This window comes from Orcinus orca, chromosome 2, assembly GCF_937001465.1.
Source record: "Orcinus orca chromosome 2, mOrcOrc1.1, whole genome shotgun sequence".
Taxonomy (NCBI): Eukaryota; Metazoa; Chordata; class Mammalia; order Artiodactyla; family Delphinidae; genus Orcinus; species Orcinus orca.
This window is the reverse complement of record NC_064560.1, coordinates 135,108,254-136,257,962: the sequence shown is the minus strand read 5'-3', so window position 1 is coordinate 136,257,962 and position 1,149,709 is coordinate 135,108,254. Positions and strand designations below refer to the sequence as shown.

The 1,149,709-nt window shown below is 39.0% G+C and overlaps 3 protein-coding genes, 1 long non-coding RNA gene, 2 other non-coding genes and 1 pseudogene across 14 annotated transcripts in view; 2 read left to right on the top strand and 5 right to left on the bottom strand.

Moving 5' to 3' along the window:
* NPAS3 (neuronal PAS domain protein 3) overlaps positions 1 to 102,567 on the bottom strand; it is an 867,013-nt gene extending 764,446 nt beyond the window's left edge. For all 3 annotated transcript variants that reach the window (XM_049705378.1, XM_049705380.1, XM_049705379.1), the window contains exon 1: positions 102,121 to 102,567. In XM_049705378.1, coding sequence (XP_049561335.1) covers positions 102,121 to 102,170 — 50 coding nt within the window. In that variant the 5' untranslated portion in view covers positions 102,171 to 102,567. The remainder of the gene's footprint in view (positions 1 to 102,120) is intronic.
* A 141,501-nt stretch (positions 102,568 to 244,068) lies between these two features.
* Positions 244,069 to 843,379, bottom strand: AKAP6 (A-kinase anchoring protein 6). 4 transcript variants are annotated; one of them, XM_049705376.1, is made up of 19 exons: positions 843,141 to 843,378; positions 803,308 to 803,413; positions 802,275 to 802,403; positions 777,376 to 777,476; positions 733,718 to 733,929; positions 631,014 to 631,146; positions 617,478 to 617,835; positions 525,735 to 525,986; positions 515,567 to 517,333; positions 494,197 to 494,319; positions 472,963 to 473,059; positions 471,682 to 471,848; positions 388,427 to 388,575; positions 373,523 to 373,643; positions 337,252 to 337,398; positions 333,966 to 334,190; positions 301,113 to 301,328; positions 252,357 to 255,778; positions 247,272 to 247,410 (listed from the first exon to the last, which is right to left on the bottom strand). In XM_049705376.1, exons 7-18 carry the CDS (start codon positions 617,799 to 617,801, stop codon positions 252,398 to 252,400), a joined length of 6,969 nt encoding a protein of 2,322 aa, XP_049561333.1. In that variant the 5' UTR covers positions 617,802 to 617,835; positions 631,014 to 631,146; positions 733,718 to 733,929; positions 777,376 to 777,476; positions 802,275 to 802,403; positions 803,308 to 803,413; positions 843,141 to 843,378; the 3' UTR covers positions 247,272 to 247,410; positions 252,357 to 252,397. The 4 variants fall into 4 exon arrangements, with proteins under 4 accessions (XP_049561334.1, XP_049561333.1, XP_049561332.1 ...); XM_049705377.1 differs by lacking the exon at positions 631,014 to 631,146 and having other exon boundaries at positions 244,069 to 247,410; positions 252,580 to 255,778; positions 843,141 to 843,379; XM_049705375.1 differs by lacking the exon at positions 631,014 to 631,146.
* On the top strand, positions 532,989 to 549,083 carry LOC125963391 (uncharacterized). Of its 2 annotated transcripts, none has more exons than XR_007475282.1 (3): positions 532,989 to 533,097; positions 540,927 to 541,024; positions 548,691 to 549,083. It is a non-coding gene; the product is annotated as an uncharacterized LOC125963391 (long non-coding RNA). The 2 variants fall into 2 exon arrangements; XR_007475281.1 differs by lacking the exon at positions 548,691 to 549,083 and adding an exon at positions 541,536 to 541,749.
* LOC101277872 (zinc finger MYM-type protein 2-like) lies at positions 829,460 to 830,110 on the bottom strand (annotated as a pseudogene).
* Positions 843,380 to 843,687: 308 nt separating the features above from the next.
* On the top strand, positions 843,688 to 843,794 carry LOC117197582 (U6 spliceosomal RNA). Its single transcript, XR_004478274.1, has one exon. It is a non-coding gene; the product is annotated as a U6 spliceosomal RNA (small nuclear RNA).
* A 1,037-nt stretch (positions 843,795 to 844,831) lies between these two features.
* Positions 844,832 to 844,938, bottom strand: LOC117197581 (U6 spliceosomal RNA). Its single transcript, XR_004478273.1, has one exon. It is a non-coding gene; the product is annotated as a U6 spliceosomal RNA (small nuclear RNA).
* A 31,969-nt stretch (positions 844,939 to 876,907) lies between these two features.
* On the bottom strand, positions 876,908 to 958,276 carry ARHGAP5 (Rho GTPase activating protein 5). Of its 3 annotated transcripts, none has more exons than XM_033409944.2 (7): positions 958,086 to 958,273; positions 937,595 to 941,482; positions 919,062 to 919,206; positions 889,942 to 890,019; positions 887,040 to 887,171; positions 884,908 to 885,013; positions 876,908 to 879,836 (listed from the first exon to the last, which is right to left on the bottom strand). In XM_033409944.2, exons 2-7 carry the CDS (start codon positions 941,312 to 941,314, stop codon positions 879,509 to 879,511), a joined length of 4,509 nt encoding a protein of 1,502 aa, XP_033265835.1. In that variant the 5' UTR covers positions 941,315 to 941,482; positions 958,086 to 958,273; the 3' UTR covers positions 876,908 to 879,508. The 3 variants fall into 3 exon arrangements, 2 of the variants coding, with proteins under 2 accessions (XP_033265835.1, XP_033265834.1); XM_033409943.2 differs by having other exon boundaries at positions 919,062 to 919,209; positions 958,086 to 958,272; XR_007475937.1 differs by lacking the exons at positions 876,908 to 879,836; positions 884,908 to 885,013 and adding an exon at positions 898,551 to 898,735 and having other exon boundaries at positions 887,136 to 887,171; positions 919,062 to 919,209; positions 958,086 to 958,276.
* Positions 958,277 to 1,149,709: the final 191,433 nt, after the last annotated feature.

Below are 1,149,709 nucleotides of genomic sequence, written 5' to 3'. Positions count from 1 at the left end.
TTTCAGAACAGTCTTTCCACAAGGAATTTGTACTCTCTGGTTCCCCATAGCCAGGGGCAAGGACTCCATGAAAGAAAGTGACTAGTACTTAAGTGTCTCTTGTGTTGATGGAGATTGAAAGCTGCATCAATCACACCAAACACAATTTTTTGCACCATGAAGTTCTAACTTGACATCTAATTTGAGATCTAACACGGTCATTCATAGCTACACGTGCAATGAAATGGGGATTGTGGTGTTCTTAAAACAGAAAGGTAGTTTTTCAAAGAAAAAAAAATGATTATAAGTACTAATATGTTACAACAAATGGCACTGAGGTTAAGACTTTCTTTCAACTCTACAATTAAAGGATTTGAGTTTGGTGGACCTAGCTCCACTACTTGGCAGGTGGTATTTGGGCAAGTTACTTAATCTCTTTAAACCTCAATTTCCTCATGTGAAAATGGGAATAATAAAAAGATCTACTTCACAACGTGCTTAGGAGGATTAAAAGAGATAATTGCATAAAGTGCTTAGCCCAGAACTTGAGCATAGAGAGAACACAATAAACGTTAGCTTTCAATAACAATATTTACCCTCCTAAATGTCAAAGTTAGAAAACCTATTGTAGAGTCAAATATTTTTTATAAAGTACAGGCTTAAGACGGAAAACTGCAGATTTCATTGTCAATGTCTCTTACACTATAATCTTTAAGACTTTTACTGTGATGTTTTAATTCTTCTCATAGATAGGCTTGTTCTTGATAGACTTCTCTTTCATGGTAATCTATCAACTCTAATAATGATTAAATTAGTATAACATTTATCAAAATACATTTGCTTAATAAATGAATTCTTTATCATTAGCAGTAATATGTTAAATTCTAGGCCTTCCCTTTTAGAAGGTGTGCAGATAAGTCAGAGCAGAATTAGGGGACAGGACGCACATGGTGAGAGAGCAGGAGCCTGGGAAGATGGTAAGCCACTGAGGGGACCAGATCCGCCAGAGAGAAGACCCAGGGGAAGAGCACTTCCAACATTTGAAATGTTGGACTGGAAAGGATACCTCTTTGTTAAGAGCCCACAGAGAGGGCTTGGGTCCGATGGACTGAAGACATAAGGAGACAAATTCCAGTGTAACATAAGAAAAAAATTCATGATGGCTAAATCTAGTCAGGGTGGAAATGAGCTGTGTTCAGACTGGTCAGCTCCCTGTCACAGGTAGTGTTCTGAACGAGGGAAGATACCCACTCGGCCAAGTTCTGGACCAAAGGGCTCAAACACCAAACTGAAGATTGGAATACCTGACTTTTAACAAAACCTGAGAGTCTGTGTCTCCAATTAGACTTTTCCCCCAGATCATAACATATCTACAGAACTCTCTCAGTGCTAACTCGGCGCTAATACAGAAGTATTCCTGTAGTTCCTATTAATTCTGGAAATCTAACAAGCTTTTACCTCAGTGTAAAAACAAACAAAAAACCTAAGAGGATAACTTGGAAAGTATTGAACATCCAGTGCAATTATACTTCAGTGGATCAGACACAAGGGAAGTAATTAGATGGGTCCCTCTCTCTATTCCTCTGTCCTCTTACCTCCCTGATGTTTGAGGATTCCCGCATTTGTCCATATGTTGGGAGACATGTCTAAGCATGCTTAGCAGCCCAAGCTTTGAAACCAGGCGGATCTGAATGCAAATTTCAGCTCTGCCACATACTAGCTATGTGACATTGAAAAAGGAGTGTTACCTCTCTGAGCCTCACTTTCCTCACCCACAATTAATATAAATTTTATTTCATGCAAATTAGAGATGATGATATAAAGCATTTATCACAATGCCTGGAATAAAATACAGTAACCATCATAATTATGACTCCACTCATTCAACATTTACTGAGAGTTACGTCAGGCATTGTACATCAAGAGATGTTATCGACGCTCTACAGGAGTTTGACACCCATGAAGCCCACAGACAGCACTGCTGATTGGGACCATAAACGGTAACTTCAGTGGACCTCGGAGATGTGTAATCACAAAAAGGTAAAGTCTAGAACAGCTCTGATCTACATTTTGTAGGTCAGTGCCTTGAAAGGAGCTGAAATCCCTCCATCAAAAGCCTTCCTCCCCAGATATGTATAACACATCATCTTCTTTCACACCGAGTGCTATATACCCTCTTGGCAAATAAGAGCAAGGGTACTAGCTGTATTTGGAACTCTCATTCAATAAGTGTTAGAATGCCACACTGCAGAACCTCTCAGCCAGCAGCATTCTCAGTCCCATTCAGAAAGGAGTATGCTCAGCAGAATGGGCTATTTACCACTATGACCTCTCTTTCTCCATTAGTTTTCAGATCTGGGAAATAGTTTTGAACTACAATGGCTGAAAACTCTATGCCAGTGCTATACTGGAACTAGACAAAGAAACAAAAGACATTAAAATGCAAGCTCTACATGGCTTGAGGCACTGTCATGTTAATGGTGGTGAAAGGGTGGGTAGAGATCTGCAGGCACAGAGAGATTGGTGGGAATCCTCCCAAGGTCAAGGCAGCTCAGGAGGCTGGACCAACAACTTCAGAAACAATGACTGTGGAAAGAAGCTATGCCTGAAGGCCTGGCCCAGCATCAGGGATGTGAAGAGAAGAGAAGAGCAATTTCCAATATAAAATGCTTGTCATTTGTCCCGAAGGGCTATGCCATCCACAGTGGGTCCCTGCAGTGCTGACCCACTAGGAGCCCATTTCCAAGAACCAGTCTCCAACACTAAAGGAATTATGTGTATACATATTAGGTTAGGATAACTGTCTCTTCTGAGTGAGAATAACTTACATTTATGTGCCTTACAGCCTTCAAGATGATCTGTACAGTAGCCAGGTGTTTTTATTAGTATTTTAAAGTAAGGAAACTGAGACTTAAAGCTTTTAAGTCATACAACTAATGAAGAGTACAGCCTGTCCCAGAGCAGCTCTTTTGACCCCAAGCCCAATACTTCTTTCAACAGACAACAGCCAATTTTCTAAAAAGTACTATCCCACCAGCAAATTCTGTTATAAATAGGACAATCCAACGGCAATGCAAATAATCATCTCTAAATTATTATGATTCCATAAACCCCTTTTTTTCCCCATTAACAAAGAGCACCCTATGCACTGAATCCCAGGTGGACAGCTTTCAGACCTAGAAGAAACACCTAGCACAAACCTGAATGTCCATTGAGGAAACGGAGACTCAGAAAGGTCAAGGGGCATGCCAGAGAGAAGTACTAACAGAGTAACAGAGCTGGATGTAGACTCAGATACTCTATGAGTTCCAGAGCAATATTCTTTACTTTTGATGACAGTACCAAAAATGCCTTCAACAAACATTTATTTATTTATTTATTTAGGGGGCTGTGTTGGGTCTTCATTGCTGTGCATGGGCTTTCTCTAGTTGCGGCGAGAGGGGGATACTCTTCATTGTGGTGCGCAGGCTTCTCATTGCGGTGGCTTCTCTTGTTGTGGAGCACGGGCTCTAGGCGTGCAGGCTTCAGTAGCTGTGGCACGTGGGCTCAGTAGTTGTGGCTTGAGGGCTCTAGAGCGCAGGCTCAATAGTTGTGGTGCATGGGCTTCGTGGCTCCGGGGCAAGTGGGATCTTCCCAGTCCAGGGCTTGAACCCGTGTCCCCTGCATTGGCAGGCAGATTCTTAACCACTGCGCCACCAGGGAAGTCCAACAAACATTTTTTTTTAATTTTTGTGCTTAAGAACCCTCAGCATTCATGTTGCAAGGTTTTTCTGATCACCCTCTATTGAACCTGTCTACATTCTTCAGGATCTGTTTTGAAGCGGTTGGAGGCTTATATTCTCACCTACCAGCATTGTACTTTCCACTTTTCACCTTGTTTTCAGAACAGTCATGTGTCCAAGACTCACTAGAAATAGGTGCACATTGTTAAACAGCTCCAAATGCATTAGTTAAGGTTCACCTAAATTCTATTCCCTGTTATGAGGGCCTCTGGTTTCCACCTGATTTCTTTACCGCTCTTGGCTTGGGTGGGAGAGGACAGCATCATGCACAGTGGAGATATGGGTTTCAGGAGAGTGGTTGCCACATTTCAATTCTCTTATTGATTACCAAGCAACTTCATCATTTCTGATTAACCTTGCACATGCTTTAAGAAATATTTTAGTCAATGAAATTGTTTGGCTTTGGGGAATTACTGAAGTATCAATGGAAAAACAATATGTTATGAGTTCTTTAAGAATTGTTTTAACTAATAACCACTATACTTGTTCTCAGGCTGATTTTAACCACATACAACATTTGGCTTTGACTTTTACCTATATGCTAATGACTCCCAATTCTCTATCCTCAGTTCTCTTCTTAATCCCAAACCTAAGGCCTGTATATTCATCTATCTGTTGGACATTTCTACTTAGAGTTTCCATTTATCTTTTTAAAACAGAACCTGTCATCTTCCCTAAGTGGCTCTTTTATCCCCTGTTGGAAGTACCTCAGGGATCAGCCCCGCACGGTCGCCCAGGTGCCACATACTGGCCCTTTACTCTTTCCTCCTCTCACCCTCCATTTGCAGGAGTCACCAAGGCCTTTCTCATTTTTCTCCTACATTTCTCTGCAAAGTCACTTCTCCATTCACAGTGCTCTATTCTTAGCTCAGGTAGGTCCGCTCATCTGGATAAATATCCTCCTCCAAGTTCTGCTGGCTTAGACTCACCATCCTTCACTCCATCCACCACCCAGAAACAGGCTTTCTAAATGCAAGTCTGATTGGGTCACTGCCTTGTAGTGTCTCTCCAGCATCACAGCTTGGCACACAAGGCTCATGTTGATCTGACCGCAGGCCTACCTCTGCAGCTTCACCTATCACCATCCCCCCATATCTATCCTCTGCTTATCACTAGCCCATACCACTTCCACTTTCTGCATGTGCCTACATGCCTTTGCAGGTGCCCTTTTCTCTCCTCCAATGACCTTACCTCTTACTTCTCTGGCTGACTTCCATGTATCTTTCAGGACTTATCTACTTCATGACTTTAACTTGACCAGCATCAGAAAGCAGGGCACATCTTTCAAAATCTCCTCTATGGAAGCTTTCGTTGTTCTGTTTTGTTTTGTTAAAATAGGTACTCTAGCTGAGAACATGCTTTACATTTTAGAATTCCAATTCTAAAAGTTGTTGTAAAGCAAAAGAGCCCAGTGAATATGTACGGGGCAGTAGTTCTATATCCTCCATATCTAAAACCACCTCAGGAAAGACTCACAAGAGGATTAAGGCAAAACATGTCTATAGTCTATGAATATCCACCCCCAACTCAGCCCAGACTCCCTCTTGTGTAGTCTAAAGGCTCTAGAAATAAAGGTTTCTTCTTTATAAGGCAATTACTCTAATCTTTTCCTGCAAAGCCTTAAGACCTAATTAGAGGCTCTTTGTTAAGCCTTACCCTAAAATATTTTTAGCTGAAAAAAATTCATCCACCCAGAAAAGAACTGCTCATGGGACCCTTCTCTGCAGCCTTCTTGCCCAACTGAACTAAGCTTAACAACGATCTTGATTAAAACAAAAATGAAAACCTTAGAATAGAATGGATCTGCCTCATCTCTACAAGATGTGAACACAACCTGGGGTAAAGGTATATATCCTACCATTAGCAGGATTGTTTGCTAACTAGCATGGTTAAGAGAGAGATAGTACCTAGAATTTCAGTCACCTGCAAAATGAATTAAATCAATTTGTCCTACTGACCAAAAATAAAATCAGAAATGTAAAGTCCTCTGAGATTAACATAAAGGAAAACACTTCATGGCAAATTACAACTTAGAGGTTAAGATTTCAAAGGTGAGAAGGGGGCTGCAAAATACTAACATTTCTCCAGCAAATCTCAGAAATAAAGACTCACATGGAAAAAAGCAACTTAAGCCTTTTTCCTAGTTCAGGATGACATATGGGGCCCTTGGTGATCTGGCCTCTGTCCACTGAAGGTCACTGTAATAGCATTGTAATTAGATACTCAGCATCCCTTGTGGCTGGGTATGGCCCTATGACTATATTCTCACGAGCAGAACAGAAGAGGAAGCGATGAGGACCACTCCCAGGTCTGGGCCATAAGATATTAAGTATGTGCTCCTCCATACCTTTTTCTTCCCTTGAACTGTATCAAAGTAACAAAAATCCAGCTTTGACCATGCAGACAAGAATAAGGCTGATGGCAGAGCAACAAAAGAGAAGGACCCTGGGGCCCTGAATGACCCTGTGGAGCAGAGCCACCCCCTCAACTGGGCCACTCACCTTGAACTAGTAAATAAAAGAGAAATAAACCTCAACGTTCTTTCAGCTTCTGTATTTTATAGTCTGTTTGTTACACCCTCTTAGCTTTTACCTAACTAATAACACCTATCCAAGTTTTTCCATTCCTCTTCAAAAAAGTCTCTCCTGCGGAATCTTTCTGAGACAACTATGGCATATATACCCCTCTTCCCCGTCACCATAGCCCTCTGTTCTCATCTCTGTTACAGCTGTCATCACAGTTTATGGCAATGGTTTGTTTACCCTTCTGCCTCCCCTAAAGAACTAACTCTTAGAATTCTGGAGGCAAGAATTTATCATATGCTATGTTTTGCACAATGCTTGGCACAAGTTTGTGGCTTAATGAATCCTAAATGAATAAATCAAGTTGAAAACGATATAGACTCTCCTGGATCGACTGAAAGTAAATAATATTTGTTGATGTACACATTTGTCAGCTCACACTCAACAGTAATCATGCTGCTCAGCATTAGAAGAAATGTTCGTGTCTTCCAAGGGGCACGGTCTTTCTCTCTAATAGAAATATTAGTAAATGTAGTGGTTGCCTCATCTAAAAACCACAGTTCAAATATATGAGTAATAACGATTTTAAAATAACTACAATTAAACAAAGGAAAGAAATGGCAAAAAAAGAACCTTTGATAAATTACTCTACATTAGCAACATATACTTAATGTTGATTATTTTTGTTATTAAAATTAATATGATTATCCATGGTAATGAGGTATAGAAGCTTTGGCCTTCTCCCCAATTACCTTTCCAGTTTTGGGTTTTTTTTTTTTTGCGGTATGTGGGCCTCTCACTGTTGTGGCCTCTCCCATTGCGGAGCACAGGCTCCGGACACACAGGCTCAGCGGCCATGGCTCACGGGCCTAGCAGCTCTACGGCATGTGGGATCTTCCCGGACCGGGGCACGAACCCGTGTCCCCTGCATCGGCAGGCGGACTCTCAACCACTGCGCCACCAGGGAAGCCCACCTTTCCAGTTTTTAAAATAAATTGCAAAAAGAAGTAACGAACTTTACCTCTGTATGACTTCTGGCATGAATGCCAGCGATACTAATACTGGTTTGATTCAAGTATAACACTGGATTTCATTGTCTATGAAAAAAATATTGCACAAAAGTCAAATATAAGAAATATATCATGTTTGCAGGCATATGAAAAAACAGAAATTGAAGATGAGGCAATGTGACTAACTACTATGAAGTGGAGTAGTAGAAGATGCCCTTTGCATATGCAAATATTTTTATCTGAATATTTTGTGCCTTACAGACAAATATTTGTGGAAGGTTTCTAACTTCCATCAATCTATTTTACTGTGGCATAACAATAGATTTTTAAATTTAACTGTTCTTAAATTAACTGGAATTGGACCTTTAAAATTAGTTTAAGTTTAATGATCATGTGTTATATTAAGTACTTTTTAAAAATTAATTTATTTATCTATTTAATTTTTGGCTATGTTGGGTCTTCATTGCTGCGTGTGAGTTTTCTCTAGTTGCGGCGAGTGGGGGCTACTCTTTGTTGCGGTGCACGGGCTTCTCATTGCAGTGGCTTCTCTTGTTGCAGATCACCGGCTCTAGGCGTGCAGCCTTCAGTAGTTGCAGTGCATGGGCTCAGTAGTTGTGGCTCACAGGCTCTAGAGCGCAGGCTCAGTAGTTGTGGTGCACGGGCTTAGTTGCTCCGCATCATGTGGGATCTTCCTGGACCAGGGCTCCAACCTGTGTCCCCTGCACTGGCAGTCAGATTCTTAACCACTGCTCCACCAGGGAGGTCCCAGTACTTTTTTTTTTTTTAAACTCCAGTAAGAGTTAACAGCCTTTACCATGTTGCTCTTTCTGTTTTAGGAAGAGAAGTAAACAGGTAATATCACAAGTAATCTTGACACATGTATTCTATTCATTATAACAATTAAATTTACAGAGTTAGGGAAATACTCTGGAGAATCTGCTTCCTCGAGTTTGATTTGGGTTGAAGCCAAAACATTTCAGCTTTAGTACTCAGGAGTATTATTTAGAAGATAAATTGCCTGATATCAGATTTTGGAAAAGGTAGAATTACCATCAAGTCTTGTTACACAACAATTCATTGGAGGGAACATACCCTGCATTATTCAGTTTTGCTTATCATAAAAAAGGATTACTACTAAGGAGAATTTAATTGGAATAAAATATCACTGAATTATAGTTTAGTGTAGCATTTCAATAATAAATAGACCACCTCTTTCTCCTGAAAAAACAAAAAGGAGTTTTACTGTACCACTGGTATGTAATATATATTTAGAAATGTGTTCTTATCATAAATCTTTTAACACTAAAGTAGACTGTACCAACTAATAGGAGAGCTTCAGTATTGATCTTCCACTTCTTTTGAATGACAAAAATGGTTTCAACTTTCAGTGTGGCAATTTCTCGAAAATAAATTCGAGTGGAAGAGATTACATTCAACTAAAACTACATTATGAAGCAGCAGCAGCAGCAAGGTTATATAAAGTACTTTTCGTGGGTATATCTGAGATCTGTACATATTTTTCAGTTTCTTTCAAGGTCTTGATTCAATAAGATTTATTAGCACTGTCTTCTTTAAATGAAAAAAAAAGGCTCTGCATAAAAGTTTGTATTTTTCTGTCTCTAGAACCCACATTTCTGTACTCAACTGTCTCAAAATAACTACTGTGAAAAAAAGGCTTTTCCTAACTTGGTTAAGCTTAATTACCACTGAATTTTAGCTAAGATTAACTCTTTTCATGGAAAAACTCTTAATAGGGATAGCAGACCTTCAAATGGGGACTTTAAAATTGAAATGCTGAAGTGTGATCAAGGATAATATCAATGCTTAGACCAGGTTCACAATGGCTGAGTGAAGTGGCATGTTAAAGAGTAGCGAAAATAATGCATATAATTAAACAGAATGGGGCGGAAAACAAGAAAAATGTCTCAATTCTTCCGATATTTTGGCAAATGATGGTTTTATTTTGGCAGGGGTTTTCTACATCACTTTGAGTAGACAGTTTTATGTTAGTAAGATTTTCACAAAATGACCTGAAAACTCCTTACATGCCTGGTGTGTGGCGAGGTTCTTGTTGAATACATTTGTCCTTCTCATCATGGAACATATTCACGCATGGTCAGCAAAGGTGCTTCTAAGTAGAGAATTCTACACCCAGGGTACAAACATCCATTTCATCACACTCTCTTTTCCTCACCGTGTGTGATTTCTAATTACTTAGGCAATCCATCTAGTCACAATAGCCCCACAGGTGCCATGAAGAAGTCTCAGTACAACAGGAATTGTCTTGCATGGAGGAATAATGGGAAGTTCCCATAGTCAAATTTTCCTAGGACATAGGACCAACACTTCTCCCTTCAAAGATGGGGAAATATATGATAGTACATGTTCTAATTTTGGTATTTCCTTCTTTTTGGCTTAGATATATAGCCTCAGGTATCCCGCCATTTTTATTTACACTTTAAAAGCACTTTTTAATGTGCCCACAAGGAGAAAATATGACATATTTGGAAAGAGAACATAACACTTCGTTGGGAACTTTCAATTTGCTAACTCAAATGATTCAAGTTACATCCCATTGTGAAGAAATCATCATCATCACAAAACCACTGGGTCTTAGCAGAATCTTAGTCATGCTTCGACTGTATGTCACTACATTCATAAATATCTCCCTGTGTTCAGTACCAGTGCACTGAAGTATATATTCTCATGTGTTTATACACATAATTTGTCTTGTAAGTAACTGACCTGGAGCTGGTCCCAAGACAGCACATTATTGTCATTAGACATGTAGTTAGAACAATGAACACCACTGGAGATTGTCTTGTTAGTATGTACTAAATTTTAAAGGAATTACTTCATTTGAGCAAAAAGTATGGAGAGTTTCTAAGTCTCTACCTTTCAAGCTCTGATATTAATAACGGATCCTCACCCTCTCTTTTCCATCCCAATAAGCTCTGGACTAGCTGTCAGCTAATTCAGCTCTTCATTCATTCATTTATTTATTGGCTGTGTTGGGTCTTCATTTCTGTGCGAGGGCTTTCTCCAGTTGTGGCAAGCAGGGGCCACTCTTCATCGCGGTGCGCGGGCCTCTCACTATCGCAGCCTCTCCTGTTGCGGAGCACAAGCTCCAGACGTGCAGGCTCAGCAGTTGTGGCTCCCAGAGCAGGGCTTGAACCCATGTCCCCTGCATTAGCAGGCAGATTCTCAACCACTGCGCCACCAGGGAAGCCCCAGCTCTACTTTAAGTTCTACCACTTACTACCGGGGTAGCCTTGACAAACTCAAACTGTTTTGTGTCTTGGATTCCTGTTCAAGAAATTGGGAACAGTAACAAGCTCTGGCTGCCTAACAGGGTGCTTGAGAAGGGCAGATGCATGGGAAAATCACTGGAAAGTTCTGTGCAAATGTGAAGGGTTGTTATTGTGTTATGATTACATAAATCTGAAACTGGGAAAAATGTTAAAGATAACCTCATTCACTAACCACATTTTACAAGTGAGAAAATCAAGTTAGAATAAAAGGCAGATTGTCTTAAGAACAGCACCCTAGGACTCTAATATTCTTTCCATGATTCCACTCAACTCGTGGAATGAAGTAATAAACAAAATCATATATGGATTAATGCCTCCTCGTATATACGGGTGTGTGTGTATGTGTGTGTGTGTGCTGTTAAAGTATCATTGATGATACAATTGCCATTATATGGAATATTTTGTGGAGATTATGTGCCCTTCAATATTAAACAAATTTCATTTCATTAGCACTAACCAAATAAAAATAAGTATTCATTTTATATATGATTGTTTTACAAGGTACCCCCCAAAGTCTCCTGTTGTTTTCATTTCGCACCAAGTTCTTTGGAAAAACTCCACTCCTACCCACCACTTCACTCATCCCTTTGACTTCTTGTCTGGCAAAGCCAAGTAAAGCAACTCAGCTAATTACACAGTCATTTTCTTAGTACAAGTAAAAGTTCCTGTTGTTTCCTTGATACAATAAATTCCTCCATTCAGTAGCCTCCTGAAAATGGGTGAAAGACTACTTCTACTACTTCTACTTCCCCCAATTCAGTTACAGGGTGATCAAAAAGAGGAATATCCTTGCAGGTGACTGTCACTCCTGCCAGTAAGTCAGAATCCTAACAGCCTAACTCTGGAATTTCTTTAGTAAAATCCACTTTATCAAAAAACACATATTTGTCAATTAGCCCTTTCTTGTGTAAGATCTTATAATGTAGTATTCAAAACTGTTTCCTTAAGTATAAAAACAGAGCTTCACATGGGAAAAAATTAATGTATCACCACACAGAACTCTATGAAGGAAATGACTGAGAGGTGTAAATATACCTTATGTCTCTTCCTCCTTCTCTATCAATCCAAATATAGCCAAGGAAGTGTAAAGGCCTGATTCCCAGGCCCCAGGCCCTTGTGTGTACCCTGCACATGTACCGTGCCTGCTATTGAAAGTGTTTAATAATAGAGGAGCTTGCACTTTATGTAATTCATAATTAGAAGACTACTACAACCGCACTATTTAAAATCAAGCCTTTGTTATCAGCACCAGTTTTAGACAGAAGCTGAGAATCATTTGTGAGCTGTGGCAGACCCAGACTGTTCAAAGCAATTGCTGTGCAGCATGAAAGCTGCAATGGAGGTCATGGAACAGGTCAGGAGGAAAGATAGTGTATCGATTTCACACCGGGAATAGAGGCAAAGCAAGGGCCCACTGTTGCTGCATGTGATGTATTTCACTTCAGTTTAAGGTACATTTCATTCCAGTCTGAGAGGGGGTGGGGAGCAAAGGGCAGTGGATTTCACACTGAATCATGATGAATTCTGGACTCGTGGATTCCAGTAAATATTTCCTTCCTGGCATTAAATATTTCTGTAGCAGAGTGAATATAATGGAAATTAGGCTTGTGACGGTAGCAAGAAGGTACCTTAAAAAAAGGTCCCCATGTTATGGGAAGTTCATTTCCTCCACTTATTAAAATGCAACAAAAGCAGACATGAATGTAAAAGCATAAAACGTATACAAGTGATGAGCTCTGCAGAATGACCTCGCAATGAGCATCATTTATGTGGTAAGAATGACGCTATAGATTACTCGATGAAAGAAGTCGATTAATAGAAATAAACCTCTCAAAAAAAGAATCTTGGGTCATGGCCTCAAGGGTAAATATTTGAAGTCGCACATGGGATACCGATGGCATCCAAAAATGTCATTTTGTGTTCCCACGTTGCACATGGACTTTTCTTCCTCATCATCTCTGAAAAGTCATTCATACTGAATAAGATCTAGGAATCAATTTATGTATACCAAATTTAATCCTGCTTCAAGTTGGCCTAAGATAACTGGTAAACTCTAATGTTTGTTTCCAATAAATGTCATTAATTTACAACAACAACTTTGTATTCTGCCTTGACGGTGACCGTCAGCATTTTTCCACCTTCAAAATTTAGATCAGTTGGGTGAGCTTAGGAAAATAAAATAGCTGCTAGACGTTTGATTATGATTATAATCATACGTCATGCTAGACGTATGATTATAAACAAATGGAAACAGGGCAGCCTGGTTATCCATCTTCCCATTGGAAAAAATGGATTTTTCCAAGTATGCACTCACCACATTAGTCCAGCTAACCCCCAATGCCACGCAGCTAGTGTGGAAAATAATTTACTTGTAATGATAACAACATTATCCCTTTAAAAAAAATACTAATTTCACTATACATAGTATATATATTTTAAATATTATTTTTGGAATGTTTGTCTTTCCTGTTTAGAAACAAATATTCTCTCTTTTCAGAGAACCAAGATTATATTAGAAAGAGCATAGAAACATCCTCCTAAATTATTTATATCATTTCTCCACCTAATCATTATTGCTCTTAAACTGATCCCAGGCAACCATGCAGGCCTTTGCATTGCCCCTTCTTCCCGCATGCCTCTTGTTTGTTATTTTATAAGTGGGGAGGATCAATTTTCTATCTGCCACAGAAATAAAAATATGGCAATTAAGGCATATATATTGACAGATTTGTTTTTAAATCATTTCATTAGTTCCCAAGCCTCCTTTCCTAAGGAGTTTAAAATCTGAGAGGGAAATAGCACATTTCCATTTTATCCTACCAAAGAAAGCTAAAAAGCTCAGATAGGCAGAAACATGAAAATAGAGAAGAGGGAGAAAGAAATAGATTCTTCCCACAAAGAAAGCTGACAAAGAAGAAGAAACTACACAGAGGTAGGGAAAAGTTAGATGGAAATCAAGAGACATGATACTTTTCTAGACCAAATTTCCTCTAATGTGACTCCAAAGTATCAACAAAGTCCAAACAGCCACAGGAAGCTATAAGGCTCATCAATCCAATCAGTCATCTAGGAGGACAATCGATTTAATAGAGAAAACAACCAGAGAGCAGTATAGAAACTTCCTGTTAAACTATTTATGACATTTGGCTGACAGGTCACCATTCCTTCAATTGGTTTCAAGGCATCAATCCAACTTCTCTAGGCAGTTCACTGAGTCTTTCGTTATTGGCCATATATCTTTAGAGAATTCTGAATATACACCATAGGTGTCATTACTTCAAGAGATATTCTGGCTAGCATAGTAATTTTGAGAAGTCTGACAAATCTCAACCACCTATCTTAATACACAATATGAATTCAGAAAGAATTAATGGTACTCCAATACATACTCAAACTCACGAACGTATGGCTAATATTTTTAAACCCTTTTTTAAATGGATGCTAACGTTTTTTAAACCTAATTAAGGTAGCTAGTTCTCAGATTCATTCCTGAGATGATCATTCTTGGCTTCTGTTTAAATATTCTCCCCATTCCATATACACTTTCAATCCAGAGCCACGGTATCGAAGTGCATTCTAAGCAAAAGCTCAGCAGTTCAATCTCCAAACCAAAAAACTCCAAGGCTAAAAAGATGAGGCTTAGTCAGAGGTACAGCTTTAAACTGCATCACCAGTTCAAAAGGTGGCTTTTCTGCAACATAATAATTATGATCACTTGGATAAGATGCCTAGATTTGTGTGCACGTAGCCCCTTATGGGTCTAAAACAGAGCAAGTCAGTAGTATATTTCCATATAATTAGTTCAGTTCAGGTACCTGAAAACATTTATTCTTTCTGCATCCTTCAAAGAGTCTCTTCTGGTTTCTTGATAAAGACTGATTTTGTTTTTTTACTGTTTTTAAGCTGGAAGTAGACAAAAAGATTTCCTTCCATTGCTGTATGTCCAACATTCCTTTTTTTTTTAATGTTAAATATTTAAACCCCTAAATGGGAAAATCTGAGAGAAAATGCAGAACTTTAAAAATAAGTTGTGACTTTTTTGTTTTTTTAATTTTTATTGAAGTATAGTTGCTTTACAAATACACCCATTAGCTTTTTTTCCTTATAACTCCTAACTCCTTTAGGCGTCCAGACCCTCTTTTTGGCCAAAGGGCGTTATAGTATCAACCCCGTCATGTCCCAAGCAGTGATACTGTGATATTCCTCCTTCCTGGGGGACCTCCTCCATCACCTTGATCACAATTCTCTGTGAGCACCTTGTTCTTACCAAGCTGCTACCATTATCATATACTTTAATAATATAACTCTCACTCTTCAGAGAACTGGCCCAGAACTTGTGGTCCTTGGGTCCCCTATCATTACTGAAGCCATTGCTAGAACTTAAGAATGACAGCACCCTACCCTCTCCCATCCCCACTCTCATAACCAGAATTCTGACTCCTCTGCTTTCCAGAGATCTTTGCCTTAGAAGCAGACTCCGGGAAACATGATGAATATGGCTGTGGAATAGCACGGGGATCCTTCCTCCCAAATGCCAGGAAAGGCCAACTGAAGGACTATAGGTCTTGTATAAACTTCACAGATTAAAAGGGAAGTGGCTTCCAGGGCAGATTCAAAACAAATTAGGAAAGCATAAGGTGCTTTGGCTTTTGTTATCCTATTCTCTATTCCTCCTTCAGACCGAGAAACTAGCCTCCTATATGGCAAATTTATGAAAACCACATATACACTAAGAAGCGACCAAACAGCACTGGGGAACTTCCATAGAAGCAAAAGTGTCCCCCTTTCCTGAAGCCCAGGACTGTAGGGATGATGTTAAGGAGGCAAACACACAAATGGTGCAAAGAAAAGAGCTCATGTCAATGAAAAGTCTGTTTATCCTTAAAGCCATATTGGTAGCCCAGACAATTCTAAAACATCCCTCGGAAGTCTTTTTTGCAAAGTAATTGAAAAATGCTGCACCAACTGATTAAAAAGCATTTCAAGTTTCTGCCTAATGTCTGTTATAAATATTTTCAAAGCCCTGAATGACAACAAAGATTAAAACCAGTTCTGAAATAAACAACAAATATTTATTGAGCAGCAGCTAGGAAGCACTTTGCTGGGACTTCAGGGGATTTAAAGATGTAGAAGACTGCGCTTACAATTTAGTTGGGGAGATCAGACATGTACACAGTAGAGGTTAAGCTCTAATACAACATGAAAATACTTGAAATGTCAAAAAATACCAGCAAGTGTTTCCATCTCGGGGTGTAAGGCTGTCATTCTCCCAAGGCAAGTCCTAGCCCCATCAAAACAGACAAAAATCTGCCTTCAAGTAATAATAACACAGATAAAAATAAGTCAAAGAGATCACTGCCAATTTAGAAAATGTCCTCTAAAAGGCCCTTGATTTTTGCTTGCCCGTTTAGTGAATATTATGTATGTATTAAATACGAGGCTTAATTTATATGCAAAATTCACTAAATACATTCAGAAAATAAGACTAACTTTTTAAATGATGCCCTTTCATTAGGTGTCTGCAAAATATCAAAATAACTGATCAGTTCAGTCATTAAGTAAAGAAATTCATCCGATCAATGTGATTGGCATTGGTTAAACACAGTGAGCCCGACTGAATTTTTTCTTTAATTTTCTATGAAATTGGCTCCTTATAAACTGACAGATGATCTTAAAAGAAAATAATAACTTTGTCTTAACAAAACCTTGGCAAGGAATCAGAATTGTTGAGCTAGGTTCAGAAGACAAGGAGAGAAGTGTCCCAAGGTGTAGCCTATCACAGGTTGAGTGGTCTCCTTACTCAAGTCATTATCCTCTCCTCACCTTAGTTTTTTCATTCATGAAATGAGGTCAGAGTAAGATGCTTTCTGAGGGCCCCATGTGCAATTGCTCCCGGAAAGGACTACCTGGGATTACCAAATTAAATATAATTACTTTAATATTTATAGTCAAAAACTTTCTTTGAAAATATACATACTATGCCCAACACTGCTTTTAACTGTCTTTAAAAATTGTATATATATACAATTTACATAATGCATGTGTGTGTGTTCTGTAGGCAAATACATTTACATTTTAAATACCTAAAGCAACAGCTATATATTAACAACTCTACTAATATATAGTTTTACATATTAAAATGCCATCTTTAGTCTTATTTTCCAGCTGAGAATATACCAAGTATACCACCAAGTATAGATGAAGTTAATCATATTTAATAGAATGAGCATAAAAGACTCAAGGTTTTATTTACAATGTTACATAACCTTTATTGCAATATTTTAAGATAAACTATTTTTAAAATTTCAAGCTATTGATCCTACTTTAGAAACACTATTGTAATTTGACTCCTGATTTCATATAATAATGCATATTTTCACAGCCTAATTCTATGATAATATCTTTAAAGTGAAGAAAAAAACTCAGAAATAAACCTGAACCATTCATTCAAAGTAGAAAAAAATAGCCCTTCATTCAAAATAGAAAATTCCATAAGCCTAGCACAAAAAGTACAGTGATTAAAAAGCATTTTATTTGTTTATCCTCAGAATGACTGATTAGCTGATTTATATAATCATCATTACTTCAATACGTCATAAATTATCTTTGATATTTTGTTTTCAAATAAGGTCTCTAAACATCATTAAACAAATGTAGTTGTACAGTATGCATGAAGTTTAAAGGCTAAGGGCCAGTGGACTAGTGTGCCTACAATGACAATTTTGTTTTGTTTTTTTTGGGTTTTTTTGTTTTTTGCGGTACGCGGGCCTGTCACTGTTGTGGCCTCTCCCATTGCGGAGCACAGGCTCCGGACGCGCAGGCTCAGGGGCCATGGCTCACGGGCCCAGCCGTTCCGCGGCATGTGGGATCTTCCCAGACCAGGGCACGAACCCGTGTCCCCTGCATCGGCAGGTGGACTCTCAACCACTGCGCCACCAGGGAAGCCCGACAATTTTGTTTTTAACTTAACAATTTACTAAATGTTCTTTACACATTAAAAGTACGTCAATATACCGACTATGGGGACAAAGGAGTAAATATAAGCAAGGCTTGACATCTGGCCAATGTTAGAATGTGATTAAGAGGTAACTGCTATAGCAGTGGACTGTAAATATGGAAGATATCTTTATTCTATGATGTATGATAGCTCTTAATAGGAGAGAGTGGTCATCAGTTAAGCAAACGAACCATTGGGCAGAGAATAGATGTGACACCATGGGCATGATCTACTAATTTTCTGATAGGCGAGGACATTAACTGGTTCACAGATTTTAATGAGGATATATACAATAGGTAGTGCATATGCATGTACAAATAGCTTTATGTATTTAAGTAAAATAAAGATATCAATATACCACAACCTAAGGCTTAATTGTATTTCTATTTTCCATTAACACATTTTCAAATCTACATTCATCTGTATACACAAAGATATTGGGCCAAATCATTGCTCAGAGTTTCTATTTGATGTGATAATCTAACGTGGGTATCATGAGAAAATTATAGATACCCTGAAACTATTTTTGGATTACAAATTAAACAAATTATAATTTGTAGTCTGAACCAAAGTTTGAACTTGTGAAAGTTTCTGACTCAAAACCTCATATATTGTAATATAAAATATAAGCTCACAAGGTCAAACTGGAACTTGAGTTTGCCTTTATTTGGGATCTCCCAAAAGCAGACCATGAGATAAAGGTCTGAGCGCAAGTAACTTTTTGGAGGTGAAGGAAGTACTGGCAGGGTGTTGGGGAAGTGAAACAGGGAAAAGGAAGTAGTCAATAAGAATATGAAATTAAAACTACCACTATGAGCCACTGAAGCCTATCCCACCAGGAAACTCTGGGAGTCAATGTAAACTACACCTCAGGAATTCCATCCAAGGGGCGAAGGAGCTGGTGTACTTATATGCTATTTCCATCGGTCACGGGGGACTGTGTCAATTCCCTGGCAAGGGCTTCAGCAGCCAGAGAAAGCCCTGGAGCAAGAATGCTGCCAGTTAGAAGTCAAGCTGTGGGCATTAATCATGTGTACTATGGTGTTCTAACGTGGGGCCCCCAACCCCCCACCCCACCCCGGGCCGCACAGCAGGAGGTGAGCGGCAGGTGAGTGAGCAAAGATTCATCTGCTGCTCCCCATAGCTCCCCATCACTTGCATCACTACCTGAAGCATCCCTGCCACCCCCCCACACCGCCCCACCCCCGTCCGTGGAAAAACTGTCTTCCATGAAACCAGTCCCTGGTGCCAAAAAGTTGGGGACCGCTGTTCTAATGCATTCAGAAGCTCCATATAGAAACCCATAGACAGGCTGCCACCCTAGCTGGGGCCTTCATTTCCTTTTGCCTTGAATGTTGTAAACACCTTCTAACTGGTCTTCTCATGTACCTACTCTCTCCATTTCAATCTCTCCTGTACTTATCTTATTCTGGTCAATAGGCGCAGTCACTATTCACCCAAATACACTTTTGTCCTTGCTCACATCTTACTCTTCACCTGAGAAAATCTAGACTTTATCACAGTCTGTTTCAAAGGATGCCTATAGCTGTCTAAGGAGATGAGTCTCCTTCATGTGGGCTTTCCTTACATGTGCTCCTTTCTGTACTTTCACAGCATCTGATTCCCTTCTCTACCCTGGCATTTATCAGGCTTGGATAAGGTCTGTTTATATGCAATAGTTGTCTTCACTCTCCTTCTACATTATCAGCTCTTTGAGATCAAGATCTTTATTTTACTCACTTTGTTTCACCTACAGTATCTAGAACAATACTTGCCATGCAATAAGATGCTCACAAAACACGTGTGAATTGAAACTATGACTGTAGAAAGGTGCCATTGTGTCATAAAAAAGGGAATTAAACTTGGAGTCTGACACCTAAGCTGCAGTTATAACTAGGTGTGTGACATTGGCATTCACTTAGCCATTCTGCATCTCAGTTGCCTCACCCATAAAAGTGGAAAATAAACTGCCCTCTGCTACACATTTCACAGAGCTAACCCAAGAATTAAATAAATTAATATCTGTGAAGTTGCCTTTAAACGTTTAGTGACCGAACATCACAAGTTATTGGTGTTATCATGGTGAGGCACTGACCTTCAGGTAATGATGGAGATGACACCAACCCACTGCTGCGATGCTGTGAGTAGTTTTACCAGTATCTGTTCTGATTGTGCCGTCCTCAGTTTCAGTTCTCCTTAAAATCAATGCCTGTGCTGTACGTATAAGTTGACTAGCTGGGGAGAGGGATCAGCATTTGAATTTACTTCAGGACAGGGTTAACTAGCCTCATATGGTGACTGAATGAAGGACACTGACCTCATTAACACCATGCATCAACCAACAGTCAAGCAGGCATTTGCGTGTGTGTGTGTGTGTGTGTGTGTGTGTGTGTGTGTGTTTGTACATATTCAATAAACAAAAAGGCCTATTAAAAGAAAGAAGAAATTTTCTAAGGCTCTCCTGCTTGTCTATAGTGCATACACAGATGATTTTCACAGGATGCACTTGAGCAAGTGTATGGATAAAATAGTTGCACGTCTTTGTCCTCCTCTTTCCTAAATGGCACACCCCAACTTCACAGTATATTCATATACTGGCATTGGCACACCTTTTAAATATTACTAAAAGGCTGCCTTTCTACAGTATATTAAGCAGCTGCTTGCATATGAGTATCTTGTTGTCCAGAGTGACAGCTGTATTTTCGCCTGTTTTGACATTGAGTCTGATCTGGGTGAATAGCTCATATCCATTAAAGTGCTATTACAACACTGAATGACTGCCAGAATACTTCCTGATCAATTTTAAAAGCCAGCTAGCTGTCATCATCTAATCGCAACAGCAAAAAACAAATCTTTGGGGAATAAAATGAGATTTTTAAACATTTTTAAGCCAGTGTATTAAATATAATCCCTAAAAACTATTTGAATAAGAAATACAAGCTACAGAAACGGGAAGGTAGAAATAATATTTTCTGCACTTTGAAACCTCTTACACTTGCATATTGGCAGGCAATCTCAAATACTCCTTAAATTTACCATTTCAACAATCACTGAGTTTGAACTCCTGCCATTACATAACTTAATAAAGCAGCACTGAAAACAATCACCAGAGGACGATTGTGCTCACCATTAAATTTAGTTCTATGAAATTTAAGACTGAATTCAATCATCTTTCTGTCTTTGCTTCAATGGTTGAAATCCAAGTATTCAGGTTTACTTTTTACTTTTCTCAACAGCATATTTTAAAAGCTATAATACCAGCATTTTAGATTTGCATTTATTAAGCACTGCCAAAGGGAGGTAGAACTCACTGAGACAGTTAAGACCACTTCAATCATCAGTTTAATTGGGAAAGTCTGATTCAAAGTTGTAACTCCACCGCCACTACCCTGACAATATCAACAAATACATAACGTATAAATTGGCACAATCCATTTGGAGGGCAAAAAGGATGGAGGGGGGTTTTGGTACAGTTACTCATCTGGGATGGTTTCTTAATGGGCAGCACTCAGGTCTTCTCATTTTGGTTTTGGCAGTCCGTATTTTCACACCATGATTATATCAGGAACATTCAGCAGTGGAGTGGGCTTCCCCAACTACAGAAATGAAATGACCCAACGTCATCTCATCATGAGGTTCGGTGGTCCTCACTTCCTTCCAGGACCATAATGTCAAGAGAGTCTGAACAAAAGGCTAGAAATGCTACCTTTCCAACTCATATTCTAGAGAGTATGATAAAGAGTGAATAATATATCATATTTTTTAAATATATCGTATTTTTTAAATCCTTAAATACAAGTCTCCTTAATAAAAGAGAAACATTAGTGGAAATACTTGGCTGATAAACATTATTCATTTTTGGAGATTCAAGAGCTCTCCTAAGAATCTGCAACCTATGCAACAAATAGTTTTCTCTACAGTACTAGAGGATCTCCTTCACTTTCATCAAGGTCACCCTTCAGTTTTACTTCAAAAGACTCTCTTCACCTTCCAATTCATTTTTAAATATTAAAATCGATGTTATTCTAAGAAACTGACTCTAAATCATTAGAAAGTCAGTGCCGCCCACTGCATATCAGAGAAAATCCTAGTCCCATACCTGCCCTTCAAGTGCTGCTGTGCAAAACTCACAGCTGCCCATCAGTCCTGGGGACCCTCTGTCTAGCCCCACGAATCAGTTCCATGTCGTTCTATCACTACAGGCCCTTCCTCGATTCTGCCTTTGCACATTTGTGCTATTTGGCTCAATGACTTTCTGATCACTTCCACCTAGTCAAACTCTTATTTTTTCAAAATATCTCCTCCATCAGCTCCTCTGTGAAGTCTTCTTTGATTTTCCCACATAAATGTATTTACCCCTTCCTTGGTGCTCCCATAGTACCTGCACACAACAATTCCAGGCCAAAGCATATAAAAGACTATCTTCGTTATTTCTCTACCTGTCTGCCTATGTTAACTACCATAGATACTAGGTTCTTATGGGAACAAAATAAATAAAATTCCACAGAGTCCAAAATACCCCAAATGACGAAAATTATCTCAAATTGAGATCCCAGCATGAAAAGAAGAAAAAAGCAGCAGCTTCCATTATCAAGTTCCCTTTTGTGTTTACTTTGTGGTGACCTTCACTAACTTGTTCTTTTTCATTTTATCATTCCCAACATTGTTCAAGCTTTTCCCTGTAAAGCAGAACTATCGAGATCCATCTGTCACAGTATACTTTGGACATAGTACTATATGGTATAGCAAAGAAGGTATAGGAAAAGGTTGAAACTGAGGTCAGCTATTTGTGCCGATCCCTATTTCCTTCATATCTAGTCCATTACTCTCAGCATAACTTGGTTCAGTCTTCCCATGTAGTGTTAAAAATATGTATATTGCTTCTGGGAGATCTACTGCCCCTTGTAAATTCACATATTAAAGGGTAGCATAGAAGGGAAAGGAATCTGTAATAGGGTCATTTATAGCCAAGCACTAAATCATATAATACAGAAAACAAATGTAGATGGCTTAGAGGGTGGGGGCATATATATTACCTCTTTTCTATGAACAATCATAAAATAAAATGGGATCTCCAAGCTGCCAAAATTAAGTGGAAGCTGGGCTACTAGAATATCAAAGACAAAGAAATGAGAGAATGAGAGAGAGAGAAAGAGAGAGACCAACTTAATCTGAATATGTAGTCAACCAGGTGTTAAGAATTTGAGTCTTTTAAATGATTTTTTAATATAAATTTATTTATTTTTGGCTGCATTGGGTCTTCATTGTTGCACACGGGCTTTCTCTAGTTGCAGCGAGTGGGAGCTACTCTTCATTGTGGTGTGTGGGCTTCTCCTTGTGGTGGCTTCTCTTGTTGCGGAGCACAGGCTCTAGGTGCAAGGGCTTCAGTAGTTGCAGCACGTGAGCTCAGTAGCTGTGGCTCACGGGCTCTAGAGCACTGGCTCAGTAGTTGTGGTGCATGGGCTTAGCCGCTGCACGGCATGTGGGATCTTCCCGGACCAGGGCTCGAACCTGTGTCCCCTGCATTGGCAGGTGGATTCTTAACCACTGTGCCACCAGGGAAGCCCTTGAGAGTTTCTTAAAGTAAAAAAATTTTAAACAATCTTGAAACTCATTGTGTGCCAACACATATTTCCAGAGAAGCGGGGTGGGGGCAGTGTGTGGGGGGCATTGGAAAAGAACTTTAAAAAAAAAAAAAAGCCTGGAAAATCAGGGGAAAAAATGAATAGACTACAGCTTTACCATCTTTTCCAATGATTCCTATTCCTCCTGACTCAGTGCCCAAACACGTCTTTCTCTGAACTGCCTTGCTATTTCGCCAAGAGAAAACTTATTTTCCATCTATGTAAACTCCTAGAAAAGGAGGGAGCAGAAGACTCCTCAATTCAGCCCAAGAAAAATAGAGCCCTTGTGCATACCTCCAAGTGTCTGGCAGTGACCCAATCCCCTGCCAACGTTGGTGGTCCAGCCTGGAGGCTTTGATCTGACCTAGGAATTACAAGCGTTTTGCTAACCTTCCTTCACTGGGTCAACTGGAGAAAATGATACACTCAACCGCAGGAAGGAAGGGCATGAAGCACATCATATTTAACACCACCCCTTCCCCTGAGTTGGCAGGTCCTAAAGAGTCCCTGGAATTTAGCTGCAAAGGATTAAGCCTTGCTAGACTCTGTAATAAGAGAAGCAGCTTCAGTGGTTGAGAGGAAAACAAGAGGAAGAGAGTCCCAGGGAAAGGAGGGGGAACTCTGAGTTCTGGATTCAAGCAGCTAAATCTCTTTTTATTTACCCAAAATGTTAATTAACAGAATCAATCGAAAAGGTGTTAAGAGAGGACTTCCCTGGTGGCGCAGTGGTTAAGAATCCGCCTGCCAATGCAGGGGACACGGGTTCGAGCCCTGGTCCGGGAAGATCCCACATGCCTGCGGAGCAATTAAGCCCGTGCACCGCAACTACTGAGCCTGTGCTCTAGAGCCCACGAGCTACAACTACTGAAGCCCGCGCGCCTAGAAGCCTGTGCTCCGCAACAAGAGAAGCCACCACAAGGAGAAGCCCGCACGCCGCCACGAAGAGTAGCCCCCGCTCGCCACAACTACAGAAAGCCTGCGCGCAGCAGTGAAGACGCAATGCAGCCAAAAAGTAAATAAGTAAATTAATTAATCAAAAAAAAAGGTGTAAGAGAGACTGCAAATATTTAAACTAGCTGACTGATGAACTAGTACACTACAGCTAAGAGGAAGATTGTAAAGTAGAAGAGAGACCTGGAAGCAACAGTAACAAGAGTGACAAATCCATTGGGAGGAAGAGCTAACATGGGGACAGGTAAGATTAGAGATTTAGATTCCTCCCCAGCTCTTCAGAAAAATGTGAAAAACCAGCAAGAAGAACAAGGTGAGCAGAGAAGAACCAAAAAAGTGGGGAAAACATTCAGACCATTGCTGGTATATATATATAGGCTCTGTTAACATATAAAAGTAATACATGTTCATTAGAAAGAGTTTGAAACTACAGGTAAATATAAGCAAAGATCATCCATAATCCCAATATTCAGAGTTAGTCCTTGTGAAAATTTTAGTATATTCCTATGTGTGAATCAATATGTGTGTATATAATTTTTAACTAAGATCAAAATTGTGAATAATGTTTTGTAACCACTTTTATTCATTTAACATTATATGGTAAGTACTCCCTTACAACCCCATAGTATTTAAGAACAAGGTTTTCAATGAATAAAAGGTATTCTTATCCTATAGACTTGTGCTATGCAATATGGTAGTCACTAATCACACGTGACTATCTAAGTATAAGGACTTGAATGTATATTACCATATTGTCCTGTCCAAAAGACATACCAAGTGACTCTCCTTTTAAAACCATTTGAAAATAACTGTTTTCCCTGTGATTTATCCATATTATGAACATCTAAGAACAAAACCAGTGTCTTATTCATCTTTTTACCCCTGCTTTAGTGTCTGACATATAGTAAATGTTCAATAAATGTTTACTGATTGATCCGAACGTATGCCTATCTGAGACTTACTGGACAATAAAGGCAAGGCTACATATGTCCATAAATATATGCACAATAAACAAACAAGTCTAACCTCTCAACTTTAATAGAAATATTGTAGGTAAACAGAAAATAGTATTCAAGACAAAAGCTCACATTTGTCAATACTTTATATCAAGACCGGGAAAAGATGTTTTCCTAAAACTCCCAAACTATTGAAAAATTTAAATGTCTAATGTGAAAAGGATATTTTCTGAATACTCTTCCCATCCACTTTACCAGTGCCACATTCAGGTTATTATAAAACTACAGAATCAATCCACCTTTATAATGCATTTTTAGAATGTATTAGGAACGACAGTAATTGTTAACAGCCTACAGATCTATTTCCAGCAGCAGAAAGCATCAACACATGTATGAAAAAAGGTGATTCTGACTCAAAGTCAAATTAGGAAATAAAATACATAGAAGAAATATGGAGATTAGGTCACACCTTCCAATGAAAAGAAATATTCATTCTAAAAGTGATGTCATGGGTCAGCTTTGAATCCAAGTGTAAGGTTAACATTTTGTCTCACTGGAAAAAAATGAATTTGACCTTGTAATATTTATATCACACAGAAACTACCACAGACAGATTTCTTTCTGAAAGCCTTCTGATTGCTTCTTGTCAAACCGTCTGTGTCAGAGATGTGAAATGTGATCTTAACTGGTAGCCATATTTGATAGTGACAACCAGAAGACAGGGCTGAAAAGGGTTTTAGTGTAGCCTCTTTTTATTTTAAACTCGTGTTTGCCACTATTTTTGTTATGTCTATCTGGAAGAGTACAGATGTTATTGAGGGCAGCCCTCAGACAGAATTGCTTCTTTTTACAAAACTGTTAACAGTCTTGGATTAAAAACTTAAAGGCAATGGATTCTGTCAGCACTCAGAAAGGCAACTTCTGACTAAAACATGGTAACTCACTGCAAACCAACTACAGAACAAACCAGTCTGAACAAATCTGTCAAATAAAATAAACTATCATAATCCTTTTTTTTTTTTTTTTTTGCGGTACGCGGGCCTCTCACTGTTGTGGCCTCTCCCGTTGCGGAGCACAGGCTCCGGACGCGCAGGCTCAGTGGCCATGGCTCACGGGCCCAGCCGCTCCGCAGCATGTGGGATCTTCCCGGACCGGGGCACGAACCCGTGTCCCCTGCATCGGCAGGCAGACTCTCAACCACTGCACCACCAGGGAAGCCCCATAATCCTATTCTGATGAATATCAATAACAGTAAAATATATTGTTTATCCCTTTAAAAAGTTATAAGGAATTAGGGGAAGGAACCATTACAAAGTTTATAGTTATGCACTGATTAAACCGTAACTAGGGTTTTCTATACAAAAGTAATATTTTTTAAATCTCTGAAAATGTGTAATTTCTAACAACTTTAGTGGAAATGCCTTGCTGGATGATACTTAAGTGGCTTGTATACACTTTTGTTTCATCTTCAAAACATATGCTCCAGTGGGTTCTTCAAATTATTTTGTATTGATTCAGAATCTCTGTCTTCAACATTTTCCTATGGACATTAGAAGGCTTATAGCTTGTATTTTGTGAGCTAATGTAAATATACCTATTAAAGGCCAAAGACATGATTCCTCTAACATGCTTTAAAATTTGGTTAGTGAGCAGGAAGGAGGCTACAGAAAAGAGGCAGCCTGGTGAAAGTGGTGGAAGACGTATGGATTTGGGGTCTGAAAGGCCCCTGGTTTGAATGTCAGTCCAGCCTTCTGTGACTTTGGGTTTACTACCTAACCTTTGTGAGGCTCCACGTAGTACCCATCAGTGCACTGGGGACTATCATATCTACCCTGATACGTGGTTTCATGGGTGGTCTTTATATGTGTAAAATATGTGCTTTTCACAAGTCATAACAATTACTGTGTAATACCACTCCTACTGCTATTGTTATACTGTCCCTTGCCACATGACACATATATACTATTGATACTATGTATAAAATAGACAACTGATGGGAACCTACTGTATAACACAGGGAACTCTACTTAATGCACTGTGGTGTCCTAAATGGGAGGGAAAACCAAAAGGGAGGGGATATATGTATATGTATGGCTGATTCATTTTGCTGTGCAACAGAAGCTAACCCAGCATTGTAAAGCAGCTATACTCCAATAAAAATTAATTTAAAAAAATAAGTAATAGGGGCTTCCCTGGTGGCACAGTTGTTGAGAGTCCGCCTGCCAATGCAGGGGACACGGGTTCGTGCCCCGGTCCGGGAAGATCCCACGTGCCGCGGAGCGGCTGGGCCCGTGAGCCATGGCCGCTGAGCCTGCGCATCCGGAGCCTGTGCTCTGCAACGGGAGAGGCCACAACAGTGAGAGGCCCACGTACCGCAAAAAAAAAAAAAAAAAAAAAGTAATAATAAAGATAAAAAAAGAACCTAAGTGAATAAAGCACATCATACAGTCTATAGCACAAAATATTACATATGCTATTTATTACATAATTTCATATTACATGTGTGTAAATACTAAAAGTACTGGAGGAGCTCAGGGAGGAAAAGATAACACTGGGTACAAATAATTAGGGATGACTTCAGTAAGGGATTTGACCTTTGCTTTAAAAAGAAAAAAGGTAGGATTTGGGAGGATTAGAAGGGTGAGAGGGTGGGAGCACATGTGTGAAAGGCATTTTTGTGTGAAAATTCCTGGTTACTAAAATCTTGTACCTGTGTCTGTAAGCTGGTTTTGACCCTTGGGCCATCATTTGTGACTCATGATACTCAAGAAATGTACTATTTGGAGAAAACTACTCAGACACAGGTGAGGTTAAGGGTAAAAATAACCACCAATTTCTGAGCAACTGCTATGTGCCAATTACTCTCCATGTCTCAACGGCTTCTTCTGTAAAATGGGGATAATAGCCCTTAATTCAGGGAGAGCACTTGGAACATTGCCAAAAAGTAGTAAACACTCAAACCTTGGCTTCCATTTTGGTGATGATGATGATAATGATAATGACGATGATGACGATGATGACGATGTAGCAACAGGTGCTAGGTGATGTACTTTCACAGCATCATCTATGCTTCACAATAACCCTGCAACCCACAGGGCCACATATTGGAGATGGTAGGTGGCATAGGGTTGAATAGGAGAATGTTGGACTTGTTATAGTAGAAGTAATCACTATGAACTGTTTTGGGTAGACCACCATTTAAAAAGGATTGGTCTGGCAGGTCTGGCAGGAACAGGCCAGCCAGGAAGCAAAATGGGCACTGAGATTCTTACGCAGGCAGTGACGGGCTAGGGGCACTTTCAAGGTGGTAGAAATGGGATGGAGAGAAAGGAACTCGGATCCAAAAAGAAGAGAGGGGCATGATTCATTGTCCTTATAGTTCACTAACATGTATCAAGCGCTTAAAATGTGCCAAGCAATGTGTTAAGTGGTTTTTATGCTAATTACTTTATTTAAGTATCCCAGTGTTACTGAGGGGTAGTTACTGTTTTCATTTGCATTTTGCAGATTAGTAAACCCGGGCTAAGGTTTAGGTCACTTGCCCAAGGTCATACAGCTGGTCAGAAGTAGGGCCAGGATTTGAACTCAAATTTATCTGACCTCTGAACCAGCACTTTTGACCTCCAAACTATGGTAATTCTCTCATGGCTATATTTAAAATGATAAATATCCTATCCGATTGTAAGAATTCATTGATATTGATTTCTTTATTCAGGAGGCATCTCTTTGGTATCTGAAGTTTTAGTCGGTACTAGATACTGTCAAGGCATATCCATTTTTAACAAAGAGTGCAAATCCAATTGCCAAGCATTACTATTTTGAAAGGGTAACACTGAAGACAAGACATTTAAAAAATCTGTCAAGGTATACAAATAATATCCATGGTGATATTCATGAAAATCAACTTATTTATGAAATAATTATTATTCCTTCTTTCCATTGGGTCCAGGTTTGTAATCGGACAGAAGAAAGACTCATATAAAGGAAAAGCAAAAAGAGTTTCTATACAACAAAATCAAAAAGTTAATTTCATGAAACCAGCTGTTTTAAACAGGGTTGTTTTGAAGACATTGTTCATATCTATTCAAAAAGACCCCAGCCCAACCGAAATGTTAATCTGTCACTCCTAACTGATCCTTTACAAAGCCTTAGACCACTGCTTACAAAAGGAATGTAGTTTATTACAGCTGTTGCACTCCAAATGAATATTGATTTCCATCTCAGAATACTATGAAAGGACTTGCATCAATTACACAGTACATCAGAGTCATAATGCAAGTTAACCTAGTTCCAATGATGCACACAGCAAATCAATCATTCACTTTCACACACCTTTGAAGAGACACGAGCCTCCATGAGCTTCCTTTATCTAAACCTCAAAATAAGCCATGCAGTGCAAAGTGGTGATAGAAAAGGAAACCATCCCCAGTTTTTAAAAAGCACAGGCTACCGTCAGAAAGCCATTATAATTACTCCTTTTCAAGTGGGCTGTGTGTTAACACAAATACAAATGAGGGGGTAAAAAAATGAAGCCTTAATGACAGCATTATGAGGGGAGGTTTCTCCTTTACATTACTTATTTATTCAATGGAAAATTATTTGGCAATTATGATAAAGCAACTAGACGACAATGACTTTCCTTTGAATCACTAATTAAAATGCTGATTGCCTGTGGAGTGAGATGTGCAGTTATGGTCAAACAAGAACTTTCATTGTGCTAAACAGCTTGGGTTGGCCTGACACCTGGGTGGGGAGGGGAGGGTATGAATCAAGCACATTTCACTACTAAAATCAGATTCATTTTTATTCAGTAAAATTCTAACAAGGTTATAAATCTGGGCAAGATAATACTGCACTCAGTAATCTTAAGAGATTTTAAAAAAAAAAAAGAAAGAAAATCCAGGTTCTAAAATGAATAACCTTATGAAGTCTAGCGTATATTTAATACATATCAAATGGCTTTGCATGTGAAAGTTATTTTTTACAAGTTTGCACTTCTTGTGTTCTTACATTTCTCTACAAGCTACCTTTATGTACACACAAACGTCAAAGAAATGTCACCTTCTTAACATAAATGCTCTTCAAACACAGATGATTTCTCTTCAATAATGGAAGAAATGTCTTACAATTAATAGTGAAGAGGAAATTGCCTTTCTTGTAATGAATTCAGTGCTTTGAATTTTACTAACTAAAATTATGATTTTCCCAATAACACTGAAATAGTCATCATTTTCCAGAATGAAAAATACACTTCTTATATTTGCAACATGTTTATGTTCTCAAAAATCAATTAAATTCATAAAGTTAAAGGAAAGTAGGTGCCTTAAACCAGTAACATGCATTTTTAAGAAATGCATTATTTTGAAAGATTCAATCTCTCAGAGAACAATAAATTCTTAGATTTGGAAGAGAATAGAGAGATCATCTACCCTCATCCAATTCGAAAATTCCCTCCACAGTACCTCTCAGAGAATCCTGCCTTTGCCACAACTTGGAGAAGATGATGTTTCCTACCTTGAAAGGCACACCATCCCACTTCTGAATGGTTCCAAAGGTCAGCAAAAATCAAAAGGTCTAACTGTCCTTCCCACAACTTCTACCGCTGGAACCCACACTGGAGTATCACAGAATAAATTGATCCCTCTTTCAAATGATCCCTTCCAAATATTTTAAGACAGCTATCATGCTTTCATCAAAGGTTCCTCTTTTCCAAACTTACTAACTCTGCTTCTTCCAGCTAGTTCCCAGGATTGCGTCCATCTAGTTCCCAGGATTGCGTCCATCCTCCACAATCTGTCCCTCTTAACAAATGCTTGGAGGGGGAAAAAACCCAAACATATTCCAGATGTGGTCAAATTATCCAAGTGCAATTGGACCAGTTTCTTCCCTGATCCTAATTTTTAAGCCAGGATATAACAATGGATCATATTCATCTCATAGTCAATTAAAACCTCTATGTCAATTTTACATAAGTGATTTTTAACAAAAGTACAAATTTTATGAATTTTCATTTACTGCTCTTAGATTACATTTTCTTAGTCTATTATTAACCCTGAGGAAATTCATTCCTGTCTATTTGATGCTATTTAATCTCTCTAAGCCTTAGCTTCCTTGTGTATAAAATGCTTCTTAGCACAGTAAATTCTCAACAAGCACTAGATACCATTTACGAAATATCTGTCAAGGGTCAGGCACAGTGCTAAGGGCCCTATGTGCACCACACACAAGTAAGGTAAGTACCATTATTTCCATTTCACAAATGAAAATACTAAGGCTCAGAAAGTTTCCATAAGTTGCTCAAGGTCACTCAGCTAGTCACAGGGCCTAGCTCTGAGTTCAGGCCACCCTTAGCCAATATACTATCAATGACCATTCTTAATTTCCTACCTTGTAAAACATTAAGAAATAGGCTTATGATAAAATTACTGAACAGAATCAGATTACAGCAGTGTCTCTTTAAAGATCAGCCTCCAGTTTGATTAGTTTACCTTTGGGGGACCATTAACTCAAAAATCCTGAATCCCTCACCACATAATGCCCATATCCACAAAAAGCGCGCAACTGTAACAAGACACTTTCTCAATGACCCGCACAAACTAAGACAGGCTGTCTTAGGAGTTTCCCTAATCTACAGATTCAGTAATCATATTTTTTAAAAGGAAGTGAGGTTACCTTGGCACCCTCACCGTTATCTAATGACTATTGCTTTTTCCCAAGTGCTGTCAATTCATCCATTTACTTAACAGTTCCTATCCTAGAACAAGTCTAAATTTAGGCATTCACTTTATTCAGAATATCAGGATGTTGGCTCACGTCTCCTCTTTCCTGGTTTCTCCAAAGACTTCCAAAAGTAGTTCCCCAACCCCACATAATAATTTCTTTAGTTCAATAGATGAATCTGTACCAGTTTAAAGCAACTAGGAGCTGAAACTTAAGTTTACCGGTTCTTGTAGTTATGGTTGTGCTGCCCTTTACAGTTTGAAAAATCATTATCCTTTACAGAGAAAACAGAAGTTAAATAGGATTTAGTAGTGTTTCTTTCTCTTTAGTCATCTTTTTACATTATGCCATCTGTTCCAAACAATGCAAATCGGCAAATATTTATGGAGCACCTAGAATGTGCAAGTATTTTTGATGAGAACGAAGGGAACACAACAATGACACATTGTGCTTAAAAACCGGGAAGCAGATTCACAGAGACAGAAAGGGTCAAGTTAACACAAAAGAAAATTGAAATGTAAGAGAACAAACAAGCCACTACAGGATGCCATAGGGGAGCAGCCAATTAAACGAGCTAGATCTCTTATTTCCCATCTTTTATGTTTCCAAACATAACTTTAAGTCTTTTCTCATAGTTCTACAGAAAACTTGTGTGTGATATGTTGGGGGCAATCACTCTTTTCTCTGTTGGGGTCATCTATTATTGTCAGATTTTTATTATCAGAGCCTCCCCACCAATGACCCATCTTTACTCAATTGCCCATTCATTCATTCACTGATTCATTCGTGACACAAATATTACTGTCTACTAAATACCAGGCAGTCTTTTAAAGTCTTAAGTCATTGAATCATACCTATAATATTTTTAGATTATCCATTCTGGACCAATTATTACAAGGCCACTGGGGCCCTGAATTTAAGAAACTAAAATCTTTTTTTTTTCTTGGAGTTTTAGAAATCTGCTTCCTAAAGTCTCAGGCTCCAGTTCTAACTATGTACAGCCTTCACTTGACCAACAAATTCTGCCTTAATTTAGACTTCAATCAAGAGTGGCCAATTATTCCAGTGTTTCCTCAATTATTTGAGAGATTTTTTTTTAAGTTCATCATAAATTTTTCAGAATCTTGGCAGACCACTTGTAGAAATGAAACTCCCCAACATTTACTATGCCTACCTCATTAACAGTTTTACAATCTCAATAATTAAAGCATCATCCCTATTGTCCATTTCAAAAGGCGGCCAACAACTACTTCTAATTATTTAATCCACACCCAAATGCTTTCTACTCAAATGTGTGTTTTGGTATTCAAAAATATTACTTAAATACTATTTTCATTATCAAAGTAATAGATGCTTACTGCTGAAGCATTTGAAAATATAGAAAAGCAGAAGAACAACATAATTATTCAAAATCTTCCCGCCTGAAGGTAATTTCTTTAAGATTTTTGGTGTATTTCCTTCCTGAATATATGTAGATAAGTGTGTGAGTACGCACATATATGTCTATGTATGTATATATATCCTGTGTGTGTGTATGTGTGTGTGCGCTGTATGTTTTTTGTTTTGCGGTACGCAGGCCTCTCACTATTGTGGCCTCTCCCGTTGCGGAGCACAGGCTCCGGACGCGCAGGCTCAGCGGCCATGGCTCACGGGCCCAGCCGCTGCGTGGCATGTGGGATCTTCCCGGACCAGGGCACGAACCCGTGTCCCCTGCATCGGCAGGCGGACTCCCAACCACTGCGCCACCAGGGAAGCCCGCGCTGAATGTTTTACCTATGTAACATACAGCATGTCAGTCTCTGCATAATTTTTTTTAACCTGCTTCTTGCAAGGGAAAGCCCTTCCACTGCGGTCCTTCCATTGTTAGTCCTTCCTCTTAGTCGTTGAGCTAAGACTTACTTAGACCCCTTAAGCCATAATCAAGTTTTCTCCTTAAATCTACTTTATACCCAGCATAAACATATCTGGTCATATTGACCCCATTCCCACTATTATGCCCTACTATGGTTTCTAGAGAACTTCCAGGGTCTTCATTCACACTGCTTCTTCATTAGTTAAATTAAATTAAATCTATGTTGTGCTCATTTTGCTCCATTTTCTTCTCTTTACTAGCTCCAAATTTCAATTGAAAGCCCTCTTGGCCCTAATAATAAGACCCCTGTCAAGCCCATTCTTCCCAGTCCTGAAAACTGTAAAAACAGATGATGATGCTACCTTATCTCAGGCATGTAAGTTCACATTCAGAACTCTGAAGATACCTTCTCAGCCCCTTCTAACCACCCCCCTTTATGCATTATGCATCCATCAGCCCTTGGGTTCAATGAGATTTAAAAACAGACCACCCAACAATTCTAATATTCTCACTCCAAAAATGTGGTGTATTTCTCATTAAGCCATTTCAGGTCTACATCCAGCCTCCTTCCACTTCTCAAGAGAGACCACGGAAGCATCTGGAGTCCCTGTATGAGACTCCTCTGTAAACACTGATCATTGTCAAGCACAGAACGGAACAGTGCTTCCTCAGAAGGCTCAGCCTCATCCTCCAGGGGAATAGCTCATATCTGCTGCACAGCTCTGGTGTGGCAGAACTGCCTCTTCTCTTTCCACGTGGAATCAAGTTCCTACACTCACCAACATCTTGACGTTGGTTTATAATTGCCCTCTGATGTTTTTTTCTTCTCTGAATATTTGTTCCATTGTTTGCCCTGATCAAAAAGTAATCTAAGAACAAGTATTATCACTCAGATATCTAAAACAAGCAAATCTCTCTATAGTCCAATAAGTTTATTTACTAAAAGAACGAATATGATTTTTTACTTAACACACTAAGCTTTGACTACATGTCATTTGGTCATTTAAGATACATAATAGATCACATTACAGAGACTACATTAATAATGATTTTCTTATCAGTATGTGATCATCATTTTAAGAGTAGTTCAGGGCTTCCCTGGTGGCGCAGTGGTTGAGAGTCTGCCTGCCGATGCAGGGGACACGGGTTCGTGCCCCAGTCCGGGAAGATCCCACATGCAACGCAGCGGCTGGGCCCGTGAGCCATGGCCGCTGAGCCTGCACGTCTGGAGCCTGTGCTCCACAACAGGAGAGGCCACAACAGTGAGAGGCCCGCATACCATAAAAAAAAAAAAAAAAAAGAAAAAAAGATTAGTTCAAAAGAATGGTATATAACATTTGGTTACTATTTTGGTATTTGAGTAGTTTATTTTAAATTTAGGATATTAATTACAAACATATGAACTTAAACAGGAACAGAAAGCAAACATATATTTCTCCACAACTATTATTTCTATCTTTTTTTAGTATTAAAATCATGATGTTATGAAATATAGTCCTTAAACAAATAATCTACTCTGGAAACAAGCAGTACAATTTCCTCTGTCCCTTATCTGTGTCTCTGCCATAAAATGCATATTCACATCCTCCCAAAAATTACACGACACAATGTATCTTTAAATTATCCAAAAATTAACATTTTATCTCTTTGCCTATCCTAAACAAAATTATGGGGGTTATTTTTTTTTAATATTTGCTTTTCTGATTTGAGTAATGGTATATTGGAAGTAAGCAGTAAGATCAACTCTACTGATCCTGCACTGAAGATATTTCAGATTGATTTCTTTGTGTCTTCATTACTTGAATGTATGTAGAAAAGTGAAAGTGGTCTTATTTCGTATTTTGGCTTATTTGTGACATCTCCATGTTATTACTAACATGAAAAGAAAATGACAAAAATTCTGGAGCATACTTTGACAATACTTATCAAAATTTAAATGCATATTCTATTTCTTTAAATTTATCCCAAGCAAATCTAGTAATTGAACAAATACACACACAAATGCAAAAAGATATCCACAGAAATTTTATAAAAACAAAACACTAAAATCAGTTTAAATACCCATTAATAAGGAACTGCTTACATGAAATATTATGCAATTAAATACTGTGCAACTATAGAGAGAGTTATATTATCTTGTGGAGATTTCCACAATATATTAATTTAAAAAGCCGATTATGGTCAATATGTGATAATAAAATACAGTTTTTAAAAATATATACATATAGAGGGACTTCCCTGGTGGTCCAGTGGTAAAGAATCCACCTTCCAAAGCAGGGGACACGGGTCCGATCCCTGGTCAGGGAACTAAGATCCCACATGCTGCAGGACAACTTAAGCCCGCGTGACATAAACTACAGAGCCCACGTGTTCTGGACCCCGTGTGCCACAACTACAGAGCCCACACGCCCTGGAGCCCGCACGCCACAGGTAGGGAAGAGAAAACCCACACGCCCCAACTAGAGAGAAGCCTGGCGTCACGAGAGAGCCCACAGCCCACAATGGAAGACGCCGCATGCCTCAACAAGACCCCGCATGCCGCAACTAAGCCCCCTATACAATATATAGGCAGTTAGATTTTAACAAAGTTAAGAAGGTCTTGAACAAGTTCTCTCCCCTAGTTATGAACCACATCTTTAGGGTAAATAGAAAGGTTCATGCTAACCCTGCTACGTCTCTTTCATCCAAAGTTTAGGATGAATCTAGTAGAACAAATGCTGAAGCAATTATCTAGACTGAGTGTTTGATGATTAGATGATGACAGCAATGTTCTATTTATTGGACTCTAAAATTTTATTGAGTGTGTACTATTTGCCTGACACTGTTCCATGTATCCTCTCATTGTTTTATCTGCACAGTACAATTATAGCCCCACTTTCTGATAAGGCAACTAAATGACAGGGTGAGTGTAGTGAGTCTTAGAGATTGTGTTGTCCAGTGCCTTTACTTCAGGTTGGAGGAAAATGAGTCGGGGGGTACTTAAGTGTCAGAACCAGCAGTAGAATGGTTGTCCTCTGGGTCAGCTTGGCCTTGGGTGGTCCAGGGCTTTATAGTCAGGCAGCCAAAAACACATTGGCTTTGGCACTCACCAGCTAAATGTTCTTTGTGAAGTTATTTTACCTCTAAAAACCTTGATTCCTCACCTGTAGGATGGGAGGGAAGAATTGTACCATGGCCTTGGGCTTAGTGAGAATTGAAAAAGGTATGTGAAACAGTACCTTGCCTGGCATAAAACTCTTGGTCAAAAAAAAAATGGGACCCTATTTTGTTATACTTGTTCATTTGTTTTATCTTTAGATTCCACATATAAGTGAGATCAGACTCACAGACACAGAGAACAGATGGGTGGTTGCCAGAGGGGAGGAAGATGCAGGATGGGTGAAATAGGTCAAGGGGACTAAGAGGTACAAATTTCCAGGTATAAAATAAGTCACAGGGATATAATGTACACATAGGGAATATAGTATAGTCAATAGTATTATAATAACTTTGTATGGTGACAGATGGTGACTTGACTTACCGTGGTGAACATTTCATGATGTATAAAAATATTGAATCACTGTGTTGTAGACCTGAAACTAATATAATATTCTAAGTCAATTATACTTAAGCTAAAAAGGTGACCCTAGTATTATACTGGTTATACTATAAATGCTGCTACTGATGCTTCCATTACCAGTAGCCGCAGCGGGTCATTACTGCCACCATCATCATCGTTACTACACCATGCTCCTCTTCAGAACAGACGCCTAAACTTGCTCTCTGACTCACCAGAGTTGCCCACAAGCTCCCTCCTTCTTAAAATCTGCCTTTTCATCTCCCCTGTCTATCCAAACTTTACTTTGAGACCCAAAACAAGACGCAACTATCTTAAGAAGCTGACACTCAACAGTTCCAGCCCACGTTGGTCCCCTCATCTGCTGTATATATTCCTGGATTCTCAAGATGGCATTATAAAATACAATATCTTTTGATGTTATCTAATTTCTCCTTATTCCCCAATGAGATGGTCTTCAGAAAAGAGGTTATTCACATTTTTTACAGACTTTTCCAAAACAGTGAGGAGTTCATAGTAGGTCTGCAACAAGTACCTGCGAAAATACAGTCTCTTCTCAGCCATAAATAAGCATGTTTTTGCTTTACATCATCCGTCTTATATCTAGACTCACATACTACATTCGTTTGGGGGCTGTGCTAAATTGAGGTATACTGGCGTCAAATCCGCACAGATTTCACTTGAGAAGGTAGCATGTTACAAAGTAAGTTTCCCTGTCAAAGTGTGACACTAGCACAGGTGTAAATTCCGAAGGCCAGACTGAGCATAACATTGACATACAGCTCATAAATTGCTGACCACTGTGGTCAGTCTACTACCTTTGCAAAGTTACTGAGTTTCTCAAATTTCCTAATGTTCAAAGTATTTCTGTAGACCAAGGCCTACGCAATAAATAAATCACATGCCCTTTTCGTTGGAAGTAGATTCTTACCTAACATTCATTTCTTATAGAATCCTCAAAATTATAAAGACCATAAATTTCATGTACCATAAATTCATGTACTATAATTTTAAACTTAAACATTAAAAGTCCTCATTTCTTATACTGTTTCAGAACGTAAATGTCTGTCTAGCAGTTTTGTGCATGTCATTCTCTAATGTCTTTTTAAAATGGGTGGTTTCACATTCTATTTGACTAACACCCCTAAACTCAGTCCCTCCCTGGAGGTAATCACTGCTGTCAGGTTGGCATGCATTCCCCTAGAGCTTTTCTCCATAAATTTACAGTCATCTGTATCCACAGAGAATATGCAGTAGTCTTTTGTGACTTGTTCACTTGGCATAAATGGTGTCATACTGTATACATCTATAACTCTCTTTTTTATCCATCAAAATAACGGTGTTGGAGAGAAATTTCCTTGTCAGTTAAAATACTTGTAGTTCATTCTTTTTAACTGTGCAGATCTTCACAGTTGACTTAACCAGTTCTTTATCAATGAACATTGAGGTTGTTTCCCTTCATTGCTATTACAAATCATGTTGCAGTGATTACCCTTGCTAGTACTCCTCTATTGTTCTCTATGCTACCTTATTAGAAATATTTTAATTAAGCATGCATCCTAATCATATATAATCCCTCAATAAATGATATAAGATTTTTTCTTTAAATAAATTTAAAACATAGCTTTCATCTATGTGAACATTAAATTAGACCTATCATCACAAAACGACAGGAGTTGGCAAACTATGGCCCACAGTGCCTGCCTTTATCCCATCCACTGCCTGTCTTGAAAATAAAGTTTTAATGGAACACAGCCATGCTCGTTCTTTACACACTGTCTAAGACTGCTCTTGCACTCCAACAGCAGAGCTAAGTAGTTGTGACAAAGACCATATGGCCCACAAAGCCAGGAATATTTACTATCAGTCCCTTTACCAAAAAAGTTTGGTGAATATGAAATAGTCTTTCTCTGGCAAGCTTCTTCTATTTCTACAAAGTGCAAGTTAAAGGATCAGTATCTTTTTTTTTTTTTTTTTTTTTTAACATCTTTATTGGAGTATAATTGCTTTACAATGGTATGTTAGTTTCAGCTTCACAACAAAATGAATCAGTTATATATACACATATATTCCCATATCTCTTCCCGCTTGCGTCTCCCTCCCTCCCACCCTCCCTATCCCACCCCTCCAGGCGGTCACAAAGCACCGAGCTGATCTCCCTGTGCTATGCGGCTGCTTCCCACTAGCTAACTGCCCTACGTTTGGTAGTGTATATATGTCCATGCCTCTTTATCGCTTTGTCACAGTTTACCCTTCCCCCTCCCCACAGCCTCAAGTCCATTCTCTAGTAAGTCTGCGTCTTTATTCCTGTTTCACCCCTAGGTTTTTCATGACATTTTTTTTTTTTTAAATTCCATATATATGTGTTAGCATACGGTATTTGTCTCTCTCTTCCTGACTTACTTCACTCTGTATGACAGACTCTAGGTCCATCCACCTCATTACAAATAGCTCAATTTCGTCTCTTTTTATGGCTGAGTAATATTCCATTGTATATATGTGCCACATCTTCTTTATCCATTCATCCGATGATGGACACTTAGGTTGTTTCCATCTCTGGGCTATTGTAAATAGAGCTGCAATGAACATTTTGGTACATGACTCTTTTTGAATTATGGTTTTCTCAGGGTATATGCCCACTGACAAAGGATTAATCTCCAAAATTTATAAGCAGCTCATGCAGCTTAATAACAAAAGAACAAACAACCCAATCCAAAAATGGGCAGAAGACCTAAATAGACATTTCTCCAAAGAAGATATACAGAGTGCCAACAAACACATGAAAGAATGCTCAACATCACTAATCATTAGAGAAATGCAAATCAAAACTACAATGAGATATCATCTCACACCAGTCAGAATGGCCATCATCAAAAAATCTAGAAACAATAAATGCTGGAGAGGGTGTGGAGAAAAGGGAACCCTCTTACACTGTTGGTGGGAATGTAAATTGATACAGCCACTGTGGAGAACAGGATCAGTATCTTTATGTGTTAATTATAAGACATTTGTAGTGGCATTTGCTACTAAAAAGCAAAGAGAAAGTCCATATCTGCTGAACACAATGATATCACTTTTGGTTGAAATCCAAAATTGAAAATATGCAATATAAAGCCATCACTTCTTCAAGTCCTTCATAACTTTTGAAGACATTGAGTGAATTAATTAAATTAGGGAGTCCACTTAAAAACAGCAGGTTGGCCCTAAGCCTTACTGGTGATTTAGGTTGCTATTTTGAAGCAAAATACAAAATTTGGGGATGATTTACCTACTACAGCCTAGTAGTATTTACTAATATTTGAAACAAGGAACAAGATTACAGAGTGAGGCAACTAGTGATTTAAGCCAAGTGACCCCTGCACCCTTTGGCATCTCGGGTGTTGCACTAGGTGGCATCTAAGATCTGTCCCAGCTCACACATTCTCCGGCACCTACTATTCACACTTAGAAGGAGGAACTTATAACAGGAACGTCATTTATTTAAATTAATACTTAAAATTATCACAACGTTCACTGACATGCTCTATTATTTTATGCTGTTGCTGACTGTAAAATTTAGGTTTAAGTTGGAAAATAGGTCCTAACGGATTAAAAAAAAGGTACAATTTGAATTTATTTACTCTATGCTCATGCACAATGAACTGGTATTTACAGAGTTAATTACTAATAGAATCTACCACTCATTTAAACAATATTAGGAGACCCAAAGCATGTACAAATAAGTTTGCTTTTATTAGAAATATAAATGTTTTCATTATTTTCAACTAAATTTCCAGGTCTTGCCACATTTGTAGAAAGAGGGAACCGTGCTTCCAGCCCTTGTCCTGTGTTGTAAACGTTAAAGGCTTTTTCAGCATTCCTCACTATGAAACTTTATAGAGACTATAAAAAGGGTCCCAACAATTGTACAAAGGACTGAATTCCCATTGTGTTCTCCCATACAGAGAGAAAAAGAATGCAGAAATAAGTCTTATGGTTCTATTTAATCAAAAATAATAGTAATGATAATTACTTCTCAATTATTTGTAGATTGACATTTGGCAGACTTTTTAGAGACCGCTTTTGCTGACATGATTGCTTAGTCTTTTAAATGAGCACTGTGGTAACCCACGACTGCCCCTCCTCCCCACAGCAACTACTTAACAACGACAACAAAAAAATCAGGGCATTCATGTGTTGGTGGTGCTATTATTGAGTGGAAAGAATAAGGAAAGGGGATGGGGAAATAACTGCTTTCCCCACAGTCTTAGGCCCAGGGTGGGCCAAGGATCCAGTCTGCCCAGGACAACAAAGTTTACGTCAGGTTGTCCTAGTGTAATTATTAATAGCCCCCACTTTCCCCTCAAAATATCCCAGGTTGAACCATAAATTATGTGGTTGCCCTCTTTAGGCCCAGCCCTTCACCTTCATCTTTGCCTCCCCTGGGGTCTCTTCTCCCCCTCTTCTTCGAGAGTCCTGATTAGGTAAGTGCTGAAGGAAGAAAGGGGAAACGCAGGGTTGGAAAAAGCAATGTCCAGAGTCAGAGACAAGCAGGGCTCCTGAAATCCAGAGGGCAAGAGGAAGTAAGAGAAGTGGTAAATGACAGAGTCAGAGGTCAATGTCAATGGCTTCCTGCTTTCTGATCAGTCAACCAGGTCACAGGGAGGGAACTGCATGCTTCCAAGGTTGGCTGTCTAGGCTGGAAGGTTAAGTGTCAGGGGCAGGGTTCCTGTGGGAAGACTGTGGTCAGGGCCATAGGTCGGTATCATGAGGACAGGTCACAGGAGAAAATTGAAAGGACTTGTCCAAAGAACTGAAGTGACTGTGAAGATGCTTCAGGGCTATCATGGAAACTGATGTTTGAAAAATGGGGGAAAGCTCTATGAATCCTGAAGACCCAACAGCCAAGTAATGTCCAAGGAGCAGTTACTTTAACAATTTTGAGATGTCCACTGTCTTTAAACCTAGGACAACTCCCCCCTTCAACTCTAGTCTGCTGATCCTCTTCTCTAGAGTAAAAGGTTCTATTTTGTGATACAGATGATTTCAGAGTGAGTTTCCTCTATAAGTTGGGAAACCTCATATGGTGCGGGTTCCAACACTCTCAGGGGCTGGGGACCCAACTCGCAAACCTATGTCTCATATAGATTGTCATAAGCTAAGCACTGGGCAGCTGAAGGACTCATGCTCCTGAGAGACTGCACTAGATGTCCTGAGTGATCACAGGATAATCATACTAAAAATTATTATTACAGTCATTGCTGTATAGCTAACACTTACTGAGTGCTCTGGTCAAGCTCTATTCTAAATGCTTTACTTTTATTAATTCACTTAATCTTCACACAACCCTAAGGTTGATGGTATTATTTCCATTTTACAGATTAGAAAACTGAGGTTAACTAATTTGCCCTAAGTCACACATTAATAGGTGGTATAACTGGGATTCGAATCAAGGTCATCAGGCTCCAGACTCTTTCCACTCAACGACTTTACGACAGTAACTCTCTTACACTAAATTCTTCTGAAATTCTGAGGTGGGTGGGTCAACTTTAAGAGATCACAAAATCACATGCCATAGCCCAAAGTAATTCCAGTAAATCACATATACTATTCTTGAATTTTCTTCTTAAAAATTAAAATTTAAGGGGAAATGCTTTGTATTTTCCCATATCCCTATGAAGCAAATCACAATCTTAAATCTTTCAACTGTTACAAAGCCTACCCTGCATAAATCTTACTTGGATTTCTTCTAAACCAAAATAACCCAGCAAAATATTCAGGAAAGAGAGCTCATGATGGTGTTATATTCCTTTCTGAAAGCTACATTTAGACATCTACCAGAGATCCCTTCATGGACACAGAAAAATCTTAAACTGTCTCTTATTTGATTGTGCTTGCCTAAGGCATTAAGTCCAATCCACCATGTCACACCTCAGTAACTCAACACAGACTAGAAAATTTTTACAGTCAGCTTCCCCAAGGGATTTGTTAAGTTTCACATGCATTTAGTTGTGCAGTTGGCCTGCTCAAATTGATAAACTTGTAGCTAAATTCTTTCTGCAGCAGTGGGCTGTTGGGCTTATTTTTTTTTTCTTTTATCACCAAGAGAATAAATATTGCAAAAGAAGCTGTTACTATGTGTTAGTGTTACCCATTAGTTTTTAACATAATTGAGCTTACATTCCACTTTCTCAGTAACCGATAAGTATTTATTTTGTGGATGTGGTTAAAAGGTGAAAGGGATTTAAAAGGGCTAATACTAAAATATATTTACAGCAAAAAAAAGAAAGAAAGGAAAGAAATTCTCGTGTCTTAAATTGAGCAAAAAATGAAACAAATATTATGAATAAAATAATTATTTTTATTAGAATTCCCAAGTTGCTCTGATACATGCCTATACAGGGGAATCCTTGCATCTATGCTCAATAAAGTCAATACCTGAACGCAAAGTGGCTTGGCTTAACAAAAACATACTAAGGCTAGTTGGAACTCAAATCGTCAATTACTGACTTAGAAAAATACGGAGGGGTTTCTCCCAGATTTTAATCCTCCTCTTACTGTGCTTCTCAATTCCTAGACTTGAGCATCAACTCACTTCATATCAACTCTTACCAGCATGTGATTTTTCTATCACTCTTGACCAGGGCTTGCCCCACACCATCTTCTTCCTCACAGATGAATGCAGATGGGAAAAAGCCAGGGACAACTTCAGTAAAATTCACTCTCATGTCATACCTGGGACTCTGCTATTTTAGACGACATCAGTATGTGTTATAAACTCAGCAAGTTTACTTGTATTAATTTCGAAAGCCACCACATCAGTGCAGGGTCTATGTTTTTTATCTTCTACATCCTCTAGGTCTATGTCATTTATCTTCAGTTCATTTACAGATTCAACAAATATGTGTTAAGTATTTACTATGGGCCAATTATTGTTCTATACCCCCGGAATAGATAGTGATCATATCTGTCCTCATGGAGAGAAAACAATGAACAAATAAATATACATGCCATGAAGAAAAGAAAAATAAGATGAGAAAATGGAGAGTGAAAAAAATATATATATATATATTAGATAGGCTGATCAAGAAAGCCCTCATGATAAGGAGACATTAGAGCAGACACCTAAAGGAGTTTAGTATGGGAATCATAACTTATCTAGGTAAAGAGGATTCCAGACAAGTGCAAAGGCCCTGAGGTAGGAACCTGTGGACACAGTCGAATAAGCAAGAGAAAGTGTGGTAGAAAATGTCATCAAAGTATGAGCCAGGGAGCAAATCATACAGGGCCTACTGGGCCACACTAATGTGACTGGAAGATTCTGAGCAATAGAGTGACTTGTTCTGATTTTTATTTTGAAAGAGTAATTCTTATTTCTCTGCAAGAAAGAAACTGTAGATAAGCAAAAGTGAAAACAGGGGACTAGGTGTCCAATGAGGGAAAACAGTAGCTTGGCACAGGGCAGTAGTGACAATGGCAAGAAATAAATGGATTTGGGATGTATTTTGAAAGTAGAATCAAAGAGATGAACAGAATGTAGAGTACAGAATAGATGATTCAAGAATGAAGATGATGGGACTTCCCTGGTGGCGCAGTGGTTGAGAGTCTGCCTGCCGATGCAGGGGACACGAGTTCGTGCCCCGGTCTGGGAAGATCCCACGTGCCACGGAGCGGCTGGTCCCGTGACCCATGGCCGCTGAGCCTGCGCGTCTGGAGCCTGTGCTCCACAATGGGAGAGGCCACAACAGTGAGAGGCCCGCGTACCGGAAAAAAAAAAAAAAAAAGAATGAAGATGATGGACTGGATATAGGATATAAGAAAATGTTCAAAGATGACTCCAGGGATTCAGATGTACGCAAACTAAATTCTTCACAAGTAATAAACTCATCTATAACTTTATAGTTCATTACTACTATGCATTCTCTTTTTGACCAGCATTATACATAGTAATAATAAGAGAAGGACAAGGAGAAGGGAGAGGAGGAGGAAGAAGAGATGAAAACAAAACGATGAATGGATAAATTAATAGACAGATGAACAGATATATAACAAGCACAGTAAAATGTTCACTGTCAAATCTAAGTGACAGGTATATAGATGCCTACTGTAAAAGTATTTTAACTACTCTGTATGCTTGAAATGTTCACTAAAATGTTGAAAAATATACAGCATTTCCAAAATGTATTGACTACGGAATCTTTTTTCAATTGCTCCACCTCATGAAAATGCCTACCCCACATTACACAGAAAGCGTGAATGACTTGCACAAGGTTACAAACCCCAGTGACAATAAAGTCAGGACTAGATGACTGGTCTCCTAACTCTGGAATCAGAGTTCTTTCAAACATATCATCCTGCCGATGTCTGTGGAACACCTATCTGCATCTGAAAGGTCTTTGCAACCTGAAACTAAACTCGTATTAAATCAACATATTACGTTCATTCAAATCATCACTCATTCCCAGTTTGTTACCATCAGTAGTATACTGCGGTCAGGTTTTGTGGGAGCCATTTCTCTCCTTTGCTTTCCGGGCATCAATAAGTCCTATCATTTACCTTTTTTTTTTTTTCTATCATTTACTTTTATGTCTTATGTTTCAAACCTAGAAAGCCTAGCAGGAATCTTCTGTGGCTTCAGACTTACACCTTCTCCAATCCTACAGGGAACAGGACCCCTACACTGTTCATATGAACAAACCACGCTCTTTAACTCCATCTTTAACATTTTGTATTTATCTATTTTCAACTTGAGAGGATCCTACATACAACCATAAGAATCCTCTTCCCTGAGTAACTTTTGATTCCTATTTTCAGAAGCCAAAAATGGCTCCCAAATGCCTCTTGAATCAAATGAAAACCCCCATCCAAATGATTACCTTCACACCTAAGTGCCTTTATCTCCATTCAATACATTTATTCAGCAAGTAGCTGTTGAGTAATTACTTTGTGCCTAGTTGTATATTAGGCCCTGTAGGAAATTATAAGATATATGACATCATCCCTGCCCTTATGGATCTGAACAATCAATGTGGAAAGGCAAAATGTGCACACACTAAACATTTTTACAGCAAAACGAGGCTGTATATGATTAAGCACCCACAGGAGTGAGTGGAACAGGCAAGTCAAAGATTACTAGGAGCCAATGTGTTTGTGCAGGGCTTCATGAGTTATACATAACATGAGCTGGGGCTTGCTCCAAAAGGTGCAGAATAGCTCGTTCTCCAGGGAAAGCTCTTGTCTCCAGGGTAAGAATTAGCATCCTCTAGATTCAGAGGCTAATGTGCCCAGCCTGCCTGGAGTACAGCCTTCTTGTGCTCAGTGGTCAGAAATGAGGCTGGAAAGGAGACAGAGGAAGGATAACAGTGATTCCTAAGTAGAACTTAGGAATTTGGAATTCATCTTCACACACACAGGAGGCAAAAGGATTACTAAGAAGGATATCACAAGATGAAAGTGATTATTTATGTAGTAGCAATATTCAGGGTGGAATACTAGGTAGGAAATTATTATACCAGTGGAACTGTTAGGACATGAGGTCACTGCCAAGAGTGTACGGAAGATGGAAAAAGAAGAAAAAGAATACACTGAGCAGGCGTTCTGAAAGAACACTGTTAAATACATAAAGAAGAGAAAGGTTAACAGTGACTCTGAGGTATCATGCTACAGCAATAAAAGAATGAAGAATTGTTGATTAAAAAATAATGAATAATGAAGCTAGGAAAGGAAGGACTGGTGGGTTTGAGGTGATGGCAGGGCCTCTAAGCTCAACAGGCAAATTGGAAAGAACAAAGTAAACTTCAGGTGAAAAATAAGGATGTGATCTAGATTCAGACGATACTAGCATAAAAACGATAGAGAGACCACTACGTATTTCCCCAAACTCACACCTTTTTCCTCCTGGGCACCCAGCTAGATTTCCCTTCCTAGCCTGTTGCACAGAGGTACGGCCACATGGCTGAGTGCTGGCCAGTGGGGTGTGTGCAGGGCTACTGCCAAGCTGGGCCCACATATACGCCCCACTGACTCTCCTCCATTTCCCATCCCCTTCACCAACTGAATGAAATACTCTCGAAACCTAGAAGACTCCTTGAACTTAAAATTTAGCTGGAAGGAGCCGGGAACCCTGAATAACTGCGCAGAATAGAGACACACACACACAGATTCCTGTCGGATCTGATGTAAGAAATAGCCTTTAAGTCACTGATATTTTGGATTCTTTGTTACAGCAGTGAGCCTACTGTAAGGTTTTCCAAAATAAATCTCTATCCTACAAAACCCCCGATGTTCAAGCAAATCTTATTGCCATCTACAAAGAACCTGCCCACTCCCTCTGTTTTCATTCATTTTATTCATTTTCATTCATACTTCCTAGCATGATTTCCCCCACACTAATCCTTGTCCTTCCTGTTCTTAGTATCTTTGCCTAAGTTTTACGTCCTGTACTAAAACAATTCCTGACTTACCCCAGCTGACAATAGTCGCTGCAATCATTTTCCCAGCCCCACAGCACTGGTGCAAATATCTCTATCCATCTGTAACTGGTTATAACTATGTTTTTATGTTTATTTTATCTGCTATCATGTATCTCCATTTATATTTGTTCCATTAGATTATAAACTCAATATGAACAAAGATTGCGTTTCCTGTTCCCTTTGTAATTTCCTACATGCCTCATATATTGCCCTACACTGTCAGTGCTTCATAAACTCAACTGATTGAAGTTTGAACTTCTACTCGTGTACTTGCACCAGATGCATTAACAACTCACAAAATCTGCATCAATAACATAAACACACACAGTCTTGCAGTGGCACCCTCGTTTATCCAGCATCGCTGGGGAAGAAGCTGGCCCACAGAGTTAATCTTAGCAATCAAATATAATGCAGCATGGAGGAAAATAGAGGCTGGACAACATAGCACATCTACCTGGCATCTGAGCCTGAAATGCTCTCTAGTAAATCTCACTTTGGCAATGGTCATTAAAATAGGTCACTACGAGACATTTGGTAGCAAACAAGTTCAAATTGGTTTACACCTGTTTGACCTGGCAACAACTGGTAAAAATATTTTAAGTTAGAGGCTGTTGACACTCTCCAGGCCCCAACAGACACTGCTGCCACCAACTCATTCTTTAAGATTCAACTGCATAACATGGCACCTGTGCCACCTCCTCTGTTCCCCTAGCAGAGTGAGGGGCTCCCTCCTTTGTGCTACTAGGTCATTTTGTATAAATGTCAATTGTACACAAGGTAGTGACTGTGGGCTTTCCTATCTACTTCACCCAAACCCACTGCAAACACCTTAGGACAAGGACTGAATCTGTTCAAAGCCCCAGAGCCAATGTAGCATTTGTAGCACACTAAGTTCCATTATTCAGGGTATTTTTTTTTTTACCACAAGCAAGAGAAACCCAATCTAAACAAGTATAAGGGGGAAAAAAAAGGAACCAAGTAAGAGTAAAGATAATTGGGCCTAGGAAAATACATGATTAACAGATTTTTCTCCAAATATGCAATTTTTAGATCATCTTTACCAAAAGTAAGAAACTTAAGTTTAAATTGTTTATTATCCAAACTATCAAAGGAAATAATTTTTAAAATATACCTGTAATAGGTGAGGGAGATTACAAGGTACACACTTCCAATTACAAAATAAATGAGTCACAGGTATGACGTGTACAGTGTGGGGAATATAGTCAATAATTATGTAATATCTTTGTATGGTGACAGATGGTAACTAGACTTATCGTGGTGATCATTTTGAAATATATAGAAATATTGAATCACTACATTATATACCCAAACTAACAGAGTGTTGTATGTCAATTATATTTCAAAAACAAACTCATAGAAAACGAGATCATATTTGTGGTTACTAGAAGTGGGGTGTGGAGGGAGGAGGCAGTGGATGAAGACAGTCAAAAGGTACAAACTTCGGGCTTCCCTGGTGGCGCAGTGGTTGAGAGTCCGCCTGCCGATGCAGGGGACACGGGTTCGTGCCCCGGTCCGGGAGGATCCCACATGCCGCAGAGCGGCTGGGCCCGTGAGCCGTGGCCGCTGAGCCTGAGCGTCCAGAGCCTGTGTTCCACAACGGGAGAGGCCACAACAGTGAGAGGCCCGCGTACCACACACACACAAAAAAGGTACAGACTTCCAGTTACAAGATAAATAAGTATTAGGTATATAACATAGAATATGATAAATATAATTAACATAACTGCTGTATGTTATATATGAAAGTTGTTAAGAGTAAATGCTACGAGTTCTCATTACAAGGAAAAAATTTTTTTTCTATTTCTTTAATGTTGGATATATATGAGAGGATGGGTGTTCACTAAATGTACTGTGATAATCATTTCATGATGTATGTAAGTTAAATCATTATTCCGTACATCTTAAACTTATAGAGTGCTGTATGTCAATTATATCTCAATAAAACTGGAAGAAAAACACACTTTTTAAAATAAAGTAAAAAATGTATATACCTGTAATTATTAGAAATAAAACCATGCCAGGATGGAGACATACACTGGATAACCATTTACAAAATGCAACTGTGTTTGACAGAAGTAAAATATTTATAAGCCTCATCTAATTCCTCACGGTACTCCTCTTATAAATCAAGGGATAGAATAGAAGTTCAACTGGATTTTTTTTTTTTACCACAGTCAATAACTGAAATTAAAGAAGCAAAAATTACTCTTTAAAAATAAGACTTAAAAGCCAACTTTGAGTACCCACTGTGGTCCTCACACTGTATGGGACACAATGAGTACAAATGTAAATCATATGAAGGGCCAGCCCTGAAGGAGCATACAGTCTACCGAAGGAAAGAGAGAAGGACACCGCTATCCTCGACGCAGCGTGACACAGGCTGTCTTCAGGGCCTAGGAGAACAAGGAAGGGGAGGGAGAATAGCTATCTCCTGGGTAAGTCACACGAGATGGGGATATTTTACAGAGGAGCTGGAATTTCTGCTCTTCCTCAAAGGATGCAGCTGGGCTTTACCAAGAAAGGAGACAGAGGAAACAGCATAAACCAAAGCAGAGAATGGTGAAAAAATACTAAGTGTTTAGGGAAAAGCAACTCTTCCCATATGGGAAGGAGAGAGATCTGGAGGAAGGAACAGCAGGACAGGAATGGGAAATTTAGGTGGCAGCCAGGTTGTGTAGGGTCATAGAGAGAAAGCTGGAGATCCTAGAGCTTCATTCTGTACACAAGGGGGGGCCAGTGAAAGTTTGCTGGGTTTCTAAAAGTTGAAGTAAAATGCACATCGTATAAAATTAATCATTTTACAGTGAACAATTCAATATCATTTAGTAAATGAGGCATGTAAACACCACCTTTACTAGTTCAAAAATATTTTCATCATCCCAGTAGGGGAACCTATACCTATTAAGCTATTGCTCCTTCCCCTACATCTTGGCAACTATCAATCTGTGTTCTGTCTCCCTGGGTGTACCTCTTTACATAAGTGTAATCATACAGTATGTGAGGTTTTCTGTCTGGCTTTCTTCACTTAGTCCAACATTTTTGAGGTTCATCCACTTTGGTACATGTATCCCTACTTCATTCATTTTAATGACTGAGTAATATTCCATTTTATGTATACCAAATTTTCCAAAATTTCTTTATTCATTTATGTGTTGATGGGCATTAGGGTTGTTTCTACCTTGTGGCTACTGTGAATCGTGCTGCTACGAACATGCGTGTACTTGGAAATGTTTGTGTACCTGTTTTCAAATCTTTCAGGTAACGAACCACCAAAGTGTTTCCCACAGTGGCTGATACATTCTTATCAGTGAAAGTTTTTTTTTTTTTTTTTTTTTTGGTGGTACGCGGGCCTCTTACTGCTGTGGCCTCTCCCGTTGCGGAGCACAGGCTCCGGACGCGCAGGCTCATGGGCCATGGCTCACGGGCCCAGCTGCTCCGCGGCACGTGGGATCTTCCCAGACCGGGGCACAAACCTGCATCCCCTGCATCGGCAGGCGGACTCTCAACCACTGCGCCACCAGGGAAGCCCAGTTATTGCAGTTTTGATGTACTATGTTTGTCTTTTGCTGAAGGAGAGATATGAGTAGTATTAACCACTCTTAACTCTTTGTTAACAGGATATTAATTTAATATCCTGCGAGTCAGTCTACAAGTATCTGTTTGAACAAAATATTGAAGTACCATGGCATCCCAACAGTATTTACATTTAAGCACAAATACAAGTACTTGCATATTTGTGGTATTCATCACATTGTATTTCAAACAAAATAATAACTATCCCAGTCCATCATCCATACCTCCTTCTCCTCCCTCCCCCAGAGAGCACCCAGCCTCTCTATCAGTTCTTAAGAACTCACTTGGAAAACTCAAAGGAGGCTATCTCTGAAAACTTGCTGGTTCCCTTTCCCTGGGGCAGAAGGTAATTAATTTGACTTAAAAATCTTCCTCTTCAAATTCCTTCTGGGATATGATAAGCTAAGATCCTGTTTATGTAAACAAAAGTGCTTAATTAAAAGCATATCTGATAATATCAGAAAGACTGGAAAGATTCTCATGCCACCGTTTTATTAATCAAAATTTTACTATATCTCTGAAGCCATGAAGATACCTCAGCCTTCAAAAAGGTAACAATATTTTAATTTTCTAATGCTTTTATTTCTTTTTGTAATACTAACTTCCTCTTCATTCGAAATTTAAATCAAGTTCTTTGAAAATTAACTGGAGAGAATGATTAATTTACAGGAGGAAAAAAGGCCACAATCTGTCAGTGAAGTCCAGCACTTCTGCCTGTCAAATGGAAAATAACCCATAGTTGAATAAAAAGTACAAAATGGCTAATAAATGGATCTTTTGTCATATATGATATTATTATCAAATTCAGTGGCCATTTTCAGGTTCAGAATCTTCTTTCCCCTTCGTGTATTCGCCTATGATTTTCTCTTCCACTTCTTGCCTCCTCCATCTCCTGACCCTACACAAAGCAGGGAATTTGATTGTATTTGATTACATTTTTCTTTTAGAATTTCTTACCTCTTGCATTTCCTGACCTATTCTTTAGCCACTTCCATGAACATTTATTTTTTTAGAGTCCCTTTGTTCTTCCTACCCTCAACGCTCTAAAACTGGTCACTCACAAACCTATATCTGCACCCCTGCCCTCTCACACAATTCATACTCAGAATAGTCCCAAGAGAATCATCAGTTTCTTTGCCAAACTAGCTCCACTTCTCAGGCCACCTATTTTGATTAATTGATATCACCATTCTTCTGGTTATGCAAAACTTTTCAGTCATCTTTGCCTAATTCCTCTTGTTCATTCTGAATTTAATCGGGATATTATGTATATTTCATATAATTTTTTCAATAAAGATAATTCATTAATGTTTAATGCCTTCATGTAAATGTATACAATAGCTTGTGCCTTTGGGCTCAGAAAATATGTTCACTGCATTCCCTGGCTCCCTGCTTACTCCTAAAACAATAATGACCACAGCAACTTACCTGCTGACAGCGTCATGTCAGGCTCTCAGACAGGTGTGGTTCCAAGGCCAGAGACAGCCAGTGAGTTGGCCTTTGCTGGTCATCTCCCACTACCTCAGTTCTAGACACTACTTGTACCTGCAGGCTAACCAGTATCATCCTGCATACAGAAATTAAACTGACCTATGAAATGTCTACCATAACAATAAACCATAGAGCAAAACAAGGGCAAAGTCATCATAAAGAAGAAGAATGAATTCTAAGCCACATCAAGATTTGGTTATTACCTGATGACTTAAAAAAAGAATATGAAACTCAGAAAGGGATTAACCACAGATAATACTTAGGAAATGAGAGCCACAGAGACAAATGCTGGATGTGCCCTTCCATGTACTGTACATGGAGGAGCAGTCTCGGTTAACAGACTTTGAGGAGTCCTGCCCTATTGACCAATCTACAGTCTCTAGGCAGCACAGGGCTTTTACTGTGATTCATCTTATTCCCCTATTCTGATTCCACGCTCACTAGGGGCTTCTGCGTGTCTGCTTTCCATGCAGGAAAAGAATGTTAGGGTCTTGCTAAGATAAGCATTCCATCTGTGTGATTGTATTTCTCACTGTAAATGAATAATTTGGCATTCTGGTTTTACTGGCCGCATGACTGTGGTTAATGTGAATCCACCTGAGAGCGATGGATCTGCCCTGTAAGTGCTGCCACCAGACTTCCAAGTTGGCTGAGTGGCAGACCCTGTGCCAGACACAGTCAAATAACCAGGGCAATAAATGCCTTACTGTGAGGCCTAAAGGGGAATGCAATAGTAAGTATTTTGTAACCAACCCTGAATGATATTTTTTAATGTTGAATACAGGGGATAGCATTTACAATCCAATAAAATTGTTTTGAATTAGTCATGGGATATGATCTGAATGATGCAAATTAAGAGATGGTAAGTATCACTGAAATTTTTGTCATCTAGTCATTAAATGTATAATGTGTTCTTTTAAATTAATTTTTATTGGAGTATAGTTGCTTTACAATGTTTTGTTAGTTTCTGCTGTACAGCAAAGTGAATCAGCTATATGTATACCTATATCCCCTCTTTTCCGGATCTCCTTCCCATTTAGGTCACCACAGAGCACTGGGTAGAGTTCCCTGTGCTGTACGGTAGGTTCTCATTAGTTATCTATTTTATACATAGTACTGTGTATATGTCAATCCCAATCTCCCAATTTATCCCACCTCCCCTTCCCCTCTTGGTATCCATTAGTTTGTTCTCTACATCTGTGTCTCTATTTCTGCTTTGTAAATAAGTTCATCTGTACCATTTTTCTAGATTCTACATATAAGTGATATTATACGATATTTGTTTTTCTCTTTCTGACTTACTTCATTCTGTATGACAGTCTCTAGGTCTATCCACGTCTCAGGCTGGAGAGGATGTGGAGAAAAGGGAACCTTCCTACACTGCTGGTGGGAATGTAAATTGGTACAGCCACTATGGAGAACAGTACGGAGGTTCCTCAAAAAACTAAAACTAGAGCTACCATATGACCCAGCAATCTCACTCCTGGGCGTATACCCAGAGGAAACCATAATTCAAAAAGATACATGCACCCCAATGTTCACTGCAGCACTGTTTACAATAGCCAGGACATGGAAACAACCTAAATGTCCATCAACAGACGAATGGATACAGAAGATGTGGAATATTACTCAGCCACAAAAGAGAACCAAATAGTGCCATTTGCAGAGACGTGGATAATGTGTGTTATGTTAATAGTTTTGGATGGTCAGGGGGAAGAATTCTACCTACATTCAGTCTCCACTGCCCTTGCAAGGATACAAGCCAGCACCTTATACAGTTTCAAAGGAAGATGCTACTAATGTTGTTGGGGAAACTATGGCAGATAGAAAGCTAGAAACCAAAGGGCCAGGTATCCCTCAACCTGAGACTCTTGATTCTTTAGAATCAAGCACTGTTTACAATAGCCAGAGGGGATATCAAGAATATCATTCCTTATCACAAAATGATCACAAATACACCTCTATAGGGCCATTTAAAACTATCCTGTACTTATCTCATTGATCCTGACAAGTCTCCAGTAATCAATCTCACCAAGAACAAACCTTGAATCCAAATGTATTAATCCCCCATTAGCTTTGAAGAAACTATACTCACTCCTAGTTTTCAAGTTTTTAATTGGTTACTTCTCTTCAAGTTCATTCCTCTGTCTACTGAATTCACCCACTAGTAGCCTTCCATTGTTACTAAGACGTTCCAAAAACTGGCCATTAGGGAAGGGGAAAATGGTAGCACTCAGACTAATCAATTTTAAGTGCAGGGTTATGTATAGTCACATTAACCCATCTGGAAATTTTTATGCAACAGAAAGAATTGTTTCTGCTACTTATTCATTTTTTTTTTGCAATGTTCTTAAATCTTATATTTGATAGCATTGCGTACTTTACAAAATGGTCTCATATAGTTTTTATCATCCAAGCCTCATCACAGACTTGTAAAACTAGATGGGCAGCCATTTCATTCCTGTGTTACTGATGAGAATTAGACCCAGCTTCACATGAGGCCCAGAGGGTTTAATGCATGTCGTATGAACTGCTTTTGTCCCCTTTCTACTACTTCATACTTTCCTAGGTGGGGGTATTGCCCCCTCATTCTATAAAAATTCTATTCTTTCTTGATATTAAAGTGAATGTCCAGTATATTTCTTTTTCCTTGGCATTTATTCTGTTCTCACCTATTTCTCAAAACAAGGTAAACGATAGTAGTTTTTCTCATTTTAAATCAAATCTCCTTTCCCTGCATAGGAGATTCACTTTTGAAAATAAGTGATTTTCCTAGAGCCGAAAGTCCTATAAGTAAATCAGGTACATTTTGGAAGTCAATTTATAAGCATTCATTACTTTGTAGTGTACTGAAGGAAGCTTGCTCACAAAAAATATTCTGTATTAAAGTGCTTCACAGCAACATAGTAGTTTTCTTTTTTTATGTGCCAGGAATTATTCTGAATCCTGGAGATACAAAAATAAATAAGACATAGGATCTTCACTAAAGGAGTCCTGGTCTAATGCAGGTGGGAAGATGGATCACTATAATGCATATGATAATTGCTATTGTGTATGTATGCCCAGGACCTTAAGAAAAACTTACAAGGAGTTCCTAAAGTAGAGGGTTGAGTCAGAAGCAGACACAAAGTTTTGGAAATGTGGGTGTAGCTGCTCAAGAAATTAATAGTAATTTAGAACAAGTAAGTATAGAGGGGACTGAGGAACAAAAGAGGAATGAGATTACAGATGGGTGGCTTTGCATGTCAGGCTAAGGATTATAGGCTTTATTCTGAAAATAAGGAGCCACAGAAGGATTTTAAGCAAGACAGATGTAACAAGAGATATAATACTAAAAATATGAAGATCACTCTAGCTGCTGTGGAGAGAATATAGGAACAGAGGAAAAGCGGAGTCCAAAATAAGTGAGAACGTGACAATATCTGCTACTTATTCTTTTGCTTTTATAATAATTAGAGTGCTTCCTATTGTGCTGTATGGTTTTAAAATAGTAACAGCAAGTCAATAATAGTCACTTAAAATGTAATGAAAAAACATAACAAAACAGAAACAGTCCCAGATACTGAGAACAAACAGGTGGTTGCCAGAGGGGAGGAGAGTGGAGGAAGGAAAGAAATAGGTGAGAGAGATTAAGAGATACGAACTTCCAGTTGCAAAATAAATAAGTCACAGGTATGAGATGTACAGTCTGGGGAATATAGTCAATAACTATGTAATATCTTTGTACAGTGACAAATGGTAACTAGACTTATCGTAGTGATCATTTTGAAATGTATAGAAATACTGAGTCACTATGTTGTGTAACAAAAACTAACATAGTGTTGTTGGTCAATTATACTTCAAAAACAAGCAAACAAAAAAACTCATAGAAAAAGAGATCAAATTGTGGTTACCAGAGGTCAGGGATGGGGGAAGAGGGAACTGGATGAAGGCAGTTGAAAGGAACAAACTTCCAGTTATAAGATGAAGTGCTAAGGATGTAATGTGCAATATGATAAATATAATTAACACTGCTGTATGTTATACATGCAAGTTGTAAAGACAGTTCTAAGAGTTCTCATCACAAGGAAAATATATTTTTTTTAGTTTTTTATCTATATGAGATGATGGATGTTCACTAAACTTATTGTTATAATAATTTCATGATGTTTGTAAGTCAAATCATTATGTTGTACACCTTAAACTTATACAGTGCTGTATTTCAATTATATCTCAATAAAACTGGAAGAAAATTAAAATAGAATGTAATGAATTGATGGCTAATCTACACATCCATTCAATCGGTCAACAAGCATACACTTATCAAATACATTCGATTGTTTTCACATGCTGGATTAGTCTGCAAATATTTGCATTTCTGCCATCTCACTTTTTAATGGAAGCCCTCAGCCTCAAAACATCCAAAACGGGATTCATTGTCCTCTGGCACAAATCTGCTCATTTTCCTACATACCCCATTTCAGGGAATAAAAACACAATCCACTGAGTAAGAAATCTTTGCTTATCATGACTCTCTCCTTCTCCCTCACCCCTCACTCCCAAGCTGATCCTTTGTAGCTCTTTCAGTTTAATTCAATTCACTGGCACTATGATAGGAAGTACAAAATAAAAGTTCAAAACCCACTGCACAAAATACAAGTTCTAATGATTTCCCAAACTATAGCTTTCCAGGCTTGTTTCCTGTCATATGACTATATGTGTCCAATAACAACAGCCTATATAGATTTCCCTATGGCTTTTCTGCCTCTGTGTATAGAACATCCTTTTCAACTTTATCTACCTGCCTAGTTCCTTCTCATCCTTCAAGATTTAAAGGGCTCCCATGCTCCTGACATTCATTCCTGAGCCTCTACAGTGGGTCTGGTGTCCCAATTCTATGGCACCAGAACATTCAGCACCTGCCTCTTCCACAGCATACATCATGCTAGTTGCAACTATTGCTTTGCACATCTGTCTGTCTCCACTCCTGCCCCTCCCCACACTCGGACTGAGAGATCCTAGATGGCAGGTACCACAGGCAGTTCATCTGTGATTTCTAGCACCCTGCTCAGTAGCAGTTACATAGTAGACAATAAATAAATACATGCTGAATGACTATAGTATGGGAAAGATTTCTATAGGATTTGGGCCATGGGTTTCACAACTGGATATATAAAAAAAATAAACTAGAGGAAAATATAAATTGAAAGATCTTCTTGAACAGTACAAATGAGGTTTGAGAGATTAAATAAACCCTAGAAAAGTTTCAGAGAACACAAGTCAAGTGACATCAGTGGTATAACAGTGAAGACAACAAAAGTGACAGGTGTCCAATCTACTTAGTTATTGGTGGTGCTACTGTGGTTGGTGATACCCCCAAAGATGACATACCCCATTAGTGATGTAAAACAAAATTCATCCTTCAGGGTCCTAATAAGAAAGACATTATATAAGATTTTTTTCATTCTTTTCATGCAATAACAGACTGGTCAAAAGCTTGAATCCTAAACATGTTTCTAAAGTAGTCAGATTGTTATTCATTACTATATCTTAATCAATCACTGTCAACGTATGGGATGTGTTTGTTTCTATACTATTGACATAAAACAAAAGGAATTACATTTAGATTTTTTTAAACTGAGAATATGAAAGATTACAGAAAACTGTCCTATTGAGTCTTTTCTTTGACAGAGGTCTGCTATGGGCATGGAGAAAAACACAGTCTTACAGAATAAAAATAAACATTTTTTCAGTTAAATGATCACCAGATTAACTATGCCAAATGCTCAACTAGGAATTTTTCCTGTCATTCCCAAAGTACTTTTGAGTGCTATAAACACCTGTAAAATCCCCAAATGCTTTACAATGTACCTAGAAAAATGCAAGCATATACTCATTGTAGAGACATTAATTCATAGAAAAATCTATTAGAAAAAGGAAAGTCAGAGAGGCAGCGACTGTTGAGAAGTAAATGTCTTCAACTCACAGTTCAATTGGAAAACTTATCCAGAAGTATATCAGAGTTATTTGCTTTATCTTCTGTACGTATAAACTTCCCCCTATTCTGTTCTAAATTAAGGCAGCAATGGTCTTGCCCCAAGGAAAAGCCATTAGCAAGCGTGAAGCTATGGCCAAGATACAAAGTGTAGAGTGAAGGGTCATTCCAGTCCCATCACTTTCTTGTCAGTTCTAAAAGCTCAATTTCCAGAAAGAACATACAAAAAGTAGACAGAAGTTGCCTTTTGCTGGCCTCTGTCAACTCTGAGACTCAAGGCCTAGTGAAGTAAGCAAACTTCTCCCACAAACTCCCCTTTCCTGCTCAAGAGGCATAGACACACTTTGAACTGCCATAGGGCACTCACTGGCCTCTCCCTGTTCAGCCTGCCTCAGTTGTCTCCTGCATGCCTCAGTTGTCTCCTTCCTCAGTTTTTCCTTCCAACTAATTAAACAAGGAGGCCATTAGACTGGGGTGGCTCTAATGCCTTGGTAGCTACATAAGCAAACAAAACCTAAGTCAGAGTCATGCGCTGGAATCCAAGAAAGTGAAACATGAAACGACCAATCACAAACAGCCCACTGGCCTTTCCCAAATAAGGCGACTGCTTAAGCTACAACCATCAAATCATTGTTTGCTCTGTTTCAGTGTCCAATCTACAAAAATACTGCTCCTAGGTCCTGTCAGTGGAGCCCTCCTAACCACCTTCAGTTGGGGCTGCCAGATTCAAATCGAGTCACGCTCAAATCAACTCTTTAAAATGTTTAATGTGACTCAGTTTACCTTTTAACATGATTACTACTTTATGCTATCACTTAACAGAGAACTGCAACATTTAGAGATTTATAATTCTTAAATATAGAGGCAATAAACCACCAAAACAATGACTTCTCCAATCTGATCTGAATATTTTACATTTTGATATATTGTATTGAAACTGCAGTTGTTGAAATTTTTCCAGAACTTCCATTTTCTTCTATTGAACTAAGAATGGAAATTAGTAAGAATAATTAACTTTATAAGGATACTGATAGTTTTTTTAAAAAAAAGAAATACGCTCCTTTTGTATGCTGAACTGTGACAAAATTTTTAGTTGTTATATTAATTAATATGCAGTTTACCCAAGTATTGGGAATTTCATGAAAAATGCTCAAAATAAAGTCATGGTAATACCTAAGAAAAACAAAAAGAAATTAAAGAAAAATTTTTTTGGTGCCGAAACCCGAGTCAAACCAGAAATTAAAATTATTTTGACATACAATTATTTAGTAACTAGTCTTCTAAATTCATAAAACTATATAGTCTAAAACCAAAGTAAAAATTCAGTACTTAAAATTTACAATTTTAAGTCTGTATAATTTTTACAAAATTGACAACCTCTGCTATCCTATTGTTATTATCGTCACTTGTTTTATAAAGACCACAGAACATCTTCTGTTTGAGGAAAAACACTATACGACTAACATTCAAAATCTAATTCCAATTTTAGTATGTCTCTGGTCACTGGAAATAATAACAAAAAACTCCTGTAAAAGTCTGTGCCTAACTCCCCCCTCTCAGGGATCATCTTAATTTTTTTTAATCCATCCTGAAAAATGTAACATTTTTCAAGCAGCTGATGCTTTTAAACATGCTGGACTGGGCTGAGCATTCCTTCGTCCTGATGTCATGCACCAGCATTTGTCTCAGAAGACATCTTTTGTAGTTGTAACCAAAAGGCAAAAGAAATCAGGGCTGTGAACAAGGAGAGAGGGAGAGAGAAGGAAAACTGCTTAGACCAATTCACTGAAAAGAATTCCGACACAAACCTGTATATTTTTAGTCACTCAACGTGCACACGTTTAAAATAAAGCCTTCTGACTTTTATAAGGTATTTGCTTATTTTCACACTATTGGTTTTAAAAATACTCTCTGCTTTATGGTAATGTGTCACAGGGAAGTTAGCTATAGTTTCATGAAAGACGTTTTCATCCCTGACTGGCATCTTCTCAATAGCTGGGGCCCAGGCACACCGCTCTCTTCCCGGCAAGGCCCTCTGCGCTGAAACAGTGCAGCATTCATAACTTATTCTCAGCACCGCGGGGCAGCTCCACAGAAAAGCTTCTCCAACCTAATGGGTTACATCACTGCAAAGTCTTCCACTTGGCCTAGGTGAAAAACATGAATGCATGCCCCATTCATCTCTCCACCTTAAAAAAAATAAAGTAAAATCATAACCACCCTAAGCTAAAGACCTGCATTCCCACAGCCCAGCTCCATCAAAGCTACAACACTGCTCTGACTGAAGCTTAGGCAGTGTTGCTGCTAACTTTCTAAATCGCCATTAACCTTCAAACTAATGTTCACAACTTTTGCCGCTATTTAAAAAGCCCAATAAGATACCAAAAATAACTTAAAATTTTAATGGAAAAGTCTTTGATTGGTGCTAACACTGTCTTTAGGTTTAGGTCACATTTTTAAAATATACTTGACATACAGTCATGGAACCAAAAACCTCACCCTCCCCACTGACATCAACACACATAAATCAAGGCACACAGAGGGTTCCCTTTCTCCTTTCTCCATACTTTCCCTGATGGTCAAAGGAAATCATATGCACCCAAATCTTCCCAGAGTGTGCAAATATCCATGATGCTTTGGAAGGTAGACACTCAGTAGTCCATCCAAAACATTTTAAGTTGAAGAAAATACACTGTTTTCCTGTCTCCTCATTAGAATATGCCTTTTAAGCCTGAACCATAATACATGGCATGAGAACATTTCCATCTTAGTCTCAAAACACAGATATATATATATATATATATATATATATATATACACACACACATATATATACATATATTCACACTTGGAGGAAAAAAACCCATTGGTCACATTCTTTTCTCTAAGTCATACAAATGAGTAAGGGCAGGGTACAGCTAATGCTCCAGCCAAAATTTTTAAAAGGCTGAAAAACATTCAAAACCACAGAGGCATACAGACTGCCCCGGGAGGCAGGCAGTGTTCTCCTGCACACGGTTCAGAATCCTCACGGCGGTATCCACGTGGGCTCCTAGGGCTCCTGTGACAACGGCAGCAGCTCCACATCCTTACTGCCTTACTGCTGTCAGTCTGAATGACAAGGGAAAGCCATGTCAATTATGAAGAATCACAGACCTTATAACTAAGGACTCACTCAAAGCCATTTATATCCTTGATTGTGTAAATCCATCCGCGCTCACCAACCCATGACGTGATAGAACTTTACAGCTTCTTCTAAGCTATTTCTGTGCATTATGGAGAATCAAGTTTCCATCCATGTTCAGAATCTGAATCCTAAGCATCCTTGTGAAGTGCTCACAAGTTTGCATTCCTATAAACCCAAGAGCTTTTCTTACACCTTCTCTTCCCCTCAATGATGTGTCCTTTCTTTGGAGTTGGCTGAGTTTTTGTTTTGTTTTGTTTGTTTTTCAAACATAATCCCTAACTTACATACATGAAAAAAAGATATCTTCCCTAGAAAGTCAACATGGAGATTTCTAAAAGAGGCTCAATTTTTTTTTACAAAACATAATATACATTTTGAGCATTAGATAAACACTTTACAAAAAAACAAAAAAAGCATAAACATTAATTCTTGAAATAGTAGAAGTCCCCATTTGCGCAGGAACAGCCGAACATCAACACAGTAGACTTTTTAATAACCAAAGATCCTCTCCCTGTGTTATTTGTGTGATGTATATTTTTTATGTACTGTATATTTCTGGCTTTTCAAAAATGTTCAGTAGCCTCTGGACTGTGTAGCTGTACCTCTCTCCTACAAGACAGATCACTGAAGCCCTCCATAAACTAAGTAAAAAGGAGACACTGGCATATAAAAAAACCACTGTTGCCAAGCCCATCTATAGGATTCCTTTCTTTGTTTCCCATTTTCTTTACCAGTATATATTATCTGCTTGTTTACCTAAGTCTTATTATAAGCATATCTTGCTGAGACAGTATTCTGGCAAGTCATGCTCAGATGGCCCTAATAAATATCAAGTAATAATCATTATCATAATGTAAAGGACTCTTTATGAGAAAATAGATATAATTTGGCCCTCAAATTCTTTACATCTTTATGCAAATTACATCCAGAACTTAACTGGCTGGCAAGGTAGATGTTAAATCAGAAAACCTCCCCTAATGCAATCGGCCTTAACAATTAAGTGAGATACTGCATTTTTAGAACATAGGAATGACTACACTGGAACCACATACTTGGTGGCCATTCCTCCAGAAACTCTTTTAGAAGACAGGGCAAAAATTCACAGAATATTCACATGACTAAGGATAATTAACGTCAACCATTTCCACCCTACAAAAGAAAATAGAGCTTCTGTTAAGAATGAACAATAAAGACATTATTTTGGTTCCATTGTTGTTGCTTTTCTTGAAGCAGTTCCCATCTCTAAAAAATATATGCAAACACAACAGTATTCCAGCTATCCCAATGTTACCCAATTTGCTGATAATGTTGTTGGAATAAATTTTGTAAATACTAGAAGAAAATTAAAAACTGCTTCAAATTATTTCCATTCGAAATACAGCACAAGAAAGGCTTAAAGAGAATTGAAACATAGTATTTAGGTAGTTATTCAACTTATATGCCACATCTCCAAAAACTGATGAAGACAAAATGTTGTTCAAAGAGCGCCAGATCGCTGTTATACTTCATCTCTTTCCTTTTTTATATTTACTTAACCCTTTTTAAGCATTTTCACCTTATATAATCACTAAAAAAAGTGGCAAGATTTACATGGATATCACCCACTCAATCCAAGTGGAAGATCTCTGAAGAGCAGAATGAGGAAGATCCTCACTTGGCTTCTAACTCCATATAAAATTCTAAAACATAGCAGGGATTAAAACCAAACGAAACTAAAATTGAGCCCTTATAATCCAGGTCAGGGTTACCTCTAATCAATACTCAACTCTCTTTCAGAACATGGGACAACATAGAATGTGTTATATATACTGAATCTAGTCAGTCAGGCTGCATTTTAAACCACTGTGTATTAAAGTTTTTCTTCTAAATGAGTTTTCCTGTGCTACACTTGATAATTCTATCTCATTCAATAAGCTTTGATGAATTACATAAATATAGCACAACATCGCTAATTTATAGCCATTATTGGAGAAGGAAACCCAAAACATACCATACCGTTTCAGCCAAAGATTTGAATTTATAGTGTTTGGCAAGGACTTTTGGAATGAATACTGGTGTATGTTATTTTTTCATTTATAAAGGGAAATATTCCATTCAAGATTATTGTTGAAAGAGTTAAGTAAAAAACCTACAATGCCAGATAAAAGTGTTCATCTCAAAAATGAATGCTTGAATATAAGTCAGTGCCCTGTTCCCTGAATATTGGGAATGTAAACAGGTTATTCTAGCAAATCATTCCACCATTATAAAGTATACGCACACGTACAGTATTTGGTGGAGTAAGTTGTGGGAGAAGTTCTATAGTCTAAAGGAAAATACAAAATTTTGCAAAGAAAAAATTTTCAAGTTTGTAAACTCTACAAAATACTCTAAGAAAGACAGAACTTAAGGAATTTCTTTGTCTTTAATGGAAAATATATTCAATATAACTACTAGTTGAGGACAATGAAAATCTTCCTCCATATCTTTGTGTAATAGCAAAATGCTATTCAAACATCTATGGTTCTGTATGTTGAAAATTGTTTTTCTTTTCTAATTACACCTAAAAAACAAATTGTCCTTTCATCTTCACTTAAGATAACTTATAATTACATACCATGCTGCAAACTACTACAAATGGCCAAACCAGACACGTATTTCTGGTACAGCCTCAAACTTTCAAATCATTCCCGCCACTACGGGAAAATAAATGAAAGCTGCAAGTTACCCAAAGCTTTATTTCAGTCAGTAGTTTCAGCTGTGCCTCCACCATCTGAGTGATACTAGCAGGTGGGAAATTGAGTGATTTTGGTTTCACTTTCTTTTTTCCCTTTATCCTACCGTTAGCAGTAAAATGCCCATTGAAGGATGCATATAACGTAGTGGACAGATGCAAGGGACCATGCAGAAGATAAGCATATAGAATTTAGGAACTAATCGGATTTGAGGAGGAGGAGTTTGTCTTAAATACTGCCAAGTATTGAGCATACATAACAGAAGTAAAAACCTGAGGTAAGATGTTAATTACTTAAGGAGTACATACAGAGAGAGGCGTTATTTTAAGGGGTATCCTATTTTGGAATTTGAAATGCTGGGTTGATACCTCGAGGGAGGAGAAAGAAAAATAACATAGAAACTGAGATGAGACATGGGGAACAAAGATGCAACGTGATGGGCCATGGGCATAGAGCTGCTATTTGACACCCTAAGAATGGATGAGATCAGCTAGGGAGAAAGTACAAACAGAAGAGAAACTGGCCTGGGATTATCTGCATTTGTGCAATTAAGAGTTGAGTATGCTTTCGTTGTGCCCATCAAGACAGTATGCTGCTGAAGCTCTTATTACCACCCCAATGAAAATAGTGAAATAAGGTATGTGCTGCTGTAAGTACGCCTGAGAAACATCTATGTGATACCTTAAGGGAATCCTTTATGGCTCGATAAAAAGCTCAGCAGGATTTATTTTTAAATAGTCAATGTTCTGAGTACTTTTCTAATCAAAAGAACATACTATTTTTCAGTAAGAATAAAAATGCCTGAAAATTTTAATGTAACATATAATTTATATAGTTTCTCATCAAAACATTTACTGAATAGAGACACAACTGTGCTTAAGACGGATCCCATTCAAAATAATTAAATGGCTGCCACATTTCACCTCAGAGGTGGATTCATTTCCATACTGGACTCGAAGATCACTTTCTCTAAAGTAGTCTCAAGATGCATGTTCCGTTTACAAAAGCTCTTCAGATGAAAGATGTTTTTGCAAATGCAAAATATGAATTATTGTCATCATCATCATTTTTATTGTGCTCGGCATGTGAATGGATTTTGCATCTGGTGGCTCTAAGGTTTTACCACAGCAGGGGTGGCTGGGATAAAATCTAAATTCCTAGAGCAATACTGTAATACTAATACTTGGAACCAGAGTGACATCCAAGAGGGATAATGACTTTCTGATGAAGCGAGCAGCTCCTCCGTGGTAAGAAGAGAAACGCCAAACCCGGAACCTGGTGCAAACTCACTGCTAACTCCTGGCTGAAAGTGGATAGTAAATGGCTGCAGGCATTTCTTAGTTCTCCTGTGTGAACCTCTAACAACAAGAACCACTACAGGCCACAGTGCCGAGGAGCTGAACAATTTGAAAAATATGTGTGTGTTTATGTGTGTGTGTGTGTGTGTGTGTGTGTGTGTGTGTATATATATATATATATATATATATGGCTAAAAAATTAAATTGAAATACTATTTTCTAAATACCTTCCACAACATAAGTGGCCTGTATCTTCTTTCAAGACAGAGTATCAGTTTATTTCAAATTTAGAGATACTGGCCTTGATTCAAATTCATGGCAGTTATAGAAACCAATGTTCCATGCCTTGATTCAGGTGGCAAGCATTAAATCTTTTTCCGGCTGTCATGCAACAACAACTTTAATACAAATTAGCACTGCCAAACTCAGTTTTTCTGGGCTCAGAGGTCCTTGATGCTACTCTGTGAATTTTATTCAGACTTTCACATGAACTGTGCTCTTCCGAAATGGTAGCATCTGAGAAGAAAAAGCTAAACAAAAAAAATACAATTTAATTATTCTCAATGTATTATAATTTACAGCTCATTACAAAAAAAATTAATATCCCCCTTTTTATTTTGATTAATGTGAAACAACCATTATGTCATACAGGAGAGTGTTCTTAAATGCAAATTCCGATTCTTATCACTGCAGTTCTCCCTTCAAGCTGTTTACATTGAATAGAGACCTGTCAATCAGTACTAATTCAAAAATACAGTGCTTGTGTTAGTATCTCATGGTTTCTGAGTCAAACCTTTCCAAAGCTCACAACCATGGGAACAACAGACCAAAATAAAAGAGCCACCTCTTCTCACTAGATAGGAAAACCCAATTAACTCTGAACCTGACACTCCCAAACAACTTTGGGATGACTTCCAGCAAGGAAAGATCTGTCCGAGAAACAATATTTCAAGTTAGGAATGGATTCTTCTTGTTTCTCAAATTGTCTTTTAATTAAGACACCCCAGGGAAAAACATAGTGATAAAGTACTTAGTCTTAGCTTCCAGGTCTCTGGATGTGTGATATGTTCAAAACCATGATCCTCTGGCAAAATTTTAACACTCACAGAAACTCTATTTAGCTGCTTTAGAACGGACATAATGTCATTTCTTTTCTTAAAAAAAACGTTTCTGACAAGTCCGTTGGTATGATACTAAACTCACCTCCTGGTTTAGTAGCAGCTTTCACTTAATAACCACCTCAAAGCCCACAAATTGGGCAATGTAACACAAAAAGAATCTCATTCCGAACTTTGGTTATGTAGTTTTACTCTTTCTTGACCTGAGAAATTCAGGAACCGGTATTTTTAGACTGGTGGAAAAAAAGTTTAAAAAATGAGACTTTGGGGGAAAATGTGATTCCCTCAAATGTTATATTTAAATACCTAAAACAGAGAAAATTATGTTAGGGTGCCTTTAAAACCACGATGTATTTAAATACCTAAATAGAGCAAATTATGCTAGGGTGCCTTGATATATTGCAGCCCTCAGACCCAAGGAAGGAGATGTCACCAATAATGGCCCACAGACATGTATGGTCTTCTTAAATGGCCTTAAATATTGTGAAGATGTGAAGTACAGGAGAGTGGTATCAGAGAGACACTGACTCCTTACTACTCATCTGACTTTTCGACTGAAACCTTTACTCTCTGAGCCCTAGTGTTCTAAATTGTAAAATGAAAACAATAGTACCTACCTCAAGGAATTTCTGCAAGGTAATCGTTGAGAAAACGTGTCTAATTCAGTGATGCACACAATATTCACTAAATAACTGTTAGTTCTGAATCTTAACTACACAGCAAACAGTGAAGTGGGCATTAGCATCCCCATTTTACAGAATAAGAAACTGGGACTTGGACAGCGCAACTAGTTTGTTGGAGGGCACACAGGTTTTAAGCGGCAGAGCCAGATGTTTTAGAGGCAAACAGCAGTAAGCAGAATAATAACTAATATTGTTATTAGCAAACATTTATTGTGTTCCTACACACTACACTAAGCTCTTTAAGATGTTATCCAGTGTAATCTCCTAAGGACCCTATGAAATTCACACTATTATCCCCAATGTTATAGATAAGGAAAAAACTGAGGCTCAGAATATTTGAGCGACTTTAAATCACTCAGCAATTATTTATTAAGTCCTTATGATAGTCCAGGCATGGGGGATACAAACACGAGAAGACAGACAGGATTCTTGACCTCTCAACTTTCCAAAATCACACCTAAACAATCTTGAAAGATTGTCACCTTAGAGACTGAGGAAGACATCAATCTAAAACTGAACGTTGTCATTACCTGACACTTAGGGAAAAAAAATAACCAACCATTTACAGACCTCTTCTCCTTAATCCATCCAACATTTTCTCTAGTACACAAAATTTTTATCATTTCCACTTTAAAGTGAAATACAGAAATATTAACAATATTGGATCAAAGGATTAAAAAGAGGTTTCAATAGAACATTTCTGAGGGATTGGAACCTAGACACCTAGTGAACCCATCCAATGCCAGAGACCCAGTTCCCTCCACGAAGAGTCTGGGGGGCCCTCCTTCTACCCCGCATTCTATTGCCCAGATCTATACACAGCTAAGGTTTATATACACAAACTCCACGACCCTTCCAACTTCCTATATATGAGACAGAAGCTCCAGGCAGGACCACCACTTTGCACAACTCGAGGGAGGGGGCATCATTTGCTTCAATTACAAGGGAAATCATGCTCTGTGAGCTGTACAAGGCATGGCCCTGGCCCCAGCTATGTATTTGTGCTTTTCCTTTGGAGTAAGGTGACATGTTTGTTTTCCCCAAAGTGGTCTGTGCCCACCTCAACTCCTAACTTCCAATCTTACAAGAGTCAAAGCAGAATATACACACCCTGCTCAAGGAGCCTCTTCTTCAATGCACTAGCTGAGTGATTCTTAGCAAGTCTTATCACCTCCCCAATTCTCCATTTCCTCATCTGTAAATGTGATAATAACAATAGCACCCAACTCAAATGGTTATTGTAAAGATTAACTGACAGAACAAAGTACCTAGCACAGTGCCTGGCACATGTGGCCTCAATAAATATTATTAGTGTTTAATTATATTTATTAATACAATATTATAACTATTTTACCATTCCTCTCCAATTCACCCAGACCCATACAATAATACTTGTGAGAAATACCAGGAAAAATAGCACTAAAAGAAGAGATACATTTTTTAAAGGAGACCCCAAAATAGATTTCAGATCTCCAGACACTGCCTGTGCTGTGTGGCTACTAAAAGAATGACAATATTGACACAAACTGTTGAAGTTTTTCAAGCCAGCGATTTTGTGTGTTTTTTTCTCCTCTATTGACAATTCAATTGACTAAATAGATTAGGGGTGTGTGTGTGTGTGTGTGTGTGTGTGTGAGAGAGAGAGAGAGAGAGAGAGAGAGTGTGTGTGTGTGTGTGTGTGTGTGTGTGTATCAGAGACAAAACTTATGAAAAAGTAATCATGGTCTTACGTCTAGAAATACCAACTAGAGGAACCTGAGTTAGAAAATCATGGCCATCTTTGGAGCCTACAGTCTATTGTAAAGCACAGAAAATATGAGGAGGCAAAATCTTGATGCCTGCCCCAAATAAGGGAAATGAAAAGTTGACCTAACAGACTATATACATAATTATGGTGATAATCGGTGTTTTCAGCTGTTGTAATCTAAAAATATCTTTAAAATAAATTTTATGCTGTGAAAACAGTGACTTTTTTTTTTTTTAACTTGGAGAGATGTACTTGATAGAAAAGAGTCTTCTGAGAACAGAAGAGAAGGAGCTAACTCAAGGACCAAGGACAAAGAATGAGTCGTGTCTCTAGAAAATCCACATTTACACTCATCCACTCTTGAGTCTCTGAGTGTGCTGTGACTAGACAGGACTATAAATGCTTGACGTGATGGCCATAACCTGATAGATGGAAGTTACCTTGATTCTTCTCTTTTCACTCTTCAGTGGGGGCTGTTTAAATAAAGGTGTCAGATCAGATAATTAACCACAGTATGCAGATATTTCTCCCTGACATAGATTGCAAAGCCCTTTCCTCCTCTCAGTCTTCAGGTATGGTCTGTGTATATGTATATACTAACAAAAGAAGCATTGACTAATGTTGGTATCTAAATGAAAAATGATTAAGGAACAGTAAACTCTTGGAAAGAACAGGAAAGAGGTATGGAATTGGGCCTGGTAAATCATTTAAAGCAGCAATCTCCAAACGTCTTTGATCGTGCACCACTATCAGTAAAACATTTTCTAGAATCGGTCTTTAGCATGCACGTACCATTTATAAATATGTACAACTGTAGTAATATCGCATGTATGTTACAAAACAGAGACAAGAAATAAAATTTTAAAGGCAAAGTTTAAAAAGGAATATAAATCAAAGTTTCATTATTTTCTTCCTGAACCAAAATAGGTCTTTCTGCAAACCACTGGAGTGAGCACATCCCATTTGGAGACCCTGATTTCAGAGACAAGGAACAAGTGAGACACACGAAGACCTAGTGTGAGAGCTGTCTTCTCACTTGCCCCCTACCACCTCACTTACTGTCTACATGAATGTTTCTTAAAGTGGAGTCCAGGGGCCACCTACATCAGAACTGTCTGAAGTACCTGGAGATTCCCAGTCTTCATTCCTGCCTGATTTAATCGGTAGGCCTGTAAGCCTTCATGTTTATCAAGCTTTCCAAAGAATTTTTATGCACGCTAATGTTTGAAAGCCCTGATGTGCATCGATCCCCAGGAGCTGACTGCCTTTGCTCCTTCCTGTTTGTGGTCCCCAAGGAGGTCAGAAGAAGGAAAAGTCTAAGGTTAGAGTGATTCTGGCAAAACACACACAAACAGAACCGCCACCACTACCATCACAGTCACCATAACAGCAAGAAAAAACCTCCAAGAAAGAAAATCACTTTTAAGAGGTAGAAATGCTGTCAAAACTGCAGAGCTATTTGTTGGTATCAACCCTCCATGATCTGTTGAATTTTTAGTCTTCCTTTCCTATAAAGTACTTTGCATTCCTCCACTAAAAATATTACCAAAGTTTAAAAATTAAAACTGATATAATATGAATATACTAAGATATGGTGTATATATTTTTGCTCCATCACACTGGTTCAGTGATTTAAAGACAGCAAAGATGCTCCTTTGTAAATCTCTGCTGTTGTCAACAACAAAGGTGACCATGACCATTTGAAAGAAATAATGGAAATAAGACCCTTCTAGAAACTGAAAGAAAAAGAAACAACCATATTTCCTCAAAAGAAGACAAGGAATCACCCAGCTGTTGATACAAGTTCTCTAGGCTGGTGATATTAAAAGACTTGGTCTGGAGGCAAAAGGTTCTTTATTTAAATACCCACATCTGTTAGAAGTCTTTAATTTTTCAAGTGCTTGTTACAGACTTCTATGTCAAATTTTGCTAGTATGGTACAGTGGAAAACTATTCTACCAGCATCATCCTCTAACTATAGACAAATGTAGAGATCATGATTGATTACCTACTAAATTCTGACATTATTTTATTGATCAAACATCCTTCTCTATTTACTCTCATTAGAAATACTTTTTAAAACATCTTTAGTTTGTTCTTTTGTGTTATATCTGTTTTGTTTGGTTTTAACTTTTTTAAGTACCTTCCTTCCTGTATAATTTGGATGATATTGTGATAAATAAGGGTGGCCGTGTGGCACTGATCTGATCACTGAGATGGAAGCTTGGCGCTTCTGGGAAAACCTTTCTTTGCTTTTCTGATTAAAAGCATGAAGGTGGCTGTCCCTCCACAAGCCCTCACCCTTTCTGTCTTGAGTGCAGCCATCGTGGAGCTGCAGTAGCTACCTTCTAATCATGGAAAAGAAACCAAGAGGAGCAAAGGTGAAACCAGCTCTGTCTTCGTTAGGCGGTTAAACGAACACCAATAGTCACCTACCTCTGTACTTGTCATTATCTTAAAAAAATAATAATCTTTTTCTTCATTAACTTCCAAAATCGAGTCCAAACGTCACCAAATATCTGAATTATTCTCACTCTTCTGAACTAGTAAGGCACTTTATCTGTATAAAGTCTCATGATGTTTTTATGTGTTATTATTATGATTTTTTTCCCACTGGAAGGTGAAGTTCTTGAGGGTGGAGGTCCTATTTCATTCATCTTGGCTCCCCACAAAGCACTCAGCAGAGTGACTAGCAATCATACGTATTTAGTTTAATATTTATTGAATGAATTTATTGATAATGAATGAAAACCTCCTTTGTCACTTAGACAACAATAATCAGACTCACAAATCTCCTTATGGAAATGGCTCCTGTGTAGACTGTATTTATATACTCTATATGGATATAACCATTCACTCATTCATTCCTCAACATTAATCTATTAATCTATGTGCAAGGCAACATATTATATGCCAAAGGAGCAGAAATCCATTTGATATAGTTTGTGACTTCAAATAAAGTAATTTATTGTAGAAAATACATGTTCACTTAAATTATGCCGTCGCCTATTTCAGATGTCAGCACTTGAAAGGGTTACTTAATCTGGGTATCCCTGCTATAGAAGTGACGTTCAAAATTCAAGATATACTTGTAGAACTAAAACAGATTTTCATTTATAAGCAATTTCAAACTCACAAACAAATGAAATTCTAAAAGTATATTTTTATAGAAACCTGGAATACTTTTTCAAACAAATCACTTTTTAGATTATGGTTAGATGTCTGATCAGCCTCAGATGCCTGTGTAACCTTAATGTGGCAGAATTATGGATCAAATATTCCCAGCACGAACACTAGGTCAGTGAAAAATGAAATTAAAAAATTAACTCAACCCCAGGCTACCCCACTCCTCGTTTGGGTTTGGAGTTAGCTCAAGGCAAAAACTCCAAATAGATGAATGTGTTCTTAGAATCTTCCCTTCCTTTAGAGTCTTCTCTTGCCTACATACTAAGCTGAAAGTGCCTTTATTCAAATCTTAATAACCACTCCCCTTCTTGTATCACAGAAGGGTCCCTAACCATCATCAAAACCATTACCTTTCCCACTGTAACTCCCCAAGCAAAACTCTCTTTACTTCAGGTAGAATAAAGAAGGCAATGTGATCACACTAATTTGCAAGGGTGCTTTCCGGAAGTATCTGCCTTGTAAAAAGTGAGCGTGTGCTACCCTATCCCATCACCATCCCATCACCCATCAACATGAGGTGAGCATTTCAGGTAAATCAGGGCAGCAGTTTTCCATCATGTGGGGGAGGCTTTCTTGAAACAAGTCTGGAATGAGCTGACTTTGGGGGTGAGCTTCTCTATCCTAACCCTTCTATCACTTCTCTTTCCCATTCCTGGACTCATAGTTCTCAAGGGCCCTTCTAAAAATGTATTTTATTCAACAAAGAAATATGAAGGATCTACTATGTGGCAAAGTGTTGCTTTTTACCCCTTTTCCTACAGTAGACAGAGCAGGGATTTTAATAAGGGAGAGAGCAATGGCTGAACAGGGGCAACCTGTTGGATTTATTATGGGTCATTTGAAATTTGGGAACCATCCGTACTTAAGGGGTTGAAGACTAATTAAAACAAAAATGTGACTGTAAGGAGTTTAACTGTTCTTTCCTGCTGTAGACTTCAGCAAAGTCTATGCATGCATGCGTGTGTACGTGTGTGTGTGTGTGTGTGTGTGTGTGTGTGTGTGTTTCACTGAGCAACCATGATCTTTAGGAATCTTCTAAGGCAGTAATGGACATAAACTATTTTCAGTATTTTTTTTAAATCTGAGGAAAGTCTTACATTTGTTCTTAAATAAGGCTGAACAAGGTAACTGAAACATCAAGTTTCTTTGATTTTAACTAGTATTACACGGTCAGTGTTTACTACACAGCATATCTCAGGCTGACCAAGGGTCCCGCTGGTAGGCATCTATCAGTAACTAATAAAGAATGGCAAGACCTGAATACATCCTAATAGGCGCTGTTTACAAGATTAAAATATTTCTAAATGGGTCTGGAATGAACATAATACTTTGGGTCCTTGGTAATGAAAAGTCTGGAAAACACGATCATAAACTTCATTACAATAGGAACAAATTGAGGAAATAAATTACATTCCAGAAAAGTTTACATGGATATTCGTCATCAATTGATGAGGCAGTCTACACGAAAAAATTAAAATGTGATCTGAAATGGAGCTCATTTTAATGGAGAAGTAACATATTATTTCTTCTATTTTTCCTGCTGAAAGTTATAACTATTATTTTTAAGTTACTTTCACCTGTAAACGTAGGCATTTTTAACAAATATTATTAAATATTTAATAAATGTTGCCCCTAGGAATTGAAGATAACATTATACCTGGAAAATAATTTTCAGTCCTATTTTTTTAAACTTATCCATTTCATGAAAGATGTCTTAAAAGCCATATATTTTGTTAAAGGTGATGCACAAATGATAAGCCTATAAAGAAAAACAGAAATCATTTTCACAGAAGTCCAAATCATAATTACCACAGGGAGGAGGGGGAGTGCACACTTCCGGGTGGCCATTTCTGTGATGGTAATAGTTTCTGTCTTACCCTGGGTAGGTGTTATGTTCAAGTCCTAACCCCCAGTACCTCAGAATGTCACCTTATTTGGAAACAGGGTCTTTACAGATATAGCTATGGTCATTAGGATGGGCCCCAATTCAATATGACTAGTATAATTATAAAAAGGAAAAATTGGGGAGGACACCATGCGAAGATGAAGGCGGAGATGGGGGTCATACAGCAACAAGCCAAGGAATGCGTTAAGATTTCCAGCAAACCACCAGAAGAGGAGAGAGGCAGGAAATGCATTCTCCCGCACTATCCTCAGAAGGAACAACCCTGCCTTCACCTTCATCTTGGACTTCTATCCTCTAGAAGGGTGAGACAATAAAGCTCCTTTTTTTGTTTTGTTTGGTTTGGGGTTTTTTTTTTTGTTTTTTGCGGTACGTGGGCCTCTCACTGTTTTGGCCTCTCCCGTTGCGGAGCACAGGCTCCGGATACGCAGGCTCAGCGGCCATGGCTCACAGGCCCAACCGCCCAGCGGCATGTGGGATCTTCCCGGACCGAGGCACGAACCCGTGTCCCCTGCATCGGCAGGCGGACTCTCAACCACTGCGCCACCAGGGAAGCCCAAAGCTCTGTTGTTTAAGCCACCCAGTGTGTGGTGCTTTGTTACAACTGCCCTAGAAAACGAATACAGTAAGGTAATTATTTTCTATAATTATTTTTAAACTGTATATACATACGTTGTATGGACTTTTCTGAAGTACGTTAATTTTATTTTTTATTATTAATTTTAATTAACAATAAAAAGTCAAAATAAACCCCATTCCTTTTGCAAAGGTAAGAAAGAAAAACATGAAACTCTACACGAGAATCAAGACAGACATATTAGGTTAGGTCTCTGGGCTGGATAATTAAAGAAGTCATGGAGCTTGAGGGTAAGAGAACAGCCGAAGGCAGCAACAAAACCGTGAGGACGCATATTTTGCCTTTCTTCAAAAACTGAGAACGTTTAGATGTTAATCTATTTCTAACCTAGGACAAATTGATAGAAGAGAATCAAAATCAAGTTCTGCTGTTATACCACTGATGACTTTTGATTCCTTTTAACCTGTGTTTTAAAATGTCCTTCCCAGGTTTATAAAATCATTTTTATTAATAGCCAGATATCTAAACGTCTTTCAAAATTTTAGTTCCCACTATTGCAAATGCCCTCTAAAAACAGTTTTAATTTCATGTCTCATTCAACCTACGTGCCTGTGTCTCTTTGCTCTTCTCAATTAGCCTCATTATATTAAGTTATTAGTAACATGAATTTTCTTTTACATATTTAGTTATAAGAGGCAATTCCACCTGATATTCTTTTCTAAATTATGGCGGGGCACAAGAATTAATTAATTTCTAATGCACCTTTTCTTTAAAAATGTTTCTGAAAATAAACACTTCTTTGTCTACACATCTACTAATTCCACTATCTACCATTTTTTTTTCATCACCAGGATAAGATTTTTGCAACTAGGATCTGCAAGTTTACAAGGCTAATATTAATCTTATTTTACAGATAAGAAAGCTGAGATTCAGAAGTGGCGCAGTGGGAAATGGGAAAGCAGACATTAAAATCCAGCATCTATAGTTCTTCCATTATAAAAAAGTTTTTTTTAGTCTGATATAACAAATTCCATCTAAACCTACACATTCAATTCAACAAAATCACCAAGGTAGGAAGAGAATTTGGTTCAGACTCTTTTTGGGACACAACATGGGCAATACCTTCTCATAAAGGCTTTAAGACAAATACTATACGATGTCACTTATATGTGGAACCTAAAAAATACAACAAACTAATGAACACAACAAAATAGAAGCAGACTCACAGATATAGAGAACAAACTAGTGGTTACCAGTGGGGAGAGGGAAGTGGGACGGGCAATATAGGGGTAGGAGATTAGAGGTACAAACTATTAGGTATAAAATAAGCTACAAGGATATATTATACAACACGAGAAATTCAGCCAATATTTTATAATAACTATAAATGGAGTATAACCTTTAAAAACTGTGAATCACTATATTGTATACCTGTAACATAGTTTCAGTTGTACATCAACTACACTTCAATTTAAAAAAGTCTTTAGGACCTTATTGGTACATTTTCTTTCCTAATGAAATAGTTGTTGTGGAATCAGCCTCCAGGATGGTTCCCAGTAATCCCTCACCTCCTTGCATTTCACTTTGTGTAGTTCATTCCACACAGTAGCAGGGTTGCTCTCTGTGACCAAGAGAATATGATATGACACTTCCAAGTTTAGGGTCTAAAAGACTGCAGCTTCCATTTAGGGTCTCTCCTCAGACCCTCTCTCTGTCTCTCATCACTCAATCTGATGTAAGCCTGTTGCCACTGTAAGGACACTGAGGCAGCCTAAGGAGAGGTCTAGGAGGTGAGGAAATGAGACTTCCAGCAATATCCAGCAAGGAACTGAGATCTGCCAACAACCATGTGAGCTGAGCCACCTTGGAAGTGAGACTCTAGCCAGCGTTTGACTGCAATCTCATGAGAGACCCTGAGTCAGAACCACCCAGGTAAACACTCCAAGATTCCTTTCCCTCAGAAACTGCGTTAGATAACAAACATTGTTATATAAGTGTACTGGTTATGAAAAGTAATGTGATTTAAAACTTGAAAATGTACCATTTTTATACTTTATTATTGGATTTAGGAACCATGTAATCCATAATTATATTCCAAGTATAAAACTGGTAAACTCATTGACATAATATAGTTTAATACATATATAAGACTCCAACCTGGATCATCCTAAGAATTTTAACACCAATGATTCAAATCAAAACATTTTATATACACTTACATTATATGGCACATATATTAAAATTTTTTAAAATACTGTTAGATTTTCACAACTGCCATTTCTTTATGCTTCTCTAATCACACTTTTTTTATATATAAATTTATTTATTTATTTTGTTTTTGGTTGCGTTAGATCTTCGTTGCTGAGTGCGGGCTTTCTCTAGTTGCGGCGAGCGGGGGCTACTCTTCTTTGCGGTGTGCGGGCTTCTCATTGCGGTGGCTTCTCTTGTTGTGGAGCACGGGCTCTAGGCGCGCGGACTTCAGTAGTTGTGGCTCGTGGGCTCTAGAGTGCAGGCTCAGTAATTATGGCGCACGGGCTTAGGTGCTCCACGGCATGTGGGATCTTCCCAGACCAAGGATAGAACCCGTGTCCCCTACATTGGCAGACGGATTCTTAATCGCTGTGCCACCAGGGAAGCCCTAATTACACCTTTTTAAACGTACAAACTCCTTCTCTGGCAGAATAAATAGGCTACCTGATTTACAACAGATGCTCCCATGAAATCTTCAGGATTTCCTCTACTCATATGGAATTTTAAATGTTTTCACTGAGATATTTCCTTCTCTTCTATTTACAACACAATATACGTACATACGTAACAACTGCATTTTTTAACTTAAATAAATAGTCAAAATAATGGGGTGCGGGGAGAAGTTCAGCACATTTACTATAAAATATCTGGTATATCAGACAGGAACCTGGGATCTGGAATCCAGGGGACCTGGGCTGGAATCCTGACTATAAAATTTACTAGCTGTGTGACCTTAGGCAATTTACTTAACCTCTCTGTACCGCTGCATCCTCATTTATAAAATGGCAACAATAACACCTATCCCATAGGGTTGAATATGGAATGAATAATGCACAGAGTCTAGAATAAATCAATGAGTGTTTGTCATTTTTTAGTGTTGAAAAAAAAGTAAAACAAAAAGCTGAAAAAAATTTTCCAGTTGGGGACAATATTGTTTTGGAGTAGTCATTTTGTCCATATTCCATCATTATTTTTATAAGTGTGATCACTTTGGAACTCACATTTTAGTGAAGGCAAAATAACTATTGTTTGAACACAATTTTCAGGTATATCGAGGAAGAATATACAGTGAAAAACTGCATCTTCCATTAATGAATGGCATCTCAGACCCCCAAACCGTAGCGCCTCCCCAGTCTATTTTTCTTTTTTCTGTAACAATAACAAAAGTCCTAAATACTAGGATTTTTTATGCCATGCAATTTTCATATTACTTGGTATTTATTATGTAGAACTTTATAATCTACAAAGCATTTTCCATGCATTATCTCACTGAATCATGTACTAAGTTCTAGCTACATACTGAATATTAATTTCAAACATAAAATTAATTTAAACATCAAAATGGGGAGCTCTCTCCTAACTTCAAAGTTGATCACAGCACCAATGACTGCTTCTGTCTCTTAAATGGTTCTTCCCAGGAAAGGAGATGGGCTGGCTGGAAGCTGCGGGCCACCACATCCTTAAGTGTGCTTAGGGATTCAGTACACCCTCCTCAGTATCAGCTATACAAGCCATACCCACTCCATGCCCTCTCCCTGCAGTCAGCACTTGAGGTAAAAGGAGACCATTCTTCGAAAAAGCTGAAGAACCCAGTTTCAAAGTTTCTCTCTTCTTTTTTTCCCCCACAAGTTGCTTTGGAACAGCCTGAACCATTATCCTTTTTAGCAGCTCATTATTTCAGGTTAATGTCCTTATCTGCTGTCTTCTCTCCATTTGGCAAAGCTCCTCTTATCAAATGTTACTCTGTATTTAAAATCTAAAAGATAGCTAACATGGGGTTTATTACAGAAAATACAGAAAAGACCTGTTTTGCCATTATTTATTTGCATTCAGAACTGCCTGCATTTTTAAAGCAACTTCTTTAGCCCCAGAAAGTGTCGGGGGTTTTTTTGTTGTTATCTTTTTGTTTTTTTGCGGTACGCGGACCTCTCACTGTTGTGGCCTCTCCCATGGCAGAGCACAGGCTCCGGACGCACAGGCTCAGCAGTCATGGCTCACGGACCCAGCCGCTCCGCGGCATGTGGGATCTTCCCGGACCGGGGCACGAACCCGTGTCCCTGCATTGGCAGGCGGACTCTCAACCACTGCGCCACACAGAGAAGCCCGAAAGTGTCGTTTTTATCATTAAATTCTATCTAGACTTTCTTCAGGATCATCACCGATCATCACTAACAATGAGAAAAGTCACTGGATGGTACCCATTTAAACAATAAATAGTTTTCAGAAGGGAAGGAGATGAAGAAATCTTGGATTAGAAGGAAATATGTACTTTAAAATTGTGATATAAATTCCTAAACTTTAGTATACTTTTAGATTTCATATAATGCTGGTAATCTATCTCTTGTTAATGTTTGCATTTAAAACAGTTCCATTTATAAATACAAACTCTTCTTAACATTTTTCATCATTTAGTAATCATTTATTTTTTTTATTTTTTTGTGGTACACGGGCCTCTCACTGCTGTGGCCTCTCCCGTTGCGGAGCACAGGCTCCGGACGCGCAGGCTCAGCGGCCATGGCTCACAGGCCCAGCCGCTCCGTGGCACGTGGGATCCTCTCAGACCGGGGCACGAACCCGTGTCCCCTGCAGCGGCAGGCGGACTCTCAACCACTGTGCCACCAGGGAAGCCCCTATTAATCATTTATTAAATGCTCTGTCTAGTTCTAACTTTATGCTAATGTTATTACTTGCAGTTTGAAATCAGTGGCACTTAATAATTTCAAAATTCATTTTTAACAACTTCAATAATAAACATCAGTCTTTATATGTTTCAATTCAAACCAACATTAATTAACCAATTCATTTTGGGGGACATCCTCCTTTACAGGTAGGAAGACCTTCAAAATATTTCATTACCATCCTGTCCTCTCCCTCCCTTTAACACAGTAAGGCCCTAATCTCAAATAGCGTCACACAGATTCGCAATGACATCAGGAAGCAACACACCACTGTACCAAAATATTTGTTTAAAACAAAAAGCTCTTTTTTCTTCTAATTGCTTCTTTTGACTCCATAACTGCAAATGAAAATTATGTGAGGGGTTTCATATTTGTGTTTCATTATTTACTTAAGAGGATTTTTAACTTATGTTACACTTTGATAACTGAATATCATATGCTGTTCTGTATTTGAACTTCTGAACCATTCTCTTTATTCTTTTACTTTTTATTTACCACTAAAATGTACCTTTCTAAAAGAATTTAAGTAAGACCACAGCTGATTAGCAGAGAAGACATAGTTCCTCACCCATAAAATGGGGGTATGATCTCTTCCTCAGAGGGTTTCTATGGAAATTAAATGAGATAATGTGTTTAATGCTCTTAGCACATGGCCTGAGACACAGAAAGAGTTCAACACATGTTGCTTTCATTACGATGATGCTGAAGATGGAGGGTGTGGCCACATAAGGTATCAGACAATCCTCACACTATGAATAACCCAGGGGCATCCTCAATTTGAGACATGGAGCAATTTATCACAACATGTTATACAGATTAAGTGTGAAACAGAGCAGAACCAACATAAAATGGCATCACTACAATCAGATATGAATTCACATTTTTCAGAGAAATGTTATTAGGTTTCAAATTACTGGTAAAATATTATTTTGGGTTTTAAATATTTGTTTCTGTAATGGAAATAGTAACAAACAATTTCAAGTTTAAAAATGTTTATTTCAAGAACTGCCATGAAATTACCATTTATGTGGGGAATTAAGCAGCACAAACTTTCTCTAAATACTTCCAGAGTTTGGTGAGTATGTTTAAACACACATGCTGGGGGAAACACAACAAACTGAAACACAATATACTGCTGTCGGGGTTCTTAGGATTAAATGAAACCGTCTTACTACAGGTTTTCCTCTCCTACTATTTCTTAAAGGATCGCTATTACATTTTACATAAGTCCTCTGCTTTTTCCTAATTCTACATTAAACATATAAGTATACATTTTGTATGAATAAAATTCATGGATAAGCAAAGATTATATTCTATAGTAAAGGACCAAAATAATGTTTAAAAACTCAAACAAATGTATGGCTGCTTTGAGCTGACAGAATAATGAGGAAAATCATTTTATTATTTTTGAATTAATAAAAGCTATAATAGTGCATAGAATAGCTGCTTCCCCCACCCCACCCCCCAAAAAAGAAAACGTCTATAATTTGACATTCCACTGTGGTGTTCTTGGTGATTTGTCTGAGAAGCTGTCTCAGCCAACTACCTCTGGGACACAGGAAGAGATATGTCTCTTTAGTTTCCATTTGTATTTGAACAGATTCTTTACATGTTAATGCAGGATTTTACTTTTACTTTTCTCCTGTTCCAGGAAATATTCAAGGGTATAACCATATAATAAGTTATATCTTCTCCATGGCTACTGTAATAAACATTGTCTTTCCTGCTTCTCTCCAAACTCATTACATGAGTTTGTTAATGACTGTAAAGGATATTTAAGTCAAAGAAAAAAAAATATCCTATTTAAATATAAAGAAAACATAAAAGTAAGGAAACCTTCTTGGATGATTTCCATTTTAAAGTTCTTCCATGTGTTTGATTACTATCTTATAACCAGTATCCCCTTCCCTTCCAAAGCCCCCTGATACATAATTGGAAGGATAGGAAGAGCTACAGATTCTACCTAATTCAACAATTAATCATTACTCACACAAAATGCAAGTGAAAACTGACATAAAACATTAGACATGGGGTATCCCTTATGTACATGGGGTGTCCCTTTCATAATCGACCTGGCTTCAGTCAGCATATCCCCTTTGTGTGGAGTATACTCCAGCCAAGAAAGACTATAGATAATAGTACTACATTCATACTTACTACTTGGTGAATTCAGAAAAGAGGGTTTTCCCGTCTGTAAACCTGAAGATACTCAGGGATTTCAACAGAAAGTGGTGATGCTGTTATTGAGGAAATGAAGCCTGCCCAAGGCTTCTAAACTGAGCACCATGTGCATATTCCTGGGGCTCTCACTGAACGTGTTGTCTCCTCTACTATCACAGTCGTAATTAAGTCTGTGTCTGCCAGAGACTTGAACACTACTCATGCAAACTGCAGATTTCACAAAAGAAAAGAAGTCTAAAAATGGCAAAATGACAATACAATCATGGTACATGAAGTATTTACTCCTGTAAATGAAAATATAGTTCTTCTGAAGGGTTAGCTTATTTCAATTGTCCAAACTTAACATTACTAGACTTAAGGTCATTCCTCATCTTTGGAGTCTTTATTTGATTTACTGTTAAAGCATGCAAATACACACACACACACACACACACACACACACACACACACACCCTAGTAAATACCCGGCATCTCCTATCAAAAGTTGAGCCAGATCCAGAAATAAAGGATTTGTGGTTTCTGGGGAATAAGATAAGAAGTAAAGCAAAAGTTTAGGAACAGAAACATCAAGGCATAAGTAAACAAGTTTAAGAGTTGATCAAAATAAGTAGAGTGTTCAGAAACCAGGAGGTCAAAAGAAAGATCAGAAAGATAGGCCAGATTTTAATGGTCAAAGCAGACAGCAGTATATTTGCCAGTAGTGTGTGTGACAGAACAAGATAGCAGTATCACCAACAACAAACTGCTGTGAGCCTGTTCTAGGACTACATTTCCTGCCCGTGTATTTACTTATCACTCACTCATTTGGCATACAACTGAGCACACACTGTGTGCAAGTACTGTATAGTTAAATGTGGGGTCCCTTTGATTTTGAAGTGCCCAAGGGACATCTGAATGGCTATGGCCAGTAAGACAGCTGTGTATATGGATTTAGAGATCAGGAGAGATACTGGTCGAAAATGAACAGGTGTGGTGTTGTCAGCGTCTTTATTTGCTTTTATGAGCCATGGAAATAAGTGGTAGACTCCTGTAGGAAGGAGAGAATGAGGTGTGTTGAAATCAGGCCAGAACCCTGAACAACAGAGAGCTGGGAGGAATACCAGAAAAGCATGGCATCATGCAAGACAAGGGAACAGAGTGTCACAGAAAGGAAGGAGTGGTCAGAAGTGTTAGATGCTGCCAAGAGATTATGGAAATAAAGACTGAAAGTGTCTCTAGGTAATAGGTCACCTCCAGTGTGGAGATATACAAAGAAGCTGACTATATATCATTGGCTAAGAAAAACTGAAGGTCACGGTAAGTTCATGGGGGTGAGAAAGAGGGTATTAACACTTCTGGAAGCATTCAGTTATTTGGGGAGAGGAGAGCTTTCATTTTAAAGAATTCATAAGAAAACAAGAAAAAAATCAAAGTAGAGAATAGGGGTCACAGGTTTTTTCAAAAAGAAAAACAAACCTTTAGGTGGCACTTGGAAAGGTCCGACTTTAAGGGAATTGATGAAGTATATTTAAGGAAACGCTGAGTGAGTCTGAGATAAAAGAGCCTAGAAAGAGTGGTCAAACGTGAAAGCTACACTGAAGCTTTCCTGTACTGAGTTGGGGTGGGGAGCGGGGAGTATAACAGCAACAATTCAAAAGCGAGAGTTGCTACATTTAGGCTACAAAATGTCCTAACCTATAAAACTAAGAGAAAATGAGAACTTGCACAAGCTTATAATGCTTCCTTTGATTTTACCACCAAATTCGAGATTAAGCAGCATACATTCTCCAAAGTGAGAGACAGAAGGATAACAGAGTGACTCAGTCAACCAAACCGAAACTTTTGCGGCTTTCATAATTTCTAAGAGACGACGCACATGTAAAATAAATGCCTGGAATAGAAAATAAATGCTTATAATGAGCAACACTTAAAGATATCAAAAATGAGTTACAAATTCAAATGCTGAGAAAGTTAATGTGCTAAAGAGTTTATCACTGTGACACAAAATCATAATGCAATAAGCAGTAATTGTTAACATATTATTATTAAAACTGTAAGACATATGTGTAGTTGCTCAAATTTTCCAGGTGGAAAAGCACAGTCCGGAGATGGTCTGTGTTTTTCAGAAAGAGAGCAATCTTCCTAAATAGACATTGGATATAGAAGACCACTTTTATCTGGAGTTGGGAAGCCAGAGTAGATCCAGACAAAATAAATCAAATCATCATCACACTGGGGCACCAGACCAAATAGCCATGCATCATTATATCCGTTTCTGGAACTCAGTGCTCTCATCGGGCAAATAGAAAGCTTTTGCCCATTAGATTGAGTTTTCATTATTAACACTGAATAGAATTTCTAACTGTGTCATAGGGCAGAGCTCTGTTGCCATGTGTATCGTGTGTGTGTGTGTGTGTGTGTGTGTGTGTGTGTGTGTGTGTATGGACATATTTAGGTGTATACATCAAGGTATCAGATGTTATTTTGGTTCCAGGGAATTAGATGTGCTTCTTTATGCATACATTAATAAATTTCTAGCTAAATTTTATTCCTAAAATTATTCAAGATATACATCAATATATCTGAATATGCCTGATAAGCACTGAAGACAAAATTTAGTGACTACAGATAATAAACTTTGGAGAAAGTGAGCAATGTTCAGAGTAAAGAGAGAAAGGAATAAGTATATTTGAACTACTGATCCATTCTTTCCCTAGAGTCATTAATTATTTCATTTCTTTATATATATTAAGTTCAAGCAAGTTTATCAAATTTTATCCCTCTACTGGTTTGAATGAAAGTAACAACCTTCACCACTATTAATCAATCATGGTAAAAAGCTAAATTAATCATGGTTTTTTCACTGTATCCTTATATGTGATTTTCTGTGCAAAGATTCTTGCTATAGGTACTATGTACACATGGCCATGTGATGGATGAACTATGCTACTAGAGAAGAGATGCCTGGAAAATTGTCAGCTCTCTTTGTCATCTGTTCTATTTTACAAGATTGAATTTTTTAATTTTAGTCTAATCAACTTAAATTATTATAGGTACAATTTTGTGAAATATAGAATTAATGAAATTCAAATTTTATAGAACTATAATTGACTATCAAATAGGTTTAATATGATTCTAATTGGAAATATTCCATTTCTTCAGAATTCATCCATTTGGTGCTATCATTTGGAGGTAAAGAAACTATCAATGGCATATTTGGTTCTAACTGATTTTCTTGGTCCTCTGCTTAATAGAGAGTCCTGACACATCTTGAACCTAAGACTATTCTCTATAGAGTTACAGGAGTATACTCTTCAGGGAATCTAGAACAGATAATGTAAATAATTCAGCTCTGAAACCCAGAATGCACTAGAAATTTCTAAGCATTGGTAAAAATTTTATAATTATAAAATGTTTAATTTTCCCTAATAATTTATTTTTTAGATCAGTGGTCATGCAGTATGCAAAGGGTGTTTGTAGATTTCTGACAGATAAGGAGGACTTTTGGAATGAAACACAAATACGAAATAGGCATAATTAGAACTAAAATTCATTCATTACTTCATTCCCTAGCTCTGTTCCAGGAACGTGTTTCACCACTGGGCATGCAAAATGAAGGAGAATAATTTCTTCCCTTCCAGAGAGGTCACAATCTACACAGAAAGACAAGTACAGAAGAAACTATAACTTATTTCTTTATCATCCATTATTTTGGTTAACAGTACTCTATTCTGGTTATGAATACTTAGAATTTTAACAACAGATTCTGATGATGAATTATGACTTGCTTGCCAACAGGTAGACAATCTCTATGTCCCACTGGCACGTCCTCAAGAGCACCTTCCAGTTTGATATTTTAGCATGATCTCCAGATATTTGATTGGCATTTATATGGATAAAGAAGATGTGGCACATATATACAATGGAATATTACTCAGCCATAAAAAAACCCGAAATTGAGTTATTTGTAGTGAGGTGGATGGACCTAGAGTCTGTCATACAGAGTGAAGTAAGGCAGAGAGAAAAACAAATACCGTACGCTAACACATATATATTGAATCTAGAAAAAAAAATGGTTCTGAAGAACCAAGGGGCAGGACAGGAAAAAAGACACAGATGTAGAGGATGGACTTGAGGACAGGGGGACGGGGAAGGGTAAGCTGGGACGAAGTGAGAGAGTGGCATGGACATATATACACTACCAAATGTAAAATAGATAGCTAGTGGGAAGCAGCCACATAGCACAGGGAGATCAGCTCGGTGCTTTGTGACCACCTAGAGGGGTGGGATAGGGAGGATGGGAGGGAGACACAAGAGGGAGGACATTTGGGGATATATATATATGTTTAGCTGATTCACTTTGTTATAAAGCAGAAACTAACACACCAGTGTAAAGGAATTATACTCCAATAAAGATGTTTAAAAAAAAATCCCCATTGCAGAGAATGACTAGGGAATGTATCCAATAGAGAATATTTGGATCTGAGTGGTCTCATTAGTTAGACCATATACTGATAATGAATTTGCATTAAATTATGTTAGAATGGTATTGTTAAATCCTATTGGGATAAAGACTGGGCTAAAACACTAGAAAGGGAGAAAGCGAAGTGCCAAGTCATTGGGCACTGATTGGAGGTAAACTCCTAATTTATAGCTGGATCTGAATTAACTAGAAGCCACAGGTTATTTTAAGCAAGGCTTTTAAGTGAGATACATCAACAAACTATGGTATATAGAAAAGTGCCATGCTATGCAAAAGACGGGAATATATTATGACCCATGCCACCATAACTCACAAAATGTAAATCTATTCACATTTAAATGTTATAAAAACCATGCAGGAAATAGAACTACAGATTATAAATTGCTAAATAAGATCATAATCTTCTCATAACAGTCTTTAATGTAATACCTTAGCATAATGCTAGGTATGATCTGCAAACTTTTGGCTGATCTGTTTATGTTGCAATTGTAATCATTAGCTTTACAGAGATAGTTACCATGAAATCAGAAGATAAGAAAGGTTATGATCTAGTATAATTTGGGGATGCAAAAAGACTCAATAGCTACAAGTCAATGGAATGTATTAAAGGCGATATATAAGATGGGACCTATATCATCAGTTGGATCCATGTGGGGTGGTACAGAAAAGGGAAAAACATTATGATGAAGGAAGGTGATGTGAGAAAATGGAGAAGCCCCAGAATAAAGATTGAAAACAGAAAATAAATCCACAAGAGCCAGAAGGAAGCTAGTATGGTAAAAGGATGTCATCTCTACCATATACTAAGTCAACACAAACTAAGGTTTGAGCCCAGTTTCAAATCCTCACTAACTGTGACCTTATCTATAAATTGGAGATATTGGCAAAGCCTATCTTATTGTGTGACAGAGAAACTTAAACGATATAATGCAAAGGCATGATGTGAACTCTCAGCAAGTTAAAATTTATGGATAAATAGAGGAAACCAGGAAGAGAGCATGCTTACAAAATAGGACAGATATCTACTGTGATATAATATGTCATGAGAATATGAATGTATTAACATCGTAAGGATCCATCCACTACCGAATCAACTAAACCTACATAAGCTTCAGATACTGCATCATATGCAATTTTGGAAAGATTACATATTTGGAACCTTGGTCATTTTCTCTCCAAATCATTGACTTTGTTTTGCATTAAGCTCAAAGAATCTCTAAACTATAGGACTATTTCAGCACTAGATCCTCTCATCCCTTCTATAAAAATCCCCATAATAGTGATTCGTATTGTTGAGAGACAAGTCTCCATGAGTTTTCTTGCATTTTCTGCACATCTTGTAGGCAAGGTACCAACCGTCCCTTGCTCCAAACTATCTATTAATGTTTGTTTGTATGGAGAACAGCCTTGGAGGATAGAGCTAGCATTCCTCCCTTCATAGGAAAGGGGAGACATCTCTAAAAGGTTTAGGTTCCCTAAGATCGGAGTTCTTCTTATAACCCAAGCTACTGCATGTGCAGGTATTATCTAGTCTACTTTGTATCATCCTGTAGGAACTGGGGCTCACAGAACTAGATGTTGATACCCTGGCTATTGCTAACGCTGTATTAAACTTTTCTTCATCTCTGAATCAGGGGTTTTGCATCTTCTACCAGCATCCATTAAACTGTACCAGGCCATTAGCTTGCAAGTAGGATAAAGTCTCAGACTCTTCAAAATTCTTGAGACAGGTTTTCAGGGAAAATATACTCCCGTGTGTAACTGATGAAAATGTTATGAATATGCCATTTCAGGAGATTCTTGGATCCTCTGAAGCCCATTCACCTACTGCTATAACGTGGACCATGGGTTAAAGATTCCTGCTTAAGTTAGGAGAGGCCACATTCAATCAGGGCCTATCAAAAGTCTTTTTGACCATGTATAGAGCAAATGCTGCTAACAAGCGAATAACAGCAAAATATAGCTAGATGGTAATGTTTGCCCTTGGAACAAGACTTGGTAAATGAACTTCAGAAGAAGTGGGAATGGGATGGATCTGGCTAAGTCTATTGTGGTTTGGTTCAACCCAAATCTAAACATCTGCCGCAGACTCCGTTCTACAAAGAACACTATAGCCATCTATAAATTCCACATTTAACTTCTATTTCAGCACTGAGTGGACACTTCCAACCTTGGTGTCACAATATACCACCCAAATCCAAATCTCTTCTCTTGGTGCTAGCTCTTTACCACAGTGAGAGACTTTTAACTAGACAGAAAAAGAAAATGGTTACCAACGAAAATATGTACATTACATGTATTTAACCCAGCTCATGACATTTATCCATTTTTACACTCAATAATGTGAGAAAATTAACACATTATTTCTAAAACAATGTCACGATGAGATGTTAAATTTTCGGAAGAGGTATTTCAAAGTGTTGACTAATGTATCTCTTGGGAAGGGGTATATACGTGTGATATGGAGAGACAGGCAAGAACACACTAAAGATTCTCTGTGTTCTATTAATTAAAAATTTGTTTATTATTATTGGTTCATTTTAAAAATGAAAATAAGCTTTATTCCTAACTATAAATTGTTCTATTCATATTATCTCCTAACAGCTAGCCAAAATCAGCTTTGGAAAACAGTTTTGATGAGTGAAAGGGAGAGACAGGAGTTACAGAAGTCCAGTCTACACCATATCCTGCTTTTTTCTTTTCCTAAGTGTTTCCACAGTAAAAAATGGAAAATTACCTTTTGAGGAATAGAGTGCTTTTAGGGAAAATATTTTGATCAGTGGTGTTAAATTATCACTGACAAGTATAAAATAGGTTTAGGGGATAAAATACTCTTAATCTACAGATAATATATAGAATACAGATTTAGACAATCTGCATATATATAGAAATTAGGAAAAAAGTTAATTACCTCCTTGCAGTATCTATTAATATCATTAATCAAAGAAAACAATAAATAAGTGACGATACATCTATTTAAAAAGTCATTAGCCTATTAGAAGCAAGGAATCTTATCCAATCATAAATATTTAAATCTGTCTACACTACAAACACTAAGTCAGTTCAACTTTACAAGTAAGGGAGAGGAATTAGAAGAAAGCTCCTTTGAAAAACAAGGTTAAAAAGAAATAAATAATTGTTGTAGTTTAGGCATATATCTCACTACAGAAATTTATTCTTTTATAAATGTTTTAGGAACACACAAAATTTTCAGAGATTAGTTATTCCCCTAAGCACTCACCTGTCCATCAAATATTACATCAACTTCCTTCTTTATGGTATATCATCTGGTTTTCAATATTTCCAAAGTTGTTCTACTGTCTTGATTGAATTTAACCAACAAATGTATTTATCACTGAACACTTTTTGTGTTTTTCTTCAGTGTTACATTGAGTCATGTGCATAATATGTCACTTTAAAATATAACTTAATATAGCCTATTGCTTCCTCTGCAATGTCCCTCTGGACATTCCTGCAATAAGAAGTTTCCTGTCAAAGATGTTTTCATAAAAGAAAAATACTTAGGTATCCTATATTTTATTGATTGAAACCTGCTTGACAAGCATCACATTTGATCTAAAAACTTTAATAGTTTTATAAATAAAGAATATATGTAAGTGTTAATACCATCAGAAAAAACATCCACAAATACTTCAACTCGTTACTTTGTATCATATAGTCATGCAATTCAAATCATGTAGCCACATAATTTTGTAGCTGGAAGGAAATGTTAGCAACTCAGTATACAAATAAAGAAACTGAGGCTGTAAACGGTTAAAGGACCTATGTAAAGTACAACTTCCTACAAAGATAATGAAAGACTGACACTGGTGACCAGGACTTATGCCATGACCTGCTGTTCTACTGGAACCCAACAAGCAAGTAGCCAATGGTAATTCATAATGTATTGCCATGACAATCTCGATATATCCATGGGCTGCTGTCTTAAGCTTAAGAACACATTTATTATTGAGTAATGGAACTCTTCCTGCTTTTTGCCTGCCCTTTATTGTACACAGAAACTGACAGCCCTTTGCACAGCTTGACTTTTAGGGCTCTCTACTGACTTACGTCCTAGCATATTTGAATAGCAGTTTAAATATCCTGATCCAGGGACGTTATAGCATTCTTATTATAGTTATCTTTTACAATATACAAAACCACATTAACTAGGGGATGGTGCTACTGTCATAAAAAGTGCTATGCCCCAAATCATTTGTTTAAGTTGCTCTACAGCCACATCAATATTATGCAGAAATGGGCCTTGGGAAGTTCTTAACCTTCTGAAGATAAATACAAAGGTGTAAGACAGTTCTTTCTTTTTGCTAAGAATGTTCTATCTTGTTAGTAGTTGTTTGTATCAAATATGAAGTGACTGCTAAAAGATATATTTAACTTTTTATGATATAGGCTTCCCTACATTAATGGGGGAAAAAAAATTTTATTTTTTTATTTTGGCCATCCACGTGGCTTGTGAGATCGTAGTTCCCTGACCAGGGATGGAACCCGGGCCCTCGGCAGAGAAACTGCAGAGTCCCAACCACTGGACCACCAGGGAATTCCCCCATTTTATTTTTTAAATGATCCCAATTCCTTGTCCTAAAAACAAAAAAATAATGTATGAGATTAAACCCTTGGATGAAACCATGTGCAAGAGCAGTACAGGTTATGGAAAAATATGCCTTCATAATACCTTCTGCTATCTCTGTTGCTAACTATAACTCTTGCATATATAATTCCATTATACTTTTATAATTCAGGGTTTTGAAAATGCTTTTGAACCATTAATATATTTTCCTGGTTAAAATTCTTTGAGATGTTCTTAACAAGAGTCTTAGATAATGAATTTGGGCAAACTCTGGAACAGTCTTTACAGTATTATCATTCTCATTAATTTTCAGAACTACCCACTGTGTTGAGATGATTGTCATGGGCCTAAGACTTCAATTTGGCTAAATATTTTTGCATATATTTCAACATATAAGTAACCAACAGATGTTTAAATGTTAAGTTCATATGGAAGAAATGGTTAAATGTGTTTACTCTTATCTCATGATTTCTTGGCAACACTAATTCTTATTTTATTATTTCTTTATGTATTTCACAACTTCCTCTATGCTTTGGTCTATAATGACCGATAATTCCAAAATCTCTTCAAAGATAAAACAATCCTTTAATTTAAGCCATTTATACATGTATAAGAATTTAACCCATTTATACATGTATAATATTTAACAAATGTAACATATGTAGCATCACTAATTTTTAAAAACAGAAAACCTTAAATAGTAATTCAAACATTATTTTTATAAAATATACGCAATTCATATAAAGCATAGAACTACACTTCCTTTTTTTTTCTTTTTTTACACAAAGAGAGTTTTCCATTTATATTCTTATTTGGCTTTAGCAACCTGATATATGATACTGCCCTAACCTGCCAGAAAAAAAGATGGGTAGGAGGCTAAAAACAGTATTACTTTTAAGAGAGTTAATGCAATACACAGTTCTATACTTTCATCCAGTTTATTCTTTTTTCTTTGCCTTTTTGGTTATCTCTGAAGACTGCTTCTGTTTCCATTGTTTCATCCTTTAGCATTCACATATCAGAGCAATAAGTATTTCATTACTGGTTTATCTGTCCAGAGGCTTGAGAAGCGGTAACAATTAACCCTCCCTTCACAGTGATTGATACAGGCTTTGCTTTCAATTTGTTCCACTACACAGATCATGAAATTCTGAATGCAATCATCCTCATTGACCTACACTTTCAAACACACAGCTACAATGAGACGAAAGTAATTATTAAAAGGAACACAGGACTACTAAGATCTGAAACAAAGTCTTTTAAAAATCTGTTAGATGACCTTCTGGTAAAATTGGCAAATTTTGATGTTAAGGAAAATGATAGCTTTGTGTCCCTGCCTGAAAATGCAAGCTGATCAATGTATATTGTGGTGACTGCAGTATGTACTTCCAAAATACAGAAAGCCATTTTAGAACTGTTACAAACTAGAGATAAACTGTCAACATTGTAGCTTAATCTGCCTAAAATTTTTCTCAAGGAAACTCAACTTCCTGATTGTATAAAGAACAAACATTGACCAAAGCAGAGAATGAAGACTGGTAAAAGCAATAGCTTTACTCTATAAGAAGAGTTGCATACCTGAGTCCTACATCTTCCCTCTCCATTTTCCCTTTAGGTGAAGATTCACAGTAAGAAATGAATACATTTTTCACAAAGCCTGAAAAATAGCTTCAAATAAATATTAATCTACTGCAATCGATATATATGAGGAATGGAGAGGGGAGAGCAGGAGAGTGGTGACTACAGAACTATATTAAAACAAGGGTTGCAGTTAAAGAAAATCAGGGCAGAAAGCAAGGCAGCAGGCCTGAGGCTCTAATCACAGAACAGAGTGATGGAGATGAACCAATACTGCATGGATTAGCAATGAATTATTTTGAACTGTAATCATATGCCTGCACAGAAGAGAGGCAAAACTAGCCATTACTCATAAACTGATCTGCTGATTTCTTGAGAGAGGTGGTGGGGTGGGGGTGGGGTTGATGAGAATAAATTCATATGTTAAACTAATTCAGAATAATGAAAACGTAAAGATGTGGTTACACGTCAAGTTACATTCTATTTTTAATGTCTGCTCCATACTACATAACATGGGATGTTTACAGTATGAACTGTAAAGTGCCTGGATTCAAGTAGGATTAATCCAACCATTTCTTCTAAGATTAGGATGTGAGATATTTACTCCACTCTCCATTTTTTCTTGTCCAATAAAACCATTTCTGAATAACTTTAATACCCCCAAATGTAAAACATTTAAGTAGTTAGTTATAAAGAAGAAACAGCATTCAAGGAATTAACTTCTTTTGGATAATCTGAAATATTCATACCAAATGAAGATTCAATTGTTAGAACTAATTTTGTTAGGAAGAAAAAAAATCAAAACTGCTGGTAGCAAGAGATTCCTGAGATTCTTATGAACAGACTGTTTAAATGAAGAGCACTTTAATCAGTAGAGGAATCCTCACGTTTCTAATGTCTTGCTGTGCATTCTGCAGGTTATAGTAGCAGCTGGTAGAGGTCATATATCTTTTGTGAGCATCCCAAAAAGGCTCACTGCCAGACTGTTAAATTATGAATAAGCAATGAACAAAAGAATGCAGATACGGTGGTGACAAGATAATCCAAGCAAATTTATCTATGACAAATTTCACAGGATTAACAAATTACATTTACACAGAACAATAAAAATGTGCAAAAAAAAAAGATGAGCCTACTTTTCCTTAAACCATTAGGAAAACAAAAAAGTCACCAATCCACTGCATAAATTTAAATTTAACTTGATCTAAAGTAAGACATTTATAATATGTTCAAGATACCTTTGTAACATTTTCTCATTTCAGGTAGATCTATACAAACATGGTATATCTGGTTTATATTTTATATATGTTACACTGTAAAGACTATATATAAATATATGTTTGGCTTATATATAAATCATGTATACAACATAAAGAAATCTCCTACAATAAATAAAAATCATCCCATTCATATATACGAATAGAATGGATATGTTTTTAAGAAATAGATTTTGAGGAATGAATTATTTTTGTAGGGAAAAATGCTCCCTCAATCAGTGTAATACATATTAGCTACTAAAATATCCTTATTCATTGATATCTCCTTTTTCTAGGACCAGAGAGAGAGGTTCTGCAAACAGTTTCAATCATTCCACTTGCTCCTACCAAAATACTGCAGTCTTTATGAGTAAAGTGCTTCTGAATGAAGTTTAGAACTAGTACCCTTTCCTGCAGTGTTACAATAGCAGAAAGGAATTCATAGTTGTGGGGGGGGGAGGATAACTGATTTCAGCTATATTCACTAAAGATGACCCTTAACCCACTATTACACTTTTCTTTATAATAAAATTTTTAAAATAAATCTTACAAATGAAGAAAGCCCCAGTCTATCAGAAGTAATCAGATATTACTGAAATGACCTGTGATTCCATAAAGTGGTCTTAAAATGCTATGTGGCACTACTTTCCAAAATATGTGATAAATATTTAAGTTTTAATGTTATATATAACCTCGGTACCCAAGTCAGAGCTGTTTAATTCTGCATTAGCATACCGATGATAATAAAATACTGTAATCAGATACAATTTCTTTTAAGATGATCTGAATGCTGTTTGAAATTTTGTAGCCTATTTTTCACTTATACTTCCTATTGACTGTTGCTTTTTATCTTCCATATTTTAGCAAAACATCTCTCTAAATGAGCCCTTTCCAACATTTCACAAGGCAACCTATTCTTTATGTAAACAAGAAATTTTCTGAATGTAAAAGTGAATATTTAATTGTTACACAAACAAAATACTCAGCTTTCAACCACAAATACTCAAGCGCTGCTTATCTAGTCCTTTCAAGCCCTGAAATTCCTACTATACATTTTTTTTTTTAAGGAAGCTATTTGGTTGACAGTATTAGATCTAAAAACGGGAAGATAAATGTGGCATGCTTGTCTATTACCTCAAATCTAGCATACATTCTACAATGAGCAGTGATAGAGTCAGATGCTACAAAGTTTCCTGAAGTATAGCTTTTGTCAAAGAACTGTTACACACCAGACCAACCTCTGTGATCCCTGGCATTAGAGGAATTAAAATGTTACCAAGACTTTCCCTTCTTGAAGATGCGGCAAGTGTGTGAGCTTCTGGGAGGAGGGTGGGGGGAAGTCAGTAACGATAACTTATCACTTGTGTATTTATTGTGGTCCATTTTTAACGTGTTTTTAATTAAATGAGTTAATTAATATACGTAAGGCCCTTAGAACAGTACCTGGTACACAGTGCTATATAAATGCTTGCTGTCATTATTATAATGCCAGATAATTTGGCAAGAGGCCAACTTTTGAGATATACAAGAGTCCTTATATATCTCAGAAGACAACATCCAGAAATACAGGAACTAGAGTGTGTTATTCAGAAAGCCTATGAGGTTGTTTCTACCCATTCAGTGGCAAAACTATCCCAAAATAAAAACATCTCAACTGTAATCTTTGGATTAAACTGTGGCACACTCTGAGGCAAGAATAACACGGGCGGAAGAGGTCACTGAATACTTCACAGTCTAAGACCAAAGAGGCCTACGTACATGGCAAACTGATTCTTCTGAAACCATTCAGTAAAAAGTCTGCCCCAAAGTACAGACAGCTGTGGAGCTTGCCCACAAAACTACCAGAATGTTAAAAGGTAGAGTGAGAATAATTTCTTGATTCTCCCTCTAACTTTATAAACACGGTATTTCTGAACTTCTCCAAACATCTGAGGAAGGACTAAGAAGCAGAGATCTAGTTCACTACTCACAGCCCACACAGTCTTTCTGCCATAGAAACTTTCTGGCATCGACTCAGAAATCCCCGACTCTAGAAAATCCAAAAATGTAGGCCCCTCCACACTGCAGTTAAGGTACATTTCTAGAGACAAACCTGATTTCAATCTCTAACTCTACCACCTTCTTTGGGAACAGTAAGCCTCTGTTTTCTCATCCATAAATGGGGATATTAGCACTTCCCTTGTAGGGCAGTGGAGAAACCAATGAGAAAATTACTACAAAGTATTTAACACAGGGCCTGAAACATGTAATGTCCAATAAATCTTTATTATGATCATATGTGATCTATTTTCATTTTAAAATCCCATCAAAGATCTTTAAAATTTTTTGCTATAATTTCATTTACATTATATAGCATCTTTTCTTTCTTTCTCCCAAGAATCTCTAATCATTTTATAGTCATTACTTACAATATTTTACAGGCTGAATACCTGTCCCCGCAGAACACTAAGCTAACAGAAGTCAAAGTAGATAAGGAGTCTTATTTATAGGTCTATGAATTCTGTACTTCCTACTCTTCCAGAAAAGGGTGTTTTCTGGCCCTTGATAATATTTCACATATCCAATATAAAGACAAGTCTATAACTAGAGCAACTGCTCTTACAGGGTGCATTATTCACCACCATCCCCCACACAAGTCATGATGGTCCATTGCAGAGGTTGGATAAATAAAGCTGAATGAAAAAACCGATCAATAATTATAGTCGGGGCCCATGAGCAGTTTGGACAACAGTAATGTGCGATTTTCATCTTGCCTCTCACGATTTTGTACACGAGATCACAAGTATTCCAATTAATTCACCAAAACATTACACTTTAGACATGTATACAGACAACTTCAAGTGTTGTTTAATCTTGTCACTGCCCTAGTAATTTCAGATATAGTAGCAGTCACCTTCCTCTTACTAAGCCATGTCCTGCTTATGCACTGTACTATTATTAATATTACTACAAATTATTCTATGTACAGTTCTATCAAACTTACTAGTGCAAACATCCTATTCACACTAATGGGGCCCAGCGCAGTAAAAAATATCATTCAGTTACAGTTGGTTTATTACACTGCCCAATGAGGAAATAAAAACAAACAAACAAACAAAAAAAAAAAACAGGCACTGTTTACTGTGAAAATACTAACATTAAATGCAAAGCAAACATAACTGAATTTTCCCATAAATTCAGGAAGTTCTTAGCTAATCATAGTATAGATTTAAATATTTAAAGTTTCACATATTCCATTATGAGCAACTTTGGAAGCATTTAAATTTTAAAATTAATATTTAATCAAATGAACTAAAATTTTCAACATACTAACCCTTACACTAGGTTTCAGCCTTACCCATTGTATGCAATTAAGAAATGCCGATAAAGCACTTGAAGTTAGATTCTAAGCCAACAGCAATGCAGAATTTTTTAAAAGTTAATTCAAGAGATGAAACGCTATAATATAGAAAAAGTAGCCATGTAAACATAACAGGGGAGGGGCTAGTTATGCTCTCACGTGTGCTTAATTTTCTTTAAATTTAGTGAGTGGCATTCTGCATAGGAAAGAGAATCACTAGAATTGCAGGAAAAAATAGGAAAAGAAAAATAGACTATCTAAGGGTCATTAGTAATAATAATAAAGCACTTAAGGAAGTTTACAGAGAAAAACATCACCAGGAATGATTCAGAAATCTCTGTGACATATCCCCTGCAAATACCCCACAAAATTTAAAGCTCAACAGCTTAAAAAATAACTAAATAAAAGCTAAACTGCCTAAATCCTCCCGCAAAAGTTCTGCTTTACAAAAGCATATACAGTACAGATACACCATCATAGAAAACCTCACCACAGAGCAGGGGACCCTGGACATCAGGTCCAGTTTCAAACAGATGTAATTTTAACATGCCAGTGGGCCAGACCAGAAGAGTTGAGGGGTTCATGGAAATTCTGGCATTCCCATAAAATAGATCTATTGTAGGTAGGGGCAACCGTTGTGTAGAAGAATTCTGGGGAAAACTCAAACTTCATATTGCCAAAAATATCAAGCTGTTACAATGTGTAGATTATATTTAAATTGCAATATAATTCTTACCAATTCATTGCTGAACAAGACATTAATTCCCCATAACTTTTAGTCAAAAATAAGTCATATTTTTAAGAATATTTTAAAGACACAGGGACTAAAACTTTACTCATAATACCACTAGGTGCTAAAAATTAACTCATGTAATTTTTTTTTTTAAAACCAAAAGCATCAAATAATCTTGGATTCGAGTTTGCTCATTGTAACAAATCAAATCTAGTAATTGGCATATTACAGATTTGAAGTAGCTTTGTGTCTCTCAATTTATAAATCAGAAATTGGAAATATGAAAGGATGTTGTAATGTGGGAGGGTCCTACGTAATGAAGGTCATTATAACTCCTGGCTCCAGAGCTATACAATCTAATATCCTCTCTGGTGGTTCTATGATATGCCCATGCATTACAGTTCTTGTTGACAGTCTGTTGCCTTGGAAATATTTCATTATTTCAGTTTATCCATTTGTAGACCCTTGGCCTTGTGATATGAAGGCCATCCTATTTCATATTTTCGATTATCATTTAAGCAATCTTGTGGAGCTATTTATATATAAGCAAGTGTTAGACAACGCACATCATTATTTATCACTCTGTGTTTAAGCTTACACTGTAGGAAGAAATACCTCCAAAAAAGTCTCCACCACCACCTTTACTTTTTAAACCAAAAGCCCTGTGCAAATGGAATATGCTTTGCAAAGCCAGCATGGGCATATCGCATGCCTGACACTTCTGTCTAATTTTCTCGGTTATACATCCACATAGTGGAAACACTCTGTGGTAGTGCTATATAATTTGCAGCCTATTGGAGTTTTGTTTTGTTTTTTGTTTTTTGTTTTGTTTAAATGCACAAGGTTTTCAACTTGTTCTTTCAGGCTCCAAAGAGACACTTTGTGTGTATGAGTCAGAGAAATTTAAGGAATACTAAATAATAACGTAAGACATTATCAAGAAAAAGCTTCTCTTTCCAAAATTTACTCTGTAAACATTATTAGAAGGAAATGACTTTTGTACTGTATTCTTCAATTCAGGTCAGATATGTCATAAATAAACAACAAGACAATTCAAAAGATGTATTTTTTCAAGTTTTTGATTACTGGTATATTTGAAAAGCAGTAAAGAATAGTGTCCGTAAATGCCTTTATGAAATCAATGATTTGGAAACCATTTTTTAAGGAAAAGCGAGATCACTTGAAGCATGTCCACAGAAAGCCATCTCTTATAAACATATTTGTGTTCAACCGTTACAGAGAAATCATACTACTAACCAGTAAGTTCAGGCACAAAGTGCACACAAAGGTAAAATGACTACTTAGCTGAAGCAAGTAACTATGAAAAACACCCCTCCTGAACCAACCATCTGACTTCCCATTTCTCATTACAAAACCAAATCAACTAACATGTGTAATGTTTACACTTAAAGTGTTAAGAACATTTAAAACCCTAATAACAAAGTGAACCCTTGGGGCATAAAACAACTGTTTGGATAACGGGCCAAGTTTGTGGTTATTACTGTTTGAAAACATTTAGTTTTATAAGTCCTTCCTTCCTTTCCTCTATATCGCTCCTTCTGCCCCTACCTCCTTAGTACTACTCCCTCTCCCTACAGGTTAAACCTTCTCAGATCCAACCTTTAAAATGACAGCTTCCGAGCTGAACAAGAAGATGCTATTAAAGGGCATTAAATTAAATACAGTATATCCTCCTACAACTTCAATCAGAATTTCAGACCAAGTGTTATTTAGTTCAGCTCTCAAGTGGAGCAGAATAACAAATCGCACACTTTGATTTACCTTCTTCGAATGCCAAATGGAGACAGGTGATAAAGAACGCGCTCATGCACAGGCTATGAAGTTTCCTCTAGAAATTAATTCTATCTTCAAGATTCCCATCTCAGAGAAATTCCCAAAATGGCACACAAATAGGCCTCTGCTAGAGAGATTACTGGGGCCATCCCAGTAAATACACTTACTACCAGCAGAACTGGGGATGAAGGAGGCAAAGAGGAAGGAAAGAACGGAGGAAATCAATTACAAACTTCTGATTTCAAAAAGTATTCATCATCATGTTAAATAAGAAGTAATTATTAAAAGCCTTGCACGATGCTCTGAGACATAATTTTTCTACCTACAAGAGTAAAGTACTTAATACGTGAATTCTCATAAAACACTAAGACTAAATGTTCGTTTTAGCTTTTGAGTTGTCAGATAGTTAATGCTACTCACTTTTAACATCTTTAAAAACTGGACTGTGTATGATTTATTCTCAGGTACATGATTTATATAGAAATTAGCTAGAGTTTAGAATGAGTCACTTAAGTACCAACTTAAAATTATTTCCTTAATCCTGACAATTCTGCGGTCCCTACTGTATGGAGGAAACAAGCAACAGTGCAACTGAAGCTTTTTAAAGGAATAGCTTGTTTAATAATATCTCCCTACCGCCTCTTGATGTAAACTATAGGTTAAATGCTACGTTGTACCAAAAATAAAACTACCCACGTAATAATAATTAAGTCTTGCTACTGCGGACTGCCCTCATCTTCTTTTCAAGTTCACTTAAGCCTGTGAGGAAAGTAAACATCGCTGCTTGGGGGCGGGAGTGGGGGGGACAGGGGGTGCATATATCTAACCGCATTTGTTTTCCTCACGATTCAATGGGTAACATTTCATACTTCCTACTGAGCATTTTCTTCTTGGAGACAGAGAGAGATATTCACTTTGCTCAAACCAATATGCTATATGCAATTAACGTCATTAACGCTGCCAATTAATAGCAAATAGGATTCCAAACAAAGTAGGCTGGGTGGACAGCAGGAGGGAAAACCACGTGGGGCGGAGGGGTGCTTAGTTACTCCGAAATCTAACAATACCATCCACGTAGGACGGTTAAGGAAATTTTGAATACAAACTCCCTTTCCCTTTGGCTTTGGTTTAACTAACTTCAAACAGACATGCTCGGCTGAGCTCCTTGCCTGGCTAGGCAATTCTCACCAGGAACTTTTTTAAACACAGATCCCCAAACAGTAACTAACGGGGCAGAGATGCTCCAACTGTTGGCACATTTTGGATCTCGCTGTTGGCTTGCTGATTTGGATTGAAGGATTTTCTTCTTTCTTTTCCTTATTTTCTGTGGGGGGCAAGGGAGTGGAGAGGAGGGCAGGAGAGGAGAACAGAGGGCAAAGCAGGAGACCCACAAGTTGCCGAGGCTGGGGACGCAGCCTGGGCGGCAGGGAGGCGGCGGCCGCGCGCCTCTCTCCGCCCGGCCCGGCCTAGCTGCTCCGCGCGGAGACAGTCCCTCGGCGACACCGTCCGGGCCTGGCGCGAGCTCCGCGCTCCCCGCCCCCGGCCTCCTCCTCCTCTCCTCTCCTCCTCCCCCTTCTCGCCTGCCTTCCCTCCCCCTCCCCAGCCTCATTCCTTCCTAGAGAGCAGCTGCCAAGGGACCTGCGGCGGCCCCGGGGATCCCCCGGCCCCCCCACCCGCTCCGCTGCTCCCACTCACACAGCAGCCCCTTCTTTTCTGTTTGTTTCTCTTTCTTTTTCTTTTCTTTTTTGCTTTTTCATTCTTTTTTTTTTTTTCTTTTTTTTTCTGTCAGCGAGTCACTTCATTCGCCGAGCCGAGGAGGTGCGACCGCTCGGAGAGCCTGGCGCCGCCGCCGCTGCCGCAGCCGCCGCGGGCGGACAATGCGCGCGGGGACCGCGAGCGAGCGCGGAGCCGCCAGCCCGCCGACCAGGTCCCCGCGGGCTCGCGGCCCAAGAGGCGGGCTGCGGAGCGGGCCCCGCCACCTTGGCGGCGGCGGCGGCGGCGGCGGCGGCGGCGGCGGCGGCAGCGGCAGCAGCAGCAGCCGCCCCGGCGGCAGGTTCAATAAACAGAAAAGTGTTACCGTTCTCGCCTGGAAGGATCCTGCTGAAAGCTGGGCTTGGTGGGCGCCATCTTCCTGCTATTTTTTTTCCTCTCTTACTTTTTGCCTCTCTCCCCCCTCCTGGGGCGGGGGGCGTGGGGAGGGCGGGAGGGGGTTGTGCGTGTGCGTGGGGTGGCGGGAGTGAGTGCGGGCGTGCGCGGCGCTCAGCGGCGGCCAGGCGGGCGGCGGCCGTGGCCTTGGCCGTGGCGGCGGCGGCGGCGGCGGTGGCCGTGCTGCTGAGGCCGGGAGGCTACGGAAAAGTAGTGGGGCCGGAGCCTCGCCGGCGGCCGGCCGTCCCCTCGCGCCGCCGGTGCCTCTCGCCGCAGGTCGCCGCCTCCTCCGCCGCTTGCGCCTTCTCCTCCCCCTGCTCTCCGGGCGCCGCCGCCGTCCATGCGCCGCAGAGCCCCCGCGGCCCGGGCCGCTCCGGCTCCCGAGACATGCCCAGCGCGGAGACAGGCGACCGGCGGCGGCGGCGGAGGAGGGGGAGGCGGCGGCGCGGGGCGGGGGGAGGCGGCCGCGCGGCCCCGCGGGCAGCCAGGCCCAGGGCCCCGCCGCCTCCGGGTTCTCGCCTCGCGCGCCGCCACACCCCCCGCAGTCACCCCACCACCGCCACTCAGAGCTGGCCCGGTGGCAGGTGGGGTACACACCCTCCCGGCGGGGGGCGTGGGGGACCTAGGTCGGGAGGGGCGGGGACGGGGAGGACGCGCAGGGGGTTTCCAGCTTGACCGCTGTGAAAGTATTTCTGGGCATTTTCCAGCTGCTTTGCTCCAGAGCGCTCTCTCGCACACAGACACCCCCCTTTCTCTCTCCCTCTCCTCTTCTCTCTCTCTCCCTCTCTCCCCCCCCTCTCTCCCCCTCTCCTTCCGTCTCTCTCCCTCCGTGTCTCCCCCTCCCTCTCCCTCTCTCCATCTCTCTCTCTCCCCCTCTCTGTCTGTCTCTCTCTCTCCCTCCGTCTCTCTCTCGATCGCGCTCTCTCTCGCTCTCTCTCGCTCTCTCGCTCGCTCTCTCTCGCTCTCTCTCGCTCTCGCTCTCGCGCTCTCTCTCTCTCTCTCTCTCGCGTTCGGGGACTGGGAAGCTCCGCTGCCGGCGCAACAACGCCACTCAGTTGCAGTTTCGAACACTTCCCTTCTCTGGAGTATCGCGGCCAGGAGGAAAAAAACAGAGAGAGGAGCTGGGAGGCCACGGGAGCGGGCTTCACAGGACGGCGTCCGGGGCGCGCCTCCGGGGACAGCGCGTGGGGGTGTCCGGGCGGAGCGGCCCCGAGCGCCCCGTGAGCGAGTGCAGCGGCAGTACAGGCACCTTGTGGCTCGAGCGCTCTCAGCAGCGTTGCAAAGCCGGAGCAGCTGCATTATTCACGCACTTGCAAGTCTGCAGACCCCGGGGTTCACACGTGAATTCCCAGGAGTTTAAACGCAGTTAGACAAAACGCTTCTCTCGACTTGGCTTATAGGACCTGAGACCCGACCGGACTGCGGGCCTCGGGGATCCAGCCCAGTCGCCTCCTTATTTTACAGCTCAGCGAGGCCTAGGGAAAGGGCCACTCAGTGCAGGGCCAGTGCTGGAATCCTATTGCCTGGGGAGCCCCTGGTCAGAGCGTTTTCTCCACTAAACCGCTCAGCTGGGTGTGGGCAGCTTTTTAGGCAGAGACTTGGGTCAGTCATGTGTCACCCAGGAAAGTAGAAAGGACTCTTAAAGCATTCCCACTTTGAATAAATGAAAGAGCCGGACGAAAAACATCAATCCTATGAGAGGCTTTGCATTTTACTTTAAACTTAAGAAAAAAATAGACCTGCAAAGGGGTCCCATTCAGTTCTACCATTCCAGTACAGTGGGGCTGAGAGTTAGAAACTTGGAAACATAAGTGTTTTTCGTGACAGACGTGTTTAATCTGCATGATGGTGTTTGAGTTGTCTTTGGAGTACACTCTACAGGTAGGAGAAGATGAGAGTGATTGAAAAATGAAGTGGAGAGCGTTGAGTACAAGATAGACAGGGGCTGGAAGGGAGGGGAAAAAGTTGCCTGCTGGAAGTTTTGGCTCCAGGACGGCCAGCTTAGGGCATTTCTACCCAAAGATGACAAATGAGAGAAGCTTGTGTTCTTCCAACAGGCCACTCTTTGCTTGAAAACCCTCCACCCCTGTCACTCCCTCATTAGACTCCCCAAAATAAGTTAATGCAAAAACAAATTTTGGCAGGGGGGAATGTTGTCGCCATTCACTCTGACAGATCCAGGTCTTGAGGTGGAAACTAAGTCTGCCCTTCACAGCCCCTTCAGCCTAACAAGTAGGTGGCCCACATTCCCAATAAAATTCCAGAGGACAGGGGACTTGTGACTCAGACCCTGCCAATAATCTTCTTGCCCCACATGACTCGCTCCCCTGTCCCCAAATTAACTAAAATTAAAGGCAGTAACAGGTGTCATCATATCTGAGTAACGAAACCAAGAGCTACATTTTTCACAACTAGCACCTTCTCTTCTGTCAATATGACAGAACATAAAAAGAGAAGAAGGGAACAATACATCCCAAAGGCTAGAGTTTAGAGTTGATTATTTTTAAAGCTTTAGACTTTAGAACTGCAGTGGGATTCAGACTTGAAAAAGTGGCCCAAATTCAAAGATGAAGGTGGAAGCATCGGTACAGCTTTCGGCGTTTGAGTGCGGGACCATGGAGGATTACCCCTGCATGCTCCTGACTTGCAGGGAAATTGGCCCTGGGAAGATCTTTATGATGAAAGACACCAACACTCAGAGAGTAAACATAAAGGCTGAAAGTTCATGACTACCTCTTACGCCCAATTCATATCTTAAGGGTTAGTTGAAGTTCCCTGGAGGTCCCCGAAATCATCCAAAGGCCATCTGACATTTCTGACCCTTGACTCCCTACTTCAGAGATCACACTATTGTGACTATTGCCTGCACTTCCTAGTTAAAGTGATCACTGGATTCTGTTGTCATTTAAATGTTTTATAAGTGACAAAAAAAAAAAAAAACCCATAAAACCATACCTGAACCATGAAAAGGAAAAATCTAATTCTTTCCTGGTCCTTTATGTTTGAAAGATTCCCAGATCTTTTGTATTAAAGGTTATTGTAATCACTGAAGTAAAACAAGACTAAAATAATTTAAAAATCTCTTTGACAAGGAATAGCCTCTTTTTGACTTATTTTCAAGACTCTTTGTTTTAAACTTCTGCCAATACTCAGAGCACATAATGAAGTCTTCTACAGAATATCTGCAATACTGGCCATCAACTTGGAAAACATTCAGTGTGTTATGCAAAACCTGCTCTGGTTGCTGAGCCACTGGTTAGAAGGCACAAAATATGGCAGTGATAGATTATCTTAACCTTTTCAGTTTAAACACTGTTGGTTCAAATCAAAGGTTCTCAAATCAATGAAGTTTGAAATACAAGGTAAGAATAGGAGCTGTTATTTGAATTATGCATTGTGTATATTTTAAGTTAAATGCCATTGGCAAAGCTCTCAGATGTTTAATCGTATGCAATCTGGGAAACACAAATATTTAATTTCACACTTTCATGTGTTCTTTTTTTCTTCCCATCTTCTATAAAACTGAGCCCCACAAATGGGAAGCTTACCTTTCATACTACATCGTTAGTATTTCTCAGCACATTTTTGTGGATTACATTTTTGATAAAATCTTGCAACATCTCAAGTTGTCCTTAAGGAAAAACTTCAGGGTTCTAGGGCTGTTGGTGGTGGTGGTAATTTTTTTCCCCTTTCTTTCCTAACTGAATCAAAGAATGTTTACTATTTCAATGTCACAACCATATTTTTTTAAATCCATAAATGTTTGGAGGAAATGCAAACAATAAATACTTTAAAACTTCCTTCTTCCCACCTAACCTAACTTTGTAAAATTTGCTTCCTAACTTGCATCTCTGAATCTTACGCATTTGCATTATAATACGTTTAAGATGAATACTTAACAGCGCCGAGGAGACTCGGATTTCATGCTGTATTTCCCTGTAGTAACAGGTGACATGATAACACTATTATGTAGAATTGCAAGTGTACGGCTACACGTGAAAACTGTTCCCATTCTGTTTGGAAACAAATGATCAATCAGCCTCAGGTGATCAATTGCCCCCCTGGCCGCCCGTCAGCGCGGGTCCGCACCCGGCAGAAGCATTGAGAAAATTCCGCTGAAAGGGACGAGGATCCCAAACTTTGCAAAAGCACCTTGTTCTGTGCCTCAGACTTCGCTGTAACTCCTTGGCTACGCGGGGTTGAGACTCTAGATTTGGGGCCAGGCAGAAGGCAAAGGTTGATTTGACTTCGCCAGTACACTGGAGTGCCTCTCAATCCGAATTGTGAATTATTTTTTCCTGTCTTATCTGTAGAACGAGGGGCAAGCAAAGTGAGCCCTGGCGATGTGCATGTGTGTTGTAACGCATAAAACAGGAGGCAAAGTGAGTCCCACCCCAGCACCCCGGAGCGGGGGCACTATCCCAGCCCAGGCGGGACTACTCACCGCTGCTGGTAGGAGGTGATGCCCTGGACGTTCTGCGGGGTGCCGTTGGCCGCGGCGCCGGCCCTCCCCATGCCCGCGCCGGCCGGCACCCCCGCGGCCGCCCCGCCGGCTGCCGCGGCCGTCACCTGCACGCTGAAATCCGGAAAGATTCGGATCATCGCCGCGGCTTCGGCCCCCGGGCGCGGCGGCTCTGGGCTCGGGCTGGCGGGGGCTCGGGCTGGGGCTCGGGCAGCGGCGGCAGCAGCAGCAGCAGCGCGAGCAGCGGCGGCGGCAGCAGCGGAGCCAGGCACTAGCCTGCAATCCCATTAGTGAGCCGCGGCCACTGTGCGCGGCGGAGAGGCGCTTTGATGTGCGCGCAGCGGGCTGGGGGGGCCGCAAGCGCAAGGAGGAGGTGCGGGGGGGGGCGTGCGAGGGACTTGCAAACAGCAAAACGTGTCAGGGTGGGTCCTTTTTTCCCTTTTGGGGGGCGGTGGTGCTCCCCCCTCTTTCCAGGATGTTGCTCTCACTGGCTGCTCCGACTGCGCTGCGCGAGCCCAGCTGAGGGAAGAAGGGGAGGGGGTGGCGGAGGAAGGATGCACCGGGAGGCTTAGAGAGGACTTGGCTGGTGCAAGGGGATGACGGGCAGCGGAGGGTGCCTTTCTTTCCCGCCCCCTCAACACAAACACGCACACACACACCGCGCACTTCCGACTCCAAGTGTAAGACAGGCGCGCTCTCTCCCCTCTTTTCTCTAGAGAAATAACCACCATCCAAGCAGGCTCGCGCCTCCCGCGGCTCCCTGTAACCTGGACTCTAGCCCGCGTGTGCAGGAATGGGGGCGCAGAGCCTCCCCTCCGGGCCGGGACCCCTCTCTGCCCGTCTTCTGTACACTAGGCAGCGCGAGGGTTGCCAACTGCAAGTTGGACTACTGGAGAACTTGATGCTTATCGAGGAGGGATGGTGTGCAAAGGAGAAGGTGGGGGGGGAGGCGCTTTTGTGCAATGGAGAGTTTGTTCCCTTTATAAGAAGGGACTCTCCTAGCTTCTGGTGGGCTGGCATGTTGGTCTTGGACAAACTTGTGAGGTGGGGACTGCAGGTCCAGCTGGAGGGATTCGGGTGTGCCCCTGATGACCCATCTCTATACGCCCCTTTCGAACGACGAAACGAATAAATTAGCAGCCACAACTGGGGCGAACTCTGCAAATTCCAACCACCAGGGAAACAAAAAGAGAAAACACGTGCATTTATTTCCTCGTGTCTTCCAGTTACTTCTCCATATTGTTACATCGGTGTTTCTTTAGGGGATGAGGAGGGATGCTGTGGTTTGGGCGCGCCCTTTTACTGACAACTTGTACTCCTTATAGCCTGCATAATGGGTGGGGCCAATGGGAGTGAATGATTACCCCTACCCCCTGCCCAGGACCCCCAGTGGCCCCACTTCCTCCCTCTTTCTTCCGGGTGGCGACACTGGACCTGAGTTGCCGGGAGGACGGTGCAGCCCTTACACGACGCGGGGCTCGGGCTCCCCTCCTTTTGCTCGCCACCGCCCCCAACAAGCTTGGCTGGTGCTCCTGTTGGTTTCCCCATCTCGCTCTCTCGTCTCTTCCTCTCCCCGCGCGCAGAGGCCCGGGCCTGGCAGCTGGGGGACAACTGGCCGCCGCGCCCGCCGCGCGAAACCACCTTGGGCTCGGCGGAGCGTGGTGGCCGCGGCCGCGCCGCTCGACCCTCTGCCAATAGCGCCTCGCCGGACGAGGCACCTGCTTAACCCTTTGAGCCTGGGGCGCAGCCGGCCGCTGGGACCCAGAGAGGCAGGGCCGATTGGCCAGAAGTTGCCGAGGACGAGAGCGATAGAGACTGCCCAGCCCGGCGTGCCGGCACAAGGTCTGGGGGCCAGACGCCTACCCTCGCCGCAGAACTGGGCGTCCCCTTTCACCCTCGTGGCTCCCGGAAAACAGCCAAGCCGCACAAAGGCCGGTCCGCGCCCCGGCGGCGTCCCGCTCTGGCTGAGCAACCTCTGCGCTCCCCTAACCCGAGTCAGTTTCCGGAGAAGCCGCCCGCGCCCGGCAGCCGCAGGGAGCCAGAGGGAGGGAGCCCCAGCTCTGGCTGGCCGGGCCCACGGCGCAGCTGCGTTTCCATTTTCCTCTCAAAGAAAATGCTTTGGACGGCAGATAATACCAGGAGATATGAAACTGCTTCGTCCCCCACATGTTGCACGTAAAAAGAATCGTAATGAGCATCTGTGGCATGTGCTAGGGATCCCACGAGTTAGTTGAAGATCTAACTGAGGTCCTGACTGCCTCCTTCCCAGGAAGGGGTCTTTTTCTAGTTCAAAGGCATTTCATTAAGAGATATTAATACTTGTTAAGTGGCCAAACGCAAAGTCACTGAACCGGCGAGGGTAGGGGCACGTGGTTAAGTGGAAAGACACCGTGGTGGGATCAGGTCACAGATGTGGCCAGGCCAGGCCTTGCGGTTTGACTCGGGTCTCAGAGCTCTCCCCTCCCCACCTCTCATCCTCAGGGCTGAGTCTGAAGAGATCTCAAATACCAACTCTTGGCTCTGCAAGCTTTCCTGTAGAAAGAAGTGGGAGTTTGTGCTAATTATAGCCAGGTCAGGAATGATCTAGGGGTTGGGAAAAGTTCTCCTTCTCTGACTGCATAGGTCAAGGCCAGCAGTACTGTAGGCCAAAGGAAGCCCAGTTAACGGCTGACCAATGAGGCTTAACATGAACAGATATGCAGACAGTGGATTTCTATAAAATAGCATGTCTGAATTATTGGCCCGTTGTGGGCTGGTGCCTGTGCCTGGCATTTGATATCTAGGTCAACCAGTTGGTGGAGGTTTCCAGCAAGTGGCTGCTTCTTCCATGTGTACTTTGACTCCAATATGGGATGCCATGTTTCAGGTTAGATCTGGTGGATCCAGAGGCAGTCCCTCATATGCTAAACAATGCCAGAGGCAGATAAAATGCTCTTTTGCCAAAAAAAGGATTTTTAGAAAATTATTTTTCCTTTTAGAGTATTTTCTGCACAATCCACGAGTTACATTTATAGACAGTATCACCCTTCTTCTTTAACTGTTTTAATATTGATTCTATGAATAGAAAAGACCAGCTATTATATTTTATTGACTACTTATTTTACAGACTAGTTGGTCTGGAAATATGTGATCCTGCTTCTCTTCTTTTTTGGAGGGCAAGTTTTTCTTGGAAGCCCAAAGGGCAAACCTATCCCACTCGAAAGAAGATGTGAGGTCTGCTGTTAGATATTTGAAACTAGATATGCTTAAGCTACTTCAATTATACTTGATATTATTAAAATAGAGTTTAATGAGCACATTCAACTTCAAAGTTCCAAGCTTTCAACTGTCCATATTTAAGAGAATTAATATGGCTCCTGCCCTCCAGAAACTTTCTTTTCTAAAATAGAAATAAACAGACTACTCAAAGAAGACTTGCACAGTGGGTTACCTTAGAATGTATGTGATAAGTCTGTTTCAGTATTTTGTCTTTACATGTAAAAATTTGGAAGTTTGGTTTGCATGCATGACAGACAAATTCCTTATTGCATCTTCTTATCTCCATGTTCATTAAGGACCTTAAGCAAAATATAAGTTTATTCCCTCATTAGTAATTCAGATTTCATTACTCTACTCTTTCAGTTAAAATCTTTACATGCTGGCAGCCGTTTTGAAATATTTTGAAAGTTGCTTTGGCACTCATCCAACCAAAAGGGCTCCAGTTAACATTAAACTGTATACTTTCTCATTGTACATCCTTCTCCCCCCACCTAAAATCTACATATTAGGTTATGTAGAGATATAGAAAAGGATTTTATGATGTCATAACTCTGAAAACATACATATGATACACACACAGCCACCACAATTATATATTTACATCTTTATCCTTGGTGTCATTGTACAACTGTGCCTTTTGCTCATATGATATAAATATCTATTCTCTGGAAATTCATTTCCATTGACTTAGAGTTAAATGGTTTGACTTTGAATTTTCATGATTGGCTGTCAGAAGCTGCCAGTGACAGGTAGGAGACAGGAGCTACAAAGCTTTATTGTATCTAATTTTTGCTTTACTTTGGTCAGGTATTTAAGAGGAAAATAAAATAGTACACAGAGATCAGAAAAAGATAAAGCAAAACAAAATAAACAGAATGAAAATACTATATGTAATGAATAAGGTAAGATATGCTTTACTCTGAAAAGTTGAGTGTTTTATTGAAGGGATCATCCTTCAATGAGAGGGTTTTTTTTCCATTAAAAAACACCCATGTGAGGACTTTCCTGGTGGCACAGTGGTTAAGAATCCGCCTGCCAATGCAGGAAACACGGGTTTGAGCACTCGTCCAGGAAGATCCCACATGCAGTGGAGCAACTAAGCCCATGCGCCACGACTACTAAGCCTGTGCTCTACAGCCCACGAGCCACAACTACTGAGCCTGTCCTCTAGAGCCGGCGAGCCACAACTACTGAGCCCACGTGCCACAGCTACTGAAACCCACACACTCTAGAGCCTGTGCTGCTCAACAAGAGAAGCCACCACAATGAGAAGCCCACGCACCGCAACGAAGAGTAGCCCCAGTTCGCTGCAACTACAGAAAGCCCATGCGCAGCAATGAAAACCCAACACAGCGGCCCCCCCCCCACAAAAAAGAAAACATGTGAGATCATTTACAATAATCTGAGAGATGAGTCTTCATTGTAGGAAAAGCCATGAGCTAAAATTAAGGTCCCTGCATATCATGGGAAGGAGATTTTACATTCTGTAGAGGGGTTTAATATTTGATTTAAACAATTTTCCGTCTTTGCTCCTCAATCCAAATTGAATTCAAGCTCTTACTACTAACTTTGCCATGTGATTAATATGTCTCCTAGTCCATTCAAAAGCAAAGCTACAATGTCAGGGTAGAAAAAAATGACGTGAACTTCACAATAATGTCTTTCTCAATATTCCAGAAGAGAAACTAAGGAATTAAGAGAGAATACCTAATAAATCATTATTTATAATATATGTATGTCCATTTATAATATATAAGGAGAGTACTGAGGATTTTTTCATATTACTACTACCTATATCAAATACTGAATATCTCAAGCTATTATGCTAAACTAATTCTCAGAGGACTTTATAAATATATAGCTAGAAACAGAAGAGGTTTAGTTAAAAGAGAAGAAAATCTTTTAGCTATTTTCTAAAATCAGCAGCAGGCAGTAGGAGAGGAGGAATTGTTTAAAAAAAAAATAGTGAGTGGGGAAGGGTCTCAGATCCATACGGTTTTATTTTTTTTTAGTTAAAATATTCACACATCATGTAATATTATTCCAAAGCATGTGCAAATCAATAGAATCTAACTAAAGCTAAACTTAGACTTACATGCAAAAAAACTAAATTGTCTTAACATATTTAAAAGACTAATTTGTCTTTAAACAACAATCTCAAAAATTGCTCTTGCCTATTTTTTCATGATAGAGAATTTGATTTGGGGGTTGAAATATCTCTAATTTTTAGGAGACAATTTTAAATCTACCTGTGATTATAAAGGAGTCCCAAAATGTTGGTTCCAGTTTGCTTCTTCTATGACTGTCAGCATAATTAGAACTTGAAAAGACCCACTAAGATGTGAGTTGTGACTTGCACCTCAGATCCAGCAGCCCATGCTACTTTTTGTTTCAGTGAAAATTATACCTAGTGCTCACTGGAAATTTTATTTCTGTTTGGCTGGATTCCTCCAAGTAGGCATACTTAAATAGCCAATGGACTCTTTTCTTCACTTAATTTTCTTATTAATTGTAAAATTATTAATTCAGTGCATGCTTGATTGAAGGAGTGACATTGCTTTGGACTGATTTTTTCCAAAATGAAAACAACCATACTAGATGAATTTTTACTTGAATTTTTCATTTTCAGTAGGATGGGATATTTTATAAACCTAATCACATAGCAAATCAAACAGTTTTATTACACTCCATGCTGTGTCAAACATTCTGTTTTTATTAAACTGTTTTGTCTTTTCACCTAGAGGAGTGATTCTCAAACTTTAGCATGCATCAGATCACAAGACGGGCTTATTAAAGCACAAATTTCTGAGTCTTACCTTTACAAGATCTTATTCAGTAGGTCTGGGGTGGGGCTAATAATCTGCATTTCTAACAAATCGCTAGATGATACTGATGCCATTTGTCCAGGCACCATATTTGAGAACCACTGACCTGCAGTGTTTAAGATAGAGGGTTGAGTTGGGAGGCCTAGATTCAGATCCCAACTTTGCTACACACTGATTGAGTGGTCAAGGGCAAGTTCTTTAAGCTCTCTCAGCTTCCACAACCTAACCTGGTATTAATTCAGGTCAGCAAAAATGGATTTGCCCTGCCTGATGGGGATTCGGGCACAGTTCCTTCCTTCAGGGAGTCAAGGGTTTATAAGCAGAAGTAAATATATAAAGAAATTGCAGTTGCAATTATTGCAATTGCAATAAAGTGTCCTAAGGGCAACAACAGATTTACATAAAAAGTACAAAAGTGGCATGGGAGGTTGGGGTTTGAACCAGATGAGAAGAGAAATAAAATGTGGTCAGGAGCTTGGGGTAAGAATCATGCACTCTGGGTTTGACTACAGTTCTACCATTTACTAGCTGGGTGACTTCAAGCAATTTATTTATTTTCACCAAGCCTCTGTTCCTTTCTTTGTAAAACTAGTAATATATGTAGTTCTCAAAGGATTGTTGTAGGGTTTAAGTGATATAAGGTGTGTAAAGTACTTAGTACAGTGCCTGACTCATGTTAATTACTCAATGAAAGGTAGTCATCACCATGAGGACAGTCTCTTAAGTTCTCTCCCAAGTTCTCTTCCTTGGAGATGGGAAAGGTCTTGATGGTTACCCAGATAAGTTATGAAATATTTACATGCTCTATTTATGAATGTTGACAACTCTAAAGTTATTTATTTTAAATTCTACAACAATACACCTGCAGTTCTAAGTGACTAATTGTGTTGATCAAAGTTAAGAAAGACACCAGATAAAATTACTGCAAGTGTTTCCTAAAGTCCAGTGCACTTTCCTAGGGGCTTGAAGTTCAGCTTTACACAAAGGGCAGTAAACTTCTGACATTAATCATATGCAAGATGTATAGGACCTAGAGATTATCATACTAAGTGAAGTAAGTCAGACAGACAAAGACATATATCATATGATATCACATATGTGGATTCTAAAAAATGATACAAATGAACTTAATTACAAAACAGAAACAGACTCACAGACTTAGAAAACAAACCTATGGTTACCAAAGGGGAGAGGCGTTGGGGGAGGGAAAAATTAGGAGGTTGGGATTAATATAAACACACTACTATGTATAAAATAGATAAGCAGCAAGGACCTTCTGTATAGCACAGGGAACTCTACTCAATACTCTATAATAACGTATAGGAAAAGAATATGAAAAAGAAAAGGGGTATGTATATGTATAACTGAATAACTTTACTGTACATGTGAAACTAATACAACATTGTAAATCGACTATACTCCATTATAAAATTTAAAAATATATTTGTAAAGAAAATGTCTGTCAAATACTCACATCTGAATACCCATAGTTTGTCAGTTATTCTTTCAAATAGTGTTCCATGAAAAAAGTGGCTAGTTCAGCTTGCAACAAAAACAATGGCAAGAGTATTTTTTTCAGATACTTACACATATGTAGCAAAAGTGTTTTATGAGTACTTCCCATTTCACCACAAAGGATATTTAAAGATATGTGTTCAAGGGTCCAGATGTAATAAAGTTAATAATTCTTACTGCTTCATCAAGGCTGTTCTCAAATGAACCTGGCAGCTTTTTACTGTGAATGTGTGGCAGGGGAGAATACAGTGGAAAGATGAAACTCAGAAGGAGCTAGATTAAGTTCCATAGCAGAAAGAGGTTTTTCATTGTTCAGAACCTGAAGAGGGCCACCTCTGGAGGTGCTGAGCCTCCCTAACTTGGAACAAAATGACTACCTTCTAGGAATTCAGATAAAGAGCTGGAGTCAGTGACCTTTAAGTTCATATTCTATGTAGACATAATATTTAATCATATTATCTCTACTCCATAAGCAAAATACCATAACACCATTTTCAAAGAAGTGTTGTACAATCTTTCTAACACAGCTTCACAGGCAACCACAAATATTTTCTATATCATTTATCATTATTCTTAGGCTGGAGGATTTTAAAATCTTGTTCAAAATGGAAAAACAAACTGAGTTATTGTGCAAAGCATCTTCAGTGTCTCAAAACCCACAAACCACAAGAAAAAGGGAAAGATCTGTAATTTAAGTATTTATACTAATTAATTTTGTTTAAGTACCCTGGACAGCTGCTCAAGATGCAGACCAAATAGGAGGAGAGTAACAATCTTTTGAAGTTAAATCACTACTTGTTATTAGTATTCATAATCAAAGGCATATCTCAAAGAGATGATAAACTACTGAAGAATTAATCATTTATTATGGAATTTAAAATAATCTGGCTCAAGAATTATATCTCAACTGTGAGATACATATTTGATGGAAGTTGTAGAAGAAGAAGCTTCTTGGCTGACTTATTTACAGAGACAGCTTTTCAGTGTTTTTGTCTCAGGGGAATCAAGAAAGGATGTGTATCAGAGAAATGTCATCCATGTATCTTTGCACAAAGGGAAGATACCAACATAACTCTGTTTTAATTTTACTTATTTTGACTGAGAAATGATCCCTCTTAAAAAGTGATTTGTGTAGTCATAGTCAAAGAAAACTAAAACTTGAGGAAGATTCATTGAGAATTATAAGTTATTATATATGAGGGGAAATCTAAACCAAATTTCAAAGTTTTGCCTATCTTATTTTGTTTTATTTTGGAGAATGATAAGAAGCATTTTCACTTGGAAAGTGCCTTGATGTCAAAGATCTTGGTTTATTATGACTTTTTAAATTTTATTTATTTTTATTTTTGGCTACATTGGGTCTTTGTTGCTGCACATGGACTTTCTCTAGTTGCCACCAGTGGGGACTTCTCTTCGTTGTGGTGTGCGGGCTCCTCATTGCAGTGGCTTCTCTGGTTGCGGAGCACAGGCTCTAGGCGTGCGGGCTCAGTAGTTGTGGCATGCAGGCTCAGTAGCACAGGCTCAGTAGTTGTGGCGCACGGGCTTAGTTGCTCCACGGCATGTGGGATCTTCATGGACCAGGGCTTGAACCTGTGTCCCCTGCATTGGCAGGCAGATTCTTAACCACTGAGCCACCAGGGAAGTCCCTATTATGACTTTTTATTTTTAACTTTTTCTAAAACGAAATATTGAACTTACCAAAGTAAAATATACCGTATATGAAATCACTTCAGCTTTGTGTAACAACAACCCAAATTAATAACTGCTGAGATAAAATAGTTTATTTCCCTCTCATGTAAATGTTTGGGATATACGAGTAAAATGTGATCACATTCTTTCTTTTTTTTTTCTTAAAGGAAGGAGACAAATTTTTTGGAATTTCAGTGCAATAAGAAATCTTGTATTGTGAGCTATAATTTTAAACGTATTTATAACATAGAACTAAACCCAGCGAAACCTGCAGATATTATTTACTCAATACTAATGTGGTCAACTATTGTTCCTTTGATCCATATTCAGAATATGAGGGAGAAGTATCAAGAATCAAGATTGCTGGGCTTCCCTGGTGGCACAGTGGTTGAGAGTCCACCTGCCGATGCAGGGGACACGGGTTCGTGCCCCGGTCCAGGAAGATCCCACATGCCACGGAGCGGCTGGGTCCGTGAGCCATGGTCGCTGAGCCTGCGTGTCCGGAGCCTGTGCTCCGCAACGGGAGAGGCCACAACAGTGAGAGGCCCGCGTACCGCAAAAAACAAAAACAAAAACAAAGAATCAAGATTGCTTATAGTGGGAACATGGACTCTAGAAAACCTCAACCACCACTTTCACTGAAGGAATGGCTGCAGGCATTCAGCAGTTTGAGAATGAGAGATCCTTCTATTGGTGATCTTGGGTGACTTAACATTTTCAATCTGGTTCTGCAGAGACAAGTTATATACATAGAATAACTTGTTCCCTCAACCATTCTCTACCAAAGACTCTCTTACCTTCAACTTGAGCTTCTTTTAAACTTGTAACTCCAGGTTTCTTTTCAAGCACATTTCAATATTACATGCACTGTTGTTACCATTTGAAAATTATAGAGAAGCTCAGATGGTTTAATAATAGTTTAGGAAACTCCTATCCTACATTGTATGTTAGGGGTCAGGAAAGGGAAAACTTGAGATCCAGTGCCTGGATTTTAACCTGGCCAGGAACTTGAGGCAAATTACTTAGCCTCTCAGGGAAGAGTTCCTTTCATTCATTTCCTTTTAATGATGCATGGATTTATTTCAACAAATACTCCTTGAACACCTATTATATGCCAAGTACTCTTTTAAGCAGCAGGGCTACAGCAGGACCTAAAACAAAGCCGCTGCTCATGTGGAGGTTTCACTATAGGTAAGAGGAGATAGCAATGAACTAACATCTGTAAAAGTCAGAAACGACAACTTAATAGGGTTGTTATAAGGATGAAATAAAGTAAGCAATATAAAGTGTTTAGCCTAGTACTGACATGCAAACACAATTCTAGGTGGAAGCTATTATTGATGGTGTTACATGGGTTTGGGAATAGTATGAATCCAAAAAATTGAGTTTGCATTAATAGTCTAAAATAACATACCTAGTCTGCATGGAAGGAGTTATTCCTATTTTGAAAACAAACAAATGAAAAAAGCCTATAATAGCTAATGGAAAATAATCCCACATTAAAATAATTTGTACCTCTCTTCTCTTATTTCTCTGATTTTTCAGGGTAGAATACATGTATTTTAAAGTACCCACAAATAATTAGTGGTGTTAAAATGGGTAAAGAAATGAAAATTAAAAATTGATGTTTCATGGTCATCTGTTAGTAGTCAGGTACTATGTTAGGCATTTTATACACACTCTCTTCTTTAAACCTCATAACATAAAAAGTACATACTATTAGCCCCACATTAATAGATGGAAAAAATTCATTAATTACAACAGACTCCAGTAAATACTTGGAACAGCTAAAGAAAAATAAAGACAATGAAAATAGCTTATACTTTTTAGCGGCATTATTGTTTTACAAGTATATATTATTGGCTGTATATATTTTTCACGTAAGAAGCAAAGGAATGAAATACCACCGATCAGATAGAGAAGATAACTGACAGTTTTTATATTTTAATAATTAATTGTCCTAAAATAAATCAGCATTTTTTTTACTTCCCCTTCTAAATTCATTCAGTAATGATATAAAATGGTCATAATACTCTAGTTCAATTAGGAATGCTCATAGAAATTTTAGGGATTTTTTTTTCCTGTTGGGTAATGAGAGCAATGGTATAGATCAACGGTTCTCAATGTATGGTCCCCAGACCAGCATCATCATCATGGGAACCTGCTAGAATGCAAATTTTTGATTCTCACCTATTGAATAAAAAATTCTGAGAGTGGGGCCTATGCCCCCCAGGTGACTATGATGTCCTTAAAGTTTGAGGACCACTGGCATGGATAATTATTGGTAACCAATAAACAATATTACAGATCATTATAAAGCTATCTTTTTCTGAGGCAAAAGTCTCTCTCCTTAGCATAAAAAATTTATGTCATTTGTTTCTTTATGTGAAAATAGAAAACAAAGCATTCCTTTAAAGACTCAGCATTTCCAAACATTTCCCAAAATCACCATTTTGGGGGCTGTGCAGATAGCGAAACTTGAGCAAATATTTCAAAGGCAAACCAAAGTCTCATTTCCTTTCTAAGTTCTACTTTTAAAGGACTAGGGAATATGTTGCAAAGACTCAAGATCCTGAAAGTACGGAAGAGAAAAACCAAAAGAAAGAGTGAATACAGAGCCCTCACAAACGCGCTTTAGAGGCTTACTATCCTACCTGGAGGGCTGGAAGGAGCAGGTCCTATTCAAAATGTAGGAGGTCGGCGAGCGGGATTGGTTTGTTAAAGCTGTCATAGAGATTAAAGCTTCCCAAAGCTCCTGTCCTAACAGCAAGTCAATTTCTTGCTAAACTCTTTCTCATTTTAAATGGGAAAAAGATTAGACTGTTGAGTGCTTGGGGAAAAATATAAAACTGGCTGGTAGGCAAGCTTTCCTTTTTAAAAGAAAAATTCTCGCAGCCTTCTGAACTCAAAGATAGCTTAATAAAAGTTACGGAGAAGTCTAAAAGCCGTGGGGGAAAAATAAGAGGGTAAGAAAAAGGAAACCAGATCCTTTCTAAGATCAGTGTTCCTTAAATATCAGTGAAATAAAACATCTTCAAAGTTCTTCCAGAGGTACTGCTGAGACGGAAAAGACCAACAAATAATTCCAAATAAGTTTGGAGACTTTAACTCGAGAATAGCATGGAAAACACGTGATATAAGAACGGAAAACTATGCTTGGCATTCAAAGTATTCATATTTCTCACATGTACACATGTACACATGGTATGGATGCCCTCCTCACCATCTAATCAAAAACTCCTTTGACAGAGACCTGTTGCAGGATATAACAGGTATGTAGCGAAGACCTAAATTTTATTTTCATTCAAATGTAAAAAGTAGTAAAGAAAGGACTCCTGAAGTTTAAATCATTACCCCAGTCTGTTGGTCACAAAGCTATGGCTTGCACTATAGTTTTGAGAAATGAGGCTAAAGTGACAGTGATTGTAGCAAAATTTCTGGTGTAACAGGGCACAGGTGAACAGTTTCCATGAATTAAGTTGAAAGAAAGTTCAAGTGCTCCTGAAGCAGGTGGGCAATGTAGACTTTAGCCAAAATCAGAATCAAGTTATTTAGATATTACAGCTAGGAATGAAATGCAAAGATGAAGATAGGAGTGCACGAGGTTTTAGAAGTTGTGTGTTGGATGGCGATGGGTCATAATGCCCAGGAAAGATAAAGAAAGAGGAAGCAGGATTTGGCAAAGTCTTTAGACTAGGATATAAATCTGAGATTTGTGAAAAGAAAGTGGGAGGAAGAATTGGGCAGGGAGTGTCTCAGATTGTGAAACTCTGGGGAGTCAGTTGTGTGTCAGAGGAAGTCCACATTGGGCAGAAGAGGTCAGGCCCTGGCAGGCCTACCATGCTCAGTCACTCTGAGGACCACCAGGGAAGAGTGTGGTCTTGGCTCAAAAGCTGTGACATTCTATGCAAGCATTGCCCCTGGAGGCTGTCGGCCATCTCACAGCTGAATGGCAAGTTCTTTCCTGAAGGGAGATCCAGGCGGCACACTTCTGTGGTGCCCACAGGCCACTCCTGTGCCATAGGGATCGATGTCTGCAATCAGGAGCAGCCCTGCAGGACTCCAGCGGGTCTTTCTTCCTGAGAAGAACTACAGCCCTTCTTGCAGCTGGTGTGCCTCACTGCCCTTCTTCCCACTCTCACTCTAAATTTCCCTTGCCCTCAATCATCACCCCAACTGCTCCTCATGGTTTTTCAAAAGAGTTTCTCTCTGCCACAGATAGCTTGGACTTCTTTCAGAACCCCAGGGGCGTGCATTGAGATTCTCCAACTGGGGTGTTCCATAAATTCCACTGTATCTTTTCCACACTGACATCTTCAAAATCATAAAATATGCCTGATCATATAGTCCAAGCAGCGGGGCTTGTTCATGCAGCCTGGAGCTGCCACAGAGCCCTGCCCCTGGTATTTGGGCTGAAGCAGTATTCCTAAGTGTGGAATGTGTTGCTTCCAGAACCCCAAGAAACTTCCTAGGCATTGTGCTTCTTTCTTTGTTGTAAGATTTACAAGATGCAGCAATTTGGGTTTGGGGGATATTTCTGGTTTTTTTTTTTTTTTACTTTGTAGGGGATGTCCCAGCATGTCTATGATTCTATGATTGTTGAGTCCCTAAAATTTTACTGATATGACAGGCCCCTGAATCTTCATATGGTTTATTTCCTGTCCTCTGGAGGACATGTATCTTACCAAGGCTTTCAGTATGCTAGCCACCTCTTACTCAACCTGCCAGATTTACATAATATGATCAATGCAATGGACAAATGTGATATTCTGAAGGATATTGAATGGTCCAGATCTCTTAGGACTATATTATGACAGTTTACATAGCCCTGGGGCAAAACCGTGAATATATACTGTTGTCTATACCATGTGGACCAAAGAGAACTATTTCTGTTCACTTTTCTTGATTAGGATAGAAAGTAACAAACACATTTGCCAAATCAAAGGCTGCATATCATGTACTGAGGTCCTTGCCAAGGCGAAATCCTATATTCCAGAGTACCTCTAAGTCAATAAAGTCTCCTTTATCCAGTACTATGTTCTGGCCTCCTTTGTCAAGCACCTTCAAAATCTAATCCCCAGGGCCACTTCCCCAGCTTCTGCTGGATATGCTGGCTAATTTAGGATATGATTTCTCAATTCTCAGGCTCAGCACATCTTTAGCTGGGTTACACTGAGACTTGATCCAGTTACCAACATGGCAGCCAGAAGTGGTAGAGGTAGATCTTGAGGGGAAGCCCCCAATTGCCTTCCTGCGAAGAAGTCCCAGCAGTGTCTTCCCACGTAGGGATGACCAGGCGCCCTACACAGGCTCTGAATGTTCAGAGGAATCTGGGGAGCCCAAAGCTTTAGGGTTATCTACTCTGATGCTTCCCTATCCCATATGTCAAACTTGCTGATTCTCCCAGTTAGTGCCCTGCTCATTAGGTCTGTCTCCACTGAGCATTCAATCATCTGAAGCTCAATGATTCTAAGTCTGGAGTTGGTTATTGGCTTTTTCTGCTTACCTCCTGCAGAAGATAAAGACTGCTTTTGAAGCTGCTAACGAGGTCCCCAGGACTTCTCACTTGATTTTTGATCTGTTAATTGCCATTAGCTTTTCATTATTTTTCTCTAGTGTTTCAATTCAATCTAGTAAGAGCAGCCAAATACATTGTCCTTATATACGTTATTCTCCACCCATCTTCCACGCAGCACTTTTCAAAGTCCTCAATCATTGTTGCAATCAGGGTGTCCCCCTCCACAGCAACACCTGTGAAATTTTTAGCAATGGAATCACCACCTTGTGACAGGGACTATATGTGCTCCGCTTACCACCAAGATGGGGGTCCTCATTGCCAGAGGAGGGCTGAATAATCCAGGCCCAAAACCTATTTCATCATCAGTTTGGGTCCCCCAGAAGACAGCTGCTGAGGCAGCGTTAGGAATGCATAAGGTCTACTGGGAGAGGTAACACCTGTGAAAGGTAAAGGGGAAGGAAGCAAGATTGGACAGAGAAAACCTTTAGATGAGTTGCAGGTCTAAATGTATGAAAGGAAAGTGGGAGGAAGCAAACTGGAAGAACCTCAGACTGCCATACAGACCTAACAAAGCATTGGCCAACCCAGTGGGAAGCTCCAAATAAAAAATCACCCACAGAGGAGTATAGCATCGGGCAGAAATGGCCAGGCCCCAGAACCCTGCCATGTTTGGTCACTGCAAAGGGTCACCCAGTCCCAGCCTGGCCCAGGCGCAAATGCTATGGTAGATCCTCAAGTCACTGCAACTGGAGGCTGGCTGTCAGCTCATTGCACTCTGAGTCCCACTTCCATAGCTGCCACAGTTATTTTATTAACAAACACTTCTCATTTCAAAGAATAGTGGTAGGTTTGATAGGAAATACAGAGTGAATAAATATGGTTCTTGCTATCTGAGGAGCTGGCAGTGTAGAAAAAGGGAAAGCCATGCACAGCACAAAGAAGTGGCCCAAGTTGCAAAGTTGCCAGGGGACACCTGTTATTTTTGTCTGTTCAGCATCCCTTTCCCTTTTTATGCAAACTTTACACCAGTTTTCCTCTGAGGGATCACCCCTCTCTGTTGATGTGGAAATGCCCCACCATCCCCATCTTCACCGACCCGCATCACTTCCAAGAGAGGGCAAGACTCAGACTTGGCCACTCGGGACCTTTGTTAAAAATATGCTTTTCTTCCCCATTGGTGTTGCTTGCTGTAAAGATGCGGTAAGTCTGGAGTTGCCAGAGAGTACCTCATGAAGACAGCCTAACCAAGAGGGAAGCCAAGGCAAAGGAAAGCAGAGCTGAGGAGAAGAATTTGAGAAACTGGATTGTGATGACACATTTGGAGCCCTTGGAGCCCCCCCAGACTTTGAGACCTAGATCCACTCCTAGACTTTTCAGTTTTATGAACCAATAAATTGTCTCTTTGGCTTCAGGCTGTTTGAGATGGATTTAGTCACTTTCAACTAGATGAGTCTTAATACAAAAATGGTAGAGAAAGGACTGAACTGTGATATGTTTTAAGGCATAATCCTCTTTCATATGGGCCCAAGAAGGATCATTTAATATAGGAATTAGAAACAACCTCACGCAGTCTGGTTCCAATCCAATCCAACGTCAGCAAAAGCTGAGTGACTCATCAGAGGTCACAGAACCACTTGGTGGCAAATCACATGTTGACTTTAAGTCTTCAGTTTCTAGGCCACAATTATTTACACTGTGACACCCTATATCCCTTCAGAAAAGGGAGGTTACACAGTGTAATTCATAGAACTCAGAGAAAGAGAAAAAAAATGAATTTATAAATAATAACAGCTACTGCTAATTTAGTATTTAATGCCAGTAATCCTGGATAATGCGGCTACTGAAGAGTAGTTACTAGCGTGGGCTTCATATTATAATTTAGCACTACTTAAGTGAGAACAAAATCAAAATACGCACTTTTTTTTTTTTTTTTTTTTTTTTTTTTTTTTTGCGGTACGCGGGCCTCTCACTGCTGTGGCCTCTCCCGTTGTGGAGCACAGGCTCTGAACGCGCAGGCCCAGCGGCCATAGCCCATGGGCCCAGCCGCTCCGCGGCATGTGGGATCTTCCCGGACCGGAGCACGAACCCGCGTCCCCTGCATCAGCAGGCAGACTCCCAACCACTGCGCCACCAGGGAAGCCCCAAAATACACACTTTTGAACCAAGTGTGAGAAATGTTTAATCCTTATTAATTTTTCCTTTTGTGATGGGCCTGAAAATTCTCCTTTCAGCACATTTCTGTCTTTTAAAACTTATTTAGGACTTGTTAAAAATCTGGAATGTTGTAAGAGGAAAACCATTTTGGAAAATTCAAATGAACTTTTTCTACTGCATTGTTATCTACCTAATTATTGTAAAGAACATCATGCAGACTCTTTTGTCTTAACAGTGCCACTTCCTCGTTATGATAATGTATTCTTATAGCAGCATTTTAAAAAATCAGCATTCTTAGGTTTTAAAGTTAAATTAAAAGCTAAACTTTTGAGTGATGATCATGTCTACATAAAATACCTTAAGGAAAAGGTGAAGCATTTCTACATTTATGAGTAACTGATTCTTTTATAATTTTTTTATTTTCTAGAAAAGGGCTTATAAACAATCTGGGGCTTTCTATTTCAGAGATTTATTTGTAGGTTTTTATTTGTTTTACCAGGCATTATATTATTTTAATTTTAAAATGTGTTTGGATTTTTTTTCATATGTCCCAGATTTTTCTAAAAACAACATTATGCTTGATCACATGCTCACCATCATGTAATTAGCTTAGTGGATCAGTTTTACACTCCGCAAAATGGAAACAGAGGAGCAGACCACATTTGAAGAGAGCGCACTCCGTTATACACACTCCACTTGGCAACTCTCTGGGCTTCTATTTTTTAAGATAAATTTGATTTCAGAAATTTCATCTATAATATTCAAGTTAAAGCCTCAAGGAGCCCCATGCAAATCTTCAGATTCGAGATGCCATAACTGCAAACAGATGCACTTAAAGTGTACGTAAAAGTGCCATCCTTGCAAACCCCTAGTTAACAAAATATTGATGACGAGAAAAGCAAAGAAATGAAACTCAAGCATATTAATGAGAAAGGAGGAAAGTTGTATCTTGGTAGTTTGCTACTAAGGAAAGTCTGTTGTTTTGCCTCCTCAGATTCAGTAAATTCATTAGTACACTCAAGTCATATTCACTGAGCATCTGTGTTCATTCAGCACTGGAGATACGGAGATGGATGTACCCAACCCTGATGCTTGAGGATCTCCAAAAAGTAGGGAAGTTAGAGACAGAAACAAATGACTAGGGTACCATGTGAGAAGTGCTGCAGTAGAGCTTTACGATGACTGAGGTGAAAGCAGAGATGAGAAGGTGAAGGTGGCCTAAGCAAAGGAAAGGTAAGATAAAAGAAGCCTCACAGACAAGAATATACAGTGGAGAAAAGACAGCCTCTTCTATAAGTGGTGCTGGGAAAATTGGACAGCTACATGTAAAAGTATGAAATTAGAACACTCCCTAACACCATACACAAAAATAAACTCAAAATGGATTAAAGACCTAAATGTAAGCCCAGACACTATAAAAGTCTTAGAGGAAAACATAGGCAGAACACTCTATGATACAAATCACAGCAAGATCCTTTTTGACCCACCTCCTAGAGAAATGGAAATAAAAACAAAAATAAACACATGGGACCTAATGAAACTTAAAAGCTTTTGCACAACAAAGGAAACCATAAACAAGACCAAAAGACAACCCTCAGAATGGAAGAAAATATTTGCAAATGAAGCAACTGACAAAGGATTAATCTCAAAAATTTACAAGCAGCTTATGCAGCTCAATAAAAAAAAAACAAACAACCCAAACCAAAAATGGGCAGAAGACCTAAACAGACATTTCTCCAAAGAAGATATACAGATTGCCAACAAACACATGAAAAGATGCTCAACATCACTAATCATTAGAGAAATGTAAATCAAAACTACAATGAGATATCATCTCATACCAGTCAGAATGGCCATCATCAAAAAATCTTGAAACAATAAATGCTGGAGAGGGTGTGGAGAAAAGGGAACACTCTTGCACTGTTGGTGGGAATGTCAATTGATACAGCCACTATGGAGAACAGTATGGAGGTTCCTTAAAAAACTAAAAAAAGAATTACCATATGACCCAGCATTCCCACTACTGGGCATATACCTGGAGAAAACCATAATTCAAAAAGAGTCATGTACCAAAATGTTCATTGCATCTCTATTTACAATAGCCAGGACATGGAAGCAACCTAACTGTCCATTGACAGATGAATGGATAAAGAAGATGTGGCACATATATACAATGGAATATTACTCAGCCATAAAAAGAAACGAAACTGAGTTATTTGCAGTGAGGTGGATGGACCTAGAGTCTGTCATACAGAGTGAAGTAAGTCAGAAAGAGAAAAACAAATACCGTATGCTAACACATATATAAGGAATCTAAGAAAGAAAAAAAAAAGGTCATGAAGAACCTAGGGGTAAGACGGGAATAAAGACACAGACCTACTAGAGAATGGACTTGAGGATATGGGGAGGGGGAAGGGTAAGCTGTGACAAAGTGAGAGAGTGGCATGGACATATATACACTACCAAACGTAAAATAGGTAGCTAGTGGGAAGCAGCCCCATAGCACAGGGAGATCAGCTCGGTGCTTTGTGACCACCTAGAGGGGTGGTATAGGGAGGGTGGGAGGGAGGGAGACACAAGAGGGAAGAGATATGGGAACATATGTATATGTATAACTGATTCACTTTGTTATAAAGCAGAAACTAACACACCATTGTAAAGCAAGTATACTCCAATAAAGATGTAAAAAAAAATAAAAAAGAAGCCTCACAGATGAGGAAATCAGTAGAAATTTAACAGGTGTAGAAAGAAAGGGCATTCCAGGTCAGCAGTTTCTAGTAGATGAAGTGGAACATGCATGTTTCAGGCCAGGAGTGGAGCGTGGTTAGAGAGCAGACAGGGTCTGCAGTGGGGCATGTAGGTGAAGCAGCTAAGCAAAATGAGCAACAAGAAATCACACTCAGGTGTACAAAGTAGGCAGGTGCCAGATTTTAAAGACCTGGAAGGCCAAGCCATGGAATTTGGATTTTACCTCATTGTTCATAGAGAGTCACTAAAGACGTTTGTATTTTATTTTAGCAAGATTATAGCATAATCATATCATAATACAGAAAGATAAAGTCTGCAAGGTTGTGGAGGGTGCATTAGTGGAAAAAGATACGGGAGCTATGGACCCTTTTGGAAAAACTGTTCCAATAGAAAGAGGCATGGGGATGAGCCCTTGAACTGGGGATAATGCAGTGGAGTAAAGGAGAAAGGAATGTAGCTTAGATGAAAGGTGGAGGTCAGTGACATTAATTTCAAATAAAGGAGGAAACAGGGAAAAGAAACAGGCTTACAAATAGGACTGGAGACAGGGGTTGGTGGAGCAGAGGTGGGGACATGTTTGGGTTGGGACATGTTGAGGTGCCTGTAGGTATCCAGGTGGAGCTACCCAGTAAACCACTGGAATATTGGTCAAAATCTGAGGACAGCTGAGCCCAGTTGAGGACAAGCAATCATGGCACAGAGGGAGGACAGGCTGCTTGAGGACCATTCAAGTCCATGCCAGCTGTAACCACAAGAAATTGAGGTTTTTATCATAATTGTCTTCTGGGTGGCTATAAACACACAAGAAAACATTTTTGAACATATATACACTACTATATATAAAATAGATTAACCAACTAAGGACCTACTGTGTAGCACAGGAAACTCTACTCAATATTCTGCATATAGGGCTTCCCTGGTGGTGCAGTGATTAAGAATCCGCCTGCCAATGCAGGGAACACGGGTTCAAGCCCTGGTCCGGGAAGATCTCACATGCCATGGAGCAACTAAGCCCATGCACCACAACTACTGAGCCTGTGCTCTAGAGCCTGCGAGCCACAACTACTGAGCCCACGTGTCACAGCTACTGAAGCCTGCTCACCTAGAGCCCATGCTCCTCGACGAGAGAAGCTACCGCAATGAGAAGCCCACACACCACAACAAAGAGCAGCCCCCACTTGCCACAACGAGAGAAAGCCCGCACACAGCAACGAAGACCCAACGCAGTCCAAAATAAATAAATAAATAAATAAAATTGTTTAAAAAAGATTATTCACTAAAAAAAATTGTTTCAAATATTCTGCATATAGATGGGAAAAGAATCTGAAAAAGAATAGATATATGTATATGTATAACTGAATCACTTTGCTGTACACCTGAAACTAACACAACATTGGAAATCAACTATAAGATGAAAATTAAATTACAAAAACATTTTTGAGCCCACAGAGCCCTCATTAAAGAACAGATGGAGGGGAATCAAGATGGCAGAGGAGTAGGAGGATGTGGAGCTGTTCATTTGTGGGTGTGCTCTGTTGTGTCCCCTTTTGCCGTGTGCGGGCTCACAAATTACACTGTTGTTGGCACTGCTCTCAGCCCTACCTTAACTGTGGGTATGCCGGCAGTTGGCCCAGGTGACTCTCAGGCATTGTTTACACCATGCCACTAGCGTAGATCCACTGAGGTCAGGTTCCAGGATTGCAGTAATCATGGAACTGGACCCCTTGTGGGCACTATGGAGGCAGCTCAGACTCTGGCCTGGCCCAGCCTCCACATGTACATGCCCACAAAGACCACAGCTGCTAAAGCTAGATCCATCTCAGCTGCAGGAGCATGCACTGTCCATTCAGATGTTCTGCGTGTGCTGAGTCTACAATGTTGGTCACAGGGGTGTAAATCCATGGTTTGCACAGCTGTGAGGAGAGATTTCAGCTCTTCTTCCTTAGTTGCATGACCCCTGGGGCTCAGCTGTGGTTTCAGACCCACTTCTGCATGTGGGCCACCCACAGGTGTCTGCTCTTGAGGCTGCTCCGAAGCATATGAGCTCACCCAAGCAGGGAGGGGGTGTGGAGGAGGTGGCAGTGGCCAGGGAAGGGAGAGCCCACCCTGACGGGGATGGGGCAGGAGACTTTCCTATTGCCCAGGGAGGCAGGGACCAGTGCATGGGGAGAGAGGCTGGTGAAAACAATGCCTGAGAGACACCTGGGCCAATTGCTGGCATACCCACAGTTAAGGTGAGGCTGAGAGCAGTGCCAAAAACAGTGTAATTTGTGAGCCCACAAAATAGGTGAAAGGGGACACAACAGAGCAACCCACAGATGAACAGCTCCACAGGAGGAATACTCAGTGGCTTCTCTCCCAGTGGGAGTGCTCCAATCCCACATACTTCGCATGACAGATAAGAAACACAGCGAAAAAACAGAGCTGGGGGCCTCTACTCCAACAACTAGGGAGCAGACACTGTCTCTGACAGGGCAGTGACAACCACAGAGCAAATATCTTGCTTAGTATCCAGTGCAGGCTCTTGTCACCATAATATCAGTCACACATCCTATCAAGAGGATATTGGTCAGCATACACTGAGGAAAGAGGTGGCAGACATCTGTACTAAAAACAGCACTTGCACCAAAAGATATTAAACCCACACAGGCTACAGAGGGACATTCCCACATAAAAATAGCCCTCCAAGACAGTCTAAGTGTCTGGCATCAGTAGGAAGAACCCTGAGAGCATTTAGCCTTGAATACCAGTGGGGCCTGAGTGCAGGAGCTCCACAGGGCTGGGAGAAACAGAGACTCCACTCTTGGAGAATGCACACAAGGTCTCATGTGCACTGGAACCCAGCAAAAAGCTGTACTTCCATAGGAACATGGGCTAGACCTACCTAGGGTTCTTGGAGGGTCTTCTGAAGAGGCAAAGGTTGGCTATAGCTCACTGTGGGGGCAAAGACACCAGTAGTGGAGGCTCCAGGGAATACTGCTTAGCATGAGCTCTCCCAGAGGTCCCCATTTCAGCACCAAGACCCGGCCCCACCCAACAACCTGCAGGCTCCAGTGTTGGAAAGCCTCAGGACAAACAACCAAAAAGACAGGAACTCAGACACACCCATCAGGAGACAGGCTGCCTAAAGTCATACAGAGCTCAGAGCCACATCAATACACACCCCTTGACATGGCCCTGTCCACCAGAGGGACAAGACCCAGCTCCACCCAACAGAGGCACCAGTCCCTCCAACCAGGAAGCCCATACAAGTCCCTGTTCCAACCTCACCCACCAGGGGGCAGACACCAATATCAAGAGGAACTATGATCCTGCAGCCTGCATAAAGGAGACCACAATACAGAAAGTTTGACAAAGTGAGATGACAGAGAAATATGTTGCAGACTAAGGAACAAGATAAAAACCCACAAGAACAACTAAATGATGAGGAGATAGGCAATCTGTTCAAAAAAGAATTCAGAGTAATGATAGTAAGGATGATTCAAAATCTCAGAAAAAGAATGGAGGCACAGACCAAGAAGATACAAGAAATGTTTAACAAAGATGTAGAAGATTTAAAGAACAAAGATGAACAACACAATAACTAAAATGAAAAATAAACTAGAAAGAATCAATAGCAGAATAACGGAGGCAGAAGAATGAAGAAGTGAGCTGAAAGACACAGTGGTGGAAATCACTGTCACATAACAGAATAAAGAAAAAAGAAAAGAAATGAGGACAGTCTCAGATATTGCTGGGACAACATTAAATGCACCATCATTTGCATTATAGAGGCCCCAGAAGAAGAAGAGGAAGGGAAAGGGCCTGAGAAAATATTTCAAGAAATTATAGCTGAAAACTTCCCTAACATGGGAAAGGAAACAATCACTCAAGTCAAGGAAGTGCAGAGAGTTCCAGGCATGATAAACCCAAGGAGGAACATGATGAGACATATATTAATCAAACTGACAAAAACTGAAGACAAAGAAAAAATATGAAAAGCAACAAATAACGTACAAGGGAATCCCCATAAGCTTATCAGCTAATTTTCAGCAGAAAATCTGCAGGCCAGAAGAGAGTGGCACTATATATTTAAAGTGATGAAGGGGAAAAAATCTACAACCAAGAATACACTACCCAGCAAAGCTTTCATTCAGATTTGATGGAGAAATCAAAAGCTTTACAGACAAGCAAAAGCAAAGATAATTCAGCACCAAAAAAACCACATTTACAACAAATGTTAAAGGAACTTCTCTAGACAGAGGGGGAAAAGGGCCACAACTGGAAAAAAGAAAATCCCAAATGGAAAAGCTAACCAGTAAATTCAAATATAAAGTAATAGTAGGGAGCTGGAGGAATCAGGCTCCCTGATTTCAGACTATACTACAAAGATACAGTAATCAAGACAGTATGGTACTGACACAAAAACAGAAATATAGATCAATGAAACAGGATAGAGAGCCCAGAGATAAACCCACGCACATATGGTCACCTTATTTTTGATAAAGGAGGCAAGAATACACAATGGAGAAAAGACAGCCTCTTCAATAAGTGATGCTGGGAAAACTGGACAGGTACATGTAAAAGAATGAAATTAGAACACTCCTTAACACCATACACAAAAATAAGCTCAAAGATTAAAGACCTAAATGTAAGGCCAGACACTATAAAAGTCTTAGAGGAAAACACAGGCAGAACACTCTATGACATAAATCACAGCAAGATCCTTTTTGACCCACCTCCTAGAGAAATGGAAATAAAAACAAAAAAAAACAAATGGGACCTAATGAAACTTAAAAGTTTTGCACAGCAGAGGAAACCATAAACAAGATGAAAAGACAACTCTCAGAATGGGAGAAAATATTTTCAAACAAAACAGCTGACAAAGATTAATCTCCAAAATATACAAGCAGCTCATGCAGCTCAATATCAAAAAAACAAGCAACCCAATCCAAAGATGGGCAGAAGACCTAAATAGACATTTCTCCAAAGAAGATATACAGATTGTCAACAAACACATGAAAGAATATTCAACACCAGTAATCATTAGAGAAATGCAAATCAAAACTACAATGAGGTATCACCTCACAGCAGTCAGAATGGCCATAATCAAAAAATCTACAAACAATAAATAATGGAGAGGTTATGGAGAAAAGGGAACCCTCTTGCACTGTTGGTGGGAATGAAAATTGATACAGCCGCTATGGAGAACAGTATGGAGGTTCCTTAAAAAACTAAAAATAGAACTACCATACGACCCAGCAATCCCACTACTGGGCATATACCTGGAGAAAACCATAATTCAAAAAGAGTCATGTACCACAATGGTCATTGCAGCTCTATTTACAATAACCAGGACATGGAATCAACCTAATTGTCCATCGACAGATGAATGGATAAAGAAGATGTGGCACATATATACAATGGAATATTACTCAGCCATAAAAAGAAATTGAGTTATTTGTAGTGAGGTGGATGGACCTAGAGTCTGTCATACAGAGTGAAGTAAGTCAGAAAGAGAAAAAAAAAAATACCATATGCTAACACATATATATGGAATCTAAGAAAAAAAAGGTCCTGAAGAACCTAGGGGCAGGACAGGAATAAAGATGCAGATGTAGAGAATGGACATGAGGACACGGGAAAGGGAAAGGGTAAGCTGAGACAAAGTGAGAGAGTGGCATGGACATATATATATATACTACCAAATGTAAAATTGATAGCTAGTAGGAAGCAGACACATAGCACAGGGAGATCAGCTCGGTGCTTTGTGTGCACCTAGAGGGGTGAGAGGGAGGTTGGGAGAGAGACACAAGAGGGAGGAGATATGGGGATATATGTATATGTATAGCTGATTAACTTTGTTATAAAGCAGAAACTAACACACCATTGTAAAGCAATTATACTCCAATAAAGATGTTTAAAATAATTAAAAAATAAAGTTATAGTAGGAAATCATCTACATATAAATATTATATCAACACCACAAGCATGAAGAGAGGACAATTGCAGGAAATGTGAACTGCATTTGAAATTAAGAGACCAGCAACTTAAAACAACTTGGTACATAATATAGACCACTACGTCAAAACATCATGGGAACTTCAAACCAAAAAATTACAATAGATACACACACAAAAAAGAAAATCAGCCCAAACACAACCCTAAATATAGGCAACAAACCACAAGAAAAGAGAACGAAAGAAGAATGGAAGAAATAAGCCTGACAAAAACAAATCCAAAACAATTAAGAAAATGGCAATAGGAATATACCTATCAGTAATTACCTTGAATGTAAATGGATTAAATGCTCCAACCAATAGACATAGACTGGATGAATGGATACAAAAACAAGACCCACATACATGCTGTCTACAACATACCCACGTCAGACCTAGGGACACGTACAGACTGAAAGTGAGGGGATGGAAAAAGATATTCCATGAAAATGGAAATTAAAAGAAAGCTGGAGTAGCACTACTCATATCAGAAAAAATAGACTTTAAAATAAAAACTATTACAAGTGACAAGGAAGGACAGAACATAATGATCAAGAGATCAATCCAAGAAGATATAAAAATAAATACATATAAATATAATATAAATATATATATAAATATAAATATATATGCACCTAAAATAGGAGAACCTCAATATATAAGGCAAATGCTAACAGCCATAAAAGGGGAAATAGTAACACAATAATAGCGGGGGACTTTAACTCCCCACTTACACCAATGAACAGATCATCCAGACACAAAATTAATAAGGAACACAAGCCTTAAATGACACATTAGACCAGATGAACTTAACTGATATTTATAGGTCATCCAAAAGCAGCAGAATACACTTTCTTCTCAAATGTACATGGAACATTCTCCAGGATAGATAACATCTTGGACCACAAAGAAAACCTCGGTAAATTTAAGAAAATTGAAATCAATCAAGCACCTTTTCCAACCACAACACAATGAGATTAGAAATAAATTACAGGAAAAACACTGTAAAAAAAACCCACAGAGACATGGAGGCTAAACAGTAATCAAATTACCAATGGCATTTTTCACAAAATTAGAACAAAAAATTTTACAATTTGTATGGAAACACAAGGGACTCCAAATGGACAAAGCAATCTTGAGAAAGGAAAACGAAGCTGGAGGAATCAGACTCCCTGACTTCAGACTATACTACAAAGCTAAAGTAATCAAAACAGTTTGGTACTGGCACAAAAACAGAAATATAGATCAATGGAACAGGGTAGAAATTCTAGAGATAAGCCCACACACCCATGGTCAACTAATCTATGACAAAGGAGGTAAGAATATACCATGGAGAAAAGACAGTCTCTTCAATAAGCAGTGCTGGGAAAACTGGACAACTACATGTAAAAAAATGAAATTAGAACACTCTAACACCATACACAAAAATAAATTCAAACTGGATTAAAGACCTAAATGTAAGGTCGGATACAATAAAACTCTGAAAACATGGGCAGAACACTCTCTGACATAAATCACAGCAATACCTTTTTTGATCCACCTCCTAGGGTAATGAAAATAAAAACAAAAATAAACAAGTGCAACCTAATTAAACTTAAAAGCTTTTGCCCAGCAAAGGAAACCATAAACAAAATGAAAACACAAGCCACAATATGGGAGAAAATATTTTCAAATGAAGCAACCAACAAGGGATTAATCTCCAAATTATACAAACAGCCCATGCAGCTCAATATCAAAAAAAAACAAACAACCCAATCAAAAATTGGGCAGAAGTTCTAAATAGACATTTCTCCAAAGACATACGGATGGCCAAAAAGCACATGAGAAGATGCTCAACATCACTAATTATTATTAGAGAAATGCAAATCAAAGCTACAATGAGGTATCACCTCACACTGGTCAGAATGGCCATCATCAAAAAACCTACAAACAATGTATGTTGGCGAGGGTGTGGAGAAAGGGAACCCTCCTACAGTGTTGGTGGGAATGTAAATTGGTACAACCATTATAGAGAACAGTATGGGGGTTCCTTAAAAGACTAAAAATAGAGTTAACATATGATCTAGCAATACCACTCCTGGGCATATATCTGGAGAAAACCATGATTCAAAAGGATACTTGCACCCCAGTGTTCACTGCAGCACTATTTACAATAGCCAAGACATGGAAGCAACCAAAATGTCCATCGACAGAGGAGTGAATAAAGAAGATGTGGTACATATATACAATAGAATATTACACAGCTATAAAAAAGAATGAAATAATGCCATTTGCAGCAACATAGATGGACCTAGAGATTGTCATACTGAGTGATGTAAGTCAGAGAAAGAAAAATATCATATGTCATCACTGATATGAGGAATCTAAAAAAAGTGGTACAAATGAACATGTTTACAAAACAGAAATAGAGTCACATATGTAGAAAACAAACTTATGGGTACCAGGGGAGAAGTGGGGGGGGGATAAACTGGGAGATTGGGATTGACATATACATACTAAGATATATAAAATAAATAGCTAATAAGAACCTACTGTACAGCATAGGGAACTCTACTCAATACTCTGTAATGACCTATATGGGAAAAGATTCTAAAAGAGTGGACATATGTATATGTATAACTGACTCTCTACTGTACACTTGAAACTAATACAACGTTGTAAATCAACTTTACTCCAATAAAAATTTGAAAAAAAACAGATGCCTAGAGAAAGCAGGTGACTTGTCTCAGCCACACAGCTGGTAGGTAGTGAATTGAATTCAGACCTCTAGGCCATTGTACCCCACCAGACAAAACCCCCAAATGTAATATGATCTCTGAAGTAATGAACACAGCCAACCCTCTGGACCTCAATTACTTCATCTGTGAAAAACTTTTGGATAGGATAATCTCAAAACTCCTGTCTGACTCTAAAAGCCTATTATTATGTGCTTCACTAATGAGCAAAACCTAGTCTTTTAATCCTGGTTCATCACATCCAGTCTGAGTGAACTTGAGTAAATCACAAATCCGCTGAAGCCCAGTTTCCTCATCAGTACAAATTGTTATGAGGATTTGATTATTGTGGCAATGTGCTTTTACATTTATCACAGTGGTCATCAGGAAAACGCAAATTAAAACAATGTGATGTTACTACATATTCTCTGGAATGGTTAAAATGTAAAGGACAGGTAAGATCAGCAGCTCTGTGCAACAGCTCTCAACTGCTGCCAGTGGGATTGTAGACTGCTCAACCATGTTGGAAGACCAGCACTGTCCAAAGGACATGCACACCCTGTGACCAAGCATCTCTGCCTCAAGCAAGTACCCAGTAGAAACACATCTATTAACCAAAAGTCATGCACAAGCATGTTTATGCAGCATTACTCATATGAACCTGTGAGATAATAGAAAATATATTTATTGGTCTTTGCCCCTGGTTCTTGACATAGAGCTCCTAAAACCCTTGTAATTTCTCGAGTGATAAGAGCACTAGGAACATCTTGTGTTTTAGTGAGGCACTCAGGGTGGGCTCCTTGATGGCTTCTGGATGGGAGCTGGTCACCAGAAAGACCAAGCCATGATTAGAAGCTTGGAGTTTTCAGCCCTGTCCTCCTCTTCTCTAAAGAGGGCAGAGGGGCTGGAAATGGAGTTAATGATTGAACATTAACTGTGTGATGAAGCCTCCATAAAAATCCCAATAGTACAGGTTTTGGAGAGCTTTCAGGTGGGTGAACATGTCTACTAATAGGGAGAGTGACACACCCCAACTCCCTTGGGACAGAAGCTCCTGTTCTTGGGACCTTCCTAGATCTCGTCCTAGATATCTCTTCATTTGGCTTTTTATCTGTATCTTTTATCATATCTTTTAATAAACTGGTAAGTGTTTTCCTGAGTTCTGTGAGCTATTCTAGCAAATAATCAAATCCCAGGGGAAGGAAGTGATGAGAACCTCCAATTTGCAGCCAAGTTGGACAAAAGCTATGGGTAACCTGGGGACCCAGTACTTGTGATTGGCACCTGAAGTGAGGGGCAGCATTATGGGACAGAGCCCTTCACCTGTGGGATCTCTCACTATCTCCAGGTAGATAGTGCCAGAATTGAGTTTAATTGCAGGATATCCAGCTGGTGTCATAGGGAGTTGCTTGGTGTGGAGAAAAATCCCACACATCTGGTGACCACACGTGTCAGAAGTGAAAGAAAAAGATACAGGAGGAGAACCATAGGTTTTTCCAAAACAGAACCCTAAACTAGAAATTTTCCCAAAACCCATCAACAACAGAATGGATAAATAAATCAAGGCATATGCAAAGATAGAATGAGAATGAAAGAACTACGACTACATACAATGTGGCTAAATCTCACCAACAAAAGGCTGAGCAAAAGAAGTCAGACACAAAATAGTACATACAGACTATTTCAATTTATATAAAATTCCAAAGCAGGCAAAACTACTCCATGCTGTTAGAAAATAGGAAGGGGTTACCCTCAAGGTGGAAGATGAATAGTTTAAGGAAGGCTGGTAATATTCTGTCCCTTGATCTGGATGTGGATTATACACGTATCATTTGTAAAAAATTGTAGGAGTTCTACGCCTACAGTTTTTGCATGCACACTGTACTTCAATAAGTTTTAAAACTCTTCCACTACCCAGCAGTTATTAACATCCTCTATATGCAAATATTTATTTCTCGATATACCTATGTATTTATTTACCTTCTAAATATCTGTCTACATCTCTACAATAGCATGTCTTTCTGACTAGGTCACTCTTTTCTCTACAATAAATGGTTTGCTGTGATGTGGAAGAGCATCCGGGTTTTTCCCCACTGGTTGTGACCAGCAGTGTTTCCTAGTGCACAAGTGCTCAACTCCATACAGCATTTCCAGTGAACTCTTTGAGAACACTCTGCTTAGGGCCCGCATGTGAAACTTTCTGAATAAATACCATCTAAGGGGACATGAAATATTTGTCCCTGAAAATAAAAGCATAAAAACCATAACCAACTAGGTTCTTGAATGAATTGGCAAGTAAATCATTTTTATAAAAGAGTTGATTTGAAAACACCATATAAAAATATCCCATGGTCTGATCTCCTTTGTATACTTTATTCTATTTTCATCATGATGTATTACACTATAGAAAATTAATGATGATTCTTCTCTAAATGATGCTTTCTAATTATTATAATCTGGTAAAAGTATGTCCTATTAATTAGATAGCTATGCTAAAATTAACACAGTTTTATTAATTGAAACATTGCGGCAGGAAAACCAGTACTAAAAATTAGGTAATTAAAAAATGTAACAGTGTCAGAGGTTTAAATCCATGGAAATTAGGAGGGGGGAAATGTTGGAAAACTTGTGACAGTTTCAAATACTGGATATTTGTGGTGATGCAAAAAAAAATTTAAGCCTTTTAATTGAAATTTTCAGAGATATTTAGTATGTTTTTTTTCAACTATGGTTTGTGTAAAATTAGAGAACTAAGATTGGAACTGCTGTTTGTCAAGCTTGAAAGAATGATTAAAATATGTTAAGTAAATTAAACTTTGTAGATTGAATATAATAGTATCTAAATCTTCTAATTCTCTAGCCCATTTTCTTTGTCCAAATTAGAATAAAAAGAACTTAGGTTTTAAATCCCATATAATTTCTTTCCTTATACTGCGTTATATTTACAAACCATCTCTAGGTAAGGGAACCCTCCTTCAAAGCATCATTTTAAGTTTCTTGCAGGAGATAATTTAACTACAATGCATTCAAGATGATCCAGCAATCCCCTTCTTGGGCATGTATCCAGAAAAGACAAAAACTCTAATTCAAAAAGATACATGGACCCCAGTGTTCATAGCAGCACTATTTACATAGCCAAGACATGGAAGCAATCTAAGCGTCCATCGACGGGTGGAGCAATAAAGAAGATATGGTATATATACAATGGAATATTACTCAGCCATCAAAAAGAATGAAATAATGCATTTGCAGCAACATGGATGGATACAGAGATTATCATATTAAGTGAAGTACGTCAGACAGAGAAAGACAAATATCATATGATATCACTTATATGTGGAATCTAAAATATACAAATAAACTTATTTGCAAAACAGAAACAGACACACAGACATAGAAAACAAACTTACAGTTACCAAAGGGGAAAGGGGGGGAGGGATAAATTAGGAGTTTGGGATTAACAGATACAAACTACTACACATAAAATAGATAAACAACAAGGGCGTACTGTATAGCACAGGGAACTATAGTCAATATCTTGTAATAACCTATAATGTAAAATAATCTGAAAAAGAATATATATGTGTATGTGTGTTTATATGTATATATATATATAGCTGAATCACTTTGCTGTACACCTGAAGTATAGTTGTAAGTCAACTATACTTCAATTTTTAAAATTATAGCAATAAAAAAAAGAACAGTGGACAATTAATGACAGAGGCAGCTACATACTAGCCCACTGAGAGGAAAACCAGAAAATGATAAGAAACGTGAATACTTACTTGTTTGTCTGAAAGGGGTTTCAACATGATCACTTTATCTTAGCTGTGGGTTTTCCGCTTGAATGTGCATCATACACCTGTTGAAGGAAACATTCTGTTATTTAGCTGGGCTGGTGGGGGACGGAGGGGAAGAATTTTTAGCAACTTGGATCTCTATGCACCTGAACATGGCTTTGTATTTAAACTTGAAGAAACCCTTTGGTCACCTGCTCCTGACTGGCTTCTAATTTCTGACTTGATGAGAACATTTCAGTGCTATTCCTGCTCCCTCCCATGTTTCTTCCTCTTCCTTCTCCATCTCCTTTCTTCTTACTCACCCCTGTCAGAGGCCTTCAGGAGTGTTTTCATTTCAAGCTTTTACTTCACAACAGCTTCACTGAAGTAGGATTCTCAAAACAAATAACACCCATCACCAGCCCTCCACCATTGTCCAATTAAAAGAAGAACACCATAGGGCTTGTTTTCCACAGAAAAGTAGTGTTGAGAGTAGCAGAATTATAAGCCTATCTAGGCATGTTGTAAAGCTGTTTGAAAAGTGACTCAGAGCAAGTTTTGTGAATGGAGACGTAGTGCTCAAGTCACACTCTGCTTTAAAAGTTGTAACAAATACAGATAAATTAAAAAGAAAAAGAAAAAAAGAACAACAATTAAAAGAAGAAACAAGGTTCATGTAAAAATTATAGCTTTTATTTAAAAAAGACCACTAATTTTTGGTTTTAGAAAAAACATGGAGGGAATGCAAATCTTGGTGAATAGAAAACTGCAGTGTTAAAGAAGAAAATGAATAGCAGTTTAAAGCTGCAAGTCCAATAATGACCAGCACCAGAAAGCAATGGCCAAATAAAGGTTAAAAAGGAAGGTGGCAGGGCTTCCCTGGTGGCGCCGTGGTTGAGAGTCCGCCTGCCGATGCAGGGGACACGGGTTCGTGCCCCGGTCCGGGAAGATCCCACGTGCCGCGGAGCGGCTGGGCCCGTGAGCCATGGCCGCTGAGCCTGCGCGTCCGGAGCCTGTTGCTCCGCAACGGGAGAGGCCACAACAGTGAGAGGTCCGCGCACCGCAAAAAAAAAAAAAAAAAAAAAAAAAAAAAAGGAAGGTGACAGATACTCTGACTAAAACTGATCTTGAAAATGAGCTTCCTTTGAACATGAAGTGGAAAAATCCAGAGTTTGCATTGCCAACTGTTTACAAAGGAAAGATGATTCAGAAGAAGTACGTGACTTAAACAATAAAATCTTTCAGATTCTTCTGGGAAGATTGGTAGATAATATGAAATTTAAACTAACATTTGGACTTTGTCCATTTTGTGCACAGGGAAGACATTTTTGGCATGCTATTTAAAATACTTTCATATCAGTTTATCATTCCAAAATATAGTGGAAACACGCACATCTGCAGTTGCACTCTGTGGTGTAAAGAAAAAAAATGGAAAAGGCTGAGGCCACTTTACCTTATATAGAAATAAATCATAATTCCCTATATACATTTTGTACTTATTTCCACCCTTGAACGTATGTAAGATACAATTTTAAGAATTTCTTTGTAAGAGCAAAATCACCTTGAAAACTTGGGCAAGTTACTTAACCCCTGCTATGCTTTGATTTCCCAATCTAAACAACGGAGACAATAGTAAAGCCTATTTCCGTGGGTTATTGTAAGGATCTAAAAACTACTAAATAGCTAAAACTTCTTAGGGCAGTGTATGGAAATAGTACCAAAAATAAACAGAAGAAAAAAAGCCAAAATAAAGCAGTGAGGCAATACTTACTATTTATTAAATTACCAGCTATTAAAACATTTGTAACTGCTAGAAAAAAAAGAATACATGACAGAGACTGTACGTGCCCTGCACTGCCTAAAATATTTACTATCTGGCCCTTTACAAAACTATTCATCCATCTCTGCTCTAATAGGTAATCTTGACTACAATAGATATGTTTTATAAGTGTAAGTGAATAATATATATGGAATGCCAGAGATATTTAATTTTCTCTGGATTACGTAGCATTTACTAAGATTAAAAATTGATTATGTGACCAAATTATAATTTCTTGTATAAGTTCAAATGTTACCAAAATATTTATCAAAGGAAAGTATACAGAAGTATGTCTGATGCCAGCAAATTGTTAATCAGGTTTTTGTAATCCCTGTTTCTGTTATTGTTTAAAGCCTGGGCCATGAACATGACTACCAAGAGCTATCATATATGCGCAGATGCCACAGGGATTTATTACCAAATTAACCTCATTGAGGGCTATGGTGGATGCACAACTCCAGGGGGCACTAGCCACATTGTGTTCTATGAGTTACGCTTAGAGTTGTCTTTTTTTTTTTAATTTTATATTGGAGTATAGTTGATTAACAATGTTGTGTTAGTTTCAGGTGTACAGCAAAGTGATTTAATTATACATATACATATATCTATTCTTTTTCAGATTCTTTTCTGATATAGGTTACTGCAGAATATTGAGTAGAGTAGAGTACAGTAGGTCCTTGTTGATTATCTATTTTATATATAATAGTGTGTATATGTTAATCCCAAAACTCCTAATTTATCCCTCCCCCCAACCTTTCCCCTTTGGTAACCATAAATTTGTTTCCTATGTCTGTGAGTCTGTTTCTGTTTTGTAAATAAGTTCATTAGTATCTTTTTTTTTATGAACAAATTCCCCTGTGTTGTGTGGCACAATGGTACTGATCTAGGCTCCTTTTTAAGTGGAATTTGAGTTGGCAAATAAGGAAGATAATGTACGCAACGTATTTTTAAATTTTAACAGAATATTTGTTAAACTCCACCTTGACATCTTGAAAAGGGTGGTTATATTTTCCAGAGATTTAGAGATTATTGAGTGATGTATGCCAGCTGGTTGGGGGTCAGGGCAGTGGGACTAGTGGCCTATCATGGGACAGTTATCTTGGTCCAGGAAAGCTAAACTTAGTTTTAATCAATGCTCTAAATGAGGACAGAGAAGCTATGCTTATCTAATTTGCTTACGACATAAAGCTGGGAGGCCTAGAGGATACTAGGTCTGGTTTACAAATGGAAATTTACCGATGGACCAAAACTAAGGAAAACAATCATAATAGAAATCAATATTTTGCATTAAGGAACCCTCTAAATCATGACTCTCTCAATAAAGATACATGTAATTTATTTTTCAACCTAAATGTATTTTGGGTTCAAAAGACTCAAGGAATTTTAAAAAGATGGGGGTAAGTATAGAGAACAATAGTTGGTCTTAAATATCTGATTTACTTTTTTAAAGTAAAAGAGTAGAAATTTAATACATTTTTTCCAGAGGTGAAAATGTAAGACAGGACTTAGAAGTTAAAAAACTGAAGGGTTTCAAGCCAGGTTTAGCCCACAAATATATTTTTTTAATTTACCACCCTCCTCCAGAGTATTTTAGCTAACATTTTTACTTAGTTACTTGTGTTGAAAAGCCACAAGACTTCATATATATATCTGGATTTTCAGCATCTTTTGAGTCACAGGAAGATCTGGCAGCATTGGCCCCACACTCCTCTAGCGGCATCCAGCAAGAGCCGGGCAGTGCCTTCCACTCACCACAGTCCCCACCGCTCCCTATTGACACACCTGGTCTGCCATACTCATTTATGCATGTGCCTGGCCTCTAGATATCTGAACTTTTGTGACTCCTTTAAAATAAAGGGATGAAGAAATTCTGAAAAAATGAAATCTGTCTCCAAATGTAGTGGGTTGCCTTAAGGGCTGTTGAGCTTCCTATCAACCTACACTTCCTATCGTTGAAGCGTAGGTTGACATGGATATTAGAGAGAATTCTGGCATGGGGCTGGAGGCTGGGCTAGATCAACGTTTATCAAATGTGTTTGTAAGAGAGACTTGCAGTGTTATTTGCTTAAATTATTTTTTATTCTAATGACTCCTCAACATTCACAAACAAAACTTGAGTTAAAATCTTATGTTTTAGCTCTGATTTGTATAAATTCCAAACAAATATTTAAATTCCAAAATTATTGCTGTCAACATCTCTTCAAAAACATTTAAAAAGCAGTCAAAACTTTATGTTTCCAGATTTTTATATTTTCATATTTTAATGTAAGTGTTTATGATGCGTAGACACAGCTACATTTATATTTCATCATCCACATAGTTTTAGATCAACACTTTGGCACTGTGCTTAGTTGGAACTGTAAACTGAGGGATGATTCCCACGGTCCAATTTACCCATGAAGCTAGGTCATTCGCAACCAATATTCAGAGAAAAATAAAAAGATGATCCTAATTATGCCAATTCATTTTGAGAATGAATTTTGAAGAGCTAATTTATACTATTTGAGATTCAAGTGAGCACATGTAGGTTCCTTTTTCCAGTGAAAATCTCTGACTCACTGAAATGAAGTCCATGGGTATTTGTAGTAAGTGCTTAATGGGTGGTCACCATTGTTGGGACAATAGATGTATCAGATAAAGTCCTTGCTCTTAAGGAGCGTACTCCCTCGCTAAAGTCCCAAACAGAAGAGAAATAATTAAAAATAATAAAAACAGTGTATAACCAAATATACTGCTGATTACATATACAATAGGTATCTAGAGAAAGGAAAGCGTAACACACACCAATGTAATGTGTAGAGAATGAGTAGAATGTGGACAGTCCAAAGGAGGCAGAAAGATATTCTAAGATATTCTAAGTATTCCTACGTTAGGGAAACGACTGAGGCATGTGTGGGCATGTGAGAAGCTTGATTATAGAGGTCCTGAACACTTCCCAAGGTTGAAACCTCAAGCATAAGATTGCTATTTAAGCAGAGATGAAATAGTGTGAATTTGTAGCTGAGTCTGTTATCATGGCCCTGAGAATTTCCTCCAGCAAACTTTGATAAGAACCAAGGATGCAGAACCAAGAAAGGCGACAGTAGGTAAAAGAGGCATAGGATTTTAAGGTGACATCTCATGTGTTATTGACAGGATTGTTCTTTTCAAGAAGGCCACCCTGGGTAAGGAAGCAAATAAAACCAGAATCGCCTGGATATGGGCTGGAAGAAGGGAAGAATTTGAGGACACAGTGAGAACAAAGAGAAGAGCAGAAGGAATGAGGAAGTGAATACGTTTCGTATTTTTTAAAATTCCTGTAATTAATTCAAGGTGTACAAGTGTGGAGGGTCTGGGTGATAGTGTAGCCACAGATGAGGCTGTGCCGGGACCAACTGAAGTTGAGTGATGCCTGAAGATGAGGGTTTGTGAGGCCAGGGAGTTACTGGGTCATCACCATCTGCACTGAAGCCAAGAAAAATGGTGACAGACACGGGTTTTAGAGGATGGTGGAGGCTTCAGCGCCACTATCATTGGGGAGACTGGGCAGCATCTCGGTGACCAGAAGCTGAGGTGAAGGAGAGAGAGGTTTGGGGAAAGGTCATGGATTCCGGAAGAGGACTGTTGACTGGGTAAAGTTAGGAGGATAATGAACTAGATGCAGCAGTGATTAAGGAATTGGTTGCCTCTTGCATAAAAAACGTCACGTGTATCTTTTCATGTCCCCTTTGGTCACTGGTTACTGCACACACAGCTGACCTGACAGCACCTCAGCTCTAGAACACACTCAGCTCTTACCTTCTAGCCCAGGGCCTGACAATACAATGAAGCCTTCACATACGTGCAATCTAAAACAGAGGGAGTTAACACCGATATGGACAGTACTTGTCCAACACTTCTCTGGTAGATACATGCTCCCCTCTTCCATCTGTCAGGCAAATAATTCTGAGGTGATTTCCAGAAGTCTCCTCAGAGCATCCCAGATGGACTGGCCTCCTGTTGTCCACAGCAGTGACAGGTCTGATAACACATCTTTGGACTGACTTTCCCTCCTTCCTGGGTTCACTCCTCCAGGCTCCCCATCCTGTTTCCTGGGGTTGCTTCTTCAAATATACTAACTGAACGCAAGCCCTTGTTGCAGACCTGCGTTCCTGGATTAACCTAAGACCCTTATCTGAAGGTAGAAGACATTAAGTAGACAGTAAGAAAGGTTTCATGGTCACGTAAATGTCAAGTTTCAGTTAGGTGAGGAGGAAGGAGCCCTGAAAGATGCAGGAGGAGTTTATTACAGTACACAAGTTTCCAAAGGATCCTCTTGGAATGGGTGGCAGATCAGAGCTAGAGCTGAGTTGATAGAGACGAAAGCATGTAAAGAAAAAAGGGAGGTGATATATGAATCACATATGTTAATTTCCTCTTTGCTAGAAAATAAATATACTAATAACCACAAGGGGCATATTTTAGACAGCTGTATTTATTTCTGTAGCTTTGCATTTGTCTTCCTCTTCATTTGTTCCACCCTTGCTGTGTATCTCTGTTTCTTGCCAACATGCTGATGTCATCCTATATCTAGCGCTTAAAGTCACTTCAACTCACATTCATGTCTTTTGTCTTCTTCGTGGTGGCTAAGTTACTATAGCTTCATTGAACTTGCTTTTCTCTAAGTAGGATACATGGTCAATTCATCTCAGAGAAAATGTCAAGAAACAAACTATTTCCATACACAATAATATCATGTACTGTCCATTAGGGAAAGTTAAAAATATATATATGTATATATAATTGTGTAATTTTTAAAAATTACACACACAATTCTGATAGACTGCTAGATTCCTGGAGATATTTTTTGCCATATTCCCACCAAATTTTGCCATATTCCTTGAACTTTTGAAATTTGAACGAATAAATCATAAAATATTTTGTCTATTCTGAGCTGAGGTTCGTCATTTTTAGACATTTTGGGTTAAAATTCTAGGTTATAAGAGACATTGGTCATGAGTTATAACAAACAGAGAAAAGACATCTGTTGTTACTTCCTGAACCTGCTGAGTCACAAGCCATAAGGATTCACCAGCCCTGTATCAGACGGCAGGCCCAGGAGAGCGGCCGACATGTTTGACTTTCAACTGAACCTCGAATTGTTATTGCTTAGAAAGAATTCACAAAGGAGACACATTTGTTTTGGAATCATAGAAAAGTGAGATCAAAAGAGACCTTTCAGGTCATGGGCTCCCCATTTCCTGCCGCTCTTTTATGTCACTGTTTTGTTTTGTTTTTTCTTTTGTGTACTGCTCACCCTAGCCCTAAATTTCTTCACAGATGACCCTTTGTGGAATTATTTCACAATGTAACATTACTGATAAAAGTGCTTACATTTGTAGGTCTCTTGCCCATAGCTATTCTAGGTCTGGTCTTTCTAATGCAGAGCCAAGTTGTGATTACCCAGTTGGACCCCTCCTCTTCCCTGCCCACATTTTTGCACATGAGAATCATCTCATCTCTTATAGTCATGGCTGCATTCGTATACACAGCTTTTAAAATTCCTCTTCTTTATCCAAGTTTTGTCAATTATTTCTGCTATTTGTTTTTTAATTCCGCCTACTTTATGTCTCACCTCTCAATGATGAGGTAGTTTTAACAGGTTTTTTTCTCAAATATGATTCTTCACCCCATCATCAGAGTTAGTAATGGCAGTTTAAGTGATGGATTTCAAAGCACATTTCAAAAAACGTCATCCTAACCATCCAAGAGACTCTAATCCACAGAAACAGTCTTGTTGGGTACCCTCCCTCCTTTCCTGAACAGTAGGCTCTTCCAAAGCTAACTGGTTATAACAATGCTGATATTAGACATGAAAATGTATCTGTTAAGCATGTATTGGCATGTGCTTACTAAGCCCCCTATCAAAGAAGTTGGTTTTTGTACTCTGTCCCTAGGAGTTTAAATCTAAGATTATCTATATACACAGCTAGTCAGATAAAAATATAGGATTTTACTGGCATCTGTTTATGTGAAATATAGCAGACTTGGGCTGCTTTCTATAGCTGACACATTGATTTTTTGGTTGGTGGAGGAGGGAATCACCCCTACCCCACAGTCAGTTCATGGGATTTAATCGCAGCTGATCCATGCCCTCCATCTCCTAACACACAAACATGTGCTTACACACACACATACACTCACTCACTTGGGAAGGGGAGAGGAGCACCTGACTCTGGCCTGGCCATTTAGAACATTCTGAATGTTTTGGAGATGGGAATGTGATAAAACTTTCCAGTGAGACTCAGTCATGGGACTTTTGTCTTTCCAATGAAGTTACTGAGAGGACGTATAAGCACAGAACTATTGGTGGCCATCTCGCCAACTTTTACAAACGTTATTTCTGAAGGAAACAACAAAAGGAAAACAAATCCAAACGATGAAGAAAGAACTCAAATTCTGATGACATCCTTTGAAAGCCAGAAGAGAGATCTTTACTGAAGCCTGTTCTACTCCCATACTTTCCAATTATATGAGTCAATATACATCTGCTTGGTTTAAGTCGGTTTGATTTAGGTTCCTGTCACTTGCAACTGAAAGAGTCCTTACTAACATGTGTAGTTTGCCAAATAACCAGTCTGACCAGCCTTTTATGTCAGCCTGTTGCATTCTAGCACATGTCAAAGGAGATCTACATACCATTTGCTTCAGAATCATCTGGAATGCTTAGAAAACGCAGATTGTTAAACTGTGTACCCCAAGCTTCTTAATCAGAATCCAGAAAGGTGAGGCTGAGGAACCTCGTGTTTGTCAAGTTACCTCTGGTGATTTTATGCACATTAAATTTTGAAAAACACTACAGAAGTCATAACTTTTGATTATATCAACTCAGATCAACCAGTTTTTATCAGATTGACTTGTGAGCTCAGTCAAATTGCAATTCTTTTCAAACAATTTTTCATCAGAGTTTTAAATGTCAACACTGATGTAGATAGAAAAAAGAGTAAATACTAAGGCCACATGTGAAAGAACTGTCATGGGACTTAACATGTTTAAATAACTGTGGAAGTTCCTTATCAATAGTGTTTTACCTGTAATCTAAGTGGCCATTAGAATAAACAGATAAGTCAGGAGGGGAAAATTAAGTAACTTTATCTCAAACAGACGTGGGAATCAGGACAGACAACAGGAGAGACATGACTATTCAGTGTTTTTGTTCTTTCAGATGTTGAAGGAACTTTCCACCTTTCCAATATGGCATTAATCTCCCACACTGGAATAATTCCTCATTTCCCACAGACTGTTGGTACAATGAAATATTCTTCCCTCTGCTTCTTTGGGCCTTTTCTATTATATTTAAATGCATATATGTTTAAGTAAAGTTTTTGAAGCAGACACCTTGAAACTCAAGAAATTCACTTCCAAATCAGTTTCAGGAGAGATGGAAGATGTGAAGCAAAATCTCTATGAATCTCTCAACTGGTCAATAGATAAATACAGGGACTTCCCTGGTGGCGCAGTGGTTGAGAGTTCGCCAGCCAATGCAGGGGACACAGGTTCGAGCCCTGGTCCGGGAAGATCCCACATGCCATGGAGCAACTAAGCCCATGCGCCACAACTACTGCGCCTGTGCTCTAGAGCCCGCGAGCCACAACTACTGAGCCCATGCACCACAACTACTGAAGCCCATGTGCCCTGGAGCCTGTGCTCCGCAACAACAGAAGCCACTGCAATGAGAAGCACACGCACCACAACGAAGAGTAGCCCCCACTCACCGCAACTAGAAAAAGCCCACGCACAGCAACGAAGACCCAGTGCAGCCAAAAATAAATAAATTTATAAAAAAAAATAGATAAATATATTGTGGTAGATACTTAGTGAAAATTTGGAAAGAAATATTAACACCATTTAGCTATACTGATCAATCTAAAAAGCATTAGGCTAAGTGAAATATTCAAACACAATAGAGTGCATACTGTATAATTCCTATATGAGATTCTAGAAAAGACAAAACTATAATGACAGAAAGTAGTCAGTAGTTGCCTAGGGCTGGGCATAAGAAGGCCTCTCTTACAAAGAGGCACAAGAGAACTTTTTAGAGTGATGGAATTGTTCTATATCTTGGTGGAGGTTACATGACTGCATATATACCAATGCTTATCAAGCTGTACACTTCACATGAGTGAATTGTATTGTATGTAAACTATGCCTCCATAAAACTATTATTAAAAAGTGAACTTTACACGGCACAGATTTTATCAGAGCAGGGGAGGTAGAACCCAAAGAACAGTTCTAAGTAGTCATGGACTGAAGTCTTGGGGAAACTGCCTTCGGCCTGGAGATGCAGGCAGGTCCCAGCAAGGGAAGGACCTGGGAGTTCTAATCGGGGGGAGAGGGATCTCATTATAGAGTGGTAGCTTCCTCACTCGCCCTCTTTTATGGTGCTTGCTGGCTTCAGTGCCACAAGTGATCAGAGCCAGATGAGGCTCAAAGCTCTACCTAAAGGTGACTAAGGGAGGAATGAGGTCTTCTGAATTATCTCACTGATAGGGATGTATCGACATAGGAGGTAGGGACCAGGAAGGGCTGTGATAGATGAGAGTTAACACACAGAGAAGCATCCCCATGTGGGCATCTGTGGTGTGCAGCTGCGAGATGTACAGGGAAGGAAGAATACACTTCCTAGTCTAGGGAATATTTATCTAGAGACCAATGGCCTTTTGTCGTAGGCTCGTCCTGTTGGAATTATTTTAAAGATGTCACCAGGTTATTTGCCTGAAAAACAAGTTCTAAACAGCTTACAAATGAAAAACTAAAGGTTACTAAACATCTATTGAATTAGAAAGTTATCTTCTGGGGGGGTGGGGGGGGAAGGGCTTTGTAAAAGATAGGGGAAATTGCTCCTGAAAAATTGAGGGCATTTAGCAAACAAGCTTGATTACAACTGCTTTACCCCAGACCTTCCCAGTGAGAAGATTTGTTTGTTTTTTAGGGGGAGGATGGGGTTTTGTTGTTTGTTTTTTGTTTGTTTGTTTTGAGAGTGCTTTCTCATAAATATCCTGTCTGTATGCTGAGAGAACAAATGAGAACAATTGAATTCTGTCTACTTCATGAACCCTTAAAAATAATAGGGTGTCCCCATCAGTAGTGTTTTATGAGCCAAAGGATGGGTTTGGACTGCCAAGTGGGATAACTTTTTATTTAAACTTTAATTTTCTCTTTCACTCATTTTCTGTCATAAAGCAAATGAAATTTGGCTTTTAAAAAAGTAGTAACTCATGTAAAGAAACTATTAGAGGGATTATTTAAAAATCCATAAATTATATTAAATTTATAAAAAGCTCTTAGTGTCAATAAATAAGTCATGTCCTTATCTAGACACATTTAAACTGGGCATCCATAAAAAACCACAAGGAAATGAAAAGTTCAGATGGAAGAAGAATCACTAGATGAATTACTTCATCCTAAATGTTGCAGTTGGCTTCTTTTACAGGAACAATTTTTTTTTCCAGAGGTGATAAATGCAGAACCTCATCAATCTGGCTCTTTACCCTTGGCAGATACTTGTCTTTCTATATGCATTTTATTTTCCTCTTTGGCTCCAGACACAAAATAGAGTATTCTTTGTGATCCAGGATTTGTTTGAAGCGATTTCATCTGGAAGGAAGTCAAGCAGGGCACTAGCAGGGGAGCTTTTACAGATTATGACCTGTAATCTGGTTAATACTCTGAAACACAAAGATCGGAAGGCTGGGATAAGACCACTTCATATGTGGCCATGTGCGCTCTCCCTCCCCCACCTCCTCCGAAGTCATCCCAGAGACTGAGAAGAGCCCAGCCTGCACTTGCTAGCAAGCTAAGAGGGAAGATAACAGAGATGTAATGGCATATATTCCAAGTCTAGCGTGGGTTAATCACCTAATAATAGGATTCCCTCATTCTGCTATTATTGCCGTATGCATCAATTTCCTTCTTAGTTTAGGATATCATACCCATGGTCTTTGATCAAAAGAGGCTGTTAGGGTTGAATGTAAGGTTTTACTTTCACTCAGATATTTGGGCTGGTCCTTAAAGTTTTAGTTTTTTACTAAAAGGTTACATGAAACCAATGTTTAACTTTACATATCCATTTGGAGACCAGCAAATTTTAATTTGTCCTCTCTTAAGAACCATCTGCTGAATGTAAATCTTCGTAACATCTAAGTTAAATTGTGACTATGTTTACCTTTCTTTAAATACAAAGAAGCTTCTAGAAGATACTACATGGTATAATTTTTCTATCTAAAATGAAAGAGGAGTGTTTATTTCCCAACTCAAATTTGATGCTTTTTTGATTGTATAGCTTACAAATAGCTTTTTAATGGCCATTTTTAAGTCCTAAGACACTATTTCTGTTTTGGAAATAATAACTTTGTGAGGGACAAAATCACCGAGACAGGTTTTGTGCAGATGAGTCTTCAACACGTTCACTTGCACACACATGCCCTGTGTGCAAGGGGATTAGGCATCCCAGCAGTGATTCCTCAAGTAATAAATTCTAGACTTAAGAAATCTATTATACATGCAGATTGGGAGTTTGGGGTTAGCAGATTCAAACTAGTATATACAGGGTGGATAAACAACAAGGTCCTACTGTATAGCACAGGAAGCTATATTCAATATCCTATGACAAGCTATAATGGAAAAGAACATGAAAAATATATATGCATGTATAACTGAGTCACTTTGCTATACAGCAGATATTAAACACAACATTGTAAATCAACTATACTTCAATAAAATTTTTTTTTTAAAAAAGGAAATATACATGCAGGAAAAGTTTTGGAGGAAGCACAACCCAAACCCATAGTTCTTAAGGGCACCACCCCTTCGTTCCCCTGTCTGGGGAGCAATTTATTTAGAGGAATACTTTGTCTGACAGACATAGCAAGAGAGAAATCTCTAGACCTCAGAAATCTCCATCCACCTGTTCTGTGAAGCAGTCATCGTCCTTTGAATCTGTTTCCTCTGATTCTGATGCCACCAGGACAGGGAGATGTGTGAGAGGTGAGAGTGATTTTTGCTCCTGGAATGACACTAGAGTTCCCTGATTCACTATGGGTGAAGTTTTTGCAGACTAGCTGGGGAACCAAATTGTGTTTCAAAGAAATACTACCAGGAAAAAAGTAAAGTTCAAACAATTGACTTGTGTACTAACTCTTAGCTCTAACCCACTCGTAAATTGGGAGCTTCTGGGATTATTCTTCTGCGGTCAATTGTTTGCCATATTGGTTGAGAAACTGAAGTCAGGCTAAGTAATTTCCTCAAAAGGCTCAGAGACCAAAATGCCTAGAAATTTCCAGACATATCCACTTTACAGATTATTCATTTCATCCTGCACACTGTTATTTTGTTCAGACGTAAACTTACTTGTCAAAGAATGAGCCAAAGCACTGATCCAAGTGCATTTTTAAATACGAACATTAAAAAAAAATCCTTCTGGGTAAGCAAGACAGTAGATTTTAACTCTCCATCCTTCCATGACTCAATGGAAAGGATCAGTTCTAACACCACCTTCACCATCCCACAGTGTTCAAATAAACCTCTATGTGTTTTGCACATTTTATGCTTGTAGAGAAGAAAAAGAAAATGGAAAGAGGGAGCTTTCAGCATGAAAATATGTGGCTGACTTAGGCACTTAGGAAGTTTCTCTGCCCTATTTTCTCTATTTATAAACCATGCTTCTCAGTGCATTTTTGCAATGAGATTTTTAAAAACAGATTTATATTATTAGGGAAATGCAGAATAAAATGTAAGATACAGTTAATACAGTTCTGGGATGGAGCAAAGTGTTAATGCAAAATGAACATACATTAGAGAACATGTAACCTTTCTGAGGATGAATTTCCCACATAAATCTCCTTTCTCTGGAGGCTGTGAGACAAATATCTAGGCTGTCAAAATCAGAAAGCTTTTGATTCCGAGTAAGAAGGGGCCTGGGGCAAGTGACATAACTTTTCTGTACCAATGTCCTCATTTGTAAAATGAGGATAACAATACCTTATGACTCTACAAAACTGTGAAAACCAAAAAGAAAGAAAGAAAGAAAGAAAATTAAAGTTCCAATTTTGTAATTCAAAAACTGATGGGCCATTTGACTGTGAATTTTAAATGCCTGAGCAGGTGAATTCTAGTTCTTTTGCACATCCAAACCTTTCTTTCCCTTTCTTTTAATCAATAAGTTTATAAGCTTGAGTATTTATGGTATGATCACAAGTTTACAATACCCGTCCACATACATCATTTCATTTGATCCTCACAGCAGCTCTGTGGGGCAGATGTAATGTTTCCAGGGAGGAAACTGAATGCCAAAGAAGCTAATACTTTGCCTGAACCTCCCGGCCTGGAAGCAGTTGAGTTCAGCAGAGTTCAGCCTTGAACTGCCATGTGGCCCTAGCAGAATCATGGCTGGACACAGCCAGTTCCTCATTAAGGTGAAGAAGGCCATATTTTTCTTTATCCCTCTTGTTCTCAAAGCTCCCTTAAAACCCACCAGAAAGGGTATATGCCCAGTAGTGGGATTGCTGGGTCAAATGGTAGTTCTAATTTTAGTTTTTTAAGGAATCTCCATACTGTTCTCCCTAGGGGCTGTATCAATTTACATTCCCACCAACAGTGCAAGAGGGTTTCCTTTTCTCCACACCTTCTCCAGCATTTATTGTTTGTAGATTCTTTGATGATGGCCATTCTGACTGGTGTGAGGTGATACCTCACCGTAGTTTTGATTTGCATATCCTGAGAAAACCACAATTCAAAAAGAGGCGTGTACCACAATGTTCACTGCAGCTCTATTTACAATAGCCAGGACATGGAAGCAAGCTAAGTGTCCATCGACAGATGAATGGATAAAGATGTGGCACATATATACAATGGAATATTACTCAGCCATAAAAAGAAATGAAACTGAGTTATTTGTAGTGAGGTGGATGGACATAGAGTCTGTCATACAGAGTGAAGTAAGTCAGAAAGAGAAAAACAAATACCATATGCTAACACATATATGTGGAATCTAAAAAAAAAAAACAAAAGGTTCTGAAGAACAGAGGGACAGGATAGGAATAAAGATGCAGATGTAGAGAATGCACTTGAGGACAAGGGTGGGGGGAAGGGTAAGCTGGGACAAAGTGAGAGAGTGGCATGAACACATATACACTACCAAACGTAAAATAGATGGCTGGTGGGAAGCAGCCATATAGCACATGGGTGCTTTGTGACCACCTAAAGGGGTGGGATAGGGAGGGTGGGAGGGAGCCGCAAGAGGGAGGAGATACGGGGATATATGTATATGTATAGCTGACTCACTTTCTTATAAAGCAGAAACTAACACACCATTGTAAAGCAATCAAACTCCAATAAAGATGTTAAAATAAATAAATCAGCAACATAAAAAAAAAAATCCATCAGAAAAATGGGCTGAGTTCTCAGGAAGGTATATGTATATACAACAGATACAAGTTCTCTCTAGGCAGCCACAGGGTTTTATACAGCTCAACTAAGAATTGCTATTCATTAGTCCTTTACCTTATTTGTTCCAAATACCTTTTTCCAAACAATCAAGCGGGGGATGGGAGCAGGAGGGAATGAGCAAGAAAGAAATGCCAGTAATCACGGTGAGTAACAGTCGTAGGGGTAAAGTGACAGCTCAAGGCTTTACTGTTGTCATAAAAGTGGTGCAGTTTTAAAGCTTTAAGATGAGCAAATCTCTGGGGTCTCTGTCCACTGTGGTTCTAATAGCATTAGAAAGGGTGAGTTGGTATAAACAATAACAAGATTTATGTGAGCGCAAACTGCTGACTATTGACTCTGATTCTGAAGAGAGAAGAAAAGAGAAAGCGAAACTAGACTGGATTCCTGTTATGTCCCTATTTATGGGAAAGCGAGGAACTTGACCAATCCTAGTGGACATTAACAATGGAAAGGCAAGCAGATGATTCTGATGCCGTTGATAGAAATTAAATGGAAAAGAGACAATAAAAAAAAAAGCTGTAGTGTGGCTACTTTGTACCGCAGGTTTCTAACCAGCAAAAGAGACTGACAGTGAGCTGGGTGGGACAGCTTTGTTCTCAGAGGAACAAAGATTTTGAAATCCTACTTTGCGGGACAAAACATCTAACCTAAAGGGGCTGCCAGTAGAAAATAAAACTCAAAACACTTTCATTCATGACTCACCTTTCAGTCGGTAAAATCTATCTGAAAAAAAAAAATCCAGAATTTGTTCTTCCTCTTGGACTTGACTTTTATACCATACTAGTGTATGAGGGATTCTACCTCCCCTACCTTCTTCCCTTGTTTGTCAGTAAAATACTGAACCAGAGTCTTTTCTTTTCAGTTTATTATGACTTAGAAGAGGGATTTTTCTACTCTGCAGAAACTTCCCATTGGCTTTATGATTATTTTTGAGCTATCACAAACATTTTGGCCTCATCTGTTTATGTTAACAATGTCATTAACTCAGCTAGATCTTTTCAGCAACAAAAGAATGCCTCTTATTACAATCTCTTAGATGGCAAGTCCATCTTCTTAAAAAACCACATGATTCTAAAAACAAATACGTAGGGAAGGAGTCTTTGGCCACAGGAGGGAACTTAACCAAAGTACCATTGACAGATCTTAATAAAAGAAAAATCAAGCTTAAAATAGAGAATTGCATACTTGAGCACAAGATCTGCTCCCATAACCTGGGAATTTTATGGTCTCCCTAAAGGAAAGGATATGTGGTCTGCTCAATGTGATCATGAAATATCTCCCTGAGACCTTAAAATGTAATGTGTCAGATGTTCAATCCATTCAGTTTGGACCAATCGTATAGCTAAGATGTCAGCTCCCCAGTTTCAAGACAGGCCTCTGGTGTTTTAGCCACAGTCTACAGTCTTCAGGAAAGGGTTGGAAACTATAAAGCTGAGGACATATTACAAATATTAGGATAGAAATATAGCTTTGTTATATATTTATTAAATATATTTGAATATCATATCTATACATCTACTTTTCTATAAAAGACTTGGAAAGACACAAATTAAACCCTAAGAAGAAGCTTTTACTTTTCATTTTGTACATTACTATATTTGATTTTTTTGCAATGAGAATTTAGTAATTTAGCAATTAACATAAAGTCAACACAGTGTTTTTTTCTAAAGTAAGTTTGAGGTGATTGATACATTAAAAAATATATATATATCTGGTAGTCTGAGACAAGTTCAGTGCACAGTTAAAACCAAGTGTTTTGGGGTGATCTTGGGGCTAAGACAGAAATCATGATGTGAGAAGGGTTATTTTTATATTGACTAGAACAGCACTGTAAATTCACCAATTGCCCCTAATTTTTTGTTACCCTTGAGATGCATTTAGATCAAGTAGTCAGCGATCATTTCTGCTTCAGGAGAATAAATGATTACCCCAGATAAGCAACTGATCCATTACTAAGAGTTCATCTCAACAAAAGAATACTTTAGAGTAGCAATTCTAGGGATGTGTGTTGTACATATTCCGATGGTTTGGCATCGGGAGCTCACGTTCAAGACGTAGAATAACAGCAAGATTTTAGCTTTGGAGCAAGATCTTTGATTGACAAGTCCCTGCTACTTAGAAAGTTGAATGCTCTGGGCTTAGAATTCTGTGTCCTGACACGCGCAGCCTCACACTAAATAAAGCATGTGTTCAGACATTTTTCTGAGAGAACGGAAACTAATAACCGACTGCAGTTAGGTTTGTTTACAAATATTTGTAAAATATGCAGTAGAAACAAAGGAACCAGTGCTGAGCTGCTCAGATGAGGAAGGAGGGGAGGGGGAGGGGACAGCAAAGGGAAGGGGAGTATGGGTCGGGGTCGGATGCTCAGAGTTGTTCCAACCAATTTCATAAATCAAGTCATTTATGAAGATATAAAAAGTAGAAGACCAAGTTCACGAAAGCCCAGACACTGCAGATTGCAGAAGAGACATCCTCTCTAAAGCAACTGAACAAGGAGAAAAAGGGCAAGAAAGAGATACTTCATAAAGCCAGGCCTAAACGAATGCTTTCTGCCCTACACCTTCACATTTACACTTACCCTAAAAAGATTAAATATCATAATAATTCTGAGATTTCTGGCTCTCAAGATTTCCATTAGGACACATCAATAAAGCAAGGCAAGGTGACTGAGAAAGAACGGCTGGCTTTCATTTCCTGCTCATTTGAAGGTCACTTTTGGAGATAAAGATTATATTTTTGCAGAACCAGAGTATACACGAACATTTCTAGAAACTTGTAACATCAGATGTTCTGAACGAGCAAAGGAAAATGAATGATCCTATTAAGATACTTCTGACCATAAATCAGAGGTGTTAAGCTCTGACTGGCTAACTTCAGCTTCCCATTTGACTCATTTGAAAATGGAACTGATGTGAATATAGATTGGGGAAACATGCTCGGTACCATTAAAGGTACCTCATAAGCTACTACCCTCCGGTCATAGATTGAAATACAGTGTGCCTAGCACCTGGATACAAATATTTGCATCGCTTCATTGTTAAGTGACTCTGTACAAATAGCAGAAAAATGGGTGTCATGCTTTTAATACAAAAGAACTGCTGGTGTTAAAGCTCACAGACTCACAGGGGAGGGTGGAGAGCAATTCGCTAATGTGTAGCACCTGAGAAGGGTGGGCTCATTTTCAAGCTTACCCCACCGCCATTTGCAAAAGCATCTATTTCTCCCCTTGTGCTGCTCTTCCCACCTCCCTCCCTCTAATATTCTTAGTGACATCTTGCTTTGATCCTCTAGTGAGCAACCCTTCAGCAAGAGAGATGTAGACCCATCTTCTGCCATTTGCACTGAGTTCTTAGTTTCCAGAGACTTTTCCCCAGTTAGCATGGTAACGTTCTGCCACTCATTCACAGGCAAGTGATTAAAACCTTGAGCCTCTGTTTTTCCATCTGAAAAATGAAGCTAAAATAGCTCTTGTCCCAGAGACTTGTTCTGAGGCATAGAATTGAATTTGTTAATGTATATGAAATACCTGGCACTTAGCGGGTGGGCAACAAACGTAATTATCTTCCTTCTATTAAAAAGGGGCCATGTAGGTAAAGACAAACTCCTTGACAACAAAAATCCCAACAGTTAAGTGATGCAAATAACTGTTCTTTTTCTTTGCTGAAAAAGAAAGGATTTTGTTGGATGCATTAATTTACCTTTGTTTTTCCAGGGCTCCACGTGGTGTCCGGCATAGGGCAGATACTCATGACATTTGCTTCATAAATATTGCTTTAAAAGTCCTCTATAGGGGCTTTCCTGGTGGCGCAGTGGTTGAGAGTCCGCTTGCCAATTCAGGGGACGCGGGTTCGTGCCCCGGTCCGGTAGGATCCCGCCATGCCGCGGAGCGGCTGGGCCCGTGAGCCATGGCCGCTGAGCCTGCGCGTCCGGAGCCTGCGCGTACGGAGCCTGTGCTCCACAACGGGAGAGGCCACAACAGTGAGAGGCCCGCGTACCGCTAAAAAAAAAAAAAAAAAAAAAAAAAAAAAAAGTCCTCTATAAATGCAAACAGGTCAACTATTTTTACAGTCAGCTGAAGGGGGAAATCGGTCATGATAGTTTAAGAAATGTTATCAAGAACCTGCGTGATGCAGGCAAGTGTTTTGAGCTCCGTGAGAGCCTTTGCCTTCCTTCTGAGTTGGGTGCCACTAATCTACACAACTCACAGAGCAGAACATTAGAAACAGCTGCTTAAGGACTTTGTGACTATTACTTATCCTTGAATGTGAAATAGTGACATATATACTTACATCTGCACAGGATAGAGCAGAGATACCCAGACATAACCTTTAAAAGAAACCAAAGTAGTATCTTATATATTCTAATATAACCACCAGAGGCATTACAATTAGGGAAGTCACATATGAAGGCAATTGTATGGCTAAAGATAAAAAAGCATCCTAAGAACTAAATAATGACTCAACCTATAAATTATGATTTTATCATCTAAGCAGTTTTTGAGAAGTAAAACTAAATATCTTTCATACTTAGAGTTTAAATGATAAACTATAGTCCTTTAATACTAACACATTTCAAAGAAAGATGAAAAAAGTTATTGGTGTAAAATTCTATAGTTTTTTTAATCAAGAATTTTTTGGGAAAGTCTATAAAATTGTAAAAGAAATGCCTCAAATTAAGCAGGACTTCACTGAAAACCCACAGTGCATCTGAACTAAGGGTTTGTTTGTTTGCTTGTTTTTGAGTAAATAAATGATCAAAACAAGATGTTATAGAATCCAGAATCTGTTTCTATCTCCTAAAAAATTCCTGGAGAGGATACTCTAATTTTGTTTTGACATGTTTTTGGTGTTGTAGAGATGACTTTTGCACCTAGCTACAAATATTGTAGTCTGTAAGACTTTGGAAGTTATTTGTTTCTTCATTCAGTGCCATGCCAAGATATTCTGTTTTGTTTTTTTCACAAGACTCAGTTTTCTTTATTCAAGTTGGAAAATTAAATTAAAATAATTAAAGTATCAACTATTTCTCATTAATTCTGAAACTATTCACCAATGCTGTTTGGTGTAGATGTTAAAAATCACAAACTATTTTAAAACTAGGCTTGTTAACTTATCATCTATGGAAGTATTTTCAAGATCTTCCAAACTTTATCAGAAAAAAGAAAGAAGAAAAGAAAAAAGATTGTCATTTCTTGTCTTTATTATATACTATATACTTGATCATATACTCCAAGTATAATGTTCACAGATTTCTATATTCATTCAAATGCTCATTCCACAAATTTTTACTTCCCTAAAATGCCCTAAGCTCTGGATAGAATTATGAAGAAATTCCACAGTATTCTCTGCCCTCATGAGGCTTACAATCTAACACGTGAGACAGACATTAATTTTTTGAAAGTCACACAAAAGAATAATTACAAACCATGATAAGTGCTCTAAAGCAAATGCACTGGGTGCAATGAGAGCATAGGACAGGGGGTCTGACCTCATTTGGTGGCTCAGGGAAGACTTCCCTGAGGAAAATAGCTGGATTGAGGTATGAAGATTACTGGTCAGTCATCCGTGATGGAAAAAGCTAGACATGAATGCCATTTTGCCAACCTAGTTTGAAAAATTGGGAAGAATCATTTTATTTTGCAGTAAGTAGAAAAAAGGCCACTGTAGCTAGAGAATGTAGGAATGGTTCCCAGCTCTGAGTACCAACCCTTACTTGGGGAGCTTTAAAAATATACCAGGGCTTGGACACCACCTCAGAGATTTAGATCCAATCATTCTGGGATGAGAGTGACCTATAGTATATATTTTTTAAAGTTCCCCAGGTGATTCTAATGCATAGCTGGAATTCAGAACTATTGCCATAGAGTTAGGGGGAGTGCAGCTGGAGAAAAAGCTCGGGATTAGATCATGGAGTACATTGCATGCCTTGTTAAGGTTTTTGGTCTTTAAACTAAGAGCAATAGGAAGCCTTTGAAAGATCATGGGAAAAGTAGATATGTAAATGTAATGGTGGTGGAGACAACCAACGGCTGCAATAGTAAACTATTAGCTTTAGCAATGATGTTACACTCATTCATTTATTTAGTCATTTCTTTTTCCCCGTGGAAAAACAGTTCACCGAGATATTAATTTATGTTTTTCCCTCTTACATTTATTTCTCTCTCATCACCTTCATTATGTAACTACCCTTGCCTCAGGGAAGAATTTGAAGTGAACTCTCTTACTGTCTTTTGCAAAAGTTTCTTATCACTGAAGAAATTATTTTAGGTGTCCTAGAGTGGAAGGTAAGAGATGGCAGTGCCTGCAAACATGAGCATTGTTTGGGGCCAAAGGATGTAGAAGACCTTACACGAGAGTGGAGTGGGGCCGCAAGTGGTGACTTGGGGGTCCCAAAGCAGAGAATGCTGGTAAGCATACCCTCCCCCCATCCAACCGTCTATGTTGATTAATGCTGCATTTCCCACCATCCATGCAGGGTTTGGCCTTAAGGTTGAGTTTAATTTGATTTAAACAAAATGAAGATATATGACATATCTAAGACACTAAAGTTATGGTTACAGATTCACAATCTTTATATTACACTGGACCATATCCAGTGAGCACATGTATATGACAGTCATCATGCTAGAGGCTCGGAACAGAGTACTGTGCAAACTAGTTCCTGGCTAGAGCTTACAGCACAGTGAGGAAGACGGACAAGAAATGGAATGAGAATGATTCTGTAACAAAAAGAGAAGAAATGTGCAGGGATGGTGAATATGCAGAAATGGCCGCATTAAGATGACATTTAAGCTGAATGAGAGAGAAGTGCCCAGAAAAGAGGGAGGCTTAGGAATCCTGAGTTGAAAAAGTATGGCCAGCCAGGCTGGCTGTGCTTTAACAAGCGAAGAGGAGAACAGCATGAGGCAGGGTGTTAGAGGTAAGAGTCTGATCATGGAAGACCTGAGGTAGGGAGTCTGAATTGTATTAAGTGGCATGGGAAGCCACTGAAAAGTCTTAAGCAAGGGACTAACATGATCCAATTTTAAAATTAATTATAAAATAAGTCTAATATACATAATGACACAGAGAATAAGATAATTTTACTTTATCTACCATCTTTATTTAATAAATGTTAAAAGCATCTTTTTAAAGGTCTAAACTACAGATATATTTGAATCTCCTATTCCTCCCCTTCCTTGCACAGAGGAAACCAGTATCCTGAAGATTTTAAGACTTTTACTATAAATATTATCCATAAAGTTTTTATAATAGTTGTGTGGTTTTAAATTTAACATTGATAGCATAGTATTTGTGAATCATTATTCACTTTGCTTTTTTGATTAATATTTGGTTTGGCAAGACTAAAAAGAGAGAAGAGTGAAATTACTAAATACAAGAATGAAAGAGGATACATCACTATCAAACTTATAAAAATAAAAAGAATTATAGGGAATAATATGAACAATTGTATGCCAACAAATTATGTAATCCAGATGAAATGAACAAATTCCTAGAAAGATACAAACTACCAAAACTGATTCAAGAATAGAAACTTTCAATAGAACCGTAGCAAGTAAAGAGATTAAATTAGTAATAATAATAATAATAAAACTTCCCACAGAGAAGGCTCAGATAGCTTCACTGTGAATTCCTCCAAATGTAGGGAAGAATTAAGACAAACCCTTCACAAAGTCTTCCAAAAAATTGAGTAGGAGGGAATACTGCCCAACTCATTCTGAGACCAGCATTACCCTGATACATCATAAGAAATGAAGACATCATAAGAAATGAAAACTGTAGACCAATATTCTTTATGGATATAAATGCAAAAATCTTCAGAAAAATACTAGCAAACTGAACTCAGCAGTGTATAAAAGGATTATACACCATAGTCAAGTGGGATTTATCCCAGAAATGCAAGGTTGCTTTAACATATAAATATCAATCAATATAATGCATCATATTAATAGAATCATGGGCAAAAATCATAAGATCATCTCAATAAATTCAGTATTGGCATTTGACAAAATCCAACTCCCTTTCATGATAAAAAATTCAACAAACTAAGAATAGAAGGGAACTTCCTCAGCCTGACAAAGGCAATCTGTTAAAAATCCTCATGGGACTTCCCTGGTGGCACAGTGGATAAGACTGTGCTCCCAATGCAGGGGGCCCAGGTTCAAACCTGGTGAGGGAACTAGATCTGACATGCCTGCCGCAACTAAGAGTTCTCATGCCACAACTAAGGAGCCCGTGTGCTGCAACTAAGGAGCTCGTGAATCGCAACTAAGGAGCCCTGGAGTTGCAACTAAGGAGCCCTCCTGCTGCAACTAAGACTGGCGCAACCAAATAAATTAATTAATTTTAAAAAAAAAGAAAGAAAGTAAATGGGGACTTCCCTGGTGGTCCAGTGGTTAAGACTTCACCTTCCAATGCAGGGGGTGCAGGTTCGATCCCTGGTCAGGGAGCTGAGATTTCACATGCCTCACAGCCAAAAAACCAAAACATAAAAAACAGAAGGAATATTGTAACAAATTCAATAAAGACTTTAAAAATGGTCCACATCAAAAAAAAATAAAATAAAATCCACAGATAACATCATACTTAATGGTGAAAGATTGAATGCTTTCTCCCAAAATCAAAAACAAGACAAGAATGTCTGCTCTTGTTACTTCTATTCAATATTTTACTGGAAGTCCTAGCCAGGAAAATTAGTCAAGAAAGAAAGGAAAGAAGGAAGGAGGGGAGGAAGGAAGGAAGGGAGGGAAGGAGAAAGGAAGAACATCCAGATTAAAAAGGAAGAAGTAAAACAAGCTCTATTCAGAGATGTCATGACCTTGCATATAGAAAATCCCAAAGAATACACACACACACACAAACTGTTAGAACTAATCAAAGAATTCAGCAAAGTTGTAGAATATGAGATCAATATATAAAAATCAATATTTCTATATATTGGCAATAAAATTTGAAAACTAAATTAAGAAAACAATTCAATTTACAATAACATCAAGAAGAGTAAGATATTTAGAATTAATTTAACAGAAAAAGTGCAAGATGTATACATTGAAAACTATGAAATATTGAAAGAAAACCTAAATAAATGGAAAGACATCCATGTTCACAGATTGGAAGACAGTACTCTTAAGATAGCAATATTCCCCAAATTTACCTATGGATTCAATGTAATCTCAGTCAAAATCTCAGCCACATATTACTTTTTGAGAAATTGGCAATGACATTAAAATTTGTATAAAATGCAAGACACTAATCACCAAAAACAATCTTGAAAGAGAAGAAAAATATTGGAAGTCTCACAGTGGTTTCAAACCTTACTACAAAACTACCATAATCAAAACAGTACAACACTGGCATAAGGATAGATACATTGATAAATGGAATAGAAGTAAGAGTACAGAAATGAACTATTAAGTGTATGTTTAATTGATTTTTGACAAAGGTATCAAGACAATTCAATGGGGAAAGAAAAGTCTTTTTCAAAAATAATGCAACCACGCCATACTGTTTTGCTGCTGCAAAGCAGGCCCAACAGCCTCAGCCCACCCTATGGGGAGCTGTGAAGCTGGGATCGCCCAATGGAGTTGTTTCATGTTGGACCACAGGGCCAGACATTTAATTTCTGTTTTGATTAATCATTGGTTGTGGATCATCCCCAGAAGGGAATGACCTGTGATGAGTGGGTCTCTACAGCTGAAGCAATCCTATAAAGGGCTGACAGCTGAACAATCTTCATTGACAACACTCCCAGCTGCTGAGGCAACAAGGTCATTCTTAAAGGGGCAGCATATCTCCATGTCCATCAGAAGAACACTTCCATTATCTTGAAAAGGTTCCCTATCCCTCTTAGCACTCAATTCTGAACCCACCAGGAGCAAAGGCTCTTCTAGATATTTATCACCATAAAACAGTTTTGGTTAATCTTTAACTTCACATAAATGGAATCATAAAATCTGTTCTCTTTTATATCTGATTTATTTCACTAAACATGTGTTTGAGTTTCATCATGTTGTCTGTGTGAATATTTCAATTCTTTTTAATATATACTATTTTATTGTATTACTATACAATTTATTTTTCCATTTTCCTGTTGAATATCTAGGTTGTTTTCAGACTTGTTTATTATAAGTAAAGCTGCTAAAAACAAGTCATTTTGTGGAAAAAGTATTTTCATTTATCTTGGGCAGATAATTAGAAGTAGAAATATTTGGCTATGAGGTGGATGTCTGTTTAAGAAATTGCCAAACATTTTTTTTTTCACCAGTAATATGTGAGAGTTCCAGTTATTCTACACCTTTGCCACTATTTGGTATTGTCAGACCTTTTAATTTTAGCAATTATAGTGATTGTGAAGTGGTATCTCGTGGTCGTTTTAATTTGTATTTTCCTGATGCCTAACAAACCTTTACATGTACTTATTTGCATCTGTATATCTTCTCTTGTGAAGTACCTATTTAAGTCTTTTGCACCTTCACAACCCTCTCCTCTTTAAATTAGGTTTTCTTGTTTCTTAGTTTTCAGAAGTTCTTTATATATTCTGAATACAACTTTTTACATCAGATATATATTGCAAATATTTTCTCTTAGTCTATGACTTACCTTAATTTTCTTAACTATCTTTCAAAGAGCAAAGGCTTTTAAATTTGATGAAGTTCATTTTATCATGTTTTCTTTTATATTTCTTACTCTTTATGTCTTATTTAAGAAACCTTTGCATAAGTCAAAGCCACTAATATTTTTCTTCTGTTTTTGTATAGAATTTGTGTAGTTAGTCCTTACATTTTATTCTATGATTCATTTCAAAGTTGAAACTGTTATGGGAACCCCCCCCCAGGCCCATGAGAGGCCAGCTTGGAACGTGGCTCCACCTACCAGTGGGCTATCACAAGCCCTGGGACCCTGCAAGGCACTGAAGTCTGCCACCTTGTGACTCAGGTCTGGCCACGAGCATCCAGCAGCCTCAATACTAGGCAGGGCCTGGCAACCAACCAGGCTAGGGACAAGCCACAATTACCAGTGTGCCTACAGTAGTCACCCACCACTACAGAAGGGCCCATGCAGCCCAGATAGAGGGAACGCCTAGAGCATATATAGCTCTGGTGACCAGAGGGAAGTGCACTGCTGGGTCCCATAGGATGTCTCTTACAAAAGGCCAATTCTCCAAGATCAAAAAACATAACCAACTTACCAAATATGTGGAAATAAAACCAGAAAATTGGGCAAAATGGGTCAACAGCAGAATAAGTTCCAAACAAAAAAACAAGATAAAACTCCAGAAGAACAACTAAGTGAAGTGGAAATAAGCGATCGACCTGCTAAAGAGTTCAAGGTAACAATCATAAAGAAGCTCAACAAAGTTGGGAGAAGAATGAATGAACACAATGAGAAGCTAGAAGTTTCAAATAGAGTTAGAATATAAAGAACCAAACAGAGCTAAAAGAATACATTAACAAATGAAAAACACACTAGAAGGAATCAACAGTAAATTAGATGATAAAGAAGAAGAGATCAGCAAACTGGAAGACAGTGTAGAGTAAATCACTGAAGCTGAACAGAATAAAGAACAAAAAGAAATGAGAACAGTTTAAAAGGCCTCTGGGACATCAAGTTTGCATTAAAAGTGACATAGAAGGAGAGGGAGTGGGGAGAGATCATATTTGAAGACATAGTTGCTGAAAACTTCCTTAACCTGGGAAAGTAAACAGACATCCAGGTCCAAGAGGCACAGAGTCCCAAACAGGATCAAACCAAAGAGGTCCACACCAAGGCATGTTGTAATTAAAATGGCAAAAATTAATGATAAAGAAAGAATATTAAAAGCAGCAAGGGAAAAGTAACTAGTTACATAAAAGGGAACCCCCATAAGAGTCTCTGCTGACTTTTCAGCAGAAACTGCAGGCCAGAAGAGAGTGGGATGATATAATTAAAGTTATGGAAGGAAACAACTTACAACCAAGAATACTCTACCTGGCAAGGCTATAATTTAGACCTGAAGAAGATATCAAGAGTTTTACAGACAAGCAAAAGCTAAAACAATTCAGTATTATGAAATCAGCTTTACAAGGAATGTTTAAGGAACTTTTCTAAATGGAAGAGAAAAGGTCACAACTAGAAATATGAAAATTACAAAAGGAAAAAAATCTCAGTGGAAATATAAAGTAAAGGTAGTAGATCAACTACTTATAAAGCTACTAGGAATGTGAAAACACAAAAGTAGTAAAATCATCTATATAAATAGTAGTTAAGGAACACATAAAACAAAAAGATGTAAAATATGATGTCAAAAACATTAAGTGTGGGGAAAGGGAGTAAAAATGTAGGGTTGTTAAAATGCATGTGAACTTAAGAGATCAGCAACTTAAAATAATTGTGTGTGTGTGTGTGTGTCTGTGTCTGTGTGTGTATGTATGTATGTATCATGGTAACCACAAACCAAAAATCTATAGTAAATACACACACACAAAAGAGAAATGAATCCAAATATAACATTAAAGATAGTCATCAAATCAAAGGGAAGAGAGCAAAAGAAGAAGAAATGAACAAAAAAGATCTACAAAACTGAAAGCCATTAACAAAATGGCAATAAATACATGCCTATCAACAATTACTTTAAATATAAATGGATTAAATGCTCCAATCAAAAGACACAGAGTGTCTGAAATGGATCTAAAATAAGACCCATATATGTGCTGCCTATATGAGATTCACTTCAGATATAAAGACACACTTAGACTGAAAGTGAGGGGCTGGAAAAAAGTATTCATTGCAAATGGAAATCAAAAGAAAGCCAAGGTAGCAATAATTATATCAGAAAAATAGACATTAAAACAAAGACTGTAATAAGAGAGAAAAAAGGACATTACAGAATTAACAAGGGATTAATCCAAGAAGATATAACAGTTGTAATATATATGTACACAACATAGTAGCACCTAAATATAAAGCAAATATTAACAGACATAAAGGGAAAAACTGACAGTAAAGTCCCCAATAATAGTAGGGGACTTTACCCACTTACATCAATGGGCAGATCATCCAGACAAAAATTGATGGTTGTGCACTGGTGGTGCAATGGTTAAGAATCTGCCTGCCAATGCAGGGGATATGGGTTCAAGCCTTGGTCCAGGAAGGTCCCACGTGCTGCAGAGCAACTAAGCCCATGCACCACAACTACTGAGCCTGAACTCTAGAGCCCGCGAGCCAAACTACTGAGCCCAAGTGCCAGAACTATGGAAGCCTGTGCACCAAGAGCCTGTGCTCCGCAACAAGAGAAACCACCACAATGAGAAGCCTGTGCACTGCAGTGAATAGTAACCCTGCTTGCCACAACTAGAGAAAGCCCACACGCAGCAACAAAGACCCAACACAGCCAAAAACAAATAAATAAATAATAAATAAATTTATTTTTTAAAAATCGACGGGGAAACACTGGCCTTAAATGACACATTGGATCAGATTTACTTAATAGACATATATAGAACATTCCATCCAAAAAGAGCAGAACAGCAGAGACCTTCAAGATGGTGGAAGAGTAAGACATGGAGATCAGCTTCCTCCCCACAAATATATCAGAAATACATCTACATGTGGAAGAACTCCTACAAAACATCTACTGAACGCTGGCAGAAGACTTCAGACCTCCCAAAAGGCAAGAAACTCCCCATGTACCTGGGTATTGCAAAAGAAAAAAGAAAAAACAGAGACAAAAGAATAGAGACGGGACCTACACCAGTGAGAGGGGGCTGTGAAGGAGGAAAAGTTTCCACACACTAGGAAGCCCCTTCACTGGTGGAGACAGTGGGTGGCGGGGGGGGGGGGAGCTTCGGAGCCATGGAGGAGAGCGCAGCAACAGGGATGCAGAGGGCAAAGTGGAGAGATTCCCGCACAGAGGATCGGTGCCGACCAGCACTCACCAGCTTGAGAGGCTTGCCTGCTCACCTGCTGGGATGGGTGGGGGCTGGGAGCTGAGGCTCTGGCTTCGGTGGTCAGATCCCAGGGAGAGGACTGGGGTTGTCTGCGTGAACACAGCCTGAAGGCAGCTACTGCACCACAGCTAGCCGGGAGGGAGTCCAGGAAAAAGTCTGGAACTGCCTAAGAGACAAGACACCATTGTTTTGGGGTGCACGAGGAGAGGGGATTCAGAGCACTGCCTAATTGAGCTCCAGAGTGGGGGGGACACTGCTATCAGCGCAGACCCCAGAAACGGGCATGAGATGCTAAGGCTGCTGCTGCAGCCACCAAGAAGTCTGTGTGCGAGCACAGGTCACTATCCACACCTCCCCTCCCAGGAGCCTGTGCAGCCCATCACTGCCAGGGTCCCGTGATCCAGGGACAGCTTCCCCGGGAGAACACATGGTGTGCCTCAGGTGGTTGCAACGTCATGCCAGCCTCTGCAGCCACAGGCTCGCCCTGCATTCCGTACTCCTCCATTATCCTGGCCTGAGTGAGCCAGAGCCCCTTAATCAGCTGCTCCTTTAACCCTGTCCTGTGTGAGAGAAGAACAGATGCCCTCAGGCGACCTACATGAAGAGGCGGGGCCAAATCCAAAGCTGAACCCCAGAGGCTGCACAAACAAAGAAGAGAAAGGGAAATCTCTCCCAGCAGCCTCAAGAGCAGTGGATTAAATCTACACAATCAACTTGATGTACCCTGCATCTGTGGAATACCTGAAGAGACAACAAATCATCCCAAAATTGAGGTGGTGGACTTAGGGAGCAGTGATATATTTTGTTTTTTCCTTTTTTTCTTTTTGTGAGTATGTGTGTGTATGCTTCTTTGTGTGATTTTCTCTGTAGACCTTTGCTTTTACCATTTGTCCTAGAGTTCTGTCTGTCCATTTTTTGTTTTTTTAGTATAGTTTTTAGAGCTTGTTATAATTGGTGGATTTGTTTTTTGGTTGGGTTGCTCTCTTCTTCCTTTCTTGATTTCTTTTTTTAATTACTTTATAATTTTTAATAATTATTTTTTATTTTAATTACTTTCTTTTCTTTCCTTCCTTCCTTCCTTCCTTCCTTCCTTCCTTCCTTCCTTTCTTTCTTTCTTTCTTTCTTCTTTTTTTAGCCCTTTTCTTCTGAGCTGTGTGGCTGACAGGGTCTTGGTGCTCCAGCTGGGTGTCAGGCCTTTGCCTCTGAGGTAGGAGGGCCAAGTTCAGGACATTGGTCCAACAGAGACCTCCCAGCTCCATATAATATCAAACAGCAAAAGCTCTCCTAGAGAGCTCCATCTCAACGCTAAGACCCAGCTCCACTCAATGAATAGCAAGATACAGTGTTGGACACCTCATGTCAAAAAACTAGCAAGACAGGAGCACAACTGCACCCATTAGCAGAGAGGCTGCCTAAAATTGTAACAAGGTCACAGACACCCCAAAACATACCACCAGACATAGACCTGCCCGCCAGAAAGACAACATCCAGCCTCATCCACCAGAACACAGGCACAAGTCCCCTCCACCAGTAAGGCTACACAACCCACTGAACCATCCTTAACCACTGGGGGCAGACACCAAAAACAAAGGGAACTACAAACCTGCAGCCTGTGAAAAGGAGACCCCAAACACAGTAAGTTAAGCAAAATGAAAAGACAGAGAAACACACAGCAGATGAAGGAAAAAGGTAAAAACCCAGACCAAAACAAATGAAGAGGAAATAATCAATCTACCTGAAAAAAAATTCAGAGTAATGATAGTAAAGATGATCCAAAATCTTGGAAAGAGAATGGAGAAAATACAAGAAACATTTAACAAGGACCTAGAAGAACTAAAGAGCAAATGAACAATGATAAACAACACAATACATGAAATAAAAAATTCTCTAGAAGGAATCAATAGCAGAATAACTGAGTCAGAAGAACTGATAATTGACCTGGAAGATAAAATAGTGGAACTAACTACTGCAGAGAAGAATGACGATAAAAGAATGAAAAGAATTGAGGACAGTCTCAGAGACCTCTGGGACAACATTAAACACACCAACATTCGAATTATAGGGTTCCCAGAAGAAGAGAAAAAGAAAGGGACTGAGAAAATATTTGAAGAGATTATAGTTGAAAACTTCTCTAATATGGGAAGGGAAATAGTTAATCAAGTCCAGGAAGCACAGAGAGTCCCATACAGGATAAATCCAAGGAGAAACACGCCAAGACACATATTAATCAAATTATCAAAAATTAAATACAAAGAAAAAATATTAAAAGCAGTAAGGGAAAAACAACAAATAACATGCAAGGGAATCCCCATAAGGTTAACAGCTGATCTTTTAGTAGAAACTCTGCAAGCCAGAAAGGAGTGGCAAGACATATTTAAAGTGAGGAAAGGGAAAAACCTACAACCAAGATTGCTCTACCCAGCAAGGATCTCATTCAGATTTGACAGAGAAATTAAAACCTTTACAGAGAAGCAATAGCTAAGATAATTCAGCACCACTAAACCATCTTTACAACAAATGCCAAAGGAAATTCTCTAGGCAGGAAACACAGGAGAAGGAAAAGACTTACAGTAACAAACCAAAAACAATTAAGAAAATGGTAATAGGAACATACATATCAACAATTAACTTAAATGTAAATGGATTAAACGCTCCAACCAAAAGACATAGACTGGCTGAATGGATACAAAAACAAGACCCGTATATATGCTGTCTACAAGAGACCCACTTCAGACCTAGGGACACATACAGACTGAAAGTGAGGGGATGGAAAAAGATATTCAGTGGATACTGGTGATATGAAGAGTACACAAGTTTCTCTCTACCCCTATGTATTTCCCTGTCACTGGAGTCACTAATGGGGAAAATGATAAAAGCATGAGTACTAATTAGTTAGTTGTAAAATGAGAAGCAGAGAGCCCAAAGGTATGCCACAAAAAGTGGGCAAGCTCAGTGGTTGGGAAGCTGCACAGAAGTGTAGAGGGACTAGGAGATATAGGATCAAGGACTGAGGGATGGGACTCCTTGAAGAAACACCAAAGGCAGGACTAGCGTTGCTTAAGACCAATTATTTTGAGTTGCTAATTTTGCCATCAAAATTTTCACTGCGGTACTTGCGATCAAAAAATGTCAGCAGTTTCTTCAGATGTTTTAGGAAGTATGGTTTGGGGACACACTAAATGTCAATCCTACTGTTAACTGCTATTGAGGAGTTAATGGTAGGATGGGGTCCCTAAAACATAGTTAGGTGTGGTCACCTTCCCTACAACCTCCTAGGCAACCAAGAGGCAAGTTTGGGGCAATGGTACTGTAAGAGAGATGCTATTATATATCGAGATCTGCTGATCTTAGAAAAGTTACTATCGTCGGAGAAAGAAATGTGATGATGATGGTGTTGATGCTGGTGGTGGTGGCAATGATGATGGTCGTAATGATGACAATGATTTGATAGGGTAAAAGGGGTACACAACCAACAGTGAGAAAGCCTGGGTCCTAGCTCAGCTCTGCTATAGACCAGCTCCATGACTGTGAACAAATCAATTATTCTAAGATGTTGCTTTCTCATCTCTGTGATGGGAAGGTTAGTACTTTCCTGTGTGCCTCTTAAGGCCGTTACATGGGCAAAGCAAGAAATAGATGGGATCACTCTGCAATAAGCGATGTGCTTAATTAAGTAAGTAATGACACAGATTTGCTCGATTGCCTTTGCCAACCAAGTTATCATGAAGAGTTGCCAGCCAGGTTGCTAGCTTTCACATGGGATCATGTGAGGTGAAAAAAAACTCCATATGCAGAGGCTGTTGGACTTTGGGAGCTTTGTGTGAAAAATGTAACCAAATATGTGAGGTTTTAATAAGTGTAAGGTTTGCAATCCTAATTCAATGTAACTTATACAAATTTTTTTTAAATAACACATTTTTATGGCATTTATATTTTCAAAATGTTTTCTAAAATAGCTGACCCATAATAGAAAAGAAGTATTCGTAAGGATGAAAGGGAAAACGGTACAGCTGAGAAGGAAGTGTTGACCTAGCATTTAAAACTCTAGTCCATTATTATTGCAGGGCTCTGAGCAAGGACCTCAGTTTCCCCATCTGCCAATTGAAGATGAGGAACCGGATGATTTTCAACGTCCTTACTAACTCCAGCATTTGATAATTCTATGAAATTACCTATGTTTTCCCATGTTTCCAGATGGAGATGACTTTGAATGGCATTCTCATTTGAGCCAGCCCTGCTGTCATCTCTGGTAGTACTGGTTCTCCTGTTATCGATGGAATGTGACAAGTAAAGAAGAGATGGAGAAATGTGCTTTGAAAACCAAACATGATATACATTTATATCTCAAAATATCTGCTTACAGTTTGCATGTAATTTGTAGGATGTAAATGTCAAAGTAAAAACTTGATAAAGTTAGCACACAGTAGTTGGGTTTAACAGAGAACCAGACATGAACCTGGACACCACTAATGAATGGGCTACCATACACAGGCTGGACCAGAGCCCTCCAGATCACAAGTGGCAGAAGACAATCTATAAGAGGGGGGAGTACTGGAAATCAAGACACATTGCTGAAGACCAACCAAATGTCCGTAATGATCTGGGCTTTCTTCAATGCAGTTTCCTGAACCGAGTGCATCCTGTTTCTAAAAGTTGGCAAGGATAGCATGTTAGAATTTACTGTAAGTAGTTTAGATGCTTTAGGGTTATTAAATAATCTTAGTCCATTATGCCACAATCATCATCTTGATATTGAAGCACCCCTATATAAGATCCCACAGTGTTTGCACCATTTTACAGTTGCATTCCATGCAGTGTCCTTCCCCTTCATTAATCTTTCCCAACTCCTTTTAGTCAGTTTTGGAAACAAAGAGAAATCCCAGAGATGAAAGAACTCTTTATTAGTTTCCTTACTTTCTACACCACATCTTTCAGAGAAGGAAATCTCTTAATCTTCTCCTACAACTTCCTCTAAGGTCTAATCAGTTTTGTATCAGGAAACACTTGATATATAAGCTGATGCTGTCTTGCCATGAAAGAAAACCTTTACAAAGACCCCAAAAAGGTGCTACTGAATAAGGCATTTGGCAGTTCTTGACTTCCATGTCTCCACCATATCTCCCAGCACAATGTACACCATGTACTCCATAAGTGGCCCTTTTATGAATCTGAGCTTTTGTATATATCCTTACCTCCAACAGGAATGCTTACCTATCCACCCACTCACCCATTCCTCTGACACATCCTTACTTACCCTATAATACCTAATTCAAATATCCCCTTCTCCTAGAAACTTTCTTTGACCAATACCACCCTTCATACATGCATATACACACATGCATACACATGCATACAGAGTTAGATGCTCTTTAACTCAGCTCCCATAGCAAACTTTACTTCATTCCTACTTATTGCCACAGCACACTGTAATTGTTGGCTTATTTCCCCCTCCAAATTTAGATAATAACTCTCTTGTGGTCAGGGACTGTCTTATTCATGTCCATATCTCTGCCACCTAGCACAGTACGTGGACTACAGAAAGTAGTCAAGAAATATTCAGTAAATGAATAAATGCATCCATCTCAAGTACTGGTCTCTCCCACTACTTCTCTAAAGCAATCTTTTTTGCTTCCACATTAAAATTATGAAAGTTTAACAAGTTCTTGATGACAATTTGGAAGCCTCACTAGGACCTCTCAGATGGTGTTTCTCTTGTGCTTCAAAATGTATCTGCTTTGCATGACAGTCCAGATGTCAGCCTTTCCACATTTTCCCAGAATTACCTTGAGCTGAATAAGTGCCTCCCGTGTACTTCCAAACCTTCTATCTGGGCAGGCACCTCTGTTGTTAGCTAACTGTCGGTGTTACACTGCTGTATTCATAAAGGATTGTCAGCACGGTGCAGTATTACTATGCGAGATCATTTGCTCATGTAAAAGACACATTAAACCTAGCAGTTGCTTTGTCTCTTGTCAAGGGAATTGTGTGCTGTTACATTAGAGATGAGAGTTTGCAGTGTCAACCTGCTACTGCTGTTTTTGCTACCTACTTTGGAAGAAACAACAATTCGTGCATTTCCTTGTTCTTCTCTGTTAACAACTTAGCCACTATCCAAACAGGAATCTTATCAGTGCCAGGAAAATAAAATCCCTTGGGGCAAGGGTCATTTCATGCAAGTTTCTCTACCATGGGCTTGAGTCATGTTCTTTATCCTCAGGCCAGTGTCTGGGGCACTGCCACTCCCTACTAAGAGGCTTCCCACCATCTACCATATGAGTTTCCAAACTGGCATTCAGGATTTCCCATTGTCTCATTTTTACCAGGCTTCCAACAGGCTTCATACTGAATGCCCCCTCCAACACCAACTTCTTACTGGGATTACCACCTATTTGTTGCCTAAACTTTTGGAAACCTGCTCCACTGGCCAGGCTAACTCGTTACCTACACATGCAGCAGAGTTCTCCTCCAGAACCGCACGTCCCCAATGGGCAGTCTAATTCCAAAGTCCTTTTCCTCCTAGTCTGCCCCATTCTACAGACATTAACTGTGCCATATCTGCCCTATCCTGAAACACGACACATGATAGGATATGATATACAGGATATTTCCAGTTTAAAGAAGAAGGAGAAATGATTACTGAAAGAAAAAAATCCAACTTCCTGCCTCTGTTTCCCGCAAGATTTTCTTCCCTCCTTCATCCTTGTCTCCAAAATCCTAGCAGAAAATGAAATATCCAAACCAAGCAAAAAAAAAACAAGAAGAAAAAGCTTAAAGAACCAGAGGCTCTTGGGGAAAATTGGAATCTTTGCAAGTAGGAAAAGGTGTTAATGTTAGCTTAATCACTGGCCAGGACTACTTTTTTTAAGGCTCACTTTGGTAACCTCTATTACTACTAAGAAACAGCACATTTTCAACACTACATCTTGCCTCAGCAGGCCCCTTTCAACACTATTATGGCTCTGTTATAGACTCACCAAATTGCATTAATCACTTTCTTCAAGATGCAGGTTGTACTGGATAATACATTTTTAACTTTCCTTTGCTGCAAGAGCTTTCTAGCAATGGAGTAGCCTGTAAAAAGCCAGCCCTTTCCATTCTGAGCCCAACAATGCAGTATATTCTCTTTTCCTTTAACTGTCTCCTGCTCTCTGGTGCATACCTCCCTAGTGCTTTCTGGTCATGTTCTTAATCTCAGGTTCCTTAAGGATTCAGCCAGTATAATAATCTGTCTGACTAGGCATCTTTCTGGCTATCCATATTTTTAATGAATCAAATAAACAATGTGATATAATTATTTTATTCCTTTTTGGTTAAACTCATGGAAAGCCTGAATTTTATAAATAAGAAACTTTTGCCTACACAAGGATATGGCTGACAGCAGGTAGCTTTCAAAAGAAAGATATGAAGTAGAAGCTTGTTTTTCTTAATGAAGAAAATGGATCCTAACTTTGTCATTCCTCAAGAGTATGGTTCAACTAGAAGAATCTTAGGTAATATGTGTTCATTTCTAAAAATTAAAGTGTTTATAAATGACTCTATGCATCTCAATCTAATCTAAGCACAAATTCACTTCAAATACCTATAGTCTATTAGTGTTGTTGTTTTAATGAAATTCTAGGTACAAGTTTATATTTTCTGAAGAATTTTTTAACTGTTTATATAACAAAATAAACAAATATTTTGAACATCTATTCTTTTAAAGTTATTTTCCTTAGTTTTTCCCTTGAGCCCTCTGCTCTCTTTTAAAGATACCATGTTATTTTTTAAAAAGTCATTTCTTCACTTCCCAGAACTACCATGATTTTTATGAAAAAAGTCAACTTTAAATGATCTATTCCCATTTTTCTCTTGTCAGTTTCCTTTCCAAGCCCTGTGACCTTAATTGATTATTAAATTGAATAACTGGAGCTTGCAGGTAGCAGCCTGCAAAATAATTCCGGGGGGAAAACTTCAATATGGCAGAGGAATAAGACGTGAAGATCACATTTCTCCCCACAAATACATCAAAAATACATCTACATGGGCTTCTCTGGTGGCAGAGCGGTTGAGAGTCCGCCTGCAGATGCAGGTGACACGGGTTCGTGCCCCGGTCCAGGAGGATCCCACATACCGCGGAGCGGCTAGGCCCATGAGCCATGGCTGCTGAGCCTGCGCGTCCGGAGCCTGTGCTCTGCAACAGGAGAGGCAGCAATGGTGAGAGGCCCGCGTACCACAAAATAAATAAATAAATACATACATACATCTACATGTGGAACAACTGCTACAGAACACCTACTGAACGCTGGCAGAAGACCTCAGACTTCCCAAAAGGCAAGAAAATCCCCATGTACCTAGGTAGGGCAAAAGAAAAAACAGAGAAAAAAGAATAGGGACAGGACCTTCATCTCTGGGAGGGAGCTGTGAAGGAGGAAAAGTCTCCACACACTACGAAGCCCCTTTCACTGGCAGAGATGGGGGGGAAGCTTCGGAGCCACGGAGGAGAGTTCAGCAACATGGGTGCAGAGGGCAAAGCGCAGAGATTTCCAGACAGAGGATCGGTGACAACCAGCACTCACCAGCCTGAGAGGCTTGTCTGCTCACCCACTGGGGTGGGTGGGGGCTGAGAGCTGAGGCTCGGGCTTCAGAGGTCAGATCCCAGGGAGAGGACTGGGTTTGGGTGTGTGAACACAGCCTGAAGGGGGCTAGTGCGCCACAGCTAGCCAAGAGGGAGTCCGGGAAAAAGTCTGGACCTGCCTAACAGACAAGAGACCATTGTTTCGGGGTGCTCGAAGAGAGGGGATTCCTTCCCTGCCCACCCACAGAAGGCAGAACACCACCTAAATGAGCCCCAGAGATAGGTGCGAGCCACAGGTACCAGCACAGACCCCAGAGATGGACATGAAATGCTAAGGTTGCTGCTGCAGACACCAAGAGTCCTGTGTGCAAGCACAGGTCACTATCCACAACCCCCCGGGAGCCTGTGCAGCCGTCCACTGCCAGGGTCCCGTGACCCAGGGACAAGTTCCCCAGGAGAACACAGGGTGTGCCTCAGGCTGTTGTAATGTCACCCCAGCCTCTGCAGCCACAGGCTCACCCCACATTCCAATTATAACTACCGTATCCCCTCTGTCCCCCAAGCCTGAATGAGCAAGAGCTCACTAATTAGCCGCTGCTTTAACCCCCTCCTGTCTGGGTGGGAACAAATATCTGAGGGCTACCTACACGAAAAGGCGGGGCCAAAAGCAAAGCTGAACTCCAGGAGCTGTGTGAACAAACAAGAGAAAGGGAAATTTCTCCGTGCAGCCTCAGGAGCAGCGGATTAAATCCCCACCATCAACTTGATGTACCCTGCATCTGTGGAATACCTGAATACACAACGAATCATCCCAAAATTGAGGTGGTAGACTTTGGGAGCAACTGTAGTCTTGGAGTTTGCTGTCTGAGACTGATATTTTTCTAATTTTTATATTTATCTTAGTTTAGTTTTTAGCACTTGGTATCATTGGTGGATTTGTTTATTGCTTTGGTTGCTCTCTCTTTTTTTTTCTTTTAATTTTTTTACTTTAATAATTTATTTATTTATTTTTCTTTCTTTTTTTCTCCCTTTTCTTCTGAGACCTGTGGCTGACAGGGTCTTGGTGCTTCAGGTGGGTGTTGGGCCTGAGCCTCTAAGGTGGGAGAGTTGAGTTCAGGACATTGGACCACCAGAGACCTCCTGACCCCACATAATATCAATCAGAGAAAGCTCTCCCAGAGATCTCCACCTCAACACTAAGACCCAGCTCCACCCAACGGCCAGCAAGCTCCAGTGCTGGACGCCCCATGTCAAAAACTAGAAAGACAGGAACACAACTAAACCCATTAGCAGAGAGGCTGCCTAAAATCATACTAAGTTCACAGACACACCAAAACACACCACTGGATGCAGCCCTGCCCACCAGAAAGACAAGATCTAGCCCCACCCACCAGAACACAGGTACCAGTCCCCTCCAGCAGGAAGCCTACACAAGCCAATGAACAAACCTCACCCACTGGCGGCAGACACCAAAAACAATGGGAACTATGAACATGCAGCCTGCAAAAAGGAGACCCCAAACACAGTAAGGCAAAAAAAAAGTGAGGATAGAGAAGTATGCAGCAGATGAAGGAGCAAGGTAATAACCCACCAGACCAAACATATGAAGAGGAAATAGGCAATCTTCCTGAAAAAGAATTCAGAGTAATGATAGTAAAGATGATCCAAAATCTTGGAAATAGAATGGAGAAAATAACAGAAACGTTTAACAGGGAACTAGAAGAACTAAAGAGCAAACAAACAATGATGAACAGCACAATAAATGAAATTAAAAATTCTCTAGAAGGAATCAAAGGCAGATTAATGGAGGCAGAAGAACAGATAAGTGACCTGGAAAATAAAATAGTCGAAATAACTACTGCAGAGCAGAATAGAGAAAAAAGAATGAAAAGAAAACTGAGGACAGTTTCAGAGACCTCTGGGACATTAAATGCAACAACATTCTACTTATAGGGGTCCCAGAAGAGGAAGAGAAAAAGAAAGAGTCTGAGAAGATATTTGAAGAGATTACAGTTGAAAACTTCCCCAACATGGGAAAGGAAATAGTCAAGCAAGTCCAGGAAGTGCAGAGAGTCCCATACAGGATAAATCCAAGGAGAAACACACTAAGATGCATATTAATCAAACTATCAAAAATTAACTACAAAAAAAATATTAAAAGCAGTAAGGGAGAAACAACAAATAACATACAAGGGAATCCCCATAATGTTAACAGCTGATCTTTCAGCAGAAACTCTGCAAGCCAGAAGGGAGTGGCAAGATGTATTTAAAATGATGAAAGGGAAAAACCTACCACCAAGATTACTCTACCCAGAAAGGACCTCATTCAGATTCAACAGAGAAATTAAAACCTTTACAGACAAGCAAAAGCTAAGATAATTCAGCACCACTAAATGAGCTTTACAACAAATGCTAAAGGAACTTCTCTAGGCAGGAAACACAAGAGAAGGAAAAGACCTACAATAACAAACCCAAAACAATGAAGAAAATGGTAATAGGAACATACATATCTATAATTACCTTAAATGTAAATGGATTAAATGCTCCAACCAAAAGACACAGACTGGCTGAATGGATACAAAAACAAGACCTGTATATGTACTGTCTACAAGAGACCCACTTCAGACCTAGGGACACATACAGACTTAAAGTGAGGGGATGGAAAAAGATATTCCATGCACATAGAAATCAAAAGAAAGCTGGAATAGCAATTCTCCTATCAGACAAAATAGACGTTAAAATAAAGACTATTACAAGAAACAAAGAAGTACACTACATTATGATCAAGAAATTAATCCAAGAAGAAGATATAACAATTGTAAATATTTATGCACCAACATAGGAGCACCTCAATACATAAGGCAAAAGCTAATAGCCATAAAAGGGGTAATCGACAGTAACAGAATCATAGTAGAGAAATTTAACACCCCATTTTCACCAATGGACAGATCATCCAAATGAAAATTAATAAGGGAATGCAAGCTTTAAATGATACATTAAACAAGGTAGACTTAATTGATACTTATAGGACATTCCATCCAAAAACAGCAGAATACACTTTCTTCTCAAGTGCTCATAGAACATTCTCCAGGATAGATCACATCTTGGGTCACAAATCAAGCCTTGGTAAATATAAGAAAATGAGATTGTATCAAGTATCTTTTCTGACTACAATGCTCTGAGCCTAGATATCAATTACAGGAAGAAAACTATAAAACATACAAACACATGGAGGCTAAACTATACACTACTTAATAACCAAGAGATCACTGAAGAAATCAAAGAGGAAATCAAAAAATACCTAGAAACAAATGACAATGAAAACAAAACAACCCCAAACCTATGGAATGCACCAAAAGCAGTTCTAAGAGGGAAATTTATAGCAATAAAATTGTACCTCAAGAAATATCTCAAATAAACAAGCTAAACTTACACATAAAGCAATTAGAGAAAGAGAAACAAACTCCCCCCCAAAGTTAGCAGAAGGAATGAAATACAAAGATCAGATCAGAAATAAATGAAAAAGAAATGAAGGAAACAATAGCAAAGATCAATAAAACTAAAAGCTGGTTCTCTGAGAAGATAAACAAAATTGATAAACCAGTAGCCAGACTCATCAAGAAAGAAAGGGAGAAGACTCAAATCAACAGAATTAGAAATGAAAAAGGAGAAGTAACAACTGACACTGCATAAAGACAAAGGATCATGAGAGACTACTACAATCAACTATATGCCAATAAAATGGACAACCTGGAAGAAATGGACAAAACCTTAGAAAAGCACAACATTACAAGGCTGAACCAGGAAGAAATAGAAAATATGAACAGACCAATCACAAGCACTGAAATTGAGACTGTGATTAAAAATCTTCCAACAAACAAAAGCCCAGGACCAGATGGATTCACAGGCGAATTCTATCAAATATTTAGAGAAGATAACACTTATCTTTCTCAAACTCTTCCAAAATATAGAAGAGGGAGACACACTCCCAAACTCATTCTACGAGGTCACCATCACCCTGGTACCAAAACCAGAAAAAGATGTCAAAAAGAAAGAAAACTGCAGGCCAAATTCACTGATGAACATAGATGCAAAAATCCTCAACAAAATTCTAGCAAACAGAATCCAACAGCACATTAAAAAGATCATACACCTTGATCAAGTGGGGTTTATCCCAGGAATGCAAGGACTCTTCAATATACACAAATCAACCAACGTGATACACCATATTAACAAGTTGAAGGATAAAAACCATATGATCATCTCAGTAGATGAAAGAAAAGCTTTTGCTAAAATTCAACACCCATTTATTATAAAAACCCTCCAGAGAGTAGGCATAGAGGGAACTTACCTCAACATAATAAAGGCCATATATGACAAACCCAAAGCCAACAATGTTCTCAATGGTGAAAAACTGAAACCGTTTCCACTAAGATCAGGAACAAGACAAGGTCACCCACTCTCATCACTATTATTCCACATAGTTTTGGAAGTTTTAGCCACAGCAATCAGAGAAGAAAAAGAAATAAAAGGAATCCAAATGGGAAAAGCAGAAGTAAAGCTGTCACTGTTTGCAGATGACATGATACTATACAAAGAGAATCCTAAAGATGCTACCAGAAAACTAGTAGAGCTAATCAATGAATTTGGTAAAGTAGCAGGATAAAAATAATTCACAGAAATATCTTGCATTCCTATACACTAATGATGAAAAATCTGAAAGAGAAATTAAGGAAACACTGTCATTTACTGTTGCAACAAAAAGAATAAAATACCTAGGAATAAACCTACCTAAGGAGACAAAAGACCTGTATGCAGAAAACTATAAGAAACTGATGAAAGAAATTAAAGATGATACAAACAGATGGAGAGATATACCATGTTCTTGGATTGGAAGAATCAACATTGTGAAAAAGACTATACTATTCAAAGCAATATACAGATTCAGTGCAATCACTATCAAACTACCAATGGCATTTTTCATAGAACTAGAACTAAAAATTTCACAATTTGTATGGAAACACAAAAGACCCCGAATAGCCAAAGCAATCTTGTGAAAGAAAAACGGAGCTAGAGGAATCAGGCTTCCAGACTTCAGACTGTACTACAAAGCTACAGTAATCAAGACAGTACAGTACTGATACAAAAACAGAAATATAAATCTATGGAACAGGATTGAAAGCCCAGAGATAAACCCATTCACATATGGTCACCTTAATGTGATAAAGGAGGCAAGAATATACAATGGAGAAGACAGCCTCTTCAATAAGTGGTGCTGGGAAAACTGGACAGTTACATGTAAAAGAATGATATTAGAACACTCCCTAACACCATACACAAAAGTAAACTCAAAATGGACTAAAGATCTAAAAGTAAGGCCAGACACTATAAAACTCTTAGAGGAAAACATAGGCAGAACACTCTATGACATGAATCACAGCAAGATCCTTTTGACCCACCTCCTAGAGAAATGGAAATAAAAATAAACAAATGGGACATAATGTAACGTAAATGCTTTTGCACAGCAAAAGATTTTGCCCAGTAAAGGAAACTATAAACAAGAGGAAATGACAACCCTTAGAATGGGAGAAAATATTTGCAGATGAAGCAAATGACAAAGGATTAATCTCCAAAATATACAAGCTGCTCATGCAGCTCAATATCAAAAAAACAAACAGAAATGAGTGGAAGACCTAAATCGACATTTCTCCAAAGAAGATATGCAAGAAGCCAATAAATACATGAAAAGATACTCAACATCACTAATCATTAGAGAAATGCAACTCAAAACCACAGTGAGGTTTCACCTCCCACCAGTCAGAATGGCCGTCATCAAAAAATCTACAAACTATAAATGCTGGAGAGGGTGCATCGAAAAGGGAATCCTCCTGCACTATGGTGGGAATGTAAATTGATACAACCACTATGGAGAACTACCATAAGACACAACAGTCCCACTACTGGCCATATACCCTGAGAAAACCATAATTCAAAAAGTCATGTAGGGCTTCCCTGGTGGCGCAGTGGTTGAGCGTCCACCTGCCGATGCAGGGGACACGGGTTCGTGCCCCAGTCCAGTAAGATCCCACATGCCACGGAGTGGCTAGGCCCGTGAGCCATGGCCGCTGAGCCTGTGCGTCCGGAGCCTGTGCTCCACAACGGGAGAGGCCACAACAGTGAGAGGCCCGCATACCGCAAAAAAAAAAAAAAAAAAAAAAAAGTCATGTACCATAATGTTCATTGCAGCTCTATTTACAGTAGCCAGGACATGGAAGCAACTTAAGTGTCCATCGACAGATGAATGGATAACGTAGATGTGGCACATATATACAATGGAACATTACTCAGCCATAAAAAGAAACAAAACTGAGTAATTTGTAGTGAGGTGGATGGACCTAGAGTCTGTCATACAGAGTGAAGTATGTCAGAAAGAGAAAAAGAAATACCGTATGCTAACACATATACATGGAATCTAAGAAAAAAAAGAAAGTTCTGAAGAACATATGGGCAGGACAGGAATAAAGATGCAGACATAGGGAATGGATTTGAGGATACAGGGAGGTGGAAGGGTAAGCTGGGACGAATTGAGAGAGTGGCATGGACTTATATATACTACCAAATGTAAAATAGATAACTAGTGGGAAGCAGCTGCATAGCACAAGGAGATCAGCTTGGTGCTTTGTGACCAGCCAGAGGGGTGGGATAGGGAGGGTGGGTGGGAGGGAGATGCAAAAGGGAGGAGATATGGGGGTATATGTATATGTATAGCTGAGTCAGTTTGTTATAAAGCCGAAACTAACACACCATTGTAAAGCAATTATACTGCAATAAAGTTGTTAAAAGATAAATACAGAAAAAGATCAGAAGACAAATCATATCAAGCATCTTTTCCAACATAGTGCTATGAGAGTAGAAACAAACTAAAAGGAAAAAAAAATACAGCAAAGAAACACATGGAGGGTAAACAATATGCTACTAAACAATCAATGGGTTCCTGAAGAAATATAAAAATAATCAAGGAATACCTGGAGACAAATGAAAATGAAACACAACTATCCAAAATCCATGGGACACAGCAAAAGCAGTTCTAAGAGGAAAGTTCATTGTAATACAAGTCTACCTAAGGAAACAAGAAAAAATTAAACTAAAAACCCAACCTCGCACCTAAAAGAACTAGAAACAGAATAACAAATAAGACCTAAAATTAGTAGAAGGAAAGAAATAAAAGATCAGAGCACATAAATAAATAAATAAATAGAGAAACTAAAAAAATAAACCACCTAAAAAAGAGCAATAAAAAAAAAAGAGCAATGAAACTAAGAGCTGGTTCTTTGAACAGATATACAAAATTCATAAAATTTTAGCCAGACTCATCAAGAAAAAAATAAAAGATAAATAAAACCAGAAATGAAAAAGAAGTTAAGAATTGACACCACAGAAATATAAAGGATCATAAGCTATTACTATGAACAGCTATACGTCAATAAAATGTGTATCCTTTAAGAAATGGACAAATAGTTAAATAGTTAGAAATGTACAATCTCCCAAGACTGAATCAGGAAGAAACAGAAAATACGAACAGACCAATTACTAGTAATGAAATTGATCAGTTAAAACAACAACAACAAAAAAAAAACAAACCAACTCCCAAGAAACAAAAGTCCAGGACCAGATGGCTTCACAGGTAAATTCTATCAAACATTTAGAGAAGAGTTAACACCTATCATTCTGAAACTATTCCCAAAAATTGCAGAGGAAAGAATATTTCCAATCTCAGTTGATGTGGCAAGCATGACTCTGATACCAAAATCAGACAAAGATATCATAAAAAAAGAAAATTATAGGCCAATATCACTAATGAATTTAAATACAATAATCCTCAACAAAATATTAGCAAATTGAATTCAACAGTACATTAACAGGATCATACACCATGATCAAGTTGGATTTACCCTGGAGAAGCAAGGATGGTTCAACATCTACAAGTTGAGCAATGTGATACTCCACATGAACACATTGAAGATAAAAGTCATATGATCATCTCAGTAGAGGCAGAAAAAGCTTTTGACAAAATTCAACATCCACTTATGATTAAAACTGTCCAAAGTGGGTATAGAGGGAACATATCTTAACATAATAAAGGTTATATATGACAAGCCCACAGCTAACATCATTCTCAACAGTGAAAATTTTAAAGCATTTCCCCTAAGATCAGGAAAAAGACAGGGATGTCCACTCGTACCACTTTTATTTAACATATTGTTGGAAGTCCTAGCCACAGCAATCAGACAAGGGAAAGAAATAAAAGGAAACCAAATTGGAAAGGAAGAAGTAAAACTGTCACTCTTTGCAAATAACATGATACTGTACATAGAAAATCCTTAAGACATCACCAAAAATAATAGTAAAATTCATCAATGAATTTGGTAAAGTTGCTGGATACAAAATTAATATACAGAAATCTGTTGAATTTCTATACACTAACAACATACTATCAGAAAGAGAAATTAAGAAAACAATCCCATTTAAAATTGTATCAAAAAGAGTAAATATCTAGGAATAAATCTAAGGAGGGAAAACCTGTGCTTAGAAAACTGTAAGACATAGGTGAAAGAAGTTGAAGATGACATAAACAAATGGAAAGACATACCATGCTCATGGATTAGAAGAATTAACATTGTTAAAATGATGATACTACCCAAGGCAATCTATAGATCCAATGCAATCCCTATCAAAATTCCAATGGCATTTTTCATAGGACTAGAACAAATAATTTTAAATTTTGCATGAAAAACCAAAAGACCCCGAATAGCAAAAACAACCTTGAGAAAGAGGAACACAGCTGGAGGAATCATGCTTCCTGACTTCAGACAATACTACAAAGCTACAGTAATGAAAACAGTGTGTATGGTACTGGCACAAAAACAGACACATAGATCAATGGAACAGAATAGAGCCCAGAAATGAATCCACACTTATATGGGCAAATAATCTAGGACAAAGGAGGCAAAAAACAGCCTCTTCGATGAATGGTATTGGACAGCTGGACAGCTACATGCAAAAGAATCAAATTGGATTACTTTCTCACACCATATACAAAAGTAAACTCAAAATGGCTTAGACTTAAATGCAAGACCTTAAACCATAAAACTTATAGAAGAAAACATAGTCAGTATGTTCTTTGATACTGGTCTTACCAACATTTTTTATAAGTCTCCTTGGGTACAAGGGAAACAAAAGCAAAATAAAGAAAGGGTCTATATCAAACTTAAAAGTTTTGCACCATGAAGGAAACCATAAACAAAATGGAAAGGCTGCTTACTGAATGGGACAAGATATTTGTCAACAATAAATGCAATGAAGCATCAATATCCAAAATATATAAAGAACTCATGCAACTCAACATCAAAAAAAAAAACCAACCTGATTAAAAAATTTTAAAATGGGCAGAGATCCTGAATAGATATTTTTCCAAAGAAGACAAACAGATGACCAACAGGCACATGAAAAGATGTTCAACATCACTAATCATCAGGGAAATGCAAACCAAATCACAATGAGATATTACCTCACACCTGTCAGAATGGCTATCATCAAAAAGACAACAAATGTTGGTGAGAATGTATAGAAAAGGGAACACCTGTACCTTGTTGGTGGGAATATAAATTGGTACAGCCTCTATGGAAAACAGTTTGGAGCTTCCTCAAAAAACTAAAAATAGAACTACAATATGATCCAGCAGTTCCACTCTTGGGTATTTATCTGAAGAAAATGAAAACATTAATTAGAAAACATATATGCACCCCTGTGTTCATTGCAGCATTATTTACAATAGCCAAGGTATGGAACTGACAGTACCCATCAACAAATGAATGGATAAAGATGTGGTACACATATACAATGGAATACTACTCAGTCATATAAAAGAATGAAATCTTGCCATTTGCAATGACATGGATCGACCTAGAGGGTGTTATGCTAAGTGAAATAAATCAGAGATAGATAGACAAATACCATATGATTTCATTTATATGTGTAATCTAGAAAACAAAACAAATGAATAAACATAACAAAACAAAAACAGAGTTATAGATACAGAGAACAAACAAGTGGTTGCCAGAGGGGAGGGGGTTTACAGGGAGAAGAAAAGTAGGTGAGGGAGATTTTGAGTTTTAAACTTCCAGTTACAAAATAAATGACTCACAGGTGAAATGTTCAGTGTGGGAAATTTAGTCAATAATTATGTAATATCTTTGTATGCTGACAGATGGTAACTAGACTTACTGCGGTGATCATTTTGAAATGTATAGAAATTTAAAATCTCTCTGTTCTGCCCCAGGAACTAACATAATGCTGTCGATTATACTACAAAACCAAATAAACAAACTCATTGAAAAAGAGATCAGCTTTCTGGTTACCAGAGGAAGGGCGTGGGGAGATGGGGAATTTGATGAAAGTAGTCAAAAGTTATAAACTTCCAGTTATAAGATAAATAAATACTAGGAATATAATATACAACATGATAAATGTAATTAACACTGCTGTATGTTACGTATGAAAATTGTTAAGAGGTTAAATCCTAAGAGTTCTCAACACAAGGAAAAAAATTTTTTCTATTTCTTTAATTTTGTATCTATATGAGATGATGGACATTCAGTAAACTTATTGTGGTAATTATTTCATGATATTTGTAAGTCAAATTATTATTCTGTACACCTTAAACTTATATAGAGTGCTGTATGTCAATTATATCTCAAAACTGGAAGAAAGAAAAAAAAGCAATATATGAAGAAACTCTTATAAAATTCCAAAATATGGTCTTTTTTCTTGAACAGAGGTAACCTAATAAAGCACACTTGGAGAATATAAAATGTGTCTATTTATTTCTTCATCCAGTGGTATTGATTACATGCTACCTGCTGTGCTGAGTTGAGCTTGGGTACTCAAAATTCTCTGCTGACAATTCCTGCCCTCAGTGATCTTTCAGTCTTGTGGGGAAGACCATGAAAACAAAGAAAACCCCAAAGGATAATTACTGTCATGGAGACATATGCTAAGTGGTGTGCAAGTGTATAAACCACTCAGGGGAGATACCATCTAGTTTGATAGGACCAGCAGTGGCTAACCATGGAAACCAGCAGAGCCTCTGTGTTCTAGGCAAGGGAAGAGTTACATGTGCAAAGGAAAAGATGAGAAAATTGAGAGATAGGGTAGCACGTTTGGAAAAGTACAGGGGTTCTTTCTGTGACTTAGACATCATAAGTCTGATTCAGGTATCTTTTACAGTCTACAGAGATAAGAGAGCAAATTGTTTCTGACAGATTCTGTTGCTCTTTGTTTCGAAACTTTATCCTGCCTACATCAAGGAAACTACTCCCATTCTTTTGTCCTAATAGTCAAGGACTAGAAGGAATCAGACATCCTGCAATTACCCAATTACAAAATTCCAAAACTTTGGAATAAGAATTTACCTTATTCCAAAGAACTGTTTTTAAACCAATTTACAGTATGCTGGTGGCTAAATGTTGGGGTAAAAAAAAAAACTTTCAAGGGAGGGTATCAAATTTACATTTACTATTGTCTACCCTGCCATTTTCCAAATATACTCCTAAAGAAATTGCTGAAATTATACAATGGTAATAGTTAAACAGTTAAACATTGTTATAGTCCAGTTTGTCAAGGAAATGTAAATCTTAATTTTTAGTTTCAGGAGGAACCTAATGTCTTAAAATTTGGTTTCCTTTACCATCTGCTAAATACATTTTCGAGAGCATATAAATCAAATTTACATATATTTACATATGAACAACACTAGGAAATTCTAAAGAAATATTTATGTGAGTTCTATTCAATTAGAAATGACCAGAAAAGTAAATCATGCTGGAGGTAAGCACTAAAGAAAAGACCCTGTAGCTTTCAGGAAACATCATGTTTATACTTGAAGGAAAGGTTATGATGGAGACATTATTCTTAGCAAATAATCCTAAACTCAAAAGGGAAACCTAAGTATTTTGACTCAGTGTTTTCTTTGAAGACACAACAACTTTAATTTGATCCAGATTTGATAAATATTTTTCTTCTTATCAGCAAAAAAAAAAAAAAGATGACAATCTGAGTTTCTCTTTAGGCGGTTTCCATTTTCTGAAGTTCAGGCACAGAGGCCTCTGAGAGAAGCATCCCTTTCTGCGCTACACATTCATCACTGTCACGTTGTGTGGTCATCACTTATAGTTTCAGAAATATTCCCTTTTTTCTACCCAAGCAATATAAATAATACCGAGAGTATTTTCCACTGTGAAAACGGTATTAGGGCAACGATAATAAGTTGCCAACACCAAGTGTCTGAAAGACTCAGGAGATGCCACCCACAGACATTCATGTCCACATCCACGTCCAGAAAGGGGCAGAAAAGGCAATCTCCCGAAGGTCTCAGTGGCCTGCCTGGCAGCTAAGCCTGTCAGGTTTGATGTCATAGTGGTTTCTCCTATTGTCCATGCTTTGTTTATGGATTACTCTTCTGTTTACACAGAGTTATGCTTTCATAGCTTCAATTTACTGAATTCTAGGAAACATTATCTTGCTAAGGTGGATCAGTTGGTGGAAAGAGGATAAAATTCTTCCTGCTTCATTAATTTATCCAGGTATCACTGGTTTTAAACCACTTCCCCATATGTAGGTCCAGAGATAAAAAAAGTTTCAGTGCGTCCAGAGATTCAGAAAGTTCAGGTTATCAGCTACAAATTAGCATTTTGAGATGCATAAAGTTTATTTTTGTTCTTGGCAGACTGTTTTTGAGCTTGTTTGTGACTGGATATATCCTATATGGTACTAGATTGAGTTACTGTCACTGGGCACCATGCCAATGTTGGATCTTATTTATTCCTGGTTAATCACTCTACATGCAAGAGGTATAACCAACACTAAACACAACAAAGCCATATTGTTAGGAAATCCAGCATCTGACCACAGTCAGGGTAAACCAGCTTCTCAGGTGTCAGTTTTCCTCTTAGAAAGTCCAGATTTTTCATAATAAAACTCCAGGGAGAAAACAGAAAGACAAGACTTGCTCTCTTTTCCTTTATTTCTTAGTTTAAGCTCTTAATGATATATGGGGATTACAGGAGAAAGAATCCTGGGAATTACAAATATGAGGCTTCCAGATTAAAATCTAAGAAGTATGCTTCTGGGTAAGTGGTTAGGGACACGTAGGAGAGCTATGATGGTGTAGTAAGTTCATTGGAGAGTGAGAATGAGAACTTAAAACAGAGAGCAAGGAAACCTTTCCTGATGCTTACTTCAAAGACTGTTACGGGATTTGTTTCAGGTGTCAAGTGATTGATACCAAAGAAATGTGAATATACAAGCTATGAATCAGATTGACTTAGTCTGCTTTTAGTGTGTGCAGCTAATATATACAGTTCATCAATGAGGTGCTAATTAATGGATAGGATAGTTGACTGTGGATTATTTCAAGCTGATTTTTGCCAGCCTCCCACATTGCCCCCTAAGATCTTTACCTCCCAATATTCGTGCTTTTATGCATATCCTCCCATATTGAATCATGAGTGGTCTGTGTGACCAAAAGAATATGGCAGAGGTGACTTCCTAGGCTAGGTCATCAAAGGCAATGTTCTTTTAGCTCATTCTTTCTGGAGGAAGCCTGTGATGATATCATGAAGACAATCAATGTGCCCTGTGGAGAGGCTCCTGTGAAGAGGAACTGAATCCTCCCACCAACAGCCAGTACCAACTTGGCAGCCATGTGGGTGAGCCACCTTGGAAGTGGATCCTCCAATCCCAGCTGAGCCTGCAGATGACTATGGCCCCAATCAACTTCTGAATGAACCTCATGGGAAACCTTAAGCCAGAACTGCCTAGCCAAGTGGGGCCAGAATTCCTGATCCACAGAAACAACAAACAAATTTTACGATTGTTTTAAGGCTTTACGTTTTGTAGTAATTTGTTACAGAACAATAGATAGCTAATATTCAACTTCCATACTTTCCATCCCATTTCCCCCGGTTACTCTACTTACCTCAAAAACACCTAACCTTGGAAACCAATCCCCACTCAGGCCTGTCTCCTTGTAGGTTGTTAACTGTTCACCAAAACCTATTTTCCTCAACGTCCTGAGCGCTCGGCTAGACCACAGTGTCCAGCCTCCCTGAGGTTGGGTGGAGCCATGTGATTAGCTTCTGCCCAGTGAGGGTAGGAAGTAGTATAACTTAAAACCTGGATCATGACCCTCCCAAGTGTGCTTCCCTCTGCTATTTTCCTTTTCTGCTCAATTGGGATGCAACCCTCAGGGTTAACCTCTGAAGCCACAGGGTAAAGATGGCATTGCCACTGTTAGCCCAGGACCCTGGAAGACTGTAGAGCAATGTGAACTATTTTGTAAGCAAGGAATCTCTTTGTTCTGATGCTGCTAAGCTTTGGGGGTCTATCTGTTACACCAATCTAGCCTATTCTAATCTACTCACTGCCATCTCACTTTCCAGATTTTCTGGAATCTTTATAAAATCTTTTTCCCAGAACATTTTCTTTTCCTGTATACTATTTCTTTAGAGTTAAGTTCTCTCATAAACTGGTAAACAAATCTATTCTAATATGATCAACAAGTGTGTCTGCATTAAGGTTTGAGCACTACAAGATAACACGTTGCAATTTTAACAAGGTCTTCTGCAGATCTGTACTAAACTAAAGAAGCAACCCCAGAGAATTTCAAGAAACTTAGCAAGTCAGTGAAATAGAGTTTAGAGGACAAACAGATTTTGATGACTCCAGTCCCAGCATGCAGGAAGCTTCCAATATTTTTAGGGTGTTGCTACTGAACTGTAATCTATTCTCAGAGTTTTAGTTTGGCTAATTCTAATGCAGATGGAGGTTTGTCTCTAATCTTCGTGACACCACACCATTATGTCTGCTGCTTCTGGAGACTGGCATTTGGGCTCAATTGTCATATGTAGTTGGCTGAGGTTTTTTTTTGGTTTTTTTGTGTGTTTTTTTGCGGTACGTGGGCCTCTCACCACCGCGGCCTGTCCCGTTGCAGAGCACAGGCTCCAGACGCGCAGGCCCAGCGGCCATGGCCCACGGGCCCAGCCGCTCCGCGGCACGTGGGATCCCCCCGGACCGGGACACGAACCCGCGTTCCCTGAATCGGCAGGCGGACCCCCAACCACTGCACCACCAGGGAAGCCCTGGCTGAGTATTTTTAATCCTCAAATATTTTCCATGTCCTTTAGGCATCAGCAAGAAAGGAAGCCAAATATAGTGACCTGAGGATCTGTGGTTTTGTGATATCCTAAGACATTGAGGAAGATGTTACTATGTCTTAACAAAAGCATTTTAGTTTTAGCTTATTTTGTGTTTGTTTTATGAAAACGAGATAAGAAAGAAAAAAGGATTGAAGAAAATATACACACAGTGGTGGCTACACCTGAAAGGTGATGCCAACTAAGGAAAGATTATGCCAGCATCAGATTTTACCTTGATATTTTTTCTCATGCTCCTCTACATATTTCCCACCATTCTCCAAGTAGCCAGAGAGGGGTGACTGGAGACTATGTCAACTTCTAGCTTATCAAGATCGGCAAGTAGTAACAGAGCAGTTTAAGAATGTCTTCATATGGATAATAATAGCATAAAGACATTCTCTTTGTAATTGTGTCTTAACCTGGGTACCCCAGAAAGTAGAACCCCAGGCAGAACGCCTATGTACAAATCCTTTATTAAAAAGTACAATCCTGACTTTTGGAAAGATGGTGGAGTAGGAAGAGCCTGGGGTCACCTCCTCTCATGGGCCCACCAAAATTACAACTACTTCAAGAGTAATTATTGGTGAGAAAGATTGGAATCTATTAGAAAAGCTCTTCTACAACTAAAGCTATAAAGAAGGAACCAAACGAGATGGGTAAGAGGGGCAGAGTCACATGGTATAGTCAAGATATATAACTTCAGGTTGGTGACCCACAAATGGGAGAATAATTAAAATTTTGGAGGTTCTCCCTGAGGAGTAAGGGGTCTGAGCCCCACATTGAGCTCCTAAGTCCAGGGGACCTACACCAGGAAGACAAGCCCCCAGGATGTTTGGCTTTGAAGGCCAGCAGGGTTTACTTTCTGGAGAGCCAAAGGACTGTGTGAAATAGGGACTCCACTCTTAAAGGAAGTACACAAAATCTCACATGCTCTGGGACTCAGGGAAGAAGCAGTAATTTGAAAGGAGCCTGGGTCAGACCCACCTGATCTTGGAGAGTTTCCCAGAGAAGCAGGAAGCAACTGGATGTCATCCTGGGGACACAGACACTGCTGCCATTTTGGAATCCTCCCTGTACCTTACTAGCCTTGGGACCCAGCCTTGGCCCATCCCACCAGCCTGTAGACACCAGTACCGGGATCCCTTTGGCCAAGCAATTAGCCAGGCAGGGACACAACACAACCACACTCACCAGCAGGCAGGCTGGCTTCAGACCCCCAGAGCCTGAAGTCACCCCTGGACATGGCTCCATCCACCAGAGGGCCAAGGACCCAGCCCCAAACATCAGTGTATGGGTGCCAGACCCTAGTATCCCAATGCACTACATACAGAGACCCTGGGCCCCAGCCCTGCCCACCAGTGAGCAGACACCAGCCCCAGGACCACAGCAGCCCTGTAGCCTGCTGTGGCAGGACCCAGCCAACACCAGCAGGCTGGTACCAGCCGTGGGACCCTCCAGGCTCTGGCCCTGACCACCAGTGGCCAATTTCATCTCTGGGAGACTTTGGGCCTGTCAGAGGGTGGACCTAGGATGCAGCCTCACCCACCAGCAGGCTGACATGAGCTTCAGAAAGAACCCCTAAAGCCATACAACCAGAGACCCCAGACCCAGCTCCATCACCAGTGAGCTGGCGCTAAACCTGGGACACACTGGGCCCTGGCCCTGCCCACTATCATGCGAACACCAGCTCTAAAATACCTTAAACTCCTCAGACAGCTGCCCTGGGATCCAAACCCCTTATCAATGGACCAGTACCCACTTTGGGACATCCTGGAACCCCAGCCAGCTGAGTCAGGAATGAGCTTCAACCATCAGGCCAACCTAGGAAACTGCAACCCCACAACACACCCCAGAACCTGGCTTGCCCACCAGTGAGCCAGCACAAGCCATAGGACCCTATGTGGTTCAACAGTCAGGCACATTGTGACCTGGTCCCACCAACCAGTGGCTAGCAAGCGCCACACAGGGCAGGATCTGGCAATCAACTGGACCAGGGGCCAGCCACACCTACCAGACCCCCCAGAGTAGTCAGTCCACCACAACTGAAGAATCTATGCAGACCACATAGGGGGCAAGTAGCTCTAGTGATCAGAGGGGAGCGTGGTGCTGGGATGCATAGGACATCTCCTACATAAGAACACACTCCAAGGAAACATAACCAACTGATGAGACACATAGAAATAAAAACAGAAAATTAGGAAAAATGAGGAGACAGTGGAACATTTTCCAAACAAAAGAACCAGATAAAACCCCAGAAGAACTAAGTGTAAAGTTGATAGGCAACCTACCTGATAAAGAGTGCAAGGTAATGATCACAAAGATGATCAAAAAACTTGGGAAAAGAATGGATGAACAGTATGAGAAGTTAGAAGTTTTAACAAATAGTTAGAAAATATAAAGAAGAACCAAACAGAGCTAAAGAATACAATTAATGAAATTAAAAATATACTAGAAGGAATCAACAGTAGATAAAATGATCCAGAGGAATGAATCAGTGAGCCAGAGGACAGAGTATTGGAAATTACTGAAGATGAACAGAAAAAAGAAAACAAGAATAAAAAAAAATGAGGGCAGTTTAAGAGAGTTCTGGGACAATATCAAGTGTACTAACATTCACATTATAGGGGTCCTTGAATGAAAAGAGGGGTCAGAAAACATATTTAAGATGTAATAGCTGAAAACTTCCCTAACCTAGGAAAGGAAAAAGACATCCAGGTCCAGGAAGCACAAAGAGTCCCAACTAGGATCAACCTAAAGAGGTCCACACCAAAGACACATAGTAAATAAAATGACAAAAATAAAATATACAGAGAGAATATCAAAAACAGAGAGGAAACGCAACTAGTTACATACAAGGGAACCCACATAAGACTCTCAGCTGAACTTTTAGCAAAAACTCTGCAGGCCAGAAGGGAGTGGCATGATATAATTAAAATTGAAAGGGAAAACCTACAATCAAGAATATTCTACCCAGCAAGGCTACCATTCAGATTTAAAGGAGAGATGAAGAGTTTTACAGACAAACAAAAGCAAAAATAGTCCAGCACCATGAAACCGGCTTTACAAGAAATGTGAGAGGGACTTTCCTAAGTGGTAAAGCAAAGGTTACACCTATAAACATGAAAATTACAAAAAGAAAAATCTCATTGGTAAAGGAAAATATACAGTAAATGTAGTAGGTCAACCACGTATAAAGTTACTAAGAAGGTGAAAATACAAAAGTAGTAAAATCATCCTTATCAACAATAAGTAGTTAAGGAATACACAAAACAAAAATATGTAAAATATGATGTCAAAAGCATTAAACATTTTTGGGATGGGGAGTAAATATGCAGTGTTGTTAAATTGTATTCAGACTTAAGGGATAAACAAGGTATAATAATTATATATATACATTTATATTGCTATATATAAACCTCATGGTAACCACAAACCAAAAATCTATAATATATACATACACACAAAAGAGAAAGGAATCCAAACATAACACTAAAGATAGCAACCAAATCAAAGGGAAGAGAGCAAAAGAAGTAATGAACACAAATGAACTACAAAAACAACCCCCAAACCATTAGCAAAATGGCAATAAATACATACCTATCAATAATTACTCTAAATGTAAATGGACTGAATGCTCCAACCAAAAGACATAGAATGGCTGAATAGACACAAAAAAAGACACATATACATGCTGCCTACAAAAGACTCACTTCAAATTTAAAGGCATACACAACTGAAAATGAGAGGATAGAAAAAAATGATTCCATGTGAATGGAAAAAACAACAACAAAAAAGAGACAAACAAAGACACTACATAATGATCAAGGGATTAATCCAAGAAGATATAACAACTGTAAATATATATGCACTCAACACAGGAGCATCTAAATACATGAAGCAAATACTAACAGATATAAAGGGATATAAAGGGAGAAATTGACAGTACCACATAATAATAGGGAACATTAACACTGACTTATATCAATAGACAGATCATCCAGACAGAAAATAAATAAGGAAACACTGGCTATAAATGACACAGTAGACAAAATGGCCTTAATAAATATATATAGACCATCCAATCCAAAAGCAGCAGAATACACATTATTTTCAAGTGCACATGGAACAGTGTCCAAGAGAGATCACATGCTAGGCCACAAGACAAGTCTCAATAAATTTAAGAAAAATGAAATCATATCAAGCATCTTTTCTAACCACAATGCCATGAGACTAGAAATCAACTACAAAGAAAAAAACTGCAGAAAACACAAACACATGGAGGCTAAACAATATGCTACTAAACAACAAATGGGTCACTGAAGAAATCAAAGAAGAAACCAAGAAACACCTGGAGACAAATGAAAATGAAAACACAATGACCCAAAATCTATGGGACATAGCCAAAGCAGTTCTCAAAGGAAAGTTTCTAGCAATTCAAGTCTACCTCAGGAAACAAGAAAAGTTTCAAGTAAACAACGTAATCTTATATCTAAAGAAACTAGAAAAAAGAACAAACACTTTTCCTTTAGTAGAAGGAAAGAAGTAAAAAAAGATCAGAGCCGAAATAAATGAAATATAGACTAGAGAGACATAGAAAAGATCAATGAAATTGAGTTGGTTCTTTGAAAAGATAACAAAATTGAAAAACCTTTAGCCAGAATCAGCAGGAGAAAAAGAGAGAGGACCCAAATCAATAAAATCAGAAATGAAAAAAGAAGTTACAACCAACACCACAGAAATATAAAGGATCATGAGAAATTACTACAAACAACTATATGCCAATAAAAGAGAAAACCTAGTAGAAATGTACAAATTCCTAGAAATGTACAATCTCCCAAAACTGAACAAGGAAGAAATAAAAAATATGAACAGACCAATTACCACTAGTGAAATTGAATCAGTAATTTCAAAACATCCCAACAAACAAAAGTCCAGGACAGGGTGGCTTCACAAGTGAATTCTACCAAACATTTAGAGAACAGTTAAAACCTATCCTTCTCAAACTACTCCAAAAAATTGAAGAGGAAGTAATGCTTCTGAACTCATTCTACAAGGCCACGATCACTCTGATAACAAAATCAGACAAAGACATCACTAAAAAAGAAAATTACCAGCCAATATCACTGGTAAGGTAGATGTAATCATCCTCAACAAAATTTTAGCAAATCAAATTCAACAATGCATTGAAAGGAGCATACACCATGATCAGGTTGGATTTATCCCAGGGATGCAAGGATAGTTCAATATCTACAAATCCACAAATCAATGTAATACTCAAGATTAACAAATTGAAAATTTTAAAAATGATATAATCATTTCAATAGATGCAGAAAAAGCTTTTGACGAAATTCAACATTCATTTATTATAAAAACTCTCAACGAAGTAGGAACAGAGGGAACATACCTCAATGTAATAAAGGTCATATCTGGAGAGACCTTCAAGATGGCTGAGGAATAAGACATGGAGATCACCTTCTTCCCCACAAATACATCAGAAATATATCTACATGTGGAACAACTCCTACAGAACACCTACTGAATGCTGACAGAAGACCTCAGATTTCCCAAAAGGCAAGAAACTCCCCACGTACCTGGGTAGGGCAAAAGACAAAAGAAAAAACAGAGACAAAAGAATAGGGACAGGACCAGCACCTCTGGGAGGGGGCTGTGAAGGAGGAAAAGTTTCCACACACTAGGAAGCCCCTTCACTGGCAGAGACGGGGACTGGCAAGGGGGAAGCTTCAGAGATATGGAGGAGAGCACAGCAACAGGGGTGCAGAGGGCAAAGCAGAGAGATTCCCACACAGAGGACCAGGGCCGACCAGTACTCACCAGCCTGAGAGGATTGTCTGCTCACCCACAGGGGTGGGTGGTGGCTGGAACCTGAGGCACCAGCTTCACAGATCAGACCCCAGGGAGAGGACTGGGGTTGGCTGCGTGAACACAGCCTGAAGGGGGTTAGTGCACCACAGCTAGCCTTGCCAGGAGGGAGTCGGGGAAAAAGTCTGGAACTGCCTAAGAGGCAAGAGATCATTACTTTGGGGTGCGCCAGAAGAGGGGATTCAGAGAACTGCCTAAATGAGCTTCAGAGATGGGCATGAGACGCTAAGGCTGCTGCTACAGCCACCAAGAAGCCTGTGTGCAAGCACAGGTCACTATCCACACCCCATCTCCCAGGAGCCTGTGCAGCCCACCACTGCCAGGGTCCCGTGATCCAGGACCAACTTCCCCGGGAGAACACACGGCACGCCCCAGGCTGTTGCAATGTCATGCCAGCCTCCACCGACGCAGGCTCACCCTGTATTCCATACCCCTCCCTCCCCCCGGTCTGAGGGAGCCAGATCCCCCTAATCAGTTGCTCCTTTAACCCCGTCCTCTCTGTGCGGGAACAGACGCCCTCAGGCAAGCTACACGAAGTGACGGGGCCAAATCCAAAGCTGAACACCAGGAGCTGTGCGAACAAAGAAGAGAAAGGGAAATCTCTCCCAGCAGCCTCAGGAGCAGCGGATTAAATCTCCACAGTCAACTTGATGTACCCTGCATCTCTGGAATACCTGAACAGGCAACGAATGATCCCAAAATTGAGGTGGTGGACTTTGGGAGCAACTTTGGACTTGGGGTTCACTTTCTGCATCTGGTTTTACGTTTACCTTACTTAAGTATTTAGAGTTTAGTATCATTGGTATATTAGTTGATTGATTTTGTTGCTCTGTTCCATTTTTTTGTAATATATATATATTTTTTTAATTCCTTTTTCTCTTTTTGTGAGTGTGTATGTGTATGCTTCTTTGTGTGATTTTGTCTGCATAGCTTTGCTTTTATCATTTGTCCTAGGGTTCTGTCTGTCAGTTCTTTTTTTAATAATTTTTAAATTTTTTATTTTAATAACTTTTAATATTAATTAATTAATATATTAATTTTTTTCTCCCTTTGCTTCTGAGCCATGTTGCTGACAGGGTCTTGGTGTTCCCGCTAGGTGTCAGGCCTGTACCTCTGAGGTGGGAGAGCCAAGTTCAGGACATTGGGCCACAAGTGGCCTCCGGCTTCATGTAATATCAAATGATGAAAGCACTCCCAGAGAGCTCCATCTCAATGCTAATACCCAGCTCCACATGACGACCAGCAAGCCACAGTGCTGGGCACCCTATGCCAAACAACTAGCAAGACAGGAACACAAAACCACCCATTGGCAGAGAGGCTGCCTAAAATCATAATAAGTTCACAATCACAACAAAACACACCACCAGACGTGGACCTGCCCACCAGAAAGACAAGACCCAGCCTCATCCACCAGAACACAGGCACCAGTCCTCTCCACAGGGAAGTCTACTCAACCAACTGAACCATCCTTAGCCACTGGGGGTATACATGCCAAACAACAGGAACTACAAACCTGTAGCCTGTAAAAAGGAGACCCCAAACACATTAAGTTAAGCAAAATGAAAAGACAGAGAAACACATAGCAGATGAAGGAGCAATGTAAAAACTGACCACACCAAACAAATGAAGAGGAAATAGATAGTCTACCTGAAAAAGAATTCAGAGTAATAATAGTAAAGATGATCCAAAATCTTGGAAAGAGAATGGAGAAAATACAAGAAATGTTTAACTAGGACCTCGAAGAAATAAAGAGCAAACAAACAATGATGAACAATACAATAACTGAAATTTAAAATTCTCTAGAAGGAATCAATAGCAGAATAACTGAGGCAGAAGAACGGATAAGTGATCTGGAAGATAAAAGAGTAGAACTAACTACTGCAGAGCAGAATGAAGAAAAAAGAATGAAGAGAATTGAGGACAGTCTCAGAGACCTCTGGGACAACATTAAACACAGTAACGTTTGAATTATAGGGGTCCCAGAAGAAGGAGAGAAAAAGAAAGGGACTGAGAAAATATTTGAAGAGATTATAGTTGAAAACTTCCCTAATATGGGAAAGGAAATAGTCAATCAAGCCCAGGAAGCACAGAGAGTCCCATACAGGATAAATCCAAGGAGAAACAAGCCAAGACACATATTAATCAAACTATCAAAACTTAAATACAAAGAAAAAATATTAAAAGCAGTAAAGGAAAAACAACAAATAACATACAAGGGAATCTCCATAAGGTTAACAGCTGATCTTCTTTTTTTTTTTTTTTTTTTTTGCAGTACGCAGGTCTCTCACTGTTGTGGCCTCTCTCCCATTGCAGAGCACAGGCTCCGGACATGCAGGCTCAGTGGCCATGGCTGACGGGCCCAGCCATTCCGTGGCATGTGGGATCTTCCCAGACCAGGGCACGAAGGCGTGTCCCCTGCATCGGCAGGCAGACTCTCAACATCTGCGCCACAGGGAAGCCCAACAGCTGACCTTTCAGTAGTAACTCTGCAAGCCAGAAAGGAGTGGCAAGACATATTTAAAGTGAGGAAAGGGAAAAACCTACAACCAAGATTACCCTACCCAGCAACGATCTCATTCAGATTTGACAGAGAAATTAAAACCTTTACAGAGAAGCAAAAGCTAAGATAATTCAGCACACCACTAAACGAGCTTTACAACAAATGCTAAAAGAACTTCTCTAGGGAGGAAACACAAGAAAGAAAAAGACCTACAATAACAAACCCAAAACAATTAAGAAAATGGTAATAGGAACATACATATCAATAAATAGCTTAAATGTAAATGGATTAAATGCTCCAACCAAAAGACATAGACTGGCTGAATGGATACAAAAACAAGACCCGTATATATGCTATCTACAAGAGACCCACTTCAGACCTAGGGACGCATACAGACTGAAAGTGAGGGGATGGAAAAAGATATTCCATGCAAATGGAAATCAAAAGAAAGCTGGAGTAGCAATTCTCGTATCAGACAAAATAGACTTTAAAATAAAGACTACTACAAGAGACAAAGAAGGATGCTACATAATGAATGAGGGATCAATTCAAGAAGAAGATATAACAATTGTAAATATTTATGCAACCAACATACATAAGGCAATACATAAGGCAAATGTTAACAGCCATAAAAGGGGAAATCAACAGTAACACAATCATAGCAGGGCACTTTAACACCCCACTTTCACCAATGGACAGATCATTCAAAATGAAAGTAAATAAGGAAACACAAACTTTAAATGATACATTAAACAAGGTGGACTTAATTGATATTTATAGGACATTCCATCCAAAAACAACAGAATACACTTTCTTCTCAAGACTGATGGAACATTCTCCAGGATAGATCATATCTTAGGTCACAAATCAAGACTTGGTAAATTTCAAAAATTTGAAATCATAACAAGTATGTTTTCTGACCACAATGCTATGAGACTAGATATGAATTACAGGAAAAAATCTGTAAAAAATACAAACACATGGAGGCTAAACAATACACTACTGGATAACCAAGAGATCCCTGAAGAAATCAAAGAGGAAATAAAAAAATACCTAGAAACAAATGACAATGAAACACCACGACCCAAAACCTATGGGATGCAGCAAAAGCAGCTCTAAGAGGGAAGTTTATAAAAATACAATCCTACCTCAAGAAACATCTCAAATAAACAACCTAAACTTACACTTAACGCAATTAGAGAAAGAAGACCAAAACCCCTCAGAGTTAGTAGAAGGAAAGAAATCATAAATATCAGATCAGAAATAAATGAAAAAGAAATGAAGTAAACAATAGCAAAGATCAATAAAACTAAAAGCTGGTTCTTGGAGAAGATAAACAAAATTGATAAACCATTAGCCAGACTCATCAAGAAATAAAGGGGAAGACTCAAATCTAGAATTAGAAGTGAAAAACGAGAAGCAACAACTGACACTGCAGAAATACAAAGGATCATGAGAGACTACTACAATCAACTATACACCAATAAAATGGACAACCTGGAAGAAATGGACAAATTCATAGAAAAGTACAACCTTCTGAGACTGAACCAGGAAGAAATAGAAAATATAAACAGACCAATCACAAGCACTGAAATTGAAACTGTGATTAAAAATCTTCCAACAAACAAAAGCCCAGGACCAGATGGATTCACAGGTGAATCAATCAAACATTTATAGAAGAGCTAAAACCTATCGTTTTCAAACTCCTCCAAAATATAGCACAGGGAGGAACACTCCCAAACTCATTCTATGAGGCCTCCATCACCCTGATACCAACACCAGACAAAGATGTCACAAAGAAAGAAAACTACAGGCTAATATCTCTGATGAACATAGATGCAAAAATCCTCAACAAAATAAGAGTAAAAAGAACCCAAAAGTACATTTAAAGGATCATACACCATGATCAAGTGGGATTTATCCCAGGAATGCAAGGATTCTTCAATATACGCAAATCAATCAACGTGATATACGATATTAACAAATTGAAGGAGAAAAACCATATGATCATCTCAATAGATGCAGGAAAAGCTTTTGACAAAATTCAACACCCATTTATGATAAAAAATCCTCCAGAAAGTAGACATAGAAGGAACTTACCTCAACATAATAAAGGCCATATGACAAATCCACAGCCAACATTGTCCTCAATAGTTTAAAATTGAAACCATTTCCTCTAAGATCAGGAATAAGACAAGTTTGCCCACTCTCACCACTATTATTATTCTACATAGATTTGGAAGTTTTAGCCACAGCAATCAGATAAGAAAAAGAAATAAAAGGGATCCAAATTGGAAAAGAAGAAGTAAAGCTGTAACTGTTTTCAGGTGACATGATACTATACATAGAGAATCCTAAAGATGCTACCAGAAAACTACTAGAGCTAATCAATGAATTTGGTAAAATAGCAGCATACAAAATTAATGCACAGAAATCTCTTGCTTTCCTATACACCAATGATGAAAAATCTGAAAGAGAAATTAAGGAAACACTGCCATTTACCACTGAAACAGTAAGAATAAAATACCAAGGATTAAACCTACCAAAGGAGACAAAAGACCTGTATGCAGAAAGCTATAAGACACTGATGAAAGAAATTAAAGATGATACAAACAGATGGAGAGATATACCATGTACTTGGATTGGAAAAATCAACATTGTACAAATGACTATACTACCCAATGCAATCTATCGATTCATTGCAATCCCTATCAAACTACCAATGGCATTTTTCACAGAACTAGAACAAAAATTTCACAATTTGTATGGAAACACAAAAGACCCCGAATAGCAAAGCAATCTTGAGACAGAAAAATGGAGCTGGAGGAATCAAGCTCCCAGATTTCAGAATGTACTACAAAGCTACAGTAATCAAGACAGTATGGTACTGGCACAAAAAAAGAAATATAGATTAATGGAACAGGATAGAAAGCCCAGAGATAAACCTATGCATGTATGGTCACCTTAATTTGATAAAGGAGGCAAGAACATACAATGGAGAAAAGACAGCCTCTTCAGTAAGTGGTGCTGGGAAAAGTGGATAGCTACATGTAAAAGAATGAAATTAGAACACTCCCTAACACCATACACAAAAATAAGCTCAAAATGGATTAAAGACCTAAATGTAAGGCCAGATACTATAAACCTCTTAGAGGAAAACATAGGCAGAACACTCTATGACATAAATCACAGCAAGATCCTTTTTGACCCACCTCCTAGAGAAATGGAAATAAAAACAAAAATAAACAAATGGGACCTAATGAAACTTCACAGCTAAGGAAACCATAAAGAAGAAAAGACAACCCTTAGAATGGGAGAAAATATTTGCAAATGAAGCAACTGACAAAAGATTAATCTCCAAAGTATACAAGCAGCTCAATATCTAAAAAAACAAACAACCCAATCCAAAAATGGGCAGAAGACCTAAATAGACATTTCTCCAAAGATATACAGGTTGCCAACAAACACATGAAAGCATGCTCAACATCACTAATCATTAGAGAATTGCAAATCAAAACTACAATGAGATATCCTCTCACGCCATTCAGAATGACCATCATAAAAAAAGTCTACAAACTATAAATGCTGGAGAGGGTGTGGAGAAAAGGGAACCCTCTTGCACTGTTGGTGGAATGTAAATTGATACAGCCACTATGGAGAACAGTATGGAGGTTCCTTAAAAAAATAAAAATAGAACTACCATATGACCCAGCAATCCCACTACTGGCCATATACCCTCAGAAAACCATAATTCAAAAAGAGTCATGTACCACAATATTCACTGCAGCTCTATTTACAATAGCCAGCCCATGGAAGCAACCTAATTGTCCATCGACAGATGAATGGATAAAGAAGATGTGGCACATATACACAATGGAATATTACTCAGCCGTATAAAGAAATGAAATTGGGTTATTTTTAATGAGGTGGTTAGACCTAGAGTCTGTTATACAGAGTGAAGTAAGTCAGAAAGAGAAAAACAAATACTGAATGCTAACACATATATATGGAATCTAAAAAAATAAAATGTTCTGAAGAACCTAGGGACAGGACAGGAATAAAGATACAGACATAGAAAATGGACTTGAGGACACAGGGAGGGGGAATGGTAAGCTGACGAAGTGAGAGAGTGACATGGACATATATACACCACTACCAAATGTAAAATAGATAGCTAGTGGGAAATAGCCACATAGCACAGAGATATCAGCTCGGAGCTTTGTGACTATCTAGAGGGGTGGGATAGGGAAGATGGGAGGGAGATGCCAGAGGCAGTCGATATAGGGATATATGAATATGTGTAGCTGATTCACTTTGTTATAAAGCAGAAACTAACACACCACTGTAAAGCAATTATACTCTAATAAAGTTGTTAAATAACAATTAAAAATGCACAGGAAAAAAAATTCTAAGGATCTTACTAAGCATAATAGAATTATTTGAAAAATAATCTATTGAATAAAACATTTTTCCTTTGTTTTCCATACTGTAAAATTCCAAGTGCAGTGCAATGAATGTCTATTACATTCATTAAGTGTTATTACATTCGAAATTTACCTTTTAATTTGGCAGAACTTGGTGGTGTTGACCATGTTTGTGTGCTAGTCCCAAGTGTGGCTAGACAAACAGAACTGTAATGAAGTATAGTATAATTTATCTTTGTTTCTTCTCTATTGTAATTCTTTTCCAATACCTACGTTTGATGGCAGAACTTTTGAAACACGTAATTTTACGCTACAGAATGGCTTATGATAATTTTCTATCTTACTCCTTCTCTTGGACTTGAGTGTTGCTGTGTCTGTAAAATATTTCCAATATACTCAAAATCTAAGACCATATGCACACACACACACACACAAAAGTTATATCTGATATGCCCAGCTAATGTCATATTCAACAGTGAAAAGCTGAAAGCATTTCCTCTAAGATCAGGAATAAGACAGTAATACCCATTCTCACCAGTTTATTTAACATAGAATTGGAAGTCCTAGCCATAGCAATCAGACAAGAAAAAGAATCCAAATTGAAAAGGAAGAAGTAGAATTGTCACTGTTTGTGGGTGACATGATGCTATACATAGGAAAGCCTAAAGATGCCACCAGAAAACTACTAGAGTTCATCAATGAATTTGGTAAAGTTGCAGGATACAAAATTAAAATACAGAAATCGGTTACATTTTTATACACTAACAATGAAGTATCAGAAAGAGAAATTAAGGAAACTATCCCATTTACCATTCCCCAAAAAGCATAAAATACCTAGGAATAAACCTACCTAAGGAGGCAAAAAACCTGTACTCTGAAAACTATAAGACACTGATGAAAGAAATTGAAGACAACACAAACAGATGGAAAGGTATACTGTGTTCTTGGATCAGAAGAATTCATATGTTAAAATGAGCATACTACCCAAGTCAATCTACAGATTCAATGCAATCCCTATCAAAACACCAGAGGCATTTTTTTCACAGAACTAGAACAAGTAATTTTTGTTTTGTTTTTTTGCAGTACGCGGGCCTCTCACTGTGTGGCCTCTCCCGTTGTGGAGCACAGGCTCCGCTCCGGACGCATGGAGCACAGACTCCGGACGCGCGGAGCACAGACTCCGGACGTGCGGAGCACAAGCTTCAGACGCGCAGGCTCAATGGCCATGGCTCATGGGACTAGCCGCTTCGTGGCATGTGGGATCTTCCTGGAATGGGGCACGAACCTGTGTCCCCTGCATCGGCAGGTGGACTCTCAACCACTGTGCCACCAGGGAAGCCCTAGAACAAGTAATTTTAAAATTTGTATTGCAACACAAAAGATCCTAAATAGCCAAAACAACATTGAGAAAGAACAGAGCTAGAGGTATCATGCTCCCTGACTTCAGACTATACTACAAACCTACAGTAGTTGAATCATTATGTTACTAGCACAAAAACAGACACATAGATCAATGGAACAGAAGAGAGCCCAGAAACAAACCCACACACTTATGGTCAATTAATCTATGACAAAGAAGACCAGATTGTGCAATGGGGAAAACACATTCTCTTCAACAAGTGGTGCTGGGAAAACTGGACAGCTACATGTAAAAGAATGAGATTAGAACATTCCCTCACACCATGTACAAAAATAAACTCAAAATGGACTAAAGGCCTAAATGTAAGACTGAGAACCATAAAAATCCTAGAAGAAAATATAGGCAGAACACTCTTTGACATAAACTGTAGTAATATTGTTTTGGGCCTATCTCCTAAGACAAAGGAAACAAAACAAAATTTAAAAAATGGGAGTTAATTAAACTTAAAACTTTTGCACAGCAAAGGAAACCACTGACAAAATGAAAAGACAACCTACTGAATTGAAGAAAATATTTGCAAATGATATGACTGATAAAGGGTTAATATCCAAAACAGCTCATACAACTCAATAAAAAAAAAAATACAGCCCAATTAAAAAAAGGTCTGAAGACCCAAAAAGACATTTTTTCCATGGAAGTCATGTAGATGGCCAACAGGAACAAGAAAAAGTACTCAACATTGTTAATTATCAGAGAAATGCAACTCAAAACCACAATGAGATATCACCTCACACTTGTCAGAATGGCTATCATGAAAAAAAAAGCACAAATAACAAATGTTGGCAAGAATATGAAGAAAAGGGAACTCTCATACACTGTTGGTCGGAATGTAAATTTGTGCAGTCACTGTGGAAAATAGTATGGAAGTTCCTCGAAAAGCTAAAAGTAGAACTACCATATGACCTAGCAATTCCACTCCTGGACATATATACAACGAAAAAAAAACCACTAATGCAAAAATATACATGCACCCTAATGTTCATAGCAGCACTATTTACAACACCCAAGATATGGAAGCAACATAAGTGCCCAGCAACAGAGGAATGGATAAAGAAGATATGGTACATATATACAGTGGAATACTACTCAGTCATTTAAAAGAATGAAATTTTGTCATTTGCAACAACATGGATGGACCTGGAGGGTATTATGCTTAGTGAAATAAGTCAGACAAAGAAAAATACTATATATTATCACTTATGTGTGGAAGCTAAGAATAAAACAAATGAATGAATACAACAAAACAGAAACAGACTCACGGACAGAGAACAAACTAGTGGTTTCCAGTGGGGAGAGGGAAGTGGGTAGGGCCAAGATAGGAATAGGGGATTAAGAGGTACAAACTACTATGTATAAAATAAATAAACTACAAGGATATATTGTACAGCACAGGGAATATAGCCATTATTTTATAATAACTTTAAATGGAGTATAACCTATAAAAATTTTGAATCACTATGTTGTATGCCTGAAACTAATATAATATTATAAATCAACTATACCTCAGTAAAAATAGAGGTACAATCCTCGGGAGCAGAGGTGAGGTTTGAGTGGAGTGATGCAAGATGAAAAGGAGTTGCATTTATCCAGTGATTCCATCACCTGTTGGCCAAAGATTCTTTCCACAAAGTGTAAACTCCCCTGAATTTCTGTGTTGTGTTACTTGGGGAGGAACATATCACTATAGATTAGTTTGCATATTCTGTAATTTATGTAAATATAATCAAAGGATGTGCTCTCTTTTTGTCTGTTTTTTTCACTCTTTGACTCAGCATAATGATTTTGAGATTCATTCTTTTTGTAACATGTATGAATAGTGGTGGTGGACATGCCCTAATTTGATCCCCGCATGGAGCCACACCCTTTTTGGCCCCCAGTGTGGCTGGGACCTGTGACATGCTTCTAGCCAATAGAATGTGGCAAAGGTGATGGATGCCATGTTCCTGCTTATTTCACTTTTGCCCCATTGTTAAAATTAGATCTTTACTTCACCTAGAATTTATTTTGAATTATGATGTGATATGAATTTCTAAATTTTAAAGTATAAGTAGTCCCCAAATAACTTATTGATTTCTTTTCCCCAATCATATTGTGGTGCCAGTTGTACCATATATTACATTTTTGTATCCAGAATGTATTCTGGATGATGAAGAACTTTTCAGATCTGAAAACCAGTGAGGGAAAAAAATCGCAGAAGAGGGCTTCCCTGGTGGTGCAATGGTTGAGAGTCCGCCTGCCGATGCAGGGGACACGGGTTCGTGCCCCGGTTCGGGAAGATGCCACATGCCGCGGAGCGGCTGGCCCCATGAGCCATGGCCGCTGATCCTGCGCGGCTGGAGCCTGTGCTCCGCAACGGGAGAGGCCACAACAGTGAGAGGCCCACGTACTGAAAAAAAAAAAAAAATCGCAGAAGAAATGTAATGAGAAAAATTAAAAAGTTAAAAAGGTACTATGTGGGAAAAAATTTGGCAATGAAAATGGAAAAAGAAGTTTGTTCCCTGATTATAAAGTTCTTAAAATTTTGTGTGCAAAGGAATTTATAAGAGAAGAAAGGCAAGTTTCTGGTAAACACAATGATAATAAAAACTAACATGTTTGAACAATAACATCCAGAGTCACTGGACTAATTGCTTTATGTGGATCTCATTTATCCCCACACAGCCTTATGAAGTAATAGAGTTTAAGCATATCTTAATCTCAGGAAAATAGCAACATATTATTTATTTTCATTTAGTAAGTTAGCAAAGTTTATTGAAATGCTGTTTGTTAGAAAATTTCCCAAGGAATTTCCCAAGAAATTTCCCAAGACACAAAAAGCACAAGTCATAAAAGAAAGAAAATATAAATGAAATTTCAGTAATTGAAATACTTTTGACATTCAAAATACACGATTAAGAAATGTAAGGACACAAATTGGAAGAAAATATTTGTATTAAATATATCTGATAAAAGGACTTTTATTTGGGATTTATAAAGTTTCAAATCTCAATGAGAAGATGATGAACAATACATTTAAAAATTAGACAAAAGATTGGAAGAGACACTTCACCAAAGAAGATATACAGATGGCAAATAAGCGTATGAAAAAGCTCAATATCATGAGTCTGTAGGACGATGCAAACTAAAACCACAGTGCGATGCCACTACATACACATTAGTATGGCTAATATTAAAAAGATTGGCCATATCAAGTGTTGGCAAGGATTTGAATCAAGTGGAACACTGCTAACACTGTTGGTGGGAATGTTCAGTGGGGTACCACTTTGGAAAAAGTGTTTGCATTAAAAGTTAAAAGTTAACTTTAAAAGTTTCTTTAAAAGTTAAGCATTCACTTATCGTGTAACCCAGATATCCCACACTTAGGTATTTGGTCAAGAGAAGTGAAAGCATCTTCACAGGAAAACTTGAATGCAAGTGTTCATAGCAGTTTTCTTCAAACTAGCCATAATCTAAAGCAAGCCAAACATCTCAGTGGGAGAAAGAAAAACAAATTGTAGTTAATCCATACAATAGAATACTCCTCAGCAATAAAAAGCAAAGAACTTCTGTCACACAAGCAACATGGATAGATATCAAAAACATTACACTGAGTGATAAAAGCCAGATCTAAAAGTATACTTACTGTGTGATTCTATTATCTGAAACTCTAGAATAGGCACAACGTATCTATAGTGACAGATCAAATGTTGCCCAGGCCAGGGAAGTGAGCGACATAGAAGGACATTCTCTTTGAAGTATTCTATACCTTAATTGCAATACTAGTTGCACACATACATTTTTCAAAACTCCTTGACATATAAACTTTAAATGGATTATTTTAAGTACATTATACCTTAATAAAGCTAATTATCAAAAAAGATTTTCATCTCAGTGAGTTATTTTTTTACATTATGAAGCTGAAATACTAAAAAAAATTCTTCAAAAAAGTTTTGCTACAAAAATGTTTTGCTAAAGAAATACTGACATAACTTCTTGTTGAAGAATTATAAATTATACAAAATGTGAACAATATTTAATGACATATGAAAATAACCAAGTGGATTTTTAAGGGAAAAAAGTCATATAACTATATCTGAATTGTACCTTTCTTTAAAATTTTCAAATCAGCCCTTACAGCTTGAAATTTAATTTTTTTTGTGCTTGTGTGCTCCCTTATTATTTTTTTAACTCTTGGAAAAATGCTTGTTTCACGGTGTAGCCTTTTGCAAATTATTGTGTTGCCCAAAGATACATTTTTTTTGTCCCTGACTTTCCATTCATAGTTTCGAAGAAAGAAGAACATAAGTACATAATCTGTTTCTTCAAGACCTGGGAATATACCTAGCCACATGGAAAAATAAATTTTGCATGGTTTTTATTTTGTTTAACAGGATTGACCCAAACCAGGCACACTGAAAATATTTCATATAAAAAAGTTGGTATAAATAATAATGTATTTAAAAACACATTTAGGTAGGGCTTATTGTGATTGTGCTATTTTCTTTCTTGAAAGTTAGAATTCATGAATTTTTGCACAGTACATGATTTTATGTCTAAAAATAATTATAAACACTCAGAAGAAATGTTTCACTTTATTTCACATTTGGTCTAAGATTTTATCATTTTAATTGTCCTTGTGGTTATTTGTGTGTCAGAGGAGCATTTCCCATTCTAAAAGTTACCCCAATTCTCTTTAATTGAAGGAATGGAATCAGAAATTGAGTCCTCAGGCAAAGCCAGGGAGCAAAATGGAACACCGGCTCCCTTTAGTTTTCAGAGCATTAAAAGTACGATGGTCTAGTATAATTCAGGGAATGAATACTCCCACTAATAAAATATTTTAAGATCTATTTTACTTTGCTCTCAACACTTTCAGTGCCTCCCAGATGCCAATTAAATAGTCTTCTTTCTGAGAATGGAATTCAAGGCCTTCCATGATCGGCCTTGGTTCCACAATTTACCAGCTATGATTTTGGGCAACGAAATACACAGAGAGAGTAATATCTTGCTCATAAATTTGCTGTGGGTAATAAATGAAAAATAAAATCATTGAGCACACTATATTTGTGGCATATAGTGAATAGTTAGTAGTGAGAGATATTCATTTCATGTGTTACTGTTATGTTTGTTTGTTTTGTGTTTTTAAAATTCCCCTACTGTGTTGTAACTTAAAGGATCACTGTTATTTTTATTTTGTCTATTCAATGGACATTAATTGAAGGCCTACCATTGCCAGGCATCATGGTGGGTGCAGATGCTACAATGGCAAAGAAAATGAACATGGCACCAACCCTCAAGTAGCTTTCAGTCTCATGCGGAAGACAGTCAATAAAAAGAAAAGAAATTTAAGGGGGAAAGTAGCTAATGGGGGATATCAGCATGAGATGGGGAGAGGGAGACCCAATTTTGGTGGTTGTTAGAGAAGGCCTGAGAAAGGAGCTGCACATCATGCAAAGAGCTGAAGAAAAGGGCATCCTGGCAAGTGGAATAGCGTGGGCAACAGGCCAGATTTAACATAGACTGGTAGGTGGATGAGCAGATAGAAGGGGCTTGGAAACTAATGAGCAAAAGGGATACAGTCCTGAGATCTGCCTAGAAAAGTCTGCACGGGCCAGGTTTTGGAGGCTTCGCAAGGAGTTTGGGCAGCATTCCGAATGCTATGGAAAATCATGGCAGGATGATAAGCAGAGTGATAGCACACAACTATGTTGCAAAAAGACCATTCTGCAGGACGTTGAGGGTGGAATGAATGGGGCCTGGGAGTCGAGACAGTGGAGGAGGGGACAAAAGTGGAAGAGAACCTCCAACATCTGGCTCCTGCCTGCCTCTCTCAGTCCTCAGTTCTGCTCCTTTCCCTACTGCCTCCTGGTCCTTTTTTTTTTTTTTTCTTAATTTTTATTGGAGTATAAAATATTGTGTTTAAAATGTGTTTTGCCTCCTGTTCTTCAGCCACTTCTTTCTTCCTCTCTGTGTAATAAGCTGGGCTTTTGCACCATTTATTTTCTCTACCTGGAATGCTCCTCACTCAGATCACTGTCTGAATGGCTCAGTCTTGTACTTTGGGTCACAGTGCATAGTCCCCTTCTCAGAGAGGCCTTTCTTACTTCTTGCTGGATGCACACCTAATAACCTTTATGGATCAATGCTGAATTGTTAAGTGTCAAATTCAATATTAAGTTCATTATAAAAAGGATGCCTCTCCAGGATAGATCAAATCTTGGGTCACAAATCAAGCCTTGGTAAATTTAAGAAAATTGAAATTGTATCAAGTATCTTTTCCCACCACAATGCTATGAGGCTAGATATCAATTACAGGAAAAGATCTGTAACAAAAAACAAACACATGGAGGCTAAACAATCCACTACTTAATAACCAAGTGATCACTGAAGAAATCAAAGAGGAAATCAAAAAATACCTAGAAACAAATGACAATGGAGACACAACGACCCTATGGGATGCAGCAAAAGCAGTTCCAAGAGGGAAGTTTATAGCAATACAATCCTACCTTAAGAAACAGGAAACATCTCGAATAAACAACCTAATCTTGCACCTAAAGCAATTAGAGAAAGAAGAACAAAAAACCCCAAAGTTAGCAGAAGGAAAGAAATCATAAAGATCACACCAGAAATAAATGAAAAAGAAATGAAGGAAATGATAGCAAAGAACAATAAAACTAAAAGCTGGTTCTTTGAGAAGATAAACAAAATTGATAAACCATTAGCCAGATTCATCAAGAAAAAAAGGGAGAAGACTCAAATCAATAGAATTAGAAATGAAAAAGGAGAAATAACTACTGACACTGCAGAAATACAAAAAATCATGAGAGATTACTACAAACAACTCTATGCCAATAAAATGGACAACCTGGAAGAAATGGACAAATTCTTAGAAATGCACAAACTGCCAAGACTGAATCAGGAAGAAATAGAAAATATGAACAGACCAATCACAAGCACTGAAATTGAAACTGTGATTAAAAATCTTCCAACAAACAAAAGCCCAGGACCAGATGGCTTCACAGGCGAATTCTATCAAACATTTAGAGAAGAGCTAACACCTATCCTTCTCAAACTCTTCCAAAATATAGCAGAGGGAGGAACACTCCCAAACTCATTTTACGAGGCCACCATTACCCTGATACCAACACCAGACAAAGATGTCACAAAGAAAGAAAATTACAGGCCAATATCACTGATGAACATAGATGCAAAAATCCTCAACAAAACACTAGCAAACAGAATCCAACAACACATTAAAAGGCTCATACATCATGATCAAGTGGGGTTTATTCCAGGAATGCAAGGATTCTTCAATATATGCAAATCAATCAACGTGATATACCATATTAACAAATTGATGGAGAAAAACCATATGATCATCTCAATACATGCAGAGAAAGCTTTCAACAAAATTCAACACCCATTTATGATAAAAAACCCTGCAGAAAGTAAGCATAGAGGGAACTTTCCTCAACATAATAAAGGCCATATATGACAAACCCACAGCCAACATCGTCCTCAATGGTGAAAAACAGAAACTATTTCCACTAAGATCAGGAACAAGACAAGGTTGCCCACTCTCAACACTCTTATTCAACATAGTTTTGGAAGTTTTAGCCACAGCAATCAGAGAAGAAAAGGAAATAAAAGGAATCCAAATCAGAAAAGAAGAGGTAAAGTTGTCACTGTTTGCAGATGACATGATACTATACATAGAGAATCCTAAAGATGCTACCAGAAAACTACTAGAGCTAATCAATGAATTTGGTAAAGTAGCAGGATACAAAATTAATGCACAGAAATCTCTGGAATTCCTATACACTAATGATGAAAAATCTGAAAGTGAAATTAAGAAAACACTCCCATTTACCACTGCAACAAAAATAATAAAATATCTAGGAATAAACCTACCTAAGGAGACAAAAGACCTGTATGCAGAAAATTATAAGACCCTGATGAAAGAAATTAAAGATGATATGAACAGATGGAGAGATATACCATGTTCTTGGATTGGAAGAATCAACATTGTACAAATGACTCTACTACCCACAGCAATCTACAGATTCAATGTAATCGCTATCAAATTACCACTGGCATTTTTCACAGAACTAGAAAAAATTTTTTCACAATTTGTATGGAAACACAAAAGACCCTGGATAGCCAAAGCAATCTTGAGAATGAAAAACAGAGCTGGAGGAATCAGGCTCCCTGACTTCAGAGTATACTACAAAGCTACAATAATCAAGACAGTATGGTACTGGCACAAAAACAGAAAGATAGATCAATGGAACAGGATAGAAAGCCCAGAGATAAACCCACACACATATGGTCACCTTATCTTTGATAAAGGAGGCAGGAATGTACAGTGGAGAAAGGACAGCCTCTTCAATAAGTGGCACTGGGAAAACTGGACAGGTACATGTAAAAGTATGAGATTAGATCACTCCCTAACACCATACACAAAAATAAGCTCAAAATGGATTAAAGACCTAAATGTAAGGCCAGAAACTATCAAACTCTTAGAGGAAAACATAGGCAGAACACTCTATGACATAAATCACAGTAAGATCCTTTTTGACCCACCTCCTAGAGAAATGGAAATAAAACAAAAATAAACAAATGGGACCTAATGAAACTTAAAAACTTTTGCACAGCAAAGGAAACCATAAACAAGACCAAAAGACAACCCTCAGAATGGGAGAAAATATTTGCAAATGAAGCAACTGACAAAGGATTAATCTCAAAAATTTACAAGCAGCTCATGCAGCTCAATAACAAAAACAAATAACCCAATCCAAAAATGGGCAGAAGACCTAACTAGACATTTCTCTAAAGAAGATATACAGATTGCCAACAAACACATGCAAGAATGCTGAACATCACTAATCATTAGAGAAATGCAAATCAAAACTACAATGAGATATCATCTCACACTTGTCAGAATGACCATCATCAAAAAATCTAGAAACAATAAATGCTGGAGAGGGTGTGGAGAAAAGGGAACACTCTTGCACTGCTGGTGGGAATGTGAATTGGTACAGCCACTATGGAGAACAGTATGGATGTTCCTTAAAAAACTACAAAGAAAACTACCATATGACCCAGGAACCCCACTACTGGGCATATACCCTGAGAAAACCATAATTCAAAAAGAGTCATGTACCAAAATGTTCATTGCAGCTCTATTTACAATAGCCAGGAGATGGAAGCAACCTAAGTGTCCATCATCAGATGAATGGATAAAGAAGATGTGGCACATATATACAATGGAATATTACTCAGCCATAAAAGGAAACAAAATTGAGTTATTTGTAGTGAGGTGGATGGACTTAGAGTCTGTCATACAGAGTGAAGTAAGTCAGAAAGAGAAAGACAAATACCGTATGCTAACACATATATAAGGAATCTAAGAAAAATAGAAGGTCATGAAGAACCTAGGGGTAAGATGGGAATAAAGACACAGACCTACGAGAGAATGGACTTGAGGATATCGGGAGGGGGAAGGGTAAGTTGTGACAAAGTGAGAGAGTGTCATGGACATATACACACTACCAAACGTAAAATAGACAGCTAGTAGGAAGCAGCTGCATAGCACAGGGAGATCAGCTTGGTGCTTTGTGACCACCTAGAGGGGTGGGATGGGGAGGGTGGGAGGGAGGGAGACGCAAGACAGAAGAGATATAGGAACATATGTATACGTATAACTGATCCACTTTGTTATAAAGCAGAAACTAACACACTATTGTAAAGCAATTATACTGCAATAAAGATGTTTAAAAAAAGGATGCCTGATTTAAAAAATAAGTCTAATATTTGAATAAATAAATGTAATTATTTCTACAATCTTGTCATGGAAAGTTTTAATAGTGGATTTTGAAAGTTTGAAACTGAAGGACAGAAACTATTTCTCAGCACCGTCAACCACTTGACAGCTCACGCAGTCACTGTAATGCTACCGCCTATTAACTTCAGTAGAGGAGAAGATAGTTTGGGGTTTCCTGCTTTTTCTCTGGCAGCCTCGTCTTGTTTTCATGCTCTCTGTAGTCTGCAGTATGAACAGACGCAGTGGTTTACCATGGGTGTTGTAAAACATGCTTTTTAAAGTTGCGCCTCATTAGGAAATGTTGAGGTATAAAATTTGGCATTCTGCTTTTAATTCATCTTAACAAGATGCAAATGATTCCCAAGGAGGATATTTTCTCAAAATTATAGCCTAAATGGAGTTTGATAATTGAAAGTTAAATATACATCTTAAAGGGTTTTGTTTGTTTATCTGCCAATCTATTTCCTTATTTATTTAACTGGTTAAAAGTTCCTCACAACTGCATTTGTACATAAGTAAAATTGTCAGCTTTTGTAATCATCATATAGCGTAGCAGCTACTCTACAGTTATAGTGATAATAAATATAAATTTTTATTTCAACTGAGTCTTTGTAGAATTTAAAGCATAAAGTAGATTTCATTCCAAATTATGTCTATAATGCTTATCTATAGTTGAAAATAAATACTCAGATATTAACAATGAATCTTAATGATATATTTCATTTTTATTACTAATGTCATTTTCATTAGTAATGCTGGAAACCTACATGATTAACCAATCATTAATTATTGACAAGTTTAGGGATGCCAAAAATGACCTTGAAATAGGCATTCGGGTATTTTGCCATCCAAAGGCTGAGGTCAAAGACAAAAAGCAGATTTTGTCTGAATATGAAGACCCAAACAAAAATGGAATGCATCTCTGCTTACCACCATTGCCTCCAAAAGAGAACCCTGTTTTATTAGTAGTACTATATTAATCACTAACTGGTTTTTCCTTCTTTTTAAAAATTATCTGTATCCCTTCTTTGGAATGCTGCTCCATGAGAATAGGGATTCTGTTTGTCTCGTTCAATGGTATGTTCCCTGCACCCAAAAGTGCCTGGTGCATAGCGGGAGTCCAATGAATGCTTGCTGGGTGGATGAATGGATAATATACAGTAGTAGAGGCAAGAGATGATGGTGGCTCGACCCTTGCAAAAGAAATTTGGAAAGTAATAGATTCTTTGTACACAGAATAAATAGCACCAGACAAAGGGTTGAATAGTAGTAGATGAGGGCAAATTATTAAGCAGGGTTGACTTCCAGGGTTCTGAATTGAGAAATTTTTGTATCTTCAGTGTTTAGCATCCAGCCTAACACATAGCAGGTGCCTCAAGAATGTTTGTTATATTAGTGAATTGACTTGAGCTTGGACTTCGATAGATTCAATTAGCAGTTATGAAATTGACAAGCACCTGTGAGCATTCTGGACATGACTTTTCCCAAATTCGTGCCCACTGCTGACACCTGATGGTCACATCACTTCCCAGTGGCTGAACTCCACAAGCAGAAGCTGCTGAGGGGCAGCGTGTTGAACTTTACTGGCCCGGAGAGAGACACAGAAAAGTATGATTACGAGTGCTATCATTTAACTTGTGGTTTCAACCAGGTTGCTCTAAGGCTTTGCAGTTCCTCATTTTCTTCCCTGGAGGAAAATGAAGAACACTAATTCAGAAAAATATGGCAAATTTTCAAATTAATTATTGGAGCAGTATCTGAACCATGAAAAATTCTGCTTCCAAAAGAGGATTAAAAAAGAGCATAGGCACTAATTGTCATCGAGCCCTTGCTGCATTTTATAGATTTTTCATTTTGTAAAGCAGTGATTCATTCCAAAGGAAAAAGCCAGCGAAAAGTTAAATTAATACAGACATTAGCCCAGACTCTACGCAGGTGACGTTGGCAGACTACATGAGGCTCTTCCTCGGGCGGACACAGCGCATGAGAAGACAACCTCCTGATTTCTTCACTGCCATAGTCATTTACTAGATTGTGAGCCCGGATGTGTCCTTCCCCCTGGAATTCATTATGTGGACTTCATGGACTTGCTGGCCTTCCAGTTAGCCAGTTTTCCTGCCTGATTTCTTAAGAAAGGGACAAAGCTATTTGAATGCAGCAGTATCCTGCACAATATAGAGTCTATCATTTTCCCCCTCTCAATGATTTCACGAATAATGATGTGTAGAGCAGAGAGAAGATAACCATTTCAGCATGTGGCCACCAATCACCTCTTACTGTTTTCAAAGAATGAGCAAATGTTCTTCTACACTTTGGGTCAAAATAATTTTTTTTAAATGGCTAGAGTCATAGGTGTGCCTATGCAGAAAAGTTTCATTTTTAAAATCAACAGAATCGTAGTATCCTCTCCTCACTAACCTCACTACATCAAATCTCCATCCCCTGTAATGAGTCTGAAAGGCTGTAAGCTTGATATCCTTTCCCCACCTGCCCTGCCCCCACTCTCACTGGTTCTGTGGACTTCAGGTGACAACAGGACAGCACAGGGGCGTGGGAAAACGATAGGTCTCAGAAGGGACTGGCCTGCCTTCAAATCTTGGCTAGGCCCCATCTTGGCTGTTTGACCTCAGGAAAGTTGCTGATCATCTTCTGTGCAATGGGTTTCATAATAAACATCTTGCAAAGCATTAGAGACAGTGTATGCATTAGAGATATATATGAAGTTCCTGTCATTACTGACCACAGCTGTCATTGTTGCTGCCTAAACCCTCAGAGCACCCCGATTTGTTCATTTATCAATAGGATCATCTTCCCTTGAGTTCTATATTGTGAGACTGCCTCATATTCCATATATTCAACATCCCCCTGTCATCCCTCACTTATTCATTTAACAAATATGAGCTGTGAAATTATTATGTGCTGGGTCTGGCGTGAATCCAGCTGCCTTAGAAATCTCCCTGCCTTTTGGTGTTAAAAAAAAATCCAGGGTATCCTTTATTTAAATAACTATATTCATTTCAATATTAACCAACTTGTTGGGTGCTACTGTTTTGGACAGCACGATGCTAGCATTAGAACAAGACACAGACCACTGGGAGTTTTCAATCTAATAACTGATGCAGCTGTAGACAAAGTATTTCAAACAAGTAACCTAATAAACACATTTATAATTTAGGTAATTTAGGTCTGGAGTCTTAGAGTTTATTGTCTCTATCATGGGAAGCCATATAAAATCTGAGGGATCGTAGAGAAAAAAGATGTATATAACATACTTATATGTTAACGTATTCATATGTTAACACTTATGTAAGATTAAAACTTCCTAGACATATAAAATATACAATTTATATGTTCAGTAGAGGACCTAAAACAGTTATGTCTAGAAATAAAAGTCCCATTTTTGTACATGTGATTTAGTTTTTTTGTTTCTCTTAATCTTTAAACTGTTGGGTCATAAATAGACTTTCTAATCACAAATATTCTGAGAAAAGATTACAGCCTGTGCCTGATTCTCTGGGGAGTTCCAAGACAGATAGAGCATGGATAACTGGTATCTGCAAACAGTATATCAAATCTCACTTTAGTCCAAAGTTTTAATATTTTTCCTACTGAACCTTTGGCCAGAGCTACTGACAAATAGCAAAGTAGATAGAGTCTGCTAGTGACCATGAGCCCAGAGGCTTTGAACCCAACTGCAATAAGAAATTAGGAATGTACGAGAGGATCCAATGCTTGGCCACCTCCGCAGAGGGAAGAGAGGCGTTTGCCCAGGAGCTGGTGGGGAAGTCCGTTCACCAAGCAGGGTTATAGGGCAGCAGAGGGAGCCAGGAGTAGTCTGTAAGGCTCTGCGCTCCCAGACCCGGCCTGCTCTGTGAGGGTAATTAAAACCTCACCCTTAGAGGAGTGACCCAGTCTTCTGAGTGTTCAGAATATTATATGAAAATTTTCCAGAAATAGTTATTCATTTAATCGTAATTAAGTGTCTACTGTGTGCAAAAGCTCCATGAATGCAGCTGTAATCTGGTGTTTTGCATGACCTTGCTTCTGCTTTTATTCTCCTCAAGAAAGTCAACCAGCAAAATCTTGTTGTTAGGGAGAGGAAAGTGCTCATTTGTCATTTCTGAACTGAAATGCTTCCATCAACCTTGAATTACAGGAAGAGTCTCCTATACTTAGCTATTGTTTGCATCATCGTCATCATCTTTATTCCAGGCTCCTGAAGGAGAGCGGAGAGTGCTTCTTTTAATGCCAACTGTGATTTGCATGTTCATAGAAGGTTTGAAGTTTCAGAAATTAAATGTCGGGGTGTAAAATTTTCCTGAAGGAAGAAAGTATGATTGCATCGAACTTTCAGAGTACAATCAAAGTCTAAAGGAAATATAATTATTATTGTCGGTTTATCACCTCAAACATGTTGTTGTAAATGTCATTATATCAGATGAGTTTGGTAACAGGTTTTCCATTTTGCACTTTATTTGACAAGGTGATTCATTGTTTAGTGCAGTTTAAGATGTCAGTCCTTCTGGAAGGAATTGAGCTGAGCTGATGTGCATAAGAACATTCTTCCATCAAAGTATATGATTAAAGAAGGGTTAGACTCCTGAAATATTGTTTCCAAACTTGCTTTGAATAAGACTAGTTTCTTTGTCGAGATATAATTTATCACAGTTTGCTGCATCTGGGAAAGTGTATGTAGACTATACATGCTGCCGGTGGCACTTTGTAGAGCTCTAAGTCTGTGCAAAATGGTCCTACTTTGAATAAGTTTGTCTGCATCATGGAAACCTAGTTAGTAATTGAAGCTGTGTTTTTTTTATGTTTTTCTTTCAAATAAAGTATCTCACAATAAACCAGGGTGATAGAGCAAACATTTGGTCCAGCATCACTGCATGCAGTATGTTGCATTAGTATGTGCTGGTCACCCAATATTAAGACATTTCACAACAGAGCGTCCAGCTTTTGAGCCCCCAAAAGGGAGCCAAAACCTTCTTTTTGCCATTTTGATGATGCCAAAAGCATTTCTTTCTTCTCTTTGTTAAATTCTCATGTCAAAATTTTAAATGAGTATAGATCTTTGTAATAAAGAACATCATTTATATATATATATATATACACACACACACCTACAAAGAGCCAGGAACTGGGCTAATTAATACATTATCTCTCATATTCAAAGCAACCTTGCCAATTATTTGCATCCTCATTATACAGTTGAGGGATCTGAGGCTCTGAAAGGATAAGTAATTTGCCTAAAGACATATAGAGAGTGGGTGACAGAGCTGGGATTCGAACTGAGGCCCTGTGAGTCCAAAGCCCAAAGTTCTTCTTCTACTGTGGTTGGTGTGCATCCAAAGCATATCAAACTTCTCTCCTAGCTAGCAGTGTTGCCTATAGGTTTTACTGCTTGCTTATGCAATACCTATATTCATATACAGTATCTTTTAAAATTCTAGTTGGTATCTGTTAGTGTCTTATTTCAGGTGCAATTGTACACATCAAACATAAGCTATAAGAAGGGACATTCTTTCTTTTCTTTCCCCAAATTGAAATATATGCTGATTTCAACAAAGGTCAAAATGGCCCAAGTCCCTTATAGGGAAATTAGATTAAAAAGAACTCCCAAATATCTTCCAAATTACATTATTTAAAATTAACCAGGTAGAGGGTGTCAGGTGATAAAATTCCTTGTTTAAATCGAATTGAACAGCCTTTATGAGACATGCAATGACCAACATCTGATGACGTAAAATAATTGTGACGTATTTATGCGATGTATTTATGTCATTAAAAATTGACAGATATGTCATAGTTGAATAATATCCTCTCCAATGATAAAAGAAGAGTCAGACTTGAGGCTCACATGGGTACAAGGTTGAAATATTTTCGAGGCCCCTCAGTTTGTCTTGAGGATGGGGACGTCCAGGATAATTGGCAGGGCTCTCAGTCCTGTCTGGGCTCTGGATCCGCTGGAAACCTCGGTATGCCAAACTGGGGGAGGAAATTTGGTGACTTCCCGTTTATGTCACAGCATCAGAAGCGTTGAAACTTGAGCTTTGTATGTGTATTTGACCATAGGTTTCTTGGACTATGTTACCAAAAATAAAGCTATCTCGAGATAAGAGGGCTTGTTTTCATTTCCATTTAGATTTTTTTTAACATCTTTATTGGAGTATAATTCCTTTACAATGGTGTGTTAGTTTCTGCTTTATAACAAAGTGAATCAGCTATACATATACATATGTTCCCATATCTCTTCCCTCTTGCATCTCCCTCCCTAAAGGCATATCAGTATGCATATGATCACCTACACACACCTACCAACAAACACACAGTTGATGGTTTTAAATTCAGTAATAGAGTTAAAACAGTCATCATACATCCTATAAATAACACATCACTCAGCAAATAATAGAGGACTGTAGAGTGATTCAGAGCTTGGTGCCGTGTGGTTCAGATCCCAGTCCTACTTCCGTACTATTTCTGGGACTTTGGGCAATTATTTAACTTCTCTGTTCTCAGCTTCTCCATATTTAAAGTGAATCTACTTCATAGACTTATATGTGTTATATTTGTAAAGCTCCTAGACGAGTATTTGGACACATAGTGAGTGCTATATAACTATCTGCTTAATAAATAAGATGTTTTTTTCTTGAAGCAACATGATTATCTATTACCTCATACCTCCTAGAATGTCTATTATCAAAAAGACAAGAAATAGCAAAGGGCAAGAATGTGAGGAAAGGGGAACACTTGTGCACTGTTGATGGGAATGTAAATTGATGCAGCCACTATGGAAAATAGTATGGAGGTTCCTCAAAAAAAAAAAAATAGAACTACCCTATGATCTAGCAATTCCACTTCTGCATATTTATCTGAAGAAAAACAAAAACACTAACTTGGAAAGATATCTGTACCCCCATGCTCACCGCAGCATTATTTACAATAGCCATGATATGGAAATAACCTAAGTGTCTATTGATAGATGAATAGATAAATGTGACGCACACACACACACTGGAATGTTATTCAGCCATAAAAAAGAAAGTGAAAGGAAAGAGAAATAAGTCAGAGAAAGACAAATATTGTCTGATGTCACTTATATGTGGTTGTGTAATCTACAACCAAACAAAAACAAAAACTAGCTCATAGATACAGAAAACAGATTGGTGGTTGCCAGGGGAAGCAGCAAGGGAGGGGCATGGGCAGAAAGAATAAAGGGGGTCAAAAGGTACAAACTTCCAGTTATAAAATAAATAAGTCATGGGGATGTAATGTACAGCATGGTGACTATAGCTAATATTGTATTGCACATGTGAAAGTTGCTAAGAAAGTAGATCTTAAACATTTCATAAAGAAAAAAAATTGTACACAAATTGTATGGTATGCACAGTGACAGACGTGAACTAGACTTACTGTGGTGATCATTTCACAATATATACAAGTGTTGAATCATTATTTTGCACACCTGAAACTAGTATAATGTTATATGTCAGCTGTACCTTAATAAAAAATTATAATGGATTAGGAAAAATATACTTAGAAGCATATTTTGAGGAGCATTAAGTCTTTTAAAGTTGTGCTTGCTCCTCCTCAGTAGGGAATTGATAAAACTTGAAGGTACAATAGAAGTCACCTTTTAGTGTTAATTGGCTTCAGGGTAACTACAAAAGAACCAAAATAATGTACACAGGTAATATTGGTTTGCTCATTATTATTCTAAACTACTGTTCTTAAGTGGCCGTAGTCAGACAACTAAACTGCTTGAATCCAAGACCAACCCTGGACAAGTTACCTAATGTTCCTGAACCTCAGTTTCTTCATCTATAAAATAGGAATGCTAATATACCTACTAGTTAGGTTATTGTGAGAACCAAATAAGTTAACATTTGTCAGGCACTACTAACTACAGTGTTTAACTCAATAATAGTTATGATTAATATTAATATTTAGAGTTTTATTATTTGAGTCCCTTGTCCACATTCTCTCATTTGTTTTTTAAGAACAAGTGTAAATGCTATCAGTGGACTAACTGGAATAATGCAGGAGAATGCCAGTGGACCACAGTAAGAGGTGAGTAAGCCCATAGGCACACAGGCAGGGATGGCCAGATTTTCATAGAATAATTTGCCAAGTTTTGACTTCTGTATTTTTAAAAATATGTGGAGAAATCACAGTGAATTTAGAGAATGAAGAATAAAATAAAACATTGAGTGAAGAAATAGGAAACCAACCCTGGGATAAAAGATAGAAAGGATTGGCCTTATTTACCTGAAAAGAGACTGATAAGTTATTTGGTCAAGGTTTTGAAGGATAGCTTTTATGAGAGTGTTATTTTCATATATGAGAAGATAAGGGAGTTGACTGTAGATAGTAGACAGCAAAGTCGACAACATAAGGACTTCTGTCCACAAATGATGGACGTTCCTACTGCAGGACAGTCTCTCAAAAACCTCTAGAAATCTTCAAACATAAGATAAATAATCACTATCTTGGATTTTTAGAGTAATTAAATCTAATTCCTAGGAATGAAAAGCTGGACCTGATAACCATATTCTACTCCAAGATTTAATTTTGTATACTGAAGACCAGAGCTTTCCAAACTCAGTTCTGTCCGACACCAGCCTGTGGTGTCACTGTTGTCTGAGGTTGGGCCCTCTCAGCCCCCATGATGGCCCATCACCATGGACAACCTCCTCTATTTACTCCAGAGTAGGATGTCATCACTTCGTATGTGCCATGAGGTGAAAAATATAGGAAATAATGACTTGGTTGTGTGATGGTCTGAAAAAGAGCTGGCATCTACACACAAATATTATCAATCAACTGAAAACATTTTGGAGGCTAAATACGAGCTTGTGAACACATAGGATGAGCCAGGACAGAAATGAGAAAATTAAGGAATTTACAGTCTTCATTATTCAGACTGTTTAGGTGTTCCTTGGATTTTCCTTAGGAAAAGAACATTAGAGGAATCCAACTGGAACATTACAATGACTTGGCCAATGTGACATCTGTCACTTCATGACAAGTGCTGATGGAGCCCATCCATTTCCAATAATCTGTACTTTGAAAATCTGGAGTGATACAATTCCAAATTTCCTTGGCAGAAAGTCAAAACAACCTCTTGCGCTAAAGGACACAGATCACATTCATCATGTTCTTTGACTTTTTGTCTCTTACTTCTGTGTCACCAAATTTTATGCTTGGGAACTTTGTATTTCATCATAACCAGAGTAGGAAATATGACCCATTTAGTCATTCACCCACCAGTCATTCATTCTTTTATTTAGCAAAGACATAGAGCATTTATAAATTTAGAGAATGATAGTTCAAAGCTTTAGATGACCCAATAAAACAGAAAGCTAACTGGGGCTATGAGACAAATGTTAAAATAACTATTATATAAGGGAGTGTATAAGAAGAGTTATGAGGGTAAGTTGGGAAAATAGTTTAGGACAACAGAAAGGGAGGTGAGAAATCAGCATGCAGCATATATTTCTGAAGGTAAAATGCAGTCTTTCAATTAGGAGTATTTTAAGACTTTTCATGGAACTTACTGATTTATCACTGGTCACTGAATCCATAAAGAGGCCTAAGTGTATGATCTCAACATAGATTCAAGGCTTATAATTCTCTCTCAGGGCCATTACTGCTGGACAGTATGGCACAAATTAACGTGGCTAGGATGAGCCTTCTTTTTGACAGATGAAATGTCCATTTTAAATGGCATAAAACAGGGCTGGATCCCAAGTGCCCTCCTTTTAATTTTATAACTGAACAAATTGGTTGTCTTTAGATGACCCGGCCACAGCAAGACAAGTACTTCTCATGTGTTGATGACATGCCTTCCTCTATGGTTACAGAAGTGGCTTTGACAAGCAGTTCAGCCTATTGGCCAACTTATGTCAGGAGAAGCTTCTAAATATTAATTCTCCTAAAACCAAAATGATCAATTATGGCAGGCATGCTTTGACATGTAAATGGATAATATCAAACTAGTCTGCTCAACCGACTGCCATACATAACTCCTAAGGATCAAATTTGTGATTTACCTGGTTAACCCTTGGTATGCAGTTGGTCTCAAAATTAAACCTTTTTACAGGGGTCATGTTAAGGATCTTCTGTTATCCTCAAAACCTTCTAAGACAGGCCATCTCCTTTGTGCCTTATGGTACAGACTTCTGACGTTTCTATCAAATTGTGCAGACACTGAATTGCTTTGTGAGAATTGCCCTTGATCTGTTTGAAAGTGCTCATTTAGCTCTCTGTTGTACAGAGGTGAAGTGACTCTCCATTAAGATAAAAATATCAGACAAGCCTTTTTATTTTCACAGGGCAACAACATCTTTGTCATCTACACATCTGATCTTTTTTTCAGTCAGAAATGTGGACTATCTGTGAGTAGAACAAGACAGTAATCTCAAATTTGAATTGTGTATTATTCATCCCCTGTCAAAAGCCTGGCTGAGACTACTGATACTTAGGTGGAATTGCCAAAGGGATCCACCAATCAGGCATTTTCAAGATTCTCCAAAATACAACCATGTTGTGCCCTCAGTTTTCATCTAAGCTTATTGTAAGAAGTAGCTCTATGCAGACTTCTTTTTTAAAAAAGTAGACTTAAATTATAGTATCTATTGTGTTATTCAATGGTCCCCAAATAAAGACTCATTGGGCAAATTCCTCCTCCCAAAGCTCAGGAGCAGGAAAAAAGTTACTTCCTTTTATTAGATAAGGAACACTCTCATTGGTCACATTTTATTGTTTACTTTGCTGAAAAGCTCAGAGTAAATTTTTATGCTTAGATTCAGTACTTTCCCTTAGTCTGGATTTTCAAATAATTATTCCCTCACTATTTTTATTTCTTGGCTCATGTCTTTTATTATATTAATGATTTTCCACTTAATTGTGATTTTATTGTAAACTGCCTCATATCACACATCACTTTTGAAAGTAGGCAGTGTATAAATACATATGAAACATAGATTGGGTCGTGAGTTAGGGATTGTTTGGAGGAATGACTAAGAAAGCGTGGTCAATGTAATACCTGCAGAAGAATAACCTGATGCCTGTGTTATACAGACACTTAGGCTTTACCCCAGGTCTACTGGATCAGAATAAATGTGGGGACTGGGAATTTTCATTTTCACAAGCTTCTCCAGTGAGTCTTCTACAGACTAAGGATTGAGAATTACAAAGTTACTAACTTTCCTTCAGAAGAAGGATACATCTTATATTTCACAAGCATTGTCTACAGCTCTAGTAAGACACAAATTTAGATATTCATAAAAGACTTGATTAAATGAAATGTGTGAGGCAAAGTGATAAGCCCTATGCCTGAACCAAGAATGAAAAAGGAATTGGAAAATTATTGCTATGAACCCTGTGTGAGTCATGGGGAGTCTTGGCAACAGGGTGGCAGTGGGAATGGAAAGTATTTAAACAAAATTTCAAAATGTGGGGAAGAAGGAACACCAGGTCTTTTCTAGTCACATTTGGGGGTGTTAGAGAGAGAGAGAGAGAGAGATTCCAGAATCTGAATGTTGAGCAAGTGGGTAAAGTTAATGTCATTATGTGAGATAGACAATCATATAAAAGAGTAAAAAATTACAAGTTTGGGTTTTAAAGTATGAGGTCCTAAGAAAACTATTAGGTGAAAAGACAGTTGGATAAATGGACCTAGATCTAGAATTCCTGAGAAAAGCCAAGCTCAGTGATGAAATGCTGGAATGTTCCACCTAGAGGTGAGTTGAAATCATGGAAGTAGAGGTTGCACCCTCTACTTCCATGATAGAGTGGAACTATAGAGTGAAAAGAAAGGTAGGCCAAGAAGGAAACCTGGAGAAAGACCTCCAGTGAGAATGGAGGAAGGAGACACGTGTCAAAACGTAGGAGGTAGAAGAGAGAATTGTGGGCTTCAGAAGTCAAAAGAAAAATGGCTTTCAAGAAAGGTTTCAACTGCCAGATGCTCCTTTGCTGTCTGGTAGGATTATAATTTCCCGAGGAATTGTAGTTGAGCCATTTCAGTAGAGTGGAGGGGGCAGAAATAAGACTGCGGAGGGAGAACAAATGGGAGGGGCAGACTAGCATAAAACTAGAATTCAGATAGTGTAGGATGGAGAGATATGATGGTCACATGATCAGGAAGAAGGATTGAGGAGGAAGCTGCTGTCAGATTCTATGGTGCTTTTTGAAAAGTTAGGACAATTTGACACTTTCTCTGGGTAGACATATTCCCACGTGTGTGCTGGCGTGACTTGGCCAGCAGAATATTGGATGATTTCATCCTGACTGACCCCTTTTTGTGTAGTGTACAAACAGAGGTGACACTCTTTGAGAGAAAGTTTTTGATAACAGCACATATTTAAGAATGTTTCTAGGCCTTGATAAAGCCACCATTTGTTGCTGGGAGTAAGGATGGCATGGAGTGTAGCTAAGAGACAGGAGGATAAAGATAACTGCTAGGGGAAAATCAAGGGAAGCGTGAGAACATGGACTCAAACCACAGTTGCTCTTAGAAAACAATATGCCAACACCTTATTTAAAAAAAAATACTCATCATTAATCCTTTCACACAATCTGGACATAGAATGAACTCCAAATCTCCTTTTGCATTTACAAAAGAGCTTCAAAAAAGTTGTGACTTCAGTGAGTGCCATATAGTTAAAAAAAAGAATGAGGAAGATCTCAAGAATTGATATGGAGTGACTTCCAGAGGATATTATTAAATGAAAAAAAATCAAAGGCAAAAGACACAGGTGGTATGCCACCTTTTGTGCTAGAAAGAAAGGAAAATAAAAACATATTAGTATATCTGCTTATTACTACAGAAAGAAGCAGAGGAAAAATAAGCCAGAAGACACTGGAACTTTGGACTTACAAGGCCTGAGGGGAATCGAGGTTGATGAGCTAGAGGAAGGAGTGACACTGTTTGAATATACCTTTTGTGTAGTTTTCACTTTGGAAAGCATGTTAATATTCTACATATATAAAAATACAATTAAGTTAATAAGAGTTGGAGGGAAGAAGAAAATAACCTAAAACTGAAAGGAAATGGAAACAATGAACTTAATTTTGTTCTAAATGAATGTCATAATGGAAGGGAAATAATAAAGAAAGAAGGGAAAGAAAGAAGGAAGAAACGAAGGGAGGCAGGAAGGGAGGATGAGAAAGGGACCGATAACTTAGTAACAACGTAACTTTAGAACACACTATTTGACCATACACCCTCAGTCTTGAGCAGAGTTGGGAAAGAGAATGTGGGGATGGGGAAACTGCAAATGAATTCTGAACTCTTTTTAGCAGATTTGTTTATTATAATAGTTCTGATGCAATTCTGAAACCATTTAAAATGTATTATATTATTCAGCAAATGAGTAAATGTGTTAATGTTGTGGGTATCCAGGGTTGTCATGGTGGAAGAAGGGAAATACGAATATGGAATGAGAGAAGTCAAGAAAGAATCTGTGGGATGGATTGAAATTGGAGGAACTGGTACAAACTCCTGATTTCTATAATAAGTCTATGTATATGTATATGCATGTTTGTATGTGCATGTATACATCTGTACATATGAATATGCCTTTGCACATATACGTGTACATATATGTATATACACACTTGTGTATTTCCTATCTTTGTTGGCTGAAGAGTCAAAAAAGCAAAAACACCTCAATAGCCCTAAGCACACCTACCACTCTAGATCTTGGTCTCTAATGCCAACCCCTACTAAAAAGAACCAAGGCTCTGCAGAGAAATGGCTGATAAAGAATTTGGGCAGGTAGGTACAAGGTAAGACTGGAACACCTTGTTATACCAGAAAGTAAGGGATTGTTTAAAAGATGTCATAAGAATTGAAGAGCTAGATTGAAGAGGCTCCCACTAGCCAAACCTGGGACAATTTCTATACCAAAATAATCTGAGTATAGTAATGAATTATAAATAATTGGGAAAAAAGAAATTCATGAATTCATACTTATGATAAATAGATAAGTAGGGGAGAAAGGAGAGATCTTATTGTGGTGAAATACCAAGGGCCACCTGGTAAGTGTGAAGAGAGTGGTAGAGTTGGAAAATCACAATTTTGCAACCATCTTGGTAAGGATTGGACCAGACAAGAATTATCAATGGATGCTAAATAAAGGGAAATTTTTGAGGAGGTTCAGGATATTTGCATGGTTTTAAAGTGTTTCTCCATAAAATGACCAAAATTAACATCACTAATGGGGGGCAGATGAACACTGTGTGTCTCTACATATGATATCCTGAGGACAGAAAATCACCTATGCAATATTCTTGTTGAGAATGCATAACTTTAATTCAATCACAAGGAAAGATCAAACACAAAATGAGGAATAATCTATTTTATATTATTATTTTTTTAAGATTTTTTTTATGTGGACCATTTTTTTAAAAGTCTTTATTGAACTTGTTACAACATTGCTTCTGCTTTATGTTTTGGTTTTTTGGCCATGAGGCATGTGGGATCCTAACTGCCTGACCAGGGATCAAACCTACACCCCCTGAATTAGAAGGTGAAGTCTTAACCACTGGACTGCCAGAGAGGTCCCAGAATAATCTATTTTAAAAAGGGGGAATCTATTCTTCAAAATCGCCAATGTCATAAAAAGACAAAGAAAGGCTGGGGAAATGTTTCCAGATTGAAGGAGATTAAAGAGACATGACAACTAAATTCAAGACTTAAATTGTGTACTGAAGAGGGGAAAAGTGCAATAAGGGGTATTATTAAGGAAATTTACAAAATTGGAATGTGAAAGGTAGATCAAATAAAAAGACTTCATATATTTTATATTTATATCCATAAATATATCAATGTAAATTTACCAGGTTGACAACTGCACTATGATTATTTAAGAGAACTCACCTATATCCTTGTAAGGAAATATATAATAAAATATTTAGGGATAAAAGGCCATGATGTATATAATTTATTTTCAAATGGCTCAGATAAAAAGCCATATGGTTGGGTAGGTAGAAAGATAAAGCAAATGGGTTGAGATATTAACAATAGGTACACTATTAACAATGTAGTGTACCTATATTAACAATAGGTACACTATTGCACTATTTTTATTTTTGTAATAATTTGTAAATCTGAACTTATTTCCTAATAAAACTTTAAAAGTTGTCATTTGTTGTTATTTTAAATGTGTATAGGGGTGGAGTCAGGATTAGGAGATGCTGAATTCGTCTCTGCACAACTAGGCCACCTACCAGGCACGGGTGGGGGTCCATGGGCACCTAAGGGGATGGGAGGAACCCCCAGCGACTGGGTAGGACGTGTGGGGGAGTGAGTGGGGAGGAGAAGTGGAGGCGGGACAGGACTGGCACCCCTGATGGGTGGCTGGGGGAGGGGAAGGGGTCCCACGCCATGCAGGGGAAAGGGGTGACCACTGGGAGGGCAGAGGATCAAAAGGGAGCATGGCCAGCATTTCCCCTGCCTACTTGGGCCACAGGGAGCCTGCTGAGATCCTGTGCCTGATCCTCTACCACTGAGGCCCCCTCCAGCTGCATGGGTCCTGATGGAATGGGAGGGAGGGAAGGGGAGCAAAAGTAAAGGCTGGACCTACAGGACTGGCACCCCTGAGGGGCAGCTGGGGGAGGGGAGGAGTTCCTACATCCAGCAGGACCCAACCATGGTTAGGGGTCCAGCAGTTATGCGGGAGACCCTGGGTAGGGGGGTGGCGCAGAGGAATGGAAGGGAGCACGGCTAGCACTTTCCCTGCCCTCTTGGGCACCATGGAGCCTGTTGGGATCCCTGGCCTAATCCTCTGCCCTTAGAGCCTCCCTCCTGCTGTACAGAACCCAAACCCCACCCCTACACCCTCACCCAGGGCCCCACCTCTACACGCAGCACTGGGAGAAGCCCTCCAACCACGCTGGGCCTAAACCCCACCCACACACCCTCATCCAGGGCCTTACCTTTAAACTCTAAACTCCACACTCTGGAGGTCCCCCTCTGGACATGCTGCCTCTCCCCTTCCATGCAGATCCTAAGCCTAGGCCCCATCCCACAGTTGAACATCACCTCACATAGGCCCCACCCCACCCTAAACCTAAATTCCACCCCTGTCTAAGCTCCACCCCCATAGCTAAGGCTTTTCTGGCCTTTTTTTTTTCTTCTTCTTTTAGGTTGGGGTTCTGTTTTACCTTGTTGTTGTTGATTCATTTATATTTTTATTTTTTCTAATAAATCTTTTATTTTTCTAATTTTATTTTATTCTTTATACTTTGTTATCATTCTGCTCCTTTTGGCTTGTTCTCTTTTGGTTTTTCTTCTTTCTTTTTTCTGTTGTGGTTTTGTTTTACCTTGTTGCAGTTGTTTCAATTATATATATTTTTCCTAATATATTATTTATCTTTCTAATTTTATTTTTTATGCTTTGTTATTGTACTGCTACATTTTTTCTTTTCTTTTGCCACATCGCACAGCTTGCGGGATCTTGGTTCCCAGGCTGGGGGTCAGGCCTGAGCTCCTGTGGTGGGAGCACTGAGTCCAAACCACTGGGCTAACAGAGAACCTCAAGGAATATTAATCGGAGTGAGGCCTCTCGGAGGTCCTCATCTTGGCACCAAGACCTGGCTCTACCTAACTGCCTGCAAATTCCAGTGCTGGATGTCTCAGGCCAAACAACAAGTAAGACAGGAATACAGCCTCACCCATCAAAAAATAATGAAATGACAAAAAAATATGTTACAGACGAAGGAGCAAGGTAAAAACCTACAAGACCAAATAAATGAAGACAAAATAGGCAACCTACCTGCAAAAGAATTCAGAGTAATGATAGTAAAGATGATCCAAAACCTCAGAAACAGAATGGAGAAAATACAAGAAACATTTAACAAGGACTCGAAGAACTAAAGAGCAAACAAACAGTGATGAACAACAAATAACTGAAATTAAAAATACTCTAGAAGGAATCAATAGCAGAATAACTGAGGCAGAAGAACGGATAAGTTAGCTGGAAGATAACATGGTGGAAATAACTGCCATGGAGAAGGATAAAGAGAAAAGAATGAAAAGATTTGAGGACAGTCTCAGAGACCTCTGGGACAACATTAAATATACCAACATTCGAATTATAGGGCTACCAGAAGAAGAAGAGAAAAAGAAAGTGTCTGAGAAAATATTTGAAGAGATTATAGTTGAAAACTTCCCTAACATGGGAAAGGGAAGAGCCACTTAAGTCCAGGAACTGCAGAGTCCCATACAGGCTAAACCCTAGGAAAAACACACCAAGACACATATTAATCAAACAAACAAAAAATAAATTCAAAGAAAAAAATATTAAAAGCAGCAAGTGAAAAGCAAAAAATAACATACAAGGGAATCCTCATAAAGTTATCAGCTGATTTCTCAGCAGAAACTCTACAGGCCAGAAGGGAGTGGCATGATATACTTAAAGTGATGAAAGGGAAAAACCTACAACCAAGATTACTCTACCCAGAAAGGATCTCATTTAGATTCCACAGAGAAATCAAAAGTTTTACAGACAAACAAAAGCTAAGAGAATTCAGTACCACCAAACCAGCTTTACAACAATGCTAAAGGAACTTCTCTAAGCATGAAACACAAGAGAAGAAAAAGACCCAGAAAAACAAACCCAAAACAATTACGAAAATGGTAATAGGAACATACATATCAATAACCACCTTGAATGTGAATGGATTAAATGCTCCAATCAAAAGACACAGACTGGCTGAATGGATACAAAAACAAGACCCTTATATACACTGTCTACAGGAAGCCCACTTCAGACCTAGGGACACATACAGACTGAAAGTGAGGGGATGGAAAAAGATATTCCATGCAAATGGAATCACAGAAAGCTGGAGTAGCAATACTCATATCAGATAAAATAGACTTCAGAGTAAAGACTGTTACAAAAGATAAGGAAGGACACTACATAATGATCAATGGATCAATCCAAGAAGAAAACATAACAATTATAAATATTTGTGCACTCTACACAGGAGCACCTCAATACATAAGGCAACTGCTAACAGCCATAAAGGAGAAATTGACAGTAATACAATAATAGTGGGGGACTTTAACACCCTACTTATACCAACAGACAGATCATCCAGACAGAAAATAAATAAACACAATCTTTAAATGACACAATAGACCAGATAGACGTAATTGATATTTTTAGGATATTCCACCCAAAAGCAGAAGAATACACTTTCTTCTCAAGTGCACATGGAACGTTCTTCAGAATACATCACATCTTGGGTCTCAAATCAAGCCTTGTAAAATTTAAAAAAATTGAAATCTTTTCAAGCATCTTTTCCAACCAAAGCTCTATGAGATTAGAAATCAATCACAGGAAAAAAAACTGTTAAAAAAAGCAAATACATGGAGGCTAAAGACTGTGCTTCTAAATAACCAAGAGATCACTGAAGAAATCAAAGAAGAAATTTAAAAAAAAAATACCTAGAAACAAATGACAACAAAAACAAGATGATCCAAAACATATGGGATGCAGCAAAAGCAGTTCTAAGAGGGAAGTTTATAGCAATTCAAACTCACATCAAGAAGCAAGAAAAATCTCAAACAATCTAACCTTACAACTAAAGCGACTAGAAAAAGAACAAAACCCCAAAGTTAGTAGAAGGAAAGAAGTCGTAAAGATCAGAGCAGAAATAAATGAAATAGAAACAAAGAAAACAATAGCAAAGATCAATAAAACTAAAAGCTGGTTCTGTGAGAAGATAAACAAAATCGATAAACCCTTAGCCAGACACATCAAGAAAAAAAGGTAGAGGACACAAATCACTAAAATTAGAAATGAAAAAGGAGAAATCACAACTGACACTGCAGAAACACAAAGGATCATAAGAGACTACTACAAACAACTATATGCCAATAAAATTGACAACCCAGAGGAAATGGACAAATTCTTGGAAAGGTACAACTTTCTAAGATTGAACCAGGAAGAATTAGAAAATATAAGCAGATGAATCAGAGGTAATGAAATTGAAATTGTAATTTAAAATCTTCCAACAAACAAAAGTCCAGGACCAGAAGGCTTCACAGGCGAATTCTGTCAAACAATTAGAGAAGAGTTAACACCTATCATTCTCAAACTCTTCCAAAAAATTGCAGAGGGAGGAATACTCCCAAACTCATTCTATGAGGTCACGATCATCCTGATACCAAAACCAGTTAAAGGATATCACAAAGAAAGAAAATTACAGAACAATATCACTGATAAACATAGATGCAAAAATCCTCAACAAAATACTAGCAAGCAGAATCTAATGACACATTTAAAAGATCATACACCATGATCAACTGGTATTTATCCCAGGGATGTAAAGATTCTTCAATATATGCAAAACAATCAATGTGATACACTACATTAACAAATTAAAGAATAGAAACCATATGATCATCACAATAGATTCAGCAAAAGCTTTTGACAAAATTCAACACCCATTTATGATAAAAACTCTTAAGAAAGTGGGCACAGAGGGAACCTACTTCAACATAATAAAAGTCATATATGACAAACCCACAGCAATCATTCTCAGTGATGAAAAACTGAAAGCATTTTCTAAAATCAGAAACAAGACAATGAGGTCCACCCTTGTCACTATTATTCAACATAGTATTGGAAGTCGTAGCCACGGCAATCAGAGAAGAAAAATAAATAAAAGGAAAACAAATTGGAAAAGAAGAAGTAAAACTGTCACTGTTTGCAGATGACATGGTCCTATACATAGAAAATCCTAAAGATGCCACCAGAAAACTACTGGAACTAATCAATGAATTTGGTAAGTTTGCAGGATACAAAAATCTCTTTGCACAGAAATCTCTTGCATTCCTATACACTAACAACAAAAGATCAGAAAGAGAAATTAAGGAAACAATCCCATTTACCATCACAACAAAAAGAATAAAATACCAAGGATTAAACCTACCTAAGGAGACAAAAGACCTGTATGCAGAAAACCATAAAACACTGATGAAAGAAATCAAAGATGACAGATGGAGAGATATACCATGCTCCTGGATTAGAAGAATCAATATTATGAAAATGACTATACTACCCAAAGCAATCTACAGGTTCAATACAATCCCTATCAAACTACCAATGGCATTTTTCACAGAACCAGAACAAGAAATTTTACAATTTTTATGGAAACACAAAAGACCCCGAATAGCCAAAGCAATCTTGAGAAAGAAAAATGGAGCTGGAAGAATCAGACTCCCTGACTTCAGACTATACTAGAAAGCTACAGTAATCAAGACAGTACGGTACTGGCACAAAAACAGAAATATAGATCAGCAGAACAGGATAGAAAGCCCAGAGATAAACCCATGCACATATGGTCACCTTATCTTTGACAAAGGAGGCAAGAATACACAATGGAGAAAAGACAGCCTCTTCAATAAGTGGTGCTGGGAAAACTGGACAGCTACATGTAAAAGAATGAAATTAGAACACTCCCTAACACCGTACACAGAAGTAAACTAAAAATGGATTAAAGACCTAAATGTAAGGCCAGACACTATAAAACTCTTAGAGGAAAACATAGGCAGAACACTCTATGACATAAGTCACAGCAAATCCTTTCTGACTCACCTCCTAGAGGAATGGAAATAAAAACAATAAACAAATGGGACCTAATGAAACTTAAAAGCTTTGGCACAGTAAAGGAAACCATAAACAAGATGAAAAGACAACTCTCAGAATGGGAGAAAATATTTGCTAATGAAGCAACTGACAAAGGATTAATCTCCAAAACGTATAAGCAACTCATGCAGCTCCATATCAAAAAAAAAGAAGCAAAAATGCATGGAAGACCTAAATAGACATTTCTCCAAAGACATACAAGATGGCCAACAAATACATGAAAGGATACTCAACATCACTAATCATTAGAAAAATGCAAATCAAAACCACAGTGAGGTATCACCTCCCACCAGTTAGAATGGCCAAAATCAAAAAATCTAGAAACGATAAATGCTGGAGAGGGTGTGTAGAAAAGGGAACCCTCCTGCACTATGGTGGGAATGTAAATTGATACAACCACTATGAAGAACAGTATGGAGGTTCCTTAAAAAATGAAAAATAGAATTACCATATGATCTAGCAATCCCACTACTGGGCATATACCCAGAGAAAACCATAATTCGAAAAGAGTCATACACCACAATGTTCATTGCAGCACTATTTACAATAGCTAGGACATGGAAGCAACCCAAGTGTCCATCGACAGATGAATGGATAAAGAAGATATGGCACATATATACAATGGAATATTACTCAACCATAAAAAGGAATGAAATTGAGTTATTTGTAGTGAGGTGGATGGACCTAGAGTCTGTCATACAGAGTCAAGTAAGTCAGAAAGAGAAAAACAAATACCATATGCTAACGCATATATATAGAATCTGAAAGAGCAGAACTGATGAACCTAGTGGCAGGATAGGAATAAAGATGCAGACGTAGAGAACGGACTTGAAGACTCAGTGGGGAAAGGGGAAAGTGGGATGAAGTGAGAGAATAGCATTGACATATATACACCACCAAATGTAAAATGGATGGCTAGTGGGAAGCTGCTGCATAGCACAGGGAGATCAATTCGATGCTTTGTGATGACCTGGAGGGATGGGATAGGGAGGGTGGGAGGGAGGCTCAAGATGGAGGGGATATGGGGATATATGTATACATATAGCTGATTCACTTTGTTGTACAGCAGAAACTAACACAATATTGTAAAGCGATTATACTCCAATAAACATGTGGGGGGAAAATGTGTATAGTTAGGTGTGTTGCCAGTGTGAAACTCAGCAAATATGATCCAGGAATTCTGCCATCTTAGAAAATATCTTTTGAAGATAATGAGAAATTTTGAGATAAATTTTTTACAAACTGAAACCTCAGTATTTACTCTTAAAACTATTACCTTTAGGGGCAAAAAGACCTAAGTGAAGAAAAATCAGATAAAAAGCCCACATTTTCATTTCATTAAATTAAAATTTAATTTATACTTATACTTTGAATTTTCTCTCTCCATCACCTCTTTCAGATATGAAACAAAATACATGAAAGGGAAATTGCATATTTTAAGTATTCTCAAGCAAAAATGTACGTTCCTACTAGAACATTAATCTCATCCTTCATAATTAACTATTGCATTTTTCTTTCATCAGGCTCTGACCTTTAAGGTGTTCCTGTTGTGTGTGTTTTTAATGCCTAACTTTTCTAGAAAATGTGCAGAGGTCATAATAAGGCATAATTATATACAGTATATAATTTTCTTTTGCCTTTTTCAAGTGCTAATTTAGCTATCATTTCTTCATATCGAATTTTTGTAAGAAATACTTTTAAAAACGAAAAGTCCTTTCTTCAGTATTGGCATGAGTTATATGTTCAATATATAATATAGATAGGAAATTTAGTAATATACGTATGGATGTTAAGTGAACTCTGTAAAATAAATCCTTATTTATCTAGGATGGGAAATGAGTTTCTGAAACAGCTTTTTTCCTCCACACACACTCTGCCTTTATGAAAAGGAAACAAGTAATAACTAGCCTGCTGTATGGTCAGGACACCCAAGGTGGCCGTTCTCTTTGCTCTCTGTACATCCCCTGCTCGACCAGTCCCTGCCTCACCTATACCTTACTCACCTGACTGACCTTCCTTCTCAATCATAGAGCCTAATCAGGAAATGCCTGTGTACTTGCCCTTGGCCCCAGCTAGCAATTATTCTAATTTTTAGATCAGGACTATCTCCACTATGTTGGTTTATCACAGGGGCTGTGAGGGGTGCGCCCCTCTGGGGTTTCCCTGGCAACCGATGAGCCAACTTGATGTCATTTCCCCCTATAACTGGTACTCTCCCTCTTCCCCTGGTAGCAAAGATTACTGCCATATCCTGCCCACCTCCTGCTGCATGCAGTGGGGTGTTGCTACAGGATTTTGCTTTAGATGTGTAAGCTCCTCCATCCATTAAACCAGTTATGTCTCTGTCACTGACGCCGGTCTCTTCCCTTGGTCTTGAGGCTGGGCAAGTACAGGGCTTGCAGGTCTGCAGGGTACAGCCCCTCACCTACCTCTCCAGTCCTCAATTTCCTTATTGTAAAACAGGCATAAAATTAGTACAGTGCCTGGCACATAGTGGGCACTCAAGTAATAATGATTTATTTTGTTTTTATTTAGATTGATTTAAAAAATAATATCCAGAGTGTGTTTACTGACTTAGTCTGATTTCCTATAATTTACACATTTACCATACTGGACAATAATTGGTAATCATTATGCTGCTGAATCATCAAAGGTTACATTTTTTAAAAAAATGGTTAAGTTGCCAGGAAGTCATACATAACTTAAAAAATCAGACCCTTAGGTTAAGAAGAAGAATATTCTGATGTTCAGTCATTCTGAACCAATCAGAATCTGTAATCTTTTATTTTTTAAGTATAGCAATTAAATATTTCATTCACGTTGAGCAATGCCTCTTAGCCTTTAAATAATTAGTAATTTTACATTCTATAAAATATTTTTCCATATAGTTTGTATCATTAGTATATTATAAGAGAATAGTCCTAGACTTAGAACACTGAACAAAGCACTAGAAGAGGGGCAAATGGTATACATGTTAAAAAGGACCTGTTTCTGAAAAGTTAAGGAGCTTGTATTTTACAAAACCTTGCTGTAAGCATCATCGGTCATTTGAGATTGGCAAGGATGAGAGAACCTATATGAAGACTGATTTGATTTTCACACCATTTTAATGACAAGATAAAATTCAGCAACTTGGATTTCTATATAAAAAGACACTTTAAAATAAATGAAACATACTTGCAAGCAAGCAAACATGCACACGCACAGGGAAGTATTTGTTTTGAATTGCTGACAGTGAAAGTAACTTGATCAACTAATAGAACCAGACTAATTCTATAAACCTTAGAGTATTTTTTTATAAACCAGTGGTTAGGGAATATAGGGATTTAAAGAGGATCTTATGCATTTTTATGTTCCTAATGCATTATGTTCCTAATCATTTTAGTCCTTGGATAAATTTTGCTGAATAATATTTGTTTTATGCCAGTAATGGCCCATTTTTTTATAGGGAGGTGGGATTTTGTTTTTAATGGAAGGTTAAGTGCAAGGACAAATAAATGTTTTAATAACTTTAGTATAGTTTTTATTAAATCATGTAATTAATTAGTAATACCTTTTATTAAATTAATAAAATCCATTATTATGTGTCTTGATGGTGTGGAAAAAATACCAAATTTTACATCTGGTGATACTAGTCCAAATTTCCCACATAAAATAGGTCAAGAAGGAGAAAGAACAATGCCACAGTCTATAAAGTTGATGAACATGGCAGCTTATGTGGTAGAGACACAAAATGTTTTGTGAGCATCTGGAAAATCTTGATGTTCCATATCTTATGCCTCTGTAGTTAACAAGGAGTGAAGTTACTTAGGCTAAATCATCAAAATGAGCCATTTCACCAATGTAAGTCTGAGGCCAAGTTTTGTTGCATTTTACATCTACTTCTCTTAAATTCACATTTTTTGAAGAACGTACTCACCAGAAAGCACAAGTTCTTTGTGGCTGCGGAGCACCTGGGGCTGTACATCCACACACAGGGGTGTTGATTCTCTTGTTCTTTGGAAGTCCTTTCCCAGGTTTGGGGACACTTCCTTTCAAGCAAGAGAGTGCAAGCCTCCATATCAGTGGTTCGTAAACATGACGTCACAAGGGATTTGTAACCAATAATAAAGTACCAATATTTAGGAATCACTTTTTGTTTAAGTATGAATTAGATTGTCTTCAAAGAATTAGCTATACATAGACTAATGTCACCCCACTCAGCTGCATTAAGATCCCCTTCATGAGTTGGGGAGAAGGGGACACGGCCTTTCCTGACTGGAAGTTACTAATTATTGCTTGGCAAAAGTTGGAAGTGTCTCACACGTGGGAACACCTTCCATGTTGTGTGTGTTGCAACAGAAGAGGGACTGAGAAAAGTTGCTTTGAAGTCGCATGCCCTGGCTTACTGCAAAACACAAGTACAAACAGTCCTCATATTTTCTGTTTTGGTGAGGGCCCATTAGTCAAGGATCAGAATGGTCTCAAGGCATTGGCCAAAAGGCCTTGGCCAGAGAAACCTTAACATTGTGGGCCTGACTTGCATCTGTCACTTGTTATTTTACTCTGGAAATGCAAATACATGACAAGTCTCAAATTAAGAGGCTGTTGCTATATGCAAGGCAGTGGTTGCTTTTTAAGAAGGAGAAAGTGGCTAAAAGACCACTGTCTTTGACTGTCCCCTCTCTAGGTACATGGCAGTGGGAGATGGCAGTGCTGTCAAAAGTGAATTAAGAAAAAAAGTAAAGGGACTTCCCTGGTGGCGCAGTGGTTAAGAATCCACCTGCCAATGTAGGGGACACGGGTTCGAGCCCTGGTCCAGGAAGATCCCACATGCCGTGGAGCAACTAAACCCGTGTACCACAACTACCGAGCCTGTGCTCTAGAGCCCGTGAGCCACAACTACTGAGCCCACGTGCCACAACTACTGAAGCCCACGTGTCTAGAGCCTGTGCTCCACAACAAGAGAGGCCAGTACAATGAGAAGCCTGCACAGCGCAAGGAAGAGTAGCCCTCGCTCGCCACAACTAGAGAAAGCCTGAGTGCAGCAATGAAGACTCCATGCATCCAAAAATAAATAAATAAATTTATAAAAAAATAAAAATAAAAAATGGATGTTCTTTAAAAAAAAAAAGGTAAAGAAAGACTGTTACCGTTGAACATCTATTCAATAAGAGTGTCGTTACGTATGACCACAGCAGGGTGTGTGGTGAGTAATTATTTCCTTAGTAAATTCAGATTGTTATTTATGACCAGCCCTTAGGAAATGCAAGTGTATCTTAAACAGTCTTTGATCATGGTTTCACCTTTGTTTGGGTTGAAAAATAAATTTGAAAATCCTGACTCTGAAATGGATTGGTTTTAAATTTCTTTGGACTACTTTAGAAAAACATTCAGAAAAGGGATTCCAGTTTACTGGTGAATCGAAGTGAGTTTAGGTTGTGTCAATTTTCCTGATGGTTTTGATTGAACTTAATGACTTAGTCTGTAATTGAGTAACCCTTTAAATCAAACCCAGCCTGTAATAAGTGAACTAAATTTAAATCCTTAAGCCAACTATGGATGTAGAACAATCTTTAAGTTTATGAAACAAAGCACACTTCATTTTACTAAGGACACATGAAACTGAAATCGAGAACTCAATAAAATCTAGAAAGCAAAAAATAACTATTGCAGGTGCTAATAACTTACATTGATTTTGCAAATGAAAATCTATCTACCTCTAAGAAAATGGTGTCAGAATTTAGGGTACTGTAGACCAGGGATGAGAAAACTTTTTCTGTAACGGGCCAAAGAGTAAATATCTTAGGCTTTGCAGGCCATATGGTCTCCATCACAACTACTTAATTCTGCAATTATAGTGCAAAAGCAGCCATAGACAATATGTAAACAAATGTGTGTGGCTGTGTTCCAATAAAACTTTATTCATGGACACTAAAATTTGAATTTCATGTAATTTTCACATGTTATGAAACACTTTTGATTTTTTTCAACCATTTAAAAATTTTAAAACCATTCTTAGCTCATAGGCCAAACAAACAGGCAGTGGGCCAGATTTAGCTCACAAACTGTAGTTTGCTGACCCCTGCCTTAGCCTAATGAAGCATGAGCTGTAAGAGTAGGCAGGGAACTTCCAGACACATGAAGAATGTCAGTGGATCATTCGCCCTTCATTAAAGAGTAGCTATTGAACATAACATCACCTATGTACTCTCCTTGACAAAAAGTTTACCCTGAGTTGAATGAGAAAACTGAACACATCCAGACTGTGGGTCATTCTATAAAACTGGACTGGGCTCTTCAGAAATGTCCGTTATGAACGACCAAAGAAAGAAAGAATAAAAGCACAGGGAAACTGTTCAAGATTAAAAAGATAGTAAAACTAAAAGTAATGTGTGACATTTGCTTGGATCCTGGATTAAAGCAAAAAACAACTGTAAAAGGACACTATTGGGGCATTTGGAGAAATTCATTTGAGTATGTATTATCAGGTATTACTGTATCAATGTTAAGTTTCTTGGGTGTGAGAATGGTGTTGTGGACTTGTAGAATAATGCCCTGCTCTTAGGTGATACATGCCGCAGCATTTACACATCTGCAATTTAATTTCAAATGGTTTGATCACACAAAAGTGTGTGTGTGTGTGTGTGTGTGCGCGCGCGTGTGTGTAGAGATGAAACAAATGTGGTAAAATATTAGGAATAAATAAATCTGAGTGATGAGTATGCAAATATTACTGTACTACTCATTCAACTTTTATAGGCCTGAAAATATTCAAAATAAAAATTGGACAAAGAATATATAGAAAAAAAGAGACAGCTGTAAATTTAGTTGGTTCAAGTTAGAAAAATTTGAAAGGTAAGAATTATATGGTACTTGAAAAATTAAGTATTTGTTAAAATTCTAAAAATAATACCAATTCCATTTAGAAATTAAAACAATCTGACTTATAAGAAACAGCTGGATCATTTCAGGGTGTTCTGATATTTTCATCTAATTTGTTCCCAGGAAAATTACAGCATTGGTAAAACCTGAGTTGGGCTAATCAAACACAACAAAGTTATTAAACTAAGCTTCTCAAAAGCCCTGAAATTAGATTGTTCTGTTGTTGCATAAGATGCATATTTATTCAGTGACCAGAAATCTGAAATATATTTTTTCTGCAATTAAAACTTACAAATACAAAAACCACTTCTAGTAGTCAAATCCAGGTAATTCTGCATATTGTTTGCTCACTAGATTTTTGAAAATGTAGGGAAACAAGATAGGAAACAAAATAAATGAGTCCTCTTTTAATTTGGAGAAATTACCCTATTCAAGGACATGAAAGGTACTTTCACAAAAAAACTGTAAACCCTTTGTAGACAGAAACCGTGTTTTAGTTGCCTTTGTATCTCTAACGCCAAACACATTGCCTCACACACGTAGCCAGTCAATGAATGAATGTTGTTGAATGACTGGATGAATAAATGGAGTGGGGGGGACCCTGCTTTATATGGAAACAGGTTAGGTTCAGATTTGACGTAAGGAAAGGATTCAACATGACTCCGGCACTGGACTGGGCCACTGAAGGAAGTAATGAATTCTTATTTATTTACTTATTTATTTATTTATTGAAATTTACAATAATAGAATAAACATATATCTTGGATATATTCTGAGAGAAAACTTACCACTTAAATGTTCGGATATTTTTCTACATGTATGATGGGCAAGACAGTTCCTCAGTTTCAAGGATACTGCCTCTTAACATTCAGTCAGGTTTAAATGGATCTGAAAATCATGACAAATGAAGGGTGGTGGAGGGAACCGAAGAACAGAAATCACAGCAGCTGGGAGAGGATGACTAACTGGTCTCTCTCTTCAGGGTTGCCAGGAGAAAGGAGCAGAAATACTCTGAGCGGCTCATCAGGACAGAACTAGGACCACTGAGCAAAACTAAAGGCGAGGGGAAAGCAGAACTATGCAGATTTTAGCAACCTAAGAAATAACTTTCTAACAAAGAGACGCATCCAACGGCGGGACAGCTTGCCTTGACAGACAATGAACCACTGTCACTGAAAGTGTGTAGGCAGAGTTGGTGTGACCGTTTTCAAGGCTGCCTGGTGGGGGGCAGGGGTGTCGTGCCTACCTAGAGTGAAGGAGTGAGGCTATTCCATCACTTCCAGCCTGAAAAAGCACTGTTCAATAAACCGGAAAGTCATGCTACAAATTTGGTGTTAATACTAAGCAGATAATTAAAAAACACATATTTTCAATACCTCAAAGTCTTCAATGAGCACACAACAGGTAAATAGAACATCTCGGTCAGTTTGCTCTTCAAATGTTTTACCAATAGACTTAAACTTGGCATTGTTAATTACTACGCAAGGATAATTTAGGTTGTCTCAGTATATAAAGTAATACCGTACCTCAACGGAGCTCCAGAATGCTCTTAGGTATTTCAGAGACTCCAGGATTTGTTCCTTCTCTGTGGTCTGGCTGCTAACCCTGTGTACTCTGTGATAATCTCGAGCCTAGCTTATTTTCTACAGCTGCCCCCTAACGAGGCATTTACCTCTAATCTCTTTCCCCTGTGTTGAATACTGCAGCTAGATGTCTGCCTAAAACCCCTTTTGAACAAATTGCTACCCATTAAAAAGCCTAGAATGATTCATCAATTTAGAAATATGTATGGAAAAGATTAGAAGAGGCATAACAATACAAATAGTTATTAAGTGGCAGAACTATAGGCTATTATTTTTTAAATGTTCTTGGTGTGGTACTAATAAAGTTCTAATAATAAGTAAAATCAGGTGCAAAACAAAGACGATACAAAGTTTCCTTACTACTTAGCATATTACATACAAAAGCTCCAACCTAACATTTTAAAAGACCTTTCATTAAGTCTCACAATTTACTGTTTCTCCTACTATCCCTGCAATAAAGCTGCACTATTTTCTACTGTCAAACTTCCAGCTCTCTTTTAACCCTTTTTTTCCTCCTTGTCCTTCATTGCTGTTTCTGTCTTTGTGCCTCTTTCACTGCTTTCTTCTCTTCCTCATGTACAGGACAACTACTGAATCTCACTGTGTGTTCACCTCGTCCATAATGTAGGTAAGCCTTCTGAGGGCAGGGCTTTTGTTTGTTCATCATTGCATCCCCTGCATCTAGAACAATGCCTTGCAGGTAGAAGATGTTAATGAATTATCAGTTGAATGAATGATTGTCATTACTGTGACTATCTGAATCTACATTGTTTCTTTTTGAAATTTGATATAAACTGATTATATATTGTATGGTTTTATATTGCATTTCATCATTTTTCTAATTGTTTATGTGTTTTAGTGTAGGTTTCTCAAAATGAATAGATAAATGTCATCCATATTACCTAATTCAATACTTCAATTCAGCAAGTTTTTATTCAGTACCTACTGTGTGTCAGGCACTTTAGTAGGTATTAGGATATAAATTCAAAACTACATTTAACAAGAGCAATAAAGACTAAATGGAATATTTCTTAGCTAATTTCTTTTACACAAAATAAATACACCTGAAATTTATAGTCTAAATCAAAAAATAATCAACTTTTTTATACTTCTCTACCATCTTTCCATCAAACCCATTCAAAATAATTATATAAAATAAATACAAGATATACTAGGTATCCTGAAACCCAACACTAAACCATTAATGATAAGTAGAAATAAAATATCTAGGATAAATTTTTATTGGTTTAGGGGAACTGGCATTTAATCATTTGCGTTCCAAGATCTTTATAGTTACCAGAAAGATTTTGGAAATTGTGACAGCATCATGTGTAGTTTAAGTAATTTTAAGTCTCTTATACAATATGGATATTTTGGAAGCTGCTACATGTCACATTTTTCCAGAACCAGATGCAATAATTTGGTAAAGAACACAGGTAGAACAGATCACTAATTTTCCTTTTCCCCCAATAAACTATGTTTATTATGCCAATTTTAATTACCATGCAATCTAATGGATTTAAGGCTTATATTTTCCACATCACTAGACATCACAAAAATGAAAGCATTTTATACTGTCATTATACATCAGTGTTTGTACTTGGTTATACATATATACAGAAATTATTCACACATCTTAACCTTGCTATTTCCTCCTTTCAAACCAACATAATTTTACCGTGAAAGCAGCTTTTTAATAAATGGTATAAGAAATACAGCAAGGCACACTTTTTTAAAAAACTTTTTTCGCATTGCCACCTCAAGAAGCATAAAAAACAAAAATGTTGTACATAATTTAATAGTAGAATGTCACCAGTTTATAATATACAACACCATATAGTTGTTTCCTGAAGTGCTGCATAGATTATTATTTTTAAAAGGAAATAAATAAAATGGCGCTTTTAAAAGTTGCTTAATTTTGAAAGAAGGGCCAGTGTTTCTTCCCTATGCTGCAATCAAATCAAATGTTGGCCTTTTACGTAAACCTCTTTCCATGAACATAGGCATCATAGCATAAAAAAATCCAGACTGAAACGTGAAATTGGTCAAGTACCAGCGGGGGGGTGGGGGGGGCATTCCAGACAGGTGAATTTAATGGACCATCAATTTGGTGAACTCCAGAATTTTAGAGAGTAGATGGGGAGGGGAGAAGGCAAACTGAAAAGTCTCTCTGGAGAGGTGGGGTCGGTAGAGGTAGCTTGGGACAGGAATCCATGGGAGAACAAGCAGCTTTGCTGAACTTCAAAGACAACCACCTAAAGAGAACCAGTGCACACATCCAGATCACAAGGCTCGTGTGGACAACCGCATTCGGAAGAAAGATTCATCTTGGGAGAGGTCAATGTAACAAATGGCAGTGACACGATGGAACCAGAGACCAGCCCAGGGCGGAAATATGAGGCCACCCCTGAGTTGCAGCCAGGCTTACCTACAAGAAACACAAAAGTGACAAGAAAAGATTTCAGAAGTGTCTGTTTCATTTGCAAAACTGAGCCCCTTTGAAGAACAATGAAGGCTGCCATTTAGAACTACTTGCTAATGTTCTGAAATAAAAGGATACATAAAATATAGTGATTTTAGTGATTTTGATAGCCCAAATGTTTCAGAATCAATGTGAAAAATATATATATATTTTAAAAAGACATGGTTTTAAAGACAAGAAAAATCATCAAGTTTGATCTTTTCTCTGGATCTCACCTACTCTTTTGCTTGTGAACTCAGTTTTGAACACTCAAGAAGCCTCAAATCAATATGAAAATGTGAGGCTGCCAATGCCAAGTGATGCAGAAAAGTACCAACAGTGATTCACAAACTGGGAGCCTTGACCCTCGGGTTTAACCTTTCCTTCAATCACTATATGTGTGACAGTGGAACTGAACAATTCCATTATTTTATAATGGGGAAATATTCATAACTGTGATAATCCCAAATGCTTCAGTCCCTTGTCTATAAAAGGATACAACTGGGGCTTCTAGCTCAAATAGGAATGCATTTCATTTAAAGCACAGACAGCATTGTGCAAATGAGAATGATTCAATTATTTCTGTACATCTGATGGCTCAGATACAAATTTGTTACAAACTCAATTGGTTCTTCATATTTCTGAGTAGCTAAAAGCAACCTGTCGAGTGTGAGGAACAATTAAATTCCAGGTTTAGGCAATGCAGGGTACAATTACGTTAGGTCCTCTGACCAGCTCTCAAATATAGCAAGGCTTTTGCTTGTATGGGTTTAAACTGAGTTCTGAAGTCTGATGTCTGATGTCAGGTTGCTTTACTGTCCTTCTAGAAGTAAATGTTCTCATTCTTTCTGTCTTGCTCTCTCTTTCTCTATAACCTTGCAACCTGTTTAAGAGCCAGAAAAACTTGAGCAAATGTGGTTTGGCTGAAGCCACAGGATGTTGGGGAGAGAAGGCAAATTATCAAAAACAGGGAGAGACAGACAGGAACAGACGGGACGAAATTTGGTACAGTAAAATAACGCAGTAACTCAAGAAAGCATGGTGCATTGTTCAAATGCTGAGGACACGACTCATTTGAAATCTGGCCACTGAGTAGGGAATCCTTAGGTGAGGCAAATACGGTCTCACTAAATGATGGTATTTAAATTCCTCTGCATAATCAAGACTTTCAACTTGGCCCACGTGGAAAGGGGCAGGACAAATTGGTTGAGACAAAGATCTGGGCTGTGTGTGTGTGTGTGTGTGTGTGAGAGACAGAGAGATGGGTGATGCCCAATAAAATCTTTGTTATTTGGCAGGGCAGGGCTCATTATTCAGAAGTGCTAGATAACTAGAAAACACTTCACATCCACCAAGACCTTGATTTATTAAAGTGATTTTAAAGGTAAATATGCTAAGAGTACACCTATGTTGTTTAGTGAAAAATTAATACTCTATCACCAAGAGTAGTTTCTTAAACTTGCTTGGTCAGCTTTGGGTCACGTTAAACACTTAATGTCAATCCAATTAATAGAATAAGAATGTGTTGTGTACATGAGAAACGTTTGCTTTTACAGCTTTCCCAGTTTGTAAAAACTGAGCGGCAGCACTTTTTACTGTATATGTGTATACTTGAGCATGTACGAATACAAGTGATTGCCTAAAATGTAAAATCTATAGGCCAGCTCTTTGCAGACCAATAAAGTAGGAAAGGCAATAGAGCTAAAAAGTTCTGAAGGAAATATATACATCCTAAGTAAATACAGTACCCCCACACACTGAAACAAGCCCGAAGAGCAGAGCAAACCGAAAGGAAAAAAAGTGTATACACTGGCTGAATGTGATGAGTTCAATTTTTGTACCACAGGATTTATCCAGCCTGAAGTTTACGGTTAAATCATTCACCAAAGATCAGAGGCTTATGATGAGGATTATGAAGAAATAACTATCAGAATACAGCAAAAAGATTAGTGCAAAGTACACCTCTTAGGCAGGTCCTAGGAGGCTCCCCAGAAAAACATTATATGCTTCCTCAAAATTAGGCAGAAATATCTGGATGTATCCAGTTACCTTTCCTTTGATGTGATTTGCTGTAACTGACCTCTCTATTTTTGTAGAAACATGACACATACATGAAAATAGTGAAAAGCACAGCAGTGTACCCGGAAATCAGTGCAAATGCATACTGTGTTAGATCGTGTTAAAATTTCTCAGTTTCAGTGGGTTTTTGATTAGAACACAGTAAATGAAAAACGTGTTCCAAAAATTTTGAAAAAAAAAGTTTGTTACTGTTGCAGACTGGAACTGCTATTTTAAGTTATAGCTCTTCTAGAAGGCATTACAATAATTTCATCATCTGAGAACTTATTTCTGGGGAAAAAAAGCAAACTGAATTTGGTGAACTTTATTTTCCTGATAAAAAGAGCACCCCAACTGATGGTTTTCAAATGGCTTAAAAAAGTAGAGCTTTTTCTTATAGGAAGAACAATGACAACAGTTAAGCTTTTATAGACGTGAAACCTCTTATTTACCAAATAATTTTACTATGTATTCCTGACATTTAACACAGAAGGCATGTCAGCATTTTGAGATAAAATAACTTGTCCTGGTTGGTAGTATTTTAACAATATGTAAATATTTACACCAGGTGCCCAGTGTTAATGACTGGTGAAAAGTTTAGGCATCCAGATGTTTGTCTACATGATACTGGAAAAACTGAATAGGCCCAGTACATATGGCTACCTAAATGGCCTTAGGCTGATAACAAGTCACTGGGGGGTGATGTGAGTTCTGCAGAAGTAAAATCAGGCTGCTTCTCCTATTGCCTGAGATCAGCCAGGCATCGAACCACAGGGTCCCACAAAATATTGCTAAATGGAAAGTGGGCTGGCTTATAGTTTTACACTGTGCATGCCTATAAAACGTGAGGATTACACAGATCCATCAGCATATTCCCATCCCTGAGTCTAAAGATGGAGCTGTGAGTCATTACATTTCATTCCAGTTCTATATCTGTGTAAGGGAGAGAAGAAATCCCCGGAGCATCAAAAAGGGAGGAGTGCACCCCATAGGCTTCTCCAGTGCCAGAGCTTCTTGAGACCAGATCTCAGCATGACTGGTGACTTGAGGGTCACAGTCACATGATGTTGTGCTCAGAGTGGTGTTGCTTTCAAGCCTTGATCCCCCTTCAGAAAACAGAAATCAGCCAGGCTCTACCGGCCCTTTTGCGGAGGTTAGCAGAGCCGGCGGTACAATTGGTTCTCACAGAACTTGTTTTGAAGCAGCTTATGGAATCGCAGTTGTTCTTCCTTAATGGTCAGTTTTACAGCATACTGATAGAGAATGTGGTTATAGGGTGGACATGTTTCACAGAAAATACATTTCTCTCTCTCCTACTTTTGTTCTCCCTTGCAACCAATTGTAAATAGAGTCTGAAACACAGAAGATTAGTTGAGCTATATTAGTAAGTAGGATGCTTTTCTTCAATTTTGCATACTGAGTTTATTTTTAGGGTATATATATGGTATAGATTCCCCCCCTCACTCCCCATTTCTAGCAGCTCTACACAGAATCACACATTTTAATGAGCTGAGGGCACAGGTGTTGCAGGAAAAAAAGTAATGATGTTTGCCATTCATCTTTCAAATTAAATAATGTGTTTTTAAATAGTAACTTTTTTCATAATACATTATGGGAACAACATTTATCTGTCACATTTTAAAAGATGTATTTGTAATAAATGTAAATTACTTTTAGAAAATCAGTAATTAGGCTCATCAAAAAATAAACAATCTGCCACAAAAAAGATAATCTTTAGCATAGTTAAGTGTAATAACTGTTATTTGAATAAGTTAACAAATTAGGGTAGATTGCTTCTGTAATTCATTTCCTATAGCACGAGTTTAGGTTACTGCATTAAGCTTCTGGAGTACGGGTGGAGACGGCATTCGGTACCTCACACTTCGGTGAAATACAACTCTCACATTCAAAAACTGAAATTTTCTTCTTTAAACTTGATTGAGAAAGTATATTCATCATTGGGGCTTAGAAACGGGAAATAACAGAATTTTTGTGTCACTTTTAGAGCTGTATCATCATATCAGAATTATCAATCAATAGCTGTCTTATTAAACATGAAGAGTAGAATGACTTTCTCAAAAAAATTGGATGGAAATCAGCCTGTCACCTTCAGGCAAAATTCAAAAATTCTGTTCTTATCAAAACACCATTAACTTGTCACGTATTCTCTCTGCATTTGCTTTCTGAGCCTGTTCTCAGTCTCTGTGTGGATAAATAAAAGCCTCTTCTTTAACATCAACTTTCCCCTCCTATTTGAATCCTCAGACTTGGTCATGATTAGGAGCTGTGACAGCACAGCCTTCCACCGGGGAAGCAAATGTGATGATAGTTACATTAGACAGAAGCGTAAAAGGAAGGCTCAGATCAGGAGATGCAGCCTTTAACCTAATCATTGTTCATCTCCAGGCACTGAAGGAAGCGGGCATCTCTGTGCACAGAAGCTGAAGCGGGGAGCACTGTCACTGTGCATGCATTCTGATCAGAGGGTATAATTGCAATTTTCAGAACCTTTTTTCCTCCCTTAATGGAAGAATTTGAGGCTCTACATTATTTGACTACTTCCTCAAATTTTTTATTCTTCTTGCCATAATGATGTAATAAAGGTAATGTTGCTAAAAATGTCAATTGTGACTGTTCTCTCCCCTTTTGCTTCATAGTTACTTGCATTGTTGGGAGTATTTCTTTCATCTAAATGTCTTATTCAGGTAAATATCGGCCATGAACAGCTATCCTGACTAGTCTTTTCTCCTATCATAGCTTTGTTGACTAAAATTCATATTTTAAGTATGTATATATTAAATATATGTTAAAATATATCATATATATATATATAAAAACATGAGGACTATACGCACCTTTCAATGAGATGATTTTCATGCTTGGAGAGGGTTACATTCTACCTATGCATATTTCTATGTCGTTCTTCATGAAGGTTCAGAAGATTTTCTTCACAGGTTAAAGTTTTGGGGTTGGGATGCAATGCAGCCGTGTCTTTTGGCTGCTTTGCCTTCGAGGAGAATCCGGGAACTCTAGATTGGGCTGAAGAAGCATCATGTTCTTCTGGCCTTCCAGACTCACCTGAGTTTTCTGAACTCTCCTTTTCACCGCTCAGCCTTGAAGGAGTAGTTAACTCTGAGCTTTCTCCATAGACATTAGAAGCTTGGGGTAAACCATCCACTTCCTTTCCTACATCACCTCTTTTTGGAGGGGGAGGACCTGAAAGAGCCATCATGTCTGCATCATCGACGAGGAGAGAAGTATCACTGAACTTGGAAGAGCCTGCTGCTGCTTGCAGTGGCACTGGAGCTTCACTGGGAACTGCAGGTTCATTTGGAAGAGCGCTGGAGAAACAGGACTGGTATTCAGCAGGGTCCTCCTCAACACAGGCCTCGAAGAAGCATTCGGTGTCTTCCTTGTCTTCTGAGCCAGAGTCAGTCATGTCCGGTGGCAGTGGAGTGCTGCTCTTCTCTTCTATGTAATTGGTGACCTCCCCGCAATCACTGTCATGAGATGAGAGAGATAAGTATGAATAAAAGTCCCCCTTTCTCAGCTGGATGGGCCGGTGAGAATGTTCCAACACCTTCTCCTTGATTTGAGTTAATGAAGTAGGAGCAGCTGCCTCATTTTCAGGTTGAGATTTACATTTTAGGGCTGTTGAAGCCATGTCAATGATTTCCTTAACAAAGTCGTGTACTGAACAATCTTCGGCATCTTTTTGATGGAAAACATCTGGGTCACAGTTGCAACAGGAAACGTTGTCACTGATAGAAACGGTTTCCTCTGTTTCGCTTTGTTCAAGTGCTAGGCAGCAACGAGCAGATTTTCCAGCCATATCTGGTGCATCATTAGATGAAGATTTCAGTACCTCAGAGTCCTGTCTATTGATAACACTGGTTTCTGAAGGCAGTTCTGGACAAGACTTCTCAGTGGGAGTAGAAGCAGCACTTTGATTTTCAAAATGGTGGTGATTTTGACATTTCTTTGGAACATGTCTAACCATCTGGGGAACAAATTCCTTTCCAGCAATATTTGAATCATCTGAGCTATCCATAAGTGCTCTGCACTTACACTGCTCACTCTCTGAAATCCTCTTCCCGGTTGAACCAAGATTTTCTGATTCCTTTGAAATCTCATTCAGTTTGTCCTTCTGCCTTTCTGGAATACTTTCAATATTGCCATTTTCCATGTCTGCCACATATGGATCTTTATTAACTTCGAAAATATTTTTCTTATTTTCACCCTTTGTCCCTAACTCACAGGTGTGGGGTAAATTCTTACTATTTCCATTATTTTCGGAGAGGTGTTTTATGGAGCCGTTTAGAAGGGCCTCAATGTTCAGGGTGTCAGAGGAATTGTTCATCTCACTACTACTTACATCCTTACTGCCCTTTATTTCATCACTGAGATTACACCTTCTCTTATCTCTTGTCAAGGAAAACTTCGGTCTAATCCAGGTCTGCAGCTCATTCTTTATATAGTCCAGCCCTGACATCAAGTTGCACTCTTCATAAATTTCATCATCTGTTGCAATACTGGAGTCGTCATCCTCATCTTTGATGCACAGTTCTTCTTCTGTCAAGGTGAGCGTCGAGCTGGAGAGGAGGTCACTGTCATCTTCATCATCAGTGCAGGCAGAGGTGCAAGAGACATTCACGATCATGCTGACATTGACATCACTTTCATCGGCCACTGAACGAGGCAGGCGCTTCCTGAATGATGCATTTGATTCCGGGATCTTGTTCTTGTGTAACACAATATCCTCTGAGCAAAGAGAGAGCTCATCACTGCTGCTAAGTTCTGTAAGAGATGCTGGCGAGTCTTCATTGATAGAAGATGCTATGTCCAATGACAGTTGGCCAGGAAAAGACATCTTTTGGGAGCAGCTTTGAAGAGTGATATCGGAAACACTTCGCTTTATCTTTTGCTCCGAAGGGCTCTGGATATTCTCCAAACGATTCAGGAGATCTAATGTTCTTTTACTCAGTTCACCAACTGAGCCACTGCTCACGCTTATGTCCCCAGAGCTGTGACAGCTAAAAAGATCTTCATTGCTTTTATAGGATGTCAACCAACTTTCTAAAGAAGTGCTTCGCTGGAGGCTGTCACTGCCATTTTTAAAGATGCCCAATGCGAATAAATCACCCCCTGGAGAAAGAGACTCAATAGAGGAACTATGAGATAAAAGGGAGAGCTGTTTGGCATTCTGCATGCCACTGAAGGTCTTCTCTGCATCACCACTTTTATATGAATTGCGATCCATTTCATGAGATGCACTTGCCAAAATCCTTTCATGGGGAGGTGCATCTGGTTGTAACTCTGTAGCCTGATGTTTAGATTTGCAGGATTTTTTATCAAAATAAAAACCATGAAGCAGGGGATCCTCCACATGTGCTTTTTCACTTTGTGACTGTTTCATTATCATTGGTAATTTGAGTTTTGAGCCTTGGAGGTATGAGTAATCATAAAATGTAAACACATCATGTTTTCCTTGTAATTCTTCTCCCAAACAATCAGGGGTATGTTTGGTAACACTGTTTAAATCTCCAACTTTTCCATTTACACAACCGACTGGTGAAATGGATAACTGAGAGCTATTTGGAAGCTTAATTTGTTCCTCCTCATCTTTAAACTTTTGCTTTAACACGTTAACTGCATCTCCCATTTGTGGGTCCAGATGTTCAGTTTCAGGGTTACTTGGGGACCCATCCACTACATTGTGCAAGCACATTTCAGAGTTGGTAGTGGTTTCAGTGTCTCCTTCACTGACAATTCCACTCTCACTGCCTGAATTCTGACTCATGTCTCCTCCGTGGCACGGGCAGGGCTTCACCGAATTGGAACCCCCTAGAAGATCCGGCAAAGATTTGGCAGATGAAAATGAAGAGTCTTTACTGAGACTCTTAGTTAAAACACTAGACTGTGTCATGCTAGTGAAGGTCGGACTGTTTTTCAGGAATGGGATGTGGTTGTCTTCATAGAGCTCAACATTGTGGAGGCTGTATACTTGGTAAATGTGTGGACTGGACGGGGCAGTGATACTCGATGCACACTGAGATGCCCCGTGGTCACCTGCCTCTTCTTCATAACCAGGGTCCTCACTACCTGTCTCTTCAAGCTTTAAGGAAGGCAAGACAGGTTGGGATTCTTGATCAAGGTCATTCGATTCTTCATTCAAACTAATTAACTTGTTACTTATGTCAGTTTCATCCCATTCCAGGGCATCCTCACTTGTCCCATTTAGGTCCATCAAGCCAGGATCAATCACATTCAAAGTCTCCTGTGTAGGAGAAGTGAAAAAAAAGAAGAATTAGGGAACACAAACATGAAAATTTTATCCATTTAAAATCTCTTGGAAGAGTCAGGAAAGAAATTTGCCCCAAGCATGAATTTGAAAGATAGCATAATTATCAGCTCTACTCCTTTCTGGAATAACATCCAAAATTATTGAAAAATGCTTTTCTATCAATAGTAATTTTTCACTGAGGGCAATAGCATAGATTAAAATGTAAGATTATTACAGTCAAATTGTAATATATGGAATTAGCCATTTCCCATTGATTCTTCTATCAATACATTTTTAACCTTGGATTGGGTGAAGATAAAACTGTCAGGTAAATAAAGGTAAAAAGAGTATAGCTTATGACATCTTTTAGGGAATATTCACTCTGATATTATCTCAGTTCTGGAGTTCATAATGGAGTACTATCTGCAGCCACATATGGTGAACCCCCTCCTGCTTCTAGTCCTGGGTTCTCCACTTGAAGCAGCTTCTGCCTGGGAAAAGAGAATAGAGTTGTATCTACCTGTAGAGCCATTCACAGGCCAGAGGCTCTCACGTGTCTATCTTTTCCACTGTCTTCCCTTTCAGCATTCTTCTTCTTCAGAATTTGGCTCTGTTCCCAATCAGACCCAAGATGAGCAACCCCCGACTGGTTTCCGTACCTACATCTTTCTGGACCTTGCGTCTCGGGCCCCAGTGCTGCAGGGCAGCTTCTTAATCACAGTTCTCTCAGTCCCTCTCTTCCCCAGTCCCTCTCTATGACAGAGATTCCACTTTGATCCTTGTTAACTTCTCTCACTATTGCCTCCTTATTTCTAACAAGCACTAACCTCCCGCTCCAGCCCACCTGCAGCCCTACAATAACAACTATCTGAGGACTTCCTGACTCCAAGGATGAAGTAGCCCAGATTCTCTTATGCTGCTCTCTGCCTGCACAGATGGGACCTTGATCTTTCCTTGGACTTCTTGATTTTAACCCTGCTTGGTGGAGCTTGACACATTCTGGGACATAGAAGCTGAATGGGCTCCTGGACTCTGTATTCCTCCACCATCCTCACTTGCTGGCCAGCTGTCTGGATTCATGCTAGAGCCAAGAGAGGTGATATAGGTACTGCAGGCCCTGACAGGCTCACCTACAAACAGAAACTCAAACAGAACCCTGCGGTTCAGCTTATACTTATGCAGGGTAACCAGGTGGATGAACAGGATTCTAGAACGATGCAGAGCGGCTGAAGTGCTGACCTGCTGCTAACCAGATGGCCTCAGGCAAGTTGCTTAACCTTTCCAAGCAGCAGTCTCCTCATGTCACTTTTTCAAGGGGGTGAGCATTATCTATCTTTGGAGATAATTCTGAGTACTAAATGGGCTAACGCTTGTGAAGGGCTGAGGAAGCAGTCAGTATAAAGCAGCTATAATTCTCAGTGCATACGGAGAATTGCTCTAGAGTGGCCTTAATTCATGAAGGGAGAATCCTTCTCATCATTCCTTTCAATTTGCTCTTAAAATCACAAGGGAGGGCTTCCCCCGTGGCTCAGTGGTTGAGAATCTGCCTGCCGGTGTGGGGAACACGGGTTTGAGCCCTGGTCCGGGAAGATCCCACATGCTGCGGAGCAACTAAGCCCGTGTGCCACAACTACTGAGCCTGTGCTCTAGAGCCCGCAAGCCACAACTACTGAGCCCGTGTGCCACAACTACTGAAGCCCGCGCACCACAACGAAGGGTAGCCCCCACTCACCACAACTAGAGAAAGCCTGCGCACAGCAACAAAGACCCAACGCAGCCAAAAATAAATAAATAAAATAAATAAATTTTTAAAAAATTATAAAAACCACAAGAGTTTCATGACATGGTAGGTAGAGAGAGGTGTCCCACAGTATTAACAGGTGAGCATATTTGCGTTACAATTCAGAATTATTTTAACAGTCTGGTTGAAAAACAGGCCATGATGCTTTTCTTCCTCAGGAGTGGGAAAAAGGCTTTACCAGCAGCACATTCACAGAACTTTCCTAAGAAGTCCTCAGTCCTTCCTGAAACTAATAGTTGAAGGATACCACACAAACACATTAAGTATAAAATAACCATTAGCACTTTATTATACTGGTTATCTAAGAGATTATCTGTATAGCTTACTTAAGTTTAAAAGAGTCCAGATACAAAGTAAACATTAATTAAGGGATATTCTTAAATGTTATAACAGAATCTTCCCTGCCAACGTTACAGCAGTTAATCTAGTACACTGGCCGTCACCACGCTCGCTTAGGTATGGAGTATGTTCACCGTGATGAATTTTTATTAGAATTTCTATTTATTCTTTGCTTGCTCATAAAGGAAGTACTAATGACCAGTTAGTACAGCTAATGAATGTTAAAATCTTCAGCTGTAGAAACAATCAATCAGTCTAATCAAATAGTATATTAATTTCAAATACTATCTTGGAGACACTGTACTCTGAGAATGCTAATAAATAATTGAACTCGTCTTTCAAAGGAGTTCTCTCTGTAACTTTCTGGTTGATTTTAACATTTAGAAGCACAGATTTTCCGTGAGAGTCCCAAACCGGGGGGCTCACACTAGCTGCAGGAACCTTGCCATCTGGATGTGTGCTGGGAGCTTAGCCCAAGTGATGCCTGTAATTCGGACTTGCCTTCCATGACAGTCATTTTCTGACCAAATGCTGCCTTTATGGCTTTACAAATGCAAGCCTACAAAAGTATAAAACTTGCAGCAGCATCTAAAAGAACAAATCTTTTGCTCAATAATATAGTTAGAGTGGAAAATTTCCATAGGAGAAGTTTAAACTTTTGTATGTAATATTGTCCTTTACCCTTCTTAATTCTTTCTTCCTATAAATCTCTTAAATTTATTGTAACTTCCAAAAAATTTTTATGTCAACTGCGGGGAATATCTGACAAGATCCATTAGAAAATCATTCAATTTAGACTTTAAATTTTACATATCAAAGAAGTGCTACTCACTCTGCCCTCATTCACTTTTTTTCTGTCGTGAATTAAATTCTGTCAATATTTTCAATAAAATCTCCATTTCTTCAAGATTTAACTTCAAACATAAAACATACCTTGGGGGCAAAAAATAGGAAAAGTTTCCAAGAGGAAGGATATTACAATATTTATATAACAAAAAAGTTGTCTTTGGAAAAAAAAAGACATATGTACAGAGTGATGTTAACTGGCTGTAAAATTATTTGGTCAAATGCTGTCTTTGATGATAGCCCAAAATAGCCAATAATCCTCAAGCTAGTTAAGCATTTTTTGTTGTTGTTTTTTCTCTAGAGGAATTGTCTGGTACTTTTTAAAAAGTCACAAATGTTCCTTTCTTTGATAAAGTGGTAAATCAAGCATGGATTTAGAAAAAAATCTAAGAATATTTGTGAAGCCAAAAGGATGGTGAGTAGTACACGAGGTTCCAATAGAGAGTCTGGCTTTCCAGAGATAATTCTGAATTAAACTCATTTGTGCCAAGTCCTTTCATTTACAAACTTGTTTCACTGGTGCAGAATTTTGGCCTAAACCAAGGGTTCTATATAAAGAATTACAAACACACACACACACACACACACACACACACACACACACACACACACATACACACACACACATCTTTACAGATCTGCTCAAGACCAAGTGGAATTAATTGGTGTTACTTTATTTTTTATTCCTGGAGGCAGGTTATTTATATTAGTGTAATATATACAGAGAAAGTAACTAAAAAGTGGCTGGAGAAATATGATGATGATGATGATGATGAAAGAACCAATATTCCAGTTGCAGCAAGTAATACATATCTAAATTAATTTCCTTCTGTATTGCATGACTTTGAGTTAGGTATCCCAGGATTGCATTTCTAGTATTTTCATAATATTTTAGGTTATGGTAGATTTTTATAAGCAATGAGAAACACATTATCAGCTAAAGAGTGGAGACGAAGGAAACTGACATTCTATAAAACAAAAACCCAACAGAGTTCTGATATAGCTACCTCTGAATTCCTTTAATTTCCTTTAAAAAGTTGTAACTTTTGAGAAGCTAAAGTATCTCGAAAAGACTAGGATGAACTGAACGTTCCAGTCAAACTTCTGGTGCTCAGAATGGCCAAAACCATTAGGAGGTCTTGCAATCTGTGTTCCCCTGTTTATTCTAGATCCAGGAATTTATTAAGCAACACCACTTGCAAAGCCCTGGGAGGAAAGATTTATCTGCGGAAAAGTAGAATACAACAGAAACATACAATAAATAAAAATAACAAAAACATAAACAGCATTAACCGTAATTGAATAAAGATAAGCATATTTACCCTAGGGCAAAAAGCAGTACACAGGGAAGCCTGAGGCGGTGATGGAAACAGGGAGAAAATAATATATAGATCAGGGTGGGGGAATCCATTTAAATGAGGGGATATCCCACCCCTTCATATACTCATTCTGCTTTTTTGATGCAATATTTTCCCACCCCTCCAAATGCAAAAACCAAAGTGTCTGATCATTAGATGCATAATTATTTTCCTAAATTAGACTGAGGTAGAAACTTTTTAAAAACAACATCAACAACCATAAGAAAGAGCTAGTCCTTAATAAATAGAAAGACAGCTTTTATGAGAATTCAGAGTTTGTAGTACTTTGTCGCTTGTTGGGCAGAGAACAGATTCAGAGTTAGCAAGAAAAAATATAGATGAAAAGAGAAATAGGATAAAAAGCAAAAATGTTCACTGTTTATCAACCATTTTGGGATTTGGGGCAAACAGATCTGGGTTTGAATCCTGGATATCCCCCCCTTCACAGGTTAGCGGTATGATCCTGGACGAGTTATTTAACATCTGTGTGCCTCAGTTCCACAATTTATCTATTCAAGATAATCAGAGCACATTGTGTCTGTCTTAGAGACTGTTGGGAGCTTTAAATGATAAGATGTCTGTAAAGACCTATGGGAAGGGCCTGACACACAATAGTGGTACAAGGACTGCAGCTATCAGCATATACTGCCTGTAAAGAGAGAGGAAGATAGTGCAGCTGACTGTTAAATAACCTTATCAAGGTTTGCATTAAGACTGGTGGTTTGTTGACTAAGCTCTTTAGTGCAACCACATGCATGGAATCCAATGAAATCAACACCAGTTAGGCCCCTAACTCACTCCCATTGCACTACAAATGGGGTGTGGGTTTGTCTTTGCATGTCCTCACTGGGCTTATCCCTTAGGAAAAGCCAGATGAGAAAAGAAGCCTGTCCAGCCCTCAGCAGGGCCCATAGCTCAAGGACTTTCTATTTCCTGAAAATAATCTTTATTTTCAAAAGGCAGGTCTATTGTCTGTGAAATTCTATCACAACTGACACATTAGAGCAATCAAATCCTGCTCACTATCTATCAGATTGACAATAATGTTAAAGTAACTTGTCTCAGCTCAGAAAAAGCTTTGAAATTCTATCTCACACTAATGATCAAAAACTGTTGTAGTGAATGCTCTTTTTCAATAACAGAGCTGATCAGAAACCCAAAACAGACAAGTAAAACCCAAAGTCATCTCACAAATCTCACTAAAATGAGTACTGACATGGACATATTTCCTAGTCTTGGCTCCAGAGATATTTCTGAATTAGCTGAAAATGAAAAATCCATTAGATGTTGTTTTAAAGTAAGTTTTACAATAGCAAAAATTGCCTTAGTTTTCAACAGGAACCAGGGACGAAAGAGAGTTCCGTGTTGAGAATCAGGGGTTTTCCTCCCAGCTATAAACTTTATGAGGGCAGGGGCTCCTCTGTCCTGTCTCCACTAGTGCCCTGGCAACTAAAACCATGCCTGGCAGGGAGCAGGTTCTCAAAAAATTATTTAATGAGCAAAGAAAGACTTGTCTGTGGTCTCATGAATTGTTGAAGAACTCTGGGGAAAGGTTCTGCGGTTTTTTTGCCATGACAAAACCACATGGAGAATTTTTGACTGTATAACTGGTGCTACTGCTCAGTTATAAGAGCAAGCAGCCTCAAAAACATTATGCTAGGTGAAAGAAGTCAGACACCGAAAGCCGTATGTTGTATAATTCCATTTATGTAAAATAGCTAGACTAGGTAAATTCATAGAGACAGAATCGAAATTGGTGGTTGCTAGGGCTTCCCTGGTGGCGCAGTGGTTGAGAGTCCGCCTGCCGATGCAGGGGACGCGGGTTCGTGCCCCGGTCTGGGAAGATCCCACATGCCGCGGAGCGGCTGGGCCCGTGAGCCATGGCCGCTGAGCCTGCGCGTCCGGAGCCTGTGCTCCGCAACGGGAGAGACCACAACAGTGAGAGGTCCGCGTACCGCAAAAAAAAAAAAAAAAAAAAAAAAAATTGGTGGTTGCCAGAGACTTGTGGGAGGGGAGAATAGGGAGCGATTCCTTAATGGGTGCAGGGTTTCCTTTTGGGGAGAAGAAAATGTTTTGGAATTAGATAATGTTTTGGAATTAGATAGAGGTGACGGTTATGTAACATTGTGAATGTACTAAATGGCACTGAATTGCTCACTTTAAACGATTAATTTTATGTTATGTTAATTTCACCTCAAAAAAAGCCAAAAAACAAAAAACCCCCAAAAACCCAAGCAAATGTAGTTCTCAGTCCTACTGTTTCTGAACCTGTAAGATCATCAAACATAACAGGAAATCATCGCTCTGTTGAGGAACGTGCTTACAAAAATATTACAACAGATATTTCTGAACTCATTTACATCACTGTACATATATTATCAATAAAGATAATTTTTTATTACAGGCTTCTTTGTTTGGTCTGAATGCATGCCCATCATTCCCAGAAATGCTGAAGGAAAGACCATCCTGTGTATAATACTTCTCTTAGCTCAACTTCACTCATTTCGATGCAACAGTCTCTTGAGGAGAGAGAAGGAGTGTGATTACCAGAGCCCTCATTTGCTGAACCCTCTGGCAGGGTCAACAGTGACCTTCTGACAGCCCAGTCCAACTGATTCTCCTTTGCCCTTATTTTACTTGATTCCTCCACAGCATTTGACTCCATTTTTCTTGATATTTTCTCCTCCTTTGATTACCTTGATGCTAAGCCTCCTTGTAAAATCCACTCAAGCCGACTGTTAAATGATAGTGTGTCCCACAGTTCTGTTTGGCTTCTTTTCACCCTACAGACTCTCCTACCATAGGTTTAGCCACATGAGGCCTGATTGACTATTATTTTGAGGGTGGTATAGGCTACATTGAGGAGAAAGGCATTCAGAGAAAGGGTTGGAGGAGGGGGACACTGCAAGAAGAGGGAAGAGTAAGAAGCAAAGGCAGATGGGACAGAGCCTTGTGGGTACCTTCAAGGGAAGGATGAGCAACGAGCAAAAGAAACACAGGAAGAATATCCAAGTAGGACTGGTATGAAATTCTGGGAACTGAGAGAAGAATCCTTTTAAAGTAGCAGGTGGTTAAGAGTGTTATAGAAGCAGAGAAGATAAGATGAATGGGAGGTGAGGGAAAGCCAGTGAATTAGCAAGAAGAAAGTCATTTGTTGCCTTGGAAAGGGCAGGTCCTAGAGGCTGGTGGGTGAGGAAAGGGGCACAGGATGTGCTTGAGAGTAACCTGAAGGAATCCAGGTTCCACAGTAAAGCTGCGGTTGAAATTGGGAGCCTGGTCCTACCAGGTGCTATTCACCACCTTTCTTGCCTTCTAGCACCATCGTGGAAGGAGAGCACAAGTGGAGAAACCGTGGAGGCCACAGAATGTACAGGAAACTCTTCAGTTGTTCTAACATCTCTTCCCTCAACTTCAGACACAGTAACCCATCCTGACTCTGTATCCATTTGAAAACAAAAAACCAAAAAAATCCTATTTAATACTTTTTATTTATTTATTTTTTCGGTACACGGGCCTCTCACTGTTGTGGCCCCTCCCGTTGCGGAGCACAGGCTCCGTATGCGCAGGCTCAGTAGCCATGGCTCACAGGCCCCGCCACTCCGTGGCATGTGGGATCTTCCCGGACCGGGGCATGAACCCGTGTCCCCTGCATTGGCAGGCAGACTCTCAACCACTGCGCCACCAGGGAAGCCCCTATTTAATACTTTTTAAGTTTGATTTTTTTTGTGTGAAGAACAGGTTGCCAAGAAATTTAAGGTTCTATAAACAGGGTGATTGTGAGGCTGTAAGGAGGAATTCCATAGAAGAAAGAAGGAAACACAAATTATAAGCACTTCTTTCTGCCCTTTCTGTAACTTCAGTGTCACAGTACTATTTTGACTAAAAGGCAACATGTTTGTGCCAATAAATTAAATAAATTTAATTACTGTCAAAATGTCTAAATAACTCTTAGGTGTAGTAACCTCAGTGTTGGTATATTAAAGCTAGGTGGCAAAGATGAATTTCTTGCATCAAGCTATTTTTTAAACAAATTAATTATTGTATAAATCATTATTCGTTAAGCATCCACTGTAGGAAAAAGTTGTTTTCCCACCCAACTCTGAATGTTTCATTAAAAGTATTATAACTAGAAAAATAATCTACTTCCACTGGAAAATAAATTATTTTATCTTAAATATTGCTTTATGTGCAAACATTGAAATTTTATTGTATTCAGAACAGACTGAATAGGAAAATTGGCTTATTTTTCTGTTTTTAGTCACTCTTCTGTTTTCCAGAAAATTTTCCCCAGAGTTGCAAGAAAGTATCTACATTTAGGATTATTTAAAAATGAATTTAAAAAAACAACAACTTGGGAAGAGATTTTTAAATAAAAGGAATTTCTTTATCTGACCTCTTCAGTACTGTGTAGAACTGAAACCAATAAAATGAAGTACAAAAGAAAAATAAACTCAATAAAGTTGTAAAAAACCCAACCGTAGTAAAATGGTGGCATTTTCTACATTCTACCACATGGTAAAACTATTTGAATGACAACAGACCCACATGCCAAGTTGCATAAATGATTTTTTCCCCTAATGATAACATCTGGCCCAATTCTTCTGTCATTGTTCTGTTTGGTGTTTGCCTTTTGACTGTCAAAAGTTGACATAACATTTGAGTTTTGTGCCTTGGGATGTAATTTTTGCCTCACCTTTGCCTTAGCGAAAAGTATACTCTTGTTCCTCCCTTTATGATAAGGAGCTCCCATTAATAAAACCTACAATTTTTTAAAACCTACAAAGCATATTTGTAGTAAAGAGGAGGTGAACAGTCTTGTAAACAAGTGAAGTTTTACTGACATAGACTTAGTTTCCCAACTTTCAGACTGAATTTTAAGAACACAGATTTGTGGCATGATTCTGAGGTAGCTACATGTACAAGGAGAGCTTTGCCAACACGCTGAAGTCTGCCTGCAAAGCCAAATATCAGCTGACAAAGTTCACTCATGTCTAGGATCAGTGTCCTTTGTGAAGTACATATCATTGGGTTGGTCAAAAAGTTCGTTCAGATTTTTTGTAGCGTTTTGCAGAAAAACCCGAATGAACTTTTTGGCCAACCCAGTAGTTGAGAGAATTGTTGTGTCTTTTCACTCTCTAAAGGTCCACATTAAGAACCAACATTCTGCTATTGCTGTTTTCTTTTTTTAAATTTATTTATTTAATTTATTTTTTTGGCTGTGTTGGGTCTTCGTTGCTGTGCACAGGCTTTCTCTAGTTGCAGCGAATGGGGGCTACTCTTCGTTGCAATGCGCAGTCTTCTCATTGTGGTGGCTTCTCTTGTTGTGGAGCACAGGCTCTGAGTGGGCGGGCTTCAGTAGCTGTGGCGCGCGGGCTCAGTAGTTGTGGCTCACAGGCTCTAGAGCGCACGCTCAGTAGCTGTGGTGCACAGGCTTAGTTGTTCTGCAGCATGTGGGATCTTCCCAGACCAGGGCTCGAACCCATGTTCCCTGCATTGGCAGGCAGATTCTTAATCACTATGCCACCAGGGAAGTCCCAGCTACTGCTGTTTTTAATGGTTTGCTCCTCTCAGATAAACAGGGGTATGGGATTCGTTTTGTTTGCTTCCATTCAATTTTAATAGTGTGATTACAACTCACCATTCAGAGAAAAAAACAAGAAAAATGTTGGAATGACCAAAAATGGTACATATCTTTTTAATCTCTTTTCCATCTTATTTGTGCCAGTCAACCAAACTTGTTTCTTACTTTTCTCAGTTTATTATCTGATTGGCCCAATGTCTAACATGATTAACAAGGAAGTCAGTTATGATTTGTTTTCTTAAATGGCTTAACCTTTGTTTATACATCTGACTTGATTTGATTTACATTTTTGTTTTAATAGCCTCCTTTAAAGACAACTGCTTTTAGACTTTAGGAGAACTGAAAAACCTCTGCTAGAATAGCTCCCTAGAGCTATACTGTTCCTTCCATAAAAATGACTGGAAAATATACAAGTTACACTTCAGGCTAGAAAATTTGCTTGAAATTTCAGGATGAATTTTCCTAGAAGGTAGTAAATGTATTTGAAGTAAGTTTCCAAGAGATTTTATACTTCTGACTCCTAGAGTCCTTAGACATGTTAAAAATGTAGAATCCCTGGGCTTCCCTGGTGGCACAGTGGTTGGGAGTCCACCTGCCGGTGTGGGGGGACACGGGTTCGAGCCCTCCCTGGTCCTGGAGGATCCCACATGCCGCGGAGCAACTAAGCCTGTGCGCCACAACTACTAAGCCTGTGCTCTAGAGCCCATAAGCCACAACTACTGAGCCCGCATGCCACAACCACTGAAGCCCATGCACCTAGAGCCTGTGCTCCACAACAAGAGAAGCCACTGCAATAAGAAGCCCGTGCACCGCAATGAAGAGTAGCCCCACTCGCTGCAACTAGAGAAAGCCCATGCACAGCAATGAAGACACAATACAGCCAAAAATAAAAATAAATGAAATAAATAAATTTATTTAAAAAAATGTAGAATCCCTGGGGGATTTTCTTTTTTTTGAGATCTCAAGGGGAAAATAGTAATGATTCTGAGCTCCGATTAGATTTAAAAACTCAGTCTTCATTGGAATAGAAGCTCTGGTCCTGGGCTGTCATGAAGGAGGCTCTTGAGAGTTTTAAATGTTGGGACCTTAATTCAAACTGTAACCCAAATCAAAGAAATGTAAATTTCATTCTATGGGAGAAAATATTTGCAAATGAAGCAACTGATAAAGGATTAATCTCCATAATATACAAGCAGCTCATGCAGCTCAATATCAAAAAAGCAAACACTCCAATCCAAAAATGGGCAGAAGACCTAAAAAGACATGTCTCCAAAGAAGATATACAGATTGCCAACAAACACATGAAAGGATGCTCAACATCACTAATCATTAGAGAGATGCAAATCAAAACTACAATGAGGTATCACCTCATACCGGTCAGAATGGCCATCATCAAAAATTCTACAAACAATAAATGCTGGAGAGGGTGTGGAGAACAGGGAACCCTCTTGCACTGTTGGTGGTAATGTAAATTGATACACCCACTATGGAGAACAGTAGGAGGTTCCTCAAAAAAGTAAAAATAGAACTACCATACCACCCAGCAATCCCACTACTGGGCATATACCCTGAGAAAACCATAATTCAAAAAGAGTCATGTACCACAATGTTCACCGCAGCTCTATTTATAATAGCCAGGACATGGAAGCAACCTAAGTGTCCATCGACAGATGAATGGATAAAGAAGATGTGGCACATATATACAATGGAATATTACTCAGCCATAAAAAGAAACGAAATTGAGTTATTTGTAGTGAGGTGGATGGACCTAGAGTCTGTCATACAGAGTGAAGTAAGTCAGAAAGAGAAAAACAAATCCTGTATGCTAACACATATATATGAATCTAAAAAAAGAAAACAACAATGGTTCTGAAGAACCTAGGGTCAGGACAGGAATCAAGACGCAGACATAGAGAATGGACTTGAGGACACGGGGAGGGGGAAGGGTAAGCTGGGACGAAGTGAGAGAGTAGCAATGACATATATACACTACCAAATGTAAAATAGACAGCTAGTGGGAAGCAGCTGCATAGCACCGGGAGATCAGCTCAGTGCTTTGTGTCTACCTAGAGGGGTGGGATAGGGAGGGTGGGAGGGAGATGCAGGAGGATATGGGGATATATGTATACATATAGCAGTTTCACTTTGTTATACAGCAGCAACTAACACAACAATGTAAAGCAATTATACTCCAATAAAGATGTTAAAAAAAAATTTCATTCTAGAGGAAAAGTGATATCAAAATGTGAATTCATTTTGTAAATTAAAAAATAAAAAAAGAATATTAGAGGCTTAGGGTTACCTTAATCCCTTAAAATCCTTTTTCAATGTAACAAATAACCAAAAATAATTTCAAACCCTGAACTCTTCAGATATGGGCCCTTGAGCTGGCAACTAAGAGAATATACTGAGCTTATAGTCCAGAGAGGCAAGACACTGATGGCCAGTGGAGCTAATTACCTGGGCCAGACCTGCTCAATTTACCACTGCAAGCACGCGACCATGGTAGCATTTGTGACATCTCTGCTTTGCTTGCAGTCAGTGCAGACTGAGGCATACTTTGACTACAGAAAGCTTGACTACTTTTTTTCTTAATAAATGGCAAGTAATCAGGAAAATATAAAGCCAGGTGACCTATACCTCCTACCAAATCAACAATGTTTTTCAAAGGCCTACTCCGTGCAAGACATTCTCCTGGCAGATATCACTGCTGTTATTAGGAAGAATGGGGAACACTTAGATAAACAGAGATCTCTTATGTTTGTCTACGGATAGGTTCTATACTAAGGTATCAAAGAGTTTGGTTTCTTTCTCCAAAATTAAAGTCCCCCCTCCCACAAAATTAACCATTTTCCCTCATTATTCAGTAAAACCACTAGATGAGCTCTGACTCCATAAACTTTAGGAACTCGTTTATTATGTTGTCTGATCAGACCTTGCGTTTATTTACACAGTGTACCCATAAAACCCAGCTTTCATTAGTGCTGGGGAGGCATAGCCCTGCTTCCTTTGCTGGGGAAGGTGAAGCTGGAGAAGATAATTAACCATGAAACAATAAGGAGGCTTGCTGGGTAAGCAGTAGTGTGAAAACAGTTACTCCTCACAAAAGAGGGGAAATTAGCTTGCTGGATAAAAAAGGAAGTGTCAGATTGAAGACTGAAAGGCCTGCCAACAGAAGTAGATAGCTCTATGCATCATTAATGAAATTTTTTAACACTTAAAACGCCACAGCTGTCCACATTTAAATGCATGTAAATGCCATGTGTTTCCAGAGATTAATATGCATGTTAAAATATTTCTTTCCCCTTAAACTTCTAGATGTTGTCTCTGTCTATTTCATTTCACCTACTTCCTTTCCAAGAATAAAAATACACTAGCTTTCTCAGCATTGTGTCCTCATTTCCAAAGCCCACGTACACCAGGCGTCCTGGAGATAGGCAGCGTGCTCATTATATTTTAACAAACACATTATTTTATATTCATAATACCGATATTTTAGTAAACAGAAAGTTTGTTTTGATTTTGCTGCTTCACAGAGTGAAGACTTATGATGTGCATTTCCTTTCAAAACTTCCTCCTGGAGCATTAGTGCTCCCTGAAGCAGCCCCATTTTGGCAGAAATTCAGTTCTGTGCAGTGCCAAAAGAAATAGAATAAACAAACACTGCTCCATGCAGCTGGCGAGATAATTTACATATTACTGCACACCAAACATGAAGACCTGAATATGGATTAGAGCTACGGTGATGACACAAATGTCATATAGATAAAGAGAAACAAAATCCAACACATTGTTGTTTATTTTACCACTGCTACTGTATGAGTGTCACTCAGAAAGAAAAAAAAAAAAAAGGAAGAATTGCTTTTTGAAAATTGGACTCCCTTCCTTATTTGAAGTGGGTTCTTTCAGACTGTAAAACAAGAAAAGAGCAGAAGGGCGTGTGTTATTTTGGATCCCCTAATATTCTGTCCTTTTGTTTTATAACAAACCCATTTTCATGTGCATCAATTTGGATGAGGTGGGTTAGTGATCTCACAAGAACAACCTTTAATATACAAAGACACCTGAATTCCTATCTAGCCTTTTCTCCACACTTGACAATTTCAGTTGAGCACTGTGCTCCTTAACTGACAGTTTAAGTTCCATGAATGGAATCCTTGGTTAGAGAGGTCCAGCAGGCCATTTGGGCCCATTAAAGCTCCATCAGGATACACCATCCAGTGGACAGGACTTGCCTAGAGTTCTCAGCTAACTTGTCTTTCTTCTTGCATGTCAGTTGACCCTTCTCGTCCGTATCTAGATGTACAGGTGTCCTAAGGAAGAAGGGACATCTCTCTGGATGTTTATTGCTGTAAGTCTTTTTCTAGTCCTTGGGGATGACAAGAGCTATATAAAGAGCTAAGAAAGTAACATAACAAATGATGATGGTGATATGGTAAGGAATAAAAAGAATGTAAAATATTTGAGCTTCCACCAAATAAAAAATTCTTTATCCTGCATTGGACAGGGTTGACTTTTCTTTACCTGCAAAAACTGCTCTTGAAATGGGATTATTTTAGGAGCGTCTAGCTCTTTAATTTTTAGAAGTAATTGTCACTACCCCTACTCTTGCCTAAGTGTAAAAACAAAGGGAGAAATCAGGGCCATGTGAGAGAATCTAGTTAGATATCATTAGAGTTTAACAGTCAAGGAATGTGTTTTAACGCTGAAGAAACAAACCATTTCAGAACAGTCAAAGGAGCTGGAGTTATTTTACCAGGTGAGGAAAAGGCTATATTGGGACTTATTTTCTATAGCACTTCGGAAGTTACTATGACTTGAACAATGAAAAAGTTCTCTATTTCCAGAACTCCAAACGCAAGAAATGGAATTACATTGCAACAGGAAAAAGCAGGTAAGATATACCAAAAGGATTTTTTATTAAAAGGGCAACAGAACATTCTCATAGACTCCCATGACAGTTTGCGAAAAATCTATCCCTAGACATTTTTAAAAACAGAAGAAGCAACAACATGTTCAGGATGATCCGACATACCACTTTCAAACCAAGCTTCCTAAAATAAATCCTTTCATTGCATTACTCCTCTCACTAAAACAAAACAAAACAAATAAACAAACAAACAACTTGCAATGGTCATTTTCTCTTCAAATTATTCTGACCTGTTTTTTTTTGGCTGCTCTGCATGGCATGCAGGATCTTAATTCCCCAACCAGGGATCGAACCCGTGCCCCCTGCATTGGAAACGCAGTCTTAACCACTACACCGCCAGGGAAGTCCCCTGACTGACTTCTAAGGCATTCCTTAATCTGGTCATCTAAAAATGACTGAGATTTAATTTAATGTTCCTCCAAAGCTGACCTTCACTATAGTTACTGCCTCAAGAATATTCACTGTTCATGTATGTTACCATGCCTATGTTCATAGTAGGTATTCAATAAATATTTTTTGATTGAATGAAAGAATGTGGTTTCTATTGCCCTCACCAAATATCTCAAAATTCAGGCTGAAACTCCTCTATAGAGGTTCCTCTGAATACTCAGCCCTCAGTGACTTCCCTCTCCTTTGATTCTTACACGTAATAGAACCACACAATTTAGTATTAACGTTTGTTTATTTGTTCAACAAATGTTCATTAAATACTTACTACATAGTACGGCCCAAGCACTGAACAGATATAAAAGTGAACTGAGCACAGACTCACCTCTCAAGTATCTTGCAGCTTTGCATTTAGTTTTCTAACTGGTACTGTCATTTTCAGCCCAAACACAGCTTGGAATAATTATTGTCTCATCTATGTCAATATTATCTTACTATATCACTCCATATAGCTTGCAAACTCCTTGAGACTGAAGGTCATGTCCTGAACTACTTCTGTATAGACAAATCTCAGAACAATGCTGAGCACAGAGCAGGTACTCAAGGGGCACTTGATCATTATCTGCCAATAGGTTCAGTTCCTTCCAATACTATGACCCAATGGAATCAGACAACAAACCATCTTGGCAAATAGGTTAAATATTCAGAATCCAAAACTTGCATAATCAGGAGTGATACACTGATGGTATTATGGCTTGGGAAAATATTTAAACTATATTAAAACAGCGTTAGTTACTCTGACTTTAGGCCTATGGGTCTGCTCGTACTATTTTGCACTACTACACTCCTCTATGCAAAAATTAGCTTTTTCAATATTGGTGTTTCAATTTTAACCCCCTGGATAACTAAACATAGAATATTTTCTTTGATATTCAGCAAACTTAGTCATTTATATGTTAAAAAAATCATAAGCATAATTCAAGTGAAAAAACAGACCTAAAATATTAGCCCTGTATAAAAAAGAAAATTAGAGTAAATCTGATCTTTCTATAGTGGGATAAGAAAATTATTTGACCCCAGTGGCATTGCCAGTTAGATGTTTTCTCTTCAATCAAAATTTAAATGTGACTATTGCTTCATGATCAGCAGGTTGGTATTGAGGCTTAATACCTATTATTTCTAGACCTGTGCTTCCCAATATTTTTCAAGATATGACATATAGAAAATGCTAATATAGACTTACATACTGGGAAGGAAGGAGAGGCTGCTCACTGCAAAAGGCAAATAAATGGCTTGGACTCCTCCCAGGCCCCACCCTGCCCTCCTCCCCACACCAGGAGGGATAAGGATTTCAATATTTTAATTCATCTCTCACTGATTCAGCATACATGGAAGGGCAGTTATACATGAGGATAAATATAAGTAGAGGTTTTTCTGGTTAAGAAAGCCATAAACATATGAGAAGGCAGAGAGGTAGGTAAACGAAGACTGAATTAATGGCTGACTAGTGTAGAAAGAAAAAAAATAAGCATACTAAAGCAAGTTATCATGAACTTTTTCAACAACTTCATTCATTCATCCAATAAATATGTATTCAGCAAATCTAGTCAACACATATTTACTGAATGCTCAGTACTGAATAAGACAGACAAGATTTAATTTTCAGACCTAGTGAGTGAGATCACAATCTGTGCTAAAATAGAAGAGGTGGTCTTGATCTACTCTAGGAGGTCAAGAAAAAGTTGCCTGAGGAAGTGGTTCTTGAGCTGTTTTCTGAAGGATAATACAAATTTTCTGGGAGGAAACTCCTGGTATGGGTGAGTGGTGAAGGCAGAAGGAACAAGGCACTTAGGCAGGGGGGAGCATGCTGCATTTGAGGGCCTGACGGCAGAAAGTGGGTCTGGTCTACAGGGAGAGGATATGTGGCTGTTCTGGAGAAGCAGGCAAGGTGGCATCAGATTAGCATTTTTAAAAGATTACACAGGCTACAGTGTAGTGAACGAACTGGAAAGGGGGCAAAAGTTGGTATGCGGAAAGCAATGGTTGAGGCTACTGCAGTGATACAGGTAAAATAAGAATAATAACAACTAACACTTATTGAACACTTTCTCTGTGCCAGGTAACAGTATCCTAAACACTTTATGAGAGAGGCTAGTAGCTTGGACTAAGGTGGTATACAGTTAAGGAAAACTGGATGGACTTTAGAGCCATTTAGAAAGAAAGACCAATAAGCCATGAAAAAATTTCTGAAAAATCATGATTTTTTAATGGTTTTAAATATTCCATCAATTTACTAAAATGTTTACTTAAAATATATATTATTCAAAATCCCTATTGTTTCCCATTATGTTTGGTTTTGTCAATAAAACATGATAGGCATGTTCTGATAAAGAGTTCAGATTATCTTCTGAAAGCAAATTCGAGAAGGATAAAAACTAGGCCAAAGGGCATGAACACTTTTTAGGATATTGATAAATAGCTAAAGATTATGCCAGTTGGCAACCCATTCTCACCTCTCTACCAGTGGAATTTGTCATAAATTTTCCCTCTTTCTGACGGGTGAAAAAATAACAACTGACAAACTGTGTTACTTTGCATTTCTTTCATTACTACTTAGATTGGTTATCTATTCAATGGTTTAGTAACCATTTGTACTTATTACTTTGTGAATCACTTAATCATGTCCTTTGCCCACCTTTTTTCTTTTTTGATATTTAAAACTAACTGGATGGACAATTATTGGGGCAAAGGTTTATGTAGTGTAAAAGGACTTCAATCTAAAATGGAACTGGAGGATATAAAAGGGAAAATCTCATGCACAGTCCTTCAGAAGAACAGAACTTAATAACTGAGAGACTAAGTTCCCTGTAAATGCCCAATTTACAGAGGATCGAGACTTACCTCCTGACCAATGAATATCCACCAAGAATTTCTCCCCATCCTCAAGCCAATGGACTTACTGCTTGGACTCTGGCTCCCTGCACATAAATAGAGCCTGCCCCAAACCCTCAATGGACCTGCCTGTAGCTTGCTACAGCATGCCTTTCCTGAATTGCAATTTCTCTGCTATTCACAAATAAACTCAATTTCTAGTAATTCAAGCTTGCCTCAGTTTACCTCCTTATTTAGGTTGGCAGTAGTCAGAGTGGGACCAGCCTATGTAGTCTTGGAAGATTATGAACTTTGACTTACAAGCAAAATGGAGCTACAACATATCCTTATTCAGTGGAATAACATCATTATAACAGCATTTCAGTCACTGAAGCCTGACAGTGGTACATTGTATAGAATGGAGGGCCTACTTGGAAGTAAGCACACCAGCAAGGAGTCTACTCTAGCCACTAGGCTGTGGCAATAGGAGTAGATTAGCGTTAGGGTAGAGAGAACAGAAAAAGGAGAATGTGTCCTTTCATCAATTTTGTCACACAAAAATTACTAAGGTAAATGGGAGTTTACATTCCAGCTCAAACCCACTTCCACCATTAACAGTTCTGTTTCTTCAGATTCTCAGTTGAAAAGGTCTTCACTCCTTTGGGAATCATTCTCATTGCCCTTGGGCCCTCTCTGCTTGCAGTCCCTCTGCTTCAATCTGAGTTTCAACCTCTTGCCCAGGCCCTTTTGGATTGATGCTTTCTAAGAACTGGATTCTTAGCACTGCTTGACCCTGATCCTGTATCTTAGATTTCTCCTGGATTTACATCCTGCAGCCTTGGATCAGGCTTTAAAGTCCTAGCTTGGACTAGAACCCTTCATTTCCACCAGTGCTGAGGACTTCTATTTTAGCTCCTACAGGTAAAGAGCTTTGGAAGTTGTCACTCCTGTCTTCAAAAGAAGGAAAAGCTAAGCAAATTGAAACTCAGTGACTTTTCTTGGACCCATCAGAGAACTGAGGTTGCAGGGCAAACTGTTACCCTGAAATCTGTAGACACAGGTGAATCTAGACAATCATAGATAAGATCTGATCATCTGGAGCTGAAGTCACTGGAGCCATAAATTGGTAGCAACTATTAAATAGTAATTTCAGTGACTTGCTGAAGGCTGCATGTGGTCAGCTTGAGAGTGAAAAACTCCTAGGGACCATAGTCTTGGGGGGTGGGAGTGGGTGGGACACATTTTCATGTGTTTTACCTCCAGGAACCCCAGCAGGTTCTCACAGTAATGAGCCAAGAATGATTCCCTTGTGGTTCTGACAGGGGGAGCGGAAGAGTAACCATTGTGAAATATATCCAAAACATTCTCCATAACAAAGGCTTTGCTGGGAAAAAGATCTTTACCAGAGCCTTATCCCAACTGAGGGAAGGGCACCTCTCTGACTTCACTCCCTGTAGCCTTCCTGTCTCACCTAAGAAGGTGAGGAAGCTAAGAAACATTTACGAAGGTCACAGCCCAAGCATAGGCCCACTAAAACTGAGTGATAACCTTAAAATTATAGAACACTTTTCCTCCCCCAATCATTATCACTATACAAGGGTTCCAGTACAATAATAGCAGATCAGAGCTAAAAGAGCTGCAAGATGTCTGAGGAAGAATTCATAGGAAAACTCAAAGGCAATACAGGAGACAAAAACAAGGACACCAAAGGAATTTGAAGCTCAGCATAAAAGAATTACAGCTATGGGAAACATGAAATACACCTCAACTCCTAGCCAGATTAACATAAAACCTCAACCTTACTAACTTCAATTTCTATCACCTGATAGGTCATGTCTAGCTTTAACAACAACAACAAAATTACAAGGCATGCTGAAAGGAAAGTAAAAGAACCAATATGAAGAGACAAAACAAGCATCAGAATCAGAAAGATATGACACATATTTGGGGACTAATGGACAGAAAATTTTTAATAACTATGTTTCAAATATTAAGGGCTCTAATGGAAAAAGGAAACAACATGTAAGAATACATGGGTAATGTAAGCGGAGAGATAGAAACTCTAAGAGTGAATAAAAATTTAATGTTAGATATTTTAAAAACTGCAAAAGAAAAGTGAAGAATGCCTTTGGTAGACTTGAAGATAAGTCAACAAAAAATTCCAAACTGAAATGCAAAGAGAAAAAGCGATAAGAATCAGACATTCAAGAACTTTGGGACAATTTCAAAGGGTACAATATATGCATAATTGGAATACCAGAAAGAGAAGACAGAGAGAATGGAGGCCAATAATATTTGAAGTAGGCTGAGAATACTCCCAAATTAATGAGACACTAAAACAATGAGCCAGGAAGCAGGATAAACACTAAAAAATATACACCTAGGTGTATCATATTCATACTGCAGAAAAACCAAAGAGAAAGAAAATCTTGAAAGAAGTCAGAGTGGGTAAAAATCTCCCTTATAGGGGAACAATGACAAGAATTACAGCAGACTTCTCATCAGAAACCATGCAAGCAAGAAGAAATTGTAGTGAAATATATAAATTATCAAAAGACAAAAATCACTAACCTATAATTCTATATCCCAAAACTTCTTAAAAAGTGAAGGAGAAATAAAGAGTTTCTCAGATAAACAAAAACTGAGGGATTCGTTGTCAGCAGACCTGCCCTGCAAGAAATATTGAAAGAAGTTCTTCAGGAAGAAGGACAAAAATATTGGTAAGAAACTTGGATCTGTATAAAGGAAAAAGCATTGAAGAAGGAAAAATTAAAGGTAAAATAAAATCTTACATATAAAATAAAATCTTACACCCCAACCTGGGGGTCCGGCAACGGGAGGAGGAATTCCTAGAGAATCAGACTTTGAAGGCTAGTGGGATTTCATTGCAGGACTTCGACAGGACTGGGGGAAACAGAGACTCCACTCTTGGAGGGCACATGTAAAGTAGTGTGCGCATCAGGACCCAGAGGAAAGAGCAGTGACCCCAGGGGAGACTGAACCAAACCTACCTGCTAGTGTTGGAGGGTCTCCTACAGAGGCGGGGGGTGGCTGTGGTTCACCGTGGGGAAAAGGATACTGGCAGCAGAAGTTCTGGGAAGTACTCCTTGGCGTGAGCCCTCCCAGAGTCTGTCAGTAGCCCCACCAAAGAGCCCAGGTAGGCTCCAGTGTTGGGTTGCCTCACGCCAAACAACCAACAGGGAGGGAATCCAGCCCCAACCATCAGCAGTCAAGCAGATTAAAGTTTTACTGAGCTCTTCCCACCAGAGCAACACCCAGCTCTACCCACCACCAGTCCCTCCCATCAGGAAGTTTGCACAAGCTTTTTAGATAGCTTCATCCACCAAAGAGCAGACAGCAACAGCAAGAAGAACTACACTCCTGCAGCCTGTGTAATGAAAACCACATTCACAGAGAGACAGACAAAATGAAAAGGCAGAGGACTATGTACCAGATGAAGGAAAAAAACAAAACCCAAGAAAAACAACTAAATGAAGTGGAGATAGGCAAACTTCCAGAAAAAGAATTCAGAATAATGATAGTGAAGATGATCCAGGACCTCGGAAAAACAATGGAGGCAAAGATCGAGAAGATGCAAGAAATGTTTAACAAAGACCTAGAAGAATTAAAGAACAAACAAACAGAGATGAACAATACAATAACTGAAATGAAAACTACACTAGAAGGAATCAACAGCAGAATAACTGAGGCAGAAGAATGGATAAGTAACCTGGAAGACAGAATGATGGAATTCACTGCTGCGGAACAGAATAAAGAAAAAAGAATGAAAAGAAATGAAGACAGCGTAAGAGACCTCTGGGACAACATTAAACACAACAACATTCACATTATAGGGGTCCCAGAAGGAGAAGAGAGAGAGAAAGGACCCAAGAAAATATTTGAAGAGATTATAGTCAAAAACTTCCCTAACATGGGGGCTTCCCTGGTGGCGCAGTGGTTGAGAGTCTGCCTGCCGAAACAGGGGCCGTGGGTTCGTGCCCCGGTCCAGAAGGATCCACATGTCGGGGAGTGGCTGGGCCTGTGGGCCACGGCCGCTGAGCCTGCGCATCCGGAGCCTGTGCTCCGCAACGGGAGAGGCCACAGCAGTGAAAGGCCTGCGTACCACAAAAAAACAAACAAACAAACAAAAAAAAAAAACTTCCCTAACATGGGAAAGGAAATAGTCACCCAAGTCCAGGAACTGCAGCAAGTCCCATACAGGATAAACACAAGGAGAAACATGCCAAGACACAAAGTAACATAGTTATTTTGCCAATAACACATAGTAAATTGGCAAAAATTAAAGACAAATAAAAATTATTGAAAGCAGCAAGGAAAAAATGACAAATTACATACAAGGGAACTCCCATAAGGTTAACAGCTGATTTCTCAGCAGAAACTCTATAAGCCAGAAGGGAGTGGCATGATATACTTAAAGTGATGAAAGGGAAGAACCTACAACCAAGATTACTCTACCCGGCAAGGATCTCATTCAGATTTGATGGAGAAATCAAAAGCTTTACAGACAAGCAAAAGCTAAGAGAATTCAGCACCACCAAACCAGCTCTACAACACATGCTAAAGGAACTTCTCTAAGTGGGAAACACAAGAGAGGAAAAGGACCTACAAAAACAAACCCAAAACAATTAAGAAAATGGTAACAGGAACATACATATAGATAATTACCTTAAACGTGAATGGATTAAATGCTCCAACCAAAAGACACAGGCTTGCTGAATAGATACAAAAACAAGACCCATATATATGCTGTCTACAAGAGATCCACTTCAGACCTAGGGATACATACAGACTGAAAGTAAGGGGATGGAAAAAGATATTCCATGCAAATGGAAATCAAAAGAAAGCTGGAGTAGCAATAGTCATATCAGATAAAATAAACTTTAAAACAAATAATGTTACAAGAGACAAGGAAGGACACTACATAATGATCAAGGGATCAATCCAAGAAGTAGATATAACAATTATAAATATATATGCACCCAACATAGGAACACCTCAATATATAAGGCAACTGCTAACAGCTATAAGAGAGGAAATCGACAGTAACACAATAATAGTGGGGGACTTTAACACCTCACTTACACCAACGGACAAATCATCCAAAATGTAAATAAATAAGGAAACAGAAGCTTTAAATGACACAATAGACCAGATAGATTTAATTGATATTTATAGGACATTTCATCCAAAAACAGCAGATTACACTTTCTTCTCAAGTGTGCATGGAACATTCTCCAGGATACATCACATCTGGGGTCACAAATAAAGCCTCAGTAAATTTAAGAAAATTGAAATCATATCAAGCATCTCCTCTGACCATAACACTATGAGATTAGAAATGAATTACAGGGAAAAGCACGTAAAAAACCAAAACACATGGAGGCTAAACAATACGTTACTAAATAACCAAGAGATCCCTGAAGAAATCAAAGAGGAAATCAAAAAATACCTAGAGAAAAATGACAATGAAAACACGACGATCCAAAACCTACGGGATGCAGCAAAAGCAGTTCTAAGAGGGAAGTTTATAGCTATACAAGCCTACCTCAGGAAACAAGAAAAATCTCAAGTAAACAATCTAATCTTACACCTAAAGGAACTAGAGAAAGAAGAACAAACAAAACCCAAAGTTAGCAGAAGGAAAGAAATCATAAAGATCAGAGCAGAAATAAATGAAATAGAAACAAAACAATAGCAAAGATCAATAAAACTAAAAGCTGGTTCTTTGAGAAGATAAACAAAATTGATAAACCATTAGCCAGAGTCATCAAGAAAAAGAGGGAGAGGACTCAAATCAATAAAATTAGAAATGAAAAAGGAGAAATTACAACAGACACCACAGAAATACAAAGCATCCTAAGAGAATACTACAAGCAACTCTATGCCAATAAAATGGACAACGTGGAAGAAATGGACAAATTCTTAGAAAGGTATAACCTTTGAAGGCTGAACCAGGAAGAAACAGAATATATGAACAGACCAACCACAAGTAGTGAAATTGAAACTGTGATTTAAAATGTTCCAACAAACAAAAGTCCAGGACCAGATGGCTTCACAGGTGAATTCTATCAAATATTTAGAGAAGAGCTAACACCCATCCTTCTCAAACTCTTCCAAAAAATTTCAGAGGGAGGAATACTCCCAAACTCATTCTACGAGGCCACCATCACCCTGATACAAAAACCAGACAAAGATACTACAAAAAAAGAAAATTACAGACCAATATCACTGATGAATATAGATGCAAAAATCCTCAACAAAATACTAGCAAACAGAATCCAACAACACATTAAAAGAATCATATGCCATGATCAAGTGGGATTTATCCCAGGGATGAAAGGATTCTTCAATATATGCAAATCAATCAGTGTGATCCACCATATTAACAAATTGAAGAAGAAAAACCATATGATCATCTCAATAGATGCAGAAAAAGCTTTTGACAAAATTCAACATCCATTTATGATAAAAGCTCTCCAGAAAGTGGGCATAGAGGGAACCTACCTCAACACAATAGAGGCCATATACAACAATCCCACAGCAAATATCATTCTCAATGGTGACAATCTGAAAGCATTTCCTCTAAGATCAGGAAAAAGACAAGGGTATCCACTCTCTCCATGATTATTCAACATAGTTTTGGAAGTCTTAGCCACGGCAATCAGAGAAGAAAAAGAAACAAAAGGAATACAAATTGGAAAGAGGAAGTAAAACTGTCACTGTTTGCAGATGACATGATACTAAAGAGAATCCTAAAGATGCTACCAGAAAACTACTAGAGCTAATCAATGAATTAGGTAAAGTTGCAGGGTACAAAATTTATGCACAGAAAGCTCTTGCATTCCTATACACTAATGATGAAAAATCTGAAAGAAAAATTAAGGAAACACTCCCATTTAGCATTGTAACAAAAAGAATAAAATACCTAGGAATAAACCTACCTAGGGAGACAAAAGACCTGCATGCAGAAAAGTATAAGACACTGATGAAAGAAATTAAAGATGATACCAAGAGATGGAGAAATATACCATGTTCTTGGATTGCAACAATCTATATTGTGAAAATGACTATACCACCCAAAGCAATCTACAGATTCAATGCAATCCCTATTAAATTACCCATGGCATTTTTTCGGAACTAGAACAAAAAATCTTAACATTTGTATGGAGACACAAAAGACCTCAAATAGCCAAAGCAGTCTTGAGGGAAAAAAATCAAGCGGGGGGAATCAGACTCCCTGACTTCAGACTATACTACAAAGCTAGAGTAATCAAGATAATATGGTACTGGTACAAAAACAGAATCACAGATCAATGGAACAAGATAGAAAGCCCAGAGATAAACCTACGCACCTATGGTCAACTAATCTATGACAAAGGAGGCAAGGATATACAATGGAGAAAAGACAATCTCTTCAATAAGTGGTGCTGGCAAAACTGGACAGCTACATGTAAAAGAATGAAATTAGAACACTCCCTAACACCATACACAAAAATAAACTCAAAATGGATTCGAGACCTAAACGTAAGACCGGACAGTATAAAACTCTTAGAGGAAAACATAGGAAGAACACTCTTTGACATAAATCACAGCAATATCTTTTTTGATCCACCTCCTAGAGTAATGGAAATAAAAACAAAAATAAACAAATGGGACCTAATGAAACTTCAAAGCTTTTCCACAGCAAAGGAAACCATAAACAAGACAAAAAGACAATGCTCAGAATTGGAGAAAATATTTGCAAACGAATCAGTGGACAAAGGATTAATCTCCAAAATATATAAACAGCTCATGCAGCTCAATATTAAAGAAACAAACAACCCAATCCAGAAATGGGCAGAAGACCTAAATAGACATTTCTCCAAAGAAGACATACAGATGGCCGAGAAGCACGTGAAAAGCTGCTCAACATCACTAATTATTAGAGAAATGCAAAACAAAACTACAATGAGGTATCACCTCACACCAATTAGAATGGGCATCATCAGAAACTCTACAAACAACAAATGCTAGAGAGGGTGTGGAGAAAAGGGAACTCTCTTGCACTGTTGGTGGGAATGTAAATTGATACAGCCACTATTGAGAACAGTATGGAGGTTCCTTCAAAAACTAAAAATAGAATTACCGTATGATCCAGCAATCCCACTACTGGGCATATATCCTGAGAAAACCATACTTCAAAAAGATGCATGCACCCCAACATTCATTGCAGCACTATTTACAATAGTCAGGTCATGGAAGCAACCTAAATGCCCATAGACAGATGAATGGAGAAAGAAGTTGAGGTACATATATACAATGGAATGTAACTCAGCCATAAAAAGGAATGAAATTGGGTCATTTGTAGAGATGTGGATCGATCTAGAGACTGTCATACGGAGCGAGGTAAGTCAGCAAGAGAAAAACAAATATCGTATATTAACCCATGTATGTGGAACCTGGAAAAATGGTACAGATGAACCCGTTTGCAGGGCAGAAGTTGAGACACAGATGTAGAGAACATATGGACACCAAGGGGAGAAAGCTGTGGGGGGGTGGCGATGGTGGTGTGATGAATTGGGTGATTGGGATTGACATGTATACACTGATGTGTATAAAACTGATGACTAATAAGAACCTGCTGTATAAAAAAATAAATAAAATTAAATTAAAAAAACAACTAATACTAAACTTTCTGTGGGTTATTTGTATGGAAATATGTTAATATAAATGTTTCAGACATTACATGAAATTCCTAAAAATAATATATGTTCTGGTATAATGTTATAAGTCATAATTCTAGTTGTTATTTTAAAATGTTCATCTCAGAAATAACTAAATTTCCTTGTCAATTGCCTTATTATTAACTGTCATCAAATCTTTAACCGTGGTCATTTTTAAGTCTTTTGTCATTTACAGACAGTTCTGGGTGTACTCTGATGCTTTTGCAAAAATGTTCCTATAAAAGGGTTTGATCTTCAAGGAATTCATGGAAAAGACTCTGACAAGCACAGGTTTTTGGTAACTGACTATACCGTTGAACTGAATGAATAAGCATTTTCAGAACTCTAATGGAAAACTGATGAATTCATAAAAGTGCTAACAAAAGATCAAGATGAAAAAATATTAATTACATGGGACTGAGTGAACTGATGAGGATGAATATAATTTTTGTGACTTTCTGTTTGAATAAAAAAGATTATGACTTCTGTTAACAAATGAATTACTTCTATACTTCAACAAAATCTTTTAGAATCTTTATGTTTATCATGATATACATTTTGATTTTGTGTTCTATATTGTGTTCTATATTTATATATGGGATACAAATAATTTGTAAGCATTATTTCATTCCCATTTTTGGATAATTTACTATTCCTTAAAAGAAATGATATAAATTTATGCTGTCCTCAACCAGTCATTACCTGTAGTACTTAAGAGAGCAGAAGAAAAGACAGCCTTACAGACTTGGAAGGAGATTTTTAACAAAAGTTAGCTTATGGCTATCTTGTAAATGTTTGTTGGAAATTCAAATTTTAAACACTTGTTGAATATTATCATTAATTACAGCAAAATAATATAACATATATTCGTTATATACACTATAACATATATAACATTATAGTATATAATATGTATATAACATGTAATTATATATACAATGAAATCAATACCAATAACAATTTCAATTATAGAATTCAGGCATTTCTAGGAATACAAAGGGAAAAAAAACATGATAGATATTAATCCAAGTATATTAATAATCACTTTAAATGTGGATGATCTAAATAATGCAATTAAAAGCTAGAGATTTTCAGCATAGATAAAAGAATAAGATCCAACTATATGTTGTCTATAGAACCTCACTTTAAATGCAAAGACTCAGAACGGTTAAAAGAATGGATAAAGATATACCATACTAACATTAATCAAAAGAAAGCTGAAATAAAATTTTTAAAATAAAATTTAAAAAAATTGAAATGACTTCCAACACAACAACAACAACAAAAAAGAAAGCTGGAGTAGCTATATATATTTCAGACCAAGCAGACTCAAAAAACAAGGAAAATTATCAGGGACAAAAAGGGGCAGTATAATAATAAAGGGATCAATTCTTCAAGAAGACAATAATCCTAAACATGTATGTATCCAACAAGAGGATATCAAAATACATGAGACAAAAACCGACAGAACTGCAAGGAGAAACAGAAAATCCACTATTATGGCTGGATTTCAACTAGTGCTGAGGACTTCTGATCTTAGCTCTTTCGGTTACTGATAGATTAATCAACATTCTTTCAGTAAGTGATATATCAATCAGGCAGAAAACTAGTAAGGAAATAGTTGACTTGAATAACACTATCAATCAACTTGATCTTTTTTTTTTTTTTAACATCTTTACTGGAGTATAATTGCTTTACAATGGTGTGTTAGTTTCTGCTTTATAACAAAGTGAATCAGCTATACATATACTTATATCCCCATATCTCTTCTCTCTTGTGTCTCCCTCCCTCCCACCCTCCCTATCCCACCCCTCTAGGTGGTCACAAAGCACCGAGATGATCTCCCTGTGCTATGTGGCTGCTTCCCACTAACTAACGATTTTACATTTGGTAGTGTATATATGTCCATTTCACTCTCTCACTTTAATCAACTTGATCTTAATTGACATTTGTAGAATATTTTAGCAGCAGAATACATATTCTTCTCAAACTCACATGGAACATTTACCAAGACAGACCACATTCTGAGCCACAAAACACACCTTAACAAATTTAAAAGAATAGAAATCACACAATGTATTGTTCTCAGACCACAATGGAATTAAACTAGAAATCAATAACAGAAAGCTGAAAAATTCCCAAATATTTGGAGATTAAACAACAAACTTCTAAATAACACAGTTAAAGAAATATCAAGAGAAAGTTTAAAATATTTTTTTAATTTATTTTTTTAAAGATTTTATTTTTGATGTGGACCATTTTTTAAAGTCTTTATTGAATTTGTTACAATATTGCTTCTGTTTTATGTTTTGGGTTTTTGGCTATAAGTCATGTGGGATCTTAGCTCCATGACCAGGGGTTGAACCCACACCCCTGCATTGGAAGGTGAAGTCTTAACCACTGCACCACCAGGGAAGTCCCTTAAAATATTTTAAACTAAATAAAAATGAAAATGTAATTTATCAAGATTTCTGAGATGCAGCAAAAGTAGTGCTTAGAGGGAAATTTATAGCATTAAATGCCTATATTAGAAAAGAAGAAAGATCTAAAAATCAGTAACCTAAGCTCCTACTTTAGGAAACTGAGAAAAAAAGAGCAATTTAACTCTAAAACAAGCAGGAAAAAAGAAATAGTAAAAATTAGAACAAAAAATCAATGAAATTGAAAACAGAATAATAGAGAAAATCAACTAAATCAACCAGTGCTGAGAGGAGTGTGGCTAATTAATTCAACTGGTTTAGCTTTGGCCAATTCTTTTTCTTTTAATTAATTTTTATTGGAGTACAGCTGATTTACATGTTGTGTTAGTTTCTGCTGTAGAGCAAAGTGAATCAGTTATACATATACATATACCCACTCTTTTTTAGATTCTTTTTCCATATAGGTCATTACAGAATATTGAGTAGAGTTCCCTGTGCTATACAGTAGGTTCGTATTAGTTACCTATTTTATGTATAGTAGTGTGGACATGTCAATCCCAATCTCCCAATTTATCCCTCCTACCACTTTTCCCCTTGGTAACCATAGTTTGTTTTCTACATCTGTGACTCTATTTCTGTTTTGTAAATAGGTTCATCTGTACCATTTTTTTAGATTCCACAGGTAAGTGATATCATATGATATCTGTCTTTCTGACTTACTTCACTCAGTATGACAGTCTCTAGGCCCATCCATGTTGCTGCAAATGGCAGCATTATTTACAGTAGCCAGACATGGGAGCAACCTAAATGTCCATTGAGGGAGGAATGGATAAAGAGGATGTGGTATATATACACAATGGAATGTTACTCAGCCATTAAAAAAGAACAAAATAATGCTTTGGCCAATTCTGAATGAAAAGGAGGAAGATAAGCATGAGTGGTTATGCCAACCATGGAATCTGTCACTTAATTCAGGATTTCCTCAACTACTCACTTCTCTGTCATTTGTTCATGTGTTTATTAAGCAAAAATGTATTAATTGCCTAGTATGCCACACAATGTATTAATTTCTAGATAACTAAAAGATAAATAAGACTTGGTTCCTACAATAACATAAACAATAATAGCAGCTAACATTTATTGACCCTGTGGCAGCAGTTGTTCAAAGAACTTTTCACCTATTAATTCATTTAAACCTTATCAAACCCAAGGTAGGTATTACTGTTATCTCCATCTCACATATGAGGAAGCTGAGGCATAGAAAAGTTAAATAATTTGCCACAATCACATAGAAACTAAGTGGCAAAGTCTGGCCCAAGCTCTTAGTCATCACATTCTATTGTAATACTCAAGGAAAGAAAATTCCTCAGCTTCTCTTGAAAATTTACTCTGTATACTGGAAATGCTCACATTAAGGACACGTTTCTTATATTTAACCTCAAGATCTTCAACGGTAATTTAAAATTGTTTCTTTCCTTCTTTCTTCCTTTCTCCCTTTCCCTTTCCACCCTCCCTCTGCCCCTCTTTCCCTGCCTTCCTTCCTTTTTTTTGGCTATTATGAGTGGAAACAGGAGAGAGGACATGTAGAGCTGTATATAATGCACTTTCATACACTGAAGAAAAATGGTAAGGGATATATGAAAGAAAAATAAATCAATTGGAAACTACTTTTAAAAGAGATTTGGTATTTGAAGCTTGGCTAGAAATACTCTAAAGGAAGAAAGTTGTTTTTGACATGTATAAAGATTTTTTAACAACCATCTCTCTTGTAAGTAATTAAGTATAAGTAATTACATAATTACTTGATTATGTAGCAGCACTAAAATTTTACAGGAGGTTTTTCACTTAAACTCTACCGTTATAAAAATAATTGCCACAAGTCAAAATTATTTTCTAAATGCTGTAATTCTTTCTGCTTTTAATTTTGAGGGGGGTGGAATCTAGGTCTATTTTTGTTTAGCAACCAGAGCCAGAGAAATATGTAATTTAATAATATCTCACTGTGTTCAGACACTGACTTAAAACTTAGAATAAATCCCTAAATTATGATGGTGAGAAACACTTAGAGGGGAAATGAAATTATAAGCCAAGGCATATTCTAGGGAATTTCTTTGATCATAAGTTTCTAAAATCATCAGTCATAATAGGGTGAGAATGCTATTGCTTTAGTCACAAAATGGCATTTTAAAATACTTGGTATCTCAAAATGCATCACCAAATAATAAGATTGAGAGATAGAAAAAGCTTTAGAAATAAAGAAGACTCACAAAACATCATGTTATGTAACCTCTTCTTGCAAGAAACAAGCTTGGGTAACAAAATATGTGGGATTCTCCCCCCCCAATTTTCTTTCATTCTTTCTTTCTTTGCTTTTTTTCTTTTTAAAGTGAGCTGTCTCATTGCAAATTTTCTCAAGTTCTTAGAACTCTAATTAAAATGTGGTAATTGGTTATGTTACCTCAATTACCATGATGCATGGACATTGATGCAAAGCGACACCAATTGAATCCCTTGGGTGTTTTACCCTGGGGCCATCCCATTTATCGTGGCCTTATTATTTTCAATTATGTGGCTAGATGTGTTGCATACTTTCAAGGCCAATAAATATGCAGGGGTTTTCTGAACACAAGGTTGTGTTTTCAATGCTAGAGCTCTGGAGTGACAGGGCAAAAGGAAAAAAATATTTTTGTGAAGAATAAAAACTTAAAACCCTAAATACACTAAGGATTCAAAGGCACCCTTGCTGAAATAAAGGTATTTCAAAGGAATCCAGGTCACTTCTTTTTAAAACACTTGTATGGAAAGCAAGAATGATTTATTTGCTATTGATAACTACTCCTCCTAGGTAAGAAAATACTGATGGGACCATTCAGAGGCCTTATATGATGAGTTAGACAGGAGAGGAAACTGAGATAGAAAAGACAAAAGTTTTCTTCCTCTTTAGATAAAGGTTTGGGTTTTGAAAAGAGCTAAGCAGAGCTATACTGTGTACTTTACAGACATACAATATAAGCACAATAGTATTTTACAGAGATCTGTCCCCAGCATGAAGGTGATGGTAAGAGCACCCTGAAATGGTTACAGCATATAATGTTTCCTAATGGGACACTACTGGTGTTTGTGGGAGACAAGCCATAGATTGCTCTATGCCTAGCTGTCGTCATCCCACATCTACCCATTTAATGCTAGTGGTGTCCTCAGGTATTATGAATGACTCCTGGATATTTCTCCACAATAAATCCAGGAGTGAATTAGGACATTATTTGGGGACATCATCAATAAATACACGTTGACACTTTGTCAAACGAGTTTCATTTGCTGAGAATGATCCCTGTATCTTCACCAGGTTTTCTTTTTTAAAAAAATAATCACACTCTCAGAACAAAGAACATCTGTCCTTTCACTTATTAATTTATGTCTTGATTTATTTTGAGTATTTTCAAATAGGTACAGCATCCATCCATATGCTGCAGATGATAGAAGAAACTGAGTTGGTAAAAGGAGGAGTTGTACTGTAAAAGATCTTTTAAAGACTGGAAGGACAGGTATTTTATGACACAATCCCAAACTTCACTGCCAAATCAACACCCAAAGAGCCTTATATTTGCAACACTTTGAAAATACTTTACCATCTAAGCCTCATACATGTATTAATGTCAGGTCATTTTTCCCTTCATTTTTATCTTTGGATTCAACAGCAAACTCAAAAGAATTTTACATAAAATCATTCTATTACTTTTAGAAGTATTTTTGGAGTAAAAACTATTGACCATAACAAATTTATGGTTACCAAAGGGAAAGGTGTGGGGGGGGGGATAAATTAGGAAGTTGGGATTAACATGTACATACTACTATATATAAAACAGATAACCAACGAGCACCTACTGTATAGCACAGGGAACTCAGGGAACTGTACTCAACATTTTGTAATAACCTAACAGGGAAAAGAATCTGAAAAAGAATCTACCTGAATCACCTGATGTACAGGTGGATACCTGAATCGCTTTGATGTACACCTGGAACTTACACAATATTGTAAATGAACTATACTTCAATAAAGAATTATATCGATACACCCTTTAAGAGCTGAAAGAGCTGAAAGGCCTAGAATCAGGTATGCATGGATCCAGATCTTCTTCTTCCACTTACTAGCTCTATGACCTTGCACAATTTACTTAATCTTTCAAAAATTTAGTTTCTTCAAGTTGTTATGAATATTAAATGAGATAATGTATGAAAAATGGTAACCCAGTGACCAGGACATGGTACACGTTCAATACTGCTAGCAAATAACAAACAGTCCTGTCCTCATAGTGAGTAATCCTTATACTACTTAGTTTTTTAGAGGGATCTTTGCCAGACAATCAAACAAACAAAATTAACAAGAGAAAATAAAATAAACTGAGAAATACATTTCCTTAAGATATATAAAACTTTCTTGTGTTAGCAACTTTGTGAATTCCCCTGAGGGAATGGATCTATATTAGACTGAACCTGTCTGGTAGACAGAAGTTTTATTGAGACAGCACTTGAATAAAGAAATTTGATTTGTGATACATACAAATCACTCTGGAAAACTGGCTTTCTTGAGACAAATTCCATGAATGTCAGGAGTTTCTGTGAAGAATGTGTAAATTTAATAAGAAGCTCAAATACCTAGAGGAAATGCTTAAATAAGTGTTAACGAGCTATCAGTGGTCAACCAACACACATGGCAGCCCAAATTCTTTTCTAGTTTTTCTAGTACTTTGAATGGGAAAATGCTTATTTACTCCGCTTTCTTAAGGTTCTTATTTTTTAAAAGTACTGCTTTTCCTAGCCCAGTTAGATATGATTGATTTTTGGCAATGAAAACTTCTTTAGATATCACCTATGATAATGAAGAAATTTGATCCATGGTTTCCTAAACTGTATTGGAAAAATGAGATTACTTAATTTCAAAATCCACTAGGCTCAATTTGTATTTATGAAAGTCCTATTATTATACTTGATTTGAAAAGAAAAGTGGTGGCATACACACCACCCTTATCATTAAAGAAGGCTTCATCTTAGAGAGACAATTTAGGATGTTGATTCAGGACACTGACCCTGGAGTGAAAATGCCAAAATGCCTATATTTGAATGCCAGATCAGTTACAAACTAGCTGGGTTACTTTGGACAAGTTGCTGAAACCTTCTTTGCCTCAGTGTGTAAAATTAAGAGAATAATACTACATATATCATATGGTTATCAAAATTTTTAAATGACTTAAAATGTAAATCACTTAGAAAATTGCCTGACACATATTAAGTGCTGTGTTAGCTATTATAATTACTACTATTATTATTATTTTGGTTCTTCAGAAAATGATTGCTTATTTTTATTTACTTACTCCCAGGCAAGGATTCTCACTGTCGGGCTTCAAGGTAATCTATCCACCCATTTGTAATTACATGTAAAATTCTGTATCTGCCCATGTGTTTTTTAAACCATTTTATTGAGAAATAAGTGGCATAAAATAAACTGCATGACATGTACAATGTACAATTTTATATGTTTTGACATATGAATACACGCACAAAACCATCATACTATCAAGATCATGGATATATCTATTACTCCAGAAAGCTTCCTCTTTACGTTTTATGATTCTTCCAGTGGTCAGAAAGATTTTACCCTATAATATTTTTTCTAAATTTTTACAACTTACATGTAGGTTTATGATCCATTTTGACTCATTTTTGTATATGGTGCAATATATTGTTCAATTTCATATTTGTGCATACGGATATTCAGTTAGTCCAGGATTATTTGTTGAAAGACTATACTTGGAATTGCCTTTGCACCTTTGTCAAAAACCAATTAACCATTTATGTGGAGCTCTAGTTCTGAAATATCTATCCTGATCTATTTCTTGGCTTTGACACTAATGCCATATTCTCTTGACTACTATAGCTTTATCATAAGTCTTGAAATTAGGAGCTGTAAGTCCTCCAACTTTATTCATTTTTTAAAAAACTTTTTTGGACTACTACATTTAAAATAGATAACCAACAAGGACCAAGTGTATAGCACAGGGAACTCTGCTCAATATTCTGTAATAACCTAAATGGGTGAAGAATTTGAAAAAGAATAGATACAAGTATATGTATAACTGAATCACTTTGCTGTACACCTGAAACTAACACAACATTGTTAATCAACTATGCTCCAATATAAAATAAAAATTTTAAATAAAATAAAATAAAATAAAACTGTTTTGGCTATTCCAGTTTCTTTGCATTTCCATGTGAATTTTAGAATCAGCTTATAAATTTCTACCAAAAACATAACTGGGATTTTCATTTGTATTAAGTTGACTTTATAGATAAATCTGGGGAGAATTGATATCTGAATAGTATTGTGCTTAAGGAAACAATTCTATTTACCATCACATCATAAAGAATAAAAGACCTAGGACTAAACCTACCTAAGGAGACAAAAGACCTATACTCTTATACACTGATGAAAGAAATTGAAGATGACACATACAGATGGAAAGATATAATATGTTCGTGGATTGGAAGAATCAATATTGTCAAAATGACTATACTACCCAAGGCAATCTACAGATTCAATGCAAATTACCAGTGGCATTTTTCACAGAACTGGAGCAAAAAAAAAAAAATTAAATCTATTTGTAAATACAAAAGACCCCAAATAGCCAAAGCAATTCTGAGAAAGAAAAATGTTGCTGGAGGAATCAGAGTCCCTAACTTCAGGCTATACTACAAAGCTACAGTAATCAAAACAGTATGGTACTGGCACAAACACAGAAACACTGATCAATGGAACAGGATAGAAAGCCCAGAAATAAACCCATGCACCTATGGTCAATTAATCTATGACAAAGAAGGCAAGCATATACAATGGAGAAAAGACAGTCTCTTCAATAACTGGTGCTGGGAAAACGGGACAGCTACATGTAAAAAAATGAGATTAGAACATTCTCTAAAACCATACACAAAAATAAATACAAAATGGATTAAAGACCTAAATGTAAGGCCAGACACTATAAAACTCTTAGAGGAAAACATAGGCAGGACATTCTTTGACATAAATTGCAGCAATATCTTTTTTGATCCACCTACTAGAGTAATGAAAATAAAAACAAAAATAAATAAATGGGACCTAATTAAACTTAAAAGCTTCTGCACAGCAAAGGAAACCACAAGCAAAATGAAAAGACAACCCACAGAATGGGAGAAAGTGCAAATGAAGTGACCGACAAGGGATTAATCTCCAAAATATACAAACAGCTCATGCAGCTCTATGTCAAAAAAAACCCAACCCAATCAAAAAATGGGCAGAAGATCTAAATAGACATTTCTCCAAAGAAGACATACCGATGGCCAAAGAGCACATGACAAGATGTCCAACCTCACTAATTATCAGAGATATACAATCGAAACTACAATGAGGTATTATCTCAAACTGGTCAGAATGGCCATCACCAAAAAGTCCACAAACAATAAATGCTGGAGAGGGTGTGGAAAAAAGGGAACCCTCCTACACTGTTGGTGTGAATGTAAATTGGTACAACCATTATGGAGAACAGTATGGAGTTTCCTTAAAAAACTAAAAATAGAACTACCATATGATCCAGCAATCCCACTCCTGGGCATATATCTGGAGAAAACCATAATCCAAAAAGATAATGCACCCCAGTGTTCACTGTAGCACTATTTACAATAGCCAAGACATGGAAGCAAGCTAAATGTCCACCGAATGGATAAAGATGTGGTACATATATACAGTGGAATATTAGCCATAAAAAAGAATGAAATAATGTCATTTGCAGCAAAATGGGTAGACCTAGAGATTATCATACTAAGTGAAGTAAGTCAGACAAAGATAAATATCATATGATATCACTCATATGTGGAATCTAATTTTAAAAATGATACAAATGAACTTATTTACAAAACAGAAACAGACTTACAGATATCGAAAACAAAGTTATGCTTACCAGAGGTGAAACGTGGTAGAGGAGGGATAAATCAGGAGTTGGGATGAACATACATACACTACTATATATAAGATAGATAACCAAAAAGGACCTACTGTATAGCACAGGGAACTCTACTCAATATTCTGTGATAACCTATATGAGAAAAGAATCTAAAAAAGAATGAATATATGTGTATGTGTAACTGAATCACTTTGCTGTAAACCTGAAACTAACACAGCACTGTAAATCAACTATACTCCAATAAAATTAAAACTAATAATAATATTGTGCTTTCTGATCCATGAACACAGTATAGCGTATAGTGTATAGTATAGTGTTCATCACTCACTTATATAATTTCTCTCAGTAATATTTTGTAGCAATATTTTGTTTTCAGCATATAGGTCTTCCATGTTTTTATTAGATATATCCCTAAACATTTCATATTTTTGCTGCTATTGTAAATGATATGGTTTTTAATTTCAATTTCTGATTGTTAATTGATAGTATATAAAAATACAACTGATATTTATATATTGATCTTGTATCCTACAGCCTTGTTAAATCCTTTATTAACTCTAGGATCTTTTTTGGAGATTCCATAGCATTTTCTACACAGATGACCATAGAGTTTATAAGTAAGATAACTGTGCTCCTTAATTTCCAAGCAGCATGTCTTTAATTCCTTTTTCTTGCTTCATTTCACTAAAACTTCCAGTGCAATGCTGAATAGAAATGGTGAAAATGGACATCCTTACCATGTTCCTCTTATGTTAGAAGAAAAGTGTTCAGTGTTTTATCACTAAGTTTGATGTAGCTTTTATCAGGAAGGATGTTGGATTTTGGCAAATGTTTTTTCTGCATACCCTGGAATGTAGTTTCCCTTTCTCTTTGTGGTGAATCACACTGATTTTTTTTCAAACTAATTTTGCATTTCTAGACCTCACATGGTCATAATGTGTTATCTATTTTATATACCATTGATTATTTGATAAAAATTTATTAAGAATCTGTTTAGCTATATTCATGAGGGATACTGGTCAGTAGTTTTCTTGTAATGTCTTTTAGTAATGCTGAGTTGGGAAGTATTTCTTCCTTTTCAATTTTCTGGAAGATTTTGCATAAAATTAGTATAATTTCTTCCTTAACTATTTGGGAGACTTTACCCATAAAGCTGTCTAGGCCTGGAGTTTTCTTTGTAGGGAAATTTTAAGCTAACGGTTTAATTTATTTAGCAGATATGGAGCTATTCAGGTTGTGTATTTCCTTTTGAGTAAATGTCTACTGTTTCCAACTTTTAAGGAATTTGTATATTTTATTTAAATAACTGAATTTAATGGCATAAAATTATTCATAGTATTTCCTTTATATTCTTTTATATGAGTAGAATCTGTAGTGATGTCTATCTCTTATTCCTGATAATGATAATTTGTTTCTTTTCTCCTTTTTCCCTGATCGGTCTTGCTAGAGCTTTATTAGTTTCATTGATCTCAAAACAAAAAACACCCAGCTTTCTTCCTCATTAACTTTTTTCTATTGTTTTTTTCTGTTTTGAATTTCAATGACTTCTGCTGTAAACTTTATTATTTACTTTCTTCTACTTACTTTGTGATTAATTTGTCTTTCTCTAGTTGCATAAATGTGAAAACTATGATTATTATTTTGGTGGCAAATTTTCGTTGGTACAAATTATTTCTATTCAGTTCAAAATAATCTCTAATTTCCCTTTTTCATTTCTTCTTGGTCCCAGGAGTTGTAGATAAGTGTGTTATTTAGTTTCCTTATATTTGAGGACTTTTCCAATATATTTCTAATATTTATTTCTAAACTAATTCCATCATAGTCAGAGAACAGGGTGTAATAAGAATGTTTTTTAAATTTGAGACTTGCTCTGTGGCTCAGAAGAGAGTCAATTTTGGTAGATGTTCTGTCAACACTTGAAAAGGATGTATATTCTCCTGTTGTTGGATGGAGTGTTTTAAATGTCAATTAGGTCAAGTTGATTTATGGTGTGATTCAAGTTTTTTATATCCTTACTGATTTTCTGTCTACTTGTACTATCGATTATTGAGAAAAGTATTGGAATCTCTGCCCCAAATTGTATATTCTTATCTTCTTGTAATTGTATCAGTACTTGATTTATGAATTTGTAAGTTTTGTTACTACAGCACAAACATTTAGTAATGGTGTGCCCTCTTGATTAATTAGCACTTTATCACTAAGAAATATCTTTCTTTATACCTTGTAATATTCTTTGCTCTGAACTCTAATTTGTTTAATATTAATATGGACACTCCAACTCTCTTTTGATTGCATTAGCTTAATATATATTTTTCCATCCTTTTACTTTTAACTTAATTTTTCTTTATAATTAAAATGGCAACATGTAGTTCAGTCTTGCTTTTTTAATGCAATCTGTTAATTACTGCCTTTTAATTGGGGGTTTTAGTCCATTTATGTTTAACAGAATTATTGATGCATTTGGTTCAGTTTTCTATCTATTACATCTGTTCTTTATTCCTATCTTTCCTCTTTTTCTGCATTGTGTGTGATATTTTAAAATGATTTCCTTTTCTTTCCTTTGTTGGCCTATTTGTTATAGCTTCTCGTGTTTTTAAAGAATCATAGTATGTATTTTATCTTATTTATCTTTAAGTGATTCTATACAATTCTATACCACTTATCCATCTTTAAGTGATACTATATATCTTTAAGTGATACTATACTTAATATACGAACCATACAATTGTATAGTTCCATTTCCTGGCCTTTGTGATATTTTTGTCATATGTTCTACTTCTACATATGTTATAAATCCCATAATACATTGTTATTATCTTGCTTTAAATAACCTATTATCATTTAAAGAGATTTAAATAAGATGAAAAAAGACATTTCATATTAACCCACACAGTAAGTATTTCTAGTGCTTTTCATTTCTCTGTGCAGACTCAGGCTTCCACTAATACCATTTTCTTTTTTCCTGTAAGGGTTTCCCTTAACATTTCTTGCAGCTCTGCTGCTGCTGATTTTTTTTAAAGTTTTGATATCTGAAAACCATTTATTTTTGTTTTCCGTTTTGAATAGTATTTTCTCTGTGTATAGAATTCTGGGTTGTTTTCTTCCAATACTTTCAAGATGTTGTTCCACTATCTTCTGACTTGTATTATTTCTGAAAAAAGTATGCTATAACTCTTCCTTCCTTCTTATTCTTCTGTATATAATGTACCTTTTTCCTCTAGATACTTTGAAGATACTCTTATCACTGGTTTTAATCAATTTGAACAGAATACCCCTTGGTGTAGTTTTTTTCATGTTTCTTGTGCTTAAGGTTTGTTGACATTCTGGATCTGTGGGTTTATAGTTTTCATCAAATTGGGAAAATTTGGGCCATTATTTCTTCAAAAATTGTTTCTCCCTCTGCCCTTTTTTCAGGGATTCCAATTACATATACATTAGGCTGCTTGAAGTTATCTCACAGCTCACTAATGCTATGCTTTTGTTTTTGTCTTTTTTTCCCTCTTTGTTTCATTTTTGACAGTTTCTATCGCTATGTTTACAGTTTATGAATTGTTGCTTCCACACTGTCTACCTGGTTGTTAATACCAGCCAGGGTATTTTTTATCTCAGTTATTATAGTTTTCATCTGTAGAAGTTTGATTTTAGACAGATATCTTCAATGTCTCTACTAAATAAGCTCAATATATTTTCTAGTTTCTTGAATGTATGGAATGCAAAAAAAATAACTCTTAACGTTCTTGTCTATTAAATCTATAATATGTCATTTCTGGATTTGTTTCTATTAATTGAATTTTCTCCTCATTTTCAAAGATATTATACTTCTTCTTTGTACACTGGAAGCTTTTGACTGGACGCCAGACACTATAAATTTTACCTTGCTGGATGCTGGATACTTAGATGCTTATAAGCATTCTTGAGTTTTGTAACTGGGATATAGTTAAATAACTTTGAAAGAGTTTGATCCTTTCAGGTCTTCCTTTTAAGCTTTTTGGGCAAGACTAGAGTAGCATTTAATCTAATTTTGCCCCATTACTAAGGTAAAACTGTTCTTGATACTATGTCACATGCCCTGTGAATAATAAGGATTCTACTGTGACTGACGGGAAAAGGAACTATTCCCAGCTGTGTGTCAGCTCCAAGGATTGTTCCCTATAATTTTTTCAGGTGGTTTCTTCTGCTGAAGATTTAAAAGGATCCCTCTGCATAGCTCTAGAGTCATCTCTCTGTGCAGCTCTCTCCTCTCTGGTACTATGCCTTGTAGCAACTTTAGCTGCCTTGTCCTCCTCAGACTCCCAGACCTGTCCCCTCAACCCAGGGATAATGCTAGGCTCTGCATGGAGTTCCTCTTTGCACACCGTGACCTGAAAACTCTGTCTAGGCAGAAATTTGAGTAATCATAGTATCACTTCAATCATTTCACATCTCTTCATTGCCTGGTATCCAAGGTCTTAAAATTGTGATTTTTCCCAGCTTTTAAATTGTTTCAGGTAGAAGGGTCCTGGTCCTTTACTCAATCCTGGCTGGAAGTGGAAGTCTGCCCATGCATTTTTAGAGGAAGAAGGCCTATGGCCTTCATCAATAAATTATCTTCTCTTTGCTAATGATTAATATGAGTAGATGTATAAATTATTGGTATGGATTCTTGGTGTTTCCATGGTTGTCTCATATATTTTAATTAGCATCTATTGTAGGAAATGAGATTCAAACTTTTAATAGAAAAAATCCTGATTCTCTATAACACATCACAAATTCAGAACGCTATTTTGGCAAGTGGGACGATCTAAGGTAACTCAGGCACATGGTATTGCTAGCCAAAATGTGGAGCCTGAATCATAGAAAGAAGGCAGGAGACTAGAAATAATAACATATGATTCAAATGAAAATTAGAATTAAAGAGTAAAAAGTATAGACAGAGATCATTTTTTACAGGTAACACAGAAATAAACCAAATAAGTCTGGGAAAAAGAGCTTGAATGTAGAAAGAACAAGGTGTAGTGTCAAATAATTATGTAATTTCAAATCTTGATGATAAGGGAGAAAGATGCTTTTGAGTTTTGTCTGTTTTAACTCCCAGAATTTAATATAAGATCTCTTGCTTTCTTCCAGTTAAAAAAGAGAGAGAGAGATTCATTATTTACCTAGTTAGGAGAAATAGAGAAGCTTGCTTAATTGACATTTGTACATTTATCTGAATTTTCCTGAATACTATGGAAAGAGTTTCCATATTTTTGTCAGTATTAACTGTAAGCTTGAAGCGCATAATTACCTCAATAGACCTAGCATCATAGTTATTTGCATATTTGTATTAACTATACTTTTTGAGGAGAAGGAGGATATCTTGTTTATCTTTAAATCTCTAACACTGATTACTATAGAGCATCACTTAGAGAAAATTCACTTATTTAACAAATACTATGGAGTACCTGTTAAGTCCTGCATACTATGTAGGGTTTTTAGGAATGTACAGGTGAGCAGAAACTGGCATGTGGCTGCCTTCTTCAGACTAGTGGAGAAGACCAACAGTAATTAAATCATCACACAAACAGATGTAACATGAAAAATGAAGAGCACTGGATAGATGATTAGGTGACATCTCTTATACAGGCTATTTCCAAAGTGACTAAGGAAATTCTACAACACGGAGATAGAATTAGAGCTTCTAATTCTAAGTGCCAGAACGTAGCCCACACTTTCAGAATGACTTTATTCAATACCTCATAAAGAACTTCCTTCAGATATAATTTGAAGAAAAGAGAGTATACCCTGGGGGACTTCATATCATACTTTAAAACTTGGAAAAACTGACCCTACCAGGCAAGAATAAAGGTTAAAAGGTATCTCCTTGGTGATCTCACGAAGGTGAAATATTCACATAGGAACATAACACTCAAAGCCATTTTGTGAGGATATGAACATTGAGAATTAATATAGAAATAGTAACTCCAAACCAAATGCCAGAATGAAACAAAATTTATCAATTGAAAGCTTGTATTCATTCATTTAGCAAATGTCTATTAAACATCTACTATATGCAGGAATGTCCCAGGCCCTGGAAATATAGCAGTGAAAGTCCCTGTACACAAGAAGGGGATGGCATGGGGGTGGGGACATAGGATAAAAAAGCAAACAGACCACTTAGAGGCTTCTGAGTCTCTGCAAAGGCAGTGTCCCACATTGGTAAAATACTTGTTTGCCCATCAAAGCAACTTGGACTCTTTACCCAACCAACAGAGATCAGAGCAAGAAATATCTCCAATGTAATGAGGTACATGGTGTTCATTGTATTGCTGGCATTAGTGCCACTCGATACCCTTCTATCCCTTTCTCGAGTGATTTTCAATCTTATTTAGCACAGAGGACCTTATTTGCTACCTCATCATTCCAGAAAACCTAACATTCAGCAGCCAACCTAAAGAAAAGGGGGTGTTTTGTCCATCTGCAATTTTTATCTACCTCTCTGTAGTAGCTTCAGCCTCTAAGAAGCAGCCAGGGTTTCAAAGCTAAAGCTTACCGCTTTACCACAGAAGTAGGATAAAAATGTCTACAGCTAGTCTGCAGAGATCCAGTCCTGCATCCCTCATCATACGATTTCAAATACATCTCCAAAGAAACCCAGTTTTGCTTCCTCCAAAGCTTGAATGTTTCCAAAATGTTAAGAGCTTCTCCAGGTGCAGTTGGTTTTTGGGTAAATTTTATTATCACCACTACTATGCTTAGATGTTTCAAACTATAGAATAAAAAATAACCTCTTCTATGCTTTCAAACACTCAGAGAAAAAGAAAGAAAGAAAGAAAGAAAGAAAGAAAGGAAGGAAGGAAGAAAAGAAAGAAAAAGAAAGGAAGAAAGAAAGAAAAAGAAAGAAAAGAAAAGAAAACACTCTAGCTAAATAGCTTCACAACAAATAGGTCATTTCAAGAAAAGACATCCAATTATATAGAATCTGATTACTGGTAATAACTTGGAAGTCTTAAGAAATTTAATGACTTCAGAGCAAAACAATTAAAGTGAACTACTGAGGATAAAATCACCTCCTAGACTCAACATAACTACAGATGCAAAAAGAGTGAGAAGGCTTACTGCTTCATTGTCCCTTCTGTTCCCAGTCCCCAATGCCAAACACATCAGATAACCTAAATATTTAGGTATTGTTAAAATTAGAATTCATAGGAGAAGTCTGTTTTTCAGTGGCAGGATTATTATACTTGATTTTACAATTTTGAATCTTGAACTTTCCAAAGACATAGAACTGATAATATAAATACACAAGAAAAAATTTCCATTGTATGTATGTATGTATGTATGTATGTGTGTGTGTATTTCATTTATGTAAGTCAAACATGAGAATTAGGCCTTCAACTAACAGACACTAACTTCAAGGTCATTTGGGGAATATAATCTTTTTATCAATAAATCCTCTCCCTTAAGGTTTTCTGGACAAGTGTGTATTCTACATTATAATAAAACAACTCTAGTTATATATATATATCTTTCCTTCATCTAGCAACAGCTTGCATTTACAGTCAATTTGGAAAATTCTTAAAAGGGGTCCCGACCTCTACCTTGAGCACTGCATTAAAACTCTCAGAGGAAACTTGCTAGTTCTCAGCAACGCAACTGTATTGGAAGGAGCTCTAAGCAGGAGCAATGGAGATTGTTTTACACGTGGATGGTGTTAATTCATATCATGTAAAGAAAAGGTAAACTGTATACTTTGTTGCCTTGTCTGTAAAGCATACACATTGCCCCATATGCTCCGAGGGTGGTAAACCACCTCCAAGCAAAATCTTCATGGGGTATCGTATGATTAATGATATTGTTGGTGAGGTTTACCAAACCTCAGTTTGGTAAGGTTAAGCAAAGTCTCCATATGAATTTTTTAAAAGACAATGAGACTAAAATGCGTCTTATCGGTAGGCAAATGAATCTCTGTTGTACGATAAAAGCAGTTTCTTTTAGCGGTTAGAGATTTAGCTAGCAAAACCACTTGTAAGATGAACACATTTTCCAAGCCCTGAAAGAATTTCTTTTTTTTTAAGAAAAATGAGAGAGCATTATGCTTTAAAAAAGAAATCATCACTCACAGGTTCCTTTCCCATCTTCTTTTGTAGCCGTGTTTGCCACTGGACGGCTTGCATGACAATGGCTTCCCACCTTCTTTCAAGATTTACAATGATCAACTGCATGGGCTGGTGGTCCGCGTTCAGATTGCAGGTCTCCCGGTCATCCAGAAGATGTTGGCATAATCGCAGGATGGAGGCCACTCCACGACGTCGCTGCTTTATTTCACAACAGAGGGACTGCAACAGAAAGAGGGACCGATCCATTAGTGTTTCTAGGGCAGATTTCCCTAAAACATAAAACACCCTCTTCCACCGTAATTTTAAATTGTAGTGATATGCTCAGCTGCGAACAATAGGACAAGAAGGACTCTGGAGTTGCCTTTGGATTAGAGATCTGCTACAGACACCCAACTGATGCCAATGAATTTAGCTGTATCTCATTCCTCTTCCCTTTTTTTTTTTTTAAAGTGATTTCTACATCTAAAATGTTGGGTCCCACCTTGATATGTAGGTGATTAACTTAATGAAATAAAGCATTTATGCCAAACAGGTTGACATGCTTTGATTCAAGGTCATAGGAAACACAAAAGACAGAAAAGTCCTCCAAAAGGAAATGGAGTATTTCCAAATTTACTCCTAGATTCTTTGGAGCCCAAAGTTTACTTTTCTAGGCTGGAAATAAGTTAAATAAGATTGCAAAAAAATTGATATATAACAGCTATTGTTTGAAAAAAATGATAAGCAACATTTCTCTTCCGAAATTTGATTAACAAAGCAATAATGTTCTGAAAACAGAAATTAGGATACTGGATTATTAATGCATTATTTGTTAGTTGTGTGTTTCTTTTAATAGACATTGACACTATTTAAGAAGGATATGCATGCATCAAAGTAAGATTTTGCCCCCAGAAGCATTTGTATTGCTGCAGTGACCCTAAGCTGAACGATTCAAGCAAAATAGTGGGTACACATGTCTAAAAGTATTATATCTCTTCTTTGCCTACGGACAGTGTGTAAGTGATACTCTAATTCAAAGCCTTTGGGAGAAACGATGATTATATCCACAAACATCACTGAATTACTAATCTCCTTCTACTGCCACAATTGGACTGTTCTAACAGTTAACAGATTGCTTATTAATCAACAAGGATACACAAGACAATGCAATTTCATTTAGTGCTAGAGTTTTAATGCCTAAAAGTATTTGTGCTTAAAATGTTAATCTAGATAAGTCTTCATTAGAAGAAGTCTTAAAATGATTAAGTGCCGTTCATTGAAATGTGCAGAGTGGTAGTAGACCAGCAGGTGGACGTCTCATACAGATGTTCCACTTATTGGTATAATACATGCTATAGCCATTTAAACAACCCTAACTCAGTAATAGCTGGAATTCTATTATTTCTGTAATGAGAGAACCCTGTGCCTTTAATATTTTTGAATTTTAAATAAGGTGAATGACAAATTCCCATACCTCTATTTACAGCAAAATATGACTAGGAATTTTATAATTCAGTTTATACCAGTACAGCATTTTTTGTTATGTTTCTTGAACTTACCCTTATTTATTTTCCTAGGGATCATTACTATTTTCCTATATAACTCCTGATAGAACGACCAGGTCTGACAAATTTCTTTACTGATGCTATTCATTAGTTCAATGCTGAATGAGGAGAAACCCCTACACATTCAAAGATAAAACTTGAGGGTCTACCAAAGCAATAGGCATTGTTTCCATTACCTCTCCCAATCCTGCTAACTGACCCTCCCCACATGCATTCTCTCTCTTTCTCCTTCTATTTCTCTCTCTCTCTCTCTCTCTCTCACACACACACACACACACACACACACACACACACACACACACTCCCTTCAATAATTTGCTCTCTTGCTCTAGAACAATTGTCGAGCAAGTCAAACTATCAAGCCCAGTTAATATCTGTCATTTTTTGGCCCAATCTTAAACACTTCAAGATAATAATATAGCCAACTGGGATTGATTCAGATGAGTTCTATGAATATACATGTTGAAGATTTTGGGTTTTTGTCTGTGTTTTGTCATTAAATTGTTAAAAATAAAGGGCTAGAAAAATCAAGAGATGTTTCCATGCCACGAAACTGGATCTTGCAAAACTCCATTTTAAGTTGACCAAAATAATGACTGCATTTCTCCAGCCAACAAAAAGTCCCTATGTTTCTTAGCTAAATGAGAGTTTGCCATGGATGACACTAAAGGTATGTGTGGACTTAGCATAGCCACATTAGGTGATATTCACAAAGCAGCCCAAATGGGCTTCATTCACCTCACAGGCATTTTCAAAGTTCTGAAACAGGACATGTGAGGTTGCTAGGGGACATTTTCATAAAGGTGATTGGCCATAACTTTTTATTAGTATCTAGAATGTATCCAGTATTTAAGTATCCAGATGATCCCCACCCCACATCTTAATGACATTCTATGGGTTTTAAAACTGTGTTAGCTGTTTTTAAAAACTGTTGACACTGTTAACACTCAATATCTGATTTTCAGATCTCCACAATTCTTCAGTTTAAAAAGTTTTAAATATTCAAAGAACTTAGTGTACATTCTAGATTAATTTACTCTATATGCACACTTTGGAAATAACACTACTTTTAAAAGGAGAGGAACATTGAGAATTTTACATGGCCAACATACTTTTCAGTACTTTTTTACATCTAAGTGATATAACTGATAAGATAACATTCTTTTACATAAATGTGTTTCCATGACAACCATTAAAATGTACATGCTTATTTATAATCACAAACACATACTAAATAAAATCAGTGCATCTGCTGGTAATGTTTCTTAGAATCAGTAGAGTTCACATTATTTCCATGGTACACTATGTGTAGAGAAATGTTAAATATAACTACATAGGAACAAAATGATTATTATAACTATTTTTGGCTTACATTTTCAGAGAACAGAACAGAAACCCAAGCTAAGCAATCTAAGTAAGGCACAGAAATAAGACAGACTCATCCCTGCCTTCCAGACCTCCTCAAATGTGTATTGCACCTTGCATCTGCCAGGCACTGTTTCAGGCATGGAGGCTTCAAAAAGGAGCAAGTTACTGCTCCCTCTCTCAAGGAGCTGAGAGTCTATTGGAGGTGGACTATACAGTACCAAGAATAATACAGAGAGGTAGGTGCTAACAGAAGTTTGTGCAGGTTGCTATCGGAGGAGTCGTGAAATCTTCAGGGAAACAATGTGAGCCAGATGGTCCAAGTTGGGTGGCTGTGGTTATAAGGACAGAAGGTCCAGTAGCAAGTAGCCTGGGACCCTGGGAGTACCCAGTGTGTTGGAGAAAAGAGAGAGCAAAGCAGATGGAAAAGGAAGCAAGGAACAGAAAAGTTTACAAGGTTTTTAATTTTTCCAGTTTTGAAGCATTGTCCTTGATATCCAATGAGATCATGTTGGTTCCCAAGCACAGTCATATTGCCTTCCCAGAAAAGTAGAAAGAAAAGAAGTGGGAAAGAAAATGTAAAAAGAAAGAAGGAGAACTAATTATCAATATATCTAAGAGAAAGATATTCCAAATGCTTTTGTATTTAGTTATGTATTTAATTATCATTATTTTTGTACTTAGTTATGTATTTAGTATCATTATTATTTGGTAATCTTTAGAAACTTTTTCCTACAAAGCTATCTCTGTTAGTATGGAGGTCATTGTCTTAGTATCACTTCAGAATCCAATTGTTGGAATATAGGTCGGTGTTCTACTTTTAAGTCTCTAATGACCTATTTAATTTGGTTATTTTACACTTCTACTCAACTTCCTCATGTTACTCAAAAAGCATATTTGCTATAAAAGTTGAGAAGTATATAAAAGTGAAAAGCAAAATTTCTAATTTGTTTTTTCCTTTACAACTCTCCAACTCTTTAAACATATCTTTTTGGACATGTTATAAGAGAGCTGCCAACAGACGGAAGATTTTTGCTTTATACTTATAAACGATCAATCTGATTTTCAATTCACCAGTGGTGATACAAAGGGGTGTTTTTGGTTTATGTAGGGCTTGTCTCCTCTCCTGACTTGCTTTATGAACTTCTCTGACTGTTGAAGCCACTCATATTATGGAGCCAAATGTGATGTAACATCATTCCTGCCACTGGCTTCAGTTTAACACCACTGAACGTAAGGCTTCCAATATTGGTAATTTATTCTTCATTATACATTAAATGTATGTATTTATGCACACATATTGCATAGAATGATTATATTTACTTGTACAGTTGACCCTTAAACAATGCTGGGGTTAGGGGTACCAATCCCCAGCACAATCAAAAATCTGATTATAATTTATGTCCAGCCCAGGGTTCCTCTGTATCCAGGGTTCCACATCTGCAAATTCAACCAACGCACTCATCATAGAGTACAGTAGTATTTACTGTTGAAAAAAAAATCCGAGTATAAGTGGACCTGTACAGTTCAAACACATGTTGTTCAAGAGTCAAATCTCCACCCATATTCTTGACATTAAATAATACTGTCATCTCCTATTACAAAAGGATATAAATAAGCCTACAATTAAAGAACTAAAATTAGACCAAGAACCAAAATGCACAATAAATAAAATGTAAGAACTAAATAGAGAAAAAAGACATGAGGAGGAAAATGAAATTCAAAAAATACCAAAACCAAGTATATGATAAACGCAGAGAGAAAACAATTAAATCTAGCTGAGAAACTCCAAAGAAATTTGTCTCCATATCTCTTACATAATTTTATTTAGCAGTTAATGTAACATCATTAGGTAGGTCAACAGAAACAAAGTGGTGGGGCTTTAGGTAATGCGTCAAATTAAAAAATTATTTATGAAGCAATTCCATTTATAAAGTCAAACATGACTTTACCTTCTAGATGAATCAATTGTTTAAACACTATCTATTGAATATGCCTTCTATGTGGCAAGCACAACAAAGAAACGTCAATCTGTACATGTATATGATATGTACCTGCCTTCAACGTAGTTGGCGTGAGGAAATATACAGAGAGAAAAGAGAGAAGTGAAAAGACAGGCACATTCTTCTAGTTTAAATAGGATCATACAAAAGCAGACAGCTCCATCTCTTTGTTGCAAGGGTTTTCTACACTTTTTCATGTGCTTTTCTTCTTTTTTGCATTTTCTGTATTTTACCATTCTAATTACATGAGGTGAGCAATTGTCTTCTCTTAGTCTGCTACCTGTGACCAAATTTTCTAGAGCAAAATTTCTCAGTGTGTTCCCTGGGCCAAGCAGTATTAGTATCATCTGGAATCTTGTTAGAAACAAGAATTCCCTGGTGCCACTCCATATCTTGTGAATCAGCAACTCTGGGGTGGGCCCCAATGAGGCATGGTTTAACCAGCCCTACAGGTGATTACAATGCATGTTAAAGTTTGAGAACATTGCTCTACAGAAAACAGAGGAACTTAGTTTCTCAGATAAGAAAATTAATCTAGTTGAGTAGTTTTTTAGAAGTATAAAAATAGAAGGTGTAAGTTCTGATTCTGGAGTCGCACTTGTAGCCAAGAGCCTAAAGACCACACCCATGAGTGATCAATTATTTTTTTAATTAATTTTTATTGGAATACAGTTGCTTTACAATGTTATGTTAGTTTCTACTGTACAGCAAAATGAATCAGCTATACATATACATATATCCCCTCTTTTTTGGATTTCCTTCCCATTTAGGTCACCACAGTGCATTAAGTAGAGTTCCCTGTGCTGTACAGTATGTTCTCATTAGTTATCTATTTTATACATAGTATCAATAGTGTATATGTGTCAATCCCAATCTCCCAATTCCTCCCACCCCCAATTATTTTTTAATTGTTATTGAATGGCTAAAAAAATTAATGAATCAATCAATGAATAGATCTTTTCAGCCAGTGATAACTTTATATTATTAGTATTTGCTTGATGATCTCCAGAATTTTAATATAATTAAGAATGCTGAGCTCATGCAGCTCAATATCAAAAAAAACAAACAACCCAATCAAAAAATGGGCAGAAGACCTAAATAGACATTTCTCCAAAGAAGACATACAGATGGCCAAGAAGCACATGACAAGCTGCTCAACATCACTAATTATTAGAGAAATGCAAATCAAAACTACAACGAGGTATCACCTCACACCAGTCAGAATGGGCATCATCAGAAAATCTACAAACAACAAATGCTGGAGAGGGTGTGGAGAAAAGGGAACCCTCTTTCACTGTTGGTGGGAATGTAAATTGATACAGCCACTATTGAGAACAGTATGGAAATTCCTTAAAAAACTGAAAATAGAATTATCATATGACCCAGCAATCCCACTACTGGGCATATACCCAGAGAAAACCATATTTCAAAAAGATGAATGCATCCCAATGTTCATTGCAGCCCTATTTACAATAGCCAGGTCATGGAAGCAACCTAAATGCCCATCGACTGATGAATGGATAAAGAAGATGTGGTACATATATACAATGGAATATTACTCAGCCATAAAAAGGAATGAAACTGGGTCATTTGTAGAGACGTGGATGGATCTACAGACTGTCATACAGAGTGAAGTAAGTCAGCAAGAGAAAAACAAATATCGTATATTAACGCATATATGTGGAACCTAGAAAAATGGTACAGATGAACCGACTTGCAGGGCAGAAATAGAAACACAGATGTAGAGAACAAACGTATGGACACCAAGGGGGTAAAGTGGAGGGGTGGTGGTGGTGGGATGAACTGGGAGATTGGGATTGACATATATACCCTAATATGTATAAAATAGATAACTAATAAGAACCTGCTGTATAAAAAAATAAAATTTAATTTTAAAAAAGAATGCTGATGGTTTGAGTACTGTATTTGGGGATTTTACTCCTTTTGGTTATTTTTATCAAGTAAGTCATTTACTAATTAATGACTCTAACATATTTGGCACTGTGCTAAATTAAATAGAAGCTTTGCTCTCATAGAGTTTACATAGTAATCAAACCTTGATGACTGTTTGGAAGGTACAAGGCATCAGGTAATGCTACTGCCTACAGCCATAGTCTGAGAAGAATGTATAGCAGGTGGGAAAAATGAGAGGCTATACTGGTACCTCTATGATTCTCCAGAAGATGCTTTTGACTGGTTGGTTCAGAATCATAATTTGGGGGCAAGGTTGGCAAAGATCACATGAATGATATTTCTTATAGCAATAAACATTTATTGGGTATCAATTATGTGCCAAACACCATAATTTTCATTACAGGAATGGCATTGGTGGATAAGAGGCATATAATATGATGTGGTACCTGATCTTAAGGGCTTGTAATCTGGCTGTGAAGAGAAGCCTCTGGCTACTCAAAACGAGAGCTATCAATGCAAGGCAAAGGTTTTTGATAAGACCTAACCCATCAGGTTGTGGTAGGTTTATTTTTTTGGGGGGGCGGTACGCGGGCCTCTCACTGTTGTGGCCTCTCCCGTTGCGGAGCACAGGCTCCAGACGCGCAGGCTCAGAGGCCATGGCTCATGGGCCCAGCCGCTCCGCGGCATGTGGGATCCTCCTGGACCAGGGCACGAACCCGTGTCCCCTGCATCGGCAGGCAGACTCTCAACCACTGCGCCACCAGGGAAGCCCTGTAGGTTTTAAATGAAGTAAGTGAGGTGAATGTGCCATGTGAATAGTGAGGCTGTGACCCAAAAGTAATGTGCAATTGATATACATGCTAAATTATGGGCATTGACTTTGGAGATGAGAAAGATCATTACCAGCTGGAACAGATAAAGATCCATAGGACTAGAACTAGGCCATGAAAGTTGCTAAAGTTCGAAAAAGTGGAGGGGAAGAAGGACAGGCATTACAGCTGGGGGATTCACATAAGAAAAGGTCAAGAAACCACAGATTTTTTTTTTTTTGGCCGCGCCACTCGGCTTGCGGGATCAAACTCGTGCCCTCAGCAGTGAAAGTGCACGGTCCTAACCACTGGACCACCAGGGAATGCCCAAGAAACCATAACTTTTGCAACATTTTAAAAAGCATGGAATTTCAAGAGGAATGTGATGTTAATAATAATTCAATTATCCACCTATCCATCTAAATGTACTTGAGTGCCTCCTATATTCCAGGCACTGTTCTCACTGGTAGGGATATAATGGTGGGCAGCAAGATTTCTGCTCTCATGGAACTTATATGCAAATTTTTCTGTGTGTTGTGGGGTGGCAGTGGTGTGAGGCTGGAAATAAAACGTAAATAAATATACCAGAAAACATCAATATATGTTGGTGAGGAGACAGAGAAACTGGAACCCTCATCTGTTGCTGGTGGGATTTCAAAATGACGTACTCACTTTGGAAAACAGTACATTTCCTCAAAAAGTTAAACAGAATTACCATATGGTCCAGGAGTTTCTCTCCTAGGTATATACCCAAAAGAACTGACCATATGACCACACAAAAACCTGTAGACAAATTCATAACCACATGATTCATGATAGCCAAAAGGTGCAAATGACCCAAACATCCATTAATAGATAAATAGATTTAAAAAAAACAGTATATCCATACAATGGGATATTTTTTGGCAATAAAAAGGAATGAAGTACTGATACATACCACAGCATGAATGAAAACATTATGCTAAGTGAAATAAGCTGGACACAAAAGGCCACGTGTTGTATGAGTTCATTTATATGAAATGGCCAGAATAGGCAAGTGCATAGAAACAGAAAGTATATTAGTAGGTGCCAGGGGCTGCAGTCGGGGGATATAGAGAGTGACTGCTGAGAGGTAAACGGTTTCTTTTCAGGGCAGTAAAAACATTTTGAAATTAGATGTTATGGTATATGAATTATATCTCAATAAAGTTGTTATTTTTTAAAATCTCTCAGTTAAGGGCAGGTATATATTGTCAACCACAAAACTGATGATATAATCAGATAATTTTCCGTTCCTTTAGAGTGTGTTATGACAACAGACTCGATATTACCAATACCATCCAGTCAGTCACCATGGTTCTGCAACCATGGATCAATACACTGATTAATACACTTACAAATGCAAATGTAGAACTTTTATTTATTTTTTTTAAAAGTAATGGCTATAAAATTTCCTGGGATACAGTTACAACTACAGACCTATAAATCTCAGTCAACAGATAAAACATTCTGCTATATGATAAAAAAATACAGTTCCTTTTTAAATATAGCTGTCCTAACTTCTAGAGACATCATAAAACATAACAGAAAAGTATATATATAAGAGCATGCCTGGAAAAGGAGTTGAAGAAAATGTGGGAGTTGAAGAATGTTAGTTAAGTGTAATTATTGCAGTGATGAGTTTCATATATATTTAGATACATCTTATGAAATTGTAATCTATTGTGTTAGTATCTGTACAAGAATGAGAGACTTGACATGTCAGATAGACTTCATATACTTTACCAAAGATGATTCTGAGTTGACTATATGGATCTGAACCAAAACAAAATAAAAATAATGCTGTGTTTGCTTCAAATAATCAAGATTTACTTGAATGCAAAATAATAACCAACAATCATTGAGCCATAAATTGCTAGAGCTCTTTTCTTAGTAGTATTTTCTTAGTTATTTTTCACTAATCTCCTACACTAATGACAAATGTTTTTTGTGTATTTCTGTGTGCTATGCATTTTTTAGGTACTTTATATGTATGGACTCATTTAATCCTCACAACAGCACTCTGAGACATACATTGCTGTCATCTACCTATTTTACAAATGAGATAATGGAGACACAGAGAGGTTAAGTAACAGCAAATAAGGAGCAAAGGATTTTAACCCATGCCACCTGAACGCAGAGCCAGTTCATGAAAACACTATGCTACACTGCCTTTCATGAGAGAGCTGAAGAAGCTTCGAAAATTTCAACATTTTCAAACCATCTCTGCCCCTGAGTTCTAACCAGAAGTGACCACAGCCATAAAGTTACTGTTGATCAGAGAGCCAACAACTTCTTCCATATACCTGTCAGGGGTCTATCTTATACCCATTCCTAAGTCTGCAAATATGATAAGAATTTATAACCTATGCAATTCTTAAGCCCAGGGTAGTTAATGATAGCAGAGGTGGAAAAAATGCTAATTAATTAATTCAACAAATATTTATTAAACACCTTTATAATGGGCACTGTTCTCAGTGTTTGAGATACATCAGTGAACAAAACAGACAAAACTTTCTGCCCTCAAGGACCTCATATTCTAGCAGACAGTGGGAGATAATCTCTTTTCTGAGAAAGATGTAAATCATATAAATAATAAAGAAGAGATTTAACAAAAGTAAGAAACATTCATTAGGGCAAATGATTATCAAAGTTTCCAGCAAGGGGTCAGCAGATTTGGTCCTGACATCTCCATTCTTGAGCCAATTATGTGCTTAACTTAACTATACCTAGTGTACAGTGTATGTTACAAATAAGAAAAAATAAAAATAAATTAAAAAAAAAAAACCTGACCCAGCAAGATTAACAGTTTTGATAGGAAGAGAAAAAAAAGGAAACAGGGAAAAGAAATTGGAAGTATTAAAGCAAGATACCCTTTTTCTGAATATGCACACCCATATCTATATTATCCTGAAAACCCCACTGAAAAGAATGGTGAGCAACCTGTTATGTATTGACCTGTGTGAGCCATCTTGTTCTGGTAGAGGAGATGGTGGCCATCACAGATAAGGAATGGGCTGAGCAGGCAGCTTTGGCTCTTTTGGCAAACATGAATTTAACAGACATGATGTCAGAAATAAATCTAGTTAAAAAAAAGAAAAAGAAAAAAAGAAATAAATCTAGCCCCAAACCAAAATGGAAGTGAATATCAGAAAAATGATTCTATTAAAATGAACTTTAGGGCTTCCCTGGTGGCGCAGTGGTTGAGAGTCCGCCTGCCGATGCAGGGGACAAGGGTTCTTGCCCCGGTCTGGGAGGATCCCACATGCCGCGGAGCGGCTGGGCCCGTGAGCCATGGCCGCTGAGCCTGCGCGTCCGGAGCCTGTGCTCCGCAACGGGAGAGACCACAACAGTGAGAGGCCCGCGTACCGCAAAACAACAACAACAACAACAACAAAACTTTAGGGAATTCCCTGGTGGTCCAGTGGTTAGGACTCCATGCGTCCACTGTTGAGGGTGCGGTTCAATCTCCAGTCGGAGAACTAAGACCCCACGAGCCACGCGGCATGGCCAATAAATAAATAAATAAAATAAAAATAAAACTTAAAAAAATATGAAACAAAAAAGGAAAAAGAATTTCCAACCTGGAATTGTAAAGGAGTAATTCAAAACAGCCAAAAAAATTAAAACACCTCAAGTGAGGTATGAATGACGACTTGCATATTTTAAAGAAAATATGGACAAAAGATATCTTCATATTTTACCTGATTCCAAACTTAAAAGATGTCAGCCAATATAGGAACTCAGCTCAGTTGCAAACTCTGGGACTTAATCTATATTGGAGCTAAATATTCCATAAGCATGCAGTGAAGTGCAAAAACTAGCAATTGAAAAATGACATGATTAAATGGCACGACATGCAATCATTTGCTCTCAATTATATCAATGTATCTTCTTCATTTCTAGGAGTCAGGCAGAAATATTGTTTTGTAAATGCCTCTATCAAATTGGTCACCAATAATAAAATAGATGAGAGTCCTAATAAGCTCATTTACATACCATACATCATACAGTACAAAACTATTCCCTCTGAACAGTTTTGCTCATAGATTTGTCTCCTGGTTGTCATGAGTCTTTGCTACATTAGCAGATTTTAAAAGCGTAATACTGCCTTCAGGACCATTTGTAGAAAAACATTTATGAAACTTTTCTAGTTAACCCTTGGCAGGATCCTTATTGCTAATTATGGAAAAGGTACTGATATAATATCTTGGCTGTCACATTGTATTATGGTGACGGTAGAAGCAGAATCTAGGTCTGACATTTTGGAAATACCATCTAACTGCAAGTCAGAAACAGAGAATGACAGTTCTAAGTAGATTATAACTTCTTGCAAAATAACAAACTGGTTTATTTAATGTAAAAGCTGGATTTTAAAAATAGCAGTAAAGGCCCCTGAATTGATTCACCAAGCACATCTCTATCAGCTCCTTGAAGAAGGTCTGGGATGTGTGCCAAAATACTTTTTAAATTGTACATGACAGTATAAGTCTAGATTCTAACACTAAATGATTTATTTTAACCATTTAAAATCAAAATAGTTTCAGCGAACACTTTCATTTTTAAGAAAAATCATCTACCCTCTGCTCACCTAGGCAGCAGATAAGTGAGGTGTCATCTTTACCTCCAGTTCTAATTAGCCTGACCTTTGACCTAGAAAAAGATCTTGTTCTTGCAATCTAGTATCCTCACCAATCAAGTTGAATCATTAAGGGCCGCCAGGACTATTAATACTACAAATTCTTGGACACCCTTCAATGAATGGTGTCATCAAGGGAAAAACTAAACATTCTTTTAATACACTCATATTTATGTTTTAATTCTTTTGTACCTTCATCTGTTCAAAAAACATTAATTATATTTGGAAAGGAGTATTTCTATACCTCTTAGCTACTTTTTAGCTGTAGACCAAAATTAATAACCATTCTAAAAATGAAGACCCTCACTGTGTTATTCCATGAAAGCTGCTGTTAGCCCTGTGTGGCATTCTTTAATTTCTTTGTGACTTACCCTACACTAGGTTAAGTACTTTTAAACATGTTTGTTTTTAAGAATCAAGCTCAGTGGTCGTGTGCTTAGTTCATATTCACATGTAATTAGTAATATGTTATATACTTCCTTTTCTAAATTAAAAACACTATTAAAATTCCAGACATACAAAACAATATGAAGATTACGTTACTCTAAAGAAAACTGTAATAGCTTACAGATTGCTTGTATCATTACTAAAATGCTGGTATCTATTACAGAGTCTCCCTGGAATAAAGAATGCACTTTAAAAACATGTCCATTATTGTTAAGATGCTAAACTAGTCTGCAATTACAGAAAGGTAACTTTTAGCAATAAGGGGGAAAGGGTGCTGGATATAAATGCAACTTAGCCATTACACTATACCTTTTCTTAAAATCCCACTCTCTTTTCATAAGCAGATGAGGCACTAATTGCCTTTTATTTTTACATTATATTTTGAAATCTTTTTACAATACCCACTGTGCTTTTTAACTCTTACCGATTCCACTCAAAGTAATTCTGGAGGGGACTTCCCTGGTGGTCCAGTGGTTAAGAATCACCTTCCAGTGCAGGGGACGCAGGTTCAATCCCTGTCTGGGAAACTAAGATCTCACATGCCACCACGGGGCAGCTAAGCCCGCGCGCGGCAACTACTGAGTCCACACGCCACAACTAGAGAGAGAAGCCTGCGTGCCACAACGAAGACCACCGCACGCCACAATGAAAGAGCCCACATGCCGCAGCTAAAACCCAACGCAGCCAAAAATAAAATAAATATTTTTAAAAAACAAGTAATTCTGGAGAACGGATGAAGGTGATTTTCTTCTCTGGATTATTTGTGGATTCCAACTACCTGAACTCATCTGTGAGTTCAGATGAAAGAAGAACCATCATAAAGACCACACCGGGGGGATGAAATAGCATTAAGAAGGAAAGCAAGAGGACACAGGAGCAAGGACGACACAAAAGGAATTCCCAGGGATAATATGGAACACAGAGGACAGGACAGATTATTGGACTAATTTGTTTCATGAATCACTCAACTCTGCTGCGTGGTGTTTTCTAACTCTCTCATCCATACACAGTTGACTATTCTTCACCCGCCTCCTCCATCAAACCGTATTTTTCCAGACTTATCTCTGGCTAACTTACTTGTTATTTCCTATGAAGCCACTCCTGGAACTCATCACAAAGCTCAGAGTGTTACTTGAAGTATAACAGCTAGGAATTTGTATTTTAGGGAAGTATTACTGTTATTCAAGAATCCTACAGATGGGAAGTAAATGAATTCAAGAACTCTAGGGACACAGCAAGAATGCAGGAAGAAAGTTAGGCTGTGGGGAATAACACCACTAAAAAAGAGGAAAATGATACTAAGGACAAAAAAGTCAATATAAGAAAGACCGTTCTATTTTTTTTCATTTATTCCTCCCTGACCTGGAAGAGGCTGAGGTATAGCCAGCTCTATAAACTTCATATTTCTGATTTTATTTTCATAGCACCTAAAATAAATAGGACATTTTCCTGTGGGTCTGGACCATTGGGAATTTGCTTCTTAGCTCTTTCCTTTGCTTTTGTGGTGGAAGCCCCGGGCAATTCAACTCCTTTTTTGCTAGTTTTCAGTATTCCCAGATGTGCAGTAATACTAACCACACTCTCAGGTTAGTAAACTTCTCTTAGAAGTTTAACTAATATATAACGGAAAAACACTCTTTAACTGTTATATCAGGTAGTAGAGAGATGCTGACTAAATATTAGCCAACTGGTAAATTGCTCTGATGATTACTTAGCTCAAAGCAATATTCCACAACCTTGTGAAAAGGAAATGTAATAAGAACTTCATTCTTTAAACACTCCCATAGCTTAAACAAAGCAGAGGTCCAGGAGAAATTTTTGAGAGCAGTTTCTTGAAAAAGCTAATTTTCCTTTTAGAAGAACATGTTTTGTTTTCTTCTGAGAAAAGATGCCGCACCCCTCTCCTGCCTGTTCCCCAAAACAAGATTAAATACACTGGGGGGAAGTCCTCTCATTAAACCCCTTCATCTGGCAGCAAGGTAGAACATAAGTCATCTAAGCATAAAGGTATTTTAGTTGAACATCTGAGAAGCAACTTGGATTGAGGGAGGGAAAGAAACACAACTTAGGGCCTTCACCTAGTTTGGCAGTAATTATTTACGTGATCTCAAGTAAATGATGTAACTTTTATGTGCCCTCAATACCCCTTCCCTAAAATGCAATGATTCTTTAGCCTTTACCATCTTCTGGCATCAGATTATTACATCACTTTATTTTGTTATGAGACAGGAAAAATATCATATGGCGGTCTGAGATGGTCTTTTAAAAGATAATAATAAAACATGGAATATCTCTCAAATCAGTTGCAAGATGATTCTTACCCGCTCTGATAAACTTTGAGGGGTGATAGGGTACTAGTTTCACTTTGTCTTTATCATTCTTATTCATTTTCCTTTTCATTGGCCTGAACTGTGGGCAACTGCTCTAAATGGACAAGTGTGTTGTTGCAGTTGTTTACATGAAACAACCTTGCTTGGCCTCAGATTCTTCTCATGTCTTGGTCATGTTCTAACATCCTCAAAGTCTAACTCCAAATATCTTTACAGTGAGAGCCACATGCCTAAGCAAAGCACACAAGACTGAAAATTTAAGTTCTATTGCTGCTTTTGCAAAGCGTTGAAGTCTGTTGCACCAGTGTTTTATAGAGTTAGTATGGCATGGTTGAATGGATCCATTGGTTCTCTTGCTGGTGGTCTTGGCTTACAGATAAAGGAGTGAATTGGTCTCGAAACATCCCTCCAAATCCTAAAAGTCACTTCTCCTGTCATGACTGAGGGGCAATAAAGGATATTTTTTAGAAAATGAGGAGAGCATATAGGGAAGGAGGAACCTATCGCCTATCCTATGCTTCGCAAATGAATTCTAACACCAGACCTGTCATTCTGGTTTCACACTTATCTTCATGACATTACATTGAAAAAGAAAGAAAAATATCCTTGGGGAAGAAAATATTATATTTTAAGTGTACAGGTTATAAGTTAGGATTTAATCAATGGTTTAGAGTATCGGTAAAATTAAGAGAGATAAGTTAGGCCATTTTTTTTCCAGATAGGAATAATAATTTTTGCCCCTGCCCTATCTTAGAGAAGTTTTGGGGAGGATTAATGAGCTAATGTCTGTAAAGCTCCTTAAGCTCCTCATACGGAGGTACAAAATAAACACAAGGTGAAAAATGATAGCAAACTCCATACTGAGTTGAACTCCTGAGAGTAAAACCCCTGAAATGAGAAGATGCAGGGTCAGGATGGGTGGACTCTGAGTTCCAATGCCAGAAAAGCCTTGGTTTGTTGTCATATCTATTTTTAATACTGTTTAAAACAGTACTTCATAGTATTAGTAAGCATTTCTACATTTCCTATCAATCACAATGTCCCTTGTGAGGATCATTTCTAATTTCTATTCATCAGATGATAGGCTTATTATCTCTATTTTGTAGAGGAAAAATCAAGATGTGAAAATTGCAAAGGCATCAATGATGACTCACATAAAATCATCGGTTTGGTATTATTGGACTATAGCCTGGGTTAGGATTCAGGAGAGATGGGCTGCCATCTGGCTCTGGTTGTATGGTCCTGGGTGAGTCACTTAATTTATCAGAGACTTGGTTTTCTCTTCTTTGGAATAAGGAGGTTGAAATAGCCAAATGACCTCAAATACCATCTTGTGATGAAATTCTACAATGTGCTAAGTACTTCTTTAGTATCTAGCAACTCTAAGGCATTGTCTTTGTTACTGTGAAGGGCATGCAAAAAATGACAACTTCAAGATAGTTCCTACTCCTGGATGGACCTAGAGATTATCATACTACGTGAAGTAAGCCAGACAAAGACAAATCTCATATGATATCGCTTATATGTGGAATCTAAACAAAATGATACTAATGAACTTATTTACAAAACAGAAACAGACTCACAAACATAGAAAACAATCTTATGGTTACCAAAGGGGAAATGGGGGGAGGGATAAATTAGGAGTTTGGGATTAACAGATACACACTACTATATATAAAATAGATAACCAGCAAGGACCCACTGTATGGCACAGGGAACTATACTCAATATTTTGTAATAACCTATAAGGGAAAATAATCTGAAAAAGAATATATATATACTATATATATAATATAGATATATACATACAACTGAATCACTTTGCTGTACACCTGAAATTAGAACAGCATTGTAAATCAACGATACTTCAATAAAAAGTTTTTAAAAAAAATATAGCTCCTATTCTTAACAAGTTTATATACTTAAAATAACAATGAAATACCACCATGCACCTATTAGAATGGCCAAAATTTGGAACACACAACACCAAATACTGGCAAGGTTAGGGAGAAACAGGAGGTCTCATTCATTGCTGGTAGGAATGCAAAATGGTACCAACACTTTGGGAGACAGTTTGGGAATTTCTTACAAAACTGAACACACCCTTACCATACAATCCAGCAATCACACTCCTTGGTATTTACCCAAAGGAGCTGAAAAGTTATGTTCACACAAGAACCTGCACATGGATATTTATAGCAGCTTTATTCATAATTACCAAAACTTGGAAGCAACCAAGATGTCTTTTAGTAGGTGAATGAATTAGTAAACTGTGGTACCTCCAGACAGTGGAATATTACTCAGTGCTAAAAAGAAATGACTTATTAAGCCATGGAAAGATGTGAGGAATCTTAAATGTATATTACTAACTGATAGAGGCCAATCTGAAAGGGCTACATACTATAATTCCAAACGCATGACATTCTGGAAAAGGCAAAACTATGGGGAGTAAAAAGACCAGAGGTTGCCAGGGGTTGGGGTGGTGAGTGCGGGATGATGAATGAATAGGCAGAGTACAGAGGATTTTTAGGTCAGTGAAATACTAGGCATGATGATGGACGCGTCATTATACATTTGTCCAAACCCATAGAACGTACAAACCAAGAGTGAACGGTAACATAAACTATGGATGCTGGGTGTATGATGTGTCAATATAGGCTCATCAATATGCATTGAATAGGACTTTCAAAAGGAGGGGACTAAACATATAAAGAACTTACGATAATCAAATAGTAGGTAAAACTTTCCTGATCTAAAGCAGGGTTTAAGTTCTCAAAATCAATTAGGACTCACCAAGTTCCCAGCAAAAGAAATAAAGAGACCAACACCCAGTCACACACAAATGAAAAACAAAGTTCTATGTGGCAACAAAAATTAGACTTCTCCTTTTTTGGCATCTCCAAATGCCAAAAGAATCATTAGCAGTTTTGATGGCAAAAGGTTATACTCCCCATAACAAAGTTTTCTGTTCAGCAAGCTATTGTTTATATGCAAGGTCAAGAAAAATACATTTTCAGACATGCAATGGTTTGGAGAATATACCAGGAAAGTACTTTTTCTATAAAAATTATTAGAAGGGGCTTCCCTGGTGGCGAGCAGTTCAGAGTCCGCCTGCCGATGCAGGGGACACGGGTTCGTGCCCCAGTCCGGGAAGATCTCACATGCTGCAGAGTGGCTGGGCCCGTGAGCCATGGCCCCTGAGCCTGCGCATCTGGAGCCTGTGCTCCGCAACGGGAGAGGCCACAACAGTGAGAGGCCCGCGTACCGCAAAAAAAAAAAAAAAAAAAAAAAAAAAAATTAGAAGACAATCCAATAGTCAGTACTAAGAATATTTTTTTTAATGGAAAACTATGGTATAAAAAATTATGTTGAGGAATAAAAAATGTATAAAGAATTAATTCTGAATTATTTTTCATATTCTTATAAAATAAATGCAAATGTCAAAAGAAACTATTGAAAGTATGAGAAAGAATGTGATTATATTAATAAAATAATAATAATTAGCTGCACCAATAATTAACTGGCATATTTCTTTCTACTTTTAAATCAACCAAGTCCTGATGAAACAAAACATGTTACCTGTGCCACCATCCTGACTGAAATTCATAACTAGGAAGACCTTTTCATTTACATTTTATACAACATCTCTATTCAAATTATAAAGACACTATAATGTTAGAAAGGAAATGGGTATGAAGAGAAAGCTACCACGGTGCCAAAGGCAACAACATTGCAACTTTGGTTCAAAAGATGCCTTTGTCCTTCTGAAGCATCATTTTCAATGAAGTAAACATGAATCCTGGCATATAAAGTTGATTATATACCAGAAATTTTGTGCCAAACCAAAAGTATTGTTTAGAGGAATTAAACGGCATCTACAATTGAATAAATTTACTGATAGAAAAAGATGGCTAGTACAGAATCACAGAATGCTAGAGTTGAATTCTTTCAATCCAAGAGCCTAAATTTACAAATAAAAACTATCAGGCAAAGAGAAGAGAAATTATTTGCTGAGATTACACAGCTGAAAACCCTAGATCATAATGTTGCCAACTAACAGAACCTAGTGAGAGATATTCAATAAATACCATTAATTGGTTAAATATAAAAGAATGATGTGGTAAAATTACAGAAAAATGACTGACAATTCAATATGAACACTGAAAAAAAAGACTTGTTTGTTTCCTTAAGGTCTAATTTTGTGTGTGTGTGGGGGGGCGGTATACGTGTATCTGTATAGAGCAATAATCTGTGAGCAATATGATGAAACTATAAAGGGGTGTTTACAAAAGAGAGTCAGGGAGACAGAAAGTAGGGAAGAAAATGTCCTCCAAGTGTTACCACCTTGCTCAAAAGCTGTAAAGCAGCCTAATGTGGAGACCCACCTTTGATAATCTGGGACCTAGTTTTCTGCACCCCAGAAAAGCTGTCCAGTCCACAGGTCAAAGGGCAAACTTAGGAGGTCTACTGACTATCTCCTTTTTTTCTAGTCTTAAGAGGAAAACAATTCTCTTGTGGTCTTACCTAGGCAGTAATAGGCCAATGATCCAACTAACAGATAATTCAGTTCTTAAAGATCCTACAACTAATCCTGAAGTAATTGAAACCCATGGAATTTTCCCTGATTACTATTTACCATTTACTTTATCCATTTGCCCTACTGTATTACAAATAAATGCTTTTTAAAAAGGACAAGCTTATGCTATAAAAATTATAATGCTGATAGCATTATAATGCTGAGTTCTCACTAGGTAGCCTCCATTTTAAGGAGCTTTCATATATATTATCTCATTTAATACTCATAGCCACTCTATGAGGTAAGTGTTATTACTATGTCTATTTTTAGGATGAGAAACCTGGGGCTTTAAGAAAAATCATGGATTAGAAATAGGTAGAGACAGGATAAACTCATGCGTCTTGAACCCACAGGCTTAAGCTTCTACATTATGGTGGATCAGATTCACTGCTTCAATCTTATCTACATGAAGAGCATGGAGACATGTTTGCAATTCTGTACTCCCAGTTTCTTCATAATTTGAGTTTATTATCAATTAAAATAACATTTAAATAACGTTAAGAAATCAAGTAAGAATAGAAATATTCATCACTGTGGTTTCAGAGCCTAAATGCAGTTCTGTCTGGTTTTTGAGGCAGCAGTGAAGGATGGGTGACATCTCTCTGTCATCTTTCTAGATTAGCAGTGCAGCCTTTAACTTCCATGAATCTGGTTTACCTGACAGCAGTAATACAAACAACACATATGACATGAGTATATGGCTACCTCTGTGAATCCTCAATTCAGGGACAGATTGCCCCACTTCAGGAATCATTCAGCATCTTCTAGAAAAAGGTGTACTCAGAAAGAATTAGGCCTTTGTTACTCCATTTTCTTTTACTTTAGAAGGCTTACAATGGGATTGCCTATAAAAATTTCCTGTGGGTCTTCCCACTACCCCCAGATGGTAGTGTGAATAACATTTATTTAAATCTATCTTTGAATTTCAACCTTAACCTAGCCAATGATTTTTTTCTTTTCAAGGCAGCTCTATATTGTATCCAATTACTCAAAATTACTTCCAAAGAAGTGTTAGGCAATGGATTTTTTTTATATACAGTGGGGAAAATATCTAATAAAAGTTGATTTCAGTACTTACTTTTTGATGAACATACATGGTTAATATAATAGCTTTTTAAAAAAATGTATTTAAGACACATAGAAAGGATTAAATCCTGTCTGATATCTGTTGATTTTGAAAGCATTTTACACGCTTTTGTTACAGCCAGATTGAATTACTGTAATTCTTTGTTTGCAGCTTTGCCAACAGCATCATTACCAAGTTTGTATGGCTCCAGGACACAGCAGCAGAGATGATCCTGGACCTGTAGGAACCATGGCCTCCTCTCTCAAGTCTCAAAACTTCCAACATATTCTCTTCTGTCTTTCAACCTTATCTCCTTAAAAATGCGGGTTTTGAAGGACATAGGACATGTGATTATTTATGGTGCCATTTGAGATTGATTATAGTGGACATGGGAAATTCCCTCTAAATGTCTTGGCTAGATTGGTTCTATTTTTATTTCTGGAAATTACACAGTGAGATTTGGGAAAATACTTCTTAAGGCATGTGAACTGTGTTTAGCTCTTTTATTTATCTATTTTGTAAAAGTACATCAGTGATATTCCCTTTCAGAGTAATTACTTAGTAATGCTGCATACCTCATAGTTAATTTGAAATCCTGTTAAAGACCCTACTCTAAAATTTTTAATGTCCAAGGTTTAAAACATTGACTTGATGACTTCCTCTATTGAGGCGGGGGGGGGGGGTGGTCATCAAGAAGACGTGACTATCGTTTGACCTTCAAGCTGAACCCAGGCAACTGGACTCCTCTTCTCCTCCCCTGTCCTCGGAATGTGTGTTCTGCTTGCCTTCCCTGCCCTCAGAAACTGCCCCAAGGATACAGCCTTGAGATAACAGTGTGGTGGTGAGACTATCTGGACTGTGTACATGACTGAACCCAGTTCAGGCCTCTATATAAACCTTTAAGATTCTGGAGGTGGGGAAATTTCTTGTCTCGTGGCTGCCCATGACAAGCCTCCTAAGTTCCCTTTCCTATTAAACCTGCCACCGACCAATCTGGAGTGGTCTGCCTCTTTCTTCAGTCTCTTCCTGCCCTCTGTTTGTGGCGGTTGGTTTCAGGTTATATCTGGGAAGCTCCTGAGGAGGTTACAACCTAACATCCTCTAGATGGCTATCCAAGGAATCAGAAAAGGGATGAGGAACAATAGAGTAAGTTATGAGTTAACATCTTTTTCTCTTTCCAGAAAATAGATCTTTGACCCAAGGACTACTGAGTCTACAAAGTAGCGGCAGATTCTGAAAGACTTTCTAGACCTGACTATTGGCTCTATCACTTATTAACTGTATGAACTTCATTAACTTCAATTTTCCCTGCCTCAGTTTCCCCATAAGTAGGGGATAATAAACCAGCTGCCTCAAGATGGTGATGAGGATTAAATAAGTGAATGGAGAAACTTAGAAACTGTGACTCACATCTAATGAGCACTCAATAAGTACTGGTTGTCACTATTACAATTATTAAAAGAATGTTTTCTTCCTCCTAATGCAATTATTGCGTGGCCTCCTTTCCTTAAAGGAGATGCAGATGGTACCCATTCCCACGTTTATGATAATTTTTGTAATCTAGAGCAGGGTCAGAAAACTAAGGTTTGCTAGCCACTGCCGGCTCTTGTAAATAGTTTTGTAAATTAGTTTTATTAAACACACAATATTTATTCATTTATATATTCTCTGTGGCTGCTTTTACACTATAACAGCAGAGCTGAATAACTGCAACAGAGATTATATTACCTGCTTTTTATAGAAAATGTTTGCCAACCCTTGACTTAGAGTAAAACAAGGTTTCAATGTTTACCGAAGGGTCAGCAAATGACAAAATGGGAGAATACTAAAATTTGAACCCAAAGACCATGGCTTTTGCTTTGTCTCTGCTGCTGGTTGCTGTGCGAATTCAAACAAGTCACATTAACTTTCCATATCTCAAGTTCTTCATTCATGAAAATAAATAAAAACACACATAAGAAGATGACCACAATTTTCAACTTACATAATTAGGGTAAGGTTTAAATATAATAACATGCATAAAAGTGCTTGGTCAAATTCCTTTTTTTTAATTTGATATTTTTTAATATAGCAGGTTCTTATTAGTTATCTATTTTATACATATTAATGCATATATGTCAACCCCAATCTCCCAATTCATCCCCATGCCCCACCCCCCGCTTTCCCCCCTTGGTGTCCATAGTTTGTCCATAGCCACATCTGTGGCTCTATTTCTGCCTTGCTAACTGGTTCATCTGTACCATTTTTCTAGATTTCACATATATGCGTTAATATATGATATTCGTTTTTCTTTTTCTGATTTACTTCACTCTGTATAACCATCTCTAGGTCCATCCATGTGTCTACAAATGACCCAATATCGTTCCTTTTTATGGCTGAGTAATATTCCATTGTATATATATACCACATCTTCTTTATCCATTCATCTGTTGATGGGCATTTAGGTTGTTTCCATGACCTGGTTATTGTAAATAGTGCTGCAATGAAGATTGGGGTGCATGTGTCCTTTTGAATTATGGTTTTCTCTGGGTATATGCCCAGTAGTGGGATTGCTGGGTCATATGGTAATTCTATTTTTAGTTTTTGAAGGAACCTCCATACTGTTCTCCATAGTGGCTGTATGAATTTACATTCCCACCAACAGTACAGGAGGGTTCCCTTTTCTCCACACCCTCTCCGGTATTTGTTGTTTGTAGATTTTCTGATTATGCCCATTCTGACCTGTGTGAGGTGATACCCCAATGGAGTTTTGATTTGCATTTTTCTACTAATTAGTGATGTTGAGAAGCTTTTCATGTGCCTCTTCGCCATCTGTATGTCTTTGGATAAATGTCTATTTAGGTCTTCTGCCCAATATTTGATTGGATTGTTTATTTTTTAAATATTGAGCTGCAAGTGCTGTTTATATATTTTGGAGATGAATCCTTTGTCCATTGAATTCATTTGCAAATATTTTCTCCCATTCTGAGTGTTGTCTTTTCATCTTGTTTATGGTTTCCTTTGCTGTGCAAAAGCTTTTAGTTTCATTAGGTCCCATTTGTTTATTTTTGTTTCCATTACTCTAGGAGGTGGGTCAAAAAAGATCTTGCTGTGATTTATGTCAAAGAGTGTTTGTTCTTCCTATGTTTTCCTCTAAGAGTTCTATAGTGTTTGGTTTACATTTAGGTCTTTAATCCATTTTAAGTTTATTTTTGTGTATGGTGTTAGGAAGTGTTCTAATTTCATTCTTTTACATGTAGCTGTCCAGTTTTGCCAGCACCACTTATTGAAGAGACTGTCTTTTCTCCATTGTATATCCTTGCCTCCTTTGTCATAGATTAGCTGACCATAGGTGCGTGGGTTTATCTCTGGGCTCTCTATCCTGTTCCACTAATCTATATTTCTGTTTTTGTGTCAGTACCATATTGTCTTGATTACTGTAGCTTTGTAGTACAGTCTGAAGTCAGGATGTCTGATTCCTCCATCTCTGTTTTTTTCCCTCAAGATTGCTTTCGCTATTCAGGGTCTTTCGTGTCTCCATACAAATTTTAAGATTTTTTGTCCCAGTTCCGTAAAAAAATGCCATTGGTAATTCGATAGGGATTGCAATGAATCTGTAAATTGCTTTGGGTTATATATTCAATTTCACAATATTGATTCTTCCAATGTAAGAACATGGTATATCTCTCCATCTGTTTCTGTCATCTTTGATTTCTTTTATCAGTGTCTCATCGTTTTCTGGGTACAGGTCTTTTACCTCCTTAGGTAGGTTTATACCAAGGTATTTTATTCTTTTTGTTGTAATGGTGCATGGGATTGTTTCCTTAATTTCTCTTTCTGATCTTTCATTGTTAGTGTATAGGAATGCAAGAGATTTCTGTGCATTAATTTTGTATCCTGCTAGTTCACCGAATTCATTGATTAGCTCTAGTAGTTTTCTGGTGGCATCTTTAGCATTCTCTATGTATAGTATCATGTCACCTGCAAACTGTGACAGTTTCACTTCTTCTTTTCCAGTTTGTATTCCTTTTATTTCTTTTTCTTCTCTGATTGCCATGGCTAGGACTTCCAAAAATATGTTGAATAATCATGGCGAGAGTGGACACCCTTGTCTTGTTCATAAAGGAAAATTTTTCAGTTTTTCACCATTGAGAATGATGTTGGCTGTGGGTGTGTCATATATGGCCTTTATTATGTTGAGGTAGGTTCCCTCTATGCCCACTTCCTGGAGAGTTTTTCTCATAAATCGCTGTTGAATTTTGCCAAAAGCTTTTTCTGCATCTACTGAGATGATCACGTGGTTTTTATTCTTCAATTTGTTAATATGGTGGATCACATTGATTGATTTGTGTATATTGAAGAATCCTTGCATCCCTGGGATAAATCCCACTTGATCATGGCGTATGATCCTTTTAATGTGTTGTTGGATTCTGTTTGCTAGTATTTTGTTGAGGATTTTTGCATTTATATTCATCAGTGATATTGGTCTTTAATTTTCTTTTTTTGTAGTATCTTTGTCTGGTTTTGGTATCAGGGTGCTGGTGGCCTCATAGAATGAGTCTGGGAGTGTTCCTTCCTCTGCAATTTTTGGAAGAGTTTGAGAAGGATGGGTGTTAGCTCTTCTCTAAATGTTTGCTAGAATTCACCTGTGAAGCCATCTGGTCCTGGACTTTTGTTTGTTGGAACATTTTAAATCACAGTTTCCATTTCATTACTTGTGAATGGTCTGTTCATATTTTCTATTTCTTCTTGGTTCAGTCTTGGAAGGTTATACCTTTCTAAGAATTTGTCCATTTCTTCCAGGTTGTCCATTTTATTGGCATGGAGTTGCTTGTAGTAGTCTCTTAGGATGCTTTGTATTTCTGCAGTGTCTGTTGTTACTTCTCCTTTTTCATTTCTAATATTATTGATTTGAATCCTCTCCCTCTTTTTCTTGATGAGTCAGGCTAAAGGTTTATCAATTTTGTTTATCTTCTCAAAGAACCAACTTTTACTTTTATTGATCTTTGTTATTGTTTTCTTTGTTTCTATTTCATTTATTTCTGCTCTTGTCTTTATGATTTCTTTCCTTCTACTAACTTTGGGTTTTGTTTGTTCTTCTTTCTCTAGTTCCTTTAGGTGTAAGGTTAGATTGTTTATTTGAGATTTTTCTTGTTTCTTGAGGTAGGATTGTATTGCTATAAACTTCCCTCTTAGAACTGCTTTTGCTGCATCCCATAGGCTTTGGATCATCATCTATTCATTGTTATTGGTCTCTAGGTATTTTTTGATTTCCTCTTTGATTTCTTCAGTGATCGCTTGCTTATTTAGTAACATATTGTTTAGCTTCCATGCATTTGTGTTTTTTATGTATTTTGCCCTGTAATTGATATCCAATTTCATAGTGTTGGGGTCAGAAAAGATGTTTGATATGATTTCAATTTTCTTAAATTTACCAAGGCTTGATTTGTGACCCATGATGTGATCTATCCTGGAGAATGTTCTGTGTGCATATGAGAAGAAAGTGTAATCTGCTGTTTTCGGATGGAATTTCCTATAAATATCAATTAAATCTATCTGGTCTATCGTGTCATTTAAAGCTTGTGTTTCCTTATTAATTTTCTGTCTGGATGATCTGTCCATTGGTGTAAGTGAGGTGTTAAAGTCCCCCACTATTATTGTGTTACTGTCAATTTCCTCTCTTATAGCTGTTAGCAGTTGCCTTATGTATTGAGGTGTTCCTATGTTGGGTGCATATATATTTATAATTGTTATATCTTTTTCTTGTATTGATACCTTGATCATTATGTAGTGTCCTTCCTTGTCTCTTGTAACATTCTTTATTTTAAAGTCTATTTTATCTGATATGAGTATTGTTACTCCAGCTTTCTTTTGATTTCCATTTGCATGGATTATCTTTTCCCATCCCCTCACTTTCAGTCTATATGTGTCCCTAGGTCTGAAGTGGGTCTCTTGTAGACAGCATATATATGGATCTTGTGTTTGTATCCATTTAGCGAGCCTGTGTCTTTTGGTTGGAGCATTTAGTCCATTCACAGTTAAGGTAATTGTCGATATGTATGTTCCCATTACCATTTTCTTAATTGTTTTGGGTTTGTTTTTGTAGGTCCTTTTCTTCTCTTGTGTTTCCCACTTAGAGAAGTTCCTTTAGCATTTTCTGTAGAGCTGGTTTGGTGGTGCTGAATTCTCTTAGCTTTTGCTTGTCTGTAAAGCTTTTGATTTCTCCGTCGAATCTGAATAAGATCCTGGCTGGGTAAAATAATCTTGGTTGTAGGTTCTTTCTTTGCATCACTTTAAATATATCATGCCACTCCTTTCTGGCTTGTAGAGTTTCTGCTGAGAAATCAGCTGTTAACCTTATGGGAGTTCTGTTGTATGTTCTTTGTCGTTTTTCCCTTGTTGCTTTTAATAATTTTTCTTTGTCTTTTTTTTTTTTTGTTAATTTGATTACTATGTGTCTCGGCATGTTTGTCCTTGGGTTTATCCTGCCTGGGACTCTCTGTGTTTCCTGGACTTGGGTGGCTATTTCTTTTCCCATGTTAGGGAGGTTTTTGATTATAATCTCTTCAAATATTTTCTTGGGTCCTTTCGCTCTCTCTTCTCCTTCTGGGACCCCTATAATGCGAATGTTGGTTTGTTTAATGTTGCTCCAGAGGTCTCTTAGGCTGTCTTCATTTCTTTTCCTTCTTTTTTCTTTTTTCTGTTCCATGGCAGTAAATTGCACCATTCTGTCTTCCAGGTCACTTATCTGTTCTTCTGCCTCAGTTATTCTGCTACTGATTCCTTCTAGTGTATTTTTCATTTCAGTTATTGTATTGTTCATCTCTGTTTGTTTGTTCTTTAATTCTTCCAGGTCTTTGTTAAACATTTCTTGCATCTTCTCAATCTTTGCCTCCGTTGTTTTTCTGAGGTCCTGGATCATCTTCACTATCATTATTCTGAATTCTTTTTCTGGAAGTTTGCCTATCTCCACTTCATTTAGTTGTTTTTCTTGGGTTTTGTCTGGTTCCTTCATCTGGTACATAGTCCTCTGCCTTTTCATTTTGTCTGTCTTTGTATGAATGTGGTTTTCATTATACAGGCTGCAGGAACATAGTTCTTCTTGCTTTTGCTGTCTGATCTCTGGTGGATGACGCTATCTAAAAAGTTTGTGCAAACTTCCTGATGGGAGGGACTGGTGGTGGGTAGAGCTGGGTGTTGCTCTGGTGAGCAGAGCTCAGTAAAACTTTAATCTGCTTGTTTGCTGATGGGTGGCACTGAGTTCCCTCCCTGTTGGTTATTTGGCCTGAGGCGACCCAGCACTGGAGGCTACAGGCTCTTTGGTGAGGCTAATGGTGGACTCCAGGAGGGCTCACGCCAAGGAGTACTTCCCAGAACTCCCATTGCCAGTGTCCTTGCCCCCACGGTGAGCCACAGCCACCCCCCGCCTCTACAGGAGACCCTCCAACACTAGCAGGTAGGCCTGGCTCAGTCTCCTGGGGGGGTTGCTGCTCCTTCCCCTGGGTCTCAATGCGAACACACTTTGTGTGTGCCCTCCAAGAGTGGAGTCTCTGTTTCCCCCAGTCCTGTTGAAGTCCTGCAATCAAATCCCACTAGCCTTCAAAGTCTGATTCTCTGGGAATTCCCCCTTCTGTTGCCGGGCCCCCAGGTTGGGAAGCCTGGTGTGGGGCTCAGAACCTTCACTCCAGTGGGTGGACTTCTGTGGTATAATTGTTCTCCAGTTTGTGAGTCACCCACCTAGCAGTTATGGGGTTTGATTTTATCATGATTGTGCCATTCCTACCATCTCATTGAGACTTCTCCTTTGTCTTCGGATGTGGGGTATCTTTTTTGGTGAGTTCCAGTGTCTTCCTGTCAATGATTGTTCATCAGTTTCTTGTGATTCCAGTGCTCTCACAAGAGGGAGTGAGTGCATGTCCTTCTACTCTGTCATTTTGAACCAATCAGTGCTTGGTCAAATTTAAATTGGTAAGCAAATTTGGGACATTAGTCATTGTGAAGGTTACCAAATCTATCCCATTCATTCTTCTTATGACAGAGCCTCTTGGCTGGTCTAAACTTGTCCTTCCCAGGCTGGTTCTGGGCCCAGTCCAGTGCTGCAGTCTCCTTTAGCTGGTAACCGATAATTTCTCCCCAATTTGAGTCTTCAGAATAATGAATTTTGTTATGGGATACAAGGAACATATGATTAAGTAATTATTTTCTTTTCTCTCTGAAGGATCATCATTAAAAAGTAAAGCTTTCCAGCCAATGGCATTGAAGCTGCCCGTACACAGCTCTAAGGGGCCCTTTGCCAGCTGGCCTCATTAAATCTCTGATGTGCTCTCTGAGTTTTGTTGTCATGGTGTGTTCACTCTTGGACACTTTTGCATTTCTGTCCCAGGGCTTTTAGGTTCACACCTTCGTGTTTCTCCCATCCTGGGCTTTAACTCTTTCTTAGGTAGAATTTTGCCTCATGTCTAATCCCACATTTATCAATTACTGTCTTAGAGAAAAAGAATATTTTCCACAATTGCTTTTTCTCTTTTTCTGAAAACTTAAGATCCTGATCCTTTCTCTCATCCCACACCAAACTCTGAGAAGGAAACAGTTGTGTCTATAAAGCAACAGATTTTCCTTTTTATACGCAGCACCCTCCCTCCCTGTTCTCCTGGGTAGTGCACTGTGGCTTAGCTATCATTACTCTGGGTGTCATATAAAGAAATTCATTCTGTGAAAAGCCTGAGATTTTAGAGAATGGAGAATCATAAAACTAAACCCTGTGGACAAAGCCTGTCTTCTGTGTTCTGTGTGACCAATGACAGCAGAAGACATTTGGGAACCCACAAGAAGAGGCAGAACATGGCAAAGAGTTTCTGACACATAAAGGTTCTTTAATAACTCTCTTATTTGAGTGGTTTTATCACTTAGAAAGGCAGAGGTTATCTGTTTTCTGGATTTGTGGTAAGTAAAAAGTTTTTATTCTGCATATGCCTACTACCAATTATGATTTTTGACAGGTTTTAAACATTATATTACAATATTATTGTGTTACAAACGTTTGGTTTCATTCTTCCAATGAATATGGTAATATACAGAACACTTAACTAATATACTGAGCACTAAAGAGTAAACAGCTCAGAAATATTCATAATTCTGGCTAGGAAAGACGTTTACTCCAACTGACACACAGAAAGCTTTCTTTAAAAGAAAAAAAAAAAGTGCTGTCATGCTAGATCCACTTAGCTTATCCAATCAAACTCCTCAAGGTCAAAACTTTAGAAGGGACTAGAGTTTCAGGTCATACAGAAAAATCATCAGGGCTCCATATTCTCAAAAAGTTTTAAAAGTTTCAATTTAAAAAGTGACACATAACATACCACTGTAAAGCAATTATACTCCAATAAAGATGTTAAAAAAAATAAAATAATAAAATAAAAAGTGACACATGGCAAAGAAATTTACACTGATATTGTACAAAAATGTAAAATGAAAACACAAATATTTTCACCTCCCCAGATCTTTAATAGCTACAGCCATTTGCTATTCTGGCCAAATTGCTGAAGATTGTGACTAATAAACCTTCCACAAAGAAACAATGATATTTAGTTCTGTCCTGCTCTTCCCATTGAGTCACCTGGCATGTAAGGGCATCCAGTAAATACCAATAAATACCAATTTTGCATAGTAGTTCAGAGAATGGGCTTTAGAGTCAGACAGTTCTGGATTTAAAACCTAATTCTACCACTCATTATATGTGGCCTTGGACACACAAAACTTAACCTCCATGTGCCTGTTTCCATATCTGCAAAATTGGGATCCTAATACCAACCTCATAAGTTGCTGTTAGCTTTATATGTATATACACATATATTCACAAAGGAATATTACGCAATGTCAAAGTAAGTGAATTACAGCCATATTCAGTGAGATGAATGAATCTTGGCATTATAATGTTAAATGAAAAAGAAGTCCTAAAAGATAGCATACAGCATGATTACCTTTTAATAAGTTTAAAAACAACTAAAATTAAAAATATTCTTTCTTACTAGAGGAAAGCAAGGAAATAAAGAACATGGGATTCAGGATCATGATTATCTTAGGTAAGGATAGAAGGGGATGGAATAGGGCTGGGAAAAACACATGATGAGGTATACATCACCATCAAGATCCTGCCTGTTGTTTGGAGTAGGAAAGTCTCTATTTATTATTTTATTTTAAAAATAGCTAAATAAAATAAGAGTCAGGCATAAATGTAGTGAGTTTAATGAATGGTGATACTGAAAACATAAACATGCTTTGAAGAAATAAAAGAGCAAAAAGCATGTGATAATCTCTGGTACTTTTGAAAGAAAAATTCTATGATTATTTTCAGGCACTAAGATGCACATGGTAAATAATGAATTAGGGGTAGTGAATATTCCCTAGTGGCTACAAAGTATTTGTTAGCAAACGACTAGAACTCTTTAAGAATTATTCAATGATTTGGAAGCCTAGAGATTTTTCTCTGTCTCTCTCTGTGTCTCTTAATCTCTTTTAAATTTGTTACAAGGACCTAGCTGAAGATAATGTTGAGGACACTGTATAAGCCTAAAGCATAAAGCTAATATCATTTGGCAGCGCCCAATTTTTATGTAACATCTTTGGGCTTATAATGTTGAGATTTCTATCCTTTACGAATGCACCATTACAAAAAGTAGAAATAATGATTTACATGTATGAACTCATAACCGCATAAGATAAATATTACCAGCATCCCATTTTATAGATGAAGAAACTGAGGCACCAGGGATCACACAAGAAATATGATCAAGGTCACACGACTGACTGGGGCCATTAACCAGTTCACTAAAGCTGCGATATAGATACTATAGAGAGAAAATAAATTTCACAACATCTAGCCTACTGATGACCGGGATGTTTTATATGGTACCTGTTAAGTTCAAACAACACAGAGGGAAATATCTGAAGACTCCATCTCCCTGCAATGGGGGGGGTTAGAGTGAAACAAGCGGAGGTGAAGTAACAAATCATCTGGATGTTAGATTTTAGATAGCGAAACCCATTTGCCTTGGCAAGAGACTTTTTAACTTCTGGTTTTAACTTCAACTCAGTGGCAGACAAGGAGTTCAAGTAAAACAGTGTGTAGATGTGTAATGCAGACAGTTGACTGAGAAGTACTGTGGTCTTACCTTGGAGGGGGCCTCCTCTTGGGTTATGCAGGTGAGCAAGGGGGGCCTGTCTGTCTGGCAGAGGGAAGGTGAACTACATATGACTACGTTCTCTGATATGCAGATTGCTGGAAGACTGCAGAGCAGAATGTGAGATGACTAAAACCTGGTCCTAGAAGGCTTTGAGAAGAAATAGTTGCTTGGTCTCAAGAAGTTCTTTCCTTCTGGATTTTCCCCTTTCTCCTCTTTCAGATCTGTTAAGCCAGCAAATTCATGTTTGCAACCCCAAAGCCTTGGGCTGACACCAGCCAGAGTTCGAATAATCACTGCAGTTACAGGAGGGTTCAAGCAGTACAGGCCAGTGTGGCCAATGAGAACAAAGATTTCAACTTTAAACTGCTTTTGAATAGATATTGTGTAAACCATGGGAACAAACGCTTCTTCTTCATGGACATACAGCGAACACGTACACAGCCATGTGGCTAAGTTTGACATTTTTCTAGAGTGGAAAATGCCTCTAATGTAGGAAACACTTTTACTTTATTTCTTCCTTCCATAAATAGTTGATTCTTTCATGTATAAAAATTATGTTTCCTTTTGTTAGCATTAATGGTCTTATCTTAAATCATGTGTTTTTATCATATCAATTTATGGAAGTATTTTTAGCCACATTATTTATAGAACATTTAGGTCTGCCTTTCAAAGTCCTCAGTAATCTTTAGTGTTTGCTGGTCTGCTTTTAATTTATCAAAGCCCTCCTTCAACAGGCGTTGCACAAAACACACAAGCAGCAGAGATTTCCCCTATACAATGTATATTTGATACGCTTAATGTTCATCTTTATACACACACAGACGTTGGCATATAAGAAATGTGGAGGGTGCCTATAAATTCAAGGAAACATTTAAGAGCACAGTGATACATAGATACACGGGTATAATACTTTACGTACTTGATAAATATTTTATCCCTACCATAAAGAAAGCTTTTTATAAACTTTGATTGTTTTTTATTACCTTAAAGTATTGCAGTTGTTTCTCAGCATTCATTGTTCCTTCCTTTTCTTGTCTCAGACAGGAATTGAAGATGAAAAGCTCTGTATCTCTTAGCCACCCTTTCAGTTCTTTGATCCTGACCTCCAGCTGCCTTACCAGGCTTCCGCTTTCAGGAGAGAGCAGGTCACGTGCACCCGACCCACTGTGCCCTGCCATTGTGTCCTGGATCTTCTCTCCTAGGGTTTTCTAATGCATCAGATTAAAAACAAAAACAAAAACAGCAAAAAACAAAAACATTGATTAGCATAGGTACCAAATACGTATCACAGTTTGGCTGGTGACAAGAGCCACCTGGAAGGTGTCTGCTGCACCTCCCACCTCACAACTGACATTCAGTTCAGATTAGCTCAATGTTCCATTTAGGATTCGATTCTTGAGCCGTGGGTGTTGTTCTGACTACCACTAGAGGCTTACGAAGACGTCATTCACTTCTAATTTCCTCTAACAGAAAGGAGCTTTGACCCAAAAGTTCACCATGGTCACTGATAAAAACTCATTTCAATTCTCATGAAAGGAGTTTACAGTAAAAATTCTCTGCAAAAAATTTTCAGGAGATAGAAGTTTGAGTTTAATCAATATACTAAAGAGGCCAAGAGTAGACTATGCATGGAGAATTAAATCCCTTTTTTTTTCCTTTTTTTTTTTTTTGTTTTGTGAGGTACAATTCCCTAAACCTTATGACACAGGACTGTTAAGAAGGGGTAGCCTCCTTGGTGCTGTTGATTTTACCTGACCTAGAAATTGTTCAACCCTTCAATTCTTCCCACTTTGCATTTGTGGATGCTAGACTTTCTAAAATATGTGTTAAAATAAGCCCCAATCCACTATGCTAGAAGCCTGCTTAGATGAACCACTATGGCATGAAGGTACAGTCAGGAAAGGCTTTTTTTTTTTTTTTTTTTTTTTGGTGGAAAACACTCTGGAGAATCAGGACGAGTTAATCTATAATGATGAATTAAAGCTACAAAAATAGGCTTTAAAACACAAATAAAATTAAGTCAACAAACATTCATCTGCTGTGTAGTGTTCCGTAAATGGTATCTTTAGGAGAAAAATCGCCTTTCGTGGCAACACCCTTGTATTTTCATGGTGCAAATATTGATAATTTGAAGACCCTCAGTGGAATCCAGATTTAGCTACTGTTTTTATGCTGTAACAAAAGTAGCAGCAGGAGGTGAAATCAATGCCCTTGGAGGGTAGGGTCACAAAAAAGAATTTATTGCCACTTTTTTGTTCTGGAACAGTTTGCAATCATAAATTCTTCATAAACAGAATACTTCAGAGAATGGTCCATCTTCATAAATATACGACAGAGGACATCAATTTCATTTAATTCACAATTTGTGTCAGCACAGCAGATGCCAATGCCTGCCTTGATAGGGTTGTTTAATATGCAATTGAGACAGAGTAATATGCAGCACAGGGGACAAAATTTCACAGATTAAACTGTACGCACCACTGACATTTCATTCTAATGTATTTCCATTCCACACTGTTCACCTTAGATGAAAGTAATATTAAAAACCATATCCCTCTATTTTACTATTGTTAGAAGTTAAAATCCTTGTCTTTAATTTTTTTTCATGCCAATTAAAATGTAATCATGCCAATTAAAGCAGTATGCCTGGTGGTGGTAGTGTAGCACAGGTTTTGTTAAAATCTTCCCAGCACCCTTCTCTCCCCAGAAATCATTACAAAACTCTGCGTACTGCATTCGAATGATATTTTTGTTAAAATGACAACCATTTTTAAGGTATCTGCCTCATAAAGGATAGCTAAATATTCTGTTTCTTTTTTTAATGTTATCTTGATTTAAAATTTTTGTTTAGGGAGCTATATACATGACATACTTCAAACAATTTTCCAAAAAGATTATTGTTAATTATTTATCAAATTAGAAATAGATATGTGAAAATACAGCACAGGCAGACTATCGCTTTATCTATCAAGCATATAAAGTTGCTGCTCTCATCTATTTAGTAAACAGTCTTTTAAAATGTCAGACACTAACCGCATTTCTCCTGTATGAGATCCATGAATTCTGTAGAATTTAGTAGGTTCTGATTTAAATCACCATATTATAAAATGAAAGCCATTAATTACTATTGAAAAGTAATGTAACAATAGGTCAGAGTAAAAACTTTTAACGTTTTAAGTTACTTTGCACGATTGCAGAGTGTGGTGAATTTAAATGAGAAAGCAAGGATTTCAACTTGCAGTTTTTTAATCACCTAGATTAAGCATGGCATAAACTGAACACTGGCATTCCTCCAAGTCATCAAGGTACATGGAGAGCTTTTTATTCAAAATATTTTTGGAGTATTATTTCTTTAAAAATTAAAAGGCAGGAAAGGGAAGGCATGCAAAATCATGCTCCATAACTGACACCACCCATACTTAGCTGTTATAATTAATCATTTAAGTAATTGACAAATTTAGCTTACCCTTGATTTGAAGTGAAGGCAATTTAGGAGAGAAGTTGATGAAAAAATACAGTTTAACCTCTCTCTCTCAGCTGTCTTCCTACAAAAGGACAGTACTGTCTCCTGCACAGTGCCATCCTGGTCTCTGGATAACAGAATCTCTATATTGCCTTTTTGCCAGATTCTTGCATCTCAGTCTTTGGCTGAGACCCAGCCCATCATTGCGTGAAATGAATTACATGAAACTTTTTTTTTTTTTTTTTTGGCTTTTGTTAAAAGTGAGCTGGAAATTGAGGCACAAAACAGAGGCCGATTTAATTCTGCAATTCAGATTTGGGTCAAGTTTGCATCTTTGTTTTTGTGGCTTTAGTGTGACTTGAAAGCTATAGTGACAACTCCACTTTTCATCTGAAGGGTACAGTAAATAGTTAAACAGTGGATGTCTCTAACATGTACCTTCAGAATAAATTCTATTAACATTCATTCAAGCATGACAGTCAGTGTATATCAGGATATACTGTATTATAGTTGACTTGGTGCATGCCCATAATACATGGCATATTTTACTTACCTTTTTACGTATTAAAGAACCAAAATTATTAAAAATCTGAGAGAAGACAAGTTCAGAGTAAAAAAAAAAAAAAAAAAAAAAAAACAGAAGAGGAAAAGCTGTGTTTTTCCCCCATAATAGCATGAATAGCTTGTTAGAAATGCAGGTAGTGAATTGAAAGAGAGAGATATTTGTGCCTCAAATTAGAAATCAGACAGGGTGCCTCACAAAAAATGTACACATAACCTACAAACAGTAATAAAAATGCAAATACCCCAAGCAGTTCCCATTTTTCATTAATTGAATCCACTTTTTCAAGGAGATCATTTGGTAGTAAAACGCCACCTTTCTTCAAAGCTTCAACCTTACTAAGCAGCTCCGTCTTTTTCAGGTCCCTGATGGACATTTCCACACTGTATCGCTAAAACGGGAAGAGAAAAAAAGATACCATTAGGGAAAGAGGTGTTCTTAGAAAATCTTTGAGCACAGAGTTAGTGAGGCTCATGGGTGTTAAAAGTTTGTGTTTCCAATAAAATTAATGGGGAGGCTAAACTAAGAAACTTGAGTAGTTGAGAAAAATTGCTGAAAACAGTTAAAAATATACAAATTTCTCACATATACACAAACATCCAAGGTATTCCATTTAGTTGACTACGATTTATGTCTTTCCAAACTAAAGTTTGTACACACATTTGATCTTTATCTTAAAATACTCCAAATAGGAACATACCTGGTCTAGAGGGATTTAATATCAAAATTAGTTTTGGCCAACATTTGGCTCCAGAGTACTGCCCATCACCCATCTCTGCCTCCCAAAGGACTAGTCTCAGAGTGGTACAAATAAAATGATCCCTAAAAAGCGTGTAACTTTCTCCTTATCCTATAAGTCCCCTAAATTCTGTTAACTTTTTTTTTTTCATTTTTCTTTTACTTAAAAATTCTGTGTGGGCTTGGAGAAGAGGTACATATAGAGAGGAAAAAACAAAAAACAAAAGAACAGTGTTTTGAGAATGGTTACAAATCTACACTTCCTTATTGATTGCTGTAAAATGTCCCAAACATCACAATCGATTACAGAACTCTCTTCCCGCAATATACGTTGTATTCTAACAAACTGCCAAGTGGGTGTCTCCTAAAGGATGTTTTGCTGGTGATAATAAGTGCTATTTAATGTGACAGTTAACTAGGGTGATTCTCTTCAAATAACTCTATTCGGATAACTTCATAGTTAGAAAGTCCTATATTATAGGACAACTATAATTGACTATGGATGTATTCTTTTAAATATGCACCTAAAAACAACTCTGAATAGAAAAACTGGATTCTGGTTAGAGTATTAAACATATTTTACAACTTTAGCACATTTCCAAATGTATACTGGCAATCCCTAAACTTCTTTCTTCAATGCATAGAAGTTAGGTTACTGGGGTCCTTGGTAATAATACACCATTGTCCTAACTGAGCTAAGATGAGCACCTTACCAGATCTAATAAGAAATGCTTTTGTCTGGGCAAAGTAGGAAATCAGCACATTCAAAACATGCCCAAGCACTTGGATGATTTTATTCAACTTGAAAACATGATACTGTGTAAGATCCCAAACTAAAATACAATTGGAAGCAGCTTAAAGGAAAAGAAGGTGTAAAATCCCTGTTTCGGTTAATAGGTCCTCAGCATTTTCCTGCATATGTTTGCATACTTTTAGTTTCATATTTTAATCTTTCATTTACACTAAACATGCACATCATTTGTATTATGTAAACTTCTCCAAATGCTAGTCATTTGTGGATCACAGAACAAAATGTTTTAAATGAGGTGATTTAAAGCATTTCGTAGTATTAATGAATGTTGATCAGGGTGTCAGAGTATCCAAAATTACATGAATATGCATAACGAAAAGAATCAAGGGTTGCTTTAGAGCTCTTCCAGAATTTGGCCTGTGATACATGGGAATTCTGATTGTATTTTCTAATGGCAGGCAATTACCAAGACCACATTACTACAACACTTATAAAACACACTGTCCACTCGAGTTTTCTGGACTCAACACTCAACAAGTATTCTAGAAACCTAAATAGTGTTTTATTTATCAGAGTAATGATTGGAGGAGAGGGCAATCTGCTTTATGTAAGCAGAGTTCCATCTAAAGATGATATGGCTGACAAAGATTTACATAATTAATTTGGTAAGACTTCTTTGACATAATATTGGGGGAACTAGCATTTCAAGCAAGTAGAAGAATCCTATTCAAATCTTTTGCTTATGCCATGTGCATTAATTGACAGAGGGAGTCCTCCAGCTGTGCCACCCGGGATCAGCCTCGACCAGTTACCACTTTCACTTGTAACAAGCTCACCTCCTCTCGTTACCCCAACTTTGAACAGCTCCTCCCCAGCAGATCAGTCAAGAAAGACAACAGTTTAAATGTGTCCCATAAACATCATAGTCTTGTAATAATAAAAATATTAAAAACAATTTAATTTTAGACATAATAAAATAATTTTCTCTATGAAATCTAGTACTGGTAGTCACGGCAACAGCTATTATAAAAGGTTATTACATTAAAAAACTTGTCTTTAAGTATGCTCTCTGTCTTTGTCACCATGTAACCTACTGTATAAACAGACTGATGAAAGATGTGATTGATGGACAATGCCTTCAAACTATAAGAGCTAAGAGAATACAGCTAATTGTTAGATGTATTGGTATGTGCGTGAGAGGTAATAGAATGTCATGTAATTTAAGATGAAAATATTTATTTTAATGTTTGAAGCACTCTGAAGGTTGAATCTGATATAATTTAGGGCCTCAAGCTGTATATGTCATCATGCCAGAGGGTTATATTTTTGTTGACGTTAGTATGTTGCTTTTCTCTCTCCAACATTTTCAGAAGCATTAGAGAGGGACAATCAACTGTCAGCTCTATCAGTTCTCGGTCATTCTATCAAGTAGGGCTACTTTAGCCTGTGGTGAGAAAATAATTTAGTCTTCATATTCATTCCGTCCACAGCAGTAAGTGAGCAGAGGTTGCCCCACTGTGCCCTGTAGTCTAGGGATGTTATGATATAGACTACTCTTCAATAGTCAAAAATGAGATTAACAAAGTTAAAGTCAGACGGCTTTTCTTGAGTGCTAAGGTAAATAAGCATCCAGTATTTAATTTCCCCACAGCACCTGCTGTGGGCCTGTCTAGTCAAAAATAAAATATATTCTATTGAAAGGGCGTATTTACATTATTAAGTGTATTTGCTTGGCCAATTCAATTTTGACTAATGAAGCCTCCTAATAGATATGTGAATGATCTAAATTAAAGACACAGGCCACTCCTATTCTAAATGCCACTCCTGTGTGTATATAGAGATATATAAAGAAACCTTTAAAAACCGAATTAAAAATAACCACAAACACTAGCTCATTTTTAAAGCTAAGAGTTAAAGAAGTTTTTAGAAAATTCTTATTCAGTGCTTCCTTTTTAAAAGCACAAATACTAAAATTGAATTATAAAACAAAGTCAGCCAAAACAGGACTTCTGAAGTAAATAAAATTAGAAATGCATGAAGACTTGATTGAGATAACTTTTTTGACAGTTATGCTAAAGGGATTTTTCCCCCAAAACCTTTTTTTTCCTTTTTTTTTTTTTTTTTTTGTTAAAAATCACACCGAAAATTCTGCCCAAATGGAGACTGCAACAATGCCTTGAAACAGTGTTAATTGTCACCATGGAAACCAGAAGAATAAGCCATTTTGAAACTGGTATAGAAGGCACACATTGAGCAACTCAAGCATTTTTCTGCCTCCCTCAATGTTAAAGAACAAGATGCCTTGTCACTGTGAGGTCAGAGAAAGAAAGCGTCATGAAAGGGATGTCGATGCTCACCGTCTAGTAAGTAAAAAAATAAAAAATAAACTACATACAGCTAATGCTACAAGACTCTACCCAGTGAATCTTTTTGAAATACAAAGATCATCAAAAGATGGCCAGGATTGGGGGATGGATTCCACCTAAGCAAAACTTCAGGGCTATATTATGTGAACCTTGCCCCCAAAGCTCCCTGGGAATTCTGCTGTTGTAATAAAACTTCAGAAGAGGAAAGAAAAAAGGCAGCATGATGGAATTCAAAATAATGCTCTAAAAAGCACACAGAGAGATTAAGACATCCATTGTAAGACTTTTGTATGGTGCTTCTGTTGGTTATGCTGAAAAGAGACCAGACATTGCTGAGCGGAGAGTGAAGTTTTGGCTACGAAAAACACAAGAATTAAACCAAAGAATTTTCTTGATTATTAGAATAGGGCTGTCAGATGCTGTATCTTCAGGGTTTGAGTATTTACATCTTACACTGTTCTTTAACTGGGCTTCATGTGATTTTATATGAGGAAGAGTAAAAGCAAGGAAAATGATCTAGTTATTATAATTACAGTTTGATTATCTTTCCCAGTGCAAAGTAATACCATAAACACCTGTATATCCAGCATAATCCCCTTTCCCATAAACACACAACAGGTAGAGAAAATACACTGAGAAAATAAAATGTATTATAGTCTATCAACAAGAAAGCTTATGCTAGGAACACACCAAAACGCCAAACCACTGGTAAAATTATGCGTGAAAATATGCATTTTTGCACAAAAATGCAGGGATGTGTCCGTCTATGACTCCCGTATTGTGTTTTCGGGCTAGTGTTTGCCCTCCTCATGCGAGGCTTCATGGTGGCCCCTCAGCAAGTCCATGCCTAATGCCATTCAGTGGTGAACAAAGAGTCTTTTTATATGAAAGTCCAGGGTCCACAGCTCAGCTGTACATGCTGAGTGCAGGAATCTGCTAGAGGCCAGTGTCCCCTTTGCAGCAGTTCTTGCACTGCCCCCTTTTTCAAGCACCAGTGTCCAGCATCTCACAATGCATGTGATGTTTCACATGGAGCCAATATCACCAACACTTAGGGAAGATGTTCAAGACTGAAGACGAGGGTTCAAGCCCAAGACAAACAATAAGTTTGTCTTATTGTTTTGTCAAAAGTCTTTATTTCTTGCAAATTCCTTGTATTTTACCATTAGCAATTTATGGCGAATAACTGCACAGAGAAATTATAAAGACTCCTATAATTGTCCTTGTAAATTGATAACAGGCTTTCTTGATTGGGATAAATCTGCTTGCTGAGCCTTTGGAAAAATTAAAAAGTGCAATGTCATTTAAAATTGCCAGAACTCACACAGCAAATTACATCTGAGGTTAAGAATTGAGTTTTCCCCCCTCTTCTAGCTTATTTCATTTGCATGATCTGGAAATCACATTACATTGGCCATGTATTGTTAATTGGATATAGATTGCATTATCTTTAATATAAATCAAACTACAAATATTAAAATGAATTGCAAATTCCCTAATAGAAGATCATAAAACAATCTTTTTTAAAGTATCCCCCATTAATAATTTAATTCCAATTATATCACTCAGAAAACTTAAGTAGGAAACCTGGCAACTTATTTCTCCAATCATTCCTTTTACATAACAAATACCTAAGGCTTTTTTAATAAATACCCAGAGCAAAATTCACTGTTAGAGAACAAAAATAACAAACAGCCATGACTGAAAACTTTTCAATGCCAATTTTAAGTAAAATACTGCATAAGAACACCAAATCTGCCTGTCTTGTCCCTTCCCTACCCAGGTCTAGGGTGAGAAAAAAGTCTCCTACAGAAAAGATTTACTAAGTTTAAGAACTATTGTAATCATACTCTGAAATTATAAAATTGATTATTATTCTTCTATTTATTTCTTAAAAGGTCCTCTAGCCCCTTAGATTTTTCTATAAATTTGATGTCTTTCTGAAGTCTCTGCATGGCCTTTAATGAGTTTATATTAAATATTTAATAATGTTTAGGGCATATCCACTACTACCAAAAACAGTTATATTCCCAGCAGTCCCACTGTTTCAGGCAGAGGACTTGATTGATCCTCCTAGCCTGAATTGAGTAGAATGAAAAGAAGCAGTTGGAAAATAGCTGCAATCATTTAATGCAGATGACCTCTGACAGCCTCGCAGCTCTTCTATCTGAACAGAAATTTGCATGGGGTCTCTGTGCAGAGGAACAATGTAACCTAAATGGTAGACAATCTTTATTCTAATGAAGTGGGTGTCAAGGTCAATGTAAAACTGCAATGATAAATGGTACACCACTAGGCAAGAGAAGTTGCATAGCCATTGTAGTGCTTTCACATTAATTGAAGACTGAAATGCACTGCGTGAAAAGCACAAGCCTCTCTTTTCACCAAAATGTGTTAATGCGCCAATGCTGAAATGATTTCAAGATGTTTGCCTGTTGACATGTATCTTATTGCAAAAATAACGTAAATATGAAATTATGGCACAAAATGGATATTTTTAGAATTTAGCTTTTTCCCTGAATATAATTACAAAAATCTAAATGAAATATCTCCAAACAACATACTGACACCTAATGTAATTCCTTTGATCCCCCTTCCTTTTCTTCTTCTATTTAGACCTGTCTTTAATTAGTTTCAACCAGCCACATTTTATAGACCCTTCGATGGGTACTTTCATACTGAGCTAAGTGTAAAACAGGACCGAGTAGAGGAGAATCATTCAAATATATATATTTTCCCTCTTACTTCTAAGTTTTCTACTTGGTCTGTCGTTAAGATCTTCAGGTGTTGTCTGTCCTGAATAAAAGTGTAATGAAAAGCCCATGGTTTGCAAAAGAAAATAGCTATTTTCTAGCATGAGAACTAGAAAACTATAATCTGGTTGTTTGACATTGCCAAAATGACTACACAGCAATAATTACACCACTTCTTCAGTTGATCTAGCAATTCTGTGGCAGTCAATATTTTTCTTTATATGAAAATAAGGACAGTAAGCTGCTTTTAAAAAATCCTGATCTATTTAAGCCTGTGAAGGGAACATTGTTTGCTAATACACTCATTAGCAACCAAGCATTTTAAATTCATCAATTAAACAGGAAATGGAGTTGCACCGTTAGCCACAATTTGCTAAAATACTGATAAGAGCATATTGCTAACCATTTGAGAAACATTTCCAGGCTCAACCCATAATATGTTATAAACTGGATGCATTTTTATGGTTGACATTTTTTTCTGATTCCGGTAGACTCTGTGATACAGCCACCTTTCACAACACTAAGCTTCCTGCTACAAATAGATTTTAATAATGGAATTACAGTTATACTAGTCAAGAATGGTCTGTAGGTCTTTCGGTCTGCAGTCTCGGTGAATAGAAGGCTATTGGTACGATTTACTGTAAAATAACTGATATTGCTTGTTTGAAAGTCTGATGTAAAAACAAACCGTCTCAAATACAAATCGACATTCCTGAAATGGTAATTCAGAGAAAAAAAAATCTCAACATGAATAAGGATAGTGAAAAAGGAAAAAAAGTTACCGATGAAACTGTTTAAAAAACTGTACAGCTTCATCTGCGTGTGATTTGTCAGGTCTGAAGCTTTGACGTGCCCAAGGGGCAGACCCCAGCGGGGAGTGGGCTGCCGAGCTAAATAGCTGTGAAAGAAGTCTTAATGTAGGATGGAATTCAAACTAACCTTGACATGACCTCGGGAAAAATATGCAAAAAGTAAAATGAATGCACTCTGCAAGATACATCCTAATTTTGTGGTGGAGCTGGTTAGTTTTACAAACATAACTGAGACCTTAAAAGAAAAATAGCTAGTAAAAGGGGAAAACTTTGGAATTCAGGCAAAAAAAAAAAAAAAAAAAAAAAGATGTAAGCAGGCATGATGTGTTACGGTGAAGGCATGTGAACCATTTGGAAAGAATCCAAATAAAAACCCACACCGAACAATATTGTTGTCAGCCTGTCTATTCAGGAAAATTGGTTTTTTTAGGTTGAATATAAATGACACAAAGCCAAGATTACATCATTGCATTACAAAGTCTGTTGTGGCTTTTAGCTGAACAAGCCCCATGGATCTATTGGTTTAGGACAGTAATTCAGTAAGGAGGTTTTAATGTGTTATTTTTCCTCCAGTGTCAATAAAAAATAGAAGAATTTAAGAAAGAAATATCGTGAAGGCTCTCTGGTCTCTTCCTTGCTTTTGATCCATATTTGATAAGCCAAACTCAAATTTTAGTTGATGCACTGAGTCTTGATTTGACTTTATTGTAAATTTTGCTGTTTTGAAGTGATCGGCTTAAGGAGGAAGGCATTTGTTCTAGCTCCCCAGCCAAGGACTGGCTAACTCATTGGATATACAGAAATTTTAATTGAGTGTCAACTTGTGCAGAGATTCAATCCTATTACCTTCTCGATGCAATTTTGGAGCAATACCAGTTATTTACTACACTACTAACCAGACTTTAAACATAATTAAATTGCTAAGAACATACACCCCAAATCTAATGACTTAAATCCCTACAGCAAGGATGTGGATCCCTGGATCAGGTATATAAGCTTCTATTAGATTTTCATAAGCATAAAGTGAGCAGAAGGATGCAATCATTTAGAAGTACAGAAGTACAAGGAATTTTGCTAAGAACCTGTTGAACAGCCATTTGTAAAGATCACTGCTTAATAGATATGTCATGCCATAGGGCCCTTTTTTTGGTTTAGTCTTATTCACTATTTTTATTAGTGAACATATTTGTATATGGCATGTTGATTAGATTGCCAGATTATACTAATCTCATTTATGAATAAAGAAGAATAAATATTTTAGCTCAGATATCATAAACTCAAGCACCTACAGGTAGTGGTATACTAGTAAGCTGGCTCCCTGGGGGAGTGATTTCCCTGGTGTAAATATTCCCATCATGGTGGATTCCAAGCTACCAATGGTTGCTACTGCTGGCAAAATTCCTGAATGTTTGACAATCAGCTCTCAAAAGCTAGAACTAACCAGATCCAGCAGCCCACTACCTGGCATCTAGTGTACAGGAGTTGAGTATAGATAAGTCATCTTCTATCTTTCATACTCTAACTATTGCTAGGGTCATAGAAAGAGAGAACTATTGATATTTTTCTCTACTAAAAGAAAATGCATAAATGTGATGATTACTAACATTTGATTCCAGTCAAGGGAAAATAAGAGGAAGTAGTGTGGATTACAGAGGACAGGAGAGCACAAGTTTCTCTACTCAGCTCTGCCAACTGTTCCTGTGTAGGAATATGGCTTCAATATGGCTTCTGTATGGCCAGGTACACATCTGAAGAGAAGACAGAATGTATATTTTTATGTGAAATCTTATAATTTTTATGTTGAATTAAAAATTTTTAACACTGTACACGTCAACCTACGTCTCTGAGTTAGATCTGAATTTGCAGGCAACTATTTTGCAGTGTCTCTTTTAGACGATGATACTAGACTCCAAAGAGAACACAACATGCTGGCATAGTAGATGAAACTGAAGAAGGAGATAGGACAAATATCAAGCCAGACAGAGTTAATAACCATCCCCTCCCCTCACAAAAAAAATAGAAATACAGAAATTGCACAAAGAATGGAGGTGACTAGGTTTCAATTGTCTTTAGGTTCAATGAGTCAACAGACAGTGGAAGGAATGTAAAAAAAAAAAAAGAAAGAAATATATTCGGGGCTGAACTGAGACAAACCCAGGGTCAAAAAAAAAAAAAGAAAGGTAGCAGACAGGTCAGCTTGACTATGGTTTACTAGGCCCAAACCTGTAGTCCTTGTTCTCATTGGGTTCCATGTTCCGAGAGGGACCTAAGCAATGTATTAAATATCCAAAGGAGAGCACTTAAGGAAGGGAGAAGATTCAACACTTCTCCAGGGAGCAGGCTGTGGAAGAAGCCAGAGATAGATATTCAGCCGAGAGATAAATAAGAGTTGAATATGACAGAAGAGAGGGAAAAACATGTTAGCAGATTTGGAATATTTACAGGAGTAAATAGAAAACATTAATTTGTTTCATCTGACCTCAGAGGTCAAGCCTGGGATCAAAGACTGAAGCACAAGAAGAAAGAAAGCTTGGGCGATAGTGAGTTCACACTCACCAGACTTACTTAGGCAGAGACCAGAAGTCTACCTAGTTGGGATATTTTATGGGATAATGAGGCACTGAATGAGGATTGGTCTAGAAGATAGTCTAGAATTCCTCCCTATTTTAGAAAGTTGAGCTTCTTTGGGCCCACATTTACCAGATCAGCCATAACAATCACGTTATTATGTGCAGAAGAAATGCCAAGACTGAAAAACAGCAAGTTAAGGAGAAGCTGTCACTTGCTGGAAAGAGACTCAGATATAAGATACTCATGCAGAGAAACCCAGGAGACCAACAGTGGAGCAAAGACACAACCACATAAAATGTAAGCTATACAATCTAAGCTCAAATACAGAGAACAAAAAGAAAAGGCAAGGTTGACTGAAATATTCTCAGATCATCTTCAATCTGTCCTACTTTAGAGGCATATTTGATGAATTCCTGAACTTAAGGAAACCTTTTGGGTCCTGTTTTTGACTAAATATTTTTAGGATATAGGAAACTTCTACTATACAATTTATGCAGTTAGGCCCATATTTCAAGAAGTCCTTCCTGTAGATATTTTAAAGACAAACTTCACAAATACCACTCTCAAAAATTTTCTTCCATTGATATATATCAGAACTTTCTCTAGCAGATATCTAGGAAACGTGTTATAACTCTTGCTGCCAGCAGTGTGGGCATAATGGCAATTTCTCCTACATGCTATTTCTCTCCTACATGCAATTTCTCCTACATGCTTCATGGTTCTGCTGTATTATGTCGAAAATCTGCACATCTCAATGGGTTTTCTGTTCATTCCAATGCACTTCAGTGACGATGTGGATCATTGCCATAATACATCATGACTGTTCTAATTACAGTTTCATTATGATATACCCTATCAGGGCTGTTGTAATGTCATGTCAGCAAATAGTAAGAATAGTTATGCAATTATGTAATATCTGTTAGAGTATGCAGTGTAGAATGGAAAAAAAAAAAGAAAAAAGACACGAGGAGCAGCAGTTAATGTAATGAAACTCAGTCTTCTCCTTTAAAAAAGTTTCTAATTTAAAATACCATTTCTTTTGTTTCCCATCTCCCAACCTAAACAAATGCCTTCAATCACATTTATTTTTGTTTAATTGGATACTACTATATAACTTAATAGACTGATTTTTTTTAATAAAGCAAAATAAGAAAAGGGAAGTCCTTGACTGTAAGCTGTTCTCTGTATGTCACAAAAGAATGAGATTCACCTAATATATGCGACAAGAAATCCAGTAAAAATTTAAGTGTAATAAATTAAAGCCCACTGAGGCTTACTATTATGCAAACTTCAAATACAACGTCACATTCTTCTGTTGCCCTTGATCTCTTGTTGCACATAGAATTTCTTGCCTCATCTCCTAAAACTCAATTGACCAGCTCTGTCTTAAAAAAAACTAAGATAATGAAATGAGATAAAGCATTAGCATCCATATTTACTTCTCTGAATTATGACCATAAGTATTCACTTGCCTTTAGTCCAGCTGCCAAAATATACCCAAATATCTACAAAAATAGAAATCTTGTCATTTGTCATAAATTTGAAGAATAAACTCTCAAAGGATGAGGGCATGCCTTTTTGGTCAACCATGGAGTATCTTGAACATTTGAGGCCTTCAGAAAACACTGAGTCAATGAATAGTTTCTCAAACTAAGTGATACATGAACTGCTTTTTGTTGTTTTAATATACAATCATGGGAGAATTTATATATCAAAGCTTACCCCATATCTTTATAGCTGAATTACAGGCCTGTTCAATGCATTTATAATAGAAATGCTGACGAAGCCTAAAGCATGGATGTGTACAGTTGTGCAGCAGCAGCCATTTCAAATATAGATATATTTTTAGCATTAGGAGGGACCAAGTTTGTTTAAATCTGGACTTTTTTTTTTACAATTGCAAGTAATGTTAATAACACACTGTAAATGTTAAGGCTAAGTGTGCAATGTCAAAATAGATTGAATCTCTCTGAAAATTGGAAATTCAGGCTTTTCAAACGTAATCCAGATGTTTGGCTTTTATTCAGATTTCAAGAAAGAGGGAACTAATATGATATAAAATTCATACATGCATATTTCATTAGTGCCTTTTGTATCACTGAATTAAACATTCTGAAACGTGCTTTTCCCAAATCACATAGAGTTTTAAACTAAAGCAGTTGCCAAGATGTTGCTCACCTCAAACATAACGCCAAATGAATCTCATGAGGAAGAAACTATAGATTTCTTACGTTAACTCTGTTGATAATGTTTCTCCAAAGAGAGTATCCTGCTTTCTCTTTGAGGATGACAAGAAAAATGAGAAGTAGAACACTGTAGCCATTGTAGTGTATCAAAAAGATATTACTGCCGAACATGCTAACTTTGAAAATCTGTGAAAATCAGTGGCCTAAATGAAGGCTGAAAGCACTGTCCCCCATACTGTCATCATCAAAAACAATCTTTTCAAATTTAGTGCATATGGGCATTCCCTAGGGGCCATGGACTCCAGCACTGAGAAGCATGTCTAGAACTCACCATGAAGGTGGTAAGACAGAGCCAATCAAAACATTTCCAGGGTTGTCTGCTCTGAAAACACAAGAGAAATGCCCTCATACCTTTATGTATTCACACCATGACTTTTCTTTGGTAGGGTGTTTTTAACCTTTCAAAGGGTTTTAACATCTATAATCTTAATAGATCCATAATGCCATGGGGTTCTTCTTGGTGACTGCCTGAGTCCATGTATAATAAAACATTCGATCTCTTAGGCCACTTTTTGAGAGTACTCTGGGTGTCTTCACATCAGATGAGGATGAATGTTGTTTCAGAATTAGGATATAAGCTCCTGCAATGGAGTATATAAGGTCAGGGGCCATGTTTTGTTGACCCTCTATCTGCTGTAACTCTAAGCATTATGGCTTAGATATAGAAGGTAGTTGGAAAATATTTATTCATTTGAATTTCTCCTAAAAGACCAGGTGAGCCTGTATCAGGCTGTTGAAATATATGCCAGGTAAAATTATATAGTACACAGAAATGAGTAGCAGGTGATTGCCTTATTTCTCTTTGAATTTAATGCTCAATAAAACTTATTTTGTTAAAGCATCCCGTATAGAATTTTTAGAAACAGTGAACAAATTTAATTGTTTCCCATGGCCAGGAATGGTTAATATAAGAAAAGCTCCTATAAAATGTATCAAAGAAAAGAGGAAGGTGACAGCAGCTCTTTAAATATTTAAGGACACCTTTTATGAGTTCAGTGTTTTCTCACAGCAATAATATTTGATCAGAATGCAAGAGGCTGGCTCCAATTTCTAGTTCTAACACGAGACTGCTATAGACTTAAAAGCCTTTCTGTTCTAGCCTCTCTTCTTTGTTTCTTTGGGGTACATGTCCATAGTTACCAGACAGAGCTTTTAAGAAAATAAACTTTAAAGATTTTAGGCTTTAAGCTTTAAGTACTGTGTCTTGCTTCAGCCTCAAAAAGCTTCACTGTCATTTCAATGGATTTTTCTCTTTTTTGTTCTCCTACGCGGCAAACCCATGGGGAAAGTTAGTAATATCACTTCTGTCTTACGGGTTAAAAATTGATGCACAGACGTTAAGTGACTTGCCCAAGGTCAATAAGACCATGCTAAAAGGCAGAAACAGAATTTTCTGGAAGAATTTCAGCTTAGTTTGCTAGGCCATTCTGTTATTCTTGAAAATGCGTCTTTATTTTTATTTATTTATTTATTTATTTATTTATTTATTTATTTATTTATTTGTTTGTTTGCGGTACGCGGGCCTCTCACTGTCGTGGCCTCTCCCGTTGCGGAGCACAGGCTCCGGACGTGCAGGCTCAGTGGCCCTGGCTCACGGGCCCAGCCGCTATGCGGTATGTGGGATCTTCCCAGACCGGGGCACGAATCCGTGTCCCCTGCATCGGCAGGCGGAGTCTCAACCACTGCGCCACCAGGGAAGCCCGAAAATGCGTCTTTAGATATCAGTCCAGACATCTGAGGAAATTGGTGGGCCCTGGGAGGATAATGTAAATAAAGTCAAGAATGCCATCCAAAGTGACTTTAGAGTAGTCAAAACACAGTTAAGAACCCCACCCTTACAGCTTCTACAGCCAGATTCACTTTGGTGTGGGCTCATCTTCCAAACCTCCACACATCTTCAACAGCATGAGGCTGAGGCTAAAAGGGCAGATAGGAGAGTTCTCACTGTTAGTCATACCTGTCATCCAGGAGCTCTGGGGTACAGGTAAAAATGTATTAGTATAAACTAAGACTATAAAGAGCAAACCTTGGTTGTGACAACTGCTTTTAACCATTTTTCCAGTTATGTAAGGGAGTCTACCATAAACATTCAAGTAAGTTTACTAAAACAGCGCATCAAAGAGAAACATACTGTGTTTGTGTGTATGTGTATGTATGTGTATCCAATCACACAAGTGATAAAAGTAAGGAAGAGGATGGAGAGAAGATTTAGAGAACAAAATGAAGGAAATGCAGAGATGGATGGAGAGAAAGTAATAAGTAAATAGGGAAAATTACAAAGGTTTAAACAGATAGGGGAAACAATAACTAGTCTGCAGAGAATAAACCACAACAACTACATAAAAATAAAAGTATTGCAGAAGAGGAAGAAAATCACGGCTGGAGAGAAGGTCTTTAGTGAATGACTTCCCTGAAATAATCAGATGAAAGAATATGATAATGATGGCTTAAAAAATTGTAAGGGCTACAAAAATTCACTAAGAGGAGATGAGAACAAAAAGAGGCAGAAGTACCAGGATGTGGCCATTTAGTACAGCTTACATCCATAATAAAGGATCACTTTTCAAGAATAAATAGGTACTAAAATTTGTGATTTCGAGGATTTTCTCTAAGCACCATCGATAGGGAGCCCCTTCACTGGGCACCATCTTCCCCATGAATGTTAATTCTGCCTTTGCTATATTGGCGGCTTGCTACATGGTCCAAGGGATGCCGTTTCATATTTCTGCGTAAAATCTGTTCCATTTAAGACAGGGACAATGATATACTCGCCACTTACCCACCACAGATATATTTTAAGAAGTAAATAGGTCAGTTTCTACAAAATTTCAAATCTCTGTGGAAAATGCATCATTAAAAAAAAAGTCTCTACTTTTAATAACATGGCTTTTGTAATAAGATTTTTTTGGTCTGTTACCCATTTGCAAGTAAGAATGCAAATTTCCCATTCATTTTTCTTATATGTCTTAGAAATAAGGTACTATAACTATTGTCTACATTAGAGAGTAAAACAAGTCACACTGGAGGGGAGTCATTGAAAAGGTACTATATATATATATTTTTTTTCCCTGATCTTTTAGAAAATATATCAACAAAGCATTACTATTTTTCTCTACCCTTAATGAAGGGAGGAGGGAACATGTTGATATTACCCAGTAATACTACTTCTCAAAATCTATACACACATGACCATTTAATAACCAAGTTCTATAAACATGGAAACAGAAAAGGACCCATGCCAAACATTTTAATTTGTGAACTAATGAGTTTCAAAGAGTTAGGCCAAAAAAAAAAGAAAATATATGCCTGGAATCAGATTGCCCATTTTTAAATTCTGCTTGCATTGCTTACTAGCTGTGTAATTCTCTACGCCTTAGTTGCTCATTGAGGGATAATATTAATACTTCTTTCATAAGGTTGCTCTGAGGACTAAATGTGCTAATATATGCAATGTCCTAGACAATTCCTATTACATAATAAGCACTATATTCAAGTGTTTGTTCACACTTGATCCAAATGCTGCACGCTAAAAAAAATAACCTGTGGCATAACTTTTCTCATCTCTTTTATGCCCCTAGTTTGTATATTTATGTAAAACTTCCCTTCACTAAATAAAACACTGAATCTAGGAATCAAAATTCAGTAGGAGAAAAACCTTGCCTTTTATTGACTTCCACTGAACACATGGCTGAAAGCTATTGTGATTTGCCATTGGTTTGTTACTCTTCCCCAGTGTGTCTTCCTGATTTTGGTAAAGGCCTAGGAGCATGTCAAACTAATTCCCAAATCTGAGGGGTTTTCCCATCTTGCATTCTTCTGCAATGCACCTGTCTCCATTCAACTTATTAAAATTCTATCTGGCAAGGTCCAGTTCAAATTTCATTTCTTCTACAAAGGTGTTCTAAGACGAGCACGTTTTTTTTTGGTTTGTTTTGTTTTGTTTTTGCGGTACGCGGGCCTCTCACTGTTGTGGCCTCTCCCGTTACGGAGCACAGGCTCCGGATGCGCAGGCTCAGCGGCCATGGCTCACGGGCCCAGCCGCTCTGCGGCATGTGGGATCTTCCCGGATCGGGGCACGAACCCGTGTCCCCTGCATCGGCAGGCGGACTCTCAACCACTGCACCACCAGGGAAGCCCAGCACTTTTTTTATACCACACAAATGTGCTATCTTGGCTGTAATTTCATGTTTTTTGGTTTTATTTTTCTAAATGGATTATAAATTACTATGGAAAAGGATAACCTTCCTTTTAGTTTGTTCTCCATAGAATATAGTAATACCTAACAAATGCTTATTACCTCATCTTCATAGTCAGACAGCAGCATTCCTTACCCTTCCTTACTTTTTAAAGTAAGGGTGGAATTATTCAACCATTAATTCCTAATACATGTATTAGAACATATGACATATTTAATTTTTAAAATATATGTGAGAAAGGAGAATTAAGGTAGGAAATATCATTGTGTGTAGGCACACAGAAAGTGATGCAAATTTCATAAATTCTTAGTGGGGCTTGATACTAATTAGTACAGTTTGGAAAGTAGAAAAAAACTTGAAATCAATGTTTCCCCAAGTAAATATGAATCCGCCTTTAACCAGATAGCTCTCCAGAGAAGTAGCCCCAGTAGGGAATTTGGAATTAGTGTGATCGTCTGTCACTAGGTCTCCCAGGGCTGACTTTGAATTCAAATGTGAGCCTATTCTCTACCAAAATACCCTAGAGACCATTCTGGTCTTTTTGTCATAGACAGCTAAATGCCTTTAGCCATATTTGCCATGACATCCAATGTGACGAATGAAATACAAACCAGGGGTGTACATACCGTAACACAAGCAGAAGGTAAGAACAGGTTGTTCATATGATGTGAAGTGACCCATTTTCAATGGAAATATAAATAAATATATCTATTCTACACTGTCAAGAAATCTGAGGAACATTTGGTAACTCTGCCTAAAGAAAACGGTAGGAAAATTAAAATGTGTGGAAAATAAGATGTCAAAGAGAAAGCTGAACTTCCATAACAGATTTAGCAAAGGACACTGTTGAGAACCTGATTGAATAGCTATGTAAAAAAGAGTGGATATATGTATATGTATAACTGATTCAATTTGCTGTAAGCAGAAACTAACGCAACATTGTAAATCAACTCTACTCCAATAAAAATTCATTTAAAAACAAATGAAATTTTATATAAATCTGAAAAAAAAGAAGAGTTATCTACTACTGAATAAAAGTAAAATGGAAAGGAAAGGGTCCAAGAAGGCTCATAATATATGTATTTATGACTACTATCTGAGATGAACTAAAAATAACATGGCATTTAGAAATTACCACTGTTGGGCTACCCTAGTGGCGCAGTGGTTAAGAATCCGCCTGCCAATGCAGGGGACATGGGTTCAAGCCCTGGTTTGGGAAGATCCCACATGCCGTGGAGCAACTAGGCCCGTGCACCACAACTACTGAGCCTGTGCTCTTAGAGCCCACGAGCCACAACTACTGAGCCTGTGTGCCACAACTACTGAAGCCCGCGCGCCTAGAGCCCGAGCTCCGCAACAAGAGAAGTCACCGCAATGAGAAGCCTGTGCACCACAACGAAGAGTAACCCTGCTCACTGCAACTAGAGAAAGCCCACTCACAGCAATGAAGACCCAGCGCAGCCAAAAATAAATAAATAAAATAAATTTATTTTAAAAAAATTAGAAATTATCCCTGTTATGGTAGTTTTCCAAAAAAATTATATTAATTCAAATATATATTGTTTCCTTAGCTTTGAAATTGTTCCTAAAATCCTGATTTTTGCCAGATTGCCTATAGGCAAAATCAATTACTAATTAGAACAATCTTTGTTTTTTCACCAAAGGGAGAATATTGAAGTTGGAACACACCTTGGAGCTACCTAGTCCATCCCCCTCACTTTACAGATGAAGAAAATGAAACCTGAGAGCATGAGTGTCAGTGCCTAGGGAGAATCCGGCCTCCTTGTGCTTTATCACAGGGCTTTCCAATCTTTTTTTCCTATTACTGGTCTTTAGTGAAGCTTAAAAATAAGATCAAAGAACACTCAAAAGAGGATCTAGATTATAAAATAACATAAAGAAACTGAGGCACTGAAATGAAGTCCATTCACATCCTCAAGAGAATTTAATACGTGGAGATCTGAGTGACAGTGGCCTTTGCCTTTTCCTGAGGAAGCCTCGAGATCAGTTAATCCTGATAGTATGCATATGAGAGTGTGACTGAGTTGTGGTAAAGCTCTTAGAGTAATAACCAAACTTTTTTTTAAACTCCACTTTGTTGTACGTGTGTATGTGAGAGTGTGCAGCTACATATTTTTATTTTGTTTTTACTCTTTCTAAGTCTGATGGATAATTCATTTTCTAAAAAGGTCAGTGTAAATTTCTGTTTCGGGGTCAGACACGAAATTTAGGGTCCATAGAATGATTTCAGAGCAGTCCAGCCGCCAGAGAAATACTCATAAAAGCAGAATAACAGCCAAAGTTGAAAGAAGTGTGTTAGAGCCACTCTCTGCTTTCCTTTGGGTCCCGCAAGCACGCTAGAGTATAGGAGGCCACCTGGTGGTGAAATGAACCAATTAACCATTTAATATTACATTGAAAAGCAAGCAAAATAGGCAGATTTGGGGTTGTTAAAAAAGAAAAACTAGAACCTTGAGCAAAAAAACTGATAGTCAACATGTATTATTGCAATACAACAGAGAGAAAATTGAACTGGAAAATCATTCGTCTGTAGAATAACGTATATTCCTAAAATGTTGCCATAATAGTTATTATTTATACCAGGGACTGGCAAACTTTTTCTGTGAAGAGCCAGATAGTAGAGGTGACCCTTGAACAACTCGGGGGTTAGGGGCACTGACACACACACGGTCAAAATTCCAAGTATAACTTTACAGTGGACCCTCTCCACCTGAGATTCAGCAACTATGAATTCAACCAACTGTGGATCATGTAGTACTGTAGTACTTATTTACTGAAAAACATCCATGTATAAGTAGACCCATGCAGTTCAAACCCACACTGTCCAAGGGTCAACTGTAAACAGTTTAGGCCTGTGAGCCTAAACATATAGTCACTGCTGAAACTTCTCAATTCTGCTATCTTAGTGTAAAAACAGCCACAAACAATTCATAATGAATGTGCCTGGCTGTGTTCCAATAAAACTTTATTTGAAAAAAACCAGGCTATAGTCTGGATTTGACCTTCAGGCTGTAGTTTGTCAACCCCTGATTCTGTACTATGTATTGAGCGCGTACTATTTACTACAAGCACAGGGCTGAACCCCTTACATACCTCAATGAGTCCTAAAACCTTCCAGGGTAGGTGCTATCCCCATTTCACAGGTTTAAAAACTGCAGCTTAAAAAGTTTAAATAGGGGCTTCGCTGGTAGCACAGTGGTTGGGAATCTGCCTGCCAATGCAGGGGACGCGAGTTCGAGCCCTGGTCTGGGAAGATCCCACATGCCGCGGAGCAACTGGGCCCGTGAGCCATAATTACTGAGCCCGCGCGTCTGGAGCCTGTGCTCCGCAACAAGACAGGCCGCGATAGTGAGAGGCCCACGCACCACCATGAAGAGTGGCCCCCGCTTGCCACAACTAGAGAAAGCCCTCGCACAGAAACAAAAGACCCAACACAGTCATAAATAAATAAATTAATTAATAATAAAAAAAAGGTCAGGTGCTGTGCTATTAAAAAAAAAGTTTAAATAATTTGGTGTATAATGTACTCTGCTCCCTCTAACTTAGAAATGCTTTATGTAGCCTCCTGACCATTTTTCTCTGTGATTGCGGACACCTGTTCTGACCCTCCCTCTCATTCATCCTGCAGAGGCTGCTTTTGGTTTCCCTCCATGGTGACTTTGCTCCTGTTTCTCTACCTCACGTTCTCTTGAAATGTTGTCTCTTACCATCTCTTTCTCCATCACTTCTTTTATGTTTAAAAGCTTTATGTCAGTTTTCATAACAACAGATGCAAGCAAGCACAGAAAAAAGACAAAAGCAATGTATTAAAAATAGATAGCCACATATACAACAATAAGCCAAAGAAACTGTCATACCATATTTGTTCCAAATGGAATGTGAGCCAAAAACATGATGCTCACTCTTACATAAATAATATATTACACATCCACTGGGAGAAGAAGCAGCTCTGTCCCTAAGTGGCAAGAGGATTCTTTTGGTCCATTTTTATCTTATTTTCTTTTTCTTTTTAAACTCTTTTTTTCCCCAGGTATACACTGTAAGTCATACCATCTCAGACCACATTCCTCTTCCAAACAAACCATGAACTATTTTATTAACTGTTAATAAGAGAAAGTTGAAAAACCTGATGCAGAAATCCACAGAGCTCACTAAGGCCCCTCAAATACATGGATTTACCAGCAGTCTCTCAATATTAGCATATTTTCTCCTACAAAAGAGTATTGAAGTGGTTTCATTTAGATGGAGTGTAGACAAAACTGAAATAAAGGATTTTTAAAAGATTTTTTAACTTGAAAAGAAAACTGCAAAAGATTCAGATATGTGACTATACTGGAAAATAGAAAAGATTTAATTATGGAACATGGATTCTGGCTGATGTGACAATTAAACCTAGCAACAGAAGGGATTTACACTAGATATAAGAAGACTTTCAGGGCAGTGAGAATTGTTAAACATTTTAATGGAAGGTTGTGAATTCCCTCTGGAAAGGTCTTTAATGGAGGACAAATTCTCTTCTATCTGGAATGGATAAAAAACAATCTCTGAAAGAGAGGAAATGAAATGAAGGTCGTTTTGAGGTCACTTGCAGTCCTGAAACTTCAGGTAAAATTCTTACTTCTCATGGGTAAATAACTGTACAAAACCTCTAAGGGATTCACTTTGGAAGATTCAGGAGAAAACACTTGTTAAGCAGGTGATTCAATTCAGAAAGTATTGAGTGTCAAATATTACCTAACTCTGGGGAGACGTCCACCCCAGGAGGGCACATGTCTGAGCAGCAGCGTGGACAATGGACAGGGAACACAATTATTTACTTCAGTTAATTTTTTTAAAAAATCTTTGAGCTCCAGTCAGCTTTCTGTAACTATTTCCTGAACTTGGTGACCTCAAAAATCCTGCAAGAGCTGGCTGTCACATGAAATTTCTGGCATTATTCATGGTATCCCTGGATCTTTTTGTAAACAGAAAAGGCTCTGACAGTGTTTCTATACTTTATTTCCTTTTCTAGCCCAAACTTGGATGGATGGAGCCTCTTAAAGTATCATCAGAACACTGGTTATAAAATGCTAGCCAAATCTGGGCTCTTGTGCTATACTCCCTTGTTGTAGAGAAAAAATGCAATGAGCTCAACTTTAGAGATTCATTTATATTGAAGTCTTCAGGAACGTGAGGATTTTTGTTCGTGGCTTATAAGAAAACCAGAGATTCAAGGAATGGGTCTTTAGTATCACCAGGCTGAAGAGAGTGAAGAAGAGGAGAGATAGAACAAAAAATTTCGCAATTTGTATGGAAACACAAAAGACCCCGAATAGCCAAAGCAATCTTGAGAACAAAAAAAGGAACTGGAGGAATCAGGCTCCCTGACTTCAGACTATACTACAAAGCTACAGTTATCAAGATGGTATGGTACTGGCACAAAAACAGAAAGATAGATCAATGGAACAGGATAGAAAGCCCAGAGATAAACCCATGCACATATGGACACCTTATCTTTGATAAAGGTGGCAGGAATGTACAGTGGAGAAAGGACAGCCTCTTCAATAAGTGGTGCTGGGAAAACTGGACAGGTACATGTAAAAGTATGAGATTAGATCACTCCCTAACACCATACACAAAAATAAGCTCAAAATGGATTAAAGACCTAAATATAAGGCCAGACACTATCAAACTCTTAGAGGAAAACATAGGCAGAACACTCTATGACATAAATCACAGCAAGATTCTTTCTGACCCACCTCCTAGAGTAATGGAAATAAAAACAAAAATAAACAAATGGGACCTAATGAAACTTCAAAGCTTTTGCACAGCAAAGGAAACCATAAACAAGACCAAAAGACAACCCTCAGAATGGAAGAAAATATTTGCAAATGAAGCAACCGACAAAGGATTAATCTCCAAAATTTACAAGCAGCTCATGCAGCTCAATAACAAAAAAACAAACAACCCAATCCAAAAATGGGCAGAAGACCTAAACAGACATTTCTCCAAAGAAGATATACAGACTGCCAACAAACACATGAAAGAATGCTCAACATCATTAATCATTAGAGAAATGCAAATCAAAACTACAATGAGATATCATCTCACACCAGTCAGAATGGCCATCATCAAAAAATCTAGAAACAATAAATGCTGGAGAGGGTGTGGAGAAAAGGGAACCCTCTTGCACTGCTGGTGGGAATGTGAATTGGTTCAGCCACTATGGAGAACAGTATGGAGGTTCCTTAAAAAACTACAAATAGAACTACCATATGACCCAGCAATCCCACTACTGGGCATATACCCTGAGAAAACCGAAATTCAAAAAGAGTCATGTACCAAAATGTTCATTGCAGCTCTATTTACAATAGCCCGGAGATGGAAACAACCTAAGTGCCCATCATCGGATGAATGGATAAAGAAGATGTGGCACATATATACAATGGAATATTACTCAGCCATAAAAAGAAACGAAATTGAGCTATTTGTAATGAGGTGGATAGACCTAGAGTCTGTCATACACAGTGAAGTAAGTCAGAAAGAAAAAGACAAATACTGTATGCTAACTCATATATATGGAATTTAAGAAAAAAAAAAATGTCATGAAGAACCTAGGGGTAAGGCAGGAATAAAGACGCAGACCTCCTAGAGAACGGACTTGAGGTTATGGGGAGGGGGAAGGGTGAGCTGTGACGGGGCGAGAGAGAGTCATGGACATATACACACTAACAAACGTAGTAAGGTAGATAGCTAGTGGGAAGCAGCCGCATGGCACACGGATATTGGCTCGGTGCTTTGTGACAGCCTGGAGGGGGGGGATAGGGAGGGTGGGAGGGAGGGAGACACAAGAGGGAAGAGATATGGGAACATATGTATATGTATAACTGATTCACTTTGTTATAAAGCAGAAACTAACACACCATTGTAAAGCAATTATACCCCAATAAAGATGTTAAAAAAAAAAAAAAAAAAAAGAAGAGGAGAGAACAACCATACAGAGAGAAGTGTTCCTCAGGCTTATTTTCAAATCTCAGCATGTCCCAGCTGAGGAGGAAGGACAAAGTTCAGTGGGAAGACAGTAAACCCAAAAGGATGCCAAAGTAGACACAAAGAGGGGCAAGAAGTGAATTTATCACGAATCTTTATCAAATTCTAATTTTAAATGGCACATCTTTTAACCTTTTCTTTATTGCTTAAAATCATTAAAGCTTACAATTAATCACTAAAAGTATAAATGACCATATATGAGGATTATTTTTTTAAATAATGAGTATAAAATTTTTAAATACAAGAGTGGGAGTAAGTTTCGAAATTACATTTCAGCTTTTTCTTGACATTATAGAAGTGAAATTTAGTTTTTTAAGTTTCATATTCTGAATTGGCTTGCTATAGCTTTGGAAAGATGAGTCAGTCTTTTAGACTCTCTCCCCACTTCACCCTCATCATGACGGACTTGGATTAAAGAGCCAGCCAAAGTCCAAATCTCCTATTTTTCTCACCCCTTCATGATTAAATTTTTAGACACACACTCTTCTGAAGTCAAACCAGATTTTCTACAATGAAAGTGTCAGTAAAATCTCCTGTTAACTATGGTACAAGAACAAATTATGGTGATATACTTCACATTTCAAATGACTGTTCATGTTTACCTATACTTATTATTCTATTATTAGGCTTCGCATTTGCACGGTTCATGTTATCCTCACATGTATAAACACTTGTACTGAGACTGTCTACATAATCAAGAATACAACAGTGAATACTACAGTTTGAAAGGTTGGAAACTAGCCATAGAATTATGGTGATTAGTTGTACATTTTTGTACCATTTGTCTCAGACATGGATGTCACTGTCCTTCCCTTCCTCCCTCCCTCTTTTTTTCCCTATCACCATGTTTTTTCCCCTGATATCAACCTGGCCAAATCTGGGTACTCTGAGTATTAAGAACTATCCTTAAGGCACATTGGTTTTTCAAGGAGAGAAATTTTTGTTTTTCTTTTTATATATAATGTAAGAGGAAGCCATGAAGTTTTAGACTCAATTACCACAGCATGAAAATAGGATTGTTTTCTTGAAAAAGTAATGAGTTGATAGCATAGCTCTGATTAATAGGATCTAATTAATAGATTATTAAATAAACCTTATTGGAAAAATGTTTCTCACCATATATTTATTGAGTTTCTATTCTGTGCCAGGTACTGTGCTAAGCACTGGAGCTATATCAATAAACAACACAGACATGAATCCTGCCCTTGGAATGTGAAATCTAACAAAAATTATAATCATTCATTCTCATATTTAGTCCACAAAGTTTAAATCTATCATATTATTTAAAAATATGCATTTTATTAATAACAAAGTACTCATGGCTAAATTATTCTCAAGGAGGGTTCTCTCAGGGAGGCACCTGTGAGTATTGAAAGGGATAATTCTATTGTAATGAAGGTAGCAAAATCCAGTATGCCAAATTTTATAACATAGAAATGAGCTCCAGACTGAAACTTGGCAGATATGAAAAGAGTTTGTATAGTTATTTATATATGCATGATTTAAATGTCTTGGGACAGCCAGCATGTCTGGTCCAAGGAGTCTGACTTCATCCAGATTCAATCCTGATGAAAGATTCTTTTAATTCAACATGTTAATACTTTGTATATGTGTGCATATGTGTAAACACACATAAATGTATGCATAAATGTGTGTACCTCTTCCACAGACTTCCTAGTTTCCAATGGCTAAAATGAGGTGACAAGGGGAATATCACAGATCACAAAGCTTTATGCAAATGTCTATGAGCACATGGAATCAACCACTTAAGAAGCAGCCGAAGTAGTAAATTCAGACGAGTTTCAGGGGTGTATAGATATCCTATTGGAGAAAGTTGTGGTCTGAGAAAGATTGGAAGAAAATTTGAAGTCAACCCCAAAAGCAATAAGGATTTTAGTCTGGTTGACTCTTTCCTAGCTTTAGAGAAAGAAAATGTGTGTGTGTGTGTGTGTGTGTGTGTGTGTATTGTGTCTTAGGTAAATGAATCAAGGTTCAGCAGCAAGACCACTCTTCCCTCTTAGCTTCCCAGTGCGCCTCATTAGGGACAGAGTGTCACAGAAGTGCCTATTTTAAGAAAGTATGAGCTTCACAAATGCCCACTTTATTAAAAATATGCTTGGAATGCCCTTGTTTCTGAGAAATGCATTTGCTTCCTTGACAGGACTGGAAGGTGGTTTTTCTGTAAATGATATTCCTCTAGAGCATCTCTCCATGGAGACACTTCTTCAATGACTCCCTTTGGCAATAACAGAATCCATGAGGTTGAATCTTCCTTGGGCAATGCTGCCTTTAGTGCATCTCCCAAAATGACATAAATATTTTCGGCCTTGGCTTTCCTGAATCTGACAGAATATAACAGGAGGCTCCTGTTATGGCAACACTTCCCCAGGGTGCTGAGGTGCTTAAGAAAGGCTGATGAGTGGCTAAAGAACCAGCCCAAACCCATCATGTTTTCTCTGCAGATGTACCATCTAAATATTTAGGGCTTTCTTCTTTCTATCTTAGCACAAAAAGTTCATGGAGAGGGCGGAAATAATGTTCTTGCAAGAATTTTACCTATTGTAGAGAAGAGGATATGGGGCAACACTGAGCAGGCAAGGATCAAACCCTGACTTATTTACTTATTTCTTGTGGTAGTTATTGGTGCAGCTCAACAAATATTTCTAGTTTTCTGCCTTCCAGCATATAGTAGGAATGCATTTCCCCATTCAGTTTGGAGTAAGGTGGAGCCATGCGATTCGTTTGGGCCGATGATTGAGAGGAAGTGACAAGTGTTTCTTCCAAGTAGATTTAGTGGCTAGAGTGAGACCCTCCAGAAGTCTCTCTTCTCTTTGCCACATTGAGGGAATATTTAAGAGGGTGGCTGGTCCATGAGTATGATTCCTGGGGTAATAGCAATGTGAAGGATAGCTCATAGCCAACTTGTGATGGACATGTAGTATAAATACATGAGAAATAAATCTTTGCAGGTTTAAACCTTTGAGAGTTGGCGGTTGTTTGTTATCTCAGCAAACCCTAGCCTAATCTGACTGAGAAACTAGTTCTGTGTCTTTCAGGCTAGCCACTTAACTGTATTTCAGGCTCAGAGTACATGAAATGGGGAAAATAATCCATGATCATTGTGAGCATTAAATACAATGATGTACATAGGGCACTGACACAGTCAAATAGTAAGATTTGACCAATATTAATTTTTTTGTCCCTCTATCCTACTCCTATCTCATCACACACACACACACACACACACAGAGATACTTCCCTTCTTATCAAATGGTGAAGTAGGTAACATCTGCGTCCTTGGTCCCTTTTCTGGATTTCTTCCCTCTACCCACTCCCCACTCTATCGTCCCTTCTCAGTGTCTTTCCATTTAAACTAGATGTTAAAATTGGCATTTAATTCAATATTATTCTCCCCCTCCCCATAGATTATCTGCATCCAGTAGAGTACACTCTTTTTTACCACAAAGAAATGAATCTTAAGGATGGGATTTAAAGTTAGACATAGTAGTAAAACAAGGACAGAAAGGAAGGAGGTTAGAGAGTTTATCTGTAAAAGCACTATGCTTGAGCTTTGCCTGCCCCCTGCCCCATCCCCAGCCAAGGCTCACCAGCCTATTCTGAACAGGTACATGGACTTCCTTTGAAATAACTAAAACGTTATTTATGTACCCTTCTAGCCCCACCTCCCTGCTTTAGGAATATATGCATGAAATCCTAACAAGCTGTAAAAACTAGAATGATAATAAAGACGAAATATTTGGATTCAATAGCATATATATCTTATACACTTCCTTGTAGTTACAGTTACGATAACCAATGCCTTCCTGATGTAATTACATGAAACATTAAATCTAACATTTATCCTTTTACATTAAGACCACTTTGTCAATGACAATACTTGGTTTTCATCTTTAAACTCTGGTACTTATTTTTGACAAAATAAATAACCCCCAGTTCTTACCATGGCTGTCTGTAAAGTTTAATCACACATCATATAACTTTTTTTCTAGCTTCAAACCAGATTAGCTTACATATGAATATAACCACTACAAATAAGTAATTTAAAAATAGGAAATGCTAAAAAGTAGGTGAGGGGCATTTCCATTAAGTCACTGATCTGAAACATATCTATATAGTGTTGAGCGGTTCAGGAGCCAAAGGTGGCAGTGAACCAAACGCCCTTTCTTATAAGGAACTTAAATGTTCCTCTAATTTATTTTATAAAAACCAGAAAGAAATCTACAAATATGTAGAGTTAAAGCCAAATATCTCAGCTTAACATGGGGCAGGGGGGAACACTGCACATTCACATCTAATTAAGTAAAAGTCATTTTTCAAAAGCTAAAGGCTGAAATTTTCACAATTTAATCCAAATTTTTATTAGCAAACTCTAATGATTATCCTGATTGCAATTAATAAAATCTCCCAAACAGGTCAACTCATTTAAGTGCTATCTGTAATCATTTGGATTTTAACATGACGGTTATTACTTATTACCGTGAAACCAAGTAGCACAATGAGATATTGATTACTTTTAACCTTTAGATCCAAGGATTCAAGAAAGGTTAGAATAGCGGAACATTCTTCCTTTCTTGGCTGGCAAATGTATAGCCTTCAGGAGAATTCAAATGATTCCCATTGGCCAAGTAGATCCAAGATTAGTTCATTCTCTGGGCTGACAAGAAATGATGATGCTTTTAAAAATAACACCCAGCACGTATCTAGTGAAGTGTTACATTTATATAACCAATGGCCTCAAGATGTGCTTCACATCACAGCAAATCTCAGGCTGTTAACCCTTTACCAAGTTTTGTTTGTGAAAGTATCTTTGTTGGAATGAGATATTAAATATAATAGCTTTAATTGGAATAAACTCATCTCATTACACCAAGTTCTCTGGTAGGTTCCAAAAGGCTGAACACAATCACTGGCCACTGTTGGCCACTAGCACTTCTTTTGGTTTTCTTTTTTCCATGACAACATTTAGAAATAATTTTCACACTTGTGCCACTGAAAAGCAATGAGTTCTAGGTAGAGTCCAGCAAAACTATGGGCAAGGGAAACATAACAGTTATGTGTTAGATTAATTTGCAGAACACTTGGCATTATTATTGCCAAGTTGTCAAATTGCTCCAAGTTGTTCCGGAAGGTTGTTATTAATAGTATGTTTTCTGAGGAAAGTTCTGTCTACTTTTGGAACTGCATTTCTGTTGCCAAGGAAACTCCTTTAAGCACAGTTTTCTAGGAGCACACTGCTGCTTTTGTTTGCCAGTGTCCTATTCATATCATCTAAGTAAGCGTTTTATATGCTCCAGCCTGCAGTCCCAAATGTTGAAGTTTTAGCCCATTTAAGTTGCTTTTTCAAACATAGCTAATGCCTGCTATGATTTTCCTCTCCCTTTATCCCCGCTTCTCTCTCCACTCTCCACCCAAAGCCCCTCTCTCCCCGCCTTCTTCCCACTCTCCCTCCAACATGCCCAAACCTTACTATTCAAGGTTTATTTTTTTAAACAGTTGCATTAGGGAAGATAGTTTTCACAAGTTTTTGATGAATTAACTTCAATTTGAATAATAATTCCATAGGTTGTAGCATTAGTCCTTCAAGTGTTAATTATCTTTTCACTCTAAAATTAATGTAGTCATTTCCTACTGACTCCTCTACCCCATTTACTGAAGTGCTGAGGAAAACATGTCATTGAGTCCTGAGCCAGCCCTGTTGTTGTGATTAAGCGTGGTCACATGGCCCATCTCTGCCAAAAGGAGGGCCCTGAGAAAAGGTGACAAAGACAGTGATTTCCTGTCAGCAAAGAGTAAGACAGGGCTGTCTAGAAGTGATGCAAATGAGGGGAACTTTCCCCACGGCTTGTTTGATCCACTCTAGGCCAGAGCAGGCCAGGCCAGGGAGAGAGGGAGAAGCACAATACAGCAGAGGCTGCCCAGAGAGCCAACGCACCTTCCGGCCAGTGGCTCACCCGCCAGAGACAAAAACTGCTGGCGGGGCTTCCCTTCCTTGCCCCTCTGCACACAGAGCCAGCTATTTCTTGGCATACTATTCTCTTAACATCCTTCTTTTTTTTTTCCTTTTAAAAAAGCAAGGAAAATAGGTATTATAAGCTCCAGCATAAATAGTGTTTCATATATTGTTCAGAAACCACATCCATCTACTTTTTCTTCTAAACATTTTCAGGATAAGTTTTGCCCTTTCTCAAGAAAGAAAAGAAAAGGAAAGAAAGAAAACATACACATATATTCAAGTATTCAGAGCAAACACTGATTAATCAAAGCTCAAGTTAATATGACAACTAATCTAAGGACTTTTTGAACTTTAATAAAAATGGAACAACAAAGTCACTTCTAGGTAGCAGTGGAGGTGGCCTAGGTTTTTCCATTCCGATCACTTTAAAAAAGATTAGATAATGTTTTTTGAAATATTTAATGATTTTAAGCATATTCTTCTTATCTTAATAGAGTTTTAATCTAACATACAATTAAGCTCTACAAATAATCTACTGGGAAAGAGGTAAAAAATTATCATTAGGTTCTTGTGCCTGATATATCTGGTACATTTTTACCTTGACGGCTTCAATAACTAGTAATTTGCTTCATTTTGAACAATCAAGGTAGAAAATTTAGGTACTGAAATTCCAGTATAAGGCCTAATTAACAGAATTTAATTTTTTGACGTGTACTTCTAATCTTGTAAATTTTTTTAATAAGTTCATGGATTTTCTTCTATTTTAATCCTAGCTACTATGACCTGGACTATGAACCAGCCTACCATTACATTTTTAAGAGCTCAAGTTCAGTCATAAAGGTATCAAGCCACATCTGAAATTATTTAGATCAATGTAGTCCAGAACAAAATGAAAGAGAACTATTGTAGAGGGTTGAATTTATAAAATATAGGAATAGCATGATTAATCTGTTTTCTATGATTGGTTCATAGCTATGGCATCATTTTGGCATCAACAGTTATAAAATAACAAGTCAACTATGTCCCATTTTTCTTCTTTTACACTGCATTTCTTATCCCCCAGAATTTCTTATCTCATTCCATACATGTTTCTTTTAAAAGTCATAATGCTTGTCTTATAATATACACCCAAATTCTCTAAAGTAACATTTTCTCCTTTAAAATTTAGCCCTTTCTTGTATCTGGCTTTTCTTCCTGAAACAATTCTTCTTTCAATGTTTTGGTTTTAAAAATTTGTTTGTATTTGATTTTTTAGTTCTTATTTATTCATTCATCTACCCATGATTTTAATTTACTCCTTTATTCTTTTTTTCTTTGGTTAACTTTGAATTAACTAATTTCAACTGCTTTTCCATCTCTTCAACGTTTATATTTCTTTCTCATTTTACTAATAACCTCTTCTTTTCCAATATATAATAACAATGTCCTTTCATTAATTCCATCTGGTCACACTATCATTGAAAGGAGGTACCTATGGGCGAGAGCTGTGCTCAAAATCTCTAACCATTACCTGGCAATAGAGTCAGAGAAAAAATAACTAACTCATTTGTCAGAAGTATTAAGTTCAGGCAGGGCTTCCCTGGTGGCGCAGTGGTTGAGAGTCCGCCTGCCGATGCAGGGGACACGGGTGCGTGCCCCGGTCCGGGAAGATCCCACATGCCGCGGAGCGGCTGGGCCCGTGAGCCATGGCCGCTGAGCCTGCGCGTCCGGAGCCTGTGCTCCGCAATGGGAGAGGCCACAACAGTGAGAGGCCCGCGTACCACAAAACAAACAAACAAAAAAAAGTATTAAGTTCAGAAATCTACTTGTAAGAAATATTGTGGTTAGGCATTTCTCTACTATACCATTCTAACCCCTTATATAAAAAAATCCTAAAAGAAAATATCTTCATTTCTAAGTATCAAAATAAACAATTTCTCCAAAGGAAGTATAATGTTTTTTCTCATGGAAAATGTAAATTTAGCATTTGACCACATTTCCTTCTTTGCTTTCACTACCAGGAAACCCAGAATAAACTTTTAGGATCATCTTTAGTAATTGTGTAGGACCTTATAGTCTATGTGCCTACACATTAACTCTTCTCACAGAAATAGAATCCAGCTTACATATATTTTCCCAGTTCTGATTTGTACTTATATATTAAAAATATTTTTATTGTTCCCCTGTGAATTTTTATAAGTTCTTACAACCTCAAACCAATAACAAAATAAAAATGCAATTAATATGTTTAGTGAGCATTGTATTACATAGAATAAATGGTTCTTTTCCTTTTTCACACAGGATATATTTTTACAGATATGCCAATGGAGAAAGATAGAGGACACTTGCATTTTTCCCATAAAAGCAGAAACCATGAGTAACCAACCCTCTAAATTAAGTATAGCATCTTCAGTGTAAATTCCCTGAAAAGTATACAGGTCTTGGTTGAAGTGAGTGTTAATATTGTTATTTTTTTTTAAGCTGGAAGGGTTATTTTTAACCCCTGAGAAGTAATATAATCTAATATTTTATTGATGAGCAACAGCTAAGCCATTCACTCAAGGAACAAATCTATAAATGTGGTGTTTTAGTGAGCTTCACACTACCTGAAAACAGCTCTTGTTTAATTATAACAATAATCACCAGCCTACAACTTCTGAATTGGGCCCTTGAACTTAACCCTTGAAACCCCACGCCAATCCAGGACGGCTAGGGGCTCTGTCACCTGTGCTCTGCAGGTGGCAGAGAACAGCAGTGCCCTGTGGCAAGGAAAGAAGCCCATGACAGGGCACAGCCTCACGGCACTCCAGAACCAGCTGCGCCTGCTGCAGAGGGCAAGGCGGCAGCAACAGCCGCTGCCTGGCCTCCAGCTCTCCCATCATGGAGATGCTTCCAGGCCACTCAGTCTATAAAATATATAGGATGGGGGAGGAGGTGTCTTGAGCTTCCCTGAACCCAAGAATAATGCCACCTTTGATCTGCAGATATGAAAAAATGAAGCTTTTCCTTTGCAAGTGGGTTTTAAATATTTCTCCATTAATAGTTAATGCACATGCAGACAGCTCCCTGTGATTATGAATTCTGGCTTCGTAACACTAGTCCAAATAGGAGCTGAACTTTCAAAATCATGGTGTTACTTTTGACAAATTAAATTGTCCTACTTAGGAAGGTAGCAGGAATGAAGAGAAAGAAAATGAGAGAGTGGGAGTAAATTCTCCTTGGAGCTGATTCTCAGATTGAGGAAGAAAAAGACGAGAAAAGACTACATTTGTGTTTTCTAAGCTGATGATACTGCCAATGTTTATTAGAAAATAGCTTCAGAAGGTCCCGATTCTGAGGCTGAGCCAGACCGAAAAGGGGGAAGGAAAGACATTGGCAGTATGTCTCACTGTCTCCAAACAAAGAAGAAAACATATTTAAGGGAGTGGTTACTTTTTAATAAGAATCAGGTTGTTCTAATGGCCCTGCAGTTTAAAACTAATCAGAAAGAAAATGATCTTAAATTTCTAACAATCTGAAAATAACAAGAAATGTTTTAAACAGATAATCCACTTTACAGCCCACTGTAATATTAAGGTTCTAAATAATGTGAGGTTGTATCTATGTATTCTTTGCCTGTTAAACCTAATTCTCTTCCTTTAAAAGTTCCTTGAATATTTTGCTGGTTTGGGGTAACCAAGATATCATAACAGGTGCTCCGCTCAGGAGGTCTGCTGAATGAATAGTCTGGGGTCTTTATCAGAAGTTCCATATCTAGGCGTTAAGGTCACATGATTTTCTAGCAGAGACAAGAATAGAAAATAAACAGGTAAAGTCAGGAAAGGTGGTGTCTAACGTTGAAAATGCTAAAAAATCTTCACACTCACTGACGACCATCTTACTATCTTTTCTCTAACCTAACATTTCCAAAGGTGATTTTCAGGCATCAACCTAGGACTAAGTAATGCAGAATTGGGGTCTGGGCATGCCTATGCATATCAGGAAATCAGCTGAAAGATGAAACAGAGAGAGCCCCACCCCAGGGAAAGGAGAACAAAAGTTTCAGATTCTACGATAACAGGAATAATGATTCTGTCCTGATCTACAGTTCCGGGAATTTTACCATCACTCAGTTGAAGGTCTCTCTTAAAAGTTGTTCACCCTCATTGTTTACATTAATAGCAGGGATCATGAGCTTCAATCCCATCCTTAATTGTTTTAACTCAACAACTATTAGTTCAATATCAACCATGTAAGGTGCTTTGCTTAATAACAAAGAATACAAGGGCAAAGCATTTTTCTTGCTGTTATACAAGCATTTTAAGAAATGAAGATGATGTAGATAAGTTGAGATAGATTGAAAATGCTACGAAATAAGTTGGGTGTCCAACTGAGTTGTCACAATGACTAGAGGAACATGAATAACAAATGTCCTGTAGTGGAAGGAACGGTTGCACAAACTAATAAAAAATTGTTTTGTCCCAAATGTCAATGGTACCCTTGGTGAAAAATGCTGATGAAGCATTGGTAATTTTTAGGGCCAACAAATTTTAAGATTAAAGATGATTCAGGTAGACTCAAATGGTGTTGAAAGCCTAGAAAGGCCGGGGACCAACTGAAAAGCTTTAGTCCTTTAGGGGTCTCTGTGATCAACCGGCTCCAAACCTCCTTCGCCCAAGGCATTAGTTTTGTTGATTCCTAGAAAAGCAGATTAGAACAGAGAAATGGGACACTGAAAATGTTGACCTAACCTAAGAATCCCTGGGGATTCTTGGCAAAGACCTGAGATTAATTTTCTTCCCTCAGTTTTTCTAATTCAGGAGCCACCCCAAGTTCTAAATTACTCCTTCATCAATATCCTCAGGATTGCTTTGGAGGTTTCTAAACGTCTGGAATAATTTGGGAGCTTATACAAAGAGAGACCCTCTACAAACCTATAGCACTGTCCTTGGTTTCTAACATAATCTTTAATTTGTTTACAAGCCTAATGCAAAATCAGTGCTAGTCTAGTGAGCTTAGATATGCTGAGCATCTGAAAGAAGAAACAGAGGACATGAGTCACAAATGAAGAGCCCCAGTATAAAAATGTTTGGAGGGCTTCCCTGGTGGCGCAGCGGTTGAGAGTCCGCCTGCCGATGCAGGGGACGCGGGTTTGTGCCCCGGTCCGGGAAGAACTCACATGCCGCGGAGCGGCTGGGCCCGTGAGCCATGGCCGCTGGGCCTGTGCATCCGGAACCTGTGCTCTGCAACGGGAGAGGCCACAACGGTGAGAGGCCCGCGTACCAGAAAAAATAAATAAATAAATAAATGTTTGGAAAAATACTATAATCCAGAAGTACTGACTGGGTGGAATAATGACCTTCAACATGCCAGAATGGGAATTCTCAGGCAGAGCACTTACAAGGAAACCACAAGTAAAGGAAGAGTGCACTTTTTGTTCAGTGTCTTCCTATTAATTGTGATGTAAATTATATGAATGTGATTTTGACAAAGAATAGCACTGTTTCTAAAAAAAATAGTGGTTTATGTGCAAAATACAAAATGCATCAAGAAGAAAAGAAATGTTATTTGGCATCATGGGTGAAATAAAATCTGAGATAATGGCTTATGATTAGATAACTTTTGTATTGTTTTTTCTTTTTTGGCTGGACTTTTAATGCTTAAGTCTTAGGAATGAAACAAATATTTTTGTACCATTAAATTAATATAGATTTATAGGCACTTTTCACACATAATTCTTGATCCCGGCATGAAATGCGAAATCACCTGGCTTTGGTTACATTAGGTTGAAATTGTTACTCTAACAATATGTGAGGCCAGAAGATGGTAGCTTTGTGGGTAATGTGGACAGCTATCCATATAGGAAACAGCTAGTAGTCAACCAACTTGATTAATGTTGGACAGAATTCTTTAGGGAGTAAAATATCACCTTTTGCTGAGTCCCTAGGGAGCTTATATCTTCTCTTAACTAAGATGATCCCCGAGGGACACTAATTAAAGTCTACCAGACCCTTGAAAATAAATCTCTCTCTTTAGACGAGGTAAAATTTAAAATAATATATTAAGGAAAGGTAACTTAAAATGATAAAAATTGGAGAAGAAAGAAGACAACTTTTATTTGACCTTGAATGTACTTCTTATTCTATAAGAAATTTTAAAAAGCTAGAGGGTAGTTGTTTCTTGTCATTATACTGTTGCTGATTCTGTGGTTAGTTATTAATTTTATTTTTTATGATTCACAATCTGCTCTTTGAAATATGCCATATGCTCAAAGCAATTCAAGGATGACAACTGTCAGAATTACTCCAATAAAAATTGCCTAAATGAGGAAGATTTACTGCAGTCTGATATTTCAGTGGAAAGTCCCTCTACCCTCCCCAACTGCTTTTTCAGACACTGAATCTTACAACCATTTTTTTCAGTCAAAATCTCCTGGTTGTTTTGTAAGAACTTCTAAGACTATTTAAATAGAATTGGTAAAACACATTAAGCTAGGGGTGAATTAATAGACATGGAAAACAATATAGATAGTTATTAGATGGATTGCCTACAATCAATATGTTGAGTACAAAGCCAGTTTTCTTAAATCACATGCAAATGCATTGACTTAATTTGACAACGTCTGCGCTACGTAACACCGATAAACATTAAATTGGACAAGGCCTGTACCCCGGAAGCAGCAAGCCAAACAGAAGGCAAATTTCTTTTATCTCTGGGAAGATCTGAGGGGTGGATAGACTCCACCTGAGTACTCCAATCAAAACACATTTTGTTAAATGTTACCAATCCATTTATCCTTCATTTTGTTTCAGTCTACTTATTAATGCAGTTTCATTTATTGCTATTCATCTTGAAGATAAACCTTTGTCCTTCTATAGAATTACACCAAATAGAATGTGATAAAGGGAACTTTCTTGCAATTATGATGTCCATGCAGCCTGTCAGCACACAAGGGATGGAAATGAGTTTGGGGACAGGGAAGAGAATTCTAATAGACACCATGATACATACAATGAACGCAAAAGATATACTGAGAGAAAGACTTGTCAGGCTAATCAGATCTTCCACAGCAAGGTAAAGGCAAGAAGGGTAGCTCTGACCTTGTAAAGATGCCGCTGCTGCTCCTCTGACATCATCAGGTCGTGACTGTCCATCACGAGGGACTCCATGTCAATCAGCCAATCCCAGAGCTCCTGATATTCTGAATCAAAGTCCAGAAGCCTGAAGATAAGGCACAGAATGTATTATGCATAAATACAGTGTAGTTGTTCAAATCTCATATTACAATAATATATTCTTGAAAACCTGTGATGTTCCTAGGTGATACCTATAAAAAGAGAAGGAAAAATTCTCTGTGTGGTTAAACAGAGAGCAAAATAGGAACTCAAGCTTGTGACATAGCCATTGCTTAGATTTTGAAAACGTAACCTGTAATTCTGATGCTCATACCTGAGACATATCATGGCTTTTTCCATTTGTTCACCCTTTCTGAGGACTTGCAGCATTTGAACAAAATGATTACTACTATGTCCTTGAGAAAGAGCATTGCCATATTTAACAGAATGAGAAATGGAGGGTCAGTGCCTTGTGAAGGTTACACAGTCAAGAACTTGGGGTAAAAACAGCACTCTCAACATTCAAACCCCTTTCTCTATGACTAGATTTTCCACAGATACTGCATCCCAATACCTTCATGATTAAGAATACTAATTCAACTAACTTCTCTAAAATGATCACAATATACTATCATATCCAAAATATTATTTTCACTGGGAAGTGACTCAATCATTTATCTGTCCCTCTGCTGTCTATCTGCCTATCTCTGCAAACATATATCCTACATATATTGTCATGGATGAGTAGCCAGCATTTCAGCTTAACACTCAGGGATAGGCTTGAGTGACTCTGGTAAGCCAGTGAGAACCAGGGGCAGATCCAGTATGAGACAGGTGTTCCCCACAGACATGTAGGAAACAAAGGTAAGGACAGGAAGTCAAAACAATGAATCTCTGAATAGCCAGCAATCATTAAAATTCAAAGGAGGATCACTGTGGTTTTCAACAAAATAAATCATTAGAATAAGGAGCTTAAAAGGATTAATGTGATTCTCTCTTGAAAGCTTGGTGAATAAGTAAAGCTCAGATTCTTCTAAAACACTGTGATCAGAAAATGAAAGCGCAGAATGAAAAACTATGACTGTGTCCTTCTCCCCAAAATCATCCCCCTAAAAGAAATCCTAGAGTCTTGTCAAACTCTAACTGAGCAAAACCCTATCAGTACTAATGAAGCAGCAGCCTCAGGTATGAATCTGAATTTATCAAGTGAGCATTTTATTACCACCTTGTTCCTGTCTCTATACACGAAATGACTGCTTTCCAAGAAAATGAACATCCACTTTTCATAACTTACAATTTAATCTTAATAGATTTGTCAAAAAAAATTAAGGTGTGTCTGGTGATGAAGGAGACTAGATCTAGAATTGTCTAGTTTATTTTAATTACTTTACCATAATTATAAAGCTTCTTGATTAGAACCATAAGTGCCCAGGACAAGGATTATCATTGGCTAACACATAGAATTAATTAATAAATGTTTACTGAATGCCAATGATGGGTATAGGTGATGTAGCCGAAACCTTTAGTAAGGCTAAGGTGGTCTAGAGCAGTGCTTTTCAAACTCTAATGTGCATATGGCATAGCTGCGGAGCTTGTTGAAATGCAGATACTGACTCAGTACTTCTAGGGTGGGGCTGAGATTCTGTGTTTCTAATGAGTGTTGGCACCTAACAACGCTGCTGGTCCTGGGTCTCACTTGGAGTAGCAAGGACTTACAGCATACGTGTGAAATCTGAAATAGTATCCCATTTCAAAATACTACCAAACAAGCCAAAACCACTGCAACAAATAAACCATCAGCCTTTCTTTATTCATTCTGTGAGTGACTAATAAGGAATGACTAATAAGCATTTGCTCACACGACGGGCACAGTCATTTAGAAATACCTCCTGAATTATGTTCATTGTTTTTCTCTCCTTCCACCCTCCTACATTTTGACCGTAAAGACAGGGCAAAGGTGGAATGCTATCCCCCAAATTAGGAGAGTATGATCCTAATACTTGCATACAGGAGAGAATATCCAGGGGAATAATAAAAGCAAAGGGTAAAGGAAGGAAAAAGCTCACCCCTTCCATCTCAGTGGATTTGGAAACTAAGAACAAAATAAAGGTAAGAGGAGCAGGTGCTCAAATGTGTGTCCACCCCTCTCTTGGCCTAAGACCTAAAGGGAAAGCCAAAAGCACCAGGATGTCAGCTCTGTTTCCTGCTAGGAAGTCTGGGAGATTGCCTTAAACAATGTCCTCACAATAACCTGAAGTGGAGATGTTGTAGTCAGAGAGCTGTGGTCAGGACTCCCTTTGCTACCCTGTTCTCTCATCCCCCATGAGGAGACTGTTCTCTCATCCTTCCATGAGGTTTCTTGGAGTTCAGCTGGTGAACTTGACAGAGGTGTTGCCATGGCAACAGAGACACAATGACCACCCCCCCACCCCTGCAAGGAGAGCCAGGGGGGCCTCTGAAGCCAGACCTCAGGGAGTTGGCTGGGCCAGTGAAGGCTGAGATGAGGCTTAGTCAGCAGGAAATACCTCCTGACCAAGCCAAGAGATAACAACACAGCCACAGCCCTCTGTCGGGAGCAACCTCATAATGTCGGGGGCAAGACCCATTTCACTGAACCCAGCCAGCCTGCACCCGGGGGCCACATTAAGCCAGGGGGCCTCACTGTACCCCAGAATCACAAGGTCATGTAAGCCCGCTATATGCTCAGATGTCATCCTGCACAAAAGGGAGAGGAATAGGAAATCTCAAAAACAGCATTTATCCCAAGAGGTTGTTCTCTAAAGAGAAGGTTAATTTGTTAGGAGAGGCTACAAGCATTTTGTGTAAGAGCCTGAACTCTGATCTTAAAACCAGCCTTTTTTCCCTTGCTGTACCAGGGAAGTATGTATTTAGGAAGTCTCATAAATTAGCAATCAGTAAGAGATAATAAGGAAGCCTGTTTTCTTTTCTATACGTGTATGATTTAAAAAGAAACTTTGATTATGACTAAACAATTCAAGGGCGAGGTATGAGTTTATCTTTGTATCCCTAATGCCCAGGATAGTACCTGGTAAATGATGATGATTGAATGTAGATAATGAAATCAAAAACTTTTAGTAGGACCAGAATGACTTCAGAAAAGCAGTATGTGATAGAGATAATATCTCATCCCCAAATGCCAATACCAACCAGTGCAATATAGACAGACTTCATTTGTTCTGAAGGTGAGATTTTGCCTTCAGTGTACAATGGTACATTTGCTTACTTGAAATGATTATATGCAGTATATTCTCAATTAATGTGAGCTGCCTTCCCATTCCTCTCACATCCTGCTTCTATATTAAAAATTAAAGGAGATTTATGAGTAGATTTTAAATAGATGAAAACTGCATATGGGATGATAAAATGTTCACAATCATGGAATTTTTTTTACTAGCTCTTTAACATGTCTTTATATCCATTGAGCTGTTCCCTCCTATTATTCTCCCTATCAAAGGACTTGGAACAAAAGCCATTTCTTCTAGTTAAATGTACCTCAGGCTCGTTCTCGGATGGTCTACACTGGAGACCAGCGAGTGGTGAATGAACCTAACACAGATACACTTCCTCCAGTCTAGTCTATTTTCATCCGAGCTGAGAATATTTAGGCTTGAGTTTGTTAAATATGGTAAATGCTTTGGTTCTATAGTTTGTTTCATTAAGTGTAGAATCGGCGCTAGTGTTTTCTAAACAACAAATTCTCATAAGGTCCTAATACTGAAGCCAAAAACTTTTTTTTTTTTTTTTTTTTTTTGTGGTACGCGGGCCTCTCACTGTTGTTGCCTCTCCCGTTGCGGAGCACAGGCTCCGGACGCGCAGGCTCAGCGGCCATGGCTCACGGGCCCAGCCGCTCCGCGGCATGTGGGATCTTCCCGGACCGGGGCACGAACCCGTGTCCCCTGCATCGGCAGGCAGACTCTCAACCACTGCGCCACCAGGGAAGCCCGACAAAAACATTTTTTAAGCATTTGTGCCTGATTTCAGGTTCTTTGCCATGTGTTAATTCACAGCTTAGAAAAAAACCTGACAGTTTTCCAAAATTAGTGAAATCAAATACATAACTTTGTAGCAAATCAGAAATAAATTACTAGAATTTCTTTGTTGGTTTTTTTGAAACCTTCTGAAATGACTATAATTTAACGTGCTCATTATATTAGGAAAATCCTTGGGTAAAGGAAGTAGCTTACTGTCTTATGTTTATATTACCTGCAAAGGTGTGCTGTATACTAGTGATTTTATAAAAGATGTTTTCCAGGGAAAATGCCAGCTACTATACAGGAAAACAAAATAGATCATAGATGAGTAAATTTATCAGGGGTAGCATAGAACTAGTTAACAGTTCTACATCCCTTTGAAGAATATGCTGATTCAATCAGCTGAATTCAGAACCAGGTACTTTTTTTTTGAAGTCCCGGTGACAAATGCTCTCTTTTAAAAGGGAGAGAGAGGTGACTGAAATTGTGGCAAGTAGTTCAGCATCTTATAAAGGCTACAAGTACAGGAACTACTCTTTTGGAGGGATTTTCCTTATAAAATTTTCTTTGTAAATGTGCTTGGGTTCATGTCAACTCATTCACTCAAATATATAATCTCCTAGATGTTAAAAGGTCTCAAAGCACACCTTTTCAGTACTCTATGAATATGTTATACTCTCTATGAAAATGTTACAAGGCAGACTTGTATAATACTCTAAGAAGGTGTTATAAATCAAACACATGACCAAAATGCTATTCTTCCGGATATTTTTCCTTTAAGTTGCCACATACCTGAAGGGTTCACAACAAAAGAGTTGGACATTCTATTGTAGGTATGATATAACCAGTTTCGGAGCTTTAAAAGCTTCATCATGGTATGAGGAGAAAGCCTTCTAAATCAAAGTCAGTTTTTGTTAGACAAATACAGAATTATGTGTTTATTTCATGGTCTGAAATTCTAATAGAGACAGAGACAAGACTATGGAAAAATAAATGTGCAATTTTTTCTTTAGAGTTTATTTCTAAATTTGGGCTAACTACTATGGTAATTGCCAAAAGTATTTCCCAATATCTTGTTCACCATTTTCTCTGTTTTTTTAAGGTTAAAAAAAGATTCCAGGGCCTTTCACCATAGAAATAAGATACTAACAAGCCTGTTCAGTATCATTTTTCTGCAGATTGGATAGCAATATATTATTTGTGAGGCCGGCACAGTCTAAGAAATGATCCTTCCTCTAAACCCTGGTGGGAGTTATGTTTGACCAGCTAAGTGTTTGAATACATAAATGCATTCAGCCTTTGGTATTTAAAGTGAGCATCATTAACTCAACATTTCAACTTAAACTTTGCTTAAAAGATAAAGTTTCACCCAAGTGAAATCAATGGGAGGTGTGTGTGAATATATGAGGTTCCAGCTTGGTCCACTAAGGAATTTTGATTAAACCAGACACCAAATGAAGAAATCATCAAAATAGAGCAACTATTAGTTGAAGAAAAAATAATACTAAAAAGCCCTGGAAGTTTTTCTACCTAAGGCTGAGTAATACATATTTTGGAGCATTTAAGAATCCATCTTTTGTAAACTGAATGGTTCATTTCACACCGACACATCCAAAAACACAAGATAGGTTCCTGAGATACCAGCTTGTCTATGTTGGAACTTCTGTTAAATGATCCAATTTTCCTAGCGTCTTTAGCATATTGATTCTTTCCCCAAATATTCACTAAGTGTTCACTGTTCACTTTATTTGCTCAAGGAAGTTTGCCTCTGGTTTTCAAAAATGACACTAAAGGTAATGGTAACAAAATCTTGTAAAAAAAATAGTTTAAGAATATTACTGAAGTAAAATACTAATAATAGATTAGAATTTCCCATCATCCTCTATTCCATGTGTCACATAAGCACAGAAGGGAGATACAAGAGTGGCACCTAGCCCAATCATAATATCATTAAAGAATAAAATTTAGCTTTCCAGACATGATATCTGATATGCACAGTTGCATGTAGAATCCCTTTCCACTCTAAACATATTAAAGTGTGGACACTAATTTACAATTTTGAATGAAAATTCATGAGCCACTTCCTCATGAGAAAAGCAGCCTGCCTTTGCCATTAATAAATAAAAAGGAATATGGAGTTCTTTCCGGCAGTAATTTTCTCAATTCTCATATATACCCATGTACATATGAAAATGTCTAAGAAAAGTAAGATCAACCCTACAGATTTGTTCATGACTTGGCCCCACTTTCTCATGGTCTCATGGACAGTCTGTCCATAAACACTTGCTATTAAAATAAAAGCCATAAAGCAAAAAAATTCTAACCTCCAGATTAGTCATAAAATTAGAAATATTAATGTAAATTTCTAGACGTATTTAGAGGATTCTGTTAGGCTGTCAGGAAGTCAAATCTTTCTCTAAATTTTCAGATAATACACTGGACTAAGTTCTAGCCAAAAAGCTTGAAAACATTCTGAAGAATTTAGAATCAATAGTGATTCTAACACAAATGGGAGAACCTATACGTCCAAAGACAAAGCAAGAGATGATGTTTAAAAAAAAAAAAAAGATATAAACCTTCCTATGTCATTGTCTGTGTGTTAGACGGGGCTGGATCCAGACTTGCTACTGGCACACTGGTGAGCATTGGGCAGCTCAGCCTTTGGTAAAAGGTCTACTCCACCATAGGCCTCCCTGTTTTTCAAAGATTTAAGAAGCAACAGAGAATATTTACCCTCAGGGTTAGGGTAGGAGGTAAATAACCTAGAAATAACTCTCGGCCACCCAATCCCTAACAAAAACCTGGTGGCAGACATAATATGGAGACCTCTCCCAAAATGACTTTGTCTATCTCCTCCATCAAGGCTGACCCTGGCCACAGAGTGCTATGCTCAGACTACAGGGTTCTGGTTACTTGTAGAACGGCTCTCAGTGAGTTGTGCTTTGCCATCACTTCTGCAGCCTACGTCAAAAAACTGCCTTGGGAATTTGTTTTCTCTTATAGGGATGTAGTATCACAGATGCCTATCTTCTCCTTGAAGAACTACAGCAGAAATTCCTCTCAGGGTTCAGTGGCATAAGCAGCTGTTTCCGCAGCTTTATATATTATTTTTAATCTTAGGACACTATGAATTTTCTGATGGATGAGATTTCACTCTTTTCTTTGGATGTGGAAAGCTTAGAGCCAAATCATTGCCCTTCTTGAGGACATGCATAGAATATGCATTTGTTTGTTTTCTTACACATGTTTTACTTTTGCTTAACTTACTTCAGTCAAATATTTATTCTATTTTATTGTAAATATTTTTGTAAGTTGACTTAAATCCTTTGTGAAAGACATGGGGGAATGCATAAAGGAATAAATTTTAAAGAAAAGAATTAAGCTCTGAACATTAAAATGAGGTAGATTAGATTTGTCTTAGGTTCCCTCATATCTCTGTCCTTCTTCAACAGACCCCATGAACTCTCCAAAGCAGTACAGAAATTGTTTGAACATTATTAAGATGGAAAGGATATATATATATATATATAATTGTTGACTTTACCGTTAACTTTGTTAACTTTGAAATAATACTTCCCCAGAAATTATGCCACTACCTCTCTGGTTTACCCTTTGTTGGCTCCTGGCATGGATGGCATTAGATTACTGAAGTGGAAGACTGTCTAGGTCTAAAATTAGTTTAAGGTATTTGCACATTAGAAGGATATAATATCATGATCCCAAATGAATACATTTATACTGGTGAGATTTTTTTTTTCAGCCCAGAAAGACCTATTTTAATAATCACATAGTGCCTAGAATGTCAGTTTTTCAGAAGGTAGTCAGGCACTTTTGGCTCCTTTGACTACAGGCTGTGTTGAGATCTTACTGTTCAATAACACCACAGCACAAGAGAAGGTGCAAAAAGAACCGGAACTGAACACTGAGCAGCTGTTCATTAGTTTAAGACAGGGGAAGAATCAGGGGAAGAAAATAGAAATGCAGGGTGGAAATAAGGTCTCTTTGGGCTGTCTAGTGATATATCTGCAAAAGTGTTCTCAACATTGGCACACGTAAGAGATAGTACTTCATTTTATGGCTGGTGTGTACCAAAAAGAAAACATTTTATGTAGCAATGTTCCAAAAACACCCATTGAGCAGAAATTCCAAATTGTCATTTTTTGTGTGTGTGTCTTTGTGTGTGCATGTGAGAGAGAGAGAGAGAGAGAGAATATGAGTGAGCATGAATGTTCATCCCACTGCACAGAGATATTTTTGGCCTTTTGCTCAACAGAAAACTAGAAAGATCACCCTGCTGCAGTGAAATCCAGGGGTGATTATGTCACTTCTCAGGTAGTTACAGTCATTCAGGGTATCTTATTGCTTAATTAATTTAGAGTCAAATTTGATCTTTAATCAAGCAATGTTTTAAATAGTGATATATTTGTTTTCATCTGTCAGTATCATTCCTCTTTGGGAGTGTTTTTTATATATGGTGTGTGTGTGTATATATATATATATATATATATATATATATCTATATCTATATCTATATCTATATCTGTGTATGTTTTCACACTGATCCAGGGATACTTCTCTTCCTAAAGGAAAATGGACTCATCTTTCCTGCTGAACGTTTAGCCTTTTGTCTAATTAAAGTTCACTGAGTTCAGCCTGTTGTGCTTGGAAATAACCTATATATACTGTTTGTATTTGGAAGTAAAATTTACGCTAAAACCTTACAGGGTGAATACTCCTGTATTCTTACACACAGAGCATAAACCTTAACTACATATCCATCTGTAGACATTGCCCAAATTCCCCTACAACCAGAGGAAGCCTGGCATATGACTGAGACTGAGGTATCTTCTAGAACTTTACCACAAGAACAGAAGTCTCTAAGAGCTCCCTTGGGATTCCCTCCTGATCCCAGGAAGCAGAGTCAGGAAACATCTCCATGCCCTTCTGCTTCAAATTATTATTTATGGTAACCCTTAATACGTGCGTGCGTGCACGCTCACACACGCGCGCGCACACACACACACACACACACACCCCTACATACACACCTGAAATCCTCACCCTCATTCTACCTGACCTTTTCCTAATGGCTAGAATCTATGCATCTTTTAAGACAGCTCAGATGTTCCCTCCTCCCATAAACCTCCCTGACCCCTTCTAGCCAGGCTGGATTAGGCAAGCCTCCTAAGTATCCCCATAATACCGTCTATCTGGAATTTTGACCATCATTTCATAAGGTTGTATCTGAGTGTCTCTGTCTTTCTCCCTCACTAGACAGTAGAGATCAAGTCATATGTATTTTTTCCATTCCTAGCACCTCATACAACTCCTCGCAACATAGTAGTTGCTCTGATGCATATTTCATTAACTAATTTTTCACATATCTATTACATTCCAGGTATTTTAGACATTTTCTTATTGATGATTGTAGTTCTATGCTGCAAAAAGCATGGGAAGTAGACTGGGATAATAATCAGTCTACTTAATAATAGGAATAATAAAATAATAATAGGAATAATAAAATATTACTATTTTACAGACTGAGATATTGCATACTGAGGAGGTTAAGTGTCTCAATCAAGGTCACACAGCTAAAAAGTAGCAGAGCGCCAACTTGAATCCAAATCTTTAATTTTTAATCATGTATGCTCTCTCTCCTCCTTTAAGAAATTAGACTAGAGTGAATGTATGACCGTCCCTAAAAATAAGTGTTATTGTGCATTTGGAAGCAATCAGAGCAGACCTAATGCATTCTAATATCTAGGATCAGGACATGTTGCCTGCAGCTTTAAGACAGAAAATAATAGTCAACTGTAGTCCTCAATTCCTGCTAATCAAGATATCACATGGAATTTTCAATGGTGTAGTTTTTATTTTAGAAGACTTCTATAATAGAGCCTGAAAGAGTCTAACTGAAAGAAAAACGTTCCTATTAGCCATACCTTTTAAAACGAGCATTCTTAGAGATACTGTTATGTCTACCTGGGGTAGATTTTATGGGATAGACTACCACAAGGTAAGCGCCTAGCTCTCTTAGCCTCTACCACCTCATAGTTACCATACTGTCCTTGTTGATGGTTGAGGAGCCCAAGACACTCCTGAGCTCCAGACCTGCTTCCTTAGATGCTACGCAGATCATAAAAAGAACTATGTCCCAAACACTCAGCTTCTCCCCGCCCCCCTGCTCCTCCCTTTCAGGAGAGGCGCTGTCTTAAATGCCCCCCATCCACTCAGTGACCAGGGCCTGTCTTCAACGTCCTTCTTTCAGTTTCCATTCCTGCTGTCTTATTAGCTCAGGCTCTAACTATTTCTCACGTGGATATCTGGAATAGCCTCTTAACCGATCGCTGTCTAGTATTGCCCATGGCAATGTATTCTCCCGACTGCTGACAGAATACTGTTTGAAAATTGCCAGTCTAGTCTTGCTGGGATCCTTGGCTGGTTCCAGCTGTGTGTACACACTGTCTCCTTTGTGGGAGACACTCTGGCTGTCACTTCTGACCCTGGCCATCCTCCATGGACACTTCTCCTAGCAGGCGTTCCTGACTGACATGCTCCTGCCACCCTTTGGGTCCCACTGTCTCTACATCCCCAGTGCCTAGTAGAGTCTGCACTTCCTAGTTGCTCAAGAGTTACTAAGTGTTGAATGACACGGAAATCATTTGAATCCAAATCCTCCTAGTTTCCTTCTCCCCCTTGAGCCAGCAACTGGAGCATCAGAGTGGTTCCTTTTTCTCCCTCATTCCCCTCAGCCAAGGTTTATCGACTCCTTCTGGCTTTAGCCTCCAATCCTGTCTCCACTTTTTCCATTACTGGTCTCCGCCCCCAGACTTTCCAAGTTAGTACATGTGGAGTGGGACCCAGAATCTGCATGTCTAACAAATTCCCGGGAGACACTAATGCTGTTGGTCCAGACTTTGAAAACCACTAAAGCAATGGTTCTCAGCTGGAAGTGGGCATCAAATACATCTTGGGCCACTCCTGCCTACTGAGTCAGAATTTTTCGGGAGGTGAGACGGGCAGGCATTTTTTGGCTTAAAAGCTGCATAGGTAATCCTGATGCACTATCCTGGTTAAGAACCATGAACTCAGTGATTAACTCTAGGATCTGGACTTCACTTTCTTCCTAAGCTTGATTTTTCACCACCCCCTCCAACTTTCTACCCTCCTCTCCAGTCATATGGAACAGCAGGTAGTCGAATGATTCCAGACCTTTGCTCCCTCTCTCAGACCCCCAGATCCGTTTTAGTTATTCATTTATGCATCAATGCATTCGCCGAGCACCTAGCACATTCCAGGGTGCAGGGCTGAGTGTGGTGAACATGACAGGCACAGCCCTGCCTCATGGAGTCTACACTGTTTGCTCTGAGCTTCCCTGGCACCCTCTGCTTCCTCTTCTTCCTCATTGCACAGGCAAATACTGGCTTAATGCTGCACTCTCTTGCTAGACTATTTCATGAAGGTAGGGACTACGGTCTGTCTTTGTAAGTGCTCAATAAATGTTTGTTCAGATTAAATTGGAAAACTCTTCCCCTGACCTAGGCTTCTTTTGAAAATCATCTCCAGAGTCCTCTCTTTCTGCTGTCTTTCCTGACCTGCTCCAACTCCCCCTACTGCAGTCAGCATTGAGCTTCGCCTTCCATAAGCCCTGATCCTGACTCCAAGCAGATTTCTAACTCAGCACTTGGGATCCTTTACTACATGTTGTTTACAGATCTGGCTCCTCCTACCAAACTGTGAGTCCCTCAAGGGCAGGGACCATTTCATCTCTGCACTTCATATAGGAGGTATTTAATAATATTCATCAAATTAATGAATGAAGTCAATTCTGTTTTCACTTACCACCTGCTTTGCAATGTTTTTGCCCAAAATTCCTTGTGGCTTTAATGAAATTGCCTTAAGACTCTTCCATTTTTCCACAGTAGGAAGATACCATAATTTAAATTTTATACAGTATGGAATATGCATAACATGTGTTTTAGGGGGAAAAATGTTTATCAAGGGTCTGAATGAAATTCTCAGAGAGAGGGCAAAGTGTAACTTTATCGGTTGTCCACTGCATCGTGACCCAGGACTCTGAGTTGAGGTCCTGGACAAGCCAGTCACCCTGCCTTTCTGCCTCTCAGTTCTATCATTTATAAGCTGAACAAAAGACATGGTTTTTAATCTACATTAAATCTTGATATGGATGCTACTTAATGAATTAAACAAGATTTTGAAATTCATTAAAAAAATGAAATCAGATAACTCCTTGATAGAAAGAGGTGTTACAAAAAGAGATGGTTATACTTTACAAAGTACACAGATTATAAGTGTTCTTGACAAACTCTGCTCAGAACATCATGCCATGCACTTAGTAGGCCTTCAGTGGATATTTACTGGATGAAAGACACAAAACAATCTATAAGCTTTCATTTAAATCAGCCAGAATCAAAAGTACCAACCTGCTCCCACTGAGAATCACCAGTGATTCAAGCATTGTATGTCCCTAGAGGAAGCCATGGTTTCCCACTTTGTGATGCAGGAGCCAGTGCCCAGAGTCTCCCACAGAGGGGCACACTCTGTTACTACAGCTCACACAGGTTCACATACTTTTGGGGAAATCTTCCCACTGCACATATTCATGACTGCTAAACACACATTTCACAGTTGTATATAAGCTGTGTTAAATCACCTTGATGCACACCTTTTCGTCAAGCCAGAAAGGTATAAACTCATTTCTAAACAATACTTTGGTTATGCAAAATTCTTAGAAATTTAAGATCTCCATTCAGTCTAGCAGCTGAGTCTTCCCTGGAGTAACCTTATACATTTTTCAACTACATACTCTTCTTCGCATGCATGTAGGCACGGGGAGGAAATGAAAATATACAAATTGTATCACTAACTTAATGTTCTCTTTAGTAGATTGGATATCTATCTGCATATGGAATGAAGACCCTAGAAATCCCACACTATTCCCACAATTGCTTATCGGAAACAATGCTCATTCTATGTAACAAAATGAACGGTTAATGAAGTTTATGTATCATCGGAGCAGATAATTTTACAAGGCTGTGTTCTTAAGGCTTCAGAATTAAGGATTCAACTGTGGGAGCAAAGAGTCTTAGGGGCAGGACACCCCAGATAACCTCACCCACATACATTTCTCAAACAATGGTTTTCTGTATGTAAACAGAAAATAGAAAGGAGTATATGCTTTTTGTCCTTAGTATTAAATAGCTGCCTTTTCTTTAGCATACTGTTAAATTTCTGCACAATGCACAGCCTTCAGCACCCTAAGGAGCATAAACAAAGGATATCAGGCAAGTTCACGTACTCCCACTTTACAGAACAATGCTTGTTGTTAACTAAGCAATTCCCAGGGCAGATTTATGATTTGTGGAGCCCAGAGTAAGTACTCAGGTTGGGCCCTTGGAATCCAAGGTCAGAAGCACATGGTGACCGCTCAACCCCCAGCACTTTTAGAAAACATGAAAATGTGACCTAAAGTTTGTGGTTGTGGGTACACCAGAGACTACTTAGGCATTTAGAAAAATTAAAGCACGTTAAGGCCTCAAAACAGCGTATTGTTCATGCTCCAAGATTTAACCTTTTCTTTCTTATTTGCTGCTATGCTTGTCCTCTTGCGAATAAATGTCTTCTGAATCGTATAAGATGAATCAAATATATGTATAACATGTCTATGTATAACAAATATCTTAATAGAGCAACAAATTATATGCATAGGTAAATTTTAAAATTTGAAAAGTCCTTTCCCATTTCCTAAAAAAGAATTATGACTCTGATTCTTTTCTTGCATTCTTAGACCTTGGGTTATATCACAAGACAGGATTTGTAACTTGTGTTCTTAATTTATCCCCCAAATTTGAATTTTAAGTCACGTCAGAACCATAAGCACTTACTTCTTTCCTCCTGCCTTTTCAAGGAATATTTTGGCTAGAGTTACACCCCATAGATTTATACTGTGCTATTAACATCTAATAGAACTTGGGGGAACAGTTTCTCCGCCGTGTTGTCTGGCTCAAGTATAAGAGCGAAATAGGTCACTGTTTCCATTTTTATGAGTATAAATATTATCAAGTCATTAAAACTATGAAATAATTAAATTTCATTACACTCTTTTACTCTTTAATAATCACCTACTAAATATTCAAATTGAGCCAGAAAAAAATTTTTTTAATATACGTTTTTAAAAAATTCTATACATGTATTATATATACATACATATTTATATATACACACACAGTGTTCGCATAACTTTAAAGTAATTTGGAAATATTTGAATGCATGACTTAACTATTCAATAGCATGGGTAGTTAGTACAATATAAAGACAGCCATTAGTCCATTAGTCTCAGGCTGAATGAAATTGTTGGTGGGTCACTGAAGTTGCTGGGTCTTTTCACATACCATAGACAATAAGCGCTAGTCCATTATTCCAGTTGACTTTATGTGACAAACCGGTTAGCTCATAGCCCCTAAACAATTATTAAATATCTATATTTTTCATAAAAATTATGTTCTACCAAGTTTACAGTGAGGTTCTGGTATTTAAAAGTTGCTTCTATAGACTTTAAAATAAACGGTGAAGTTTAAAGAGGGGGAAATATACTGAAAAGAGTTACAGGCATAGTGTAGTGACAGAAACACTCATAAAATCACAAGGCTGTTTTGAAAACAATAATAACAAAGTTAGGAAGTTCTGGGTGAGATGACACACTGATAAAATCCACAGTCTTCAATTCTGAAGTGAATGGAAAAGAACATAAATGCCTCGTCTATCGTGCTTCTCTTGTTATCTAGGGACGAAATGCCTGCCTAACACCTACCAGTGGAACATCATTGAAAAAGTAGAGATTAGTGAGAATAAAACAACAAAAAGAATAGTTCCCTACCCATTGCCTCCTACTGAATGAACTTTTGACATATCAGCAAACTCTTCTTTCCTCTTGCTGCTGCTGGTATACTGCTCGCTGTACAGCTTGAGGGACATCTGCTCAACAGCATCTCTTTGTGCTTCCAGGTAGCATAGTTGAACCTCAGCCTGGAGAGAGAAAAAAAGAGGAATTGCTGTTTTAATCCAGAAGGAATGCATTTCAAGTGAGGTGTAACAACTCAAAGAATGGGAATTGTTCACATCATTATACGGCTCCTTTTCAGGTTGGATTTAATGGGATCAGCTGGGCATATTACAGAATTATATTTTAGATTTGAATCTTATAAGTTCCTCCTTAAAATATGACCTGAATAAATGAATTCTCAGAAGACTCAGTAAATATCACAAAATATCCCTGAGATCGTAATACTGTATGATGAGACTTTACATAAAAATTCTGTGAAATTCCTTAATAATATTCTTCCTCGTATTGCCACATATGTAACATTTATTTTTTTAAAGATTCCCCCTCCGATCCATACATTTGCATGGACACATACTTTGAATGCTTCTCATTATCTTCCCCGAGGAGAATAAAAAAGCCTAGTATTAATTCAATACCTTTCCAATAGTGACAACGGACTTCCTGTACTACATTTTTTTTTTTTTGGTTCTCTGAATTTTGTCTTAATAATGTTAAAATAGAGAGAACAGTGATTTTGCTTACATGCAGGCTTGAATTGTTAAATCTTTCATAGATACTTGGGGCTCACTGTAGTACAGGGAGAGGTAGTAAGTTCACCATGCTGTTTTCTATCAAACCAAGGCCAAAAGAATGCTGAATAATATTTGGCATGGAATAGCATTGAATAGATGCTTTATTTATTGCAGCTGTTGTGATCCCTGTGGCTTTAGAGTTCCCTAGAACACCAGATGAGACGGGGAATGAAGTCTTCTCGGTGGCATGCTTGCCTATGGTGAAGGGGAAAGGGCAATGATGAGTTATGTGCACTGTGGACCAAAGGAGCTCTTATTTTCTTTTGGCGCACTTCACTAAATCCAACACGTCCGTTAACATTTCTCAATAGCCTTAACACTTCTGCTTCTTTATAATTTAATTACATATTCTCCTACAAAAAAACAGGTCTGAGTCAGACCTGTTTGACCCAGGTCAGAATTCTATAACATGCAGGAAAAGCAGTTGCCAGAATGGAAAAGCAAAGTCAGACATGACCTCCTACTCTTTGCATCCAGTGCCAACCAAGGCCTTTTGCCTGGTCTCTGGTTTTACAGACTCAACCATGGAAAGAAAGAGAGAGTGTTGCAAAGTAGCAGCTGCTTAAAAGGGCAAATCAGGACTCTGTAAAGGAAATGGGTAGCTTATGAAATGTAAGATCTCAAATCACTCTAGAGTTCGCATTTTGTTGCTTTCCACAGCAGCTACTTATGAATGTTCTAGATACTGAGGAAGAACTTTAAAAATGCTAAAATTACTATACTCATATAACTGAAGTTTCAAGAACTGCAATCTATGTATTGGTTCATGTAAACTCTTCTTGCCCAAATGAATTGGCTTGAATAAGAATAGACTCAACTGGATTAAGAATTATGTCAAACAGTATAAACAAAGGATAATGTTACACGGAGTACATTCAGTATGGGAAGAGGGGTATGGCTGATGGAAAAGCACAAAGGAAATACTAGATTTAGTGTTATTCGGCATATTTATTAATAGATAGTGAAAGAGAAGGTATGGAGTATATTAATGGCAACACAGAAGAGTGCCAACTCAGAGCTTTGCAGATATCATAGAATTTGGAGAAATGATACCTACAGACCTAAGAATATTTTTTAACAGTTGGGGGGAGGTACATGAAAGTGAATAGAGGGAGTCAATGATTAGAAAAAAACAACAGAATATATCTTTCAAAAGAGCATACAATATTCTTAAGTAACTAAATATGAGACAACTGAGAGATACTGAACAATAGTCAAAGAATTTAATGCAACTAGAGATTATCATACTAAGTGAAGTAAGTCAGAAAGAGAAAGAGAAATACCATGTGATACCACTAAAATATGGCACAATGAACCTCTCTACAAAACGGAAACAGGCTCATAGACATAGAGAAGAGACTTGTGGTTGCCAAGGGGGGTGGGGGAGGGAGAGGGATGGACTGGGAGTTTGGGGTTAGTAGATGCAAACTATTACATTTAGAATGGATGAACAACAAGGTCCTACTGTATCCTGAACCATAATGGAAAAGAATATAAAAAAAGAATGTCTGTGTGTGCATAACTGAGTCACTTTGCTGTACAGCAGAGATTGCCACAACATGGTAAATCAACTCTACTTCAGTAAAATAACAGTAATAATAATTTTAAAAAAGAACTTAAAAACAATCTTTCCAAATGCTACCCCCCAACCCCTCCCCTCCTCAATGCTATAGGGATACTGAGGAGGACATCCCACACAAAGTATTCTATTGGTAACCCCATTAAAATATTGAATCTGCACCATTAGATGCCAAGGGGCATGTCTGATCCCTACAGGTTCCCATTAATTTTTAACCACCCTAAGGTAGCAAATTAGACCACTGCTTGCTCTGGGCAAAGATTTCACAAATGTGTGCCACTGGTCACAAAAAGCATCATCAAGAGGGAGGCCAACTTAATATAGACTCATCACTACTATAGAAGAATAATTGAAGTTCATCCCTTTGAGATCCTAGGCCATTTCTGTGCACAGAGGGAAACACCTCTCATGACAGGGATACATGGAAAGGAGCTCAGAGAGAGACAAGTTGCTGAGAGCAACTTGAAAAATAATTAATCACCTTACAAAAGTGATTGAAATGTTGTTAATCTAAGACTTTTATTGCACAATATCTCAAAGGCATTTGACATAGGAAACTTCCCTGTGCTAACAAGGAGATGAATTAGATGGCCCAGGTCTTTTCTATCCACCTCTATTTCTATCTCTGCTTTCAGTGATTCATTCCTAAATGTGATGATAAAAATAGAACCAAAGTTGCTTCTTCTGCTAAGGTTGAATGACTTTGCCAGTCTAAATCTCTCTGCAAACTGTCTTAACTTTTTCTCATACTGTATCTTAGTCCAAAGGTAAATTTTTTTTTTTTTTTTTTTTTTTTTTTTTGCGGTACGCGGGCATCTCGCTGTTATGGCCTCTCCCGTTGCGGAGCACAGGCTCCAGACGCGTAGGCTCAGCGGCCATGGCTCACGGGCCCAGCCGCTCCGCGGCATGTGGGATCTTCCCGGACCGGAGCACGAACCCGTGTCCCCTGCATCAGCAGGCGGACTCTCAACCACTGCGCCACCAGGGAAGTCCCAAAGGTAAATTTTTAAGAAAACGATTTGAAGAAACTATAGTTCTTAAAAAAATAGTAACACTGAATCTTTGATTAAAAGAATTTCATTTCTTAGCATCTATTACAATTGTGGATGCTTTTAAAAGTGACTACATTTTACAAATGGAAATTAAGACATTAAATAATATTACTGATCCTACTAATCAATCAATGGGATTGATTGTAATCAATGGGATTTAGCAACCTATTAAGGAAAATAAAAAGGAACAAGAGGGAACAGACTCAGTGACAGATCCACCTCTCACTTCCTGGTAGGTGCCGTCAATGGGAGTAGGAATATAAAAACAGCAGTACAGGTGAATGGAACAAATGAGCTGGAATTGAGTCTTTTGGTTTGAGGTACTAGTGTGATTCCCCAAATGAGATGTTCAGCAAGCAAGTGGAAATATTAAGACTGAAATATAAACCCAGAGGCAATGGTTGACATTAGGAAAGGAAATGAGACTGCCATGGGAGATGGTGTATGATGAGAAGAGAAAAAGAATCAGTTCTCACTTATTCTAATCTAGGCCTGCATTACACCTTAGCTGACCTAATGCGATGGATTCTCAAACACTCTCCCTCCCTCTTTCTCCACCATCCCCAAGTCTATTTTATAGATAGTTCCTTGATCTTTTTGAATCACATCTGGGATCACTGGTCGTTGGTATTTCAGGGCTTAATTCTGGATCTCTTTTCTTTATTTATACTCTCTTCCATGGCTTTCCATGCCATCTATGTAGTAATGGCCTCCTATTCTCTCCTCTGAGTGTCATAACTACCTACCCAATCAATCACCTGACATTGCTAACTGAATTTACTTTAGGCATCACTGTTTAAAACACTCTCCATTCTCATCCTTATCGTGTGCCCCGAAACTTTGTTCTTAGGACTTTCCCGTTAAATCAATGGCACCATCTGTTGCTTAGGTCAGAAACTTGAGAGTCTTCCATGACTCCTCTTCTTCATTTTCCACAGCCAGTTACTCCCTAAATTCTGTTGATTCCTCTTTCAAAATGTCTCTCCAGTCTGTCTTCACAGTCTGCATTGCTGCCAGACTGGTCCAAGCCTTCATCATCTCTCCCCTGTAGTACAGCAATTATCTTCTAATATGTATCTCCCCTCACCCATTCCTGCCCCTCTAACCTCTTCCCTTACAGGACCAGAGTGGTCTCTATAAAACTGAGTTGGTTTCATACTGCATTCAGATCTAAAACACAAACTTCTTCCATGGCTCATTAGATTTGGTTCCTGCCTGTCTCAGACCTCATTTCCTACTTGTCTCCCTCTTGATCACTATGCACCGTCATGCTTGCCTTCTCCCAGTTCTTTAAACAGCTCTTTCCTGTCTCAGGACCTCTGCATATACTGTTCCCTTTCTCTGGAATATTCTCTTGGTAACATCTTCTCATCCTTTAGCTCTCAGCTGACATGTTACTTCTCAGAGAGGCCTTCCCTGACCACCCTATCAAAAGTAGATCCACTCTATCTTTCTCCATTTCGGAAGTGTTAATTTCCTTCACAGCACATATCACAACTTAAAATTCTTACATTTGGGGCTTCCCTAGTGGCGCAGTGGTTGAGAGTCCGCCTGCTGATGCAGGGGACACAGGTTCGTGCCCTGGTCCGGGAAGATCCCACATGCTGCGGAGTGGCTGGGCCCGTGAGCCATGGCCGCTGAGCCTGCGCGTCCACACGGCAGAGGCCACAACAGTGAGAGGCCCACGTACCGCGAAAAAAAAAAAAAAAATTCTTACATTTGCTGGCTTACACTTTTTCTGTCTCTGTCTCCAGACTCTAAGCTCCATACAGGGACACTGTCTGTCTGTCTCCTCAGCCATTTTGTATTCCCAGCACCTTGGCAGTATCTGGAACATGATAGGGGCTCAGTAAATAATTTATTACTCATATATTCACTGAGCCTTTATCATGTGTCAGGAACTGTACCAGGGACTGTGGGTACAAAGAAGAACAAAACATAGCCCCTTTTCTAAAGGGACTGCAGTGTAGTGGAGGAAAGAGCCATGCCAACAGATACCTACAAATGTGCCAAGTGAAATGATTGTGGGGGAAGATGGGAAATAAAAGAACTAATTGCCTGAAGGTGAGGAGTAGGCAGTAAAGGCTTGACAGAGGTGGCATTTGAGCCAGATCTGGGAGCATGGCTATGACTTTGTCAGGTAAAGAAGCAGATGAATATCTTTATAGGCAGAGTACCTCATTTTGTTCAGAGGCCCAGAGTTATGAAAGGATGTGGCATGTTCAGAGAATGGTGGCTGGAGTTTTGGAGGCATTTGGATGAAGAGGCTAAAGTAGAAGGGGATAGGCTATGGAGGATGTCAGGTTAGGGAGTCGGAACCCTATCCAATGACCTGCCAACAAAAGATGACATTGTTTCTGTGATGGCATTATCTTCCTCCATCTCCCTTTTTTCTGTCATGGGAACATAGGTGTCTGATGGATGAGTCCAAATATGCTCATAAAATTCCTACCTCCTGGCGTACTTTGAGAACATTGCATTGAGAAGGGAATCAACAGCTTCCAAGAGGCCAGAAGCCCAGCATCCCAAACAGGGGGAATGCCTAAGAGATTCTACTAACTCATATCTCTCTAGTAAACGTTTAACATAATGTTATAGACTCAGGACACATAATGTCATAACTTTTCAATTTGTATGTTGAAGCCTTAAACCCCAATGTGACGGTATTTGGAGACAGGGTCTTTAAAGAGGTAATTAAGGTTAAATAGATCACAAGGGTGTGGCCCTAATCCAACAGGACTGGTGTCCTTATAAGAAGATGCAGAGCGCTCCCACAGAGAAAAGGCCATGTGAGGACACAATGAGAAGGTAGCCAGTCATTTACAAGCAAGGAGAGAGGCCTCACCAGAAATCCAACCTGCCAAACCTCCCAACATGTTGATCTGGGACTTCCAACCTCCAGAACTGTAAGAAAGAAATAAATAAATCTGTTGTTTAAACCACCTAGTCTGTGGTAGTTTGTTATTGCCACCCTAGCAGACTAATACACATAATAAAGTTAGAAACACTGCCTTCTCATCTGAGGCTTAATACAATTGCTTTGCCGCTTATCATTGCTAGTAATGTTTTCCCCTTTTATTTTGTATGCACCTATAGCTTAAATCACTACAGATACTCCTTCAAATTTAGACTACAAATTAATAATATAATCAGAACACAAGACAGTGTTCTAAAATATTTTATTTAAATTTGGCTTGGTATGTGGTGATCCAAATTCAACGATCTTCTCCAGGGCCTGAATAATTACTCAACCATCTACTTCCCTCTGATATTGTGTCTAATGACAAAATAGTTAGCCCATGAAAAATTTGGTGGTGGGGAGGTAAGTTTCAGTTATTCTAACAGTCTTTAAGGATTAAACACATACTTTTATAATCACATATAGACATATGCCTTAGCCTTGCCCTAAAAAGCACTGATTTAGTTAAGAAATATCAATTATTTCATTATCACTGCACGTCACAGCATCCTTTGTTGGGTTAAGTATCCTGAGAATGTTAAATAATTAATTTTACTCTTTCTTAACTCATGCCATTGTAGGTCTGCCTGCTCATTCATATTGTACTTCATAGCTTCCCACCACATCTACCCACCCACTTGCATCTGGGTCCACATCCTCCGCTTTCTCTCCTTTTTCTGTGGAAACAGTCCGTATTTCTATCTCAGACCAATCCCCTCTACTTAGGCACTAGACCCCCTCTTATCTACGCAAAGATTATCACCCCAGCAGCAAACCACCCTTCTCCCCTTCATCAAGTTTTTCCTCTCTACTATAATTATTCTCATTAGCACATTACCACCCCAGCCCCAGATGCTGTTTCTCCCATGTTAAAAAAAAGAAAAAAGGAAAAATAATCTCTAGACATCAGTTGATACCAATCTATCCTCTGGCTAAAGCCCCATTTCTCTGTTCTCCATTACAGCAAAGTCACTTTTACATGTATTATCTATACTCACTATGTCCAATCCCTCTCCTATTTTCTCTTGAATACACTCCAACTAGCCTGTTGTCCAAATTCCCCAGTTGAGTCCTCAGTCTTCAACCTATCCGGACATGCTCCAGCATGGCTTGTGGGCATGCTCTAGGGGCATTTGGTCTTGTTTGCAAGCTAGCTTGGTCCCTAACCTCCCTTAGGTCTTGTCTGAAAATGTCATCTTCTTATTCAGGTCTTATTTGATCTTCTACTTAATACTTCAACTGACCCCTACCCCCAGCAATCCTTATCATCCTTTATACATATTCACCATGTGTAGCTAAAATATGTAACTTATTTTGTATTGTCCATCTTCCCCCAGTGGACTGAAAGCCACGTGAGGACAGGGACTTTTATCTATATATTCATTACTGCATCTCCAGCACCCAGCACAGCACACAGTATGTGATAGGCACTCTATACAAATTAGCTGAATAGATCTTACTGAGTTTGAAAATCTAAAATGGTTTAAAGTCTACAAAGAAATAAAACAGAGAGTTTGAAGGCTGTAGCCTCAGCTTGATTTTTAAAATAGTTGGCTTCATTTTCTCTTAGAAAGGAGACTATTTTTTTCTTTGACAGAAAATTATTGTAATATACAACTTGTTTACTTTTATCTAGGAAAAAAAGGAAGAAGAAAAGCTTCTTTATTTCAAGTCATTTGGTAATATTTTATTCAGCTAATAGAGTGATCCTATACTTCACGTATTATATTAGAAACTAACCACGATGGTCTCACACTTATAGAATGAAAATTTCGGCTATTGTCATCATGCAGTAAGCTGCACAATCCATTTCAAAATGAAGTTTTAAGTCTTCTGGGTAAGAACTTGTTTTAGCTTAATAAAATCTGATTTCCCATTAAAAAAGAGTCATTTGAGCTTTTGGAAGAAACATTAGCAATGTCACACTTTGGAAGAATCCACACCAATTCAGGAAGACCATGGGGATCCATCAATACAATGGAGGGGAACTGTACTTTTTCTGACAATAATTTTGTCATTTGGGAATATCTTCCTACTTTTACTAGTTGTTGTTGTTGTTGTTTTTACCCTTTGATGCACTGTCTCTAATCACATGCCTTTTTCTCTTATTCCTTAGACAAATATTTACTATGCCTCCCCTCTCACCTCTCCATAGTACCCTTCTCACGCAACTAGCCCAACTTGCTTCATTCTACTGGAAACACCTTCAGTCTCTAGACCCCCACAGGCTCTGACAAGGACTTTCAGGGTTGATTAGAATCTACACTTGGAAATCTCCATGCTTTTGTTTGGCAGAATTCCTCATACTCACTCCAGGATTTAGCGTTGTCACCTCTACAGTGTTTTCTTCCCCCAAGATTCCAGTTATTTTGTGCGTTGTTGCTTTTGCCATCACTGTTGGAGGTTCATGGTTTCCTGAAATAACTCATCTTTGGAATTGAATTCAAAGTGCATTTCCTTTGTCTAGAAATGAACTCTCTGAAGATATTTATCACACATCCATGATTAGCTACATTCTAACTAAGTACAAAGAATATTTGGCATTATAAAGGATGAGAGTCTCTCTTCAGCCCTGTGTGCACAACTGAATGGAGTAACAAAGCCTCCTTCTCCTACACAGTTGGAGCAGGGAGTCATAGGACTAAGGAGCAATGTGTCTCTTTGGAGTAAAGCTGATTAGAGGTCTTCATCTGACAAACATATTTTGGGAGTCTCTTATATGTAAGACATTGTACAAGATACAAATCTGGGTCAGACATGGTGCCTGTCCTTAGGGAACCTAAACATAGAATTACAGAAAATTATGTTACATAATAGGAGCTAAAATATTTATTCAAGGATATGACCAATATTACACTTTGAAAATGTTGTCAAAGAAACAGTAAGTTAGTTAGAATATTCTTTTTATCAATGGATAAGAAAGTTATAAAAGTATTTAAATATATAAATATTTTCCCATTTAAAGTTAAATATACATTAAAAATTTAACAAGAATCTCAAAGCTATTTTAATATTATACTTAGCAAAGATTACTGTATATACTAATCTGTACATTAGGATATAAAACTTCTCTGACCATATTGGCAGCCCCAGAAAAACTAGCCTTAGGTTCCCAAGGTTTACTTATATTTATATTCATGGATAATTAACTCAGGACAACTGCAAAAGATAACTGATTTAAGTAAAAAATATTATATCTTTAAAATGTCATCTTTATTTCTATTGACTTGGTGCTATTTACAAACCATTAAAACCATTCACTGCAATGTTTAAGAAATTCAATTTTAAAGCTATGTCCTTAATGATATTTGTTAAATGGTAAGCATTTAAACAAAGCAGAAAAATTAACATGAATGCTACTTTCATTATTTCTTCTGCATTTGTGTGTAAAGAAAAATGTTTCCTTCCTCCATGTTAATGATAGATGAGATGTTTAGTAAAAACAACGACAATAATGCCTCCACCTAACAAATATAAAGAACAAATATATCACACAATCGCATTTGTGGGTAGCCTTATCCACCACCACCCTCCTCCTCTTTGCAATGGAAGTAGTTAAAGCGATTAAAAATTCAGCATCTTATGTCATGAGCTAGGGTGGGAAGGGAGTGTGATTACACTGTGTGGACTGGAGGGGATGATCAGAATTTCGATGTTTCTCCATTACTGTTTCCTTAGCAAATCTCTGCATGATGACACAGGCATCAAGTCTGTGTTTATATTCTTCAGCTGTATCCTTATTCCCATCTTCCAAATTCCACTACAGCAAATCCTTATGTACTTTCTGGCAGAAACTAAAAATTAAAGATGTATAATGTGAAGATACAATCTTAGTTTCTCTTGCCCTGCAGGACTGGCAGTTCCTTCCCAAGTACAATTATGTTGGCAAATGCTGCTATTAACTCTATGACTACAATGTGCACTCCAGCTCCTTTGAAATTCTATAAAATAGTTGTCCTTAGATGGTGATAGAAAGGAAGGAATGAAGCAGGAACAACAAGAATTACTTTACATACTAATAATAACAATTTAGCTATCAAAACAGAACTGAACAAGTCCGCCTTTATACTGTTCTTTAAAAAATTTAGCCTCCTAGGGTTCTAATAATCAGGGCCTATGGTTCAGGAATGCACGGTAGCACTCAGCTCAGTGCCTGTATCCTCATTTCAAAGAGAATCATTCAAACCGACATCCACCCTGTCAAGAGTCTTGACTTTGAGCTGCTAATGTAGAATAAAAATCAATATAAATTTTGATCATTTGATGAATATTTACTTCTTTCTTTAGTGTTTGGGGATTTAGAATTGAAAAGTGCTGAATCAAGTCATTTTATTTTTTTGTGTTTGTGCCAACACCAATTTACTACCCTCCAGAAAGTTCCTGAACAAGATGTCTCAGGTGGCATGCATGTTGGTTTTTCCTGTCAATCATAACAGTATGTCAGTAGGGAACCATAATCATTTCCCTTTCATACTCTTAGTGTTCCAAAAAGGAATATTTTGATTACATCCCTGGAAAAGGTAAACTTTCTCATTTAGACACACTATTGTGAGCCTGGGTGTCTGTTGGTTTTGGCATTTGGTTGAGCCTCAATTGATACAATCTATTAAAAGTTAAACACTTTATCTTAGGCTCCAAGGATCTTGCACAATAAATAGAGTTTCCAATTGGTTCCTCTACAAGTAATATTCAGTATCACCCCCAAGACAAAGAGCTTTTATAGAAGCTGTCATCTTTCTCGTGCATTTTCTGAAAAATAACAAGAACACATTGACTAATCACTCTAATCAGCAGACCGATTTCACAATAAAAAAGACTTTACATTTTCATTATAAATAAAAAGAAAATGCACCACAGACAAATAAGTCTAAAAAAACACGACAATTAAAATGTGATTCCAGAGACTTCCGTGGCAGTCCAGTGGTTAAGACTTCGCCTTCCAAAGCAGGGGGTGCGGGTTCGATCCCTGGTTGGGGAGCTAAGATCCCACATGCCTCGTGGCCGAAAAACCAAAACAGAAGTAATACTGTAACAAATTCAATAAAGACTTTAAAAATGGTCCACATCAAAAAAATCTTAAAAATAAATAAGTAATAAATAAAATGTGATTCCAATGTAAGTCTAGTTATATGAGTAGAGTAGCATGTCATCATTTTTATTATGATACCTTGATATATGTAACAAAAGCTTACTATTCTTGCACAATGTTTCCATAGTGATTTTTAAAAGAACAGTCTTTCCTAATTTGTAAAAGACTAACTGCAAACACCAAAAAGGTAAGCTATTCTCATTTTTTAAAAAATCTCGCATATGACATAGTGGCAGAAGATTCAATATTAAGGAGACATTTTTGGTGGTGCCTTATAAATTAAATAAAAATGGCAGCAGCTGCTTTTCCCAAGGATGATCTAGCCCTGGACAATCACTAGATATTATGTAGACAGATGTTTTAAATAAAATAAGTATTTAGATTGCTAGATACCTTGCTAGATATGAAGGCAATTATAGGATGTCTTTGTTAAATTACATTTTTCATTTTTGTGAGGGAAAAAAAGAATTGTCCTGGAAACAGTACCGACAGGAAATGATCCTATATCTAAAACAGCTGGAGACTGTAACTAATATAAATTTACTTGAAAATAAAAATGCTGTGTGCCTCTGGAGACATGCAGTAACATGCCATAAAAACAGATGAGAATATAAAAGTATTTAAAAGGAGAGAAAACACATTTTATCTAGATATTATACTGAGATGTGATTCACTGATAAATGAGAAATATTTGAAGATGAAGAAAGAAAAGAAAGTCAGAAGTCATTTAAAAACTTAGATATTTTATTTAAAACCAGATTTGTAGGAAATATAAAAATAATTTTCTACGGAAAACTCTTTGCTTTTCAATATATTGGTTATTAATTAATTTACTAAAGTCATAATAAAAATGTAAAGGCAGATAATAGTGTTTAATTAGGAAATTCTAATGAAAGCAGAGGATGCTTACCATGAGTAAGGCAAGGACCCCAAATGCTGAATAAGAACATTGGAGTAAATCTCAAAGCCATATGTAAGAGCCTCCATAAAGGGAAGGGAGGAAGATGGCAGAAGAGTAAGACGGAGAGATCACCTTCCTCCCCACAGATACATCAGAAATACATCTACACGTGGAACAACTCCTACAGAACACCTACTGAACGCTGGCAGAAGACCTCAGACCTCCCAAAAGGCAAGAAACTCCCCAGGTACCTGGGTAGGGCAAAAGAAAAATGAAAAAACAGAGACAAAAGAATAGGGATGGGACCTGCACCAGTGGGAGGCAGCCGTGAAGGAGAAAAGGTTTCCATACACTAGGAAGCCCCTTTGTGGGCGGAGACTGCGGTGGCGGAGAGGGGAAGCTTCGGAGCCGCGGAGGAGAGTGCAGCCACAGGGTGCGGAGGGCAAAGCAAAGACATTCCCGCACAGAGGATCGGTGCCAACCAGCACTCACCAGCCCAAGAAGCTTGTCTGCTCACCCGCCGCGGTGGGCGGGGCTGGCACCTGAGGCTTGGGCTTCGGTAGGATCGCAGGGAGAGGACTGGGGTTGGCGGCGTGAACACGTCCTGAAGGGGCCTAGTGCACCACGGCTAGCCGGGAGGGAGTCCGGGAAAAACTCAGGACCTGCTAAAGAGGCAAGAGACTTTTTCTTACCTCTGTTTCCAGGTGCGCGAGGAGAGGAGATTAAAAGCGCTGCTTAAAGGAGCTCCAGAGACGGGCGCGTGCCACGGCTATCTGCGCAGACCCCCGAGAGGGGCATGAGACGCTAAGGCTGCTGCTGCAGCCACCAAAAAGCCTGTGTGCGAGTACAGGTCACTATCCACACCTCCCCTCCCGGAAGCCTGTGCAGCCCACCACTGCCAGGGTCCCGTGAGCCAGGGATAAGTTCCCTGGGAGAACGCATGGGGCGCATCAGGCTGGTGCAATGTCATGCTGGCCTCTGCCGCCGCAGGCTCGCCCCGCACTCCGTGCCCCTCCCTCCCCCCGCCACGGCCTGAGTGAGCCAGAGTCCTCGAATCAGCTGCTCCTTAAGCTCATCCTGTTTGAGCGAAGAACAGACGCCCTCCAGCGACCTACATGCAGAGGCGGGGCCAAATCCAAAGCTGAGCCCAGGGAGCTGTGCAATCAAAGAAGAGAAAGGGAAATCTCTCCCAGCAGTCTCAGGAGCAGCGGATTAAAGCTCCACAATCAACTTCATGTACCCTGCATCTGTGGAATACCTGAACAGACAACCAATCATCCCAAATTGAGGAGGTGGACTTTGGGAGCAACATATATTATTTTTTCCCCTTTTCCTCTTTTTGGGAGTGTGTATGTATATGCTTCTGTCTGAGATTTTGTCTGTATAGCTTTGCTTTCACCATTTGTCCTAGGGTTCTGTCCATCTGGTTTTTTTTTTTACTTTAAAAAAATTTTCTTCTTAATAATTATTTTTTATTTTAATAACTTTATCTTTATTTTATTTTATCCTCTTTTTTTCTTTCTTTCTATTTTTTTCTCCCTTTTATTCTGAGCCGTGTGGATGAAAGGCTCTTGGTGCTCCAGCCAGGAGTCAGGGCTGTGCCTCTGAGGTGGGAGAGCCAACTTCAGGACATAGGTCCACAAGAGACCTCCCAGATCCACGTAATATAAAACGGCGAAAATCTCCCAGAGATCTCCATCTCAACACCAAGACCCAGCTTCACTCAACGACCAGCAAGCTACAGTGCTGGACACCCTATACCAAACAACTAGTAAGACAGGAACACAGCCCCATCCATTAGCAGAGAGGCTGCCTAAAATCACAATAAGGCCACAGACACCCCAAAACACACCGCCAGACGTGGACCTGCCCACCAGAAAGACAAGATCCAGCCTCATCCACCAGAACACAGGCACTAGTCCCCTCCACCAGGAAGCCTACACAACCCACAGAACCAACCTTAGCCACTGGGGACAGACACCAAAAACAACAGGAACTATGAACCTGAAGCCTGTGAAAAGGAGGCCCCAAACACAGTAAGATAAGCAAAATGAGAAGACAGAAAAACACACAGCAGATGAAGGAGCAAGGTAAAAACACACCAGACCTAACAAATGAAGAGGAAATAGGCAGTCTACTTAAAAAAGAATTCAGAATAATGATAGTAAAGATGATCCAAAATCTTGGAAATAGAATAGAGAAAATGCAAGAAACATTTAACAAGGACCTAGAAGAACTAAAGATGAAACAAGCAACAATGAACAACACAATAAATGAAATTAAAAATACTCTAGAAGGGATCAATAGCAGAATAACTGAGGCAGAAGAACGGATAAGTGACCTGGAAGATAAAATAGTGGAAATAACTACTGCAGAGCAGAATAAAGAAAAAAGAATGAAAAGAACTGAGGACAGTCTCAGAGACCTCTGGGATAACATTAAATGCACCAACATTCGAATTATAGGGGTCTCAGAAGAAGAAGAGAAAAAGAAAGGGACTGAGAAAATATTTGAAGAGATTATAGTTGAAAACTTCCCTAATATGGGAAAGGAAATAGTTAATCAAGTCCAGGAAGCACAGACAGTCCCATACAGGATAAATCCAAGGAGAAATATACCACGACACATATTAATTAAACTATCAAAAATTAAATATAAAGAAAACATATTAAAAGCAGCAAGGGAAAAACAACAAATAACATACAAGGGAATCCCCATAAGGTTAACAGCTGATCTTTCAGCCGAAACTCTGCAAGCCAGAAGGGAGTGGCAGGACATATTTAAAGTGATGAAGGAGAAAAACCTGCAACCAAGATTACTCTACCTAGCAAGGATCTCATTCAGACTTGATGGAAAAATTAAAACCTTTACAGACAAGCAAAAACTGAGAGAGTTCAGCACCACCAAACCAGCTTTACAACAACTGCTAAAGGAACTTCTCTAGGCAAGAAACACAAGAGAAGGAAAACACCTACAATAACTAACCTAAAACATTTAAGAAAATGGGAATAGGAACATACATATCGATAATTACCTTAAATGTAAATGGATTAAACACTCCCACCAAAAGACATAGACTGGCTGAATGGATACAAAAACAAGACCCATATATATGCTATCTACAAGAGACCCACTTCAGACCTAGGGACACATAGAGACTGAAAGTGAGGGGATGGAAAAAGATAATCCATGCAAATGGAAATCAAAAGAAAGCTGGAGTAGCAATACTCATATCAGATAAAATAGACTTGAAAATAAAGACTATTACAAGAGACAAAGAAGGACACTACATAATGATCAAGGGATCAATCCAAGAAGAAGATATAACAATTGTAAATATTTATGCACCCAACATAGGAGCACCTCAATACATAAGGCAAATACTAACAGCCATAAAGGGGAAATCGACAGTAACACAATCATAGTAGGGGACTTTAACACCCCATCTTCACCAATGGACAGATCATGCAAAAGGAAAATAAATAAGGAAACACAAGCTTTAAATGATACATTAAACAAGATGGACTTAATTGATATTTATAGGACATTCCACCCAAAAACAACAGAATACACATTTTTCTCAAATGCTCATGGAATATTCTCCAGGATAGATCACCTCCTGCTTCACAAATCAAACCTTGGTAAATTTAAGAAAATTAAACTTGCATCAAGTATCTTTCCGACCACAACACTATGAGACTAGATACCAATTACAGGAAAAGATCTATAAAAAATACAAACACGTGGAGTCTAAACAATACACTACTTAATAACGAAGAGATCACTGAAGAAATCAAAGAGGAAATCAAAAAATACCTAGAAACAAATGACAATGGAGACACGACGACCCAAAACCTATGGGATGCAGCAAAAGCAGTTCTAAGAGGGAAGTTTATAGCAATACAATCCTACCTTAAGAAACAGTAAACATCGCAAATAAACAACCTAACCTTGCACCTAAAGCAACTAGAAAAAGAACAAAAAACCCCCAAAGTTAGCAGAAGGAAAGAAACCATGAAGATCAGATCAGAAATAAATGAAAAAGAAATGAAGGGAAGGATAGCAAAGATCAATAAAACTAAAAGCTAGTTCTTTGAGAAGATAAACAAAATTGATAAATCAGTAGCCAGACTCATCAAGAAAAAGAGGGAGAAGACTCAAATCAATAGAATTAGAAATGAAAAAGGAGAAGTAACAACTGACACTGCAGAAATACAAAGGATCATGAGAGATTACTACAAGCAACTCTATGCCAATAAAATGGACAACCTGGAAGAAATGGACAAATTCTTAGAAATGCACAACCTGCCGAGACTGAACCAGGAAGAAACAGAAAATATGAACAGACCAATCACAAGCACTGAAATTGAAACTGTGATTAAAAATCTTCCAACAAACAAAAGCCCAGGACCAGATGGCTTCACAGGCGAATTCTATTAAACATTTAGAGAAGAGCTAACACCTATCCTTCTCAAACTCTTCCAAAATATAGCAGAGAGAGGAACACTCCCCAACTCATTCTACAAGGCCACCATCACCCTGATACCAAAACCAGACAAAGATGTCACAAAGAAAGAAAACTACAGGCCAATATCACTGATGAACATAGATGCAAAAATCCTCAACAAAATACTAGCAAACAGAATCCAATAGCACATTAAAAGGATCATACACCACGATCAAGTGGGGTTTATTACAGGAATGCAAGGATTCTTCAATATATGCAAATCAATCAACATGATACACCATATTAACAAATGGAAGGAGAAAAACCATATGATCATCTCAATAGATGCAGAGAAAGCTTTCGACAAAATTCAACACCCATTTATGATAAAAACCCTGCAGAAAGTAGGCATAGAGGGAACTTTTCTCAACATAATAAAGACCATATAAGACAAACCCACAGTCAACATCATACTCAATGGTGAAAAACTGAAACCATTTCCACTAAGATAAGGAACAAGACAAGGTTGCCCACTCTCACCTCTAGTATTCAACATAGTTTTGGAAGTTTTAGCCACAGCAATTAGAGAAGAAAAAGAAATAAAAGGAATCCAAATGGGAAAAGCAGAAGTAAAGCTGTCACTGTTTGCAGATGGCATGATACTATACATAGAGAATCCTAAAGATGCTACCAGAAAACTACTAAAGCTAATCAATGAATCTGGTAAAGTAGCAGGATACAACATTAATGCACAGAAATCTCTTGCATTCCTATACACTAATGATGAAAAATCTGAAAGTGAAATTAAGAAAACACTCCCATTTACCATTGCAACAAAAAGAATAAAATATCTAGGAATAAACCTACCTCAGGAGAAAAAAGACCTGTATGCAGAAAATTATAAGACACTGATGAAAGAAATTAAAGATGATACAAATTGATGGAGAGATATACCATGTTCTTGGATTGGAAGAATCAACATTGTGAAAATGACTCTACTCCCCAAAGCAATTTACAGATTCAATGCAAATCCTATGAAACTACCACTGGCTTTTTTCACAGAACTAGAACAAAAAATTTCACAATTTGGATGGAAACACAAAAGACGCCGAATAGCCAAAGCAATATTGAGAATGAAAAATGGAGCTGGAGGAATCAGGCTCCCTGACTTCAGACTATCCTACAAAGCTACAGTAATCAAGACAGTATGGTACTGGCACAAAAACAGAAATATAGATCAATGGAACAGGATAGAAAGCCCAGAGATAAACCCACGCACATATGGTCACCTTATCTTTGATAAAGGAGGCAAGAATATACAGTGGAGAAAAGACAGCCTCTTCAATAAGTGGTGCTGGGAAAACTGGACAGGTACATGTAAAGGTATGAAATTCGAACACTCCCTAACACCATACACAGAAATAAACTCCAAATGGATTAAAGACCTAAATGTAAGGCCAGACACTATCAAACTCTTAGAGGAAAACATAGGCAGAACACTCTGACATAAATCACAGCAAGATCCTTTTAGACCCACCTCCTAGAAAAATGGAAATAAAAACAAAATTAAACAAATGGGACCTAATGAAACTTAAAAGGTTCTGCACAGCAAAGGAAACCATAAATAAGACCAAAAGACAACCCTCAGAATGGGAGAAAATATTTGCAAATGAAGCAACTGACAAAGGATTAATCTCCAAAATTTACAAGCAGCTCATGCAGCTCAATGACAAAAGAACAAACAACCCAATCCAAAAATGGGCAGAAGACCTAAATAGACATTTCTCCAAGAAAATATACAGATTGCCAAACACATGAAAGAATGCTCAGCATCATTAATCATTAGAGAAATGCAAATCAAAACTACAGTGAGATATCATCTCATACCGGTCAGAATGGCCATCATCAAAAAATCTAGAAACAATAAATACTGGAGAGGGTATGGAGAAAAGGGAACCCTCTTGCACTGTTCGTGGGAATGTAAATTGTTACAGCCACTATGGAGAACATATGGGGGTTCCTTAAAAAAGTAAAAATAGAACTACCATACGACCCAGCAATCCCACTACTGGGCATATATCCTGAGAAAACCAGAATTCAAGAAGAGTCATGTACCAAAATGTTCATTGCAGCTCAGACATGGAAGCAACCTAAGTGTCCATCATTGGACGAATGGATAAAGAAGATGTGGCACATATATACAATGGAATATTACTCAGCCATAAAAGAAAACAAAATTGAGTTATGTGTAGTGAGGTGGATGGACCTAGAATCTGTCATACAGAGTGAAGTAAGTCAGAAAGAGAAAAAGAAATACTGTATGCTAACACATATATATGGAATCTAAGAAAGAAAAAAAAAAGGTCATGAAGAACCTAGGGGTAAGACGGGAATAAAGACACAGACCTACTAGAGAATGGACTTGAGGATATGGGGGGGGGGGGAAGGGTAAGCTGTGACAAAGTGAGAGAGTGGCATGGACATATATACACTACCAAACGTAAAATAGTTAGCTAGTGGGAAGCAGCCACATAGCACAGGGAGATCAGCTTAGTGGCTTGTGACCACCTAGAGGGGTGGGATAGGGAGGGTGGGAGGGAGGGAGATGCAAGAGGGAAGAGATATGGGAACATATGTATATGTATAACTGATTCACTTTGTTATAAAGGAGAAACTAACACACCATTCTAAAGCAATTATATTCCAATAAAGATGTTAAAAAAAAAGAAGAGCCTCCTTAAAAAAACTCTCATTACTTTTGTCCATGATCCCCATCCCTACTCTTGTTAGCTATTGAATTAGAAAGATATCTGATGTACTAGTACATTTCAAATATTCACAGGCATTAACATTAACCTAGTACCCATCTCTAAGTTCATGAATTTCAATATTCTTCACTTAAAGATTGAAATACATTGATCTACAAGATAATTTTAAGAAAGGTTAATGGATGGAAATCTATTTTCACAGCAGCAGTGAGGAGAGCCTGCAAAAGACCCCCAAGTCTTGAGTGTCCACCTCCCTCATCTCCACCTAAGACTCATCCCGGCCCTGCTCCCAGGGGTCTGGGTATCAGGCAGGAGGAAATCACGTGAAACTGGATTTCCTTTGGGGCCCCAATTTGCACAGCCAGAAAAGACCTCAGAGCCTCAGAAATTAGCTTATCTTGTCAACAGGGAAGGAGACCCAACAGGAGGAAAGTAGTATGAGGAGAATAAAGGCAAGTGGAAGAGCAAGGGAAAAAAGCAAGTGTGTATGATGAGTGTGAAGAATGGTTATTACAAACACAAAATGGAATGTTCTTAAATAAAAGCTTGACTTAAACAAAATTCTTTCATAGGCTGAAGTTGTAATATGCTTAAAAATGAAACTCTAGAACCCAAATTAAACTCAAAACGTATTTCTTATAGACTAAAGTATTTGTGCACCCCCCCCCTCCAAATTCATATGTTGAAACCTAACCTCAATGTGCTGGTGTTAGGAGGTGGGGCCTTTGGTAGGTGATTACATCATGATGGTGGAGTCCTCATGAATTGGATTAGTGTCCTTATAAAAGAAACCCCAGAGAGCTCTCTCGCCCTTCTGACATGTGAGCCACAGTGAACCAGGAAGTGGGCCCTCACCAGATCCTGAATCTGCCAGCACCTTGATCTTGGACTTTCCAGCCTCCAAAACTGTGAGAAATAAATTTCTGATGTTTAGAAGCCACCCAGTCCATGGCATTCTGTTACAGAAGTCCAAACAGACTAAGACAATATCCAATAATTCTTCCTTCCTTTCTACAAGTTCACCAAGTATTAAAAAGAGCTACTGGGATTATTTTCTGGTAAATCTGTGACAGAAGCACACACTCACATGCACACACACACACACACACACACACACCCTTGCACAAAAATTTGCAACAGTAGCTCCTATGCATTTATATCATCTTTATTACTACATAGATTGATCACCACTGCTGCTTACAGCTTATAAAGGTGGGCTTGTTGCTTAGTTGTTTCTGAAAATACTCACTAGCTTATTGCTATTATATCTGGAAGAGACTGAAAAAAATACAAATACACATTTTTATTTCCTCTTCGAAGGCTTGATTCCTACCCATCAGGCATACCGCTGTTCTAAGTAAGGGATAAATTAAGCAAAATTATATCCTCCTTCTTTCTCCTCCCTTTTGCTTAACTCTTTTTCTGATCATTATATTAGGACCAGAGTGAAAAAAATGAACTATTGCTATCTCCTAAGCCAAAAGACTAGTTATAAAAAGAATTTCTAAACATGGCTCTGTCCACGGCTGACAAATTACAACAGACTGCTCCATTATTATTTTATATTTCCATTATTCTGTATTTCCCCATTATCGATAACACAATAGTAGACATTAGATATTATGCTCAAAATCTATTTAAAGGAAAGATCTGACCTAGCCTCAACCAGTGTGGTGCAGACATACTTTCCCTTGGGTATCAGAGTCTTCAGGGGCCTGCTGTTTCTGGCCTTTGCTGTCTGTCATTCCTTCCAAGCTGCTCTCACGCTCACCCACACATTCCAGCTATACTAGGCTTCTTTCAATTCGTTGAATGAACACTAGCTCCTTCCCATGCTGTCCCCTCTCCCTAGAACTTTCCTCCTTCCTTCTTCATATGGCTATCATCTTCATATCCTTTAGGTCTGTTTAAATATTACTTCATTCCCTGATCATCTCACTGCAGATAAGTATCTCCTATTATTCTCTTTCTCAGGTCGTATTTATTTTCTTCCTAAATTTACTATATCTTACAATTATAGTTATTGGACTAAATGATTTTTTTTTTGCTTATTTACACACTTGCTTTTTCTGATCCATATCCCAGTGAAATGTAAATTCCACAAGGGCAGAGACCTTATCTTTCCTCTTCATAATTGTATCCTCAATGTCAGAAAATTGTGTGTTGATTGAATGAATGAATGAATAAATGAATGGGTTGTTGAGTGAAGGCTCATGAACAATCCTTCCAGGAAGCTTGAAGGAGAGGCAATGTCCTGGTAGAAAGCAGAGATCCTTGGCCAGTGCTGCAAACACCTCAGGTTGCCAATCTGAGTGGTGAGATATAAATGGTGGCATTTAAAGACTTCCTGAGCTGTGGCAGGATGAATATTCTTAAAGGTGATGCTTTGACCAAAGTCTCCTGAGATTCCTTCAGTTTAAAATAGATTGGGATTGTCTAAGAATTGCAAACAAGAAAACTTGTGGGAGCAATGAAGCCTCTGTGTTACACACACATTTTAATTTAAAGTGATGATGCTTAATTTTAGCAGGTCTTATGATACTTTAACCCTGAGATAAAATACTTAGTTGAACTAACAGAAAAAAAAAAAGTGTCACTACTTAAGATGACTATTACCACAAAATTGGTAAGTAAAAAGAAAAAATAAGGTATTTCACTTGCTTTTTAAAAGAGAAACTGTAGTTCATCTGAGGTTGATATGAGGAAGCTCTACAGAAAAGAAATGCCAGTTAAAAATATGGAAGGAGGGCTTCCCTGGTGGCACAGTGGTTGAGAGTCCGCCTGCTAATGCAGGGGACATGGGTTCGTGCCCCGGTCTGGGAAGATCCCACATGCCGCGTAGCGGCTGGGCCCGTGAGCCATGGCCGTTGAGCCTGCGCGTCCGGAGCCTGTGCTCCGCAATGGGAGAGGCCGCAACAGTGAGAGGCCCGCGTACCACAAAAAAAAAAAAAAAAAAAAAAAAAAGTTAGGAAATAACAGAATTAGAAAACCATCATTTCACAATCCCCAAAGAAATCATTGATTCCAACAAAAATCATCAATGGATTCTAAAACCATTAAGCAAAGCTTTGATGGAGAACTAAATATTCACATGATGTCAAAACACTGTCCTACAGATTACCTGCTAATTATAAGGACAATCTGATGTCTATGAAGAAGATATTTGGCTGTCACCACTTTAGCATCACAGAGAATGGACAACACAACCTGATGAGATGTCATATGAAGTACAGGTGCCAAAACCATTCAACCTGAATCCAAGGAAGCCTCTGGACCAAATTTATAGGTTATAGGAAATAGGGGCTAGGGGGAAAAGTTACAAGACACCATGAGGAAGTAATCAGACAAATCTAGAACATAAAACATTTCACATAATGATTCACCTGTTCCTTCAAATTGGTATTTAAAGGCTTCTGGGACTTCAATTTGAGTGGAGTTGTTTTTCCAGTTTTACTGAGAAATAATTGACTTCCACCACAGTATAAGTTTAAGGAGTATAACATGATGGTTTGATTTACATACATACTGTGAAAAGATTATTGCAGTAGGTTCAGCCAACATCCATCATCTCCTATAGATACAATAAAAATAAAAGAAAAAAGAAAAGAAAAAAAACTTTCCTTGTGATGAGACTCTCAGGAATCACTCTCATAACAACTTCTCTATATATCATACAGCCGTATTAACTATAGTCATCATGTTGTACATTATATCCCTAGTTCTTATGTATCTTATAACTGAAAACTTGTACCTTTTTGACCACCTTCCTCCAATTCCCCCTCCCCCCACCCTCTGCCTCTGGAACCACATGTCTGATCTCTTTTTTTATGAGTTTTTTTTTTATTACACATATAAGTAAGAAAATACAGTATTTGTCTTTCTCTCTCTGACTTATTTCCCTTAGCATAATGCCTTTAATGTCCATCCATTTTGTCACAAATGGTAGAATTTCCTCATTTTTATGGCTGAATAATATTCTATTTTGTAGAACTTCTTTAACCATTCATCCATTGATGGACACTTAGGTTGTTTCCATGTCTTGACTATTGTAAATAATGCTGCTATGAACATGGGCGTGCAGGTACCTTTTCAAGTTGGTGTTTTCATTTCCTCTGGATATATTCCCAGAAGTGGGATTGCTAGATCATATGATAGTAGTTATATATTTAGCTTTTTGATGCTCCTCCATACTGTTCTCCATAGTGGCTGTACCAATTTACAATCCCACCAACAGTGCACAGGGGTTCCCTTTTCTCCACATCCACACCAGCATTTGTTATCTTGTCTTTTTTTTTTTTTGCGGTACACGGCCTCTCACTGTTGTGGCCTCTCCCATTGTGGAGCACAGGCTCTGGACGCGCAGGCTCAGCGACCATGGCTCACAGGCCCAGCTGCTCCGCGGCATGTGGGATCTTCCCGGACCGGGGCACGAATCCATGTCCCCTACATCGGCAGGCAGACTGTCAACCACTGTGCCACCAGGGAAGCCCCCCTCCCTCTTGAGCCTCCCTCCCACCCTCCCTATTCCACCCCTCTAGGTGGTCACAAAGCACGGAGCTGATCTCCCTGTGCTATATGGCTTCTTCCCACCAGCTATCTATTTTACATTTGGTAGTGTATATATGTCCATGCCACTCTCTCCCTTCATCCCAGCTTACCCTTCCCCTCCCCATGTCCTCAAGTCCATTCTCTACGTCTGTGTCTTTATTCCTGTCCTGGCCCTAGGTTCTTCAGAACCTTTTTATTTTTTTCTTTTAGATTCCATATATATGTGTTAGCATACAGTATTTGTTTTTCTCTTTCTGACTTACTTCACTCTGTATGACAGTCTCTAGGTCCATCCACCTCACTACAAATAACTCAATTTCGTTTCTTTTTATGGCCGAGTAATATTCCATTGTATATATGTGCCACATCTTCTTTATCCATTCATCTGTCGATGGACACTTAGGTTGCTTCCATGTCCTGGCTATTGTAAATAGAGTTGCAATGAACATTGTGGTACATGACTCTTTTTGAATTATGGTTTTCTCAGGGTATATGCCCAGTAGTGGGTTTGCTGGGTCGTATGGTAGTTCTATTTTTACTTTTTTAAGGAACCTCCATACTGTTCTCCATAGTGGCTGTATCAATTTACATTCCCATCAACAGTGCAAGAGGGTTCCCTTTTCTCCACACCCTCTCGAGCACTTATTGTTTTATGGTGAGTCTTGAAACTAGCAATTATGAAAAGTTAGGTGATCTTTGTGAGAAAGTGGGAGAGTGAGCATTGAGACATAGACAGTCAAGGACAAATGGCTAGAGTGAAAAAAAAAAAAAAAAGAAGAAGAAATACAGTGACAGAAATAGCCCAAAAGCCTTTTTATATTTCCTGTAGGTTCTAGAAAAATCATGAGATAGTAAATTAAGAAAGATGTATGGTGAATTGAGTCATTAAATAGTTCACCTTCCTCACTCCAGTTTAATTAGTGTTTCCACATTCTCTGCGAACACATAACCTTTCCATATACCCTCAAAATCATATGTTTTAAATATTATTCACAAGGTGGTGATGAATCAACTATCTTCCTAAAGTGGATTCCAGGTTCATGTAAGCCTCACTGACACCTCTAAAAAGTTTGTTCTTATTTAGCACTTGAGGAAAAGCAGGTTAATTTTCTATAATCGTTTTTTTCCCTGTAAGCTTTTTACCAGGCGCTAAAATCACTTATTTTCAGAATTCTCTCAACCCCCTGGGCTGGAAGGTAGTCCTCCAGCCAACTCCTTTCTCCCACCACCAAAACACTGACATTTCTTTCCAGGCTTTTTGAGTGATCGCCTCACAATTAGGAAAAGCCCAGTATACCCTTCAGGTTGTCACTTCCTACCAGATGTTTTCCAGCTGTTCCCAATGTCTTCCTGCTAATGCTCTGCCATCTTCCACCTTAATGGTGCCACAGTGGAGATTAGATGCTTTGGTGACTTTGCTCTTAGACTTGTAAAGACCTGGCCCATTGCCTCATCATGAGAAATCTGATATGCATAGTTGTCACATTTCTCCAAATAGTTGTTGTATTTATCTCAGCTGCTAACTAACCAACATTGAGCCAATTGTGACATGAAGTATGTAAGCACTCACTATCACCTCTAAGCCTGTATCACTCTTAATGGACACATTCACTTCTCATTTCCAGCAATCATATGTCCTGCCATCAAGACGACACCTGATGTCTTCTTGCCCCAAAAGTACTATTAGTTTTTCCTTAAAAATTTTTTATTTTTAGGCTTCCCTGGTGGCACAGTGGTTGAGAGTCCGCCTGCCGATGCAGGGGACACGGGTTCGTGCCCCGGTCCGGGAAGATCCCACATGCCGCGGAGTGGCTGGGCCTGTGAGCCATGGCCGCTGAGCCTGCACGTCCAGAGCCTGTGCTCCGCAACGGGAGAGGCCACAACGGTGAGAGGCATGCGTACCGCAAAAAAAAAAAAAAAATTATTTTTTAAATCAGCAGGACGGTAAGCAGTTACGTGCCTTTTTGTCACCTTTCTGGTTATACCTTACACATGGAAATCTTATGCTCATTTGACATTCTCCACAGCTGAATGAAGACAAATCCTGGTCCTCTGAGATCGACAGTCAGTTAGAGTCAAAGTTTGCCCAGGAACAGCAGTAACTGGTGCTTATTTCCAGAGCCTGTAAATCAGTGTGGGATCTATTTGTGTATACTTCTTGAGGAGATTACTGCTCCCTTCAATTATGTAGAGTAATGGAAACTATTTTTCTGAAACCATGATTATACTAGATGTCAAAAAGGTTAGCACCATTAGCTCATAATCCTTTCCCAAGACCCAATGGGAATGGTTGTGACTGGGACTCCAGCAAACATAACACTAAGTTTCGGAGAAATGACATGCACACTAATTACAATGTACCTGTCTGCAGGTATCTATCTATATTTTTAATTCATTAATTTAAAATTTCGGCCCACTACATGATAACATGTTATCTTCCAAGATAAAACAAGCCCTCTATGGCTCTCTTAAATTTATAGTTTATTTAAAATATTCAGTATTTGTGCTTATGGGGTCGCAAGCCAGATCTGCACGTAAAATGGTCAGATTATAAACCTGGGACTAAAAGAGGGTGTTAACATCATCCCTGCCAGCATAAACACAAGTCCTCTGATCTCATAACACTGACTATTTTATACTGAACAAGAAGCCTCTTCCCCATTGCAGCTCATATTTAACTGAAATTAACAAAGCCATCGATCTTTTATTTGACAAAGCAGTAAGATCCCAAACAGCAACTTCATGCTTTACCTGAAGCAGTCACACATGTAGCAACAGTGCAATTGTCTGGCTGAAAGTTAAAAATTCACTCATTTCCACTTCAGTCAATAAAGGTATTTAGTTGTTTTGCAAACACTTAAAGAGTATCTTCAATTTAGAAAACATCCTAGCATCTTATCAGGTGTGCTGGGCCTTGTAAGGGATGAAGATAAGGTCTTTAAGGAGCTTCTAGTTAGTTAGCAAAAGACACAGATTGTCACAGGTAATTATAATGCAAGGCAGAATGGCATAAAAGAAAGAAGAGCAACAAAAAAGAGCTAACAGTACATTGGAAATACATGGAAGAGATGGTATTTCCACTGGGTCTTAGCGGATGAACAGAATTTTGACCAGCAGACAAGAAATAAATACAGTTAGGCTAAAAAGAGCCTTCAGAAATGAACCTACCAAACTCCACTGTACTTCATATAATCACTGATATTTTGCACTCCTAAGAGTGTTATTTAAGTTTTCAATGCAGTTAATTGAAACCCTACTAGATGCAAATCAAAAGTTTCAGCCTTAATTGAGATATTTTGAAAACTGAACCCATTGCTTCAGGCAGGTGCTACATGAGATTCCATTAATATAGGTAATTAACATTAGCCTCTGCTTTAATTAACATGCACACTTTAATTAGCAAAGCATTAACCAACATTAAAAAATCTGATCTTCGTGCATCACAAAAAACTGCAAAGTTATGACTACCATGTTATTTTTCTCCAAGGCTGTAAATCACAAAACAGCAATCACTTTTGAAGTACACACCAAATTTAAAATATTAAACAGGGAGATATATGCAATATGAGTGAAAACTCTATCAAAATGAAAAAGAATGTTCTTTAGAAAATATAGAGCCAACAGCATTCACATTTTAAACATGAATTACATTATAATCTTTCAATGATCATTTGGAGGGCAGAAGACTTTGACTTAAAAGAATCCCCATAGACTGTTATCTTCCTTATATGAAATAAACAAATGACTATAATAGAGTTAACAATGTGACTACCTCCTAACCGCTTCTTATCCGTTCCAGGGACCAAAGAAAGCATCAGGTGCAATGTCGTTTAATACTTAAGGTTTCAAACTAGCAAAAATTTCATTTTTAAAACAACCTATCTTGCCTTGTTTTATCTTAAAGAGCCACATGCATTGGAATAGTTCTTTATTGTCAACTACCATGTACTGAACCACCAATAATTACTTACTAAGAACGTATTTTTGTAAAACACAAAATTGACTTTCATGTTATTTCTTTACTATGATCAAGTAGATGTGCCAATTTTCAAGTACTATTAATATTGTTAATATTCTACATTACCTATTTTTTTATCATTTTAATGAAAACAGCTTCATCTTTATATGGAATAAATGGTACCCATGTGAAACATTGTATTCTTTTGTCCCAGGACATACTAAAATTATAGTAAAAACATTACAAGCCTTTTAAAACCCACATTTACAGAAAAAGCAATAATATCCTGATTAAGCATTAAGAAAAACATTCATAATATTGCACAAAATTAAAATAACTAAGTCCCCACTGACCTCCTACTGTGTGTAAGGCAGTATTTTGGACAGAAAAACCCAAGTGACCATGACAAAAGTGTCCCTCATGAGCTTACATTCAAATCTGAAACTGAAAATACCAGAAATCACAGCCATTGTAAAAGTTGGTGCAATGAGAGAAAAAGCAGCGGCCTCCACGATTAGATTTGTAGGCTCATCTGCTGTCTTAAGCAGTTACTAACGTTGAAATTGCTTGTTCCCAGAGACTTCAGAGAGAGTTGGGTCTGTTGCCACCATCGGCCACTTCACCACAGCCTACTACACAGTGTCAGCATTTTTACCCTTCACTCTCTGAGCTCCTTTTCAGCTGACAGATTGGGCAGTGAATGTTTCTTGGGTTCTCCAAGCTGTTCTCCAAGCTGTTACAGTGAATTCCTTGCCCCCTTCTCCTATGGCAAATCAGGGTCTGGGCTCCCGGGAGACCATGCAGGAGCCGGGTGTCCTCCCTGGATCGGTGCTGAGGGCAGTGCCTGGAAACAGGTGCAAGAGCACCTCTCAATTCTGTTTAAGTGAATTTGAAAAGCCTTTATCAAATTCTTCCTCTGTTCTGGAGATTATGACAAAATTCCTTATATAGGGTGGCCATATATCAGCAGTACCTGTGCTCTTCCCATTAAATTCACTTGGGCTTTCATGCAGGAAAGGTACAAGCAGGAGAGACATAAGCACAGAACCCTGATTTAGAAATGTGCGACAGATCTTCACAAACATCCCTCCTGGTTTTAAGTTCCGAGGTCTTTCCTAGAGAAGTCCTCCAGTATTCCAAGAGTGGACCCATTGCATCCAGCACTGAGCCATTTGTTTAACTGCATATCAACATTTAAGACAAAGGCCTAACAGCGAAAATTCACTCTCCACTGAATCGATTCTTTCTCCTCCTCACTCTGAAGTAATGTTTCTTAGACCACCAGCTTCAAAATCAGCCTGTGGGCTCACTAAAATGCAGATTCTGAGGCCCAGTTGGGAGGAAATGAATCCTAGTTTCTGGGGGTGGGTCATTTTTAACCAGCGCATCCAGGTAATGCTTACTCAGAGTAAATCTGGAGAAACTTTGAGAGAGAGAAACCACAGTCTCCTACTTATCATATTACAGGACATAGTCCTGAAAATAAGCAAAATAGTCCATATCTAGCTGCGTAACTTCCGTATAGATTAATGTGGAAGGAAAAAATAAGTTTTTAGGGGAAAGATTTGTTAAAATTGAGTCACTTTTGACAATTTACAAAATTTGATGGGCAGATAATAAAAGTCACATAAAAATAGAAATATTTATGTTCACTTTGAATATATTTTTATAGTCATCTCTGCTGTAGATATAGATATTGCTTCATAACCACATTTTAGGCATGGAGTTTTCAAATACATTTCTTAAAAAAAAAAAAATCAAAGTTAGCTCCACTCTACTTTTATTACGTTTACTTCACCAATAGATGGCTGAATCTTTATCATGTTTCATATCAACCAACTCCTCATGATTTTCACGGAAATAATTAAAAGAGGTTTATCTTGAGAGAAACAGGCTAATCTTAAAAGAGATAGATTTAACATACATTGACTTTCTTTAGATTTCTGATTATACTCCGTAAGACATGATCACCGCAAATCTGGGAAAATAGGTTCAACTCACCCTCCTAGACAAAAAGGTTAGGAGGGCAGAAAAGGTTTTCCCCATTTTGACCCTAATCTCCTTTTTCAATCTTATCTCCCATTACCTTCTACACAATCTTCTTCCCCAGGCCATTTGTCTATTCATCATGGCTTCTAAGGAGAAGCTTTCTACTCCTGAGTCTTTGCAAGCAACATTTCTCCTCTATGAAACACTTTCTTTAGTCTTCTCTCTCACTTAGATAAAACCAAAAAGTCCTCTGCGACTTCCCTGGTGGTCCAGTGGTTAAGACTTCACGTTCCAATGCAGGGGGTGCGGGTTTGATCCCTGGTCAGGGAGCTAAGATCCCACATACCTCGTGGCCAGAAAACCAAAACATAGAGCAGAAGCAGCATTGTAACAAATTTAATAAAGACTTTAAAAATGGTCCACATCAAAAAAATCTTAAAAAAAAAATGTCCTCGAAGGGCCAACACTAACACCTCCCCAATTCCAAATCTTGTGCCTCTATTCTTCCATTATGTATCACTGGCCACCCTGCACTGGTAAAGATCTATTTGCTCAGGTGTGTAAGTCTTCTTTTCCCAATTAAATCACAATCTTCTTATAGTCAAGGAATCTCCCAAAGCTTTTAGAACCTTGCCTCACACATCAGAGTTACCTGAAAGCTTGTTATCAACATTCTAAAAGATTGAGTCCTGGAAATGTAATGTACAACATGATGGCTATGGTTAACAATACTGTACTGTATATTTGAAAGTTGCTAAAGGAGTAGATCTTTAACAATCTTATCACAAAGAAAAAAACCTTTGTAACCATGTAAGGTGATGGATGTTAACTAATATTATTGTGGTAATCATTTTGCAATATGTACATATATGAAAACATTATGTTGTACACCTTAAACTTATACAATTTTGTATGTCAATTATATCTGAATAAATCTAGAAAAATAAAGAATACCTTAAAATCAAATAAATGAATAATAAAAAGATGTACAAAAAGATACAATAATATATTATTCAAATATGGTATAGGGTTTATCCTTTAGTTTGAGTTATAGTTAACATTTTTCACCCGAAATCCACATGAGAACCAGATATAGATTCATACAGGTCGCAGATGTCACCAAGGTAGAAGAAGAATAATAGAATGTTAGTTACGAGGTAAGTACTGAGGTGAAAGAAGTTAAATTAGCAGCATCATAGGCTGGCACAGTTGGAGGCGACTTCAACTTTTTTATAATACTCAATTTCTGAAAAATAGTTTCAGAATAATAGCTACTATTGAGGAAAACTACACAAAAGTGTAAAAGCGCTTTCCTGTCTACCCCTAACACTGAACAGTAATGATGTGTTTATTGTGTTGGGGAGGAAAATTTTTCCCTTTTCTCTTTCTAGGTTCTTTGGTTGGCCTAATAATTAAATTGACATAAGACAGATTAACAGGGGGAAAACAAATTTAATTATGTACATACAGGAGCCCCACAAAGACATGAGACTCAAAGGCAGTCAGGCACTGAGGCTTAAATACCATCCTGAGGTAAGAAGGGGGCAGGGTCTTGGGGCTTCAAAGGGGGAGGAAGACAACTCACAGGAAGACGAGATCAAATGTTTACCATGCCATGCAGACAAGGCTTTCTGTATAAAAAGTTATCTCTGGTAAGAGCTGGCTTCCTGGTACTGGCCTCCTTCTAAATTCTTTCAGGCAGATAAGGGAGAAGAAGTCTCTTCTGAGTCTGTTGGGTCTTAATGGCCTTCTGCTCAAAACAATCCACATGCCAAAGTGGCACACTGTGGTGGCCTATTCTGCTCTCCCACAGTTGCAATCTGTAGTATCTTACTGAGTCGAAGGTATACAGATATACAGTTGTATACAATCCTCAAAGTGTCAACTCTATCTACCATTCCTTAAAAGTAACCCAGAAATATCAATATTGTCTAAACTAGAGATAAGTGAAAGACAAACAGTAAAGACACTGAAAATACAAAGTGTGATTACTTCTGACATCCATCCATCCACACAGCATAAATTAACATAGCAGCATCACCCTGGCTTTTAAAACTATATATTACTTTGTATTTATCCCCACATATTTCTGAATGATAGACAATTACATTAGGGAACAATTTTTAGTTTTACTGACTATTTTTCTTTTTTTCCTTTCCTTTCTCTTTCTTCTTCTCTCCCATCTTTTCCCTTTCCTCTCAAAACTGAAAATATATGAATGAATAGGCATTACCATTGAATTGAATAGTATCATCAGGGTAGAAGGTAATTGATAAGAAAAGAAAGGGTGATAATAAAGGATCTCACCCAATTATAACTGAAACAGGAGCAGGGTACAACCTTTAAAAGAATGACATAGACATAGGACATGACAAAAACTGGTTAGAACCACCTAGGTCCAAGATGGTGGAAGATTTGACTTCCAGTGGACCTTGAGCCTCATGATATGCTCACTGTAATACATTAGCATGCTAAGTGACATACCCACCAGCGCCATGACAGTTCCAAGGCCAACCATCAAAGACCAAAAAGTGGGTGGTGGCCCAATTCCTAGAAATCTCCACCCCTTCCCCAAAATAGTTGGAATAATCCTCCCACTCATTAGCCTATGAAATTACCCAGCCCATAAAAACTAACCATCCCATATTTCGGGGCCTCTCGTCTTCTGAGATGGCCCACACTCTGTCTGTGGAGTGTGTTTCCCTCTAAATAAATCCACTTCTTACTCAGCACTTGGTCTCTCACTGAATTCTTTCTGCCCCTAGGCATCAAGAACCTGCGCTTCATTAAGTCCTAAGACCAGCTGTGTGATCTCAAAAGACCGTGGGTTCAATTCCCAATCTGAGTAGCTTGGTTTCATAAGCACTAACTCTCTCTCTCTCCCTTCCGCCCTCTCTCTCCCTTTCTCTCTCCTAAGAGAATGAATAACATCATTCAGATAAAGAGTATGTGTTTCTGTGGCAAAACATGGCAGAATCAGTGGGATACTCTGTCCCTTCAAGGAATTTGTAGGGATCTCCTAAAAATCAAGAAGAATCATAGGTGAATATTTTACAATATATAAAATGAATTAAAACTTGAATTCTGTTCTTAATTGAACATTAAAATTAAGCTTTATGGTAAAACCATAGTGATTTTTATGCTTACCAATTTATAAAATATTTTATTACAAAAATGGACTTTATATCTTAATTCAAATTAAAGCATTCCAATAAAACTCATTTTCTGATGAGACAGAAATCTCTGACAGTTAACTGTTTCTTAATCTGCTGCATATTCATGCTTTTCCTGATAGTTATTTCTATTTCGATAATCAATTTTACCCATTGATACAGTATTTGTGTTGATGAATTTTTCTGAATTCAACTCTTTAAAAAAAAAATAAATTTATTTGTTTTTGGCTGAGTTGGGTCTTTGTTGCTGCACACTGGCTTTCTCTAGCTGTGGTGAGCAGGGCTACTCTTCATTGCAGTTCGCAGACTTCTCATTGTGGTGGCTTCTCTTGTTGCAGAGCACGGGCTCCAGGCGTGTGTAGGCTTCAGTAGTTGTGGCTCATGGGCTCTAGAGCTCAGGCTCAGTAGTTGTGGCGCACGGGCTTAGTTGCTCCGTGGCATGTGGGATCTTCCTGGGCCAGGGTTCGAACCTGTGTCCCCTGCATTGGCAGGTGGATTCTTAACCACTGCGCCACCAGGGAAGCCCTGAATTCGACTCTCAGTTTGCATTTTCATCATCAAAATATTTTACAACCAAAATTTAAGTAACAAATAAGATTGAGGCTGCAAGTCCTACATATGTTATTTTGTTAATTTATAGAAGTCCTTAGAATATGATTCTTTTGTATCCTTTTTTATTGTATAAAAATAGTTACTTAATAATATTTCTAACTGTGTACAAGGCATCTTCCTAAAATACTATAGTGTGATATGTCTCAGTCTTAACTAATAAGCCCACAAAATTGTGTGTTTTGTTTTGATTTAATTGGTTTGTTGCATTTGTGATTGGGTTCTTCCTAATTCACTTTCTCATAGAGGAGAAAATTCTCATTTTAGTCAAAGCCATTTCATTCCATGACAGAACATCCCCTAGGGGAGCCTTTAGGGTATGAAAAATATGCTGTAGGACAGTGTCAGGAAAACAAACCCAGAATGTCAGTGGTGCAGGCTTCAGAGTCCAACTTTTGTGAAACTAGAGTTTGTAATGGCCTTGCAAAGTCCCCCAGTCACTTGCAAATGACACACCAATATTAAATTGAGCATGACATTATTTAAAAGAGGAAAGTACATAGCACATATATAGCTGCTAAAAATTATGGGCATTTTATAGGGAAAAATCTGATTTTTAATAATGGTCTGAAATAATGACTTTAAGTTTGAGCAATTAGTAAGAGTTTAAGGTACAATAGTTTCCAATTAGACTTGTGCACATGGCAGAAGAACCCAAATGGCCCAAGACATGGGTCTTCTAATTTGTTACTATGAGTCTGCACAGGTTTTTAATGGTCAGAAACCTGTACGTTGCCACTCATTCAACTTGCATGAACGTGAAATGATAGAAATCAATTCTTGCATTTTTCTGTTGAACATATCATGACCATAAACAAAAAAATGAGGCAATCTTTCATTTGCTCTAGTTTTGCTAACACAGAGACCAGAAAGAGCAAATGAACAAATACACACCTGTTACTGCCTACTCAACGATTTCATTATGTTCTTAAAGATAAATATAATCATTCCCATTACATAGATGAGGAAATTGATACACAAGCCATATTTATAGATTAACAAAAGAAAGAGGAAGGGAAAAAAATGGCCAAACATGGTAATTACATTTTCAATGGTAGAATACCTAAATTGAGGCCAAACATGTAACATGTAGCATTTAAAAGTTAGAATAGATCACCGGTATGTCCTTAAAAGGCAAACTACTCTAAATTATGTTGGGCTTCTTGCACAGTACACAGCTAAGCTGCCTCAGGATGAACTACTGCAGAGTAAACTGCTTATACTTGTTTGCATTGCACACGACTTTAACATTTAGGGAGTTTCATTTGAGAAAAGAAGAATGAGACACCAATAATAAGTTATCTTTTTAAACTCTAACTCTGAAATTTATGGTTATGAGACAAACTCAGATCTACAAAATTCAAATAAAATCCCAAACCCTAGATAATTAGTTCAGCATCTATGTTAAATTAAGAGAGAACACGAGGCCCTCTTAAGGCCTATTTTTTAAAGTGATCTATATACAATGTGAGCACTGTGTGCTGCTTAGAGAAACCCTGTGTCTCCATCAAAGACCAGGAAGTTTTCTCTACAACACATCTTCTGCCTTCGCTTCATTTGTTAAACCAGCTGAAAATCATTTACCAAACCATTCTGCAAAACCAGCTTAGTGGGCAACCAACTCTTACCTTTTTATATCATTCTTATGAAATCCAGGTCACTTCAGAAAGGTGTTGTGGGCTTCCCTGGTGGCGCAGTGGTTAAGAATCCGCCTGCCAATGCAGGGGACATGGGTTTGATGCCTGGTCCAGGAAGATCCCACAGGCCGTGGAGCAACTAAGCCCGTGCGCCACAACTACTGAGCCTGCGCTCTAGAGCCCCCAAGCCACAACTACTGAGCCCGCATGCCACAACTACTGAAGCCCGTGCGCCTAGAGCCCATGCTCCGCAACAAGATAAGTCACTGCAATGAGAAGCCCGTGCAGCGCAAGGAAGAGTACCCCTGCTCGCTGCAACCAGAGAAAAGCCCGCGCACAGCAACGAAGACCCAATGCAGCCAAAAATAAATAAATAAATAACTCCCTTTAAAAAGGTGTTGTATAAAATTTACCATAAATTATTTAAAGTGATTTGTTTACTATTGCATATTTGTTCTGTATTTGCATCCTAAATTTTCAGACTGCTAAAACTTATATTTAATTATCTCATATTTATAAAAAAGCAGAATACCTGACTTGTAGTAAGAAAAAAAAAGTCTCTTTAACTTTATAAGTAAGCACAAAATAAAAATAAAATTACACTGGACTCTATTGTCGCCTTTCAGTTAATGTCTTAGAAATATAAAGATGTTTGTAGAAATTTAATGAAAACTTTTCAGCACAATTAAATGTAAAATAAGTTTTAACATGCATTTCTCCTGCCAATTGGCATATGTAATAGAAAAATGGTACAGAATAGGTTAAACAGTCTAAAAGGATTTTAACCTTAAATTTGGCAGAAGTTAAATGGCTGTGACATTGGGTTCTTCTGCTTTATTCCAGCTAGTAATCCACCCTCAAAGTTCCTGTCAGGTAAATGACCTTGTATTTCATTAACTGATAATTAAATGGATTTATTCCACTAACGGTTTTAATTAAAATGCTAGAAATATTGATTACCCCTCTCATCCTTATTCCCCCAGATGAAAAAAAGGTTTTAGGAATGTTTATTTAGAGAAGACAGAGAATTAAATTAGATTGAATCTCTATGAGACCCAAAGACTGGTTCTTTCATTTCTGCTGCTCAAGCAGAAAAAGGTTTCAATTTTTTGATGTTTGATTAATTATTTTGAAATCCATTTATGCTTACCTTGGTGTTTAATTAAAAATGTCATTTTTAGCATAATTAAATTGGCTATCTGTGGAAGACTAACTTCAAACTTATATTTTAAAAATGCAATGCCTTTTTTTTTGGTAAAAGAAACTTTTTAGTTATTTGCTTTTTTTTGGTAGAGATACTGCCTCATGAATGAAAAACTAAGGAGAGCTGGAGCTTAATTGGATTTCCTACATTTGAATATTAGGCCACATATGCTTATGACTAGGCTAGGTTTATTTGGCTGTGCTCTTTAATCCATTAGTGATTCATTCATTCTAACAAATACAGAGTATGCTCTTCCAAATGTGCTGGATTTCACAGTGTTTACACTGACAAAATGTACCTCATAAAAGCTGTCTTCAGCATGCTTGGGTGCTTTTCTACAGCACTGATTCAAGTATGTTAAGATACAGTTTCTACTGTCAGTTCTGTCAAAGCACATCCAGGCAACTGGAAACCGTTTTTGCTAAACATCAGACCTGATAATGACAAAGTGGGAAGCGTAATAAACAGGAAAGGAAGGCCCAATCCTTCTTGCTTAAGGCACACTTGACCAAAAGGAAATGTACTCCTATCTGTTCCTCAAAAAGGCAATTCTAAAAATGATCACCATTATTATTTATGAAACAGTGCTAAAAAACTAATTTCTACATAGGTGAATAGTAATTCATAAGAAAACCACAACCAAAGAAGTAACTAATGGAAACCAAATCTTACTCAAGACAGATATTTTGTTGTAGCTTTTAAACCAAAATCAGCTCAAATCAACATATTTTCTAAAATGGCTGCCTTTTAAACAACTCTTCCTAAATTCTCCTCTAGCTAAGTTTGGGCCTTAATGCATAGTCCTGGCTTGCTGAGGTCACAGAAATGAGAACACATGCAATTCTCACGTTCATGACTGCTGAAGCTTCAAGAACGGAAGTAGGCATTTGCATTATTTTAAATGGAAAGACAGTAAACGGAGAAATAGTGATCTAAAGACTCTAGACGAATTCCCATTTTGGCGCACTTTCATATATCACTATTTGGGTGTTTTTTTTCATTTATTTTATAGCTTACAGGTATATCTTCTCAGGGCATACTTGCATAGTTTCTCTTTTGATGGAAAAAGGCAAGTATAGTCATACTGATAATATAATTCTTTGAATTCTTCAATTAATTCCAGAAGGGCTTTTGAATATGTTTGTGCTCTGAATAAAAAGGCATATTTCATAGAGCTGGGCAGAGTAGATGGTGGTGGCTAATGCTCCACTGACATGAAGTTCAGAGCTTCAATTGCTAGAAAGAATAGTAACTTTTAGCACTCATACACCTAAATTATACTACTGGTGCCAACATCTATTAGCTAGATTTTAGCAGTCTAATTGAAACTGTGTGGATTTTCTCAAAGATTGTTACAAGTCATTGATATATCTTCATTCTGTCTTATTATCAGAACAAAATCTTGGCTAAAGCTTTTACCAGACAGCTTCATTCAACTTACTGAATGTGAGAAAATATTTGCAAATGATACGACAGGTAAGGCGTTAATATCCAACATATATAAACAGCTCATACAACTCGACATCAAAAAAACAAACAACCCGATTAAAAAATGGGCAGAAGAACTGAATAGACATTTTTCCAAAGAGGAAATGCAGACGGCCAACAAGCACATGAAACTATGCTCAACATTGCTAATCACCAGGGAAATGCAAATCAAAACCACAAAGAGATACCACCCCACACCTGTGAGAATGGCTATCATCAAAAAGAACACAAATAACAAGTGTTGGCGTGGATTTGGAGAAAAGGGAACCCTCATATACTATTGATAGGAATGTAAGTTGGTGCAGCCACTGTGGAAAACAGTAGGAGGCTTCTGAAAAAATTAAAAATAGAACTACCATATGGCCTAGCAATTCTACTCCTGGTTATTTATCTGAAAAACACAAAAACACTAATTGAAAAAGATACATGCACCCCAATGTTCATAGCAGCATTATTTACAATAGCCAAGACATGGAAGCAACCTAAGTGTCCATCAACAGATGAATGGATAAATAAGATATGATGTATATATACAATGGAACACTACTCAGCCATAAAAAAGAATGAAGTTTTGCCATTTGCAGCAACATGGATGGACTTGGAGTGCATTATGTGAGGTGAAATAAATCAGATAGAGAAAGATAAATACTCTATGATATCATTTACATGTGGAATCTAAAAAATAGAACTAGTGAATATAACAAAATAGAAGCAGACTCACAGATATAGAGAACAAACTAGTGGTTACCAGTGGGGAGAGGGAAGTGGGGAGGGGCAATACAGGAGTAGGGGAGTAAGAGGTACAAACTATTAGATATAAAATAAGCTACAGGTATATATTGTGTAACATGGGGAATATAGCAAATATTTTATAATAACTATAAATAGAGTATAACCTTTAAAAATTGTGAATCACTCTATTGCACACCTGTAACATAATATTGTACAGCAACTACACTTCAGTAAAATAATAATAATTTTTTAAAACTAAGGATGATATTTAAAGTCTGCTCAGGCTTCCTAAGCAAAAGATAAGGAAAAAGGAAAAAGGTTTATACATTTTCATTAAAAAAGAGGACTAGAAAAAGTGAAAGTAAGCAGGATTCCAAGAGCCTATTTTCCTTACCAGTAAAAGGAAACATATTTGGTCTTATACCTCAGTTTTCTCTTCTAGCAAATGGGAATAATGCCTAAGGAAAAGGATTATGCCTTCATGAAAGCCCTCGCATCTGCAGATGTAAAGACCAATGAATACCACTTGTAAAATGATAACTGTATCAGTGGTTCAATTTGTATAGAAGAACAAAGACAGAGAGATAAGAGATGTCGGCCAGGGCTACTATACTTGAAAAGTGTCATGTTTCATAATAATAGGAGCAGGGTTTTACATAACACCTACCATTTCTGGTATTTAAATAACAACCACTTGTCAAGATTACTGATAATCCTAGCAGGTACACCTACTTTTTTGACTACTGTTTTGGGAGAGGGTGACTTGGTATGCCATCAGACACATACAGAAATATTTTCAAGTTGCCAATATAGTTTTAGTGCCTTTCCCATGAACTTTAAGAACTGGCCAAGGTGAATAACTTTATTTGTATCATTAATATGACATATTTTAACCTGTCTACATACAAAAGTAGTGCTGTTAACAATTGCAACTTTTTTCATATATGCTATGAATCACAGTATTCCTTTTCCCTCTTTTCATGCACCATTGCCACTATCTTACCTTCAGCGGTTTTGCTAGATTTCAGTGAAGATGGAACTAGGGGGTACACATTAGAATTTTATATCAGTTCAAGAAGGGGAGAGAAGAAAGACATATGAAGCCAGAATGACATTCACTGAAGGTTCCCTAGGGAAGATAACACATGTTTTTGTCTCTCACCTGCTAGGCATGCTAAATCGGTGCAATGATAAGCTAATTTATGAAATATATTTCATTGAAACCTGGACATCTTTACTGTTGCTAGTTCAGCCATTAGAACGTCAGAAATAATGGCAGCCTAATTTTTAAAAAGTAGAAGACTTGAATTTTCTGAAACAATGCTTATAGTAGATTTTATATGCAGCTTCAGATTTCTAACAAAAATAAATGCTACCATGCAGTTGCTTAGCCTAAATCCAGAATCTCTATCTGAATTTCTCTGGAACTCGTCATACCAGCAGTGGATGCCATCATTGACACATTACAGTGTCAAAGTGACTGGGTTTTGGGAAATCCCAATACATATAAACATATCTATTATATGTGTTCTCAGATGTACGACTGCCATTTAGCTCTTTATGATCCTTTACAATGATTTATAACTCAAATGTCCAATCTTGGCTTTTTTTCTGCTTTTTCAAGACACATCTTGACCCATTTTTCTTTAGAACTGGGACTCTAACAAAGCTTTTAGGCCATCCCAACCAGAAGGGTGGGCCTAGGGTTGATAGAGCGATTCCAAAGATGCGTGCATCCACGTTTCCAAGTGGGCACAATTAAAATACAATGCCATCGTGGTAGCCCCTGAAACCAATCCTCTTTTGTTAGCAGTAGAGCAGATAGCTTCTTGTATAATCAATGCCTTCTCCAAGGAATGGAAAATTAAATGTGGATCAAATTAAAAGCATCTAAGCATAAAATTAGAACCAAAACAGGAATTTCCCATTAAAAAGTGTTATTGAGCCTTGTGTGATATTTTTTGAAGACTCCTTTTCCCTGCCATGCTCTGATCCTCCTGCCAGGTTCCCAAGAATTATACATAAACAGTGTCTGCTTCCCTTCCCATCCTCCTGCATCTCTTGCCAGATTAACTTGAATTCAGCACAGCCCTGTTTGAGGCTTGGGAGCTCATCAACGCAGGAGTGAGCTTCTTTGTCACCCGCACTAGACTGCCATCAAGAAGCACACAAGGTAGGAGGAGACCAGTTACAAAACAGATTGTCTGCTTACCCACGAATATATTAGCAATCTGCAATGATGGGAAAGGAAATGCAGCAAACATTCCTGAGATCTTAATGGAATTTTTTTTTTTTTTTTTTTTTTTTTGCGGTACGCGGGCCTCTCTCACTGCTGTGGCCTCTCCCATTGTGGAGCACAGGCTCCGGACGCGCAGGCTCAGCGGCCATGGCTCACGGGCCCAGCCGCTCCGCGGCATGTGGGATCTTCGCTGAACGGGGCATGAACCCGTGTCCCCTGCATCGGCAAGCGGACGCTCAACCACTGCGCCACCAGGGAAGCCCCAGCTTAATGGAATTTAAATAAAATATTCAAGGTTGAAAAATTCCTCAGTGCTACCTTGCTCTTTTAAGTGTGCACCTTTTAGAATGAAATAGTTTTCTCTGATACTATACATACAAATAAATAAGGGGGATTTGGGCTTCCCTGGTGGCGAAGTGGTTGAGCGTCCGCTTGCCGATGCAGGGGACACGGGTTCGTGCCCCGGTCAGCGAAGATCCCACATGCCGCGGAGCGGCTGGGCCCGTGAGCCATGGCCGCTGAGCCTGCGCGTCCGGAGCCTGTGCTCCACAATGGGAGAGGCCACAACAGTGACAGGCCCGCATACTGCTAAAAAAAAAAAAAAAAAGTGGGATTTTATTTAATGACAATTTTTCTATGCACAGAGTCAGAATTTGAGTAGAGCCTAACCTTTTGAGATTAGGTCACTATCAAATATAAATACTATTTGTCTTTAGCTGGATAATAGCACCATCCTAAACAACATACCGAAGCATGTTTCACAGCAAAGATGGTAACAAAAGATTTAGGTTTGTCACAGAGATAAACCTGTAACTGAGGTGGCTGGTTTGTAACTCTTGTGCATGAATGATCCACTGATTACAGTAAACACACCTGTTAGTCAAAGACCAGAAGAATCATGACATGGCAGTTTTTCTTTTAAAAAAAGTAGCCCTCCCTTGACAAAAACAAAATGGAATTTTATTGAGTAATCATATGAAGAACTCCTGCACTCTTTGTGGAAGAAATTGGAGAGATTAAGTGAGAAGGCTAAAAAAGAATTTATATGTGTGGAGAAATACGAATGTTTCAGTATGTGAGAGTTGGTGAGTATAAAGAATGGAGCAAAGGAAACAAAGGCAGAGAGAAGCTATGGGATTAAAAAAAATCTTGGTTCCCAAAATACTATAGGGAACTTAAAAGCAATCCAAGGCTTTGTTATATAGACTTTGTGTCACTTTATAGAAAAGTAGAAAAATAGTTGAAGTATTTAAAACCCTTTTTAGCTCCTAGGCCAGTAGAACTCTTGGGAACATCCTGGAAACAAAACCCCTTGGGCAGTATTTACAGAGAGATCAAATGAATGTCTCCAGAAACCAGCGCTACCTTAGAGTTTCTTCGCTCCAAGGTCACCAGATAAAACCCAGCCAGGTTACAAATTACTGAGAGCTTTCCTCTGTGATGTTGGCTTGGAAACACTTGATAGGAGGAAGAAATGACCCTCACAGAGAAAGCCACTTCTCTGGACATTATTTGACAGGATTTGGAGGGTAGCAACTTCCCATCGCTACCACCTCTTCAAATTGCTGAAGTGCAATCCCAACTCCATCTGCACTAAGATCTATGTAGATGTTGGGCTTACAATGCCTCTGTTATCCTTCTGTGGCAAATAGATCACCAAACTAAATCAGACCATTTAACATCAAATGATCTGTTGGAAATGATCTACTCTAGCAAATGTCACATCCTCAAGGGTCTGCAACTGAGTACCTTTCATAAGTCAAAATTGTGTGCTCTCTATATATGTGTACCTATATGAACATCTATTAATGTAGGGTTCATTAGTATTTCAATATGTCAGGTGAATATATCTATGAGAAATAGAGGAAAGAGGCAAATAACCAAAGTCAGCATTATGAGTATATTTAAGCCTACATATTGAATCCTAACTGAAGATGAAGAAACATGCATTTTTCATTTCTACTTCAGATGGCTTTAGTCTGGGCAGAGAATCAAGACTAAGTACCAAGTCCATTACAGCTCAAATGTCCATTTACTTAAAGGACATGTCTCTTGCCTTTATGTTTCCCCCCCATGACACATAGTTGGCAAAAGGCAACACTGTAACCTTTCTTCAACAGCAAAAATGTTTTTTAAAAAAGGAAACATTCTCATGCTCATAAATCAGGAGGAGAAAAAGAAGGGGGGGAGAAGAAAAACAGGAGATCAAAAGAGAACGTAGAAAGAAAATGAAGAACAAAAGAAAAACAAAAGAGGGGAGGGAGGCAAACAGGACACACCTTTCTTTACATAATATGCATCCTCGTAGGTGGGTTTCACCATTGGTTCCTACTTTCTCCTTTCAGGGTTAGAAGATTACTGAACAGTCATTAGGGTAACACATTGATAAGATAGTCCCTTTCAAGAGATTCAGAGCATTAATCTTCCTTATTATATGTGTTTCAGAGTTATACTGAAATGTACACATTGGTTCTAGTTGTACTAGTAAGTCTCGATTTATCCTCTTATATTGTCATAAAAACTTTTTTATCCTAGTGAAAAAATTCTAATACTATGTGAACTTTAATTGTATTTCCAATTTCCTCGTCATATTGTATTCCCATGGTACAGTATTAACACTGATATACTTTAACTGTGCTTCATGTATAAATTTATACACACAGAGGCGTATGAATTTTTTAATGGGATTTACCTGAGTAATGCTAATAGGGAGCCACACATGTAAATCCTTGTGCATTGAAATGAAAATACATCTCTACATATTCTCAAATAAGGCTTCTTGGGGGTTCATTTAACGCTTGTGGGGAATTCATTTATATTTGTAACCAGCTCTAATCATTTGAAGGTCACAGCATTTGGAGTAATTCTTAAATGCTTCTGTCTGTGGTGAATGAATAGAATAAACTATGTTAAAATTTGTTGCTTTCCTCAAAGCCCATTGAAAAATGAGATGCCTAATTTTAAGGACATTTTCCCCCTATTTAAAAAAATAAATCAACTTTGTGAAAGAAAACATGTAGAGCTGCCAAGTATATATAAGTTCAAAAGTTTTTCTATTGCCTGAAATAGATATGCAAGAAATTACATTAAAGTTTTAAACAGAAACAGAAGTTTTCAGTCAATGTAGATAAAAATCTATTAGCGATAAAATTGTTTTGACAAAAACTGTGTAACTACAATGCCACTGGCTGCAAGCCTATTATTGAATGCAAGTGGAAAATAAGAATAGCACTCCTGAAGGGGGCATTGCTAAAGTTACACAAAATAAACACAGCCACTTCAGTATAATTTTTCACATTAATTATGTTCTCTTATCGGAGATGTATAACTAGCCAAGTATAACAGCAATAACAAGATAGCACCGAAGTTATTTTGCAAACAGGAAAAAGCAAATAAAATAATACTGATATGCTAGTTATTAGATTACTAGCCTTTTATCTTGTGGAATAGCTTCCCTGAACAAAAAGACTATATTAATCATTTCTGTTCCTTTCAGTAAATGATATTGCATTTCTGGAAAAATAATGTTAACAGTCTTTCTCCTTAAAGATACCTTCATTCATTTGCTGATTTGCCATTTCCAAATCTTCAGCTACTAAGAACATTTTCAAAAACAACTTTCAGCATAAAACGCTGGCTTTTTTTTTTTCTCTTTCTTGCCAGGTTAAAATGCAATACCCTAAAAACAAAATGTTCCTCGCTTTCTTTAATGGAACCCTTGCACCCTGTTATTTACAATTTTATCAAGCATGAACCTATGGATTATACCATTTTTAGTCTCCTTAAATAAATTCCCCTTTACTCAAGTTCTAATTGTAGCTCTCCATTATTTCTCACAGAGTGAAATGTAGGGACCACACTGAATTTAACCAATCTCCATCAGGAGTCTTTGAGGTTTGTCCTGTGGAGGCCATCGTTTTTGTCCATTAATCTTAGAAATAACCCCAAAGTTCAAGTCAAGCAGGCTTGGTTAATATAAGTCCTTTAGTTTTTCACCCAAAAGACAGAAGTTCTCTTTCTCTTTGCCTGAACATCCTAGCTTTCAGATTTTCTTTATTGTAGAGTATATTATTATATCTTCCACTTCTTCCATTTATATAATTTGTATTCTTCTTTTTGCACTCAGATCTACCCTTCTATACACGGAGCATGCCAGATTTAATCAAATTATATTACCTGATTACTCATTACCGTCACAGAGAGGAGATGGGCATATTTTTCTTTATTAGTCTCAAAATATTATTTTTAGTGAAGGACAAATTCAAAAGGACCTCGCAGGGAGTAGAAGAGCAGTAATCTACTTCTCCTGCATCCCCACTAAAAATGGTATCCGCGACATGCCTTAAAAGAAAGCTGAGGATTCTCTGGGTGGAACATCCAGTGGCAACAGTTCATGGAAACATGTCACCAAAAAGTCATCAAAGGAAAATGGCAGCAGCTAATGATTCCTTCCTATTTCACATCTTTAGATTTCTGTTTGTGCACTTCTGCTTGTTTCTACGTTTTTGTTTGCATACTTTTGTTTGTACATTTTTTTGTTGGTATTTGTCTGTAACAAAGAGTCCCATGCCATTACTACACAGATTCTCTGAGGTAGTATTTCTGTGTTGTTTCTAAATCACATTCTTTGAAGCTTAGCATTCATGTTTTAGAACTCTGATCTCTTTGGGGAATGATAGGATATTAAAATATACCACCAGATGTGTTTAAGACTCTGAATCAATCAAAGGTTATCTGTGAGGGCTAATGTGAGCATAGGTAAGAGATAGTTGGTCTCTATTCACAATGTGAAGCATACAGAAAAACTCATTAATTTTAAGGATTGATTAGAACATATGCTTATGTTTGCATTTTATTTATGTAGACATTTATGAATTATTAAAAATAAAATTATTTCTTTTCATCTCCCTAGATTAGATATGAGGATAATAAAGAAGATATGTTGAGGAGAAAACTGGAAGGTCATGGACCCCCAAAAAGAAATAAGAGGGTTCATTCCTCCCTAAGGCCGAAATCAAAGCTCTGGAGTGATTTTAAAATGTTTTTTAAAAAATGATTTAATATAGTGAGTTGAGATACATTACATTAGATATAATTAGACCTAGACAGGAAAGGTGGTTCTGAGAAGCTAATGAAATATCATTAAGGTTGAATATAAGATTGTTGATTAGGATAAAGCTAATCCTGATTAGGATAAACAAGATAGGAGCTAGAGATCTTATTTTTCCTCTTATTTATACATTAATTTTGAGTGAAGAAAAGGTAAGCTATCTTGTCTTTACTGGAAAGAAAAAATAGACTATTACTGCCTTTACATTTTATTAAAATATTCTCTCATGACAATAATGTCTTCTCCACTTTATTCTTAGAAAAGACATTTGCCTTGAGATATATCTACATTAAGGTAAATGACATGAATAAAATTAAATTTACTTGCTGTATCTTTTGCCTTCACAGCAAAGAAGAACTACAAGGCCCTGAGCAGTCTGGCTGCTCCTTCCCTCCCAAATCCCACCCCCAGTCCCCCACCCTCACCAACATACACAGACCATGGCCCTCTCTGCACTCTCTGCTCCAGCCACTACGGAGCATAATCACCAATACTCTCTCAGCCATAAAAGATTTTCAGTTTCTCACTCCACCGCACTTTTACCTATTTCGTATCTAATCATTATTTAGATCTCCATTCCATTTTGCTACCTTGGTGAACACGTGTCCGACCTCCCTGACTAGATCAAAACAACTGCAAGTTCTCCTAACACTCTAGACCTCTCCCTTGTGCTATTTTTTTCACAGGTGCAATTTTATTTTTATCTCTGCAGATATTTGACTACATCCCATCTTCCTCAAGCCTCATGAGGGGACAAATCCTATCTGGTTTTGCTCACTATCGTTTTCCCCAAAACTTAGTGTGATTTCTAGCACATGGAAGGCACTCAATGAACATTTGGCAAGTGAATGAATGAGTGATTTTCACTTTTTATTGGAATGATTATTGTTGTATAGACATTAGTTCTACTCTTGAGATAAATGAAGATGGATGCAGCATCCTCTCTGTAAAACTCTGATATATACTTGAAACCTTTTCTCCAAGAGTAAATATCTCTGTTCTATGAGCACAAAAATGATTAGCCACAAGTCATAAGATCATGTATACACATGCAAAAACAACTTAGATATTTCTGGGTCACCAACAGTCCCTTTAATCATCTTCAGGGCTTACTGGTAAGCCTCAATGGAGCATAACATTAATTTATTTTGAACCGTTCAATGGCAATAGCATTTAAATACTATTATATATTGCATGTATGTCAGTTATCCATGCTGATGGCAGAGAACCAAAGTAAACCCTATATATATGAAACCATCTAGACTTTGAAATTTAGACATTGTTATTGCTGTATCAGGACCAAAATTCCCAATGAGGCACATCAATTCATAAAGCATTTCATATTCTTTATTGCTCCTTCCTCTATACTTCCATAAGGTATCATGTATTCTCTGATTTTAGTCCATGTTTTTTGCTGGTATTATAGCTATAATTTTGTATATTGTCAGTCCCTTTCCTCACCTATAATGACCTTAGGAGTAGAAACCAAGGTTTGTTCATGGTATGCCACCTCCAACACTTTATCCAACCAACAACCAAGCACAGTGCTTTCCTAGTTAAAACACAATACATATGTTTTAAATGGAGGGAGGAGAAAAAAAATTAAAGAGAGAGAGAAGAGGAAAAGAGAGGGGGAAAAAGGAGATGGATACAAATGGTGGTCTTTCCATTGAATATACCATTTTGCTTGGGTGAGGCCATTTGCAGCAGTTATTTCACAAAAAACTCAGCAATTGTTAAGGTTTCATCACAATATGCCATCATCTGTGATTAGATTTTCATTCCTTCTCACTATCTCTCTCCTTCAATTATCTGGCTAAAACATTAATACACAGTGAAATAGTCAAAATGTTGGCTGCAGAAGAGAAAAGGAAACAAAGCAGAGGCTATAAAACACAGAGTTGAACACACTGGAGCCCACCCTCCAGTGCCTCTGCCTGTGTCAGAATGGAAGTTTGGGACAACTGGATCCTACCATGTTTCTTTACTCAAAGGAGAGACTCCTTTTCTGTCTTTTCACTTACTCTTACCCCAATTCTGCCACCAACTCATTTTCCTCTTGACGTCCCCACCAGCCTTTTCCTCAGTGGGGGTTGCTCAGCTTCCCCGTTCCACTAACCACAATGTGCACAAGACAGTCTTCCTATTCCCCACAGCCTTTTCCAGATCACTGCTCCTTTACCCTAATTTAAAAATGTCCCTGGAGACTCATCCTGAATCTCTCTGGGTGGCTCATTACTCCTGGATTTTTCCCACCCTTTGGTTGAGGATTGTGGCACCAGGCTCAGGATCTTTATTTCCCCACCATCTCCAGCTGCTTCGGACAATTCCAATGTCTGTGAGGGCGACTCTTCCCATAGTCCAGTTCCTTGGCTTTTTTCATTCTGATAACCTAACCATTCAGCAATCCACTCCCATAACCATATTCTTGCCATTTCTAGGATGTGAATGTAAACTCCCATGTTCCACTCTCTGACCACAATCTCTCTGATTCTCCTAGCGCTTTCTCTCTCCCCTCCCCTCTCACCCTCAAGTGTTAATGCATTTACTTTTTCCAGACATGTCTTAAATAACTCTAATCCATGCCCATATATCAGTTCTCTTTCATCTTCCTGGTTTTTTTTTTCTTCCAACCTAATCATTATATCAGTCATCCCCTTACCACTATTTCCTTGACTCAATTGGACATATTTGTACATATGTTACAAATAACTCCCCCAAAACATAAAACAACAAAAGAAATCTTTATATAACATCTCCCTTTGGCTATGATCTTGTTTTTTTCTTTCCCCTCCCAAATATCTTGTTAGAGTAGTCTCCTCTACATTTCTTCACCTTGAATTTGTTCTTGAACCCAGTGTAATCTGGCTTCTGTCCTTCAGAATCGGTGCCTCTTCCACAATTATCTATCTCAGAATACACTGCTCTTCACCCATTGCCTCATCAAAAGCCAGCAGTTGCTATGCTCCCCCTTCCCTCCCATCAGTTACCAAATTATGCTGATGTATTATGATGTGTCATAAGCTGACATTCATTGAACTTATGCTATGTGCCAGGGCCTGTGCTAAGTGCTTTACATTTACTCCTCACAAGAATGCTATGGATTACACAGTACTACCATTATTCCCATTTTATAGAGATGGAAACAACTAGAGATGGTAGGCTAAGCCAACATCCTTCCACCTCCTTAACATCTCTTGGATCCATCCTTTCCTCTCTTTCCCCACTGATACTGCCTTGTTCCAGCTCATCAAGAAGCTCCCCTCCTCAGTACTTTCCCTGGCTCCATTGTGTGTCTTCCATCCATGCTCTCCACTGCTGCTAGAGACCCCTCTAAATTTCGCAGCTGATCATGTCACCCCCTGGCTTTTTTTTTGCTTTTTTAAAAAATTTTTATTTTATATTGGAGTATAGTTGATCAACAACGTTGTGTTTTTTTGTGTACAGCAAAGTGATTCAGTTATAAATATACATGTATCTATTCTTTTTCAAATTCTTTTCCCATTTAGGTTATTACACAGTATTACACAGTGTTCCCTTTGCTATACAGGAGGTCCTTGTTGGTTATCTGTTTTAAATATAGCAGTGATGCCCCCTTGCTTAAATACCTGCACAGCTGCCCCTTAACTGTCAGACTAAGGCTCAGAGGGCACACTTGTCCCACAAGTCTGCTCACAGTCTGCCCCGGCCGGCCTCCCTGGCACCCTACTCATGCCATTCCTCCTCTTCCCATACCCAGGTGGAATCACTTATTTTTCCCTGACAGGGTCACACTGCGGCCACTCCCTAAAGTACACTTTCATCAGATTCATTTTTATTCATTCTTTCAAACTCAGCACAGTCCACCCAAAAAGTCTTTGTGATGCCTGGTGTAGGTGCCCTGCTCCATCACCGTGACTTACTGTATTGCACTCACAGCACAGTTACATATCACTCCCACACTCAACTATGATCTCCTGCAGGGCTAGCAGGACTGTGATTTTCTCAACTTTGAACCACCAGTGCCACTCACAGTGCCTATCAATATAGAGGAACTCAAATATTTACTTCTCAATATCTTCTTTCTAATTTAGCTGTCCTGATCTGAACTCATACACCTAAAGAATGTTTTTCAAAATCTGCCATACACCTAAGGAAATTTGTTTTATCATTTTCCAAGTGCAACACATGATGGGTTTTTTTTGTTGGTTTTTTTGTTTTTCTTTTTGCGGTACGCGGGCCTCTCACTGTTGTGGCCTCTCCCGTTGCGGAGCACAGGCTCCGGACGCGCAGGCTCAGCGGCCATGGCTCACGGGCCCAGCCGCTCCGCGGCATGTGGGATCCTCCCGGACCAGGGCACGAACCCGTGTCCCCTGCATCGGCAGGCAGACTCTCAACCACTGCGCCACCAGGGAAGCCCCAACAAATGATGTTTTGATAAATTCACACTCCTAATGAAGACAGCGTCCATGAATTTAGAGTAAAACAGGTATCATTTGCTTGTTTTGATGGGCAAGTCATTTGATTGCCAGCAATTATGTTATATGTGTGTAGATATTTCAGCACATGTACCGTTTACTACATTTCAAAGTCTGTTATTTTTAAAGGTATATAGATTGTTTGGTTAAAATGTCTAACAGATACCAGGACACCTTTATTTTAAATAATTTTTTTTTTTTTTTCTTCTCTTGCTTTCTATGTTATGCTCATATTCTATTTTTGTTATCTTTTGTGTGTCTACTATAGGTTTTTGTTTGTGGTTACCATGAGGCTCACATATAACAGCTTATATATATATCAGTCTATTTTAAGTTGATAGCAAGTTAAATTTGAATGCATTCTAAAACTCCCCCCCATCACATTTTACGTTTTTGATGTCCCATTTCACATCTTTTTATTTTGTGTATCCCGTTACTGATTATTCTAGTTATAGTTATTTTTACTACTTTTGTCTTTTAACCTACATACTAGCTTCGTAAGTGATTATATTTACCTTACCCATGAGATTTATACTTTCATATGTTTCCTTGTTGCTAATTAATGCCCTTTCTTTTCAGCTAAAGTAGTCCCTTTCACATTTCTCATAAGGTCAGTTTAGTGATGAAGAACTCCTTTGACGGTTTCTTGTCTGGAAAACTCCATCTGTCCTTCAATTCTGAATGATAATTTTGCTGAGTAGAGTATTCTTGGTTGGAAGTTTTTTCCTTTCAGCACTTTGAATATATCATGCCACTCACTTCTGGACTGCAAAGTTTCTGATGAAAAATCTGCTCATAGTCTTTTGGGGGTTCCTTTGTATGTAACAAGTTGTTTTCCTCTTGCTGCTTTTAAGATTCACTCTTTAACTTTTGACATTTTAATTATAATGTATCTCTGTGTGGATCTTTTTGAGTTTGTCTTTTTGGGAACTCTCTGGGCTTTCTGGATCTGGATGTCTGTCTCTTTCCCCAGGTTAGGGAAGTTTTCACAGCCATTATTTCTTCAGGTAAGTTTTCTCCTCCTTTCTCTCTCTCTTCTTCTGGCACCCCTATAATGCAAATGTTTTTCTGCTTGAAGTCATTCCATAGGTACCTTGGGTTATCCTCACTTTTTTTCATCTTATTTTTTTCTTTTTGCTGCTCTTGTTGGGTGAGTTCCATGGCCCTGTCTTCTAGATCACTGATTCTTTCTTCTGTTTTATCCAGTCTGCTGTTGAATCCCCCTAGTGTAATTTTCGGTTCAGTTATTGTATTCTTCAGCTCCATGACTTCTGTGTAGTACTTTCTTATATTTTCTGTCTCTTTATTGAAGTTCTCACTGTGTTTATGCATTCTTCTCCCACATTCAGTAAGCATCTTTATGACCATTACTTTGAACTCTTTATCTGGTAAATTACTTATCTCCATTTCATTAAGTTTTTTTCCTTAGGTTTTATTTTGTTCTTTCATTTGGAACATATTTCTCTGTTTCCTCATTTTGCTTAACTCTCTATTTTTTCTAAATAATTTTTAAAGTAAGTGCAAAGTCCTTACAAACACTAGTCTATACATATACAACTGAGCTAGAAGAACACTATTTGCATGTAAATCAATTAAGCTTAGTAGTAGATTCCAGATCTCTTGAGACCTATCTAACATAAAGCAACTAATAAATTGAATGGTTCCACATTGTTCTCACAAAAGCTAATAAGCATGGCTTCATAACACCTGTTTTTTGAAGTAATCTCTTCTACATTTATTTGGCTTAAGATATATTTTCCTACAACCTTCACATATGTATCCACACTTTAAAAAAAAGAACTACTGTAATTAATCACTAACTTTCAACATTCTTTATGTGCTTAGTAAAATATGCCCAGTGAAACAAAATCATTTTCCCATAAAAACGCTTGACATTCTTTTCCCCCACTGTAATTATCAATACCGTGAATGTAACCCTTGTCTATTTCTACCGGTGTCCTTCAATCCTATTCTGTTAATTCATTCATCTAGCTTAGCTATAACACTAGCTCCCAGCTTCAAGACAGCTTCTTAGCCACAGCTAAATTAATAATAGAGTTGAGGGTAGTACTTCCTAAAATTACTTTCAATTTAATAATTAGAGATGGACTGAGGATGTACTTGCTTTATGTGATTTTTTTTGTAGTGAATGATACAAGTTAAAGTGGACAATAAAACATCCAAACACAGAGCCCCGGTTACTTATTTTTGTATATAACTTTATACATACTTTAAGCCTTACAGCAAAGACTTTTACTCTGATCACGACTCATACAGCAAGCTTTCTATAATTCCTTGTTCTTCACAGTTGTATAGAATCGGCAAGCTTGTTTTCCATGCCCCTATTCCCCCACTAAAATAAATCGACTCCTAGAGTTTCCTGGAAAGGCTGTAACTTGATTTTCCAACCTGAAAACAATTAATAAAGCACTCAGCAGTGAGTCCCAAATAATACAAGACAACTTAACCTTGGCAGACATACACTTCATTGAGCTAGAAATGATCTTCCCTTTCAAAACTCCTCTGATTAAATTCAGTAGTGTTGAGGTCATTCTTCAGCTCTGTATTGAAAACTAACCCTAGTGCCTGGGTCTCACTTCTTTTAGCTCTGAATTCTTGACATGTTTTTATCTCAACACCAAACCTATTGCTATGGCTACATGACTCTTTCAAGTTTGGGTGTATTTAGGAAGAGAACTGGATGATATGCCAGGTGTCAACCATTTTCAGAATGGTCTGAAAGTAGTAATGCATTAACGCTATGGCCATTGCTATACTGACTCTACCCCCCACCTCACCCCCAAATAACTAGCTGTCAAGATGAATAACCTCAAGGGAATTACTACCAATCAATTAAGTTGGACAGCCACGATGTCCTCAGCCTTTAGAAGGATTCAAAGCAGGTTTAACTCATCGCCATTTTCAAAAAGCTTAAAACCAGGAAGAAACAATAGTGAGCAAGTAAAAGACAGTACAAAAAAAATCTGTCAGGGAAGACTTCATAGAGAAAGTAGGCTTTGAAGTCAAACCTGAAGTTTGGTTGGAAGTGACTGAGGTAAATGAGAAGTCAGAAAAGCATTCCAGGTGAAGGAAACTACATAAAGCCAGTTAACATTTATTGGGCATTTACTATGTGACAGGGACCACAGTGAGCACTTTACAAGCTTAACATTGCTATTTCTACAGCCCCATGATTTGGGTACTTTGATTGTCCCCACTTTGTAGATAAGGAAGTTGAAACTTAGATAGCCTGAGTATCTTGTTTAAGGTTACCCAGTCGATGGTGGGTGCCCTAAACTCTAGTGCCCTAAACATATGTGTGGAGGTTGGGGGACAATGAAGAAACTGACCAACTAGTGATGGAGGCTATGTGGAGTAAATGCAGAAAATGTTTGATATATGAATTAGATTGTAGGCTGCCTTAGAAATAGAAAAGTTTGAATTTGAAATAAGGAGCCATGGAAGGTCTGTGAGCAAGACAGCAGTGCTGGAGGAAGACTTAGAGTTGCAGAGACATGAGGACTGGTTTGATGAGGATGGAGAAACACTTGGTTAGGCCTTTGGTAATTGTATTTGGTAAGCTTTGTTTTAGTAACAACCACCAAATGTTTGGGGCTTACAAAAACAAATGTTTACTTCTCACTTAAGTTACGTGTCTGCTAAGGACGGCTGTGAGTGAGTTGTGAGTCTTCCCCATCTGTCTTTTTCATTCCTGGATCCAGGCTGAAAGAGCAGCCCCTATTTGGACATGCTATTCTTGTGGCAGAGGAAAAGAGCCAGAGAGCTGACGAAGACATGCAATGGCTCTTAAAACATCTGCTCACTTACCTTTGTCAAAGGCAAGTCACACAGCCAAGCTCAAGCTCAATGTCAGTGGGGCAGGGGTGCATCCTCCTCCACAGGAGGCCTGCAAGTCACATGGTAGAAGGCAGGGTGTATAATCCTCTTACAGGAAAGGGGAGTGAATCGTAGGAACAATAATGAAATCTACCAGAGGAAGCCTGTGCTCTTTACAAATTCATCACTTCACCTGAGCATAAAGTTTGCTGATACCAGAACATTCCCATTAAAGATCATTCCCATTAAAGATCCCCCCCCAGGAATGTAACCTTTAACCAGTCAGGCAGGAATTATCTGGTCAGCACTAGTGAGGTAATCCACCCAACAGGCCTTGCTGTACCACTTAGGAGGGCAACCTTCCCTGAAGCAATGCATTCTTTGCTAATATTTTCTTTTTTTGCCCCCTTTCCACTCTTAAAGACCTTTTCTTTTCTATACCTTGGTGGGGCTCCTTTCTGTTTGCTAGATAGGATGCTGCCCAATTTATTAAATGAATCATTTAATAAACCAATTTGACCTTTAAATTTACTCAGTTGAATTTTTATTTAACAGCGCTAAACAAGTCACCCCAAACATGCAGATCATTAAATCAAATAAAAATGGTATCATGATATTCTTAGAATGAGTCATTTCCAAACCTTTCTTTGGAATTTTTTAAACCTATAAAACTTAAATCTGAACCTTAGCTTTACATTATTTGGTTTTCTCAGTCAAGTCTCTTGTCCCCACTGATCATTTATAGCTTCCAAGGTCATTCCAAAAGGTCACTGTTTACCTGGTTCAAAGCCTGGTTCTTTGATTCCCCATCCTAGCTGCACATCAAGCTTTCCTGTTTGAATTCTTAAACAGAGATGCATGTCTCTGCAAATTCATCACTTCACCTGAGCATAAAGTTTGCTGATACCAGAACATTCCCATTAAAGATCAATTTTCCCTGACATTCCATTAGAAAATGGTCTGTCTCTCTACTTTCTTGCAAATCCTACCAAATCTTTTAAGGGGAGCCCAAGTTTTCCCAGAGCATGCAATTTGAAAGTCTAGGGAAGATAACATATTGGGATGTGCAGTAGATATTAAGTACTTAATAAATATTTGTAAATGGAAAAGTAAATTGATTGATCATTTTAGCAGTTAAGCTTCTCTTATATAGCAAAAGCTCCTGAACTTTTATTTAAAGGGATTTAAAGAGAATTCAATATATTTTTTGCATAAGATGCTCAATAATTATTTATCGTTGTTTACCAGGACAAGGAGGAAAAAGTATAGTCCATAGTTCATAGCAAAACAGATGTCCCATCACGTCACTTCCCATCCTCCCCCTATTTTTTTAAACAAACCTTTTTAGGTCCTGGGCATGCAGGTTGGGGGGAGGGGAGGAATGAATATAACGCTGAAAATTCTAACGTTAGGAAGAGAAAGTTTTCTCACTCCCCATCATCTAAAATGCCATTTCCTAAATACTACAGAATGTTATTAGAATGTCATCAAGGTCTAAGAAGGCTTCTTTTGCATTATAATGATCTATTACATGTAACCATGTTTATAAAAGAACACTGACAACTCACAGCATAACCACATCTAGAGTATATTTGCTTTCTAAAGACCTTTACCTAAATTGACAATCAAAATGCTGCTGTAAATTTTTAAATCATTTGAAACATCTCATTTATGTGGCAACTTCAACTGCTTATTCTAAGGTTACTTTCTATACAGTAGCTCAAATAGTCTTGAGTTGCATCTTATTGTGAAATGCTGGAGGGCTGGCTTCAATCATAGCTACAAACTTTGAAACACTGGAAAAATATGAACAGGATCCCATCTCTTCTTGCTGCAATTACTGCTCTCAGGAGATCAATAAATGTATTCTCCCTGTTTTTTTTTTTTTTTTTTTTTTTGCGGTACGCGTGCCTGTCACTGTTGTGGCCTCTCCCGTTGCGGAGCACAGGCTCCGGACGCGCAGGCCCAGTGGCCATGGCTCACGGGCCCAGCCGCTCCGCGGTATGTGGGATCTTCCTGGACCGGGGCACGAACCCGCGTCCCCTGCATCGGCAGGCGGACTCTCAACCACTGCGCCACCAGGGAAGCCCTATTCTCCTAGTTTTGAACAACTGCATAACTGTAATATATAGTGTTTACTAACTCTCTTTTGCTACATTTGTAAAACCTATTTAAAATCTAACCAATCTCAATCTTAAAAAATCATAAACGAATCAATCATGAAATCCAATCATGAAATCATAAACTATCCAAGAAGGCATTCTGAAAAGTGGAAAATTGGTAAATATAAAACCTGTCATTATAACGTCATCAGTTCATTTGCATAAGCACGGAAGTGGTGCTAATCCTAATCTTACGCACAAACATAGGGTGCACAAAGAATAATTTTCTAAAAATAACATGGTAAACAATAGATGGGGTATTTCATGCACAATGTGAGATTTTAGTAAAATAGGTATGAGAACAAACCTCTCAAACAAAATGAAGTGCCATTTGTGGAAAATGAGTCATGGAAACCGTGTTTCTTAATATGAAGTATAAAATATCTTGATCTAATTTATTTTATTTTTTTAATTTTTATTTATTTTATTTATTTATTTTTGGCTGCATTGGGTCTTCATTGCTGCATGCAGGCTTTCTCTAGTTGCAGTGAGCAGGGGCTACTCTTCGTCGTGGTGGGCAGGCTTCTCATTGTGGTGGCTTCTCTTGTTGTGGAGCATGGGCTCTAGGCACACAGGCTTCTGTAGTTGTGGCACAAGGGCTCAGTAGTTGTGGCTCATGGGCTCTAGAGCACAGGCTCAGGAGTTGTGGTGCACAGGCTTAGATGCTCCACGGCTTGTGGGATCTTCCCAGACCAGGGCTCGAACCCATGTCCCCTGCCTTGGCAGGCAGATTCTTAACCACTGGGCCACCAGGGAAGCCCCTCTTGATCTAATTTAAATCTCTATATAATCTGTGAATTTTTAAAAATTCACCAAAATTTCTGGAAATAGAAAAAAGACTAGAAGGAAATATTATATGTAAAAATGTTAGCCATCCTTACAATTCAATGGTAAGGTAGTTATCACTTTATATCTTTTTTATTGTTTATTGTAGTTTCCATGTTTTCTTCAATGAACATCTATTACTATTAATATCAGAAGGAATAATAAATTGTCTAGAACATTTAAAAAAATAGCCCCTTTGAATCAAGAAAGGGTTATACTGTTAAGCAGACTTTATGCATTCTACATAGAAGGGCTTACCTTTTACTTTAAATTTCAAAGAATATTTGAGGCGTATATTATCAGGTTATAATTTCACTTCTGTTGGGGTTATTGCTTGCATCTGAGTCCTAGCAGGTAACACATTCGCTTTGATAGGAATATTTTCTCTCTGGTCCAAAACCATCTAGCCTTTTTCCCTGAACTAAATTATTACAAATATGTCTTGGAAAATAAAATCAATGCTGATACCCAACTCCATTGCATTTACAGGTTTTTCATCAAATTCTACAAGTAATGCATTATATTGCTTTTCTTTTCCATAGTAGCAACATGAGGTAATTTCCATTATATTCTTTTCAGAGTTGAAAAAAAAATCTTTCATTTCCTAAATGTTGAACAATACAATAAGCTGCTTGCTTATATTCTCATCTGGATCTTATTTCTAATTTCAGTTTAAAGATGGTTTGAAGTAAATTAAATGGGCCTATGAAACAAGATATTCTCAAAACCCAAGTTTAAAATGAGATGAGATCTTCAAGTAAAAAATTTACTTGTGGGGCTTCCCTGGTGGCGCAATGGTTGAGAGTCTGCCTGCCAATGCAGCGGACACGGGTTCATGCCCCGGTCCGAGAGGATCCCACATGCCGCGGAGCGGCTAGGCCTGTGAGCCATGGTCGCTGAGCCTGCGCGTCCGGAGCCTGTGCTCCACAACAGAAGAGGCCACAACAGTGAGAGGCCCGCATACCAAAGAAAAAAACAAAAAATTTACTTGTTATATTTTGACAACTTTATTTAATGGAGACAGAGGAGGCAGATGAGAACTATAGCCTTGGTTTACACACTGGAGAAGAAAAATCCACATATTAGAATAATAAGTCTCCAGGAATCACAATGAAATGGTGATAATCACCTAGCTATTGGAAAGCAGTTTTCTTTCCCTCTCATGTAGAGGTCATTCCAAACTAATACTGTGATTGTTCAGTGTAATATGGCAGAGTATTACCATTCTTAAAAAGACATAATTTCAAGTCACTGAAGAAGTTTGGTTGTGTTTAAAAATCTGGGGTCTAGCCCTTCCAGCTTCCTGGTAAATGAATGCTCACAGGCAACTAGCTACACTGGAACATGTCATAACCTTACATGAATGTTCTCTGATTAGAAAAAAAGCTTAAGATTGTCTTCTCATATTTACAAAAGAAGCTCACTTACACTTGGGCATCCAGAGACATGGGACTAGTTTCAGAGTTTACTTCTAGTAAGTCAGACAGAGAAAGACAAATATCACATGATACCGTTTATATGTGGAATCTAAAAGAAATCGTACAAATAAACTTATTTACAAAACAGAAATAGAGTCATAGATGTAGAAAACAAATTTATGGTTACCAGGGGGTAAGTGGGGGTGGGGATAAACTGGGAGATTGGGATTGACATACACACACACTACTATATATAAAATAGATAACTAATAAGAACCTACTGTATAGGTAGGCAAGGATTTGGTATAAGTTGCTTGGCTGCCATTTCACAGCAAAGAAATGGCTAAAGGAATTGATAATAGCCTTATCTTCCTTTGGAAAAGATTTAAATTACTTTACATTTTTGGTACTCTATTCAATACTCTACTCAATACTCTGTAATGACCTATATGGGAAAAGAATCTAAAAAAGAAGGGATATATGTGTATGTATAACTGATTCACTTTGCTGTACAGCAGAAACTAACACAACATTGTAAATCAACTATACTTTAATAAAAATTAATTAAAAAAATTAAAATTTTTAAAAAGAGCTTACTTCTACTGGCTTCTGGGGAAAAATTATGCTGTATGGCTTTCACAATGAAAAATATATATATATATATAATATAAAATATTACATTTATATATTATATAAACTATATAAATATATATATGCCTGTCTTTTTTCATTTCTTTCTCTCTCTTTTTTCTTTTTTTTTTTTCAAGAAACTAGCACTTCAGCAAATCACATAGTTATGCTGTGTTATGATGCATGATGCTTTCATAGTAATGTGACATGTCTAAATGACAAAACGCTGGCTATCTACCAAAAATGTAAAGTAGTTTAAATCCTTTCCAAAGGAAGAAAAGGCTATTATCAATTCCTTTAGCAAATTTCTTTGCTGTAAAATGGCAGCCAACCAACTTAATACCAAATCTTCACAAAGTTTATGATTACAACGAAACAAAGGGTTTTAGGTATGGATGATTTTGTTTATGAAATTGTTCACTACCCATAGCTCTTTCCTTCTTGGCTCAAAGAGGTAAAATTATAAACCTTGAAATTGCCATCTCTCTCTTTTGTTCCTAGAGAAGGAGTAATAGCAGATTTCCTCCTCAAACTGCACATCCCTCCCATTTCTCCATGAGATCTGAACTGCAGGTAGTTGAAGTTTTTATTTAGAAGACAGCTTATTTATAAATCACAGATGGCAAAGTTCTGGCATTAATTTTCACTTTTGTTTGGCTCAACTTAAATATTTTAATAAAGTATTTTATTCTGACTTCTCACAGGTACTGCTACCCTGATAGAACCAGTGACACACAGATGTATGGAATTCTCAAGAGAGATGAGCTTTCCTTAAAATTTGAAGGAAAAAAAAACTCCATTGCGGGGGCGGTTTCTATTCCCATTTAGTTGGAGATAAAGGGAGAAACAGAAGGAATAAATAAAGAGAGGAAAGAAGGGAGATGTGTATTGTGTTTTAAAGGCTTGGCAAATGTATCCACACCTAGCCATATAAATAGACCCTTTCAATTAAAAAAAAAAAAGGCAAAAACAAACAAAACACTTCTTTCCTTATATCATTCCCTCCCCCTGCTATTTTTTCCTTGCAGTGGTCCAGGTTGAAATTATTTCCTGGAATCAATCAGCCAGCCCTAATTCTCATAGAAGACTTTAGAGCAGTTTGTGTCTAATAACAGCTCTGTGGAGGTCTTTGAAATTCTAATAAAGACCCATCAACCTATCAGAAGAACATGTAATTTATGTTCATTACTTCGTGGAGCCTGGCTGTAGAATTTGGATGGTTGCACCTCAGTTAAAACTTGAAGTTAATCATTTAACTAAAAACTTCAATTAAAAGTTCTATTCTTAGTAGCATTAATACCCTCTTAATACCCACCAGATAACTGACCTCCTGATCCTTTCCTCACTGAGAAACCTTCTGGTAACACAGTCAGGGACTTAGCAGTGAAGAGCACTCTATGGGGGATTATTGTGTAACCAAGCACCTTGACTTACCATATCTCCATTCTTTGACAAATGTTGTGTTTTTCCATTATAGGTGTTTCTGTTTCTAAAAGAGAAAGTCGCTCAGGCTCCACACCAATCCGTCCACCTCCCTTTGCCCTGCAGAGGTTCACCATATAATTGGTAAAAACTTCAAATGTAATTAAAATGGTGTAAGTTAGAGTAGGTCTACTATTCGTGAGCAGTGATTGCTGCCTGTTAAGAACCTTAATCTCTACGATTTGAGATCACTCTAAAGAAGAAAAAAAATGAAGACTTAAAAAGCAGTTAAATGTGGCTTTCTAAGTCTCTTTCCGACTGGGCTTTGCGAACGGTGTTAAACTGGAAAATGGGAGATAAAAAAGAAGAAAAGTCCAAAAGGGTGATTAAACAAGAGAGACTTCCACAAATCCTTGAAGAACTTCATTTCCTGTCTTCCTTCTTCCAGAGACCGCCATTAACCAGGGGGTAGTGCCAGAGAAGAAACAGAAGGGACACTAACCCAATTTTCTGTTAAAATAACGTCCTACTAGGTTCAGCTCCTGAGAACATTGAGAAATTCTCATTCCATAATGTAAGTTATTTTAGGGGCACTGTTTAAGGAAAAATAATAAGCTCCTTATAATGCTCTGAAACTTTATACCTTAATTAAGAACGGATCAAGTTGGTAGAAAACAAATCCAATTTTTGTGGCAACTCAAACTCACAAACTAGAAAACTAAAATAGTACCAAATACAGAGTACTAAATAACTAATTTTATTCCAAGTCAAACTGGACTTCAAATTGAAGTCAAGTAGTGCTGATATATATGATACCCCTTGTTCAAAGTTCATGTTTTGTGTTTCTCTGACTTTTGCATTGAGTTTTTTACTGCAGCAGGAGATTATTCAAAGAATGACGGCCAGGTAATCTTTGATTCCTCAGAGGACAGACACAAGATGAACTAAGCATCTGATGGTACTTTCAGATGTAAGCAAAAGAATTTATTAACAAGGATTTTTCTGCTAATGTAATGTGTCGCTCTGAGGAGATATATAATCCCTTTGTCTACAAGTCTGTCAGACTTTAGGTCTATATTCATGTCTATAAAGCCTGAACAAAGGCAGGGAAATTGAATTAAACTTCAGTTAATATCAGCCTAATCGTTCAGCGATTTCCAATTAGTTCAGGGTAAAAAAAAGAAAAGAAAAAAGAAATATTTTTCCTCCATTCACCAACAAAGCAGTACCTATTATATACTGTGCAAGGTATTGGTAAGAAAACAAAGATGAAAGAGGTGTATAGTTCCTGCCCTCAAGGAGTTTATAATCTAGTGAACAATAATAAGACAGAATGGAATATATGAGAAATCACACAGAAGCAACATGCTGAAGAAATGTAGCAGATGCGATTAATTTTGACTGGGGGAAAATTAGGAAGAGCCTAATGGATGGAGCAGTATTTGAGCTGAACTTTGGAGAAATAGAGTCTGAATGGACAGAAAGCAAAGAAGAACACTCCAAGGAAACAGTTTTGCACCTATGGTTGAGTGTGGTGCTGGAAAAGCAGGGCTGAGGTATGGGCTATGCAACAGAACTAAGGGCCAATGAGCCTGGAGAAGTGATTTGGTGCGGGATCAAGGACAATTCTGAATGCCTTGTTAAGGAGTTCAGATTTACACGTGGCAAGGCTTTTGAGCTGAAGTTTGATGTGATCCAACATGTATTTTAGGAAGATGACAACGGAAGTACAATGACTGGTACACAGACATAAAATTGAGGCTCAGAGTCAATTAAAAGTCAGTGACATTACTCATCCCCAGCACTGGGTGGGGAGACTTGGGGTGGGTTGGGCACCACCAAGTTAATACCATAGAATTATAGGCAAACAGTCAGGATACCCTTAGAACCTCATCTGTAAAATACAAATTACTTGCAATTCACTGATTCTGTCTGTGGGAAATTAGATTTCAAGATCAGTGTGGCTGGAAAATGAGGCCTAGACCAAGTATAGTGATTGGGGATAGAAAGGAGATGAGACATAACAGAAAAGCATCTCAATGGCTCAACTGAACGTGAGTGTCTCCACTGATTTGTAAATAAAATGCTCCTTGATCCAAGCTGGCGAAACAAACCAAGTTAGACACATACCTGGTATTATAACGGACTTCTCATTTCATCCCTATTGGTCTCTGTACATATTAGACCAAAGCCAGGCCCAAGTGGAGCCAGGCCCAACTAAATAACACCTGGAATGACCCCGGAAGGGCTGGTGAAATATTGTCCCTTTGGTTGAAACAGTGCTTAACTCATGTCTTTCCAGCAGATGCCAGGAGCAGGACAAGCAATGGTCTATGTTCTGCATGCAGCTGGGGCTCAGGTATGATCACAGGTGAGGCTTCCATAGACCAAAAAGAAAAACTGTCAACCAAACATTTTTACTACACTGAAAGAAAATGGCACAAGAAGTTTTTTTTTTTTTTTTTTTTGGAAAATATATTGTTCTTCCAGGCTGCAGTGAAATAGTTTCTATTTAATTGCACAGAAATCCTAAGAAGGTTACAGCAGTGAAACATTAAAATTCTAAGGGCAACTAATAACATTAAAACTTTATAGCCCCAGATAGAATAATTTAGACAAAAACAACATGAACATATGTTTTGTGTAATAATAACAAACATTTATAGCTGTCAAGAGAGAAAAACACAGGTTTATGCACACCTTAATGGTGTGCATGGGTGAGCATGAGTATATTTAAAACATAATATATTACAAAAATGACAGCAGGCATGGCTCTTCTGGGTACTATGTTAAATCAATGAATAAATTACCAAAAGTGAGCTGTGGCTGTTTGGATGTGTAATTGAGCTTAACGTATGTAGTGTTATTTCAAAAGAAACTGTTCAAGGAGTTTCAAGCCCAATCCACTGTGCATCTATCCTAGGCAGTTTACAAATAGTAATAAATGAAACTGTTTCACAGTAGGAAGGAAGTTTACTTAAATGGAGGAAAAGTTAATTTTAATAAGCTTTGCAGGAATTGAAAACAAACATAAATAATTTGCTTATGTTCACCAAATTGGAAATTGAAATGTTAATATTTAAATTTATTTTAATTATTCACTGTATGACTCACAAAATCACTAGAAATTACCTGTTCAACTTAAAACAAATACATATATACAACCCTTCATAAAAATATGTTTATTATTCTACTTGTTTTAATTATACCATTTGAATGCCACCCTTTTTCAAAAAAATTATTAGGACTACAGAATATGAAATAAATTTTAAGCTTGTTTGTGCCGACAAGTTAATGGCAATTGGTAATAACTGTGCTGCAGATAAAGCCATTAATGTGATTTTTAGAATAAAAATAACTTCTTATAATTTTCTTTCTAATTATAAGTTGTTTGTCTTACTTAGCACCCTACCACAGTTTTATGAAACAGAGAAAGAGGTATGTTTTCTTATTTTTCCCAGCCTTACTCATCTCACAGTTTTCTGTAATATATAAAATGCTGTGACCCTTTTACATAGGAAAAGTGAACAAAATTCCCTAAGAATTAAGTCCTGAACCATTTGAATTACAGATCTCGCCAAGTAGCCAAAACGGCCACTCAATGGCTGTAATTTCTTTTTAGGAACGACAATTTAAGCATTTTAAAATGTTATGATGGGTTTAGGTAACAAACATGCTGACTCCTTATTTTTCATTTCTTTTCTGTTAATGGGGTCCTTATATTATGGTAGATGCAGGATGCAGGAATGTCATGTGCTTTATGAAAAGGAGCCTATTTTTCTTGAACAGCGTATTTTCATCTGTCCCATTGGTCCTGTGCTTTGTCGTCATTTATGGCCACCTAACACAAGTATCTTCCAATACTCTCTGCAATTGTATGGGGCCCTGGACTCATAAACCCAAAGACTTGCTTTTCATTCACATTAGATGAAATAGCTTCCTACTAGCCCTGAAAAGAACTAAAATAGCTTGTACTTAAAGATCTTTTTATTCAAAATCACAAAACGATTATGTACATCAACTATACCTCAATTTTTTTTTTAAAAAAAAGCACAATACAATGAGGTAGGAGGCTGTCCCTCTGCACTTTCAGCACCACTTCTACTCATATTTCCGAAGTCAACTCACTTTGCCACTCCACTCTCTTCTCCCAAAATTTTGCACAAACCGACCAATTTACTGACTCTGTCAAGCACTAATCTCCCAGGGTTTCCATGCTTCTACGAGCAGATGATGATTAACACAGTCGGGGCAGTCAGATGCAGACAGACAGTGAAGCCCACTTACCGCTCCATGCTTGTTAGGAGACCAAGATATGAAAATTATTAGGACAGGAAATACTGCTTTATGGGTTGGAGTTTAAAGACCAGGCCACATATGCTGAAACAGGTGAAGCTACTTGGAAATAACTTCCTTATCTAACCCTCTTTTGAGTCTTCTCTGTCTGCATCTGTGGTCATCATTCTCTCATCTCCAGGGGCTAACCCCACTGAGGCATCACTGGTAGTTAAGCCGCAAGAGTCAAATACTTTGCAGAAAGGAATTTACTGAGGCTCCTAAGGGCAAAGCCATAAGAACCAGAGCCTCTTCCTGACTACACTCATTTTACGCAACACTTTTTCCTTTCCTGATTTAAACTGAGTCCCACAGAATTAATGGGCAAAGAGTCAGGGGATGTGGGAAGCGGAAAAGGATCAGCAGCTAAATTAGTGCTCAATGCCAGTTGGCATGTTTTAAATGTTACCCTATGAATACTAGACCTACCAAGAGTAAATAATGAATATAAGTCATAGAAGCAATTTACTGTAGAGCTCTAGATACATATTAATATAATCTTAACATCGAAGACCCTTGACAAGATATCATACTAATTATTTCCAATAACAAACATAAAATCATAATTCAAGAGTTCAGATCCTGTATCACTAAATCTCAGGATTTAGTCACCTAAGGGTATTATTCTAGAGTTCAAAAAGTATGAAGATGTCACACACTGAATCTGTGGGGTCTATAAGGCTGGTATTTCTGCACTGAAGAGAAATTCCAGGAATCACGGGATGGTGTGTGGAAGGCACGGCCTGTGCTAGGACTGATTTTTCTGGCACCTTAACGGCTCCCACCACCACTGCCTCTGGTACCACCCAGGGTCCCTATTGTGAAGCATCTGGCTCTGAGTATTGGTGCCTCAAAGTGGCTATTTTCAGGTTTGACTTCCTGTTTTCCTTTTCACATCCATTCCTTCTGACTCCACTTGTGGATTTAGTCTTTGCTTACGACTGTCTTTGGTTTACTTGTTCACCTTGTCGCTGATTGAGGTGACTCTCCTCCATTCTATGTCCCACTCAAAGCTCCTCACTGTAACCCAGTGAGGCCCCAGTCCCACACTCCCACCATTGCAAGAGAACAGGGAGTCAGACTCCTACCCTGGCTGCAACTGTAAGAGTCTAGAAGTGTACAAAATGTCTCTGGTCTTCTTAGCTACCACGTATGAATTAATCAACCATCCAACTCTGACAGTACTTCCATATATATCATCTGATCTCATCAACAAGCTTGTGAGGGAGGGAGGTAGCATTATCACTCCTCCTTTGCAGATGATCACACAGGTGCAGAGAAGGGATTCTCTGACTTAATGATCCCTGGGGAAAGTACCTTCCATTTGTCTGTGGTTTATGGATATGGACTTATTTCAAGCCCTCAGATTTCTAATTCTGAAATATATCTATTTGTCTCTATCATTATTTCTAGTCTCAATGTCAGTTCTTCCCCAGTTATGAAAATAATTGATAATATTAGTCTTGGGGGAAAAAACCTACTAAATTTATTTGGGCTTTTTCCTCCAAAGCATATTAATCACTATACTATCACTACTATATCATAGGACATATTCTTATTACAGTTTGTTTGAAATATCAATATAAACTTTACCAAATCAGCATACCTTTCCTTATCCCAAAACTATTAATAAAATTATGAAGCACTAAGTAACTAAAATGAAGTAATAGAAACTAAATAGTTGTACAGTGGTACATTCTCTCCTTTACCAGCTTTTGTAACTTTCATTAAACTTAATTGAATTCTCAGACATATTCTATTAAGGGATGATAATCTTATAGAACTTACAGGAAACAGAAAAATAAATACAAAAAGAGATATACTTTATTGAAATTACACATTTCATTGTCCTCCCTGGGAGTTCAATAACAACTATTTAAATGAAAATTAAAAATTATAGTGTTAGTACAGATGCCACACTTATTAATATATAACTGGTATGTCTAGGATGTCAGTGAGCTAACTAACTCATAAATAACCCTATTTAAAATATCAAGGAAAAAAAATGTCAAGAAAAGGCAAATTTCCAAACACATAGTAGGTTGCTTTGTTTTTCCTTTTTCTTTTTATTATGAAATGCAAAGCTATAAAACATTTTGCATTAAAAAGATACTTCACTTTAGTCTTATACAACTGGCCTAGATTCCATCATATCGATTAAATTTAATCATTGTAATCTACATAACCTCAGAGAATATAGATCAGTTTACAAAACTGGGACTAACAGACTAACAGAATAAGGGACTAACAGAAATAAATAATCCAAAGAATGCCCACATAACTGAAGGACTTTGATTTCTGTTGTAAGTGTTTTGTTTACTGACAAGCATTTTTGAAAGTAGACTTTAAGGGACATATGTTGAGCACTGCAGTGTATAGAACGATTAACAAGAAATAGTTCCCTACCTTCAGACAGCAAACAGCCTGAGGGACAACTTTAATACAAAATTCAAAGACAGAATGTGATATGTGCTATAACTGAGGTACAAATGCTTTAGGAACGTTGAGAAAATTGAGTCATTTGACTTAGATGGGTATTGGGTGAGAGTGAAAAGGACTGAACAGTTAGAGATGGGCAAAGATACAAGGAGCAGAATGAGACGAGCATAGAAAAAAGGACAAGTTGAGCAGTTCTGGAGGCTAGAAGTAGGCCCATGTTGCAAAGGAAGACAAGAGACTCAAAGGAACAATGCTCAAAAGGAAGGAACTTTATAGGCAGGCAATGGAAAACCACTGAAGCATCCTGCGTAGGTGAGTCACGGTGCAAATGGAAAAGAGGCACAGACAAGAAGGTCAAATTGGGAGGCTAGTTTCAGAACTTCATCCTACAGAACCTGTGAGCTCTGCAGAGGTTGGGGACAGGTAGGGCTATAGAAGGTCCAGGTGGTAGCAAGCAGGGGACAAAGCCTCCAGGTTCTGAGTCAACCAAGAAATTTCACTTTGGTTTGTTTTCTATATTGGGATTATGAATAACATTTATTTTGAATAAAACTATTGGCTAATAATTTATCAATTAAAACCACTAATTAGGATCAAATGTTTTGTTTATAAATTAGGGAGCTGAGGCTCAGAGACTGTTTTATTTGATAACCAAGAAGTCATGAGTGAACACCGATGAGGATAATTTCAATAAAGTGACTGTGGCTAAAGTCATCATGTAGTCGTGGTTTGATGACTTTAATAACCGTTGTTTGATGCTGCTGCTGATGATTGTATCATTAGTGCAACATCCCCAACCCACTTCTCTTTTAGGAGGAGAAGTGTGCCTATACTCCCTAATATCCAATTTTCCCATTTACAGGAAGAGAGAGAACTATTGATTGCCTAGGAAAAGTACACACAACAGGAGTTTCAATTTCCAGGTATTCACTGAAAGAAGCTGTTGTAAGACAGCGACTGCTTAAAATGCAAGATTTCCAAAGAAATTCTATCTTCAAACTCTTTTACCTGATTTCCTTTTTGTGCATTAGCCAAAGGAGAATAGTCATTAAGCTTTTTGTGTACAACTGAGACTAAAAGAAATCTGCAGATAACAACAGAAGATGATATTTGTCAAAGGTCTGAAGCAGTAATACAACTGAAAACTACTTCACAATTGGATAAAATACAAAAGTAATTAAAAGGGAAGAAAAAACACTCAGAACATCAAGTTTACCTTTATCCAGTGATATCTTTGTTCACATCACTGTTCTCTTTGTTCTATATTACACAGTTAATAACTCTTAGCCTTCAACCAAAATAAAAAAGGGGGAAAATTTTCAATTACTGATTTACAGTAACAGTTATAAAATTCTCAATTATTTGGAAATGAGATGATTTCATTTCATTCCAAAATGCAACATTATTATTAGCACTATTTAATGACAATTTGAAGAAATACATTTTGTTTTCTGTTGTCATGTTAATCTAATTTATTTGAAAGAAAAAACTCGTGACACAAGAACTTCATGAATGAGAATGGGCAGTGGGGTCCAGAAAGATGCTATTTTATAAATATGTAATTCTCAGAAGAGTTTGCAAAGAGGAGAAACAGTGTGTGACCAGAAAAGGGGGTCAGTATAAAGCACTTGTTATATACAACAGGCCAGGTTCTGTAACCTCTGAGGTCTTAAGTAACGGGAAAAATTCCAACACATTAAGCTGGTCGGCATCGTCCTACAAGAGTCAATTTCACTGATACTGTTGAGCCTGCTCAGCATTGGAATCGCAAGTTTACATCATGTGGTTATTAGTTACTTTCAGATAGGAAAGAAATAAAAGCTTTGGGGATGAGGGACTGAAAAGGAGAAAAAATCTGAGACAGACAGAGTTTTTCAAAATTCTACATAATTCAAAAAGCATAGCCCTCAAATTATGGATGAATCTGAGAAGGTTCAGATAAGTACTGAAGGTCAAATATGCTGATGAAACTTTACTAATTTCTTTCTGGTTTCACAACTGGACCAAAAATTCCCATCAGAAAGTATTGGTTTTACCGGTTTTAGCCAGACGGAACTATCCAGTGAAATTCAATATTTCCCCCTATCTATCTAATGACAGCCAGACAAGGCATCAGATGAATGACAGTAGGGAAATACATTTGACCAAGCTGTTTTGGAAAAACGCATGCATGTGTGTTCTATAGAGACTCTGTTCCAGTGAAGTGATCTGGGACATTTTACAAAGCAGACCTCCCCAACCTTAAATTTCCTACAAAGGTCTAGAAGAGTATAAAAGAATATAATAAACTACATTATGTTAGCTAAACCTCATTCATCATTTACTAGAAGGATGTGTATGTACACAGATTATAGTGTACCAAATATAATATGTCAAAGATTAGGCTTTGTTAGAGATTCAAATAGTAGTATGATTTAGTTCTGTCCTTTGAGTTTATGTCAATTTAGAAACCTTTACCTTCTCAGGTTCAATCTCACCTAATCTTGTTAGAGAGCTTTCGAGCAAAGAGTATATATTTCATCAACCAGTGTGCTGGTCAGCTGCTAAGTCACATTAGATGCTTTTAATCTTTTTCAAAGCAACTCAGAATATATTTTTTTCAGCAAGTCTGTTTAAATAGAAACCAAAAAAACAAAAAACTAACAGCCTATTAAAACAATTAACTAAGTGATTCAAGGAAATACAAAAAAAAAAAAAGGTAAGTAAATAATATCACACTTCTTCCTTATCATATAAATTACTAGTTATTTGGGGAGAAAGAGGTGAAACAGCTCTTTTAAAGATTGTTTTATTTACAGTAAAAAGCAAGAGGCAAAGGAAATGCAAGAGAACTGTAGAGAGGAAGATCAGATGGTAAGATAGGATTGTGTCATTATTTACACAGCTAAGATAAAAAGATGAGAAGATACAGGGGAGTGCTGTCTTTAACTTTAATAATAATATTATATCGACCAATTAAAAATTTTTAAATATATACTTTTAGCTCAAATAAAGTTTAAAGCGAGCAAAACAAAGAACTTTAGGATGTAGTCGCTGCCCTGAGGACTTTTTAGTCATGGAGTGTAATCACCTTAAAAGTTAACTTACAAAAGGTATAAATGAGAGCTCAAGACAACAACGGAAATGGGTCACAAGGCTGTGTGTGATTAATCACCAAATGTATGGTACAAATAGTAAATACAATATAGTTTAGAAGGAATAGCAATCACCTAGGACTGGAAAGTTGCAGGAAATCTCTATTGAGAAGGTGGGATTTGAATCTCACTCTTGTTCTCCAGTCCCTCCTCACTCTCAACCCTCTCTCTATTCATATAATTGCCTCACTGACTAATCACATTGACTTTGCCTTTGTTCTAAATCCTTTGGCTTCCTTCCCTCTTTACCATTGCTTACCACTCAATATTCTTTCTTTCTCTCCTATCTCATAAGACATACCCTCCCTTCCTGAAATTCACAGCTCCACCTGACTCACTTCCTCTCCAACATCTGAATCATTGTGCCAATTCATCTTCTTTCTCATCCTTCTTGCAACTATCTTCTTCAACCACCCCTTTTTAACTATTCCTATTCTCTAACCTATAAACATGCTAAGGTCACCCCTACCCCATGAAAATTTCCTTTTAACTACATTCCTACTATCCCCTGGTTAACAGCATTCTGGGAGGCAAGAGCTGGGAGTTTCACTATTGAGCATGTATATTCTCACTTAATCCCCAGTTGTAATATGACGTCCTTGCTCTCAGTTACCCTAGACATCCCTCAAGGTTCTATCATACTTCTCCTTCATTCTCACACAATAGGCTTTTCTTGTCAATATCAACTTCCAAGGCTACAGCTATTAAATCTACATGGACTTCCCTATCAAATTATCAGTGGCATTTTTCACAGAATATTAGAACAAAAAAATCTTACAATTTGTATGGAAACACAAAAGACTCCAAATAGCTAAAGCAATACTGAGAAAGAAAAATAGAGCTGGAGGAATCAGGCTCCCTGACTTCAGACTATACTACAAAGCTACAGTAATCAAGACAATATGGTACTGGCACAAAAACAGAAATATAGATCAATGGAACAGGATAGAAAGTCCAGAGATAAACCCACACACCTATGGTCACCTAATCTATGACAAAGGTGGCAAGAATATACAATGGAGAAAAGATAGTCTCTTCAATAAGTGGTGCTGAGAAACCTGGACAGCTACATGTAAAAGAATGAAATTAGAACACTCCCTAATACCATACACAAAAGTAAACAAAGTGGATTAAAGACCTAAATGTAAGGCTGGATACTATAAAACTCTTGGAGGAAAACATAGGCAGAACACTCTTTGACATAAATCACAGTGAGATCTTTTTTGATTCACCTCCTAGAGTAATGAAAATAAAAACAAAAATGAACAAATGGGACCTAATGAAACTTAAAAGCTTTTGCACAGCAAAGGAAACCATAAACAAAACAAAAAGACAATCCTCAGAATGGGAAAATATTTACAAATGAAGCAACTGACAAGGGATTAATCTCCAAAATATACAAATAGCTTATGCAGCTCAATATCAAAAAAACAAAAAACCCAATCCAAAAATGGGCAGAAGACCTAAATAGACATTTCTCCAAGGAAGACATAGATGGCCAAAAAGCACATGAAAAGATGGTCAACATCACTAATTATTAGAGAAATGCTAATCAAAACTACAGCGAGGTATCAACTCACACCAGTCAGAATGGCCATTATCAAAAAATCTACAAACAACAAATGCTGGAGAGGATGTGGAGAAAAGGGACCCCTCTTACACTGTTGGTGGGAATGGAAATTGGTACAGCCACTATGGAGAACACTATAGAGGTTCCTTAAAAAACTAAAAATAGAACTACCATATGACCCAGCAATCCCACTCCTGGGCATATAGCCAGAGAAAACCATAATTTGAAAAGATACATGCAACCCAGTGTTCATTGCAGCACTATTTACAATAGCCAGGACATGGAAGCAACCTAAATGTCCATCAATAGAGGAATGGATAAAGATGTGGTACATATATACAATGGAATATTACTCAGCCATAAAAAAGAACGAAATAATGTCATTTGCAGCAACATGGATGGACCTACAGATTGTCATACTGAGTGAAGTAAGTCAGACAAGGAAAGACAAAGTAAGTGAGACAAAGAAAGACATCTATATTGCCTATAGATGGAATCTAAAAAAATGGTACAAGTGAACCTATTTACAAAACAGAAATAGAGTCACAGATATGAAAAACAATCTTAAGGTTCCATATCTGTTTTCCACAGATATGGAAAACAAACTTAAGTCACAGATATGGAAAACAAACTTAAGGGGGTAAAGGCAGGGGAGGGATAAATTGGGAAATTGGGATTGACATATACACACTACTATATATAAAATAGATAACTAATAAGAACCTACTGTGCAGCACAGGGAACTCTACTCAATACTCTGTAATGACCTACATGGGAATAGAATCTAAAAAAAAGTGGATATATGTTTATGTATAACTGACTCACTTTGCTGTACACCTGAAACACAACATTGTAAATCAGCTATACTCCAATAAAAATTTTTTTTTTTAAATCTATGTGTACTGTCAAACCTGCAACCTCAGCATTGATCCCTGCTCCAAGCTTCAGGCTTACATTTTCAACTGAGTGTTGCACATAACTACACAGATAATTTTTTGGCTTCTCCCATCTCTAAATCATTGTTCTCAAACTTGCCTGCACTTTGGAATCACCTGCAGAGGTCACAAAATATCTCTGCCCAGGTTATACATCCAGATATTCTTATTAATTAGACATCTGTCCTACCTCAGTTAATAGTAACACCATTCTCCTAACTGTTCATGCTCAATTCCTTTGAATCATCATTAACTATTCCCTCTGACCTCCATTCCCTCGATGCCAAATCCTAATATTTCTTCTATAATATCGCTTCTACTTTTTTCTTTCTATTATCACGGCCACTGCTTGACTTTTGCTGCCTTTAGTTATTATACTAGTTTCCTAATTCATTGTCAGTCCTTCCGCTCTCATCCTACTTTTGCCATCTGTTTTCTGTGGCTAAATCCAATCATTAAAACAGGGGTCCCCAACCCCCGGGCCATGGACCAGTACCAGTCCGTGGCCTGTTAGGAGCCGGGCCACACAGAAGCTTCATCTGCAGCTCCCCATCACTCCCCATCACTCTCATTACCAACTGAACCCTCGCTCACAGTACTGCCTGAACCATCCCCCCCCTCCCCCTGTCTGTGGAAAAATTGTCTTCCACGAAACCGGTCCCTGGTGCCAAAATGTTGGGGACCGTTGATTAAAAACGCTAAAGGCATACTAACAAAACACAAACTCTTCAGCTGACATTCAGACCTCTCCAGTACATAGCTCAAAGCTTTTCAGGCTTTATTTTCCACTAGGTCCTCATCCCTTCCCATAAACACATGGACACTCTATGTTCAAAAGAGCCAAACTATTCGCTGTTCACCATTCTCTAGATGTCCCTCATATCTTCCTTTTTTCCATGCTTTTTACCATGTTATTTCCTCTACCTGGAATGCTCTCCCTTCAATATCTTCCTACTAACAATTTGTCAGAATATTAGAGACCTCCACAAAAATCCATCTTCTCTTAGAGCAAAGAGCTTTCCCAGGCACAATCAGATTGAAATAATGTCCCTTCCCCCAATTTCCCTATTTCTTATGTTCCTATCTCTTATTATAGTATTCATCACACAGTCTGCCTTAATTTAGAATTACATATGTGTGTGTCTTTCTCTACTGCTGGGCAGTGAGCATGGAGAGGAACAGTGTCCTGTCCAGAGCTATGACATCACAATGTAGTTACGTATTCAATATTTATCGATTTTAAGGATGGATAAGAGCAGTGTAAGTAGAGAGAATGGGAAAAGCCCTGGGCAAAAGCAAAGGGAAAAGGCATTTGGAAGATGGTGAATTAACTAGAACATTAACGAAATGAAACAGTGACATGAATCTTGACTAAGCAGGTGGAGTCCAATGACAGGGTAAGGAATTTGGACTTTACGCTGTCACATACGGATTTCAAAAAGACTTTGAATAAGCCTGAGTACCTAATATGTGTTTGGAGCCTAAGTTTTTTATCAGTAAAGTAAAAATGACAACAGAAGCTACAACTGCTATACTGTTGGGAAGAATGAACGAGACGATCCAGGTAAAAGGCTTGATACAAACCTAGACCATAGTAAGCCTGCTAACTATGCTAACCCCATTAATAGAGTATGTTAGACACACACACACACAATGGTTATACAATAATGTCTAAGATGTCAAAAATAAAGACAGTTTTTCTGGCTTTGAGTTCCACAGCTAGAGAAAGGAAAGAATAAGATAGAAAGAGCAAGAGACATGAAAGCATTAATGTTCATGAAGCGACTTAGGCAGATGAACTTCACTGGATACATACTTCCTTCTTTTATCTTTCTCTTTCTGTTCCTTCTCTCTCTTTTCTTTCCCTCTCTCTTTTCCTTTGTCTTAGCCTCTTGCTTTAGGCTTCCTTTTTCCCTTTCCCCTTTCTCACACAGAAAGATCCATGGTCTTGCTTAGCCCTGCAGGGGGCAATGCTAAACCAGTGTTGGCCTCTGCAGGCCAGATAAGTACAAAGATGAGAAGTCACCACTCCCACCCAACGCAAAATGGCCTGGAAGCCGCAGTGAGATGGATCCCTAGACTCTGGCCCAGCAGGACCTCTAATCTAGTTAATGTTTGCTGAGAAACGTAAACCTTCATTTTGGCACAGTGGGAGGTAAGACTGGTGATGTTCGGTGAGGCCTGGCGGCAAAGAGCACTACAGTACACTGAAAAAATATCTCTGTCTCTGTTAGCATCAGAACCACATAAATGGCTATATTCCAGGTAATTTCCGAGGAGAAGGAAAAACCAGAATGTGGACATCTCAATGCTTTTTGACCTCACTGGATGGGAGAGATACTCTGGGTGTGAGAACAGTTAAACAAACTTTTGGAGTATTCAGGGTGTTGAGTGCAGGTGTGTGTACATTTGAAAACTGCTGTTTTATAAGAAGTCCTAGGTGACTCAATAAACACAAGAGCCAGAGCAAAGTAATCCCTTTAGCAGGGCTCTCCCAGCTCAGACGCTCCCCTGCCAGAAACAACACATTCTGGGGAAAAAGTGTAAATCACACACTGAGGTAATTGTTCCACACTTTCAAATAATTTACTTATTAATTTTAAAGTGGTTTTTTGAAGCAATTCTGTACCTTGCCTTCTTTTTTGTGCTTAAATACTTACAGACTTTTAAAAAAATGTTGACCTCCACTATATATCAAAAAGTACCTCTAAGGTGTTCAACTATATATTATCTTCAAAATAGATCAGGCTGAGTTACAAAATGTGAGTTCTGCCAGTAAAAGAGTGTTGCTTTCTGCAGAATGTAACTTTGCTTCTAATACCATGCATCTCTGCAACTCTAGTTGTTACGGATTCAGAGATTAGGCACTCTTTGACTAAATAGGGAAAAAAAAATAGGCTACCTACTCTTGCCAGTGACATTTCCCTGTGTTGATTAGAGACACCAAAGAATTTCACTCCCAGAATCATCCAGCAATGGAAACACAGTACGAAAAATCAAGATAAGCTATGGTTTTATACATCATATAGACCATGATAGGGCTGACCATTAGCTGTCCTTTGACTTAATATATGTTATATCATCTCAATCATTTTTTCAGTCACCTAGTTACCGTGGCAGACTACTAAAAAATTTCCTCATCTTGGGCCCACCCACACATCTGATAATATGCAAATTTAAGTGCCTCAAGGAGATTAGAAGAACTATCTTTTATTCGATTCCATCACAAATTTAGTAACCACAACTGATCTTCAAAAAAATAACTCACTTTTGTTTCTGTCTTTCACAAACATTTTTGAAGAAAAGTTGCCCTTCTATTAACAAAAAAAGGACTACTGAAGAATCCACAGTAGAAGAAAGAGCTCTCCTTAGGTACTGCATTTCAGTACTGTTTATATAGTTTAGCAGGAAAGGAACTGGATACTGGCTTTTAGGAAGAATTCTGCAAGGAAGAGGTGGAATTGGTAATGCATTTACTACTCATTTGCTTGCATCAAGAACTCCATTCCATTTCAATCTGCCAACATCCTAATTAAGATGATCTAAATCTTAGGTGATCTATTATTCTAGATCTAAGATAGCCCAATCTACATTAGACAAGATGTTACACTGTGTGCTTACACTGAGACGATAAGCCCACTGAGCAGAAAAGCGTGTCTTCCCTCATGTCTGACCTGGCACTGGGCAGAGCCCCTCTGTCAGCACTCAATAAATAATGGCCAGGCCTTTGCCTGTTGTCTTTGTTTCTACTACTTTAGGCCCAGTTTAAGCTTATGATATCATTTCTGGTTCCTTTGACAACATATACCTGTGCTCCTTTTTTTTGCATGAGGAAAAGAGAAAAGTATCTTAAGTAATTCTTTATATATGTCAGTGCCAAGTGTATGTGGGACTAACCATATATAAATGCAATTCCCATTCAATATCTTAAAGCTGTTTCTGAAGATCCTATATTAAACAGCATGCAACTACAAAAGCATTTGAGCCAGAAAAGAAAAGAATGCAGAGACAATGCTTTGTCTCACCAATGCTTTGGAAGAATCAGGATCAAATTCCGTTCCAGGATAATAATATCCAGTTGCACTGTTACCCAAGAGATACTATATAACACAGAGAAAATTATCATATAAAGTCCTCCCTAAATCAGCCTCTTTCTCTCCCTTCAGTTAAAGAAAGTTACCCATAACTCATTAGCATAAATACTAGGTTAAGACTTGGGTGTCTGGTAAACAAACAGAAAATATGTGTTAGTATTAGACTTGCCCACTCTTGACATTCAGTGAAAGGCTAGGTGGTCAGTGACATACCCAAGTTAGAGTACCCACAAACGTCCCTTCTCAGCCAATATCTGAAACTGTCATTCGTAGGCCTGAGCAAACATATTTAAGAAATGTCCTTAACCTTGTTCTTTTTTTTTTTAAAACATCTTTATTGGAGTATAATTGCTTTACAATGGTGTGTTAGTTTCTGCTTTATAACAAAGTGAATCAGTTGTTCTTGTGCTATTGTTGAATAGATAACATTGATGACCTTCACAGTCTGATATCCATTTCCAAAGGGATGACAACTTCAATCTAAGAACCTCAAAGAAGCCAGATAAAATAAGCACAACCCTAGAGTTCAAAGCAGCTAAACCCTCTATCTCCTTTCACTAAGGAAGTGAAGATCTTGGTTGGAACCCAGGCTAGGTCACCCTTCTAGTAGCTATAAAGTTCTCTGAATTTACAATAAAGTCTTCAAATATTCTTTATTTTGGAAATGTATATATTTCCTTAAAGAGGACAAAAGAACCATTGTTATGTGCTTTCTATGATGCAAAGTTCGAGATGTCATGTGGGGAAATCCTGGCCTTGATTCTAAGACATCTGTAATGATGGCAGGCTCTATAGGTAAAAAGTAAAAACAGAGGATAAGTACAGTTTAAAGGAGGCAATGTGCAAAATTTAAGAATGCTTCTTTCCTTTCAGGATTTTTGTTTTTTGCCTTGAGAGGTCAAAAAAAGAATGCACCCTTTGTTAGGAGTTAGATATTCACTGTGTTTTGAAATCCCTCCAGCTATACACCATTCATAAGTTTAACATACTGAAAAAGCCTAGTTTAAGGTGATAAACTTTCATCAATCTATCTTAAAATAAAATATATAATTACAAGCATACTTTCAATTCTTGGATATGCATGCCAAAGCTCGATTTCTAGAATTGGTGAATTTTGTTTTCTATTTCCATGTATAAAAGATCTCACAATCCTGGGAAAACACTTTTTTTAAAATGAAATACAACAAATAAGGTATGCTGCCGAGTCCTGGGGGAGAAGTTTCCCAGAGTCTTTGAATTTCCTCCTATCCTCCTTCTTTACGAGATTTCTAAGACCAAGTCATTTTCTGCAGTCTCTCAAACAAGGTAAAAAAGAAAAATACCCCCTAGATATATTCCTTAGATTTTCTATTATGCTTCTCAAGTTCCCAGTAGCTTCTGAAGTAAACCTAAGATGAATTTTGGAGTTATTTTTTTATTATGTTTTAATTTTAGTTCCTCTTTCAGGACTAAGATGAAATAGATGATCATAACTGCTGTGCTAGGAGATGCATTTCATGGCACAATTCGTACATGACCTGCTCAAGGTCACGTCACAGAAAGAGGGCCGACATGATAGATAAAAAGTTGAATCCAGCTTTTAGTCTTGGTGAACTCCAGGGTTTAAGCTTGCTCTATTTGGTGCAATATGGAAAGAAAAATTTCTGTTTAAACAGGACAGATTAGATACATTCTGTTTAGGGACCTCACTCGGCTTGGATAGTGTCAGTTAGAGACATACGAGGAATTACTGCTCACATCACTGATCATTAAGGGTCATTTTTTGTCACATCGTGAACCTTGGGTAGATTGCGGCAAGCTGGCCTAATCGTGGCCCAGAAGATCCCAGGTCTGTTCTCTGTGCCCATCAACTTCACCCAGGCAGAAATCCTTCCCTCCACCCTCCATTTAGAACATCAACCCCCCTGCAAGTCTCTCCTTGATACTCCCACTTGGGGGTAGTTATTTCCTTCTCCTTGTGCTCATAGAACTTTGTACCTACCTCTACTAGAGTATTTGTCAGATTCTATTAGAATTATTTGTCTGTTGGTTCCACCACTAGAGTATGAAGTCTTGCACGTTTACCCTCATCTCAGACTTACTATGTGCCAGGCACCCCTTAATCTGCATCACAGTTCCTTGAGGTGGATGTTAGCATTGCCTCCGTCATACAAATGAGGGAGCTGAGGCACAGAGAAGTTAAGTCATTGCTAGTTAAGTGTCAGGAGTTGAGCTCAGACAGTCTGACTTCATAGTCTGAGCCCCTCCTGTTATTCCTCGTGCTTGCCCAAGGGACTAAGGAAGGCAGTTCATAAACATTAAGCAAACAGAAGGAATGACCATTCTGATTTCTCCTCAGTTTCCTAAGCTTAAATTTAGAAATATATTTTCTTTGTCTTAAGTTGATTTCACCTTCACCCTTGACTATGGATGAGTTCATCTGTCCTAAGAAAATTCAACCTAAACTGGGGAAGAGAGAACTAGCTGGGAGGCGAAGGCCTGGGGTGTGGCCAGCTCTGTCACATCCGAGTCTTAGACTCTCACACCTCCCTCAGGTTCTACATCTGTAGACGCCCACAGAAGCCTCTCCTCGTAGCCGCTTTTAGATGCACCACACTGTGCACATAGCGTGACATGAAAATGCTTTGGAATAGTGATACTATTAACCAGAAAAACTACTTATGCTATTCTTTGTAGACTGATGTGACTCAAGAAAGACATTTTCACTTGGGAGATGATTCAAATAGAGAGGGTTTTCGTTGCTGTTGTTGTTTTGTTTTGTTTAGAACTGAGACACCCAAATCATTAAGAATCAGATGTATCTATCTTTCCTCCTAATATCTAAATTCACATCTCAAGTCCCTTCAGATCAATGGCATATATTCTACCTTTTAAATCACTTTGTAATTCTTGCATTTTACATATATTCTTTATTTTTCTGGTTAAAATAATTCTTACTCATTGTAGAGACTTAGAAAATTCAAAGATATTTTAAAATATAAAATTGCATCTTATAGGTCTCTTCCAATGTTTAAAAATTCTCTTCTAAAACATTATTTTTAATGGTTATGTAACCTTTCATTAGGATAAGATGTAGCATAATTTAATTAAACAGCCCCTGTTTTAAACATTTTGGTTGATACCAATTGTTTGGTATTGTAAGTAACAACAGGACAGACATTCTTTCACATTGTGTGAGGATCCCCGTTATGTGAGGATCGTATAGCACCGTAGAAAAAGGGCCTTCTTAGAGCCTATGACAGCGGTTTTCTGGGAGCTTGTGGAATGCAGATTCTGGGGCCCTTCCCAGGAGACTGACTCATTTGAGGTGGGGTCTGGGGAAGGTGGTCCTCTTTTTGAGAAATGTTGACATTACCTCTCATTTAATAATACTTTCTCCCCATTTGGCTCAGTTATCCTCTTTACTTCATCTCAGCATCTCCCGACAAAATGAGCTCATTTAAAAGTGTCCAGTTCAAACTGGCCCTGGTGAATAGAGCCACTACTTTTCAACACAGGTCTTCTATTAACACAGGTGATTGCACCATCTCTGCAGCTCCCCTTTGGTGCCTCCCCACCCTCACCCAGACTCACCGCACTCACCCACCCACGCTCCACACCAAAGCCAAGGACAGGTTTTTAGGCTGCGAATCAATGCTGTCGTTTCCCTGCTCACTCCCAAACCCTCCCCTTTGTGCCCACAGCCACTCAGCCTCCCTTGCACACTCCCCACCTCCCCTCTAGCTGCACAGCCTGCTCACAGAATGCCACTTCCTCAAAGAAGCGCCCCCTGATGCCCTGATCTAAATCGCTTCTCCCAGTCCAACCTCTGGTTGCTTCCTTTTCTTTTCTTTCACAGCCCATCATGGTTTCTAAAAGCATGGTTGTTAGATTTAAGTCTGTCACCCCACTTCACCACAAGCTCCGTGAGACAGGTACTGAGGCTGACTGTTCACCACCATGCCCCACCTCGAGCAGTGCCAGTAACAGGCAGTGCTCTAGGTGGTGTTGAAAATGGGCTCGGGGGCCAAAGGGCTCAGATTCAAATCCTAGCTCTGCTACCTACTACCTGTGTGACCTTAAGCCAGTTCCTTAACTTCTCTGTGCCTCCATTTTTTCCATTGGAAATTAGAATAGGACTGCCTTATTTATAAGGTTTAAATAGTTTGTTGTGAGAATTAAATGAGAGAATACACAGAAGTACTGTAGAACAGTGTCTGGCATGTGGAATGCATCCAATACAGGATAGCTTTTAAAAAGTAAGCACTCAGTTTATTTTTGTTAAATAAATAAAACACAACAAAGTTTTTAGTCGTGTCCTTTCTCATCATCACTGCCCCCTATCCCAGCCAAAGTATTAGCCCAATCAACTTCTTCCTGCAGTCTGCTCCTCGAAAGGGCTCCACTTCTGCCCTGAGAAGTCTGCTGAAGACACTCTCCATTCCCTATGATTAGTTCCAGCTTTGATCCTTTCATCACGTCACTTCCTAAAATATGTGTGCATGTGCCAAGCCACCTCTCTTCCTTCCTTCAAGTATTTTCTGAAATGTGACCTCCTCCATGGAACCTTCTTTAAAGGGAACTGAGCTCATCATTCCATCCTCTGTTTCCAACAAATAAGTTCAAGGTTGTTGTTCGAGATTCCAAAGCTATAAACCACCTAAGTTTTTCACTGGCTGCGTGGCCTCACCACTGCAGGGCAGATTGGGTTTCTCCTTGTCTGCACTTGAGAATGTGAGGCTCAGAGGGCAGAGGGTTTGTTTAACTTGCTCTGTATACATTTAGCCCAATGCCAATCCACATGGGGACTGAATAAATGTGACTTGATGATGATTTAATTACTTTGTCCATGCCAGGAATAGAAGCCATGAACTCTTAAATCTGTTCCCCCCATGTTACAGTATGTTTCCATGCTTAGTCTATTATGAGACTGGTTTTCTGCATCAACTTTCACAAAAGAACAAATACAAAGGAAAAGAGAGATTGCAAGAAAATATCAAATTAATAAAATTATCTTCTACTTCATGAGTCCATTATCTTCTACGTCATGAGCCCAAAGATACCTTTAGAACTGTGGTGCACTGTATCAGAAGGTGCCTCATTCAAAATGTAACTGCATACGCTTTACGGATTATTTTGTAAATCTAAAGTAGATAACCAAAACATGTCAATATTCATTCTTAAAGTACTTGTATTCGGTGCATGCACCATTGTGGAGAACTTACACTCAGAGCAAAAAGATTTTTAGCAAAGCATATGACCTTCTTCTCACTACAATGACCATCCCCTAATTAGGCAATGCATCTGATAGTCATTAACAGGAATGAGATAATGAATCACTTTCTCTCTTCTTTGTTAATTTGCTGTAACCAAGCGGCTAATGGATGTCAGAGCTGAGTGATTGCACTGATTATAGTGATTTATAGTTGCAACAAAACAATTTAAAACCATTCGGATTATTCATGTTAAAGATGCTTTATGTTTTGTTTACTAAATGTTTTATGTCCCCCTTTCTCCTACCCCTAAAGTACTTTCCCCCTCCTACTCTGCCACTTTTCACAAAAAGATCCCTTCCTGGAAAACTTGAAAGTTGTAGGCTTTTTTATTGTTTTAAACTTAACCATTTCATTTTGTTTATACATACCTATACAGAGAGAGATATATAAAGTTTACCCAGTAAAAACGAAAAGCCTTAGGAGTAGAAAGAAAACTTCAGTGGTGCCTAGTTCAAAAGAAGACAGAAGTAAGAGGAAATAAGACAAACTTCAAGCCACTTACCTTGGGGCTTCCCGTCCCTTCCTCACCCTCCATAGACACATCAGTAGCCAGAATCGCAGCTTTGATGGTATCCAGAGCCCTGAGAATCCAGCTGTGTTGCCGTTTGATTTGCCTCTGTAGCTCCTTCCATTGACTTGCTATCATCCGCAGCATGTCCTTTAGTCCTTCTCCAAAAGGAGGGGAAAGCACAAGTTACAAACTCAACTGCACTTTTACCCATTATTGTTTTTCATTTAGCAAATTAGATGGATATTTCTAACAATAAACATAATTTTAAGCAACCATTACCATCACCTGCCACTCAGAACAGAGGTTGGGGATTTCTGACTTGGCAGAAGGCATAAGGACACAAAAATGGGATAACCACGTAGATGCATGGTTTGGAATCGACTTAGATTTAATATATTGACTAAAGAAATGTATATGGAACAAAAAATCACGATACATAAAAATTATTAACACCACAGCTTCACATTCCAAATAAAAGGCCCTGTGTGTATCTGTGTGGAGACTTTATAATGATCAGAAAATGTATGGAAATAGGTAAAGTTAATTCAACCCGAACTATAGTAAATGGGCCAGATTTAAGACAGCAGTCTTTAGTATTACCACATCAGATTAATGCTGCTCTTTTCTTATTTAGCTGTGGTAAGCTCAAAACAAGTGCCAAACTGTAATTCATCCTGTCTTATGGTCTTTTACTACCAGGATAAGTATAACCAAATGACAAAACTATTTCTTATTTATAATCTGTTCCTCATAAATACATTAATACTGGAGTAAGAATTGGTCTAAGGCCAAAACTCTGCTAATGCAATGACCAGCAAAGAACATGCAAAACGTTCATGTGTGTGAATTGGCAGGGAAATAATCAGGTATCTCTAGACTGCCTGCCTTATATCTGTAATGATATCTATAAGTACCTGAATGCATATGCATTATAACTATAGGCACAATTCTCCTTCATTATCTTAATGTTATTTCCAGAGCACCTACATCAAAAAGCATGTCAGTGAAGTTTTCAGGAATGTGATTTCAATTGAAACTCAGGCGAACACCAAGCCCCAAATGAACAGACCATTTGGAGGCAGTATTTCATCTTACAAGTATCACAGCATTGTGTGCAGTATATGAAACATTTATAAATCTTGAAGGTCAATCTGATAATGTAAATATTAATAATACATAAGGAAGTGAATATATGCAGTAATTTACAGCAATGCTTCTTCATTCTTAATAGTCTGGAGACATAAAGACTTGCAATATTTCAGGAGGATTTACCTGCTTTGTGAGATGCAATAAGCTCGAGAAGTTGGAGTCCTTCCTCCTCCACAGCTTCCTTGAGAGCACAATGACTGTCTACATTCAACTTAAAACTCTGCAAGGAAAGATACGAGCATCAAAGCCTGGCAAGGCAGTTAAAACATCCATACAAAATTACTTGCTACTTTTTATCAAGAGCCACACAGTCCAATTTACTCAATAGACAAACTAATTGGCAATACTAAAAGCTATTGATATTTGGGATCTGGGCTCAGAATGTTTCCATTAGGTTAGCAGAGTGCATTTGTTTGGAAACAGCTGACAAATCCAGAAATTCATTAGGTTTTTATGAAAAGTCACATCCCGTGGGCTATATCAAGAGTAGCAGTGTTCTATAAAATATACTGAATTTCTACCAGCACATATGAGTTCATTTCGTCACTTTTTAGAAATGTTACTGATAGCACTATTTATGAAACCATAAAAAAATTGGCAACATAAATTATATTAGCCTTATGTGCACATATATAAATCCATTAATATAGTGGGGTTTGATTCAGCTGTTTCTCAGATATCACACAAACCACAGGATATTGAGGTGGATTCAGGTGCTGTAGTGAGGCGTCCAATGGTTTTCAAATGTTTGAATTTTAAGTTTATTCCTTACAATATGACATTGAGTTATAAATGAATATGTCGAGTACATCAGGGGCATTTTTCGCTCATGATAGTCATCCAAAAGACAAAGACCGTTATGGATGAATTCCAACTCAGAGCCATTTCTTTCAGGAAGCCTTCCCTAATGCCTTACACAGAATTAATTACTCCCCTCTCTCGGCTTCCTCTGCTCCTTATACCTGCTTCTATTGTAGAATTTATCATACTGAATTCTGCTTTATTCCTATACTTGCCTACCAAACTATAAGTAAGAAAGAACTACAATTGAAAGAATCGCCAGCTTCACATTTATTTCCAACTCATGTCACATACGAGGTGTTCAATAAATGTTTGCAGGAATAGTGGATATCTGCTGAACTGGATCAATAGGACTCTCTCAAGGGGAAGGTTTCCATTTAAATATTTCAAGAAACACAGATGGTTTTCCAAAGATTTTTCCGTCTCTGGAATGTTATAAGGTGTTCCAAACACAGGAGGTCCAATGGAGAGTAATCATAGTGACCAATCTGTTGAATCAATGGTTAGTCTTCAGGGTGAAAATCCATTCCTCGACTTGACTAATTTGAAAAAGTATGGATTTTGAAAGACTATGTTCCACATTTCGGCTTCTCCGTAATAGGGCTCCAAAGTATACAATATACTTTGCTCTCACTAAACACTCACTGAGCAATGGCTGCATGTACTACACACTGAACTTAGTATTAAGAATATTTGACAGAAATTCGAGATGATAGTCTCAGTTGGAATGTAATTTGGATGAAAGAGGTTAAACAACCATAACTTATGAAATTAGATATTAATTTTTCCATTCTTTCACTCATTCATTCATTCAGAAACCATGTATTATGCCTATTCTGTACACTGGACAGGGTAATAGCAATTTAAGGGGTATAAGGCATGGCCCCTGCACATCAAAGGGCATCCTCCATCACCTTGGATGTTCATTGGTGAGTCTTTTTCTTAGTGGAAAAAAGGGGTCTTTTAAAGCTCAAAAGAAAAAGCACAACAGTCAAAATAAGCTGAAAATGAAGGAGATAGGGACAGGCAGATCAGAACTTGAAGTATAAAGATAAGAATCTTGACTAAAAAAAATGACTCCAAAATGATGAATCATTTCATCTTACTAGAAGCATAAGAACAGTAAAGTTTCAGCATAATATGGCAGAAAGAGTCTTGCTGGTTTCCCCAAGGGTTGTTCACTATTTCTTGTATTGCCCTCTTTCAGCTGCAGGTATTTGGTTGAATAAAATAAAGTATGACAATATATCAGAAGCCTGATGCTTCTGGTCAATCCAAACGATATAATAACTATTAAAAATTAAATAATTATTATTTATAGCCAAAACACGACTGTAATTTACTTTTTGCCACTGCAGTGGAAATCATCAACTCTGAAGGAATGCCATGCAGATTGACGTACATGTTTGTGTTTCAGGGAGAAGGGACATGGAAAAGAAAAATACTTGAGATCAACCCGAGAATGCCAACATTGAGGAAGAAATCTATTCTAGAGATTTCCTCATAACTGTAAAATTAGCCTAGTATTCTCTGTTTACTTACAACAGACTAGTGCTGAATAGTTGGTAATCATGAGCTTCCAAAGACGTGCATCAGGCCTATGTCTCAGCAAAAGAGAACCTTAGGACCTGTGGGTAGGTTGGACAATTTGACATAATTGAAGCCAATAGCATAGAATAGATGCAGCTGGATCTGGTTCTGCCTCAAGATAATGTGGAAGCATTTGATTAGGACATTGGAAAAGATGAAGTATTCATTATTAAAAAAAGATAAGCTTTATGCTATAGGAAAGAACCATTTAATATAACTATTACCCAAATGGTACAATATTGCTTAATTTTCAGATGCATCCATTAACCATTAGTAATATCAAGTAAGGAATTCACAATGGGCCTCTGAGAAGGCAGGCAAGCAGGCACATTAACAACATTGTCAATGAAATTTCTGGCTGCTAAAGGATTCTGTAATAAACTCTCCCCATTCTGCCCCCACTTCTTCCCTAAGGAAGGAAGCTTAGGCGAAAGAGTTTTTTCTTTTCTTTTCTTTTTTTTTGAACTTGATACCTGGACACATCTCCATTCTTGTGCTACTAACATGTTTCCTCAGCAATGCCTTATGGTATATAGTCCCTTTGCAACATCCATAGCACTCCCTGAAAATGCAGGGCATTCTCTGCAGATTTAATTTACGGCAACAACATGGCCATAGACAGGTACCACAGACCTACATCATTGACGATTATGTGAAATTCCATAAATATGAGTAACCTGGGACCTGTGAGACACCCCATCTTTTTCGTGTCTTTACAGCAGCATGAAACTGAACATCTAGATGAGAATAACTAAGGAAATGAAAAATACAGTGGCTGAGACAAAGGACTAGATTATCAAAAAGATGATACTTCACAGGTTGACCAATGGGTATTCCTAGCCTCACCAGCATCTATAGATATGGGTACATTACTCCTTGTCAGGATCCAAATTCAGGTAAGCACACTGATTACTTTAATCATGATCACACCTTACTAAGTAGATAAAAAACTACATCTTATCCTATTCCATTCAAATTTCTGAAGATCCCAGTTTGATGGAAGTATGGAGATCATGTGGATATGAAATGAAACCAAGGAAATGTACACCTTGATGCACAAAACTATGACAAACATGAAGATAGCTACTCATGAGGGATCATAAGAATTGATATGAATCTCCTGGTACAGGAAATAGTGGGAAAGACCATAATCATATTCAGAAGCTTAAAGATCCAAAATGTCTAGGTTTTAGCAGAATCACATCATGAACATAGACTTTCTGCCATCCCCATGGAATACTGTTAGTGTCTGCCAGGTCCACTGAGGTCCATGAATTTTATAATGTTTGTGAACAGAGAGGCCAAAAAGAGTTACTGCATCTCTCCCGACATAATATATGCTTTTAAAAAAAGCATAAATTAATACAACAGATATTTATTGAGCAGTCTCTGCCAGGCCTATAGACACAAAAATTAACAATACCCAATTCCAGCACACACCACTTATAGTCTGTTGGGTAAAACAGATCAAAAGCAAGTAGCCTTATATGACCCAGCACAGAATAAATATGTAATTGGGGTTTGATGTATAACAGAGAGTGGCAGGGCCTTAAACTGAACAGTGATATGCATGCCCAATGAGATTTAACTTTTTTAAATTAAAGTATCATGCAGGCCAAGTAAAAATAAGATTGTAGGCTATATTCCATATGAGTGTGATAGTGCTAGATAGGTGCTGTGGGAGCTCAAGCTGGGAACCAGGTTCTGCAGAGGCTGGCACGGAGCTTGGGAAGAAAGGATTGATTTGCATGTGGGGCTGGAGACACGCTTTACTGCAGCAGGAATAGAGGAGCCAGAAGCAGCTTGGTATGGCTGGGACAAGGTGGAAGCAGGGGATGTGGGAGCTGCAGCTACACATGGCATTTTACTCCAAGAGCCATAAGAGTCATGGAAGAAGAGGTCAACAACACGGGAGGGTGACCGGTACAGTTCTGTGTTCTAGAAACATCTTTCTGGCTTTTATACAGAGTTGACTTTAGACGGGCAGACAAGGAGGCCGTTTAGGAGGCTGCTATGGTAATGGAGGCCAGATGTTTCTGTATGCTCATATTTTTTTTAAATTAAAAAAAGGTATGTTTTTTCTTCTAAATGAATGGAAGAAGGAAAAATGGAGAAAATCTTCTGTCTTTTTAAGTTTTTCTCAGTGCGTGAGAACAGCATGTGTCAGATTTTAGTTCTTTGGCTGTTCTGATGATAAATACCAGAGGTTTATTAGTCAGGAGTCTCCAAATGTGAAAGACATATTGAACTGATGAACTTTTACTCCCACTGTCATTTTAAAGAGATGCTATATATGCTGATGAATAAGACACTTGATGACACATTTTCTTCACACAAAAGATTTTTACTACCCTAAGAAAATGAAAACTTGCTTTTTCACAAGGGCAGGAGGAGGAACGTGTGTTCAGTCAGAAAAGCAGAGGCTTGAAAAGTCACCTGCTATCTGCCTTAGGCCGTCTCCACCCAGGCTCCATCTGAGCTGTGCCCAGAACCATCCTGCATTCCCAGAGGGGCTCTTGGTGGGGAAGAAAGTCATGATCCGCTGTGCACAGCCTGGCAGTTTCTCTCCTGCTCTGCCCAATGCCATCCATAGAGGATGGTCAGATGGTCCTCAAAATAGAAAATATACCTTCCAAATGCCACATGTGCCAAAAATGGAAAGATTTTCATGAGTAAATATTTTTGTTTAAGAACCTCCGAAAAACTTGATAAGACATTATACAGCCATTAAAATGAAGACTACGAAATCACATGAAAAATAGATAGAACACATTACAAGCCAAAAAATGAAAGTTCAAATTGTATCCATGATTAAACTGTAACTATGTAAATGGATAGTCCCAGTGTGTAGAAAAAGACTATAGGGAAATGCAACAAAATGTTAACACCACTTGTGCAGGGTAGGACTTAGAGTTAACATAGCCTGGTCTTATGGAATGAATTCTCAGGGCTTTAGCTTTCTGAAACACAAAATGACAAGTAATACTATCTAACTTCCAAGTTGTAAGAATTAGAGACAATGGTTGTAAAGCATTGAAGCAGTGCTTGGCAATGAGTGGGGCTAAAGAAAAATCATTATAGACTTTTAAAATTCATTTTCTCTATTTTCCAAATGTTCTGTGTAGCAAGTGGTACTTTGTGGCACTTACTGTTGAGGCTCTCTGAACTCCTCAAGTACAGATACCAGGTTCTCTTTGCTTTTGGGCCATCACCCAGCACAGGGGGGCACCCAAACACAGATGCTGCTCTCTGAGAGTCCAGAGAGCAGGGGACTGAGAGACCAGTGATCCGAGTCTTCCTTTTGTGTGCCCTTGGACAAGTCATCTAACCCTTCTGGGCTTCTGTTTCTTTACCTACAATCCAGGCATTTGGACTCAATATTTTCCATTTCTTGGACACTTCGATTTTATCTTTAAGCCACACAGTTAAGCACAGGTAGCTCAGGAGAATTTTTATTCTAAAGCAGAAAATTTTCAAAGCGGGAAAAATCCCAAAGGCCGTCTAACTATTCATCTACCCTAGGGCAGCTCTGTCCCTCCACATCCCAGGCAGATGTGTTCATTCTATTTTTAACTATCTCCAGGGAAGTTTCTTCTAACTTCTCATCCTGAGTCCGCAACGTTTCTTCTCAGGAATTTGAGAGCTCTGTGAATAGGAGCACAAGCTTCCCTCAGCTTCGGATTCTTTTGCCAAGTCATCTCTCCAGCGTAGGAGTTGGAGATCAGAAACACTGTGAGGATATGCCAACAAAATCCACACGTCCAGTCAATCACCAAGCCCTGACAATTTATTTCTCTATCCTCACCTCTCTGTATCGACTAACACTGCCTTAGATTCAGGCCCTCATCATCATCCCTTGCCAGGCTGACTTCAACAGCCTCCAGTCATGACCCCCTCAAAACTACATTTTTTTCTTTATTTGTGGCATGCCTATGAAGGTGCAGGCAATCATCCTAAGCTTGAGGGATGTGGCTGTGAGCAAGATAAATATAGTTCCTGGCCTCATAGAGCTCACAGTCTAGCGGCGGGGACAGGAGGTGGGGAATGCGTATCTTAAAAACAGGAGGCTGCAGTTAATTATATCAAGGGGACTAATGACATGGTGTGGGTGCTGGGGACAAGCATGGGCTCTGGAGCTGGACAAGTCTGGGTTCAAATCCTGGCTCCTCCATCACCCCCTGTGTAGCTCGGGGCAATCTCTTTGTACTCAGTTTCTTCAAAGGTAAAAAGGGGAATATGTCAGTGCCTATCTCATGGGGTTGCTGTGAGGATGAAATGCCTTGCTACCTGTAGAACAGAGCCTGGCATATTGTAATAGCTCAATAAAAACATTTTATTACACAGAATGTTCTGTCTACAAAACAACTCTTGCTAAATGCCTCCGATGTCTTCCCCAGGTTGCAGGATAAGGTCCAGCCTCCGGCATGACCTACAGAGTCTCTGGGATCCCACTCAAGGCTGCCTCTTGGGTCCCAGGTCTGCCTTGAAATGCACCAGCTCACATCAGTCATCTTGGTCCTCTAAGATTCTGCTGTTGCTTGCACCTCTGCCTGAAAAGTCCTTTTTCCCGTCCCCTGGCTCGGCCCTGCTCATCCTTTAAAATTCATCCCAGGTGTCACCCTTGCTAGCACGTTTTCCCTGACCATCTTCCAGCCTCCTGGTTTCCCCTCCTCAGAATCCACAGTAACTGCAGAGCTCGAACCTCTACTTACTACACTGTTGTATAACTACTGATGATGGGTCTGCTTCCCACCCATGAGTTGAAAGTAGAACTTCACTTTTCATTTGTGCTTGTATCTTCAATGCCTAGGACAGTGCCTGGCACACAGCACACACCTAATAAATGTTCAAGGAGCAAATGAATGAAGATTCGTACCAAAAACCTTCCACGAAGCTTTCAAAATGCTGCCTATAGTATTTTGGGCTATATTGGTGCAATCACTCTTCACTTGGAGGTGGTTGATAAATGTCCCCAAATTTTACTCATTGAACGCCATGTAAATGAGCTGTCATGTTCCTTCGCTTACAAAATTACTTGCCAATTACACTTAGATGATCCCGGTGTAATTGCCATGTAAACTGTACCCTGGCTGAGATAGCCCAAATCATCAATTTAACTTTATGGTACTTACCACATAATTAAATAAATGGTCAGCCACCACCACAATTATATATCTCCCCAACAAAATGAAGTGGCTACATTTGTCATTGATTTATTGGTTACGACAATATGCAACATACCACCACGTATAATATCAGAAGCTTTAAAAAATTGAAAGCACTATGTACTCTTGAGAAAGATGTTCCAAGTTCATGAACAAAAAGATAAGCATTATAAAAACATTGTTTTCCTTTTTTTAAAAAAGGCACTAAGATATAAAGACAAAAACCCTTGTTCTTCCTGAGGAAACATTTTTTTTCCTGAAACCGCAGATAATAAAAACATTTCCAAGCATTCGAAAGTGAATTTAGCTCCTCAACCGAATCACAATTTCTTTCAAACAAGCAGTTGCAATTTTTGGGGAAGGTAAATATATTTTACTAAGGCTGGCATTCTTTTTTTGATAGACTTGCTAATATCTTATTCAAGGATTAGATAGATGGGAGAGATCCTGAATGTTGATGGTGCCTCTTAGTGACCAAATTTTCATTTGCTTTTCTGCATGCTACCTCCACACCTGGCACAGGTAATCACATTGACTTTCTAGCATGGCCACATTAGGCCAAATGGATTTGCAGAGGTTCTGTCTAAAGGGACCATGTCACTTCCAGAACACACTGCTCTGAGGCCCTAATTGAAAAAGAGGTCAATGCTGGCCCAAATATCTCTCTACCTCCTGCGGTGGAATAATTGATGTGCAGCAGCCCCTACAGATGTGGAGTCACCGAGGTGATGGATGGATATAAGTATATTATTCACATGCACATCTGTTAATATACAGGTCCCAGTGCAAACACCAAGACCTAAGAATATTATGTGGATTTAGGACAATCCCTGAAGGACTCCAGTTTCATTAAAAATTTGTTTGGCAGCCTGGGGAAGATCTATTCCAACTCCCAGATGCTTCATGCATTTGAGAGGGGGAACCAAATTGCTTTAAAAATAAATTTAATAAATTTCGTAATGTCAAGTCATTAACATCCTGTGTAGTCATACAGTCTTCATCTTTTGAAATAGTAATGTTAACCTGTGGAATTTTAACCTTTCTAATATCTGAGTCAACATTTTATTTTCCTTGTGTTTTTTGCCAAAGGGGATTAATTACACCCTGAAAGCAGAAGAAACTATCCTATTTTTTCCCTCCATAGGTGTTTTTCTTGTCACAAATATACCAGACAATACCCAGAAAGCTCTGTGACCAGAGTCCATTTTGATTTGGAAACTGTAGAGGAAATAATTTACCTTGCAGACATTCTCAGTTATTGTTTGATGATTTATAATATTAGCTATAATTTGCTGCTGTAATGGTTGTAACACTGTTTTTACAAGTGCTCATTTAACAGATTTGTTTAGTACTTATTATGCATGTGCAGGGCAGGGTGTCAGAGCAGACACCAAAAAGACACAAGCAGTCCCTCAAGGAGGTGACAGTCACAGGTGAATCATTAGGGCAGGGTAGGTGGGGAGAGATTCAACCTCTCTAGAAACACCCGAGAGTCTCACACCACCTGTTCTCAGGGTCTCTGAGGGGTGCGCACAACTCCCTCAAAATGAACAAAGCATGCTCACTTACAACAGGTTTATGCGATCTTCACAACAACCTTCAGTATATACGACAGGCATTTTTCTGGCTAGAGTAAAGATCTGTTTCAGGCCTGAAACTTTTATCTTAATATCATTTGTGCCAGCTGAATTGCTTCAAGATTCCCAAATTCCATGTAACACAGTAGATAAGTAAGATCTGCACATGGGTCTATACAGGGAGACAGATAGTGGGTGACAGCATCCTGGCTCAAGTGAGTTAGGTCACACACTGGCTCTTGTCCATACATGGTGTCCTTTGATCGTGCATAAACCCTATAGTACAAGGCAGTCTGCAAACTGTCTCTTCAGTGCTTAGCATGCCACCACCCTAAATAACAAGTGCTCAATAAATCCAGTATTTCTCTGTCATTCTACTTTAAAACAGTCATCACATTCTAAAGAAAAAGAATAAAGTAATAAATCGGTAAAATGTCTGGATGACAGCAATTTTTATCTTTTTAAAATTATTTTATTTAATTTATTTTTTTATACAGCAGGTTCTTATTAGTTATCCATTTTATGCATATTAGTGTATACATGTCAATCCCAATCTCCCAATTCATCACACCACCGCCACTTTCCCCCCTTGGTGTCCATACGTTTGTCCTCTACATCGGTGTCTCTATTTCTGCCCTGCAAACTGGTTCATCTGTACCATTTTTCTAGGCTCCACATATGTGCGTTAATATACGATATTTGTATTTCTCTTTCTGACTTACTTCACTCCGTACGACAGTCCCTAGATCTATCCACGTCTCTACAAATGACCCAATTTCGTTCCTTTTTATGGCTACGTAATATTCAATTGTATGTATGAACCACATCTTCTTTATCCATTTGTCTGTCGATGGGCATTTAGGTTGCTTCCATGACCTGACTACTATAAATAGTGCTGCAATGAATATTGAGGTGAATGTGTCTTTTTGAATTATGGTTTTCTCAGGGTATATGCCCAGGAGTGGGATTGCTGGGTCATAAGGTAAATCTATTTTAGTTTTTTAAGGAACCTCCACACTGTTCTCCATGGTGGTTGTATCAATTTACATTCCCACCAACAGTGCAAGAGGGTTCCCTTTACTGCATACTCTCTCCAGCATTTGTTGTTTGTAGATTTTCTGATGATGCCCATCCTAACTGGTGTGAGCTGATACCTCACTGTACTTTTGATTAGCATTTCTCTAATAATTAGTGATGTTGAGCACGTTTTAATGTGCTTCTTGGCTACCTGTATGTCTTCTTTGAAGAAATGTCTACTTATGTCTTCTGCCCATTTTTTCATTGGGTTGTTTGTTTTTTTTAATATTGAGCTGCATGAGCTGTTCATATATTTTGGAGATTAAACCTTTGTCGGTTGATACATTTGCAAATATTTTCTCCCATTCTGAGGGTTGTCCTTTTGTCTTGTTTGTAGTTTCCTTTGCTTTGCAAAAGCTTTTAAGTTTCATTAGGTCTCATTGGTTTATTTTTGTTTTTATTCCCATTACTCTAGGAGGTGGACTGAAAAAGATCTTGCTGTGATTTATGTCAAAGAGTGTTCTTACTGTGTTTTCCCCTAAGTGTTTTATAGTGTCTGGTCTTACATTTAGGTCCTGAATCCATTTTGAGTTTACTTTTGTGTATGGTGTTAGGGAGTGTTCTAATTTCATTCTTTTACATGTAGCTGTCCAGGTTTCCCAGCACCACTTATTGAGGAGACTGTCTTTTCTCCATTGTATATCCTTGCCTCCTTTGTCATAGATTAGGTGACCATAGGTGCGTGGGTTTATATCTGGACTTTCTATCCTGTTCCATTGATCTATATTTCTGTTTTTGTACCAGTACCATATTGTCTTGATTACTGTAGCTTTGTAGTATAGTCTGAAGTCAGGGAGTCTGATTCCTCCAGCTCCGTTTTTTTTCCCTAAAGACAGCTTTGGCTATTCAGGGTCTTTTGTGTCTCCATACAAATTTTAAGAGTTTTTGTTCTAGTTCTGTGAAAAATGCCATTGGTAATTTGATAGGGATTGCATTGAATCTGTAGACTGCTTTGGGTAATATAGTCATTTTCACAATATTGATTCTTCCAATCCAAGAACATGGTATACCTCTCCATCTGTTTCTATCATCTTTAATTTCTTTCACCAGTGTCTTATAGTTTTCTGCATACAGGTCTTTTGTCTCCTTAAGTAGGTTTATTCCTAGGTATTTTATTCTTTTTGTTGCAACAGTAAATGGCAGTGTTTCCTTAATTTCTCTTTCAGATTTTTCATCATTAGTGTATAGGAATGCAAGAGATTTCTGTGCGTTAATTTTGTATCCTGCCAGTTCACCAAATTCATTGATTAGCTCTAGTAGTTTTCTGGTAGCATCTTTAGGATTCTCTATGTATAGTATCATGTCATCTGCAAACAGTGGCAGTTTTACTTCTTCTTTTCCAATTTGTATACTTTTATTTCTTTTTCTTCTCTGATTGCTGTGGCTAGGACTTCCAAAACTATGTTGCATAACAGTGGTGAGAGTAGACATCCTTGTCTTATTCCTGATCTTAGAGGAAATGGTTTCAGTTTTTCACCATTGAGAATGATGTTTGCTGTGAGTTTGTTGTATATGGCCTTTCTTAGGTTGAGGGAGGTTCTCTGTATGCCCACTTTCTGGAGCATTTTAATCATAAATGGGTGCTGAATTTTGTCAAAAGGTCTTTCTGCATCTATTAAGATGATCAAATTGTTAATATGGTTTATCACATTAAGTGAACTGTGTATATTGAAGAATCCTTGCATCCCTAGGATAAATCCCACTTGATCATGGTGTATGATTCTTTTCATGTGTTATTGGATTCTGTTTGCTACTATTTTGTTGAGGATTTTTGTATCTATATTCATCAGTGATATTGGTCTTTAATTTTCTTTTTTTGTAGTATCTTTGTCTGGTTTTGGTATCAGGGTGATGGTGGCCTCATAGAATAAGTTTGGGAGTGTTCCTTCCTCTACAATTTTTTGGAAGAGTTTGAGAAGGATGGGTGTTAGCTCTTCTCTAAATGTTTGATAGAATTCACCTGTGAAGCCATCTGGTCCTGGACTTTTGTTTGTTGGAAGATTTTTAATCACAGTTTCCATTTCATTACTTGTGGTTGGTCTGTTCCTATTTTCTATTTCTTCCTGGTTCAGTCTTGGAAGGTTCCCCCTAACAATTTGTCCATTTCTTCCAGGTTTTCCATTTTATTGGCATAGAGTTGTTTGTAGTAGTCTCTTAGGATGTTTTGTATTTCTGCTGTGTCTGTTGTAAGACTCCTTTTTCATTCCTAATTTTATTGATTTGAGTCCTTTCCCTCTTTTTCTTGATGACTCTGGCTAATGGTTTATCAATTTTGTTTATCTTCTCAAAGAACCAGCTTTTTGTTTTATTGTTCTTTGCTATTGTTTTCTTTGTTTCTATTTCATTTATTTCTGCTCTGATCTTTATGATTTCTTTCCTTCTACTAACTTTGCTTTAGTTTGTTCTTCTTTCTCTAGTTCCTTTAGGTGTAAGGTTAGATTGTTTATTTGAGATTTTTCTTGTTTCTTGAGGTAGGCTTGTATTGCTATAAACTTCCCTGTTAGAACTGCTTTTGCTGCTTTCCATAGGTTTTGGATCGTCATGTTTTGTCATTTGTCTCTAGACATTTTTTTATTTCCTCTTTGATTTCTTCAGCAATCTCTTGGTTATGTAATGACATATTGTTTAGCCTCCATGTGTTTGTGTTTTTTACGTTTTTTTCCCTGTAATTGATTTCTAACCTCATAGTGTTGTGGTCAGAAAAGATGCTTGATATGATTTCAACTTTCTTAAATTTACTAGGGCTTGATTTGTGACCCAAGATGTGATCTATCCTGGAGAATGTTCTGTTTGCACTTGAGAAGAAAGATTAATCTTCTGTTTTTAGATGGAATGTCCTATAAATATCAATAAAGTCCATCTTGTTTAATGTGTCATTTAAAGCTTGTGCTTCCTTATTAATTTTCTGTCTGGATGATCTGTCCATTGGTGTAAGTGAGCTGTTAAAGTCCTCCACTGTTATTGTGTTACTGTCGATTTCCTCTTTTATAGCTGTTAGCAGTTGCCTTATGTATTGAGGTATTCCTATGTTGGGTGCATATATAATTGTTATATCTTCTTCTTAGATTTATCCCTTGATCATTATGTAGTGTCCTTCCTTGTCTCTTGTAACATTCTTTATTTTAAAGTCTGTTTTATCTGATATGAGTAATGCCACTCCAGCTTTCCCTTGATTTCCATTTGCATGGAATAACTTTTTCCATCCCCTCACTTTCAGTCTGTATGTGTCCCTAGGTCTGAAGTGGGTCCCTTGTAGACAGCACATATATGGGTCTTGTTTTTGTATCCATTCAATGAGCCTGTGTCTTTTGGTTGGAGCATTTAATCCATTCATGTTTAAGGTAATTATCAATATGTATGTTCCTATTACCATTTTCTTACTTGTTTTGGGTTTGTTTTTGTAGGTCCTTTTCTTTTTTTGTGTTTTCCACTTAGAGAAGTTCCTTTAGCATTTGTTGTAGAGTTGGTTTGGTGTTGCTGAAATCTCTTAGCTTTTGCTTGTCTGTAAAACTTTTGATTTCTCCGTCGAATCTCAATGAGATCCTTGCCGGGTAGAGTAATCTTGGTTGCAGGTTCTTCCCTTTCTTCACTTCAAATATATCATGCCTCTCTCTTCTGGCTTGTAGAGTTTCTTCTGAGAAATCAGCTGTTAACCTTATGGGAGTTCCCTTGTATGTTATTCGTCGTTTTACCCTTGTTGCTTTCATTAATTTTTCTTTGTCTTTAATTTTTGTCAATTTGATTACTATGTGTGTCGGTATGTTTCTCCTTGGATTTATCCTGCCTGGGACTCTTTGTGCTTCCTGGACTTGGGTGGCTATTTCCCTTCCCTTGTTTGGGAAGTTTTCAACTATAATCTCTTCAAATATTTTCTTGGGTCCTTTCTCTCTCTCTTCTCCTTCTGGGACCCCTATCGTGCGAATGTTGTTGCATTTATTGTTGCCCCAGAAGTCTCTTAGGCTGTCTTCATTTCTTTTCATTCTTTTTTCTTTATTCTGTTCTGCGTGAATTCCACCATTCTGTCTTCCAGGTCACTTATCCGTTCTTCTGCCTCAGTTATTCTGCTATTAATTCCTTCTACTGTATTTTTCATTTCAGTTAATGTACTGTTCATCTCTGTTTGTTTGTTTTTTAATTCTTCTAGTGTTTCTTTTTTAATTCTTCTAGGTCTGTGTTAAACATTTCTTGCATCCTCTTGATCTTTGCCTCTATTCTCTTTCCAAGGTCCTGGATCATTTTCACTATCATTATTCTGAATTCTTTTTCTGGAAGGTTTCCTATCTCAACTTCATTTAGTTGTTTTTCTGGGATTTTATCTTGTTCCTTCATCTGGTACATAGCCCTCTGCCTTTTCATCTTGTCTATTTTTCTGTGAATGTGGTTTTTGTTCCACAGGTTGCAGGATTGTAGTTCTTGCTTCTGCTGTCTGTCCTCTTGTGGATGAGGCTATCTATCTAAGAGGCTTGTGCAAGTTTCCTGATGGAAGGGACTGGTGGTGGGTAGAGCTGGGTGTTGCTCTGGTGGGCAGAGCTCAGTAAAACTTTAATCTGCTTCTCTGCTGATGGGTGGGGCTGGGTTCCCTCCATGTTAGTTGTTTGGCTTGAGGTGACCCAATGCTGGAGGCTACCCAACTCTTTGGTGGGGCTAATGGCAGACTCTGGGAGGGCTCGTGCCAAGGAGTACTTCCCAGAACTTCCGTTGCCAGTATCCTTGTCTTCACAGTGGGCCACAGCCACCCCCCGCTCTGCAGGAGACCCTCCAACACTAGCAGGTAGGGCTGGTTCAGTCTCCTCTGGGGTCACTGCTCCTTCCCCTGGGTCCCAATGCACACATTACTTGGTGTATGCCCTCCAAGAGTGGAGTCTCTGTTTCCCCCAGTCCTGTAGAAGTGCTGTAATCAAATCCCACTATCCTTCAAAGTCTGATTCTCTAGGAATTCTTCCTCCTGTTGCCGGACCCCCAGGTTGGGAAGCCTGATGTGGGGCTCAGAACCTTCACTCCAGTGGGTGGACTTCTGTGGCATAGTGTTCTCCAGTTTGTGAGTCACCCACCCAGCAGTTATGGGATTTTATTTTATTGTGATTGTGCCCCTCCTACCGTCTCATTGTGGCTTCTCCTTTGTCTTTGGATGTGGGGTATCTTTTTTGGTGAGTTCCAGTGTCTTCCTGTTGATGATTGTTCAGCTGTTAGTTGTGATTCCGGTGCTCTCGCAAGAGGGAGTTAGTGCACATCCTTCTACTCCGCCACCTTGAACCAATCTCCGACAGCAATTTTTAAAATGATGGGAACAAGAGTCTCAAAATTGAGTCAGGCAAAAAGTATGTTCCCAGGTGCTTGGAACAGTTCAGGGATTCTTTTTAACTGAAAAGGGAAGACAAAACTATTTGTCTCCTAGATGCACAGAATAAGTTATATGAGCAAAAGAATGTGGTCCAGGACTTTCACATGTCCAAGATGAGCCTCCTCTCCCCAGGCATCAACCTCAAAATGCCTAAGTGCTATAAATTTCCAGCAGATCTTTCCATCCACAAGCCACCAAAGTAAGTAACTCAAGGCTGGGAGTTGAGTATCTCAAATCCCTCAAACAGAAGTAATGCTTCTCCCTGCTAAACTCTCAGCTACTCACCTTAAACTGACAGGAATCAAGGGTGACAAGCAAATGGAACTTCAAAGCTCCTATGAGGCCACCAGCCCTACTCAGCAAGGCTGAGGGGAGGTGGCAGCCAAATTGAGACAGCTCAGGCTTTTGAAGCGTGATCGAGTGTCTGTTGTTAACTGAAGAGTACAGGCATGTGGTAGCTGCTCGTGTTGTGAAGCTCAGCTTTCTTGGGCCAGAGCTGCCTGTCCTCTCAGCAGAGGGGGGTAGGCAGGGAGAGGTGGGCACTGGAAAGTGGGAAAACGGAGAGCCTGTCATCTCTTCACTTCAAGCAATGAGAAATGGAACACAGGTAGACACAGAAGGGCAAGCAAAAGAAACACAGCTGAATGTATTTTGGGAAATTTTCTGGTATGACTAAAAACTTTGTGAGAAGTATATTGTTTTTCTTATGATACAAATGAAAGCTATTTTAAAAAAATGATATAAATACCTAAATATAGATGGCAGGAAGACATCTGTACTGAGCTTTTGTTAGCCAGTCATATTATTAGTTTAATTCAGTCTGTTTTTATAAGTACTTAGAGTAATGACACAATAAGGAATGAGGAAAAAATTTCAGACCCTTCAAGGGCAGATTGTTATACTCCAATCCATTTTCCATTATGCCCATTGTTATTCTCTCATTTAAGCCATGGATTTATCCAGTTAATCTATGGCAAGCTGACCCTCCCCCCATGGAATTTACAGTTGATTCTTGTCACTCTCCTGTTTTAAAATAAAATCAAACCTTCAATGAGTCCCCTTTGCCCTCAGAGAAAAGTTCAATCCATTAAAAGGACATTCAATCTCTTTTACCACCCAGCCGTAACCTGGAGGACACAACTTGGCCTCAGCCACACCAGATGGCTCACCCCACCTCCCTTACTTGCCCATAAAATTTCCTCCCATCTCCTCTCCTCCCCTCTTTATCCAACAAATCATATATGGCCTGTGAGGTCTACATCAAATTACCTCTCTGAGCCTTCCCTACTCTGAGGAAGAACCAATAAAACTTTGTTCTGTGCTCCAAACAGTACTTTGCTTATCCTACAAGAAGTTTACTGCTCAAAATTATATTACATTCATCATTTATGGGTCCAAGGATGACTACATTTATTCTATGGTCATCTCCCTTAGATTGCAAATCCCTAGAAGAAAGAAGCGAAACTCATTCATCATGTATTCCTAACACATAAACAACTGCCTGGCACTCGCAGGTGCTTAATATATATGAACTCATCATCACCATTTCCCCCATGTTTTCTCATTTATCAAATTGAATTAAGAATGTTGTTTTTCCAAGGCTATTTCTATGTGGTTGGTTAACGTTTGCCCAACATGACATGGTGCTACCTATGCAAATTTATCTCCCAAGTTTAAGCCAGGCCTTTATGCTTGGCTCTTTTTCCTAATTATCACACAGATGTCTGGTGTCAGTTTGACTTTGCTTTCTCCTACTAGATACTCTGATTGGCTACAGATTTAAAAAAAAACTTCTGCTTTGTTTTCCTGCAATTGATTGCATATGATGTGGTACCATTTTGTGAATTAGGCATGGATAAAAACTATTTGGGAGATGACAGTTATCTTTTCGGAAGCAAACGGACATGAAATGTAATCTCTTGAGGGAGAAGTTGCTGTCATGCTCTGCTGCTTTACTCTTCAGCAGTCTAACTCTGAAGATAATAAAAATTCTTTCAAAGGAAAAAAATCTAAATAGTCCGCAAAGAACTATTTATGATGCTTCTACTTACATGTAATTTTTGGTGACTTTTGCTTCTTTAGCCAATAAAAATGGTGGTGAGGGAAACAACCTTAGTGTCCACCATCAGTTGAATGGGTAATCAAATTGTGCTATAACTATGCAATGGAATACTATTCAGCAATAAAAATGAATGAACAATTGGAACATACAACATCAAAATAAGTATGCTGGGTGAAAGAAACCAGACCAAAGAAGAAAAAAATAGAGAGAGAAAGAGAACATGTTGTTTGATTCCATTTATGCAAAATTCTAGAAAGTACAATCTAACAGTGACGGAAAGTAGACCCTTGATTACTTAGGGATGAAGGAAAGGCTGAGAGGGAAGGGAGGGAGCAATTACAAAGGGTCATGAAGAGGCTTTTGGAGGTGATGGATATGTTCACCACCTTGACTGTGGTGACGGTTTCATGGGTGTATACATTTGTCAATTTGTCAAAACTTGCAAAATTGTTTACGTTAAGTATATACAATTTAGTATGCCAATTATACCTCAATGAAGCTGTTAAAAAAGTGGACAGAGGTGAAGAAGAAGGGAATCCATTCAAGAACATATGTATACAATGCTATTTTAAAAGTGGTTTTCAAAGAGCAATGTTCAATATGCTCAATACTTGCAAAATTCAAACATTTTCCTGCAAATGTCATTTTCTAAAAAGATAGGAATTGTATTTTTGAAGGAGCAGCCAGGTTGCAAGCAGATGATTAATTATCATGGAAAATCATTGATGTATCATCGCAATTTCACAGTATTTCTTACAGTTAGAATAAAGCTCCTTCATATCTCTCATAAAGGTATTGTGAAGGTTTAATTGATTTGTGTTGGTGAAAACCCTTGGTTACTGTTATGGAAAAGAATTGAATTAAGTATCAAAATATAAATGTACAAATTTTGCTATTGTTTATTTGCTTTTGTTTATAATAAATATTGCAGGGTGCCAACTATTCTAACACAATATTAACTCAGGGGAGACACCAGACTCAGAGGCTTGTACATCTGTTGGTTTAATGTTTAAATTATAGACTCGATAGAGATGTTTAATGAAACTCATGTACCTAAGTCTACATACTAGATAATCTTGCAAATAAATACCTCTTGCCCACTCATTAAGGAGCAGTAATGACTTATGCAGTGTGAACTAAGAAATATAAATCTCTAGACTCAGTTGTATACTTTCTTTATGGAAAGATAGATATTTTTTGCCTTCTTTGGAGAAGAATAACTTAGTATTAACTCAGCACCACAGTAAGGAAATACAATAAAAAATATAAATGACAATATTGCTCAGGAGATATGTAGAGAGACATTGTGCTCAGATAGACAGTAACTCAGAGTTTGTTTGAAAGATGTTTAAACAACAGGCTGTATCTAGACTAGCAGACACAGCATGCAGTAAAACAGTGACTCAATAATTGTCTTTAAGTATCATTCAATGGCAATCCACACACAGTAGGTCTTCAGTAACTGTTAAACAGTATTATTCATAATTTCAGCCCCTGAGATTGTGAGTTAACAACAGTGAACAAATCTGGAGATTACAGTCCCTCACTATTCACAAAGCAGAGGTAAAGATGTTCCCATGTTATCTCTAGCCCAACTAATACAGACATGATGGTGGAGAAAATTCATTCAAGAAAGTGTTGACCATTAGGCGGGAACAAGGTTATTCTTTAAGAGATAAACATTTTAAGAAGGGCTGTTTGTTGTGGATCTCAGGTAGAGATCCACAGCAAAGGGGATAATGATTTTCACATTTTGGCCGAGAATGCCATTATGAGGCAGGTACTGGATACTTGCCATTCATTACGTCTGTAAAGAGTTCCACAATTTACAGGACTAGAATACAGTCATCACAAGCCACATGTGGCAATTTAAATGCAAACATAAGTTAATTACAGTTAGAAAATTCATTTCCTCAGTTGCTCTAGCCACATTTCAAGTGCTCAGTAGATAGGTGTGGTTAGTTATTGCACATTGGGTGTGCAATATAGAATATTCCATCATCACAGAAAGTTCTAATGGATAGTGTTGGGCTAGAATGAGACAGAGGCCAACACAGGGATGCTAAGTAAAGAATTGTGTAGTACGGATTTGAGACCAGGAGTGCACGTTGGTTACAAAGAGGTTGTGTCACTCAACTCCCAAAGAGAGGAGAGACCTTCACATTCTCCTAGCCTGGCTTTCATTTCAATAAATAGTCTAGTGTTAAAGTGCCCTTTGTGTCCCCATGCCCTCTGGGACCTCAAAAACAAAATGTGTGTTTTCCATAAAATATTAAATCAAGAGAAATTAAGACAGCACACTTAATGTGAAATAAAGTTCATATACTCCTGTTTAAACACAGATTAGAATTTCTGTCAGAACAATGCCAGTGAAAAGTTGACATTCTAATTAATACAATTTACTTTATAAAGCATTGAATATCTTTATCTTGCTATTATGAAATGCCCTCTTTAAAAAAAAAAAAAATCAAGGCTCTACTCAACAGGGAATTGAATGCTAAGGGCAGTATTTAAAAACCCACATACAAGAGAGGTGGTTAGGGTCACTGGCGTTTTTACACACCATCAACCCAGGTCTCTAAAAACAGAAGCATCCTCTACCAGTTTTGTGATTTTTTTTAATCTTTCACAAGACCATCTGCATGCAGCAATAGGATTTTGAGGCTGTTTTTCTTGCAATGATATAAAATACACTGCAAAACACAAGCAGCAAAAAACTAAAACATCCTCTCTGTCTTCCCCCTCTTCTCTCCTTCTCTCTTCTCCCTCTCTCTCCTTCTCTCATTTAATATCACAGGGAACCGTTCGGGAACCCTGTGAACTAACATACATGCAGGACTCCCACACACTGTTTACTCAATCCAAATTCTGAGTATGTAAGAGGGGCAGAAAATCAGCCCCACAGTTGGGTGCCCAAGGATTCGTGTTCATTGCCTTTGTCGATTTTATGCTATCAGTGAAAGGAATAAAGATGAGATCCTTAAAGCTTGAATTTTCATTTCCTATGACAACGTGCTTTTTCTTCATGCTTTATCACACTCGACTACTTGGTTTCCACCCCTTCATAATTGATATCGGCCATTTGAAGCATTCAGTAAAAACCTCATGAGGTTCATCAAATGTCCCCCAGTCTATAATTCTTGCTTCTAACATATTCAGAAGCATATTCATCCAAGTGTTTTCTACTTCATCTCCATGGATTTCCCTGTGCACAGGGACCAGTGTAATGACAGTTGTATTAATTATATGCTGAAAAACCCACATAGCAGCAAAAATGATGGAGATCATCGTTTTAAATATTTTATTAAAATAACCCAATGTAGAACAGATAAAGTAGACTCTCTTGATAATGAGAGGTTCATTAATTTTACAAGAATTCTAGAAAACTTAGAATGGTCATCAAAATTACCTCTTTCATTTTTTCTTTTTAAGAAGAGGAAAACCTTCAATTGTCACTTTAGAGAGCAAAGGTCTAGTAAAATTTTCTAAGGTATATTTTTAAATAATTACTTACCTTTACAGAAAAAGTTTTGAAAAAATAGCTTGAAATATGGAGGATTTAGATTTCATAGTATTACTTGAAATGCCTGTAAATTTTCAGCTTCTGCAGTTTACCCCATTAAAACTTGGTTTATTAGCATATAATGACTTCTGATAAGTAAAACTGATATTCTCCATAAACAAACAAGTAGCACATTAAAATCCTTCCCTAACTAACAGCAAGAGCAGCATAATCTTGCCTACCAAGTGCGTCTCCAGGTACAGTTTAAGGCCATCCGTCTCTGCTTTGGGAGGTGTCCAATTCTCAGTGGTTTCCATGGCTTCGTTTAACCATTGAATAAATTCATCCAGCTTGTTTACAAACCCCTTGTGACAGAAAAGAGGAAAAAAGGACAAGAAAAGCATGTTAACTGGTTATTTTTTAAAGCCAATCTTAAAAATTCCAAACCTTGTCGATGGTAAAATTGATACCATTGCACTCCCACCCTATTTCCACGTTGTACAACAAAATTCCCACCATTCTTGCCACTGAAATCTATTAAAATGGAAAGAAACTGTCCATGACTCCCTCTTAGTTTTTTCCTAGGAACACTTTTTTTTGAGGAATTTGGATTGGACTGCAGGGTGTCATTGGAAAGGTGACCTCAAATCATCAAAACATTTCTGGGTGTCTGGCAAGCGCCCCCTCACCAAAAAATCAGGTCAGGTCTGCTAGGAACACTCATTGGCTTTGGGGGATAAAAGTACTCCTATAAAGATGGTATTCTTTACTCAGAAGCCCATGGAGTTGAGGTGTCTTAACTGAACTAGAAATCTATTTTTAAATTACAAAAGTGTTTAAAGGGACTTGGATGAGTGATGAGTTCTACTAACAGTCCAAATGTCTGTTACTGAATCTGGGTTCTAAGAAGCAAGGAAAGGTAGAGGACCAATGAACAAATGTAAACACCTAACTCTGGGTGTGTCCTGGACATAAAAAAAATATTCTTGGTTAAGAAGCACAATTCACAACAATCTTGCAAGTTTCCAAATAGTGGTTATAAAAATTTATTGACCATTTAAAAGAACACATCTGTGGAAACTGAAAATATTTTGAAAAAATGAAAGCCCAGCTGTGAACCTTAGGGGAAGGAAACGGGGCTGGGCACCTGCTTGCCATGGCTGGGTAAACAGCACCACCTGGAGGTCGAAAGGAGAAAGGACAGGCTTCTACATGTAAACTCATTGAGATGGCTTGAGAACTATTTCCCTATTGAACTTAACCCATTTTTCAGATTTACCTTTTGATTAATTTTGATTAATATTTTAATGCTCAACTTGTGAGTTAACTTGTAATAAAAAGCTAGACACTCCTCTCTATCAGGGGGAATCTTAGCTTTCCACCTCCCCTCCTGCTTACATGTGTAGCCACAAAAATATAAACAGAAATCATGAAAGCAAATGAAACAGTAGTCCATCCGATTCTTGATACCTTTGTCACCTGCTATTTCTCCACCTCTCCCAGCCCCTTTCTGTGTGTACTGTCACCAGTGTTCTGTGTAGTGGACAGTGTACTGACTACTATCCCCATATCATGAGACGGTTATTCTTAGAGAAACCAAGTAGTCTCCACTCTATATACCGAACTATGCAATGTGCAGGAGAATTCACATTTGGATGCAGACAACGAATATTTGATGCTCATTTTCAGAAGCTCTGCTAAAGGCTTTGTGGTGTGAATGAAGGAAAATGAGGCTGACATAAGTAACAACATAGGAAAATGAGAAAAAAATACAAAATTTTACTTATTTTGTAATATAAATCAAATCCTAGTACAAGAGATATATTGGTCACTCATTCATTCTTTTAACAAATATTTATTAAGCACCTACTCTGTGTAAAGCACACTGTTGGACATTACTGGGAATAAAATGATAAATATCACTGAAGTAAAAATTTCAGCTGAAATAAAGCATGTCGAAGCACTGGCCTACTGAATTCAGGTAATTTTAATCATTAGAAAAAGTTTTACAAGCAATAAAGAGTTGGGACACGCTCCCGGATTTTCCTGTGAAATGTACTCTGTCCATATCAGAATTGTCTATATCCAAATTTGTTTCTATTTTTAGTATTTGACCTGTCTGTTTCTCTAATATTCTGAGTTCCCGTGTACTTACCTGGAGAGTCAAAGACAACTATAAAAATCACACTTTCTTCACGGCACAATCCAATGTTGCACTACATAAAAAGCACATTTTACACACGTTCGACTCACTGCTACAGGCTGAATTACAAACCTTTGAAAGGCCACATTTTAGCCTTCGTCATTCAGACTCCTGTATCTCATCTGTTCAGTCTCTCTCCTGTCACTTTCTACCACTGGTGTCCTTCTTGTCCCTTTTTGCCCCTCTTCCATTACCTTTCTCTGACTCCCTGCAGAGCTCTCCAGGGGCACACTGAGGGTGACCAGTCCACAGGTCCCAGTCCTCTTGGGCTACCCCCTTAATTGTTTCCTCCTCGGTGGGCCCCTTGCCATACTCATATTTGATACATGTTCTGAGAGCCTGATGATTGGAGCCAAGCCAGGATTCAACCCCTGGAAGAAACCTTGGTCATCCAACTTGGGAGAAAATGGAACAGCCGTTAGCCTGTTACTACCATCAGTGGACAGCACACTTCGCACTTCCAAATCATTTGCTGGAGGAATCAAATCATTTGCATTTTGAAAGTTCCTTAATGAGGTGCTTTTAAAAAATCTTACTCTTAAACTTTCTAGAGCATCAATCTCTTTAAAGACTAAGAAGCACAGTGCAAGTGTATGTAAAGGTACACTTTCAGGTTTGTGAAAAATAATTTGCTAGAGCCCTCAGCTGGTTAACATACATTTGAAGATTATATTTGCAAGGAAAATATAAGGTTAGTCTTGCAAACAGCTACACTCTCATAACAGGTTAAGTACCCATTACTGAACCCTCCTGCGCTATCGGTGGGAATGTAAACTGGTGCAGCCATTATGGAAACCAGTAGGGAGGTCCCTTTAAAAACTAAAAAAAGAGCTAAAAATACCAATATGATCCAGCAATCCCACTCCTGGGCATATATCCAAAAAAAGAGAACTCTAATTCGAAAAGATGTATGCACCCCAATGCTCATAGCAGCATTATTTACAAAGACATGGAAGCAACCTAAGTGTCCAACGACAGATGAATGGATAAGGAAGTGGTATATATACACACACACACACACACACACACACACACACACACACACACACAATGGAATACTACTCAGCCACGAAAAAGAATGAAATATTGCCATTTGCAGCAACATGGATGGACCTAGAGATAATCATAGTAAGTGAAGTAAACCAGACAAGGACAAATATTATATCACTTATATATGGAATCTAAAAAATAGCACAAATGAATCTATGTACAAAACAAACAGATTCACAGACATAGGAAACAAACTTATAGTTAACAAAGGGGAAAGGGGGGAGGCATAAATTGGGGGGGAGGGATAACTTAGGAGTACAGGACTAACAGATGCACACTACCATATATAAAATAAACAATAAGGATTTACTGTATAGCACAAGGAACTATATTCAATATCCGGTAATATCCTATAATGGAAAATAATCTGAAAACAAATATATGTATCTGAATCACTTTGTTGTACACCTGAAACTAACACAACGTTGTAAATCAACTATGCTTCAATTTAGAGAAGAATACTCATTATTTCTTTTATTTTCCTAACTAGTTCTCTTCTATGACAAACCTAGTCTGGTTAACTAGAAACTGTGTGGGTGATTACTGTTGCCCTTTGACAAAGCTGTCATGTGCAGCTGGGACAAAAAGGAGGGTCTTCCTTGTATCAGACATGGGACCAGGAAACAGTGACATAGTAGGAAACAAGACATGGTCCCCGCCTTACGGAGTTAAAAGCCCAGGGGTAATTTTTTTATAGAATTACATGACTTTTAGAACAAATTGAAATCGAAAACTATTTCTCTAAAAGGGGAAGTATACAACAGGAAGTAGACACTTGTCAACACAATTCTGTGAAGTGGTGCTGATTATGGTCATTTTACAGATGAGAAAACTGAGGGTCAAAGAAGGTGACTAGCCCACTGGCAGGGTTGGGACCTGAACCCATATCTCATTCCAAAGTCTATTCCTCTCAGGGTACCACGGTGCCCTCTAGAAACAGCGCTCCTAGAGACACATTATCTGACCCAGATGAGGGTGAAGAAACATTTCTTGCCACTCCCACATTCTTACCGCTGAAATAAAACTCTCTACGTTCTAAGTCCTTCTCCCTTCACATTCACTATTTTCTGTTAATTTTTCTGAAAGGGGATGGGTGATGAGGTTAGACACAACAAAAAACTTTTTTTTAAAGCAAGCAAAAATCACTGTAAATTTCATTTCTAATTTATAGGAAATTTAAACCAAAACTTGATGGCAGTTACATGCTTAAGTGAGCCCATTCTAACAGTGCCTTAATTACAGATGAGTCTGACTCAGTTTAATCACAGAGGAGATGGCCCCTGGTTCATCAACTATCAGGAGATAGTTTAGCCAATGGGCTCAACTGCTAATGTCCTCTCAGTATTTGTTGTTTGGATGTGTGTGTGAACATGTGTGTGTTCACCCCCAGAAGGATGTACATTTCTCAGTGGACAGAGAAATCAAATGTGAAATCTGACCTAGTCCAGATCAAGTCAGCTGCCTTCAGAGAGGGACCTGCTGAAAATGATCAGGAAGTGAACTATTTTCACTGTATTTTTGAAAATAAAAAAGGGCAGCCTCTGCTGTTGAACTTTTTAAACCATTCAAAACAAGTATTTACCCCTTTCTTAGTATTCCAAGATTAAAGGATTCAGTGAATGACCTCATCTGAACAATGCTAGCTGAAACAATAAGTAATCCTCATACAACATTCACTATGTGCCAGGTATTGGGCACATGGCATTGGGCATGTCTCCTTACTTCTCAGGGCCTCAGTCTTCTCATCTGTAAAATGGGGTGACAGTAGTACCCACCTCACAGGGTCTTTAAGAGACTCAAATGATCTAGTTGGGCCAGCTGATCTAAAAATTTGTCTAAGTTCCTGGCAGAAATTAGAACTTGAAAAACATTTAAATGAGGATTAATTGTGGCAGCAGAAGAGCGTATAGTAAAAGAGAAAAAAACATGCTTATCATCAACCAGTGTGGATAATGATAAGAGAATAGCTGCTACAACCAGACGAAACTGAATTTGATTCCAGGCTCCATCCACCTCTTACTAACGGTATAAACTAAATGAGCTACTTGATGTCTCTGAACTTCAGTTTCTTCATCTATAAGACAGGGACAGGGATATCCATTTGGGGTTTACGTGAGGATTTCAAGAGAAATTATATTTTAAAGCCTGGCTTGATAAATGATTTTTAAAAACCATTCCTAATTAACAGGTTCCAATTTGATCTTTTATGTCACTCACTCAAAACTTTTGGTTATTCTCTAAGCATACAGCACTCTGCTAGGTGTCCAGGAAAGATGGAGAGAAAAGTCTTCTCACAGCCACGATATGAGAGGTGGCACCAACCACTCTGGGGGTGCAGAGGAGGGAGTCATGACTTCTGTCTCAGATCATCACATGAGGCGGTGTGGCAGGGGCAGCATCTGACCCTGCAGGTTAGCAAAGATTTCCTTACCTCCTTATTCCACCAGCAAGTCCGAAGGGGATCACATTTCTCTATTACACAACTACAAGTTTAAGAATAATCTGGCTTAATTTTTCAAAACAGGACCCATGCTTTGGAGCCAGTCTTTACATTAGTAATGGTTGCCAATGAGTAATCGCAATCCTCTCACCCTACCCACAAGGAAGCTTAATTTAGGCTCTGACAGCTGGTAAAATTAGAACTCCCCTTAGAAGCAAACTTATGCATTGAGATTTTATATGTACATCTACCAACATATATATTTCATCTTCCATTTTTGCTTAATTCTTATACACCGAATTCCTATATGAAATGACTAATTAAGCTTTTTACACAATAGCACTCAAGTGTAATGCACCTTTCCTAACCGCATATCAGTGTACTTACTGTGCCGCCAAGACACAGAGGTTCAAGGTAAAATCAAAGCGAGTTAAAAGTGGTACTTTGGACTCAACCAACTCACACATTTACCCACATCCTTACCTATAAAATGCAATGCAGTACCAGTAATTGACAGAAGGGAGGGTATGGTGTGTACTCTTAGAAGAAAGACTGAAGAGAAGATGAAATGGTTTAAGGCAGTTTTAACCCTGTTGCCACAAGAAAACTCAAATACTGAAATGTTTTATGAAATATTTAGCTTCTCTTCTAAAGGTTGAATGGAATGTCTTTAGAATTTTAAAATATTTCTGATAAAATTATCCCAGAATAAAGGCTGTCAGTTGGAAAGAGAGAATAAAAAGGGCATCGAGTGGTATTATCTAAAACTGACCAGGTGGGAAGTTCTATTCTGAACTCAGTATCATGTGGAAGGGATAAATTGAGCTGAATCCCCAATTTCGTCAAACACTAATGACAGTGGTTTCAGCTGGGAAAAGAAGGGCCCAGAAAGATCCCTGACTCTCATAATGGGAAAGGGTTTCCTCCAACAAATCCAGAGGCTTTGACTTCAGTTGCTCCCTATTGATTTCTAAGAAGAAATAATCGACGATTTTAAGGGAAAAACAAGTTTGGAATGCATATCATCAAAGTCTAATAAAAATAGGAATGAATAAAAGAATTGGGAATAAACTGGAACTAATAATAATATTAACTGAGTACCAATGATATGCCAGGCACTTATGTTATACTTACAACTACTCTATGCTGTAAGATTCCCACGCTCTCCATTTTACAGAGGAGAAACCTGAAGCACAGACAAGCTCGAATACTTAACGGCTGTCAGCAGTGAAGCTGGGGATTCTCCCACACAGCTTTGCTCACTGGCTCTGTGTAAGACCTTGTTTCAAGCACCCCCAATCCTCCAGAGGCACTGGATGAACATATCAGATCATCTTTATCTGCCTCTAAATCCCAAACAAGGATCCAAGATGCTCACACTTTAGAGTTTAGGATTATGATCATTTAATAGTTTACTTATAGGTATTTTCTATCCAGTATTATAAATAACAGTACTAAACATCTGGGTGCTGACTATCTACCAACTATTCTTCTGATAATTTATGTAGTCCTTTAATCTTCATACATTTCTCTACTGTACAGAGGAAGAGGCTGAAACATAGAAGAAGTATACAATTTATTCAAGGTCATAAAGCCATTAAATAGCTCTTAAGTAGTTTTGCTCCAGGGCTCAAGCTCTGAACTGCTACACCACACCGTCTTTCTCAGCAGACTCACCCTGAGGTTCACAGAGAAAAACAAAGGACAGAAACATCCACTGTTGTCCATTCTTACTTCCCAAGCCTCTGTGAGAAGCCCAGCCTGTGCCACACGACTTCAACGTTCCCATCACTGCCGCCTGTGTTTTAGGTAATTCTCCCTACTCTGCGCTCTCTTCCATCTTCCTTTTCTCCTTTCTTTCTTGACTACTGTTCTCTTTTGCCTTTTCCTTCTCTTTCCTCTCCCCCCTAGTCCCTTCACTCCCTTGTTCTTCCCTCCTCTCTCCTTTCTTTCACTCCCCTCCCTTCCTCTCCTCTTCCTTCTCTCTTTTTTCTATAGCTCAAAGTCTCCCCCAACAATTGATTATTGGAGCTAATCAATCACTTTTAACAAACAACATTTCCTCACATGTCCATACAGTTTTAATGAAAAGGGCTGTCTCCTTGACACTGAAGTACAGAGCTGAAATGTTGTTATAATCTTGTGTTTAGATATAAATACTTTCCTGATTAGTAAAACCTCCCTGTAAATCTAATAACTGGAACAAGAATGCATGTAGCAAATGGGAGTGTTTGTAGATACTAAAATTATTAAAAAGATTACTTGTGATTGTTGAGTCTTATTTATCTAAATATTCTAAATTTTCTCTAGGGGACATACAGTTCTTCAGTTATAACAAAGTTATACTTTTAGAAAAAAATGGAACTCAATGCGGAGAGTTTATCACATTGAATGAGCAAAAAAATAACCAACTTCCTACCAGAGAAGTTCAGGGTGGTGAGTCAGTAAAGGGTAACAACTCAGCCACTGCACTATCATTGGAACCAAGAAGATAGAAAACAGCATTTACTAAATACATCTGCTTGAAAAGGAGAAGCATTCCCATGCAGATTAGAAGCACAGACCTGATCTTCAAAAGGCCCTTACATCCCATCTAGTTCAATGCCCCCATCTTACAGGTGAGGAAACCGAGGCCCAGAAAGGTTAACTACTTGATTGGTAACAGGCAGCCAGTTGGTAGCTGAGGCAGAAGAACGTAGGTGCTGTGTCCTTAAGTATAGAACTCTAATTGTTCACTTTAAAGTTTTTGTGGACATCTTTTGAACAAAATTTCTAGAGTTCAAAAAAGAGGACAGAATTAGAGTTTTAAAGAATAATGTAAAATTCCAGAGTACTGTTGGTTTACCTAACTGGGTATAGTATCTAGACTGGGTGGCACTGGACCAGCTGAAAAAGAATAGAGGGCACTGAGAGGAACAGAGAACATTCTTGGCAGATAAAATCCAGTAGAGAACAGTTCATTCTGAGAAATCTAAGTAGCTGATGGCTAACGCTCTGGAGGCAAATAGGGAAACTGAGAAATGAGGTTGGAGAGTCTGGCCAAGAGCCAGGCACCTACACCTCGCTCCGGAGTTAGGACTTTATCCTAAGAACGATGGGGGTGGTCACTGCAGGTCTGAAGCAGAAGAGAGGGAGAATCTGATTAGCATCTGAGAAGACTTGCTCTGACTGCAGTGTGGAGAGTGGATTGCCAGGTGTTAGGCTGAGATTAGAAAAGCCAGTAAAAAGGCTGCTACACTACTGCATGAAAAAGTCGATGAGGGCTAGACTGAGTAGCAGCAGTGGACATGGAGGGAACATGCAAGACTGCAGAGAGAGACAGAAGTTAAAGTGGACAGGACCAGTTGAATGCGATGGATTCAAAAACTTGAGAAATTTGTTACAATCTGAGATGACTGCCAGCTTTCAATTTTCATTCGAGGTACTATTCTCTGAAAGAAGCAATAAGATATTCAGAAGGAAGAAGTAATTTGCAGGTATATGATAAACATGGTATTAGATAGCATGAGTTTGGCTTCTGAGGTGTGGAGCAAGATCCAGGTTGGAGAAAGCAACATACAGGTGGTGCTGGAGACCATGGGCATGGAGAGAACCTAGGAACAGTGTGTAGGGGCATATCCGCTGTGTCTTCTACAGATTGAGGCCCCACAGTGCAATGCACTCAATTTTATTCACCCCAGTCCCTCTTTCTGTGTCTGTCTCAGTGGTTCTCGACACTGGCTGTGTCCCTAAATTAAACTGTGAAACATACACCAAATTCAGAGAAGGGAAATCTGCTTCAAAGTCCATCAGGGCAACAAAGATAAAAAGCCAACAGCTGAGGTGCACTAGGAACATATTCATGTTGATCTTGGGAAAAAAAAAAAAAAAAAGTACTTGCTGCCCCTTTGTGACAAGCTTTTTGCAAAATCTGGTATAACCAGAAAATAGGATGTGCTAATAGGAAGCACTCCTGAGAGAAGCATGTTCTAGCTGTAAAATGAGGGAATTAAGTTGGACAATTTCTCATGACTTTCTTACTGTTACCATCTGTGGTTCTTGCATATAGAGCCTCCTTCAAAGCCAGGGATGTTCAGATGATTTCCCTGTTCTTTTAGTTACACAGGGAACTGATCTTTGTTGACTTCCACATACCTTCCCAATGTCTTCTACTCCTCTCACCATATCTATCCTTCAAGATGCAGCTTCAATGCTCATCTCCCAGCAAATGATCCCAACCTAGTGCTACCTTTTCAACACACTTGCTTAATTTTTCCATCTTTAGCAGTCAGGGGTCTCAGGGGCAATTGTAAACTTATTGTAGTCCCTTCCTTTTTCTTCCCATAATACGTTGTAATGAGATTCCTCTGGTTAGAGTGCTGTGGGAACTACTATTTATAAGTACATAATTATAAATACATATTATAAATATGTATAAATACAAATTATACATAAATAAGTACATATTATTTATAAGTTGTTGTGTGACAATATTATAAACTAGAAGGTTGTTTGTGTTTATCTGAACACACATTCATAGCATAAATTCCCCTACATAAACTTTCTAAGATGTCAGAGAAGTGCATTAACTAAAATTATTGGGCCAGTTAGAGGAGAATTATCTCTAACACAACATAAGAATCATCTGTCAAGGCAGAAGGCCCAGAGTCTCACAGGGAAGAGGGGTGCAGGAGTCTAGGGTGACTATCACAGGTCCCAGGAAGGAGGACAGGCGGCCTTAACCATTGTGGGTTGGGGGTGAGTAGGAGGTTGAAGCTTCATAATGACCAAGATGCCTGAAGGTAGGAGGAGAAAATAGGGTGGTAGCATTTGATCCCAAAAGGCCAGAGCTATCTACATACAAAGAGCTGCTGAGGCCTCACACCTCTCCTCCCATAATAGTAATAATAACAACAATAACAACCACAAGAGCTAACATTTATTGAATGCTTACTACATGCCAGGTACTATTCTAAGCTCTTTACACATTTAATGGTCCAAAAAAAAAAAAAAAAAACTCTATGTGGAAGATACACTTTTAACCCTATTTTGCAAGGGAGGAAACTGGGGCAAGAGAGATCAAGTCACTTGCTCAAGGTAACACAGGTGATAATACACAGAACCTCATCTACCTGACAGATGGAAAGCACCTGGGCCTCAGCATACAGGCAGCACCTTTCCTGGGTAAAGTTGCTTATTCACCATGCAAATCTCAGGCCAATCATCTTTACAGAATGAGATCAAGAGGCTCAGACATGATCTGACATCATGAGTGAGCCGGACACAGAACCCACACTCTTGGAACGATCTGCCCCCATACTGTCAGAACAGAGCACAAACAGCAGTGCTGACAGTTAATTTTAAGACATCACAACGGCAAATCTGCCAAGATGAATGTTTCCAATCTGCTCCATTTAGCTGACCTTACTTGCTATAAATTCGGGCTAATCCATATCTAATTCTTACTGGGTTACTCACTTGTGTGCTGTTCACCATTGTCCCTGATCTCTTGGCATCTAGCAAACACTAGCCAGGCCCCAAATTCCTCTAGGATGTCTGGTTCTTCTCACATTACAGTGCTGGGAATGCAGCATGAATAGTTGCATACCTCCAGGCTCACTAATGCCATGGCCTCATACTCACTTACCACTACGGTCTTCTAAGGGAGATTCACCCAGAATTCCATGGAACAGAAAGAAATTCCATGTTGAAGTGATATGTTCCGGTGAATATTTTGCAGAGAACTGGCTGCATCTCTTAGTTATGCCTCTTAGTCTCTTATAAAATTTCAGAACTGAGAGGTATCTTAAGAGGTCAGCCAATTCAATTTCTTTACTAATGTTTATTTTTCGAAACTGAGGCTTGGGAGTTAAGTTTCCAAGGTCACAATGCTACATAGGGGCAGAATTAAGATTCTTACTCTAGTTCTTTCTATTATTGTTGATGCTATTCCCTGAATTCATAGGAAAAGTCACAATAATGATAAGACTAGTATTTATGTAGCCTTTAGAGTTGACAATGAACTGTTGCTCTTTGTAATTTCATACAATAATCTGTGCAATGGCGTAACAAACATAATTAATATCCCATTTTAAAGACTAGGAGATTTAAACAGTAAACTTTCAGCAACTTATTCAAGTTTTCATAATTAAACAGTAGGGGGCTGTGAACTGAGCCCAGAGTTCCTGCTTTTAAGTCTTGTACCCTTAAGTAAATTACTAACTTCTCTATGTATAATATCTGTGTCCTCATTGGTAAAATGAGGATATAATAAAAGTGTCTTCATCAAAGAAGGACTTTTTTTTCTTGAGAATTAAATGTGTTAAATGAATAAAACTCTTAGCATCTTGCCTGACATGTTATAAGTAGGCAATATATGTCAAGGTTTTGTTTGTTTTTTTAATTGCTACCTTTATAAAACATCCTACTGCTAATACAGAGTCATTACTTTAGGCTTAAGGATAAAGAAGAATTCACTAATATCCTAATAATAATTTTAGTTGAATTTAAAAATACAACACTGAGTTTATTCCTCTTTTGATTTTCATCATCATAGAAATATTTGCTGTCAAATGCAGTTAGGAACTTTCATCATCTTGACACAACAAAATGTAATTTAATCATAGCTTTTTCACACCAAGAAAATAACAAAGAACTATTTTCATCTTAATGTTTAAAACTGCAAACAAAAAACTGCACCTTCCGTATACATTTCAGAAGTTAAAAACGAGACGCACTGACTGGATGCAGCCTCACGGTGGTGCTAAATCATCATTGATAAAGGCTCGAGACCCAGCTAAGGCTCTGCAGAAACCAAACTGACGCAGGATTGAAACCTTCCTACTGGGTTAACCAGGAAGGTATTTGCTTTGGATCCCTATGGTTCTTCTCCAGCAAACTTGAGCAATGACCTTGACATACTCCCAACAAATCCATTAGTAATGTTAATTCAGTTTTTTTCCTGGCACTGCAACAAATAAATTATACACAAATATATACAATATTACCCTTAAAAAGAACTGTGCAGCTTTATATTTTAATGTTATTAATTGAGAATTCTCAACTTGGATTTGGCCACAGCATTTGCATATAAGATAACATTTACCTTTGCTCCATTCATCAACTGTGTATCTTAATTTCTTATGTCCCTTGGAACCATTTATTAAAGTCCTTACATCTCCCTGCCCCAAACCTCAGCTTGAAATCTCAACTCTTTTGACCCCCTTCCTCCACTATCTCATTTTTTAAAAGCCACAAAATTGTACTGATTTCTCTTTTATAACATCTCCCACCTCTGTTTCTTTATTTTCCTTAGTTGGCTTCCAAAACCACAGTTCAGACCCTTTTAGCAATAACCTTCAAAATTAGTCTTAGAGCATTAGCTACCAACCTTGACTGTACGTCAGAAATGCATGAAGGAGCTTTAAAAAATACCTGTTCCTCAAGAGTCTGATTTAATAGCTCTGGGTGGAGGCTGAAATTGGAATTTTTTTTCAAAGCACCCCGGTGATTATAATGTGCAGCTACAATCACGAACCACTTCGCTAGAGCTGTATCCAGCACACCATGGCCAGATCAACCTTAAACTACCAACCATCTGAGCCAAAAATTTTAAGTAATGTCTCCTCTTCAGAAAGATTGCAAATTAGTGACTTGAAGGCTAAACCTATCCTATGGATGTGTTTTATTTGGCCCGTTTTTAAATTGTTCAGACCCAAAATTAACAAATTGGGAGATGTCACATAAAACCCAGATTTGCTACTTCTTTTTAAAAATTGCAAGATCTTGCCACACAGGGCCCACACTCCCGTGCAACAATCACTTGGAACTGAGCAGTTTGCTGCCCTCTAGACATGGCACTTACCCTCCGTTACTCAGTCTCTTTCACTCCCCACTTCCACCCGGCTGTATGACCCATTTATATTATCTGTCTGCCCCTCTTAGAGTCATTTTAGTTTGTAACTCCTGGTCTAAAGGAAAAAGTTCAATCTGAATGATACATTCACTCACTCACTTATTCATTGATTCATGCATTCATTAGACAGGTATTTATTTTGTGTCTGTGCTACATAAACACTTGGAATTCAAAGTTCATATTTTGGTCCTTTCTTTCTAACTTGATATTACCCTTCCCTTCAACTAACTCTATTCTAACCAGCAATTGGTTTAAGAGAACATCTTCCTCCTAAAGTTCATAGCCTAGAGGCTAATTTCCCAAACTCCTTTGTAGTTAGGTGATGCCATATGACAAAGTCTGGACCAATGGGATGTGAACGGAAGAAATGTGTACAACTTCCAAGTCCTGTCTGTGAGAAGAAAGCTGGGTGCTCTCCACGTTCCCCTTCTGGTGAGATGGAACACAGATACAGCATTTGTGCACCATAGTACGAGAGCGACAGGGAGAAAGCACCTGAATCCCTAGATGGCCTCTAACTTCCCTGGATCGTCTGCCTACCTCTTGTTATGTATCTGGGGATCTCTTTGTTTATAGCAGTTTAGCCTACACCCTTTACTATTTCCCAAATATACCTTAAATATTCTTGCCCTCAATCTTAGCTTATACCAAAGCTTCTGTCACTAACATTCTGCCTTCTCATCTCTCCTAAATTCTACTCATTATTCAAGGTCCAGCTCAAGTAGTCCACCTTCTGTGATGCTTGGTCTAGGTACACTTGTTATCTTCCTTCCTCTGCTCTCCCATTGTGTAACTTTCCACTTGAGACTTATCAAATATTATCTTATTTAATAAACAGAGCCTAGAATTATGTTGTCCTATCTCTTTCAAATTCTAAGTCCAGAATTTAAAACAAAATTTTAGATTGTGCGTAGCATAAAGAAGAATGTTCAGAGTTCCTACAGCATTCTACTACTAACACCGCTTGTTGAATAATAATCTGTACTATCAATTCATGTTCAATTTGTGATCTTTTAGGACTCCTGAATCTTCCAATTTTAATTACAAAGCTGAGCCTTCCCAACTCTTTAAAAATGTAGCTTCTTCCTTGATATTTAAACTGAATTGTTTATTCTTGCATCTAAACAGTTCCTCAACCCTCTGGATACATATTTCTAAGACTAAGAAATGTACTGAGAAGATCAAGGGTTCAAGCTCGAATGGTGATGAAGAGCCAACTCACAGTCTCCTCTCATATTCAGAATCTGAGAATCTCTACGACAACATCAGAGGAAGAAAGTAGAAGATACTTGCGGAAGGAAATTAAAAGGGAAAATAGGGGCCAGAGAGTGAAAACTATATATTCTAGAAAAATAGTAAAGAAAAAGAATAGGAGAGAAGATATAAGGAAGAGAGAGAATTCAGATATAGGAGGAAGACTAGCAACTGTGAGGGAAAAGGTTAGCATAAGGGAAAGGCACATACAAAACGAAATGCCAGTGAAGAACAGTGGAATCCAATAACCTTAAAATGCTTCCTATCTGATAGGATGCTCTTAAGAGAACATTATAAACACCAAAGTGCAGACTACCACTCCACCAACTCTAGGAAAACTGCTATGTGGTTGGTATAAAAGAAACATCAAAGGCAGGTGAGAATTAAATTTACAGTAGACCTTGATTATAAGTTACTCTGGGGACAAATAAAGAAAAATACAGCTGTGTTACAAATCAAGTAAAGAATGGCAGACAGGACTTTTTAAAAAGAGTGACTCCCAAGTGTTTTTCTAAAGACGAATCTTGTCTCTTGAAGTTGTGTCCTACCACACAAAAAAGCTAGGGGTGAGATCTTTAAAGCACGAGAGGTAATCACACTGAGATAAAATACAAAATAACTCAAAGACTTAAACGCGTAAACTGTAAAACTCCTAAAAGAAAACATAAAATAAAAGCCTCATGACATGGGTCTTGGCAATGATTTCTTGGATATGACACTAAAAGCACAGCCAACAAAAGCAAAAAGAGACAAATGGGGCCACATCATCCTTTAAAAATTTTGTGCATCAAAGGGCCCAATCAACAGAGTGAAAAGGAATGGGAGAAAATGTTTGCAAATGAAATATATAATAAAAGGTTAAGATCCAACTCAACAACAAAAAAATCAAATAACCCAATTTAAAAAGTGGACAACATACTTGAATAGGCATTCTTCCAAAGAGGATATACAAATGGCCAACAAGCATATGTAAAGATGTTCAACATCACTAATCATCAGAGAAACGCAAATCAAAATCATAATGAGATAATTCAAAAGAGTGATGTGCCACAATGTTCACTGCAGCTCTACTGACAATAGCCAGGACGTGGAAGCAACCTAAGTGTCCATCGACAGATGAATGGATAAAAGATGTGGCACATATATACAATGGAATATTACTCAGCCATAAGAGGAAACGAAACTGAGTTATTTGTAGTGAGGTGAATGGACCTAGAGACTGTCATACAGAGTGAAGTAAGTCAGAAAGAGAAAAACAAATACCATATGCTAACACATATATATGGAATCTAAAAAAGAAAGTGGTTCTGAAGAACCTAGGAGCAGGACAGGAATAAAGACGCAGACGTAGAGAATGGACTTGAGGACACGGGGAGGGGAAAGGGTAAGCTGGGACGAAGTGAGAGAGTGGCATTGACATATGTACACTACCAAATCCAAATGTAAAATAGATAGCTAGTGGGAAGCAGCCACATAGCACAGGGAAATCAGCTCCGTGCTCTGTGACCCCCTAGAGGGGTGGGATAGGGAGGGTGGGAGGGAGATACAAGAGGGAAGAGATATGGGGATATATGTATATGTATAGCTGATTCACTTTGTTATACAGCAGAAACTAACACACCATTGTAAATCAATTATACTCCAATAAAGATGTTAAAAAATATCATAATGAGATATTACCTCACACCCATTAGGATGGTTACTATCTTAAAAAAAAAAACCAAAAAAACCCCAGAAAATAACAATTGTTGATGAGGATATGGAGAAACTGAAACTCTTGTGCACTGTTGTTGGGATTGTAAAATGGAGCAACCATGACGGAAAAGGGTATGGTGATTTCTCAAAACATTAAAAGTACAGCTACCATATGGTCCAGCAGCAATCCTGTCCAATTTCTGGGTATATACCCACAGAATTGAAAGCAGGGTCTTGAAGAGGTATTTGCACACCTACGTTCATAACAGCATTATTCACCATAGCCAAGAAATGGAAGCAAGTCCAATATCCCTCCACAGATGAATGGGTAAACAAAATGTGGTATATACATACAGTGGAATTATTCACCCTGAAAAAGGAAGGAAATCCTGTCATATGTTGCAACATGGATGAATCTTGAGGACATTATGCTAAGTGAAACAAACCAGTCACAAAAAGACAAATACTATATGATTCCAATTATGTGAGGCATCTAACGTAGTCAAATTCATAGAAACAAAAAGTAGAATGGTGCCCACCAGGGGCTGGAGGAGAGGGGGAAAGGGCAGTTGTTTAATTGGTATGGAGTTTCAGATTTGCAAGATGAAAAAGTTCTGGAGATCTGTTTCACAACAATATGAATACCCTTACTACTGAACTGTACACTTAAAAATGGTTAGGAAGGCAAATTTTATGTTACGTTTTTTTACCACAATGGAAGAAGAAGGAAAAGAGAACACAGGACAACATGATATTTCTTTAATGACTGCCATCGTCAGTGTGGTATCATTGATGTGTCAACATATGGTCGAAATGAGGGTGAAAGATAGGATGGATCCTATCTGGACCATTTTACCTCTTGGAAAAAGAAATGCAGAAATCAGTGCCAAGTTAATCCCAGGACCAAACCTCTTCTATATTCCCATTAACCTGGTATTACTGACCACATCCCAGCTCTACCTCTAGGCAGCAGCAAGGGTGACTGTCTTTGTGCTGCTACCACAGACTAGCCTGAAATTTTACATAGCCTAGTTACAAAGATCAAGCACTCAGACAAATATTTGCTGCACTGAATCTGAAATAATTTATGTGCAAGGACATTCTTAGCTGGCACCAAAGATTGGGTTTTTAAATTGGGTTATAGATGTCTCTGAGATAAAATGCTAACAAACAGCTGAGTCATTGAACTATAGCTGGGACACCATAATCTAGCATTTGAAGACATTTATATCTCTGGGGAGAAAAGGAATCAGCTACATCATGCATCCATTAACTTAGTACCAATGAGTCCAACCTAATGCAGTCATGTCTTTCAGGACGAGTTCTAAGGTCCTCATTGACTCTTTAAAACAAATCTAAAGGTTGAAGATTATTTTTTTTTCTTTATCCTTATTCTTCTTGATCTCCATTTTGCAAAGAATGAAGCTAGTGTTCATCATACTACACATCTTTCTCCCTTCATTTACTTAATACCCGAGAATCCTGTTCCTTCCTGGTCCCCACAACTAGGCCTCTTCCTTACTCCTGCCTCGTAACTGGGCTAAAACTTGAAAGTCAGTTGTCCTCCTCTTCTCTTCTCCATCTATCCTCAGTCTCTCAGGGAATTCTTCTATTCCCAAGACTTTATCTAGTGGGAAGAGCAAAGCAGATAGGGCTTGAAGCATGGCTCTATGACTTACTAGCTGTGCAGCTTAGGAGAGGTGATTTCATCTCTCTGAACTCCTCTCCTCCACTCTAAAATGGGGACTCATTCATCCTTTCATCTAACAACCTTTATTGAGCACCTACTATGTAGCAGGCAATGTTCTAGGTACGTGAGATTCACTAGCAAGCTACACAGGTAAAAATGTCTGCCTTCACAGATCTCCCAGTCTAGCACGGGGAGACAAAAATTAATAATAATACACATGCTAAATAAGAGAATGATATAAAATTACAGAATATGGTGAGAGCTGTAGAAGAAAAGAAAAAGAAGTCAGGTCACACTTTTTAAAAGGTGGTCAGGGTAACCTTCCCTAAGAAATTATTATTTGACCAAGTCTCAGGAGGTGGAGGAATTAGAAAAAAAATGCATCTGACAGAGAATGTGCAGCCAGAGGGAGCTGACAAAGGTCTGAAAGGCAGGGGTGTACCCAGCTTGTTCCAGGAACGGCAAAGGGTCCAGTGGGAATGGAGTGAAGTGAGCATGGGGAAGAGGAGCTGGAAATGAGTCAGAGAGGAAATCAGGGGACCAGTCCATGTAGGATCTCTGAATGCCATGGGAGCTGTTGCAGAGTTTTGAGCAGAGGGGTGACATGATCTGATTTATGTTTTAGGTTTTTCTGGCTGTGTTGGGTCTTAGTTGTGACGCACGGGCTCCAGAATGTGTGGGCTCTGTAGTTTGCGGCACGTGGGCTCTCTAATCGAAGCACGCAGACTCAGTAGTTGTGGCGCGCGGGCTTAGCTGTCCCGCAGCATGTGGGGTCTTAGTCACCCCCCTAGCCTAACAGAGATCGAACCTGCATTCCCTGCGTTGGAAGGTGGATTCTTAACCACTGGACCACCAGGGAAATCCCTGATTTATGTTTTAAAAGGATCACTCTGGCTGCTTTGTTGGGAATAGACTGTAAGGGGAGCAGAATGGAAGCAGGGAAACCAGTTAGGAGGCTACCTCAGTAATCCAGGCAGGAGGTGATGGTGGCTAGGACCAGAGTGGGAGTACTGGAGAGGAAGAGAAGTGGCCAATGTAAGATAATAAAACCTACCTTGTAGGGCTGTTGCTTTAAGAATCTTATGAGAGCACTACTTCAGATAAAGTGCCAAGTATTTGCCTGATACAAGGAAGATGTTAAATAATACCCTCTCTTATTATATTTTCCTGGTTGAATACGTTTTCTGGGTCACTATATGGAGGAGGTCAAAGCTAGAATGTGATACCCAAGGTCAACTGACATGGGGATTTGTAGTCACCCCTGCCTGAAGCATTGAAAGGAAGTTGGGCTGAGGAAGGGGCTTAATCCCCTTTCAGGTTTCACTTCATATCCCAACTCCAAGACAGTATTTCCAACGGCCTACATTTCCTCTTAAAAGTTTCATCGTATACTCAATATCGGTGCATGTATTTTTAAAAATTACCTGCCTCACCTCCACCTCAAGCGGCTACCCATCCAAATGTTTCCTTCTATTAAAACTACACCAGTCCCTAGAGACTGATAACTTAGCTTCATCTTTGTAGAATTATGGAATAAAAGGATGCTTCCATTGGAAGTTGGTATAATAGCCATCATCTGCTTAAAACATCTCTATTTACAAAAAAGAAACGAGGCCCAGAATGGAGCAGCATTAGCTGTGGGCCGCTCCTGGCTTTAATGACTGTGCAAGGGCTGGAACCAGTTTCCTGGATCCCGTTCACTTTATCAACAGCGCCCCCCATTCGCCCATCCCCCATCACAGCAGCCCCTAACACTGGGTGCCACAGGCATCTCTGCACTGGTCACCACCATGGCTGCCATGACCATCTTTCCTGTTATTGCCAATTAGGCCTTCCAGAAAGGCTATTGGAGGCCATGGCACACACTGCTTTAAGTGTGCTGGCTCTGGGTTCAAATTCTGACTCTGCACTCACTAGCTGTGAGGCCTTGAGCGAGTTTCCTAACCACAGTCTGCCTTAGCATCTTCATCTGAAAAGTTCTTACCTCCCAGGACCTAAGTAGAATAAGGCATGTAAAGCCCTTAGCACAGAACCAGCACAAAATAAGAGCCCAAGGAGCATGAGTTATTGTTAGTTGTATAACTATTCTCACTCCCTTTCAGAGAAGTTACCATGGATGCCTGGTAAGCAAATCCTAATTGCCTTGGTCTGGCCATCAGGGCCTTGCAGCTACCAGGTCTATTAAATGTATGGAAACTTTTATTGCTCTTTGCTCACTGACCTTCCAGTCAAGACAGCTGTGGATCCCAATACCATGCTCATTGCCAATACCCACCTCTGCATTTTAGTTTTTGCTCCTTCTACCTGAAATGCCCACTTTCTTCTCTCTAAATCCTGGCACATCCTTCAAAGCCCCGGTGAAGGTTTATTATTTCACAAGAACTTCCCAGGTAAATCCTAGCTCTACTGATATAATTTCTTCTCTACAATACTACAGTATTTACATGTAGTACATACTAGTCACTTCCTAATGGAGAGGCATGGGAGCATTTAGTTAATAGTATGGGTTCTAGAGCAGACTACCTGGTCTCGCTCAGCCTCAGTCTCCTCTACGTAAAATGGGGTTAATATTAGGGTTGCTGTGAGGGTTGGACACATAAATACTTAGTAAACAATTCTTAATATATGTTACGATTATTATATATTGCTGTTAGCTTTACCCTCTTTGTTTTATGTACCCATATGTACTATACTTTTATCCAGTATCTTAAATCACAGCTTACATTAAGGAGCTGAATTCTGAGAATTTTGATGTCTGTCCTTCAAGATTCCATCACATAACAATTTGTTCTAAAAGTACAGATTTACCCAAAATATCAACTCCCCAATCTCAGAGCCCATAGATGGTACAGAGTATAGGTAGCATGGTTATTAGCCAGAGGAGGAAGACTGAAGAAAAAAATTCCTGATAAATTAGAAATACCTGGTCTTTTTGTACAAGAAGTTAATATTGGAGATGTGAGAGCTATTCTGGGGTTAGAACCAACAAATCAAAAAAGCACTGAGGGTAACTGGAACTTTCCCTTCATGTGTTCCTGAGGTACTGGCATGTGCACAGCTACTGTTCTACCTTATTTTGTATTCCGTTCAAGGGGGTCCACCACTCATCAGGAGCCATGTTAGGTTTGAGCAATATCAACAGAGAGATGTATACCAGCAGGGACACATCAAACTAATGCACAGACAAGGGCAGTTCCTAGTGATGCCACTGTTACAACTCAGTGATCATCGTGTGTTTTTTCTTTCTTTCTTTCTTTAGGGAATCGGTTATGTTTATCAAAAATAGCAACACATTTTATCATGGGGTGGGGAAGAGTTCACCTTTTCCCAGCAATACTTCCAAAAATCAGGTAAGAAATCATTCCGATTAAGAAGACCACCCTTACCTCTATTTTTTCCCATATGGCTTCATAGTTGTCTTGGTGTTGAATATCTTGCATCAGTTTCTGAATTAAAGCAGACTTTGTAGTGGAATGGCTCTCATTTTTCTCAGAGGATGAAGCTCTCTCTGACTTCTCATCAATGTATTTTTTCATGCCAGAGAGAGGCATGCACAACTCCTCATCGGAAGGAAGGTCACTAAGGGGGCCAGATTCAATGCTCTCCCCGAGCGAAGAGGCTATATCACTGGATGAGCTTGGAGACACCCTGCCTAGCCTTGTATGCTTCTTCTTGACATGGTATGTTGGATAGATCTCAGAATCTGAATTCATTTCAGACAGTTCCCAGTCATCAATATTCTGAATGGTTTCTCCCCTGGGTTTCTGAGGCAGAAGCTTTGTTAGGTTTTCCAATTTCAAAGCTAATACTTCTGTCTGCTTAAGGTGAGAGGGCAGTGCTAGGTACTCATCAGAGCCATACCAGGCCTCCACAAGCTGACCGTTCCTGGTGACGTGACTTGGGGAGGAGGTGTAGCTTTTTTTGCTTTTGTGTTCTGAAAGAAGGGGTACCACAGACGTGACGTTGTCTGAGCCAGCAGAGGACTCACTGCTTGGACTAAAAGGTGGTGAACTGGATGTTTCTGACTGCACCGGCAATTGGGCATTCCAACTACTCTGGTTATACAGCTCAAGTGACGATGTGGAAGCAGAATCTGTTTCTGGCCCCTCTATGGCCTTGGAAGTGCTAGAAGGAATTCCATTCGGCACTACTGAGCTCCTAGTGCTTTGGGCTTGCTTGCCTGAACTGGGGTCCCGTTTAGGTGTCTGGCATGAAGGCACCTCTTCTACGGTCTTGTGAGGCTTTTTAAGTCGAAGTTTCTCTTTATGGCCGTCACTCAGCCTCCCCAGGCTGGAGGAGATCTCCTTAATGTGACTTGTGACTGTGTTTTCAAGATTCCCATCCCCCACCTGGTGCAAACACTCATGTGAGTAGCTGGCAGCAGAAGGTCTGTTGGGGTGAGACGACTGTAACACCAGGCAAAGTTTAGCTCTGTCAAGAGGGTCCGCCAGGGAAGGCGCGCTCCTGCTCATCTCAGGCTTGAGATCAACCACCTGCTTCATGCCACCAGCGCCTTTCAGATTATTCTTAAAAGTCTCCTCTTTAAGGAAAAGCCCTCTTTTTGGCAACGTGGGCTGTGTGGGAGAGTCCTCGTTATAATTAAAGCAATCTCTGATGGATCGCTTGGGGGTTGCATTTTCACAAGGAAGAGGCTGTTGATTCTTTGCCCCGAGTTGGGAAGAGGAATCAGATTCTTGCTTCACAGTCTCCAAAGAGGGTTGTCCAGCATTTGTCAGAGCGTCCCCTGAAGATGACAGCCCCTGCGTTAAGCCTGGCTGCTCCTCCGCTGTGGCTGCACTGTCTTCCTCACACCCACCTCTGTCACCTGCTGAAAGAGACACCTGAGACGCCTCCTCACTAACTGCTTCGCTGCAGTTGGAAGGGACCGCGTCAGGAGCCACCGTAAGTAACCCAACGCTTCGGATAAGCTCAGGGAATTCCTTTTCCATTTCACTGTAGCTCCAAGAGTCAAAGGGTTTGGTTTTGACCTGGCTAGAGGTCATATCACCCAGGCCACTGAGCAAATCCTCACTTGGACTGTAGTCAGACAGTTCGAAAGCAGTAATGCCACAATCCAGAGACAAGTAATTCTGAGAGCATTTGATAGTTAACTGTCCTGAGTCATCCACTTCTGTTAGAGCATCAAGCCGGTCCTGAAACAGACATCGGAAATGGTTTCAGTAAAGGCAACATTATATTCAACTGCTGCTCACATGAAATCTCAGCAGAGGCTACTATAAAGGTCAAAAATGCTTCAATCTCAATTGCTTCTGGTTTGAGATATAGAAAGGCATATTCATTATCATATTGCTTTATATAGTATCCTGTTCTTAAATATTTAAGGATTTTTCTTTAATCTGGAGAACAGAGCCTTGATAGAAATGGTCAAGGCCAAGCCAAAAATAACCATTCTTACCCTTTCTATTTTAAAATGGTGCATTTTTCATTTAGTAAGCATTTCTTAAGTGATGCCTTAAGTAATAACATTTCTGAAAACAAAATAACATGAGAGTGAAATCTCCATGGATGTCTCTTTTGCTTATCACCCCATCACCCACCACAGTGGCGAGCTCATAGTAGATGCTCAGTAAATATTTTAAAGTAGAATAATTAATTATAGTAAGTCTGTTGTGTTAAATATATATTCACAAATCACAAGAAGGTGAACTACTGAATTTGCATACATAACAAAAATAGTTCAAGGCCAACTTCTCTTTGTCCCCACCTTTTAAAGGTAAACACAGGAAATCCTGGCGAAAATTAATGAGTCAAAAGTGTATCATCTTAGCCCCCATCCCCGCCCTCTGTATGCACTCTCCCCTACCCTCCACCCCCATCCCCATTTCCATTTGTGTGTGCTAGATACCAAGTGCCCACCTTCCTTCAAGGTAAGCTGATGTGAAATTCCCCTATGCTAAAAAATAGTATTATAAGTAAGTGTTTTTAATTTTTTAATCTTTAGTTGTATAATTCAGGTTCTTTTCTCATTACTAACGCAGTTGCTGTTATCACACAACAAATGGGGAGACTTTTACTTGATGATTTGTTCGGGGCAGAAGGACCCCTGGAATCCTACATGCCTACCTGGCTGAAGGATAGCTGGTCTAATCTAGCCCCTTAGGAGATGAAGGAAGAAAACTGAAAAGTAACGGGTGGCTATATCCCCAGATCTCTGCTCTCCTGGAGGAGGGATGGGGTGAGCAGGACCCTGTATCATTTTAACCAGGTTATCCCAAGATCTGGCCTTTCCAGGACCTTACATCAAGTTTTGGGGGCCATTTGTTTGTTTTGTTCTCTCCCTTCAGACCTTTACCTTGCCTTTACCTCCTACTCCCTTCACTCTTTTTTTTTTTTTTGCGGTACGCGGACCTTTCACTGTTGTGGCCTCTCCCGTTGCGGAGCACAGGCTCCGGACGCGCAGGCTCAGCGGCCATGGCTCACGGGCCCAGCCGCTCCGCGGCATGTGGGATCCTCCCGGACCAGGGCACGAACCCGTGTCCCCTGCATCGGCAGGTGGACTCTCAACCACTGCGCCACCAGGGAAGCCCTATTATATAATTTTTTACTAATCAAATATACCAAGGGGGGAAGTTTCATCAAAATGAGAGGTGTCCCTATGCTAAATTATACTGCACAAAGTAAGAAACCAATATTAACTGCCAATATCAACAAAAAATGGTCTAACTGGAATTGTTCGGCTTTTATGCTTCATATCTGGAGCAGGATCTTTAAAGAAAGAAGTCAGAAGCCCAAAACACCAAGGAATGAGCCAGTCAAACAAAAGTCACAGTTCATGCAATTTTCAAGAGAATAATAGAGGAAACTCCAATGTAAAAGCAGGTTGCATTTACTAAAAGTTTTTTTATTTGGTTGTTCAATGTTCAGAACTTACTCCTTTACAAAAATAGTACTATAAATAGCGATTAAGCTCCAAAGCTATCCCATAAGTTAGTATTTAAATTATTAACTAGTTGAAATTTACATTATTTTTAATCATTTTTATCACAAAGTTACAGCACTGCATCTACTTAAGTGAGGTCAAAGAGGCATTAAGGAAAAATGTTCCTATGATGAATAGAAAAAAAGAGATGTGAGAGTTCAGGTAAAAATTAGATCCATGAAAATGTCAGCTACCCGCTTCTGGACAGGCAAGGAATACCATAACCGTGGGAAGGTATTTGATCGCAATTTTGGTGGTCACAGAACGTTAAGACCAGGGGATACTGTCTTGTTCAAAAATAACAGGTACTCAATAAATGATGTTAGCTGAACATACGGCATGAGACATCTAGATAATAGGGTATGGTTGCCTTTTCCTAATTAAGTCTTCCCCTGAAGATCCCTTCCCTAGCCAGTCCTTCGTTTGGAAAAGAAAATACCATACTCAAAAACACTTAATGGGGCTTCCTTGGTGGCGCAGTGGTTGGGAGTCCGCCTGCCGGTGCGGGGGACGCGGATTCGTGCCCCGGTCTGGGAGGATCCCGCATGCCGCGGAGCGGCTGGGCCCGTGAGCCATGGCCTCTGAGCCTGCGCATCCGGCGCCTGTGCTCCGCAACGAGAGAGGCCACAGCACTGAAAGGCCCGCGTACCGCAAAACAAACAAACAAACAAACAAAAAACACTTAATGCTCCAAAGGGAGCCCTCTCCCATCCTGTTGCCAATCAGGCCAACTACTGCTGTGCATGGCTGATTGTCATTCAGGGGTAACTAGTTTTAATTCATACTGCATTTTTTAATGTGAAAAAAAAAAATCCCTCCCTGAAAAACAAAACAAAAAAACAGCACATAGCATATGCATTTCATATCCTAAAGACCAAGTGGCAAGCATCTACCCATATATTTTAACACAGTTGGCCATTATTTAAGAGCATTCCTCAAAAGTATTTTTCTACATTTCACAGTGCAGAGGCAATTTTAAAAAAATAAAGTTCTCTGAAGTTTCTCAGAGCAGATAAATAATGAGTTTCATTTCTTAAAATATTGCTTAGTAATACTAATATTTTAGTCCCACTGCTTTCTACTGGACCACCTTCCCAGATAGTTTTCTAATGCATGTAAGTAATAACGTCTCAGGTGGATATGGAGGTGGGGGAAGAGTGCATGTTGTTTTTACTGGCCTTTTTATTTTAGAAATACCACATTTTATTTTGTAGTGCTTTTAGCTGTGTCATGGCAGCCTAGCAATGTCCAAACAGACGCCCATTTAATATGTTATGAAGCAGTTTCTCAGATGAAGGTTATGTTTTATGGAGATGGTATCTTATTCACTTTATTGATGAGCAATTTATTCACTTTACTGCTGGCTTCAATATTGTCTCAGACATCAAGGAAACCCTTTTTCCTCCCTAATTTGAAACAAGAAATTTTGCTTTGTTCCTTACCCATAAATAAGTTTGAAGTTCTAATTCCAAATGCCTTCTCAGATCTTTCTTTGTTTAACCGTGAATTCTGTCACCAGCTGAACATGAGACTTGATACTTATAATTTAGAGATTTGAAGATCTCCCTACTAAAATGCCCCCAAGGTTTATATTAGTGTCCATTGCCATTTCAGAGTTGACTTTGTGCCCTGATTTAGTGACCTTACTCAGAAGAGTTGAAAACAGAATTTCACTGTTTCAATTATGGTTACGGCAAAAAATTTTGTATGCCTCTCTCTACCCTTCCTCCCCTAATTTCACTACATGGTGTTTGTTATGCTTCAATTACTAACATATAAATTCATGGACCTCTTACAAGAAGGTGACAGCCCCCCAGAGTCCTCAGACCACAGGGTCGAGACCCTTGCTCAGATTCCTTTCAGCTCTCCCATGTTGGTGCTCTGATTCTGACTGCCTTGCAGAGAGCAGCAGTGGACAAAGAGGAACAAGCAATGATAGGGAAATGGGAAGCAAGGCAAAGTTTAGTTTCTGATGGGAAAAGGGAAAACAGACAAAGTCTTTCAATATTTTTATTTATACTATAGTAATAATTCTTGACAATTTCCATTTTCTACAGGCTGAATTTATGAGTCAAATAGCTAATCTCCATGATCAATCCCAGTCAACCAACCTACAGTGATATCTCCCTCTTCCACACTTAAAGCAGTTATTATCTGCATTATTTACTTCAGTTCAACTCATCGACTTTTATATACAGCGACACGAACTAGGTGCTGTGGGAGATACAGAGATGATTATAATCTGGTGCCAACAATCACGAAGTTCAAATCTAGCACGCACTTTGTCGTAATATAAATTGCCCTGTGATAAGTGCTCGTGGAAGAACACACAAAGTGCAATGATGTGAGTGCTCTGGAAGGACCAATGTGTTCCCACTGAGAGGGTGAGTATCATTTAGGTAAAGTGCTTACCACACCATCTGGCATATGGTAAGTTCTTAATCAATGTTCGCTATTGTGTTACTACTATTAACAGTTATCACCACCTGTGTGACTACCTCTCTCAGCCTCAGTCTTCTTATCTGTAAGATGGATACTATAATATCATCTGTAAAATAAGGATAATAGTACTTGCCCTGCTAACTTCCCAGAACTGTTTGAGGATCTAACAAAAGTATGACGTTGATTCCTAACATTTAATAGCATGTGTTATTCATCTTTGAATGCCTAGTGCCTTATAAAGAGTAAGAAATCAATAAATATTTAGGGAAGGTAGAAAGGAAAGTAGGAAGGAAGGGAAGAAGGAAATAATTATTATTATTTTTACCAAAGAGATCAGTTAAGAGCTGGTTTTGCTTGTTTTATTTAATTATTCTTAGGTTTGTGCCCTTAAGCATTCGCTTAGCCTCTCTTAAACTCAATTTTTCCATCTATAAAATGGAACTATTTTTTTAAATTGACGTATAGCTGATTTACAATATTGTGTTATTTTCAGGTGTACAGCAAAGTGATTCAGTTACATATTTTTTTTTCAGTTTCTTTTCCATTATAGACTATTACAAGATACTGAATATACTTCCCTGTGCTATACAGTAAATCCTTGTTTTAACTAATTTATATACAGTGGTTTGTATCTGTTAATCCCATACTCCTAATTCATCCCTCCTCCCTCCCTTTCCCCTTTGGTAACCATAAGTTTGTTTTCTATGTCTCTGAGTCTGTTTCTGTTTTGTGAATAAATTCATTTATATTATTTTTATATTCCACATATAAGTGATAATCATATAGTATTTGTCCTTCTCTGTCTGACTTACTTCACTTAGTATGATAATCTCTAGGTCCATCCATGTTGCTGCAAATGGCAATCCTTCATTCTTTTTTATGGATGAGTAATATTGAAATGGAACTACTTTTAATACCCATTACCCTCCTTACTAAATGAAACAATAAATATAAATTGCTTATCACAGTATCTGAAATATAGAAAATTTCAGTATAACACATTTTTTACACAATGGGAGCTTTGCCCTAAAGTATTTTTTGTTTGTTCAGCTGGTTTTGTTTCAGTAAGGCATTTGCCAATTTGTTTACAAGATATAGTCTGCTCCATATTTAAATAAAGGAATGAAACTCACTTTGTTTTTGTACGGACAGAAAGAGAACTTGCTACTTTCTTGACTTTCAAACCTATTCTTTTTTTTTTTTTTTTTTTTTTGTGGTACACGGGCCTCTCACCGTTGTGGCCTCTCCCATTGCAGAGCACAGGCTCCAGACACGCAGGCTCAGCGGCCATGGCTCACGGCCCCAGCCGCTCTGCGGCACATGGGATCTTCCCGGACCGGGGCACGAACCCGCCTCCCCCGCATCGGCAGGCGGACTCTCAACCACTGTGCCACCAGGGAAGCCCCAAACCTATTCTTTAATGGGCTATGAAACTCAACTGATTTCCAAAAAGAGAAAAATGAATTTACCTTCACTGGAAGGACATTTACTATTCTAGTTTATCAGCATGTTTTACGCCATCTCCCTCTTCATTCTATAAATCTTTCATAGCTGAATTTATTCTGATAAAGCTGAGAATTTTATCCTAATTCTCTTCCTATTTTCCACAGTTCCAGTGTGCTGACAGAAACAAATAAAACTAACAAATAAGATCAGGAATCCATTGCTTCAGGAAAGACAGTAATGGAGACAGTGCTTCAATTCACAGAGAAATGTCCACAAAGCAGAGGGCTGAGAATCCACTGTTCCTTTACCCCTCATACAACGTATTCCTGCATCTCTACGACAGGACTAAAGACTGACTCCAAACATGAAAATGCACTGAATTGCTTTCAATCGAATCTGTAAATAATTGTTGAGCTCACATTGTGAGACCCATGATGGGTACTACTTAATATAAACTCACTACATAGCTGTGAAAATAGTGGCCAGTAACAATTAGATAGTCTCAATAGCTTTTCATCTTTCTTGGGCTACCACTTTGTGAATAATACAAGTTCAAATAAACACATGATGAACATATTCCACAAAACACCAATAACAACAATAACAATAAACCCTAGAGCACTTTCATATCCCCAGCTCTAATCAGAGTTGTGGTCAGTAAATGTTTATTGAATGAATAAATAAATATGTAATATGAGTTGGTTTGACTCAATGATTTCTAATGCCCCCTCTAAGTGGTTGAAAGTGGGCAGATCTGATGACCGATCAATACTGGATTTTGGACAGAGCCAGGAAAACACATGGGTAGAAACAAAAAAAGAATGTACAGATTGGAGATACCAGGTAGATATCTAAAGTACTGTCTGTTCAGAGTTTAGACAAACCTTCCCCATCTCTGATCTCCCACCTCATTAGCATACACCTCCTCCTAAAGACCAGATTTAGGGCAGAGTTGACTAGTTTGGGATTCTTTGTTGTTTCCCATAACCACAAGGGTCCCAATCAGGAACCTTCTAGGGATCCCACTTGGGATGGTTGGCATCTGAGGACTATCTCACACACCTACATATTCATTCTACGATTTTAAAAGGAACTCTACCGAAGTCTGTATCACCTCCCTCATTGCCACAATATTAGGAAAAGCTAAATGAAAACAAAGACTGTGACCTAAAGTTAGAAGTGAGCCCAGTAGATTTTCATTCTCAGAAACTTCCAGGGCCTGCAGGGAATTTGCCACAGCAAGAGCATCATTATTACAAAAACAATAATCAACAAATATAAATCATTTATGAGAAGAAGCCCAGATTTGTTTTGTGTTGTTGATAATGTTGGAGCCACTGAAACATTAATAACTTAATGAGATGCAACACTCTTTATAAGGCCTTTTAATACACATTTATATTAATGCCTTCTAAACTTGTATAATACATATTTTCCACAAAATCAACAGCAGAGCACTAAACTGGGTTTCAAGAGTCAAGGGACTATATACATACACACACACTCTGTATCTATACATGGTATCTATCTATCTACCTACCTACCTATCCATCCGTCCAACTATCCATCCATCTATTTATCTATCTACCTACCTACCTATCCATCCGTCCATCTATCCATCCATCTATTTATCTATCCATCCATCCATCCACACACACGTATATATAGCCCCTACTTAGCTAGCACAATGCCTCTCCCTCTCTCTCTCTCTCTCGCTCTGACATATATGTCAGTTTTATTTGGGAATAGGAGAGTTCACTTGGATTTAACTTTACAGTGTTCATTCTTAAGCTATGAATCAAGATTAACAGCAGCAAACTCTTTAAACTATGCTTACTATGAGTACAAAAAAATCTAAATATACTGGTTGTGCAAAATTCTAAAGTCCATACGACTCACTGCAACCAGAATGATTTTCTAAACCATGAATTGAATCGCATCAATTCCCTGAACAAACTCTTCTGTTATCCTCAAAATAAAGTCCACTTCTCTTAATATGACTTTTTAATACGGCTTTTCATCTTCATGATCTGACCTCTGCTTACATATTACTTCAAATCCTGCTTCCTGGTCCCTTGAACTTTTTCCTCTCTGAGGCTGTCATTCTCTCTCTTACCTCTGGATCTTTGATCATGCCACTCCTTCTGTCTAGAACAGTTTCTACCTCTGTTCATCAGTCTAATCCTGCTTCTCCTTCAGGTCTCAGGTTAGACTCACTTCTCCTGTAAAGGCTTCCCTGTCTGAATTAGGTGCCCCTTCTCTCTCCTCCAGTGGCATCATGTAGACCATTGTATCTGCATGTAGATCACGCAGATCACAGTCTGGTCTTAATGTCTGTCCACTTGCCTCCACTCCCCACTAGTCTCAGCTCTTTGAAAGCAAAGGCCATGTTTTGATCACTGTTACACTCTTAGCACCTAGTGCCTGGCCCATATAAGCACTCAATGAATATTTATCAAATAACTGAACGAGGAACAGGAAGCCAGGTTAGCACCAACAGCTACGGGTGGTATCTGTGCAAACTACCGCTGTGAATGAACTCTGGTTTTTAGCTTCATTCACATTAGAAGTGCCCTAGCCTCTAGTCACTATACCTAGATTCAACACCGGGCTTAGGACCTGCTTATTTACCTATAAAGAATTCCTATCCCACACCTCTGAACTGAAAACATCCTCAAATAATGACACCTGACAATGCATTATTTGGCTTCAAGGAAAACACCCACCTCCTGTGTCTCTTCAGAGAAAGCTTGCAGAATGTCCGTCTGTCTGGTGTAGTTGCCATTGGCGTCCTGCAGACCTTGCAGAATGCGCTCCCGCAGAACCAGCACTGAGACGCGGAGCTGGTGCCAGAGGAGTTGCACCGCGTGGATGTCCACAATCACATTGACGGAGTAGGATAGCAGCTTCAGGGAGAACTCCGTTTCAAGGAGGGCATGGATTTGCTCAACATGATCAGAAATATCTTCACAAATGTCCTGCAATACAGAAAAGCAAATATACGATGACTCCTTTGCCTTAACCTGGGAAGGGGATGGTAGAAAGGTCACTCCTTCACCTGACACCAATGATCAGGGCCAACAGGTCAGGTGAGCACATGTTGGATAGCTGGCCTTTGTTTCAGTTCAGATAGAGTCACAGGCCATATTCCTGGGCACTGGGCCTTCAGTGCACACAGGTAAGTTGATCTCTTTCTAAGCCACGATAATTCTACTATTTTTCAGGTACTCACATTGAAAGTTCATCCAAGGTGAGAGGTTACCTCACAAATCCGCTCTCTGTTCTCTTTATTTACTGTTAGTTTGGGATTTAGGTAAGGGAGCCAACAGCTCTTCTCTTTGCTACTGGTGAGCTCCTCCGAACACATAGTATCTCAGGATAGAAGCATCCTCCAGACATGTAGCATGAAGAAAAATGGGCTAGAATGTGTGCTGCATTGGAACTCCTAGCCATTCTCAGTGAGCCATGGGGTCTTCAAGGTAAGGGATAATTGTCACTTTCCCACAGGGACACAATTTAATATTTAAATTCTTAATGGATATCCACGCTTTGCAAACAAAATCACTCTTAAGAAGGAAAGAGAAACCCCAAGAGTGAAGAAAAACAAAATACAGTTTGGTTTTGTTTTTAAGACTCAGACATTTAAAATAAAACCATTACTATATCAAAGTTTCAATGTCCTCCTCACATACTATTAGGTAGGCAGATTTTATCTGATGTGTCACTTGTCCTTACAAGGTCCCACATTTTCAATGTGCTGTCAGAGGCCAGCAGCATGAAATGGGCAGCATCACTGGTAATACCTACTTGAGCAACTGGAGTCCATTAAGCATCAAAATGATGCACATGTCAGCAAAAAGTGCTCAGTTACTCACTTTTAGTTATGTATCAGTGATTTCTTTTAAGTGCAGCTTTTATTTATGATTTTTGTTAAAGCTAAAATTTTAAGACAGCCTTTGAGTTCTGAGCCCCATATTGAATATCAAAACAGTCATTCTATGCTGGAAATATAACCTTCTGATTTCATACAATTCAATCACTTGTTTTCAAAGAAAACTAAAATGTAACCTGTATTTGACAATGTGTAATAGTAAGCCAAAAAAACTATTGAATAATGATAGAAAGTTGTGCTGAATTCTGAACAAAAATTATTGTACAATTCCAATACATGTTCCAACATTAGTTCTTGAAATCCAAGACCTAACTGGTAATAAATTGGTGATAATAACTTGAAACAGATTAAAAGTTTAAACTAAATAGACTTTGGAGTTCTGATTAGGTAAATTTCTTAGAAAAAAATATGGCCCATGGGCTTATGTGGTCCAATAGAGACTTGGGGCAAAAATTATAATACCCTATTAACCAGTACATAAGAACCAATCACGGCCAGATTAGCTAGTCTCTGCTTACCTTCAGCAGAAAAGAGCAGGCCTCTAACTATCATCAGATATTCCATGTAGCCTGGGGTCTTAGCTGATGCTTGTTTGGACATCTACTCCATTTACCCCACGCATTTTATTCCTGATACCTCAACCACCACCCCAAAGCAAATGCCCTGCATGCTTTGTCCTATTAGGATGCTCATTTCTATGTAGTACTGTGTTACCTTGGAAAATGCCCTTCCTCTCACTGCTGACCTCTTCCAAATTCTCAGGACTCTCCTGGCTAATATCCCCAATCCATTGTAAAAACGTGCCTTAACCTCTTCACAAATGCTACCTCTACCTCCTGTTCCTACCCAAACCTGACCTTGCCCAAGGCTTCTGCTTCCTCCACTGCTCTCCCAGGGGAAGCAGCTCATTCTCCCAGGCTCAGCTGAGAGACTGGGAAGGTTGGAGGAAGGAGGGGAGCTGATGGGGGAAGGGCAGACCTCAGTGCTTTTTTGTCACTTTCTGATCATTACTCTTTTGCCTTCTTTCTTCGTAGGTGCCTACTGTCTGCTAAACCTTCCTGTCATCCTCCCTTACTACTGCTACCTACATTCTTCTCTCTCACTCCGCTGCACTGAAGAATGCATCTGGTTCACGGTTTTCCTCTCCATCCTGAGCACACCATTGTCTTAGGTAATTTCAGCATTCACACTGAGGAGCCAGCCAACACTCTAGCCTCCGATTTCCTTTACTTCACTACTCCTAAGACCTTCACGCCATTCTACCGGATGACTCTGGACCTGGTCGTCACTTCACCTGGGGAACAACATCAGAAAGTCCCTTGTGCCCCCAACCTCTCTTTGACAGACTTTTTTACTCCCATTCCCCCACTACAGGTGCTTTTCAACCCCCTCCAGGCCACCATCCCCTCCAGCCGCTTTCCTCATATACCCCCTGTCTCCTAGCACAGCTTCCACAGTGGTTACACTTCAACCACTCTCTCGGCAGTGTGCTCAACTTCCTCGCACTCTTGATTCCATGACTCAGAATTTATGAGTCTCTGTCTCTTAGGCCCCACTGCAATCTAGAGATGCAGAAAAATGACATACCTGAGAGAGAAAAAGGTTTGAGTAACCCTTCTGCCACCTGCTCAGAAGAGCTAAATAGGCATTTCTACACCATCCTACGCTCATCTCCCAATACAGAAGGTTATATGTATAGCCTTGGTACCATGAAAATTTCATGTCAAAGCACATGTCATCCACTCTATTTACACACATTTGGCTCCTTCATAATGGATGCAGGAATCTAGTCAGAGCCAGTTCATGGGTCAAGATGTCAGGCAACCATCCAGGGGAAACTATGTGTAAGGGGCACTAAAGCATCAATGGTGCCAGTTAACTCAGGTTTTCATACCCTGCTCCTTAGTAACTGTGAAATGTGAATTAGCCCTGTTCCCACAGAAGCAGATGGGCCCTGAGGAGAAAGAAACACCCTCCCCACAAGTGCTGACCTCACTCTGTTGAGTATTTTGGCAATATGCACACGAAGGATCTGCTGAAATTCTGAAACTAAATAATGCATAGCATGCTGCAATTTTCTGGAGTCTATTAATTTATTTAATTACTTTTATGCCCTCTACTTTGCCATTGGTTGTCTGGCTTGACAAAATTACATGCACGCACAAATTATAGAACAAGAACTACAGATAAATGTGTAGGTTGTATATTCGCGTGTGTGAGTGTATATACTCCCTCTCCCTCTAAACGGGGACTATGCTTTGAACACTTGATGAGATGTTTGTTTAGAGAAAGGTAGCTAATTCTGAATCTACATCTAGGTTTTAATAACAGAAGATCTGCTTTTCCCTGTCCCTCTATATAAATGTCACACAAATATTTAAAAAAATATTCAGTCGGAAGCTTCTGGTGCTTTGGCCCTTAACTACTGCCAGTTTGTTGGATGTTATATGAAACAAGTTGAAGATTACGAACATTCAGTCAGATAACCAGGTATCAGAAACTTTAAAAACTGATTTGCTGAATGGCTTCCTCCCAGCAGAGATTGTTTGGAATTAAAAGGCACTGAGAGATCTGACTTGTTGGAGGCCCTGTGGGCACTAGATTAATAAGATGAAGTAGAAGCTTGGGTGTGGAGTTGGACTGGAGCCCAACTGATGCATGTAAGGAATCACTGGTTTTTCAGCTTCTACCAGACTTTTAACTTGAGCGGATAGCAACTGGAAACTGGACTCAACTCACATGGCTGAACTGCTCAGTGTATAACAAACTTTCGAGCACTGCAGTGCTACTTGGTGGAAACAAAGTGGTAACTTTAGAAGAAATTCACAGTTTTTTAGGAATATGAAAAGAAACAATCCCTTTGGGACTGGAGATACATAATATATATCTGAAGAACCTATAAGCAAAAATATTTCTCCCCATCTATTTACCAAGAGTATTAACAGGAAATAAAATCTTTCATTCATAGTTGGAGGTTTAAAACGCTTAACATGGCAATGACTAGTTATGCTGATACAGTGACTAAAATTCATAGTGAAGTGTAATTACCCAAAAAGTGTTAATGTTTGATTTCAGATTCTTTTCTATTTTGATAGAGGGTGTTAGTAGGCAGAAAATTGAATGTCTACAGAAGAGGTAAGGTCAAGAAAGGGATGAGGATGCTAAAGATTCTATGAGTGACAGCCAATGAGTCCTTTCCAGCAACCGTGAGAAAAATGGTTAGGTCCACTGGTCCATCTTCTATAAAGCTATTTATTCCAGGCTCTGATTTCATAGTCGTAGCCTGAAATTATCCCATTTCTCCTGTTCACGCCTAATTCTGGTCACTATTTCCATCAGTTCCAGCCCCTCTCCCCAGTGTTGTCTGTGTTAGACCTTTCTTCTCTGACTTCTAGACTCCTCTCCTGATTCCCAAGTATGCATCATCTGGAATGATGCAACAATGGACAGATCCACCAGCCCAGACTCCTCACACTCTTAAGACTCTAGGTTCAGTCTATCGCCCTTAAAGGCAGCTCACACTCCTTGTAAACCAAGTCCACAAACGGAGAGCTGGAGGACTCTGAGAATGTAGAGGTGGAGGAAAGGCAGATCCAGAGAGAGGGGCCAAGGATACCAAGACAAACTGTTAACCTTCAGAAGCTCACCTGGAGTTGGTCCCATTATCTTGTTCTGTTATAGACAAAGGAAAGGTAAAAATCTAACTTCCTATGAATATGTGGCAACAGGAGGCTGTTTCACATAATTAATGAAGATTTTATATCATCAGACGGTAGCTTCGTTCCCAGAGGATTTATTTCAGCATGTGAATGTTTTCCGCAAGTAGAGGACTGGTTCCTCAGGACTTCTTTGTATAATTAGTGGCTACCATTAAATTGGGCAGTCAAGAATTTTGATGATATGGATCTTACTTTAACAGACTAATAATGAACAAAAACTTAATTTCAGTAGATAAAATTGCTAAGTTATTTTTCAATATCATCAATTGGTATCAACTGCTTTAGCTACTTAAAATCTCCCATAATTCTAACATGAATTTCATTCATTCTCTTATATCCTTTCCTCTGAGAAAAGATGTTCTCCAGCAAGCTCATTTAAATGACTAAATCAACAGATGTCTCAAAGAATAACAAACTTTAATTTTAAACTGAAGATAGTCTTTAAATGTCCTTAAAGCAATAACATTTTTTATAGCTACTCAAATTGTCCCCAGCACAATTAAGGATAGAAGGATAATGTCTTTAGGAATTAATTACTTCCGTTTTTTTCAGTGAATGTATTGAGTACCTACTATGTACTAACCCATGTGCTGGGGAAACAAAGGTGAATAATACCAGGGTTTGGTCCCCTGGAGTTCCCTGCCTGGTGGGAGGGGGCATATAATGAGAAATTAGAGTCAGGAAAATAAGTGTTCACAAAGGGTACACAGATGAGGAGGAAATGATTGTGTCCACAGGGGCAAAGAGGAAAGGGGCACAAGCGCTTTTCAAAGGAAGTAAAGTTTGGGTCTTGAAGAAGACAACCAGGAGGATGAGGTAGAGAAGAACATTCCAGGAAGTAGCAGGTGTCAGTGTTGTCTCCATAACTGTGGACCTGGGGTTTAGCACCAATTTCTTAGGCACGGCATATTACACACTGTCCATAAAAGAACAAATTTTGACTTCATCAAAATTTAAAACTTCTGCTCATGAAAGATATTTTGAAGAAAAGGAAAAGGTAAACTACAGACTGAGAAAAATATTTGCAAATTACTTACCCAACAAAGGATTTCTATCCATAACATACAGAGAATTCTCAAAACTCAACAGTAAGGAAACAACCAACCCAATTCTAAAATAGGCAAAAGACTTGAACACTTTACCTAAGTGGACATAATGATGGTAAATAAGCACATGAAACAATCTTCAGCCTCGTTAGCCATTAGGGAAATGCAAATTAAAACCATAGTGAGATACCAGTTTATACTTATTAGACCGATTAGAATAAAAAATTGCTGACAATACCAAGTGCTGAGGAGTTCCAGAGCACTTGGAACTCTCCTACACTGATGATGAGAATGCAAAATGGTACAGTCATACTTGAAAACAGTTGAGCAGTTTCTTATGAAGTTAGACATACACTTACAATCTGACCCAGCAATCCCACTCCTGGGTGTTTATCCTAGAGAAATGATGACTCAGGTACACACAAAAATGAAAAGACGCTCTATTCATAAAAACCAAAACCTAAATGTCCTTCAGTGGAGAAATGGATAAACAAACTACAGTACATCTATACAACACACAGCAATCAGGGAAAAGAAGAACTATCGATACAGGCAACAATTTGGATAAACTTCAAAAGCAGTATGCTAATTGAAAGAAGCTAGTCTCAAAAGGGTATACACTGTATAAGTCCATTTATACAACATTCTCAAAAGACAAAGCTATAGTGATGAAGAATATATCAGTGGTTGCCAGGGATTGGGGGTGGGGAGGGCATGACTATCGACTGATAGCATGAGGGTGTTTTTTGGGCTGATGGAACTGTTCTGAATTCTGATTACAGAGAAGGTAATAGAAATCTACACATGGGTTAAAACTCATAGAACAGTACACCAAAACCCCCCACAATTTTGCTGTATGATAATTTTAAAACTAATGAAACAAAAGGAAGCCAGTTTATAGTCTCTTAGTAAAATGCGTGTAAAAATTAATTTGGGGTCACACATTCCCTTCATATTCTTGGAAATGACAACTAGCACAGCCCTTAAGGTCATGGCACTACTATCATCATCTCTGATTCTGTAGCTTCCACATTAGTTTCTGGCAAGTATCAAAGAAAATGAGGCTCATCTGGAGCCCATCTCAAAGTGAATTAAAGCAAATGACAGTGTAAACAATGTATATTCAAAAGTTGCATGAAAATTTTGTCCATAGGTATTACTGCATTAATGAGGGAAAGTGATGTTATTTTCTTGTTTAATTCACACAGAGCACAGTAGCCCCTGTGGCATTCAGTATTACTCACAGCACAAAATGCACTGAATACATTATGTTGCCAGCTGCCCACTTCACTCAACCTTCATGACACCTTGCGGTCTCAAAATTGCAGCTGCTGCTGCTGGTCACTGAAACAGGACTCTTCTCTGGTTACCTAGTAGCTGATACAAACACTGAGGACCTGAGACTGTTTACAAATAAACTCCAGCTGGTTGGGTCAGTATTTTTCCTTTAATTTAGTTGTATGTTTATGTGAGAGAGGTGTCTTTTTTTGGTAAGATTGTTGTATATGTATTTTCCAGTTGTATCTTATTTCTTCTAGACAGATATAGGGCTTTTAAGATACCTGTTACGTATTTAACCAGTATGTCCAGTTTTCACCAGAGTGAGATGGAAGTGAGGGTGTCCTTCCTGTGAGTGTTCTGACTGCTTACTCTAATAACTCTAAGTATGACTGCCCCAGCTCCTGCTAACTGTCCCTGGGAGGGGATCTGTTTGCTGCCTCATCATTAGGTCACCACGCCCATTTCCAACCATTCTCAAAACATCTTGAACGTTTCCTCATGAAATTACAAGTATCTGCGGATCAACACTCTGCCAAAGTGCCCCAAATTGCCAGTCTCCAAGGGCTCCATGAGAATGTGGAGGGAAACCTGCCCTTCCAGCAACTTTCTCGCCCAGGTCCTAAAGCAACACTGGGCACCCCAGTTTCACTAAGTCCCACAAATGCAGCCGCTCCCACTTCTCTCTTGTTTCTTGCTTCACTACATGCAATCCCCAAATGAGAAAACATAGCAAATCCCTCCAGTACCTATAACCTGACTCTCCATAGGGACAAACAGTAATCAACAGTCATTTCTGCATTCTTCTACTACCCAAATAATGTTTCTTTCTCTTCCCCCAAATAATTTCACTGTTTCTCTCAAAACACTCTTGAGTTACATTTGTATAACTGCAGGACACATTGAGATGGTTTTTCTAAAACAAAACATGAATTAAAGTCTACTTTTAAAGGATAGGTCTCCTCACTCCCACTTCCATCTTTTTCCCTATCAGAGTTTCAAAAACCGTGAGCCCTCATCTTATCCAGAGGATACCATTACATTTAAAATAAAGAGTTTTTATGTTCTAAAGTCAGTAAGCAAGAGATAAGTAAATATAAGATGTATTTTGTGTACATAATTTAGTCTTACTGCAAAATGCCATGTCATCATGACTGCTCATTTTGTTTACTAGCAATTGCAGAAATGAATGATTAAAGTGTCTTTTACCCATATGCTCACCATATGTGTGTGTTCATTAGAAAAAGCTGAAAAGAGATTCTTACCTAATACATGTACTTTGTATTTTAAAATACAGATCAAGGGAATAGCCGTTACTTGTTTTAAAAAACTTGCAAGTGAACCATGTGAACTAAAACTTGCAACCTCATATAAAAAATATTGCAGAGTATGAATGTCACCTTCAGCTGACTTTCAAAACTGTACTTTCTCCAAAAGACAGATTAATAGATGTTCCCATGACAAGGTATTTTTATTTCCGCAAAAGTAGACTACCCTCTCTTTTCTCCCTTCCTCTACACTTTTCTTTTTTTTAAAATTATAGCCGTATTTTTAAAATATTTTATTTACTTATTTTTATTTTTGGTTGCGACAGGTCTTTATTGTGGTATGCGGGATCTTCATTGCAGCATGCAAGATCTTTTTGTTGTGGCGCGTGGGCTCTTCGTTGCAGCACATGGACTTCTCTCTAGTTGCAGCGTGAAGGTTTTCTCTCTCTAGTTGTGGCACGCAGGCTCCAGAGCGCGTGGGCTCTGTAGTTTGCCGTACGTGGGCTCTCTAGTTGAGGCGTGTGGGCTCAGTAGTTGTGGTGCATGGGCTTAGTCGCCCCATGGGATCTTAGTTCCCTGACCAGGGATCAAACCCACGTCCCCTGCATTGGAAGGCGGACTCTTTACCACTGGACCACCAGGGAAGCCCTGTTCCTCTTCACTTTCTAATGGTCCTAGTTTCTTCATTTTCATATTGAGAATGACTGTGATGAAGACTGGTGGGAGGGATGCTGAGACTTTTATGATCATCATAGTACTTCTCTCCAAAGTTTGAAGAACTTTATGATTATAAAGAGTGGTTATCCTTTTAATTACTAAAATTCTGCAAGTATGAGGACTGAAATGAGATTATTTATGCAGAAGTGATTTTTCTGTTACCGTTAGCTGGTACTCATCCACCTCCCTCACTAGATTGCACCTTTCTGGAAGCAGGAAATGCATCTTACTTGTCTGCACTGCTAGGACACCGCCATACATGGGGGCAGTGTCCAAAGGATGCCTGAGGAATTGGATTCAATTGGATAAAATACTGTATTTCACAAATCAATGTAAAATCCTTAAAAAAGCAAGTACTAGTTTAGCTTCCTCTCCCAAGTATATCCACACTAATCAGTATGCAATCTGCAAATTAAGTAACTGACATCATCTCCTGTTTTGATTAGGAGAGGTGATGAAGAAAGCACATGGATTTGGGAGAGTAAAGGAGATTGTAGAAAGAGGAGGATGAAGATGCTTAATACAGACTTGGAAGCCTGCACACTTCTGCTTCCATGCTCTGAAAGCCTCCTTTGCCTTAAATTGAGAAAGAACCAATTAAAAGTTCTGCCTGGCCATACCTGGCCATATCCAAATCAGGATTGTTCTGCTTTCCATTACTGAAATTTTTTTGGTTTAAAATTGTTATTTTAAAAGCGTCAGAGAGTTCACTGATGAAGATTCCACTTTAAATTCTTAATCCCAGGCTCTGACTTATTCGAGAGGGAAAAAATCCTGAGCAAAAAGACAAGAGGAAAATTGACAATTGCTATTGCACACTGGAAAACCCATTTTTTTTCTAACTGAGCTATGCTTAGTCACATTCATATTCAGTGTTCTAGATAAAGGTTCAAAATGTAAGTTCATTCACTAGTGAAAATCACAGCTATGGCCTCAACACTCAATAGCTCATCTGGAAATTGCTCGGAAGGTCTGTACTTTCCCCAGGACATCTTTATAGAACTGATTTCAGGTAGAAATTGACAGAGAAGTCAGTGGCGGTTTTTATACTGAAGTGTGCAGTATAATCGTGTGTTAATCATGCAGATTCCAGGGCTGCTCCTTTTGAAGAGAGATGGGATGAAGAAATCTGCATTTTCTTAAGCATGCAGTGGTCATTATGCCCGTGTTCTAAGCACCAACCACAATTGAAAAACACTGAGCCAGAGGTGGGTCATCTGTCTAGAAACAGGAGCTACAGCCAAGCCTGTTGCTACACAACCCTAAGAACAAAACCCAGCGACTTGAAAGGCAGTCTGCCACTGACATTACACAGATGTCTCTACCGGAGAATTTACATTCTTTGTGTTCCAGAACACAATTTTCCACAACCTTATTTATCTACTGCTTACAGTGTTGTGATAATCTCTAGGGTAGCATCAGGTTTGCAGGTTCCTCTAACATGCTTTATTTTTTTTTCTGATTTTTTACACTTTTTAAATATAATAAAACAGATACAAAATATCACACATAAAAATATATAGCTTCGTGAATTATGATAAGGCAAACAACTAACCAGGTCAAAAATTAGAACTTTGCCAGCCACCCCAGAAGTGCCCCCATGTGCCCCCTCCCCATCACAGACCCTCCAAGCCTCAAAAAAGTGATCACTATCCTGACTTGAAGAGCAATCACTTTCCTGCATCTCTATGGTTTTATCACCCAAGTATGCACGCCTGGTACTATAATTTACTGTTGCCCATATGTTCACTTGCTATGTCTGTAAGTCTTTTTAAATCTACAGAGTCCATCTCTATTCCTTTTGGTTTTTTTCATATAATTCACCTGTTGAAAGTCCTAGGGCATTAGACTTGCAGAGTTTCCCATAACTTGGATTTCTTGGTTGCAGCCATGTGAAAACAGTCAGTGTGTTGGTCCTCTTCCTACAAACTGGCAGCTGGATCCTAAGGCCTGATTAGTTTAAGGTACAATGTCTTTGACTAAACCATCAGTAGTATTGTGTTCTTTCATCAAGAGGAATTTAACTTTGGTTTTTGCTCTTTTTTTTTTTTTTTTTTTGGTGGTACGCGGGCCTCTCACTGTTGTGGCCTCTCCCGCTGTGGAGCACAGGCTCCAGACGCGCAGGCTCAGCGGCCATGGCTCACGGGCCCAGCCGCACCGCGGCATGTGGGATCTTCCCGGACCGGGGCACGAACCCGTGTCCCCTGCATCGGCAGGCGGACTCTCAACCACTGCGCCACCAGGGAAGCCCGGTTTTTGCTCTTTTTTGATAGTTGATGCTATCGACTATTTTGACAGTTGATGCTCTGTACCTAAAACTGTTAATGTATTGGAGATTGTAAAATGATGATATTCTATCAATTTGTTTTCATTTACTAGCTGGAATAGAAGATGCTTCTCTTTATGGAAAATTTGGTTACAGTGATATAATTCATAAAGGAAAGTCAAGATATATGCTTGATTCTTTCCTTTTCATCAGTTTTCAAGATAATGAATTGGTTTTCAAGACAATGAATTTTTTCTCTGTTACATTCAGAAGGTAACCAACCAGTCGGTTTTTAATATCATGTTGTACTCATGGATTTAAACATGTTCGATGGATTTTGATCCATAGCAATTCTCAACCTTATTGAAGGGCAAACTGTCCATCTTTGGCCAGTGGTATCCCCTTCAATTTGACTCCAGGTTGGCTATCTTAAGTAGACTTTGATAGCTTCCTTGCTCATCTTGTATATTTCCATACTTGAAATCTGCCATTTTTCTAATAAGCCTTGGTTTCCTTTAATGAGAAAAGTTTTTTCAGACTACCATCTGGACAGTAGGGATGCTCATTACTTCTAGGTTAGTGATTGTTTCTATGCTTTTTTTTTTAATTAACAGAGCTAGTAGATATGTATATTTTAATAAAAAACACTTTATGAGTTCATAACTGATATTTCCAATTCAAATTCATGACCACAGGGTTTTAACCTAATATGTTCTATATGACATCTCTATCTCCTTTCTTCCACACCAAGAATTCTGATTCTCATGAACACAGCGGGTGATGGAATTAGAGAATCCCGTAATTATTCATTTGTTTTATCTCACATTATACATATGACAGTTTCAGAATACTAATGCTAATACTACTATTAATACTGGCCCTGAAGCAAATGACTACGATAGGCATGTAAAAGATCTGGTCAACGTGGCTTTTGTTACCACAGAAGAGAGCTGGGTCACCTTTGGTTTGTCTTTAACTGGTCTTTGAGAGAACGGAACTTATACCCTAGTCTCACATTCATGGCTGTTCATATTACACAGTTTAAACATTTGCGGGTTTTGTAGGTTCCCACATTAATCAAGGTCCTTTTCGAAGGGAAAAAAAGCCTCAATAAAAATATAACCACATGACCATTAGTTTTCCTACAAGGAGGGAAAAGACTTTGCTTTTAGAAGGCATGCCTTAAGAGACTTCCTGCCTCAGCAGACCCTTCTAATCTTTGCAGATCATCACAGAATATGCAAAAGGACAAAAATCAATGAAAGTAGTAATCAACAATATTCCAAAGAGACTGCACCATTACATGAACTTGAGTGCTGGGTTTGCCAGATAAAGCACTCTTTCTGTTCCTTTCCAGTATAACACCTACAGAGCATAGGGTGATTCTTATTACTTATTAGTTTAGGGCTGACCAGAGATGAAGATGGATCTTCTCTTTAAGCCATGAACTGTGACGATCTCTTCATTTTCCATCTCACATGGCCAAAGTTGTGCACTTCACATATTTGCTTTGTTTGTTCAGTGATCTATAGGTCATTTCTGTCTATTTCTATGAGGTCTGTTTGCCTTAGAAAATTCTTGTGTGGCAAGCACTGCATTTGTCTATTTTGTTTTATAGAGTATAGTACCACAAGCAGATAGATTCTTAATACATGCTGATGTTAGTGATCCTTAATTCACAGACCATGAAATAGGAGCTTGTGAGATGATCATGAGAAAGAATAAATGAATCATAATATGTATCTATATTACTCTGCACCAGGATGAATATTAGAAGGTCTTAGTTCTTGGTCTTGCTGTGTCCTGGTTATCCTTGTCCCAGTAGATCACTGAGTCTCAGTTTCCTCATCTGCAATAAAGTGGTAGATGGAATAGCATCCACCAAGCTGGATGGTGTTCCATTCACCACCATCAAGCTCTAAAATTTTCTTTTGTTTTCTTTTTCTTTTATTTTGTGTAGCCCTCCCATAATACATAGCCTGAATTTTCATTACCCAGAAGTTTTTGTGTATCTCTGAAAATCCTTGTAACATGACTGCTACTTCCTTCTAGTAGCAGAACAAGCACTAGACTAGGAATCAGGAGACCTGAGTTCCAGTCCTGGGGACATTGAAAAGTATCTCTCTGGGTTCTCCAGGTGACCCTCCCATAAGATTTGAAATAACAGCACTGATCCATACCAGCAGGCTGAGGAGGAAAGATCTATGATTCATTCAAAATGAGAGCTAAACAGGGAGATCAGCTCGGTGCTTTGTGACCGCCTGGAGGGGTGGGATAGGGAGGGTGGGAGGGAGGGAGACGCAAGAGGGAAGAGATATGGGAACATACGTATATGTATAACTGATTCACTTTGTTATAAAGCAGAAACTAACACAGCATTGTAAAGCAATTATACCCCAATAAAGATGTTAAAAAAAATTTTTTAAATTAAAAAAAATAAATATAGAATTACAAAAAGAAAAAAAAGAGAGAGCTAAGACCCCTACACTTCCACCCCAGGGTTAATGTCCTGAGGAGCCCCTTTGGTTGTGTTTTCCTTAGTCACCATGATAGACTCAGGCCATTATTCTTCCACTTTCCTATTCCCCCATTCCTGCAAACACACACACACACACACACACACACACACCTGTGCGTGTACACATATTCCTTTGAGGCTCATTCCCATCTGCCTATACCACCCACTACTACCTCTTCATTCCAGTCACTTAAGATTTTATTTTCTAAAAATTTATCAAAATTTTTAGCAATTTAGGTTTATTTACCTGAGATGGAAATTTTCTAGTAACTCTCTTGAAATTTTGGAGCACTTCAAGTTATAAATGGTCTTATAAATTCATCTACAAATGCTTTCTCTTGACCTATTCATAAATACTCTTCATACTGGGAGAAAGAAGTGAAGAGGATGAAAGTCCTATTTGGGATTTCATTGCTGACTCATGACGCGACCTTGGAAAGGTCAACCTCTTTCTTAGATGCACTCTTTATATATTTAGATCACTAAGAACATGGCACAGCTTCTAAGGATGTGTTTCTATGTCTTCCTCCCCCACATAAATATATCCACAGCAACTAGCTTGGCTGTTGATTTGTATTTAAACACCTACAGCATGCCTGTTGGAAGCTAACATTATAGACACAAGTTTTTAGATCTCACATCTGAGAGTCCGGAACAGGAAATGAAACCTCATAGGATTAGAGTACTGTGAAAAACTAATTTTAGGGGCCATGGTTAACACCCTGTGAATGAGATAACAACAAATCCATATTCTGAAGCCAATACTACCCTTTTATGTAAGGTAGATGGGAATGCAGGCCATCAATTAACCTTCTGAAAAACTCCCACTGCCTCCCATGGACCCAATAATTTCATTTCCAGGAAACTCTCCTAAGGCAGTAACGCATTTACCTACTGAAATGCTATCACAGAGTTGTTTTTTTAATTGTGAAAAAAATCTAACAACCAAAAGATCAAAAGAGAGGAGATTGGTTTAACATGATGTGGTGTTCCATACAATGAAAAAATAGACAAATACTACAATATGCGTGTTGGATGTTCAAGATATATTGTTAATTGAGAAAAACTAAGTTATATGAGTTCTATTAAAAATTATAGTTATGTATAGTCATAGGGAAAGAACTGAGAAATATGTTAAAATAAAGCTGTTCATAGTATATTCTCTAGGTGGCAGCATTGTAAATGATTTTTAATGTACTGTTTTTCTCCACTAGAGATTCATTTCTTTTGTGAAAAAAAGAAGTAAAAAGTAAACAACAATGAAGAAGTTAGTTTCTATGGCAACATGTCAAGGAATGCAGAGTTATGCAGAGTAAGTAATATGTAGAGTACAGTACCAATAGAGTCAAAATCATTTACTGAAGAAGATCAATGTCAGAGCAACAGGATCCCAGACTCCTGGCATTCTTTTTCTGTAGGGATAGACCTGTCACTTCATTCACAGATATCCTACCAGCATTTTCTTAGGGCTCTCTGTCAGACGGCCAGGTGCTACTAGCCAAGTACTAACAGATAAATAACATATCATTAATCAGTGGTTACTAAGACTTTCAGCTCTGTTTTCATTTTGATTGCCTTTTTTAAAGTTTAATAGAATTGATATAAAGATACAGGTGAGGGAAAGACATTAATCACCTGAAATGAGTGAGAATGTATGTATTACTCATCCTCTCTCCCTTCTAATTTGATTGATTGATTTGTCCCAGAGCATGACTGCATAGATCATTAACCCTCTTCTATATTTTCATATAAACCCATAAGGGAGGGATGTTTCTGGGGAAAGATTCCATTACTTGACAAAGTAAGACCTTGTTTATCTCCAGGAGTGACCTCAATATCCTAGGATTCAGAATCTTCCACTTTCAAGCTACTACAGCCTTTGAGTAATTACTGGAGAAGTGAAGACATCTAAAGAGAACTCAGCACTCCCTTGGGGGTATACTTTACATAACTAAAGTAACAGTTCTTCACAATTGCTTAGGAATTATTGAAATACACAATTTTTGCTGACCAATTTATATAAACTTTTGTTTACTTCCATAAATGCAAATAACTTGTACTGGTGGATTTGTTTTGTTCCTATGCTCATCCCTTCATCCACAGAACCACAAAGAGCAAAAAGCATACATCTAGCACATTTTCTGAAAAATTTAATGCTGAGCATCAAAGCCTAAATGAAAGCATAGAATTCAGCTTATATCTTAGTTAAGAAAATCCATTTTGGTATTTTGCCTGCTCCGTCGTGCTTGACTGACTCTGGATCAGAACTGCTCTTCAGCAAGAACTAGACATACAAAGCATGATGAAAGTTACTGAATTCCAATAATGTGGTTTTAAATCTACCCTCAATTGCCCTTTTCCAGAGGCCCCTTTGGGAAATAAAAATGGATCAAAATAACATATCTGACCACCAAGTACAGAAACCATCCACTATTAATGTCCCAATGACACACCAAAATGAAAGACGAAGGATCCATTCAAATAGTCTTATAACACTGATTCAGGCTCCTCAAAGGACATTGTACTTTACTTTTGAAATCAGCAACCAACTGTGAAATAAATTCAATTTCAATTGCACTTTCCAAACTTCCAGACTAATTTTACCTATAAAATCATTTTAACCTCACTGCTTACTTAGTTTGACTGTAAACTTAGTGAGGAAGAACGTTCTGTTTTCTGACTACACACACAGAATCCTATTCATATCTCACAAGGAGCACAAAGCACACAAAAGGAAAAGCAGGACCAGTAAATGAGCTCTGAGCAAGCACAAAGACCAAGCAAACCTCAGGTTACTCCTTTCAACATTTAATCCATGATTAATAAGCTCCTCCCTATAGTATCCTAACTCTTAAGCCCCTCTACCCCTATTTAATTGCGGACAGAAACTGTCTTGTGAATGTCTAGTGAAAATTCTGGTGTGTACAAGTAAATTAATAATGAGTAATAAAATTAAAGAAATAAACTAAAATGGGCAAATGACTTGGAGATCAGAAAATAAGAGTAAGGAAAGACGATAAGAGAGATTTACAAGGATAAGGTAACTTAGATTGTTTCTCCATGATTTAGATCTTACCTTTGCTCAAAAAAGGGGGAGAGCGGAATGTGGCTTACAAATAGTAAAGTTTACTGTTAAAGTCTGAAAAAGGACAGGAGGGAGAAAGATAAATAAGACACTTAAAATGATATAGTTGCTGCATTCAAGCACTCAGTTCAGCTCTACGGAAGGAGAAGAAGATGTGTGACCAGAAGTGGTTGGCTGAAGAAAAAGACCTGGTGTGAGAAATTTGAGACATAAAGGAATTATCAATAGTTAACACAAGAGGGTGGCAGTAGATGGTTTCTGTGACTAGGGTGAACTAAGGACCTGGAACAACCACACATGGAAGATCCTGCTTCTTTGGAATTGCACGACATCTTCTTGGCAATAATTCAGACTTTGAGTGGAAAGCAGAACCAAATTTTCAACTGAGAAAGTCAGGTGCAGAGAGGCCTACATAGACTGGAAATGGCTGAATTGAAATCAGAGGGAGAACATTGACAACAAGGAAATTCCTAAGGAAAATTTATCTCTGGAACTAGTAAAAAGCGGATTCTGTAATTTAACTTTGTCCATGGTGTTTGTCTGCTTATACTCTATAGAGGATTTGTTCTCCAGGTTTGCTCACACAAACATCTAGAAGGTTCTCACACTCCAAGCAGAGGGTAGAAGGTATGTGCAGAAAGATTTGATCCAGAGGGACCTCTTTTCCTCCTTTCTCCCGCAGGTTGGTACAAAGGTCAAGATCACCAGTGACCCCCGGGGAGCCCTCTGTATCGAAATGCCCCTGGGGTTTCATCACAGAGCAACAAAGAATGAGGATTTGACGGGTCAGCTTGACTCCAGTGATTTCCTTCATCCGGGGCTGACATGAGAAAATAAACAGATGCTTCCCTGAAATTGACAAACATTCTGTCATCATATGATGAGAGCAAAGAGGCCATCTAGATGTTGGAAAAAGCAGCTAAGCACCTAATTATAATAGCATTCGTTCTCTATAGAACAGGTCACTTAGGTGGAAAATATTAGCATGGATACAGCTTAAGATCTATTTATAGTCTATGAAAGTGGCAGAACAAAAGCTGACAACAACTATGTGAGTAGAATGTAAAATAAGTATCAAAATATCTCTGGGAAACAGGATTGGAGGTAATTTTTTCTTTATATGTATCCATATGTTTATTTATATATTACAATTTAGCATAAGGAACATGGAATATTTTTCAAAAAATAATCATTTGGTGGTCTTTTTGCCTGCTTGTTTGTTCTTCAGCATATACACAAAGATCCTGTCTTTTAAAACTAGGAGGCAGTAAGTGCATTGCAGCAGAAAGACATGGTTAGCAGTAGTCATGGGAGAAGAGCTGGGCAGAAGGAGGGAAAAAATAACACAAAGCCTTTTGTGTAAGGGCCCCGGAACCTAGGTGATGACCAGTGCCAGATCCCCCTTAAGGTGCTCTGCCCACAAAGATATTACAGCCAAGTCCTGACCCATGAACTCACCCTAAAACTTCCTTTAAATGTAGCCAGAATACATCTTGTTTTTCAAACTGTGGGAGGTCAGCTGCTAGGGCTTATGGAATGACAAAGATTTCCGGGAGAGGCAACCTCAGTGAGAATAAAAGAGTGTCAAGTAACATACAGCAAACTGACACCAAGGCTGGAATGACCAGCCCTCAGATGGACTATAAAAAGCCAGCAGAGTTGCGCATCTCATCAGCAGGACTCTAGTTGCCTTGGAGCCAGACTGAGTCTGGGAATTGTGACCACTCCAGCCACCGACGAGCAGGCAGTGCCCTGATCCAGCCCAAGCAAGCGGCTGGTGTCCTGGAGCCACCTCCCCTCTTGTGTAAGCGCCTCGATGAGACACAGGCCAGGACAGTGTCATTTATAACAGCACAACCTGCACTCCACTTATACAGCCAAGTAGGAGTCATAAAATACACTTATATACCACACCAATGGCCAATTAAAGGATTTTTTAAAGCTTAAAAAAAAATTATTGTTCAACAGAAGTTTACTGCAAAAAAGTTAGAAAAGCTAAGACAAAAATAATTAATCAGGGACCACGTCTGTCTCATTTACCATTTATCCCTAGATCCCAAAACAACGCCTGGCACATAGTAGGCTCTCAATAAGTAAATAATCACTGAATGAAGAATAATTAAATAAATCTCCAATAACCTACTCTTCATACAAAGTAGTGCATAACTTTCTAGATCGTATTCTATTTTTGTGCTGTTTCTCACTCAGTGGCATAACATGAATATTCTTTCATGTCAATAAATATGTTTCATAATTCTTTATGGCTGCACAGTATTCCATTTTATGAAAACAGAGTATTGTTTGAATCAATCCTTTGTAGCTGGATGTTGGCCTTGGAGTGTCATTCTCTTAACGGCACAAATATCCTATTGGTCAATCACTAAATTCCGATTTTTCCTTTTGGTAGAATATTAAGTTCCATGAGGATAGGAACCTTTCCTGTCTTGTCACTGGATCTCCAGAACCTAGTACAGTTTCTAAAGATCAATAAAGAATGAATAAGCAATGACACTTGTCTGTCCGCTTTCTTTGATTCCTATTTCAATGGCCCTGCTCCTGTCTGAACCACTGGCAAAGCCCTCAAGCTGGTTTCCTTCTTCTAATATGTCTAACCACCTTTCCTAAGGCACGTTCCCTCATTCCTTTACTGAGTTAAATACCAATACATGCCCCTTTAATTATGTGATGGATTCCCCCTTTCATCATGTGATTCCCTTGCTCAGAACAACCTTAAAGTCTCTGCAATGCAAGGATAAATTCAAAAGTCTTTATTCTAGTTTATCAAGGACCGCCATAAAATAATCACAGAATACTTTAAAAATGGGAATCTACCGTAGAGATTTTTCAGTCTGAAACCATCATTTCACTATGAGGTAACTGAAGCTTACAAGTTTCAATGACCTGCCAAGGACACATGGCTGGCCAGTGGTAGAACCCAGGTCTTTGGCCTGCAGGCCACAGCTTGTTCCTTTAGGCCATGTCAGCTGTGTCCCAGTCTACCTTGCCAGCTTCATCTCCTACCCATATCCTCACTTCAGAGGAGACAGTTTTCAGACTGTCCCAAAATAAGCATGACTCGCCTGGCTCTTCTTGCCTTTTGCTCAGAGCATTACTATTGCCTAAACTGTCCTCCTGTCTGGCTTCTGTGCCTGATCTAATCTTTTTCAAGGCCCAGTTCAAGTCCTGCCTCCTCCACAATTCTTTTCCCAGGCCAAGCTCAAGTCTTAGTCCTCTGATCTAGAATAACACGTGCCTGCCCCACTCATTCCAGCATTTAATTATGCATTGCCTTGCAATGGGAAATATTTCACAGCTAGGTGAAGTAGCTTACTGCATGTGTAAGAAGGAAAAGAATGGTGGAAATGGAAAAAACACCATACAATGTGCTGAGCCAGCCAAATACATTCTGATGCTGGAGCAGGCCACTTAATAAGGACAGCCGCCCAGGCATTACATCTTGATGCTTCCTTTCACCCTTCCTTATTTTAAATGTCGAACTTAATTTAAGGCCAGTGTTTCTGGTTTGCTAATTTCTGCAAAAGCCTTCCACCTTCAAGGCAAGATTATTTTTTATACTTTGAGGCACTGTATGGTAAGACCTTTGAGGGGAACAACTGTGCCTTACTTATTTTAGTATTCACAATAGTGCCTTGTGCAAAGCATTATACTACAAATTTTGGAACAAATCTGATTACTTTTCTATAAGTAATTCTACAAAGGCCCAAATTGAGATTTGCTATGGTATGATCCCCTAACTGATTCATATTTTCGACAAGTAATGAGCAATTACTGGATAGATAAACACAATACCGACCAAGATGGAAAGAAGATGGTCAAAAAATTTTACTATAGTTACTATTATGCCAAAGAACAAACAAAACCCTGTAATACAGTTAATTTACCTTATTCAAGTCACCACTGTCTATCCTTATACCAATACCATAACTCAGGGGAAGTACCGCTTTTTAGGCACCATGCATAGACATTTTTTTTCTTTTCCTTAAGGTCTTCCTAAGAAGTATGTGTGGGGGGCTGTGTGTATAATGATATATGAACACAAGAAAAGAGATAGGGAACTTCCTTTAGACTGAAGAATTAAAATGAGATATACATATATGGCCGTTACATATGCCATAAAACTGTTATTTATTATTGACATATTGATACACAAGTTTGGGATCTACTGTCTCTTTATGTATTTCTGAATCAGGAACTGGATAATTGATCCATTCACAGATTTATTGATGCGTGAATGGACCATCTCCCCCTATTGGCCAACAAATGTACATATGTCTAGATACCCACATATGCACACAAAATCAAGGCCAGATCTTACAGCCATGGCGTGACTGAAATTCTGGAGGGGTTGGGGGAGGGAGTGCAGGTTATGTGGATGTGGTAGGAGCTGGTATCTTCACAGTAAAGCATTTACCATAATCTTTGCAGTCTATTTTTATTTTCACTTTCTACACCGTGGCAGAACAAATAGAACTATGACTTTTGTTTTACACTCTATCTACAAAGCTGATTCAATGTTCTTAGGATAATTCTATTAAGTTTCCGACAATTATATTCCCTTCCATTCGTCAGGACTTTAGGACATTCCTTCAAGTCATTGATATGGAGGAGGATTAATGCTAGAGTTTATACATCCAAAAGTAATGTTTTCTCTCAAAGTAATCACTCTGTGGAGCTATCTGCCTTTTTCAACAGTACAGTTAAAATAGAAATTTCTAGAATTCCACTTTAAGAACAGCCTTCAGGACAAGTTCACAAATTGCACAGTAAAATGAATGTCACGTCTTCACATTCATTTCTTATTTTGACCAATAATACCCAGCTTAGTAACCCGGCTTACTCACCCTACGCTTGGCCCTAAATAACTTTTGCCTGTTTTCAAAAATCAAATTTACTATAAAAAGTTTGAGAACTGGACACCACTAAGGACTTTCAAAAAAGTATGCAGATATCTCTAAAGGAGATTCCAAAAAATGGATTCTCAAACTACTGTGCATATTATTGGACTATGATTGTGAAAATGAGTACATTTGATACAAATTCCTTATGACTGAGCAACTAAATGGAATCATTCATATTTACATATAACTCATAAATAAGATATGCATATACACTATGCATGTATCAGAATGCCTTGTACATAATACTCAATTAATATACTTTTTCAATAATTGTTCCTAAGTACAGGATCAGTGTTATTGACACAGCAGTGTTATTGATCACATCTTTATTTAAAATTTTGATATTTTGTTCATCATGATTTGTCTACATTGATTTTGGTTATTTAAAATATTTCATTAAAATATTATTTATCTTGATTACTAAGTTTCTTTGTCACCCTCTGAAATTTTGTGCCTGAGGCAATTCCCTCACTTGCCTCACACTAATCTCAGCTCTGCTTTGGCTAATCTACTGGCTAAGGAAGATGACAGAACCTCCCATGCTAAGCCAGGCCTACACTGGCCACCACCAGCCAACCAACAGACACATGAGCTAGATAAATGCTTGCTGCCATATGGCACTGAATTGTGGAGTGGCTTCTCATGCAGCAAGAGCTAACTGATACAGCAATGACAATTATAGGTCTATACAGATTAAGTATTTGGGGCTAGTAGACTCTAAGAGTTATGATTATATTATTCAAAGTTCACTGCTTATCTGGAAAAATAAATGAGAAGTTATAGTAGATTGTATTACTGATTTCTAATAGTTAATGCTCTTCTCTGTGAAAGGATTATACTTCCTCACCCCATTGATAACAGGCTTGGCCATATGACTTTTGTTTTGGCCAATGAAATGTGAGCCAAAATGAAGTAGTTAGAATTTTAACAACCATAGAGTGACTCTCTCATCACTCTTTCCTTTCTGATTTCAGGAGACCTGAATATCACCAAAAGAGCCACTCCTTCAGCCTGATCTCAGATGATAAAGACATGAAGCAGAGCTGAAGCCCAGTCTGTGATGGACATGTAATGATGGACATGTAATGTGAGTTCACACGTTGTTGTAAACCATGAAGATCTGGTAGTTGATTTACGATAGCCAAGATATGGAAGCAACCCAAATGCCATCAACGGATGAATGAATAAAGTAGATGTGGTATATATATACAGTGGTTTATTACTCAACCATAAAAAAAAAGAATGAAATTCTGCCATTTGCAGCAACATGGATGGACCTAGAGAATATTATGCTTAGTAAAATGAGTCAGACAGAGAAAGGCAAATGCTGCATGATATTACTTATGTGTAGAATCTAATAAGTAATACAAATTAGTATATATGTAAAACAGAAACAGACTGACTATGTAGAAAACAAACTAGTGGTTACCAAAAGGGAAAGGGAAGTGGGGAGGGGCAAATCAGGGGTATGGGATTAAGAGATACAACTACTATGTAAAAACAGATAAGCAACAAGGATATACTGTACAGCATAGGGAATTATAGCAATTATCTTGTAATAACTTTTAATGGAGCATAATCTGTAAAAATACTGAATCACTATGCTGTACACCTGAAACTAATATAATATTGTAAATCAACTATACTTATAAAAAAAGATCTGAGAGTTGTTTCTTGCCACAAAATAACGTGGAGAAAGCCAACAGAACCAGGGGAGTGACTATTGGGAAGGAGAAGGTAAGCCTACTACTATTCAAAGATGATATGATTATATACTTGGAAAGTTGCAACAAACAAGAAAATTCAATCAGTGAGTAGAGTAAAAAACTAATACCTAGAAGTCAATAGCTATCATATTTGCAAACAGTAAGCTCTTGGAAGCTATAACTGAAGATTTCATTAACAATATAGCAACAATGAAGATAAAGTGCCTTGTAATGAACTTAAGAAAAATGTAGAAGACCTAAATGAAGAAAACTTTAAAACACTAATGAAGATTTTTTTAAAAAAAGATAAACAAGTGGAACAACAAAATATGTCCTTGGATTCCACATCATTAAATAGCAGCCCTCTCTAAGTTATTTTATAAATGTGATACAAGTCCCAATATAAATAACAACAGATTGCCCTTTTTATTGTGGGGAGGAGTTAAAGGTTGGGGTTGAAAACCCAACCCGTGATTCTAACATAAAACTGGATAAACAGGAATAACCAAAGAAAACCTAAAAAAACCACAATAAGGGCAGACTAGTCTAATAAATATCAAATTATGTTATAAAGTCTCAGTAATTAAAACTGTGTAATACTGTCACATAGAAATGGAAAAAATAAGTTCAGGAGTAGACCCAAATACACATGGGTATTTGAGCATGTGATAAATGGGGCATCTCAAAAAAGTGAGGAAAAAAGTAACAACTAGATAAATATCTAAAAAGATTAAGCTGGATCCACCATATGCCTGAATAAATCCCAAATGTATCAAAGATTTAAATGTAAAGAAATAAAAATGTAAAAATTACTAGGAAAAAATAGCTAAATTACTTATAACCTTGGAATGAGTAAGCCCTTCTGGATTCAAAATCCAGAGCTATTAAAAGAAAGATAAACTTGTCTAAAATGAAAAAAGAAAGGTTCTGCATAATGGTGAAAAAGTATACCTGAAGCATAGTCAATGACAAATGACAAACCAGAAAAAAAATATTGTGGCTCATAACCCAGGGCTTATACCCCTAATCAACACAGAGCTCCTACAAATCAATAAAGAAAAGACCAACAACAGCTGAAAAATAAGCAAAGGAAATGAGCACAGTTCATAGAAAAAGTAATACAAATGGTCCTAAACATATGAAAAGCTGCTCAACCTTTTTCAGAGTAAGAGAAATATAAATTTAAACTACACCAAAATATCATTTCTCAGCTACAAGGCAAAAATTCAAAAATTTGATAACACAAACTATTAGCAAAGGTGTAGGAAAAAGACACTCTTATACATTCCTGGTTGGAGGGTAAATTACTGCAACCACTGTAGAGAGCTCTTTGGCTATTTCTATCAAATTCCAAATGCATACACACATTGACTTAGAATCCTATTTCTAAGAATTTATGTCTCTAATATATTTACACTTTTTGTGAAATGACTCATGTTCAAGCCTATTTATTATAATACAATTTATAATACCAAATATCGGAAACAGACTAAATGTCCATTAATAGGTGACTAGTTAAGTAAATTATGGTACATTCATGCAGTAGAATACTACACAGCTATAAAAAAAAGAATGGTGATGATAAAAAGGATCTCTATATTCTGACACAGAAAGACCTCCATTAAGTTTAAAAATCAAGGTTTGGAATAGTGTGTATAGAATAACACAGAAGAAAGAATATATATTCATATTTGCTTATAAATGCATATACAAACTCAGGAAGGATCTATAAGAAACAGATAAGAATGAGTACCTACCTGGTTGGGGTAGGGAAGGGAGAAGCTTGGCAGAAGGGCCAACCCTCTGCATTGGAGGATGGAAGGGGCACCTTGCAATATATATATTTTAATATTTAAAAAATTTTGAAGCCTGTGAATGTATTTAACATTCAAAAATTTAAGACAACACCAAAAACTCCAAACTAGTTTGCTACAGGTAATTTAAAGCTAAAGGGCAGTCAGTGGTCTAATTATATTATCTTCAATAAAACCTTACCTAAGGGACTCGTGCTATAATCAGTAGTCCATGGAGAGCCATCACTCTTTACTACTAGTCTGTTTTGAGGAATATTATCTCTTTTCTTCATCTAAAATATCCCCTTCCATCTAAGAAATAAAGCGGCTTATTCAAGCACTTCAATTCAACAGTTTCACCATTAAGAGCACTTCTGTTACTATTCTTCTAAGTACTTCTAAAAAGCTGAAAACTTCAATTGAACAGACTGCTCATTATAACATAAAATGCAATTTATACATTGATTGAAACAGCTTGATGAGGACCTTAATAATCCTCTGCTTTGAATGAGGAACTTCAGTATGCTGAAGGAAAAGGTCCACTCAAAATGATAATGCAGGGCTTCCCTGGTGGCACAGTGGTTGAGAGTCCACCTGCCGATGCAGGGGACACGGGTTCGTGCCCCAATCTGGGAAGATCCCCCATGCCGCAGAGCGGCTGGGCCCGTGAGCCATGGCTGCTGAGCCTACGCGTCCGAAGCCTGTGCTCCGCAACGGGACAGGCCACAACAGTGAGAGGCCCGCGTACCGCAAAAAAAAAGATAATGCGGTGCTCAGAATAGTACTATTAGTTGAACCATTCAGTAATAAGGCATATTTGCTTCATATACTGGGGTGCCTGTCATCTAACAAAACAGCAGTAATAGGATACTGTCATAGAGCAGCCTAGGAGAACTGATGAGACAAAATATTGAAGACATCAGGTTTTCTGCAAGAACTGTATCTACATGGACAGAATTAAAGAGTAGGTTGAGGGATAAATAAATGAAGGTTGGGCAGTCTGATTGAAGAAACATCACTCTAGGGACCTGCATTCTACTTATATTTCCTCATTAACTAGCCCATCATTTAGTCTGCTTGGACATCAGTTTCCTGATTTGTAAAATGTGGATAATAACACCCTATTTGCTATGGTAGAGACTCTGCTACATGCTCACTAAACCCATTTCCTTTTCCTCTTGGGCACAGGGCTAATTTCCCAGGTGCCCCAGGTGGGGTCATATGACTGAGTACTGGCCAATGGAATGTGGATGGAAGTGATACTTTGTTGCCAGGCCTAATCCCCAAAACCTCCTTTGGGATACTCTAGGAACTCTCTTCCTTGTCTTCTGGCTGGATTCAAAAGATCCAGTGGAGAAATCTGAGGTCATAGAAAAATGGCAGAGTCTCAAGAACTGCACTGTCCAATATGGTAGCACTTGAAATGTGGATACTCCAAATTGAGATGTACTGTAAATATAAAATACATGCCGGATTTTGAAGACTTAGTATAAAAAAGTTTTAAATAGCTTAATAATAATTTTTATAATGATTGCATGTTAGAATCATATTTTGGACAAACTGGGTTAAATAAAATAATATTATTAAAATTTATTTTGCCTATTTTTTAAATGTGGCTACTAGAAAATTTAAAATCACATACATGATTCACATTTGTGGCTCACATTACATTTTTATTGGACAACGCTGCTCCAGATGTTAGGAGCCTTGATCCCTGAATGACTGCAAAGAGCAGAACTGCTCCACTACAGTGCTGTGCCATCACCAGTCCAGAATGCTTTTGCAAGAAGAAACTGCAGGGCTCAGCCTTTGTTCCTTTGGGAGTTCAACCTATGTCCCCTGTGTGCATACCTGCTCCAGCTGAGCTAAAGGAAAGAGATTTGTTTACACCAAGGGTAAAAGGGATGGGGGAAGAGTATCTTATGAGATGATGTGGTTATGACCATCATACATTCAGACTCTGGAAAACATTTGGCAAAGCTGGTAGAGAAAGGGATAAAAGTTTGGGGATATAGAGACTTCTCCACACAGGTGGTGATCAGCACTAAAGTACAGAACTGCTCAGTTCTATTTGCCCATCCAAAGCTTCACCATTCTAACTAGTACAGGCACCCCACAATGACACCACCATACCAATCCTGAGTAGATACATTACAGGAATGCAATTTTACCCATCGGCACCTGTGCACCCTGGATGCTGAGCATGCTCTCCTTCCTACCAGAGGCTTGAGAGAAGTATGTTCAGTGTCACAAGTGCAGGAAACAGCAACTGGTTGAGTATGATATTTTCCTCCTTTCCTTCAGACATATTGCAATATTCATTTTCACATAATAACAACAAAAAATCTTACCAAGTAAATGCTTTGTAGCAATCTGCCAAACGGTCAGGTCACGGGATGTATGTGGGCGACTACTTCTTCACAAAGCCCACACAAGTCTTTTGTAAGCAAGATCATTGCTAAGAATAATCTGTTTATATTTCCTGTTGATAATTCCACAGATCAAGCTGATAAACCATGTTAGTGACTTTTTCCCTCCCTCTTTTTGTCTCTTTCTTTTTGAACATAAAGATCTTTTATAAGTGAACCAAGCACAAAGGTACTAAAGAAAGGGAACAAAATCAGAGCCTCAGGTACTTCTTGGACATGTCAATTACAGTTAAACTGTTATAAATAATACCTATATATAGACACACTCTTTCAGTTCATACAAATTCTTACTGAAAAGCTTTAATTTTTTATCATGTACATATAAATTTGTTCAATAAGTTCTACTTTTAGTAATAGGTACTTGGTATGAGTGAGGATTAATTAACTGCAATTGTGAGATTTTTCAGATTAAAAACCATGTAACAAAGACTGTGTCTAGTCTCTCTTTTTGATTAATGCTTGAAAAACTTTAACATTTGAAATATGTAAAACTCAATGCCATTTTTAGTTTGAATAATAAATATGTGATAATATCAAATATATAATTAAAAATGATAATAAATGTATAGTAATATCTCAAGCTTCATGTAATATATTAATAGTGATATTTATTTAATATTACTACTACTGTATCAAAAAATGTTATCCAAGTTCTATTCTAAGCATCAATATCAAGGCTTTGCATTATCTACCACATTCATCTTCTAAACAGGTCACATTATAATATATACAGACCTGAGTGTGTAAGATCAAAATCAAACATCATCTAAAAGCTGAGCAAGGGGCAGCTTCCTAATTGTATAAAGAATGAGAGGCCTAAATGAGTGATTAAGAATGAAAATTCCTTCTCTCTCTCTCTCTCCTTTTGTTGCACTAAGTTTTATTTTTCTCAAGTGTTTTAAACTTTCGTGTTGTGAAATACAGCTTGCAAAGATAAAATTTATAAATCATAAATTTAAATTTTAACTAATAATCACAAAGTGAATACATGTGTAATCATCACTGTGCTGAAGAAACTGAACATTGCTAACAGCCAAGATGCTCCTCATATACCCTTTTTCTAGAGGTGATTAAGCCTATTACTTTATGTTAACCACTTCTTCCTTCTTTTTTTATCATTTTACCTAGTTAGTATGGGCACCTAAATAAACAGTTTAGTTTATCCTGTTTCTGATTTTTATATAAATGTAATCATACAGTGTGTATTCTCGTTTTGCTTTTTTCATATGACATTAAATTTAAAAGATTTTTTCCTATCCTGTATGTTTTCTATCACAAGAAATGTTCTAAAAATAGAATATATAATTTATATGTAAAGTATAAAGAATAATAATAAAACGAACACTCATGTGCCCATTACCCAGCTTTAGAAATTTCTCTCATTTATAAACTGGGTTTGCTTAACAGTTTCCAAAATGTTTTGACAAAAAAAGAAAAGGAGGGAAGATATGTAGAACTATTTAACAACCAACTATTATTAACTTGGTAGTTCAGAGCCTCTAAACATCTTTGCCGGTAATACAACCAAACCAGGTTGACCTCCTGACCCTAGGGCCTTGGAGCTGCCCTGGCCTAGATGGTGACTGAAGCTAATTTATTCCCATAGCCAAATTGCAGATGCTATATATACTGTATGGAAAGGAACAGAGGTAAATCCCACCTGGGGTCTGAGCTGCTGTAAGCTGCTTTTCTCTGAACTCTGTCCTCAGTACACTAACGGCTCTACACACAAAATCATTTTGTTGCTCTGATTTCAGTCCTATAGGCATATCATGATAGCTCATTCCTGGTCCCTGAAGACAGCTTCCTCGCCAAGTGCTGCCGTGGAGTGCCTTCTGGTGATAATCACTTCCTTTAGGTAACACCCAGCTCATGACAGCGCTGAACAAAAGCTCCAATTTCTTCCTGTATCTTCCATACACATAGGTAAATACTCATTCATTCAACAAATATTCATTGAGCTCCAAGACTGTGTAAGGCACTCCATTAGGTAATATATGCAACATGGAGCATAGTAAGCAGAGTAAGAGCTCTAGTAAAAACCCAGACATGGACAAAAAAAGTAATCATTGAAGATACACTGATTACAAGGTAAATGGTAAAAATCTCTGGAAGAAGGAAGTAGGATATATATTAATAAAATAGTTGCTACCTCTTTGGAAATAGGTGAATTAATTTATTTTGGGCTCTTCTATCCTAAGCGATCCTATGAGGCCAGAGGGTGCCCTCTTACACTCCACTGGCCACACGCTGCTGCACCACAGCCTAGGTGTGCTAGAACGTGTAATAGGCCTCTCTTCCTGACTGCACTAGCTTCTTGAGGGCAGGGACCACGTAGTGTCATTCATCCTCCAATTCCCATTGGCTGACATATGGGAGGGCCACAATAAATAAGTGGTAAATTAATGAACAAGTATTTGCTACCTGAAACTTAAGCTAAAATCTAAAATAAAAGTTTAAAAATAGTTCCCTCATGGAATTTTCCCTTATATAAAGAAGTTATGCCTTAATATGTTGATATACATGTTAACTTGATTACTGAATAGCTCTAGGGATTCTAAACAGAAAAAAGATTCTTTTTTAATAAAAAGTATCTACAGGGAATTCCCTGGCAGTCCAGTGGTTAGGACTCCGCATTTTCACTGCCAAGAGCACGGGTTCAATCCCTGGTTGGGAACTAAGATCCTACAAGCCGCGCAGCAAGGTCAAAAAAACAAAACCAAACAAACAAAAAGTACCTACAGAAGGTAGAATACTTCTATTTCTCTATGAGGTGGGGCAAAAAGGATCTTGCTGTGATTTATGTCATACAGTGTTCTGCCTATGTTTTCCTATAAGGTTTTTATAGTGTGTGGCCTTAAATTTAGGTCTTTAATCCATTTTTAGTTTATTTGTGTGTATGGTGTTAGGGAATGTTCTAATTTCATTCTTTTACATGTAGCTGTCTAGCTTTTCCAGCACCACTTATTGAAGAGGCTGTCTTTTCTCCATTGTATATCCTTGCCTCCTTTTTCAAAAATAAGGTGACCATATGTGAGTGCGTTTACCTCTGGTCTTTCTATCCTGTTTCATTGATCTATATTTCTGTTTTTGTGGCAATACCATACTGTCTTGATTATTGTAGCTTTGTAGTATAGTCTGAAGTCAGGGAGGCTGATACCTCCAGCTCCGTTGTTCTTCCTCAAGACTGCTTTGGCTATTTGGGGCCTTTTGGGTTTCCATCCAAATTGTGAAATTTTTTGCTCTAGTTCTGTGAAAATGCCAGTGGTAGTTTGATAGGGATTTCATTGAATCTGTAAATTGCTTTGGGTAGTAGAGTCATTTTCACAATGTTGATTCTTCCAATCCAAGAACATGGTATATCTCTCCATCTATTTGTATCACCTTTTATTTCTTTCATCAGTGTCTTATAGTTTTCTGCATACAGGTCTTTTGTCTCTTTAGGTAGGTTTATTCCTAGGTATTTTATTCTTTTTGTTGCAATGGTAAATGGGAGTGTTTCCTTCATTTCACTTTCAGATTTTTTCATCATTAGTGTACAGGAATGCAAGAGATTTCTGTGCATTAATTTTGTATCCTGCTACTTTACCAAATTCATTGATTAGCTCTAGTAGTTTTCTGGTAGCATCTTTAGGATTCTCTATGTATAGTATCATGTCATCTGCAAAGAGTGACAGCTTTACTTCTGCTTTTCCAATTTGGATTCCTTTTATTTCTTTTTCTTCTCTGATTGCTGTGGCTAAAACTTCCAAAACAATGTTGAATAATAGTGGTGAGAGTGGGCAACCTTGTCTTCTTCTTGATCTTAGTGGAAATGGTTTCAGTTTTTCACCATTGAGGACGATGTTTGCTGTGGGTTTATCATATATGGCCTTTATTATGTTGAGGTAAGTTTCCTCTATGACTACTTTCTGGAGGGTTTTATCATAAATGGGTGTTGAATTTTGTCAACAGCTTTTTCTGCATCTATTGAGATGATCATATGGCTTTTGTTCTTCAATTTGCTAATGTGGTGTATCATGTTGATTGATTTGCATATACTGAAGAATCCTTGAATTCCTGGGATAAACCCCACTTGATCATGGTGTATGATCCTTTTAATGTGCTGTTGGATTCTGTTTGCTAGTATTTTGTTGAGGATTTTTGCATCTATGTTCATCAGTGATATTGGCCTGTAGTTTTCTTTTTTTGTGACATCTTTGTCTCAGCTCTATTTACAATAGCCAGGACATGCAAGCACCTAAGTTGTCTTTCAACAGATGAATGGATAAAGAAGATGCGGCACATATATACAATAGAATATTACTCAGCCATAAAAAGATACGAAACTGAGTTATTCGTAGTGAGGTGGATGGACCTAGAGGCTGTCATACAGAGTGAAGTAAGTCAGAAAGAGTAAAACAAATACCGTATGTTAACACATATATAATGAATCAAAAAAAAAAAAAAAAGGTCATGAAGAACCTAGGGGCAGGACGGGAATAAAGACGCAGACCTACAAGAGAATGGACTTGAGGACACGGGGAGGGGGAAGGGTAAGCTGGGACAAAGTGAGAGAGTGGCATGGACATATATACACTACCAAATGTAAAACCGATAGCTAGTGGGAAGCAGCCGCACAGCACAGGGAGATCAGCTCGGTGCTTTGTGCCCACCTAGAGGTGTGGTATAGGGAGGGTGGGAGAGAGTAAGATGCAAGAGGAAAGAGATATGGGGATATACGTATATGTATAACTGATTCAGTTTGCTATAAAGCAGAAACTAACACACCATTGTAAAGCAATTATACTCCAATAAAAATGTTAAGAAAAAAAAAAGAAGGTAGAATATTATAGGCATGACTGGAAAAATGATTCTAGCACCTAATTCAAGGATCATCAGTTGTTATATATTCAGAACTGATATTCAGGCAGCATCCAGCACTAAGGCCACACCTTAGTTTGCTTATAACTTATAGCTGACATCAGTTATGATTGGCCAGTGCTGATTTTATGGTACATGTTAAACATATGAATATCATGCATTATATAGAAAGAAGGCTACTTACTGTAAAATGACAGTCACATAACAGTGGGGGAGGGATGGCTATAGAAACCCTGCTACTGTGAAAACGGAATTGTAGAAGGATATCTGAAAGCTGTTAGTGAATTCTACTTATACCTTAATTAATAAAATAAATATATTAATAAATAATAGTTATACTGTTTATTTTTGCATAAATACCTTAGATAGAAAGTCCCTAAAAGAGAAAAGCCTTTAAAACAAAGCTGGAGTCACTATATTAATATCAGAAAAAGTAAATTTCAGAGCAAAGAATATTACCAGAGATAAAGAGTCATAATGATAAAGGTATAAGTTCATCAAGGGGACATAACAATCCTAAATGTCAATGCATCTAATGAGAGTACCTCAAAATACATAAAGCAAAAATTGATAAAACTGCAAAGAGCAATAGATCACAATTATAACTGGATATTTCAATACCCCTCTCTCAATAACTGATAGAACCAATAGACATAAAATCAGTAAGGATACATACACAGAGAAGATTTGAACAACACTAGCAACCAACTTGACAGAATTGACATTTTACAAATCTTTCTCAAACAAGAGCAGGATACACATTCTTTTTAAGTGCCCGTAGAATGTTTACCAAGGTAGATTTATTTAATTATAAATTTATTTAATTATAAAACAAGTCTCAATTTATATATAAAACAATTTTATATATAAAATTTATTTAATTATAAAACAAGTCTCAATAAGTTTTAAAAGATTCAAGCCATAAAAATTATGCTCTTTGGCTACAATGAAATTAAATTAGAATACTAAAAACAATAACAAAAAGACCTCTGGAAAATCCCCATATATTTGGGAAATAAATAATACACTTCTAAATAATTCATGAGTCAAAGAAGAAATCAAAAAATAAATTAGAAAGCATTTTTAAATGGATAAAAATAAATATACAACCTATAAAAATTCTTACGCTGCTGCTTAAGTAGTACTTAGGAGAAAATTTATAGCACTAAACACCTATATGAAAACTGAAGAAAAGACTCAAATCAATGACCTCAGATTCCACCATAGGAAGTCAGAAAAAGAAGAGCACTGAGATAGTATACGTAGAGAAACCCTAAAACTATAATATACATTTGGTCATTGATAAGCTACCAAGGATGAACCTTCTCAAAGACATCCCTGCTAAATATCAACTCTCAGCCACTGAGGATGTATGCCCACAGTCACCAGGCTTGACAAACACTGTAGACAGCACTTAGCAGAAACAGTAAGTTCTTTTTAGAAGACCAAACAATGAAGTTAAGAATTGAAAGAAGGATATAACACAGACATACTGGATGTATTCATAGGAAGTAACCTTGATAAGCATGTTTTTAACGAGATAGCTCTCATACTTCAGGACAATATTTCACTCTTGCTACTATTGTTGGAGATTTAAGGCTAAACTTTCATTAAAATGAGTTAATGTTCATAAATCACTTAGAATAAGTCACACAAAAGTGCCATTTTTGCAGGTCCAAAATTATCAAATATTGGCAATTACATATTGTTCAAGCTAATAATTCCTGAGACTACAACAGATATAAATGTTAGAAAAGCAATAATACTGCAGCTTCTCAAGGTTATTAAATAGACATAATGCACAAAAAGCAGGATAATACTCTTTTCAACTATTATTTTTTTAATTTCTTAAGTCTCAGACTATGACCCTTGTCTCTAGAAAATCTTTATCCACCAAGGTTACAATTTAATATCCAATATATCCAATATAGGCCACCCCCAAATCCAACCCCACAGACATCCTTCTAGGGATACCCAAAAGGCTTCATGTGATCATATATATACACCTATGTGTTCCTTGATAATGAAAGGACAGTTTTTGCTCCTGAGAAATTTATCCGAGTTCATGCAATATCAGTGTATCTCAGTTTATGAACCTGATGCACAAAAAGAACCATCTAAACATAGTTTGTTATAACTTCTTATTCATTTTATACATAGATTCCTTAAAAATGATCAGCTTTTGAAGTATGTGTTAAATTATTCCAATTACAGAACCCTGTTTGCACATATGTTTCAGAAATACGTCTGTCATATGATATGAGGTATATGTTTAAATCTGAATAAGTGCTGGATTAAATAACCCACCCAGGCAGAAGTTCCAAAGCATCACTTACAGCATTTACATACTTATTTTATGTGCCAGATATCTGGAAGCCAAAACTAAATTCAATACTTTATAATATAGGTCAACATTGGAGCAAGAAGAGAAAATACTGCAGCATTTTATGTTAGTTACACTGATACAGAGCACAGACAGAAGGCTAAGTGAGGTTATTTGGATAAGAGTAGTGTTGATTTTCATCTTAGTCTAAAGATAAAAACCTAGACCCTCTTAAGTGGTTTTTTAAATATGTGAAAACTACACTAAGAGGCTTAATATTTTCTCCCATTTTTTCTCACAAATATAAAGCCTGTCTTTTGGAGCTAGGATAAGAGAAATAAAACAGAAAAGAGGAAGGTAAATTTTAAAGAGGCATTTCACCACATGCCAGATAAATTGTACTTTGTCTGAACTCCATCAGTCTCCCTTATGTCCTAGAATTTTCATGCACCTGAGTAAGAAAATAAAGACTTTCATTTGCAAAATGTCAAGGAAGGGACTGAAATAAAGTGCCCACCAATACAGATACACCGTGTGCAAAAGAGGCATTTGAGATCCCATGTCCAACTCTGGAACTCAACAGTTTTATGATCTCTGTCCAATTGATAAAACAATTCCATGTAAACAACAGCCTACCTGAACTGCACTGCAAGAAGAGATCCAAAGCACCGTGGGGTCCTACACAGGCTGCGGAAGTTTCATGTCCCTCAGCCAAGGCATCCGCTTCTGTCAGTTACTCCACCACCGACCAACAGATTGAAAGCAGGGCACTGAAAGCCCAGACCTTATAACTCTAGACTTGGTCTTTAACCAGCTGTCACTGGCAACCAGCTTTACAAACTGAGAGTATAAAACACATCATATAACTTTCTTGCCATACCTGAACACTTACATGCTTTGGGCCTAACTGCCTAGAGGCGTGTTTTGAACTGTTAACTATAGTAAGCTTTCAAATCCTCAGTCCCGTCAGTCCCCAGCTCCCAGACTGCTAACTGGAATTTCAGTCCACATGTGCCCCTCACAATTAGCAGGGTTATTTTAGGCACTGACCTAAGTTCTCAGAGAATGTAAGTTGATGGCGAAGGGGAGTCTAATGTGTCAAGCTGCTTGGTTACAATAGAAAGCTCATTCGAGAAGCTCACAATCTGTGTGCAGCGCTTCCTCAACACCCCACTACATGTATTTTGACTTTAGCTGAGGAGAAACACCGAAATTATACACCTATATTTAATACCCACAGAGAGCTTAGACCCATCATGAATAATAATAATTCAACAGAGGCATGCAAGCGACTTGGACAGCTTTTTTATGAAACAGTTTTAAGTTCTGACCTTCAGTATTTAGTCACATGGTGTGTCATTCCACAGGAAGTCCCAGTAAAAGTAAACTACCCAGAATCTAATCAAGATTATTGATTCCCTTCCAGGCTCTCAGAGAGAAAGCTAGAAATACAAAATACTCTATAAACATTTCTCATAATTATTAAAGTTAGTCCCCCTCTACAAACTAATACATATCTACTAGGTCCTACTATTTCTAATAAAGTACTCCACCTACTGGCTAATATGACTGTTTTGCAGACACTGTCTCATGGGAGAAATAACCGAAAGAAGAAAACAATAGCAGGAAACTGCACTGTGCACCTTACCAGTGAGTCCCTCCATGCAGCACTGAACATTCTGACTCCCAGGGGAACATGGGATAAATTCACAAACATTTCAACTTCCTCATCAACACCCTTCTCATGGTTTCCACAAAAGTCAGAACTCAAAGAGAGAACTTGAACTCCCAGGAAGGGGTGGATATAAATTAGACATAAAGAAGAATTTCCTGAGTTGGAGATTTGCTGAGAACTACTTGTAGAAAGAATGAGTCAAACCTCATTCTAAGAGAAGTTTAAATAAAAGAGTTGATAAATCTGTTAGGAATGGCTAGCCATGGCCTCCCTAAAGAGAGAGCAACAAAATGGGTAAAGTCTAAAGGTCTCATCTCTTTCCTTGGTTACTGCTCCCTCAAACTTCTTGATAGTCAGTTCAGTGGTCACCTCCTCTGGAAGCTACATGACTCCCCTTAGCTAGCTTAATGCCCCCTAATCAGTGCTTTCTTTAATGGTCTTGTTACCTCTTCCTAGCACCCCAAACAGGGAACTCTACTTGGCAGTCGATGTGCCATGTTCCTCTTTGCAGAGCAGGCTTACATCAGCACTGGGCCCTTAGCAGATGTCAATGAATGTCTGCTGAATGAACAAATTGGGGGATGTTCTAGAATCACTGGAGCACACAAGGCCTGCTTCTGGGTTCAACAGGCCATTCCCACTGTATTCCCACTCTCCTGAGATATTGTTAGTTCAGGGTGACCAGCAGCTCCGAGGCAGAAGAATAGATGTCTCACAGACCTCGCTATAAAACCGGACGACTATTTGATGAAGGAGCAAACAAGTGAATAAACCACACATCACATCTTTAGGAAAAGTATTCTTAGAGCCCGTTCCCACTTCCAGGCTTAAGCCAGGCCTGCTCTAGTCAGTTAGTGCCAATGATAAATAAGAATCCACCTTCCCAAAGCCAAAAGGCTTTCACACAGTTCCCTCTCTGACATGAAATTACCCTTTTTTCTCTAACACCCCAGCTCAAACTTCCCACAATCTGAAGTCTTCCATTTGTGATGATGACACAGAAAGGGAAGACACATCCAGCAGTCAAAGCCAACTCACAACGTGGATGAATCACAGACTATAATGGCTACAAACTGGTGGCACTTTAATCTTCAAATTCTTTGAATATCTTTCAAGAATGAGGAAAAAAACATATTTTCTATTAGGAGTAATGAAAAGTATTTGTACCACTGGAATATCTCTTAGGAGTTATTTTTTCATCTCTGATTTTTTTCTAGAACTTGATAGCATAGCCTGTGGCATTTTTTTTTTTAAGAGAGAGAGAGATATAACCCCAGTTCTGTGGTCAGTTATACCCTGGCAGCAGAAAAAGAACATGTACTTCACAGGGTCCTATTTTTAATTCTCATTTAAATAGCTGTCAGCTCTTGCCCACACAAAAGAAGAAAGATGACAAAATCAAGACAAGATTGACCAGAACCAAGTATTAATATTGGTCTGGAAATCTATACTTATCTGAGAATTTACATACTTCTCAGCGAGTTTAGGAAGCATCCACACATAACTTTCCATAAGTCTAGCACACAACACAAGTTATAGATAGATAGACAGATAGATAGATAGAAAGATAGGTCATCCAATAGAGACATTCAACAAAGCTATAAAAAAAGAGATTCTTCTAAAATGAGATAAGGGAAATGCATTTCTTTAATGGCTCTCATTGAGAAATATATTCATTCATTTAAATATAAATTAGTTTGTTCAATATACATTATATATTAAGTTCTGTGCTCAGCTCTCAGAAATTTAAAAACGAAAAGAACATGGCCTCTATCCTCATTGAACTTAGAATTTAGAGAAATAGATAAGTAAATAATCACAATGTTGTTTGAGAAGCACAGAAATGGTATCTGCAGAGGGTGTCATGAGAACAGGAAGGTGAGGAGGGGCACCATAGTCAGAATAAGACAGAGAAGATAGAGGTGAGGGGCTGAACCAAGATGGCAGAGTAGAAGGACATGCTCTCACTCCTTCTTGCAAAAACACCAGAATCACAACTAGCTGCTGGACAATCATCGACAGGAAGACACTGGAGCTCACCAAAAAAGATACCCCACATCGAAAGACAAAGGAGAAGCCACAATGAGACGGTAGGAGGGGCACAATCACAGTAAAATCAAATCCCATAACTGCTGGGTGGGTGACTCACAGACTGGAAAACACTTATACCAAAGAAGTCCACCCACTGGAGTGAAGGTTCTGAGCCCCACGTCAGGCTTCCCAACCTGGGGTTCCGGCAATGGGAGGAGGAATTCCTAGAGAATCAGACTTTGAAGGATAGTGGGATTTGATTGCAGGATTTCAACAGGACTGGGGGAAACAGAGACTCCACTCTTGGAGGGCACACACTAAGTAGTATGTGCACTGGGGCCCAGGGGAAGGAGCAGTGACCCGTGGGGAGACTGAACCAGACCTACCTGCTAGTGTTGGAGGGTCTCCTGCAGAGGCAGGGGGTGGCTGTGGCTCACCGTGGGGACAAGGACACTGGCAGTAGAAGTTCTGGAAAGTACTCCTTGGTGTGAGCCCTCCCAGATTCTGCCATTAGCCCCACCAAAGAGCCCAGGTAGGCTCCAGTGTTGGGTTGCCTCAGGGCAAAAGAGCAACAGGGAGAGAACCCAGCCCCACCCATCAGCAGTCAAATGGATTAAAGTTTTACTGACCTCTGCCCACCAGAGCAACAGTCAGCTCTACCCACCACCAGTTCCTCCCATCAGGAAACTTACACAAGCCTCTTAGATAGCCTCATCCACCAGAGGGCAGACAGCAGAAGCAAGAAGAACTACAATCCTGCAGCCTGTGGAACAAAAACCACATTCACAGAAAGATAGACAAGATGAGAAGGCAGAGGGTTATGTACCAGATGAAGGAACAAGATAAAACCCCAGAAAAACAACTAAATGAAGTGGAGATAGGCAACCTTCCAGAAAAAGAATTCAGAATAATGATAGTGAAGATGATCCAGGACCACAGAAAAAGAATGGAGGCAAAGATCGAGAAGATGCAAGAAGTGTTTAACAAAGACCTAGAAGAATTAAAGAACAAACAAACAGAGATGAACAATATAATAACTGAAATGAAAACTACACTAGAAGGAACCAATAGCAGAATAACCGAGGCAGAAGAACGGATAAGTGACCTGGAAGACAGAATGGTGGAATTCACTGCTGTGGAACAGAATAAAGAAAAAAGAATGAAAAGAAATGAAGACAGCCTAAGAGACCTCTGGGACAGCATTAAACACAACAACATTTGCATTATAGGGGGTCCCAGAAGGAGAAGAGAGAGAGAAAGGACCACAGAAAATATTTGAAGAGATAATAATCGAAAACTTCCCTAACATGGGAAAGGAAATAGCCACCCAAGTCCAGGAAGTGCAGAGAGCCCCATACAGGATAAATCCAAGGAGAAACACACCAAGACACATAGTAATCAAATTGGCAAAAATTAAAGACAAAAAGAAATTATTGAAAGCAGCAAGGGAAAAACGACAAATTACATACAAGGGAACTCCCATAAGGTTAACAGCTGATTTCTCAGCAGAAACTCTGCAAGCCAAAGGGAGTGGCATGATATACTTAAAGTGATGAAAGGGAAGAACCTAAAACCAAGATTACTCTACCCAGCAAGGATCTCATTCAGATACAAAAGAGAAATCAAATGCTTTACAGACAAGCAAAAGCTAAGAGTACTCAGCACCACCAAACCAGCTCTACAACAAATGCTAAAGGAACTTCTCTAAGTGGGAAACAGAAGGGAAGACAAGGACCTACAAAGACAAACCCAAAAGAATTAAGAAAATGGTCAAAGGAACATACATATCGATAATTACCTTAAAAGTGAATGGATTAAATGCTCCAACCAAAAGACACAGGCATGCTGAATGGATACAAAAACAAGATCCATATATATGCTGTTTACAAGAGACCCACTTCAGACCTAGGGACACATACAGACTGAAAGTGAGGGGATGGAAAAAGATATTCCATGCAAATGTAAATCAAAAGAAAGCTGGAGTAGCAATATTCATATCAGATAAAATAGACTTTAAAATAAAGAATGTTAAAAGAGACAAGGAAGGACACTACATAATGATCAAGGGATCAATCCAAGAAGATATAACAATTATAAATATATATGCACCCAACATACGAGCACTTCAATACATAAGGCAACTGCTAACAGCTATAAAACAGGAAATCGACAGTAACACAATAATAGTGGGGGACTTTAACACCTCACTTACACCAATGGACAGATCATCCAAAATGAAAACAAATAAGGAAACAAGTTTTAAATGACACAACAGACAAGATAGATTTAATTGATATTTATAGGACATTCCATGCAAAAACAGCAGATTACACTTTCTTCTCAAGTGCACATGGATTATTTGCCAGGATAGATCACATCTTGGGTCACAAATCAAGCCTCAGTAAATTTAAGAAAATTGAGATCATATCAAGCATCTTTTCTGACCACAAGGCTAAGAGACTAGAAATGAATTACAGGGGAAAAAAATGTAAAAAACCCAAACACATGGAGGCTAAACAATACGTTACTAAATAACCAAGAGATCACTGAAGAAATCAAAGAGGAAATAAAAAAATGTCTAGAGAAAAATGACCATGAAAACATGATGATCCAAAACCTATGGGATGCAGCAAAAGCAGTTCTAACAGGGAACTTTATAGCTATACAAGCTTACCTCAAGAAAAAAGAAAAATCTCAAGTAAACAATCTAACCTTACACCTAAAGGAACTAGAGAAAGAAGAACAAACAAAACCCAAAATTAGCAGAAGAAAAGAAATCATAAAGAACAAAGCAGAAATAAATGAAATAGAAACAAAGAACACAATAGCAAAAATCAATAAAACTAAAGGCTGGGTCTTTGAGAAGATAAACAAAATTGATAAACCATTAGCCAGAGTCATCAAGAAAAAGAGGGAGAGGACTCAAATCAATAAAATTAGGAATGAAAAAGGAGATGTTACAACAGACACCGCAGAAATACAAAGCATCCTAAGAGAGTACTACAAGCAACTCTATGCCAATAAAATGGAAAACCTGGAAGAAATGGACAAATTGTTAGAAAGGGGGAAACTTCCAAGACTGAACCAGGAAAAAATAGAAATATGAACAGACCAACCACAAGTAATGAAATGGAAACTGTGATTTAAAATGTTCCAACAAACAAAAGTCCAGGACCAGATGGCTTCACAGGTGAATTCTATCAAACATTTAGAGAAGAGCTAACACCCATCCTTCTCAAACTCTTCCAAAAAATTGTAGAGGAAGGAACACTCCCAAACATATTCTATGAGGCCACCATCACCCTGATACCAAAACCAGACAAAGATACTACAAAAAAAAGAAAATTAAAGACCAATATCACTGATGAATATAGATACAAAAATCCTCAACAAAATAGTAGCAAACAGAATCCAACAACACATTAAAAGGATCATACACCATGATCAAGTGGGATTTATCCCAGGGATGCAAAGATTCTTCAATATACGCAAATCAATCAATGTGATACACCATACTAACAAATTGAAGAAGAAAAACCATAGGATCATCTCAATAGATGCAGAAAAGGCTTTTGACAAAATTCAACACCCATTTATGATAAAAACTCTCCAGAAAGTGGGCATAGAGGGAACCTACCTCAACATAATAAAGGCCATATATGACAAACCCACAGCAAACATCATTCTCACTGGTGAAAAACTGAAAGCATTTCCTCTAGGATCAGGAACAAGACAAGGATGTCCACTCTCACCACGATTATTCAACATTGTTTTGGAAGTCTTAGCCACGGCAATCAGAGAAGAAAAAGAGATAAAAGGAATAAAAATTGGAAAAGAAGAAGTAAAACTGTCACTGTTTGAAGATGACATAATACTATACATAGAGAATCCTAAAGATGCCACCAGAAAACTACTAGAGTTAATCAATGAATTCAGTGAACTAGCAGGATACAAAATTAATGCACAGAAATCTCTTGCATTCCTATACACTAATGATGAAAAATCTGAAAGAGAAATTAAGGAAACACTGCCATTTACTGTTGCAACAAAAAGAATAAAATACCTAGGAATAAACCTACTTAAGGAGACAAAAGACCTGTATGCAGAAAACTATAAGACACTGATGAAAGAAATTAAAGATGATAGAAACAGATGGAGAGGTATACCATGTTCTTGGATTGGAAGAATCAATATTGTGAAAATGACTATATTACCCAAAGCAGTCTACAGATTCAATGCAATCCCTATCAAATTACCAATGGCATTTTTCACAGAACTAGAACAAAAAATCTTAAAATTTGTATGGAGACACAAAAGACCCTGAATAGCCAAAGCTGTCTTTAGGGAAAAAAACGGAGCTGGAGGAATCAGACTCCCTGACTTCAGACTATACTACAAAGCTACAGTAATCAAGACAATATGGTACCGGCACAAAAACAGAAATATAGATCAATGGAACAGGATAGAAAGTCCAGATATAAACCCACGCACCTATGGTCACCTAATCTATGACAAAGGAGGCAAGGATATACAATGGAGAAAAGACAGTCTCTTCAATAAGTGGTGCTGGGAAAACTGGACAGCTACATGTAAAAGAATGAAATTAGAACACTCCCTAACACCATACACAAAAATAAACTCAAAATGGATTAGAGACCTAAATGTAAGATCAGACACTATAAAACTCTTAGAGGAAAATATAGGAAGAACACTCTTTGGCATAAATCACAGCAAGATCTTTTTTGATCCACCTCCTAGAGTAATGGAAATAAAAACAAAAGTAAACAAATGGGACCTAATGGAACTTCAAAACTTTTGCACAGCAAGGGAAACCATAAACAAGACAAAAAGACAACCCTCGGAATGGGAGAAAATATTTGCAAATGATGCAACAAAGGATTAATCTCAAAAAAAATATAATCAGCTCATGCAGCTGAATATTAAAAAAACAAACAACCCAATCCAAAAATGGGCAGAAGACCTAAATAGACATTTCTCCAAAGAAGACATACAGATGGCCAAGAAGCACATGAAAAGCTGCTCAACATCGTTAATTATTAGAGAAATGCAAATCAAAACTACAATGAGGTATCACCACCAGTTAGAATGGGCATCATCAGAAAATCTACAAACAACAAATGCTGGAGAGGGTGTGGAGAAAAGGGAACCCTCTTGCACTGTTGGTGGGAGTGTAAATTTATACAGCCACTATGGAGAACAGTACAGAGGTTCCTTAAAAAACTAAAAATAGAATTACCATATGATCCAGCAGTCCCACTACTGGGCATATACCCAGAGAAAACCATAATTCAAAAGGCACATGCATCCCAGTGTTCATTGCAGCACTATTTACAATAGCCAGGTCATGGAAGCAACTTAAATGCCCATTGACAGATGAATGGATAAAGAAGATGTGGTACATATATGCAATGGAATATTACTCAGCCATAAAAAGGAACTAAATTGGGTCATTTGTTGAGACGTGTGTGGATCTAGAGAGTGTCATACAGAGTGAAGTAAGTCAGAAAGAGAAAAACAAATATTGTATATTAACGTGTATATGTGGGACCTGGAAAAATGGTACAGATGAACCAGTGTGCAGGGCAGAACTTGAGACACAGATGTAGAGAACAAACGTATGGACACCAAGGGGGGAAAGCGGTGGGGGTTTTGGGGTGGTGGTGTGATGAATTGGGTGATTAGGATTGACATGTATACACTGATGTGTATAAAATTGATGACTAATAAGAAACTGCTGTATAAAAAAATAAATAAAATAAAATTCAAAAATTAAAATAAATACATTAATTAACAAACCAAAAAAGAAAAAGCATTTAAGTAAATGAAATACTGCTTCAAATTATAAAAAGTGACAATTGGAAATATATGAAGAAAAGATGGGCAGAAACAGTATAGTAGTGAAGACTTTAACAGACTACTTTATAGTTACTGATTAGAAAACCAAAATAAAGACAGAGTATTTTAAAAATATATCTCATGAAGTTAATTTAAAATATTGTACCTTTAAAGTTGCAGGATACAAAATAAATACAAAGAAATCTGTTGCATTTCTATACACTAACAACAAAAGTTCAGAAAGAGAAATTAAAGTAACAGTTCCATTTATCATCACATCAAAAAGAATAAAATACCTAGGAATAAACTTCCCTAAGAGGGGAAAAGGCCTGTACTCAAAAAAGTATAAGGCACTGGTGAAAGAAATCGAAGATGACACAAACAGATGGAAAGGGATACCATGTTTTTGGATCAGAAAAATCAATATTGTCAAAATGACTATACTACCCAAGGCAATCTACAGATTCAATGCAACCCCTATCAAATTACCAAGGGCATTTTTCACAGAATTAGAACAAAAAAATCTTAAAATTTGTATGGAGACACAAAAGACCCCAAATAGCTAAAGCAATCTTGAGAAAGAAAAGCAGGGCTGGAGGAATCAGGCTCCCTGACTTCCTCCTTTGTAGACTATACTACGACTTCCTTTGTAGACTACTACAAAGCTACAGTAATCAAAACAGTAATGGCACTGGCACAAAAACAGAAATAAAGATCAATGGAACAGGATAGAAAACCCAGAAATAAACCCACACACCTATGGTCAATTAATCTATGACAAAGGAGGCAATAATATACGATGGAGAAAAGACAGTCTCTTCAATAAATGTTGCTGGGAAAACTGGACAGCTACGTGTAAAAAAATGAAATTAGAACATTCTTTAACACCATACACAAAGATAAACTCAAAATGGATTAAAGACCTAAGTGTAAGACCAGATACTATAAAACCCATAGAGGAAAATATAGGCAGGATGATCTTTGACATAAATTGCAGCAATATTTTTTGGATCCGTCTCCTAAAGTAATGGAAACAAAAACCGAAATAAACAAATGGGACCTAATTAGACTCAAAAGTTTTGCACAGCAAAGGAAACCGTAAATAAAATGACAAGACAACCCACAGAATGGGAGAAAATATTTGCAAATGATGCAACTGACAAGGGATTAATCTCCAAAATTTACAAACACGTCATGCAGCTCAATATCAAAAACACAAACAACCCAATCCAAAAATGGGCAGAAGACCTAAATAGACACTTCTCCAAAGAAGACATACAGATGGCCAAGAGGCACATGAAAAGATGCTCAACGTTGCTAATTGTTAGAGAAATACAAATAATGCAAATCAAAACTACAATGAGATATCACCACACAGCAGTCAGAATGGCCATCATCAAAAGGTCTACAAACAATAAATGCTGAAGAAAGTGTGGAGAAAAGGGAACCCTTCTGTACTGTTGGTGGGAATGTAAATTGGTACAGTCACTATGGAAAACAGTATGGGGGTTCCTTGAAAAACAAAAAATAGAGCTACCATATGATCCACCAATCCCACTCCTGGGCATATATCTGGAGAAAACCGTAATTCAGAAAGATACATGCACCCCAATGTTCACTGAAGCAGTGTTTACAATAGCCAAGACATGGAAGCAACCTAAATGTCCACTGACGGATGAATGGATAGAGAAGATGTGGTATATATATACAATAGCATACTATTCAGCCATAAAGAATAATAAAATAATGCCATTTGCAGCAAAATGGATGGACCTGGAGATTGTCATACTAAGTGAAGTAAGTCAGACAGAGAAAGACAAATATCATATGAGATCACTTATGTGCAGAATCTAAAAAAAAAATGATACAAATGAACTTATTTACAAAACAGAAACAGACTCACAGACTTAGAGAACAAACTTATGGTTATGGGGGGCGGGGAAGGGATTGATTGGAAGTTTGGGACTGACATCTACATACCTCTATATTTAAAATAGATAACCAATAAGGACCTACTGTATAGCACAGGGAACTCTGCTCAATACCCTGTAATAACCTAAATGGGAAAAGAATTTGAAAAAGAATAGATACATGTATATGTATAACTGAATCACTCTGCTGTACACCTGAAACTAACACAACATTGTTAATCAGCTATACTCTAATATAAAATATTTTTAATGGAAAAAATTTTTTAAATAAATGAATAAAATAAAATATTGTACCTTCCAAAAAAGAAAAAGAGGTGAGGGGACTTCCCTTGTGGCCAGTGGTAAAGAATCCACTTTCCAATTCAGGGGACGCGGGTTCGATCCCTGGTCAGGGAACTAAGATCCCGTGGGGCAGCTAAGCCCACACACCACAACTACCGAGCTCACGTGCCTCAACTAGAGCCAGCGTGCCGCAAACTACAGAGCCCACACACTCTGGAACCCGCACACCACAACTAGAGAGAGAAAACCTGCATGCCACAGCTAGAGAGAAGCCTGCGCACAACAAAGAGCTCGCGCGCCGCAATGAAGGATCCCACATGCTGCAACTAAGACCCGACCCAGCCAAAAATAAATAAAAAATAAATCTTAAAAAAAAAAAAAAGAGGTGAGGTAAAGCTTTTTCCCAAAGAACAAGTAAGAGAGAGTCAGACATGGATTTTGTGGGGAAGCATTCAAGGAAAGAAAGCATCCTATGAGAAGACCTGGAAGCAGCAGAGTATGAGGTACTTTTGTTGAGGGAGATGAAAACATGTCAGTATGAGAAGAGCCCAGCATGTGAGGGTGGGAGTGAGCAGAGAGGCAAGAGATGGAACCAGAGGATAAGATAATTTGTCACACTGCAGGCCAGCCCAGAGGAAGGGATGTCTAGGATAATGGCTTGCAGTGCACCTTAATCCTGAGGGGCTTCTGCGGGCCTTTTGTGGTAGAGGACTTCAATTAAAACAATTCAATTAAGTCATGATTTAGTTTCCCATTTGAGTCATGAATCCATGTAGATAAAATCAATTGTTGTTACATAAAAATTGCATGAGTGATGTTTGATCTTACTCTTTATGTAGTATTTACAACCTAAATATGGATGTAGCTATAAACATAAGCTTCATTTTTAAAAGCACACATAGTACATTTTAAAGCAATGATTCAGAATCACAAAATCATTGGGGTTGGAAATCTTCTGGTTCAATTTCCTCTTATTGTAGAGGAGGAAACCATGGTCCAGAGAGGTTGTCACTTGTTCCAGTCATATGCTAGAAAGGGGCAGCCCCTGTATAATGACGGAGATCTATGAGTATCCTACAGCACACAGTCCCTGCCTTCAGTATTTGCTGCAGTGGGGGGGGGGGGAGGATAAGTATAATACATATAATTTTATCTTATGGGTTACAGAGAGCTATTGTTGGATTTTAAACATAGCAGCAAAAGCTTGGGTGAGATTTGTATTTTAGAAGGATCACTCCTTATTTCGAAAGGGGAGTGAGAATAGAGGTCTTTTCAATAACTCAGACAAAGAATTATGATAGTTGGACCTAAGCAAAGGCAGTGGGGATGAAAAAGAGTGAACATATTATAGAAACAATAGAGAGATATAATCGACATTATTTGGTAACCAGTTGGACATTGTGGGTAAAGAAGCAGAGATATTGAGCATGGGTAACTCCTTGTTTCCTGGCATTGGTAACTGAGTAAACCAGGAGGAGGTATCTAATGGGATGCACATGAAGTATTTATTCAGAAAGGAGATGTCACCTAGCCTTGAGATGAGCAGAATGAGCCTGAGATCAGTGGAGTGACAGATGTCACAGCCAGATCACCTTCACATCCCATGGGACACTAAATGATATTCTTGGTATTTGAGCTAGTTCATACTACCTTTGTGGCTCCCAGAGGCATGGACATAAATCATAATTACCATTCCCTGATAATACCATTATACTTTGTGTTTTAAACTTCCATTTTTATCATTTCTTGATTTCTACTTCTAGTTATGGCAGACTAGCTTATGTAGACCAACCATCTCACTGAGAATAACTAGATAAGCTGAACAAAAAAGTATCAGTTTGAAGGCATAAGAGAATTACCAAGGCAACAGGGATTTGAGAAACTAAGATCCCACAGAGAATGGAAATTCAGAGAGAGAAGATATCTGGCACCATTTTCCCCTTAAAGCCCTTTGCAGAGTTGTAAGCAGAGCTAACAGCTTGAGAAGGTAGGCTGAACTTCTAGCAGTTTTCAGTGCTGGAGGGACAAAAACTGGAGCTCAGAATGCAGCAAGGAGAAGGATCCCTGGTTAAAAAAAAAAAACAAAACACCAAAACAAACACAAAAATCAGGCTTTCAGGGGGAACCTCTAAAGGACCACTCTAGAGGAGTACAGTAAATCAGGAATAGGCCAGTCCTCACCAATGAATCCAGCAATACATAAAAAAGAATAATACATCATGACCAAGTTTGATTCATTCCAGGAAAGCAATGTTGCTTTAATGTTTGAAAAAGAAATTTTAAAAAATCACATAAAGATCTCAATTCAGGAAAAAAAAATTCACTAAAAATGCAACATTCCTGGATAAATCTCATAGACATATTTTGAGCAAAGGAAGTTAGATACAAAAGAATATATCTAGCATGATTATATTTATTTTAAGCTCAAAAGCAGGCAAAACTAAACTATATTACTTAGAGATGCTTACATGGCAGCAAAACTATAAAGCAATGAAATGACTATCATAAAGTCAGAATGTTGGTTACTTCTGAAGGGATGAAGGGGCTGAGATCAGAGGGAGTATGTGGGATGTTTCTATGTTCCTGGCAAAGTTCTACTTTTGTTGTTTAAGCTAGGTAGTAATAAGTCAAGTGTTTGCTTTAAAGTTTTTCAAATCAAAAACATATATATGTACACACACACACATATATATATATATATATAACTACAGCAATTTTAAAAAGGAAATATATACTGATAGGAATATAGGAAGACTTGAATGGATAAAGAAACTATGAGAAGATACTATGTTATTGGATAAGAAGACTCAAGATTATGAAGATGTCAATTCTTCCTAAATTCACCTCTAATGTAACATAAGCCTAATTTAAAAAACCAGAAATTTATTTGGTACCAGACAAGCTGATTATAAATTTTAAGTGGAAAAATAAGCTAGAAAGGCAGCAAATTTTTGAAAATATCATTCTTTTCAGAACTTTTCTTTTAGTTGGAGGTAGAGACAAAAACAACCAGATAACTAATGAAACATAAAACTATACTATATAAAGCAATGTAGTACTTATACATGAATAAAGAGATGAATGGAAATATAAAGCTAGAACCAGAAATGTGATGAAGATGGTGTAAGTGGGGAAAAGATCATTTATTCAACAAATAATCAAAGGTTACCTTAGTGCCTCAAGGTAACCTTTGATCTTTGGTTAAAAAAACTTTTATGCCCCTGTTTTTAAGATGTACGTCAATATAAATTCTCAAAGAATAAAGATTTAAAATTTAAAAAAATCAAAATTTAAAAGTATTGGAGGAAAATACATGGAAAAATTATTTACAGTCTCAAAGTGAGGAAGACTTAAATATGACACAAAACCTATAAGAGAAAAAATTTGATATATTCCACCATAAAAAGAAATTATACTTCTATATGAAAATAAAACACTATAAACAAAGTTAAAAGATAAATGGAAGGGACATCCCTGGTGGTCCAGTGGTAAATTCCAATGCAGGGGACGCAGGTTTGATCCCTGCTCGGGGAACTAAAATCCCACATGATGGGGAGCAATTAAGCCCGTGTGCCACAACTACTGAGATCACGCACCTCAAGGAGAGAGCCCACATGCTGCAAACTACAGAGCCCACGGGCTCTGGAGTCCATGCACCACAACTAGAGAGAGAAAACCCGCATGCCCCAACTAGAGAGAAACTCACACGCTGCAATGAAAGATCCTGTATGCCTCAACGAAGATCCCATGTGCCACAACTAAGACCTGACGCAGCCAAATAAATAAATAAATAATTTTAAAAAAGATAAATGGAAAAACAAGAAGAGTATTCACAAATATTCACATTATCTATAAATCAACAAATAAAAGGTCAACAACCCAACAAAGTTTATAGAAAAGGTATTAGTAGGAAGATTATATGAAAAGAAATACAATTGTCTTTTAAATATGTAAAAAGATATTCAACCTCACTCATTATAAGGGAAGTGAAAATTAAAGCTACAGTGAAATACCATTTTCATTTATCAGATTAGCAATATCAAAGAGTTAGTATGTGTTGAGAGAGGCATGCTCATATCTTGCTGGTGAGAATATAAATTTGTATAAGATTTATAGAAAATGATTTGGCACTATCTATCAAAATTACCAATATAAATTTTATACCCTTTGACCAGCAAATTATAATTCTAGAGATTCTTTTCCAGCAGATATACTCACATAATAGAAGATGACATTATGAAGATATTCATTTCAGTACTGCAAATAACATAAATGTCCATTAATAGAGGACTGATTAAATAAATTGTTTATACATATAGTGCAAAACTATGCAGGCGTTATTCTGATTTGGAATGTTCTCCAAGATATGTATTGTTCTCATACGTGCAAAACACTTTTGTAACGGTTGCAACATTTGCATGAAAAAGAAAATGAATAATTCATTCATCCATAAATATTACTTGAACATATTTTCTGTGCCAAGCACTTTTCTAGGCCCTTGGAAAATATCAGAGGACAAACCGGAAAAAGACAGACAATAAGAAAAACTATATAGTGTATGTGTGTTAGTACTAAGTGCTTTGAAGGAAGGGAAAAACAAAATAGGGGGAATAGAGAGCACTTAGGTGGTAGTGGGGACACTGCTTTATATAGAGTGGTCAGGAAACACTTTCTGATAAAGTGATATTTGAACAGAGACATCAAGGAAATGAGGGTTGAGACAGGAGGGCATCTGGGGGAAGTGCATCCCAAGAAGTCAGAAGAGCAAGTGCAAAGGTTTAGGAGTGCTAAGTATGCTTAGTGTATCTAGGGAAAAACTAATTAGACCTGAACAAGGGGGAGAGTGTAGGAGATGTAGCCAGAAAGGTTGGTGGTGTGGAGAGAAGGACACATGTTGCCATTGCGAGGACTTAGGGCTTTTATTCTGAGATGGAAAACCACTGGAGAGTGTTACAGGATGGTGTGCTGGGAAGCAGACTCCACAACGAAGATTAGTATCCAGGAAGTTTTTTAGGGTGTGCTCTTGGGATGAACGCTTGAGGAAGGGGAAGGAAGGAGGCAGGGGTTGGGCAAGTTGGGCTGTAAAGCAGTCTCAACTCATGCATCAGTCCACCCCAAATGGAACTCTGAAACTGAGAATGCTCTTCAAATTGTCCCAAGTAGGGAAATGGTGGGGGGGCCCAGGCAGTTATAGCCCCACATAGCTTAAATGTAGCATGAAAATGGAGATTTCAGTGAGTTTATCAAAGGACTGGAGAAGAGGAATTGGAGACAGTAATTGAAGACAACTTTTCAAGGATTACTGCTGTAAGGCAAGCAAAGAAATGAGGTAGTAGCTGAAAGGGAATGTACAAGTCAAGGAAGAGTTCTTCCTGTTTCAGGCTGTGCTATGTTACTGCTTGTTTGTGTACTGAAGGGACTAATGCAGCTTATGTTTGTTTTGGAAGCATCTATATCAAATTGATAGCAATGATTGTCCCTGAAGAGGAGAACCTTAAGGCCAGATAATAAGGGTAGGAGGGAGGCATCAGTGTTTACCATTTTGTACCTTTGCATGCATTACCTAATCACAAATCAATCAATAAACAAAGTGGAACAATAAAGTAGATATTTATAATATTGACACAGAAAGAGATCCTAAAATATTCTGTGAGGTAAGAGAGTTGGTTAAATAATAGTAACCAGTATGTTTTTTAAAATTATATAAGTACGAATACAAATATGGACTAAAAGTCTAGAGAAAAATATATACCAAGTTGTCACCAGAGGTTATCTCAAATAAATATGAAAGGAGAATTCTCACTTATGTGTTGTTTTATTTTTTTACAACAATCTTGTATATCAGGAAACATATATATTTTTCATATTTTAAAACTATCTTTACCATATATGAATCTATAAATATGAATTAATCCTCTGTGTACTGAAGCAACAAGAAGACCAACTAGATACTTTCCTGGGTCACTGGGGTCTTCAGGCATGAGCAGATGGGGTAGGGGCTGAGGGGGAATAAGGAGAATTCGACCTGGGCTGATTGAGTAAAAGTGTACTGAACTCTGGCTCCTGAGAGCATGTCTTGCATTGCTTTACATACCAAACCATGCCTACCACAGTGACACCTAAATTCAAACAAATGATAACTGAAAATAGATTTTTTAAAAATATTTGGGCTCCACACTGGTTTATACTAAATCATGAAACCATTTCTTCCTTCCTTCATAATAGATATGTGAGTCACTTCACACAAATATCTACAAATCATGGAAAGAAATCCAATGTCAGAAAGCGTGACCAACTATGAATGGGCACCTTGACTATGAACAGGACACAAATGTTTAGGAAGAGAGCCCTTTGGATTCTGCATATTGTGCTATTATTTCAATCACAAGACTTCAGGGCTTAATACAGATCTTTCATTAATGCAAGAGCCCACACAGGAGAATTTACTATCAGGTCAGTTGTGAATTTTGTCCTCTTAAAAGATGACTCCAATGTTCTCTTAGTTAGGGCTATGATCAACTGCTTCTTTCTTTTAAACATCTGATATAGTGACCAATATTTCTCTCAACCAACAGCTGCCCATCACCTGTCTGAATTTGTTGAAATGTGAATATACATTTAGTCAGAATATGCTCCTCAAAGGAAGACTGTTAAGAGACACAAACCCCAACACCAAGGTCCAATTCTCTTACATTTGCAGAAAGATTGGTTTTTCCTCTCACAGCTCAAGACACCCTGCAAATCCCAAATTGGCCTCACAAGGCTTAAATGGCCACAGTGCCAGCATGAGGAAGGTAAAGAACTCTAGAAACCCCTGAGCACAAGAGTTGTGAGAAAAGATAAACATATGGGCCATCTATATGATACAGAAAATGTTCAGGACATAATATTAAGTTAAAGAAACAATGATTTTTATTTTCTTCTCATTTTTATAAGAATATGTATTATTCATATAATCAGGGGGAAATAATAGAAGTGATTTTTTTTTTTTTTTTTTTTTTTGCGGTACGTGGGCACTGTTGTGGCCTCTCCTGTTGCAGAGCACAGGCTCAGCGGCCATGGCTCACGGGCCCAGCTGCTCCGCGGCATATGGGATCTTCCCAGAGCGGGGCACGAACCCGCGTCCCCTGCAACGGCAGGTGGACTCTCAACCACTGCACCACCAGGGAAGCCCCAATAGAAGTGATTTTTAAAAGCAATTGTATGTGATGCTAAAAATAAATCAAAGTGGGAAGTGGATGTTTGCCTGATATAAGCTACATGTTCCTAAATCTAAACCCAATGGAATTCTTTCTCAGAAGGCATTTTCCCCATGTCCTTGGGGCATCCTTTAACATGTCAAATTCTCATGGAAATAGGAGTGGGCAGCCCCATCCTCTCCTCCCAATATATTTTCCTCAATGTCTCTAACTTGAGACTAGTTCCTTCTTCCTGTATACTAATTTTATTCTGAACCAAAGACAACATAGTAGAAATCAGGAATTCTTATGGTGAATGATGAATTCCATTAGTACCAAGGAGACTTGTTCACGCTGCTATCTCATTCTCTATCTTAATACAATTATTCTCTCTCTAAAAGAGCCATAATCATCTTTCTTCATACACAGTCATCACAATGGAGTTTGTGTGTCCTGGGAGCTCCCCATAAAATCTACCCTGAGATGTTCATTTTCTTTCCCTGACCTGCACCTTGAGCAGACATATACTTCAGGCTAAATCTGGTTTTCCACATGCTAATTATCTCTTTCTGGCATCAAATTACATTTTTGTGTTTCCTGATGGCAGAGGTCTCCTCTGATGTGTCTTCTATCTCACTTGGCTTTCCCTCTGAGGACATTCAGTTCATCTTTAATCCTTGTCGCCATGGTCTATTAGCTTAGCTGCTGCTGCTTCACGTCTTGACTCCACGTGGGGGCTGGAATTTTCCTCCTCACAATTCACTTACTTAACCGTTCAGCCATCTGTTTAGCAGAAGGACCTTCATCTTCCTGACATCTATCCCTTGATTTCAGAGATCTGAGTGTGATGTCTTCTTGGCACATTTGATAGCAATCACATAGGAACTTGGCTTGTAGGCACATGGGTGTGTGTGTGTGTGTGCTTTTGTGTGTGTGTGTGTGTGTGTGTGTGTGAGAGAGAGAGAGAGATGCTTCTTGGCAACAACATTCACTGATGTTGGCTCTTAATCATTAAATATGAAAACTCAAAACTCCATACATGGCAATGCTCAGTAAATGTCTTTGCTCTGAGTCTCAGTGTTTGCTTCTGGCTTTTAGGGCTGATGCCCACTAGATCTGTCATGCCCAGCTATGTGAAAGATTCACTGTGGATGCTAAACCCCAGCCAGGCATGCCCATTGACTGAAAAATCTAAGACTCTCATCATACTAGCTACATTTACATGGTGCTTATAATGGCCAGGCATCATTCTAAGCATTTCACAGATACTATTTAATTTATGTTCATTACAGTCTTATGAGGTAGATGCTATTATTATGACCATCAGAAAAGAAAAATGAGGCACAGTGAACTGCCTTTTGTAGCTGTGTAAGAGGTGGGGCTGGAATTTGAACCCAGACAGTTGGGCTCCAAGAATCAACTCCCTTAACCACCACTCTAAATGGCCTCTCATATGTAGCAAAGAGCTCTATAAATAAAAATGCTTCATTACCGAAAAGATCTGGCTAAATTCTGAGTTTGGGAACCAAAGTAGTAAATATGCCACAAGGCATTCTTGCAAGTCTGTGATACACACTTGTCTTGAATTGTGGCACTAAATTAGTTTGTCAGGACAGACACTCACACACATATGGAAGCCAAGTTGCCTTGGAGCTGAGCTTCAACCAGCCAGCCTCAGCCACTCCTCGGGAGAACTGTGAACCCCACCCTCAACTTCCTTTTTCAGCTGCTCCTACTTATGGAATATTTTTTCTCTCTCTTTATTATTTTTAACTCTGTGATTCAGAATGATCCTCAACTTGGGGTCCAACATCTAAGGGTTTTAATCTTTATCTGCACAATTAAGGTATGGCTAGATTAAATTCTATGTATGGGAAATAAGGCTAAAATCCAGTAGGAGACTTAGACTGCTATGCAAGTATCTTAATACAATGTATCTTTGAGGTAATTTACACAAGGGAAGCTCAACTGAAACCTCTTCCAGCCCCCATTTTGCTGTTTGCTCTTGTCTGAGTAGAATCTGAGCTGGTTTTAGGGGCTCCTGAATAAGAAGGCGCCATGCATTTTTCCCCAGACCTCTCAACCCTATCTAAGGAGTTGTTGATTCTACAGATCTACCCTCCTTCCCTCGCCTTCTGTTGATAAACCTTTTAAAAACGATCACTGCAAGAATGTTAAGTGTTCGAGGTCAGAATTTTTGTCAAGTTTTTTTCATTGTTATGCCAAGAAAAATGTCTGACATGTGGTAGGCTCGCAGTATTTACTGAATTGATAAATATCATATAAGATACCAGGAAATATAGCATATAAATATGTTTAAGAACAATATATTGAACTTTCGTTTCAGCATAGAAATAGTACAATCTAAAGGCACAAAGTAGATAATAATTACAATACCGTGCAGTTAAAAGTGGGCTTAAAACATTTTTATGCCTAGTTGAAAGAGCTAAAAATGATTTCTGGCTGCAGACTCGGCTCACAGACTATGATGTAAGGATTCAGGTGAGCAAGTGGTTGTAAGCTAGTGCTGCAAACAGAAGCTGGTTTTCCTTGAATCTCCCACTGAGGAAATTCATCAAGATGCTTCTTTTGAAGCTTTGCTCCTCAAAGAATAGTCAATATGCACCTGCCATCAGTCCTTCAAGACACCTTGCCCAAATGTCACCTTCAAAATACAAACCAACATCAAAAATATTCACTAAAAATGATGAATTGGGGGGACGTCTGAATCAGCGCAGTCAGTGTGAGGGCAGAATGGTATAGTAAATTAACAGAGTAGGTCTAGAGATAGCCTGAAAGTCAGTCTTAGCATTGCTATTAACAATTTCAATTCCTTGGGAGAGAAACTTAACCTTGATGCCTCAATTCCCTCATTTGTTAAGTTAGGACCAGGACTCATGTCATAGGATGAGGATTAAATGTGATAGTACATGCATAGTATCTAACATATAGTAAGTGCTGAATAAAAGTTCACTATGATGAATTATATATTCATGGACCATTAAAAGTAAAGTATAAAAGAATACTACACTGAGATCTCTATTCCTTTGTATAATGTTCAACAGGCTGTAGCTCTGGCTTCATTTTCCGAGAGAAAATTTAAACAAATATACTTCCTATGTCTCGAATAAAAATATAAAGTTGAGAATGCATGTTCCAGAGCTGTGGAAGTGAACAAATGCACAGTTCTTTCCCAAATGAATGGAAAGTTAATTTTCATCTAAAAGAACCAATATACTTCCTATCTTCCAAATCAAAGAACATATAAACAAATTTATAGAAAAGTAACAGAGATCTGGAATCAGAACAAATTTTGGAAAATGAGTAACATGCAAATACCAAGCAGAATTTTTAAGCTAAATGCAAGACCAAGTAAACTGGAAACATATCCCTCATAGAGAACTTCGATCCTCATCTCCCTCAGGGAGAAGCACTTTTCCTGCAAGATGCAATCCCTATTTCTTTTCTGTTTGTGAACTAGGAGCCAGCCCCATCTGGAATTTAGTTCTTTACAAATAAGTTTGTCTGTCAGCTTGTTTACCTTGAAGCCATTTTTCTCTCCTCAGAGAATTCTAAGGACGATATTCACAGTCAGTATATTTTTAACCAGAGAACTTGTTTGTATATGCAAGTTGAAAGAAGTTGAAACATGTGAAATTACCTATATTTAACTGCCTTTGCCCTACAAAAAAGCAATTTCATATGGTTCCGTTTCATTTGTTGTAAACTGGATGGATGCGCTTTTGGGGGAGCTGGGAGGTAAAGAAGTGGGTGGATAAGAAGAAGGGATGTATTTCTCAACAAATTTTTACTTCACCTTTTCAAAGTTGTTGTATCACAAAACCAAACACTTATTGAGGAACTGGAACCACTTCACGTGGAAGGAATTAAATTCTTTTAGTGGTGATGAAAAAAGACAAGGCTGCTCATGTTGCCAGCAGCAGTAGACCCATGACCCAACTGTACGAGAAGGTAACAAAGAAGTAAACCACTAACCAAGCAAAGAAAACAATGACTTTCTGCCCCCTGCGCTGGGATGAAAGCTGCACATGCGGTGGATGAACAAGTTATTCTGAGAAACAAGACCAGGCAGTTATCTACCATGTAGAGCACTAGATTTTCAGTCCCCTCACCTATAATACACACCCCTTCAATGAACCTTGTCCAGGCAGGTTTACTAAACAATGGCAAAATGCTTGAATTATGAACCTATAGGAACATAAGCAGAAAGCAGATTGCCCCATTAATGAGGCATTTCAATCTCTTCTTCCCCCATTCCCTTGCTTTCTCTCTTTCTGCTTCGGAATTTTCATTAAGTATGGACATTGGACTTATTCTGAGAGCAAACACTGTATATTCTGGCTTTACTAATTTGAAAATCGGATGGTCTCTTTACTGGCCCCAGGGAAGAGGGAAAACAACTTGTTATCAACAATTGCACTTGGCTTTTCATTTTCTAGTTTTCAAACTCATAATTCCATTATTACCTGTTATGTGTGTGCCCTGGAGACAGTGTGAACAGTCTATAAAGCAGGCTTCCAGCACGTCACTGCCTCTGAGCACTACCCCTCATTATCTGCCATCTCCACCTGGTCCTCAACCCACTGCCCACCAAAAGCAAAATAAAACATAATTCTAAACTGTCACCTGTTATATTGGAAATATTGTTTCAAAACTTGTGGTAAAAAAAGCAGTAGGTCAATCTTAGAGAAAATAAATGCAGAACATAAAAACTGTTTTTCACATTGCAGTTCCAACATTTCACAGGAATTTATATTTAGGCAAATATAGGTGTTTGGGAGTGCTTCTGGACTCTAATCATTCTGAGAGAGGAATTGTCCAACCAGTTTAAACTAGATTTTCACTCTTTGTAGCCCATGTGGCATTCCCAACATTTCTATGCATTAGAGTTACATCATTTTCTCTCTTTTTTTCCCTTTAACACAACAGCCATTATATTCCATTTCACAACCCTTAAGTTTCCAGTATCAAATTACCCAGCTGTTGTTTCAACCTCTCTCAGTTGCTAAGAGATGAAGATGGTGGCAGACCAGACCGATTTTCTTCAACACAGAATTGCAAGTTGACAGAAGAAGGAACTAAATTCAGCCAAAGCACAATGAGCCCAACAGTTGGCAGCCAGGCTGTGTGTCTTTTCACAGCTGCAGGAGACAGTTGGTTCAGAGAACTTCGTTGCCGTCTCCCTGCCAACATCACTGCCATGTTTTCATGAGTTCTCCACAATGCCTCTCAGCAAAGGGGGGCATTTGCATTTGCATTATGGAGATCAGTCTGCTGTTACATTGCCTCTCCCAGAATTAAGTTCCATGGCTAAAGACCATGATCTTTTCTGGGCCAAGCCCTTTAATAATAACAACAACAACAACAACAGAGAAAAGCTGTGGGAAGCATTTATACTCCCCCACCACTTCTGATTAAGACACTTATGCCCCCAGCTGTATGCAGCGTTGGCTGCTTATTGCTTTCAGCTGAGACCCTCTCTAGGAATTGCCCTCAGCTGCCTCACCCAAGGTCACACCCTTCCCTGGGAGCTTTCCACATCCAATGTCTGCTCCGTGGGGGGAGGTATAAAGCATTGCAGTGAAGGAGTGGGTACAGTTCTATGGAGCTCCCCACAGGAATGGCTAGGGCCTCTATTGCAGCTGCACTGAGGTTCACCTCCTCCCTCTGCTTGATTTGACCTCTCTCACCTCTCTCAGGTGTTTTCCCAATGGTTCATTCCAATAAGCCTCCAACATGCAAATCTCAGAGGCTCAGAATCTGCTTCCTAGGAACCCAACCTACTAGGACAAGTACATTCTCAAACCTCTGGTTTCTTTTAAGGAACAACCCACTTAGCCTCCACATGTTGAAGTCTGAAAGAAATCTCATTAGGACTATTTTTCTTGGTTTATTCACAATAATTGTGCCAGCACACAAGTCATAACCCAGAATGCATGACACACGTGCTTGCTCAGTGGAGTCCAGCAAGGCAATGTCCAGTGTTTCATTCTTGGCCAAACTCCAGTCAGCCACGTCAACAGAACCACGGTAAAACGGAGGCAGATGAAACAGATAAGAAGCTATAAAGACAGTTTGTACCCTGGATGGGGGTGCAGGTTTCGCTTAACGTTAATTGTGCAATGAGGATGTTAGCTGCAGCCCTGGTAGGGGGTACACAATTCTATCTACCCCAACTAGGTGAGAGGATGTTGAAAGAGTTTACAAGAAAAATTGAATAAAGATAGAAATATACCTCAGGGACAGGTGATGCACTGGCTTGTGAAACTAAATCCCAGCTGATGGCCATGGACTTGGATTGCCCCACTGGCAGGGAAGATTTAAACTATGTATGAGAAGGTTCAGCATGCTAATCTATGGTTTCCAAAGTAGCCCCCAGGGTTTGCATTCTGGGCCAGTGTGTTACTATACTATACATGTCCATAACTGGATTGAAGAACTGGTCATGGATCAAGTGACTTCTGCTTCCTTTATGTGTGTGACTACGAAACACTAGGAAAATGTAGAAATGAGTATAGAGATGATAACATAAGTCATGGTACTTTGTGCTAGATTTAGTACTAAGTTTTGTAATTATCAAGATAATATCTATTCATTGTTTAAAGTTTTTGAAATCTTTTAAAGAATCTGAAATATAATATTGCCTTAAGGTTTTAATTTGAAATGTTTCATACCTGCTGTGATTTTAATAAAATTTAAAATTTGATTAATTTTTAATATAAAAGGATCTAGCTTATTATGGTTATAAGTTTGGTTTATTATATTTTCTAATTTGCCTAAGTGCATAGAAAGATTGGCTTAGTTAAGCTTCTAAGTCTATGCTAGTATTCATTTAAGGTGTCAGATTGATAGGGTAAAATGTTTTAGGAAATTTAACGGAATTTGTGAATGATATAATTTGTTAAACTTAAGAGCTAATTGAACATTAACCAAAAAGTTATCTTATTTTTATACTCAAGATAGATAAGTTTCCAGTATCAAATTACTTGATAGTTGGAATTGATACAGGAATTGATGTTGCACTATTTAAACGCTTAAGAAACATCAAGCTTTAAAATTTTCAACTTTAATAATGCAATTTCTAAGCGTTCCTTTCTACCTCAATTGTCAGCAATTATTTAAGCCTCACCTCCTACTGTCTGTTCAAACTATGAATCTCTCTATCACAGCAAACTTAAATATTTTGTTAGCGTTTACATGCCCTCCAATTTCAGATGGCAATTTTCCTCTCAGCTGCTTTAAATGGCTCCCTAATTATGTTTCCCAAGAGATGAAGCTGATGAATTTGGTAGGAAAGAACTATGCCTTCTTTGTTCAGTTGCTGATGTGAGTCCCAACAACAGCAATGATACAATTTCTATTGAATAAATCATGAGTCAGATAAGAAAATCATGTAACTTTCTCCAAAAACAAAATATTGTAAATCCAAAACTATAACGAAATTTGTTAGTCTTGGTTTGATTCACAATCTCTCATGGGGTGGGGGGTGGGGGTAGGCGGGAGTTAAGTCTCTAAAACAGTGCTTCTCAGTTTTTAAAGAGCATATGGGTCACTTGGGGACCTTGCCAAGCTGCAGGCTCTGATTCAGTAGGTCTGGGGCAGGAGGAGAGATTCTGCACGTCTAGCAGGTTCCCAGGCACTGACTAAGCTTCCAGTCCACAGACCACACTTTGGGTAGCAAAGCTCTAAACGTCCAGCTAAACGTACAGCTGATGTTCTGTAGCCTTTTTAGTGGTGAAGATTCTGTCAGGAGTAGCAGGAAGGGAGTGACGGTGCAAAGTACTAACCCTGGACCTAATATGGTATTAATATATTTACAGGAATTGATGTTGCACTATTTAAAGGTTTGTTGAAAGAGCAACTGAAGTTAAAGCAACTCAATAATTTCCCAACATCTACAGGCTATTTTCTTAGGAAATAAAAAGATAGACATTAGGCTTAAAAGAGTTAAAATGTCATATATGCATGTCAGTAAATATGTCCATTCTGATCATTAGGTAACTGAAGGCATAATCCTTCATTTCAGAAACATACAATGCAATCTGTATTTCATAACTCAGAGACATCTTTGAGCAGCATTTCTTTGGCGGACAGACCGAGAGTATGCTTTAGGCATCTGTTTCTGCTAAATAGCAAGGCAAGGAAAGCTCGAAAAGCTGCAGAGAACTGGTTTCTCTGTTGACGCTAGGTGGTGCTATAATACAAGTAAACTGTAAATGTACAGCAAATACCTTCCCCTGCCCGGATTCAATTCTTAATGATTTATCATTAAATCTTGCTTACTTTCTTACAGATCGAGTTCAAAATTGATCTTGAGCTTATTATAGAGATTAATGGACATGTTTCAAAAGTTTTCTACTTCTAGGAAACACTATAGCAATCTACTGATAGTTTAATATGTCACATAACCTAATAGTTATTTATGAACATTTGTATGCATATGTTTTTTAATTGTTCTTAAATTACATGAGAGAATCTTAGTGGTCACAAAGTTTGTGATACATTGGCATACAAAGGAAGTTGTGAAAATCTCTTCCCTTAGAGAAGTTTAAGGGCAACACAAAACCCTCTACTGACTTCCTGGATTCGTTTCATAGGCCTGCTTCAAAGAAAGTTGATGAACTTTACCAGACAATGGCTAAAAATGATTTCCAGGCACTACATCTCATGGCAGAACAGGAAAGTACTTCCCCAAAGCTGCATCAGTTCTCATGGTAAACCCCGTGAGTCAGGAAGGAGTGACAAAGCAGTACTTCGGAGGGATCAGCAAATTTTCTAGTAGAAGGCTTAACTAATACCTCTTCCAGCAGCAGTACTATAGAGTTTAGGACAATCTGTTTTACACATTCCACTAAACAGAGATTAATTTGTACTAAACCTGCCTATTATTCACATCTTATTACAAGTCACTTTAAACAAATCTCAGATCAGTATCCTAGAAATAATGATGTTGATGAAGGTGCTTTAGGATTCTTAGAGCAGAGGGCAAGTCCAATCAGAATGCAGGGCACTTGGGGATTGGCAAGTCTCTAGAGGTTGTTGTGATTATGCGAGGGCTTTGATCGGGGGGAAAACAACATGAGGGTGTGGAGTACCATGAAGATAGAATGGAGCAACAAAGATGGGAGATGGTAGGACAACAAAACATACCATAAACAAAAGTCCTGTTCTGCAGTTTTGCCTTAAGTCACGGTAGCACAGGCGTGTGACCTAGCAGAGACCTTGATCCGAACAAGAGAGATGACATCCTGCAACACCCCATAATTACAGAGTGCCTCAGCACAGAGATGTAAACTTTAATCAACGAAGTCCCTGCCCTCGAGGAATGCCCAATCTAGTGTTTCTGTGCTACACTGATGGGGTAGGCTGACCTTCAGTCCACAAAAGGGCAAGGCATTGTCTGACAAGTCTCTGATGTATTCGTTTCCTAGATATGGAAAGCACGGCAGACAGGGATGAAAACTGAGTCCAACCCCTCAAAAGGCACAGAGTACGAAATATTTTTGTCATGAAACTAACTCTTCTGAGTATGTCATTTCATTTCCTCTTCATTGACATCATCTGTAAATATTAATGGGGTGCCTACTTTGTTCAAGGCACCAGGGTTCCTCTCATATTAGTGGCTGAATAGAAAAATCATGTCTTCCTAGATTCTAAATGCTATTGTTTGGGTTCCTACCTCATGAGGACTGCCTATTATTGCTAAAAGACAAGGACCCCTCTTTTTAAACCTAACTACCACACCATTATTTTACCCCTAAAAATTAATTCCTTAATATTATAAAGTATCCAATCAGTGTCCATATTTCCTCAATTGTCCTGTATATATCTTGTTTGTATACCTGGAATTTTGAATCAGGATCCAAGCAAGTTCCAACACTGATTGGTTAATATGGCTCCAACACCTCTATTTATCTATAGGTTTTCTCTCTCCATCTCTCTCCCTGTCTTGGAAATTCTGTTGAAGAAGTAGCATTGTCTGTCCTGTAAAGCTTTACATTTCACATAGTCTGGGTTTTGCTGATTGCAACCCCATGGTATTATTTAACACATCCCCCTCTCCCCCATGTTTCCTGGAAATTGACAGTCAGATCTAAAGTCTTGATCATATTCAGGTTTCTTTTTCTTTCTTTTTCTTTTTTCTTCTTTTGGCAAGACTAATTTATGGATGGTATTGTACAGTTTTGTAAAGAGTTACATATGGTTGTCTTTCGTTTTGTGATTTTTATCAGCCAGTGAAAATTACTGCCAGCAGTTCTTATATGGACCTTTGTCCAGTCATTCTGATGACCTAACACATATTCTCCAGTAGATTCCTAAGTAACTACTCAGGAAAAAACATACCCTGATTTCTTGCAAATTTATCTGTGGTCTTTATACTTGAAGTTCTGTTTGGCTGAATCCTTCTTTCCCCAAGTATCCTAGACATGTTACTCCACTGTCTTCTGGCAAAAAAAATTTTTTAAATCAGCTGACAAAAATCTAGTGACAATCACATTCTTTCCCTTATTAATGACTTGGTTGTTTAGCCTGGATGACCATAGGATTTTTTTCCTCCTTCTTATAGTCCAAAGGTTTTTCATTTTCTGGGTAGAGTTCTTTCCCCTCATATGTGTAGTTCCTTTCCAATACATAATTTTAAATCATTTTAAAATTTATTTCAAGAAAGTTTTCATGAAATAGAGATGTTAATATTCTATTCTAATGTTTTAATTTTCTTCCTTGGAGATTCTTACTGTGCATGTTTAATCTGCTTGGCAATCTACCTGTATCTATTACTCTTTCTCAAATCCTTTTTAACTCTTTATTTCTTTGTTTTTACTGAGGTGTAATTTACATACAATTGCATTAATCTTTTTTAAGGACAGCTGACACTTTAACTACAAGGGGGTTAAAACTTACAGTCAGCCCTCCATAACCGCAGTTCCTCTGCATCCTCGGATTCAACCAACCATGGATGGTGTAGTACTGGAGCATTTATTTACTAGTGAAAAATATCTGCATATAAGTGGACCTGCTCAGTTCAAACCCATGTTGTTCAAGGCCAGCTATATATACAGTTTGGCAAGTTTTGGCAAATGTAACTAGGAGCGTTTCCAACATATAGAACATTCCCATCTCCCCAAAAGTTTTCTCATGCCTCTTTGCAGTCAATCACTTCCCCCTTCCCCACATACATAAACTCCCAAACCACTGATCTGTTTTCACTCCCTATATTTTGGCTTTTCTAGAATGTCATTTAAATGGAATTGCACAGCATGTAGTCTTTTTTGTGTCTGACTTATTTCATGTAGCATAATACTTTTGAGATTTACTCATGTTGATACATGTACAATTGGTTCATTTTTTTATTGTTAAGTACTATTTCTTTCTGGATAAATGAAAATTTCATTATCTATCCACCAGTTAATGGGTATTTGGGCTATTTCCGTTTGGGGGCTATTAGGAATGTCTTTCCTCCTGTCCATATTCCCTATTTCTTAAGGTATTAGCTGTTGTGTTTATTTGCCCTTGTGTTCCTTCTTTAAAGTCTTTATTCCTGAAATTATTTTTCCTTTATTTCTAATTCTTTCCTGAGTTTTTTACCTCTGTTAAAATCTTCCTTCTCTTCAACAGTCATACTTCTGAGTTTTGTAATTCTGATTCATGTTTTTACTTCATAGCTTCTATTATTTTCTTAATTGCTTTTGGCTCAGTTGGAAATATTAGGTATCATTTTCATGTTTTGTGGACATATCTTTCTGGCATGCTTTCACTGTCAGCAAAGATGTTATTCTGCTCCTTATTCTCCTATCTTTTTTTTTTTAATTGAAGTATAGTTGACTTACAATATTATATTTGTTTCAGATGTACAACATAGTGATTCAATATTTCTATAGATTGCTCACCATACAATGTTATTATTATTTTATTGACTATATTCCCTGTGCTATACATTATACTCCTGTGACTTATTTATTTTATAACTGGTAGTTTGTACCTCCTAATCCCCTTCACCATTTGCCCATCCCCACCCCCACTCTCTCCTCTGGCAACAACTAGCTTGTTCTCTGTATCTGTTTTGTTATATTTGTTTCTTTGTTTTGTTTTCTGCTCCTTCATCTCTCTTTTTTTAATAATAATTTTGTATGGTAATCAACCTTTTCTGTTGCTCATTTTCTTTATTACTATTGTGGCTACTAATAATGCTTTTAAGGGCATTTGCAATTACATATAATATAGGAAAACTTCCTAATCCAAGAGTATACAAAACTAGGTATGTCGTCAGCAACGCAGATAATTATACAGCTTCCATCAACTGTGGAGAGTAGTTAACATTACTATTGTCTATGAATTTTATGAAGTCAGTGTTTATCCTTATTTTACTGAAGAAGAAAGTGATACACCTGAAATTTATAAGCTTCAAGTTAACAGTAGGGCAATATTACAACTCTAAGCTCCCAATTACCAACCTATATACAAAGATGTACATAACTGAAATGAAGATTCATTATCCTAATCTGAAGAACTGTCTTTTCTAAGTAGACTTTTCTCTGCTTTGGATTCCTTTTAGAAAACGAAAACAAATTTGATACACTTTTAACTGTTCATACAGCTTTAGGTTAGTAAAAGAATTGTCTTGAACAAGTTAACTTTCTTTTATACACTAACGTATATTTGCCAAGGGTTTTCATTCACACTAACTTGCTATCAAGGAGGCAGATTGAACAAGATGTGACTTTGATCACTGGTGAATATCTGTAGCAAAATGGATGGAATCCTTACCTCGCAAAGTAAATTATTGTGATTTGCTAAAATAATGACCAGGTCAGCCTTGAAAAGTTGGGAAAGGAAGGTTTCAGGCAACTGAACATAAGGGAAACATTTAAATTTTCTATTTTGTCATAATTTGGGTCCCATTATATAATTAAGGTTTATGGTCTCCGAACAGAGATGAAAATGCCAACAGGAACAATTCAGAAATGCAAGTTTATGATGTAGACAAGAAGCATGTGGTCTAGAGACCGGGCCCTGTCTTTGCAGCTTCACCAGGCATCTGAACTTTATCAGAATGTCAGCCCCTGCAGCACACAGGAAAGAATTTCCAGTGTGGTCATCACACAAGTATCTTTCTGTTTGGTTTCACTCTCATCTAGTACTGTGCTGAAGTCCTGAAGTTGATCCTAGATTAAAAAGTAGTTTGGGATTTTGGAATTTTGCCTGCCCTGGCCGAGTGCTAAGAATGAGGGGAAGGGGTATTTTACCATATTTGCAGTATAGACAAGTTTCGAATTTCGAGCTGCCTCCACTCTACACCAAGGCCATTTGAGGGCCAAAATGTGAAGCAGATGAAGTTTGGAATCTTCATGACTTCATCTGATATTGCTAAAAATGCTCATTGGCAGGCAAGTTTCAGGCCCATCCCCTCCCCCACTTGATCAAAACCTGCATATTCTATATTACATTTCCTCAGGTCCTACTCAGTAGATGATAAGGCCCTATTCTGTAGATTAATTCAATGGTTCCTCAACCCTGTCTTCACCAAGAAACCTCTTCCGTTAGTTATCTCACTATAGCCAATCCTTTCCCACCATAAACCCCATGTTCTGAAAGACTGTGCCTTTTGGAAAAATTAAATTTATTTAGAAATTATTTTTCCATTTTTCCATTTATTCAATGACAAATACAACTGCTTCTCAGAGCTCCCTGACCAATATGAGATAAGAGATGTTAGTTACCTCATGGGCTTGACAGAACTTCAGACAGAAAGTAGTAAAAAAAATGTCAGTCTCTGAAACCATATCATGGATAAATGTATAATATCTATTAGGTTTTTTGAAGTTTCCAAAGTAGTTTGAAGACTATCATTTTTTTTCAATATCATAGGTTAAAGATCGTTGATTTATTTCATATTAAAATTACTTCTCCTAATATGTATTACTCCCTCCTCTTGGGTAAGACAATATCTTTCTTTGCTTAAAATGCATATAATTATTAGCACTAAAGAAGTAGCAAGTCCATTAAGAGTTATATTTGAGGTCCATGGGCATGATCCAGTTCTCTAACTCTGGTCATGACCAGCCCTGTCTGCCACCGGCAAATACATGACAATTTAAGGTACCTATTTTGAAATGGATATCTTTTTTATTTTTTAAATTTATTTAGGCTGCACCGACTCTTAGTTGCAGCACGCAGGATCTTCGTTGTGGCCTGAGGGATCTTTAGTTGCGTCATGCAGACTCTCAGTTGCGGCATGCTTTTGGGATCTAGTTCCCGACCAGGGATTGAACCCGGGCCCCCAGCATTGGGAGCGTAGGGACCAGGGAAGTCCCTTGAAATAGATACCTTGACTCAGCCATATGACAAGCCATTTTTAACTATAATATAATCTTGGTTGATTTAGATTTCACATCTATCAAAATTATTTGTTTCAATTTGAGAACATTATTTTATAAGTATTGCTACCAGCTACTTATTTTTGTTGTTCGATAATGAAACAAAAAAATCTTGAAAGTTGTATTTGGTGATTTGCAGTTGTATTTGGTGATTTGCTTACACAGTATGACAGTTTTTTACTCTGTATTTTGGGTTTTGGTTTTTGTAAAAAGAATTTTGATCTCTGCTTTCTGTTCTTTCTAAAGTCAAAACTGAACTACATTTCTGTGAAGACAATATTTCTGCTTTTTTCTTCATTTTGAAAGATTTGCTAAATTAAATACTATGCCATTCAAAGACTGCTCAGCATTAAAATGAAACCACTGAATGCTGCTTTTCATATAAGGCATTGTGATAATATCTAGACCAATTTCCATGGATCCTATTGTCCTTAGCACTATTATTGTACCTGCTTTATAATCAAATAGTCTCATGCATTTATCACATCTTAAAACAATGTTAATCCGGGCTTCCCTGGTGGCGCAGTGGTTGAGAGTCCGCCTGCCGATGCAGGGGACACGGGTTCGTGCCCCGGTCCGGGAAGATCCCACATGCCCCGGAGCGGCTGGGCCCATGAGCCATGGCCGCTGGGCCTGCGCGTCTGGAGCCTGTGCTCCGCAACGGGAGAGGCCACAACAGTGAGAAGCCCGCGTATCGCAAAAAAAAAAAAAAGTTAATCTTTACCCCCTTGTAAATTTTTGAAATGCATGTATTTCTGCCCTTTTCTACATATGCTGTTCCACCACTTAAAAAAACAAACCAAAACCCCACAAAACTTCAGCCCTTAAAAAATGATGAGGCAAAGGCAACAACAAAATCCCTTCCTCTCATCAATGTGGCTGCTCCAGACTGTCCTGCTTTGATCAATCACCTTCCCCACCGACCCATTATATAGGCAGATGGACAGTAACTCAATCTCTGGGATTTATACTTCATGTACTTCCAAAGTAGGTTTGGGGCAAGTTACAAATGTCATGTAATTTAAAAATAGGACAGCACTGATAAAAACAGACCAGAGTCACTCTAAAGGAGATAAAAGCGACAGGGATTATAAGGCTCACCATTGTTTTTTCCCAGCGTCAATATCACAAAAGAAGATTTTGGAGCGAACAAATTTTGCTTCAATAAAAAGGGGAGGAGAAGGAAATTTATTGTCAAGGAAGTACTTCTTGGGACTTTGAGTAAACCATGTCCGATGACAACTTGGCAAACACACTGAGACCCTCTTCCAATGGATAATTCTCATATTAACATCATTCAGCTGCTACACGTTCAAGAAAAACACACCATCCAATTGCTGTATATTCAAGAAAAATACATGACCAAATTTTTAAATGAATAAAAGAAAGAAAACAATTTAATACAAGAAAGGATTTATGTTGGGGAAAATAACTCTATCATTCCAAATCTATAATTATATGCCTTTTTAACTATATTGTAAAAAATAAATATGAAATAAAAAACTCCTTAAACATCTAAAAATGTGTATTATCTGCATCTTTTCATCTCATAAAAAGATCAAGTTTTCACTATAATTTATCTTCCTTTGGTCTGCCCCAGCAAACCATTGGTCCTTACATTGTGTCACCTCATTTTCAACTGCTTTACATCAGCAAGTACAAGACCAAGTATTGCCATGAGTGGAAATCCCTGTGGTGTAGGTATCAGAGCTGGCCACGTAAGAAGCTGTGCTCTGACCAGAAACCTTGTGAGTCTTTGGTTCCCACAGAAGGAGAAGCATTCTCAAAGAGTTGATATCTAGCACATGACTCACTGGAAGGCGTATGCCCTTTCTAAATTTAAGATCTCTTACGTGTCTTAGAAGACCCAGACGAAATAGAAGGAAGTCCAGCAACCTTAATTTCTCCAAGTTATTTTTTGCTAGCAGCCACTGGATGTTCAAAAAATGCCAGTGAAAAGAGAGATCCCGAGGAAGGCAATCACACATAAACACTCAAGAAAATGACTTTGAAGGCATATTCAAACTGCGGGAAGGCCGTGGCCATCTGGTTAGTTTTGCAGGCTGATGAAAACCTTATGCATAACTTGAAGCTGTCCGTCCTTACAGTTTCTTATGTAAAGTCATAAAGTAAATTAAGGTATTAAGTTCAAGTTTCAGAGATGAGCTGAAGACAGAGATTGACAGCTTCACCAAACTCAAAGAACCTTCACTTCTAAGAATGTTGCCTAACTTGGACGCCATTCACGAGAAAAAGATTTGATTTGTAATTTGGCTTAAAGAGTCAGTTTGAAAAATTCTATTATCACTACAGGAATTTGAAATAGTTAATAATTAGCATTTGGCAGCCTGACTTTTAAATGGCTTGTCGTCAGCCTATACAAGCATTTACTTCAAAATAAACTCCTAGATAAATACTAGTTATCAAACCGGATTGTAACACTGGCTTAAACTTCATCTGAGAGACAGTATAAATCCTGCCACCACCTGACTTGTCATTTAGAGCTTAAGGATGTAGAGGAAAGGATGCTGGGTGGAGGATCAGAAGAGCAGGGCCTCACCTAGATTCTGCCCCTTGTTAGCTGTGTGAATCTGAGAACTCACTTAACTTCCCTGGACCTCCGCTTTCTCATTTGTAGAATGAGGAGTGGGATTGCATGATCTCTCAGGTTTCATCACATTGTAAGGTTAAAACAAAAATTACCCCACTTCTCTAAATGTCCTTGGATAGAAAATCCAACCTTTGTATTTATGTCTACAAAAAAAAAAATGTTTCTGAAGCCAGGGGTCCCTTTCCCATGATGAAGTCTTCCAAGTCATGTTCTCTCCACCACTACCACCATCATTAGTCCTTACTTTAGGTGTTAAACTAGATTGTAGAGGATTAAGGGTCTCTTGACTTCCATCCTTACAACCAATAGATGTTTTAATAATACGAATATCATACATGACAGTAGCACTTTCCTTTTATTTGTTTAAAGTATTCATAAATATTATTTCATTTCTAAAAACCATCTAGTGAGTTAAGTGGTGAGTATTATTATTCATATCTTGAATAGAAAAATTTAATGAGACTTAAGAGAGGTTCAGTGACTTGCCCCAGTAGATATGAATGCCTCTCTCATAATCAACCAAGGGAATACTTATTAATGCAGTCTCTGGAGGGCAGCTCTGCAATATGGACCAATCTTAAATATTTTTTTACATGAGTACAAAGAGATATATGCTCAAAGATAATAATCACAACACTTTTTATAACAGTGAAAAAATTGAAGCAACCTATACATACATCAGTAGCAGACTAGGCAGATAAGTTAAGGCACATCCAGGCAGTGGATTACTACACAACATTAAACAAGATTGCAAAGAGCTATATAGTTAATTAAATGGAAATAAGGCCACAACTTACCCATGAATTAAAGACAAGGAGTGGAGGAAGTAGAGGTTAAAACATCAATCAGCACTGTCCAATAGAACTTCTGCAATTATGGAAATGTTCGTCTGTGCTGTCAAATATAGCTGCCACCAACTACACTTAAAGTGTGGCTAAGGAACTGAATTTTTTAAAGTTTTATTTAATTTTAATTAATTTAAGTTTAAATATCCATATATGGCTAGTGGCTATTGATTCAGACAGCACAGCAGACATTGATATTTATTTTATGACTGCGTGTTGCTTTATAATCAGAAAAAATATTAAGTGTTTTGTTTAAACATCAATAGCAACAACAAGTCAACCAACCTGTACTTAAGAGACAACCAGAAGATACAGGAATAAATTAGTTCACAGCAGGTTTATCAAAGGAGTTGCTCTTCCTGCAGAGTGAGATCCCAATCCATGTTTTATATGTATGGTTTCCAAACCTGGGCATGATTGTGCTAATTTGGCAAGTTTCCTAGATACTTCACATACCAGCAAATAAATAGCTTTATGCCAAGAAAGCTATATCCTTTGTGCTAGCTCTGGTGAATAGACCAGAAAGAAAGAGTGATAAATGGAAGACTGCAGAAAATAAAAGCTGGAGCATTGAAAGCAGGGCCAGATTTTTGAAAGGATGATGAATTATTCAACTCACTGAATAGATCTGTAGTGATTAGGAAGCTCATGCCTTCTACTTACAAGTTTTGATTATATCGAAATGTAATGAAGCAACAAAATACCTTATTTTCTCAAATGCCAGCTAGTAAAAAGCTTAGTCTTAGGGAATCCTGCAAACTAGCTAAAGGCTAACTTGACTTTTAAGACCTGCATGAAGCAGGAAGGATGTTTGTTCATTCACAGGTATTTCCAAATTCCAGTCTATTTGCAAACTAAAGCAACATTTTCCCTCAAGTCAATTAATTTTTTCCACTACCAGGTTATTAGGTAGATGAAATATAATAATGAAACCACTTTCCCGATTTGTGTTTTTCTTAATATTCTGCTATTATAAATAAGCTATAATAAACATATTCATGAAGAAGGCTTTTTTTTCCCCCTACATTTGGGGTTTTAAAAAGCCTTCTTAAAAAACAAATTGGCCCAAATTGTAGCATTCTTAACAATAAAACTATAACTAATTAATGTCCTCAATTAATTGGATCTTCCCCTTATTCTACTTTTTAGGAGAAAAAAAAATAATCCCAAAAAGGATATTGAAGGAAAAAGGAAATGTTCAGCATACACCTCTTACTACGTCTAAATCTACATTACTCTATTTGGTGAAAATGATGTTCCAATGATTACCTCAAAAGCTTCAGTATCCTTAATTCTGAGAAAGATTTATGTATGTTCAGTACTATACACTTGAAATTTGGGGAGACAGTGTACTAATATACAGTAAAAATTTTTTTTAGTATTTGTTCTTTATTTCATTCTGTTAACTAGGAATGTCAAATGAAATATGTCCTGCCCCTTGCAGTCCTTGTTACTTAAAGCTATATTTTATTTTTTAAAAGGCTATATTTACTTTTTTTTTTTTTTTTTTTGCGGTACGCGGGCCTCTCACTGCTGTGGCCTCTCCCGTTGCGGAGCACAGGCTCCGGACGCGCAGGCTCAGCGGCCATGGCTCACGGGCCCAGCCGCTCTGTAGCATGTGGGATCTTCCCAGACCAGGGCACGAACCTGTGTCCCCTGCATCGGCAGGTGGACGCTCAACCACTGCGCCACCAGGGAAGCCCTTAATTTTTGTTTTTTTTATACTTTTTCAATATATTTGTGTGTAAAATAATAGTATAATTTGAAAAGAAGGCTCAGAGATCATGTTCTTCCTCAACAGGTAAAAGAATAAAACTATGTTTTATCTTTAAAAAAAGCTATATTTTATTATGCCTTAATGACAAAAAGCAAATAATAGAAAAGTGTATTGTAATTGGCAGTATACACAGTTGCCACAAATCTCACACACATACACATACGCACACTTGCCAGCTCACCCTGCCGTAGCCACAAAAGCAGCAGAGTTTGAACTGCAAAATTATAATCAGGACTAGGGACATTTATATAGCACCTGAGAGACGTCCACGTTCTTCTAAAGAATGAGCTTACTAGGACTAGGGACATTTATATAGCACCTGAGAGACATCCATGTTCTTCTAAAGAGTGATCTTACTAGGACTAGGGACATTTATATAGCACCTGAGAGATGTCCACGTTCTTCTAAAGAGTGATCTTACTTGATCTTTAGCCTTTAGAGATAAATACTTACATCCAAGAAAATAAGGTTCAGAGGCATTACTGAACCGCTTGGTGTCTAACTTCCAGTGAGTAGCAGGGGCAGGCTAAGAGCCAGGTTTGCCATCTCCAGATCCCGGGGGCTTTCCACTCAGCCTCACTTCCCGCCAGCCCTGAGCCAGCAGAAAGTGGGCAGGCATGAGGGCAGGGATGACAACTGACTGTCACTGATTTGAAGAACTCCCATTCCAACATTATAAGCTGGTTTATACCAGTGGGGCATCAAGCGTTCATTACTCTCTATGTGCTTCTGAAATCTTGGAGGCTGCTTAAACTAAAGGAGCCACCACCAAAAAAAAAGGACTGAGACATTCCAATATGCCCTATATGCTCTAGAAGACAGCTTCAACCCAGCTTTAAGAATACCTTCAGCCATTTTAGTAGTTACGACCAATATGTTTAGAATCTAGTTTCTTCTGCTTGAATTCATATGACTTGAGGTAAAAACTGGCAGTTTTCAACAGGGCCTCTTTCGGAAGGCTTTTCCTTCCATCTACCATTCACGGGCCCAGAGCCCTCTCCTCCATCAAAAAGCATTTCTAAGAAAGCCTCTGGTAGGTATTCTTGATGTGAATGTAAGCCCAAACATTACTTATCCCAATGACATTTATTTTTAATGCTTTATCTCCAATTATGGAAAGGAAGCCTTCGTGGAGGACAGAGGGAATTCAGGCATTAAAGAATATACTGGGAAGTTGATTTTTCAAGGTGAAGATCTCTCCTGCAATCTTACCATATACCTGGGACTGGGCAGCTCCCTCAAAGCTCCTGATGTTCATGTATGTTTAAAAAAAAAAACAAAAACCTAATGCAAAGGAGAATCCAGGTGACTCTTTTCCACTAAACATAAGACTATGGAATCAAGCATGCATTTTCAATATATCTCTTTCTCTTTCAGAATCTTCCCACTTTGAAATTAGGAAAAAGTGAACTGAAAAAGCAGCATTATATAGTATACTACAGGAATTAACTTGGAGTCCCCATGAATGGGTTTCAAAGGTGTCTTGAAATAGTATGCAAAATATTATGGGCATGTGTGTGCAATGCCTTGTGAAGATGATTTATAGTTTTCAGCACATTCTCAAAGAAATTACTAATCTAAAAAAGGTTAACACAGACTTCAGAATTGGAAAGACCTAGTTTTTATTCCTAGCTCTACCACTTTCTAGCTGTGTGACCTTAGGCAAGTCAATTAACCTCTCTGTACCTCACATCCCTCACCAGAAGTCCAAGTATTATTGTAAGGATTAACTGAGAAAATACATACAAATCACTTTGAGGAAAGCAAAGCATAAATGCTAGGTAGCTGGTTAGTATTATTACTAGCAGAGAAAAGGATCAGAGGAAATTTAAGAGGAAGGAAGTTTTCTTATCCAGATGCAGAAGGAGGAGACTGAGGATCAAAGCCACAAATTTGGCAGAATTTACAGTTTGCTTAGGGTATACCTAGTTATCCTTGCAAAATGTTATGGCTGGAAGGAGCCCTATGGTTCCCTCATTTTATAAATGAAGAAGATGAGACCCAGAAAAGAGAGGTGTTGCCATATCATAAGATTAGAGACAGAACTTGGACACTGGATTTTGGCCCTACTCCAGGCAGCCAAGAACAAACAGAAGCTGCTACTGAGATACTGTTGTTATCCAACTACAAACAAAACCACTCAGCTTCACCTGATTTACAGATGTTTTTCCTCCCTTGCAAGAGGACCTTTGGTCCTGGGCATCATTAATCAAGACGTCAGTGCATTTCAATTCTAGTTCTTCCCCCTCTGCTCTCCTTGCTACAGAAAAAGCAGTGTGCATGGGTAGATTTCTGATGGATTTAAATATGTCATTGTACCTGTTTTAACCTTTGAAACCAAGATTCCCACTAGGAACTGTTAGAGAGAATATCACGAGTGAGCACATTTCCATACCAGCTTTCACTTGGACACAGAATGGGTGTAAAGGAACATTAAACTGCCAAGTACTCAAAGATGAAATTGGTTCATAATTCCACTTCCTTTCAAACATGAATACGTGTTACACTGGAGATTTAGAAGAAATGAACTGGTAAAGGACTTGAGTAGGACTTAACAAATTTAATTTGGCCCAAACTTTGGGTTTTATTAACCAGAATATCTTGTCTTTCAAGGGGATTTAATTAAGGTTACTCATCACCTCATTCTTATTAAGGAAAATGTCAAAGTTTGCTCTGAGTTAATTGCAACAAAATTATGCTTGTTTTTTGGCCAAGACCTAACCCCAAAACTACTGTGAACAATTATACTAATTTTGAAATGCTTATAAATACATTTTACTATTTCACTGAAATATCCTCGGGAAGTTATGTTTTCCCTGGCATGCTAATGCCACTCAGAGCAGTAGGGAAAGTTTAAAATGATAATATGAGGATTCAGTCAATCAGCTGACCAAAAATGTTTGCATTTTTATACAAAAAAGTGGGAGAACTTTCCCTTAAAAAGCTTTTTTTTTGTGGGGGGTAGATTGGGAGTTTGGGATTGACATGTATACACTGCTATATTTAAAAGAGATAACTAACAAGGACCTACTGTAAAAAAAATTTTTTTAATAAAATAAAAAGGGGGGCAAAAGCTTTTAAACTTGTTTGAGAATATTAGAAAACAACATATGAAAAAGCAAATAATGCAAGATAGCAAACACTGGTGCTAAGTCATGGATCAAGAGAGCAGGGAGGGCTGAGAGCATCCAGCAAGGCTTTACAGCTGAGAGAGGAGATGTGTGCTAGGCTTTGGGTCACTGGTTTTAAGTTAGTTGTGAATGAGAATAGTTATGAGTCTAGAATTTGTGCTGTAATGTCTAGCTGGTGTTGTGATATAAGGAAAACATACTCATCTTCTTAAATAGATTCAGTTTGGAATAAGATTTTTTTTTTACTATCTTTGACTAATAAATCTATAAAAATCAAAATAAAACAAACAACAGAACCTAAGTTTGATGATAAATAAAAATCACCACATTTGATTTATAAAATTAAAGCAGAGACCATAAAATTCTATTAAATAAATACATACTCTTTATTAAGCCTTGTGCTTTAAGCTTTAATACATTTCTTCTGGAAACCTGCAACACATTTATGGAATTGCATTTTAAAACATGTATTCAGCCCTTTGCGTACCTCCGCCAAAAGTCTGAAAGTTGCATGAATACTTCAGTCTTTTCTTTTCCTCCCCAGGGAGAAGCCAGGAACTCAGAGTTTTCTCCTGATTATGCCACAGAGCACCAAGGGGAGTACTAGCAAGATATTGCAGAGGATGGAAAATCCCTTCTAATGGCTCATGAAACTTGTCACAGCCGTGTGTCTGACAGAGGCTTGGTGCTCCGGCCGGGTGTCAGGCCTGAGCCTCTGAGGTGGGAGAGCCAAGTTCAGGACACTGGACCACCAGAGACCTCCCAGCCCCACGTAATATCAATCAGCAAGAGTTCTCCCAGAGACCTCCGCCTCAACGCTAAGACCCACCTCCACTCAACGACCAGCACTCCAGGGATAGACACCCCATACCAAACAACTAGCAAGACAGGAACACAACACCACCCATTAGAAGAGAGGCTGCCTAAAATCATAAAAGGTTCACAGACACCACAAAACACACCACCGGATGCAGTCCTGCCCACCAGAAACACAAGATCCAGCCTCATCAACCAGAACACAGGCACCAGTCCCCTCCACCAGGAAGCCTAAACAACCCAATGAACCAACCTTACCCACTGGGGACAGACACCAAAAACAACAGGAACTATGAACCTACAGCCGGCAAAAAGGAGACCCCAAACACAGTAAGTTAAGCAAAATGAGAAGACACAGAAATACACAGCAAATGAAGGAGTAAGGTAAAAACCCACCAGACCAAACAAATGAAGAGAAAATAGGCAGTCTACCTGAAAAATAATTCAGAGTAATGATAGTAAAGATGATCCAAAATCTTGGAAATAGAATAGAAAAAATACAAAAAACATTTAACAAGGACCTAGAAGAACTAAACAGCAAACAAACAAGGATGAACAACACAATAAATGAAATTAAAAATTCTCTAGAAGAAATCAATAGCAGATTAACTGAGGCAGAAGAATGGAGAAGTGACCTGGAAGATAAAACAGGGGAAATAACTATCGCAGAGCAGAATAAAGAAAAAAGAAGGAAGAGAATTGAGGACAATCACAGAGACCTCTGGGACAACATTAAATGCACCAACATTCAAATTATAGGGGTCCCAGAAGAAGAAGAGAAAAAGAAAGGGATTTGGAAAATATTTGAAGACATTATAGTTGAAGACTTCCCTAATATGGCAAAGGAAATATTCAATCAAGCCCAGGAAGCACAGAGAGTACCATACAGGATAAATCCAAGGAGAAACACACCAAGACACATATCAATAAAAGTATCAAAAATTAAATACAAAGAAAAAATATTAAAAGCAGCAAGGGAAAAATAACATACAAGGGAATCCCCATGAGGTTAACAGCTGATATTTCAGCAGAAACTCTGAAAACCAGAAGGGAGTGGCAGGACATATTTAAAGTGATGAAATGGAAGAAACTACAACCAAGATTACTCTACCCAGCAAGGATCTCATTCAGATTTGATGGAGAATTTAAAACCCTTACAGACAAGCAAAAGCTAAGAGAATTCAGCACCACCAAACCAGCTTTACAAAAAATGCTAAAGGAACTTCTCTAGGCAGGAAACACAAGAGAAGAAGACCTACAATAACAAACCCAAAACAATTAAGGAAATGGTAATGGGAACACACATATTGATAATTACCTTAAATGTAAATGGATTAAATGCTCCAAACAAAGACATAGACTGGCTGACTGGATACAAAAACAAGACCCATATATGTGCTCTCTAAAAGAGACCCACTTCAGACCTAGGGACACATGCAGACTGAAAGTGAGGGGATGGAAAAAGATATTCCATGTAAAAGGAAATCAAAAGAAAGCTGGAGTAGCAATTCTCATATCACACAAAATAGACTTTAAAATAAAGACTATTACAAGAGACAAAGAAAGACACTACATAACGATCAAGGGATCAATTCAAGAAGAAGATATAACAATTGTAAATATTTATGCACCCAACATAGGAGCACCTCAATACATAAGGCACATGCTAACATACACGGGGAAGTCAACAGTAACACAAGAATAGTAGGGGACTTTAACACCCACTTTCACCAATGGACAGATCAACCAAAATGAAAATAAATAAGGAAACACAAGTTTTAAATGATACATTAAACAAGATGGACTTAATTGAATTTACAGGACATTCCATCCAAAAACAACAGAATACACTTTCTTCTCAAGTGCTCATGGAAAATCCTCCAGGATACATCATATCCTGGGTCACAAATCAAGCCTTGGTAAATTTAAGAAAATTGAAATTGTATCGAGTATCTTTTCGACCACAATGCTATAGACTAGATATCAATTACAGGAAAAACACTGTAAAAAAAATACAAACACATGGAGGCTAAACAATACGCTACTTAATAACCAAGAGATCACTGAAGAAATCAAAAAGGAATTCGAAAAATACCTAGAAACAAATGACAATGAAAACATAATGGCCCGAAACCTATGGGATGCAGCAAAAGAAGTTCTAAGAGGGAAGTTTATAACAATACAGTCCTACTCAAGAAACAAGAAAAATCTCAAATAAACAACTTAACCTTACACCTAAAGCAATTACAGAAAGAAAAACAAAAAAAAACCAAAGTTAGCAGAAGGAAAGAAATCATAAAGATCAGATCAGAAATAAATGAAAAAGAAATGAAGGAAACGATAGCAAAGATCAATAAAACTAAAAGCTGGTTCTTTAAGAAGATAAACAAAATAGATAAACCATTAGCCAGACTCATCAAGAAAAAAAGGGAGAAGACTCGAATCAACAGAATTAGAAATGAAAAAGGAGAAGTAGCAACTGACACTGCAGAAATACAAGGATCATGAGAGATTACTACAAGCAACTATATGCCAATAAAATGGACAACTTGGAATGGACAAATTCTCAGAAAAGCACAACCTTCTGAGACTGAACCAGGAAGAAATAGAAAATATGAACAGACCAATAACAAGCACTGAAATTGAAACTGTGATTAAAAATCTTTCAACAAACTAAAGCCCAGGACCAGATGGCTTCACAGGCCAATTCTATCAAACATTTAGAGAAGAGCTAACACCTATCCTTCTCAAACTCTTCCAAAATATAGCAGAGGGAGGAACACTCCCTAACTCATTCTACAGGGCCACCATCACCCTGATACAAAAAGCAGACAAGGATGTAACAAAGAAAGAAAACTACAGGCCAATATCACTGATGAACATAGATGCAAAAATCCTCAACAAAATACTAGCAAACAGAATCCAACAGCACATTAAAAGGATCATACACCATGATCAAGTGGGATTTATCCCAAGAATGCAAGGATTCTTCAATATACACAAATCAATCAAAGTGATACACCATATTAACAAATTGCAGGATAAAAACCATATGATCATCTTAATAGATGCAGAAAAAGCTTTTGAAAAAATTCAACACCCACTAATGATAAAAACTCTCCAGAAAGCAGGCATAGAGGGAACTTACCTCAACATAATAAAGGCCATATATGACAAACCCACAGCCAACATCATTCTCAATGGTGAAAAACTGGAACTATTTCCACTAAGATCAGGAAAAAGACAAAGTTGCCCACTGTCACCAATATTATTCAACATAGTTTTGGAATTTTTAGCCACAGCAATCAGAGAAGGAAAAGAAATAAAAGGAATCCAAATCAGAAAAGAAGAAGTAAAACTGTCACTATTTACAGATAACTTGATACTATACATAGAGAATCCTAAAGATGCTACCAGAAAACTACTAGAGGTAATTAATGAATTTAGTAAAGTAGCAGGATACAACATTAATGCACAGAAATCTCTTGCATTCCTATACACTAATGATGAAAAATTTGAAAGAGAAATTAAGGAAACACTGCCATTTACCACTGCAACAAAAAGAATAAAATACCTAGGAATAAATCCACCTAAGGAGACAAAAGACCTGTATGTAGAAAACTATAAGACACTGATAAAAGAAATAAAAGACGATACAAACAGATGGAGAGATATACCATGTTCTTGGATTGGAAGAATCAACATTGTGAAAATGACTCTACTACCCAAAGCAATCTATAGCTTCAATGCAATCCCTACCAAACTGCCGATGGCATTTTTCACAGAACTAGAACAAAAAATTTCACAATTTCTATAGAAATACTTAACAGCCAAAGCAATCTTGAGAAAGAAAGATGGAGCTGGAAGAATCAGGCTCCCTGACTTCAGACTATACTACAAAGCCACGGTAATCAAGACAGTATGGTACTGGCACAAAACCAGAAATATAAATCAATGGAACAGGATAGAAAGCCCAGAGACAAACCCATGCACATATGGTCACCTTATCTTTGATAAAGGAGGCAAGAATATACAATGGAAAAAAGACAGCCTCTTCAATAAGTGGTGTGGGAAAACTGGACAGCTACATGTAAAAGAATGAATTTAGAACACTCCCTAACACCATGCACAAAAATAAACTCAAAATGGATTAAAGACCTAAATATAAGGCCAGACAGTATAAAACTCTTAGAGGAAAACATAGGTAGAAGACTCTTTGACACAAATCACAGCAAGATCCTATTTGACCCACCTCCTAGAGAAATAGAAATAAAGACAAAAATAAACAAATGGGACCTAATGAAATTTAAAAGCTTTTGCACAGCAAAGGAAACCATAAACAAGACGAAAAGACAATCCTCAGAATGGGAGAAAATATTTGCAAACGAAGCAACTGACAAAGGATTAATCTCCAAAGTATACAAGCAGCTAATGCAGCTCAATATCAAAAAAACATACAACCCAATCCAAAAATGGGCAGAAGACCTAAATAGACATTTTTCCAAAGAAGATATACAGATTGCCATCAAACACATGAAAGGATGCTCAACATCACTAATTAGAGAAATGCAAATCAACACTACAATGAGGTATCACCTCACACCAGTCAGAATGGCCATCATCAAAATATCTACAAACAACAAATGCTGGAGAGGTTGTGGAGAAAAGGGAACCCTCTTGCACTGTTGGTGGGAATGTCAATTGATACAGCCACTATGGAGAACAGTATGGAGGTTCCTTAAAAAACTACAAATAGAATTAGCATATGACACAGCAACCCCACTACTGGGCATATACCCTGAGAAAACCATAATTCAAAAAGAGTTATGTACCACAATGTTCACTGCAGCCCTATTTACAGTAGCCAGGATATGGAAGCAATCTAAGTGTCCATCGACAGATGAATGGATAAAGAAGATGTGGCACATATATACAATAGAATATTACTCTGTCATAAAAAGAAAAGAAATTGAGTTATTTGTAGTGAGGTGGATGGACCTAGAGTCTGTCATACAGAATGAAGCAAGTCAGAAAGAGAAAAACAAATACCGTACGCTAACACATATATATGGAATCTAAAAAAAAAAACAAATGGTCTGAAGAACCTAGGGGCAGGACAGGAATAAAGACGCAGACGTAGAGAAGGGACTTGAGGACAGAGGGAGGGGGAAAGGTAAGCTGGGACGAAGTGAAAGAGTGGCATGGACATATATACCCTACCAAATGTAAAATAGATCGCTAGTGGGAAGCAGCCACATAGCACAGGGAGATCAGCTCGGTACTTTGTGAACACCTAGAGGGGTGGGATAGGGAGTGTGGGAGGGAGACGTAAGAGGGAGGGGGATATATGTATACATATAGCTGATTCACTTTGTTATGCAGCAGAAACTAACACAACAATGTAAAGCAATTATACTCCAATAAAGATGTTAAAAAAAAAAGATGTATTGAATTTTAGGGTAACCGCATGAAACAGTTATGAAATATTTATTCTTATTTATGGTCTTGTGGCAGACATAGAAATATGCATGCCCTCAGATTTCCAGCATAAGTGTGAACTAACTTTCCCTGAGGAAGATCTGCTAATTATTCACAAGTCTAAGTTTATCGGGTTGTATTCTATCAACAAAATAATCAGAGGAAATGTATTTTATGCTGATTATTTTCTTCTGTCCTGATTTCAAAGTCACACAAATGTATCATCAGAGATACATAGTTATGGAACAGAATAAAACAGGATTCCTCATAACAACTAAAGTCGTAATAACTCAAATTGGATGCTGTGTCTAAAAGCATCTAATTCTCTAATCAAAATGCTGTTTTCTTCAGACTTTTCTCATTGAACTCATTTTCAAATTCTTTAATAATATTATTACTTTTCTCTATACCCTGTGTTCATGGTTTCCTTCAAATTGTGATGTCTATGATAATCCTCATTTTCCATGCTATTATTGCTATTTAAAAACTACAGCTGGACAATCTAGTAGACTAGTTGGGCCACCTTGAAAATTAATGCTCCCATCCTGAGCTCTAAATACATTAGCACATGTGGCTAAGGTTCATGCGTACCCAAAGATCTTCCATAATATGTGTCATAAACTACCAAAGTTATGTTTTCCATGTCACCCTTCCCAAGTCTTAACCAAGAGTATTCACACATAAATATTTTTAAACATGTGCCTGATCTGAGATTTTTAGATCACCTCCCAAAATCATAATGAAAATATATTAATCATTCAACAATCAAAAAGTATTTATTTAGCACTTGGAGTGTGTGTGTGGGGAGGGGGAGGGGTGGAGAGATTATTACTCAATAATTAAGATCGATTTTTTTCACATAATTGTGTCTCTTACATATCTAAAATTAGCCTTCCAAACATTAAACATTCTTTTTATTTCATCCATTTTTATTGGTCCATGATACCAAATATTCTTACACAGCCTAGACATTAATAATAGGAAAAACTTTTCCACTGTTAATCACCGTACTGACCCATACTCCCAGGACACTTAACAACTAGTATTCAGATTCCCTGAGAAGATACACCTTGAGGAAGACACATCAGCCAAAAAAGAGTTTCCAGCCACAAATCTGGGCTTTGGGAAAATAAAAAAATTTAACATCCTCATACCCAGCAACAGAGAAATCGGCTTCATTTTCCAGTTTTCTGGGATTTGGAATATACTGTGGGGGGTTATCATGTGATCCCATATAAATACAAAATAATCACATTGCAAAAACTGGACCAAGTTACACTTACTTGCATAGTATGTTCCAAAATTAAAATACATATCAAAGATATTGAGGAAAGTTGAGAGCGGTCTAAAGCAGTAACTATCAAAATGTTCTGGCTTGACTCAGAAGAGAAAGACAAATTTTACATCATGACGAATCATATATATATGTATATGTATATAACTAAAACCAAGTTTCACAAGATAGTATTTATCCTTACTTCATGTAATTCTATTTCACTGTTTTAGCTCTTTAGTTCATCAAATTGATTTTACAACAACTAACCACTAACCACTGAGAGCTACTTCTTGAAAAACAGCCATCTAAAGAGCAAAGAGGACAATATTTACTCTTTCCCAGAAACAATGCTATTTGATCTTCAACTGGTACTTATTTAACCTAAGATACGTTACAAATTGAAAACTACTCAAAGACGTTATAAATTGAACGTTTCAGGCTTTAACACACAGTTTATTAACATTAAGATCAGATCCTCCAAGCCCCAAACTGTTGAGGTCAGAAGTTTAGTTCCACTCAGAGTCCCCATTATCAAGAATTTCTGAAACTCCTAGGGTGAGTTTTGGATGTACCCAAGGATCAACCCCAGCTCTCACTCACTGTCACAGCCAGCCAGACCCTGGACTCTACAGTTGCCACTTTGGTACCTCCTCTGCCACTGCAGGCAGAGCTTGTTATGCTCCAGCAGTGGGAGACAGAGAATTCTTTCCCTCCTACACCTATGGAACAAGGGAGAAGTCCAGGTGGGGAGTCAGCTGAGACAGGTCCCCCACGTTACACCCACAGCCCTTTGCCTTCACTGGGTACCCACACTGCCCAGGTGGCTGCTCAGGATGGGTTCCAGAACCGGGAACACACTTTACCACACACCATTACTCCCCTCCCCTCTGCTCTGAGGCAGTCTCCTTGCCCCAGGATGAAGGTGAACCCTCTTTCAAGAGCTCCATCATCCCAGGACTTCCATAGTCCTCAGTCCTTCAGGCACATCTGATGTGACAACCCCAACTGTGGAGAGGATTCAAGCCTTTTCCCCAGGAAGCCCTTCAGACCCCATGTGAGTCACTGGGTATCTGGATTTAACTCCAGATGTTAGGCACATCTCAGTCTGGGTACAGCCCAGTCAGAACGTCTTGTAAACAGAGTCTCCGTTCAACGTTCTATCTTTGAGAATCAGGCGCAAATCGAAGATACAGACACAAATTTCACCTGGAGAGTGGAATTTATCTCAAGGGGGTTATTTGGGGAGCTGATTCCAGCAAAGTCACTTCAAGACTTCTATTTGGCATCCAGCCACATCTTTTAGTCTAAGCCTTGCCTCTTTCCTGCTATCATGTTTCCAGGAATACAAATAATATTCTCTCTAAGAAGACTGTTAATCAGGAAGCATGGGTATCTAATTTGCCTATTTAGCACCCAAATACATTCATCCAGACCAGAAGTTGCAGTTAAAGTCAAACTCTTTTAGGTTCTTGGTCTGGTTTTCCTGCACAGCACAGCCTCTGAATCCAAAGGACAAGGGGGAGGAGAAGGAAAGTTTCTAAAAATGGTTCAGCTGGCTTCTCATACTTACTCCTAAAGAATATCTGGAAGCTAAGAAGCAAAATATGTGGATTACATTTTCTATTTAAAAAATAATGGAAAAAACTACATAGTGTAATATATCGCATTGTTTCCATATTTTAATCTTAAACTGAGATGTTTTTATTTATTCACTTTCTAGAACAATCACCAACCCCCACCCCAATTTTGGGAACTTTATAATAGTGGTTTGTAGTTCACCCTGGGGGTTACAATAAAACTTCCCCTAAGAACTTGGAAATAAGGTTGGTAAGAATAGTCTCTGATAAACAAACTTTAAGATCAACACAATGACCAGAAATTAAGCAAAGTAACCTTTAAAGAAAAAGAGCAGTTCCAGGCCCTCTAGGTCATGGACCAAAATCCTTGCCAAAGAAGGAGTCAAACAGAAAGTGGGGTGGGAGGAAGACCAGCACAGCTACCTAGGCAGAATAGACTCCCCCAGGCAGACTCCCCAGACAAGACGTCCAAGATTCTGAATCACACGCAGACTCTCCCTGACGGGAGAGTAATATCCCAAATGCACTTGGGCCTGATTCATCCGACACCATTGTCCTAATTCAATCCTCACCACGAAGGCTTCCTCCTGTGAATTCCAGTGCAAGCCTGCCTATGGGGAGAGAAGGCACTGACCATACAGATTTGGACTCATCTATCCAACCACAGATATGAACTGGTTTCCACCAAATGCCCAGCCCTTGCCCTAGGCAACAGGGATACAGTGGAGAATCAGACATTTGAGGTCCTTGGAGCTAATACAAATAAATAAATAAGGAAATTAAAGCTAGTGATAAGAACTATTACAGTAAAGGAAACTATAAACAAGACAAAAAGACGACCCTCAGAATGGGAGAAAATATTTGCAAATGAAGCAACTGACAAAGGATTAATCTCAAAAATACATAAACAGCTCATGCAGCTCAATATTAAAAAACAAACAACCCAATTCAAAAATGGGCAGAAGACCTAAATAGACATTTCTCCAAAGAAGACATACAGATGGCCAAGAGGCACATGAAAAGCTGCTCAACATCACTAATTATTAGAGAAATGCAAATCAAAACTACAATGAGGTATCACCTCACACCAGTTAGAATGGGCATCATCAGAAAATCTACAAACAACAAATGCTGGAGAGGGTGTGGAGAAAAGGGAACCCTCTTGCACTGTTGGTGGGATTGCAAATTGATACAGCCACTATGGAGAACAGTATGGAGGTTCCTTAAAGAACTAAAAATAGTATTAGCATATGACCCAGCAATCCCACTACTGGGCATATACCCAGAGAAAACCATAATTCAAAAAGACACATGCACCCCAATGTTCACTGAAGCACTATTTACAATAGCCAGGTCATGGAAACAACTTAAATGCCCACCGACAGACGAATGGATAAAGAAGTTGTGGTACATATATACAATGGAATATTACTCAGCCACAGAAAGGAACGAAACTGGGTCATTTGTAGAGACATGGACCTAGAGACTGTCATACAGAGTGAAGTAAGTCAGAAAGAGAAAAACAAATATCATATATTAACGAATGTATGTGGAATCCAGAAAAATGGTACAGATGAACCAGTTTGCAAGGCAGAAACAAAGACACAGATGTAGAGAACAAACGTATGGACACCAAGGGGTGAACACGGGGGATGGGGGGGAGAACTGGGAGATTGGGGTTGACATATATACACTAATATGTATAAAATAGATAATAAATAAGAACCTGCTGTATAAAAAATAAATAAAAATTTAAAAAAATCTATCAAGGCATAAAATATTTCCATCGCCTCCCCCAAATTCTTTTATGTTGCTTTTCCTTGCTCTCATCACACTGTTCTGGTTCTTTTTAACCTCAGATTAGTTTTCCCTGTTCTAGAACCTGATATAAATGGAATGATACAGGATGTATGTACTCTTTTGCATACTTTTTGTTTTGAGTTTCAACCATGTTGTTGCAGATATCTGCAGTTCGTGCTGTTTTATTACTAAATAGCAATCCATTTGTACAAATATAACACAACTTTCTTATTAATTTTCCTCTTGAAGGATACCTGAGCTTCTGACAGGTTTTTGCTATTATTTATAAAGCTGATATGAAAATTCTTAAACAAGTCTCTATGAACATATGCTTCCTTTTTCTTGGGTAAATACCTAGGAATGGAATTTCTGAGCTTATGGAATATATATGTTTAACTTTTGAGTAACTGACAGATCTTTTTTCAAACATGGTAATAGCATTGAAGAATTTTTGCCATTAACTGAGCTGAATAATGGACTAGATGATGGCTGGGGGAGGAGATGGGTGTTTTAAGAACAGGGGTTAGGAATTGCTTCTTTGAGAAAGTGACATTAAATATAAAACTAGAGGGGGGAAGCCCACCCTGAGCATTTGCCAAAAGCATTTCTCAACTAATTTTTTTTAAGTTATACATCAACAGGATGGCAGAGAAAACTGTGATGACAAGATTTAGAACAAGCAATGTGAAAGGGAGTCTGAGGCGTGTAGACGAGTTAGGTAAGGGTAGCTCCTTTTATGTGCTTGCCTCTCACGGAGCAGAGCACAGGCCCCTCCTCGCTCCCAACCCCTGCTCAGCCTTCTCCCAGGTTTGTGCCTCCAGATATTAGAACTTGGCTGCGCCGCTGGCCGACTGCTTGATGAGGATCCAGAATCTGCGAGGCAAAGCTAGAGCTAGGCAGAGGCAACAGGAAAAGCTGTGAGGCAAGAACTGGACTAACATTTCTTTTGAACTTTCAATCCGCTTGGAGCTTTATAAACAAGGGGAAAGTAACAGGAGACACGGCAAGAGAAGCAGGCAGGGGCAGAACCACAGGAAGAGGTTTGGGTTTTATTGTAAGCCAACAGGAAGCAAGGGAGTTACATGACTGGATTTACATTTTTAAAAGATCCCACTGGCTGCTGTGTAGAGAATAAACTGCAGGGTAGTAGAAGAGGCTCTAAAAGTGGCCCAGGCAAGCAGTGATGTGGCTTGACTAGGGTGGCAGCAGTAGCATAGGGGAGAAGTGAATGGATTTAGGGCATATTTTGGAGCTGGATCCCCAGGACTTGTTAATAGACATATATGTGGGGCATGGAATCACACTTTGGCTTGGCAAAAAAGTGGTGCCTTTTACTGAAGTTGGGAAGATGGGGTCGGGGAGGCATTCAGGGCTTTTCAATGGGCATATCAGTTTGAGATGCTCACTAGAGATGCAAGATGTCTCTTAGGCAGTTGGGGCTCCTGGGAGAACACTGGGATGGATATATAAATTTAGAAATTATGTGCGCCTAGATGGTCCTTAAAGCCATGGCATTCCCATCCCTGCGATGGTTATTTTTCATAGTAAATTAATAAACTGAATAATTCACCAAGGCATGCAGCCAAGCGGGGATGCCCCATCGGAGATAGCTGGCCTTTCCCCGGCTGGGCCTGCCCCTCTGCTTTGCCATACACCTAACTTAAGAGCTGTTTCTACAAGGTTGTTTTGTTGTTGTTTTGATTCCACATATAAAATTCTGTGACCCAGTTCCCCTTTATTCTTGTGGATCAGTGTGGAAATCTGAAGAACTGACATGTATTTAAAATCTTTTCTTTTTAATGTATCAAAGTGCTTATTTGGTTAAATTAAAAAATGTTACGCAAATAAAGGGAAAACTTAAATAAGCAGATTAGGAGACCAAAATTAAACCCTTGTGTTAACAAGGCCATAGCTCACTGACCAGAGCTTGTCGACTTTGGCCTCAATGTGGAAGGGCTCTATTATTATAGAATATTCTAGAACATTCAGAGAACGTTGGTTAAGTCACTTGATGAAATAAGCATCAAAAAAGGAATGATAGAAATCCTAGAATTAAATTAACATAAGACAATTTCACTTCATCCCTTTAACTGCTATTGATGAACTACTATGTGACTCCTGTGCTGACTTCCTGCCCTCCTGGGGCTCCTTTCTCAGCAGGGGAGACAGACCACACTGTGGGACAGAGCTGAACGGAGGCAGTGAGATGCCTTTTGAGTGAGGTGAGAAGGTGACAGGCAGTTCCAATGAGAAAAAGAAGCAAATTGCCCCACAGGGGATTTCTCAACACTAAACATAATCCCGGTTGACTGTACAAAAACGTTTACATTCCTATTTGGAATTAAAATTTAAGTTTTCACTTAAGTACTATATTGATGTAATTAAATGAAGTTAGTTGACACACTGTTTTCAGGTGCCCTTAGCATTTTTAGTGGAATCTTCTAAAGATATTTCCATTCCCCCCATTTTCCTTTATCGTTTACCACCTTTTCTGTGTAGATCTGAAAGATTTTAGAGAGCAACGGTCATCTTTCCTTGCAAACCCAATCCTGTATTTCTTTTAGGGAGCCACATAAGTAAGTGCAACATTAGAGGGAATGGAGGAGGGGGTGGGGTGCTGCGGAGCCCCCTGACTCCCATCTCACTGCAACCCGGAGGAGCTGGGGAGCTGCTCCTCTGCTTAAAGGGACTGTGCTGCAGGAACTGAGAGACACCACTCCCTGCTGCCACGGTGGGGAAACCAGTCGGGCTGGCATTCCGTTAAAGCTCCGTCCGTTAAAGCGGGCTCCTAGCCACCTCTGATACCTTTCATGCTTGCTCCTTCCCAAGAACCCGAAGAAAGAGGGCCACCCAGGCCTGCTCAACCTGGGAGAAGCCCAGCCACCTTGGCATTCTGGTCCTTTTGTTTTTTCTCTCTCTCTTCAACCCCCTCCTTCCCTTTCTTGGACACTCTCTCACGGGGCGGCTGGGCCCAGGATCTGCTGAACCAGCCTGGGAAGGCTAAGCCAGCTCTGCTCTAGGCTTTGGGGCACATAACGCTCTCTTAATTGTCCTTTCCTCTCACGCTGATGGCTGCATCTTATGTCATTTAAGTATTAAGATGCAAGAATCTGTTTGGTCTTTGGTTTCAGATCATTTAAAATGAACCAGCTGAGGTAGAGGAATTCTCCTTAGTATCTCATCTAACTGACTAGAAATTAACATTGGGGTTTGGGGCCAATGTCCTAATTGGTTATAAATCTGCCCTGCTTTGCCCACCATTGACCTGAGCATGTATTTCCCTCGGGGACCCGGAAGAGAGGAGTGGCTATGGCAGGGCAAGATTCACGGTATTTTGGGGTTCCTAGGCCAAAATCTCTATTAATAGCACTCTTTACTAGCATCTCCGTCTCATTATTATCAACGGTCAGGCTTTTTAACGGCTCTCTAAAAGTCACACACATTTTTTTAATGTCTAAACTTTAGATGAGCTGTTATAAAAGCACCTTTGTTCTGCATGATGTATTGTACCTTTTAGAATGTACTCATTCTAAAAGGAGAACACCGCCCTTCTCCATCATGTGAGAACCCACTGTTTGCCACAAAGGCAGCATCAACTTCAACAGAAGTCAGTAATCACATACATATACAATCACTGCTCAGTTTGATTTTTTACCTATGAGAGTCTTTGTTAAACCTTTTGTAATATTTTTATTCTTTACTACTGATTTCTATGACATTGCGCAAAAATGCCACCCCCCCCCATTTTTCCTCGCTTCTCCGCATTATCTCCTGAGGTCAGTTTTATTCTAGATGTTTAGCCCACAAAGTAAAACGAGGAAAGAATTCCACCCATGTTTATCTACAAAAATAATGGTTTCAAACCTGTTATTCTGTTTTTCTTCTTGGATGCTTTCTCCTTGAGAATTACAGAACTCAGGCTCTAGGCACTACAGCCACCTTCAGACTTCTGTCTGGAATGGACCTGAGCCCAGAGACCTTCCTTACCTTTAGTTGAACTAGATGCACATCCACATGCTTGCTGTCCGAGTCCTGCTGGACTGAATAGGTTAGGTCTCGGACCCTCTCTGAGGTCATCCGGAGCCAGGTCTCAATTTCAGGTAAGTGGAGGACAATCTTCCAGTCGGCCCCTGTATGCAGTGGGGGTGGCTTTTCGTACTGCTGGTCAGAATCCATGTCTTTCATCGCCTCTTCTCCCTCACCCTGCTCCACAGTGGGTGTCAAGTTGATGGCCATGGGTGAAGCATCAGTAGCCATGGGATCCAGGTCCTGTGACCTCAGAGGGGAAAGTGTCACGCTCATGGTTAACATGGAGAAGTCTAAGCCTTACTTCTTTCCAAAACAGCTGAAAGGCAAAAGGAAAAAAGAGAGCAAAAGTCAGACAAGATTCCCAAATAAAGGAATGGTACTTCACAGAAGAAGCAAGATTTCTAAATTAAGCCAAGTTTCTAAATTAAGAAACCATAGCTCATAACAAAAACAGAAAGAGGTGTTTTGAGTTTCTACCAACTAGACCCAAGACCCAGCATTTATCCAGCGATTTCTAAGCTATTGGAAGCATCCTTCCTATACTGGTTCAATAGGAACACAAAACGGTGTGGTACTGCCTATCCCAACATCCATTCTCACCTCATTCCTTAACAACAAATTCCTGATTTTCAGTTGTGCATGTTCCTGCCAAGAATTTAAAACTACATTCCCTATCTCCATCGGAGCTCACTGTGGTCATGTGGCTAAGTTCTGACCAATGAAGTGTATGGTTTCTTTTTAAGATAAAGTTGATTAGTTTACTAATGATCTAGCTATGTAATTTATCTTTCTTCTGTAACCAGTCTGATATAAAATAACAACTTTTAGGATCTTGTACTTTGAACACTTTAAATAGACATTATTTTTAATTTCAAGAGAAAGTTCTTCAAGGCAATGGGTTTCTTTTCCTTTTCTAAGTCTTTTTCTAGTTCTATACATTCAAGTTAGTTTATAACCCCATTCCTCCAAAGATGAAAGGCGGCTGATCAAAATATGAAATTAAATGTGATTGTCAGAAAGTAGCTATATTTCTTTATATTCTTAAGATTAACTTAATAACAAAAACAAAATTGTTTTACCTACAAACGTGGAAGGGAAAAGTCAAGAATGCTCCCAGTTTGACTAGGAATATGTAACCTTCCACACAGGAATGAGCACAGGGAATAAAAAGACTTGTTGAATTGACAAAAGCCTTAAGAATAAGTTATTCTCATGATATATTATTTCAGAAGCCTTCTAATGCTGTAGCATACTGCCTCTCCCCCGATTTCTTGAGCATTTTATTTTTAAATTAAATGATAAGGGGGTTTACAGATGAATTTTTGAAAACAAAGTTATTTGCAAAGAGCAAAATATTATGTCATAAGGTAAGTTTATCACTTTGTTACCTGCCTTAGAGAATGGTTTTAGGCTTCAACAGCTTTCTACACCTGATTGCAAGAGGGAGAAATCCACGCCCCACATTTTTAACCACCCTTGCATACAGTCTTTAAAATAACAATAATACTAGACTTGACTATTTTTTGGAACCAATTAGAAGATATCAAAATTTCACTGGGAGGGATGAAGCTCCAGGAAGAGTGAGCTACCACACTACTTCTTAATAAACCACACCCTAGTCTCAGTCTCTGATTCTGATTTCCAGAAGCACTTTAAAAATTTTAATCAATTCACTGCCTTCTGGGGTGGTGAATCACTATTTAGAATCACTGTCCCAGAGAAGGAATCTGATACGCAAAGGTTAATAAAGGTTTTTAGTGCAAGGTCAAAGAACTAGTAATGAAGAAGTCACTGGTGTCACAGTGGTTCCCTCTTCTAAGAAACCAGACTCAAGCAAACCAGAAAACTAAGTGCCAGGCCAGTGTGAAATGAACCGTTTCACCTTCACCCACACACTCCCTCAGCTCCAAGCCCCTACCTAAGAGCCCTGTACAACTGTAAAACAATGCTTGGTCATTGTGTTTTCTCTGAAACCCCTAAATCGAGGCAAGGCCTCCTCTGAAATACATATCTTACTGTAAACTAAAGAACATACCAAAGAATTGGCTCAATGTAATTTACATCCCCACATACATTTCTATATATACTATCAGGCTGTGCACCAGGCAGGTACAGTGCAGTTTTGTGTGGTTTGGAGCAAGATGCTCCACATTTGCGGGTCTCAGTTTCCTCATCTGTAAAATGACAAAATTGGACTAAATGATCAATAAGATTCCATCTGACCATGAGAATCTGTAATTACCTAGGGTTATTTATCCAGAGATTTCTAAGCTCTAGGGTTATTTATCCAGAGATTTCTAAGCTATTAGAAGCATCCTACCTATACTGAGAGCTATGTAGATACTAAATGATGGACCTCCATTTCACCAAAGCAGGCAAACAGCATCAATATTTGTCCTACTTAATGGAAAGAAATAAATTATTACCACGCAAACACATTTTGTAAATCATTATTTACACATTATATGTTGCTAATTCTTTCCAGAGGAATAAATATGGGAGATTCTTCCCTCTGGGAGTTTGCACTTAAGACTTAACACAGATGTGGTTATATACGCAAAGGACAAATAGAATAAAATAAAAACATTAAACAAAAATGTAGTTGGTGTGGGCTTCCCTGGTGGCACAATGGTAGAGAGTCCACCTGCCGATGCAGGGGACACGGGTTCGTGCTCCGGTCCAGGAAGATCCCACACGCCGCGGAGCGGCTGGGCCCGTGAGCCATGGCTGCTGGGCCTGCGCGTCCGGAGCCTGTGCTCCGCAACGGGAGAGGCCACAACAGTGAGAGGCCCACATACCGCAAAAAAAATAATAAAAAATGTAGCTGGTGTGCATCACACATGAGTAAAGGGCAAGGAAACCTTATATTCAAGCTGCCAAGGCAAAAGTTACCTGCATCTACAAAATTTCAACCTGCATGTGATGTTTCCATATTTAGCTGATCAGACTGTAAACAAGAGAATTTCCATAACACAAAACAGTGAAGCAAAGCAACGCTTTACTCAAGTTTTATTTCAACTTCTATTTACTTTCCTTCACATACAGCTTTGTCCCTGGGGAAGGAATACTGTATGTGTCATAACAGCATAGCAAGCCCAGGAAGTGGCATAAAATTGATTAATTACTTATTTTCATGGAAACTAATTACTATAAACATTTAATTTTCAATTCCAGTAGTTCACATTTAGATGTACCACCCATGGATAACCAACCTGTATTTCTGATTTTCACAAAAGTACGTCTGATTTCCAAGATAAATTTATACTTTAAAGGAAAACTGCCTCATATTGTAGAGATCTACAATAACATTTTTTGTGTGTATTTTTCCTGCCCTTATCATGACTATTCAAGCTTGCTTTCCCATCAAATTAATTACTCCATTTGAATATGCAAACAAATAGTAGGAAATTCAACACAACTCTATATATCTTCTAAATTCTAAGTTTTCTATTTTTTTTTTTTATGCAAGGATCCATGCAATAAGATTCCTTTCTAGTCACAGAGAAATTTGAAAAAAAAAAAAAGCCAGTAGACAACAACTTCTGACAATGCAAATGAAGCACTGACTCAAGTACATACAGATACACATGCAGTTATATCTCTGGCTGCAAAGCTGCATGAGAGGAGGGATCAACCAGCTTTTTGGAACCCAATGACCTCCTGTTCTCCACCCACCCCTCTGCCCCCATCAAGTGCTTATCTGTGGCCATGTTTCCAGCATTAGAGATAATACCACCTTGAACCCAGCTGCTGTTAAAAATAACACAGATCAAATCCTTTCCTTTCCACAAACCCAAAGAAGATTCAACATTTAAGGTGCAAAACCCAAAAGCAGTAAAGATTTTAAAGGTTTTTTTAAAAAAAATTGTGCTAAGGCTTTTCTCACCACACTCTGTCTATCATCCTACAGAAACAGAAGAAACATACCATGGCTTGCTTACTAACCAAGGACTGGTGCTGCTACCTCCCTGACAGTCCACAAATTTTCAGTCGAAACCTGACGTTAGCAGAATATATTCAATTTGAATAAGACATTTAAATCAGGAGCATGCTCTTCGACCAAACTAGGAAGCAAAAAATGCAGCTACACACCCATCAAAACTGCCCACCTCTTTCTCCCTTCTCTTGTGATTGTCTCTCTTAAATAAAAGGAAAGAAAAGCTGGAAATCAGCTGACTGTACTCACTGTAAATGCTTTTGTCCCTAAAGGTCCTTCAGGATTAAGTGCCTGGCTCCTCCTCCTCTCGCCCCCTCGGGTTCTCTTCTTGTAGCCAAACAAGATAAAGGCCGGTATCAGGGCTGCTTCATGCCAGCAGGACACTGGTGAGTCTGTAAGGCACCAGCTTCAAATGCCCTTAGTGGCCTAAATCTCTTGCAAAGAGAGGGCTACTACACTGTCCCTATTTGGAAGCTAATCTATAAGCTCCAGGCTTGTGAGGTTATAGGCTGGGCTTTTGCAGCGGTGGTAAGTGAGTTGAGAAAAAGGAGACAGTTGCCAAAACAAGGATCACTATGGAAAAGAGTATTTGGGTAGACAGAGCACAGCCAGGCACGGTTCAGAAGAACCAAGACTGTATACCCCAAGACTGAGCAAATCCTAAAGCAGGATAAATTTTAAAGTGTATAAATAAATTAATAGTACTATAGTAACATAACCAGCTGACAAAGTCAACCTGAGCTAAATGCATTCAAGCCCTCTCTCTTTTCTTAGGAAGAAACTGTTCTTTCCAAACAAGAGCATCTTCACATGTATAGTTTGAGAGGTAGTCTTATCATCATGTAAATCACCCCCAAACCTAAATACTTACTCTCAATCTTTCTGTGCTCTGCTTACTGCCCCCAAAATGAGAGACTAAAGCATAATTCAGGCCAAATTAACGAATCTGCTTGCTACAAAGGACGTGTTACCAAACTGGGGTAGAGAAAATTAAGTTAGGCATCACTAAGTGTGCTTTTATCTCTTGCTTCTTTTTTTTCTTTCATATTCTCATAATCATTCTTCACAGAACCTATTCAAAGAGACTGAATTTTGAAAGGGAAAGAAAAGTTCCACTGGAATGTTTTGAATTTTGTCTCTGGCTAGCTCTCATGCTTTGACTGCATTAAGGAAAAATAAATGAACTCAAGAGGTGAACCCTATATCCGATTCCAGGACTCTAGAATCGGGCTCTACAAAAAAAACCCCACAAAAACAAGCTTAACAAATTGCTTAATTAAATGTCGCAGTCTACCCAGATGAATGAGGCTCTAATTCATCACCTAGTTTTAAATCTTGCTGTCTGTCTCACTCTCTGGCCTCTTGTGAGGTCAAGGGTTGGGAAACTTTAAATGGCTTTAAGCTTTTTAAGAGGAGAGCCGAAGAATTCCTACAAAATATTAAGTTAAATCTGTACTTAAGGGAAAAAAGAGTGAGTGGCTTTTGTAAGATGCTCTAAGAAAGTTTCCATAATCACCGATTCCTCCTTCTCCTTGGCCCTCTTCTCCTCCCAGCCCCACACCCTCCAGCACTCATCTGGAGTAACACTGATAAGTGAGATCACTGTGGTAACCCCAGATTAGGCTCACTTTCTAATCCTCCTGCCATAACAGAGCAGCCTGCAAGTGGATGTCAGTGAGAAGAAAAATCTCAAGCTTTAAGTGCACAGGCTTGGGGAGCAGGAAAGGGAGTGAACACAGCACGTAAATACAGGGGCCCAGACAGATTTCTACAATTTAAAAGACCCTGGTGTTATCACTGATGCTCCCCCCAACACTTTTCCCCTTTACTATATCCTTTTGTATGGCTGTCCCCTCAGGCAAATGGCTGATTACATCTGGTTAATCACACAGAGACCATGCACCCTCTCCTGGGTCTCTCCTCAATCACTGCTAACTCCCTTGCCCAGAGCATAGGGTCTTCTGTCACCCATAACACACTTCATCAATCATCTTCCTTGCTCAAGCCGTCCGTCCTCCTACTAAGCACCCCCACCCTGCATTATTCAGATCCTTCTCCTGTGGCGTGGACACCCAGATTGACTCAGTTAGTCATCACACCTCCCATGTCTTCCTTCCACCACTACAGTGGTCAGCTGCTGTCACTCAAGAGATTCATTTGGCTGCATCACCCCACTTGGGGTAGATTTGTAAAAATAATACATAATTTATACAGTTGTTACTTTTGTCAGTGCTATTGATACAAAGAAAATGAAACAAGATTCATTTCAAATCAACTGACATTACTGAGAATCAACTATATATAAGGCATTATGTATATCTATGACTCATCAGATTTACTTTCAAGGAAATTATAATTTAGTGGGGACAATTTCCCTCCATCCACTCTCCCCTAACACACACACACACACACACACACACACACATCTACTGATACCTATTACATAGGCAGGATGTGGGCAAAGCCCTGTGAGGCCCCAGTGGAATGGCATTAATCCGGGATGGAGGAAAGATAAGGAAGAACCTTTACTGAAGAAGGAAATATTTGAGATGAGCTTGTAAAAATGGCTATAATTGGGCTTCCCTGGTGGCACAGTGGTTGAGAGTCCGCCTGCCGATGCAGGGGACACGGGTTCGTGCCCGGTCCAGGAAGATCCCACGTGCCGCGGAGCGGCTGGGCCCGTGAGCCATGGCCGCTGAGCCTGCGCGTCCGGAGCCTGTGCTCCGCAACAGGAGAGGCCACAATAGTGAGAGGCCCGCGTACTGCCAAAAACAAAACAAAACAAAACAAAAAAATGGCTACGATTTAGATGGGCAGAAAGAGAAGGGAGATGGGGACAGAATTCCAGGCTGGGAGAAATACATGGACAAAGATACCAAGAAGTTGGGAGAATCAGCAAATAATTCAGTGTTGAGAGGAATTGGGAGCTTGATGGGAACTGGGAACCGGAAACAGATAAGGCTATAAGGTAAATTGCAGGCATGTTATAAGAGGGCTTTGAACACCAAACTATGGAGGTTGGAATGAGTCTCACAGGGATCAGGCACTCTAAAAAGATTGCAAAAGAAGAGAAATAAAATTACAGTTGTTTGCTAGAATGAGACAGAAAAATCAATATACAAACGCTTATTTACCAAGAAAATGAAATGAGAAATCAGCATTATGAGAGAATCAGCATCTTCTTTTCCAGGCAGACTTCATCAATATAAAATGTAAGGTTAAAAACTTCTTTATAGCCCATAAAAAAACAGGAAGAGAGACTGATTCAGATCTAGAAGCCTGACTTTTAGATCAGAGTGATTAAAGGAGTTCTGTGCTCTGTTCTACCTACTCCATTAAATATAAAAAGAGTTCTCCATTTTTAGCTCTCCATTAACCCTAGCATCATAGATTTGAAGTGGAAAAAATTTTAGGATCATTTTATGCAATGTTTTTTCTTATTCTAAAAAGTTTTAATTAATTAAAAAGTAATATATATTAATTCAAACATTGTAAAAATAGACAACACTGAAGTTAAAAGATCCTCCTCTATCCCAATATTCTCATCCCCAGTCAATAAGTGATAAGGGGCTGTTTAGCTTTTGTGCCCTCAATATGTAAAGTAGAAAGGAAATGAGCCCTAAAAGAAAAGTTGTCTTTAAAGATTCTGAAGCCTAAATTCGTTGGTTATCTCTACTAATGAAGCAATATAGAAGTGTTTGCTAATGCAGTGTTTATTTACCAGGTATTAATAGGTATTCTACAAAAAGTTGCCCCTGACAAATAAATTGAGAGTGCTAGGCAACTTCTGGGAAGAGACAGCCAACTGAATATATGTGTCTAATTTGGCTCCCTCCAGAAACCTCACTAACACTACTGCAGAGTGGTTTTAGTTTGAAATTTGTTTTTGTTTTTTTTTTTAAGTATAAACACTCAAGAATGGGAGGAAAAATAGTAATATTTTTGGAAGCTGAAAATCAGATGAACGAGTGATAAATACCTTAGCCAACCCAAGAAAACAAAATCCTAAACTAATGGCACAGAGAGCAAAGAACCAACCTGATTTTACTTCAGAATTCTTTAAGTATTTTGAAATTGCTGGAACAAGATACCTCTGGAACTGGAGATGGAAAAGTATGTAGTGAAAAATTAACTTTACCCAAAAAAAAGTCTGGCCTTTGTTCCAACTCCTAAGAGGTAACCTCTAAACTTTCAGAATTTCCTGAGTGATAGGATTATTTTTGTTGTTCATGGTGGGCCCCTCAGATGACACCTAATAGTCTATACTAACAAGGTGATGCATGATGGGGGCTAGCCAGACAGAAAGACCATTCATGTTATTAGAGGGTTGGGGCTTTGAGCAACCACATGGGCAAAGATTCAATCATTCATGTCTAAGTAATGAAGCCCCAATAAGAACTAGGACACTGAAGCTCAAGCAAACTTCCAAAGTTGGCAATACCCCATGAGTATTGTCACACACCAAGGGCAAGAGGTAGTGCATCCCTAAGGACATGGAAGCTTTGTGTTGGGAAACTTCTCAGTCCCAGATTCCACCCTATGTGTTTCTTCCTTTGGCTGGTTCTGATTTGTACCCTTTTGGTATAATAAAACTACAATTATAAGTATAGCACTTTCCTGAGCTCTGTGAGTTGATTTATCAAATTATCAAATCTGAAGGAATCTGTGAGCACCTCCAAATTTATCATTAGCTAGTCTCATGTGAGGACAGCCCTGGAGATCCCTGAACTTGCAGCTGGTGTCAGAAGTCTTGGGCAAACTAGACAGTCTTGGAGAACTGTACCCTTAACCTCAAGTTTGGCCTAACTCTGGGTAAAGGGGCAATGACACACTGAGAAGATTAATTCTGATTTAAAAATGTTTAGAAGCAGTTAGAATTCTAGGTCTTTCCTTACTTTGTGTTGCTGGGTAGGTGTACCCACTCCAATTCTAGAGCTTTATTCTCCAGAAAGAATCAATCAAAGGGTCTCTGGACTTAGGGACTCTGGGCAGTTGAGTATAGAGTTACCTTGAAAATAGGTGAATTAAGTTAACATAGGCATTCTGAGTGCTAAGACCACCCCCAGTCCCCTTCCACAACTTGACTCTCCTAAGCCTTTATCCTCTAGTTAGCAGACTAGAGACCACCCCCCGCCAAGAAGATCTGATCAGTCCAAGAAGACATGATACTGAAAATTGGCACATCCAGATCACCCTACAATGACATTCAGTCAATAGGCCTACCCACACACTCAGAGCATTCAATCAGCTTTCTAGTCTCCTACTCTTAAATATGATCAGGTAGTCAAGGATTAGCAGAGATTAAGGGAAAACTCTAATTTGGATAACAGGCCCAAAGGAAGCAAACAAAAAACCTCAACCTAGAGGAAAGATTATGCAAGGAGAAGATGATTTTGGTGAAAAAGAAAAATTATCAGAGATAAGCTATTGTATCCATGAAACAAGAACAGAATTTTATTTTTTAAAAGAAATATTTATAGAACAAAAAAAAATTTGGCAAAATAAAAACATGATTGCAAAAAGGGAAATCTCATTACAATGGCTGAAAATAAAGTTGAGGAAATCTCACAGAAAGTAAAGAAAAAGATAAATAGACAAAAGTTAGGAGAGAAAGATAATTAGTGACCAACCCAGGAGGTCTAACACCTGAAGAACAGGAGTCCCTGAAGGCAAAAGGGAAGAGAAAGGAAAATATCATTAATAAAATCTTTTGAGAAGTGAAGGACGTGAGTCTCTACATTAAAAAGACCCATCTAGTGTATGAAAATAGACTCACACTAAGGCATTTTATTGAAATCCCAGAATATTAGGAAAATAAGATTTGGGTTAGAGGTAGAGGTATATACAAAGAATTATAAATTAGATTGCTTTGGATTTCTCAACAGCAACTGTGATACTGTGATTTATAATAAAAATATATATTTGGTCTTTGTCCCCATTTCTGGCACACAGTGCCTAAAGCTCTTGGAAAGTCCAAAGCACAAAAGCAATGAGAGCATCTTTTGTTATAGTATTTGTTCTTTTGTCCTCAGTTCCTGAAATAGCTCCAGAGCCATAATGGTGAAAGGAGTCTTGTTATTCTTATAAGTCTCTTTCAACCACACCTGAGTTTATGTTAATGAGGTGACTTTCAGAAGGGACGGGGGCTGATTGCCAGGGAAACCAACCCTGATTAGGAGGTTGGAACTTTTGGTCCCACCCCCCAACCTCTGGGGAGAAGAGTGAGGCTGGAGGTTGAATCAGTCACCAATGCCAATGATTTAATTAATCATGCCTGTGCAATAAAGCCCCCATAAAAACCCAAAAGGACAGGCTGTGGAGAGCCACAAGACTGGTGAACGAGAATGCATCCACATGCTGGGTAGGTGGTATGCCCCAAACTCCACAGACAGAAGCTTCTATGCTCGGGACCCTTCTGGACACTGCCCTATATACCTCTTTATCTGATTATTCATTCGTATCCTTTAATATCCTTTGTAACAAACTGGTAATATAGGAAGTAACCTGTTCTCCTCAGTTCTGTGAGTAGCTCTAATAAATTAATCGAACCTGAGGAGGGGTCATGGGAACCTGAGGAGGGGGGTGATTTACAGCCAGTCAGTCATATCCACAGGAAACAATCTGGATTTGCAATTGGTACCTGAAGTGGGTAGGGAGAGGGGGGAAGTCCTGTGGGACTGAGCCCTTAACAGGTGGGATCTGACACTATTTTCAGGCAGACAGTTAAATTATAGGACACCAAGCTGGTATCACTGAGTCGCCTGGTGTGGGGAAAACCACCACACATTTGATCAGAAATGCCAAAAGTGAAGAAGAGTACTGAGAGCGGAAGAGACACACAGGAGTGTGACCTTCCATAAGAGCAACATTGGAAGCTAAAAGACAATTGTTTTCCTCGAGAAGGAAAAAGAGGGGACTTCCCTGGCAGTCTTCCCACTGCAGAGGGCATGGGTTCGATCTCTGATGAAGGAAGTAAGATCCCTGCATGCCGCAAGGTATGGCCAAAAAATTTTTTTTTTAATTTTTAAAAAGGAAGGAAAAAGAACTCTAGCATATAATTGTATACTGAGAATAATATAGTTTGATAAAAAATCAAATGTGAGGATAGAATAAGAGACTATTTTCCAGACATTTTCTCAAGAGATACCAGTCTCTTTGGTAGATACTTTACCAAAATAAAAGAGTAAACCAAGAAAGAGGAAGTCAGGAGACACAGCAAACAGGAGATCTAGCACCCCAGGGTGGTGAGGAAGAGAACTCTAAGGATGCCAGCCATATACTTGGGCAAGGAAGGCATCCAGCACAGATTGGAACAGGTCACAAGGCTCTCAGAAAGACTTCTTGACACAGATGACACTGAAAGAAAACCTGATGCAAATGAACATACCAAGAACAGATTTATTGATCTAGTGGAGAATTGGGGTTGAATTAAACACAGAAAACTAAGCAAATAACAACAATAAACTCTAGAAAAAAGTTAAAAGGTATACAAAAATAGAATAGGAATTATATTATTCTATGTGGTTTACCTAAAATTGCATTTACATATTCTTAATATAAACACTAAATGTTGGTATAATCCAAGTCACAACATAATTTTACAGGAAGAATTGGGGGGATAAGAATTGTGTGTGTGCACACATGTGCACGTGTGCCCCTGTGAGAGAAAAGTAAGAGAGAGAGAGGGATGGGATCAGGGAACAAGCTAAATAAACTCCCATCTTTCATAGTGAGAAGTCAATAGATTAAAAAAATAGAAAAAATACTCAGGAGGTAGCCATACCATTCTGTTGTTTTAAGATGAAGGTAGTTACCAAAGAATCAGCTAACAGATGAAAAATGGTTGCCTCTGGAGAATGGGAAATGGAAAAGAAGGTCTAAGGGCTGCTGTTTGTCTAAAATCCCAAAACTACTTGACTCTCAACTATTTGTGTATAAACACATAACTTCAAAATATCTAGATTAAAAAATGAAAGTGTTTCTTAATTGCGGGACAGGGCTTTAATACTCTCTGATATATTGAGAATCTCCAAATAAGGGGCAGGAATATTTGGTGCCTTAGTTCCCAAACTTATTTGACTATGAAAATGATTATTTTTGTTTTGTTTTGTTTTGGGTAGAGAATGTCACCAGACTGGATGGGGCACTCAGTTAAAATGCTAAATTTAAACTTGTACCTACCCACTTGTTTAAACACTATATTTTTAAATACAAAATGCTTACTGTGATTCAGTTCAATAATAAGGTTGTATTTGTGTCAGTCCAATAATTCCTTTAAGAAATAAGTCTTCCTATGAACTAAATCTGATATCATGATGAAAGCCACAGGTGATTAAGTGACCGAGTTTACAGGTTATTTCATTATTTGTCCCATGAGTAGATTTGTTCTGGAGTGAATAACTTTTATTTCTGAAGACAACTGAATCAGACTGAAATACAAAATAATGAACTTAAGCCAAATCTTTCAACTAATATTACATTTGTTTGTGCTACTCATGCTGCAACTTGAGAACACTTCAAATAACTACCCACACTGCTGTTCTTTCATAAACAGAAAGCATTTTACGGGTGATGAACCCTCACAAAGACCAGGATTTTCAAAAGCATTATTTCCTATCCACTGTTATTTCCTACTCACCCTAACCTCCCAGACATGCAAAAAAAGATTTTCTTTAGAAGATTCTGATGTCAGATTTAAAAATACTAATGGAGACAGCAAAGGCTCTTAATATCCAAAGGTCTGATGTGATCAGAGATCCTCCCTCTGAATGCTCTTTACTACAGAAAGAATAATTAAAGGTCTGGTACTATATTTACTTTTCAAATAAACAATTTCAGCAAGGTAGAATCTATTTATTTCAAATATTTTACAATCATTTTGCTTTAAAATTTTTGCATCAAGTTCATTAGATACTGTCAAGCGTTTCTGCCCATCTACTCATCTAACTTGAAGGTGGATGTCTGACAAAGTATGACTTGCTCCAACATGAATTGGTGTTTTAAAAAATAATTCCTATAATAAATAAAAATTCTACATCATGGATCTTCAAGGAAAAATAAAATATATATTTTCTAATGAAAAGCAGATACATAGTACAAGCCCATATTTATTTAGTGTTCTGTATGTGCTGGTAGACAATAAAAGCATGGGGCATGAACTAGCTTAGCATAAATTCACATTCATTTAATTTTTGTCTTTTTCTTAATAAATTATTTATTCTCTTGCCTAAGAAAATAAATAGCAATAATAGAAAGTGCTGAGTAAGAGCTAATGACTTAAAAGCCTCTAAAAGCCTAAAAAGAACCTAGCAGATCCTTCACCAACCCTAAAAATTGTTAGATTGAATATTACCAGATGCTTTGACAGATCTTCCTTTCAGCATATGGAAAAAAATATTTTATTTTTTTAATTTAAGTGGCTCCTCTAAATCATAGGGGTAAAAGGGACAAAATGATGAATACTATAACAGATCAACACATACTCTCTCCCCTCTGTAAGACAGCTAAAGCTTAAGTTGAAATCAAAAACCCTCCAGCCATTAGATTTTATCACTTACCACCAACCAAGTCTAGCTGTGGTGTGGGAAGGGAGCAGCAGTTTCCCAGAGAGGTCATCATTTCTGAGGCTTTCACTTCTTGCTCTCCTTAGGTAAGTCTTGGATAAGACTTTATCATCAAGCACATGAGCACCTGGCAGTCATCCAAGAGTGATTCAGATGCATTAAAACTGACTAAGATTTTTATTTTAATTTTTCATATCTTCCTTACCAATAGTTAAAATTGATATGATACTCAGAAACAGTAGTTCCTTCTCCAATAGTCTCAGAAAAGCATCTGTTTATAATTTTTCAGTTAATGCTTCACAATCATATCATACATCACATGACACAGCTATTTTGGGTCTTACTTAGTCATTTGCAGCCAAATACAAAAGAACCTCAGACAACTTCTGCTTGTCATAGCTTCTATTCATTGTGCCCTTTGCCCTGATCCTCTCATTGTTAATAGTTCCATAAGATTCCTTGATCTGGATATTAAACGTCTTTTGAATGAATTTCTTCAACAAGAAATGTTACTTCATATGATTGAAAATGAACAATCGAGAATATTTCTTCAATATGTAGCCGACAATTTTTAAAATAAGAGTATTTGGAACGACCCTTTAATTAAACTGGAGTCTACAAGGTGAGAGTTTTGTTTCATTTTTTAAATAATGTAACACAAGCAGCTGAGAGAATATGGTTTTTCTTTGCTTCCACCATAATGCTCAAAATAACATGAAGAAAACAGATTTAGACGGCTTTATAAGGAAGCAGAGGAATATAATGGCCTGACAGTTTTATGTATACCACAGTTTCAAGAAAAAAGGAATTTAATGAGCATCTCACTTTGACACTTTCCTGGTGCTATGGAAAACAAGTGAGTCAACACTTGTTTACCATCCACCTTCCAGGAACTTCAGGTCCAGGAAAGGAAGAACTAGCAGGGCTTCCCTGGTGGCGCAGTGGTTGAGAGTCTGCCTGCCAATGCAGGGGACACGGGTTCGTGCCCCAGTCCGGGAAGATCCCACATGTCGTGGAGTGGCTAGGCCCGTGAGCCATGGCCGCTGAGCCTGTGCGTCCGGAGCCTGTGCTCCGCAACGGGAGAGGCCACAACAGTGAGAGGCCTGCGTACCGCAAAAAAAAAAAAAAAAAAAAAAAGGAAGAACTAGAAGCTTCTGTGTGTACTTACTTCTCAACTGAACTATAAAGAGAAATAGGTTGGAGAAAAACTGATCTTGAACATAAAGAATAAGTCTGTACTTTTTTTTCCATTTTTTCCTTTTTTTACCAGCTTTATTGAGATATAACTGATATATAAAATTGTGCACAATTAAGTGCATGTGATGATTTGATACACACAAATATTGCAAAATGATTACCACATAAGGTTAGTTACATCCATCAACTCACATAATTATGATTTTGTGTGTCTGTGGTGAGATCACTTAAGATATAGTATTATTAACTATAGTCACAAGGCTGTCCAATAGATTCCCAGGACCTAATCATCTTATAACTGGAAGATTTTCTCTCTAACAACCACCATTCTACTTTCCATTTCTATGAGCTTGGCTTTATTTTAGATTCCACATACAAGTAAAATTATACAGTATTTGCCTTTCCCTGTCTGACTTTTATCACTTAGCCCTCAGGTCCATCCATGTCACAAATGGCAGTATTTCCTTTTTCATGGAATATATATATATATATATATATATATATATATATATATATATATATATCACCTTTTATTTACCCATTTGTCTGTTGATAAACACAGATTTTTCTCATATCCTGGCTATTGTGAACAGTGTTTCAATAAACATGGGGGTACAGATATCTCTTCCAGATTGTGATTTCATTTTCTTTAGATATATACCCAGCAGCAGGATTGCTGGATCATATGGTAGTTCTATTTTTAATTTTTTGAGGAACCTTCATACTGTTTTCCATAGTAGCTACATCAATTTATATTCCCATCAACAGTGCACAAGAGTTCCCTTTTCTCCACATCCTTACCAGCACCTGTTGCCACTTGTCTCTTTGAGAATAGTTATTCTAATAAGTGTGAAGTGATACCTCACTGTGGTTCTGATTTGTATTTCCCTGATGATTAGTAACATTGAGCAACTTTTCTTGTACCCGTTGGCCATTTGTATATCTCTTCAGAAAAATTTCTATTCAGGTCCTCTGCCCATTTTTTAAATTGGACTATTTGCAGGGGGTGGGTTGTTATCAAGTTGTATAAGTTTCTTACATATTTTGGATGTTAACTCCTTATCTAATATATGGTTTGCAAATATTTTCTCCCATTCCATACACTGCAAAAACTCTCTCTTCCCAATTGAGTATTCCTGGCTCCTTTGTCAAATATGAGTTGACCATACATGCATGGTTTTATTTGTAAGCTGTATGCTCTATTCCATTGGTCTATGTGTCTGTTTTTATGCCAGTACCATGCTGTTTTGATTACTATATCTTTGTAGTATAGTTTGAAATGAGGACATGTGATGCCTCCAGCTTTTTTGTTCTTTCTCAAGATTGCTTTGACTATTCAGAGCCTTTTGTGGTTCCATACAAATTTTAGGATAGTTTTTTTTCCTATTTTTGTGAAAAATACCATTGGAATTTTAATAGAGATCACATTAAATCTATATATGGCTTTGAGTAATATGGACATTTTAATAATATTAGAGAGATGGCCAAGATGGTAGAGTAAGAAGACCCTGAACTCACCTCCTTCCACAGACACACCAAAATCACAGCTACTTATAAAGCAACTATGAGAACAACCTGAAGACTAGCAGAAAAGATCTTCTACAACCAAAGACATAAAGAAGAAACCATAAGATGGGTAGCAGACACAGTATAGCCAGGACTCAGATACCTGGGTCAGCTACCCACAAATGGGAGGAACATCATAATTGCAGAGACCCCCAGTGAGTCACCATGCAGAGGCCCAAACCTCACATCAGGCTCCCCAAGCCAGGGCTCCTGCACTGGGAAGACAAAGCCAGGACATCTAGCTTTGAAAACCAGTGGGATTTGTTTTGGGAAAGCAAGAGGGCTACAGGAAACAAAGACTCCACTCTTAAAGGGCACACACAATACCTCACATGCTCTGAGTCCCATCACAGAGGCAATAGTTTGAAAAGAGTCTGGGTCAATCCACTTGCTGATCTTGGAGAGCCCTCTGGAGAGGCAGGAGGCAACTGGGACTCCGCGCTTAAGACAGAGACACTTAGAGCAGCCATTCTGGGGAGTCTGTTCTACCACAATAACACCAGCACTGGCAAGTGCCATTTTGGAATCCTCTCTCTAGTCTATAGCACCAGGGACATAACTCAACTCACCAGTGGACTAGCACCAGCCCCAATCTTGGCCCCCCTCCAAGGCTGTCCAGACAGCCACATGGGGGCTCAAGTCTGACCTCCAGTGAGCAAGCACCAGCCCCTAGACCCCAAGGCCATGCATATAGCTGCAGCAGGACCTAGCCCCACCCTCCAGCAGGCCAACACCAGGTCCTAGTCCCTCTGGGCTGCACAGACAGCCACAGGGGGACCCAACCCCACCCACCCCCAAGCCACACAGCCCACTGCAAAGGAAGCCTACCCTGAAGCCACCACATGAAGCATGACCTTGCAGCCAATCAGGCCAGGGGAGAGCTTGGCGTACCAGTGCACCCACAGTAATCAGCCCCAACACAATAGAAAGGCAAACTCATCCCACATTGAGGGCAACACTATAGTGTATAGCTCTGGTGACCAGAGGGGAGTGCTTCTGGGCCCCATAGGACATCTCCTACTAGAGGCCACTTCTCCAAGATTGAGAAATGTAACCAACTTACCTAACACATTGAAATAAACACAGAGAACTGAGCAAAATGAGGAGACAGAGGACTATGTTCCAAACAAAGAAATGAGACATAACCACAGAAAAAGAACTAAACAAAGTGGAGATTAGCAATCTATCCAATAAAGTGTGCAAGGTAATGATCATATAAAGATGCTTTCCAAACTTGGGAGAAGAATAGATGAACAAGTGAGAATTTCAACAAAGAGTTAGAAAATATAAAGAACAGTGCTGAAGAATACAATAACTGAAATAAAAATATACACTAAAAGAAATCAACAATAGATTAGATGATAAAGAGGAACAGATCAGCAATCTGGAAGACAGGATAGTGGAAACCACCCAAGCTGAACAGAAAAATGCAAAAGGAATTTCAAAAAATGAGGATAGTTTAAGAGACCTCTGGGACAGCATCAAACATACTAACATTCATATCATAGGGGTCCCAGAAGGAGAACAGAGAAAGAAAGGGGCAGAGAACTTCTTTGAAGAAATAGCTGAAAACTTCCCTAACCTGGGAAGGAAAACAGACATCCAGGTCCAGGAAGCATACAGAGTCCCAAACAAGATCAACCCAAAGAGGTCCACACCAAGACACATTCTAATTAAAATGGCAAAAATTAAAGATAAAGAAAAAATCTTGAAAGCAGCAAGAGAAATGCAACTAGCATACACAATGAAACTTCCATAATATTATCAGCTGGCTTTTCAGCAGAAACTTGCAGGCCAGAGGGAATGGTACAATATATTCAAAATGAAAGGAAAAAACCTAAAACCTACCTGGCAAGCTTATCATTCAGATTTGAAGAAAATATAAAGAGTTTTACAGAAAAGCAAAAGCTAAAAGAGTTTAGCACCACTAACCTGGCTTTACAAGAAATGTTAAAGGGACTTCTCTAAATGGAAAAGAAAAGAATATTGTGAAAGGAAAAATCTCACTGGTAAAGGCAAACATACAGTAAAAGTACTAGATCAACCAGTTATAAAGCTAGTAGAAAGGTTAAAACACAAAAATAGTAAAATCACTATATCCACAGTAAGTAGCTAAGGCATACACACAACAAAAAGACATAAAATATGATGTCAAAAACATTAAACATGGAGATGGTAGTAAAACTGTAGGGTGGTTAGAATGTGTTCAAACTTAAAAGATCATCAATTTTAAATAATCATATATATGAACCTCATGGTAACCACAAACCAAAAACCTATAATACACACACACACACACACACACACACACACACATACACAACACAAAAGAGAAAGGAATCCAAGCATACCATTAAGACATCAAATCACAAGGGAAGACACCAAAAGAAGAAGAAAGGAACAAAAAGACTACAAAAACAACCAGAAATCAATTAATAAAATAACAGGAAGCACATAATCATCAATAGTTACTTTAAATGTAAATGACAGAGTGGCTGAATGGATAAAAAAACAAAACCCATATATATGTTGCCTATAAAAGACTCACTTCAGATCTAAAGAAACACACAGACTGAAAGTGAGGGGATGGAAAAGGTAATCCACGCAAATGGAAAGGAATAGAAAGCTGGGGTAACAATACATATATAAGACAAAATAGACTTTAAAACAAAGTCTAAGACTTTGTAAAAAGAGACAAAGACATTACATAATAATAAAGGAATCAAACAACAGGAAGATATAGCAATTATAAATATATATGCACCCAACATAGTACCTAAATACATAAAGCAAATATTCACAACATAAAGGGAGAAATTGACAGTAATACAATGACAGTAGGGGACTTTAACACCCCACTTAAATTGATGGACAAATCATCCAGATAGAAAATCAATAAGGAAATACTAGCCTTAAATGACACATTAGACCAGATGTAATTAATAAATATATACAGAACACTTTATCCAAAACAGCAAAATACACATTCTTTTCAAATAACATGCTAGGCCACAAAACAAGTCTCAGTAAGTTTAAGAAGATTGAAATCATATCAAGCATTTTTTCCAACCACGATAATATGAGACTAGAAATGAACTGGAAGAAAAGACTGCAAAACCTTAAACAAGTGGAGGCTAAAGAACATGCTACTAAACAACCAATGGAAATCAAAGAAGAAAATCAAAAAATACCTGGAGAAAAGTCAAAATGGAAACACAACAACCCAAAATCTTGGGACTCAGCAAAAGCTAAGAGGGAAGTTTATAACAATACAAGCCTACATCAGGAAACAAGAAAAATCTCAAATAAAAAATCTAACCTTACACCTAAAGGAATTAGAAAAAGAATAAAGAAAACCCAGAGTTAGTAGATGGAAAGAAATAATAAAGATAGTGGAAATGAATAAAATAGAAACTAAAAAAACAATAGAAAAGACCAATGAAACTAAGATCTGATTCTATGAAAGGATAAACAAAATTGATAAACCTTTAGCCAGACATGCTACTGATGTCACACTTCATATCTTTTTATGTTGTACATCCATTACCAAATTATTGTAGCTATAGTTATCTTTAATGTTATTGTTTTTTAACTTTTATACTAGAGACATAAAAGTGTTTCACACACCACCATCACATTAATAGGGTATTCTGAATTTGACTATATATTTAACTTCATCAGTGAGTTTTATACATTTTCATGTTGCTATTTAGTGCCCTTTCATTTCAGCTTGAAGAACTCCCTTTAGCATCTCTTGTAAGCAGGTCTAGTGGTGATGAACTCCCTTAGCTTTTGATTGTTGAGGAATGTCTTTATTTCTCCTTCATTTCTGAAGGACAGTTTTTGCCTACAAGGCAAAAGGGATATAGTATTCTTGGTTGGCAGGATTTTTTTCTTTTAGCACTTTGAATATATCATCTCACTCACTCCTGAAATGCACAGTACTGCAGAGAAATCCACTGATAACCTTATGGGGTTTCCCTTGTATGTGACAAGTCATTTTTCTCTTGCTGCTTTCAAAATCCTCTCCTTTCTTTGACTTTTAACATTGAATTGTAATGTGTCTCAAAGTAATCTTTGGGTGGATCTCATCTGGGATCCTTGGAGCTTCCCGTAACTGAGTGTTCATATCTTTCCTAAGATTTGGAAAATTTTCAGCTATTATGTCTTTCTTTAATTTTTCTGACCTTTCTCTCTTTTTCTTCTGGGACTCCCATGATGAGAATGTTCATTCGTTTGATGATGTCCATAATTTAGGTAGATTTTCTTCAGTCTTTTTCATCTTTTCTCCTCTTTGTTCCTCTAACTGGCTAATTTTTTTGAGGTTAATTTGTGCTTTTATTTGCTAGTATAACTTAACTACAATGGTCTGAAAACTTTTTTGATATAAAAAATACATTTTATATCACAATCCAACAAACACACACTTATCTAATATGTATACATATATAAGTGAAACAAAAGTTTTCTAACTGGCTAATTTTAAATGACCTGTCTTCTAGTTCACTGATTCTTTCTTCTGCACAATCAAGTCTGCTGCTGAAGCTCTCACTGAATTTTTCAGTTCTGTCATTGCATTGTTCAGCTCTAGGATTCCTGTTTCATTCTTTTCTATGGTTTCTATTTCTTTATTAAGCTCATTTTGTTCATGCATTGTTTTCCTGAGATTGTTTAGTTGTCTATTTGTGTTCTCCTGCATTTCATTGTTTTTTAAGATGATTATTTTCAATTATTTGTCAGGCAAATTATAGATCTTCATTTCTCTGTGGTTGGAGCTTTTTTGGTTTCCTTTGGTGGTGTCATATTGCCTGACTCTTCATGATCCATGTAGCTTTGCATTCTTTTTTGTGCATTTAAAGGAGTGAACACCTCTTCCAGGCTTTACAGACTGGTTTCAGCAAGAAAATACCTTCTCCTGTCTGTTCCTTGGGTTGATGGGATTACCTATAGAATCACAGTTATGCTGGGTTGGAGCTGGTTATGAGGTTGTTGCTGGGTATGCGGTGAGATCTTTGGTTGGCAGGCTTGTTATCAGGGTCTCAGGTGGGTATGGATCATGCCTGGTGCCCAGGTGGCTAGAACTGCCTCTAGTACCTTATTCAGTAAGGTGGTGCTGGGATAAGTGTCCACTTCAGGGTCCACAGTGGGGTCTTCAGACAGTGGATCTATTACCAGATGTGTGGCAGGTGTAGTGTCCGGGACGATTGCTGCCTGGTCACTGGATGGGTCCCTGTGTGGGCAAAACTGACCCTGGACCATGGCTGAGAGAGGCTGAAAGCAAGCCCCAGGACTGTTTCAGTTTCCACAGCCAAGACTGAAGTCTGCAGACCTGCTTCTGGAGGCATGGATCAGTGTGTCTCCCACCAGGTCCCTGAGCAGGCTGGACTGGTCCCTGACTGTGACTAGAGGGGCTAAAGCCAAGTGTAGGGCCTTTCAGGATCTCCTGAAGCACAGACATGTCTCCCACCTGGTCCCTGTGCCAGCTTAACTGCTCATGGACTGTGGCTGGGAGGGCCTGGAACCAAGTATAGGGCCCTTTCAGGATCTCCAAGAGTTCAGACAGAAGTGTCTGCTGCCTGGTCTCTGTGCCAACAAAACTGCTAGCAGACTGAGGCTGTGAAGGGACTGGAGTAAAGGGCCCTTTCAGGATCTCTGAGGGCACAGATGGGAGTGTCTCCTGCTAGGACCCTACAGCCTCAGGACTGTTGGCAGACTGGCAGACTGTGGCTGTGAGGAAGCTAAAGCCACATATAAGGCCCTTTCAGGTTCTCCTGGGATGCAGATGAGAGTTTCTCCTGCCTGGTCCCTATGCCAACAGGCCTGCTCATGGATTGTGGCTGGCAAGGGACTAATGCCTAGTCTAAGGCCCTTTCAGGATCTTCAGGGCACAGATGAGAGTATCTTCTACCTGGTCACGTCTCTGTACTTTTTTTTTTTTAACATCTTTATTGGAATATAATTTGCTTTACAGTGTTGTGTTAGTTTCTGCTGTATAACAAAGTGAATCAGCTATATGCATACGTATATCCCCATATCCCCTCCCTCTTGCATCTCTCCCCTATACTTTTTTTTTTTTTTTTTTTTGCGGTATGCAGGCCTCTCACTGCTGTGGCCTCTCCCGTTGCGGAGCACAGGCTCCGGACGTGCAGGCTCAGTGGCCATGGCTCACGGGCCCAGCCGCTCCACAGCATGTGGGATCTTCCCAGACTGGGGCACGAACCCGTGTCCCCTGCATTGGCAGGCAGACTCTCAACCACTGCGCCACCAGGGAAGCCCCCACTATACTTTTAAACTAAGTTTCTGAGTCTATAGTACAAAAAAAAAAAAAAAAAGCTATCTGACTATCATTACCAGGGTTCTTATAACCTTTTACATTTACACTTATATATTTAACCTTCTTTTAATATAACAAGATTTATATATATATATTTAAATATAACAAGGTTTATATTATAACATGATCTCTGTGATCATGCATACTTTTACCATGAAATTTAAAATAATTATCTTTATGAGGGCAGAACATTTTAAAATAGCATCTTGGGACCACACTATGCAGCAGTCATTTGAATTAAATAACACTGTTTTTTATTATTCTAAAAGTAATCAAAAGTCTTAAAATAACAATGGTAATTCTTAAACACTTGAGTATCTGCTCAGTTAAGGCACTGCGGTAAGCACATGTGCAAAAAAATCACCCTAAAAACCTTAGGAAATGCATGTGTATTGCATACAATAACACTGTAGGATGACATCATCCGATGGCTAATAGAGAGTCTTCTACACCCATATATTGCATTACACCTCCCAAAGAATTCAACATCATGCAGATTGAACCCCTTTGTCTTCTTGTCGTTATTTCTTTTTCAGTAACACCAGATATTTCTGTGTCCATGAAATATTTACAGAGAAAAATATCTTAAAATCTCATTCTTAGGGTGTAATTGGATCAATTACCTCCATTCAAAATTCAACTGGGGAGAGGGGTTAAAAATACATAAAATAATTACTTCTTCTTCAAACTCAACATAATCCAAATTTAATTATCTGAACAGAGGCAAGTTTAACGTAGTGATTGGATTAGTCTGGTAAGTTATTCAAGGTCATCTGCTCCCTAGAGTAAGATTAATTAGAGACCTAAACTACCAGAAGTTCAGTTTGTCACTCTCATTTGTAACTTGGCTATAAAGTAAAAGGCCTTCAAATTTTTCCTCAATGCTTTGTGTCATCTTCATAAACAATGCCTAGAGAATAAGGATAAAATATATCAATATATTCATTCAGCTGCAAAATTTGACAAGGTAAGCTCTGACAGCCAGCAGAACAAATGTTCTGAACAGAAGACATAGAGATTCTATATGAACATAGATAGTGACCAGAGCATGATTCCCCAAAACATGGTCTACATAATACTGGTCCTGTAAAGTCCTTGTAAGAAAGGGTTCAGAGGTTGAATACATCTGGGAAACACTGTTTACACATTTCCCCTAGGGGAGATACACAGCACACGTTAGCTCCTGGGAGTCTTCGGAAAGAAACTTAATTTTGTTTAATCCAGTATTTTCCAAACATTTTTCTGCATTAACAGAACTTGTGCTCCTTGGGACACACTTTGGGGAACACTACTCTGGAAAACTTCAAGTATTCTTTGTATACAAAGAGTGTGGATTCCAGACCTCATGTAGTCAAAAGCAAGAAGCCTTTTGTCTTTTGACTTCAGCAGTCCCTTCCTCTGTCTGCCCAGCCTGACCCAACTGCAATCTACCAGTATTAAAAGAAGAAAAGACTACAAGTCCTGCTTAGTTTTCTATTTTATTTACCTTTTAATTTCAACTCTGAATCTCCCATTCTGCATTTGATAGGTGTATGTCTCTTTTGATATTTTCTTAGTTTCAGACTGGGACCCTTAATCTGACATTCTAGATTCTGGTTAGCCAAATCTATGACTAACTTCTGGCATTTTTTTATGCTCAGTGTCTAGGTTTCCCTTTGATCTTCTGCAGATGCCTGTCAATTTAGGTTTCTACTTTGGACTCATCCTTCTGCCTGTGACAGATTCAATAAAGGCAAACCCCAAACTGTGACAATGAGAATGTGCTCCATAAAGACACAGAAATCCAACAATGTTTCATGCAGCTTGGATTCACCCATCAGTCAATGAGGAAACACTTGAAGAGCTTCTTCTGTCATCAGGAGCTGTGGCAAATTCAGCAGAAAGCACACTGGCAGGGAACTTCACTTTGAGTTATGTTTGGGGATGAGTTGGAGCAGAAAGCAAGAGAGAAATTTGTGGTTCAATAACTATGAAATTTCCCCATCCTATGGCTATATAATTACAAGATTTAAGAATGGTTTTCCCTGAAGCTTTTATTTTGTCCCTATGACTACCCCTTACTTGCTTAATGCTATCCTTACATGGTACCTTTGGGTGATCAGGACAAGAAGCTGTTAAAAAGAAAGGCAGGCAATTTAAAGCAGTATATCCAATCCTAAGGCCCTCTAGATAGCCTCCACAGGAGAAATCCAGGAGACACTGTATATAAAATGGCAACCTGCCTTACTTAGTCTGGTCCTGTATTTCTTAACGAATACAAATGCCTTTGATTAAAGAGAAAAGATGGTAGGATGGGCTGAGAGTAGGTGTAGACAATGCACTTTTGTTTGTCTTAATCTTGAATCTGGAGGTTTTCATTGTAAACAAGGCAATCAATCCTACACTTGCCATTTAAGACGCTGCTAGAACCCCAGATTCCCTCTGTTGGGAGTCTGCCTCTCTCTAGAGAGAGTAAAATGAAGAGTCTCTGGACTACAGGATACAAACACAATTGAAGGCAGAGGTACCATACCCTACGCTGAAGAATTAGGTCAACATATACTTATTTAATGTTTAGATCTCATCTATTCTTCCACTCAGATCCCAGAATGCTATCAGCATGGCCTTAACCCTCTAGTCAGGAGGTTGGAATCTGATCAGATCCAAAGGAAAGACTGAAAGATATTGTTGAGGGAGGATATTCCATCAGTAAACAGCTCATATCACCCTGTAGCATGATTTTTCAACCTTGATACTATTGACATTTGGGGACAGATAATTCTTTATTATAAAGAGCTGACGTGGAACTTCCCTGGTGGCAGTGGTTAAAAATCTGCCGCCAATGCAGGGGACACGGGTTCAATGCCTGGTCCAGGAAGATCCCACATGCCGTGGAGCAACTAAGCCCGTGTGCCACAACTACTGAGCCCACACGCCACAACTACTGAAGCCTGTGCACCCTAGAGTCTGTGTGCCACAAATCCTGAGCCCATGCGCTGCTACTGAAGCCCACACGCTCTAGGGCCCGCGTGCCACAATTATAGAAAAGCCTGCACACAGCAATGAAGACTCAACGCAGTCAAAAAAAAAAGAGCTGAACTGTGCATTGTAGGATGTTCACCACCAGATGCCAATAGCACTCCCACCTCTCCGGTGATGACAATCAAAATGTCTTTAGATAGTGCCAAATGTTTCCTAGGAGCAAAATCACTCCTGGTGGAGAATCACTGCCTTAATTGAGACTCACAGTTGACATGCCCCTCCCACATACCCAGAGCTTCAAATCACCTTTTTAAATATTTTGAAATTATGTATGGGTGAATATAGATACTCTTGTAATCTGTGTTTGAATTAATTGACCATTTAGGAAGCATAGTGTAGTTTGATTCTTCTCAACTAAAATTATTTTGTTCTTTACAAGACCTAAACGTAAAAAAACTTTCTAAAAAACACCATCTAAAGTTAAATGTATCCCTCCCCCCAAAATTTAAAAATTAAAAACAAAAACTATTAATATTATCTGTCTATGAGAGATGAACTGAGGTTTACTTTATTTTACAAAATTCTAAACAGTCTGTTCTTTCTCACTCAAGGAACATTTATTAGCTTAATCATCATCATCATCATCTAAAAATATCATCATACATGATGATCAAGAGAGGTGAGTAAGTCAGGTGAATTCTCCTGAGGATACCTCTGAGGTTCTGGCCACCTTTAAGAGATGTGCATCCAATATCAGTTTAAACATGTGGAATGTTATTACCTTCCACATTGTTAACTACTTTTAATGTCAGTTTCAAATTAAAAGGGGAAGAAAACCTTTGCTATTACGCTATATAAATATGTGAAGTACACTGTGCATGTAAGAAAAATCCTTTTAGAATGTATATATATAGGTACAGTATAACTGAATCACTTTGCTGGACAGCAGAAATTAACACAACAGTGTAAATCAACTATTCTTCAATAAAATACATTTTTTTAAAAAAGAAAGAAAAACGCTTTTATGAGAACCATACAATTTCGAAGTAGAAAGGAACCTCGGGAGCCATCTGTCAACCTCTTATCCCAGGAAAGAATCACCACATCAAGATTCCTGGAACATGATCAAGCATAAAGGGCTGCTGTTTTTTTAAGAAGATGGTTCAGTTGTGAATCAATGAGAAAGCTACCCAAATCTACTTTTATAACCTTCTTTTAAAGGTCTAACCTTTAAAGAAAAAAGTATTTTTCTCTCTAATTCATCAGTTTCAGTTCAAAAGTTCTGGGCTCCTCCCTCATCCATGTATTTTGAAGCCCCCAAATATCCCTAAGCCTCAGCAGTGTCAGGAAATGAAGTAGAACACGCTTCCTAAGACATCTGACAGCGCACCCATGCCACCAAAACCCTTCCCACCTGTACCTAACTCCTTTCAAACACACCCAAAGTCACCTAGGTAGTTAGCATTTTCAAAAGGGAAGGACTCGGGCTTCCCTGGTGGCGCAGTGGTTGAGAGTCCACCTGCCGATGCAGGGGAGGCGGGTTCGTGCCCCAGTCCGGGAAGATCCCACATGCCGCGGAGCGGCTGGGCCCGTGAGCCATGGCCGCTGAGCCTGCGCGTCCGGAGCCTGTGCTCCGCAACAGGAGAGGCCACAACAGTGAGAGGCCCGCGTACCGCCAAAAAAAAAAAAAAAAAAAGGGAAGGACTTTTTGTGTAAGATTGGTTATATCAACTAATCATGCAGCCTTTCACCAGCATCATCCTCTCTCCATGGACATGAGCCTCTACCCTTCACCAATATCCATTCACCAAGGAGTGATCCTTATTCCTACTCTAAGGCCATGGGAGTAAAGGCACAAATGTCATCTTCCTCCCCTACGTACACCTATTTGGAGATACCTTAAACTATAGCAGAGTATAATTAATATCCCTGATTATGAAAGAGGCTAAAATCGCCACACTCAATTTACTTGTAATCTTAGGAAAAACTGTACAGTAGACACCCAAGTTCTCATTCTTATCTTTAGAGAGACTTCTCATTCACCTAAGTGAAAATCCAATGAGCTCCCAACAGTTAAAACCATCACCAAAATCCATCCTGTCTGTTTCCCTGAATGCTGAAAACATTTTAGTATAAATAATTTTGCTAATCTGAGACCATTTCCTTTTTTGTAAATTTTTATATCTCCAGCCCAATTCAAGTCAATCATTTCAAAGTTAAATTTGCAAATGATGCAATGACTTTTACAAGATAATGCAACAGTTGAAGACTCATTAAAATTTTTATTGTACCTTTCAGTAGACTTTTGTTCTTTCCCCCTCCTTCCCTGTTCATATCCACTTGATTAATCCTGGCTCCCAGCCAGCCAGTCTGCTCCCCTACCCCGCAGCTAACCATGGTGTGCCAAATACTACTTTTTACTCATGCTGTGGCAGCTCCTCTCTTCTGAGAAGCTTTACTTCCTCCTCTGTGTTACAGTTTGGGGGAGTTACAAGGCCAATGATTTACGCAGGTAGCAGAGGTTCCTGACACCAGCCAGAAGAAGCCCACTCTTCTAGCATTTTTCTGCACATCATCAGACAGTAGGTATCATCTGCAGTCCAGCAACGAATTCTTGTTAGGACCTGGGGTGTTGCTGGTGCCTCAGCTCCTAATAGGCATTAAACCAAATATTTTACCCAGATTCATCCTACCTACCACTATGGAAGCTTTGTTTCCTCCAGGTTGGTACCTCACAACCCAGAATCCTAAGAGATTTTGTTTGTTTGGGTTTTGTGTTTCTGTGGAGGTTGCCATTGCTCTGAGGTTACCTGGCACCATTTATTAGAGGGTCTCTAAATCTAAAACTATGGGCTTCCTGAAAACTACTAGGAAGTAAAATGAGAATGATAGATTATAAAGTAGAATAAAAGAAGAAGTAGAGAAACTCTGAATCTCAAACCACCTCCCCGACATGCAGTGATTATTTAATTTTTCTTACTCTACAACGTTGCCCACACCTCTGTGCGGGTCAGCCTCCCCAGGTGCCTCTTCAGGCCTGGCAAGGTGGGCTCAACCTCTGCTCCTACCCTCTATGCTCTGTGGTGGCTGAGGTTCTTCTCTGTGCCTGTGTGGTGATCTCCTCACACATAGCTGAGCTGGTGAACTGACGCTGCCCAGGCCCGAAAACAGCGGGGGCTGGACGGTTTGTCTAATTCTCTGAACATAAACTTGGCAGGAGGTTCTTTGAGTTACTAAGCAACTGAACATCGGACATGAAGCCTTTTACAACCTTTCCATAGATTACTAAAAGTTCCCAGGACAAATTCAGGTCTGGTCCAGTGAAGAAAGAATTAGGAAATAGAGGTAGCCAAGAAGGGGGTGGGGAGAAGAAAGCCAAGAGAGCGAAAGGAAACAGCAATCTGCAGAAGCAGGAAGAAGAGGACGGCAGATAGATGGGAGGCACTTGGGTGAGGGATGGAGACTCTCAGAGAAGAATATGCAGATACGATCATACAAAGCCCAGAAAAGCATCTTCCAAAAGCTCTTGGAAGCAGTCTTGCAGCAAAAAGAGAAGAGTTCCTAAGATTTTTATTTGCTGTACAGAATAATGGGTCTGAGGCAGGAAGTAAATGGGTACCCCCAGGGTAAAGCAATTAGAGATTCATTCCCTGTGGATCGATACTCCCAGATGAGAATAGCAGGACAACTGAGAGAGGAGGCTGGGCCCTGCCCAGACAGAAGATAAGAGATCACATATTTCTCATTCTTGAAGTCAGGAGACCTCCCCGACTACACATGCACAGAAAGGCTCCTTGGAGGTCAAAAGGGGAGTGATGCTAAGCGACGCTAACCACCATAGGCCTCTTCGGTGGAATCCATCTTGGTTAAGAGATGCGTGTGCACACATGGGAAGATCTGAGATATACCAAATACGGACTTTGAACCAGGCAAATCAAAATGACTGGCCAAAGGAAACCCAGAAGAAATGCCCCATAAAAGTGATTCAAACTGCCACGGGGTCACAACTCTCTCTGAGCCCGCCCGTGTGTCTATCCACATGTATCGTACTCTTTTTTCCTCCTAATAAATACTTTACTTGTTTTACTACTTTCCGTCTTTGTGGGAATTCTTTTTCTGCAAAGCTGTAGGGCCAGAGCCTTGTCACTGACCACTGGTCTTGTGGCTAGGATTCGGTGCTCTCACTGACACGACCCAACCTCAATCACTGGCCAGGAACTGAAACCCTGCTTCAAGCCGCTGCAGGCCGAGGCCACCTGAGATCGGGTCCTTCCTCCATTTTGCTATAATCACTCCACTCAGCCACTCACCTCAAATACACAGCTGTCACAAAATCTGTGATAGGAGGCTAACACGCCTGACAATCTCATGTAGACACACAGGAATAGAAAACCAATCGGAGAGAAACAGCATGGATGTAAGGGTTCACTACCTCTGGCTTAGAAAGCTCTCGATTCATACCTTAATGTCCTGGGCAAACCACATGTTCCTGCTGCCACTCTGGATCCACTTCCTATCCTGCTCCCCGGTATAGGCAATAAGGGGGTGAATTGTTGGTGGAAAATTGGAGAATTTGAAAATAAGAAATAAACCAACCAAAAGTCAATCAGCATTTTATTAACACATGGCTAAATATCTAAAACCAAGAATTGCTACAGTTTTAATAATATGTATATAGGCCTCAAATTTCCTCTCCCTTTCCCCCTCTCTCTCTCTTTCTCTCTCTCTCTCTGACTTTACTAAACATCGTACTCAACATGGAAGCTAATTCAATTGGCTTCCAGTCATACCATCAGCCTCGACATACAGAGACCCAGCTATAGGCACTTCTTTCCAGAGTTAAATTCTAGGGGTCTAGAATCAGTGGTGTCTGCTACAAGAGCATTCTCGCCTCTAGCCCCCAGAGTACTACGTATCTCTTGTTCAAACAGTAGATTAGAAAAAGTGATTGTCAAGAGGAAAACCAAAACTTGAGTTACATCTATTCTACCATTCTGTGTGGTCACATGGAATTTTTAATTCATGTTTAAAATTTAAAGCAGTTAAACAGAGTGCAACTGTAATGTTTTGTTTGATAAATGCAAACTTAAGATCATACATGAACTATTTAACTGAATTTAAATAACTTTAAATTGTAATTTATTCTTTTTAATTGTTAACTATATGTATCATAAAATGTAAGGGTGAATCAATGAAATGATAATTATGACTGATTATTTGCATGATTATTATTGAAAATAATTTTTGTCCTATATGGGCAAGGGTAAGGGTATTAAAAATTATCTGTTCTGGGTGTCAAAAATGCTAGGTACACCATTACCTCTTTGGAGCACGTAAACAGTCTCCCTTGCTCTCTGGCTTCTGATTGGGTTCTTACAGGACCACTGGTGGGGATTAGGAAAGCAGAAGAGCGAGATTGGGGCATTCATCAATTCCCTTCCTTGCAGGCTTGCCCCAGTCTGGCAACATCCTTTAACTTTTTTCCCAAGCTGTATTGAAATGTGATTGACAAATAAGCACTGTATATACTGAAGGTGCACACATGATGTTTTGAAATATGTATACATTGTGAAATGATTTCCCCAATCAAGCGAATTTACCTACCCCATCACCTTACATATTTACTTTGTGTGTGTGTGTGTGTGTGTGTGTGGTGAGAACACTTAAGACCTATTCTCTTAGCAACTCTCAAGTATATGATACAGTATTAACTATAGTCACCATGCTGCACATCAGATCTCGAGAACTTATTCACCTTGCATAACTGAAACTTAGTACTATATATTTGACCAACATCTCCCCATTTCCCTACCTCCCTGGCCCTGACAACCACAGTTCTACTCTTTTTCTGAGTTAGGTTTTTTTAGATACCTCATACAAGTAAGATTATACGGTATTTGTCTATCTGTGTCTGGCTTACTTCACTTAGTATAATGTCCTCTAGAATCATCCAGGTTGTCGCAAATGACAGGATTTCCTTCTTTTTCATGGCTGGATAATAATCCGTTGTATAGTATCCCAATATACCACATTTCTTTATCCATTCATCCATAGATGGCCATTTAGTCTGTTTCCATATCTTGGCTATTGTAAATAACGCTGCAATGACATAGGGGTACAGCTATAGTGATGTCATTTCCTTCAGATATATATCAGAAGTGGGACTGCTGGATCACATGGAAGTTCTCTCTTTAGTTTTTTTTTAAGGAACCTCCATACTGTTTTCCATAATGGCTACACCAGTTTACATTCCCACCATCCTTTGGCTTTGGTCAAAGTCATTCTCTCTCCCCCCCCTCGACCATTCATTCTCTCCCTCTCCCTCTCCTTCCCTCTGGATTAAGATTATTACCTGCTCATCTCATCAATTCAGACCCAGGGGTGGACAGGCACTGCTCTCATCCCTTAGTAGCCTGAGGATACTAGACTATCCCTTGTCATTTCCCTATACCCTGTCCATGCCTTTATAAATTTAGTTTTATTTAAACTCTCTGAAAATTATCCCGTTTGTAGAAATCACCTATTTCCTGCTAAGACCCTAACTAATATGTACTCTTACTCCTTATAACCCCAATTTCCATCACAATTCTTCATTATCCTAGACCTCAAATGGAAATTTTTCTCCTCCTTAACTATGTATATTCTAATTCCATAGGGTCTTAGGATCCTGGGAATGGAGTAGTTGATATCAGTTGTTTAATTACAGTTTCACTATTCAGGGAAAAGTAGATGTGCACTTAGCTGAGGAATCGCTGCAGCACAGCCTCTATATATCACCTCCCTTCTCAAATATTTTCCAGTCACCTCATAAAAATAACACTGGACAAATTGTCTCATTTAGCACAACTCCTCCCTCCATAAAAATCACTTTATTATTTTTCTGCTTCTCCCAACAGTGGGAACTAAGAGTTCACCACTCATACCATCTCTAAAAATTAAATTTGTACATTCTGAGATTAATCAAAACCTTTCATTATTTTAAAAGGGCTAATCTTAAAGCTATTGGGAAGAATTAATTCCAGGCAGCACTGACTTTAATCTGTCCACATCCTCTGCATTTCATTTCATCCATTTCTAAGTTAACAGCACTTAAAATCATGACTAAAAGACACTACTGTAAGTTTTTCTTAGAATGAGGAACACTTTTGTTAATAATTTTCAAAACAATTTTATGGGAGAAAAGCCACATTCATTGAAATTCAAAGGATCTCTATTATCTGCCTTGTAATGTTTACAATGACTGAAACACTCTCACAGTGTGAGGACTTGACCTCAGGGTGCCAAGCAAACTCAAGCAAGAAAACAGAATTCTACCTAGTAAAGAGTAAAACATGATTTCTGCAAAGCAATTCATCAATCTGATCTGACTTTAACGTGATTACTCAGGAGAGAATCTGGTGGTGGAGAGGGCCACTGAAGATACAATTACCATAACTAATCTGACTCGATGAAAATGAGAGGTAGAGTTGAACAACAGCAACAATAGCAATAAAAACATCTAATACATCACGCTTACTATGTGTGCAAGGCACTGTTTTAAATGTTTTACGTGCATTCACTCATTTAATCTTCAAAGCAATCCCAGGAATTAGATCACTATCACTATTCCCATTTTACAGATGAAGAAACTGAGATTCAGAGAGTTTAAGTGATTTGTCCAAGATGACACAGCTAGTAAGTGACAGAGCTGGGATTCAAGTGTAGGCCATCTGGCTTAGCGCCAATACATCTAACCACCAAGACATACCATCTCCACTAGAACTTGGGAAAACAGTCGTTTTATTGGTGTGCAATTAAAAAAAATAAAATCAGGGCTTCCCTGGTGGCGCAGTGGTTGAGAGTCCGCCTGCCGATGCAGGGGACACGGGTTCGTGCCCTGGTCCAGGAAGATCCCACATGCCGTGGAGTGGCTGGGCCCATGAGCCATGGCCGCTAAGCCTGCGCGTCCAGAGCCTGTGCTCCGCAACGGGAGAGGCCACAGCAGTGAGAGGCCCGCGTACCGCAAAAAAAATAAAATAAAATAATTTTATCACAGTACATGAATTCCATTTAATTTCTACTTCCCTTTCAGGAACAACAACTAAAAATGGGAACTGAGGTATCCCAAGAGAACTCTTACTACCATAACATTTGTGAAGTCATAGACATGACATTAGGACCTAGTTTTGTCAGGAGAAAAGAAAATGAATAAACTAGTTCAGTAATTCTCATTATTTAGGAGGGAATCAAGAACCCCTTTGTGAATCTGTTGACAGCTATGGTCCCTCTCCCCAGAAAACATTTACTTTGCATTCCATTTCAGGGAGTTTGCAGAAGCCCTGATGCCCACCCATAGACCCTAGGTGAGAAAACTCTCTTCTTAGATGAATTCTATGTCTACATTGCTGTATGAATTCTATGTCTTAGATGAATTCTATGTCTACATTGCTGTATAATTCATTTTTTAAAAAAAAGAATCAACCAAAAAACCAATATTTATTGGGTGACTTCTACTTTCAAAGCACTGTGCTGAATCTTGTGTGGAGAATATAAGAAAAGACATTCTATACCCTTGTCTTCAAAGAGCTGCATAGTCAAATTTGCAAAATAAGACAGGATAAGAGCATGGTCATTAATGCTCTAGGGACTCAGAAGAAAGAATATTACTTCTAGCCTGGGTTGTCAGGCAAGGCTTTAAAAGAAGACTTGGAATATGATGTGGTCTAGAGAAATGATTATGACTGGAGAGGAAATAAGAAATGGCATTTGATATCAGAAAATAATAGAATTCTTCCTTTTAACACTTGCTTGAATTTGTAGGCTAAGAAAATTACTTTTATGAGAAATATTATGTTTTAGCTATAATTGTTAAGAACCTTATTCTCCTACCAGATACTGTGCTTCCTGCCACATTAGTACCAATGTGCTCACCTCGGCCCAGCTATCTGCTGGGAGGACAGCACACAACTGGCAGCCCTTGGCCTTTCCTCTCAGAAGCCAAGTAGACGGTGCATCACACTGTTTACTAGGATAAGGATACTTGTCAACAGAAATTGGCTTGCAGCTATTAACTCATCCCCTTGTGGCCAGAGAAGCCAACAGATAGCAATTTATTTTGATTCTGAGGTGGCTTTCTAACTCATTAGCAATCCCAGGAGCCCCTACTCTTTTCATTCAACTTGAACAGCCCTTGATGTTGTGAATAAAGAAGCTGTCCAAACTACGATTAAAAAGAAGGGGGAAAAAAATTACTGTTCCTTTTCTCAGACGCCATGTGGAGGTGCTGAACTGACTCAGCTCCCTAGAGAGCTCCCTTTTTCTTTTCTTTGCAACCCTGGTCAGGATTCAGGATTCAGGAATTTGCATCACATGGCCTTGATTCTTGCTGCAATTCTTTCCAGCAAAAATTCCACACAGAAGGATGGGTATAATTGAAATTCTGGTAGAATCAATGTTGACTTGATTGGGGAATTCTAGAAACTAGAAAAAAGTCTGAAAGGAGACAGGTTAAGTTACTAATTACCTAGGCTTGCCAAAAAATAACAATGTATAGAAATAGAATACAAGGAAGAAGACATCCAGTAAAACTGTCATCGTGCATTCAACCACAAATGGATACCGCAGTCCTACATGTGCAAAGGAGAGGCAGGTTTGGAGCAGTTGCCTCCTTTCAAGAGATTCATAGTTTTGACAGTGTTACAGTATATCCCCAGAGGACTGGGTAAAAGTGGAGGGTGGGAGGGTGAGGTAAAGTGGAGAAGAAAGTATCACAGAAAACTAGTAGATGAAAAAAAAGAACTGAAAGCATAATTTTAAATGAACTCATACTCTGACACTCTATAACTGGGGGTAGCAAGAATAAGACCTAACAAACTAATACAATGGCTGCATCACTTAGAATATTTGGTGTTGTAAACAACCAGAAAACTCTGACTCAAACTGTATTTAAAATTTTTAAGTTTTTTCCATTTATACAATACCTCACATAATAAATAACAGAAGCAGGGTAGTACCTAGCCAAGGAGGAGCTATCAGGATTCCAGCTCTGCTGCCCTGGGATTCTCTTGGCTCTGCCCTCTACCCTAGATTGGCTTCATCCTCAGGATGAAAGCAAGATGCCTATAGTAATTCTAGATATCATGTCCTGACACAGTGGCCAGAGGAAAAACAGGACCAGCCTTTCCTGTGTCTTTTTCTCAGGACTGAGGGAATTTTCCTGGAAGCTTGAGGCTGACTTCCCCTTACATCTCTTCCAGCAGATTTAGATCACGTGCCCCTTCCTAAACCAAGCACCAGAGGGAAGAACAGGATTACCATGAGTGGTTGTCAAAGTGCAGTCCCCAGACCATCAGTGGTACCTGGGAAGGATGCAACTATTAGGACTAGCTCCAGACTTACTGAATCAGAATCTCCTGAGTTGGGGCACAGCAATCTGTGTTTTAACAAGAATTCCAGGTGATTCAGATGCACCTAAGTTTGTGAACCACCGGTTTAGACTAGAGTAGAATGGGTATTTGATTCCCAACCACAATGACCAGGACACTGGTGGAGGGATCAGCAACTGAGGCAGACCACAACCATTAAGATGACCAAAGACTTATATTCAACTAGTATTTGTGAATGCTTGCTCCATTCCAACTTTTTTTTACCTTCACTATACCCTTTAACTCTACACAGCATCTCTGTCAGGTATTACTGTCTCCATTTTACAGATGAAGAAATGGAAGCTCAGGAAATTTAAGTTAACTCAATCAATTTTACATAGCAAAGTCAAGATCTGAGCTTAGGTCTTCTGATTCTAAATCTCGTTTTCGGGGGCTTCCGGGAAGATGGCGGCAGAGTAAGACGTGAAGATCACCTTCCTCCCCACAGATACACCAGAAATACATCTACACGTGGAACAACTCCTACACCTACTGAATGCTGGCATAAGACCTCAGACCTCCCAAAAGGCAAGAAACTCCCCCAAGTACCTGGGTAGGGCAAAAGAAAAAAGAATAAACAGAGACAAAAGGATAGGGACGGGACCTGTACCAGCGGGAGGGAGCTGTGAAGGAGGAAGGGTTTCCACACACTAGGAAGCCCCTTCGCGGGCGGAGACTGCGGGTGGCGGAGGGGGAAGCTTCAGAGCCGCGGAGGAGAGCACAGCAACAGGGGTGTGAGAACAAAGCGGACAGCTTTCTGCACAGAGGATTAGGGCCGACCGGCACTCACCAGCCCAAGAGGCTTGTCTGCTCACCCGCCGGGGTGGGCGGGGCTGGGGGTTGAGACTCAGGCTTTGGTCGGAGCGCCGGAAGAGGACTGGGGTTGGCGGCATGAACGCAGCCTGCAGGGGGTTAGTGCACCACGGCTAGCCGGGAGGGAGTCCGGGGAAAAGTCTGGACCTGCTGAAGAGACAAGAGACTTTTTCTTCCCTCTTTGTTTCCTGGTGCGAGAGGACAGGGGATTAAGAGCAACACTTAAACGAGCTCCAGAGACGTGCGAGAGCCACGGCTAACAGCGTGGGCCCCAGAGACGGGCATGAGACGCTAAGGCTGCTGCTGCCGCCACCAAGAAGCCTGTGTGCGAGCACAGGTCACTATCCACACCTCCCTTCCGGGGAGCCTGTGCAGCCTGCCACTGCCAGGGTCCCGTGATCCAGGGACAACTTCCCCGGGAGAACACACGGTATGCCTCAGGTTGTTGCACTGTCGTGCCGGCCTCCACAAGCTCACCCCACATCCATACCCCTCCCTCCCCCGGCCTGAGTGAGCCAGAGCCCCCGAATCAGCGGCTCCTTTAACCTCGTCTTGTCTGAGCGAAGAACAGAAGCCCTCCGGCGACCTACAGGCAGAGGCGGGGCCAAATCCAAAGCTGAGGCCCTGGGAGCTGTGAGAACAAAGAGAAAGGGAAATCTCTCCCAGCAGCCTCAGAAGCAGCGGATTAAAGCTCCACAATCAACTTGATGTACCCTGCATCTGTGGAATACATGAATAGACAACGAATCATCCCAAATTGAGGAGGTGGACTTTTAGAGCAAGATTTATGATTTTTTCCCCTTTTCCTCTTTTTCTGAGTGTGTATGCTTCTGTGTGAAATTCTGTCTGTATACCTTTGCTTCCACCATTTGTCCTAGGGTTCTATCGGTCTGATTTTTTTGTTGTTTGTTTTTTTAATATTTTTTCTTTTTTTCTTAATAATTATTTTTTATTTTAATAACTTTATTATATTTAATCTTATTTTATTTTACTTTATCTTCTTTCTTTTTTCCTTCCTTCCCGCCTTCTTTCCTTCCTCCCTCCCTCCCTTCTTTCTTTCTTTCTTTCTTTTCCTTCCTTCCTTCCTTTCTTTCTTTCTTTCTTCTACTAATTCTTTCTTTCTACTTCTTCTCCCTTTTATTCTGAGCCATGTGGATGAAAGGCTCTTGGTGCTGCAGCCAGGAGTCACTGCTGTGTCTCTGAAGTGGGAGAGCCAACTTCAGGACACTGGTCCACAAGAGACCTCCCAGCTCCACATAATATCAAACAGCAAAAATCTCCCAGAGATCTCCATCTCAACACCAGCACCCAGCTTCACTCAACGACCAGCAAGCTACAGTGCTGGACATCCTATGCCAAACAACTAGCAAGACAGGAACACAACCCCACCCATTAGCAGAGAGGCTACCTAAAATCATAATAAGTCCCCAAAACACACCACCAGACGTGGACCTGCCCACCAGAAAGACAAGATCCAGCCTCATCCACCAGAACACAGGCACTAGTCCCCTCCACCATGAAGCCTACACAACCCAAAGAACCAACCTTAGCCACTGGGGACAGACACCAAAAACAACGGGAGCTATGAACCTGCAGCCTGCAAAAAGGAAGCCCCAAACACAGTAAGATAAGCAAAATGAGAAGACAGAAAAACACACAGCAGATGAAGGAGCAAGATAAAAACCCCCCAGATCTAACAAATGAGGAGGAAATAGGCAGTCTACCTGAAAAAGAATTCAGAATAATGATAGTAAAGATGATCCAAAATCTTGGAAATAGAATAGACAAAAGGCAAGAAACATTTAACAGGACCTAGAAGAACTAAAGATGAAACAAACAATGATGAACAACACAATAAATGAAATGAAAAATAGAAGGGACCAATAGCAGAATAACTGAGGCAGAAGAACGGATAAGTGACCTGGAAGATAAAATAGTGGAAATAACTACTGCAGAGCAGAATCAAGAAAAAAGAATGAAAAGAACTGAGGACAGTCTCAGAGACCTCTGGGACAACATTAAACACATCAACATTCAAATTATAGGGGTTCCAGAAGAAGAAGAGAAAAAGAAAGGGTCTAAGAAAATATTTTAAGAGATTATAGTTGAAAACTTCCCCAATATGGGAAAGGAAATAGTTAATCAAGTCCAGGAAGCACAGAGAGTCCCATATAGGATAAATCCAAGGAGAAATATGCCAAGACACATTAATCAAACTATCAAAAATTAAATACAAAGAAAATATATTAAAAGCAGCAAGGGAAAAACAACAAATAACACACAAGGGAATCCCTATAAGGTTAACAGCTGATCTTGCAGCAGAAACTCTACAAGCCAGAAGGGACTGGCAGGACATATTGAAAGTGATGAAGGAGAAAAACCTGCAACCAAGATTACTCTACACAGCAAGGATCGCATTCAGATTTGATGGAAAAATTAAAACCTTTACAGAAAGCAAAAGCTGAGAGAGTTCAACACCACCAAACCAGCTTTACAAAAAATGCTAAAGGAACTTCTCTAGGCAAGAAACAAGAGAAGGAAAAGACATACAGTAAGGAACCCCCAAAAATTGAGAAAATGTGAATAGGAACATACATATCAATACTTACCTTAAATGTAAATGGACTAAATGCTCCCACCAAAAGACACAGATTGGCTGAATGGATACAAAAACAAGACCCATATATTTGCTGTCTACAAGAAACCCACTTCAGACCTAGAGACGCATACAGACTGAAAGTAAGGGGATGGAAAAAGATATTTCATGTAAATGGAAACCAAAAGAAAGCTGGAGTAGCAATTCTCATATCAGACAAAATAGACTTTAAAATAAAGACTATTAGAAGAGACAAAAAAGGACACTACATAATGATCAAGGGATCAATCCAAGAAGAAGATATAACAATTGTAAATATTTATGCACCCAACATAGGAGCACCTCAATAGATAAGGCAAATACTAACAGCCATAAAAGGGGAAATTGACAGTGACACATTCATAGTAGGGGACTTTAACACCCCACTTTCACCATTGGACACATCATCCAAAATGAAAATAAATAAGGAAACACAAGCTTTAAATGATACATTAAACAAGATGGACTTAATTGATATTTATAGGACATTCCATCCAAAAACAATAGAATACACATTTTCTCAAGTGCTCATGGAACATTCTCCAGGATAGATCATATCGTGGGTCACAATTGAAGCCTTGGTAAATTTAAGAAAATTGAAATTGTTTCAAGTATCTTTTCCGACCACAACACTATGAGACTAGATATCAATTACAGGAAAAGATCTGTAAAAAATACAAACACATGGAGGCTAAACAATACACTACTTAATAACAAAGTGATCACTGAAGAAACCAAAGAGGAGATAAAAAAAATACCTAGAAAGAAATGACAATGGAGACACGACAACCCAAAATCTATGGGATGCAGCAAAAGCAGTTCTAAGAGGGAATTTTATAGCAATACAATCCTACCTTAAGAAACAGGAAACATCTCGAATAAACAACCTAACCTTGCACCTAAAGCAATTAGAGAAAAAAGAACAAAAAATAATCCCCAAAGTTAGCACAAGGAAAGAAATCATAAAAATCAGATCAGAAATAAATGAAAAAGAAATGAAGGAAACGATAGCAAAGATCAATAAAATTAAAGCTGTTTCTTTGAGAAGATAAACAAAATTGATAAACCATTAGCCAGACTCATCAAGAAAAAAAGGGACAAGACTCAAATCAATAGAATTAGAAATGAAAAAGGAGAAGTAACTACTGACACTGCAGAAATACAAAAGATCATGAGAAATTACTACAAGCAACTCTATGCCAATAAAATGGACAACCTGGAAGAAATGGACAAATTCTTAAAAATGCACAACCTTCTGAGACTGAACCAGGAAGAAATAGAAAATATGAGCAGAACCATCAGAAGCACTGAAACTGAAAACTTGATTAAAAATCTTCCAACAAACAAAAGCTCACAGATGGCTTCACAGGCGAATTCTATCAAACATTTAGAGAAGAATTAACACCTATCCTTCTCAAACTCTTCCAAAATATAGCAGAGGGAGGAACACTCCCAAACTCATTCTTATGAGGCCACCATCACCTTGATACCAAAAGCAGACAAGGATGTCACAAAGAAAGAAAACTACAGGCCAATATCACTGATGAACATAGGTGCAAAAATCCTCCACAAAATACTAGCAAACAGAATCCAACAGCACATTAAAAGGATCATAAACCATGATCAAGTGGGGTTTATTCCAGGAATGCAAGGATTCTTCAGTATACGCAAAACAATCAATGTGATAAACCATATTAACAAATTGAAGGAGAAAAACCATATGATCCTCTCAATAGATGCAGAGAAAGCTTTTGACAAAATTCAAAACCCATTTATGATAAAAACCCTGCAGAAAGTAGGCATAGAGGGAACTTTTCTCAACATAATAAAGGCCATTTATGACAAACCCACAGACAACACTGTCCTCAATGGTGAAAAACTGAAAGCATTTCCACTAAGATCAGAAACAAAACAAGGTTGCCCACTCTCACCACTCTTATTCAACATAGTTTTGGACGTTTTAGCCACAACAATCAGAGAAGAAAAGGAAATAAAAGGAATCCAAATCGGAAAAGAAGTAAAGCTGTCACTGTTTGCAGATGACATGATACTATACATAGAGAATCCTAAAGATGCTACCAGAAAACTACTAGAGCTAATCAATGAATTTGGTAAAGTAGAAGGATACAAAATTAATGCACAGAAATCTCTGGCATTTCTATACACTAATAATGAAAAATCTGAAAGTGAAATCAAGAAAACACTCCCATTTACCATTGCAACAAGAAGAATAATATATCTAGGAATAAACCTACCTAAGGAGACAAAAGTCCTGTATGCATAAACTTATAAGACACTGATGAAAGAAATTAAAGATGATACAAATAGATGGAGAGATATACCATGTTATTGGATTGGAAGAATCAACATTGTGAAAATGACTATACTACCCAAAGCAATCTACACATTCAATGCAATCCCTATCAAACTACCACTGGTATTTTTCACAGAACTAGAACAAAAAATTTCACAATTTGTATGGAAACACAAAAGACCCCGAATAGCCAAAGCAATCTTGAGAACGAAAAACGGAGCTGGAGGAATCAGGCTCCCTGACTTCTGACTATACTACAAAGCTACAGTAATCAAGACAATATGGTACTGCCACAAAAACAGAAAAACAGATCAATGGAACAGGATAGAAAGCCCAGAGATAAACCCACGTACATATGGTCACCTTATCTTTGATAAAGGAGGCAGGAATGTACAGTGGAGAAAGGACAGCCTCTTCAATAAGTGGTGCTGGCAAAATTGGACAGCTACATATAAAAGTATGAGATTAGATCACTCCCTAACACCATACACAAAAATAAGCTGAAAATGGATTAAAGAGCTAAATGTAAGACCAGACACTATCAAACTCTTAGAGGAAAACATAGGCAGAACACTCTATGACATAAATCACAGCAAGATCCTTTTTGACCCACCTCCGAGAGAAATGGAAATAAAAACAAAAATAAACAAATGGGACCTAATGAAACTTCAAAGCTTTTGCACAGCAAAGGAAACCATAAACAAGACCAAAAGACAACCCTCAGAATGGGAGAAAATATTTGCAAATGAAGCAACTGACAAAGAATTAATCTCCAAGATTTATAAGCAGCTCATGCAGCTCAATAACAAAAAAACAAACAACCCAATCCAAAAATGGGCATAAGACCTAAATAGACATTTCTCCAAAGATATACAGACTTCCAACAAACACATGAACGAATGCTGAACTTCATTAATCATTAGATAAATGCAAATCAAAACTACAATGAGATATCATCTCACACAAGTCAGAATGGCCATTATCAAAAAATCTAGAAACAATAAATGCTGGAGAGGGTGTGGAGAAAAGGGAACCCTCTCGCACTGTTGGTGGGAATGTAAATTGATACAGCCACTATGGAGAACAGTATGGAGGTTCCTTAAAAAACTAAAAATAGAACTACCATATGACCCAGCAATCCCACTACTGGGCATATACCCTGAGAAAACCATAATTCAAAAAGAGTCATGTACCAAAATGTTCACCGCAGCTCTATTTACAATAGCCCGGAGATGGAAACAACCTAAGTGTCCATCATCGGATGAATGGATGAAGAAGATGTGGCACATATATACAATGGAATATTACTCAGCCATAAAAAGAAACGAAATTGAGCTATTTGTAATGAGGTGGATAGGCCTAGAGTCTGTCATACAGAGTGAAGTAAGTCAGAAAGAGAAAGACAAATACCGTGTGCTAATACATATATATGGAATTTAAGGGAAAAAAACTGTCATGAAGAACCTAGGGGTAAGACAGGAATAAAGACACAGACCTACTGGAGAATGGACTTGAGGATATGGGGAGGGGGAAGGGTGAGCTGTGACAAAGCGAGAGAGAGGCATGGACATATATACACTACCATACGTAAAGTAGAAAGCTAGTGGGAAGCAGCCGCATAGTACAGGGAGATCAGCTCGGTGCTTTGTGACTGCCTGGAGGGGTGGGATACGGAGGGTGGGAGGGAGGGAGACACAAGAGGGAAGAGATATGGGAACATATGTATATGTATAACTGATTCACTTTGTTATAAAGCAGAAACTAACACACCATTGTAAACCAATTATACTTCAATAAAGATGTAAAAAAAAAAAAAAAAATCTAGTTTTCATTCCATTATGCCAGAGCTGAAAGATAGAGGCTGCCCAAGTCCATACCTCTATATTCTAGGGAGGCTCTGAACTCCTTGATATTCACATTTAAATGAAGATTGACCAGAGAAACATCCTCAAATCTACAGTCTTTCTTGGGTCCTGGAATTGTAAGGAATTTCCAGGTTGTAAGGCTTCCCTGAGGAGTTTTCCTAACTGCTTCTTAGAGTCCAGAGTCAACCAAGCCTGAAAAGGTGGCCCAGAAATACAACAGATACTTTTTTCTCTCAGGAATGGAGAGGAAACCCCCAAAGTCCCAAAATAAAGAGAAATCTGAAAAACAGGTACTCAAGTTTGTTACTCTAGATAGAGATCATTGCCATTCTCAAGAACAAAGGGGCTTGTATGTAAATGATACATGAGGAGGCCACAAGATGGGGTGATAGAACTAAGATTCTTATGTTGAGCCAGGACCCTAGAAGGGCTATACTCTCTGAGAACAGGTGGACTAAAAAACAGATCTATCTACAGAGGGAGGAGAAGGAACCTCCTCTACCTCAGGCAGACCTCTAAGGGGAAAAAAAAAATCTCCCCTGATAATTTGTAACAACAGGTCTGCCCTCATGTGGGTTTGAGGTATGGGTTTACACTACCTGCAAGGATGATAAATCCCAGGCAGAGAAAGTAACATAAAAATTGGTTTCCAGATTGTCACTGTCCCTGAGGTCCTGGCTGAAGAAAACAGGAAGCCTCTTTGTAAAGACACATTCTCATCTCAGGTCACACAGGGTTCTCCCAGACAAGAGCTCACAATCCTAAATCACAAAACCTGAAGGAACATGTCACCATGGCTGAAAGTCAGCAGAAAGAACAAATATGAACTTCACGTAATAGAATTATCAGGACAGGAGGTTTTTAATTATTTTTAGAAGTCAAGAAAGACTTAAAAATATGAGAAAGGAAAAAGATACTATCAAAAAATAAAAGAACCAAGCAGATTTGAAAAAGATATATAATAGGGAAATTTCCAACCTCTTATCATTCTTAACAAGAAATGTATGACCTCGTTCAGAAATCATCCTGGGTTGCAATAGAAGTTGTCAGAGAAGCTAGGGAAGCTTAAGGTTAATCTCATCGCCCCATAAAGCATTTTGTAATTTGAGGATCTAAGCAAGGAATCACCAAAATCACCAAAATGGTATCCAATGCCTATGCCTACCATGACATGGAGAGATTCATCCTTGTCCCCTGCTGTAACAGGGTGAGAAGCTGAGCAGTAGTTAAATGATTGGTAATGATGTTTGTGAGAATATGGAGGGAATGGTTGATGAAAAACTTTGTGAAATCCTTGCTCTGCAGAACTTCTTTATCAGAGTTTAAACTTAGAGCTTAATATTTATGGTATTTCACAACAAAGGCAAACATTACAGAAAGTACCATATTAAACTCAAACCTCTTTCTATCAGAGTGAGTCTTCTTTATCAAACTTATAGCCTTTTTCTCTGACTCCCTAAATGAGGAGAATTTCTTTTAAAATTTATTTCTAATAACTTGTAGAAATATAAAAAGGGAAAAATGCAAGTTGCAGAGTACCATCAAACTGTACCAAATACAAATTCAATTCCAGTGTTGGAGAAACACTGTTGTGAAGGCCTGCAGTTTAGTAATCATCATAAACTTACTTACTCACAAAGACTGCCACACCCCTTGTGCTGGCCAGGCCTAGCAGAAGCCTGAAACCATGGGAGAGGCCTGTATATATCAAGTGGATAGCTGGAAAGCACAGGGTTTGCGTCAAACCATGTTCATCAAATTTGATGTTTGTCTTAATCCATTTCTGGCTAAGGGAAAGGCGGCTCCTTCACATTCCTCCCTGCATCTCCAGAATGTGTGAATCACTTGGCAAAACCTGATGCCAAAAGAACCGCAAAAGGCTACTTAAAGCCAAGAAGCCCTTGCCTGACCCTGCCTCAGGGAAAACAAACACCTGTTTTAAACAGAGCCTTGGAGGAAGGAGCGACTCCCTCCCTGCCAGGGAGAAGGCTTCACACCTGCCCACAGCAGATTTCCTTCCATCACAGGAGAGAGGCAGAGCCTCACTGCATTTGGGACCACCGTTTGCTGCTTGGAAAGAAAGCAGAGAAGTACTCCTGGCCTTTGCACAATCACCAATTATGTTCCTTCTTTAAGAAACAGTTATTTGAATGCAAGCTATGGAAAGAGCAGGAAGGTTCTCTTCTCTTAGAAAGTCAGTTTGTTATCTGTCTGCAACACAAAGGTCTCCTTTATTATAAACTGGGAATAGATGTGTCTACCGAGGGAGTAAATATTTGAATGCACAAGAAACGCTGCTAAACTAGTAGAGCAGTATCCGACATTTATTCTGTAGTTAGTGTGAAAAGTAGAAAGTGACAGGTGATTAGTTTTCCTGTTCAGAAGCCCAAGGCTTCAAAGAGGAGACCTCAGAGCTGCCATTTCCCTAAAGGACAAGTTGCTAGTTTCTTAGCAACTAGGTGAGCTCTTATTTACAAAATCATTATCCTGGGTTAGTTTTAGCCTTGTATTGCACATACTCTCCTCTTAAAACATCCAACCACAAACACTTGGCAGATAGCGCTTTCCTTCCAGTAAGTTAATCAAGCGTTAGTGAGCGCCTACAGCCTGTTTAGAGCTGTGTGTTAAATCCTCTGGGGAACAAGGATATTTAAGTCACAAACCCTCTCCACATGAAGTATATGGTTCATTTAGGAAGACAATCATCTCATCACAAGGAAAAATATATTTCCTTAATTTTGTACCTATATGAGATGAACGATGTTAACTAAAGTTATTGTGATAATCATTTCATGATGTATGTAAGTCAAATCATTATGCTGTACCTTAAACTTATACAGTGCTGTATGTCAATTATATCTCAATAAAACTGGAAGGAAAAAAACAGGTGAAAAGACAACTACAATTGTAAGTTGTCCCATTATGTGGGTTTACCTGCTTTGAGGCACTTGGTGGCTCCCTTGGAAACAGCTGGAGCTCATTTCTTGGCACCATGGCCCTGTCCCTGACTCTTGGATATCCTGGCAGAAAAGGCAGAATACTTGGAAATCTAAGGTAGTGATTCTCTAAGTGTGGTCGCTGAACTAGAAGCATCAGCACCATTGGGGAACTTGTTAGAAATGAAAATCCTCAGGCTTCACCCAGAGCTAAGGAATCAGAAGTTCTGGGACTGAATCGCAGCAGTTTTAACAAGTTCTTCAGGTGATTCTAATGTATGCTCAAGTTTGAGAATCACTGGTCTAAAGGAACTACTTTTTTAAAGCTCCTCCCTGCCAAACTGTCTTGCATTGTTTACACTTTCCACCTTTTCAAAACTAGAGAATTTTTTGTTTTGTTTTGTTAACAAGTTATAACACTTTTGGCTGCAAGTCACAGCAGACACTTATCAAACTAGCTTAAACAATGAGAACATTTATTGGCTCGTGTAACTGGAAAACTAACATAGGGCAGATTCCCTGGTTGATCTAACCCACCAGCCCTGGCCTGGTTTCCCCAGAATTCTATTAATTCCTCCCTTCTCTGAGGTTGCCAGTGAGATGGCATGGCAGCCCAGTCTCACATCGGCACACAAAAGCCTCTCGTGGAAGAGAGAGGGCTCACCTCTGGCAACTCCCAAAAGAGTGAGGGAAAGCTTTCCCAGAAGTCTCCAACACACCTTTCTTCTCTTTCATCACGGATCCGAACTGCAACATGAAGTCATTCCTGAACCAATTACTGGCAGGAAGGATAGGATTGACCAATCAGGCCCATTACTGCGTCTGAGGGTAGGGTCAGCTCCCCCCACCCCCCTGTAGAGGGTGGATGTCAAAAAGAAATCAGGGTTCAGCTAGGGAGGAGAAAGGAGGAATGACTGATAGGTGTCAACTCATTTCCAAGAACATCCTCTTAGCAAGGGAAATTATCTGTTCTCGACATGGCAGTTAAAGCTAAATATCATGAGGCTGGCAAGCCAAGACCACAAACTCCAGCCCTTAGCATTGAATGGTAATTAGTCTGGAGGAAAATTTATCAAATCCCACAGGCAAACTCAGGAGCTGAGTGAAAACAGAAACTATTTGCTTTTTGTTTCTTCTCCTACCCCTAATAATACAATTCTCTATAACATAGCTGAGGTCTTCTGGCCATTTCCCCAATGTGATATGAATACACATTGCATCAATAGATAATTAATGACATATTTGACTCACAAATAATGTAACCTGGAGCTATTTCCATAGCTTACTAGACATTACTTAGAGCAGCAACTCTAAGCCAGGCACAGTGTTAAGCAAAGGGGATACAATGAGGGTGGGTCCTCATCTCTAGGACCCACAGTGAAATGGAGAGACAGATATGTGAACAAATGAACACAATGCAGGATGCAGTGGATAGACATGTGCCCACACTGTAAATGTACTACTACACACCAAAGCAATGAAATCCACCTGACATATGAAGGATGGAAGTGATACTCCGGGAAGGTTCTGAAAGATAAATAAGGGGAAAAAAGTTGTTTCTGGCCAACGCTTAGAAGTCAACAGAGATAACACAGCATTTCATCTGTAAAACAAAGCAGCAGACCTGCACAGGGCAGAATGCTCCACTTCAGTGTGGAGGCTCAAAACACAACTGTTTTGAGATATTTTGAAAGTAACTTGCTACTAATAATAAAATACTAGAATATGCAAATGATTCACCACTTAATAAATGAGAGCAGGTTCACGGTTATCACTATAAGCCTATTACTATCATTTTTCATGTGCTTTCAGAGGTGGAGAAGAAAGGGAATGGAGTTATATTTAGCCTAATGGGGACAGAACATATGCCTGGGTTTCCTATGGTTGTATATAGTAGATATGAACGGGATCTGTCTGAGTGCCTGCTTGGAAAAGGTGAGGAGAGCAGCTCTAGGTTAATGCCGTTACTACTTAATTCCTTAAGTCAACTCCTAACTTGTGGTAACCAAGGCTATGGAAAGGAAACTAAGGTGGCCCTAACTTGTACCAGGATCCACTCTATAATGAATGATGCTATCCAGCAGACACCTGATTTTTCACATGTGCAATTCGCTTTGCCTCACAATTTTTCAGAGACAGGGGTCTTTTTCCTCCTTTTCCTTTAGTTTCTAAGAATGGCAAATATAGACACTTTAAATAAAAATAAAGCCATATCTAAAGGAATTGCTTCTCCAACTAAACAGCAGAATACAAATTAAGAAAACTGCATGTTTCAGTTGACTAGAACCAAAAGTCACCCCAGCAAAAAGAGACACATGCAACAAATAAATATGGTGCAGCCAAGTTCAAGGGTATCTGTGTGTATGTGTATGTGTTTGCATTCAGGTGTAGAGAAGAGAGAAGGAAAGAGAACTACTGTGTGATGTGAATATAAATTCTCCAAGAGTAGGTCACCTTGATTGCTTTTTAGTCTGTTTGCTATCATGCATCAGTGACCCCACATTTCCTGTCCTACAACATTTTTTATTTTATTCTTTTTGAAACTCTGACTCTGATGTTCCATCTCACTCTGTAGAACTATAAGACCACCCCATGGTCCCAGTTTTGGACCTTTATCTCCCTAATGTTATAACATATTTGCCAGACTCCTTTGGACTCCTAAATCTTTGGAAGTTTAGAATATTTGCCTCAAGCAAGCAAAGAGTGTATCCCTTGTGGGTGGCACACAACACAACATGAATGCTCAGTAAACTTTCTTGATGATAATAGTAGAAAATGATCTCAGAAGAAGAGTGTCAGAAATACTCCTGAAATTCCACTATCAAACGGCTTTCAATTTCATCTACTGCTCAAAGATCACTTTAATAAATGTTATACCACCAACTGTCAGTTTCATACTTGAATAAGCAGAATTCATGCACCTGTGTTAAGTATAATCATTTAACATGACTGTAGATGAGAGTGCTTGGTGGTTATCATTGATTTTAAATATGCAGTAATTGAAACCTGAGGAACCTGGTTAAAGGTAGATATTTTCTACAGGATTTCTTTTCTCTTTAAAAAATTTCCTTTCCACTTAATTTCCACACCTCATTCTATTATTCATTTTTCCACTCTGCCAGTTAAAATTTTAAATATATGACAAATCTCAAGTGTTTATGAATGTACCTTATTTTTAAAGATCACTTTCTTCCTTTTTATCATTATTAGTCATACCCAGAAATAACAATAGCCAAGAAGATAACTAGAAACCATATTTGTCCTTAAGTCTCTCCTTGCTACAATTTTCTTTTTAGTTTTTTAAATTTAAATTTTTAAAATTTTAACTTTAACTTTTAATTTACAAAAGAGTTGCAAAATAGTACAAGGAATTCCAGTAAACTCTTCCCTTCATTTCCCCAAATGTTAACATCTTATATAACCACAGTACAATTGTCAAAATCAGAAAATAAACATTGATAAAATTTTATTAACTAACCAATTAACCTGATTCAAATTTTGCCATTTGCCCCACTGATGTCCTTTTTCCAGTCTAGGTCCATTTCAAGATCATACAATGCATTTATCTGTCATGTCTCCTGAGTCTCCTCCAACCTGGAGCGGTGGGTTCTTAAGTCTTTCTCTTTTATGACCATGACAATTTTGAAGAGTATTGGCCTGTTATTCTGCAGAATGCCCCTCAATTTGGGTTTGTTTGATGTTTGCTCATTATTAAATTCAGGCTATGCATTTTTGGCAAGAATACCATAGATTTGATATTGTACCTCTCTCAATGTATGATAGTAGGAGACAATGTCAATATGTCAACAATTATTGATGATGTTAACTTTGATCATTTGGTTAAAGGGTGTCTACTGGGTTTCTCCACTATAAAGCTACTATCTTTCTCTTTGAAATTAATAAGTATTTCGTGGAGATATACTTTGAGATTATGCAAATACTTCTGTCTACTAGTTTTAGCATCCATTGATGATTTAAAATTGCTAACTTGCACCCCTGTGAAAAAACAAGCCGTTAACCAAGAACATTATTTGTGGGCAGTCCTTTTAGTCTGTCACCTTACAATGTATAGTCAAAACCGGTTTTCCAGAGTTGCTTAGATTAATTCTTTCCTTCTCCATCCCATTCACTCTGGTTATGTTATTCATGTGTAATCGTTAGGTTTGTTTTTTATTATTTATATTCTATTTTGAGTTTCCCCACGTCCTGGATGATTTTTTGAGTAAATAAAACATTAACATGGTTCTAAGAGTCAGAACTATAGAAAAAGGTATATTCAGAGAAGTCACTCCCCACTTCATCTACTCCATTTCCATTCTCCCTATGCCCCCCAAAACACACACACTTTTTCCCTCCCCCCCATATAACCAGTTTCATTTGTTTCTGGTTTATCCACCCTGTATTTCTTCTTTCACAAATGAATATTTTCTTTTTTGCCTGTCTTTCTTACATGAAAGGTACCATACCATAGATGGTCATTTACACTTTGCTTTTTTCACTTATTATATCAAGGAAACCATTCTATATCAGTTCATAGAGATTACGGTTTAAGTCTTTTGTTTGGGGGATGAAATTTTCTCCAGAAGGATGGAGGAAAATTATATGACAGCTTGTTCAAATTCTGGAATATCTGAACTAATATTTCCTAGAGGAAAACGTTTCTAAAAACACCAGTTGCAGAGATAAGCATACCTAAACCTGGCAGGACTCCTCCTTTTACTGCACAGAATTGCTCCTCACTCACCTACAGTAAAGCATCTCACCTAGAAAAATATTCCACATAAATGTTAAATTATGTCATCATTTCTAGTATCTCTCTTTCGTGTTATATTTTAACTATCTGGTAAATTAATGAAGTATTATTGAATATTTGTTGAGCACCTTCCAAATGCCAGTTACTATGGACCTAAGACAATACAGCTAGGAAGCTAAGAAATACAGTAACATAGAACTAAGGAAAAGGCTATAAAGCGAGGCCATATGACAGTAAAGTGATGTAAAAAGTGCCCTGGAGATTCAGAATGAGAGAGTCCTGTTCAAGAGAATGGTTAAAGACACACCAGATGGTTACCAATAGTTCTAATTTTTTTTTTTAACTAATGAAATATTATAGGCCTGAGAAATAAGAGAAAAGGAGAAAGCACTCATTTGTGTTGGAATGTAACATAACAGACGATGCTAAACTCCAAACTTTACCCAACAACTCAATGGATCCCAACTCTGATCTTTTTATATAATTTACTCATCACTGGAAAATAATGAATAATATCTACAAGAACTAATAGGCTAGAAAGAAAACAAAAGAAAGATTAACAGGTTAGAAAGTAAAAGGAAAGATGTAAATAATAACCAAACTTTCACATGGTCAGCTTTTTCCATGGTGTGATGATCACTAACATAGATAACACAGAGTTAACAGAGAAGTTTTTCTGAATCCCTCAGTTCATACCACAGTTTTATCTCTTAAAAATTATCTTTTCTGGCTCTAGATCAGTGTCTCTCAACTTGTTTTTCATTATCAACACCCCTCAGGTGCTGTTTTAGACATATTTTTGTAATCACCCCTCATAAAATTTTACTACCACAGATATACTCTACATGTACTCTAGGTATATCTGTGCTTTAAATATCAAAAGAATACGATTTTTTTTTACCCTTCAATAACCAATTTTCGCCCCCTGGGGCAGGGGTGTCATAGTGCCTCTATTGAGAATGTAGGCTCTAAGATCCTCCATGATGACGTTTTCCTGTATATACAATTCTTCCATCTCCAAAATGAAAATGAAAAGACTTGAGAACCAAATGGGTGTCAAACTACTGAGCATCAAATAAGAGAAAAAGCATAAGGAAAGCAAATAACTAACCACTGAAAGTAAAAAATAAACTATAATTCAGGTATAAATTAGGAATAAATGAAAATAGATTTTATGCATTAATAAGACTCCACAGCAGTTAGAAACGGCCACCTAGTAAAGTTAGCTGTCTTTGACAGTGCTGAACCTCATGCTGAACTACTAAAGAAAACTATCTTCACTGATGATAAAACTGCAGCTGCACTTTCCAAAGGCAGTAAAACACCAAATGTTCTAGCTTTGAACCATATTTAGCTATGTTACTCATGGCTTACTATCAGAGAAAAGCTAACAAAGAAGCTAATTAAGTTACCTTTTTAATATAAGTGCCCCCCCCAAAAAAAAAAAACATTTTGTCAAGAGACTGTAACATTGGACCTAAAGAAAATAATCTGAGAATAAATGACTCACTTTTCAAGAGGAGGCATGTTGGTCTTTTTTTCCAATGATACAGTAAAATTAGGAAGCTTCCCCTTGACATTAGCCAGGCTGAGGACAAAAGAAGTTATGGAGAATTCAAATTTATTGGGTCATTTCCCAATAAAGTTGGGGAACAACATTGAGTCCTTCGGTCTCTAATGCCCCAATCTCCCTAGAAACAAATTCTGGGGAAAAACTGGCATGATGGACTTTTGTGAAATGAAATAACAGAATTGGAATAGAGGAAAGTAATGTATATTAAGTGCCAAGCAATTTCATTAAGTTAATATATTTATTTCTTAAAACTACCCTACGAAGTGATAATTCACTTCATTTTCAGAGATGAAGAAAACATGCTTAGAAAGGTGATCTAATTTCCCCCTGGATCGCACAACTGCTACATGATGGAACATGGATTTAAATCCAGGTATAACTCCAGCATTAATGTCCTGTTCCATCATGCGTCCTTGAAACAGTTGCCTACTACCCTTCCTGACTTTTTGATGCCATTTCTTCCTGCATTTTCCTCATTCTTTCTTGCTTAATGCATTGGCAAAGATACTCGAAACTTGCATGTCTCCATATTCCCTTAACCACCTCCTTTTTTCTTTCTCTTGGTTAGTGGCACTGGGTTGCTCCTTCATTTTCAGATTCAATGGAATACTTGAAGGGTCAGGTCTTTCTCGCATCTCTTCTGGAGAAGTCTTTAAGGACACCTGCCTGCTGAGTGACCTGTTCCTCACTGTTAAGTGCTAGCCAATACAACAATGCTTTGCTTCACACGGCTTGGCATTTTTCCTTCCTTCATTTCCCTTTCACTCTCAATCCTCACCATCTGGGTTTGCACCGTCACATAAAGCACTTAAATTCTTGTTTTAGGCTCTGCTTTCTAGAGAAACTAAGCAAAGACTCTTGTACTTAGCCTTATAATACTTAGAAATTTTATGCAGTGTTACACTGAATTTTTAATAGACTTTACTTTAGGTTTTAGGTTCACAGCAAAATTGAGCTAAAGGTAGAGATTTCCCACATATACACAATCTCCTCAAGTATCAAAATCTTGCACCAGAGTGGTACATTTGTTACAACCAATGAAGCTACACTGTCACATCTTTATCAGCCAAAGTCCATAGTTTACATTAGGCTTTACTCTTAGTTATGTACATTCTACCAGCTTGACAAATGTATAATGACACGTATCCACAATTATACTATCATACAGTATAGTTTCACTGTCCTAAAAATCCTCTATGCTCCACCTATACATACCTTCTTCCCCACTAACCCTTGGCAACCACTGAGATCCTTTCAGTTTTGCCTTTTCTAGAATGTCATATAGTTGGAATCATATGATTGGCTTATTTCACTTAGTAATATGCATTTAAGGTTCTTCATATTTTTTCATGGCTTGATAGCTCATTTCTTTTTAGCACTGAATAATCCACTGTCTGTATGTATCATAATTTATTTATCCATTCATCTACTAAAGGACATTTTGGTTGCTTCCAAGTTTTGTCACTTACTAATAAAGCTGCTATATACATCCATATGCCAGTTTTTGGGTGGATATAAGTTGTCAACTCTTTTTAGTAAGTATCAAGGAGCCAATTGCTAGATCATATGGTAAGAGTAAGTTTAGTTTTCTAACAAACTGCCAAACTGTTTTCCAAAGTGGCTGTACCATTTTGCATTCCCACCAGCAACAAATGAGAGTTCCTGTTGCTCCATATCTTCATCAGTATTTAGCAGTGTTGTCAGCATTCTGGATTTTGGCCATTCTAACAGGTACGTAGTGATATCTTACTATTGTTTTAATTTGCAGTTCCCTGGTTACATATGATGATGTTGGGCATCTTTTCATATGTTTATTTGCCACCTGTATATTTCTTTTGTGACATGTCTGTTCAAGTCTTTTGTCCATTTTTAAATTGGGTTATTCATTTCTTTTTTTTTTTAACATCTTTATTGGAGTATAATTGCTTTACAATGGTGTGTTAGTTTCTGCTTTATAACAAAGTGAATCAGTTATACATATACATATGTTCCCATATCTCTTCCCTCTTGCGTCTCCCTCCCTCCCACCCTCCCTATCCCACCCCTCTAGTTGGTCACAAAGCACCGAGCTGATCTCCCTGTGCTATGCGGCTACTTCCCACTAGCTAACTATTTTACGTTTGGTAGTGTATATATGTCCATGCCACTCTCTCACTTTGTCACTCATTTCTTATTGTTGAGTTTTAAGAGTTCTTTGTATATTTTAGATAACAGTCCTTTATCAGAAATGTCTTTTGTGAATATTTTTCCTAGACTGTAGTTTATCTTCTCATTCTCTTGACAGTGTCTCTTGTAGAGCAGAAGTTTTTAATTATAATAAAGTCCAGCTTATCAATTCTTTCATGAATTGTACCTTCAGTGTTGCATCTAAAAAATCATCCCCTTACCCAAGGTCATTTAGGTTTTCTCCTATGCTACCTTCTAGGAGTTTTATAGTTTCACATTTTATTTTTAGGTCTATGATCTTTTTTAGTTTATTCTGAGTTGCACCAGAAGCCACCTCTCAGGTCTATGATCCATTTTTGAGTTAACCTTTGTGAAAAGCGTAAGTTCTGTGTTTAGATTCATTTTTTTTTGCATGTGGATGTCCAGTTGTTTCAGCACCATTTGTTGAAAAGAATATCTTTGCTCCATTGTATTGCCTTTGATCCTTTGTCAAAGATCAGTTGACTATATTTGTGTGGGTCTGTTTCTGGACTCTCTATCTGTTCCATTGATCCATTTGTCTGTTCTTTCACCAATACCACACTGTCCTGATTACAGTAGGTCTTTTTAGTAAGTCTTGAAGTCAGGTAGTGTCAGTTCTCTTTTGTTCTTCTCCTTCAATATTGTTTTGGCTATTCTGGGTCTTTTGTCTCTCCATATGAACTTTAGAATCAGTTTTTTAATATCTAGAAAATAACTTGCTGGGATTCTGATTGGGATTGCACTGTATATACAGATCAAGTTGGGAAGAACTGACATCTTGACAAAATTGGGTCTTCCTATCCATGTATATGGGACCTCTCCATTTATTTAGTTCTTCTTTGTTCTCATACAGATCTTGTACATATTTTGTTAGAGTTATGTGTAATAATTTCATTTGGGGGGTGCTTAATATAAACAACATTGTATTTTTATTTTCAAATTCCACTTGTTCACTGCTGGTATATAAGGAATTTATGGACATTTGTATATTAATCTTGTATTTTGCAACCTTGCTATAATCACTTATTAGCTCCAAGAAATCATTTCAGATTTTCTACATAGACAATCATAGTACCCACGAACAAAGACTACTTTATTTCTTACTTCCCTTTCAGCATGCCTCTTCTATCCTTTTCTTGCGTTATTGCATTAGCTAGGACTTCTACTACAATGTTGAAAAGGAGTGATAAAAGGAGACATCCTTGTCTTGTTCCTGATCTTAGCAGGAAGGCTTCTAGTCCATCACCATTACGATGTGGGTATAGGTTTTTTGTAGATTTTCTTTATCAAATTGAGGAAGTTCCCCTCTATTCCTAGTTCACCAAGAGGTTTTAATATCATAAATGAGTGTTGCATTTTGTTAAATACTTTTTCTGCATCTATTAATATGATCATCTATTAAGAAAAATCATATGATATGATTTTTCTTCTTTAGCCTGTTAGTGTGATGGACTACATTAATTGATTTTCAAATGTTGAACCAGCCATGCATACCTGAGATAAATCCCGTTTGGTCATGGTGTATAATCCTTCTTATATATTGTTGGATTCAACTTGCTACCATTTTGTTTTGCATTGAATTTTGATATAGAAATGTACTTTTCTACTCTAAAAGTGTGGAAACTACATTAAAAAACAATGAATAAAATAGAAAAGAAAGAAATACCAGCCCAAATCCTACCATCTAAACAAATCAATGTTTTATCATTTCCCCGTATAGCCTTCTGGTATTTTTTATTGGTTTTACATAATTTCTAATAATTATTATAATGATAATGATAAAATTTCTATATCTGGTTCAAAAATTAAAAGGCACCATGAAAGCTACAAATGACAGTTAAAGGAAACTATATTTCTTTTATAGTTGTTAGAACGAACTATGATTTTTGGATACCTAGTTTGTTGTTAATCTGAAAAGAGGACAATATATATCAGACAGTCTAGTCTCCGTTTATATTTGTTTTAAATACTAGATAGACCTTAGTGTTTTTATTTCACCTTTACCTCTGATAAAATTTTTTTAAATGAGAAAGAAAAACAGCTGAGTGACATCCTAAAGATAGTAATTTTTATATGTCTTATCAATCTCTTAAAACTGTGGTTTTGATTAATCATTAAGGTTACCCCACGCTCCAGAATGTAATGCTGAACATTGCTACAGTGAAAAGTTTTATTCCAGGCCACTACTGTGAATTAACAACACATCCAGGTGACAAATCAAGAGGTGTACAGAAACACCATCTGTTATTCTTGCTTCTTAGTTAACAGACTCAGTACAAAGCATATTTCTAAATGAAAAAAACTATGTATACCCACATATTTTATTTTCAGCAATACATTAATGTCACATCTGATATGAGGAGACTTTTTAAGAAATGAGTTTTAATCTCCATAATTTCTCAAATCTATCTACACAATGAAATACAAGGCAATCATTTTAAAGGGCGGTAAATATCTAAATTCTCTGATGTAAAATGATGTCCATGACACATTGTTGAGTTAAATATGCAGATGACAGGAGACTTGCACTTTGGGCAATGAGGGATTGGCAGAGCTCGGAATCACTTTCCCAGCATACATAACAAGAAAACTGGATAAAATATATAAGACAACTGTTCTCATCAGGGCTGGGACTAGAGTGAGGCAGGAAAGATGCTTAGGGTTCAAAATTTAAGGAGGCACTTTCATGGCCCTGAGAGTACCTTCTTAAATTCTGTACCCTTGGTACCCTTCCTCAATCTCATCTCAGCCCTGGTTTTTAGCCATTGGCCCGCAAGCATCAACATGACTCTGCCTCTTGGAAAAAGGGAAATAAATGATAATCAGCCCTACCGTAAGCCCAGATTTCTGCCTGGGGGCAAATTCCAGACTATACTGCAGGGAGAGGGAACCCAAAGAGAGCTGATGGTCTCTCACTGAATCAAGGAGACAGAAATGGGGGTTTGGAGAGGACATGGCAGCTTAAATTGGTAGCGCAGAATACAAAAGAAGAGAAAACTACAAGGAGAAAGAGCTCCAGAAATATGAATAGGAACTCCCTGAGTTTTTAGTTGAATGCAGTCTGTGTATGCATAGGATGAAACCCCACAAGGTCAGTCAACTTCCTAGGAAACAGCAATTAAAGAGAGATGTAAGCTGAACAATTCCCAAAGCTCACATAGAACTGCGAATTATTCTATCTTCCACTAGCCAGAGTACAGAAACTTTCTTGAATATGCAGGGCATTCAGAAGATTCCATAAGAGTCATACCCTGGTAATAGGACTAAACTACCTATTTGGTAAAGGCTGTTCTAGACCAGCACTATAATAGCTTATGAATAAAACTCTAAAATGTTGAAATGATTTGCAAATCCTCTAACTTCTTCTAGAAAAAGTTCAACACTCTTTAAAGAATACAAAAAAATCCAGCACACACAACATAAATTTCATAATGACTGGAACACAATCAAAAATAATGACATCATGAAAATTTTCTCTCTCTTACAGAAAATATATACCCACAAATCCCAAATACTCAATGAACTCCAAGCAGTATAAACACAAAGGCACATCATAATCAAATTGCTGAAAATCCATGTATACATGGATTTTAACAATAATCTTAAAATCAATCAGAGGAAAGAAAGATACTTTATATAATAAGAAACAAAAAATGATCATAGGTTTCTTATAAGAAATCTGCAAGGCAGAAGACAGCTAAATAACACTTTTAGTGTGTAAAAGAACATCGTCAACCCAGAATTCTACAACCAGTGAAAATATCTTTCAAAAATAAAAATATTTTACTGGTATTAAAAAAATTTTTTAGACAAATAAAAGCTGAGAAAATTTATCACCAGCAAACTTGTACTATAGGAAATGTTAAAGGAAGTTCTTTAGGTAAACGGTAAATAACTCAATAGAAATATGGATCTATACAAAGAAACAGAGTATTAAAAATAGCAAATATGTGTGTATATATATGTGTATATATATATACACATATATAGAAGATATTTTTCCCATTTAAAAACGTCTTTAAGAAATAATTGACTGCTTAAAGAAAAATAATAACAATGTATTTGGGGATTTACAACATATACAGAAGCAACATGTATAAGAACAATAGCATAAAGGTCAGAGGGGAGAAACTGAAGGTTGTTAGAATCTTACATTACACATTAACTACTATAATATTTTTTGAAGATAAACTGTGGTAAGTTAAAGATGTATATTATAAACTTTAGAGCAATAAAGCAGTATAGCAAACATAGAAGAGATAAATAGAGGTGGTAAAACAAATATTCACTCCTAAATAACATTAAATAATAATATTAAAATAATAAATACTCTACCCAAAAGAAGGCAGGAAAATAGGGAAAAGGTAACAAAGGATAGAACATAGACTTATCATGGTGATCATTTCATAATGCACACAAATGTCAAATCACTACACAGTACACCTGAAACTAACAATACTGTATATCAACTATATTTCAATTAAAAAAAAGAATAATTAGAGCAAATAGAAAAATAAATACGGGAGACCTTCAAGATGGGGGGAGGACTGAGACGTGGAGATCACCTTCCTCCTCACAAATACATCAGAAATACATCTACATGTGGAACAGCTCCTACAGAACACCTACTGAATGCTGGCAGAAGACCTCAAACTTCCCAAAAGGCAAGAAACTCCCCATGTACCTGAGTAGGGCAAAAGAAAAAACAGAGACAAAATAATCGGGACAGGACCTGCACGTATGGGAGGGAGCTGTGAAAGAGGAAAAGTTTCCACACGCTAGGAAGCCCCTTCACTGGCGGAGACAGGGAGATGGTGGGGGGAGAAGCTTAGAAGCCACGGAGGAGAGCGCAGCAGCAGGGGTACAGAGGGCAAAGCAGAGAAATTCCCGCACGGAGGATCGGTGACGACCAGCACTCACCAGCCCGAGAGGCTTGTCTGCTCAGCCGCCGGGAAGGATGGGGGCTGGGATCTGAGGCTCAGGCTTCGGAGGTCAGACACCAGGGAGAGGACTGGGGTTGGGCGCGTGAACACAGCCTAAAGGGGGCTAGTGCACCACAGCTAGCCGGGAGGGAGTCCGGGAAAAAGTCTGGACCTGCCTAAGAGGCAAGAGAACATTGTTTCCAGGTGCCAAGGAGAGGGGATTCAGAGCACCGCCTAAACAAGCTCCAGAGATGGGAGCGAGCCGCGGCTATCAGCATGGAAACCAGAGACGGGCGTGAAACGCTAAAGCTGCTGCTGCAGCCACCAAGAAGCCTGTGTGCGAGCACAGGTCACTATCCACACCTCCCCTCCTGGGAGCCTGTGCAGCACGCCACTGCCAGGGTCCCGGGATCCAGGGACAACTTCCCCGGAAGAACACACGGTGCGGCTCAGGTTGTTGCACTGTCATGCCGGCCTCCGCAGGCTTGCCCCGCATCTGTACCCCTCCCTCCCCCGGCCTGAGTGAGCCAGAGCCCCCTAATCAGCTGCTCCTTTAACCCCGTCCTGTCTGAGCGAAGAACAGACGCCCTCAGGCGACGTACACGCAGAGGCGGGGCCAAATCCAAAGCTGAACCCCAGGAGCTGTGCGAACAAAGAAGAGAAAGGGAAATCTCTCCCAGCAGCCTCAGGAGCAGCGGATTAAATCCCCACAATCAACTTGATGTATCCTGCATCTGTGGAATAACTGAATAGACAATGAATCATCCCAAACTGAGATGGTGGACTTTGGGAGAAACAATATATATATTTTTTCCTTTTTCTCGTTTTATGAGTGTGTATGTATATGTTTCCTTGTGTGATTTTGTCTGTATAGCTTTGCTTTTACCATTAGTCCTAGGGTTCTGTCTGTCAATTTGTTTGGTTTTTTGTTTTTTTTAGTATAGTTAGTTTTTAGTGCTAGTTATCATTGGTGGATTTCTTCGTTTATCTCTCCTTTTTTTTTCTTTTTTTATTATTTAAAGTTTTTTCATTATTAATATTTTTTTATTTTTTACTTTTTATTTTAATAACTTTATTTTCTTTTATCTTTTACTTTCTTTCTTTCTTTCTTTTTCTCTCCCTTCTCTTCTGAGCCGTGTGGCTGACAGGGTCTTGGTGCTCCAGCCGGGTTTCAGGCCTGTGCCTCTGAGGTGGGAGAGGCAAGTTCAGGACACTGGTCTACCAGAGACCTCCCGGCTCCAGGTAATATTAAATGGCGAAAGCTCTCCCAGAGATCTCCATCTCAACGCTAAGACCCAGCTCCACTCAATGACTAGCAAGCTACAGTGCTGAACACCCTATGCCAAACAACTAGAAAGACAGGAACATAACCCCACCCATTAGCAGAGAGGCTGCCAAAACTCATAATAAGGTCACAGACACCCCCAAAACACACCATTGGATGTGATCCTGCCCACCAGAAAGACAAGATCCAGCCTCATCCACCAGAACACAGGCACTAGTCCCCACCACCAGGAAGCCTGCACAACCCACTGAACCAACCTTAGCCACTGGGGTCAAACAACAAAAGCAACAGGAACTATGAACCTGCAGCCTGCAAAAAGGAGACCCCAAACACAGTAAGTTAAGCAAAATGAGAACACAGAGAAACACACAGCAGATGAACGAGCACGGTAAAAACCCACCAGACCAAACAAGAGAAGAGGAAATAGGCAGTCTACCTGAAAAAGAATTCAGAATAATGATAGTAAAGATGATACAAAATCTTGGAAATAAAATAGAGAAAATGCAAGAAACGTTTAACAAGGACCTAGAAGAACTAAAGATAAAACAAACAATGCTGAACAACACGATACACGAAATTAAAAATTCTCTAGAAAGAATCAATAGCAGAATAACTGAGGCAGAAAAACGGAGAAGTGACCTGGAAGATAAAACAGTGGAAATAACTATCGCAGAGCAGAATAAAGAAAAAAGAAGGAAAAGAAATGAGGACAGTCTCAGAGACCTCTGGAAAAACATTAAACGCACTGACATTCAAATTATAGGAGTCCCAGAAGAAAAAGAAAGGGTCTGAGAAAATATTTGAAGAGAGTATAGTTGAAAACATCCCTAATATGGGAAAGGAAATAGTTAGTCAAGTCCAGGAGGCACAGAGAGTCCCATACAGGATAAATCCAAGGAGAAACATGCCAAGACACATATTAATCACACTATCAAAAATTAAATACAAAGAAAAAATATTAAAAGCAGCAAGGGAAAAACAACAAATAACATACAAGGGAATCCCCATAAAGCTAACAGCTGATATTTCAGCAGAAACTCTTCAAGCCAGAAGGGAGTGGCAGGACATATTGAAAGTGATGAAAGGGAAGAAACTACAACCAAGATTACTCTACCCAGCAAGGATCTCATTCAGATTTGATGGAGAAATTAAAACCTTTACAGACAAGCAAAAGCTGAGAGTTCAGTACCACCAAACCAGCTTTACAACAAATGCTAAAGGAACTTCTCTAGGCAAGAAACACAAGATAAGTAAAAGACCTACAGTAACAAACCCAAAACAATTAAGAAAATGGGAATAGGAACATACATATCGATAATTACCTTAAATGTAAATGGATTAAATGCTCCCACCAAAAGACACAGACTGGCTGAATGGATACAAAAACAAGACCCATATATATGCTGTCTACAAGAGACCCACTTCAGACCTAGGGACACATACAGACTGAAAGTGAGGGGATGGAAAAAGATATTCCATGTAAATGTAAATCAAAAGAAAGCTGGAGTAGCAATTCTCATATAAGACAAAATGAACTTTAAAATAAAGACTATTACAAGAGACAAAGAAGGACACTAAAGAGTGATCAAGGGATCAAACTAGGAAGAAGATATAATGATTGTAGATATTTATGCAGCCAACATAGGAGCACCTCAATACATAAGGCACATACTAACAGCCATAAAAGGGGAAATTGACAGCAACACAATAATAGTAGGGGAATTTAACACCCCACTTTCACCAATGGACAGATCATCCAAAATGAAAATAAACAAGGAAACACAAGCTTTAAATGACACATTGAACAAGATGGACTTTACTGATATTGATAGGACATTCCATCCAAAAACAACAGAATACACTTTCATCTCAAGTGCTCACGGAACATTCTCCAGGAAAGATCATATCTTCGGTCACAAATCAAGTCTTGGTAAATTTAAGAAAATTGAAATAGTATCAAATATCTTTTCCGAGCACAACGCTATAGACTAGATATTAGTTACAGGAAAAAAAACTGTAAAAAATACAAATACACAGAGGTTAAACAGTACACTACTTAATAATCAAGAGATCACTGAAGAAATCAAAAAGGAAATCAAAAAATACCTAGAAACAAATGACAATGAAAACACGACGAACCAAAACCTATGGAATGCAGCAAAAGCAGTTCTAAGAGGGAAGTGTATAGCTATACAATCCTACCTCAAGAAACAAGAAATGTCTCAAATAAACAACCTAACCTTACACCTAAAGCAATTAGAGAAAGAAGAAGAAAAAACCCCAAAGTTAGCGGAAGGAAAGAAAGCATAAAGATCAGATCAGAAATAAATGAAAAAGAAATGAAGGGAACAATAGCAAAGATCAATAAAACTAAAAGCTGGTTCTTTGAGAAGATAAACAAAATTGATAAACCATTAGCCAGAATCATCAAGAAAAAAACGGAGAAGACTCAGATCAAGAGAATTAGAAATGAAAAAGGAAAAGTAACAACTGACACTGCAGAAATACAAAGGAACATGAGAGATTACTACAAGCAACTATATGCCAATAAAATGGACAACTTGGAAGAAATGGACAAATTCTTAGAAAAGCACAAGCTTCCAGTACTGAACCAGGAAGAAACAGAAAATATAAACAGACCAAAAACAAGCACTGAAATTGAGACTGTGATTAAAAATTTCCAACGATCAAAAGCCCAGGACCAGATGGCTTCACAGGCGAATTCTATCAAACATTTAGAGAAGAGCTAACACCTATCATTCTCAAACTCTTCCAAAATATAGTAGAGGGAGGAACACTCCCAAACTCATGCTACGAGGCCACCATCACCCTGATACCAATACCAAACAAAGATGTCACGAAGAAAGAAAACTACAGGCCAATATCACTGATGAACATAGATGCAAAAATCCTCAACAAAATACTAGCAAACAGAATCCAGCAGCACATTAGAAGGATCATACAGCATGATCAAGTGGGGTTTATCCCAGGAATGCAAGGATTCTTCAATATACACAAATCCATCAATGTGATACACCATATTAACAAACTGAAGGAGAAGAACCGTATGATCATCTCAACAGATGCAGAAAAAGCTTGTGACAAAATTCAACACCCATTTATGATAAAAACCCTCCAGAAAGTAGGCATAGAGGGAACTTACCTCAACATAATAAAGGCCATATATGACAAACCCACAGCCAACATCGTCCTCAATGGTGAAAAACTGAAATCATTTCCACTAAGATCAGGTACAAGAGAAGGTTGCCCACTCTCACCACTATTATTCAACATAGTTTTGGAAGTTTTAGCCACAGCAATCAGAGATGAAAAAGAAATAAAAGGAATCCAAATCGGAAAAGAAGAAGTAAAGCTGTCACTGTTTGCAGATAATATGATACTATAGATAGAAAATCCTAAAGACACTACCAGAAAACTACTAGTGCTAATCAATGAATTTGGTGATGTAGCAGGATACAAAATTAATGCACAGAAATCTCTTGCATTCCTATACACTAATGATGAAAAATCTGAAAGTGAAATTAAGGAAAAAGTCCTATTTACCATTACAACAAAAAGAATAAAATAGCTGGGAATAAACCTACCTAAGGAGACAGAAGACCTGTATGCAGAAAACTATAAGACACTGAGGAAAGAAATTAAAGTTGATACAAACAGATGGAGAGATATACCATGTTCTTGGACTGGAAGAATCAACATTGTGAAATGACTATACTACCCAAAGCAATCTACACATTCAATGTAGTTCCTACCAAACTACCAATGGCATTTTTCACAGAACTAGAACAAAAAAAAATCACAATTTGTATGGAAACACAAAAGACCCCAAATAGCCAAAGCAATCTTGAGAAAGAAAAATCGAACTGGAGGAATCAGGTTCCCTGATTTCAGACTATACTACAAAGCTACATTAATCAAGACAGTATGGTACTGGCAAAAAAACGGAAATATAGATCAATGGAACAGTATAGAAAGCCCAAAGATAAACCCACGCACATATGGTCACCTTATTTTTGATAAAGGAGGCAAGAATATACAATGGAGAAAAGACAGCCTCTTCAATAAGTGGTGTGGGAAAACTGGACAGCTACATGTAAAAGAATGAATTTAGAACACTCCCTAACACCATGCACAAAAATAACCTCAAAATGGATTAAAGACCTAAATGTAAGGCCAGACACTATAAAACTCTTAGAGGAAACCATAGGCAGAACACTCTATGACATAAATAACAGCAAGATCCTTTCTCACCCACCCCCTAGAGAAATAGAAATAAAGACAAAAATAAACAAATGGGACCTAATGAAACTTAAAACCTTTTGCACAGCAAAGGAAAACGTAAACAAGACGAAAAGACAACCCTCAGAATGCGAGAAAATATTTGCAAAAGTAGCAACTGACAAAGGATTAATCTCCAAAATTTACAAGCAGCTCATGCAGATCAATATCAAAAAAACAAGCAACCCAATCCAAAAATGGGCAGAAGACCTAAATCGAAGTTTCTCCAAAGAAGATATACAGATTGCCAGCAAACGCATGAAAGATGTATATATATGTATAGTTGGTTCACTTTGTTATAAAGCAGAAACTAACACACCATTGTGAAGCAATTATACTCCAATAAAGATGTTTAAAAAGAAAAAAAATCCGGGCTTCCCTGGTGGCTCAGTGGTTGAGAGTCCGCCTGCCGATGCAGGGGACATGGGTTCGTGCCCTGGTCCGGGAAGATCCCAGATGCCGTGGAGCGGCTGGGCCCGTGAGCCATGGCCGCTGAGCCTGCGCGTCCGGAGCCTGTGCTCTGCAACGGGAGAGGCCACAGCAGTGAGAGGCCCGTGTATCGCAAAAAAAAAAAATTTTTAAATCTTGTTTCAAACTGAAAAATATAAAAACAAGTATGAAGATAGAAACCTTAAATACAACCATATTAATAATTACAGTGAATATAAATTGGTTAAGCATTCCAATTAAAAGTCAAAGATTAAAAACCAAGACCCAACTACATAATGTCAAAATAAAACATAGAAACAGGCTAAAATCAAAAGAATGGAAAAGATATACCACAAGAAATTAATAGAGTCTATTTCAATATCAAAGTGGACTTCAGAACAAGGAATAATGCCAAGGAGCAAAAGGGACTATGATAATGAAAAAGGAGTCAATTCACGAAGATGATATAACAATTCTGTACAATTTCAAACTCCTAACAGAGTTTCAATTTATGAGAAGCCAAAATTGATGGAATTAAATGGAGAAATATCTTCTTTTATAAAGTGTCCTTTCTTTGCCCATTTTTATTGGGTTGTTTGTTTTCTTATTATTGAATTGTAAGAGTTTTTTATATTTATCAAAACTCACTGAACTGTATATTTTAAATGAATGTATTTTATTTATGTAAATTACGCTTCAATAAAGTTGATTTTAAAAAAAAAAAGTAAAGTTTAAGTTTGAAGAAGGATTTTCACCTGTCTCTTCAATCCGTAGATTCAATAAAAATGATTTAAAACATTGAAAAAGCAAACTATAAAACAAGATGTACAGTCTGATCACATTTGTATAAAAATAAATGTGTGTGTTTGTAAATGTAAATATGCATAGACAGATGCCAGGAAGAACTTTCCGCAAATATTTACATAGGTTGTTCTTAGGTCTGTAACATGGGTGCATTTTACTTTGTGAATCATACTTTTGTTGGTGTCAATCAATGACAACATCCCCATTAAAGTGTGTGGAAGCTGCTGCCCTAAAAATATAACTGCCCTAAAAATCTACATACAGCTGGCAAGCAAAGGACTAACACTAGGTAAGACTGGAGAGTCAAAATGATAAGTCTCAGGCACCTCCAGCATTTCCTTTCTCTGCAGTTCCTTCAACCACCCTCATCGAGATGCCTGGTGTTCTCCAGCTCTCTCTCTCCCATTAGCCAGACGAGTCAAGATATGAAGGATATCAGCCATGTTCACTTACCATTCCTTTGGTCACCACAAAGGTCTCTTCTCTGCAGAAGATAGTATCTCTTCTCACCAGACTCCTCCGCTTGACTAAGACTCTACCCTGCTCCATCACAGAATGCCTGAGGGAGCCCCCCTCCCTCAAAATCTTCACCTCAGTCTTGTTCCTACTGCAGAACAGGGCAGCCTCTCCTGCCTTCGCTTCCAACTCAATTCCAACCAATCCTTTTTTTTTTCTGTAGGCTCTCAGGTAGTGTTAGTTTTCTGGCATTTTATGTATGTACACTTGTCCAGGGTGCAGCAGAAAGCCCTCAGAATACCAGTCAGCAGAACTGTGTCTAGTCCCTGCTCTGCCTCTGATCAGCTGGTGAGCTCTGGCAAAGTCTCTTAGCATCATTATACTTCAGTTTCTGATTCTGGGAAATGAAAAGCTAAACTGAGATCTTTTCCAGCTCTGATGCTAGAATTCTAGAGAGATTTTCTGCTCTTTAATGACATTCTGGAATATAGCCAAATTCCTCCTGTGGTATATCTAAAAGTCTAGCATATATATTTCTGTCTTTAAAAATGCAGTTGAAATGCATCACCTTCATTTTCAGTGACATTGTTGAACTATGGGGCCAACTCCCCAATTATATATGAATGTAATCCAGCAGAAGGTGAAACCTTCAAATAAATATTCTCTCTCAATCTCTCCCCCAGCCCCATCCCCTTGCCCTCATCCTGCCCACCCCCACGCTTCTCCTTTCTACCTCTCCTTCCTCTCTCTCCCTCTCTTGCACACTCACAGACGGCATGAGCAGAGCAACACAGCTGACGATCAGAAAGCTAGTAAACTTGCTGAGCTATATTTGGGCATAAGATTCATGATGAAGTCTTTCAGGCATGAATACTAATTTATGCTGATTAAGCTCACCCAGAAATGGGTTAAAAGTAATCTCCACCCCCATCAGGTGATTCCCGTCAGCAATATATGGACACTTGCTGCTTGTAGCCCAGAGAGGTGGTGAGTTCTGTGTAGTGAAGGAGTTTTTAGGTCAGAATCCATGCAGAAGTTGCTTCCCTGTTGATACAGCTTCCCTCCCATACAAAACAAAGCTGGTGCACACTCCCACACCCACCACAGACAGTGGACCCCATCAAGCATCTACCAAGGGCCTGCTCTGGATGTGCCCTGGTAAGTGCCACTTGAATCCTGCCATGCTTTCCTTCTGAGATGAGATAATAAAGCTGGAGCATTGAGAACATCATGCCATTGGTCACAAGGCACAGTACAATTTCCTGCATTGAGGTTACCTATAACATTTAGTAAGCACTTACAATGTGCTGGGTATTACACTGAACACTTTTCATGAAGTAGCTCATTTAATCCTTCCTATAACCCTAGAAACAGAAATAATTATTATCCCCAAATTACAAATGAGGAAACTAGGCCACCAAGAGAATATGCAACCTTCCCAAAGCTCATACAGTAGTACATGGTGGGACAAGGACCTGAATCTGTGACGTCTGACTCTGCAGCTGGTGTAGAGATGTCCGTACCTCAGAGCCTCCCTCTGAAACCCTTACTCTCAGACACAGGCATAGACTCCAGGCAGAACTCCAGAGACAAATTCCCAGCTGATGGCTTAGTTGGTGAGAAGAATGGAAAGCACTGGTATCAGCAGAGCAGAAGTGAAGCAGCAAAAAGTGGGAAGAGCAGCAAAAAGCAAAGAAGGGAAGGGAAATGAATGTTTGTTGAGGACCTGCTGGGCAACTCACAATCTTGTGAGGTATGTGTTAGTAATCCTCTTTTCACAGATGAGGATACTGAGGCCCAGAGGGTTAAATAACACACCAACAGGTAAGTTAGGACTCTGCTGAGCTGCAGATGAGCGGGCAGAAATTTCATCCACCTAGGGAAAGAAGGGAGGAGATGAGATCCCACAGCAAGCAGGACCATAGACACTGGGCAGGTAAGGGTGTGAAGGCAGAGGCTGGGGAAAGAGAGTGATTAGAAAGCAGCGAGAGAAGAACTTGAAGTGCCTTGGCTAGACATGCCGTTGGAGGATGGTCTGGGCCAGATGAGGTAAGTTAGAAAGGAGGGAGGGACGAAGAAGTAGAGACCTCAAAGAGAAGGTTACGGGGCGGGGGGGGAACTAGGGGAACAACCTCCTCTTCTCTTGGACTCGCTCCGCCCTCCCAGCCTTTTCTCTAATGCAGGCTGTGCTCTGCCCCCAGATCACTCTTACCTATTTTCCCTCTCCTTTAATTGCCCAAACAATGAAACTGAAACAGACTTCTACTTTATATATTTATTTAATAAAGTCAGATGCTCTCACTCAACTGTTAAATTAGTTAGACAATTTTCTATCTCTACCATTGCTCAGAAACATCGCTGAAATTAAAACCAAATTTCTCCAAGTAAGGGGACCTTATTTATATTTTCTACATTTCTTTAAAAGAAAAAAAGGTTTCTCATTTTTACCATAAGTTAGGTACTTTGGCTGGATGTTTCTCCCACTGTACTATCATTTTTTTTAAATAAGATTTTGAGGATTTGTGTGTTTGATTTATAGGTCTTGCTGAAAACACCAAGAAAAAACTCTCTCACTAGAGGCTCTTAGCTGAAATCTTCTCAGAAATCTTGAGAGTGGAAACTCTGAAGCAGATGACTTCTCTCTATACCTGACTAAAAGTGGTTTTAATGATAGGGGCTTACTTTTCTCATGTAACAAGGACTCCAGCAACAGGTTATTCTGGAGATGGTACAAGGGTTTAAGGACATCCCTATGGACTGGAACTTTCTGTCCTTCTGCTGGACCATCCTCAGTGTATGGGCACTGTCTTCCCTTCTAAGAGATAAAAAAAATTTATATATTCTCTAACATATGCCTCCTGAAGAATCTGTTAAAATGTTTTATTATTTTAATGTCTGAACCAGCATCTCCAATAGCATAAAATAACTTCAAGCCCAAATGTAAGTGAAAAAGACTTCTCAGAATCTTCACTCACCAAGTATTTATTGATTTGTACCTGATCTGAGGTAGGCATTGGGATGAGAATTGACAGAGAAACGAATTATAAACTGCACTCTCCAGGAACTTTCATTCTGGTGCAGGAGACACATAAAACCAGATCATCACAGGTCACCTCGAAAGAAGAGAGGGTGGGAACCCAAAGAAGGGGGAAGAGACTGTCTGAAGACACTGGGGAAGGCTTCATAGAAAAGACACTCCACCTACTCTTGAAGGATATGCAGACATTTGCCAAGTGAATCAAGAAGCATTGTCAGTGGCAGGAGCAATGGGCTTACTACATAGAAAAGGAGCTAGAGAGTCAGGACAGATTACAAAAGACTTTACATGCTCAGCTGAGGCAAAGGGGCGGGGGGGTGGTTCTTAAGTCGGAGAATGACATGGCCAGCATCCAACTTTAGGAAGAAAAGTTGCAACCTTGTGAAGACAAGTTTGCATAAGAAAGTGACCAGAGAGAAGGCAGTTGCTGTCATTGGCAAGATGTGTTGAGGGACCAGATGAGATAGTGGCAGGGAGGAGTGGAGAAGGAGCAGATCCTGGACTCCCAAGGCAGACAGGACAGGATTTGCTAAATGATTAGAGGTGGAGTGATAGGGAGGAGACATTGTCAAGGGCAATTGACAGATTTTCAGGCTAGATGGAGGCTAGCTGGAAGGTGATACCACTCACAGAGACTGAAAATGAAGATCTTGGCAGGAGTTGCTGAGCTCAGCTTTGAAGTATTGAGTTTGAGGCCCCGAGAGGCATCCAGGTCAAGATCCAATCGGAGGTGCAAAGCTCAAGCCTGTGACCAAAGTACACAGGCCAGACATTGACAGAGGCCCCCCCGCCCCCCCTCCCCGCTCATAGGTGGGGCTGACATCATGGGGGTGGATCACAAGGGAAAGGAAAAGAGGCAGGTGGTCCAAGGAGAGGAGGGACAGAAAATGAAGAGCAGGAAAAGACAAGGGGAGAGAAAAAGGAAATGAGAGAAGGGACCATCTTTATGTTTCACCCTGTAGGAAAGGTATAGAGCTACTTCAGGCCTCCAGGCCCTTCTTCAGGAAACTCCATGTAAAAGGAAGACAGCAGAATAGAAACGGAGAACACATGACCTATATTACAGAGGACAACTGGCAGCAGTAAAGGAAGAGGCAGGAAGAATGAGAAATAAATTACTTTTACGTTGCTCCAAAGTTTTTAACGAGAATTCTTTTTAAAGCCAAGCAGTCTGAAGTAATTGCATAGAGGAGAAAATAATCCTACACTCTTCAATTGTCCTTGAAGGAATTAGCCTATTAGACAATTATTAGTTTCAGTTATCTGGAAAATTCACTTAGGTGAAACAGTGTTTGTGAGAGTGTCAAGATAAAAGAATTATTTCCATTTAAAATATTCATTTTTCTCCAGTCATTTGAAACGAAAACCCTGCCCTAAAAAGAAGTAACTGTTTTCGGTCATCTTATTAGTTTTGTAATATTAGAAATGAATCAGACCAGTTTCAAAGTCACTTTAGCGTGGAGCCTAACAGACCATGCACATGAGGACAGTCAATAAATATTATTTCCCAGTGACAATTAGGCTGGTCCCTCTTCCGCAGCAGGCATCCAGTCCTCAGCCACTCCCTCTCTTCCAGGCATGAGCTCCCACTGATTTCAAAGGAAGCTTTAAAAAGGGATTAAAGCAAAGATATATTGACTTCAAAGGGAGCACTGAAAACACAGAAGATATATCATAGGGAAGGGGATGGAGATGGAAATTTTGCTCCTCTTATTATTTCATGCTTAATGAATACCATCAGCATCCCCTGTGCATTCAGCCAAAAGTGTTTTCTTCCCTTTGCAACACTTTCCATTTTGACGACATCATAATAGTTGTTCATTCTTTAAAAAAATTCTAAAGCTTGACCTAAATATTTCAGTATTATTAGCAGTGATGCTAAATGTTAGTTTTCTCTCTCTATGATATGGTGGTCATGAAAATACAATTTTGTCACTCCATGTAAAATATTGCCATTTTAATTGCATACCATAATGTCACTATGGAAAATGATGAGAATTATTTTTGATAGCACAATGTTCTTTTACCATACAGAGCCAGATCTGATTCTTGGGTCTCTCTTCCTCTCCTAAATTTCAAATCATTTACTATAATAAATTTAGAACTTTCTGTAAAGTGGCCACCAGGCCTGTTGTTTCTCTGAATGATGATTATCAAGGTACCATCACCACATGAACATATGCAAATTCAAAAAACTTGCTCTTTGTGGCATTAAAGAGACACTGGAAATAAAAATATACTCCAAGTAGGGTTTGTCTTCTCCATAAAAAAATCTCAGACTCATTCTAAAACAATAATTATGATTACAGGGAATCTTAAACAAGCACGTGAGCTAATAAAACTCCTACGGAGCCCTCTAAGCTCACAAGGATTCTGGTGTCCTGCTCCAGGGGTAGGACATCCAGCTAAGGAATAAGCAAACGAAACTTGCATGCAGGTGTGGTTGATGTGTAGGAGGAAAGCAGCCATTCTACCCTAATGCTCAGGCCCTTCCTAGGGGTCTCCATGCTCCCGTGACTGCCTGTGCTCATGACTGGTCTGTCTCACTCTGCATGACTCCCCTGGCTTGTACACACACATCCTCCCTCCCTCTCTCTCTCTCTCTCTCTCTCTCTCTCTCTCTCTGACACACACACACACACACACACACACACACACACACACTTCTAAATGACTTCACCACATGTGGGAGTTGTGAGCTGTATGATGCAGAAAAGAGAGTGGGAGGGCATCAGAAAAGTCTCTCTTCTATCCCCACAGGGAAAACAGAGCAGGGCATAGCTGAATATGTTATACAATTCAAAGGAGGAAGGTCAGACACAACATCACACTTGATTAAGGTCCATATATAAGGACTCACAAATGAAACAATGAAACCAGTGGGACTGTTGCCACCAGTAAGTCAGAATGAGCAAGAGAAATAATTACATCAAACCAGTAAGGAAGTTCAAAGGGTACAGGTACACACCGATTTAACTAAGAAATCCAAGTCTGACAAGACCAGATACTGCTCAAGAAAAGTGGTGTTTCCAAGACCTCGCGGTATATCCCATTATGCAGTTAGGACAGAAATGAGCAAAATGTTAGTTTCCTCAGTTTAATACTCAACTGAACCCAAGAGCAAACAGTTCAAATGAAAACTGAAACTCAAAACATACATTCTCCTTATTCCCAAAGAAAAGCCTGGTTTGAGTCCAAATTTGCATCCATGTTTTGAACAGAAAAGTCCTTTTAAAAGAAAACTTTTATTTTAAGAGAAAAAGTACTAATTTCCTCTGTGTTTTGTGCATTTTATTTATCCACAAATAGATTTTGATGGAACAATGACTGTATGAAAGGCACTGTGCCAGGTCCCATGTAAGATCCTAAGATGAAACAGACCAGGACACCATTCTCCTGGGGCACTGGGAGGAGTGCAGGGCACAAACAATGATGTTTCAGGGGAGAATGTGTTCCATGGCCATCAAGAATGAGAGGCAGATAAAGGTACGTCATGTATCTCACTTAAAACCACCTGAGGAAAAGTAAAGTCTTGTTTCACTAGGAGGGTTTCAGAATTCTAGTTCTGAGGGGAGTTTATAGATTTTCTATGAGGAAAAGAGGGATGGGTCCCAAGGTCAAATAAGTTCAAATACGTTTGGGAGGCACTGATAGACAAAGTTAGAATAGGTTCTTTACTGCAGGACTTCCCAATACCTTTGATGGGCTAACATAACTCACAAATTTCCAAGATAATAAAGTTGACAGCATTTCTCAAACTTATTTGACCACAAGACACTTTTTTTCACAGAGCATCTCATGGAACTAGTGGCCTACAAAACACTTTGGGAAGTTCTAGAAGAGTTTGAGCTTGTGTCAAAGACATGGAGCATTTCAAGTTGACCAGTCTCAAGTAAGTGAAGAGTAATTAGAAGACAAAGTTGGAAATGTAGGTTAGGGTTCAGATCATGGAGGACCGTGACCCTCTGACTACACTCTCCTGGAAATTCCCTCTTTCCTTGGCCACGATGATAAGACAAATCTGAATGACTTAGGTTCAAAACTGGCTCTGCCGCTTACTAACTGCAAAACCTTCAGCAAATTACTTGACATTTCTGTCCCTGAGTTCCGCTATTTCCTCATCTATAAAATAGGGTTGTTATAAGGATTCAATGAGTCCATGAATATAAACCACTTAGGAACCCTGGAATATAGTAAACACATAATAAACCTTTGTCTGTCTGTCTGTCTGTCTATCTATCTGAGGCTTGATTTCCTTCCTAGCCTTTTGAGTATTCCTCTCTGCCTCTCGTGTGGGCTCAGCAATTTCCTCTTGTTCCTTAAATATTGGCTTTCCCCAGAGCGGTCACCTTAGCCCCTGTTCTCTACTTATTCTGAATGCTCTCTTTGAGAGATGGCCTCAACTTATCTTTTGTTCTACTTCCAAACCTCTTTTCCCCTCTGTATTACATATCCCATCATCAAACACCCAGTTATCCAGACTAGAAAACCTTGGATCCATCTTTCACTTTTTATACTTCCCCAACCCAGCCTTTGCCCTCCACTCCTCCCCTCCCTGCATTCAGCTGGTCAAGTGACCCATTGACGCCACTTCTGGACTGGCTCTTGAATTAACTGGTACCTCTCCATTTCTACTACAGGCTTTCATTACATTCTTAGCATCTCTCATTTAGATTTTTGAAGCAGGTTTCTAGTTTGTTTCCCTCTTCCAATTGATTCTTCACATTATATTTCATAAACACAAAATCGATTATCTTATTCTCATACTTTAAAACCTATAAAGAATATAATTTTACATTAAATGCCTTAAACAACAAATTCTAGTTAGTGATAGTCATGTTGAAATATTCAGAGAGGAATGTACTGAAATCTGTAATTTGTTTTGAAATGCATAAAAATAAAATGGATTGATGGATTACAAAGGGATGGATGGCTGGATAGATAGGTGATTAAACAAGTATAGTAAAATGTTTATAGTACCAATCTGAATGATAGTTATACAAGTGCTCATTGTAGAATTCTTTCAACTTTGCTGTATGTCTTAAATCTGTTCATAATAAAATGTTGGTGGCCAGAGGATCATGAAGGCTCCCTGTCATCTGCAGTGGTCCCCAACATTTTTGGCACCAGGAACCGGTTTCATGGAAGACAAGTTTTCCACAGACTTGGTTGGCGGGGTGGGGGAATGGTTCAGGTGGTAATGCGAACAATGGGGAGCGGCAGATGAAGCTGCGCTCTCTTACCTGACGCTCATCTCCTGCTGTGCGGCCCGGCTCCTAACAGGCCGCTGACCAGTACCTGTCCGCAGCCTGGGGATTGGGGACCCCTGATCTAGAGGATAGCATCCAAACATCTTAGGTGGGCCCATCACAATTGGGCTCCTATCTACCACTCCAGCCTCCCATTCTTCCCCCTGATTTGTACCCTATGGTCTAGACAAATGAGCCAAAGGCCCTAATGCCTTATAGACTCTTCTGTGGCCAAGGTTTTATCATCCTTTTCTCTTTGTCTGGAAGACCCTTCCATTATTTCTCTAACTAGAAAATGTCTAATTGTTCTTAGCACAAGCACCTCCTCTCAGGTGACCTCCTGGACAAAATTAACTGATCGCTGTATCAATAAGTTACTGTTGAGCTGTGGCTGGTGTTTTTCCTACCCATACTAGGAGCTTCTTGATGGACTATGTCTCTCAATCTTTGTATACACGATACCCAGCATAGTCCCAACACATGTCCCAACAGCATAGGCCCTCAAAACATGTCTCTGAGTTAAACTGAGCACCAATCTAAGAAGTATGCTACTTCTTATACAAAGTTGTAAATTGCTCTCTCTCAGCCTTTCACCTCACTCAGTAGCAATCTCTCTGTCCTCTGTTCCATTAAACAGTTGTTCTCATCACCCCTCATCTTTAACCAGGAATAACTATGATACCAGGATATATAGTTGTTCTATCTTAATCCAGATGGGCTGCACACATTTCAAGTCTATTTTCTATAATTAAGGAATAAGGTTTTTTTTCTTCCTATAAAGATTTTTACATCAACATGCAAGAGAAGAGAAGCACACTTACAACTAGCTGATGCTTGGTCTGTTTCTAGAAGTGCTAACAACAACAACAAACCCTTCAGGTTTAAATGAAATTTTGTATTATAAAGAACTAGAACCATCAGACACTGAAACATTGAAAAGTCCCTCAGAATATTTACCAAAGTTTCCATCTAACATTCTTATCTTCCCCTAAAACTTAACAGGCAACAATTAGTAATAACACGTCAACCTCTCATTTCACTTCCCTCTAATCACTCTGTGTTCTCACAAGAAACAGCCTCCAAACTACACAAAATCTTGTTTGGGGCATGCCTAGCCCCTCCTTCCACTGTGCTCAGGAAAATTCTTGTCAATTTAACAAGTAAATGCTTGATTCCAAAAATCTGAGTCTTGCCATTTCCTCTACTTTGTCTCTAGTGTCCAAAAACCAAAAACATGATTTTTAACAAATGCATTTATTATAAAGAAGTTTTACTCTAGTGAAAAGAATGTGACAGTTTCTGGGTTCACTGTGATGGCATTTGATTTGGATGACTAGTACTGTTTGCCCATTACAAACACTCCATCTGATCCACTAAATTTGTCCTGTGCAAAGGTTCACTGAATTAAAATGCCCCCTCCTCTGCCTGGCAATGCTGTATTTCTTTACAGAAATCTTCAACAGTGACTCAGGACTCCTCTACCATCATAGAAATCCACAAAGGACCCATCAAAAGTAAAAGAAAAATGTTAATAAACAGCATTTACAAAATGCTGACAATTTTAATTTGCATAACAAGCCTCCCCTGCTTCCCAGGCTGTTAGCCGCTCCCCCAGCACGCTGGCCACCTCAGGCACACACGCATCCTCCCTTAAGGCAATTTGTTTGTTAGTCACCCCTTCAAGGAGAGGCAACAACAAGGGGGGTGGGGGGGTGGATTCTCTATCCCCAGGACATACTATAGTGCCAGGAATGAAGTCAGTGCTCAGTAAACACTGTGTTGACAGGAAGGAAGGAGAGGCAGGGATTATGGCTCATGTGTCTTGCTTATGACATCTTTTAGGTCCTAGAAAACAAGATGAGCATTTTTTCCTAGGACTTAGTTAATTTTCATGTTTCTGGAGTTCTCTTGCCATAGTTTAATGTATAATCTACTTTTCAATATTAATATTTAAACTAGCAAATATATCCCCTCAAAAGAAATAAACCAGAGTGAAGTTAAATGAGACGATTTGTTGACTCAGTTTTGCACCTTCAGGAATTCACTGAAACTAAAACCAGGAATCATCATGAGTCACTCCTCCTCCTCTTGCACAAAGAAAAGGGATGCAATCATGGAATGGATTGCACACAGAGAATGAAGCAGGTCCCTCCGGTTAATAAAACCTGCCCCAGTCTCTGCATGCCAGTAAACCTAGAAAATACAAACCCCAAACAGACCTTTAACCACTTACTCGTTTGTTTACATTTTGAGAGCCTTTATAAGAGTAATATATTTTAGCTTTAAGAGACTATCTTCCTTTCTCCCCATCATTTAACAGTAAAGTAAAAGATTTCTTTCACGCAAGTTAGACCTTCCATTTCACCAGCACTAATAGGGCCTGTGGTTTCCTCCCTGATCGATCAGTAAGTTATTTATGGCTAAGCCTCAGGACTGTGCAATTAGAGACACTGCAGAACTCTGCTAATGGTCATGTATTGGGAGCAGCAGTTCTAGTCTGTAGGAAAGCAAACTCAGTCATTATTTGGGTTCACTTCTAGTAATTAAGCATTTAAATAGCATTTTGCATATCTAGCACGTTCAGCAACAATTTTTATAAGCATTCCTCATAAGAACCTAGAACACCACCACCAGATCAACAGTATCATCTTTATAAGCCACAAAGTTATGGTGGTCAGGGACCAAGAAAGTCCCTCCCTTCTGCGTGAAAGTGATGCTTCTCCCTGAGGGTAAGTACCAACTTGCTCCTCTAACAGCAGTTTCTGGTTTGTGCTGATTTTTCCACAGTCCTTCAGTCTTTTACTAGTTCCTCTCTTGATGGATAGCAATATTTCAGAACTTCTGACCCTGTCCTGAAAATGCCATGCATCACATTCTCTGTGGCCAAAGTGGAGCAAAACATACTGGCTTAGAAATAATGGTCATGTAATGGCCTGATGTTAAGCTGCTCTAGGGAGTTATGATTTAAAGGGAACTTACACACCTAAAGAAAAAGAAAAAAGGGATTGAGAACAACTAAAAGAATTGTTATTTATAGTTGGAGCAAGTCAACCACTAAACAGATAAACTCGGTGCTTAAAATGGATTGTTCTCTCCCTCAATTATCAAGGAAAAGATCCTTTAATTTAATCTTATACATGTATTATGCATGTGATGGTTAATTTTATGTGTCAACTTGACTGGGCTAAGGAATGCCCAGATAGCTGGTAAAACATTTTTTCCAGGTATATCTGTGACGGTGTATCTGGAAGATATTAGCATTTGAATCAGTAGACCGAGTAAAAAAAATTGTCCTTAGCAATATGGGTGGACATCATCCAATCTGTTGAGGGACTGAATAGAACAAAAAGGTAGAGGGAGGGCAAAACGGCTCTCTCTGCTTGAGCTAGGACATTCATCCTCTCCTGCTCTCAGACATCAGTGCTCCTGTTTCAAGGACATTTGGACTCAGACTGCCACTTATACCACTGACTCCCCAATTCTCAAGCCTTAGGACCTAGACTGAGTCACACCATGAGCTTTCCTATTCCTCCTGCTTGTACACACCAGATCGTGGGACTTCTCAGCTTCTGTAGCTGTGTGAGCCAATTCCTGTAAGAATTATCTATATATAGGTATGTATATCTATGTATGTATATTTATATGTATGTGTGTGTGTGTGTGTGTGTGTGTGTATACACACACACCTCCTATCAGTTCTGTTTCTTTGGAGAACCCTGATTAACTTAGTGCACCAACTATAACCTAACACTTGAAACAAAAGGAAGCAACAATCTCAGGATCAAGAAGCCATTCACTATGAACAAGTTCTATGAGGCTAACCATCCCTAAAATTATTTGTTTTTAAACAGTTTTACTGGACAAACAGTTCAGAAAAACATAATAGATGTGTATACCTATATAGATTCCATCAAGAATTTTGACTCAGTTGGTCAAGATGTAGACAAGATAACAGGACAACAGGAGATCAGTAACAGATCTAATGACCTTATCTAATGGTTACTGGTTTCTGAGTTCTAATCAGTTTGGAAGAAGGCTTTTGGTGCCACCCTGCATTTCCTGTGCTTTGCCTGTTTTGGACAACAGGTCTCTCCCTCTAAGTGCTTCTCACCCATGCACTTCCTTCCACCTCACTGCACATCTTGGTACCAGTCCTGGCTATCTTTCACCTTGGTCCCTGCAACAGCCAATCTCTGCCTTTAGTCTTGCTTCTCTCTGGTCTTTTGCCCATATTTTAAAAGGGTGCCTACCTTTCTTTCTTGCTTTGCCCAGTTTACACCTATTGTTCTATCATAATTATTAATAATTACTTTCATTCTCAAAAGTGCCCCCCAGTGGGTGAAATCATACGCCTAACTTTAAAACAGCATAATTCTAACCACATCACTCCTCCACTTAACCCTTTCAGTGGCTTCCCCTTGCCCTTAAAGTCCAAATTCTTTGATAAGGCTTTTTAACTTCTTAATACCACCAAACTGTACATACCATGAGGGAAGGGATTTTTTTTTGGTCTGTTTTCTTTACTGCCATGACTCCAGGGACCAGAAAAGTGCCTGGCACATAGTATATACTCAAACATGTGCTGACTGATTAGCTTTTAAGGAACCTACAGTGTGGGCACTACCTCTATCTCCCACTTCAGCTCTGTCTTCTCTTCTTTATAGTCTAACATTCAGTCAGATTTTACTACTTTCAGTTCCTTCTCACCTCTAGGCCTTTGCATACGTTCTTCCTTCTGCTTGGTACACTCCCCTCCTTCCGCCTGGTACATTCCCCTCCTTCCGACAGCTCTACCTCTCTCTTCCCCCTAATCTCTAGCCCAATTCCTTTAGGGCCCTGCTTTAAAGTCTTTCCTCTAGGAGGTCCTCCCTAACCCTCTAGTTACGAAATGTCCCCCAACTATTTATGCCCACACCACTCTGTACTTCTCCTAAGCTAATACTCATCATATTTACTTTCCAGTTAAGTATTTTTGCTTGCTCTCTCCCTCTCTCCTTCTTTCCTAGTCTGTTTGCTTCCGGATAGCATTTATACATATTCTCAGCACCCAGGCACCTAATACAATGTCTACCACATGGGAGGCAGCTAATAAATTACAGCTGAATTAGCGAAAATAAGCTAATGTGATCTTAAACGTACAGTATAAAGATAAAATGGGATGACAGTCCTGCCTCACACTGCAGTGGGTGAGGTTTAGTCCTGCATACCATTTGTTAATATAAACATAGCCCCTGCCTGCTCAGAGGAAAGCAATCAGGGACATTAACAGACTACAACACAGAAACTGAGACAGTTCAGCCTAGAAAAGAGAGGGAAAGAGGAAACAAAGAAATGAGAACTGCCTTCACATTTCTAGAAATATTAAACATGTTTCGTATGGCCCTGCTAGGATCAATGAAAGGAATTAGAGGACAAGAGGCTTGGGCTTTTTTAGCAGGCAAAGCTACCTGAAAATAAATGTGTTGTCTGTGAGGCATTCCTTATAGGCAAACTGTGACTTGGCGGGGGTGTGAGATTGGACTAGATTATTTTTAGTCATAAGTAGCAAAGAAAAAAGTAGTAGAGATTGAAGTAGTTAAAGCAGGTTGGTCACATTAGAAGGGAAGTCCCCAAAAGACTCCTATGCATACCTCACTCAGCTGGCTGGGAATTCATCCCTGTCCCCACTCTACACACCTGTGAAGAAAAACAGGCTTGCTCAAGTAGGATAAGAAGCAAGGTTTAAAGAGCAGGATACTAACGGTAGTACAGTCATTGAGGAGAAAATTAAATGGTTGATGGTAATCCATTCCTGTTTAAAAATACAACAAAAATATACAAGAAGATATTGGAATCAGCAGTCAACTTTTAATAAACACAAGAAAAAGAGAAAGCTGTTCACTTTATTTCAAGGTAAAGAGAAAGAAAGATCTGATCTTCATAATAAATAATAACTAATAACACTTGTGTTCATAGCTCCTGAGTAATTAATAATTTTAAAAACAAACAAGCAAGGAGATGGAGTTTTCGACCACTTAATTCCATGTACATAATACTTTTGACCACTTCATATCCTTAACCCAACCTTCAAGTCACTGGTGTAAACATGCATGTCTTATCAGGCTCTGAGATAAGACTCCAGGTGACAAACTGATGACACTGATCTCCGTTTTGGAGGCCCTGTTGATCTGTGGACTTAGTGGGACAGGAAAGAAATTCCCAGCTGAGAGTCAGAAGAAGTAGCTAGGCCTTCTCATTCAAAAGAGCCTGTCCCACGGGAGTGGGACCGCTGTTCCCAGGAGGGCTTCCAAAAGATCTTCTGAATTATTCATGGTTTGAGTTGGAGCAGCCCACTGCAGGGAATTTTAGAATGCCCTTATGTTTGGCTACCACGCAGGCCCATTTCAAGGACCTATTCCGGAACTCAGGGAGGTCAGGCTGGTTTGTAAAGCACCCTGGTGTGTGCCTTGGAACTTCTTTCCCCTGGCCTCCTCTGAGTTGCGCTATGACCTTGCACAAGCCTTTCTTTCTCCTAGGGGACAAATTTGAGATTTAAACACCTCAGTGTTCATAATTAACATTTTGACGAAACAGACTAAATGTAAATAGAAATGCTTGCTACAGTTTTGCCACCACTACTCCCCAGCACCCCCCCCCCAACACACACACACACACACAGCATTTTCTAATCCAAATGTAAAGAGAGAAAGATATCACTCTCTAGTTAGAAAAGAAACAGAGCAAGAGATAAAATATGCGATGCCGGTTAAAGTCAACATTCTGAAAATTATAGGGCTTCATTCTCAGGACAGATTGTCTTGCTCTCACAATGGTTTTCTAAAGACCTTGGACTGAAGTCAGAGAGTATCTGCCAAGGATCACAGCCATCCCCCTACTCCACCCACAGTCACAATCGGCCACAGACTATCAGCCCACAGTCTGACAACGCATCCAGAGAGGATTCTGACCCCAGAAGGGACCGCCCCACGAAGACTTAACTCCTGGGGACCCCTGGCATCAAGGTTAGTTCAAGTGCTGTGTTCTAACGGAAGAAAGACTTGTTAGCAAATAAAATAATGAAGTCTGGTGATCAGTCATCAGGCCACTGCAAATGGCAGAAGCAGGATGTGGGGTGATGGCATAAGGGCCGAGCAGAGGTAGCTCTTCATGGAGGGGGGCAACAAGGAAGGGTAGGATGGCAGAGGGAGGCCAGGACCAATGGATCGTTGTTCGTTGTGTGTGGTTTTGCTCATGTCTGTTTCTTTTAATGGGAGAGACTTTGAGGGTATTTATATCCTAAGGCAGGGGTCCGCAACCCACCGGTACCAGTCCGTGGCCTGTTAGGAACCAGGCCGCACAGGAGGTGAGTGGTGGGTGAGCGAGCCAAGCTTCATCTGTATTTACAGCCGCTCCCCATCGCTCACATTACCACCTGAGCTCCACCTCCTGTCAGATCAGTGGCGGCATTAGATCCTCACAGGAGCATAAACCCTGCTGTGAACGGCACACGCTAGAGATCTAGGTCGCAAGTTCCTTATGAGAATCTAATGCCTGATGATCTGAGGTGGAGCTGAGGCAGTGATGCCTGCACGGGGGAGCGGCTGCAAATACAGATTATCACTAGCAGAGAGGTTTGACTGCACAGAGACCATAATAAATCAATTGCTTGCAGACTCATATCAAAACCCTATCAGTGAGTGGCAAGTGACAATTAAGCTGCATCTTATGAATTAGACTGGACATAAGCAACAAACTTCGGGTGTCACTGTCTCCCAGTACCCCCAGGTGGGACCATCTAGTTGCAGGTAAACAAGCTCAGGGTTCCCACTGATCTGCATTACGGTGAGCTGTATAATTATTTCATTATATATTACAAGGTAATAATAATAGAAATAAAGTGCACAATAAGTGTAATGTGCTTGAATCATCCCGAAACCATTTCCCCCTACCCCCGGTCTGTGGAAAAATTGTCTTTCACAAAACTGGTCCCTGGTGCCAAAAAGGTTGGGAACTGTTGTCCTGAGGGGAAGAGTCAACAAAGAAAGAGAGGTTTGAAGATAGAGGAAATAGACAGGGGGTGATCAGTGGGCAAGGGCCCCGGGAAGGGGGGAGGGGTAGACTAACTGCAGACAGGGCAGGGACACCTCTCCCCCGAGGACGGAGGAAACAGTGAGTGCAAATAGTGGTAGGCAAGCCTGGGTGTGGAAGCTGAGGAGTTCTTACCCAATGATCAACCACTTCTTGGTGAAGTTGAGGGGCATGAGGCAAAAGTTTGGACTGGTTCTGAGAAGACAGGGGAAAGGCTGACCAGGAGGATTACTGATGGCCCAGAGGCCCTCCTGACAGTTGGCCTGGGTACAGGTGTCCCAGGAGTAGCCCCCACGGGAGATCACAGAAGAGAGTAGAGTCCATGAGGGCCAGGGCAGCTGGAGGAAGCTGTTCAGAGGAGGTGGGAAAGGATTGGAATCAGTAGTCAAGAGGGTTAACTGACCATAAAGGGTGCAATTTATATGGTTGGTTTCAAAAGAAGGCTCAACAGGTCCTGGGGTCACCAGTAAGTCCTGGTGAGACATTAGACCCTCTTGATGGCAGTGTTCATGTGAGTGCTCTACAAAAGGGAAAGACTAGGTCCCAGGATGAAGAAGCAGCATGGAAATGCCTACTGAGCTGCAGAAGACTAGCACCTAGAGAACCTCTCTCCCTACTGTCCCATGACTTCATCATTAGATAACCCACTCTACCGTCCTGAGATGACTCATTTGACACAGGTACTGCCACCTTGTAGCTTCCACAATCAAGGGAGAGATCAGAGCAGCTGGAAGCAATCAGGGAAGGGGAATGCAGCACTGCATCCAGTCACCCGCAGCAGAGCCACACGCCAGGCGGGCAGGGAGTCCAGCCCGGAGACTTGAGGCAAGCCTAGCTGGGTTCCTGCGATAACAGGAGTGCGTGACTTGGACATTTTGAGTGTCTGCATCTGTGAAGTATGGAGTTTGTCCTAGAATCCAGATGATTTCTAAGCTGTTCCCTGGTTCTATTATTCCTTATCATTCTATCGTTAATTCTACTTATAATTTAAACACCTGATGCCAGAGTCCGAGCATCTCTGGCAACCTAAATCTAGCACTTAGCAACAAAGGAATGGGAAACAATCTGGGACACCAATGTGCCTGTCATAATTTGTTGTTTGTGTCATTGATTATCATCTAGAAAAGTCGTTTTCCCAATTGGGACTTCTGAAATATAAATTGAGGGAAATGATTCAAAAAGCCCCCTTTTCACTTTTTCTTTGAAGTGAAAATCTTACCTCTTTTCCCTTGAAATTTCTATACTTCATTGGGAGGTGGGGGTAAGACAGGAAATGGGAAGTATTGGAATGGAGAGCAGGGGACATGGTCCAAATGAATAAAAAGTTGAAAATACCTCCCGTGTGAGAGATCAGAAGAAATTATGGCTACTTACCTTAGCCAAAGAGATAAGCAGTCACTTAGGCAATCCCACTCCTCCCCAGCACCCCCATCACCCGCCCTTCAGCAGAGGGGGTACGCCACTCTGCCCTGCCCACCAGGCAGCATGCATAGCCTACAATCCAATCAGATCTTCCGAGGGCCCTGGTTGTGCTAAGAAGCAAGGGGTGTAAAGGGAGCTTACAATGCAGGCCTCTCTGCATCAATATCTAGAAGAATCCTAGAGAGGACTGAACTAAACTGGTCCAAATCGACTTCATTTCTCCACATCAGTTTATTTCTCTCAAAACTTGCCACCTTCTTTCTCACACCTTCCTTTTCCTCCTCAGCCTTTTTCCCAAAGAACAATCTCGATTCATTACCTCTACATCCTCACCCCACGGTAAAGAGACTTCCTGCTACTACCCTTCCTCCAGTTCCTATTCTCTCTACCACTCAGATTCGAGATATGATGCTGAGCAAAAAGGACATGGCCCCTGCCCTCACCCCACTTACAGTCTAATGGGCAAACCAGCTGTTTCCTCTACAATCCTCTCTCATTATTTTTTACCTACCAGATGTTCCTCCCTCTTATCGTCCTAGCAACCATCTATTTATCTTTTTAGTGGAAGCTCAAATGGTACCTCCCTTGTGAAATCTTTCTCTACTCCCCTAGGTAGACTTAAATGCTTGTTTTCCTGTGTTCGCACAGCACATAGTACATAATCAACCTGTTACTGGTAGGGTTTGGTTGGTTGGTTGGTTGGTTGGTGATTTTTGTGCTTCTGTCTGTTCACTAGGATGGTAAATTACTCAAGACGGGATGACGTTTTCTCTCGGTAACTCCAGTGCCCAGAAGAGCATGGCATCTAGCAGTAAACAAATAAAACTGTGTTATATAGTCCATACCTCAGTTAATATTCCATCCATTCAGCCATTCACACTACAAACCTCAGGATCACCTTTGGTTCATCCTTTTCTCTCTTCCCCTACTCCACCGAAGTCCTGACACATACTTCTGAGTCACTGGCTTCCCCTTTTCTGCTCTGCAACCCCATGGTCACAGCCTCATCCCAGCCCTTGTGTTTTCTTACCTGGCCTATGACAGCAACCTGCTCATCACTTTCAGCCCTCCCACCACTGACTGACCTTTCAAGTTGTTGCAAAAGTGATTTTCTAAAACACAGGTCTAACTTCTCTATTCAATAGGATAAAGTCAATTCCTTAGCATGGTTCCAACTCACCTCTCCAGTCCCATTTCCTACCTCTCTGTGATTGACCTGCCCCAACCAGCCATCTACTCACTTTACGCTTGGGTCACATTAAACTGGTACATGCCATGTTTGTTCCTGCTTCCATGCCTTTGCATGTGCTCTCCACCCTACCTGGAACACCACCATCACCTGTCTATTCCCTCTCTTCCCCAAACACACACACACACACACACACACACATACACACAAAGGCATGTGCACACACATACCTTTTCCTGGCAAGTTTCTATTTTGGATAGAAGCCCAGCTCAAATATCAACTTCTCCCTGAAGCTTTTCTCAAGTCTGCCAGAATTCATTCGTTTCTCTCACACTGCACCCACACATTACTTTGTTCATACCCCTAGTATAGCACTTAATGTACTGAATTTTAATACTGTCTACACAGCTGTGTCCCCTACAATATTGTAACTTGTTGGAGCCCAAGACCTATCTAATTCATCTTTGTAATGCACACACGCCATATAATACAACATATAGGAGGTTATTAATAAATGTTTTCACCACTGCTGAAGATGACTGTAGAGTCCGCATGTCTAGAAATATTAGAAAAGAAAATACGAAACTTTAACCTGAATGCTGGGGGCACACACTGGTCCCCAGGCAGAGGGATGGACTAGATAATCCCTCAAGGACCCTCTCAATTCTAGTCTGATTCTCAGAGCATTTACTGAGTAAAACAGGCCAAGCACTATGCTGGTGATTTTTTTTTTAATCAAGCATCTTATCTATCTCTCACAACAAACCTGTAAGGTAAGCAAATTATTTCCTTTTCAGTGCTGAAGAAAGGTAACCTCGGAGAGAAAAAGACTTTCCCAAGTTCCCGCAGCCAGCCAACAGCAAAGCCCCCTACTGACGTGAAATTCAAAGACAAGCCTGGCCAAAAGGAATCGAACTTTTTTAAGCATTGAAGCACAGCAGCGCCCCACTGGCCCTAATGAATGGGAAAGAGCCATCAAAGATAACACATGAACAAGCAGAAATCAAATGCTTTTCCCTGTAGCTTAAGTGAGCCCTGGTCTCTGCTGAGATTGAGCCATATATAGTGTAAAACTTAATAAAAACCAATAAGAACCCAATCCTTATTACAACTGCAGTTGGAAATATCCCCTACAGGAAGGGGAAAGATTTCAGAAGCAATGAAGAAAACTCTAATTAGTCCCTCACATCACACTTTACCCAGCAGAATCCAAAACAAAACTCTAGATGGCGTCCCTTTCAAAGGTCCAGAAATTCATTAGTTACTGTACTTTGAAATAGCTGCCAGCTAGTCTGTTTCCTGCCTTCCTTCCAGTGCTGGCCTCACTGGCCTCCTGGCTGGTGTTTCTCACCCCGATTCCCTTCATCCTCTGCCATGTATAGCAGAGCCTAACCTGAATCCCCTGATCCCACCAGGTTCTTTCCCTACCAGATCATTACTCACACTGTTCTCAGCCTGCGATGACCTTCCCCAGCTTCTCAAAAATATATATTCAGTGGCCAAAGCTGAAACAATCTGAGCAATGTAACAAATAACCATAGTATTGAATTATAACCTAAAGTATAAAATAAACATCCATGAGTCTATACTGATATAAATAAATGCTTGAATAATGAAATAAAGGCAAGAGTGATATTCCTTACCAAAAATTCCAATTAATAAATGTAGGGAAATAGAAAATCACCATTATAATACCACAGTAATAATTGCTACAGGCAAGATCCACTGACGAGTGCTAAAATCAGCGGGGAAAACTGTTCAGGAGAAAAACGATATTAGCACAGCCTCAAAATAGCACCTCCCAAATTTACTAATGACTGTGATGCTTTTAACAGATGCCCACAGATCCTCTGACAGACCTCCCTCCAAGAGATGAAGCTCAAGTCCCTTCACCTTGAGTGTGGCTGAACTTAGAGACTTGCTTCTGAGGCATAGTGCATGGAAAGGAAGAAACAGTAACTTTACTGGCAACCACGACCTTGACCATGTGATCAAAGTTAAAATCACCAGCAATCAGTTGTGCAGTTATCATGAGATAACCGATAATCTGATTTACATGATGAGAAGGGGACATCACTTCTTTGGTGTTCTCCCCAAAATCCATAATCCTAGTTTTATTCAGGTGAAAACACCAGCCAGACTAAAACTGAGGGACATTTTAGAAAATACCTGACTAGTCTTCAAAAGTATCAAGGTCACAAAAGACAAGCAAAGACAGAGAAACTGTCACAGACTAGAGGAGACTAAAGAGATGTGATGACTTAATGCAATGTGGGGTCTTGGATCAGATGCTGGAACAGAAAAGGGGCATTTATGGAAAAAACAGGAAAATCTAGAGGAAAAGAAGTGTTTGGTTAATAGTAGTGTATCAATGCTAATTTCTTGGTCTTAATAAATATATCATGGTTATGTCAGAGGGTAACACTAGAGGAAGCTGGGTAAAAGTTATATGGGGACATTAGTACTATCTTTGCTACTCATAAATCTAGGTTTATTTCAAAATAAAAAGTTTTTTAAAGTACACCTTTTCTTTTTCTGATTCTTGTATGTATTTTATACTTCCATTTTTCTAAAAGGAGCATGTTTTCCTTGAAAAATCAGAAACAAACAGCAAGATGTTCATTTTTAACAACCACCTTCTTGGACTTCCCTGGCGGTCCAGTGGTTAAGATTCCGTGCTTCCCATGCAGGGGGCATGGGTTCGATCCCTGGCTGGGGAACTAAGATCCCACATGCTGCATGGCGCGGTCAAAAAAAAAAAAATGTAAGGCCACCTTCTTGGAGAAAGCTCCTCTCAGGAGGGTAAATTGCTCCTTACGCTGCATTCCTTTAGGATTTTGTCTGTTCAGAGACTCTGTTGCAGCATTCAGTTCATTCTTCCTTTTTTTATAGTTGTTATGTGTCTCTGCTCTTAGCAGCTCTATGGAGGCAAGGGCCCTTTTAATCCTACCCAACACTTAGAATCCAGTGAGTGTCAGCGGAGCTACTGGCAGGAAGGAAACCTCCATCCATCCAGGGACAGTCCCTGAGCCAACCCTACCTTCAGGGCTGGCCTGCCAGCTGCTGTTTTTCTAGACCTTCTCTGCACCTGGGGCCTCAGCAGGTGTCTGCTCTGATGCAATGTTAAAGCAGAGCTCTGAGACCAATCAGTCCCAGGCCAATTCAAATCTCTACCATCCCTGGTCACCACTGAAAATACAGCCTGTATGATCATTGATCCTTACCCAGTGGGCTTTACAAACTGGCCCAGGCATCTCCCCATCTCACTCACATCTCACAGCTTTTCTCCCTTTCCACTGTCCCCTTGGGAACCCCACCCATCACTCCAGCTCCAAAGTAAACAGGCTCTCCTACAGCCTGTACCTATCCTCAAAATGTTCTGTTCACCTCCCAGCTTTATTGGGACCATGGTTCTCCTGTTATGCTGGTCCTCTTGGGAGGTTAAAAGCCAGAATATACCTAAAGTAAACTACTGTGGCTCACTGCATCCCAGGCCCCTACCCAAAACACATGTCAGAGAACAAACCTAGAGGGAGAAAACACAGGATGCAAAGTATATCCAAATTATTTTAGATCCAAAACTTCATTCTTTATGAGAAAATAAGCAAATGTTCATTTTTATTCAAGGAACAAATAGTTCCCTGGCTTCATATGTTGACCATTAACTGCAGGATTTGCCTAAGAACAGGAATTCTAAATTCTACAGCAAGGGAGTGTAAGAAGTGGCAAAGATCAAATGGTGGCCATAATTTGTGGTGCTTTACCGTAAACCTAAAATTTATACTTGGAAATCTGTCTCAGAGTTCTAGAACAGGAAGTTGGCAACTGAAGGCGTACCCTTTGTGGAGCCATAGCTAATGCACAGGATGTTTCAGAACCCTTGAGGCTATGACACTTTTCAAGCCAGGTAAGCAACAGTCTAAATATAGCACTCTTCGGTGCTCTGATTCAGTTCTGTAGGAGAAAATGAATGGTCTGAGAGTCACCTGGCTATGCCCAAAGTCAGCTTCTTCTCCCCCTCAGTATAGCTGAGACTTTTTGTTTTTCATCTGCAAACTTTCACCATCGTTTGAACAATAAGTAATTGGTAGCAAAACTGCATACAAGGAGAAACTGCTCAATACAATCCCCTAGCTAAGGCTGCTATATATACCACAATGCAGGCTGCGCATTAAACAAGGGCACCACTTCTAGGGGGGCCCTTCACACCACAAATATCAAGATTTGCATATTTATTAGTGTGGTTTTCCGGAAGATGGCAGGAAAGCACCCTATTCCATAAAAATCACTATATGATGACAGTTCCCTAAACGTGGAAGTGTTTTGAGGAAGGGATATCTTTTTCTAAATTGCATAAAGGTGCCATATGGGCTAGCAGCAGCTACGATTTTATTTCATGCTGTAAGACTGTTCTCCAACCAGTAATTCTGTCTCTAAATTCTTAAAACACCAGTCCACAGTAAGGACTCACAAGTATTTCTGACTTTCTGGCTATTTCTCCGAGAGTTTTCACTTGCAGTAAATTTAACCTCAACTCAGATAAACATTTATAGATATGGGGAAAAAGAACAATTTCATACAAAATAATAATATATCTAGCTAAAATAGTATCCTAAAACAGACATGGTTGGCTGAGCTTTTATATACAGAAACTCATACCAGCTTTTTAAATGCCTATAAATTTCACTTTCCCAGCACTACAACTGTACCGTGACCTAGTTTCTCCACTAGAGAGGTCCAATTATGTTTCAAAGTGAGGCTAAAATTTTGTCCTAAATTTATAATGGGAGAGACTCATTAATTTGCTCTCATCCCCTAAAACAAACTTACTCCTTGGGTGAATCACATAGTGGTATTTTTATTTTTTTAGTAACACTACATATGTCAACATATATTTGTTGGGAACAATGACTATATGCTAAGAGCTCTTACAATGCTAGGATCTGGAAATACATAAACGAATATAATATGGCCCTTTTCCTCAAGAACTTCACATGTTAGTGGAAAAGAGAAATATATGGATACATGATTGTAAATCATGTATTCCAAACTAGTAAAGTAATATGAACTTTACTGGGGACATATGCTAGGTTCAAGGACGAAAGGAGGTGGGAGGCATTAACTACATGTGAGGTATCAAAGATGCTTCAAAGAACCTGTATCAGTTTGGGTTATTTTGCTGTAAGAAATAGAACCAACTATCGCATGTCAGCAAAAAGAAATGCATTGAAAGAATATGAGGAAGATCACAGACTCCAAGGAAAAACTGAAGAATTTGTCCATAGAAAAGACGGGGAACAAGAATGTCCAGGGGGATCGGGGTAGCAGGAAGGAAATGCCACCGTCTACAATTCCCCTGACGTGCTTATCCGTTTGGCCTGGCTTGGGGTCTTGTGTCCACCCCTCGGGCTGGGAGAGAGCAGGGCACCTGAACTGACAGTTACACCAAGGTCCACAGAGGAAGGCAGTTCCCAAGATGGCACACCAGTACCAGAAGGGGAAAGCACGCAAGGTGAGCAAAAGCCAATGTCCACTTCCAGGGGTCTCACTGGTGACCTGAGTGAGAACAGTTTCTGTGTAAGGGGCATGGGATCCAGATTACTTTAGGCCAGGAGCCGATGTAAAGTGAAGCAGGGTATCCGTCTCTGTTAAAAAGCATGGCAGTGAGAAAAGGGAAATAGAACAGCAGTAGAAAATAAAAGCAGGATAAAAGGAGGGGTTTTTGGGTTCTTGTTTATTTTTAACCTAGAAGCGACTTGACCATATTTCTAGATAGAGGAAGGAGTCGGAGCAATAGGGGCAGTTTAAGATCTGGGTGAGCCCTGGAAGATGGATTTCTTCTGAAGAGAAAGAAGTTACTATTGCCATTTACCACGCCAGGTACTTACTGTGCCAGACACCAGGCTAAAGAGGCTTCTCCTGCATTATCTTCTAATACTACCAAATGGGTACTGTAATTATGCCCATTTCAGAGAATGGGGAATTGAGTGTGGAAAGTTTTAAGTAAAGTGCTCAAGGTCACACAGCTACAGTGGCAGAGCAGAGAACAGGTAGATTTCTTTCTGACTCCAAAATCCATGCTTTTAACAGTATTTTGCCTCTTCCTGTAAAAGCAGGAAGAGAAGGTAGGTAAAAGGGGGTGTACCAGCTTATAGATTTGTATTAAGCAGGTAGGACATGGGAGAGATTCCTATCATTAATCTTCTCTTTTCTCTGCAGGATATAGCAGCCATTAGTTGAGAAATGGGAGGTTGAGAATGGCACAGTGAGGCTGACCAGTGAAGGATTGTTACAATTTGGGCTGGAAATGGGACAGACATATGATACAAAAAGGCCTGAGGAGCATGCTGAAGACTCCCCTACACCACACACACACACACACACACACACACACACACACACACACACACACACTTCCCCAAGGTTGCACAGGAACCACTGCCCATGGCTGTGTAACCCTCTACAGCTTCTACAGCAAGTCTACCCAGTGCGGGTGGAGGCAGAGCAGCAAGATGCTAAGACAGAACCATGCTCAAGTCCCAGCTCTGGCTGTGTTAAAAAGAAGGGTAAAAATAAAGAAAATCTTATTCAGATCAGTAATTTCTCTGGCTCTGAGCTCAGAGATTATTATTCTTATCCTACCTGAGGCAGCAGTAAAGTAATGCTTTAAAATTATACACACACATATACATACATACACACACCCATATATACAGAAATATATTCAATTTCTATCATTAACAACTTCAGTTAGCATTCATCTACAGTTATGACATAAATGTCAACTAGCAACATCTTTCCTATTTCTATTTTTTTAAATCATTAATAACTTTATTTTCTTAGTCTTTGTTTCTTAAAAGTCCATGATTACCAAATACTATTTTTAGAGCAGAGCAGGTAATAATCTTGGGTAATATGACTAAAATTTAGAAAGGCCTAAGATATCTACAAAAAGTACATCTAAAAGGCTTAAAAATTAGATAAGATGTAGACTTGATAGCTAATGCCTCTGTGGAAGCAATACCCTCATGAATATTTAAAAGTCACCTGGAAAATCATTACATTCTGTCTTGAAGCTAATTCCATGGTTTTGTATTTAGTAGAGAAAAAATAAATCATGGGACAGAATGAAAAGCAAGATTCCAGTTACACATTTTTAAAGTACGCACATATAGATCATAGCAGACATCTGGAAAAATTTATACCAATTGTTAAACTATATTTACCTCTGGGATTGCAATGGGGTGGGCTTGGAGTTCCTACTCAGAGAGGAGAGGAATTTTTACTTTTCATTTTCTACAGTACTCTGATTTTTAAAAAAAATAAGCCTGTATTTCTTTAAACTTTTGACTATTTATTCACCTATTTATTCATTCATTTATCTATCTTAGTAAACTTTTTATTTTGGAAAAATTTTAGATTTACAGAAAAGCTGCAGAGATAGTACAGAGAGTTCCCACAACAACCACACACTGTTTCCTCCTTTCTTAACATCTTACATTATCAAGGGACGTGTGTAAAAACTATACAGCTGATCTTGGTACATTACTATTAATTAAAATCCAGACTTTATTTGGATTTCACCAGTTTTTCCGTTAACGTCCTCTTCTGTTCCAGGACCCAATCTAGAGAACCACATTGCATTTAGTTGTCATATCTCCTTGGTCTCCTCTGGTCTGTTACAGTTTCTTAGGCTTTCCTTGTTTTTCATGACCTTGACAGTCTTGAAGAAGACAGGCCAGCTGCTCTATATAATGTCCCCCAATCTGGGTTGTCTGATGTTTCTCTCATGATTAGAATGGGGTTATGGGTTTTTGGATAGATTATCATGGAGATGAAGTGCCCTTATCATCACATCAGTATCGGGGGTACATGACTTCAGCATGATATCACTGGCAAAGGTTACTTCATCACTTGCCTATAGTGGTGTTTTCCAGACTTCTCCCCTGTAAATTTACTTCATAATTTTCTTTTTCTGTACTGTTCCTTGGAAGTGAGCCATCAAGTCTAGGCCACCCTAAGTGGCGGGGCTGGGGGGGTGGGGGGGATAGGTTAAGCTCTTACTCCTAGAGATAGGAGTACTAATGTACATTATTTTGAATTCTTCAGTAAGGAAGACGTGCCTCTTTTCACGTTTGTTTATTTATTCAATCATTTATTTATATTAACATACATTCATGTATATTTATTTTATACTTTGGATTATAACTCAATACTATCTGATTTATTTATTTTATTGCTCAGAGTGTTCCAAATTTGGCTATTAGAAGCTCTTTCGGGAATTCCCTGATGGTCCGGTGGTTAGAACTCGGTGCTTTCACTGCCGGGACCCCGGTTCAACCCCTGAAGAGGGAACTAAGATCCTGCAAGCTGTGCGGCTGGACCAAAAAAAAGAAGCTCTTGCAGCTTGCCTCCTGTGCCCCTTTGACATGCCCCATCCTTTTGCTTTTGTTTTGTGAGCACTTCCTTACTTTCTCATACTACACGATGTTCACACTCATCTTAAGCTTTTCCCTGTCCTAGCCTTAGAAAATTACTCCTTTTATTGAAGAACGGTGTTTAGAAACCAAGCTCTGGGCACTGAATGTCTCCCTTCAACTACCTTTTAATAAATCTGTTGAAGATTTAATAAGTTAGCATATGTGAAGCTCTTCTTAACATAGAGCCTGACATATAATTAGCACCCAATAAACAGAAGAAAGCCATTATTGTCATTGTTATTATTATTATTACTATTACGTACATTTTTAACAAATTTGGAACTTCCAAATCCTAAACTAAAATTATATCCCATTAGTCATTATATCAAGCCCCAATAGGCCTACCAATCTTTCTATATTTCTGAGGCTCAGGAACACATAAGGCCAAGAAATAGACATTCCTCCACCCCTGGCCCAGGATTCTACATTCTTTGACCATAAGACTTTTTTTCTTTCCTATCCTAGCATCTACACAGAGCCATAAAATCGAAAGACTTCTGTGGAAAAAGATGTCCCTTAATTTTTAAGTTTAAATGAAACATTTCAAGGGCATTTAAAAAAGAATCACTCCCATATACAAGTCAAACTCACTTTGGATCTATAGAGTGCAGTTCTGAATTCCTGTCCCAAATAACTGTTGTTTAGAAATGCTGCAATGTCATTGGAATGGAAATGGCTATTGTCCAATAGATCTGTAAAAACCCCTTCAAACAATTCCTGTTGTGTCAAACCACAAATGCCATCATTCTTATTGAGCAATAGGTACTAGAGAGTCCCTTTTATGAATTAAATAACCAATAGCAAGAGTTCTAAGGGGGTGACTTAAAGGGAACGTCTACCTTAAGTACTCTGGCCAGTTAGAGTGGCCACTAGGTATCCTCTGGTCATGAGAATCAGAGAGGTGTCCTGGGAGACACAGATCCTGGGAGGATCTGTGGGAGGACCCTGGGACCAATGGGCAGGCTCAGGACACAGGAATAGGAATGATTAAAAAATATAGGGTCACTCGCACCTTTCAGGGCATTACCTGGGCCCTGCAGAGTTGCTGGGTGGGAAGTACTGTCGAAAATTCACCCTGCTTTAGGACACATCAGAAGCCTCATAGAGTGCAGGGTAAAAGCATTGCAGGAGGAATGCTAGGAGATAAAAGGAAGCAGAAGTTTCCCAACATGACAAAACTCTTCTCAGTTTTTCAGCATCCACGATCTTCTTCCTAAACATTCTGGGTTTCTGTTAGGTTTTGGATAACTGCTTTTTGCTCTTGGTATCTCAGAATGTACTAATTTTTTTTTTCTTGGTCTAACCCAGGTCTATATTCTTCTGAGCAAGGCCAATTGATCCCTACCATAGGCTGCAACCTGTAAAATCCCCTGGCTCCCATCTAGAATACTGTCTGGCCTACCTTGAACTTCTTGCTTTTGCTCCCAGCATGATCCCACCCAGCTGTCTCTTCCAGGTCCTTAACCTGCTCAGTCCATCTCTATCTCACTGTCCAGAGCAGCCCCTGCCCTTGGGTCATGGCCCTCAGGCACCATGTGGCTTCACACAAATGTCCTCCAAGCTCCGGAAAACATATCCCAATATCCTTGAGGAAAAGAGTTATATGAACCAGAGCAACCAAAGCCACCTTTTGGGAATGGAAGCAAAGCCTCATAATGCTGGTGGGGATTATCTTTCCCCTCCTCAGGAAGTACAGGAGGGACCAGGTCAGCAGAAACAGCAATTCCTTACTTCCTAACATTGGGTTATTACTATTAACTAATCTTTAGACTTTACTGAAAAGTAGCCAAGGAGCAGAAGGCTTCAATCCCAGGAGGCCAGCACTGGAGGTACATACAGTCAGATGCATTGGTATTACAAAGAGAGAGCAGGATTGAGAATCATTTACAGCTGGGTTCAGTTTCTGACCCAGCCCTCACCAGCAAAGAGACTTCAAGCAAATCATAGACTATAAGCTTCAACGTAAGATGGTAACCCAGTGTTAACAAAATCTATAATTTACTTTAAAATAAAAATGTATATCTGTGTGATATACATATGACAATTAACTTAAGCTTCATTTCTAGACTTAGCTAAAGTAATATCTGGTAAATATAGTCGAGGGTGGGGGGTATGTGCTAGCCAGCATTATATCAAAAAGGGGGTAGCCTCACTCCTACATCAATCAACAATCACTGCTTTGTCATTTAGAAAGCTGAAAGTTAGAAATGGATTTTCCTTGGAAAAACTAAAGGTATTCAAGACATGTGAGTTAGTTAAAATACTGTAGAAACACTTCCGGGAAGAAAAGAATAAGAATCCTCAGATGTGCCCCGTAGTGATGTTGTCTGAGGCTCAATCCCTAATCTGTCTTCAACCACTGGTTCAGAAGAATTTCTGACTGTGTGATGCTTACTAAAGGGCACAGAATCCTACCTCAAGTAAAGCTTTTACTATACAGTTGGAGCACCTAAAAGGAAATAGAGCTGGAACTTCATTAATCCTATCAAACGGATTGTATGAAATATTTTGTGCCTACTTTGTTAATAAATGTTTGTCTAATAAATACCTGTATGCGTGGTAAATTTTGGTCTGAGTCTTGCAGTCATTACAACTTGGTAAAGGTTGTGGAAGAGTAGTTAATTATCAGTTCAAACTTCTTAGGTAGCTACTATGATTTCCAAAAAGAACCTGAGAATTGGGTGTGATCAAATTGGTTTAAGGAAATTCTCAATTTCCATCCTTCATATCCTACAGAGTTGTTGAGGAGTTACATGTAAAAAGCTGACTGTAAACTCTAAAATCCAGTACAGACATACTGTCTCAGAAATATTTTTGATTTGTACAACCCAAGATTCCCCAGGGTTGGCTAGCTCAGGGGTACAGATGGAGTCACATTATTGGTAATGTCTTACATTTACCAGTTTCTTTCTCTTACCTGCCTCACCAGAGTCTAGTTCCCTGAAAAAAGAGCACTGGGTAGAATTTCACGATATTTCAGCATGAAATGTGTGTGCACACTCCTTACAGCATGGGCACCTTTGCCAGGAAGGGCTGATATTTCCAGGCACTAGCAGGCCCCTCTCACTGATGCTCTGGGCAATAATCTACAGGTTGGGGGCTCACCCCATGGGAGATGCAAGACAAACCTTTGAGAATATGAAGAAAATTTAAGATTTCTGCTTAATTTTTGTTTCATCCTTTTTAATTTTTACTTTTGTGTATGTTTTATAAAATAATATATTAATACAAGTGAGAGCTTAGACATTTTTTAACACATAAGGCTGACAGGAGAATTTGGAAACCTCTGGTTAGAGCATCTGTAGATAGATGGGAACACACTTTTCTCCCTCTTGCACAATATACTCTGCCTAAGGCTGCTGAAGCAGTGGTCTTGTGCTCAAATCAGATACAGATTCTTTAGTTGAATAGCTCTTATGTACACTACACTTGCCCCTCCCCAGTTTTTACAGGTCTCAGCCCTGAGTCCAGGGAGTGACCACCTCAAACTGGGCTCAGAGTCACTTCACCCTTTGGCAATTAGAGCTTATCATGGCAGACTCCATTTCTCTTAGGATGAGTTCTCTTCAGAAATCTCTTCTGACCCTAGTGCCAATACACTCTGTCCACTGATGGAACAGACCACTAAATCATCAGCAACATAGGGCAGACATTCAGCGGACATGCCCAGACATGTCTGGAGCTCAGTGATGGAGGCAACTCATGCTGAGAGGCTCCAGCCTACACCACATCTGACAGTGTAAGGAATATTAACCCCTCACTGCTAAATCATATAATCATTTCCAAGGCAAAGCTTCACCTGTACTGGGAAAACCTCTCTAGGCAATCGTGTCCCCTGAGAGTGGATGCATAACCTCTTTGTCTGCTTACTTATTTAATGTCTGTGGGAAAAATATAAAATCAACATTTAATATTGAGTATTTAGAGTATTTTAATACCTGAGGGTGCAACAGATTGTGTGAACTGAATCTGTATTAGAAAAGTAAATGCACATTTTAAAGTGTGGAATTTCCCTTGACAAGATTATGAGAGTTTAACAGTAAATGTTATTATTCACTGGGCCCAAAACAATTTTCTATGGAAACATTTTCCCCAAATTAGTGTAGAAAGTAAGCATAAGGAAAATAAAATTTGATATATAGACCGTCCCCAAGTTATGATGGTTCAACTTATGATTTTTCAACTTTATAATGGTGCAAAAGCATACGCATTCATTAGAAACTATACATCAAATTTTGAATTTTGATCTTTTCCTGGGCTACTGATATGCAGTATGACACTCTCTCTGATGGTGAGCAGTGGCAGCTTTGTCATTCACACTATCAAGAAGATAAACAACTGATAAACTTAAAACCATTCTATACTCAGTCAACCATTCTGCTTTTCACTTTCAGTACCGTATTCAATAAATTACATGAGATAGTCAATACTTGATTATAAAATGGGCTTTGTGTTAGAAGATTTTGCCCAACTGTAGGCTAATGTAAGTATTCTGAGTACATTTAAGGTAGGCTAGGCCAAGCTATGATGTTCGGTAGGTTATATGTATTAAATGCTTTTTTGATTTACAATATTTTCAACTTACAATGGGTAACCCCATCATAAGTTGAGGAAGATCTGTATAAATATCAGTCATATGATATGGTTGTTCCTGTCCAATTTAGGGAAGAAGCAGGGTAGTTGGATAAGATGCTGATACAAGACTCCTTTGACCACCAAAATCTCACAGGTCTGGGACTGGAACAGAAATTCTCCTAAAACAAGGTCAGGCGGCAAGGCTGGCCACCAGTTAGTCATGCTTTTACATTATGAATAGCTCCAGCCCCCCACTAAACACTCCTGAGAGTTTTCAGTATCTCACACACTGTGCTAGGTGCTTTGTACCTAAACTACACATTGTGCCTAAATTATACAATACTTGACAAGGCAGGTACTATGAAGAAAAGCAAAGCCCAGAAGGGCAACTTTCCTCAGGCACAGAGCTAGTATGTGACTGGGATCTGAACTCAGAAGATCTAACTGACCCCAATCACAGCTCACCAACATGCCACCTGCCTTCCTCAAGGGAACTAGTTGTCTTCAATGGGAAAAATGGTTGCTGATTTGCTCTCTTTTGAATATTACTGTGAACAATACCAGTGTTGTGAGCCACAGAGTTAAAACTGGCTCCTGGAGAGGGTGGAGAAAAGGGAACCCTCTTGCACTTTGGTGGGAATGTAAGTTGATACAGCTACTATGGGGAACAGTATGGAGGTTCCTTAAAGAACTAATAATAGGGCTCCCTGGCGGCGCAGTGGTTGAGAGTCCACCTGCTGATGCAGGGGACGCGGGCTCGTGCCCCGGTCCGGGAAGATCCCACATGCCGCAGAGCGGCTGGGCCAGTGAGCCATGGCCGCTGAGCCTGCGCGTCCGGAGCCTGTGCTCCGCAACAGGAGAGGCCACAACAGTGAGAGGCCCGCATACTGCAAAAAAAAAACCAAAAAAAAACAAACAAAAAAAAGACACATGCACCCCAATGTTCATTGCAGCACTATTTTACAATAGCCAGGACACGGAAGCAACCTAAATGCCCATTAATGGACGAATGGATAAAGAAGATGTGGTAAATATATACAATGGAATATTACTCAGCCATAAAAAGGAACAAAACTGGGTCATTTGTAGAGATGTGGATGCATCTAGAGACTGTCATACAGAGTGAAGTGAAACAAAAATTGAGACACAGAAGTAGAGAACAAACGTATGGACACCAAGATGGGAAAGCGGCAGGGGGTGGGTGGGGTGGGGTGATGAACTGGGAGATTAAGATTGACATGTATACACTGATGTGTATAAAATGGATGACTAATAAGAAAAAAAGTTTTTTAAAAAACTGGCTCCTATCCATTGGAATTAATTCAAAAGACAAATGAGAATCACGCCTGCAAAACAGAAATACATTCTGGTGCTGAAGTCAGCAGTGTGTAATCCTCTTGAGTCAGGATGTAGTAACTTTATGTATCAACTTTTGGAACTCTGATCAGATAAATTTTTATTTCAAAGTGAAAAAAAAATAACACACTTTTTCCATCTAGGATAACACATTTCTTATTTGTTAGAGTCCCCATCCAGTGCTCACACTGTGCATTTTCTCCCCCTCTTCACCACAGCACACCAGCCACACTGGATACCTGAGGTTGTCCTGGACACAGGCTTTCACAGAGCTGGAAAAGTTTCAGAGCACAGCTAGAAAGATCATGGGGATGGAAGGGCCTTCCATGAAAGAAAGTCTAAAATTATCAGGTCTATAGTTTAGAAAAGGGGAAGCCAGGTGGTGGGGAAGCATGACCTAAGTCTATTAGACAATAAAAAATTATTCAGGGTGACCCTAAGCTCATTTTCACCAAATTCAATAGAGTTAGAAACTCTACAGGACTTGGTGACTCGGCAGGACTTGGTGACTCAGCAGAACTTGGGTGAGGGGAGAGGTGAAACAGAAGGCTAAGGATGACACCCAGTCTCTGCCCTGAGGGATGGGATTGAAGACAGGGCTTTATTCTAGACAAGGAGTTCAGAAAGAGGAACAAGTTTGGAATGGGGAAGAGAATGAGATTTTAGATGTGCAGAGTGAAGGTACTCAAGGAAGATTTGGGAGAACACAAACGGAAGGCAGGAGAAATATAAATCTGAATCTCAGGGAAAATAATCAGAGGGTAAAAATCTGAATTCATGAGTCATCAGCACATGGCTACAGGAGAAGCCATCGACAAGCACAGGATCATTCAGAGGAAAGGAGGAGAGTTAAAGATTGTCCCTTCTGCTCTGGGACCAGATTCACCGTCTCATGGGAGCTGTTTTAGGCTAAATAAAACATTAAACTCACTTACCTAGTGGGCCTTAAAATATATGTAATACTAGTGAACATTTAAACTCTGTGACTTTTTTTGGCTCAAAGAATTTTACAAGTAAAATTTTAAATCTATTTGTTATAAATAAATACAATTTTACAGTCCATAGTTTTCATAAGAGAACTTTGTTACTGTTACTATCAAAAAACAAAATATAAAAAGGAAAACATCTGAAGTAAATTTGCAGATGCCAGATGAATTATGGCATTATTGCTCCAGAAATAGTTATCTGAGGATGACATGAAAGACAACCTTCCCATTCTCCCCTAAAATGTCCCTTGGGAATCTTGTTAAAAGTCTACATGGCCCTAGAAGATAGGACTCTTCTTCCCAGGAATCTGCTCCTTCTTATAACCATTTCTCATTTAATCTATTTAGGTCAATTTGTTTGTTTTTCTAGCTAAACGTTTAGATATTTATCATTGCGGGAGTACAACAATGGTTACTAGTAACAACATCGTGACCATTGCTGAGTTTGAAGCATGTATCAGGCACCATTCTAGGAGCCATGAGCATTCTCCTCAGCAAGTCCATGAGGCAGGCATCAGCGTTTCCATTTTACAAATGAAATGGAAGCTCAGCAAAGTTGAGCAACTTGACCAAGGCACATCGTTGGTAGCAGAAAAGCAGAATTCAATCCCTGATGTGTCTTTCATTAAAGCCCCTGCATGCTCTTTGCGCTACTTCCCTAACTCATTTAGGGACTGACTTCATCACTGCATTATAAAGATAGTAAAGATATTGTTATGATAATTAACAAATTATTAGGTTGAACCGCATGAAACTGCAAATATCTGGCCATTTTTGACCTACGAAAATGGGAATTCCACATGGTTTGACCTTATAAAAGCACATACACAGGCATTTGGGGGAAATGTCTGGAGCAGCAGTGTGAGTTTCTAAAGAAATTCCACACCCAATAGAAAGGGTAGAGGAGCACCAAATATTTCACTCAACTCATTAACAGAAAATACATGTTATGGCTAAAAGGGAGAAAGAATAAATAGAAAATATTTGAATTTGCAAGATAAGGGAACTGTTTAAAAGTTTGTTGTGAGGGGGGTAAGAAGAGAGGGAATTGGAGGAGGGTGGTCAAAAGGTACAAATGTCCAGTTATTAGACGAATAAGTACCAGGGATGTAATGTACAACATGACAACTATAGCCAACACTGCTGTATGATACATAGGAAAGTTAAGAGAGTAAATCCTAGGAGTTCTCATCACAAGGAGAAAATTTTTTTCCTTTCTTCTTTTTTTATCGTATCTATATGAGAAGACGGATGTTAGCTGAATCTACTGTAGTGATTATTTCACAATATATACAAATCAAACCATCATGTTCTATGTCTTAAACTAATACAGAGATGTATGTCAATTATTTCTCAATAAAACTGGAAAAAAAATTTTAAGTTTGTTGTGAAAGACAGTAATTTGTTAGTTTAAGTGAAACCTTATGTATCGACTATAGGTTAACCACCAAGAGTACTGTGAAACACAAGCTAATGAAACACACAAGTGTGAAATTTAAATGGTGTATAAACTAAAATATGTTTTCATCTATATGAGGGCATTAAGCAAGTTTAAAATATTCTAATGGAATATCATTTTGGAAAAATGACAAAGCTGAACAATTGAAAGACAGGGAGAACCCTTTAAGTGAGGCATAAAATATTAGAGATAAAAGGAAACAGAAATCAGTTATTTTAACCTTTTATTTTACTGTGGAGGAAACTACAGTTCAGGAAGATTATATTAGCAGGAATTAAAACTCAGATTCCTGACTTCCAGTCCAGGGCTCTTTGAACTAGATCAAAATAGCATGCTATTTGAACACAGTAATGTCCTTGTGTACTGCAACTGGCCACGGCATGTATTGCAGCTGTAAGGAAACTTTCATAAGGCATAATTTTTATCCTATAGCATGATGAGGTTGCTAAAAGTAAATATATTAAAAATGTTTCATAACCATAAAATAAAAACACTATATAGGACTTCCCTGGTGGCGCAGTGGTTAAGAAACCGCCTGCCAATGCAGGGAACACGGGTTCAAGTCCTGGTCCAGGAAGATCCCACATGCCTTGGAGCAACTAAGCCCGTGCGCCACAACTACTGAGCCTGCACTCTAGAGCCCGCAAGCCACAACTACCGAGCTCATGTGCCACAACTACTGAAGTCCACACACCTAGAGCCCATGCTCCACAACAGGAGAAGCCACTGCAATGAGAAGCCCGCGCACCACAACGAAGAGGAGCCCCCACTCACCGCAACTAGAGAAAGCCCTCGCACAGCAACAAAGACCCAATGCAGCCAAAAATAAATAAAATTTTTAAAAATAAAATTAATGAAAACATTGTGAACTATAAATTTAACAGCATTACATTTTCTTATTCAGCCCATTATTATTATGGTATAACAAGAACACTGCCTCCTCTCAAGATGTTTTTCTAATTGCTTTTGGATGTTGTTTTGCCTTTTAAAAGAGGAAGGCATTCTAAAAATAGGATGCTGTCAAAATGGTTTGAATTTCAAGAAAAAAATCTCACACCTGTTGGCTGAGAAATAGTTCAAAAGCATGACATTTAGAATATGTCTTTGGTACAAAATTCAGCTATAGATATCCACTGTTAAAAGATAGTTTGCCTCTAATTCAAAATATATAGCAGAAATCGGCTATCTTAATTATTTCCTTCATTTATGAAGTGGTATGTTCTTCTGACCAAGCAAGCGTATTGTTATGTGCCTGTACTTTGCTTTATTTCTCATTAGAGCATTTTTATAGCAATAGGAAAGGGTTGACTGCCATGGCTTATTCTCCCTATCTGGTACTTTCCTTGAAGATTCCTTTGAAACCCACCAATCCATCAATCAATCTGAGATTTACAGCTCAGAATTCATGATTTCAAGGAGAATAAATACGTGATCCTGAAGGAGTCTCAAATTCACTAAAGAGATAGAAAGAGACAACCACTGGTAGAAGAATCAATGTATCTTTCAAATGGCCAAGGAAACTCCAGCTCCCTCTTAGAAACCCCATGGAGAGGAGAAGCCCATCAGAGCTGCCTGGTCAATATCCCTGCTTTCAATGGAAGAATTTAGAATACTGGATGGTGTATGATGGCTTAACCATCAGCCAGAAGGGCTTCCTGACATGCTATCTGGAATAGCAAGAATCACTCAAAGGTGTTCAGAACCTTGAAAACCATCACTGAAAAAGAGAATTCATTTTCTACATACTGAATACAATCAAGTTGCCTCTCTCAAAGGGTTACGTGGATTCGTTCATTCGTGCAACAAGAATTTACCGAGCACCACCACATGCCAGGCACTATTCTAGGAGCTAAGGAAACATCAATGAACAAAATAGAAAGGAGGCAAGACTATAGAGTAGAGAAAAGACAGCCTCTTCAATAAGTGGTGTGGGAAAACTGGACAGCTACATGTAAAAGAATGAAATTAGAACACTCCCTAACACCATACACAAAAATAAACTCAAAATGGATTAGGGACCTAAATGTAAGGCCAGAAACTATCAAACTCTTAGAGGAAAACATAGGCAGAACACTCTATGACATAAATCACAGCAAGAGCCTTTTTGACCCGCCTCTTAGAGAAATGGAAATAAAAACAAAAATAAACAAATGGGACCTAATGAAACTTCAAAGCTTTTGCACAGCAAAGGAAACCATAAACAAGACCAATAGACAACCCTCAGAATGGGAGAAAATATTTGCAAATGAAGCAACTGACAAAGGATTAATCTCCAAGATTTACAAGCAGCTCATGCAGCTCAATAACAAAAAAACAAACAACCCAATCCAAAAATGGGCAGAAGACCTAAATAGACATTTCTCCAAAGAAGATATACAGATTGCCAACAAACACATGAAAGAATGCTCAACACCATTTATTATTAGAGAAATGCAAATCAATACTACAATGAGATATCATCTCACACTGGTCAGAATGGCCATCATCAAAAAATCTAGAAACAATAAATGCTGGAGAGGGTGTGGAGAAAAGGGAACACTCTTGCACTGTTGGTGGGAATGTCAATTGATACAGCCACTATGGAGAACAGTATGGAGGTTCCTTAAAAAACTAAAAATAGAACTACCATACGACTCAGCAATCCCACTACTGGGCATATACCCTGAGAAAACCATAATTCAAAAAGAGTCATGTACCAAAATGTTCATTGCAGCTCTATTTACAATAGCCAGGACATGGAAGCAACCTAAGTATCCATCATCGGATGAATGGATAAAGAAGATGTGGCACATATATACAATGGAATATTACTTAGCCATAAAAAGAAACGAAATTGAGATATTTGTAGTGAGGTGGATGGACCTAGAGTCTGTCATACAGAGTGAAGTAAGTCAGAAGGAGGAAAACAAATACCGTATGCTAACACATATATATGGAATCTAAGAAAAAAAAAAGGTCATGAGGAAACTAGGGGTAAGACGGGAAGAAAGACAGACTTACTAGAGAATGCACTTGACGACATGGGGAGGGGGAAGGGTAAGCTGTGACAAAGTGAGAGAGTTGCATGGACATATATACACTACCAAACGTAAAATAGGTAGCTAGTGGGAAGCAGCCCCATAGCACAGGGAGATCAGCTCGGTGCTTTGTGACCACCTAGAGGGGTGGGATAGGGAGGGTGGGAGGGAGGGAGACGCAAGAGGGAAGAGATAGGGGAACATATGTATATGTATAACTGATTCACTTTGTTATAAAGCAGAAACTAACACACCATTGTAAAGCAATGATACTCCAATAAAGATGTAAAAAAAAATAGACAAAAATCTCTGCCTTCGTGCAACTTGCTTTGTACTAAGGGAGACAAACAATATGGTAAAATGTGTAGTTTGCAGATGGTGATAAATGCCATGGAGAAAACTTAAGCAGGAAAAAGAAATTATGTGAGATAATATATGTGCCTTTAAAATATATTATAGCATTTAAAATATATTAAAGGGGTTTTCTTTCCATTAATAAAAGCTCTGAAAAGTATTTCACTGGTTTCAGGGTTGAAGTTGAGAAATTAAATTTCTTCTTGGGGGAGTAATAATCTTACCCCACTACTTGTGAATAGCGAAATAATAATAACTTTTATTTATCAAATGCCTGCTCTGTGCTAGTAACTTTACATAAAAATACTTCATGTCATTCTGTAAAATGGATATTCTCCTCATGTTACATATGGGGAAAATGACACTCTAAAAAACTCGAAATCACAGATCTTATCATCTTATGTTAGAGCTGATTCAAATGTAAATATGCCCGGCTCCAAAACCCACCCTGCCAGGCTCTGTTCTTGTTTACTGTTTAGGTTTAGGGTGCCAGGAGATCAAACGAGTCAAAAGGGAAGCAAGCTATTGCTCCCTTCTTGGGACCACCCACCCCTGCCCAACTCCCCCACCACTAATCTCCTGCACAGAGAATATCAGTCACATACATATGTGTAAATTGTTGGATTTTAGGATTCCAAAATCCAGAATAGAGATCTCTCATTTGGTAAAAGCCATTGCAAAAATTCACTTTAAATTTGGTAACGTGGCCTTTCCACCACCACTTGAGATTCTAGAGTATCTCTGAAAAGGAGCATTTTGTTTTCCCCTCAAACTGGTTGACAGCACTCATTTTACTACTTCGTGTTTGGGTATTAAGCGTAAGTAGTAATTACAAAAGGATGGAGTTAAGATCTAGCAACTGAGAACCAGAAAAAAACATCATGCCAGAGACCATGATTTTTGTTATTTTCTTAAAGAAAATATTTTTTTTAATTAAAACAAAATATATGGGTTTATTCACCTTTACAACCAATAAACCTAATAATACTAACCAGAGCAAGGACCAAAAGGAAAAACTCTCTAAGTAAAAAATAACATGGTGAAACATGTCTCTTCTTAAGCTGGTTACGTTACCTTTTTCTTGGTCCTCTGCCTCTTAGCATATTCATTTTCAGTTTAGTCAAAATTCAAATGCTTAAAAATCATGTTATCAATTATTTAATACTAAATTAGTGAAAACTCTAATATTTTAATTCACCAATCTGATTCTTTATTAGTTCTCTGAGCAATCATGCCTGTTTTGTGGTTGTTTTTATTTTTTACCATTATTTTTAGGTCTGTTCTTTCTTTTCAAGCAGCTGCTCTTCTGAGACAGATATTCTCAGTGTTCTATAAGCTGCGTGCCACTCCTAGCCAAGGCTGAAGAAATGTGTTTCTCTCTGGAGGCTTGCTGTGATGCCTACCTTCTCACCATCCCCTCCCCCCATTTTTATTTATTTTTAATTGAAAATGCAATGTAGTAATAACACTGAAGGAAAAAAAATTTTAACTACATTTGTACACCTGTTTTAATTTTGCATGTAGTCTTCTACCACATAAGGCCCTGCTATTTTGGTAATTTCTAGTTGATGCCCCACATAGATTGCCTGGAAGAGTGACTAATATGCGTTTTAGACTCATTCTCTTTTAATTCACAGCAAAACAAAAAACAGGTTAAATACAGTGCAATATTTGAATTAAATATTTAAAGCTAAATGTAAGCAGATTACTTCACAAGGGGAGCTGAAGTGTCATTTGGTTTTAGATGGGCTATTTTTATGCTAATATAATGGGAATAAACAGTAGCAGGGAAGATGGGGGCCTGGGGGGCTGCTGGTGGGGAGGATTTTGGTGGATTCACAGCTATCCCAGAAGGTTACAGTGATTGGAGACTGATGGGATAGAAACAAAGGATGAGCACTAAGAATTGAAAAAGCTGAGAGTGGGTGGGAAACAAAGATTCTGAGTGGGCCAGAAAATGTAATGAGTTATTTAAGAAAAAACATTTAAATCAAGGAATTGAATGAAAAGAATAGAAGATGAGATGGCAGCCCCAGATATACCTGGAGCCCCATCTCAGAGTACCTCTAGAGCAAGGGGAGAACTAATCAGAATTGTCTATAAGCAGAGCCCAGACAACACAGTGTTAAATCTATGACAAGCTCTCCAAGTAATATACATGTGCTTGCCTTTGGTTGTCCTAATTGGTAAAGTGTTTCTTCAGCACATGGTCTTGCACATGGTAGACATTTGACACATCTGTTGATTGTTGACTGCTGATGAAATTATCTGAAACAGTTGGCTTTACAGCTTGTACAGTGGTGGACATGGGGGGCATTAGGATTGTTACAGGGTACAGCGTAAAGCTGTGAGTCCTTGGGGCTTGATCCTTAGAGAAGACTCCATCTCTAAGATGTGACAAAAGCCCCTTATGGATTTGTCAGGTCCTTGTTTACTGTCACACAGCCAAAAAATTAACCTTTTTCCAGTGCAGCAAATACCATCATTCATGTTAATTCTCTAACATTTCTCTGCACATCTGTAGATTAATACAGTATCTTTTCACTGTGACATGATGGGTGAGAATGCTTCACCTACTATAAGGTCCAGGAGTCTGTCACCAGCATCTCATTATTATAAATAGTAATGGCAGATCTGGACTTATGAACATTAACATTAGCATGGCTGGAGCTCCCTTGCTGGAGAAGGGTTCATTATAAATATTGACTGCAATTCCCTTTTTAACTAAAAAAAAGTGAACTCTTCCTACAGTAATATAATCTCAAATTATAGGCCCCTAGCCTCCTGGAAAGAAAGAATAGAGGGAAAAAAACAGCACTAAAAAAATACCCAGCCAGCATAAAAATGTTGTGTAATTTAAATAAAGTTAAACAAAGCAGGGGATAAAAGCAATCAAGTAGTAAACAAAGGGCGGGAAAATTAATACAAACAATGAACCAACAGGACGGTTAATTAGCTTGCTCTGCAAAGAACATTTGATTTCTCCCCTGAAAGCAGTGGTAGTGACAAATAATCCTGACCTATCAAATATCTTCAGGTACAATGTAATATGTCCCCCCCATTGCCTATAAAAGAAATGCCACTGAACTACTGTGCATGGTGGTGAATTACCATGGATGCTGCTAAATTAGTATGCATGGCATCTTTTCTCTGGGTTGTTTGACAATGGTCCTGGTTTTTTTAAGCTCTACAATTGCCATTTGAATTATTCCGGAATAGAAGTCTCAAACTCAAATACCCACAGGGTTCAAGCAGCAGCAGTGGGGGTAAACGGATGGGAGTAGCGGGGAGACCGTGATGAACTGGAGAATACTGCTCCGTCTAAGGCAGTCAACTCTTGCCAAGTGAGCCACATCATCTAATTCTTAAAGAGAAGCTTAAAACTCAGATTTGTGTGTCAATTTTTTATATCAAAAGGGCCATACAAAACTGCCTAGGTAACTTGCAGGGTCCAGTGTAAAATAAAAATGAAGAACCGCTTGCTCAAAAATTACTAAGAATTGCAAGCTGGCAATAGCAGAGCATTAAACCAGGTGTGGACCCCTCTCAGCGCAGGGCCCTATGCTGCGACATAGGTTGCCAGCCCATGAAGCCTGCCCTGCAACTATACAAAACAAGCTCAGGAATCACCCAGTTTGAGACCCTGCTCTAAAGGTTCTACATTCTCTTCCCACTTCCCCTTGTGACTCAAAGCAAACAAATGCAAGATGGCTGGAAGAGTTTGGAGCATGCCCTACAGCTAAAGAACAGAGAAAAACATGGCTGGTGGCTTACAAGGGAAAAAGTCTCTCCTTTGTCTTCACCAAGTCTTAAAACCAACTGGGGGATTCAGTTGTTGATAGGTATGTGCTTGTGGAAATGAAATCTTCAGCCCTATTAATTCAAAATACCTAAAAGTCTATTGCTATAGCCAAAGTCCTATAAAAAGTGATACTCCCCTGAAAAACTTTCCCATTCATGGCCCATCTATAGAGTTGGGTATGTGCAATTGCCATCAAAGAGGAACAGTCAATCCACAAGTGATTGTCACAAGTCAGACATCCTTCACACACGCGTATGAAGGATGAAAAATTTCATGAAAATACAGTCATAGTTTTGAGGGGCTTCCCTGGTGGTCCAGCGGTAAAGAATCCAGCTTCCAATGCAGGAGACACAGGTTTGATCCCTGGTCGGGGAACTAAGATCCCACATGCTGCAGGGTAACTAAGCCCGCGTGCCACAACTATTGAGCTCACGCACCTCAACGAGAGAGCCCGCATGCCACAAACTACAGAGCCCACGTGCCCTGGAGCCCACGCGCCACAACTACAGAAAGAAAACCCACACGCCACAACTAGAGAAAAGCACGAGCAGACCGCGCTCTGTAACAAAAAGATCCCGCACACCTCAACAAAGATCCCGAGTGCTGCAACTAAGACCCAAGGCAGCCAAAAAACAAAAACAAATAAGGAAAATAAATAAATAACATTTTAAAAAATATAATCATAGTTTTGGTTTTTGTTCACGTTTATTTATTTATTTATTTAATTTTTTGGCTATGTCAGGTCTTCATCGTGGCACATGGGCTTCTCTCTAGTTGTGGCGTGTGGGCTCCGTAGTTGTGGCGCACAGGCTCCAGAGCACATGGCCTCTGTAGTTGCAGTTCACAGGCTTAGTTGCCCCACAACATGTGGGATCTTAGTTCCCCGACCAGGGATCAAACCCACATCCCCTCCATTGTAAGACAGACTCTACCACTGGACCACCAGGGAAGTCCCACAATCATAGTTTTGAATACATTAGTTAATATGATTGTTTAGACAAATGCTTCCCATTTAAAGTGACGTTTGTAAGGCATACTAGGGTGAATAAACAGGCTGCTTGTAGCTGGAGGTGATTGGCACATACCTCCACCAGCATGCTAGCTGGAATGTTCCATTTAGAGGGCTTACTGGACAGTTTTTAAAGATTAAAAATATCTTTCATAAAAATGAAAAAACTCCTTAAACTGATCTGTCATATACATTTCATATTTCCATACGTCAGGTTTATGTCAATTGAGACAGACATGTGCTTTTTGTTTAATTACAATTATACTTTTCAGAATAGCTTAATACAAACAAAATGCTAATCACCAAATTGGCTTTGTTCACACCCAGCAAGATTCTAATCCAAACTCAAGAAGAAAAAAACCAAAGCTACTCGGCTCCACCAAAGCCAAAGTGATGGAGATGCTCTATGGAAATCAAGCAAAAATCACAGGGCTTAAGCCTGTCAAGGTAGAAAAATGAAAACAACTCCAGGATCTTTAAAAAGTTTGGACTGAACTATTCTGCTAGTTCACACTGCTCCCCTTTTTTTTCACTTAACATTGCATTTCCTCTTTCCTAGTTGATGTGCCCACAGTTTATTTTTCTTTGCTGACTGGAACAAAATAATTTTTATTTTTTAATTTGTATTGAAAGTTTGATATAAAAAAATTCTAGATGCTCAACCTCTTTCCCGCACCTATTTCTTGCTTACAGTGAACCTCTTTTCAATGAATATCTAATGAAGGCAGCTATTAAATAAAAATGAATGTTATATAAAAAAGTAAGAGAAAAACCAAACCTATTATTCAATGCAGCAATTTTACCTCCACATGTAGACCACATATGCATATGTGCAGAGATAATGGGTGTATCTCTGGAATAGAAGTAAATGGAAATAGTATTACAGTATCAAAGAGAATAAATTATTCCACTGTAAATTTATCTGTTTATTTTTATCTCCGCACCTCCACTCCTGCCGCTAGAATGCAGTGGGGTAAGAGATCTGCATCTGTCTTGTCCCACTGCTATGTTCCTAACATTGCCTGGCACATAGTAGATACTCAATAAATAGGTGTTAAATTGAATTGAATACATAGGATCAAAACAAGTTATCATTCCCTGGTTCTAGGATTGGAAATAGAAGGAAACCTGAGACATGTAGCAGGACTACCAACTTCCCTAAATTCCACTGGCTTTTTTATTCCCTAAATAGAGCCTAACTCCTGTGGTCACTGCACCCAGCAACTCCGTTGCTTTCTGGTCAGCCTCCAATCCCTGTAGCTCATGCAGACACGAGCTTGGGCCTCACTGAAACAGGCTGGGACAAAGATTAACTTCTTCCCAGAACCTAGTAATGGCTAATGAGCTCTGTGGAATAATATTTCTACGTATTCATCATACCGGAATCAATATCAACGTGCTGTCAGTGTGTGCATTAGCCCCACAGTCAAACAAAGAACAGCCCTTATGGCCCAATAATGACACTGGGCGTGGATAGCTGGGGATGGGCAAGATGATGCAGAGATGACTATAGCAGCTCTCCTCAAACACAAGGCTTCCAGGATGTTGCACAGACGGTCATTCTTGTACTTTGTCAGAGGTAGGCAGCATTTAGATTCAGCCACTGATGATACTCAGCAAAATAACTCTCTTTTATCTTCCTAACCCATGAGATGGATTATACCTTCCTGACTGTAAGAGAAGTCTACTCTTCTATTCCTTGCTGGTGTTGGCAAGGAATTCAAATGTCTTAAAGTTAGCAGAGCACTACATATGTAGCTGGTAAGACAGGTACAACAAACTTGAATCACTACTGACTCAGGTAAGACCTGCTTTTATTACAACTCCATCATGCCCACACTCATTCGTGTAGCGTTTCCCATCCTCAGATCCTGCTAGAAAGATATGTCAAGCAAGGGTACTGGCAAAAGGTCTGAGCATCAAGTCTGCATTACTTTAATCTCTGGGATCAGAGTAGAATCTGACCAAGATTCATGCTCATCCCTGTAGTAAAATGGATCTTAGTGCTGTAAATGAGATTTCATCCTACGTGTGAAATCTGATTTTCCAATTACAATGAGAAGGGTGGGGTGAGTTTGATAGAGTAAAGATGACTGCTCTTATGGTATACACAGTTAAGATGTTATAAAACTAAGATGACTGTGGGTAAGCAGGTGGACATCACAGTCAAATCACATCGATTTGGAATCCTGGTCCAATAACTTATTAACTATATGACCTTAGCCAAATTTGGTAACCTGGCTAAAACTTAGTTTCTGTAAAATGTAAATAATAATAACTTAATCCTCCTATAAAATGAGATTGTTACTCTCTATCTCATAATGTCATTATAAGGGCTGAATAAGTTACATACAATGTTTAGTCCAGTGCCACTACATAATAAGAATTGAATAAATAAGAGCTGTGGTTGTTACTATGATTTTTCTTTTTATCACTCCACCATGGCCTAGTTATCTACAAAGAATTAACTTCTTTGTACCTTTGTAATTCAGTGAAGAAAGCCATAACCAAAAGCATGGAAGAAGTTAGTTTCTTGTTAGGCTTCCATGGTCTAAACTTGGCCACACAATAAATATGATCTTAATGATCTTTCACTAATCACTGTGAAATAAAATTCTCTAAATTCTAGAAAGTTTCAGTGAAACACCACAAAATGCAGCCATAGAGCAATCTCTCCCTTCCCCCATACACACACACACCCCATCCACCCCTTGGGGATATATTAAACTAAGACAACGGAAATAGCCTTAGCCAGTAATTAAGACACACAGCTAATCAGAGAGCAGCACAGGCTGTGGCCCTCTGCAAAGAAAACGAGCACCCAGGACGACAGCTCCCGTTACTAGGGCTTTGTTCTCCTACAGCAAAAAGAGCACAAAAGCATAAAGTTGGGGAACTACAAAAGCATTTTGAACATTTGCAGAGGTGAGGAGAGATCACAGGCTCCTCTAAACTGGAAGGAGATTCTACCAGATAACTGCGTCAGCCCACACCCTCCAGCGCCTTCCCCACCCTCAAAGCATGACTCCACTTTTCCTATCATTGCCTTTAAGGAATCTGGCTTCTGCGACTTCCAGTAATGGTACAAATCACCCATGATGAAGCAGCTGAGAGCACTGTTAGACAAAAGAAACAAAAATTAAGCAAATAGGAAACTCCTTAAAATGCTGCCTTTGGTTATTTTTATTCCTAGCAATTTATGTTACCAAAGCAAGTCTTTCTTCATTGCTTTTCCTTGCAAGTAATACTTTAAATGAATTCCAATGGCCACTGAGTGATTTTCTCCAGACCCATAATCTAGCCACTAGATGCACTTTCCCCTCCCCCATCACCATCTAGCACTCCTCCCTGTCACCTTAGAGCTTCTGACTTAGCTGTATTCACACCCAGAAGTCCCAGCAGAGCTTTCTGTTCACATTTTACGACATAAAAAAAGCAGGCAATGAACCCATGCTCCTAAGTGCCTGCGATAAAGCCAGGCTGAGCTGACCTCTCCCATCCCAGACAGCTGCATGTCAGGCACATAAACTTAAAGGACCAAGAGCAGCATGTGTGTGATGTGTATAAACAAACTAATTAAATCCAAGATCTTTCATCCCAGCTAGCGCCTAATGGGACCAATAGGCTCGACTCTGTGCAAAAAAAAAAACACAAAACAACAAAAAAAACAAATCACTCCAAGCTAGCAAAAGGTATTGCTTTTCCTGCTTCCTGTGATACATCTCTTTTAGGCTCAATAAACAGCCTCAAAGAAGAGGAACTCAAGGGTTGCCATTCATTCCTGTACGACTTTTCAAATAAAAACTATCAGCTTGGCAGCACTGAGCCAAAGACCACTCCCTGATCCCAAGTGGACACACTGATCAATTGGACTGACATGCACCTCCTCCTTTCCTTCCCTTAGTAGCAATCAGCTGCACCGGGGAAATCCATTGCCCAAAACAAAAGACAACTCACTGCTCCTTATCTGATAATGTCAGGTCATAATTTTTAGAAAAAAAAAAAAAATAATGAAGAGGCCTAAAGACAGAGCTAGGAGTTGAAATAAGCACCATACGTGTTTACATAGAGTTTCAGAATTGAGTTGAGGTTATGACTGAGCCCAGAGATCTGTATTCGCCACAATCACTGAGGACTCTGCTATTTATTCATCTTATCAGATTCTGGTTAAAGTTAAGCAAGAGGTAGCAACACCATTGCCACTTGCAGAGGCTCTCCATAGGGTTACCCTTCACTGCAACTGCCGCAGAGAGGAGACTTGTTACAAGTCAGCCTGCAGATAACTCCAGCTATTTTGAGGACTAGCTAGAGATGAAAAAATATTGTGGCAGTCTTTCAACTAACTATGAAGGACACGGGTCGAAGGACTACCATGTACATCAATAGGCTCAAGTAATTTCATTTTGTTTGGGTCTCTATGTTTTTAAAAAATTCTGTCTTGAACATTCAAGAGATCCCCTTTCACATCAGGGCTATGTCAAATGCTTATTCAGCATTCGTTCCTTGCCATGAAGAAACTGAAACCCAACCGAGGTAAATACTGAATTTCATACTGTAAATCACTTAATATTTCATAAATCACAAGAACAAATAGGGGACCAATGAGCTCTCCCCATAAAAAGGAAATATGTATCTTTACAATCTTTAAATACTGTGAACTGCTCAATTTAGAGCCTATTTGGGGTTTTGCAATAGAAAAATATCTTATGTTTATGAAAAATTCCATGAGAACACTAAAAATAACAGGCAGAGATAGAACAAGAATAATTCCACATATTTTGATCCCTCTATGACTCTTATAGGCCTTTGTCTTAACCCAGCAGCCTGAAAACAGATTTAGGTAAAACAGCCCTTCTTTCCCTAGTCCATTTTAAGCAGACAACATCCCCCCATCACCGCCTTAGCAGACACCGACTAACCAAGAAAACAGCCATAAAATTAAGGCCCAGACATTTAACACTCACCATCTCCTGCTCCCACCGCCTTCTTTTGATGTTTACAGCACATCTGTAGGATGCAATACTAGGAGATGCCTTGTTTGACCTGCTGCATGATGCTGTGACATCAGTTCAGATGATGCAGCTCATTATGGGAAAGACTGCTGTTGCTATGGCAACTGGGATGTGCTAGGAATCCTTGCTGCATTTCCAGTGGAGCCTGAGACAATACGGAAGCCCTGTAAGAAACAGACAATATGCAAAATTTAGATCAAAGGAAGAGGATCCCTCATTGGGCTAAAATCCATAGGTTTAAAAGGGATTTCCCTGAAGTCATTTTGGAAAAAATAAAAATAACCTCCTACTTTGTTGTTACACACTTAGAAAAAGGGGAGGGGGGAATTAGATTTAGCGCTAAAACAAATAAAAACTCAAATGGACAATGTTTCTCTGTTAGGCAATTTGATTACTTTTTCCTCTCTGGACAGCATTTCAATTACTTTTTTAAAAAGTTATTAAAAAGAATTTTTCTCATTTGTCAAAGACGAAAAGAACAAAGCAAGGAACAGAAAAAAAAATTAAAAATGGAATATAAACAGCTGAGAAAGTGACTCTAATTCTAAAGAAAATAGGGTTTAATTCTCAGAATATGGACAAACTCCTACCAACAAAGTCTGTCCTAATCATTTCCACTGATGGACACCAACCCAGACACATGACACGTGACACAGAACCTTCTCACGCAGACTAGCCCCAGCTCTCACTTGAGCATTGGATAGGCAGGCACATGGAAGGAGGTTTAGAATCTAGGGGGCACACCACATCACCTTCAACTTCTCGGGCCCCTTCCTTTGACATGCAGAGAACCCCTACCACTCAGAGCCAAAATGCAAGAGTCTTTTTCTGGGACCAAACCTGGTAGTTGGAACAAATGGCAGACCTGCTAGAAACTTCCAAATCATTGGCATTCCAAACATTGAGGTTCTGTTTTCCTCCCTATGGGGCAATGAGACACACAGGAGGAAATTACTCACAGCCCTCCCCCCCCACAAAAGCTGAAACTGTGTGAAAAGCCACATTTAGATAAGACATAGTGAGGTATTTCTGTAGTTCGTAAAAGAAAAGCAAATCTAAAGCAATCATTTCTTTCCACTCCTGAGCAGAAACAAACATTATGTGATGCGAACTGGGGAGAAGGAGACATGGACAAAGCAGCCATCTCTTGCATATTTAATACTCTCAGACCACGGATAGAGAGAGAATCAAGCTGACCTACATACATCCACTCTATCTGCACAACTCTGGGGAAGAACAACATTCTAAAACCCCCAAATCTAATGAGACAATTATGTCGTCCCCTCCTACTTGAGATTTTAAATGGCATTGTTAACCAGCAGCATGGGGGATGGGGAGATGAAATAGCAGAAGGAATTCAGGCAGTGGCTTGGTAAATGGGGGCTGATAAAATGCCTGAAAGACGCCAAGATCCTAGCAGGGTGCACCATCAGCTATGCACAGAGCATCCCCTCCCTGATGCAAAGCCAGGATTATTCTTGCTTCACCTAATGAGGAATTGGGAGGCCAAGAGCAAGATGTGAAGCTGCCTGCCCAAGTCATCCATGCTCTCAGTCATGCGCAGAGCCTGACTCCCACCCTTTATCTTAGGCCACATGCCACACCAAGGGAAGTAACAGGCAGCCACTCCAGTGTAAAGAGCACTGATCTGGGATTCAGGAAACCCAAGTGTTAATGCCAGTTCCTCCAGTGAGCATCTGTGTAACATCAGGTCAATCAATTAACCTCTCTGGGCCTCAAGTTTTTCACCTGCAGAGATGATGGATTTAGCTAATAACCATGGTTTTCAAGTTTTTTGTTAGTCGTGGAACCCTATCTTCTAATGATACAGACCAAAGCTGGGCTGCCCTGGGTGAGAGGGGATAAGAAGCCCAGAGCCAAGTTTGACGAGCCCTTCTCAACCCCATGCCCCATCTCACCTGCTATGATCTGACCTCTGAAGGCACTCTGATGAAACCCTCAGCCACTGGGGAAGATGGAGTGAAAGTCATGGCTCTATAACAAGATGATAAGCCTTTCCATAACTGAAATCTACGGTTCTATAAAAGGGAGAGAAGAGGGTGGGATCAGGTGTTCCAGACTTGAATATGGCTTCTCAGTACGAGTTTCCTTTGCCAGAAAAATGTCATTGGTTTGGTGGGAAGAGATGGATGTCTCATCAATTCTAAGGCCAAGTCAGACTTTTAACAACCTGAAGTGGCTGAATTACTGGCCCCCAAAATGGCCTAATAAAAAGTGGACCCATAAAGCAGAAGCAAGTCATGAAGTATTTTCTTGCTGTGTGAATGGGGCTGTAGTAATTCACCTTGAATTTCCTAATGGCCTTTCTCACTACCTCCAAATCCTCAATTTGTGGTGTTGTTTTGAGGATTGCATGCACTAATGTTTATAAAAGCATTTGGAAACCAAAAGCGGAACCTTTGTTAATATTGTCGTTAACAGCCCACTCACCCCAGTCAGGGGAGGCTATTTAGCTCTTGCCTGTAGGTCCAGTAAGATTCTGGACTCTGGAATAAGATGGTTAGGAAATGGCTTACAAGGTCTGCACAACTACCAATGCGGGCTTACCCCTCACTATTCACTTCGACAAGGGGTTCTCCCAGAGGACAGAGCCAGGGCCATGGGCAGAATGGATAAACGCCTCCTCTTGGAGAACAGAGTCAGGGCCTTACCAAGGAAACTCTCCTACTTCCAGGTGGCCATTCTTACTAGCCAAGGGTCATTTCTACCCTAAGCAATGTTACTTGGCTATACTGTTGACATTTTATTATTTTCAGGTTTCCAGGAGAACAGAGCTACAGAATTAACCAAAGGTTGAAATCTTATGCAGAAGGAGAAGGGGTTTAGTTAATCCTTTACCAACAATGCCCAATTCTGGAATTCTGGCTTCAAAATTGACCTTCATTCACAAAATATACAAATACTCAAGCACTCTAACCACAGGCCTACATGACCATATACCCATGCTGGCTGTAGATGCTGTTTTAATCAGTACAGTATATACTTTCTGAGAACATTTGTTGGCCAAAAATATTTGGACACCAAATTACAGTGGTCATTTGTGGCTCTTACTGTTGTCAAATGCACACCATCCCTTCTACTTTTTTTAGATAATCACACAGATATTATTATTAATCATGGGTGATCAGAATAGAATTTGCAACCATAATATTAATAATAAGCTCAGTTATTATTGTAGTTAGCTAATGTTTGGATTTATTATTTCCTCTCAGACATTACCTCTTCCACATTCTGACTTATATGCTTTGGGTGGGAATCCAACCAAGGAATGCAGAATGCCACTCAGTCTTAAGCCAATAAGCTTGTTCCATCCCCAGACATACAGAAATTAGTTCAGAGATGATATGAGACCCCACTGAAGCCAATAAGATACAGTGAGACATTTTAAAGAAATCACTGTTGGCTCCTGGTTTTGAAAGGGTGTCAAATCTGAAGTAGCTCATCCATTTTGTATTCATGAGTGAAGAATCTGTCTAAGCCAACAGAGGGAGGGCTGAGATAAGTTGAGAGAAAAGAAACTGAGTTCTGATGACACTGCTTGGGCCAGAAATCAGCCCTACTCTGACTCTGTAGGTTATAAGAGCCAAAAAGCCCCTTTTCTGCTTCAGCCAGTATGTTTTGGGGTTTCAGTCACAGTAAACAGAGCCCTAACTGATTCAATCATTGAAGAAACTGTGTAAGGCATAAATTGGCACCATTAGCATGAAGCGTACTTGGAAGAAAAAAAAAAAGCTTGGGCTCTGGAGTGGTGCATGAGACTGAACAGTGAGACCCCTCAAAGGGTTAGGGTCGGGGCCAGAGCTGGCAAGACCCCCTCACAAGGAAGGCGCAATGCATTATTCATCTTTTCTCCTGGACATTCCCGGACTTGACAGTGACTACATACTCCAATCAGCTTAAGCCCCATTCCTCTGCCCTTTCCCAGGCAAAATTCCCATCAGCAAAGGCCAAAAAGCCTCCAAAAGCCCAGGGAGGATGGATTAGCTCCTGATTGAACACCTCAATTTGGAACCTGAAGCAAACCTTGGGGTGATTTTCGCCAAAGAAACTGGCCCCAACCTGTTCAAAGGTCTCCCTGTCATCTTCTGAATTTAAGATTTTCTCTTGCCCAACTTTAGAGTTAATATGGTTTGCTGCTTCACTAGATTTAACGCCAAACAAAAACATTCGACATAAAACCAAGTGGCTTTAATGTGCTGGTGGAAGTCCAGTTGTGCTGAGTTATATAGGTAAAGGAAATACCTATATATATCAGGACCAACATATGATGAGGGTTTATGTGCTGTTTAAACTTTGCACTGGCATTTCTGGGGCTTTCCTGTTGTAGTACTCAATTTTTTCATAGGTCTTAATCTTATCTACTCAAGTAAACAGCTCTTTAGGGTACTACCAATGTCTTGCGCTACTTTTGATTCCCCCATAACCTTTAGTGCACTCCTAGGCATAAGTAGTCCCCTAACAAGTCCTTCTTAATTTCTTTTTTGTTAAAGTAACATTGTTTCCATTCCAGGCAAAGAAAAATTTCCTAACAGCTTTCTCCTTATCACAGCAGAGTTTGAAATCTTATAAGATTTTACTAAGGCTTACATGTGTAAATCTTTTCCCCTTCCTTTTGCTGCCTAAAATAACAAAAAGTAATTTGCTACTAAGAAAATCTGACCAAAAATGATAACGCAAGCCAGCAAACATTTAATCTCTGTCTCATCAGAGACAGAAGGAATAGTGATCATGATACCTGTTTCAAGTTATTTACAACTGAGTCTTTTAATTAACATAGCATTTTCAGCCCAAACGGTCTTTTAAAAAACTAGATTACCTCCCCTTACCTGAGAAAAATCATGAATAAAACAACTAACCCTCATTTACATTAAAATAACTAACCCAGCATAAGCATAATGCATTCTAGAAATATGGAGTTTCCCGAGATAACTTTAGTTAGAAAAAGTGATTCTTTTCTATGGAAAAGAAACAAATTACATCATACCTTCATATGTAAAATTCCTACAGTAAATAATATGTTAAAGGGCTCACTAAATCAAAGTTACAAGTAGCTCTGATAAAAGAGATTTGTTTTACAAGGTACAAACATTTTTTTTAGTGAATAATCCAATTTAGTAAATGTACTCTTAAAAATCAGCTCTATATAAAGTACAGAGTTACACACCATTGGTAAAGTTATCTTCATTTGCTAGAGTGCTATGAAACAAACAAGAGAGCTGAAATGTTCAGCCGATTACAAGTATCCATTTTGCTTTACATCTGAGTCGTTATATCAGGCTGCCTTATATTCCATTAACTGGACGCATGTCTGTCATGGAAACAACTTCAAGCATCTTCAGGGCAAAGACTAAGTCTTCCAGAGCAGAGTAGGTTGTGTAGCAAACACTTGTCGTGTACATTGCCTAGTAAATGCTTCTTTACATGAGTTTGTCAAACTCAGAGACTTGATCCTGGCCAGCTAAAGACATGCAATTAGAAACTCCCAAACCACCAGTCAATCATAAATATACATGCATATAAACACATACACATATTGACTTGAAAACATAGGTGAGAATGAGTTTTTGCACATAATACCAATATTTCCCTCTTACTCTAGCCAGTGATAATATTTTACTTTCAAATGTATTAATTTACTGCTGGTCTAAACATTCTATCAAAATGTATTTATTGTAAAAACATTTCACCATAATACAAAATATTATTGCTTCATGGAATTCTTTGGAAAAAGATTACACAGACACAAACATAAAAGTAAATCTAAAATATTCATAAGTATACATGTCACAAAAAGAACATATACCATAATAAATACACTGAGATAACATACAAAACAATAAAGTCAAGTAATAAAAGCACTGCTTTACCTAGCTCTATGTTTATAGTGCTTGCTCGGTGCTATGGACTGAATATGTGTATCCCCCCAGAATTCACATGCTGAAATCCTAACCCCCAAGGTAATGGTATCAGGAAATGGAACTTTTGAGAAGTGACCAGGTGATGAAGGTGGATCGCTCATAAATGGGATTAGCGTCCTTACAAAAGAGGCCCCAAAAAGCTCCCTTGACCCCTTTTACCATGTGAGGACAAAGCAAAGAGCATTGTCTATGAACCAGGAAGTGGGTTCTCACCAAACACAGAATCTTCCAGCCCCTTGATCTTGGACTTCCCAGACTCCACAACTGTGTGAAATTAATGTCTGTTTTTTATAAGCTACCCAGTCTATGGTATTTCTGTTATAGCAGCCCAAACAGATTAAGATCCCAGCTCCTCAAAACTAAGTTGTGTTTCTATATACCTACAACAAAAGAAAAATTAAGAAAACAATCCTATTTACAATGGAGTCAAAAAGAATAAAATACTTAGTAGTAAATTTAATCCAGGAAGGTGAGAGATCAGTACACTGAAAATTATAAAACACTGATTGATGAAAGAAATTAATGAAGACACACATAAATGGAAAGGTAGCCCATATTCATGGATTAGAATAAATAACATTGTTAAAATGTCCATAATACTCAAAGCAATATTCAGATTCAATTTAATCTCTATCAAAATGCCAGTGCATTTTTTACAGAAATAGAAAAACAACCCTAAAATTTGCATGGAACCAAAAAAGATCACAAATAACTAAAGCAATCTTGAGCAAGAAGAACAAAGCTGGAGGCATCACACTTCCTGATTTCAAACTATCATACAAGGCTATAGAAAGCAAAACAGTGTGGTACTGGCATAAAAATAAAACACATAGATCAATGGAACAGAATAGAGAGATCCAAAACAAACCCATGCATATGTGGTCAACTAACTTTCAACAAAGGCACCAAGAACACAAAATGGGAAAAGATAGCCTCTTCAGTAAGTGGAGCTGGGAAAACTGGATATCCACATGCAGAAGAATGAAATTGTGCCCTTATCTTACATCATACACAAAAATAAATTCAAAATGGATTGAAGACTTAAGGAAAAGACCTGAAACCATAAAATTCTCAGAAGAAAATATAGGGGAAAAGCTCCTTGATATTGGTCTTGGTGGTAGTTTTCTGGATACAACATCAAAAGTACAGACAACAAAAGCAAAAATAAATGAGACTACATCAAACTAAAAAGTTTCTGCATAGCAAAGGAAACAATCAAGAAAGAAGAAAATATTTGCAAACCATATATCCAATAAAGGTTTAATATCCAAAATATAAAAGAATTCTTACAACCCATAGCAAAACAACAATCCAATTTAAAAATGGGCAAAGGATCTGAATAGACACTTTTCCAAAGAAGACATACAAATGGCCAAAAGGTATATGAAAGATGTTCAACCTCACTAATCAGGAAAATGTAAATCAAAACCACAATGAGATATCACTTCACACCTACTAGGATGTCTGTTATCAAAAAGACAATAGATAACAAATACTGTCCAGAATGTGGAGAAAAGGGAGCCCTTATACACTGTTGGTGGGAATGTAAACTGGTACTGCCACTATGGAAAACAGTATGGAGGTTCTTCAAAACATTAAAAATAGAACTACCATATGATCCATAAATCCTACTTCTGGGTATATATCCGAAGGAAATGAAATCACTATCTCAAAGAGATATCTGCCCTCCAATGTTCATTTCAGTATTACTCACAATAGCCAAAATATACAAACAACCTAAGTGTCCATCAAAAGATGAAAGGATAAAGAAAATGTGGAAGACATATATAATCTGTGGAAGATATCTACATACGGGATTTATATCTCCCATTCCATATATGAGTGAGTGTGTGTGTGTATATACACAAAATACATTCAGCCATAAAAAGGAAGGAAATACTGCCATTTGTAACAACATGGATGAACCTGGAGGGCATCATGCTAAATGTAATAAGCCTGAGAGAGAGACAAATACTGTATGGTATAAGTGGAATCTGAAAAAAAAAAATTTAACTCATAGAACAGAGAGTAGAATGGTGGTTGCCAGGGCCTTGGGGAAGATATTGATCAAAGGGTACACACTTTCAATTATAAGATGAGTAAGTTCTGAGGATGTAATGTACAGCATGGTGACTATAGTTGATAATTCTGTATTGTATATTTGAAATCTGCTGAGAGTGTATCAATAGACCTTATGCATTCTCACCAAAGAAACCAAAAAACAAAAACCCAGTGACCATGTGAAGCAATAGATGTTAATTAAGTTGATTGTGGTGATCATTTCACAACGTATATGTATAGCAAATCATCACATTGTACAAATTAAATATATTACAATTTTATTTGTCAACTATACCTTGATAAAGCTGGGGGATAGAGGGAGAAAATAACAACAACAAGAAAAAAGATACCCAGATCTTGTATGGAATTTAGCCAACAAGAAAAAAGACACCCAGATCTTGTATGTTTCCTAACGAATATAAGATCAAAATACTTCAGGACCTGTTTTAGTTGGTGTGCTGGCCCTTGGCTTAATGTCTTAAAACACCCAAGAAGTGTGGCATAACTGTAGATAGTACCTGCTGTAGTTGGTCAGCACTTTAATAATGTGCCATTCAGGTTTTAAAATGTTAGTGGTGTGCTGCAGAGTATCACGAATTGTACAAGAGATGAGCTAGACTGAACAAAAAGATGATGTGTCACAGTAAAAATGAGCCAGCACCATTTATCTATCTGGAACTTCAAGTGGTGATTTAAAATAAGTAAATACCACCACCCCACTCCCCCGCCCCCCGCCGAAGTGGCACCATTCTGAGGCACTGTTTCTGATGCTGTGTGGGCTCCCATGTATTGGTGGGCTTTGAAATCAGCTTTGGAGTCTCCTTCATAGGAGACAGTCTTATGAGTAACTGTCATGCAGACGGTGGGACCTGAGGAGAGTCTAAGTCCCACCTGCCCCATGGTCTCCCTCACAAACCTGCTTTGGTTCCTAAATTACCTCAGAATCCACTCCACTCAGTTGGAAGCTAATGAATGTTTTGGAGGAGAGGTGTCACCATCTGCCATCGCAGCCATTGATACCCGCAAGGCAGTGCGTGCTGTGGGACAGGCACTAAGCAGACGAGTGGGAAGACAAATAGGTTGAAGCCTCACCACTAACAGCCACGGGAAATCGGGCAAGGCATTAACCTCTCTCAGAGTCCTCAACTGTAAAATGAGGAGTAACTGCTGAGAATCTAGAAGCAAATGCCATATTTGTAAGTGTTATAAGAAAGAAAGAGGGAAAGGAGGAAATGAGTAAAGGGAAAGGGAAAAAGAAAATGTTGGAAGGGAAAAGAGAAGGAAGAAAAAGAGGAAAAGAAAGAGGGAGAGAGGTAAGTAAAGGGACAGGGGAATGAGGAAGAGAAAAAAGGGCAGGGAAAAGGGAAGGAGGAATGAAAAAAAGAGGGGAGGAAAAGAGCAAGAGAAATGGGGGAAAGTGGAAGGGGAGAAGCAACAGGAAGGGAAAGGGGCACAGAGTAAGGGAAAAGGTGCGAAGGAATGTAGGTTTTGGAGCCTGAATTCTTCTAGGCTCTGCTCCCACCTAAGTGTATGTCCTTGGGCAAAGCATTTATCTAAGCTTCACATTTTTCCTCTGGGAAATGGGGATAATAATTCTGCCTTTCAATGTTATTATTAAGATTATCTATTCATTTTTTCAACCAATATTTAGTGAGCACCATTCTAGGTACTTGGCATGTATCAGTCAACAAACAGACCAGAATCTCTGTCTTTGGGGACCTGACATTCTAGTGTGAATCGAAGTGTCTAGCATGGTACTTGGCATATACCAGACACTCAGTAGACGTTAATTAACATTTTCATTGATACTAACAATGTATGGTGTTTATAAAATGTAAAATATTATTATTAGCTCAAATTAATCAGATTAGCCAGATTCTATTTCTATGGAGAAATGGAACTTAGAAGAGGTAAACTCTGCTGAGGAAGGGAAGAAAGTTCCAGCAAACCAGATGATACCAGGGAGAGAGACTGAGGTGGAACCCCTGCGTGCCCAGGATGCACCACCCTGCAGCATCAGTTGAAGAAAACTGCTCTTCGACCGAAACACCCACTGTGGACTGTTAAATGAGGAGAAAAATACTACTATAATATTTGAGATGTTACATGTATTTTTCAAAGCCCCCCAGGTTATTCTAATGATCAGTCAGGATTGAGAACTGCTGAACTAAAAAATTCATATGTGAATAATTAAGAGTAACTTTGCTGCACTATGTGAAGTATAAGTATATAATTAATGTACATGAAGGATCGCTATGCACTTCCTGTGGCTAGAACAGGAACTTCTGAGTTTTTCTACTAAGGGTGACAAATTCGTTCTGATCCACACTTTACTTGTTCACTTGACTTACAGAAGGTCAGGGGGAGTATGCAAGATGAAAGAAGTAGAATGAAAGGATCTTGAATGTGCGTTAAAGAGGGCTCAGTCTAGGGGGTGAAGGGGGTGTGGAGCCACTCAGAATTTTAAACTAGGAAGAGGCATATTCTAAAGGCTATCCTTCTAAGAGTTTTATAATACGTCCTCATCTGGAATTCCTAGAAACAGGCTCTTCTATTAATCTTTAAATTGGTATAGTTCTCCCTTTTTTTTTGTATCTAAAAGCTATCTTTTAAAAATACACTCTCGGACTTCCCTGGTGGTCCAGTGGCTAAGACTCCGCAGTCCCAATGCAGGGAGCCTGGGTTTGATCCCTGGTAGAGGAACTAGATCCTACATGCTGCAACTAAGCGTTCATGTGCCACAACTGAAGATCCCGCATGACACAACGAAGATCCCGCACGTGGCAACAAAGTTTCCACATGCTACAGCTAAGACCTGGCGCAGCCAAATAAATAAATATTTAATAAATAAATAAAAATATACTCTCAGCTTAAATAACTAAGGAGACATATATACAGCAAAGGTATACAGAGTAAGGGATTCAAATATTTTAGTCAAATATGAGTTACTTTTTGAGAAATAAGAAAGAATAAATGAGAGAAAAATTATAATAATTATTCTTATAATAGCTAACTATGTGAGAGGCACGGTTAGGGTATGTATTAATTCATTTAATCATTAAATAATCCTGTGAGAAAGGTACTGAGTCTCATTTTGCAGATAAGGAACAGAGGTGCCAAGAGTTGCTCAAGATCTTGCTGCTATAAGTGGAAGAACCAGGATTTGAATCCAGGTGGGTGGACTGACTACAGAGCCTGTACTATGTTTTCTTTTAATTAAAGTATAGTTGATTTACAATGTTGTGTTAGTTTCTGGCATACAGCAAAGTGATTCAGTTATACATATATATATGCATATATGTATTTTTTTCATATTCTTTTGAAAACAGTAACCAAACATTATGGTTTATTACAGGATATTGAATATAGTTCCCTGTGCTACACAGTAAATACTTATTGTTTACTGATTTTACTTATATAATATGTATCTGTTAATCCCATACTCCCAATTTATCCCTCTTCTTCTCCTTTCCTCTTTGGTAACCATAAGTTTGTTTTCTATATCTGTGAGTCTGTTTCTATTCATAAAGAAGTTCATCTGCATCATATTTTAGATTCCACATATATGTAATATCATATGGTATTTGTCTTTCTCTTTCTGACTTACTTCACTTAGTATATTTATCTCTAGGTCCATCCATGTTGCTGCATATGGCATTATTTTATTCTTTTTTATGGCTGAGTAATATTCCATTGTGTATATATACCACATCTTCTTTATGCATTCATCCGTCAATGGACATTTAGGTTACTTCCATGTCTTGTCTATTGTAAATAGCGCTGCTGTGAACACTGGAGTGCATATATCTTTTCAAATTATATGAAAATAATATAATTATTTTTCTCTGGATATATGCCCAGGAGAGGATTGCTGGATCAGATGGCAACTCTATTTTTAGTTTTTTGAGGAACCTCCATGCTGTTCTCCATAGTGGCTATACCAATTTACATTGCCATCAACAGTGTAGGAGGGTTCCCTTTTCTCCACACCCCCTCCAGCACTTGTTATTTGTAGATTTTTTTTTTTTTGTAGATTTTTGATCATGGCCATTCTAACTGGTGTAAGGTGGTACCTCATTGTAGTTATGATTTGCATTTCTCTAATAATTGGCAATGTTGAGCATTTTTTCATGTGCCTATTGGCCATCTGTATGTCTTCTTTGGAGAAATGTCTATTTAGGTCTTCTGCCTCTTTTCTGATTGGGTTGTTTGCTTTTTTGTTATTGAGTTGTATGAGCTGTTTGGACAGAGCCTGTACTCTTAACCTCCAAGACACAGCATATTGAATATAATCCCGCAAATGTTTATATTTATCTCTGGAACACAGACACTCCCTCATTAAAAGACCTTTCCAGGCATCTTGCCTTGACCACTTGGTTCCCTAGCAGCAATCCAGAATTCAGTCAGCAGTGGAAAAGAGAGACCATGCTCACTCCAATAATCCACAATATAAATTAGCTGTGTATAAATCATGAAGAGGAGATTATGCCTTAAAGAGCTTCCAATTGGCCCCTCACATTTTAGAGGCTACCAATTGCAAAAGTCTTGCCTAACAAAACTTTGTTGGTACAATCTGACACTAATGGGCATGTATCAAGTTTTCAATAAATTCTTGTTGATCAAAGCAATACCCAGATCTAAACTATTCAGCCACTAGCTCAGGCATTTTTCTATTACAAACTCAGTTTTTATTATTCCTATGCATGTTTCCACAAGTTTACTAGATATTGATGCATCCATATACATTATGCAGTATTGTAAATTTGGTTTTAAAGTTTATGTAATGGTGGCCCTGCATAAAGTTGGGGTTTTTTGCTCAACATTACATTTTTTATATCTATCCAGGTAGACAGAAATAGCTCTAGGACATTCATTTTAACTGCTATAAAGTATTTCATTTCATGAGAAGCCCAAATTACATTTATCCATTTTCCTGTTGATGGACATTTATATTGTCACTGATTATTAGTCAAATACCCTATTTGGTATACGGTAAGATACTAATTTTATTTTTTAAGAAAAAAGACCTACAAAAACAAATCCAAAACAATTAACAAAATGGCAATAAGAACACACAGATTGATAATTACCTTAAACATAAACAGATTAAATGCCCCAACCAAAAGACACAAGTGGGCTGAATGGATACAAAAACAAGACCCATATATATGCTGTCTACAAGAGACACACTTCAGATCTAGTGACACATACAGACTGAAAGTGAGGGGATGGAAAAAGTTATTCCATGCAAATGGACCTCAAAAGAAAGCTGGAGTAGCAATACTCACATCAGACAAAATAGACTTTAAAATAAAGACTGTTACAAGAGACAAAGAAGAATACTACATAATGATCAACAGATCAATCCAAGAAGATATAGCAATCATAAATATATATGCACCCAACACAGGAGCACCTCAATACATAAGGCAAATGCTAACAGCCATAAAAGGGGAAATTGACAGTAACACAATAATAGCAGGGGACTTTAACACCCCACTTTCACCAATGGACAGATCACCCAGACAGAAAATCAATAAGGAAACACAGGCCTTAAATGACACATTAAAGCAGATGGACTTAATTGATATTTATAAAGCATTCCATCCAAAAGCAGCAAAATACACATTCTTCTCAAGCGCACATGGAACATTCTCCAGGATAGATCACATGCTGGGCCACAAAGTGAGCGTCAGTAAATTTAAGAAAATTGAAATCATATCAAGCATCTATTCCAACCACAACACTATGAGATTAGAAATCAACAACAAGAAAAAAAACTGTAAAATATACAAACATGTGGAGGCTAAACAATATGCTATTAAACAACCAATGGACCACTGAAGAAATCAAGGTGGAATCAAAAATTACCTAGAAACAAATGAAAATAAAGCACAACAATCCAAAACCTATGGGATGCAGCAAAAGCAGTTCTAAGAGGGAAGTTTACAGAAATACAATCTTACCTCAGGAAACAAGAAAAATCTCAAATTAGCAACCTAACCTTACACCTAAAGCAACTAGAGAAAGAAGTACAAACAAAACTCAAAGTTAGTACAAGGAAAGAAATCATAAAGATAAGATCAGAAATAAATGAAATAGAGATGAAGAAAACAATAGAAAGGATCAATGAAACTAAAAGCTGGTTCTTTGAAAAGATAAACAAAATTGATAAACCTTTAGCCAGACTCATCATGAAAAAAAGGGAGAGGGTGCAAATGAATAAAATTAGAAATGAAAAAGGAGAAGTTACAATGGACACCACAGAAATACAAAGGATCATAAGAGACTACTACAACAAGCATATATATATATATATGCCAACAAAATGGACCCCCTAGAAGAAATGAACAAATTCTTAGAAAGACACAAGCTCCCAAGACTGAAGAAATAGAAAATATGAACAGCCCAGGCATTTATTTCCACATTATAGTGCCTTTACTGCTCAAGGAACAAAGGTGCTTAAAGACAACACTACTGATCAAAGAGTGTGGCTGCACAAGGTACATGGCATGGCAAGGCTACAAGGATGTACAAGCTCAATAACTGCTAGAACTCTTGTTTCCCTGGCCTAATTTTCAGGCTTTGGGTCCGTGCTAATTTGAAGGGTTGCTTTATAAAGAGAGAGTCAGTAAAACACACTGTGGCTCCAGAGGGAAGCAGAACACAGGGCTGGGAATTGGGAGCCTTGAGTCTCAGTCCTGGTAACTAGCTCTGAGGGTCATTCATCTTCTCTGTGTTTCAGTTTTTGTCACGATACATGCCCTGCCATTTCTGGGGGCTATTGTGAGATTCCCTGAGATAATAATGGGGAATGTGCTTTCTGTATTTAAAGTCTACAGGCCAGCCCAGTGAAAATGGCAAAGGTTTTAGAGCCCAACAGACCTAGGTTTAAATCCCAGGTCTGTCATTCACTAACTGTGTGATCATGGGCAAGTTATTTGCCCTCTCTAAACATAATGTTCTCATCTGTTGAAAAGGGTTAATAGTAAGACCTATCTCTTAGAATAGTCAAAATAATGAAATGAGCTAACTATAGAAAGCATCTGGCACATATTAGCGCTAAATAAATGGTAAATATTGTGCTTGTTTGCCAGCCATTATTTCTCAGGTTAGTCTTACGTAGACTATAAACATCTTCAAGGCTTTGATAATGAATTTTTTAAAATCCCTACAGCTTCTGGCATAGAACTGAATATGTGAACGGTGACTAGTAGCAGCAGCAGAAGAAGCAATACTAGTAGGAGCAAAATCAGCCACAGCAGCATCAGCTGGATCACTGTTAGAGCAGCAGGTAGCAGCAACAATAATAGAGCAATAGTAGTCAGGGCAGCAATAAGTGCAGGAATCACTGCAATGCTATCCCAGCCTATGCCTTCTTCTGCTGTGGATCATCTATCCCCACACTAAGAAGATAAAGTCTCTCATGCAAATAAGCACTGATTTATAGGCATCGAGTCAAAAGAAATTAAGTAAACCCTGCAAGCTGAGGAAGCTCGAATGCTAATGGATGTTAAATACAGGTTTCATCATACCAGTCCTGTAAACTGTCATCTGTTATCAGATGCAGCAACTCTATGCTACCGTTAAATGGGGAAGATGCTAAAGAAAGAAGCTGGAAGAATTCTGAACAGTGGTGAGCCTGATTCATTCAATACTTCAAGAGAAAGAATCCTAGGCACCTGTGCTCTCAAACTTCAGCCTTGGTTAGAACCTTCTTCTCTGACTCTCAAAACCCCAACATCTTAAGAGGCTCTAGTCCTGCAGATACGAAGTCAGTTTTTCAGGTATCAGGGAATGAGCAGAAAGGCTTAGATAACTACCTGAAACAGAGGCCCAAGTCTGTCCCAGGTACTTCGGGGAAAAGGACGAAGAGGTTGGGAGAGCGACCACAGTGAAGCCAAGAAAATAAACTTAAAACACCAGATGGATTCCCCCATCTATCCTCACAATCTAGGTTTTCTTTCTGTGGTGAAGATTTTAATTATTGTTTGATAAAGTAACCAAAAGCATAGATGCATTGGAATTTCCTCCTTTTTGCCCTTGTTTTTAATGCATGGATTCCCTTGGGGAACATGGGGGAGGAAGTTTATTTAATAATATATACCTGGTATATATTTAAAAAGAAAACAATTACAAAGAGCCAAAAGCGGGCAAAGCTTGACCATGAACCACATATAAAGAAACATCCTTCCAATAAGAGCAATTCCAAAGGGGAAAACACATTCTCTGGTTAGCAAATACATGTATGAAGACACCAGCACACCTATCCAAATACATGTATACAGACTCGGTACAGCCAAAGAAACACAGCACATCAAAATGACAACACAACAAGAAATAAACAACCTAATGGAATAACTCAAAGGAATTAAAATAAGATATATCAGGAAGACTCTCACTTACCACTACTATACAGTATTTTTATTAACGTGGGAATGAAGGGCAACAATCTGCCCTTTGGGAACAAACAAGTCAGGAGCCTTTTTCTGTAGAGGCCTAATGAGCTCTCCATAACCCAGCACTTTCCTCTTTCCTCAGTGATATGAAATCAGAGGTCACAAAGAAGGTTCCATTTGGCTGAATCCCAAGCGGAGAAGCAATTTTGCTCAGAGCTTTCTGAGCAGAGAGCCCAAGGGGTAGAAAGCTTAGGTTCTCTTCTGCTCTGCAGCGGATGCATGTGGGCAGTAATTCCAGGAATGGTACTGGAAGAAAGTGTCCATGGTTTAAAATCCATCACCTATCTCATCACCACATCTCCAAGGCCGGTCAGGGCTTACAGGTCTTGAAATTTCCCTTGGCTCACCCAGGAACGGATTTCCTGACTCTAGATTCCTAACTTGCCAAGCCCAGCATTTGCCAACAGCGGCCCTCGGCTAGGTAATGGAAAAATACAGAATCTGGTGGCATCAAACGGGTGTGTACTAGCAAATATCCACCAAGTGGCTGATGGTGAGCCAGGATGGATACAGAAGTACAAGGACTGAGCTAATAATTTCGCATTCAGTCAAGTAACATTGTTATCTCACGGTCAGCTCTTTCTTCATTGGTGGCAAAGACTCCCTCATCTTTTTTTGGTCCCAGAGGCAGCAGAAGCTCTAGAAATGCTTGGGGCAGGTAATGGCAGGGCAGAGAGAATGGAGTGACCTAGCACAAGCAGAGGCAGCACTGGAGGTGGGAAAAACCAAAACTATGCTCCCACCCCCACCACAAATACCCACTAGTTATTTGAATGATGAGATCAGAGTTACCGGCTTGGGCTTAAGCAGAGTGCTCAGCCCTAAAACAGACCTAACGGTAACCTAGCAAATGTTTTGTAAACTCTAAAGCACTATATAAGTGTTATCTTTACTATTATTACCAAAAAGATAATATCCAGAACTCCACCATTTGAAAATTATATTTTACTCTTATTTCTTGTTTTTAAGCTGTTAATGGTCTAGGTGGTTTCTTTTTTTTTTTTTTTAATAGATTTTATTTATTTATTTTTTGGCTGCGTTGGGTGTTCCATTGCTGCAGGCTTTCTCTAGTTGTCGCGAGCAGGGGGCTACTCTTCATTGCAGTGCGAGGGCTTCTCATTGCAGTGGCTTCTCTTGTTGCAGAGCATGGGCTCCAGGAGCGCGGGCTTCAGTAGTTGTGGCTCGTAGGCTCTAGAGCGCAGGCTCAGTGGTTGTGGCGCACGGGCTTAGTTCTTCCGCGGCATGTGGGATCTTCCCGGACCAGGGCTCCAACCCGTGTCCCCTGCATTAGCAGGCGGATTCTTAACCACTGCGCCACCATGAAAGCCCCTAGGTGATTTCTTAAATGACTGTAGAGCACTTATTAGTCATGTCAAGTATTCTCCGTAGAAATCCTAGACAAATCAATCAATGAGGATAGCAGTGAAAAAGAAAAACACACTTTCAAAAATTTGTCCTTTTCTTCAAGAAACATTATTTTCTGTTATTAAAGAAAACATCACTCAGCCTGAAGTACAGTGGACCCCTGAACAACATGGGTTTGAACTAAACAGGCCCACTTACACGCAGATTTTTTCCACTAAATGTGTACTTTAGTACTGCATGATCCATAGTTGGTTGAATCCATGGATGTGGAGCTGCAGATATGGAGGACCGACTATAGTTATAGTAGATTTTCGAGTGCTTAGGGTCAGTGCCTCTAACCCCCTGATTGTTCCAGGGTCAACCTGGTTGACTTTACCAGTAACCAAGGCTATTTCATGCAACCAGGAGTTGGAGCTATCTGACCTAGAGGACTTTCAGAAAAAAGAAAAACTATGCTCCATATATTATTCCTGCTTCCACCCATTACATACAGAGAAAAAGCATTTCTGGAAGTTTTAGAATAGTTTTCCTTTACTCCAGCTGCCAAGGTTCAGAGATACAGAGGTCTAGCTTCAAAGACTAAAATATTGCACTGTGTGATTTAGTACCAGACTCAATGTAAGTATAATGAGAGTTCTGGCCACTCCTGAGGTTTCCCAAGCCTTGATGGGTAAAATCTGAAGGGAAGAGGTACTGGAAGAGAGGCTGCCATCTAAGTGCTGGAAACACTTGTATTTGCCCAGATACAGGGACCTGAATTCCCTTCAGAGTGGGTAGAACCTTCGTTTTGAAAAAAACATCTAAATGTACCTTGGTTACATCTACCAATTTTCCTTGGAGAACAATGTGAAATAACCTAAATGTAGCTGTTTCAAATTTACAACATAAGTATTCTTTTTGGTAGAGAAGGTTTTCACTTTAGGTTGAGCTTGAGCAGACTTTAGAAATTTTTTTTTCCTTTTTTTCATAAGGGACCTATGGACTGAAAAAAAGGCTCACCTAAAGGGAGTGGATATTCCCAATACTAGGATGAGACAGAGACTTGGACAAAAAATAGGGACAGAGAAAGCCAACCATAGACTGGGAGGCGAGGAACTTTGTTCTCTTTTTGGGCCTTGGGAGAAGTATGCTTAGATTCTTACAAGTAGAGCACTCCAGTGTATGGTTAGCTGGCCTCTGCCACATAGAAGCATCCAGAAAACTAGGCAGGTGTACACTAAAAGGTCCCTGAAGGTATCCTGGAGCTATGTGCTTTGAAGATAACAACACTGCTATGAATTGAAATGTGTCCCCCCCAAAAATCCATGTTGAAGCCTTAACCCTCGATGTGACTATATTTGCAGATAGGGCCTATAAGGAGGTAATTATAGTTAAATGAAGTCATAGCGTGTGACCCTAATCAAACAGGATTAGTGTCCTTATAAGAAGAAAAACCAGAGAGTGCAAGCACGTTTTCTCTCTCTCTCTCTCTCTCTCTCTCTCTCTCTCTCTGCCACGTGAGGACATAGCAAGAAGGCAGCCATCTACAAGTCAGGAAGAGAGGTCTCATCAGGAACTGAATTGGTCAGCACCTTGATCTTGGATTTAGCCTCCAGAACTGTGAGAAAACAAATTTCTGTTGTTTAAGCCACTAAATCTATGATATATTGTTATGGCAGCCTGAGCCAACCAAGACACATACCTAGTAACTTTTAGGATACTTTTTGTATTTTTTGTTTGTTTGTTTCATTATTCCTTCACCTTAAATAGTCTTATTAAACCTGATAGTCTAGCAGATCTCTCAAGGTATTTGAATGCCTAATATGCTCTGTAAACTGTGCTAGGCAAGGGAAAACAATGACAAATAAGGTAGACACAGACACTACCTTTATAATTAGTCTAGACTGGAAGATATTAAACAAATAAATATGAAGATAATTCATGACAATTGTAACAAGTGCCATCCTATACATATGACAGCATTCAGCAGTCTCTCCCATGCTGTGCAGAATTAAGGGGAGATCCTGATCTTTGTACCCAAGAATAGGGCACGGCTAGTGTGGTAGTGAAGGCAGCCATGGCCTGAGGGAGATAAGAGATGCCTGTACCACATAATGCAATGGACAGGCTTGATGAGGAGACTGGAACACTAGACTGAAAGCCCCATGAGGGCAGCAACCATCTCTCTCTTGTTCACTGCAACATCCCCAGCATCTAGCGTCCCTTGGCACACAGACACTCCACACACAGACACTCCACAAGTATTTGTTTTTAAATGGATGGGCACAAATGACAGTACCATGGGGGAAATCTCAAAAATAAATGGGAGAGGCATGAGCTTCAAGATGGTGGAAGAGTAAGATGTGGAGATCACCTTCCTCCCCACAGATACATCAGAAATACATCTACACGTGGAACAACTCCTACAGAACACCTACTGAACGCTGGCAGAAGACCTCAGACCTCCCAAAAGCCAAGAAACTCCCCACGTACCTGGGTAGGGCAAATAAAAAAGAAAAAACAGAGACAAAAGGATAGGGACAAGACCTGCACCAGTGGGAGGGAGTTGTGAAGGAGGAAAGGTTTCCACATACTGGGAAGCCCCTTTGCGGGCAGAGACTGCGGGTGGCAGAGCGGGGCAGCTTTGGAGCCACGGAGGAGAACGCAGCAACAGGGGTGCTGAGGGCAAAGCGGAGAGATTCCCGCACAGAGGATCGGTGCCGACCAGCACTCACCGGCCCAGGGAGAGGACTGGCAGCGTGAACACAGCCTGAAGGGGTTAGTGCACCACGGCTAGCCGGGAGGGAGTCCAGGAAAAGGTCTGGTGCTGCCGAAGAGGCAAGAGACTTTTTCTTGCCTCTTTGTTTCCTGGTGCGTGAGGAGAGGGGATTAAGTGCACCACTTAAACGAGCTCCAGAGATGCACGTGAGCCGCAGCTATGAGCGCGGACCCCAGAGACGGGCATGGGACGCTAAGGCTGTTGCTGCCGCCACCAAGAAGCCTGTGTGCAACCACAGGTCACTCTCCACACCTCCGCTCCCGGGAGCCTGTGCAGCCTGCCACTGCCAGGGTCCCGGGATCCAGGGACAACTTCACCAGGAGAACGAACGGCGCACCTCAGGCTGGTGCAACGTCACGCCAGACTCTGCCGCCACAGGCTCGCCCCACATCGGTACCCCTCCCTGTCCCCGGCCTGAGTGAGCCAGAACCCCCGAATCAGCTGCTCCTTTAACCCCGTCCTGTCTGAGCGAAGAACAGATGCCCTCAGGCGACCTACACGCAGAGGCGAGTCCAAATACAAAGCTGAACCCCAGGAGCTGTGCAAACAAAGAAGAGAAAGGGAAATCTCTCCCAGCAGCCTCAGGAGGAGCGGATTAAATCTCCACCATCAACTTGATGTACGCTGCATCTGTGGAATACCTGAATAGACAACGAATCATCCCAAATTGAGGAGGTGGACTTTGGGAGCAAGATATATATTTTTTCCCCTTTTCCTCTTTTTGTGAGCGTGTATGTGTATGCTTCTGTGTTTGATTTTGTCTGTATAGCTTTGCTTTTACCACTTCTCCTAGGGTTCTGTCTGTCCGTTTTTGTTTTGTTTTATTTTGTTTTTTACTTATGCTGGAGAGGGTGTGGAGAAAAGGGAACACTCTTGCACTGCTGGTGGGAATGTAAATTGATACAGCCACTATGGAAAACAGTACGGAGGTTCCTTAAAAAACTACAAATAGAAATACCATACGACCCAGCAATCCCACTACTGGGCATATACCCTGAGAAAACCATAATTCAAAAAGAGTCATGTACCACAATGTTCATGAAGCTCTCTTTACAATAGCCAGGAGATGGAAGCAACCTAAGTGTCCATCAACAGATGAATGGATAAAGAAGATGTGGCACATATATACAATGGAACATTTCTCAGCCATAAAAAGAAATGAAATTGAGTTATTTGTAGTGAGATGGATGGGCCTAGAGTCTGTCATACAGAGTGAAGTAAGTCAGAAAGAGAAAAACAAATACCATATGCTAACACATATATATGGAATCTAAGGGAAAAAAAAAAGTCATGAAGAACCTAGGGGCAAGATGAAAATAAAGACAAAGACCTACTAGAGAATGAACTTGAGGATATGCAGTGGGGGAAGGGTAAGCTGGGACGAAGTGAGAGAGTGGCATGGACATATATACACTACCATACGTAAGGTAGATAGCTAGTGGGAAGCTACCGCATAGCACAGGGAGATGAGCTCGGTGCTTGGTAACCACCTACAGGGGTGGGATAGGGAGGGTGGGAGGGAGACGCAAGAGGGAAGAGATATGGGAACATATGTATATGTATAACTGATTCACTTTGTTATAAAGCAGAAACTAACACACCATTGTAAAGCAATTACACTCCAATAAAGTTGTTAAAAACATAATAATAATAATTATTTTTTAGATTTTATTTTAATAACTATATTTTACATTATTTTACTTTATCTTCCTTCTTTCTTTCTATTTTTCCTCCCTTTTATTCTGAGCCGTGTGGATGAAAGGCTCATTGTGCTCCAGCCAGGCGTCAGGGCTGTGCCTCTGAGGTGGAAGAGCCAAGTTCAGGACATTGGTCCATAAGACACCTCCCAGCTCCATGTAATATCAAACAGCGAAAATCTCCCAGAGATCTCCATCTCAACACTAAGACCCAGCTTCACTCAACAACCAGCAAGCTACAGTGCTGGACACTGTATGCCAAACAACTAGAAAGACAGGAACAAAACCCCATCCATTAGTAGAGAGGTTGCCTAAAATCATAATAAGGCCACAGACACCCCAAAACACACCACCAGACGTGGACCTGCCCACCAGAAAGACAAGATCCAGCCTCATCCACCATAACATAGGCACCAGTACCCTAGAACAGGAAGCCTACACCACCCGCTGAACCAACATCAGCCACTGGGGATAGACACCAAAAACAACAGGAACTACGAACCTGCAGCCTGCAAAAAGGAGACCCCAAACACAGTAACGTAAGCAAAATGAGAAGAGAGAAAAACACACAGCAGATGAAGAAGCAAGGCAAAAACCCACCAGACCTAACAAATGAAGAGGAAATAGGCAGTCTACCTGAAAAAGAATTCAGAATAATGATAGTAAAGATGATCCAAAATCTTGGAAATAGAATAGAGAAAATGCAAGAAACATTTAACAAGGACCTAGAAGAACTAAAGATGAAACAAGCAACAATGAACAACACAATAAATGAAATTAAAAATACTCTAGAAGGGATCAATAGCAGAATAACTGAGGCAGAAGAACGGATAAGTGACCTGGAAGATAAAATAGTGGAAATAACTACTGCAGAGCAGAATAAAGAAAAAAGAATGAAAAAAACTGAGGACAGGCTCAGAGACCTCTGGGACAACATTAAACGCACCAACATTTGAATTACAGGGTCCCAGAAAAGAAGAGAAAAAGAAAGAGACTGAGAAAATATTTGAAGAGATGATAGTTGAAAACTTCCCTAATATGGGAAAGGAAATAGTTAATCAAGTCCAGGAAGCACAGAGAGTCCCATACAGGACAATTTCAAGCAGAAACACGCCAAGACACATATTAATCAAACTATCAAAACTTAAATACAAAGAAAATATATTAAAAGCAGCAAGGGAAAAACAACAAATAAGACACAAGGGAATCCCCATAAGGTTAAGAGCTGATCTTTCAGCAGAAACTCTGCAAGCCAGAAGGGAGTGGCAGGACATATTTAATGTGATGAAGGAGAAAAACCTACAACCAAGATTACTCTACTCAGCAAGGATCTCATTCAGATTTGATGGAGAAATTAAAACCTTTACAGACAAGCAAAAGCTAAGAGAAATCAGCAACACCAAAGCAGCTTTACAACAAATGCTAAAGGAACTTCTCTAGGCACGAAACACAAGAGAAGGAAAAGACCTACAGTAACAAACCCAAAACAATTAAGAAAATGGGAATAGGGACATACATATCGATAAACAGCTTAAATATAAATGTATTAAATGCTCCAACCAAAAGATATAGACTGGCTGAATGGATAGAAAAACAAAACCCGTATATATGCTGTCTACAAGAGACCCACTTCAGACCTAGAGACACATACAGACTGAAAGTGAGGGGATAGAAAAAGATACTCCATGCAAATGGAAACCAAAAGAAAGCTGGAGTAGCAATTCTCATATCAGACAAAATTGACTTTAAAATAAAGACTATTACAAGAGACAAAGAAGGACACTACATAATGATCAAGGGATCGATCCAAGAAGAAGATATAACAATTGTAAATATTTATGCACCCAACATAGGAGCACCTCAATACATCAGGCAAATACTAACAGCCATAAAAGGGGAAATTGACAGTAACACAATCATAGTAGGGGACTTTAACATCCCACTTTCACCAATGGACAGATCATCCAAAATGAAAATAAATAAGGAAACACAAGCTTTAAATGATACATTAAACATGATGGACTTAATTGATATTTATAGGACATTCCATCACCAAACAAGAGAATACACTTTTTTCTCAACTGCTCATGGAACATTCTCCAGGCTAGATCATATCTTAGGTCACAAATCAAGCCTTGGTAAATTTAAGAAAATTGAAATCATGTCAAGTACCTTTCCTACCACAACACTATGAGACCAGATATCAATTACAGGAAAAAAACTAAAAAACACAAACACATGGAGGCTAAACAATGCACTACTTAATAACCAAGAGATCACTGAAGAAATAAAAGAGGAAATCAAAAAATACCTAGAAACAAATGACAATGAAAACAGGATGACCCAAAACCTATGGTATGCAGCAAAAGCAGTTCTAAGAGGGAAGTTTATAGCAATACAGTTCTTCCTCAAGAAACAAGAAACATCTCAAATAAACAACCTAAACTTACACCTAAAACAATTAGAGAAAGAAGAACAGAAAAACCCCAAAGTTAGCATAAGGAAAGAAATCATAAAGATCAGATCAGAAGTAACTGAAAAAGAAATGAAGGAAACGATAGCAAAGATCAGTAAAACTAAAAGCTGGTTCTTTGAGCAGATAAACAAAATTGATAAACCATTAGCCAGACTCATCAAGAAAAAAAGGGAGAAGACTCAAATCAATAGAATTAGAAATGAAAAAGGAGAAATAACAACTGACACTGCAGAAATACAAAGGATCATGAGAGATTACTACAAGCAACTCTATGCCAATAAAATGGACAACCTGGAAGAAATGGACAAATTCTTAGAAATGCACAACCTTCTGAGACTGAACCAGGAAGAAATAGAAAATATGAACAGACCAATCAGAAGCACTGAAATTGAAACTGTGATGAAACATCTTCCAACAAACAAAAGCCCAGGACCAGATGGCTTCACAGGAGAATTCTATCAAACATTTAGAGAAGAGCTAACACCTATCCTTCTCAAACTCTTCCAAAATATAGCAGAGGGAGGAACACTCCCCAACTCATTCTACGAGGCCACCATCACCCTGATACCAAAACCAGACAAAGATGTCACAAAGAAAGTAAACTACAGGCCAATATCACTGATGAACATAGATGCAAAAATCCTCCACAAAATACTAGCAAAAAGAACCCAACAGCACATTAAAAGGATCATACACCATAATCAAGTGGGGTTTATCCCAGGAATGCAAGGATTCTTCAATATACACAAATCAAACAATGTGATACACCATATTAACAAACTGAAGGAGAAATACCATATGATCATCTCAATAGATGCAGAGAAAGCTTTTGACAAAATTCAACACCCATTTATGATAAAAAACCCTGCAGAAGGTACGCATAGAGGGAACTTTTCTCAAAATAATAAAGGCCATATATGACAAACCCACAGCCAACATCGTCCTCAATGGTGAAAAACTGAAACCATTTCCACTAAGATCAGGAAAAAGATAAGGTTGCCCACTCTCAACACTCTCATTCAACATAGTTTTGGAATTTTTAGCCACAGCAATCAGAGTAGAAAAAGAAATAAAAGGAATCCAAATCAGAAAAGAAGAAGTAAAGCTGTCACTGTCTGCAGATGACATGATACTATACACAGAGAATCCTAAAGATGCTACCAGAAAACTACTAGAGCTAATAAATGAATTTGGTAAAGTAGCAGGATACAAAATTAATGCACAGAAATCTCTGGCATTCCTATACACTAATGATGAAAAATATGAAAGTGAAATTAAGAAAACACTCCCATTTACCATTGCAACAAAAAGAATAAAATATCTAGGAATAAACCTACCTAAGGAGACAAAAGACCTGTATGCAGAAAATTATAAGACAGTGATGAAAGACATTAAAGATGATACAAATAGATGGAGAGATATACCATGTTCTTGGATTGGAAGAATCAACATTGTGAAAATGACTCTACTCCCCAAAGCAATCTACAGATTTAATGCAATCCCTATCAAATTACCACTGGCATTTTTCACAGAACTAGAACAAAAAATTTCACAATTTGTATGGAAACACAAAAGACCCCAAATAGCCAAAGCAATCTTGAGGAAGAAAAACGGAGCTGGAGGAATCAGGCTCCCTGACTTCTGACTATACTACAAAGCTACAGTAATCAAGACAGTATGGTACTGACACAAAAACGAAATATAGATCAATGGAACAGGATAGAAAGCCCGGAGATAAACCCATGCACATATGGTCACCTTATTTTTGATAAAGGAGGCAAGAATATACAGTGGAGAAAAGACAGCCTTTCAATAAGTGGTGCTGGGAAAACTAGACAGGTACATGTAAAAGTATGAAATTAGAGCACTCCCTAACACCATACATAAAAATAAACTCAAAATGGATTAAAGACCTAAATGTAATGCCAGACACTATCAAACTCTTAGAGGAAAACATAGGCAGAACACTCTATGACATAAATCACAGCAAGATCCTTTTTGACCCACCTCCTAGAGAAAGGGGAATAAAAACAAAAATAACCAAATGGGACCTAATGAAACTTCAAAGCTTTTGCACAGCAAAGGAAACCATAAACAAGGCCAAAAGACAACCCTCAGAATGGGAGAAAATATTTGCTAATGACAAAGGATTAATCTCCAAAATTTACAAGCAGCTCATGCAGATCAATATCAAAAAAACAAACAACCCAATCCAAAAATGGGCAGAAAACCTACATAGACGTTTCTCCAAAGAAAATATACAGATTACCAACAAACACATGAAAGAATGCTCAACATCATTAATCATTAGAGAAATGTAAATCAAAACTACAATGAGGTATCACCTCACAGCAGTCAGAATGGCCATCATCGGAAAATCTACAAACAATAAATGCTGAGGGCTTCCCTGGTGGCGCAGTGGTTGAGAGTCTGCCTGCCGATGCAGGGGACACGGGTTCGTGCCCCGGTCCTGGAAAATCCCACATGCCACAGAGCGGCTGGGCCCCTTGAGCCATAGCCGCTGAGCCTGCACATCCGGAGCCTGTGCTCCACAACAGGAGAGGCCACAACAGTGAGAGGCCTGCGTACCACAAAAAAAAAAAAAAAAAAAAAAACGCTGGAGAAGGTGTGGAGAAAAGGGAAACTTCTTGCACTGTTGGTGGGAATGTAAATTGATACAGCCACTATGGAGAACAGTATGGAGGTTCCTTAAAAAACTAAAACTAGAACTACCTTGTGACCCAGCAATCCCACTACTGGGCATATACCCTGAGAAAACCATAATTCAAAAAGAGTCATGTACCACAATTTTCATTGCAGCTCTCTTTATAATAGCCAGGACATGCAAGCAACCTAAGTGTCCATCAACAGATGAATAGATAAAGAAGATGTGGCACATATATACAATGGAATATTACTCGCCATAAAAGGAAACGAAATTGAGTTATTTGTAGTGAGGTGGATGGACCTAGAGTCTGTCATACAGAGTGAAGTAAGTCAGAAAGAGAAAAACAAATACTGTATGCTAACACATATATATGGAATCTAAGAAAAAAAAAAAGGTCATGAAGAAACTAGGGGCAAGACGGGAATAAAGACACAGACCTACTAGAACATGGAGTTGAGGACAGGGGGAGGGGGAAGGGTAAGCTGGGACAAAGTGAGAGAGTGGCATGGACATATATACACTACCAAATGTAAAATAGATAGCTAGTGGGAAGCAGCCGCATAGCACAGAGAGATCAGCTCAGTGCTTTGTGACCACCTAGAGGGGTGGGATAGGGAGGGTTGGAGGGAGGGAGACGCAAGAGGGAAGAGATAGGGGAACATATGTATATGTATAACTGATTTACTTTGTTATAAAGCAGAAACTAACACACCATTGTAAAGCAATTATACTCCAATAAAGATGTTAAAAATAATAATAAAAATAAAAAATAAATGGGAGAAAATTTGAAAGGACTATAGTCCTAACCTCCAGCATATAAAAACATAAAGTTGCTGTAATAAGAGTATGAAGAAAAAGTGACACTTTATTACAATTCTCAGGGACATTCCAGTAAAACTGAGTGAAGATTTGTTTTGGGGACCGTGTCAGAAATGCTCTCTAATAAACAGCTGTTGTTTCTACCCAACAGCCATTTCCAAAAGTTCTGAGATATCCAAAGTTTTTGTCTCTTAAGCTTCTTTTCCTTTGGGAAAGAGGATCCAAAATTACCTTTGGAAACCACCCTCCACCATCTCCAGTCATGTGGTTTCCATGGAATTGAATCCAACCCTAGCTGCAGGGGAGTCCCAGACTGGCTTTAAAAAACAACGTATCCCATCCCTGTGGCTACACTGATTACTTCCAGAATGGCACATCAACCAGTCGGAGCCAAGGAAACATGTTTAGTCTTCCTCTGGAATTGGTAGTGAGAGCATATAAAACCACAAAGTGAGCCAGTAAAGCTGACACCCAAACGAAGCAAGCCTAGAGACTGATCATGGTGATAATATGTGAGCACTGGATCAGACCACACTGGAAGCTCAGCCTGCCCGTGTACTTTATGTGAACCAATACATTCTCATCTTACTTAAGGCACTTTAGGTTGGCTTTTCTAGTGCTTGCAATCTAGAGAATCCTAATGGACATGTCCTGCTTCCCCTGTCCTTACTCTCCTCCAGGCTGAAGTAGGCTGGGTCCCAGGAGCAGTAGGTCTCCCTACCTTAAGCCTCTCTATAAGGCTGCTGGAATTTCTCTGGCAGGTCTCCACAGTCATTCTACCAGCAATGAAGGTCCTGAGAGAGCTCCCTTTGACCTATGATTAAGGGCTCCGGCTTACAACCTGCCCTCCCTGCATCTGTTTCCTATGGCAGGAAGGCAAAATGCCCAATATGAGATAGATGGGGAAATCCCTGGGCTTGAAGCTCAGTTATTGATGCAATAACAGATTTCAGCTGTCTCCCTTTCTTTTACCACTTTGTCATATCACAGCTACTCAAAACCAAGAAAAGGAAACCTCAGTGGCTCAGTGGAATTACAGAGACAGAGAGTACAAGCCCTGAAGACAGAAGGGCAGTTTTGACTCTTTCCACACTGCCCTGCAGCCAAGATTGAGTGGCCATGGCCCTTCCCTTCAGTTCTCCATCACAGGTCTCCAGCACACAGCTACACCCTGTGGTCATAGGATGCTATGGACTGAACTGTGTCCCCCAAAATCTGTATGTTGAAGCCCTAATCACCCCCCTCCCCAATATGACTGCATTTGGAGTTAGGGCCTATCAGGAGGTAATAAAGGTTAACTGAGGTCATAAGGGTGGGTCCTAATCCGATGGGACTTATAAAAGAGGTAGAGACATCGAGCTCTTGCTCTCTCCCCACACACACAAGCACCAAGGAAAGGCCATGTAAAGACACAGTGAGAAGGCGTCTGTCTACAAGCCAGGAAAAGAGTTCTCGCCAGAAACCAAATCAGCCAGAACGTTTATCTTGAACTTCTAGCCCCCAGAATCATAAGAAAATAAATTTCTGTTGTTTAAGCCACCTAGTCTATGATATTTTGCTATGGCAGCCTGAGCAGACGACCAAACAGGAGGTTACAGTTACCTAAAGCCAGCAGGAGCAAACTGTGTGATAAGGTTGTGCAAAAAGCTAATGCAATCTTTACTTAAGAAAATGATAATGTACTGTTGACGGACAGTAACTGTCATGTCTTATTCTACCACACACAAAAAGAAACAGTCAGAGGGCCAACTAGGACGAGTTGGCCAATGAGTCACCACTGAGGGAAACGGAAGTTGCTGGCTTGCAAAAGAGGACATAGTGGTTTTCAAATAGCAAAGAGGTGTCATGCTGAAGAGTGAGCTAACCTTGTTCTGGTACTCAAAAACTAGAAGACCAATGGAGAGAGAAAAGGCAAAGCTGCTTTCAGTTTAACGTTACAAAGCGCTCACAAAGAGTTGCCCAGCAAATGAAAGGGTTGCCTCCTTGGGCCCTGGAGCACCTTATTACTGAAGATAAACAAGCAGAGGCTGAATAAGCATCTCTCAGAAATATCAAGCGAGTAATTCACACTGTGGGGCATAAGGTTGAACTATAAAACCTCTATCTCTTCCTCCAACTCTATGATCTTATGAAGCCATGACTAATAGCATAGTAATTAAGAACCAGACTCCTGGTTTCAAAACCCAACTCTGTCGCTTACAAACGGTGTGACTCTGAAAAAGTTACTTCCTCATCTGCAAAATTAGGGCACTAAGAGTAACTTCTTCACCTTGTGGTGGTGACATCAGTTAATCTATGTAGAGAACCTAGAAGAGCACCTAGCCCATGGTAAGCCCCAAGTAAACATAAGCCTTTGTTATTGATAGCTGAGTGACAGCTTTGTTCTCAGCCCCATTATAACAAACGCAGGATGTAAAGATATGTGCATGGTCCTGGTTCTCAAGACTAATATATAAAAGTAGGAGCAAACAATGATAGCTACCAAGTTTTGAGTTCCTACTACAAATTGAACACTTTATATACATCATCTCTAACCTTCCAACAATCAGCAAAATAGTCATTACCATTCCCAATTAAAATGACAGAACCAAAAATTAAGATTAAGTAACTTGCAGCTAGTCACAAGGTGATAAGAGGATTCAAATCCACTTTTACCAGGCTCCAAAGTGTAGGCTTTTTCCATTCTGTCAGCCATCTCAAAACTAGTCTGTTCCTTTCAATTACCTAATTTCATCACTGCCAAACCCTATGGGGTAAATAGAGTAGACAGTATGGTGTGTGAGTTGTACATATAGGCTCTGGAGTCAGGATCAAAATGGTGACTCTGTGATACTAGCTATGTTCTTTAACTCAGGTCACAGCTCCTTCATGATAAAATGAAGAGGACATTAACAGTACCTATATGTGTTTAGAAAGTACCTGGCTAATCATTATAAGGTGTTAACCATTATTATCATTCCCACTGATACATAAAAGAAACTGAAGCAAATCAGCCAAAGAACCTAGACGATAAATCAGGTTTCTTGTTTGTCAACCATTTTTCTACTAGGTCATATAGTTGTACTGATATGACATGTTAGTATTTTTCTTCTGAAAGACTGCATATCATATTTCCACAAACCTGAATATTCCTAACACTGAGCTCTTAGTCAAAATGATTATGTTTCTGCTACCTCTGCAAAGCTCAACTATCCAATACGTTTTTTGCTAATGATTCAGTCCTTAACCATAACAAATTAGGCCACTGATCATCCCTCTTCTGTCCACGCCCTCCCCACATCACTCAGGAAAAGAAGGCGCCCCTGGTCCTATATCCCAGCCACAGCCGCCACAAGCAACAACACTGCCAGACCTCAGCCTTTGAGCTTCCTGCGCTGCTACAAATCCCAGTGTGTAGCTGCTACGGAAATGCTACTTGCCTCACATCTGGTTTCCATTTGCTTTACCAAATGGTCATGTTTTCACTTTGTGATCCTTCCAATGACCCATGCTAGACTTCCAAACAAACCCACCGTGGGCAAGCATTTCCTCTTGGAGAAACTCCTTGCCAGCCCAACCCTAATTATTGTTTTTTCCTTATTATAGTCCTTGATGGTGACAAAGGAACACTCATGCCCCTCTCCTATTGTGGGTTGGAGACCAAAACAACAGCCCTGGAATTAAAATTTTATAATTTTTTTAAAAAAAGAGAGGCAACTAGAGAGTGACAGTGCCTATTCTCCTCTCTCTCCCTCACTCTCAAATTAGGCCTCTGACCCACACTCTCACACAGATAATGGGGTTTCCACCAGCCTGAGGATCCCGATTCCATGCCAAATACGGCTCCCCCATATGGCAAAAAAAGGCTGCAGCCATGGGACAGCTGCTGAGCTGAGACTAAATCCTGTTTGGAGCACTTATGGCTCAGAGGGTGTCACCTCCAAGATGTTAAGGGCTCCATCTCTCCCTCCCAGCCTGCCCATTAGGCTTAGAAGCAAGCATACAGCATAATCACCCGTGCCTCTCCTGGGTCCCTGAGGGGAGCCCCCTCCTCAGGGTGGAGCGTCTGTCATATGGCTACCGAGCATCTGGTTTTAAGCAGGTTTTTTTGAGAGGTGAAATGGTGCCAGTGTTGTACTGTTTCCCTTCCCTGTGGGCATTCATCAGAGTAAATGACTAGAGAGTAGATTAGCCCTTTAAGAATCTGAGTCCCACTGGCTAAAATGGATTATTTGGATCCAGAGTGTTGAACTTCACATACTAGGAATCCCTTCTAGTGTTAAAGTGAAGGGGAGTTTGAGTTGTTTTTCAGAGTTTATATTGTTGTCTGATTGCCCCCCTACACACCTATACACACTCACACACACACACAATACATTCACAAACATTTTGTAACGGAAAGTTGGTTTCATTTTTTTCCTTATAACTTCTCCACGTCCTTGTTACTGATGTGGAAACATTTTGTACTTCGAATTCAGCTTGGTGAGTGTTAAAGCTAAATCGGCAAGAGGCTGGGCAATACTAAGGTCAAAAAGGCCATCTCCTCCCCCAGCACCAGAAAACGCCAGAACTGGAGGATTGGGAAGGCAGCCTGGTTGGGGACAGACACAAAAGCAGAAGACAAGTAACATTATCCAATGATGTGAACAAAGAAGGAGGAGAAGGAAGGTTTAGAGAGGGGCAAAAAGATTGATGAGAGGTGCAGGAAGAAATGAACATTTATTAAGGATCTACTATGTACTAAAACTTTATGATTCCATTTTTATGCTCACAAGGACCGTGTAAGAAAGAAGGCACCCCATTTTTACAGACAAGTAACTTGTCTTACATTGTCTAGTAGCTAGTAAGTGTGATATAGCACCTAAATCCAAGTTTGTTAGAATCCAAAACCCCATGTTTTTAAATGCATCAATCTGTCTCTGTTAAGTCTAAATAACTGTGTTCATGTTTAACCACAAATAATGACTGTAACTATGGACACATGAAGTGTTAACATTAGAGGAAGCTAGGCGAAGGGTATATGGAAAATCTCTGTACTATCGTTGAAACTCTTCTGTAAGTCTAACATTATTTCCAAATAGATTTTTTAAAATGAATGTAACTGCATTTCACAGAGCACATGTAACCCAGACAAGGAGCTAGCGATACTATGGATTAAGAGCCCAGTGATTCAAGAATCAATAACCAAGCTTCACATGATTTACTCACTGTCCTTTTGACCTCAGATGCTAATGAGCCCAAATGTTGCTTCTTACTAAAATGAAGTAATTACTTTAAAAGTTGCTGTCAATCTGAAGATACAGTATTCAATTTGGCTGTACCCTGTTAATGTTGCTAATTTAAGCATAGTATTAAAAACTGCCATTACCCACAGTGCCACGTGCTTATAATGATTATACCTCACATTTTCAGAATAGACGCCCAAGAGTCTCATTCATATTATAAGCAACTAAATAAAGTAAAATATTTTAGGCTTTTAGGTGATAATGCCTACTACTATTCTAATGATTGGTAACTCAATCATCTAGTTACAAAAATAATGCCCTTAGTTGTAAAAGTTCTATATGTTGACCTGGCATCATCTTTTCAGATATTTATTAGACAAGAAAGAGGACCCAGATCCTTCAGAGGACACAATCAGGCAAAAGAGAGTGACAGCCATCTAACCTTGCTTCTACTTTTCCTGCTACCACCTTTTGTGTTTCTAAAGGGGTATCTCAGAGTCCTGTTTTTCATTTGGGTGTGCTCTCCTTTGACCCTCCTTGTGGTACTCCTGGGTCTCTCAGTCTTGACACCCTATCCTGGCTGAGAGGTAGGCATGTAAACAATCTACATCTGACCCTCTCCGCCAGGAAATGGAATATTGGGCAAGGGAGGAACAGATAGAAGATAAATGGAGCTGAATCATTCTGATGGCCGCTAAAGAGACTTTCCATGAGCTACTCCAACTGAGATCCCATGGCTTATATACTTGTGAGATCTTATTTTCTGTTATTGTGTGCGCTAGGCAAATCTATTCAATAAATTTTTTTTCTTTTACTAAAAGTTAGTCAGTTTCGGTTACAAGCAAACTTAGAGGATCAGAACATTGTATCTGGAAGGCATCTTAGAAATGAGGTAATAACAATGCTCCCTTACCTCCAGCCACTATGTTGCAGTTGAAGAAAGTGAGTATTTTAATTTGTGTTTAGTCTTGCTACATGGAAAGTCAACTTTTTGTCCTTGAAACTAACAGCACTCCAATGTAAACAGTGCCTGAGGGCTTGCCCATAAATATTTCATAGGATATTGCTATTTAAAAAAAGAAACAAAACTTGCTTTAAAGAGTTACTGATGCCATGAACTAGCTCTGCCTATAAATGGAGACCTAACAACATAGAATATTAATACTCCTGCAGTATTTCCTATCACGGAAATAAGTTAAAGTAGACAGAAAGCACCTCTGAACTCTTTTTAAAGTAGCTCATTTAAATAAGATATTAGAAGAGACATTGCTGTAGCAAAAAAAAAAAAAAAAAAAAAAACTCAGTGGCTTAGAACATTAAAAGTTTACTTTTTGTTCATAGCGCAGTCCAATGTGGGTCATTAGAGGGACTCTGCTCCACAAAGTTATTTAGGACTCAGGTTCTTCCATCTTGTAATTCTGATCTTTAGTCTTTGAATCTCTCCATTCAGCAGACAAATGGAGAAGAGAGTAGGACTTGGTGATAGGAGACTTTTATGGGTCAGGCCTGGAAGAGGAGCACAAGAGGTTGAGAAATGAGGTCTAGCTTTGTGCCCAGGAAGGAAAGAACACATTTATTAGTGAGTTCCAGTGGGCTCTACCACAAGCAGCAAATTCCTGGACTTGAAAGAAAATAAAAAATCTGACAGTAATTTCTTTAGTGTAATTTATCTCTATCTAAATACAGAGATTGCCCTACCTGAATTAGCTACACACAGATATGATTTGAAAATACTTCATTTTACAATGACACAAGAAAAGCACTACAATTATCTAAGTAATCAAGATATGCAAGATTTCTTATTAAAAAATTTACTAGGATATAAAAAAGTCGAATGATTAGGCCTCAGATGGAAAAAGGGGCTATTTCCATAGAACTAGTTTGGTTTTGCCTGCCCTGTGGTCAATATAATCATATCAGTAAAAGGGGGAGGGGAGACGGGGCAGAGAACCAAGACTACAGAAACTCTAGTGTAAATGGTCAGGAAATGACCAAACTGCGATTTTCTTTGATGGAACGTGATCTATGGAAACATACTTCTGGAATTAAGGAGCAGAGAAGGACCCTTCTGGGCAGAACTTTCTGTCTTCTGCTGGACTCTCGCTATCTTCCTACTCCATTTCCATTGTCAGGCGGGCTGCCGCCACAGCAGAACCAGCTCCAGATGTTCCTGATGTCATTATCTGCTATGTGACTCATCCTGCCTGCCACCTTCAAATTAATGAGATTCTTGTTCTCAGTCTTGTGTCCTTCCTTGGGTTTCTCCTGGGCCACAGTGAGGGCGAGAGCATCCCCACAAAGGGGGCCTCATGTTCACAGGGAAGAGCAGCAAAGAATAGTTCTCTTTCCTAAACACCCCTCAGAGTAGAGTACAGTTGCCAGGGGGCACACAGTGTTCCTCACCCAAATAGGGCCACTGGCTCTGGTCATCTCCAAGATCTCAGGCCTGGGATATCCACAGTAAATCCCCAAGGTCTGAGCGCCTCACTCCTGGCACACCCACCTGGAAGAATAAAGCCCCTCAATTCCCTTGTTTCCTAATGATTATCCGTACCACAGTGGCTTAAAGAGGAAGGAGGGGGTAGACGGAGGGAGGGCAGGCCTAGCCAGCAGGCCTGCTTCGGAGGCAGCCAGCGGGCTGGGCTGGCAGGCTGCTGAGAGCCTGCTGCTTCCCACGGGGGGTTTTGCTCACCGGATCAGAGTGACACTCGAGAAGGCAGCAGCTGTGGCCAGAGACATCTCCTCTAACTCCTTCTTAGCTAATGAACTGGAAGGATCCAGAGGGAGCCAGGAAAGAATGGCTCCCCTGGGGTGTGCAGGGAGGCCTCTCCTCCCATGAATTTTCCATTTTTAATTAGGCTTGATGGTTCAGTCAGGATAAGACTTTTGAGACAAAACATCATACTGAGAAAGGAGGCCCAAGTCTTCATACATCAGATCTCTTAGGATCACAGACCCACTGACTGGGACCCCTGACTTGTTTTAAAGGGGTGAAGAGGAAAGAAACAGGGTATTTTTAAAGTATGTTTTCTATTTCAAAAGGAACACGTGATAATTATTAAAAATGGAAACAGTTTTGAAATATAAAACAAAAAAAGAAAATGTGGCCCATAAACCTATCTCCCCAGAGGATAACAATTTAGTGTTTTTATTTAGCTTTCTCATAGACATACAAAGATACCTGTGTGCTATTTGTACATAAATGTAGACATTTAAGATGAAAATTTGATCATATTATACACTCTTTGCCTCTTGCTTTTTTCCAGTTGCTGTAGTTCCAGTTGCTGAGAGAGATCTATCTCATTTGCTTTAATAGCTAAATAGTGCTCCATTTTAAGTTTATGCCTTTATTTCACCAACCTTTTACTGAATAGTATCACTGCATACTTTTCAGAGTATTTTAGTAGAATAAATTCCTGACATAGTGATTACTAGATATTCTAGTTTACTATATATATATTTTTTATTTTAGTAGATTTTAATAGACATTGCCAAGTTGTAACTTTTTTGTTGTTGTTGTTCATTATAAATAAGCTTCCAAAACATATTTAAGTCGAGTTGTTTGAATGATTTGGCCATGAAACAAAGCTACCAGAAAAGTTCCTGCCTAGATAAATTAACTGTTTTCAAAATTTAGGAGTGTGGCTATGGAAATAGTTGGCAAAGAATTCACCGAAGATAGACAAAGCTGTGAACAGACAAGTCATTTGAACAATTTTACATTCAATCTCCAATCCTGGAAATTATACACAATTGTACAACATTAACTTCTTTTAAAGTAAAAATCTTGAATCTCTTCATGTTTCTACAAGAAAGTCAGTCCTGGGTAGTTTGGAGACTAGAAATGAAACAGGGTCTATAAGGAAAGAGTCTAATATCCAGTGCCACAGTCCTCATGGCATGAAGGAGTGGGAGTGAGGAAAGTCCCTGGCCTGACACACACTTCTCTTAAGTAGATGCTAGATGTCCCTGCCCTGAACACTGGATTGGGGTATCAATGGTACCTCTGTCCTTGCATGTAACAGATGGAGAAGAGAAACCAAAAGAGTTACCCTCAAACTGCTGCTTTTGGGGTCACAATTCTGCAACTCACATAAAATCCATCTCTTTCTGTCTCCCCAACTTCCCTTCCTCCATAAACAATGAAGCAGGTCTGTATCCTCACTTTCCTAAGTCACTGTTGAACCCCATTCCCCAATACACACTAGCCTGAATTCAATCCCAAATTGGTGTGTGTGACTAACAGAGGTCGGCATGGGAGCTTTTGACGTCACTGGAGACAAATGTCAAAAGGGAAGAAGAAATGGGCATGTCCATTCTCATCTAAACATGTTTCAGTCTTTGTAGAATATAAAAAGTGCTAGCTTGTGTCTGAATAAGAGGGAAACAGAATAAAGTAACACGTTTTATGGACAAGTTTGAAAAATAGCAATATGAATTCATATGGCCTTAAAATATTTACTTCTATCTACAAGGTAAATTTTGTTAAGTGTGATTCAAAATTAATGACTACTGATTGTATCAAAGGCCTGTGTAATTGAAGACAACAGAACAAAAAATCAAAGAGAAGGACAAGGAAAGGAAACTTCCAAGAGTGAATAGATTAATTTTGAAAAAGATGATTTGGGTAGTCAGTTCTTTTCTTCATTCTCAAATTCTAAATATAATACAAAGAATTAAGAAGCTCCCTGGAGTTGAAATAAGAATTATACGAGAATGCTGGGACTTGCCTGGTGGTGCAGTGGTTAAGAATCTGCCTGCCAATGCTGGGGACATGGGTTCGATCCCTGGTCCGGGAAGATCCCACATACCACAGGGCAACTAAGCCCATGTGCCGCAACTACTGAGCTTGCTCTCTAGAGCCTGCAAGCCACAACTACTGAGCCCACGCGCCACAACTACTGAAGCCCGCATGCCTAGAGCCTGTGCTCCGCAACAAGAGAAGCCACTGTAATGAGAAGCCTGTGCACCACTACGAAGAGTAGCTCCCACTCACTGCAACTACAGAAAGCCCACGTGCAGCGATGAAGACCCAACGCAGCCAAAAACAAATAATATATATAAGTAAAATAAGTTAATTTAAAAAAAAGAATTATATGAGAATGCTGATAATAGTGGTTGCAATAATGCCATCATCAGACAATATCACCATAAAATGCCAATATAATAGTTCATGTATGTAAATACACACCTTATAAGTAATTCCCTTTTAAAAAAGGAAAAAGGAAAAAAGAAAGAAAAGCACCGTTTTTTCACCATGCCCTTTTAACATAGAATTATTATTCTTTTTTTTTTTTTAGAATTATTACTCTTAATGTAGAGTCAGATTAGATAATCACTCTACCTAACAGGAAAGTGTATGAGCATGAGTGCACATGTGCATATGTGTGTGTATATACACACATACAGACATCCTACTGTTTCATGTAATTTTAAATCAGTGTGTTCAAGTGTATATCTTACGGTATATTAATAACAAACTTTACGAAGGAAACCTAAGCTTACTAGATCAGTCTTAATTTTTTAATTAAACAACAACAACAAAAATGGGCTTCAGAATCACATAGAACTGTGTTCAAATCCTGGCTCCACCATTTACAATTCAGAGAACTTGAGACAAATAAATGACCACTCTAAGGCACAGTTTCCTCCACTGTACATGGAGTTACTCCATAGGGCTGTAATGTGAATTAGTGAGATGAGAACACGTACATGCACCAGACAAATTCTGAGGATTCAGTAAATTTGATTATCTTCCCTTTAATTCAAACATGAATAATTCATGCAAAATTCTTCCTAAGCTATAATGGTACTGTTATTAATAAACAAATAACAACAGTTAATAAAGTTATAAAACATAATTTTACATTTTTTACTAGTATTTATCTCATGAGACCATTACTGCTAGTTAAGTATATATCCACTTAGCCTTAAATACTATAATTGACATTTACCAAGAGAATTTATACTGAGGATATCAAAACTCCTCTCTAATCTTTCAATCCAGTGACCAAAAAGAAATGCCAAACCTAAAATGAACTGTAACCAGGATTGTTAAAGGATAATACATGGCTCCTGCTTATTGAAGAGAAACAAATGTCTCAGAGAGTTTGTTTTTAAATCACTCATAAGCACAGCAAAGGAAAGGTAAAACAAAGGGAACCACCTGACATAATACCTGAAATACACTACCCTTTTCCCCTTTCTGCTGCCAGAAAACAAAGCCCTTAAAATACAGGCCTCTAATCAATGCACATTACCTATTCCAATGTTTAAATTTGCCAGTGTTCCTAAATGGGAAAAAGTTCAAGTGTAAGGAAGAAAAGTCAGGAGTAGCAACAAATCCTGAGTAGATGAAATACTGGAATCCAAGTAAGATTCAGTCCATGTTAAAGAAAGAGACAATCAGAATTCAAATGGGTTCAGTCCATCCTTGTGGGATCCCACTTGTGCTTATGGTTCCAGTTTGCTCTTGCTCTCCTGCACTGGCTACTTTACAGCCATCTTCCCTTCCCTGCCTGCTCTGTGTCCACAAGCTCCAACTTCAAATGTGAAGATGACAGCATTATAGAGACTGCTTGACCAGCTCCCACAGTTACATGAGGCCACACCCCTACAATAAATCCCTGTGTGTCTGTCTGTGTACATATATATATGTACATATATGAAGGGATTTGTTACAGGTATGAGACCTTATATTATTGTGGGAGCTGGGGATTTATATATCTGACGAACCCTTACAGATACACACCAATATATTTAATATGTTGATAATTTTCTTGCTTTTCTCTGGATATCTCACATCTCTGTGCTCTCTTCAACATAGAAGGGAAAAGGCAAAAATAATTTTAAAACATCCCTCTCTCTCTCTCTCTCCCCTTCAGTTAACTAGGTCATAACTAAAAGCCATTACATGGTGACATTATAGGATAAAGAATACCCAAAAGCCATTTTCCATCTCTTTCTTGTTAGCAGAAACCCAATTTGATTCAGGCGTCAGAGGCCTGCTTGCCTCCTGGGAGGCTGGGCCTTCCTTGGCCCCAGAGGATGCATCTTGAGTAGCCCAAGCCAATCATGGTCAGTTATTTTCCTTCCCAGTGATTGGGTTAGGAATGGGCATGTGACATAATTCTGGCCAGTTGATGAGGGAAATATGTTGGGTGCAAAGAGGTTTTAGGAAATTTCCCCCCTCCTTCTTAAAAGGGGACATGCAAAAGAGATGACCTTTCTCATATCTTTGGATGTTGTTTTGCTGGAAGATGGTTTCTGGAGCTGCTGTAGCCCTTATGGTAGGCAGGATAATGCCCTCCAAATATGTCCATATCCTAATCCTCAGAACCTGTAAATATCTTAGGTTACATGGCAAAGGGGAACTAAGGTTGCAGATAGAGTTAAAATTGCTAACCCTTAAAATAGATTATCCTGGTTTATCCAGGTGGGCCCAGTGTAATTCCAAGAGTTCTTAGAAATGAAAGAGGGAGGCAGAAGAGGCGAGTTGAAGGGAGATGTGACTATGGAATAAAGGCACAGAGATGCAACGTTGCTGACTTTGAAGATGGAGGAAGGGGGCCAGAGTCCAAGGAAAGTGAGCAGTCTCTAGCTCTGGAAAGGTAGAGAAATGGATTCTCCATGAGAGCCTCCAGAAGGCAAAGAAGCCCTGCTAACATCTTAATTTTAGCCAAGTGAGACTCAGGTGGGACATGTGACCTACAGAACCGTGAGATAACAAATTTGTGCTAATAAGCAGCAATAAGAAATTAATAGAGCCCTCTTTGACTATAATGCTAATACACTTGAACTCAAGAAATCAATGGCAGGAGTAGAGTAGGAGAGCTCTGGCTTCCCCCTGGAGTTTTAGTTAACTCAAACGCAGTATGTTCAAAATAATTAGTAAAACAAATGCAGAGCATGTTACTAGCCCAGTGTAACACTCCTACTGAACTTGTCACTTACGGATTGCCGTGTCCTGTTCTCAGCATCATGTTCAAAGAGGAACAGTTGCAACTAGAGCATTCACGTGATATCAAAGAAACAGCCAAGAACCCTGAGGATGCTCACCTTAGAGGAGACTTGAAGGGAGTCTACAAACCTTAAGAGGCTGGGATGTGTAAGTGGGAATGAGACTGTTCTCTACGGGACAGATTATAATCCATGGGTAGAAACAGAGGAATCAAGTTTCATCACAATATATGGAAGAGCTTTTTACCATTCAGAGATGATCACTGATGGAGGATGTTGCCTTTGAATGTACAGCACTTGATGTCACTGGAAGAGAGTCCTAGATAGAGTGGGTCTCATTCTCGTCTAAAATTCCGTCTAAATCTAAGGCTTTATGGGTTTATTTTTTAAGTGAGAGTTTTAGAAAGTAGTACAATGCTTACCATATAGGAGGCACTTAACTCACTTGAGAGAGTTGGGTTTGGAGGCATAGGACACAGACTGCAAAATTCATCTACTTCACAGCTTGCTCATGTTGTTAACGCTTTAATAGGCATATCTGGCCTGTAGAAACAGGCCAGAAAACACTAGCAGTACAATTATCACTAAGAATTATCAGTAAGAATTAGTATCCAGATAATACAATTGGTTCTTTTCACCCTGGTCTTTCCACAACTCACAGAGAGGAACAGAATTTATTTTGTTACTCCTCAGGTGGTTTCCAACCAGTGGTCATAACGTTTCTAGCTATTCATCATTCCACGCAATCGTTCAGTAAAGACAAAACAATGAACTGCTTAACAAGCAGTATTTGGTGGTGATGAGGGTGAATAGTATCTTTGTATTTGCCTCAATGTTAGGACCCTTTTCAGGACTGCCATCTGGACTAAACCAAATGACAATGCTGATTTCTTGCTGGCCCAGTCTCCATGCCTTGTTTTGCCCCTTTGGTTTCTCCAAAATCCAAGGCTTGTCTGACTCAGAATCAAAATAAGTGGCTAGTTACTAAAAAGGTTTTCGGAGTTTTGTTTGGTTGATTGGGTTCTGTTGTTGTTGTTTGGGGTCCAGGCATTACCCTTAATTCCCTTAGGTTAAATACTACATTGTCCTTTACTATTTCTCTAAAAATGCATATAGTTCTAGTTCAGAATGGGAGTGAGGAGGTCACACATTGATTGCTTTCCTGGGCCTGGAGGGACTGGGGTATCAGAGCTGAGTGGTGCAAGGGGGAAAAGGGAAAGACCAGAAAGGGGGAAAACAAAGATGCACGGCACTACCCAGAACCACAGGGAGCTCTAGGCATCTCCTGTGGTATCACACCTTGCTTATGGACAAATTTTAGAACAAATTTAGCTGATGAGTGAACTCGCCTTAACTGTCTGCTTCCCTCACAGTGGCAGGTCCTGGTCCTAAAGCCACTTTGTATAGTGTGACTCTGTTATACTGATTGGACCAAGAATAGGCATGAAGTCTAAGCTGGACCAATCAAAGTCCATTTACCAATATCTGAATTGAAATAGTGAAGAAGGAAGAAGGGAAAGACAGAGAAACAGGCTGAGTCTCTTGGGATGCCTCATCCAGTTACCATGATGTAGCTTAGAACCTGTAGGCTGACCATATTGTACTTGCCAAAGGTCAAAGGGGCAGAGGAAACAGGCCTATGGCAAGACACACCCGATCCTAGGCCCTCCAGAGGCCTGGCTACATTCTTGCTCGGCGTTACATGAGTCACTCGTGGTATTTTGCAAGTTATTTTTTCCTTAGCTAATCTTGACTGGAGTCTGTTACTTGCCACCACAGAATCACAATAGTACTCATCTGTGGTATCTTTTTTTTTTTTTTTTTTTTTCTTCTGTACGCGGGCCTCTCACTGTTGTGGCCTCTCCCGTTGCGGAGCACAGGCTCCGGACGTGCAGGCCCAGCGGCCATGGCTCACAGGCCCAACCGCTCCGCGGCATGTGGGATCTTCCCGGATCGGGGCACGAACCCGTGTCCCCTGCATTGGCAGGTGGACTCTCAACCACTGCGCCACCTGGGAAGCCCTGTGGTGTCTTTTTAATGTGTCAACTTAACTAAGCTGAACCACATTTTCCAGAATTCCCTTTCCTATATATTTCTGATGAGGGTCAGCCACAAGAAGTATTCTTGTGGGAGATTTGCTGGGCAGAAATGATGCAGCAATCATTTTGCAGCTCACACAGGTGCTGCTTATCTTTGCTCACTCACCTCGTTTGCATGAGGCAGCAGCTGGGCCTGCAACTTGCTCTACTTTCCCCTGGATCTTCCCCAGCTTCTCCAACTCCTGGGCCAGGTGTGTATGTTTAGCTCTGTAATGAAGAATTCGAAATGAACTTTTATCCATATATTACTTTATCCTGTTGATACCTGGCCCATCCTCCCAACCTATCGAGATCATTTTATCTGTCATTCTGTATGTTAGCTAACTAAGCTTCATTACAAGCTAACGCCTGGCTGTCCTCCCCATACCCTTTTTATTTATACTCCTCGGGGCCCTTCTACCTTATAGAAATCTATTAAACACCCTGGGCAAGAATGGAAGGAGATCTAATATATTACTGTGCTGCCCCTTCCTTTTACATTTAAACAAAAGTTTCTGAAGATAATGGTAGCCCCAAGGAATGAGTTTTGCAGATATGGAAATTTCCATCAGGCCTGGTAGTGAGGTATTTGAAGGCAAAAGAGGGCCTTAAGGTAGGTGGCTGCCTCATCCGGCTACTCTTGTGACAAGCTTTGGCCACCCCACAGGAGATAGGAACCCCCAGCTTCTCCCATCTCTTACACAGGGCAAACATTCCTCATCCTTTGTCTTCCTTTCTCAGAGAACTGTAAGATTATAGGTCACAGAAAGTGACTTGTTTCCAGCCTTATCCCCCAGGTCTAGAATATGCCTGGCACAAGTAGCTACTCAGTAATAACTGTTGCTCTTTGCTGCATAAGCTTGCACAAGGCCCACTTTGACATAGAGGGCTCGGGAAATCCTAGCCAACCCTAAACTGCAGCACAAATACCACCCTCCAAGTCCATAGCAGCAGACACATCACTGGCCCTGACAAAATTTGGGGGTAAAAAAGGGAGGGAAGAAAGAAAAAAAAGGGTCATTTACTACTTTTTATCAAACCTATAATACAATTCCAATTTAAAACTAGAGACTAGTCAAATATATTATTATCCTTAAGCCCTTTTAATTCTGAGTCCTTGAAATTAATTTAAACTAAAATGCCCCACCTGAGCAAAGTGTGCATATTATGTTAACTGTTTAAGAAGGGAGAGGGAAATATGAGATTGGTAGACAGATAGATATCAAAAAATAAAAAATGGCTATCTAGGGACTTCCCTGGTGGCACAGTGGTTAAGAATCCACCTGCCAATGCAGGGGACATGGATTCGATCCCTGGTCCAAGAAGATCCCACATACCGCGGATCAACTAAGCCCATACACCACAACTACTGAGCCTGTGCTCTAGAGCCCGCGAGCCACAACTACTGAGCCTGCGTGCCACAACTACTGAAGCCTGTGCACCTAAAGCCTGTGCTCCACAACAAAGAGAAGCCACCACAATAAGCCCGCACACAACTAAGAGTAGCCCCCGCTCACTGCAACTAGAGAAAGCCTGCACGCAGCAACGAAGACCCAATGATGAAGACCCAACGATGAAGACCCAACGCAGGCATAAATAAACAAATTTATGTTAAAAAAATGGCTATCTATAGAGGGAGGAAAGGCATAAAGTGAAGAGGACAGGATAAAAGCCAAATTTCTTTACATATACTTTTGTTGATTAGACTGTGGAATCATGCAAATATTTTATATCATTATAAAACAAAATTAAATTTTAAACAGCAATACTTTTATGCTGAATCCATACTCAAAAAGCTATATACTATATGACTCCATTCATATGACATTCTGAATAAAAGCAAAACTACATGGACAAAAAAACAGAATCAAATTGCTGGGAACTGGAGTGGGGGTTGACGGTAATGGAGCTTGGGGCAATTCGGGGGGTTGATAAGACTGTTCTGTATCTTGGTTTTAGTGCAGGGTACATGATTTTATGCTTTCGTCAAAATATGCAGAACTATACATTAAAGAGGATAAATTGTACAGTATATACATTATACCTTATTAAAAAGAAGTATAAAATATCCTTAATAATAAAAAGCAAAAAAAAAAAAAAAAAAAAGAACCTAAATGTGTGTCTAGTTGGTGGTATAACCACCAGAAACAAATCATGCCAAGTGACTTAAAAACACAGTAATGTGTCTGGTTATTCATTATTTTGGCATATGCCCTCATTACAAAAAAGAACTTCAAACAATTCTAACATTTTCAACTAATCACACTGTTAGAGTAGCATTAATAATGCTACACTTGGACTACTGTGTATTTAGTGGGGGATAAGGAAAATGAGTAATTGGTGTTAAGAAGAGATTTCGATGTAGAAGAAAGGTACAGATTAAGATCAATGAAATTAAGTAAAAACCCTCTTTTTTGAATTAGAAGTGTCAATATGAATTCATAATTTATTTTATGTTAAAAAATATTTCTTGTATCTGTCTACTGAAAAGACCTAGAAATAATGACGAAACCGGAAGCAATAAGCACCATAGCATCCAGGTAGTGGTCTCTAAAATACCCCAGGGCTTCTTGGAGAAATGGTAAGTTCATGTCTGGAACAGAAAATGTAAAAGAGGAGCCAAGAGCAGTTTTTTACACCAGAAAATAAAGAAGTCATCAAACATTACTGGAGTTGTATCTAGAAGACCCAGGAGTCAACGTCAATGCTCCTACTGGGCAAATATGGGAAACTTTAAGCACCAATAAGGATAATACCAGCAATGGATTAGAATATATCACGTGCGTTTAAATCCCTAAGTTCATAATGACCCTAGAAAGCACTGGTCATTGTTGCACGCTAGGGAACCACTTACTATCTGTAAAGCTGATAAATAGAAAGAAAGAATCAAGCACCTGTCCTGCCTTTCCTTTATGAACCATACCTTATAGGGAACTCTAGTGGTTGTTGAGGGCAAAATTTTCTTTAAACTGGAAGTAGTCTGGCTAATAAAGGAAGAAGCAAAAACACTGATGGGATTCTGTCAGATGCAATTATTAGCGAGAGGAATGAGCCTGACTTCTAAGCGAAAGAGAACAATTTAAGGTGAGAAGACACAAGAACATTTCTCATATGTAAGCATTTCATGAGAAAGTGGTATTGATCACTGAAAAGTAAATGTGTTTAAAATTTTTTTTCTTTTAATAATTTTATTGGGATATAATTCATATACAATACACTCATTTAAAATACACACTTCAATGGTTTTTAATATATTCAGATACACACAACCATCACCACAGTTTGAGAATATTTTCATCATCCCCAAAAGAAGCCTCATACCCATTATACCCAGCCTGGGCCATCCCCGTGGGTATGAAGTGGAATCTCACTGTGGTTTTCATTTACATTCTAAAGACGGATTTTTAGTGTGCAGAGAAATTATTTTTTTGAACCTTTATCACTCAAAGTGAGGAGAAAAGATCCTTTTGAAATGAGAACAAGTTGATTCACAATTCAAAAAATAATAAGATGAATCCTTTTTTGTGAGGGACTCTCAAGCCAGTTTTCAGGAATAAAAAGCATACTAAAGGATAAATCCTATAAAGAAGGAAAAGGCTAAGAACATGAGAAGATGGAGCATTATGTTTTTTGGTCACATTTTGACTGATAATTTGACCCCTAAACATTACGGTGAATAAAAACTTTTATTCCCAAGAACTGGTTTTTCAATCAAACGGTGTCAGAATGAGCAGACAACTCCTGAATTTAACAAACAGAAAGGAGAGAGGAAGGGGGGTTAGCATTTGTGTTTTGGAACAATTTTTTTTTAATATTTAGTTATTTTATTTATTTTCCTTTTTTTCTTTTTTTTTTTTCTTTTGGCTGCATCGGGTTAGTTGCGGCACATAGGATATCTGTTGAGACATGTGGGATCGTTTTCGTTACAGCGTGCAGTCTGCTCCGGTTTCTCTCTAGTTGCAGTGTACGGGTTTTCTCTCTCTAGCTGTGGCGCGCAGGCTCCAGGGTGTGTGGGCTCTGTAGTTTGTGGCACGCGGGCTCTCTTGATGAGGCACACGAGCTCAGTAGTTGTGGCACGCGGGCTTAGTTGCCCCATCTTAGTTCCCTGACCAGGGATCGAACCTGCGTCCCCTGAATTGGAAGGTGGATTCTTTACCACTGGACCACCAGGGGAGTCCCCTGGAACAATTTTTATTAAAGTTGAAACTGAGGAGTCTGAGACTGGACTAGCCTTTCACGGAAAAGAGACACCACCAAAGCCCTCAACTTAGCTAGAGAAGAGAATTCCAGAAACATAATTGTAATGTCTTGATGTGCTAAAAGGTTGGAAAAGGACCTGGAGAAAAAATTTTAATTAAACATTCAGGGAAGCCTAAGAGTTTGAGTTTAACTGGAAGGAGGTAAGTTGTCTAATTCAGATAAATTAAAATAACAAAAGTAAACAATCCAAGATCACTTGGTTTTGACATTTTGAATATGGTACATAAGTAAGTGAGCCTAACATGAGAATATGGAGTAAGCCATCTGGTGCCCTTAAGAGATAAGGCAAACTCTAGAAAATCACAGAAGTGACTGTTTATATACTCTTAAAGGAAAACTAGAAAATGGCATTTATGAAAATGAACCTACCAGAGGTCCAGAGAGGAAGAGACGTTGGGAGTATCTCCCTAACATGAAAGGAAAAATCTGACATTTTGTCTTGGAATCACTCTACCAATAAACCAATGATAATTCAGTAAGAGGACGTTTTTGTGTCTTCCAGGAAGAAGACAAAAACGTGAAGGGAAAACAAGATGGAACTGAAATAAAGGAAACATCCAGAAATGTGAAAGAAGAAAGTTTCTTAGAGTAAAGAATACCTTTCTTAGACTCATAATATGAACGAGGCAGCACTCTGAAATCTATTACAAGACTTCTCAAATCCAGAAAATCAATGAGATCCAGAAAGTTTCAAAAAGAAGTAGGTTAACTATATTTCAGAAGAAAGAGAAATAAAAATAGGATGATATCTTTGAAGAAAAAGGCCAAAGAAGAAAAAAAAAAAAAGGCAAGGGACCAGGGCAATAATCTGAGAATAACTTGATTTACTCAAGGGATTTTGAGGTGAGTTTCTAGAGCTTTTTAAAGGCTAGTTAGATCTGTGAAAAATGCCATTGGTAGTGTGAAAGGGATTGCACCTGTAGATTGCTTTGGGTAGTAGAGTCATTTTCACAATGTTGATTCTTCCAATCCAAGAACATGGTATATCTCTCCATCTGTTTGTATTGTCTTTAATCTCTTTCATCAATGTCTTATAGTTTTCTGCATACAGGTCTTTTATCTCCTTAGGTAGGTTTATTCCTAGGTATTTTATTCTTTTTGTTGTGATGGTAAATGGCAGTGTTTCCTTAATTTCTCTTTCAGATTTTTTGTCATTATTGTATAGGAATGCAAGAGATTTCTGTGCATTAATTTTGTTTCCTGCTACATTACCAAATTCATTGATTAGCTGTAGTAGTTTTCTGGTAGCATCTTTAGGATTCTCTATGTATAGTATCATGTCATCTAAAAACAGTGACAGCTTTTCTTCTTTTCCGATTTGGATTCCTTTTATTTCTTTTTCTTCTCTGACTGCCATGGCTAAAACTTCCAAAACTATGTTGAATAATAGTGGTGACAGTGGGCACCCTTGTCTTGTTCCTGTCTTAGAGGAAATGGTTTCAGTGTTTCACCATTGAGAACGACGTTGGCTGTGGGTTTGTCACATATGGCCTTTATTATGTGAGGCCCACTTTCTGGAGAGTTTTTATCATAAATGTGTGTTGAATTTTGTCACAAGCTTTTTCTGCATCTATTAAAATTATCATATGGTTTTTATCCTTCAATTTGTTAATATGGTGTATCACATTGATTGATTTGTGTATATTGAAGAATCCTTGCATTCCTGGGATAAACCCCACTTGATCATGGTGTATGATCCTTTTAATGTGCTGTTGGATTCTGTTTGCTAGTATTTTGTTGAGGATTTTAACACCACATTGTACAGCAATTATACTCCAATAAAGATGTTAGAAAGAAAAAAGCACCACCCTCCACCCTGCACCCTGAAAGGCCTAGAATAATAACCCCCATAGCTTGTTCAGCACGCTAACATATTTACAGTACTTTTGCAGCCATTCTTCATTGAATGTCACTAACTAGCATCCTGCTGGCCAAATCTACTCCACAGACATGCTTTAGGTTGATCCACAAATTGATACACTGATACCTGTTAGGAACTTCTGTTCATTCCTAAAAAACAGACTGCAAACTGAAAAGCCATTAAGTTTAAAAACTTTTTCCATTCATTTAAATGAAAAAATTGTAATGTATTGCATCCCAAATCAGTATACCCAAACTATTTTCTCAGGTTTAAAAAAAAGGTATAGCAGTTGAAAAATGAAAATAACTATATAGGTAATAAACAATTTAAAGGTGAACAAATATAGTTTGCACATAAAAAGGCTAATTAGAAAATAGAAAACATGGAAATGTCACAAAATAAGAGAAGGAAATATACATGAAGAAAATATTTTCAGAAATTATCTTGAAGAGAGGGAAAGAACATCAATGAAAATTTTCACATTAAGGAAGAAAGTAGCAATTCTTCTTTTAGGAAAAAAATAGGAATGAATACAAATAGAGAAAGTGATATTTTAAATCAAATAGTAATTGTCATTTAGAGGTGGAAATATAGGTGTTTTTCTTAAACCTTGAACTCTTGACATTGTTTACTCTTTTCCTCATTCAATTATGTACAAGGCTTTTTCCCTCTTGCAGACTAAGAATTTTAAGCCAAAAGAGATACAAAAACTATTTCCTTTAAAGTCACTGCAATTAATACAAAGTAGACAATTCTTTATATTTTTGCTCCATTCAGGAAAGATCTGAGAACTCTGATCTCCATAAAATTGAGTGAATACTATGTACTGGTCTAGATTATTACAGATTAGTAGTCACTCAAGAAACATTGAATAAAGGAGGAAATGACGAACAGAAAAATATACATACACACAAAAACACTGCTTTTTCCTTGAGGAATCACTCAAGACTTTTAAGTCACATCAAAGACAAGACATCGAGAACTACTAAAAATATTCTTTCAAGAAAAATAATTCAATAAAAATGCAAAGCTTCTCAAAATTTTGCTCCTTAAAAATTCTTTAAAAGTTTGAATCACTAGGGCTTCCCTGGTGGCGCAGTGGTTCAGAGTCCGCCTGCCGATGCAGGGGATGCAGGTTCGTGCTCCGGTCCAGGAGGATCCCACATGCTGCGGAGCGGCTGGGCCCGTGAGCCATGGCCACTGGGCCTGCACATCCAGAGCCTGTGCTCCGCAGCGGGAGAGGCCACAGAGGTGAGAGGCCTGCGTACCGCAAAAAAAAAAAAAAAAAAAAAAAAATTTTGAATCACTAGGTTATATACATGAAACTAATATAATACTATAAATCAACTATACCTCAATAAAAAAGTAAATAAATAATAATAATAAATGAAACACAGTTTTTAAATATTTTATCTTTTGACAGATCATGAAAAGACATTTCAGAGAATTAAAGTTTTGAATAGGGGCTTCCCTGGTGGCGCAGTGGTTGAGAATCTGCCTGCTAATTCAGGGGACACGGGTTTGAGCCCTGGTCTGGGAAGATCCCACATGCCGTGGAGCAAGTAGGCCCGTGAGCCACAACTACTGAGCCTGCGCGTCTGGAGCCTGTGCTCCGCAACAAGAGAGGCTGCAATAGTGAGAGGCCCGCGCACTGCGATGAAGAGTGGCCCCCGCTTGCCACAACTAAAGAAAGCCCTCACACAGAAATGAAGACCCAACACAGAAAAAATAAATTAATTAATTAATAAACTCCTACCCCCAACATCTTCTTTAAAAAAAAAGTTTTGAATAGGACTATAAGTACCTATTTTTTTACCTAAGATTATGAACAGATTATTAATTTATTTTTATCTTTCACTGCATTCATCAGACTTAAATAAACCATGTTTAAAGGCTTCTTTTTGCATAACAGTACCAGCGGCACTTTTTATTTACAAGTTTTCATGAAATTGGCCTGGAAGCAATTAGGATTAGTCAGAAACTTGCATAATGATCATAATTTTTCATGAATAGAAATGTCTATGCATTTTAAAATAGGTTAATCATTATAGTCCAGATAATGACATCTTTTTTATGTGAAACCTATACTGTTTTGTTAGACACAGGGTGGGAGAAGGAAGATTTTAGTCCTACTGTGATACCTGAAATAAAGTTCAAGTTCCCCTCAAAGAAAGCCTGCTTGGACTATATGAAGCAAAATAAATCTACCAGGCTGTCATCACCCACTAGTACCCCTTGCCTTACTTCTACTATATATTTAAAAAAAGAAAAAAGAGAAGAGAGATGACAAAAAGATAATCTAGGGCACACATTTCCTTGCCTCCAGCCACTAGACTCTTGAGTCCTTGAAGGCACAGACCAAACATTACTCCTTTTTGATCTTGCGCCTGACACAGGATGCTTTTGATACATCTTAGGTGGATGAAGGTAGGTCAGTTCTTGGTACAAGATGCAAGCCAGGTATTAAATTGTGGAGGGATTTGTTGTGCTACCAGGCTATCCGGTATAATATTTTATTCTGTTTCCTATCCTGGAAAGCCCATTTCTTTATCCAGCAAACATTAAGCATCTTCTAGGAACCAGGTACTGTTATTTTGCTTGGGATACAAACAAAAATTCCTTTCCCTCATAGCCTACATTCTAGTGGAGGGAGACAGGTAATAAATAATTGAAATAATCAATATCCTATGTTAGTTGATAAGTGCTATGGACAAAGAACAAAATAGAGCAGGTTAAAGGGGACCAGGTGTACAGAGGGAGTGATTGTGATTTTAAGCAACATGGTCAAGGTAAAGAAGGTGACAGCTGAACAAAGAAGTGAGAGAATGAGCCTTGTCCTTTGCAGGAAGGGCAGTCTGAGGAAACAGCTTTAGCAAAGGCCGTTATGTGGGAGAGCCTGGCCTGCTTGAAAACTAAAGGTAGGTACCTAGAGCAGAGTGGGCAAGGGGAAGCACATGTAATGTGGGCCTGTGTAAAGACTTTGGCTTTTACTCTAAAACAGAAATCCTCTGGATGATTTCTGAACTGAGGAGTGACATCATCTGATTTACATTAAGTGAGATCCTTCTTACTACTCTGTTAAAAGAGACTGAAGCAAACAGATCAACAGGGAGGCTCTTGCAGTAATCCAAATGAGAGATGGTATTTGTATTCGTTTGTTAGGGCTGCCACAAACAAAGTACCACTAACTGGGTGGTTTAACCAACAGAAATTCATTGTCTCATAGTTCTGGAGGCCAGAAGTCTGGGATCAAGGTGTTGGCAGGGCCATGCTCCCTCTGAAGGGCCTAGGCAAGGATCTGTTCCAGGCCTCGCTCTTAGCTTGTGGTAGCTTCAGGTGTCCCTTGGCTTGTGGACAGCTGTCTTCTCCCTGTGTCTCTTCATATCAATGAGAGCAGTGAAGGTAATGAGAGGTGGTCAGATTCTAGTTAAGATATGAAGGTCTGGCCACAGGTTATCCTGACAGATTGTGGAGAATGTAAAAGAGAAAAGAATAAAGGATAAGTCCATGATTTGGGCCTAAGAACAGGATATGTTGCCATGAAGATAGGGAAGACTACAGACAGAGAAGTGAAGATGGCAGCCATGAGGTGCACTGTTCAGATCTCCCTGCTGTGCGGCATGTGGTTAGCTGCCAGTCTCCAGCAGATGCACCTCCAGGCTTTGAGGCAGCATTCAAGCCAAGGCCACAGACTGCCTGAACTGCTCTCAGCCAGTGACTGTGCACAGCAGGGCACTAGGGCAGGCCCACTCCAGCCCGGGCAGGATGCCTCTAAGGGCAATCTTTGCTCTGGTTCCTTACCTGCCCCCTAAGACTATCTCAGAGCTGTGCTGAGTCTCAGGCTCTTCCTAGCCTTTCCTCCTTTCTTCCCTCCCTTCTTTCACTGGTTTCAGATTTACAGTGCCATCCAAAGGCTCTCCCTTCTACTCTGGCTCTTACTCCCCTTTATCCTTCACAGGTGTCTCCCTCTATAAATCCCTTGCACTTCTAATTCCATTTTGGCATCTACATCCAGAGAACATGAACTGACACAATCGGTAGCAGGAGTGGGCTGAGAAAGCAGGCAGTAAGATGAGAGTTTTAGACTGGATCAACCACCCCTCATCTAAAGAAGAGCATACCCCAGGTGGTTTGTGGGGGGCACAGATAGTCCCTGGCACAAGGTGGTGGGCCAGCTGCTGAAGATGTTACTGGTAGTGATGTGGGAACACATCCCATTGGAGGGGAATGCCCTTGCCGAGAAGATGCAGGCATTTGAAAGGTAAGGGGGGAACAATGTATAAAAGGACAGTAGAGTCAGTTGGTTATTACTAAATTGTATTGTCCTGCAGAGGGATAATGAACAACTTGAGAGCACCTTCTAACAAAGTATAAGTACAGTTGAGTATAACAATCAGAAAACCTTTTTGGTAGTTTACAAAGAGACTCTTCTCTCCCATAATGAGAGAATAGACACAACTGAGGAGCAAACACATGGCTGAATAGTCCAAAGCTCCAGAAACATTTAAATGCTTAGCCAAGGCAGGTCTATTATGCAAAAATCCTAATTAGAAAAACCTGAGACCCATATGGGGGAACATGGGTTAAAGCCCAGAGGCTTATGGCTCTCCATGCTCTCCTAAACCCTCAGAGCCTGCAGAGCCTACCACTCAGTGTTAGAAGCTAGCACATCCTCCATGAAGGAAGACACTACAGAGGCCTCTCTGCCACAAGAAGTACATGCCACCTTCAGGAGTAGTCCCACTTGTCCCCTGCCTGCCAAACTGATAACTAGAGATAAATTCCGGCATAATCTGTGGTGATGTGCTAAGGCTGATAAGAGAGCAAAGAGCTGCCAGAATTAGCATGTCCCGACAGTCCCGGGAAGGACCTCTGTGGCTGGATTTTAAGGGTGCTTAATCAAAGGAGGAGGAATATAAGACTGTGTAAGCAAGAATAAATTGCCTTGGGGCATTCTCTTGGGACATGGGATTTAACATCCTGGCAAGGACGCCAGCAAAGGAGCAAACTTGCGGTTAGGAGGCTCCTAGAAGCCTGGAGAAAACTATAGCCTATTGTAAAGAAAGTGGAAATGCTTGAGTGGCCACAGCAAGCAGTAGAAGAAGGGATAAAGAGGCTGGGGGAAGCTGGCATACTGGAATGGATGCATTATGTGATGCCACAGACTCACCAGAAGATTGTATTTCTTAGGAGAGCCAAGAGGATGCTTCATTGACCAAGGCCATCAGGAATTTGCTAGGGAGAGGAGAACCAGCTTCACTAAGAACTTCAGTAGTGGCTCTACTCTGCAAGCCAGAGCCTATGGTAAGAGAGGCAGTCACAAAGCTTGGCTTATTGACAGTGATGGGGTTGATGGGGCCCCAAAGCAATTGAGCCCTGGTGGCAGCACAGAAGCCAGGAGAACAAAATTATTGCAGTGACTGGAAAGGCTAGAGGGACAGCTGACTGGTCAGGGACCTGAAAGGAAAAGATACCAGAAGATCAGAGACAAAAATATACATGTAAATGGACATATAATTGTGAGAATGAAGTGTGAAGATTTTTGTATCATGTTAATGCCATAAGTGCCACCATGGAATAGGCACTGAGCAATTAAATAGGCAAAATGACTCGGCCAGCTGACATGAGTCAGCCTTTGCCACCAACCATGCTGAACTAACAAGATGGGCACAGGCCCACAATGGCAGAGTATACCTGGGCCCAACAACATGATCCCCACTTATCAAGGGCAATCTGGCTACTGCCATCTCTGAATTTTCAACCTCAGAGATGAAAGCTGAGCATCCTATATAGCACTATTCCTTGAGGAGAACAACTAGCCACTTGGCAGCAAGCTGACTGTACTCCTTCAAGGGCCAATGACTCATTCTTATAGGAGTAGACACCTATTCTGAGTATGGGGTTGCCTTTACTATCTGCAGAGTCTCAAGCAGCACCGCTATCAGGAATCACAGTGTGCCTATCCCACAGACGTGGAAGGCCACGAAACACAGTATATGACCAGGAACCCATTGCACAATGAAGGACATGTGCAGCAGGCCCATGACCATGGAATATACTGGTCATATCACACACCACACCATACAGAAGTCACTGGCATTGACAGAGCATTGGAATGCCCTGTTGAAGGTATAGCTGAAATACCAGCTTGGAAGCAATTCTCTGCAAGGATGGAGTGCCATCTTCCAAGGATGTAGTGTAAGTATTGAATCTATATGGTGCTGTGTCCCAGTAGGAAGAATTCATGAGTCTGCGAACCAAGACATGGAAGCAGGAGTGGCCCCACCTTACCATCATTCTCAAGGACCCACGGGGGGTCATTGTGTTTCCCATCCTTATCACTCTCGGCTCTGTAGGGTTAGAGGTCCTGTTCCCCAAAGAAGATGCACTTTGCCAAGGGGTACAGCTTTCTTTGATAGCATATGTAACCTGTTAAATGCAGAGCCCCTCATTCTCTTCAGTTTAAGACATAAGCAAGGCATCACCAGCTACACTTCTACAGCTCATGACTGGACAATGTTTGCAGTGCAGAAACTGCATGTTTGGGATCCCCTGTACATCTGGTTCCACCACTATTTTATAAGATGTTTGGGGCATGAAAGGATTATCCTCTGGTTTACATGCATGTTCCTTACAAAACTGCTAAATTACTTAACCTGCCTTCCTCAACGGCTGTTTCCTGTATAAGTCCCAGTTTAGTGAGAAGAGCAAAAGAACCACCTGCTGCTTGGGGCCAGGGCTGAACTGGTTGATGAGTCCCTGTTTATTTAACCCTTTCCCATATGCCAGATGTAAGTGACACTACCTCCCTCTCTGAAAGCAGAAGAGGAAATACAGCATTATAATGAACACCTGAGACCAGATATTTACAATAATGAGCTTCTGTTGTAATGAATGGAATGTTAGGAATCATGTTCTTAATATGCAGAGGCTAAAATGAAAGGTCGGTTTTTCTGTAGTGAATTAGAAAGTGAGCAGATGCTGTCTGACTGTGCTAGGAAAAAGAAGGCAGCATTCTGACCACACCCTTCCTCCTCTGAAATTCCCAAAGCACTTGTGATATTTTGTTGTGGTGGGTAGCTTAGATATTTGAATTTTTTTTTTAAAGAAACTTTAATGCTTGCTTTCTTTTTTGTTTTTAACTTATTTTATTTATTTTGGCTGCATCGGGTCTTAGTTGTGGCACGCAGGATCTTTGTTGCGGCATGTGGGATCTTTTGTTGTAGCCCACGGGCTCCTCTCTGGTTGTGACGCACAGGCCTCTCTCTAGTTGTGACACATGGGCTCCAGAGTGCACGGGCTCAGTCGTTGCAGCACGTGGGCTCTCTTCTTGTGGCACGCTGGCTCCAGAGCACACGGGCTCAGTAGTTGCGGCACACGGGCTCTCTAGTTGTGGCACACGGGCTCCAGAACATGCAGGCTCAGTAGTTACAGCACACAGGCTTAGTTGCCCCATGGCATGTGGGATCTTAGTTTCCCGACCAGGGATCAAACCCGTGTCCCCTGCATTGGAAGGTGGATTCTTAACCACTGGACCACCAGGGAAGTCCCTGAGATCTGAATTTTTGAGGCATGGGAGAAATTGAAGAGCTAAGTCTCACAGGCTCACAGAACTAAGAAAAAAGGAACAAATGTAGTACTTAGATGTCTTTTCTCCTTCTAACATAGTGTACAGTCAGGCATTTAAGGTACCTCCCCTTAAAGTGAATTCTGCACAAACCGGGTCCAGAGTACTTGTGTTCTACAAAATTATTCCTTCTAGAAAATTCATAATCAAAAAAGTAACAAAGATGGACATTAGTATTCAAAATCAGTAGCAGTCCAAAAAGCTAGTTTTAGAATAAACTTTATACCCAAATAGAATTTCATTTGTACAGGCCTGGGTCTGAAAGAGAAGGGTTAGGTTTCTAAAGATAAATGGGTTAAAAGCTGCCGAGTCTGGAGAGCATCGTCTGAGTTGCCATTTATTTGGCATCAGCTACATTCAGTTTTTGAGTCAAAGCCATTACTACGGTATGAAGGAGACAGTTGTTGGTTTTAAGGTCCTTCAGTGGAGTATGAACTCCCTGAAATGCCAAGTGAGGAAAGTTCAGGCCAACCCAGCCTGTCTTTTCTGAGAGACGGCCAAACCTTAGTGACGATCTGATCTGGACAGCCAAGAAGTCTTAGTTTTGATCTTTTGTAAGGAAAAGTTGGGACTCTGCCCAAGTCAACAGAAAAGGGAAGAGGCCAGGATGGGAATACAGCCTGTGAGAAGATGTCTGCCTACACACTGGGGAGGCATGTCCAGTTTGAGGCCTCCTGCTTGCCTGCTTAGGCCTTAGGCAATTACTGAGCTGCTGTTCCATGAGCCTTTGCATAGAACATATATTCATCTACTACGTCTTTATCATGCTGTTTTAAAACATCTTAGAGAGGTCTTATCAGTGACAGCTAACTCTAAGCTAGAGAGCAGGACATTGTTGCCTCTCCAGACCCCTTTCCTGGGAGGTCTAAATCAACTCCTTGGTTCACTGAATGCTGGACATGAAGAAAGGTACCAGGCTGGGAGCCTGGGAATAGACAGCTGGGTTCAATTGGGCTATGGAAGCTGCTTTCTCTGTAGCATATTACTGGAGAGGCAGTATGGTGTAATGGTTTCTGTTCCCCATTCTGCCACGTACTAGCTATATAAATTCTAGCAAGTTTTTCAATCTCTATAAGCCACTATTTCCTCATCTGAAAGAAAAAAAATAGAAATACACCTACCTCATAGGAAATAATGAGATAATACATGTAAAGTGCTTGGCATATATAACTGGTTGACATCTGTGTTTTCCTCACTACAATAGAACAATGTATTGAGGAAAAGAGAGACAGGAAAGTAATTCCTCATCTATGACTCTGTTTCCCAAATTATATAATAGGGGCATGATTATTATAGCCATTTGCCTTAGGAGATATGTGAAAGACAAACAGATGTGAATCCCATTGGAAAAGAAATATAAGATGGTATCGTTAACAGAAGGCTATGACCTGAGGAAACTAGAACATGGCCTTGATGTTTGATTGTTCCCTTTTGGGAGTATTATTCCTGAACTCTACCTTCCTGCTTTTTAATTCTCCTACTAGATAGGAAAATTCACATTTTCAATTGCTGTTGAGTTACATACTGAGATTTTAAGGTGCAGGTAATGGTGAAATCTCATAAGCTCTTTCAGGCAAGAAAATTTTTAAAAATAAAAGCAAAAAACTACCAGGTGATAAAAAATGAAGCTATCATATGCCCAGTGTTGCTAAGTTAACAAGAAAATCATAGTAAACTTTGATAGCCACCTTCAATGAAAGAGAATTTAAACTGACCTAATTCTATCAGAAATAAGACCTCTTTCCCTCTCCCCCACCCCACAGCTACCCTTGGAAAAAAAAAAACAAAATTCTGATTCAAACGCTAACATTCCTGCAGTGCTTTGTTTTTGCTGAAGAAATTTTTTTTGTATAGTTTATTGCCGTTCCTTGAAAATAATATACACAAAGTCCTAAATATTTACCAGATGATACAGATCTGCCAGGGTTTTAAGCCAAGTTTCAAAAGTTTTATGAAATCACTTCTTGGACATGTTTCTAACAATCTGGCCCATGAAAATTTAACTGGGGAGGATTTTTCCACCTTCTTCACATGGCCTTTAGGTCACAAGCCTCTGTGTGTGCCCATATGAAACTCATACCCTGCAATCTTGAATGTCCTTGCTCGTTCAGAAGCACTTGTTATCACTAGATAAATATACAAAAACGTTTATTCTCTGGGAACATCTATTGATATTTCCAATGAAGACACCATGTGCTCTGGCTTCAGTACAAACTTATTTTCCCAGCCTCCACCTACTCAGATCTCAAATATCTGCCCTCTTAGCTAAATAGCTTCTCAGAAATAAATTTCAATTCAGTTTTTATACAATAGCAATTTTCAATTCAGGTTCCACAGAGCCAAATACCAAACCTACCTCAATCAGAGTAACTCCAGTTGTATTTTTATCTTTAATCTTTATAATTTTATTTGAATTAGGCCTTAAAACATTTGGGGAAAAAAATCATATGTTTCTGTAAGTATAACCCTTAATAAAGAAGAAAGTCAGTTTCATTACTTCAGTTACTAGAACCTTTAACTAATCTTAGATATCAAAATGTCATATTACCATTTTAAAATCTTTCGAAAGGATTATAAGCCTCTGAGAAATTTTAAGAAGAAACAAGGATGCTGGCCTTTCACATCCTGTCCCAGTTGCCTTGAGGATCCGGCTGCCAAAAATCTTAAGTCTTCCCCATGGGAGTCCCACAGACACATCCAGACAGGAAGGTCACATTCCATCAAGAACTCCAGAGGAAGAAAATGATGCAGAGGGGTGCGAAACCAGGCCAAGCATTTACTACAGACCAAAATCCATCTATAAAGCAGTGACCCAGTTAGTAAGGAGACATTATCCTCATTCTACCACACTATTATTTTTGTGTTTCTATGTGGGTCATAGCACAGAAAAATCCACGGAGGATTTGCCAGGGAAAATATGGAAGCTACAACTGAGGATTGTTGACCCTACTTTTCTACTCGAGTTGTCACATGAAGGAAAAGGTGAGACCACAGGGAGTAGCAAACCCAGACATTGGGATTTCACAGACACGAAAATGTTTTTTAAAAGAATTAGGAAACTGACTCACAGTTGCTAACTTTTACTTTTGCCGTGCAAATATATGCTTAACGTGATCACTCTCATCTATTACTATCATTTTGTAAAAGGGCATTTTAACACCAAAAAGGAGGGAGATTATGATCTCAGAGAAAAAGGGCTGATCTTTCCTGAATAGATCAGTTAGCCCTCTTATACTAACATCACTACGAAGGCAGCCACCTTGCCCCCCAACCCCGACTTGGATTGAATGTTTTGTTTTGTTTCCACTTTAAACCAATGAAAAGTACTTCAAGGCAATCCCAATCAACATACTGTATAGCCAGAAGAATGAGGCCAGAGGGTACTGTGATGCAGGCTCCCAAAGCAACTTGGACCTGAGCTCAGCAGACTGGTAGGGAAATCCCTGAGATAACTCTGGTTGTGAGTTAAGGTGATCCAACAGAAAACCAAGTACATCATGGCATTTTACAAGCTTTGCTGTGTACTCTGCCCAGCCCTGAGAGAGGGATGGAGGCACCAGGAGTGCACACCCTCTCCCACACTGCCGGTCAGCTTTCCAAGCTTGGTGATCCTTTTCCAGCAGATGGCAGAACACACACAGAGAAAACTCCAAAGCCACCCAAGGTTTCTGCCTCTCAATTGGTCCCGGGTATGATTTCTTTAAAAGTCTTGAAAGAAGAAAGTTTGCAAAAAAAGTCCCACCCACACTCCACCTTGAAACCTATTTACACAGTACTTCACAGAGAGGCTGAAACTCTTTGCAAAGGGAAAAGCCACAAGGTAAAGAAAGCCTGACCAATAAACTGCAAAGACCAGGATAAACATCTTCGAGATGTTAGAGAGCCTAGCAAATAACTCGTGCATTTTTTCATTCTAAACCGAAAGCTTTCATTAATCTTCATCACATGAGCCTATAAAGGTATAGTTATGAATAGTCTTTACTAAAGAAGCCCATGGATTTTACATTGCCTCTTTCCAATGAGAGAAGTCATACAGTAACCAAAGTTATTCCTGACACAGTGGGTCAGAACAGCCAAGAAAACTAATCTTGTGTCTCTACGGGTGTGTGTTTTCACAAAAGCAAAACCATGTTCCAAGCTGAAAAAGTTTTTCCTAAAATATACTCTAACTGAATATTTCAGACACAATAGTAAGTAAGTAGGTCACTTGCTCTCTAGGATTCAAAGAATATCAGCTTGTGGTACTCCATCTGCAGTTAAAAGGAAAGCACTCCACACCACAAGAACATCTTCACCATAAAGCTCTTTATAGCAGAAGCTGCAGCTCAGGGGTCAGATCTATGGCCATGAGTTTTGTAGATAATTTTCAAAACTCATTAGCATCCTCAAGAGTACCAGTAATTGAGCTTCCAAAAAATCTGCAACAACCATACCTACACTACCACCCTCCCTTGCAGGCAACTTCTAGTCAGAAATTGGACCCAGGAATATATGTCCTAGAAACATTTTTAAATAGCCTTAATTTGGTTGTCAAATCATGCTCCTTCTCCATGCTCTCTTTTTTTTTTTTTACAGTGTCTAATCCGGTCCTGCCCCCACCCCCAAACAATTACCCAGTGTTCCCAGGGATGTACCACACTCTGTGCTTTCCAGGATGCTACCTGCCATGCAAAATAGAATGTTAGATCCAGAAAGGATCTGACAGAGGAATTAACACAGCTGCTTCCACTGATGAGGAAACCTCGGCTCTGAAAAATACACTCCCCTGGGCCACAATTTTCTGGTGCCAGAGTTACCCCCGTCCCTCCAGGTCTCATCAGATTGTTCATTTTCACCAGACGACAAGCGTGGGGACAGAGTGTCTGACTTCGTGGTTACTCCTCTCAGAAAACAGGTCTTTGTTGAACAAGGGGTTTGGGTTTGGAAATTGCAGGAGAGACCAGTTGGAGCAGACACAATTTTGAGCAGTTGGTACTTTCCATGTCCTCAAATGACATTCTGCCTGTAAACAGACCACACTATAAAAATGTAAGCATGGAGGACTGAGCCCTGGAACCCCTTGGCAACTGTAGAGAACATAAGCTCCATGAGGGCAGGGACTCTCTTTTATTTACACCTAGTGTGAATTCACACCCAGTACCTACAACAGAAGCTGTCACTGAATAGCAGCTCATCAGTAAATATTTGCTAGATGAACAAAATGAAGGATGGAAGCATCCCTCTTCCATTCTCTCTATACTCAGTCCATCTCTTCCCACTTTTTGCTCCCTGTTATACTTAAGTCTAGTTACTTTCATCAAAACTCTGTTGTCAGGTAATACCTATCAGTCATTTACATTTTAGTAGCCTTTAAACCACTGCTTGGAGTGTTTGGAATTTCAGTTTTCTAAAAAAAGCTCTGGCCCCTCTGCAGGCCCAGTCTCAGTCAGCAATGGAAGGTCTCTGTGGCCAGGCCCTATCCATCCTCCTCCCCGTGCATATGGCCAAGCTTTGAATTCTTTGGAAGAACAGCAAACTGTTCATAGGAACAGTTCCTTTCCCCAATGACCTCTGGATTCCCTCCTTTGGCTCTCCTTAGCTTTCACATCTTTGTAAAATAATCTAAAACCCTATCTTCCTGCTGTCTCTATCTTCCTTTCTCAGCTGTCAAAACCTAGAAGACATGCTGCTGTTGTGTATTTAGGCTCAGCTGTACTGTTCAATAAATGCCAAGCCCCTTGTTTCCCACACCTCACTCAGTGAAGCCAAAGCACCTCACCTTATTAAGCAGGAGCCCATCCTCACCCTATCACACACTAGAGGGCGCTGTTGCTATATCCAGGCCCAAGGAACTTGGAGCCATGGAGAAAAAGGAAGTGACAGAGCTCTCAAACTCCTGGGAGACATTCCTAGCTGGGCCTCTCTGCACAACCACGCTGCACAGTTTCTCAGAACCAAAGACCATTACACCTCATCAAACTATGCAATTCCAGGGTGAAGCTTACACATGGTACAATAAAATGGGAGGACTGAAGATTTCCAAACTAAAGATTTTACTGTAAGACTCATTTAGGGACACAGGTTCACATAAGAGTATTTATGATGACGACTGGATGTGAATAATTAATTCTCACTCACCACTGAAGAAGACAATTCTGTTTGGACAACCAAGCGGCAAACACTGTCAGGCAGAATTAGATGTATCAAAGGCAACCAGAACAGCCAGGAAACACTTGAGCTTGTCCGTGCTTTTCACAGTCATCTTTCCTGGTATGTGATGTCTAAGACTTTGGGAATGAAAGCTTCATACACAAACAAATGAATATCAGTCTCTCTCAGCCTCCAGCTTGGCTACTGCACAAAGCTTGCAGGCTGCCAGAGAAGCCTCCCTGGCCTCGGTTAACTCTTTGCTTGAATAACTGGTGGACCTGCATTGCCAGAAAAGCTCTCTCACGCAGCAGAAGGTCTTTTCAAATTTCTGAACAAGTCATCGTACAGAGAAAGTATACTTTCGTTGGGTTTGTGGGTTTTTTAAGATAAATTGAGAAAAATGGGTATTTTTTTTAAAGTTCTCTGAATGAGACTCTCACCTAACAGTATGAACGTTAAACATTCCCACACAGGGAAGAATGGATCTGCACCATGGGAAATAACTCTGGTATTAATCCAAGAAGAAACAATCCCGCTCGCCCTCCCCCCACCACCAGCTGGGGTTTCACACTTTTGTTGCAGTGATTTGGGTACTCCACACAAATGCTAATGAGCAACAATTCACTAATGCTAATGATTAGAACTCTCCTTGGCTCCAAAAGCAACCCAGCCAAGCTAGAAACTTGAAGGATCCCAAAGTGTTTCAAGAGGGACTCAGCCAGTCAGAGGTGCCTTTTTAGGGCAAGTCTTACACAGAACATTTTCCTTTTGCTCTGAACTCCATCCCTAAAAAAGACACCATCCCAACTACAGCTGCATCAAACTTTCACATTAAATGCAAGGAATTTCCAGTACCAGGTCTTTTGCAATAACTAGCTTGACATTTCCACATAAAGCTCTAAAGACGAGGATAAATATACCATACTTAATAGAGTGCTGGGGAAACTTCTAAGAAAGTAGCCCTTAACCTAACTTCTGCCCTCACATACCCAAAAGATATACTCCCATTAGTTACCAAGGCTGTCTACCGCAGGGAACAGATCAGAATGAGGAGGCTGGGGGATGAGACGTGGGGTATAGTTTGAAAACGCATACTCTGAAAAAGTGACTGGAGAGCCCCCTGAAGGGACTCTGCTTAACCTCATTGGAAATCACTTAGGTTATTTAACACGATCATAAAGCAAAGAGAGAACACAGGTGGGTAACACCAACATATTCATGATTTAAGGTACTGATGAACAATGCATGAGTACCTCCAGTCCTACCCTGAAGTTTTACTCTTTAAAATGAAAAACCCAAAGACAGAGCCTTGAATCTACAGTTAACCAAAAACCTTCATATGCAAAATGCTAACTAGTTTGAAAAGTAATAGCATAAGCAAGTTTTAACTTAACATTTTCAGCTACAAGTCATTCCTGTGATTTCCTAATCCAAACTGTGAAAGTCTTGCTTCCTTAGTAAATTGAGCAGAGATCTCAACCACGCTTACCCATTAGATTCACCTGAAAAGATTAAACCATCCTTCCCGCCTCAATGGACTATCATTCTTAATCGGCTTGGGGTGGGCCCAGAGCAGAGTACCTTTTTAAACTCCTCAGGTGTACGGCCAGGTCGAGTACCACTGAGCTGGGGTATCCAGGCCCACCACCTGAATGTAATTAACTGCCTTCTTTGAACTTCCCCATATCTGAATTTTATTCTGCACAATGAAGTTAATCGAGAGTCCTCCCACCGGAATAGAGTAAAAACAAGACTGTAATCATAAAAAACTTTGAGGTAATGAAAAAAAAGGAAGTGGGTACTTTTATCTTGATATTTGAAACCAGTTGTTGGCACTGCTAACAATGAAGCCACAAGATGTTGATGAGACGGTGAGATAATATAGCAAATATGTAGCAAATCTGTAATTCTGAGGTATAAATGTGTTACATCTCCTTACCAAAGGATTTATTGCATTGCAGAATTCAGCATTAAATTCAAACAAAGAAGCAACAGAGGGACAGAGAAGAAAGGGATGTGAGAAGCCTGCATCGTGAAAAGTCTAAACTTATATCCAGATGGTGCTGGAAGAGAGGTTCAAACCCTTAGTCCTATGGTGTGAACACAGCATCGCCATCTGGGGAAGAAGCCAGCAATGCCAAGACCTCCCTGCCCGCCTCTTCTTTGCTTTTTTTCCTCTCCCACACCTCCCTTCAAGGCCAGTGGACCTAGTGGGGTTCCTGACTGAAACCACTCAGATCCCTCTGCCCTGAACAGTACAGAACAGTCAGCCTCTTACTGCTGGCAGAAGTTAAGGGGAGATAGACTTCCTAAGGCCCTAAACCATCACTCAGCACACCAAATAAGATCTGGGGACTGAGAATCAATAGACTAAACTGTAGAAATTAGGACTCTCAGAGTCCCAACTTGGGGTCAGAAGAGGCTAAATGGTACCCCTCAGTTATACAAGCTCTGAACTGGCAAATTTTACCTTCCTGGACAACAAGAATCACAGATCCGCTTGGCCAGCAGAGGATGGCGTATCTCCACTCACCCACGCCTGTGGCATCACCATGACAGTAACACAGCTGGCTACGTAAGGACAAAACACGAGAAACACCTTACATAATCAAAGATATGCAGAAAGGTGACATGCATGGACTTGTATCGGAATTTCACTCAGGCAAAAGTCTCTAGCTCCTTCCAAATGTATCTCTAATGACCTAATTTGGTCAGGATTTTGGTGATACAGCTTAGCAACTGTACAGCTTAGCACAAAGTAGCTTCCCTATGCCTTCCTACAATGTACCCACAACCCCTGTTTTGACTCTTATCTCAATCCTTCCCAGTCAAGGCAAGCCCCAGGTTTTCAGTTTCCTAAATGGGGCCCAGGCCACCGCAATGACTCTTCATGCAGTCACCTCAAACTCTTGCTTCTAGAAGACTGAAGCAGGCTTCTAGTAGCCACCAGTTCTCAGGCATATACTGTGTTCTAGGCTCTTAATTTTGTCTTCACAACAACTTATTAGGCAGGTGTATCATCCCTATTTTACAGATAAGGAAATTGGAGCATAGAGAAACTGAATAACTTCTGTCCAAGGTCACATAATTAGTAAGCAGTACAGCAGTCTTTGAACTCAGGCCTGTCTAATGCTAAACTCATGTTCTTTAAAATAATAATGGTGGTTCTTATATAGTACCGCGTGCCAGGCGCTGATCTAAACACTCTCCAAATCTAACCTTAGTCTTTACAATAACCCTAGGAGAGAAATAGTATATTTGCCACTACCTTTATGCAGGGAGAAAACTGACAGACAGATGCAACAACTCTTAAAGTTGCAAAGCTCATAACTGGCAACACCAGGATTCAAACCTAGGCAGGCTAATTCCAGCATCCAGACCTTAAGCACAGTACATACTGCCCCCTACCACATTCTCCCTGTAACTTAGTTCTTTCTGTATTCATTCATTCAAATATTGCTTATGTCCCCAACATCTTACCAGATATTATAGAAAGATAACTGTTATTTGACAAATTTCTTCCCTCAGGGAGCAGCAGTTTAGATGGGAAAAATCAGCAAAACAGTATCAAGAAAGAAGGCAGTTACCAGAATGTGAAGTCAGGTAATACGTGATTGGGGCAGCAGGAGAACTCGAGCACTCGGACAGGCAGAAAGATCTTGCTGAGCACTGAAACTGAGTCAAATTTGGAGAGGTGGAGAGGATGGTCCAGGTGGGGGGAATAATGTGAGCAAAGGTAAAAGGAAGGAGGTAACTGCCCCCCATGCCAGACCCTGTATGGCTGTTTTATGTATGTTATCTCATTTATTCCTCATCCAGGTCTATAAAGCATCCTCATTTAACAGATAAAGAAAATAAGGTGCAGAAAGTCCAACAACTCACGATCATACAACGACTAAGGGACAGAGCTAGGTTCATCTACCTCCGACACCCTTCTCTCAGCCAGGGGCCTCTTCGCAGGTGAACACAAAATGAAGAGGCCAGGGAATCAAGCAGAGCACTGGCGGGGCCAGGCAAACTCTAACCATTCTGATTTCTAGACCCCTTAGAGCAACTGGGGTTCTCTGTCTTCCCCCCGTCCCACAGGGTGTGTGCATTTTCAACTTAGAAGCCTCTTCCCATGGAGTTCCCACTCCAAACAAGCTCCCTTTCTGCAAACTGACATATTGTGACTTGCCTTGTCCAAGTATAGAGCAGTCCTTTCGGGCCAGTTTAGCTCACCAGGAAAGGGCCTCTCTGAGAACAAGCTCTCTGCTGGTGGGGCCAGCTGGCGGGGACACAGGCTAGGCCTTGGGGCCCTCTAGGATCCCCTAATCCAGACCCCTCTGTTAGGAGGAAAAATCTGAGGCTCAGAGAGGGGAGGGGAGTGACTCACTGAAGGCATTCCCTCACCCCACAAAAAAAAAATTAAAAAAAATTAAAAAATCTGAGCTCCATAAAAGTGCTTTGGCAAGCAGAGGTCTGAAATGCCTCCAACAGCCTGGAGAAGAGGGAACTAAGGATCTGCCTTCCCACATAGTCTCTCTTTAGACTCCAGTGCTGCTAAGACTAAAAAGGGCAAATCTGTTTTCTTAGCAAGGTTCAAGCTTGACTCAAATTTGTATGGTTAGGAAGGGAGTAGAGGTGCAAGGCCATCTAAATGTGAATCATCAGCTCTTAATCAGCAACCTGGGGGGTGGGAAGTTTTGGGAAAGCGCGCCTGCGAGACCTTTGGATTGGCGCTCTTCCCTCTGTAGGGAAAGCAAGCCCTGATGTGACAGCACCCACTTACAGCCTCTTATAGCATGCGTTTTACAGCACCCACTGTCTAGAACAGGTATATAGGTGTCGTGATGCTTCCAGTGTACCCTCAGGTGGCCCTCTAAACAGACTTGAAGTAATAGACCCAACTACAGCAAAGGAGAATCTGCTGTCCAAAGAGTAAAAGCAGTACCCATTATGTCATCATCAGAGTGTTTAAAACATATATCAGGATCATTACTCATCAAACTTTCCCTCTGGGAACAGATATAGCCCATTGCTCTTTCTAAGGCCGAAAGCCTGTGTGTTATCTTCCATTAATATTTCCTGTCACTCTTCAGTTCCATTTCCACCAATCATCACATTAGACCACAGCCAAAAGACATACCGTTTTTAAAAATGTACTTACCTTAATGTGCTCAGAGTACTTATAGGTCAATTTCCCTGCTGGCTACTTTTAGTGTGGTTGTACAGTGTATGATGAGGACTTCTTCTCTTTCTCTTTAGCATTAGGTAAAATCCTCAGACGGAGCAGAACCTAGATATATTTAAATAAAATAAACCAATGACCTTAGGCTATATCATTCACATAGGAGTGGTTGGATATGCATTTTTTCTAATCTAGGGCCTATTGGCCAAAAGTAGTTTGAAATATTTGGGAACCTAGAGATTGGATGACTTAAAGGTAAGGAAGCTGGACCTTTCCTCTTTCTTTAAATTCTCTTTTCCCCTACGCACACCTCTCTGTGTTTGCCGCCTACCTCTCTGACCACTCATGGTTAGGTTGCTTTATGTATCCCTCTTCCTCTGCCAAGCCCTAAATGTTGGTATTTCCCTGAACAAACTCATCTATTCCCATGGGCACAGCATATATTCCCAAACCTGTACTTCAACTGATATCTCTCTTCAGAACTTCAGACCCATTCACGAAACTACCAAACTCCCACAAGCACCTCAAACTCAATCTGTAGAAAAATGAACTCCTCATCTTCTCTCTCTGCCACCTCCTCACAGCCACTTCTCTCTCTCTTCTCTTGTTGATGGCACCATCTTCTAGCACTGCCCATGTAAGAGACCTAGGACTCACCCTTCACTCCTTACTCCTCCCCACCCAAGATCCCTCACATCCAATCAGTGTCAAACACTGTCATCATCCTCTCTTGAATCCATCCACTTTTCTCCACTCTCACAACCACCAGCCTAGTTCAGGTAAAAATCATTATTTCCCAAAGTTGAGATAAGTCTCCCAACTGGTCTCCTGACCCTACTTGAGCTCTTCCAATCCATTCCTTATGCTGAACCCAGTGATCTTTCTAATATGTATATCTAAGCATGTCATGCTTTTCACTAAAAATCCTCCTGTAGCTCCATTCTGCTTTTAGGATGAAGTCCAAATGTCTTAACCAACTGAAGATATCCTGCATAACTTGGTCTCCACATACCTCTCCAGCCGCATCTCTCACCAGAATTCCTTCACATTTCATGTTCCAGCCCCACAGAATCTCTTCCAGACCGTCACACCTGCTGTTCTCTTGCCTGCTGGCCTTCCTAGAATCACAGAATTGTACAGAGAAAACGGACTGAAAAATACCCAAATCAGGACCGTAAACCAATTTCCTCCTTATCTGCAGAAAACTCAATCCAATTAAATAAACATTTATTGAGTGCCCACCAAGGGTAAAATACTACCTTAGCAGCTGCAAAGACACTTAATAAGTAAGGCATAACCCATGCCTATGGAACTTGCAATCTCATTGCTTCTCTTAAACCTGAGTTTTAAAGTTCAGGTTCCTGGGCTTCCCTGGTGGCGCAGTGGTTGAGCGACCGCCTGCCGATGCAGGAGACACGGATTCGTGACCCAGTCCGGGACGATCCCACATGCCGCGGAGCGGCCGGGCCCGTGAGCCATGGCCGCTGAGCCTGCGCGTCCGGAGCCTGTGCTCCGCAAGGGGAGAGGCCACAACAGTGAGAGGCCCGCGTACCGCAAAAAAAAAAAAAAAAGTTCAAGTTCCTGAAATGTAGTTCCTTTCCTCAAACTTAAGTTCAAGGCACGCTAAGAAACTATCTGTTCGTGACACAACTGGCTTGTGCCTATATTTACTTTACCAGAATATTTCACCCCCATCTCTCCCAATCCAGGGCCCACATACCATCTCCCAATTTCTGAACTTCAAAGAAGCACTACCCGGCTGTTTATGCCTAGATTAGAAAGCTCGAAGTTCCTGTTGGCTTTTTCAGCTGTGGCTTATGGCAATCTAATTGGCATCGATCACCAGGGATTCCCAGGAGCCTGAAGTCCAGCATTTAGTAGCTATGTGTGGTGTTGCATCAGTCAGGACTGGAGTTTTAAGTTTAAAATACTGGAGCTCAGGAAAGGAGTAGAGAGAAGAGCCATCCTGAAGAAATTTAATAGATAGCCTTTTGGATTGCCCCTGAGCACACACACAGCAAAATGATGGAGCTAGGCAAAGAACACTATCTAAAAGCAAAAGACTATATCCTATGTCTCTGCCGAGCCAGAATGTGATTTTATGATGGAGACACAATCTTAGTGATAGTTTTCCTTCTTCTTGGTGGGTAGATGACTAGAAGGCTTAGTATTACTAGAATTTCAAAGAGGCATCCCCTCTGTGGGCAGACAAATGACCAAAAAGTCACTCCCTCCTCCTGACTGACTGGAGGCAGGCTTTGTGCAGGGCATGCACTGCATGTCCATGTGTGGTTGGCCCTGGATGGCACTTGTCTGCCTTCCAAATTCATGGCTATCACTACATAAATGGGAGATACTATCTCAGGTTTCTCACCACCCAGCCCTGAACAAGACGGGGTCTACTTTCAAAACACAGAAAGTTACTATAATACATTTTCCATACTTCTCTACTTGGAAACTCATGTGAAGATTCCTAGTGCCTTAAACTTTCATCATTTGTTCATAATGGCCGATCCTGGCCCACCCCTCCACCCCCCTCGATGAGGCAGAAATTTGGATTGTTCTCAAATACAACACAAAGAGAATTTCTGGCAACCAGAGTTTTACCCAGGGGTGGTAATGAAGCATAATTATCCTTGGCTGACCAGAAGCCGAATGACTATTAATAGAGAGAAGCAACAAGAAAGTGTCAAATAGGATAGGGAGCATGCTATACCTGGGTTGAAACACTCAATAATTAGGAACAGAATGTAGAGAACCAAGTGGCCATTTGCCCTATGTCTTATTCCTTTTGGTTTTTTAGGCTGGATTGATTCCTGTCTAGTTCAAGGTGGGGCGTGTACTAGCCTAATTTGGTCTGGGAACCAACCAAGGATTCTGGATGCTACTTTTAAGGCAGGTCCTGGGCCTTAGTTTACCTGTGTTCCTAGGTCTAAAACACCTTTCCTTCCATCTATTGCAAAGTAAGTTTGAGTGTTTGTCAGACAGCAACAGCAGTAAACAAGAGAGTCGAAAAAGATTGGATGCGGCATCATCAACCTCATGTTTTATTTGCATCCCTAGAACTCTGAAGATTCTGCATTTGGCATAGCAAAATCTCCCCCATAGGACTGCACGTGGAGTGACTTTCATATTTTCCACATCTCTGGTCTGGCCTTATTACTCAAAGGACATTAACCCCTGCATTCCATCTAAGAACCTATCAGTAAGTCTTTCAGTCTAAAGAAGGATCAAATAAGGAAATTACTGATTTACAAGCCAGAAATACTTATTGAGTTTGGAAACATTTATCAATTGCCTTCCATATGGAAAACAAAGGATTTAGCACTAGGATGGAGGAGGGTAGGGTGAAGAAGGGCTTGAAAGATGAGAGACAAGAAGCCTCCCCTCAAATGACCTTAAAATTGGGGGAAACACACAGACACAAAAATAAATAATACAAAAGAGAGACAGAGCCCAGGTGTATGGGGCTGTGCTTGCTGAAAGAGAACCAAATTTGGAACTTGCCATACCATCAACAACTTTTAAATATTTTTCATTCTTCCAGAGTAAAACCTTATCATACCTGCGAAGGAGAGAAACTACAATAAACAGAAATACGCTCCTTGAGGAAGATTTGTCTATATTCTTTTACTAATCCCAGGACAGAGGCCCTGAGGTTTATTTTCAGGTTGATCTGGTTTTGATGTGTATGAATGATTTGGTCAGTAAGATAGCAAATAGCCAAAGAGATCAAAAGGATTAGAAAGGCCCACTGAGACAAGATTATGATCCATCCATCAGCATATATATATCTGGGCTCTGCAGCACGGCTGGGACACAGACCTACTGAGCCAACTGGATGCCACCATAACTGTGTGCCCCAAGAGGCTTTTACACCCTGGGGAGACAGTAATGGCAGTCCTAAGAGGAAGATCTGTGAAACCAACTGCAGAGCTCCCCAGTACCCTGCATTAAAAGCCATCAAAATTGGAGGCTTTGCTGATAAGAGAAGTGGAGCATTAGGGAAGATAACTCAAGGTACTGAAAATCCTCAGTCAGACCCACTTCAGCTTGATTGTAATTCTTGGCTCCAGGCCTACTTCTGAAAGACATCAAACATGGAAAGAAAATAAGTCTGAGAAAAAATATAGCTTATTCCATTCGGAGGATAGACAATGAGACATGTAACAGATGGAATGGGAAAGGGCAAAGGGCGTAATAAGACTCGCTACAGGATTAAGCGCTCATCTGATTAAAAGCAGCATATGCAGGGCAGAGGCAGAGCAAAACCACACCACTCACTCCACGCTTCAGGGTGTGCAGCCGTCAACACACCGGAGACCAAGTGGGAGCCACAAACACAAGCCCCGCTGAGAAGTATCATGACTGGTTAACTGGACTGTGAAGGTTTTGCCTTGATCTTTAGTCATGAAAGTCTCAGCCACAGAAAGAACTACGCATCTGTTGCAGAAGCAGAAGAGCTCAACTTTGTACCCTCAGTGCCAAGCATGATGCCGGACACATCAGGGCTTAATAACTGTGCTTTGAATGAGTGAAAGTCTAACCTCTTAGCTATATGCCCATGAGGTCTGGAAGGGGTAGAGGTAGTCTGTAACCATATGTCCTGATTTGCCTGATAATCCCAGACTATACCTGTTGTATCCGCATAATCAGTAATGGCCCCTTTTACTTGCTAAAGAGTATCAGTTTGGACAGCAAATTATATTTTACTTTAGGTATATAGTCTGTCACCAAAATGAATGTTTTCCATTGATTAGATGATCACAAATACACATGGGACCCTTTATTTTTTCAACCAAGTCACTCCTCAGTCCTTGCAGAGCCTGTCTTTGGTGGACTTTGTGAGGTCCTTTTTTCTCTGGTCTCCCGTTTTATCTCTTCGCCCATGTTTCCCTTATTTCTTCCATCCCTGTTTTTCCTTCATGAGTCCTGGCTCTACCCCTGGGGTGGGGAGTGTGAGTCAGCCTCTCTGTGTCCTGTGAGTTCTGATTATTTTAAGTCCTTCAGAGTCTCAGAGGAACACCACTTCTAACATATCCTTCCTTGCTAATATTCACAACCTTTCATAGCATGACTTCAATGTATTTTTGTGCTGACAAAGTCTCTATTTTTTTTCTGACTTTCCAAAGACCCCTCTCAAGAATGGGTGATAATGGAGACAAGGAAAGAAGGAAGCAAGGGAGGAAGAAAACCCTGTATTGCTACAAATGGATAAATGAACAAAAAGCTTGAGTGAGGGCCTACATATGGACAAGGAGATGGACTTCTAGTCCTATGGCTTTTTCTTACCTACCAAAAAGAAAGGGCTGAATTACATCTTGCTTTTTAAGCAAGGAGTCTGATTTATTCCTGAGACTTCTATCTATTTCCATTTATTTAGCTTAGCATTTACACCAGCAGGATTCAAGAACAAATTCTATTTTGTTCAAGATAAATCATCATTCACTCCTGGAAGCCCAAAACCATCATAAAAATAAAAAGAAGTAGGAGGGAAAAGGAATGTTAGTAAGAATTGGATCCATTAATGAGTTTGGGATTTTGATATTTTTTGGGTAATTTTTTTCAATCTTTCTCTCAGACCATGAATGGGAGTTTATTATCTGGGGTGTAAACTTCTTATGAGCTTCTGACATTGCTGCTAATAAGGAAATAATAGCAGATCTATAGTCTCTGTCTTCATAAAAAGAAGCAAGAGACTCATTTGGCCATATCAGACTGAATCAGGAACCTTAAAAAAATAAATTAACTCTATATAACAGGATGTAAAGTTAGAGTCTGAAGACATGGATTGGAATCCCATTCTATTCATTCCTAGCTGCGTGGCCTTGGACAAATCTCTTGGGGACTCAGCTTCTCAACTGCATAATGAGAGGCTTATTTGCTTAAGCTCCACCTATCACTCAAGCTCTATGAATCTACGGCTTAATCATTTGGTCAGGGAGAATTTCTTTCTCCAATAATACCCACATGAAGGGCATCAAATGTTCAACTCCATCTCCTACTCCCACATCCCACTAGTTATCTTCTAACACCCCTAACAGAAGGCCTAGGATCTCTATGCTCCCTTACTGCCCCCATCTTTCCCTGTAATCCATATGCTCTGGATTCCATAACTTCATCAGGGTGATTTCTGGTAAATGAACTGACTCTGCTCACAGTGCCTGGCTGTGCCGTGGCTATGAGCTCTCTGAGGACAGCAAAACATCTCATATCAAAGGGTCCATCTGTCTTTAGCTGGAAAATATATTTTGAATAATCAAGTTTGCTACAAATTGGCTAGCTCAGGTCTACTACTGAGAAATCAATTGCTCAGCCTTTCATGTCTCTCCTGAGCCAGTGTATGTTGTTCAGTGGATTCAATACTACAACAATCTCAACCCCTGCTCCTCCTTGGCAAGGAATGTTATTTCATTACACCTGCCTAGAAAGGTACCAACATTCCCTGACTTGCTATTGACACTCATTGATTCAAACCTGACTCCCAGACATGTTTGCTTACTAAAAGGAGCCTAAATAAAGCATGTGTTACTCATTTTCCCCTAGCGAGAGAAGATTTTGTAAAATCGTCTTGCAGCAACCCTTGTCAATATGGTTTAAAAATAGTGCTCACAATTCACTAATACCCTCTGTGCCTGTGGGATGGAAACACCTTTACATAGTCAGACCCAGGGATCTTAAACCCCATTTGGAGATTTCCAGAAAGTTCTCTTATAACTACTTCATGGATTTGCTGGGACCATGAAATGAGATGATGCATGCGAACTGCACAAACCCCAGCACATTACAGGAACTCTATTTTTTCCAGTGGGTGAGAAAGATGCCTTAGAGAAGGCAGCACTGCCGAAGCTCTCTTGATGATGATAGGAAAGATTACTGTGAATACACGGTAAAATGATAGGGGTAGGACAGAAGGAATGAATGTATAAGTAGATAGGAAAGTGAAACAGATGTGGAATAAAGCATGAGCATAATGTGAGAAAGTTCTCCCAGACTCTGCCTTCTCAGCATCCCAAATGGCCACACTCATGGGAACAAAGTTTTCTGGTGGGTCTCAAGTTCCATCCTCATTACAGTCTATAATCTACCTACAAACTTCCCCTTCCTGCGCTCTGAATGCTGCCATCATAAGAACACATTCTCTGCTCCTTAGTTTCTTTTTTTTTTTGCTTCCTAATTTCTTATGTGTAATTCCTACATCTCTCCCATGGTACCAAAGACATTCATAGCTCTACCTTTGATTTCTCTGGTCTGCGTGGAAACAGCCACCTGAGATTCTGCTTTACAGATAACTTGATAAATTCCATTGATGTTGGAACCCATGTCCATTTAATTCTCTAGGAATTGTACCTACAACTGCTCTGTTGTATTCAAGGGTCCATGGTTTGTATTTTCTTTGTAACAATCACGGACGACATCTATAGACTTTCAAATGCTCTCACTGCCTAGCTGAAAACAGTGTCCCACACAAGGGGACACAAGGAAGAACTGTCCTGCTCCAAACAGCAATGCAGCTCTCTTGTCCCCTGCATTGGTAAACTCTGTCTGGCCTAGTAAAATGCTTCCTAGAAGAAAAGTGCATCAAAAGCCTCCATAATTCTAAACGTTAGCTTTGCTAGGCTGACTACCATGCTCCTGCACCCTGGTTGTAAGACAGATTCTTCATGGTCCCTGAATCCTGTTCCCTTGTCCCTACTAACTGGGTTCAGGGACAGTGGCTGGCACAAGGCACTCCTGTGAAAGAGACTCCCAACCCAAATCTACCAACCACAACGTGAATCCCTCGGATTGGACTGTTCCCAGTCTCTTTTCCTTGATTTTCTTTCTCTAGCTTCCTCTGTGCTTTTCATAATTACTGTTCTTCCTCCTATTACAAATGAACCTCTCCTTCCTTCTGTCATCTCCTAAACTTCCCTGAAGGAATTTTTTAGTAAGTTCTGGCAAAAGTAGCAAGAATGCTAAAGACCAGTCAAAAAAAGGAAGCAAAACCCAAAAAAGCTAAAGGAAGCAGGCTTTTGGCTCTGGAAAACAAATGCTTTTATGCTACCTTAGGCACTAGCGCAGAAGGGTCCCTTGAAAAGGAGTCAGGCTATAACATTACTTAATATTGAGTATCTCAGCAGCACTGCAAGGTGATGTTTACCATGGCTTTCCTTGTACCAAGGGCTGGGTTTCCAGCGACCCATTTGCTGGTGCCAATTTCTAATAGCTTTATGGCCAGAAACTACTGCCCAACTGGGGCGAGGGAGGGCAGGGTGCAGAGGGAGACAGGATTAGATCTAGGCCCAGGGGGTCAGTGGCAGTGTGCACAAAAAGCTGGCCCCTGGAGGGAACAAAGGCCAGGAATTCCCTTGGCCCCTTGGCAGCCTGAGGGTGTCACTTGTTGGAAAAAATGAGGTCTAACCCAGATAAAAGGGGAAGCTGGTACCTCACCTGCCAGGTCTATACTGAAATATAAACTCCAGCCTCTGGAGTTTCTTCCAGCTGGCAGCCAGGTGCCACAACAACTTGGTACCAGGCTCTGGCCCTCCCTTCACCATACCCTAGTAGGAAAGCATCCCCAGGATGAGGTTCAGCAATACTCTTGTCTATAAGGGTGATAAACAAGGAGTTTAGAGCCTGAACATCTTATCTGAGGTGATGACAAGAAGCCCAGAGAGAGACTATACCAGAGTCCTTGTATGGCCAACATAGTCTAACTGACATCTTTATGTAAATGAGAAGGCCCTCCCTCACTGTGAGTAGATAGAGACATGTGGGTGCACAGCTTGGGTGAAACACGGGCATGATTTGTGCTCAGGTACAGTGCACAATGCATAGCAACACAGAGCCGTCCCATTCCATAGCTCAGGGGTTAGAAATAATTAGGTTCAATGCAGAGTGTCAGAAAAGATGGCAGGTGTCATGTCTGGGTCAGCCTTCTCACACCCTTCTGCATGTTGGGGCATCAGTCTGTGCCAGGCTAGCTAAGGACAGAGATGCTAGGAGGAGCAAGGGTGACAGAAACATGGTGGCCCTACCAGGACTTACACTCAAGCCAGCCATGTCCTAACCTCACTCTGACACAGCCACTGAGACCCAACCCACTCCCGTCATCAGGCTCACTCACCACCATCTGTCTCTGAGGAAAATTATCTAGAACAATGCATGCCTGCTTGCTATGAGTGCATTTGGGGATCCAACAGTGATGTGAGGTACAGAAAATGGACCAAGCAGTATTATCACGATGAAGGAATCAAAAGGAATAGGGGAAAGGTCTCAAATAGGGGGGATTGGTTCCTAAAAGAAGAAGAATTGGACCACAACCCTCTCACTACTACTCCAAACATAAAGCAACAGATAAAATATAAAAAGAATGTATTAAGGGGCAACCTTCATGATGGCGGAGGAGTAAGACGTGGAGATCACCTTTCTCCCCACAGATACACCAGAAATACATCTACACGTGGAACAACTCCTACAGAACACCTACTGAACACTGACAGAAGACCTCAGACCTCCCGAAAGGCAAGAAACTCCCCATGTACCTGGGTAGGACAAAAGAAAAAAGAAAAAACAGAGACAAAGAATAGGGTCGGGACCTGCACCAGTGGGAGGGAGCTGTGAAGGAGGAAAGGGTTCCACACACTAGGAAGCCCCTTCGCGGGCGGAGACTGCGGGTGGCGGAGGGGGGAGCTTCGGAACCGCGGAGGAGAGCACAGCAACAGGGGTGCGGAGGGCAAAGCGGAGAGATTTCCGCACAGAGGATCTGTGCTGGCCAGCACTCACCAGCCCGAGAGGCTTGTCTGCTCACCCGCCGGGGCGGGCGGGGCTGCGAGCTGAGGCTTGGGCTTTGGTCTGATGCAGGGAGAGGACTGGCGGCGTGAACACAGCCTGAAGGGGGCTAGTGCACCACGGCTAGCCAGGAGTGAGTCCGGGAAACGGTCTGGAGCTGCCGAACAGGCAAGAGACTTTTTCTTGGCTCTTTGTTTCCTGGTGCGCGAGGAGAGGGGACAAGAGCGCTACTTAAAAGAGCTCCAGAGACGGGCGCGAGCCGTGGCTATCAGTGCAGACCCCAGAGACGGGCACGAGACGCTAAGGCTGTTGCTGCAGCCACCAAGAAGCCTGTGTGCAAGTACAGGTCACTATCCCCACCTCCCCTCCCGGCAGCCTGTGCAGCCCACCACTGCCAGGGTCCCGTGATCCAGGGACAGCTTCCCCGGGAGAACACACGGCTCGCCTCAGGCTGGTGCAATGTCACGTCAGTCTCTGCCGCCGCAGGCTCGCCCCGAATTCTGTACCCCTCCTTCACCCCGGCCTGAGTGAGCCAGAGCCGCCAAATTAGCTGCTCCTTTAACCCCGTCCTGTCTGAGTGAAGACCAGATGCCCTCAGGCAACCTACACGCAGAGGCGGGTCCAAATCCAAAGCTGAACCCCAGGAGCTGTGCGAACAAGGAAGAGAAAGGGAAGTCTCTCCCAGCAGCCTCAGGAGCAGTGGATTAAATCCCCACAATCAACTTGATGTACCCTGCATCTGTGGAATACCTGAATAGACAACGAATCATTCCAAAATTGAGGCAGTGGACTTTGGGAGCAACTGTAGACTTGGGGTTTGCTGCATGCGACTGACTGGTTTCGGGTTTTACGTTTATCTTAGTTTAGTATTTAGAGTTTATTATCATTGGTAGATTTGTTTATTGATTTGCTTGCTCTCTTCCTTTTTTATATATATATACATATATATATATTTTTTTCCTTTTTCTCTTTTTGTGAGTGCATATGTGTATGCGTCTTTGTGTGATTTTGTTTGTATATCTTTGCTTTTACCATTTGTCCCAGTGTTCTGTCTGTCCGTTTTTTATTTTTTTTTAATATAGTTTTTAGTGCTTGTTATCATTGGTGGACTTGTTTTTTAGTTTGGTTGTTCTCTTCCTTCTTTCTTTTCCTTTTTTTCTATTACTTTTTAATAATTTTTTTTATTTTAATAACTTTATTTCTTTTTATTTTTTCTTTCTTTCTTTCTTTTTTTCTCCCTTTACTTCTGAGCCACGTGGCTGACAGGGTCTAGGTGCTCCAGCCAGGTGTCAGGCCTGTACCTCTGAGGTGAGAGAGCCGAGTTCAGGACATTGGTCCACCAGAGACCTCCCAGCTCCACATAATATCAAATAGCGAAAGCTCTCCCACAGATCTCGATCTCAACGCTAACACCCAGCTGCACTCAAAGACCAGCAAGCTACAGTGCTGGACACCCTATGCCAAACAACTAGCAAGAAAGGAACACAACCCCAGCCATTAGCAGAGTGACTGCCTAAAATCATAATAAGGTCACAGGCACCCCAAAACACACCACCGGACATGGTCCTGCCCACGAGAAAGACAAGATCGAGCCTCATCCAACAGAACACAGGCACTAGTCCCCTCCATAACGAAGCCTACACAACCCACTGAACCAACCTTAGCCACTGGGGGAAGATACCAAAAGCAACGGGAACTACGAACCTGCAGCCTGCGAAAAGGAGACCCCAAACACAGTAAGTTAAGCAAAATGAGAAGACAGAGAAAGACAAAGCAGATGAAGGAGCAAGGTAAAAACCCACCAGACCAAACAAATGAAGAAGAAATACACAGTCTACCTGAAAAAGAATTCAGAGTAATGACAGTAAAGATGATCGAAAATCTTGGAAATAGAATGGAGAAAACACAAAAAACATTTAACAAGGACCTAGAAGAACTAAAGAGCAAACAAACAATGATGAACAACACAATAAATGAAATTAAAAATTATTTAGAAGTAATCAATAGCAGAATAAAGGCAGAAGGATGGATAAGTGACCTGGAAGATAATATAGTGGAAATAACTACTGCAGAGCAAAATAAAGAAAAAAGAATGAAAAGAAGTGTGAACAGTCTTAGAGACCTCTGGGACAACATTAAACGCACCAACATTAGAATTATAGGGGTCCCAGAAGAAGAAGAAAAAGAGAAAAGGACTGAGAAAATATTTGAAGAGATTATGGTAGAAAACTTCCCTAATATGGAAAAGGAAGTAGTCAATCAAGTTCAGGAAGCACAGAGAGTCCCATACAGGATAAATCCAAGGAGAAACATGCCAAGACACATATTAATCAAGCTAAAAAAAATTAAATACAAAGGAAAAATATTAAGAGCAGCAAGGGAAAAATAACAAATAACATACAAGGGAATCCCCATAAGGTTAACAGCTGATCTTTCAGCAGAAACTCTGCAAGCCAGAAGGGAGTGGCAGGACATATTTAAAGTGATGAAAGGAAAAAACCTACAGTCAAGATTGCTCCACCCAGCAAGGATCTAATTCAGATTTGACAGAGAAATTAAAACCTTTACAGACAAGCAAAAGTTAAGAGAATTCAGCACCACCAAACCAGCTTTACAACAAATGCTAAAGGAACTTCTCTAGGCAGGAAAAACAAGAGAAGGAAAACACCTACAATAACAAACCCAAAACAATTAAGAAAATAGTAATAGGAACACACATATCAATAATTACCTTAAATGTAAATGGATTAAATGCTCCCACCAAAAGACACAGACTGGCTGAATGGATACAAAATAAGACCCACATATATGCTGTCTACAAGACACCCACTGCAGACCTAGGGGCACATACAGACTGAAAGTGAGGGGATGCAAAAAGATATTCAATGCAAATGGAAATCAAAAGAAAGCTGGAGGAGCAATTCTCCTATCAGACAAAATAGACCTCAAAACAAAGACTATTACAAGAGACAAAGAAGGACACTACATAACGATCAAGGGATCGATCCAAGAAGAAGATATAAGAATTGGAAATATTTATGCACCCAACATAGGAGGACCTCAATACATAAGGCAAATGCTAACCACCATAAAAGGGGAAATCGACAGTAACACAATCATAGTAGGGGATTTTAACACCCCACTTTCACCAATGGACAGATCATCCAAAATGAAAATAAATAAGGAAACACAAGCTTTAAATGATACATTAAACAAGATGGACATAACTGATATTTATAGGACATTCTATCCCCAAACAAGAGAATACACATTTTTCTCAAGTGCTCATGGAACATTCTCCAGGATAGATCATATCTTGGGTCACAAATCAAGCCTTGGTAAATTTAAGAAAACTGAAATTGTATCAAGTATCTTTTCCGACCACAATGCTATGAAACCGGATATCAATTACAGGGAAAAATTTCTAAAAAACACAAACACACAGAAGCTAAACAATACACTACTTAATAACCAAGAGATTACTGAAGAACTCAAAGAGGAAATCAAAAAATACCTAGAAACAAATGACAATGGAGACACGACGACCCAAAACCTATGGGATGCAGCAAAAGCAGTTCTAAGAGGGAAGTTTATAGCAATACAGTCCTTCCTCAAGAAACAAGAAACATCTCAAATAAACAACCTAAACTTACACCTAAAGCACTTAGAGAAAGAAGAATAAAAAAAAACCCAAAGTTAGCAGAAGGAAAGAAATCATAAAGATCAGATCAGAAATAAATTAAAAAGAAATGAAGGAAATGATAGCAAACATCAATAAAACTAAAAGCTGCTTCTTTGAGAAGATAAACAAAATAGATAAACCATTAGCCAGGCTCATCAAGAAAAAAAGGGAGAAGACTCGAATCAACAGAATTAGAAATGAAAAAGGAGAAGTAACAACTTACACGGCAGAAATACAAAGGATCATGAGAGATTACTACAAGCAACTCTATGCCAATAAAATGGACAACCTGGAAGAAATGGACAAATTCATAGAAAAGCACAACCTTCCGAGACTGAACTAGGAAGAAATAGAAAATATAAACAGACAAATCACAAGCACTGAAATTGAGACTGTGATTAAAAATCTTCCAACAAACCAAAGTCCAGGACCAGATGGCTTCACAGGTGAATTCTAGCAAACATTTAGAGAACAGATAACACCTATCCTTCTCAAACTCTTCCAAAATACAGCAGAGGGAGGAACACTCCCAAACTCATTCTACGGGCCACCATCACCCTGATACAAAAAGCAGACAAAGGTGTCACAAAAAAACTACAGACCAATATCACTGATGAACATAGATGCAAAAATCCTCAACAAAATACTAGCAAACAGGATCCAACAGCACATTAAAAGGATCACACACTATGATCAAGTGGGGCTTATCCCAGGAATGCAAGGATCCTTCAATATACGCAAATCAGTCAATGTGATAAACCAGATTGACAGATTGAAGAAGAAAAACCGTATGATCATCTCAATAGATGCAGAAAAAGCTTTCAACAAAATTCAACACCCATTTATGATAAAAACCCTCCAGAAGGTAGGCATAGAGGGAACTTACCTCAACATAATAAAGGCCATATATGACAAACCCACAGCCAGCATCATTCTCAATGGTGAAAAACTGAAACCATTTCCTCTAAAATAAGGAACAAAACAAGGTAGTCCAGTCTCACCACTATTGTTCAACATAGTTTTGGAAGTTTTAGCCACAGCAGTCAGAGACGAAAAAGAAATAAAAGGAATCCAAATCAGAAAGGAAGAAGTAAAACTATCACTTTTTGCAGATGACATGGTACTATATACATAGACTATCCTAAAGATGCTAACAGAAAACTAGTAGAGCTAATCAATGAATTTGGTAAAGTAGCAATTAAGGAAACACTGCCATTTACCATTGCAACAAAAAGAATAAAATACCTAGGAATAAACCTACCTAAGGAGACAAAAGACCTGTATGCAGAAAACTATAAGACACTGATGAAAGAAATTAAAGATGATACAAACAGATGGAGAGATATACCATTGTTCTTGGATTGGAAGAATCAACATTGTGAAAATGACTCTACTACCCAAAGCAATCTACAGATTCAATGCAATCCCTATCAAACTACCAATGGCTCTTCCGGGAAGATGGCGGAAGAGTAAGATGCGGAGATCACCTTCCTCCCCACAGATACACCAGAAATACATCTACGTGTGGAACAACTCCTACAGAGCACCTACTGAACGCTGGCAGAAGACCTCAGACCTCCCAAAAGGCAAGGAACCCCCCACGTACCTGGTTAGGGCAAAAGAAAAAACTAAACAGAGACAAAAGGATAGGGACGGGTCCTGCACCAGCGGGAGAGAGCTGTGAAGGAGGAAAAGTGTCCACACACTAGGAAGCCCCTTCGCGGGTGGAGACTTCGGGAGGCGGAGTGGGGGAGCTTGGGAGCTGCGGAGGAGACCACAGCAGCAGGGGTGCGGAGGGCAAAGCGGACAGATTCCAGCGCAGAGGATCGGGCCGACCGGAACTCGCCAGCCGAGAGGCTTGTCTGCTCGCCCGCCGGGGCGGGCGGGACTGGGAGCTGAGGCTCCGGCTTTTGTCGGAGCGCCGGGAGAGGACTGAGGTTGGCGGCGTGAACAGAGCCTGCAGGGCGTTAGTGCACCGCGGCTAGCCGGGAGAGAGTCCGGGGAAAAGTCTGGACCTGCCGAAGAGGCAAGAGACTTTTACGTCCCTCTTTGTTTCCTGGTGCACGAGGAGAGGGGATTGAGAACGCTGCTTGAGAGAGCTCCAGGGACGGGCGCTAGCCGCGGCTAGAAGTGCGGAGCCCAGAGACAGACATGAGACGCTAGGGCCGCTGCTGCCGCCACCAGGAGGCCTGTGTGCGAACACAGGTCACTAGCCACACGCCCTTCCGGGGAGCCTGTGCAGCCCGCCACTGCCGGGGTCCCGGGATCCAGGGACAACTCCCCCGGGAGAACGCACGGCGCGCCTCAGGCTGCAACGTCACGCCGGCCTCTGCCGCCGCAGGCCCGCCCCACACTCCGTGACCCTCCCTACCCCCCCGGCCTGAGTGAGCCAGAGCCTCCGAATCAGCGGCTCCTTTAACCCCGTCCTGTCTGAGCAAAGAACAGACGCCCTCCGGCGACCTACACGCACAGGCGGGGCCAAATCCAAAGCTGAGCCCCTGGGAACTGTGAGAACAAAGAAGAGAAAGGGAAATCTCTCCCAGCAGCCTCAGAAGCAGCGGATTAAAGCTCCACAATCAACTTGATATACCCTGCATCGGTGGAATACCTGAATAGACAACGAATCATCCCAAATTAAGAAGCCCTGTGGATGAAAGGCTCTTGGGGCTGCAGCCAGGAGTCAGTGCTGTGCCTCTGAGGTGGGAGAACCAACTTCAGGACACTGGTCCACAAGAGGCCTCCCAGCTGCACATAATATCAAACAGCAAAAATCTCCGAGAGATCTCCATCTCAACGCCAGCACCCAGCTTCACTCAACGACCAGCAAGCTACAGGGCTGGACATCCTATGCCAAACAACTAGCAAGACAGGAACACAACCCCACCCATTAGCAGAGAGGCTGCCCAAAATCATAATAAGTCTACAGACACCCCAAAACACATCACCAGACGTGGACCTGCCCACCAGAAAGACAAGATCCAGCCTCATCCACCAGAACACAGGCCCTAGTCCCCTCCACCAGGAAGCCTACACAACCCACTGAACCAACCTTAGCCACTGGGGACAGACACAAAAAACAACAGGAATTACGAACCTTCAGCCTGCAAAAAAGGAGACCCCAAACACAGTAAGATAAGCAAAATGAAAAGACAGAAAAACACACCGCAGATGAAGGAGCAAGATAAAAACCCACCAGACCTAACAAATGAAGAGGAAATAGGCAGTCTACCTGAAAAAGAATTCAGAATAATGATAGTAAGGTTGATCCAAACTACCAATGGCATTTTTCACAGAACTAGAACAAAAAATTTCACAATTTGTATGGAAACACAGGAGACCCCGAATAGCCAAAGCAATCTTGAGAAAGAAAAACAGAGCTGGAGGAATCCGGCTCCCGGACTTCAGACTATACTACAAAGCTACAGTAATCAAGACAGTATGGTACTGGCACAAAATCAGAAATATAGATCAATGGAACAGGATAGAAAGCCCAGAGATAAACCCACACACATATGGTCACCTTATTTTTGATAAAGGAGGCAAGAATATACAGTGGAGAAAAGACAGCCTTTCAATAAGTGGTGCTGGGAAAACTGGATAGCTACATGTAAAAGAATGAAATTAGAACACTCCCTAACACCGTACATAAAAATAAACTCAAAATGGATCAAAAACCTAAATGTATGGCCAGACACTATACACGTCTTAGAGGAAAGCATAGGCAGAATACTCTATGACATACATCACAGCAAGATCCTTTTTGACCCACCTCCTAGAGAAATGGAAATAAAAACAAAAATAAACAATGGGACCTAATGAAACTTAAAACCTTTTGCACAGCAAAGGAAACCATAAACAAGACAAAAAGACAACCCTCAGAATGGGAGAAAATATTTTCAAATGAAGCAACTGACAAAGGATTAATCTCCAAAATTTACAAGCAGCTCATGCAGCTCAATATCAAAAAAACAACCCAATCCAAATATGGGCAGAAGACCTAAATAGACATTTCTCCAAAGAAGATATACAGATTGCCAACAAACACATGAAAGGATGCTCAACATCACTAATCATTAGAGAAATGCAAATCAAAACTACAATGAGGTATCACCTCACAGCAGTCAGAATGGCCATCATCAAAAAAATCTACACAATAAATGCTGGAGAGGGTGTGGAGAAAAGGGAACCCTCTTGCACTGTTGGTGGGAATGTAAATTGATACAGCCACTGTGGAGAACAGTATGGAGGTTCCTTTAAAAACTAATAGACTAGGGGTGCTTACTACCCAGAGACTCACTGAAAAAAACAAACAAAAAACTGAAGAATGCGTATAGAAACTGATAAAAATATAATAACTGTATATTTAATCCTTACCCATAAAAATAATAACTATTTGGGGGGGGAGGGTTAGGTTTAAATAAAACCCTAGACAGCAATATGAAGAAAGATATGTGCAGTGTAGGTACAGGAGGAAGAGAGGAACAAAGAAATTATTTTCTTATCTAGAAGAGACAAGATATACTGAATAAACATAGGCTTTATAGAAATTTTTAAAATTATGTATATATGTTAAAACTTTAAGGACAACCACTAAAATAAAAGTAATGCATCATATATATTGCAAGCAACAAAGGGAATAAGGGAAAATAGAAAAAAAAATCAACCACACAGAAAGCAGAAAAGAAAAAAAAAAAGCAGCAAAGAAAAAGCGTGGCTACAGCAGAAGTGTCCAGATGTCTGCCAAAGATTTGTGATCCTCTACCATAGTGAGGAACTGCTGCTGGGAAGTGGCTGTCAGGCCAAGAACTACATTTCCCAGGCCCCTCTTGCTTCTAGGTAGGACCATATGACTAGTTCTCATCAACAAAATGTGAGCAGTAGTGATATAAATAACTTTCAGGCTGATGTGGTTAAGAAGCAGCCTAACCCTTTCTTTCCCTTTCTAGGGTGATCTTGGAACCAACATGTTGGGAGTGGCAGCACCGCAAGATGGAAGAAACCTTGATTCCTGAATGACTGTGTGGGGCAGACCATACCCTCTGTGCCACTGATTGGATTTTTACATAACAAAATACATACTTCTATTATGTTAAGCCACTGAGGTTTCCAGGTTCATCTGTAACCTCAGCTGGCACTACCCTAAGTAATACAGACGGTAAACAGAAAAAAAATAATTTGACAGAAATAATGTAGGTATATTATCAATCACAAAAATGTAAATGGACTAAGCCCAAGGGTTGGCAAACTACAGCTGGCAGGACAAATCTGGCTCTGTGCATTGATTTATGTATTGTCAGTGGCTATTTCTTGAGTAGTTACAGCAGAGACTATATGGGTCATAGAGCCAAAAATATTTACTGTCTGATCCTTTCTAGGAAAAGATTGCTGACCTCTGAATTAAACCCATTTATTAAAAAATAGGATGAGAGCAAGTCAAATTTTTTTTTTTTTTTTTTTTTTTGCGGTACGCGGGCCTCTCACTGTTGTGGTCTCTCCCGTTGCGGAGCACAGGCTCCGGACGCGCAGGCTCAGCGGCCATGGCTCACGGGCCCAGCCGCTCCGCGACATGTGGGATCTTCCCGGTCCGGGGCATGAACCCTGTGTCCCCTGCATCGGCAGGCGGACTCTCAACCACTGCGCCACCAGGGAAGCCCGAGAGCAAGTCAATTTTTAAAGATTCAAATAATGCTATTTACCAGAAAACATACTTTTTAAAAATCTCACCAAAGGTTTGCAAATAAGGAAATGGATAAAGATATGTCAAGCAAATACTAACCAAAAGAAAGAATACATAGCAATATTAATATCAGACAATATAAAAGGTAATGCGTCAACATTAACAGGGATAAAGTAGTATACTACATAAGGAGAAAAAGAAAACACCCCAGGAAGACGAAACAATCTTGAACTTGTAAGCACCTAATTATATAAAGCAAATGTGATAGAACTACAATGAAAACTTCTTCACAGCTATAAATTCAGAGGCAAATTTCAGCACGCATCTTTCAGAAACTCATAAATCAAGCCAATAAATTTTAGTTATATTAAAGAAGGAGCAATTAGGAGATCTGAAAGCTGTGACTCCCAATGCAGAACGGGTGGGGGTTTCAGAACCACCTGAGGAACTTTTTCAAATAATACATTACCCAGAGAGGAGAAAAGGAGAGATCTTCTGAGAACTAATTCAGTACACCTCTGTTACTGTCAGAAAGAGGGGGATCGCTTAGGGATGTTATGTTGTGGTAAAAAGAGGTTGAGAACTGTTAAGTCTTTCTCAAGATGCTGGACAGTGGCCAACCTCAATGATAAGCGCCCTGAAAAGAAACATTTGTGATTTATCAAGTACTTAAACCGTTTCCAACATAAGCTACTGCATGGGTACCAGAGACATCAAAGTACTGGAATAAGAACAAAAAAACCTGTTATGAGAGTGACCGGCTACCTCTCCTGATTTTCTGAGTACTTGTTTCTAATTTTCAAAACATGTCAGAGTTTTGTCTTAGTAGATTCAGTTTAACTAAATGTACAGCTTCTCAGGACAGAAAATAGTTTTTAAGGTGTACAAAACTATATATTGACTTAAAATCCTGGCTCAACAGCTTTAGGAAAATTTTACCAATAGACAATCTATTAAAAGGTAATCTACTCCCTCTAAAAGTTCAAAGTTCACTGCACAAGAGAAATTCGTTTAATCTAAGGAAACCACAAAAATGAAATTTAACTCTGCCGTAAAACAGAGGAATGTAACGTTCTCATTCAATCAGTCCACCAGTCCACTTGGTTTCCTCTCTAGACCTCGCCTATGGGAAGGAATTTATAATAATGTAGTCAGTATATCAAAATTCCTCTCTAACAAATAAATTCTATGTCCATGGAAGTTTGCAAGGAATATATTTTGAGACTACACATTCAAAGGCAAGAGAAAAGAAATTGTGTCTAAATAATGGACTGAGGCACTAGTTCAGAAAATAAAAATACATAATTTCGGAGTAACGAGGAAAACATAAAATACTAGGGAGAGAAGTTCAGTTCTGACATGGCAAACAGGCAATACTACTTATTCTTGAATAGCTAAGTGACATGGTGAAAACGTGAAAGAAGGATTAGAGCAGAAAGAGAGAGGCTAGAAGACCTGGGTAGTCCATGCGTGAGTTGATGAGGGTGGGGATTTAGAGGAATGGCCCTAAGAATGAGATTTAATGTGAATGAAGACTGGGGAGGAGGAGCCAACCAGACAGGGAACGACTGGAAGAATGAGAAAAAAAGGAAGGAGGAGGAGGGAGGAGGAAAGAAGGGAAGATGGAAGAACAAAGATTACACTGATTACATTTACAAAACTGGTGCAGGCATGACGACAGGCAAAAGAAACCTGTATCTATTCGTGGAGGTTAGTTTTAGGCTCATTAAATTTAAGATGAAAGATAAAGATCAAAGATAAAAATCAGGCCAGCATTTGAATACAGTGATACTCAAACAGTAGCCCTTAGAGTCCTGCATCAGAATCCCCTGTGTGCCTATTAAAATGCAGATTTCAGGGCTCCCCTCCAGACCTACTGAACCACAATCCCAGGAATCTGGATTAAATGAATTTAGAGGAGGGAGGTACTGAGGGCACTGGAGTGTCCCCCATTGAACCAGAGATAAGATATGTATACTCTGTAGACCAAACTCCAAGTGGCTGAGCTTAGGATCCAAGCAGGATCCAAGCACTAAAGCATAGGGGGAAGGAGGTGGGGGGGGGGGGTGTCTCAACAGTTATGGGTCACAAAGAGTAGCCAACGAAGGATACAGAAAGAAAGGAGTTCGTGAGCTTAGCAGGAACCAGAATTATACATTATCACAAGGATGAGGGAGTTTGTGGAGAAAGTTCTATTGGGTGCTTGGATGGTTTTTTTTTCCTCTGTAGTTCTAGATAATTACATTGGGACTCCTACAGCTGGCCAAGAATACAGCTTGAGCCTGCTGATAGCATCCTAGACAGTAAGAAAAACCAATAGGCTAATAGTAGGTATACAGTAGATACAAGTAGTAGGACTTTTAAGTCTTAACTTCCCCAAAGCAAGAAAAGATCTTATGCCCTCTCTCATTTTCATCATGTATTTAACAATAAGTTATGGGTTTAAAAAAACGATTAAGAAATGTTTACACAGGTGTCTAATATTTTAAGCTTTGGAAGAAAAAAGGTGATTGGGCCCAGGTGTGCTTTTCCTCCCAGTTACAGTATTTCCTTTCCAGTGTTTTTAAATTGTCCTAGTTTCCAAGGTAACAGCCAATGGATATTGGGTTGTATTCCTCCCAGTTTAAGAGTTGCAGGCAGGTGCAGTTCAGGATGTAGTGAAGGCCTCTGATCCAAATACCCAAATGCTCTTCTTGAATTAATGAGCAAAAAATATTCAATCACTGCAAACCTTAAAGTTGAAAAAAGCTTCTCATGGCAACGACAGCAATTTACACACCTGCAGAGCTTTGCAATGCACAAGGCACTTTCCCAATCATTTCTCATAGATTCTTCCATCAACCCTCAGAGGCCAGCAGAGCAGACACTATTATTTTCTCCCTTCACAGGAAGGTGTATGTCCAAGGGATGGAGCAGGGATTTGAACTCTGACCATCAGGCTCAGGGATCTTTTTATGATACATGAAACACACAATTAATTTAAAAAGGTTTTTTTCCTCTTCAAAAGTAAATATGAGAGAAATACTTGATTGATGTTTTATCTGCAGTTTACATTATCAAATATTTCAATCAGGGTAGGCTCAGTTTTCCTGGTGAATTTGAAGGCTAAATTTCCTGGGAAAACAAAACCCTTCAGCTGTGTGAAGGAACAGTCGGTGGGGGAAGTGAAACCACAGTGTGGCTAAGGAGATGTGAAATATAAATGCTTTATACAGTTGGGGTCTTGGTATAAGAACCAAACTCTTACTCACCCTACAATCCAGGGATATATAGAGCCACTCCTGGAAGCAGTGAGGCTAGCCCAAAAGTCCACCTTACATGAGGGCCTGAATGGCTTCCTGAAGGAGTGACTGGAGGCACATAATACAGGTCCAGGGTGTGGGGGGCAGAGTCTGGGTGTCTGTCATTCTGGAATCACCATTCTGGAATGATTCAGGACTAAAGATACAAAGAGCAAATTAAAACAAAGAATTATCTTACTAACGTCTCCCTGAGACCCTAAGAACCCAAAGCAACACTGTTTTGTGGCACTAGTTGTGCTGAAGGGCAGTGTGAGAGCACACTGGAGTGTAGAAGTTATTTCTGAAATAGGCCCTGTGTGAGCAGAGGCCTTCTTACCATGGAGTAAATGGGATAGTCATGGGAATATTATCTGCTCATAGCTATTGCAGCTTTTTTAAACATTAATTCATTCAGAAAGTATTTATTGAGGTCAGACTTTGTGACAGGTAGTTGGGATACAGCAGTGAGCAAAACAAATGAAGTCCTACTCTTTGGAAGTTCTATTCTAGTGGGGGAAGATAGAAAAAAAAAAACAAATTGTGTGATGGACACAGATGTCATGGAAAAAACTGAAGCAGGATACAGGGGATGTAGCTTTCACAAAACACAAGTTGTGTGTCCATTTTAAATGTTTCTATAAATCAACAAAAATCCACTAGATTAATTTTACTAGTTGTGATCACTGAGGAACATTTCATAATGATAACAGGACCAATTCCTCAGGAAGACATAGCAATCCTAAATGTGTATATAGCTAACAACAACGTTTGCTTCAAAATATATAAAGCAAAAACTGTTGGAACTGAAAGACCAAATAGAAAACTCCATAATTATAGCTAGAGACTTCAACAGTCCTCACTCAATAATTGATGGAAGAAGTACAAAAAATCAGTAAGGATATACATGATTCTTTTTTTATAAAGCATTTTTAAAATTAATTCATTTATTTATTTATTTTTGGTTGTGTTGGGTCTTCGTTGCTGTACGCAGGATTTCTCTAGTTGTGGTGAGTGGGGGCTACTCTTTGTTGTGGTGTGCGGGCTTCTCATTGCGGTAGCTTCTCTTGTTGCATAGCACGGGCTCTAGACGCATGGGCTTCAGTAGTTGTGGCACACAGGCTTAGCTGCCCCTCAGCACGTGGGATCTTCCTGGACCGGGGCTCGAAACCATGTCCACTGCATTGGCAGGCAGATTCTTAACCACTGTGCCACCAGGGAAGTCCCAAGGATATACATGATTTGAACAACATTATCAACTAACTTGACCTATTAACATTTATAGAACACTCCAACCAACAACTGCACATTCTTTCTCTGCCCACATGGAACATTCACTAGGCATAGAACCTGGGCTGTAGAACAAGTCTCAATAAATTTAAAATAATTGAAACCATACCTCAAGGGAGTTAAATTTAAAAATAATACAAAGATATCTAGAAAATCCCCCAAATATTTGGAAACTAAAAGTAAGCGTCTAAATGATCCATGTGACAAAGAAAAAAAAGATAAAAAGTAAAGTAAATATTTTTAACTAAATGAAAATATAAACACAGCACATTAAAATGTGTGGGGTAAACATACTCTTGGATTGGAAGAATTAATATTGCTATGATGGCCATACTACTCAAAGCAACCTACAGATTTAATGTGATCCCTATCAACTTACACATGATATTTTTCATAGAACTAGAACAAATAATCTTAAAATTTATATGGAACCATAAAAGACCTAGAATTGCCAAAGCAATCCTTGAGGGAAAAGAACAAAGCAGGAGGCAAAACCCTCCCAGACTTTAGACAATACTAGAAAGCTACAGTAACCAAAACAGTGTGGTATCAATGGAACAGAACAGACAGCCCAGAAATAAATCCACACACCCATGGTCAATTAATCTGCAACAAAGGAGGCAAGAATATACAATGCGGAAAAGACAGTCTCTTCAGCAAGTGGTGTTGGAAAAGTTGGACAGCCACATGTAAATCAATGAAGTTACGACACTCAAATCATACAAAAAAATGAACTCAAAATGGCTTAAAGACTTAAATATGACATGACACCATATGTCTTATATATAGTGTCTATAAGACACTGTATGTGTCTTATAGACACAAAACTATAATTCAAAAAGATAAATGCACCTAGAAGAAAACATAGGCACAACATTCTCTGACATAAATCGTAGCAATGTTTTCTCAGGTCAGTCTCCCAAAGCAATAGAAATAAAAGCGAAAAAAAAACAACTGGGACCTAATCAAACTTACAAGCTCTTGCACAGCAAAGGAAACCATAAAAAAAAAGAAAAGACAACCTACAGAATGGAAGAAAAGATCTGCAAACAATGCAACTGATAGGGCTTAACTTCCAAAATATACAAACGGCTCAAACAACTCAGTAACAAAAAAACAAACAACCCAATCAAAAAATGGGCAGAATACCTAAATACACACTGTTCCAAAGAAGACATACAGATGGCCAAGAGATACATGAAAAGATGTTCATCATCACTAATTATTAGAGGAATGCAAATTAAGACTACAGTGAGGGCTTCCCTGGTGGCACAGTGGTTGAGAGTCCGCCTGCCGATGCAAGGGACAGGGATTCGTGCCCCGGTCCGGGAAGATCCCACATGCCGCGCAGCAGCTGGGCCCATGAGCCATGGCTGCTGAGCCTGCGCATCCGGAGCCTGTGCTCCACAACGGGAGAGGCCACAACAGTGAGAGGCCCGCGTACCGCCAAAAAAAAAAAAAAAAAAAAAAAAAAACTACAGTGAGGTATCACCTCACACCAATCAGAATGGCCATCATCAAAAAGTCTACAAATAATAAATGGTGGAGAGGGTGTGGAGAAAAGGGAACCCTCTTACACTGTTAGTGGAATGTAAATTGATGCAGCCATTATGGAAAACAGTATGTAGGTTCCTCAAAAAGCTAAAAATAGAGTTGCCATATGATCCAGCAATCCCACTCCTGGACATATACCCAGACAAAACTATAACTCAAAAAGATAAATGCACCGCTATGTTCACAGAAACACTATTTACAATAGCCAAGACACAGAAACAACCAAAATGTCCATCGACAGATGAATGGATAAAGATGTGGTGTATATATACAATGGGCTATTAGCCATAAAAAAGAATGAAATAATGCCATTTTCAGCAACATGGATAGACCTAGAGATTATCATACTAAACGAAGTAAGTCAGAAAGAGAAAGACAAATAGCATATGATATCACTTATATGTAGAATCTAAAATACAACACAAATGAACAAATCTATGAAACAGACCCACAGACAAAGAGAACAGACTTATGGTTGCCAAGGGGGAGGGGGAGGGGAGTGGGGAAGGGAAGGATTGGGAGTTTGGGATTAGCAGATGCAAACTAGTATATATAGGATGGATAAACAATAACTTGTATGGATTATCCATACACTTGTATAGCATATGGATATACACTACTGTATAACACAGGGAACTATATACACTACCCTGTGATAAACCATAATGGAAAAGAATATGAAAAAGAATATATATGTGTATAACTGAGTCACTTTGCTGTACGGCAGAAATTAACATCGTAAATCAACCATACTTAAATAAAATTTTAAAAAAAACGTGTGGGGTACAGCTACAGCAGCTAAAATTGCCTAGAAGCAAATTTAAATGCTTCTATTAGAAAAGAAGGTCTAAAATTAATAATCCAAGTTTCCACTATAAGAAACAAGAGAAAGAAGAGTATATTAAAGCTAAAGTAAATATAAGGAAGGAAATAAAGAGTAGAAATTAACATAGAAATGAACAAGCAATAGAAAAAAAAAAGAAACCAAAACTGGTGGGAGTTTTTGGCAAAATACAACAAAATTAATAAAATTCTAGCCAGACAAATCAAGAAAATAGGAGAGAAAACACAAGTTACCAACATCAGGAACAAAAGAGGAGACCTCATTACAGATACTAGAGAGATTAAAAGAAAAACAAGGTAATATTATGAAAAACTTCACGCTGCTGCTTCAGGACAAAACTAGTCTTTTCCTGAAAACACAGAAGCATGTACACAGTTATAATTCTCTGAAAATATTGCTTCTCAGTGTAGTCTCAACCATTTATAATAATTATAACTGTAAACCAAAATAACTTCTATTTTGCATAGAAGACTGGGGGCGTGGATAATGTGAACTGTCACACCCCAGCATTTTATCAGACTAGCAGAGCTCAAGAATTCACATAACACAACTTTCTACAGTCACTAATATTCCATATACAACTTCTCAAAATGGTAGAAATGAACGTGTTCATTAACATGAACCAAAGATATGATTTTTCTGTAGTATATAAAAATAAGAAGCTAAGGTATATAAAATTTAAATTATGCTTAATAATTAATACTTTAGTGTTCGATCTTACTTGCAAATGATCTAGGTATCCAGTGATTTTCCATTAATTAACCCAATCTAATGCCAATCCAAGATTTAACTTACCTAGATCTTGGAAATTTATCTTTAAGCTGATATAATTACTAATTAAACAAAGTACATCAGAATAAGGATTTAATTTGGTCAAACACAAATTTATATTTTTCATAAGCAAAGCATTAAATGGAAGTAATGCTAGCTTACTTGACCTGTAAACATGTATAAGTTTAGAAAAAACATACCCAAGTATAAAAAAAAATGTATACTTGCATTATATGTAACACTGATAAATCAGAGAAGACATAGCTATTTTTATTAATCTATCCCTTCTTTTTTGCAGTCTGCGCAAGAGACTTTAACTGGTTTAATGCGCAGAAGACTGGAAAATCTGTTTAGGAAGCAAGGCTGCTGGTGATAAGGACTCTACCCCTGGCTGATTCTGATTACAGGGAAATGATGCTGACTGGGAGATCCAAGAATCAGGTTTATGATGAGTTGCAGAATCTACATTTTGAAATAGTCTCCTGCCACATTCATTCTACCAGTATTAAAAGGTCCTACTGCAGTCTTGGTCTTCTTGAAAAACTGGAAGTGGAGAAATCCACAGCATGGGTTCTAGTTTTAGTTTCAGGAGATTGCCATTCAATAAAATTGGAGGAATTTTTCTCTCGCCCTTGATTTGTTTCCATGTCCTCTTCATCACCAACGACAATTGTCTCACACGTCCCTTCCGACAAGCCAATTCTTCTGAGGAAGGAAGAATTGTGGAAGCATTTCATTGCAGCTCCTAATTTTTTGATGATATAAATGTTATGGTTCTTTGATCAGCTACCACTAGTGCAGAAGGTTGGGAAGCTGTACAGGTTCGATAAAAACATCATCATCATCTTCCACTGATGACTTCTGAAATTTATTAGACCTAGAAAGTAAAGGATTAGGTGGACCACTAAATGAATTTCCTACATTCATGAGACTAGACACAGATATTTAATGAATGAATATGTGAATGGTCCTCATTGAGTCAGCCCGTCTGAGAAACCGCTCATTTCCCTCCCTAATTAATGAGTGGCCTCTGCTTTCCCAGGACATCCCCTTAGAACACTCCACACAGGCAACAACAGGTTCCAGATACTTGGCTGCTCTTATGGAAAGTTCCCTCCTCTATTCTGGACCCACACTCACAGTTATTTTTAACACACAGATTGGGTTAAAAATAAACCCAAGCAATGATAACAGCTTCCTGCCTTAGCCCTCCTAGAAAGGGTATCACAGTTTAAAAAGGATGTTTTATAATTTGAGTAAAAATGCAGTGCTCTAGTGACTAGAAGAACATTCAGCCATCAAGGGTAGGAAGACTTCATCTGAGTTAGGCCTTTTGGATCATCTCATACACCCTCTCCTCATCATGCCCTTCCACACCTCTGAGCTTTTATGGTGTGACTTCCCTTGGCTTCTCATCAACCCTGCCCACCTGGTGAAATGTCACCTCAAAAGTATCTTCTCTAGCTCTCCTGGTTAGCAACTCTCACCTGTTTCCATAGCAAGAGTTTACGACTGTGCTATGACCTATCATAGTTATATATGTTGTCCTCTCCTCCCCCATATGCATTAAGCCCAACAAGATGGGCAGGAATTTCTGAATTCAAGAATCGACTGGGCGAATAAGGAGGCAGGAGAGAATCAGAGAGATGGCAGCAGAAGGACTCAGATGGCATTGCTGGCTTTGATGATGGATGGGGCCACAGGCCACAAAATGCAGGTGACCTCTAGAAGCTGAAAAGGTGAAGAAACAGATTCTTCTTCCCTAGAACTTCCAGAAAAGAAGTCAGCCATGCCAACAGATTTAGCTCAGTGAGATCCATGTCAGACTTCTGATGACCTCCAGAATTGCAGAATAATAAATTTGTTATTTTTATTTTTTTTACATCTCTATTGGAATATAATTGCTTTACAATGGTGTGTTAGTTTCTGCTTTATAACAAAGTGAATCAGTTATACATATACATATGTTCCCATATCTCTTCCCTCTTGCATCTCTCTCCCTCCCACCCTCCCTATCCCACCCCTCTAGGTGGTGACAAAGCACAGAGCTGTACTCCCTGTGCTATGCGGCTGCTTCCCACTAGCTATCTGTTTTACGTTTCGTAGTGTATATATGTCCATGTCACTCTCTCACTTTGTCACACCTTACCCTTCCTCATCCCCAAATCCTCAAGTCCATTCTCTAGTAGGTCTGTGTCTTTATTCCCGTCCTACCCCTAAGTTCTTCATGACATTTTTTTTTCTTAGATTCAATATATATGTGTTAACATATGGTATTTGTCTCTCTCTTTCTGACTTACTTCACTCTGTATGACAAACTCTACGTCCATCCACCTCACTACAAATAACTCAATTTCTTTTCTTTTTATGGCTGAGTAATATTCCATTGTATATATGTGCCACATCTTCTTTATCCATTCATCCGATGATGAACACTTAGGTTGCTTCCATCTCCTGGCTATTGCAAATAGAGCTGCAATGAACATTTTGGTACATGACTCTTTTTGAATTATGGTTTTCTCAGGGTATATGCCCAGTAGTGGGATTGCTGGGTCATATGGTAGTTCTATTTGTTGTTTTTTGAGGAACCTCCATACTGTTCTCCATAGTAGCTGTACCACTTCACATTTCCACCAGCAGTGCAAGAGTGTTCCCTTTTCTCCACACCCTCTCCAGCATTTATTGTTTCTAGATTTTTTGATGATGGCCATTCTGACCGTTCTGAGATGATATCTCATTGTAGTTTTGACTTGCATTTCTCTAATGATAAATGATGTTGAGCATTCTTTCATGTGTTTGTTGGCAATCTGTATATCTTCTTTGGAGAAATGTCTATTTAGGTCTTCTGCCCGTTTTTGGATTGGGTTGTTTGTTTTCTTGTTATTGAGCTGCATGAGCTGCTTGTAAATCTTGGAGAGTAATCCTTTGTCAGTTGCTTCATTTGAAAATATTTTCTCCCATTCTGAGGGTTGTCTTTTGGTCTTGTTTATGGTTTCCTTTGCTGTGCAAAAGCTTTGAAGTTTCATTAGGTCCCATTTGTTTATTTTTGCTTTTATTTCCATTTCTCTAGGAGGTGGGTCAAAAAGGATCTTGCTGTGATTTATGTCACACAGTGTTCTGCCTATGTTTTCCTCTAAGAGTTTGATAGTTTCTGGCCTTACATTTAGATCTATAACCCATTTTCAGCTTATTTTTGTGGATGGTGTTAGGGAGTGTTCTAATCTCATACTTTTACATGTCCCTGTCCAGTTTTCCCTGCAGCACTTATTGAAGAGGCTGTCCTTTCTGCACTGTACATTCCTGCCTCCTTTATCAAAGATAAGGTGACCATATGTGCGTGGGTTTATCTCTGGGCTTTCTATCCTGTTCCATTGATCTATCTTTCTGTTTTTGTGCCAGTACCATACTGTCTTGATTACTGTAGCTTTGTAGTATAGTCAGAAGTCAGGGAGCCTGATTCCTCCAGCTCCATTTTTCGTTCTCAAGATTGCTTTGGCTATTCGGGGTCTTTGTGTTTCCATACAAATTGTGAAATTTTTTGTTCTAGTTCTGTGAAAAATACCAGTCATAGTTTGATAGGGATTGCATTGAATCTGTAGATTGCTTTGGGGAGTAGAGTCATTTTCACAATGTTGATTCTTCAATCCAATAACACGGTATATCTCTCCATCTATTTGTATCATCTTTAATTTCTTTCATCAGTGTCTTATAATTTTCTGCATACAGGTCTTTTGTCTCCTTAGGTAGGATTATTCCTAGGTATTTTATTCTTTTTGTTGCAATGGTAAATGGGAGTGTTTTCTTAATTTCACTTTCAGATTTTTCATCATTAGTGTATAGGAATGTCAGAGATTTCTGTGCATTAATTTTGTATCCTGCTACTTTACTAAATTCATTGATTAGCTCTAGTAGTTTTCTGGTAGCATCTTTAGGATTTTCTATGTATAGCATCATGTCATCTGCAAACAGTGACAGCTTTACTTCTTCTTTTCCAATTTGGATTCCTTTTAGTACCTTTTCTTCTCTGATTGCAGTGGCTAAAACTTCCAAAACTATGTTGAACAAGAGTGGTGAGAGTGGGCAACTTTGTCTTGTTCCTGATCTTAGTGGAAATGCCTTCAGTTTTTCACCATTGAGGATGATGTTGTCTGTGGGTTTGTCATATATGGGCTTTATTATGTTGAGGAAAGTTCCCTCTATGCCTACTTTCTGGAGAGTTTTTATCATAAATGGGTGTTGAATTTTGTTGAAAGCTTTCTCTGCATCTATTGAGATGATCATATGGTTTTTCTCCTTCAATTTGTTAATATGGTGTATCACGTTGTTTGATTTGCATATATTGAAGAATCCTTGCATTCCTGGAATAAACCCCACTTGATCATGGTGTATGATCCTTTTAATGTGCTGTTGGGTTCTCTTTGCTAGTATTTTGTGGAGGATTTTTGCATCTATGTTCATCAGTGATTTTGGCCTGTAGCTTTCTTTCCTTGTGACATCCTTGTCTGGTTTGGGTGTCAGGGTGTTGGTGGCCTCGTAGAAGGAGTTTGGGAGTGTTCCTCCCTCTGCTATATTTTGGAAGAGTTTGAGAAGGATAGGTGTTAGCTCTTCTCTAAATGTTTGATAGAATTCTCCTGGGAAGCCATCTGGTACTGGGCTTTTGTTTGTTGGAAGATTTTTTATCACAGTTTCAATTTCAGTGCTTGTGATTGGCCTGTTAATATTTTCTATTTCATCCTCATTCAGTCTTGGCAGGTTGTGCATTTCTAAGAATTTGTCCATTTCTTCCAGGTTGTCCATTTTATTGGCATAGAGTTGCTTGTAGTAATCTCTCGTGATTTTTCGTATTTCTGCAGTGTCAGTTGTTACTTCTCCTTTTTCATTTCTAATTCTATTGATTTGAGTCTTCTCCCATTTTCTCTTGATGAGTCTGGCTAAAGGTTTATCAATTTTGTTTATCTTCTCAAAGAACCAGCTTTTAGTTTTATTGATCTTTGCTATCGTTTCCTTCATTTCTTTTTCATTTATTTCTGATCTCATCTTTATGATTTCCTTCCTTCTGCTAACTTTGGGGTTTTTTTGTTCTTCTTTCTCTAATTGCTTTAGGTGCAAGTTTAGGTTGTTTATTCGAGATGTTTCCTGTTTCTTAAGTTAGGATTTTATTACTATAAACTTCCTTCTTAGAACTGCTTTTGCTGCATCCCATAGGTTTTGGGTTGTCATGTCTCCATTGTCATTTTTTTCTAGGTATTTTTTGATTTCCTCTTTGATTTCTTCAGTGATCACTTCATTATTAAGTAGTGTATTGTTTAGACTCCACGTGTTTGTATTTTTTACAGATCTTTTCCTGTAATTAATATCTGGTCTGATAGCGTTGTGGTCGGGAAAGATACTTGATACAATTTCAATTTTCTTAAATTTACCAAGGCTTGATTTGTGACCCAAGATATGATCTATCCTGGAGAATGTTCCATGAGCACTTGAGAAAAATGTGTATTCTATGTTTTTGGATGGAATGTCCTATAAATATCAATGAAGTCCATCTTGTTTAATGTATCATTTAAAGCTTGTGTTTCCTTATTTATTTTCATTTTGGATGATCTGTCCATTGGTGAAAGTGGGGTGTTAATGTCCCCTACTGTGATTGTGTTACTGTCAATTTCCCCTTAAATGGCTGTTAGTATTTGCCTTATCTATTGAGGTGCTCCTATGTTGGGTGCATAAATATTTACAATTGTTATATCTTCTTCTTGGATCGATCCCTTGATCATTATGTAGTGTCCTTCTTTGTCTCTTCTAATAGTCTTTATTTTAAAGTCAGTTTTGTCTGATATGAGAATTGCTAGTCCATCTTTCTTTTGATTTCCATTTGCATGGAATATCTTTTCTCATCCCCTCACTTTCAGTCTGTATGTGTCTCTAGGTCTGAAGTGGGTCTCTTGTATACAGCATTTATATGGGTCTTGTTTTTGTATCCATTCAGCCAGTCTGTGTCTTTTGGTGGGAGCATTTAATCCATTTACATTTAAGGTAATTATCGATATGTATGTTCCTATTCCCATTTTCTTAATTGTTTTGGGTTTGTTATTGTAGGTCTTTTCCTTCTCTTGTGTTTCTTGCCTAGAGAAGTTCCTTTAGCATTTGTTGTAAAGCTGGTTTGGTGGTGCTGAACTCTCTCAGCTTTTGCTTGTCTGTAGAGATTTTAATTTCTCCATCAAATCTGAAAGAGAGGGCTTCCCTGGTGGCGCAGTGGTTGAGAGTCCACCTGCCGATGCGGGGGACACGGGTTCATGCCCCGGTCTGGGAAGATCCCACATGCTGCAGAGCAGCTGGGCCTGTGAGCCATGGCTGCTGAGCCTGCGCGTCCAGAGCCTGTGCTCCGCAACGGGAGAGGCCACAACGCTGAGAGGCCCATGTACCGGAAAAAAAAAAAAAAAAAAAATCTGAATGAAATCCCTGCTGGATAGAGTAATCTTGGTTGTAGGTTTTTCTCCTTCATCACTTTAAATATGTCCGGCCACTCCCTTCTGGCTTGCAGAGTTTCTGCTGAAAGATCAGCTCTTAACCTTATGGGGATTCCCTTGTGTGTTATTTGTTGTTTTTCCCTTGCTGCTTTTAATATGTTTTCTTTGTATTTAATTTTTGACAGTTTGATTAATATGTGTCTTGGCGTGTTTCTCCTTGGATTTATCCTGTATGGGACTCTCTGTGCTTCCTGAACTTGATTAACTATTTCCTTTCCCATATTAGGGAAGTTCAACTATAATCTCTTCAAATATTTTCTCAGTCCCTTTCTTTTTCTCTTCTTCTTCTGGGACCCCTATAATTCGAATATTGGTGCATTTAATGTCATCCCAGCGGTCTCTGAGACTTCCTCAGTTCTTTTCATTCTTTTTTCTTTATTCTGCCCTGCAGTAGTTATTTCCACTATTTTATCTTCCAGGTCACTTGTCCGTCGTTCTGCCTCAGTTATTCTGCTATTGATCCCTTCTAGAGTGCTGTTAATTTCATTTATTGTGTTGTTCATCGTTGCTTGTTTCCTCTTTAGTTCTTCTAGGTCCTTGTTAAATGTTTCTTGCATATTCCCTATTCTATTTCCAAGATTTTGGATCATCTTTACTATCACTATTCTGAATTCTTTTTCAGGTAGACTGCCTATTTCCTCTTCATTTGTTAGGTCTGGTGGGTTTTTTTCTTGCTCCTTCATCTGCTGTGTGTTTTTCTGTCTTCTCATTTTGCTTGTCTTACTGTGTTTGGAGTCTCCTTTTTGCAGGCTGCAAGTTCGTATTTCCCATTGTTTTTGGTGTCTATCCCCAATGGCTAAAGTTGGTTCAGTGGGTTGTGTAGGCTTCCTGGTGGAGGGTACTGGTGCCTGTGTTCTGTTGGATGAGGCTGGATCTTGTCTTTCTGGTCGGCAGGTCCACATCTGGTGGTGTGTTTTGGGGTGTTTGTTGTCTTATTATGATTTTAGGCAGCCTCTCCGCTAATGGGTGGGGTTGTGTTCCTGTCTTGCTAGTCGTTTGGCATAGGGTGTCCAGCACTGTAGTTTGCTGGTCGTTTAGTGAGGCTGGGTGTTGGTGTTGAGATGGAGATCTCTGGGAGATTTTTGCCGTTTGATATTACGTGGAGCTGGGAGGTCTCTTGTGGACCAGTGTCCTGAAGTTGGCTCTCCCACCTCAGAGGCACAGCACTGACTCCTGGCTGTAGCACCAAGAGTTTTCATCCACACGGCTCAGAATAAAAAGGAGAAAAAGTAGAAAGAAAGAAAGAAAGAGGATAAAAGAATATAAAATAAGATAAAATAAAGTTATTAAAATGAAAAATTAAAAATTATTAAGAAAAAAAATTTTTTTAAGTAAAAAAAAAAAAACTGGACAGAGAGGACCCTAGGAGAAATGGTGAAAGCAAAGCTATACAAACAAAATCTCACACAGAAGCATACACATACACACTCAAAGAAAGAGGAAAAGGGGAAAAAATAATAAGTCTTGCTCTCAAAGTCCACCTCCTCAATTTGGGATGATTCGTTGTCTATTCAGGTATTGCACCGATGCAGGGTATATCAAGTTGATTATGGAGCTTTAATCCGCTGCTTCTGAGGCTGCTGGGAGAGATTTCCCTTTCTCTTCTTAGTTTGCACAGCTCCCGGGGTTCAGCTTTCAATTTGGACCCGCTCCTGCATGTAGGTCACCGGAGGGCGTCTGTTCTTCTCTCAGACAGGATGGGGTTAAAGGAGCCGCTGATTTAGGGGCTCTGGTTCACTCAGGCCGGGGGGAGGGAGGGGCATGGGGTGCGGGGCGAGCCTGTGGCGGAAGAGGCCAGCGGGACATTGCACCAGCGTGAGGTGCGCCGCATGTTCTCCCAGGGAAGTTGTCCCTGTATCCCGGGACCCTGGCAGTGGCGGGCTGCACATGCTCCTGGGAGGGGAGGTGTGGATAGTGACCTGTGCTCGCACACAGGCTTCTTGGTGGTGGCAGCAGCAGCCTTAGCGTCTCATGCCCATCTCTGGGGTACGCACTGTTAGCCGCGGCTCGCGCCCATCTCTGGAGCTCCTTTAACCAGAGCTCTTAATCCAAATTTGTTGTTTTAAACCAAAAAGAAAAAAAAATGTACTGTTTTACTCTTCAGTTTATGTTGCTTATCTTGATTCTGACAAATCCTATTTTTTCAGCGGTTACTGGCAACATCCCCATGAAAGCATGAGGGCTTTTCAGGGAAGAATTATGGTCTGAGCCAGTGCTAAAAGCTGTGATTTCAGGTGGCTACGGTCTCAGCACCACTCACCAGTCTTTTTACACACATTGTTCCTCTTTTCCCAAGTGCCCTATTGGATATCTTACTTAAATCAAACTTTCCCAAATTTTTGAGTACCACCTTTGGGATTTTTGCCATATCAAAGTAGCACCTGAGGTAATAGTAACTGAATCCCTTTCTTCAAATTAATTTTTTTTTTTTTTTTTTTTTTTTTTTTGCGGTACGTGGGCCTCTCACTGTTGTGGCCTCTCCCGTTGCAGAGCACAGGCTCCGGATGTGCAGGCTCAGCAGCCATGGCTCATGGGCCCAGCCACTCCGTGGCATGTGGGATCTTCCCGGACCAGGGCACGAACCCGTGTCCCCTGCATCGGCAGGCGGACTCTCAACCACTTCGCCACCAGGGAAGCCCTAACTTAATTTTTAAACAGTACTTTTGCTTTATAAGTAATATCCATAAAATATTAGGTTTGATGTGCTAATTGTTTATTTCCAATACACATTTAAAAACAAAACTATTAAAATGAAAAACACCCTCTGCATTAAAATAAACTCATAACTATTAAACTTTTAAAAAACAACTCTGCCTATGTACCCACGAAAATCACCTCAAAGTACATCAGTGACTTAGCTCTTCCACTTTGTGAAATACTTTCCTAAGCCTTTGCTACCCTCCCCAGGCCTTCTACCCAAACCTAGCCCTTCATCCTCAGCAGGCTCCCTCACCTCCTAGATTCTTAAAAAGAGAATCCATCAGACTTGAAATCCATCAAGCATCTCCCTGTATATTCCCACTCCATACACACCCCTGAAAGCACACCTGCATCTGCTCTCATCCTTGTTTCTTCCTGCTCTGCTCTCAGAAGAGGAGCCTGACCTTCTTTCTGTTAAAGAAATGTCTGAAGCCCATCCTGATGCACTGCCTCAAGGATCTTACCATTAACAAAGTCTAGTTTGCCAAAGATTTCCCTAAATTATGGGAACTTGAATTCTTTAAATGATTCTGAGCTGATTTCTTTTAAATTAGTTTTTAAATCTGGCACATTTTAAATCTCAGAAATTCAACCTCCTTATTTTCTGAGAATTACAGGAATATTATATTTAAATAAGCACTGATTTATCTCATAAGTCAATCAGAACAGGACTTCTTTAATTTAGGAAATTTTATAATCTAATAATACCATCTGGACTCAGGAAAGCGTTACACATCCCTACAATGAGACGTAAAGACCTTTTGGAATTACAGACATATAGACATACAGACACAGAGTTTATCATTTCAATTTTAAAATTTCAGTCATGAGTTAATAGTAAACACAGAAGCACAAAAAATTTACTGGTTCATATATCAAAGAGCTGTTCTCCTTCTTGGTGGAATACAACATTCTTAACTTATTTGAGCCCAAATAAATGAATAAGCAAACAAACAAGACTAACAAACTAGTTTCTCTGTTGTCTCTCACCCAACAGAGAAAAGAGCTCTACAAATCATTAATCCGTTCACATGTTCTGGTCAGAACATAACACCAAATTCCTAATCGTTGCTACCAAGAGTGGGCAATGACATTGCTGTAAGCACAACAAAGACAAACCACAAAATTAATAGAGAACAATATTAAAACTAGAAAAACAGAGTGCAAAGTGAAGTTGTCATTTTGAGAGCCAAAAAAAAGATGTGTCTGGGCGTTAAGCAACCCATGAGCTGCATTTCTCTGGTCAGAACTATACCTAGTTTTGTTAGGTGAATCCATTGGGCAACTCAGTAGAAGACCTCCGAACTGTTAAAAGACATTTGGGAAAAAAAAGGTAAAAATCATGCCTCTCATACAGATATAAAATGAACATGTGTTAAAGATTGTATTGAATGTATTAATCAATGAAGAAACAAGGTAGACATTGTAACCAGCTCAAAGGAGAAATCAAAACCCACAAACTTATATAGAGTAAAGGAATGTTGAAATGAATCTGCAAATGGAAGCAAAACAAGCTTCTTCCACAGTGGTAGAGAGAAGTCAACTGAACCTCTACTGGTAAGGATAGATTTTGCATGTCTATAAACAAGAATTATTTTGTATTGCTATCAGTTATCTACAATTTACAGAGTTTTAAGATAGTTTCCATAGATTTGGAATCAGATAACCCTAATCAGATAACCCTGGGGGATTGTCTAGATTCTAGATAATGCAGTTGTCCACCTGGGCACAAATTTTTCCCATACAAGAGACACCTCACCCATGAAAACAGAAGAAACAGGGATGTATGTGAATATAAGCAAATCTGTAATAAGGACAAGAAATTAAGGAAGCTCATCTCTGATAAGTCTCTTGTGCATGCTTTCCCCTCTTCCCCCTTCCCACTCTCCCCATAAAACAAAACATGAGATTTATCTGCTACTACAAATTAAAGGAACTGGTTGCTATGAAAGGGCTCCATGCACAAAAATATCTCACACCAGCCTTACCACAGTGACTTTCTCATTTCAGTAAAAGTAGCCTTTAAGCCACAGATAGGTCATCTGGGAGATATGCTGTATCATCCTTTGCCTTGGCACTGGCCAATCCTCTGGGAATCTATCTCTAGGCAAGTTTGGGAAACCCTGCTCTATCACCTTTTAGTTTATGGAGTTAGCCAGAAGAGCCCTGAAAAGATGAAACCCAGGACTAGTAAGTTCTGAAAGGTCCTCGGAGTTCTTTTTAGGTGGGATATTTAGGAGGTGTCCTGGGGAGTCAATGGGTGCAACATGAGGGAAGGGGGAATGGCCATAAAAGGGAAGGAATAGTAAAGGAAGGGGGCTAGTGGGGAACTCCAACGAGCTTCTTCAGTAGAGCGACTCAGAGAAATGGAGAACAATTAAATCAGAACCTTCAGGGGAGGGCTCTGGCACTGATATTTTAAAAAGCTCTCATGGTGATTACAAACTGCAGCCCAGGTTGCTAACCTCTGTTCCCCAGCTGAAGTTCACCAATTTCACACCAGGTAAAGCTGGTCACTGATACTGTGGTTCTAAGTGACTCATCTGTTCCCTGTTCAAGAAGATGTGAGCATTTTGGTTGAGCTTCCTCTTCATTTTAATTAGAGCAAAATTCCTAAAGAGGAAATGACTTGTGGGTTTTGCCTGTTTCAACTGAGTCACATCACTGAATGTTCCCTTTCGGTGAATAAAAAGAAAAAGAATAAGGTAGATTTTCCGCTTATCAGTGTGTACTATCCTGTTGTTGCAGTAAAATGAGCAGGACTCAGAAATGTGGCTGTAAAATGACAGGCTTGAAGTCTTTATTCTTTTCTAAGCTATTGCAAAGAGTATGACCTAGTAATACTACAAGTGGTACAGAAGGAAGAGAAATGAATTTGGCCTCAGAAGATGGTAGGACCAGTGCCAGTACTGCCCAGGGAAATCACTACACACTTACCTCAGCCTCAGTTTCCTTCTCTGAAAAATGAGATTTTCCATCTCTTTGGATCTATAATGCCACTGATTGTAAGATGCACCAGTTTTACATACCACTAAGAAAACATAGATGATTGTTTTATTCCACTGCTAATGTAAATAGTTAGAATTATTATGATGACAGCATTTATTGGTAACAGAGTCCAAATGTTCCAGAATATAAAAATAAAACGCTTTTTTTCTTGTTAAAAAATCGGATAAGTTGAGAAAAATCCTTTAAATCAACCTTTTCTAAAGTCTGTTTATTAAAAAATGCCTAGTGAGACTCCTCATGTGAGATCTTAAGATACAAAAGATTATCTAACTAAAAAGCCACCTTCCTCAGAACGTTCCTATATGACCTCCAAAAGACGTGTTTAAAGATCACTATCTCCCTGTAAAAAAGCGATTGGAGACTTACACATACTTAACTGGTGATAAGAACAGGAATTGTTTTCGTCAAAATCTAAATATGGGATCTTAAATATTTTGTAGTTTGGCAGAAGCCAATAGGGTTTGAATGCTGCAAATGTGTAGTGTGAAAACATGAGGGTGATTACAAAGGCATGAGGTGAACTGGGTAAATATGCTCAGTTAGTGAGGTATTCGATGTAGCTGGGAGGAGGGACAGGATAGAGAAAGAAGAAACAGGAGGAGAAAAATAGGAGAACACCAGAGTTTTGGGGGGGAAAAAAAGACAACTGTGTAACAGAAAGGAGAGAACAGAGTACGGAAATCTAAGATGTTAATTTGAACACCTCCAGCAACTGTCCTCCTAGGTGAGGCCTTCAATAAATGTATAGCCTGACAGAAAACATTCAGAAAATATCCAGAAAAGAAACAGCCTGCCTTCAAATAGTGATATGGGTGGGTGGGACTATTTTTCTTATCCAATTGATTCTACACAAGAAAAGTGTAGCTAAAGAAAAGCAGACTGTGTGAGGGAGGTGGTGTCTGGAGACCCGTTGCTGGCTCCATAAGAGCCTCTTAGCAGTGAGGAGACAGAAACTGGGCTCCAATCCAGCCTAAGCAAGAAAGGCAATTTGTTAGCTCATGTAACCAAATCACGGAAAGGACTGAACGACCAACGACACTCTTCCTTCATTTCTTTTCCTGGTCTTTTTCTCTCAATTTCTTCCTTGGGGTACAGAAGTTGGACATCAAGGGCCTTGGGTTTACATCCTTATAGCTCATGAGCCAAGGGTTAAAAACAAACCAACAAACAGACCGCCAGACCCTCTACCTGGGCAACGTTCATCAGTGTATTCTAAAATCATTAAGTGAAAGATGTATGAGAAACTTGATAATGGAAGGATCAGGCTACTGACCTCACCTGAACCCACTGGTGCAGCCGGACATTACCTGCCTTATGTTGAGATGCAATAGGAAGGATACGCCCTACCAATGGGCCTCTAAAGCTTAAGAAATAAATTAAACCAGGACCTAATTATGGCTTTAGATCTAACTACAAACTTTCAAGAAACATGGAGGATAGAGAAACAAGTTAAACGACATCATCAGTAATACATAAGCCAAATGAAAGAAATGTGACGTTTCATGGTGCAAGTATCCGGTTTCCCCAACAAATCAAGAGCGTGAAGAGAAATGGCGGTGGGGGGAGGGCGGGAGTGGAGAGGGGGCTTTAGGAGATTAATAGAGGCCTAAGAGGCACAGCAACCAAACACCATGTGGGAGGACTGAACCTCGTTTGGATCCTTACGACAAACCACCAATAAAAGGCATCTTTAAAACAAGGAAATTGGAACGTAGAGTGAATATTAGGTGACATTAAGGAATTACCTTAACTCTTCGAGGTGTGATAATGGCTGGGTAATTACTTTTTTTTTTTTTTCCAAGTACTCATCAAAGGAAGTTTAAGTGGGAAACGACGTGCTCTGAAGTGCTGCACCAACCCAGGCGGCTCACTCCGCATCACGGCAGCCTCACGCACCGCGCGGGTCCCGCTCGTTCGCCGCGTCCTCGAGGGCGCCGCGCGCAGGGCACGCCGCCGCGCGCAAGGCAGGCCGCCGCGCTCGCCACTCCCGGCACGCTCCGCGGGCCGAGCGCCCCGGCGAGAGGACCCAACGCCCCGGACCTGGGACTCGCGACGGAGCCACTTACCCAAGGTGCCCCGGGCCCTCATTTGCATGTCGCTCCAAAAGATGAACCCGACAGATCGTCGCAGTCTAGCGACTACAGCACCAAATGTGCGAGCCTCATGAGTGGGGCTCGACATCAAATTTCCTAAACGTTCGGCGATCGCCGGGAAGACTCTCAGTTCAGTCACCGTAACTTTAAGAGTCGACAGTCACCGTGCTTTATATATGCTGCGGGGAAAAACCGTATTGTGCTTGCTTCGGCAGCACATATACTAAAATTGGAACGATACAGAGAAGATTAGCATGGCCCCTGCGCAAGGATGACACGCAAATTCGTGAAGCGTTCCATATTTTGTGCCCTTCCCCACCGTCCCGACCCCTGTGCTGATTAACACAAAAAACAGTGGGGTTTTGAGAGGCAGCTCTGGAAGACCGCTCTGAGGCCTCCTGCATGGCTCTCCCACCGGATACTTCTTCCTCCCAGGGTCGATTCTATCTCGATGGCCTCCCGGCATGCCCGTGGCCCGACCTGTCTCATTTCTATTATTAAACTGCCTCGATAATCTTGCTGTCTGCAGTCGAATGCTTGTTACGATTGGTTAAAATCTGCTTTTGGTTTGGGCAATTAACTTTTCTCTTAAATTTCCCATCACAGAATCCACCCGATTTAGGTAAAGCGGCATTTTGAGTGATAAAATGATCAGATAAAAATGACTTCTTAGGAAAGCAGATCAGCATGGGCTTGCTGCTTCTAGCCAGTTTTCAACTGGTGCTGGAGCTCTAGGATCCACAGGCACCGGCCAACATTGATCTCATCCGGTATAACACTCCTTGGTAACAGTCCCTGCTTTTGTGTAGCTCAGTCTGAGAGCGTACGAACTCCGGTCTAAAACGACAAAAGAATGTCACAAAGTAGGCCCAAGATTTGTGCACTGCTGTTGCTTACTTCCTTTAGCAAGGATTCATTAACTTCGCAATAATTCAGTGATTTAATAATTTAGAAATGATTTGGTATGGACTCATCGAGCGATTCATGTGTCAGTCTACAGTGAATAAGAGCTGGGCCTCTGGAGTTTGTGTTGTTAAGGGAGACAGACAGACCATAAGTAAGGCGATTTCAGAACTTTCAAGTTCTATGAAGGAAATGCAAGTTGACATTTTCTCATTTCCAAGATACGTAGAAACGACATATTTGCACGTAAATTCCCAGGTGTACAACTCGGCTTCATTCACATTTCATACATTGCCTTACACGAATATTTTTATAGTGAAAAATCACTATAGTGAAAATCACTTAATTTCAGCATTAAGTGCCAGACGTTGTGCTTCTGGCCCATAGCTTTTCCTTTAGGAGCTGATGAACAAAGGGTGTCCAGATGGTGGGGAAGGGCACAAAATATGGAACGCTTCACGAATTTGCGTGTCATCCTTGCGCAGGGGCCATGCTAATCTTCTCTGTATCGTTCCAATTTTAGTATATGTGCTGCCGAAGCGAGCACGTTATAATCTTCGCCTACAGCCTATATAAGGCACGGGAGTTTCTCGCTTCTTACGCTTACGGTGACTGAATTGCGCGTCTTCCCAGCCACCGCCGAACGTTTAGGGAAATCTGATGTCTCGCAACCACTGAGCAGGCTCGCACATTTGGTGCTATGACTGCTAAACCGCGAGGCCTGTTGGGTTCACCTTTCGGAGGGACATGCAAATGAGCGCCCGGGGCACATTGGGTAAGAAGCCCCGTCGCGGGCCCCAGGTCCCGGGCTGTGGGCCCTCCCGCGAGGGCGCTCGGCTCGCGGAGCATGCCGGGAGCGGCGAGCGCAGCGCACTCGAAGACCCGGCCAGCGAGCTGGACACGCGCCCGCTGAGGCGGCCGCGATGCGGAGTGGGCCACCAGGCTGGCGCGATTGAGGCGGCCCTGGCGGCCTGCCTGGAACAAGCGGCGCCTCTCCCAAGTCTCTCTAAGGTTTGCGAATCGGTTGGCTTGCTGGGCCACCAACCAGGACGCTGGGTCACTAGGGTTCTGGATCGAGCTCGGGTCCTCCCAGAAAAATATGGAACGTGTCACCGATATTTCACCCATGACATAGGAGCCTTGTGCCAGTTCCAGAGGCTTTGTTGAAATGGCGAAGCCCACCGTCCAGCTCTCCGGGAGATTCCTCCCAACGACTGACCACTCAGATATGACGGTCAGCACCACACTCTAGGACGCCCTGGGCTCTTCGAGTATTAGCACAAGTGTCTCGACCTGAGTCCATTCTGCGCAGGCGTCATTGGGATGGGGGGGTGGAGCCAGCATGGGTGACCACGCCCTTCACAGGTGTCATCCCTTAGGCCGCCTTCTAGCCTGGCCTCCAACCCACTGGAACACGCTGAAGCGCACCTGTTCGGCCTGAGAGATGGATTCGAAGAATTAAACTGTTAGAGCTGAACTGGAGAATCATTCTTGTACTTAAGTATACTTCCCCACACCCTAACCCTAGCCCTATTATGCTACAAACATGCAGGACAGATCTACCTGCAAGAAATACTGGAATGTTAGTGTTAAAACATTCTATATTAACTGCTGCTCAAGTTACAGCCTTACACGTAGTGAACTGAGGGCCAAAGGTGAAAGCCTTCATATATTGAAGTGAAGGGCACAGGTTTGCCTGCGTTGTGTTAAAATGGCACCCTCAACAAGGAATATGGCATATTTATAGAATAAGTGAAGTTTTGTTTCTTTTTTCTCCTTCGTATGGTCGTCCTATCCTTTCCACAACATAATAGTTTGAAGTAAAAACCTGTGAAAGATAAGTAATTTTGAGAAGTTTTAAAATTGGTATCCAGTTTTATGATGTACAAAAAGAAAGTAGTGTGAAACCATGTAAGAGTTTGTGGTATTGCTGAAACAAAAATAGAGAAAGGAACAGAAAGCCTATAGGGATTATTTATTGCTCAACCTTTCTTTCTCAGTGTTTATAGTTATAATTCTTTACTTTCACAGCTTTTGAAAAGTAATAAAATATACTGTTCTCCCCCCCCCCCAAATTAGGGAAAAAATGACAGCCGGTTAAGTTTCCCATTTACAAATAAAATATGCTTTGATGTATTTCTTCTAATAGCCTGTCTTTCCAATAAGCATTTCTGACTTCAAAGCTATTAAGAAATAGTAAACTGATGTTCAATTTTATGATTTGAAGAAATATATCAAAACCCCTTCATGTTCTTACTCTCCTTAGAAACCTTACAACCAGTTTGTTAAAGGATACATGATTAGAGGAATCTATAGTTGGAAGGATGGTCAGAGTTCCTGGGACATGAGCTTGATGTCTCTAACAAGTTGTAAGCTCCTTCAGTCAACTACACTTCTGGATGACCATGTTTAAACCAGGAAAAGGAAAAATGTTTATATTCTGAAAAGAGGAAAAATGTTTACCACAGACAGAAAAAAAGATTTGAAAGTTGACTAAAGATCAAATCCTTTGGAGGAAAAATCTTTATAATGGCTTTAAATTATCAGATGTGTACAGAAATAGCAAAAACGCATGTTTTTAGAGTCATGGCACTTTTGAACAATGAGCTGTTAAAGAACTAGAGCAGAATTTCTCACAGGTGATATATGCATGACCCCCTTTAAAACAATAAATTCTCTCTAGGCTCCCAGTATTCCCAAATTACTTCTATTATATTGTTATTTAAATATATGTAAACATAAAACTGGGTATAAACTCATGCTTATAGCTGTTACATACTCTAAAACCAAAGCAGATTTACAAATTAAACACACAACTGCAAATCAATACAATTCAAATTTATTGCAGTGATAATGATAATGTCTTTGGCTGAAACTGAATAACCACTGTTGGATTTGATAGTGCAAAGATGTAGCCTCAGGTTCAGTTCTATACTTAATTTGTTTCTGTGTTTTGACTAATGCAGAGAATGCCAGTTCCCATAAGTATGTTCTGAAAAAACTGAACCTTTGTTTACTACCAAATTATATAGATACTGGAACATACTTTTTTGATATTGTAGCATTTTTGAAATCAGGACACAGCACACAATAGATGGGAGCTGAGACTCTATGAAATAAGGTAGTTTTGGAAAATTAGGCCTCCTAATTAACATTCTGCAGTGAGCAATACTTGCTTGATGACTCTGTAAAGCTGTATTACTTATTTCAACATGGAGTTGGCATAACAGTATAATTGAAATCAGCACTAAATGCATAATCAAATTTTGCTGAAATTTAGAACAAGATTATGTGAAGTTAGTTTTAAACTCCTAGAAATACTTTTTAAACTTTTTTTTTTTCAATTTCAGCCCTGATCTCATAGACTGTTGAAGGCAAAGAAGGAACTAGGTTTCTCACAGTGTTTTGTTTATATCTGCTTGGGACTCCATTTGGACAATATTTCAACAATTGTTGGCAAGAGAGAAAAGGATTAACAGAGAGGCTGTATAACCAAAATTACCCTCTCACCCCCAAAACAAGGCAGACAGGTTCCTATAGAGAAACAAGTCTGACACAGGCATCACAAGCCTTGTGGGTTTTCAACAGGCTCAGCGCCATGTTTACCACGAATGAGGCTTGAGAGTGCAGAATTTCACAGAGGCAATTAGATACTGAAAATACCTCATTTACACCATTTCAAAATTGATCATAAATCAGATTTTATTATGATTGCTTCCACTCTGATTTCAATTTAGAATATTCAAATTACCATCAAATCTTTATTTGTATAGAATGTCCTAAAGCATTTGGCTTTCTCTTGGTGCAAGTGCATCATTAATATTATTCAGTCTACCTCTGTTCATTTCTCATTAGCCTCTACAAAATAGTAAATACTCAGTGGCGTGTCATTTTCTTGATGAGAAATCAAAGTATTGATTTATTAAAAAGACAAGAAACTAAAGTCTTCATCATTGAAAATGTTATTCATATGTATGTTATTACTAGGAAATAGAAATTTTGCCTTCACAGACAACATAAGTATAATAGCAGACACTGGCCATTGCTGCCATTTAGATAGTAGGACATGCCAACCAAACAGCACTGACACATTGATGGTCCCTTAGTTCAGTAAGCTGAAATGGCAAAGGTAAATGCAAATTCATATTGAAATCTTATGGCAATGCTTAGTTATAAGCTAAAGATAACTTATTCAGAAGTTTCAGACTCTGCTTATTTTAATATTTTAGGATAATCATCCAAATATAAAGTTTCTTTTGAAAATCCTGTAGAAAAGCCTCTGACCCCTGAGAATCTGTCTGAAGTCTCCAAGAGGTTCTAGATCCTGTTTGAGAAACATGGTATAGGCTGATATAGAAAAATCTACTTTCTGGAGTTTGTGTAGCTTTATATGTGTCCTTTTCTTGAGAGGACAACTCAAGAATTAGAAATAAAAAAGGAGGGGGTCATAGTTATTGAGCACCAACTACTTGGTAGGCATTTTACATACAAGATTGCATTTAATGCTTGCAATTATTCTGAGGGGTAGGTATTATCCCATTCTACAGCTGAGGAAATTGATGCTCAAAGGAATTATGTACCTTGGGTAAATTCATATGGGTAATAATATTGGACTGGGGGAAGCCAGAATTCAAATTCAGTTTCCTCAGAATCCGAAATCCACGCTCCTTCTTATTCTATAATTTTATTTAACATTAGAGGAATCCTAATGTAGCTTTAACCAGGAAAATCTTTATAAACTATTTTAAAATTCTTGGGCAATCAATACGTAGAACATAATAAGAGGAAAAACTTCAGTCAACTCTAGGTGTTCTGTTTCTAGCTTAGGAAGGAAAAAAATTGTCTCAACAGCTTATTTTTATCTTCCAAAATGTTCTGGGTTATGTTTTTTAGACCACTGAAGATAACTTATGAGTTAAAGGTAATATAATTGTTGTGGTCAAGAAAAAAAAAAAAACAGAAGAAAAAAAAGCCTGTGACCATAAAAAACAATAATAAAATGGCCCAATCCAGGATTTATGCCCATGTTGTCCTCCATTAAAACAAGTGATTCAGAATTGCCTTTAGTGGTCAGTTCTTTAAAAAAAATTAAGCAAAACAAAATTCAGTTTTTGAAAAATAATTGAATAAAATAAATAATAACTCAATTATTTGAATGCATGTTTTATCAACTAAAATCAGCTTTCTGTTTTAGGTAGTAAGCTTTTGTTTTAATCAAATAGTTTTCATTAATGAACCTCAGTAGAGTCACATAGAGTTCTAGCATTTCTGAGAGCTCCTAAAAAGGTAGGTAAAACGCAGGTTTTGTTTTTTTTTAAAATACACAAAAATTAATTAGAGATGGAGATTCTAAAGGAAATAGGAAAATAGTTTTGCAACCTTAGGGTTAGCAAAGCTTTCTAAGATAGGACACAGAAAGCAGAAACCATTAAAAAGTTGATAACTGGACTTCATCAAAATTTAAAATTTTTGCTCATAAAAAGACACCATTAAAAAAAAACAGGTAATCTAGAGGCTGGGAGAAAATATTCAGGAATATTTAACAATGAGATATCCAGAAAAGGACATGTATCTAGAATAAATCAGGAACTATTACAACTCAATAAAAAGAACAACCCAAATAAAATGTGGCCAAAAGACTTAAACAGACACTTCACAAAAAAAGATATACAAATGGCTAATTAGCAAATAAAAAGATGCTCAACATCATTAATCATCAGCGAACTGTTAGTTAATACACAATGAATACTATTTCATACCTATTAGAATGGCTAAAATGTAAAAGATTGATAATACCAAATATTGGCAATTATGTGGAGCAACTAAGAACTCTCATACATTGTTGGTGGGAGTATAAAATGATACAACATTCAAAGAACTGCTTGGCAGTTTCATATAAAGATAAACTGACACTGTGAACCATCAATTCCACTTCTATGTATTTGTCCATGAGAAATTAAGACGTATGTCCACAAAGATTTGTATAAGAAAGTTTGTAACTGCTTTACTCATAAGAGTTCCAAACTGGAAACAGCCCAAATGTTCTCCATCAACAGGAAACTGGATAAATTGTAGTATATTAATACAATGGAATACTACTCAGCAATAAAAAGGATCATATCACTGATATGCATAGCAGCCTGGATGAATTTTACAGGTAAATTGTACAAAAGAAGCCAAACATAAAAGAATACATTTGTATGACTTCTTTCATATAAAGTTTAAGAACAAGCAATGCTAACCTAGGAGAGGGAAATGGGGAATGGACTGAATGTGGTACAGGGGAACTTTCTGAAATGATGTAAAGTTCTATATCTTGATCAGTATGTGGGTTATATGGGTGTATACATTTGTCAAAACATATCAACTATACACATGAAATGTGTGCATCTCACAATTATCAATTATACTGCAATAAAAACGCATGCTTCCATAAAAAAGAAGAAAGCAGCAAGAACAAAAGAATTGTTGCTGAAATCTAATGCCGAAGGGTTTGCTGTTTTTAACCAGTGCTCCTGGAACTTTATCTATACTCCCTTACTAGATATATATTGATCCCATCTAATAACAAGGCATTTAGTAAAGCTGGTAGATACTGCCTTTGTGGAGGCTTCATCAAGGTGAATTAATAGGTATACTTTCGGCACTTCCTTGGTGGCACAGTGGTTAAGAATCCGTTTGCGAATGCAGGAGATACAAGTTTGAGCCCTCGTCCAGGAAGATCCCACATGCCAAGGAGCGACTAAACCCATGCGCCACAACTACTAGGCCTGCGCTCTAGAGCCCGTGAGCCACAACTACTGAAGCCCGCGCACCTAGAGCCCATGCTCCGCAACAAACGAAGCCACCACAATGAGAAGCCCGTGCACCACAACAAAGAGTAGCCCCTGCTCACTGCAACTATTAGAGAAAGCCCATATGCAGCAAGCAAGACCCAACACAGCCAAAAATAAATATTTTTTTATAAAAGAAACAGACAAATATACTTCTAAAGTAGTGCACTAAATATCTTTCAACTTACATTAATTCCTTTATTTAATAAATAGTTATTGAGCACCTATTGTGTGGCAGGTAATGTTCTAGGAACCAGGGGTAGAGCAGTGACCATGGAGTTTCACTTGAGTGTGGAAGAGACAGAGATTTTAAAAGTATTCAAATAAATAAATGGGGTAATTTCAGATGGTGATAAATGCAATGAGGAAAATGAAATATTTGACCACATTTTACTCATTTCTGAGGCAGGGTGTGTGAATCACATATTTGCCTGTCAAACTGCATGTCACATTTAGCTCTGTTATGATTTCAAATATCAATTCTCAAATACTTTTGCTCTCACTCTATGAAGAAAACACATTTTCAAAACATGAGAACATGAAGGCCTATTTCACTGGTGCACATTTATGTACATTTTCTCACACACTCTTAAAAAAGGACAGATTGACAATTCACCAAATCATTACACATAAATTAAAAGCATATGGACTGTGCATTTAAGTAAAGAACACCACACTGTTAAGATCCACTATCATCCCTCAGTTTCACTGGAAACTCCCACTTTCTCCTCAAGGCTTGAATATTTAAGAAGGTATACTAGTAAGTGACTGGGGATTTCTAAAACCTACTGGCTTGAAATGACCCATGAAAATCATACTACATACCAAGCCCTCATTCATATAACATGTACGGTATAGGGAATAAAAGTTTCAGACTCTAAAGTCTTAGCAACTAGTTCACTGGAATTGTTCTAGAGTCATGCAGTTGAGCCACAGGATTTCACCAGTTTAAGCATCTGTTACCACACCATAGTATTGTTGCTCTTGATGTCTTAAAGTTTATTTTGGTTCTCATCAGTGGAGGAACAGAAAGAGATTCTAACCATTGGTGTTTTAGCTTTGTTTGACATTGATGAAAAGCTAAAATTGTATTAGTCTCAACTACGGTAGATCAACCCTTGTCCTAAAAACAACTTTCCCAAAGTCAGGTAGGCCTGTGCAAGCCAAAATGTGGGTGAAATTATTTCCTATAATTTTAGTTTCTATGATGCTTTATATCATTTTGAGAAATGGTGTTTTCTTTCATTAGTAAACCCTATTAGCACTTCAGGGAAAACAATGGGTGACAAGCATCTTTAATGTCACCTGCTTAGAAACAGAGACCATGCCAAAGGGCAGTGTGGTCTGCCCAGTGGCTCACTGGTAGAACTGAAATTAAACCAGAGAGTGCTGAACTTTCCATTTGGGGCTAATCTTCTAGCATCCCCTCTAAGCTACACAATTCATATGAAAGAAAAACTTTTGCTGATTGTCAGTGGAGTCTACACATGATGAAAATCGACATTTATGTTCATTCACCTTTCAAAATGATGATAACGATGATGATAGCTCTTGAGAAACCATGAAGCAGGTATTCAAGCGAAAGCAAGCAATTAAAGAGAAGGACAACTGGGGCTGCATAGTCACCTGAACAAAGGACAATTAAGAATCAAAATGATAAATAGTAATAGTAATAAGAGTGAAAATGGACTCCTACAATTTATATGGTGAGGCTGAGGGTTTTTTTTTCTTATTTTATGAAAATATATCCACAGTGTTAGTATTCACATGAATAAATAATAAAATTCAATTCGTTTTATCTTTTTGAGCAGAGTGAGGTTGATGGCAGAGACAGAAGAACGCCTGTGATCAAATCTCACTCCATGTCTTCTATCCGAAGTGTTTTACATTCTAGGCTAAGAAAACAAGGCCAAATCATACAATCATGTATTGGAGGGCACACATAAATGGTGTCTGAAGTCACCCTAATATGTTTTATCCTCCTGGCTCCTTTCTAATTCTGAGAGTCATGGTCAGTAAGGACCTCTTTTCTATCCATCACATGGTTAAGGCCTGTGGGCTTGTTAGGAACACAAGTTTTGAGGCAGGCATATCTGGATTTGAATCTCAGCTGTGCCATTTACTAGTGTGATCCTGGGTTAGTTGTTTGGTTGTACTTTCCCACAGTTCCTCGAATTGGGAATAATACCAACCTCATTACCTTATTGTAAGATTAAAATAAGATGATGTATGAAACATGCCTGGCCTATGAAAGGTACTCAAATAACTTGGTTCATTTCCCCTCTGCTTCTTTCTCATAAGTCTTATCACACGTTGTTCATATAATGTTATCTTGCTGTTTACCCCTCCTTAGATTATAACCTCCTCAATAGTGAGGATGGCAGATCATTCCTTTTTGCGTCCTCTGGCGGCCACCACATAGTGCCTTAAACAGAGGAGGCACTTGGAAACTATATATTGAATTTTACTTCTTGTAACTCAGCTTACACTCAGCAATTTAATGAAATAAAACCACGGTCAAAATGTCTAGTGATATTTCTTTTCTCCTGTAGAGAGGCTGCTTGTATTTTTAGAAGTGTCTTTCTGGAGCATTCACTTAGATCGATGGCCGTTTCCTTCAGACAGGCAGTCTTCCCAGTCTTACCTGGGAAGGTGGGTTATCCATTTTGGATGGGGCTATCTGTTTTCACCATTCAGCTGAGGCTTTGCTTTTGTCTTGAAATTAGTTTGTGACATACATGTTTAGATGAGTTTTCCAGTGAAACAGGAGGAGCCCAAGGAGTAAATCAGCCAAACTATTCCACCTTTTGTCAACTAAACATCGATTAGCTGCAATTTACAGTACAGCTGACTATAGGTACACATGATACATTTTTAATAATTCATAAGAATTTTGGTGAGCCCTAAATGTGTTCAAAATGCTTTGATCCATGGAAATTTATTTTTTCAAGTTCTCCACAGATAAAGTAAATGGCAATTATGCAAATACTTTAAAGAGGCAAATTCAAATCAGTCACTTGGGGCTATGCCTTGTACATTTTACCTTGGGAAAAAATGTAAATAAATTAATAGTCTTGAATATTTAGGAATTAAGTGCAACTTTTCTTTCCTTTATCTTTCTCTTTGGCTCTTTGACCTTAGAGACTACTTCAGTTTTCTCACAAGTCTGTTTCAAGGATGAAATGATGTAAATATATACAATGCCCAAAACAGCGCCCACCACACAGTACAGGCTGGAGGTGGGGCATCTGGGCAGCTGATATTGCCATTCAAGGCACAGCCTAAGCCTGAGTTTCCCTTTCAGGAGAAAGGAGAGTTCTCAACAACAAGCCAGTAAGGAATTTCCCAATCCCCTTCTCTCTGAGCCCACAGACATTTCAAAGACCTTTGAGTCAAAATACTGTAAGAATTCTGGTCACAGTAAATTTCATCAAGGATAATATCTTGAAACAAACAAATAAAAATATTACCTTGAAGGGGAGTTCCCTGGTGGTCCAATGGTTAGGACTCAGAGCTCTCACTGCTGCTTGGGGAACTGAAATCGCCCTGTGTGGGGCTGCCAAAAAAAAAAAAAAGACTAACAATTACCTTGGTAAGGAAAGCAAGGAAGCAATTATCATAGGTGGAGGGGTGGGGAGCATTCAGGGGTTTTCTGGGAGCTGCCAGTGTTCTGGATCTGAGTAGTGGCTACATGGTTTGATTTTATGATGATTAAGGTATACATTACTATTTTATGCACTTTTTATGTATGTGTGTTATATTTCACAATGGACAAGGCTTAAAATGAGGAGTGTGTGTGTGTGTGTGTGTGTCTCAAACAAACAAAAAATATGTATCTTCTTGCATTTTTAGGGTGTTTCATATCACTGTTTTCAAACAGGTGGCACACTGTTCATCAGATAGAACTTCTTCTATTGGACCCAAAGATATGAAAAGACTTGTCTGAGGCTAGTTCCTGATAGAGTCTAGTGCTTAGGACTAAGTTGTCCTAAGTTGTTTAGTGTTCTTTTCATTTCTCCAAACTTTCTTCCAAACCAGGATGTGCATTTTACACCATGTTAATATTATGCAAACTAATGAAATCTTAGATCATTTTTTTTTCAGGTGGTGAATAAGGCAAGGGTCTTTTATTTATTTTTTTATACAGCAGGTTCTTATTATCCATTTTATACATATTAGTGTATATATGTCAATCTCAATCTCCCAATTCATCACACCACCACCCCCATGTCACTTTCCCTCGTTGGTGTCCATATGTTTGTTCTCTACATCTGTGTCTCTATTTCTGCCCTGCAAACCGGTTCATCCGTACCATTTTTCTAGGTTGCACATATATGCGTTAATATACAATATTTGTTTTTCTCTTTCTGACATACTTCACTCTGTATGACAGTCTCTAGACCCATCCACATCTCTACAAATGACCCAATTTCGTTCCCTTTTATGGCTGAGTAATATTCCATTGTATATATGTACAACATCTTCTTTATCCATTCGTCTGTCGATGGGCATTTAGGTTGCTACCATGACCTGGCTATTGTAAATAATGCTGCAATGAATATTGGGGTGCATGTGTCTTTTTGAATTATGGTTTTCTCAGGGTGTATGCCCAGTAGTGGGATTGCTGGGTCATATAGTAAGTCTATTTTTAGTTTTTTAAGGAACCTCCATACTGTTCTCCACAGTGGCTGTATCAATTTACATTCCCACCAACAGTGAAAGAGGGTTCCATTTTCTCCACGCCCCCTCCAGCATTTGTTGTTTGTAGATTTTTCTGATGATGCCTGTTCTAACTGGTGTGAGGTGATACCTCATTGTAGTTTTGATTTGCATTTCTCTAATAATTAGTGATGTTGAGCAGCTTTTCATGTGCTTCTTGGCCATCTGTATGTCTTCTTTGGAGAAATGTCTATTTAGGTCTTCTGCCCATATTCGGATTGGGCTGTTTGTTTTTTTGATATTGAGCTGCATGAGCTGCTTGTAATTTTGGAGATTAATCCTTTGTCAGTTGCTTCATTTGCAAATATTTTCTCCCATTCTGAGGATTGTCTTTTCGTCTTGGTTATGGTTTCCTTTGCTGTGCAAAAGCTTTTAAGTTTCATTGGGTCCTATTTGTTTATTTTTGTTTTTATTTCCATTACTCTGGGAGGTAGATCACAAAAGATCTTGCTGTGATTTATGCCAAAGAGTATTCTTCCTATGTCTAAGAGATTTATAGTGTCCGGTCTTATATTTAGGTCTCTAATCCATTTTGAGTTTATTTTTGTGTATGGTGTTAGGGAGTGTTCGAATTTCATTCTTTTACATGTAGCTATCCAGGTTTCCAGCACCACGTATTGAAGAGACTGTCTTTTCTCCATTGTATATCCTTGCGTCCTTTGTCATAGATTAGTTGACCATAGGTGTGTGAGTTTATCTCTGGGCTTTCTATCCTGTTCCATTGATCTATATTTCTGTTTTTGTGCCAGTACCATACTGTCTTGATTACTGTAGGTTTGTAGTACAGTCTGAAGTCAAGGAGTCTGATTCCTCCAGCTCCTTTTCCCTCAAGACTGCTTTGACTATTCGGGGTCTTTTGTGTCTCCATACAAATTTTAAGATGAAATCTTAGATTATTTTTAAAATTATGAAATATTTCAAACATATACACAAGTATTGAGAATAATTTAAGAAAACCCTATATATAAAATCTTATTTGCCCAACATGCTTCAAACTTTTCAAAAATAACAATACATTACAGATATATCTTAGACCCACTGTGTATCTCTCTCAGCTGCCATTCTTCCTCTCTCTCTAAATTCCAATTTTCATGAGTTTAAAAAATAATTTTCCATACACACATATACATGTATCCATAAGTAATATATAGTCTTCTTTGGCAGATTTTAAAACTTTATTTAAATTGTATCATATTAGAATGTCCTTCTGCAACTTTTTGCTTTGTTTTGGCTTAAAATTATATTTTTTATGTTTAACCATGCTAATACATGTAGCCATTGGGTAGTACTCCTTTCCTGGATATGTCACTGTTTTTTAGTTTATTCACTCTCGCATAAAGAATACTTAGTTTGTATCGATTATTTTGCTGCTGAAAACATTCTTATAGAACAGGGATTGTCAAACTATAACCCAATGGGCCAAATCGAACCTACCACCTATTTTTACATGTCCCATGAGCTAAGAATAATTTTTACATTTTTTAATAGTTGAAAAAAAATCAAAGAAGAATAGTATTTTATGACACATGAAAGTTGTATAAAATTCAAATCGCAGTGTCCATATATAAAGTTTAATTGGAACACATATATAAAATGGCAATTCAAAATAAGATACTGGCATAAAGCTGAGACTTTGAGAGGTGTCATTCTAATGGAAGGATAAACTTGGGCAAAACCCCATCACATAGAGGAAGATAGTTAGGAAATATGCCAGTCTCAATCTTATTTCTGAATAGAGTTGGGAAAATGTTCTCTGAAGATTTCCTAATCACAAGTCTGCCTTCATCTGGGTTACAGGCAAGAATTTATATTAAGCTGAAAGTTTAGTTTAAAGTGATGCTATGGGACTTCCCGGGTGGCACAGTAGATAAGACTCCAAGCTCCCAATGCAGGGGGCCCGAGTTCAATCCCTGGTCAGGGAGCTAGATCCCACATGCATGCCACAACTGAGAGTTTGCAAGCCACATATAAGGAGCCCATGTGCCACAAATAAGAAGCTGGAGAACTGCAACTAAGGAGCCTGCCTGCCGCAACTAAGACCGAGTGCAACCAAATAAATAAATATTTTTTTAAAAAAGAGGGACTTCCCTGCTAGCGCAATGGTTAAGAATCTGCCTGCCAATGCAGGTGACACGGGTTTGAGCCCTGGTCTGGGAAGATCCCACATGCCATGGAGCAACTAAGCCCATGCGCCACAACTACTGAGCCTGCGCTCTAGAGCCCACGAGCCACAACTACTGAGCCTGGGTGCTGCAACTACTGAAGCCTGCGAGCCTAGAGCCCATGCTGCTCAATAAGAGAAGCCACCGCAGTGAGAAGCCCACGCACTGCAACAAAGAGTATCATCCCCTGCTCAGCGCAACCAGAGAAAGCCCGTGAGCAGCAACGAAGACCCAACACAGCCAAAAATAAAATAAATAAGTAAATAAATAAATTTATTAAAAAAACAAAGGAATACCTAGTGGTGATCATTAAAAAAAAGTGGTGCCAGATTGTAGTGACTATGTTTTAAAAAACAAGAGAGTATTAAGAGTAGGCCCAAGGAAAAAGAGACCATCAAAATATCAGGTAGATCCGGAAAAAAAAAAAAAAATCAAACATAACATCTAAAAATGAAAAATGAAACTAAGATAAGAAACTCAATGATCAGGTTAGATATCAGATTGTTTATAATTAAAGAGAGAATTAACTAAAATGGAAGATAGAGCTAAAAATCAGAAAATAGCACAAAGATATTGTGATGGTCAATCTTATGTGTCAAATTAACTGGACCACGGAGTGCCCAGATTAAATATTATTTCTGAGTGTGTCTGTGAGGGTGTTCCTAGATGAGATCAGCATTTAAATCAATGGTCTCAGTAAAGTGGACTGCTCTCCCCATGTGGGTGGGCAGCATCCAATCTGGTGAGGGACTGACTAGAACAAAAAGCAGAAGAAGAGAGGATTTATCCCTTTCCTGCCTGCCTGTTTGCACTGAGACATTGGTCTTCTGATCTTGGACTGGCATTTACACCATTGACTCCCCTGGTTCTTAGGCTTTCAGACTCAGACTAGAATTACACCACCTACTTTCCTGGATCTCCATTTGCAGACAACAGACTGTGGAACTTCTTAGCCCCCATGATCATGTCAGCCAATTCCTCACAATAAATCTCTTCTCTCTCCTCTCTCTCTCTCTTTCTTTCTCCAAATTTGTAAATGGTTATATATGTAGAGGTAAATAAATAAATAGATCATATTGGTCATTCTCTGGAGAATGCTGACTAATACAGATATTAAAAAATATGTAAAGTTCTAGAAGCTTGAAGTCCAAGATCAAGGTGCTGTTCTCAGGGTTGGTTTCTGGTGGGGTCTTTCTTCTTGGTTTGTACATAGCTGCCTTCTCTCTGTGTCCCCACAAGGCTTTTCTTCTATGTATGTGTAGAGAGAGAGAGTGAGTTCTGGTCTCTCTTCCACTTCTTATAAGGACACCACTGGATTAAGACCTCACCCTTATGACCTCATTTAAACTTAATTACCTCTGTAAAGGCCCTATCTCCAAATATAACCACATTGAGGGTTAGGGTTTCAACATATGGATATTAGTGGGACACATTAAGTCCATAACAATAGGCAAGACTAGATAGAACAGGAAAGAGATAATATTCAAAGACATAATGATTGAGAACATTTAGAACTGATGTTCAATAAATTTTAAAAATCCAAGCAGTATAAATGAAAAGAAATACACACTTAGACATATCATATTGAAACTACAGAATACCAAAGACAAAAATAATCTTAGGGGAAGACAGAGAACACAAATTATCTACAAAGGAACCTCTACTAGACTAACAGCAGATTTATCACCAGCTTCAATGAAAGTAAAAAGATAATGGAATAATAATATCTTCAAAATCAACTGTGAACTTAGAAATGCATAGCTAGTAAAACTATTTTTTAATAATAAGTGCAAAATAAAGATATTTTTCCAACACTAAAACTTAGAATCCTCACTAAAAGAAGTCATACAGAATATATTCCAGAAAGAATGAAAATAAATCCAGAAACAAGATCTGAGTTAAAAGGAGGAATTGTGAGCAAAGAAAATAGTAAATATGTGATTAAATAAAAACAAATATTTACTATGCTAAATAATAATGGGAATTAATTTATATGGTTATAAATTTTTTAAAAATACTAGAAAATAATAACATATAGGTGGGTGGGGGTGGTCAGAGTTAAAAAGCTCCTGTAATGATCAAGAAAAAAATAAATGTATTGACTAACTTTAAAATTTAAGAAAGCAAACTAAGGGACTTCACTGGTGGTCCAGTGGCTGAGACTCCATGCTCCCAATGCAGGGGGCCCGGGTTTGATCCCTGGTCAGGGAACTAGATCCCACATGCATGCCACAACTAAGAAGCCTGCATGCCATAAGTAAAGATCCCCCATGCCACAACGAAGATCCTGTGTGCTGCAACTAAGACCCAGCGCAACCTAAATATTTTTAAAAAAGAAAGTATATTAAAATTTTAAGAGTAAAGCTGAAAGAACAGACATAGAGTGTAAAATTTTCCAATTAGTAGAGGAGAAGGAATAAACAAAAATACTCAGTCAAAGCCAAAAGAAGGCAAGAAACAAAGGAGGGAGAGAAAGTGGAACAGATGGAAAGCACAAAATAAGATGACAAAAAGAAATTCGAGTATATAAATGATTACAAAAAGTATATAGAACTTCCAATTGAAATACAAAACTGTTGCCCTAAGTTAAAAAGAAGTCCATCCCTGGGATTTCCCTGGTGGTGCAGTGGTTAAGAATCTGCCTGCCAGGCAAGGGACACGGGTTTGAGCCCTGGTCCAGGAAGATCCCACATGCTGCAGAGAAACTAAGCCCGTGTGCCACAACTACTGATCCCATGTGCTACAACTACTGAAGCCTGTGCACCTAGAGCCCGTGCTCCACAACAAGAGGAGCCACAACAATGAGAAGCCCACGCACTGCAATAAAGAGTAGCCCCTGCTCGCCGCAGCTAGAGAAAGCCCACACGCAACAACAAAGATCCAACGCAGCCAAAAAATAAATATAATTAATTTTAAAAAATCAATCATCCTTGCTAAAAAGTGTAGTAGAGGGCTTCCCTGGTGGTGCAGTGGTTGAGGGTCTGCCTGCCGATGCAGGGGACGCGGGTTCGTGCCCTGGTCCAGGAGGACCCCACATGCTGCGGAGCAGCTGGGCCCGTGAGCCACGGCCTCTGGGCCTTTGCATCCGGACTCCGCGGTGGGAGAGGCCACAGCAGTGAGAGGCCTGCATACCGAAAAAAAAAAAAAAAAAAAAAAAAGAGAAGTCCATCCCTATGCCATTTACAGGAGAAATATTTAAAGTTTGAGATGAAGTTTCAACACAATGATTGAAAGTAAAGGATCAAAAAAAGACATACTCAGTAAATGCTAACACAAAGAAAGCAGCAGAGCTGTATTAATAATGAACAAAATAGATGTTAAGGCAAAAAGCATAAACAGGGATAAAAGAGACATTATACAATGATGATATTATTCACCAAGAAAGTTTAATAATCATGAATATTTATGAACATAAAAAAGAACTTCACATTATCTAAAGCAAGAATTGACAGAACGTAAGGAAAAACTGGCAAATTCTACATCATATGAAAGATTTTAACACACTTATCTTAGTAATTGAGAGCAATAGACAAAAAAAATCAATAAAAATATTAAGGATCGAAAGCATAACAATTTACTAAGCTTAGTGTAATTTAGGACAGGTATAGAACACGAATTGTACCCAAGAATTAGAGACTTCACCTTTTCTCTCCAAGTGTCTATGGAAAGAAAACTGATCACGTACTCTCCATAAAATAGATCTCAACTAATTTCAAAGTGTTTTTAGAAAGATTATGATTTCTAGGATTCTACCATGTGTGAGCTGCACCAGCTGGAATCCCAATTTTGAACTGCCCCAACTGAAGTTCTTTTCATCAACCTTTTCTCTTAGTTAAAAAAATCAGAGGACAATTTGTAGACTTTGATTATGATGAAATAAATTCATATTTTATGGCAAGACAAGAAAAATTTTAGAAAGACTATGATCTCTAAAAACTTCAATTAAATTAGAAATCATACAAAAACATAACTATAAATCTTCTGTATATAAAATATTAAAAATGCTTCTAATACACAGAAATTAGGAAATATTTCAAAATAAACAATGATAAAAACTCTATATCAAAATTTGTAGAATACAGTTAATGTACTACATATAGGAAAACCTATAGCTTTAAATGTACATTAAAGGAATGAAAAAACTCCAAAACTAATGATCTAGGTAACCAACCTGAGAAATTATAAAAACAACACAATAAACCCAGAAGAAAATGATAACGATAAAAGCAGAATTTAATGAAATAAAAAATAAAGACCCTATTTTTGAAAGAACCAATAAAGCAAAAACTTGATTTTTTGGAAAAAACCTAATAAAATTAACAAACTTTGGCAAGACTAATCAATACAAAAAGAGAAGAGGTACAAATAAGCAATGTTTAAAATGTAGAGGAAGGGATATTACAGATACAGCAGGAATTAAAAGGGTAATAAACATGAACAACTAGTGTCAATAAATTTGAAAGTTTAGATGAATGAGACAAATTCGTAGAAAAATATTGTCAATCATATCAGATTGATGTGGTTATGGACTGGTGCAAATTGAAAATTCACTAAAAAATTTCAGGCTCACACCAAAGAGAGGTGATCTTTTAGATGATCCTCCCAAGATTGTTTGGATTCCTCCTGACCAGAAAAGGAAGGATTGTCTGAACTCTCATATTTCATGCTAAGCCTCTGATGGTATAGTGAAAGACATATGAAATATTACTTGGGGGTGGGAGTGGGGTGGGAAAGGCCTAAACATCAGTACCCTATCAACAGTGGAAGACAATGCAAGGTATGAAATTATGTTAGAGTTCTTATTGAAACCATTGTTAATTTTCTTTTTTTAAAAAATATCTTTTTAGAATTCTGACCTTATTTTTATTTTTTTATTTTTTTGGCTGCACCACGCAGCCTACAGGATCTTAGTTCCCCCATCAGGGATCAAACCTGGGCCCACAGCAGTGAAAGCATGCTGGACCGCCAGGGAATTCCCTAATTTTCTTTATATTATTATGTCCAATCTCAGAAATTCAAGTTTCAGGTGATACATCACTGACTTTGGAGTTCAGTTTTTTCCATCTTGATCAAAACTGGAGCAAAGTCAGCTTTTCAGGCTTACCTGACACTTCCTGGTGCAGTAAGAACTCATAGCACTATGGACTTCTTCAAAGGACCGACTGTCAAAGGATGGCCACTTCTTCCCAATCAACAAATCAAATGACTAAGAAGCAGATGAGACTGTGCAGAACATGGGCTTTGTAGTCAGAACAACCAGGGTTCAAATCCACCATAAAGCTTGCATGGTCTTCAGAAAATTACATTTAAAATATCTGCATCTCAGTTTCCTCAGCTGCAGGATAAAAATATTGTTCATAGAATTACTAAGCCCAGTACAGAAAGTGTTGTATAGAAAGTGTTTATTGTAGAGCCTCTAGGTGCTCTATTATGTAGTTCTTGTCCCTGTTCCTACTCAGTGTTAGGGATAACATGTTTCTAAGTGGGTATAACTCATACACGATGAAAATGCTTCTCCTAGAATCTGGCTTAGGAAGTTCTAAACATCACATACTTAATAATCCTATTGTGTGGACCAAAAAATTCCATTTCAAGAAATTTTGCATTTTGGGTTATCATAATTTCCAAGGGGCTGGTTAGCATTTTTTTTGTCTGTTATATTATAAAAGAGAATGTCCTGTTTTTGAAATGGCTGTAGAAGAAAACGTAAGGGCATCAGTGAAGTGGCTGACTGCCCACCCCAAGATGCTGCCCAATTGGTGTCCTATTCCTGTGTATACATTTATGGAAAGAAAGTTTTGTGGACTGGCCTGCTTTATACCTTAAAAGATATATTTCCCAATATGAAATGTATTCTCCATCCAAACAGCCAACTTCCAATAAGTGTTCATATTTTACAAATTAATCTTTTTTTGTTTTTTTTAAAATTTTATTTTGTTGCACTGGGCCTTAGTTGCGGCATGCGAACTCTTAGGTGGGCATGCATGTGGGATCTAGTTCCCTGACCAGTGATCGAACCTGGACCCCCTGCATTGGGATTGTGGAATCCTAACCACTGTGCCACCAGGGAAATCCCGAAAAATTAATCTTTGAGTACATATTATCATCAAGTTATATTTAGAGTTTAGAATTTTTAGGCCTACAACTCTCAACACTGGTGTTTTGTTTTTGTTTTAACTTTGGGACCTAGCCTATTAATGGGCTGTGAAATTACCAGCTCAGGAGGATTGTAGCTATGATTAGTTGGTTATGATCAATACTAAAAAAATAGAGGAAATATTTGAAAGCATTATATACGGTAAGGGCAAGTTCTGTTTGGGAAACTTTCATATCTGTGTTGTATGTGTGAGTGTGTATGTGTGCACATACACACAGTGGGTCATGATGTCAAAAATATCTCTTACTCTGGGTCTTGGTCAAAATGAGAATTGAAAACTGCTGTTCCATGTAACCTGGCAGAAAGGTTTGTTGCCCAGTATATGGGGCAGGGGCAGGAGTATGGGGGAGGATTCCCTCTTATTGTTCTAAAACCTGAGAGCCCACAACATACCTCACACACATACCAAGAAGTTCCCAGTGTTCAAGTTTGTTTTGTAAGTCAGTTTTTGGGGACTCAGAATGCATTCTGTAAGAGAAAGACATCAAACTGGCCCACAAAATTCTCTTTAACCTATAATGCACTGTAGCCACAGTACTAAACAACCCAAGAATTGTGTGTAAGAATATTCCACAGGGAAAATGCAATCATTTTCAATTTATGAAGTGAGATACTCACTTACATGGAGTAGAAGACTCCTAACTTGGTTTCCACTAACCTCGTGATGACTTTAGGCAAAGTTATGTCTCTGGACTCAGCTTCCTCAATGGTGAAATGTTGAGGTTCTTTAAGGTTTATTCCTCCTTTGTCATATAATGATCCAGTATCTCCCTTAGTGTCCCACCTTCCTCCCTACAACAGAGTGTGGACACTTGGTGTCCACAGTCAAATATTCCTTTCTCCACCAGAGCCCAGGAATGTGCCAAAAGCTGTGTTTCAAAAGATACAGGAATTTCCACTGTAGATGGCATGGCCTTGCTCCAGAACCCCAAGGGTCTGCACTGTAATTGTCCCTTTAGGACTTTCAACAAACTCTACATTTCCACTATTGTCCCCTCCAAGACCAGAGGGTCTACTGGATAGTATAGTATATTTGCTTATACCAAACCTTGTACCTTCTGCTGGGCTGTTCTGTATTCTGGACCACCCTGAAATCTGGCAGCTTTCCCTGTCACTTGGTACATGGGACAGCAGAATTCCTAGGTATATAACAATGGTTCTAAATCAGGGATGATTTTGCTCCCCAGGGAACATTTGCTAAGTCTGGAGCCACTTTTTATTTTCATGACTGGAGTAGGGGGAGTGCTATTGGCATCAACTTGGGTAGAGGCCAGGGATACTGCTAAACATCCTGCAACGCACAACATAGCTCCCCACACAAAGAATTAATTGGTCCAAAGTGCTAATAGTGCCAAGGTTGAAAAACCCTGCTGTAGAATGTGTTGCATTCAGAGCCAGAAGAGGCCTACCAAGTGCTGTACTTCCCTATTTGTAGAAGGGGATGCAAGATGCAGCAAATTTCTCTTACTTTGGAGGGAATATACTGGCACGTGCCTGACCGCTGGACCCCTAAAAATTCTACTGAAGTGACAGCTCGCTGATCTTTAAAGGGCTTATCTCCCTCTTCTGGAGTGCATTGTCTCATCAAGGACTCCACCTGCGTAATCAGTGTGACATCAGCCTAATGGATCATGGGATGCCCAGACACTTTCATCTCTTCACAATGTATTATAACAGATGTTAAGAGAATTGACAGAGTTCTGAGGTAAAACTTAAATCAACATCATCTGCTCCTCATGAAAGCAAACTGTTTCTGATTCTCTTTCCCAATTGGAATATATTCTTATACTTGCCAAATCAATGGCCACATGACATGTATATTATTAACATACTCTATCAATGATATCATGCCTAACATTACATCTGTTATGTAATGTTACATAACACCCTTTGGTTGAATTTATGATAGTCTACAGTCATTCTCCAGGATCCATCTGGTTTCTTCGGAGGACAGACTAGTGAATTTCTAACAAAGGGGTGGTGATGATGCTTTGGGTCTCTAGGTATCAAAGGTCAACTCAGACCCTGTGTCTAATATTCTTTGAAATGCAAGGTTCTCCTCTTTCTCCAGTGTACAATCACCTGAGTAAAGGGCCTCAGTCGTTTTGGGAAAAGACAGGAAATATTACAATATATACTGAGATGTTGTAGGATCTTTCCTCCTGGAGACCTGTTCGCCTTTTTAGTCAGTTGGTTCTGGTTGTGAATACAGGTCAGGGAACTAAGCAAGGGATTTCAACTTTTTTGGACTGGCTGCCTTTGGCCACTTGTTTCTCCATACTTGGTTAAAAAAATGTTTTTTAGATGTTAAACAGCATCCTTATTGAATGCCCATCTCTTTTGCCCCCAGAGATGAAATGTTCTATTAGCCTTCTCCACAATTCCCTGGTCAAGCCTCTGAGATTACCCCTTCAACCTTGCAGGTCATTGAAATTATGGCCTTGTGACTTCTTGCAGTTTAGTGTGCCACCTGCTTTGGGATGCCATCATTCCTGTTGCTATTAATTAGCTCAGTTCTGTGACTACCTTTCCTACCATCATCTCCAGCCTGTAGATGAGAGGAGTCACCACTACACTCTTTAGTGATACTTGGTGCCCCTCTCACAAGAACATTCCTGATGGTCTTGATGAATGCAAAGTCACAGGATCTTGGTGAATGCAGAAATATTTAGATCCTAATATCTGTCCAACCCCACCAGTACTTGGTCATTGGCTATAGGTACCCAGAAATAGTATGTCTTGAATTTAAATGCTGCAGTGGATTCTGAAAGTGCTGCAGCTTAGGACTGTCAGCTGAGTGCAATCCTAGAGGCAATTCTTGAAAGATTTGAGCAGTGTACTTCCATGGCTACCATATGCACATGGTTTTGAACTGAGAAGCAGGCACTAGGGCAACACAAGTTGATGAGATGGGGATCACAATGACTTGCTTGTGCAACTTAATTGGGTCCTCCAGCCCCACTAAGGCCCAATCACAGATGTGCCACTTCCATCTTATGATAGATTGCTGCTGGGTCCATCTGACCTCAGGATGACTTGATGGATTTGACAGAACCTACCTCATCTTAAATAGTTCTGGCCACATGGGCACTTAATAGTCCATGATCATGCTTTCTGTCTTTTCCATGGCCCATAAGCATGCCAGGAGCTTTCTGAAAAGTATGCAGTTCTCTGCTGCAGATGACATGGATTGCTTCAAAATCCTAAGAAACTCTGTTGTGATTCTTCTGTTGGGGAATGATACCATAAATGCCACATGCTGTCTTTTCCCATCAAATACCTAAAAATATAGGTAACTCTGCTTATTTGTCTTTTCAAAGATATGAGTTGCGGTTAACATATACACACTACTGTATATAAAATAGTTAACCAACAAGGACCTACTGTATAGCATAGGGAACTATACTCAATATTTTGTAATAACTTATAAGAGAAAAGAATCTGAAAAATATATATATTTTATATATATATATATATGAATCACTTTGCTGTATACCTGAAACTAACACAACACTGTAAATCAACTATACTTCAATAAAATAAAATTTTAAAAATTTCACATTGGGGAAAGATTAAAAAACAAAAAGCAAAGATATGAGTTGTGGCTTTACTCTGTGTGTCTGTTTTCTACTTCATTACTTTTTACTCTTTTTCCTACTGATAATTTAGGTTTCTTAATACATGCATTGAAAGTTATAAATCCTGTTTATAATATACACATTCAAAGCCATAAATCTCCCTCTAAGCACGGCCCTAAGCAACCTCCCACAATTAACATCCCACGAGATTTGATGTTATTTTCATTATCTTTTAGTTCAAAATATGTTTCATTTCAATTTCTTTCTCACCCATGAACTTCTTAGAAGTATATGCTTAATTTCCAAACATTTGGAGACTTTCTTATCTTATTGTTAATGATTTTTACCTTAATTCTAATGTAACTGGAGAACAAACTCTGTGTGATTTTAATCCTTTGAAATTTATTGAGATTTCCTTTGTGGTTCAGTGTATATTCAATTTTGTAACAATTTTTTTTTTTTTTTTGCAGTATGCAGGCCTCTCACTGTTGTGGCCTCTCCCATTGTGGAGCACAGGCTCCGGATGTGCAGGCTCAGTGGCCATGGCTCACAGGCCCAGCCACTCCGCGGCATGTGGGATCTTCCCAGACCGGGGCATGAACCCGTGTCCCCTGCATCGGCAGGCGGACTCTCAACCACTGCGCCACCAGGGAAGCCCCAATTTTGTAACAATTTCATGTAAATATCTACAATTATTAGGTGCCATGTGTAATATAGGTCCATTATGTCATGTTTGCTTACCATGTTCAAATCTTTGATACCTTCAGATATTTTATTTGCTTGTTCCATCAGCTATGAAAGAGAGGTGCTAATCTCCTACTTGGATTGTAAACTTTTCTCTCTCTCCTTGTATTTCTTTTTTGCTTTATTTATTTTAATGCTATGTTATTAGGTGCTTCCAAATTTAGAACTACTATCTCTTCTTGCTGAATAAACCCTTCATCATTATTAAATGTTCTCTCTCTAGTAATGCTTTTTGCGTTATATTTTACTGTCTGATAATAGCGTGGCAATACCAGCTATTAGTATTTGCATGATATATTTTTATAAAATGCCTTTTTATCTTTTGACACAATCATATATTTTTCTTATTCCATAAATGCAAATTAGTCACTGATTTTTGAAAGTTGAACCAACTCTATTTCTTCCTCTTAATATCTTGCTAAATACAAATACTTAAGATTTTTGCATTTATATTCATGAGATTGCCCCACAATTATGTCCTTGTTGAATTTAATTATCAAGATTATGTTGACCTCATAAAATCAGTTAAAGTATTTCCTCCTTTTCAGTTCTGCTAAAGACTTTATATAAGATTTGTGTTATTTCTCCCTTATTTGGTGAAATTCACCAGCAAAGCCATGTAGGCCTATGTGTGTCATGAACTTTGAAGTTACAGATTCATTTTAATAGATATCAGTTGTTTATAATCTTTTTCCTTTTAATATTTCTGATCCTTATGACTTTTGGTGGGGCCCTTGTAAATGCTTGCGATTTTGTCATTTTTAATCCAGTCTGATTCTCGTATCATTTAGAACATTTTTTTTAATTCAATGTACTTATTAATATATTTGGGTCTAAATGTACCATAATACATTTGTGTTCTGTTTGCCTTTATTCTTTCTTCTTTTTCTCCCCTTTTTATTAAGCATTTTTTATTTTCCCCCTTCTATTGACTTTGATGTTAGACTCTTTTTTACTATTATTGTTAACATTAGATTTACCAAGGTATTTTTCATTGCTTTTCATTCTTCTCACTCTTTCCTATATATCAGCATTCCATTGGAGATTCCTTAAAGGCTAAATTTTTTGTTACTGAATTTTAGGTAAAGATAATTTCACTGTTGTTTGGCTTCTAATATTTTGATTAAGAAAGCAGATTTTAGTCTAAGCAGTACTCTTTCAAAGGTGATTCTTTTTCTCTGGTTGCTTTTATAATTTTTTGTCCAGTTTTCAGCAGCTTTATTATGATATGCTTAAGTATGGATTTCTTTTTCTTTCTTGCATGGGGTTAATTCACAAACTTTGAATCAGTTGCTTGCTCTCAGATAGCTGTGCAAAGATCTCAGCCATTATCCATTCATATAATCCTTCTACCTCTTTCTCTTTCTGCTCTCTTTCTGGGAAGTTCATTAAATTTATCACAAAACTCTCTTCTCTGTATTTTTATTCTTTCAGTTCTCATTTTATTCTATTTTCTTCTGACCAGTCTTTCACGAATTCTATCGTCAGCTGTGTCTAACTGCTATAAGCCCATCCTTTGCGTTCTTAAATTCAATTAATATATTTTTTGGTTCTCTAACTTCCATTTGGTACTTTTCTGTACTTTCCCAGTTATCTGCTGCAATCTCCATCTTGACTTTTATCTCCTAGGGCTCAGTTAGCATATTTTAAATTTTGTGTTTCTGTTACTTTTAATTCATGTTGCCTTATCTCCTCCACACATGCCTTATTTTGTAATGGACACCAAACTTGAGGTCTTGAACTCCAACTTCTGCCCACCTATGCCTACAGGAGGCCATCAGAAGTATTGCTCAGTTGCTCAGCTACCTCCTACAGAATTCTCAAAAAAATCCAAGGGGGAAGTGATTCCAAACACAGGTTTATCTATCTAGGCATCTTTTCTTTCCAAACTCCTGGCTGCAAATCTTCACTATCTTGTTAGTTTTTTGATGGACTTCAAATTGATTTTGTTGAAATAATTTTGTCCATTTTTTTCTAAGTGCCCTAAGTTGAAGAGTTGGTCCAAATGACCTTACCTGGCATTATTATAAATGGAAATCCCTTGTTACTGAAGCCATTTATATTCTAACTATATAGGAACCTGACTTTTTGTAAGAAAAAAGGTGGCTTGATAAGGGTGAAGATATGTGGGAACTGTGGTAAAACAAAACGAAACAAACTTGTGTAACTTTTTTTTTTTCCTTTAAATTCCACTTGAGTTTATGTTCACATAAAATGCTTTTCTTTCTTTTGTGGAGGGTGGCAAAATAGCTCTTACATGCAAAATCTATGCTGCAGTAAAGTCATCTCAATGACAATTAACATTGTTTGAATCAAAAGTAATGTCAAGCTACTTTATACACTTTCAGTACTATCAGAAGTTAAAACAAGAAGTGAATCCTTCATTTCCAAATTTGCACTGGATGTACTTTCCGAACTTACACTATAATTCCAGCAGGATTTTTTGGACCTTGATGAAATTGCAAGGGAAATTTCTATATCTAAAAATATATTTGTGCAATTGTGGAATTTCCAAACTTCAATTGGAAATGATTTGCGATGCAATGACGTTAATTTTTGTCAGTAGAAATACTGTGGACATTTGTTTTCTCTTAAGTGTCTATATAATATTTTTGGTTTTGGCCTCTTGGCCTACAAAGCTGAAAATATTTACCATCTGGCCCTTTATAAGTTTGCTGGTCCACACCCTAATACTTCAAACTGGTAGGTTTTCCCTCATTATGCATTATTACTTAAGTGAAATGAGATGCCCTTTCCTCAATGCATCCTTCATTTTGTTCTCCTCAGAGTTCCTCTCACAAATATATTTATATAGTTTCTAGGCTATATAAAATCTGTAATGTGCAATTTCATCTGATTCTGTAAGACTTTCTCACTTTGAAGAAACAGATTTTCTTTCAGTTATAAATTGATATACACTATAACTCATTCCAAGGCCCTTCCCACCGTCACTGCATTAACGGTGACTCAAGCATGACTACTCTGGTCATATTCAAACACTGTTTGGAAAAGCCTTCACACACACACACACACACACACACACACAGTTTCTCACATAGTTTCTTTCCCTTTTGAGTCCAGCAGCCACTGGATTCCACTGCTTCTGTGATATTTCCTAGAGGAGCTACCACAGTCAGCACACTCATACAATTTCTGTCTAGTACAGGTTCTCTGACATGTATTTTAAAGATTTCTTTACAAAGGCTCTCTCTTATCTGGTACAAATATAATTTTTCATTACAGGGAGTTTTCTGACATTTACTGAGATTTACTCTAGCACTTAGTGCTTTCTCACTCAGTACACATATATGATTTCACTCTGTGTGAATTTTGTTACACTTGGAACTGTGACTTGGAAGTGAAGGAAATGCACAATCACTGCATTCATAACGTATACCCCCACTATGAACTTTGATGTGCAATTGTGCTAGTATCTATTGCTGTGTAAATTACCCCCAAACTCAAAACCCACCTATGCCTACAGGAGGCCATCAGAAGTATTGCTCAGCTGCTCAGCTACCTCCTACAGAATTCTCAAAAAAACCCACTTATTACATTTCTGAGGTACAGGAATCTGCAAGGGATTCAGCTCTGCCTGTCAGAAATGTTCCGCTTAGCTTTTTTAGCCTTTCTAAGCTACAACATTTAATATCTTGACAGGAAGACTGGCTATTCTTTCAAACCTCCAATTTCGTAACTCCAGCCCTATGCAATCATTAGAAGCATAGCTGGTTTCTTTTTCCCTTAACATGGCCCTCTGCCTGGGCCAAATGCAGATCCCCAGACTATGCCCTGATACTGCAAAGGAAATCAGGGAGATTTAAAAAAAAAAAAAAAAAAAAAAGTTTTTTGATCTTCCACTAACCTCTGAATAGTTCTCCCCTCTGTGAGACTGAAGTCTATTTTAGAGTCAGTCATTTCCATATCACACTGATGCCTTTAAAAATATGGCCTTCGAAAATTATCTTGCTTTTATATGTTAGATGGTGTAGTTTTACCTGCTGTGACCTACTACATCCCATTGAAAATAGAACCTCTACATCGTTTGTAAGGCAAATATTAAAGTGGTATAAAAATGAAAATGACAACTTTGGAAAATTCAGGATGTATAAAGTTAGAACACTAAAAAACGTTCTACAGTACAAATTACTTTTTCCTCCAATTCCTTGCCCTATTCCCTTTATTATCATTTTCCTCTCTATTTCTTTGATAGAACCCTTTTATTCACAAAAAGGGGAAGAAGGAATTGTAAAATACTTGAATTTCTAAGAAATAACATTAAAATTTCCTTACTAACAAGCCCAGATCTCTGCCATTAAAAAGCTTAGTTTTAACTAGATTATTACAATGGATGATTATAAAATTGCTCAGTAACTATCAAGCCTACATGATATAGTTATGAGTTTAAATTTGAATACCAAGGCTTTTTCTATGTAATTAACCCTTACCATATGAAATTTTTCTTCTGGAAACTCCATTTTGTCCTCCCTAGATGGAATACAAAAGCACATGACTGGGAATAAATCTGTTACACTTGCACTTCAGAGATTTGTATAGTTGGCTAGCTTCTGGATAGCCTGATTCTTAAAAAGCTCCCACAAGTGATTCTGATGTATGGAAACCATTGCTATAAACAGAAAAACACTCAAAGGCCAGCACATTCTTAAAACTTGAGAAAGGTTATTTTTACCTGAAGGAACTTGTTTGAACTTAAGTATGAATCTATTAGGATTTGCCATTATAAGCTTCATATAGCACTTAAATATAGACTAAAAACAACCAAAAAGATTTCAGAAGTAGAGACCTACAGTTTGAAGAGATGATCCATTAAATGATGGTCACATACTTCTAGATCCATTATGGACATGATTTTATTTTAGGGTTAGCACTTTAAAGATATTAACCACTTCATTAACCTATACAACTTATTGACATACTTATTATATGATCATGATTAATATATAGTGTGTGGAGATGGCAATTACTGCCCTCAAAAATATTACTTTAAGTTATCCTTAAGAAGAGAAATAAAGCTATGAAAGCAATTCAGTTCTGATGTATAAAATTATATCATCATTCCTACCTTCTAGATGCAACGTTTTAATAATTTATTATGATCTTTCAAAAAACTATTCCACATAGCTCTCATTACTTACAACTAAAAAAAGATGATCCCCTTTGGGAAAAAAGGCAGCATGAACAGTGGGCAACTGTCATCATCCTTCATAAAATTTTACTTTGACCTACATTACTTTGTGTTACTCTATCATACATTATTCTACATGGATAAAACTTGGAAGGTCCTAATTCTACTAACCATCTGAGGCAGGGATCAATCAACTCAGCTCTGTGGACCAAATCCAGCCTGCTGCCTTTTTTTTTTAATAAACACAGTTTTATTAGAATGCAGTCGTGTTAATTTATTTCTATATTGTTCTGGTTATTTTTGCACCACAGCAGAGTTGAGTAGTGCCAGAGACTGCATGACCTACAAAGTCTAAGACATCTACTGTCTGTCCTTTCACCAAAAAGTTTGTTCACCATGATCATAATTATCTAAGTGGATTTTAAAGTAACTTACAAGTCATTTTGCAATAAAGAATTGGATAGGGACTTGCCTGGTGACGCAGTGATTAAGAATCCGCCTGCCAATGCAGAGGACACGTTTCAAGCCCTGGTCCGGGAAGATACCACATGCCGTGGAGCAACTAAGCCTACAAAGACATTTATTTGGATAAAATGAAATACCAAGAATCTAGAGATAAGGGAAACTAAGAGCTCCAAATTTGAAACTGATAAGATAGTTTAAAAACTGGTAAGGGGGGGGGGCTTCCCTGGTGGCGCAGTGGTTGAGAGTCTGCCTGCCGATGCAGGGGACACGGGTTTGTGCCCCGGTCCAGGAAGATCCCACATGCCGCGGAGTGGCTAGGCCCGTCAGACATGGCCGCTGAGCCTGCGCTTCCGGAGCCTGTGGCCTGAGAGGCCACAACAGTGAAAGGCCCGCATACCGCAAAAAAAAAAAAAAAAAAAAAACTGGTAAGGACCTAAAAAATACTAAATAGTTAGGACAGAACATTTAGTTCAAGGTCATAAGAAAATGATCTGTGTGTGTGTATATAAATAATATATACATTATTGATACTATGTATAAAATAGATAACAGAAAAAAAAGAAAATGATCTGGTGAGTACAGATACATAACTAAAACTAAGTTTGATGAATTAGTAAAGCAATTAGTAAATATATCAATTGCTAATCCAACATCACTTGTGCTGGAATAAGATTTAACACAAAACAGAAATTTGAAAAAATAGGTTTTAACACTAAGGGAATCTTAACTAAGTATCAGATAAACTATTAGAACAAGAAAGCCATTATTAAATAGTTCATAATAAATTTATGAATAAATTTTATGAGGCAAATAAAGCTGAATAGAAAAACTATACTGTGGGAATAAACAAGTATTAGGTCGTTTCTAAAGTACAAATTCCTTGACAACTACTTACAGCAGAAGTGCGTATACTGCAGGTCTTGGCACTCTTCTAATGATGAGTAAAAAATAACTAAACCAGAACTGCCAGCACTGCATTAATTTCAAGGTTTATAATTTTATACATTAAACTTAGTTATAACTGAAATCCTACCTTTGACTACCATTGATTAGCTTTTCAAAATCATTCCTACTGCCTGCAAAATTTCGACAGACTAATATTGAACATTTTAAGACTTAAACAATGTGAGAACTGTGGATCCTTCCCACCCAGCGCCACCCCCCAAACACACCCCAAGAGTTAAAACTAATATTGTAAGGGAAAAAAAAAATGGCCTCATGCTTATAGGATGATGATGAGGACCAACTGAATAGTGGATATTCCCAAAGTTCCTTAGTTAGTAGATTTTTAACTGCTTTAAAAAGATCATGGTACTTGGATCACATCTAACAACTGGATATTGGATATGAGATGTCATTAATGCTTGTACGGTCTTCTCAACTACACACAGATCCTACCATAACAAATCAATTTTGAAGAGTAGTTCCTTCCCTTATTAAACCTTAGAAAATTTTATTTTCAGACATTTGATAAATTGAAAATGCTAAGAACTTTAACAGTTCAGACACAATAAAAAATTTTAAGTGTCCGATAAAGTTCTGAAACAAATCAGAAATTGTTCAGCCTAAGAATTAAGGAACTTAATTAAAAGGATTAAACTCAAGATAAACAAATAAAATGATTCAGGTCAAACTGACCTCACCAGATCCATAGAATCTGACAACATATACCTATAGAAGTTTGACTTAATATTCATAAACCATGAAGAAAATAAAAATATTGTTGTTCAATGTTAGCACCTCTGTTATAAACTAGAATAGCCTTCAAAAAATTTTCAGTGGCTCAAAATATGTCTAGCCACAGCTCGAAATTCCAGGTAACATTTGAGTGTTAGAAATCTGTGCAATCCTGTTTTCCTAAACATTTAAAAATTAATTTTCATCTGTATGTATACATGCAGAATAAATTTTAGATCTCCTCTCATGGGTACAGTAAAAGCTCAATAATACACTTCCCTAATAAAATTTTCATCACAATTTTAAAACATTTTCCTATTTTATGAAAAAATATTAGTTGATTTTTACCAATAAAATGGTAAAATTAGAGGCAACTATAACTTAAAATTACACAGCTTCTTAATGTTTTATTCACAGCATTCTTCATACAGAAGAAGCTTCACTGATATTTAATTTACTGCAGCATCCTGTTGGTGAAGCACAAAATTACATTAATTATAAACGAAGAAACAAAGCACTTTTGACTTTTTAAAATTATATATATATATTTATATCCAGTTGACAAATAGCATCACAATTATTACTGTATAAAAAACTAAAAATCACATGGAAGCTAAGGCCTAAGTTCTTATTCCAATTGTTCCTTTTTGTTCCTATCTAAGAGATATTAGAAATTAAATTGCAGTACCTCAAAAAAAAAAGTCTACATTATTTACATACAGTATGGAAAATAAAAGCTGCTTTTTGGCTAAGTTAGATTGCTGCTACCTACATTATTTACATTATAAATGTTGGAAAAAATAAGCACTACTAACAAATACCATTTCAAATGAAAATATGTTGTGCCTGGAATTTTGTTCTAAAATTAATTGTATATCCTAATAAGTGTTTGTTGAATAGAATTTGACTTCCCATAAATCTACTGAAAATTTGAGAATTCCACTACGCTTCTTTATACTGCTAATCTAGATACTGTTAAGTACAATACTGTAATAATTACAAGCACTGAAGCTTAAATGAAACGATGGCAACATGTGTGTAGATGGAATTTTATTTAAAACTGTAAAATATAATGCCTTAATGTTTACGCATAATTACGAGACTACCTAATATTCTTTTCATCCTTTAAGAAGTTTCATATATGATAGTTCCCTAAACAGTGAAACCTTCCAGTAACTTACCAGAAAAAAGTTTAATCATATTATTGTTTTTAGCATTATTTTTCTAATATTTAAAAACATATCTAAACCCTTGGCAAAAACAAACGCAATCAATTCAGTGTAACAGACTGAGCTTTAAACCGTATTTTAATTTTCAATTAACTGTAACCTATCTGTTAAGTGAACCAAAAGTAGAATTTTAAATGACCCACTATGAAGCTTTTCAAATCAATTATAGAATGCATAGAAAAGTGGAGATAAATTTTTGGGAAGGTGTAAGGTAGTAAATGTGGAAAATGGTAAATGCTAGTTTCAATAACAAAAGTTGTACTAAATGCACATGAAAGTTAAATTAACACAGTATAAAAGAGAATAGCTTAAATAAACTGGGATTCACATATTACAATAGCAAAGTTATGACCAAATGAACTGAAGACATGAACAGTTCTGAAAATTCTCTTTTCAGCCTACTTCCAAAAGAAATAGTCAGGCTTTTTTCCTGTACATAGTTTTGAGCTTTGTCTATACCATATATAGTAGAAAAATAAATTCTTTAGCAACCTAGAAACAGTTTATAAAACTCTTAAAGTTTAATTTTCTTTGCCAGACATGCCGATGTTAAACTGACAGCTATAAATTAAAGCTATATAGACAATAGGTATAAGTAATATAGAACAAGTTAAGAATACTACATTTACCAGATTTTTCTTTTTAAAAATTACTGTACTTTCTTAATTCCTGTGTGCTTTGCAATAGGAATAATAGGGACTTTGTTTTCTTAGAAAAGATAATAACATGTAAGAGTATAACACAAATAAGATAATTTATAATATACATGTACTTCAACAGCAGCCTGGTTCATGTCAACATCTTGATTCTGAAGTTAAAATTAGAAGTACAATACCTAGGACATAACAGTTGGGAAAGACAATATTTATTTTAGGAAAAAATGGAGTAAATCAAACTCTTAGGAGCCTCAAATCTCAAAATCATCTATTTACTACAGTACACATAAGACAACCTTAAAATTGCAGTATGAAGATTACAATGTGGACCAAAGAATTTTTTCTTTACTACACAAAATATAACCTAGCAACAAAAAAACCACTTTTTCCCTTTCTGGGAAAAAAACCGGCATGGTTTGATAATGAACAAATTTTGAATAAAGCCTAACAAAATTTACCTATGCCACTTATTCTGAAAATTTTATCCATAATTTCGTGTTCTGGTTGTAACTTCACTAAAGAAATGTTTAACCTCCAAAGCAGCAGTCATTTACAGCAAATCTGGTACCAACATCAAAGGAAAAAATTGGTTTAAAAAATGGTGCAAAAGCCACTTTGGATTTTAGTACAACATATCACAGAAAAGAATATGAATACAAGTATGCAACTTTATATATACATACTCCAAAGAGGCTGTCAGTACCCAAAGTATTTTTATTGCTATATTAGCAATGGATTTTTGGATATGTTTTTAAGGGCCACATAAAAATAGATTCAAGGGACAGATTTAAATTGAAGTCCTAGATTAAAATGTTTGGTTTAAAGAATTTTCTACAACAAATTTCATGTTTATGTATGAAAAGTTATATAACCTTATATGAAAATGTCATGAAGTATTTTCTACACTATACTAAATGTATTTCCCAAGAGGGAAAAAATTAAAATATCTAAAATATATTAGATTAAGATTACAAGACCATAATAGATCTTTTGAACATGCATCTGTTTACAGAATTAACAGTATACAAGATGTTTGTTTCATCATGGACTATAAAGAAATGAGTTGGTGACAACTATCCTTTGCACAACATTATCAACTCACTTTAGCCACAAGCATGTCCTTGGTATGTGTGTACAAGAAATATATCCATTTACCCCCATCAGATCATCCACAGGTTTACTTAGAAGATGAAGGTGCAGAAATATGTTAAGTGTACTTTTCTTTCTTTCAAACTACATCCCAAGCATGGCATAAGTAGCCTGAAATTATAAAATACTTAACTGGGCTTTTAGTTATCTATACAGACTGATAAAAGTAAATTAAGTTGCTCAAATTAGCACATCAAATAACAAAACCAGCCATAAAGCAGGCTGGAAAGCATTAAATGTTTCATATACGTGAGTTTTTAAATCATTTAATTTCTATAGAAAAATTTTATTCACAATATAATGTGACAGAAAATGCCACAGGAATGATATACTGATTGCAATAAGGTTGCATGCAACAGCAGCTTTGTATTTTATAGCTATTTTTGTTTATAAAAATTAAACCTCTCCAGTCATGCTTACCACATGGTCTTAGATTTGTAATGTAAATGAATAAGGAATACCATATAGTTCAAAGAGAAAATGTTTCATTATTTTGAATGTGAATTATCTGTAAGAAACATGAAGTATACTACTGAACCCTGAAACATGCATGCCTAGATTTGCTTTTGTCCAATTTCAGGCTGTCTGCAATCACTTCCTACTTATATAATACCAAGAGGATCCGTCTGTAACTGTGGTTGTATCAGCTGAGGTTGCAATGGTGGTGGTAACTGAAGCGGTACCATTGGTTCCACCAACTGTCCTGGGTTTGAAGGTGGTGGAGGAGCCACAGTGTTCGCAGTTTCCACAATTTCTCCATTGTAAAAGAAAAACTGACACTGTTGAATGAATGTTTCAACAACAGATTGATGGATCTTGGTGGTAGACAGAAACTCTCGATTTTCAAAATCAGGTCTCATCAAAGTTGGCCAAAAACAGATGGATAAGTTGTCTGCTGTCATTAGGTTGACTTTATTATGCTGACTGACCCTGAAATTATGATAGGAAAAAAAAAATTAGAAACCAGTCAAAACTCATTGCAATTAAAGAATCTGAGAGCTGGATATTATTTCAGATGATTTGGTTTTACCTTTTTTAAAAATCTTAACTTCAAATTTAAAACATTTTCCTGCTTGTGCATTCCATGTTCAACTACATTCTAATAACAGAAAAAAGCAGTAAAATCCATTCCTTATGAGAACCAAAGATGGTTTTTACTTTGGAAAAACTATCATATCCTCCAACCGGGAGACTTTTCAACTTTCAAAAAACTCAAGTTTCTAGTATTCCAAAAAACAATCTTTTTAATCATTAACTACCTTGTACATCGTTACAAATTTAATTTCAATGACAACAGTTCACAGAGGAAATTCTACCTTAAAATTCTTTTGATCTGACAATAAATAATTTACAAACGACCATATGTTAACTATTTTGCATCCAGTCTTTTCAATATGTGAGCAAGCACTGCTACCATTGTCTGTAATAAGCAAGAAACATAAGAAGCAAATCTTGAATTTTAACTCAAAATTATTAAATTGGGAGGAAAGTTTAGGTATTTTATCCAATCCTCTCATTCACACATGAAGAAACAGCCCAATATGCAAGGTAGCAGGAAAATTTTTTATTTGAATTTGTATATCAAAAAATTAAAAATCTAAACCAAAGGACCCACACCCCCAAACACAGGAGTTGCTCATCTGAGGTAAAATAAGTGCTCTAAAAACATGTGTTCTGTGGTAAAAGTTATTACTATTTGTTAAGAAACTAAATTAGAATATTCAGAATAAAGTCAACCTCTGTTAAAATATAGTGTATAGAGGGGCCCAGTCAGGTGTGTCTATGTGGTAGTCAAGTATAGGTTCTGAAAATACCCATAGATTTGAAAGACATGAATATGGGCATCAAATCTAATTGTTGAGTCAAAAAGTACAAAGGAAAGGTAGCAAATCAGTTAGATGAGGGTGGTCAGGGTCCTTGAAGAGGTAAGGTTTGAGTTGAGCCAAGGGTGATGGGTGTTAGTAAAACAGTAGGAAGAAAGAGTAATTTAGTCAAAACAGTGGTTCTCAGATACTACAAAGCTATAGTAATCAAAACAGCGTGGTACTGGCACAAAATCAGACATATGGATCACTGGAACACAAGAGAGAGCCCAGAAACAAACCCACACACCTATGGTCAATTAATCTTTGACAAAGGAGGCAAGAATATACAATGGAGAAAAGACAGTCTCTTCAGCAAATGATGTTGGAAAAGTTGGACAGCAGTATGTAAATCAATGAAGTTAGAACACTCTCTCACATCGTATACAAAAATAAATTCGAAATGGCTTAAAAATTTAAATATAAGACATGACACCATAAAACCCCTAACAAACATAGGGAAAACATTCTCTGACATAAATCGTAGCAATGTGTTCTCAGGTCAGTCTCCTAAGGCAACAGAAATAAAAGCAAAAATAAACAACTGGGACCAAATCAAACTTATAAGCTTTTGCATAGCAAAGGAAACCATAAACAAAATGAAAAGACAACCTACGGAGAGAAAATATTTGCAAAGGATGTGACTGACAAGGGGTTAATTTCCGAATACACAAACAGCTCAGTATCAAAAAACAAACAACCTAATCAAAAAATGGGCAGAAGACCTACATAGACATTTCTCCAAAGAAGACATACAGATGGCCAAGAAGCACATGAAAAGATATTCAACATCACTAATTATTAGAGAAATGCAAATCAAAACTATAACGAGATACCATCACAGACTGCTCAGAACGGCCACCATCAAAAAGTCTACAAATAATAAATGCTGTAGAGGCTGTGGAGAAAAGGGAACCCTCCTACACTGTTGTTGGGAATGTAAATTGGTGCAGCCACTATGGAGAACAGTATGGTGGTTTCTTAAAAAACTAGAGTTGCCATATGATCCAGCAATCCCACTCCTGGGCATATATCCAGAAAAGATGAAAGCTCTAATTTGAAATGATATATGCACCCCAATGTTCACAGCAGCACTACTTACAATAGCTAAGACATGGAAGATATGGTGTGTATGTATGTATATATATAGAGAGAGATAGATAGATAGATAGATAGATAGATATACACACACACACAATGGTATATTGCTCAGCCACAAAAAAGAATGAAATAATGCCATTTGCAGCTACATGGATGGACCTAGAGATTATCATGTTAAGCAAAGTAAGGCAGAAAGAGAAAGATAAATACCATATGATATCACTTATATGTGGAATCTAAAAAAAAAAATGATACAAATTAACTTATTTACAAAACAGAAACAGATTCTCACAGACACAAAAAACAAACCTATGGTTACCAAAAGTGAAAGGGTGTGTGGGGGATAAATGAGGAGTTTGGGATTAACAGATAAACACTACTATATATAAAATAGATAAACAATACTGTATAGCACAGGAACTATATTCAATAGCTTTTAATAACCTATAATGGAAAAGAATCTAAAAAAAGAATATATATAACTGAATCACTTTGCTGTACACCTGAAAACTAACATGACATTGTAAATCAACCATACTTCGATAAAAAAGCAAACAAACAGATTCTCAGTGTGTATCAGAACTTCCTGGAGGGCCTGTTAAAACAGATTGATAAGTATGTCTGGGGTGGGGCCTGATAATTTGCATTCCTAACAAGTTCCCAGGTGATGCTGATGCTGCTGCTTTGAGGACTGAATTTTGAGAAAGACTGAGGCAGTCATGTTAAGATGTGATAAGGGACCAGGCACAAATTGATACTTTCGGTTAAGTCCTATTAGTTTAATACAGTGGCACTTGGTGTTGCACGGTGGAAAAGGAAAGGAGATTTAACAGAGTAAGTTAGAACTAGGCCACTTAATGATAAACAATTTAGATTTTTTTCCTTTAGGATGTAAGTGATCTTTACACAAAGAACTTTTAGAAAGATCATTCTGGCATCAGGATCAAGGGAGAATCAAGAAGAAAAATAGGCAGAGAGAGAGCTCAATGACAAACTAGAGTTTCCTAAATGAGAAATGATAAAATTTAAACTAAAGCAGTGGCAGAGGAATGAAAAGGAAAACTAATCAGGAGAAAAAACTAATTTGACACAATAACTCACTGAATATGGAAGGTGAGAGAAAATACATCCAAAGAACAGCTCCATGGATTAATTTTTGCAATCTGTCAATCACCCAATATATATTTATCATTTATTTCCTATACTGGAATGTAAAGTTCCATGAAATGTGATTATTTTATTTACTGCTATGTCTGTATAGGGTTTACAAGAGTACCTGTCACAAAGAGTACATCCATTATAATCAATAGTTGAGTGTTTGTTCTAAAATTTAAGTCTGATGATACTATTTCTCTGTTCTACTCTCTAGTGGCTCCCCATACCATTCAGAGTAACAATCATGCAATGCTTTTTTCATTGACAAAGTCTTGCTCCCCACCCCACCCCCCATAAATGTCAGCTGAACTCAACAGTGCACTTAGTGATAGACATGAAAGCAACCTCCTTGTCAGTAAAATATTTTGAGGACTAAAACTAATCAATAGGCTAAACTCTGGGTAGTACTGCCCTATCCTTCACTCTGCTCAAACCACACAGGCCTTTTTGCTGTTCCTCAACATGCCAAATATGCCTGTCATTAACTGTTGTATCACTGGAGTCAAACACAGTTAAGTGTCTTAATATAACATTGATGGTGGGCTAGCACTGTGATTCTTTGCATATGCTCTTCCCTTTGTCTCTTTTCCCTATTGTTTTTAATAAAGTCCAATTCTTGTTTCAGCACTTTAATCAGGCAATACAATAATATGTTCATATACCATCCCTACATTCCATATTGGGTAAGGTCTCCTGTAGTGCCCTGTACACATCTGTTAAATCATGAACCACGTTGCATGGTAATTTTCAAAAGAGGAAATTCCACTAATTATACTGCAATACTATGTATGTTGGTATTTTCTCACAGACGGAGACCCCAGAGAAGAGTTACTAGAAGTGCTAATATAATTTTATGCTACATTGATAACAACAAAAAAACTTTAAACACTGCTTAATACTCTCTTTTAAGAGGTATAAACTGAAATGTATTTGTTTTGGACACTGACATTATTAGTTAAAAAAAACCAAACCTCAGTTCGTTAAAATGTTAGTAGAAAATACTGTGAAGAGTAGACTTTTGAAAAATGTAGTACAAATACTAATAATTCTATTCAGTCTCAATAACAACTTTGTGAGCTATTATTCTTCTCATTCTTAGAGTTGAGAAAAATCAAGACTTAGGCAGGGTGAAGTATTTGTCCAAAGCCACAGAACTAAAAATGTTTCAAAGCCAAGACTATTTAATTCCACAGTCTTGAGCTTTACGCTATTATACAATATTAATATTGCCTTTCATTTAAGAAATGGTGTTGGGAAGAGTATCTTTATAGAAAAAAGTATAAACTTGAAGCTTAACATATTTAAGGCTTTTGATATAGGATTAATGTCCTGCATTTCAGTCACAGTCAAGGTGGATAGTAATATGAATTCAAGTTTCTAATAAAATTTCACTATGAAGAATATCCAAACAAAACAAGCAAGATACACAAAAGAGACACAGTACAAAAGAAGAGGCAATTAAACCACTTAATAAAACTTGGATTCTAGTTATAAGATGTGTCACTTCAGCATATGATTTCTCTCTTTAAACCTCAACCTTTCCAACTTCAAATAGGTTGATCTGGTTAATTATCTAAGTGTCATTTCATAACTAAAATTCTAAGATTCTATAGAAGAGAATTGTTAAAGAACAGCAGTGACAAAAAAAAAGTACTCACCACACTTATTATTTATATAATCATGTTAGATACTAAAAGGGTCATATACCTTTCTTTAAACAAGTTGATGAAAAATCTATTTTAAAAATACAGAAAAACTAATTTAGAGAACCAAAATTGAACTGCATGTTTAAATTAGTCTCTCTCTATGATCACCCAATTTATAAAGTTACGTGTTTGAAATCCGTAGTGCATTTTATTTGCAAAAACGAAAAATAAAAATACCTGTTTAGATGTGTTATTACATATCTGAATACATCATAGTTAACAGGATGAAATTTCTTAACAATTTCTTTCAGTGCATGAAGACGTTCTGTTTTATCCGGGATTTCTGTAAAATTAAAGTAGCGAGGAATTTGTGTGAAACACAAACATTAAAAAATATTGATAAAGCTTCCTGCTATGCTTATTGTATGAGACAATCAAGAATGTATATAAAGCATATCAGGAGAGGGAAACAAAAACAAAGAAAATGTTGTAAAGAGCCTGCTAATAAACAGACTACCATCTATTTACAATAGCCTTTTCACAAGTAAAGCTAATAACTGAAGATCAAAGTAACCTGGGGGTGGCAAAATAGGAAATGGTATATTAGTAATTTCTCTAAGCAACTTATATAACTAGATACTGATTTAGAATTAACTAATTACTTACAAATCTGTTAGGCTCTTAATATTCATGCTACAGATAGTAAGTATTTTAGGCTTTGTGGGTGAAACTACTCAACTCTGCAGTGGTACAAAAGCGGCCACAAACAATATGTAACTAGAGTGACTGTGATCCAACAGAACTTTAAAAATCTGAATTCATATAATTTTAGTGTTTCATAAAATTTTCTTTTAATATTTTTTCAACCATTTAAAAATGTAAAAAAACATTCTTAGCTTGCAAGCCTTCTGAAAACTGATGGCATGCTAAATTTGGCCCACAGGCCAGTTTGCCAACACCTGATTTAAAGCATTATACTTATTTATAATCCACTTAGCTTATAAAACATTGTTCTTCACAAGTAGCACAAGCAGTACAAGCATTTAGCTCAGTTACTTTCCAAATTTACACAAATTATGAAACAGGATAACTGAAATGTGGCTCTGCTGTAAATGGGAGAGTACAGAGTGCCTTACTGCTCTGCTCTTCCTCATTCAGTTCATTCTTCTAAAATAACAATGGATTCCTCTGGAGGAGGTCAGTCTGCCAACCAACTCATGGTAGTACACTAAGTACTAACAAATTTCTCATTTGCCACATATTACTTCTAAATCAGCCCTCAATATTTCCTAAGTAGGGAAGTTCTGAGGCTACTGTTCATGGCCAAAACGTAAGAAAATCTAAGCTATCAATTGGACTATTTTCCTAGTTTTCGTATGAGAGAATATATAAGGCAACTGCATCTTATGACAATATACTGAAGTGGATTTCAATGAAAGAAAATTAACTGAGAACTTTAACAATAAGTATTATAAGTAGTCTCATGCTACAGAGCTTGAAGACTTGTAATCAAAAGGAAATATTAAAGAGAAATATTTAGAAACTACATTAAATTTAGCCATTGAGAACACAATGTGGATTAAGCACTAGGTTACCTGATACTCAAATAGACCTTTGGTCTCATTTTCCAGATAATAAATGAGTATTTGATTCATAGAAACATCTGGATGAATGATGATGCCAAGTAGGAATCAATACTGAATGAGTACCCATTTTCCTGTCTGTCTTTTTCAAAAACTGAATTAAGACATGAGGCCAAAGTTAATTTCTTTGACTTAAAATATATTTATATACACATGTGTACAGACCATACACAGGTTAATATGTTACTAAAGTACATTACAGATACATTCATTTGAAGACTTAATTTCTTTTTTTCTTTTTTTTTTTTTTTGCAGTAGGTGGGCCTCTCACTGTTGTGGCCTCTCCCGTTGCGGAGCACAGGCTCTGGACGCGCAGGCTCAGCAGCCATGGCTCACGGGCCCAGCCGCTCCGCAGCATGTGGGATCTTCCCGGACCGGGGCACGAACCCGTGTCCCCTGCATCGGCAGGCGGACTCTCAACCACTGCGCCAGCAGGGAAGCCCAAGACTTAATTTCTTTTTCTTACAATGCCTTTGAGTTTGAATTAAAAACACAAATCTCAAACTTCTAGTATAATGATCTAACTTCTAAGAGCACCTAGTCATCTGGGAGCCTAGATAAAACTATTTATTTAAAGGGAAAGAGCTTTAATAAACAGTTCTAGAAGCTGAATTTTTATTAGCTACATATTCTAGTGCATGACTGATTTTAACACAAAGCAATCAATGTACAAACCCCACTATCATCATCCCTCTCAAAAAAAAAAAAAAGGAGGCTTTTACTTACTTGCTGCTTCCAATAGCTCTGGATGAAGAGAATATGGAATTAAAGGATCTGGTAGATCTGCAAAGAAAGCTTTAAGAGCTCCAGCTACAGCATTTACTGTTACTTCCATTGATACTAGACTGATATTATGATCTATAAGACAAAAATAAAAATTAAAAACTATAATAAATTTAAATTTATTACAGGAGAAGTAAGTTAAAGGGATACTTGTAGATCCAAAGACATTTAAGTCTTCTCATGGACCACCTTTCTTCACAGGCTGATTCATCCCTCCCCCATTGTTTTAATATAATTTTGCCTGACAAACTATAGATAAGGAAAGAGAAAACCAAGTAAGAAGCATTTTCTGTGACAATAAAAAAATGCTATTAGGCTTGTCAGTATATGAGACATCTCTCTTCTTTTGAAACATTCTGTTCACATAAGCTATTTAAAAAGAGGCCATAAGGAAGCAGAAAGACAAAAGATAGGAATCATGCATATAAATTCAAGTTTTGATGGATGATGGATGTTCACTAAACTTACTGTGGTAATCATTTCATGATATATATAAGTCAAATCATTATGTTGTACACCTTATACAGTACTGTATGTCAATTATTATCTCAATAAAACTGGAAGAAAAAACAAAATCACTATACCTCATGGAGTATGCTTAACTGGACATAAAAGGGGTAAAAGGCGAACACTATTTTATTGTTTCAATATACATTATTATTCTCACATCGCAGGACCACTTTTGTGTGTTTTTTCTACAATATTATACTGCAAGCCAATATAAATTGTAATCTACAGTGTAAATCTACTAGTTCCCTGGTGGAGAAATTATACTTAAAAAATTTTAATATAAAACACTTTAAACACTTATCAGTGAAGTTCTGACTTAAAAAATAAGAATGTAACATATTAAAGGTATATCATAAGGTTAATTTGCTATTAAAAAAGTAACATTTTCCTTATTATAAATACAATGAATATTTATAATAAAAAATTACTCCCATAACCAAGAGATAATCACTGTTTATACTTTAGCATGTTTCCTTTCAGCCCTTTTCTGCTCATTAAAAAAAAATATATATATATATAGATAGATTTTATATTGGATTTAATTTTTAAGGCATTATCCAAGGTTAATAAAATTTCACAAGCAACTTTTAAAAACTTTTTGAGGGGGCAGGTAACATTTCATTGTAATTTCAAACTTGCAGAAAATTTGCAAGAATAATAAAAATACAAAGAACTCACATATATCCTTAACCAAGAATCACCAATCCTTACATTCTGCCCTACATAAACAATTCTAATGGCTACAAAACATTCTCCCAGATATAAAAATTTACATAATATTCTATTACTGAACATTCAGATTTATTTCATTTAAAAATATTATAAAGATGTTATGATAACAACTTTTATGTACTAAAGCTTAGGTCCTTAGGCAGGCTATATTCCTTGTAATAACAGCTACCCAGTGAACATTTAACATGGTGCCTGGCACAGAAAACTCGTTATATGCATTATCTCATTATTCCTCAGTTACTCTTATCACTCCCATTCTAGATATGAAAAAGTTGAGATTTAGAAAGGTTAACCTCCCTAGGCCACAAAGACAGTAAGTGGCAGAACCAGAAAACAAAACCAGAAACTCTAATTCAAAAGGCCCTGGTACTGACGACTACTCTTCCTTCATTACCTGAAGTGAAATTGTACCAATTTGCTAAAGTCTAAACAGTTCTTCTAACAATTTTTTTTAAATGAAATACCATGCAATAATGTATGGTATTTGAAATATCATGCAATAATGAAATACCAGTCTTTCAAAGCAAGGCACACACACAAACACCCCACCCACCAGTCAACTTTACCATTTACCACTCAACATTTTACCATTTCAACACATATAATCTTCATTATTTTATACAGCTATCTAGTATTCTACTTATCAACAGGATTGGTCCCCCTACCTTTAAAACAAAATACAAACAATGCTGCAATAAATATCTTGGTATGCTTACACAAAGACTTTTGTAACGTAAGTATTTACAAATAGAATTTCTCCAACAAAGCTACCTGAAGCACCCATAACCAACAGCATACAACATACCTGCTTGCCTACACTCTACCAACAATCCTTTCCACTCACATAATAAAATAAATACAACCTTTTTGTTTTAATTTTTATTTCTTTATAACTGACAGAGGTTGAGCATATTTTCATATATTTGTTGGTTGCTTTCTTCTGATATGAATTGCTTAATCTAGCAAAGAAATTCCACAGCCACACCAAGTTTACAGTTTGTCCCCTGATTCTGTTTGCTTTATACACTATTTCATACAGAAGTTTTACATTTTTAGGCAGTCTAGTTTATCATCTTGTTCATGCTTTCTAGGTTTCATGTCAAGTTTAGGCCTCTCCCTACTCCAAGATTATAAATATATTCACTCGTTTTTCTCCCTAGAACTTAGTTTTCATTTTTTGCATTTAAACCTTTGATCTCATACAGATTTCCTTTAATATGAGTAGGAAATTCAGCTTTTTGAAACTTCCTAATGGTTAGTTGGCCCAGTATCATGAAGGAAAAAAAAAACCTTTTAAATCACAACTTTAAATAGGTGCAATCTGTGATATACAAAGATGATGATGCATCATAACTCAATTTATTGCTTCTCTAATTCTGGTAATGGATTTATAGCTCTCCCATTTGTTGACTGTGGTATCTGTTCCATTAAATACTTCCAATACTACTTCAAAACTTTCTCCCCTAAACATCCATATTCTTAGGAGGTTTTCATATGAAATTTCAATGAGGGAAATAATAAAACAATGATTTTATTTTATCTTCTATAATTATCTTACCTTGATCAAATATATATATAAATATATCTATAATTATCTTCTTACCTTGATCAAACTGCTTCTGAATATTGTCTTGATCAGTTTTGTTCCCACTAACACGGTACAGTCCTTCAGTACATAATCCTAAAAGAATAAAGAAATAAATAGACTTTTACACATGAATATATAGCTATAACAAAGAATTTACTTAACCTTATGTACATCTTAGTGACTTAGAAAATATGGTGGTAAAATATTTTTAAGAATAAAATATTCTTGAGCATTTCATTTAAAGTAAGTTCTTAATGGACTACCTTAATTTTAAACCATTTAGCCTACCCAGTTCCATGTAAAATAAGATACATTTCTTCCTAGTCCACTAAACACAGCTAAAATTCCTAAGTGCAATATATTAAAAACGTCAAAAGACTCTGAAAGGTGGAGAGAAAGTGAATTTGAATAGCAACCACAGAATTTGAAGAACAACAACACAGTGAGTTCCCTGGGTTTTCCTTTTGCTTCTTACGTATCTTAGACCAGGCAACAGAGAAGCCTGCAACCCAGAAGTACCAATGAGCACAGGCAAAAAAATAAAAACAAAACACCACTCAGAAAACCAACAAGAAAAGCCAGTTCTCTCTAGTGAAAGGATTGGGAAAGGTGCAGACTAGGAGGCAAAAACATTTTTTACTGTTACTGCCCTACTACAGCCAAACGCCATGGAATCCACTCCTCCTCATCCACATCAGTGGAACCAAGTAGGGAGACTAGAATTCTACCTCTGCCAGCAGTAACAAAGGTGCCCCTTCCCCTCTCTAGAGTGTCAGCAAGGACTGAATGGCAAGTCTGAACTTCTACTACCACCTTGAGGTAAGAGGTACCCTCCCCTCTTCACCATGGTAGTCAACAGAGGCTGGTAGAGATCAAGTGGGGAGGGGAGTCCAATCTTCCAGCCCCACTTTGTAGTAATGAGGCAGCTGCACTTCCCCTGCCTGGTGCAGTGTCAGAGGAGGCCTGCTAAAATAGATTTAAATAAGATCCAAAGTTTCACAGCATACTATCCAAAATGTCTAGAATACAATAATAATAAAACTAAAATCATTCATCATTCCAAGAACCAAGAAAGTCTCAACCTGAATGAGAAAAAACAATTAACAGACACCAATACAAAGATATCAGTTGTGGAATTATCTGACAAGGATTTTAAAGCATCATAAAACACTTCAGACTTCCGGGAAGATGGCGGAAGAGTAAGACGCGGAGATCACCTTCCTCCCCACAGATACACCAGAAATACATCTACGCGTGGAACAACTCCTACGGAGCACCTACTGAACGCTGGCAGAAGACCTCAGACCTCCCAAAAGGCAAGGAACCCCCCACGTACCTGGTTAGGGCAAAAGAAAAAACTAAACAGAGACAAAAGGATAGGGACGGGTCCTGCACCAGCGGGAGAGAGCTGTGAAGGAGGAAAAGTGTCCACACACTAGGAAGCCCCTTCGCGGGTGGAGACTTCGGGAGGCGGAGTGGGGGAGCTTGGGAGCCGCGGAGGAGAGCACAGCAACAGGGGTGCGGAGGGCAAAGCGGACAGATTCCAGCGCAGAGGATCGGGCCGACCGGAACTCGCCAGCCGAGAGGCTTTTCTGCTCGCCCGCCAGGGCGGGCGGGACTGGGAGCTGAGGCTCCGGCTTTTGTCGGAGCGCCGGGAGAGGACTGAGGTTGGCGGCGTGAACAGAGCCTGCAGGTCGTTAGTGCACCGCGGCTAGCCGGGAGAGAGTCCGGGGAAAAGTCTGGACCTGCCGAAGAGGCAAGAGACTTTTACGTCCCTCTTTGTTTCCTGGTACACGAGGAGAGGGGATTAAGAACGCTGCTTGAGAGAGCTCCAGGGACAGGCGCTAGCCGCGGCTAAAAGTGCGGAGCCCAGAGACAGACATGAGACGCTAAGGCCGCTGCTGCCGCCACCAGGAGGCCTGTGTGCGAACACAGGTCACTAGCCACACGCCCTTCCGGGGAGCCTGTGCAGCCCGCCACTGCCAGGGTCCCGGGATCCAGGGACAACTCGCCCGGGAGATCGCACGGCGCGCCTCAGGCTGCAACGTCACGCCGGCCTCTGCCGCTGCAGGCCCGCCCCACACTCCGTGATCCTCCCTACCCCCCCGGCCTGAGTGAGCCAGAGCCTCCGAATCAGCGGCTCCTTTAACCCCGTCCTGTCTGAGCAAAGAACAGACGCCCTCCGGCGACCTACACGCACAGGCGGGGCCAAATCCAAAGCTGAGCCCCTGGGAGCTGTGAGAACAAAGAAGAGAAAGGGAAATCTCTCCCAGCAGCCTCAGAAGCAGCGGATTAAAGCTCCACAATCAACTTGATATACCCTGCATCTGTGGAATACCTGAATAGTCAACGAATCATCCCAAATTAAGGAGCCCTGTGGATGAAAGGCTCTTGGTGCTGCAGCCAGGAGTCAGTGCTGTGCCTCTGAGGTGGGAGAGCCAACTTCAGGACACTGGTCCACAAGAGGCCTCCCAGCTGCACATAATATCAAACAGCAAAAATCTCCGAGAGATCTCCATCTCAACGCCAGCACCCAGCTTCACTCAACGACCAGCAAGCTACAGGGCTGGACATCCTATGCCAAACAACTAGCAAGACAGGAACACAACCCCACCCATTAGCAGAGAGGCTGCCCAAAATCATAATAAGTCTACAGACACCCCAAAACACACCACCAGACGTGGACCTGCCCACCACAAAGACAAGATCCAGCCTCATCCACCAGAACACAGGCACTAGTACCCTCCACCAGGAAGCTGACACAACCCACTGAACCAACCTTAGCCACTGGGGACAGACACAAAAAACAACAGGAACTACGAACCTTCAGCCTGCAAAAAAGGAGACCACAAACACAGTAAGATAAGCAAAATGAAAAGACAGAAAAACACACAGCAGATGAAGGAGCAAGATAAAAACCCACCAGACCTAACAAATGAAGAGGAAATAGGCAGTCTACCGGAAAAAGAATTCAGAATAATGATAGTAAGGTTGATCCGAAATCTTGGAGATAGAATGGACAATAGAATGGACAAAATGCAAGAATCAGTTAACAAGGACCTAGAAGAACTAAAGATGAAACAGGCAACGATGAACAACACAATAAATGAAATTAAAAGTACTCTAGATGGGATCAATAGCAGAATAACTGAGGCAGAAGAACGGATAAGTGACCTGGAAGATAAAATAGTCGAAATAACTACTGCAGAGCAGAATAAAGAAAAAAGAATGAAAAGAACTGAGGACAGTCTCAGAGACCTCTGGGACAACATTAAACGCACCAACATTCGAATTATAGGGGTTCCAGAAGAAGAGAAAAAGAAAGGGACTGAGAAAATATTTGAAGAGATTATAGTTGAAAACTTCCCTAATATGGGAAAGGAAATAGTTAATCAAGTCCAGGAAGCACAGAGAGTCCCATACAGGATAAATCCAAGGAGAAATACGCCAAGACACATATTAATCAAACTGTCAAAAATTAAATACAAAGAAAACATATTAAAAGCAGCAAATAACACACAAGGGAATCCCCATAAGGTTAACAGCTGATCTTTCAGCAGAAACTCTGCAAGCCAGAAGGGAGTGGCAGGACATATTGAAAGTGTTGAAGGAGAAAAACCTGCAACCAAGAATACTCTACCCAGCAAGGATCTCATTCAGATTTGATGGAGAAATTAAAACCTTTACAGACAAGCAAAAGCTGAGAGAGTTCAGCACCACCAAACCAGCTCTACAACAACTGCTAAAGGAACTTCTCTAGGCAAGAAACACAAAAGAAGGAAAAGACCTACAATAACAAACCCCAAACAATTAAGAAAATGGGAATGGGAACACACATATCGATAATTACCTTAAATGTAAATGGACTAAATGCTCCCACCAAAAGACACAGATTGGCTGAATGGATACAAAAACAAGACCCATATATTTGCTGTCTACAAGAGACCCACTTCAGACCTAGAGACACATACAGACTGAAAGTAAGGGGATGGAAAAAGGTATTTCATGCAAATGGAAACCAAAAGAAAGCTGGAGTAGCAATTCTCATATAAGTTATATATATATATATATATATATATGTAGTTTGCTTGAGTGCAGTGTTTTTTGTTTTCTGTACTGAATTCATTAGCATGGGTCGGTATAAAATTTAGCATAGGTCAATATGTAATTTGTAAACTAATAAGGTCTTAAAAGTGAGGAATTAAGTCTTTTAAATTTAATTATTTATTGCAAAGAGCAGAATAGCATACATAAACAGGTGCCTAAGGAAAACTTGTATTCTAATATGGAACTCTCATGAACACCTTTTTTTTTTCTTCTAACGGTATGATAGTAGGCCATTTGATTATTTTTATGGCTTTAACTTTACAACAATGAAATATTCGTAAATTTTAAAAAGTATTTTTCTTTATTTGATGCGGGTGGGATACTGGAGAAATGAAAGGTCAAACATCTATTGAGGAATCCATACTTGTCTATATATTGTGTACTTTTATTTCAAGAACTGATTTAAAATTCCTAAAAGGATGCTATAATAAGTTATTATGCCATTTTACAGACTGAATTAAGTGAATTTCAGGGAGGTATGAAACTTGCCTAAGGCTATCCAGCTACCAAGCGGTAGAAGTGAGAATTAAATCCAGGTATACCTATAAAAAAAAAATAAAAAAAAAATAAAAAAAAGAAGGCGAGGGCAGCACCAGGGTATGGGGTTGTTAGTTTTATAGGGGTGAGTAATTTCATACGCTGATGAGTGGGAGGAGTATTCCAGCTATTTTGGGGAAGGGGTGGGGATTTCTAGGAATTGAGCCACCGCCCACTTTTTGACCTTTATGGTCATCCTTGGAACTGTCGTGGCACCTGTGGGTGTGTCGCTTAGCTTGCTGATGTGTTACAATGAGTGTATACTGAGGCTCAAGGTCTAGTGGAAGTAGACTCGTCCGCCATCTTGGACCTATTTTGTTCTAATCAGTTTATGTTGTGTCCTCGGGCTATGTAATTCTTTTAAAGGTTGTGCCCTGCCCCCTTTCCTCCTGTTTCATATTGAATATATAATATTTACCAGAGTATGTTTTAATAATTAATACATGATATATTGTATAGTTAATTTATATATCATATATATAATGATATCTATAGGTATTTGTTCTAATAAGTCATTAAAAATAAATGAATATTCAAAAAAAAAAAAAAAACACTTCAGTGAACAATTATAAACACACTTGAAACAAACTTCCCAATAGAAAGTTTTAGCAAAGAAACAAACATAAGGAGGAACTAACTGGAAATTTTAGAACTAGAAATACAGTAACAGAAACAACAAATTCACTGAATGGGATCAATAATAGAAAAGTGATGACAGAGTAATGATAATGAATAAATGAACTTGAAGACAAATCAGTAGAAATTACCCAATCTAAAGAAATTAGACTAAAAAAAAATGATGAGCCTCAGGGATTTGTGGGACAATAACAAAAGATCTAATATTTGTGTCATCAGCCGAAAACCTATCTCTATGTTCAATGGGAAGTTTCTGAAAGCACTTCTGAAAGAGACTCCATTTGATAAGGCATTGTATTGTTCTGATCCCAAGGAGAAAAAAAGAATCAACAGAAACGCAGAATTTGTCAAATTTATCCCTGGACAAATGTCAAGGTGCTTGTATGGGACAATATGTTAATTCTAATTTTTTATATTCAGAAATTCATGGTCATAAAGGTAGCAAAAATCCACTGATAAAAGTGTCAAAGTTATTAAATCCAAAGTTTTAACTTCAGTGAAGCATGGCAGATACCACCAAATAACCAAAATTATTATCATCTACAGTGGGACAAAATAACATCCTATCCCAACAGATATGATGCACTTAGAAGGATACAACATTACTTTGGTGGTATTTCTAACAAAAATGCATAATTTGAATCTAATAATGAGGAAACAGTAACCTCAAATTGAAGGAGAAATAAAAAGTTCATTTGTACAGTAAAATGCCAACCAATAAACATACAAAAAATGAGAGACTAAAAAATAATCATCAACGGAAGCTAAAACTAGTGGCTTAAAGTCTGATAGTCTCAAAGTCAAGAAAAACAAAAGAAGCTGAGCAACTCTCCCAAACTAAAGGTGTTAAAAACGACATGATTACTAAAAGCAGTGCCCATAGATTAGATCCTGAAGTGTCTGCCTAATAAAGAATTAAAAACACCCAAAATGTCAATAATGCTGAGGTTGAGAAACCCTGACATAGTGATAAGCATTTATTTGCTAAATGAAAATTATAAGGTGCTTAATCATCCATGATAAAAAATCTTGCCTTCCATTCACTAATAAATGAGTGACTTTAAAAAAAAAAAAGAAGCAGCCAACTCAATTATCTAGATGTGAATTATACAAGTTTAACTTTGACTTAAATCACCCAAAGTATCTATCCTGGGCCTCCAAGTAATATATAGGTATTAAAAATCTATACCAATATTCCAAAACTAAATTTAAAATATGTTTGAACCAAATATCATCACCCCTTTTTCCTTCATTAGAAAGGTAACTAATCCTTACACTACACAGAACTCTTGATATCTGAAGTTCTAAAATGGTCTAAGTTCTCTTTGAGTTGCTAACAGATACAAGAGTTTCACTGAAGTCATAAAACAGATTACAAATGGTAAAGGAGAAGTAAGGTGTGTAGATAATCCACAAGTTAGATTAATATGTCCATGGGAAGTGACATCAGCAAAAGAGATAGAGAAAGGAATTTTGGGGCTTGGTTCCCCCATAAAAGCAACTAATGAGCAGCCAAAAAGTATCAGAATCAACTTCTGCAGAACCTCTGGAATCTAGTAAAAAAATTACAACCACCATTAGAAGGCTTGCTGAAGAAAGAAGATTTAAGCTGCCCACCTACCATTCCCAGTGCCACTCTAGACGGGCAACAACCATAAGGAAGGCAGCCTGCACTCTGGGTTTAGGTTTCAAGTGCCAGAGGGAGCAACACAGATCTTATTCTCAAAGAACTGTAGTTGCATATTTTGACCTGTCTGGTGGCTCCCAGAAGAAAGAGCACAAGGGCTTACCTATGTTTCACTATGTTAAAATATTCAAAACCTCTTATTTTCAACAAAAAAATTAAGAGGCATGGAAAGAAGCCAGTATGACCCATTGTAGAAAAAAAAGAAATTAATAGAAACTGTCCATGAGGAAACCCAGTCACTGCACTTACTAGACAAAGACTTTAAATCAATCTTTAAAGGTGTACAAAAAGCTACAGGAAACCATGAACAAAGAACTAAAGAAAACCAAGAGAATGATGACTTAACAAATGAAGAATATCAATAAATACAGAGAAATTATTAAAAGAACTAAAGAGAAAATCTGGAGCTGTAAAGTATAATAACTAAAATGAAAAATAAACTATAGAGGTTTAACAGCAGATTTTAGCAGGCAGAAGAAACAATGAACTTAAAGACTGGTTAATTGAGATCATCCAGTCTAGGGAGCAGAAAGAGGAAAGAATGAAGAAAAATGAACAGAGCCAAAGAGACTTCTGGGACTCCGTCAAGCATACCAACACTAGCATACAAACTTTCCCAGAGGGGAAATGGAGAAAGAAGAATATCTGAAAAAATAATGGCTGAAAACTTCCAAATATGAAAAAGAAACCTACAAATCTATACATGAAGTTCAATGGACTGAAAACAGGATAAACTCAAAGAGACCTACATAGGACAAAGGAAATAATAAAAAGTAAAATGGATATAAACAAAATAAAAAGTAGAATACAAAAATAAAAAGGTAGAAAAACAGAGAATCAACAAGGATGTTTGCTTTCATTACTTCTAATAAACACTGTACTGGAGTTCTAGCTAGATTAGGCAAGAAAAAGAAATAAAAGGAATCCAAAGCTTAAAAAAATTAAGTAAAATTAGTCCTAATTGCTGATGAAAATACTTACTAAATATAAGAACTGACACCATAAAACTCTTAGAAAAAAACACAGGAGTACATTTTCATGTCAATGGGTTTGGCAATGGATTCTTAGATACAGCACCAACACATAAGAAACAAAATAAAGATAAACTGCATTTCAACAATATTGAAAACTTTTGTGCATCAAAGGACATTATCAAGAAAGACAACCTATAAGATGGGAGAAAATATTTGCAAATCATTTATCTGATAAGGGTCTAGTACCCAAAGTAACTCAAAGCTTTCCCACTACGATCAGGTACGAGGCTAGGATGTCCCCTCTCACCATACCTTTCAACATCTGGTTGAAAGTACTGGAAGTTCTTGTACTTGCTAAAGCAATAAAAGGAAATCAAAGGTATACAAATTGGGAAAGAAGACATAAAACTATCATTTTTCACAGATGACATGATTGCCTATGTAGAAAATCTATCTGCCAAAAAAATCCTTGAACTAGTAAGTGATTATAGCAAGGTTGCACGATACAAAAATCAACTTCTTCCCTTATATACCAAGGAATAAATGGACCTTGAAATTAAAAACACAATACCACTTACATTAGCATGTCCCAAAATGAAAATTTTCTAACAAATATGTACAAGATTTATATAAGAAAAACTACAAAACTGATGAATGAAATCAAAGAACTAAATGCAACTGACCCTTGAACAATGCAGTAGTTCATCCATGTATAACTCATAGTTGGCCCTCTGTATCCACTGTTGCTCCACATCCACGGATTCAACCAACCATGGATTGTGTAGTACTATAGTATTTACTATTGAAAAATATCCAGGTATAAGTGGACCCACGCAGTTCAAACCCACGTTGTTCAAGGGTCAACTAACTGTAAATGGAGAAATATAACATGTTCATGGAAAGGAAGACAAAATAGTCAGGTTGTCAGTTCTTCCCAACCTGATCTACAGATTCAATGCAACCCCAATCAAATTCCCAGAAAATTATTCTATGGTTATCAACAAACTGATTCTAGAGTTTACATAGAGAGGATAAGACTTAAAGCCAAGACAATATTTAAAGAGAACAAAGTTGGAGGATTGACGTTACATGACTTTAAGATTTACTATAAAGCTACAGTAATCAAGACAATATGGTATTGAGGAAAAAAGAGGGAAATATTCAATAGATCAATGGAACAGAGTAGAGAGCCCAGAAATAAACACCCATTAACAGTCAACTAATCTTTGACACAGGAGCAAAGGCAATAAGAACAGAGCAAAAACAGTCTCTTCAACAAAAGGTGCTAGAAAAATAGGACATTCATATGCAAAAGAATGAATCTAGACACAGACCTTCACCCTTGACAAAATGAACTCAAACTGGGGACTTCCCTGGTGGTCTAGTGGTTAAGAATCTGCCTTCCAATGCAGGGGACGTGGGTTTGATCCCTGGTTGGGGAACTAAGATCCCACACGCCATGGGGTAACTAAGCCCACACACCGCAACTACTGAGCCCGCGCACTCTGGAGCCTGCATGCCTCAACTACTGAGCCTGTGTGCCACAACTAGAGAGAAGCCTGCACGCCGCAACGAAGAGCGAGCATGCGTGCCACAATGAAAAGATCCTGCATGCTGCAACTAAGATCTGACACAGCCAATTATATATATATAAATATATATATATATATATATAAAATGAACTCAAAATGGATCACAAACTTAAATGTAAAATGGAGAGCTATAAAATTCCTAGAAGACAACATAGTAAAAAACCTAGATGACCTTGGCTACAGTGATGCCTTTTTAGATAAAGACACAATCTGTGAAAAAAATATTGATAAGCTGGACTTTGTTAAAATTAAAAACTTCTGCTCTGTGAAAGACAACATCAAGAGAATTAGAAGACTAGTCACAGACTGGGAGTAAATATTTACAAAACACACATCTGGTAAAGGACTGTTATCCAAAATATACCAAGAACTCTTAAAACTCAGTAATAAGAAAACAACTCCAGGGCTTCCCTGGTGGCTCAGTGGTTGAGAGTCCGCCTGCCGATGCAGGGGACACGGGTTCATGCCCCAGTCTGGGAAGATCCCACATGCCGTGGAGCGGCTAGGCCCGTGAGCCATGGCCTCTGAGCCTGCGTGTCCAGAGCCTGTGCTCCTCAACGGGAGAGGCCACAACAGTAAGAGGCCTGCATACCACAAAAAAAAAAAAAGAAAAAAAGAAAACAACTCCATTGTAAAATGGGGCAAAGACCTTAACAGATACCTTATCAAAGAAGATCTATAGATGGCAAATAAACATATAAAAAGATGCTCCACATCACACGTGACTAGGGAATTGCAAGTTAAAACAACAATGAGATACCACCATTAGAATGGCCAAAATCTAGAACACTGACAACACCAATTGCTGACAAGGATGTGGAGAACAGGAACTCTCATTCAATGCTGGTGGGAAAGCAAAATGGTACAGACACTTTGGAAGACAGCTTGGTAGTTTCTTAACAAAATTAAATGTCCTCTCCACACTTCTACTGCCAGGGGACTGGGTTCGATCCCACAAGCTGTGCAGTGTGGACCAAAAAAAAAAAAAAAAAAACACCCCCCAAAAAACCCCAAAAAACAAAACTAAATGTACTCTTACCATACCATCCAGCAATCATCCTCTGTTATTTTACCCAAAGGAAGTGGAAACATATCTACACAAGAATCTGCACACAGATGTTTACAACATTTATTTTATAGCTATAGCTATGTTTACTGCATAACTGCCCAAACTTGGAAGCATACAGGCTGTTCTTCAGGAGGTGAATGGATAATTTAACTGTGGTACATCCAGACAATGGAATAGTACTCAATGCCAAAAAAGAAATGAGTTATTAAACCATGAAAAGACATGGAGGAAACTTAAATGCGTATTACTAAATGAAAGAAGCCAATCTGAAAAGGGTACATACTGTATGATTATTACAACTATATGACATTGTGGAAAAGGTAAAACTATGAAAACAATAAAAAGATCAATGGCTGCCAGGGGTGAGGGAGGTGGGGAGAGATGAATAGGCAGAGCACAGAAGATTTTTAGGGCAGTGAAAATACTCTGTATGCTATTATAATGATGGATATGTCACTATACATATGTCCAAACCAACAGAATGTACAACATCAAGAGTGAACACTAATGTACACTATGAACTTTGGGTGATTATCATGTGTCAATGCAGGTTCATCCTTGGCAAAAAACGTACTATTCTGGTGAGTGATGTTGGTAATTGGGGGTGAGGAGGGTTTCACATGTGGGGGGATGGGGGTATATGGGAAATCTCTAAACCTCCCTCTTGATTTTGTTATAAACCTAAAACTTCTTAAAAAAAAAAAAAGATATAGGGCTTCCCTGGTGGTGCAGTGGTTGAGAGTCCGCCTGCCGATGCAGGGGACACAGGTTCGTGCCCCGGTCCGGGAAGATCCCACATGCTGCGGAGCGGCTGGGCCCGTGGGCCATGGCCACTGACCCTGCGCGTCCGGAGCCTGTGCTCCGCAACGGAAAAGGCCACAACAGTGAGGCCCGCGAACCGCAAAAAAAAGGAAAAAAAAAAAGATATAGACATATATAGATACATCAAAGCTTGTAAGGATGAAGTAACACCAATGGAGCGAGAGTCTTTTAGCAATGATAAGTGACACTTCAGGGACAAGAATGTTACAGAAATAAGAAGGCTAAAGGCAGTATTTTTTTTCCTCAATCAAAAACAGTATTTTTAAATATGGGGGGAAGCTATATTAAAAATATATATACATATGTATCTCTTTAATATCCAAGAAAAAGCAACAACAGTGTTCCAATCTTTCATTTTGTTACTTTCTTTACATATAATGCTTAAAAATACGTAACGTAAACATGACATACATTATTTTCATTCCATTTTCAAAATAACAGACAAGAGGCCTTATGTTAATGATAAGGAAACAAACTTAGAAAAGTGAAGTGACTTGCTAAAATTAGAAACTGGGCAAGCCAGGGTCATTAGTTTGTCTCATTCAATATATAAAAGGAAATATTTTTGACATGCTACCCCATTTGTTTTATGCTAGGTGATTTCCTCTCTCTGCATGATTTCTATCACTGGGGTTGGGCATAGCAATTTCATGTCTAGTCATGTTTCCTAGAAAATAAAAATGCGAGCATTGATGTAAACAAAAGGGTAAGTGCCATTATTGACTGTTTCAAGACATATCCAGAAATACGGAATTACTGAATAAACCATAATTATCAAGATGTTAGATACGAAATATAGGTCATAAAAAATAATTCTAAAGTATCTTATCAAATGGAATGAAGTTTTGCTCATATATTAAAAATATTACAAAACCATGTTGAGTTTTCCCCTTTTGAAAAAGCTGTATGTTTAAATGTGTAAACATTTAGAAGAAGAAAAACCTATCTCTTGCTCATGAAATCACAGGTGATTTTTTCAGTTCTATTCCTTATGGACTCATCTGTACTTTTTTTCCTGCTGTAATGAAATAGATAGCTCCTTTCCTTAAAACAAATCAAAACAAACAAACAAAAAAACCCCTGGCTATCAAATATCACCTGTAAGCGATAATCATAGTGGAGCCTGGGCTAGAATCCAAATGTGTGACCTCAGACAAATTACTTAATTTCTCTGGGCCTCAGTTTCTTGCTCTGTAAAACAGAGATAGTAAATGCACACACACGCCATAGAGGTGTGAAAACTAAATGAATAAACTACAGGGAATTCCCTGGCATTCCAGTGGTTAGAGCTCCATGCTTCCACTGCAGGGGACAAAGGTTCAATCCCTGGTGGGGCAACTAAGATCCCATAAGCCACATGGCACAGCTAAATAAATAAATACTTTTAAAAAATTAAATGAAAAAACAACACACTTGTTTTATAGCATACCGAAAGTTTACTATACAAATAGCAAGCATTCAGTAAAAGCTGAATACATTACTAATTATTTCACCTTGGGGATAAAAAGAATAAGGGCTAGAGTGTTTCTTCAGACTTGCACCACATTCATTTTCCTGCTGGAATTTCACCATTAAAAAAACAAAAGAGCTACAGGTATAATCACCTGGTTGTCAATAAAAAAAAAATGACGATTCCATATGTTTCAATCTAACTTTCAAACAAAGTATTTGACATAGCTTTCTCCTGAGAATAGCCTTTCTTTCCCTGTCATAACCACAGAGCATCTTGCATATTGTGTATCACCTTCATCATCCACTATTATTACAATGTTAAACCTGGGTTTTTAATGATATAACAGCTCAGCACAATACAAATTAGTCAATTGATATAAATGTAAATTATAAAAGTCACACTGTAGCACAAATGCCTCCATTCTCTCATCTTTTGCAAAGGTCATGCATTTTTGTAGGAAAAAATAATAAGTGCTAATTCTAGTTTGTTAAATAAAGACTTAAAGAGATATCATTCATGTATAACTACTGGCACAAGGACACACACTTAGGATTATTAAAATTAAGTAGGGTTCATTTTTTAAACGTTTATTAAAAAAGGATTTATTCACATGTCCTCCTAGTTTTAGGAGCTGGGGGTCCCTCCTCTCTTAGAGATTATGGTCTAATGGCTGTGGTGTTTAAAAAACAAAACAAAGCATTGGCTGTAACCCAATGACCAACTACTTCAAAGAAGAAAATGTTCTTGCTAACAGATAAAAATTTATTTCAAAACTAGAAAACATAAAAGGTAACATATTAACATACTAAAAAACCTTAAGGAATTTCTGCTAGAAATAGGCATACTAAAATTATCTAAAGAAAGGCTTTAAGGTCTAATTTATAATTCCTCTTTGCTAGATCAAAAATAAACAAGTCACACTTGAATCATTAAATTCAGATGCCAATGATACCAACTTTTAGCATTATCTGACACAGATAAGGTTATTAAAAGCCTAGAATTTCAAAAGCAACATAAAAAGTCCTTTAGGAAATAATATGTCTCCTAGTGTGATGCATTAAGAAAGACACAACAGGGCTTCCCCGGTGGCGCAGTGGTTGAGAGTCCGCCTGCTGATGCAGGGGACACGGGTTCGTGCCCCGGTCCGGAAGGATCCCACGTGCCGCGGAGCAGCTGGACCCGTGGGCCATGGCCGCTGAGCCTGCGCTCCGCAGCGGGAGAGGCCGCAGCAGTGAGAGGCCCGCGTAACGCAAAAAAAAAAAAAAAAAAAGAAAGACACAACAGCCCTGTGTAGAATTCCAGCCAAAAATGTTTACCTTGAATCTGACCAGGAATCAGAAAAAATTCAGGAACATTCTGCAAAAAAGTGACTTAAAATTTTCAAAGAATGTGTCAGGAAAACATGCGTAAGGCTAGGGAACTATTCTAGATTAAAGAAAACTAAAGAAACGTAACAAGAAATGCAATGCACAATCCTTGACTGGATCCTAAAGTGAAAGAACAAAAAAGTTGTAAGAGGGCATTATTGGGACAATGAAGGAAATTTGATTATAAATAAAATATTAAATAACAGTATTTTATCAATGTTATATTTCCTGAAGGTGGTATTTATACTGTGGTTATGTGGAGGAAATGTCCTTGTTCTTAAGAGACACATGCCAAAAAGATTTAAGAGCAAAGTGCCATGATGTCTGTAACTTTCAAATGGTTTGGGGAAAAAAAAAAAGTTGGGGAGAAATGTGGCAACCCAGCCCCCCATCCAAACTGGTATATCTAGATGAAAGATATATGGATGCTCAATCATACTATTCTTGCAACATTTCTGAACGTTCAAAAGTTTTCAAAATGTGAAGAAATAAAGAAAATATGGGATGGTTACTTCAGATTTGTGGTCACATATTTAACACGAAATGCATGGTTTTTGTTTTTCTACAGCTATAATCTACTTTCTGGTCCAACCACAGAGTAGACAGGGAGTTAGTTTAACCACAGTTGAGGTTTGCCAAGAGAATAACATGGTCAGGGTTGAGGAGGCATGCAAAGGAGTGAATATAAAAATGGATTGAGATATATATAGGTAGGACAAGGAAGTACAGAAGACATTAGGTAATGACATTTAGTGAAAAAGTGTCAGAATAATGAAAATTAGTAGGAGTTCTTCAAAAAAGCAAGTGGGAATGCTTTTAAATAAAATAAATAAATAAAATAAAAAGGAAGTTATACTGACCTTTATTTTAGCAATAAAACAAAGATTTGTTTTACCCATTTAACCTCATTTATTTCATCCATCTTTGGTGTGTTGGAACAACATAATTTTTAGACCAATATTTAAAGAAACTTACCGAGACATTCATCCTTCTAACAGAGTCTTAGCAGAAAAATAACCTCTAAGCTATACAGATAGTTTATTTCTTTATAATTCATTTGTAATAGTGGGGGCATTCCAGATTAACTACATCTACATGCAAATATAAATTTTAGGATACATAGGTGAAGAAATTCTTCCCCTATCTGGAACTTGGTCATCTGATCACCTAACCTGTCATAATTGAAAAAATGGAAACAAAAAGGATTATAAATAGCCAAAAAGATGTACAAAGCCCTTGCACTAAAATATATTATTTCCTTTATAGGAGGAATACCTCCTGTTTTTCCACAGATTCTATTTAACCTAACCAAAAACACAACTTAAACTAACTCTGCCATATGTTTTCCTCACTCACAGCAGATTAGAAGTTGCAAACTGGAAAAGTAAAATAAGATTATAAGCAGCAGGAGGTACACTGACAACAAAGCAGGAAATTGAAAAACTATAAAATCTAGAAAAAAATTTAGAAAGTCTCTAACATAGGAATGCTTCAAAAGATTCTGAAGACAGCACGTTTTTAATACCAGAGAAAACTTTCATTAAAATATCATTCTAAAGGATAAAAGGATAAAGGAAGAAACACTTCCTAGCTCACTGTATGAGGTATTACCCGGATACTAAAGCCAGACAGACAACAAAAAAAAAACTATGGACCAATATCCTTTATGAATACAGATGCAAAAAACTTCAACAAAACACTAGTAAACTGAATGCAACAGCATTAAAAAGATTATATACCATGAGCAAGAGGGACTTATCACAGGAATGCAAAAGTGGTTCAACATAAGAAAAAAATAATCAATGCAACTCACCACATCAATAGAATGAAAGAAAAAAACCCACATGATAACTCAATTGATAAAGAAAAACCATTTCACAAAATCCTTTTCATGATAAAAAATATTCAACTAGGAATAAAAGGTTTTATGGGTTGACTCCGTCTCCCCAAAAGATATGTTGATGTCACAACCCCCCAATACCTCAGAAGGGGAACTTATTTGGAAACAGGGTCATCACAGATGTAATTAGCTAAGATAAGATGACATCATACTGGAGTAGAGTGAGTCCTTAATACAATGACTAGTGTCTTTCTTAGAAGACAGAGACACAGGGAGAATGGAGTTAACACTGCTGCAAGCCAAGGAACACCAAGGATTGACAGCCACCACCAGAGGCCAGAAAGAGGCAAGGAAAGATTCTACCCAGAGTCTCAGATGAAGTGTGACCCAGCTGACATCTTGATTTCAGATTTCCAGCCTTTAGACTGCTGGCAAATAAATTTCTGTTGTTTTAAACTACTCAGTCTGTGGGACTTCATTATGGCAACTCCAGGAAACTAATACAGAAGGGAACTTCCGCGATGCGATAAAGAGCATTTATGAAAAACTCAGAGCTAACATAATGGTGAAAGAATGAAAGTTTTTCTCTAAAGTAAGGAACACCAGCAATGCCTGCTTTCACCACAGCTTTTCAACATTACACTGGAAGTTCAAGCCAGAGCAAGACAAAGAGATAAAATGCAACCAAACTTCAAAGGAAGAAGTAAAGCTATCCCTATTCACAAATGGATATGACCTTATATACAGACAAAATCCCAAATACACCCACACACCAAAAAACTAATAAGCTAATAAAAAAAACTTCAGCAAAGTTGCAGGATAAAACATAATCACACGAAAATCAGTTCTATATAGTAGAAACAAACATTCCGAACATGAAATTAAGAAAATAATTCCGTTTATAACAGCATCCAAAAGAATAAAATACCTAGGAATAAACTTAGCCAAGGAAATGCAAGACTTGTACAATGAAAACTATAAAACAGTGTTGGGAGAAATTAAAGAAGACCTAAATAATGGAAAGACATCTAGTGTTCATGGATTGGAAGACTTAATACTGTTAAGATGGAAATATTACCAAAGTCATCTACAGATCAAAATGCAATCCCTATCAAAAAGGAATAATAGGATGGCTAGAATTAAAACACACACACAGGACAGCTACATGTAAAAGAAAGAAATTAGAACACTCCCTAACACCATACACAAAAATAAGTTCAAAATGGATTAAAGACCTAAGTGTAAGACTGGACACTATAAAACTCTTAGAGGAAAACATAGGAAGAAAACTCTGACATAAATCACAGCAAGATCCTTTTTAACCCACCTCCTAGAGTAAGGGAAATGAAAACAAAAATAAACAGGACCTAGTGAAACTTAAAAAGTTTTTGTACAGCAAAGGAAACTATAAACAAAACAAAAAGACAACCGTCAGAATGGGTGGCAGAAAATATTTGCAAATGAATCAATGGACAAAGGATTAATCTCCAAAATATATAAACAGCTCATGCAGCTCAATATTAAAAAATCAAACAACCCAATCCAAAAATGGGCAGAAGACCTAAATAGACATTTCTCCAAAGAAGACATATAGATGGCCAACAGGCACATGAAAAGCTGCTCAACATCACTAATTATTAGAGAAATGCAAATCAAAACTACAATGAGGTATCACCTCATACCGGTCAGAATGGCCATCATCAAAAAATCTAGAAACAATAAATGCTGGAGAGGGTGTGGAGAAAAGGGAACCCTCCTGCACTGTTGGTGGGAATGTAAATTGATACAGCCACTATGGAGAACAGTATGGAGGTTCCTTAAAAAATTAAAAATAGAATTACCATGTGAGCCCAGCAATCCCACTACTGGGCATATACCCAGAGAAAACCATAATTCAAAAAGACACATGCACCCCAATGTTCACTGCAGCACTATTTACAATAGCCAGGTCATGGAACCAACCTAAATGCCCATCGACAGATGACTGGATAGAGAAGATGTGGGAAATATATACAATGGAATATTACTCAGCCATAAAAAGGAATGAAATTGGGTCATTTGTAGAGATGTGGATGGACCTAGAGACTGTCATACAGAGTGAAGTGAGTCAGAAACAGAAAAACAAATATCATATATTAACACATATATGTGGAATCTAGAAAAATGGTACAGATGAACAAGTTTGCAAGGCAGAAATAGAGACACAGATGTAGAGAACAAATGTATAGACACCAAGGGGGGAAAGTGGGGGAGTGGTGGTGGTGGGATGAATTGGGAGATTGGGATTGACATATATACACTAATATGTATAAAATAGATAACTAATAAGAACCTGCTGTATATAAAAATAAAAATATATAAAACACACACACAGAATATAACATGTGTTGAGGAGGATGTGGACAAATTTGAACCCTTATACATTACTGATGGAAATGTAAAATGCAGGAAACAGTTTGACATTTCCTCAAAAAGTTAAATATAGAATTACCATACAACCCACCATTTCACTCCTAAGTATGTACCCAAAAGAACTGAAAACAGGTATTCAAACAAATATTTGTACATGAATGTTCACTGCTGCACTGTTCACAACAGCGAAAGGGTGGAAACAAACCAAATGCCCACCAAGTGAACAAATAAACAAAATGCAGTATATATCCATACAATGACACATGCTACAACAGATGAATCTCAAAAACATTATGCGAAATGACAGAAGCCAGACAAAAGGTCACACATTGTGTGATTCCATTTATATGAACTATCCAGAATAAGTAAATCCATAAATACAGAAAATAGGTTTATGGTGGCAGAGGATGGAGAAAGGGGGGAAAAGGTAAGGGAATAACCACTTAATTGGTATAGTTTTCTTTGGGGTGATGAAAATCTTTGGAACTAGATGAAGCGGTGGTTGTACAACATGGTAAATGTACTACATGTCACTGAACTGTACACCTTAAAATGGTTAATTTTAGGGCTTCCCTGGTGGCGCAGTGGTTGAGAGTCTGCCTGCCGATGTGGGGGACGCGGGTTCGTGCCCCGGTCCGGGAGGATCCCGCGTGTCGCGGAGTGGCTGGGCCCGTGGGCCACGGCCGCTGGGCCTGCGCGTCCGGAGCCTGTGCTCCGCGGCTGGAGAGGCCGCAGCGGTGAGAGGCCCGCGTACCAAAGAAAAAAAAAAAAGGTTAATTTTATAATATATGAATTCCACCTGAATAAAAATGTAAAAAAAAAAAAAAGTATTCTAAGTCATCTAACCCCTGTAACTTCAAAGCTGATAACCATGCTTCCTTCTTATTAAAAATTTTCTTCTTAGTGTTTTAGGGCTCCATTCTTTTGTACAGCCTATTTGCAATGTGATCTTTTCTTCTCACTCTCTATGCTCACCCTGAATTTCATCAGCACATAGTTTACATTAATATCTATACAATGACAATTACCAAAATCTCATCTTAAGACCAAATAACTGGGCTTCTCTGGTGGCACAGTGGTTGAGAGTCCGCCTGCCGATGCAGGGGACACGGGTTCGTGCCCCGGTCCGGGAAGATCCCACGTGCCGCGGAGCGGCTAGGCCCGTGAGCCATGGCCGCTGAGCCTGCGCGTCCGGAGTCTGTGCTCCGCAACGGGAGAGGCCACAACAGTGAGAGGCCCGCGTACCACAAAAAAAAAAAGACCAAATAACTTTCCAAAGATCCACAGCCATACATTCAATTGAATCTTGAACTTTTAAAGAACCAGGCCACACAGCAGGAGATGAGCAGTGGGCGAATGAGGGAAGCTTCATCTGTATTTACAGCTGTTCCCCACTGCAGTGCTGGAGAGCAGCTGCAAATACAGATTTTCACTGGCAGAGAGGTTTGACTGCACAGAGACCATAATAAATCAACTGCTTGCAGAAACATATCAAAACCCTATCAGTGAGTGGCAAGTGACCATTAAGCTGCATCTTACATACTAGACTGGACCATAAGCAACACACTTCGGCTGTCACTGTCTCCCAATACCCCCAGGTGGGACCATCTAGTTACAGGAAAACAAGCTCAGGGCTCCCACTGATTCTGCATTATGGTGAGTTGTATGATTATTTCATTATGTATTACAATGTAATATTAACAGAAATAAAGTGCACAATAAATGTAATGTGCTTGAATCATCCTGAAACCACCCCCCTGACACCGTGCCCCTGCCAGTCTGTGGAAAAATTGTCTTCTACAAAACCGATCCCTGGGGCCAAAACAGTTGGGGACCACTGCCCTACAGGCACCTTAAGATTTAAGATGTACATAATATGAATCTATTATCAAACTGTCAAATCTGCTTTTCATACCATAATTCCTGTTTTCATTAATGGTGTACCACCTATGGTCACCCTAATATAGAATCTGAGAGGCATTTTTGAGACCTCTTTCAACTCCTTATCTATCCTAAATAGTTTCTTAGAGAGGACTATTACTCTTTCTTTTCAATCTCTCTCCACCACACTTTCTGTCTACTTAAAACTTATACTAATATTTCAAGGGTCATTTCCTAACTGGAACTTATCACAACTTCAACTAAAAACTGTAAACTTTATATGAAACAACAGTTTTCAGACACTGAACTATAGGCAGCTCAAAACTGATCTGTAAGGAAAAAGAAGCAAATAAATTAAAATGTCTGAATGCCCCGATTTAGTGCCTGGAAACAGATTTTAGATAGCAGTGCAGAGAGGTGGAATCATATTGGCCTACCAGAGTTGAGAATGTGGAGACAGGAGTTCAGAAAGGATGAGATGTCTAGAATTTGTGAGGTAGAATACCAAAAAAAGAGGGAGAGGTATATAGAGAAAGCCTCAGAGATATGCAGAAAAGACACTGGAGTCTTTGGTTGAATACTGCAAGTGTGTGAGAGGAAACTTTCTGAGGACGGGGCTGAGACTAGTCCAAGTTCTATTCTCAAAAGACTTTTTTTTTTTTTAAGTATTGTTTTCTTTTTTTAATTGAAGTATAGCTGATTTTAAGACCTTCTAATATGCAGGGCAGTAAGTGAAGTCTTCATACCTTAAAGTAGGTCTAAATAAATACTAGAATAAAAGCTGCCATGGATCTGCCAAAATAAACTTACAAGCAAGCCTAGAAAGGACCAGACTGATCCACAAAAGGCTTAACACATGACAAAACAAATCCAACACTCTTTAAAGGAACACTAGAAAATTCACCACGCAAAATGAAATATTCAAAATGTCTGATGTCAAATCAAAACCGCCAGTCAAAGAAGCAGAAAAACACAACCCATAATCAGGAGAAAAGCCAACAGAAACATAAACAGACCGAAAAAAAAATAAAATATGACAGAATCCATAAAACAAGGGCCTTAAAACAGCTATTATAAATTTTATAAGTATATTTAAAGATGTAAAAGAAAATATCAACATGATATTGATAAATGATAAAAAAGAGACTTAAAATGGAACTTCTAGATTTGACCATACAGGAAAAAAAAAAAAAAAATCAGTGAACTAGAAGATATAGCAATAGATACACAGTCTAGGTGAAATGAAACACAGAAAGAAAAAAAGGTTTAAAAAAATGAACAGTCTCAGTAAGCTGCGGAACAATTTTAAGATGTCTAATACCATGTAACTGGAGTCCATAACTGGGAAATAGAACAGGAAAAAATATTTCAATAATGGCCGCAAATTTGAAAATTATAAACCATGACATCTAAGAAGCTCCAGAAACCTCAAGCAGAAGTGTTTTTTTTTTAAGCACACACTAAAATACATTTTTAATAATATTGCTAAAAACTAGAGAGAATAATGTTAAAAGCAGCCAGGAATCGAGGGAGAAAGGGGAACACATCATATACAGAGGAATACTGCTAAGAATAGCAGCAGATTTCCTTTTAAATATCATGCAGGAGACAAGAAGCAGTCTTTAAAAAGCTGAAAAGAAGAGCTTCCCTGGTGGCGCAGTGGTTACCCGCCTGCCAATGCAGGGGATACAGGTTCACACCCTGGTCCAGGAAGATCCCACATGCCGCAGAGCAATTAAGCCCGTGTGCCACAACTACTGAGCCTGCACTCTAGAGCCCACAAGCCACAACTACTGAGCCCATGTGCCACAATTACTGAAGCCCACGCGTCTAGAGCCCGTGATCCGCAACAAGAGAAGCCACTGCAATGAGAAGCTCGCACACCGCAGTGAAGAGTAGCCCCCACTTGCCACAACTAGAGAAAGCCCGCACATAGCAACTTAGACCTAACGCAGCCAAAAATAAATAAAATAAATTTTTTTTAAAAAAAGCTGAAAAGAAAAAAGAAATCCATCAACAGCCTAGAACCATCAGAAGAACAAAGTTGAAAGACTACACTTCTTGATTTCAAAACTTACTAGAAAGCTAAAATAATGAAAACAAAGTGGTACTGGCAAAAAAGGATAGGCATAGGGACTTCCCTGGTGGTGCAGTGGTTAAGACTCCATGCTCCCAATGCAGGAGGCCCAGGTTCAATTCTTGGTCAGGGAACTAGATCCCACATGCATGCTGCAACTAAGAGTTCACATGCCACAACTGAGGAGCCAATGACCCACAACTAAGGAGCCCACCTGCCACAACTAAGACCCAGTGCAACCAAATAAATATATAAAAAAAAATGGATAGGCATATAGATAAATGGAATATACGTGGAAGTGCAGAAGTACTCATATTTACAGTCAATTGATTTTCAAAAAGAATGCCAAGGCAATTCAATAAATGGTGCTTGGACAATGGATACGTAAAAGCAAACGAATCAAGCTGGAATCCTTCCTTGTGCCATACACAAAAATTAACTCAAAATGGATCACAGACCTCAATGAAAGAGCTAAAACCAAAAAAAACTCTTAGAAGAACATATAGGAATAAATCTTTGTGATCTTGGGTTTGGTAAAACCTTCTTAGATATGATACCATGTGCACAGTAACAAAATTTTTTAAAAAACTGGATTTCATCAAAATTTTCAACTTTTGTGCTTCAAACGATACCAATAAGGAATCTGGGGAAAAAATTTTTGCAAGTCATATTGAAAGCAACTTGTATCCAGGATATATAAAGAGCTCTTAAACTCAACAGTAAGACAAACAACTCAATTTAAAAATGGTAAAGTATCCAGGGGCTTCCCTGGTGGCGCAGTGGTTGAGTCTGCCTGCTGATGCAGGGGACACGGGTTTGTGCCCCGATCTGGGAAGATCCCACATGCCGCGGAGCGGCTAGGCCCGTGAGCCACGGCAGCTGAGCCTGCGCATCCGTCCAGAGCCTGTGCTCCGCAACGGGAGAGGCCACAACAGTGAGAGGCCCGCGTACCGAAAAAAAAAGGTAAAGTATCTGAATATATACTTCTCCAAAGACAATATACAAATGGCCAATAAACACCTGAAAATATGTTCAACATCATTTATCATCAGGGAAATGCAAATCAAAACCATATGAGATAGCATTTCATACCCAGTAGGATGGCTATAATCAAAAAATCAGAAAATAAGTGTTAGCAAAGATGTGGAGAAACTGGAACTCTTGCATATTGCTGGTGGGAATGTAAAATGGTGCAGCCACTTTGGAAGACAGTCTGGTAAATTCCTCAAACGGTTAAACACAGAGCTACCATATGATCTAGAAATTCCACTCTTAGGTATATATACTCAAAAGAAGTGAAAAACGTGTCCACACAAAACTTTTACAGGAGGGTTCACAGCAGCAATATTCACAATAGTAAAAAAGTGGCAAACAACACAAATGTTCATCAATGGAAAATTATTCAACAATAAAAATGAATGAAGTACTGATAGATGCTAACACTGATGTTATAAAACGCTATGTTAAATCAAAGAAGCCAGTCCTAAAAGACCAGAACAGGTAAATCTATAGAGACAGAAAGTTAAGGGGGGTGGGTGTGGAGAAGAGGGAGTGACTGCTTAATGGGTGGGGTTTATTTTGGGAGTGATGAAAATGCTCTAAAATTGAAAGTGCCGATGGCTGCACAACTCTGTGAATATACAAATATACCACTGGATTGTACAATTTAAATGGGTGAATTGTAGAGTGTGATATCTTTCAAAAATAAGGATAATTATCTGTTTAAAGCAAAAATTATGAACATATATTGTGATGTTTAAAACATATTGGAAAATTAAAATGTACAACAAAAGAACAAGGGATAGGAGGGTTAAATGCACTGTTCCAAGGTTCTTAAGCTACATATCATGGTGGTGTAATGTTGCCTGAAGATGAACTGTGATTAAACAAACAGTGATAAAAATCACAAATGCACAACTAACTACAGTTCTGTACCACACCATTAGCCACATTTAACATGATTCTGAGGGAGCAGGACTGACCTTATGTACAAGTCCCCTTTTCCCGCAAAAATGAATGAAAAAATAAAGTCAGCATCTTTTAAACCAGTGGCCACATAGTAAAAACTGTACATCGTTGTCCATTCATTTAAAAACCAAAGTCACTAGGATGGTATAAAAGTGATAACTGATGCCTTTTTAACTTTCTGAACTTTTTATTATTTCAAATTCTAGAGCACCACTAAAAAATCCTAACAGATAAATATAACTAATAACCCTGGCATTGGAGTTAAGATAGAATAAAAAATATTCAGTTAATCCAAAAGAAGGCAGGAAAAGAAAAGGAATAATGTTCACATGAGACAAAAAGAAAAATAAAAACAAGATGGCAGATTTAAAACCAGTCATACTGATTATTACATGAAAAGCCAATGATCAAATAAATGCTCTGCTTAAAAGAAATGGACTGTCAGATTCAGATATGCTATCCATAAGAAACTATGTTAAATATAAAGATACAAATGAAAGGATGAAAAAAGATATACCACATAGACACTACTCAAAAGAAAATACCATTGGCTATGTTAATTTTAGACAAATAAGGCTTCAGAACAAGGAGAATGCTTCATAACGATAATAGGTCAGTTCATAAAAAAAGACATAATCCTAAATGTATGTGCAACTAAAAGAATTTCAAAACACATGAAGCAAAAACTAACACAACTGAAAGGAGAAACAGACAAATCTCAATCATGATTTCAGATTTCAATAGTACTCGATTAAAAAAAACAAGTCAACAAGAAAATCAGTAAGGATAGACAAGACTTGACGAATACTCTCAAGAACTTGACCTGACATTTATAGAACCCTTCACCCAACAGCTTAAAAAACATTCTGTTGAAGGCTCCATGGAACATTCTTCAAAACAGACCACATTCTGGGCTATAAATAACAAGTCTCAATAAACTTACACTGAAATCAAACTGTTTTCCAACTACAATAGAATTAAACTAGAAATGAATAACAAAGATATCTGGAAAACATTTAGAAATAAAACACTCTTAATAATCAATGAGTTAAATTAAAAAGTCAAAAGAGAAATTACAAAGTATTTTGAACTGAATGAAAATGGAAACAACATATCAAGATCAGTGGCACACAGCTAAAATAATGTTTATAGGAAATTTTTAAACATTTAACATTATAGTAGAAGACTGGTCAAAATCATTAGCTAGCTTCCATTTTAAGAAACTATAAAGAAACAAAATGAAAGCAGAAAGAAGGAAAACAGAAAAAAAAGTAGAATTCAATGAATTTAGAAATGGACAAGAGAGGAAAATCAATAAAACCAGAAGTTGGTTCTTTGAAAGATCAAGAAAATTGATAAACCTCTCTCAAGAGGACAAAAAAAAGAAATCAGTAATGCCAAAAACAAAAGAGAAGACAGATGCTACAGACATTAAAAGTATGATAAGAAATTTTATAAACCACCTCTGCCAACTTGAATGAAATGGACAAACTCCTTGAAAGACACAATCAATGCTTACTGAAGAAACTGAAAATCTGTACAGCCCTGTATCTATTAAAGGAATTTAATGTATAGTTAAAAGCCTCCTCACAAACAAGATTCCAGGTCCAAATAGTTTCCCGGGTGAATTCTACAGAAATTTAATAAAGAAATATTACCATTCTATACAAACTTTTCCAGAAAATAGACTCAGTCTATGATGCCAGGTTTACCCTGATAGCAAAACCAGACAAAGACACTGCAAGAAAAGAAAACTATAGACCAATATTTCTTAGAATACAGAAACCCTTAACATTTTAGCAAACTGGATCCAGCGATAAAACATTATGACCAAATGGTGTATGACTAACCCAGGAACGCAAGGTTAGTTTAAAAATCAACATTTAAAAATCAATTAATGGGGTTTCCCTGGTGGCACAGTGCTTAAGATTCTACCTGCCAATACAGGGGACACGGGTTCATGCCCTGGCCCAGGAAGATCCCACATGCCACAGATCAACTAAGCCCATGCATCACAACTACTGAGCCTGTGCTCTAGAGCCCATGAGTCACAACTACTGAAGCCTGAGTGCCTAGAGCCTGTGCTCCGCAATAAGAGAAGCCATGACAATGAGAAGCCCGTTAAACAGCAACGAAGACCCAATGAAGATCCCACAGCCAAAAAAACAAAAAAAAAACCTCAAAAAAAAAATCAATTAATATAATTCACCACATAAACAGACTTTAATAAGAACTCTAGGATCATATCAACAGAAGCAGAAAAGCCACATGACAAAATCAACATCCATTTTGGATAAAAATGCAGCAAACTAAGAATAGAAGGATTGGGACTTTCCTGGTGGTCCAGTGGTAAAGAATCCACCTTCCGATGCAGGGAACGTGGGTTCAATCCCTGGTCAGGGAACTAAGATCCCACATGCTGCAGGGCAACTAAAGCCCACATGCCACAACTACTGAGCTCATGTGCCTCAACTAGAGCCAGCGTGCTGCAAACTAAAGAGTCCTGGAGCTCTGGAACCCGCAGGCCACAACTAGAGAAGAGAAAACCTACACGCCACAACTAGAGAGAAGCCCAAGCACCACAACGAAGAGCCCGAGCACCGCAACGAGAAAGATCCCGCGTGCCTCAACGAAGACCCCACGTGCTGCAACTAAGACCCGACAGACTTAAAAAAAAATAAAATAAAGAAATAAAAATCTTAAAAAATAAAAAAAATAAAAGAGCCAGTGCTTTCTTTAAAAAAATAGAAGGATACTTTTCAACCTGATAAAGAATATCTACAAAAAACTAAGAGCTAACATCATACCTGACAAAAGACTAGATGCTTTCTGAGGTGATAAAAATGTTCTAAATCTTGATTGTGGTGGTGCTTATATGACTATAGAGTTATTAAAACTCATACTGTATAATTAAAATTGGTAAATTTTATTGCATGTAAGTTATGACAGTAAAGCTGATTTTAAAAACTTCCACCATATTTTCTTCAGGGTTGTTTAAAAGGTTAGTCCTCTAAACAAGGGTGTTGATTATATTTATGTTACAAGTTAAACCTTAAATATGGAGATGGCTGCTCCAGTCCATAATGAGAATCTGATATTCAATTCTTAAACAACTGAGAATTTCTGCTAAAATGGATTAGCATTAATCAGTAACAAAATAATACATACTACTACATCAACAAAAGAACTAGCTTTAATCTTTATATAAGTATTCTTATGGTTTCATGGTACCTAACTAAGTATACTTCTAACAAAGCACTTAAATATATAAATTACCTGCCAGTTGACTGAACTAATTCAAATGTTGCTAAGAATTGAACTAGAATTTTCATTTTATCTTACACTTGGAATTTATTTTCCTCAAGCCAAATCACTCAACTACCATGAAAATATTCAAGAAGTGGGACTTTTTAATTATAAAAATAAATGTACAAAATGCAATCCATTATTACTTTATTATTTTCTAATCACTAAAGAAAAGTCTTTTTGAATTGCTCAGTCATATCCACAAGGCCTAATTATATTACTAGAGAAAATGAGATTTCTTTTACCTCAAAGCAGATAGCTAATATTATAAGAACTTCTGCATTTCTACTATGCTAAAGATGGACAGAAATACATAAAGAAATTTGCCTAATACTTCTGTTGAAGGAAAAAACAAATGATTAAAGGCATATACAAATACAGGCTCTATAAATTAAAATTTATTAACTTAAGGGAGAAGATAGGCTATTTCAACTCTAATACCAGTGGATAACAGGTATTGCCCCATATTCCAATCGTTATTAAAACTGAAAGTTAGCACTTCTCACCGGACAACCTAATATGTACATATAGAACTTAGCTGACAGCCAAGATTAAATGGTATGGCGTACATACACCTAAGTAAAAATGAGCTTGATTTTTTAGATAGGACATGGGCATCCTAGCTTGTTTATTCTTTAAACAATAGTTGTTTATCAAAAGAGGTCATTAAGAATAAATAAAGCTAAAATGAAATTAGCTCACGTTTTCAAACCATTACATTTTGGAGTCTATTCAAATCACTGAAGTTTCATGGTTAACTTGTATTCATTTTAAATGCACATAAACATAATATTCTGCCTTTATAACCCAACTCTGACTACTTTCTGAATAGTTTCATCAGACAAAGTAAACATAAGAGCAGGCTTGTTTTTAAAACAGTGAGGATATCTACACACTCCTTACAAATACAACTCAAACCATACAAACCATATTAAACTAGTGGGGCTGAATAAATAGTAACATCACAAGCTACCTCTTGCACATTCACAAATATTGCTATGAATTTTTAAAAGAAAAATTCGTGTGTAAAATGAGTTAAAAATAGTATTAGACTTAAAATGTTGCAAACATTCAAATTACTGATTTAAATCATAACTATGATTAAACAGTAGCATAATTTAATAACTGAGTTATTCTAAATTCCAGAAAAAGGTAAGTTTAACATTTTAGTATTTGACTTAGCCATTTAATAAAGAGAAGTCCAACAAAAGCATGACTGGCTAACGACAAAACTGCTTTCAAATATCAGATGGTTACATCTAGAATTAATACTCAAGATAATCAATCCTAATGAGAACGATACACCTCTTTCAAATTCTAGCTTGAATCAGGAACATTTGACAAACTATTGGTGTAGCAAAAGTGAAATTTTATATCAAACCTCTTGCAATGATACTTCTATCCTACCTGTATCTTCAATAAATTCCACACATTTTTCAACAAATAGTGGTATGGGCTTCTCAGCTGTAACCAGATCCTGGAGGGGCATCCCAAAGTAATTACTTTCCCAATTTCTACGTGTTGGTGGATTGAAGTTCTTAGTTTTCTTTTTCTGCTATAAAAAAACATATTCAAGTTAAAACTATTAAAATTAATTTCTTTCAGAAAAACATTAGTATTAAGCAATGTAAATAAACATTTTGTATCAAAAGATATATTTAAAAGCCATATCCAACCTAAATGTCCATCAATACCGGGTTCATTAAAAAAATTCTGCTAGAAGCAGCAACGTGACCAAGAGAAAGAGACAAAAGTGAACAGACAAAAAAAATGGCTGAATAGAAGAAACTTTTTCCTTTGTAAAATAATAGAAAACTGGACAGGTAGGGAAATTAGAAAAGATCATTTTTCAATGCCAAGTGAAAAGGAGAAACTAGGAGTAAGAATGCTCAATTCACAGTTTCAGTGTGGTCTGTTGATTGGTGCATTTGTTATTTGGTCTTTGGGGAAGTTCCAAGTGAGATTTTTGTGCATAGCTATATTAGTAAGAATATAACATAGCTTTAATTATTGATTATACAATGAAGCTATTCAACTCCATGAGTTTTAACCCCATCATTTCCCCATTTTCTTCCTATCTATTGACTCTATTTCTTAAATATTAGATAATTTTTATAAAAGAAAATAACATCCTAGTGGGAAAGGAGATGTTAATTTAGTCTATTAAAAATGTTTTATTAAGCACTCCCAAAAAGATAATTTTTATAAGTAATGGACAAAACATTTTCACAATAATAAACAAAATTACGTAAGAATTTTCAAAGTTTAATTTCAATATTGCATTGGGAGAAAATGGGTTCTTAACCAGGGAGTGAACATTTCAAAAACCTAAGGAAATACTGCCTGGAATTCAACCCTTAAGGAGATTCTGAGTCACTCTTCCTTAAGTAGGGTGTATTTATATTTGTCGTAAGTATTGTTACTGACTTACAAATCACATAAAAACATACCATTTCTAATCAGAAAAGTGTGTGTGGGGGCAGGGGAGGGAACACAGGCAGAGCTTTCAATGCTTAAAGCAACAGTCCTCATTTTAATTTCCAGAGGAGTCTCTCCTTTGGATGGACTGATCTTTCAATGTGTTCTTCCAAGTTCCAAGTTATGCAACTGATACCCTGCATAATCAATCAAGTCCTTTCTTCATTTCAATTTCAGGCTGCTCTACCTATCAAACTTCCAGATCTCATGAAATCCAACTTCTAAGTCTTCATATATTGTCACTCTGATGATACAGATTACATAAACTCTGGTAGGTACAGATTACATACAATATAACTAGTTGTCTGAAATGTTACCAACAAAGCATTGGAATACTTGGTATGGCTCAAGACCTAGCCCACCAAGTCAAGTAGTGTGGATCCTTCCTTACTCCTTAAACAATCCTTCCACTACCACCACCACCAAAACAGAACAATGTGCAAGAAAGTAGAAATGAAGAGATTGTTATTTCAAAGCTGAGGTAGGGATACAGCGACTGGGTCCTCTTCTTTCTCAGGAGCACTAAGGTGCTTTCCAGCCTGCAAACTATTAGCTGCACCATTTGATTACAAAAGTGAAAACTGAGGCAAAGATGGATGTTTTTGTTTAGAGAGATAATACAGTGGTGAAAAAGATTACACTTAAGCAAGTTAATGAAAACAGCAATGCCTAACCTATGGCAAGAGCCATGAAACAGGAATAAAAGATCTTAATCTGCAATGACACCTAAAAAACAAAGTTGTAAGAAAAGTAAGCTAGCTAGTCCTAACTGTTCCAATCAACTCTTAAGAAATTCTCTTTTCATATTACCCTTTAGGAACCAAACTAAACTCTGAATACTTCACTAAAATTGGGGGTAGATTTCTCTGGCTTATGCTCAGGGAATATCCATCCCTCAAAGTCCATAAAGTTACAAGGGCAAGTTATTTAATTCTGCAGTTACTCCAAGATCAGATTACACCAGTAATCTGAGGCAATGAAATGCTAAGTGGCTTATAGCATGGAATTTCTGGCAAAGTATAAAGGGATAACTTATTAACATACAACTGCCCTGACAGTCAAGTTATAGTTCACATATATGGGGAAAAAAAGCGTAAAAAGCTTATGTGACTTTACCAATTTTTCTACTAATTTACAGTGGTGCAAAAGAAAACTCTATGTAGGAAAATAGTTTTGAATTAGACATTCCTATATTAGCTTTTATGATGAATAAAAACATATATAACTTTTTTTCTATAAGTGATGGTTCTTAAGCATAAGAATCACTTCAGGGAGTTCTTTAGAAATGTGAATTTTGAAAAACTATACATTATTCTAATATACAACCCTTAGTTAAGAGTTGCTAATCTATAGCTACAAATTTATACCAATTCAAATTAACTTACATAATTTAAAATCTATTTCATAAATTAAACTAAGGCTAGATGATTACAACTGCTATAAAATCCCATCAAGGTTCTCTGAAATGCAAGAAAAAGATGAGGCATATGGTTATTTGGTCATTTATATCTATAGCTTTTGATGAACCAATAGTCAGAAATGGCAGGTCCCAATAAATAATTATGCCAGCAGGAAAACAGGATCTGATTTATGATAATCCAACTTTTGATTCATTACTACATTCATACAAATCTTAATTTCTGCTTAAATGCAAATACCCAAGGTCTTTTCTTCCTGGCCACTTAGGCAAATCTCATGTCTGCAAAAGCATATCCAGTAAAATAAACATTGTATTTCACAAATAATATAAACAATGTTATCAGTTAAGTGTCCAGTGGATATTAAAAACTATCATTAGTATAAGTAAACAGGACCAGGAAAAGGCATATAAATAGCTCTTTACAGAATCTGCTCTTCCACTTCAGCAATATCAGCAACACAACAAAGGAGAGCATCTAAGCAACATCCTCAAATATTCAATAAATACTGTCGATACAATCAATAACACTGAAAAAAACAATACCTCAATTGCTTCATATGTAACCAACAAACTGTAGAAAACTTAAGTAGCAAAAAACAGTTGAGGAGGCTTTCAAAGAATAAATCCAGGAAACAAGAAATTTTGGACTTCTCTATTCTCTTAAATTTATTATGGGATTCTTGAAATAAAAGATTAAAGAAGAAATGAGACAACCAGAGGCAAAATGTAAAGAACGTGAAGAAAAAAAATCCATTAAAGAAATGAATACCTCTTTAGTAAAAGACCCAATATGATTGAAAAGATCAGAATAAAGTGGAAAAGATCATCAGAGTTCTCTTTTCTACTGTATCATTTCTTTGACACATGCCAAAAAATACTTTTGCTCCCATTCTTAAAAGAAGTCTTAATCTTCTTCTCTCTGCTAGCTACTGCTCCAGAATTCTACTTCCTTTTGTAGAACAAACTCTATATAAATCATCTATACTAGTTGTCTCCAATTCCCCTCCTTCCATTCCCTCTTATATGTACTTATATTAGTTTATCACTCTCATCACTCCACTAAATCTGCTCTTATTAAGTTCACAAATGACTGTTTTGCAATAGTCAGTTCTCAGCTCTCATCTTACTCAACTTTTCAGCAGTCACTCTCTTTAGTGGACTTCAGGAGACGACCTCTATTATCTCACTTGTTCTCCCCTTATTAGTCTCCTTAGCTTGTCCCTCCTCGGCAACCTTGTAATACTGTGAATACCCCAGGCCTCAGTCCCTGCCTTTTTTTCTCAATATCTATAATCACCCTCTTGGTAATGTCATCCATATGCTGCTAACCCAAATTAATACTGCCAGCTCAGCTCTTTCTCCTGAACTCCAGATTCATTTGAAACCTTCTGACTCTTCACTTGAATGTCTAAGAGATATTTCTTTCTTAACACGCAAAACTGAACTCCTGATGATTTCCTTAAAATGAGCTCCATCTTCAGCCTTTTACATCTCAGTTGCTGGCAATTCCATCCTTTCAGCTGCCAGGCTAAAATCTTGGAGTCATTTTTGATCCCTCTTATTTTCTCACACCTTACTTCCAAATCTATGAGATCTTAACCATCTTCACTGCTAATTCCCTGGTCCATACAGCTATCACCATTTCACATATGTAGATTACTGCATTGACTGCTCAATCAATCCTCCCTGCTTCTACCACCATTCTCTACATACCGTTCTCAATAAAGCACCCAGAATGATAGTGACCCACAAATAACAGCCTTCAAGGCCATATATAATCTAGCATGCTTTGAACTCGGCTTCTATATATTCTTACCTCATTTTCCTCTACTTTCTCCATCATTTTACTCCCTTTCCTAACTTCCTTGTGCAAGTAAGTTACACAGCTTACTTGCTTTTTTAGCATGTGACACATGCTCCTAACTTAGGACTTTTGCATTGGCTGTTCCCTTTACCCTCTCAATAAGGCCTACATGGACTATTAAAAATTGTGATCTATGGCCTGTCTTTCTCTAACTACTGCCCAGTACTTCTAATCCCTCTTACACTGCTTTTCCTACCCACAACACTATATAAATTTTCTCATATATCATCATCATCATTATTATTTTGGTGTACGCCTGCTACAATTTAAGCTCCACACAAGGGCACGGATTTTTATCTGCTTTGTTCATTAACATACTCCAATGCTCTGGAATTCTGCTTGTGAGAAAGAGAAAAGTGCAAAGATAGTCGAGGTCTCTTCTGAAATAATGAATTTAATTTGTAGATTGAATGATCTCACCACAAATAGGAGTAAACCATCAAGTTACAGACATATGCTGCTGAACTCAGTAAGCTTCAAAAATCTTAAAAGCATCTAGGCAGAAGAAACCAATGACCAACAAAGGAGGGAAAATATCAGGCTAGCCTCAAAGTTCTCACGAAAACTTGGGAAGTCAGAAAACTCTTCTATGTGAATATTCATGGGAAAAAGATTTGTCAAAGATTCTTTATTTAGCCAGTATGTCATCCAAATGTGTGTAACAAGCAACTACAGCTTTTTTTAAGTTCTCAAATATGTAATAGTTAATATTTAAATTATAGCACTCTCGAACTGCCCTAGAAATCCTAAACACATAATGAAACATCATCAGGCGGAGACAGGGCATGGAGGGATAAATTAGGAGCTTGGGATCAACATATACACACTACTATATATAAAATAGATAACCAACAAGGACCTACTGTATAGCACAGGGAACTATACTCAATGTTTTGTAATAATCTACAAGGGAAAAGAATCTGAAAAAGAATAACTATTAGTTCCTTTATTTCTCTCTCTCTCTTTTTTTGCTGATGAAGAATAAAAATAGATAACAAGAAAAAAGCAAATTAAAAAGTACATGTAAATGGATTAAGATCAGATCAGCTATAAAAGACTCTCAGACTTGGTACAAAACTAAACAGGTGAGCCTCCCTGGTGGCACAGTCGTTAAGAATCTGCCTGCCAATGCAGGGGACACGGGTTCGAGCCCTGGTCCGGGAAGGTCCCAAATGCCACAGACCAAGTAAGCCCGTGTGCCACAACTACTGAAGCCCATGCGCCTAGAGCCTGTGCTCCGCAACAAGAGAAGCCACCGCAATGAGAAGCTTGCACACCACAACAAAGAGGAGCCCCCACTTGCCACAACTAGAGAAAGCCCTTGCGCAGCATCGAAAATCCAATGCAGCCAAAAACAAACAAACAAATAAACAAATAAATTCATTTAAAAAAACACAAAAAACTAAACGTGACTAACCACATGCCATTTAAACAGACTCCTAAAAACTGAAAACAAAATGATGGAGAAAGTAATGATTTTTTTTGTTTTTACAAGAGCAAGGTTAACATTGCAGCTGTCTTCAAAGCAAAAAGCTTTGAACTATACAAAAGAGACTCACTTACAATTATCTAGAATTCAATCCACCAAGTAGCAGAAACAAAGTATAGCAGAAATATGTACCTCTATGGAAACAGAATAAGAAATTTTAAATGATCTCCTTTAGTCCTTGTCAAGATCTAGTACACCAAAATTAATGATAATAAAGACGAATTAAGAAGGTTGATTTTAACAGATTTACATATACTGATATATGTTACAGTTTAAGAACAGGATAAATAGTATAATTCCATTCCATCAAAATAAATCATTTATGTTAATATTATAGCAAAAATTAAAAAACAAATACCAAACTATTGACAACGATACCCTTAAATTTAGAGCAGGGTATAGAAGGAAAGAGAAAGAAAAGACTGGGAGGAGGTTATACAGAATTTTCACTGTAAATTGTACATTTCCTTTTGTAAAGGAAGTACTTTTTGAAAAGATAAAGATCACTTGTGTAACCAGAAAAAAACCAAGATTTAAAAAATTGTGTCTATGAGGGACTTCCCTGGTGGCACAGTGGTTAAGAATCCACCTGCCAATGCAGGGGACATGGGTTCAAGCCCTGGTCCGGGAAGATCCCACATGACGTGGAGCAACTAAGCCCATGCACCACAACTACTGAGCCTGCGCTCTGGAGCCCACAAGCTACAACTACTGAGACTGCGTGCCATAGCTACTGAAGCTCGTGTGCTTAGAGCCCATGCTCCGCAACAAGAGGAGCCACCACAATGAGAAGCCCACGCACCACAATGAAGAGTAGTCCCCGCTTGCCACAACTAGAGAAAGCCTGCACGCAGCAACAAAGACCCAACACAGCCAAAAACAGATTAAAAAATTTATGTCTATGATATATAAACTTTAATCCTCTTTTCAAAATGGAAAGAAATAGGAAATCAAATTTCTCCCCAATGGCTTCCAATTTGAGTTTTCTCTGGTCCTGCCCTATATACTCTGTCCCACTCAAGAGATTCTCAACATATCACAGCATGCTAAAAAATTCTGAGAAGTTGTACAATTAAAGAAACTCATGTAACTACAAGTACTACCTACCCTCTCTCTTCCTAATGTCCTCAACTCACATTTCATTGGAAAAGACACATAGGAATTCCCTTTTCTTCATTTATACCTACAACCAACCCACCTATGTATCTCTACCCTGATTCATGTTTTCCTTCTGTAGTATCCCCTGTTCATACAAGCCAATATCCCCTCGCCTCTTCTTTCATAGCATCAACCTGTCCCTCTCCTGGGTCATTCTTATGAATATACAAATATAATATCTCTCATCTTTAAAAACAAACATGAAAACAAAACCCTCTTTTGATCCCATATTGAACTCTAGCTACTGACCCAAATCTTGCTCCCTTTCATAGAAACACTTCTTGAAGGTGTCGTCTACACCTATCTCTACTTTTCACATCCCATTCATTCTTCACCTTGCTTCCATCTGGCTTTCTCTCCCATTCCACTGAACTGCTTTTCAAGATCAGATACTTCCACACTATCAAATCAAAAAGAAACTTTTCATTCCTCTTGAGCTCTCAGCAACATTCTTTCTTGATCACTTCCTCCTTAAACACTTGCTCTCTTGGCTCCCATGTCACTACTCTTAACCAGTTTTTCCTCTTTTCTCACCAGGGATTCATTTTTCTTTCTTTCTTTCTTTTTTTTTAACATCTTCATTGGAGTATAATTGCTTTACAATGGTGTGTTAGTTTCTGCTTTGTAACAAAGTGAATCAGCTATACATATATATATATATCCCCATATCTCCTCCCTCTTGTGTCTCCCTCCCATCCTCCCTATCCCACCCCTCTAGATGGTCACAAAGAACGGAGCTGATCTCCCTGTGCTATGCGGCTGCTTCCCACTATCTATTTTACATCTGGTAGTATATATAAGTCCATGCCACTCTCTCACTTCATCCCAGCTTACCCTTCCCCCTCCCCGTGTCCTCAAGTCCATTCTCTATGTCTGCATCTTTATTCCTGTCATCCTGCCCCTAGGTTCTGCATAACCCCCCCTTTTTTTTTTTTAAAGATTCCATATATATGTGTTAGCATACGGTATTTGTTTTTCTCTTTCTGGCTTACTTCACTCTGTATGACAGTTACTAGTCCATCCACCTCACTACAAATAACCCAATTTCATTTCTTTTTATGGCTGAGTAATATTCCATCATATATATGTGCCACATCTTCTTTATCCATTCATGTGTCAATGGATACTTAGGTTGCTTCCATGTCCTGGCTATTGAAAATAGAGCTGCAATAAACGTTGTGGTACATGACTCTTTTTGAATTATGGTTTTCTCAGGGTATATGCCCAGTAGTGGGATCAGTTTCACCTGCCAACAAGTCTTCCTGGTCTACCCAAACTCACTTCTGAGCCCCTCCCTTCTTCTCTAGCTATTCTCTGTCCTTACGTGAATTTATCTAAACTCATAACTTTCAATCCTTTTATAACCTGATAAGTCTTCCTCTGAATACCAGATTCATAATCTAACTTTTATACTTCCACTGGGATGTCAACATAGATATTTTAAACATAATATAAAAAGCACAAAACAGATGTCTTGAGTCTCTCTGGTCTGAAACCTTTCATCCTTAACCTTCTTCACTATCTCAGTAAATCTAAATCTACCCAGTTGCTTAAACCATAAATTTATGAATCAGCTTTGATTTTCCCTTACTCTCCACAGTGAATTCATAAGAAGCCCTGTTGGTATGACTTCCAAAATACTCTAGAAACTGTCCACTTTTCCTTTTTAGTACCTATAACTTGGCACATGGTGGGTGCTCAGTCAACACTAACAGCAGCAAACAAAATTATAAACAAGAACCAGAGAAAGCCTTTACCATATAAGATTTCTGTTAATAAACATACGAAATACTGTTAGTTTATTTACCAGTTATGCAAACAGTTTCATTATACCTAATTTTTTTTTTACTACGGGAGTCATTATATAGATGTATCTAAGCTTAAGCATCTGAACCTAATAAAATCAGGATTCACACAAAATAATGATTCTTATCATAAAACTACAAGAAGGATTAAATAGCCAACTCTATGTGAATTCATTTGGATATAAGGTAATGTACTTTCAACAGTGTGTAAGAACTGAGCATTTACCATGTGCATAATAACATCATGCTAGGTACTGTGCAGGATAGGATACACAAAGCTACACGTGTGAAAATCTGCATAGAGTACACACACACACACACACATGCGTGCACACAGTCACAAGTACAAGCAAACCTGGGGGAATCTAAAGTATCTGCGGGTCACATTAATGTCAATACCCTGTTTGTGATATTTTACTAGTTTTGCAAGATGTTACCTTTGCGGGAAACTGGGCAAAGGGTCCATGGAATCTTTCTGCATTATTTCTTACAATGGTATGTCCATCTACAATTACCTCAAATTAAAAAGATTTTTTTAAAAAAAGGTCATTGCAATAATCCAAGTAAGAATTTACGATAACCTCAACTAAGACTGTGACAATGAAATGGAAACAACGTGTTTCACAGCAGAATAAAGATCAGACAAGTTAAATAGCAAGAGCATGTAGCTTTGACCCACAGTAACTCCTTCCTGAAAATACATCCTTACCCAATCATGGTGAGGATAGGGAAGAAATATCTATGACCTGTGAGGAAAAACCTGCCTTTCCTAATGAGCAAGTACAAACAAGCCTTGTATGACTGACTTCTAGAATCTCACAGGAATTTCATTAAAGACCACATTTGGCTACACAGGGTTTCTCAACTTCAGTATTATTGACATTTTGAATTGCAGGGTGTTTAGCAGCATCCTTGGCCTCAATCCAACAGATACCAGTAGCAATTCCCCACCTGAGTTGTGACAGCCAAAAATGTCTCCAGGTATTGCCAGATGCTCCCTGCAGGTCAAAATTGACCCTGGTTGAGAACCATTGCGCTAGGCTAATAAAATCAAGGACTAAGAACTCAAGTTTGGGAGATGGCTACAGATATAGCCCTGGGAAGTCTGAGACTTTAACTTTAAAAAAAAAAAGTCAATACATAATTCAAGATAGAGAATCACTACTGTACGGTACACAAAGATGAATGATAATCATAACTGCCTTCAAAAAGCTTACAATGTAGTAAGAAAAACAAAACTTATTAAACTACAAAGCAATAAAACTACTAGAAAGTGATTACTTTATGTGGGAAGAATAAGTATTACACCATAGCATAACACATCAACATAAAAAAGAAGTCTTTAGAGTCAGTACTCCATGAAGGTCTACTTAATCCTTTTTTTTTTTTTTTTTTTAATTCTCTAAAAGCTGTTAGGTGCTGGATGTTGTGAATGCTCTTTCAGACCCTTTAACCTAACACTAGGTGAAAAGAGGGAAGAGAAAATAACTGAGGGCAAATAAATGTGGTCTGGGTTCTTGTATACATGTATCAGACAAACTGGTTCTTGCACTGATTCATCTCTAAGATGACACCTTCCTATAAAGCATTTCAACATATATTATCTACCTGGCAGGCATTTTATTAATGCCATTAACAATTTTACTAACAAAAAATTAGACCTGGAGTCACCTGGAGAGGGTCCTAGCAAAACATCTAGCTATTCAAGTTAACGATGAGTGATTTCTTCCCAACTTCCCTAAAAATATTTTTTCAAGTGTATTCAAATCAAAATAAGTTTTATATTATACCCAGCATTTCATTCTTAAAACCATTACTTCTCCCTTTGCTTCCCATGTCATCTGTTAGGTTCTTTCTGTCACTCTGAAGATTGCAAATCAGAGCATCAGTAAAGAATGAGACAAATTCAAGTGTGTTCTTCTCTTCTCTTACATCAACAGAGGTTCTAGAGTCCATATATACTTTAGAAAGTATATATGACACCCTTAAAATGCCACTAAAATTTTGTGAACGTGCATTTTTCCAGTTAAAATATCCAAACCTTTCCTCAGATTTTCAAAGGCTAAGAACAATTTCCAAAAAGCTCAAAACAACTACACACACATACACAAACATATGCAAGGTGTACCTTTATATGGACAAAGTTAGATACTAACTCAAGATCTCTTTTGTCACACCCTTATATTCTGTTGTAAGAACTGTAAACATCAGATATTACTACTTTTAAAAAGCAGTCCTCCTTCCGCTGAGGTTTCTCTTAACACAGTCATAGATTAAGCCCTATTGAGGACTCTTTCAACGCATCAGCTGAGATGACAAGAAAACATTACAGAGCTGAAAATCATAAAACTATACCTACTGTGGAAATAACTCTTCTAGGTTTGAGTGGGATGATTTGTAGTATATAAATTTTTGGAGCACATAAAATTGACAACCCTATAAACTCACTTATAAGTCTTGGAATAGTAACAATTGTCCATTGATATAAAATTATAGTAAGAACACAGTAGTCTATGTTATAGAGGTAAAGTGCCTCCTTTATATATTAACTAAATATAGTCTAACAATTAATATAATGAATGTGCTGCAAAAGAATAATTTCAGTAATTTGTGCTATGCCAGTTTTTGCTAAACATTCAACATGCTGTTATGAAAACTAAGTAAAAACACAAAGTTTGAATAGAAAGCCACACTGAAGACATTTACATTTGCTTTTAAATTAGTGAAAACAAGCATACCACTGACACAATCATTTAAACTGAGCCTTATTAGAACACATCAGTCAAAATATACTTTAAAAACTAACCATCTCGTTACATTTCATTCTGAATTTGAAGAGTAACAGATCATGGTCAACCCAACAGCACAGAACAAATTCAAAGAAACAGCAAATAGTGAAATGTAGGCAGAAATATTCACATTATATATCCACACTTATATCATACCATAAATTGATGTCACCAGCACCAGAAATGCTACTAAAGAAACCAATTTTAACTTTATGAGAAATTTCAGAAACACCTTAGAACTAATCAGTCAGATGTAGAACATATTTAGCCAATATGAAAGCAATAAAAATCGTTACTAAGACTTCTAAATAAATGCTTTCCAAATGAAATGAGAGATATGAAAGAACCAGAAGTTTTACTAACCTTGATGAAAATATAAAATATGTTTAATTTTCACCAAAATCAAATGTACTAGACTGAATGCCTGAGAGCAGAGCCCATGACCAAGTCATCCCTGTATCCTTAGCTTTGGACAGTGTTCAGGCATAGAAGGCATTCAGTAAGATGCTTGTTGAATAAAACAACAGTTTCCTTGAGTCAAAATAAATGTAATTATTTTTAAAAACCCATAAATCGTTCTTTCATTACCACTACAAAAACAAACCTATATACTCCTACTGACTTCAAACTGATCATAGTACAACATACTATGCTAGGCCATGGAGATCAACTATAAACAACATGTAAATCTAGCCTGCATTAGACACTGCAATTTTCATCCCTTAGAAATTACCCTAATTTGGGGGAAGCCAACCTCGCCAAGAGCTCTAAAGGCTCAGGCCTACATTCAATAGCATAATTCTCCACCTCTGGCCAGACTTTACTGGTCAGGAATGGATATAAGACCCAACTCATGGCAATGAGGCTGGAAAAGATGCTGGCTGAGGAATCTGGGAAAGCAATTTTCTCATTCTTCTGATCATACTTCCTTTATAAAAGTGACCCTCACTCTCTCCCCTAAGGAAGTGTCTGCAAAGTAATAACATATATAATGGGCACCCTATTATCAACTGCCCAGAAATCTAACCAAGGTACTCCCCAAAAAATAGGTGAAAAATAGAAAACCTGAAACTGTCGAGCAGTTCAAGACTTTGTTAAATGACTTAGCTCATTAAACAAAGTGCAAACTACTCTATCTGTATCTGATCTGTAAGTATTGCTCTTCCTACAGTAAGCTCTTTAATCATCCAATTTTTTTTTTTTTTTTTGCGGTACGCGGGCCTCTCACTGTTGTGGCCTATCCCGTTGCGGAGCACAGGCTCCGGACGCGCAGGCTCAGCGGCCATGGCTCACGGGCCCAGCCGCTCCGCGGCATGTGGGATTTTCCCAGACCAGGCACGAACCCGTGTCCCCTGCATCGGCAGGCGGACTCTCAACCACTGTGCCACCAGGGAAGCCCCATCCAATTTTTATTTAGCCTTAATTATAACTCTTCCAAGAACCTCAGATGTGAACACTGACAGTCAGTTAAGTGACTGTCAAGAGGTTAAGTGATATACACTAAAAATAAAAAGCAAACTTACCCTACAACTTATACATTTTGATACAGACAAACAGCAGTTCACCACAGACATACTTTCATATACTTCATTACTTTTATATCTGGAATGAACAATCTATAAATCAAGAGAAAATTCTGGTCACCACTGTCTGGTTGACAGTGTTTTCAAAAGGCATTTTACTTAATAAAGACTGTAGGTTCTAGAAGTCAGAAGTCAAATAATTCTAAACTTAAGATTTACTATACTCTAAAGGATCTACCCTATTAATAGCTTGGTATCAGTTCACTATCTACTAATACTAAATTAACATCTTCGACTCAATATATACATATAGATATCTCTTCAGTTTTTTGAAGAAAACATATCTATTTTGGTATTCTTCCCTAAACAGGCTCCAAACCCTAGTATAATGGCTAAAGCAGCAGAATCTTCTAAGATACTATTTGATAGAGGGGTTTAATAAGAAGGGACCAATAAAACACACAGAAAATAATAAGGACTGGATGGAACATTTGAGAGTAAAATAGGAGTTGGTAGTTGCTAATATAAATAAGAGGATGAAAAGATTCATGACCTGGAAATAAGACAGGAAAACAATTTTAAAGAAAAGCTCAAAAAGAAAAATCATTAGAATACCAGCTTATTCTAATGCACCACAAAATTCACAAAGTATTCTACTATTTACTATCTGAATCAAGCTGACAGCACTGAAATGGATACTGAAGAAAAAACAAACTAGTTAAAACACAAGTATATCTCATTGAATGGATGTTAAAAACTGGCAATTTTATCAATATTAACTCAAATTTTCTCATTCAGTTCATTCTCTTAAGCACTATTTTTCAAGCACCTGTTAAGTTAAAGTCAATTCAGTAGGTCACAACCAGCACCCCTTTTTTCACTGCAATAGACTAGAAAATCAAAATAACTTATAAAGTAGGTATTGTTTTGCAAGATTTCCTTTACATAGAAATATTTATGTCTATAACGGGTTATGACTTAAGAAAATCCTTGCAAATCAAGAAATATCTTAGAGGTTTTGTTCCCACAACTAACACTAAACTCATTTTGGGGTATAGAACAAAAGATAATTAAGCATAAAGCCTTCTCTGCTTGGCAGGAATGACAACTAAAGCCCACATTAAGAGAAACAGATCTTTGAGCCTTCCTTAGATGCCACTAATGCCCAAAAGTTATAATCTTCCAATGTCAAGGAACCTGAGAAAATATTCCTAGACTATAGCTCCCATGTTGGAATCAAAGAATGAAGGTAAAAAGAATGAACTTTTCTCTTAGAGGAAAAAAAAAAAAAGAAGTAGTAGTACATAAATTCAGGATCAAAAATCACAGGAGTATTTAATTTAAAAATGAGTCAGGAGACTAATCCAGCAAATGGGTCAAAGGACTATTCTGAAATACAGACAGAGTATACTGAGATATTTCAGGCCTGAAGCACACTATAATAGCATTTATTGAACACTGCTGTATGTCAGGCACTTGAGACACACAGTTCCAATTTCTACCACAATTCCAAGCGAAACATTATCATTCCTAATTTACAGGTGAGGGAATGAGCTAAGAAAGGGTAAGTGGTCTATTTTTACTCTCCCTACCTTTAAGGATCCTCTCTGCTCCTTGGCCATTCAACATTGGTCTAGGCTGTGTTAGGCACTCCTCTGTATTCACTCCCTAGGTCATTTCATCTACTGCCATCTCTACTTCATTGTCTCCTAAATACATATCTCCAACTCAGACCTCTTCTCTGAGGACCTATATATCTAACTGCCTATTTGATATCTCCACTTGAACTCTAAAAGTTTTCATTTCCATCCCTCCACTCCAAACCTGGCAAATTTCCAATGCTCTACGTCAGGAACAGCATCATCATTGATTAAGCCGCACAAGCTAGAAACCAAGGCGATATCTTTCCTATCTCTTTCATCATCTTTACTCTTCCCCCACATATGCAATACATTATCAAATCTTATGTATTTTAAGTATTTCTCAAATCCATCCCATTCTATCCATTGAAACCACTCTCCCTCCCCACTCCAACTATTCAAAGCTTTTACCATGATTCGCTTAGACTACTGTAAATGCCTACTGGTCTTCTGTATCACTCAACCCATACTCCATACAGAAACCCAGTGATTTCAGATCCACTAACTCTGTTAATTTCAATATACTCTTAGGCTAAATAACAAAAATTCCTAACAGTGCTAAAAAGGTCTGCATCTAGTCCCTAGCCTCAAATCTCTCCTTGTATTATTCTCTCCCATAGATCAGGTATCAGCAAATTATGGCCTAGGGGACCAATCCACCCTGCTGCCTGTTTTTAAAAATAGCCATACTGGGCTTCCCTGGTGGCGCAGCGGCTAAGAATCCACCTGCAGATGCAGGGGACATGGGTTCGTGCCCTGGCCTGGGAAGATCCCACATCCTGAGGAGCAACTAAGCCTCTGTGCCACAACCACTGAGCCTGCGCTCTAGAGCCCGCGTGCCTAGAGCCCGTGCTCTGCAACAAGAGAAGCCCTCGCTCACAACTAGAGAAAAGCCCGCACGCAGCAACAAAGACCCAACGCAGCCAAAAATAAATAAATAAATAAAAAGAAGCCATACTCATTCACTTACATGTTGTCCATGCCTGCTTTTTTTTACAGCAGATCTGAGCAATTATAATACAGGAGGTATTACCTTCAAAGTCTCAAATATTTATTATCTTGCTCTTTACAGAAAGTTTGCCAACAACGGCTTTAGATCAATGACTAGCCACAGTGACCTCCTTTAAGAATATGCACATTCTATTCATTCAGCATTAAATATTCTTCCATCCACCCAACCACTCCCCTACTTAAGTCCAATTCATCTATCAGATCTGACAAAATGACAAGTCTCAGGGAAGCCTTTATTCACCCTGTAGACCAGTATATCCCAATTCAGATTAGCCACATTTCAAGTGTTCAACAGCCTCACATGGCTTGGAAGGACAGCTCCAAGTCAGAGGTCTGTGTATTTGGGAGCACTTTGTTCTGTTTTACTGGTAAATGTGCCTGTCTCTGAGCCAATAACACATTATGTTAAATACTAAAGTTTTACGTTATCTGATAGAATAAGCACATGTATCATCACCACTCTACCTCTGCCTTTCTTCTTCAGAAGTGTCCTGGCTATTAAATACTTGGTTTTACTATTTACTCTTCCATATTTGTATTAGAATCAGTGCAGAATTTCTTGAAAAATCTTTGACACTTTGAATGAAACAACACTGAATCTAGAGATAAGTCTGAACAGCAATAACTTCTTTGTGATAAGCCATATTCATGGATAGGAAGGCAATAGTGACCCCATTTACTTAGATCTTCTTTAATGTCTTACAATAAAGTTTTATACTTTTCCACACGGAGGTTTGCACATGATGTTACAATTACTCCCAGGTACTTGATAATCTGCCATGCTTTTAAAAATGGTGTCTTCTCTGATTATTTTTTCTAGTTGTTTACTGCTGATGTATAGAGATGCAACGGACGATTACTGATCTTATATGGAGCTGTTTTGCTCTTTTATTAATACTAATAATTTATCTGTAGATCCCTTTTGGCTTTTACATAGGCAATCATATCATCAGCCAAGAGTGACAATTTTGTTTCTTCCTTTCCAATACTCATCCTTTTAATTTTTTTTCTTATCTTACTGCTTTAACTAGGATCTCTGTATAATACCAACTGGAAGTGGTGATGGTGTGTACATTCTGTCTTGTTCCTGGTTGAAAAGGGAATCCATTTCCCTAATTAGGATGATGCTTACTTGTTTGCATATTTATAGATACCTTTTCTCAAGTAAGTTCTCATCTGTTCATAATTTAGTAGCTTTCTCATTTATTAAATTTTATCAAGTGCTTTTTATATATATTGTTGGATTTTTTCTTTTGGTATTATACATTCACAATCCCTATGTAAAACCCTTAGGGTAAGATATTTTAGAATTCAGAAAATTTTAGTCATCATCCCTACTGTACAGTACAAAAAACGTGTATTAGGTAACAAGCCCAACAAACTGTGGGTCAGTACCTGTATTCAAATACATTAACACAGTTGCAGTGAACTATATGGATATTCACTCTAAATAAGACAATGCTTATATGTAGCCTCACACATTAGTTCAAGTCAGGTTTTCCCACCAAGAACAGGGTAAATCAGATTACACTGCCAAGTTCTAAACAAACTTTTGGTTTTCAGAGGTTATTGGATTTCAAAATTGCAGTTAAGGGTCTGTAGACCTGAACTTTATTTAGAATTTTTGCATGTGCACTCATAAGTAAAATGGGACTAAAATTTTCTTTTCTAATATTACCTGTGACTGGTTCTGGAATTAAGAATAGATAACTTCAGATAATGAATTAAAGAATGTATTCTCCTATTCTATTTTCTGGATTTGTAGAACACTGGAATGATCTGTTCCCTAAAAAGTCTCCTGTAAAATTACCTGGGCCTGGTATTTTTGTGGTAAGATGTAACTATTACTTCATAATTTATTTAATAGTTACAGGATTATTCTAAGCTTTCTTGTCAAGGAGTTTAACTTTGTTTAAACTTTCAAATTTGTTGACATAAAATTGTTGATAGTATTCTCTACTATCTTATTAATCTGATCTATCTGTAATTATATTCCCCTTTTCATTCTCAGGATTTATGCCTTCTCTTTTTATCTGATCAATCTTGCCAGATCTTTGTCTATAGTTTTCTAGTCTAAAAAACGTTAACCATCATCTGAGCCGACAGTGAGCTGTAATCTTTTTGCAACAGCAACATCAAAGATCACTGATCACCGTAACAAATATAATAATCTAAAAGTTTGGAATATTGCAAGAATTACCAAAATGTAACATGGAAGCAAGTAAGAAGTAAGCAAATGCTATTGGAAAAATGGTGCTGATGAAGACTTGCTTGTTGCAGGGTTGCTAGAAACCTTCAATTTGTAAAAAATGCAGTATCTGAGAAGCGCAAAAAGCAAAGCACAATAAAACAAGCTATGTCAATGTATCAAATTAATATTGCAAAATGGTAGATCAAAAGGGAAAAACAGACAAATGGGATGCTTACAGACAAACAGAAAAAAATGAACAAAATCACTTTATATCTGAGTTTCTGCAGAGAGAACACACATATTCAGCTAGAACTTTTATGCTGAAGAATGTGAAATCAAACTTCCACCCCAAATAAGATAAAGCTCAAGTAAATAAAATGTAATAAGTAACAAAAAATAATCTGCCCTCACAAAATACTCAGAAAATTTAAAAGAGCTGTCAATTATATTTACTGAATGACACAGGCAGCCTAAGTTCTCATTGATGTCAAATCCATTCTCTTAAAAAATAATTTTTTAAAAGTCAAAAGCAAACATCTTTAGAAACATTATGAACCATAAATTAAACTTACCTTTTTATCTTCTTTTACTTTGTGTGTTTTCTTCTTCATTTTCTTATCATCTAACTCCTGGTCTGAAGTGATTGCAGGATTATCAATACCACCTTTCCAAGTTTCAACAGGAGAAAGAAGTGGATCTTCTTCACTTCCACGATGTCTTCCTTTTCTTTTTGTTTTAGAAGTGGTGAAAGCTTCATCATCACTTGCATCTGAATGCGTTCTTCTGTAGTATGACTTGGCTTTACTAAATAGGGTTTTAGATTTGTATTTGTATTTTGAAGGTCTCCGTTCCCCATGACTTTTTGAGATTCTATCAGAAAATCCATTTTCCTCATCTCCTTGGGTGTTATTCACAAATGAGTTTCGAATTTTAATAATGCGATTCTGACTATCATCTGGGACAACATATATCTCATCAGAATAGCCCTTCTGTTTGAAAATTGTGTCAATGGGTTCTGAATAGTTATCTGAAGGATCCATATCTTCAGGATGTGCCAAAGGCACCCGGGAGGTCTGTTTTCTTGGATTTTTACCAATACCAGCTTCAATTGTTTTTAAAAGGTTTGGATCCAACTTTTTCACATTTGTCTTAGGTACAACTGGTTTAGGTTTAATAGGTGGAGGCACTTTATGGTTGCGTTCATGGTCATGACAGTTTGGTGTGCTGTGAATAGGATATTCATTTCCTTCCAAATCTAATCTATATCTGGAACGGTCACTAGGCGTTGGAAGCAACTGTACATCATCCCCAATTGGACTATAAGGAGGTGGTGCTTCTGTATCATCATCTGAATCAGGGTAGTTGTTATAGGGAAAACAGTCTCTGGGAGATGGCAGGAAAACATCTTCACTTTGATGGGTTGATTCCCTTGTATTATCAGATAAATAGGAATTTTCTATCATATTTTTTTTCTCTAGAACATCACTGAAAAACAGTGTAAACACCTCAGTTTGCCGATGATACTGAGATAAAGAATACAGTGCTGTAAATTTAGCAGTGATCTCAGTTGCAATGTGTTCTCCTTCAGTCATTAACTCTTTGATGGCTTCATTTTCAAAAAAGTCTGCTTGGCTGTCAGTAACTGCCACCAGCTGTACAGGAATGGTGTCCTGAACTTCTGACAGAAATGCTCGAAGCATTCCCATTGATGCTTTCCGTTTGGCAGAATAAACTAATATATACCCATGAACCAGTTCATCTTTCCTTACTCCAATTGAGGAATGGTATGATAATATTGTGATCTGTATTCGCCTCCTTTTTTCACCAATGATTTTATCAAGCATTAGGGAATTATTCTGTCCAGCTTGAGCAGCACTGCAAGAATGAGAATCAAGGAAGGGTGAAAGAATAAGATCCACACTAAATGGATCACCACACATGGCACACATGACAATTCTCAAGTCAGCTTCTGATACATCCTTATTGGTGGGAACTGGGCTCACCACATCTAAATTATGTTTAACTGATTCTAATACTCCTCTTAGAGCTTGCTTTATTTGGGTTTCATTAAATTTACGAGGATATGTACCAGCAGGTACATCTACAAAAGGACATTGTAACTTGTTTGCCAACTGTTGCCCTTGGTGCCTGAGAATTGGTAGATTCTTACTAATAGAATCTCTCTGATTAGCCAGAATTAATGTAAATGGAAGGTTAGCCATATACTTATCTTTTCTGATCTGAGAAGCTTCCGTTCTTATTTTTCCAATAAATTCCCCAATAAAATTCAGTGACTCAATGGAATTAAATACACAGAAGCACCCATGTGGTTTAAAGGCAGCAGTCCATAACTGACTCAAAAAGTAAGGCGACTTGGCATCAACAGGCCGAAGATCAAGTTCATAAATTTTTCCATCTAAGGCATACTCATCATCAGTGGATTGTGTCCTTATCTCATTTGCTAGTTCTTGGGAAAGGCCATCCTTCCCTAAAATGAAAAGGTTAACTTTATCTATATTGGTACTATCATGATACAACCGTAAGCGGCCATGATCCAACTGCAAAAGACTGCTGGCAAGTAACTGCTCTACTTTAATGTCTGTACAGTTTTGGCCACTAAGACATGTTTCTTTAGTGGGATGATAAACAAATCCTATATGCTTAAGTAGAAGAGACTCCCTATCAGGTGCAAGTTTCTGTAAAGCTTTGTATCTAGGTTCTTCACTCAAAACTGTATGAATTTCACTCATTTTATCTGAACTAGGTGTTGCATTAAGATCTAAATCATAAAAAAGTTCAGAATGTTCAAAAAGCATTTCCTGAAACTCTTCTTTGGCTTTTTCAACTATTTCTCGCTGATGCCTACCATACACCTCTTTGCTATCAGCCTCAGTGATATATTTGAAGGCTTCATCCTCCATAACAAAGCACATAACTTCCTCCCATGGCTGCCCAGGTGAAATAAACTGAATTTTTTCCAAAGTCTTCTTGAATTTTTCCTTCATTTCTACTCTCCTCTTCTCTGATATTAGATGTTGTACATGGTTCTGATAGACTTTTTCAGCTTCTAAAGTGCTCAGGAGGTCAAATGGGATCCGTCTATCATTAATTTTGTCTATATGGTCAGTTTCATCCCAAGGTGTTTTTTCTAGCACCACAAAACATAACTGAAAATCTGCTCTCTTTTCCATTAACTTCAAAGCTTCTGACCAATTCAAATGTTCAATCTCTTCTAGGTTTGGCAAAAGAGTGTTAAAAGCTCTTGGTAAAGTATTTATATATTCTTCTCTTCTTTTTCTTATATGTTCCTGTTTAAGTTGTTCTATATGTTTTGAGAATGTATTTCTGGCCTTTCTTGTTCCCTCTAAGTTGATGTATTCCTCATAATCAGGATGATTTTTCAATTTGTTACTAACAGTTTTCCAAGTTGCATGATAATCTCTCACTGTCTGCACAAGTTTTTCAAACTTATCTGTTGCTGTGACAACAAGCTGTCTCTGCGTTTTATAAGCATCCAGATAGGGAATAATTTTAGGCTTGCCACGAGTTTTATCCAGCATTTGTACCAGTGCAGTGAAACACGTCTCAATGTTGACATTAAATCGTGCAGATGTTTCCACTACAAGAAGGTTCTTTTTGTTTGAAGCAAATGCCTGAACTTCTCTAAGATAATGATCCACACATTCATCACATTTAGTTGCTGCTATTATTACAGGTTTTTTTGATTTTGATAGTTGGACAAAAAGGTTATTTACAAATTTAAGTTGATCATCAAACTTCCTATTGCATCCCTGACTTACGTCAATGCACAATAAAAATCCATCTACATTGAGCTTCCCTTCAGGCATTTGCTTCTGTTCAAAGTCTTGCTCCAAGCCTAGCTGATCAGTGCAAATGTACATCAGTTTTTCTGCTGACTGCAATTTAGAGGCAGCTGCACGTTTTATATATGGTTGCAAATTCGTACTCCGATGAGGCAAGAAAGTCTGGTCATCAATGAACTCAGTTTGTTCAATGACATGAATTTTGCATTCTACTCCATCTTCACCACTTTGTGTTATGTCACCCCAGTACAAAAAATGATCATTGTTTACTACTCGTCCTCCAAAGTCAATGGTGCTAAGCACAGAAGTATGCTCTGGATAATATTCATCTGCTTTTGAGCGTACATATCTATTGCACAAACAAGACTTTCCAACTCCACAGTTACCTTTGTCTTTTTCAGTCCCAGAGAGTCCAACTACACTGATGGTATAGGATGGGGGGCGAGGCTCTTTGTTTTTTGCCATCATAACTCTCTTGTCATGTCTCTACATTCATAAAGATAACCAGATATACTTCTCATTCTGAAAATAAAATCATCTCAAAATACAGATCCCGAATTTCAGAACGATATTTGGTTCTTTGTATTTCCCTCATTTCTGTGCAGAAAGGTCTTCAAGATCATATGGATCATCTTCCTAGAAAGAGAAAAAGGACAAATCTTAATCATGAATTACACATGTCGAATTATATACATATTAAAGATGTTCATAACAAAGCACCAGGCAAGTTAACAATGTTACATGTATTTTAAGAAATCACCAAAGACAGTTTATGATTTACTGTTATAAATGCAAGATGACCTCAAAATTTAAGGCAAATCTAACAACAAGAAAAACTAAATACAAATTTTAATGTGATCTTACAAACTTTAAAATAAAACCCTCTTAACCAAATGTGCATTTTGTTTCTACTTCTTCCTATGAGTTTGAGGAAACAACTAGTCTTTTCCCCTCCCTCAATTTTCCTGCCTTTTCTGACTGGAGGCTGGCTATGTTTGACGATAACTAAAACATACTAGTTGCGTGAGCAACTCTCTCACAACTTTAAAAAACTATCTGCTTTCTGTAACATGGTTCCTCAAAACTTATTCCCTAAAATGGAATTTCATATGAATTTAGCAAGATTTTAGAATTAAAAAAATTTTCAAGAAGTTTCAACATACTCCTGTGAAATCTATCAAATTTTATATCTAAAAGCAATTAAGGATATTCATATACTTAAACAAGGAAATATAAATGAACAGTTAATACAAATAATGACAGCATTTAACTAGATCAATGCTTCTCAAACGATCTAAGGACCTTTTATTTCATATCTGTAAGTCAATTTTTAAAAATACAATGAATGAAATGTTTAAAAAATCTAGGTCCCAGTTTCTTATTAGATTCAAGAGATACAAAATTACTGTCAAATTGTTTCTAAATGTTTTTGATTTCTGTATTTATTCCCTCTGAGTATTTACAAAGAGCTCAGAGATCACATTTTGAGTAGCACAAAGCTAAAGAATTTTACGATTATGTATTTGAGAAAATCTTTTAGAATTATTTGATATACCAACAACATCAAATAAACTTTAAGAATTGCATGTAATTTAATTTAGGTTATTTGTGTGGAAGCAATGAATCAGTCTCTTACGAAGGTATTATTTGGAGATTCTTCACATTCTTTTGAGGTTGAAGGAAAAGCAATACATCATCATTTCTACCACATCAAAATTTCACAAGGAAAATATCCAGTCATGTACATCAACATATGTGAAAATTATCTTCAATCCAGACAAAATAAAAGAATAAAAAGACCATGAGGAAAAAAATAAAGAACCACTACCTGCCCCCAATATGTGGCTTCTCCACTACCCTCAAAATTGCAAGTAAACATCTATTTAGGTTGTGCTGCACATCTGCTATACTAACAACTAATGGTAAAGAGAAATTATTCTTGAAATTTAAATTCTAATATTTCTAGTACAATAATATTTTAAAATAAAATTTCAGATTTATTTTTGTATTCTCTAAGTTTATCCTATCAGCCTCAACCAAGTATTACTTTTAACAATATCAGCCATCTGATATTCAAGCAAAATGTTCATTATCTTCAATTCGGTAATAAATAAAATATTGTCATGTTGAAGGAGCAACATAAGTAGTAGAACACCATGAGTAAATAGAACTGATTTCAAATTCAACTCCTAGTATTTACTAGTTTATGACAATAGTAAAGCCCTAAACCTCTTGAGACATGGTTCCCCCATCTATAAAATAGGGCTGCCTATCTATACAAATTTAAGAACTAATTTTTTCTTTAATGTTAAAGAAAATGTTTAATGTTAATCTTTAATGTTAAGTGCCTAGCAAAGAAAAAAATGCTTAATAAATACTAAGTTCTGTTTTTAAAATTTGATTCTTAGAACCAAGGAAGCTATTGAAGATTTATTAAAAATGATGTGATCAGACTGGTGACTTACAAATATTTATCTGGTAGCAGTATATACAATAACTAGCAGTATAAGAAAGTAGGGCAGTCCCACCCAATGCTCTTAACTCTCTTTCATTAAGTAAAAATTTTTACAAATCTTAACGTGATCAAACTGAATATTTGCACTTAGCACCAAGTTTAACATTCTTTACCTAAACTGCATAAAAGAACAACTGGGCTACTTAATGGATATTTACTGAAAAGACAACAGTGAACTAACTGGATAACAAAGTTATAAACAGTGATAAAAAGGGAAATTAGTTTGTGAAAATAGCATAGTGATTCATAACTAACAATTAAGAAAAAAATTGAAAACACAGTGGAATACAAGGTCTATCCTGCTTTCTTACTAAGCAAGCAAAAAATTGCAGAAGATATCCTTTTAAATGTACATCAAAAGAAAACATAACCAGTGATTACTCTGGGGAATTTTTACATTAAACAGTACAAACACTAGAACTACATATAGCTCTTTATTAACTCTTTGGTAGACAAACATCTATTCTGAAAACTAAGAGCAATTCAAAGAAGTTTAAGACTATCCCCTGCTTTCCAGCTTAAGAGACACAAAGCTGTTAATAGAAAGGTAACAATACAACATCATATGGACCTGAATACTGCAGAAAAATTTCAACTACAAATCTAATCCTTGTCATAATGGTCACATCTTTGTTAATATTTTTTACATATACTTATCGAAACACATGAAAAGAATCATTCATGCTCTCCTAGAGCATAAACCTCAAAAGACTGAGATACTTTTCTATCTAAAGTTATGGAGTATAAGAGAAGAAATAAAAACACTATCACAAAATCAATTTTTTAAGTTTCAGAAAGAAAAAGGCCTTAAAAGTAAATGAAGATGAGTGGAGGCATGAAGTCTTCACGCTTTCATCAGTCATTGAAAACTGGAAAGCTTTTTATCTAACAGACAAAAAAAACCCCTCTATTATGTGGTTTTTTTTTTTTTTGCGGTGCGAAGGCCACTCACCGCTGTGGCCTCTCCCGTTGCGGAGCACAGGCTCCGGACGCGCAGGCTCAGCGGCCATGGCTCATGGGACCAGCCGCTCCGCGGCACGTGGGATCTTCCCGGACCGGGGCACGAACCCGTGTCCCCTGCATCGGCAGGCGGACTCCCAACCACTGCGCCACCAGGGAAGCCCCTCTATTATACTGAGGATAATTTTTAATACTAAGGCTTCAACACATCCTAATTAATTTGTTAGTGGCAGTCTCTGAATTACAAATACTGAAGTTTAAATTAAAAATAAGGTAGCTTTGTGTGTCATTTATGGTTAACAAACCAAATTTACAGTAAACTACCAATTAGACACAGTGAGGAACATCCATATTCTTTTTTCTAACGATGCTCTCAGGCAGGCTACCTGCTGGTATTCTGAAGTCAGATCCAGAGTTTATGTCATGAGTCGCCATATAGTGATTTTCAAATTCTGGTGGGAAAATTCTTTCATCTAGAGGTGGGAAAGAACACTGGGCAAATAAATAGTTGCTCTCTCCAACTCTTCATCAGAGCAGTGTCTTCTTTATTTGATTTACAGGTTTACTTAACTCAGAAACTAAAGTTTATAAAAGTGTTTTCAGATTTTTTAAATGTTTCAGAAATCCTAGACCAGAAAAAAAAAAATTGTTGCCATCCTGCCCTCAAAAAGATTTTGCCATTTGTTTGAGTGAGTATGCTATTACCACCCCAAGGGAGAAAGACAGCTCTCATGAGATTGGCTGTAATAGGTTATACAGAAATTTACTTTCAGACACTTGGATAGTTTATACATACATGAATTATCCACTGGCCCTCACTATCCAAGTCAAAACTGCCCTCATTAACTAACCAAGGTAATTTTTCTGCTGTGCTGAGAAAAAAAGAATGCCTTCTGTTTTTTTTTGTTTTGAGTTCCCACTAATAAGCTAATGGCCAATGTCTACAGGCAGCCTGGCCAATGTCTATAGGCAGCCTGTTTGATTTAATTTGAAAATTCCTTTCAAATATTTTTAATGGTAATATTTGACTATGTCAATCCAGACATATCTTTTCTATTTTTTTTTTTTTTTTTTTTTTGGCGGTACGCGGGCCTCTCACTGTTGTGGCCTCTCCCGTTGCGGAGCACAGGCTCCAGACGCACAGGCTCCGCGGCATGTGGGATCTTCCCGGACCGGGGCACGAACCCGTGTCCCCTGCATCGGCAGACGGACTCTCAACCACTGCGCCACCAGGGAAGCCCCTCTTTTCTATTTTTGACATAACTATTTTCATATAACTAAAAATACCTTGTTCTCTCTAACATCTACTATCATGCTGATTTTTGCTCATGGAAAAACCAAGATAAAAACAATGACCTACTCAAAGTTAGAGGGTTAAGATGAGTCTCTTGATGACCAATCTTTACTTTCTTAAGCAGTAGTGCTGCTTTTAATAGTTTGCAATCAGTTTCTCATCCTGCCTTTAAGACTACCCTATAAACTTTCACTTCAAGGAAATGTTTAGATTAAGCATCCTTACAGAAATTAATGACAATGTACAATTTTTGAGTGGAACTGTCCTACAGTTGTCTGCTGCAATGAAGCTACCTCTACAACTAAGTTTTCTGAGCAATTTTAAGCCATTCAAACGTAACGTGCTCCTTTTAATGGAGTTTTAATAACATGAAGTGGTTTTCTGCCCAAAAAAAAATGTTTTTAAGTTCTATAAGGGATCTAGGAAACTGAAAAGATTCTTATTAATTCTGGACTTAAACTAAATTTTGTTTTGTACCTTTTCACAAAACTATTGCACTCAATCAATAAAAAGTATATTTTAAAAACTATTTTACACTTTTAAGTTACCATACTGTGTCAGGAAATTCTTGCTGGCCCTATCTTCAAAATACATCCAAAATTTATTGCTTTTCACTACCTTTATTGTTATAACTCTGATCTCATTCCACTGTCATCTCTGGCTCTGGATTATTCCAAAGGCTTCTAAACTAATTTCTCTGCTTCCACTCCTGCTCCCCTTCCCCCGTCTGTTCATAGAGCAGCCAGAGTAATTCTTTTAAAACTTAAGTCAGACCCTTCCTTTCTTTTGCTCAAAACTCTCCAGTGGCTCCTAAAAATAAAAGCCAAGTCCTTTCAATGGCTTTCTACAAGATCTACCTTCTCCAGCCCTACCTTACTCTCTGACCTACTCTCATACTATTCTCCCCATTCTCATTCTATTCCAGTCACAGTGAGAAACCCTGAACTGTTGCTCAACAAGCCAAACATTTTCCTACCTTTGCACTTATTTTCCTAATACTCCCCAAATTCTCCTTTGCTTACCCTCCTAACTTACTATACAACTTACTTCTTTATTATCTGTCATTAACTCTATCCCTCTCCCTGCCCCACTCCAGGTTTAATAAAGATGCACAAAGGCACAAATCTGTTCATTCCATCATCTGGGCTCCCAAGAGCCCAGAACAGTCCTTCCCACCTAGTAGCTATTCAACAAATGCATGAATGCTAATAAATATTAAAATCAAATGTTCTTAAATCTTCGGTTAAAAAAAAAAAAGTAAAGCATGTTAGGTTTACTAAATAGGTGCCATGATTTACTAATCTAAAAGATTTTCTAAAGCTACTTATGGAGAAAATATACATATATTCAAGGTCCCAAAATTTTTTGTCAAAAATTAAGCCATCAGAATAAAGACTAACTATAATCTATAATACTGTACAGGCATACCTCGGAGATATTGCAGGTTTGGTTGCAGACCACCACAAGAAAGGAAGTATCACAATAACGTACCACCACAAGAAAACAAGTATCACAATAACATAAGTCACATGAATTTTTTGGTTTCTCAGTGCATATGAAAGTTATGTTTACACTATACTGTAGTCTACTAAGTGTTCAGTACCATTATGTCTAAAAAAACAATGTACATACCTTAACTAAAAAATAATGCTGTTGGAAAAATGGTGTCTATAGACTTGCTCTACACAGGGTTGCCAAAAACCTTGAATGAGCAAAAACACAGTATCTGTGAAGCGTAATAAAATGTATGCCTGTATTCAGCCAGAATAATCATCTAACTTTTATTTTTGACACCTAAAAATTTTTTTAAATCACAACTATTTACTACAGAAAACATTTCAAAGACCTAATTACGCAGAAGCAGCTCTGTAATTATGTGCTCCATCTTCTTTAAGTCAAATAGAGAAAATATCCCTTAAATAAACAAATATTCAAGACAGAAGCAGATCCAAGCCCAAAGGTGATCATATATTCCACAATCTTAGGTAAACTTATCGAGAACAGTTTGAGAATAAAAACATCAACTGTATACTAAAAGATGAATATGGCATAATATTGCCTTAAAATATACTTTTCTTAATGTTGCTAATTCTCAATGATAAATATATGCCATAAAAATTAGAAGAGGAAATGGAAAAGTCATTTTAACATATAAAAGATAGCTAAGTAAACAATGTTAACACCTGTAGGAGAGTCAATCATATTCCATGTTTTCTTTGACCAAGGTCTGTACCACATAAGCACACTATCTTAAGGGTGAAAGGAATGCTAAAGTCATCATTCCTATGAATTAGTCTTTATTGAAGCATATCTTGGTAAGATTCAGGATAAACTGTTAGGATGGAGATTTTGTTTTGTTTTTTACCATATTCCTAGCACTCAGATCAGTGCCTGACACACAGTGGGTGCTCAAGTATTTGATGACTGAATGAATCAATCTCCAGACTCGGATCCCAAACCACTGGACAATCTGGAAGTCATATTCGCAGTCACAATTAACAAAATCACACACTATTATGGGTCCATAGGTTTAGCACAGCAGAATATTCTAATATAAAAAGTCCAGTATTTTTTCCAAGATCTTTAGTCTGCTCATTAACAAATTATGGGTTTATAAACATTAAGCCTGAAGGGTACCTTCCAGAAGGGTCTCAGTAGGCAGTACTCTTGAGATCTCCCCAAAACCTACTCAGCAAAGGTAATTCTGCTTTTATCCATTTTTATCTTTTGATATTTCAAGGATTTATTGTTTGAAAAAGTTTCATTGCAGAAAATATTTGAAAAGCAATGATGTAAACTACTCCCTAGATAAACTGCCTATCCTGTTTTTAATCCACACTTTCCTCTAACAACATGTTGCCTCTGAGGACATGGTGTCGAAGTTATTCTAAACTCTTCCTAGTCCATTTCCTTATTCTGTGATGAAAACAGAAGAACCAACAGTAACCTCATTTACATCAACCTATGTAAGCAACCCATTAAGTACATACTGTGCTTAGCTACTATTTGCTTAGCTTTATGTCAGAAGTTTTGAGGGTACAAAGGTATGTACAGGGAAGTCCACTAAGCCAGGCTATGAATATGCTCCCTTCCAGGGTCTGAGTCCTTTCTTCTCACTTTGAAGAACTGAAAAGCAGGGGGAAAGGGCATAATTTAACGTTTGTTATTGTAATGCTACACAGGAGGGAAAACAAACTGTATTAAGTTTAACAATATTCTTAATTATGGGAACATTAGGTGGTCAAATAAGAATCTCAAAAAGGGGTATAGACTAAAAAGGAGGTATGGATTTTTTTTAAAAGGCTGAAAAACACTTTCCCCACTATTTTTAAGAAGCTTTATATATAGCACCATAGCTGAGGAGTCATAGGCAGTGTGCTATACTATGGAACTGATAAATGTAACAGGAATTCAAAGAAATGAAAAATCAGTACATATTGGTATAGGTCAGGGCTTGGAAAACTTTTTCTGTAAAAGGCCAGACAGTAAATATTACAGCCATAGACAATACTTACAAAAATGATCACTGGTTATTTATGGACAATGAAATTTGAATTCCATATAATTTTCACATATATCAAAATATTATTCTTTTAACTGTTTCCTCAACCATTTCAAAATGTAAAAAGCCATTAAATGAAAACAGGCAGCAGGCTGGATTTGGCCCAGAGGCTATAATCTGCAGACCCCTGCAACAGATTAAAGGATCTGAGTAAACTCTGAAAACAGACTGGATTTGGATTTTAAAAAGAAGTCCTTCCTGGTGTGTGATTAGGGTGGAGTGGTTGAGCACAGCTGCCATGTTGGAAAGTAGAAACTTATTTCTTATTTATTTCTGAAGATATAAGATCTATGGAAGGTCTTCAAGGGCAAACGTGAGTTAGACTTTGTAATGAGCAATAAGAAGCCATTCCAGATTAGACGTAGAATACAAAACTGGATTTGGTAGGGCACAATGCCCAAGAGATGTACATATACTAGAGGCTTGAAAGCACCTGAACTATCACAGAACTGAAAACAGCAGTCCAAGACAAAGATCTTGGTGACTGGCTGCTAGATAAAAGAAATAAAAACAAATGAGTCAATGTTTCTTAAAGAAAAACTAATCAGTCCCAGCAACAGATGGTGCTATCACTTGAGTTTCAGGTAACAGTATTACCAAGACAAATGAAAATACAGAAATGAAATGAGGCAAAGTCAAGATCAGTAACATCAATTTCAAGATCATAAACTTTAGAAAATTATTTAAGAGGCCATTTGATTTAATACTCTTTTTAACAAGTATCCAAAGAGTTACAAACTTACAGAGAAGAGTAGAAATCTGGATCTCAGTTTCCCAGATCATAGGAATGTTAATTTTCTACCTTCTCTTTAGTAATCAACCAAAGTAAAAATAAAGGAGCAAATAAAAAGAGATACATTATCCTGACTCTGGAAAGGCAAGTATAGAAAGAAACGTAAAATACTGGATCACAATATTGGATCACTAGGAAGAAAAAAAACAAACTATATACCTTAACAGAAGCCAAAGAATGAGTTTTCCAAGGCTGTTTGACAATGCCAAATATAATAACAAGGACAGTGATGAAGATGTAATTTGTTTATTTCCCGATTACTCCTCCTATTAACCTTGTGTTAACACTTTTCCCCAATCCTTCAATTTGGCTCACAACATACAAACTGATGCTCTTACATTTTTACCTTATATTTTCTCCTCACCTGTCAATTTATCCACACTTCCCCTGTGCTTTGGGTCCACAGTGCCATTAACTTAAATGTTTTTCTCACTCATTCGAATCCTAGGCAACTTGCAAATGACATCTCCTTTATCTAAATTCCTTTACACCAATTTTTAAATCAATAGGTACTACCTTGTATATGGCTCTTCTACTCTACTTCTAACTGGCATTTAACTATTCCTAAATTGTCAAGCTCACTCCCCACCAAAGCTTTTAAGGGAGCAATATTTTATATTTCCTTGTATCACTCACAGTGCCTAGCTGTTCAATAAAATACTGGTCAGGGATAATAAAATAGACTAAATCTAATACGAAGATAGAAAAATAAAAATTCACCTTTCCATTAACTCTTCATGATGAAAAGCTTGAGAATCTAACCAAATGGAACATACCAGTCATATTTTAACCCTAAAACTACAAAGTTATGCATAATTTTTTCCCAACAGTCTAATTCTAAGGAGTAAAACACACAGACATGACCAAATATTAACAACCTACTTTATCTGACTGCAAATCTAAGGAATTGTGGACAGTCAACCTCCAAAATACAGTGAAAAAACAAAAACCTTTTTTGTCTCTCTTACATTCAAACTCCTATTTGCAGTCAAAACATCCAAATTCAAATGCTTCTTCTGTAAAGGTTTCCCAAAGAGGCCCTGACAGAAACAGTGGTTCTCTTTTCCGCATCTCTTAGTACTTGTAACTATTTATTCCTGGTAAAGTTACTACTAACTTATCTTGGTACCCCCAAGGCCAGGCATAAAATAAGTGCCAAAAAAGATAATCTGAACTAATGAATACAAATTGGAGGCTTTCAAAAAATTCCTTTAACTTTAAAACAAAGACTATTAGAAGAGACAAAGAAGGACACTACATAATGATCAAGGGATCGATCCAAGAGGAAGATATAACAATTGTAAATATTTATGCACCCAACATAGGTGCACCTCAATACATAAGGCAAATACTGACAACCATAAAAGGGGAAATCGACAGTAACACATTCATAGTAGGGGACTTTAACACCCCACTTTCACCAATGGACAGATCATCCAAAATGAAAATAAATAAGGAAACACAAGCTTTAAATGATACATTAAACGAGATGGAGTTAATTGATATTTATAGGACACTCCATCCAAAAACAACAGAATACACATTTTTCTCAAGTGCTCATGGAACATTCTCCAGGATAGATCATATCTTGGGTCACAAATCAAGCCTTGGTAAATTTAAGAAAATTGAAATTGTATCAAGTATCTTTTCTGACCACAACGCCATGAGACTAGATATCAATTACAGGAAAAGATCTGTAAAAAATACAAACACATGGAGGCTAAACAATACACTACTTAATAATGAAGTGATCACTGAAGAAATCAAAGAGGAAATCAAAAAATACCTAGAAACAAATGACAATGGAGACACAACGACCCAAAACCTGTGGGATGCAGCAAAAGCAGTTCTAAGGGGGAAGTTTATAGCAATACAAGCCCACCTTAAGAAGCAGGAAACATCTAGAATAAACAACCTAACCTTGCACCTCAAGCAATTAGAGAAAGAAGAACAAAAAAACCCCAAAGCTAGCAGAAGGAAAGAAATCATAAAAATCAGATCAGAAATAAATGAAAAAGAAATGAAGGAAACAATAGCAAAGATCAATAAAACTAAAAGCTGGTTCTTTGAGAAGATAAACAAAATAGATAAACCACTAGCCAGACTCATCAAGAAAAAAAGGGAGAAGACTCAAATCAATAGAATTAGAAATGAAAAAGGAGAGGTAACAACTGACACTGCAGAAATAAAAGAGATCACGAGAGATTACTACAAGCAACTCTATGACAATAAAATGGACAATCTGGAAGAAATGGACAAATTCTTAGAAATGCACAACCTGCCAAGACTGAATCAGGAAGAAATAGAAAATATGAACAGACCAATCACAAGCACTGAAATTGAAACTGTGATTAAAAATCTTCCAACAAAGAAAAGCCCAGGACCAGATGGCTTCACAGGCGAATTCTATCAAACATTTAGAGAAGAGCTAACACCTATCCTTCTCAAACTCTTCCAAAATATAGCAGAGGGAGGAACACTCCCAAACTCCTTCTACGAGGCCACCATCACCTTGATACCAAAACCAGACAAGGATGTCACAAAGAAAGAAAACTACAGGCCAATATCACTGATGAACATAGATGCAAAAATCCTCAACAAAATACTAGCAAACAGAATCCAACAGCACATTAAAAGGATCATACACCATGATCAAGTGGGGTTTATTCCAGGAATGCAAGGATTCTTCAATATACGCAAATCTATCAATGTAATAAACCATATTAACAAACTGAAGGAGAAAAACCATATGATCATCTCAATAGATGCAGAGAAAGCTTTTGACAAAATTCAACACCCATTTATGATAAAAACCCTGCAGAAAGTAGGCATAGAGGGAACTTTCCTCAACATAATAAAGGCCATATATGACAAGCCCACAGCAAACATCATCCTCAATGGTGAAAAACTGAAAGCATTTCCACTAAGATCAGGAACAAGACAAGGTTGCCCACTCTCACCACTCTTATTCAACATAGTTTTGGAAGTTTTAGCCACAGCAATCAGAGAAGAAAAGGAAATAAAAGGAATCCAAATCGGAAAAGAAGAAGTAAAGCTGTCACTGTTTGCAGATGACATGATCCTATACATAGAGAACCCTAAAGATGCTACCAGAAAACTACTAGAGCTAATCAATGAATTTGGTAAAGTGGCAGGATACAAAATTAATGCACAGAAATCTCTGGCATTCCTATATACTAATGATGAAAAATCTGAAAGTGAAATCAAGAAAACACTCCCATTTACCATTGCAACAAAAAGAATAAAATATCTAGGAATAAACCTACCTAAGGAGACAAAAGATCTGTATGCAGAAAATTATAAGACACTGATGAAAGAAATTAAAGATGATACAAATAGATGGAGAGATATACCATGTTCTTGGATTGGAAGAATCAACATTGTGAAAATGACTCTACTACCCAAAGCAATCTATAGATTCCATGCAATCCCTATCAAACTACCACTGGCATTTTTCACAGAACTAGAACAAAAAATTTTGCAATTTGTATGGAAACACAAAAGACCCCGAACAGCCAAAGCAATCTTGAGAACGAAAGAAGGAACTGGAGGAATCAGGCTCCCAGACTTCAGACTATACTACAAAGCTACAGTTATCAAGATGGTATGGTACTGGCACAAAAACAGAAAGATAGATCAATGGAACAGGATAGAAAGCCCAGAGATAAACCTATGCACATATGGTCACCTTATCTTTGACAAAGGAGGCAGAAATGTACAGTGGAGAAAGGACAGCCTATTCAATAAGTGGTGCTGGGAAAACTGGACAGCTACATGTAAAAGTATGAGATTAGATCACTCCCTAACACCATACACAAAAATAAGCTCAAAATGGATTAAAGACCTAAATGTAAGGCCAGAAACTATCAAACTCTTAGAGGAAAACATAGGCAGAACACTCTATGACATAAATCACAGCAAGGTCCTTTTTGACCCACCTCCTAGAGAAATGGAAATAAAAACAAAAGTAAACAAATGGGACCTAATGAAACTTAAAAGCTTTTGCGCAGCAAAGGAAACCATAAAGAAGACCAAAAGACAACCCTCAGAATGGGAGAAAATATTTGCAAATGAAGCAACTGACAAAGGATTAATCTCCAAAATTTATAAGCAGCTCATGCAGCTTAATAACAAAAGAACAAACAACCCAATCCAAAAATGGGCAGAAGACCTAAATAGACATTTCTCCAAAGAAGATATACAGACTGCCAACAAACACATGAAAGAATGCTCAACATCACTAATCATTAGAGAAATGCAAATCAAAACTACAATGAGATATCATCTCACACCAGTCAGAATGGCCATCATCAAAAAATCTAGAAACAATAAATGCTGGAGAGGGTGTGGAGAAAAGGGAACCCTCTTACACTGTTGGTGGGAATGTAAATTGATACAGCCACTGTGGAGAACAGTATGGAGGTTCCTTAAAAAGCTACAAATAGAACTACCATATGACCCAGCAATCCCACTACTGGGCATATACCCTGAGAAAACCATAATTCAAAAAGAGTCATGTACCAAAATGTTCATTGCAGCTCTATTTACAATAGCCCAGAGATGGAAACAACCTAAGTGTCCATCATCGGATGAATGGATAAAGAAGATGTGGCACATATATACAATGGAATATTACTCAGCCATAAAAAGAGACGAAATTGAGCTATTTGTAATGAGGTGGATAGACCTAGAGTCTGTCATACAGAGTGAAGTAAGTCAGAAAGAGAGAGACAAATACCGTATGCTAACACATATATATGGAATTAAAAAAAAAAATGTCATGAAAAACCTAGGGGTGAAACAGGAATAAAGACACAGACTTACTAGAGAATGGACTTGAGGCTATGGGGAGGGGGAAGGGTAAACTGTGACAAAGCGATAAAGAGGCATGGACATATATACACTACCAAACGTAAGGCAGTTAGCTAGTTGGAAGCAGCCGCATAGCACAGGGAGATCAGCTCGGTGCTTTGTGACTGCCTGGAGGGGTGGGATAGGGAGGGTGGGAGGGAGGGAGACGCAAGCGGGAAGAGATATGGGAATATATGTGTATATATAACTGATTCATTTTGTTGTGAAGCTGAAACTAACATACCATTGTAAAGCAATTATACTCCAATAAAGATGTTAAAAAAAAAAATTCCTAATGCAGATGATTTCTTTTTTCAAAGGAATTTTTATATTTAAGTATTGATACAATACACTTAATAGACAAAAATAAAGGCTGCCCTGGTTTTGAAGGGTGGGGTATCAGAGGAAGTCTCAAGACATCCAGCAAAAATCCATAAGGGATCCAAGGAACAGAATTTGAAAACCAATTAAAGTTCATACTTAAAATTCTTAGTACTGAACTATTTTTTCTTAATTTTCCGAGTTTGAGAAAATTATCAACAACCTTCATGTAAACAAATAGGAGCTTGATTACTCAAGTCACCAAATAATGGATCACTTCATAAAGTTTCTTCACAGTTCTTTAAAAAGCCGAATTCCCTTGGTGTACTTCAAATGTATTTTACAAACATCCTTTAGGAACATAAGACATTACTAAAACAGAACACTATACAGCGTTTCTTGAGTGAACTATATTACCTGTATCCTTCCTTGGTGGGCAAAGAAACAATTAGCCCAAATAAAGTTTTAAAAATAATATCTATGGAAACTGAAGTTGTGAAAATTAAAGCATTCTGTAGTTATCAAGAAAATCTCTGTTATGCCATTTCATATTTAAGAAGTGAATACTAAAGGCAACACTTACCTTAAGTCCTGCTAATGATGAAAAAGTAAAAGTTTAGTAAGCTCTTCTTGAGAAATAATTTTTTCAATTTAAAAGTGAGTGACAAAACTATTATTCTAAGCTGTGCCACAACTTCAATTCCAAAAAAAGAATGCAAGTACAGTATTTTATTCCTTAAAAAATCTTAACTTTCAAGGTCAAAATAATTTTCTCCGAAAGAGCAAGTGTGCAGATTTAAATCTGCCTTTCAAACATAAAAAGATGGGGGTGGGGGCATGGTTTGAAAACATTTAGGATAAGTACCATGTGACAGAAGTAAGATATTAATTTTGCAATACAATTTCTAAATGGCTAATTTAAATGTGGGGGAGGGGTGCTAAAAAATTGATAAAGATATCAGATTCTGTGACAATTCTTTCTCATATCAAAGTGTAACACACCCCATTCCCCAGTGCTCTTACAATTAACGTACAAAGAATGGTAAAATAAGACATGCTGAGGTGGGTTAAAAAAAAATGTAGCCTACACATGACAACCAAATCGACTGTTATCTAGTCACCTGTATTGCTCTAATTTTTGCTTTAAGTCCATCTGATCAATAGTGCTATTTCTTGAAAGTTAAATGCACAGGTATTCCCAGCTTTTCAGTCATGTATGTTTAGTCATATGCTCCAAGGCCTATAAAAGTTTTTGGTGATCTGCATTTACCAGCCTCTTCCTCTGATCTATTGATACTACAGATACAAGAAATGTGAGTCAATTACAAAGAACACATGAAAAAGCCAAAAATGAGAAAGCAATTTAAAATGGAAGCAAAACCTTAATCTGGAAACTGTCTAGCAGGTTACCTATATGGTCAGTATGTCTATCTAAAAATACTAAGAGTACAGTTTTATCACATTAAAGTCAAATAAACTGGAATTGACAGCAAAACACTTCCAAACACAATTTATTAACATATCTTACTTAACTAAATATTTTTCTTAAGAGTTGAATCTAGATCACATTTTTGTTAAAAGAACCATCTTAAATGGAGACTTAGAGAAATATGCCCTGAAATGAAGGAGAACAGCAATGTAAATAAACACTCCCTAATATACTATTCAAATTGAATACTGGTTTTGGATTTAAGTGGAGTCGACAAACCCCGCCCCCCCAACACCTGTAGAAGACAGCATAAGCAAAAATCAGTAAATATAGCGATGCATTTCACTGTTTTATACCTGTTTTACACCTGTTTTATACCTGAACACTTTTTAAAGAATGATGTCGTTTCCTACCAATCACAAAGGCAAATGCAAATTATCGTTGGGAATTTAAAGTTAAAAACGCGCGTACACACCATCTGCATGCCTATTTTGGCCTAAATTTAGAACATTTAAATTCCCATATATTCAGCATGGGCCCAGACTGGAGCTTCTCCCCTACAACTTTCTCGAAATTTTACTAAACGTCCTGATAGTTTGCCTTGACTTCCGAGCACCTTTCAGCCTCAGCTGCACCAAGAGCGTCCACCTCACTTGCATTTCTAGTAACGCTGGAGAGGGAGGGTGTGAAGGAGTGAGTGTATTTATGTGTGGATAAGTGCGCGCGCGCTCCCGCGAAGCTCCCCACCCCCACCCCGATACTTTTCTTTAGTGGAAACAGGGAGAATCTAGAGGTTATTCTAGCGAGAACTCAGTATCAAAGGCTCACCCAGTCGCAGTCAACCCTTAGGACTCTTGTGTTTTGGTTGCGCAGCGCAACTTCTCATATCCTACCCTGAGCTTTAGGAGCAGACGGGAAATTGGTGAACAGAACCCAGGGAGGAGTGGGGGAGCTAGGGGAAAAAAGTGAAAGGGCCGATCCCCCAGAAAGACGCTCAAGTTTGCAACGAGGATTGTGTCTCCGCGAATATGCGCCCACCCCCTCTCCCCCTTCCAGGTGGAACTCGTTAACAGCAGCCACCCGGGCAACAGACACGGCCACCTTCCTCCCCCACGCACCATCCGAGACCAGAGCAAGTGAGGGCGGCGGGCGAGGTCGGACACCCGGCGGGGCCCGCGTGATCCCCGGCCGCCACCAGGCCTCCGCCGACCCCTGCCCCGTCACCTGTGGAGAAAGCGCCCCCCACCCCCACGGCCTCTCTGCCCTTCACGCCGCCCGTATCCTCCCCGCGGCAACCGCTCCCCGCCCCGGCCTGCAAGGACCGAGCGCGGCGCCAGGCTCCCCTCGGCGGCTGCGGGGCCCCAGCCCCTTGAACTGGTTACAACCGGCGGCGGCGACCGAGCGGGACAGAGGGCAGCGGGCGGCTGGAGGGTCCCCGGCGGGGAGGGGGCGAGCCGGCAGGCCCGAAGGAGCAGGGAGTCGCAAGGTCCTACCTAACACCGTCGGTCTCCTCCATCTCCTCCTCAACGGCAGCGGTCCCGGCGGTGGCGGCGGCAGCGACATTCCTGGGGAGCGCTCCCGCCGCCGCCTCCTCCTCCACTCTCTGCTCGTCTCTCTTCCCCGGCGCGCTCACCGTGCGCCGCGTCCCTTCAGCCACCTCCCCCCGCCCTCCCCAACACACACGCCCCGAAACCTCAAGCCCTACGGCTCCCGCGGCCGGGTAACCCACCCTCCCTCCCTCCCTCCCCGCCACCAGCGGCGGCCCCGTCCCTCCCCCCTTCCCCAGCGCCCGCCGCCGCGCCGGGCTCAGTAATGGCGGCCACTCGGGCTCCCTCGCGCTGACGGATCTCTCCCTCTCTCCCGAACTTTACCTCAGCATCTCTCCCGGCGCGCACCGCCGGAACGCACGCGCGCGCGCGCGCTGCCACACACACGGCCGGGGGCGGAGCGGCGGCGCAGCCTCGACGGGGCGCGCGCGCGCGCAGCCACAGCGCCCTCCCCACAATCCCCCGCCCCCGCCGCCCTCACCTCGCGACGCCTCCCGCGCCGCGAGCCCGGCTGGGCCCCGCCCCTGCCCTCGTCTCCCGGGAGCCTGGGAAGGCGCGAGCTCCCGAGAAGGAGGGAGGGAGCGAGCGCGCGGGGCCGCGTCCTCGCTCGCGTCCCGGCTCCCCCATTGGCTTCTGCCCCTCCCCCTTCTTCCTCCGCCCCTCCCACCCATTGGTTCCCTCTCTTACTCCATTCCTTCTCACCTTTTCCCTTTTACCCATTGGCGTGAGTGTTTTTCCTCTGCTTTCCCCTTTCTCCGTATTCTGCTCCTCCTCCGTCCCATCCTCCACGCTTTAGAAGCTGCAGACCATGCCGCCCTGAGCACGGTCATCTCCAAACCTTTCCTGCTTTCTCCCTTTCCTTCTGTTCCGGTTTCTGGCCGTAACTGAGAGCAAACCACAATACTGAAAAGGAACCTGATATTGTGTTAGCCGCAAAACATCGCATGGGCACTGAATGATTCTCGATAAATCAGCCTACGGTCTCAGAGCGTTAACGAATTCAAGAGATGAAAATATGCGCCCAAGCTCGTTCTCAGGGACATACTTGCCTGCATGCTCTTGTGTGTGCAGCCAGTTTTCTGCCTGGGATCGCTGGCCAACTACAGACATCACCCGCCCGGGACCTGGTGCCATACTCACCCAGAAGGGAAAACTCCATGGGAGCAAGAAGAATCCATTTCGCCGTCGACACCGCACAAGGACGGAGGCAGGCCCTCGGTTTAGTCCGTTCTTATGGAAGTTGAGCGAGATGCCAAGACATGGGGCGGATTTTGGGGTAGCCCAGAAGACCCCTGCTCACACCACTACCAGCCCAACCTTAGGAACCATCGGCCACCCGGCTTTTATTACACTGCCTTAAATATATTCAATATTTTTTGAGACTTGTGGAAATCTCACAAGTTTGGGGGTACACTGAGCTTTCGGTGTATCTCTCATCTGGGCATTGGCATTGAATGGTGGAGAAAGGACGGTGGAAGAATGCCTTTTCTTTTACCATTGAAGAAACTGAGGTCTTGTGATTTTCCCAAGGTCATCAGAATCCGTCTTACACAGAGGTCTTAAAATAGCTGCCAGCAGATGAAAGAATGAATGAGCGAAAACATAAATCTACCCCAATTTGTTGTTAAGTTTAAAAGAAAGAAGTAATGTGGAGGAGAATTTCTCTTTGGGGATAGATTTCCTGCATTGAAAACAGTTTGTCATCAGTAAAGTTAACATATAAAAAAAAAAAGTCTTTTAAATTCAAATTATTCTGTATTTCTTATGTTACATAAGGTACTGAAGTTAGCCAAGGTTGCTTTTTAGTGTTATAATGATGCAGCTGCTTCCAGCCAGAAGTACATTTCCGGTCTGTCAGTAAAGAAAAACAAAAACTGCCTTTTGGTAAAAATCTGTTAGAAAATATTTGTCAGTAAATCTGTCACAATATTCCAGCAGAAATTCTGTTCATTTCTTCCACACCCCTACCCCTCTATTCTCCATATTTCTCTAAGGTAAACTTAATAGACAAAAACAGAAGGGGTGTTTAATTTCTCTAGATGTCTCTTGCTCCCTAAGTTTAAAAAGGTGTGACTAAAATTACTCCAGTCACTCCCTCTCATCTGAATGGTACCAGATAAGTAAGGTACATAGGTACTTATTTCTTTCAGTTACAAACTATGGGCAGGGAAAAAGGACACTAAAGAAAACTTGCAATGAAAGAAAATACAGAGAAAAGGAAGAAAAAAGAGGAGAGGAGGAAATTTCGGAGAGTGGATCCATCAACACATGGTACTAATGCCTTACATAGCCACACCACTTGTATAGGTTGGAAAGTTCATGCATTTAAATGCATTTTTTGACCTTTGTACTAAAAGTCCTTAAAAGTACAAGAAGCCAATTCAAAGCCATAATTTTGAGGTTGAAATGTTAAGTACTATAGGGTGTCCTAAAGATATTTTAAAAATTATTTCCTAAATAATCAGAAATTTCATAACCATGGACATGTATCAATATAAACCAAAGTCAAATCAGGGCTTTTAAACATGTTACTTTCTTTACATAATACTGTTTTCTTTAAAACAGGACATGATACTGAAGAGTCAGGACATAATACTGGAGGAAAAAAAGGACTTTTGAAATCACATTTTCTCATAACGAAGACACCAGAAAGTGTAGGGGTAAAAAAGTCATGGTTTTCGAAAGATAATTTTCATAGCTGGCATTGTTTTTACTTCTTAGTCCTCCTGCATCATCCATCTTGATTTAAGGGGTCTGGAACTTTACAACTTTGCTCCTTATTAATACTAATATACTGGTAAACTGCTTAATAACTAACAAATTTGTATCATTTTTATGTTAGTACCCGCCTCCTCTCAAAAAAGAAAGCATACAGTTTTCTGTACACATAAAAATCTGAAAATAGGAATTGGGGGCAAAAGTTCTAGGGTTAAAAATGCTTACATATATACAAATAAAAGGCAATAAACAGCAGAAAATAAAACCCAAGGACAACATGGCATGTTTTAAAACTGATCAGGAACGATGCGTTCAGAGAAATTGCTTTAAACACCAACACTCCCCACCCAAAACAAAAACTTTGAGAAAATAAGTAATTTATCATTTACACACACACACACACACACACACACGAGAGAGAGAGAGAGAGAGAGAGAGAGAGAGAGAGAGAGAGAGAGAGAGAGAGAGAGAGAGAGAGGGAGAGAGAGAGAGAGAGAGAGAGAAGAGAGAGAGAGGAAATATTACCAACCCCTCTCAGATCAACTACTCTTCTTATCTTAAAAAAAATTTAAGCATTTGTTCTGCTGTACTGGATAATTAAATTCACCTGAAGCTTTGTTCTTCATTTACTTTTTAAAAATTAGCAGAATAAGATTTCAGTCAGGTATTTTAGGTTTTTAGTTTAAATATTCTCCACAAGTTTCTAGTTCTTTAACACAGCCTAATAAAGTATTAATATGCATGGTCTTTTTAGGATCAAAAGAGATGACAGCCATAAAAAATGTTATCAAAACTCTACCTTCTACCATCAGTGGTAACACTACACACCATATTGAGATGTTTGATGTCATTTGGCTTCAATAAACTTACCCTATAGAAGCAGGTACACCCCCTGCTGGAAATCTCTGATCATAACTACTTTGGCTTTTGTAGGCTGAACCAAGAGCATAGGAAAAGCCAAATAAAGGGCCTTTCCATTCATAACAAAATTGACCCATACTTTTTGCCTGTCTGACATAAGACAGGCTTTTGGAGAACAAACTATCTCAGAATATCAACCCGATTACAGACAAAATACCCAAAGAAGTTGGAGAATAACAAAGGCAAATAACTAAATAACCAAAGCATGGTAATGTTGTTTCTTGCCTAATTTCCCATAGAATGTCACAACTCATTTCCATACCCCACCTAATCCCCACCTTCTCCCTAGACTTTTCTCTTTCTCTGTATCTCATACAGTTAGGGCTATTAGAAGGAAGGAAGGCAGAGTAAGATGGAGTGTTTCTCCCACTAGCAGGCAAATACCAATAACTAATGACCACAATATAACCATAGTAGCCATTTGCTGAGTTGAGGTGCTGAAAAGCTTTCTCCAAATTTGTTTTATGGCTACCAATGATATTTTCAGCATGAAGAAAAGGTGCTAATTATGTCTTGGCTGTTACCATAGAAAATATTTTGACAAGAGTTAAGGTAATTGAGAGCATGGGACTGGAACAGTAGGAAAGTAATGCATTGACCTTCCTGGCATTTTGTTCCACAGAACCTTGTTCTGTTGATTTTTCAGAATTGTATTTTCAGACTGAAATCCCAAAGATGGTATCAGAGTCTAGTTTCAAAATGTCATGTTCATGCTGCTCTGGTTCTCAGACATAACTGAAAGAGTGAAATCAGAGCTCTAGTTTTGACTAATTAGTATTTTATAAAGATTATTTGTAATGCAGACTCCTTTTAAAGGAATAACCAGCACAAATACTTTAATTAGACAAAAATCTTCAAGTTATTTCCTCTCACAAAAGGAGGTAATGTTGGACCATCTGGACCCTCCATTGAGTTTTCATGAAAGATCGCAGCTTGAATTTAATCAACCCCAGTAAGGTTAACCCCGTAAAGATAAAAAATAACTGCAAAGGTTGCTAACTGAATTCTCTCTTTGAGATTGTTGGTACTATAATTTGTAAATCATTACAATGGGAAACAGGAACTTGTATTGCTTGACTATTTAACCATACACATAATTTTTGTGAATATCCCTTATTCCCACTCTCTTTAGGCCAAATTTAGATTGCGAGCCCCTCTAGGTAGGAATCACAAATGAATGTTTGGACCTATACAATAACTAGAATACAACTAATAGAAAGCTCAATAAATGTTTGATAATAATAATATGAAACACTCTAGGTTTTATGGATTTCTGTGGACTTATTACCAACAGAAGGCTTCGGATTATATTTTGAAATACAGCTGAGATAGTCACTTTGGAAAATACAAATCATTTAAAGAAATTGATGTATTAGCCTGTGAAAGCTGAGTTAGATGTCCTTCCCTAAGTACAACCCACATTTCTCCATATTACATCTCTCTGGTAGGTAAATGTGAGTTACTAGTGACAAGTAACCATGGATCTGAAACATCAGAGAACATTCTAAAGAAATGAAACTAGCAGTTTCTGAAATCAATGATAAGGTATATAATCATTTCACAATTAAGGCTTTGTCATTTTCCTCTGTTATTATAAACTGCAATAGATGGCAAATGTTTGTCTCACCAATCCATGCTACTGCATTTTCTTCAAAACGCTTCACAAATAACAATGTGATTTTTCTGATGGATGCACAGCTTCTTTCATACACACCTATTACATAGTAAGGAATAACAATACTCATCTTTCCCCAAATAGTCTTCCCATCTCTCTTCAGCAGAGCCCGGCACAGGGTTCTAGCATATACTTTATTATTTCTAGCTTTGGTTTTCTTAGAAGTAGACGTTAAGTAACTCTTTTCTATTCTTTCCCCCAAAAGTGTTTACATTAAGAATTCTGAGGGTTTCCCTGGTGGCGCAGTGGTTGAGAATCTGCCCTGGGTTCGAGCCCTGGTCTGGGAAGATCCCACATGCCGCAGAGCAACTAGGCCCGTGAGCCACAACTACTGAGCCTGCGCGTCTGGAGCTTGTGCTCCGCAGCAAGAGAGGCCGCGACAGTGAGAGGCCCGCGCACCGCGATGAAGAGTGGCCCCCGCTCGCCGCAACTAGAAGAAAGCCCACGCGCAGAAACGAAGACCCAACACAGCCAAAAATAAAAAGTAAAAAAAAAAAAAAAAGAATTCTGAGATTTTACAAACATGATAAAAAAGTAAAAGCAATAATTCATAAATTTGTAAAAGCTCTGTGTGTCCTATAAATCAAATTCTTTAAAATTAAATTTAAATGGAGGCAAATATTTAAAATATTTTTCGACACCCTTTATTTATTTATTTTTTTTGGCCACGCTGTGTGGCTTGTGGAATCTTTCCCCAACCAGGAATTGAACCCGTGCCCCGTGCATTGGGAGTATGCAATCTTAACCATTGGACCGCCAGGGAAGTCCTAAAATACTTTGAAAGTATGTATTTATTGAGGTAGAAAGATATTCATTTATTTTCTGTGAAAAAATCAGCCTACAAAGTGAGGAAGGAAGCACAGTTCTATTTTTATAAAAAAGAAAATGTTTTGAAAAGATGGCGATATTATTGACTAACATGTTACTAGAGATTTAATCTACATGGTGATATTACAGCTAATGTTTATTTTATTGTTTTTGCTTTTTCTGCAATTAAAACTTTTAAAAATGAACCTATTATTTCTTGTGCAATAAAAGTTTGGATTATACCGGTGTTGAAAATTGAGAAAAAGGCAATGTATAAAGCAGAATAAGGTAAACTGTCTTGAAGCAATTGAACTGCCTACTATATATAGCTACTTTTTTTTTTTATTCTTCCCTTTTCTTTTCTTCACTCTTTTCCCCCTCTTACTCTTACTTTAGATGTTTCCTCCTTCTTCCTTTCTTTTTTGAGTCTCCATCTTCTTTTCCTTCTCCCTTAACTTTCTCTTGGGCCTTTTACAAGCCACCTTGGGCATTGTCTCTTTCTGTCTGCAGCAGCCTCTGATGTAAGGGAATGAAACGGTCTAGGCAAACCTATTATTTCCACCACTAGATTGTACTGTCTTTGATGAATTTTTTTTAAAGTTCTTACAGACCAAATCAAGCAAAGAACATACATTTTATTATATTTAATGACTTATTTTTTTATTATTATTTTTAAAATTATTTATTTATTTTTGGCTGCATTGGGTCTTCATTGCTGCACGCAGGCGTTCTCTAGTTGAGGTAAGCAGGGGCTGCTCTTCGTTGCAGGCTTCTCATTGTGGTCATTTCTCTTGTTGCAGAACATGGGCTCTGGGTGCTCTGGCTTCAGTAGTTGTGGCACACGGACTCAGTAGTTGTGGCTCGTGCGCTCTAGAGTGCAGGCTCAGTAGTTGTGGTGCACGGGCTTAGTTGCTCCACGGCATGTGGGATCTTCCTGGACCAGGGTTCAAACCCATGTCCCCTGCATTGGCAGGTGGATTCTTAACCACTGCACCACCAGAGAAGTCCCTAATGACTTATTTTAAATTATGTAAATCTGCCAATACCAATGCCTCTATCGTTGATGGTCTCATGGCACCAATCTATTTTTAAGCTCTGTTTCTACACTAAGACTCTGCTGAAAAGCTTTCAGGTATAGACAATAGGTAGCTTCTCTAATGCTGATAAAGCCAGACTGATCTTTCCACATGCTCTGGCATTTCCCTTTGGACCACAAGGTTTATGATAAAATGTGTTCCATTTGGATGGTTTCCCATGTGCATTTGCTGACACTTAGGCTACCTTTTCTTCCTATCACCCCTAAGGAAATGAGGGTTGCTTTTCTAAGTCAGACATTTATCTTGCAGAGTTCCTCCTCCACTATATCCTCAGCACAGTACAATCGATTACCAGTTTAAAGGAAAGGTAAAGATGGTCTTAACTGTAGTACAAAGGAATGCTGGGGCACAAATTAGTCTGTAGTGGAAAGGCCACCAAACTGGGGATGAGGAGACTTGAATTTGTTATCTCAGGTTCTGCTTTCTGTGTGACCTTCAGAAGTCATTGAATCTCTGTGAAGTTTCCATATCCATAAAATTGTCCCTTTGCCACTTTAACATTATTGAGTTTGAAATTATTTTACAGGGTTAGCCTATAGACCAGGCTTCACTTCTTCTTGTTTCACACTTAATTTACACCCACCATCACACCCAGGACAATGTTGTTACTCTCAGCTTCCCTGCGGGTTTTGTCTGGGTCCCATACCTCATCCCTCCCCACAAAGAGAAAAAAAAAAAAAAAAAAAAACTTTATCCTGATGAAACTAAATTAATTACATTCCTCCAAAACCCATCTCTAAAATCTATTTCATTAGGTTTGGACCTCCGTTTTCCTAGAACAAGCCAGCCACATCCCTGTTATAAGGTCAGCTTCTCTGAACCTTCTTTGACAAAAGGTTGCTTTGTAGTTTCTAAGCTTACAGTTCTTTATACTCCCACAATGTATTCATCACTCTGTCCCCCACCCCCCAATCAGCAGCACCATCCTGGGCATCCAGTAGCCAATCCTGGGTCCTCACAATCCTATTTAGTAATCTATTCAGTTGCTCATGGTCTCACCCATGTTTTTTCTCCCTCGTGCCCATTTACAATCAGTCTTGTTTCCACATTCAGCCCCAGACAACCACTAATCTTCTTTGTACCTCTAAGGATTTGCCTATTCTGGACATTTAATATAAATGGAATCATACAATATGTGGTCTCATGTATCTGGCTTCTTTGACTTATAATATTTTTGAGGTTCATTCATATTTTAGCACGCATCAGTAATCCTTTCCTCTTCATTGCTGAATAGTAGTCTGTTGTATGGATATATCACATTTATTTATCTATTCACCAGTTAGTTAGCATTTAGATTGTTTGCACTTTTTTGGCTACCATGGATAATGCTGCTATGAACACACAAATGTTGGCATGGATATATGTTTCCATTCCTCTTTGGTAGATACCTATGGGTAAAATTGATGGGTCATATAATAAATTTATGTTTCATGTTATAAGAAAATGCCAAATATTTTCCAAAGTGGTTGTACCATTTTACATTTCTGTCAGCAGTGTATGAGGGTTCTAGTTTCTCCACAATCTGGCCAATACCTGTTATTGTCTGTCATTTTTATTATAGCCATTCTAATGGGTAAGAAATAGTATCTTATTCTAATTTGAATTCACATTTCCCTAATGACAAATGATGTTGAACATCTATTTATGTGCTTTTTAGCCATTGGTATCTCTTCTCTGATAAGATATCTATTAAAATCTTTTGCCTATTTTAAAATCGCATTGTGAGCCTTATAATTGAGTTGGGCCTCCCTGGATCTTAAATTCTCTGATTGAATTTTCCCCAGAAAAATCCTTAAGACTTTTTCTTAATGCAACAATGACTTTATTAATATTTCCCAATACTTCCTTGCATGTTTGTAATGCTTCTTTCTCCCTGCTTGCAAAATGTTGTAAAACAATACAATAGCATTGAGTAAAATATTTTCTCTTCTAGGGTATCCTTACAATCAGTTTGCTTAATTGGCAATACATAGCTGTTGTTTACTTTCCTTCCCCTTCCTTATTGTTTAAACAGGATGGCTTCATGCCAGTTATCCTATTTGATTTTGTTGTAGAAACAGTACACACATTCTATCAGAAAATCTGGGTGAACGACTATTAAACTCTGAGCCATACGCTCCCTGATCCATGGCAATTGGGGTCTCTATCTCAATAGCATGAGCCTTGAGCAGAACTTTTGAGGCATTTTGATCAAAAGTGAGTTACTACAACTAACCTTCTTCTCCTTGGTGCCTAATTCACTTTCAGTTGTAAGTGTTTTGTTTTGTTTTGTTTTGTTTTTTAACATCTTTATTGGGGTATAATTGCTTTACAATGGTGTGTTAGTTTCTGCTTTATAACAAAGTGAATCAGTTATACATATACATATGTTCCCATATCTCTTCCCTCTTCCCTCCCACCCTCCTTATCCCACCCCTCCAGGCAGTCACAAAGCACCGAGCTGATATCCCTGTGCTATGCAGCTGCTTCCCACTAGCTATCTACCTTACATTTGGTAGTATATATATGTCCATGCCTCTCTCGCTTTGTCACAGCTCACCCTTCCCCCTCCCCATATCCTTAAGTCCATTCTCTAGTAGGTCTGTGTCTTTATTCCTAGGTTCTTCATGACATTTTTTTTTCTTAAATTCCATATATATGTGTTAGCATACGATATTTGTCTTTCTCTTTCTGACTTACTTCACTTTGTAAGACAGACTCTAGGTCTATCCACCTCATTACAAATAGCTCAATTTCGTTTCTTTTTACGGCTGAGTAATATTCCATTGTATATATGTGCCACATCTTCTTTATCCATTCATCTGATGATGGGCACTTAGGTTGTTTCCATCTCTGGGCTATTGTAAATAGAGCTGCAATGAACATTTTGGTACATGACTCTTTTTGAATTATGGTTTTCTCGGGGTATATAGTTGTAAGTGTTTTTGAAAGTGAGTTAACTCTTTTAAGCCAAGGGAATACAATTTTAAAACACTTCAAAGTGATCTTTTCATTTGATACCTTGAAATACTGCCATGCCTTTTAATATTTTGCAGTGTAAGGCAACTTCTTGGCCTCAAAGAAATCATGTGCCACAGCAATTTAGGGATTAGAAAGAAAAGAGGCTACTGCAGTTTGGATACTCTCTTCTGATTTACTATGTGTACATCTGCAGTGTGGCCTGTGGGTTCATGCTACTGTGGTAAGCATCCCAAGGGTCGCCCTAATTCTAATAAAAGAGCTCTGGCTTTGACAGCATTCTGTATGTTCACCTTGTATTGGAACAGGCTGCTGACAATTCTTTGAATTTACCTGAGGATAAAACTCTTCACCCTCCCCAGTCATCTCATCAGTTAACTTGCTGTAATTGGCTACCACAGCCCACCTTTCAGATAAGTATTTTTAGCTAAATCATCACAATAATAGGTATTTGCCAAGGTGTTTTCAGAAATCAGATGTCACTATGTACACCTGCAGCTTAGAGGGAATGCTTGCCTATCAAACTCTCCTAAGATATTGCGAATAAATACTCTATAAGCTGCTAAAGTAAAATGCCCTCATTTGAAAATGGAAAGTCTTCATACAAAGGGGAAACACTCTAGGAGTGCTGACAACTAGAAATCTCCTTAGTCCCCCTAGTCCTGTTACATTGGTTCAAATCTTATTTAGTTTTTGCTTTTAGTTTAAATTTGTTGAGAATTCATTGTTTGAAAGTGATATATATTAAGTGTAAGCTGGTTATAGGGTAATTATTTTTAGTTTACTCTGGATTATTTTATATATGAGATATATGTGGAGTTCGACATATTTTGGAAATTCAATATGATTCCAAGTTTGTTCAAATATAAAAATCATATGAATACTTAAATAGCCTGAAAGGAAATATATAAAAATATGAACAGTGGCTATCTCTGGATAATTTTCTAAAAAATATACTTATCATATATACTTCTTGCATATTCATCTTATATACTTTCTTATCTATCCATATACTTTATTGGACTTTTTAAAAAGAGGATTCTTTTTTTAATGCTGCACATACTAATCATGTCTTCTTATTCACAACGTTCCTTAAAATTACACTGTCTGGCAGACAGAATACAATCAACAAGAGTTTTGAAACTTAAGTAGACCATCTCTTTGGAATATTATTTTGATATACTCTCTTATTCAACAACTATCAATTTGTACCAACTATGTGCCAAAGACTCTGCTCAAACCAGAAATATAAACATGAAAGGCATGGCCCCTGCCTGCAATGAACTCATTTTCATGTCCTAGGATTGGATCTTTACTGAGAGCTAGGTCCATATATTATATCTGTGAAGGTCAAATAAGTCTTTCAATTTCTGTTATTCTATAATAACTTCATCATTTACAATTTCTCCTTTTAAACATGACAAGCATAGACAGATAAATAGATAGATTGATAGATGATAGATAGATAAAAAGATAGATAAAACCATCTATAGAATGACAAGTTTGAATGGACAATAATTTCTCCTTAATCTAACTAAACAACTAACTTGTTCAAATTACTTTTACGATTACGGTATTTTCAGATTCTGATCATTAGAGGTACTCTAACTCATTTTTTCTCTTCTACTGTCAAATTTGTAGTCTCATGGTTTTTTTTTTTTTTTTTTTGCAGTTTTTAGGTTAGTGCCATACCACCAAATGACACAGAGACCATTCCAAGACCAAGTGAAGTCTTGTTTTAACTGGCATATAACTGTTTTTATTTGGGTTTCTGTGGAATTTGAGTCTGCAACTCATCCAAAATGAGGGCATTCCGCAAATTCCATTTCATAAAAGCCATCCCTCCTTCGTATACTGTTTCCATTTCCTTCAGTGTAACTAAACTTTTAGCAGGACATTCCAAGAAAAGTGATAAAGGGAGATGTTTTAAGACAAGCAAAACACAGAATTCTTATTCAGCAAGTCCTCCTGGTAATATTAATAGTAGTAGCAGCAAGAGCAGTAATAATAGTAGTATAGAAAAATAATAAACATAATTAAACATTAACCCTTTTAAATAAATTTTGAAAATCCAAGAATTAAAAATATCAACATTTTGTACATGTATTAGTTGATCCAACACAAATAATGGTCACAATTCTTTAGCAATGTGTGTTATTTCTCAAATTGTTTAAACAAAAACTAGGTTTTTCTGGGTTGCCAAACTTTTAACCTAAAAATCTTAGTTATTCTTTTAAATGCAAAAGTGTATTTAGACTCCGAGCACTTAAATGCAAAGAGAGACAGATTCTGCTATGGAAAGGAGGCCTTAAGGAAGACCTTGGTTATCTTCCCATGTAAGATTACCCCTGTGGCGTCTTGTTTCCTGAGAAATACAGAGAATGGTACCTCCCCACATACAAGGGTCGGTCTCTTGATTGCGGGTAAAACTCATTAAAGTTAATGGGGATGAGGTGCATACATCAAAACAAACATGGAACACAGAGAATATAATAGAGGAGGCTCTGAGAACATTCTGACTACAAATGCGCAGTTGGTTTGTGGAATTGTAATAAGGGCTGTGTTCTGGATCCTCCTTTCTTCTGGGAAAGCCTCAGAATGTTTTCCTGAACCCTGCTTGTGTGCAGACTCATGGCAGAGTGTTTTGCTCTAGTGATGTGCTACTCACTGTCTCCTCAACAGAGCGCAATTTAATATGAGTACTTCTGAGTGCCCTAATTTATGGAAAATAAACTCCATAAGAGCAGAAGTAACTTGAATTCCTTTGCTTGAGAAAAGGAAAACTATTTTTAAGCATATAAATGAAGCAGTGAAGAACGAACAAAAGGGAATGAGCTTACACTGCCATAAGGTTAAAAAGAAGGAAGATCTGACACTGCTAGATACCTTAGGGGTTTTCAGGCTTCTCCAGAGTTGCTTGAAAACCAGAATCAGGAGTATGGCTAGTAAGTCAGGATAAAGGACTAGGTGGATATTACTATGATACTACTTGTGTCAAGTGAAAAATGCCATTAAAATCAAATGTTCTGTGTGTCTTAACATGCCTATAAAACAAGGAGGTTGCCTTTCACTTGGTGTGAGTGCATGGTAAATAATGCTGCAGTGGCACAGGGTACATACCAATATCAGCATGCTTACCTGAGCCCTTGGTTTCAGGCTCATCTTTGCATCAGTATATCTGGGCCTCTGTTCCCCCAGTTCATCATCATCATCGTCATCATCATCATCATCGTAACAAATGAATAAATCATTATCCTTTCCAGCCATTCAAAATTTTAATAAATAGATAGGAGAAGGGATACTGTGTCATGGTTCCCAAACTTTTCATATTCTCTTCAAAATTTTTCAGTGGCTTCCATGTGATATTTTGTATTTTGAGAATCTATTGATGAGACAAATACAAAATGACAACAGCAAAAATAACAACTGTCATGAATTTTCTTATTATTTAAAAATGAATGTATTTTGTTAATCCCAGTGGCACTTATGTACATTTGAAAAATTGCACCTGTGGGACACTATATGTTAAGTTTCCAGACACTGGTATGCACCTTCAAAGGTCCCAACAAAAGTCAGCCCTCTGAGGGAAATAACAACTGGAACTGAGGAGATCTGGATGTGCAGTCACTCCGTGAAAACATGAACAAATGCGTTTTCCATTCTGAACATAATTTCCTCATCTATAAAATAAGGAGCTTGGACTAGCTGCTCTTTAAGAATCCTTTGATCTTTAAAACTTTGATTATATCAGATCCTTGATTTAGCAACCATATGCAACTGGATTTAAATGTCATATGTGGCTGTAAATGTCAACATGTGGCAATATTAATATGCTTTTCATGCTAGGGAAGTTGTTCTTACCAAAAATTTCTCAATATTCCTGCACATTTGTGTTCAGTAAACCCATTAAAAATATGCAGCATGCCTATTTTCAAACATTGCTTTATTTTTTATATTCCGTTTAGTCAGTGGATCTTCAAAATTAGGTTTCAACATATTTATCCATGTATTATAGATGGAAACATTGAAGTCTGTCCAAAGAATCACATAGTATGTCAGTGACATAGTTTAGAACAGAGCTGTCTTTAGAAGATAATTTCTGCAAAGAATGCTAAAAGTATGTGTTAATGCTCTCCTGACAGCAATGAGTAAGTTATGGAAATAATCACTGTAGGAAATTTTCTTCTCCAAAACTATCATTATCCTTATTGCTGATGACTATTAACTCAGTATTTTTCTGGTTTGTGCTATTTGATTGTAATTGATTAATAGACTGTGAAGTTACTCTATCAGTGTTTGTGTATGCTTTTTAAATGTTGAAGTTGAACTATACCTTAAAATGTTTAATATTAATATTATTATTGCTCATGTAAATAGCATTTCAGGAAAATTTTGAGAGTGAATGAGTTAGTGAAATTGTAAGTGCTGTTCCTAGTAAATTTCAACAAAAGATAATACTTTTTAATTTTAAAATATCAAATCTAATTTTAATGTTTATAGATCTATTTAATGTTCACTTTTCTTCAATAATGTGATTGTAGCATTATCTTTAACATTTATTTTACTTTTCTTTTTTTTAAATTAATTAATTTATTTTTGGCTGTGTTGGGTCTTCCTTGCTGCGTGCGGGCTTTCTCTAGTTGTGGTGAACGGAGGCTACTCTTTGTTGTGGTGCATGGGCTTCTCATTGGGGTGGCATTTCTTGTTGCGGAGCACGGGCTCTAGGCATGCCGGCTTCAGTAGTTGTGGCTCGCACCCTCTAGAGCACAGGCTCAGTAGTTGTGGCACACGGGCTCAGTTGCTTCGCAGCATGTGGGATCTTCCCGGACCAGGGCTCAAACGTATGTCCCCTGCATTGGTAGACGGATTCTCAATCACTGTGCCACCAGGGAAGCCCTGTTCTACTCTTCTGACCATGTTTTTTCCTGAAGTGAGTATATGTACAAAACTAATATGATTTTATACACAAACATATGATATTTAAGTGCCAACCAAGCACACATCTCTTCCTCTTCTTAATCATTTTGAACTTTTAGTGGATATTTTAGGTAGTCACAGAAATAATTTTATTCATAACTGTTCCATCATTTTAAAGCCTAATTACAGGAAATATTTTTATTTTAAAATACTGGGCGCCTAGAAATAAAGAGATTTCTACTCCAAGAAACTTGGGATAGCCAGTGTTTTAAGAGTAACTAAGCACCTAATGTACTGGGAAGAAGAGTAGCTTTTAACTTAGGGCAATAGAACTACTGTCCAGAACAAACCAGTACCAGTTTAAAGAGGATTTAGTATGTTTACATTTCACCCAGGTATAAAAAATTATATTGAGTAAGAATCTAAGAGGTCATGTCAAGATAAGTATGATAAAGTTTCAGCGGTTTAGCTGGCAGTGAAAAGGAGAAGAATAGAGCCTAAAACAGAAGGACCTTAAACCCAGAAAACTTCTATAGAGCTAAGGAGTATGGCATTAAGACTTTTGTCACCACAACTCTTCCTTCTTTTTATCCTTCTCATTCCTGAATAAAGTAGGATGGCTGGTCCACACTGCAGGCCCCTATTAGGGGTTGGCCCCCTTCAGAGTCACTCTGCTGTGTGGGTATAGATGCATTCATGGGAACTAACTCTCCAACCTTAAGCAAGCTTTGCACCCTGATTAAGCACTTGCAAATTCTAGGCTGCTGAACAATCTCTTCATGAAGCTTTCCCAGGTTCTTGGCAGGATAAAGATCTTCCTCAAAAACACACTGATTAAAGGAATGGTTCAGATACAAACTGAAAAGTGCTACATGAGATAGGTAGGGTCAGAAGCAACTAGTCAGAAATTCACAAGGGTATAGCTAAGCCCTTGATTAGCCACTGCATGATGGGAGGACACAAAATGGGAATCTAGACACAGACACAAATAAAAAGTTGAGAAATACTAGCATGGTTTCGTGGCTAAAAAACAGCTCAGAAATTAATTTCAGCTTTACATAATCACACAGGAAGCAATGAAATGAAACAAGACAACCTGCTTGTTCAGAAATTAATTTCTATGCTAATCTTGAACCCTAAACTTTTGCTAATCCTGATTCACTTTAATCACTTTTACAAAAGCACACATGCTTAACCATGTTTCCCGAATGCCACTGTTTAGCAGTTTTCACAGCGTATTTTGTTTTGATACAGGTCTTGTCACTTTGGCCATCATCTGACAAATTTTAAAAAGGCAATCTAATCTAAACACAATCACACACAAATTTTGGAATGTTTCTTGGTACACATGGCCCTGAAAATTTCAGATTTTTATGAATCAGTTTGGCCCAGTCCAGACGATCAGAGGTCTCTACAACAAAGCTCTGGAATCCTTTCCATGGACTAAGTAAGAATCCAGCAAATTACCAAATGATGGATGAACAATTGCTGTCATGATGCCTTCTGGCACATTAACAAACACCAAACCATGCACTAGTCATTCTCCAAAGTAGGTGATTGCCATCCATACTCAAATAGTTTAAAGCGTCTAAGTAAAATGACTATAGCTTTTACGGACTCAGAAAGTAGAGAGGGAACTCTAATCCATCCTTCTTCCTCTAGATTGAAAAATATTTATGACATCTAAGAAAGGACTGTTTATCCAGTTGGTTTATTCAGTCAGTTGTTCATTCGTCCATTCATTTAACCAGCATACACTGAGGGCTGGATGTTGTGCTTGGTGCTGGAGATACAAAGATAAAGACAAATCTATTGCCACTGTTTAATGGGAGAGACAAACAGGAGAAAAATATCGGATTATAGTGATAAGCATGTTAGAAGAATGCTCTCCACTGGGAGTGAGGGTATACAAAGGATGGCTTCCATCACCAAGGATGTGATAACCAACCAGAGTCTGTATAAGGAGGAGGAACTGCAATGTTGAACAGAGTAGGGAAAGGCCAAGGAATGGGCACATGTGCTGAGGGCATGGAGAGGGAGATGTTTGATTTGCTCATTCTGTTCTTATGAGTCATCACTTTTTTTCTTTAGTTAAAAAATAAGTGAAAGAAATTCAATAGGAATCATTTGGAAAGACAGATGACCTGTGATTACACTAGAATGCAGCTCAGTTTTAGTACTTCAGGACAAGAGAAAGAAGTTAGTGGTCTCCAAGGACTCCTTTTCCACTTTAAAATTTTCTGATTTTTGAAGCTGTAGCAGAAGCTTAACAATAAGATGATAAAGAAAATCATTTCACTTGTGACCACAGCAGTCAGGATAGGTGGAGGAGGGTACCAGGAGATTCTAGGAGGGAGTCCAGGAGGTATGACCAAACAGCCCCAAAACACCATCATCCAATAGTTTCCCAGAACTCTATGGCCCTAGTTCCTCAGTCCTCTATGAGTGTTATTCATAACTTCCCATTTGAGGGGCTGTGATATAACCCCATTCTTAGAAATCTCCATAACGTTTTAAAAAGATAGCTCAAATCATGATCCGTATAGCTGTAGCTTACATTTCTCATTTTCAACACTTAAAATTTCAGAATTCTTAGATTCTTCCCTTTCTGCAATACAAAAGAAATAATGAAAGTATTTGTTCCCCCAAAACCAAAAAACAGAAAATGTACATTAAATTTGGCAGCAATAATTTTGCAGGGCTTCAGTAGAACTGGATTGCAATTGTATAATCTAACGAGAAGCACTTCACTCCATATTTGCCTGCCCCCCTCAAATCCATGCTGTGGGGAGATAACTTTTTTAAGTGACTACCAATTTAAATGGTTAAACTCCTCTTGGATGTGGCATAAGATAAAACAATAAGGTAAAACGAACTGAACTCAACTTTAAAAGAAACTTTGTTATGGTGAAAACCCGAACATTAAGACATCATTAAAGCTTCCTGATTAAATTAACATAAGAGGCACAATCTTTCCTTTCCCCCTTCTTTTTAAGAAGCAAAAGCTTCTTTATGCTGACATCTCAATGTATTTGAAGGATCAGTTAAACCAGAGTAGATTTCCAACCTCTATAAAACAGGAAAGAAAAAACAAATAGCAATGGTTACTAAATGCTGCAATAGACTGTTCTAAGTGGCACTCAGAAAAATGGTGTGCCCTTTAACACAGCAATTCTACTTCTAGGACTCTACCCTATGGAAAGATAAATAGACAAGAATGTCAATTGCTATACTATTTATATTGCAAAAGAGGGAAAACAAATGTATTTTGATTAAAAGAAGAATAGATAAATCAATTTTGTTAGAACCATGGCATGGAATACTATGCAGCCATTAGAATGAGATGTATTTATATGTACTAACATGAAAAGGTGTCTTAAGATATTAAATGAAAAAAGCATGTCACTTAATTTTATATATATATATATATATATATATATATATATATATATATATATACACACACACACACACATACATATATATGGCTGGATCCCATGTGTGTGAAAAATATATGTGTATGTATATGTACATATATCTATACATTTAATATACAGTAAAGATTTGGAAAGATGCGTACCTGTGGAAGAAAGTGGATGGAATGCAAGGGAAGGAGGGTAAGGACACGGCAAAGAGGAATTTGTTACTTACACTTTTATGTTGTTTACGTTTTATGATTAAAACTTTTTAAAAAATTAAAAAGAAAACAGTATGTATCAACTGTCAACCAAGAGAAAAGAATAGCAACAGCAACAAAAAGTCTAAAATAAAGAAAGTTAGGGGCCGTAGCACACACTAGAGAAGGGGTACTAGAAGTCTATTTGAGAAGACTGAAAACGATCTTGGTAGAAGATTCTTATTCTTTTGTTTTCTTCAGATAAGGTATTTTCAAACAGTGAATTATGTAAGCCCGAAGCATAACATCTCTGATTGGTATGCACTGCAACTTTATACTATACAGATTGTATCATTTCTTAATATGTGCCAAGCACATCACTAAAAAGGCACAAAACATATGCTTTTTACCTGCGATAAATCACCTTGACTAGGTCACAGACTGCAGTTTTGTAAGTGCCACATAAGAGCCCTGAAACATGGTGACACTCCTCTTATTTTGCTGGCCTGAGTGACATGTGCCATCAAAATCACAGCCCACCTCACATTTGTTACACTTTTGACAATCAATTTTCATTCAGTAATGCTTGTTCATGAACATTGGCATAAAACAAAAGGAGGGGCTTCCCTGGTGGCGCAGTGGTTGAGAGTCCGCCTGCCAGTGCAGGGGACACGGGTTCGTGCCCCGGTCCGGGAAGATCCCACATGCTGCGGAGCAGCTGGGCCCGTGAGCCATGGCTGCTGAGCCTGCGTGTCCGGAGCCTGTGCTCCGCAACGGGAGAGGCCACAACAGTGAGAGGCCCGTGTACCGCAAAAAAACAAAAAAACAACAAAAAAAGGATATATATATATATATTTTTTTTTTTTTCATTTCAAAAGTATGAAGTAGCATTCAAGTATTTTTTATAGTGCTGGTAATGCTTAGACTTATTACAATTAGTATGATAAAACAAATATTTAAAACACAATAACTTGAATAATTATATAGGGGGTCTTGTTCCATGGTACTCAACTCTACCTAGTATTTAGTTCCCTCCATCTCTCACCTTCTCCTCCCTTTCTTCTTTCTTTTTTTCCTCCCATCCTTCCTTCCTGCCTTCCATAATTATGTATTCAACACCTCTTATGTGTTAAGTAGTGTGCTGGGTGCTAGGAATCCAAAGATGAGTATAACATAATTCCTGCCACGAATGAGTTTGCAGTATAATGAGGTAAACCATATGTTAAGCAGGTTAGTCTGAATAAAACGTGGTGCTGTAAACAAAATCCTGACAAAAAAGAAAATAACATTTATCAGGCATCTACTACATGCAAAGAACCATGTTAGATGTTTTATCTACATTATTCATTTAACCTTCATATCTTCCCATAGGTATTTTTACTTTCTTTTTTGCAAACGAGGAACTTGAATTGCAGAAAAATTAAACAATGTTAAAAATTTCAAAGCATCTAAGAAATAACCAGCAGTGCTGTTAAGATGCTAAATTATAAACTTGGCCAGATTAACTCACTTGTTAATACCTGTCCCTGAACTAGAACCCCAAAATCTTGCCATCCACTGCCAAAGCTCACTTTTAGACAGACAGAAAGAAATGGGTTGGTATACCTCATTACGGTGAAACTTGGCTTTTTTTTTTTAACATCTTTATTGGAGTATAATTGCTTTACAATGGTGTGTTAGTTTCTGCTTTATAACAAAGTGAATCAGCTATACATATACATATATCCCATATCTCCTCTTGCGTCTCCCTCCCACCCTCCCTATCCCATCCCTCTAGATGGTCACAAAGCACCAAGCTGATCTCCCTGTGCTATGCGACTGCTTCCCACTAGCTACTTTATGTTTGGTAGTGTATATACGTCCATGCCACTCTCTCACTTTGTCCCAGCTTACCCTTCCCCCTTCCCACGTCCTCAATTGGCATTTGTTTTTAACAATTATGTTTCAAATTTTAAGTAAAGGAAGACAACAGTATCATTTTATTAACAATTAATTTTAAAAGGATTGATAATTGGGAGAGTGAAGTTTTCTGAAAACAAAAGTATTGACACTATATACAGAAAATGGAGGACTCTAGAAATGCTACTGAATGGCTTATGTGACCTCCGTTTTACCAAGTTTCCTTAATTTCACAGTTTAAATGCATTCTTAATTTCTCTTCCCTTTTGGGGGACAGTATTGGAGCAGTTTCTATAGCTAAGATGTACCTAGAAGACTTAATTAAGGCTGTGTAATTTTTACGTATTATATTCTGTAAGCTTTCTGGGGGAGAGCAGGAAGTGGGCATTTTATAGCTGGTAAAACTGAAGATCCGAGTATTGACTGAAGGTTGAAAGAAAGAACAGCTAATGAGCCTTCCTCATAAATACAGTTTAACACTTTCTGTTTTTTGTTAATAGAGATGAAATGTAGCTTGTTTGCTTCCTCCTTTTCTTCCAACAAACATATATTAAATACCTACTGTGATCCAGACTTTGTGCTAGGTACTGGGGATACAAAAATGAAGTAGCTCACAGCCTAACAAGGATAGCCCTGTAAAGACCATGTTCTAGGCACTGTACTATGTGGTTAACATGGCTTATCTCATTTAATACTTACAATAATTCTGTCTGATAGGTAGTAATATTGTCTCCATTGTGCAAATGAAAATAACAAGGCTAATAGAGCCCCCAGTCACACATCCAGAAAGTGGCATTGCTAAGTGTGTTTGAATTTTAATTACTGCATGACACTGCTAAAATAAAGATATACCTAAAGAACTGTGGGAGTCAGGAAGGCATAAAGGGGAGTGACCGACTTGGCTTCAGGCAGTCCAGAGAGGCTTTATAGAGGAGATAACATTTGAGCTCTACCTTTAAAGAAGACATAGTGGATATTCACTGGGTAGAGAAGAGTGGAAGGGCATTTTAGGCCGGAAAAAAAAATATGCAAAGACACAGAGTTGTAAAAGGGCATGGAAAGGTTGAAGAAACAGTTCAGGATCTGCAAGAAATGAGTCAACAGACCTACAGCTAGAAGAGGAGGGTTTGCATGCTTCAACAAGGAGCTTAGGCTCTATCCTGAAGGCAGCAGAAAACTAAGAAGGAAGTAGAATAAGATTGTGTGTGTGTGTGTGTGTGTGTGTGTTTAAGATAATGCTTGTGGCAATGCAGAGAATGGTCTGGAAGTACAGTGTCTAGCTGTAACTGCAACAGTCTATGAGAGAAAGAAGGGGCTGCCCTGAGGCTCCATGTGATACTGTGATTTATAATAAGAAATATATATTTGGCCTTCATCCCCAGTCTCTGACACAGAGCTCCTAAAACCTTTATAAATTCTTAAGTGATAAAAGAACTAGGAGCGTCTTTTGATCTAATGAGGTGACTCCAGGTGGGCTCCTGGATGGGGGCTGATCACCAGAAAGACCAAGCCATGATTAGAAATGGAATTTTTAGCCCTGCTCTTACCTCCACTTCTCTAGAGAGGGGAGAGGGACTGGAAATGGAGTTAATGATTGATCAGGCCTACATGAGGAAGCCTCCATAAAATCCCAATAGTATGAGGTTCAGAGAGCTTTCAGGTTGGCAAACACATCCATGCTAGGAGGGTGATGCACCCCAGCTACACAGGCACAGAAGCTCCTGCATCTGGGACACTCCCAGACCTCGCCCTATATATCTCTCCATCTGGCTGTTCATCTGTATCCTTTAATAAACTGGTAAATGTTAGTAAGTGTTTCCCTGAGTTCTGTGAGCTGCTCTAGCAAATTAATCAAAGCCAAGATGGAAGTAGTGGGAACCTCTGATTTGTAGCCAAGCCCCACAGAAGTTGGGAACCAACTATTTGCGATTGGCATCTGAAATGAGATGAGAGCTGTCTTGTGGGACTGAGCTCTTAACCTGTGGGATATGACACTATCTCCAGGAAGACAGGGCCAGAATTGAGTGTCACAGAGAATTCCTTGTTGTGGGGAAAAACACTCCATGCATTTGGTGACCATTTTGGTGAGCAGAAGTGAAGTGTTCTGTGTGAACATAAAGGAGAAAGACACAGGAGGAAAAACTGGGTTTTTTCTTAATTTACTCTAGTTCTGTGGATGTTTAAGTATCCAAGCAGACAACACTGTGCAGGATGCTGAGGGGGGTGATAAGAGCAGGTAATAAGGGAAGTAAGTATATATACACCTTACACATGCGATGTTATTGTATGTATTATTTGCTTGATCCTCACAACAACCCTCAGAGGTTATTTCTTTCTCTATTTTGTGGAGAGCTCTGATTATTAAGAAAGCTACCTAACATCATTCAAGTGACCACTGGCGGAGCTGGAATCCAAACCACCCAAGCCTGTCTTCTTCCAAAGCCTATGGCCTTTCACAAAGGACACGCTGAAGGACACTACAATCTAGTTAATGGTTCCATTCATTTCGGTTTGCCTTCACTGAATTTAACTAAAGTACCTTCGAGAGCCAAAGTGTTAAAGCAGCAAACAAAGATGACAAAATAAAGATCACAGAGCAGATCTATAAAATACAGACCAGGTTAGGGGCTCCTTTTAAAAGTACACTCTGGGGCTTCCCTGGTGGCGCAGTGGTTGCGAGTCCGCCTGCCGATGCAGGGGACACGGGTTCGTGCCCCAGTCCGGGAGCATCCCGCATGCCGCGGAGCGGCTAGGCCCGTGAGCCATGGCCGCTGAGCCTGCGCGTCCGGAGCCTGTGCTCCGCAACGGGAGAGGCCATAGCAGTGAGAGGCCCGCGTACCGCAAAAAAAAAAAAAAGGTACACTCTGTACATCACGTTTGTGGGCATACTGCCATTCACCTAAAAGGGAAATTTCTAGAGATGCTTGTGTCATTTGCATTTGTGGTTTTGGAAACTTCCCAGAAAACCATCCTCTGAATAAAAGGATGTGGCCTTAAGGTAAAAATTATACTTAGCTTTACCTAGCAACCCAACGTCCAGAATCAAGGTTATCACTAAAATGATTTTGAGTAGGCTTTGTGTATTTAGATGCACATATATGCATGCACCCACCCACACATACATACACACACAAAGTGTCTTTTTACAGAAACTAGGCTTGCCTGCTGCCCTTAGGACCTGTTTGTAACATTGCATTCCAGTGACTAAATGGACTTGATACCATATTATAGTAAGCTCTCACACTGCTGTGGCAAAACGCCATTATACTTTTACTATCATTCACTAAGTTTACAAATGGATTGGGAAATATAATCCACATGGTGTAAGTGCTATATAATGTCAGTTGCTGCTGTTGTTGTTATTCATCATCATTATTATCATTATTTTTCTAATTCACACAGTCATCAGCATTAATACTATCAGGGGTGGACCCTAAAACTTTGGAGGATCTAGCAGTAGCAGGAATCTCATGGGCCTTTGACCAAAGAAGTGTCTTCTTTTTTCTGCAAAGGACACTCTTTAGATGATCAGATTGACTCAACCAGGCCAATCATCACCTCATAATTTCCCTCTCCCATTATTCCACCTTATTCTTCTTTTTTTTAACATATATTTTATTTTTATTTATTTTTTAACATCATTATTGGAGTATAATTGCATTACAATGCTGTGTTAGTTTCTGCTATATAACAAAGTGAATCAGCTATATGTATACATATATCCCCATATCCCCTCCCGCTTATGTATCCCTCCCGTCCTCCTTATCCCACCCCTCTAGGCGGTCACAAAGCACTGAGCTGATCTCCCTGTGCTATGCGGCTGCTTCTCATTAGCTATCTATTTCACATTTGGTAGTGTATATATGTAAATGATACTCTCTAACCTCGTCCCAGCTTACCCTTCCCTGTCCCCATGTCCTCAAGTCCATTCTCTACATCTGTATCTTTATTCCTGCCCTGCCTCAAAGTTCATCAGAACCATTTTTAAATCCTTTTTTAGATTCCATATATATGTGTTAGCATACAGTATTTGTTTTTCTCTTTCTGACTTGCTTCACTCTGTATGATAGACTCTAGGTCCATCCACCTCACTACAAATAACTCAATTTCGTTTCTTTTTATGGTTGAGTAATATTCCATTGTACATATGTGCCACAACTTCTTTATTCTTTCATCTGTTGATGGACACTTAGGTTGCTTCCATGTCCTGACTATTGTAAATAGTGCTGCAATGAATATTGTGGTACATGACTTTTTGAATTATGGTTTTCTCAGGGTATATGCCCAGTAGTGGGAAGGCTGGGTCGTATGGTAGTTCTACTTTTAGTTTTTTAAGGAACCTCCATACTGGTCTCCATAGTGGCTGTATCAATTTACATTCCCACCAACAGTGCAAGAGGGTTCCCATTTCTCCACACCCTCTCCAGCATTTATTGATTGTAGATATTTTGATGATGGCCATTCTGACTGGTGTGAGGTGATACCTCATTGTAGTTTTGATTTGCATTTCTCTAATGATTAGTGATGTTGAACATCTTTTCATGTGTGTGTTGGCAATCTGTATGTCCACTCTGGAGAAATGTCTATTTAGGTCTTCTGCCCATTTTTGGATTGAGTTGCTTTTTTTAAAAAATTAAATTAAATTAATTTTTTTATACAGCAGGTTCTTATTAGTTATCAATTTACATATTAGTGTATATATGTCAATCCCAATCTCCCAACTCATCACACCACCACCACCACCCTCCCCCTCACGCCACTTTCCCGCCTTGGTGTCCATATGTTTGTTCTATACATCTGTGTCTCTATTTCTGCCCTGCAAACCGGTTCATCTGTAGGGGTGTTTGTTTTTTTTTTGACATTGAGCTGCATGAGCTGCTTGTATATTTTGGAGATTAATCCTTTGGCAGTTGCTTCGTTTGAAAATATTTTCTCCCATTCTGAGGGTTGTCTTTTTGTCTTGTTTATGGTTTCCTTTGCTGTGCAAAAGCTTTGAAGTTTCATTAGGTCCCATTTGTTTATTTTTGTCTTTATTTCCATTTCTCTAGCAGGTGGGTCATAAAGGACCTTGCTGTGATTTAGGTCATAGAGTGTTCTGCCTATGTTCTCCTCTAAGAGTTTTATAGTGTCTGGCCTTACAGTTAGGTCTTTAATCCATTTTGAGTTTATTTTTGTGTATGGTGTTAGGGAGTGTTATAATTTCACTCTTTTACATGTAGCTGTCTAGATTTCCCAGTACCACTCACTGAAGAGGCTGTCTTTTCTCCATTGTATATTCTTGCATCCTTTATCAAAGATAAGGTGACCATATGTGCATCGGTTTACCTCTGGGTTTTCTATCCTATTCCATTGATCTATATTTCTGATTTTGTGCCAGTACCATACTGTCTTGATTACTATAGCTTTATAGTATAGTCTGAAGTCTGGGAGCCTGATTCCTCCAGCTCCGTTTTTCGTTCTCAAGATTGCTTTGGCTATTCGGGGTCTTTTGTGTTTCCATACAAATTGTGAAATTTTTTGTTCTAGTTCTGTGAAAAATGCCATTGGTAGTTTGATAGGGATTGCATTGAATCTGTAGATTGCTTTGGGCAGTATAATCATTATCACAATGTTGATTCTTCCAATCCAAGAACATAGTATATCTGTCCGTCTGTTTGTATCACCTTTAATTTCTTACATCAGTGTCCTATAGTTTTCTGCATACAGGTCTTTTGTCTCCTTACATAGGTTTATTCTTAGGTATTATATTCTTTTTGTTGCAATGGTAAATGGGAGTGTTTCCTTAATTTCTCTTTCAGAATTTTCATCATTAGTGTATAGGAATGCAAGAGATCTCTGTGCATTACTTTTGCATCCTGCTACTTTACCAATTTCATTGATTAGCTCTAGTAGTTTTCTGGTAGCATCTTTAGGATTCTCTATGTATAGTATCATGTCACCTGCAAACAGTGACAGCTTTACTTCTTCTTTTCCGATTTGGATCCCTTTTATTTATTTTTCTTCTCTGATTGCTGTGGCTAAAACTTCCAAAACTATGTTGAATAATAATATTGTTGAGAGCAGACATCCTTGTCTTGTTCCTGATTTTAGAGGATTTTTCACCATTGAGAATGATGTTGGCTGTAGGTTTGTCATATATGGCCTTTATTATGTGAGGAAAGTTCCCTCTATGCTTACCTTCTGCAGGGTTTTTATCATAAATCGGTGTTGAATTTTGTTGAAAGCTTTCTCTGCCTCTATTGAGATGATCATATGGTTTTTACCCTTCAGTTTGTTAATATGGTATATGACCCTGATTGATTTATGTATATTGAAGAATCCTTGCATTCCTGGGATAAACCCCACTTGATCATGGTGTATGATCCTTTTAATGTGCTGTTGGATTCTGTTTGCTAGTATTTTGTTGAAGATTTTTGCATCTATGTTCATCAGTGATACTGCCTGTAGTTTTCTTTTTTTTTGATATCTTTGTCTGGTTTTGGTATCAGGGTGATGGTGGCCTCGTAGAATGAGTTTGGGAGTGTTCCGCACTCTGTTATATTTTGAAAGAGTTTGAGAAGGATGGGTGTAGCCCTTCTTTAAACGTTTGATAGAATTCGCCTGTGAATTCATCTGCTCCTGTTCTTTTGTTTGTTGGAAGATTTTTAATCACAGTCTCAATTTCAGTACTTGTGATTGGTCTGTTTATATTTTCTATTTCTTCCTGGTTCAGTCTTGGAAGGTTGTGCTTTTCTACGAATTTGTCCATTTCTTCCAGGTTGTCCATTTTATTGGCATATAGCTGCTTGTAGTAATCTCTCATGATACTTTGTATTTCTGCAGGGTCAGTTGTTACTTCTTTTTCATTTCTAATTCTGTTGATTTGAGTCTTCTCCCTTTCTTTCTTGATGAGTCTGGCTAATGGTTTATCAATTTTGTTTATCTTCTCAAAGAATCAGCTTTTAGTTTTATTGATCTTTGCCATCATTTCCCTCATTTCTTTTTCATTTATTTCTGATCTGATCTTTATGACTTCTTTCCTTCTGCTAAATTTGGGGGTTTTTTGTTCTTCTTTCTCTATTGCTTTACGTGTAAGGTTAGGTTGTGTATTTGAGCTTTTTCTTGTTTCTTGAGGTAGGACTGTATTGCTATAAACTTCCCTCTTAGAACTGCTTTTGCTGCATCCCATAGGTCTTGGGTCATCATGTTTTCATTGTCATTTGTTTCTAGGTATTTTTTGATTTCCTCTTTGATTTCTTCAGTGATATCTTGCTTATTTAGTAGCATATTGTTTAGCCTCCACGTGTTTGTATTTTTTTACAGTTTTTTTCCTGTAATTGATACCTAGTCTAAGAGCGTTGTGGTCAGAAAAGATACTTGATATGATTTCAATTTTCTTAAATTTACCAAGGCTTGATTTGTGACCCAAGATATGATTTATCCTGGAGAATGTTCCAAGAGCACTTTAGTAGAAAGTGTATTCTGTTGTTTTGGGATGGAATGTCCTATAAATATCAATAAAGTCCATCTTGTTTAATGTGTCATTTAAAGCTTGTGTTTCCTTCTTTAATTTTCATTTTGGATGATCTGTCCATTGGTGAAAGTGGGGTGTTAAAGTCCCCTACTATGATTGTCTTACTGTTGATTTCCCCTTTTATGGCTATTACCATTTACCTTATGTATTGAGGTGCTCCTACCTTTGGTGCATAAATATTTACAATTGTTATATCTTCTTCTTGTATTGATCCCTTGATCATTATGTAGTGTCTTTCTTTGTCTCTTGTAATAGTCTTTATTTTAAAGTCAGTTTTGTCTGATATGAGAATTGCTAGTCCATCTTTCTTTTGATTTCCATTTGCATGGAATATCTTTTTGCATCCCTTCACTTTCAGTCTGTATGTATCCCTAGGTCTGAAGTAGGTCTCTTTTAGACAGCATGTATATGGGTCTTGTTTTTGTATCTATTCAGCTGGTCTATGTCTTTTGGTTGGAGCATTTAATCCATTTACATTTAAGGTAATTATTGATATGTATGTTCCTATTACCATTTTCTTAATTGTTTTGGGTTTGTTTTTGTAGGTCTTTTCCTTCTCTTGTGTATCCTGCCTAGGGAAGTTCCTTTAGCATTTGTTGCAAAGCTGGTTTGGTGGTGCTGAATTCTCTTAACTTTTGCTTGTCTGTAAAGGTTTTAATTTCTCTGTCAAATCTGAATTAAATCCTTGCTGGGTGGAGCAATCTTGACTGTAGGTTTTTCCCTTTCATCACTTTAAATACGTCCTGCCACTCCCTTCTGGCTTGCAGAGTTTCTGCTGAAAGATCAGCTGTTAACCTTATGGGGATTCCCGTGTATGTTATTTGTTGCTTTTCTCTTACTGCTTTTAATGTTTTTTATTTGTATTTAAGTTTTGATAGTTTGAATAATATGTGTCTTGGCATGTTTCTCCTTGGATTTATCCTATATGGGGCTCTCTGTGCTTCCTGGACTTGATTATTTCTTTTCCCATGTTAGGGAACTTTTCGACTATAATCTCTTCAAATATATTCTCAGGCCCTTTCATTTTCTCTTCTTCTTCTGGGACCCCTATAATTCAAATGTTGGTGCATTTAATGTTGTCCCAGAGGTCTCTGAGTCTGTTCTCAATTCTTTTCATTCTTTTTTCTTTATTCTGCTCTGCGGTAGTTATTTCTTTTCTTTTTTTTTTTTTTTTGCGGTAGTTATTTCTACTGTTTTATCTTCCAGGTCACTTATCCGTTCTGCCTCACTTATTCTGCCATTGATTCCTTCTAGAGTATTTTTAATCACATTTATTCTATTGTTCATCATTGTTTGTTTGCTCTTTAGTTCTTCTAGGTCTTTGTTAAACCTTTTTTGTACTTTCTCCATTCTATTTCCAAGATTTCGGATCATCTTTACTATCATTTACTATCTGAATTCTTTTTCAGGTAGACTGCCTATTTCCTCTTCACTTGTTTGGTCTGGTGGATTTTTACCTTGCTCCTTCATCTGCCGCGTATTTCTGTGTCTTCTCATTTTGCTTAACTTACCATGTTTGGGGTCTCATTTTCGCAGGCTGCAGGTTTGTAGTTCCCCTTGTTTTTGGTGTCTGCCCCCAGTGGGTTAGGTTGATTCAGTGGCTTGTGTAGGCTTCCTGGTGAAGGGGACTGGTGCCTGTGTGCTGGTGGGTGGGGCTGAATCTTGTCTTTCTGGTGGGCAGGGCTCCATGTGGTGGTGCGTTTTGGGGTGTCTGTGAACTTATTATGATTTTAGGCAGCCTCTCTGCTAATTGGTGGTGTTGTGTTCCTATCTTGCTAGTTGTTTAGCATGGGGCATCCAGCACTGGAGCTTGCTGGCTGTTGGGTGGATCTGGGTCTAGCGTTGAGATGGAGATCTCTGGGAGAGTTCTCACTTATTGATATTACATGGGCCTGGGAGGTCTCTGGTTTTCCAATGTCCTGAACTCATCTCTCCCACCTCAGAGGCTCAGGCCTGACACCAGGCCAGAGCACCAAGACCCTGTCAGCCACATGGCTCAGAAGAAAAGGGAGAAAAAAGAAAGAAAAAAATTAAAAAGTAAACTAAAATAAAATAATTAAAATTAGGGCTTCCCTGGTGGTGCAGTCGTTGAGAGTCCGCCTGCTGATGCAGGGGACACGGGTTCGTGCCCCGGTCTGGGAAGATCCCACATGCCGCGGAGTGGCTGGGCCCGTGAGCCACGGCAGCTGAGCCTGCGCGTCCGGAGCCTGTGCTCCGCAACGGGAGAGGCCACAACAGTGAGAGGCCCGCGTACTGCAAAAAAATAAAAAATAAAAAATAAAATAATAATAATTAAAATTAAAAAGAAAACAATATTAAAATTAAAAAGTAATAAAAAAAAGAAAAAGAAGAGAGCAGCCAAACCAATAAACAGATCCACCAATCATAACAAGCACTAAAAACTATACTAAGAAAACAAGAATCAGAAACAAGTCAGCTTCAGACAGCAAACTCCAAGTCTACAGTTGCTCACAAATTCCACAGCCTTAATTATGGGTGGATTTGTTGTCTATTCGGGTATTCCACAGTTGCAGCATACCTCAAGTTTATCATGGGGATTTAATCTGCTGCTCCTGAGGCTGCACGGAGAAATTTCCCTTTCTCTTCTTTGTTCACACAGCCCCTGGGGTTCAGCTTTGGTTTTGGCCCCATCTTTGTGTGTAGGTTGCCCTCAGGCTTCTCTTCCTTCCCAGACAGGACGGGGTTAAAGCAGTGGTTGATTAGGGGGCTCTGGCTCACTCAGGCCAGGGGGAAGGAGGGGTACAGTGGTTAAAATGGGAATGTGGGGCGAGGCTGTGGTGGCAGAGGCTGGCGTGACGTTGCAAGCTGTGTGTTCTCCTGGGGAAGTTGTCCCTGGGTCACAGGACCCTGGCAGTGGCAGGCTGCATAGGTTCCTGGGGCAGGTGTGTGGATAGTGACCTGCGCTTGCACACAGGCTTCTTGGTGGCTACAGCAGCAGCCTTAGCATTTCATGCCTGTCTCTGGGGTCCAAGTAGATAGCTGCAGCTTGCATCCATCTCTGGAGCTCATTTAGGGGGTGCTCTGAATCCCCTGTCCTCATGCACCCCGAAACAATGGTCTCTTGCTTCTTAGGCAGGTCCAGAGTTTTTCCCGGACTCCCTCCCTGTTAGCTGTGGTGCATTAGCCCCCTTCAGGCTGTGTTCATGCAGTCAACCCCAGTCCTCTCCCTGGGATCTGAACTCCGAAGCCATAGCCTCAGCTCCCAGCATCCCCCTGCCCCAATGGGTGAGCAGACAAGCCTCTCAGGCTGGTGAGTGCTGGTTGGCACTGATCCTCTGTGTGGGAATCTCTCCGCTTTGTTCTCTGCACCCCTGTGGCTATTCTCTCCTCCGTGGGTCTGAAGCTTCCCCACCCCCACCCCCAGTGAAGGGGCTTCCTAGTCTGTGGAAACTTTTCCTCCTTCACAGCTCACTCCCAGAGGTGCAGGTCCCCATCCCTCTTATTTTGTCTCTGTTTTTTCTTTTGCCCTACCCAGGTACGTGGGGATTTTCTTGCCTTTTGGGAGGTCTGAGGTCTTCTGCCAGCATTCAGTAGGTGTTCTGTAGGAGTTGTTCCACATGTAGATGTATTTTTGATGTATATTTGTGGGGAGGAAGGTGATCTCCATTTCTTACTCCTCCACCATCTTGAAGGCCTCCCCACCCCCATTCTTTTCCTTCAACGTTTATTAACCCTAATGATTAATTCATGCATTTATTTAATTAATATTTATTAAGTGCCTACTCTATGCCAGACCTGGTTCTAGGTGCTGGGATTAGAGCAGTGAAAAAAGCAGTCAAAAATACCTACCCTCAATAAGCCACGACATAGAAACAATCTAAACGTCCATCAACAGATGAGTGGATAAAGAAAAGCAGTACATATATACAATGGAATACTACTCAGGCATAAAAAAGAATGAAATGAAATCATTTGCAGCAACATGGATGGACTTAGAGATTATCATACCAACTGAAGTAAGTCAGAAAGAGAAAGACAAATACTATATGATATGACTTATATGTGGAATCTAAAATATGATACAAATGAATTTACCTATGAAACAGAAACAGACTCACAGACATAGAGAACAGACTTGTGGTTGCCAGGGGGAAGGGGGAGTGGGGAGGATGGGTTGAGAATTTGGGATTAGCAGATGCAAACTATTATATATAGGGTGGATAAACAACAAGGTCCTACATATAGCACAAGGAACTATATTCAATATCCTGTGATTAAGCATAATGAAAAAGAATGTATATATTTGTATAAGTGAATCACTTTGCTGTACACCTGAAACTAACACAACACTGTAAATCAACTTTACTAGAATAAAATTAAAATTAAAAAAAGAAACTAATTAAAAACAAAAAAACAAAAAAATACCTACCCTCAAGAAGATGCTATTCTAGTGGACCACTCATGCCACACATGTCAACCATATCACTGGTCCACCTGAGGGCCAGTATCGGACACCCTGTCAGGACCCAGGACTGGCAATAGGTAAAGAGTGGGAAGAAGAAAAGACCAGGGCTCCAGACAACCACGCCCCACCCCCACCCTCCTGCCAGAGTCTGACTACACACCTGCATGGTTAAGAAAAAAATTCCGTATTGCTACACTCACCTTTGTGTGATGCTTTGGGTTTTACCACCTCTGGAGGCTCACAGTTCTTGCAGCTGAGATTGTGGCTCTCCTTTCCAACCAACAGATGCCTATCACCAAGAACTTTTCATGAGGAAAAACCTGAAGATCTGAAGGAACCTAGGGCATTTTACATGAAACTCTAGGCTCCTGGCTGCCGGCCCTGTGCAGGCACCTTCTCATTAGGTGTGAGCTATACTGACTGAGCAGCTCTGCGATCTAGGAATCCATCCACATGCAATCCACCTCTGCCACGCTAGAGACTCGTGTCAGCAGTGCCTGAAGGGCATGACTGGGAGATTGAATTTGACCTACTTCATACTCGGGTTCCTTCTCAGTAGGATTTTAATGAGTTTCACTAAACCACATCTTCTCAGTTTCCCTAAAATGTAAGGAAGGAAACAAGATTCAGATGATTCACTTAGAAATATCCCTTTATCATGCAATGTTGACTAAAATCACTGTTTTCAAATGAGGGCATGTCAAGTAGATGACTACCACTTTTCCATTACAAGAGCAGGAACAGAAACTATCTAAAAAATAGATAAACTCAATTCTCAAAAAAACTGTTATTTTTGTCAGTGATTCAGCCTCTTTCCCTCAAACCAAGCCTTTTAGTAAAAGTAATAACATATGAGGAAAATAGGTGTTTTGAATTGAATTTCTTTTTTTCCATTTCCTCCTAGTGGAGGTGACTAATGGACAGTGAAATGGCCAAGAGATAGGCAGGGAGCCACAGAGGACAGGAGGAGGAGTGAAGGGCAGAAATAATTCACAGATGGTAGCTAAGTCTAAAACAATGTAGAATTCAATATATTTCTACTTTGCATGGGAAGGGAAGAGGCATGGAAAAAAATAGTTATATTAGCTTAGGTAATGACAGTAATTAATACCTGCATGCCTCTACTATGCTAGGTCCAGTGCCTGCCAGGTATTTTCTATCCATTATCTCTCAGCAATCCTGCAAGGGTGGCGTTATTCTTATTTTAAAGAAGAAAAATTGGAGACTCAGAGAGTTAAGTGCCCTGACCAGGCTCACACAGAACAGTGGAAGAGCCTAGACTGACACCCAAACTCAAGGCCCTTCCCTTTCACCCTGTCTCCTCTGCACCACTCCTGAGAACCCACTGCAAAATTTTACACATTTCTCAAATGGGAATCTATTATGTTATTATGACACTTTAAAATGTTTTAAATAACATTCTAGTGAAACATGTAGGATATCATTAGGGCATGGAAAAATTACCTAGAGAGCTTGTTTAAGTTGCATATCCCTGGGTTCCACCCCTGGAAGATTGAAATTCAGTAGGTCTGGGGTAGGGTCCAGGAATCTACATTTTAAACAGGCATCCAAGTAATTAATACAGGTGATCATTGGATTATACTTTGAGACACAATGTCATAGACCCTACACCAAATTTCTAATTCTCAATTTCTTATTCCCTTGCTTTGTCACTCACTTTATTCTAAAATGTATGGATATGTGCCAATGAGATAGTAGTCTGGTATATTGGGAAAAAAATAAAATACTGGTGGGAAGGGTCCTAGGTTCTGGGTAGAACTCTGTTGCTAACTAGTTGGGTAAACTCAAACAATTCCTTTGAATGTTGTGGGCCTTTGCTCCTTTACAAATGAGGAGTTTCTAAGATCATGCATCTATGATTTTATTTGGCTGAAGAAAGCCAATTTTTAAAATGATAATGACCTCTAGAGCCTAACCATTTCGATGGTGAAATCTAATAAGCAGAGTCTAGTTTCTCCATAAATTTTATAATATCAACACAGTGCCTCCAAATATTATGGATTTGAGGGAAGGGAATGGGAATCCAAAAATGGAAGCAAGTACAAGTTATATTTTTAAGACCATTCAGTTGTTTGCTTAGCAACTGATTTCTTCAATCAAGTAGTTATAGCTATACTAAGAATTCTTTAAGTATATACAGTAGACCCTTGAACAACATGAGTTAGAACTGTGCCAGTCCACTTATATGTGGATTTTTTCAATAGTAACTACTGTAGTACTAAATGATCCACAGTTGAATCTGTGGATACAGATCCACAGACACGGAGGGTCAACTGTAAAGTTATAGGAAGATTTCCCACTGAACAGAGAATGGGGCCCCAAACCCCCATGTCATTTGAGGGTCAACTGTATTTCAAATCTTAGAAAACAAGCTGTTGCACAATCATTCATTCTAGTTTTCAGTAGCATCTTGAAGTCCAAAGCTATTTTGAGTTAGCTTTTAAAGAACTAAAGATAACCCTTGATTTACATCAACACACCCTTGGATATTGAAAACACAGGTTGAGAATTGCTGATTTACATCTTGTTTTTAAATGTCCAAAGTATGGCTTATTGGATGGTTAGTATCCATGGAGATAAGCCTAACAAGTGAAATGAGTCACACAAATGAAGCCACAAGTTACAAAAGAGAAGGAAGACCACGGTGAAAGAGCTATGGTTCTAAGTCAGTGAGGAAAATCATGAAGCAAACTTGCTCACTTTCAGAAAATTGTGTAATATATTTACCTTGAAATATTCCTCTCAGCTCTGTGACTTATTAACACCTTTCTAAGGCACTAATTTTCTTGTTCAAACAGACTACTCTAGCAGCAGAATTTGGTTACAGAAAGAGACAAGGAAAAGATATATTATTACGTGGGAAATCTGAATCACCAGAAACAAAGGAAACAATTCTCTCAATTATGAACTACGTTGAGATGCACTACTTATAGCAATGTTAAGAGAGACATTAATTTCACATTTAGATAGTGTGTAATATTTTCTCCAGCATTTTGCAGTCTAATTTAACAGTCTTATTTAAAAAGGAACTTTTCAACTCAATTGACGCTAGTTTTATCTCTGAAGCTTTCAATTATACCACATTCCCAAAAGCATCATATTAAGTAAACTCAATGCATTCATAATCTTACATAGCCTACATAGCATAGTAGAGGCACTTAGGGAAGTGTACTGAGATTATTTTACATGTACCATAAGGATAAATATACATTTTCTATCTATTTTCTAGCTCTTTCCTTAATAAGATCTTGGAGAGTTCATAAATTGACTTTGACTTCTTCAGTTTATGATTTTGCAGCATCCTAGAAAGATGAAATGTTTGCTGCTGCAGCTAAGGAGTATAATATTGCTGCAGTCTATTTACTTGTATTGCGAGGTAAGCTCAGAGGTTAAAATGAAAAGGTACTTTTTTAGATCAAGAATTCTAAGGAAAACAATTTTTTATACTCCATACTAATCTTTAATAACATTCATGACTGCTATGACCTAAAAACCCAAAGTAACTATTTTTTCCGGCTTAGAAAAAATTCCAGCCAATAACCTCTAATCCACACATAACCCAAAATATGAACTCCAGAACCAAACCCCTGACAAACCATCAAAGACCAGGTGGGCACCAGGCTATGTAGGTGCTCAAGCACCTTCCCCCTTCACATTTTACTGCATCTTCAAAAATGAAGAAATAGTTCTGTGAGCTAAAAAGGGGGTGGTGGAACTACAGAGCTCTCGCTACTGAGACAGATGAGAAGAGTGTGCCCCCAGTGGATCAGAAACTTCTACAATCATGATGTTCAGAATCATTGGAATGCTATTTGGCCTGCAAATTTTTCATTTGCCTAATTTTTTAGAGGTTCTGGGCTCACTTAAATAACTTTGGGTATAACTGTGGTCTAAGGATATTCTATCAGTGCTGAGGAAACCCAGAGAGCAGGCCTTTTTGGAATGTGTCTATACTGTATCTAAAGAAGAAATAACTTTCTCTAGGATTGTTGTTTAGGCATTTAAAATTTTGGTAGGCTAAAGCATTCTCAATAATAATTCTGAATAATCCTGGTGTGTGAAATGCCAGACGAAGGAATATCGAGGTAGAAGAAATGAATTCATAATAATGGCAGCTAAAATTTATAAGTGTTTGACATGAATGATTTTGGTTAATCCTCACAGTAATCCTTTGAGGTAGGTATAATTATATATTCCGTTTCACAAATGAGGAAACTGAGATCCACAGAAGTGAAGCAACTTGCTTGAGGATTCATAGCTGGTAGTGGCAGAACAAGAATTTAACCCAGGCAACTGGGTTCCAGGTCTGACATGTTTAAATGGTGTGCTATATGGCCTTCCAGAAGGCCTCTTTTGTTTCCAGAAGGTCCAGCTCCACAACGGTCAGCTTGTCTCTGCCTACTTGTCCTTAGTTGCCAAGGAAATGAGACAATCTCTAAGGTGAGCAGCATAAAACGTGCAAATGAGATTTAAATAAGGAACTTAACGTTTTTATTTGTGCTACATTGTGCTGTACTAAAGGCAATTTATTTCATTCAGTACTTCAGAAGGCATACCATTAATTTTAGAATGTGATACTAGCATGGAAGATTTACCCTATCCAATCTATCATTCTTTTCAATAGGAATTTTCTGACATTGAGGATACAACATGTGGGGAAATGGCATTAACAGCCTCTGTGAACATATTCCAAGTTATAAAGCTCTTTGCAAGGGGTTGGGGAAGAAGGGGCAACTCTCTACCTAGAATTTGTGGGAAGTGACCATAAGACAGATGGAATTCTCAATCCTGTCACTTTGAATGGGAAAACCTCATTGCCTTGAGGTTCGTGGAAAAAACTTGTTGCCCACCCTGGGCCCCTGGGATGTCCCCACAGCGCCTCCTCAGCAGTAGACTTTTTACAGTATGTATACCCCTCGCCTCTAGGGACCAGGGAGTTCCTCAGCTCTAGTAGAGATGCTAAGGAATTCCAAGAACCCTGTGCAAATCCTAACATCTTTGGGTGCACAGCTAAATCGTGCACACTATTTTCTTCCCTAGCTTTTCTATTCTCAGCTGTGGCGGTTCTGTATTATCTGTACTCACACAAATCTCTATGCCTCTGGAAAGTGACAATGACCAAGTTCTCTCATCACCAATTCATTCAAAGTTTGTGGTCAGAATAGACAAAGAAATTACTGGAAAAGGCTGGAAAGGCTAAGAAGGTTTTAATAAATGATGTAATATATTAAGTTGCCCCAAAGTACAAGCACCTTTTCAAAAGGCAGCCCCCTAATTTGTAATCGCACTCTTATTATTTAGACCCAAGTTCATTCCATATTTCATGACATTTTATTATTTTATTATTTCCTTATCTGGCAATGGTTACTCTTGACCCTGTGGTCAGATAATAAGGTTGGGCAGATGGTACTTTCAATTTAAATGGACTTTTATGCCATTAAAAGGAATGTTTGCTCTGTCTAAGAAGAGCATTGACTGTAAAAGTCACAGGCTTCAGACCGTTTCCTGTGGGATTTATCCGCTATCCTTCCAATTAGTCAGTCAATGTGATGTTTCCCTAAACATAATCATTTATTTTTCTCTGGAGGGTTACCTTCCATCCCATTCAAGAAAGATGATCCTGGAAAATAAGGAAAGCTTTCTACACCCCCCAGTACAATATTTATGATTAATTGCAGCCTAACATAACGAATGATAAAAGGAAAAAGTATTAAGTTTCCTTGTGCTTCTCATATAAAAAAGCATTTGTTGCAGTTTGAGTCCCAGCCAACTTCCATTGTTTAGGCAATAATTAGTTGAATTATACCAATCACCAGCAATCATAACAGAAATTATATAATTGTACTTTAGACCAATGACCTTGGACTTATGAAAATAGAACATCGGGTATTTAATTGCATCATGTGGCACTACAATTCTATATCTATAAACTCGAGGTTTTATATTAATTAATTTACAATACCCTGTACCTAAACATTTCTGAAAGTGACAAAATTATGTAAGTTTCACAAGCTATCCAAATAGCATTTATTTCAAACAAAGTGATCCATATTAAAAACAAGACTTCCACTCTCATATAAATGATGACTTCATATATTTCAGAAATTTGAAGGGACTTTGCCGCAAACATGTTTAAACTGAACTGTTTCAGAGAATTGGACTAGTTCACATTATTGAAGGATGAAAACAAAGCAACATCTTTTGTAATCAGAGAAACGTTGAATCTGTTCAATACTTACTGTCAGTAGAGTTCACCTTAAGAAACAGAATGGGCTGTGCATACAAAAACAAACCTCAAGTTGGAAGCTTCACATCAACAGAACGATGAATAAAGGACCCTTCCAACACAGTAGGCAAATTTCCCCTTTAATAAGCAGCCAGGAAAAAGCAATATTTCAACGTTTGCTTTCCTTCCTCTGAGGGAGAGGGTTTCACTATGACTTATTTTACTTCCTTTTTATTCTGTCCTATTTTCTTGGCTCTCACAGACAGCTCCAGTAGCAACATGACAATCCCACTTTGCACTTGCCGAAAGCGCCTTTTCTCTAAAACTCTCAGCTGTGGTCTATGCGAGGAGAGTGTAAAACAGGGGAAATGATGCAAACATTGAAGTTCATCCTCTCAGTACAAACATTTTGAAAGACACAGACTCATCTGAACCCCAGACCGGGAAAGAAGGACACCAACAAAACCCAAACTCCTCCCAAACTTCAGGCTTAGTATCCCTGAGGCCTTCGAGCAAGATTTACCATTATCTTGAGCTCTGACTCACAAATAAAATAAAGCAATGAATGACATTTTTTTTATGAGCATCTGAAGAGTAACTAGATTGCGTTTTCTAAAATAAAACTTGGAAGAAAAGCAGATTCTTGGAGTTCTAAAAATAAGACTAAAGTGGGTACTTAGTGTGTATTACTCTTGAATGCATGTTTCTAGGGTCAAAAACACTCACATTTCTATTTTTTTTAATGGAAAACTTACTTATCCAGGGAAAAATCATCTCAAAATAAAAAATGCTTCAGAATAAAATTTATCAAAAGGTTGTTGACTCTCTCTTCTCAAACCTATGTATATGCATGTGTAAATCTGCATCTATAGCTATCTACACAAGTATTTCTTAATGGAAGAAAGAGAATTTTCTTTACAAACATCAGAGAACTCTATTGTATGTTAAAGTTATTTACAGTTACTATCATAAGATAGAGATTTTCGATTCCCCAGATTCCTGAGGAGTAGCTTGACTTCAGGAGTCTACGACCATTCCTTTGCCTCAGCATTTATAATGGCTTTCAAAACTTACAGCAGTTTTCTCTTCCTATTTCATCAAAGATGCAAATAGACCTTTTCAAAGGTTATCAGCTAATTAGAAGAGTTAATTTGTGTGGACTGGAAATTTCTCATCCCCAGTCTGGAAAACAGTTTGGTATTTTCTTATAAAGTTAAACCTTTACCTAACATATGATCTAGCAGCCCCATTCTTAGGTATTCATGCAAGAGAAATGAAAACTTATTTCCAATTGGCTTTATTCAAATTGCTGAAAACTGGAGACAACTCAAATGTACCTCTGGTGAGTGGAAACAAACTATGGTACATCTATCTATACAATAAAATCTTAATAATAAAAAGAGATGAACTGTTCATGCACACAACATGGATGAATCTCAAATGCCTTATGCTAAGTGAAAGAAGGCAGACTCAACAGACTACATCCTGTACAAGCCTGCTTATATGACATTCCAGAAAAGGCAAAATTATAGGAAGAGAAAACAGATCAGTCATCACCAGGGGCTGGGGACGGGAGTAAGAGGAGAGGTTGACTATAAGGGCAACAAAAGGAATTTTTTTGAGGTTGTTAGAACTGTTTTGTAATTTAATTGTGCTGGTGGTAACAGGACAGTGTGTGTCTGTCAAAACTCCACATTACACCAAAAGTGTGAATTTTACTGTAGGTGAATACGGCAAACTTAAAAAATGAATTAACACATACAAGCACAAACATAAAAACCTGGAAGGATATATGCCAAAATACTGATGGTGATTATCTCTTAGATGTGGTATTATGGGTGATTTTAATTTTCTTTCTTGTCCTCTAAAATTTTTAAATTATCCCCAATAAATATATGTTATTTTTGTTTCTAGGGGAAGAATAAAATTGCATTCCTTTCATCTGTTGAATGTGAGCCTCCAGATCTAGTTGACTGCAACTGCCTCTTGGAGGCCTCCTTCATTCCAGTCCTCCTTCCTTCTGTCCTTTGTCCTTTATAATAGTTTCAACATGTCAACACTCAGTTCAAGAAGACGCAATGGTTGCCTAATGCCTACTCAAGCAAGCCCTAATTTCTTTGCTGCCTTTCGAGACTATTGCTGACATAATAAGATTGGGCAAAGGTTTACTGAGCCCTTATTATATGCCAGGAACTGCTAGCTGCTCTACATGAAATATCTTATGTAATCCTAGCACAACAGTCTTAAATGATATGTTTTTTCTGTCCTCAATTTATAGATGGCCACTGTCACACGCTAATAGAGAAAGAACTGTGATGATCCCAGAGCTCAAATTCTCAATCACTGCAGTGGAGTGAGGTGGTTAAAAAGTATGGCATCTGGAGGAAAGCTGCCTGGGTTCTGAAGCTTGGCTCACTACTGTAGCTGGTGATCTTGGGGGAAATTGTTTAACTTCCCTGAGTCTTTTCCCTGACATTAAATAAGGATAATAGTAGCAACTATTCGTCAGTTGGTTGTGCGGATTAAATTATATTACACGTGTAAAGTGCCTAGTACAGAATAGGCGTTCCCTCTGTGCCCTCTCTCCCACCCCTTCCAGTGTTCTTTCCCCTTCAGCTCTGGCAGGAACCTTCAGCTCCCATCAAGGTGATCTCCTAACTATGCAGTAACAGTGCCAGGCTCTTCTTGTTTCTAGGTCACTGGTTTATTATCCCTTTAGTCCAGAACATCCGCTCTTCTCTTTTCCATCTCTGTCTTACCCTAGCCAACAAGGCTCAGCTCAAGTTTCCCTCCGTCCAAGACAACATTTCTTTATAAACCTCCTTATGGGTGGTCACTGATGATTTTATGGGCATTAATTTTGTCTTTGATTAAAATGCCCATCCAAAAAGGTAGAGAGCATTTCCATCATCATGGAAAGTTCTATTAAAGAGTGCAGGTCTGAAATCTAAACCTTTGGAGGGTAAGGACTATAGCTAAGGTTCTGGAAACCCAGCAGTGCGTAACACAGTGATTACATAGGAAAAATTCAGTTGAGCACTTATGTTTTGCTTTATTGATTTACCAAGGGTATGCACATTTGATGGGAATACTAATGTAGGCATGATCATCTGACCTCAGCTACAAAATAATGGTTGATTCAGTTATTTATACAATTTCAACTTTTGTTTCAAAAGACCAAATTTCCAAAGAGCCCAGCTCATCTCTCCCTTTTGAGGGAAATGAAACAGTTATTCTGCCAATGACCCCTTTGGTTATGAGCTGATGTCCACTGTGACACATGCAATTTTCACAGAATCTTAGATGAAAGCTGCCTGTGTTAAGTAATCTTTTGCAAATCATTACCTAAAATAATTGTCTTAAAGTGAAAAGACTTCCTTGTGCTTGACAAATACTGCCCTGATAACTTGCAGCATTTCAAGAAAAGGAAAAATGCATGTATTCACCTTATTTTAAAGGTAAAGAATTAAGGTCAAGTGATACAACCAGGGTCACACTTCAGCACTACTACTGGATCCAGTTCCCTCAGATACCTGAGCCCCTAGCCTACTTTATCTCCACTGAATCCTAGACTTCTAAATCACTCCCATACCCTTAGGGCATTTTGTGCCCACTAATGATGTCACTTATTCTGAGCGCCTACAGTTTGTAAGCTCTCTGCAAAAGCGGCAAAAGCTGAAGCCGATGCGCACACCTCAATCATGTAAACATCTTGGCTCTAATGCAGCTGAGTCACTGTCACAGAGTAAACGACTCTCAAAAAAGTCAGACTGAGCTTAAACCATTCTACTAAAGCTGCTGCAGAGAAGTAAGCTATTAAGAAATAAAACATAGGGCTTCCCTGGTGGCGCAGTGGTTGGGAGTCCGCCTGCCGATGCAGGGGACACGGGTTCGTGCCCCGGCCCAGGAGGATCCCACATGCCGCGGAGCGGCTGGGCCCGTGAGCCATGGCCGCCAAGCCTGGGCGTCCGGAGCCTGGGCGTCCGGAGCCTGTGCTCCGCAGCGGGAGAGGCCGCAACAGTGAGAGGCCCGCGTACCGCAAAAAAAAAAAAAAAGAAATAAAACATAAAATCAACAAAACAGCATTTTTTCCACCATATGCTAAGAGGTTTCTCCAAATGATCACACACACACACACACACACACACACACACACACACACACAAATCCACACATCAGACAGGAGAGCAAACTGAGAAAGTGGTTTCAGGGATGTGTTCATTGAAATACTCAAGCAAGATGAATTGCTTTTTGATAATTAGAATTGAGGAAGTCTTTTTATTTCATCTTCTATGACAGGGGTCTCCAACCCCTGGGCTGCGGACCAGTACCAGTCCATGGCCTGTTACGAACCGGGCCGCACAGCAAGGCTTCATCTGCCGCTCCCCGTCACTCCCCATGGCTCGCATTAACGCCTGAACTCCACACCACCCCCGTCCCTGGAAAAATTGTCTTCCGCGAAACTGGTCCCTGGTGCCAAAAAGGTTGGGGGCTGCTATTCTATGACTGCTTTGTGTATTACAGAAAGACTTAAAATTCCAAGGAGGAAAAGGTCTTTCTCCACATGCTTCATCGCTTTGTGCTTATATCCAGGCCACAATGAGAAATTTTATAAAAATTTCTCTTATCAGGCTTATTTGCCAAATATTTTCAATGTTAAAACGGTTCACTATTTCACTCCAACTGTAATTAAGACTTGAAGAAGAAAGTTATTCCTCGGTGCGTCATTATTAACATTCAAAAAGAATAAAAGGGGGATAGATGTGAGTTTCAACAAATGAATTAGCAAAATGAACCTGAGTTTATATTTTTGGCATTCCCTGATAGCATAGCTCCTGGAATCATAGCATAAATAATGGCCCCTATTATTAAAACTGAGAAATTTAACAAGGCACAAGATCAAAGTGCACACACACTGGGTTAACCTCACATTCATTCAGTCACAATTATTAAAAAATGCTTTCAGCTAGACTTGCACTTTGAATTTGAGAGGATTTCTTAACTGACAGCAAATTTACAGCCTCTCCTTACTGCAGCAAATTTGCTTGACTTTTGGTCTTTATGCTGACATTTTGATAAACTAGTACTCTAGTCCCATGGAGAAATAGCATGATAATAATCTATAGCAAACACTTGCAAATTAAAAAAAAAAAAAAGGAACAGAGATATCAAGATAACATGCAGCTCTCCAACATCAGAAAAAATAATCAACAGTACCAACAAAAGCCTATTGGCAGCCTCTTTGCTTTTGCTCATATTGAAATTCCCTCCCCCTCCCACAATCCCCTGGGAGGTGTGCTCCATCTTTTCATTAAAGAGATTGAGATGGGAAGATAGCGAGAGTCAGAGACAGAAAGAAAGAGAGTGTGATGAAGAGATACACACAGAGGAAGAGACCCAGAGACACGGAGAGAGACAGAGAGAGCCCAAGACAGATGACATAGAGCGAGAACCTGAGAGAGAAACAAAAGCCTCTAATTCAGAGCTAGTTGATATTAGGTTAGGCATTGAGTATAATAACCTGTTGGAAAGTCCAAACAAGAGTGAAAGGAAGGTGGATGTATTCAGCTTAAATTGATTTGCTCCGTGGTCCAATCATATTATCCCTGACCTTTCCTCCACATCATGCCCCCACGTCACGTTCAGGGGCTCTATTTTGAGCAACATCTAAGCTTGGTATTTTTACTCAGGTTGTGCTAGTTGGGTCAGTCACCAGAAAGTGGAGAATACTAATTTGTAATCGCTAAGGTATTTGGATCAGGGAGTTATTTTTCATTTGAAACTCAAACAGTCTGAGCCACTCATCCCCTGATACCATAATACTGCTTAGCTGCCCAGGGTGCTCGCAGATCCTGGCATTTCACTAATTACTGCAGGAGATGATTGCCTCCAACACTTGCGTTAGTTGAAGCATCCTCTTCACCAGTGAAGCAGGAGGTAGGAGACACTGCAGGATTGACTGATTCTGGGGTATTGACAACACAAAGCAAAAGTCTGTGAGATGTGCTCTACCTCAGGTGACACTGGCCTATTTGTTATACACGACTGAAGACACTGTGTATTCCAGTGAACTTCATTTTAAAATGTAGACCAATAACATCAACTATGCCAGTGGTTCTTGAACTTTGGCATGCATCAAAATTACCTCGACCTCGGCCAGAGGGCTTGCTAGAACACATGCTGCTGGGCCCTCCCCGCAGAGTTTCTGACTCAGTAGGTCTGCGGATCCACCTTGAGAACCCAGCAATCCCAGGTAATTTAGGAGAGGAAGACTCAGTAAAACAAATAGGTTCATACATACAAAGAAGGAAGAAGATGCCTCCTCTAGACCAATGCTTTTTAAACTTAAATGTGCCTATGAATCACCTTGGGATCTTGTTGAAATGCAGATTCTGACTGAGTAGGCCTGGACTGGGTCCAGAGATTCATCATTTCTAATGAACTCCCAGGTGATGTTGACGCTACTGGCCCAGGAACTACTGAGTTTCAAGGCTCTACATTACCCAGGGAAGTGCTTATCAAAGTATGTCCTGAGGACCATCTACATCAAAATCACAGGGCTGGTTGGGGAGGGATGGTATTGTTATTATTGCAGATTTCTAGGCCCACCCCCTAGATATACTGTATCAAAAACTCTGAAAGTGGGGTCCCAGGAATCTGCAGGTCAAACAAGAGTTTCTATGATTCCTATACAGACTAAGAACAATGCACTGGGTGTTGGGGGATGGCATGGGGGAGAGGAAGTCAGGGAGAGGGGGACATTAATAGGTAGTTATTCAGGGATTAATATTTCCAGGTACTGGCTAGTAGGGCGCCTGGGTATTTTCTCTCTCTCTTCTATTGCCCACCTTATGTTGGCTGTTGATGACATCAGAAAAACTAACTAGGATCCTGAAAGAAGGGGTGAAATGTCTAATGGCCTATTTTGCTCTGTACTAGCCAAAACTCAGTAAGGAAAAAATAAATGGAAACTATAGGCCATATTTTAAATTTTTTTCATAAATTTAAATTATTTCTGCTTTACCTATCTTCTGTTTCCATAGACAACCACAAATTGTCTAGACTTCTTTTGTTAGTAGTAAGTGAAAAAATGTTTCTGTAATGATTACTTAATATGTTGCTAAATCCAGGAGAGAGCAACTGCCTGCCAGCAAGTACCATATTGAAGTTTCCTAAACACTACAAAAAATAGAAATTATTTATGGTTAGCATTCAACATTGGCAAACAAGTCATGCTATTAAAGTTGTATTTGCATATGTTATATTAGGAGGCATGCTAATGTATGTGCAAAACTGGGCATAATTAATCATTTCCACCAGTGATAAATGTCCCATTTCCAATCTTGTGGTCCAATCCCTCCTTTCTTGGGAGCAGAGACCTCCTGGGAACACAGCATGATGTGCAATACCCCTCCCCCAACCCCCTGCTCCTATACCTACCTTTAAAGGACTGAACTATGAAAGATAATTCCATGTGCTTATCTGAAGACTAAGAAAATAAAGCAGTATTTGAACAGCAGTAAATATGGACAATTGTTTCTAATCCTAGTCATATTGTCAGGAACATTTAGGGAGCTTTTCAAAAGCTCAGGTTCCCCAACCATCTCAAGATTCATATTCAGTAGGCTTGGGGTAGGCCAGAAACTTTATAACTGTCTAAAACACCCCAGGTGATTAAGATGATCAGCCAGCATTGGGCCCTACTGGCCAATGAGCATTGGACAGAATCAGGGAACTTCGATAATATTGTAGTTATTATTTTTGTGGTTCATAATAATTTCTGTTAATATTGAGTTCTTCCTACATATCAGGCATGTTACTAAGCACTTTACGTATATTATCACTGAATCATCACAACAACCATGCATTTATGGGTGGGGAAACTAAGACTTGGAAAGGTTAAGTAATTTGCCTAAAGCCAGAGATATAGTAAGGGCAAAGCAGAAATTTGATTTTATCACTAAGTAGTAAATCAGTCATTTGAGTAGTTACGTGAGTCATTTAAGTCATGGGTTTTCTCATTTGGAGATGAGGGCTGGTAGACTAGATGCTAGAGCTCTTCTAATCTTCCTTTTTTTGATTCACTATTTTATTTTATTATTTTTTAACATCTTTATTGGAGTATAATTGCTTTACAATAGTGTGTTAGTTTCTGCTTTATAACAAAGTGAATCAGCTATACATATACATATATCCCCATATCTCCTCCCTCTTGCGTCTCCCTCCCATCCTCCCTATCCCACCCCTCTAGGTGGTCACAAAGCACCGAGCTGATCTCCCTGTGCTATGCGGCTGCTTCCCACTAGCTATCTATTTTACATTTGGTAGTGTATATATGTCCATGCCACTCTCTCACTTCATCCCAGTTTACCCTTCCCTCTCCCTGTATCCTCAAGTCCGTTCTCTACATCTGTGTCTTTATTCCTGTCCTGCCCCTAGGTTCTTCAGAACCTTTTTTTTTTAGATTCCATATATATGTGTTAGCATATGGTATTTATTTTTCTCTTTCTGACTTACTTCACTCTGTATGACAGTCTCTAGGTCAATTCACCTCACTACAAATATTCAGTTTCGTTTCTTTTTATGGCTGAGTAATATTCCATTGTATATATGTGCCACATCTTTATCCATTGATCTGTCGATGGACACTTCTAATCTTCCTTTAAGCTCTAATGTTTACTGGTGGAATTCTGTTGAACTAGGTAGGAGACATGGTTTTTGGCCTCCTGGAGCTCAAGATGCGTGGTCAGACTCCCTTCCCCTCCTTCCCATTTAAGGTTTAAAGTGTCACTTCATCTCTGTCTCCTCATTTCCTGTGGAGCAAAAAACCCCTTCACCAGCAACCCTAGTTCCTCTCTCAGGCTCCATCTCCCAGCACCTCAGGGCAGAACCCCAACCCTCCGGGCCCACTGGATAACAGCTTACCCAGCCCTGTGCCCTTTGCAAAGTGTTCTTTTTGCCTCAGTACTTTGCCCTTCTTGGTTACCTGATGGAATAACCTTGCTCACCCCTCACAGCCAACCCATATATCAACTCCTTTGTGCAAACATCCCTCTTTTCCTGGTCAGAACTGATTTGTTCTTTTAAGATTTTATTTTTGTCTTGTGTTATATGTAGAGTGAACTTAAGTTCTAGCTCTCTGGCAATCTCAGTTTCAAATATTCTGTCAGTTTATCTACACAAGGATGCCAGCACTTGGCAGTCTTGGTTTAGACAGCATGGCAACTGTAATTATGGCATATATCCCACTAGGAGTGTGAATTGTTTTCCTTTTGGTGATATTCTAGGGGACAGAGGCACCTGCCTTATCAGTTTGGCTGTTCTTCCAACCATATCCATCCATCCATCCATCCATCCATCCATCCACTAATTTATTTGCATATATGACAAGTTATATACCCCAAATTTAAGTTGCCTATACTTGGCACATAACAGACACAATTTTTTATTGAACTGATAGTAACTGATTTTATGTGACTCTCTACTTAGATAAATCTTTTGCAATCAGCTTCTTCTCCAGCATACCCCTGCCACCTTGGACAAAAACTATTTCCTCTGAAAAAGTAAGTAATGAAGTATCAAAGGAATGATAGCTATAGAAAATGAATAGAAGGGCAAAATGTTAAATTTGATTAGTGCAGGCTATCAGCATAATAAAAGAGACAAAGCTGACACTGTGCTTTGGTTAAAATACAATGATGAAGGCCAAGTTCTTTATCTGGACCTGTGCCCAGCACTGCCTTTGTACCAAGCCTGGAAAAGGATTCAGACAGCATGTGACCAATGTGACCTGTAAGATTAAATGAAGGTAAGCAAGGGGCCATGTCATATTCAGCTCAGGCTGCTAAAACAAAATACCATAGACTGGGGGACTTATACACAACAGAAATTTATTTCTCACTGTTCTGGAAGCTGCAAGTCCAGGATCAGGGTGTGGGCATGGTCAGATTCTCGTGAGAAATCTCTTCCATGTTGCAGACAGCTACCTTCTCGTGGTATCCTCCCATGGCCGAGAGTAGACGAAGCCGTCTCTCTTATGACTCTTCTAAGGGCACTAATCCCATTCATGAAAGCTCCATCCTTAGGACCTCATCTAATCCTAATAGCCTTCCAAAGGCCCCACCTCCTAGTACCATCACAATGTGGGGTGCAACTTCAACATATAAATTTTGAGGGAACACAAACATTCATTCTATTAACAGGGCACCAAAAGGTCCTCAGAGCTGTTCAACCCACCACAGCACAAGGTGACAGCATTCAGGGAAAAGAAATATGGTAGACTTCTGAAAGTGGTTTCATCTCCCAAGGCAATAGGAATAAAAGCAAAAATAAACAAATGGGACCTAATCAACTTATAAGCTTTTGCATAGCAAAGGAAAGCATAAAGAAAATGAAAAGAGAAGCTATGGGCTGGGAGAAAACATTTGCAAATGATGCAACCAACAAGAGCTTAATTTCTAAAATATACAAACAGCTCCTACAATTCAATAACAAAAAACAAACAATCCAATGAAAAAATGGGCAGAAGACCTAAATAGACATTTCTCCAAAGAAGACATACAGATGGCCAGTAGGTACATGAAAAAATGCTCATCATAGTTAATTATTAGAGAAATGCAAATCAAAACAGAAATGAGGTACCACCTCACACTGGTCAGAATGGCCATCATTAAAAAGTACAAATAATAAATGCTGGAGAGGGTGTGGAGAAAAGGGAACCCTCTTACACTGTTGCTGGGAATGTAAACTGGTGCAACCACTATGGAAAACAGTATGGAGGTTCCTCAAAAAACTAAAACTAGAGCTGTCATATGATCTAGCAATCCCACTCCTGGGCATATACCCAGACAAAACTATAATTTGAAAAGATACATTCACCCCTATGTTCATAACAGCACTATTTACAATAACCAAGACATGGAATCAATGTAAATGTCCATTGACAGATGAATGCATAAAGAAGATGTGGTATATATATTCACAGTGGAATATTACTCAGCCATAAAAAGAATGAAATAATGCCATTTGCAGCAACATGGATGGACCTATAATAGAGCTTATAATACTAAGTGACGTTAAGTCAGAAAGACAAATACTATATAATATCACTTATATGTGGAATCTAAAATATGACACAAATGAACATACTTACCAAACAAAAACAGACTCACAGGGTTTCCCTGGTGGTGCAATGGTTAAGAATCTGCCTGCCGATGCAGGGGACACGGATTCAAGCCCTGGTCCAGGAAGATCCCACATGCCAAGGAGCAGCTAAGCCCAAGCACCACAACTACTGAGCCTGCGCTCCAGAGCCCATGAGCCACAACTGCTGAAGCCTGCGCGTTTTTTAGCCTGTGCTCCGCAACAAGAGAAGCCACCACAATGAGAAGCCCTCGCACTGCAACGAAGAGTAGCCCCCGCTTGCCGCAACTAGAGAAAGCCCGAGCACAGCAACAAAGACCCAACACAGCCAAAGATAAATAAATAAAATAAATAAATTTATTAAAAAGAAAAACAGACTTACAAACATAGAGAACAGACTTGCGGTTGCCAAGGGATGGTCAGCTAGGGGAGGGAAGGATTGGGAGTTTGGGATTAGCAGATGTAAACTACCATATATAGGATAGATAAACAAGGACCTACTGTATGGCACAGGGAACTATATTCAATATCCTATGATAAACCATAATGGAAAAGAATATGAAAAAGAATATATATATGTATAACTGAGTCATTTTTCTGTACAGCAGAAATTAAACACAACATTGAAAATCAACTATACTTCAATAAAATTTAAAAAAATAAAAGGGGTTTCTGTGTGCTTGGATACCAAGAGAAGAGCATGCATATGGGAATTGTTTACTCAATTTTCATAATCTCCTTTTAATGGTTATTGTTTGCCAACTTGTAGAAGGTGTCACTAACTTCCCAAGGTTTTCTTAAGCATCTCTTCTCTGTGCTCCTAGACCATGTATCTCCCCCATTAACTACCATACTGTAGTTTCCTGCGACTGATCTAACCTATCTATCACACACACACACACACACACACACACACACACACACACACACACACACACACACACACTAAACTGAAAGCTCTCAAAAAACAAGGTGTAATTCGCTTTGGTCTTCCCAAGGCTTAGTAGAGACATGGAAATTGCTCAGCATAGGTTTGATGAATTAATGAAGGGAAAAAATTAGCCACCCATACCTATCATGAGTAGTTCCTTCTAATGACCACCTTTGGACTTTCAGAGTAGGTGGTGTTCTGTTTGTGTCATCCTCATAAAAATGTAGGCTGTGTCAGACCAGAGGTAGGTTTCTGACCCTGGGGGTATCTAAGTTTGGTGATGATGAGGTAGAAAGGATCAAAGCTCAGGGGGACCAGTTGGGCTAAATCCCCTCTAAAACAGAGAACACCAGAACTTTACTATCCCAGCCATTGCTAGAAAGCAGTTCTAATTCTGATTTTATTCTAGTAAGATAGGCAAGTGTTTCCTTTGCAAAGGTTTGTCCTCTTCTTTCTGACTTTGCATGAGTATCCAAAGAATTCTTGTAGAGGTGGCAAATGGACTCCTTCTGTGCAAGATGAGAATTACAGCTTTAACACTTACTTCCTCTTAACGAGGACTCAGGAATCCTGAACCAAATTTCAAAGACCAGATGAGATGGACTTTGCTTTGTAATGTGTTTTTCTGCCTCATTATCCACACACCCTGCCCTTTTCTTTTCTCAATCATCTGTAATTAGTTTTCTGCTATGACCTGTTTAGAATAGTGGATGCATTTCCCTTGATCATCTACTTGAATATTATATCATTACTTCACATTTGATGAAACCTTGGTTATTCTAGGAAGGTTGGACACAGATGACCATGTTTTCTTATAGGGCAGTGGAGAACTAAGTTTTGAGGCTTGCCCCCAACATAAAAATGTTGGGGCTTTTGACATTCTCCCAGCACGGCCTCTAATCCATTCTAAGTCACCTTCACTGTGTCTCTGTCAGAAGTCAAAGATCTGTGATCCCTGCCTCAACGCTGTTAAAAATAAGAGGATATACTTTTTTTGCTTTTTTTTTTTTTTTTTTTTTTTTGCGGTACGCGGGCCTCTTACTGTTGTGGCCTCTCCCGTTGCAGAGCACAGGCTCCGGACGCACAGGCCCAGCAGCCATGGCCCACGGGCCCAGCCGCTCCGCAGCACATGGGATCCTCCCGGACCGGGGCACAAACCCGCGTCCCCTGCATCGGCAGGCGGACCCTCAACCACTGTGCCACCAGGGAAGCCCAAGATGATATACTTTTAAAACCACATGCTGTACGGTGAATGATCACTGCATTGACTCTCTTGTACCTTTTCCTGTTCCCGTTCTTTTCCCTAATGCACATCCAAAGAAAATGGCCCAGCTGAATGTCAACCAGTGGAAGCAGAGGAAACTATTTTGCTACAGTTTTCAGATCCAGTGGGGATGTGGCCTAAAGGCCTCAGATGACTGAGGTCTCATTATTCTAAGATTATCCTGCGTTGTTTTTATGTTTGTAACTCTTTACTGTGCAAATCTCCAGGAAGAACAATGTTTCCTTTTTTCATTTTTCAAATCTGGTCACTTAATTGTTTAAACATAATGCTGTGTATACGTGATGTTTCCATCTACTGAGGGGATCTTATATAAATTATAACTCTCTCAAGCCCTTTTCATATGGGAAGTTTTAAAGTCAGATTAGATCTAGATTGAGCTTTAAGAGGGGTCTTTCAATGGTAAAAATAGCAAAGCATTTAAGGAAATGTTATCTACATATGAACAGTTCATATCTTCAAAGGATATTTCATTGTATCTAACATTCAACAATCCTGACCATTTCAGTAGGCCATGCACAGAAAACATAATCCTCCTTTCCCTATTTTATTTTTTCTGATAGTGATATCACAGACCAAAGGATCATTAATCAGGCCCTGGATTTTTTATTTTCTTCAGAGGAAAGTGTCAAGAGAAAGTACATGCTTTTAAAATCAGCTTATCACTGACAAGTCACTCCTTAGATTATTAAAGTTGCAAGAACTTCCACAAACATCATTTACTTCTTATAGAGAAAAAATTTGTTATGGTAAGAAGAGAATAATAATGTAAGTCTATTCAGAACTGTTGAAAGGCATAACTCACAAGACACTATGCAGTAGTTTGCAAAACTGTCACTTCTCATTCACTTGAGTTCCAAATCTCTACTTGGGTGTATGAGCAAAATCTTTTGCTGCTTCTCATCTCTTTAGGGCCACAGGTTCTCCTTCCAGACTATCTGGTGCATTGTTTCTCAAAATGGTGTTTTGCAGAACACTGACCTTCAGGATGGTGGACAAGACCACACAGCACAGTGGTGGCAACCTCAGTGGGTATGGGCATGAGCTATATGTGGATTATGACAAGGAGTGTATTGGACTCAGGTTACTGATTAATCCAGTGCTGTTCACCTGATGCCAGCAACATTTTAAAAGCAGACTTTAATGCACATATAGTCCTAGTTCTGGTATTTCCACCCCTATGATTTTAAATGTGACCTTCTCTAATCCTTGGTCTCATTATTTATAAAATGGACATGATAAAAATAGTCCCTGTTGCACTAGTTGAGAATATGAGATGAGGCATGCTGATTTTTTTGTTCACGTGTTTGTTTACCTGTTTCTCCTCTGTCTTCTCTTTACCTTACTCCCAAGTAAAAATCAGGGACTTTATCTTGTTCATGAAGGTATCACCAGTGCCAGGAACAATGTGGTCACATAGCAGGAGCTCGCCAACGTTGCTCTGAAGAAATGAATGGCTGAAAGAATACAAGAGAAGTTCTTGGCATGATTCCTGGCAAATAGTAAGTACTCAATAAATATCAGCATAAAAACCAACCTAGTTCTCTGAAATGTTTCTCAAATAAAGAAGCTTGTGTAATATATATTGTAAAGACTCTGAAATAGCCTTTGGGGAAGAAATTTGCATAATTTTGGCTCCATTTACCAATCTTATTTGGCCGCAAAACCCCCTCTTCTCAACTATACTTGTTAATTAATATTCTGCAACATTATTGTAACATTGAACACACTTTGGGAAATAATGAATCAGTTCAGTATCCCTATTTTAGAGGTAAAGAAACTGAGGTCTAGATATTAAAGGGTTTGCCTAAGTGAAGTAGCCAGGAGCAGCAATTCCAGAGCTAGAAGCAGATGTTCCAAGTTCCAGGCCTGCATTCTCTCCCCTAGGCCAGTGTGTGGGCAGTGACATTGTACTCTGGAATTAGAAGGTATTGGATTCAAATCCCACCTGCATTGTCTAACACTGAGGTCTGTATCAGACATTGCTGGTGCCCCACCTCATAGCCTCTCTTCTCTCAGTGGTGCTGCTTTTGACACCTGAGCATGGTATACCTATTGGAACTGGCCCCCAGGAATGTGTAACCAGGAAGTTCTCAGGGATTAACACCCCACTGAGCAACCCTTGACCAATGGGGGATGGTCACTCATGGGTAAGTGCTTTCCCTTTCTACCCGCCCAGGCAGATAACTCTGAGGTGCGGTCTGTATGTCTCCCTTGAGTGTCCCTGTGGGGTGGATCCCAGGCGCCCGTATCAGTGGCATAGCCCACAACTGGATAGGAGTACAGCGAACTCTCCACATTCCTAGCTTTCCTCCTTTCCAGTCATGCTGCCTCTTCCCAGGTGTGTTACTCTTTTTTTCTTTAATTAATTAATTTATTTATTTTTGGCTGCATTGGGTCTTCATTGCTGCACGCGGGCTTTCTCTAGTTGCGATGAGCGGGGGCTAGTCTTCGTTGCAGTGCGTGGGCTTCTCATTGCGGTGGCTTCTCTTGTTGTGGAGCATGGGCTCTAGGTGCGTGGGCTTCAGTACTCGTGGCTCGTGGGCTCTAGAGCGCTGGCTCAGTAGTTGTGGCGCATGGCATTAGTTTCTCTGCGGCATGTGGGATCTTCCCTGACCAGGGCTCGAACCTGTGTCCCCTGCATTGGCAGGCGGATTCTTAACCACCATGCCACCAGGGAAGTCCCCCAGGTCCGGTACTCTTTTGCTTACTGTCGAAAAGAGCTGTGTCGTCTCTTGTGAGCCCATCAAACAGGTGCCAGGTTTCACACCAAAGGTGGCTGCGATCTAGCAGGCGGAAGTGTAAAAGAGGGAGTGACATCTAAATATAAGTTGGACTAGAGTGGAGGCCTCTGAAAGATGAGAGGTGCTCCAAGGCTCAAAGCCCTGTTGTTTTTTTCTTCCTGAGTTTTCAAGGATTTTGAGAAGTCGTAAGAACAATGTGTTTAAAAACATACTCCGTGTTTTTGACACCTTCTGGTTTTCCTGTTATGCTGAATAAAAAGAGGGAGCTACTCTTGGTGTGGGAAAGCAGTGCAATCTGAGGTGGTTACCATGCTCCTTTAGCAACGCTGGGTAACCTACCAGGGCAAGAGAGGTTCAAGCTTTAAGCTTACTGCCCTGCTCTTGACCCCTGAGGCAAGAAGGCAAGGCAGCATGGCTGTTAGACTGTGGAAACAAACAGACCCCAAAGTCTCAGTTTATTTCCTGCTTATGCAATAATACAATACAAGGGTTTCAGTTCAGCAATTTTCTTCCATGTTATGACTTAGGGACCTGGGCTCTTCCACACCGTGGCTCTGTTGTTCCCTGGAGCCCCATCTGTCATCTGCATTCAGCTGGCAGAAGAGGAGAGTGTGCAGAAGGCTCTCTCTGCCCACAGGTGACACTCAAAACCAAAGTTCATACTCCACTGGCAAGAACGAGTCACATGGCTCCCGCCCCCGGACAAGCAGGTTAGGAAATGTGGAATATAAATTGGCAGGAGCAGCCAGCCATCTCTGCCACAAAGGTACAGTTGTCAAGAATACCAGTTCTAGAGCCCAACGGACCTGAATCCAGACCCCAGTTCTACCACTCACTAGCCATGTAGACAGGGGCACGTTATGTCACCTTTGAGACGCTTTCCTCCTCTGTAAAATGGGGATAACGGAAGAATCTGTCTCACAGGTTTGTCATGGGGTTCAAGCAAGATGATGCAAGCACAACTCCCGTCACAGCGCCCAGCACTTAGTGAGCCATCAGCAAACGGTGTTTTCATTATTAACTGTGAAGAAATGCCACCATCTCAGTGAGATGTGAAAGTTTCCTTCGGTTTGAAAGAAACAGAGGCATATACAAGTTTTTTCAGTTAATTTGAATTTTTTAAAGAGATAAAAGGAAACAAGAAACAGCAGGAAAAAACCTGAGCTAGAACGTCACATAGGTGATGAAAAGGACTCGAATTGGGGACAGTATTCCTGGAAGCTCAGGAGTACCTCTCAGGAGGGACTTTGGCTGCCCTACCCACAAGACTCACCTCCTCACTGGTCCCGCATCTTTCTTTCCTGCTGCTTCTGATGGTCTCTCTTTCTTCTCAGCACCTCCTGCTTTCTTCTTCCTCACTACTTGTGTGAGCTGTCCTCTGTGTATCTTGGCTTCTTTACCATTGTGTTTTCTGCAAGCCTCTGTCTATGTCTGTGTTCAGACACCCTGAGAGGATCTGTTGGGTAGCCCTTACCCAATAAAGGGCACCCATCACTGGTCAGAACCCAGAGCCAGTCCACCTAGGCTATCAATGGCTTTTTATGGTGCCTACAGTGAATCTCTGACTCAATCATCTATGTCTTTGGCAGTGGGAATATATCATACAAACACGGTGTCCTGGTGTAAGAAAATGTTTCATGCTTCCTTGTATAGAAAGGAAGAAACTGTGGTTGGAGCCAGCACTCAGAGAATGAAAATAGGACAAATCATGAACATTTTCCCTGGTGAAAATCTTCAAATGTATTACCTGCCTTCAATTTGCTGTGGATTAACTTGGTTTCTCAAATCTTATGAATGAATGCTTAATAGTGAAGTATTCAGTCAATTCACTTAACTGGTATCCCTGGTTGAAGTTTGTCTACATTTATCCATCTTCCATACTGCCATTAGAGTTCTGTCTATAAATCTGATTATTTTATTTTCCTGCTTAAAAATCTAAATTGCTTTTTTTCTACCTAGGAGTTAAGCTCCAACTTCTTAGCCTGGTATATCGGGCCTTCTAGATGCTGATACCGTCCCCTCCACCATCCTTCCACAAAGGCCTCAACATGCTGGATTTTCTCCATTCTCTTTCACACTTTTGTGGCCACGTATATGCTGTTCTCTGCTAGGAATTCTGTTCCCCACCTCATCACCACCTGGAAAATGCCCATTTCTCCTTCAAGGCCCACTCACCTGACCCCTTTTCTCTGAAGCTTTCCCTGGAGCTGCCAGTCTCCGCCTTCTCTCACCACCACCACACCCCTATGCCTGGGTGAAATCAGCGACCCCTTTTCCTGATTCCGATAGCATGTAAACACACCTCTATGGTGGTGTTTATTATTCTACATCCTGGTTTTCCAAGAGTCAGTCTCCCAGGCACAGCTGTGAGCCTCAAAAGCAGAGAACATGTCTGATTCATCTTTTACATTCCCAGGGCCCAAGAGAGAATCCTTCTCATTTAGCACGCAATACCCAGAAATGTTGGATTTTGTTGGAATTCAAAATGCTGACATCACAGAGGAATCTGGAATATGGAAACAAAATCCACTCATTCTCTTGTTGTGTTTCTCATTATGCAGGATCTTTACTTCTCAAGGGTTATTTTATGGTGGACCACATGCAATCTACTTCATAGAGTATGAAAGAGAAATAAGTCTACATCTTCTATAAAGTTACATGTTGCCAGCTTCGATTCTTATTTAAGATCCAGGAAAAGTGTACGATGTTTTATAAGTCATATGATTCTCAAACATCCTCTCTTATGCTTTTTCTCTTAATATATGTATCATCATCTGGGGAGCAATGAAGTCACCAAGGTACGTCAACTGGAGACGAGGACTGAAATGATGAAATGTCTCATTCTCCACATGTGGACACAGACCCTCTCTGGGCTTTTGAAAACTAACCTCTCATTACCAGACCTCCTTTCTGCAGAGGGACACTTCTACTTTGGACTGTTTCAGAGGAGTTGGCATTTGGTAATGTGTGTGGGGCAAGTATGGTTGTCAAAATGGTAGGAGGGTGCTTCTGGCATTTAGTGGGTGGGAGACAGGAATGCCAGATACCTTGCAATGCATGGTCAGTCATGAAAATCAAATATTGTTCCACCAACAATAATAACCCTGCAGCTGAGAACCACTGAGTTAAAGGATATGTTAAGCCCTTAGTTGAGAACCATTGAGTTAACCATTCATATGTTTCTTATTTTTATTTATTTATTTATTTTTGGTTGCATTGGGTCTTCATTGCTGCACGCAGGCTTTCTCTAGTTGTGGTGAGCGGGGGTTACTCTTCGCTGCGGTGTGTGGGCTTCTCACTGCGGTGGCTTCTGTTGCAGAGCACGGGCTCCAGGGTGCGCAGGCTTCAGTAGTTGTGGCACGTGGGCTCAGCCATTGTGACTCGTGGGCTCCAGAGCACAGGCTCAGCAGCTGTGGCACATGGGCCCAGTTGCTCCACAGCATGTGGGATCTTCCCGGACCAGGGAGCAAACCCGTGTCCCCTGCATTGGTAGGCGGATACTTAACCATTGCGCCACCAGGGAAGTCCCAACGATTCCTATGTTTAAGTCTTCTTTTTTTTAGGTGAGATGCGAACAAATCATAAAAATCCAAAAGGAAGCTCCTGCCTCAGTTTAAAGACCTTTGATTTAAAGAAATTAATATTACTTTTCTTCTATGTGCTAAATATGGGCTTATATCACATTCACTGGAAACAGGAGACTCCTAAAAGAACCAACAGAGAAAGCATTTAGCATGCCCTCTTGCTTGTGAATATAAGACAGAATAGCAGAATAAAACGGCCCTTCCTTTGAAATGCATTTAATTTAATTAAACACCAGATTAAAGGTAAGACAGTCTCATCCTTATTACAAAATAACCTGCAGAGTGAAAACTGAAACATGCACAATTTCATTAACCTTCCATTCATAAAGCAAAATGTAAGGAGAATGCCATTTTAACATCCAGCTGAACAAGGCTATTTCCATGCCGTAAGTGTGCTTTGTGCATTAGCATTATTTGTCAGTGTGCCTACAGGGAATGGTGTGGAGGAAAAAATCCCAGTGCAACAAAGCATTTAGAAATATGTATCCTCTTAATCATCTATTTTTTGAATGAAGATATTTCCTTTTCATACAGTGTTTTGTTTGCATTGTTAAACATTCTTTTTATTGAAGTATAGTTAATATACAATATTATGTTAGTTTCAGGTGTACAACATAGCGATCTGACAATCAAATACATTATGAAATGATCATCACAACAAGTCTGGTAACCATCTGACACCATATAAAATTACTACAGTGTGATTGACTGTATCCCTTATTACTTGGTTAAATATTCTTAGCAGCATATGAAAAAGCATGTCAGTTGTGGCTTAGTGATATTTATCAAATTTGGGGTCTCTGTTAAATCTTGACCCAGGGTGTGCAGAATCATAGAACTTTACAACCTCAGCATTTCAAAAACCCAAGAGATCATTGAGTCCAGTTCCCTATTTTGCAGATGAGAAAACTGAGGCTCAGGGAGATGAGGGACAGTGGAGGTGATGGTTCTCTGCAGGGCCAGGGAGAAACAAGAGTGGATCTGGGTAGGTTTGCTTTGTGAGCTCTCAGCATCTTCCAGTTACAGACTGTCTTTAGTGAACCTCTAATTATTTCCTGAATAGATAACAGCACTTCAAAACCTTGCTCATTTTACATCCTTTTTTAGCTGTTAGTACCAATACAATGAGCTCATGACCAAAAAGGAGAAAGAGAAATTGGGGCAAAACCAAACAACCACAATTTATAAAACTGTGAAACATAACCACCTAACATTTGAAACACACGTCATATTTCATTAAAATGTTGTGCTGCATTCAACTTCAGTCACTGCAGAAAGATGTAACATCATTTACCTTCTCTGGCTCTAACGGGTTGGCACCAGGCAAGCAAGTCCTTTGGCACCCATCTCTTCCCCCCCGCCCCCACATGTCATTTGCAGACGAATTGTATACCTAACATTTGCTTTGTGCAAGTGAATTTTAAATCCAGGAAACAATACAGTATATTTTAGTATATTATAACAATAAGGTTCAAGTTTAATGAGATTTGGATCTAATGTAGCAATTTGGAAGTCTCTTCAAGCTTATTAAAATGAGATTCTACTCAAGTTTACAAGCAGGTACAATAACACTTGGGATGTGACTATATCTTGCATTTGAGAGGCTTTTTTAAAGTATGTGTAAAGCATATTGCTTGTGTAATATTCTCTTTTTCTTTCCAGATTTTTATTTTATGACCACTGACACCGGAACAAATGTCCTTCTTTGACAGGTACTGGTGTAGCATTTTGGTAATTAGCTTAAAGTACAGCTGATTTGTCCTCCTGCTGCTTTCCCCCAAGGCGACCAATATCTGGAAGTTTGTTTTAAAGCCATTTAACAAGCAGGAAGAGCCATACCTGTTGCATCTGATTTCCTCCCCATTAAATCAGGATGAATAATTTAATAAGAACTGCTCATGCATAGACACTCCAGTGATTGGTTGAAAGATAAGACTACCAGGCTGCTGGCATTTTTGTTATTTCTGGCTGGTCTTGTCCAGAAGCTTGTTTTTCTTCCCCAGAGGCAGTAAGCCAAATGACCCTGTGACCTCACACTTTTACCTACGCCCTTAGTGCACTAGGACCTTTCCCCTATGACAAAGGCCATTGTTCCTTTCGCAGCCATGGCAGACACTTTTGGTTGGCTATGTAACTGACTTTCACAGCCCCTATCTTGCTATGGGTTGAAGTAGGCAGATACTTGTATTCCCAGCCTCCCTTGCAGCCATGGTGGTCATGTGACCCAGGTGTAAACCATGGAGCATAAGGTAAGGTTGCTGAGGGGATTCTGGAAAATCTCTTCTTCCCTAATTGGGAGCTAGTTTGACACTGTAAGTTCTCTGGAGACAAACTGTCAGAGGGTGAGTCCCAGCTCTACCACTTCTTATCTGTGTGACCCTGATAAAGTTAATTGTACTCTCTTTGGTTTCTCCTGTGCTTTGGTTTGGTTTGCTTTGGTTTTTCTTATCTGCTGTAGAATTAAAGGAGTTAACACATAGAAATTACTTAGGCTAGTCCCTGAAATATAGTAAACGTTTAAAAATGTTAGTTATGATTATAATTAATAAACAATAGAAGGCACACGAGGAACATCTCTGCTAATAGCTGCCTTTGGAAGTGGCTTTGTGAGGTCACAATGCCTGGCGTTACGGCAGCCATTTTGTGATCCTGAGGGGAAGGTCAAGAGAATCGCAGACTCTGACTCAGAACCCTTGAGTTCTGAAGATGCTGACACAAACCTGGAAAGCTTAGCTCAAGGTTTTCTTAAGTAAACAATAGACATTCTCATAGTGGATTTTCTGTTACTATCTACTGAACAATTCCATCTAATACTGTCACTACTTAATCCAGGGTTTAAGCCCTACCATCTCTGCCTCCAGCTGTTCTTCTGGCTTTGTTCACCATGTACTGCTTCTTCCTCTGGTGGAAATCTTTTAGGAGAGTCCCTCCTGACAGTCTGAGACTGACTTTCTTGAATCCTCTCTGGGAGCTCTCTTAAATTGACTGTGGGCTTGATAACAGCCTCCTGTGAGGGAATTAGGGTTTAATTGGGGAGGGGGAGTTATTAACCCATTACTCTACTTCATCTGAGCAAGATGGAGCTGTAAAATACACAGGCCCTCCTGGCTCCTGCAGGGCTGGCCACTGCATGCAAACATCTCAATAAGTCGCAGGGGTCCCAATCTGGCAACTCACAGGCTGTGTCTGAGGTGGCCTAGGGGTCTCTGCAATCTTTAGGCACCATGGCATGTAGGCTCTGATGGGAATTCAAGACCACCACATGTGTGGACATGGAGGGGAGAACTGAGCGTCCTCTGAATATCACATGGTGCTTCTTTGCCAAGATCACTATAAAGCTGCCCCACCTCTTCTCCCTCAGTGCGGTTATGTTTCTTCTGGCAAAGTTTGTTCTCCACGCTTCCTTGTTTTCCAGACCACTCCTGGGAAGACTATTATGAAAAACATTGAAGGCAATGATATTGTAGAATGACAGAGGAAGGAAGAAATACAGAAGTAGAAGCTCTGGGACTCACTCTTCTCTAGCTAATCAGTTTCTTGCTGGGTGCCTTATATCTCTGTTTCTATATCCAACTTTGATGATAAGCCCCTAAGGATTTCTTTCAGTCTGTACATCGCTGAAAGTACTGCAAAATCACAGTAAAAGCAAGGATAGTGAAAAGTGGGTCACTTTGTAGCCCACCTGCGTTCTGGGATTAAATCCAGCTCAGGTCAGGAACAAGCCATAAGACTCAGTTTCTGTCACTTATCATGGGGCCTCAGTGAAATTATTTTCAATATTTCCAGTGCATTTATAGATGATTTTTCTATCACATAAAAGTCGGAATGAGAAGGAAGTTTCTCTGGAGAAATTTAGAAGAAAAGCACATTCATCTATTGCTGGAATCTGTTTTCATTTTTTAAGCATATGGGGGTATTTGTTTTTTAGCTAAACCCACAAGGTGTTATGCGTAAGGATCAACACATTGCCATGGGCTACATTCTTAGAAGATACTGGACCCTCCGGAAGCCAATATAAATGGTTTAGGTTGTTAAGGTACGAGTTGATGAATTGCCCCAGTGCTTCAGCACCCTGTGTCCTGCTAACTCCCAGGATGTGCTTACTTGAGGGAATAGTTTGATGCAATGTACACGTAACAGACGTACTGCCATGCACATCTTGGGATGACCCAGAGTTGGACAGGGACCTGGGTTTGTAGAACTGCCAGACATAGAGGAAGCTCCTTCATGGCTTTTCCACTCCACACTGTCAGACTTGCCTAAGCCCCCTCTCCAGCTAAACAAACCATTCCCCCGCCCCCCAGTGCTTCCTGAGTCCTTAATCCTTTTACTGAGAAGCCAGAAAAAGAGGTCAGTGCAGATCGGTGTTGAAAAGAAAAACCCTGGGTCTCTTTTAAACAAGAAAAGCAGAGCATTTCTGAATTCTGGCTCCAACACAGAAAAACCCTGTCTCTAAGTCCCTGCTCATGATGACTGCCTGCGGACTTGCTGGAAAATATTCTTGCTGATATTAATTGCCGTGATCATGTATCCCGGGGAAGCACTTTGAAAGTACTCAGAGCCAGTTTTTTGGAAGCAAGTAGGCCAAGCAGTCTACTATGCATTGAGTTTAATGAGAGGGAAAAAAAAAAAAATCTATATATCTACCTGAAGACTTTAAGATCTATAGTCCTAGGTGTGTGCCTAGCACTATGCCAAGCCCCCTAGGAATGCAGAAGATTCAGAAGACAGGTTTCTTATGTTCCAAGAACTTAGACACAGGAAGTGAGACACGATCATCCCATAGTTAAACAACTGATAGTTAAACAGTTAAGTGCTCAACTGTGTGGGAATAAGTAGAGCTGTGCCAGGTGGCCATGGGAGAGCCCTGCGCCTGAAGCTTTACAGCTTTCCTGTACCTTTACAGGAACACTTTGTGGAGAAGCCACCCACCCAGTGGATGGTGCCATGTCAGGAAGATGAAGTTAGAAAGGATTGAGATGGGGCAACTTGTTTTTATCCACAAAGGGTATCTGTGTGGGTCAGGAATGCAATCAGACAACTTATGTTGGTCTGACTCAAACTTTGTACTTAGTTCAAGGTCTGATTTATAGCTTCAAACACATTTACCTATAAACACAAAGACACTGCAAAATGACTTGAGTCTTTTAAAATAAAGAGTTGAGAGCTGGTTTTACTATGGCATGTGGCTACGTAAGAAATGTTTGATGGCTCTTTCTTACTACAAAGATGACAAGTCAGGACTTTACGTTTCCAGGAAACGCACATTCACGGCTTTAGTCACCTCCTTGCTAGAAAGACAATAGGAGGAGGAACTGAATTCATTCCATCCACGTGTATCACTTTGCCTTGATTCCCAAAGTAATGAATGAGTTTTTAAGCAGCAGTTGCTGAATTCTTTGCTTTGTCCTGACCTGCAGACTATTTAAGAAGGAAAGCAAGCCAGGGAAGTATTTAGGGGGAAGAGTGCCTGCAATTTACTTTGAAATGCATCAAAAACTAAAATGGATTATTGGGTTGGATAGAGGGATGGATAGATATGTAGACATGTCATAAGGCAAGTATAGTGAAATATTAATGGAAGAAATCTAGGTGGTAGGTATAAGCACGTTCATGTAAAATTTTTTTAACTTTCAACTTTATTATTAAACAGTTTATAATAATATTGTGGTAAAAAACTGAGTCAAGGTTTTGCTTTGCTTTTTTAATTTTCTTGCCCTTTCTTCTAATAGTTAAAGATCATTATCTGAAAGGACACAGAAAGAAAATAGCTTGGACTAAGTCCTAGACATAATGAAAAGTAAGAATTGTATATGTGATTTTTTTAAGGAACCCTCAAATCTATCTATAGCAGCCAAGTATTGATGCCAGAAATTCTACCATTACAAACATGGTCTTCTGAGTTTAGGGATTGTTCTATATAAACCTCCTGGGGTGCTAGGAGGACTACCAGATTAAACTCTATTAGTTATTAACATTCAACTGCAAATCTTTTTTTTTTTTTTTTTTGGCGGTACGCGGGCCTCTCACTGTTGTGGCCTCTCCCGTTGCGGAGCACAGGCTCCGGACGCGCAGGCTCAGCAGCCATGGCTCACGGGCCCAGCCGCTCCGCGGCATGTGGGATCCTCCCGGACTGGGGCATGAACCCGTGTCCCCTGCATCGGCAGGCGGACTCGCAACCACTGCGCCACCAGGGAAGCCCCTCAACTGCAAATCTTAAGTGACCACTTCCAAATACTATGTAGCTAAAAATGTTGGGATAAGGGAGAGAGAAAAGAAAACATAAGCACTGAAGGTTTTAGGACATGAGTGCAAGATGCTGAAAATATATCTGCAGAGGCATTAAAGATCAATTTCACCTTCTTAGAAGGTTACCCTGGGCCAACCCAAATCTGATACTAGTGTTTGCTGCTCTTGAATTCTATATAAAAATATCCTGAAACTCCAATGGAAGTACCCCATGGCAATTTAAAAAGGCTTATAAACTGCCCTTCTATAGCTCTTGCTACCTGACACCAAGGACTCAAGTCTAAATCTCAGCCACACTGGGGACACTTGGTACAGTGGACTGTTCATCTATGGTTGGGCTTAAATTTTGACTTATCTTTCCTCCATGGAGGAGGATGATTTCTTTTGTATATTTATCTATTTTTCTATCATCAGATACATTTTCTTAGCCTGGTTTCTTCAGAAAGCAGAGCCTGAGGCAAGGGTTCATGTGCTACTATATTGTTAGGGAGGGTCAGGAGTGAAGGACAAGGGAAGTAAGGCAGAAAAGGAGATAGAACCCATACAAGGAAGTACACAGTATACAAGTACACAGACCAGCTGTGTACTGAGCTGACGGCCACTGAGCACAACTGATTGATATCACAGGACCATCTTCCATGGAGCCATGTAAACAATGTCTCAGCAATGTACCTCTAGGGAAGAGTAGGGGAAGAATTTATCCCCTGCTCTCACAGTCCATTGGTCAAAAGTTTCACTCCATAGAGTTAATTCTCCTGCACACCCAGGTGTCCAAGTGTGAGGGTTGCTGTGAATTTCTATGTCTATGTCTTGGTATCAAAGAAGTCCCAGAGTAACAGGCAAATGGTGTACAGCATGGACGTGAGGCAAAGTGTTGTCAGGTTGTGCCTTTGTGACACTGCTTGATAGCTGGAACTGAGAGATCTAAAGTGGTGGATAAGAACGGTCTAGTACAGCCCACCCCTGTACCAAGCAGCCTACTGTGCCCTCTGTCACCCGGCTCACTTAGTTTACTCTGGAACCTCTGTTTTCCTAAGAGCAAGATGCTCTCACTTTTTTTCCCTGAAGGGGAGGTTTAAATCTAATCAGTCACAGCATTTCCCTCAAGGTGGTGGCAGCTGAAATTTTCAAAAAGCTCTAAAGCAAGAGGGTTAATGATATGAGATGTAGTACTACAGTTGCAGCTGGTCCTAAGGCTATAATTGACATTCACCATCCCCCTCTTCCACCTCCCGTTTTAGATTTCTATCACATTGGCCAGCACTTTGCCACTGATCTGCGTTGCTTGCCTAGTAGCATAATCAAGATCTACACTCCCAAGGGATCTGAGGTTTTTATTGCTTTGCCCTTGGGCTGTGATTGCTGTCATTACCCATTTTCTATGGATGCAACAAAATACATCTTCATGAATCCTGTGGGTTTCAGAAGTACTCTTCCCTGTTCACACTGCGCAGAACAACCACAGCTCCTCTTCCTTTGCTTGCTGATCCACCAGCATAAGGAGCCCAAAGTGAGCCAGTTGTAGTTGCCGTTCAAGTTCAAGGGAAACCTCTGAATACCAGGGCCTCTAAACTTGGACAATTCTGTTTGTGGGAACGTAAAATAGATTCACTAAGAAGGTTTCTGGAACTGATAAGATAGGCCATGCCTCCTTCCCAGACCCATGTGTTCTAACTGCTGGGAACATAACACCATATATTGGCTGCTGGTGCAACACATATATTATACGCCCAGAGGAAAGAGCTCCAACTTTGCAGGGTGTTTTCTCCAAGGTGACAACTTAGCTGAGACTTTACTAGCCTATTCCACCATTCTATGAGACTGGCTGCCTCTGGATGACAGGGTACATGGTAGACCCTGTAGTTAGGTGCCTATTGTCACACCTCTTTTGCTGTTGCTGTAAAATGGGTCTCTTGGTCTTATGCAATGTTGTAAGGGCTACTACATCAATATATCAGGCATTCTGAAAGGCCTCAGATGGTTATATCGGTGGAGGCACTACGGGAAGGGAAAACAAACCCATATGCAGAGTAGGTATCAGCCCTGAAGTGCTGCCCATCAGGGTAGAAGGGACCAATATGATTGCCCTGCCATGATGTAGCCAGCTGCCTCACTGAAGAATGGTGTCATAGCAAGGAATCAACACTGGTCTCTGCTTCTGCCAAGAAGCCTTGAGCAGCCTTGGTAAGGGGGAGCCCATACTTTGGGCCCATGCACAGGCTCCTTGCTACCTTGGCCACACTGTTTACAGGATCACTGCTCAAGCACTGGGTAGCTGACGAGAGACACTGGCTTATATCCACAGGATAAATCAGTGGTCCTCCTGGTTATTGAAATCCTCCTCTGTGGTGGATACTCTTTGGTGATCATTAATATGAGACACAAAGATCTGCACACTTTGTGCCCAGTCACATAGGCCAAGCTATGTGTCTCTTCTCCACACCTCCTTGCTCCATCTGAAGGGACCATCCTCCAAGAACGTGCATAAACTGCACCTCAAAGATTGTATGTTGTGCAGGGATGGGAGAGAAAGACGGAAGAATTTCTCCACCGTTGGTGGAGAACTCCCATTTCCCACTGGTCAAAGGTATGACCCATGGGATTGCTAACTCTCTTGCACTTCTAGGTTGTTGCTCATGCATGGGCACCTGGGGGGTGGGGGTCCCACACCTTTGTGTCAATAGGGAAGCACCAGGAAGGTGAACAGCTTACAGTGCAGTCATGAGGGTAGACAGTGTCAGGTGGCAGCTGTGTGAAGCCCACTGGAGTCCATGCAGAGCTGGCTACTTCTGAAGCAGCTGGAACAAGCAGGTGAGGCTGAGAATAACTGAAGTAGAACATGACGTGTTTGATACACCCCTCAAAAAAGCACATTTCCAAAGAAGTGTGACCCAACTGTTTCCAGGCTATAGGAATCAATGAACCAATTTTGTCCTTAATATGGAATTTTACTGGCTTGTGTAGGACTCCATCTGCATTATTCCCTCTCCACAGCCCCTCACCCTGTAGGTGTTCTTGGGAATCTGGGGAATGTCTCAGATGTGTTTGAGACTCCATCGGGCAGTGCTCACTGTGACGACCACACCTCTGTTTGCATCCCGTCCCACCTTTGGCAGCCACGGCCGCTGCAGGCTAACAGCCCTGCCAATGCCGATGCTCTGCTTGGGGGGCACAGCATTGCCAAGCGCCCTGGCCACACAGAAAGGAGATGGTGTTCTTCCTTGTGTTAAGCTCTGTTGGGGGAGAGGCCTCACGCTGCAGTGGAGTTGTCTGGGCTCTGTGGTGTTACACTTCGGTGACACTGCTTTTCCAGTTTTATTTATTCTTCTCTCTAGGGCTAGCATACAACACTGAGATAATTGGGCCAGGGTGGCTTCAAATAATGGCCTCTGTGCTCAACCAAGACTCATTACTCTTCGATCCTTAAGTTCTCTTGCTAAGTCCAGCTTCCTGTGCCAGAATTTTTCTTCCCCTAAGAGGTTTTCTCCCAGGGACTGTACAGCTCTTGCACTTTAGTATTTGATACATCTTTCTCTTCCAAATCCCTTTCCTGCAGCTTGCTAAAGGACTCAGTTCAAATTCTTTGCCTAGGAGGTTCCTGAAGATTCTTGTAAACCAGGACTACTGAGGGCTGGGAGATACTATTTGCCCAATTCCTCTCACTAGTCATATCTGACCCTTAGCTCTTGCCCATCCCTTAGGGCTCCCTAATCCTTAGGAAAGGAGAACAGAGCAAACATCTCCTACACACACACTATCAGGTTAGTGATTTAAAGGTTTAAGTTGGAAGCCGTTAAAGAAAAACTCCTATTAAATATTTACAAAGCTTGTACCTGCATAGCATCCTCTGCCACCATGCTCCCTTTGCCGACCACTTCCTTGTTGGTTTTTGGTACCCCTTGAGTTAAAATATTTGAGCTCTTCTGCAATACACAGAGACCACGAAGCCTGATAAAAGCCTCAGGGAAGCAGAGCAGTGTTTACAGGAAAACATGCAGTGGACACCCTCCATGCCAGGGCTCCAGTCATCACCCACTATCGCCACCTGTCAGGAGCTGGAACTCTGGATGAGCCCAGATCAAGGGAAAGTCCATCATCCCCTGTAAAGTTATCAGGATCCCAGACCCTGTCTTCTCAGATTTTGGGTGGGAACTTCCCCTTTACGTTTCCATCGTTCCTTGGACAAAGGAAGTCCAAAGGACTTTGTCCAAAGGACAAAGGCTGGCATTGTATGCCAGCCACGATTCAAGTTAGTCAATTCAAACCTGGCTGACACAGTATTGATGCTGCAGGTAGGCACACCCTGGATTAGCTGTCTTCAGCTGAAATACTCATGCAAATAATCACTTCAAAATGTGTGGGCAGGGCAGGTCCTGAGACATATTCCAAGATGCTGCTAATGTTTTACTGGGCTGTCACTTTGTGGTGGCTTCTTAAGTGCAGGAATCTTGGTCATCTTCCTTTGGACAGCATCAGGCACACAGTTGGTGTTAAAAATGCTTATTAAGTTACTGGATGAAAGAATTAAACGTAGAAATAATTACTTGAAATAATGCCATGAGCTGGGGAGCTGTACTTTTTTTGATGATAGAGCAATTTTCATTATAAGAAACTTTGAAAGAGAATCAATATATAACCCATTCGAATGTTTGTCTAGACATTGATAAACATGGACTAACGCAGCATCAGAATTCCAATGTGCAAGAATATATAAAGAGTAGAGCTCTGTCTTATTTGCTATTTCACATGTACATACTCGTGCTTTAATAAGTTAGAACGTTAGGGCTGGAAGAGACCCATCAAATTTAAAAGCTGAAGTCTGAAGAAATGAAGTGACTTGCCCAAGGTCACACATTAGTTAGTAGCAGATTCTGGACTAGGACCCAGATGTCCTAACTCCCATTAGACGTTTTTCCCCTCTATTCCCTGCTCAGTTATCATGCCCTCTCCTTAGCTGTACTTTTGTCACCGTGTCACATGAACAATTCCCCATTTAATTTTGAAGTCCCCTGTTCCAGAGGTGAGCCAGTCCCTCTCTTCGAAAAAGGCTGCTGAAAGCAGTAATTATACCACCAGATTTTAGTCATTCTCTTTCTTAATGACATCTCTGATTAATTGGTGGAAACACTGCTGTCTGAAATATCTCCAAGTCAGCAGCACCTCCTCATTTCACTAGCTATGCTAATTTGAGGGAGAGAATATTGTAGAAACAATTTGGTTAGAAATGTCATGATTTTCTCTTCTTTGCTTCTTACCCGCTTGTCTCTCTATCTCTCTGTGTCTCTGTCTCTGTCTTTCTCTGTCTTTCTCTCACACACACACACATGCACGCATGCACATACACACAGATTATTTCCTGTATCCAAAGGGCTGCAAAAGAGCCTGAGAAGTTATCTAGTTTGTTCACCTTAGACATGATCACACCTGTACATCCCAGATGTAAGCAAATTTGACTGTTTATACAGAGGACTCCTCCCTCGGGAATGCCCTTCAGTAATTCTTGCTAAGTGTGAACCCTGTAGGAGTACACACCACACACAGGCACACTGTGGGCAGCACAGGAGACCAGAGGACCCCCACTGCCCTTGGAGGCCCATAAAAGGCAGTGCAGATGGAGAAGGGTACAAAGTTACCCACAGCTCCATTTCCTATATGCATGATGCTGGGCTCTTTATTAAGGACCTTTTCCTGGGACACATGCTCCAATAGTCACTCCCTTCTACATGGACACACCTGAGGTGTGGCAGAGATCTTGTACCTGGTGCAAGATTCTCTGGATTTAGCGTACCACCTCCTCAGCAGGAAGTCCTTCCTAACCTAACCCTCATTGCAAAGGCCATTCCTATCACTTCTCGTTGACCACTGCAAAGATATAGAACAGCCAGTGACCCCCTCTGTGTCACTGTTGACTCTTAGTTCTCTCCAGGCTTAATCACCATCCCATGAGAGGCACATCTAGCCTCTTACTGGATGCTGGCAGATTGCTGTGAAATCCATCAAACAGATTTTTACTGACAGTGTCCTATGTTCTGAGCTCTTAGTATACAAACCCTGAAAATGAAACTTCTGATAAAGTGAGAAAGATGATATTATTAATGATAACGGTGATAATGATTAGTATATGCCAGGTCCTTTACTAACTTACTACATCTTCCCTATGAAGTGTTATTACCTCTAATCTTTATGCATGAGGAAGCCAAGCATCAGGTAGGTTAAGTAACTTGCCCAACGTCACACAGCTAATCGGTGAAAGAGCCAAACAGCCTTTCTCCAAAGTCTGTGGTGCAACCACTGTGAAAATGTAGACAATTTCAGTAGAAGGTAACAAGAACTATAAAGGAGTTTGTATACGACACCTGGGGAGCACAGAGGAGTCACCTAACTTGGGCTGAGGAATTACAGAAGACTTCCTGGAGGAGATGGTCTCTGAGCAGCCTCTGACCCCCAATTCCTAGTCCAGAGGCAGGGTCACTAATGCAGTCACAAAGGGTGGTCACCTCCTTCACCTCTATGGAGGCCTGTCCAGCCTCCAGTCCCTTTTCCTCCTCCATATCTTGGCTGGATGTGATTGGCCCAAACTGTTGTTCCTAGTCCCACACTCTTATTCAGAGGGCGTTTATCCTTCTTATGCTTCTGCACCTCCCCCCAGCTCCAACTCTGTTGCTCAATGCCTTACAGTCTAAAGCAAGTAAGAGAATTGGATGCTGCCTCCCTTTCACCATTAAGTGAACCCTGGTGGAAGGCGAGGAGAATTAATGCATTGAATCCGAATATATCTGGGATGGAGTGACTCCATAACAAACTCATTGTGTCATACTTGAACAATATAAGGATTCTTTCCTTCTCTCCGAGATCCCACAGCTGCAACATTTCTGTGCTGCTTTGCAGACTCTTATCAGGGCTTTAATGAAGTATAGTTGGTTTGAAGTAAAGTCTGTCGGTTCTCATGAAAAGAATTATATTTTGTTCTTGCACTGCATATTCAGCTTTAAACCAGGACTCAGGGCTCATTACTCAGAAAACAGTAATCGATTTTTATCCCCAAATATTAATTGTGCTGCTGTATTTTCCCCTGGTAGGAGGATGAGCTCATTATCGAGAAGGGTTTGCCCATAGGAAACAATTGGTTACAATGATCTAGAAACCAGTTGCTCAAAGGGTTTGAAAGGGCCAGACACTGCTATGCTGAAGGGGGCTTTGGCTGGGAAAAAGGAAACTAATTACCACACATAATCCTAGTGACATTCCAAGGAAAACCAGTATGGCCATTGGGATGTTTGCAACATTTGTAAAAGGCTCTGGTTGCACTTTTTTTGTAGCAATAATCACTGATTATGAACACAGAGCTGGGGAATAACACAAGGGCTTTTTAGTCCATCTTCTAATCTTCGATTAAGCCTATGTGTCAGATGAGCAAGACTATCTCTCAGTTTAAAGATTGCCGAGAGCTTTAATCTCAGGGATGGGGCACATAGTAGCTGCTCAGTAAATATCTGTTGAATGAATAAACAAATCTGAATGCCTGTTCTGGCTTTCCTGGACCTCACAGGAGTGATTTTCAGCCAAGCTTCCTATTGTAGATTCCAGAAGCAATCTAGTTTTTCCAATCATGACTCTGGAAGGTACAGTAAGCATGTTTTAGAAGGGGAAAGGAAGAAGGGAAGAAGGGAAGAAAGGGAGGAAAAGAAAGAAAGAAAGAAAAGAGAGAAAGAAGGAAAGAAAAAAGAAAGAAGAAAGAAAGAAAGAAAGAAAGAAGAAAGAAAGAGAAAGAAAGAAAAGCTCGCTTGCTCTCAGGAGGAGAGACAAAGGGTAAAAAAAAAAAGGAGGACGTAGGGAAGCAGGAAGGACAGTGGAGCATATAGGAGGAAGGAAGTGCAGTGAAGCAGCCAGACTGGAGGGAAGAGGAGGAAGGCTTGGGAGTTGGCATCTAGTAAAGCAGTTAATGGCCTAATAGCAGCTTCTGAGAGCTCTGAGTTAATGGAAAACAAGTGATATGACCTGGTAGTCTCCATAAATGGGAGGCAGAAATAGCCCCCTGGGAAGAGTCTGTGTCTGTGGTGGTATAACGGACTGAATAAAACATTTAAGATAGCAAGAAAGAAATAGGGAGGGAGGAAAAAAACTCTCCCAGTTAAGAAATCTATAGTTTTCCTGAAACTGTAAGTTCACTTTCACAGTGATGAGAAAGGCTCTCATTTCCAAAAAGGGAGAGACCCTAAAATTGCCAAGCCCACAGGTTAGAGTGCTGTTTGTGAGGAAAGGAAGCCTGCTTATGCCAGAAAGCAGACTTAACTTGTTCAGATAGTTCAGATATGAACTCTTTCCCTGTGGGAAATCTGGCCCACTTCGTTGCCTTTTTTTCAGCAGTGAAAGCGCAGAGTCCTAACCACTGGGCCGTCAGGAAGTCCCTTCATCGTTTTCTATATTGGCCAAGGCCAAGATTATGGTTTTACTTGCCCTGCTCAGCAACTTAAAATACTCATTAACAGCAAGTTCTTCATTATGTCTAACCTGTATCTCTCTTGCTTTAATACAAGTTTCCTTTTCCCTCTCTCTGCAGCTTCAGCGGAGGAGACTAATTAGCACCCATCTTCTGTGCAGTACATTCCTTGATACTCTTTACTCTTAGGTTATTCATTAGCCAGCTCCACCCCCTCCTCTCCAGGAAGGCTTTGAACAATAACTAAATAGACAATGAGACCTGCTTCTGCTGCCTTTTCCTAACACATCCTTGTGCGCAGCATCATGAACCAGGCACAGGGAAGAGAATCACAATAAAACAATTTCAGATTGGGAATTAACTGCATATTTCTTTAACGTTTAGCCTAGATTATCACCCCAAAACTGACCACATACTCTTCCAAACAGTTTTATAAGACTCATATAGGGCACGAATTATCACCTCCACATGAGGGAAGAAACCGGAATGTGCCGTTCCCCAGCAAGTTATCAGCACAGCCAGGAAAAACCTCCAGTGTCTGAACTTGAACTTTCTTGCCCTGCCCACAGTCCAAAGTATCCTTCATGTCTTCAAGGTAAAAGTCCAGAAAAATCTCAAGGAATTTCCGAGAACCACAGCCACGAAGGGGAGCTTGTTGTTGGTCCCCCTGCGGTTCTAACACTTCCCTGGACCTCCTGATTCATCCTCCCACACCAGGTGTCTCACCCTGAAATTCTCTTTCTCCACCTCAAAAAAAACAAGCCTTGCAGGAAATTCTCTGGCCATTTAATTGCTTCACAATGACAACTTTCTCAAAATTTTCCATTAGCCATCAGTTGCTCTTTAATTTAGAGTGAAGAGAAAGGTCATCATCTTTCTTGCTACTTAAACTAGAGCATGACTCAGAAGAACAAACAGAAGAGACGGCACAAATCCCCACATTATTTTTTAATACCCCATGTGGTATTGCAGGCTCCACTCAATAAGATCTAGGACTAAAGTAAGTCTATCTTTCCTTACGTAACTGTTTACCTTTGCAAAGACTCACAGGATTCTTTCATACAGGACAGACACTCACTCAGCAGGCAAGACTGGCATCCCCTGGGGCCAGGGAAACAGACGGCCAACCCCAAGTCAGAACAGAAGGTTGCAGCTCAGAGTGTGGGCTGACCCCATACTCAGAGAAGGCGGTGGGGACCAAGGGGAGAGGAAAAGGCCCCATTCCCAGCCAACATGCCCTCCCAGCTCAACAGCATCTGTGGAATTCCATCATTAGAGATTCCTTGCCCTTGTCTCCTGGGAGAAGACAACAAACCACACACTGAATCATTAACAAGCCGGTGGGGATTTGTTCATCATATGACTCCCTCTGGAAGCGGGGCTGGGGGCAGCGGGAGCTCTTCCATTCACAGTGCTGCCCAAGCCCCGTCTAAGAGGGTGCGAGCTGGAGCGGGCAGCCCAGTCTTCTCTCCTTGGTCCAGCCAGTGGGTTTTTTTTATTCGTTTTAATTGAAGTATAGGTGATATACAATGTGTTAGTTTCAGGTGTACAGCAAAGTGATTCAGTTATACATATATTCTTTTTCATACTGAGTAGAGTTCCCTGTGCTCTACAGTAGGTCCTTGTTGGTTATCTATTTTACATATGTAGTGTGCATATATTAATCCCAAACTCCTAATTTATCCCTCCCTCCTTCCCCCCTTGGTAACCATAACTTTTTTTTTTCCTATGTCTGTAGATCTATTTCTGTTTTGTATACAAGTTCATTTGTATCCTTTTTTTTTTTTTTTTAGATTCTACATATAAGCAATATCATATAATATTTGCCAGTGGTTTTTAAGACTCCATAACTTGTTTTGACTCACTGGCCTGCTGGGCTGGCACATCTCTTGCACACACACTTAGAACAGTGCTGCTCTCAGAACAGACCCCTCACAATCTTGATCTGCAGCTCTAGGTTTTCAGCCCAGAGTTTTCCTGGGTATAATGTCAAATTAGGTGAGTAGAATCTCTTTGGTTACCTTGGAAATTCTCTCTGAAAGTAAACGCTTGGTTTCAAAAGGGAAAAAGGAAAGTTGATACCTGCCCAGCTACCTTTTGGGTGAGGGTTGGTAGAGCTACCTTTGCAGTGTTAAGTGTTACTAGCCCCCTACCCACTCTGTCCTGAAGAGGCTGCATGGGCTGGGAGCCTCCTTTATACCTCCAATTCCTGATAATACAGTGTCCCATTGGCAACTTCCAAAACACAGGGTATGAACTCTCTCTTCTCGGTTTTAAGGCTGGAATTTCAGAAGTGATTTCAAGTTTGATTGCCCGGTTCTCATTTTTCTGTGGATTTTGGCAAGTCAGCTATTCATGACACCATTTTCATCTGCTAGCCCCACCCTTGGTGGGACACATTTCAAACTGAAATAATCCCATCCTGAGCCATGAGATCTCTCGCTTCATTTAAAAAAGTGAGAGAGCCTAGCACTCAGCTGCAGACAGATCTCTAGGTTAAAGAACAGCCATTTTTCGTCAGCTTTAGCAGATATTGTGATTTCCTTGGGACGTTTACCACATGCAAATGTAGTCTCTCTCTCTTGGTGGAATGTCTCCCAGATTTTGCTGGGTGGATCAAGTGGCATTGCCAACTAGAGAGGAGAAAAGTAATGGAATGAGGAACACAGTCATGATTCCTTTCTTCTGCAACCAAGGTTTTTCAAGGAATTGGTCAATTATTCTTCTGGCCTTGGTGTGTCTCAAACAGTTGTATTCACATTCTTGTTTGGGGGCAACCTCTTACAATCTCAATTGCCATGGGCAGTTCAGGCAAAATCTCACTTGTGTCTGAATCTAGATGAATTCAGGAACAGGCTAGAATTTTACCAGGATACTTACCTCCACATTCTGTTTTACTTTGGAGACCTGTATTTTTAGGTAGAACTGGAATCTCTCAAGTCTCTCTCACGTGGATTACCTGTGCTAAAGTGGCCATATTATGAAGTTGAGAAGGGATTAGATTTTCCTTTACTTTCATCTCAGTTTCTAACCTATTTTAGGAAAGATGGAAATTACACATCTTCTTTTATGCCCATTATTTCCACTCCAAATGAAAAAGGAAGAAGTTAATGACCAAACATTTTTGATCATCTCTGTCTCAGAACATTTCTTACAGGTTTATCCAGAGAGGACAGAGGCTGTGTTGATTCTGTCTGTGAAAGACCGAGACAAGTGGGTTTAAATAATGCATAGCTTTTCAGTCTCTTAAGGAGGTGGCTATTTGGTTGTTTATCATACTTAAATGACTGAGAATTGGCAGAAACTGACTTTCAAATGACACCAACATGAGAACATAGGACGGAAAGGAGGAGCAGGGGTGGTGGTGGCAGTGCGGAGGGATGACCTTTAAGCAGTTTCATCCCTCTCTCAGCATATGCAGCATTGCTACTCATTTCCACTATGCTCTATTTCTCAAACCAGAATTTACACCTTCCTCCTTCTGGGAAATAGGTAGCCATGTGCCTGGTACTGGTAGCCAAGGGATAAACAAATCCATCTTCCCAGAATACAAACGTTTCCCCCAAAGATTTTGGGGTTGGGACATGTAAAGCAACTTAACTAGTAATTTAAATAGTTTTATATTGAAAAAAAGCAATATATTGAGTATAATATTCTAATATAATTTTAACATGAAAGGAGAGAGTGAAACAAACTCTTCCAACGTCCGTGAGTAGTTTGCTCAATGCCAGGCTTCCAGGGAGTAGCATGTCTGTGCTCTGGCAAGTAGGATGCCTGAGCAGAAACGTTTGAGAAGCACAAGCTGCTGTATTTAACAAAACTACCTACCACATCCGTGTCCCGAGGCTGGCCAGCAGCTGGGTTCTTTTGGGCGGGGCTGACCCAGGCATGCTGCTGTATGGGCTGGTTGTGTGATGCCTGGCCCCAAATGAGCCATTCCACCCCTCTTGCTCTAAATAAATCCCAACCGTCTGCCCGTTGCTATTGCTTTTCACTTGATGGTAGTTATGAGGCCATTGGTAGAAAACAAGAATCTGCTCTTTCACCATCTGCATATTGGACAAGTCTTGCACTATTTAGCTTCTGGGGCCTGACAAGAAGGCAGCACAATCTGCCCATTGACTGCTGCCCTTCTTTCCAGCCCCAAGTACCAGAGTCTCCTGGCTTAGACTCTGATTTTGCATGTCTCTAGCTGTCCCCAGTTGGATGCTTTCAGTTGCACCTGCATGGCACTTGTAAGAGAAGAAAAAGGGCTCCCTTGAGCTAATTCAAACTCCTGGCCCTCACACTTGTTGCACTCTCATACGTCCCAGGGATCTCTAATTTGAGGACTAAACATGTTTAAAGAATGCTGTTTTCATGCGTCCACAATCTATTGTTTATTTTGACCCATATTCCTAGGAACATCCTGGGTACTTCCCTTGTATTTTTTTTTCCAAAGAAGAAGGCAGGCGGTGATGACAGGGCTCTTTCTCCTGCTCCATCTTCATGATGGCTCTGAGGTCAGCTATGCCTGTGTCCAGGCCATCAGGGAGGGTTCATAATAATCTCCTCTGGATCTAGCATCTTTTATTTTTTTTTAACTTATTTAAAAATATCTTTATTGGAGTATAATTGCTTTACAATGTTGTGTTAGTTTCTGCTGTATAACAAAGTGAATCAGCTGTTTGCATACATATATCCCCATAACTCCTCCCTCTTGAGCCACCTTCCCACCTTCTCTATCCCACCCCTCTAGGTTTTCACAAAGCACCGAGCTGATCTCCCTGTGCTATGCAGCAGCTTCTCACTAGCCATCCATTTTACATTTGGTGGTGTATATATGTCAGTGCTACTCTCTCACTTCGTCCCAGCTTCCCCTTCCTCCACTGTGTCCTCAAGTCCATTCTCTATGTCTGTGTCTTTTTTCCTGTCCTGCCACTAGGTGCATCAGTACCATTTTTTTAGATTCCATATATGTGCGTTAGCATCCGGTATTTGTTTCTCTCTTTCTGACTTACTTCACTCTGTATGACCGACACTAGGTCCATCCACCTCATTACAAATAGCTCAATTTCATTCCTTTTTATGGCCGAGTAATATTCCATTGTATATATGTGTCACATCTTCTTTATCCATTCATCTGTCAATGGACATTTAGGTTGCTTCCATGTCCTGGCTATTGTAAACAGTGCAGCAGTGAACATTGAGGTACATGACTCTTCTTGAATTATGGTTTTCTCAGGGTATATGCCCAGTAGTGGGACCCCTGGGTCATATGGTAGTCCTATTTTTAGTTTTTTAAGGAACATCTATACTGTTCTCCATAGTGGCTGTATCAACTTACATTCCCACCAACAGTGCAAGAGGGTTCCCTTTTCTCCACACCCTCTCCAGCATTTAAGGTTTGTAAATTTTTTGATGATGGCCATTCTGACTGGTGTGAGGTGTTACCTCATTGTAGTTTTGATTTTCATTTCTCTAATAATTAGTGATGTTGAGCATCTTTTCATGTGTGTGTTGGCAATCTGTATGTCTACTTTAGAGAAATGTCTATTTAGGTCTTCCACCCATTTTTGGATTGGGTTGTTTGATATTTGATATTGAGCTGCATGAGCTGCTTGTATATTTTGGAGATTAATCCTTTGTCAGTTGCTTCATTTACAAATATTTTCTTCCATTCTGAGGGTTGTCTTTTTGTCTTGTTTATGGTTTCCTTTGCTGTGCAAAAGCTTTGAAGTTTCATTAGGTCCCATTTGTTTATTTTTGTTTTTATTTCCATTTCTCTAGGAGGTGGGTCGAAAAGGATCTTGCTGTGATTTATGTCATAGAGTGTTCTGCCTATGTTTTCCTCTAAGAGTTTTACAGTGTCTGGCCTTACATTTAGGTCTTTAATCCATTTTGAGTTTATTTTTGTGTATGGTGTTAGGGAGTGTTGTAATTTCATTCTTTTACATGTAGCTGTCCAGTTTTCCCAGCACCACTTACTGAAGAGGCTCTCTTTCTCCATTGTATATTCTTGCATCCTTTATCAAAGATAAGTAACCATATGTGCGTGGGTTTATCTCTGGGCTTTCTATCCTGTTCCATTGATCTATATTTCTGACTTTGTGCCAGTACCATACTGTCTCGATTACTGTAGCTTTGTAGTATAGTCTGAAGTCAGGGAGCCTGATTCTTCCAGCTCCATTTTTCTGTCTCAAGATTGCTTTGGCTATTTGGGGTCTTTTGTGTTTCCATACAAATTCTGAAATTTTTTGTTCTAGTTCTGTGAAAAATGCCATTGGTAATTTGATAGGGATTGCATGGAATCTATAGATTGCTTTGGGTAGTATAGTCATTATCACAATGTTGATTCTTCCAATCCAAGAACATAGTATATCTCTCCATCTGTTTGCATCACCTTTAATTTCTTTCATCAATGTCTTATAGTTTTCTGCATACAGGTCTTTTGTCTCCTTATGTAGGTTTATCCTAGTTATTTTATTCTTTTGATTTCAGTGGTAAATGGGAGTGTTTCCTTAATTTCTGTTTCAGATTTTTCATCATTAGTGTATAAGAATGCCAGAGACTTCTGTGCATTAATTTTGTACCCTGGTACTTTACCAAATTCATTGATTAGCTCTAGTAGTTATCTGGTAGCATCTTTAGGATTCTCTATATATAGTATCATGTCATTTGCAAACAGTGACAGCTTTACTTCTTCTTTTCCAATTTGGATTCCTTTTATTTCTTTTTCCTCTCTGATTGCTGTGGCTAAAACTTCCAAAACTATGTTGAATAATAAGGGTGAGAGTAGGCAACCTTGTCTTGTTCCTGATCTTAGTGGAAATGGTTTTAGTTTTTCCATTAAGAACGATGTTGGCTGTGGGTTTGTCATATATGGCCTTAATTATGTTGAGGTTAGTTCCCTCTATGCCTACTTTCTGGAGTGTTTTTGTCATACATGGGTGTTGAATTTTGTCGAAAGCTTTTTCTGCATCTATTGAGATGATCGTATGGTTTTTATCCTTCGGTGTGTTAATATGGTATATTACATTGATTGATTTGTGTATATTGAAGAATCCTTGCATTCCTGGGATAAACCCCACTTGATCATGGTATCTGATCCTTTTAATGTGCTGCTGGATTCTGTTTGCTAGTATTTTGTTGAGGATTTTTGCATCTATGTTCATCAGTGATATTGGCCTGTAGTTTTCTTCTTTGTGACATCTTTGTCTGGTCTTGGTATCAGGGTGATGGTGGCCTCATAGAATGAGTTTGGGAGTGTTCTTCCCTCTGCTATATTTTGAAAGGGTTTGAGAAGAATAGGTGTTAGCTCTTCTCTAAATGTTTGATAGAATTTGCCTGTGGAGCCATCTGGTCCTGGGCTTTTGTATGTTGGAAGATTTTTAATCACAGTTGCAATTTCAATGCTTGTGATTGGTCTATTTATATTTTCTATTTCTTCCTGGTTCAGCGTTGGAAGGTTGTGCTTTTCTAAGAATTTGTCCATTTCTTCCAGGTTGTCCATTTTATTGGCATATAGTTGCTTGTAGTAATCTCTCACGATCCTTTGTATTTCTGCAGTGTCAGTTCTTACTTCTCTTTTTTCACTTCTTATTCTGTTGATTTGAGTCTTCTCCCCCCCCTTTTTTTTTATTTGTGATATGCGGGCCTCTCACTGTTGTGGCCTCTCCCATTGTGGAGCACAGGCTCTGGACGCACAGGCTCAGCGGCCATGGCTCATGGGCCCAGCCACTCCACGGCATGTTGGATCTTCCCAGACCGGGGCATGAACCTGTGTCCCCTGCATCGGCAGGCAGACTCTCAACCACTGCGCCACCAGGGAAGCCCAAGTCTTCTCCCTTTTTTTCTCTTGATGATTCTGGCTGATGGTTTATCAATTTTGTTTATCTTTTCAAAGTACCAGCTTTTAGTTATATTGATCTTTGCCATCATTTCTTTCTCATTTACTTCTGATCTGATCTTTATGATTTCTTTACTTCTGCTAACTTTGGGGTTGTTTTGGTCTTCTTTCTCTAATTGCTTTAGGTGTAAGGTTAGGTTGATTATTTGAGATTTTTCTTGTTTCTTGAGGTAGGATTGTATTGCTACAAACTTCTCTGTTAGAACTACTTTTGCTGCATCCCATAGGTTTTGGGTCATTGTGTTTTCATTGTCATATTTTTCTAGGTATTTTTTGATTTCCTCTTTGATTTCTTCAGTGATCTCTTGGTTATTTAGTAGCATATTGTTTAGCCTCCATGTATTTGTATTTTTCACAGCTTTTTTCCTGTAATTGATATCTAGTCTCATAGCATTGTGGTCAGAAAAGATACTTGATACGATTTCAATCTTCTTAAATTTACCAAGGCTTGATTTGTGACCCAAGATATAATCTATCCTGGAGAATGTTTTTCCCTTGCTCCTTCATCTGCTGCATATTTCTCTGTCTTCTCATTTTGCTTAATTTACTGTGCTTGGGGTCTCCTTTTTGCAGGCTGCAGGTTCGTAGTTCCTGTTGTTTTGGTATCTGTCCCCAGTGGGTAAGGTTGGTTCAATGGGCTGTGTAGGCTTCCTGGTGAATGGGACTGGTGCCTGTGTTTTGTTGGATAAGGCTGGATCATGTCTTTCTGGTGGGCAGGACCGTGTCCAGTGGTGTGTTTTGGGGTGTCTGTGACCTTATTATGTTTTTAGGCAGCCTCTCTGCTAATGGGTGGGTTTGTGTTCCTGTCTTGCTAGTTGTTTGGTATGGGGTGTCCAGCAATGGAGCTCACTGCTCATTGAGTGGAGCTGGATCTTAGCGTTGAGACGGAGATCTCTGGTAGAGCTCTTGCCAATTGATATTACATGGGGCCTGGAGGTCTCTGGTGGTCCAATGTCCTGAACTTGGATCTCCCACCTCAGAGGCTGAAGCCTGACACCGGGCCGTAGCACCAAGACACTGTCAGCCACATGGTTGTGGCAGGCATCCGACACTTGAGAGAGCAGAAGGGTTTAAAGTTAGAAGAACTGGATGAAGTGATGCCTCGGGCACTTGCTGGTTGTGAACCCAGGCACAGCCCAAACCTCCCTGAGCCTGTTGTTCACCTCCACTCAGCCCCAGGGCTGTTCCAACGTCGTTGGGGCTCCAGCTGTCACTTAGGGCTGGTGCACCTCCTCTCCGGTGTCCGGCCCTCAGCTGACCCGGAAGCAGACGTTGGCTTTTTACATTTTGTCTTCCTCCTGTCTGAGGATGAAGCTTGTCAGAGTGGTGCTGCTATCGGATTTTTTCAACCTGCTCCTCCGGGTCGTGGTGCTTCGAGCCACCACATCCATTAAGAAAGACTCTCAGGGTGCGGGGTCCGAGTCCCCGGCATGGTCTGGGGAAGGCTGCGGGTTCCGGAGCGGGAGTGCAGAGACCGGACGAGGTGAGAAGGAGGAGAAAGAGGAGGAGTGGAGGAGTGGATTTAGCATCTTAAATATCTCTCTGGACCTGTTCGCCTTTTGTTGACTTTAAAGTACTAAAACTTACTTGGGACATGAATAGCCCACTGCCATGTTCCCACGAGGATTTAACAGATTTCCAAATTATGATCACGATGACAGAATATTGGGTGACATGATGAATTAGGAAGTTCAGATGCCAATTTATAATGTAGTGAGATTTAAAAAGAATTACTATCAGAACCTTTGCTACCAGAATTCCTTTTGTGTAGAGAACTGACTGCTAAGTTCCATGAGGATAGGAACTATATCTCTTTTACTTCTCTTTGGATACCCAGTACCTAGCTCAGTGGTGGGCACATAATAGGTGCTCAATAAATATTTGTTGGAAAAAAATGAATGCATAAAAAACATTGATGGACCATTTACACAGACTAAATACAGCATCTGGAAGGGCAAGGCAGAACAAAGGAAAAGCTAAATGGTTATACATAAGCAAATGGAAGAAATTAGCTTTTAAGAGGGGAGAGAAAGGGAATAGGAGAGGGTTAAACATTTCAGGAGGCAGGAGCAGAGATGTTTAAGCTCAGGGGTGTATTAAATTCAATTTGAAGTTATGTTTCAGGGTTATAAAATCCCTTCATCTCCCCATATTTATATAAAGTCTGCTGTACACACAAGGGTCACAAGTGAGGCCTTTTTGTTGTTTTACTTGCTTTGTGCCAAGCAGTGAAAGGTGCTGAGTTTCATGTGTGGGAAAGTACCAAGTGAGTAAGAAATACACACGTAGGTGCTCAGATGACCCATAAACTACTCCACTGGAAGCAGGAATCAAGAGCAGGGGTGTCACCTCCCACCCCTTCTACCCAAACTCTAGGAAAGTTTGGATAGTGTGGGGTGTACCGTGCACATGAGGAATGGGTTTCATTTTGATCTCCCATGACATCTAATCATAGTAAGAAACAACCATCGGGCTACATACTTCATTGGTATCTGATACCACTCAAGTCTTGATTTCTCATTCAACCCTTCCCATTATCCTCCTCTCCCATTCTTTATAATGCCTTGAATAATTTTCATTATCATGAAATATGAGAGAAAGGTTCTGCTGACAACAAAATGAGAAATATGTCTATTCCCATAATACTCAGAGACATTTAGGCCCAGATTTACCACCTTTGAAATCTATTCTTGCCCTCCTATAAGACCCAGCTTAGTATAGGTAGAATAGCTTTTGAAAAATGCTTGAATCTGAAGTAATAATTAATTGGTCTGAATCTAAAGTAATAATAATTAAATATAAGAAATTATGATGAAGTCTAAAATTCCAAATGAGATTTGTTGAAGAAAAGAAAAATCTTTCAGGTCACTGAAGAAATGTGCTTTTCCTAGCTGCAACTATCTCAACTATCATGATGGATTAGTGAGATTAAAAAAACTCTTTCTCTACCACCGACTATGACAATAGGTGTTCTTTAGCATATCTTTTTATTTAAATTTTTAAAAATGAGTTTGATTAAATCTGAACTTGTAAGAAACTTGCATACCAAGAGACAGTTTAAAGCTCATGTTCTTTGAAACTATTTCAGGCTTTTCTCCAAATTCTCCAAAGATTTTTCCTAGAACAGTATCTTGGGAAATGAATGGGGAGGGTAGACCCTTGGCATTTGAGGATTTCACACTGGCATGTTTACAATGTGCCATTTCTGCTGTTTGTAAGTGACTCTGGATTTCTATGATACATAGGAATTTGTCATTTTGAATCTCGTCTTAGCCTGACTTTGTTGTTCTCTACTGTTCTCCAGAAGTGATAAACTCTTTGTCTATGAAAAATGGCCATTGAATTTATTGAAAACTGAAAAGCTGATTAATTCATCATATGAAAGATGGGACAAGAGACTTTTGTTTGAAATGTGGTTCTAGAAAAACGTGGATTCCCCAAAGTAAAGAGAAACAACCTTTTCAAATATTAAGAAGCTGTCTACTGGTGCTAAGGTGACAGAAATTAAGGTTCAGGAAGAATTATATTCATTACCATTACTTAGCTCACATTTTTTAAAAAAAATATTTATTTATTTATTTAGCTGCACCAGGTCTTAGTTGCGGCACGTGGGATCTTCGCTGTGGCATGTGGACTCTTAGTTGCGGCATGTGGACTCTTAGTTGTGGCACGCGAACTCTTAGTTGCGTCATGTGGGAACTAGTTCCCTGACCAGGGATTGAACTTGGGCCCCCTGCATTGGGAGTGTGGAGTCTTAGCTACTGGACCACCAGGGAAGTCCCCTTAGCTCACATTTTAATATAGAGGCATAGTACAGAACTGACACTGCACTCAGATTCTATTTCCCACTCACCCACTAACCAACTATGTAAATCTGAGATAGTCACTTCACCTCTCTGGTCATCATTATCACTATTATGGAGGCCTCCATTTATTGAGCCCTTACTATGAATTAGGCACTGTGCTAAGCTCTTTACCTGGATTATCTCATTTAATGCTTGCAACAGCCTGATGCTGTAGGCACTATCATTATTATCTGCAGACGCAAATAATACTGAATAACAACAGCTAACAGCTCCTGAATGCTGATTGTGGGGGACAGTATGCCAAGTGTATTACATGCATCTCATATAATCCTGTTAATAATGAGCTGGCTACTATTTAACCTCTATTTAACAGATAGGAAATTGAGGCTTAGAGAGGTTCATTAATTTGTCCAAGCTGACACAGCTAGTAAAAGGTGAAGAAGGATTTTGAATTAAAAATGCCATTTGCAGCAACATGGATGGACCTAGAGATTATCATACTAAGTGAAGTAAGTCAGAGAAAGACAAAAATCATATATCACTTATATGTGGAATCTAAAAAGAATGGTACAAATGAACTTATTTATAAAACAGAAACAGACTTACAGACTTCAGAAACAAACTTATGGTTACCAAAAAGGAAAGGTTGGGGGAAGGGATAAACTAAGAGTTTGAGATTAACATAGACACACTACTATATATAAAATACATAATCAACAAGGACCTACTGTATAGCACAGGGAACTCTATTCAATTTTCTGTAATAACCTATATGGGAAAAGACTCTGAAAAAGAATGGATACATGTATATGCATAACTGAGTCACTCTGCTGTACACCTGAAACTAACACAACATTGTAAATCAACTATACCCCAACATAAAATAAAAACTAAATTTAAAAAAATGCAAAAAAAAAAGTTCTCTGACTCTGGAGCTCAAGATCTTAATCATTAGGCTCTACTGGTTTTATAAAGAAATTAATCATACTGAAAACACAGACATCAGTGTACAGATGTTGAGCTCTTTACATTTACATAAGCACCAAGTGTTGGCAATATTCTGTCATTTAGTCATTATGTCATATAGATGGTATTTCCCATTGGCAGGGCCAGCTCTTTGAGCTATTTCCTTTGTAGTAATTTTCATGGAGCTCTACTCACTGCATGTGGTTTCCTATTTGTGGGCAACAGTGAACACTGAAAGGACAACTGGTCAAGGTTCAGGAGGTAGAAACACTATGAAGCCAGGTCTCATCTGTGTGTGACTCGAGGTGGTCCATAAGGGATTGAACCTGTGCCCTGGTCACGTTAGCACTGCACTTCATCCAAAGAAACCAATTGCCCTCATCAAATCCTAAGTGTTATCTTCAGCAATTCCATTTTTTGTACCCTAGTAAACAGATGGCAAGAATCTGTGTTTCTGACAATTGAGCAAACTTTCTTTTTTGCCTTTCTTGGCTTGCAAGAAGAAAGGAATAGAAAATGGAAATTCACTGGGACAAACAGAAGGCAGATTTCTAATGTGGATTGTCCAAACCCTACACACATACACCATCACACACACACACACACAACTGCACACACAAATATATACATACACACACATGCACACACACACAGAGCCACCAACAGCAGTATAGCAAACACAAGAGTGATAGTGATTTGTCTATACTGAGAGCAGGATGGGAGATTTAGTAACACTTCATTTTCATGTATTTTCTTTAAGGGAGCACAGGTCAACATTTAGACTTTTCATAGAAGACACAGAAACACATATACAATCTTTTAGATTGATTGTAAATCTGAGGAGCAGATGTATCCAAATGATAGTTATTAATGTTATTTCTGTCTCTGGGAAATGGTAAATTATATTCAAGTCTGTTACTTAGCAGAGTTATTATGCATTTAGGAACTTAAATGGGGGACAGTTTTGATTTTCTTTGGAAGAGAAAAGGCAGACTCATCTTTCAGCTGAAGCATGACTACTTTGGGATCTGGTCAGATATCATCTTGAGAGAAAGAGAGAGAGAGAGAGACTGGCCAGGTGTCACTCTTGTCCTCCATGGGTGGTACAGATGAAAAGAGGAGGCATGTGCAGGGGATTTGTTCTCGGCTTCATAATGATACTCTTCCTTTATCTGACATTCACTAAAAATAACATTTGAATGAAGGAATTGGGTCACCTGGTAACATTTTTGGTAGCAGCAGTACCTTGTGGGGAAAGCCTTTATGTTTTCATGCAGCACAGCACAAGTTCAGTGTTGGGTTTGTAGAAGACATTTCCAAAGACAGCTTTGGAAAGTCCTCATTGGAATCTCTCCAAAGCTCAGGAGAGGGGGCTGCATTTCTGGGGCAACTTGGGAGCTCACCCGCCCCCCCACCGTGGAGGCAGGGGCAGAAGTAGATGAATAAAACTTTAAAGCCTTGTTTCAACCCTGCAGTTCTGTATCTTTTTCCATGCGTTATACTCGTCCGAGGAAGTGAGCAAATTACTTGACCGCTTTATCTCTCCTAATATATTTGTTTCATTTTCGAGTATGGAAAATACAAGCTGCAGATTATTTTAGTGTCAGATGGCTGGAGTGAAACTGGGAGCCTTTGAAGACAAAAGACATTTGTACCCTAATTCATAATTCTAGAACTTTCAAGAGACCTAGCACATAGCAGAGTTCAACAAAGGTTATTGAATGAATAATAATAATTGGAAACTCTGATCCATCTTCTGCAGCTCTCACCCTCACTCACTCAGTCCAGCCACTCGAGTCCCGTGGTTGATACTCAGACACACCAAACATGTGCTTCCTTTGCATTCACTGTACTCTGGGCCTGGAATGCTCCCCCCAGGTATTTGTGGGACTGGCTCTCCCACCTCCTAAGGTTTCCACTCAGATGTTACCTTATCAGTGAGGACTTCTGTCATTTCCTCCACATTCTTCCGTTGTAATTCCCAGCATCTGATATAGTATATTCACTTGTTTATCTGTTTAGCCTCTTTTATCCCTCCCTGACCCCGACTAGAACATGAGCCCACAGGAGCAGCAGCTTCGTCTTGCTCACTGCTGGATCCCCAGAACTTAAAAATAAATATTGATTGAGTGAATGAGCAAATAGATGAACATGTGTTTTAGGTATCACTCCTCTGGTTGATATGAACAGACACTCACTCAAGCAATCTCAAGTAAAGGGGATTTGCCTTAATAAGAAGGAGTCTTACAGAAACCCAACAATAGGAATGTTGGTAGGTTACTTGTTGGGGCTGGGTGTCCTGGAGGCAAGAACTGGAGCAGGTGGCCAGGACCTCAATGGCAGGGCTGGGAAGACCTTGACTGCAGCACTCCATCACGACCACGCTTCACTTCTCCCCTCCTCGGAGATTCCTGATTTCCTCATCACTTCAGCTTGTACTGGGCCACATGACAGCTCCGGGTCTGAGTTTACTGCCTTACCTCCATCAGCTCTCTCGGTCACAGTTTACCCATAGAGGAGTCCGATGATCTCAGATCATCTTTTCAAGCCAGGTCAATAGTTCCTAAGTCTCTGGCTTTTCTACTGGTTGAGTCAATGCTCATTGGCATGAGCCAATGCCCTCCCCAGCTCCACTCACCTACGATGTGATGCAGATTTCTGATTTCAGCAGAAATCACTTGAGGGACAGCTTCTAGAAGGATCAGGCCATTGACCTCCCAAATACTATCCTCCTCCTTCTCCAGGAATGCTCTTTTATCTCCTACATTCCCCTTTAAAGGCAGTATAGGACGTTCATTTCAATTTTTTGATTGATTTTTAATCAGTTAGTTTTACCCAAAAATGTCTGAAAAATCATGACATGTGTTAAAGACGTGGAATCAAAAGTCACACAAGCTTTTTTTTTTTTTTTTTGCCTTGGGCAGATTCTAGATCTGACAAGGGCAGCCTGTGTGGCAGGTCCTGGGCAGAGACCAGAAATGCTGTATTAGGGAGTTTGCTTCTCTTACCAGCAGGGAGGACTGCTTGAACTTGGAGAGGGAACAAACTGAGACAACTAAATTCACAGCAAAGGGACTGGCAGGTGACAATCATTCTGTTTGGCTCAGATGATGGAGGCTAAGCTCTTGAAAGGTGTGTAATTAATCTCTCTCATGTCCTCTTTAAGTCTCTTGTCAAGCCCAGGATTTGTTTTCCTTTCTGATCTCAAGATTTTACTACTGAGAACCCTAAGCTAAGTAGACTGGGGCCTGCATGGACCCTGATGATGTTCCTGGGAGACTGTTGCCCTCAGCATTCTACGGAAAGCAGGCAGCCATAAACAACGGGAGAGTGACCCTTATAGAAGCCCATGAATGCATTCAGCAGGCCCAGGGCCAGTCACCACTGCTCTGTGGCCCTCAGCAAGTAATAGCCCCTATGGGCCTCAGTTTCCCCTGCTCTGAATCTCAGAATTATGAGGATCAAAATCTAATGGACACATTGTGTGTGGAAAATTCCACAATTTTAGGAGACTTTCTCTTTCAGAGTATGAGTTGACAACTATGGTCCATGGGCCAAATCCAGCTTGCTGCCTGTTTTTTAATGACCTGTGAGCTAAGAATGGGGTTTACATTTTCAAACGGTCAGAAAAAATCAACAGAAGAATATTTCATGACATGAAAACAATATGAAATTCAGATTTCAGTGTCCATAATTAGAGTTTTATCTAATGCAGCCATGCTCGATCATTTCCATCAGGGCCAAGGACTAGTACCCGTCTGGCCTGTTAGGAGCCGGGCCACACAGCACAAGGGGAGCTTCATCTGCCACTCCCCATCTCTCCCCATCGCTCACGTTACTGCCTGACCCATCCCCCTGCCGTCCCCGTGGAAAAACTGTCTTCCACGAAACCAGTCCCTGGTGTCAAAAAGTTCGGGGACCGCTGGTTTACATACTGTCTATGGCTGCTTTCTCACTACAATGGCAGAGTAGTTGTGACAAAGACAACATGATCCACAAAGCCTAAAATATTTATTTTCTGGCCCTTTACAGAAAAAGTTTGCCAACTTCTGTTTTAGAACATAGAGGCTAAAAGTAACCATCTAAGTCAGACACACCTAGGTCAAATAACAGCTCACCCCTAACTAGCTTTGTGACCTTGGAAAGTTATTTAACCTTTCTAAGCTCCACTTTCCTTATCTGTAAAACAGAGACAAAAACAGTCCTTATCCCAAAGATCTTTGGGAGGAATTGGATGAGCAGGCACTGAGCTGAGATCCCAGTCTGGCTGAGTAAACCAAGGCATGACTGTGAGTTTCTTATCCTCAGCATCTGGTACAGTAATTGGCACAGAACAGGTGCTAAATATGTATTTGCAGGATAAATACTTGAATAAACTGCAGAGTGTACATTTAATATGAGTTTGGCATATTACCCTGAAGGTGTCTGGGGTGGAGTAGCCAATAAAAGAGGGAAAAGACAGGCCAGAAGTCCAAGAGGGCTCAGGACCAAGCAGAGCCAGCCCAGCCACAAGCTGTTGCTGTTACTACCACTGCTGCTCCCAGGGCCAACCAAGTCTTGGGGGACTCTCACTGGGCACTGAGATTTTTCGTCTGCTCATGTTTATCATAGTACTTATTCCTAGAACTAGAAGCCACTCACTCACTCTCCTACCCATTAGGAGGTCTTTCTGGCTTTACCTTCATAGCCAAATATATCCAGAATCCTCCCTTTCTCTCTCTCTCTTCACTCTGCCATTCCTAGCGCTCTGGGCTGAACCACCATCATCTCTCACCTTGATGACTGCCTCAGTCTCTGCTTCCTCCTTCGTTCTCCTATAGCCTGTGCTTAGTACAGTAACCAGCGTTATCCTTGCACAAGGTCAGATTATATCACTCCTCTGCTCAGACTGTCCAGTGGCTGCCCATCTTATGCAGAGTAAAAGCCAAAGTCCTTCCAATGGCCTGCAAGTCGCTACTTGCTCTGCCCCACCCCACTGCTTTTGACCTTTTCTCCTACTCCCCTCCCGCTTGCTCACTCTGCTCCAGCTACAAGGCCTTTTGCTGTCCTCAAATGCACCAACAGGCTGCTGCCGAAGGGCCTTCCTCTGATCTGTCCCTTCCATGTGGATGCTCTTCCTTCCGATAGCCCCATGGAGAACTCCCTCCCCGCCTTCAACTCTCCTCAGAACCTCACTTCTCAATGAGATCTATCCTGGTCACTCTACTTAACTAATACTGTTTAAAGTCAGAACTGCACCCTTCAATGCTTCCAGTCCCCCTTATCTTTATCATGAAAGATGATTGATTCTGCCTATTTTTATTGGTTTTATTTCCACTAGAATGTAAGCTCCATGGGGGCAGGAATTTTTGTCTTTTTTGTTCAGCAATGTATTCTAAGCATCTGGAACAGTGGCCAGCCCATAGTAGGTACTCAATAAAATTTTTTGATTGAACCAATTAATAATCTAATATGTCATAATCCAATAGTCTTTCCACCCATCTCAGAATCTACCTCTCATTGAATCTGCCAGGAAGCTGACCACCTTCTTGAAGACTCTGTGCCAGTATCTTTGATTCTATAAAGGGAACTGTGGGAGAAACTCTCCCCAGGGGAATCTGAGGGAGCCCAAACCACACTCCAACTTCAGCTATACCCCCTGGGCCAGGAATGACCTCACCGAGGGCAGATAATCCAGCACTGGACTGTTCAAACTCCTGCTTTTTTTTTCTTTCCCTCTCTTTGTTTGTGCACCAGCATTATTGATAAGATCGCAGAACTTGAGCAAAAGGGTAGGGGAAACATAAACCTCAATAGCACTGAATTTCCAGCCTGTATAAAAGATCTGGCAGGAAAAAGAGCTTGAAATATTGGCAAGAATTAGGGGTAGACTCTGTGCATTGAGTTATCCCAATTACCTCAGATAATGGTGCGATTATATTATCACCTCTGAGGAGGATGAAAGGAGAATATGAAATGGCTCTGATCTCCTCAGGTTCTGTACCCTGCCCGGCACAGCATGGGCTCATCCTGCATCTCACATCCCAAGAAGGAAACTGTTACTCACAGATACTCGGTTCCCGGTTGTCACGTTGTGAGGAATCCTGTTAGTGTTCACATGAAACGTCCCCATGGCTCTCTCCCTCTGGCCCATGTTCCAGGAGAGATGACTGTGGTCAGAGTTGTCATAAAGTTTAAGTGTATATGAATCATAAATAATGACGAATAACCACATTATAAATTTTGCAAGCCTTGTTGCACAGAGATGAGATTTATACCTAAAGATACTGAAAGTAAAGCCTCCCTCCACCCCTTTAAGGCCTCAGGATACTCAGCAATCAACAGGGAAAGGAAATGGCCTGAAGAATTTACTGAGGAAAGTCCTTGACCAGCCACAGCTGGGGCACTCCTGGTGTTGGCTTCCAGTGTGTTCTTTCCCTTCTCAGGTGATACCTAGAGAACGGGGGTGGGAAGAGGAAGATTCTCCTGAGAGAGCAGAACATAGACTACATTTCTGGGCTCCTCTTTAGAACCTGGAAGTTTAAGGTAAAGTTTCAACTCTTTTTCTTACATATAGAGCTAATTATTGATATAAAATAGGTATCTACAATTTTTTTCCAGCTATCAATTATGTAGGTGTGCTTAAAAAAAAAAAAAAGAAGCCAAGCCCTTGCTTCTCTCTGCTCCTGCCCAGTCAGAACGTAAGGAATAAAATAAGTGAAAGCTGCAATGCTTTTTTACAATGACCCTGTGGGCAGCGCTGCCCGTCTCTCACCCTGGGCCAGTGAGTCTATTTGCAAAGCTGATTTAAGATGAAAAGCAAAGTGTAATGAACAAGCTGTACCCCTCTGCCCTGATGAATATTTTCTGAGTGAAGTTTTACCAGCCTCAAAATTTTTCACCAATTCAAGAGGAAAAGGCATTAGGCTTCTAAATGGCCTGGATCAGGTTTCCATAGTAGCTTGGTTAGACAACAGACCTTTTCCCAAGAGTTATGCAGATCTTGTCAATAATGCTGGTGCAAAAACAAGAAAGCCAACAATGGGGTCTTGTTCATTTTAAGCTGAGTCATGAAAATCATGCACTAAAACCATCCTTGGAGAAAGACCTGATTGGTAAAGCAACAGCCAGTAAACTTGGAAGGAATTTTTGAGAGGAAATGTTACCCTCTGTCTTCTGAAAGGCATTCAAAGCAATGAGATATGGAGGAAAAATAATTTGACGTTGCACTTCTTAACCTCATAAAACATTTTAAAAACTAACTCACTGTCATAATTTATAGCAGGAACTAGTTTCTTGTGTCTCAATGGACAGCCTGTGTGACGTCATGGCCCCATTTGTATGATTCATTTTTTTAAAGGCAATCTTGCCAGACCATTATAAAGTAAAACAATTAATTACTTTTATGATAGTTGGTTGCCTCTGGCCTCTACTCTTTCCTTCATGGGGGACATTATCACCTCATGCAGGCTTGCCTGATACTTCTGCCAATGTATGTCAGAACGCTGCCTGTACATTAACACGAATCATCCAAGACACGCAAAATGAGCCCTCATTTCATTGGCCATTGCAAATTTAATACTGTTCCTGTCTTGCGTTTCTTACAGCTCTACCTTCTACTATCCTTACAGCTCTATGCTTCTACTGCAGGATCCCTTTACAGAAAAGCAATTATTCAACCTGACCTGCGCTACCGTTACACCAAATGTCACCATTCATCCCAACAAATAGGAAAGCTTTAGTTAAGGACAGAGATGTTTTCAGCTCTCTCAAAGAGGACAGTGAGAAGGCTGTGGTGATGCAGAGTAAAGGATTAGGAAATTACTGCTCCTGAGACTCTTCTTATCTCCATCTACCTCCAAGGGAGAGTCAGATGCCATCCAAGTCGAAGTGAGGCTAGTTTCTATCTCTCTACCCCCTCCCTCTCACTTCCCAATCTTCCTCACGATTACAGCAAAAGTAGAAAACCACTTCTCTCTTTAGATTCTCTATTGCTTACTATAATTATTATGGCAACAATTGCTGGGTGGATTTACAATCTGATATTTTACCACAATGCAGATATTAAATCCTCTTATGAACATGATCTCATTAATTCTTATAACGATAGTCTGATATGAAACAAGGACTAAGACCTTCAATTCATTCTCTATACAGACAGGGAGAGTGAGGCAAGGTGCTGGGAGGCCACAAGGGAATTAGCTAAGCTGGAATTCAAACCTAGTATTCTGATTTTCATTTAGTTCTAGTGCTACCCTAAATGATTCTACATCTTAGAGGCGTAAAATACCCACTTGAGGATCAGCCAGGATGGAGTGAAAGTAAACATAATTCCATAGAGTTTCACAGAGCACCATTTGACTGCAGTGGCTGAGTCTCTTAATTCAAATCCTTAGGGGGAAATCTCACTGGAGAAGCACTATCTGTAGATTAATACCCTTAGGTTAGTTGTGGGGGAGGAAGCATGTGTGATGCTGAGGTGCTCCTGCAGCTAGAAGGGGAAGTTAAATCAGACTTGTCTCACCTATTTGTTCCAACAAGTCTTAGTATGTAATTGTATTCAGCCTTGTCTTCATATTTAACTTGACTTTCCTAGTACAGTAAAAGTTTCTTGACATTAGGGCTCTGGTTTTTCTTTTCTTCCGCCTCTCAGGGCCCTATATGTGGGTTAGCAAAAATATTGGTTGAACTGATTTTATCTTTTATTTGGTACACACCAAATAAAAAGTGTAAATACTTCTAAGCCATTGGATGGATGAATATTCATTTAAAAGAGATAGAAAATAGCCATATTTTTCTTTACAGAAGCTTGGTCTTCTCATTGGCAAACATCACATACAAGCATTCCATATTTCAAAATGGTTTTAAGCTGATGTGTTCAGAGACTTCAGCGTCCCACAATGACAGAGTAACTGATACCTGGCTTGTCTTCCTACTGCAATAAACTATGACAATGAACAAGACATATGAGGCAACTGTTTTCAGGCAAAGAACAATAGGGGGCATAGGACTATAATTCTTGTAATTCTGCAATTCTTGAGAGAAGTGAAGCATGAAATGAACCCCAGAATTGCCCCAGTTTTCTGCCCTGGGCATACTTCTGCCATAATATGAGGAGATGGAGACAAAGCAGAATGAGCAGATAAGGCAGAGATTACAGTTCCAGGCTGCTGAAACAGTTAGTGTGTGAGATCAGATGCTAGAGAAGAACCTGTGCAAAGGGAGGTCCCAAAAGTCTGTGTGGGGATTCACCATGGGTTCTTGGTATGGGTGGGGCTGTAGTAGAATTCAGTTGAGACCTGAGAAAGACTGTGTTTTAGGATTACAGTTCCTACTTGAGAAATAAGAACTTTAAGAGTAAGAATCATATCATAGAGTAAGGACTAACTTCAAAACCAAAACAGTCCTCCCCTAACAAAAAACAAAACTGAGTCTGACAGAACCAAAAAGTATCTACCAGTGACTTAACTACCCATAAGAACAAAACTCAATACTCTTTACACCCAACATGCAACACATAATCCAGAGTCTCTATAATGTATCATCCATAATGTCCAGGCTACAACAAAAATTTACCAGGCAAAGAAAAAGATAAATATGACCTAAACTAAAGAAACAGAGGGAAAAAAAGAAAAAAAACAACCAAGATATTCCAGATGTTGTAATTATTAGACAAGTACTTTAAAAGAGCTACTACAAATATGTCAAAGGACTTAAAAGATGGTTAAAATGAGTGCACAGATGGGAAATCTCTGCAGAGATGAAAAATACAGAAAAGAATAAAATAGAAATTCTAAAACTGACAAGTACAAATATATGAAATGAAAATTATTAGTAAACTTGAAGAAAGACAAATAGAAATCATCCATTCTGGAGATAAAAGATAGGTTAAAAAATGAACAAAACTCAGTGATCTATGAGACAATCATGTGGTCTAACATACTAAAAAGTATTTCTTTAATCCAAAAGAAGTCAGGAAAGGGGGAACAAAAAACAGATTTGGCAACTAGAAAAAAAAATGAGATGATATACTTGAAACTAATAATCGTATTAATATAAATGAACTAATATTCCAATTAAAAAGGAGAGATTATAAAGTGAGACCCAACTAAATACTGTCAAGAAGAGATCCACTTGATATATATAAACACAGAGATAACTTAAAGTGAAAGGTTGGAAAAATATATACGATGTAACCAGTAAGCAAAAGAAAACTGCTGTGATTCATTAATATCAGACAAAGTAAAGAGTATTATCACAGATTTTTTAAAAGGATATTTCTTAAGGAGAAATCAGGAAGACATAAAAATTCTAAATGTATACTTACCTATTTACAGAACTTCAAAATTTATGAATAAGAACTGGCAGAACTAAAGGGAGAAATAGACAATCATAGTTGGGGATTTTGATACCCTTCTCTCAGCAACTGATAAAACAATTTAAAAACTCAGAGTGGACAAGGAAGATTTAAACAAGATTATCAACTAACTAGATGCAGTTGCCATTTAGAAAACACCACACTCAACAACTGAGAATACACTTTCTCTTCAAGAGCATATGGAGTATTGGAGGTCCTAGCTACAGCTAGGACAAGAAATCAGACAAGAAAAAGAAATAAAAGGTATCCAAATTGGAAGAGAAGAGCTAAAATTGTCATTATATACAGATGACATGATACTATACATAGAACACCCTAAAGACTCAACACAAAAACTACTAGAACTGATAAACGAATTCAGCAAAGTAGCAGGATACAAGATTAACATACAGAAATCAGTTGCATTTCTTTACACTAACAATGAAATATCAGAAAGGGAAAGTAACAAAACAATCCCTTTTAAAATCACATAAAAAATACTTAGGAATAAACCTGACCAAGGATGTCAAAGACTTATATGTTGAGAACTATAAAACATTGATAAAGGAATTTGAAGATGATTCAAAGAAATGGAAAGATATTCTATGCTCTTGGATTGGAAGAATTAATATTGTTAAAATGGCCATACTACCTAAAGCAATCTACAGATTTAATGCAATCCCTATCAAACTACCCATGAGATTTTTCACAGAACTAGAACAAATAATCCTAAAATTTATATGGTATCATAAAAGGCCCAGAATTGCCAAAGCAATCCTGTGGAAAAAGAACAGAGCAGGAGGTATAACCCCCAAATGGATCTTAGAGAATGACAATTGATTATTGTAAAGTTAACCAAGTGCTGACTCCAATTGCATCTGCTGTTCCAGATGTAGTTTCATTGTTTGAGCAAATGTAACACTCCCCCTGGCACCTGATATGCAGCTATTGATCTGGCAAATGCCTGTTTCTCAAAGCCTGTTAAGTAAAGAACACCAGAAACAGTTTGCTTTCAGGGGCAAAGCCAGCAATACATCTTCACTGTCCTACCTCAGTGGTACAGCAACTCCCCAGTCCTGTTAATTTAGTCCACAGTACCTTGATCATCTTTCCCTTCCAGAAGACATCACACTGGCCTTACTATGGACCACCAAGTTACTATGCAATCTGAGCTTCCCATCATGTACTGGGTGTTGTCTGACCTACCAAGGTTGGGTTTGCACAGAAGCACTCCATTATCAAATGGAAGTGGTATATACAAGATTGGGTTTGAGTAGATCCTGAAGGCACAAGTAATTTATATGAAGAAGTGGCACAAATACTCATGGTCCCCACTCCTGCCACATTACCTTCTCTCCCCTAGCCCATACCTATGACTTCATGGGGAGTTCCCTACAATAAGTTGGCTGAGAAAGAGAAGACTCATGCCTAGTTTACAGATAGTTCTGCACTATATGCATGTGTCACTCAAAAGTGGATAGTTGCAACACTACAGCCCCTTTCTGGGATATCCCCGAGGGACAGTGGTGAAGGGGAATCCTTCCAGTGGGCAGAACTTCAAGCAGTGCACTTTGTTGCTCACTTTGTTTGGAAGGAAAAATGGTCAGAGGTACAAGTCTATGGTAATTCATGTTCTGTGGCCAATGGTTTGGCTGCATGGGTAAGGACTTGAAAGTAACATGAATGGAAAATTGGTGACAATAAAGTCTGAGAAAGAGGTATGTAGATAGACTTCTCTGAATGGGCAAATAAAGTGAATATATTTGTGTTCCATGTGAATGCTCACCAAAAGGTGACGTAAGCGAGGAGGATTTTTTAATAATCAAGGGGATAGAATAACCCTTTCTGCAGTACATGTCATCCTCTTTTTCCAGCCACTCTTGCCATTTTCCAAAGGGCTCATGAATAAAGTGGCTATGGTAGCAATGAAGGAGATTACGCATGGGATCAGCAACATGAACGTCCATTCACCAAGGCCCACCTGAATACAATTACTGTTGAAGACCCAATCGGCCAGCAGCAGTGCTGAGTTCTTGATATGGCACCATTCCCCAGGCTAATGAGCTGGCTATCTGATGGCAAGTTGATTACAATGAACCACCTCCATCATGGAAGGGGCAGTTCTTTGTTCTTACTGGAATAGATAATTACTCTGGAAATGGATTTGCTTTAGCTCTGTGCAATGCTTCTGCCAAAACCACCATCCATGGACTTATGGGATGTCTTATCCATCATCACGGTATTCCACACCGCATTGCTTCTGATCAAGCGACTCACTTCACAGTGATGGGCTATGTGGCAATGGGCCCATACTCATGGATTTCACTGGTCAAACTATGTTCCTCATCATCCTGAAGCAGCTGCCTTGACAGAGTGGTGGAATGGCCTTTTGAAAACTTAGTCACAGTGCCGGCTAGGTGGCAATACCTTGCAGGACTATGGCAATATCCTCCAAGAGGCTATGTATGCTTTAAATCAGCATACAGTATGTGGTGCTGTTTCTCCCACAGTCAGAATTCATGAGTCTAAGAACCAAGGGGTGGAAATGGGAGTAGCACCACTCACTATTACCTCTAGTGATCCACCAGTAAAATGTTTGCTTCCCATCCCTGTGATTTTATGCTTTGTTGGTCTGTTGATCTTTGTCCCAAAGGGAGAAATGCTTTTACCAGGAGACACAACAATGATTCTATTGAACTGGAAGGTATAACTGCCATTCAGCCACTTTGGACTCCTCATGCCTCTGAGTCAACAGGCAAAGAAGAGGGTTACTATACTGGCTAGAGTTATTGATCCTGATTATCAAGGGGAAACTGGGCTGGTACTACACAATGGATATAAGGAAGAGAATGTCTGGAATATAAGAATCCCTCAGGGTGTCTCTTAGTACTACCATGCTATATGATTGAAGTCAGTGGAAAACTAGAACAATCCAGTTCAAGCAGAACTGCTAATGGTCCAGACAGACCCTTCAGGAATGAAGGTCTGGATCACACTATGAGGCAAGGAACCACAATCAGCTAAGGTGCTTGCTGCAAACAAAAGGAATATGGAAATGTAGTATAAGAAGCTAATTATAAATACCAGCTATAACCACGTGACCAGTTACAGAAATGAGGATTATAATTGCTATGAGTATTTCTTGCTTATTTTATTAAACATGTTTATGTATATGTGTATATATATTTTTGTTTGTTTTCTTCCCTCTCTTATCACCATATCATCTAACATAGATATATTAATAGTGAACTTTACATAACAGTATTTAAATTATAGGATATCAGGGAGAAGAGTGAACATCACCCAAGACCTTTTCATCCTCTTTTGGAGAAAGGATCAGTGCGTTTTTGGTTATATACAGGATAGTTGTATCATGTCAGGCAAAAGTAGGGCTTTGTTATTGTCTTTATTTGGAAATTAAGTATAGTTTAAGGAGATATATATGAGCGTCACATTGATAAGGGATAGACTGTGATGATCTGTTTTATGTGAACTCTACTAGGCAATAGTCCCCAGTTATTCAATCAAACAGTAATCTAGGTGTTACTCTGAAGGTATTTTGTAGATGTGATCAACAGCTACTGATCAGCTGACTTTAAGTAGATTATCCTCACTAATTTGGACAGGCCTGACCCAATCAGCTACAAAGACCTTAAGAGCAGAACTGAGGTTTCCCTGAAGAAGAAAAAATTCTACCTGTGGACTGAAACTTCAACTCCTGCCCACTGCCCTTCTTTATGGCCTGTCCTACAAATTTTGGACTTGACTACCCAGCACCCAATAAATATAAGCCAATACTTGCAATATAGCCATCTTTCTTTCTTCCTTCCTTTCTTTCCTTTCTTTCTTTCTTTCTTTCTTTTCTTTCTCTTTCTTTCCCTTTCTTTCTTTCTTTCTCTTTCTTTCTTTCTTTCTTTCTTTCTTTCTTTCTTTCTCTTTCTTTCTTTCTTTCTTTCTTTCTTTCTTTCTTTCTTTCTTTCTTTCTTTCTTTCTTTTTCTTTCTTTCTTTCTTTTCTCACACACACACACTCACACATACATACGTATATACACATATATTTACCCTACTAGATTCTTTTCTGCTGGAACCCTAATGCATATACTCCTCAACTCCTTTTTGAGGCCAGAAGAACCTTGATACTAATACTTGACAATAACATGCAGGAAAAGAAAATTACAGACTAATATAGCTCATGAATTATAGACACAAAACTTCATAATAAAATGCTAGCAAATCAAACGCAGCAATACAAAAAGGATAATACATCATGACCAAGTAGGGTTTATTCCAGATTGAAAGTTAGCATAATATTTGAAAATCAGTCATTGAAATTCCTCATTTTAACAGAATAAAAGAGAAAAGCCATATCACCATCTTAATAGAGGAACAAAAGCATTTGACATTCCACATTCATTTGTGGTAAAAATTCTCAAAAAATGAGAACTAGAAGGGAATTTTCCAGAGTGTGATAAACAGCAACTATAAAAACCTACAGCAAATATACTTAGCAGTGAAATATTGGCTGCTTTCCCCCTAAGATGGGAACAAGGTAAAGTGTCCACTCCTACCATTTCTAGTCATCGTTGAACAAAGAAGTCATAACCAGTACAATAAAGCAAGAAAAAGAAACGGAAAGCATAAAGATCTGAAAAGAAAAAACAACACTGTCTTTATTTACAGATGGCATGATTGCTTATGTTGAATGGTAACTACAACACATACTATCTTTGTGATCTTGGACTAATTACTTAGTATAACAGGCTTACTGTCCTCATCTGTAAGGTGGTCATACCAAGTTATGAGGATGTGATGAAATAATACACATAAAGTGTTTGGCACAATGTCAGGCTCATGAGATGTTAGTGTTGACAGTGATGGTGGTAGTGGTGGTAACTTAAATAATCTAGGACATTATCCAGAATTTAACTTCTCTGTGCCTCGATTTCCTCATCGGTTAAACAGATAATACTATTGCCTACCACATAGTGTTCTGTGAGGATTGCAAGCAAATGCATATACCATGCTTTGAACAATGCCTAACACAAAATAAGTGTCAATAGTGTTAGCCACTTTTATTATTATCCAATTATGTGTTCCATTTTTAGAATGATCTCATATCTTAAAATTGTTCTCTGAGAAGCCACCTTAATAGAAAGGATATAGGATTCAATCTTTTTGGTAAGAAAAATAGTGGAGCTCCTCTGGAACCTGAAACTGATTTGTAGCCAAAGAAATTTAATTAGATTCAATAAGCTGTTATTGAAAACCTACTCTATACCAGTTGCTGCTAGGCACGTTTATACATTTTAACCTCTTTTAATCCTCAAACCAGCTTTTGGGTGGGCACTTCCCTCAGGTCCATTTTATGGGAGATTGGGACACAGGGTAAATAATTTGCCCAAAGTCCCACTGCTAATAACTGACCAGGTTAAAATACCATTTCAAGGCCTCCAAGTCCAAGCATTCTCATTGCTTCTTCATCACGTACAACATAAGTAGCCCCCAACTAACCTCACCAGATTGTGTTTATTCTTTATGTACAGATAAAATTAGTCAGTCACGAGCATTTATGCTAAATGTCCAAATTAACACTGCGAGTGTGTGTCAAAGGAATCCAAACTGTTGGTGGGGGGGGGGGGAAGGAGGGAGGGAGAAGGTTTCTCTTCAGTCCAAGTGATTTGGATCCACACCAGCATATCTGCCCCCGCTTTCTAGACTCTGTGCTGTGAGAAAGAGATATCAGGGTGTATAGTAAATGGAGTCTCACCAAACTCCATACCTAATTCTTGCCGGAAAAAAACAGAAGCAGCTAAAAATGTAACCTGTGTTGGATCCCTGCACAAAGTCGGCCTTCACTAGCTATTGCTACATGTTGATCTAGAAGAAATATTTCATTAAGTGCACTCTTGCTGTAGATTTTTATCTAGTTGCCATAGAAACTTTGGAGGAAAAGCTTGTTTTTAACCCTTGGACTAGGTTTGCCACCCAGTTTTATAGCTCTATTTAAGAGCCCCCTTATTTTAAACTCTTCCCCTTCTGCTCTCCTGTTTTCTTCTCCTATAAGACAGCTGGACGGGACCTGTTCATGACCTTCAAAATGCCCCTTAGTGTGTTTTGAAGGCACAGATCCTGAGGGTAGATGGCAATAGCCAACGGTGCTTTTCTGTGTTTATCTGTGAGAAGGGCTCCGGTCACGACAGAATTTTTTTAAGCTGAAGTTTCACTTCATCAAAAATAAAAATGAACTTTCGTATTTCTATCTCCTCTGCCAAGTAAGCTTTCCCACCTAGCCCAAGTCCTTAAAGAAGAAGTAATGAGCCCCACCCAACTCCCCAGACAGCCCCCAAACTGGAAGTGTCTAGTTTCTAGATGCCCTGAGTCCTTCTGTCCTCCCACAGCCCCCCTCCTCTCTGTTCCTAGAGTTTCCAAGTACACCACTAGGGCTGTGCTTGTCTGCATAGCTTTCCCATCCCTGAGGGATGTACACATGTATCTCAGAGCAGGAGTCTAGGCTCAGTTTATAGCCAGTTGGCTCCCAGGATGTGAACTCGTAACTGTCTCCATACTAGATGACATCGTTCTAAAGTTGTCCCTTTCTTCTCCTGTCTGAGAGCTCACTGGCACAAATGGAAATCCTCATCTGGTTATAATTGGTTTTGCTCCACAGGAAAGAGGTGGGTGTTGGACAGTGGGTTGTATTTGGTATGGGGGGGGCGGGGGCGGGGTCAGTCAAGGCCTGGCCTTGCTCTGGTTTGGACGGCAGGCTGAGGGCCAGATGTTGGACATTTCTGGAAGTTAGAAAATGTAAGCTGTAGAGGACAGGAAGATTGCTTCCAAGCTCCTTTAATTTTGGTTGTGGATGGAGGTGTGGTTGGGTACCATGGCTGAGAATGATCTCACATAAATAACATACTGTCCCTGCCAAGGCAGACATGGTTTCCCAGAGAGAAAGTGGAGGGAGGGCCTCATCTTTGTCCAGGAGCGTGACTGCCACTCCACGGACTTAGCCTCTCAAGGTGAGGATGAAAATTGGTTACAGTGGCCTACTAAGGACTTGGAACTGCCAGGCAATCCCACCTTGCAGGAGTGCACCCACTTGGGAGGATGTCTTGTATTAGCATTCTCCTTCTTGTATTAGCTCTGGGGCTCTGATTACGGAGCCCTAGAAAAAGGCCTGGATGACTCCCACAAGCATAGGGAAAGATAAAAATTCATTACAAACTGTTCTGTTCCTGTGATTACTAACAAATGAGTGAGATAAGCCAGTTCATCAGTGCAACACTCCCTGGAGATGAAAGGGCTTCAGGGTTGCCAAGACAGGCAGTCTTTCCTTGGTAGAAAGTCCAAAGGTGACCACTGTGGCTGGACGGGTATCTACACCTGACTCTAGGCTACCAATATCCAGGTGAGCCCTAGATGTGGGCAAGGAGGAGTTTCAATTGCATCTGTGGGTTGCTTGTAGCTACAAACTCCTTGTTTGTCTCATTTCTGAATGCCTCTCATGCTTCAGACAAAGCTTGATGCATATAGTAGATGCTGAGCAAGTGTTTGTTAAATGTATCCCAGGGTATTGGTTGTTGTCTTTGCTACACATCATAGATTTCTTTTTTTAAATAACAACTTTATTGAGATATACTTCACAAACCATGAAATTCACCTTTTTAAAGTATACAATTCAGTGGGTTTTAGTGTATTCACAGAATTGTGCAATTATTACCACTATCTAATTTGAGAACATTTTTACCACCTCTCCCCAAAACTCTGTAACCATTAGCCATTCTTCCCTATCCTCTATCCCTCAACCCCTGGCAACCACTAACTCAGTTTCTGTCTCTGACAACAGTTTTCTGATAATTGCGTCCCACAGTTTTATGTATTTCTGCATAAGCACACAAAGCAAAATGTCTACCCGGTCATGCTCTTCAGAAAGCATTCCCTGTGTTATCCTGGTTCTAACTAATTCAGTCTCATCCTTTCTATCACTTAAAAGAACAGATGGCTTCAGCCTTCTCCAGGCCAAGGCTGAGTCTCTGGATTGCCAAACATGTTGATGAGCTCTGAAATTCAGCCCAGAATCACAATGAAAGCAAATGTGAAATACCTGGATATCGCCAAACTAATTCAGGCCTATCCCATGCTCTAGCACCATTTAGCAGCTACATGGGTGACCCATTCTGGTGCAATGACTCTTAGCGGAAGTGGAATTTGGGGCATGCCAAGTCAGCGACAGGAGGTCAGGCTTGGTCTGAAAAGGCAGCACTGAAGATGGGCAGTGGCGTCAGCCACGGGACTTCACGTGAGGAAACAACAAGTGCTGTTTTAGGAAGAGGCCTGAAATCTGAAGCCCCAGGTTGTGAGGTTACACTGGGAGTGGGAGGCACAGCCTGAAGATCTCAAGCCCAGGGCAGAGCTGATTCAGGATGCAGGATGGGCAGCCAACTCCTGAGCATCGGAATCTGTGCAGGCTGAACAGGGTGGTTCTGAGGACTATTGCCAAATAGCTGGTTGCTACCTCAGTCAGATTTATTAGCCCAGTTCAGCAGTTTTTGCCTGAGAGTGTTTTAAAGGCACCACGGGAACTTTGACACTGGGAACTGACTCACTGATAGATAACAACGGGGAGGAGGTTAGTTCTCCCTTCTGAACTTCCTTCCTTCAACAGCTTAACCTGTTTAGAAAATGAAAGTTGGTGAGAACAATTCTCCAGTTCCAGGAACATCATGGCGGCTTCCCTTAGAAGAGGTGGCAAGGCTTTGTGATCTGTTTATAGTCAGTTGTTAACATGTGGCTTTTCCAGGCCAGAATGTGAGCTTCTTGCAGAGAGAGTCGGTGTCATTTTCCTTTTTGTATCCTAGTGCCTAGAAGTTCTGGCACATAATAACCACTCAATAAAGACTTATTTAGTGAATGAATAAATTTCTAGTACCTGTCTCCATAAAATATATGTTCCCATTTTTTTTTTCTAACTTCTCAAGGAAATAGAAGGGAACTACTAGTAGCAAAATTTTCTACGGAACTCAATGGCAAAAAGAGTACCCTTTCTCCAAGAATCACTGCACTGAGGAGGGCAATTATGATAAAATGTAAATGTGTGCTTTTAAATATGCTACTCTTATCAGGGGAAAAAATGGTACTGCACATCCAAGGGGAAAATATGTGAGCTGAATAAAGAACAAAACAAAACAAAACAAAAACACGTGATGTGAGGCCAGGGAAACAAGCTCTTAAAATGCTGGTGCAGAGACAGCAAGTACCTCACATGCATGTTGACCCCCTTCCTCCCGTGCCCGTGACAGACACCGCTAATCAAGTCTAGGCTATTCTTCCCCACCAAACTGAGGCTTAACTTCAGAATCCTTGTCAACGCTGTATTTCATGCGGTCATTACTGGGTGGTTGGTGTTGATGGACATAATATAAGCCATTAGTTATGGCTGAGCTGGAGCGTAGGAAGGACAGGGTGGTGAAAGAGTGTGAGGTCATTTAAGGAAGATGAGAACGGGGCCCGGGAGGAGCCCCAACAGACGGCTGAGATCTGTGGTGTGGCTCAAGCCTTCCATGTAGGTTGTTGGGTGCGTGTAGAACAGTCTCAGCCTAACTCAAGGAATGTCCTGGGGCTGGATCCGAGACCCAGACAGAAAAAGGTCCTGTTTTCCAAGAAGCCCAAGAGGCTAAGCTAAGAAGTCAAATCACCTGGCAAAGTCTGTTATCCCAAAGCATGAGTCCGGAAGAGCAGCCAGTTTACTGAAGGAGGAAGGAAACAGCATTAATTCTGCACCAGGCCCCATGAATAATTGAGTCTGCCCAGAAGACATGCCTGTGCTATAAGCTGCTTGTACCCCAAGATCGCCTGCCCATGTGGAAAATGCTAGTGTTATACAATTTGATGGAGCAAACTGCTTCTGCTCCTGGGTTAGGGGTGACACGGGGACAGGGAAGGATGGATTTGTTTCAGAAGTAAAGGGAAGATGGTAAAGGAAAAATCTTTTTCCTGTCTTCCCAGGAGGGGACAACAGAAAATTACCTGGGTATAGCTTTTTGTCTGTCAGTAGCACTTTTGTAAACCTGAAATGTTTGCATCTATCTTCACAGCAAAGCTCTGTAGGGCATGGGTTTCAGTTTCTCCTTTGAGGTGGAGGAACTGGAACCCAGACAGGCTGCATGATGAGTTCTCTGACACACAGGAGACAGCTGGGACCAGCCGTCAGGCTCTTCTGGTTCAAGACTTGTCTGAGCTGACAGTAGAAAACATGATGCCCAATGGTTCATAGCATAAGGTCATCAAAATAGCCCTGAAGAGAGTGGTCAAGAACCACTATGAACCTAAGCTGAGTTTTCTATGGCATTTTTCCTCTGAGAAGCTAGAAGCATTTTCTTGCTGTACATTGAAGGGACTCAAAAGGTATATATATATATATATATATATATTTATGTCAATAACAGCATGCTTGAGTACGGACCAGAAAGAGCCAGTGTACAGGCTGGCCCACCCATTCTCAGAGGCAGTGTGGAATAAGAGAAGTTAGGAAGACCTCGATTCCAGCTTCAGCACTTAATAGCTGTGCAGCCTTAGGTAGTTATTTTCACTCTCTGAGCAACCATAAATTTAGGATACAACTATTTACTTCTTAAGGGCTGTCCTGAGGATTAACAGGGTATGTAAATAGCTTGACACATAATACATGATCAGTAAAGCTAAATCCATCCCTCCAAGTCAAGACAGAGGCTGGTGGTTTTGTTCTTATAAAGTAGGCAGCACAGGGGAAGGTGGTTAGAGATGGTTCTGGACTCCGGGATGTCCAGACGTCCAGGCCAAAGCTCTTTCCCCTTCTCCATCTCTCTGCTGCCTCGCCAGCCCGTAGGCTCAGGCCAGGGGTGAAGGGGGCGGCGGGGAGGAGATCGAGTGGACTCTGGCTCCCAGGGCCCTGGCTCCTAAATGGAAGCAGGCAGCTATGTCCTGCCCTCAGGGCTGCTTTTGAGTTTATTTCAAACGAAGCACCATTTGGAGAGAATTATATTCATCTTTTTGGGAGGTGACAAAAGCATGGGAGTCTGAAGGGGGAGCTGGAATTAAGGAAAGATGAAGCAGGGAGCCACACCACAGAGGACCCTGGTCACCGGAGAATGCTCCGGAAAAGCACCAAAGCTGGTTGCTCAGTGAATCCCCTTCTTGGCTCAGAAAACACACACCTGTGTCTCTGTCTCCTCCCACCCTCAGGAGCTTGGGCTCAGCCTCTGCCAGCTCCCTCAGCCAAGCCCACGGCTTGCCAGGAGGTCAGGTCCAAAACACAATTGCAACAGCAATAGTGAAGGCTGAGCAAACAGCCCCGAAATGATGATGAAAAGCTGAACTGGGGGAGCAGGCAGGCTGTCCGGGAAAGACACCAGGATGATAAATCATGGCAACCAGGCCCCGAGTTCTCGCCAGACCAAGAGCTTCGCTGCGAGCGGGGACACAAGGGAAATGGCGACTCCTCCTGAGCACATTCTGGAAAAGTGGCGACTTTTCTTTTCACGTAATACGTTCATGTGACGGTTGTCAAGACCACGATGAAAAGCCGTTAGAGGGAAGGGTGAAAGCAGAACCCTGAGGCCTTAGAGAAGGCAGTCAAAGGCTGGCATATTTTTAAAAATGAATTCTTCCCCAGCAACCCCTGGTACAGTCCGGCCCTCAGCTAAGCCTCCAGCACAGCCTGGGTTCTCTGTCCTGGAGGCACTCGAAGCTCTGCAAGGTAGCTATCCTTGAACGCCCGCCTGGAAGACAGAAGCGTGGTGCCGACGGGAGAAGGTTACCCCCCTGTGCTTGCCGGGGGAGTGAGTAAAAGCTGCACAGGAGCACCGCCCTGGGGAAGGGAAGGTTGGCCGGCAACCTCCATGAGGGGCGCCAGGACAGCAGGATGACCTCCAAAGCCATCTCCTTCCTCCTCATCGGCCATCCAGTCCCTGGCCCCTGGTTCCCAGGGTGCAGCCACTTGTACCTTCAGAAGAATCAGACCTGTGGCTTTTGAAAAGCATAAAATGCCTCTAGCTGAGGCTGGCCTGCCATTCCTTTCTCCAAAATGTTTTCTTTTTCCCCTCTTCCCATAGTCCTGCATCACCCTAGCCCAGGCCATGTCATCTCATTCTTGGGTAATTGCAATGGCTACAGTGTGGCCTTCTCAGCACAGTTCTCTCCCCTTCAGGTTTTCCTTGCCATGACCATAAGACTTTCTTCCTTCACGACTTTTTTTTAATCACGAAATTCCCACTCCAAGTTTTACATCAATATCCTGTCATGCAGTGTCTAGAGCCCAGACCCTCTGCCTGGCTTTCCAAATCCTCCAGGATCCAGCTCCAGCTTCTACAGGTCGTGGAGAATCTGGACCTTCTGTTCCAGCTAAGCCAGCCTCCTCCCTGTTCCCTGTTCATGCCAGACTCATCCCCACCTCCATTTCTTATTCCTCCTTTCCGCAGTGCCCGCCTCACCCTCTCTGCCTAATCAAATTCCCCCCCTCCTTCCAGCCCAGCTGCAGTCCCCTTCACTCCTTGTCTCACAGGACTTCCTAGGCCCCCAAGCTCCTCGCTTCTCTGAATTTCAGCTGAAATCAGCAGCTCAAAGAGGCTCTTGATGAGCTTCTGATTGTCTCATTTGTCTGGCTCATCTGCAAAGGATTTGACAGCAGGGCCACTGCTCATATCCTTCAATGACCTCAGGAGAACCAGGACAGAGCATGGTGTTCACACATAAAAGGGGCACAATTCATACTTGTTGGCCCTACAAAGTAGGGTGACCTTGAATTACAGTGCGATCATTCATTCAACAAATGCCTACTGAATACCTACTGTGTGTCACGATCTGCGCTGGAGATCAAAGTGTGAGAAAGGTGGGGAACTAACAGGCCAGTGGGAAACATAGTTAAACAAGCAGTTACAACACAGACTGGCAATGAAGACCCTCTGACGGGGAGAGAATAGCATGCTACAGGGTACAGAACGAGGGCAACTCTTCTCCTAGGCTTGAGAGATCATGAAATGCTTCACATCATTGGTGTTTCTTAAAATAAGACCTTGAGTTAGCTGGTTAGGGTGCTAGGGAGAATGAAAGAAGAGTATTTTCAAAGAACTGAAAGATTTAACATAGCTTGATCATGTCTAGGATTGTCACCTTGGCTTTCCTCTATTTATTTAAATGGACTCTGTGCCATAAATAGTTATTAAATCATAATGTAATTATCTGTCTGTATCTACTGATCTATCGATTCTATCCATCCATCTATATATTCCTAGCCAAGAACACACAAGTCCTTTGTACTTGCTAGACATGGTCTGGGGAGGTGCACAAGCATACATATTTTATAGCATCTCTGCAGCTTTTCATTCTTAGCTGCCTGAGATGTTTGGGATAGTGTTTCTTACAAATGGAAGGTGCGGGGGAAGGGGGATGGGAGAGGGATGGATTGAGCTCTCTCTTACAGAACACTCCAGCCCATTGGTTTCACGCAGTTTATTGCTATTCATAGCATTCCGTTTTCATCCGAAATGTGGGAATGATCTGACTGCCAAGCTATTATGGATAAAGTGAAGAGACTGCCTATGTACAAATCTGTATTCTCTTTCTATTACTAAGAGCCAAAGGTCTAAGGCCCATCCCAGCCAGATTTTCACATGTTCAGACTAGCAGGGTAGTTCCTTGAATAGAAAGAAAGCAAGATTTACACGTCACCCATCTCTCAGAACAGAGTCACAGCCTGGATGTACCGGCATTTTATTATGCTACTTCTGGATTATTTATTTAATATTGTTTCATTAAATTTTCAAAGAACACAGGTGGTTTTTACCAATAAAACATGGAATGCCAGGGTATGAAAATGGACGGGTAAATTCAAATAATATTTTTGTTCCTGAAAGAAGTATAATGTTTGTATATTTATGTGGGAAAATAGATAACTATTTTGTGACCAAAGATCCTTTCAGTCACATTGAGACCATCCTCTCTGTGGACCTGTGAGTACAGCGCGTGGTGCTGCCTAGCAAACTGAGCTCTACCCCGATCTGTCCAAGCACCACAGCCTTCCACTGCCGTGCAGAGGGAAGGCTGGACCTCAGCATCTTGTGCTAAGTATTCAGGGCACAGACATCAAACTCCTCTTTGTTTTCCACGGGATGGCAAAAGGCTGGGAAACACACTCAGGGCCCCGCACCTCTATTGACTGGTTTGGAAACAGGAAGGCCCTGGCTGCAATATTCAACCGCATTAAATGCCCGGCATTATCCAGGGCCCTGAACATGGGTTCATTGTCTGGCTGGTCTTTGCCGCTGAATGCGCTGGAGAAAGGCCGTGCGTAATTAGGGACCGCCTGGTGCAAAGGGCTTCGCTCACACCACATGCCCAGTTTTTGTCCTTAGAGGAGGGTGTCAATCTGAGAAAGGGTGAGCCCCTAGGGAGAGACATTTATAAACGATTTTGAGGAGGGGTGGCTATCTTGTTACGGTGACTTTGGGGTGTGGAGAAGATTCCTGGTCAGAGTTTAGATTTAGGCCACGACAGCTGCCAGTGAGAGAAACTAACAGAACTCTGCTGTTGACAACTGTGCATGGTGAGCTGTGGGCTCCTGTGCTGGGGGACTGGGATGTGTTTTTCTAATAAATTCTTCCCAGTCGGATGTGAATCGTTTCCAGGTACTTAGATGACTCAATGACTTAATATTTCATTTTAAACCATGCTCTGCACAGGAAACAAGGCTGACATTACTAGGATTTTTAGACTTTAGATGTGCCTCATCCAGCCAGATTGGTTTCAAACCCTGAGGTAGCATTACAGAAATATTTCTTATGAACATTAATAAATAACCCACACTGTTCTTTCGAAAAGCAGAATCAGTCTTTTCAGTGGCATGAAAAAGCTTTGAAATGAGGAGAATGTGGAGGTTTTCTGCACTCTTTAGCATAAATTCAATCTCTCTGAGTGGAGGGTTCCCCCCCCGCTATTGCCAGCTTTCGTTTGCTAGACCACAAGCCTCCTTTAATTCCCGGACCCTTTAGCTTGTAATTTTTTAAATAGACAAATATGTTCCCTTTCAGGAGGATCCCAATAATCTGAACAAGCTAACAAGCTTTCTTTCCCTGTCCTTTGCTCCTAGCATAAATGTGGTTTCCGAGCTGACTCTGGTACCTACCTCAGCAGCTCTGCTTCCCCTGCCCCACAGTCTGGTTGTGGAGATGTAACCTCAGAGCTTTGGCCAGGCTTGGCTGTGCTGAGACCAGCTGTTGTGATTTAACCATGAACAAACTCAGAAGCTTAGCCTTTGAAGAGAACCTGAAAGTTGTTTGGTTCAATGACCTTCCCCAAGTTATCTCCTCTCCAGTTGAAATCCTCACTAATTTGCAAGATGGTCTCTGCATCAGTTGACATTGCTAACTGCCATAAAGCTTTCCCACCCACCACCCCAGTGATCCTACTTCAGTGTTCCCATTTCCTATATATATCCTTGCTACAGCCCTCTCCAGAATGACCATAGCTAGTTGCTTATATATCATTTTCCTCTGCTGAAGTCTTGAAGGCAGTAGCCCTGTCTTATTCATCTTTGTATCCCCATTGAACAAAAGCTGAAAAGAAATGGGCAACTCTTTCACTTCAGCACTGATTCATCTCACTCTTGTCAGTCAACCAAACCAATCTATTTAACTATTTCATAGTTCAATCCACATTTCTCCAACTTGTTTGAAAAACTATCATGAAAAAGTCTGTCAAAAAGCCTTCTAAAACCCAAACATATTCCCCTGATCTTTGGTTTAATATTTCAGTTTAAAAAGTGTTAATGAACTTGATTTGTGATGATTTCTTTTTACTAAATCCATCTTAGAACCTGGTAATCATGTCTCCCCTGTCTACATTTTAACAAACTATTTGTTAGATAACCCATTCTAGAAATTTGCCAGTGGCTAATGCTAAGATCACCTGGCTGCAGTGTGCAGAGTCCACCTCTGAAATTTGGGGGATACCCATTTCTCCCTCTGACGTGTGGCTATTCATTCCTTGGTAACTTGTTCAAAAATTGTTAAAAAGTTGTTCCTTAATCATATATTTCAATTGTTTTGGTTCCCTGGAAAGTAATTTATCTGGCCTTGGAGACCTGAATGCATTTCAAATGGCCAGCTGCTCTCAATATCTTTGTCCTCAATTGGGGCTTTACCTCATCTTTCTAGGATGTGTCCTCACCAATGAAGGGAGATAAAAATCAATTCATTCCTGCTCATGGGGATAGTATAACTCTGGGAGGTGGAGTGTGGTGAGAGCCTGGAGCATTCCCGCCAGCTATTGGCAGAGGTGGATTTACTGTGAAGCTCACGAAGCTTAATTGTCAGAGTCCTTTACTAATTTTGTTTTCTTTTTCTTAAAATTGTTCTGTTAAACCGTGTAACCTTCAAAGCACAGACATATGGATCTGCCCTTGAGTCTTGCGTAAGGTCCCGTATTATGCTTCTACTGGAAGTGTTCTTACGGGTATTGCAAATAACCGGTCTATCAAAGCAAGAATAGAAAATATAGGGGTGTTTTATGGGCTAACCAGGAGACTTGAAACACTCAGTACTGATACTACCATTTCACCAAGACTTTAGGAAATTCACTTAACCTTACTGTTGTTTCATTCTCCTACCCACAACATGGGGAAAATAATCCTTCTTTCAGTCTTAGTTGATACTCATTCAATGCTGACCCACTATAGGTATACCTCACTTTACAATAATATGATAAATAAAAAGAAATATTTGTTGACATACATATTAAACAGAAAAATTAACCTGGCATAATGAGCATTTATTCTACAAGGGAATTAATTTAATTAATGAGTACTGAATTTTAAAAAAGAATATAAGATTTGCAGTAAGGAGAACTGACTTCTGAACACAAGCCAGGAAGCCCTGGAAGGTTGAGTGTGCCCCTGCACCCTCATGAATCTTAGTTCCTGCATCTGGAAAATGGAGATGACAACACTTCCTCACAAAGATGTTGTGGCAGTTGATACCAAATATACTAAAATGCTCTGTAAACTGTAGAAGTGATTTAGAGATGTATGGTGTTATTATTGCCTTAAACCATCAAAATTATGATTGATTTAAAAAAGCCAACCTACACAAAATTTCCTGAAGTACAGACTACATACTATTGGCAGTCACGTAGGGCAGGAGTTAAAAATTTAGTGGACGACAATGCAAATATCAAGTGTTATACAGATAAATATCAGTGTAAAAATCAATAAAATATCCTACCTCAAGAGCACATCTCTCTGATCCAGGCCCAACTCTTTCCATTCAGCACAGCAGAAAAGCTAGTGATGCTGGGAGTCATACTGGGAGTTCAGGATCAGTAGACTTGTTATCCGACCTTGTTATGGAACAAACATTCCTTCAGTTCCTTCTTTACTGTGTCCCAAAGTCTGGGATATTTTGTTGATACTTCCCAGCCCAGAAAAATGTCTCTCTAGAGTTCCAAAGTTCTTGCAGCTGAGGGTTCTGTCTTCTTTTGTTTACCCATAATATCACAAATTTCCGACTTGAGGATGTCCCTCCATTCAGAGAAACAACCTTGGACAATGGTTGCAGGTTGCCCTTGAGATGCTTAAGATCCTACCTGGCAGGAGGAATTTTACAACTGTTTCCTTTCAAAGGTTGCCAGGAGATTTGAGAAGGCTTCAGGCCTCTTAGACATTTCCAAGCACCTTGCTTGCAGGACAAATCTGTTGAGTTGGAAGGCTATGGCTTGACTTTGCTTAGCTCAGTTTAACAGCAATTTAAACATAGAGTCCGCCCCTCACAATCTGTTGTTCTACAAGGAAGGCCTCATTTCACAAAGTTCCATGCAGAGTGCAGCTTCTAGGCTCAATAGAGACAGCTGCATTTATTATCACCAGCCCTGACTTTCATTTCAGTGAGGAATCCTGTTTCAGTTCATTATCTCTCAGAGTTCCGGCTTCATCAGTCTCCATTAGGAAGTACCTTGCCTTTCTGCCAAGAGGCACTGGAGGTGAGTGGCCCAGTTCCCTGCCTCAGGTGCCAGCTGCCAGCAGCCCCCACTCCCCCCGCCCCAGCCAAGCACCTCACCCTCCACCTGTAGGCCAGAAACCCAACTTCCCTCATTAGGGAGAATGTCTTTTCTGAAATTACCTCTGACACGTGGAGTTTGGACAGCACGCTCTCCTAAGTTCCTCCCTGTTTCCTTTCATCCGTGCCATGGAGGGTTACCTCACAACTCTCCTCTCACCTCAAAACTCTGAGCCCGAGGGGCTTCCCTGGTGGCGCAGTGGTTGAGAATCCGCCTGCCGATGCAGGGGACACGGGTTCGTGCCCTGGACCAGGAAGATCCCACGTGCCGCGGAGCAGCTGGGCCCGTGAGCCATGCCCGCTGGGCCTGAGCGTCCGGAGCCTGTGCTCCTTAACGGAAGAGGCCACAGCAGTGAGAGGCCCGTGTACCACACACACACAAAAAAACTCTGAGCCCGAAAAGGATCTAGGCTGGGGGTTCAACCCACCTTTCTCAGCATCTCCCCCCTTACTAGCAAAGCCATAGCTTTCAAAGAAGAAAAAAAGGAGAAGGAAATAAAGAAACCAAGCCCAATTTTGGATAGAAAGGGAAGAGTGAGGAAGACAAAGAAAAAAAAAAGATGTGGAGTGAGTCTTCGATTACAGGGGGCACCTGACATTGAATCAGGAACACGTCCAAGGACAGCTGAGACCCCAGGGCCACGAGGTCTCTTATTTTCGTTTAAAAATCAGTAACATGGAACTTAAACACGTTTGTGGACTGGTGGGATTTTCTCCCACCTTCACTCATGGCATTTCTTTCCCTTCACTGAGTTTAGTAAAATAAATAAAAAACCAGACCCTGTGTAGCATGAAACATCAAAGCTTTGTCCAAAGAGACAGTGCACACAAGCAACAGAAAGGTGATGGTTTTGCAGACTTTCCACTCAAGGATTTAAAGCTGCCTCAGCCCGGCTCAGGAGGGACTTCATGTAGCCTCTTACAGGATGGAGGCAGGAACCGCCCAATGGAGCTGCCCCCTTTCCCCTCAGATCTCTCTATCACCTTCATACACACCAGCTTCAGCTGTGCCTTCATTCCCAACAGCCAGCACCTGCTTCTCATGTAAAGGCCCACCCTCAGGCTTGCACACAGACAGCTGGAAGTGATGGGGAATTTCTGTCCTGGGGAGGGAAAGGGGGAGGGGTAGGACTTAACAACCAATGACTGTTGATTAGGTGGAAAATATTCCAGCGCCTTGCCCATCCCTTCCTGATGAAGACAACTCTGAAGTATGACCTCCTCTCTCTCCAAGAGCAGCTCTGTGGGACTTCGCTTGATATTTTCCTATACCTCCCTTCCTGATCGACCTCCCTGCCAATTTTTCCTGGGAATGCTTCCTAATAAATCTCTTTCACATGATCCTTATCTCAGCAGCAGCCTCTGAGGAGCCCAACTTAAGACATCCCAGGACGAAGCCAAGAGGCTGCAAAAAGGGGAGAGAGAGAAAAACAAGTCTCCAACAGTTGGGACCCGGAGATGTGGATGGAGGGAAATGAGAGAGGAGGGCTTGATAGAAAGGGCTAGACAGTTTTTAGACCGAAACTAAAGAAAAATTTTGTACAATCTTCCAGATCCCACATGTCTTCTAATATGTGTGTGTGTGCGTACATGTGGTGTATGATTTTCCTTTCCCCTTTCTCTTTCTGTCAAAAAATTGCACTGCATGCCCTTTGGATATTATAGGCATAACTAAAGAGTTGCATGTTATTTTAACCTAAAATATATTTTCTTTATGCTTTCTTAATTTTGGTAACAACAAAACAGCTCTGACAGGAAATAAAATAAATGAAAATACAGTTTAAAGAAGTGACATTATATGAGCCTCTAGCAAAGTAACTCTAGGGTATGACGGAAAGAGGTGGTGGGAATGCAGGGGCATCTTCTTTCTGGGTTAACAGAGGTACCCATTTGATCCTCTTGCCCCTGAGCTGTGAGGGACAGCCCTGGCTTGGTAGTGGGTTTGAGAGTCTTAGCTGAGACTCTTACCCTCCATGTCTCCTTTCTCTGACTGTGATATGAATAATGGTGATGAAAACATCATCCATTATATCATGTTTACAGGGTACCAGTGCTCAAATTTATTAATGCATTTAACTCTTGCAATGATCCTTTGAGCAGCTATTGCTATCTTCATTTCACAGAGGAGGAAACTGAGGCACAAAGAAATAATATAACCAAAATCTGCACTGGTACATAAAAAGATGCTCAACATCACTAATAACCAGGGAAATGCAAATCAAAACCACAATGAGCTATCACCTCACACCTGTCAGAACGGGTATCATCAAAAAGACAAAAGGTAACAAGTGTAGGCAAGGATGTAGAGAAAAGGGAATTCTTGTGCACTGCTGGTGGGAATGTAAGTTGGGGCAGCCACTATGGAAAACAGTATGGAGATTCCTCAAAAATTAAAAATAGAACTACCATATAAATCCAGCGCTTCCACTCCTGGGTATTTATCTGAAGAAAATGAAAACATTAACTCAAAAAGATTTATGCAACCTCATGTTCATTGAAGCATTATTCACAATAGCCAAGATATGGAAACAACCTAAGTGTCCATCAGTGGGTAAATGGATAAATACAATGTGATTTACTCAGAACAGAATATTATTCAGCCATAAAAAGAATGAAATCTTGCCGTCTGCAACAACATGGATGAACTTTGGGGGCATTATGCTAAGTTAAAGAATTCAGGAGAGAAAGATAAATACCATATGATCTTTAAGAAAAAAAGAAGCTCATAGATACAGAGAACAGATTGGTGGATGCCAGAGACAGAGGCTGGGGGTGGGCAAAATGGGTAAAAGGGGTCAAAAGGTACCAACCTATGGTTGTAAAATAAATAATTCACGGGGACGTACAGCGTGGAGACCATAGTTAATAATACTGTATTGCATATTTGAAAGTTGCTAAGAGAGTAGATCTTAAAAGTTCTCATCACAAGAAAAACATTTTTGTAACTAAGTATGGTGATGGGTGTTAACTAGACCCATGGTGGTGATCATTTCACAGTATATACAAATATCAAATCATCTTGTACACCTGAAACTAATATACTGTTATATGTCAATTATTCCTCAATAAAAAAGTAAAATAAAATGAAACAAAAGAAAACTTGCTTCTTCCTACTTCACACAGTTGTTGTGAGGAACAAATAAAATAATGGATATGAAAACACTTTGACAATTCTAAGGCACCACACGTGGTATACAGTATTAGCATTACTGTTGTAGTTATTATTGACCAGGTTAACACTCGCCATCAGAGCTACTGACCTATCCAGGTTATAAATAATCTTTCCTTATAGGTCTTACAAAACCAAAAAGCTATATTCCTGACCAGGGTTCAGTGGGGCATTGTTTACCTGTAGAAGGTGTTTACTTGGGGTTTACAAGGCTTTTCCTGTTTGTAGTGTGGGCCTCAATTTGCACCTAATGTATCTCTCTACTCCAGTGTCTAGGTGTATCTGGAAGACTGGCAAAGTGGGCTCACCAGGGAGCTCCTGAGGGGACCCATGAGAGGAAGAGTAGAGATATTTCTTGGCCCTGACCTTAGCCTCTGTTATGGGTTGAATTATGCCCCCCAAAAGATGCTGAAGTCCTAACCCCCAGTACCTGTGAATGTGACCTTATTTGGAAATAGGGTCTTTGTAGAAGGTCAAATTAAGATGAGGTCATTAGGGTGGACCCTAATCCAATATGACTCGTGTCCTTACAAAAGGGAAGACTTAAGACACAGAGACAGACATGTACAGAAGACAGATGATGTGAAGACACAGGGAGAATGCAATATACAAGCCAGGGATGCTCAAGGCTACCAGAAACTAGAATAGCATGGAACAGATCCTTCCCTCACAGAAGGAACCAACACTACCAACTCCTTGATCTCAGACTTCGAGCCTCCAGAACTGAGACAACAGATTTCTATTGTTTAAGCCACCCAGTCTGTGGTACTTTGTTACTAACACAGCCTCCTTTATTACTTTGTTATGGTACTTTGTTAGTAATACAGTTAATGTAATAAATTAATACAGCCTCCCATTGATAATCTGCCTCTGCTCCCTGCCCCTGACAGAGAAAGCAGGATACCCTTGTAACCTCCTGCCCTGGGTCAAAGCTATGGGGAAGAATTGCGGGAAAGAGTTCTGAGCCAAGGACAACCTATCCCCAGGCTCACCAGGACCCAGGACTGCTGCAGCCCGGGTCAGGGAGATGACTCAGGACCAGTCCGTGCCCTCTCCAACAAAAGGAAGTTGTAGTGGGTGGTGGGTGCTAAAGTTGGAAGCCCACGGAGACCTTGGCATGTGGCTGCCATTTTGGGTTATGTACAAGATGAGTAAGCAGAGGAAGCCGGTCAAGAGAAAGGAAAGAGAATGGAGAGAGGTGACGCTGATGAGAAAGACAGAAAGAGAGACAGACACACAGAGAGACAGAGAGACAGGGAAAGACTGGCAGGGCCATAGGGCTGTCTTGTTTCTACCCTTCCCGAAGCCAGATTTCGCTGGGTTCCCTCATGGATATCCTTTAATAAATTCCCCCTTTTTTCCTCTGGTAACTTGATTGTTCTCTTTCTTGCACCTAAAGTGGCCTGAGTATGACAGCTCAGAACAGAAACATCAATCCCTGGAGAAGAATGATACTTAGTAAAGCAGTGATTTGGATATTTTATTTAATCCACCTCCCCATGTTCTCCTGGCTTAATCTGAGAAATGGCAGAGTAAGTGAATTAAAAGCTAAAAATAAGTAAGTCATTTTGATGTAACGTACAGCCTGGTGATTATAGTCAATAATATTGTACTGCATATTTGAAGGTTGCTAAGAGACTAAATCTTCAAAGTTCTCACTGCAAGAAAAAACTTTTTTGTAACTTTGTATGGTGACAGATCTTAACTAGACTTACTGTGGTGATTATTTAACAGTGTACACAAATATTGAATCATTAGGTTGTACACCTGAAGCTAATGTTATATGTCACTTATACCTTAATAAAAATATTTTTTTAAGAAAAACTAAAAAATTGCTTTAGGTAAAAGCCCGAAGATATTAAGCTCAAGGTAGAATTGTTTTGGAACCTTGGAACAAAGTATATCCCAAAAAGGGGATGGGGTTGAAGCCTGGAAGGTTCCAGGGGCCTTGTTCTGAAGAGCCTTGCAGACCAGGTGAAGCAGTTTGGCCTTCTCCCAGAGAAGGAGAGTGACCCAAACTGATTTGCATTTCAGAAAGATGAGGACAGCAGCAGGGTGAGAATGGAGGAGAGTGGTACAAGATTAGAGGTAGGAAATATGATTAAGAGGCTGTCGCAGGAATGCAGCCATGAGATGATGGTGGCCTTAGATGAGGACAGGACCCTGGAGGAGGAAAGAGGAAGGGATTGAGTTAAGAGATGTTAAGGCGGAAACCTGAGTGGACTTGGTGAATGTGGCTGAGGGGAGGGAGGAATGGATAAGGACATGAGGTCACGCGAGGTGACTGGTGGGCAGAGGTGGGCCCCCGGGGCCAAGGACCGAGGAGCAAGAGCCAGTCCCCGATATTTAAGACCTGGTCCTCCAGTGTGGCCCCCATCCCTAGGGACCGAAAGCACATGTCATCCCTCCAACAGCAGAAAAGCTCCTTTTCAGGCTGCTGCCTGCCTGGAGCCTCTCACTGGTGCTCTGTGTTTACACATTCAGGAGGATTCAATCTCCCATAGTCGTATATGTGACAAAGGCCTCGCTATAAGCAAAATTAATGAAGACAAATGAATGGGCCAAATGCTGCAGCTTGCACAGCAGCTCCCAGGGCCCTGCCTCGCAGGGAGGCTGCTTTGTGGGGGAAGCTCATTTCTGGCTGGGCTGCCCCGCTCTTGCCTTGCCTAACGGAGATGTATGAGAACCCTCCCACCAAGGGGCGACTCAGCCACTGCCTGGCCAGTGGGGGCAGGCCTCGTAGGGGGGTTTTAAGGGACTTCAAGAAGATTATTAGAATGTGCTTACACATTTTTGTGAAAGCTATCTTAGGGGAGATAGGCAAGTAGAGATTAGCTGGACACAGTGGTCTGATCGTGTTAAATAAACAAGCTCCCTGCATCCTCGTGGGTGCTGATTGCGAAAGCAGCTATTAGAATTTAATTCCAGCCAGGGAGTGACCACACCACGGAAGGCATCTTGCTGAGTGCCATGACTCAGTCCTGCATCCAGGATGGGGTTGGCTCTTAGCTGAATTCTCTTCTCCCCTTTAAGGCCACTTATATATCTGCTCATCCATTTCTCTTTGGGACGGATCAGAAAATATTCAGCTTTGGGACTTTTACTCCATCCTCTCCTGGGGGGAATCACAGCCAGTAGAAAAAAAGAAGGTATTTATAAATCAAGCAGCATGCCACTGGGGCTGGTGAAGCGGCCGTGGCTCTGTTCTGGCCCCGGACGGCAGGGGTGGACAGCAAGCAGGCCCCACCCGGACAGGCTAGGTGATGCTTAGAAGCAGCTCAGACAACCTCTAGAGGAAAGATGGTGGTCCAAGGTGCATGTGGTGAGAGGACACGATAAACTGCCCCATTAACAGGCAGAAGTGCTTGTTGTAAAAGCACCCAGACCTGGCAGCAGGGAGAGTCTCAACACCGTTTCGGCATCTGCTGTGTAATTCAGGAGACTGTGTGGAGGACAATGTCTCTCTCCCAAGGGATGTCTCCAACAGGACATTATAAAAAGGTGCCCCTCATCAGAGTCGAAATGAAACATTCTCAGAATTTCCCATCACGAATTAAACCAGCCAATTTTACTAGACCAATATGAAGGGATTTGAAACTAATTAATCAGTGCAGAGACCAGATCAGCCAGTGACAGTGAGACAATGGGATGAAAACTTGGTAAGTCAGCGCGAGGCCTGCCTGAATTCAGACAGTGAAATAACACTGGGGATCAGCCCCTGTGGAAGAAATTCCAGTTGCTCGGTGAAAAGAAGTAAGTTGGGTGACAGATCCACTGTCCCCAGCAATCTTCTTCAGGGAATATCCTCTTAATGACACTCGGATTGATTTTCCATTGCTGGAAGGAAGAGAAGGAAGTAGAAGTGATCAGAGAACACAAATAACTTTTAATAAAGCCTGGCAGGCTGCATGGGTATGGGAGAAATGAACAACAAAAATAATGCACAAGTTTCCAGCATCAACAGGGTGAGTATGAGTCAATAAAATTGGGATGGGACACACTCTGGAGCATCTTACCACTTTGCTTAGCCAGCAGCCACAACCTTGAGGTGCAGGCATGTAGTGGGGCCCATCTCTCAGGCTCCAGTTTCCTCCTCTCCTAGAACAAAGGGTTGGGCCAGATGAACTGCAAGGCCCCTTCTGGCTTAAATGTGCTACTATTTGTTACTGTTCCAGAGCCACTCTGAGAGGGGCCCAAGTCAGCGTTGATCAAGAATTGGCCATAATTGTGTCGTGGGAAGACACAGAGTCTTGCCTGGCTTTATTAAAAGTTATTTATGTTCTCTCATCACTTTTACTTCCTTCTCTTCCTTCCAGCAATAGAAAATCAATCTGAGTGTCATTGGCCATAACTCTGTCGTGGGAAGACTCCTAATTCAGGGCTAGATCTGGCCTCTACCCACTCCCATCACTTCATTTGTCAGAAGCCTCTCAGAACTCAATCAAATTGTATCACATTATTTTATACTTGCCTAACACCATGCAGGCCACGCGGTGGCTCAAAACATACACATCCGTCATGTCTCCTGGAGTGGTGAAAGTACTCAGCCTTTGGAGCCAAAAAGAACTGTTTTCAAATCCCCACTACACCACTAGCTGATTGTGTGATTCTAGATTAGTCACTTCCATACAATGGAATATTAGGCAGCCATGAAGAATGAGCTGGCTCTACAGGAACTCACAGGGAAACATGCCCACAATATATTATTTTAAAAGTCCATAGCAGACAAGAGCCAGAAGATGAAAGCAACCCAAGTGCTCAATAATGGATGAATGGACAAACAAAGAGTAGTATATACATGCAATGGGATATTATTCAGGCTTAAAAAGGAAGGAAATTCTGACACATTCTATAGTATAACATAGAGGAACCTTGAAGACATTATGTTAAATGAGATAAGCCAGTCACAAAAGGACAAATAATGTATGATTCCATCTATATGAGGTACCTAGAGTGGCCAAAGTTGTAAAAATAGGAAGAAGAGTGGTGGTTACTAGAGGCTGGAGGAGGGGGAATGGGCAGTTAGTTACAATAAAAAAGTAAATGGCAGAACAGTAAGTACACTATGCTCCAATTTTGGTTAAAATATGTTGTCTTTGTACAGAGGAAAGTCTGGAAGGCTACCCACCACATTGGTAACAAGGGTTCCTTTGGGGAGTGGGACTGGGAAGGGGTGGTAATGGATAACATGATAGACAAGTTACCTGTGTCTCAAGGCATGAAAGTTTGTGTTCAATTTTGACGGGGCAGTGTCAGTAAACTCTGACTCTCAAAACCCCTCTGTTTCAAAAGGAAAAAGTATTCATCATTACTTTTGTCATTCCCTCCTGGGTTGCTGTCTATGGCTTTCTATTTTTTACCAAACACAGTCCAAACTCCTTAGCCTGGCACATAAGTCCTGTACAAATGGGCTGCAAGCAGCCTCTTACAAACCCCTTTTAGCTGTCTCCGTGCACCAGTGTCACAACCATTCAGTACTCCCTGAGCACAGTCCTTCACCTCTGGGGCTTTTGATCAAGCCATTCTCTCCATAAACTGTCCTCTCCCTCAATCTCTGCCAGTAGACTTCTCGTCCATTCTTCAAGGGCACAGTCCCTAAATCCCTTGGGTGGAAGTGATTCCTCCTTCCTCTCTCAAGGCACTCATCACACCCAGCTCATCTTCGACTCATCTGTACATCTTCTCTCCCCTTATGGACCCTCTGCCCCTGGTGAGAAAGGACCAGGCCTTGTGCAGCTTGGTAATTCTTGGGGCACCTACTATGGTGTAATAACTCAAGAGCAACAATGGTGATGGTGATGAGAGCTCCACACGGTGCACCTCGCTCACTTCACCTCGTCCCGGCCGCCGCCGTTCACTGAGTGCCTGTGAGCTGGGATCTGAGCTCAGAAATGACATATATCACCTCACTTTATCCTCACAAGATTTCTCAGGTATAGGTGTTATTATCCCCATTTTGCAAATGAAGAAACTATGGTTTAGAGATTAAAAAACTTCCTAAGATCATACTGCAAAAGTGGGGATTCGAACTCAGGCCTGCCTGACTCCAAAGCATGTGATCCCAATAACTAGAGTCTACTGGCTTCCTGGTATACTGGCACATGCGGTAGGCACTCAGTACTATCATGGTTAATGACTTCAACTGGACAGAGGGCGGCATGTCATGGGAAGAGCACAATGGCTGTCGACCCAGTGCTGTAAAAACCCACAGTGCTCTGGGCTCCCTGGCCAGTGAAAGCACTGGAACTGTCAGCTCACGCCGACTTGCAGCATTCAAACGAACACTCATGGCTGTTCAGGCCAACCACAGCTCTCCCTTCGCTCTCTTCCTCAGTCTAATTCAGACACCCATTTCTCCCTAACCAAAGCCTCAGCTTCTCCCACCAACACCCAGGGGCTCTGCTCGTATCCGTCGATGCTTAAGTCTGGAAACGGGGAGAGGTGGCTGTGAAAGCCTCTTAGAGTCTGACCTCAGACACACAGACATGAAGAAACAAGCCCTGCAAACCAGACGTGGCCCTCTTCACCTCTCACGCTCTCCAGAAGCACTGATGGTGAACACAGGAAGATTCTCAGATGCGGAGGACAGATTCCAGGGGCTCTAGGAGGGGCGGGAAGGGGGGGTCCGCCTGCTGACCCCCATGCATCAGCCCTTCTTCAGAAGCTGATGGCCCCAGTACTTGGTGTATCCAGACCTGCACTGTCCACATGTGGCCACTGAAAGGTGGCTAGTTCGAACTGAGATGTGCTCCTGTACAACACATACCTGGTTCCAAAGACTTGGCGTGAAAAAAGGAATGTAAATTATCTCACTAATAATTATGTTGATGACATGTCAAAATGATAAGATTTTGGATAATTAGGTTAAATACATAGTTAAAATTCATATCTAATTTTTTAATGTGGGTAGAAAATATGAAAGTATGTATGTGACTCACATTTGTGGCTTGCACGATATTGTCGTTGGACAGAGCTGATCCAGACCTCCAGACTCTCTGTTGCAGGTCCATGCTTTATCCAACCGAGACCCTGGCTTTCTGGACTCAGCTCAACCCCACATGGGTTTTCTGCACAGCAGCAGCTATGGTGCTTAGGGTTTCCCGCCTCTGAAGCCAACAGCAGAGTTTGAGAATAAGAAAGAGCTGGATCTTTGTGCATTCACTCACATTTCCCTCCCAGCCCATCTCCCTGGCTTGCTTTCTTTTAGGATAGTGGTTCTCAAAATGCGGTCCTTGAACTAGCAGCATCGCTTCACCTGGAAACTTGTTAGAAATGCAAACTATCAGGCACAATCCAGAAACTGATTCAGAAACTGTGGGGATGGGGTCTAGCAACCTGATTTTTAACAAACCCCCCTCCACGTTATTCTGATGCATGCTAATACTTGCAGGTCTTAGGGTAGTGTTTCTGAAACTTGGCAACACATTAAAATCACCTGGGGAGGATTTAAAATTTCCAATGCCCAGATCACATCCAATGTCAAGTAAATCAGAATCTCTAGGGGTGGGACTCAGGCATCAGTTTTTTGAATTCCCCCAGCCTTGATTCCAATGTGCAGCCATGGTTGAACCCCATTGTCTAAGGGTAAGGGACTCAAGATTACCAGCCATTCCCCCAGAGCTGGTAAGCAGGTGAGTAAGGCAGCCTTACTGTACGGAAGAAAACAGTGTTTAAAATGGAGTGAGAAAGGGGCTGAACTGTACATGCCTAAACCTTGAAGGCCTCTTCCATTATAGGTCAGCTGCTGTAACGAAACAGGGAGATGCACCTTAGATTTTCTGAGGTTAAAATGACAATGTGGAAAGGGGACAGCTTTTCCCATAGTCCCCCAAGAGGAGAGTGGATGATGGTCAAGAGAGGCCCAGGACGCTTTCATCCTCTGAGGCTCCAGGCATGTGAAAACAAAGACATGTCCAAATAGGGTTTCAACAACTGTGATATATTTTAGAAATTTACATTTAATAAATGAAGGCTTGTGACACGTGTAAAATTTAAAACACACTCACAAGGCAGTGTGATCATCCTACTCACAATATAATAGCAGAATTTATTTTTAAAATTCACGGGCATGGTACCAAAGTCTGGCAGAAGTTTAAAGCCGATGATCATTTCCTTCTTTTAGTCCTATTAGCATATCTTTGAAGATAAAATTTTAAAATCCAAATTTGAAGTCTTTGGTGAGTGTGAGATGCCTGGATGAAAGGCCTTCCTTTGCCATGTGCCCCTGGAATAGGTCCAAGAGGACCCCTGGAAAGGGGTCCTGAGTGTGGCTGGGGGCAACTGAGCCATGGGGGTTGGCCAGCATCTGGGAGGCCGGTAGCAGCGTGCTGGGGTGGGTCGGGGGACACAGGAGAGAAGTCGGGGCTTTGAGGGTGTGCCCAAGCAGTGCCAGTCTGTGCCCCCCACATGACTGGTGCCCACGTCTGCAGCTCGCCGCCCTCTTGGCCTCTGGTGCCATCCATCCACAGGCTGCTGGCCCCAGGAAGTGGAGCAATGACAGTCACAAGACACCTTCCTTTCACCGTAAGGTCATTCCTCTGGTTTGATACATAGTTGTTGGGGGAGGGTAGGAATTGGAGAATCACTTCCCTGTGCAGTACCTGCAGTATTGTGGGTTTACAAAAGCACAAATTCTTCTGTCCCAGAGGCTAGACTGGGCTCAGGGCTCAGGACTCCATGTGATATTATGCTTTAGGAAGAAGAGAGAGCAATGCCAGACCGAATAACTACTGCCTAGGCAGCGGACACATCAGTGAGGAGCACCGCTGGCCCCAGCAGCTTATGCTTTCTCCTCTGGGAGGTGAACTCAGAGACACGCTGACTAACGGCCCCACCAGCTGCAAGCCTCTGAGGTCTCTTAGGAGGCCCCCGGCAAGTGTGTGGCATCCAAGCAGTACAGGCAGCCTGGGTACCACAGGGCAGGGTGGGGGTGGGGCATGAGCCCAAGAGCAAAGAGCAGCCCTTGTTCTCGTGGGCTCTGTCTGAATCAGTGGCAGCCACAGTCTTCCTGCTTCCTGGAGATTTGGCCCCAGGCCTCATGCCATTCTCTATCCAGAGGACCAAGGCTTCCAGGGAAGAAAGGCACACCCACAGAGGTGGGTGAGGCTGGGGTTCAAAGTCCAGGGCCAGCCCTTAAACCTCATGGTATCCTCAGCCAAGGAAGGGTCAGTCTGATTCCTCTGTTTCATTTGTCTCATCACCCTCCCTCTGGGTCAGTAGGTTCCTAAGTTTCTCCAACCTATGGAAAATCTGAGGAGGAGGGGAGAGGAAAGGAGAGAGGGGGAGAGAAGGAGGGAGGGGGAGAGAAGGAAGGAAGGGGAGAAAAGGGGAGAGAATGAGCACATGGGCTACCCACAGCCCCATGGCACCAGGGTGGTAAACATTTGGAGAGAAGCCAACCGTCTGGCACCTCGAATCTTCCATATCTCCCCAGCCAGCTCCTCTGGGCTCTTTGTGCGCCATATCACCCGGGCTTTAAATTACCAAGACCTGGGTCTGGGTTATTTTGTCCAAAACTTTCCTCTGGACATCTAGATTGCAATGCAAGATGTACATTCTTGTTTTTTCTTTTTTGAAAACTTTTTCCTCTTTTTTCAAACCCTTCTGTCGAGGGCTGACTTTCAACAGATCGCAGTGAGGGAGCTGCTCTGCTACTTACGAAACCCTGACCCAGAAGCAGGTCGTCTACGAATGGTTTTACACCAGGTTCTCCACGAACGTGCGGATGGGCGAGGAGGTGGCCGCCTTTCCGGCCGCACCCCGTATCCCAGGACGAAGGGCTCTCAGCACCGGACCCCGGTCCCAACGCGCGGCGGGGCGCGCTGCGCCATGCCTCAGGGGACGCGGGCGGCGGCCCACCGGTGGGGACGGCGGGGAACCGGCTATCCGAGGCCAACCAAGATGTACATTCTTGGGATCAGATTTCTGAGGCCTAAATGCAGGACAGTGTGGTCTGAGCAGTCTGGCTGCATCCCATTTCCATCAGCCCATCTGATGAATACACAATGAGGTGCGCATCACTTCCGCCCAGCTCAGGAGACGGCAATCGTGCAGGTAAACCTGAACAACCCAGCCAGGGCTCAGCTAGTCCTGGCTATTTAGGGAGAGTAAGGAGGACGCAGAGGGTCTCACATAACTTGTGGAATCAATCCCAAGGCTGTCAAATTGCTCCTTCATATGCTGTGAAACTATTGGTTCCAAATCCACCCCTCGATTCTGTAAGACAGAAGACCATTTCGGAAAGACAACCCAAGCCAAATCCCCAACAGCCTCGTAACAAGCGCTATAATATTAATAGTAGCAGTAATAATGATGGTTAACAAGCATCACTTACTTTGTGCCGGGTACAGTTCTAATCTTCACATGGATTTACTAGGAACATGATCTGGGGGGCAAGGCGAGGACCATCCTGAGTCAGGTGGCCTCAGGCAGCTTCCTTGCCCTCTGCTAAGCCTCCGACACAGACTCGTCTTGACTCTCCAACTTCAACATTCTTGCTCAAGTCTTAGCCAGCCTAGGACCTGGGTCTACATCTCCTTATCAAAAGGGAAGAGTAGCAAGCCCCTGACAGCTTCATTGAATGGGGTGACCTTTAGGAGAAAACCCCAGAAGGAGGGACTGTGCATCCCCAGGAGGCAAGCACTGTTTGCTCATTGCTTTTGTTCCTCTAGGGAGCTGTGAGATGGGGAGGGGGTTGTCTAATTTGGTGAAAATACGATATGTAAAAAGCCTCAATTAATTCATAAAGTTATTATTGTCTTTCTAAAGCAGCCTATCCTGGGGTACCTTTCTGTAACTCCCTAAGTATATCTAAAATATGATTTTAAAGTTAGATTTACGGAAACCTCATCAAGCACACATGCACCGCATGGCACACACCTGTGTAAGTGCTCCTAAAATGCTAGGATGCATGAACCTTATTTTTCTAGCATGTGTCCTGTGTAGGGGAGGGGAGGAGGGGAGTAAGAACAGCGTCATGTAGGTGCTCCCTGTGCACTGGCTGCACAGTGGAGCACAGGGTGCCTGGGAGCTTTAGCAGCAGCATTACACGTTGTCCTCACAACATACACACGGGGGAGGTATGATCATCCCAATTTACAGATGAGGAAACTGAGGCTTGGGGGTCACATGATGTCTTCATTATTGCACAGCCATCAGTAGCAGAGCTTGGTTGGAACCAGGCTTGTCTGACTCCAACAACCAGAGCTACAGATAAGATGCAAACAAAACAAGATGCAGAAATTCTCCCAAGTTATGCCCTGATGCTCCCTAATTACAGATGTGACTGTAGAATCCTGTCATTTCCTTTCTTTTTCGTCTTCCTTGCTTTCTCAATCCAGTCAGAATGAATTTTAAATGTGTCCCAAGTGGGGTGTGCCTTTGGCTGCAAAGAGCCACTCAGACACTGGAGCAAGTCCAGCCAGTAGGTCTGTGAATAAACGTCCCCTTCCAGAAACATTCTCTACAAGCACAGCTTGACTAGAAGGACTTAGATGCTGGAGCTGGTCTAAAAGGGCCATCACCGAAAGCTGCCAGGTCCGAATAAGAGATGCCCTAGCTGCAGAACCAGTGACACCACTGGCTCTCATACCATGTCTGAGAGGAGCACAACAGGAGGTTCTCCAGGAAGCTTCCTGAAGTTCAGAGGAGTTGACCTCTGTGCAGATTCAGCAGCCTGACGAGCCAAGGCCAATTCCAGGCCTGGCATGTCTAACAAATGCAGCACTCGAGCCCAAGACGCTCAAATTGTTACCTCATGTTAAAAAAGAGCCCGAAGCTGCAAGCAATTAGCACTGCATCTGTGAGACTAGGGAAAGACAACCAAGAGAACGGGGCTTAAAATGACTATTTTGGTCCATATGGAAAATCGATATGTTGCGTGCATGATAAAATCCTTTTGGATATGTTTTTAAACCTTACATTTTTAAAATTCAGGTTTTAAAAGTTATTCTGGGAAAAGCAGCATGAGTTCTATAGCATCAGGAGATCTGTAAGTAAACTGAAAAGCTGTTGGAACCTTCAGTAGAGGAATTAATGTAATAAATGAACCCAGGCATTAGTGCAAATGAATCAAACTGCATAAATTATAATTTTAATCAGTCATGGAATTTCAATACTCAAAGGGACCTTGAAAATTATCTGTTCCAAGAGCAAGAATTATGGAAAATAAATGGTCAGGTGGAGAAAATCTCCTGGCTAGAGAAATGTGCAAAGAAACAGAGAGTCAGAAGGCAGCATGCACAGTGGTTTGAAAGTTCAGGGCTTTGCAGGATTGCAAGAATTCTTCAATAAATGGAAATCAATCAGTGTGATAAACCATATTAACAAATTGAAGGAGAAAAACCATATGATCATCTCAATAGATGCAGAAAAAGCTTTCGACAAAATTTAACACCCATTTATGATAAAAACCCTCCAGAAAGTAGGCACAGAGGGAGCTTTCCTCAACAAAATAAAGGCCATATATGACAAACCCACAGCCAACATCGTTCTCAATGGTGAAAAACTGAAAACATTTCCACTAAGAACAGGAAGAAGACAAGGTTGCCCACTCTCACCACTATTATTCAACATAGGTTTGGAAGTTTTAGCCACAGCAATCAGAGTAGAAAAATAAAAGGAATCCAAATCAGAAAAGAAGAAGTAGAGCTGTCACTGCTTCCAGATGACATGATACTATACATAGGGAATCCTAAAGATGGTACCAGAAAACTACTAGAGCTAATCAATGAATTTGGTAAAGTAGCAGGACACAAAAGTAATGCACAGAGATCTCTTGCATTCCTATATACTAATGATGAAAAATCTGAAAGAGAAATTAAGGAAACACTCCCATTTACCATTGCAACAAAAAGAATAAAATACCTAGGAATAAACCTATGTAAGGAGACAAAAGACGGTATGCAGAAAACTATAGGACACTGATGTAGGAAATTAAAGGTGATACAAACAGATGGACAGATATACCATGTTCTTGGATTGGAAGAATCAACATTGTGACAATGATTATACTACCCAAAGCAATCTATAGATTCCATGCAATCCCTATCAAACTACCAATGGCATTTTTCACAGAACTAGAACAAAGAATTTCAGAATTTGTATGGAAACACAAAAGACCCCGAATAGCCAAAGCAATCTTGAGAAAGAAAAATGGAGCTGGAGGAATCAGACTCCCTGACTTCAGACTATACTACAAAGCTATAGTAATCAAGACAGTATGGTACTGGCACAAAATCAGAAATATAGATCAATGGAACAGGATAGAAAGCCCAGAGATAAACCTATGCACATATGGTCAACTTATCTTTGATAAAGGACGTAAGAATATATAATGGAGAAAAGACAGCCTCTTCAATAAGTGGTACTGGGAAATCTAGACAGCTACATGTAAAAGAATGAAATTACAACACTCCCTAACACCATACACAAAAATAAACTCAAAATCGATTAAAGACCTAAATGTAAGGCCAGACACTATAAAACTCTTAGAGGAGAACATAGGCAGAATACTCTATGACATAAATCACAGCAAGATCCTTTTTGACCCACCTCCTAGAGAAATGGAAATAAAAACAAAAATAAATAAATGGGACCTAATGAAACTTAAAAGCTTTTGCACAGCCAAGGAAACTGTAAACAAGATGAAAAGACAACCCTCAGAATGGGAGAAAATATTTGCAAATGAGGCAACTGACAAAGGAGTAATCTCCAAAATTTATGAGCAGCTCATGCAGCTCAATATCAAAAAAAACAAACAACCCAATCCAAAACTAGGCAGAAGACCTAAACAGACATTTCTCCAAAAAAGATATATAGATTGTCAACAAACACATGAAAGGATGCTCAACATCACTAATCATTAGAGAAATGCAAATCAAAACTACAATGAGATATCACCTCACACAAGTCAGAATGGCCATCATCAAAATATCTACAAACAAAAAATGCTGGAGAGGGTGTGGAGAAAAGGGAACCCTCTTCCACTGTTGGTGGGAATGTAAATTGATACAGCCACTATGGAGAACAGTATGGAGGTTCCTTAAAAAACTAAAAATAGAACTACCATATGACCCAGCAATCCCACTACTGGGCATATACCCTGAGAAAACCATAATTCAAAAAGAGTCATGTACCACAATGTTCACTGCAGCTCTATTTACAGTAGCCAGGATATGGAAGCAATCTAAGTGTCCATCGACAGATGAATGGATAAAGAAGATGTGGCACATATATACAATGGAATATTACTCAGCCATAAAAAGAAACGAAATTGAGTTATTTGCAGTGAGGTGGATGGACCTAGAGTCTGCCACACAGAGTGAAGTGAGTCAGAAAGAGAAAAATAAATAGCATATGCTAACACATATATATGGAATCTAAGGGAAAAAAAAAAGGTTCTGAAGAACCTAGGGGCAGGACAGGAATAAAGTCACAGATGTAGAGAATTGAGTTGAGGACACGGGGAGGGGAAAGGGTAAGCTGGGACAAAGTGAGAGAGTGGCATGGACTTATATATACTATCAAATGTAAAAGAGATAGCTAGAGGGAAGCAGCCGCATAGCACAGGGAGATCAGCTTGGTGTTTTGTGACCACCTAGAGGGGTGGGATAGGGAGGGTGGGAGGGAGATGCAAGAGGGAGGAGATATGGGGATATATGTATATGTATAGCTGATTCACTTTGTTATAAAGCAGAAACTAATACACCATTGTAAAGCAATTATACTCCAATAAAGATGTTAAAAAAAAAAAAAAAAGGAAGTTCAGGGCTTTTCACAGACAGGCTGGTTTCGAAGCTCAGCTCTGCTTCTTGATGGCAGTGTGAACCTGGCTGGGTGTTTGATCTTCCTAAGTGAGTTTACGTCTCTGTAAAATAGGTCAGTGCAACATAACATTTTCTGAGTCTTAAGGGAGAACATCTACAGAAAAGACTTAATATGGTGCCTGGGAGAACACATGGTGCCTGGGATGTCAGCATTCACTACATAAACAGAATCTAAGTGAGCCAGACTGACACACTCACTATATATCCCTGTTGCCTTTCTCCCATGTGTCTATGAAAGAAAAAATAATATACAGTAGACCTAAGCAGTCAGATTTCTGACCATGAGAGCAGGACATGGTACCCAAGGACTTTTCTGGATTAAAAGAATGATCTTCATAGAAGGCATCTGCATCTCAGCTAAGAAAGAAGCCAGACCTGTTAAGCAAGAGAGGAGGCCCCATGCAGATGGTGAATCTCCTCCCTTATAAGGGTTACGTGAAAGCTTCCAGCAATGGCTCTTCATGCAAAGCTGCCCCAAAGTTATATAACTCTGGGCAAATTTCTGGCCAAGGGAAGTTCAAAATGAGCTTCAATGGTGTTTCCATTTTAGCCTGGAGTTTGAACCAGTGCTGCAGTAACAGTGACTGATTGAGAAAAGCTGCAGGTTAACAGATATTACTCCGTTTGTGTGTCTTTACATTTTAATATAACTTAGTTTAGCCTTATAACATTTATTAATCATGCCGAGCAAGACAGTGTAGAATAGCGGGAGAATCGCAGGCTGTGGAACAGAACAAATCCTGGAACTGTCCATTGGTACCGTGAACTCTTAATATGGGGATAACCATACCTGCCTCAAGGATGCTGTGAAGCGCTGGCATGGGGTCTGCCACATAGTTGGTGCCTAATAAGCATTTGTTTCTTCTTCCCATTTCTTTCACATTTGTTATGTTAAAAAACAGCTCTATTTTTGAATAGAAAAGAGGGCTATACTTGCCTGACTCGGTTTCCCACACCAACAGGACTCCCAGCTGCTCAGACCAAAACCAAGGACTAGATAGCGCTCTCTATTCGGCAACAGTGCACCTGAATCACAGACACGGTGTCTGTGAAGGGATTAGCTGTGGAGCATAATTTCCCAAACCTGAACCTACAGTAGCAGAAAAGACAGCTGGGCTTGGAGCAAGAGACAAGGGTTTTCATCCCATTTTTGCTATTAGGTAGTCTTTTTTTTTTTTTCCTAAGCACTTTTATTCAAGAAAATTTGAATTTTATATATATATATATATATATATATACACACATACACACACACATACACATACACAAATACTTACAAGAACATATTAAATACTACTTTGTCATGACTGCTGATACTAGCTAGTCTTTTGACTGTAGGTAAGTCACTTAACACTTCACCTGTGTCTCTCACTCCAATTCTACAAAACAAGGAATTTTCTTTTTTAGACTGGACAACATCCAAAGTCCTTAAAGCTCTAAAAACTCCATGTTTCTACAGTTTGGTTCATGCTGTTTGTTAAAATGTGAGACTGTGTTCCATTCCAAATCCTGCTCTGTGTCCGCCACGTTGGTCTGAGTCATGATTTGTTCCCTAAGTTAGAGGCTCCATGTAAACAGTAACTGCACAAACAGAATCTGAGTGAACCAGGGTGCCAGCTGGTTCACTGCTGTAGCCTCTGCTTACTCTGGAGATCAGCTAAAGCCCTGGGAGCTGGGAGTAAACAGATCTGCCGGGAAGATAGGATTTTACTGTGAAAATGAGCTTTCTGACATGTTTAAAGCAGCAGAAATGGTCTGAAGATTGTTTTATACCTAAATGATCCCACGTGAATTTTAAAAAAAAAACAAAACAACCTCCCATACCTCTGCAGGTATTTAGTTCCTGTGGCTGATATAAATTTCACTTAACTCCCAGCTGACCCCTCACCCTGGAAAATTTTTTGTCAGATTTCAAAATAAAATGAAGGCACATGCCAATTAGTAGCCCCAATAGTCAGACTGATGGGAGCAAGAGCTTTGGTTTATAGAACATTAACATCTCACAAAACTAAGTATCTGATTCATCACTGTAGCCTTATAGTTTCCCTAACAGTTAGCAGTGTTTTGCACACAGCAGGCTGGGAGCTCTTTGAAGGCAGAAAAGGTATCTTATTCATGTCTAGCACAGGGCCCTGGTATATTATAGATGCTTGTAGTAGTTTGCTAGGGTCACCATAACCAAGTGCCACAAAGTAGTTACTTAAACAACAGAAATATGTGATTTAAACAACAGAAATGTATTTTCTCACAATTTTGGAGGTTAGAAATCTGAGATCAAGGTGTCAGCACGGTTGGTTTCTTCTGAGGCCTCTCTCCTCTGCCTGCAGATGACCACCTTCTCCTTGTGTCCTCACGTGATCTTCCCTTTGTACATTTCTGTCTAAATTTCCTCTTTTTAAAAGGACACAGGTCATATTAGATTAGGGCCCACACTAATAATCTCATTTTAAATTAATTAGCTCTTTAAAGACCATATCTCCAAATACAGTCACATTCTGAGATATTGGAAGTTAGGACTTCAACATATAAATTTTGGGGGGACACAAATCAGCCCATTGTAAGTGTTGAATGAGTGAATGGTGGAACGATGGGTGGATGAATAGATGGATGGATGGATGGATGGACAACTAGGTAGTCAACGAACACTAGGTAAATCAAGTAAATTTACATAATCACTTGTGGAGATTGGTTTTGCTATAATACTCCAAAGGTTTTTACATTATATATTTTCATCCAACCTTACAAGATACTTTTAAAAATTATTACTCACCAAATTCCATCAAGCTGACAAAACATAGCCACACCCAGACTTATCAATGTCATTTCCCCTGTCTAATTATCCCCATTTGTAATGACTTCCTGTACCCAGGAGAATATCAGTATCTGCTTACAATAAATAACCACTACCTCTCCCATAAATAACTATATACTTAGAATCTTCACATTAGGGAAACAGAAAGAACTAAAATAATTGTTTTAGTTAGATCTGTTGCCTGATAATTTCATTGTTCGGCCTGTTTTGGTTTTCAACCAAACCTGGCCAGCACTCAGTTTCTAGGTTGTCTTAGCATACTGATTCCATTCAGTGAACTATAGAAATGCCCCTATAGAATTGTAGGGGACAAGGAAAAGGCCCACCAGGGGTCTCAGGTTCATTTGGTAGCTTTGAGTGCTGTCACACCTCTGATGGCATAGAAATTCATGAACTCGCCCTCCACTGCCAATGATCCTTCTCTATGTTTCCATCTGGCTATAGAATAAACTTGATCACAGTAAAACTATCAAGGTGGTTGAAGGTGTGTGTCTGGAGGGGGTCAGCAAGGTACCTGAGCTCCTTGCCCTGTTCCACAATGTCCTGAGTCATGGTGCTGCCCACCAGTCTGATTCACAACTCCCCTGGTACCAGCCTCTGTCACAATGGGAGGAGCTGCCAGGGGACACGCCCAGCCTTAATGAATGAACTCTTTGTGGCACAGCCAGTATGAGACTGATTCATGGTGTTGTGGGTCCATGTGGGCACTCATTCATTCATTCCTCTCTCATCCATTCTCTACTGGAAACCTTGTTCAGCAGATAAGCCATAGCATGAGCTTCCCTTGAAGAAGTGTGGTAATTTTAAAAGGTTCCTTTATGTTTCATATCAATTCTCTGCTTAAAGATAATAACAGAGAGATAAACAGTGTGAGTTGTATCCGTGTAATATATGAATTAGGTATTAAAATTTAAAGACAAATTTATTGTGGTCCTTGGTCGATGACAATGATGAATTATCTTGGCTATGACCCTTGGGCAGATTAGCTACTCTAAATTTAGGATTAACCCATGCAATTGCCCCCCTGCTGCCTTCCCCTGAGGCTTCCTGAGACGAGGTGGTATTAATGAGTATGTCCATGGACGTCACTAGGCATGATGCCATTTGATTTTGACTGTGTGTATAGAACAGGCCCTTGAGGTTCTAGGTTTTCCCCATCTGCAGAGTTCCTTCCCCATCCCCACACACCTAGACAGTTGTATCGGGAATTAATCAAATATATTCATGTGCCATAAAACTTCTTGTCAGGGATTCAAACCGAGTGATTTCTGACCGCTCTCTGACTGCCTCTACTTTTAAAAATGTGCTTTAACTCTACTTGTGACATGTTTTATTGTAAACCACTTCACATTCTTTTTGAGAGTAGGTGGCATGTAAATCATAGTTGAAGAAAACCCTTCAAACCGATGTAATATTCCCAGAGCATGAAAAAGTTCAGTGAGGAGGCAGCAAGATGCAGGGTCGGTTCCCCTCAGGCCCACCTGGCCAGGCACACCTGTCATCCCCTCATCAGGGCCTGTTCTCTCCAGGCTGAGGGATGATGGAAGAGCCATCCAGAAGTCTGTTAGGAGCCCCACTCTGCCAGAAGCAGAGCATTTAATTCACTCAAGCCTTGCTCTGCTGACGAGCTCACATCATAGAAAGACAAAGATACGGTGACGAGAGCTGTTGCTTGGACCTATTTTTGGCCAACGAGGGAGAAGTAGATGGATGACAGAATGGAGCTGACTGGCACTTGGAGAGAAAGGGGCCTTGCCATCACATGATTGTAAGAGCCGAAGAAGGGAATATGTGCAGCTAATGTTCCTGTGACTGTAGGAAAGCAGAACTCCACAAGTCCAGCGAAAAGAAGGTGTGGTTCGATGGATCGAACAAACCCAGAGGGCAGCATAATGTGGAGGTTAAAGTACACACTCAGGAATCTGTACATACCTGAGTCAGGCTCACAGCTCTGCCCTCACAGCTGTGCAAATGTCACCTCCCCATAGCTCAGGTTCCTCACTATCATCATGAATAACAAGACCTACCTCATATGTCAATTATGGGAATTAAATGAGATAAGATATGTAAAGCACGGTGCCTGAATCATGGTAAGCACTCAAAGGGTGACAATTACTGAGCTGTTACCACTCTTGCAGGCCTCCTATGTGTAAGGCACTAGGCTAGATGCTTTTTGATCCCATGGTCAGAGACTCTAATCATATAGAGTTTGATTCTGAAAGGATTGAAGGCTCCACATAATATAATTCTGATTATCTATTCATACCTAATTCCGGAGAGGAAGAAGAGAGGGAGTTATCCAAAGAAATCACTATGTCTCCAATCAGTTTGTATTTACAAGGACACTTACAAAGGCAGGAAGGAGGAATTTGCAGCCAAGAGCAGACACAAAGGAATGGCATAAAATGAAAGAATCAAGTCAGGGAAGTGGAAGGCTGGGTTTGGGATTAATGCACACAGAACAGCAACGCTTAGAACAAGAAAAAGAACAATAGAAGGGCTCGCCTACTGCTTGGGGCAGATGACACCAGTAACTTAGACATAATACAGTGAATACAGAGTTACTCAATTCCTAGTTTGTTTCCATCTTCTCTATCAAGAAGAATGATCTGTGAGCCAGAATGGAGAACACAAACATGGCCAAGGGGAAATTAAAGTCTGAGCTAGTGAGGAGACAGGAGGAGGGTACCTGCCACCGTATTTAAGTCTCCAGCCTCCGATGAATTCTGACTCGGCAGCATCTAAGTGCTCCCAAATATGCACTGCAACAGGCACGGCAAGATATACAGCCCCAGGGCGCTCAAAGAACACGAGTTCATGATTATAATGTCTGAAAAATGGCACTATGATAATATGTAAGAGTTTATGAAGCATGGAAGAACTTCCAGAAACTTGCAGAGGGGCAAATGTTTCAATATAAGTATGAGAGACTGTTAGCAAAATTCTAGCACAGATTCGATGCCTTGTGTTGACCCAGGAAGATGAATGCTGGTCGCACCAACCTCATCCCTCTCACAGGGTTCCTCAAATGGTAACTCTGTGCCACAGACATTGTCCACTTAGGAAATGGTAACAAACAAGGCTTCACAATCTCTTTGTGAACCAGGTAGAAAAGTACAGACTCTGTGACAGTACAAGTAAGAACTCAGAGTGGCTCAACTATAATCCTCAAAGAGGACTGGAGAACAGGTTAGCATCCGTCTGTAGAGGGATTTTAATGTCACAGAACTTGGTCTTCAGTGCCTCTCTATACAGACAGGGGTCTTGGCTTGCAGAACAAAGGAAGTTTGCTGACATCTGCTGGGAGAAAGACCAGGAGGCAGTGGTGGGGTGGAAGAGGGGCTGAGAGGGCAGCTGAGGGAGCAAAGAGCCTGTGTTTGGATCCTAGTTCCACCCCTTGTTAGCTGTGTGATGTTAACAGAGTTACTTATACTCTCTGACTCAATTCCCCCCTCTGGAAAATGGGGGGAATAACTATCAACCTCACTAGATGAGGTAGATTAAATTAGTATGTATTAAAGCATTTAGAACAGTACCTGATTGGAGAAGTTATCAAGAGCCCAACTATCTTGTCTGGCTGAAATGGTGGAATCTTATAAAATGAAAGCTATAAAGAAAAAATATTAATAATAAATGCTAATGCCAAATAAGGAAAACAGCCTAAAAGTCTAACAATAGGGAATTGATAGTACATATGTATGATGGAATATGATGGCCATGAACATCACGTTACAGAAGAATAATTAAGGCAATGAAGAAAATGAATCAGGGTTAGGGAAAGGAGGTGATGGAGGCCAAGGTACTCTTTGGGGAAGGTGGTCTCTGAGGGATGGTACTAATCAGGGACTGAAATGAGAGGCTGGAGCCATGCAGCCCTGGGAAGAGCAAAGGCCCTAAAGCAGGAAGGGGCTTGGATTGGAAGGAAGCACATGAGGCTGGAGCACAGTGTGCAATGCAGAGAGGAGAAGGAAATGGGGTTGGAGAGGCCTCGCCATGCAGGGTCCTTCCAGCCAAAGGAAGCTCTGGGGTTTTATTTTATGTGACATGGGAAGCCACTGGAGACTGTGAGCAGGAGAGAGTTAAGATTTTAAGGGGTCACATTGGCTACTTTTCGGAGAACAGACTGTAGGGGGTAAGAAAGGAAGTAGGGAAACCTATTTTGGGCAATAATAATTTAATAGTTTAGTGGTAATTTTTTTGTTTTTGTTTTGTTTTTGTTTTTGTTTTGCGGTACGCGGGCCTCTCACTGTTGCGGCCTCTCCCGTTGCGGAGCACAGGCTCCAGACGCACAGGCTCAGCGGCCATGGCTTCACGGGCCCAGCCGCTCCGCGGCATGTGGGATCCTCCCGGACCGGGGCACGAACCCGTGTCCCCTGCATCGGCAGGCGGACTCTCAACCACTACGTCACCAGGGAAGCCCCTAGTGGTAATTTTGTAATTTAATTTTTTATTTTTGACCGCGTTGGGTCTTTGTTGGGCGCGGGCTTTCTCTAGTTGCGGCGAGCGGGGGCTGCTCTAAGCTGCAGTGCGCAGGCTTCTCATTGCCGTGGCTTCTCTTGTTGCAGAGCACGGGCTCTAGGAGCGCGTGGGCTTCAGTAGTTGTGGCACGCGGGCTCAGCAGTTGTGGCTTGCGGGCTCTAGAGCGCAGGCTCAGTAGTTGTGGCGCACAGGCTTAGATGCTCCGTGTCATGTGGGATCTTCCCGGACCAGGGATCGAACCTGTGTCCCCTGCATTGGCAGGTGGATTCTTAACCACTGCATCACCAGGGAAGTCCCCAGGTTTGTGGTATTTTAAGAAAAAGACGATGGTGGCTTAGGTTGGGAGGAAATGGTGAGAAGTGGCAGACTGAAAATATATTTTGAATAGTATGACCCTAATTTTGTAAAAAAGAAATACACACATACACATATGCTGGGAAGATATATATGCAAGAATGAATAGTGGTTATCTCTGGATCATGCTATTCATAGTGACTTTAATTTTCTTCTTTGTGATTTTCTGCATTTTTCCAACAAACATGTAGTATTTAAGAAATCAGAAAGAAAAAGAGGACATTTTTGGAAAAGAAAAAATCAATTACCCAGAGACAGGCCAAGTGAGGTGTGGATCAGTTAGAGCCTAAGTAAAGAGATGTCCAGGATCTGACTGATAGCAATTTCAATACTTGTTGACAGTGTAAATGACGAACTAAAAAAAGGAATAACTGCAGGTAATACGACATAATTTAGGGACCGCCTGATAGGGACCTCGCTCTCCGTGGGAGCAGACTGTCCCTTGCACTCTGCTTTATCCAAGCCCACCTGGTGTATCATGTGTAGTTCTGGGTGCCACAGTCTAAGATCTAAATGAGCTAGAGGAGAGCACTCAGGATAGGGAGGGGGCTTCAAACCACAGACTGTAATGGCAAGAGGGGTTACCACCCACTGAGCACCCATTCTGTGTCAGGCACTTTAAAAATGTGAAGTAGTTAAGATATGAGATGCTCAGTTTGACTGGAGGGAAAAGGTGGCAAATGAACATCTTTTGAGCACTAATGGAACCACTGCACTAATCCCTTTTTCATACTTTATGACATCTGATCCTTACCATGATATTCCGAGATGAGCATTATCTCTGTTTTGTAGAACCACAGTTCTGTGAAGTTGAATTAGGGAAGCAGCATTGCATCACTGTGGACTCTGGAGCCAGACAGCCTGGGTTCAAATTCTAGCAGCTGTGTGACCTTGGGCATGCTACTCAGTCTTCCTAAGCCTCAATTTCCTCATCTACAGAAGAGGGGTATGATACCTACCTCAAGGGATTGTTCAAAGACTAAATTAGTTAATACATCAGAGTACTTAGCACAGTGCTTGGCATATAGTAAGCTCAATAAAGATCAGTTATTATTGTTAAGAAAACATGCCTAAAATCACCCCGTAAGTTGGGGAACCAGTGGAGAAGAAAAGAATCCTAGTTACTTTCTAGGGGGTCAAGTCTGTCAAAGGGACGGAGGGGGAGGCTTGTACTGACTTAAAGAAGTAGAACCAGACCCAGTGAACATAAGTGTAACAGGGCGTTTGGTAAGGCGCAGCCTGAAATTAGTTAGCTAGGTAATGTCTGTTACTTTCTGCTAAAGTAAATACAGATTTTCCTGGTTCAGGCAGAGTCATTAAGTGGTCACTCTTATTTTCAATGCTGTAAGATGCCGTGCCCCATTGGCCTGGAGGGAGAGTCTAGTAAAGCTACCTGTGGCCTGACAGCGCCTGCCCCTTCGAGCAACACCCCTTGTTATGCAGAGCTGATCTCTGAGAGGTGGAGCAACTGCACAAAGGTCAGGAGCCTCCCGGGAGGAGATGTTATTAGGATCTCCCTCATGGGTTAGGATAGACCCTGTAAGAAACCCTTTGAGAGGAAAGGAACCAAAGATCTCAAAGGGAACCGCACCATGAGAAAAGGAGCAGTCTAGTCTGATGTTCTTGGGTTACCAGCAGGGCTGCAGGGTAACTCCTGCAGGGGTGTGGGGGTCTTGTTCCAACACAGCCCGTGGCTGCAACTAGACACCCTTCTGATGTGGGAGCGACTTGAGAACAGTGACTGAGACTATGAACTAAAAGACCTGCCACCTTGGAGCGTAAGCACACATACCACACAAAGGCTCTAGGGTGAGAAGAGAATGCCCGCAGCAGTGGGCAGTGGTGCTGGACCGTGCATAGCCAGAGTTCATTGTCACCGCCTGGTGAGAGGCAGCAACACCAACAGACCATGTAGACTCCCCAGGTTTTTCTCTGCCTGCATTTGGAACCGGGACTGACCCTTGTGGAATGAATGAAGGGTGTTCTTGGTGTTCTTATATGTTTAGAAGAGGTAGGAAGTGCAGGGGTTAAGAGAGAGATTTTGGACTTCCTACTGGTGTGAGCAGGAAGATATTCCGGCAACTAACAGGGGGAAAAAGATATATCTATTATATTTAGTCCCCATGCTAAGCTGGTAAAATAGGTTAAATCAGTTGTATTTATTCAATAAGACTTGATTAAGCTCAACATTAAGAACTTTCTAAAAATCAGAATTGGGATTTCCCTGGTGGTCCAGTGGTAAAGAAACCACCTTACAATGCAGGGGATGCAGGTTTGATCCCTGGTCAGGGAACTAAGATCCCAGGGCAACTAAGCCCGCACACCAGAACTACCGAGCTTGCGTGCCTCAACCAGAGAGCCCGCGTGCTGCAAACTACAGAGCCCACTGCTCTGGAACTTGCACACCACAACTACAGAGCCCACACACCCTGGAGCCTGTAAGCTACAACTAGAGAGAAGCCCGCGTGCTGCAACGAAGAGTCCGCGCACTGCAACGAAAGATCCCTCAGGCCTCAACGAAGATCCCGCGTGCCGCAACTAAGACCCGACGCAGTCAAAAATAAATTAGATAAGTAAATAAATAATAAAATAAATCTTAAAAAAAGAATCAGAATTAATAATAATAGCTAATATTTATTTAACGCTTATTATAAGCCAATATCTTTCTATGCTTTAGCTCATTAATCTTCACAAAACTCCATGAGATGGAGACTACTTTTTATCACCATTTTACAGATGAGGAGACTGAGGGGGGGAGAGACTAAAATAACTTGTTCACGCAGTAGACGTTGATCGAACAAGAATTAGACGATAGGGCTTCCCAATCGCAGATCCTATCCTTTTAACCCCTATATCCTTCTATCCCCTTATAAAGATGGAAAGAGAGTGTAATACAGCATGGCACAGGAGCTGATGGGATTAGAATAGATGAGTGTTTGGGCTAGAATGCTCATAAACTCCTTTCCTTGTTGCAACACGGAGATTTTACACTTCCTTGCAACCTTAAGAATCTGTGTGTTTCATTTATCTCTACAGAATTGCTATCAAAATGAATTGTTTGTTATGAGTGGAAAATAAGCATAGGAACTATTGCTAAGGAATATAAAGATAAGCCACATGTTGAGACGCATCTAAGTCTGTAGGTGAAATTGCATTACAACGGCCTTCAGAGGAGTAGTATTTGTTCATTCACCAAATATTTATTACATGCCTTCTATGTGCATTGTTCTAGGTGCTTGGTACATAGCAGTGAACTAAATAGGCAAAGATCCCTGCCTGTGTGGATTTTACAGTCTTATGGGGGGAGAGAAAATAAACAGTAAACATTATAGCTGAGTAAATTATATAGTATATTAAAAGGCTTTAAGTACTTGATCATAGTTGCAGTTTTAAATTAGGCTGGCAGGGGAGACCTCTTTGACATCTAAGCAGAGACTTGAAGGAGGCGAGAGAGTCAGCCATGTAGGTATCTGAAGGAGAAACATTTGAGGCAGAGGATACAACCAATGCAAAAGCCCAGGACAAGAGCCTGCCTGGTTGGAGGAACTGCAAAGAGACCCCCATGACTGGAGCAGGTTAGGGAGAGGGTGAAGGGAAGAGGTGAGGCCCAATCAGTGGCGGAGGGGTGGCAGGTCTTCCAGGCCATTGTCAAGATGTCGGCTTCGATACCAAGTGAGCTGAGGAACCGCTGTGGGGTTGAAAGCAGAGAAGTGACATGATCCGACTTACACGAGTATTAAAATGCACTGCATTTTAGGTTGTTTCAAAATGTTCTTTATCACTGAGATCGTTGTTCATGAGGAAATGGAGCTGACACCTAAACGAAGGTCTGCACAACGTGCTGAGAACCACACAGGTCTTGTGACTGGAGTGGAAGGAGAGGGTGGGTTGGTGGACTTGAGTAAAAATAATTTTGTCATTTAGTTCAGAGCCGATGGGAGGAATAACTAATAACAATAGCTGTAAAGGTCACTGCAAATATTAAGTGCTATCAAATACTAACCACTACTTAAAAATAAAAAGCCTGTCATTATTCTTTGGCCCAGGAGTCAGGACCTCTGGCTGCCTGCAGGCCTTGGTCAGCCTGTTATCGCTTCGGCACCTTTAAAGGACTTTTCCTTCAGCCTGGGTTATCTGATGGCTGAATCTCCCATCGACAGCTCTGGTGGAAGGAACCAAGCTGTTTACCATGTGTACTCAGCAACAAAACACAATCCTGAGGGTAGGGGTTGATGAACACTTGTTTAAACAAAAAAAATCATTAATTTGTAAGCTGTGCTTACAAGACTCTCTGAGAAGCACTGAATGTTTAAATGAGTGACATGGGGATAGACGTAAAAAGCTCTTGCAATGAGCTGTTTACACCAATCCATTGGGTCATGGAAATTTTGCTTGAGATTTATTTGTGTGGGAATAACACTAGAATACTAGCTTGCCGGTGCCAGCTTTGAAACCGACACAATGAATAGCTATTGTTCTGACACTGTATCCGGCCGCTCACATCCATACACACTGAAGACGACCTTCCTCTCTAGAAATAACTTCCAGCCATTATAAATATTTTTAATTGTTATTGGGATACCCAATGTTCTAGATGCCTGGAAAGGAGGGAAATTGTATAAAGATATTTCAAATTCTCTCCTAAAAGGATTCCACAACTTCTCTATTTCGGTTAAGTCAGGTCACCAGTGTTACTGCATTCCTAGCATAATGAGATATGTTAAAATAGTTATATAAGATAAAGGGAGGCGAAAGGAAGTGTTATTAAACATCTATTAAATACCAGATTCTGTGTTATGATACCACTTCATTTCACCATTACAACGCAGTAAGAATAGATACTATCCCCTATTTTGCAGAAGAGGCAATGAAGGTTGAGAGAGATTAAACAACTTGCTTAAATTACTTAATAGGTGTCAGAGCTGGGATGTGCACTTAATTCTGTGGACTCCAAATCCAGGCGCACCTAACACACAGATCTGCCCTCGAGAATACTGTCATCTAGTGGGTAAGGCAAGGCTTACACGTAGAAATCCATTGGAGAAAAATACCAGCAGTACAAAATCAAATGCTTATAATTCACGTGATCAGGACTCCTGATTCCAATTCTATAAACGAGTATAAATGCCTACAAAGATCAGGGCCCTGATCAAAGCACTTTCAGGGACATTAGTGAAGGGACCAAAGGAAGCATGATTTTTTTTATCAATGACATAAATGCTTCAGATGATGCAAGATGACTGAGAAGATGGGCACGAGGCTGTAGGCCCAGGACTGCACTGCCCACCTTCTGAGGGGCCTGGGCCCACTCACACCTTCTCCCTAAAGTTCCACGGTCTATAGGACAATAGACTCAGGATGGGGGATGTCCGATGAAAAGTAAAATCCTAAGACAGTAAAGAAAACGTGAATTAGGTCACAAAGACAGCAAACAGAACTCACTGGTAACGATGAAAATAAGCCTGAAAGGTGACTGATGACCTGCGAATGTTTTAGGAAATCTTTAGCTTCTAGGATGTCTGCCCTCTTTCTTGGCGTCCACTGGGGTTTACTCTGGGAATGGCCACTGTGTTATAAACTCAACCTTTGGTGCTCTGCCTCGTGGTTCTGGGATGGGACCCTCTGGCCTGCTGCTCCCTATTAGGCTCTGCAGGTGGCAGGGGACACACGGGGAGTGCGCTAGATGGAGACGGCAAGGCTGCAGAAGGAAGGAGGCTGCTTTTTCTTGTTTGCTTTCTGCTTGCCTCCCACTTCTCAGCGCCTCCCCAGCCTCACTTTTTCACCCTGGCGGTGACAGTTCATTCCAGTAGCAGGAGTTGATTCTAGCTTGCAATTTTTCCAGTACTCACAGAACTAGCCTCATAATGCATGACCACCACCAGCGAAAGCTTTTAGGTTTTAATAATTCTGACCTCTTCCCTTGTTCCTCTAAACTTTGGGCTGGTAGCTACTTCCTCCAGTGACCACCCCCAAGATACCCTAATGTAGTCTTGGTCTTCTCAGTCCTGCAACACTTAGTTAATAATTCTGTATATTAAAATTCTCTCTCTTAAAATAACAGATGTGGTTTCTGTCTCCTGACTGGACCCTGACTGATACACAATTAATTTCATTGTTAATTTATATTAAAGCAAATTAGAAAGCCATTTAATATATGCTAAGGTCCAATACAGATGTCTGGAACAGAAATATTTAGTTCATCCCTCACACCCACACAAGGCTGATGGTTACAAAATGCCAATCTGACCATGTCCCTGCCTGGTTTAAGGTCCTTAAATGGCTCCCCATTGTGTACTGGATAAAGTCCAGGCTCCTGGCACCTGGCCTTCCAGCCATCCAGACTCTCCCACTATGCCTTCTCCAAACCTACCATGCTGTTGATCACACCCCATGCCTTTGCCTAGGTTGTTTCCTCTGCTTAGAATTTATCCTTCAAAGTCCAGCTCAGATGTCACCTCTTCTAAGACACCTTCCCTGTTTCCACTCTCCCTCTAGCAGCTAAACCCTCTGTACTCTCTACCCCTAGTGTTCCTAAGTCAAAATGTACTCTCCTATCAGACCATGTGCTTCTTGAGGCCAAGGTAGACATAGTCTATCACTGTTTCAGCACCTGGAACAGTGCTGGGCATTCAGTAGGCACTTAATAAATGAACTTGGACTTATCTTTTTTTTTTTTCACTATCCAAGTTTCTTGCTGCCTACTTGATGCATATCATTTAAAACAAAAACAAAAAACCCCAATGTTCAGAGAACTTTAGAACTCACTTTCTTTCCACTCCTCTGGATAGAATACGTCTCCAGGTACAAAGCTGTTCATATATTGTTGTATTGGATTATATCCTTAGGAGGTGAGGACATTATAATTTCCTTAATTCAGTGCCAAGGCGGGCCTACATCATCATGAGCACAGAAGCTACAGTTGACAAAGGGGTAGAAATGGCCATTCAGGTTGTTGGCTAAAAGAACAGTGGCTCCTCTGGCCAGGGCAGGCCACCACCATGCTGAATGGTCCTCACAAAAGTCCTCTGAAGTCATATACGATCGTGCAAGAGGGTAAGCAATTTGCCTAAGGGAATCTAGAACTCAGCTGTTCTGTGTCACCAACTGTGGGGATAAGGATGTTACTACTGGGAGTAGCTGGTCCAGGCAACCCAGTGTGGCCAGGGGTCCCACATGGATTAGGCAGTGGTAACACTTCCTAGTTGACTATGTCCTCAGGGCAGTAGGATTTTTGCTGTCTCACACCTTGGCAGTCATTTCTCCCACCGCTGGCTAATCATGCATGTGCTCCACCACCTTAATGCTCCCTCAAGTCTGAAAGTACCAAGCAGGTAGATGTGGCAACAACAGTGGTACCCTGGAAGCATATAGCAGGCAGTGCAAATCCAACTCCTACCAAGACCACTGTGTACTCAACATTCTGGAGGTGAAACTGGAAAGGAACAAAGGCAAAAAAAAAATTACGGTTTCTCTTTGCCCTATAATCTATCTTTTGATCTTTTAATATGTAGATAATATGGATCTGTTCTTACATGGGGAAAGAACATGAGTCAGTTTGCTCAGAGATAACTGTGACCTCTCTAAGAAAGATAGTATGTTTTCACCCACAGAGTTGCTAAGAGAGTTGTGTTTGCACACTTGAAGACATCACAAGGATTCAGCTGAATCTTACTGAGAATAAACAATTACCTGCCCTACGTCGGGAGCAATTACACCTGTTAGCGTTTCTGTCACTTTATTTTCAAGAATCTCTGCTGAACAATTGCACAACTATTTGCTTTTTATCATTCTAATAGTGAAATTTTGTGTAAACCTGATCTATTGTGAAAAATCCACCTGAGAGTTGTGGCTTTGATGTGGCACTAAGCATTAACATGGAGCATGAAGTCAGTTAACAACAAAAAGAGATACATTTCCTGATCGAATGTAATAAATTTAAAGAAACAAGCTAAATTCTCCTTGTAAAGAGCACTTGCTGCGGGATGAGAACTATTTTGAGAAATTCCGCAGAAGGACAGTGATTGACAGTGGGCTGTGTTGTCTTTCCTCCAGATCCACTCACCACCCTCTCCAGTCTGACTGTCGCCCCAGAGGCATAACCTATAGACCGTGTCAATGGGTTCTTGTGCTTCCCAGCTTCTGGTTGGCTTCTGCCAATGGGGAACTCGCAGGAGATGGGCCCCTGTTCAAGCTGTCCCTGGCAAATCAGAATCTGTCTTCAGGACCCCTTCAGGTTGACTGTGTCCCTGACCTAAGGTCACTTCCTTCGAGGCACCTTTCTCTTATCTGTATTATGGCCACCCCTCCTCCACCCATTAGGGCCCAGGGTGAGGGCAGTTTTGCTGCTTCTAGTCCTGGGTTACCACACGACCTTTGCACCCTGCCCCAACACACACCCACATCTCTGTAAATAGCTCCCTTATAAATAGACTCTCAACAGATTATTTTAATTTGGTGTGCCATCTCTTTCTTGCTAACTGGACAATGGACCCTAACTGGATAATGTTATATTGCTCAATATGGGGGGGGGGAGGAGAAACATTGCAGTCTCATATTGAAAATCTGCTTTCCAAAGACTTACTATGCAGAGATGCTACTCAAAACTTTTAACGTGGTGCTCCAGCAAGGTCGTGGAGGCCCTGCTGAACCAGGCATTATCCTTTTAGTTGCTGGATTATGGAAAGGCCTAGAGCATCCCAGGGGAGGGGCTGGGGCAGCCAGGGCAGAAGGCACTTGCAGGGGGTGCTGTCAGGATTGTAGCTATTGACCAACCAACACGGAAGGGTTTAGCGTTTTAACAGCTGGTGCATCCCAGCTGAACATCAGCCTGGGTAATGGGCCTACCTATCTATTTTCACCTTTGGGTTAGCAAGTTTCAACCACAAAGTTCATTTCTATGGTTATTTAACATACTCTGAAGGCAGAAATGCAGACAAAAAATGAGCAGGGGACAGATGTTGCCTTGTATGGATAATGAATGAGCAACAAATTTTGCATTCCCTCCCCCCACCCCAAGTGAACCAAGAAAAGAACCAATTTTAAGCCTCTGGCAGAATGGGTAATGTATTGACAAGCTCGACATATGAACCAAATTTCAAAGGCTGCCCAGCACTATCAGGCGATTTTTAGAACTGTGACATTTGCTTCAAAGATTGTGTCTGTGCTAAGCATTTTGCATCTCTTATGACAGTCCTTTTAATCCTGGACTTTGGTTTCTGAACTTACTTGTTTGAGTCCATAAAATAAAGCACTGTTTGATCCTTAGCCATACACAAGGAGTTTCTTGATCCTTTTAGAGCTGATCCTGTGTAATATAATTGGTTATTCCGTCTCTGAATCAGAATTACTATCACATATTTTTATATTTCCTTCTATTGCTTCTACGGTGACACCATTTACATATCTCAAGTGATTAGTCGTGAAAACAGGCCATATGCTTGTAACACTTAACTATCTGGGTTTTTAATCCTGTTAGCTTCAGCCATGGACAATTATATAAATTCCTTTCTTATTCACCATGTTGAAAATGATGAATAGCTAAACTATCTTGCTAATGTAGCATCAGATTTAAGAAAATAAGATACCTTCTGAGTTTGCCAGAATTTCAAAGAGGATCTTTAGCTACAGGACAATGGTTTGATGCGAGAGAATATGCATGTCAGCAGCTAGCATTTCAAATACGGGTATTTCTCCTTTGCCCCATTATCAACTGGAGGTAACATGGTGCCGACAGAATTAGAAAGCAGGCATGGAGCATGTGCATATATGTACAAGAGGCTAAAGGATATAGGATCAATTAAGCTATAGAAGAAAATACGGTGATTATCACAAATTGTACTGTGCTGTAAGCCAGCCCTTGTTTAGTATTAATATCAGTGTCAGCTGATATCTATAATATAATTCACAAATTTTTACTTCTGCTTAGTCTTCTGTTCACAAGAGTAACTGATCAAGGAGGATATCCTGTCTTGATATGAAGATATGTTCTTCAAAGCTTATTTTTTGAGTCTTTCCTTATGAGATTTATGAAATCAAACATTTCTCCTTATTAAAGAAAAATATTATGCCATAAGCCTGTACTTAAACAACCACCTCTGGAAATAGGTAAAAAGAAGTGCAATTAATTAATTGTGCTAACTATTCTTCCCTGAGGACACTAGCCAGGGCTTCAGGAATTAATTAGAATAATATTAATAAAACAGAATTATCAAGCTACAGCTAGTACTTTTCCGTCTTATAAAACATACCTAGAAACGATAGGTATTTGGTCCAGTTAAGTGAGCAAACAAATTCTTTCAACGTTTCTAAGTTTCTGTGTCAAAATTTTCTGAGAACCGTGGTAGTCCCAGGGTCTTTGCTCGTCTCGCTTGCCAATATGTTCCAAAACACACCACACAAAAGATCTCAAGGCGTGGAAATAATAAGTAATCTTCTTGTTTTCTAGTAAAAAGTTAGTTGTTCTGGGAATAAAATGTACCATTACCCAACCTCCAAGTGGGGAAACTCAATCAAACTGCAATAAAAGTATAACGCAAAATAGGCAGCAAAGTAAACCCTTGACTCCTAATGCTGCTGACAAACGGCTGCTGGCCACCCACAGAGACAATTACAGAACCCCTACAATCCATTACCTCAGTCAAGTAAATTTCCATTTACTACTCAGGAGCAGAAGCTATAAATTTTCCTCTAAATGTGCTGCCCTAGCAAATCTGTGGCCAGAAGATGCCAACAGCATTGCCTCAGCCACAGCATTGGCTCTCCCACCTGATACCAGTTCCGGGGCTGCCTCTCTAAAATGGCCTTAGGGGACTTTCTTTAGTCAGAAACAGACAGCAATCAATTTGATAATAAAAAAGTGTCAAACCAATTCATTTACAACTTAAAAAAAAATACTGCTGATATTACAGTCTCAAAAAATGCAGACACCGAGTCATCTGTATTCTCAGCGGGGACACAAAACAGAAGATCATGGAGGCCCAGAAGTCAAGGGGGCCTGCAAGGTCTTCTAGCGGGATAACCATCCTCACTCTGAGAGCACTTCTATGCCATTCCTGGCAGAGAGGCTTTTGCAAGGTAGTCCCTCGCTGCTTAGGTCAAATTGGCAATTATTCATACAGATCGAAAACTTCCATCTCTCTAATATTCCCCTTCGGTTTTCACTTTTTGTTTTTCTGAGGAAGTAGAAGTCTAACCTTCTTCTCCCTTACAGCTCTGCATGAAGTTGGCGTCCACCATAATGTCTTCTCTACGCCTTATCTCTTCAGTCTTACTGGCTGCCTCTGTCAGGTTAAGAACATAGGGGATTCAAAAATGAGCATGATGCAGTGTCAGGCACACGTGTAATTAAACTTAATTCATTAGGATGACTGCCATACCCACAGTATAAAGTCCTTTAGGAACTGCCTTTTAAAGTTTGGGGGATTTTTTTCCCCATAGCAATGTAAACCCTTTCTCAACAAAGTCTTATATGAAACACTATACGTGGGTCAGACTGAGCAGAGCTGCTGCGGGTGAAGCGAGATGAGGGCTCAGCCTCCTTCTGCTCCCTTCAGAGGCCCTAGAAACACCCCCACCCCGTGGAGCCCCAGAGCCCTACGCAACACAGTGTAAACAACCACGGCTCTAGAACTTCAGAGAAGGTAATCTGAATATAATCTGCTGGTCAGATCTGGAGGGTGAAGGTATAAAAAGCAGGTAATGGAAAACTTCCCTAAAGTAAGTGGCACCTGAGCTAGATGGTGAAGGGTGAACAGGATTGAGCAGATAGAGCAAAGGACGGAAGCTTGGCATTCTAGCTGCACTGAGGGAGTGATTAGCACAGAGAGTGTGTGTAAGGGAGTGTTGTGAACCAAAGCTAGAAAACAGACTGTGGACAGAGGGAGGAAGGCTTTGAATGCTATGCTAAGGAATTTGTACTTATAAGGAAAGGCCATTGGAAGCTTTTAGACTGGGGAGCGATATGAAAAGATCTGCATTTTAGAAAGGTAAGTACAATGGTGATAGGGAGTTTACACCACAGAACAGAACAAAGTGGTAGAAATTAACACTGAGGTTGTTGCACTGGGTGAGATGAGAAGAGCTTGTTGGAAGGACATTTTGGAGACAGAATTAGTAGGAGCTATTCGCTGGTGGATTAAAGGAGACTTCTAAGATAAAGCTAAAGCTTCTTATTCACTCATTCAGTTAACAAACATTTACTGAGAACCTACTATGTGCTGGGCACAATTTAGAGATGAACGAGAATAGTTTTTTGCCTTCAAGAAGGTGACAGCCTGTTCAGAGACAGACTGGTAGTCAGTTAAGTAGAACACGAGTAGTAAGTATGTCTACAGAATGTGTACATGATGGTATGAGGGCATAAAGGAGTGAGAGGCAGATATACAAGCTGCCTCCCTCTACTCTATTTCACCCTCCTTCCAGTACACCTTACTGTGCATTAGAGACTGGAAAGCTAAGGACTACGTCTCCCAGTTTCCTTGCTGCTCTATTTCCCCACGTGGACTTAGCCTTTGCCAAACAAAAGCAAAGACTGAACGACTTGGAACACAGGTGTACCTGATGTAGAGGTTACCTGTTACTGCTGCCATCATTTATACTAACAAACATGGGTGTGGAGGCTTTTTTATTTTTTAGTGGCAGTCCCCAGCTTCCTGGGTACCAGCTTCCAGCTGACATAGACCTTCGCAGAGGCAGTGATCCCTTGGTGGGCCAGTTCTGCAGTGAAAATTTTGGAGTCACCCCTGGAAACTCAGCCTAGAGCCTGCTCCTCTAACCCTTCCAATCATTTTATGAGCACCTGTTCCTCCCCTCTTCCTTTTTTTAAAGCTAGCTGAATAGATCGTTAGCTACAACTAATTCCTAATTGAATCAAAGAGATACTTAACATAGGCTGGAGATGGTCAGGAAAGGCTTCCAGGAGAAGATAAAGCTTGGATGAATCTTAAAGGATGAGGACCAGGAAAAGACATTCTCGGCAAAGCCAGGAAGGTAAGGAAGAGAGAGAATGATGTGTTCAGAGAACTGCATAAGATTCACAAAGGGGAAATCTAGGAGGTAAAGATAGAAGGGCAGGCAGAGGCACATTCATGACAGCCTTACGTCAGGCTAAGCAATCTGAGTTTTACTCATAAGAGTTACTGGAAATTGTAAGCAAAGGAATAATATAAGCAGATTTGTATGTTAAAAAAACATCTCTGCAGAATTGTGAAGTGAAGATTGGCACAGCTAGAGAGTAAAGAGAGGAGACTTCAACAGGAGGGAATCGCAATAATCCTGGCAAGAAATATTGAACATTGAGAGATTAGCTAAGAGGAAGCAGGAGTGGAGTGATGGGGACAGATTTTAGAAGTAACAAGAAAGCAGAATCTCTGAGACTATAAGGCCATCTAATACCAGGGTGTTGTCGAGGGTGATACTCCATTTTCTGGCTTTGGCAACAGGTAGATCATGGTGCCATTTACTTAGATATGGAATAAGAAAAGGGGAGTGTGTTTGGTAGGGGAGATGAAGAGTTCAAGTTTGGATATGGTAAATTTAAGAAGTACCCATAGTACAACTAAGTAAAATTATAAGGAGGCTTTGGGATAGATGAGTTTGTAAGTCAGTTTGAGAGTCCTTCCATGTAAGTGAACACTGAAGACTTAGGTAGAAGGATTGCAGAAGAATGAGTAGCCTGCAAAGGAGGTAGGGCTGATGATAGAGACCCAGGGACAACAACTATTTATAAGATAAGAATGGAAAAAGGAGAAGATTGGGCCAGAGAGATAAGAGAATGAAAAGAAAATGGTGCCTTGGAAGGCCAAGAGAGAGACAGGAAGAAGGGAGAAATGGTCTAGTGTCAGATGTCTCATACTGGTCAATATAAGCACACACACACACACACACACACACACACTGGTTTTTGCAAGGCCTAAGCAAAAGCATTTCAATGGGAGAATTGGGCAATGCATTTTAACAGAGGGGGAAATGTAAGCAATAGAAAAAGGGAGAAAATATCGAAGGCTACTTTTTTTTCAAGAGACTTCAATGTGATGGGAGGAAAGGAAAGGCAGTTGCTAGGGGAAGACATAAATACGAAAGTCTCATGTGCTTTTTTAGATTGGAATGACTTAGAATAGCATACAATTATTGCGAAGTTGTTGTATGCCAGGCGCTGCTCTAAGTGTTTCACATGCATGAATTCCTTTCAACTACCTAATGTGATAGGTACCATTATTCTCAGTGCTTTTCAGAGGAGGAAACTGAACAAGGATGAGCTTAAATGACTTGTCCAGGGTCACAACAGCAGCTCCAGGATCCATACCTGAGTGTTCTGGGTACAGGGTTACACGCATAATCACTGTGCTTTACTGACTCCATACCTACAGGATGAGCAACCAGGCAGAGGAGAGGAAAAGGTCGAAGATGCAGAGTGTGTGGCGTTCCCAAGGAGCCCAGACAAGACAGAGCCCTCAGGTAGGAGGTAAGAGGTAAGGACGAGTATAAATAAAGGAGAGTTATAGCTGAGGGGGTCAAACAGTTGACGTTGTTGGCACCAGACCTCTATTTTTCCCTGCCCAGTAGGAGGTAAGAACATCTATTCAATGTGAGAGAAGACATGGTAAGGGAGAGCCCTGGATCTGAGAAAGAAGAGCCGAGGTAGCTGCTGAGCAAAGGAGAGAGGGCGTTGCTGAGGGACAGTGAAGGGACTGAGGAGCTACCCTGGGCCACAGCTGAGGCTGGAGCCCAGGACTTTGCTCTCAGTTTGCCAGGTGTGCGATATGACTGAACAGAACTCAGGTTAGAGCAACAGAAACTGGGAAGTTCTCTGCGAGTGAGGGAAAGGTAAGAAAATGAATGATATGGGATAGAAATAGAAATAAATATTAATTTATTTAACAAACACTAAATAGTAATTACTATGTGCCAGGCACTCTTCTAAACATTTCTAAATATTAACTTATTTAAAAATGGTCATCAATAGTCATTGTTTCCATTTATTGTTCTGTCTAGGAGCTTCTTTAAAACTCTTACGACCCTCACAACCTCCCTATAAGGAAGCTATTATTCTCATTTAAGGAAAGTAAGTTTCAGACATACTAATTAATTTGCCCAAGATCACAAGATTTAGCATGTGGTGAAACCAGGCTTTGAGCCTATGTCTGCATCTCCAGAGCCTGTGTTTTCCACCACTCCACTCCACCTTCTTTATACAGAATGAGGTGATGAATCAAATGTTTAGGCTGGATAGAGGACATAAAGCCAAAAGGGGACAACTGTTTGGCTGAAAATGGAGGAGCGTAGGGTGGAGGTCTCGGTGTGTTTCAAGGGCAAATAGAAGGGGAATAAACTGAAAAAGTAGAAGGTTGGGGTCAAACATTGATATTCCAGAGTTTAGGATTTCAAAGGTAGAGCAAGAGCCCTGGGTCTGAATGGAGGTGCTGGGCTAGGGTCTTAGATGAACACAGAATGTGGAAATGACAGCGAGAAGGCAGAAGTATGAACAGGTACCATGAGGCTCAGGGGAGGAAGGGTTTTTACAAGAGGATGAAGAACCAGTGGGTTGGAAGGGGCTGTGGAGGGCTAGGGATGTAGCAGCCAATCTCTCCTCCTACCCTCTTCCACATCCCTACTCACCCCTTCCACTTGTAGTAGAGTTAAACGATGAATTCAGCACAACTGGGATGAGGTTAACTATGCAAATGGTGCCACACATACACAAAAGTGTTCAGTACGAGCTATAGGAAGAGCAAGAACTTGGTATAACCTGATCGAGGGCATGCATGTATGTACATATGTATTTAATAAATATTTATTGAGTTCCTATTACACGCCAATAAATTCTACTGGAGACAGAAAATAAACAAACAAATAAAACAAGACTGATGGTAAGTGCTATGGAATAGAATAAAAGCTGGATAAGGGGTATAGGGAGTAAAGGAGTGGGGAGGTATGCGTGTTGCTAGTTTATACAGGGAGTTTGGGGAAGGCCTCAAATGAAAGGTGACATTTACGCAGCCTTGCAGATATCTAAGAGAAAACACACCCATGCAAAGGGTCTAAGGTAGTACACGCTTAGTGTGTTCAAGGAACATCAAGAAGGCCAGTGTGTCTGGAGCAGAATGAGCGAAGCAGGGAGCAGTAGGGGAAAAGGTTGGGGCAGGAGCAGAGCATGTAGGTCCTTATGGAACATCAGAGATTTTTTTTAGCAGAGGATTAACATGATCTCACTATCTTTTCAAAGGCTCACTCTCACTACTGTGTGTCAAACAGTCTGTGTGTAGTAGGCGTTAGGGAGGAAAGAAACCATTTAAGAGGCTATTGCAACAAGCCAGGTGGACCAGGGTGCCAGCAACGGAGGTGGTGAGAAGTACTTGGATTCTGCACGTATCTGGAAGTAGAAAGAGCAGAGCTTGCTGTTGGATTGTGTGGTTGGCAGCCTCTATGATGGCCCCCAATGATCCTCACTTCCCCTTGAGTGTGGGCTGGACCTAGTGACTCACTTCTAATGAAAAGAATATGGCAAAAGTGACGGTATGTCAGTTTCAAGACTAGGTTACAAAATGTGACTTCTGTCTAGCTGCCCTCTCTCACTCTCTCTCTCTGGCTAACTCTGGGGAAATCCAGATGCATATTGCAATTTTCCCTTGGAGAGGCCCATGTGGCAAGAAACTGTCATCTCCAGCTAACAGCCAGCGAGGACCGGAGGCCTGCCAACAGCCACGGGAGTGGGCTTGGAAGTGGGCCTCCGCAGTCAAGCCTTGAGATGACTGCAGCCCTGGCAGCACCTTGACTATAGCCTCGTTATAGACACAGGCCAAGGGCATGCCAGTGCTTTAGAAAACAGAGGGGTGAGGGGAATCAGCAAATGAGACTGAAAAGGAGTAGATGGTCAATAACGCGGAGCAGACCTGAGACAGAGTGGGGGCCTAGAAGTTTCCAGGTGAGGTTTCTAATGCTGACATACCCTGCTGATAAGTGGGGAAGGATCACACTCAGAGTGGACCACTGGAGATGGCAGTGTAGAAACCACCAGATAAGCACTACTCTCATGAGTACGTGTGTATGCTGGGGGTGGGGAGGGCTCTAAAGTCTGACTGGAACAGAACAGGAGAAGAAGTGAAGACAAATACAGACTCTTCTGAGGAGCTCTGCTGTAAATGAGGAAGAAAAATTGGGTGGCAGCTGGAGGGAACTATGTGACCAAGGAAGGGATTTTCTTTTTTCCATGAAAGATGTAACAGCATATGTATGACAGCTAACATGTGTACAGCTAGTGAGAAAGATCCAACTGAAAAAATAATTGATGATAAGTAGAGAGTGGTTTAAGCGCTGGAACCACGTCCTTGAGTTGGCAAGAGGAGATGGGATCTACTGCACAAATGGAGAGGCTAGTCATGTATGCAGTAGGCTGGCAGGCATGGTTGCAGAAGCAAGTGGAGGAAGGCCTCTTCTGATTGCTTTGGTTTTCCCAGTGAAGTGATAATCAAGGCCATCAGCCAAAATGGGAAGCACGTAGAAGTTGGGGGTTTTAAAGAAATATAACAGAAAGATTAAGAGTCCAGACTGTGGGCCAGGCCGCCAGGGTTCACATCCCAGCTCTGCCATCTAACAACATTGTGACCTTAGGCAAGTTATTTAACCTCTCTGTTTCCTCAGTTTCCACATCTATGCAATGTGGATAATTATAGTACCTACCTCAGAGGGTTGCTATGATGATTAAATGAATTAACACACATAAAGCAAGGTTTTACTTGCATTACAGACAATATTGAGTTTCTGGACGTGTTATGCTAAGGGACTAGTCATGGACCAAAGGGAAATCACCAAAGTGGAGCGACAGGCATTTAGGTCTTTCCCTGGAACACATGTTAGTTTGTTTCCCATGTGGATCAGGGGGCAGGGAGCTCTAAGGCAACTTGGCAGCAATGCTCTGTGACCCTTGTGCATTGTGATTCTCAACTCTGGCAGTAGTTACAATCTCCTGGGGAGCTTAACATAAACATCAATGCCTGGACCCCACCTTTGATTCTGACTCATTGGTCTAGGGTGGAGCCTGTGTTGGTACTTTGAAAAGCTCCTTTCGTGAATGTAATGTGCAGCTAGGGTTGGGAAGTGTTGGTCTACTAGGTGGGCCACGAGAGTTGTATTCTATTAAACATTCTACTCATCCAATACACTCTGATTCCACATCTACCAAGCAACTTTCTAGATTTATTTTGGTTCTGTAAATGGTTTCTCCATAAGAGGAAAGTGTGCTGGTCAGGCCAGAGTATCTAGCCTGAGTGGTAGTCACCTTCTCATTGTAAATGACTAAAGTGTCTCTGTGGTCATGTGCAGTGGCATGAATCTCTGGGGGGCACAGACAAGTGGGAAGTCACCGAGGTGTCACCATCTTCTCAGCCTCATCTGTGGGCGCAGATTAGCAAACCCCTCCCTGAAGACACTTTCATCTCCAGGAAGTAAGTGACTAGACGTGAACAGCACATTTCACAAGAAGTGTGGTGAAAGGGAGAGCAGAGAATACTGGTTCAGCTCTCATACCTGTGATATTGGCATGGACACTGGACATAACTTCTCACAGCCTAGAGCCATGGTTGCTAACGTATGACCCGTGGACCTCCTGTATCAGAACCTCCTGCTAAATTATAATATCTGGAAACAGAGCAGAAATCTACATTCTAATAGGCTCTGTGGGAAAATACTACGTATGAGTAAGCAAGGGAATTTAGAGAGTTGAACAGATTTTTACTTTCCATGAAGATAATAGATGAATAAGTCAAATAGTGCAGAAGACCTTAAAACCTACTGTTCCCTTTTCCACCTCCCAGTGGCACTACCCAAAGGGCAAACTTTCTTAATATTTTTCTTTTGGAAGTTATTTTACCTCTTTTGGATAATTTGTTGGATAAAATTAAGAATTATTTCTATTTCTTAATTTCTCAACTAAAGCAATTTTATTGACTCTGATATGAAAGATAAGGATTTCGCTTATACTATCCCATTTCTCTCCTCTCTTTCTAATGCTTTATATTTTTTTACTTTTTCTAACAGTAACCACTGTAACATTAAATAATATTCAAACCTCTATTTCTTTTTACATAAAAATTTACATCCTGTCTTGACTTCCCATCTTTCCTAGTCCCTTCCACATTCTACCTTGTGTCAGGTACATTTTGAATTTTACATGAATAGATTCTTCAATAGATAGACCTTCAATAGATATACCACCTCCTGCCCCCAACCCCCAACTGCTTACACCTGTTTCCATAGGACCTGCTGACTCTCAACCTAGTGCCTTCTCTACTGGGCAGATGGCTCCCTCATCCCTGCGACTGGTTGCGAGGCCATCACCTTTCCCTGCCTCTCATCTGTCAACTCTTCCCTGGTTCCATTCCCTTCCCTGTCATGGGTTCATTCTTTTTGGTACGTCTGTACTTTCATTTTGGTTGGTTCTTGGGAGTAATGGAAGGCAAATGTGTGCACCTTGTCCATCTCCATGAAACAGATGTCCTGGAACTCATGTTATAGAACAACGAACTGCTGGTCATTGTTGTTTTGCACCTCAGTTCCAATGCCCTCTTAATTATGTTTGTCCTGCTCTTTTTTATTTAAAGACTGTTCTTGATAGAATATGCATTAGGCAATTTTTCATTTCCTTTGTCATAAGTTTATAACAATCTGTTCTCCTTGCTTTACACTCTTTTAAAATCTACCTTATTGCCATTGAAAGTACTGCACACAGCTCATCCTATCTATAATTCTTGGATATTTGTCACCCTCTTGGGTATTTCACATTGGCCATGCCTCAACCTCTCTTTTCATTTTTTTTTTTTTTTTTTTGCTGTACTTGGGCCTCTCACTGTTGTGGCCTCTCCCGTTGCGGAGCACAAGCTCCGGACGCACAGGCTCAGCGGCCACAGCTCACGGGCCCAGCCGCTCCGCGGCACGTGGGATCCTCCCGGACCGGGGCACGAACCCATGTCCCCTGCATCGGCAGGCGGACTCTCAACCACTGTGCCACCAGGGAAGCCCCCCTCTCTTTTCATTTTGAGTCTAATTTTTAAAAAGCAAAATAAAATCTCCTAAAGTAAGTAAAAAATATAAAGTTGAATATCTCATTTCCAGAGACAGTGATTCCACTGCTCTATAAAGCCTATGCCTACAGGAGACTGCATTTAAACTTCAAGTCCTCTGTAGTATGAATGTATGGCTCTGTGGTTAAGATGTCAGCTTTGGAATGGGATCAACTGTATTCAAACTCTGCTATGCCACTTCCTTGGTATGTGATCCCCAGGAAGATATATCAAATGGCAGAACTTAGTGGGCCATTCTCCATACTCCTTTCCCTTTCCTCCTGGGGATGCAGGTAGACTCAATTTCCTAGCCTTCCTTGCAGTTACAGGTGACCACGTGATTGAGTTCTGGCCACTGAAATGTAGGTGGAAATTCTAGCCCACAAAAACTGCAGAGTCCTCCATTGCCTCAATCACCCTGGCTGCTGGCCTGATATGAATATCCAGGGCAACCTTGGAAGCCAAGGATGGAGTGGGAACTCCACCCCACCCTCAACTGAGGCTGCCAGTGAGATTTTACATGATTCAGAAATAACCTTTCCTTGATTAAGGGATCAACTTCCTTTTTGTTAATCCAATGAGGCTTCAGGTTTATGTTACAGCTGTTTGTTATACTCTAACCAATATACTTAACTTCTCTAAACCTCACTTGTCTCTTCAGGATAATTCTAGTACCTACCGTCATAGTGCTGTTAAGAGGTTTAAAAGACAAGCAATGAATATAAGGTATGCTAATGCATAGTGCCTGGCAAATGGTAAGTACACAATAAAGGTTCATCATTATTATTCTATGAAACCTGTTGTTAATTATTGTTGTCTGTTATGTATGATATAGTAGAAGGCTCTCACACACAGTAAGATGCCCATTCCTTGCTGCCTGAAATTCCACCATTCCTTTCTATAAATCAATGTCCCCTCCTTTAAAGAGTAATTAATGTTAATTATATGATTAACATATTTATATGTTTACTGCAAAAAAAATCTATAAAATACAGAACTTATAAAGAACTAAATATTGATCATCTATAAATCCTGTCATTCAGAGATAATCACTGCTAGCATTTTGGCATACTCCCTCCTAGTTCTTTATCTATTATTATAGGAGTACATATATATAATACACACACATATATAATCAAATTAGGAACAATACTAAACATATAGTTGCTTTTTTCACCTTACATTTCATCTTAAACAGTTTGCCAGTATTCAAATATACTTTGAAAAGATGATATTTGATGGGTGCTTATGGGCATACAACAATTTATTTAACTATTACCTGGATATATCACACTTTAACCATTCTTTACTGTAACACATTTTTGTCATTTCTACCAGAATAAATAATTGTAGAATCAACCTCTTGTATGGAAATCTTTGCCTCTCTGATTATTTTCCCTTTCTGCTTTCATTTTCCTTTACCTGGGCCCATAAAAATAGCTTTTAATCCCACAAATGATATAATAACTGATACTTATTTCATCTTGATCTATGTTTTACCTTTGCTATTTCTTTTGTTTTTCTTGTAGTTTTAAAACAAAAATGCACTTGGAAAAGTTCATACGTCTTTTCTCTGAATGCTTCATGTTAATATATTTATCAAATTGTTTTATTTGCAGAAAGAAAATACAGGGCTATATTTAAACTGTGAGAGTTAGAGGCAAAAGGAGTTCTGAGAGAGGGGAAAGGGACAGGAAGTGGATGTGAGATTAGAGATAAGATCTCCACCTATCTCAGAATTTCACATCAAGGGAAGTCTCCTCTTCTCCTGTTGTTCCAACCGTCACCAGTAGATGAGCTACTGTAGTCCTTCCTTTTATACTCAATCAGATGCAAAAAGAACATGAAACATTAACAAGCTAGGAGCCTGCTTAATTGAGTTTTTGCTGAGCATATAGATAGCATTAACACCAAGAGTAAACAATGGCACCAATAAAACATAATCCTTGCACTGGACTCTTGTTTATTGAATGGCTTTGGTCAGTGTCTATAGATAATAATGATTCTAGCTTCCTCTGTCTCTAGCAGCTAAATCAATGACCACTCTTCAGGTCAAGAAGATGCAATATTTCTACACTACATGGTATCTTGGCAAAATGTTTGGATATGTGTAGGAATGTAGGTTTCAGACTTCCTGGAAGGTTTCCATGAATCATAATTTTATATTCTCACAGATGGTATGGACCATGTAAGTCTGCAACTGGCATGGAGTGTGCAGCAGAGTCATTTTCTAAGATAAATGCTCTTTTATCTCATTTGCATTTACTTCTGAATTGTTATCTATCCTCTTGGGTGAAGGACTAGTCACAGATATTTATTGGAATGACTGTGTCGCTCTGCTTCCCCCTCAAGCTTCCATCAAAGTGTAACATTAAAATAATGGACGTGAACTCAACCTTCAAGATGGAGAAGTAAGATGTGGAGATCACCTTCCTCCCCACAAATACATCAGAAATACGTCTACATGTGGAACAACTCCTACAGAACACCTTCTGAACGCTGGCAGAAGACCTCAGATTTCCCAAAAGATATATATATATATATTTTTTTCCTTTTTCTCTTTTTGTGAGTGTGTATGTGTATGCTTCTTTGTGTGATTTAGTCTGTATAGCTTTGCTTTTACCATTTGTCCTAGGGTTCTTGTCTGTCCATTTCGTTTTTTGTTTACTTATTAGATTTTTAGTATAGTTTTTAGTGCTTGTTATCATTCTTTTTTTTAAATTAATTTAATTTTTGGTTGTGTTGGGTCTTTGCTGCTGCAGGTGGGCTTTCTCTAGTTGCAGCAAGCAGGGGCTACTCTTCGTTGTGGTGTGTGGGCTTCGTTGTGGTGTGTGGGTCTACACAATAAAGACTATTATAAGAGACAAAGAAGGACACTACAAGAGAAGCAGTGGCTTCTCTTGTAGTGGAGCACGGGCTCTAGGCGCGCGGGCTTCAGTAGTTGTGGAGCACGGGCTTAGTTGCTCTGCGTCAAGTGGGGTCTTCCCAGCCCAGGGCTTGAACCCATGTCCCCTGCATTGGCAGGCGGATTCTTAACCACTGTGCCACGAGGGAAATCCCTCTCTTCTCTCTTTCTTTCTTTTTTTTAAATTACTTTTTAATTTTTAATAATGTTTTTATTTTTTATTTTAATAACTTTATTCTATTTTCTTTCTTTCTTTCTTTCTTTTTTTCTCCCTTTTCTTCTGAGCCATGTGGCTGACAGGGTCTTCCTGCTCTGGCCGGGTGTCAGGCCTGTGCCTCTGAGGCAGGAGAGCCAAGTTCAGGACACTGATCCACCAGAGACCTCCCGGCTCCACATAATATCAAACAGTGAAAGCTCTCCCAGAGATCTCCATTTCAATGCTAAGATCCAGCTACACTCAACTACCAGCAAGCTACAGTGCTGGACACCCTATGCCAAAAAACTAGCAAGTCAGGACCACAACCCCACCCATCAGCAGAGGCTGCCTAAAATCATGATAAGGTCACAGACACCCCAAGACACACAACCGGACATGGTTCTGCCCACCAGAAAAATAAGATCCAGCCTCATCCACCAGAACACAGGCACAAGATCCTCCACTAGGAATCCTACAAAACCCATTGAACCAACCTTAGCCACTGGGGGCAGACACCAAAAACAAAGGGAACTACGAATCTGCAGCCTGAGAAAGGAGACCCCAAACACAGTAAGTTAAGCAAAATGAGACGACAGAGAAACACACAGCAGATGAAGGAGCAAGGTAAAGACTCACCACCCCAAACAAATGAAGAGGAAACAGGCAGTCTACCTGAAAAAAGAGTTCAGATTAATGAGGGTAAACATGATCCAAAATCTTGGAAATAGAATAAATACAGAAAATGTTTAACAAGGACCTAAAAGAACTAAAGAGCAAACAAACAATGATGAACAACAGAATAAAAGAAATTAAAAATTCTCTAGAAGGAATCAATAGCAGAATAACTGAGGGAGAGGAACAGATAAGTGACCTGGAAGATAAAATAGTGGAAATAACTACCACAGAGCAGAATAAAGAAAAAAGAATGAAAAGAATTGAGGACAGGCTCAGAGACCTCTGGGACAACATTAAATGCACCAACATTCGAATTATAGAGGTCTGAGAAGAAGAAGAGAAAACAAAAGGGACTGAGAAAATATTTGAATAGATTATAGTTGAAAACTTCCCTAATATGTGAAAGGAAATAGTCAATTCAAGTCCAGGAGGCAAAGAGAGTCCCATACAGGATAAATCAGGAGAAACACGCCGAGGCACACATATTAATCAAAAATTAAACAAAAAGAAAAAATATTAAAAGAGGCAAGGGAAAAACAACAAATCACATACAAGGGAATTGCCACAAGGTTAACAGCTGATCTTTCAGCAGAAACTCTGCAAGTCAGAAGGGAGTGACAGGACATATTTAAAGTGATGAAAGGGAAAAAACTCCAACTAAGGTTACTCTACCCAGCCAGGATCTCATTCAGATTCGACGTAGAAATTAAAACCTTTACAGACAAGTAAAAGTTAAGAGAATTCAGCACCACCAAACCACCTTTACAACAAATGCTAAAGGAACTTCTCTAGGCAGGAAACAAAAGAGAAGGAAAAGACCTACAATAACAAACCCAAACAATTAAGAAAATGGTAATAGGAACATACATATCGATAATTACCTTAAATGTAAATGGATTAAATGCTCCAACCAAAAGACATACACTGGCTGAATGGTTACAAATACAAGACCCGTATATATGCTGTATACAAGAGACCCACTTCAGATGTAGGGACACACACAGACTGAAAGCAAGGGGATGGAAAAAGATATTCCATGTAAATGGAAATCAAAAGAAAGCTGGAGGAGCAATTCTCATATCAGACAAAACAGACTTCAAAATAAAGACTATTACAAGAGACAAAGAAGGACACTACATAATGATAAAGGGATCAATCCAAGAAGATATAACAATTGTAAATATTTATGCACCCAAGATAGGAGCACCTCAATACATAAGGAAAATGCTAACAGCCTTAAAAGGGGAAATCGACAGTAACACAATCATAGTAGGGGAATTTTTTTTTTTTTTTTTTGTGGTACATGGGCCGCTCACTGTTGTGGCCTCTCCCATTGCAGAGCACAGGCTCTGGACGCGCAGGCTCAGCGGCCACGGCTCACGGGCCCAGCCACTCCGCGGCACATGGGATCTTCCCGGACCGGGGCACGAACCCACGTCCCCTGAATCGGCAGGTGGACTGTCAACCGCTGCGCCGCCAGGGAAGCCCCATAGTAGGGGATTTTAACACTCACTTTCACCAATGGACACATCATCCAAAATGAAAATAAATAAGGAAACACAAGGTTTAAACGATACATTAAACAAGGTGGACTTAATTGATATCTATAGGACTTTCCATCCAAAAACAACAGAATATACTTTCTTCTCAAGTGCTCATGGAACACTCTCCAGGATAGCTCATATCTTGGGTCACAAATCAAGCCTTGGTAAATTTAAGAAAATTGAAATCATATCAAGCATCTTTTCTGACCACAACGCTATGAGACTAGACATCATTTACAGGAAAAAATACAAACACATGGAGGCTAAACAATACACTACTTAATAACCAAGAGATCTCTGAAGAAATCAAAGAGGAAATCAAAAAATACCTAGAAACAAATGACAATGAAAACACGACGACCCAAAACCTATGGGATGCAGCAAAAGCAGTTCTAAGAGGGAACTTTATGGCAATACAATCCTACCTCAAGAAACAAGAAAAATCTCAAATAAACAAACTAACCTTACACCTAAAGCAATTAGAGAAAGAAGAAAAAAAAAACCCCCAAAGTTAGCAGACGGAAAGAAATCATAAAGATCAGATCAGAAATAAATGAAAAAGAAACAAAGAATAAAAAAGCAAAGATCAATAAAACTAAAAGCTGGTTCTTTGAGAAGATAAACAAAGTTGATAAACCATTAGCCAGACTCATCAAGAAAAAAAGGGAGAAGTTTCAAATCAATAGAATTAGAAATGAAAAAGGAGACGTAACAACTGACACTGCAGAAATACAAAGGATCATGAGAGATTACTACAAGCAACTGTATGCCAATAAAATGGACAACCTGTTAGAAATGGACAAATTCTTAGAAAAGCAAAACCTTCCGAGACTGAACCAGGAAGAAACAGAAAATATAAGCAGACGAATCACAAGCACTGAAATAGAAATGGTGATTAAAAATCTTGTAATATACAAAAGTCCAGGACCAGATGGCTTCACAGGTGAATTTCTATGAAACATTTAGAGAAGAGCTAACATCCATCATTCTCAAACTCCTCCAAAATATAGCAGAGGCAAGAACACTCCCAAACTCATTCTACGAGGCCACCATCACCCTGATACTAAAACCAGACAAAGATGTCACAAAGAAAGAAAACTACAGGCCAATATCACTGATGAACATAGATGCAAAAATCCTCAACAAAATACTAGCAAACAGAATCCAGCAGCACATTAAAAGGATCATACACCATGATCATGTTGGGGTTATCCCAGGAATGCAAGGATTCTTCAATATACGCAAATTAATCAATGTGATACACCATATTAACAAATTGGAGGAGAAAAACCATATGATCATCTCAAGAGATGCAGAGAAAGCTTTCGACAAAATTCAACACCCATTTATGATAAAAACTCTCCAGAAAGTACGTATAGAGGGAACTTAACCTCAACATAATAAAGGCCATATATGACAAACCCACAGCCAACATGTTTCTCAGTGGTGAAAAACTGAAACCATTTCCACTAAGATCAGGAACAAGACAAGGTTGTCCACTCTCACCACTGTTAATCAATATAGTTTTGGAAGTTTTAGCTACAGCAATCAGAGAAGAAAAAGAAGTAAGAGGAATCCAAATCAGAAAAGAAGAAGTAAAACGGTCACTGTTTGCAGATGACATGATACTACACATAGAGAATCCTAAAGGTGCTACCAGAAAACTAGGAGAGCTAATCAATGAATTTGGTAAAGTAGCAGGATACAAAATTAATGCACAGAAATCTCTTGCATTCCTATAGACTAATGATGAAAAATGTGAAACAGAAATTAAGGAAACACTCCCATTTACCATTGCAACAAAAAGAATAAAATACCTAGGAATAAACCTACCTAAGGAGACAAAGGACCTGTATGCAGAAAACTGTAACACTGATGAAAGAAATTAAAGATGGTACAAACAGATGGAGAGATATACCATGTTCTCGGATTGGAAGAATCAACATTGTGAAAATGACTCTACTAACCAAAGCAATCAACAGATTCAGTGCAATCTCTATCAAACTACCACTGGCATTTTTCACAGAACTAGAACAAAAAATTTCACAATTTGAATGGAAACACAAAAGACCCCAAATAGCCAAAGCAATATTGAGAAGGAAAAATGGAGCTGGAGCAATCAGGCTCCTGGACATCAGATTATACTACGAAGCTATAGTAATCAAGACAGTATGGTACTGGCACAAAAACAGCAATGTAGATCAATGGAACAGGACAGAAAGCCCAGAGATAAACGCATGCATATATGGTCACCTTATCTTTGATAAAGGAGGCAAGAATATACAATGGAGAAAAGAAAGCCTTTTCAATAAGTGGTGCTGGGAAAACTGGACAGCTACATGTAAAAGAATGAAATTAGAACACTCCCTAACACCATACACAAAAATAAATTCAAAATGGAGTACAGACCTAAATGTAAGGTCAGAGGAGAACATAGGCAGAACACTCTATGACATAAATCACAGCAAGATCCTATATGACCCACCTCCTAGAGAAATGGAAATAAAAAAAAATAAACAAATGGGACCTAATGAAACTTAAAAGCTTTTGTACAGCAGAGGAAACCATAAGCAAGACCAAAAGACAACCCTCAGAATGGGAGAAAATATTTGTAAATGAAGCAACTGACAAAGGATTAATCTCCAAAATTTACAAGCAGCTCATGCAGCTCAATATCAAAAAAACAATCAATATCAGAAAAACAAAAAACCCAATTCAAAAATGGGCAGAAGACCTAAATAGACATTTCTCCAAAGAAGATATACAGATTGCCAACAAACACATGAAAAGATGCTCAACATCACTAATCATTCGAGAAATGCAAATCAACACTACAATGAGATATCACCTCACACCAGTCAGAATGGCCATCATGAAAAAAATCTACAAACAGTAAGTGCTGGAGAGGGTGTGGAGAAAAGGGAACCCTCTTCCACTGTTGGTGGGAATGTAAATTGATACAGCCACTATGGAGAACAGTATGGATGTTCCTTAAAAAACTAATAATAGAACTACCATACGACCCAGCAATCCCACTACTGGGCATGTACCCTGAGAAAACCATAATTCAAAGAGAGTCATGTACCACAATGTTCATTGCAGCTCTATTTACAATAGCCAGGATATGGAAGCAACCTAAGTGTCCATTGACAGATGAATGGATAAAGAAGATGTGGCACATATATATAATGGAATATTACTCAGCCATAAAAAGAAACGAAATTGAGTTATTTGTAGAGAGGTGGATGGACCTAAAGTCTGTCATACCGAGTGAAGGAAGTCAGAAATAGATAAACAAATACCATATGCTAACACATATATATGGAATCTAAACAAAACAAAACAAAAAAGGTTCTGAAGAACCTAGGGGCAGGACAGGAATAAAGACGCAGATGTAGAGAATGCACTTGAGGACACGGGGGGGGGGAAGGGTAAGCTGGGACGAAGTGAGAGAATGGCTTGGACATATATACACTACCAAATGTAAAACAGATAGCTAGTGGGAAGGAGCTGCATAGCACAGGGAGATCAGTTCAATGCTTTGTGATGACCTAGAGGGGTGGGATAGTGAGGGTGGGAGGGAGATGCAAGAGGGAAGAGATATGGGGATATATGTATATGTATAGCTGATTCACTTTGTTATAAAGCAGAAAGTAGTGCACCACTGTAAAATAATTATACTCCAATAAAGATGTTAAAAAAGTAATAAAGTAAAATAACGGACACACGTCTGCCTTTCTGTCTTCACACAAAAGATGGTCACTCTCAATAACATCGTCTTCAAATAAAAAGGGCAACAATAGGAGGTACAATCAAGGTCCCAGCAGGAAACAGATGGCATACTCAAATTAGAGTAATTCACGGAGGGCTTAATGGAGGGACTGTTTACAAAGGTGTGGGCAGGGTATACGGAAAACACAGTGATAGTATGATGCTCTATGCCTAGTAAACAGTGGGGCGGTGACTGGCCCTAGGCCTGAAGGGGTCAGTTACCAGAGCCAGAAAGGACAGAATCATGTGGAAATGTCTGTATTGAATTACTTAGTTTAAAAACTGAAGTAATGTTAGCTTACAATATTGTCTTAGAATATTGTATTAGGTTCAGGTATATAAAGAGTGATTTGATATTTTTATAGATTACATACCATACCAAGTTATTATAAAATGTTAACTATATTCCCCGTGCTGTACATTACATCCCTGTGATATACTTATTTTATAATGGGTAGTCTGCACCTCTTAAGGCCATTCACCTGTTTTTCTCACCCCCACCCCTTTCTCCTCTGGTAACCACTAGTTATCTGTGAGTCTGTTTGTGTTTTGTTATAGTTTTTCATTTGTTTTGTTTTTTAGATGCCACATACAGTAAACACTTATAGTACTTGTCTTTGTCTGACTTACTTCACTAAGCATAATACTCTCCAGGTCCACTCATGTTGTCACAATGGCGAGATTTCATTCTTTTTTATTGCTGAGTAATATTTCATTGTGTGTGTATGTGTATATGTATATATAAAACATCTTCTTTATCCATTCGTCTGTCTATGGGCATTTAGGCTGCTTCCATATCTTGGCTATTGTAAATAATGATGTGAACACTGGGGTGCCTATATCTTTTTGAATTAGTGTGTTCACTTGCTTTTGATAGAGGGATGTACCCAGCCCTGTGTGACCCTGAGGAATAAACACCCTGATGTCACTCAACTCTCTGCCCTGATCTCCTGCTGTGATTGCCTTGGCAGAACCCAACTTGAAGCCAGAGAATGGAATAGCCAAACAAGTCACTCTCACAGGGCAGAGAGCAGGAGAGAGTGGGGGAAGGTGAAGAGTGAACATGGAGAGATGCATGGAAGATAGCTGGCAAAGAAGAAAGACCAGAACTCAGTGTGGATGTGCCAGTAAGAGACATCTATGAGACATCAAGACAAGGGGTCAGGGAGGCAGGGCATCTACGACTGCAGTTCAGGCCAAGGCCTGAGGTGGAGACACACACTTAGGACTCAGCACATAGATGCTTTTTAAAGCCACGGCGCTGAAGACGATCATGAGCGGGTTGTGGAGGCAGGTGAGATCCGTGGGCAGAGACCTAAGTCTGTCCTAGCAAAGAGGCTGTAGGGAGAGGAAAGCTCAAGGGGTGTAGAACCTGGAGGGCAGGTGAGCAGAGTGAGCACCGGAGGGAGAGAGGACCTGAGGGCCAGCATCACAGGAGGCTCATGGGTTGACTTGGAGGAAACATGAGACATGGTGTCACTGGCGACCTTGCTGCGTTGTGGTGGAGACTGAGGGCCCAGGGCTTGACTGCAGAGCTTGGCAGAGGGAATGGGAGCGGGGGATGGAGAGTATGAATGTGAACAACTTTTTTGAGGAGTCTGTGCTGCAAAGAGGGGGAAAGAAACGGGAGGGAGCAGCAGCAGGAGAAGTGCAGTCAAGAACAGGCTTTTTAAACAGAGAGATAACATTAGGTTTGTATTCTGATGAGAATAATCCAGAAGAAAGAGCAAAAACGATGGTGGAGGAGAGAGAGGGGACTATGGCAACAAGATGCTCCCAGGCCCCCCCGTGTTAGGGCAGCTGCCACTCAGTTCCAGCCAATTGCGGCCAGATCTCTGGTTTCTCTAAGAGAAGTCAGCAATTGACTTAAAAAATCAAACAAACAAACATGAAGTCTCCTGATATTTAAATGATGACAACTAATTTAAAAAAATTTTTTTTAATTCTCTGAAGCCCAAACAAAACTCATCAGCAGGCTGCCAGTTGGCAACCTCTCCTATACGGCAAAGCTTTATCTCTTCCACGGTTACCAGGTGTGGCCTCCTGATTTAGGGACCTTTGAAGGACACTTGCTGTATGATCTCTAAATTCTTTCAACTTGTAAGGACCCCTGCAGAGGGGCTTGGCCAGGGTGAGGTTAATGATACAGTCACTGTCCCCTTCGTAAAGGGCAGCGGAACTGAGGTTGCCAGTGCGGGCTGCACATCCTATACTTAGTCCTCATAGTTAATACTTAGGCTTCACACATGCCCTTTACCTCCTCCCACCTCCTGCTCACTAAGGAAACTTACTATTATCTGCAGGCCAATGCAAATAAAGGTCACCAAGAGACACTTTCCAGCCAAACACCGAATGCTGGCATGCGGTAGAAGGGCTGATTGTTTGCAGGTTCCCAGCTAATAAAAGAAATGCCAATCAAAGGGGGCCTCTGCCTGGTCTGAAACTTGCAAGGAGCCCTAGCTGTGAGCAATGGCCCCAAGCAGGACAGCGCTTGGACTTCCAAGGATGCCCAGCACCTGCACAGAAAAACTGCAGAGCCTGGAGAGTTGACGGTCCTTCACTGACCCAGGGAGGGCACGGGGCCTGCCAGGCAGGGAGGAAGGAGAGCTGACATAGTCATACAACCTGCCTTCTTCCAGAAGCAAGAGTGAGGAAAGCCACCTTGGGTGGGCTGCTACGATTTTATACTCACAAAACTGGTCTTCAGAATAGGGTTAAAATCGTAGACCTCTCCAATTTTCACCATGTGAATAGAAGCATTAAAAATGCTTCTCTGGCCACAGTGCTGGTTTCCCCTAGCGGTGCCTGGCTCTGCCTGGAAGCATAATATCGGCCCCCGAAAAGCTGTATTTTAAATGAGTTCCTCCTATTTAAGAATGAGTCACTAAAGCTTCAATTGGAACAGAAACAGCTTTCATCTCTGAAACATTCTGCTCTCAGTCACCTTTTGGTTCAGTCCTATGGAGAGCAAGACAGGAAAAATGTTCCAAGTATCCTGTCACACTGTGAAGCTATAAAGCATACCTGTTTTCCCCTCCATCCTGCTAAAACCTGCCCAGGGAGAATAAAGAGGGCTTGAGCAGGCTGAGGAGAAGAGAGAGTCCTCCATCAAAAGCACTTTCAAATATCTTCACCAAGGAGGTTAAAATGGTTCTCCCTGCTCCCAGGGAGAAGGAAACTGGGGAAAAATTGATCAAGAGCTCCTTGGTAGGGCAGGATTCTGGAAAACAGAAAAACCAAACAACCATGGACAACATTTAAAACAAAACTAGATAACAAAGTATCCCCATGAACCCCAAAACATAAATGGGTGGAGACAAACCAACACTCGTAAGACCTGCATGGTAGCCCATCTGTGCAGGAGGAAGAAGAGGGAAGCAATGGGGCTTCTGACTTATGGACCCAAGAACAGAAAAACCACAATACAGTCTATAGGTATCACTGGAAAATATGGAGGACCAATTTGAGAACAGCAGCTAAAACTGGGAGGTTTTACCTTCACTAATAGCAAGTGAGTGCAAGGGGCCTGAAGTAAGAAGGACAGAAGGGGCCCCTGTGAAATCAGGGCTCCCTTCTAGGACAGGACCCATACTAGGGAGGAGCTGCTGGGAGTGCAATCAAAATTGAGCAGAATAGGGACAACAGAGCCAAAGGAAAGAGAAAGTTCAGACCAAAGTAGGGGAGGGAAACGGAGCCAAGAAAGCTGAGAGAACAAGCTGCTACATATTTGAACACTACACAAAATCAACAAAAGAGGGGCTCTGTGAAGTAAGAAACACTTTGCTGAGCCCCCGCCTCATTCCAAAGTTGAGAAAAACTAATTTCACTAAAAATGAGCTATAGAAAAATATCAAGGTAGATACCATACAAATTATCATAAGGAAAAAGAAAATAATGAACTCAATAGCATCCCACAGGCAAGGAAAGCAAGCCAGAAAGACATGTCCACAATATACTGATAGAACAAAATTGTAACCTAATAAATGAGTTTAAAATGAATTCAAAGATATTAAGAAGATGATAGAAGACTTGAAAAAAAATCAAAGTTAGAAAAACTCAGAAGTGAGGTGAGAGAACTCACACAAATTAGAAACAAAAGAGAAAATCATTTCAGAAATGAAGAGTAAACTAGAAGGAATCTAAGAACAAATACACAATAATGCCCTAAGAGAAACAAAATGTGATAAGGAGAAACATTTTAAAAAGGAAAAAGAATCTGGATGATGCCAGATTGTGGGAAGCTCTGAAGAGTTCAACAGAAAATGAGAAATACTAAAGATATACAAGGGAGCTTGAATGTATAGGTAAGAGTCCCTTCAGAAGAGAAGCCAAATTGAAAGAAAAAATACTAAAAACTATAACTCAAGAAAAAAAATCTTCTAAAATAAAAAACCATTATATATAGAATGGATAAATAGCAAGGTCCTACTGTATAGCACAGGAAACTATATTCAATATCCTGGGATAAACCATAATGGAAAAGAATGTTATATATATATATATATATATATATATATGTATAACTGAATCACTCTGCTGTACAGCAGAAATTAACACAACACTGTAAATCAACTATATTTCAATAAAATAAATTTATAAAAAACAAAAAATAAAAAACATATATTTGAAATACATACGGAAAAAAACACACTATGTTCCTGAGAATATCAACCCCAAATGATCAACCCAATATGAGGCCGTATCTGGAAGGGAAGGGAAGGAACAGGAAGGGAAAATTGTTTGGGCACCTAGAAAAAATAATACGTGAATTATAAGGGAAAGAAAATGAAATTGCCATTAGTTTTTGTTTTTGTTTTTTTTGCGGTACGCGGGCCTCTCACTGTTGTGGCCTCTCCCGTTGCCGAGCACAGGCTCCGGACACGCGGGCTCAGCGGCCATGGCTCACGGGCCTAGCCGCTCCGCGGCATGTGGGATCCTCCCGGACCAGGGCACGAACCCGTGTCCCCTGCATCGGCAGGCGGACTCTCAACCACTGCGCCACCAGGGAAGCCCTAGTTTTTTTTTTTTCCCCACAGCAATGCTTTTTCCCAGAAGGAAGTAGAGTAAGATAGTCAAAGAAAGAAAGTATGAATCAAGGATTTAATATCCAGCAAAACTCATTTTCAAGTATAAAGGGTACAGACAAACTTAGCAACATGCAAGGACTCAGGGAATACTACTCCTAAGACCCTTTCCTGAGAATGAGCTTCGGACAACCAAGATGGCTAGCACGGCACTGATATAAGGACTGACGGTGGACATTACATATAGTATATTTTACCTGTGGAACAAATACTGTGTGAGGGCTAAGAAACACTGTAGACAAAGTGCAACTATGAAAAAATGGGGGAAAGTAGATGCAAATATATGCATAGATGTATATATGTATCTACAGACACATCCCTTTCCTAGCTGTGTTTGCTGAAAAGGCCTAGACACAAAGACTGAGCATCCCTAACACTAGATATGGTTTTAAAATGTAATTTCTCACTAAAAGAACCTGGGGCTCATTAGAGAAATGGTAAATTCCAAGTATAATGTGATGATTTGACATAGATGTGATAATTTGAGTTTCAGTAATAATAAATGCAATGTATTTAAGCAAATAATTATATTTAAATCCATAAGTTCTTAAATAATCTCTTAAAAAATGAATTGGTCAATTTTGAGGTATGACAGGGAACTAATTCATGAGAATTAGTAAATGAAGGGAAAGAAACGCACATTTATCTTTCTTTCCCTACATGAACTATACCATTGATTAATCAATAATAATGAAGAATCTCTTTATAAATGTATTCCAACTAATAAATGGAAAGAAAGGATAGAATTAAAATAGCATCATTTTGCAAATCTAATGAGTTAAAGAATGTACACATTAAGCATCAAAGTTGTTCCTATCATTAAAAGAGAGACAACCAGATATCACGTGCCTCCTATGATCTTACCAAATACCACCTAAAATCTTGCCCAAGTGAGTCTGATCCAGGGTCTGGATCCAGTTGTCAATTTTCAGGAAATACAGAGGACATGGGAACATGTTGCACTGCACCAAGAGACTGCAATCAGCACAATCCAGATTTGGGGAAACTCTAAAGATCAAATGGCCTGGATTCTTGTGTACAGATTTTAAGGAAAAGAAAGGGACAGAGAGGAAATCTATAAGTTAAAAGAGACTTAAAGACACACTGAATTTTTTAAATAAGCAAGACTAAACTATAGTGCTAAGGATGCACATATGCAGGAGAACACTAAAAAACGTAGCGAAGTGATTATAATAAAGTCAGGATATGGTTACTTTTGGGGGGAAGGTGGGACTTCTGGGTGGGTGTATTAGTCAGGGTTCTTCAGAAAACAGAACCAACAATATATTTATAGATACATACATACAAATCTATCTATCTGTCTATCTATCTATCTATCTATCTATAGATTGATTACAGGAATTGACTCACGAGATTGTGGAGGCCGAGAAGTCCCACGATCTGCCATCTGCAAGCTGGAGAACAGAAAAGCCAGTGGTATAATCCAGCGTGAGTCTGAAGGCCTGAGAATCTGGGGACCGATGGTATAAGTCCGAGTCTGAGTCCCAAAGCCTACGAATCAGGAGCTCCAACGTCTGAGGGCAGGAGTGGGTGTCTCAGCTTAAGCAGAGAGCAAAGTTGTCCTTCCTCTGCCTTTTTGTTCTATTCAGGCTCTGAATGGACTGGATGATGCCAGATTGGGGGAAACTCTAAAGGTCATATGGCCTGGAATACATAAATTTTAAGGAAAAGAAAGGGATAGAAAGGCAATCTGTAAATTGAAAAGGACTTAAAAACACATCAGATTTTTAAAATGAGCATTGGTAAGGGCAATCTTCTTCACTCAGTCTACTGATCCAAATACTAATTTCTTTCAGAGGCACCCTCCTCACAGACACACTCAGAAATACATCATGTTTTACCCGCTATCTGGACATCCCTTAGCCCAGTCAAGGTGACACATAAAATTAACCATCACAGTGGGTGACAAAGTCCTATTTATTGACTTGACAAGAATGTTCATCTCAGAATAATTGTCATACAATCGTTTTATGTTGTTTTCTGTATCTGTGTTTTATAATAATAATATCATATTATCATAATAATAGCCCACCTGAAAGGGCTCTCCACCCTCTGTGGGTGGGAGAAGAGCCTGATGTGAGGTTAGGAGATGGGAGGAATTCCTCTACAATGTTGGGGAAGCAAGCAGGAAGCAAGGTGGCCCTTCCCAGTAGGCTGATGAACCACCAGCACATTTTTGGTTTCTCCTTACCGCGTGGGAAATATCACTGGACCCTCCTCGAGAGAACTATTAATTAATAATACTGGATAATTATTATTTTTAAGTCAGGAGCTATGCAAAAAGTACTTTAACTCAGACAGGTTAGGAAAGCTCAAACTAATTTCATAGACACCTTTTTTGTTTGTTTGTTTGTTTTTTTGTGTTTTTTTTGCGGTACGTGGGCTTCTCACTGTTGTGGCCTCTCCCGTTGCGGAGCACAGGCTCTGGACGCGCAGGCTCAGCGGCCATGGCTCACGGGCCCAGCCGCTCCGCGGCATGTGGGATCTTCCCGGACCGGGGCACAAACCCACGTCCCCTGCATCGGCAGGCGGACTCTCAACCACTGCGCCACCAGGGAAGCCCCACAGACACCTTTTGAAATAGGTTGTAAGTGCATGAGGATTGGAAAGGGGGTGTATGACTTTCTGGAAAAAGCGAACCTTGTTCTAGCCCTCACCGTCAAATCCTGTTTCACCTAGAGCTGTGGTCAATTCAACTGAGTGTACTACTGTGCTATGGTTATCTAATTGTTGGTGATTTAAAGACTTTTAAAATCTGTAAAATGGAAACATTTCATCCAATTAAAAAGAAAATTTGCCATTGCAAAAAGCTTATTAGCCACTAGAATAAATGTCTAAAGGAAGTTTTGCTATCTCTTTCCCATGACAGCTCACAGAGCCGTCTGCTCAGAGTCCCCCAGGTTCAGGCACACGTGGAGACAGGTCTGACAGATGTCTCTTTGGTGTCTCCCAAGGAGATTATGACTGCACTGTCACTGCCCAGGTGTGATGGCCATCACAGGAAGGCAGAAGAGCATGGCGGCTGGAACACAGACGTGTGTCAGAAAGACTTAAGTTCAAATCCTGGCCTTGGTCACTTACTAGCTCTGTGACATGGGGCAAATTAATTAACCTTTCCAAATGTTTGTTTCCTCATCTATAGTATGAGGGTAGTGATCACAACTATTTCATTAAGTTGTATGAGAAATGAATGTAATGATGGATGTAAAGGGCAAAATACCTGACACACACAAGAACTCACTAAGTGTGAGCTATTCTATCTTTATTACTATTAACGTCAAGGTCATCACCAGAAGGATAGTCTGTTAAGGAAGAAAATACTTTAGACCAGTGGTTCTCAAAGTGTAGCCCCCAAACCAGCATCATCTGCATCACTTGGGGACTTCTTAGAAACGCAAACCACCCCCCTCCCTCCAACTCCAGACCTACTGAATCAGAACCTCTGGGGTAGGGCCCAGCGATGTGTGTTTTAACAAACCCTCCAGTAATTCCAGGCAAGCTAGAGTTTGAAAACCATTGATCTCATTCCATCGTCTGTTGAAGCCTCCTGTAAACTTTTGCAGCCAGAGAATTTGAAATTTTCAGGAAGGCTGCTAAAATTTTGTTTTATTGACTGAGCACAATCAACTTGAAATCTAGCCTTGATTCTATCAGCCAGTGATGCTGAAGAGAGAATCCCTGCCTGAAGTCTCACTAGCTTTATAAGTACACTGACAGCAAGATTGTGGATTGTCATCTATGTGTTCCTCAGCATCTCACATGCTGTCTGACAGGCTGTAGACACTCGATAAATATTCATTGCCTGAACAATGAATGAAGAGTTAGGAGAAAGACTGGAGATGATTATAGCATTCCACCAGCAGATAAGTGCAAATCTAAGGTAATCTAACTTAGGATTTTGCTTTAAAATACTTGCTTTCTAGAACTCAGGGGACAATCATCTGCTTGGCTTAGTCAGCAATGTAAGCATATCTTATTAAAATGTACGACTTCCAACTGAAATTTGAAAAAGGGATCAACAGTGATTTTAAAACCTTTTAAATAACTAAATTCCCACTGAAACTGAATTTGGGGTAGTACTCAGTTAGCCCTTGGATTAAAGAGACAACCAGAAGAAAACAAATGGACAAAGAAGGATTTTAGCTATTGTTTTAAATGCAATTCTGGGGCTAGACCCTGAAAATAAAAAGAGGGAAATTACTTTCTCCCTCTATGTAGGTATATACATATATATATGTATAATATATATATATATAATATATATAATATATATATATAAAATATATATATTATAATAAAAGTATAAATGATCCTTTATACCCTGAAGCAAGACAAAAATCCAGATTAACCAAAGGAAAATAAAAAAACTATACTGAATATAATTTATTAAGGCAGGAAATTACAAAAATTTTGTTTAATAAGGTTTCAATAATTCCATATTTCAATTAATCTGCCTAACTCATTAAACTAATGTATTTAGAAAGCAGCAGTCATTATCTAGTTGAAGCACCACATCTTCATATAGAAAAATATCTTTTCCTTTAAGATATAGTACCTAAAACTAACAAGTGCAATTCTGGGAGGCACAGGAAAATTAAATGCAGTTTGGCACCCATACACACCTAGTGACTCTACAGAAAAATGTTAAAGTGATAAAAAAGTGCCAGCAGCAGTAATGCCAGGATCATCCATATTTATTTTGCTTCTTGTATTTGACCATCTATCAGTGTGAAGAGCCCTCAGTAAAAATGAATGGTTTTATCAATATTCTCAGCAAAACATATTTGGTTTCATCATTGTAAGATCTACTGCCACCAACCTTGAAAGTTTGGTCTCCTGGCCTGGGGACACTACCTCTCTTGCAGATCAGTATAATCTGATGAAAAGCATATATTATCTAGAGCAGCTCTATACATTAGAGAAAAAGAAAAAAAGAAAACTGGGTGACTGACAGCAGTTCCTTGGTGGCACCTGATGAAATAATGCAGCATTAACTAATGAATTAATAGGGATATTGGACCTATCATTTTTTATTTTGGGATTAGAAGTAATGGAAGACCCTCAGGCACTGAAGAAGCAACATCCATTCATTTGTAAGTAGGCTGAGAAAGATAAGAGACATCCCAAAGAGCTTAACTTACTCTCAAGGAGAACTTACTGACTCATACATTCATCCGTTCAGTCATTCATTTAGTTCTCTGTAATTCTGTACTTGGGTGTGCCTTTAGATTTACTTTAGTATTTAAAAAGTAGGACGATTGACTTGTCCATTTTTCTCTGCATTCTATTGACTCTCTTTTTGATGACTGCAAACTTTTCAAGGATTTCCTTCTTGTGAGACATTTAGAAACCTCTCTAATCTTTCTGAAATTAATAAAAATAGTTAAAAAATATTCCTCTTTTAAAATTTGACAATGTTCCCTCCCTTTATTTTTCCACTTAAAAAAGTTACTTATACCCTACAGCAGTGGTTGTTCACAACTGTGATAATGGAAGAAAAACTCAATACTCCTTAAAGAGTCACATGTCTGCTGAATCTTTGCACAGTTAAGGAGAATATAAATTTCTAATACTGAAATTATGGAATTTGGGAGCTGAAGAATATAAAAGGTACCTAAGAAAGAAAAAAATGCTCCAACCTCCACCACTATGTAATGACTCCCAAAGCTCTGTCTGAAGCCCAGTCTCCTTTCTGAGCTTCAGGCTGGACACAGAGCTGCCTTCCTGACACTATCATTCTGATGGTAAAGAGGTCTGCAAGGTCTTCTCACACACAAACACACACACCCACACACACACAGCATTTGCCATCATGAATTCATGAAATGGCCTTTTAAGAGTGGGCCTTTATACGGGAAATGAGCTGGCTTCTCCATCTAGAGATAGACTCAGGAGATTGTATCAGCAAACGTTTTCTTCCATGCCTGTTTCTGATGCCAACCAATGTTGCAAATAGCAGATGACGATTCTGATCCTCCCAGATGCTAGCAGTGCAGTTAGGAGCTGTCCTCACTACATGCTCCGCTTGCTGGCTAGCATTTGAAGGAGCAATTTTATTACTTGCTTGGATTAACTGATGAATATACACGCAGAGGTCTTTTTGAGAAACCTTACTTAATAGTTCTGCAGAAGCTATGCATTTGACCCAAAGAATAAAATGGGTAGTCAGTAACTACAGAGGTGTATTCCAATACTTCACTATTGGCTCCCTAGCACCTGAGTCTCTTCATTAGGGATGAACCTCAGACCACCAACACCTGGGCAAAGATGACGAGAGATTACAGGACAAAAACTGAGAGATGGCTGTTACTGCCACAAGCTGGGACCTATCTCTGATGTGTGTATGTAATTCCTGCTGTAACAGGGTCTTTTCAGTTACACATAATAAATCCCCTCGTTTAAATGACTGGGATTAGGTGATCAGTACTGTTCCTTTTGCTTTAGCAACCTGTAAGATGAAATGTGAACTCACGTAGCCTCGAGGGAAGGGGGTAAGTCAGGCTGTATGATCAAGGCCTAATAAAAACCCCTCAAGACGTTACAATGGTTACACACGCTCCACAGGCACCTGAGACTTAACATGGCCAAAACCAGTTACCATCCTCCTCCTAAAATACCCTGTTTCTCTTCCTACTGCCATCTTTCCATGACTGGTACCATCTGCCCAACCACATCTAGACACCATGTCCTACCATTTCTAAATCCTATTTGATTTACCACCCTGAGTTGTTGGGTCAGATATAGTAGTTGAAAGTGGACATTTAGCAGGTGAGGCAAGTTGAAAGATGGAATGGACCACCGTGAGGAGGCAGGGGAAGTCAGGAGGAGGTGGTAATGCTCTCTGTCCTTCAAAGAGTCCTAGGTAGTGAGCTAACCATTTCCGGCCTATATGGGTGGAGCATGTGTGTCTGGAAGAGATCCAAACTGCATGTCCCCCTCCACAGAGACCCTCTGTACTGACATAGTTTTTTTCAACAGCTTCTTGGTACACTGGTACACCAGAAGCTGTCAGGAAGTCCCCTTGGAGACTGATAATTGCTGCAAGTATTGGCTGGCTGCTGAGAGACTAGTAGTGAGAACTACAGGATGTCATGTTCCATGTGGCACCACCAAAGTCCTGAGAGACTCTGCAGTCCTGGCTACCGTGCTGTCTAGCGGAGTCCCAGGGACAGGAATTGAATGCAGGCCTCTCCAGCCACTGCCACCTCCTTCCTCCCTGAATACAGTAGCCACCAGGACACGTGACCTTGAGAAGTGTGAAGGTCAAAGCCAGCAAGTTGAGTTCAAACTAAGCCACTGGTTAAAGAGACAAGCTGGAAAATGACAGTTAGAGAATGGAGATGTGGGGCAGGGAGTCAAAGCACCAGGAAAGTCAAAAGTGAGAAGAGGCAGAGCTGCTCTGGATGAATTCTGAGGACAAAGTGTGAATGCCTGTTGGGATCTTTACCTGCTCCCAGGATTCTGTTATTGGGCAAGCCAAGATCGTTCAGGTGGTTCAGACAGGGAGCAGAGCAGCAAGTTGAGGTGGTTCATGCTCAAAATCCACGATTCCACTGTGTTGTAACAGGTAAGCTCATCTGCGGAGGAAGAGAGACTGGGATGGGTAAGAGATTCCCCAGAACTGTAGATGTCTGAAATAGCCTCCGTGGGAATGGAAAGGGAGTTGACCAGGGACACAGAAGCAGCACCCAGCAACCCCAGGGACCCCGTTGAAGCTGGAAACCACACATTAAGTGTAGCAGCCTTACACTTGATTGTGTGGTTTCCTACAGTGCTGCTAAGCAGTTTCAGGAGAGGGAGCCAACTGCAGAAGTGATAAAAGCTTTGCCATGAACAAAGTAGGGTACAGTGGTTATACAACATAAGGGAGTGAGGGAGAAGCAAATGAACATTTACTGTGTAGGTCTAGATTGGAGAAGAAAAGAAGGTGTGAGGGTTATTTCTGTTTCAACTTGGCTGAGCCACGGTGCCCGTTTATTTGGTCAAACGTTATTCTGGATGTTTCTGTGAGGGTGTTTTCAGATGAGATTAACATTTAAATCAGTAAACTTTATGTTAAGCAGATTGCCCTCCATAACGTGGGTGGGCCTTAGCCAATCCGTTGAAGGCCTTAATAGAACAAAAGACTGACCTCCCCCAAGCAAGAAGGAATTCTGCCAATACACAGCCTTTGGACTTGAACTGCAACATCAGAGTTTTCCATGGGTCTCCAGCCTACCAGCCCACCCTGCAGATTTTGGACTTGCCAGCCTCCATCAGCATGTGAGCCAAGTTCAGTAAAGGTAACAGAATGTGGGAAGAGGAAGAATGGTAAATTACTAAATTCACAGTTAGGGGAGTTTCAGAGTTCAGATGCAGAGCAGATCTGAATGAGAACAAAGTCAGGAGAGTGGAGTAAGAGAATGAGGTGCAGGTGCGTCTGTGGGCTGTCTGCCCACATGCACCCTGAGGCAGTGCACTCAATGAGTGTGGGAGAATGGAGAGAGAAGACTGAGAGCCAGGGTGCCAGCAGACAGGGAGGGCTGCTTGCTCACATTCCAATGGCTCCTTACCACCTCTAGGGAATGGCAGGAAGCCCTTCATGACCTGGCCCTTCGCCCCTTGCTGGCTCACCTCTGCTCAGCCCCAGGCCAGCCCAGCCTCAGCCACCCTGACTTTCTCATCCATGGTGTGGAAGACTAAACTCTCAGTCTTCAAGCCTTTGCACATTCCATTCTTCTTGCCCTTCTTGGAAAGGCAATCCACTCCTCGCCCTCCCCCCACCCCATTCATACTGGCAGCTTCAAATGAAATCAAAAAGAATTCTCACCTTGACAAGCACACCTAATAAACCCAAGACCATCTGGGCAACAGTCTCTTAAAAGGTCAGGAAAATTTCTTCCTATACTCAGTAATTAGCTGTACCTTGAATGAAACAAACTGCACTTTTCTGTGGAACTGCAAGTTCCACAAATCCTTTAAAAACTTTCAGGCTGATCAATCCAAATCACATCCCAGGATTTGAGCTTTCCAGATTTACTGATAATTCAGGTAGCATCAGAGAACTGCATTAATTACTTGCAAAGATGATAACAGGTGGCAACAGATGGACTCACCTCTAAGCTCTTCATTATCTGCAGGCCCTTGCCCATTGCCAGACTTCGAATCTCAATGTTTAGTGCAGAGACATGCTTTCTGCCTTGATTTCTTTTCCTATTCTTGATTTCCCCCACTATAGCCTCTTCTGAACTTAGTACTTTATCTAAAAAGTGGTAAATAAAACATGAGCCTGGTTTTAACTTTTAAAGCATAAAGTAGTTCAATAAATAGAGGAGTGGATGGATGTTAATCAATTACAGTTGATTCATGGCTTTCCAACTGATATCTGGATCAGAGACTCTGGCAGTGAACTTTAAGGAACCAGGAGCTCTGATTTCTTTCTTTGGCCTGAGAAAAATTCACCCCTTTGGCTCATTTTCTTCCCTCCATAAAGATTGTATGGTGGTGGGGAGAGACCTTAGGGGACTGGAATAACTCCATTCCAAGTGGCCACCCTTGCATGTTTGCTCATCTTCCCAAACCATTGTCTTCAAGTTCTCCCTAGTAATACAGACAACAGCATCATTACAGAGTCACACTGATGAGCAGAGTTGTCCACAGGTGACCCTTCTTTTTACATTAAGCAAGCTGAAGCTCTTAGTGGCAGACACAAAATATGATTCCTTGCTTTCTTAAACTAAACGCTCTCCTTCTTTAATAAACTCCTCATTCACTGTGAAATTGAAAACACAGCCTTTTCCTGATGACCAGATGGCCTAGCAAACTTAATCAATTCAAGCACTCCACACTTCCTCCCCACTACCCTCCACAGTGGGGAAATCAAGAGGCAAACTCCTTATTCCTCCCAGATGCCTACCTCTCTCGAGGGCTTCCCCCAATCTTTATTCTTTAAAAAGAGCAATGGAGTAGGGAGAAAGCAAATATTTCTTTAAAGCTCTAAAATAAATCTTTCAGAGGAGGATGACAGTAAATGAATAAAAGAAATGAGTCAAAATTATACCTTGATTAATATTTAATTCAACAAGAATGTCACTTACGGTTATTCTAATTTATCTGGTATAGTTGTTTCAATTACAATTTCCCTTCAAATTCATATCTAGTATTCCAGACAGTAAAGCAAAGAAATTCTGATGGGTAATGTAGGGCAATGTGAGTAGAATCTTACCTCCATCAGTTGATATCCACTTAATACTATGGACTGTTCCAGCTAATAAAAGCTTATCATGATTCCTGAGTTTCTTTGGGTTTATTTTTCTTTAACAATCTTACCTAGGCGAATTTATTGAACTTCCCAAACCTATTTCTTCTACCCGAGGAAATGGGTACCTTAGGCTTACCAATATATGAAAAAATAAAGGGAAAGAAATTCATATTGGTAAGCTACTTTCCTGCACAGATAAATTGACTACCAAAAGGAATTATTCCCACAGTTAGGTCTCTCACATCATCAGGAAATGTACCCTCTCCTCCTTCCTCAAACCAGTTTTGGAGATGGTGACTAATGTTCTTATTTACATGGGAACTGATATCTCCTTCATTTATTGTTTAAAATAGTAGCATGTTAGGGTTGCTATGAATTGTAAAGGAAAATTAGCTTGCAACAAGGGGTTTTATTAACAGAGTTGTGAAGTGAAACCAAAACTGAAGTGGCAGCAGCTATTCTGCATTTGGAAAATATGGTCTCAGAAAATGTACAAGCAAGTCACATACACACTTGTTTCTAAAAGCTCAGGACACTAAAGCGTTCCCAAAAGCATGGCAATAAAGCCATCATTCAGAAATAAAAGTGGATTATACAGGTTCCCGCCTAAACACTTAGGTGGCATATTTTCCCATCCTTTCAATATTTCATTTGATAAAAAGGCATCTTGACTAAATAGCTCCTGTGTCCTATTCTTTACTAACAGGAAGTGGTTATTATGAATTTTCATTTTTTATATTCATTGTAAAATGTAGTTAATTGGAAGCTTTAGATAAATACAAAAAGCTTGTTTATATGAAAATTCCTCCCTAGAAAGGATAAGAAATCCTCCCGGTTCAACAGAAAACAATTACTCACTAATTCAAGACAGTAAAAACTCTCTCCTCACCATAAAAAGGCATAAACTAATAAAAAGTTTTGATATTTTTGTTTATTGGTGATTTTATGCATACTATTTATAAAAATTGGTTAGTGCAGAGGGAGACTAAATAATGTTAACTGTTTCAAGCAATAGTCTGAATGCTAATTAAAGAGTAAAGAGAGAGACTTAGAACAATGTTTTTTCCCTCCACAAAACATTTTAACTAGAGGGTCACAGGATATTTATTTTAAAACTTTCTAATCAGTAAAAGAAACATTTCCTTGGTGCAAAAAAGGAACAAACATCACCCAACATTCCCTATAAATTCTTCAGCAAGGAAAATTGGGCGTAATAGAAAAAAAAGAGCACAGATTTTTGTTCCTAAAATAAACTTTATGCAATCACAGGAAGCACTTAGATCCCTTTTTTTCCTCCTCTTGAAGGAAAATGAAACAATCTCTGGGCCACAGAAAATAACACAAGTTTTAGAAAATCCCTGTGGTGTGAGAGAAAAAAAACTTCAAGTGAATCTCTTCTGAGTCCCATCAATGATGTAAAGGACAACAGATGTTCAAAGACTCAGGTACTTCAACAAGAAATAATTGATTTGTACTGGTGAGAGTGATGACTCCATCCGAGGTTCAGGAAAACAGGACAGCAGAGAGGCACACACACAACACTACAATCAATGTGTCTACACACAACTAGCTCCTGGCTTCATTTTGGCTAAAACAGCAAGTGTAAGAAGAGTAATGATGGCAAGAAGTGCAGAAGAAAAGAAGCATAAGAAGAGGGGAAGAAGAAAAAGTGGATAGGACTATTTTATTTTAGATTGCCAGCAGGTTCCACTAAAAATTAGTAAAAATATGGGCATGCCAATCATGGATGGGGCAATTTAAGAAAAAACAATTCATGACTGTGGATACATATGGTACATATGCAAAAATTCATACACTGCGATTGGGTAGAAGAAAAAGTTTATAACGTTTTCATTAAATTTAATTATAGGTGTCAAGAGAATAATATAATACTTTCTGCCTTAAAAGTACTTTTTCTTAGAATATCCAGTTAGGAGGGTATTTTTGCCATTGCTACAAAGGGCACATTAGTAGGCAAACATTTGTATAATCCCACCATAGACTTATCAATTAAGTCCTTCTCAGGATGAAAGATCAAAATATAGTTTATACAGAGTAAATCAGGAAGAACTTCAGACTTTATAGAGATTTCTCCCTCTGTGGCTTTAATGTAAAAGGTGATTCCACAAAATCTTTTTAACACCATCTATTTGGGCTGTGACATTCCATGACCACACCTTGAATTTAACAGGTCAGAAATAGGATAATAAAATAAGTTGCATTCAATAGATTAAAAATGTAGTTTCACATGACTTTTTAGACTGTTGGGTTTTGGAACAGCAACTAGGCAGAATGAACTGCTAAATCATTTACGGTGCCAAAATACACATTTCACTTCCTCATGCTCTTCCATCACCCTTCTCCAGCCCTGGTTCCCTTAGGGAGCTCTTCCTGTGATGGTTTTCCAGCTGGTCTCCCTATTTTCCCAGATTTTGTTACTGAATTCCCCTCCCTCGTATCCCCAGCCCATCACCATGGCCCTCATTTCCTACATGTGGCTGGATCAACCTTTTAAAAATATGGCTTCCATAAGTCACTTCCAGAGTCAAGAACTTATGAGAGCCAGTTTCTTCGTTACCTGACAGAGATAGCTGACACATACATGCACAAACACGTATGCATGTGTGTATGTTTTAATGCAGGTTGTAGCTTTCCACGTACTTTTTAACAACATAACCCAGGGATCATTCCATTTCAGAACATATGGAGGTGCCTTTATTCTCTTTCATAAGCTGCATGATACTCCACTATAGGGATGTTCCACAATTTATTTAACAAGGCTCTGTGGAAGGGAAATGGGTGGTTGACTGAGCAGAAGGAGGAAATATATTTTTTTCTACAAATGATATTTTTAAGGTTACATCATACACACAAAAGAATATGTACAAGTGAATATGTACAAGAAACAAAACAATATCAGTGACTCCACCCATCCTCCCAAGTTAAAAAAAAACAAACTAGTTTACCAACACTGTATTTACCTTTGTGTTCCTTTCATGCCTCACTCCCCTGTCTCTCACCCTAAAAGTAACTTTTCCCTGATTTTAATGTTTATCATTCCTATGAGTTTCTAAGAAAATTTTATCATATATGTTTATATTGCTAAATCAGAAATTAGTTGGTTTTGCTTGTTTTTGAGTTTTATAAGATGTCTTTGCAAAGGTGTTGCTGAAATAGGATCTCCATACTGTAAACAGTCTTCTGTAACTTGCCATTTTTGCACATTATGTGTCTAAGATTCATCCATTTTTAAAAAGTAGTTGTAGTTCATTCATTATCACTGCTGCAGAATATTCTACTGTGTGACTACACTACAATGAATTTATCCATTCTTCTATTGACAGACATTTGGGTTATTTGCAGGTTTTTGCTACTCCGAACAGTGCTGCTATGAACACTCTTATATGTCTTCTGGTGCATATGTGCAAGAAATCCTCTAGGAAATACCAAGAACAGAGTAGTAGGTTATGTGACTGTAATATTATAACAAAGTGTTCTTCAAAGTGGTTGTTTACCGTTTTACCACCAATGTCTAGGATATGTCCCTTCTAATACTTGGTTTATAAGACTTCTTAATTTTTACAGTCCAGTGAGTATAAGTGGCCTCTCATTGGTTTTGATTTGCATTTTCCTGATTACTACTGGGACTGAGCTGCTTCTCTTATGTTTACTGGCCATTCATGTTTTCTCTTCTGTGAAATGCCTGTTTTGTTTCTATTGTCTAGTTTTCAATTAAGCTATCCTTTTTAAATTTTCTTACCGATTTGTAGGAATTCTTGAATTCTTAGGAATAACTAGTTATAGGCGCTGTAATATGTTCTCTCAGTTTCCAGTTTATCTCCTCAATTTCTATATGATGTCCTTTACCAAAGAGACATTCTTAATTTTAACGTAATGCCAAATTTATCAATCTTTTCTTTTCTTTTGTATTTGCTTAAGAGTTTCTACACTCCTAAGGTCACAAGGTCCTATATTTTCTGCAAAATTTTAAATTTTTACTTTTAAAATTGATTTTTATATGGCATAAGGTAGGGATCCAATTTTTTCTGTCCCAGCACTGTTTCCCCAATGATCTGCAATACCCATTTTGTCGTAAATCAAATATTCAAATATGCACACACTGTTTCTAGGTTCTCTATTTGTCAATTTTCTATCTTTTATTAACACTGTCTTAATTACTGTCAGTTTATAGTGTCTGGATATCTGGTAGGACAAGTTGGCCTCCTTGTCTTCCTGCTTATTTTTCTTCTTCTTCAGGAGTTTCTCAGCTATTCTTGGATCTTTACTCTTCACGTAAATTTTGAAATCAGTTTGTTAGGCTCTATTAAAAGGGAGGATTATTTTTCATGGAATGTCTTTTTATACCTTTAAAATTTTGTCTGGAAGGCATGTATTATAGATAAAAATATATTTTTAAAATCTTATGACTGCTTGTTGTGTCAAGGTCGAACTGCACTTCATGTCATTCAAGGCCCTCTGTAATCTGATCAGTTTTTCCCATCCTATTATCCTATTACCCATGGCATCCAAATATGAAACTACATCTCTAAGTAGGCTAGTTTTCCCACAGCTCCCCAGGAGACACTATATTCCGCCCACTTACACCCATTTCTTTGCTCATATTATTTCCTCCTATTTAATCCCCTATTCTTCAAACCTGATTCCAGATCTTCTTTCTCCAACCCATTTCCCTAAAACTACTAATGTACTTAGAGTTCAGTTCTTATTCATTTTAACATTTACTTTGTGATAGTTTAGTGTCCTCAGTTAAAGTAGAAGCTCCCTATGGACAAGTATGGGCTGGGAAACAGTTGAAGAAATATTTTTGATTGGTTCTTCTCAATGTTAAATGGATTTTAGACTAATCACTATTGTTGACCTTTGGGTCCAGTCACAATAAGGCCTTTTAGTTTGAATATCTTGGCTTTCTTTTGTACTTGATCTCGGTAAGTAACTAGATTAGTGAACTACAAGAGAAAGCCAGTAATTAATGGAATTTATTTGCAAGGAACTTTTACAACATAATTAGAAAATACTTTCATCTGCAAAGACAGCCTAATAGCATATTCTCATGGTGGTTTACAATGTATCTGTATAGTCCTCCATCTGAAGAGATGGAAAAGAAACAAGTGTGTGAACCATAATTAAATCCATTAGGCACAGTGTGAGAAATAATGTTTAAACAACAGTTCAACAGCTGCAACACCCATATTCTACAAAATGTTTTTTAATGCTTGAAACAGATACAGTTAAAGATAATTTATTGTTCCTATTTTATATTTCAAAATAAATAACAACAAAAAAATCATTATTGCTTGATACATTCAATTTGTAAAAGACAACTGATGTTGTTGTAGAGGTCCAAACTAACCTACAGTATTAAAATTACTAAAGGCATGGGGTATAAATGGGCTAAAACAAAAAATAACAACTACAGAACTTTAAAATATCTACAAAAGATTAAAAATAATAAAGACTAGGAAAGCAGTTTGCAAAAATCTTCAAAAACACAACCACTTTTTGTCTTCTTTTTAAATTAAAGGATATTCTTTTGTTTTAAACATCCTTTATGTATTAATCAAGTTATCTGTTGTTATAAACCTGACATTCCTGGGAATAAAAGTCAGCTACTTTTCAATTAATAAGTTGAAAGTATGGTACATCAATATTTATATAGGCCATCTAATTTCAGACTTTAACAAGGTTTTCAAAGCATTGATATACTTTAAACTGAAGATTGGGTTTAAATGTTATTATTCAAATAAGAGTTTCTGATTAGAAAAGTGGTATATGACCAAATTCTATACTATACTCTATATAGACTTTAAGCCAAATTATTTAAAAATAGCTTTAAATGTGAAAACAATTTGCTGCTTCAGGTCATACAAGCAGATGTGCCAAAAGTAAGAAAAGAAAGCAAATTATTGAACTGATTATGCTTCAAGTTTCCATCTGAACTCCAAACATCAGTAGTCACTCAGACTGGCACAAGGAAGAGACAATGCTCATCTAGTTGTTCAAAAAGGTATCTTTAGTTAAAAAAACGAAGAGAGACTTTGAAAAAGGGATTTGAAAACAACTATACATGGAAACTGTGACATTTCAGGCATTTAAAAAGGGTTATCTTCTTATAAAAATACTATTCTGGAAAGTATAATCCAATATCAGAAATCAATTCATGAGTACATCATTCTTTTTTTACTAACCTTATTGAAGTATAACTGATGCACAATAAACTGAACATATTTAAAGTGCACAACTTGATGAGTTTTGATCTAGGTATATACCTGTGAAAACTTCACCATAATCAAGTTAATGACCATTCCATTACTTCCCAAAGTTTCCTCATTTCCTTTTTAATCTGTCTCTCTCTCCATACCCTTTCTCTCCCAGTACCCATCTCCAGGCAACCACTGATCTACTTTGTCTAGTAAAGTATGCATTTTCTATAATTGTATGTACATAGAATCACACAGGTTGTACCCTTTTTGTCTGCCTCATTCATTCAGCACTATTATTTTAAGAGTTAATAATTTAATAATTCACTCTCAAGATTTAATAATTCATTTTAAGATTTAATAATTCATTCCACTTTATTGCTAAGAAGTATTCTATTGCATAGTTACAGACAATTTGGTTTATCCATTCACCTCTTGGTGGACATGTGAGTTCTTTCCAGCATTTGGAAAATATAAAATAAAGTCGCTAGGAATATTTGTATGTAAATCTTCATGTGGATATATATTTGTTTCTCTTGGATAAATATCTAGGAGCAGAAGAGTTCGATTGTATGGTAAGTGCATCTTTAATTTTTTAAGAATGTGCCAGACTGTCTTCCAAATGTAAATGTACTATTTTACATTCCCACCAACAGTGTATGAAAGTTCCAGTGGATTCACATCATCATCGACCCTTGGTGTGGTCAGTCTTTTTCATTGTAGCCATTTTTATAGCTGTGTAGTGGTATCTCATTGTGGGGTTTTTGTTTTGTTTTGTTTGCATTTCCCTAATGACTAAAGGTGTTGAGTATTTTTCATGCTACTTTTCAATGGTATATCTTCTTTGGTAAAGTCTCTAGTCACATTATCTGCCCATTTTAAAATTGGAGTTTTTGTCTTCTTATTAATGGGTTGTAAGAGTTCTTTATATAGTTTAGATACAAATTCTTAGTCAGATATGTTTTACAAATATTTTCTCC

Bases quoted from the DNA above. Each gene is read 5' to 3' on its own strand.
- AKAP6 (XM_049705376.1), bottom strand. From the start codon at position 617,801: ATGTTAACCATGAGCGTGACACTTTCCCCTCTGAGGTCACAGGACCTG. The intron at 525,987-617,477 runs GTAAGGAAGGTC...TCTGTATTGCAG, and splicing joins TGCATCTAGTTCAACTAAAG to GACATTTGTGAAGATATTTC. The intron at 494,320-515,566 runs GTAAGGGTGGTC...TTCTGTCACAAG, and splicing joins CCATATGGGAAAAAATAGAG to GGGTTTGTAAACAAGCTGGA.
- ARHGAP5 (XM_033409943.2), bottom strand. From the start codon at position 941,314: ATGATGGCAAAAAACAAAGAGCCTCGCCCCCCATCCTATACCATCAGT. The intron at 890,020-919,061 runs GTAGGATAGAAG...TTATTCTTTTAG, and splicing joins GGAATTTATTGAAGATACAG to GATTATGTACTGAAGGACTG. The intron at 887,172-889,941 runs GTAAGAAGATAA...TTTGTCTTATAG, and splicing joins TCAGAAGCAGTTTGATCAAG to ATCATAATATCAGTCTAGTA.